The sequence below is a fragment of the Ursus americanus genome, chromosome 9 (assembly GCF_024610735.1).
Source record: "Ursus americanus isolate L20-20 chromosome 9, mUrsAme1.1.p, whole genome shotgun sequence".
NCBI lineage: Eukaryota > Metazoa > Chordata > Mammalia > Carnivora > Ursidae > Ursus > Ursus americanus.
In genome coordinates this window covers 28,024,051-29,140,161 of record NC_142135.1, presented here as the reverse complement: position 1 = coordinate 29,140,161, position 1,116,111 = coordinate 28,024,051, and the positions used below count along the sequence as shown (strand labels likewise).

Sequence of the window (1,116,111 nt, the reverse complement as noted above, 5' to 3'; positions counted from 1 at the left end):
GTTTCCTTGGCTGTATTCTTAGGAAACTAAAACAAGATCTCTTCCATCTCTGCCATGCTCTGGTTCACAATCAATTTTCTATTTCTATCAAGAAGTTTTTGCTTCTATGGGGTCTAACCAGTGTGAGGACAAACACATCGATAGATTTTCAGTGTAGAAAGATGTCATTCATAGTTAAATTACAGACCACTTTCAACCTTCTGTCTTCAAAGATTACTTTCCATAATTTCAATCATTTAGGTGGCACAGTTGGAATTTCTTTAAGCCAGAGAGCCTTTTCAGTTTAGTGAACTTCTAGATCAATTTCATTAAAAAAAAAAAGAATTTTAACAGCGCCACTTTGGTTGAAGATTGGTTGGTGCTCTTAAGACAAGAATGGGCTCTGGGAGAAAAGAAGAGTCTTAATTCCTTTGTTCTTGTGCTTGCTCCTGGTCTCTCTGCTCTTTAGTTCTTGGCGTACTTAGAGGCTCACACGTAATCTCTTAGGGGCCACTTTGTTGATAATGCAGATAATTTTTTTTTTTGCCTTTCACTGAATATTTTTCCTGATTTCAAGAACCCAGGAATGTTCTTGCTACTAAAAAATACAACCCAAGCGGATCCTAAACTATCATTAACTTTAATCCCTTATTTCTGCGTCCTTTCATTTCTAAACTCTGAATGTGGTGTTGAGCCTCAGAGCTCAGTTTCTCCATCTCGGAGACTCAGTGGACTTTTTCTTCAAACTGAGTTTAGATGGTGGTTTCATTAAACTAGCTTTATAAATAGATACGTGCCTGGAGTCTGTTTACAGAGAAACATACTGTGCGATTGACTTCATACCACTCCTTGGCGATAGAGAAGGTCAAGTGAGGGCAGGTTTGGGGAATGATGTTATAGATGGAAGGCAACTTGCGTGCTCTACTTTCCTGACTTGTAACTCATCGATACAGCTAACATTCAATCCTTAAAGAAGATACAAGGAAAAGGCGCTCCCCCAGCCAGCCAATTCTCCTCCTCAGAGACAACCAGTTATTTGGGTATAACCTTCCAGGTTTTGAATATACTTCAAGAAAATGTGTGTGTGTGTGTGTGTCTATATACACACTATATATAGTATATTCTTCCCCCTGTCTTTTATGCAACTGGTAGAAAACTGTATACGCTAATCTGCACCTTGATTTTTTTTCATGCATCTTAAAGTTCATTTGGTATCCGCTCATAAAAAACTTTCTTGTTCTTTTTATATAATTACGTATCACGTCATTGTAGGGTTGTTTTTAGCCAGCTCCCTACCAAAAGTCCTTTAGGTTGTCTTCATCTTCTTCTGTTCCAAGCAATGCCTCAGTTCACCTTTCCATGGCTCACTTGACCTTTGTGTTACAGATTCCTAAAAGTAGCCAAGTCGCATCGAACAATTGGATATGTGTACGTGGGCATTCTTAAAGCTGCCTCCCGCGGAGGTTCTATCAGACCACAGCCCATCTCCTTATACACTAGCCAACACGTTCTCATCCTTGATACTCCAAGGCAAACTGTGATACTTCATACTTTCAATTTTTATTTCTCTTAAATAAAATTATGTGTTTTTAGTATGTTCAAGCTATTTCAATTTCCTTTTCCATGAACTCTCCAAAGGTATCATTTACCTCTTTCACTATGTTCTTGGTCATTTATTTTTGCTTTGTAGACTATATACACACATGACATGAACATATGTATGTCTATGCACACACACACACACACACACACACAAAATTGTGATTTTTGTTGCAAATGTTTTAACTTTATGATTTTTCTCTTTGTTTTTAATGTGTATAATTACTTTGCTGCAAATTTTAAAATATTTTTATGTAGTTAAATTTGTCAGTGTTCTCTGGTATAACTTCTGTTTGTGTCATACTTGAAAAAGCTCTTCCCCATGCCATTCTTCTTAAATTTTCATTTGGGAGTTTTCTAATGTATTTTTTGACGTTAAAAACCATAAGGTATTAGTGATCTTATGACTGCATGATGTGGCTACATTATAATAGATTTAAAATTTTCCTAACCTTTCTTAACTATTTATATTCACACATTTGGTAGGCTGGCTCTGACTCTCATTTTCATTAGCTAATGTCCTTAGAGTTCTCTTATCTTTTATGCTATCAGATATTCACATTCTCAGATTTAAAGTTTCCCACTATTTTATTACTCGTTGAAATTTGTTGATGTAGTACTTGCCCTTCCAGTCTGCAATTTATCCATTAATTACCTCAAAACAAATTATGGCATTTTTGCCATTGTATCAATATTGATAGTATAATTTTTTTCCTGTTAAATGTAAGCTGAATATTTATTTTGCTAGTTGTATGTGATAGCCTATGTTCATTTATTATATTGTGTATGAAATAATTTAATTAATTAATATGAAAGATCTTCAGCAAGGTCACTGACCAGTCCTTATCCAAGTTAATGTGTTGTTTTTAAAAGCCACACCATAATCACTTATTTAACATTTGAAAAATGTGTAAATATTTGACTTCTCCAAATGTTACTACTGTGTTCTGCCACTTGAGAACTCTTCTGTAGACTGATGTGATAAGGCTTATTTCTCATTTTGCTCTCCATCCTCATGGAAGAGATCCAGGAGGCTCTCTTCAAAGGAAGTCCAACTCGGACCAGCTCATAAGAGAAAACTCAAGATTTGACCTGCCGCTTTACAATTATTTCCTTTATTTAATCTTGGGTGCTCTGAACTCTTTTGAACTAAAGTCGTATGTGTCATTTCCATTCTTTCCTGTGCGCATGCGGTTGCTGGAAGAAGTGTTACTACACTTGGTTAATGACAAGAGTTACAAAATGATTCCCAGCTATTTTAAGACTTAGACTCAGTTCCATAAATACGAAGAGAAGGTTTCGTTTGACACTCAATTAGCCATGCTAATTGGGATAAACAATAGAACAGGTAATCTCTGAGAGCAGGAAATACCCTTCTCAGAGCTCTTTCCAGAACAAGTATCCAAAATAGATAGGCCTCTCCTAAGCAACTGGTTTGTCTTTAACTTACAGTTATAATGAACTGCATTACTGTTCAAAAACAAATTTGTGGCTTACCATCCGCCAGTGTAAAGACAGGCAGGCACTTTATGTACTAGTCTCATTTCTTGCTCCATTTTATGTTTCTAGTCTTATTTTCCCTTTGCTGTGTTTTTCTCAATTTAATGTGCTTACTTTGCAATATTAATATGCATCTTTATACGCCACTTTATCTTTTTAAGAATTTATTTATTTGACAGAGAGAGAGAGCACAAGCTGGGGGAGCGGCAGGCAGAGGGAGAGGGCTCAGCAGGGAGCCCAATGCGGGGCTTGAACCCAGGACTCCAGGATCATGACCTAAGCCAAAGGCAGATGCTTAACCAACTGAACCAACCAGGCGCTCCTTTATAAGCCACTTTAACTTTGAAACAATATAGAAATTTAAAAAATAATAATACATACATTATATACCTGATAATACAAAAATATATACACAGGTCAGAGAACCAATGTGGGGTTCTTCTAGTTGCTGAGTATGTCTGCTCTAACTATTCATTCAGAACAGGAAATATCCATAGTGTGAATTTGGAAACTCACTAGGCCCATTGGGAGATGGACCCAAGCCAAGATGCCATTAGTTACCCAATCTTCATAAGTCCCTCTCTTGACATGTTATTTTATTTTTATTTTGCTTAAATTCAATTAATTAACATATAGTGTATCATTATCTCTTGACATTTTAGGTGTTAATAATTTAATGTTAGTCCCCCAAAATCAGGTTATTTCCACTTCCCCAAAACACAGTCATCTGAGTAAATGGCCTCACATCCTGCTGGGGAAGGCCAGGAGAAAGACTCACTGTGAGGACCCTCGCTCAGCAGACCTGACCTCCTCTATATTCAAGCAGCTCTGGAGCTGTGAACTGGCTCAAGGCTGGGATTGGTTAAGGGCTGTGACTCTGTATTGTGGTGACTCAAGTTCCATTTCTACAAGCCAGACCTAAAGGTTTTCTGTTATACAAATCAAATAAGACCTTCCTTGGCCACCTACTATTTCAGTCCTAGGGAGAAAGAAGTTATAAATGCCAGCTACAATCATATGACTAGCTGCAGAAACAGATATAAGCATTTCTTCCTTGATTGGATATGGATATCAAATATCATCTCTTATTCCTCTATCTAACATAAGATGTGTAAATTGTAATTGAACTTATATCACAGTATTAAACCAGAAAATATGAAATAGTGAGTATGACTCAGCTAAAAGAATGAATATCACCCCAAGATGAAGAAAGGAGCATGTGAGATTTGTAGATCCTCTCTTGGGAGGAAGGTCAGTATGTTTCTGTGTGGATAGGTGTGCCATGTTCTTTGGAAGTATAAATTTGCTTTTGTCTTTATCTGGGAGTTAAATGTGGTCAACAGAGGTATGTGCTGGATGCCAGATTGTCAAGAGGATGGACTGTCGTGGTTTGTACTGTCACCAGGGTTAATTTGGGAACAGTATTTCCCAAATCCCCTGCCATGTAATGATTCTAAGTTAAGGCTAAAAGAGTAATCTACGTGAGATTTGGGGGACAGAAATAAAACAGTGGCCAAGACTTTCTAAAGATCTTTCTGTAGTAAGACGTGATAATGGACAGAAGCTGAGGTACACAGTGGGTACCAGCTTGAAACTCACTTTTCTACATATAGCCCTTCTTCCTCCTGATGGTGGCCCTGCTGACCGAGAGACCCCAGGCCCACGACTAGACAACTAGCTGTAGAGACAATAGATTTCCAGAGACCTCTCCACAAATTCTTCCTTTGCCGTAGCACTATGGTGGTGGGGCATGCTTGGCTTGTCAGACACATTAGTGACTCTTCTGATCCTCCAATTCCCCTTCCAGGTCTTTATTTACTCAGTTTCTCTCACAATTGTGTGAGATCTAACTTCTATAATAACTTCACCTATAACACCCAGTAAATCTGTTCTCCCGACTGAACCATGGCTGACATAAATATTATCTATTGATTTCCATGATAAAAAAAAAATGAGAACTTATTCCCTTTTCCTCCTGCTTCTTCCCTACATACCATCCCCCCATCTTTCAGGTATGGTTAGATCAATATCGAGTGTCATGTTACTACGACTGATGTTATTTAGAGCCGTGTCATGTAGTAAACTGTAACTACGGTTACTTTCCTGTGCAACTTTTTTTTCCTCTGGAATTATCATTACCTTGTTTTCTCTTCTGTAGAGTTTTCTGTGACTTCCCAGAAATTCAATGCAAACATTCTTCTGGTGTTCTTAATCACCTCTTAATATGTTTATTCATACCAAGTAGACCATCAGTTTCATCTTCCTAAAGTTCCTCTTGAGGGCTCTGGCATGCTTCATCTGAACCGGTCACCCTTTGGGTCTGATACGTAGTTGTCGTTCTGAGATGTCCTCTCACTGTCCTCCTGGGAATTCCCCTTCCCTCTCACCTCCAGTGGATTTTCTGTTTCCTGTGTCCCACGTCTTCCTCTTTCCTTGTTAATCCTTCAATGTGGTGAAGGACATTCTCCAAGAATTTCTGGAACAATTTTGTATAGGAGTAAATTTTTCGAGACTTTGTGTATTTAAAAATGTCCTTGTTCTACCCTCACAACTGGTTAGTTGGCTGGATATAAAATTTTAGATTGAGATTATTTTTCCTTAGTAGTTTGGGGATATTACCCTGCTGTCTTCTACCCTCCAATATCCCTTCAACAAGGCCAAAGCCATTCTAATTACTGATTCTTCTTTATGTTCCTGTCTGTAGCCCCTACCAGAAGGTTGGAGGTCTAAAATTTCACTGTCAGTACTTTGTTGTGGATCTTTTTTCATTATTCTTGCTGCAGGTTTGATGGCCCTTTACACCTGCAAAGTCATGTCCTTCAGGTCTATAACTGATCTTTGGTTATTTTGCTGGATGATCTCTCTCCTCCCATACACATTTGCTCCCCTCCTTTTTTTTTTTTTTTTTTTTGAATACCTGTTGTTCAAATATTGAACGTTTGAGTGGTCTTTTAATTTTTCCTGTATTTCCTCTCCTATTTTTCATCTCTCTGTCTTTTTTCTCTACTTTCTGGAATATGGTCTCAACTTTATCCTTCATGTCATATAAAGAATTTTCCATCGCTCTTCTCATTTTTTTTTTAATTACAAGAGCTCTCTTTCTCTTTTTAAAAATTTCTTTGTGGCACCTAGTCTTGTTTATTCTAGTTGCTTTTCTATGTGTTTATTTTGGTCTTTATCTTTCATCTTTAGGGATTTTCTTGATATTTGACAATTCTTGGCTATTTGCTTATATTTTAAAATGAGAGATGAAAAAGCTGATTTAAAAAAACTCATCATTTGGGTGATGCTTGTCAACTTGAGATTTACTATATAGGAAAAAATGGACCATAAGTAAACTGACTGAGGCATTTTGTGAAAGAAATCAAATATAATTTATTTAATTATTCTCACTAGGGTTGGTCAGATTTCCCAGAGAAAAGTTCCCTAATATTCTGCCAAGTGGAAGGGTTGGGGGTTAGGCAGTTGTCTTTATTCCTCCTTTCTTTGAGAATTTTCCCCTCTTTTCGATTTAGTAAGGCTTCAGGGAGTGCAAAATTAAAGGCATAAAAGCGTTCTACTGTTATTTGTCTCCATATGTTCTTTTCTTCACTCAGTAAATAGCTATTGAGGTCCTATCTACTGACACCGTTATGGATGCTGAGGATACAGTAGTGAGAAAGGAAGACAAGATCCCTACCCTTACGGAGCTTGTGCTATATTGTTTACATTGCATCGTATTTTATGTTATATTATATAGATATAACTGGGAAGGGATAAACACTAAAAAGTAAATAAATAAACACAAGATTGTCTTTGCTTCCCAAAGTATTTACTTGATTTTTGTACTTTTTATTTTGATATAATTTCAAAAAAAAAAAACACCCAAATACCCTTCCCCAAGTATCACCAATTATTTAAATTTCACTGCATTTGTTTTATCATTCACTTTATCGCTACAGCTATAGGTATTTTTTGAAACCAATGAGGAGTACGTTTTAAGTACGGTCTGTTATCCCTAACTACTCCAGTGTGTGCTTCCTGAGAGTAAGAACATACGCTTATAGAACCTCACCATTATCACAACATTGATGTAATACCATTATCTCACTCAGCCTATAAGCAAATGTTTCAGTTGTCTAATCTGTCTAAAACGCTGTCTAACACAGCTACTTGTTCCCCAGGCCAGGAGGGAATCCAGGATCACATACTACATTTAGTTGTCATACCTCATTGTCCTCTTTACCCTGAAACTTCTTTCTTTGTCATCCATGGTCTAAATATTTTTGAAGAATAGTCAAAATTTTTTTTAATGTCCCTTAGTTTGGATATGTCTGATATTTCCTCATAATTAGACTCAGCTTATGCCCCTTTTAGGAGGAATACTAGGAAATTAATGCTGTGGCCTTATCAGGGCATCATATCAAGAGGAACATGATACTGATCTGTCCCATTACTCATGACTTGGCTAAGATATTGTCTGTCAGGATCTTCTTACATGGTAAAGTCACTATTTTTCCTTTTGACATTAACGATTAATTTATGAAAACACTTTGGGACTATATATTTATTTTCTCCCTCATCAAATGTTCACTCACTATTTTTGTCATCCCTTAATGATTCTTGTCCAAATCAATTATTACTCTGACAATTGCTAAATGGTGACTTTCTAAATACATTATTTCTTCTACATTTATTAGTTGTTTGTCTATTATAAGAGAAAGCTTTCTCTTCTCCCTGATCAAATGATTAATATCAGTATGGACCAATGGATTCTTATTTTGTTCAATGGGCTATATTGTATTACTATATTTATTTTGATTCTCAATTTGTCCCAGATTTGGCCTGTGGGAGAATCTTAAGCTGGGTTCTGTGTCCTTTTCACATGTTCCAACATTCTTTACGTATTTTTTCAATTTCAGGCACAACCATAACTTCCAGACTTATCTTGTGTTTTCCCTGCTCCAGCCCTGCAATGAACCTTTTCTCCAAAAATCCCTGGTTCTATTTAGTTGAGAATTTTATTTGGAAACCAAGGTCTGGGTGCCGGATTTATGCAATGCAAGTGGTATCATAGCCTCTAGTTTTTCTCAGCATCAGAGTGAAAACCATGAGTGAGATCTTCATGTACAATCCCATGCCGATCCAACAACACGGAGTTTATTCTAGCCCCCCCCCCCCCGTCCTTGTTTGTAACTTGCTCTGTAACAGGGATAAATGTAAATTGGAAATAAATATAAAAGCAATTACTACTGTTGTATGAGTATCAAGAAAGGCTTTAGAGAGATGACATATGATCTTGGTTCTGAAGGCTGAATAGGATTTTACCAGGGAAGCAAGAAAGGGCATTTAAGTCAAAAGTGATAGAAAACAGAGCTATAAAGGGAAATAGTTGTCTAATAAACAAGTGTGCTACTGGGGTAGGGTATGTGGAGAGAGGGACGGAAGATGAGGGTTTAAATTGGCAAAGTGAACTGCAGGCACATTCTGGGTGAATGGACTTCCATGCTAACAAAAAGGGATTTTATCAGTATGAACTGAGGATTTTTTTTTTTAAGTAGGAGGTGTAACATATTCAATTCTACCTTAGGAAGATAATTACTTCAGCAATACTGAAAATGCACTGGAGAGAAACCAGTTCAGAAAGTAGTTATTACATACATACTTAGTCATATATGGTACATGACTATATCATGTGTGATATATTTACACGCACACGATTGATTTTCATGGTATTTGTGTTCTATAAAGTTGCCATGAACATGAAACCATTGTTCCTATGAGAAATACAGTATTCGTTTCCTGTAAGCCTCTGGTCACGTTTTATCAACCAATCAATATACAACCCTGTTTTATGTGTGTTTCTGTTTACAGACACTTTATTTAATATACATTGTCAATTCATTAACATCAAACTCACAGCAGTAGCATTATAACTTGCACCTGAATGAAGTTAAATTAACACATGTATTTTCTCCATAAGGCACACCACAGCCTTCCTGCACTGGGGAACACTAGACAGTACTTCAACTGTATGCTTGGGACCCATTAGAAACTGTGAAATCACCAATAGAAAATTCCCCAAATATGAAAAATCTGGTACGAAAAAGACTGCAAAAAGATTCTTGTTCACAGTAGGAGAGCTGCAACAAGACAACAGAGTATCACCTCGTTCAACCTCAGCTGGAAACGTGCACATCAGGTGACTTACGTTTTTTGCCACCCTGCAGATTCATGAATGTGAAAATGCCATGAATACGGATTTTGAGGTTACGAATGTCAGTGAGGAGGCAAACCTGCAAATACAGAATCTACAGTGAGTATCATCCATATATCCATACATACCTACGTATGAAACTAGACCAGTGCAGTGTTGGTGGAAAGGGCAAGGAAGGGTTGGTCAGTTAAATGTGGGAACAGGGAGAGGTAGGAGGCAAGGATGATGCTGGAGTTTCTATGTAGGAAAACTGGGGAAATGTTAACAATATTGCCAGAAAATATAATCCCAAAAAAGAGTCTGGAGGAGAAAGAATACAATTTTAGAAATGTAGAATTTTAAAACATGGACAACATCTGGTAGAGCCAGCAGGTGATCAGTGATGATGTGGAACTGGAACCTTACAGAGGCCAGAGCTAGAGACAGAACTGATTATCAGGTACACATAGAATACATCTGAAACCAAAGGAATAGAAGAGATCACCAGGGTAAGGAGGCAAAAATGCAGAAAGAAAAACCTTGGGAAAAAAACGAAATTTAAGGTATGTAGAGGAAGAGAACTAATGAACAAACCAAGGAGAAAATTTGGAGGGGGGGAATCAAATCTAAGGGGATTATAAAAATAACTACAAAGTGGGGTGCCTGGTTGGCTCAGTCAGTTGAGTGTCTGCCTTCAGCTCAGGTCATGGTCCCAGGGTCCTGGGATCAAGCCCCACGTCGGGCTCCCTGCTCGGTGGGGAACCTGCTTCTCCCTCTGCTGCTCTCCCTGCTTGTGCTCTCTCTCAGTCTGTGTCAAATAAATAGATTTAAAAAGAAAAGAATAATAAGAAGGCTAGTAAATGTTCCCTAAGGAGGACAGGAAGTAAAGGAAATATGTATGCAAACATGTATGTCATACAATTCTAAATAGGCAACATTATTTGAGTATTTCGTCCCCTCACCTGTATCACACTATAATTTTTATCATGCTTTCAGATGGGAGAAATAATTTAAAATTGGAAAGACAGATGTCCCCAAAGTACACCAGAGTCCAAATGGACCAAGATGACAGTATTTTGGAGGAATCAGAAGCACCTTATACAATCAACTTCAAGACAGAGAAATAAAGATGTTCATCAAAGAGACTGAGAAGCTGATCCATGACATCACATCAAAAAATGTAGGTTTGGCAACCCCAGTCTATCTACAAGCAGAGTACACTGAAAGAATAGGACAGAAAACTGGGGGAGAACACAAGAGAAGGAATCAGGGATGATGAAACACAGACCAGGGTTTTCAGAGAGAAGACTTCCAGTTCCCAGCAATGGCAGGCTACGTTATTTGAACCAACTCTACTGCAGAAAACAACTAAAAAATGCTGAATATAAGAAATACCTTTCCAACAGCCACAAAGAGCTAACAAGATAGTGAGGAATAACAGACCAAAGAACCCAGGATGGTAAGTGAGCACAAAAACCACTTTTCATCCTGAGGCTATTTACCCAACATAAAAATGTGAGTTTCCATGTTCTCCGGAAAGGGTGACTTTCTAGTGGAAAGAGAAAGAGAAATTTAAATTGAAGGTAGATACTAGTTGAGGAATTAAATAGGAAACCCTCCTCACAATAACCTGGCAGCTATACACTTAGAGTCGGGGTGGTTCAGCAGTAAACCAGCCCTCATCACATCTAGCAACCCAGATTTACGTCACCAGGGTGGTCTACTGACACTCAAGCATTGAATTCGAATTAAGATGACCCTGGGCTGATAGTCCCCACAGGTGCTGGCAGAAGCAAATTCAAAACTTGCCTGGGAATAAAGTACCCTCATCCTGAATTCACATTATTCCTACAAATGACTTTTCAAACACAATAACCAGCACAGAATCAAAGAGAAGCAGACACATATACCCAAAAGAGTCACTGTGGACAAGAAACAACAGACAACATAAAGAGACCCACAAAGACCCCCAATATCGTTGTAATCAGACAAATGATAAAACAACTATGCTTTAATGTGTTAAAGGAAAAAAACAAGCTTGACAATATCCATAGGGAATAGGATTGACACTGAGAGAGGAAGAAAAGGCTAAGGACAGTAAAGTTTTGGGGAGAAAAGAACAGATTCTCTTTGCATCCATACAGGCCTATATAATGAATAAAATCCAGAACCACACCATCATTTTTACCAAAATGCATTATTAAGCCTCTACTATGTAGCAGATAGCTGCTGTTTTTGCAAGTCCATTTTCTGTTCTCTCTTCCTCTCAAACAGCAACTGAATTTTCTTTAGTAACACAGACACTCTGTACATTTACAAGGAAGGCCCACCTTCCTCCAGGCCCCAAGAGTGGTAGGTAACATGACCCCCCTAGCTGGCCATTTGAAACGTTCTATTTCCTTACTGTTTTCCAAAGCAGAACAATGAAAGAACTTTTGCTGGAACTCCTGAGGTTGAGAAACCGGTAGGCTGTGCCTGTGTGAAGCTATCTCGGAGCCATGAGGAGACAGCCTCCTGTGAATACAGCCGACAGCAAGAGATAGATTCTAGATGACTTTTTTTTTTTTTGAGAGAGAATGCCTGAGAGCAGAGTTGGTGGGGGAGAAGGGGAGGAGGATAGGTTTAGAGAGAGAGAGAGAGAGACTCTTAAGCCCTACACAGGGCTCGATCTCACAACCCTGAGATCACGACCTGAGCTGAAATCAAGAGTTAGCCACTTAACCAACTGAGCCACCCAGAGAGTCCCTAGATGACATCTTTTAAATACCTAGATTCTATGCCTATAGGCCTGACACTTCACCATTTCATGAGGCAGTACATTCCCTTTTCCTGCTCAAGCCAGTTTGAACTGAGTTTCTGTAACTTGCAAACAAGAGTCCTGGTATATGAGAACTAGATTCAGAGCTCTGGTCTAGCCACCAAGAATAAAATATTCAAAACAGACAAAAACAGTTCATGAAAGGGAACAGAAATTTTTTGAAGAGGAAAAGATTTAAAAATTCAGGAAATGAGACTGATCTGTTGCCAACCTATCCTAAAAATAATCTCCTTCTACTGAATTTCCATAACACAATAATTATCCTTTTCTAGCCCTTAAAACATTTTACCTTATATTGTAGCTAACTTTGTATATCTTTATCTCTCCTGCAAATCTAGATACCCTCAGGAACAAATAATCATAGGATTTCAGAGTTAAAAGTACCTTGGACAGAGTTAGAATTCTCTTATTTCATAAATTGGGGTGGGGACCATGTCTGTTGTATCTTGGTATCCTAGATGCATTTAGGAAGTAATACTGATTAACTGAAAGAATGAGTTAATGAAATCAAAAGAGAAAAGAGAATAGAAGAAAAATTAAGAAAAAGTGAGAGATATAATAAATAAAATATATGTATTTTGGGAAGGGGAGAAGAGAGGCTGGAAGACAAAGAAAAAGAGAAAAAAATAAGAGAAGGCAGGAGAAATTAGGAATATTGAGCAATATTTGTATGAGTCTCCGGTTGTGAACCATATTATAATGCTTATCTTTTAGAACTTTGACCCTTCTAAATCTTCTCTGCTTATGCAAATAATACAATTTATTTTTTTAATTTCCTGAGTGCACTCAAACAACAGGAGGAACTCCAGATGTATTCTTCAGCGCTGGAAGAGCCCTGATTTAAATCATGGAGGGAGGATGGATTCCGACTGGTAATGGATTTATAGAACTTGGTGATTATCCTCGAAGATTGTATTGTGATTTTCAATTATTTGTTTACTCTTTCCTTTAGGGTAATTATTTATCTTACCGGTTGCCAGCGAAACTGCAGTGACTTCTTGTGGAAGAAGTACACCTCCCTGCCCCATTGATACCAGTCTTAGTCATGTGATGGGCATTAGTCAACAGCATGTGTGACTCATGCCGCATCCAAGCAGAAGCTTTAAGAGCCATGGCAAGTATCTCTTGCTTTTTTTCTTTAGTTGTGAAAATGACATGTTTCAAATAAAAGCTGCTCCTTTATCCAGGATCCTGGAATAAGAGGATCACATGCATCAGAGCAACAGCGGATCCTCAGACACCTCTATTATTCGAAGTCACTGAGATTGGAGAATCATTTGTTACGAAAGCAGAGCTGACTTATACATCAGTATTGCCTTTGATGCACAAGCAGCAATATTTTTTAAAGTAAATTCCTGAGTTACTTTGTTTCCAGGACTATATGCTCTGAGATAAAACTCGTTCAGAAAAAATTTAAAAATGTCACGTTTGAAATATAATTTTGTCTATGTTTATAAACCCTTTTAATTTCTCAATACCCATGCAGTACATGAAAGACAACTATAAAAATTGATCCATAATCTGTATAATCACAGATCCACAAGGCCTGAGAGTGTAATAAAAGAAAATCACCATAAATCCTTCCAGCAAGAGACTTAGTTTTGTTCTCATGCAGGCAAAATGGACTTTACTTTTAAATGTTAAAAAAAAAAAATTACAAGGTAGTCTGTGTATATAGGGAAGACCACCCCTTTCTTCACCACTACCACCATAAAAATATTTACAGACTATAAATATCTTGGTTTCAGGACCCAACTGGTCATCTGATAGTTCAGTAATAGTCTCAGTGCAGAAAGAAAAATATGTTTCTTGGTTTTAGAGGAAGGAAAAGGAAAACAACTCCAACAGTTGCATTTTTTAATTCCAATCTGCAAAGGAAATGTTTTCTTTCATGAAAAACCAGTGAAGCAAGACTCGACTGAATTTTTACATAAATCTTAAAAAAAAAAAAAAAAGCAATGTACTATAGGGTAATACCGCTTCAGAAAAGATGGGTTTTTCACTTAAAAGGCTGATAATAATGAGCAGGCATGCTCCCAGAAGTACAGAATGTGCGTGAGCATTTATGGATTTAGCCAACCCAGAGCCCTCCTCCTCAAAAATTCAAAATTGCTTTTCCTCTAACTTTAAAAAGGAATCAATTTCATTTTCCCCTTTGCTTTCAAATCATAGAAAAAGAAAGTAAAAACTGGAGAAAAGATAAAGGGATGGCTTTTATAAGTCACTGGAATTTCAGTTTCAGAAACATTTTGCTATTTTGTTTTCCAAAAGGCTAGATACACATAAAAATAATAAGAAAAATATGCTGTTCACGGCATCCTGAATCCTCATCTTTCAAACTGGACCTGTTCGCAAGTGTCAGGTAGATCCTGCCAACTGTAGAAGCTGTATTCCTGCTGGAAAGTCCTAGCACGAGAATATCGCATTTCTTCTGGAGTGGACCCACAGCAAGTTGCTAATATTCTTAAGGTGAGAGGTCCAATTCAGCTTGCCAACTGCACCCACCAAGTTGGTTTTGGAAGATATGGACTGTTGGGTGTTCAGGAAGAGATGTTTTAGATTCCCAAATGTTTTCTATTTGTTTGTTTTTAAAAAAAAAAAACAAAAAACTCATCCATCAAATGAGTGGGTTCGATTTCCTTTCCTGTTTAGGAAAGAATCTGTTCTTTCCCCCTTTTCGGTGGCAATTCATTATTTTTACAAGATTAATCACTGGCCATAAATCTCATGTGTCTAAGATACTTGGCCTGCTCTTTGCTGCATCACTGTAAAATATTAGTAAATCTAATATAACAGATTGTGTCATCCAATGTATGCATTTTTGAAAGTGGAAGCCAAATGTAAGTAAATTGAATTGGCTGACTTCTAAGAACCAGAGAGCTGTATGAGGTAGTTTGGACTGAATACAATCTCAGCCTACTTCCTTCTTGCTCTCCCCTCTTCAGAAACAAGGTCTTTCATTGCAAGCCCCTGGTTGCTGGAAGAGTGGTCTTTGTTGACCACAAATGATCATTCTGCAGCTGAATGAACTGGAATCTGGGATCTTCCATCGCTTTTCCCTCCATCTCTCATTGCACAGACCCCTGTATTAGCTTTGCCCCCCAATGCAGCTGGCTCTGCTGGTGTGCTTTCTCTCCAACTCCAAGGACAACAGCTCCCCATCAGGTCCAATCAGATTTCTCACAATCTTTTTGGAAGAAGAGAGGCTATCCCCTTCATCCTTGTGTGCTCCTTTCTACCCAGGTCATCATCCGGTGCAGAGGTCACAAACTCAAGCCACTATTCAGGATCAAGTGGGGAACATAAGTGAATAAAGTGAGAAGAGGGGGGCTGTGGGGAATTACAGATTATATATGTCCCATCCAGAGAGAGCAGTCACTACTGAGTTCTGGCCATATTTTTTTCACATAAGCATTTGATCTTCTAAGGCCAAATCTTTTCTTTTTTCAAGAACAATGGTGTACCAGTCAAGATTCAATCAAGAAAACCATACAAATCAAATTTTTATGACATATCCCAATTTCCACAGGTAGCTAACTTAAATTTTTAAATACATATATGCATATGCACATTGTTTACCAAATTAAGACTGTGGGTCTCATAGTGAGTGACATTTCCTCCCACATGTAAATGGACAGAGTTGACCTCTTAAAATATTTTGTTAAAGTTACAGTCTCAACTTTTCGGGATTGCAGGACACATCAGCTCAGTAACATCAGGCTACTTTAGTTTGTGACCATTCATTTATTTACTCATTAATCCGTCAAACTTTGATGGAGTACCTCTGCTTAGGGGATGGGTATATGAAGAGAAATAGGACACCATATCCGCCTTCAAGGAACTTATGAACTACCCAGGGAGTCTGACATATAAACTAAATTAATACAGGTATAGGAATTTGTTGAACCCAGAGACAAGCTATTATTGGGTTGTTTTCAAAATCAGTTCTCAAGACTACAGGGCTGCCCAATCGTCCACCAGTCTCCTGTGCTGACTTCCTCCAACCCACCCACTCTTCAGAGCAGATATACTAACTACTGTGCGCAGAGGGAGCTGGGTGTGTCTGCTGGCTGCTTCACGCTCACTACAAACTCCATGACTCTACCAAATCACGCTTGTCAGGAAGTCAGTTACCCGGGCCACCTTCCCAGACACGTGGCATAAGTGAAGGAGCAAACACAACTGAAAACAGAGAGAAATAGTGCTTCCTGCTGCTCTCACTTTTCTCATCTTGATTTCTCCCTTATTACGCCCCTATCCCCCTTACCTAGTGATCACGCTCACCTGCAGGTAGAACATAGCAAAGTGCCTGTCATAACTTCTACTAGAAAATAATGGAATGAAAGTCAGTCTCTCTGTAAAAAAGCAGTGCGTGTGTCACTGCCATTGGAGATGTCCCACCTTCAACCCTAAAATGTAAATAGGTATTCAAATACACTAGGACTGAGGAATGGCATTAAAATAGAAGGGTTTTCACATGTCTTGGAATGATTCTCTCTCTGTACTTTACAGCTGAGTTTTGGGGTCTCTACATAGTTGAACATCAACAAGTCAAGAGTTTTTACTATCAAGAGCTTTTACTATCATCTGGAATAAATTATAAGCTATAGTTAAGGAATAGCTGGTGTTCACTGAGTACCTTTTATGTTTTAGGTACTACGTTAGAGGATTTATGCTGTCTAACTTAATAATTTAATTCTTACATTTATAGGTAGTGTTACCACATTTCCAGACAAGAAAACAGACTTGGAGAAATTGAGTAACCGATATAAAATCACACACTAGTCAGCGGCAAAGACCCTGGGCCCTCGCTCCTCTCCGCTAAACCACAGTTATTTTAAAGCAGACACGGAGTAGATCCTTGCTCACTTAGTTACGATTCTTCATGTATAGATCCCTTAGTTGCCACCTGATCTTTACGCCAAAGAAGTAAAGAATGCCAGAGAACGAATAACAACTTCAAAGACAGTTGTATTGGACCAATGTCTCCTAACAGGCTGCATGGTCACGGTAAAGACACCGGGTAAAATGCCTATGAATTACTTTCCCTGAAAATAAGCAGAACCCGGTAATAAATATAATCATAAGCTAATAATGGTTATTCTCTCGTAACTCATTTCAGGAGTAAACTGGCATCACCAAGACTGAAGATGGGTGAATTTGACATAGATCCATTTTACAATGCAAACAGACAACTTGTCATTGGTTGTTACCAATATCAACCATCAACGCCCCACTACGGTGCAGCCTCTTCACAAGCCTCCTGGGCCCAGGTGCCTCCTCACTCTCACCCACTAGGCAGTTACATCCATCCAAGCAGTGCAGGCACTGAAGTAGTTACATGTCTGCTGTATGCTTTACACCCTGGACGCCCCGTCACTCTAACAAATAGTGAGTGCACAGACACCAGGCACGCACCACCTTCGTAGGTCCCCAGGTCTGCACTGAGTAACAGAGATTTGATAGCCAACCAGAAGGTTGAAGGCGGTCTGGTATGGACCAGATTCCCTCCCACCCATTTCCCCTAAGTCCATAGTCTAGAACTCCAATGAGATAGGACCTGGGTATCCCTAATGCAACCACAGAAGGAAGTAGGGGAGTAAACACTAGGCCTTAATTTTCAGTGTGAAAAGGCTCAGCAGGAAAAAAGTCAAGACAAGAGTAGAACCTGGCCCTTTCACTACGACAATGAGCCAGTACCGAACTCAAGCTTTTTTACCAGATCTAAAAACCCCTTCTATGCAAGATTTCCTTCACTCTTTCCCTGTAGCATATGCCCATCGATTGCACTGTTTGGAATAACCTAGCCACATGATGAGCTCTTGTCTGGGATCCGCCCTGAAGGAGCCCGTGGTGAAGCACACTTCTTCCTGCCTAGTGTACCTACACTTGCCTTTGGACATTCTGCTTCCAAACTCTGTTTATCTGCAATGGTGAAAGAGAACTAAATGAAATATTCCCCTGACCCATTATGGGGACCCCATCCTTTGCTCCCAGCCTAGACCCTCAAAATTAGGGGATGTTGATGGCATTTTTCCAGGATATCTGTCATTTACTTTGTGAAACCATTCTACTTTCCTTAAAGGGACAGTTGTAACCCCTTAATATCTTCTCTTAATTTGGTCCCATCCATAATGGACCTAGCAAAAATTCATGAAAGTTCATAAGATAGAGTCTTCTTTCAAATTTTATGTATATCTGGGGCACCTGAGTGGCTCAGTCGGTTGAGTGTCTGCCTTCAGCTCAGGTCCTGATCTCAGGGTCCTGAGATCAAGCCCCACATCAGGCTCCGGGCCAGCTCCCTGCTCAGTGCGGAGTCTGCTTCTCCCTCTCCCTCTGCCCCTCCCCCAACTCATGCTCTCTCTCTCTCTCTCTCTCAAATAAACAAATAAAATATTTTTTAAAAATTCAAATTTTGTGAATATCTTCTTTATTCTTTTATTCCTTTGGTCATTTGAGTTGAGGATGGGAGGATTCTATGACACCTGTGTTCATGCTCCATTTTCCCCTGAAGTATTTGAGATTTCTTCTGTTGCCTTGCTTAGAAAGCCATACCCAACCCACTTCCCACCTTTGGGGAATTTTGATTAAAATATCGATTTCCATTAATTGCAGTTTTCTGATGCTCAAAGGGGGTTTTAGTACCCAGAAAATACTATTTAGAATTATAGGGGATTCAGGGTGCCGAGATGGTTCAGTCTGTTGAGCATCTGCCTTCAGCTCAGGTCACGATCCCAGGGTCCTGGAATCAACCCTGTGTAGGGCTCCCTGCTCAGCAGGGAGTCTGCTTCTCTCTCTCTCCCTCTGCCTCTCTCCCAGGCTTGTGCTCTCTCTCTTAAATAAATAAAATCTTAAAAAAAAAAAAAAGAATTACATGGGATTTAAATATTCAATATAATAAATTTCCCAAATTAAAACCAAAATTGTTCTGAAGGTTTTAAATCTACCTGAGTGATTCTTTTATATTACCTATAAATCTAGTACATTTTATGAAAAACAGGAACAATAATTTTCAGGAGAATCTTTACTTAAGGTTTGGTCAAATAATGTAGAATAGACCAAATTCTACTTAAACTATTTAATTTATGGACTTCATTCAGTTCCCTAAGCATTGTAAACTGCACTTCAAATTAGTGTATTTTCTTTTCTTTTAAGTGCTTGATCAGGCAGGTACCCAGCACTTCTAGACAAATCCTCCCTAGCATTTTCATAACTATTTTTAGTTTTTCTCAAATTCCTTTATTTATTTACAGTTTTGAGAGATAGAGATAAACAGAGAGCATGCACATGCGTAGGAGAGGGGCACAGAGGGAGGGAGAGAGAGAATCTTAAGCAGGTTCCACGCCCAGTGCGGAACACATCATGGGGCTCAATCTCATGACCCTGAGATCATGACCTGAGCCAAAATCAAGAGTTGGATGCTTAACCGACTAAGCCACCCACATGCCCCCAAGAAAATAAAACATATCTTTTCAAAAAAAAAAAAAAACTCCAAACTTCACAAGTAATAAATACACACTATTTACCCAAGATATAATAAATAAATAATAAATATTTCAATAGTCTTTTAGAATTTAGGCAAATTTTCTTAACAACTTTCAGCTTAAAATAATAGACCTAGTATCAATCTTCTAAAGTTGGAATCACAGGGTTAACTTCTCAAATTCCCTAACATTTCAAATTCTCTTTAACACAACAAACTACTTATAACAGCATGCACAGATCATTCTGAGTTAACAGAAAATGAGTTAAACTATGGGTTTGATTTCTTCATCACCTGAATAATATAATTAATAAGATGAACTCAAGAGTTACATATCAAACTCCAGACCCCAAAACCAAAAATGTACATTCTTTACAAAACAGCAATGGGAACCCTGGCAAAAACTGACCTTATATTAGGCCACAAAGAAATCATCAATACATTCTACAAAATGGAACTAAATAGGCCATGTTATAGAGCCAAAATATAATGAAATACAAAATGAAAAATAAAGACCAAATGAAAGAAAACCACTGGTTTAGAAATTTAAAATTACTTTTCTAAATAATTATTGGGTAATTAAAATTAAAATTGTAAGAAAATAATATTTTAATAGCAATAATTGATACCAATACATAATAATGTGACAATATCTCTTACCTACTCCCCTTTTTGTTGTCATTTACCTCTTGATCAAGCTTTTGCATTCATCAGTAACTTTAGTACCTGGCTGGCGGTTTTCCTACCACTCATTTTCATCATTCTTAGTGAATTTAACTTCAAATAAATAATTCATCCAACACCCAGGTGTTTCAGTTTTTGACTTCCTCAATTAACTTCTCAGCTTCTTCCACCATTAAAAAAAGAAAATTTCTTTCTAATTTGCTTTGGAAATGCATTACAAGAATATCCTTCATGGTATTGTATCATTCATCCCATAATAAGTACTACACTAAGATAGTTTAAATAGGTCCTATAAGGTTGCCTCATTCTGTCTATCACTACCTAGTTATTATATCGATTTTAACACAGGCTGCTGAAAGTGCAAGTATTTTATTAGCAAAATAAAATGAAATTAAATAGTGAAATGTAACTGAGAAGACTCTTAATGATCATTTTTAAACAAATACATTAAAAACCCAGAAGCAAATATCTGATTTCTAGTATCACAATAAAACTACTTCAAAACACAAAGTCCTCCCGCTTCTACAGTCTCTACTATGCTGGATGCATGGTTTACATTATTATATAGTGATTGGCTGATTGACGCCAGTGTTTGCACATTAGTTGCACTTATTTACTAGACGCTTCTAACAGTACCTAAGAATAGTAATGAAAGGGGTGCCTGGGTAGCTTAGTTGGTTAAGCGACTGACTCTTGATTTTGGCTCAGGTCATGATCTCAGGGTCCTGGGATCAAGCCCCCTGTCGAGCTCCCTGCTCGGTGGGGAGTCTGCTTGGGGATTCTCTCTCTTCCTCTGCCCCCCCTTCTCTCTCTCTGTCTCCCTCTCTAAAATAAATAAATAAATCTCTAAGAAAAAAAAGGAATAGTGATGAAATATTGATAAAGACACATAAGATCATACCCGTCCATAAGGAGATAATTCGAGAGAAAAGAATAGCAAAGATGAAAAATAAATAAATAACTGATTTATGGCATGATACTGACTCTAAGTGTATGAGGGTACTAGGTAGGGGTTCTATTAATCTGCATATATCAATCACTAACTGAATTACCTAGAGAGGGGACTATTTTTCTTATACAAGAAGGAAATATATATGGCTACAGATAAGCAGTGCAGGGCTGGTGCAGTAGTTCCATGATGTTATCAATACCCTCATCAACTTCTCTCTTTAAGCTCTGCCATCCTTAGCAGTTAGCTTTCATTCCTTTGATCATTTTATAAAACAAGATGATTGCTTCATCTGTAACTTCTAGACCAGGTTCTAGAAAGATGAAAGAGGTAAAACTCATAGGATTATATCAAGATGCAGAAAAAAGGATTTGACAAAATTCAACATCCTTTCACAATAAAACTCTCAACAAACTGAGTACAGAAGGAATGTAATAAAAGCCATATATGACAACCACTGCCAACATCATACTCAGTGGGGAAAGGTTGCAAACTTTTTCTTTAAGATCAGGAATGAGACAAAGGTGCCCTTTCTTATTACTGGTTTTCAACATAGTACTGGAAGCCCTAGCCAAGCAATTAGGCAAGAAAAATAAATAAAAGGCATGTAAATCAGAAAGAAAAAAGCAAAATTTTCTGTCTGCAGCTGACATGATCTTATGAATAGAAAATTCTAAAGACTCTAACATAAAAACCTGTTAAAGTAGAAAAGTGGTTGCCAGGGAACTGGGGGTAAGGAAAATAGGGAGATGTTGGTAAAAGGCTACAAGCTATAAGATGAATAACGTCTGAGGGTCTAATATATAACCTGGTGACTACAGCTGATAACACTGTACTGCATAATTGAAATCTTGTAAGAGCAGAATTTAAATGTTTTTATTAAAAGAGAAAGAAAGAAAGAAAGAAAGAAAGAAAGAAAGAAAGAAAGAAAGAAAGAAAGGGAGAAAAGGAAAAGAAAGGTTAGACTGGAGAAATCCTTTCACATTGTACATTTATCATACATCCTATGTATACATATATCAAGTCATCATGATGCACACTTTAAATACCTTACGATTTGTCAATTATACTTCAATAAAGCTGGAAAAAAACTTTTAGAACTAATAAGTGAATTCAGTTGCAGGATATAAAATTAATATACAAAATCAGTTGTATTTCTATACACTAACATTGAACTATCTGAAAAAGAATTAAGGAAAACAATCCCATTTACAACAGCATCAAAAACAATAAAATTTAGTTAGGACTAAATTTAACCAAGGAGGGGAAAGAGCAGTACACTGAAAACTGTAAAACCTTGATGAAAGAAGACACAAATAAATGGAAAGATTTCCCATGTTTATGGATCAAAAGAATTAATATTAATATTGTTAATTATCCAAAACCATCTATAGATTTCAATGTCTATTGAAATCCAATGGCATTTTTCACAGAAATACAAAAAACAATTCTAAAATTTGTTTGGAACCACAGAAGACCCTGCACAGCCAAAGCAATCGTGAGAAAGAAGAACAAAGCTGGAGGTATCACACTTCCTGACTTCAAACTGTACTACAAAGTTATAAAAAGACTGACACATAGATCAATGAAACAAAATGGAGAGCCCAGAAATAAACCCATGCATATAAACTAATAATTGACAAGGGAACCAAGAGTATTCATGCAACTCAATAGCAAAATAATAATAATTTGATAATAAATTGGGCAAAGAACTTGAATAGACATTTTTCCAAAGAAGGCATACAAATGGCCAACAGATATATGAAAAGATGCCCAACATCACGCATCATCAGGGAAATGCAAATCAAAACCACAAGGAGATATCACCTCAACCCTGTCCAAATGGTTATTATGAAAAAGAGATAAGTGCTGGTAAGGATATGGAGAATAGGGGACACTGGTGCACTATTGATAGAAATGTAAATTGGTAGAGTCATCATGGAAAACAATATGGGGTTCCTCAAATAATTAAAAATCGAACTACCATATGATCCAGCAATTCCACTCCTGGGCATATTGAAGAAAATGAAACTACTATCTCGAAGAGATATGTACATTGCCACATTAGTCACAATTAGCTGAGATATGGAAACAACCTAAGTGTCTGTCCATCAAGAGAATAAATGGAGAAAATGTGATGTGCACATATATATAAAATGGAGTATTATTCAGCCATGAGAAAGAAGTAAATCCTGTCATTTGCAACAACATGGATGAAGCTTGATGACATTATGTTAAGTGAAATAAGTCAAACAGAGAAAGAAATATACTGTATGATATCACTTATATATGGAATCTAAAAAAGCCAAAGACACAGAAATAGAGAATTGATTGGTGGTGGCCAGGGGGTAGGGTTGGGGTGGGGAAACAGGGAGATGTCCGTCAAAGAAAAAAACTTCCAGTTATAAAATGAATAAGCTCTGGGGATTTAATGTATAGCGTGGTGTTTATAGTTCGACTATACTGTATACTTGAAAGTTGCTAAGAAAGATCTTAATTAGTCTCACTACACACACACACACACACACGATGATAACTATGTGAGGTGATATATGTGTTAAGTAGCCTTATTGTGCTAATCCTTTTGCAATATATATATGTAATCATCACATTGTACACCTACTTACAAGATGTGATACATCAATTACATCTCAGCGAAACAGGGAGAAAATGAGGAAAGAAGCACCCAGGAGGAAAAGGTGGTGCCAAATCTATATCACAAAAGCAATTCCTAGAAATTCTTTCCTGTTTGATTGGCAAGAATATTATCACTTCTTGCTCCAAAAGAGCTCCTCAGAAAAATTTTTATGGAATCTTTTTCTTTTATAGACTCCCAATCAAAATTGGGATTGGGAGTCTATAAAAGTAAGATTTTGATTGGGATCTATAAAAGAAAAAGGATGAACAGATGTTAAATAGATGACCACTGGTTTCTGCAATATCGAGAGTAGAAAGAGGGAGAAAATTCTTGGAAAGGGTCTCATGGAGAAAATGAAAAAAGAGCTTGAACTTTAAACATGGCAGGGGCTGAGTATCTGCACGAAGACGCAAGGAGTTGACTCCAGTGCCGTGAAGAGCATGAACAGAAGTGGAAGGCAGATCTGAAGGATTAGCCTGACATTCCGAGAACACACTCCGGGAAAGACTATGCTGGGAGCAGGGAGGGAAGGCTGAATTGGTGGAGGGAGTTCAAGTTGTGGAGATCTTTGACAGGAAGGCTTTGGACTTCGCATGAAGCCTATTAAGGATCTACTGGAAGTTTTAAAGCAAGAGGAAGAATGTATTTAACTAATAGTTTAAGAAAACTTTCTGTGGTTGCTGAATGTGGTACAGATTAAAGTGGAAAGAGATTGGATCTATTTGCTTATGAAGTCACTGAGTAACGTCCAAGGGCTTTCACTGCAGCAATTGCGGTTGTTGCCCAGATGAAGGTCTTAGAGTTACCCTAACAAGTGTTTCCTGACGAATGGCTCGCAAACTGGCAATCACCCACAACATGCTCGCTAATCCTCCCAGAAAATGCTATTCATTCTTAAGACTTCACGAACAGTCATTATCAGAACAGTATTTGTCAATATATGAGACATTCTCTACCTTGTGGCAATTGAGCTTTTGAGAAAGAAATATAAATGGTGATTTTTAAAAAGCAGGTCACGGGTACCTGGGTGGCTCAGTCGGTTAAGCATCTGCCTTCAGCTCAAGTCATGATCCCAGGATCCTGGGATCGAGTCCCATGTCCGGCTCCCTGCTCAGTGGGGAGCCCGCTTCTCCCTTTCCTTCCTGCTCGTGCTCTCTCTCACTCTCTCTCTCTCAAATGAATAAATAAAATCTTTAAAAATAAATAAATAAACAGGGTGAGAAATTTCAGGCAATGGTTAGAATTTGAAAAAAATAAAAAGCAGGCCATTTTCATTTTGGTCAACATGCTCAAAGTTAAGTGTTGACAGTACCCATGTGTAGAGAAGTGTGTGAAAACTAATTTTTATGCCAATGTCCTTTTCAAACACTATGCATCAAAACTCTGGTTTAATAGCTTGCCTGACTCACTCTTCTCTTCCATCCCTCGGGCAACTCAGATTTCTGCAGTAGGCTGGGAAATGATCTTCCTCCTACTATTAGAGGATTCTGGAATCATAATCAAGTAGCTCAGTGACTCAGCAACCCAGCATGAATTCAGCCTTGCTTCGGGACACGGTTAACCTTGGATCCCTTTCTAGTGATTAGGTCCTTATTGTATTTTTCCTTGTTGAACACTCCACTGCGATGCTTGATCCAATGCTCATCCCTCCAGAGCTGATGTCTTACCTGGGTCCCATCAGTCCTTCTGAAGGCCAGTGTCCTAACCCTGAGTCCCAGTGCCCTCCACCTTTTGCTAAGCCTTCCTGATGCTGCTTCTCTTCTTGTTGACATGTCTAGCTATTGCTAATTGCCAAATCCCGAGCAGTGCACCTGCTAGTACTTATTGCCTCCTGTTTCCTATTGCTTAGAGTTGTCTGGTCTCCTGAGTCAAGCCTGTTGAATAGCTGACTACAACCCTGATTTTTTTTTTTAAAGATTTTATTTATTTATTAGAGAGAGTGAGTGAGTGAGCACGTGAGACAGAGAGAGCACGAGCCAGGGGAGGGTCAGAGAAGCAGACTCTCCACTGAGCGGGGAGCCTGATGTGGGACTTGATCACAAGACTCTCATGACCTGAGCTGAAGGCAGACGTTTAACTGACCGAGCCACCCAGGTGCCCAGACATGTCCTTTATTTTTATAAAGGTTCACAACTCATGGCTAGTCTTTCAGCCTTTTGCTTGTGGGAGGATTTTTCCCAAAAAATATCAATTCATTTTTATTCTTTATATTTTCCCCCTTACCTCACCATTCCCAGCAGGTAGCCAGGCTCATGGGATTTCCTTGATACAGAGAATTTTGCTGAGAAGTCAGAAGCCATCCAAAAAAATGGCTTTTTTTTTTCCCTTTGGAAAAACTTACCGAAGAGCTTATTTTAAATATCCTGAATGGGTAGAACACAGAAATACATATTCTATGGGAATAAGAGGAGTGGGGGCCCAGGGTCCATCTCAAGGGAGTACGCTTGGGTATTGACAAAGACCTCAGAGTTTTGCTGTGTGAATTACCAAGAAAACTAGGTCTGGGAACCCCCAGTGCCTAAAGTTCCCACACCCCAAATGTGGTACAGATGAGGCATAGACATGGAAAAATGGAAGGCCCATTCCAGGTGGGCTATAGGCATTCTAACAGTAATACCTTTAGTAACGGTCACTGGAGAGCAAGCAATAGGAATGACACTGCTCACTCCTCCAGCCTATGTGATAGGGGTTCAAACAGGAACTCAAGTTGGCTTTTTAAGTAATCCCAGATAACATAATTACAAATATGACACAAATCCTGCCTTCAAGGGATTTTAAGATAAATGTGGAAAATAAGAAAGGTGCCTATGTAATATGTATATATATCACAGTGTACATATATAATACATAATATGTCATAGTACATAACAGAACAACATAACATCTGTACCATCAAAGATATTAAAAAATTAACCTCTAATTGGAAGATTCAGAAACATCTTCATAAAGACCTAAAGAGATTGGTAAAATTTACGTAAGCAAAACCCCTCAAGTTAGGAAAGAATAAAGAAGTTAAAGCAACATTCACTGGGAAGTCCATTTGGCTGGAACTTATGATGCCTAAAGTGTCATGGAAGGCAAAAAAAACAGGACATGTTGACACTCTGTGCTGCCAACAGAGAGAACAGAATACGCAAGTGATCAGAAGGACCGTGTTAACAATGTGGGAGACTAATTCCAGACAGTAGAGCCATCCCGCACTATGTCAAGAATTAGCTAGAACAGGGCACTTGGGTGGCTCAGTCGGTTGGGCATCTGCCTTCTGCCTTCAGCTCAGGTCATGATCAGGGGTCTTGGGATCAAGTTCCACATCCAGCTCTCTGCTCAGCAGGGAGTCCGTTCTCCCCATCTCTCCGCTGCTTCCCCTGCTTGTGTGCTCGCACTCTCTCTGTCAAACAAATAAATAAAATATCTTTTTAAAAAAATAATTAGCTAGAGCATAAATACACACTAATGATCTCTTAACTCATTTATAACAAATGATAGAATCAATCAACATAAAATAAGATTGGCAACAGCTAAGTTGTGAGATCTTCAATCTGACCTGGAAAAGTTAGGCTCAGTGAAAATAGAGATCAGAAGGGGATCCAAAAATTACAAACAGAAAAAGCTAAATTGGCATTCTCAATATGGACAAAAAAAAAAAAAACTAATTAATGAATCATATTCTAACCATTAACTCCAAAGGTATCTGTGCTGCTTATGTTATGGGGACTCTTTGACTTCCTCCCTATCTCAATGAGAAATCACACCTATTGGACACATTATCTTGAACCCCCCCCCCCATTTTTGACCTCCTTTCCTGGAGGGACCCGGAACCTCCCTTTCCACCAATGACACCACCTACCCAGGGGGTAACTGGCTTCCCCCATCTGGTCCCTTCAGGACTGCAGAAAATTCTGCAGCACACTTGGGTATCACAGTGGATAGCACAGACTCACTCATGACTGTTCTTCCTTACTGAAGTTACCTTTCTGTGCCGTAGTGCACAATTCAGCCAGTAATGTTCGTATTCCTTTTCAACCACAATGGTAAATGAACCACCTCTTCACAGGGACGGGTCGTATAAGGACAGTAAAATATCAAATATTCATCAGAACTGCCGGGGTAGGGAGTAAAATCAAATCGGGAAAAAGGTGCCCTAAACCTTACAACCCTGTTTGTTCTCACCCTTGGGTACAAATTGGAGAAGGCCTCGACTTGAGTTGGGGCACCTGGAGATCAACAAACTTCACTAAAAATCCACTATTTGAGGGATGAGTGCTACAAAATTGGGGTCCAACAGGTCTCCTGGTTCAAAACTCGAACATCACATGGCATTGTAGCCTCGCTTGCAACTATTCTGGACAGTCTTTATCCTGGAACCTGGGACAGGCAGGGCGCCTGTTGCGTGTCCACCAGCACTCTCACTGGCCGTTGTTAAAAAAATACATCTGGCACCTGACAATTGTCTTTTTTCCTTGAAGGATGCGTCAAGGAGAATACCAAAGACCTAGGGGTGGAAAGATTCCTTGGGTTGCTAATGATACGGCTGTCAGATTATGGTTTGCACCTCTCGCCCCTACACCCTTGTGATGTCCTTCCATGAGCCCTCCATCTTTCAGATAAATTCTTCATCTTCTCATTATCCCTGGATGAAAAACCTTAACATAACACTAGCTGCCAATTTCTCGTGGCTCACTCCCTGTATCCCACATTTGAATATAACCCAACTAAACATCACTCATATTCTTGTGCTCAGAGGGCTGAGGCATGGATCCTGGTCAACCTAACTAGGACTTAGGTTAGAGATTCTTTCTTAGAACAGATTACTAATGTTCTTGCCCTCACTAGGAGTGAAAGATTTCTCGGGCTTCTCAGAGCATCCATTACAGCTGTCCCTGCCCTGGCCGCTACCCTGCTACAAGCTGTAGTCGCTCTTTCCCATTCTATTTGAACAGCCCATCATAGGAATAGTTATCTACAAAATGCAACCTTTGAATTAATCACTCAGATCACAATGGATCAGGAAATCCTCCAACACCTTGATGCGCTGGAAGCAGAGTGTCTCTTGGCTTGGGGAACAGCAACAAGCCCTCTGGAGCTGCAGCCCTCTCAGCTGTGACGCGGAATATCGCTCCATGTGTCGCACCCTTGTCCCCTTCAATAGCTCCTCTTTGGGAGGATGTCCAACAGCTTCTACATAGAGCATTTAATTCTCCTCTGGGTCAGGACATTCTCAACCTTCAAGGTCAATTACATGAACAAACGGTTCAATCACATGAAGAGGCACACAAAGCCATGCTTGTCCATTGCCAACTGGCTCATTGGCTCAACCCTCAAAACTGGTTTTTAGGACTAGACCTCGGAATATGGATTCTCATAGGTCTTGGCATGCTATTTCTTTTGTGTTTTCTTGAAGTGCTGAAGGCCCTGGACTACCTGTTTCATAGAACTCTTCATGCTGGGGCGCCTGGGCGGCTCAGGTCATGATCCTACATGGTCCCTCGGATGAAGTCCCACATCAGCTCCCCTGCTCTGCGGGGAGTCTGCTTCCCCCTCTCCCTCTGCCTGGCACTCCCCCTGCTTGTGCTCTCTGTGTCAAATACATAAAATCTTTAAAAACAAACTCTTCGTGCTGAAGTCCTCCTGCAGCAGTCTCGCCATCAGCCGAGCCGAACCACCCCCCTCCTAACCTGCCCTTCCAATCTGCACTTACCCGAACAAAAACGGGGGAAATGTGGGAGAGCAGGACCTCTGCGGGTGAAAGAGACAAAAAGAACAGGAACACGTGGAAATGGCAACAGCTCTAAGCGGGTAACAAAAGCCAGTTCTTCCTGCCATGGGGCCGTGCGGAAACAGTACCTGCCGGAAACCGCGACGAAGGTGGACAGGATCGCTGGGCCTGCCGAGGTCAACTGCCCGAGCCCCTTACATATGTCTCCCGGGCACCCGTGCTAACAGTCACGTCCGCGGTTCGCGGCGGCCCCTCACGTGATTGCTCTCTTGCGTTGCTCTTCTCTGCCTGCTTCCGCATACTTTACATTCTGCGATAGGATAATAGATACTAAAAGCGAGAGTCCCCCGGACTCGGGCTGCAGCTCGTGGGCGCTTCTTGCCCGGGCCTGGCGTTGCAGCCCCTTCGGGCCTCTCTTTGTTCCCAGCGATTGGACGCTGAGTAATCATTTCGTCTCTGGACAAGCGGGCTACGCGGCGTATCTGCATTTCGCAAACCAGGACTGTAAAGGATTTTGGTGGCGGAGCAAACAAAGGAGGTGATGACACCAGCTTCGTCTTCCCACTGTGGCATCCATTCTCTCTCTCCGCCCTTTGCTCCCATTTCCACCATCACCAACTCTCCGAAATCCCAGCTCGCCCATTTAACGCACATTCACAGAGCACTAAGGATGTTTGCCGCTCAAGACGAAACACGCCTATTCCTCTACTTTCCCTTTGCCCAGGGCATCTTGCCACTGTGTGTGAGGAGTTCGGAGATGGAGGTGTGATACAGAGCTCCAGGGAGGACCTGCGAGACAGCCTGGAAACTCCAAGGGTGCCCAGCGTTGTGACCAGGGTAGTATTTAAAGGTCCGCAAGCAAAGCAATTTAACGACGATCCCTTCTCTGTTCTCTTTAATAAATTGCCACATCACAGTGCTTGGTGGGGCCTGAAAATACCCTTTATTAATCCCATTACCAAGACTCAGTCCCTTTAGAGCAATACTTAAATCCCATCCCAGTTCTGACACAATAGAATTCTCAGAAGCAAAAACTTCTCAGGGAAAGAGCAATAAATCAGGATGCAGCTCCTCCCGGAGTCCTCTCCAGCAAATGTATTTTCCAGGCAAATAGGAGCTGGCAGCAAAAAACAAGTGAGCTCAGGTTTCCCTGTGATGCGATTACTACCTTCAGGGAGGGAGAGAAGAGTGGATGGAGAGAAAATCTGACCCTACCTTGGACTTAAAAAAAAAAAAAATCTGGCATTTTGGCAGTCCATCTACAAGCCCTTTCTGAATGCCAAGTGCATGGTAGAACCCAGCCAGAAACAGAGACCTCCGGTGCCTTGTGATAAGCCACTGTTTCACTCGCTCCGCTTTTCAATAGTGTCAGGTGAACAGAGCCTTGCCCTGCAACCTTAGACTGGGGCGAACGGCAGCTGCAAGGCAACCGAACACCCGCTGGACCACAGAGCCGCACCGCCAGGCTGGGGGAGGAGGAGGCAGGCCTTTCTTCTCTTTAAAGAAAGATCTTGCTACTTTGCCCTTTTTCTTAACCTTTCTTTTTCTGCTGTGTACTCCAGTCAGGTGTATCAGTCAGTGGGCCAAGCTGGACCAGGGAACGCCACACCTTTGCCTGGACATTGCGCCCTGGGGGGCTTCCACGGACGAGGAGCTTGACTGCCACTGCACTCATGGCCTCTTCACACGGTGTAGGAGGCCCCTTTGGAGCCCTGCGAGCCAGCCTTGGATCTTGGCTCTGTGCCCTTGCGTGTGGCACTTCACCTCTCTGAGCCTCAAGCTCCTCGTCTGTACGACGCAGAGCATTATACTTGCCCTTCAGTGCTTTGTTAGAAATCAGTAAGACAACACATAAAATACTTACAGTCGGGTCTAGCATGTACAAAGCACTGGAACAGCAGATATTTAATGTAGGAATGTGCAAAACAGATGTGGGAAAACATGGCTTTTATTTTACCTGGAATGTGCTTTAAATACCTTCTTGTTCATTTGGTCCTTCCACCGATCCATCAGGGTCAACCTCTCTGCCTCTAAAAATTCGTGCCCAACTTCATGGAGTTCCGTGCTTCTTGCTCTGTTCCCGGGGCAAATTGTTGGAGCATCTGTCTACACTGCTGTAATTCCCGCGCTGTTGAGTGCGCTCTCGCCTTGTCTGTCGCCCTATCCTGAACACTGGAAAGGCAAAGGAGGAATTGTTCAGTGACAAGAGGGTTACAAGCACCTCTGTGGCCAGACTGCTTGAGACTGAATCCCACACTCATTTTGCCAGCTAGCTGTCTGCCTCAGCGTTCTCCCCGAAACGGGTGTGATAGTAACAGTACGTGCTCGGCACCACAGAAGTGTTACCTTCTACTCTTACTCTCCTCTGCGTCCCCCAGAGCCTGGGAGATAGCAGGTGATTGAGACCTGGGTCTGGAGGAACCAGAGGACTATTGCAAATTACAAGGAGAGTGATCCATACCTTTCCTTCTGGGCAACACATCACACAGTGAATCAAGAGCAGCTCAATTGTTACCCAGAAGATTTGAAAACGGGATCTTGAACAGATATTTGCTCACACGTGTTCATTGCAGCACTATGTATAATAGCCAAATGTAGAAGCAAACTGGATGTCTAGTCACAGATGAATAGATAAAGAAAATGTGGTGTATACATACAATGGAATACTACTCGGCCTTAAAAAAGAAGGAAATTCTGTCATTTGCTACAATATGGAGGAAACTCGAGGACATTATACTAAGTGAAATGAGCCAGTCACAAAAGGACAAATACTGTATGATTCCACTTATATGAAGTATCTAACATAATCGAACTCATAGAAACAGAAAGTAGAGGGGTTTGGGGAGGAGGAAATGGGGAGCTGCTCTTCAATGAGTATAGAGTTTCAGTCATGCAAGACTTTGAAAAAGTTCTAGGGCTTTGCTGCACAACAATGGGCATTGAGTTAATAATACTGTTCTGTACACTTAAATCGTGTCAAAAGGGTAACAAAGCAAATATAAGTCATGTCTTCTTTACCACACTAAAAAAATAGACAGAGATTGAAAGCCAAAGAAAGAAGAACTAAATTGGATATACCAGGCTCAGCACCACGAGCCTCTCTGCGCACAGCCCCACTCTGAGGTAAGGGCTGATCTACACAGGGCAGTCAAACTTGACACAGTCACGGCTCCTTCTTTATGACGTGCACCAGTGTCTCCATGTCCGCACAAAGTAAACACCTTTGTGTTTCTGCTGAATGCCCACTAACATCATTAAGAATGCCTAAGGATTTCGAGTAGGAAAACTGCACAGAATAAGGGATGCCTGGAATAGGATAATGTTCTACTTTCTGTCTACTCAAGTAATTGGCTTTCCAAACCAGTCCTCTGCTAAAGAGCCTGCTTTTTTCCCCCATAGCACTTATCTCCGCTGGCGTTCTGTAATACATTCATTGGTTATTGGTCTATTGCCTGCTAGTAGGATGTGACTCCACGAGAGCATAAAGTTGGTTTTGTTCACGATATCCCCAGCATACAGTGATGCTCAATAAACATTTGTTAAATGAATGAATGAACAAATAAGTGTATGAATGAATGAATGAGTCCCTTGTTAGGGAAGAAACGGAAAAAATAGATTGTCCTTAGCTTAGCCATCAAGGTTAAGGTGCTTATATTAAATAGGAAGTTGTCTTTGGAAGGACAGAATCCCTTTATCTCTTCGCATTGCATCATTTTGCCCCTCTTGTCTGAGGATACAGACCTCAGTGCCACTCTGCAGCACAGTAAATATGAATTTAGTTATGATTTTTTAACTAGATATGTCCAGGACACGCTGAACTTTATGAGCTAAGTAATTACAAAAATTGAACTGAGTGACAAGAACTCGTTAGAAATAGGGGATGGGAGAAGGAGAACCACTCGGGGAGGGCCAAGAAGATGAACATAATTACATGGTCACCATTTCAACAAACACTCAGATAGCATCACTTGAAGCTGGGTTCAGGAGCAAAGAAAGAGAGGTGTCTAAAACACATGGACTTAGAGTATTATCCAGGTGTTCCTCCAGTCAGCCTTCAAAAACTGAGTCCTCACCCTGAGTTAAAACTCTTCCTCTTTCTTTCTTTTCAGAGTTAACCGAACTTTCTACCACAGACATCTGCTAGGTTTGGGAGGCTTAGAATCCTGAGGTTGCAGAGAGACTCTTTATCCCGATGCCTGCTTCACACGCTAATTAAGAGGATGGACCACATCTTCCCCATTCTGACCCGTGGAGACCCTGTGTGGACAGCCATCCAGAGGGTACTGTCCATATTAAAGCTCAGTCCCTCTGAGCCTGCATTTCCATCTGTGGCATCTAATGTCACCCCTCCTGCTGGCCCACTGACGATTATTTTTGCATGCTTCATTTGGGTTTTCTTATGAAATTCTGGGCCAGAGCCCTTTCCAGAATAATAATTGAAGAAGCTACCAAAGATTCTGAGGAAGAAGATACCAGTGGCATGCGTCCTCTTTATTTTTCTTTGGAACAGTCCCAGGGAGAAGGTTTGGGGGAACCTCGGTTGGGCTTAGGCTCCTCCCACATCAACAAACAGCAGCCTAAACTGTCAGTAGCTGACTTTGCACAGCAGTTTCAAAACCAGAAACCAAAATAACCGCCAATGAGAACCCACTGACGGCAAGATTTCACGGCGTTTTTCCCTGTTGAGTAACCAGCCTCCCTTCCACCTTCCCTCCCAGAGATCACTCCGTGGCGAGGGATGGTTTCCTTTTCCGGCCCCAAGCAAGTGCCCCACGAGTACATCTGTAGTGTGTAAGATTCCTCAGTCATATTGGATGTGGCAGGAAAAACCTGTGGAAGAATGAGAGCTGGAGACGAGATCTGAGACTTGAGTTCTCTCCTGACCTCACTCCTGCTCAGGGTGGCTCAAGGAGAGCTCAGGGTCCAGGAACTATCACTAACAGGAAACACGTATATACGAGTAAAACCCGGATCAAACGCAGAATCGGTTGCAGTGTTCAGGTATGGAGGCAAGAAAGGTTAGCCCGAAGCCGCCAGCAGATGTGAGGGAAGAAAGGAAAAAGATTGTGTCTCAGAGGTGGCAGTGGGGAGCCCCACGGAAGAACGGAGTATATGTGGCACGAGCGTTAATGATGACAGTGATAGGATAATAACAGCTACCATTCACTAAGCACCCGTGCTGTAGCACCAAGGCGAGTTCTTTCTGTACATGAACCCATTCAGGCACAAGGTAAGGTGTGCAACTGCGCTGAACTGCATGTCTCAAGGTTAGAGACGTTAATAACTTGAGCACCGTCATTTAGTTCAGAGAAGAGCTAGGACTTCGGCTCAGGGCTCTCTGAAGCCCACGTAGCTATCCCGGCCCCTGGGCAGGGCTGCTGTCCTGGGGACCTTTGGAATGACCTCCAGATGGAGCATTCAAGTTCTGCCTTGGGCCCTCCTTCGTCCAGCTACCTGCCTAGTGAGCATGCACGGGGCGAAGGAGCGTAAACCAAGGAGGCCCTTCCTGCTGATTTCTCACCTCGGGCTGGCTCTCTGCTGTGATTCCTAGAGATGGTGTAGACCGAGCCCTGTGAGGGGTGACAGGTAGCAGTGTGAAGTCCACAGAGGGTCCAGGTGCCTGTGCCACACTCCTGCACGATATTTCTGCCTCACGACTCCTGGGCCCATGGGTGCCCACCTGTACTCAGCCTTGATTGCTTCTTTAATTTCCCATCGGAAAGCTCAATTTGTCCGTAATTCTTCTGTTTCTAATAACCCTTTCGCCCCCCTCAGCTTTTGCTGACTGCTCCCACGCCCTCCCGTGAACACTGCTCCCTTCAGCCCCAATGTGGAGAACAGTTGAGTGGGAGGGCTAAGGCGAAGCCAGCGAGCCCCCAAGCAAGGCTTCCTTGGCAGCAGACTCTGATTTGGCAACAGGCATGCAAGGGCTCCAAAGTACACAAATACCCCCCCCTTTTTTGGCAGCATTAATGGATAAGTGCTTTAACAAAGACAGGGATAGAATGGAGACCAGAAGAAAGGAGCAAAGAGGAGAAACTTTTGACTAGGTAAGAATCCCACGTTGGAGCTCATTCTCTAGACTGTGAGGACGACTGACTTGTACTTGGCTCTTTAGACTCACCCAAGCAAGGCTCTTACCTCCTACATTCTCAGCAGCTGCTCTCCCGTGGTCAGAGCTCCACACATTTTGGTCTTCTGTAGAGAGAACAGACACGATTTCTCTCCCCATAATCATGATGATGGTGATGATGAGAGTCACAAGCCCCCGTGCTGAACACTTTACACGATGATGGTGATGAACGATAACGAGAACTCACAGTCTCATAGTTTACCAGGTACCAGGCAATGTTCCAAGTGATTTATATGTATTAACCGATAGATGAATATACCAGTTACCATATAAATCCTTACAGCAAAATTATGAAGTAGAAACTATTATTATCTCATTTTACAAATGGAGACAATGAAGAGCGAAGAGTTTAATTGACTTCCTCGAGGTCGTGACTGTGAAAGGTAGATAGTTACCCCCCAAGAAACTAAGGTTCAGAGGGGTTTAGTAACCTGTTCAAGGTCACACAGTGAGAAAGTTGTGAAGCTGAGTTTCAAACCAAATCTGCTAGACTCCAAAGCATATACTATTATTAGCTGCTATGCTTGATTAACTCTAATTCTCTCTATAAATATAAAGATATAGATATATACATATATACATGTGTGAATGCATATACACATATGTGTGTGTGTGTACACACACACAGAACCATAGCCATGCAAACTACTGAACTAGAGGTTTGATGAGGCCAAACATACAATTGTGTTTCTATCCAAGAATTTGGGTGGAAGACGGTACATGACAGTATTTCTTACTGCCTTCAAAAATTTCACATTTGAGGGACACCGGGTGACTGGGTTTGTTGGGCAGCTGCCTTTGGCTCAGGTCATGATCCCAGGGTCCTGGAATTGAGTCCCGCATCGCATTGGGCTCCTTGCTCGGCGGGGAGCCTGCTGCTCCCCCTGCTTCTTGCTCTTTCTCTCTCTCTGACAAATAAATAAAATCTTTTTAAAAAATTTCACATCTGGGTCTATATAGAAAAGGATTATATTTGGAAGTGACTTGGGCTACATGGAAAAGGCAGCTGAAGCCCCCCTTTGACCCTGTCCTGCCACCTGTGGCTGAAAGGATCACTATCTTGGCACGCCTGAAATCCCCCGTTTGGGAAGCTCCATCTTAGGAAAATTTCCAGGCACGTAAGCAGGAAGTGAATCAAGAACCTACCTTATCTTCTCTCTTCTCCCCTTCTTACCTCTTCCATTTCCCTGCTCCTTCACCTGCTCCGAATTTCAGTGTCCCCAGGAAGAAAAAGAAATATGTTGAATAAAATCAGAAAAACAAACACGCCTCAGCACCTGAAAGGCCCCAGTCATAATTTTCCTTGTTCTTTCTTCTTCCCCCAGGAAAACAGAACAATAGTAATTAAAATGGAAACCTTAGGAGGCCCAGAGCATACTGCGAGCACCATTTGCTCGAAGACTGCCAGGCTGCTGAAGTCACTACCCCCTCCCCGGCCGCCACCCCCCACAATGAACAGAACTCCCGGCTTGCAGCTCTGTCGTCCAAACCTGCCTGCTGAGCGCCGCACAGACCTGTGAGGCGCTGGGTCTCCCTCTGAGCCCAAGTGGTGTGAGCTGCCCCACTTGGGACATTATTTTTTTCCAGAACAGAATAAACACTGGCGTACATATCATCGGGAGCAGGCGTGCCCTGGCAGAAGGGCACACTGTGTGACTGGCAGCCAATCCTCTTTGGCTTTCAGTTTTATGTTTCTCAAATTCTAATTGACTTGCAGCCACACCAGGAGCAGTTCTGCTTCATTTCTGGGTTACATAAGGCTGCCGGCCCTGGGGCACGTGGCCACGGAGCTGTCTGGAGCTCAGGCTTGGAGCGAGTGAGCGCAGACCAAAAAGGGACTCCAAGGCCCAGAAAGGGAGAAAAGAGGACAGCGACCCCGAGCCTTCACTTCCCTGCATTTTCCACTCGGAGGCCGTGGAGATAGATGCAGGGAAAGCCTGCTGCTCCTCACGCCAGATGCAATGTACATGTGTTGTCAAACTAGGATTAGTTTGTTGTTTCTCCTTTAAGTAGGTTAAGCTTTTTTAAGCAGGGGTAATTAAGATTATGACTAGACGAGGAATGAAAGAAGTCACGGGGCTTAATGAGGGTATGGTAGTTACCCTCAAATGCAAAGGATAGTAAGTAAGTGTGCTTTTATTGGTATAAAAAAAGAAAAAGAAAAGAGGGCAATAAAAGACACGCAGATAGACAGCGCCATCCACCATCCACAGGTAGGACAGAGAGCACACGCGAGCACCAAGGTAACCCGGACGGTCACTTTGGAACACTTTTGCAAAGGGTTTTCTCCCCACTTCTCCCCACTGCTCACGGGCTCCTTCAATCCTTTGTCGTTACTGATTTCAGAATACTAACCACATAGAGCTTTACCCCCAAAGACAAAGTCGGCACAGACACCTTCTGCTCACAGGTGTGAGCTACCTGCTCAAAAGAACTTGGGGGGAAACAGAAAGCCTGGGGGAGAAAGGGAGCGCGGTCAGAGAGGGTGTGCGAAGGCTCTCAGGGATTCCATCTGTAAACTGCTCCAGGGGTCAGCTGGCTGAGCTTTCAGCCGCTCTCTCCAGGGTTCCAAGAGATTCCCAGTCTCCTCACTTCCGAGGGCTCTTCCGTCCGCAGGATCCTGCAACACAGCCGCCAGACTGGTGGCTCGCAAAGGCCCACTTGCTTGTCCGTGGCCTTCCCCTGCTGACATTCCTTCCCAGGGGCACAGAAATGCCGCCCCAACGGTTATCTCCTGTAAGTAATACTTGCACGTTTTCTAAGATGAGAATCTTCAAATCAGCACTGTGTACTGACTGGCAACACACTGAACGTCTATCATTAGTGGATTGGTTAAATAAACCAGGGTTCAACCACAGAATTGGAAAACATGGAGCTGAGGAAAAGAATGAGACAGATCTGAGTGTGCCAAATGTGCTGATAGGGGACGATCTCAAGACACGAGTTCGCATTGTATGCTCCTGTGTGTTCAACAAAGGAAGAAGAAAGAAGATAGTTATACATAGAATATTCCTACAAAGATGCACGAAAAGTTAGTGATCACGGCTGTTTCCCGGGAGAGGGGCTGCAGAACGGAGAAACTGTGGTGCCAAATCGCTTTTCGTTGTATGCTGTTTGCAGATCTTAGAAGTGTGTGTGGACGTTACTTGTGCAATAGGAAACACTAACTGAAAAAACAAGAACAAAACCCTCACGTAGAGCACTTCCTCAGCATCTAATGAAGATCCTTCCCCCCCCATCCCCCCCACCCCCGGCCCAGCCTACCTTTGACGCCTTCTCTGCTGGCTCAGTCACGCCACACCATTTGCCACCGCCTCGCACGTTCCTGCTACCCAAGGATACGCCACACATCGGCCCACAGCTGCGTCTCCTCACCTCTGCACTGGGAATAATAACAGCGTCCATCATATTAAATTTTTTGAGAATTAAATAAAACATAACAACTGATTATAACAGTGTCTAGCAAATAAGTTCTCCATAAATGTTAGTTGCCTTTATTTTGTTTTATCCTAAGGCAGTTCTTCTCTAAAGACAAGGCCTTTGTTCTATTCTCTGTCTGGTGAAAGGCTGCTTCTAGTCTCCGGTCTAGCTCGAATGTCATCCTCTCTGTTCTTCCCAATGTCTGAGAGCTTTGTTCATACCCTTTGTGTGGCGCTTTTCATCATCTATCATAATAATAGCATACATGTCTGCTTCAATTCATACCTTATGGGCTAAACAGAGCGAGGTCTGTAACATATATCATTTTCTATAGTCTAATATAGTTTCTCTGCAATTATTTAGAGAATTTAGTGTAGCGAAAGCAGTACGAAAATCCCCAGAAGATATAGCATGTGTGTATTGTAGCAATCAAAATCCTCTCAGAGCGTGTCTGCTAACGGTTTCCCCACAGTGTCACACTAGAGGAACCTTCTGAGAAATAAGGATCGGCATTAGTGCCAAGAGTCCCCCCAGGGGGATCTGAGTACTTCACACCATTTTGGTTGTCAGGCCTCACTGTTCACAGCTCGTTCCTTCTTGCCAGAATGCTGGGCCAGCTTTTAGTACTTAGTAATATAGATTGCGAGCTAACGCTTGGCTGATGTTTAATTTAAAAGACTGACTGTGCATTAAAAGCCATAGAAGAAAAAAAGAAGACTTGAATAAATCATTACAAGAGAAATCTCTTGGCTGATGATCATCTTGGAGTTGAGTTTCCAGTATTAACACGACAACATATTCAATGATCTTCCATGCTTGTGTGAGAAAGAATACATTATTCGGAAATGTAAAACACGATTCCAGGGGTAAAATAGCTGAGGGGGAAAGGTGTGTTGGACTGATATGTCTCCATGGATAATGTGTTATCAGAATCATGCAGAGGTACTTGTTTTAAAACTCGGGTTCCCAAGCTCCACCCAAGGTGGAATTTCTGGCAGCGAGGACCCTAGAATCTGCTTTTCCCCAAAGGATGCCTTGCTCGTTCTTAAGCATATTAAACTTTGGAGAGCCAGTGATTTATAATAGCATTAAGACAATTCGGCTTTAATAAGAAAGTTCAGCAAAGGTAGAGATCTCATGAAAAGTCAAGCTCCACCAAGTCCCCGAATATCTACTGTATGCTGCTCCCTGTCTTACCTGCTCCTTAGGCAGGGGTTCTGTGTCTTTGGTTCTGCCAGGCACCTTGTACGATGTCATGCTTGCAAAGATGTCAGGTCTATAGCCAGGTTCAGACAACTGTGGGGAACTGGAATGTGGCTAGCTAGCCATTGATTCTCTTTCCCTTAGGCTCCATATTGAGTTTCCCAATTCTAATTAGAGCTTCTCTTTTTCTGGGCTTCGGGCCTGATTAAGGATAATGGTCATGGGAAGGAAAAGGGAAAGCAACATCAAGTGTCTTGGGTCTCAAGTAATATGGAACCCAAATAATGAGAATTAAAATCACAATTGTACTTGACCTTTGCACCTGTTCGTTTTGCATTTTTAAATGCCTTTCTCTTGAGTAGATCCAGTTACCTTTTTCAGTCCTTCTTTCCATAATCCTGTAAGCACATGGCATAAAGATAATAATCAAAAACAACACACTCCACTCAGCACATTCCTCTTCCCCCATAGTAAATAAGTCAGCTCAGTATGATTTGAGAGTCATTGTACTTTATGAATGAATCTATATATTAACAGAGATTTACTATAGTCTATAGTGGAAAGAAAGAGCATTTTTTTTAAAGTCCATACCTATGTTTAAGACACACTTCTTTCCTCTTCTTAGGTGTACGACCTTAATAAAACAAGTCACCTCTACTTTCTGAACCATAGTTCTCTTGTCTGTAAAATGAGAGTAAGAATTCCCACTCCAGATTGTTGTCCAAGGATAAAAGAAATAATATTGACAAAGCACTGAGAATATTGTCTAGTACATAGTAGGTATTTAATAATATCTCATTAATTCAATCATCAAATGACAAAGCATCCATGATTTCCTGCAATGCGGTATTAATGGACTGTGTTGTTGTGAGAAATACTAAGAGTAATATAGATCGTGCTTAAGCTACCAGGGTGCTTATCCACAAGATAAAAACTGAAACCCACAAACTATAGCAATATGGTATAAAAGTTATTTAAGTAATACAAACTACATCATAAGGCAGTATGTGATCAATTGTTAGAATAAGGGTTTAACTAAAAAATCCAACAAATAAGAGCAGTGAATAAATAATTCAGAGACCAGAAAATCAATTTGCTAAGATCACCTTGAATGTTACTGAGACATTTGTAGAAGTATATCTTTATTCACTCAACAAATATTTCCTGTGTGTCTGCTACACCAGGCACTGTAGGCTCTGGAAGGCAGTGACAGACAAGACAGAAAGATCCCTGTCACCATGGAGCCTATATTTTAAAGGCAGGGAAAAGACAAAAAAGAGAATGAATTCATGTTCAAAACTAACATAAATCTAGGTAGTAACTAACATAATTCTAGGGTAAGGCATTACAGTGGGACTAGCTGGCAGTTATTTTAGAAATAGAATCAAGGAAGACCTCTCTCCTCAGGGAATGTTTGATCAGAGACCTAAGTGAAGTCAGAAAGTGAACCAAGAAAAGACCAGAGGGAAGCCAAAGCAACAGCAAGTGCATCAGGAATGAACTTGGTATACAAGGTCCTGCAGAAGATCAGTGTGGCTGGAATGAGATGAGCCTGGGGAGCAGCGACAGGAGACACAGTGAGAGAGGAGAGTGAAGGCCAAGTCACAAGACAACCTCTCAGCCATCAAAAGAGGGAATTTGAGGGGCGCCTGGTTAAGCGTCTGCCTTCGGCTCAGGGCGTGATCCCAGCGTTCTGGGATGGAGCCCCGCATCGGGTTCCTCCACTGGGAGCCTGCTTCTTCCTCTCCCACTCCCCCTGCTTGTGTTCCCTCTCTCTCTGGCTGTCTCTCTCTCTGTCAAATGAATAAATAAAATCTTAAAAAAAAAAAAAAAGAGGGAATTTGACTCTAAGCTGTGATGTGAACCCATCGCAGGATTTTGAGCAACTGAATGGTATAGTTTAATGATTCCTTTAGAGAGGAGGGAAATGATTTCCTTTACACGATCACGTGTGGAGCACAGACTTATGAGGGAAAGAGAATAAATATGAGACCACTTAGGACACTAATACATGGCTCAAGGAAAGAGGACAGTGACTTATGCTGTTGGAGATGAGAAAGGGAACTAAACACACAATAATTAAAAGAAGAACTTAAAGAGATTATCACAGGGAGAAATGATGAAAAACATGGCAAGCTGATGGACAATATATGAAAAGTAAAGAGGACACAGAGGAAATGAACTAAGGCAGGATGAGAAGTAGGAAGCTCAGAAAGAAATTATTATTTGGGTAATAGGGTATAAAGACCTTGAATCTGGAGCCTGTGCTCTTGAATTTGAATCCCAAGTCTGCCCCTTCCTATCCATGAGGCTTTGGAAAGGTTACTTCCCACCACGAAGCCAGTTTCTTCATCTGTAGAATAGGAATAATGATATCTACACCATAGAGTTGTGAGGGTCAAATGAGAAAACATTTATTTCCTAACATATGGTAGGTTCTCCAAAAATCTTTGTTCGTTCTCTTATACCTCCAAGTGAATTTGTACTTTATTCATCTCCTTCTAATAGCAAGAAACCTCTAAATACCATTATTTAGAAACATGCGTAACTTCTTCATGGACACTTCATTGTAGTGGATCAACAATTTTATTTTTGTTACTTACTCTATTCACTAATAATCCAAGGAGAATTCTAAAAACTGGCTCAGCTTTGGCAAGATGGGAGATTTCCAGGCAAACTGTGTGGTGAGGTCAGATCACCTTGAGGGGAATCTCTGTGCCAAGTCCTATTTACCAGATGGCTCAGTCTTAGGTCCACTGAAATGGTGAACTGTTAGCAAGCACACTGTGGGGGTAATTTTGATTGTCTGGGCCACTGTATAGGGGGAGGCAGGCTTTAAGAAAATCAAAGCATAAACTCTATAGGGCTTTATGGATTAAGGTCACAGCCCCTCAGTGAATACATAATGCCCTAAAGATGATTCCCAGTTGCTCATCCAAAAGGAGAAATGGACCAACAGAAGGGAGGTGGCTTTTATTTATTTCCATTGTGCTGTACTGAGTGAATCCAGGGCTCACTGCAATTTCCTGTTGGGGCCTTCCGTGTCGCACAGCTTCCTATTCACGCAGCATGTAGGAAAATGGAACAGCTTCCTAAAAACGAGAATGAACCCCATTAAGCAGTTGAAGATGAAATGCCGATTCAGAGTCTCTCAGTATGAGACACAGCTCGTGGTTTGGTCTTTCATACTGCTGGAAGCACTTTATTAAATACTGAACACACAACCAAACCAAAACAGAATACTGTTGGTGTAATATTGGTGTGAGATGCAAAAAAGAATTTGGGGTGGCACATTGTGGAGAAGGGAAGGTGAAAGCACATATGAAAGCGCTCACAAGTTAGTGATGAAGCAGGCAAGCACTTCTAAATCAATCAATTGTTTTTCATCTCCCCCAAAGGCACTAATGCTTAACTGAAAATAGTGGCCATTGAATCATTGACTGAGAAAGGATCACCACAATATGTCTAGTTACCATACTAGACATAATTATAAAAATTTTTATTCTTGTGATGAGGACTCTTCAGATTTCCTCAGCAACTTTCAAATATGCAGTATTTGAATTATTAATTATATATTATAATATATATTAATAATATTAATATTAATTATAGTATTTTATTATTGTACTGTATTATTAATTATAGTCACCATGCTGTACATTACATCCCCATGACATTTATAACTGGAGGTTTGTGACTTTTGATCCTTCAGCCATTTCACCCATCCACCCACCCCTCTCTGGTAACCAGCAATCAGATTTTGTCAGATCTTACCAATGATCATACTTTCTATAGGGTAAGTGATAAACTGAATCATGGCAAGAAGCAAAAAATTAATGGAAAATATAAAAGACTGTTCATATCTTGTTCAAATAGAACTAGACTTTGCTCATCTATCTGCATAGTCAGCAGATATACTGTACAAAAGTAAATTTTGAAAAATTCTACTCGGTCTGTAAACTTATCAAAGAACATGAGAAGGTCTTACCTGTTAAATGTTCTACACGCCTTGTACATAAGACTACTTAAAAAAAGGGGGGGTAAAGTCTGCTTATGTGTAATATCGAGACTTTCATAATGAAAACATTGATCACTTTTCAAAATGCATTAAATGTGTAAATGTATAAAAGCACTTAATGAGATTATTGACTTTATAGAAATGGAAGAAGATTGTCTCCTTAGACACGGGCCTACAAGATAGGTATCACTATTGCCAGCCATAGATCAGATGTCAAAATATTAGCTTGCCATAAAATCATGTTTTCAAAGTGCAGCACAAGGGAGAACGTCGTCTAGGGGCACCCGAGTTGTTCAGTCGGTTAAGCATCCAACTCTTGGTTTAGGCTCAGGTCATGATCTCAGGATCCTGAGATTGAGCCTGGTGTCCTCCTTTCCACTCACGGGGAAACTGCTTCCTCCCTCTCTCTTTCTCCCACCCCCCACCCCGCTCATGCACACACTCTCTCAAAAACAAATAAAAAAATCTTAAAAGAAAAAGGAAGAATGTCCTCGAACTTGCAAATGCTTTGAGGGTGGGAATGGAAAAAAGACTACAGTCAAACAGAAATGTATATTCTGTTCCTTTGAAACTGTTGGATGTTCTTTGGAGAGGCTATAAGGAACCTAGGAAAAGGTGAAGTGGGCACAGGAATTGTTCAGTGTTATAGGTAGGTTGCAACGAAATTCATACAATGAAGAAAAATGACTCATTTTTTTTTTTTTTGAAATAAGACTGCTTTAGAACTCAGAAAATGGCAACCAAGGTAAACAGGACTTTCTCATTTCCCCTGAGAAATAGAGGTTTCAGTTATGGTGACATGATTAAGAGTGTTTTAAAATGATAGATAATTTAGATATGGACAACCAAATGATTAACTTTCAAATGGTTATCTGATTAATAAGCAGCTGGTCTATCAAAACAAGTCTGTGGATTCAAACTGAATGGAGATTTTCGGAGAGATAGAAACTAATTCTTACAAGTCTAAAACCCTGGAGTTACTAGTGAGTAAAATCCTAAGTATCCAATGCTCAGATTCTTCTGTTGAGAACATTTAGATCATCACGTTGAACTGATATCAGGAATCAATGTGACGTCGGTTTAGTAAGAGCAGAGCTGCAAGTCAAAGTGAATTTTACATTTGACTATATTTACTTTAGCTGCTACATAAAAGAGAAAAAAATGATGCCCTAAAGAAAAACTTGTGGGCAGCTCAGAGAAGTATTATTGGAAAAGGAAACTGAAAGAGTAAAAATACCCTACTGGATCATGAGACAGAAAGAAACATCTCATTGTTATTTTTTATTAGATATAGGTAACATCTGTTTAATTACTACGGATCTTACAATCACACACTAATATAGCCTGAAATTGTTTAATATCTAATAAGATAATAAGAATTAAATCATAGTATCAGAGCAAAGAAATATTATCAAAATACTATTAACTTTTCCTCACCCCTATGGTTTTTCAATTTGTCCTATCATTAATTGTTAATTGCATTGTTAACTAGTTCTATTGCTTTGGTTTAAATAATAGCATTTATATAAAAGAAAAGTAAACAATACAGAATTTAATATAATTTCAAATCAACACACATGTTCATATGTTTATGTTAAAGTAATGACAAATTATTTATTATATACTAAATATGGCTATAAAAAGTTGCTTACTATCTCCCTCCCAGCCAAATGCTGCTCCTGAGCCCACCAGGTGCTCCCAGGAGCACTCTCCAGTCACCCTTCTTCACACAACTCCCCTTCAGCCAGTCTGATTTCTGAGAGCCTGATGATCAACTCGGAAATTGTCCCCTCTTCCATGAACTTACAGACTTGGAGGAAAGAAAAGCATCAAACATGTAATTACACAGAAAGGGTGTGGAAAAGAAGAATGTGGCTATCCAGAGGACTAGAGAAAGTACAACTGCCAAGGAAGGCTCCCCCGAGGAAGCCACAGCTAGTCAGTTCCCTACAGGCTGAAGGGAACACCATTTGCAAGCGCAGGTCTCCAGCGTTGGATGAGTCCAGGATTGCAAACCAGTTGCCTGCAGGACAGATTTAGGCTGCAGGGGTTCTGGGACCATTATACTGTTCTCAAAAAATTCAGAAAATATATACATATATATTTTAATCAGGGGATTTTTACTTAAAAGCCTGATTCCTAGCCTCTTTTGAAAAACAAGAAATTTTGCAACAACGAGCCTAAATCCCACATGACAGTGATCAGCTGGACACGAGTAGCCATTGCCCCCTTTGGATGACATATGACTTTTCCAGTTCACATCCTCCCCCTCACTCCCAACTGCTGCCCTGTATGGAGACTGGGTGATACAGGTCACATCCCTTCATGCATGCTCTTACTTACAGTGGAAACATATTTCTTATCATGATGAGAAAACAGAAGGACTGAGTGTCCATGTATATCTGGTTCACTTCATTTATTGAGGTCGCTTTAAGCATTTGAGTTTGCAATGTCCATCATAAGCCACTGTCAGATAAAACAAAGATCTATTTATATTTAAAAATTAGAGGACATTTTTGCAGGAGAGCTGTAGTTCAGAACCCACATGGCATCTCCTTCTCCTAACTACTGTCTACCTCCTAAAGTATATCTACTAAATTCCTTTCTTGATTTATTTAACCTGGCTGACCTTCAGCCAAAGTAGAGATCTCCAGCTGGAACTCCCTTTGTCCTCGCCTTACCCTGTGTTCCATTCAGCTTATGTCCCTGAAACTAGACTCAGAATCACGCTGCCATCTTCTGGGAAGCGTCTCCTGGTCCAGAGACGCCAGGTGTCTTGAATGTGTGCTTTAGGGTGCCAAGATAATCCAATGAGGAGTAGGAGGAAAATGTTAGTACTTTCATGTATATTTATTTTTATCTTAAGAAATGGAAGAAATGAAGATATGTAAACATTAAACATACAGCTTGACACTGGTATCTTCACTCCTTCCACGTACCAGGCTATTAGGGGTCTAGGTATCCTCTTGCATTTTTTCAGCTTCAATACCTTATGAAATGTTGCAGGTGGTGAAGTATTGCCCAAATTCCAATGACAATTGTAGAGGCAACAATTGTACCATAACTGATGTCTTAGGTGACCAAGTCTAAATATACTATGCTGAGTCTCCAATCTGGGAACCCACTATCACTTTCCTCGGTGTTTTCAATGGCTCTGTCTTTCCCTTTCCCTTAGGAAGATGCCACCACCTTATACTCACTAGTAAACAGGCTCACCTCCCAATCTTGCATTAGTTTAGAAAGATTTTCCCTAGATCTACCAGTCCGGGTGGGAACTACCCTCCTGCCTCTCTGAACACCTCTGATAACATTCCTATTAAAGTCTTTTCCTTCTTAAGAAACTAGTTATCACCTATCCCTTTTGCTTTGTGTTTAGGTACAATTGAGTTGGTATACTAGCTTCACTCTATATTCCTGGTCAAGTTATTGAACCTCACAGAGCCTCGGGTTTCTCATCTCGAAAAATATCATTCTTTCAAGGTTGTTGAGGAATTATGTGAAGTGTCTAACACTTTATATACAACAATAAAAGAATTATTATAGCAATGTACGATTTATCTGCTATGGTGTCCTACTATTCCTCTTATTTAAGCCTTGAACACCTGACTTGTTCTAGAATAATTTCAGACAGACAGAGAGATTGATTTCAACTGAAACCAAATAACACAGAAATACTTCCAAATATCCAGGTCTTAGCTGGCTTACCATTAAAAGATAATAAGGGGCTTGGAATGAACTTTTTCCTTGCTGGCTAGAGTCTAGAGGCATTCCAATACAGTGTTAAACTTATTGATTTTAGCTCCCACCTGCTCAACTTGCATCTTATTTCCTTGACAGCAGGATTAAAAGAAAAAGAGCAATGAGTAATGGAATGTCTGGGGCAGATTTCGGACACGGGAGATAAACTCCAAGTGTCTAAACGTGCACGTATATTAGCCTATATCTCTTTCTGACCTTCCTAGCCGAAGTACATTCCTTTGGTTTATCCTCACTTGATCTCTTCCATTTTCCTACTGAGGACTTACCAGACTCTACTTCAGTCATACCCTTGATAGCAGAATGAATTCCATCATCTCTTTCGGTGGGGTCATTTGTCAAGTGGAATAAGGGCCTCGATTGTGCAGAGGAAGCCCTGAATATCGACAGACAACTCCCCGCTATCAACGCCTCACTTTTGCCTTGCGCCTGATACCCCCATCCAGCTAGCTAGGTGTCAGAGGTAACATTCCTCTTGGAGGTTTCAATCCCCTCCGTTGTGACCTCTTGACTCTGCTTGATGACTTCCATGATTCATTTCGATATATTGAGGAAGGTGAGATTTTTAAGCTTACAGAGGGGAAAAAAGCAACCAATTGGATGCTGTTTAGCACTCAAAAAGAAATGGATTGAGTATCAGTTAATTTGTTTTAATTCCTGCTACTCCACAACTTAAAATATCCTCTGGTTGGGCTGGCTGACTTCCTGACCCCATTCACTCTTACTTTCACTTTTTATGGTGAAATATGTCATCCATAAAAAAGGATGTGTAAGGCATACATGTACTTAAAAAAAAAAAAACTATTGTAAAGCATATACCAAGCTCCCTCTCTGGCACTCTCTCTCTCTCTCTCTCAAACACACACACACCCATTACAAAATGATACAACATTAATATATCAGGGGACCTTCCCTTCCCTTCTCTTCTCTGTATATAACCACTATCCTAACTTTTGTAATAACCATTATTAATAGTTTCATCACTTACATATATTATACCTTAATAAGGTAATTTAGCTTTGCCTGTCTTCAAATTTTATATAAATGAAATAACAGTGGCTTTTATTTTGTGACTTGCTTATTTCATGCTATATTCTGTTTGTGAGATTCACTTACTTTGATAGAGAGGTATAATGAGTTAACTTTTTCTGATGTATAATAATCCATCGTATGACTTTACTATGTTGCAGTTTCTTGTGTCTATTCTACTGCTGGTGGAAATTTGATTTGCTATGCGTACCTTGCTCACTTCTGCCTCTATGTAATTGTCCCAGCATAGGAGACATGTTTTCTCCCCATGTATTTAATTCTCTCAAAATATGAATATTGTTCTTCCTGATTCTTCCTCACCAGTTCACTGTCCGTTGGGATAGATCATAGATGTTGAGGCCAGACATATTTAGTTACTTAATTACTAATGAATACCCTCATTAATTAAATTTTTTGAGTACTTAGTGGTAGGAACTTAGGCTCAAGACTATGCCATTTAATATTCAGTAGAGCTTACAAATATTTTCTTTTACCAACACTGTTGGACCCATAATAGTGCTCAGTTAGTACATGTTAATCGCTTAGCTGACAATAACAACAGCATAATAGTAGTAATAACAGTAGCAGCTAACATTTATTATGTACTTATATGTGTAAGGCACTGTTCTCAGTTTTAGAACTATTAAATTATTTAATCCTCACAGCAATTCTATGAAATAGGTACTACTATGCTAACCCTCATTCTATAGATGAGAAAACTAAGACCAGAGAAATTATGTAATACGCCCAAAGTCATACACTAATGGGTATTAGAATGGAAGGAATAAAAGGAACTTAAAAATAGTTTGTTTAGTTATTCCATGCTGATTTACAAAGGCATAATCATAATAATAACAAAAACAAATAGTAACCGCTATTACTTACTGAGTATCTTCACTGTGCAAAATACTAAATTGAGTCCTCTATATGATCTCATTAATTCTCATAACAATTCATTGTGATAAGTACTGCATTTCCAATTTAAAAGGAAGGAAACTGAGAATCATAAATGTTAAGTAACTTGCCTAAATATCTACTAAGTGGCACGCTGAGATTTGAACCTAAATATGTCTTACCTCAACATTCATGATCTGCCCTAACACCCTGCTGTCCTGCTGTCTCTCTGTACATTTTACCTGGCCTTTGACCTTGATTCTTTTCTGTCTTAAATCCTTTTTTTTTTTTTTTTACTGCCTCTCACCATAGGATGTGATGGAAATAAAAACTATAAAATTCAAAATTCAACTTGCCTTGGTGTCCAGGGAAGAGAGATCTTCCCTGGTTGGAGTGACAGTACTGGATACTCCATGGAAATTTTTTATCCATTCTTTTCTGCTCTCTATCTCACCATAAGTAATTGGATATAGCCCACGAAGAGAAAGTGAGTGTGACCACCAGTCCTGCTCAGTAAGATTCTAAAGAATATCAAGACATTCTCTTGTCCCATCAGCCCCTTGGATGATTCAGTTCTTGCTTATATCCTGAGAATGGAAGTTACTGGTTGGATCCCTCTCTCTTCTCTGCTACGTTGATTGCTCTGATTAGTGAAAGCTATACACCATACAGTGCTTTTAAAACCATTGTACAGAAAATACAATTATAATAATAAACCTATATTTTTTATAGTTTGTAACATAGTTTAATTAAATTACAGTTAAAACTTTGTGTTTTTATTAAGACTTATTAGATATATGCAGCTAAATCTTGGCCCCCAAAGTGGCATTTAGTTATCTTTTCGTTTATTTAACTACAAAGCAATTTGTAAACTGAAAGGGTAGATACACCTTTGAGAAACTGCCTTTCTGAATCAGCCAGGAAGAAGTTAAAAAAGTAAGTATGCACAGAAATGATCAGGAGATGGTACAAGTTAAAAAAATCAAGACGTGAATGCATTTTTTTTTCTTTTTACTTAAATTTGCAAGCACTAAAATTCACTCCTTTCAGTGCCCAGTTCTATGAGTTTTGACATATGCACAGAGTTGGCTAATCATCACCACAAACAAGCTACAAAACAGTTCCATCAAACACAAACCTCTTCCCCCGCCGAATCCTTTGGGTTACCTCTGGAGTCAAGTTTTCCCCTACCCTTAGTGCCTGGCTACCACTGATAGTTTTCCCTATAGTTTTACTTTTTCAGAATAGCATATAAATGGAATCAAATGGTACATAGCCTTTAAATCTGGCTTCTCTCACTTAGCATAATGCACTTGAGATTAATGCGGGTTGTTGCATGTGCCCATAATACGTTCTATTGTACTGACGAGTGCCATTTCATCGTACCATAGTTTGCTCATCCATTCCCCTGTTGAGGGACATTTGGATTATTTGCAGGATTTGCTATTAGGAATAAAGCTGCTATAACATTCATATACAGGTTTTTATGTGACATAATTTTTTATATTTCACTTAGTTAAATGCCTGTGACTGGGGTTGCAGGGTTGTAATGTAAGTATGTGTTAAACTTTGTAATAACTGCCAAAATAACTGTTTTCCAAAGTACCAGTTTGCCTTCTCACCAGCAAACTATAAGAGTTGCAGTCGTTCTACACAGTCCTATACACATGGAACGATCAGTCTTTGATTTTAGCCATTCTGATCAATGAGTACTGGTATCATGTTGTAATTTTAATTTGTATGTCCCTAATGATCAATGGTATTGAGCATATTTTCATACACATATTTACCATCTGTATACCTTCCTAATGAACTGTCTGTTCAAAACTGTGGTCTATTTTTTAACTGGATTGTTTTCTTATTTTTTAGTTTCCATTATGTAGTTTGAATCCAAGATCTTTTTCAGATATAAGATTTTCTCCAACTCTATGGCATCTGTTTTCCTTTTCTTAACAGTGTCATTTATGGAGTAAAAATGTTTTTATGAAGTCCAATTTATCAATATTTTTTTTTTATGGATTGTGATTTTGATGTTGTATCTAAGAATTCTTGCCCTAATTCAAGGTCACAAAGATTTCTCCTACGTTTTCTTGCAAAATTTTTTACAGTGTTACCATTTACATTTATGCCTATGATATATTTTAAGGTAAAATTGGTATAAGGTATAGGCAGGTACATTATTTTTGCATATTGATGTTTAATTGTTACAGCATGATTCTTTGAAAAAAATGTCCTTCCTCGAGTTGTCTTTACACCTTTGTCAAAAATCACTCTACCATATATGTAGGGGCCTATTTCTAGACTCTCTATTTTGTTCCATTCATCTATGTACCTGTCTTTTCATGAATACCACGTCTTTTTTTTTTTTTTAAGATTTTATTTATTTATTTGACAGAGAAAGAGAGAGACAGCCAGTGAGAGAGGGAACACAAGCAGGGGGAGTGGGAGAGGAAGAAGCAGGCTCCCAGTGGAGCAGGGAGCCCGATGCGGGGTCGATCCCAGGACCCCTGGGATCACACCCTGAGCCGAAGGCTGACGCTTAACAACTGAGCCACCCAGGCGCCCCTGAATACCACATTGTCTTGATAAAGGTAGCTTTAAAGTAAGTCTTGAAATCAGATAGTCTCAGTTCTCTAACTTTGTTTTTTCTCTTTTTTTTTTCCTTCCAAAAGTGTTTAGCTCTTCTAACTCCTTTGCTTTTCTATATATATTTTAGAATTGGCTTACCAACATCTACAAAATATTGTGTTAGGATTAAACTGGAAATTGCATTGAATCTATAAATCAATTTAGGAAAAATTAACACCCTAATAATATTGAATTTTTCAACCTATAAACATAGTATATATGTCCATTTATTTAGGTCTTCTTAGACTCCTTTCCAATAATTTGTAGAATTCTGCACACAGATCCTACATATATTTTGCTAGGTTTGTAACTAAATATTTCATTGTTTTTAATGTGATTTTTAAAGTGTACAGATTTATTTTTATTTTTTGTAAAATATGCAGTTTTTAAAACTTCAATTTACAATTGTTCATTATTATATAAAAGTAAAATTGATTTTTGTGCATTAAACTTCTGCAACTTTGATAAACTCATTTAAATAAAGACAATTTACTTCTTCCTTTCCAGTCTGTAAGCATTTTACTTATTTTTCTTATCTTATTGCACTGGAAAAGACTTCCAGAACAGTGTTAAATAGGAATGATGAGAGGAGACATACTTATATGTTGCTAACCTTAGAGGGAAAACATTTGTCTTTTACCATTATGATGTTAGCTGTAGATTTTTGTATATACTCTTTATCAAGTTAAGGAAGTTTTCTCATTCCTAGTTTCCTGTGAATTTTTATCATAAATGATTGTTGAAATTTTTTCAAGTGCTTTTTCTGCATCTGCTAAGATGATTGTATGGTTTTTCTTCTTCAATCTGTTAGTGTCATGAATTATATTGATTGATTATTGCATATTGAACTCGCCTTACATTCCTGGGATAATCTCACTTAGTCATGATATATAATCATTTTATATGTTGCTGCATTTAATCTAATAACATGCTGTTGAGGATTTTTAAGATTGTGTTCATGAGATATATCGGTCTATTGTGTTGTTTTCTTTCTTTCTTTTTTTTTTTTTTTAATGCTTTATAGGCATGAGCTCGTTTTCACCCCTATGAAACATTTTTTTTTAAAAAGATTTTATTTATTTATGTGACAGAGAGACAGCCAGCGAGAGAGGGAACACAGCAGGGGAGAGGGAGAGGAAGAAGCAGGCTCGCAGCCGAGGAGCCCGATGTGGGACTCGACCCCGCAACGCCGGGATCACGCCCTGAGCCTAAGGCAGACACTTAACGACTGCGCTACCCAGGCGCCCCTATTGTGTTGTTTTCTTATATGCCTTTGTCCGCTTTTGATATCAGAATAATGCTGCCCTCATTAAATGAGTTAGGAAGTGCTTTTCTCCTCATCTATCATCTGAAGCAGTTTCTGAAGAATTCATATAACTTCCTTCTTAAATGTTTTGTATAATTTGCTAATGGAACCAATTTTCTTTGTTGGAAGGCAATTTAACGTATAAATTCAGTTTCTTTAATAGATATAGGGCTGAAATTCAGGTTATCTATTTCTTTTTGAGTGAGTTTTGGTAATTTGTGCCTTTTGAGAAATTTGTCAGTTTAATCTGTTATAGAATGTATAAACAGAGAGATATTCATAGTATTCTTATCCTTTTAATTTCTTTAGGGTCTGTAGAGATACCCCACCTTTCATTCCTGATATTGGTAATTTGGGTTTTCTCTCTTTCTTTTCTTGGTGTATTTTGCTTAAGATTGGTTAGTTAGAATGATGTGTTCAAACTGGATGCATTTGAAGCATGCATCCCCAAAGATTCTGACATTTATGATTCTAGATGGGTCTTTAAGAAACCTCGATCTATGACATACAACATACTCACTATCAGTAAAACTTAGCAAGTTCAAAGTAAGATTTATATTTGAACAGAGCTCTTGTGATTTTCCTAGCTCTAACCTGTCTCATCATCTCACATCATTTCACTTTGTTAATTTAAAAAATCATCTAATTATTAGAACAAACATTACCTGGAAAACACAATAGCCACTTCAAATGGGTAAATTATAGGTTTTCATCTTCCTCAAACAAACCTTTCTAGATCTCTCTTTATATTTCAAATAGTTATTGACATTTTCAGAGTAATATATTAAATAGCTTAATTATTAATTTTTCTTAATCAAAAGAAGTTACTATGGTTCATGTGATCCGGAATTTAAAATAAAATTATTTCAGGAGATAACAAATATTTTCCAGATGTCCTTTAAAATTTATGATTGATTTATATACTCATGTTGACTTAAGAAAAAAAACAGGGCTTAGGAAATGATTCAAACATCTAGGCTATTAAAATTCAGATGCTAAGATAAATGAGTTGAAAATGCACAATGCTCATCTTCTTTCTGGAGGCCCCCAAATTTATGACTAAGTAATTTCTATAAGTCTAGGCCCAATTACTGCTGTTTGCATAACATTTAAAGCAATCCTGCCACTTTACTGTATTCAAATGGATTAATGTGTCTTTTAAACTATGGCTGTTATTATCAAAATCTGGCTTAATCAAATAAAGATGGTGGAATAAAAGAGATTCTAAGAAATATTTATTAATTTTCCACTTTTTATTTTAATATTTTTCACAAACAGAAATTTACCTCAAAGTCCTCTAAAATCAGATTAATTTTTCTATCCTGTTATCCCATTTCAAATATTTTCAAAGCATCTACATGCTGCCCTGTAAAACCACTTCTCTAATACACTAAATAAAATTAAGGCAATCATATATTCCAGCTCAGATAATAAATTATAATGTCACTCACCTTATCTAAAATGAGTTTGAGTCAAAGCTATCAATATAAAATTAAATATTCATCAGAGCAAGTACTAACTTACCAACACTAAATGCAAAGCAATTTAAAGATAAAAAGAATTAATGCCTTCTGCTTTTAATGAAATGACACATCAAAAGTTGGTGTATATAAGCACTATCAAATAACAAGATGGGGTTTTTTAAAGTACTATTACTTATATGTTTAAAGAATATAACTGAAAAAAAGAAAGTTGAGCATAAGCTAGACACCACAGCATAAGAACCAAAAGATGTCTGTTTTGGTCCCTACTCAATTCTTGGCACCTAGCACAGCACCCAGAATAACTCTTGTCTGCTGACTGTAAGTCTAGTGGTTAAGTACATGGGTTTGGAGGTCAGACAGATATAGGTTGAAATCCTACCTTATCTGGATAGATATATACTAAAAGTTTCATTAAAGAGAGTATTATCCAGTTTATTTTTCTTTCTAAGTCTTGAGACATGAATTTGAAAGACCCTAATTCTAAAAATCAAATCTGTTCTCAAAAGTTAGGATTACCACATGAAAACCCCTAAAAAGTTATGCTTTAGGCTTTAACAACAACTCATAAAGAGGAGTTTCAGTATTTGTGGCATGTTATATAAGCTATTATCTGTGCAGAATGTTCACTTTAAGGGGGATGATACTTCGGGATATATAAGCTCTCATATATTTGTTTAAATTCAGTCTCAGACACTGATGGGAGAATAAATTTAATAAAAAGTGGAATTATATATCAAAAGCCTTATTATAACTGTTTGTGTACTTTGGCTCATTAATTCCACTTCTGAGAATCTACCCTAAATCAAAATATAGAGAAGCTCATTGAAACATTACTTGAGGGGTGCCTGGGTGGCACAGCGGTTAAGCATCTGCCTTCGGCTCAGGGCGTGATCCCGGCGATCTGGGATCAAGCCCCACATCAGGCTCTTCTGCTGTGAGCGTGCTTCTTCCTCTCCCACTCCCCCTGCTTGTGTTCCCTCTCTCGCTGGCTGTCTCTATCTCTGTCGAATAAAAAAAAAAAAATCTTTAAAAAGAAACATTACTTGAAACAATTACAACAAAAGAAACAACCTAATACCCAACAATAGAAAAATAGAACCAACATCAATTATGAAAAGATTTTTGACAAAGAAAACTGTTTTGTTACATTGCAAAATCAGAGGTGTATAATAAAAATTATGTATGTAGTATGCATTCAACTACATAAAAATATACACAGAACTAGCACTAAAACTATCTCAATTTAAAGATAAAGACTGTCAGATCAGGCTAAAATCAAAGACAAATACTTCAGAGAAGAAGAGCAACTAAAAAATAACAGACTGACTCAAAAGTTAAAGATACCTTAGAATGTATTAGGTAAACACAGATAAAACAGGTGTCAAACATTAATTTCATAAAAAGGACAATTCAAGGAACAAAGCATTAAGTGGAATAAAACATACAAAAACATGTGTACAATAATACATTATAAAAACCTATAACAACTGTATACGAATCTGTGTATCAAATTGCACAGCACTAAAATATAAAGTCATTAGAATACATGTGAAATATTTAGAAATACACTTTACATAGAAAACTTCAACATGCTACTATAAATTCTGTCATATCAGAAAAAAATAAGAACACAGAGATTTGAATAATTAATAATTAAATTAATGATGCACTCTGCGAACACTTCATATAATTTGAAAAGCACCTAAGTAAAATTAATATACTGACCTCCACTAAGCCAAAAAGAAAATATAACTAAGTTCTACAAAAATAAATTATAAAAGGCTAATCTTTAAACTGCAAAGCAATAAATTTATAAAATAATGGAAATTTAAACAAAAACACTTCAACTCCTTCAAAATTAATAGTGTTTCTCCTATTTGGATCACAGTCTGTGGAATATAGTCAGAGTTGTCCAAAGGGACAATTTCATAAGCTTTACTATTTAAAAACAGACAAACAAACAAACAAACAATGAATAGAGGTAAATGAACATTTAATTCAAGAAGCTATAAAAATAAATACCTATTAAATTTTGGACTTTCCCAGTGCTAGACTCTGTTCTCATTCTGTTGCAAGGCAATTTCATCCATTCTTAAAGTTTCATTTGTCATTTATATGGCATCAAAATAAAATTTAAAAAGCCCAGAAGAAGAGAAATTAACCATCAAAAAGAAAGACAAATGGAAGAGTAAAAGAAAACTTTAGAAAGAAAAAAAAAATTATAAACAACTTGGTCAGGGGAAAAAGAGAAAGGTAAGAAAAGTTACTATAGTGATGAAACAATTAACATATGCTACTAAAGGAGATAAAAGAAAATAAGAAGATATCTTAAATCCAAAACAGAATGGATAGAATAAAAATATCAAACAATACTTTAAAAGACAGTCAACACATCCGGTTTCTGCTCTGACACGCAAAGAGCTGGAAATCATGTCGCCTACCTTCATAAGAAGAAAAAAATCTCAACAAATGTGGCTGCCATGCCATGAGGATACTCAAACAGCCCTGTGGAGTAACCCATGTAAAGAAGAACTAAGGTCCCTCGCCTATAGCCAGTACCAGTTTGCCACCTTGGAAATGTATCCTCCAGCACCTCTCAGGTTTTCAGATAACTACAGTCCCAGCCAACATAAAACTTTAATCTCACGAATGACCTGGAATAAGAACTAACTAAGCTCATTCTGAATGTGACCTACAGAGACTATGAGAGATAAATGATTTTTGCTGTTTCAAGCCACAAAGTTTTGTGCTGATTTATTATGCAGCATTAGGGTATTAATGGCATGTGACAGAAACATAGGAACATTTAGAGAAAAAAAATCACATGAAGTATAGAGAAAAACAGAGATATTGGCAGAGAATTTTTCCAAACTGATGAATGTCATCTTCCATTATCTTCTACTGGCTCAAATAGTTCCATGAATTTTAAGTAAGATTAAAAGAAAAAAATCATACCTAGATATCATAATAACACTACAGAACATCAAAGATAAAGAGATCTCCAGCAAAGCCTAACAGAAAAAGAAAAATGTTCTTCAAAGGATCAAAACCTAGACTGACAGTAGACTTTTTCATAGCATCTGTGGGTCCCAAAAGTCAATGAAATGATGTGTTCAACTTTGCTAAGAGAAGGGAACTATCAGAATTCTTTTTTTTTTTAAAGATTTTATTTATTTATTTATTTGACAGAGAGTGACAGCCAGTGAGAGAGGGAACACAAGCAGGGGGAGTGGGAGAGGAAGAAGCAGGCTCTTAGTGGAGGAGCCTGGTGTGGGGCTCGAACCCAGAACGCTGGGATCACGCCCTGAGCCGAAGGCAGATACTTAACCACTGTGCTACCCAGGCGCCCCTAACTATCAGAATTCTATACCCAAAAGACTATAATCAAAAAGTCAGTAAAAATGGAGATAAAATAAAAACGTCACCAGGGAAGAAAAAACAGTGAGTTTGCTACCAATAAAATATTACTAATTGGCACAAAAATAAGCACATAAAATAGAGAGCCCAGAAATAAACCCACACTTATATGATCAATTAATCTATGACAAAGGAGACAAGACTATGTAATGGGGAAAAGATAGTCTCTTCAACAAATGGTACTGGGAAAACTGGACAGCTACATGCAAAAGAATGAAACAGGGCCGCTTTCTTACACCATACACAAAAATAAACTCAACATGGAGTAAACCCTTAAATGTGAGAGCTGAAACTATAAAACTCCTAGAAGAAAACATAGGCAGTAATTCTTTGACAATGGCCATCACAATAGTTTATATATATATATATATATATATATATATATATATATATATATACACACACACACACACATTACATATATACATATGTATATGTATATATATAAACTGTGTATATAAGTATATAGGGTGGGTGGGTGTTTGTGTGATGGAATATTATTCAGCCATTAAAAAGAATGAAATCTTGCCATTTGCAACAACATGGATAGACTTGGAGGGTACGATGAAAAGTGAAATAAGTCAGTCAGAGAAAGACAAATACCATATGATTTCACTTATATTTGGAATTGAAGAAACAAAACATATGAACAAAGAAAAAAAAGAGACAAACCAAAAAAACAGACTCTTAAATACAGAGAACTGGTGGTTGCCAGAGGGAAGGTGGGCAGGAGGATGGGCAAAATAGCGAAGGGGAGTAAGTGTACAGTTATCATGATGGAGAATGAGAAATGTATAGTATTGTTAAATCATTATATTGTACCCCTGAAACTAATGTAATACTGTATGTTAATTATAATTCACTAGAAAAAATATTACTAAAGAAATTCCAAAATATGTGCATTAGTCACATGGGATAGGAACTGTGGTGGAAAGTTTAAAGTACAAGAAGTAAAGGGTTCTATGGATGAATTCAATCAAATCTTGATGGTATAAAATAACAAAACTAATGTCTTTCTGGACTGAAATAAAAGGAAGAATAAGTTAGAATTAAGATGCATGACAATAATAGGACACAAATGGGAAGCAGGTGACTGGACTCAACTGTGCTATAGTTTGTGTATTGTTCAGGAGGGGAGTAAAAATTTTTTATTAAACTTAGATCTTGATAACATAAGATTCATATTACAATTTCTATGAAAATCCTTGGAATAATACCTCTTTTATTATTTGATAGATATGGCATCTACTAATAAGATTAATGCAAAATAACAGACAAATATCACTTAGGAGAAAAGACAAGAGAGAAAGAAACAGAAAAAATAGCATAATAAGGAAACGCAAAATAAATGTTAGAAAAATATCCAAATATGTGTGTGGTAATTTAAAACATATATATTTATATGAACAGATATTTACATATAAAACATATATTTATATATCATATATACTTACACATATATGGTAATTATATCTACATATAGTAATTAAAATAAATTTAAATGGACCAAATACACCCACTAAAAGAAAAGATCATCAGAATACATTTACAAAAAGAAAAATCTAAACCTACATCTAAAACAAGACGATAAAAAGTTTAAAAGGAAAAAGTTGAAAACAATACTAGGAAATAACGGCCTAAAGAAAACCGTGGTCATTATATTACTGTATTAATATCAGACACAATAGCTTTTGTAATAAAAAACATTATTAAAATAAAGAGGTTCACTACATTCTCATTAATGGAAAGTTAACAGTTCTAGACTTCTATGCTCCTAATACTATGGCCTCAAAACATACAAAGCAACAAGTAATGGCCTCAAGGAGAGAGAGGAAAATCTTCCATAACAGCAGAAGATTTTAACACAACTATCTCAGTAACTGGAAGATTTAGTAGAAAAAAAATTAAGGATATAGGCAATTTGAATAACACAATTAATAAGATTCATCTCATGTTCATCTAGAAAATGCACCCAGCAACTTCAGAAGGCACTGTTTTATCAGGCATACATGAAGCATTTACCAAAGGTGACCACATACATAAAACAATTCTCAACCAAGTTGAGAGGACAGTACTCACAGACCTTCTTCTCTGACTACAATGTGAGTAAGTCAGAAATCAATACTAGGGTGATAAGAGAATAAAGACCTCAGAAACAAATACCTTTCTACGGTTGTTCGCTATGTGATAGGGTGTTTCTGCAGAGCATCCATACCTCACATCATACACAAAGGCCATCCCAGATGGATTTCACAGCAACATGTGAAAAGCAATACTATAAATTTTTTAGAAAACAGTATAGAAGAATATTTTTATGACCTCATGGCACAAAAAGATTTCTTGAACAAAACACAGAAAGCACAAATAAAAGGAATAGATTAATTAATATGAAGGCTAAAATGAAGAACTTGTGTTTATCAAAAGACTCCATACTGAAAGTGAAAGGTAGATATCCTCAAAATACATAACCAACAAAGGATAATATATCAATAATATATAAGGAACATTGTACTTCAATTTTAAAAAGAACCTAATAGTAAAATGGAGGGGGAAAATGAATTTCACAGGAGCAGAAATGAAAAATACACGTACAGCAAAAGATGTCAATCTAATTGATAAATCAGGGAAATGCAAACTAAAATCACAGTGAGATAGTATTGATACTCACTAGAGTGGCACGAATTTAAATGTCTGACAATACCAAGTGCTAATGAGAATGCAAAACAAAAGGAACTCTCATCCACTGCTGATAGAATTAAAAATTAATACAATCACTTAGGGAAAATTTCGGTATTATTTACTAAAAAAGAAGATACACAAAGACATAAGCTCACCAGATGCCCTATATAAGGTTCACCAGAAGACATGTGTAAAAATATTTATAGTGACATTGTAGTAATAAAAAACCTGAAAATAATTTAAATATCCATCAGTGGTGAGATCAATTAAGTTGTGGGATATTTACAAAAGGGATCACAACAGAGAGTGAAATGAGTTAGGCAAAGTTATGTGCACCAACGTGGACATAATCTCAAAAATACAGTGTCAAGAAAAAAAGCAGCCATAGAAAAATGCATACAATATGATTCATTCATATGAATTTCACCGAAGGGAACAACCTAACAGTGTTTTCTTCAGTGGTGCACATGTTGGTGCAAGAACATTAAAGAAATGCAAGGGGATGGGGTCAACATAAATGTCTGAACAAGGAGAGGTACAGATAGTAGGAACATGGGAAGCATCTGGTCTATTTCTCGGCCTGGGTGATGAGTACATAGAAATTTGTTTTATTATTCTTTTAAATCTGCACACTTGCAATTTTTTATCCTTTTTCTTGTTTAGATATGTGCTATATTTTACAAACACATACCCCAAAATCATTCTTTCTTTTCTTCCTTCCTTCCTACCCTCCCTCCTTCCTTCCTTAACTTTTCTTACTTTCATTTTCTTTCTAAAAAACAAAAACCCTGAATAAACCAATGTATCCATGAGTGCTGTTACATGCAAACAAAAAAATGTCCTCCAAAGACCTCAAGCAAAAATTAATTCATCAATTATATTATGTGGTCACTGAATTTCTTAGACGAGCAACTATCCCAACTTGGAGACTATGCAGACAGAAATGATGCCCATGTTATTCCGCTAGACGGTCCCTGCAGAGCTGCTACTTCAGCAGCCACGGCAGGGAAGAGACCGTAGCTGGTCACACTGGGCAGTGGACATTGTCACAATATTCTGTCTCTGGGAGTTGCACAGTTCTGTTCCCAGGAGCACTGGAATGGATTTCTGCAACAGCTGCTTCTTTGTGCTGGTAGTTTCAAAGTGAGGGGAAATAGTGAACCTAAGTCATATGCTGGAGACGTTGAACACAGCAAAACTCTGCAAGGAATAATTCTCATCACATTTTATGTGAATGTCATCTTCCAAATTCGTGCAGCACAACCGTAGGAGTCTGCAGAAGCCCTGGTCCCTGTTTGCAAGTGAATTTCTGGATTCTAACTTTTAAAGGTGTGAACTCTGGAAGTGCTGAATTCTCCAAATACAAGAAAGGTGTTAGAAATTGTCAGGCGGCTGCTAAGGACTGAACTGTGTTCCCCACAAAATTCGTATGTTGAAGTCATAACCCTCAGTACTTCAGAATGTGACTGTATTAAGAGATACAGCCTTTAAAGAGGTAATCATGAGCACTGGGTATTATACTGAGCTGATGGACCATTGAACATTATATCAAAAACCAATGATGTACTACACCTTGGCTAATTGAATTTAAATAAAAATAAAAAATAAAATAAATAAGGAGGTGATCAAGTTGAAATAAAGCCCTTAGGGTAGGCCCTAATCCAATGTGACCTGTGTCCTTATAAGAAGAAGAAATTTGGACACACAAGGAGACACCAGGGATGCATACCCGTGGAGGAAAGACCATGTGAAGACAGCCACTGCAAGCCCGGGAGAGAAGCCTCCAAAGAAACTAAGTCTGCCCGTATCTTGATTCCAGCCTCCAGAATGGTGAGAAAATAAATTTCTGTTGTTTACACCACCCATCTTCGGTATTTTGTTATGGCAGCCTTAGCAAACTAATACAGAGGCCAAAAAGAAGGACAAGTGTTCACTGAGACGTCTCCCAAGAGAAAAAAAGGAAATAAAAATTATTTTCAAGTCAAAATAGTGATTAGCTTTGGAGGGGTTTTCACTGGGATGTTGGAATATTTATATCTTAATTTGTGTAGTGGATACAGAGATGTGAATGGGTGTGTCTGTATATGCATAAGATTTCACTGGGCTATACGCTCTAGGTTTGTGTACTTCACCATATGTACAATTTACTGCAAATAAATGTTAATTTTTTAAAAAACTACCACAAAAATGTTTGGCACCAGTTTTACTGCTAAGGTCTTGCATAGTTTTTAAAACTAGATATTTCTCAGACTATACAAACTGAGAAATTTGTAGGTAAATTTGTCACAGATTTTGTGACAGAATTTGTAAGTAAAGCTATGGAATTAATTTTATGAAATTAGCATAACTATGAAACTGAGGCCAAATAAAAAACTGGACCAATTTTACTTAGAAATGAAGATTTTTAAAATAATAAATTACTAGCAATACATTTCCTCAGTACATTAAAAAGTAAATCTTTCACCAGGACAATGCAGAATCTATTCCAGGATTGCAGAGAGTTCCCTTTTGAGAATTTATTAATGTATTCTACCACATGTCAGTAGATGTCAAATGGCATTCCACACAGATTCCTGATTTTAGAAATGAACTGGCAAAAATAGAAGTAGATGTTCAAGATTAAAAATGTATAGGGTAAAATAAGAAACTGAAAGGACACCCACAATCATTACTATTGGTTAACATTGCATCAATTGGGGATTCCAGAACGATCAGAGAGCAAACGAGAATTGAGTTAGCAGGAGTCAATTCTATTGTTTGTAGATAATACAACTAGAAAACTAGTGAAAATCAACTTTACAAGTTCTAAAATTAGTAGGTTTTCAGCAAAGCAGCAGCAAAGAAGATAAATATGCTAAAATAGCTTTCTTTTCAATCAGCTAAAAAAAAATAATTGAAAAGAATGATTCCATTTGCTCTAGAAACAAGAAACATAAAATAATTCTAATAGGAATTAGACAAAATTAGACAAAAAATTTTGTCACATGACAAAATTATAGCACTTGGTATAGAAACATACCATGATCCCGAAAGGACAGGCTAATTTTGAAAAGGTACTATTTCTCCCCAAGTTAACTTAAACTAGAAAAAAATATTGGCACATGGTAGTTTTCTAATGTGACAACTTTCCTTTCTATTTCTCAGAGGAGTAGACAAGAGATATTCTTGTGGGAGACTTGGAGAGTAGAAGTGAAGCAGCACCCATTTCTGACTTGTATAGGTTCACTGACCCACAGTTTTGTCTCTCGGTGTGATGTAGCGGCTGGCTGGGCAGGCAGCGCTGAGCCTTCCCCTGTCCTCCTTCAGCTGCTCTGACTCCCAGGACAGATGTGCATTTGACCCCATGACTGAAGGCAGTCACCCACACCACACCACCAAGGACAGGGGCAATTTGAACAGGTACTGGTATCGCTCTGTGCCCAAGGGGCTCAACTCACGATTGTGGCTGCACCTTGTCCTTGCTCTTCCCATTGTACCCCCATCTTGTCTTCCCACATGCTTGTCCTCTGGGCTTCAAGCTCCAGGATCAGATGCAAAGACAGAAGCCTTGCAGACACTGCTTACCAGCTCCTATAATTGCAGAACATTGTATCTGTATGTGTGTACCTCCTAGTGTTTTTGTTTCACAAAAACTGAGAAGTATGATTACATATGAATTAAAACTTCTGAATGTTAAAAATACATAAATACATTTAAAGGCAAAACAAAAAACATGATAAAGTTTTAATGTGTTTAATACATAAAAAGCTCCCTACGAACAAATTCTTAAAATACTAACTATACAGCTGGAAAAGGGGAGAAAATAGATATAGGTATGTTAAAGAAATATGTAATTGGCCATTAGACATATAAAATCAATATGGAATATCAATTGTATTTAAAGAAATACATGTTAAAATAAAAATTGCCATCATAATTTACCAACTAAATTCACTAAACTATTAAAATGAAAGTCTAATCTCACTGATAATGAGAAAATAAATTGATATAAGGTTTTCAGAGATGAGTTTGGCCAGATCTATCAAGAGCCTTGGGGGAATTATTAATTCCACTTCTAAAAATCTCACTTAAGAACACAACTAGCGGGGCGCCTGGGTGGCACAGCAGTTAAGTGTCTGCCTTCGGCTCAGGGCGTGATCCTGGAGTTCTGGGATCGAGCCCCACATCAGGCTCTTCCACTATGAGCCTGCTTCTTCCTCTCCCACTCCCCCTGCTTGTGTTCCCTCTCTCACTGGCTGTCTCTATCTCTGTCGAATAAATAAATAAAATCTTAAAAAAAAAAAAGAAACTAGACTCCTTTAAAAAAGAAAACACAACTAGCATTTGAATAACTAATGATACACAGATCTTCACTGCAGTGTTATGCTAACAAACCATTGCATACAAAATGATTAGGAAATAATAGGAAATTGGTTAAATACATCATGGTACATTTATAAGATGGAATCATAAATCTCCATTAAATACTATGTACTTGAAATATTAAAAATACAATGTCCATATGTAACGCTATGTGAAAAGAATGGTCTACAAAACCTTGTAAATAGAAGTTTCATTACAAATTATAAATTAATTTAGATGTAAAAATAAAGGACCAGAAGAAAAATACATCAAATGTAAGGGGTGATTATGTAAAAAATTACGCAATTTTTTAAACTTTTGTCTTTTACTTTTCTTACATTTTTCTCTTCATACTTTGCTGTATTTAAATCTTTTATAATCATAAGAAATAGATGTTATAATACATCAAATTATTGTTCCTGGATGGTGGGATTAGGAGCAGCTGTCCGGTTTTACAGAATTCCATTTTTTTATGTATTAAGTTTATAATCTGACTTTTATAAAAATCATCCTTTTCACATCAACTCAGACATCAAGTGAGCATAATTAAAGGTCTCAGATATCAGTTTTTGCAAAAAAAGTTTCCTTTCCCTGAAGGTGTGAGATCTCTGAGCTAGAAGATGAGTACAAATAGTTAAATTGTGATTGGTAAAGGTCTTGCCATTATTTTTCAGAACGTGATTTTCCATGGCGCGACACTTCTAATTGCTAGAAAGCACTCATCTCATTGAGTCCAACAAATGGTTCTAATTCTATCCTCTTGGGCCACACAGAGTATATCTAATCCTTCCTTCATATGCAAGCCCTTCAAATATTTGAAAAGTTTTCATTCCCCCTGGGTCTTCTGAAGGCTAAATATCTCCAGATTCTTCAACTATTTTACATAGGTCATGATTTTGTCTCTTCAACTCAGATGTCATCCTTCAGACACATTTCCTTTTTTCAGACAATTAACAAATGGGAAACCTTATTGACTAGTCATGAAAAAAAACAGAGTCAATGGTAAGACATTTTCAGATTTATTTTTCATACTATTTATTTTATTACTATTTATTAGAAAATAATTTATTTTTCCTTTTAAAAATTGAATTTCCGAAACTGTTCTTCATTTTAACTCAAGTACTCACAAAACTCCAAGTTAAAAACACACTTTACTAAATTATTTAATTACTCCTAGAAGCAGGGGGGCAGTATAGACTAGCGTTTAGGAGTATAGGCTTTGGAATCAGGCCATCTAGGTTCAAATCCTTCTTTACTATTGATAGCTGTATGACCTTGAGCATAACTCTGTTTGAGTCCTTCTCTGTAAAATAGGTGGTAATAATAGTAAACATCTCATAGGTTACTGAGAATTAAAAAGGATATCGTATAAAAGCCCTTAGTCACAGTGTCTGGCACATAGTAAAGTCTTCTTTAAGTAAAACAGTTTATATATGTTCTCAAAGTAATTTTAAAATCTCCAAAACAAGTCTATATGAAGACAGTGACCATAGAAAGCATCTATAACAAAGAGAGAATACAACCAGAAAGCAAAAGCATAATAGTTATTAACGGTGGTTTTTGCAATATCACTTTCCAACCCTAAATGCATGATTTCATTTAAAAATTATACTTTCACAAATTCAAATCAAGAATACAGAACTTTGCTGTGAAGGGCATAGATAAATAGGGCGTGAGGACCAGTTAACTAAACTCCGTTTTCCAGGGGAGAAAGGATGAGGGCTTAATTCACGGATTCAACAACGACAATGAAGACTTATCATTTTGTTGAATGCTAATCCTTTACGAAGCACTCAGGGAGAAAAGGGGAGAAAATAGATATAGGTATGTTAGGGGGAAACTGTTTAGATTAGGGCAGCAAAAGGACAGGGAAGAAAATATGAAGGTCTGGCGTCTAAATGACAGAATCAGTAGTGATAAGAAGTATGGATTTGAGTTGGGATGGGAGGTGAATAAAAAGAGTAGACACTAATTCTTTGGTTTTTGCATTTCTGAGGCAATATCCAAGACACTTTAAGCAAAGAAAACTGGAATATTTCGATTACACTAAATCAATTTCACATTGTAAAGGAATTGAACGCTAAAGGTCAATAATAATAAAAGACTAGCTAACATTCCTTTTACTTAAATCTGATTTCTGGGAAAGTAAAATGAAACAAGAAAGATTAAAAAAACCACTTTTTTTTCCATCAAGGTGATTTTTTTTAAGTTTGGTAATTTTAGAAAGGTCCGTGTTTGCCTCAGTTTGATAAAATAAAGTTTAACAATAGGGAATGGCTTTAACCAATATCTTCCTAAATTCTTACACCAAAGGAAACCCTTCAGGACCCAGCAACGTGTTTCCGTCATGCCATGCTCACTTTGAGAGAGATGTGCACAGTCTGGCTGGTGATATTCCTATGCCAATGCTTTCTTCTTCTAACACACACCTGATTAAAGGCTACAGGATCAAAGAACAAACCACTTACAGCAAAGTGCTACAAACCCAAAAGCTCATCTGTGAATGGAATCACTTAAAACTATTTTAAAGGGTCATCACAAAGAGGGTGCTTATTTTTAGAAATGAGTTTTCTTTTGATACAAAGAAAAATGTTGGCCATTTCCCTTATGTTTATAACAACATTCCAATTTAATCTTCAGTTTAAAAATTCTTTAATTATTGCACAACAGTGTTTTGTTGATTGCATAACATTCACATCTCTATTTGATACTAAAATCTAGACTTTTCTACATGTGTGAGCGTGTGCGCATGCACATTCTTTTCCTTTATGGTAATGATATACGTTAAAGCTATGGTTTGTAAATTTAATTCTGCTCTCAGGGGAAAGCTATAAACATGAATGATGGGGAAAAATATCTGTTATAAAAACATTATATTTCAACTTATTTCATTGTGACTTACCCAAGTCTTTTTCTGGTAACAGCAGTGGGACTGGAAAAGAGCATGGTATTGTGCAGGTATCTATTCCAAGAGTTTATTCCTCTGAATTCCACGTCCCTATTCTCTACCACTTAAAGTCACTGACGTGTATATAGATAGCAGGTCTTCAAGTAAAAGTAACCAAAAGGTGTTGGAATTATTCTTAGGGTGATGATTAGAATCTGGTACAGAAAAAGGACTTCCAATCTAAATTTCCTTTGTTGGTTATCATGACTATCACTGAAAAAGCTGGAAGAACATACGCCAAAACACACAACCACATGTTTTTTTGTCCAGTCATACATAAGAATCCAGCATAATTATTCTTGAATTAAACTCAAAAGCAAGTTTATAAGAAGAGTTCTATGTCCTTTTAAATACTGAGACTTCATCTGGTATTCAGTTGATAACAATCATTGTATTTACTTCACTTTTGTTTATAGTGAAATTAAAAGTTGAAAAACAAAAAAAGTCCTACCAATCTATATAAATTATGTGAAAGAAAACACTGCAAACCACTGTATACCTTTATGAGATTTTGGCATTTCTCTTCTGAGCAAATATATTGTTATAATGTAGTATAACTTTTTAATTTTCCTTGTCTTACACTGTTTTATAAAATTGGAGTGACCTTTTAAAAACAAACAAGCAAACAAACAAAAAACAAAAGAAGTTTGTCTGCTCCTAGAAGACAGAACCAAAAAAACATTGGGCAAATTTAAACACACACACACACATTAGCTCTGCTTCTCTACAATTTAGTCATTATAGTAGAATATAAGTTTCAAACACACAAAACCTCGAGTCTCCTGGTGCATCTTGTGTTACCATCTCTTATTCCACTGGCATTCCTATGTTGGAGCAGAGTGTTCTTAGGATAATTTAGCTTAAAAAAAAAAAAAAAAGCTACAGTTCTTCCTTATTGTCTATTCAAATATCCAGTGATGCCAAAGAGAGTTCTTTCCCCTTTTTTTTCCCTTGAATTCTCTAGAAGAGAGCAAACTATTTCAGTAAATTTTTTTTTAACTTTGATGAGTGATGTTTCACTTAAATGTTCATTCTGTTTTCTGATGAGAGAATGTAGCATCTTATAAAAAGTGATGATTTTGTCGGTATGGGATTATACTTTTTTTGTTTTGATTTTACTTTATAGTCAATTATTCTCCCCAGAGTTCCGTAAGTCACTCATGCCAGATAAGTTTACCAGATGATCAAATGGTAAAACTGAAGGATAATGTTCAACTTACAAGGTTGTTTTGAAACTTACTTGAAATAATGTGCATGATTGTTAAGTAAAAGTGAAAATATGAAGTAAAAAGGAGGCATTTTCATTGATTGTTGGTGAAACTTCATTTGAGTCCTACAGATCTTCAAGGAACAGGCCCCAAGTCCCATGGCAAGGGAGTTCTTGCTAGATAACCAAGAATGTTTTCTAATCATGTCATCTATTAAAACATAAGGCACACTGCTTGTGTAGAGCTCTGGACGATTTCTGAATCAATGAGACCATCCGCATTCCACCCGATATTTTCTGGGACTAGTTATACTAACTTGTCAGCAGAAACTTAATTTTTTAAATAAAATTGATATCAAAAGTTCTAATACTTGTCTGTCACAGCTTCTTAAGTTTTGTTCCTATCATGCAGTGTTTACGCAGATAGCAGCACATATGTACTGACAGCAATGTACTGACCTTTGAATATACCAAGATAAAACTTCTGATCTACCATTATGGGATTAATGTTTTATGCTTTGTTTGTTGTTTTTAAAAGCTGTGATGATTTTAAGCTGCTCTATCTGCACTCTTTTCAGGTCTCCCTCACATCCAACGGCACGCACTAAGGAAACAGCTGGCAAAGGTTCAAGGTGCAATCTGTGGCTAAGAATGGAGAAACACTAACTGAATAATGGACAGATGGACCAACAGCTCTGGCCTGATTAGCTAGATGAACAAAGATATAAAGCTAATCATGTGCTTCCTCTCTATGCAGACCATTTGTCTTTAAAATCAAGTGAAAAGTTGCATACTCTCTAAGGATAGCAACCGGAGAGACCCACGGCAATGCCCCCTCTACTAGGCTGCTGCTGCTTCAGTATTTCCCAAACATTACCTGTGTACTTAGGTGAATGAATGGGTAGTAAAGGAGTAAATCTCTACAGTAGCTATTATCATGCCTACTGTTTGGGGAGTACAAAGATGAACATATATCATCGCTACCGTGCTTAAAGGGCAATTGGGAAGGCAAGAAAAAATGGCCACAAAAAAATGTAATCCAATAATATTCTATTCTCCTAGGAGAGCTGCCAGGTTTCAAGTCCTGATTAAATAGGACTGTCTTTCTGTGATCCAATTTTTTCTCCATGCCACTCTGAATAAGCTATGCCTCTGGTCCTCCAGCAGCTGGGTTCTAGCACTGATCAACATGGAATCTTAGATGTATACCTTTAAGCAATCAGACTCACACGTATACACACACTTAGATTATTCACCTGGAATTGTGCCTAAGTGCCATGTTGTTTCCCAGTTCAAAAGAGCAACTTCTCCTTACCCCTCAATTGTCCTGACAACACTTAAAAACAAATAAATCAATCTGGCATTGTGCTCCCAATCCCATCAGACTAAATGGAAGTCAGCACAAAAGTCAGAGCTTCAGAACCAAAATAGGAGATGCCTTAGATTAATGTTTTTTCTTGCAGATTCTAAAAGTCAAACAGTTTATTAAATACATGAGATGAAAAATTAACAAAGCATAACAGTGTTTGTGCTACCTCTCCAGAAATTTAACACTTTTCCAGAGGATGGCTTGATCTCTAAGAGAATTTAAAAGGCATGGGAGTAAATTATGCATGGAAAACACACAAAACAGTTCAAAAGCAGGCTATTTTCTAAGAATCTAATTAAAGCCTCATTGAAAATTGTAAACATTTCACTCTAGCAGATAGTTTGGCTCTGGCCTTGATTACTTTTCTTACTGATGGTCTTTACTACTCAGTATTTTACTTCTGACCTTTTTACCGTGGAGGTGAATCTGATTTGCGTTTTCAATTGCTCCTGTGTTAGCAGTGGCACTAGAACCAGAGGGGTTTACTTTCCAAGTGACCTCTTCGGGACGCTTCAGGGTATTTGAGGATACCTGTATCCTTTGTCCACACATCCACCAGCTAGAAAAGAAAACAGTGGTCATATGTAAGGATCAACAGTAGGCCGGCAAACCTGAGTTCACAATATTGTGAATTTGAAAGTCAACAGTTTTGTATGCTGTCCAGCTATTTTCCTGACCACAGGGAAGTAGAGAGGAAGGAAAACATCTGAGATCATTAGTATTATCTGTCTCTGTTTTTACTTCCATCATTACCAAGAAAGGGCCAAGACCAAGGGAAAGGTAAGTTTTGAAACATTTCATAAATTGTAGCTAATGATGATTTTTGCAAGTCTTCAACTGACTTTAACCATTAAAAAAGTATCTTATAGCAATACTTCATAACTCTAAGTGTTTTCACATAGAACAGCACTTACCGTATAGTATCATGTTTGTGTGTCTGTCTCAGACATCAACTGTATATTCATGAGAAAAGGGGATGTGGCAGTCTTTTTTGTTTTTTATCTCCAGTAACCAGGCATACAAAGCAGCTAATATTGCCATTAGATTAGGAAATCAGAGAATAAGAAATACGTGACTTTGTTCAAAATCACCTGATAATAACAGAATGAAATTAGGGTTTGGGGATAGGTACATTTACATATTTTTCTTCAAGCTGACTTTTTTCCCCATTATACCATTCCGAACAGGATTCATTCATTCATTTGTTCCATTTATTCAATAATTTATCAAGGGCCTAATATGAGCCAGGCATTAGGGATTCAGTAATAAATAAGATATATCAACCATAAAAAAATGAAAATGACAGTCTAAAACATTAATCAACTAATTATAAAATTAATCAGGTAATAACAGTGCAATTACACATGGAATAAATAGAACAAGTAAGACTCTATCAAGTTTAGGGGTAAGAAAAAATTTCCTACAGAAAGGAAATGTCAAGTTTTCCTTGATATTTATGTTACGTTCTGGAGGATAAATAAAATACGAACTAGAAGTACATGTGCACGTGGGAAGTGGGGGTTGGAGGGAGAGAAAGTTTATTCCTGGGCAGAGGGAACAACATTGCAAAAATCAAGGCACAGGATTGTTGCTCTTTAGAGCAGTGTTTTTCAAATATGGATACCAACTGGTGGATTATGAAATCAATTTATGGGACATACTAGCTATTACAAAGAATAAAAAAAATAGAGATCATCACGTTTACTAAAGGTAGGTATTGTTTTATAAAACTTCCATCAGTCAAATATATGTATTTCTCTTTTTAGCATTGGCTTATGATGTAAAATATTTTTCTTACTCTGTAGCAGTCAAAATAGCTTGAAGCTACTGTTTTAAGGGACTAAGAAAAGGCTAGTGCAGCTTGAGGGTGACATAAAATGAGGCTGATACAGCAAGAAGATGGCAAATAGTAAGAGCCATGTTAAGGATTCAGTCTTCAGGCTAGGAACAATAGGGAGCCACTGAAGGATTTTTTAATCAGGGGAGAAAAATGATCAGATTTAAACTTGAAAAGATTAGTCTAACTCTATACTATGGGAGAGTAATTCATAAAATATTGTATTCATTAAGGGATGGATGCTAGCCTGGGTAAGAATGGTGGCACAGAAGTAGATGGATTCAAAACACAGAACATAAAATAAATCCAAGAATATAAGCTGGCACTGAAAAATGGTAAAAGAATAAGAAACTACCAAAGATGAAATAAATCATTGAAATAAAGAAATTCCATGGAGGCTTAAGAGCAAATTAGACACAGTTGATGAGATCATTAACAAACTGGAAGAAAGAACTGAAGAAATTATGCAAAATGTAATCCAGCACAGGTGGCAGAGATACAAAGTATGAAAGAGAGGGAGGTTTTTTGGGAGGAACTCAAAAACAAACAAAAACCTGATGAACCAGGAAGAATTATCCAAAGAGATAACTTTCCAGAACTAATGCAAGACAAAAGCCATTTTCAGGATCAGAAGACCAATGAATCCCAATCAGTATAAATAAAATTCACACTTAAACACATCATAGTGAAACTTCAGAACACTAATGAAAAGGAGATACGAAGAGCAACCTGAGAAAAGTCTCATCACAAAAGGAATAAGAAGGCATTATTGTATAAAATAATGTCTAACTTACGAAGTTACAATAAAAAGAACAGAATGGACACAAATAACTGGGGAGGAAGATCACTGCAGTAACAGTTTTCCTTATATTTTTAGAGAGGGGCAGCGATATTAACTTTAGGACATTAAGTTAAAAAACACATGTTAAAATTTCTAGGATGACCACTAAATAGAAATAGAATATTTAGTTGCCCAACTAGAAGGGAGTGAAATCAAACCATAAGAAGGCAAGAAATAGGGGGTGGGGGGGCGCCTGGGTGGCACAGCGGTTAAGCGCCTGCCTTCGGCTCAGGGCGTGATCCCGGCGTTATGGGATCGAGTCCCATATCAGGCTCCTCAGCTATGAGCTTTCTTCTTCCTCTCCCACTCCCCCTGCTTTTGTTCCCTCTCTCACCGGCTGTCTCTATCTCTGTCGAATAAATAAATAAAATCTTTGAAAAAAAAATAGGGGGTGGGGTAAAAAAAAAAAGCCAAAGTAGGACAAATAGAAAGCTTGTAATGAAATGGTAGAAATAAACCCATATAGGTTAGTAATCATAATAAAAGGAAATGGATTTAACTCATCAGTTATTAGACACAATTGCCAGACTGGTTCCAAAAACTAGATAAACGAGAACATGGAAACACCATGTGTTCACCAATACTTGGTTGAATTAAATATGGTATATTCAGACAACAGAATATCACAAAGCAGTGAAAAAGAATCAACTACAGCTGACTAAACCAACGTGTATGTATCAACGTGGATGAATCTGAGTTGGAAAAAGCAAGCAATATGTTACTAAGTATGATTCCAATTAAATACATGTCAAAAACATGTTAGGTATACATGTGTCTGTAAAACCATACAGAAAAGCAAAGGAATTATTAACACAAAAGCCATGGTAGGGGTTGCTTCTCAGGGGCAAAGAGGTAAGTACAATTAATGAAGAGCCCACAAGCTTGTCAAAGTTACTAGGACCGTTCTGTTTCTTAAGCTGAGTAGCAAGTAGGATCATTATTGGGTAAATGAACATTGGTTTTTCTTTTATTGGTTTTCTTTTTTTAAAAAGCATAAACACAGATGCTTGTGAATGCATAGAAACTTTTTAAAAAACACACAAGAAACTATTTACGTAATGTAAGCCTCATGAACTCTTGTTCTTCAATGTGTTTCCAGTGCCTGTAAATGTTGCTGACACATAGGAGGGTCTATTTATTGGGTGGAAACGAAAGAGCACAAAAAAGAAAATTAAGCACTACATAACTTGTGCTCAACATCTTACTGGGACAGTTTACCTGTTATCAAAGGTTATGATTAAATCCAGAACAAGGTAATTTGTTTTTATGCAAATTTAAAAAAAATGCATTTTAACAACGAACAAGTGTAGATAATATGTAAAAATAGCTATTAGTTGTATTTTTTTTTGTCTGATTGATACTAGTCATCTATTGTGGCATCATCTTTCAAGTTCAAAGGGCAGCAATATGTGAAAAGCAAAGTTAGGTAGGAAAAGTGAACATTAATTATTCATATAATGGATAACCTTGAAGGAGCAAACCATAAATAGAAAAAAAATCAAAGAGATGTTCATCAAAGTTTTGTCTGTTCCAAATAGATTTTTTTTGGTGGGGTCACTAGTATCCAATGATTATACTGCTAGAAAAATAGAGTATCTATTTTACTCTCATTTGAAGATCATGGTGCCAAGAGACTTGAATAGTTTTGTGGATCAAGATCCTCCTTTACGACCTACTAAACATTTACCACTTAACCCTTTGTCAATTTAAGGCAATAATGATGTAAGAAGGGGCAGTGTAAAGTAACTGAAAGAGTCCATTTTCAATTCACTGGTTTAACGTTTAGTAGGTAGGACCTAGAGTAACCATCCGTTTCCTCATCAGTAACACCCAAATTTCAGTGTTTCCAGGCAAAAGTGAGGCACTCAAATATTACTTTCCTTTTTACAAATGTTACTTTCTTTTTAAAAATTCTCTAGATAGGGCACCTGGGTGGCTCAGTCGTTGAGTGTCTGCCTGCGGCTCAGGGCCTGATCCCGGCGTTCCGGGATCGAGTCCCACATCGGGATCCTCCACTGGGAGCCTGCTTCTTCCTCTCCCACTCCCCCTGCTTGTGTTACCTCTCTCACTGGCTGTCTCTCTCTGTCAAATAAATAAATAAATTCTTTAAAAAATAAATAAATAAAATAGAATTCTCTAGATTCATAAATGTGGAAATGCCTGACACAGTAAATGCGTAATGTTAGCTTCCTATCTTTCCTCCTTGGGTTTTTTTACCGGTCCACTAAAGCACATTATATAACTGTTAGACTTGCTTATCACCGCCATGTAATCGCCTAGAAATCCTTGCCATTAATGTGGTTTGGTTGAGCTATAGTCTTAAAATAAAAAGTCATTAATGATGCCTCTAAGAATTTTTTGCCTTTGGGTCACAGGTGAAGAGGGAAAGAGGCAGCTTAACATCTTTCCCATTTCTGTATAGATTAACATATGTAATTTTATCTAGTTTTGTGTAACTATTTCTTATAGATCCGTACTTCGGATTCATGTAATTAGCTCTTGCACTCAAGGTAAGATGGGCTTGTTTTGATCTAGTTACTGATATGCCCCTTTTTGGTACTTCCTCTATGAACCTTGACCATTTTGTACTACAAATGATCCTTTAAAGTTGGCATTTTCACAACACTGGCTAGAGAGGAATAAAAAGTTAACATTTGGCTTACCCCAACCAGCAACCCTCCCCCTTACTTCAGCACCTTCGGGCTAGTTTAGAACCAATACCATAAATCAGGGATCTGAAACCACAGCACATGGACCAAATCTGGCCCATATTCTCTTAAACTTAACTATAGGTTGAAGGTAACCTGATCAGATGCCAAATAAAAATCCAATATGCATGTATCTCCTATCCTTGTACCACTCGTTGAGTGCAGAAACAGAAATGTCTGTTAACTGACTAGGTTTTAGTTCAACAACCAAAGTGAAAATCAAACCACTTCTGTGTAAAGGAGACCCAACCAGAGCTTTACATATTTAAAAGATCTTGGGTATCCAGGAAACTGTGTGTGTGTGTCTGCGCATGTGCATGTGTTTGCAATATTCAAGAGATCATTTATAAAATTCAGCTTATAGTCCTGTTTAGTCTCTGTAGCTGCCCAGTGAATGACAAGGAGCCACTTTAAGAAATTAAGAAACAGCAGCTTTATTTGTAATAGCCCCAAACTGGAAACAACCATAATATCCTTAAAGGTACATGGTTAAACAATGTGGTACACATCAATACTATGGAATAAGACTTGGCAATAAACAGGAAAAAACTACTGATATATATAACAACTTGGATAGATTTCAAGGGCATTATGATGAGTAGAAAAAGTTAAACTCAAAGTCATATGTTGTAGAATTCCATTTCTAAAATATTCTACTGATGACAAATTAAAGAGATGGAGGACAGAACTAGTGGTTGCCAGGGGTTAGAGCTGGTAGAGGTAGGTATGACCACAGAGGGAGTAGGAGGAATAGCACAAGGGAGAAGTTCATAATGATGATAGTTCTTTACCCTTTTTTCCCCCCCTGAACAAAGGGTCTCACATATTTATTACTGAACAAACCTACTGGTGCAGAAGCATAGTAACAGAAAAATCATTCCCCCCCATAAAAACGCCTATTGTTCAGGTAGTAGTGATGTTCACAGAGTGACAGGATATGAGCACCTGACCTTCATGCAGCATAAACGTGTGCCACCTCATGTGTGATCCCTTATAGACCCAGCCTGGTTCTTCTCCCATGCCTCCTCTTGGAGCTGTACCTGATTTTACCAGTTTTCATCTGAATCCCATGGGGAAAGGGATGATTCTGCTTTTGTTCCTTGGCCAGGAATCACTTAATCCTCAAGTCTTGTGAGAAGACATGGACAGGAACAGCCAACCACACACACCACGATGGTGGAGAAAAAAAGATAGTTCCTTATCTTGACTGTACTGAAGGCTACACAAATCTATACAAGTGATAAAATGGCACAGAGCTATTCGTACACATTGTCCCTATGTCTCTATCCTGGTTCTGATAAGTATTATAGTAACATAGATGAAAAAACTAGGGTAAACCAGGTTTAGGCTTCATGACACCTCTCCCTACTATTTTTGCAACTTCCTGTGAATCTATAATTTCAAAATGAAAAGTTAAAAAAAACACACACTTGGATACACAAGGAAATTAAAAACAATTTGATAAAATGAAACACAGCCAATTTTATTCAAATTCCCCAAAATTTATACTCAATATGTTAATTGTTCCTAAAATGTAGGTCACCCTTTATATAATGGTCTTATTATTTCATCTTTATTTTATAGTTTTTTCATCTTGTCTTTATATAGTTCTTCAGTAGAAGCCAGAATCCTGAGTTGCCCAGTTAGGAGCCTAAAACATACAAAGAAAAATGGACAAGGTGAGAAGAAAGTACTTTCTGACAAAGCTAACTTAGAAAAAAGTGATACTAGCATTTCCTTTTAGTACTCCAGCCCAAACCACTAAGATTTTAACAACCTCCACAATTTCTAAATGTCAATTGTGCCACTTAGAACAAAAAAACATACATCAAAATAATACCATCTAAACCAGTTTTTGACCAATTATAAAGTATAACAATGACAGTATCACCAATATTATAACGAAAATCAATACAAATTGACCCTTAAGCATACAGAAAAGAACATTATATAAAAGTTGTTTTAGGTTGAGTTATTCTAGACTTGGTTGGAAAAAGATATAAGTATAATTTCCCAATTCTATCTCTCTTTTAAAACTGAATAACTATTCAAAGGACATGAATCTTTTGTTAAAACTTCAATCACATGAGGTCTCTGAACGTCCACCTATTTTAGGAAGCAGCTGGGCTTCCTAAAAATAAAAACTTCCTATCCTCCAGTTACATATAATCATAATGGCTAAAAAGCATTAAAACTGGTTTGGGATTCCAAAATTACAAGGCCATTCAAGTTCCTTTAAAATCTAATATGCACAAACTCTACCAAAAGGGGGGATACATTTTTTTGACATAGTTAAATACGAGTATCAGACAAATCAAGTTTTTAAAGATCAACACTAACAGATAGTAAGATCAACATTTTTATACAAGTATTCCTTCAGATTTAAAAAGAATACAAATTTCAACCACTTGAAAGAAGTCTACACATGTAAGTTATCATGCCAGTATCAAAATGTTGTGTTGTAAACCCTTAGGAAAAGAGTCAAAGAAGTCACAAAGGCAGAATGAAAGGAAAGAAAAACAGATATAATAAACTAGGAACACAATTTTTTCAGTTTCCTTAACTAACACATATAATACATCTAAGAAAAATTCTTTTCAGTTTAGTAATAGATCTTTAAAACAATGTTCACACCCTCAGTTAGAAATACAAAATCAGATATAACCAATATATTAGTACGTTCTCAAATGAAGTCCAGTAATAATTATGTTACATTATTGATAAATTCTAGACAAAATAGAAGATGTGTGGTTCTTACCTCTGACCTACTATTCTGATTAAGTTTCTTCTCAATATTCATGGCCAACATCTGGCTTCTAAATGAAAGGCTTTTGGTCTTTTCAATCACTTGCTGATAGGGTGAGACTGCATTGTTACCCATAACCACATGACCCTAAAATGAGACAGAGGGAAATTGATCCTATAATATTACAACTGAGTTTTTCAGGTAGGTCATGAGCATGACATCACAACACTACATGACTGTTGTACACATTTTCATGCACTGTACAGAGATGAAATATTCATCGAGCAACAAAAAACAGGTGGCTGCTGTTGCCTTAACACAAAGCAAAAACTCTTAATAGAACAGAATAAAATGTCCTACTGAAAAATTCCCAAAAAAGTATTAAAACAGTCAGCAATTTATAGATGTAGCATAACTAATTTAATACTCACTAATTTAGAATCAATCTTGGCATCTAGTCTTGCATTTCTAATCAAATTTACAATCCACCTTTCAGCTTCTTCTGGAGTCATGTTCAGTTTGTCTGCCAACATGCTAATGAAAAAAAGTAAAAATGATGTTAACAGAGTCTAAAAACTTAGTTTCATGTACATAGTCTTTGAACCACACTTGCATAGGGACTTTCAGGTATTTACGGATCACCTTCTTTTAAACAGTATGACTCAATAACCGCATTGTTCATGTTTGTGCTATTATCTTGTACTGTGCATGACCTATCCCATTTCACCAACCAGACTGTAAGATCCTTGAGGAGAGGGGATCATATTTCACATTTACAGAAATCTTCTGGCTTCTAGAACAGTACCTTACAGTTAGCAGGTGCTCAATTAATAACGATCTAAGGGAGAAAAAGGTTTTATGATGCATAATGATTACACAAATTAAATCTACTACAAGGAACATCAGTGGTAAGTATAATATAATGAAATAATCAAACCTTACGGCTAGTGTGTATGTTTGTGTTGTAAACTCTGAGGGCACTCTGGGAATTGCACATTAGATAACCTAAGTGGCCACTGAATTTCAGAGGAAAGAGAAAGACTAATATATACACAGAATGAGAGAGGGGGAGAGAAGAAAAGGAGCAAGGGAGATGATCGGGTTGAAAAAGGCCACTACAGGATTTAATTTATGAGGACTAACAAAAATCCGTTGGTAGTAGGTAAGTAAATCATTCAGCTGATGGAAGAATATGCATGTATAGTATTTAAGAGTACAGAGTATACATGTATAGGTGTTTAAACATAAGTGTTCTCTCTTCACCTCTCTTCACTGAAGACATTATATACTTGCCAGGTCCTCTAATGTTATCACTCATCTGATGAAGAGAACTAGAATACCAATAATAAAATCTTTCCTTAGAATGTTATAAACTAAAATTCCTGATCTGATAGCCTTCCCAATTTTAAAATATGGTCAAGACATTGGCAATCACATAATTATGTAATTCCAGAGCTCATGAGACTAACAGTATCTGTGCTATTCCTATTTTATACATTTATTGAAAAAAAGTTAATAGAATTTCATTCAAAATATAAAAATTAAGTTAGGTCATCAATGAAATAATTACAAACTAAATTCACAAAGATATAATCATTTGAAATTTATCCTTAAAATATGCCTGGAGTTAAAAACATCTTGATGAATATGAGCCAACTCAACCATAAAACTCCCTGGATTTATGTGCCAAAATTTTGCTCTCTTGTGTTTTTGCGATCAATTTTGTTCTAAGTACACATTCTCAGCTAAAATAAAGAACAATTAATCCATGACTATTATTTCAATTTCATGGATTTCATTTTATTCTCTTTATCACTGTTCTCTACTAACCCTCCTTTTATTTAAGCTACTAAAAAATAGGGAATTGTGTCAATGCACTTAAACAAGGAGGCATTTTTTTGACTGGTAAAAATTCCCGCAGCTGGTGTTTCCTGCTGGTGCCTGATTTATTTTAGAAATGTGTAAATTTCATTGTCTTTCCACTGCTATAGTTAGCAAATATCTGATAGTCTTACCTAAAGCTCAACTCTAAAGGTAAAGAACAGATTTTCCAAAATATATTCATTATTTTATCACGTCCTATAGCAATTTATCTTTTATGTGTCTCCTGCATCCACCAAAACACAACTCTTCAAAGTGAGGCCAAAAGCATTTTACTCTGAAAAGCACAAAAGAAACTGTACTAAATATATTCAAACCCCAATGTTTAAGATCACTGTATTTTGTTTTAAATTAGAGCAGAAAAATTGTTCCCAGTAAGCTACAAATTATGTGGAGTTGGTATTATAAACATGTTTTTTAATTATAATATAAAACCTGTTTAGGAGGGTTAAGTAACTAAAATTTTAATGAAACATTCAGTCTTGAAGCCTAGGTATTCTTTTGGATTCCTCTTCCTGCTGCCATATACAACTGCGACCTAGAATTCTCTTTTTAACCACTGCCTCTTATCTAACCATTCTACTCTTGCAGGGAAGACTCCTCTCCACCAGCCATTCTAAACCTCTCTGTTCATTAAACATGCCAGCTTTTTAATCATTTCAGGGCCTTTGCATATACTCTGCCTTCAGCTTAAAAGGCTCATCCAAATTCTTCTTCATTTGGCTAGCTGTTAAGTAAGTCTCAGCTAAACCAGTACCCTCATCAGCCTTCCAAGACACCTCTGCAAACTATAACATATCTGTTTGATACTTTCATAGCCCTATTTTCTTTGGAGCAGTCATAATAGCTGTAGTTTTTTCTATTGAATATCTGCTTTCATGATACACTATATATATAACCAAAGAGCATGCACCATAGCTTCTTTGTTCACTGCTATCTATCCAGCAATTAGCACAATGCAGTTTACAGGAGGCAATTAATAAATATTTACTGTATGATTTCTAAATTGGTCACTCCCTCTAGGCTCCATTACTATTTCCCAGTTTTTAAACTAATCTACCTCTCTAGTCTCTCCTTAATCTATTTTACATAATTGCCAACTAACTAGTTTATGCCCGAATTCCTTTCAAAACTTTAACAGAGCCCTTCTACCAAAACAATACAATCCAAAACAATACAATCCAAACTTCTAAATTTCTCATTCATGGTTCTCTACAATTTAGCTACAACCTCACTTTCCAACCTCTCATTATTCTGCCCCATGAGTACCACATGCCAGCCAAACCAAACCAATTATCTTCCTTTCTTGCCATTCATTCAACAAAATATGAACTGTTAGATGCTAATGACAAAATACAGTCTATTCCCACTTTTATAAAGTTTAAGCCAGGGGATGGGGAGTAGAGGACAATCAATCATCCCCAAAATATATAAACTAATCAAAGTATAAAGGTGAAAAAGTGGAAGGAGCTATGTGAGATGCAAAAGAGTTTACTAGTTCTACTCTGGAGGCTTGGGGATATATTATTTAAGGAAATATTCAAGGTCAGATTTTTAACATAAAAGAGAGAAAAGTCTATTTTGCATAATAACTCCACGTAGAATTCTTCATCCTTCCTTTCTTTACATCTATATTCTGTCTCATATTCCAATATCGCAGGGGCAATATGGCAACATGCATCAAGACCCATAAGTATCTGCAAGCTCTGACCCATAATCCTACTTTGGGGATTTACTGCTTTGCATTGTACTTGTTGATCCTTTATGTATTAAATCAGGTCAAAGCAAAACCTGAAATAAGATCCAAGAGGTATTAGTAAATTATTGATGGCATCTCAGGTTATCTAGGCTACCAATCATTCTGAGAGTGAATTAAAGAACGTGGCAAGAGTCCAGTTTCTTTTAAATAACAGAAAAATAAACAGAATAAAAGAAATTAAATGACAGAAATCCTCAAAATTAACAATTCTCTTACAGTCTACTGATTTTATGCAAAAATAGTGAAGATTTAAAAACACGAATATAAATCCAATTAAGCTCAAAAAGAAAAAGTTGGCTTAAGTTATCCTATACAATGCTTGTCTTATTTAAAATAATTCAGCTTATTAATAAACTAAAAGACAAAATCTCAAAATGCAGAATTTTGGAGAAAAATATCTAATTTGATCAAGACCTTAAGCACAAAAGTAATTTCCTGATTATTCAGATTGTAAAGAAAATCTCAACCTTGTCTACAGGCAGCTTAAAGCAGACATTTAAATATTTTGTGTAAATATCCCTTATATGTATCTTTAAGTTGACAAGCACTCCTTTCTCAAGTGACGCAACAACATATTGAATATGTTAAGTAAGAAATATATATGGAACCATGAAAGACCCTAAACAACCAAAGCAATCTTGAGCAAGAAGAACAAAGGTGGAGGTATCACACATCCTGATTTCAAATTATTACAAAGCTACACTAATCAAAACAATATGGTACTGATAAAAACAAAATGGAACAGAATAAAAGCCCAGAAATAAATCTATCCATGTATGTTAAATTAATTTACAGCAAAGGAGCCAAAAATATACAATGGGGAATTGTATATTCTTTGATTATATATTCTTCAGTAAATGGTGTTGGGGAAACTGGACAGCCACATGCAGAAGACTGAAACTGGACCACTATCTTGCACCATAGACAAAATTAACTCAAAATGGATTAAAGAATGATTAAAGACTTGAACGCACAGCTGGTAAGCTCCCTGACATCAGTCTTGGCAATGATTTTTTGGATCTGACACCAAAAGTAAAGATGACAAAAGCAAAAATAAACAAGTGGGATTATATCAAACTAAGAAGTCTGCATAGCAAAAGAACGCATCTACAAAATGAAAGGGCAAGTTACCACCAAATGGGAGAAGATATTGCAAATGATAGAGCTAAGAAGTTAATACCCAAAATATATAAGGAACTCCTACAACTGAATAGCAAAAAACCCCCTAAGTAATGTGATTAAAAAATGGGCAGAGGATCTGAACAGACATTTTTCCAAAAAAAGACATACAGACAGCAAACAGGTATATGAAAAGATGCTCAACATCACTAATTGTTAGGGAAATGCAAATCAAAACTACAGTGAGATATCAAAATCACACATATTAGAATGGCTATTATCAAAAAAACAAGAAATAGGGACGCCTAGGTGGCTCAGTTGGTTAAGCATCTGCCTTCGGCTCAGGTCATGATACCAGGGTCCTGGGATCGAGTCCTGCATCAGGCTCCTGGTTGGGCCGGGGAGCCTGCTTCTCCCCCTGCTTGTGCTCTCTTGCACTCTGTCAAATAACCAGAATCTTTAAAAAAAAAAAAAAAAAAAAAAAAAGACAAAAAATAACAAGTGTTGGCAAGGATGTGGAGAAAAGAGAACACTTGTACATTGTTGGTGGAAATGTAAACTGGTGCAGCCACTATGGAAAACAGCATAGAGGTTCCTCAAACAATTAAAAATAGACTTACCATATGATCCAGTAATTCCACTTCTGGATTTATCCAAAGTAAACAAAAACACTGACTCAAAAAGATGTATGTCACCCATGTTCTCGGCAGTTAATTTACAATAACCACAACATGGAAGCAACTTAAGTTTCCACTGATGGATGAGCGAATAAAGAAAATGGGAAAAAAAGAATAAAATCTTGCCATTTGCAACAGCATGTATGAACCTTGAGGGCACTATGCTAAGTGAAATAAAACAAAGACAAATAACCATATGATCTCACTTATATGTGGAATCTTAAAATAAAGCAAAGAAAAAGAAACCAAAATCAAATTTATAGATACAGGGAAGACTGGTGGTTACTAGGGGTGGTGGGAGGAGGGACAGGTGAAGGGGGTCAAATGGTACAAACTTCTAGTAATAAAATAAGTCATGGAATATAATGTACAGCATGGTGACTATAGTTAATAGTATTGTACTGCATATTTGAAAGTTGCCAAGAGAGTAAATCTTAAAACTTCTCATCACCAAGAAAAAAATCTGCAATTACGCATGGTGATGGATGATAATTATACTGTGATCATTTCACAATTATACAAATACCGAATCATTATGTTGTATACCTGAAACTAACATGTTATATATTATAGCTCAATAAAAACACTAAAACAAAAGACTATCAGCACCCTTTGAAAAATTAAAAACTATTGTAGTTGCACCTATAAAATAAGAACTGAAAGATGTGACTTCAGAGATCTGTTTTTAACCTACAGAAGACTTGGAAGAAGACGCTGAGAAGATCTCCCACAGCGTAGAACACAAAGACAAAGAGATGGAAAACTGGGGAGAAAAGATTAAAAAAATTAGAAGCCTGGTACATGAGGTCCAATACTCAAACAACAGTAGTTCCAAAAAGAATAAACAGTGAACATAAAAGAAAATAAATCACTGAAGAAATAATTTAAAAAATTTCCCAGAATTGGCACATGAATTTTCAAATTAAAAGAGTCTAGTATGAAGAGTTCAAATAAACCTATACTAAGGCATATCATTGTGAAATTTCAAAACAATGGGGTAAAGGGGAAAAAAAAAACCCAAAAAACCTTCAAATTGCTAGAGAAGAAAGTATATGACCAGGGATAAAAATGGCTTCTGACTTCTAAAGCAGAAAGCTAGAAAGTGCCAGAACAATGTCTTCAAAATTCTGGAATAAAGTAGTTTTCAACCTAGAGTACCATGCCTAGCAATACCATCATACAAGTATGAAAGTAAAGTGAACATTATTTGATGTGAAAAATTTACCTCTAAAGCAACCTTTCTTATAAAGCTATTGAAGGATATGCTTTATCAAAATATGATAGTAACCAAGAAAAAAGGAAGACAATGAAACTGGAGCTCTATCATGGGACACGGACTAAAGAAAACCCCAGAACAAATGACAAAGGGAGGCAGGTATTCACCAAGGCATAGAGAACAAGTCCAGATTTTTTCCCAGGAGATATAACTGATAGAATAATCAATCTTCAAAGAGATTTATAAACTGGCAAAGAGTATTTTAGTGTAATTAATAATAAAGACAGTAAGAAAAAGAACTAAGCAAACAGGGGGAAAATGGCAATTATTGATTCTAGGGAGTATAGTGAATACTAAAACACGTTACAAATCTACCTTATTTGGTCCTGACTCAGGAATCAAGAGACAATTATAACATATTAAAAAGGGTTCAGAAAAAGCCCCACATACAAATGAGAATTTAAAATGTGATATGGAGGAATACCTAGGTGGCTCAATGGGTTAAGCATTTGCCTTCAGCTTAGGTCATGATCCCAGGATCCTGGGATGGAGTCCTGCATCGGGTTCCTTGCTCAGCAGGGAGCCTGTTTCTCCCTCTGCCTGCCGCTCCCCCTACTTGTGTTCTCTCTTTCGGATAAATAAATAAAATCTTAAAAAAAATATTGTGATATGGGTAGCATTTCAAATTAATGGGAGACAAGATAATTTTTCAAGGGAACACATGAATGATAAGAAGCCAACAGCCTTATTGCTGGTAGGGAGAAATCTTCAGTGGTCTGAAAAAAAAAGATCAAAATAGGCACAACATTCCCTAAAGCCAAAACCTAATCCAAAGCAAGGTCCTAACTCTTGTTAATTCTAGGAAGGCTCAGTGAGGTAAGAAAACTACAGAAGAAAAGTCTGAAGCTAGTAGAGGTTAGTTCATGAAGTTTAAGTTAGCAAGTTATTTCTATAACATAAAGTACCCAAGATGAAGCTGCTAATGTAGAAGCTGCTAGGAGTTGTCCAGAAGATCTAGCTGAGATAACTGGAAGGTGATTACACCAAACAACAGATTTTCAAAGTAGAGCAAACAGCCTTATACTGGAAGAAGATGCCACCTAGGACTTTCATTGCTAGAGAGGAGAAGTCAATGCCTGGATTCAAAGCCTCAAAGGACAGACTGACTCTCTTATTAGGGGCTAATGCAGCTGATGACTTTAAGTTGAAACCAGTGTTCATTTACCCTTCCAAAAATCCTAGGGCCCTTAAGAATTATGCCAAAGCTACTCTGCTTGTGCTCTCTATAAATGGAACAACAAAGCCTGTATGATAGCACATCTGTTTACAAAATAGTCTACTGAATATTTTAAACCCACTGTTGAGAGCTGCTCAGGAAAAGATTCCTTTCAAAATATTACTGCTCATTGACAATACACCTGGTCACCTAAGAGCTCTGATGGCGATGTACAATGAGATTAATGTTCTGTGCCTGCTAACACATCATCCATTCTACAGTCCATGGATCAAGGAATCATTTCAAGTCTTATTATTTAAGAAACACATTTCCTAGGGCTACAGCTTCCGTAGATAGTGACTCTTCTGATGGATCTGGGCAAAGTAAATTGAAAACCTTAAAGGAACGATTCTCCACTAAGAGGCCATTAAGAACATTTGTGATTCATGGGAAGAGTTCAAACTGGAATATTAACAGGAGTTTGGAAGAAGTTAAATTCAAGCCTTATAGATGACTTTAAAAGGTTCAAGACTTCAGTGGAGGAAGTAACTGCAGATGTGGTGGAAAAAGGAAGAAAACTAGAATGAGAAGTGGAGCCAGAAGATGGGACTGAATTGCTGCAATCTTGTGATAAAACGTTAACAAATGAGGAGTTACTTCTTATGGATAAGCAAAGAAAGCAGTTACTTGAGATGGAATCTACTCTCTGTAAAGATTACTGGAAATGACAACAAAGGATTTAGAATATTACATAAACTTAGTTGATAAAGCAGTGGCCAGGGTGAGGGAACGGACTCTCAATTTTTAAAGAAGTTCTGTGTCAAATGCTATCAAAAAGCATCACATGTTACAGAGAAATCATTTGTGAAAGGAAGAGCCAAGAGATGTGGAAAACTTAACTGTTGTCCAAAGAAATCATCACAGCAACCTCAATCTTCAGCAACCACCACCCTGATCACAGTCAGTAGCTCTTAAAATTGAAGCAAGACCCTCCACCAGCAAAAAGATTATGACTCACTGAAAGCTCAGAGAATGGTTAGCATTATTTAGTAATGAAATATTTTTTAATTAAGGTATGTACATTGTTTCTTTTAGACTAATGCTACACTGAACACTTAAAAGACTACAATATAAACACAACATCTATATGCACTAGGAAACCAAAAAATTCATTTGACTAGTTTTATTGTGATATTCACTTTACTGCAGTTGCCTTGAACCAAACCCACAACATGTCTGAGGTGTGCCACATATTACTTTATAGTTAACACAAAAATACAAAAAGCCTTCTGAAACTATTTTATCTCCATCTGGAAATGCACCCTTCTATTTCTCTTTAATATCAGGAAGCATAATTATAAATTATGAATATAAAATGCTGTGTAGTAATAAGAACTTGAAGAAAAATATTAAGATCTAAAATGAAGATCTAAGTGAAGCAGAATGACTTCATAACTTAAAGAAATGAAGAGTAGTTGGCAAATACCTTCTTTTGTGAAAAGCCAAACTAACTCTCTAAAGAAAAATTTTATATAAATGTATGCTCCAACATGTTTATCACACACATTCAAAATATTACTTCCATACTTTGTTTTTATCTACAATTGAAAACTGGTCCAAGAATTATTCTAGAACAGCTTTTAAATTTCAGACACACACCATATCTGATAAACTATTCAGATATACTAAATTAAACCCCACCATAGTAATCTTTTTTGACAGATGTTGCATACTTTATGGTAAACAGATTGGTAACTTATCCTACAAATCTATAAGGTTGTATATAAACTGATAAAAACATTCTTAGTATGCATTTTTATAAAGATATGACTATCACATGTGCTTACAGCCATTAGTCAAGAAACCTATCAACTGAGAATGTTCCAAATCACAAATAGAAAGAGCTGTTTAATAAACTATACGGTTTTATAATACGTACTATTGTCTTCAGCATTTAAAATAGGACAGAGACAAACCCTTCACCCTCAAACCCCCCAAAAGATAGAATATCAAATAATTTTAGATTAATTAGAGGCAAAGATAGGTCAGCGCAAACTAGTGAATGAAATAATTTGTCATAATTAGTATACAGTGGGAAAGAGTCTACTTTGCAGCTTAAAAATATTCCATTTAGTGAGTTATCTGGGTTCACTGAGAAGCTTCAATCTAAATTACTTCTCTGATTTTCCAACACACAAATTATGTTCATGTCATTCTAATTACTCTATATTTTTCTTCACAACACCTAACATAATTTGTAATTTTATCTTTATTTAGTATGTTTCTTCATCTGGATTTAAAGCTCTGAGGGTGTGTTCCCTATCTTCTAACCAGTGCTTAATCAGAAGAGCCACTCATTCACGTTTGTAATATTTCCTTCTTTGAACACCTGTACTAGTTATACTGCTATTATTAATTACATCATAATCATGACACATAGTGTATTTACCCTTTCTGGAAAGGTGAACATTACCTTTTAAAAAAGTTTCTGCATATTCTTAAAATGACAAAATTATAGAAATGGTTAACAGATAAGAATGTATCAATGTCAACATGCTAGTCGTGGTATTTTGCTACAGTTTGAGAGATGTTATTCCAAGATGTTATACTGGAAATATGAACTGTGTAAGTAACAAAGGGGATCTCTTTATTTCTTACAACTGCATGTGAATGTATAACCACCTCAAAATAAAAGGTGTAATTAAGAAAAGAGGTTTTACATCAGATTTAGAAGAACTTTTAAAAAATATAGATGCCAAGATCTCCTCCCAGAGAATGTTTCAGATTTTTAGGGGTTGGGCTCAGTCATCCCTTATTTTTTATTTATTTATTTTTAAGATTTTATTTATTTAAGAAGGGTGCATTGGAGTGAGCGGGGATGGGTGGTGGTGGTGGCAGCACTTGGCAAGGGAGAGAAAATCTGAAGCAGGCTCTGCTCTAAGCGCAGAGCCCCACACAGGGCTCAATCCCACGACCACAAGATCATGACCTGAGCTGAGATCAAGAGTCTGATGCTTAACTGACTGAGCCATTCAGGTACCCACCCCTCAGTCATCCCTTATTTTTGTTTATTTCTTTTTAAAAGCCTCCCACTTGATGCTAATGTGCTGTGAGGACTACAAATCACTAATTTAGAGCAATGTTTCTACCCAAGGCTGACTGTACCTGGGAAGACTTAAACTCAGATTCTCAAGCCTTGATCCTAGAAATTCTGATTCAGAAGGTCTGCGGTGAGGCCAGAAAATCTATCGTTTTTAAGTTACTGTTGTTTTAAGTTCTGTATAGCTAGGTTCAAAACCTGGATTACAGAACAATGATTTTTTTCCACGTACTGTTTAAAGGTAAACATTAAGCTTGGTTGATCATTATCATAGATTTCAAATCCTTGGAGTCTGAATTAAGATGTTTTCTGTTATTTATAAAAGCCCAACTTAAATGCCTAACATTATTTTAAGCCATATTCCTAACCCATTAAAACAGCTTTAAACAATAAAAAACTGGGGCGCCTGGAAGACATAAGTTGGGCATCCAACTGTTGGTTTCAGCTCACGTCGTGATCTCAGGGTCATGAGATGGGCGTCCCGTGTTGGGGGACACTGCGCTCAGCACAGAGTCTGCTTAAGATTGTTTCTTTCTCCCCACCACCCCCTCTCTGCTTGCAAGCTCTCTCTCTCTCTCTTAAAAAAGCCCAGTTCCTGGACTAAGTACCACTGGATACACCCTCTCCCCCGCCAGTGAACCCTACAGAGATCTCGTTGCTCTAAGATGAGTATTTCTTTTTTCACCTAAAGCTATATATTCTACTTTGCCCCTATATTCTTAATTCTTTATATACTAAAATTATTAAATCACTGATTTTTCTTTCCATTACTTTAATAGGCTGTAAATGTGTGCCTAAAAATTGGCAACCTGATGCAGGTTCTTAATCCTGGATGTGCTTTGGAATAACTACTCTGAAAGTATAGTGTAGCTCTGTTACACATCATAATAGAGTATACTCAGAAAATCTGATCCAAAAGTCTCAGGTGGCTTCAGGGAATCTGTATTCGTAAAACAAAACAAAACCCTATAATGATTCTGAGACACAAAGCTAAACAATGACTTATGGTTTCCATCTTTATCCTCTGGCTTTTAGTGAAAAGACTAATGGCAAATTAGTCAAAATCTGGTATTTCTAAAAATATCAATTGTGCACAATGAAAAAGAAAGATTTTATAGTGAGGTACAAATACAATGAATGTCAGAGACCTATTAGTCCAGGCTCTGTCATTAAATAAGACCTAAGCAGCTTAATGTCTCTGAGCCTAAGTTTTCCAGCTATAAATAAGGAGCTACAAAACCACCAGAAAATAAAGGAGTTGTACTGGATCTTTTTTTTTTTTTTTTTTTTTTTTTTTTGGGAAAATGGTGTTTCCAGGAGTCTTAGGGTTCCACAGAAGTACTTCGGCAGTCGGAAGGAAAGCTGAGTAGAGATTTAGGCTAAACAGCATCAAGGGGCTCTGATCTGACTTACACACACACACACACACACACATATAATGCCAGATCTGAAAACAAGTTGTAACACACACACGATTTAAAAACCATCGTTCTAGAACTTGAAACCTGAGTCACATTTTAAGTGCTCAAAAGCCACAAATGACTATTGGCTACTACCACTGAACGATGTAGATGTAAAAACATTTCCATCACTGCAGAAAAAAGTCCTATTGTTGATGATTCAGTAACTATGCACTGTTGGGTCAGAAACTCTCTAAGCTTAATTTCCTCCAACTCTAAAATACTTTCTTAATATTTGAATAAAATGCATTAATGTATGTATTCAAAATCACCTTAGTTAAGTAACATTCCACAGGTAGTCAAAAACATTTAAACAACTAATATAAAAAGGATACACTCATTGGAAAAGAGAAAAGATTTCTGGACTTTAGAAAGCCACAGAACTTTAGTCTGAAAATGTTTTAGACTTTGTCCAAAACTTTCAAAAAACTACAGGAATCAAAGAACTACAGCAATCAAGGAAAAACATAAAAACTACACTGATAATCAGCTTTAAAAAATTCTTAAGTGATGATAAAGTCACCTAAAAGCTTCTGGAAGCATTATCCACTCTATTACTTCCTTTGAGCTATACTTCTCTCTCGAGTACACAGGACAACTACTTTATTTTACTGTTAAACACGGTAAACTGAATCTCGTAAACATAAAATAACGAATACAAGGTCCCAGAGTTAATAAAGGGAACAAGTCAGAACTGGAACAAACCTTCTTACTCATGGTACCTCAGACGCAAACACCCAAGTGAAAAAGCATTATCATGGCCAAAAATACAAATTCACTAATACAAAGAAAGAAATTTATTCATTTAACAAATACTTCTTGAATACCTATACTGTACAAAGTCAGTATACTAGGTGCTAAAGATATAACAATGAGAATTTGCTTTCAAAAGGGTCATAACAGGGATAATTAAATAAGTTCTAGACAAAACAAAACACCCAAGTGACCATATTGTAATGAGAAATGGGGGAAAGTCCACAAGGAAAAACCAAAATATTAGCACCCCTCTTTCACAAGGCTGAATTATAAATCTTAAAAAAAAAAAAAAGTGCAAGAATTCAGTTATCTATTGTCCACTAGCATCCCACATGATTCATCCCTTTATTTCACAAACAATGACATATTAGGAATTTACATGTACTCTTTAAGAGAATCAGATTTTTTAAATTATATGTTTGCTAGCAATAATAAAGTACTAATAAAACTGGTCAAGGCTTTAAATTCCCATAGGAAAAGCCCCATGATTACACTATACTACTAACTCTGAAAAACCACTTCAATAACAACCCAGTAAAATTAGGCAAACGAGTATGGATGCCTCAGCAAAAACAAATGGCACTAAAGAAAAACTCTGGTCTACACACAATTCCAAAGAGGCAAACATTAAAGTAATTTTTTAAACATTTACGGACCATATTTACTGTTTGACTTCATCTGTGGCCAAAAGGGCGCTAGTTATTTTTCAAATTCTAATATGTAAAATTAGTTTCTAATAGGTTATATAAGTTTCACAATTTTTCCGCCAATAATTTTCTCACACAACAAAGAAAATTTCAACTGAAATTCACCATACTTTCCATGTTTCAACATTTTAGGATGTTACAGGAGTTTACTATATGAGAATTCAAATATATAATTAAATAAAAAACTCAATTAACTGAAATGATTACCAAATGTGGTCTTTCAACAGTATTTCCGATTCACTAAGGACTAACTTCTTCCTTATTTGAACTCCTGTTGAAACCATTCTAAAACTCGCTATTTCTCTTTTCTTCCTACATAGGACATAACAGCACTCTTTAAAAAGGTTAACTGACAATCATAATACTGCCTTGAAATTACCATTTTTAAAAATCATGCTATGCCACACACACACACAGAAGCTAAATGTATTTCTGAGTCTGTAGCATCCCCAAATAAAAACAAAAGTTAGGATTTTTAATAAATCACTATCAGATTGTTTTCTTTTTCTTCTAAAGCAAAGGGAAATAAAATAAAAATCCAATTAACTGGAATCCTATTAGGTGTAATTTTACAGTCAATGGAAATTTCCAGGAATTTAAAAGTAGAAAAATACAAATCAAATCAGGGTGTTCTTACTTAATGCTGATACACTGGTGGATGCGACAGAAAGTCTCAAATATGAAGAGACGAGCATTTTCAATGAAATCCTCAAGACAAGCTACCAAGAAGAAGTCATTCACAAGTACCTATGTATGTAAAATATAACAGAAAAATTAATAGCACCAACAAGCAATTTTTAAAAATGTGACCCAAAATACTTCCTGTGTGCTTTACTTATTGTTCCAGTTACTACAATTCTCCCACCTAATATCACAAGTTCTACACACCACAGCACTTTCTAGAACACTATGTTCAAGCCTCTAACAATATAAAGAAGTAAATGAATGGTACAAGAAAAAACCTTCAGCACTGCCATGTTTTCTTGTTCTACTGACGACTTGAGCAACCTTGTGACAAAGTAGCTTTGTCCTGCCCATTATCCTACACAAATGCTTTGTAGATAACATATCTTTTCTAGCTTCTTAAAATAGTTATAATAGACTAAAAATATGCATATTTCTGTGAAGTAAGTAGACCTGGAAATAAAGGAAAAAAATTTAAGGGATGGCTCCTATTCCACAGATAGTATCATAATTAAAAGAGACTATTTTAACTTCATTAGTGTATATTTAACAAATATACACCAATACATAACACTGCATATAACCATATGAACACAAATTATCACATTGGAGTCTATTTTATATTTTGTCCAATGTGTGAAAATCACCTCTGCAGTTGTACTTACATGGTAATTTTCTTTTCCTTAGAGAAATAAAATCTTAGTCCTTCAACAAACTCTTTGTATTTTGTGTTAACATTCAGGTTCAAAAATGAAACTGACAACTAATAACTTATGGATTTGGTAAATGCATTTAAAAGGTAAGTTTTTAGTTTAATTTCCTAAAACTCTGCAAACTAACATAAAAAAAAAAAAAAAACAGAAATCTCTTTCGGTTGCTCCAAGGTACTTTAGTTTCTACCAATCAACAGCAGACATTATTGCTAAAAAATTCACACCCTTATAGTTTTACTGGTTTAAAGCAAATGTGAAGTACAATCATGTGAAAAATTCTGAAGATAGGCCCACTTATGAAACAAACTGAGAATCACAGGATGTGCAATTCTATACAATCTTATACATATATATATGAAGTACTTCACGTATTTACTTATATAGGATATAACATGGAATTATGGGTGTGTATGTGAATTTATAATGCCACCAATGTTTTAACAAACTACTAACAAAAGGGATACACATATGGCAATAACATTAAAAATGTCTTTACCCTAGCACATTTCTAAACCATCAATCATATTTTAAGATTGTTTCTGATCTAATTACTTTAATAAAACACTGCAAGCTAACTCTTACAATATCCAAACATTAAAGAAATGTTATTAATTTATAAGTAAAAAAATTCATACTTACTGATTCACATTCCCTCAGCTTTTTCTGAGCCCCATCAAAGTCAAAGTTAACATATAAGCATTCAACAAATTCTGTAATTGGGTCTTTATACGTGTAAGACTCCTGTAAAATTAAGTCAAAGGTCAAGCTGGATCAGATTCAACACTGTTTGCCAGACTGCCCCTAGAATATCCCAATCTTCCTGTTTTCTCCTCCTTCACCATTAATTTCTAGCAAATTACCTAGTGTCATCTTCTCGAAGCAATTGCTCATATCCTGATTCCAGGCCACACCTTAAGCTTATAATGCCTTCCAGACTGAGTTCTCTAAATGCTCATCCTAGAACCATTCCAAAGGCTTTCAAGTTCCTCTATTGCCAAAAGTCTCCCTTAGTCAATAAACAGTGATGAACATCCCCAAGTATAAGGGTATTCATACACTGCTGAATTTGTCTTTTTGTATTAAATTTATTCTTAGGTAAAATAAGTAAACTGTTTTTCTAACCCGCAGTTATTGCTAAGAAACTCACTAAAAATCAATCAGTAGGGCTGAAGCTTTTTTACAACTTGGGGACTATTAATATTATATCCTAAGTAAAGATCACTACTCTGGAATTATGTAGGTAAGCCATCTCCCAAGAAACAGTGAGTGCCAGGCTCCAAATCTCCTTCACTCTTTACAATAAAGGCAACACTAATATACAACGTATACTAAGTATCCACCTAGCAGAGAGCAGTATTCATTCATACCACATCTAACGTAAGTATATCTTGGAATTAGAGTAAATGCCCATCTGAGTATCCTGGGCTCCTCTTTCTCTATGTATACTGCATGTATCCTTTCTCCTATTTTTAAAACATTTTTACCTCAAGAGTCCTACTCTAGAAACAAATGTTAGATCTAGTTTAGACACGTTTTAAAACCCAATAAAGATTTTAGTTTTTACCTGTTGAATAACTTTAACAAGATCTTTTAGCACCTGTCGGCGTTTCCGAACATCTTTGTTTGTTATGACGGCTGTAGTCAAATAGCGTAGAATATGTGGGCACATTGTCTGAATTGCATTAAGATACCTAAGATAAAAATATAAGACATTAATATTTTTTAAATTTAATATTAATAACTTACCCAGTTTCTCTAAATCTGTAATTAACCATGTGTGACTTAAAGAAACACTTGAATGGCCCATTACACTCTGCTGCTTCAGTAACATAAGACTGAAAATACTTCAGAATGATTATTATAAGGACCATCTCCTCCAAGGAAATGAAAAAACAGAAGTCTGCAGAGAATGCCAGCTTGCATTCCCCAGTCTGAAGTGAACTGGAAGACTCACTTCAGAGGTAAAAAATCCTATTATTATTGTTAAGTAAAAGGATATTGGAAAGCCCCTATACACGCTGTCAGTCTGTTCTAAAAGACTGCTAAGCTATGATTTCCGTCATTCACCTTTTGGAAAAAAACGTGTGAAAACCTTCTATGTGCAAATCAGTCATCATAATCAGAAAGTGAGGCACTTAAATAAAGATTCAGAGGACGAAAGACTGAAAACTACAGGGAGAAGGAAACAGAGTATTATAAGGCTTTGGTTAAATTGGTAGCACCGGGAATCAGAAAGTAAGGATTATATGTCAGACAAATGTCAATAGGGCCCTGGCTAATATTTAACAAATCCTGGTATTCTGATGATCAGCAGCTGGCCACCCTCTGTCATTTGGTGTTTATCCTGTATTCCTCCTACTCAATTCCTTAAATAGCTCCCTAATTTTTATCCAAGAAGTACCTCTGAGTGTCAAGCACTATGCCAATTTTGGAAATATATGTCAATAAAGTCCATTCCTCTTGGCTGAATATATAATCCCCAAAGTACCATCGAGCTTCACCTTCCACCAGACCGTCACTGACTGCTTCCTGTTTTCCTCACTTCTTAAAGCTCACTCCACATGGATTGCTCCCCCAAACACATCTCTCTGAAAGCCTACACTCTAACCATCCTTCAAGATCCAGCTCAGATACCTTATCTTCCAAATTCTTCTAGACTATATTAATACATCTTTATATTTAATCACGTAGTAGATTCCTCATAAAATGTTATCTGAACTCCTTAGAGGACACTAGAATCTGATAGTAATCTAACAATTAAAAATATTTAGTCCCTCCTTAAATTCCCTCTAAACAAGGCAGGGAATAAAAAGAATCAACACTCACTCAAGAATAAACTAATTTCTGGGAAAAAATAACTAAATTAAGCCTGAGTTTCAGGCAGAAATTTTTAAATTGCAATCTTCATTCAAATAATTCTTTGTCTCACTACTCTCTTGCCAGAGATCTCATGCACAAGCACAGGAAAGGACGACTGCTTTTCTCAAAACGGATTGTGAAGTAAGTAATTTTAGTAAGCATTTCTGGAACTCATAAACTTATCCATATGATTTAAAAAACTAAGTTTATTATATAAGATGTTAAACATATTTTACTTATCCTAGCTTTATATCACTGCATCACCTATATCTTCATTGTTTTTAATGGAGGATAACTTCTTGGGAAATCATATCCCACTCTTTTCAAGAGTTTATGGCAGGGGCTAGCAAAACTTTTGTAAAAGGCCAGATAATAAATATTTTAGGTTTTGCAGGCCAGGAGGCACAATTGAGAATATTGTACAGGTACTTATATGGAAAAAAAAATTTCCAAAATATTTAACTAATAAAACCCAAAATATTAATAGTGGAGTATGATTTTTTATAATTTATCTACTGGGGATAATTTTGCTTAACTGTATTCAAAGTTAGAGATCCTAACATTAAAATTTATTGCAAATGTTTATCTGTTAATGCTGTTCTGTAATGAAAATTTACATACTCAGTCTTTGTAAATGTTTTTCATGAACCTAGTACTACCAAAAACTGATACTAATTGATAGAAATATGATTTTAATTTATCATATTTATCACCTGGAAGGCATTCTAGAATTCTTGTTAAATTCTTCTTTTGATATTGTCCTTTAGGGTATCATTACACTACAGATAAATCACTTCCAATTCAATAGCACGGTTAAGTGAATTTTGAAATATGGAAATTTCCTTTGTATTCACAATGAGGTCTAAAACTTTCTGGAATTATAATTTGAGCTTGAAAAATATATCTGCTATAAATCTGTGTGGGAATGAAGGTCTCCTTTCTTGTTTTACCATGTGAAAGAACAGAAAACATATAAAGCAGCTGGACATTACTTGCTATTCATGCTATGTTAGTTGTCATCAAAGTGACTACTGCAATACAGTTTTCCATATAAATACTATTTTGTTTTGTAATTTTAGGGTGAATTAAGAAACATTAACAAGTTACAGCAAAAGTTAATTCCAGAGCCACCCAAGGCTTGATAATAATGTTTAAGGGCAATTTTTCTCATTCAGAAAAAATTCAATCTTGCCCCAAGCTAAGCCACCCAACTATCGTTAAGTAGAGAAAGCCAAGATATTCTACTTCTGATAAAAATTCATGGACTGGTAACAGCTAAGTCCACAGCAGCAAATTAAGTTCACTGCTGACAAAAATGATTCAAAAATACACCACATGGGGTGCCTGGGTGACTCAGTCAGTTAAATATTCAACACTTGATTTCAGCTCAGGGCAAGATCTCAGGGTGGTGAGATCAACACAGGTGTTGGGCTCCACGCTGGGTGTGGGGCCTGCTTAAGATTCTCTTTCTTCCCCTCCCTCTGCTCCTACCCCCCGCCCCCGGCCCCCGCAGCTTGCTCACTTTCGAAGGAAGGAAGGAAGAAAAGAAAGAAGAGAGAGAATACACCACAGATTCAAGTATCTTCCACAAAGGATCTGGTGATGAACAATGCAATGAATAACCATAGGCTTTGAACAGCCTTTTTTTCCCTCCACATATATTTGCCACCAAGTTTAAACATATCTTAGCAGATTCCACTTCAGGTTGTATTAAATGAGTGTTTGATCAATTTTGAAAATATTTTCACTTGTCGCTGCTCCACACAGACATAATGGCATATTCCTTAGGCACTTCAAATCCAACACTGATTCCTCAAATCAACAACTAAGCCACATTGGTAACATCTATTGACTCCTCAAGAGCCAAGGAAAATCACTAAAAATCATGTGCCTTGTTTTTTAATTGACTGACGTTGCTCCAGATAACTTCAACTCTGAGTAACTGTTCTCATCAAAGAGCTAGTATTTTTAAACAAGTTTATTTTTTCTGGACATTATTTCTTTGGCTGCTGCAACTAAACATGATTTGGAATCACCATTGGTAAGTGGCTTTCCCTATCTGGCTGAACAAGAGCTACTCAGAAACTTACCTGCTTGAAGCCTCATTTTAATTTTTGTGAGGAAATTCTGCTATGATGAGATATTCTGTTTTAAATTTCCTAATTTTTCTGATAGTTGCTTTGCTGTCAGTTGGAATATTATAATGAGTGCTTACAATCTTGCAATGTGAATTAAACTGCATTCTTTCAACATACCTATAGTGTCAATTCAATGCTTTGCTTTCTAATTCAAACAAAATAATCACCACTCCGCTGTGCCTTAAAAGCACATCTGAAGTTCACTTTTCTTGTTTTGACATGATGAGTCTGCACTGGTAATCCAGTGTTGCAGTATGGTAATATACAGGGCCCTTGAAACATCGGCCAGGTGTAACTGCCGCACGGCATCACTGGGGTTCATGATGCACTGAGTAGCAGCGTGAGGCAACAAGAGTACAACACTGTAAGAGCTCTGTCACAACAACTCAACTCTGCCCTTACAGTTCAAAAGCAGCCGAAGACACTATATATATCAATGAACCTGGCTGTGTTCCCACAAAAATTTATGGACACTAAAACTGTAGTCTCATATTTCACATGTCACAAAATATTTTTCTTTTAATTTTCTCAACTATTTTTTTTAAAGATTTTACTTGTTTATTTGAGAGAGAGAGAGAGAGATTGAGAGAGTACACAAGCGGAGGGAGAGGGAGAAACAGGCCTCCCACTGAGCAGGGCCCTGGCATCATGACCCAAGCCAAAGGCAGACACTTAACCCACTGAGTCACCTAGGCGCCCCAGTTTGATTTTTATCTTAACACTTTCTGCAATCTCAACTGAACTACCTTTGTATTTCTAGTGCCCATAACAAATGGTTCTACTAATTAATTAAACATATTCTATATGCCTTTTAAATTTCATAAAGCCATAAGGTTGTCAGGAATTGATCCATATTGTCCCCCTCTTGTATTGTACCACAGAATTTTCACAGTGGGTTTGAATACTTTTATTTTTCTTGCTCACATGCTTCTTTTCATTACTTGAAAATATTCAAGGAACCTGTTAAATTTAATGCTCCTTTCTAAATACATATGTAACTACAAAAAACACAGAGAGTGGGTCTACTAGTAAGTAGTATCACGGAAAGCCAACTCCTAATGGTTCCTATGGCTTACTTCAGGAAGAGCTGTCCTTACCCTTAACCCATCCCCTAAGTGTCAGGATTACAGCCAGGTGTTACACGCCAATGCCTGGGTCAAATCTGCTCATTCAGAATAGGCTCTTCCTCCCCCAACTGATTTTGAGGCTATCAATCAACTCTTAAGACAATCTTACAGAATTTAGTAATCAGGACAGAGACAAAATACTAACGTTACTGTTAATCTCTTTTCATTTGAATACATGTTTGGTTTATCTCCATAAATACTGAGAAATATATCCTTAATTCCTGTTTAAAATTCTCCGAAAACATCTTTTCTATAAGATGCATAGATAGTTTAACATTAAAAACAGGTACATAGCTATTTTACCAACCGACATTCCCAAATTTCTCATAATGATTTATTACTCATTTTCCTGGATACTCCAGTTTCATCCAATACTGGTGTGTCTCAACTACTGCATGAGATTTTAATTGTATCACAAATAAAAAACCCTCTTCTAAAATGTAATGGTTGCATAAAAGTACTTCTCAAAAGGGTACCTCTCAAGAATCACTGCCCTGAGAAGATTAAATAAACAATGCACCACAGCAGAAAGAGATGAATCAATTTAATCTCTGAAAAGAAAAAGCTACCAGATGAGGAAGACTTGAGAACTTGATAAAAGATATTAACATATTTGAATCAGACTGGGGGATGGAGGAAGGAACACAGGCAGAAGTACTGATCTGCAATGGAATCATGAAAAGGGAAGTAAAAAAGCAAATCTCGGAAATGGCCGTCCAAATGTTTATGGTGACAAGCCAAAAAATATTCATTATCTGGTCCTAGTGCAATAGTCCTATTGTGAAGATAGATACATTAGGCCAGCTTAACCTGATGGTGCCATTAACAGTCCAGTCACAAATTACCTTCCCATTCTGATTCCAAGTACTCTTAAAGCAACCTTCTCTTTATTACATGGCTTCCTATGTGTTAAACTTAAGAGGGTCAGAACTCTTACCACTTACACTTGTCATTATGAATTACTGATGACATTCTGGTTTTATAAATCAGTCTTTCTGAGGCTGGTTCAGCTTTATTTTTCATAAATCTACCTTTTAAGATACTGCCAAATAAAGTTGCTCAGCTTACTATGCTAAAGCCCAGAACCAATATTACACCCTCATAGGATCTCATTTTAGTGTACAATTTTTTTTCATCTTTCCCACTAGCCTTTTACTTAACTCAACATACAGACTATGATTTATATAATTTTTCAGATTATAAACAATTTATCATGGCATTCAGCAAACAGCAAAACATATACTAGACAAATACAATTTAAAAACTGTATATATACAGGGGTGCCTGGGTGGCTCAGTCGTTAAGCGTCTGCCTTCAGCTCAGGGTGTGATCCCAGGGTTCTGGGATCAAGCCCCACATTGGGCTCCCTGCTCTGCTGGGAGTCTGCTTCTCCTTCTCCCACTCCCCCTGCTTGTGTTCCCTCTCTCGCTGGCTGTCTCTCTCTGTCAAATAAATAAATAAAATCTTAAAAAAAGAAAAAAAAGAATGAGGCTATTATGTACACATTAGTGAATAAAGTGAATCTAGAAGGCAAACTTAAGTACTATAAGATATCTCTTAACAAAAAAATACAATGCTAATTATAAAATTTCACCTCTTATCATTTATATTTAAAATGGGATGCAAAGATCATGTATTGTCTTTTATCTTACCTAATGCCATGTAGGTTTTTTTTTTCTTTTTTCAAGGAAAGAAAAATACAATTTCCTGTTAGAAAACCCCCTCTGCCTATGTTTGGTGGTGGGTATCATGTCATTACAATACTGACTACATACATTAATACTGAACTTACACTGCAATGTTAATATAAAAAATAAAGCAGGCCTATTTCTGTTAGAATTGCTTCTTTTTACCAGAGTCAGGGGAATATTTAGCATTTAATGCCGAGAACAGAATACACACCATTTAAAAATGGTTCCCTGATTCTCCATAAAAAAAAATTACTGGCGGGGCGCCTGGGTGGCACAGCGGTTGAGCGTCTGCCTTCGGCTCAGGGCGTGATCCCGGCGTTATGGGATCGAGCCCCACATCAGGCTCCTTCGCTAGGAGCCTGCTTCTTCCTCTCCCACCCCCCATGCTTGTGTTCCCTCTCTCGCTGGCTGTCTCTATCTCTGTCGAATAAATAAATAAAATCTTTAAAAAAAAAATTACTGGCATTCTCAGTTGGCTGGATATTTCTCATCTGTATTACCACTAATAACTTAAATTTCTCTTAAATTCAAAGTGCTATTGATTATGTTAACAACTTCACTGAAAAGGTCAAATATTTTAGAGTCTTAAAAATCTTATTAAAACGAGCAGTTAAAGGACATTAAAATACATTTATTAATTAAAGTCACATTTATTTATGTGACTCAGTTTAGACTATCTCATCAACCTATCCAAAAATATTGCCATAGATATTATTTTCAAGACTCTGAAAATTACAAAACAACTTAAAAACAGGTTATTCAATCTTCACTGATACTTTAATTCAGAAGGGTATTACACCATCTATTTCTAAGCTATACCTTTATAACTTAAAATATATAAGCATTTTAGAGAAAAATGTTAAAATCATAATTTAACAGAAAATAATAAACAGAAATCAAGTGAAATGTAACAACTATATCTTCATTTAGGTTAACGTATAACAAAAGTATGGCTCAAGAATGTTCATACGAAGTTTAGCTAATAATATAGTCAATATAAGCCATACCATGAAGCAAATGCTGATGTTATTCCAATCTTAAACTGTGTTTATAGAATATGCACACATACAGGTCAAGAAGCTAACACTGCCCCTGTAATCTAGAAAACTCAAGTAACAATCCTAGAATTTTGAAGATCCGTATTTTAAGACGACTGTGGCTAAACTGGCAGTTATCTAAGAAGGGCAACCAAATACTTAAGAGTCTGAAAAATTACGCATTTGATAAAACCATAGAAATTTAGCCTGAAAGAAGAGATAAAGAAAAATTATCTTCAAATATCTGAAGTGTTCCACCAAGCAGTTCTGTCTTCTGTTGTTCTAATCAAATAAGAAACGAGAAGATTCAAAGGCACTTAAGCTCAAATGGAAAAATAAACTTTTAAAAATGACTTGTAGCTAACAACAGAATAATCTAGTTCATTTACTAGTGGATAATTGAGCATAATGATATAAAGGATTCTGGGACTTATATATTTCTTCCATGTAATCTGGCCTGGAGCCCTAATTCTAAAGCTTTAGTTAATGTATTAATTACCTGGTATCTTGTTAAGACGCAGATTTAGTTCTAGGGTAAGGCCTGAGATTCTACATGATGCCTATTCTGCTCGCATAGGAAGCACACTAAATAGCACTTCAACAGGCTTAACGTACACTTTTTTCAAATAATTTACTTGAGTCACATGTAAGCTTTTTCTTTTTCTTTAAGATTTTGTCTATTTATTTGAAAGAGAGAGAGAGAGAGAGAGGGAAGGAGATATAAGCAGGGGGAGCGGCAGAGGGAGAGAGAGAAGCAGGCTCCCCGCTGAGCAGGAAGCCCCATGTGGGACTCGATCCCAGGACCCTGGTATAATGACCTGAGTCAAAGACAGACACTTAACCAACTGAGCCACCATGTGCTCCATGTAAACTTTTTTAATTAAAAAGCTAATCTACCACGTACAAGGGGAAAAAAAAGGTTGACAACAAATTCAAATGTTAGAAGTACATTTTTAAGTTTAAAAAAATCCATGTAATTTCATATAATGAAAGCCAGAATTATACAGTGAAATAACTTACTGTGGCTGGTAAAGGAAGAGATCAATTATGTTATCACGCCCTTTGGGGTGGTTGAAGAAAACAAACAGAGACCAGTGGATGAGCCATGTTCGTTGCTGAAGGGACTGAAGTGGAGAGCTCACAGACTACAGGGTTAAAAAATACACACAGGAAATAGGAGAAAGAGGAAAGAGAATAAACATTGCTGATCTCAGAATTTTAGTTAAAAATGAGAACCTTCTGAGGCATGCTCTATGGCCATTATGATCTAAGTCCTATTCCCTAGACCCTCTGCACGAACCTCAGCATTATACATTATCTCCTGATCTGAGAAAGAGTCAATAATGGCTGCTAAGCCATTTTTACAGAAGCCATAAATTATACTCATTTCAGAAAACATTTTAAAAGCAAGGATGGACTAAATACTCTGTAAGTTGTTTTATTAGACAATTGTAGGTGAAAACTGCCATCTTCTACATAGGACTTTATTGAGGACCTATCACTGAGGTGGCACTAATAGTATTATGCCATTTTCACTGTACAAATAAAAAAGGTGCAGTAGCTATAAGAGAAATGAAAACTTGAGTTCTCTTCTCTAGGAGCCAAAAAAATCTCAACAGTTTCTTTCAAGGAGATTCAGTGAAACTAGTCAACCCACTAACCCACCGTGATTTTTATGTCAAGTCAACAAAAGCTAATCTGAACATTTTTGTTTCCTTTCCTCCCTCCCTCCATCCCTCTCTCCTTTCCCTTCATTCCCCCCTCCCCCGCCCCCCCTTTTTTAAAAAAAGTAAACAGCTTTTTCCTTATCAGAAAGTATGAAGGATACACAAAAATTTCAGAGAATAACCCTGGAAAAATATAACTCACATTATTATCTATGGTCTCTTTTAACCGTGTAAGGTCTTCCATAGCTGCATCCCAATTCTGCATTAAGATTTCAGAGGCCAGTTTTCCCCAGAGTGAACTCAAAGCATTTCTATCTGTTGCTGGAACCTGTTTAAGCAATCATAATTAATTATATTCTGAATATTCAGGAAAAAAAGATACTGTGTATTTTATACCTTACATACCCACCTAGCCTACTAAAAGACCTGTAGCTTTCTAGATCAAACAGTAATTATCTAAGTCCTTATTGGATCACACTGGTTAAACTGATTGTTTCCATTTAACTTAATTTACTAAAAATATTCAGCTCGGAGCGCCTGGGTGGCCCAGTAGTTAAGCATCTGCCTTTAGCTCAGGTCATGATCCCAGGGTCCTGGGATTGAGCCCTGCATCAGGCTCCTTGCTCAGCAGGGAGCCTGCATCTCCTCCTTCTGCCTGCTGTTCCCCCTGCTCGTGTGCTCTCTCTCTTGTTCTGTCAAATAAATAAATACAATATTTTTTAAAAATAATAAAAAGGAAAATACTTAGCTCTTTGACATTCAGTCTAAATCAGAAAGAGTTAACTTAAAACTAGGATACAGCACCAGTGTTAAAAGCATTATTTTCAGAACAAAAAATATGCAGGGCACCTGGGTGGCTCAGACGGTTAAGCATCTGACTTCCACTCAAGTCATGATCTCAGGGTCTTGGGAGTGGGCTCCTGAGTCTGGTTCTTCCTCTACCTCTCCCCTCTGCTAGTGATCTTTCTCACACGCTAATATACAAATAAAATCTTTAAAAAAGAAATCCAAATTATGACACAAATGAAAGGAGTTAGAGGGAGAGAGAAAAGCATGTCTACTGGTTAATAGCAACTAATAATTATCAAAGGAATATGTACCAAGCAATAAACGTTCATTTTCACAAAATCCTAATAGAAACACTATAAAAGGTAAATATTTTTTATCCTCATTTTAATTAAAGAGGTGAAACTGATGTATGGAGAGTGTAATTTGCCCAAAATTACACTTCTAATTATGAAAGCTAAAAATGTTTATTTATTTGTTTATTTTTAGAGAGCACAGTGGAGGAGGGGTAGAGGGAGAGAATCTTTCAAGCAGATTCCCAGCTGAGCAGAACCCAAAAGGGGGAGGGGTGGGGCTTAATCCCATGTCCCATGAGATCACAACCTGAGCCAAAACCTAGAGTCCGATGCTTAACTACTAAGCCACCCAGGTGCCCCAAAATCTATAAATTTTATACCACAATCTAAATCACAAAATAGGAGGACTAAGGGTACCTACCTTTTTGCCACTGATGGAATAAGGGTCAAAAACCCAAAACACCTATTAAGGACTTTGATGGTAGTATATAACTCTAATGTACTGAATAACATTGAGCAAACTCTAATAAACAGACACTAACTTTATAAATTAAGTTTTGAAACATATCCATGAAACCACTGGTTCTTACATGTCCATAAAAAAAGACTTGTATTTCAATATTCGTGGCCATTTTTTTTTGTAATAGACAAAAACTAGAAGTCTCATTTGTTTGTTTTTTAATTTTATTTATTTGACAGAGAGAGCACAAGTAGGCGGAGCTGCAGGCAGAGGGAGAGGGAGAAGCAGGCTCCCCGCTGAGCAGAGAGCCCAGTGCGGGGCTTGATCCCAGCACCCTGGGATCATGACCTCAGCCGAAGGCAGACGCTTAATCAACTGAGCCACCCAAGCACCCCTGTAAGTTTTTTTTATTTATGTTTCTAAAACCACAACCAATTCAAGACACATCCCAGTTTGACATTAAAATGTGATAAATTATGTATCTGAAAATCGATATGAAACGGACATCTTTTACACCAACATTATCAAACAGGGCGTATCAAACCCAAAACTTCAACCAAGATCCCAAAGCTTCCAAAAGTCATCATTACTTAAGCTTTCTTGAGTCAAGGAAAAGTAGCTTTAAGTAAAATGGCATGTACTTACGGGAGATAAATTTTAAATTCTGAGTGAAAACAACAACAAAAATCACGCTACTAAAATATGATCGCCAAAAGTTCTAGCATCTTAAAATCACTTTTATTTCAAATAGCTGCTGGATGAGGGAAAGGGTTATATTTTCAAGTCAGACCAAAGGGACAGAGAGGGCAGATTTTAACAAAATAATTAAAATACAGTGTTAATCCCTTTTATTTACTTCTGTAGTAACTTTTAAAACAAAAATATTCAAAAATTCCTACCAATTCTGCTCCATGTCATTCAAATTAATGCATTTCTTAGAACACAACCAAATAGGATGCATGTGAACACTCCTTGATGTATTCTAAAAGCCATCAAATTTTTTAAAATAAAGGTAGATTCTGGGGTCACACAGCTTTAATTTACACAACACTGACCTACAATAGGTCACCTGGAGAGTCAAATTCTAATCTCAGATCATACTTACAATGGTTCTTTCATAGCTTATGTTTCCCTAACTATAGATTTAAAAGAATAACCAACCACCAGACAAGAATTTAGAAATGAAAAAAAGGCTATTACAAAAAAATAAAAGTAAATAACTAATAAGTAAAACATGGACATTATTTATCCCAAATCCAATTCAGGATTTTTAATCTTTGCTATTAACAAGATTGTGAACAAATACATAGATTTTATGGTAGTGCCTACGTAAACAAAAGAAAAAGAGAAGTAAAATTATCCACTGTTTTAAACTTAGCTTGGTTAGCCCCTATCAATATGCCAACTCCAATATTTTGTCACACAGATGGGACATACATTTAAAATAAATTTCACATAATTTCTAAGCACTATCCAATCACTATATTTTGACAACTCTTAATGTAAAACATTGATTTTTGTGTTCAAATCATGGTAATCAATCACCTAACCAAATGCCATTTGAATTCCAACACAAGACCTGTTAGGCAATGCAAAAGCTTAAAACTGAGAATTTTTTTAAGTTAGGGAACAAACTAGGAGCTTCATATTTTAAAAAAAGGAAACAAAAACTTCACAAACCTTTAAGTATATATACCTATCATCTGTAGGAATTTTTAGACTAATTATAAAACCACACTACATAAATGTAATATACTGTTCAAACTAGAATATGTTATATTCTATTCAAAAGCTTTTTGTGGCAGCATAGCAAGTTTTTTAATCCCCCAAAGGTTCATGCGTACTACTCTGGCTCAAGTCCATGTCATTACAGTTGGCTCTTCATACCAACCTGCTTTCAAGGGTGGATATGCTAGAAGAGTTTCAATATCTGGATTTCCAGCAGTTACCTTAAGTTTCCATGTCTTAGCAAAATGGCACATTCACTCACTGACCAGCAACAATAAATTTACTGTGCTAGAACTCTAACATGACACTAAATCTTCATTCTCAAAATTCACTCCCAGCATTAACAAATGATATGAATAACCAACTCTTTTCATGTACCTGTAATCATATCAGGCTTCTGATTTTACAATCCTGGTTTAAGCTGTTTACATTTCCAAAGTAATCAACTTTTGCTCTCCTAAATCCTTCATAATATTCAAAGTAAAACTGATGGAATTTTCTGATAAGCCACTACAAGTTTACCATCACTGATTACCTTCGATGCACTTGCAAGCTAACCACAGCTAATCTGTAAATTAAGAATATTCACAAATGGGAGCAAGAGAAAAATAAATTTTTTTCAAATCAAACTTCAAAATACACTGAAAATCTTTGTTTCCTTTTAAAGGAAGGATGGTAGATTTAAAAAATTAAGCTAAGTACTTTTTAAGTGTAGGAATTAGCTGTATTAATAAAACACCAATCTCTTCCCCTTCCCTGCTCCCCCAAAAAGGAAAATTTAATTTCCTAGAAAACAACCAAAGATAGCAGACGTAAGTCTTTTCTTTGTGGCAGGCATATGGGCCTAAAAGAATAAAGGCTCCAGAAAGTAGAGACAGAAGAAACAGACTCTTCCAAGGTTAGAAAACAATAAGTCCCTGTCTAAAGAGGTCATTTCCCAACATCTAATTAACTAGAGAAATCAGAGACTTAGGTACTTGCTTACTAACCCAAAGTGAGTAACAAATTATAATTTCTCAAAGGAGAAGCTAGTTAAAACAAGGGCATTTTGATAACTCTAGAAGGCATTAATACAATTACCTACACAGAAGGCAGAATGAGAAAAAAACCTTTCCATTTGAAAGCCTGATTCTTTTCTTTGGCTTCATGCAATTTTCCTTTTTCCCAAACAAAAGCATTGAATCTAGGAATTTGTCAAATAGGCAAATGAAAATAACAAACAGGGTTCTTTATGTTTAGAAATTTGCTCTAAAATATTACAATTTAAACTCACCTTTCTCTTACATTATTAAAAAAAATCATTGAGCTTTATTTTCTAATAGCTAAGGTTGAAAGCAAATGGAAAAAATTTACTAATAAGGCATAATTTTTTTCAAATATTATAATTTCATAGTTGTTTGAAACAAAAAGGGATGTAGATAGCATAAGATATTTAATTGAAATTAGAAATGGATTTATTCAACAAATATTTAAAAATCCACAATGTGCTGCTCACTGTGCTACACAGTAATGTAACAAACTGATTACATGAAAGAATTTTGCTAATGCTAATCATACAATTACACATAAAATAACAAATTAGCAGCTCCTACTTTTGGATTTCAAGGACAAGTTAAATCTCCCTCCAAATTTTGAGGTCCTGATATAAGCTTTCCTATTTCTCTTTGTTCTTTGCTGGGGAAAGTTTTTCTCCTTTCACCAAGGATTCTTGAAAATTTATGTACAGATTCAAATCTATATACACGTTTTCACAAACCAAGGGAATCCTACAAAATCTGAGAGAAGAAAAAAAAATTTACTTACCAACACTCTAAAGAAGTAAAGATATTCTGCAGCTCCAGAGTAATTCCCACATTCATACTGGAATTTTGCATACCTGTAGAGTGTATCTAAATATTCCTGCCTAAACTAAAAAAAAAAAAAAAAAAAAAGTAAAAAAATTTTTAAAAAGCATCAGTTCTATTTTTAACTTTGAGTTTTAAAATTCAAACCATTTACTCCTTTAATGTCCCCAGACATCAAGTCTCTCAGTGAATCCCAAGTGTCACAAAAAAAACAAAATAAAACAAAAACCATGATCAAAAACACATGACTCTTAAAACACACATTAGCAATTGATGGATTTATCATTCACAATTCTGGTCTCAAAGAGTTATGAACTGTAACGATACCTAATTCGTTGCAATGAGAATTTGAATTGCAGGAAAAGGTGTAAGGTGTGAGTCTCTCAGTTAGTGACTGAGCTTAGGCAACTACCAAGCGCATGCATCCCTATAAGGTTTTGTGATTCTGTACAAATAACATATACAGTAAATTTCAGTTCTCTATGAAAGCTGGCCCCCAAATTACAGACAATTTTTAAGTTAGCAAAGCAAGCAAGGTGAAAGTAAAGAAATATAAGAGAAGGACTACAAACTAGACCATTATCAAATACACCAAACATTCTATATGGAAACCAGAAAGAATAATTTGCACAGTGGTCAGCAAACCTCTTGTTACAGTAACTGTTAAATGAGAAATAAAACTTGAATGCAAGTGAAGAATTAATTATATGCAAATCCTCACGCTTTGCGTTAACACAAGGGAAAGGAGACTGGGAGACCACTAGGGAAGTCTACAATAAAATTCCTTTATTGGGGATTTATGAAGACCTTGATAATGTCAACAACTATCATATTCCACAAGGCAGCCAAAGTATTACTTAATTCTACCACTGCTCAAAGCATTTCTAATTCAAATTTAGTTCTATCTTTATTTGTTAATCCATCAGAAACATAAAATGGTACCTATTACTTGATTATTCTAGAAAAAGTAAAAAAGTTTTGAAAATTTCTATGATCTAAAGTATAAGCACCTCATTTTCCCATCATCAATTTTAAAAAATTGAAGTTTCAAAAACATCAATTTTTTAAAATTGAAGTTTCAAAAACATACCAAGTCTTGTATTTAATAAATTAATCTAGAAATTATACTCTTGTCAAGCCTCGAACCTATCTATGCAGCACTATTCTTTAATTAGCCTTATTAAAACAGGACAACTAAAGAAAATTTTTAAAATACCACTTACACCATGCTTGTCCGCCAGGTAGTCAAAGAGCATCCGACCATCTCTTAATTAGAAACAAAAATTATTGTATTTTACAGGTCACAGAAAACAAAATAAGCATATCCAATGTTTATCCTATTACCCACACAAAGCCATTTAAATATCTTAATACTTAAACACTAGACATAAGACTTCCAGAATAAAATAAACAAAACGCCACAAAATTAATCAATTATGCTTAACTTACATATCTATGCCACACACTCTATATAGTTATTATCCCTATCAGTGTCAACCCAACTGAACTTTTCTTAAATTGGTATTGCATAACTAAGATGTTGCCAGACTGGTAAAAGTGAAAATGATGATAAAGACACCAAGGAACAAGTGATAGATGGGCACAGTGACCCACTTACTGGGCAGTTTAAAAAAAAAAATTTTTTTTTTCCTTATGGTTATCAAGAGGGAATGCTGTGGCATATTTTTCCAGAGCATAATTTTACTTGCAGATTTAATGGGAGGGAATATATTATCACCAAAATTAACATGGGCATATTATAATACTGAATAGGTACATAATCATTGTCCTTTGGTTGACTGGGTATTTCTGGGAAATTATGAGAAGTACAATGTTATATGTTCAATGAAATTTAAAAACAGGAATTGGCAGGAAGAGGTTATTCCTTTGCAAGTTTTTAAAACACAATTCCATCCTTCATTTATCTCAATGCCATGCCTATTAAACTGCAAAGAGTCTTCTCTAATAACTGGTGAATAAACCTACATTCATCTTGATTCATACTCTAATAACATTAGTTTCTAGTATTTAAGTGACTAGACTAAATTTAGAATTTAAATTCTAAATTTCCTGCTGTACCCTAACAGCCAGATTATTTCAGCTGTTCCTCTATGGGCACTTAATGTGAACTGAAAGTCTAAGTCATTATATTCTATTCTAAGTGTAATAAGTAGTACAACACACATACATACACATACATGTGTAGTTATAGATGACTGCTTTGTTAAGATATAGCTATCTGGGTATACATATGTGTGTCAGTATAGATAGATAGATATAGCATAACATGATGTAGTTAGTAATGTAGCAGATTACATTATGATATGATATGATATAATAATCGTGTAGTATTTGCTGTTTTGCTTAAAAATATCTGATAACACTTCCCCAAATCACAAATGGAAGCTTGGAGCTAATCTCTCTAAAAATTTGTTTTGGTCACATATTGTATGAACTAAAGACAACATCATGGCAAAATCTTCAGCAATTTCTCTAGTAAATACATTGGCAGCTGAGATTTATTTACCACAATGGCAATATTCAATTTTAGTAGATTTTGTTTTAAAGAATTTCTAATAACCCAAAGGGTTATTAAGTCAGAATGAGGCAACATGCATTCTTTGGAAACCAAGCAATAAGTTTAATTCTAGTTAAGAGGAAGTTAAGAATAAAATAACCTTATCAGCTCTACACTACCCTCCCTTCTTGGGCTGGGCAATGAAGTTGGAAGGATAGAGGAGAACGCAGCCAAGTGATAAAGTGAGCTCAGGTTTCCCTCTTGGTACTGCCCAGGCACAGGTACGTCAACCTCAGTACTACTGACACTTTTGGGTTGGATAATTCTTTGTTGGGGGGTAGGGTACTGTCTGATGCATTGCAGGATGGTTAGCAGCCTCCCTGGCCTCCCCTTTCTAGGTGCTAATGGCACCCATTCAACTGGTGATAACTAAAAATGTAACCAGACATTGCCAATGTTCCCTGGGAAGAGAGGAAAAAGGCAAAACTGCTCCAGCATAATTGGATTTGGGTAACTGGTAAAGAAGTTAAAAATAAAATTAGTATTAATATTTATTAAGGAACTCCTGGTCCCTACACCATAAGGATAAGATAAACAGATAAAGTAATCAATTAAGCCATGAACTTTTATGATGGGATATTAGATAAAATTTGAATTAACATTTGTCTTAATCCAGAAAAGAGAATTTTCAGACTTCAAATTAAGGGAGGTTACCTGGTTGACTGCATCTGCCTTGTAGTTTCTGGATCTTCAAACATCTTCACAATTGGTTCTGTTTCTGCCTGAAGCTGTTTCAGTTGTGCAACAACTGTGGTTCTTTTTTCTCTCAAAGCTAATTAAAAATGCAAAGGAGTACTCTAATGTTAAACTATACTGTTCACCATGAGGATATCTCTGAAAATTTTTCAATTTATTTAAATTGAATTTATTTACCCCCAATATATCCATATGCCAGGAACTACCAACTCAGTAAGTCTCCCAAATCCATTTTTTCCTTTCCAGCAGTGCACAGGCACTAAAGAGGGAATCTTCTTCTCACTCTTAAAGAAAACTGAGGAATATACAGATACTGCCTGGGGAGGGGTGGATACTAAGAAACAATGATCTAATTCCATATTTCAGAGACTTCACTCCAAGTGTTTTTATATTTATTCTCACTGAATTTCCTCAAGTGAATATTATCGCAGAGTTTCTGAATACAGACTCAGAGGGTTTGCATATTACTACAGATTTTCAATTAGGCTGAATGGAATTTAAATCCAGTCAGTAATCTCTCTTTTCGCTATAAATCTAATTCTGAAATCTCTCAAACCCAGCTCTAGTTTCTTTCTACTGCATCATGAAGAGTCAGAGAAAACTTGTAGATAACCTACCCTGCAGGCATGTTTTAAACTTTCACTATAAAATAGTTAACTTTTTCATCACAAACTAAAATTTAAAAAGCCACTGTCATTTACTATAATTAAAAGAGGTGATTATGTTTAGTGTAATAATTTGTATAATACATTAAAAAGTATTACTAGAACAGTGCTTCTCAAACATAAAAGGGTATATGTGAGCAAATTTTGGAAAATGTCAATTTAAAGAAAGTAAACTGTATTTCTCTATTGAAAGCATTCTTAGGATTTTTTAAAATACCATGTTCAGAAGAGAAATAATACAAAATTTTTCAAACCTATGGGAAAACTTTTTTTTCTTGTTTTAAAGGAACATCTATTCCCATAGAAAACAAGAATCTGAAAAACACCATACCACAGTAGTTCTCCAATTTAAGTGCTGGGCCTCAGCCAACAGTTTCTGATTAAGTAGATCTGGGGTATAACCCCAAAATTTGCATTTCTAACAAGCTCTCCCAGGTGAACTGATGATGCTGGTACTGGGGACAATACTTTTGAGAACCCTGGCTATACCCAGACGCTTCAAGATGAAAACTCTAAGGCACACAGATGCTAACTGAAAAAGTTAGCAGACCAAAAACAACAACATTCTCAGATCATTCTAAGGAGACAATCTGATTCATGAGCACAATTTTGATGATAGTTACTATGAACTGAACATATTTGAAAATCATGTTTTCAAGTAGTTTCACACCTTTTGTGGTGAGAAAATAACATACTTTAGATGACATGCAACCTTCACATTACCCGTCATCCAGAGAACTTTTAAACCATTCAAATAGTTATTAAAGACTTTTGACTAAAGCTCTTTTATAAATCACAAAACTTTAACACACACATCCTCAGTTCATGAGAAGCTGCAGTTCCAAATGACAAAACTTACCATGTGGAATATCATCAGAATAAAGGTTTTTGTATACATCCATAGCGAAGTCTACCATGTTGGTATCACTAAGGAGATCCAATTTCCCTTGTAATAATTCTTTTTCATTATATATCTGCAAGAGAAAATTACTTTCTGATGAATATGTAGAAGTTCTCCCCCAATAAACTGACAAGCAGCCACACCAACTCTACTGATAAGTATATATAGTTGTTTCCTTGCCACACCAGGTAATTAGGAATCAACTCAAATTTTTTACCTTCTTACTGTCTCACATCCACACGATACCTACTCATCTCTCCTTGAGGTGGACTTCTATCTACCCCCACCTATTTTTTCACTAAATCATTTGAACCCTTTAAAATCCTTCCCCATTCAAACTGCTGAAACAGAACTAGCACCCATTCTCTAAGTCAACCATGTCATATCAAGTTTTTACAAGTATTTCAAGAAACAATTTAACCCACAGGACAAGGACCAATAGATACACCAGCAAACTCACATAAATGTGAAGTTTGGAGCAATGAGCGATTATGTAAGGATCCTATACAATAGTATTCAAGGAGATAGTAAAAGTTTAAAAAAAATTTTTTTTAACTAGCAGTCATCAAGCTAAAGCTTTAGCAAAAGATTTGCGTACTAAATTTAACTGTGTCAATGAAAGAAAAATGCAGGAAGATTCCACATTTCAAAGTCTGTGAAAAAATGAAGGTGATCAAATGGTAGAGCCATGAGATCAAAACTGTATCTTCCAAAATACATAAAGAACGCCTACAAAATAGTAAGAGAGAGAATTGAAAATGGCTAAAAAAATTTAATAGCCACTTACAAGAGTATAACCGAATGGCCAACAAATACCAAATATCTCAACTTCATTAATCATACAGAAAATGAAAATTAAAGCCACATTAAAAAAAAACAAAAAAAAAAAGGGCAATACCAATGTTGGTGTAGATTTAGAATAACTGAACACTTACTCTTCTGGCAGAAGTACAACTGCTTTGGAAAACTCTTTCTATCTCCTAAAATCTAAAATACTTTATGACCCAGTAATTCTGCTCCTCAATACCCAAGAGAAATGGGTGCATATATTCAAAGGACATTTCCAAGAATGTTCATAGCAGTACTACTTGTAATAGCCAAGTTTATCAACATTAGAATGGATAAACTGTAATACACTCATGTAAAAGATTAACATTCAGCATTCGAATCAAAGAACTACAGTTATTCTATCAACTTGGATGACTCTCACAATGTTGAATGAAATAAGTCACACAAAGCAGTACAATGCTTAATTTCATATATGTAAAATCAAAACCAGGCAAAACTATTCTAGATCAGACTAGTGCTTACCTTTGGGAGGTGTGAGTAGTGACTAAGAGGGGTCAGAGGAAGGTTTCTAGGATATTTGTCATGTTTTATTTATTGATCTGGATGGTGGTCAAACAAGTGGGTTCACTTTGAAAAAAGGTGCTTCTATTTGGCACTTTCCTGTATGAATGTTATATTTGATTAGAAAATTTACTTAAAAAAAAAATCGAGGCATCCTTTCAGTGTACCTTATAGAAACCTAATCTTGTGAAAACATCTTTCCTTAGCATGCCAACCTCTTTTTGTCACCCTATTAATAGCTTTTAATTTGTACTGTCTCTATCTATTATAGATTCAAAGCACTGCTCCTCAGCCGTCAGATCTTACTGGCCTCTTAAATCTCTATCTGCTTATATCACCTTCCCTAAATTCTGCCTTATACCCACACTTACTCTATAAAGGGCAGACAGAAAATATTCTAGACTTTTAAGCCAAGAAGCAGGAAACTAGGGGCGCCTGGGTGGTTGGTTGAGCATCTGACTCATGGTTTTGGCTCAGGTCATTATCTCAGGGTCCTGGGATAGAGCCCCATAGGGGGCTCTGTGCTCAGCAGGAAATCTGTTTGAGATTCTCCCTCTCCCTCTGCCGCCCCCCCCCCACGGGTGCTCTCTTGTGAGCAAGCTCTCTAAAATAAACAAATCTTTAAAAAAAAATCAAAGATAATATTTATAAATACTGTAAGAGTTTCCACAATTTCTTTTCTTTTTGAGATAAAAAATAATGGAGTAAACTTTTTTGTAAAAAAGATCTACTAATGAGAAGAATGAAATTTGGGGGGCGGAACTATTTCACTTAACTGGGGTACAAAGTTAGTGTTCTATAACTGAAAATGTTTGCAAATGTTTATCTTTTAAAAATTATTTTTAGCTTACAGACGATACAAAATGAGCAGAGAGGGCTGTTATGTGCTTCACAGGCTATAGTTTGCCAATCCCTGGTCTATCAACCTCTTGAAAACAGCTCCGACATTTTAACAGATTGAAAATATTCTTTTGGGGCTCCTGGGTAGCTCAGTCAGTTCAGTGTCTGCCTTCGGCTCAGGTCATGATCCCAGGGTCTAGGACACAGCCCTGCAAAGGATCCCCTGCCTGCTTCTCCCTCTCCCTCTCCCTCTGCTGCTCCCCCTACTTGTGCTCTCTCACTCTGTCAAATAATAAAATCTTTAAAATTTTTTTAAAAAAGAAAGAAAATATTCTTTTGACTTCTCTTCCTGCTGTCATCCTCCACAAATCCAACATCCATTCTGGTGATTCTTAAGAAACTCAAATCTTAAAATTTCTCACAACTTTCCACAATTTTCATTTGGTACCTCATCTCTAAGATTTCAACTTAAATTCATCATCTCTTTCACCATTACCATTAAAATACTTCATTATACCTTTTGTTCTTTTTAAATTTTATATCACGCTTTTTAAAGGTTGTCACTTTCCACATTAGTTTAGATACGATTTTCAGCTATTTCAAAGATTTTTCTCATTAGTAATATCATGGGTTCCACCCATTTTCTCCAACCAAACACAATTCAATGTCAATCTTTATTTCTGGAAAAAAGTCATCTGTCTTCTATGTTCTGCTAAGGACGACTATAAAATATTTCAAAAGCAGGCAATAATGGTATTGAATCACATCTGTGCTTTTCTCTGCTGATCAGCAATCCATCTCTAAATGACATAGATCTACAAGCCTACCTCCAGACATTTCTACTCCAATAACCTTCCACTGCTAGAGTGACTGTCATCAGCTCTTATGAATGTATGATTTTTTTTTTAAGATTTTATTTATTTATTTGACAGATAGAGACAGCCAGTGAGAGAGGGAACACAGGCAGGGGGAGTGGGAGAGGAAGAAGCAGGCTCATAGCGGAGGAGCCTGATGTGGGGCTCGATCCCATAACGCCGGGATCACGCCCTGAGCTGAAGGCAGGCGCTTAACCGCTGTGCCACCCAGGTGCCCCATGAATGTATGATTTTCGATCTCAGTTGGGCCATCCACACTTACCAATCCTTATACTTTGGTCAGTTTTCTCAGTCCCCATTTCCATTCCTTACCTCATTCCTCAAAACCGCACTCCTCTCTCACATAGGATGGCCTAGCCTCCTAAAAGAAAATATTCAGGAATACTCACTTTGTCCCAGAAGGCTAAGTGCTTTATATGCACTATCTCATGTAATTTTTCTAACCCCGTAAGATTGGTGGCAGTATCAACACTTTATGCATGAGAATGGCTTACTTATGATGAGAAAGAAACAGCTCTGAAGTGCGGAGATATTAAATAATCATTAAAAGTCTTTATGCCAGACTCTATTTTACAGCAGAGAACAAAACAAAGTTTCTGCTCTCATAGAGCTTATATTCTCCAACATATTACAAACACATCAAATTGTTACTCTTATGAATCATGATCACTGCCTCTATCCTAACCATCTAAAACTCAACTTAAAACCTATCCTCTCCGGGGCACCTGGGTGGCACAGCGGTTAAGCGTCTGCCTTCGGCTCAGGGCGTGATCCCGGCGTTCTGGGATCGAGCCCCACATCAGGCTCCTCCGCTATGAGCCTGCTTCTTCCTCTCCCACTCCCCCTGCTTGTGTTCCCTCTCTCACTGGCTGTCTCTATCTCTGTCAAATTAAAAAACAAACAAACAAAAAAAAAAAAACAAAAAAAACCCCTATCCTCTCCAAGTCCTTTTTGCCCACTGAATAGAATCTCTTCAATTTTGATAGCACTCTGCCAGCACTTCTCTGACATTTGTTTTTTGCCTCGTATGTAATTACAGACCTTTATCTCCTCTAAAGGATAGGTGAGTTTTTCAGTGGTGAGAAGTCTGGGTTTTATCCTGGATTTAACATGATTCCATGATTGCCCTCTACTTAGTAACTGCTAAGTAAATACTCCAGCATCTGTCTTCCCCTTGGTGTATTCCAGCCATCCTACCAACATTCTCTACAAACAGACAAGCATTGAGCAGTTATTTTCCACTGATTCTCAGTTGCCCTTCATAGTTTTGGTCTTACCCTATGAAAAACTAATTTACACTCACATATTCCTTCCTTTTATCTATCTGCCTTGTAAAACAAAACCCTTTTAAAGAGGACATTACAAGAATATGAACTTTGGCTGATTTAGAAGCATTTCTACAAGTAGCTGATAAAGGATTTCAAATATGGCATCTTTTTATTCTTTGATCTTTGGTGAATTATCCTCACACATCCAGAAAAGGAAAAAAGGCAGAATGTACTGTTTTATACAAGCTCCAAAATATAGGTGTAAGCACATCATACGTAAGGAAAAATCAAGAAAAAACCATATCCTCTCATGATAAAGCTTTATATTGCTTTATTTTTACATTCCTGAAATTCACTGAAAATAAACTTTGCTGTTCACTAACGTCACTACTTTAAGAGTCCTGTTATGTCTTTAGAAAAGGATCAGATAAATTTGAGGATTATATCTGTCTAATGAACAGTAACTACCAGGAAGATCTGAAAAGTTATCAGAACAATTTAATGTTTATTTGCAGAGCCTTTCTGTTTTATTTTTGTTGAGCCACACAAATCTACTCTCCAAATCTAGAGTTCCCTAAGTAGGCTTATGTTGTAACCTGCTTTCAGATACAGAATTCATTTACTTTTCTGGCCCATAATCGAATCCCTTCATCATACTAACATTACTTTATTGTAATTACTAAAATGTATCAATTTCCCAACAAATTCAAGGTATAACTCAGCCCAATATTTCAAAACTTTCAGGACTGAGACATTTTGAAATGAGGTACCAGAACCACAGGCTAATTCAAGGTATCTTGAGTAGCTAAATGAATGTTAACGTTCAGATTACTCGAAGTCTGTACACACCGGAAAACCACTTTTAAGTAAAAAAATTGTCCTGGCGTGTTTTTTTGGGGGGGGGTGGTCCCCATTCGACAAAAATATGCCACGCTTCTAGGAAGTGGCTACTTAAAAACCAGTTAAACTCTATGCGAAGAATTCACAACTTTATGTAAATTAAAGTACTAGGTATTTAAGTGTAAGAAAATTATTCCAAAGATCCGGCAAACAAAAACACAAAGCCAAGCACACTCCTCCCACAGTTCCCAAAAGAAAAACCAGAATCTATAACACTCCAATTTGCTTTTGGAAGCGTTACTACAGAGAAGCTGGAGAATGGTCGGTCAACTTCCGAGAGGAACTGACGCGGAAGTCCCTGTAGCACTGCCACCTCCAGTAGTGAAGCAGAGACCTCCTTCTCCCCTAAGTTGCCAGCTGTCACCAAACTTCTCCTCACAACCAAATTCTGCGCTGCTAATTAGCTGGGACGACGCTAAAATACCAGCAGATCCTTACTGCCCGACGCAGGACCAAACTCGCGGCCGCCTCACACGTGTGTCAGGCCTAGGGCTATCGCCACCACCTCTCGGCCTTGTCCCGCGCCTCACGCACTCCCACGCCTTCCTCGCGGTCAAAGACCCCCTCACCTCTTTTACGGAGAGAAACTCGAGCAAAGGAAAGACTAGATGCCGATCCAAAAAGTGCGCGATGCGAGTAGTCAAGTCGTACTCCGCCATCTTGCCAAGTAAAAAGGGAGTCTGTACTCACTAAAACTTTATTGATAGTGCCGACAAACGTACAGACAGGACCGTGTTGCGCATGCGCAGTGGTTAACCACGGCAAGGGAAAGGGGTGGGGTTCAGCCCGAAGCGCTCAGAGAACAAAGGCGCATGCGTGCGGGTCTTCCTTTCCTTTAGGCAACTCTGGGACTGGGCGGAGCCGCGGGTGCAATCTCTTATGTTGGCAAGTTTGCCGGTGTCCTGCTCTCCGTTCCGCTAATAAATTTTGAAAACTGAGAACTGACTTCTGAGGGATTGTCGATTATGTTGGGATGCGGCAGAGGACAAGATAATGAGGCCCCTGCTCTCCGGAAAGTTGCATAGGAGAAGGAATACCTGAGGTTTTATTTGGCATATAGTGATCGTTTTGTAATCGTTTGTTAAATCAAGGTGGGACGGGTTTCTAGACAGGAAACAAGTGAAATAATTTTATATTATAGTAAGAGCCATAATTTGGTGGGGGTGGTCGGGCTGGGTCTATTTAATTAGAGGGATTAGAGAAAAAAGTGGGAGTAACAATTTAACGAAGAGTTGTAGTGAGAGAAGGAAGCGACTAAAATTGGAGCCAGGGTAAAACCAGGCCTGGTGGATGGCTTAGCAAACAAAAAGGCCACTAGATGGGAAAGTACTTGGTATATTCCAAAAGCTAACTATCCTGTGTGATTAGACAATGAGGTGAAAGACGTTGAGAAGGGCCAAGTCATGATTGAGGTAAGGAATGTGGATTTTATTCTAAGTGCTCTGAAGCCTCCTTTGCTAATCCGTTTTCATCTTTCAGGCCTCTTCATTTTGGAGTGCCTCAGGGTCTTGGACCTCTCCTTTGTATAAGTCAATACCGTACTTGATATCATTCAACCTAAGGGCTTTAAATGCAGTCTATACATTGACACCTCCCAAATTATAGCACCAACACAGACTATTAGTTAACCGGTTTCAGACTCGAAAAAATCTGTCTGGCTACTCAATATCTCAATATTAACATGTCCAAAACCGAACTCCCCCATGTAACTCTCAAAACCTGCTCTTTTTGGGCTCTTCTCCATCTCAGCGAGTGCTAGTTCCATCTGTCCATTTGCTCAGACCCAACACCTTAGAGTCATCTTTGATTTTTCTCTTTCTGTTACACTGTGCACTGAATTCACCAACAAACCCTTTGGTCTTAATATGTGAAGCATATCTGGATCCAGTCAGTTCACACACCACCTCCAAAGTCACACCCCAGTCCAAACCACCATCATGTCTTGCTTTGATTTTTGGAGTAACTTCTTCATTAATTACCTTTCTCCCCCTCTTTTCCACTTGTGTTTATTCTCACACAGCAGCCAGAGTGACTTTTAAAACTTAAATATGCTTAATACTATCCAGGCCTTGTTATCTCACACTAACCTCATCTTCATCTCCTCTTCATGTTCACTCTACCCCAGCCCTTAGCAACACTATTTTCTGTCTGTATAGATTTCCTATTCAGGACTTTGATATGAATGGAATCATAATATGTGGCCTTTTGCGTCTGACTTTTTTCACTTTGCATAATATTTTCAAAATTCATCCAAGTTGTAGGATGACCAGTACTTCATTTCTTTTCATGGCTAAATAATATTCTATTATATGGCTATACCACATACGGTTTACCCAGTCATCCATTGATGGACATGTGGGTTGTTTTCTACCTTTTGGCTACTATGAATAATGCTGCTGTAAACATCTGTGTACAAATTTTTTGTGGACATATGTTTTCAGTTTTCTTGGTTATGTACCCAGAGTTGGAATTGGTGGGATATACAGTAACTATGTTTAATCACTTGAGGAATTGCCAGACTGTACTATTATTTTGGAAGATGTTAACACTGGGGGAGATTGAGTAAAGGATACACAGGATCTTACAAGTGCCTGTGAATCTATTATCTCAGAATAAAGTTTCAATTAAAAAAAAAATGATTCCTAGACTTTGGGCATGAGAAACTGGGTTCCCACTGGTGACCAATAGATGGGGGGAGAATGGTAAAGGAATAGGTCTGGGTGCTAAAATCAGGAATTCTGTTTCAGACAGAATAAATCCCTATTAGATATCCGAGTGGTGATGTGTAGTATGCAAATTAAGATACTATTCTGGATCAGTTGATATAGTTATTACCACTACCATGCATGTAACCTTGTACAGTAGACCCCCCCCCCAATCCATAGCAGATACATTCCAAGAACCCTAGTGGATGCCTGAAACCATGGACAGTACCAAACCCTGTATATACTATGCTTTTTCCCATACATATATACCTATGATAAAATTTAAATTATAAATTAGATACAAAGTTTCCTGGAAGCCCAGAGACTAAAGTTGTAATAGAATATAGACAGGAAAAGAGGAAGTTAAAGAACTAGTAGCCAAGGCTTCCAGCAGAAGTGAGCTGGGGCAGAGGAAGAAAGCAAGCAGGTAGCAGTATGGGAACTTGCCAAAAAAGGAACAGAGGGCATTTTTGAGAAGCAGAGAGAATAAGATGCAATTCAGTTTGATTAACATTTTGACCTTTATACCGTATGGAAGGTACTAAGCTAGGTGTTAATGGGACTATATAATCAGTAAAGCTGTATAGGAAGGCTATATAGGAGCTTTCAATCTAATAGGTGGCAATTATTTATTCATTCTGTATAAATCAAATACAATGTTCTAGGTCCTGGGAATATAAAAACAGACTACCTTCTCTAAAGAAGTTTATATTCAAGGGGAAGGAGATGGATAAAAAGAGATAAATATATACTTTGTCCAGTGATGTAGAATGCTATGAAGAACAATATGTAAGGTAGAAGTTAGAGAATGGTGGGGAAAGGCTTCTGGTTTACATAATGTGAGCAGGAAAGGCCTCTCTGGTAAAGTAGAATGTGAAAAGAGAGCTGAAGAAAGTAGGGAACCTGTGGCTCTCTAAGGGAGGAAAATTCCAGGTAAAGAAACATTAAATATAAAGGTACTGAAGCAAAACTGCACTTGGTATCAATGAGAAATAGCAAGGAGACAGAAATTCAAGAGCTGACTGAGCAAAAGGAAGTATGACAGAAGATGAGTTCAGAGAGAAAGTGGTGGGACAGATGATATAATGTTTTGGAAGCCATAGTCAAGATTTTGGGTTGTATTCCGAATAAGGTGGGGAGTTATTGGAGAGTTTTGAACAGAGAAGTCACATAATCATAGTTACACTTTAAAAAGACCACTTCACGGGCACCTGGGTGGCTCAGCCGGTTAAGCTTCTGCCTTCGGCTCAAGCCATGATCTCCCAAGTCCTGGGATCTAGCCCCGAATCGGGCTCCCTGCTCAGTGGGGGAGTCTTCTCCCTTTCCTTCTCCCCCAACCCCCACTCATGTGTTTCCTCTCTCTCTCAAATAAATAAATAAAATATTTTTTAAAAATTAAAAAAAAAAACACTTCAAAGGTTGAAGGGTTGAGGCAGCAAGCGTATACCTAGAGAGACCAGTTAAGAGACTATTGAAATAATTCAAGCAAGAGATAATGGTGGCTTAGACAAAAGTGATAGCATTGAAAAAGTTGTGCACAATAACAAATTCTGTATATATTTTAAATGCAGAGCTATCAAAATTTGCTAATGGATTAGATGAGAAAAAGAAGGATCAAAGATGACTCCAAGGTCTAGAAGAACTGAGAGGCCATTTACTAAAATGAGGAAGGGTGTGATAGGTGCATGTTTTAGAGGAGAGAAGTCAAGAGTTTAGTTTTGAACATACTATGTTTTGGATGCCTGTTAGACATCTAAATATAACTGATTAGGCAGTGGTGTATATGAATCTGGAACTCAGGAGATAGGTAAAAGCTGGAGAGAGAAAACTAGACCTTGTCAACGTATTGATGAAATTTGCAGACATGTGACTGAATAAGATCAGAGTACGAGTGTGTTTGAAAAAGATACAAGGAAGGCTAAATCTTAGGTACTTCAACTTGTAGAGGTTGGAACAACTTAGATCAAGTAAAAAAGCTAGAGAAGGACAGGCCAGTAGGTGGTGGAGAGAAGAGGAGAAGCAAGAGAAAGTGTCCCAGGCGCCAAAGGAAGAGAGTGGTCCAAGCAGCAAAGAGCAATGAACTATGTCAACTGGTGCGTTAGTTCAAGAAGACAACTGAGCATTGCCCTTTGGCTTTCAAAAATATGCAGGCTATTGATGACCTTGATAAAAGCGGTTTCAGTGAGTAGTGGATGAAAGTCCATTTTGTGTGAGCTCAAAAGATGGGAGAAGTGAAACAACATATATAAACATATCTTTTGAGGAATTTTACTAGAAAGGGAAGCAGTGAAATCGAGTTAGAGATGTGCAGTCCAGGGAGGGTGTTTTAAAAGATGTGTGTATACTGATTGACATGATACAATACTTCTGTATATAACTGTAATGGAAGAATAGAGTATTAGCAGAAACTGTAAGAAATATGAGAAGAGCATGGGTCCCAGTCAGGCTGATCCCAGAGATTGATTCTCAATGGGAGAATCAATGGAGAAATCTTGGTGGGTTGGATGTCTTTTGTATTGGGACCGAGAATCAATGGAGAAATCTTGGTGGGTTGGATGTCTTTTGTATTGGGACCCATTGATTCTCAATGGGAGAAAATGGAGAAATCTTGGTGGGTTGGATGTCTTTTGTATTGGGACCGATGACTTTTTACAACAACTATGGAAGAGAGCATTGCAGGTGGTTCAGGAACAATTTGAACATTGTAGAGCTACAAAAACAGGAAAATAGAAGAAATATTTGAGAAAGACAGCTTGGGAAGTTAGCTGAAGAGCGAAGACTAGGGGAGAATATGCCAGAAAAGAAAAGACGGGGGCCAAATAGAAAGCTTATGTGAGGAATTTGAAATTCATCTGAGGTCATGAGGAACCTTAAAGTATTTTTGAATATGAGAGTGAATAATTCTATCTGTGTTTCACGAAGATAATTCTGACAGTTATGTGGACAGTGGATTAGATAGGTGAAATGCAGCCAGACTATGGAAGTTCTTCAAAACCAGACTGGGAAACTTGGATTTGATCAGATAGGCAATGGGAGCCACTCATTAAGTTCTTAAATAAAAAAAGACATAAAGACAGTGGTGTTTTGTCCTTTAAAATTAAACTAGAAGTGATTTACAAGTTGGATTAAAGTGGTGACAGATTGGAAACTCTGCTGATTTGCCTGGCTTTTCCCCTGGAATTTTCCTTGCTGGTTTATGAAAATATCTTGTTTCTTTTTATAAGAGATTTAGCCCCAAATATGGAAAATCTGACTTTCTTGCTTTAGTCTCTTCCTAGTGTTTTAGTTAAAAAGAGATATTACAGAAGAAGGACAGGCAAGGCCTCACCTGGTACTCTATGGTATTTGATTCCCATTCATTTATTAGATATTGATTAAATACTTTCCATTGGCTATCACCAAGTCAGCTTTAAGGAAACAAAAAAAGGAAACCAATCTCAGCCCACAGGGAGCTTATAGTTTATCGGTAGTAGCAGGCGTGTAAAATGTAAAATAATCATAGCGCGGTGTGAGAGGGTCCGTGCACAAAGTGCTCCTGAGAGTCCAAGGGAAGGAATGCTTTGCTGCCAGAGGAAGTTGGAGCTTCACGTGGAAGGTAACATTTGACTACCTCTACCTGAATAGATGTCCAGCTAGCTAAGGAAAGGGGAAAGAAGGTCTCAGACAGAGGGAGGAGCAGGCACAAAGGCTTGGCCTTGAGAAAAAGCATAGTGTGGTCAAAGACACTGAGAAGGTCTTTATGCCTGTAGGGTGCCACATGTGATGTTGAGCAGCAGAACAGAAGTCTGCATTGAGGGATCATGGCTAAAATGTCAAGGGCACTGAGGACTTTGCTGATAAGTTTAAATTCTAACTTGCAGGCCAGTCTTCCCAATAACTCTTTTAACATCTCCCTTCAACACATTCTCTTCCTCTGTCTTTCTAGTTCAGGCTCTGATCATCTCTCATATAGACTACTGGAATAGTCTTTCAAAGGTTCTCACTGTCCCTAAGCCTGCACTCATCTAACCTGTCCTCCCCTCTGCTGTCTGGATGACTTAAATATACATCAGACTTTGCTATGAACTGAATTGTGGCCCCCAACTCCCAAAATTCGTATGTTGAAGTCCTAACCCATCATAGCTTAAAATGTAACTGTATTTGGAGATAGGGTCTTTAAAGGGGATAATTAGGGTGCCTGGGTGGCTCAGTCGGTTAAGTGTCTGCCTTTGGCTCAGGTCATGATCCCAGGGTTCTGGAATTGAGTGCTGCATCTGGCTTCCTGCTCAACGGGGAGTCGGCTTCTCCCTCTGCCCCTCCCCCCTGCTCATGCTCTCTTTTTCTCTCAAATAAATAATTTTTAAAATAATTTAAAAACAAAAAGTAAAAAAATAAAGGGGATAATTAAGTTAAAATGAGGTCATTAGCTGAGCCCTAGTCAAATATGACTGGTGTCCACATAAGACGAGGAGATTGAGACACACGCATGTACAGAAGAAAGACCATGTGAAGATACAGGGAGAAGATGGCCATCTACAAGGCGAGGAGAGAGGCTTTAGAGGAAAGAACTCTGCCAACACCTTGATGTTGGGCTTCTAGCCTGTTACTAAGCCACCCAATCTGTGGTACTTTGTTATGGCAGCCCCAGCACACTAATATACTTTGTACTTCCTATTTCATATAGTAAAAGTCAAAACTTCTTAGCACACTATATCAGGTTCTTTAGAAACTTATTTCTCCAGAACCTTATACCTTTCCATGCTAAGCTCTGCTCAAACAAGCCACCAAGTTTATTGTTTTTTCTACATTAAGAAGCAAGAAAGATCCCAAATAAACAACCTAACCCTACACCTTAAGGAACTAGAAAAAGAAGAACAAGCCCAAAGTTAGAGGAAAAGAAAATAATGAAAACTAGTGCAGAAATAAATGAAATCGAGAACAAAGAGTAAAAAAAGATTAACCAAACTAAGAGTTGTTTCTTTGGAAAGAAACAAAATTGATAAATCTTTAGCTAGCCTAATCAAGGAACAAAAACAGAGGATGCAGATCAACAAAATTATAAATGAAAAAGACATTACAACTGATACAACAGAAATACTAAGGATTATAAGAGACTCCTAGAACAACTATACACCAAAAAACTCGACAACCTACAAAAAATGGAAAACTCTTAGAAACATACAACTTATCAAGACTGAATCAGGAAAAAACAGAAAATCTGAATAGACCAATTACTAGTAAGGAGATTAATAAAAAAATCTCCCAAAGAAGAGAAGCCCAGGACCAAATGGTTTCACTGGTAGATTTTACTATTTAAAAAAGAATTAACACCAACTCTTCCAAGATATCAGAGAGGAAGGAACACTCCCAAACTCATTTTACGAGGCCAGCATTATCCTGATAACAAAACCAGAAAAGGATACTACCAGAAAAGAAAACTATAGGCCAATATCCCAGGTAAATATAGATGCAAAAACTCTCAATAAAATACTAGCAAACTGAATTCAGCAGCACATTAAAAGGGTCATTCACTATGATCAGTGGGATTTATCCCTGGGATGCAAGGATGGTCCAACATAAGCAAATCAATCATTGTGATACAGCACACTAATAGAATGAAAGAAGAATCATATGATCATCTCAACAGACAAAGTGTGTCTATTACATATCTACATCGAGGTGTTTTTTTAAGTCTTTTTTTTTTCCAAAATAATTTTTTGGCAAAATTCAACAACCATTTATGATAAAAGCTCTTAATAAGTTAGGTATAAAAGGAACACATCTCAACATAGTCAAGGTCATGTATGACAAGCTGAGAATTAACATCATACTCAGTGGTGAAAGGCTGAAAGCTTTTCCTCTAAGATCAGGAACAAGACACATGTGCCCACTGTCACCACTTCTATTCAACATAGTCCTGGAAGTCCTACCTTGAGCAATCAAGCAAGAAAAAGAGATAAAATGTATCAGAATTGGAAAGGAGGAAGTAAAATTGTCTTTATTTGCAAATGACATGATTTTTTTTTCTTTTTTCTTTTTTTTTTTTTCTTTTTTTTTGCAGATGACATAATTTTATGTAGAGAAAATCCCAAAGACTCAACCCAAAACTGTCAGGTCTAACCAATGAATTCAGTAAAGTTGCAGGATACAAAATTAACATAAAAATCAGTAGTGTTTCTATACACTAACAACAAATTTTCTGGAAAAGAAAATCAATCCCATTTACAATAGTATCAAAAATAAAACACTCAGGAATAAATTTAACCAAGAAGGTGAAAAATCACTACTCTGAAAACTACAAGACGTTGATGAAAAAAATCAAAGAAGACACAAATAAATGGAAATGTGCCTCATGTCAATAGAATAAAAGAATTAATACTGGGGCATCTAGGTGGCTCAGCCACTTAAGCTCCTGACTCTTGATTTCAATTCAAGTCATGATTTCAGGGTCATGAGATCAAGTCCCGTGTTGGGCCCGCACTGAGTGTAGAGCCTGCATAAGATTCTCTCTCTCTCCTCTGGTCTTCCCCCACCCTCAAAAAAGAATATTGTTAAAATATCAATACTCCCAAAGCCATCTATGGATTCAATGCAATCCCAATCAAGATAACAATGGAATCTTCTACTTTCTACAGAAGTAGAAAAAAAACCTTCTAAAATGTATGTGGAACCAGGCATTTTATTGTTTCTTCACTTGCTCTCCGGCAGGTCATTCAAACTAAAATGCCCTTCTGCCCCCTCCCACCCCATTGACCACCTTTTCACTTTTTAAGGCTCAAATGAAGCATCGTCTTTCCCATTCTGTGTTTCCCACTAGTGGAGCGTATCTGAAGTAATCGGTCTCTCTTTCTATGCCCTCTCTCCTGGCAACAAACTTTTATCTCAGACTGTAACAGTCTAGCTCACTTTTTCTTTTTTTATATGTTTTTTTCCCTCCTACTATACTAAGACTATGTGTGTATAAGGACTATGAATATCTGTCTTTAGAGCCCCCGTTCCTGTCTTAGTACCTGGCATGTAACAAGTACTCAATAGAGGCTACGGAAATGAATAAATGTGTATAGAGCCTAGATATCCATACCTACATGTTCTTGAAAGAAATCCAGCCATATTTCGGAATAGCTTAATGAATACCTATCACTACTACAGGGGACACATTTTTTAAAATGATGTCTCCTGATTTAATAGCTCTTTAGATATTTATAAATAACACTATATAACATTATTTGTAATCCAATTACCCCTTTTATATACTGGATGCAGATGCCTATTGCATCTTTTAAAATTTTTATTTATGTGAGAGAGAGAGAGAGAATGAGTGGTAGGGAGGGAAAGAGGGGGAGAGAGAGAGAGAAGCAGATTCCCTGCTAAGCAGGAAGCCCGATGCGGGGCTCCATCCCAGGACCTGAAGATCATGACCTGAGCCCAAGGCAGATGCTTAAGTGACTGAGCCACCCAGGCACCCCACCTATTGCATTTTACTGTCTGCCTTCTTTAGTTACATTTCCAGTTCTTTTATTCAAAACACATTTGTTCCTATTTTGTGCCAGACACAGTGCTAGAATCTGTGGGTAAAAAAAATGACGAAAATGCTGTTTCTAACCAAAGGAACTCATAGTTAGGTAGAAGGGACAGGTACACAAACCAGTAGTTATACTTTAGTGTGGTAGGTGCAATGATAGAAATGTACATGAGGTATTAACGGAGTAATTAGATGGAAAGCACAGACATATCTTACATCTAGGTGTTAAGTCTTTCCCCCCCACCCAAAATAATTATTGCTTCTTGGAGTGTGGATCTTCAGAAGACGGCTTTTTCCTGACCTTATTCTCTTGCACTGGAGGAACCTTCTTGTAACTCCTTATGTACTGATTCCACCCAATGCCTATGTGAGAATTTCCAGAAGCCTGCGTCCTACTGTCATCCTCATTAAAGCATCACAGAGAGAGAAGGTGCCTTTGGAAGACTTGAATCCCCTTCTTTCTTCACTTACCACCTCATATAAAGCTAGGATTGACAGCTAATTCTAGTCTGCTCTGAGACCTTGTAATAAGCGCAGTGAAGGATATTGGGCAAAGGGAACCATCACTGCTCTTATCTGTCTCCAACACCAGGACCTGGAATGTGGCTACCCCATTCTTAGGGGAAAGTAGCAATTACCAGTAGTTGGGAGTATCTCAGAGGAATCTGAAAGAATTGTGATGAATCTAAAAGAGTTGACAAGCTAATATAAACCACTAGCCACTTCAAAACATAATTAAAATACCTGTGTATCTGTTCAAATACTTCTAATTCTGTGTGTCTTTTATAGAATATTCTGTGTTGGTATTATCTGTCTTTAAAAATTCCTGCAGTCCAAATAAATGCTTACTGCCTGATTACTCGACCGATGTGGTTGGTTAACATACTAACCGATAAGAGCATGTACTGAAATGCAGTACAGGCTTCTGGTAATGACAATTGTCATTTGAACACATTCTCTTATGTGATAACAACCAGGTCCACTGATCTGGCTAAAAACCCTATTTAGCATTTATTTGGAAATTTTGATGTAAAAAATATGGACTCTTTAAGAATGTAATTTTTAAATAAAGTTTCCATGTTACTTTAAGTTATATATCTCAAGCCAATGTTTAGGATCTACTGGCTATGAAGGAATTAAGCTAGTTTTGCATGCAAGTCCAGTTACTGCTGACCTAGCCAAAAAAGAAAAAGTAAATATTGAGATGATATAGGGAGCCAGGCAGAATTTTCAGCCTGGAACCCAAACAAGAAAACACAGTTTTCCAAGGACTCCAATGCCCCAAGCAGAAGAGTTAAGTAGGAGAACAGTATCACTGTTCATACTTGTGGTATACCCTTTGTCATATTGTATTTACTTGATCTGTTTACATGTCTGTCCCTTCCACTGAACTGTGAGTTCTACAAGGTCAAGAAGGAGGCATATTTATGTCTGTACCCGTGTACCTTTTGGAGGAAATAAAGAAAAGGGGGGGGGGAGTCCTGTAGGTAGCCCCAAAAGAGAATAACAAGAGGGATTCATTGGAAGGCATTTAACTATTTTAATATTATCAAACTAACCAGATGATAAGAGACTATGGATATGGTTAGTGAGGTCTTCCCTGCCTTTCTCATTTAGAATAGCTTCCTCCGGCATTTCAACACCTTATTTCCCTAAGTGCTTATCACCATCTGTAATGACCTTGTTTATTTGTTTACTGGTTTAAATCTTTCTCACCTCAAGGTAATTTCATGAAGGCAGGAACCTAATCTGTGGTCTTGTTCATTACTGCCTGATAACTATTTGTTGCTTAATAACTATTTGCTGAATGAATCTTTGAATGAATTAATATGTGTTATTTAGGTGGAATATGTTTGTGTCCTGAAAATTTCTTACGTGATACAAAAGGCTTACACACTGGGATACAATGGGCACAAGGAGAGGTAGAACTATTGAAAAAAGGAAGAATGTGAAAATGCCTTGATTCCTGGTATTTGATCTCTGAAAGAGAAATCTCCCCTTTTTATTCTCCTACGTGACAATGGAAAATGAACTCAACACCATGGAGGAAGGGAGCTGGGTTCATGATACTCTTACCTTTGAAGGTTTCTCTGAGTCCTAGAAATCAGGAATGAGGGAGTTGTTACAGGCATTAAGCTCCATTTATTTAAAAAAAGAATTCCGTACCTGTTTTGTGACAAGAATTGAGTGGGGCCACAAGATACAAAGATGGCTAAGAGGAAGGCTGTAAATGATGACTGAACGGAAGGCAAGCTGAGGGTAAAGCAGAAGCTGACACCCTGCAACCCTCCCCCCTCCATAGGACGTATGTGACATTCCTCAGGCACTCCTGGCTGCCCTAAAGGACAAAGAAACAGTTAACCTATAGAGACCACAATCTTGCAAGACTTGAGTCTCCTTCAGTTTACAAATGTCTTAGCGTTTACAACAACAAAGCTCTCAGTAACCTAGCCTCCAGAAAGGAATGTATGTAGACACAGTTAAATTTCCTTACTACCTACAGCCCATTGACAAGTCCTTGAAACATGCACTGTGACATTCCTCTAGGAACTCAGCGGCCTTGACCTTGATACTTTGCTAAGGGCAAAAGGCAGTCCTAGCCTGATCCCCTCCCCTCCACCAAGATCCTGGAAGTCTACTTTAACGTATAAAAATTACTTTGGAAACTTCCTTTATCTTTAACCACCCCCCCCCCAAGATACGTGTTGGCAATCATCCCCCAAGCATATGGCCCACCGATATAACAACTGAAGGGTCTCATGACTAAGGTTTTATAAGACGGTAATAAATGACCTTTCCCCAACAATAGCTAGCCCCCTCAAGGTCCTGGAAACCTTGCTTCCAAAATTCCTTAGAGACTTTTGCTCTCCCTAATCCCCTCCTAACCCCCTCCCAACTTGAGGGTATATAATGGGCCATTCCTCACAACCCAGGGCAGCAGCTCTTTCTGCCCACGGGTCCTGTCCCCGTGCTTTAATAAACCACCATTTTGCACCAAAGACACCTCAAGAATTCTTTCTTGGTCGTCGGCTCCGGACTCCACCCCACTGAACCTCACCTATATTTCACAACCTTATCATAAAGCAGCAACAGGTAAAAACCAGATTTCCCAGTCTGTAGCTGCTGGAAAAGATCTGTGTACTAGCTTGAAGTTTTCGTTATTTTTTTTTTAATCTTTCTTCATTTCTTTTTGGTTTTTAAAATAATTTGTTTTTTAAAATTAGAAAATTTCCTTTTTCACTTTCTTTTTTAAGGCATTAACATAATTCTTTTAAATTTACAGATTAATCATCTAATTATTAGGTTAATCATCTAATTCTTTTCTAAGTTCTGTCATCTCAATGCTGAGCTTTTCTAATTGTGAGTGATGATGTTCTCTCACATCTTGAGTCACTTTCTTAACGTCTTTTAGGCTTGTTTTGAAATGGTGGGTTACAGTTTTGAGCTGTTTTGTGGGCACAGCTTCCTGGCCTGCTTTCCTTGTCTGTAGAAACGTTAGTGTGCGCCTTACTCCTTTGTCTTATAATATTTTTATATGGGATTTTCCCTAATACTCTCCTCGTGCTCATTTCTATGGGAAATTAGTTTTTTTCTGAACATTTACAGTGACGCTGGTGGAGAAAAACTTTTCTGACTTCAGCATGCTCCCTCTTCTGTTGTTTTTGTGTAGCGGTCAAAACCTTGGTGGCTTGCTGTCTGGAATCCTCTGACCCCGTTTCCTCCCCCCTGGACATTTTCTGTCCTTTGTTCCAGTTGTCCAGCTGTTGCGGAGATTTACTCTACACGCGGCAGCTTCTCCTCCGTGTGGAGCTACGCGCCAGGTCAGAGCACTGGGAGAAGTCACAGGTTTTGGACTCCCAGGGAGCTCTCCTGCTCCGGCCCCTGCAGTTCTGCGGGCTGGAGCGCCGCCCCGGCGGGAACAGACAAAACGCTGGTTCCCAGCCAAGCTGAGCGCTGCGAGCCAGGACCTGCGCGCCCTCGCGGTGGCGGTGACCGAGGGCACCGGCCGGCACCTGACTCCACCTGAGCTCACCCGCGTGCACCTATCGCAGAGCTTCGGCCTCTTGGGAGCTGCCGCCTGCTGGCTTCCTTCTTCTCCCCGCCCTGACCCTGAGAAGCTCATGGGGATTTGGCTCCATCCGCTTTTATTCGGGGTGCCCTAGCTTTATCGTAAATTTTGCCCTGACGTTTGGGCTTTGTCACCTAGTTGTTGTGTTTTTGAGTTGTTTGCTTGCTTTTGCTTTTTTTGTTTCGTAGGAATTTAAAGATTTAAAACTTGGGGTTCCACCATCTCCCCTGAATCCCGGTTAAGCTGAGAAAAACCTGGGACTAAGTAGATATGACACGGGCTCTTTGAATTAAAGAGCGGTGCTCAATGTTTATCAAATGTATCCTTTCCCTTTTCCGTATTATCACTCCCTATACATATAGCAGCTTATTTCTTCCCTAACCAATTCTGCTGTCCTCAACCTCCATGCTTGCTTTAAGTATATTCCCTAACATGCACGGAGGACCATGTCACTCCCCGATTCCTACCGATTAAATCCCCAACTCCTTGGCAAGGCATGCAAGACTCTCCACAATTGGGGCCTTTGTCTCTTGTCTGACCTGCCGCACAACCGTCAAACTGTGTGTTTATACCACTGGCCTGCTTACGATCACACACATTTGACATTGTTTCATGCCTCAGTGCTTTTGTGCATCTTATTGCTTCTGCTTGGAAGGCCTTTCTCACCTTTCTTCTCCTGGCTAATTCTTATTCAACTTTCCAGACTTCACTGCCCTCCTCTTGGTTCTTGCAGCATTACTTGTACTTCTTATCAGTTACCAGGTAAGGTGTATATGGTCTGCTAAAGTGTCTGTCCCGTCCACTTGGCAGTAAACTAGGGACCATATCTTACCTATGTGTGTCTCGCGTCACATACGATGCCTTGCACATAGATAATTTTAATAGCTTCACTTCTTCTTGCTTCTACCCGTCCTTTCTGAGTCATTTTACCTGCTACTTGGTAGTAGCTATGCCCTATTTCATTTATTGCAATGGTATGCTAAAAGAAAAAAAATCTAATTTCTCTCTGGCTCAGGTACTTCTTCTGAGCTTCAGATCATTTATTTCTTCACTGCTTGGGTAGCATCTGCACTTGTATGTCTCCCAGGAATCCAAAATTAAGATCCAGCTCTCCACTACTGTTCTCTTTCTTCATCGATGGCGCTTTTTCAATCATGCTAGGAAATAGGAGTCACACAAAATCACTCTGTTTTCTCAACTTTCTAGTCATCAAATCCTATTGATTCCACCTTCCAATTCTTTCAGCTATTTCAGCTCCAATTCTTTTCTAATCCACTGTCACGGCACCAGTTGAAGCCATATAATCTCTCACCTGAAGCCATTTAAAATAGATTCCTAACTATATTCCTGTATCTACTCTTAACTTCCTCTCATCTATTTTACATATGACAGACAAAAAAAGTCTTTAAAAAAATCTGACCAGTTTGTCCTCTGCTTAAAACCACTCAGTGGCTTTTCATTGTTTTTAGCGTGAAGTCTGAAAATCCTTAAAATGGCCTCTAAATTCCTGTTCCTTTTGCGTACTGATTTCCTTTCAATTTCTCAAATTCAGCCAACTCCTTCCTATCACCTAGCAATTTCCACTGCCTGGATCTTCCTCCCCAGCCTCCTTTCCCCCCTTACCAGGCCAAACTCATCCTTCGGCTTTGATATGGTAATACTTTTCTGCTCTTTGTAGTTACATTCACTTATAAATGTATCCCTAAAAATAGTTTGCATTTGCTTGTTTTAGAACTTTACGTAAGTGAAATCAAATTCTATAAATCTTTTTATGACTTGTATTTTATATTCAACATTATGTTTGAAGGATCCATCCATGTTGCTGAATGTATAATTTGTTCATTTTTGTTGCTCTGTAATATTCTACATTTTCTTAAAATCCATTCTAAAATCAATGAACTTTAGGGTTGTTTTCAGTCTGGGGTTGTAATGAATTATGAATAATGCTGCTATGATCCTTCTTACTCATGTATCCTGATCTACCAGTGCACCCATTTCTTCACAGTATATACTTATGACCTTTGACAATTAATGCCAGATTGTTTTCTAGAGTGGACATTCAGGATTATACCCATACCAGGAATATATGAGCGTTACTACTGCTATACATCCTTGCTGACACTTTTTAATTCATGTCAATCAGATGGAGGAGTGTTTTGCTTACACTTTTTATAATAAATTGATACTTTATAAAGTAATAGGGCAATATGTGGTCACTTGTTTCCGAAGCTGGCCACAACAATGCCTCCAATCAATCCCACATGCCCTTCTGCAATGTGATTTTGTAGTTTCTCCATTAAAAAAATGGAGTGTATTTCTCTTCCCCCTAAATCTGAGCTGGTACCATGACTTGTTTTAACTTCTAGATCTAGGTCTTATGAAGCCAGGTAATTTCCACTTTCATTCTCATGGAATCCAGTTTCCATATAAGTTCAGGCTAGACTAATGAATGATGAGAGACTATATAGAAAAAGAGAGGCCAAGCCAGCCCCCAGCTATTCTAACGACCCCAGCTAAGGTGTCAGACGCATGAGTGAAGTCATCTCAGATATTCCCACCTCAACTGAACTTTCAGCTGAATGCAACTGCATGAGTGAACCCAGCCAATATTATGTACAGAAATAATAAATAGTCATTATTTTAAACCACGCGGTTATGGATATTTTGTTATACAACAATAGATAGTTGAATGGCAGTAGATATCAAAAGAATTAAAAAATGCTTATACCCTCCATATCAATTTCTTTCTTTTAACAATCTATCTTTAAAAAATGCTTTAAAATAAAGGTTTAAAATATGTACCAAAACGTTAATCATAGTGATATTCGCATTTTTTTGAAAAGTGGAAACAACCTCTATGTTTAAAATTTTAAATTAGTGGGGTGCCTGGGTGGCTCAGTCGCTAAGCGTCTGCCTTCAGCTCAGGTCGTGATCCCAGTGTTCTGGGATCCAGCCGCCCATAGAGCCCTGCATCTGGCTCCCTGCTCAGCAGGAAGCCTGCTTCTCCCTCTCCCACTCCCCCTGCTTGTGTTCCCTCTCTCTCTCGCTGGCGCTCTCTCTATGAAATAAATAAATAAATATCTTAAAAAATAAAATAAAATAAAATATTAAATTAGTTAAACAATGATGCTTTCTTAGAGTAGAACACTTTACAGGCAAAACTACATTGAAAGGATTTTTAATGACTTGGAAAAATGCTGAAGAAAAATACCAGGTGGTGGTAAGGGCAAGATCATTATATATTTATACATATATTCTTGTTTAAAAATTGTACATTGAAACACATTGGAAAAAACAAATCAATATATTAACAATAGTTTGATGGGTTTTTCCACCAAATTCCCCTACTTTGAAAGTTGTACAGGCTCTGGCACTCTGCTTCCCCTGGTGGCAATCAGTTCAAATTTCAGGAGCAGACCTGAAGGCTTGGTAGCCCAAATTTTTGAAATTGGTAGACAGAGTTTCTAACTCTTTATTTTTCTAAATTAAAATTAAACTCTACTATTTTACTGTTAGAATTCTTTCGTAAAAGAAATGACATTTCAAAGTCCCGAATGTAAGAAGAACGTAATCGCAAAATAAAAGACAACCCTTTAAACACATTTAACTTTATAAAAAACTCACTGGGGACTTTGAAATTTTCATTTGCCCATGGACAGGTGGAGACTTCATTTGGGAGAGTGACTCAAAGAAAGAAAGAAAAAAAAAAAAACAGAACTTAAGACTGCACAGGGATATCAAAAGTCCTATATGTTCTTAACTCAGTAGAAAACCACCTAGATTTCCTAATAAATTATCTTCCAAGTTGAGAGTGATGAAACTGCTAGAGTCAGGAGTCAAGTTCGGCTTTTTTCAAAGGCAGCGTTTGTCCAAGTGGAGGTGCTTATTCAGTATTCAGCCTCAAGGGCACTCTCCCAATATCCCTAGTGACAATGAATCTCTGGGAGCGTGGCCTCGGAATCTACATTTTTAACAGCGTCCACAGGGGAGATTTATACACGTAACATTGAAAGAGACATTGTCTTTTTTTTTATTACAATAATATTTTTTTACTATATTATGTTAGTCACCATACAGTACATCCCTGGTTTCTGATGTAAAGTTCGGTGATTCATTAGTTGTGTATAACACCCAGTGCACCATGCAATACGTGCCCTCCTTACTACCCATCACCAGCCTATCCCATTCCCCCACCCCCACCCCTCTGAAGCCCTCAGTTTGTTTATTAGAGTCCATAGTGTCTCATGCTTCATTCCCCCTTCCGATTACCCCCCTTTCTTTATCCCTTTCTTCTACTGATCTTCCTAGTTCTTATGTTGCGCATAGATGAGAGAAACCATATGATAATTGTCTTTCTCTGCTTGACTTATGAGACATTGTCTTTTAAGGGTTCTCTATCTTGATCTGTTTGGTGGATCATGATGGTAACACGTAAAAATTCATCAGGGTGTACACTTAACTTTTATACTTCATGGAACTTACACTTCAGTAAAAGGTAAAAAGAAACAAAAAAATACTAGGAGTTACATAATTGCCTTAGCAAAATAAAGTTAGCAAATTTCAATTCATACTAGCAGTCCTAATTTATATATTTCTGTTGCTCTGAAGCAGATTGTTTTCCATTTTGTTAGCAAATTTAGGTGCTGGTCATTTTAGAAAACAATTTTTCACGTAGTTTTGGTTAAAATAGTCTGGAAAAATAATTCTAGTGTATAGCCAAATTTATTTGAAAAACAAGCCATTATTTTGTTTTCTTTCATATAAATAACACTCATCATTATAGATTGTTAAAAGTTTTTATTTCGGGGCGCCTGGGTGGCACAGCGGTTAAGCGTCTGCCTTCAGCTCAGGGCGTGATCCCGGCGTTATGGGAACGAGCCCCACGTCAGGCTCCTCCGCTATGAGCCTGCTTCTTCCTCTCCCACTCCCCCTGCTTGTGTTCCCTCTCTCGCTGGCTGTCTCTATCTCTGTCTAATAAATAAAAATAAAATCTTTAAAAAAAATAAAAAATAAAAGTTTTTATTTCTTTAGAAAGTTGATGTTTCAAGTAAATGGTACATTTAAACCCCTGTACTTTTTGTTTAGTGAATACAAAGAAATGAAAATTTCTGTAAGAAGTAAGGAAGAGTGTTAGATAAAAACTGTCCCTCTTTAACAGTAATGATGGCGACTGGGAAACTGATCAGGATGTCTGGGATTAGACCTAGTAATTTAGTGGATCTAAGACAGAGACAAAAGGAGGATATTATGTATAGTTTTGTTATTTTGAACAAAAGAGAAAAGAATAAACTTCTTTATTTGTGAAATTGTTCAATTTGTGTGTGAGGAAAAGCCATGACTATAACCAATCAGAGTCTTTGTCCAAGTAAAAGATTACACAGAATTATTGTCAGATGCTGGATTTTTCCTTCCAGAGAAATAACAACCCTATACCTTGAAAATTTCAAGAACAGTCTTCCAAAACCCCTATAAAATATTAAACTAATATACTTGCAATTTTAGTACAAATCAGGAAATGCAGAAATTACAGTACTTGTAGTTATATTAACTAAGTTCACAGGGCACACATGTAAGACTTTTTATTCCAAAGCAGCCCAATTTGAAGAATTAATATTTCTTGGGGGATTGAATACTTGTATTTTCCATATTCTCTGAATTAAGATTAGAAAATGAAAATAAGTGTTTGCATACTTCATTTAATGTATAATTTCTAATTTTGCCAAGATGTTTGGCTGACCTCTGATTTTGTATCAGTATTTAAGGGAAGATATTAAATGGGAAATCATCTTGAGGCAAATTCAAAGACCAGCTATGTACTAGGGCTTTTATACTTTTTATATTTATAACACAGCAATTATATTTTGTGACTAGTTTCCATAATATGTTTCCATCCATTAAAAAGAGAAAAATATTTAATTTCTAAGGGCAAATCTCCAGTTTCTCACTTCTTTACTCTAAAACATTGAAAAGAAGAGAATCATACAGACAGTATAACATTTGATTTACTTATTTTTCTCATGCAGTGTTTTTTTTCATTGTCCAAATATTTTTTCATTGGTTTAAATATTCTGGAAAATTAATTCAGGAGCTGATAAAATACTTCTGAAAGTCATGATGGCATGTCTATTTTCCAATGTAAAAATGGACATAACTAAAATATCCCTAGTCCTACACTTTTCTTTTTTTTAAAAAAAGATTTTATTTATTCATTTGACAGAGATAGAGACAGCCAGCGAGAGAGGGAACACAAGCAGGGGGAGTGGGAGAGGGAGAAGCAGGCTCATAGCTGAGGAGCCTGATGTGGGGCTCGATCCCAGAACGCCGGGATCACGCCCTGAGCTGAAGGCAGACTCTTAACGACTGTGCCACCCAGGTGCCCCAAGTCCTACACTTTTCAATTCAGAAAAAAAAATACATTCCATTTAAGATATATGCCAAATCAACCAATGTGATTTTATCTTATGGGGAAAGTCTGAGGAGCTGTGTGGAGCATACCTCAGAATGGTCCACTCAAGAAGATGGAAAAGGGGAGTATTTCTCTACTGATTCTTGTCCTGCATTATATTAATACTCTCATACTTCCAAGTTGGTGTGTGAGTCAAAATCTAGCTCAACAGTTTCCCCCAGGTACTACAGAAAGAAGTCCCTGATGTAGAAAACAAGAAATTACAGTAGAGGCAAGGTGCTGTCTTGTTATACTTGTGTACGCCTGATTGTCATAATAACACCTGGGCTAGAAGTACGTTGAGAGAACATGAGGTGGGACACAAGACACAAAACACCCTTTCATGATTAATTCTGGAAAAATAACATGATATAACCATCAATAGATGTGGTTATTTGCAAATTGATATTTAAAGTGATACAAGAATACCCAAGATTTATCAAGATGACTGTAAGAATGTCTAAGTCTAATCAATCATGTTGTATTTTAGTAAAGAAAAGATAGGCTGTAGCTATAGAATATATCCCATGTTTTCAAGAGGAAGACAAAAGGCACTATAGAAGCTTTGTGTGCCTTCAATATAGTTACAAAGCATTGTCTCCTATAAACTAGTCAAATACCCAGTCTATTTACCAACATGGTCTTTAGTGAAAAGGGGCATCAAGCAATCATAGCTTAAAGACATTACTAGGAATCTCATCTAATTAACTTTGTTCACTCTGCTTCTATGTTCACCAAATGACCTCTGATTCTTCTGAGGCTTTCTTATAAGTTGGTCTACAGTGATAAAATGGACTCATTTTCAACATGAGTAATTGTGTTCCCTTCCTAATTACACTTATCATCATAAATTTAAAATTTGAACCATGATTTATATATCAATCCTTTGTGAATTCGGGTAGTGTGAGATGAAGAATACTAAGCATGGTTGGGATATTGTTTAAAAATATATCAAGTATGGGGGCACGTAAGTGGTTTAGTCAGTTAAGCGTCTGCCTTCGGCTCAGGTCATGATCCTGGGGTCCTGGGATCCAGTTCCAAATTGGGCTTCCTGCTCAGCAGGCAGTCTGCTTCTCCCTCTTCTTCTGCATCCCCCCCCCCACACTCATGCTCTCTCTTTCTCGGGTAAATAAATACAATCTTTTAAAAATATATGTCAAGCATGGGTGTGACAAGGAAACCAAGATGATATGACAAGAAGAGAGTTATATAAAGTTCTACTGGGAAAAGCAGTTGAGTAAAAGTTGGAACAGTAAAGTGTCCTGGAAGAGTAGAAGTTGCAGAGTGTGCTGACTCTTCTTCCTGGCTCTGTGGGCAAAGTGAAGGGGGTCTGGGAGATACTCTAGTTTTCAATTAATGGGAGATAGAGTGAGAAAATGTTCAAGACTATAGCTTGGCTGTTTTATAGCTTTGGCTAGTAAAGGACCTCTACAAAACATTGTAGACCCAATTATCCTAAGTTTTCAATTGGAGTGTGGTGTAACAGAGCCTTCGGCAAATCGATTCTCCAAGTTGATGATTTGGCTTGATCCTTTATCAAAAGTCTTGGGAGATGGAAAATAAAGGTGATTGCAAAGCATTTGGTAAACATAAATTAATACAAAATTCAACGTTAGCAACTTTCCAGCAAATGTCTCTGAAATAAGTGCTGTATTTTGTGAAAAATTTCAGAGTGGTTTCTTGATACATTAAAATGTTTTTCTCGTGTTAGTGATGCTTTCATAGTTGGCATGATTCACTTCATATCGATGATCTACACTATAATAAAATTTAAGCAGAGAAACTTAATACAGTCTGAATTGGGAACCACAGCTTCATTGGGACTTAATGTATCATGTTGCAACATAACATTCTAATATACATAATTTCCTAAATCGTGCATTGACTTCAGGGAGTACTTAAATATTCAGCTCAATTCTCACTTAAGTGTTCAGAATATAGTTAACAATATAATGTCTTGCATGCAGAAGGTAGAAAAGCTTCCCTTCACAGCCAGATCCACCAGCAGAACCAGAAAATGAGGCAATAGCTGTATGAAAAAGCTCCCTGGCAGAGTTATTTTCAGCACATTTTGACAGGACACAAAAGGAAGAAGAATCAACATTTTCTGTATGCCTATGTGCCAGCCCCTTTATTAGTATTTTAACACAATTTAGTCATTAAAACAAATCTGTGAGTCTAGGTAATCATTATTTCTATTTCATTTTTAAGGAAACTAAGATCAGAGGTGCTGTTGAAATTAACACAGCTGTGGTGGAACTGAGACTGGAATATATATATAGTCCTGTCTTCATTCTGTTCATACACATGACCAAGGATCTATGTATCTGTGAATGCAAGAAAGTTCTGCCCAAGCATCCCATCATGGGTATCACAGCATCATTCCTTCTTCAGACAATCTTTCAGTGCTGCCTAACTAGGCATCCATTTATGAGAAGAGTATTCTGTTCCTTCCTTAAAGTCAAGAAGGGGGTTATCAGACCAGTTTTTGCTTTCTTAGTAACAATGGGTATGTTTTCAGGATCCAAGCTCTAACATGTTCACCAACTGTAAACTCCTGCATGACAGAGGCCATGACCTCGACTGCCAATTTCCGATTTATATCTGACTTAAAAGAAACTTGCCCAGAATCGAGTCATGGTGGCTTATGTTTTAGTTGCTGGATTCTTGCTTCCTCTAAACTCTGAAGACTCAAGCCCTGAATTATTTCAATTATTTATGAAATAAACCAGTGCTCACATTAATACAGTTCTTTATTTATTTGGTATAAGTAGATGAAGAAAATGTTTGGCAAATGCTCGCTTTTATAGTGAATTGGTTTGGCTTGTTGACTGAGTGGTGAAGGGTTTGGATATGAATGTTTTCAGTTGGCAGTAAGGAGGAGAAAGAATTCTCTATTTGCTTCTTGACATTGTGAGTTTAAGGAATGCTTTTTGCTCTTATCCTGACAGACTTACAAATCAAAATAAGCAAGAAATGGTAACCTACAACAGTTAGTGGAAGACAATATTGGAGGAAAAGACAAGTATGTTTTCATTCTCAAAAGGGTGAAATCTGTCAGTAGGAAAAGGGGAACTCTTATTTTGAAGATAACGTATAAAATTTTAACTTCATACAGCTTTGCAGACCAATACATTAAAATTCATTTTAACTCCATGAGGAAGTTAATAAATACATGAGAAAACTAAGGTAACTACTTCAAATGAAGAACTGAGAAGTCACCTTATAAAAGGGTATCACATGCAGCCTCTAGAACAACACCCAATGGTCCCTACCTCTTGGTATTTCCATCCTTGTGTAATCTCTTTCCATGAAGTATGGGCTAGACTTAGTGACCTGCTTTCAATGAGCAGAGTAAGTTGGAACTAACAATGTATGTCGTAAAAGGCAGTGTAGCCTCTCTCTCTCTAAGATTGTTCTTTCTGGGGGAAGCCAGCTGTACTACCATGAGCAGCGCTATGGTGAGGCACATGTGGCAAGGAGCTGAGGTCTCTTGCCAACAGCCACGTGAGTGAGCTCCAGCCCCATTCAAGCCTTTAGATGACGAGATTCCCAGCTGACAGTTTGAATGCAGCCTCACGAGTGATGGAACCACAACTACTCAGCTAAGCTGCTCCCAGATTCCTGATCCTGAGAAACTGTGCGGATAATAAATGTACATTGTTTTGAGCCACTAAATCTTAATGTAATTTATTGTGCAGCAACAGATAACAAGTGCAAGGAAGCAGGAATGATAATAGACACTCTATCCTGGAAAGGATAGAGCCAGGAATTCACTTCAGCAAGAAGCTCGACAGGAGTATATCAGGTTTAAGTAGGTCAGTTAAAAGAAGAAAATACAGGCTGCAGGTCTTGAGGGTCAGCACGTCAAGGCTGAAGGACTGGAGGGCCCACAAAATTAGCACACTTTGGAAAAGTTAGTACATAAGAGCTTGACCCCAAAGGTTAGTAGTGGATGTAGGTGAATGACTTTATTGAGGGCAGCTACAGAGAAGCTAGAATTACCTCATAGGTTGGGAGACTGTGTGACATTTGATGTGAAAGTCGTTCTAGTTATCAGACTTCAGGCAATTAAATAGGAATGGCTGCTACCCTCTAGGAACTTATATTTCTAAAGGGACAGATTAACATGGGCAGGTATATAAAAGGGTATAACTCCAAATTCCAAAAGAATATTCTTTCTCCTCACCATTCTCTCTGCCTCTGTCAAGCTCAGACTTTCTGCACCTCATGCCTAGCACTTAATTGCTACCAGGTTGTTTCTTGTTCTTGAGCCTTGTCTCCTCAGCTGGACTGTAGGTTGCTTAAGGAAAGGTTCATGTCTCATTCAATAATCCTCCTCTAACCACAAGTTCTTATTTGAAATGTGAGTATATGTGGACATATTTCTGTGTACCTTCTCTGAAGCCACAAGAATTTTGGATCATCACACATGAATCACTTCAAATGCCACCATCTTGTCTCTAGTGAGATTCAAAGATTTTTTTCTACCTTCTTCTGCCTCTCCATACTATTGGTTATATTCTCTCCAATTTTTGCAAAGGTGCATTATCCATTCTTTATATTATGGGCATTATGATGTTGTGCGAGAAATGGTGCTAGGTGTTGGGAGGACATGCTGCCATGGATAAGATAGACATGGATCCTGCCTTTCTGTCATTTGCTACCCATGAAGTCTGTACAATATTAGGGAAGAAGTAACTAAACAACAATACACATAAGCAGTGGCAGGTCCCAGGAATGTTTAAAGATAGTACCCATGATGTGTCATGCTATTTCCCAGTGGAAAATCCATTTTTTGATCTGACACTATGCCATAAGTGATATTTCATACCAAAGAGAGCTTCATAATATCTTCCAACACATAATACTCTTTAGAATAGAAAGATGTACTCATAAGGTGCCTGGGTGGCTCAGTCGGTTAAGCAACTGACTCTTGATTTCGGCTCAGGTCATGATCTCAGGGTCGTGAGAGGGAGCCCCAGGTCAGGCTTTGCACTGGGCACGGAGCCTGCTTAAGATTCTCTCTCTCCCTCTCCCTCTATTTCTCTCTCAAAAGAAGAAGAAGAGGAAGAAGAGAAGGAGAAGAAGAAGGAGAAGGAGAAGGAGAAGGAGAAGGAGAAGAAGAAGAAGAAGAAGAAGGAGGAGGAGGAGGAGGAGGAGGAGGAGGAGGAGGAGGAGGAGGAGGGGGAGGAGGAGGAGGAGGAGAAGAAGAAAGTTGTACCCATATGAAAGGACATAGATAAACAGCACGATGTTGGAGACACAAAAATGAAGTATCTTAAAAGCAGGCAGCTAGGGGTTGTCAGAGCATATTGGAGGGTGGTAAGACCCTATAAAATAACTTCTTAAACCTTGATATCTAAAAATTTCATGTAAGCAAGTAGCGTAAAGTGTATTTTAAAAAGACCTTCACATATATATTAAATGATTCATTGCAATTCTATAAATTGACTAACTCCTAATCCGTTAGGTGTCCATTTAAAGTTGTTTCTTCCCAGAGTCCACCCCATGTAGTTCAATAGCCCTTGTACTCTACCATGATTTAGAGTAATTTAATATTTAATTGTCCATTTCCATCCAATAAATCATGGGCTTTTAATCAGAGCAGAGACCTGTCTTTCTTGATTAATTTTGTATCACTAGTCCCTAGCACAGTGCCTCAGACATGGAAAATGTGATGAATAAAGGAAAAAATACATGGAAGTAAAAGAGGGTCTTTAAAAAGAAAAAAAGACCTGTTATCATATGCATGCTTTCTCTGAAAAGATAAAGAAAACATCAAAAAGAAATAAAATCACTATGTAAGACTGTTCAAACATGTCTGATGATAAATAATTCTGCTAGAAGCACAAGATCCATTAATTACTTCTCATTCATTTCTTCATTTATTTACCTACCTACTTACCTTCCTACTGCATGCTGAGCAATGTCTTTACCTCTCCCGTTTGGTCTTTGAAGCCTTTCTGGGGGATGCTTTCTAGATTCAGCCCTAGCAGAGAGACCTGGCATTCCTGGAACTTACTCTCCATTTTTTGCCTTGAAGGGCCTAATATTGAACTGTCCCAGCATGCTCATTCATAACAGGCTGAAATATTTGAACTGAATTCTGCTAGAAACTGCAGCCACTAAAGGAGTATGAACAAAGAAGCAACATTGCAAAGCAGGGTTCAAGAAGATTTTTCTGTTGTTAGTGTTTAGAACCGACTTTTCTTTGGAAAGTCTGATGTTGAAGAGCCGTAGCTGTTAAGGAAAGGAAGGTCATGCAATGTTAAAGGACAAGGAGCAATGCAATATGTTGTATTTGGTTCTGAATGGGTGTCACTGGTAGGAGTTCAGTGAAGGAGCAGATGATGGATGGCAGGGTCAAGGGGCCCTTGGTGATGAAGGAGGCTGTAAGTTAGCTTTGAAGGATAGAAAGGTTTTAGATAAGTAATAAATCATATGACTTGTTTATAGGAAAAAAATGGAGAACAGTTTGGTTGTGTTAGTGGCTCTTGGTCTCCACTTTGGATTCACTTGAGGAATGCAATAAAATAAGAATTCACATGATCTGTCAATACCCTCCAGCCAAAGTCCACCAAGAACACCCCTGCAGTTGAAGGAGGTTGGGTTTATTGATCATTGCAAAGAGAGCGAACCATGTGGTATCTTAGTAAGAGGGTGTTAGAAAAGACTTCTTTCTATAGGGGCGCTTGGGTGGCTCAGTCAGTTAAGTGGCTGACTCTTGATTTTGGCTCAGGTCATGATTTCAGGGTTCTGAGATCCAGCCCTGAGTCCCTGGGTCTGACTCTGTGCTCAGCGGGGAATCTGCTTGAGGATTTCTCTCCCTTTGCCTCTGCCCCTACCCCTGCTTGCTCTCTCTCTCTCTAAAATAAATAAATAAATCTTAAAAAGAAAAAGACTATAATATTTGGGCTTTTGCTAGTAATTTGGGGGCTGGGGGTCCAAGGAAACAAGGCTTTGATCTACATTAATTGCTGTCAAGAAGCAGGAGTTATTCTATGTTCGGGTATCTTAATAACTCTTACCTAGAAGATGGAAGAAACTAAGCAATACTTTAAGTGTAATTCATAAAGAAGCAGCAATCAATCATACCATTCAGGACAAGGAGTATTTGGCCACTTTTGTGGTTTGGGCACTGTCCCTGTATTTGTCTGTGCTAACACTTGAGTACAGATTGGTTATCATGGGCACCAGGTGGCCTTGCCTGAGGCTGGTGTTCTGTGAAATTTCTTGGGCTCAACAGAATACCATGGCCTACCTGTGAATCCAGGGCAGCTGCCGGATGTTGGGGGTTGCTTTTCAACTTTTTGGATGCAGCACATGAAACTGATTCACCGGTGGACAAGAAATCTATATTTCTAATAAGATGTTTATGTGATTCGGACTGAGGAAATCTGAGGATCAAGTTTTCCTATGATGGGAAATAAGGTTGAACAAGAGGAGCAGAGGATTGTAGAGATCCTTGAAAAACAGGCTAATAGGTTTGAACATAATTCCACCAGCAAATAGCAGCCATCAAAGACATATGAGCAAAGAAGCAGCATTGCAAAGCAGGGTTCAGAAAGATTCTTCTATTGGTAGTGAACAGAGCGGTAGTGAATAGAGCATAAGGGGTGGGAGCTCAGACTGGGGTAAGCAGGGAGAATAGAGCAGACAGACAGCAGCTACGAAACTCAGGCAGGGGTCTGATCCTGACAAGATGACAAACTGGATTAAAATATTGGCAGTGGGAATGGAAAGAAATTGTTGGATGTGAAAGACATTAAATAAAAATTTGAAATTCATTCATGTGAGCCTAGAGGACAGGGATTTATCTTGATATTCTTTGCTCCCAGGACTGTGCCTGGGGGAGATTTTACCTCAGAAGGCACAGCATATATCCAGGAACTATTTAAGGACGGAATCAATTAAACAATTAATAGGATTATGTAACTGAAAGGATGTGGGGGAAGAGGAAGTAGGAAAAAAAACAAGAGTGATTTTAGGACAGTTTGGTCAAATTGAGTCTCTGTAATGTCAGAAATTAGCAATTAGGGTTTGGAAATTGAATTCAAGAGATAGGTTAAAGTAGGGGTTGCAGGATGAATAAACGGGAGGACTGAAGTCTTCAGAGTACATGGAATTTCTAACAGTGGGTAGATGAAAGAATAGAAGTCAGAGTAAGCCTCCTCTTCATTTGGCATGGCAATGCTAGTTTTCTACCCTAGAGGATGGGTTCCCATTGGAGGGGGGGAATACATACATACTCAGGAATACAGTGTAAATTTTATGAGCATGTTTTTGGAATCAGCAGACAGGGTTTCCAGTACATCCTTGTTCCAATCAAGCTGTGACTTTTCATGTATTTAACTTACCTAAGTTAGAATTTCCTGACCTATAACAAGAAAATGGTAAATGTAAGGCCAAGCTCTTAAAGATGGGTCTAGAAAGAAAATGAAAATACAAATCTCACGTGGGAATGTATGAATGACAGTGTGCAGTAAATACGAAGCTTTACTTTGCTGTTTAGGATAGTTCTGTCTTCTCAAAGCATGACTGCTTAAGGAAGAGTGGCCATCATCAGTGACTCTGAATATCATAGGACAAAGATTGAAAATTTAAGTGTACCCAGTTGCTATTTTAGAGCACTCTCTAAAAACTAAGTAAATCCAAAATAAGGGGGAAAATCCTTTGACTTGCAATTTTTTAAAAATATTTAATTTAGTTATTTGAGAAAAAGAAAGAGCATGAGCAGGGGAGAGGGGTGGAGGGGCAGAGGGAGAGGGAGAAGCAGACTGCCTGCTCACAGGGACTCTGACAGGGGGCCCTGGACCCCGGGATCATGACCTGAGCCAAAGGCAGACTTTTTTTTTTTTTTTTAGGTGCTCAGCACTATTCATTTTATTTTATTTTATTTTATTTATTTTTTTTATTTAATGATTTTTTATTATATTATGTTAGTCACCATACAGTACATCCCCGGTTTCCGATGTAAGGCTCGATGATTCATTAGTTGCGTCTAACACCCAGTGCACCATGCAATACGTGCCCTCCTTACTACCCATCACTGGTCTATCCCATTCCCCTACCCCCCTCCCCTCTGAGGCCCTCAGTTTGTTTCTCATAGTCCATAGTCTCTCATGTTTCATTCCCCCTTCTGATTACCCCCCCTTTCTTTATCCCTTTCTTCCCCTACTGATCATCCTAGTTCTTATGTTCCATAGATGAGAGAAATCATATGATAGTTGTCTTTCTCTGCTTGACTTATTTCACTTAGCATTATCTCCTCCAGTGCCATCCATGTTGCAACAAATGTTGAGAACTCGTTCTTTCTGATAGCTGAGTAATATTCCATTGTATATATGGACCACAACTTCTTAATCCAGTCATCTGTTGAAGGGCATCTCGGCTCCTTCCACGATTTAGCTATTGTGGACATTGCTGCTATGAACATTGGGGTGCATATGGCCCTTCTCTTTACTACGTCTGTATCTTTGGGGTAAACACCCAGTAGTGCAATGGCTGGATCATAGGGTAGCTCAATTTTTAACTTTTTAAGGGACCTCCACACTGTTTTCCAGAGTGGCTGTACCAACTTGCATTCCCACCAACAATGTAGGAGGGATCCCCTTTCTCCACATCCTCGCCAACAATTGTAGTTTCTTGCCTTGTCTATTTTTGCCATTCTAACTGACGTAAGGTGGTATCTTAGTGTGGTTTTGATTTGAATTTCCTTGATGGCTAATGATTTTGAACATTTTTTCATGTGTCTGTTAGCCATTTGTATGTCTTCATTGGAAAAGTGTCTGTTCATATCTTCTGCCCATTTTATGATTTGTTTATTTGTTTCTCACGTATTGAGTTTGAGAAGTTCTTTGTAGATTTTGGATACCAGTCCTTTATCTGTAGTGTCATTTGCAAATATATTCTCCCATTCCGTGGGCTGCCTCTTAGTTTTTCTGACTGTTTCATTGGCTGTGCAGAAACTTTTAATCTTGATGAAGTCCCATAAATTCATTTTATCTTTTGTTTCTCTTGCCTTTGGGGATGTATCCTGAAAAAGGTTGCTTTGGCCGATGTCGTAGAGGTTGCTGCCTATGTTCTCCTCTAGAATTTTGATGGATTCCTGTCTCACATCGAGGTCTTTCATCCATTTGGAGTTTATTTTTGTGTATGGTGTGAGAGAGTGGTCAAGTTTCATTCTTTTGCATGTAGCTGTCCAATTTTCCCAGCACCATTTATTGAAGAGACTGTCTTTTTCCCACCGTATGTTTTTTCCTGCTTTATCAAAGATTAGTTGCCCAAAGAGCCGAGGGTCCATTTCTGGGTTCTCTATTCTGTTCCACTGGTCTATGTGTGTGTTTTTGTGCCAGTACCATGCTGTCTTTGTGATCACAGCTTTGTAGTACAGCTCGAAATCCGGCATTGTGATGCCCCCAGCTTTGTTTTTCCTTTTCAACAGTTCCTCGGCGATTCGGGGCCTTTTCTGTTTCCATACAAATTTAAGGACTATTTGTTCCAGTTCTTTGAAAAATGTCCTCAGTATTTTGATCGGGATAGCATTGAAAGTGTAGATTGCTCTGGGTAGCATGGACATTTTAACTATGTTAATTCTTCCGATCCATGAGCATGGAATATCTTTCCATCTTTTTATGTCTTCCTCAATGTCTTTCAAGAGTGATTTATAGTTTCTAGAATATAGGTCCTTTACGTCTCTGGTTAAGTTAATTCCAAGGTAACGTATGGTTTTTGGTGCTATTGTAAATGGGATGGATTCCCTAATTTCTCTTTCTTCGGTCTCGTTATTCGTGTACAGAAATGCAATTGATTTCTGAGCACTGATTTTGTATCCCGCCATGTTACTGAATTGCTCTATAACTTCTAATAGTTTGGGAGTGGCTTCTTTTGGGTTTTCCATATAGAGTATCATGTCATCTGCAAAGAGAGACATTTTGACTTCTTCTTTGCCGATTTGAATACCTTTGATCCCTTTTTATCGTCTGATTGCTGTTGCAAGGACTTCTAGTACTATGTTGAATAATAGAGGCGAGAGTGGGCATCCTTGTCGAGTTCCTGATCTTAAGGGAAAGGCTTCCAGCTTTTCCCCATTGAGAATAATATTTGCAGTAGGCTTTTCATAGATCGCTTTTATGAGATTGAGTAATGTACCCTCTATTCCTACACTCTGAAGGGTTTTAATCAGGAAAGGATGCTGTATTTTGTCAAATGCTTTCTCGGCATCTATTGAGAGCATCATATGGTTCCCGAGTCTTTTCTTGTTGATATGATGTATCACGCTGATTGATTTGCGAATATTGAACCACGCTTGCATCCCAGGGATGAATCTCACTTGGTCATGATGGATAATCCTTTTAATGTACTGTTGGATTCTATTAGCAAGTATCTTGTTGAGGATTTTGGCATCCATATTCATTAGGGAAATCGGTCTATAATTCTCCTTTATGAGGGGGTCTTTGCCTGGTTTGGGGATCAAGGTAATATTGGCCTCATAGAATGAGTTTGGTAGCTTTCCTTCTGTTTCTATTTTTTGAAATAGCTTTAGGAGAATAGGTATTATTTCTTCTTTGAATGTTTGGTAGAATTCCCCAGGAAAACCGTCCGGGCCTGGAGTTTTGTTATTTGGAAGGTTGTTTATCACTGACTCAATTTCTTCATAATTAATTGGCCTGTTTAAGAAATCAATTTCTTCCTGTTTCAATCTTGGTAGTTTATAGGTTTCCAGGAAGGATTCCATCTCTTCCAGATTGCTTAGTTTATTGACATATAGCTGTTGATAAAAATTTCTAATAATCCTTCCAATTTCAATGGTGTTCATCGTGACCTCTCCTTTTTCATTCATATTTTAATAATCTGGGTCCTTTCTCTTTTCTTTTGGATAAGTCTTGCCAGTGGTCTGTCAATTTTACTGATTCTCTCAAAGAACCAGCTTCTAGTCCTGTTGATCTGCTCTACTGTACTTCTGGTTTCTGATTGATTGATTTCTGCTCTAATTTTGGTCAACTGCTTCCTCGTGCGTGGATTAGGCCTGTCCCTCTGTTGCTGTTCCAACTTCTTGAGGTGAGAATATCAAAACTGCATTTTAGATTTTTCTATTCTTTTGAGTGAGGCTTGGATGGCTATGTATTTCCCCCTTAGGACTGCCTTTGCAGTATCCCATAGGTTTTGGACTGTTGTATTTTCATTCTCATTGGTCTCCATAAATTGTTTAAATTGATTTTTGATTTCCTGGTTTATCGAGTCATTCCTGAGCAGGATGGTTCTTAGTCTCCAAGTGTTTGAGTTTCTTCCAAATTTTTCCTTGTGGTTGAGGTCCAGTTTCAGAGCGTTGTGGTCTGAGAATATGCAGGGGATAATTTCAGTCTTTTGGTATCGGTTGAGACCTGTTTTGTGTCCCAGAACATGGTCTATTCTTGAGAATGTTCCATGGGCATTAGAATAGAATGAGTATTCTTTGGTTCTGGGGCATAGAGTTCTATATATATCTGTGAGGTCCAACTCGTCGAGTATGGCATTCAAAGCCTTTGATTCTTTGCTTAGTTTTTGCCAGGGTGTTCTGTCTATTTCTGAGAGTGGAGTGTTGAGGTCCCCTACTATTAATGTATTTTTATCTATATGTCTCTTTATTCTGGTTAAGAGTTGGCTTGTGTATCTTGCTGCTCCCCTTGGGGGCATATATATTTATAATTGTCATATCCACTTGTTGAATACTTCCTTTAAGAATAATATAGTGCCCTTCTGCGTCTCTAACTATAGTCTCTGGTTTAAAATCCAATTTATCTGATATGAGAATTGCTAGCCCAGCTTTCTTTTGAGGTCCATTAGCGTGAAAGATGGTATTCCATCCCTTTACTTTCAGTCTGAATGTATCTTTAGGTTCAAAATGAGTCTCTTGTAGACAGTAAATGGATGGGTCATGTCTTTTTATCCAATCTGCAACCCTGTGGCACTTATGGGAGCATTTAGGCCATTTACATTGAGACTGATTATTGAGAGATATGATTTTAATGATGCCATGTTGCCAGTAAAGTCTTTGTTTCTATAGATTGTGACTTTCGTTTCTGTATCAGTCTTGGGGCCTTTTTACTTTTCTAGAATCCCCCTTAATATCTCCTGTAGTGCTGGTTTTGTGGTTACGAAATTGGTCAATGACTGGCGATTCTGGAAGGTCTTTATTTCTCCATCAAGTCTGAATGACAGCCTTGCTGGATAAAGGTTCCTTGGCTGCATGTTTTTCTCTGAAAGAGCTTTAAAAATGCTCCCCCAACCCTTTCTCTCATTCCAGGTCTGTGTAGACAGGTCTGACGTAATTCTGATGCCTTTGCCTTGGTACGTGAGAAATTTCTTTGCCCTGGCCACTTTCAATACTCTATCCTTGGATCTAATCTTTGCGAAATGCACAATGACGTGACGTGGCGTAGGTTTGTCGTGGTTGAGCTTGGGAGGGGTCCTCTCTGCCTCTTGGACATGAATGTTTGTTTCCCTCGCTAGATTAGGGAAGTTTTCAGCTACAATTTGTTCAAATATCTCTTCTAGACCTCTGTTTTTCTCCACCCCCCTGGGATGCCGATGATTCTAACATTGGATCGTTTCATTGAGTCAGTAATCTCCCGTAACCTACGTTCGTGGGCGTGGATTTTTTTAAGAGCAGCTTCTATCTTCGTTTTTTCCTCTATTAACCCATCCTCCAATTCACTAACCCTTTCCTCTGCTTCGGTGACCCTGGCCGTCAGAGCCTCTAGTTTTGCCTGCATTTGGCTCATAGAATTTTTAATTTCTGTCAGATTCGCTCTCATTTCTGTCCTTAGGGATTCTATATTCTCAGTAACCTTTTTGTTAATACTTTTTTCAATTCTACTCATCATTTTGACCATCGTTACTCTGAATTCCATTTCCGATACTTTGGTTACATCCATATCCATTATTTCTGTGGCAGAGGCCACAGACTCACTGTCTTTTGTTTGCTGGGGGGGGCTTCTCCTTCTTGTCATTCTGATGAGGAGAGGTTGCGTGGTTTTCCAGAGCCCAAATTATTGACTGGGTCCCAGGCCATGCCCCTTGTTTTATAGGGATCTTAGGGATGTGGGCTTCTTCTTTAAAGATTTTTTTTATTTATTTATTTATTTATTTATTTATTTATTTATTTATTTATTTATTTATTTATCTGAGAGAGAGAGACAGACAGTCAGCAAGAACGGGAACAGAAGCAGGGGAGTGGGAGAGGAAGAAGCAGGCTCCCAGCGGAGGAGCCCGATGAGGGACTCCTTTCCGGAACACCGGGATCACACCCTAAGCGGGAGACAGGCGCTCAATGACTGCGCCACCCAGGCGCCCCAGGTTGTGGGCTTCTTGATTTTTCAGCCTGCCTTCTGTGTTCTGGGGGAGGGGCCTGCCGCGCCGATACTCAGGCAACCCTGTTTGGGTAGAGTCTCCGTGTCCCCTGTGAGGGGGGATGGGGATGGGCACGCTGTGAGCCGGTATTTCCAGGCTTTTGTTCTCTGGCGGCTTTCCCTGGTGGTCTGTTATGCCTCTTCTGAGAGTCAGAGCAGCAGAGGCTGAATTGTCACAGAACAGAGGGATTGCGTCCCGTTTTCCACTGATGTTCTGGCCACTTTAACTCCGTTACTGTTGGTGCTGTTCAACCCTGCAGCGTGTCCCGGGATGTGCACCCCACACCCGGCGTCCCTGCCCTCACTTCCAGGGCCGGCGCGTCTCTGTCCTTTGTGTTTCTAACGCCGCCAGCCGCCAGCCGCCCCCGCATGCTCCCGGATCTCCAGGTCTCAGTCTATGCCCGGTGAGCACACCGGCATTTCGGAGTTCCGTGAGCAGCCTGGTGGCGCGTGCACCCGGTTCAGGGTCTCAGTCTGCATTTTCGCGGGTGCCGACCACGAGTCCGCCCGCTCCCCCGTGCAGGTGGCCCGCCAGCCGCCAGCTGCCCTACGTGCGCTCCAGGAGTTTCCGGTCTCAGTCTGGATCCAGTGAGCACACCGGGATTCCAGAGTTCTGAGAGATGCCTGGTGGCACGGGCTCCCGGCTCACCGGTCTCAGTCCGTGCTCTCTCGCTCTCTGGCAGGTGCCATCCGTGAGTCCACCCGCTCCCCCGCGCCCGAACGCGGCGGCTCCCTCCCTCTTCCGTTTATCTTCCGATATCTGTGCACAGTTTCATGGCTCCCCGCTTCGTACCTCAATACTCAGCGCTGGAGATGTTCATTTGTAGAGATCCAGATGTATCTTCTTGCGTCTCAGGCTAATTCCCTGGTTGTTTAGGCTGGTCTGGTACCTATCCAGCTCGACTCAGGGGACCGGCTGAAAAAGGGGTCCCCTACTCCTCCGCCATCTTAACTCCCCCCCCAAAGGCAGACTCTTAACCGACTGAGCCACCCAGGCGCCCCGACTTGACAATATTACATCCAACCACTGATGGAGTTGTTAAATAAAAGTAAATATATTTGAAATAGCTCTTGCCTAGCCCATTCTGAGTTTTGTAAAAGCGTATTTCCAGACAGCTCACTGAAAACAGCCCTTTCTTGTTAAAATTTAACCAAAAGGTGGTGGTGTTCTATATAAATGCTCACTTGTCCTTTACTATTACTGATATACTTTGTAAAATAAATGTTTCAACATTATACATTATGAGAATCAAGTTATTAAGAATCAGGAAAATATCAGCTTCATTGAGAAAATTTGAAACTTACAAGAAAACATCTTTAAATAGTAATGCGGAACACCACACAGTGTGTTAAGAGTACTTGTGTTCCCGCCAAGATTCTTATGATACACTCAGTGTTGGAGATACAAAAACCTGAAGCATCATTTCCATATTTGATTTGCACATGGTCTTCTTGCTTATCATACTATCTAAACGTGCTAAAATTGATCAAGGTTTCTTTTTTTCTTATACAAGCCTTTATTCCCCAGCCTTCTTGGTGGGACAGGGGAGGGGCTCCAGCTTATTGCAGCAATTTGTGTCACCTATGGGAAAAGAACACTGGTCTACACTTTAAGATATCCAGCTTTTAATTCAGATTCTATCCTAATCATAAAAATGGATGAAACAAACATTAATTAAACATCTATAACACACCAAGCCAAAATATATGTAATCTTGCGTGGGTGGTAAAGGAGACCCAAGAAGGTAATTATCATTGGTCTCACTTCATCAATAGGGAAAGCGGAGGCTCAGAAAAGATAATTTATCCAAGGTCATTGACTAAGAACTAGGATGTAAATATTTAAACTGACTTTGAAGTCCCCAGTTCTTTCCGTTATATTAACTCCTATGACTACAAACCATTCATGTTTTTTGGTTGTTATTTGATTTACAGTTAGGAAAAAGCTACTATAAGTTAAGAACTTTTTTCAGGATGTTGGGAAATATTTTTGTAGAAATCATTTTATTAGTTCATAGCATGAGTTAGATATGAAGTGTAGAGATCTGGAAGTGTGCGTTCTCAGAGAGTATATTTTAATAATATTGGAATAAATCAATTAGCTACAATGTGACATTGTTCAATGTTATACTTAAAGCTTAATGTGAGGAAAGAAAGACTGAATTACAACATATGATCAGTATCCTTATTTTTATCATTAGCCTCCATTATTTTTCCTAGGGGCTGCATTTCCAAAGCTCTTTAAGAATTTTAGATCTCCCAGTATTGTGTTTTTCCAGCCCAAATCTTTGATAGTCTCAGTCAAAATTCAACTGATGTTGTGGGCTGATTTTTTTCTCCCTAACTTTTTATTGAAACAGTCTATTTCTCTGGAATAGTTTAAGGCTGTTCTTACCATTTCCTGCTGGGTGGGACATTTTTTTTTTCTTTTTTGGTTATGCTGTTTGCTTAAACTATGAAGCCATTTCGAGTAGACATGTTTTATCATCCTTTTTCCCCTTTAGAGGAACCTCCCTATAATTTAAGGTTGTTAATAACCTCACCAAAGTGACATTTTTAGTATTTACTTATTTATTTTTCTCATTAGACACACAGACTGAAGGACAGTGGTTTTTCATTAGTACTTCTAATTCCAACCTACAATGAGTGGTTAATAGTGTATTCCTTCAGTAAAGTTGTGTGTCATAAAAAGGGTATTTTATTTATTTTTTTAAATATTTTATTTATTTGACAGAGAGAGAGAGTACAGCAGGGGGAGAGGCAGAGGGAGAGGCTCCCACTGAGCTGGGAGCCTGATGCCAGGCTCCATCCCAGGACCCAGGGATCACGACCTGAGCAGAGGGCAGATGCTTAACCGACTGAGCCACCCAGGCACCCCCTAAAAAGGGTATTTTAAGCATAAATGTAAATAAGGCTAACAATTTTTAAAATATGTGAGAGAAATATTAAATAAAGCTAACAATGCCTTTAAATATAGGTCACCCCTTTAGGAGTTGAAAAACCAAACACATTTCCTAAATTTGTTTCTGGAAAGCAAAAGGCATTGGAATTAAATCAATTAATTGAGTATTTAGGACAAGTTTGTTCTTATCTTCCTTATCACTGTATTATGAAGGCACTTTAATCACCATAAGAATGTGGTATGTGTACCCATTTATACTTCATCTTTAATTAAAGCAAGTGGCATATTCCTTGGGAACTTATTAATGAAACAGAACAAAAATGACAGGGACTCTATGAAGCCAGCAAATACATTGGATCATTGAAGATAAAGGAAAGAGTGGACATCCTTTCCCTTTCACAGATGCAAACTTGAGTGCTGTTTTAGAAGATTATTCCAGTATTTCCTGCTTCACTAGTGAGGAGTTTCTTGTTTTGAAATTGCCCTGCAAGGATAGCTGGACTTATTCTTAGTAAGTTACCATTACAGTTGTCCCCCCATCCCCCACCCCATCTGTGGTTTTGCTTTCCACTGTTTGTTACCCACGGTCAGCTGGAAGCAGATGATCTTCCCTCTGACTTACTGTCAGAAGACCAATGGTAATCTAACGCTATGTCACAAACCCTGTATCATTCATCTTGGTTCATCTTATCAATGTAGACATTTTATCATCTCACATTATCACAAAAAGAAGGGCGAGTGCAGTATGAGGTATTTGGAGATAGACCATATTCACGTTGCTTTTATGACAGTATACTATTATACTTGTTCTGTTTTATTGTTGTTGTTGTTAATCTCTTACTGTACTTAATTTATAAATTAAACTTCATCATAGGTATGTATGTATAGGAAAGAGCATAGCATATCTAGGATTCCATAGTATCTGTGGTTCCGGGGAAACACGGGGGGGTCTTGGAACGTATCCCCCTCAGAAAAGAGGGGCTACGGTACCTGTATTGCTGCATAAAAGCTAATTAAACTGTCTTCCATACCTCTTGACCTAACCAGCTGTCCTTATAACGTGTTTTAATGTTCTAGACCTACTGGGTCAAAGAGTGTGAAAGCATCAGGCACCCTGGAAAAACACTCACAACACAGCTTATACTGATGTGAGAGAGTGCTGTCTTCTCACACCACTTAACATGTAATCACCCCTTATTTTTGGAAATTGTAGGGAAAGTACTGAACTGGTAGTCATTAAACTAACGCTCTAGTTCTCAGCCCACTTCCACCCTTGGAAGTCACTTAGCCTCCCTTCGTCTTAGATTCCAACCAGTAAAATGAAGGACTTTTAGAGTGTATTGTCTCTAAGATGTCCTCCATGTGTTAAGGCTTTAACAAGACCCATTAAATCTGTATTTAATGCCAGAATCCAATTGGAATACCTTTAAATTTACTAAGTAAATACTAAGCAATGGGGGGTTTACACCCACTTGCTGAGTGACGTTTTGAAACTCTCTTAAACCATTGACCTTTTCCAAAAATCAGGGCATTGTACACTTCTCCTTATACTATTAGCATTTACTCATGAGAGTGAGTAAAATTCCTAGTTACAAAACTGTTTAGAATTTGGAAACCATCTTTCATAAACATGAAATGTATAGCTACCTATTAGAAAGACTAAATATACATCCTAAACAAACATGCTAAGAGAGCTACTACTTTGAAGGAAGAAAGAAAGTCAAGGAAAAACCATTTTTGATGGATGTTAACTAGAGTTGAGGTGATCATTTCACAATATATACAAATATCAAATCATTATGTTGTGCACCGGTAACATAATGTTATATGTCAATAACACCTCAATTTAAAAAAAGGGGGGAAAAGTGAAAAACCATTGTATTTTCTTTTAGACAAGCCCCAAATGTTTTTCTTATCAATTTTTAAAATTAAGAATAGGGAATATTGCCTAATAGTCAATAAACTTAGAAGCTAGGACAGAGAGGCAGAGATTAGAAAGGAAATGAAAGATGCAAATGGAGGGAAAAAAAATGAGAAAAGAAAGAAAAAAGATTGACAGGAAAGACAAGGAAAAACATCAGAGGGAATTTCATAGAAGTTAAGTGGACAGGCAAAGACAGACAGACACTCAACAAATGGAACATTAGTCATCTATAAGAAAGGTTTTCATGGAGAAATAGCTTAATCAATAGCTTCTAATAAAACAGATTTCATATACATAGTAGTTTAAAGCAATCACAGGCATATGGGGAAAGATAACCTCTTGGCACTGATTTCTGGGCCAACTGTAGAGGAATTGAAGACTGAATCAGATATTTCCCACTGTTATTTCAATTAAAATGAACTTCTTCGATGGGTATTCCCTACACTATTGTAAAATGATAGTACCTGATCAGAAATTGGTGCCTCACCTAGAAAGAGGACCAGAAAAATTTAGGACAGAACTAAAAAAAAATTTTTTTTTTTGTATTTTGTTTTCCATGGGAACAATAAATTATTTATACTTTTTCATGGAACTCATTTATTTACAAGCCTTTTAAATAATGTATAACAACTGTTAACACCAATCTCTTTTCATATTATTATTTATTCAAAATAGAATATTTCTGAAATTAAGGAATTAATTGCTCTTCTTCAAGTGTTATAGACAAGAACATAATTGTTATTTTTAAAATATCCTCATCAGCTGGAGATATAGTAGATGTATGTGAGTGAACTGACATGATTTCCTTTAATATAATCTGTCAAAAATATGTGTGGGTTTTAGGTAAAACAAGTATCAGAATGTTGCTCATTACTGAATCTGTGAGATATGTACATAGAGGTTCATTTATTTTCTTTTTGTGTATATTTGATATTTCCTATAACAAAAAAGTAAAGCATCTTTTTTTGAAACTGAGTCAACTATTTCACTGTGTTTGGAAGAAGTAGCTAAATGAATACATGATATCTCACTTTCAGGACATCACGAAGGACACTTAAGGATTTTTTGTTACTGAAATGTGTTTGGTTTCTACTTCTTTTCCAGTGACTTCTACAACTTTATTTTTCATCATCATCTGAGTTTTATTTTCAGAGCAGCTGAACTGGATTTTTATAAATTTCCACTTCAGAAACACAGGAAGTCTCAAGAAATGGATGAGAACCAGGTACTTAGTGTACGGTTTTCCATTGTGTTTTATTTAACCTAAGTCCCAAATTCTAAAAGCAGAAATGGAAGTATCTTTCTGCCTTGGGTAAAGATGTCTCAATTGTTCCATGAGATAGCTGGAGAAAGAGCTGCGTTTGGAAGCCTTGCTTTGGCTATCACCTGAGACTGGTATCCTAGAAGTGCAGTGCACTCAGTCTCTTGGAGGAGAGGAATGCTTGCCTCTTACTCACACACTGCTTTATTTGCAAGTTAAAGTCTCAGAGGAGACTGCCTGTCTACCCAGCTGCAGAATGTGTATGTGATGATTGCATCTGTTGCCATGGAAACTGAAATATAACCGATAAACTACACACCCCAAACAGATTAAAATTGACTTAGAAAAACTATGTAGGGTTATTACAAAATGTATGATAAAAAATCTCTTTACTGTACCTCCCTCTTTAAAATGATAGCTCATGAAGTAGAATTTTCATAGGAATCATTCTCCCTAACAGAGTTTGTGGTGGTAGTGAGGTTATTGCCAAATACATCCTTAAGGTAGTATATGACAGCAGATAGATGAATGATTTAAATACATATATGCTTGGTTAAGCATATGTGTATAATGGTAATGATATCATTATGAAATACTATGAGTCTCAGAAATCCAGGCCCAAATATGTTTGAACATGATAGAAATATAATTGATTTTTGTTTTAACCTGATTTACTGTTTCAAAGATGTATATCTGTTGTCTTGTTGTTGAGCTTACATTAACCTAAACTTAATAATAGCTAGCACTTATTCAGCATTTACTCATAATGATAAAAATCATAGATATGGAGAACTAATAATCAAAACTGTTGTAGAATATTTCTTGGTTGAAATGGAGATTATTATTTTTTTCCTAGAATGCAGCTATCAGATCTAAAAGGCTAAGATTGGTCATTTGGGGAAACTGAAAAATTATGGAATGATAATTATTTAGATGTCATACAATTATCAATCCTTATTTTTGGGGTATCAAGATCATTCGATAGTAACAATAAATTAAAATTGATTTTTCCTAACAAAAATTACCAATAATAGCATATATAAGGGAAAAGAGAGAACACTAGAATTACACTTGATCATTTTTGGATTTTCATTGTGTAATGAATTTGTTCTGCATTAGGATTTTTAAAAAACAACCTTCTAAGTTACACAGAGCAAGAGGACACCTTATGGAGGATATGCCTGTCTCCCGGAAATTTGGGAGTTTATTTTGCCATCTTTTAAGTCAAAAGAAGATTGGAAGGTCTGTTTTCCCATTTGTTGCTCTGAATGTTTATAGGAAGGGAAGGTTCTTTTGGAGAGAGCTGAAACAAAGTTCCAATGTTCTAAATCCTGTCTTTGGAAATGGCTCATAGCTTCTAACGTAGGGCCTTCTAATGATCCATATGTGGACGTATGGAATGTTCAATGGCCTAGGAACCGTGATAGCTGGATCGTAGTCTATTCTCTGTCCTGCCGTTACTTGGCTGTGGATCTCAGACATTTCTGGCCCGCAGTTTTCTCGTCTGTCAGACCTTAGTAGGAGGTGCCAAATAATCGGTAACTTTCCTTTCAGTTCGAATTAGAATCAAACCTTATGCGACTGTTTTGTCTGACTCAATCCCAATCCGTAATTCCTTTCTCCCTAATTATTTTCTGGTATTGGTCCAGGGATAAACACGTGTCCAGTTCTAACCAGTGAAGTGTTAATAGCTGAGATTCCAGAAAAGTTTTTTAAAAGGATAGATTGGGCCAGAATGATCCTTTAGGCCTTTTGAACCTGTCCCCTTCTTGCCTGCAAAAAATGTTAACGCACAGGTGTAGCAGCCATCTTTTGTTTTTTTCTTCTTAAGATTTTTTGTTTATTTGAGAGAGAAAGAGCTGAGTGAGTGAGAGAGAGCACAAGTAGGGGGGAGAGGCAGAGGGAGAGGGAGCAGCAGAATCCCTGCTGAGCAGGGAGTCCTACTCTGGCCTGGATCCCAGGACCCTGAGACCATGACCTGAGCCTAAGGTAGAGACTTAACTGACTGAGCCACCCACACGCCGCTGTAGTAGCCATCTCAATGTCCATGAGGTGACAAGCTAAACAGTAAGGATGGCAGAAGCAGAGAAATGAAAAGAATGTGTATCCCTAATGGCTTCTTTGAGAAGCTGTGCCAGCCTTGGACTGCCTGTATCTGGATTTCTTGCTACAGGAGAAAAATAAACCCATCGTTTAAGCCATTGTGGCACAGTTTACCATTATTGGCAGTAGAATTTATGCCTAAATGATATACCTTAATACAACGAATAAAACTAAGATGCCCTAATTGAAGAAGGTTCCTTTGAAAATCAATACCATGATTGCTTCTTCAAGGAGCTTCTAAGAAGACAAAAGACAGACACTAAACTAGCTACAGTACCAGTCAGAATGCATTAAGAAATGTACCAACAACATTTTAAGCAAGATGGAGTCATACCTGATCTCAGGTAACACTGTGGGGAAATTGGGCATAGAGCCTTTTTTTAAAAAAATATTTTATTTATTTATTTGAGAGAGAGAGAAAGAATAAACAAGCAGGGGGAGTGGCAGAAGCAAGCTCCCCGCTGAGCAGGGAGCCTGACTTGGGGCTCGATCCCATGACCCTGAGATCATGACCCTGAAATCATGACCTGAGTCGAAGGCAGATGCTTAACTGACTGAGCCACCCAGGTGCCCCTGGGCATAGAACCTTAAAGAGACATATTTTAGTACTTCAGCAAGTTCATGCTGCCTCCTAATTACATTAATAATTGAATTATTAATATAGAAGTAATAGTTGGACATTAAGCTACGATCACTTTATCATGCTGATCTAGAGATCATGTGTTATACAATTAAGCTTGACTTTCAATTTAACGTTTTAACAAAATATTGTTTTTATGAAGTATCATTTTAAAAGAATTCCACATTTGAGAGGTTAAAAAGGTTCACGCTAACCCATTTCCTTCTGCTCGATCAGCCACTGGTTTATGCAACTACTCCCAGTGCGCTAATAATTTGATGTTTGAAAAAATATAGACTGAAGTCAATGCCTGTCCTCCCGCTTTTTATACATTTTTTTTCTACTGCTCTGATGCTACCCTGACCCTACCTTACTGTCCAAGTCTTTTCCCAGACTGTAATCTGATAAGCGATTCAACACAGATGAGTTAACCAATAAAAATGGCTTAATATGCTACCAGTGTTCCCTCATGTTTGTGCTTTTATAGCATCTAGCCCATGATAATTCCTGATCACATTTTAGAATCATCAGGGAAACTTTTAAAAATACCAAACGCATGAGCCCTCCCATCCAAGCCAATTTGCATCTAACTGGTCTGCTGTTGGAAGCAGGAATTGGTAGGTTTAAAAGCATCTCAGGTGTTTTTAATGTATGGCTAAGGTTAAGAACCGTCAGTCTGACCTGCATTCAGGACATGTATCCAGGGGCGCCTGGGTGGTGCAGTCGTTAAGCGTCTGCCTTCAGCTCAGGGCGTGATCCCGGCGTTATGGGATCAAGTCCCACATCAGGCTCCTCTGCTGGAAGTCTGCTTCTTCTCTCCCACTCCCCCTGCTTGTGTTCCCTCTCTCGCTGGCTCTCTCTCTCTCTGTCAAATAAATAAATAAATAAAATCTTTAAAAAAAAAAAAGAAAAGAAAAGACATGTATCCACCAGATGTCTGACGCGGCAAGTTTCTCTAAAAAGCTACTCTCAGCCTTGTGGGATTAGATGACTAAAGCACAACTTATTTTGCCCCTGAGCTGAAAAGGAGTTTGTTGAAAGAATCCTGCATTTTCTCAGCAACACCACAGGGAATGGGGTCTCTTCAGGGCCTGCACCCAGTATTGGGAAAGCTGACAGGAACCAGGCAGTGGTTCCCTCTGACCCTTCCTCTCTTGCTGGCTTATGCTCTAATTCTCATAAACTGCTGCTTCTTGGCAGATTTTTGGTTTATTCTTTCCCCGCACACTCACCCTGAGATATCTGGTCTTTTCTGCTCTTTCTGCAACCCAGCTCTCTCTGCCTCCGCAGCTACAAAGGAAAATACTATGGCTACTCAAGGTCACTGCATGTATTTGTACCCTGCACCTGAAATTGCATCTACCTAGACGGCTGCCCTTTTCTTATATGAATAAAATGGTCCTTCTGGTGGGAAACAGACTCAAGATACATCACTACTGGTGGCCCCAGCTTCTCCCTTTAGGTGACAGAGCCAAGCTCAGAGGCTCCTTCCTTACAAGTACATAGACTCTGAGAAGCTCTGGCCCAGCCAAGTTAAGTGCCCATTCTGATCTACTCACCTATACTCTGAGACGCAGGCTAATATGGCAGAAACACATTGTAGAGGACTCACCCTTACATGGGGAAGGGGGCACTTATTTAAAAAGGGGATCATTTATGAGGCGGGCAGTTAACTAAAAAGGTCTACTTGATCAGGCAGCACGCCAGGGGCAAGGAGAGAGATATTTGCATTAAGATGCATATTCCAGGGCTCTGGCCACATACATGTATGGGAAGCCAGTTCCAATAAGTTACTTTTTAAGGCACCCTATTGTATTTGTTTATTTCATTTGACTCATTCCATCATTCACTCACTCAAAAATATTTACTGAGCACCTGATTTGATCAGACTTTATGCGAGGAGGTTGTTCAGATAAGATGAATGAGACTGGTCTCTTCTAGTGAGGATCTGGACATGAAAACAATGAATGAGAAGACAGTGTGAAAAGTGCCCCATGACCTCATAGGGCTGCTGGGCAGATTAGATGAGATCACGTCTGTAAGATGCTTAGTTAGGCACAGTGCCTGGTACCTAGTAAGCGCTCAAGAAATAGTAACTATTATTCCATATAAAATCCCCAGAGAGCAAAAGAAAAAAAAAAAGGAGTGATGAACTGCCTCAGGATATTGAGGACAACTTCAGAGAGGAGGTGAGATCATTGACCAGGCAGAGGCAAAGATGGGCATTCTAGGTGGAAGGGCCCACATGAGCAAAAGTGTGGTGTGTTCTGAGAAGATGGAGGAGGGTGGCCACTGTAGAGTACGGATGTGTATTTAGTAGCAACAGGTAGGCTGGGCCAACTTTTAGGTAGCCTTGATGCCCAGCAAAGTCTAGATTTTATATTTTAGGTGATCAGAAGCAATGATTGGATTTCAAGCAGACACAAGGTAAGCAGATTTCTTATTAGAAAGATCACTATGGGGACAGTGAGGGGGATGGACTAGGGGTGGAAAATGAGAATAGGTCAGAGCTAAGAAATTAGTAGGCTGCTTAAATTGTTCAGGCAAGTCATTTGAGGTAAAAGCATGAATCAAGATGGTTGCAGTGGAAGTGGACAAGCAGAAAAAAAAAACGACAATTTTTGTTTTTACTTTTACAATTTTGCTTTGATAAAGCACTTTATGAAACATTTTCAACTATCCATATATTTCTAAAAGCTTGTGAGGTTATGTTTGAAAATGTGTCTAAATCAAAATGTATAACATTTTTACCAGCTCACTCTTATAATGTTAGTATCTTCTAAAAATATAGAAAAGACCATGCTTTAGGGAAAAAAACCCAAAACAAAACAGACTTTCATAATTATAACATCCATTATAACATCATAGGTTGGATTACTCGCAAAGATAGTATGAAAAAATAACCTCGTACAAATATTTTAATGTTGTGCTCCAATTTTATGTATTCTTGCTTATATATTTCAAGATTGTGAAATAGATACTCACAGGCAAAATTTGAGTATTCTGATATGCTGATGAGAAAATCCTTTTCTTATTGCATTACATAAGAACCAATCAGGTGGCCTGGACCCAGGTCATGCCTGGAGGCCAGCAGCTTTCTGGGTTGTTAAGTTGCTTATGGCTTATCTTCCTGAAACCTGGAAAAGGTTACAGAACTCTCAGAGGTCTTATTACTACAATTCTGTGTACAGTCAATGCCTATTCATAGAAAATCGAATTAACTAAAAATTTTAAATAATGAGTTGTTTTTTTCTACTCTTTATATGTGGTAATTATCTTTATAATAAAAACCACCAAGAATTATAAAATCCTGTATTTCATTTTAAAATGAAACAGAATAATTATATTCCATTCCATTTGCTATTATTTTACTTTTAAAACTAAACTTATAATTTTGAGATAATTATAGATTCACATGCACTTGTGAGAAATAATTTAGAGAAATCCCTTGTACACTTTCCCAGTTCCACCCAGTGTTAACATCTTGCAAAACTTTCATATAATATGACAACCAGGATACTGACATTGAGAGGGTGTAGGTCTCTTCTTGGATTCTCTTCTTTTCCATTGATCTATCCATCTTTTCCTCCACCAGTACCCTACTGTCTTGATTACTGTTGTTATATAAATGGCCCTAATATCAGGAAGAGTGATGCCTCATACTTTATTCTTCTTTTTTAAGATTGTTTTAGGTATTCTAGGGCCTCATTTTAGTAGATTTCATTACAATACACTTCTTTTATAAATTGGAAATCTGGGTATACTACATAGAGCAACTCCTATTAACCAGTATATTAAGTTAGTTATGAATATGTCATTCATCAAAATTCTGAATAAGCAAGAATTTCCTTTTAGTCCTGGCTTTAAGGTAAAGATACCACAAAATAAATTAGAAAAGCAAAGTTGTGGAATCTTCTCTATAGGCATTTAAAAGCCATCCGTATGGGGCGCCTGTGTAGCTTAGTTGGTTGAGCATCGGACTCTTGGTTTCAGCTCGGGTCATGATCTCAGGGTTGTGAGATCAAGCCCTGTGCTCAGTGGGGAGTCTGCTTGAGAGTGTCTCCCACTCCCTCTTGCCCTCCCCCTGCTCACAGGTGCTCTCTCTCCTTTTTCTCTCTTTCTTTCTCTCAAAATAAATAAATCTTTAAAAACAAAACATCTACTATTCCAGGGTGCCTGGCTGGCTCAGTCAGTAGAGTATGCAACTCCTTCTTCTTTTTTTTTTTTTTCCTTTGGAGAGAGAATCTTACGCAGGCTCCATGCCCAGTGCATGTCAAACCAGTGCTTCAACTTCACAACCCTGAGATCATGACCTGAGCCAAAATCAGGAGTCAAGAGTCAAATGCTTAACTGAGTGGGACATCCAGGCACCCCTGATCATGCAACTCTTGATCTCAGGGTTGTAAGTTCAAGCCCCACATTGGATGTAGAGATTACTTTAAAAAATAAATAAAAAAATCTAAAAAAAATTTTTTTAAATAAAAAATAAATAAAAACCATCTGTTCCTATCTATATGGATATGTCATGAATATTTCAGTTGTAATAATTCTAATATATTCATTCTTGAAAATAATTTTAAATGCTAGAAGTTCTAATAATATGTTAAGTGAATGGGGTGTTCTGTAAAATGTTCTGTTTCATCGACCTTTAGTTATATTTACCTACCTATAACCTTTATAAAGCAATAAATAATGGCAAGCACAGGACATGAACAAATCCCAAAACCAGCTTGTTGAAATGCAACTTTGTCTCTAAAGATTCTACTGTGCCATTTACCTTTGGTGAAGAAAGGAGAAAAAGACAAACAAAAGCTTTAGCAAACTGACGCTCAGAAATTAAATGTACTTAAGTGTGGCAGATATGTTTTTAGTTATGAGAACGGATATTCTCACCAGCAGTGTGCTCTCATAATTGCCTGTTAAATGATGGATCAGGATACATGAGATAAATCTGCAAACTATTGAATACGGTCACCAGTTTTTGAATTTCAAAAATAAAATTTTTTATACAACTTTCCCTAATCCATGATACTCCTAATTTCTTTTTGAGGTAGAAGGAGTTTTTATTTTCATCCAGACAATTAATTAAGATATTTGTGCTGTCTTTAAACAATAAAGCAGGCTTTTTAAAAATGGTAATCTTTTATTACTAGAAGATGAAGCCTAACCCTATCAGAAATCACAGCAACGTGTAATCAAAAGAAACAATTACAAAATAAAAATATCACAATCATATGTAATGTTTTTCTATTTAGCGAATGAAGTCTTTAATCAAGAAGAGAAGAGCTTTTTTAAAAATGTATATGTTCAATAGATTTATTGATATAATTGATATAAAAAACTATACATATTTAAAATGTATTAAAACATGTCCAACTTTTGACACATGCCTACCCGTTTGAAACCATACCATGATTAAGGTAATAAACATATTTATTATGCGCAAAAGTTTTTGTGTGTCTTTTTCTAATCCCTTCTACCTCCCCTACCTTGGTCTAGGTAACCACTGGTCTGCTTTTTGTCATTATATATTAGTTTGCATTTTCTACAGTTTTATATAAATAGAATCATACAACATGTATTTGGTTTTTTCTTGGCTACTTTTAATTTAGAGAAATCCCTTTGTAACACTTTTACTCAGCATAATTATTCTGATATTTATCCATGCTGCATGTTGGATGTTGCATGGATATACCATAATCTGCTTATCCAATCACCCATTGAAGGACATTTGGTCGTTTCCAGTTTGGGGCTATTGTAGATAAAACTACTATGAATATTTGTATTCAAATCTTTTTATGATGTCTATTTTCATTTTTCTTGGGTAAATACCTAGTAGTGGAATGGCTAAATCATGCAGTAGGTGTGTATTTAATTTTTTAAGATGCTGTGCAGCTTTTTTCCGAAGGGCTGAAATGCTTTATTTCTACCTGCAGTGAATGAGAATTCTGATTCTTCCACATCCTCGCTGATTGGTCAGTTACTTTAATTGATTTGGTCAGTTACTTTAATTTCAACCAATTTGTTAGGTGTGTAGTGGTATCTCATTGCAGTTTTAATTTACATTTACCTAATGACAAATGACACTGAGCATCCTTTCACATGCTCATTTGTTATCCATATATATTTTTGGTGTGGTGTCTGTTCAAACCACTTGTTCCCTTTTAAAAAAATAAATGAGTTGTTTTCTTATTATTGAGTTTTGAAAGTCCATTATATATTCTGGATACAAGTTCTATATCAGATCTATGATTTGCAAGTGTCTTCTCCAATCCATGGATTGTCTTTTCATTCTTTTATAGGATCTTTGGAAGAATTGAACGTTCAAATTTTGATGAAGTCCAATTTATTGGGTTTTTTTCTCTCTTATGGATTGTGTCGTTGGTGGTGTATTTAAGAAATATTTGTTTAGACCCAGGGTCTCAAAGATTTTGTCTCATGTTGTTTTTCAGAAGTTCTATAGTTTTAGATTTTTACATTAAATCTGTGATCCATTTTGAGTTGATTTTGGTATGTGGTAAGAGGTATGGGTTGAAGTTCTCTCTCTCTCTCTCTCTCTTTTTTTTGTATATGGATATACAAATATTCCAGCACCACTTGTTGAAAAGATTACTTTTTCTCCAGTGAATTGCCTTTGTACTTTTGTCAAAAATCAGTTGTTTAGACACATGTGGGTCTATATCTGGGCTCTCTATTGTGTTCCATTGTTGATCTTTATGCCAATACATCTGTCTTAATTACTGCAGTTTTATAATAAGTCTTGAAATCAGATAGTATTTGCCCTCTAATTTTGTTTTCTTCAGTTGGATACCTAGACAACCCAGGTGTTATGACGGAGAATAGCTGTTTTGTGGGGACTTTTTGTTTTTTAAAAAGTCTCTCAGTTATTCTAGTCTGTTCTGAGAAGCTGGAGTAAAAAATCCAGTTCAAGATGGTTCTGTGAAGGATATGCTCATAGTAAAATGGTAATGCTTTATCACTTCACTTGTATCTTGGAGTTTATTGAACTTCAATCTAGTTCTTGACAAATGCTAACTATCGTAGTACAGATAAGTGAAAAGTAAGTGCTGAGTATAACTTCCAAAAGAAATCTTTGTCTTTTCAGTCCTTGATCCATTCAGAAGGAAACTGGAGTGAGTTTTCATGCAAAATTCTATTAAAAAATTCGCCAGGACTGGGGTGCTTGGGTGGCTCAGTCAGTTGAGCGTCCAATTCTTGGTTTCGGTTTAGGTCATGATCTCAGGGCGGATCTAGTCCTGCATTGGGCTCCACGCTTAGTAGGGAGTCTACTTGAGATTCTCTCTCTCCTTCTCCCCTCCACAGCTCCCCCTGCTCACACACTCTCACACTCTCTCTCTCAAATAAATAAATCTTTTTAAAAAATTTAAGGAAATTAAATTTGGCAGGACTAAGAACTATTGTCTAACATGGAATGGTATGTTTATTGATGGGAAATATACCTAACCTTTATTATCCCATTTCCTGCAATAATCCTTAGTTATGCCATGCTTTCAGTCTGACCATTTGCTTGAGACAAAGTAGTTGTTTCTCTGATTTCTTGAGTGTTTACCCACAACTCTGGTGGGGTTTTTGTGTGTGTGTGTGTTTTGTCTTTTTTTTCTTCTTTCTTTTTTCCCCCCAAAACTGAGATTGTCAATATGCCATACTTCAATTGGGTTGGGAAAGTTATGGATAGGAAATTTGCTTGGGGCTAGATAGCATTACAACTGAGGGCTTGGCTTTGGATTCAGACAAACTGGGTTTAAATACTGATTCTGCTTTGTAATAATCACTTGGCCTTGATTATGTTATCAAATATCTCTAAACCCCAGGTTATCATCTGGAAATTGAGAATTGTATAGTGTTTGTTTCTTCAGATTATTACAAATATTAAGTTAGATAATGTTTTTAAAACACTTAGGCCATATACACCTTATGCCTGTGTTGCTATGCACTAGGTCAGTGGTTTCCAAACCTGTTTGTATATTAGGATCACCTAGAGACCTTTACAAAATTTCAAAACTCAGGTCACACCTCTGACCCATTAAATCACAGTCTTTTGGGATGGAACACAGGAACCAGTAGGTCTTTTTGTAGCTCCCCAGGAGAATCCAATGTGCACACAACTTGGGAACCACTGCACTAGGTGATTTACATAAACTATCATATTTAATTTTATAACAACTCTCTGTGCTTTCATTCCTTTTTCATAGATAAGAAAACTGAGGTTCACAATGGCTGTGTTGATGAATATTATCTAGCAAATCGAGCTTGAGGGATTCAGAACCAAATCTGTCTGACTTCAAAATCCCTACTTTTAACTCTTTCACTATATTTCTGCAAGCAAGTTTCTTAGAGAATCCTAAATTTAACTAAGGAAAAAAATGCACACACATAGCATTAGTTGATTGCAAATATCTGGCCCAAACTTAGGAATAAAACAATAGGGGAATTGGGAACATTTCATTTCCATTTGTGAAGGAGTCTACCATAAACCATTAATATAATCTTACAAAATCAATGAGGATTCCTGATCAAGGTTTCACCATCATGTATCATGGAATTAAATTGCTATATTATACACCAGAGCTTCATATGTGCTTTACTTTTTTCCAGTCTTTGCGGTAGTCAAACAAAGTCCAAGCCACTAGTTAGAGCTTCTACCCAATGTTTTCTTGAGAATAATTCCCAAATGTACTGAATTTACAATGGCCAAGATAACCTGATGACTAGTTTCTGGAACAACAATCTGCTAGCTATAAAATGCAGTCTTACAGGCATGTAATTTTTTTCTCTACACACCTAATTTAGGATATAGATGAACCAACATCACAGTTCTAGTGGGAACACTAGTATCCAAGTGGCAGATGGCTCTGGCCGTCACCATTAGCTATTTTTCTTCCAGGCTTATAAAGAAGTTACAAGAACTGAGCAAAAATGACACTTCTGCATACATGATGACATAATTATGGGTGTAGACTTCATCTTAGAGAAGAATCCCAAAAGAGTTTATGTCAGTACAAACCATAAAGACACTACCATAGGGGTATTTTTAGGATTTCTTTACTCCCACAGTAATTGCAAAGAACTCAGTGACATTTGACCATAATTTTATTGTGAGAACTTTCTGCTCAACTGTAGGGAAGTATTCTTCAGTCCTACATGGCACTTTGAGGCTAAGGATGCTCCAGAATTCATCAACTGAAACAACAGTGGTTTGTATTCGGTGTAATCCTTGGGATCCAAACTAAGAAGTTAATAGTACTTTGACATTCTAAAGTGTTTTCCCACCAGAAAGCTCCAACACTGCCAGATGTTATTTTCTGGTAGGCAATAAAGTACTTCAATTGATTTGAAGTAATTCACTTGATATTTTTAAATCTGAGATTTTCTGGTTCTTCAAAGGGAAACCATCTTTATTTTCATGTTATAATTATACAAATATTGTCAGCCATACAGGCAGGTGTAATGAAGAAAGAAATCATCTGAAACTTCATTATGCAGTGATAACCTCTAGGTATGTAGGTTTCTCTCCCTCCCTCTTTTTTGATTATCTATTCACCTCTCTGCTTGTTTAAAAACAATGCAATAAATGCACATGTATGGAAAAAATTAAATATTAGAGAATGGACATAAAATGAAAAGCAGAATCCCCTCCTCCATCCTTAAATCAGTTTTCCCCAGGTTAAATGTTTACGTTTTACTGCTAGTTTTTGACTTATCAACTTTGGATATTATCTATTATTTCTCAACTATAAATGGTGAGTATTTAGTTTACTCATGTTACTTGCTACTTGTTTTGATAATCCTATTATTATCCTAGGATTTAATAATCCTATTGTTACTTTGATTTGTACTGGTTACTGACTGACTTTAAATATTACACTGAAATTGCTATTGCCTGTTCCGTCCAACTACGAAGTCGTTCTCTTTACTTTTCATGTTAGTAAGATGCTACTCATATCATTATCCAAACTTCCATTTCTGCTGCCCATTTCTTAAACTTCAACTTCTGTACTTTTGCAGTGTCAAGATTAATGATATTTCCATTTCTCTAGAACAAAATATGAATAAAATCAAAAGACCTGTGTTAAAATCATATTTCCATTGCATGTAAGTTGTGCAGTATAGCTTCACTAAGGCTTGATAGTGAATATGTGATTTACCTTTTCCATTTTCTTAAGGGTATCTTTTGATGAACAGACATATCTAATCTTGATAAAGTCCAATGTATCTTTTTTTTCTTTCATGGTTACTACTTTTTACATACCAAGAAATCCTTGCCTACTACATTATTGTGAAGATATTCTTTATGCTTCCTTCTTTTTCTTTTTTTTATTTTAAACATTTTATTTATTTATTTGACAGAGACAGCCAGCAAGAGAGGGAACACAAGCAGAGGGAGTGGGAGAGGAAGAAGCAGGCTCCCAGGAGAGAAGCCTGATGTGGGGTTCGATCCCAGAACGCCAGGATCACACCCTGAGCCGAAGGCAGACGCTTAACAACTGAGCCACCCAGGTGCCCCTCTTTATGCTTCCTTCTAAGGATTTTATAGTTTGGTTTTTATTTTTAGGTTTACAATCCACCTCAGGTTATTTTTTTTATGTTGTGATGTATTGGTCAGGATATACAGATATCCAGTTCTAGCATCATTTGTTCAAAATATTTTTTTTTCCACCACTGAATTTCTGGCCTTTCTGTCAATTGGCTGAATATATATGGTGGGGAGGTCTATTTCTAGATTCTCTATTCTGTTCAGTCCATCTATTTGTCTTTTCTTATGCCAATAACACATTGTCTTAATTGCTATAGCTTTATAGTAAGTCTTAGAATCAGATGGTCTAGGTTCTCCAAACTGTCTTTTCTTTTTCAGGATTATTTTAACTCTTTTGGTCCTTTGCATTTTCCATATAACAGTTAATGTTAGACTACCAATTTACATTTAAAAAACAGCATTCTGAGTTGGAATTATACTGATTCTGTAGATTATTTTTAGGTAGAATGACATCTTTACAATATCATCCTGCAATGATGTACATGGTGTATTTCTTTACTTTTTAGGCTTTTCTTCCTGCAGACTTGTAGTTTTCAAAGTAGAGGTCTTTGGTACCTTTTCAAAAATTTATTCTAAGGTATTTAATGTTTTCTGACACTACTATAAAGGATATTTATTTTTGAATGTTATTTCCAATTGTTCGTTGAAATAGTAGCGAAATACTGACTTTTTATATCCTAGAAACTTGCTGAATTCACTTATTGGAATTATTAGATTTTTGGAGAATCATGTAGAATCATGTTGTCTGTGAATAAGGGCAGTTTCTTTTCTGCTTTTCTAATCTTTATTCCCCATGACCCATTTCTTTATATGTTATATCCATCTTTTCTTGTAGACATTTAAACTTATTTATCGCAGTTATTTTAAAGTCTTTCTCTGCCAACTCTAACACCTAGGTCCTTTGTTGGTCTCCTTCTATTGACTATAAGTCACATTTTCCCATTCTAGTAATTTTTTATTGTTATGCTGTGGATAATACATTGCAGAGTCTCTGGATCTTCCTCTGAAAAGTATTGAGTTTTGTTCTAGCAGGCAGTTAAATTACAGACGGATCACCTTTAACTTGGGGAAGCTCAGTTTTCACTTTTTAAGGACAGGTTTATGTTTTAGATTTGGTGATGTAGTCTTTATTCCTAACTTCATGGAGAGCCCAAGGTGTTTACCAACGTCACTTAACTTGCTTGGATTTCAGCTCCAAAGTGTGTCTTACCTGTGGTGGGCAGCAGCTAAAATCTCTGCTTAGCTCTTAGAACCTTCCCCAGTTGTTACCTTCTGCTAGGTTCCTTGGACTGTCACTGGCATATTTACAGGCAATCAGCCAACAACTTGAGGGGAGTTTACATGCAGATTTCCAGACTTCTCACTCAGTAGCTCCTTCTGTTAGGGAATTTCACCTTAGATTTTAGCTGCTCAGACAGATCCAAACTCAGTTCTCTAAATTCTTAGGCCAGTAGGATTGGCTTTCTTCCAGAGTTCCATCTTCCCGTGCTGCATAGACTGAAGAGTGAGAAAGGTTATTTTTATAGATATGCTATTTAGGGTTAAATAGATGTATAGGAAATCTGATTGGGACATATTGCCAATCTACAACTTTACCAAAATTTCCCCATTTTCCTTAATAAATCTCTTCTGTCCCAACTCTGATTGAATAATTTGTAAAAGTCCATTTCCTCCTGCTATTGTCATCAAATAATAAATTATGTTTTTAAAAAATTTTCATTTAAATTCATAATGACCAAAAATTAGATTTTTTTCTTCTTTTACAACTGATGATACAGAAGTAGAATGGACTGAGGATCAGGAGACCAAGGGTTTTTTGGTTTTTTTTTAACTGCTTTTCCACGAATCAGCTGTGTCATATTAGCATTAGGGAACCACTAAACCATTCTGTTCTTCAATTTCCTGTTTGGACAAAAATGGAGAATGGATTAAGTAAATGTCCAAGGACAATTCTAATTAGATCCTATATACATACCTTTATACATACACATATATAGGCAAATTCTGTAAGATTCTGAGTTTTAAAAAACCTCTAATTTAAAATAATTTTGTTTATAAAGATTTTTTATATTTTATTAATTGTTATATCATGTCACCAAATATAAGTGACAGCTATGACAAGAAAATTGCCAGAATATAAGAACATTTATGGTAATTTTTCTCCTGAATATTTTTTAGCTAAAGCTGGCAAAACAATCTTCCATTTTATTTTTTTTCTACTTTTTAAAAAAATATTTATTTATTATTTGAGAGAGAGAGAGACATCATGTGTGGGAATTCAGGGGGAGAGGCAGAAGGAGAGGGAGAGAGAATCTCAGGCAGACTCCAGGCTGAGCCAACATGGGGCTGGATCTTATGACATTGAGATCATGACCTTGAGATCACAACCTGAGCCAAAACCAAGAGTCGGCACTTAATGGACTGCACCACCCAGGCGTCCCAACATTCTTCCCTTTTAAATGATAAAGGTATTAGATAACTTCTTAAAATGATTATATACATGATATTTTTAATTTACAATTAAAAACTAAAAAATATTCATTTTAATGGAAACTACTTAATCATTAAAATTTTGAAAAATGTGCCATAAGAGCCAAGTGTTGTCATCAATAGGAAGCTCTGTTATTAAATATCTATAAACCTCTTTTTGCAACTTGCTGGATTTTAATGGAAAATCATTCAAACATCAGGAATTTGTAAATCTAAAGAGTTTTGCTTCTAACTACTATCTTTTCTACGTGTGGTCCAACAAAATAACAGGACTCACATGTTTTCTTTGAGATTTAACTAAATTCAGTTCAATTCAATCTAAATATTATAGAAATATGTGGGATTGTAAACTTAAAAATTAATATTGAACAGTGTCTCTAGGAACTCTGCAGATTATTAAGTATTAATATTAAATATTACCTCCCTTTGTATGTAGAATTAATCTATTTCATTAGAAATTATTGATAGTAATAACATACTTTAAGTTACACAGTCCATGTTCCCAGGGCCCCAAACACAGATGCAGACAACTTCCATGAGCCTTTATTTCTATCATTCTCTACACTTTTCACATTATTTGTTCAAACGGTCACCTCTTTGTAAAAGCCAACTGCCTTCCTCTTAACTCTTCATCAAAATTATTACTATAAGGAATCTTAAGCTAGCTTGCAGCTGTTCTTTTTCCGTTTTCCATTTCTGTGTATTTTAAATTTTTATCCAAAATATGCATGCACATATTTAATGTAAATTGTTCCAAAAAACACTTTCCCTCTCCCTTTCTGCTCCCATTTCCTAATTTCCAGAAATAAAATTAATTTTTTTGTTATTTTTAACTTATCTGCATATTTCTAAGCAACATGGTTTTATTACATCTCGATCAATTTTAGATATTATCTTATGTCATCTCCCTCCAGATAAAGATTTAGCATTCATTTTTGTTTGAAACCATTCATCCTGCTGGCTGTCTCTATCCCCCACTCCACCTATATATTTTTCCCCTGTACTCTTCTCCTCCCAATATAGTTATATCATGTTTAGTTAAATCAATATTCAATGTTTGAATTCTTTTTTTAAAATTTAATTTAATTTACATCCAATTAATTAACATATAGTGTATTGTTAGTTTTAGAGGTAGAGTTCAGTGATTCATCAGTTGTATATAACACCTAGTGCTCTTTACATCACATGCCCTCCTTTTTTATTTATTTATTTATTTATTTTAAAAGATTTTATTTATTTATTTGACAGAGATAGAGACAGCCAGCGAGAGAGGGAACACAAGCAGGGGGAGTGGGAGAGGAAGAAGCAGGCTCATAGCGGAAGAGCCTGATGTGGGGCTCGATCCCATAACGCCGGGATCACGCCCTGAGCCGAAGGCAGACGCTTAACTGCTGTGCCACCCAGGCGCCCCATCATCACATGCACTCCTTAATGCCCATCACCCAGTTACCCCATCCCCCTACCCATCTCCCCTCAGAAACCCTCAGTTTGTTTCCTATGCTTAAAAGTCTCTTTTGGTTTGTCTCCCTCTCTGATTTCATCTTGTTTTATTTTTCTCTCCCTTCCTCTATGCTCCACTGTTTTGTTCATTAAATTCTACATATGAGTGAAATGATATGATAATTGTCTTTCTCTGACTGATTTATTTCGCTTAGCATAATACCCTCTAGTTTCATCTACATTGTTGCAAATGGCAGGATTTCATTTTTGATGGCTCAGTAATATTCCACTGTGTTTGAATTCTTACAGATAGTTAAACGTATCTCCTGCTGAGCCACATACTATAATTTTAGGGATTAATTTTACTTTCCTTTTATTAGTTCATTGTCTTGTTTTTTTTTCCCCTTTGATTAGTGATTTTACATATATAATCTTTTGGTTAGTAGTTTTATATATATAACTAAACATATAATTTAATTTCAACCACTATTAGTTGTTTATATCCTTCCAAATACATCCAGACGTATTAGGTATCCTACTAATTTCACTTTCCTGGAAGAAATCTTCCCTGGAGTTGTTTGACTTTCCCCAATTTCCTGCATCTTTTGTATATCTTATATCTTTTCTTTCCTGGTTTATGCTCTTGTTTAGTGTAACACATCCTCTAACAGTTTACTGAAAGAGTCACAGCCGCTCGATTTCCATGACTTTAGATGTTTGAAATGTCTTTATTTTCCCTTACGGTTGATTAGTAGTCAGAGTATAGAATTCTAGGTTAAAAATCTCAGTATTTTCAAAGTCATTGTTTCAATGTCTTATATATTCCAGGGCTGCTGTTGAGAAGTCCAAAGCCATTCTAATACCTGACTCTTCTTTGTACCTTCTCTTTGGAAGTGGGTGAATTTTCTCTTTGTTCCCAGTATTCATAAAATGTATGATAATTGACATTAGTATGGATCATTTTTTTCCCAGTATGCCAAGGCAGATACATTCATCAGACCCCTGCATCTGCAAACGCATGTCCTTCAGTTCTGGGGACATTTTTGTGTATTACTCTTTGTTTATTTCATCTACTCCATTGTGCACTTTCTCTGTCTGGAAATCTTTGTATTTGGGTATTGGATTTCCTGGATTAGTTCTCTACTTGCTTATTTTTCCTATTTTTTGTTTGTCTTCTTACTCTATTCTCTGAAAGTTTTCTGCAGTGTTATTCTCCAGCCTTTCTATTGAGTTTTTGATTTCTACATTTTTTTAAATTCCAAAAGCTCTTTAAAAAATTATGAATAATTCCTCCTCCATTTTCAATAGCATACTGATCTTGCCTCATGGTTATAATATTTATATCTTATATATCTTAAGATGATTTCTTTAAGTAAACTTTTCTTCTCCCTTAATAGTCTCCATTCCCTTGTTTATTTGTCTGGTAATCCTTAGTTGCTCTTTTTTTTCAAAGAGAAGGCCACTGAAAACCTGACTGCAAGTTTGAGTGTATAGACGGTACTTGTCAATTGTGGGCTTCACTTTTGGTGGTCTGTCCTTTCATTGACTTTCTTCTTTCTTTCTTTCTTTCTTTCTTTCTTTCTTTCTTTCTTTCTTTCTTTCTTTCTTTCATTGAATTTCTGATGTTCAGTATCTTTCATCTTTCTTTCTGGGCTGGTAACATTGCCCAAAGAAAACTTCCAGTCTCTTGCCTGCAGGTTTGAAATCTGGCCGTTAAGAGTCTTGGGAGTTGAATGAGGGAAGGAGGCAGGACAGCTCAGCATTCAGAGTGTAAATATTGATTTAATCTCTACATTTTCAGTGGGATATTAAGGATACCAATGACTCTGATATCTCCTACTCCAGAGACCCTCCATTTTACCATTTTCAGAGAAATATTTTCAGTCCTTTCCTGGAAATGAAGACTGCAGTTGCCCTGCAGTTTACAGAGAAAAGGGCATGTGGGATCTGTTTCCTAAACAGACTTTAAAGTAATTTTCTGTATTTAGACTCATTTTCACTGCCCTTTTCACTTGCTATGGCCAGAAACTTATAATATTTAACTATGGCCCTAGCTGTGGCATTTTGACTATCAAAATAGAGTATTTGGATAAAAATATTTGTAGCATCACTTTACTGAGTGTTTGCTTTGAACCAAGTATATTATAGACATTATCTATAATTTTCAAAACGAATCTGAAACTACAAGTTATTATCATCCTCATTGCATGGAGTTGAATAATTTAAGTAGAATTACATAATCAGCAAGAAATTGTGTTTGGGATTCAAAAACCAAGTCTGGATTGTTGGCCTCAAAGTTGATGCTTTTTGCTGCATGCTGTACTGCTTTGTTAGTCTTAGAAGAGGAGTCAACTTATTAAGTCAGAAACACCAAGACCTACTGGCACAACTGAAATGTCTTACATAATGCCTTTGCTCTCTACCTCACTTCATATTCATTGGGTGTTTTAGAACTTCTAATTCTCACAGTGGCCTTTTATTTTGGGTGTATCTGGAATAGGCATTGGGAATGGAGAGTGAGAGCTCAGCATTATGGAAATGATGAATTCGAAATGATCAATGATGTAGCAACTAGCAGGAGATGGAAGTGAACTGTTGGAGGTAGAAAGCTTGTGATTATATTTCTATTCTTCATATTTGGGTAATAGTAAAAAAAAATCAAATGATGAAATCAAATGTAGCCTTTTACTGGTATTATGAGTCTTTTGGTGGAGCTTTTTTTTCTTTTTAGATTTTTATTTATATATTTTTATTTATATATTTGAGAGAGAGAGAGAGGGAGAAAGCAAGAGAGAGAGAGAGCAAGAGAGCACAAGAGGGAGAGGGAGAAGCAAGCACCTTACTGAACAGGGAGCCTTGACATGGGGCTGGATCCCAAGACCCTGGGATCATGTACTGAGCTAAAGGCAGATGCTTACCTGACTGAGCCACTCAGTCATTCCTAGTTGAGTTTGTTTCTTAAGGCTGAGTAATTATGTGAACCTTTCCTGGAAACAGGAATTAAGATTAGAAGATCTGAGAGGTCATTCTGAGCTTCACTACTCAAAAATGTTTATTAGTGAGGCCTGTTTCCCCACTCACAAACCTAGTCTTCCTCTTCTGCTATAATCAAATATTTATTCCTATTATTTGTGCCCTGCACTTCTACTCTGCCTCATGAACCAAAGCACACCTATAAATTCTGAACTAATATTTACCAACCACCTGCTATCTGCCAGCCAGTTAGATATCAGTGGCACAAAAATAAACAACAAGACAGAACAAGGCCTGCCCCATAGAACTTAGATTCTAATGGAGAGTTCTCATCTATAATAAGCAATTGAAATAAACTGATAAGTAAGCAATAAGGGAACAGATCTTACCACCCTTTCCAAATTTTTCCGTAAGTATTAAAGAATATGTTTTATTAAAGAATAAATAATATTTATATTTATATTTATACTCCCTTTCAAAATTAACCTAAAGTACCTCTTCAATCTCCCAGATTTTAATGTCCTTCAAGGAGGCTAGGGTTGCTCCTTTTCTAAGAGCATACATTTAGTTCTCTCCTTCTCTAACTACAGCCTCCTCCTTGCCATCTGCCTCCTCCCCCCAACTCTGCTGATCCTTAGGAGTTCTTCTCTTCCATTGTCACCCATTTAGCCCTCTTTTGACATCACTTGCCTTTTGTACTCATCTCAGAAAAAAAGCTATTCCTCTTCTTCCAGATTAATGCTGCTACTTTTGCTCTAGGACTATTCCTTACTCCTCAGATAGAGCATTCTGACTGCTTCAGCATCATTTCTAGACATGCTCCATTGATGTATTCTCATCCGTCTTTGCACGTGCACAGATTTTTTTCCACTGTTGATAATTTTTCAATTGACACAGACAGTCCATGGAGCTAGTCTTCTTTCCCTCAGATGTTCACTTTCAGATAGCCAGTTAATAGTTATTACCCATGGTTTTGATTTCCCTCACAATGTACTTCTTCTTTAGCTTCTGTCAGACATTTTTCTTCAAAACCTTCCACCAAAACTCTTTCAAGGGTGACTATTGCCTCTGACTAATCCAGTGACCTTCTCCAGACCTTTCTTTTTGGCTTTCGCCTTCTTAACATTTCTGCAGCACATGGCCATGTTGTCCTTCTGAAACCCACTTAATGGTTGGCTTCTGTGATCTTCTGTGACACTGAACTTCCATGATCATCTTCCATTGTCAGACAATTCCTTCTCCAGACTCTTCCTTATTCTAGTTCAGTTCTTAACCCTTTGACCCTCACTCTCAAGTTTCTTTTCCATTTTTGATTGATTCTGTGCACTGGCTTTAGCTATTAAGTCTGTTCTTGAGGAGTCTCATCCTACATTTTCCAAGTGGATCATGATATAAAGTATCAAGAGTTGACCATGGTTTGGAATGTTTTACTTAGGCAAAATGATACAGGCTTTTGTAGAGACAGTTCATTTTGAGTGTTTGATATTCTAATGTGCATTCTGAGTATCTAAGAAGTAGTAAACATTTTCCAAATTTATTTAGTCTCAGGATTTTTAATGGGGCATCTCATGTCAATAGTGTTTGAGAAACACATTTTTGAAAATACTGCTTATTATTTGAGTTCTAATGTCTCATCTTAATTCAATTTCATGCCAGAAACTAAATATGGGATATATCTACTTGGATATAACATTAACTTAGTATGTCTAGAACTTACTATCTCAATAGGTCTAGAATTCTACTCAGTAGGTCACCATTATCTTTCAACCTATTATCTCTTCTCAGTTTTCTTCTCTGCATCAGTGTTGCCACAATTTTCTTAGTCATCCCAACTCAAAATATCAGCACCATCTCTGGATTTTCCTTCATCATTCCCTTTACCATTTAGTCATCTCTTAATTATTCATTAGATAGTTTTTGAACTTGTATGCACTGTCATTTCATTAGTCCAACTTCTCATAACCTCATATCTGGAAATCATCCTAACTGGCCCTGATGTGTCAAGTTTTTCCTCATACTAATCCATACAAAACAATTACTTTTGTCAAAATACTGATTTGATCATGTCACTGTCCTAAGAATCTTCAGCCAACTTTTGGTTACCTCTTAAAGTCTGAACTATTACCCAAGACATTTTAAAGTTAATGTCTCTATCAACCTTCCCCATCCAGTTCCTTGCTACTCCTCTAATGTTACTATTTACTCCAGCTAAATAGATCTCAATGTTCTAAGACTGTAGAGGTATTTCCAGCTCTGAACCACTTATTAACAATATGCCTTGCATTACTTTAGGCATTATTTTTAAAAATCGTAGATTATAAAATCATTTTTTTGGTGTTTAGGTGAAATTCTTCTTTATTTTCATGTATTTGCTTGAAGAGTTCATCTATATTATAGTTCTTTATTTTCTCTTCATAAGAAAGTAATGATCTCTATAAGATATTCTTATACTTTGATGTCAGTTATTCACTGCTATGTAACACATTATCTCAAATTTGATTGCCTAAAACAAAAATAGTTTATTTGCTCATGGTTCTGTGGGTCAGGAATTCAGGCAGGGACTGGCTAGAGTTTCTTCTTTGTTAGGGATCATGGTGTCAGTGGAGGTGCAGGGATGGCTAGAGGTCTAAAACAGTCTCACATTTCTCAGTTACTTCTGGTTCCTAATTGAGGGCTCAGCTGGGGGTGTTGTCAGAGACCTTGGTGTTTTTCCACACAGATGTCTCCAAGTGGCTGTTTGGCTTCCTCACAGCATAGAGGCTGAGTTCCCAGAAGGTGAATAATAAAATGAAAAGATAGAGGTTGTATAACTTTTAAGGCCTAGCCTCAGAAGTCAAAGCATTATATCTCCCATTAGGCTTGATAAGTACTAAGTCTAGCCCAAATTCAATGGTGGAGGACATAGACTCCACCTTTTAATAGAAGAGTAAATAGCAAGGCCACAATGCAAAAGAGCATGTGGTACAGATGATATTGTTGTAGCTCTCTTTGGGAAAACAACCCATTTACACTAATGTTCTTTCTAGTTTTTTTTTTTTAATGATTTTATTTATTTATTCGACAGAGATAGAGACAGCCAGCGAGAGAGGGAACACAAGCAGGGGGAGTGGGAGAGGAAGAAGCAGGCTCATAGCTGAGGAGCCTGATGTGGGGCTCGATCCCAGAACGCCGGGATCGCGCCCTGAGCCGAAGGCAGACGCTTAACCGCTGTGCCACCCAACCGCTGTGCCACCCAGGCGCCCCTCTAGTTTTCTAAAAAACATTTTATTTTGAAAATTTTCAAACATATATGATAATGGAGAAAACAGTATAATGTACTCCATGTATGTATTTTCTTAGACTCTGTATTTGTCTATTGATATCCATTCATCATGGGACCAATTATATTAACTATATTTTCTTTTCTGTATTCTTGATGTTCTGGCATTTTGGGGCCTTACAGAGCTGGGAGAGATTGCCCTTCCCAGAACTAGCTAATTCCTAAATGTAGTAACCAATTTATTTGCAAGCATGTGTCTCCTACACAAACCAACCACTTCCCTATCTGACTTTCACACACCAAGCCAAAATTTCCCCTGCCCTAAATTATCTCAGAGACAGGTATCGAGCAAGTAGAGACCACCCCCATAATCCAAAGCCTGCCAGAATTATTCAAATTGACCAACCCTAAACTGTTTACCCTGTCCTGCCTTGCCTTTCCCGTGGAAATCCCAATAAAGACTCTGGCACAGACTTTCCCCTTGCTCCTGTCTTCCGTCTCCTGACCACCCTGATGCTTACCCTGTATGGCATGGACTGCCCTCTCCTCTTGAAAAATATAAGTAATAAAAATCTTCTTTCAATGGCATTAACCTCTCTGTGTTGGTAACCAGTCACCTGCATAAATTAAAAACCTGTGGGTACAAACATCACACTCAGGTTTAATAATTCAGCAATTATCAATTCAGTGACTCCCCACCTCTAAAACATTTAGTAGCAAATTGCAGATATAATTCCAACTGTGAATATATTTATACATGAATATATGTGTGTATATCTACTTTTCTTCAACTATAATCATAATATCGTTATCTTAGCAAGTTGTTCTTTTAGTATCATAAATGTTAAGGAAATATTGAAAAGTTGAAATATTTTCAATTGCTTCACAATTTTTTTTTTTATCATTTATTGTTTAAATTAGGATCCAGGGGCATTTGGGTGGGTCAGTTGGTTAAGCATCTGACTCTTGATTTCGGCTTAGGTCATGATCTCAGCGTCATTAGATCAAGCCCCAAGTTGTGCTCAGTGCAGAATCTGCTTGAGATTCTCTCTCTCTCTCTCTCCCTCTCCCTCTGCCCCTCCTTCCACTCGAATGCACTCTCTCTCTCTCAAATAAATAAATGAATCTCTAAAAATAAATAAAAATTTAAATAAGGATCCAAATAGAGTTTAAACATTGTATCTGGTTGTTAAGTCTTTTTATTTTCTTTTCATATGTAGGTTTCTTTCCTATCCTTTTTTATTTGCAATTTTTCTCACTCCCTGTCTCTCTCTCCCACTCTCTTATTCCCTCTCTCTTTCTCTCTTTTTATCTTTGGTACGGTTATCGAAGAAAGACACTAGTAGGTTTTTCCTGCAGAAACTCTACTCCCCCTATCTTGCTTACATTCCCATGGTGCTATTTAACGTATTCCTCCATCCCCTTAATTTCCTACTAATTGGTAGTTAGATATTGACAGATTTGGGCTTGATTTTTTTTTTTTAAGATTTATTTATTTATTTATTCGACAGAGACAGAGACAGCCAGTGAGAGAGGGAACACAAGCAGGGGGAGTGGGAGAGGAAGAAGCAGGCTCATAGCGGAGGAGCCTGACATGGGGCTCGATCCCATAACGCCAGGATCACGCCCTGAGCCGAGGGCAGACGCTTAACCGCTGTGCCACCCAGGCGCCCCGGGCTTGATTTTTTCGCAAGAGTTCTTCATTGGTATACTTCTCTGAGTATGTACATAATGTCTGTCTGTCTCATTCTCAGTGATGTTAGCAGCCATTGATGATTGTTGCTTATAGCTATTAATTCATTAGGGGTTGTAAAATAGTGATAATTTCATAATTTCTTCATTGTTTATTAGCTGGAAGATTTCCATAAAGTAAACTTTCTCAACATCAGTTATCTGCTTTCCCTGATGTATAGGCCATTCTCAAGAGAATGATGATCAATGAAGTTTTTTAAAGTATCATTTTGAACTTACTAATTTGAATATATTGGATTTGTGTCCATCCACTGTAGTCAATATCCTTATTGATGTTCAAAGACCCAAGTCAATAGGCCAAGTTGACACCTGAGTCTGTTTGATAAGACCATAGTAGCCTTTGATAATTTCCTGGCTTTCTGGCTCACAAAATGCTCATCAGTAAATTTCCTGTTTCAGAACTGGAATCAACCACCTGTCCAAGGAGTACTGGTTCCTTTTGGTATGAAATGATATTTTTCTCTTGTTGGTAACCATTTGTCTGGTTTGTTTTCCTTATTTAAAAAATACAATAATAATACGATTATACTTTCAGGGATCATTTCTATAATTTGTTACTAAAAAAAGTGAATAGATTTTTCAGAGCAGTTTTAGATTCACAGCAAAACTGAGCAGAAGGTACAGAGATTCCCTATATATCCTCTGTCCCCTCATACATACAGCCTCTCCTTCTTTCAAAGTTCTGCACCAGAGTAGTACATTTATTACAATCAATGAACCTACATGGACACATTATTGTCACTCAAAGTCCATAGCTTACATTAGGGTTCACTATTGGTATGTTCTATGGGTTTTAGGAAATGTATAATGACATCTATGCCCTATTATAATATTTTCACTGCCCTAAAAATCCTGTGTGCTCCACCTATTTTTCCCTCCTTCTTCTCTAATTGCTGACAACCACTGATCCTTTTACTGTCTCCATGGTTTTTCTTTTTCCAGAATATCATATAGTTGGAATCATACAGTTTGTGGTGTTTTCAGATTAACTCCTTTCACTTAATAATATGCATTTAAGTTTCTTCCATGTCTTTCTATGGCTTGATAGCTCATTTCTATTTGGGCTGCTATAACAAAATATCACAGACTGGGTGGCTTATAAATAACAGCAATTTATTTCTCAGAGTTCTGGAGGATGGAAGTCCAAAACTGGATGCCAGCATGGTTGGGTTCAGGTGAAGACCCTCTTCTGGATTGCAGATTGCTGACTACTCAATGTAACCTCACATGGTGGAAGGGGCAAGGGAGCTTTCTCTGGCCTCTTTTGTAGGGGCTGCAAAGTATCCTATTGTATTGATATAGCATGGTCTTATTTAACCCATTCCCTATTAATAAACATTTGGGTTGTTTACAATCCTTGTTATTACAAATAGTATTTCTTCTTTTTTTTAAGATTTTATTTATTTAAGATAGAGAGCATGCCCATGCATGAGATGGGGGGGTGGCATTGGGAGAGGGAGAGGCAGAAGCAGGCTCCCTGCTGAGCAGGGAGCAGGATGCGGGGCTCAGTCCCAAGACCTTGAGATCATGACCTGAGTCGAAGGCTTAACTGACTGAGCCACCCAGATGCCCCTACAAATAGTATTTCAGTGAATTCCTGTGAACCTATCTTTTTGTCCTTTTTTCAATGTATCTTTGTAGTACATTTCTAGAAGTGGGATTGCTAAATCAAAGGGTAAGTACTTAGGTAATTTTGCTATATATTGACAAATTCCCCTCTCTGTAAGAGTTACAACATTTTGTATTTCCATAACAGCGTATTAAGGTGCTATTTCTTCACAGCCTCGTCAACAGAATATGTTGCAGACTTCTGGATTTTTCCCAATCTGATAAGAAAGAAATAATAACTCAGTGAAATTTTAAATTGCACTTCTATTGTTATGAATGTAATTGAAAACTTTTATGTTTAACAGCCATTTTCATTTCTTTATCCTATGAATTGTATTCATATTTCTAGCCTATTTTTCTTTTTTAAATTTTATTTATTTGACAGAGAGAAACAGCCAGCGAGAGAGGGAACACAAGCAGGGGGAGTGGGAGAGGAAGAAGCAGGCTCCCAGCGGAGGAGCCTGATGTGGGACTCGATCCCAGAATGCCGGGATCACACCCTGAGCCGAAGGCAGGCGCTTAACCGCTGTGCCACCCAGGCGCCCCTCTAGCCTATTTTTCTATAGGATTGTCTTTTTTCTTTAGTTTTAGAAGTTTTTATGTATCTTAGAGATATGAACCATTTGTGTATAACATATACTTTTTCCAAGCCAGTCATTTGCTTTTTTATTTAGTTGTGTTTATTTTCACATTTTTAATTTTTATCTAATCAAGTTAATCATTTTCATTGCTTCTGGAATCATAGTTTCCCCACTTTCAGGGTATAGAATAATTCAATTGTATTTTCTTTTAATACTCTTATAAATCACCAAACTAACTCAGTTTAGTGGGTTTTAACCAGCAATTTTTAATATTTATATTTATTTATTTATTTAAAAAGATTTTATTTATTTATTTGAGATACAGAGAGAGAGAGCAAGAGAGAGAGAGAGAGAATGAGCATGAGGGTGGAGGGGCAGAGAGAGAAGCAGACTTCCCTGCTGAGCAGGGAGCCAGCCCAATGCGGGGCTCGATCCCAGGACTCTGAGACCACAACCTGAACTGAAAGCAGATGCTTAACAGACTGAGCCACCCAGGCACCCCACAACCAGCAATTTTTAAAATAATAATTAAATAGAACAGAAAAAATGTATTAATTGCACATAATATAAAGTATTGAAAGAGCTTGGAAGTTGTCATTCCTATCCTCACAACAAGAAAAAAGCTGAACAAACTGAAATGAATTTTGATGAGTTTTTAGAGTCATCAGAAAACCGGGGTCAAAGGACAAAGTGTTGCTCCCCAAAACAGAGAGACAGACAGGAAGATACAGAGAATTGCAGTTTACCAGGAGTAGAAGCCCAGGGAAAGCATCCAGGAGCAGGAACCAGTATCTGTAAGAATACTTCGAACTGTAATTGATTATTTACTAAGTGGCTCCATGTAGACTAGCTTAAGAGTTAAAAACTCCAAGGGGACCCAGTTTTAACGGGACTCTTCCATTTCTATGAGTTTTACCTCCAGAGCTCCTATGTTCTCACTGTGAAGATGGGAGACAAATCCCCTAGTACTTCCAGCCAGAGGAGGGAAAAAGTAACCGTTTTGAAATACATTCTTAGCAAGGTCTACCCTCAACAGAAACTGTTTTACCAGAGCCTAACTGACTGGGGTTTTACTAAAGCCTAACTGGCCTGAGGGAAGGGAAATACCCAGCTTAGACTCACTAAAAGACTGACACGTAATGATAGGCCCATAGAATACTTCCTCACTCTATACCTTGCATCAATAACAATAGGGCTCCTGTAAAATATCATGAGATTGAAGCTAAAAGAACTAAAAGCCTCAGATGTTATTTAAGGAGTCTCTATGAAAACCCAAAGACTACAGGGGAAACAAAAGCAATGACAATGAAAGAAATTTATAGCTTCTGACACCACAGTTAAACAGCAAACACAGTCTACTCTTAGCCAGATAAACATAAAGTGTGTATTGTTTTGTAACAATTTGTATGTGTAACATATATCAATATAGATATAGTTATGAATGTGTGTATAGATTGCAGTCTAAGTATTTCTTACTTTGGACTATAATCAAAAAAGTTGAAATCAATTGGCATAGGGAATCTCTTGACTATACTCTCCACAAATCAAATAATACTAGTACCTATACACTCATTACCCTTTCAAGTACCATCAAGAGTTTCTTCCATTCCATGTAGCAACAGCTCAGTGAAGGCATGAACAATGTATATTCATGAATGTGGTTTTCTTATTTTCATTAATACAGTGGGGATTTCACAGATTGGTACTTCTCAACCAGAACTTACTTAAACTTTTCAAGTCAGCATAGGTCCTTATGTCCTAGCAATGCTTCTCTCTTGGCTGTGATACCCACCGAGCTAGTAAAAGATGCCAAAGGAGCTAGAGGCCCTTGTGATCTTGACAGACCTGCTTACCTTCATCTCACTTGAGCTAGCCATAGTCTTCATTCACAATGTTATTGTTTGAAGCATGCAGAGGTTTCAAGTATAAATATGGCACATAACTTGTATTTCCTATAGTACTAAGACTCTTAGTAATTTGCTCTCCTTAACATACTTCTGTACTCTCTTGCCTGCTTCCTACATCCACATCTTTGTTCTTGCTTTTTGAACTCACCTAAATGAATCTCATGCACGGGTATGATCAAACTCCTCTTAAGTCTAATTCCTCTATGAAACTGTAAAGATCCCCCTTAGACTTTCATCCTTTCCTTTCCTTTCCTTTCCTTTCCTTTCCTTTCCTTTCCTTTCCTTTCCTTCTTCCTTCCCTCCCTCCCTCCCTCCTTCCTTCCTTCCTTCCTTCCTTCCTTCCTTCCTTCCTTCCTTCCTTCCATCTTGCTTTCTTTCTTAGAGTTCAGCTTTTTATTGAATAGTTTCAGAAGAGGTTTAGTCAGAAAGACCAAAGCCCATGTCATCTTCAGACTCCCGATTCTTCTTTCTTTGCTTCCACCTCCTATTCATCAGCAGGGTGTGGGGGGCAGCCGTGGTGGATGGAGCAAGACCTCCTGCTGGGGCAGGTTCATCAGCCCCTACCTTGCAGACAAGGCTCCCAATGTGGACACTGGCCAGGGCCTTTGCAAACAAGCCCAGCCAGAAAGGTTCAACATTGACACCTGCTGCTTTCATGAGGGCATTGATCTTTTCCTCTGTTACCATCACTTCATGGTCGTGGGCCGAGTAAATGCAGGTGAGCTCTGAGACGGAAGCCATGGTGTGGGCAAGGGCTGAGTGGGTGCTACCCAGCACGGTGCTAGTCATGGATGAAGTGAGGGCCTCGCCCAGAAGTGGCCTAAGCTTCCTCCGGATGACTGAGCACCTTACCTAACCCAGTCTCTACATGTCCAAAGAATTGATTTCATGAACCATTCTTGTTAATACAAAAATCATTATCACCATGAGTTTATTACTTATTTCACACATAGGAATCTTGACACACCTGTTAAATTATAAGCTCCTGAAGTAGATGGTCATTTCTTATAAGCTTCATCTCAGTTGATCAAAAGATTGGCATGTAGCAGGTATTCAAATACTTATTCAATGAATGGATTCATGAAGGACTCAATAGACCAGTTCCCCTTTAAGAAAGATAGTTGTTGGCTATCTATCTCTTATCCTTTCTATTATTTTTGTGGATGTGATTATTTAAAAGTTCACAAAATTAGCTATCCATGAAATAGGACCAGTTATAATAATCATGTCTTTCTAGGGGCGCCTGGGTGGCTCAGTTGGCTGAGCATGGGACTCTTGATTTTGGCTCAGGTCATGATCTCCTGGGTCGCGGATGGGGTTCCGAATGGAGCTCAGCAAGGAGTCCGCTGGAGATTTTCTCCCTCTGCTCCTTTCCCCCCTTGCATGCATGCACTCTCTCAAATGAATAAATTAAGCTTAAAAAAATAAATCTTTCTAGAATTTAAATAAAAACTTGAAAACATTTTAAGGAAATAGAAAATGAAGCAGAAGAGAAAATAAGGGAGTCGTTCTCCTCCTTTCATGTGCAAATGGGCGCAGTTTAGAAATAACATTTATAGATTTTCAAGTTTACAAAGAAGTTTCACACTTGATTTTTTTTTTTTAAGTAGGCTTCATGCCCAGCATGGAGCCCAAGGTAGAGTTTGAACTCAGGACCCTAAGATCAAGACCTGAGCTGAGTTCAAGAGTCGATTGCTTAACTGACTGAGCCACCCAGGCACCCCCCGAAGTTTCACACTTGAAATCATTTTGTAGGGAAATGTGCTTTATTTTGTGCTCATTCTTTTCTCTGTATTTATCTCCACTTCTTACCTCCCACTTCCTCATAATCACATTCTTCTTTCTTCTGGCCTTTACGTGCCCATTGTCTCAAGTCCCTCTCCAGGGGACCATGAGAATGGAATGAAAAGACCCCTGGATTTGGTGCTGGCAGATCTCAGTGTAAATCCTGATTCTGTACACAGACCAACTGACAGGCTTGGAGGAGGCGTCCACCTCTCAGAGCTCAGTCTCATTCCTTTGCAGAATGGACGTTCCAAGTCACCCTCCTTCACTAGGGCTGCTGGGACATTCAAAAGTTAACACACAAGGAAGGGCTTGGTAAGTTGTTAACTTTAAAATTACATGTTGCTAAAATGCAGAGCTGTTTGGGTTCTTGCACAAAGGTCCGAAAGAATGCTCTTTGGGTCATCCCTTCTGATGTGTTTCTCCTCTTTTCCTTAGCTCACGTCAGAACATTGTTTATTAGTTTTACCATCTAAATTTAACTGTACTGATATAATAAATCTAATATTAACCACTTCCCTTAACTCATTTGATTGGTAACTTGTATCAGGTGAATCATTCCAGTGATGCTGATTCATTGTAATGAGATTGTTTCTCAATCTCCACTACCTCACAGTTCAGATTTTAATTGCTTTAGGTTGGATATAGCAATTATATTTTGACAGGACTGAATAAAAATTCTGTAATGTATGACTGCTGAAGAAATATTTATGATATTGTACTGTTAAAATTGTACTAATTGCAAAAAAAAAAAAAAGAATTTAAAAATAACACTGATGGTGCTAACTCTCCCAGCTGCAAAAGCATTTAAAAAGATGAATAAGGGGGGAAAAAGATCATTAAGAGGATTAGTCAGCCCTGTAGTCAGATGACAGACCTTCCTAAGTAAGGCTATTTAGATAACTTCATTCTGTATGTGGAGCTTCTAATCAACTTTTTTCAAGTTTTATTTAAATTCCAGATAGTTAACATACAATGTAATACTAGTTTCAGGAGTAGAATTTAGTGATTCATCACTTACACATAACACCCAGTGCTTATCACAGTTAAGCGCCATTCTTAATACCCATTACCCATTTAAGCCATCCCTCTACTGACCTCCCCTCCAGCAGCCCCTAGTTTGTTCTCTATGGTTAAGAGTCTATTTTATGGGGGTGCCTGGGTGGCTCAGTCGTTAAGTGTCTGCCTTCAGCTCGGGTCATGATCCCAGTGTGCTGGGATAGAGCCCCTCATGGGGCTCCCTGCTCAGTCGGAAGCCTGCTTCTCCCTCTCCCACTCCCCCTGCTTGTGTTCCCTCTCTCGCTGTGTCTCTCTCTGTCAAATAAATAAAATCTTAAAAAAAAAAAAGAGCCTATTTTATGGTTTGCCTCTCCCCTCCCATGTTCATCTGTTCTGTTTCTTAAATTCCACTTAGGAGTGAAATCATATGGTATTTGTCTTTCTCTGACTGATTTATTTTGCTTACCATAATATACTTTAGCTCCATCCATGTCTTTGCAAATGGTAAGATTTCATTCTTTCTTATGGCTGAGTAATATTCCTTTGTGGATATATACCACAATTTCTTTATCCATTCATCAATCAATGGACATTTGGGTTCTTTCCATAATTGGCCATTGTTAATAATGCTGTTATAAACATCAGGGAGCATGAGTCTCTTCAAATCAGTATTTTTGTATCCTTTGGGTAAATACCTAGTAGTGCAATTGCTGGATCATAAGGTAGTTCTGTTTTTAACTTTTTGAGGAACCTCCATACTGTTCTTCTCATTAACTTTTGAACTCATAATTCCCTGAGGTTTTGTCACATTTATTGATTCAATCCTTCTCTCAGTGACAATTGGATGCCATTCAAAACATATTTTTAAGTAAAACTCTTTCATCTTTTTTTTTCCAGTTAATAAGTAATCTTTACTATAGAATGAAGGAAATTCAAAGAAAAAGTAATATATAATTGAGTTACATTCCAGGTACAAATTTTTATTACTCAAAAAGGCATGCATATACAACATTAAACAATCAATGTCCCAAACATTCAACTTTGGTATTCCCTTTTTTAAATCTGCAGGCCTCTTCTTTATCCAGATTCTTGGAAATGTTGACCCATCTTCTAATATATACTGGAATTTCTTTTAGAATTTTGGGTCTAGAGATACTTCTTGATTTTTTTTAAAAGAAATGTAAGAGATCTGAAAAGCCTATTAATATCTCCTTTATGCCATTGAATCTAGGGCCATTTCTTTCGATTTAGGTTAAAACTACTGTCCAAGTAGCCAAATAACCAAACAACTCAACTAGTATCTATAAATTCCTCCTACGAGTAATTCTGATTGAGAGTTTGTTTAGTTGTGTACGTTCAGACACTTACTTGGTTTTTGTATATAAACCAAGCATTTTTATGGACAATACAATTCTTCCTTCTTTATTTTCATCAACCATTCATTCGAAACTTGTGTAAGCTAGCTTTTGCTATAGTAACAAATAATCCCAATGTCCTCGTGGATTATAAGAACACATAGGCTCAAGATCATGAGGGCGGTGGTTCTGCCAGATTTAGCTGAGCTTGGTAGAACTAGATCTTGCCTCCATGAAACATGTTTTTTCATTCCTTGGCCAGGCTGAAGGAATAAGCCAGTACCTTGGACATACTATTCTCATTTTGGAGGGAAAAATCAAGAGACTGGACATCAAGCCATGCAAAACATGCAAGAACATTTAAAACTTCTACTGAGATATTCTCTTAGCCAAAGAAAGTAATATGACCTAGGCTGAAGGCTGTGGGCAAGAAAGTAGACCTTGTTCACAGAGAAGTACGGTGAGGGTATTGAGGGAATGAATATTTGTAAAATAATGCAATCTACCACAGCCTGCCATTGTTTACAAATGTTCACTTCCTTCCCTATAAACAAACAGTCACCATTCTAACAATACTTTAAGGTCTCATTCAATCAAAACACCTAGATTGAAATCCAGGCTCTTAAAATATATATCATGCTCAAACATAGCTCCTCTTGACTTGTTATTTGCACCCCACACAGCCATAATAAAATAGTGGAACACACAATAAACACTTTATTTAGAAGGGGGAAGAAAAGGAGAACCCAGCAATCACTGACCCACAGTAATTCTGAAATCCCAATGAGGAATTGTTATAAGGTCTACCAATCTGAGTTATTGTAGGAAACTTAATCAACCTTTGGTTTTGTTTCCTTTTTTTTTTTTTTTAAAGATTTTATTTATTTGACAGAGACAGCCAGCGAGAGAGGGAACACAAGCAGGGGGAGTGGGGGAGGAAGAAGCAGGCTTCCAGCAGAGGAGCCTGATGTGGGGCTCGATCCCATAACACCAGGATCATGCCCTGAGCTGAAGGCAGACGCTTAACGACTGCGGTACCCAGGTGCCCCTTTGGTTTTGTTTCCTGGAGGTAGATTCATAGTCTATCGTCCTTCATGTCTCTTGACTTCATCTTCCAGGAGGTCTTTCCTTTTCTCATATCATCTTTGTGAAAAATTGCCCTCTTTGGCTACCGAACAGCTTTCTCAGCCTGCCTATAGAAAGTTGAGGGCTCAAGAATAGTTTTATTGTTCAAACAATCACAACTCCTTTTAATTCAGGCTGGTGGCAGTTTGGGCATTACTACACTTTCAAAAATATTCTTGGTTTCTTTGATACCTTTGTTTCCTGTTAATGCCTCCTGCCAGTAACCAAATCCATCATTAGAAGACATTCTTCTGGGCTTAATTACAGATAATTTTAACTCTTTAGACTTTCATTGGGCCAAATCTATGGTCTTTTTACCCTGAGCCATTTTGTACCAAGTGAAATGACTTACCAGGGATCACTTTAAAGGAATCAAAGGTCTCAACAAATAGTGTGGTGACAACAGTCTTGATTTGGTCTTTGCTCTCAAGTTTGAGTCTTATTAGTAGTAGTAATAATTTTAATTAGGTGTACTTTTACTTAACAGAATGAAAATAGTTTCTCTTCATATTATGAAGGATGACAAAAGCATTTTATAGGCACTTTATAATATTAATTTTGCATAACTGCTCATGTCTTCTAATGTTTATAATGGGTTTCTAAAAGAGAATAGATAGTATAAATTGCTTTTCTTCCATTTATCCATTTTAAAGTTTCTTTGAAATTATCCTTAAAATTCCCTATATTACTATGGTATTTTTGTATTCAGAATTTGCTCAAGTTGTTAAATTTCTTTCTTTTTTTTTTGAAAGATTTTATTTATTTATTTGACAGAGAGAGACAGCCAGTGAGAGACAGAACACAGCAGGAGAGTGGTAGAGGAAGAAGCAGGCTCCCAGCGGAAGAGCCTGATGTGGGGCTCAAACCCGGAACGCTGGGATCATGCCCTGAGCCGAAGGCAGACGCTTAACACCTGCGCCACCCAGGCGCCCCTCAAGTTGTTAAATTTCTGATATACTTTACATTCACTAAAAATATTTCAAATTATTCCATGTAAGAAAATGCACACACAACTAGAAAATGACTTTCCATGCCCTTGAGTTGGTCTTTGCACTGAGGTTTTTTCTTAATTTGTAAATAGTTTACTGGCTGGAGATGAGAAACAGTTGCATCTTTTAATTCTTTCTCTGGATTTCTGGATTCTCCTTTTCTCTACCATACTTATTTGAAAAAAAAAGGCCAATTATTTTCTCAGCTCATCTCTTTCTTATAATGCCCAATAAGCAATTTGGGGCCACCAACATTCTGTTTCAAAAAGTCTTTGCCAAAGTCACAAGTTCATAGGTGTATTTTCTGCCTTTCAAATTATCTCAGGTAACAATTTTACCAAAATTTTCACCCATTGTATAGTATAGGTTGTCATTTTTCCAGCCTCCTTTAACATTAGAGTTCCCATAGTAGGCATGGTGCAAAACTACATACTTTAGTTTTTTGTTGTTACAGTAGTGCCTTGCTTCTAGGTATCAATTTCTTTATTAATCAACTTTTATTGTGATGACAAGCAATCTTCAAATCTCAACAATTTACAACAGTCATTTGTCATGCAAATTACTGGGCTCTACTGGGCTCTTTTGGGCTTGGCTTGCATCATGTGTCTTCTCTATTTGAAACAAGTCTGAGATATTAAAAAGAAAACCACAGACCCAAAATAGTATTACTTAGGTTGAGTCTCCAAACTAGGGGCTAATCCCTAATCTAATTGCAATTTCAATCTCCCCTGGAGATGTAGTTTTAACCGTAAGTCGGGAATTCTCTGATCAGCACCAATGAAGTAACAGGCTAAGTGGGCCCCCTCCATTCTTCAAAGGAAGATGAGGCAATCTTCAGGATACGGCCTTTTGCTTCTGAGCTTGCCTGAAACCATCCTTTTCTTTTGCTAATAATTTTTTTGCCCCACCTTCCTTCTTATAAAAACCTTCCATTTTGTACAATTCCTTGGCGCTCCCCTCTACTTACTACATGGAATGCTGTCCGATTCATGAATCCCTTAACAAAGATCTTCAAATTTACTAGGTTGAGTTTGTTTGTTTGTTTGTTTGTTTTTAACAGAAGAGTAGCCACTATTTGAAAAATACTTTGCTGACTGTGGAAGGCAGGAAGAAGAGGAGTGTCAAACCATGCAAGTGCTCTTAACGTTTCTACCAAGATGTGTTGTATGTCATATCTGCTCACATCCCATTGGCTAAAGCAAACCATAGTCATCAAAGTTAATTGGTGAAGAGAGCAAATGCTTACCATAGCACAGAAAAACAAAACAAAAACAAAAACAAACTATGAACAAAAAGTGAAATATACAACGGCAAATATTTACTGAAAAGATACTACGACAAATATTTCCTCCCAGCTGCTAAAGGCATTCTGTGAACAAAACAGTGTCTCTGATCTCAGAAAATTCAGTCTAGTGGAGAATTCCACTAAGTAAATAAGCAATTGAATTGTAATGTGAGGAGCGTACATGACTGCATGCCACTTAACTCAGAATTAAGACTTTAGGGAAGGCTTCCTGGAGGAAGTAACAACTGAACTGGTACCTGTATGGTGAACAGGGGTTAGACTTGTGAAAAGAGTCAAGGAGCAGTGGACTGGGTTCTCAGCAGCTCAGCATGGGCAAGGCCTGAGGACAAGAGGGAGCCTGGGGAACCAAAATAATTCAGTATGGTGTCATGGCAGAGACCAACCCTGTCAGATGCACCAAACAATATTTGAATATTTCATGTTCAAGACATAAGTATTAGGTTTAAAACTGTGGAGTCACTGGTCCCATTAACAATTGCACTGTAATATACTGCTATACACTAAAACTGAAAAAGAAAAACAAATAAACCTGTGCCTTACACAGGTGGAACAGACCAGTCAGCATGGGCATTTACATTTACACAGGGTGAAGGCAGAAGTGGTTTTATTAAACTGCCTTGTGGCCTGGCACTTTTCTCCAGCATGCTTTGTGGGAGAAATGCTCAGTGTTGAAATTGAGGGAATGCTGCTAATATGGTAATTACTTTGCCATCAAGGGCAACCACTGGCAAGAGAAAAATTGCCTTGAGGTTTATAGTTTATATATCTGATTAGAAACAACAGTTGCTTCTGTCAATTAACTACATTAGCCAGATTTGGGAGGGAAAAACAAATTGAAATGTAATTTTACTCTATCACTCTTCAAGGGTGTGGCTTTGAACTTGGTCTAACCAGTGTGAAAGAATCTGAAGAACATGGTGGAGGGAGAGGGGCGTCTGGGTAGCTCAGTCGGTTGAGCGTCCGACTCTTGATTTCAGCTCAGGTCATGATCTCTGCATCATAGGATCCAGTCCCACATCAGGCTCTGCACTGGGCATGGAGCCTGCTTAAGATTCTCTCCCTTCCACCACCTCTGTCCCTCCCCCTGCTCTCAAGCTCTCTCTCTCTCTAAAATAAAAAATTAAATCTTAAAAACAAAGTAAAACAAAAGAAATAACAAGTGTTGGCAAGGGTATGGAGAAAAAGGAACCCTTGTCCACTGTTGCTAGGAATGCAAACTGGTGTAGCCACTATGGAAAATAATATGGAGGTTCCTCAAAAAAATTAAAAATGGAATTACCATATGACCCCACAATTCCACTCCTGGGAATTTACCCAAAGAATACAAAAACACTAATTCGAAAAGATACATGCACCTCTATGTTTACTGCAGCATTATTTACAATAGCCAAGATATGGAAGCAATCAAAGTGTCCATTGATAGAGAAATGGATAAAGAAGATGTAAATACATACAATGGCATACCACTCAGCCACAGGAAAGAATGAAATCTTGCCATTTGTAATCACAAGGATGGATCTAGAGGATACAATGCTAAGTGAAATAAGTCTGTCAGAAAAAGACAAATACCATATGATTTCACTCACAGGTGGAACTTAGGAAAAAATAAGACAAAAGAACAGAGAAAAAAGGAGAATAAAAAAAACAGACTCAAATACAGAGAACAAACTGGTGGTTGCCAGGGGGGAGGTGAGTGAGTGAATGGGTGAAATAATGAAAGGGATTAAGAGTGCACTTACAGTGAGGAGCACTGAGCAGTGTATAGAATTGTTGCATCATCATATCAGATACCTGAAACTAGTAGAACACTGTATGTTAATTATACTTGAAAAAAATTAGATATGGTAAAATATGGCTTTGCAAAGTAGGCCAGGATATAGAATTTTAAAATATTCACCTTTGTTTAAGACACTCTTCTCACTTCCCTTAAGCACCCATGTTGCCTATCGTTGTAAGAACTAGTCATGAGAAGAGAAGTTATAGTTAGTAAACACAAAAATCCAGAAAGAATCATGGAAGAAATCAGATGTTGATGCAATATTAATGCACTGTATGTGATCTTTTCATCACCAAAAACATTGGACACATTATGATATATTTGCACCTCAACTCCACCACTGATGCTCCCACTGGCATCTTAGGCAAAAGTACTGAAAAGGCTAAGTATGCCTTTGCTTTCTTACATTCACCTGGGATCTCATTGTTTTTGCTACAGAATTACCACTTTTCCTCCATCCTAATATTAATAGCTACCATTTATTGGTTGCTTCACGAGGCTCTGGACACTGTTCTAGTCAGTGTGTGTACATGACATAACAATAGCAATATAAACACAGTTCCTTCATTTGTTAGTGAGGCAACTGAGACACCTCGATCATTAAATAATTCTCTCAAGCACATAAAGTAATAAAGTGGTAGAGACGAGATGCAAATCGGATCTTTCTGACTGTAAGAAAACGCAAAGTTCTGACCAGTCCACAACACTGCCATCTGCACAGGACGTGTCTCTTGCACACTGTAAGGTCTGGCTACACAGAATTAGTTTAAGCTAATGCTAAGACATAAAGGACTCTAACCCCTCTGCCTCCCCCTATATTTTATCTTTCCATTCTGAAAGATGAACTTGCTCATTCAAATGAATCTCTAATTGGATTGATTTCATATAAGGTGACAGAAGGAAATGAAACATTTTCGACAAATTGAGGAAGTATTTGGAAAGAGGAGCAGGAGTCATTCAGTTGCCATCTGAATGATTCCACAGAGTTGGTAGTGTAATCTCTGGTTGATGCTTTCTAATATCACACACCCACACAGGTCAACCTTGCTCACCTCTTCTCTCAAGAGTGTTTAGCGAAATTTAAAGCTTTAACTAAAAAGAAAACATTGAAGAAAATCAGTGAGGTGTATTAATAGCATACACGAATTTAAAGTCCCTAATACCAAGGCAAGCTTTCTACTTGTCTTCATTCATAATTTATTTACTAAGCAATTTCAACTTATTCTTTGGTTTTTACCTACATTTTATGTGAACTATTTTTCCATATACTTATCCACCTTCATTTACTTATAGAGTTAATCTCTTTCTTTTGTGTTCCCGAAGCATTTACTATCTTTATATGACAGCTCTTACACATAGCATTTTATTTTATTTGTTTTTACATATCAAGCTTTTTTCATTTTAACAATCTCCTAGGGTTACATTGACTTATAGATTTTTAATGAGAGCATTTAACAGTGTTTGGCACAGATTAACTGCTGAATAAGTTAACTTACAATTTCTATATCTGTATTTCCTATTTGAAAAATGCCAGCCACAGGGGCAATTGTAACCTAACATGTATATGCAAAACTGATTCCTCTAATTCATTTGTTTCTCTGTTTTCTTTGCTCACTCCTCTTTCTCTTGCAACTTGTGTTTTCCCTTTTGCCTTTTTGCTTTTTGGTTCTCTTTCTCTGTCTCTCTGACTCTACATGCCTTTCATCACAGTCTCTGATTAGCTTCATTCTGCAATGAGCTCCTCTTTGTGTCACAGAAGATGGCCACTAGTATCGGGTTCTTAATAATCTTAGTAGCTTAATAATCTTAGCAGAAAGAGAACTTATTTCCTGTAGCATTAAAAATGTTATCATCCAGTCTCGATATATTTTATCTTACTTTCTGCTGCTAATAGTCTAATATGGGGGTAAGTCAGGAGGATATACCTCAAATATCTGGAACCTGATCTATCACCTTTCATTCTATATTACTTAGGTTTTTATTGGGATAAACTATGTGATAAACAACCCCAAAAATCTCAGCTCCAGTCTCAGAAGAATCTTTCTGGTTGTTCCAAACTTGGTGCCAGCAGCATTCAGGCGGCATGCTTCCTCTTCAATGTACTCGATGTGCCCTATTCCCTCAACCTTTGGTTTAAAGTCTCAGGTTTCATTCTAGTTGCACTAAATTAGGCTATGCTACTGTCTCTCTGAACTAGTCATGGACCAGGCTAATGTTTATTATTTAGGCCTGAGCCACATGTGCTACTCATTGAGCTACTTCTCTGAAGCATATCAGCTGCTTAGCAGGATGATGGGTGGTTACGTGAAACACAAGCTGGGTGCTAGAACCAAAAGAAGGTGATAAAAGATTGCCAGAATCAGCAATTGCCCAACACAGAATATGATGCTTACATTTTAGATTTCTTATTCACGTTTGTGGCTTAGCCTACTCTGATCTTAGGAAGAAGCATTGGGCAACAGCCATGATGTAAACTGGCTATTAGTAGATGTCGCCTCCAAGACAGAAATGAGAAAATTTGCAGAATAAAGAAGGAAAGATGAAGAAGAAGTACTTTGTAAGGGTGATATTTTTCTTCCACCACCTGATCTAGTGATAAAGAGCAGCTACTTAAGTTTAAACTTTTTCTTTCCCTGGAAAGAATATAAGACATTCCGAATTAGAAACATCTGTTGGTACATTAGTCATTGTTCCAGTTCTAGGGGGAAAAATAGCAAAATGTTGGTCTTGACAGTGGAGGAAGAGTTACCCAGAAAAATTTTTTCTTGATCAAAAAAATAAAAATATACAAATAAGAAACAGAGAAGGACACATGTTAAGTAATACAAGAGTTCTGAAAAAAAAATACAGTACATCTGAATTTATGGTGCGCAATAAATACTTAAGGATGGTTAAGAAACAACTTTAGTGATGCTGACAAGATTATTGCTACTTCCAAGTCCTACTGTTGAGGGTCTCAGACTCTGTCTTTAGTCAAAGGACTGCTACTATGTATCATGAAGGATTTCCTATATAGAATTCACTGTGGTTGGGGCACCTGGGTGGCTCAGTTGGTTAAGTATCTGCCTTCAGCTCAGGTCCTGATCTCAGGATCCTGGGATCAGCCCTGTGTTGCACTGTGCTCAGAAGGGAATCTGCTTCTCCCTCTGCCTCTGTCCCTCCCCCAACGTGTGCCCACGCAGTCTCTCTCCCTCTCTCTCTCTCTCAAATAAATAAATAAATAAATAAATAAATAAATAAATAAATAAATATTCACTGTGTTTATAAAGCTCCTACCTTAACCTTTTAAAATATTTGTCTGTAAGGTGGTTTTGAACTGCCCTGAAGATTTCGGGTGCTCTTCATAACCCTACTTGAAGCCATTCCTCTAAGGATGGCCCACAATTGTTCGCTTGTTTATGTTCTAGCAATGAAACAAAATAATATATATGATTGAAATAGTCCTGAGTACATGGAATGTGCTCAGTAAACTGCAGGACTCAGTTATCTTTCTTATTACTGCTTTTCTTTTGTCCCATATAATTTGGATCACTTTTCTGTAAGAGCAAATTCTGTGTGCAAGTTGCTGCTCTAAGGATTTGGTGGCAGAAAAGTCCACCAACACCTTTGTCTGATCTCAAAGGATGAATAAAGGAGGCAGCTGGTTTCTAACATCTTTGCTTTGACAGCCCTCAGAGCCACCGGAGGCTCACATGCAGTTGGGGCTATTGGTAGCTTCTGGAGAAAGAACGCTTGAACATCCTCAGAATGCCAATGTTTTTTCAGGGAATAGTATCCATGTGTCTCAAAGTGAAAATTAAATCCAAACTTCCTTCATCATCAAACACTTGCTGTTCCTCTTTGAAAACTTGGTGAATCTGGTGCTCATGAAAACATGGGTTAGTGAAGATCAGTGTGAAAGGCTAAATAACACATGTCTTCTTCCTCCTCTTTGGTTCTTCCTTTTCATGGTCCTAATACTTCTCCAACAGAAGAAAAGCAAGCAGTGAAACAAAAAAAGATGTAGGAATGATGCTACAAAGTAAAGGATCACCCCTCAGTTAATGATAGAAGAAATGCTAGTTTAATGCAATACATCTTAAATACTGATAATTAAATACTGATCAGCAAATGATCATTTAGAGGTTTGTAACTACTACATTTTTATGCTATGATTTATTTCAGTAAGAATTCTGTGATATGTTTTAAATGCATTATGTATGAAGAGCAGAGGTTATGTCACAAAATAGTCATCTTCATTTTGAGGTTTTTTATACTAAAATACCTATAGAGAATTTTTTAAAGATTATGCTCAAAATACAAAATGGAAACTAGAAAGAGTAGTCACTGATATTTTAATATTTATTTATATTTACAGAAATACAAATCAAAATGAGATTTGATTTTTTAATGTTTCAGGCTAGACCAGGTGAAATAGCAAAGGATGTGGAACTAAATAGATATTTTGAAGGGAGAGCCATTAAGATTTGTAATTGAACTGGATCTGGCATGGGAGAGAAAAAAGAGGAGTCAAGGATAACTCAGACGTTTTTGCTCTGAGCTCCTGAAGGATGACTGAAATAGGAAAGCCATGAACCGAGCAGGGATGAGGTAGGAGTATAGAGAAGAGGAGTTCCTTTGGGGGCGTGATAAGTTTGAAGTTTGAGTCTATTCTCATAAGCAGTTTATTTTCCCACAGACTCATTTTAATTAAATCTCTTGATTTCCAGGGTATAGTATTCCTCAACTCAAACCCAAGGAAGAGATTTTTCTCTTCATAATTTGGCTTTTCACAAGTTCTGATAGCACAACAAATTTTTTGAGATTATTGACTTTGAAAAACAAAAGTGTAAACAGAAATACAACATGCCATAACAATCAATTATTGCTATCATTATGTGTTGAGCATTGTGCTAACTGCTTTACAAATGTAACTTTTCTCCTATTTTCAGATAAGAAAAATTGAGGATTTAAAAGGGCCTGGGGACACAGTTAACACTTAACACAGCTAGTGATACCATTTTGATTCTAAAGGCTATGCTTAAAGGCATTAAAATATATTTTATGTGTTTGGTTTTTTTTTTGAAAAATAGTAATACTGACTTTTATGCATGTATTCTAAACATTTCTAACATTTTCTTTATCTTTTACCTTTTATAAGCATATTTTTATTGTGTTTCATACTAAATAGAAGCAAATATTCAAAGTAATCATTCATAAACAATATGTAGCATGATTTATTACGCCTGGTTCCAATTTGAGAATTGATATGGCATTAGAGCAATCATACTGAACTGTTATCAGAATAAGTAGTCATAAAAATAAATGCCTATGATATTGTTGAGTGAGCTGAAAAATATCTCTATGATATACACTACATAACTTCATTTTTGAAAATCAGGAATTAGGACAGCAACGTTTTTTTAAAAGTTGAAAGTGTGTATCACTCCAAAAGATGAGCTTAACAAATTACAGAGTTTTTGCAAATATAATTTTCAAGATGGTAAACTTAGTGAACAGGTATTGGATCTAAATATTAAAATATTAATGTGGGCACATTAGTCCAGGAGGAAACTTCTCAGTGATGAGGAGCAATTGCCCAAATGAAGGAAAGGAGATTAATCAATTACTGATTAGCCTTGAAGAAAATCCAATCACTGGATTTTCCACAGAAAAAAATCAGGCTTTTCTGGGCTGAACAGAAAATAAGACCAGAAGAGGAATCTAGTGGTGCCAAAAGCAAATCTGGATTAATCATTAGTGGCTGGTCCTTTGACAAGTGTGGTTTCCTGCCTGGGATGTCATACTTCTGTATTGAGTTTTAACTGCCAGCATGGCCAGAGACCATCATCCCTTCATCATAGCATCCTACGGAAGGTCCCATGATGTCCCACTTCTCCAGCATCTTCTTCAGAGAAAATTATGTTAAAAGGAGAATCACTGGTGGCACTGAAGGTGAAATGAAGTAACAAAAGGGCAGATTGGTGCTTATGGGGAAAGAAAGTCTCACTGTCTTGCCCTGGTGATAGCGGGGGTTATAAACTGACTCTGTAGATAGAATCTTTACTATAGACAGTCTTTGGATTTTTAAAATACAAGCAATAGGGGCACCTGGGTGGCTCTGATGATTGGGTGTCTGCCTTCAGCTCAGGTCATGATCTTCAGGTCCTGGGCTCCAGCCCCATGTTGGGCTCCCAGCTCAGCGGGGAGCCTGCTTCTTCCTCTCACTCTGCATCTGCCTCTCCCCTTGCTTGTGCTCTCTGTCTGTCTCAAATGAATAAATAAAATCTTAAAAAAAGAAAACACAAGCAATAAGAGTTGCCTTTTTCCCTATTTCCCCAGAGTATCTCTACTAGCCAGTACCAACCCACAGAAATATGGAAATCTACCTCAAAGAGAGAATACAGAAGAGCTAGGATAGTTACCAATATTCAACATGGCCAGGTGAATGAGCAGAGGCTGACAGGCTGGACTTGTATTTTCACATTCAACTCACATACTGTGTCTGTGTCCATGTGTCAGAATCAGCATAACCAGCAAGGCATCTTAGCTCTTTGAGTGTTTTCGTCCTTGTTATCATGTCTTTCATGAATAAAGTCTTTAATCAAAATCAACTGTTGCATTCTGCCCTTGGTAGCCCTTCCCATTCTGACTGGATTGGCTCAGCAAGACATATTCCAAGGTGAGCCAAGAAAGGATGACTGCCCCCTACCCCTCACACTCCCAACTTGTCGAGATGGGGTGAAATTATCCTGTTATACATTTTGAAAGATTATTTGTTGAAAAGTAAAAAATGATTATATTTCAACTCATTCCTATGTATCGATAATCAGAGAATTAGAGAAGTCTCTAAATTAGACCACTCATTTTCTGGTTCCAATTAGCATTAATCAAGAAACCTTCCTTACCTCTTAGGTTCGTGTGCCTGAGTCACACAAGACCCGATATGATTATGCACATTTCATAATTTTTTCAGATGGACTGAATCAATATTGAAATCACACTCTCCCCTCCTCCCCAAATTAGTAACATTGGAAGTCAACCATATTCTTTCTTTTCTGGAATTAATGGAACGGCTTCCTTCCTCTCTCCATCTCTTATTGACAGTAACTGGTCAGCTATTACTTGGCATTCTGATGCCTTTCTTTGCTAGCTACAGCTGTTTTAAAACTTTACTTTTTCTTTCCTCCACCTACTTCTCCTCCTCCCCCTTCCCCTCCTCCTCCTCCTTCTTTTGAAAACTAAATGTCTTTGCAGAAACACTTTTTCCTTAATGGTGAATTTATTCAAGAAACTTACATAGATTGAGATTCTGGCAATTGTAGGCTTAAAAAAAAAAAACAAATAGTAGGCCTTACTTAAAACGAGACTTAAGGTGAAATAGTGAGGAAAATGAAGAATCTCTCTTAGAAAAAAAAGTTTTAGAAACTCTTAATAACCTTTGTCAGTTCTAACTAATAGGTTAATAAGGTCCTTTTTGTAAATTAACATTCTTTTCTTTTGGTGTCTCATTGAATGTTACTGTGCTATACCTTTACTTTATTCATTAAAAAAAAAAAAAAGCCTGCTCATTTAATGCATAGAATGCTGATTTCTCCTTGGATATCTTAGACTCTGGTTTATTTCCTCATTTCCAGTCTTTATAATTTTCTACCTAGATAAATGACTATATTTTCCTATTCTTAATTTAAAAACAGGTCATGAGAAAAAAGTTATGCCAATGCGACTAATCTTTAGATTGCCAGCGCCAGGAAAGCAACATTCATAATATTGTCCTCACTGGCTTTCCTTTTGGAATTGTAGTGCCAGGGAAAATGATTTACTGCCAGCCTGGACTGAGACTAGGCTTTGTAGAAAAGATTTATTGGCATCAACTTTGTATAAGGCCATAATCAGTCCTGAAAAGACATTTGTCACTATAAACCCTTATTTTCAGGTGCCTGACACTTTCCATAAAACTATACTTCAAGTGGAAAAGTCATTTGGGTTTTCAGATCCTTTATTCCAGGATTTCTTGATCATTTAAAAAGTCTATCATTTATTGAACTTTCTGGATACACTACCACAGTGTTTCTGGGACGTATCCCCAGGTTTCCATGAGGCAGGGAGGGGTGGGAACCATAAATGTACATTTTAGACAAGTGCCTGAGGAGCTTCTGCACCAAGTAGAAAACTGAGAAACATTCTCAGGACAACAGGCATGGAGTCCTGTGCATAAGCTCTGGCTCTGTTTGTGTAACTTTGACTAACTGACATGGCCTCTCTGTCTCATTTGTTTCCCTGTATTTTCCTTATATATGCTTTAATTGGGCAAGTATACTTTCTGTTTCTAAATCATGAAGTTTAAAGAAAATAAAGTAAGGGAGTACCTACCTTACAGAAAGTACATATAGGAAGCAGATGATGCATCTTAGTTCTACTCTTTTCTCTACAATCCACAATGACAAGCACAAACACACAAACAAAATTACATGTGTGTGCACCCATGCATACTCTGCACTCAGCTGGGGGTGGAGCAGCTCTAGGAAGGGTGAGTTGATCTCTTGATCAGAATGAACAACTTAAAATTCACTTATAGGAAGCAGCAATTAAGGCAAGGGTACAGCCCTGCAAATAGTTGAGGTTAGGGGACATAAAACAAGAGCCAAAGTTTACTGCAAGATGGACAATCAAAGAGGCCCTGTCTTGAAACACCAGTCTCAAGGATGACTAAGAAGCTGAAAACATTCCTGAGGTACCAATGACAGGCCTTCAGATTTAAACAAAGAGTTTAAAGCGCTTAATGCACTTAAGGTAGCCTGAAATAGCCAACTATTTACTTTACTGTTTTTGTTAACTCACCAAGAAACTGTTCACAAATTAATTAGTCCATCGTTTACTCTTATCTGTGCCACAAATCAGAGGGGTTCAAAAGTCAACCTAAAAACACTCGTGCATTTCAATTGATTCCAAATGTAAAGTCATTATAGCATTTGCTTTTTATAAAATAATTTATAGCAATCATCCTTTATAATGTGAATCTGTGAGCTCTGAGGTTACTTACATGTTTAAGTTCTGAATTTTATATGATTGTTGCATTCTGCTTCCTCTTAGAAAAACCTCCCCTTAGTCAGTTTTAGAGAAAATACAGCAAATCATGAAATCAGCCAAAAGAAAGAAACCACCAAGCAGTAATACATTTTATCATGTAGCTGTTATTTCCAGAATTATCCATTTTGGTGTTAGTTCAAAACATACTGGTTAAATTGTTTATTTTAAAATGAAAAATATATTCAGAGAAGGGTTTTGCCTTAGTCACTGTTTTATAAATAACCAAAGAATATTTTGTGAGGTGTTACAAGGAAAAATAAAAATCTGATAAATCTGTGCTCCTAATATCTGAGTCTTATTTAACCTAATGGATTTATTACTGGGACAGATACAAATACATTTATTAATTCAAAATAAAATTTTACATTGACATAGATATCAAGGTCCTTAACAAATACATTGTTTAAATGTTTTAATACCAGTCTAACATTTATTCTGATTATTTAAAATGGACTATAGATAATTAGAAAAGAAATATTCAAATACTAGAGATGAAAACCTCATGGAATATTTTAAATGCTTGTTGATTATAAAAACATAAAACATGGGCTTATCCCTTCAAATAATCAATAATCAATTAAGCAACCAATATTTATTGGATTGACTATCTTAGATATAACAAGACAATACAAAAGAACTCTTTCATGGAGTCCCAGGGAAACCACATTGCTTAGCCCCAGTGGGCGTTCATATTGTGCACTGAAGGTGTTGCCACTGGAAGTAAGCAGGGCACACCCAGTCTGCGGGGTTGGATGCAGCAGCCCTTCATGCCTCCTGTCCTCAACTAGCTTACAATCCATCTGAGCAAAGGGAGAAAGCAGGCAAAATCAGAGGTAAGATTAATACACATGTAACAATAGTAGCAAGAAAGTAAATATAGCAACTAATGAATCATTGAACTTTACATCAAAAACCAGGGATGTACTGTATGGTGACTAACATAATATAATAAAAAAACATTAAAAAAATAAAGTATATATAGCAATAAAGTGAAAAAGAAAGGAGAAAAATAAAATGAAGATGGCATATGCCAAAGACATGGGAATGTGGTTTGTTTCTTTTCACCTCATCAGGTGATAATGAGCAGATTCTAAAATAACTTGGGTAGCTGAGCATGTAGTTGAGCACGCTCTCTGTATAACAGCGCTGCCTATGGGCACTGAGAAGCCTGGAGATTAATGACTACAACTGAGGCCCTGGTAAAAATTTTAAAAAATGATCCGAGAAGAGAGTATCACCTTTAGTTATTTGATGAGATTGGGTTTTAACCATAAGGGAAATTTCAGTTTCAATGTGAAATTACTGACTTGATAGGTTACATTTTATTTTTGTATTTTAATCACATTGTGAATTCATAATTCCATGGTGAAAGCACCTGTCTTTTATTTAAAATGTCCCAAGAATGCTGGGTGGGGGTGGGAGTGGGTTTTGTTTAGGGAAGGAATTGTGTGCGCAGTGTTATGGATAAGGAATGGGTTCACAAAGACCAATTCCATGAAAAACATTTCTTGTAAACTTATGACAGAATGCTGTTACATATAAAGCTGAGCATGCAGTTGAAGAGTAGTATGGACAGTTGAATGATGTAGGTGTTTTATTCATCCTTCGGGCCTTAGCTTAGGAATCACTTCCTCCCTCATCTCTAAGGTTAGGTCATGTGTCCCTCCTATGGCTTTGTAGCCTATGCTCAACTATCAATGCACTCATTACTTGGTTGCAATTGCCTGTTTACTGTTCTGTCTCGCATAACAAAAGAACAACAACAAGAAGCATTCATTAAACATTTTGCTTAATAAATCATCTTTCTTAAAGCTTTAAGTAATTATCTCCTGTAATAGTAAGAACCTGGGTGCTTGGGTGGCTCAATTGGTTAAGGCTTTGCTTTCGGTTCAGGTCATGATCCCAGAGTCCTGGGATGGAGCCCAGATCCTGAGCTACCTGCTCAGCAGGAAGTCTGCTTGTCCGTCTTCCTCTGCCTACCAGCCCCACCTCCCCACACTCGTGGTCTCGTGCTCCCTCTCTCAAATAAATAAATAAAATGTTTAAAAATAATAATAAGAAGAAGAACCATCTAGTGAGGTAGGTGTCACTATTAGGTTATTTTACAAATGAAGAAATAGAGCTGTAAAGAGGTTAAGATACTGCCCAAGGTCAAAGACCTAGAACATTGCGTAGTAAGAATTTAAATCCAAACAGTTTGACTACAAAGCAGGAAAAGTGTATTTTACACGTGCTGCTGGCACAATGCTGGGCATTTAGCATCCAAATATTCATTGAACGAATAACTGAAGTCAGATGAGAGGGAGTCAGATGAAGATTGGAGCTATACAAGAAAGCTTGTTAGGGAGAGGGTGGGATTTGAGCTAAGCCTTGAAGAATGGGCAAGATTTGAATGAATTTACAGAAAAGTGGAGAGCATTAGGCCTTGAGAACTCAGGCCAAGCAATGAGAATGTGTACACGATGTGTTTTGGGGACAATCAGGAGGCTGTGGAGATGGAGACTGGGTAGGCAAATTGAAGTCAAATTGTAGAACATCTTAGAAATGCAGGCAAAGTAACTGGGTAGGGACCAGAAAGCCACTAAGAGATTGTGTGTATGAGAGTGACATGACAAAAGCAGTTTTTAAGTGAAAGCATTATGTGAAAAAAGCAACCATCTAGGCACATTTTAAAGAATGCCTGTTTTACTAATAAACTGACTTCAAGGACAGTTGTTTTCATTTTATTATGTCTACTAAGTCAACTGAGTTGTTATATATACACTGTAAAGGATGCTATAATTTGCAAAGGTGGTTTAATGTAATTCCTTTTAGATGTATTACTGTTCAATTTTGAAGTAGGTTTTATTTTCTTTTAAAATACTAGGAGGCTCTCATCTTACTTAAATATAACATTTTTTAATGTCTTCAATTGTATCTAACATGTCCTTTGTCAAATCTATTAATCTCCTAGCTGGCATTCAATATAGTCATCATTTAAGATGATTAGGTCAGTCCAAAAATTAGTTGCTTAGCTTATCAATTTCTTAATAAATGTTGCATATGATTGCCAAAGAACTGTACAGTTCTGCCCTTGGCTCTTATTTGGTATATGGCTCTATAGCTTGGAGAAGGCAAGCTCATCAAATTTATAGATGACACAAAGCTGAAAAGAAAACAATCTATCTGATTTCACAATCTTGAAAAGTTGGAGCAAGGGTTAAATCTAACAAGGTGGAACCACTGGGGATAGATGATGTTTCTAGGTCCTATGAAAATAACTGCACCAGCAAAAACCAAGAAGATGATGCTTAGCTGTAATACATGGGCTAAATATCCCAGGATGTCCACCCTAGTGAGTTTACAGTCAATGGTGATGACCCTGAAACTTAACAGAGAATACTATCATACCTAATTTGTGCCACCCTGGAAGGGTGCAATCCCATTCTACAGTGATAATGGCTTTTAAGTAAACATACACATCATATATATATATATTAAATCCATCAATCTTTCAACTTGGAAAGCACTATAATAGAAACAAAGAAACCCAATTGCTTTCTCAGCTTTTCAAAATATCAAATCCATCACTTTTGTTGGTTGAAACGTACCTGTGACATGGTAATTCTTTACAGTGGCCAAAGAACTTTATGAGCCTGGTGTCATATACTATTAGACTCCTTCTGCAAGTGGTTTAATGAACTCTGGTTGAGCAGCTCTATACCCACACAAAATCTTTTTAACAAGGAACAAATTCACCAGAATCATAGATAATCCTTCTCTTAATACTTTTTAGGCTTTGTATTCTCTCTCTCTCTTTGGCCAGATCCAAGAAAGATAAGAAAGTGAGAGCTACTGAATTTTATTTCCAAAAATTATCAATCAGTTACCAGAATAAAAGAAAGAATTTGTTTTCAATCCACATTCTCTGTTTACTTTCTGGAGGTTCTTAAACTGTTAGACCCAATTTTTCTTCTAAGTTGTCATACGATTGACAGACCCAATTTTAGTTCCAATTTACCAGACGAGTCCTTGAAAGATAGTCTTAATTTTGTCAAATTCAAATTATCTCAAAAACTCTAGTGTGCAAACCTTCCAAATTAAACAATCCCTTCCTCTCCCCTCTGCCACACATATACATACACACTCACACAGATATAGAGGTTTTGGTGTGTTTTTCCAGATCTCTAGACATTAATAAAACTCACATACACAAGGGCTTCTAGTTCAACAAAATACATATCAAAAAACCAAAATACATATCAAGAACTATATCTAAAAACTACTGAATTTAACCATCTTTTTATTCCTTAATCTGCCTGTTTATGTGTCCAACAAGTGTTTATTTGAATATAATGGAGTGGTTAAAAGTTTAAGCTGTAGAGCCAGATTTCCTGGGTGTGAGTCCTAAGTATTCCAGTTATAGCTTGTGGGACATTGGTTGGGACTGTCACATTGTTAACTTGGGGATAACAGTAATATCTGTCTTACAAGATTATTATAAGGACTGACTTAATTAATACATGTAAAATGCTAAGGGCAACATAGCATGTGACACATGTAAATGTTATATTTGTGTTGTTGTTATTATTATAGTCTCTATGCTTGTTCAATTTCAATCTTTTCTAAGGACAGATACTAATTCTTTTGACAAACATACTCACTCTTAAAGATCTCCTAAAATTAGTTTTAGCTCTAAAATTATGGAGAATACACCTTACTGTAGGTGATTCCTTGTTCCTAAGCAGAACCTTGGTTAAATGGGAGGTGAATGTTATTAAAATATCTATTCATTGGAAGAATCCTTTTCAGAAAAACTATGTTCTGTAGCTTAGTGTCATGACACAGGTACAATTTATATCAGAGGCTGAGCTAAAACAGTTAACCATCTGGGCAAAGTAGAAAAAAAGAGCAGAATAAAAAATTACAGGAGAAAGTAGGGACTGGTGTTCTCATGCCAGTTTAATTCTGTTGACCCTGATAGCCTTGCTGCAAAATGGGGTAGGAAAGGAAGCTGTGTGGTGACATGGCATATAGATGAATGGGTGCTTCCCACCTCGCACAAGATCCGCTTTTAGTCCGTAGAAGAAGATAAAGATGCAATTATCCTACCTTCTTGGGGTTCTTGTTCTCTTTTGCTCCTTTTTTCTAGTCGTCTTTCCATTCTTATATCTGCATTTTCCCCAGTCCCAACATTCATTTCATTAAGATGATGACCAGAGTCACAATCTATTCTTTGATCTTTTTCTTTCAGAGGCTCCTCTCTCTTCTTATTTCTTACCGATTTCATAATAGCAGCATTTTGAGAAAAAAACAGAAGTTAGAAAGGGAAGGGTTCTGCAATGCTCCAAGTGTCAACTAGCTGAATGGATTGATGCGGGACGAGAGGTAGGGAGAAAGTCTAGGGGAGAGTGTCTGGATCTGGGCAGTATAAATCCAGGAGAAGTGCAACTCATTGGTAGTTTATTTCTATGTCTCTGAAAATCTAAAAATCCCATTTAAAATACATAATTTGATTCCATACCTAGTGATCTCTATCCCTACAACTTTATAAATGAAACTTTGAAATTATCTAGATGGGTATTCTGGTGGTTCTAGGGATAATGATATGCTCATAAGGTTAAGTGTGGCTGACGTTTTATGTAGTGCCACTGTTTAGACTTCTCTGGGGACTCTGTTACTTCCTGAAGTTAGATCCCAATTCAGCTCTTTTTCACCAATCTTAGCAGGTTATGGACAGATTGAATCCTCCTATGGGGTTGGAGTCAATTGCTGCTGGATCTAATCAGGATTTCTCCAGTGGATCATTCCAGCATGACAACAAAGGAAGCAAGCATTCCTCTGAGCATTCTAAAATCATCAATTTTCATGAAAAGAGGAAAAGAGGGAAAAAAAACTCATGAAAAGACTGGAAGTAACTTGGATAATTTCTAGCTCTCAGGCACTGACAACATGACATGTTAACTGTGGTTTAAAGTTTCATGGTGACATTTTATTTCCTAGTTTTAGGGAGGATAGGCTCCTTCAGTTATTTTTATAAGCCACTTAAAGTCTGGTCAAGTTTTCTGCTTCCACTACAACAAAACCTTTGAAAGACAAATTTTTAGGTGTTGGTCATTTTCCAGTGTAAACCTAAATGTCACTGGAGGAACTAAGAAAAACCATCTTCATGAAGACCAATGACCGGTGTAGACAAAGGGATATGGCTGCTCCCTCTGATTCCCTATTCTTCTGTCTAAGCTTTGATCCCTCTGCAAACCTAGAAGTACTAATAATCCTTCCTATACATGGAGAACCTCTGAGGTAGTAGGGCAAAATGAAATTAAAATTAAATGGGGGGATCAAATTGGTTTTAAGAGAACAGATGGTGGAATAAAGAAGATGAAGCAAGAACTAAGGTTAGCACTTAGAATGCATTTTAGAAGTTGTGCACATTTCCTGATGGAGAGGTGAACCTTTCTTTTGGTATTATTTTGCTTTTCCTTTTAGACATCAGGTACTCAGAATTGGATCACTGAATCATGCATGATTCACTTCTTATATATTTAGTTATTTATGTGGTTGTTTTTAATGGAAGGAGCAGACATGAACACACAGCGCACAAGTGCGACAAAAACAAGAGGCATACGTTTGACTCTAAGTTTCTTTACAGCCAAAGAAAAGAAAGGAACAGGATCAGTAACATGATTTGCAATTTTTATGAAGTAATGATAAAAGAAGGCTGTTTTTCATTCCAGCACAATGAAGATTTTTTTGCTGTCTGATAATGAGAGCATTATAAAATGCAAAAAAAAAAATGTATTCAGCAACATCACTAACAACACATTTTATAGAGTTTTATCCATTTTGGTTCTGTTCATTGCACTGAACGAGTTTAGTTTATGTTAGCCCCTGCCTGAATATAAATATATGTGAACTACAAACTTTATGTAGCTTACCCCGCAGCACAAAAAACATTTGGTACTTCCATCTCTTAAATTTTTTGAGTGAAAGATATATGCAAATTTCAGTGGCATTTAAATGACCACAGCACCTGTCTGGCCCCACACTTTCCTAATTTATAACCAGAAAAAGGCTTGATTACCCATACGTCCCAAGCCTAACCCCTTCAGAGAAAGATTGCAATTTGGATGAACTTGCTTATATTCTTCTTGGTTTATCACTAAAATGCTGTTGCTTAATTTGTTGAAAAATATTTGGAGTGCCTATTATGTGCTAGGCACTGTATTAAGTGCTGAGGATACAGTAGTGAACAAAGTAGACATAGTTGTCCTCTTTGATGGTGTTGAGTGAGGGGGAAAGCAGTCGTAGGAGGCAAACTGTGAGCTTAGGAGGCAATATGAGAACAGCAGTACAGAGCCTTGTAGGAGGTATGAGGGATTATGAATTCGACTCTGAGCAAGATGTACAGCCATTGGAAGGTTTAGAACAGAATGACATGATCTTGTTAAAAGAGAATCAGTCTGGGGCAAGGACAAGACCAGTTTAGTTAAATAATCCAAGACAGATTAAAAATCAGAAAGAACAATTCCCAGTTTCTTTTTCCTAGATCACTATGCCATACTCAACCTCTCTATGAGAACTTCTAACACCTCTCCTTCCACACTCTTGGCTGATGCTTATTTTCTGTTTCACAGAGAAACCACCAACTCTGCCTTCTTACCACCACTTCTATCCCTCAGCTCGTATCCATGCCCATTTACTCTGTCTTCCCTTAGGCCACAACTGAAGAACTGTCCATACTCCCTTTACTAATCTACTAGTTCCATCTCCTCTCAACTACTCCAGGACATCACTCCAGAATTGTCTCTTCTCTTTATTGCATCATCATTTCTCATTTTTTTTGCATCTTTCCCATAAGCAGATAAATATGCTAATACTCTTCCAGTATTAAGAAAATCCTCTCTTGACCCCAATCCACCACCCAAGTACAGCCCTGTTTCCCTACTCCCCTTTATAGCAAAAATCATATAAAGAATAATTTTTCCTCTCCTTTGTCCTCTCTTAAAATGCTCTAGTTGGGCTTTCACCCATACCACTGCACTGCAGTTGAGAAATCAGCAATGACTTTCACATTGCTAAATCTAATGATCAAATCTCAGTTCTCAACCTACTTGGTCTGTCAGCAGCAGGGGACACATAAAATTTTTTTTTTTAATTTATTTATTAGAGAGAGAGCATGAACAGAGCAGAGGGGGAGGGAGAAGCAGACTCTCCACTGAGTAGGGAGCCTGACCTGGGATTCGATCCCAGGAACTCAGGATCATGACCTGAGCCAAAGGAAGACACTCAAGGGACTGAGCCATCCAGTCGCCTCACCAGGGGACACATTTTGACTTCTGGCACAGCCACTGTCTTTCCTCCTCTATTTGTTTTCTTTGCTGGTTTCTCCTTATCTCCCATTAAAAATGGGGCTCAGCCCATGGACCTCTTTACTTCTCCGACTATACTGCTCTTTTGGTGACCGCTTCTAGTCTTGAGGCTTTAAATACTATCTCTATGATAGAGATTCCAAAATTTATACTCTAGTTCTAAACTATCATATTAATTCTAGACTTACCTATTTTCATTTGGGTATCTAATAGCCTTTTCAATCGTATCAAGCCCAAAGCTGACTCCTGATCTTTTCTCCTGCTCCTCCTACATTCTTTCCCATCTTTGAAACAGCAACTGAATTCTTTCAGTTACTGATCTAAAACCTTGGAGTCTCTCACATATTCTGCCTGCAAGCCAATAGCAAATCCATTGTTTTTACTTTCAAAATGTCACCACCTTCTAAAGATATTTAGAGTCTGGATATGTTTTTAATTCTCACTCTTCCACTGCTACCACCCTAGTTTAACCCTCCATCACATTTTGAATAGATTATTGCAACAGCCACTTAACTGGTCTAACTGGTTCTGTCCCTTTACTTCCTTATAGTCTGGTTCTCAACCCAATGGCCACAATGATTCTTAGATCATTATGTCCTTCTATTCAAAATCCTCCAGAGGCTTCTCATCTCACTTAAAGTAAAAAAGCCAAAGAATCCTCAATGGCTTAAAAGGCCTGACACAATTCAGCAACAATTGAAAAGTCTGACAATATTGAGTATTGGTGAAATTGTGGAACACCAAGTGGTTTTATTTTATAGATTTTTAAATTTAATATAATTTGATTTTTTAATTTGCTGATGAGCATGGGTATAAACACTTTGCAGAACAATGTGGCAATATTTAATGAAGCTGAAAATGCACAATCTGACAGGAATTCCGCTTCTGTGTACATACGTGAAAAGTCCCATACATGTAGAGAGTGACATATACAATAATTTTTATAGCAGCACTGCTTATAACATCAAAAAACTGAAAACAATCTAAACATCTATGTATAAAAAATGGATAAATAAATCTTTGTATGTTTATACAATAGAACATTACTAAGCAATAAAAATCAAGAAATGAAAACTACATGTGCCAATATGGAGGGTCACACAGAAGTCTTCATTAGTATTGTTTTATTTCCTAAACAGAGTAGTGGGTTCACAGGTGTTTATTACATTAGTTCGTATAGCTTCTGTATGTCTGAAATATGTCATAAGTTTTAAAGGAGGTAAATGGGAAATTTGTAGAATGTGGGAAGAATTGAGAGAGAGAGAGCTTGCTGGGGAAGCGGCCAGGATAGAAACAGAAAGGAATGTATATAGTCATGCCTTGGGGCTGAGGAATTTAATTTCCATCCCCTTCCTTTTCATTCCCTCCTTCTGCAGGTTTCTTGGTTCATGTTACCATTTTTTCAATAGCTTCCTGTTTGTTCATCCTTACCAGGTTCTTATTCCCCAGAATTCATTTTTTATAGTTTTGAGTGGTTTATATAAACCCAAATCTGATCATGTCCATCTCTCTACCTGTAAATCTTAGAAGACTCTTTATTACTTATAGTGAATATAGTAAATATCTTAATATGATATAGAAGGCACTCTGTAATATGGACCCAAGCATCCTTACCAATATCTGTTCCCAAATATTCCTGTTCACAGCTCTGTTCTTGCTCACAGCCCTCTCTAGGGAATCATCTTTTTCTCACATCTGGAAAACACCAACATGAGACACAGTTTATGTGACTTCTTTCTAGCTTCTCTGGAGGTAGCAAGCCCTTCCTTTTCCTGTATGTGTACAGAACTTTTGTACATACCTCTATTATAGCAGTCATATTGTGTAGGATTTTTATTAGGTTGCTATATTTCTGTTTCTCTCAATACAAGCTACTAAAAGTCAGAGACAGTGGGTTTTTTGCTGTTTCATTCTGTTTGTTTTTTAATCTTTACACACTTAGTTCCAACCGAGATGCTTAATACGTAAGGGGTGCTAAATAATTATTTGTAGAGTTGATGAAAGAATGAGTAGAGGTTTTATTTAGCAATGTTGTGAGTTATAAAGATAGATCAGGTGAGATGTAAAGACAGTTTTCAAGTTCTTAGTTATATGGTTGCCTCTTTTCATTAATTAAAATGCTATTGCAGCTTACACATATTGTCAATGCTTATTGACTAGTTTCAAGAAAGATAAAAAGTTGCAGGCATTATTTTGTTCATGTTAGCTAAGAGTAGTCAGGAACTGAGCTGGTTCCATTGCTAGGATAATTCAAAATTATCACACTGATAGGATGCCAGAATATTCGAATTTATTTTTGAAAGTCTGGGTTAATGTAACATTAGCTTTTATTCTGAGAAAAGGCAAAACATAATATAGCTCCCTCTCTCCTACATTCTCAAGATTTAGCTGATAAGACATGGAGGTTTACGGTGTCATCGTAGGGCCACACTACAGTAAATGAGAACTATATCAGAACTATGACATCTGCACAGGAAAATCTACTCTCTTTAGTTTTAAAATTTCTAATATCAAATTATTTTCCAATTTGGAGGAAAAAGCTACTGCTTCTCCATTGGTTCCCAAGACAATTGAATGTCATAACTTACATTTTTGAAAACATATCGGTTTGGTATTTACTCAAAACTGGACAAATTTCACATTTTTGAAATGACTAGCTATTATTGAAGCTCCAACTTCCAAGTAGCTTGAATATTAAGAACTGGTTTTAAAACCAAACCCACAAAGTACTCCAGAAATTGTAAATCACTCTTCAATTGTCAACCACCAAGGCGCTTCAATGTAGAAAATAATCAAGAGGCTTGCCAATTATTCAAGGCTAACTGTCTTAACCCAGTTTCAGACTGAGGACAAAACACCGTAGAGACACACAAAAATGCAACAGCACTTACTTTTTTTTTTTTTTTGAGGGAAGCTCTTTTATACATTCTCTAAGAAACAAGTATAAAACTGAGTTATTAGTCATTCCTGATAGAGGTGAGAGAGAAGCTGATGATGTGAACAGAACTGAAGGAAAGTTGTCTAGGTAATCAAAATACCAGACTTCCATTTAGACCCCTGAATAGTTTCCCAAAATTTTTGAGGTGGTTAAGTCTTCTGCATTATTTCTCAAACACATTAGGATATTGTTACCATGTGTGTTTTCGTTTTTGTTACTGTTTTTATAATTTGCCCTAATTGAATGAAAAATGAGGGCATGAAGCAAAGCATGGGGGTTCTCGATTCTTTTTCTATTTTAACCCCACACGTTAAGCACAGACTTGCCCCATGCTGACTTCTGTAACACTTTGTAGGAGGCCTGATCCAGCAATCATTCCTTTCAACTTCCAGACAACCGCCAGCCATACTTTTGGATGGGAAAAATGGAGGGGTTTTGGAAACTGCAAATCAAGTATTTGGGCTGTATGATCTAGTTCTGCCTATCAGAGTCCCAGCCAAAGCAAAATTCACCAAATCAGTAATCATCAGGCCTCCAACATTACTCTCATTATTTTCTGATTTTTCCCATTTATCCTTTTTTAAATTTCCTTAAAATATCACTTGAGTGAGGTGGGAATTATATGATCTTGCTATAATTACCAGCTTTACAAATGACTATTACCTCATGGTGAATAGTGTGGTTACTAAATGCAGTTTGTGGTAAATTTCAATATTCCTATTTGAAAGACTGGCTTATAATATTAGGACCTTTTCTAAATAATTTCAAACTCATAGTATTTGCTTCTAGATAAGTGAACTTGAGAAGGATGAAAGGAAAATGAGTTCTTCACTATAAACACATTTGTACTGTTTGGATTTCTTGCCACATAGATGCTTGTTAGATTTTTTATTTTACTAATTTTTTTCCCAATTGTATTACAAACACTAATTGAAGAATACTTGCTCTTTTAAGAAAGGGAGAAAGAATTAAAGACATACCCAAATTTTCCAGACATGTTAGAGTTGGGGAAAGAATCAAAAGCCAATATTCCAATGTTTCTCTATCCATTTGTTTCTCTTCCACACCACATTTAAAACTGGTTACAAATAAATTTCTATTTCCAATATTCATCTCAAGCCTTTCTTTGTATTTTTATTCCTAGATAGCTACCCAATATTTATTTTATTTGAAGCATATTTTAAGCACTCTTGATTATGTTTTTTCCAAAAATGATTTTCCCTGGTGACAACTGAAACTCAAGTGATGATAACAACAAAAGAGATTTTAAGAATTTTTCCAGAACCAGGGTCACTGGTGACATTTCCATAAATCACACACAATCTCAACACAGACCATCTTACAGAGAAGACTTACTCTAATAAGCTTAATGTACAGAGGTTAAAATAGCCTCGTTGTATTTATCTTTCACTGTGCAGCTTACCAAAATCAAATTTCTGTCATCAACAATTATTAATCATCCATATGCCCTGCAGAGAATTTTAATAAAGCATATTATGAACCTGGGGTTGGGGTGTTGTGGGAAGGACACAAATGTGATCCAAATTTATAAAAGGAGATGGGGTCCCTATTACTCCACCACATCTGTTTGCCATATGTTCATAAATCACACCAATGTTTTGAACATTTCTCCTAGCACCTTCCTGTCACTCTGGTTTTATAGTTCATAATTTTACCCCTCCTACCCACACACACACACAAAATCTCATTATTATATTTCAGAGTTGAGAATAACATTTGACCAAGTACTGGGTCAAACAAACTGCAGCCAATGGCTGTGGCTAGTGCCCAATGACCTTCCAGTTTCTTGAGATTTGGTCATAGCTGGCGAAAGTGGGAGCAAAACTTCTTGTTTATTCTAAAGAAGGAGAGAAATAATATGAAGACACCAATTACCACTGCCACACCAAAAAGAAAGCTACATTTTGAGTATGAATCTATGAAATACAGTTGCCAAGAAGAAAGTTGCTAACTTAGGAAAAGATGTTTTTCCTTGCAAATAGGTCTCTCAGAAATACGATGCACACTATTCTAAGTTTATGTTTATTTTTGTTTTCCTGTGATGCTAATGCATATCTTCATGTGGTGCAGTGCTTGTCCTCTAAAAGTTTGACATCTCTGACAACCATGACATGTGAAGACAGAGCAAGAGCAATAGGATTCAAATTGCATTTTCAAGACAGCCTATGTGACCTGTTGGTTTATTTAATGTAAAAATGTAAGCAAACTAAAGGTATGGAGGAAGTCAAATTATCTATGTGGTAGTGTATAGATGAAACTGAGGTCTCTGGTTATTATGGCTGACTGGTCTCCCCTTCTCTTTGCTCCAGGTAGTACTACTGAATAGAATGTAACAACCACAAAACCATGCATATCCATATTTAAACTTGAAAACAAAACACAAGAAACAAAAATACCCACCTGGTGCCAGAAATAAAGAGGGGTAATCTCAAGCCAGAGCTTTTAACTTGAGGTATTAATTTGAGAATAGAGAGCTGGGAAAGAAGACAAAAGTTAAGTTTGCTGACCTAGGGGCATGGGAAGCTGAAGGTGCACTCTCAGAGTAAAACCGAGAACCTGGAAGGGACTAGAAAAGTTCTTTCCACTGGACTGGGAATTTGGCAAGAAAAATAGGCTGCCTGTCCTAGGTCATGGTTGAAAATTAATCATCTGGGAGAAATCTAAACTGATACTATGTGGGGACAGGGGTTTGAATTCACATATTACACTTGGTAAAAGAATCTTAGGTAATGAAATTATTGTAAAAACTGGTTGAGAGACCCATGGGACTGGCAGAGGTAGACATAAAACCACCCAGAATAATGACTTCACAAGCCTGAATCATGACACATCCTTTGAAAACAATTCGATCTGAAGATAGATTCTGACTAAATTTGAAGCTCAAGGAAACAGACCTCTGTGTGACCCAGGATCGCAACAAATAGGAGAATTCACATGTTAAAACCAATAGAACATGGAACAATGTAAAAACATATTTGCTTTAACTATTCAAAGATATAGATATGGAAGAAATAAAAAGTTATAAGGGCAGTATCTCCTAAAAAAGAAGCAGTTTTGAAAAAAAGTGGAAATCCTAGAAATTAAAAATATAATAATTGAAAAGAAAAGCTCGGTATATGAACTATTCAGTGTATTGCACACAGATAAAGAAGAAATTAGTAAATTTGAAAACAGATATGAAAATTCATCTAAATGAAGTGGGTTAGATTTACATATATATAGATATATAGAGAGATCTATATAGAGTTAAGTAACATGGTGCCTAACATACTGTATGAAAGCTCTTCCTCAATTAACTAATTATAACTCATTGATAAATAAATTATATTACAAATAAAAAAAGGCACAAGGGGCATGGAATGAGAATCTCTGACGTGTCTAATAAATCTAATAAATATTCTTTCCAGAATAAGAGATTGGGAGAGAAAAAGTCTGAAAATGAAAGAAACCATGAATCTTCATATTCAAGGAACAGATAGTTCTGAGTAGGGTAACCAAAAAAATCCACGCTTAGACACACTATGGTGAAACTTCAGAACATCAAAGCTCAGAATTTTTAAATTAGGAAGAAAAACATTTTAAGGTGTACAAAGGCTGAGACAGATATTTTCAGATCTTTATGAAAATATTACCAAAAATATACCTCAGCAAGAAGGAAATTGAATTTAGAAGGAAAGGGTGTAGTTGAAAGAACCGATGATAAGTGAACAAAAAAAAAATCAAAGCATGTTGATAAATTTAGGTTTAGATCTTTAAAGTGTGCATGTGGGGGCACTTGGCTGGTTCAGTCAGTAGAGCACGTGACTCTTGATCTCAGGGTTGTGAGTTCAAGCCCCACATTGACTGTAGAGATTACTTAAAAAAAAAAACAAACAAAACAATGAGTGTGTGTGTGTGTGTGTGTGTCCATGCACACACACTACAATAAACTGAAAATAACATAGATGGTGGGATGGGAGAAAACATTTTAAGATCCTTGTCTTATTTCAAGAAAAGGATAGAATTGCTGATTCACCTCAAAACTTCTTAGGTTAAGCCTATATTACTATTTAAGAGTAACTGGTAGAAGAATAGAAATAGAATGTGTAACTCACAAACTTACCCACAAAGAAACAAAGTGAAAGAGCTCAATAAATAATTGGCATTATCATTATTATGTTTAAACATTAAAAAGTTTAAACTTACAAAGTTAATCAAGAAAAGAATCCTGAATCTTCTTTGGATATGAATGCCCTATGTTCTTACAAATTAAAGTTTTTAAATTTCAGGTAATTTGGCTGTTTTTAGCAGAAGCCAGAAGGCCAAAACAACAAAATACTTCTGACATTTATTACATAGAAATGAAAATGATGAACAGTGCAGTGAGAGATAAAGCTAAACAAAAAGTCTTGCAACAGGGATTACAGATTCATTTGAAAGTTGGTAGCACTTTTCAGATAGTGGGGAGAAATTCAGCTTTGAGATTATGCTGGAAAAACATTAAACAGCTTTCACTTCCAAAAGTGCTCTCTTCATTCTTAGAAATCTTACAGAACTATTATATATAATTTCTATGAAATTTTTCATATTCTATTTTGTTTAATAATTTTTTGAGGACTTATATATTTTTCTTCTGGATCATATGAATTTGAAGGCTTCAATAATGTCACTCATCATTGGCTTTCCCAACAGAATTACCATGTACCTTATACATAGTTAAAACTCATGAAAATTGGTTTGCAGATAAAAATAATTCTTCCAGAAATAACTGACTTTTGTGAAGAGAGCCTGCTTAAATTCAGTAGCACGTTTCCCCCTTGTCACTGAAAAAGACAACCATTCTCTTTACCTTCTTTTTACCCCACCAAATAGGGCCTAGACAGGAACCAAGAATAAGATTTATCAAGGAATGTATGCTTCTAATTTTTTAAGTTAAAAGCCTTCAGGTGCTTCAGGAGTAGATCCTTCTGACAAGAACATCAAATATCCTTAGTTTTGAAGGTATCAGACACATAAAGTCACAATACCCCATTACTCAGCCATGAAGCTGACTCCTTTGTTCTTCATTCAAGAAGTATATAACTTACAGTAGATACCAGAATAAAGAATTTTAATGGACCCAGATTCTCTCCAATCACCTATTGTACATAAAAGATAAAGCAACAGATGTAGAATATTCAGTGATGCATATTCTTATGGAAGTCACTTCCATCTTCTCCCTCCCATCCACTTCTGTACATCTCTCATTATCACGCAGAGGACTACATGACAAATCATTGTCTGAATATTATTATCCATGAAGTCAAAGACAGCTTTATTTTGAAGAGGGATTAAAAACTGTACCTTACTACAGGTAGAGAACTCCTTAAGTGCCAGATGGTTTCATTTCAACATTAAGTTGCTGATCTTCCCATGACACTTGCCAGAGAAAGTTTGGGACACCTCTTCACATGTTTCTTGAAGTAGCCTCTTGATACTAAGGGAGCCTCTCCAGATGTAACCCAGTAAAGATAATACCTTGCAAACCATAAATAAAATGGCCTCAACTAAACTCACATCAGGAGACTGCCAGTCTGCAGAAAAGTTTTTTTTTCCCCCTCCAGCAAGACTCAACAAGTAAGATAGTGTGGAACTGAAAGTATAGGGTTTAGTTCTGACTCTACTTGCACATTAGAATCATCCCAGATCAACTGAATATGAATTTCTAAGGAAGGATGGTCAAGACATTGGTATTTTTAAAAAAATGCTTCTTTGTTGCTTCTTTTATTTTTTTGAGATAGAGAGAGAGAGAGAGAGAGCAAGCACTCGCAGGGGTGGGGAGGAGCGGAGGGAGAAAGAGAATCTTAAGCAGGCTCCACGCTGAGCACAAAGAAGGTGAAGGGCTCAATCTCGGGGCCTTGAGATCATGACTCTGAGATCATGATCTAAGGCAAAATCAAGAGTCAGGCACTTAACTGAGCCATCCAGGTACCCTTCCTTTGTTGTGTCTAATGATCAGCCAGACTGAGAACAAGTATTATGGGGCCTACTGGCAGGAGGATCATACTTTCTCTTTAAAATGAAAAAGCTACATATGCTTATTGTTTTTACAAAGATAGCTACAGATAAGCAAAAAAAAAAAAAAAAAAAAAAAAAAAGAAGAAAAATCCAAGTGTACTCTTGATTTCTAGAGATAACAATTATTAAAACCTTCGTGCATTTTCTTCCAGATTTTTTACTTTGCATGCCTATATGAAAACATGCATGAATACATTAACACATTTGTTTTTGAGAAAGCTAATTTATGAAAGAGATTGAATGTGGAGCAACTGGAGCCCTCATACATTTTTTTTTAAAGATTTTATTTATTTATTTATTTATTTATTTATTTATTTATTTATTTATTTATTTATTTATTTGACAGAGAAAGAGACAGCCAGCGAGAGAGGGAATACAAGCAGGGGGAGTGGGAGAGGAAGAAGCAGGCTCCCAGTGGATGAGCCTGATGTGGGGCTCGATCCCAGGACCCCGGGATCACGCCCTGAACCGAAGGCAGACGCTTAACGACTGCACCACCCAGGCGCCCCTGAAGCCCTCATACATTGATGGCAGAAAATGTAAAATGGTGCAGCTCTTTTCGAAAACAACTTGGCAGTTCTTTAAAAAGTTAAAAACAGAATTACTATATGATGTAGTGATTTCACTCTTAAGTGTTTAACCCAAGAAAAATTAAAGCATATGCCCCCACAAAAACATGCATAAAAATGTCCTAAGCAGCATTATTCATAATAGCCAAAAAGCTAAAATAACCCAAATGTCAATCAACTGGTGAAATAATTAATAAAATATTATATTCCATAACATGAAATATTATTCATCAATAAAATGCAATTAAGTATCAATACATGCTACAACATGGATGAGCCTTGAAAATGTTATGCTAGGTGAAGGAAACCAATCACTAAGGGCCACATACTATATGATTCCATTCATATGAAATGTGCAGAATAGGCAAATTTATAGAGACAAAGTAGACTGGTGGTTGCTTAGAATGGGGCTGGTGTGGGTGGGGAATGAGGATGGACTGGTAACAAGTATGGGGTTTCTTTTAGTGAGAATGAAAATATTCTACAGTTAGATTGTGGTGATGGTTGAACAATACTGTGAATATGCTAAAAAAATTAAAAACATTGAATTGTATACTTTAAGCAACTGATTGTATGGTATGTGAAATATATCTTAATAAAGCTGTTTTAAAAAGACATAGGAACTCAGAGTCCTTATTTCACAACTTAATGTTCTAATGCTGATTATTCATTACTTCTGTTTAAAGGTATTTATCCCCATTAGTTACTCTTCCTTTCCTCCTTCTTCCAATGGATCTTTTATAAGTGAGCTGATGGGGAACTCTTTACCATCTATCTCCTCCAGGAAAAAAAAAATGAATTTTAAGACCTACTTAGTTCTCGTTAAAAAGAAGTTTGATGTTACAAATCTTAATGTCACTAGAGGCTCAACTTCAAACCCATGGCAAAAGGGAGATTTGAGTGAAATCTGTGTCACTAGGAGATGCTGTCAACATCCCTTCAAAATTAAAATAATCTTTTTCAGGACTTGAATTCTTGAAACAGCATTCACTTAGCCAAGTTTCTGGTTTGTCTTTTTTACTATCTGCTAAGAACACGCCTTAAAACAACTCCATGTATTCTGAAAAAAGTTCTCATTGAAAAATTATGTTCTCATGACTTATCTTCCTAAGAAATATAATTACATAATAATTTAGATTGCAATGGGTTGAGAGGTACAAAAGAGGAAGTTTGGGGCTGCTAAGACTGCTGTGGGAAGTTAAAAAATTGAGTAGGAGTTTGTATTGATAAGGAGGGACATAATAGCAAATGCCTACTTCTCCAGCTGCATGTTGTGGTTAACTTGATTAAAGACAGGCTTAGAATCAGCTTGAGCTTCAGGGTTGCACTAAACTGGTCAAACTCAATTGTTACTTGAAATTGTACTTGGACACTTGAAAATAGCAATTTGGGGATTTTTTCTCTCCCCTTTTGCTTTCAAGTGGTACAAAATAATGTGAAATTTTCTGGCCCATCATAGACTCATTGAGTACGTATAGTAAGAAGTCAACCACTAGCTAATCTGCTAGGGCAGACATCCCAGAACTGGTGGATACATTCCCTTAGAATTAAAGTACCAGTCGAAGGCCTCATAAAGGGGGGCAAAGGGCGCATTAATCTTAACAAAACCCCAAAAGCATTTCCCATAATTTTTATTTTCATTTAATTTTTTTGATTTTATTTATTTATTTAATTTCATTTTATTTTTTTAAAGATTTTATTTATTTATTTATTTATTTATTTATTTATTTATTTATTGGACAGAGAGAGAGAGAGACAGCCAGCAAGAGAGGGAACACAAGCAGGGGGAGTGGGAGAGGAAGAAGCAGGCTCCCAGCAGAGGAGCCCGATATGGGGCTCGATCCCAGGACTCTGGGATCACGACCTGGGCTGAAGGCAGATGCTTAATGACTGAGCCACCCAGGTGCCCCTATTTATTTATTTGAGAGAGAGAGAGAGGGAGAGAGAGTGTGTACAAACGGGGGAGGGGTAGAGGGAGAAGCAAACTACCTGCTGAGTAGGGGGCCTGATGAGGGGATGCAGGACTTGATCCCAGAACTCTGGGATCATGATCTGAGTCAAGGGCAGACACTTAACCTATTGAGCCACCCAGGTGCCCTTCCCATCATTTTTAGATTTGAAGTGATTTAAAAGAAACTGGGAAGAAAAGGTAACTTAAAAGAAGTTTTACAGTCTGCATTAAGATAGAGGAGCCCATATCAAAGTCATATTCATGGTCCCTTTAAGAAGGATCTACTATATAAAAAATAAGTGATATAGAAAATAAATAGTATATTATACTATGACAGTCTCGTGTCATAAACTATTGTTTCTCACAGAGGTTTGTGTCCTTAACTCAGGCTGTGTCTTTTTTTTTTTTTTTTTTAACAAAGGGCCCATAAATATACAGGTCCTTGCCAAAATGTAATGCTACAAGTCAGTAGTCCTCAAACTTTAATCGATTTTACTTTTATTTTATTTATTTATTTATTTATTTTTTTAAAGATTTTATTTATTTATTTGACAGAGATAGAGACAGCCAGCGAGAGAGGGAACACAAGCAGGGGGAGTGGGAGAGGAAGAAGCAGGCTCACAGCAGAGGAGCCTGATGTGGGGCTCGATCCCAGGACGCCGGGATCATGCCCTGAGCCAAAGGCAGACGCTTAACCGCTGTGCCACCCAGGCGCCCCCGATTTTACTTTTAAAACAATTTTTGGTTTACAGAAAACTGGAGCAGAAAGTACAAGGAGTTCCCATATACTTCTTCTCCCCAGCCCCTACCCTGTATATAATTTCCCCTATTATAATTTGCTATAATTGATGAACTAACATTGATACATTGTTATTAATAATTTACACTAGGGCTCATTCTTTCTGTTGTACAGTTCTATGGGTTTTGAAAAATGCATAATGGCATCTATCTACCTTTGCAGTATTATACATAATAGTTTCACTGGCCTAAAAGTCCTGTTTTTCCACCTGTTTATCCTTCTCTTTCTCCCTCCAAAGCCCTGGCAACCAATGATCTTTGAAGAGTCCCTAGAGTTTTGCCTTTTCCAGAATGTCTTATAGTTGAGATCTTATAGTAAGTAACCTATTCAGATTGGCTTCTTTCACTCAGCAATGTGAATTTAAGATCATTCCACTTCTTTTCATGACTTGAGAGCTCATTTCTATTTATTGCTGAATAAATATTCCCTTCAATGTATGTACCACAGTTTGCTTATCAATTCACCTATTGAAGGACATCTTGATTGCTTCTAAGTTTTGGTAATTATAAATAAAGTTGTTATAAACATTCATGTGCAGGTTTTTGTGTGGACGTAAGTTTTCAACTCATTTGGATAAATACCAAGATGTGCAATTGCCGGATCCTATGGTAAAACTGTGTTTAGCTTTGTAAGAAACTGTCAAATTTCCAAAGTGACTGTACCATTTTGCATTTTACCATAAATGAATGAGACTTCCTATTGCTCCATATCCTTGCTAGTACTGGATTTTGTCAATGTTTTGGATTTTAATTATTCTAATAGCTGTATAGTGGTGTCTCATTGTTTTAATTTGTATTTCCATAATGACATATGAGGTTGAGTATCTTCTCATGTGCTTATTTGCCATTCATATATTTTCTTTAGTGAGCTGCTTGTTAAGATCTTTCGCCCACTTTCTAACTGGGTTGTTTGGTTTCTTATTGTTGAATTCTAAGTGTTCTTTATATATTTTGTATATTAGTTATCAGATACATATTTTGCAAAGATTTCCTTCCAGTCTGTGGCTTGTCTTTTCATCCCCATCTCAGTATATAGCATAGTAATAAGCACAAAGTAAAATCAGTAAACGTTAATTGAATGAACAAATAAGGTAATTGGGGTCCATTTTCTTTAGGCATTCCTATTGCTGGCTAAAAGTTTCTTCTAAATATATGAAAACCTAATAATAGATTAATGGTTATTTAAAAAATTTTTCTCTTAAAATGCACTGAGCTTCTTGAACAACTGAAAAAAAAGATATGTGTTTGAGTATTGTATTAGCTCCAAATTATCTCAACAGGAAACCTATGCCTCCTATTGGGATGTCCAGATAGTAACAACTCATTTGAGGAAAAAGAAGATGTGTGTTTAAGAACTTGTTCACATGGGAATGCAATTTCCAGCCACTCTGGAAAACAGTATGGAGTTTCTTCAAAAAGTTGAAAATAGAGCTACCTTATGATCCAACAATTGCACTACTGGGTATTTACCCCAAAGATAAATTTGTAGTGATCCAAAGGGCTACCTACAGCCCAATGTTTATAGCAGCAATGTCCACAATAGCCAAACTATGGAAAGAGCCCAGATGTCCATTGACAGATGAATGGATAAAGAAGATGTGGTATATATATACAACGGAATATTACCATCAAAAATTGAATCTTGCCATTTACATCAACATGGAGGGAACTGGAGGGTATTATGCTAAGTGAAATAAGTCAATCAGAGAAAGACAATTATCATATGATCTCACTGGTATGTGGAATTTAAGGAACAAAACGGAGGATCAGAGGGGAAGAAAGGAAAAAATGAAACGACAAAACCAGAGACGGAGACAAACCATAAGAGACTCTTAATCATAGGAAACAAACTCAGGGTTGCTGGAGGGGAGGAGGGTGGAGGGATGGGGTAACTGGGTGATGGACATTGGAGAGGGTATGTGTTGTAATGAGCACTGGGTATTATATAAGACTGATGAATCACAAAAAAAAAAAAAAAGAACTGGGTCACAGAGAAACCTTTAAAGAGTTGGGAGTAATTCAATTTATCATTATAAAGCAGGTCACTTGAGAAGCTTTTTTTTTTCCTGCACCCTTTGTATGAAATGGAGTTTGATTTCATAATTTTTTCTTTGCAAAATCATTCTTCATGAATTCAGTGTTTATGAGGGATCATTTATTCAAATCTACTTATGTAAGTCTGAAACCTGTTTTAAGTTTGCTTATAAAACAAATATGTATTAACAATAGGGAGAGGGGCTATTTCCCTATAAAACCTGTTACTGCATTTTTTTAAAAGATTTTTTATTTATTTATTCGACAGAGATAGAGACAGCCAGCGAGAGAGGGAACACAAGCAGGGGGAGTGGGAGAGGAAGAAGCAGGTTCATAGTGGAGGAGCCTGATGTGGGGCTCGATCCCATAACGCCGGGATCACGCCCTGAGCCGAAGGCAGACGCTTAACCGCTGTGCCACCCAGGCGCCCCTGTTACTGCATTTTTGAAAAGGCTATAATTGATGTGCTGTGAGAGTCAAAGAAGTGTTTTCCACTTGATCTTAGGTGAAAAGATGATTTCTTTTAAATAAGTTTAAAATAAGTTCTCCAGTCAAATTAGTCATGGAACTTTTTATGCAATAGCTCATTCCTGTCATAGAGATTATAATGAACATATTATAGCACCTTAAAGTCTTAAAAAATTCTGCAATGAATAAAATAACCACCAATTTTAACAAGTTTGGCTACAGAACCCTTCCCTGACTTATTAGTTTCCTCTAATATCTATTACCATCCCATAAAACACACTTTGTGGTATGATTTATTAAAATACTTTTCCCCCCAAGAAACCAATTTTGGAATAATTTTTTTTTCCCTGAAGGCCAGAGAGGGCAGAGATGAGCTAACGAGTAACTCTTTATGTTTGCTTCATTTTTGTGTGCTGCATGACAGATTCTAGGGGAAGGAGGTAAGATAAAGACAGTGTATAATGGGCAATACAGAAGTCTCAATTCTTTCGCTGATGTACTTCTAAGTATATTTAGTATCTATGAACCAAATATAAAAAGATTAAGTGAATTTTGTGAAACTGGGTGGTAAAAGATAAGAACAGACACCACTTACTAGGTTTGGATCTGTATATTGATTCACATCCACCTTGAATACCATATATTTTATATATATGCAATTTTATGTCTATACATTTGCTTCTTTTGACCTAAGAATTGTATAGATAAGGATTCCATTTCATATTTGTTCTGCATAATATGTAAGAGCTTAGTGTATATAATTTGTGATAATATCAGCCTCTAGTAAAATGTAGTCAGCATATTACTTAAGCACACTTGTAGCAAATAAAATTCAACCTTAATGCCTTCCCATTTTAAAAGGATTACATTACATCTTGCTAAAATAAAAAAAAAATTATGTGTAATGTAACAGTTCAGAGTGACTTTTTTATGTTAATGTAACAGTCACTCTGAACTAGCTGTTCTTCGGAATGATCCCTTTAGACAAGTAATCACTGATTTGAGATTAACAGCCCAAAGAAATGGAAGACACATTTAACATACCTCATAAAACACAAGCCACATTTTGCAGTTCTTTAGGAGATAGGCAACTGATTTTAAGATGTTAATCAGCATGGAGCATGTTAAAATCAGAAAGCTGTCTTAAATGAGAAGGAATTAAAGCACTGTGTTTTAAAAAAGAAGTAAACTAGAAAAAAACTGATTCAAAGGGATACATGCATGTTAAAATCAGAAAGCTGTCTTGAATGAGAAGGAATTAAAGCACTGTGTTTTAAAAAAGAAGTAAACTAGAAAAATACCGATTCAAAGGGATACCAGTGTTTACAGCAGCATTATCAACAAAAGCCAAATTATGGAAAAAGCCCAGATGTCCATTGACTGATGAATGGATAAAGAAGATGTGGTGTTAATATACAACAGAATATTACTCAGCCATAAAAAAGAACGAAATCTTGCCATTTGCAATGACGTGGATAGAGCTAGAGAGTATTATGCTAAGTGAAATAAGTCAGTCAGAGAAAGACAAATATATGATTTCACTCATATGTGGAATTTAAGAAAGAAAACAGATGAATGTGGGAGGAAAAAAAGAGAGGCAAACCAGAAAAAAACTCTTAACTACAGAGAACAAACCAAGGGACTAAGAACAAACCAAAGGATGGGTTACATAGGTGATGGGGATTAAGGAGGGCACTGGTTGTGATGAGCACTGGGTGTTGTATGTAAGTGATGAATCACTAAATTCTATATCTGAAACTAATATTACACTATACATTAACAAACTAGAATTTAAATAAAAACTTGAAAGAAAAAAAAAAGAGAAGTAAACGAGGATGAATACAGTGATGCATTAAAAATGTATTGACTGAGTTTTGAAATGTGTAAGAAATTTGAAATGAGATTATTTATTTTGGTGTACACAGCCCTTGATGGTTTGGATGTAACAGAGATTTCTCAAGTAACAAATAAAATTATTTTCTTTATAATAACTTGGAATTATTTTCATAAGAATAAAAAGTGGTATTTTGGTGCCCATACTGTGAATCAGTGTAATTCTTCAAAGAATTACATTCGAAAATAAATAAATAAATAAATAAATAAATAAATAAATAAATATCAAGGTGGATTACTGGTACAGGTCAAGTGGTTGGACTAACTGAACTCTCAGATCCCCTAAAACCTTAAATTATTAACAGTTAGAGTATAATACAAAGCACAAAATTTCTTGAATTAGATTGTGTTTGAATCTTGCTTCTGGTACTTCCTAGGTCTTCTATGACTGAGCAATTTATTTAATTTATTTGAGTCTCAGTTTCCTAATCAATAAGATGGATCTTAATAAAATACTTCTCTTGATAAGTTACTAAATAAATAAGCAATGCCTAGAAAAGATTCAAAATCTTCCACTGAGAAAAATATCAGACAAAACAGTTCTCATCTAAGGATCAGGAATTAGAATGACATCAGACTTCTCAGTAGCAACACTGGAAGCTAAAAGATATTGTAATAGTCCTCCAAAATACTAAGTAAAAATTATTTTCAATCAATAATTCTGTATCTGACCAATCTCTTAATCAGGCATAAATACATAATAAAGACACTTTCAAATATACAACATCTAAAAATTCCAAAACACCATGTCTAGGAAATTACTCTAGAATAATTTTCAGAAAACAAGAGAGTAAATCAAGAAATAAAAGGTTGGGGCACCTGGGTGGCTCAGTAGGTTAAGCTTCCAACTCTTGATTTTGGCTCAGGTCATGACCTCAGGGTTGTGAGATCAAGCCCCCTGTCAGGCTCTGCACTGGGTGTGAGCTGCTTAAGATTCTATTTCTCCCTCTCCCTCTGCCCCTCCCCCCACCAAAAGGAAGAAAGAAAGAAAGAAAGAAAGAAAGAAAGAAAGAAAGAAAGAAAGAAAGAAAGAAAAGTTTAGGCTCAGCAAATTTCCTGCTAATCAGGCTCACAAGAGAATAACGTACAACCTAGAAGTCCATTCATTCATTTTCAATGATAAACACAACGGTCAAGTGTCCTAGAATACTGTTTATCATCTGGCCATTGCATTATTTCTCTAACAGAAAACCTACATAAGAAATATGATCATAACTAAAAAGTTGTTGCTTTGTAAATATGAATCAAAGTGGAGGGAGATATTCTACGATGGCCAATTTACCCATGTCCACTATCAGGATATAATATATACAAAGGCCTTTTGGAACTCTCCCAACCCACCCGGGATAGTGGCAAAGATATGTTAGCATTCTTACTCAGAATATTATCCTGCAGTTAAATTGTCACCCTCTCTGTTATGTCATTCCTCCTATCAGCTGGATTAAATCTATGGATTACACTTTATTAGAGGGTTTCCAAAATGTCCTTCCATATTTACAAACTATCTTTTTAGAGTGGATTACTTCTACACTTCATTGATTATGTATGATTCTTACTTCTTTCATTCAAAGAAGTTAACTTTATTTCCAACTTTTGGGGACATCTCACCATAGCCCCTTATGTACTGACTACATACGTTCCCTGGCAAACTGAATAAAATTAACAAGAATTCTCAAATAGAATCATCACAAGACGAATTTTTAATCAGGAGTTTTCTCAAAACACTTACCTTCTTCAGAGCATGTTTGGTTGCACGGAACAGAAGGTACCTCAAAAAAGGGTGGTAAATTATAAAGACAGATTTTATAGTATGCAAAAAAAAAAAAAGATGCACAAACAAGTCTTTGAATGGATGAGATCATTGAGAACCTCAGTGGCAAGAGATTTTGAACCATTAATATAGAGCTACACTGTTTTTGGAACCTAGCTCTATTACATTCTAGTCTTTTACTATTAATATGACCCAGCTATACTATATATGACTATTAATTTTTGGTTTCCCCAACTCTTTGATTTTAGAACATGTATTTTTCTGAAATCAAAATATATTTATTTTGATCAGTCACAACTATCTTTATAACTACATTGCACACATGCACACACACCCAAACACACATGCACACACTCATGCATACACACTACTGAACACAAACTAAATACAAACTCAGTTCTAAAACTGGAAAGGTAGAACTAACAATATTTGGTGTAACTTCAGAAAAAGAGTAATTTCTGACAGCAAAATTTCTCAAAGTCTTAGATTAGAAAGCATTACGTTAAAATATAGGGTCAATCCAAGGTTCCTAGGCAGGATTGTTAAATTTGATCTATTCTATAACCACTGATGCCATAACCACTAATCCCAGTCACCTTGACCCTTTGTATCATTAGTCACAGTGGGGACCCTGTTGTAGTGTGAATGGATCAATGCAAATCCACCTCTATTACTGAAATACTATTTCAAATTGCATGCCCAATAGCGGGTAAGGGTTAACATCTTGATTTATAAGGAGTTAATTGTAACCACCATTGAAAGCAAGATCAAGAGCTAGAACTAAAACAAGCTAAAAGACAATCTAAACATGTGGAAAGACTAGAGAGCAGAGCAGTTAGTTGGGAAATCCAAGTGTAAAGAGAAGAGGAAAAAATTAAAGACTATGCAGATAGGGGATAAAAGGGATGGGAAAGTAGGAAGATATAAGAGAAATAAAATATTATAGATGCACTGATGCAATTTGAAAAATTGAGCTAACTTCATACTATAAACTGTTACATTAGGCCCTATTAAAAAAGATAGTGATCTGGGAACCATTTTTTGAGGATTTCATTCTCTTTACCTCACAATTGTAAATGGCTCTCTTTAGACAGGGGGAGCACATAGCTACACTGAATGACATAAAACACATCAAAAACTAATGATGTACTATGTTGGCTGACTGAACATAATAAAAAAAACACTTGCTTCAAATGAGGGACTCATATTTTCAAACTTATATATCTGGAATCCATGGTTTCTCAAGTAGTCCATGGATAGAATTCAGATCTATAAACTTGGATGGGAAAAATTATATCTTTATTTTTATTAACAGCTAACTAAAATTTGGCATTTTCTCCAATTATGAACTATAAACACCACAGTAGTATTAGTGGTATCTGTGACTATGTCATGAATAGAAGTCATCTATATTTCCGTATCACTTTGTAATTATTGTAGATATCCCAAACTATCATTTATGCTTATTACTTCTTTGAAATTCCATTAGTTATTAGACCTGTTCCTGGATTTGCTATCAAATGTGTCAATAAACAAAACACTTCTATTACTATATCACAAATTTGTTTTCTTTTTAATATTTTGATAATTGTATTCCAATATAGTTTCTTTTGTACTACTATGTATTTTACTTTAGGCACCTAGAAACATTATTGTGAGAAACATTTCACAGACTTACATAGACTGCAAGAGAGTCCATGGAAGAAATTTCAAGACTCCCGAATAAGGGGACTCAAAATATCAGTGATATAGTAAATACTTTCATGTCAATTAAAATTTTTTTAATAAGAAATACAGATGTTTTTTAAAAAGAAAGAGAAAAAATAACAAATAGTATTAAAGTATACAAGTAAAAAGTAGGAGTCTTCCAGATTAAGAATACATTTATGATGAGCACACAGTAATGTACAGAATTGTTGAATCACTGTATTGTACACCTGAAACTAATATAACACTTCTATGTTAACTTTACAGAATAAAAAAAAAAAAAGTAGGAGTCTCCTGTTACCTCCATAGACTCCCACTACCCCATTCACTCTTCTATTATGTATCCTTGCTGACACTTCTATTCACACTAAAAATATCTCTTATTTATAGAGACTTTCAAAATGTATAAACAGAATCACAACATACATAATGTTTTACAACATGGGTTTTAAATTTAACATATACTGTGGATATTTCTCCAAATCATTTTATATAAATTTACCTCATTATTGTTTTGTGTCATAATATTTCATGATGTTGCTATATCATAAATTACATAATTAATCTTTAATGTGTATTAAGATATTTTCAAACAATATTCAGTGACCATCTTATTCACAGAGGTGATATTGAAAATATTTAAGAATTCTTATGTCATAGGCACAGACTAACAAAAATGGATCCCGACTTTAGTGCTGTAGGGAGATTTTAGTGGTCCCCCTGGACTGGGCATTAGCCTTTTGTTGCTGGGTCACAAAGAAGCCCACTGCAGAGGGTAGGGGTGCTGAGATATTGGGTGAGGAAATCAAGAACCTGAGTGGAGCACCATTTACAGAAGGGTTTCTATGTTTTAACAACCAGCATAGCTATAATTTTGCCTACTGGTTGAATATAAACTCTGTACACATATCTTTCAACTTTTATGTGAGCATATCTATTGCTTAATGGCTGAAGTGCAATTGCTAGATCAATGTTATATTTATATTTAGATAAATAATGTCAAATTGTCTTTTAAAAAAGTATACTTATTCTCATTCTAACAAAACTTCATTAACAATATTTTTTCATCTTTGTCTAAATGTACATAGAAATTATAATATTTAATATCAAATTTTAATTTTTATATGTTTATAGAAACTTGCTTTGCTCTCTTTTATTTTGCATTTTTAAAAATTATGAGTGAGGTTGAGTGTCTTTTCATAGGTTTATATGATTAGGTTACTTTCTCTGAGGCCAGTCACTTTGAGTCCTTTGTCCATTCTGCTATTGACTTCATTTGTTTTTTTATAGATCTTCAAATTAAGAGTTTTAAAAATATGTAATAAAAAATAAATAAAAATTTAAATAATTAAATTTGTATTAAAGAAATTAGTCCCTTGTCTACCATATTTGTCATGTTCATTTTTTCTATTTCGTATCTTTTGGCTTTACTGATGTTTATAAATATCGAGAAAACTTTCATTTCTATGTAGTCAAAATTGTCAGTCTTTTCCTTTTGAATTCTGGATCTTGTATCACATTTTAAAAGCCTTTCCTATTCCAATTTTATTAGAAACAGTCATCTGAGTCTTTTTTAAAGTATTTTTATGGTTTTAGTTTAAACATTTTTTGATCCATCTGGAATTTATTTTAGTATAATGAGTGAGGTAGGCATCTAGCTTAATTATTTTCCAAATGGTTAGCCAGTTGTACCAACACAATTTATTGACTAATCGGTCTTTCCTCCACTCTCAAATGAACTTATATCCATTTTTAGATTTTTGGATCTGGTCTATTGATCTTTTTATTCCTATTCTAGTATCACACTATTTTAATTACTTTAGCTTTATAATATGTTTTAATACTTAGCAGGGCTGTCTCACTTTGCTACTCTTTCAGATTTTTTCAATAATCTTATGCATCCAATCATGTGTCACAAAAAATTTTGAATTATTTTTTCAAATTTCAAAAAATCAGTTATCTAATTGGGATCAGAATGGACTCATAGACTAAATTAGACATTTATATCATTACAATAGAGTCTTTCTATAAAAGAAAATGTTATATCTTCCTCTATATTGACATCTTCAGTAGAATTTTTTTTTTTTCTTAAAAAAGTTTACCTCTAGATTTTTTGATTGTTGATTACTATTGTAAATTGGGTATTTTCTTTCTGTATAATTTCAAACCAATTTTTTGTGTGTATGAAAAAGTTAATGATTTCTTTGTTTTTTTAACAAGTATGTTTAACTGAATCATAATTGTTTACCATTATTTTAACTCACTTTTATTGGGTCTTCTAGATAAACTGCTATACCATTTGCAAATACCGCCTCCTCTCTTACAATAATTGTATTTTTAAATTTAATTTTCTTGTCTAATTTCATCTTTAAGAATAGGAAAAACATAAAAGTAATAGGAAAGAGATGGGGGAATTTCTCCAGGGGCAAAACCATATAAAGATGTTTAGGTAAAATAAGATGCTAAAATAACCCATCTTGTTCAGTGAAGCTACTTTTATATATAGTTGTGACTATATGAATCATTCTTGGTCACATTTTCAAGCTCAGCATACACCTCCTGCTCTATAATTGCTCTAATAATTTTAAAATAAAAACACTGATAGCTGTGGACAGCTATAAATAACCAAAATGGAAGGCATTCACACCATGCTTTCAAAATGCACTTGTTTAGCTTTACTTTGCCAATAACTTAAACCATATGGAAAGGGCAAATCCTCCTGCACAAACACATTCTACAAATGGCATGCACAACAAATGATAGCATCTGACAAGTTTTTACCAGTTTCTTTCTTTTCAGAGACAGAAAAGCCAGTTGTTACAATCCATGTAAAGTGAAAAAAACATGCACCTTACCAATCCAAAGGATTTTTTTTTTCTTTTCTGCCTGTGTTACATCATGTTTATACAATAGCATATCTGCTGGACAGGTTGCCATATATCCATTCCTTTTCCCTTTGCTCCTGTTCCAGAAGCTGAAGCGTCAGTGACACAGAGATGCCTATTAAATACCATTTGGTTATGAGGTTGATAATTTTTAGGAGCTTGACTGAAGACAGTGATGGACTTCCAGATGTCCTGACTTACTTGAAGATCAACTTGAGAAACTGAAAGTTGAGCTTCATAGCACCTAAAAAAGCCCACTTGGGCTTCTCAGCTGAGATGCTATAGGGCAACTATAGGAACAAGACATGAATAGGAGTTCTATACAGAAATTGATTACTTAAACCACTGACACCCTTTCCCCTTCTCGAATAGTGAGAGGAGTGGAAGTAAAGGAACCTAAGGACACCCAGATTTGAACAGTGAGCAGTTTTTCTGCCTGAGATAAAAAGTAGCCCCTCTGGTGTGCTTGTGCATATCATGGCCCTTTTCCTATATATTGAACACTTGGGCCTGAAGCATGAGCAGAGAGAGATGAGAAGATGAAAGTAATGTGTGTCAGAGGTTAACTGAAGACAAGTTATGGTTGCTTGAAGATTAGGGAGTTCTCCAGCTGGTTCTTATCTACACTCATTGTGAAACTGTATTTACTCACCTTGAGGGAAGAATGAAGTTGATGATTTGGTTATATTTTATATTTTATTTTTATTTCTATTGAAGATTTAGTCCTCTTTAAGATGGCTATTCTAAAAAAGTTACACAAATTTTTAAATGACTAAATTTGGTGAAATTGTAAATGATCAAGATCAAGCTTTAGGGGATCTTGTAACCAATTTATATAAACAGAGTTTTTCTTAAGAACCAGCAGCATAAGAAGAGAAAAGAGACAGAGGTGAGAAAGGACATAGTTATAGCCTGTATCCTGAGTGTTGAGATGGTAAAGATAAGGTAAGATAAGCAGTGGTGTAGCCTGAGATTGTGCTGCATAGGTGGTTACATGTGCTGTGGCTATTGGGTTGCATTTGGGAGCCAACTTCTAAAAAATTGGAAGCAGAGCCTTCAAAACAGCAAATTTCAATTTGTTCAGTTGACCAAGCAGCCATAATCTTAGGTACTCTGTCTTTCTATCCCCAAATAGTTACACATTTATGGCATTATAAAACTAGGAATAATTTCGTTATCATAAATTAGAACTGTATGATAGGCATAATGGTTTCTGAATCTTAAAAATAATGGTGTATAGAATTTATATTAAAATTATATATTTTGGAGGACAGATATTATCTACTTAGTTACCCAATTTAATATGAACGATTAGACTTACCAATTGAGTAATCTTCTGAATTTAATAATTTCATGTCAAATTATTTGGACATTTGCTAGAAGATAAGCAAAAGTGTGCATCAAAATTTTAAGGAAGGGTTCTAGAAAAATTGTATCAAAATTGCACCAAATTTGAGTGAGATTTTTCTAGAACCCTTCCTTAAAATTTTGGTGCAATTTTGGTACAATTTCTCTAGAACCCTTCCTTAAAATTTTGGTGAGAAACCCCATTTACTAAATTAAATTCACTGGGGTTTGAATAAAGGAAGAAAAGTTAAGACAGAAAGTTTTTCTTCATATGTGTGAATAGATGTGATCACGGCTGTGCTCAGTAACTATTTTTTTCTAGGAGCAAAATATGAAGTAGAAATAAAATGCCTCTATACTTTTGTAGACAATTTAAAAATTCTATGTTTGGGGCGCCTGGGTAGCGCAGTCGTTAAAGCGTCTGCCTTCGGCTCAGGGCGTGATCCTGGCGTACCGGGATCGAGTCCCACATCAGGCTCCTCCGCTATGAGCCTGCTTCTTCCTCTCCCACTCCCCCTGCTGTGTTCCCTCTCTCGCTGGCTGTCTTTCTGTCACATAAATAAATAAAATCTTAAAAAAAATAAAATAAAATAAAAATTCTATGTTTATTATTATTGATGAAAATTACCCTCATGTTCTTAGTACTGGGAAACTCTGTTCATCCTTAGTAAATTAATCAGGACTCTTTCAACAGTAAGAAACAGAATTCTAAACAAATTATTTTAAGGAAACAAATAATAATTATTGATACATATAACTAGAAAGGATACAAACGTAAGTCATGAAATCAAGGAAGAACAGAACTGGAGTTGGAATTCACAGCCACCAGGACTCTTCATCTCTTCATTTGTCTATGATTAATTGAATTTTTTTTTTTTAAACTCCCATAACCAGAGTCTCCATTTTCTCATCTGTTTATACCAAAGAAAATGGCCCATAAGAAGTAGAGAATATGGGCCAATGATTAAGTTGCCCTTTCTTTCCTTCCATTCAATAAGTACATAAGCTTCTGCAGTATAAAAAGTTTAGGTGTTAAGGATTAATCCAAATCTGGGAAGTCACAGAAATTACTCACTATGATGACTTGTGTAGATTGCAATACCATGGGGAGACAAAATCTCTAGCAAATATCCCAATTTAAGAGTTGAGGAAAAATCTATCTTGGGTGGATCTAGGCAGATTGGCAATCTCAAAGACCCATTGAAAGATCCGCTTTACAACTTCCAGCCAAAAAAATGGATGATTAAATATACATGTACCAAACTCCACCCCCCTCCCCCAACCTCACCAAGAAAAATCAGAAAATGGATTTTTTAAAAAAGAAATGAACCCAAGTGGATAGAGGAAAATGAAAGAGCAAAAATAACACAGAATTTGGGGAACTAGAAAGCAGATGGAAAAGTAGAACTGATGTAGCATACTTGAGAAAGTTAAATCCCAAGCCTAAAGTAGGAACAGGAAGAATGAATTTAGTTTATTCTACAGGATCCTCTAAAATGTCAGGAATTGGTGACACACAGTTTATTCTCTCTATGCAGCTCCCAGACCACCACTGTCCAGTAGAAGACCAGAGGTTTATCGCTTGGACAAGATAATATGCCCGGGCTCTGGAATGGCAGACACTGGACACTTGTAGAGTGACGAGTACCTTATTGAAAGCAGAACACTGAGATGTTGAGTTCTTCTGCTCATTTGGCTCCCAGAACACTGGAAGCCAGGCCTTTATCCTTCAGGAAGGAAATGGAAGAGATTCTTCAGGGGAAAATGATTGTAACCGAAGACATCTAAATATTTGAAGACTCTAAAATTTGGTACTGATTGACAAAATGTCTTAGCCAAATTATATTACTGTGATGCTCACATTCAATAATTATCCTTCATGCTCAGATCTTCCAATCAGTGTTTCAGTCCCCTATCCTTAAATATGAACTGATAATCAGGATTACTGAACATATGAGGAAGGGTTTTAACATAGAACACAAAAAGAAGGAAAAAGAAGGAAAAAGCAACACTTTGAAGGAAAAAGGAGACTATGCAATAAGAAAACTGACAAAAAATCATTAATTTTTTAGAGGGTGAAAAGATAGTACAAACAAGAGGCAAGCAAGAGCTCTTGGAAAGTAAATATATGAAAGCAGGAATAAATAAGTGATGGAAAACACAGTTGAGAAAATCTCCCAGAAAGTGTGACAAAAAGACAAAGAATCGGTGGGTAGGGGAAAAAAGAATGAACATTAGATTAACTATCCAGGAGATTAAAAATAATTATATGGCACTTTTATGATATGCACACAGGCATTCACATACTATATCATTGACTAATCATAAGAGCCTAAGATGTAGGTACTTTTATTATTTCCATTATCCTAGTGGAAAAACTGAGACACAAAAAAATTAAGGCACACTGTTAATAAGTAGAAGGCCTAGGATTCAATCCCAGGCAGTCTGACTTCAGAGCCTGGGGATTTCACCACTTAGCCTGCCCAGAGTTCAAGAAAAGGAGAGTAAAAAAACAAAGAGGGAAAAGAAAAAATCCTTCTCAGAAAAAAAGGCTCAGGTCATGATCTTAGGGTCCTAAGATTGAGACCCGTGTTGGGCTTCCCAGTCAGTGGAGAGTCTGCTTGGGACTCTCTCTCCCTCTCCCTTTCCCCCTCCCCCTGCTCACATGTTCCTCTCTCTCTCTCAAATAAATAAATCAATCTTTTTTTAAAAAAAAAAAAGCACCGAGCACAACAAATGAAAAGAGACCCACATCAAGGCTAATCTCAGTGAAATTCAGAAAACTAGAGATAAAGGAAACAGCCAACAAGCTCCAGAGACAAAAGAACAGGTCACAAACAAAAAAGCTGGAATCAGAAAGGCTTTGGAATTCTGAATATAAACACTGCGAGATAGACAATGGGACAATGCCTACAAAATTCTGGGCGCAAAATGACTTCAAATGGAGATTTATATATCATATAAACTATTAATACAGTGTGAGAATGGAAGAAACACATTTTTAGACATGCTAAGTGTCAAAAAATGCTCTCCCATTTACCTTTGTTAAGAAGCGATTGGAGGGGAGTGCAATGAAAGATGGGAAGTAAGTGTTATATGATGGGATGGGGAGAAGAAAGACAGCCACATCCTCAGCCCCAGTAGGATACAGTAGATGATGACTAATAATGAAAAAAAAAATTACAACCATGCACTTCTAAAGATATGGAAGTAAGTAACAAATATATTCTCTAAAAGTACTGTTTTTCATAACAAAGTTTCTGTATCTTTGTAGAACAATATAGCTCATTATGTCTATAATTATAAAAAGAAAAAGTCCTTCATTTTTGATTATTAGAATTTTCTAATGACTAAGATTACTTGGTGTGCAAATTCAAGTCCTCTTACATTGAGTTTTATTAAGAGCATTTACCTGCAGAGCAAGTAGAACACATACTATTATTACATAAAATGTCTTTTAATTTTGCATATTGTAAAATTCCATTAAATAATCTACAAAATCCCTTTAAAATCATCTCTTCCTTAATGTATAAGGTATCCTTATGGAGCTAGGCATTTTTCCCAATTTAAAATGAAGTTTCAGGGAAAGAGATTAATTTTTTAATTTGCCACAGATCTCTTAGGAATTTGGGAGAGTAGTAAGATCAGAACATAACATTCCCAATTCTGTCATCAAGCCACAAATTCTTGTCGAATTTCCCCAAATATTTTAAAAATAATAAACAAACAAAAAAAGACAAATAATTTGAGAATGCCAAAAAAAAAGTGACAATGTTGGCACGATTGTAAACTAATTGTGCATATTTAACAAGGACTTATGAATTCCTGTCAGATACAAAAGTAAAGAAGTCTATTTTCTCCAAAATTGTGGCAATCCACAGCTGAATAAAAACTATCATGATTAAGTATAAATAGCAGAGTAAGTGATAAGATCTAGTATATAACCAGTGGATAAATATGGTCCAAGCCTAATTACGGTATATCTACGAAATCAATGAAGGGTAGAGAAAGCTAAACACACACACACCCACACACACACACTTTATTCCAATTATTTTCCATCAGGGAGACTGATTATTTGTTTTTGATTGGATAGGACCTCATCTCGCCCTTTTAGATCAGAATATTATTTAAATCTAGTTTATATGAAATCCTTGTTCTTTAAGAAAATATTAAAAGAACAGAAACAAGGGAGTAGATATAGATTTGGCCTCAGGTTCCTCATCTGTAGAATTAGGATAATAATTGTACTTATCTTGTGAAATTGTTATGAAAGTTAACTGAAATAATGCATGGGAGAAATTGGCATAGTGCTTCAAGCCATTTAAAAGGTAAACTCTAATTTCAATGCTTCTGCTTAGTTCTCTATACTGTTCTTGTACTTAGAAGAATACCTTAATGGACATAATATTTAAGTGATGACAGGGTCCTTAGGCATAGTCTGGAAGGAGAAAATTGAAAGATGGGGAAAAAAAAAGAAAGATTGTCTGCATAATGTATTAACAGGGAACTTTCAATTGGTTGGGTGTGGGGGTATGAACTAGAGGTTTGGGGGTCCTGGGCAGGGAGTAGAGGAGTGTACTGTAAGAAGAAAGAGAAATATCCAAAGATAGGAGACAGCACAGTTTAAAACAATCTCCCCATGAGTAATTTCACTTTTCCTTTTCTATGTTGGGCATATTCCTTCTTTTCAAATGTTTGGTTAATAAAACATTGTCTATTCACCCAACAGTATTTGTTGGTAGAGCTTTGGAAAATGCACATGGGTTCAGCATACAGATAAAGAAAAGTCCCAGAGGCAAGGCAGTGAATGGATATTGGGACTGAGTGAGAGATAACTATATCCCTTGAGCCTCTCCCATGGCTCCACCATTTTAGGAAACAACTGAGAAACTGAGGAGGGTCCTGGATTTCCTAGTGTCTACAGAATATGTAGCTGAGCAAATTTGTTCAATTACCCTAAAAGACTGGCAAATTTGGGCTTCTCAGGATTAACATCAGCTTTTCTTTCCTTTAGCTAAAATACCCCAAAACACAAACAACTATGACAGATAATAGCAAGCCACATTGATTCCCTAAATAACAAGCAAGTTATGATAACATAAGGGGAATGGATTAAAAAAATTTAGAATGCTTAATGTTATATAAAATTGTTTCACAAGCTTTAGCTCAAGCAATTATCACAGGCTGTGAGGCCATAGAACCCCTTTTTATTTTTAATGAGAAAAGTAGACTCAAATATGCTCATGAACTTGCCCAAAGGATTACAAATGAGCATAGGCTTCCACTACAGTACAAAAAAGTCCAAACCTTAGGGGCACCTGGGTGGCACAGCGGTTAAGCGTCTGCCTTCGGCTCAGGGTGTGATCCTGGCGTTGTGGGATCGAGCCCCACATCAGGCTCTTCCGCTATGAGCCTGCTTCTTCCTCTCCCACTCCCCCTGCTTGTGTTCCCTCTCTCGCTGGCTGTCTCTATCTCTGTCAAATAAATAAATAAAATCTTTAAAAAAAAAAAATCCAAACCTTAGGTGGAGAAGAGAAGACAAATTTGGCCTACTTCAAATTTTGCCTATACCCTTTCTGATAGATAAATCAATTTGAAAATTGAGTGTATACTTAGCATTATTGCAGCTGCCATTTCAAGATATTTATGAGTGTGGTTTGGTTTTGGTAATCTGGGATATTTTTTTAAAATTCTGCCCCAAATTAATGTGCATACTAAGAGAGGTTACCGTCCAACATGATTGTCTTAGCAATGTTTTTACCAGACCCATTCCCTTTAATCTTGGTCCTCCCTTGTTTTCCATGTATTTTAATGAAAGAAAGTGAATTATTTTAATAAGCCCAGTTCTACAAAGAGAAAATCTTTAAGCCAGAGTGAAATAGACACTAGTTTGAAAATGTATCATCTTATTATCAGAGTACTGATGGAAGTATGGGGTCTAAACACAAATGAAGCAAGAATGTAATGAACTTTGAAAGCAAATACTCTAGGGTAGGCCAAAAGAAACTGAACTTAGGAAATGGTTCATTAGGAAGAGATACTACCATTTTTAAGATATATGTTCATGACAGAAATATATTGACTAATGCATTCAAAAGTCTACACATGAATAAGTGCCCAGTATGTGGCTTTGTATCATGTCTTTAATTTTTTTTTTTTTAAATAATGACTTATTATAAGCACATAGGAGACCAGTTTGGGTACCAGATTTCTATTTCCCAAGTACGCATTTTTTTCCCCATTGGTGATGGTTACTATTTATATGCTTGGTGCTGAAAAAGCAAATTTCTCCTTGCTTCCTGGTTTCTATTACAAGCAAAATGAAAATCCACTGATTGAATACTGGTGATGGTAATCTTAGTGTTTTGCTTGTTTTGTCAGCCTTCCATTAAATTGTATTTGAGATAATCATTATCATTTTGTTAAATTAGTAGCATTTTTGCTTACATTTTGGAGTTGAAAAGTTCCCTGTACCTGTGCTTTACTAAGATTTAGTGCTATTGAACACAAGGCACTGTTCTGCCAAAAAAATCATGCCAAAAATTTATGAAACAATGGAACCCAAACCCTGTATAATCACATCATATTAGCAACAATGCAGAACAAACGCAGACTGCAGTGAACAACTATAGGAGAACCCATTATGCTTCTTCCATTAGATTTCATTACCTGAGAACATTCTTCTTCGATGGTTTCATCTATAATAATTTTGTTTGCCTGGGTTGGGGTATAGCAGTTAAGCACCTAATTCTACCACCTAACATTTGTACTGCTAACCTTTTTATACCTCACTGTCTTTATTGATAAAGATAATTATAGTGTATACCTCATAAGATTGTTACAAGACGTAAGTGAGAACCTGCATGGTAAAAATAGGGCTTGGCACATAGTGACTCAATCCACATTTATTATTTATTCTTTCTGGTTTTCTTTTTAGCGTAACTTTTCATGTCAGATATACTTGTTAAAATGCTTTTAGCTGAAAGTTTTAGGCTACTTTAGAGTCATCAAAACACACAGAAATTTATTTTCTCACTTAACAAGAAATCTGGATGTAAGCAGTTCCCTCATAGGCTCAACAGTGCCAGGGTGTTAGTCAACGTTTCTGGAATTCTTTTGGTTTCTGTACCCTCACCCATATCCATGATCACAAAATGGCTACAACATTACATGAGAGCATTCAAGCAGGAAAGAAGGGGACAGGCAGAAAAGAGACTTTCTTTTCTCAAGGAGATTTTCCCTGTGTCTCATTTTTCCAAACTGGGTGTCATGCTCACCTGTAGGCCAATAAAGAATGAGATTCCTATGACTGATAGAGACCAGTAAGAAATTATTCCCTGAGCCTGTTGCTGGGGGATTGCTACCCAAACAAAACTGTGGTTTCGTTTTCAAGGCAGATGAGTGGAAAGGCATCGATAAGACAAACAACAGGGTGACTGAGTGTTTTGTTTCACGGCTCCCCTGTGATAAAGCTTGACTAACCACATAGAGCTGAATCATTACTGATCTGTTCGCTGTTATTTCAGTAAGTAGCAAAAGGAGGCCAGAACTTATTACTTGTTTTTTGCTCCTAAACAACAAAATAAAGGTCTATACAATTGTATAGGGAAATTTAGAGTGTACTAATAGGCTCTTCTCCTCAGTGGTCGTTTACTCATTTCCCCTGAATTATCTAGGTAAATATTTTCATTCCTAACCATATTCTATAGATTTATCCACAGTCTGCCAACATGAATGCACACAGATTTTTTATTTATGTGTTTTTAGTTGATTTGAGGAGTTAGTTCTTCACTTAAAAAGATTCAAGGAATTTGATGACTTTTCATTGTGAATAATAGCCAAATATGAGAAATTTCTATTCACAGAGTGAAAAATCATGTTAGGTTCATCCTTAGGTCTCATATTTATTTTATTTGCATTTTGTTTTCCCCTAGGCAGGAGTTCTACATCACTATCCTTCATTGTCTTTTACCTGCTGTTGCTTTTGGTATAATGCACATGAGAAGTCTCCAATTTGCTGTAAACGTCCCTTTACACCAATTGTTTCTAAGGTATCATGGCAAGCTGGCAGTGACACAAATATTCGTGAGAACACCACATGATCATTAGTTTATCCCTTTGTGGCTGTTTCAATCCCATGTAGCTAGTACTGTATTACAATATGTTACTCTATGAATCTGGTTCAAGGACACAAGAATGCTGTGATAAAGAATTGAAAAATATTTGAGATGTGTCAATACAGAAATGGAACCACACTCCTTTAAAAGGGACAGATTTTCTGCTCTCAAATCATGTAAATTAAAATGTATCATTTATTCCTACAAAAGGTTTCACAAATGATTTCTAGTACATAAGGATCTTTTCAGCACTTTTGAGGAGGTTTTAATAACTGTAGTTTCTGTCCAAAGAATAAACTAACCCAACTCTCCAATGGACTGGGTAACGTATAAGAAGAAGCTATATAATTCCCTCACCTGAGAACATGCTGATAAAAAAATGTACGTACCAGACATGTAGGCAATAGCTTCTTTTTTGGAGATGTTCAGTTCAAAACACTCTGCTAAAAATTAACCCAAAACCCATGGATAAATAATCTCCAATCCAAAGCTTCATTTCTGATGAGGAGAGAATAGAAAAAAACATCATGGCCATCAGCCCTGAGAGGTGTGGTGACTGTGTTCAGAGACTGTGATCTGTGGTCTCCTAGCTTTTTAATTGGCCTCCTGGGGTATGTAGAATGCTGTGTGTTTGTCACACTTGTAGAGATCTTGGCACAAACGATTTACAGCTGTTTGGAGCCTTAACATACAATAGAAAGGGCCTGCTGGGTCTGGCATTTGCTGACACAGCCTTGGAGTCAATGGAAAAGTCTGGCTTCTCTTTTGAGGTCCTCACAGTGAAGGATTTGCAGACTGTAAAGTATACAAGAAGCTAAGAATCATCCTTAGCACAGCCAAAGAGCTTCTCTGCAGGGCTCCAGGGAATCTGGTGAGTACACTTTTTTTGCAGAGCCCTAGAACATTTTCGTTTTCTTCACTTGAATAACATCATCCTCCACAATAAAATCCTTTATAATATTTTGTCTACATTTCCCACACAAAGAGATTATGATAGAAGATCTCGCAGTGGAGGTGGGGGCAGACTAGGAATTTGGGGGCTGAATCCAATGCACAGGCATTATTTATTATTTTTTTGGTTTGGATCCTCATAGTGTTTCATTATGCTTTGTTTAGTTAATTTGAATTAGTTGCCAACTTTGAAAAGTCAGAACATTTCGCATTTTAACAGAAGTCCAGATTATTGATTTCCCCGTAAAATCAGATCTGGCAACACAAAGTCTGAAATCCTGCTTGGAACAGACAGCTAGGGATGGACAGCAGTTGCCCTCTTTGAGGGGACATGGGTCTCAAGTGCCAGAGCCCTTCTGGAAAGCCTCTTGTATTTACATCCCCTGACTGGCATGACTAGGCACTTGAAATAACAACAACTATATATAGAACATGCCTTTAAAATACAGATCAATACAGAACAATAAGAAATAATATTAAACACAACATAATCACCTCTTACTTGTTCAAATAACATTTTCCTATTTTGCTTTATTTTTTTAAAGGAATAAAACATCATATATAAATTTAAGCTTTTTATATTTTCAAAATCTCAATCCTCTTTCTCCAACCATTACAGAACTGCTATTCTGACTTTGGTCTTTATCATTTTCATGAATGTTCTTTTACTAGATAGCTATATAACTACATATATATATATATATATATTTTTTAATTGTGTTCTTTTGTAAATTTTTAAGTTTATATTTATGTCTGCTTTTGTACCTTGCTCATTCATTCAAATTTACATTGTTGAGATTTATCCAGGTTGAAACATGTAGGTCTAGTTAATTCATTTCAAGAGACCCATATCTGTTTAAATTTATTTTGTGATCTACTTTGCAACTATACTTCAGTTAATTTATCCATTTTTCTATTGCTGAAAATTTGTGACATTTGCAATTTTTCACTATTTAGACAATGCTACTTGGAACATTCTCGTGCACAATTCCTTGTCCACATGTACCAGAGTTTCTTTAAGATATACCTAGCAAGGAATTGCTGGGCCTTAATTATCCTCAATTTTCTCAGATATTGCCAAATTTCTCTCCAACATTACATAATTTACCCCCCTATCAACAGCATATGAGAGTTCTCTTCTTCCTCACAAATACTTGTCACTTTTACAATTTTTTTGCCAATTTAATGGCAGTGAATGGTATTTTATTATTGTTTTTAAATTTATTTTATTTAAATTCAATTAGTTAACATACAGTATATCATTAGTTTCAGATGTAGAGTTCAGTTATTCATCCTTTGCATACAACACCCACTGCTCTTTACATCACATGCCCTCCTTAAGTCCCATCATCCAGTTACCCCATCCGCCCACCCACCTCCCCTCCAGCAACCCTCAGTTTGTTTCTTATAGTTAAGAGTCTCTTATGGTTTGTCTCCCCCTCTGATTTCGTCTTGTTTTATTTTTCCCTCCCTTCCCCCATGATCCTGTTTTGTTCCTTAAATTCCACACATGAGTGAAACCATATGATAATTGTCTTTCTCTGATTTGTTTTGCTTAGCATAATACCTTCCAGTTCTACCCATGCCATTGTAAATGGTAAGATTTCATCCTTTTTGATGGCTGAATAATATTCCATCGTGTGTATATGTGTGTGTGTGTGTGTGTGTGTGTGTGTATCTCACATCTTCTTTATCCATTTATCTGTCGATGGACAGCTCAGTTCTTTCCATAGTTTGGTTATTGTGGACGCTGCTGCTATAAACATTGGGGTGCAGGTGCCCCTTCAGATCACAATGTTTGTATCTTTTGGGTAAATACCTAGTAGTGCAATTGCTGGGTCATAAGGTAGCTCTATGTTTAACTTCTTGAGGAGCCTCCATATGTTTTCCTGAGTGGGTGTACCAGCTTGCATTTCCACCAACAGTGTAAGAGGGTTCCCCTTTCTCTGCAACCTCGCCAACAGTTGCTGTTTCCTGACTTGTTAATTTTAGCCATTGTGACTGGTGTGAGGTGGTATCTCATTGTGGTTTTGATTTGTATTTCCCTGATGTTGAGTGATGTTGAGCATTTTTCTGTGTCTGTTGGGCATTGTATATCTTCTTTGGAGAAATGTCATTATTGTTTTAATTTGCATTTCCTTGTTTACTAGTGAGATCAAACCTCTTTTCATAAATTTATTGGATTTTCAAGTTACCTGAGATTTAGTTGGTGGTCTTCTTTGCTCATTTTTTTATTGTTGTTTTTTATTTTTCTCAGTGATTTGGAGGGATTCTTTACATATTCCAGATACCAAATCTCTTGTTGATTATATGCATTGAAAATATCCCAGTCTTTGGCTCATCTTTCACTTTGGTGCCTTTATTTATAGTAAATTTCCATTTTAATATCAAATTTGTCAGTATATTCTCCAGATTTGTGTTTTTTGAGTCTTGCATAAGAAATCCTTATTTAAACCTAAGTCATAAAATATTCTTATGTACTTTCTTCTAAGTTTTACTTTTCACAATTAGGTTTTTAGCCAAATTGAAATTTATCTTTGTGCATAAGAACCTAATCATATTTTATTTTTCAATATGAACATCCATTTTTCCCAGCACAATTTATTGAATAGTCCATTTCCCCCCCCAAGTTTATAATGCCACTGATGAATATATAGAGTTTGGGGGCTATCAATTTTGTTCTACTGGTCTATTTGTCTGTTTCTATGTCAGTATCACAGTCCTAATTACTGTAACTTTAAAATCAATTTTGATTCTTTGTAGGGAAAGTCTCTTCTTTCCTTCCTCCTATCACTCCTCCTTTACAATTATCTTATTCTTTACTTTTGCTCTTCTACATGAATTACCTTCTTAACTTTTTGAAACAAACAAGCAGGCAAATAAACATAGCCTGTTGGGATTTTGATCAGAATTATAATGGATGTTCAAGGTCCATCTGGGGAGAATGGAGATATTTACAAAAGAGAGTCTTCTTATTCATGAACATGGCATAGTCTCCATTTGTATAGAAAATTGTCAATAAAGTTCTGCAATAAAGTTCTGTAATTAGGACTGTGATACTGACATAGAAACAGACAAATAGACCAGTAGAACAAAATTCTACTGAATTCCTGAAAAAATTCTACTGAAAAAACTGAATTCCTAGATTCTTTATAAAAGTTAATACACACTAAAAGTATTTTTAAAAATTACTATAACTTATTTCTACTCTTTTTCAGTAGGCAATAGAATTCCCAACCAATTTTTATTAATTGATCTTGAATCCAGCCACCTTGCTGCTTTGTTTTGTTTTCTTTTCATCAGATAGTTTGTTTATAGGGTTCTTGGACTTTCTATTAAGCAATCATATTATCTTTATAAAATGAGTTTTATTCCTTCTTTTTCTATCCTCATGGTTTTGGATTTTTTGTTGTTGTTGTTGTTGAATAGAATTAGCATTAGCAGGAATTATTACCTTTTTTACCATACATGCAATTTTGAAGTTTTACTTGAGCTAAAGCCTACCTCATTAAGATGAAGGAATAACCTTTTCTGGTATTTTCTAACAGCTCTCAATTATTTCCATTTAACTAATTAACTTAAGACCCACTGGATACTCAGACTACTGCAACAGCATCCCAACAATATCTTTTTAAAGATTTTATTTATTTACTTATTTGCGAAAGAGTGAGTGCAGGGAGGGGGAGAGAGAAAATCTGGAGCAGACTCTGCACTGAGTGCAGGGCTCCATTTCACAACCTGGAGATCATGACCTGAGTCAAAATCAAGAGTCGCATGCTTAACTGAGCCAGCCAGTAAAGATATTCTTTTGCTTCTACTTTTGTCCCTATATAAATTTTTAAAAAATGTAAATAAAATCACATCACTCCCCTATCTAAAATTCTTCACTGACATTTTGCTGTGTTTTACAATAAAGTCCAAACACCTTCTAATGCATAATCTCTAGTCTCAGTGCTTACCACTCCTCCCTAGGTCTTACCATTGCTGTGTTTTACAATAAAGTCCAAACACCTTCTAATGCATAATCTCTAGTCTCAGTGCTTACCACTCCTCCCTAGGTCTTACCAAGGCTGGAGATTTTATCTCTTTTAAGAATCTTCCTTGACCACTCTATCTAAAATAGTTCCTCCACTCTGTGTTGCCCTCCCTCCCCAGTTTCTCTTTAAAACATCACCCTGTTTTTCATTTCTAGCACATATCACATTCTGAAATTATGTTATTTGCTTACTTGTTCATTGTCTGCTTCTTCCACTAGAGTATAAGCTCCATAAAGGCTGTCTTGTTCATGCTAGTATTCCCAGCACTTAAACTAATGCCAGGCACATAGCTGGTATTAATAAATGCTTTTTGAATGAATAAATTAAAAAAACAGTTCTTTCTCCTCTTATCCATAATTATCTCACATGTACACTCTGTATTTTCTGACTGCCTTGACTTTAAGGAAGAAAATTATCAGAAGTTGAAAAATTTATCAAGGATAAGAATAAAGATCAAAGTTTTCTAGATGGCTATTTAAAAATATGTATTATTCATCCCAAATGTTAGGAAGATAAGCAAATGTGAACCTATTGGATGGGCAGCCTTTCCAGGTAAGGTTCTAGTCTAACCTAGGTTTTCTGGGGGTTAACATGGCTTCTTAGCAGTAGAGCTGTGCCCCTCACAGTGGTTCTGCTGTTCTGTAGGTCCAGGCAATTTTTTTTCTTCCCCCTATAGATAATTGTGGGGGATGGGGCCCTGGTATGTAAATCCCAAGATTCCTGTTTTATGTCTTGTTGTCCACTCCTCTCCCAAGAAATTCCTCTACCCTCTATAGGCTTTCTTCCCAATATTTAAGTTTATTTCTCTGCTAGAAAAGACTTGTCCTCAAAATATCATGAGTTTAGAGTCCCAGTCCTTTGCAGCCTAAAACTTGTACACCTTATCTTCAGAAAGTCTAGTCTTTAAAAACATGGTGACATTTTATTCCCTTCTTGGAGACTTCATATCCTGCTCCAAATGTACGCTTGTTTCTACAGGGCAAAGATTGGAGCAAATAATGCTGAGACCTCTACTGTGCTACTTAGCATGGAAAGAAAAGAAGCCAGGATTGTAGTGGAGGCTGGAAGTGGAGAATGTAACTCAACAATGAGTTCTGAAAGCACCATTCAATAAGCCTACTGTGATCCAGGAAGCCATACTGTCTTGTTACAACTCTATAAATGGGGAAGTGGTGGCTCCAGGAAACAATAAGTATTTAAGGTCAGGCAAATATTTTTATTATATCTATTCATGTAGAAGACATTTAATTAAGTTTGTTGCAAGAACAGGTAAACAGCTGATGAGCCATCATCTACCATTCATATTCAACCAGTTTAGCAAGTCAGCCTCAACCTCTTCCTCTCTATATGCCCCTCATTCAGTCAGTAAACTCTCCTCCTCCTCCTCCTCCTTATTATTATTATTGCAAACTTATTACTTTAGTTTTCAAGAAGTCCAGAAGCAGTTTGGCCCAAAGTTATGAATTCAGCAGCTCAAAGAACTTGTCAAGGACCTGAAATTATTTTCCTTCTTTCCTTTCTGCCATCCCTTAACGTGTTGGATCTTGTTGTTAGGCTTATTATTATTATTATTTTTTTTATCATGGCTGCCAGATGGCTGCTACAAGCTTTAAGCATTGTATCCTTACAAATCTATATCAAGCAGCAGAAAAGATAAATCCCTGCCCCTGTCCCCTTCTAAAGTTGAGAGAAAATTTCCCAGAAGGCTACCAGCAAACATCTCATTACATCTTACTGGCCAGTGTTTCATGCTTAAAAACATCACTGACAAAAAAAATGGAATAATTATGACTGGTTTACACTGATCAACATTCACTCTCTGGAGCTGGAGAGGGGTCCATTGGTTACTATATTTTCAAATACCTGAACAAAATTAGAATTCTATTAACCAGGAATAAAAGTGAGAATAGCTGCTGAGTAGGCGGTTCTAGCAGACACTGTTGGTGCCTAAACCATACTCCATGGGCATACTCTGAAGGACTCCTGCAGTTTCCTCGCACACCCATGGCTTCCTATTTCCCTCTACTTGAGAGTGTTCTCTGACTATGGGAGCTTGCTCTATCAGGAGAAATCTTCAACTAATGAAGACAAAGGGTGATGGGCAAATACCCCTGCTTCCCCTGATTGATGGAACATTTTCAAGGCATATTCCACAGTTTCCCAGACCGTCACCAGTAAGATGGAGCCCCACTTGCCCACAGTGGCAGTCCACTCATTCCTGCACCATTCATTGACTTTACTCCCTTCACTGTCTCACTTCGTCACAGTGCTTCCTAGGATCACACCCAAATCATTGTCTTGCGCTCCGCTTTTGCGCAAATTCAGTTAGGTGTCTGCCAGTTACAGCTTCTCTTCTGTGATGTCTTCCCTGGTCCCCAATACAGTTATTATTCCTTTATGTGCCCACTACCTTATATAACCCCCTAATATAGCACACATTGTTTTATGTGTGTTTATCTCCTACTACACTCTATGTTCCTTTTCTAGTCTTTGCTACACACCTATTGTCAAGCACAGTACCTGGCATGTAGGTACTGACTGAAAGAAAATATTTCCAGAGTTCACTATGTGGTTTCTCACTGGGGACTCCTCTCAAAAAAAAAAAAAAAAAAAAAAAAAAAAAAGTCACAATCCTTTGAGTATCCCAGTCACAGACAGTCCTCCCTTCTCCCTTTTGTTTGCATTACTTCCATTACTCTCTGCTTCGACTGCTGCCTTAGAGGTTAAAACTCTGGATTTTTCCAGAGTAGGAAGGTATTCATATGGGATAAATATGCTTTCTATAAGTGAATACCCCTCAAGACACTTTTTTAACCTATGTTTCAGCAGTCCCAATCTCTGACAGATCTTTTAACCTAAATATCGCCTCACAGCTGGCCAATCATGTCCAGACCCACTGAACTCCAGCTCACTATGAAAGCCAATAATCCACTGTCCTAAAATATGGACAGCAGGGCAGAAGGCTGCCCTGCTGCTGCTGCTGCTGCAAGGAAATTTTATTTGAGAAACTCTAATTCTTAGTGACATATTTAGTATATTTCCATTTTTCCCTTAACTTTATTGCCTCATCAGTAAAACAAACTGCCTTTGAGTATAGAAACAGAGTAGCTGGAGTCACGTGAACAGTGTAGTGATTGCTGCACATCTGTCTGTCTTACCCCTGCTCTTTAAAAATCCAAAAAATTAACAGAAAAAAATAGTTTCTGTTGCCAATAAGATAGATGCCAATTCATGATGTAGAATGACAGTTAAAGAAGAAAAAATAGAAAACTTGAGACTTGGGGGAAAATTTTAGAAAGAGAGGAAGAATAAGATTTTTAGGCTAATGTGAAGCTAGAGCAATGCCAACATAGCTACTGACCTCATTAGCTTGGTATCAGTGTATTAACAGCTGTTGTGGTGAGGTTGGCTTCCTATACTGATAGCCAATTGGCATTTAGTTGAACATAGTAAACAGGAGCAATGGGAGTGTGGAGAAAGGGTGAGGCTGCATCAAGGGTCAGACAGAATAATCTGTGAGATGAATGTGGCTCAAATACTATGTCTTGCAAATGTTGGACGTAAGTGCAAAAAGAAACATGTTGCGATCAAGATTTCAGTCCCATTAATAGAGGCAGATTTATTGTGGAATTAAATGAAGCTTGGGTTTTAGACTCCCTTCACGCATACAGGTCCCTACTAAGGACCAGTGCTTAATTTGTATTTATTATTTTTCTTTCAACAAGTCCCCCAGATTGTGTGAGCTCTTAGTTCTGAAACATCTAAACCCCCCTACCAGTTACACTTAATTTTTAAGAAGTTCTCAAAAGATATCAGCCAACACTGTAATGAAATACTGTTTTAAAACAATATGAAGGACTGCAATTCTGATAAACAAACAAATAAATAAGTCATATCATTCAACAAATATTTATAACCCCTGATTAAGAGGTTTAAGATCTGTTTCTTTAAAGGTATTACACTGTAATTGAGGAATTAAGGCTTAGGCACATAAAAGTAATTATTGTAATTAAAAATGAAAAATGGGATATATTCATTTAACAAGAATTTATTAGTTGTGAACTCTGGGCCAGGCACTATACTAGGCACTGGGTACCCATTAGTTAATAAAACAGACATGATCAGCTTTCATGAAGTCTATAGTAGGAAAGAATTTTTTTTAAAAAGTAAGTGAATAAATAGAATCATTAAAAGTTGTGAAAAGTTCTATAAAAGAAATTATCAGGTTGCCAAAACAGAGATTAAAGAAAAAACCTTTTTAAGATTAGGCAGTCAGTGAAGGTTTATTTGAGAAGGGGACACACCAAAAAGGAGAGAAGAATTAACCATGAAAAGAGATGAAAGGAAATATGTTCTGATCAGGGATGTAGAGATCTGAGGAAGGAAATATCTTGGACCTTCTTGAACAACAGAAAGGAAGCCAGTGTGGTTAGGCACAGGAAGCAGCCAGAGACATGAGATGAGGCAAAAGACCCATGGTGCTTGCAGATGGAGACTTCTGAGTATTTTCCATATTACATTTCCTTCTTAACTTGGGAAGTTATGAGATTGGAAAACTGACTTGGCTTCTTAGAACATAGTAGTACAAGTAGCACAAGATCCAACCATTGTGTTTTAAGAGATCGTTTATAAAGTTACAATAGAGGAAGAAAAATTAAGTATGTGCTGTTTTGTAAAGTTCTTAAATTCCAATCTCTATTTTAAAAAAGTATATATCCTTGCTGATTTATGTTTTTATTAAGTTAGGAAATGGTGAAAGCCTACCCCCAGTGTTGCACATAAGAAACATGGTAATTGGATATCATCATTATCATTCATCTGGGTTGTAAAAGAATGGATAACGCTGTACTCCTTGCCACCTTTGGAAGAAATTACTGACATGTTCATAGACTTTAACCTTGGATGAATCTGATCATATCTATGGTGGAGGAATGACATTAGGAACAGCAGTTCCAACTGTCCTGACCTCTGAAATAAAGAAATCTTACCAGCTAAGGTCTGAGGAACTATGTGGGTAAATTTTTATTACTCAATATTGTTAGGTAAAAATAACAAAAGGAATTTTGGTAAAAATCTTTTGGCCGATTTCTTTCTCTTGGAGTTCTGAATCCCCATTTCACCTCTCAATGAAAGAACTAATCAATTAGGGTTTGACAAGGAAGAGGGGACAGGGGCCTAAACAGACCTGGTCCTGAAGCCAATGGCATGGAGATCAGATTTTGATTTAAAGTCACTGGAAAGCTGGGGCACCTGGGTGGCTCAATTAGTTAAGTGTCTGACTCTTGATTTCGGCTCAGGTTATGATTTCAGGGTCTTGAGGTCAAGCCCTACATCAGGCTCTGCACTGGGCATGGAACCTGCTTAAGATTCTCTCTCTCTCCTCTGTCCCTCCTGACCCTCTGGCCAAATAAATAAATTATCTTGGAAAATCATTTGGTCCAGTTCATGTTTTAGGAAGCTATATGTTTTAATAAGTAGCACAGATAATGAATTCTATATTGGGAGATTAGTGTGTGCTCATCATAGAGAAGGGGACTTCTGAGTGTAGATAAAATTGGGACTTTAAATGATGGGTGAACATAGACAAGCACGGGAGGGAACAAGAAAGGGCATTCATAGTCCATATGATAATTGTCTTTCTCTGCTTGACTTATTTCACTTAGCATTCTCTCCTCCAGTGCCGTCCATGTTGCAGCAAATGTTGAGAAATCGTTTTTCCTGATAGCTGAGTAATATTCCATTGTATATATGGACCACAACTTCTTAATCCAGTCATCTGTTGAAGGGCATCTTCGTTCCTTCCACGCTTTGGCTATTGTGGACAATGCTGCTATGAACATTGGGGTGCATATGGCCCTTCTCTTCACTACGTCTGTATCTTTGGGGTAAATACCCAGTAGTGCAATGGCTGGGTCATAGGGTAGCTCAATTGTATGAGAAACAAACTGAGGGCCTCAGAGGGGAGAGGGGTGGGGGAATGGGATAGACCGGTGATGGGTAGTAAGGAGGGCATGTATTGCATGGTGCACTGGGTGTTATACGCAACTAATGAATCATCGAACTTTACATCGGAAACCGGGGATGTACTCTATGGTGACTAACATAATATAATAAAAAAAAAAAAGTCAGTAAAAAAGTCCATATAATTAAAAAAAGAAAAAGAAAGGGCATTCATAGTAAATTCACTGAAATGAGAAAAGGCTTTGAGGTTGGCTGGGATGGGAGAGGGTAGGGAATATCGCCATCTAACCGAGATATATTAAGTTATAATCAAATTGTAATGGACTCTGCTGATCAGACTAGGAACATTTAGGTCATAGGAGACTCTAAAAATGTCATATGCATGATAAATGGAAGTTAACCTTCAGAAACACAAATTTGGTAGAAATGTGAAGGGGGGATCTATTCAAAAGTAAAAAAGTAAAAACAACTAAATAAGAAAAACCTAAGCAAAAAAATACAGTCTGAAATAATATATACATTTTCTTTTTCACTTCTAGTTAAAACCTAGATAAGCTTGGCAATAGTTGTTTTATTCTTTGATTAGCAGGCCAGGGAAAAAGAGAGAGCAAGACCAGGATAATGCAGATGGTGCTAGGGTTAGCTGTAGGACAGGTGCCAAGGAAGGGTAACAAGAATAAAAATTCAGACTGAGCATGGCAACTTGGACATGGTTATAAATCAGTGGTATTCAGTGAGTCTTATATGGAAGGTGGGGGATGGTGGCTGGTGACATGCATGTGTTGTTATAATGATTATTTGTGTTGTTACAGTCAGGTAAGTGGTTCCAAGGGAGTAGGAATGAAAGGGAGGCACAAGGAAGAAGGGGGATTGGCAAGCTAGGTCATTTGTTAAAATCCATGATGCAAGTTAAGAATTCACCACAACTCAGTCATAATACAAGTATCCAAGGTTGCATTTGAGGTACTCTGACTTCAAGTAGGTAAAATACTAATTAAATATCCCAACCATTGGGGGGAGGGGGACTTAACACTTGTAAGGCTTGGTTGCAGTAGTCTCAGGACCTGGACAAATCTGAGACTGCTAAATGTAGGGAGGTAGTGTGGTATAATGTAAAAGAACCCAGGGACCTGGACTCACAGCCTGGCTTCCCTCTGCCACTTGCTAGCTGTTTAAAAATGATGTCATTAGCAAAATAGTCTGGAACCTGTATCAAATGTTATCTCAAAGGATTGTTATACAACCTGAAATACCTATTCATTTCTCCCTGGGATAATGAAGTCGTAAGGATAAACATGAGTATTGTGTCTCTGCTTACTGGGCCATAAATGGGAATATACTGAGGTGAATAATAAGGAACACCATCGTTCAGAATGTAGTGATTCCTTGGTGAGCGTGATCTATATGCTCACCTCTGGAACCCTGGTATCTCATGGCATTTTAGAAAAGTCTGCTCAGAGTCCAAGGAAAAACTTTTACAAGCACCAGCTTCTTATGAAGACATTTGAAAAATGATACAGCATCAAATCACTTGGTAGATGGTGCAGAGGAAGAGGAAATGTATTCCACATTAATGAATCTGCACACAGAAAAGCCCAGTATGCTTATAGGAGAAGGGTCTTTTAAAAGACTGACATGCGACTTTTGGGTATAACGAGAGTAAAATTATGTATAAAAGCAAAGTTACTGCAGAAAACAAATGGGTACATAGCAAGTAATGGAGCTACTGAAAGTTCCTGAAAAATAAAGTGGAATTATACAGGGAGAATATAATCCCACAGGAAAGAGATGTGACTGTTTAGAGGAAAGTCTCTCCATGTGTTCTGCTAGAACCTGTGCTTCCGCCATTGGAGCACTTACATCCTAGAATATAATTAACCATCTGTCATTTTCTACCTAAATTCACAAGCTCCATAGCAAGAGGAAGTCAGTCTAACTTGTTTACAACTCTTGGTACAATCCCCAGGGCCTAGTGCATGTTTGGCACGTAGAAGCTGCTTAATAAATATTGATATTAAATAATCAAGCTAGCCTCATAGAAAATACCATAGCAACCTGCATAGAAGATAAAGTGAATATAAGGAATTTCACCGGGGGAAAAAAGAAAGAAAAGAGGCAGTGCAGCATTTGGCAGATATGTGTTTTAAAGTGCCCTAATGTTTCATGTCTAAAAAATACAAAACCAATTTTTCCATCTGTGACCCTGATGAGTAAGAGAAGAGATAAAGAAAAATTAACTCTAAGCTGTAGGTGAGTGTATGTTAAATTTTAAATGGTGGCCATTGTGGCTAGAAATCAGATTCAAGGTCAACTTATGGTGAAAATAGTTGTCATTTAATTTAGCTTATGATTTAAAAGGTAAATACCATTGGTTATTTTACATATATGATCCAGTCTTGGAAAATTTTACACAAAAAGGAGAAAGAATCTTCCAGTATAAAATTAAAATGTAATCAGGAGCAGTAAAAACAATATGGTTGTTACTTCAGCACTGAAGAAGACAAAACTTCAGGTCCAAAAGCCTCAGAGAACTTTGACAAATTGACCCATGACATGTAGGATGACCTGGAGGTGTTGGAATTGGATGCACACATCTATTGCTCTATGTTACAGCTGGATGATTTAAGAGACCCCAACGCTAATGAATATCACAAGGAACCAGAAACTCCCTTGACAGTCACGTATACATGTGTAAAATAACAAAGAATTTGAATGCAAGTGTTTGTACTTCATCACTCAGTCTGCAATTCTACCCAGTCCATTCAAGCCCAGAGAAATGTGCAACTTTAGCAAAAATCAGTTCCCTCTCTTGAAACAAAATATTAATGTTACCACTGATGTACCCACTTTTCTAGGCATTCTTCATTTCAGATGTTCTTAATAGAACTCTGACACTGCATCTAATCAATTCATATTAAAGGGCCAGCAATAGGATTTGATATTTCTTCTGGAAAATTACATTGTGTTAGTATAAAATCTGGGCATTTGCCACAGAGATATTTTGTATTAAGTGAAAACTGCTGCTTAAGAAAACAAAAAAATTTTGCCTGAAGAAAATTTGGAACTTTTTATCCAGCTTAATTTGATACTGAAATTAGAAAAATGAGACAGGATAAATATGTTGCTTTTTCTATGATGATATTTATGCATCAAATGAAACTACTCTTGCGTTCGTGTCCTTGTGTTTTCTATGGTACAGTTTACCCCACAGTAGGTCTAACTTTAAAATAATAAATGTTTTGAAAGTAATAAAATTTAGCTTGAGGGAAAAAATGTCAGTTAAAGTTCATGTGGACTGGGCTAACTGGACAACCAGACAATATACAGCATCTTTCTAGAAAGCCTATGGTTGAATAGCAGATAGTTTATATCTTTTCCTAAGATAAAAAAATATTATTATATAATACCAAGGATAATTGAACTCTTATTTTTTTTTAAAGATTTTATTTACTGGAGAGAGAGAGACAGAGATAGTGAGAGAGAGCAGGAGCAGGGAGAAGAGGGAGAAGCAGACTCCCCGCTGAGCAGGGAGCCCGATTCTGGACTTGATCCAGGACCCTGGGATTATGACCCGAGCCGAAGGCAGACGCTTAACTGAGCCACCCAGGCACCCCAACTGAACACTTATTAACTTCATCATGAGATAATGGATGCCTTTAATGTGAGAATAATCATTTTTAAGATTTGGAGATTTAAAAAGGCACTGAATATATGCTGTATCCCTGCTTCTTTAATAAGTACATTGCTTAATATATACTGATTTGTACTGGCCAAAATTTAGTTGCTAATACCATTAATTCAATCCAATCCATATTCGTTCAGCTTTTTACAAGGGAAAACCACAAACTAAAATTAAAATCTTGTACTCACAGTCACATTTCATGATAATAGACTGGATGAACATGAAAGGTCAAAAGTTATCAACACTTCATGCTTTATAACAACTCAGTCTTGGCTGGCCAGAGAGGGTCTAAATTTTACTTGGACCTCTCGAGCCTCTCCTTCTCTACTCAAGCACCTGAGTTTAGATAGCTTCAGGAATTGGTCTTGGATGTCTTCTTTTCTCTGTCTAGACTCTATCCTTAGGCAATTTTACCCACTCCTAGGGCTCTACATAACATTTCCAGCATAGACCACTCACCTAAACGCCATCTTTTGTATCTCCACTTAGCTGGCACATGTCCATTTTAGAATCTGTTTTATTTATTTATATGTTTGTTTGCTTATTAAGTAGGCTCCATGCCCAATGTAGGGCTTGAACTCATGCTCCTGAGATCAAGAGTCACATGCTCTACCCACCGAGCCAGCCAGTTGCCCCATAGTTATATTTTTAAAATGTGAAAGGTTGTGCCTCTTTCCTGGTTAAATTTCTTCAGTGGCTTCCATGTCTTTTAGAATAAAGTTCAAATTTCCTTACCAAGGTCTAAAATGCCCTGTCTGATGATTTCTTTGTAATTCCTCATATCATCTCTCCATTGCTCTTAGCTATTGTGATTTTCTTTCCCTTCCTTGGAGGGTTTGCTCTTTTCAGACCTTTACACTTGTTCCTGGACTGCTCTGCTTTTCCTGCAGCTGTTCCCTTGAGCTTGCTTATCCTCAACCTTGGGTCAAGGAGCAAAGACCACCCTCTCAGAGGCTTTCCTTGGCCACCTTCCAAAAATTTCTTTTTTCCATTTGCTCTCCTCCTCCTCACCCAGATTTTTTTTTTTCATCTTAGTACTAATGATAATCTGAAACTACCTTTATTTTTAAATATTTTGAATTCTATAAACATGCTTTTGTTTTCCCACCTTCCTCTTTGTGCCCTACTCTCTGTTCAGCTGGAGGCCTCCATTGTCTTAGGGAGGATTAGGGTTGCTATAGCATGAGTAAGAGGAAAAGATGGAATCAGCGTTCTCCCTCTTTCAGTGACAGCAGTTATAAAACATGAAGCCTTTTGATTCCTAAGAGCTTTTTAAATGGTTTTTGAAAAGGAAAATGTTTTTTCCCTAAACTACTGACAGAGTTTTGGTTTATCCATACAGGACAGTTTTAAAAGAAAATAGATTGAAAAGCATCAACTATCATAGAATATTGAAGAATTGTGGAAAGTATAAAAGAGGGGTGAAGCGAGGTAGAGATGAGGAGCTTTAATTAATTTAACCACTCTCCACAGGATGAGCTTAGAGGAGGGAGAAACTGAAGGCCATTCCCCCTACCTCTAATAGACTCAGGGTCAGACTTTCTCAGATTGACTTTTGGCTTCTCAGTCTACAAGCTGAGAGTCTTTGAGCTGGATGCCCTAGTTGTCTTATCTGTAAGATGAAGGTAATATTTCCCATCTTCTAGAATCCTGAGGATTAAAATAGTTACTACATATATAGCACTTAGAACAGGTCTAATAACACAGGGAAGAGCTCAGTATTTACTAGTTTGTATGGCTATCTGCATAGCAACCTCTCATTCATTGTTTAAAATTGTTTGGGCCTCATATCTCCTCTCTGAAGACTTTCTTTAAGGTTATCCCTTTTCTAATCCCTCCACCCCAAAAACACACAAAGTACTTGCACCTTTATTCTTGGTGTCTATTTGAATTACTCAGTATTGTGAAGAAATTTACTGCCAGTCCAAAATTGGTAAACTACATAAAGAAGGGTTAAAATTTTCCCAATTACTTCTAATTCCTTTTGAAGAAACAAAAGTATCTGTAATGGTAATTTCTTAGAAATATATTTAAATAAAATTATGGAATTGTAGAATTTTCAAGTACAAGTAAAGTTTATCTACCCAGAGAAACTTTAAGAGGCACACTGGTAACTTAATTAAAAAAAAAAAAGAGCTTGAGAGGAGAATTTATATGCTGTTCTCAAGAAATGAACTTTTATAAACTAAAAATTTCTCTAAGTGATTTATTATTGGGAGGGACAGTATACCCTTCTTATATTCTGAATCATATATTAATGTCCTCATCTTATACTTATGGCATCATTACTATAAGAACACAAAATCATATTCCAATTATTCTCAATTGCATGTTGCTATGACTTTTTCCCTCTGAGAGATTGCTTATTTAAAAGTACATCACATGCACTTGTGGGAACTTCTAGAAATCACACTAATTAAGTGCACATGGAAAAATTACTTAGCATTCCAGGGCTGCTTCATAGGCTATACTTAGATAATAGATTAGCACAAGTGGAGCAAGAACAATAAAATAAACCATAAGTCAAAGGAATGATAAATTTTAAACCTGTGCCCCAAAAGGTAATGTATACCTTCTACCTTGTAAGATTGCTACTAATCATTTCTTGTATAGAGGCTTTTAAAAATACATGTTGAATCAATAACTACAGTTTCTGGAATCCTTTATAATTCGTCTAACAAATTGCTATTGATATATGTCAGAAGACAACTCTGGAGATTAAGTTTCTAATTCTCAACGAGAGTGATTCAGCTGTAACGTAAGTCTCCAAAACATAATTCTAATTTGGTAAAGTGCTGAATTTCATCTTTGGTCTTAGGAGCTAACATATCAGTAATCTAAATAATTTCATTGATAGAATTTTTATCTTTTTGCCTTTCTTCATGAAAAACTTCTTTCCCTTAACCAACTTGGTATTATAGTTGGAAACATAGATTATCTACATAAATATTCATTTCCTTTTCAAATGACCATGTTGCAAACCCAAATGTATAAAGCATACTTTTTTCCTAAAGATTTTATTCTTAAGTAATCTCTATACCCCATGTAAGATCAAGAATCACATGCTCTACCAACGGAGCCAGTTAGGTGCTGCCTATATATATAGGCACATATATGCTGCTGAAGCGAGCCAGGTGCCTCCTATAAAGCATACTTTTTAAATCTCTATTCTTGGAATGTTCTCCCTTTTCATACCTTATTTCCTACCAAATACACTTTCCTTTCTGGATCAAAGCTCCCCCAAATCTCACCTTTTCCCCAAAACTTTGCAAACTAAATGTCAACCAATCGATTATACTTTAAGCCTAAATCTCACAAAATGGGCTAGTTTAATGTAAAAACATTACTTTGGGGGCACCTGGGTGCTCAGTCGGTTAAGCGTCTGCCTTTGGCTCAGGTCATGATCTCTGGGTCCTGGGATCAAGCCTGGCATCTGGCTCCCTGCTCAGTGGGGAGTCTGTTTCTCCCTCTACCCCTCCCCCTGTTTGTGCTCTCTCTCTCTCTCAAATAAATAAAATCTGGAAAAAAAGACACATTAATTTGTCTTTTTAAATCCAGTCCTCACTTCCCCCACTCCCAGTAACCCCACTCCTACTATAGAGCTCTGTCCTTTATGGCCCTTAGCCTCTATTTCTATAACCTATACTTGCCTTGCATTCCATTCCTTCAGGGCTTTCGAGTGATGATTAGATCATTTGACAAACTAATTTGAACTAACCTAATGTACTGAAGTAGTACTGCCTATGGTCATGTGATAGGATGGGTATAAAACACAAAATCTGAGACTGTATGAGCTCAGAGAGCAGATATTATCAGTCACCAGGCAAGGGAATTAGAACCACCAGTCAGATTTTACCACAATTAGGAAAAAATTTGTTTCTGGTCTGTTTTATAGCTTATGGTATATATTTTAAGTTTTGGTGCTTTAAGGAAAATAAATTTAATGACTAGTAAAATCCTTCATTTAGAGAACACAATCTTTAAAAATTTCATGGAATAAATAGGTGTTACTGGAACTAAAACTTAATGATTTATAATTAAGTGGCTATTGTAATACATGCCTTCTCATTAGGTATTACTTTCCTTGAGCATATTCTGACGCACCAATCTAAAGGCCAAGTGACTTCATTCTTCCCAGAATGGCAATTTCCCAGCATAACACACCCTGGAATGTATTATTGTGGCTTCAAAATGGTCTGTGTAGTGGCAAATTTGTCATAATTAAGATGTTTTGCAGAAAATAATGACAGCCTATTAAAGTAAAAATAAAGTTATTTCTAATTATAAATGTTGACATGTGTGAAGATTTATGTATATAAATATATATAATATACTTTTACATTTATATTTTATACTTATATAATTTATAAAAATTTATATAAATAGACATATATAATTCATATGGTTTTATATATATTATATAATTTAAAGTCATTTTAACTTTTTCCAGATTTAGTTCAAACTCTTTTATCATGCAATTTATTTAGCTGGCATCCTCCTTCTTAAATATAAAACTTCGGAGGAGAATGATGAACCAAAAATAAGGTAAGTGGAGTCTTCATGAATTTAAAAAGCAAATAAACTAACACCTCTGTTGGTAACAGTAGGGAATAACAGGTGAGTTCTCACACTACTAGTGAAGATTTTTTTTTTCTGGAGGTCAAGTTAGTCTTTATAGTAAATTCCTTAAAGTTGTGCATACCTTTTCCATCTAAAAAAATCACCTTCTAGTGATTCATCCTAAGGAAATAATTTGGTAAAAGTATAAAGTTGCATATATACGGATGTTCACTGTAGCATTGCATATCACATTAAAATGAGGCTAATCATCTGAAAGTAGAAAAAGAAAAGCTTGATTAAATATATTATGATATACAACTACAATGAACAATTCATGCTTTAAAATAATTATGCAGATTACATATGTTAACGTGGAGAATGTTTATCTGTGTTTAATGAAAAAACTCAATATTACAAATATTACACATAGTATGATCCACTTATACTTAAAAAATGAATTTATATATTTATGCACACCTTGGTGCACGTACGTGAAAAGTCTACATTTACAGCACTGTTGGATAAATTTTCCATGATGAAAGAAACATTCCATATCTTTGCTAACACAGTTGTCCCTCGCCACTTCTGGCTGTTGAGCAAGTATAGCTAGAGCAAGTGAGGAACTGAATTTTTATCTCTCTCTCCCTTTTTTTTAAAGATTTTATGTATTTACTTGAGCAAAAGAGATATAGAGCACGTGTGCACAAGAGAGAGCAGCAGGGGTGGGGAGGGGCAGAAAGAGAGGGAGAAGCAGGGTCCTGGCTGAGCAGGGAGCTGATGCAGGGCTCGATCCCAGGACCCTAGGACCCCAGATCACGACCTAAGATGAAGAAGGCAGATGCTTAACTGACTGAACCACCCAGGCACCCCCTGAGTTTTTATCTTATTTATTTTAATTTAAATACCACATGTGGCTGGTGGCTACCATACTGGGCAGCGTAGAGCAAGAAGGGTGCATACCACGGTGGTAACAGTGGTTATAATTTGCTGTTATTTTCTTCTTTTTGTCTTTTAATTTCTAAGGTTTACAAATGAACATGTATTACATATGTGATAAGAATAAAGGTTCTTTTTTAGAGGTCAAGGAGGGAATTCAAGTGTAGGTCTAAGAGTCTGAAGAGCTGGATTTGAGTAGCAGTTCTGCCATTTACAGGCTACATTAATTTTTACTTAAAAATTTTAAGCCTGTGTAATACCTGCAGCACCTCTTATATATCATTTCATGTTGTTTTTATTAAATTAGTTAACGTTTGTGACCAATGACTTCATTTAGAGAAAGTTAGGAGTAAAATATCCTTTCTTTATGTTGTATTTTCTATGTAGAGAATGAAAGTATAGATAAGAAAGAAGAAATATAAGAATAGTGAAATCAACTATGATCCTGATGTTTATGAAATAGGAAATAAAAACTAAAAGCTTGCATAGAGTGAGAGAAGAGTGGCCACATTTACCAAAGAAAATGAAATTACTTGAGACATTCATTAATGTGAATGAAACCTTTGGCATGTGTCTTATAACCATTAACCATTTTAAGAAGGCATAATAAAACAAAAACAAAAACATTCATCTAAGAATATCTCACTGATTAGATGAGCTATCCAAATTATTAATAGAAGCCATGTACTCTCATTTAAATTTCACTAATTAAATTTTAAAAACCACATGACTGCAATGAAAATATGGCTTTTTGTTTGTCAGCATATAATAACATGGTAGTTAAAAAATAGTTCTCTGATTTAAGAGATTGAAGAAGGATCTTCTTAAGATAATATTTTGTAAATTCAGAAGAACACCACTTAAAGAGTTCTTAATTCATTGAAAAGGGTTATTGCTTCATGAGGTCAACAGAAATGCTGATGGCAGTACTTTAAAAAACACAGCAACACTTTAAAAGCATTTACTTAGAAGGCAGATGAACACCAAATTATGGATTTTACATTCATAAATGAAATCAGGCACAATATACAATATAATGGTACTTGGAAGCTAACATTTAAAGCAACTCAAAAAACTTGTTGCTAAGATGTCCATAGAGAAGAATGTTTTTAAAGAGTATGAATGTATCTTAGGAGATTCTTGTAGAATTCAAATAAGAAGCCAAAACAAATAAACTATAATTATGAAGAAAAATAAAAGATAAAGATGTTTATTAAATATACTAGGTATGAGAAAATTGAAAGAATTTCTCAACTAATCTAATGATTAGGTTAAAGTGTTGTTCTTTACTGTTAATCTCTATGAAAAACTCATATGTGACCTGATTCATCTAGGTAGTTAAAATGGATGAAAGACCAAAGACGGCACTAAAATATATGAGAAAATAGGTAATTTTCTCAACTGAGAAGTTTCCAATTTGTAACTTCCAATTCTTTCCTCTTATGTTTTTTAAGGCATTAGCTGAAGTCATCACAAGCCACTAACAATTATTTTCAAGCTCTGGGGAGACTGGCCAGGTGCCAATGGGCTAGGTTATAAGTGCTTATAACCACGGGGAGGAAAAACAATGTTAGAAGCTATAGATTCATTACATCAACTACATAACTCAGAAAATATTGATATATATTTCCCAGAAAAATCATTTAGACCATGGATTTTTAAAAACAAAACAAAACAAAAAACCCCAATCTGGCCCTTTTTCTTTTTTTTTAAGATTTTATTTATTTGAGAGAGAGAGAGAGCGCATGAGCAGCAGGGAGGGGCACAGAGAGAGAGGGAGAAGCAGACTTCTTGCTGAGCAGGGAGCCCAAGTTGGGCGGGCCGGCTCCATCCCAGGACCCTGGGATCATGATCTGAGCAGACACTTAACCATCTGAGCCACCCAGGTGCTCCACCCTCTTTTTCTTTCTTTGGTGTTATTTAAAAATGACCATAGCAATTATTTCTAAGTTTTTGCATTTGAGCAAGAGATAGTAATATTATAGTTATCTGTAGTTTATATTTTGCATGTTACTTTTATTTTTACTACAAAACTATGAGTTAAGATTGATTAAGATGAGATGAGAATTTTACAGATGAGAAAACTCAGAGAAATTAGTAAATTTACCTAAGGTAAATAGCATTGGTGGGGCTTGAACCTTGGTTTCTTGATTTTAAGGCTAGTCTCCTGGCCTTTATGACTACTTTAAGGAAGAGTCATACCAGGTACATAGCTTTTTATCGATCCAGACATCTTTGATTTATGCATTCCTAGCGCTGCTTAAGCAACGAAGGCCTGATGCATCTTTTCTCCTCTTCACTACTTACTCCCCCACTCCCAATAGTATAGGCAGTATGGCTCCTTCCTAGTATTCAATTATTCTTGTTCTGAGTTAGGCACACATGCCCTTCTGTTTGGAATATAGCAGATTATTACCATATCCTTGAAAAATAAACTCTAGTCTAGACCCACTGATTCTTTTAACAACATGCAATATCAAACCCACATGTAAGCATTATTATAAGCTGCTGTTCTGAAATGTCAGGAAACTATTGTCCCAGGGACAGTAAATCATCAGAGCCATGTAGTTACTTAGTTTTAAAGCAAAACTTGCAACAGGAAAGAGATATTTGGTGTGTCACTTGCAATTGTCTGGTTCTTCTCCTTTCCTGAGAATTCTTATACTAAAAAGAACAAACCCTTTACACAAGCCAAATGAAAACTTAGCCTGTGGTTGACCGATAAAATTATCTGTGGTTGTATAACACTAGTGCAAATAACAAGTTTGGGACTAAGTCAAAAAATAAAATATAAGGTAAAGCTGTATTTACTTTTGTGTGTGTGTATGTCTGTGTGCGTGCACATGTGTGTTCGACAATTATATCCTTGTTTTCCAAAAGTTTTTAAAGATGTTTTTATTTCTTTTGGTAGAAGTAATGGTTAAAGCGCAGATATTGATCTCCAAGATTACCCACACAGTTGAAGCTTTTCCAAACGTATGATGAGGCAAATGAGAACATGAAAGGATCAACTATCTCCTTAACCCTCATGAACAAGGCTAGTTTATAAAACAGGCATGCATGCCTCTTTTCTTGTGGAAGTCATTTCACAAAAGCTATTTCCAACCTGTAAAATAACTTGAAATAATATTCAAGGTGGTGCTGAGGAACACCTTTTCATTTCGTCAGGCCTCTCTCTGGAGGGTGATATTAAAATGTGGTGAATCTGGGCTGTGATAACAACTCTTCTTTAGAATTTGGACAGAACACACATTTTGCTTATGGGGTAAGAAAAACCAATAGTAACTTAATCATGTTTTAAGCAAGTCATTTTAATTTTCATGTTTATGATATTTATAATAGCATTAACAGTGACATTGAAAGAGTAAGCATACAATAAATGTAGAATTCATGCTCCAAATTAATATATGAATTAGCTTTTAATGTTTGAATATGTGTTGAGCATTTATTATGTGCTTGGCATTAAGCTAAATGCTTTCTCTACATTATCTTGGTTACCCCTCATTAATAATCCTAGGCATTTAAAAAGGAATACGTCCATGTTATACATTTTGCATATTAGCATTTCCCAGTATGTTCCATAGATCATTAGTTCTAAAAAGTGTCTGATGAAAAAAAGGGGCCTGTGGTCAAAATCTGTATCATTGTTCCTCTTAGAGATTTAAGATATACATTATAAAGATATGAGAATTAACAATATCAACAGCATGAAAAAGAAAACCAATATGATCTTTTCAATAGCTGTAGAAAAATAATTTGACAAAATGCAACATCCACTCTTGATAAAAGCTCAACAAACTAAGAAGAGAAGGGGACTCCTTCAACTTGATTAAGGAAACTTACAAAAATCTAGAGTTACCTATCATATTTAATGCTAAAAGACTGAATGCTTTCTCTCTAAGATCAGGAGAAAGGCAAGGATATTCCCTTCATCACTCTAAAGCTGTCCTGGAGATTCCAGCCAGTGAAATGAAACAAGAAAAAAGAAATACAATTAATCCAGATCAGAAATTAAGTAGTAAAACTTCTTTTATTCATAGATGACATGATCTTCAATACAGGAAATCCTACTCTACAAAAAGTCACTAGAATTAATAAGTGAATATAGTAAACTTGCAGATAAAATAACAGTAAAAATTGATGTATAATATTATCTTTGGGAGAAAATTCAAGTAGTTTAGTATTGTTGGAATACAAAGAATTTGTGGAGATTTTAACTGGGGAAATATCAGATCTGTATTTTAGAAGGCAGTTCTAATTGCTCTGTGGAAGTGACTGGAGAGGTAAGACTAAAACTGAGAAATTGTTAGGGTATGAACTTGGTAGTGGCAATGGACAAGGAAAAGAGAAGACATTTGATAGAAATATTTAGAAGGCAGATTTGGTATTCTTTGAAGACTGAGTGAGTGGACACTGAGAGTAAGATTAAAGAAAGGATCCTTTCTGGCTCTTGTTAAGAACACATGGATGTGAAGTTCCAGATAAGAATCCTCAAATTATTAGCACAAGACATAAAACAATATTTATACATGTTTGTTCCCTACAATTCCCTACAATATGCAACAGGCAAGAGATTCTCAAAAATTTCCTATTGGATGAATGACTAAATGAAAGAATAATAAAGAAAAATATTCATAATTTCAGATTCTGGGAATAGGCAGATGAATTTTTTAATAGAATTTCAAGAAACTACAATTGTTTCCAAGGCCCAGAAAGTGCAATTCTTCCCAAAGCTGTAAGAATCAAAACATATGAAAGACTTCATAGATTAAAGGCTCAGTATCTTTATTTTTTTAATACCTAAAATATGTTATAAATTTGAAGATCGTTAATAAAAAATATGAAGCTCTTTTAGTACTATTTAAGTATTTAAATGTACCATTTCTTTAAATCTTAAAAAATGTTATTTATAACAAAAGTAATTCAGTAAATTTTCTACCTTACTGTTAACAGTCATCATTCTAAATCTTTTCTGTTTTTTCCAAATGCCCATTCTTATTTTTATCCCTCCATTTTCAGTTGAAGACCCCACCTCCCACTTTACTAACAAAACAGGCACCCAGCCTGAATTACCTCATTCTCCTTCTCTATACCTCTTAAATTACTGGAAGGAAATTTTCCTTCATGGAAAATGATTTCAATTGTTCTAGTGAAAGTGACTACCTTTTGGTATATTGGACAAAAAAACTAAGTATGAACCTTTCTAATATTGTGATATACAAATTGATATTGATTTAAAAGATGAGCTGGATTTACAAATTGACTTTGATTTACTCAATTACAGATAAGAAACTAAGGTCCAAAGAGGTTCAACAGATAGTCCATGATGGCCAAGCGATTTTTCACATTAAAAGGTCCATCCTAGCTCTAAAAATCTATTATCGTATGATTAGAAAGAAAATCTATAAATAGGTTATGGGTAATAGAAAAATACAAAGTAAATTGGCTATGATTTATCAAAATAAAAGTAGACTTTGGTTATTTAAAATCTAGCTGTGAATAAGTTAAAAATAAAGAACAGTGTATCAGTATATATTAATTTATTTTTGAAATGTTCATTAAAATTATATGCCAGGAATTGTTCTAGGCTGTGGAGACAAAACAGTGAACAAAACAACAATCCCTCTTTGTGGGGCTCATATTCTAGTGAAGGGTAGCAGAGAAAATAAGACTAAATAAGCACTGCACACTATATGAGATAGTGAGAAGTGCTATAGATTATCAGAGCAGAAAGGGATATACTAATTGCCAAGAGTTGGGTGGAGGGAGAGTTACAGTATTCTAAACAGAGTCATCAAGGAAGCTTTCACTAAGGTGACATTGGAGCAAAGACCAGAAAGAGAAAGAACACGTCATGCAATGACTTAGGCAGGGGAGGCGGTTGGGAGGGATGGAGAGGGACCTGATGAGAAGGCGGGAGGATGCAGGGATGTGGTCTTTCAGACAAAAAGAAAATCAAGGGGAAAAGCTTTGAGGTGTACTATTTCTAGCATGTTTCATGAACAAGAGGCTAGAATAAGAAAGTCAATGGGGCTGGAGCAGAGGAAAGGAGGAGTTAATAGGGAAAAGAAGAATAGGAAGCTACTGAAGTAGCAGGTTGCTGAAAGGCCTTATATTAAGAATAAGACAGAAGCTGTTGGAAGTTTTTTGAGTAAGGAAATGATAGGATCTATAAGAAATAACAAATGTTGGCGAGGATGTAGAGAAAAAGGAACCTTCATATAGTGTTGGTGGGAATGCAAACTGGTGCAGCCACTCTGGAAAACAGATGGGGTTCCTCAAAAACTTAAAAATAGAACTACTGCATGTTCCAGTAATTGCACTGCTGGACATTTACACCCAAAATACAAAAACACTAGTTCAACGGGATACATGCACCCCTATGTTTATTGCAGCATTATTTACAATAGCTAAATTATGGAAGCAGCCCAAGTGTCTTCCGATAGATGAATAAAGAAGATAGGGTATGTGTATGTATGTAAGTATATATGTGTGTATATATATTCAATGGAATATTACTCGGCCATAAAAAAGAATGAAATCTTGCCACTTGCAACAAAATGGATGGAGCTAGAGAGTATAATGTTAAGTGAAATAAGTCAGAGAAAGACAAACACATGATTTCACTCATATGTGGAATTTAAGAAACAAAACAGATGAACAAAGGAAAAATCCAGAGAGAGAGAGAAAGAAACAGAAGAAACCAAGCAACAGAATCTTAACTATAGAGAACAAACTGATGGTTAGCAGAGGGGAGGGAGGTGAGGAAATGGGTGAAATAGGTGAAGGGGATTAAAGAGTACACTTCTCATGATGAGCACTGAGTAATGTACAGAACTGATGAATCACTACACTGTACACCTGAAGCTAATATAACCACTGTATGTTAACCATGCCAGAATTAAAAACTTAATTTTAAAAGAAATGATAGACTCTAACTTCCCTTTTAAAAGGCCTATTCTGGCTTTTATATTGACTATAAGAGAACAAGGGGTTATGTAGGGACATTAGAAGGCAGTTCCAATAACCCAGGTGAGAGATGGAAGTGGTGAGAAGAAGTTAAATTCTGAATATATTTCAAAGGCAAAGCCAAAAGTATTTGCTGACAGATTAGACATGGGTTATGAGAGAAAGACTATAAGCTTTTTTGGTCTGAACACCAGAAAGGACAGAGTCGCCATTACTGAGGAAGGGGAGACTATCGGAGACACTGGTTTGGATGGAGATTGAAGAATGGAATACGAGGAGTTCAAATTTAACCATATTAAGTATGGAAATGCTTTTTAGACATCCAGTTAAGGATGTCAAGAAGGCAGTTAGATATATGAATCTGAAGTCAGAGGAGAGATATAGGGGGGTGATACAAACTTAGAAGCCACCAGCAGATAGATGACATTTAAAGCTATGTGTCTGAATGAGATTACAGAGATGATCAGAGGCCTAGCTTTGGGGCATTCTAATGTTGCTAGGTCAAGAGATATGGAAGATCCAAAAAGAGTTTGAGAAGGGGCCAGCAGGGTAGGAGGAAAACCAAGAAAGTGAGTGTCCTGGAAATCACTGTTTATAATGTTGTTCTAAAGGCAAGTAAGATGAGAAAATAAAATGAACCAGTGTATTTAGAACGGTGAATGTCATTTGTGTTCTTGATAAGAGATAGCTGGGGAAAGAAGTGTATAAAAGTCTGATTTGAAAAGCCACAACATGTTTTATTGCTTATGATCCATGAGAAAGAGAAATAGTGATAAAGCAGGAAAGGGAAGAATTACTGGAATGACAACCTGAATTGAAAAAGGGCATGAAATCTAGTGAGCTAGTGCAGGGGTTGGTCTTGGAAAAAAGCACAAACCCACAAAGAGGAATAAAAGAGAAAGTCAGAATATAAACTGTTAACAGAAAACAGCTTATGTTCATTTATTACTATTACTTTTCTTAGATTCATATTTTATCTTTGTTCATTATTTAAAAAATAAATTAATATCTGTTTTACTTTTGTATATAATAAAATAAAGGATTTCTGGATTCTAGAATATCTCCTTTCAGTTCAAAGAACTTGCTTGAAGACCAAGCAATTTCAGCACATTGCAAAACTATCCCAAATGGCAGAAATAACTCAGATTCATATGGGACATTCCAAGTCTTTTACAATTTTTCTTAACCAAGAAAAAAGTAACCAGAAATCTCATAAGGGCATTCCATTAACAGGGATATGCCAAGATAATATTCTTTTTACTCCACATGATTTATGTCAAATATAATCTCCCTGTATATTAAATACCCTGGGACACATAATATACAGGAAGATTATATTTCAATATTCAGGGAGATAATATTTGACATTTGTTATATTTAGTTATATACAGTTGTCCTCTTTCCTATTATTCATAAATTGGAGCAAGTAAATTTATATCAGTAAATTATTCAGATTCTTAAAATATTTTTATTGATTTATGAATAAATAATAACCTAAATATTAATAATCTAATATACCAGAACTACAAGTTTCAAAAATTCAAGTTGTTTTAAATATACATGAGAAACTACATTATTTTTCAAAGATAGTGACTTCTAAGTTTGTATCTCCCACCTAGACCTTTCTAATTTACTGATTATATATGTATATGTACATATACATAAACTTATGTACATATAGATACATGTAACTTATATACATATGTAAATTGTGTGTATATATAAATTTATATATAAATATATATAAACATCTATACATATACATTTGTCAGGAGAATGACTTGTATACTAGCTGTATTTGAGCCTTTAGCTTAGTAAATTTCATTTAGTAAAACAGAAAAACAAAGCTAATCACACATATACCCAATAATGCTACTGAAGGCACGACTGACTATACAGCAGTTTTATTCAAGAGGTATAAAACATTACCACCTTATCCATTAATAAAATTTAAACTAAAATAAACACAATCAGGAATAATGTGAACTACAACATTAAAACAGTAAAATTACCAACTTTTTCTGTTTCTAAGAAGTGATCTTTTGGATATTAGTGAAATTTCTAGGAAAGAATGCATGCTATCCTGGGACATATGCCACTGACTGACATTTTTTTTTTTTTTTTTACAATAAAGCAGTGGATTTGTTTTCTAGGGCTCACATAAAAATTGCCATAGACAAGGTGGCTTAAACAACAGAAATTTATTTTCTCACAATTCTAGAGGCTATAAGTCCAAGAACAAGGTCTTTGCAGGGTTGTTTCTACTCAGCCCTCTCTCCTTGGCTTGTATGTTGTGATCTTATTGTTTGCACATAGTCTTCTGTCTGTGTCCTAACCTCCCGTTCTTGTAAGGACAGCAGTCATATTGGCTTAGAGTCCACCTGGGCAAACCCATTTTAATTTAATTACCTCTTTAAAGGTCCTATCTCCAAATAAAGTCACATTCTGAGCTACTGGAGGTTGAGCTTCAAAATATAAATTTAGGGTCGGGGGGCACAATTCAGCCTATAATGAACACTACAGTTAGTTACAAGAAGAATATATAACTTGGTTCGAAGGCCTTATGGTATTTTTCTTTTCTGAAATCACAATATCTTAATTAGGAGTTAGGTCCATCAAATTAATCTGCTGAAATTCTTTTGATTACAAAGATTAAAATGTTTATTCCTTAAACAGAATTATCACTCAATGTTCCCTGAAAAACTAAAAATGGTGGAAGGGATTATACAGATTTCTTTATAATTTACAAGGCATTTTCATATATCTGCTACTGATTGAGCCACACAATTCTGGAAAATTCAGAAAATATAGCTAGGTCTAAAACTTCTCTTATTCTTCATTCAGTGGTCATTTAACTACATTATGTGACACCTAGAAAAGAAAGTAGATGAAAATTTATGTGCATGAGGATTTGGGAGCCCCCAAAAGTCACCATAAGTTGTAAAGGTTTGTCTAGAAGAATGACATAGGCCTAAGCCCACAGTTGCACAATGCTTTTTCAAGGACCAAAGAATGGTTACATCTATGATATGATAGCAGAAGCAGGGTAAAATTAAGAAAGGACATGCTTGGTTGGAGTTAAGATGGCGGAGGAGTAGGGGACCCCTTTTTCAGTTGGTCCCAAATTGAGCTTGATAGGTACAAGACCAGCCTGAACATCCACGGAATCAGCCTGAGACGCAGGAAGATACATCTGGATCTCTACAAATGAACATCTCCAGCGCTGAATATTGAGGTATGAAGCGGAGAGCCGTGAAACTGTGCACAGATATCGGAAGATAAACAGAAGGGGGAGGGAGCCACCCCGTTCGGGCGCTGGGAAGCGGTAGCCACCTGCACGGGGGAGCGGGTGGAATCACGAACCGGCACCCGCGAGATAGCAGACTGAGACCATGAGCCAGGAAACACACGCCACCAGACTGAAATGGAGCTCCGGCACGCTCACTGGAACCAGACTGAGACCGGGAGCTCTGGGAGTGCGCGGGGGCGGCTGGCAGCTGGTGGTATTAGAAACACAAAGGACAGAGGTGCACCAGCCCTGAAAGTGAGGGCTGGGACCCCCAGTGTGGGGCGCACATCCCAGGACGCTGCAGCGTTGAGCAGACCAACAGAAACAGAAGTAAAGTGGCCAGAACATCAGTGGAGAACGGTCCGCGATCCCTCTGTTCTGAGACAGAGGCTGAGATTCGGCCACTGCTGCTCTGACTCTCAGAAGAGGCACAGCAAACTGCCAGGGAAAGCCGCCAGAGAACAAAAGCCTGGAAATACCGACTCACAGTGTGCCCATCCCCATCCCCCCTGGCAAGGGACACGGAGACTCTACCCAAACAGGGTTGCCTGAGTATAGGTGCGGCAGGCCCCTCCCCCAGAAGGCAGGCTGAAAAATCAAGAAGCCCACATCCCTAAGATCCCTATAAAACAAGGGCTCATGGCCTGGGTCCCGGTCAATAATTTGGGCTCTGGACAACCCCGCAACCTCTCCTCATCAGAATGACGAGAAGGAGAAGTACCCCCCAGCAAAGAAAAGACAATGAGTCTGTGGCCTCTGCCACAGAACTAATGGATATGGATATAACCAAATTATCAGAAATGGAATTCAGAGTAACAATGGTCAAGATGATGTGTAGACTTGAAAAAAGTATTAACGAAAATGTTAACGAGAATATAGAATCTCTAAGGGAGGAAATGAGAGCGAATTTGGCAGAAATTAAAAATTCGATGAACCAAATGCAGTCAAAACTAGAGGCTCTGCCGGCCAGGGTGAATGAGGCAGAAGAGCAAATCCGCGAATTGGAGGATGGGTTAGTAGAAAAGAAAGCTAAAATAGAATCTGGGCTCAAAAAAATCCATGCTCAGGAATGTAGGTTACGGGAGATTACTGCCTCAATGAAATGTTCCAATGTCAGAATCATCGGCATCCCCGAGGCGGTGGAGAAAAACAGAGGTCTAGAAGAGATATTTGAACAAACTGTAGCTGAAAACTTCCCTAATCTAGCAAGGGAAACAAACATTCTTGTCCAAGAGGCAGAGAGCACCCCTCCCAAGCTCAACCACGACAAACCTACGCCACGTCACGTCATAGTGCATTTCGCAAAGATTAGATCCAAGGATACAGTATTGAAAGCAGCCGGGGCAAAGAAATTTCTCACATACCAAGGCGAAGGTATCAGAATTACGTCAGACCTGTCTACACAGACCTGGAATGAGAGAAAGAGTTGGGTGGCATTTTTAAAGCTCTTTCAGAGAAAAACATGCAGCCAAGGATCCTTTATCCAGCAAGGCTGTCATTCAGAATTGATGGAGAAATAAAGACCTTCCAGAATCGCCAGTCATTGACCAATTTCGTAACCACGAAACCAGCCCTACAGGAGATATTAAGGGGGATTCTAGAAAAGTAAAAAGGCCCCAAGACTGATACAGAAACGAAAGTCACGGTCTATAGAAACAAAGACTTTACTGGCAACATGGCATCATTAAAATCATATCTCTCAATAATCAGTCTCAATGTAAATGGCCTAAATGCTCCCATAAGTGCCACAGGGTTGCAGATTGGGTAAAAAGACATGACCCATCCATTTGCTGTCTACAAGAGACTCATTTTGAACCTAAAGATACATTCAGACTGAAAGTAAAGGGATGGAATACCATCTTTCACGCCAATGGACCTCAAAAGAAAGCTGGGCTAGCAATTCTCCTATCAGACAGATTGGATTTTAAACTAAAGACTACAGTTAGAGACAGAGAAGGGCACTATATTATTCTTAAAGCATGTATCCAATAAGTGGATATGACAATTATAAATATATATGCCCCCACCAGGGGAGCAGCAAGATACACAAGCCAATTGTTAACCACAATAAAGAGACATATAGATAAAAATACACTAATAGTAGGGGACCTCAACAATCCACTATCAGCAATAGAGAGAGCACCGGAGCAGAAAACCAACATAGAAACAAGAGCTTTGAATGCCATACTCGACAAGTTGGACCTCATAGATATATATAGAACACTACACCCCAGAACCAAAGAATACTCATTCTATTCTAATGCCCATGGAACATTCTCAAGAATAGACCATGTTCTCGGACACAAAACAGGTCTCAACCGATACCAAAAGACTGAAATTATCCCCTGCATATTCTCAGACCACAACGCTCTGAAACTGGAACTCAACCACAAGGAAAAATTTGGAAGAAACTCAAACACTTGGAGACTAAGAACCATCCTGCTCAGGAATGACTCGATAAACCAGGAAATCAAAATTCAATTTAAACAATTTATGGAGACCAACGAGAATGAAAACACAATGGTCCAAAACCTATGGGATACTGCAAAGACAGTCCTGAGGGGGAAATACATAGTCATCCAAGCCTCACTCAAAAGAATAGAAAAATCTAAAATGCAGTTTTTATATTCTCACCTCAAGAAGCTGGAACAGCAACAGAGGGACAGGCCTAATCCACGCACGAGGAAGCAGTTGACCCAGATTACAGCAGAAATCAATGAATTAGAAACCAGAAGTACAGTAGAGCAGATCAACAGGACTAGAAGCTGGTTCTTTGAGAGAATCGATAAAATTGACAAACCGCTGGCAAGACTTATCCAAAAGAATAGAGAAAGGACACAAATTAATAAACTTATGAATGAAAAAGGAAAGGTCACGCCTAACACCAATGAAATTGGAAGGATTATTAGAAACTTTTATCAACAGCTATATGCCAATAAATTAAGCAATCTGGAAGAGATGGAGGCTTTCCTAGAAACCTATAAACTACCAAGACTGAAGCAGGAAGAAATTGATTTTTTAAGACAGGCCAATTAATTATGAAGGGATTGAATCAGTGATAAACAACCTTCCAAATAACAAAACTCCAGGCCCGGATGGTTTTCCTGGGGAATTCTACCAAACATTCAAAGAAGAAATAATACCTATTCTCCTAAAGCTATTTCAAAAAATAGAAACAGAAGGAAAGCTACCAAACTCATTCTATGAGGCCAATATTACCTTGATCCCCAAACCAGGTAAAGACCCCATCAAAAAGGAGAATTACAGACCGATTTCCCTAATGAATATGGGCGCCAAAATCCTCAACAAGATCCTGGCTAATAGAATCCAACAGTACATTAAAAAGATTATCCATCATGACCAAGTGGGATTCATCCTGGGATGCAAGCGTGGTTCAACATTCGCAAATCGATCAGCGTGATACATCATATCAACAAGAAAAGACTCAGGAACCATATTATCCTCTCAATTGATGCAGAAAAAGCATTTGACAAAATACAGCATCCTTTCCTGATTAAAACCCTTCAGAGTGTAGGAATAGAGGGTATATTCCTCAATCTCATAAAAGCCATCTATGAGAAGCTGACAGCAAATATTATTCTCAATGGGGAAAAGCTGGAAGCCTTTCCCTTAAGATCAGGAACTCGACAAGGATGCCCACTCTTGCCACTATTATTCGACATGGTACTAGAAGTCCTTGCAACAGCAATCAGACAACAAAAAGGTATCCTAGGTATCCAAATCGGCAAAGAAGAAGTCGAAATGTCTCTCTTCGCAGATGACATGATACTCTACATTGAAAACCCAAAAGAATCCACTCCCAAACTGTTAGAAGTTATAGAGCAATTCAGTAATGTGGCGGGATACGAAAACAATGCTCAGAAATCAGTTGCATTTCTACACGAACAATGAGACTGAAGAAAGAGAAATTAGGGAATCCATCCCATTTACAATAGCACCAAAAACCATAAGTTACCTTGGAATTAACTTAACCAGAGACGTAAAGGACCTATATTCTAGAAACTATAAATCACTCTTGAAAGACATTAAGGAAGACACAAAAAGATGGAAAGATATTCCATGCTCATGGATTAAAAGCAGCAACATAGTTAAAATGTCCATGCTACCCAGAGCAATCTACACTTTCAATGCTATCCCGATCAAAATACCGAGGACATTTTTCAAAGAACTGGAACAAATAGTCCTTAAATTTGTATGGAACTAGAAAAGGCCCCGAATCGCCAAGGAACTGCTGAAAAGGAAAAACAAAGCTGGGGGCATACAATGCCGGATTTCGAGCTGTACTACAAAGCTGTGATCAAAAGACAGCATGGTACTGGCACAAAAACAGACACATAGATCAATGGAACAGAATAGAGAACCCAGAAATGGACCCTCGGCTCTTTGGGCAACTAATCTTTGATAAAACAGGAAAAAACATCCAGTGGAAAAAAGACAGTCTCTTCAATAAATGGTGCTGGGAAAATTGGACAGCTACATGCAAAAGAATGAAACTTGACCACTCTCTCACACCATACACAAAGATAAACTCCAAATGGATGAAAGACCTCGATGTGAGACAGGAATCCATCAAAATCCTAGAGGAGAACATAGGCAGCAACCTCTACGACATTGGCCAAAGCAACCTTTTTCATGACACGTCTCCAAAGGCAAGAGAAACAAAAGATAAAATGAACTTGTCGGACTTCATCAAGATAAAAAGCTTCTGCACAGCCAAGGAAACAGTCAAAAAAACTAAGAGGTAGCCCACGGAATGGGAGAATATATTTGCAAATGACGCTACAGATAAAAGACTGGTATTCAAGATCTACAAAGAACTTCTCATACTCAGTACATGAGAAACAAATAAACAGATCAAAAAATGGGCAGAAGATATGAACAGACACTTTTCCAATGATGACATACAAATGGCTAACAGACACATGAAAAAATGTTCAAAATCATTAGCCATCAGGGAAATTCAAATCAAAACCACACTAAGATACCACCTTACACCAGTTAGAATGGCAAAAATAGACAAGGCAAGAAACTACAATTGTTGGCGAGGATGTGGAGAAAGGGGATCCCTCTTACATTGTTGGTGGGAAAGCAAGTTGGTACAGCCACTCTGGAAAACAGTGTGGAGGTCCCTTAAAAAGTTAAAAATTGAGCTACCCTATGACCCAGCCATTGCACTACTGGGTATTTACCCCAAAGATACAGACGTAGTGAAGAGTAGGGCCATATGCACCCCAATGTTCATAGCAGCATTGTCCACAATGGCCAAAGCGTGGAAGGAACCGAGATGCCCTTTAACAGATGACTGGATTAAGAAGTTGTGGTCCATATATACAATGGAATATTACTCAGCTATCAGAAAGAACGAGTTCTCAACATTTGCTGCAACATGGACGGCACTGGAGGAGAGAATGCTAAGTGAAATAAGTCAAGCAGAGAAAGACAATTATCATATGATTTCTCTCATCTATGGAACATAAGAACTAGGAAGATAGGTAGCGGAAGAAAGGGATAAAGAAAGGGGGGTAGGGGCGCCTGGGTGGCACAGCGGTTGAGCGTCTGCCTTCGGCTCAGGGCGTGATCCCGGCGTTATGGGATCGAGCCCCACATCAGGCTCCTTCGGTATGAGCCTGCTTCTTCCTCTCCCACTCCCCCTGCTTGTGTTCCCTCTCTCGCTGGCTATCTCTATTTCTGTCAAATAAATAAATAAAATCTTAAAAAAAAAAAAAAAGAAAGGGGGGTAATTAGAAGGGGGAATGAAGCATGAGAGACTATGGACTATGAGAAATAAACTGAGGTCCTCAGGGGGGTGGTGGGGGAATGGGATAGACTGGTGATGGGCAGTAAGGAGGGCATGTGTTGCATGGTGCACTGGGTGTTATACGCAAGTAATGAATCATCGAACTTTACATCAGAAACCAGGGATGTACTGTATGGTGACTAACATAATATAATAAAAAAACATTAAAATAAAAAAAAAGAAAGGACATGCTTATTTGGTAAACTGGACTAAGCTATTTTCCTAACTAATCTGATATTACTTAGCATATAGTTTATAACTAGACTTTCCTCAGACTCTGATAAAGTAATTTGAAAGCTTTGGCCAATGTTTAAAAGTTCAGATGACTTCTGGTGATGAAGAGTAGCTATGGTGAACTAAAATTCTGTTCTGTATTTTTAAAGTTTCAGTTTAAAGAGCAGAGCACAGTGATAGGGCCAGTGGCAAACACAGGGTATTCTTCCTCTGGGGATGTCACTAGAGCTCCACCAATCAGCTTGATCATATTAACTGAATCATTGTTTCACTCATTGAGCCGGTGTGTTCACTGCCTAAAAATTCACAACTCTGCCAACTATGGCTACCACTATTATGGTGTGCTTTTTCTTGTTGGTTAATATCATGCTTTTTGCTAAGGAAAGCTATAGAACATTATTATTGAAATTTCTCTATTGTCAATTCAGGAAAATTCATCATGCTAGGGTTCTTTTTTTTTTTTTTTCATGTTGACATCCCTAAAGTATTTTACCCTGGGGATAAACTCAGGATCTGGCAAGAGCAATGAGCAGAAACATATTTTAGAAGGGAATCTAAATTTATACTATATGAAGTGAAAACTTCTGATTAAATATGCCTTTATTTCCTCATTCTCCTGAAGCTTCAATAAAGTAAGTAAAGGAATAAAAAGAAAACAAAAAAGAGTAACAAAAAATGAAGGGAGAGAAAGATGATGAGAGAATTCAACGGAATTCTCTGAGAGATGGAAAGCAGCTGGAGAGTGGTGTTCAGTAAAAGAAGCTATTAACATGGGTGCCTACATAGGAAGTATCTGTAAAAAAACATGCTTTTTGTCTTTTTCTTCCTTCTTTCTTTTTAGTCTAATTCACCCTACAGAATACTGGAAAGGTTTAGGACATTGAGGCATAACATACTGGGGAAGTTGATAATGAACTCAATGCTAAAAACAAAGAAAACTGTTGAAAGTAGCTAGATCCTCAGATTTTGTCTACTCCCCCACACTCCTAAGGTAAGTAATTCCTTCCCTATTTTCTCCCTACTTCTACCTTGGAAGATACAACTGTTTTAGCTTCTTGATAAATTACTACATCCAAGAGGCTTTGGACCAGGGACACTAATCAGTGTGAGGAATGGGATGGGAAATGGGGCTGAAGTCAAAAGGATTAAGTCCAAATTTTTGTACTGATTGGTGGGACTCTGGCCCCCTTCTCTACCCTGCTCCTGGAATATAGGTGTTGAGACATACTCACGCAGGTGGGAGAATAAAAGAATGCTTTTCTGGAGAACCAAATGACCCCAAAGAAAAGACCTAATGAAACAGACACTGAGAGATCCTAATTAAAAAAAAAAAAAAAAAAAAGCAGGCACCCTATTCATCACAAACACATAGTGCTTCCATATAGCATTCTAGTATCTTATACTTAAATATAAAACAGACAGCTAAGTATCACAAGACACTTGAGTAAAGTCTTCTATATGAAAGTTAGACACTAGAAAAGATAAGAGAAAATAAAATACTTAGAGCAAATAGAGACACTGAAAGGAGCAGAACATACGTTAAGGAATATTCTCAGAGAGATAACTGCTTATCTCTGATATCTGATATCTGCTTATCTCTGATAACTGATTATTGCTAGCTAAAACAAGAACAACATGCTATTAAAAAAAGAAGAGAACACGGAAGACTTGGAAATGAAAAATAAGATAGCCCAAAACACCAATTTAATAGATTTGGAAGATAATATTGAAGACATCTCCCAGATAGAACAGAAAGATCAAGGAGATGGGAAACAAGAGATGAAAAGCAAAGAACTTAGAGAATCCAACAAGGGATCTGACTAGCAAACAAAAAAAATGAAGGAAATGAAATCATCTGAAGAATTACACAAGAAAATTCCCCAGAACTGAAATGTGTAGAGAAGCCAGATTGGAACAGGGCATAGAAAAGAAATAAAAGCAGAGGAGGAAGAAATTGATAATTGAGCCCTCATAAAACAGTATTGAAAAAACGCAGTAAATTTAGACAAATGAATAACAAAAACTGTCAAATGAAAAGTTTAAGTAGTTACTAATTCCAGGAAGAAATGAAATGTTGTAGAGAAGGAGGGAAGAATTGCTCTACGACCTACAATGGCAAATGTATTTGGGTGTTTGATAAAGTAAACCCTATATAAAAAGGATGGGGAGAGCAGAAAAAAAGCACTGGCAGAGATACCACTGCTATACTGAGACAGCAGTAATCTATATTATTAAGAAATATAGAAATAGTGGGGAAAATGTATATTTAGAAGAATTCAGTGTTCGGTTTGGGAGAGGAAGATTGGCTTTATTATAATTTTAGTGAAATTTGCCTTAATAAAGACTGTGTACATATTTTGATGAAAATAAAAATCTAATTAACACAAAAAGGAAAATCTAAGATTATAACAAAGGGTAAATGAGACTGGAAAACAGCCAAAACTTATATATTTCATTTATATGTAAACTTTAAAAGAACTTTTAAATGTAAAGCTGGACTTCATTTATAATAGTTATTTTTAGTATGATCAAATAATATTTCTCTTATTTTCACATTATGTTAATGCCTTGATTTATGAAATTTACGACTTTGTTTGGCATCTTTACACTTACATATGTACTAACTTTTTAAAAACAAAAGAGATTCAAATGTCATACACATTCTACTAAGTGAATTACAGTAACTCTTTAAGAGTATTTCTCTGCAAAACTTTGTTTTCAAGTAAGACTAGGCTTACTTCCTACCTTAGTCATTGGTTGTAAGTAACAGAGAATCAGACAAACTAGGTAAGAAATGATGGGACATTCATTTAAAGGATAAAACACTATTTAAAAAACTTAGGGGCCAGTTTTTTGAGAGACTGGAACAAGGAATAAAACGCCATCAAGACCCAAGGCAGTGGATTTCATTCTCTCTATTCTCTCCTTCCAGGGCCAAAGGGACTCTCATTTCTTCATCTTTTTATGTGCCTGAACCAATATTTTCTTTTTCTATGGAGATTTCTGTGTTTCACTTATACAAGCCCAAACATGGTCACTCCAGGGTCAGCTTTACGTCCTCTTCCTAAATGGTCCAAAGTTGTCAAGTAGAATTTCTAAATTCTAATTCCAAATGCTTGGAAGATGAATCTGATTGGCTCAGCTTGAGTCAAGTACCCATAATTGATCCAATCAGCTGTGGGCTGTGTTTGGGGGAGCTGTCATGTGACCTGATACTCCCTGGCAGTTATTGTGGAAGGAGAGAAGAGATTGATAAGCAAATTGACTAACACACTTGCTTTACTTTTCAGCTAACTTGATAAGGACTCAGACGAGGTCTCTTTCCATCCCTAGCCCAGTTCCTCCAAACAAAATAGACACTTCAAACAAACTGGAGTGACTGACAGGTATCCCAAATGAAGTGGTGAAATGTGAAAAGTATAAAGAAGAATGTATGTCTTTTCTCCTGTTCTTGAACTTTTTTCACATGCATGCAAAATTCTAAATCAGGGAAGTTATAGGAAACTTCTTAGTCTTATTTTTCATCCCAGAGACATTCCCACAATTGACCAACATTTTAAGGCCAATATGATTGCCCGGTGATGTGAGTTGTTACTTGAAGATTTTCACTATGGCTGTTAATGGTATGAGAGTAGATCCTGTGTTACAGGAAAAGCTTTCCAGAATTTGTTTATGCTACTGTTGCTTTCCTTTTATTATAGGATTAAAAATTACATTTATATTTTCAACCATATGAAGCCAATTCTTGCATCCCCATCTATTTTATATCCTATGTAGAGAAGTATTAAGGAATGGGGTTGGGATGAATGATGGGCTGGAAGAAATACTTAGATTCTAATACACAAGGTATGTGAACTAGCATTATGTTAGCTCCCATTAAAATATCACATATGTTCCTTTCTTGATAACTGCTTTCATTTCCTTTTAAAGCTGAAAAAAAATAAAATTATGTTAAATGACACTTGTACCTTGGCTTTTTTCCTAAGGACATTAAGGAGAAATTTCAGAGAAGAGACAGAAGAAAAAAACCTTTTGTTAGCAGGGTTTATCAGTAGTGTTTTTTATGGGTAAAAGGGGTTTGGTTTTAGGTTATATGTTGGAAGAGATGTGAGAACAGGTGTGATTATAATCTCATTGCATTCCACATCTTCATAGACGGGTTAGTTTAGAGTAGGCAGTTGCTTATTTTATAAACTTATGAAACCATACAGGTTTCCTGGATATCTGGCTGAAAATTCAAGACAACTGCCTGCCGATTTCACAAATTTAAAGAGATGGATTTGTAAATGTGGATAAAAATGCAACAAATAGAAATTATCTTTGCTTCTCCCAAGATATTATTTTCAAATCTATATCAGGCTTCTATTTAACTATCACCAAGGAAATATTACACAGTTTGCTAGATCATTCTGTACTAGAGCTGAATGATGAATGGAAAAGAAAATAGAACTAGTCTATGAAATGACGACTTCATTACAGTGATTATTTTTAACCATTTAAAGTTTATTTTTATTCATGTGTCATATTGTGCTATGCTTTCAGCCATTTTCACATTTAATCTTCTTAATAACCCTCTGAGGTAGGTATTATTATCTTCTATCAAATGAGATTGCCAAGGACTTACGCCAGATCATGTTATGAACAATTGGTAAAGTCAGAAATCAAGTCAAAATTTTAGGATTCCAAGGAATATCACTGTTTTAAATATTAACTGCAATTGAAAAAAAACAACTTAATTGAGTTTCTTTTTTAGCAGTAACTGTGAGAAATGGCATGTCTGTATATTTGTGTCCTGTATTTATTCAGATCACTATTTGTGTGCCTACAATTTCATTTGAGTGTCTATTCCTTGGTGACAATTTCTTCAGAAACAATGGTCTCCTCATAGATTTATCCACTGGTAATTCAACGACATATTTCAGAAGCTCAGCTATCTGAGTCTTTCAACAGAAAGAGTTTTTATACTTTGAGTAATATATACCTTTTATCCTCTCAAATTAAAAAAAATTTATTTATCTTTTCTAACTAAAAAATATTGTCTATTTAAGTTAACTCATGTAATTGTTCTAAAGTGACCATAATCTGAAACTGGGGAGAAGAACTCTCAGAATTAGACCAGTGTACTCTGGTTGAACTTTGGTTTTTCAGTTAATTGTGCTTAGCATGCAGCTCAGGTTGATAAGCTTGTTTGTGTCGACACTAAAGTATCTACTTAGTGATATTATGCTGCCAATTATAACTGTTTTTATAAGTAATAAACCAAATTTAACTCCTGATAGTTTAAAAATATTTGACTCCCATCATTAACATTTCTCAAAAAATGATATTATCAACATCATTTTGTTTTTCATTTCCTAACATTTTTAGAATGGGAAAACTTTCGTTCAAGATTAATGGTTAAAGGTGTTATTAGCTATTCACGAATTAAATGAAAACCTGCAAGACCAGCTTACATTTTAAAAAATATATAGTGTAAGTGTGACCTCTTATGCCCTATACTCATACTGAATCAGGCTAGATTAATAATAATCATAAATACCATTTTTAGCTACTCAGTTATTCCTTAAATTAATATATTAGGTGGTATCATAATTGGGACAGCCAATACATTAAAATAGATTACTTTTCACAAGTCAGATTATACATGTTGTGCATTTCAAACCTGAGTTAAATGTATTGCTCTTTTATTTTCAAAGAATGCTGATGAGGCAAAAAACACAATGTAAAAAAAGCATAATTCATCTTGAGAGTTTACAATGTATAGAGATCTATAATTCATGAGATTTCTAATCTTTATTCCTACATATGGATATTGTTTGACGTATTTTATTGAGAGGCTGGACTTTAGCTGTGAAACTTACTTATGAAATTGTTTTATAACAAAAAATAACATGATTTTACTTTCACTATTCTATTCGGTGTACTACTGTAAGAAAAAATGTACTAAAATCAGAATATTAAGGCCTCTTTTTTTCCCTCAGGTCAGCAAGGAAATTATAATACATAGCAAAATAAAAATAAGAAGAAAGCAGATTTGTGAAGGCACAAGTCAGATTCAGAAATCTCTCTTTGCCCGAAGCATTACAAAAGACACAGCATGAAGGCAGACTCTTTAAGGGAGTCTCCTGTGTCATCAAGGGTCTAGATTACATCATCACTGATTTCATCTTTTCCATCTCCTAATTTTAATGTCTTTGCTTTCTCAAAGGCTGCTGTAATTTATCCCATGGGTTCTCAAAATAAGTGACATTTAAAATAGAAATATGGCTTCTGTGTTTTATTGTCTCTGCCATTTGTCGATACCACACCTATTTGCAGAGATAAATACCTTCTGCTTCAGAAATGAAAATGCTCTTTACATGTCCACTGTTTTGTCAAGAATTTTTGTGATTTGTAAAATGAAACACTAATAATACATTTGTGCTTCTTTAGTGTAAAACTTAATCAAAATGAACTTTGTTGAATGAAATGAAATGCTAATGAAAATGCTCTTTACGTGTCCACTGTTCTGTCAAGAATTTTTGTGATTTGCAAAATGAAACACTAATAATACATTTGTGTTGCTTTAGTGTAAAACTTTTTTTTTTTTTAAGATTTTATTTATTTATTCGACAGAGATAGAGACAGCCAGCGAGAGAGGGAACACAAGCAGGGGGAGTGGGAGAGGAAGAAGCAGGCTCATGGCAGAGGAGCCCCATGTGGGGCTCGATCCCACAACGCCAGGATCACGCCCTGAGTCGAAGGCAGACGCTTAACCGCTGTGCCACCCAGGCGCCCCGCTTTAGTGTAAAACTTAATCAAAATGAATTTGGCTGAATTTATGAGACAAGAGCTATATTCAACATAAATTTGCCAGAAATGTTTTGCATCATGTGATACTTCAACTATAATTTTATTTTTCTTCTTAGCTCAGCCTGGAGCAACCCTTCCCCAAGCATGTTTTAAAGACAAACAAAATTACAGTAGTTCTTACTTTCTAATATGTTCACTCCTTCAGGGATTTACTGGGAAAGAGTAAAAAATCTTTAAGAGGATAGTTAAGTCCCGGCTGTGAATCATGTGCCAAGATGTTCAATGACTTTTTTTTCTTTAAAGACATAGATAGTAAGAATAGGAAACCAAGTGTTAGCTACTTGGGAGTGTTTCATTAAAAAAAAAAAATCTAGAATTTCCCACTTTGAACATAGGTGAGTTACCATTTCAAATTATTTATCTGAGAATAGGAGGGATTTAAGAAGTTTTCAGCAGTTCTCAAAAGTGTCTGCCATGTGGTGCCAATTCAGGTAGAAGCTGTCACTGGTTTCTGGTAAAGAAGTTAAATTTACTCCTTTTCAGGGACTGTTCCTACTGAATCCTGTAACTCCTTTGGTGTTAAAATAGCAACTTTAAGATGAAATTATATGAAGCTAAATTATAGTTATTACTTTTAATGTCCTCACTTAGCAAAATAAAAAGTTGGCAACTTATACTGGCTCCTTTACCTTTTTCCTGGAAATTTTACTGGTTCATAAAACCCTAAATCAGTGAGCATTGATCTAATGGAGCTTCTGCCCTTCCATAAATAATTATTGAGTCTTTGGGGACAGATCATGAACATGACACACAGATGTTGAATGGAGCTTAGAGTCTAGTCATAGACACAAATGATGATATATAATGATTATAACACAGTGGGATAAGTGCTTTTAGGGAGAGGAAATACTGGAGCATATGAGCAGGGCACCTAACCCCGAAGGGGGGAAGTCAGGCAAAGATCTCTCCAGGAAAGAGATACAAAATATGAAGTATAGTATATTGGCTTTGTGAGGAAAGTACCGTTTTCAAGATGTCTAGGTACTTGGAAAATCAAACCAAAGTGTTACTTTATCATCATGGAATCAGAGCAAAGAGCCATTAACTAAAGCCTGTTAAACTTTGATGAAATAATCACGTCCCAGCTAATATAATAGTTCTTTAGCGGGCAGACATTAATTTCTCTAGAGACAGGGCAGTGGGATAACATTTTTAGGTTAAGAAGTGATATTCTCTTTCTCTGCCCATCTCTCTGAGAGTGAAACTTGCCTCACCGTCCTCCAGGCCCTGAATTACTGTCTCTGGGAGAGAGTGTCAGGGGAGAAAACTGGGAAGTCAGGAACCTCATCTCTTTGGCTTTGGTTTTCAAAACTCATCAGAGAGGATATACGTAGGTGCCTCTGGAAAAATCACAAGACAATTCTTGGGGAATAAAGCACTGAGACTGCAGGGGTACTTCTCTTGAGACTGAAATATTGCTCTCATAGGGTTGGGGAATGGAGGCAGGAGTGGTAAGGAAGATGAGCCTCAAGGGGAGCTGATAAAATTCAAGTTTAGAGGCTCCAAGGGAGAGAAGCCGTATTGTCTAGTCAGGGTGTTAAGGAGGTGAGAGCACCCAGAACAAATAAAAGATTGGAAGTAATGCAGAGGGAGGGAACCTCAAATTCCCATGTGATTCAAAAGTAGTTAGGAGAGCCACAACACCTGGAGGTGCTTGTGGAGGGAAACAAGGGCTGTAGTGCTAACTGGAAGACCAGGTGGGCTTCTCAAAGCCTCGAGACTACATAAGCATGACTGATATATAATTGGTATGGCTGTACTGGTTTATAAGTTATCAAAGTACTTTACATTCACTGATAAATAGCCATTTACCCAGAATCACCTACCCTCCCCAAACAAAGAGTAATGCCTGGGATAGCAGAGGAGGCTTCAGGATGCTGTGTAAGCAATAAGCCACTGTCTGCATCCTTTCTGATTTTTTTGGTGTATTAAGTTACCTGTTGTTGTATAAGAATTCATTCCCCAAACTGGCAGCTTAAAGCAATAATAAACATTTGTTCTCTCACACAGTTTCCATGGGTCAGGAATTTGGCAACAGCTTAGCTGAGCTGTTCAGGCTAAATGTATCTCATGAGTCTGCCGTCACAATGTCAGCTGGGTCTGAAGTCTTGACTGGGGATGGAGGACCAATCGAAGATATGTCACTTACATGGCTTGCAAGTTGCAGGAGACCTCAGTTCCTCACTACACGTATCTCTCTCTGTAAAGCTGCATGATTGTCTTCATGACATGGGAGCTTTCTTCCCCAGAATGAGTGATCTAAGAGAGAGCAAGGCAGAAGACACAATACCTTTTATGACAGCCTCAAAAGTTGCACTGCATCATTTCTGAAATATCTTATTGATAACACAGGTCACCCCTATTCAATGTGGGAAAGACTCATATAGGGTGTGCTAACCAGAAGGTGAAAATCATTGGGGACCATCTTAAAGGATACTACCACAGTCAGTGACCTTGCCCTATGGTTAGTTCAACATTCTAAACATCACTTTCACACAAGTCAGAGTAGTCTTGAAAAAGGAGAAGGCAGCAAGGCAGGGGCAAGTTTCAAGCTGAGATTAAATTTTTGTCTTCCTCCAAGAAGGTACCCCAATTAGAAATTTAGTTTTATAAAAATGCAATTTCATTCTTGCACAACTGAATTTGTGCATTGAGATTCATAGCTTCTGTATTCCATGTGGCTAGTTTTTCCCTGAAAATAACTGCCAAAGTTTTGTTCACCAATACTCTTCTGTTGCTTTAATTCTTTCTTTAAAAGGTACAATCCCTCAATAACTTTGCTATTCATTTGAGTCTGAGAAGCACTCTGCCTTCTTCCATTAGGTACTGCTTTCATTATATCATTCATTCTGGCAGCCCAGGATATGGAGCACCTATAATATCGTTTCTAGAAGGGCATCTGTGCAGCACAGCAAATGCTAACTAGGACTGCCTTGGCGTTCAGTAGGAAGAAGTACAGGTTGACAGTGAGGGTCTTTGAATTTATGCACCATTCATATTTCAGACCTGTAATCAATTTTCTGTTTTGGGGGGTAAGTATTAACAAAAATGGCCTTGCTTAAGTTTATTAACAAGCAATCATCAATGATAGTATGGCAGCTATCCAGTGAATTATCAAGGGACAATGTGAGCACAGTATCTTTGGAATTTTCAGTACTTCACGGAGATCTTGAGTTACAGAATTTTAGAAATGCTGCCATTTTTCAGAGTTATACTGTTATTCTTGGAAAGATGTTTAAAAATTCTAAATTACTTGTATATACTTGGAATCTGACTGAAAAAAAAGAAATATGAAATCCTAGGTAATTTATCAAAGGTAGTAGCATTAATTCCCTTTCCAAGAAAATAGTGAATAATTCCTGATTAGTGTCTCATAAACAAATGAGCAAATTTTCAGGTCTCTGTGGGCTATTTATAATCTACCATGTCTTTTCTTCAATGCAAAGCAACCACTGCTGAGCTATTAATCATATACTAGAAGAAGATATTCTGTGGAGTTGAAATAAAATTTCCACATGTCTAAAAGCTATGTTAAATAGCTTTGCAATCTAGCTAGTATTTCAGGAGACCTACTTCTCAACAAAAATGGAAGATTACACCCAGAATGGAATAATAATAACAATGCTACTGTGGCAGCAAGGGAAGTGTACTGTTAGAATCTCCCTTCAAGAAAGAACTTCCTATTCAACTGCAAGGAGTGCAAGACAGCTGACAGCTTCCAGCTCTTTAAGGCTTCAAAATTCATCTCAGCTTCTGAGCTGGGGCCACAATCTTCCAGGCAGCCCCCATTCAATGACTGAACATGTGAGGGTTCTAGGGCCTGACCATTTCTACCCAGTGCAGTACTCTAACGGGTAATCTTTGCTCAGGAGCTTTTCTCCTTGAAATGGCTAATACTCTGTCACATCTAAATCGTGGCGTGAGGCTCTTACTGTCCAATCCAGCTTCGTATTCTCTTTTCTTTCACAGGCATCAAATATGCTTCGTGGTCTGAAAGCTTTCCCTGCTCAAGCTTTCCCTTCCCAGAGTACCAAAATGACAAAGCTATTTTTTACTAAGATCCTACTCTGTGAAGGAGTGTATCATAGTGTGTTTGGGAAAGTTATTTAACCTCTCTGAACTGTTCCTTCATCTGGAAAGTGGAGTTGTTGTTTGAAATAATCTACAAAGAGCAATTTGTGAAGTGCCAGTATACAGTAAGTACTCAATAGTTGGTATATAATACTGAGTATTATTATACCACATGCCAAACTCTGTGTGAGAAATTCCCAGTTTATTACTTGCAATCTTTGTTATAATCAGCAAGTATTAATACGCTTATTCAACATATAAGGAAACTAGGATTCAATGAAATTAAAATAACTTGCTCAAATTGCTTAATTACATAGCTAGAATGAGCAACCTTGGGTTAAAACCCAGCAAGTTCCGCAGAAGGGAGCAATGTACATGTATATCGGCAAATAATCCACTGCTGTTACCTCGGAACGTAAGGAAACTCCGTGCCCTCCATGACATGGTATGTACAATTTGTAGTTAATACAAATTACTTTGGGGACTCTTTCATAACTGTCAAGTCTGTACATTTAATTCCATTACATATGTGACACTAGAATCTGTCAATGGGTGTCTAAGACTAAGCATTTGTCTAAAAGCTTAGAAGAGCAACGTATAATGTCATTACCAGTCTCTGATGAGTACTGGTCAGTTACTCTCATAGAATGGCTCTCAAACTGGGTTTGTCCGATGTTTTCTCAAGATTAGATTGAGGTTATTTTTAATATTCCATAATCTTGCTATTGCTAGAAAAACTGCGTCAATTGAAATCATTCCTCTCTGACTGTTGTGGTTCCCACCCCACCCAAAGAAATGCTCAAGTCCATTATTAAAAGATGCAAAAGAATCTGTAATGGAAACATAATGGCTGAAGGAAGTTAAAATACTATTTTGCTCAAAAAATTTTTAGTGAGGTGGCAGCAATTTGAACTGAGTGGCAGTTTTTGATGCACACTTAATACTGTTCTTTTTTTTTTTTTTTTTTTTTTAAAGATTTATTTATTTATTTATTTGACAGAGATAGAGACAGCCAGTGAGAGAGGGAACACAAGCAGGGGGAGTGGGAGAGGAAGAAGCAGGCTCATAGAGGAGGAGCCTGACGTGGGGCTCGAACCCGGAACGCCGGGATCACGCCCTGAGCCGAAGGCAGACGCTTTAACCGCTGTGCCACCCAGGCGCCCCACTTAATACTGTTCTTAACTCACAGTTTCAAGATAAAGAACTACAATAAGACCTTACACCTGTCAGAATGGTTAAACTCGAAAAGACAAGAAATAACAAGTGTTGGTGAGGATGTGAAGAAAAAGGAACCCTTGTGCACTGTTGGTGGGAAGGTAAATTGGTGCAGCCACTGTAGAAAATAGCATGGAGGTTTCTCAAAAATAGTATATAATTACCATATGATCCAGTAATTCCACTACGGGTATTTACCCAAAGACAGAGAAAACACTAATTCAAAAAGATATATGCACCCCTATGTTTACTGCAGCATTATTTACAATAGCCAAAGTATGGAAGCAATCCAAGTGCCCATCCATAGACAAATGGATAAAGAAGATGTGGTATATATGCACAATGGAATATTACTAAGCCATAAAAAAGAATGAGATCATGCCATTCACAACACCATAGATGGACCTAGAGGATATAATGCTAAGTGAAATAAGACAGAGAAAGACAAATACCATATGATTTCACTCATATGTGGAATCTAAGAAACAAAGGAAATAGGAAACAAACAAAAAGATTCTTAAATACAGAGAATAAACAAATGAGCGACTACCAGAGAGGAGGTAGGTAGGGGGGTGGGTGAAATAAAGGTGATTAAGAATACACTGCTTATGATGAGCACTGAGTAATATACAGAATTGTTGAATCATTGTATTGTACACCTGAAATTAATATAACACTATGCTGATTATACTTCAATTAAAAAAATAATTTTAGGGGCACCTGCGTGACTCAGTTGGTTGTGTCTGCCTTCGGCTCTGGGGAGTCTGCTTTTCCCCCTGCCCCTTATCCCGCTCATGTCCTCTCTCTCAAATAAATAACATCTTAAAAAAAAAAAGAATTTTAACTACAATTTAAAAAATTATGTTACATATGTTTAAAAAATATTTGAGATTGTGGTGCTTCTGCAGGTATGAGATAGAGATAGATGAAGCTGGTAGAATGGATTTAGGGGTTGGGCAGTTTTCTTAGTGGAATTCTGCCAGGAAACTGGTCTTTTCCCCAAACAAATCCATGGGGTTGACTAAGTACACCCTCCTATGTGCAAAAAAGCATATGACTTTGACCTGAAAGATAAGATGGACATTTTGTGTCTGGTGTTGCTATTGGCATTTAAGTGAATTCTGCCCAAGAGTGGTCAGCATGACCATAGAAAGAAAAAGATGACCAGTAAAGGAAATGAACTTGTGGCCTGATGGCAAGGGTAAGATACATCAGAACTACAGGTCTGAATAAACAACTTAAGGCACTTGAGGCTAGAGTGATGCTAACAAATCACAGAAGAGAGACTGTAGAAAAATGAAAATTATTAATTGTAACAGAATAACATGTATTTAGAAAAAATGTATGTTAATATTCAGTATATACATTTTTAAAGATTTTATTTATTTATTTATTTGAGAGAGAGAGAGAGAGAGAGAGAGCGAGCACAAGCAGGGTTGGGAGGAGGGCAGCGGGAGAGGGAGAAACAGACGTCCTGCCAGGAAATATTATGACGCAGGGAGCCCTACACAGGACTGGACGCAGGACTCCATCCCAGGACCCTGAGATCACAGTCTGAGCTGAAGGGAGATGCTTAACTGACTGAGCCACCCAGGCGCCCCAATATTCAGTATATTTTTGTGTGAGCTTACCCATAATGCAATTTATTTCTTGTGAATAAATACTTTTTTGAACATTTTTCAAGTAAAGTATTCAGTTATAGTTCTACTGTAGAAAATGGAGTCTAATTGGGCTCCATAAACCATCAGGTCACTGTGATAGTTCATAGACCCTCCTGGATGTTTGGTACACAAAAGGAATATTTACAAAAATACAGTTTTGCACAAAGACTGCTACATATACACAGATGTATGTGTGTATGAGAACAGAATATACACTTTGGAGAAATTAAATAAATATCATTTGAAAAAGTAGACTTTTAAGTATGGTTATAAATCTTAAAAAGAAACAGCTCTAATTTATTGTTCATGTGGGAGAAATTCTGGGTGTACTCTTTCTGGATGTACTTTCCTTTTCACTGTTACAACTATGGCACAGAGGGGTAATTATCAGTTTGTGAATTCTGTGAAAGGACCAAAGTGATCTCACTGGAAAGGTTTCCCAGAGACTCTCCTTTGCTTTCTAAAATAATATAACTGGATGTGAAATGAACTGCCGGCACATTTTAAAACATATATTGCAAATGATGGCAAAGTTGGAAAAACTAGAAGTGCCTAAATGCTATAGTTGTGCCAGCAAATGGGGTATAGGCTCTTGTGTTTGGCGGGTGGGACATATCAAATTATATAATCTTTTAAAAATGTAATAAAAAATATTCAGAAGGTTTCTAAAACAACTCCCTGTTAATCTGGCTTTTGGTAAATAAAACTCTAAGGAAAACTTCCTTCCAAATGTGAATGTGTCACAGTGAAAAATCTATCGACATGGAATGAAGATGAAATAAGTAATATTTTCCCTTAAATACAAAGGGATTTATGGCTATGATTCACTAATTAGAAACAATAACATGATTTAAAAGGTATAGTAAATTTTATATGAGACTTGTAGTGAGACCAATTTACTTTCATGGATAATTGTCACAGTAAATAGAGGTTATAAACTGTGCTACATAATGTGGAATATTTTAATTCAGTATGATTAAGACAGAACAAAGCAAACAGTAGATTCTAAATAATGATGACGATGTTGGATATTGCAAAATCAATTCAAATGGTATTTTGCTGTCTTGTTAAATGATGTCCATTTTGTAAATGCCATGTTTATTACATCTAAAAAGTTGCTTTAGTCTTTCATAATGTCTGAAGATATTAATTGAAGTAAGTAAACTTTGACCATAAAAGAGAAGCACTCCAAAGGGCTTTGTAGGCCAATATGGCTTGATAAATAAAGCTTAACCCACCTCAAAGATAATGTAGGCTTATTCAAAGTTATTCCTTTCTGACTCTAATTCATTCTGACGTATTAGCATTCTAACTATTCAAACATAAGCTTGTAAAAAAAAATGAAAGCATGTCATAGACCACATTCATATGCTTTTTTCATTGTTTTACTGAGACCATTAAATGAGATAGTTATTTCCCATGATGTCTAACATGGCATAATCTAATATTTGGCTGCTTGGATATTTCCTTGATACTTGTCACCAATACTGGGCAGTGTTCAATCAGAGAAATTGGATTAAATATTTTTAACATACATGAATGAAAATTTTTTCAAAGTAGTGAGAGATAAAATTTTGAAAATATTTTATAAAAGTAGATTTATAGAAAGTATGATTGATGTTCATGTTTTCAGGGTTATGATTTTATCTATAGAAGATATTTCATTTTTTATTTACACTTATAATTACATTATAAAATGTTAAAGAAAAATAAAGACGTTTTGTTACTGATATACCAGTTTTTTCCTGGCCTGAGGAGGGCAAGTTTTATTAGACACCCGCAATGTTACAATATGTAAACATACAGTCACTTTCCCCACTTCAGAAATTATTGGTAAAAAATTTTCCCTTAAATATATTTTTCCTGTAAATAGTTCATCTTTTATCTATGATTTAAACAGCATACTTCCTTCATATGTATTTCCCATCTTTGCTACCTACTAGTGGCAAGAACTTGAGCAAACCATTTTACTTCAGGGCCTCAGATTAGGAAACATATACAAAGTCCATTTGTTTTTCAAAGTATGGGCATTACCCCATTAATAGGTTGCAACTAGTGTTTTTATAAAAAAAGTGAAATTGAATCAATTTGAATAGAAAATATAGAGGGTAAATACATCATAAGGCTAGTTTTTTTTTGGTTTCAGTTTTATATATACGTATGCATGCTGTGTGATGTAAAATGTCTTCCTTCATATAGGTTGCAGGCAAAGAAGTTTGAAAAATATAGTTCTAATGATTTATAAATACTGTCTAAGTAAAAAATGAAATCATTCTAGTTTCCAGCTCAGAAATTCTGAAAATGACCTCCTTTAACATACTGTCGTATTAAGACTTTATAAATAAATGAATGAATGAAATACCGAATAAATGTACAAATGAAACCATCCCAGGCCTCGCACTTCGCTCCTCCATTCCCATGGAAGTACTAGTCCTTTGGCTATATATACTGCTTACATGCTGATGACTCCCAAATTCTCCCCTGAGATCCAGTTCTGCTTTCTTGACATATTCACTTAGATAGCTAATATGCATCTCTAACTTAACATATCCTGAAGAGAACTCTGGGTTCCTGCCACCATGCCCCCAACTTGACCTTCCCCACTGCAGTTGATGAAACTATTCACCTAGTTGCACAAACTAAAATTCTAGGAAGTATTGTTGATTCCCCACCCTATATGCAGTCTGTCAGCAATTCTGTATTCTACTTCCAAAACTTCCCGCACTTAACATACTGTCGTATGGTTTACTGCCTGAGAGACACTAGCAGCTAGTTATAAGGGCATTTAGCTGAAATGACTAGAGAATATTTACTCCCTTAATTAGTTGTAACTAACAATATCCATTGTAAGTATTTAAAAGGCACCTCGTTGGGCTTTCACCACCTCAAAAAATCCAACAAAATGTTAGGGATAAACAATTTAATACAAATATTAATTTGTAGATGTATGTCACAAATACATATGCCACATACTGTGGTAAGGGGCTGGGGATGTAAAATGAACTGGTATAGTCTCAAACTGACTATGTTTAAAATTTTTAGGAAAATGTTAGATATAAAAAGAGAACATCCTATCCATAATCAGGGAGAAGAGATCATATGTGCCCTACTATGAAATATTATCCTAATAATCACTAACAGAAGTTGTTATTTTTTGAGTATCTAATTCACTCATTCAATAAACATTTACTGTATGCCAGGTGTTTTTCTAGGTTGGATGTTCCAAGGTTAAAATGACAAAGTCCATACTCTCAAGGAAATTATATAACAATGAAAAATACAGAAAATAAGTAAACAAAAGAAATCAAACTGGTAAGTGTCATAACAATGTAATAGGCATTAACTAGGAGCTACTTGTTATTGGATAGTCAACAAAGGCCCCCCATATAAGTAGATAGTAGTTTTAAGTAAAACTGAGATATAAAAAACAAAAAGAAAAGAGCCAAAGATATGGAGAAGAACATTCCAAGAAAAGGGATAATGGGCAAATGCTACCCAAAGCAGATAGGAGCTTGAAATGTTTTAGGAATAGGAAGTAGGTCAGAATGGCTGGAATCTAGTGAAGAAAGAATGGTAGATGATTTAAGAGATGTAGGAGAGAGCCACACTGGTTAAAGCCCTGTGAACTGTGGTAAAGTGTTTAGAGTATATTTTTATTGCCTGGAGGAGTCATTTGAGGGCCACAGGCAAAGGACTTCTGTAGTCTGATTTTTTTTTAAGACAGTAGGGGGACTGTATAGAAAATAGATTTTACACAGCAGGAATGAAACTAACATGGTTAAGGGGCTATTAAGGTGAGAGATGGTTGTGGCTTAAAATGAAGTAGTAGCAGTGGAGATATAAATAGATTTTGGGAAAGTTTTGGAAGTAGAATACAGAATTTGCTGACAGACTGCATATAGGGTGGGGAATCAACAATACTTCCTAGAATTTTAGTTTGTGCAACTAGGTGAATAGTTTCATCAACTGCAGTGGGGAAGGTCAAGTTGGGGGCATGGTGGCAGGAACCCAGAGTTCTCTTCAGGATATGTTAAGTTAGAGATGCATATTAGCTATCTAAGTGAATATGTCAAGAAAGCAGAACTGGATCTCAGGGGAGAATTTGGGAGTCATCAGCATGTAAGTAGTATATATAGCCAAAGGACTAGTACTTCCATGGGAATGGAGGAGCGAAGTGCGAGGCCTGGGATGGTTTCATTTGTACATTTATTCGGTCTTTCATTCATTCATTTATTTATAAAGTCTTAATGCGTTTTCAAATCTAGAGTGGCAGACAGTGATTCAGATCGGCAAGGAGACAGTCATGTGAACAGTAAGAAGTCCTCGGTCACACACACATAATGTGCAAAGACAGAATCCCGCTTAGTCCCTCACAAAGATTTTTAAAAAAATTTGGAGTGTATCAGTCTAGTCGAACATTCAAAGGAAAATGGAAAGCAAATCCCACTAAGGAAGGAGGAAAGTTGGGAGCAAATAAAGGATTGGAGAAGAACGTCACGTAGCGCATGAAGAGAACAAGGTACTGATTAGGGAGTGGGAAGAGAATGAATACACCTATATAGAAAAAAATGAAAAACTGGAAGTTGCGCATATTAAAAAAAACCAGCATCTGCTAAAAAATCCCTGATAAAACAGTCACCTCAAACCACGCCGGCTCCACCTTCCAGCGCCTAGCCACGGCGTCCTCACAGTCCAAGAACGCTGCTCACCGCCCAACTCGCCCCGCCCCCTTCCCCAACAGCCCCTCCGCAGAGCCGCGTGCACGTGCGCAGCGATTCCCGCCCCCTTCCCTCTCTCGACCAATGAATAGTGGTGTCGTAATTCGCCACCGCCCGGTCGCAGGTCACGTGACGGTGTCTCCCTGCCCTCTCGTTCCCTGCCTCCAGGTTCTGAGAAGATGGCGAAGGTCTCAGAGCTTTACGATGTCACTTGGGAAGGTAACTGCGGCGGGGCGGGCGCGGAAAGACCAAAAGCCTTGGGAAGTGTTTCGGCAGTACCTGCTTCCCGTGGAGACGTGGATTCTCCGGTCTGTCTTGTGCACTGGAGCTCCCTCTGGACGGGCCAAGCTGAGGTGGTGGCTATGGTGGAGGCTGAGGCTGACCCCTTCCTTGGCCCGGCCTCCGAGTGGAGTCTGCGATGTTCCCCACCGCTTGTGCTCATCGACAGACTGACCCACGTACCTCTGCGCCAGTACAGTGGCCCAGGGTAGCTTCCATTTTAAGGCGGGAGGGCTGTCACACATTTCATGTGGCTGCTGGGCGGCGCGGAGGAGGCGAGATAGTTACCTGCTGAAGCTTCCCTGCAGCCAAGAAATACAGGACCTGTAAGGCCTTTTATTAAGTGCTGTGTAAAGGTTACAACTCTGTTCAGTAAAGGCCTGTGAAAGATCCATGAACAAATCTGATTTTTCTACGTGCCACTTTACCTTTCGTTCTCTGCAAAACTGGGTCTCTGAATTCTCCTCTTCAATATTCGCTGCCCCACTGCCCCTCAAAACACAGACTCGGAACACAACTTTCGTCTCACTTTCTGCCAGTAATTCTTTTTCTGAAAGGGAAGATAACTGGTTATCTTGGTCATATGCTCAAGTGTGGTGGACTTCTTTTCCCATCCTACTTCAATCTAAGGTGGAGTGTGTTCTTTAAATCTGGAAGCAGCCAAACTTTGAACCACTTCTATGAGATTTTTCTCTTCTTAAAAACTTGAGTGGGAAGCATGGTTAAGAGAAGGGCCTCGAGTTTCTTGTACAATTGAAATTTCTATTCCCATCATTTAACAGTAGACTTTAATAGATTATTTGTTTAGTGAATGCCTTCTTCAGATATTTAAACAATGACCTAATAACGCGTGGACTGAAAGTTATATTGATCATTTAATGGTGAATGCATCTATCCAATATTACAAAATTGCAAACACATATGGGAAAAGGTAAAATTCCGTTATACTTGAACTGAATTCAATAATTTATCATTGATTTTGTGGCCTCTAGCTCACTGTGAACGGTATTTCTACCTGTATTTGGGGAATTCATTGTATTAAACAAAAGTATTAAGTGCTTAATGCTAGATCTTGGGTATGTTAGACTAAGTAACACACAGTCCTTACTTTTAAGGAGTTCACAGTCTAATGAAGAGGACAGACTTGTAAAATACATAGTTTTAAAAGATTTGTGTCAGGATATATTTTTAAGCCAGATGGTAGATATGTGGATGTTACTTTTAATGCTTTTTAAAAAATGTTTCAAATATTTCATAGTCTTTAGAAAGTGCTACTTTGAAGGTATATTCAGTATAGGTTTCTTAGATGGTAGGAACAAGTAGATGTGTAATTATCAGACCTACCAGCAGACAAGGTGATTTAACTAGGCAACTTGGACCTTACCCTGTGGGTATTCTAAAGGGGAGTGGATTTAGAATAATATTTACTGGGGCGCCTGGGTGGCACAGCGGTTAAGCATCTGCCTTCGGCTCAGGGCGTGATCCCGGCGTTGTGGGATCGAGCCCCCCATCAGGCTCCTCCCTGGGAGCCTGCTTCTTCCTCTCCCACTCCCCCTGCTTGTGTTCCCTCTCTTGCTGGCTGTCTCTATCTCTGTAGAATAAATAAATAAAATCTTTAAAAAAAAAAAAGAATAATATTTACTACTTCACAAGTATGTTTGGACAAAAGAGAAAGCATGTTAAAGTGCTTTGAAACTATTAAGTGCTTTATAAAAAAAGATGTTCTAGGTCCTGCTCATGTCTCCAGCTTTATCTTAACTATTTCCTCTTTTACTCTATGAGCTGAATTGTTGAATTCCCTAAATGTGTTCTACTCCTCTTTGTCTTAGGGCTGGACAGATGCTGTTTCTTCCAGTAAGAGTGTTTTCCCTTTCTTGCCCTACTCTTGCTACCATTATATATTCTATTAGAATTTCCCTCAAAGGTCACATACTTCAGAGAGCCTTCTTTGACCACCCTACCCTATCCCACCCCTAAAATTTTTTAAAAAGAAAAAACAACGAAAGCAAAATGTACTCTTGGCCCTTTAACTCTGTGTCCTCATACTATTGAAGTACTTATCCAATTTGTTAAGTTTTAAAATTTTGTCTCCTAGAATGAAGAGAGGAACGAGTCGTATCTTGTTCTTGTGCTAGACATTTTGGATTTGCTCAGTCGTCATTTGTTGACAAAGTGAATTGTTAATGGCATTAATAATAAACATTAACAAATTGTCACAAAAGACTATAAGCCTTTTTTCGAGTATTGAAAAACTTTCTGTAGTATCTTAGGTAGACTTAGGCACCTCACTTTACTAATAAGATATAGTATGCTTATTTGTAAAATGAAGGTTTCAGTCCTTTTCAGAATCGAAGTTCTATTTTAGGGGACTTTTAAAGAGTGTTCTAGATTTTTGTTTCGGAGACTTACAGTAACAAATTTTTAGGATGTTAGAGGGTGATAGAGGAGTCTTACAGATAGTTTTTTGTTTAGATTTTTTTGGGAGGGCGTGTCATTTGGAACTGTGTCCTTAAGAATTCCATTGAATTCTCATCATGAGTTAAGGTTGTGGAAATGGCTTTTTCAAAAAGTACTGTAATTCTTGTGATAGGAAAATTTATCATGTTTATAAAAGACCCATATAGTAAGTCTAACACTCTTCTAATCTTTTGGGCTCTATAAAAAAAGTAGAATATATGGTTTACTTATTCAACCAGCTGAAAATTAGTGATGTTTGTTAGAGGAGTTACTACTTAGGAGTTTGGAGGTGGGAAAGAGAGTTGTAAGAAGGGTATAGCCAAGTTTCTCAAAAATAGGATATTTGACCAGGATATAGACAGGACGTCTAGCACAATGCCTGGCCTGTAATAGGCACTAAATGCATATTTGTTGGAAAAATACTTATAAAAATGCTTACTGTCTCTACTTTCTCTTAATTCATTTCTTCAAACAACATAATTTGGTTTCCATGCCGTCTCATTCCAGTAAGGTTTCTAGGGTGACCTAATGCCAGGTTGTTGCAGATCACTCCATGAAACATTCTTTCCTTGGTTTCATAATAACATTAAGGGCCTCCTCTTCCTTTTCAGAACTTTCCTTTGTGAGTTTTTGACATCCATTTGCTCCTTGATTTTTAGTGTGCCTAATGGTTCTTTTCTTAGCACTCTACTTAATCTATTATTGGTGGTTATTAAACCTGAGATCAATAGAATCCTGACTGATGAAAGGATAAGTTTTATGTGGTCTTTGAATTCACTGAAATTGTATGTAAAATTGAGTATATGTAAACATGTACATATTTCTGGGAAAAGAGGGTTCAAAGGTCTCATCCGCCTCAAAAAGTCTAAAATTAAAAGGTTAGATGCCTTCTGTGGGTGATCTCATTCACACCTAGCTTTAACTATTAGCGTATATATTAAATAACATGTTAATTAAATACACATCTGGAGTACTTTGCACCAGGCGCTATTCCAGTTCTTGAGGATACAGTGCTAAACAAGACAGGCAGGATCCCAGATCTCATGGAACATACCCTGAGATTTCACTTCTAAGCTAAAGATCCATACTTACGGATATGTATATGTTTTGTGAAGGTGATTTTTTTCAACGTGAGAGGTAGATTGATGCCTTGAATGCTAGCCTGATTTGGGTTCAGCATATGGGCAGAGGGTGAAATGTTATGGATAAGATCTGTAAAACCCTAAATAATTTATATTCCCAAGACACTTATTCCTCTTTTAAAATAATCTGTGAGGTTGGGGCACCTGGGTGGCCCAGCTGGTTAAGCGTCTGACTCTTGGTTTTGGCTCAGGTTGTGATCTCAGGGTGATGAGACTGCGTCTTGGGTCAGCCTCTGTGCTCAGTGCGGTGGCTGCTTGGGTTTCTCTCTCCATCTCCCTCTGCCCCTCTCCTCTAAAGTGCACTCTCTCTCTCTCTCTCTCTCTTAAATAAATCTTTAAAATAATCTGCCAGGTTGAAAGTGAATGTGGATTCAAGACTGTAAGTGAACCATGGTATAGGGGATAGAGTTTGAGTTTTGAGAACCCATGCTGTGGATTTAAAGATAACATATGTTGTGATATGATAAGGGATGTGTATTTGTTTTTTGTCCCCAGTTCCTGTCACAGAGCTCCTAAACTCTTGAAATTTCCTAAATGATAGGGTTGATAGGAACAGCTTTTGTTTTATTTAGTCTTTTTTCTGGGTTTCTGACACAGAGCCTCTAAGATCTTTGGAGTTTCTAGAATGATAAGAGTATCTTTTTGTCTGCTAATGAGATGATTGGTAGCTGGTTGCTTCCGGTTGGGGGCTGATCATCCAAAAGACAGGGCAAGGTTAAAAGGTTGGAACTTTAGTCTCATTCCTTGACTTACTGGGAGGGGAGATCATCTGGAGATAATCATGCTGGTGGAATGAAATCCCCATAAGCCCCCTTAAGCTATGGTGTTTGGAGAGCTTCCAGTTTGTAAGCACATCAAGGTACTGGGATGGTGACTCCCTTGGAGAGAGCATGGAAGTTCCTCTGCTTCCCTCTCCTCCCCGCCCCAGTTTGCCTTGTGTAGCTCTTCCGTTTGGCTGTTCCTGGGTTGTATTTTTTGTAAGAAACCCATAATAATAAGTGAAGCACTTATCTGAGTTCCTTGAGGCATTCTTGCAAACCTAAGGAGGAGGTTGTGAGAACTCCCAATTTTTTTTTCTTTTAAGATTTTGTTTATTTATTTGAAAGAGAGAGACAGAGATTACAGAGGCAGAGGGAGAGGGAGAAGCAGCCTTGCCACTGAGCAGAGAGCCTGATGCGGGGCTTGATCCCAGAACCCTGAGATCATGACCTGAGCTGAAGGCAGACGCTTAACCAACTGAGTCACCCAGGCACCCCGAACCCCAGACTTTATAGCCAGTTGGTCAGAAATACTCATGGCCCTGACTTGTGATTGCTGTCTGAAGTGGGGGCAGTTTTGTGGGACTGAGCGATTCACCTGTGGGTTATGAATGACCTACCCTTTTTTTTTTTTTTTTCTTTTTTTCAGTCTGCTCATTTCCTCTTCAGCCTTGTAAGATTCAGTTCAAGGTTATTTCCTGTGCGGAGTGAGAACTAAAGCTGATTTCTAGTTGTCAGAAGGAATTAACTGTGTTAATTTGATTTTCTAAGACCATTTATTATCTATTTTTGTCTTGGATTTTTGTTCTGTTTTTTGTTTGTTTGTTTGTTTTTTAGACTTTGAGCTATAGGGACTCAGATAATGCATATGAAAGTAGTGAAAATCCCTTGTGCTTCTTTTATACTTATTCTCTAGGGGCCTAGCATATTGTTTATTTAACTCATGTTCAACAACAATTTAGCTGTTTAAATCTGTAGAAGGAAGAAGTTGGTACTTTAGATGAGTAAATATGTCAGATTTTCAGAGGTAAGAGGAAGAAAGCATGTATGTGATTGGTGAATTGGACAGTTCATTCTACCATAACTATATGAAAAAGATCTTTTGTTTATTGGATTAGGTACTCTTTCTTTTTCCTTGTTATTATTTTTGCTGTTGTCAATATGTTGTTCATTAACACTCCTCAGCTTCCACTTGCTTTATAATATGCAAAATTGTTCTTGTGACTTTCTTGTTTGCTAGTGCTTTTTACCTTATTCTACGTTCTTCTTTTCATTTCTTATTGTGTATACAATCAAAAGATTTCCTTTGTTCTGAATCTTTCGCTGTTTATTTTCTTGCATGTTTCTGTATCTTTATACATTATATGTGTTTTTGTAATGTTAATAAAGAAGTTTTGTGCTGATTGCCTAATATGATCCCCTGATTATGAAATTTTACATTTTTGAGTGAGTAGGAGCTTCAGGAATACTTTGGATTTTTGAGATTTCTATGTATAATTTTATGTGTTTTTTTTTTTTTTCCCTGGGAAAATTATCCCTAGCTTTTATCAAGTTCTGAGAGTTGTCTGTAACTTCAAAGAAGTTAGGATCCATAGTTGCTTTAAAGGGTTAGAGGATCTTTGTAGTGGACCAATGCTGTTCACTACTTTTATAGTTGTAACATCAGTTGTAACGTCTTTTTAATCTTCTAAAGGATGTTTTGCTCTTCTTAAATTGATTTTCTGCTTTATGAATTTTGACATACCATAGTCTTATATTAGTGTGACTTTATTTTCTCTACCTGAGAAGTTGATTTCAACTTCATTATCAATTTTTCCCTGCTCAAATATATATGTAATAACAAACTTTATTTTTTCAGAAATGCGAGATAAAATGAGAAAATGGAGAGAAGAAAACTCACGAAACAGTGAGCAAATTGTGGAAGTTGGAGAGGAATTAATTAATGAATATGCTTCTAAGCTTGGAGATGATAGTAAGTTCTTTATTCATGCTCAGCTCGTGTTCTGTTTTGGTTTTTAGTTTAGTTTTTTTTTTTTTTTTAACCATCTTTCTATTATGTTTTTTCTGCTGTTTATACCAATCTATGATTTGTCCCTTTTTAAAAAAAACTTCTCAGGATGTCTAATGATGCATTATTTTGAGAAGGATTTCTAATTGCTGATTGCAGTGAAGCAATCAAATAGGCATTTTTGTTTTAAAGCTCACAGGGCTATGGTCCTGGTCTGGTCAAAATGTATTTTATAAAGAATTTTTTAGAATAAAGTATTAAATAATAGTAGATTTTTTAAAACCTTATAAGATATTAAAATATTTTACATTATTGAAAGCATATGAGAATGCTTTCTTAATTCTAGATATGCAATAAATCAATTTTCAATTGAAAGTAATGTTCTGTAAAATATCAGAAACAAGAAGAATAATTTCTATTGGGAGATTTTTACATTAAATTCAGTTTTTTTCTCTTTCTGTGTCTAGTTTGGATCATATATGAGCAAGTGATGATTGCAGCCCTAGACTATGGTCGAGATGACTTGGCATTGGTAGGTATTCAAACTAATTATATTTTATTTTATTTTAAATTTGCTATATGAATTATAAGCAGCTAAGACTTAGTACATGGCTTGTATTTGAATGCTTTTATAGGTCATTTTCAGTGCTACTCTTAAGAGTAGGGGAGACTAGGTACTTTGGGACAGGGAATGTTCTTAAATCTTTTAATAATCTTGGCAAGTATTTAGTATCCCAGTTTTACTGAAGAAGTTAAATTAGTTGGTAGGGTTATCCACTTAAGAGGTGAACTATGCTATTATAGAGTTTAAAATAAGAAACAGTTTAAAACAAGTTTATCATTTGGGTTGTTGAATGACTTTCATAACAGAGAGTCACTGATTTACAATGATTTGACTTACAATTTTTCAACTTTATGATGGTGTGAAAGTAATACACATTCAGTAGAAACTATACTTTGAATTTTGATTTTTTCCCAGGCTAATGATAGGTGGTATGATACTTTCTCATAATGCTGGGCAGTGACAGTGGGCTGTACCTTCCAGTCAGCCATGCAATCACAAGGGTAAACAACTGATAAATTTATTACCATTCTATACCCATACAACCATTCTGTTTTTCACTTTCAGTACAGTATTTAGTTAATTAAATGAGATAGTTGATACTTTATTATAAAATAGGCTTTGTGTTAGATGATTTTGCTCAACTATAGCCTAAAGTAAGTGTTCTAAGCATGTATAAGGCAAGCTAGGCTAAGCTATGCTGTTCGGTAGATTAGGTGTATTAAATGCATTTTTGACTTTCAATATTTTGAACTTACCAATGGTTTATTGGGATGTGACCTTATATGTGGAAGACCTATACATAATGTTATTAAATACTCTTTTGCAATGTTATAAATGTATCTCTTAAATTATTAGAAAATCCTAACGTGCAGAACATGACTTAAAATACTAATACTGCTTTTAAAATAAAAGAATGATGATAGCTGTATTTTTGAACACTCGTGATAGGCACTGTGCTAAATGCTTTATATCATACTTATTTAATCTTCAGTTATTTCTTAATTTGATTTGTGCCTGATACTATCATTATACTCATTTTCTAAATCAAGAAGTGGAGGTGGAGGTTTTGTTTGTTATGTTGTTCTGTAATCGTGAGTTCTTAAGTACTACTTCATGATACTTCCTCATTTAAGCCAAAAAGAAAGTACATGTGAACAGAAAGTAGAAATACCAGGAGAACATATGCATATCTGAATTAGCATTGTTTTTTTCCAAGGTAATTATGTTATTTTGGCTATACATCTAATTTCAGTGGAGCTGCTAGTAGTAAAAAAAAAAAAATTCCGTAAAACCTTTTAGATTACCTTCAGAACCTATGCGATTGTCTGTCTATTTATTTATTTATCTATTTAAGGGGGGAGGGTAAGAGGGAGAGGGAAAGAGAGAGAATCTCAAGCAGGCGGTATGCTCAGTGCAGAGCCCAATCTGGGGCTCGATCCCATGACCCTGAGATCATGACATGAGCTGAAATCACGAGTTGGGCGCTTAACCAATTGAGCCCTGAAATAGTCTTTTAAATATTCACAGAGGTGGCAGCTTACATCTTAAGGGAAATATTGAGTTGTTTTTTAAGTAGCCAGATGCCATTTGATAAAGTAGATCAAATTAGATAATACTGATAATCAAAGCAGGAGATCAAATTAAATGGTAGCTTTTTTGGTAATGCAGTATTTTTTTTGATGTTCAGAATTTCTACACAGCTTGATTGACTAAATGGTATGAGTTTTGTGTAGTGTCAGAGAAATAAGCGAACATCATCTTCAGTTTTGACTAACTTGAATATTTTTCTTAGTGTGGCAGATTTTTAGCCAAATACTTGGAAGCTATACTTCCAGATCATGTTATAACTTGATTACTAATTAATAGTTTCTTCACTACTGAAAGGTATTTTTTGATCACTTATGCTTTGGGGCACTAGAATGGACCATTTTTATAATTCCTTAACATTCTGGTGCTTCCAAGACTCTTAAAATCTTCCTGTGTTGCTGAGAACATAGTTGGTGCTCAAAATACTTGTTTGTTTATTTATTGAAGTTGTTGGGTGAATTTTGGATATCTCCCAAAAGAGATTGGTACTCTATAGATTTGGTGTCAGTGTTTTATGACCCCAAATCATGGTATGTGTACTGACAAATGATTGATTAATACATGATTTCAGCAGGGCAAACAGTGTTACAGTATTTCTGGGACTTGAGAGTACTGCCAGAGAGCTTACTTTTTATCAAGAGAATGCTTAGATAATAGAAACTAAAAGCCAGGAAGTTGTTATAAATGTTTAAGTTCGGCCTAACACATTATGAAGGAGGAGTAATGTGGCAGTATCTGAAGAGTTATTAGTGTATCCCATGACCTGCTTATTTTCCCAGTTAAGAGCATGATCAGTGTCTGAGAACTGATTATTGCTCCCACTGTAATTTCAGAGTTCTTCTTTTATGCCATGATTCGTTACCAATTAATTTCACTTCATGATGTTAGAGTACACTAATGAAATGATTTAAGAAGATACATTGAAGACTATATAGGCCATTCCTTGTAGCCCATTTAGTATATGTAATGTAATTACTACTCTTTAAGTCTTTTTTACCAATTATTTTTTCAGTTTTGTCTTCAGGAATTGAGAAGACAGTTCCCTGGCAGTCACAGAGTCAAGAGACTAACTGGCATGAGATTTGAAGCCATGGAGAGGTAAGTGAATCTTAAAAATAGTATAATCCCATTTTAAAATGGCAAACATGGGGTCTGGATAAAAGGTCCTCCTACCCCCACGGCAACATCAGTAATTGTGCAAGATCTTTTGCTGCTGAGTTTCAGAATAGTGTCAGAGTGCTTCTCAGCATAAATCTTGCCAGTTACTCCCAATAAATAGGATTTGACGTAGGAGTGCAATTCATTTACCATCTCTGGCCTAGTGAAATGGGATAGTGTTTTGGAGTAAGGATTGGTTTTATATCCTGTTTCTAAGATTTATTAGTTGTTTATCTGACACATTATTTAACTTATTTAAGCCTTTTAGCCTTATTCCTCTGCAAAATGAGAATATTATCAACTTACCAGGGTTGTTTGGGAATTAGTAATGACCTCTGTGTAGAACCCTTTCAGGCATTCAAGGTATAGAAGTTATTATTTTTTTAATGAGATATAGTTGACATTGTATTAGTGTCAGGTGTATGAAATGATCTGATATTTATGTATATTGTGAAATGATTACCACAATAAGTTTAGTAAACATCCATCACCATACATTGTTATAATTTTTTTTCTTGTGAGAACTTCTAAGATTTACTCTCTTAGCAACTTTCACATACACAACACAGTATTGTTAACTATAGTAACTATGCTGTACATTATATCCCGAGGACTTATTTTATAACTGGAAATTTGTACCTTTTGAGCATTGTTACCTATTTTGCCCACCCCCACTGCCCACCTCTGGCAGCCACTAATCTGTTTTCTTTTTCTATGAGTTTGTGTTCTTTTTGATTCCACATATAAGTGAGATCATGTAGTATTTGTCTTTCTCTATTACATTTAGCATATGCCCTCAAGGTCCATCCAAGTTGTTATAAATGACAGAATTTCTTTCTCTTTTATGGCTGAATAATATTCCATTATATCAGACTTATTTATCCACTCATCTGTCAGTGGGCACTTAGGTTATTTCCATGTATTGGTTATCACAAATAATGCTGCAATGAACATGAGGTTGGAAATATCTTTTCAAGATAGTGATTTTGTTTCCTTTGGTTAAATACCCAGATGTGGAATTGCTGGATCAAATGGTAGTTCTATTTTGAATTTTTTAAGGGACCTCCATACTGTTTTTCATCCCATGACCTGTCTGTGCCAATTTACATTCCCATAAGCCGGGCACAGGGGTTTCCTTTTCTCTGCGTACTTGCCAAAATTTGTTGTGTCTTGTCTTTTTGATAATAACCATTCTAATATGCGTGAGGTAATAGCTTATTGTGGTTTTGATTTTCATTTCCCAGGTGATTAGTGATGTCAAACACCTTTTCATGTATCTGTTTGCCATCTGTGTCTTCCTTTGAAAAGTGTCTATTCAGTTCCTGTGCCTCTTTTTACTTAGATTTTTGTTTATTTTGCCATTGATTGTATGAGGTTTTTTTTTTTTTTTAATATGTATTGGATATTAACCCCTTAGCAGATATTTGCAAGTACCAGATGATTTGCAAATATTTTTTCCAATTCGGTAGGTTGTCTTTTCATTTTGTTGAATGTCTTCTTTGTTGTACAGAAGTTTTTTAGTTTGATGTGGTCCCACTTCTTTATTTTTGCTCTTGTTGGCTTTTGCTCTTGGTGTCAAATCTAAAAAGTCATCACCGAAACTGACATCAGGGAGCTTACTGCCTGTGTTTTCTTCTAAGATTTTTACTATTTCAGGTCTTAATGTTGACGTCTTTAATACATTTTGAGTTGATTTTTGTGTGTGGTGTAAAGATAGTGGTCCAGTTTTAATTTTTTGCACGTGGCTGTTCAGTTTTTCCAACACCGTTTATTGAAGAAACTATCCTTCTTCCATTGTATATTCTTAGCTTCTGTTTTGTAAATTATTTGGCCATGTATGTTTGGGTTTGTTTCTGGATTTTCTGTTGTTAAATTAATTTATGTGTTACATCAGTTTATGCTGTTATGCCAATACCATAATGTTTTGATTACTATACCTTTGTGATATAGTTTGAAATCAGGAAGTACAATGTCTCCAGCTTTGTTCTTATTGCTCGGGTTGGCTTTGGATATTCAAGGTCCTTTGTGATTCCGTGCAAATTTTGAGATTGTTCTAGTTCTGTGGGAAATGCCATTGGAATTTTGATAGGGATTGCACAGAATCTTTACATTATTTTAGGTAGTATGAAAATTTTACCAGTATTCTTCCAGTCCATGAGCATTTATATCTTTTGATTTTTTTCAGTTTCTTTCATCAGTGTTTTAATTTGGTGTTTTAGGTAAGACAGAGTTAACTTGTACCTCAGTTATAGTAGCTTTTAGTGAACGGAATGTATTGATAGAATTTTTTTTAACCCCTTTATTCCTTAGCTTTTGGCTTATGTGTTTATGTATATGTACAGTTTAATCTCATTGGATCGTCTCTGTAAGCAAGTGAAGGGCATAGATAAAAATAAATAAAATAGTACTATTTTACATTAGCAGAAAGTAATTTTGAATCAAAGGACAGAGGGAAGAAATCTACAAAGGATTGTTCCTGAATCAGTGTTCTACTCTAATATGACTTTTTGTTTTGTTTCAAATAGTATAAATTTCTAGACCATTCTTAAAATGTGTGAATAGCCAAACACATCCCAGAGTCCAAGATGAATGATTTTTTTTATTTTTCTGTTTTTTATTTATTTAAACTCAATTAGCCAACATATAGTACATCATTAATTTTTGATGTAGTGTTCATCAATTCATTAGTTGTGTATAACACCCAGTGCTAAGATGAATGACTTTTAAAATTAACTTGTAAAGGTTTGAGAGGTACTAGTTTCTAAAGCACACGTTTTAATAGTTACTATCCCTCTACCCACCTTCCAACCATACAAAAAAATGATATAACAATAATTTATTCTTAAATCAAGTTTTCTAAGAGATCTACTGAACTCTGATTCTTTAAGCCTTAGTCTTTAATTGAAACTTATGTAATCATTTACTCAGTAAGGTCTTGCTGTTTTTTTTTCCTGAAACAATGATTACTGTGTGTCTTTATTACATAGGACCATTAATCATTGATTCCCATACACGATTATGTGAATTAGAGTGATCTGTGGTATTTAAAAAAAATAGGTAGCTGCCTACTCCCCACTTCATTGAGATCACTGAGATTATTAGGGATGTGATCCAGATCTTTCTTTTAAAGGAAGCCCTACAGGAGAATAGACAAGTAGGTTTGAGAACATTGCTGACTAAAGGTAAATTCTTGCGGACTTTTGGTGTATTAGGATTCTCTGAAGAAACAGAACCACGAGGATTTTGCTGTACATATATAGGCGTGAGGAGGGAGGGAGGATGCACAGGGAGAGGGACAGATTTATTATGAAGCAATTATGAAGGCTGAGCAGTCCTAGAATCTGCTGTCTTCAACTTGGAGACCTAGGAAAGTTGGTGCTGTAGTTGGTTCTGAGTCCAAGTCCAAAGTCCTGAGAACCACGGAAGCCAATGGTGTAAATTCCAAACTGAGGGCAGAAGATGAGATGAGATGTCCCATCTCAAGTAGTGAGGCAGTAAAAAGGGGTGAACAACTCTTTCCTCTGCAGTTTTATTCAGGGTCTCAAGGAATTGGGTAATGTCCACCCACATTGGGGATGGCTATCTGTTTTACTGAGTCCACAGATTCAAATGCTAATCTCACTGGAAACATCCTTATAATATTTAATCTGGGCACCACATGATCATTCAAGGTGATATATCACACTTAGAAAAATTAACCATCATAGTTTTTACAGAACTTACTATTTTTAAATTATAGTAAAAATATATTTAAATTAATGTGTATAGTGGTTTTTTTTTTTTTTTTAACTCTATTTATTTGAGAGAGAGTACGCATAAGCTGGGGGTAGGGGCAGAGGGAGAAGGAGAAGCAAACTCTGCTGAGCAGGGAGTCTGACACGGGGCTTAATCCCAGGACCCTGAGATCATGACCTGAGCCAAAGGCAGTGCTTAACTGACTGAACCACCCAGGTGCCCCTATGTGTATAGTTTTTGTACAACTATAAAAACAATGTATGTTCTCTAATAAAATACCCAAAACATAGAAAACTACTAAAATTAAGATTATCATTACATTAATGAAATTAATGGTTTCCTGTCATCTTCTGTTATTCCCAGTGTGTTTTCCAGAGGTTATGTAGTTGGAAAAAGATTCCCAGAGGAGTCTCACATCCTGTGTCTTGTGAGAACCCTTGCTGTATAACATTTAATTTGTTCTTATTTATATACTTCATTATTTTATTTTATTAATATTTAATGATTTTATTTTAGGTTTCCCCATTTAGTTGCAAGTTCTTTTGAGGCTAGCATACTCCTATATTACCATGTATTTGAGGTCCAAACTAATTTTATTTGAACTACTGAAGTCTGATTGATGCTGTTTAGCCTTCATAGGGTATGAACACATTTACAAGTTAAGTCTGCTTTTAATTTTTCTCAGTTGTCTGCTACAGTTAAAATATTCTTACCTACTAGCATGATCATAATCACAAAGAGGCTTGGGCACTAAAATTGTGGGGCGGTATTCAGTTAAAAGATGTATCATTATAATGATATAGAATATTCATATATTGAATATCATTGAGAGAAAAATATAAAATTAAAAAACTCTCTTAGAAAACTTATGAATAGATCTCAAGAATATAGTTGTTGTTCCTAGTTTTAGAAACATTCCTGTGAAAGTTTTAAAACATTGTTTTTTGTTTTCTTTAAAGATCTATATCTAGAAATGGAGAAATTGATAGGAGTAGAGTTGGGGTTGTGGAAGGAATTTCAGAATCAGTTAGTTCCTTACACCCTAAACAAGATTCCCAGATATAAGAGTATATGATGTCCTTTATGTGATTTCTGATGTGTCCTTCCCCTTGATTCCCTATCACATAATGTTTATTTTGGCTTATTAGTCATATGCTGAAATATTTGATTATTTTTTTTCATTGATAAATTGTTAACTATTTCCTTAATAAGATTGTAACCCAGAGAAGTGTATTGCAGGTATATATTTAACAGGTGCTTAGTGAATTGAACTGAACCAGCTCAACTAAGAAAAGCTATCATAAGTATTCATTAAAGGAGAATTAAATCATAGATCATTTCCTTGTGAATTTGTTAAAATTAAACTTGTTCTTATGCTTTATTGGCTGTAACTCTAGGTATACCTAGGACCACAAAGGTGTCTCTTCACGTTGCTTGTTTTTACCTTTGTATTCAGGCCAAATTGAATCAGTGTATTTTTGTTCATCTCTCTTTTTTTTTGTTGTTCGTGAATTACTATATTTTTGAAGTAAGTTTTTATATAAATATACATGATTTTTTTCTGTAAAAATGATACCGTAGCAAATATCTGCTGACGTGAAGATCAGAAAAGACTTGGATTGCAATTGTAAACGCATTTAAAGTCCTGCCAGTTAAATCTTTTTCTGTATTTACTATTTGTCACTAAAATTTAATGATTCTTGCTTTTTTTTCTTTTTAAATAGATACGACGATGCTATACAACTATATGATAGAATTTTACAAGAAGATCCAACTAACACTGTAAGTTAGCTGAATTGTCCTGAAGATTGTCTAAATTTTGTTTTAAAAGGTGATATTAATTCAGTTTTTGAAATAATGGAAAAATACATACGAAACCAGGTGTTATGTTGGGCCACATTTTTAAAATAGATTTAAAACTTTTCAGTGAAATTCGACTCATAGGATATCTTATTAGAAACTAGTGGAAATTTGGAAAGAACTAATTTTATGTGTTTGCAAGAAAGCTCAGCAGAGCTCAGTGATTTTGTAATATTTTAAGTTTATGATAAATTAACTTGTTTTGGGTAGTTATATTTTAGTTGTCTCAAAGAAAAATGGATGAAGTCATCATAGTAATTGGTATATGGAATTAATAAAGATGTTTTGAGTTGATTTTGCTTTTTCTGCCTTATACTTGAATAGGAACACATATATGTACATATGTATAAAGAAGAAATATATATATATTGTGTTTCCCATATGATAACATCTTTACTTTATCCTGAGTTGAACAATATATCAGTATATTGGATGGATTATTTGTTCCAAATATACTTATATAGTATTATTTGTTTTTAAAATACCCTGAAGATTTTTTTTTAATTTTGAGAACATTTTAGTTTACTATTTTTGCATAATGGCTTTCTTCAGACTTACCTTTTTATTCAATGCAAAATTAGAGAGATTTTATATAACATGTCAGGCATTTCAATTTTTTTTTGTCCACGCACACATATCCCTGCTAAAATAAAGTCATATATTTTTTTTAAAGATTTTTATTTATTTATTTGACAGAGATAGAGACAGCCAGCGAGAGAGGGAACACAAGCAGGGGAAGTGGGAGAGAAAGAAGCAGGCTCATAGCGTAGGAGCCTGATGTGGGGCTTGATCCCATAACGCTGGGATCACGCCCTGAGCCGAAGGCAGACGCGTAACCACTGTGCCACCCAGGCGACCCATATTTTTTAAGTTTTTAAACAAAAACCAGTTTGAGTTTGTTTTGTCCTTTATAGAAGGAGATATTGTTATATTAACACAATACAAATACATGAAAGTTTTCTCTTATTTGGCAAGTATTTCATTAAAAATACACATTTTTAAAAAATCATTTAATGTATAATTGTGGATTAAAAGTTGCAGATATACTTAATAATTGAAATTAGCTATTTTACTTAATTTAAGTAAATTATTTATGCTGTATTGGGCAATTATTTAATATTGAACTGTGCAGTATTCAGTTAGCATTTATCCCAGACATTCATTGGTCATAAATCCCTGATGTCTGCTTGTCCCTTCTGATACTCCGTGGTGATAGTTAGATCTATTGCTTAAATGATAGTCTTTTTTCCGCTTTATTGAGATAGAATTGACGAGTAACATTGTGTAAGTTACACAGTGTGGTTATGTATAGTGAAATGGTTTAGATTTTTGCTTTATATTATCCCATCCCAGGGATGGGATCTTTGGAAACTTCCTAGGTCTTTTTGGAGGGAGGGCTGGAGGTGGGGAGGTAGAGGTAGATATTTGAATAGCAAGGATTTATTATTTTGTGAGGATTCTCAGCATATACAAAGTTCAGGGAAAAGTTCTGACAGAGCTGCAAGCCTACCCATTATTAAAAAAAAAAATCAAAAATAGAGCTTCTGTTGGTTTATCTACATATTTCCAATAAAAGAGTTAAAATTGGGAAGTTTTGAGTAATTTTTTTAATCTTAACTATCCTAATCACTAACCACCTGTTTTAATAAAACAGCACCCTTTTTCTTTTCCTGAAGCTTTTCCCATGTACTTATTTCAGTTATAAGACTTCACTGCAATTTCAAAGGTATTCATTTTTCATATAGGAAATCAAGTTTCTGAAAAAAGTTTGTTTCATATTTTTTTTAATACCAGGTTAAAAATCAATAGCTTTTGATTTATTTTCTTGAAATTAGGAGTCAAAACATTTTACTTCTATGTCAGTTCAAGTTGGAGATATTTTTAATAAGTTATTTCACTTTTTCAGGATCTAAGATAATATGTGATTATTTTTCTGCATTTGTAGTACTTTCCATATTCTGTAGCTCTAAAATTGACTAAAAGAAAAACCCATATGGTTTCATTCATAGACCATGTGGTAGTAACTAAGTCCCTAAGTTGCTAGGTAAACCTTTTCAAACAAGGTGACTAAAAGCTTTGCTAAATGTATTATTCTTTCATTAAATACTGTCCCTACCTAATGTCCCCTTAGTCCCTTCTGTCCTTCTGTAGATGTTTATTGAGTATCTGTCATGAGCCACCAGAATGTTGGTATTACAAAGAATAAAGACACTTTCTGTTAGTGTATCCGTAGAAAGCACTGTGGTAGACTTTGAGGGAGATAAGAAAACCATGTAAGACCTAGAACTAATTAAGTCTAGTAGGGGAAGACTTCACTTACATTAAACAGTTAAGTGGCAGCATAGAAGACATCACAGTTTCTTTTTTCAAAGCAACTGTAAAGTATTACCTCAAAGGTGGGAAAGTCTAGTTTCATCCTCATCCATAGGTATAATTCAAGCTTTTACACTGTAGTTCTTCTTTGCATTGTATAAAAGTGATCATATGACTCTATTACTGGTTTTGTGCCTCTGTGTTTCTAGATATAGAGTATAGAAATGAGGTTGTTCATTCAGGCTTTAAGGAGTTCTCCTTCCCTCTCCCATGCATTCATTAATCCTTCAAAAAAACATTTGTTGAGTGTTTACAGTATGCTTGATGCTGGGTATAAAAGAACAAATTCGACACCCACTTGACTTTATGCTTAGGGATTCAGAGTGATTTAGTGAACAGGTTATGGACTTTGAAATAGACTATTCAATTCTTAGTTACCTGCTGTGTGATTTTTGAGCCTTGCAGCTCTTGAAGGATGAATGTGGTTGAAATGAAACAAAGATGATGGACTAGGGAAAGTCCTCATATCTCATGAATGAATCCTTGGCACTATTTAAGTACCAAGTCTACCTAGGGAAGAAAGAATAAAGTGATTAGAAAGGAAGTTTTCAAATTTTCTTTAGGGAGGGTGCTGAAATGGACTCCCCCCATCTTTTTAAAAGGTTGTGAAATATTTTTTTGAAAATGTAATACATACACATGTTAAAAATTACAAACAGAAGAATATTTGAAAAATAAGTCTTTCTTCTCACCCCAATCTCTTATCCTTCTTCACTTAGGCAAACATTGTTAATAATTTCTTATGTATTCTTCCAGAGATTTTTCCCTTGTGCACACACAAATATGTACGTGTGCATCGGTGTACACCCTTTTTGACAGAGAGAGTTGTTGGAAATGCAAAAGGTGGCTTATTTACCTTGCAGTCGTTGTAAAGATCATGCTATACGTCAGCACATCCTTACATTGTCCTCTGAATAGCTGCATAGCATTGCGTTGCATGATGTATGAAAAACACTTTCTTGAAAAACTTACTTCTTGAAGTAAGTCTCCCTTGCTGAACCCTTAGATTGATTCTGATATCTTCCTCCCAGGAACAGTGTTGCAGTGAATGTAATGTGTACGATGGATTCCTACTCTGGAATCTAAGTCTGGAGGTCCATGCATTTTAAATTTTGATAGATGTTACCAAACTTCCTTCCACAAAGGCATTTTGGCTATCCATATTCATTTCTGTGGTTATGAGAGTGCGTCTTCTCCTGTATCCTCCCACATGGTATACTATCAGCTTTTTTGTTTTTAACCTTTGCCGGTCTAATTGGTAAAAAAAACATTATCTTGTTATAATTTGCATTATGATTGATGTTGAATGTCTTTTAATATGCTTAAAAAGCCATTTGATTTCTTTCTGAACTGCCTCCTTTAATGTTTTTCATTTTATTTCTGTTCTTGTTGAAGAAAGGGCATGGTTCTGGTGCTCTATATAGTTAACCTCTCCCTACTTCCTACTCATTGACCTCTGAGGAAAATTGGGGTTCTGAGGAACAATATTTTATACTAAATTGTGAATTGGTTTATTGTACAAAGAGTATTTTGCAGTAAAAATATGCAAACAATTAAAATTACTTTAGCTGTGAATGGTTTTTAGAAGGGTAACTCTCAGATGTGAGAATTTTAGTCATTAACCCGTGAGAGTCAAATATTGGAGTAGGCTCACTGAGCTTTTATCCCTTAGCTTGCCTAAGCACCAGTCAGTTTTTTCTTTGCTTGCTTTTAAAATAAAAGTAGGCTTTTCTTCTTTGAAAGCTCCTTGAGAGAAAAATGTATGTCCATTGTATGAACTAATGCCTAGCATATGGTAGGCCTTCAGTGAATACTTGTTGAATGAATACTTTTCAGAAGGAGGTATGATAATTATTGTCTTTTTAGTTGAATTTTGTATTTCAGAAAGATCAGATTTTACCTTGAATTATGAACTACCTATTGTGATTTATCAAATATTTGAAGTTTTGTTTTGGAATTAGATGTAATTTTGCCTCTGTGCCAAGAGTGAAGATGCTTTTAGAATGTCACATTTCCCAGGGTTATGGACATAAGCCCTAGAAGAATCCAGAACACTGCTTTCCTTCTGTTGGCCAATGGTCTGTTTCTTTCTGAGTCCCAGCATCTGCAGTAGGAGAGATGTAAATTGTATTTTGCTGGTAGACCTTAATCCTTTAATCCTTTCCTTAATATCCCTCCCCCCACCACCCCTGCCCCATAGCTTATTTTGTAAGATATGACAAGAGTATCAGGAAGAACTGCTGGCTGGCCCCCTTATACATAATGTTACAGAAGGCATGTAGCAAGTTTGATGAAGAATTGTTCGTGGTTATTAATATTTTATATTTTATAATAGGAATTCTGTTATTAAAATCACTTATAAAATGTGGGACAGTTTTCATTTTTAAGATTTAAACTGACATTTGCAAAGATTGATCCAAACAAGACATTTAGAAAAATTCAGAACATTGGCATATTTTATAGGAAAAAAAACTATAAGAAAGAATAAATGGAAATTGATAAATATTCAAGACTCTATTTAACATTTAGTCCAATTAATACTATTTTAAAACTGTTCTGATATATAATTGATGTAGAATAAGCTGCATATATTTAAGTAGGATGTGCAATTTGATAAGTTTTGACATTTGTATACACTTGTGAAGCCATCACCACAATCAAGGTAGTGAACAAAACTATCATCTTCAAAAATTTTCTTTGCTCCTTTCCATTTTTATATTCCCAAAATATGTTCTTGAGCTTTCTTTTGGGATATAATTAAGTTACTTGAAAACTATTTGATTCTTTTGGGTCTCTGTTAGAGAGGTGCAGAAAGTGCTTATAGGGCTAGCTAGTTATTCCCCATTACATTCCTTCTGGGTACTGTAGCCAGTGCCACAGGACTGATGGCATTTTCCAGTCAGTCTGGTAGGAAGAGGCACTATTCCCAGCCCTGCGTGAGCTCCAGACACTTCCCCCTAAACCTTTCTGGTGGTTCTTTCCTTGGCTTTGGGTAGTTTTTTTCACACACATGCACTGATCAGTACAAACTGAGTACTCAAGGGAAGCCCTTGAAATTCAAGGGGAATCTAGAGTTTTTATTCTGTATTCTTTCCTCTCCAGTGCTATGTCTACAAACTCTAGCCTTTGACCTTCCTGGGCTCTCAGCTCCTTCTCCTCAACTCACTAGTCCACTGAACTCAACCTGATTTTCTCTTCTTGCACAGGACCCCTGAAACTCTCTCAAATAGTGAGGCAGGGCAATAAAAATAGGGCTTGCCTCATTTGTTTCTAGCTTCTCGGGGATCACTGTTCTTTGTTGCCTGTTGTCCTGTGCCTTAAAAATTATTTCATGTATTTAATCTAGTTCTTTGGTTGGTTTAGGCAAGAGGGTAAATCTGATCCCATCTTGGCCAGAAATGAAATGCCTGCTTAATGCTCATTTAAAACTATCATGATAAATAAAAATTGGTTCTTATGTCAGCATGTGTGGTAGAATTTTTGCCTTTGGTTAGAAAGCTGGTAAGTGCCAAGAGTTGGAATTTATTTCTTGTCTTTCTTATTTTAAAATGTGGACTCTGTTCTACCATATTGTCTGTAGAAGTAGTAGTAGTATGATGAATGAAAGGAATAAAGAGTTAGATATGTTTCAAACGATGTTGGGTTGGTGAAATTAGATATAATATATCCAAAAGAAATTAGTTTCTTAATTATATATTAATTTATCCATCACCTATTTTCAGAAGAACTTGGGAGAAGGCTGTCATTTGAAGTCTGATATTCTTCATAAAGCCTTTAGGATTGAGTTAACTTGTAGAGCTTTTCTTTTACTTTCTTTCTGAATACTTGAGGCTTTTTAAATGGTACATTTATTATGGCACTTTTATTGGTGTACATAGTGAAATTATTCCAAAAATAAATATTTGAGTACTATCATTTGGCAGGCATTGTGTTAGGCCTTCGGCATGAGCTGAATAATCAAGCATATACATTTTTTAACACATTTCATTTTTTATTGCCAATATGTTGTTATCATTGTTATTATAAAAATCACTCATGGTCTTATTTATTGGGAGTCTCTTGATTCTCTCTGATTTCTTGACTTTTCACTTTTTCAAAGCAAAACCCCCACCTTTTTTAGCCATGACAGGTAGCTCCATTTGTCTAAAGAGGCCCCATTCATTTTACTTCCCTTGTCTGCATCTTGTCGAGTGTGTATTATATGAAACAATAGCAATCATGTTTATAATTAATAAACTTAACTTGGCTATAGCTTTTGTTCGTTTTATTGTTTAGCTGTCTGCTAAACAGATAAAACAGAGATGGAAGAGATATAAATTTAATAATTTATGTAGTGCTTTTCAGTGCCTGTTAACTCCAGCCTCAAATGGATAGTCTTGATTATACACACTGTTGCTGTCTTCTTTGCCTTTGTTCTGTGTTCCTCCACCTATGCCGTATCTTCCACACAATTCCCTCTTTTGCTTTTTTTTAACATCTCCTTGCTCTTTCTATTTCAGTACAGGTGTCACATCTCAGGCCCTCTTTGCTTCCAGCCCTTACACCACCTCTGTTCTGATGCAGCCTGTGTTAGGCTCTCCTCCATGTTGCCACGACATCCTAGATATCTCTATCATTGTCTTTTTATTTGATGTGTCTTTTTCTCATGAGTCTCTCATGAGATAATGAGGAATTATCTGTTCTTTTTTTTATCTTCATATTTTCATTGTTTTGCACAGTACCTGTCAAACAGTGGATGTTCAGTACATATTTGATGAATGCATACATAAATGAGACTGATATTTTTTCATTTTAAAAACTTTAAAATGCAAGTTTAAAAGTTTTGTCTGTTTATAAAATATTTTTTTTCAGGTCCTGTGTTATTCTTGAAAGACTTACAGGTAGATTTTTCTCTTAAAACTGAAAATAGTAATCAGGAGCTATATTTTATAATGACATTCAAGTGGCCATGGTGAGATTTTTTTTTTCTAATCTCCATTATCCTTCTATCTCTTAACATACAAATCTTATGAATGAGACAGAGTAAAGGACTTTAGGCTGGGTAAAGATTAGGATTCCCTGCTGGCTTGTAATTATCAGAATCTGGATGGTTATTTATTTGAATGAAATGATGCATACATTGTGTACATCAAAAGTAAAGCATATGTGATTGTTAGAGGAATGTTTGAATTCCCCAGTGGGATGTCATGGGGTATGTTTATAAACTCCCACTAAGCAGTAGTTCTACAATGGAATTTCACTGGCATTGAGATAATAATTTGCACAGTCAAATTACCTTCTTTACAAAAACCCAGGGAATCATGAGGGCCTAATCCTTTATTAATGTCAACCCATAGGCTGCAAGAAAGCGTAAGATTGCCATTCGAAAAGCCCAGGGGAAAAATGTGGAGGCCATTCGGGAACTGAATGAGTATCTGGAACAGTGAGTGTCTTACAAGAGGATTGTGTTTTGTTATTCTGATAAATCTTTTTTAATTAAAATGGAATTTGCATTTGATTTTCCTTTTTGCCTCCATGCTGTTCATTTACAGAATATCTGCACACTTTTTTTCCCCTTTCCTCTCACCAGATTTGTTGGGGACCAAGAGGCCTGGCATGAACTTGCAGAACTTTATATCAATGAACATGAGTAAGTTGTAAATTTTACTAGGAGTGAAGTTTTTATAACTATTATATAAGTCCAGAAGACGTTTCTGAAGAATTGGTGAGAGGATGTGAATCATGTCATTTTAAATGAACAAAGTAAATAAATGAAAAGAAATCATCTGTTGGTTATAATATGCGTATTGCTTTAATTAGGTCATTTGTGTTTTGCTAAATTATTTTTGTTTGAGAAACAGGTTTTTCTTTCAAATACAGATGGATTCTTTGGAATTGTAAAGGTCTACATTTGCTGAACTAAATCTATTTTTAGTGATTCAAAATTGTGAATTTTTAGAGTCTAAATTGTTCTAATATACAAAGAGTATTATACTCCCTGCTGTTTAAAAATTCTGCCAATTGTATGCATTTATTAGCCTTAGTATTAAGAGAATCAACTCTTCCAAAGTAGAAGCATTCTGTTGCCTGGGTAAAAGACCAAGAATAATCAAGAATGTTGAATGCTGTAGGAACTTGCTTATTGGATATTTAATGTTTTTGTTAGCTTTTTTATTGATGCGGTGACAGGAGGAAATCCCAGTGTGAGAGGATTAGCTTCGTCTTAGGTCTTAGTGCGTGTTTTCTAATATTGCAGCATTAATGCTAACCTCCATCTACAGGCAGGATTTTTTTCTTTTTTCCCTTAGTTCTTCTAAATCAGAAGTATATCACATTGTTTTGTTTCTTCTTTTTGAGGCAATAGAATCATAGTCTCTTGCGCATATTCTTACGGTGTATGAATAGTTAACCTCATTGTCGTACTACAAATAGCTGACACAGGAAATAAAATAGAATGAAGATACTATGTCTTCCTTTGCCTAGGGCTATATGTGTAATGTGAAATGGAGAATTAAGGTAGTCATCTGCATATTTCTAGTAAAACCGGAAGCTAAAATAAAAGTAATAGCTGTGATTTAATGAATGTGTACTGTATTCTGGAAACCATTCTTCAGTTCTCTTCTGTGCTCTGGCTGTCAGAATCTTTTTTTTTCCAATTAGGAAATTTTGTCCTGAATCATGTTCATATAGATGTATGTGTGCTTATATAATCACATATGTAAATGTACTTAAGATTCTCTTATGTATGTCAGAGTGGTGGTACATTTGGCTTAAATGGTAATGTTTCCATTTTTCATAGCTTTTTTTTCAAAATTTATTTTTATTTTTATTCTGGTGTAGTTAACATACAGTGCTATATTAATTTCAGGTGTTCCATTTTTCATAGCTTTAAAGTCCACATTTGTAAAGTATACAGTATATAATTTAAATAACATGAAACTGAATTGTTGGAGTGCAGTGAAACAATCAACATTAGTTTTATTTTGTCCCTAAAACAGATGACAGTTACTTAAAATGTTTTTGTGCCTTTTAAAGATGTTGTGATTAAAAGCTTTAAAAAAATTTCGGATTAATCAAGGAATTTTTTAAATTAAAGAAATACCTAATGAAGAAAATTTGAAAAACACAATAAAGAGTAAAGACCAAATCGAGTGTAGTTGCATCATCTTAACTTATCTACAATTTATATTTAATATTTTTCTTCAGTACCTCTTGAAATAGATACTAAGATAGAATTATCTTTTATAGCTTATGCTTTTCACTTAGTTATGTTTTGATAGCATTCCCTATCACAATAAATATTTCACAATGTGATTTTAATGGCTTTATATTATTCCATCTTATTAATGTATTCTAGTGTTCTTAATCAGTTTCTTAGGGGAATAGAAAGCTTTTTTTTTTCTTTTTTTTTCATTTTTACTATAATTCTGTATTAATTATTTTGTTTCCTTGGACTAAATTCTTAGAATTACTTGATTATATGATACGCATATTTTTAGTAGTTTTGATAAATCGTTCCTAGTTCTTCACCAGAAAGGTAGTATCAGTTTACTGTCACATAAGCAATTATTAGCATCCCCTTAACACTGGGTGCTATCATTCTTTTTAGTCTTTGTAAATTTTGTTAGGTGAAAATTGGTTACAACTTTTAAAAAAATTTTAATAGCTCCTTATACAAATGGTATGAACCTTTGTCTTGTCAAAAATATATCCTTGTTTGCTATATATCTTTTTTATATTGATTTTTTAACTTATAGAAACTTTATATTTTTATGTAGTCAGATTATATGTTTTTATTGCTTTCATGTCCTCTAAGAACTACATAAGTATATCAGCTCTGTTTTCTTTTTTCTATTTTTTTGCATGTGTTTCTAATAGTTCTGTATTCAGTTCTAAAATAGGCTATACTTTATTTTTAACCTTTAATTAAATTTATTATTATTATTTGGTTCACCTTGTTAATGTCCACATTCAGTTTTGCTTTATTTTGAGTCTCTAAAGAGTTCATAGAGTTGAATGTATACTTAAGAGAAATGAACTGAAAAATCCCAAGAAATCAAGAAATACTAAGACAGAAAAGCACCTGAAAAGTAATTTCCTTTTAGGGGAAATGATAATTGTGTTCAGCCTCCCCTTTTAGCTTGTTTTACAGAACTCTTTTTGGTCTTGAAGCCTGTTATTTACAAAGTGACCATTTATTTTTTCTTATTGAACACAGAGGGAATATTCAGGTGTAAGGTGAGTGGAAATAAATATCTCCAGGTTTTTTTGAAACTATATGAAATCAGAATCTGTTCATTTAATGCATTTAACCTATTTGAGCAAGTCATTGTAGTAGGTGGGGTTTTTTCCTTTTACCGTTTGTTTTTGGTAGAAGAGGTAAGTTACTATGGGATGTCAGTTTTGTGGGCAGTGGCAAAATGTAGCAATTTAGGAGTTGCTAGATATATTTATCATTTTGGCGTTCTTTTTGCATAGGAATAAGTAAGAGTAAGCTCTTTTAAATATAATAGGTCACAGGCAGCATTGCTACTATAGATCTAGAATTTTTACTCCAAATAAATTTCCAAAGTAGAACGTTCATATAAGCCTATTCATTGTTGTTACAGAGGTTAAAGAAGATATAGAATTCTGCCACGTACTTTTTTTGAATATCTTTGTTTCCTTTATTTAAATTTACTTCTGATTTATAAATTCTAGTTTCTATTAGGTGATTGCAGTGATATATATTACACTAGTTGACCATATTGAGACATTTTACTTGTTCTAAATATAAAAAATTAGTTAAAATACACATTATTACTACCGATATGTATTATAAACAAATACATGTATCTTGAACAAAGACTTTTAATTTTTTTTGATTTGTAGTTAAGACTAGATGTTATATCCACAAGGAACAATTAATAATATAAGTTAATTATGATTGTGACTGGTTCCTTTTTGTAGGTCCAGCCGTACTATAAAATTCTATAACAAATGGAATTATCAAAATCCTATAAGGAAAAATCGTGGTGTTGATAAAGCAATGTAGGGATAGATCTGTAACCTATACAAATGCTTTTGTGAGGAACAGAACTTTGAAACTTTATTTAGTTATTGACTCTAATAACATACTAATACTAGTAGTTATTTTAAGTTGATTCAAATAATTTTAATTCTCTAATCATTGAGTCATTGTATGTAATGAATTAACTTTTTTATGCATTTGGCTATGTATCATTTTTGGGAGAATTGAGACTCAAGTCACTTGCCGTATGGTTTAAATACTCTTGAGTGAACCTCTGTTGAGAAAACTGTATTGGATCATCTGCTCCTTTCAGCTCTAAGTTTATTTGATTCTATACTTTATCCACAAAATTAGTTTGATTTTATACTTTGTAAAATTGAGGGAAGGGATCCTCTTCTGTATGTGATACTAAATAATTTTTGAGAAAAATATCTTAGCATTCATTTTTCAGTAGAAACTCATACCTGCCTATTTTAACTTACTTTATGTTGTATATAAACCAGAGTCACAGTTGTGCTCAACCCATTTAAATCTGTAAGAACATTTATTCTTAACATTAATATGAGTTTTGGATCATCTTAGTAAAAGGAACTATATTTAGAAGGAACTGTCCTTTTGATAAAGTTGAGTTTTCTTCTCTTATAGAATGATAAATATATATCAGATAGGTAGTTACAATACTTTTGTTCTAGACATTTATTCAGTCATTTGTTCAGTCATTTATTATATACCTATCACATATTCGGAATCAGTGCTAGGTTTTGGGTATAAAAATGAAAAAGGCTAATAAATAGCTGTATGGTTCTTGGTAACAGTATGTGTGTATAAATCTAAAATGCTATGATTTTTGGTAATCTATAGGGTGTTTTTAGTTTCTCGGGCCCTTTGGGTTTGATTGTTGTACCCGTTTTTATGTTACCATTGACCTCTTCATCATTACCGTCATTACCACGATTTTTCACTGTGTGTAGTGCATAGAGGCAGTATGCATAGTGGTTAAGAGTAGGCTGTCTGGAGTGGCATAGCCTAGGTTTCGGTTTACATCTCTGTGCCTTTTCAACTATAAAATGATGATAATTTCCTACTTCCTAGGGTTTTGGTAGGATTAAATGAATTAATACATACAACACACCTAGAGAAGTGTATGATACTTAATGAGCACATAATACAAGTTAACTGTTATTAGTCAGTACACGTATGTGAAACTGCAGCATGTGTATTTTGAAAACTAAGTATATTAGACTTAGTATAAAGATAGGTAGCTTTGTATATTGGTGACAAATGCCAAAAATAACCGTAGGTGGTCTTTTTCTCTTGGGTACTGTCATCACCTTTTATTGGAAATAGATTTTACAACACCTGTGTTCTTTAGGATTTCCTATAAATAGTAAATAGTGACGATATTCACATTGCTTAAACTTATAAAATACATTGAGGAGAATTAGTCATGTGGTATAAAACCATTTTTCCAGAGCCCTTTGTAGCAGTCCTCTCCTCAAGTTTTTAGCAGGATGTTTGTTTCTTTACCACATGATGAAATAGTAGTAGAGTGCATATCAAAACCATTAACTTGATCTATTTTTCATGGGTTTAAAAATTTATAACTTCATTATAATTTCGTATTGACAAGTAATGAAAAGTCTTTAAAATAGAATATGTTGGTAGATGGGTGTCAGTAAAGGATTTTTGTGAATAGATAGTATTTAATAAAATGTTTATTTCCTCTTTACACTTTAGCTATTTGAATATTTTATTCAAGTGATCAATGGACTTGAAGTTATTTTCTGTGTAAGCTGATCCAGGGTTTTGAAGTCTGTGTTTTGAATAATGTTTGGATGTCATAATAGTGACTCAGTTTTAAGAATGTAGTATCTACTGATTGTTCATAGGCTGCTTTAGAATTTAAACCTTTGTTATTTGTTATTATTAAGTATTCAGCATAGCAAGTATTTATTAATGAAGCTATTTAAATTTTGGGAATAAAATGTCTAACATCACTAAAATTATTTTAAAATTATTTTCAAGCATTGTTTTAAATTATTTTTATTTTAGCTAAGATGGTATATGTGAGTTTTAAAATTGATTTCTCCTCTTCATACTTTTCAGCTATGCTAAAGCAGCCTTTTGTTTAGAGGAGCTAATGATGACTAATCCACACAACCACTTATACTGTCAGCAGTATGCTGAAGTAAGTGCTTTCAAAAACAACAGTTGTATATGATTTTATTTTTGTTGGTGTTAGATATCATTTTGGAGCTAAGAATATGTCTTTAATGTGAGGCATGTATATAGATGTTTAAGACATAAAAACTGACTTAGAGGTGTAAAAGCTTTACATTTTTAATATTATAATGGGAATATGACTTTAAAAAGAAAAGCACTTAAAACAGTGAAATTCTTTGTATTTTTTATTGTATATTTTCTTTCCTAATCATGAACTAATGATGCCACAGTTGTTACCATTTAATGGCTTCTGAGACATTTACAATGATTATGATTTTTAAATCCATATTCTAGGACATTCATATTAAGATTAATATTTTTGGAAGTAAAAAATACTTATCTTACTATTAAGAATAGTAATACAATTGAATGCTGTAAGGTTAGAAGCATTTCATTAATAAGGAATGTCAAGGTGACTAGAAAAGAGCAACTCAGTATGTAAGTATAGATTTAGAATGCTACTAATAGAAAATATAAAATTGTGAGACATTAAAAAGGCAGCTAAAAAAGAAATTATATTGGCTTTTTCGACAGCACTTTGTTTTAAAAAATACTCTGTGATCTTAATGTTCATAGAATAGGTTTCTTAGGGGGGGTTATGCTTTAAAATTTGTCTTTAACAACTTTAAGATGAATTCTTTTAACATCTTGTATTTGTTTACAGAATATCTGTTTCAATTACTAATGCTTATGGTATGATGAAACATGCTATATTTCAGAGTAGTAAAATAAACAGGTTTCAGCACTCTGCAATCTTTAACAGGTTAAATATACCCAAGGTGGACTTGAAAACCTCGAACTTTCAAGAAAGTATTTTGCACAGGCACTGAAACTGAACAACAGAAATATGAGAGCTTTGTTTGGGCTTTACATGGTGAGTAGAGGTGCATGTTTAATGTTATTTTATGAAATCTGTCGTTTAAAGTCCATTAACTATCCCATCCAATCACTTCCCTCTTGTTTGTATTTTGCTGATAAGCATATTTTTTCTTCTGGTTAAATACGAGCAATGGTTATAAGGCAGTTTTATTTTTAAATGTTAATACATCCTAACTATTTGACATTTTATTATAAAATATCTTCTATTGTATCAGAATTTAAATCTGCCTTTTTATTATATAGTAATAGATACAAAACCATTTTATGTATCTTATTTGTTTTGATATCTTGGGTTTATGCCCAACATTATTGTATTTCTTACCTTAAATTATAATTGTATGACATAGTTTTAAACTATGCAATAAAAGACATTAGCAATAAAATCTCTACTGTCAAAACTTTTTTACAGTACAGATAAGAGCTTGGAAATTGTGGGAAGCATGTAATTAAATATTTCTATGGTTTATGTATGCCAAACGACGAGCTTAGAAAAGGCGATTAACAAGAGCTATGGGAAATAGAGGAAGAATTTGCTGAGCTTTAAAATATACATAAAATGAGTCCCTCATACAATCAGAAAACTTTTTTTTAATAGGCCAGTCCTTTGAAATTTTAATTTATCCTGGTCTTTTCAAGGACTTTTGGATGAATGTCTTGTTGGGGCTCAGTGAAAAAGAATTGATTGCAGAAATAGAGGCAGGAAGAAATATTAATGAAATAATTTTTAGGAAAGGAATGACAAAATATGATTAGAAAATAGTTCAAAGGAATTTCAAGAAATTTTTCCTGGATCTACCCAATGTCAATTGTAGTAGGTTGGAGATACAGTGTAGTAGCAGTGTTGTCTGTTTTTACCAAATAAATGAAAGACTAATTTAAAAAATGTTTAAGAATAGATTATTAATGATAGTTTATACATAACACTTTATGGGCATTGTTTTAAGCTCTTTTTTAATTTTAAATCATGAAATCCTCATATCAACTATTTGAGAAGATACTGTTATTACTACCACTTCACAGAAAGTGAACCTGAGACACAGATCTAGTTAATTTGTCAGAAGATGATTACAGACTTATTAAGTGTAATTGAGCTGGGATGTCAGTTCAGTCAGTTGATTCCAGAGTCATTCTCTTAATCACAGCATTTGCTAAAATTCATACCAAAAAGGTGACATTAAAGACATAGTGGTGTAAAAATAAGATTTTGGCCAATAAATTCCTCACAGAGGAGGAGAGAGTGGGAAAGAGCCTATAACATAGGCTAGGTATAAAAGAAAGGCTTAATTTTTTTTTTAATCATATCGCTGAATCCTTTTAAGAATAAGATATATTTAAGCATACGATTAAAGATCTTACTCTCCCTAGAAATACAACATATGCTTAAAAATTAGTATATAATTTTGGTGGTTTACATATTCTTTCATGGATCCTAGATTAACAATCTCTTGTTTAAGTATTTTTTAAAAGAAGAGGATGGATTGATCAAATTGCAGTGATTCTAACTGGTGCTGTGCAACATAGTTCGGAAACTCTTGGTAAAGTGAAAAGAGAACTAGATTGGAAGTGAGGATCTTTCTCTATTATTAAGGCTTTCAATAACTTCAATAACTTGCTTTGGTCAAGTCATATCACTCCTAGTAGACTTAAATTTTTTTCACCTGTTAATGTAGGAAATTGGACTAAATTATTTTTGAGATTCTTTCTTACATTAATATTCAATAATTCTATAATTCTGACATAGAAAAGCTGAAGTAATATAATAATAAAGAGTTAGAAATAATAATTTAATAACAAAAAATATTAATGACCTTCAATATCCTATGGTATTTAAATGATATTCTAGAGTATTTAAGTATTTAATTTTAAGAGTTGTGGTAGATAATTAATAAAATAAATTTAGGTATTTAAGATGCTCCTTCTCTTTTTGTCACTTTAGTCTGTATTTTATTTATTTTATTTTTTTTTATTTATTTTTTTCTTTTTTTTTTTATAATTTTTATTTTGTTATATTAGTCACCATACAGTACATCCCCAGTTTTTGATGCAATGTTCCATGATTCGTTATTTGTGTATATTTTAAACTATATTTTCATTTTTAAACACTAATTTCATTCCACTTTATTTTTATTTTTAAAATTGTTTTGGTACTCTTTCTTATCCCATTGCAAATATGACCCATACATGTTTTTGTTGATTATCTTGGCTAGAAAAAAGGAATTTTGTTTTTGATGTTTCTTTTTTGTTTTTAGTCGGCAAGTCATATTGCTTCTAATCCAAAAGCAAGTGCAAAAACAAAAAAGGACAACATGAAATATGCTAGTTGGGCAGCTAGTCAAATAAACAGAGCTTATCAGGTCAGTATTGATAATTTTATATTCTCATATAGGTCAGTTAATGTATTTCTTCATTGTTTTTTGTTTCAGCAAACTGCAAAGCCAAATGTCTGTCAATGGACTTTTATGCCTTTGGGTCTTAGAGTGTTTTAACTGTGTAGAATTAACTTATAGGATCACTTATTTTTTTTCTGTTTTCAAAAGAAATCTGTTACTACTATGATGCCATAAGTAGCCTTACTATCTGGAAATTTCAGTTGTCAGTATTTGGCAAATAAAAAGTAATTCTAAAAACCCAGAAAAGGTAAACAAATTGTGCAGTGTATTTCAGAAGCAGATTGAGTGTGTAATATATTATTTATTTAGAGTATCTCAGGTAATTAAAAGGAAGAAAAGCCAAAAAGTAAACTAGCCAGACTATATAAAAAAGTTTTTGTACTTTGCTTACACGTCGGATCTTATCCGAAATTTCTCCACTCATTTCTTAGTTTTCTGAAGCTTGTCTCTAGGAGACTCTTCAGGAAGAGCACATGGGAAAACGGTATCTTATTACATCTTGCATGTTTATAAACTTACCTCTCTGTAGTCTTTATATTTGAGGGATAGTTTGGCTTTTTATACAACCTTTGGCTTTGATTTACTTAAGTATCTCAAACATATTGTTCCATTGTGTTTTATGTCTTAAACATATTGTTCCATTGTGTTTTAGGATAAAATATTGCTGTGAAGAAGTCTTATTCCATCCTGATTTCCTTTCCCTAAGTGACTTAGACTTTTTGTCTGGATGTCCAAAGGAATTTTTTCTTTATCATGTAGTTTTACTATAATATGTTTTGTTGATTGTTATTGGGTCAGTTTTCCCAAATGCACAATAGACCCATTTAATGTGTAAATTTAATCCTCTTTTAATCTGAGAAGAGTTGCTTTTCTGTTAAATATTTGTTCTGTTTGCTAGCCCAAGTTTTTTTTTCCAGGTCTCTAATTATAAGTTTATTAGATTTCCTTTCTCACCTCTTTCCTCTATCATTCATTTTCTTTCAAATTCTTTTCTGCTATTTTCTGTGTTTTTTTTCCTCTGTATTATTTTTTATGGAGTTAATCTGTATTCTCTTTTTTGTTGCTGTTGTTCTCCTTGTTTAAATCAGATAATTTTTATTAGGAGAAGGTTTTTGTGGCGTGAGGGTATCAGAAATAGGATAACTTTCCCAACCTGTCTTTTTATGGCTTCCTTTTTGTTATAGAGAATTTAAATATGACCTTTCTGTGTACACAGTCTTTCTCAGAACTCGTCTGGTTCAGAAAGATTTTCTGTCTGGGGTGCCTGGGTGGCTCAGTCGTTAAGCGTCTGCCTTTGGCTTGGGGCCTGATCCCAGGGTCCTGGGATCGAGCCCCACATGGGGCTCGCTGCTCTGCTGGGAGCCTGCTTCTTCCTCTCTCATTCCCCCTGCTGTGTTCCCTCTCTCGCTGGTTGTCTCTCTCTGTCAAATAAATAAATAAAATCTTAAAAAAAAAAAAAGATTTTCTGTCTTCAGCCTTCTGTTCTATCCTTAGAGCTCTATAGATCTTGAATTTTGAAATGTTGCTTTCAGCTTGAAATGTTGCATTTTGTTGTTTTATTTATTTTATTTATTTTATTCTGGGATTTGCTGCCTGTGGACATCACTACCTTCTTCTCATCGACTCCTTTCCCTTATCTGAACCATCTCTCCCTTTTACCCCTAGTGTTTCTGCCTTGTTCAATTTGGTTTTAGTTTCTGGTGATTATCCTTCAGTGTGAGGGTTTTTCCTCCTCGAAGAGGGTGTTTCCTGGACGTTTTAGAGATTTTGAGGTTGTAGACTGTTAGACTTATTTACTGTCACATATGATTTGGAGCTTTTGAGACTGTCTGGTTTTGCAGTCCATTTGCAGATTCATCAGTTCATACTTTTTTCATTTCTGTGGCTTGTAGAGTAGTAGGTTGTCCATCCTAGCATATATACTCCTGTCATACAGTAGTTGATCTTCTGTAGGTCCTGCCGCTGTTGGTGATAAAAACCACATTACAGAGTTTTGGAGGATTACCTGTAATGAATTTTTTTGAAGATGTTCTCTTTGGGCTTGTTTTCTGTTATTTTGTTTTTGGTGCTGTTTTCTTTGTTTTTGTAGTCCTGGTTGGAGAAGATTGGGGAGATTAAAAAAATTCAGTGCCCCCATGGTCACATTATTTAAAGTCACTTTACTGTATTTTCATTATATGTAATAGAGGATATTGTTGGCATATTGTAAGTCAGAATATTTATAAATATTAGCTAGGCTGTGCTTCTTCAAATGCAGTTATTTTGAGATAGCACAAATTATCATAGGGTTCCACACATAGTAGGTCTAGAGGGTGTGTATGTGTGTGTGTGATTTAAAGATAAGACTTGGATAATATAAAACTAATGTGATGGTTTGCAGAGTACATCCTTGTTTTTAAGGTATTTTTGAGAAATAACTAGCTGCTCAGAGTGCTTTTTTTGACATGGCATGACTGTATTTTTAAAATCAGTTCTTATTACAACATACATAGAAAAAAGAACCCAAGTCATAAATGTACATTTCAATGAATTATACAAGGAAAATGTATCCAGGTCAAGAAATAGAAACATTACAGCACCCCAGAGCCCTCATAGTACATCCTCTTAATTTCTATTCTTGTTAACCTCAAGAGTATTGATTGATAATCCCATAGTCTTGGCTTGATTTTGAGCTTTATGGTATCATGTTTTTAATTTTTATATAGCCTGTTTCACTGTTGTGTTTATGACATTTATCCCTCTTCATGTCTGTAGTTCATTCATTTTCATTGTACTAGAGTCTATTGTATGAACATACTAGAGTTTATCTAGTCAGTTGTTGTTGATAGGCATTTGGATTATTTCCTGTTTGGGGCTATTTTGAATAATACTGCACTGATTATTGCTGCAGTCCTTTGGTATACATGTACTTCTGATGGATGTATACCTTTGAGTGGAAAAACTGGGTCATAATTTGTTTTCCACATTAGTTGTTTATAGTCTCAGCAGCCATATTTGGTAGTTCTCGTAGTTCCACATCTTTATCAATACTTGGTCCTGTCAGTTTTTGTGATTATAGCCATTCTGGTGTATGTGTAGTGGTATCTCATGGTTTCATTTTGTATCTCCCTGATGACCAGTGAGATTGAACACTTCTTCATATGTTTATTGGCTATTTGTATATCTCTTACATGAGGTCTGTTTTTTTAATTGGTTTATGACTTTTTATTTTGTTTTTTAGTTCTCTGATTATGAGCTTTTTGTTATATGTGCAGCAGATTTCTTCACTTTCTTACTTGCTCTCTCTCAATTGATTTTGATGAATAAAAGTTCTGAAGTGAAATACATTCATTTATATTCTTTAATGGTTTGTGCTTTTTGTGTTAAGAAATAGGTTGCTACTCATTGTCATACAGATAATTTTGTGTGTCTTTAGAGGTTTTTTTTTCCATCTGCCTTTTGTATTTAGATCCACAATCCATTTGGAATTGATTTCTATGTATAATGTGAAATAAGGGTCAATTTTCCCCCCATATAGCTATCTAGAGAGTTTCTGTCCATCTCTCTATTCTGTCATGAGTCCCATTTTTGGAAGCTAGTATCACCATGTAGGAGTGAAGAGAAGAACACAAATGCTAGATCCATATTGTCTATCTTCAAAGTCTGGCTCTGACATTTATTATATATGTGATTTTGGATTAATTATATACTATTTCTGGGCCTATAACCTTTCATTTGTAAGATGGACACAAAAGAAGTTTTGAGGATTAAAGAAGCTAATACATAATTTTCACTAAATCACAGTAATACTAATTATATAGTTTTTACTAATCACATGCTCCAGGTTTACTTTATGATGCTTGCTGTGTAAATTGTAAATATAACTACCACAACAAGAATAGTTATAAGAACAAATATTTGTAGAAAATTTCTTATGAGCTCTAGTAGGTACTTTTCCTGTTTTACAAATGAAGACTTAAAGCATAGAAAGATTAAATAACTTTCCCAAGGTGACATAGCTGGTTAATGACAGCTGTTTTTAAACCTAGGGAGTCTGATTCCAGAGTTGATGTTCTTAACAGCCAAAATATACTGCCTGTATGAAGAAATGTCGGGTATAAATGTATCTGAAGCTATAAATGCTATAAATTTCACTCTCTTCTCGATTATTTTCCTGTGTTTCTCTTTTCATTTCAGACTTAAAGCTCTGAATAGTAACTAAATTCAGAATTTAGTTTTGTTTCCCTGTCTCTTCAGTAATACAAGGCCAGACAAGTATGCCCTTCCCCTGCCTTATGAGATGCACCTTATCACTAAACACGAACCTATCATTTCAGTATTTTAAGCCATTGTTCATAGATCTAAACCCTGTTCTTTAGTAATATTTGCCCTCCCTGCCGTTCTTTTTTTTTTAGATTTTTACCTTACTAGATCCATTCCATTTATAGACTTATAAAAGTCTCAGTGTTCTTTGGAAGGAACTCTAAGAGTGTCAGTGGTACTCTTCAGTATTTGAGTTTTGCATCATAAACTCCTTAGTCCACAGCGATATTGTGCACATCTTTACGGAAGATACGATTTGTCTTCTCTTGACTCTATAGGAAAGGATAGAAAAAAGAACTTTTGCCAGTTTCTATCATTTTAGATACCACTGCAGGAAGATAACGTATCTCTCAGTTGGCCATGTCGGGTTTCTCTGTAGCAACTTCCAATACTCCTCAACCAAACCCATCATGCAAAATTTACTTGCCCCTAGACACCAGTAACAGGTTTTAAATAAAATTTCTTTGTGCTTTTAAAGCTTACATAGTCTGTGCTTTTTCTATAGAGGTTCTGGGTTCTTTCTGTGAATCAGATTCCATAAATATTTGTATCCATAACCTTTTGCTAACTTAGTTAAAATAACAACTTGCTTGTGATTCTGTAGGTAGGCTGTTTGGCTTGGGCTCAGTTGAGTAATTCTGCTCGTCTCGACTGGGCTTATTTATGTTTCTGCACTATGCTAGTGGTTGATGGCCTCACTTAAATATCTGACTTTGGCTGTCTGTCAGCCGGGAGTTCTGGGCCTCGTGTTTCTCATTTGGCAGGCTAACTTGGACTTATTCATGTGGTGGTCTCAGGATTCCAAGAGTAGCAAACAGGCAGACTCCACTGTTCAAGGGCTTTTTGAATCTCTGTCACATATGGCTGATTTTCCATTAAGCAAAGCAAGTCACATGGTCAACCCAGATTAAGGGGCTGTAATACTTCACCTCTTAATGGGAAGAGAAATATGTGGTCATTTGGCAATTTATTAAACTATTGTAAAACTCCATAGTCCCTGCCTTCTGTTTTCATTTATTTTGCCTTTTTCTCTTTATCTGCTTCATTGAGGTATGATTTATAGACAATAACATGCACACATTTTAAATGCATAGTTGAGTTTTGATAAATGTATATTCCCATCTCACCATCACCCCATTCAAGATATGCAGCATTTCTGTCACCCCAGAAAGTCCCTTCTGCCACTCTGCAGTCAGCCCTTCTGACACTGCAGACAAGCACTGATATGATTTTTTTCACTATAAATTAGTTTTGCCTGTACTAGAACTTTATATAAATGAGATCATAGGTTATGTACTCTTTTGTGCCTGGCTTCTTTCACTCAGTATAATGTTTCTGAGATTCATCCATCCAGTGTTCCAATTTATTTATCCTAGTACTTCATCCACTCATGTTATTTTCCACAAATTATGCAAAGGTAAATTTTAGCCCAGTTTATCCCAGTTATTACAGTGGATAAATTATTGATCTTTGAATTTGATAAACAAGTTTTATTATTTGAGTGTGCTTTCTGTTGAGTTTTCTTTAAAATCCATAGGGAATTATGAAAGAAAAGTTTAAGCAAAATCTAACTGTGAAAACAAAAATGCAGGATTTGTGGTTAATGTGGAAAGTACAACTCTCAGAGATTGACATTTTAGTAATTAGATAAATCTCTGGGATCTAATTGAGAATTTTATGACTCATGTCTAGGCATATAAACAAGTATAAAGTATATAATAAATACTTCTTATTGTAATGTTTTTCCAGGCATTTGTAAATTAGAGAAAATGAGATTTTAAGAACTGGTTTTCCTTCTTTCTTTCTACTTAATGAAACAGAATATGGCTACTACTTGTTCTTCAATTAGGTAATTGGTTTAGCATGTTCAGTATAGGCAGGCAAGTTTGATTAATGCTCATGAAAAACTTTAATGTGAACCTACTCACAATAATTTTCCAGATAAATGCTTCTTTAGTACACTGTTAAATTTGTCTGTGCTAGCAATCCATATGTTATTTATGATTGCAGAGGTGATTCTATTACTATCCTTTTGGGAAATGGAAAATTAAATCATGATTTGAGGGAAAAATAGGATTCCGGCTTAATCAGTTAAATTGCCATATAATTCTGGAATAGACAAAATAATTGCATGTCAGGCAAAATTTGAAGTGATAGATTTATATTTCCAACTTTCTTTTTATTTGTTCTGACACAAACAAGTTTGGTTTATTCTAAATTGCACTGGTTGTCAGTAGTGTTGACACACAATCTTAGGTGATTTCTTAAATTAGCTAATTAAAAAAATCACAGGTTTATATTTATTACTATTATGTTTAAGAACAAATCAAGAAAAGTACTGTATTTTAAAATTTTGGCTATGACTTCAGCTCTACAGAAATTTTTCATTATTTTGCTAATTAAAAAATTGGAGTGAATGTTACTATGTGGTATCCTATTTTGCTCAGACCCATCAAAGCTTTTTCTTAGAATTAGGCCTTTAAGTATCTGATTAGGACCATTCCTGTTTACTTTGGATAGGCAGGAGTAAAAGAAAAGGCTTTCTGTTCTTGTTAAGTCCTTGTGAAAGTGAATTTATCAACTGGGTAATAGGAGTAATAACACACTCCACATCCTTTAGTACCGTGGAAATTATGAAAAGGCAGAGTTTTAAATGTTGTGTTATTACCATATTTTGTGATTATGAATTGTATATTTAACATTTGAATTCCTTGAATTAGTAATGTTTTATGAAGGTAAAGTGATGTTGGTTCTTCTAAGAAACTTTTCTTTTCCTCTGGCATTTCTTCTAGAAATCCCCTTTGTTTACTCTGTCAAATCAAGATTCAACCATAGAAGCTAATGGTTTAGGAAGTAGGAGAATCATAATGTTAACCTCCAGCCAGAGAGGTCAGAGGCAGGTTACCAATTCCTGAAGTCTGTTGCTTCTATGATTTTACCTGTGCTTGATCACTTAATCTTTCTCAACAGGTCATGAGAAGTTTGCCAAATTAAGTTAATTACAAAAGAGAAGGAACACATCATAAATCAAGTGCTAAGTGCTTAAGACAGCATTGGTATTTGCAGGGAAGATCAGTCACTTGAAAATATATTGAGTGCTTAGATGTTAATTTGAAAATACTATATTTTGCTAATAGCAAATGTTAGTCAATACTTTAACCAGGGGCAGAGGGAATATAGATATGTATAATAAACCTTCTTTTACCCCCACAAGGAACACTTTCTTAGTAAATTTGTAGTATTCAGTCAAACTGATAAATGATGAGAATTGTCAGTCTAGTTAGAAAATCCATTTGAAATCATCATGGGAAGTTCAACAGTGTTTCCCTTACTGATTATATGCACTATAGTGAATTTAATATGTCATGAATTTGCCTTTAAATATGCAAAGGTGCCATTTCTAGTCCATTGTATTTTGTTTTCATTATAAAATCCAATCCCAATTTGGTTTTATAAAATAAATTACAACTTCATAAACTAGAAATACCTATTTTAAAACATGTTTATATCATTTTAATATGTAGCATGGAGTTTTATTTGACAGCTCCTTACTACAGAAACATGTTATCTTGTCAACTAATTGCAGAAAAATTTAAATAATGTGACTTACTTTCAATAATTTTAGAAATGTCTTGCAACTTTAAAATATTTAATAGAAATTACACTTACATTTGACTTTCGTTGAAATTGTAAATATTTGTTTAGAGGCCTGAGAAGTAGAAATGGTGCACATTTCTGTAGAAATACAAATTTTACTTATAAATTATGCTTTTTATTTCATAAAAGTTTTCTAGTCGAAAGAGGATAGTTTTAAAATCAAATTTATGTTTTTGTAGATAATCACACTACTTAAACATTTAAATTGGCCAATTTTGTGGTGAAATCTTAGTACACTTCAACTAAAAATGAAACCTTAATGAAAATGTAAAGTCCAAATATAGAGCATTGATAAAATAAAGACAACACAAGCAAAAAAGAAGGATATTCCATACTCGTGGGTTGTGAGAATAATAATTGTTAAAAGGTACGTACTACCCAAAGCAGTCTGCAGATTTAATGCAATCCCTATTTTGATACCAACAGCATTTTTCACAGAACTAGAACAAATAATCCTAAATTTGTATGGAACCACAAAAGACCCCGAATAGCCAAAGCAATCTTGAAAAAGAAAAACAAAGCTTGGAGGTATCACAATTCTGGATTTCAAGTTATACTACAGAGCTATGGTAATCAAAACAGTATGGTACTGGCACAAAGATAGACACACAGATCAGTGGAATAGGATAGAAAGCCCAGAAACAAACCCATGTTTATATGATTAATTAATCTTTACCAAAAGAGGCAAGAATATGCAATGGGAAAAAGATCTCTTTAACAAAAGGTGGGAAAACTGGATGGACAGCCACATGCAAAAGAATGAAATTGGACCATTTTCTTATACCATACAGAAAAATAAACTCAAAATGCATTAAAGACCTAAATGTGAGATCTGAAACCATAAAAATCCTAGAAGAGAGCGCGGGCAGTAATTTCTCTGACATTGGCCATAGCAACATTTTTCTAGATAGTTCTCTGGAGGTAAGGGAAATAAAAGCAAAGAATTAAACCCAAATTCTGTTTTATTGAAGAAAAGATATTCGATTTCATGCTAGTGATAAAATAGATAATGTTAACTCTCGTTAACAACATGAAGGTAAGATTGTGATATTGAGCCTGCCATGAAATTGAGCCTAATTGCTTTTTTTTTTTAAATTAGTTTGCAGGTCGAAGTAAGAAGGAAACTAAATACTCTCTTAAGGCAGTCGAAGACATGTTGGAAACACTGCAGATCACCCAGTCTTAAGGTTTCAAACTCTTTCACGTTACATTTCACAACTGCACAATTGAACTTAATGGCCTGTGACTTATTTACTAAATGCCTAGTGCTATTTATATACTAATCTTTTGTTAAGAGGGCAATTGTAAAGATTGTTTATATAAACCTAAAAATGCCTTTTATTGCTAAGCAGGAAGATGGAGAAAGTCCCCGGAAGAGAGATTTAACAAGATTCATATTGACTGTACATCATTCTCTTCATATCCCACATAAATAACTTCTTTTAAACCACAACCTGATGTAGAAATCCCATAAATAAATCATGTGATTTATTAAACTTGCATATGAAGATTCTAGATTCTTTTTGTTATACTTAAATAGTGAATATGTTGTTTTAGAATTCAGTTTCTAATTAACTCCTTTTTATTTGTGATAAATACATAGCATGCATTGCTGACAAGCAAAATGTTGGCAAATTTATATTGATTCTATTTACAGTGTCAGGTTGGATTTTGCTATGCATTCCAGTAGGCTATTGTTTTATGTGCTATAATGTTATTCTGATAAATCTTGCTTACTAATGTTCAGTAATACGTCTGTAAAATTTTTGTTTTGCCATAGGACATAATTGAGATTTTTATCTTATAAAAAGCTTTAAGGTTCACGTATGCTATAATGCTATAACCTTTATGAAAGTTAAATTTATTGAACTTCTAAGTATTTTGCATAAAAGAATATTAAGAGAACACAGTAGGGATTAAAGAGGTTTCAGTGGCTGAGTTATTTTTACTTAGGGAAAATAGGAAAATCTAAACTATCTATTGGAGCAATATTTTTACAATTCACATATTTCATTACCTCCTTAGTAATAATAAGAACTTCTTTTTTCCTTTTTCTCTTTTCATGATAAACAACCATTATACTACCTTCAACAGTATTTTGCATGTTTCAGTGGAATAGAAAGAACTTTGAGACACAAATCAGTTTTTAAAATAGGCAACTGGTCATTTAGGGCATGTATTGTTAGTAGTAGTTTGTAATTTACATATAAAAGTTATATGTTCTATGTATTACATACATGTGTAATTACTTACATAAACATAAATAGTTAGTTTACAATGGTATACAGAGACTCCTGCATACTTGCCATTGCTGGATTTAGACATATGGGGTTCATGGAGGACTTGACAACCTGGGAAGTCTTTAGAAGAAAACTATTGTCAATATCAGTTTTTTAATCTTTTGAATAATTCTGTTAGTATATTATTCTCCATATCTGGTCTCTTTCTTTTATTTTGCAGTTCTTTTCATTTTATTCTGCCATGAGAAATGAGCAGATGTGAAATAACTCTCCCCATATAAAGGTACTTCTTATCAACAAATCTTTGTTATCATAAGATGCACTCTTTTTGCCAGTGAATTTAGTAACTGCATTTTCAACATAATCAGCCATCTCAGATTTGTTTGCTATGAAATGCTCATATATTACTCCACTATGTTCTTACTTCAATCTCCTATTAGTCAATAGGGTAGTGTTTACTTTAGCAATTATATTTGTGTAAGATAGTGCCTTGTATAACTGTCAGCCTAAGTTTCACATTATTTTTCTAATTTTAATACCTGCTTGCCAAGAATTTTTTATGAAGTACATTATTAATGTGCAATTTGTAAACCTCAGTTTAAATGTATGGATCATCCTCTTGTGGCCGTTGTTTGCCAAGTGCTTTGAACGGCACTTTTTCCTTGTTAATGATATCTTATGTTGTTCAGGTAGGAGCAGAAATCCCTGCTCTTCTAGGAGATAAGGACCTTACCTTATGTCATCCCTAGGATATGTATCATGATTGATCCAAAACAAGGTGGTTTCATTTCTTATGATCTGTGAGACGCCAAGGCAGAACTTTTTTCAGTGAAGGAGATATTCTGTATTTGTGCTGTCCAATATGGTAGCCACTAACTGTAGCTATTGAGCACTTGAAATATGGTCAGTAGAACTGAGACATTGAATTTTTAATTTAATTTAATTTTAATTTTAATAGCTGCATGTGACTCATGGCCACCATAGTGGGTAGTACAAATATCTAAAGTGTGGGCATATGACCTATTTAAGGCTAATAAAAGGGTCTATGGGACTTTTTTGGGAAGGGTCTTCCTTTCAAATTAAAAAGTCAGAGCTTTGTGAAGTGAGGCTTTTTGCCTCTTTCTACTTCAGGCCATGAGTGTCAACAACATGCCTAGAGGTACAACAGCCATCTTACAACTACAAAACAATAAATAGGAAAATGAAAGCTACTTTTCAGAGATGGCTTTGTAGAAAGATTAGAGGGAGCCTCGTCCCTGATGGCTTGTTGAACACCTGAACCAACATGAGCACTTGCCAACCTCTGCACTTATTACATGAGAAAAATAAACTCATGATTAAGACATTGTTTGGATTTTCTGTTATTTTTGCCATGTATGTTTCTGACTAATATATCCATCAGCTTTTTTTTCTTTTTGTATGCAAAACTCTTATTTTGGCTGGGAATGGTGTTTCAGAATGTAATGATTTAAAGTTAAGGCGACAAGTACATATAAAAAAAAAAGTAGTATCTTGTTGCAACTCAGTACACACTATTTAAGCCAATCTTAACGATAGGATAATATTGACTTGGGAGCAGAGGAGGATGTAGAAAAGATAGAAATGGAAGACCGGTGTTTCAGTATGCTGGGAGCATATAATTTTTATTGGTAAATATTTCAAAGAATCTTTTTTTTTTTTTTCTGATGCCACAATCCATTTATTCTCAAAGTAACTTTATTTTACTTTATTTCATAGAACTGTAGGATTTTGGAAGGGACTTTAAAGATGAATTAGTTATATTCCATTTTAGGATGAGAATCAAGGTTCTGAGAAATTAAGCTCTTCTCTGACAGAGCAGGACCAGGATATCAGGGTTTCCCAAGTCAGTGTTCTTTCTAGCATACTCTGAGGCATATGTCTATTCTGTGGTATGTTCTTCCTATTTACAATGAGAAAAATATGAGAAAGATATATCCAAGGGTCATTGTTTATTAGCAGAGCAGGGATTAGAATTCAGATTTTCTGACTTGTAAAATAATTTTTTAGTGGAATAATAAAATCATAATTTCTTTTTAAAGTTGTAATTTCATTTTGAATTAAACTGAACTTAAACTAAATTGCCCATTTATGCTATTACTTCATGTAGTCATTTTGAGAACTATTTCAGACTATTTAGAACTACTTCAAACCTCTTTCACTTTGAGCCTCATAAGATACATCATTATCTCCCTTCTCACTCTTGACAAGTAACCTCTTGTTACAGACTGAGTTGTGTCCCCCCAGTATTCATATGTCGAAGTCCTAACCCCCCAGTACCTCTGAATGTGATTTTATTTGGAGATAGAGTCTTTAAAGTGATAATTAAGGTAAAATTAGGTCATACGGGTGGTCAGTAATCCAATGTGATTGGTATCTTTATAAGAAGAGATTAGGACACAAGTCAACAGAGAAAAACCATGGGAAGACAAAGAGAAGATGCCCATCTACAAGCCAAGGAGTGATTCCACAGAAGAAACCAACCCTCCTGACACCTTGATCTTGGACTTCTGGCCTTTAGAACTGTGATGAAATAAATTTCTGTTTTTTAAGACACCCAGTTCTCTGTGTACTTTGTTAAGGCAGCTGTAGCTAACTAATAGAGCTCTCTTATATTTCACAGAGAAAAACATACCCAGTATCAGACATTTTTGTACCTCATTTCACCTCTTTTTCTCTTGCAGCAGAAGAAAGTAGCCCTGCCCTCTTCTGAATGATTTCCCACCATTGTCCCCCTCGTTTTTTATACTTCAGTCTTACTTTAGTTTCATGAATTTGCCATACTGCCTTCTACCATAGAGCATCCTGCCTTCCCCAAAATGTCACATCATCTCTTTTCTTCACACTTGTCCTTAAACTATTTCTTTTCTTATCTCTTTCTTTCATTTCAACTAAATTCTTGTAGTTCATACTCAAATGTGCTCATTTTGTTACCTTTTAAAAGTGTCTCCCCTCATTTTCACAGTCTACCTTGAGCTACTGCTCCATTTCTGGTTTTTGTTTTTTTGTTTTGTTTTACAGCCTAATTCCTTCAGTTTTCTAAACTTGTATCTGTTCTTCCCCTCCCATTCTTCAGATTGCTCCAGTCTGGCAACCCCCACCCCCACCCACACCATATTCCTTTGAAATAGTTTAGTTCTGTGTCACCAATCTGATGGAAGTTTTCTGTTTATAGAAACTGCGTTCTATTTATTTTATGCTGCATTAAACATTTCAGATCTGTCCATTTTGCTCCATTTTCATTGCCATCACCACCCTAGAACAAGCTATCATCACCTGACTCCTGAATTATAACAGTAGCCAGAAAGCTAGATTTCCTGCATCTTTTTTTTTTTTTTAATATTTTATTTATTTATTTGACAGAGATAGAGACAGCCAGCGAGAGAGGGAACACAAGCAGGGGGAGTGGGAGAGGAAGAAGCAGGCTTCCAGCGGAGGAGCCTGACGTGGGGCTCGATCCCATAACACCGGGATCACGCTCTGAGCCGAAGGCAGACGCTTAACCACTGTGCCACCCAGGCGCCCCAAGATTTCCTGCATCTTTACTTCTCAGTCTGTTGTTCTCCATTGCAGTTAGAATGTGACTAAACATCACTAATAATGCCTTTATACCCTCCCCCTCATTAAAACTCTTCAGTTGTTTCCCTTTTTTGCTCTATACATGGCCTGTGAGGTTCTATGTAGTATCAGAACCAGGAAGGATGATTCAAATTCCCTGTTGTAAACTGTCTTCCTCTACTTTCCCCTCTATTTCTGAATTTAGCCACATTTAAGTTCCATGGAGTTGTTAATGCTTTCTCTTTCTATAAACTTAATACTCATTCCCTCCATATAGACCAAAGCTTTCCTTGACTCATCTTTGAGGTGAGGCCCCTTTTTTTTTTCCCTACCTGTATTTTTTAAATAATGTTTTATTTTATAATACTTTGACTCACAAGAAGTTGCAAAAACAGTATGGAAGTTCCCATGTACCAACTTCTTCCTATTATCTTTTTTTTTTTTTAAGATTTTATTTATTAGAGCCAACACAAGTGGGGGAAGGGCAGAGGGAGAAGCAGACACCTTGCTGATAAGGGAGCCTGATGTGGGGCTGGCTCCCAGGACCCTGGGATCATGACCTGAGCCAAAGGCAGATGCTTAACCCACTGAGCCACCCAGGGGCCCCTTCCTATTATCTTAGCCACAGTATATTGTCAAACCAGGAAATTGACATTACAGCAATACTGTTAACTAAGTTACTGGCCCTATTTAGATTTCACAATATTTACATGCTCTTTTTCTTTCTGTTTGTAAAATGTTATATCTTGAATTTATGTTATCACTATAAACAGAATCTAGAACCTAACATCACAAAGAAACTCATTCTTGCTACTTAATAGTTACACCTTCATCTAACCCTGATGACCAACATACACTGATCTTATCTCTATCAGTATAATGTAACTTTAAAAGTGTTACATCAATAGAATCATACAACTTATACCCCTTTGAAACTGGCTTTTCACTCAGTATATTGCCTTTTAGATCCATAAGTGTTATTGCTGTGTCAATAGTTTGTTCCTTTTTATTGCTAAATAGTATTCCATTGTATGGAGGTACCTCTGTCTGGTAATCAGTTCAGCGTGGAAAGACCTGAATTGTTTCCACAACCAAGTGGGGTTTAGTCCAGATATGCAGAGCTGTTTTAATATTTGAAATTTTGTGAATGTAATCCATTGTATTCAGAAGAAAATAAGAAAAACCACATGATCATATCAATTGATGTAAAAAAAGTATTTGACAAAAATCAACACCCGTTTATGATGAAAAAAACTAATTTAGCAATAGAAGGAAGCTTCCTTGATCTGATAAAAAAAAAATCTATAAAACTTACATCAGGGATGCCTGGGTTGCTCAGTTAGTTAAGTTTCTACCTTCGGCTCAGGTCATGATCCCAAGGTCCTGGGATCAAGTTCCACATCAGGCTCCTTGCTTAGCTGGGAACCTGCTGCTTCCTATACCTGCCACTCCCCGTGCTTGTGCTCTGTCTGTCTCTCTCAGACAAATAAATCTTAAAAAAATAAAATAAAACATCTAGCATCATCTCGATGAAAGAATACATGCTTTTTTCCTAAGATTGGGAATGAGGCAAGGTTGTGTACTCTTACCACTTCTATTCAACATAGTACTTGATATCTTTGCTGGTGCAGTAAGATTAAAAAAAAAGGGGGGAATAAAAGGCATACAGATTGGAAAGGAAGAAGTAAAGCTGTCTATATTTATAGATAACCTGATGGTCTACATAGAAAATCCCAGGAAATCTCCAAAAACATCCTGAACTAATAAGTGAGTTTTACAAGATCATAGAATACAAGGTCAACAAAAATCAATCATATTTCTATATGTTAGGAATAAACATCATTTACAATTGGTCAAAAATAAAATATTAAGAAATCAAAGAAGACTTAATGGAGAGACATACCATATTCATGGATTGGAAGACAATATAGTAAAGATGTTAATTGTCTCCCAAATGGGCTATAGGTATAGTACAATTAATGTCAAAATCACAGACAGATTCTTTGTAGATAGAACTTTATAAAATTTATATGAAAAGCAAAGGAACTAGAATAGTCTAAAATTTGCAAATGAAAATAAAGTTGGAAAAATCAGACTATCAGATACTGACATATGTAGCTATAGCAATCAAAACAGTGTGGTATTGTTACTGTGTAGTTTTGTCAGAATGATAGACACATAGAACAGTGGAACAGAATAGAGTCCAGAGCAGACCCACACCAGTATGGCCAATTAGTTTTTGAGAGAGATGCATAAGCAACTTAATGAAGGAATTGGTCTGGGACAATTGAATATTCAACAAATGATGTTGAAAAAATTAGACATTCATAGCGGAAAAGGCCCTCAACCTAGACCTCCCACCTTATAAAAAAGTTAATTCAAAATGGGTTATGGATCTAGATGTAACATGTAAAACTACAAAGTATTTAAGAAAAAAAAAACAGGAAGAAATTTCTTTCACCTAGGATTAGGCCAGAATTCTTCAAGTGATGGCAAGGGTGCAATCTTAAAAAAAAAAAAAAAAAAAGAATAAATTGAACTTTGTCAAAAATAAAAACTTGTTCTGAGAATGACCGGTTAAAAGAGATGAAAAGCCATAGACAGAAAATACTTGTAATCATCTATTCAATAAAGAACTTTTAAGATTCTATAAAGAACTTTCAAAATTCAATAAAAAAGGGCAAAAGACACTTGAAGAGGCAGAAATGGCAAATATGCACATGAAAAACGTTCAACATCATTTGCTATTAATAAGGAAGTGCAAATCAAAGCTATAATGACATACCACCCACACCTACTAGAACAGCTAAAAACATACCCATAATTTTATGTGCTGATGATTGTAGGAGCAACTTGGAAATGTCAAATGTTTAGCTACTCTGGAAAAGTTTGTTGTATACTTTTGTATTATATACCTTTCATTGGGAGCATTTATCACCTTAATTATGTTTTCAGATAATTGGGTCCGTCAGTAGATTCTCTAATTATAGGAGGTCAGAGACTATGCCTATATTTGTCCACTTTTTTCATCCCAGGTTCTAGCATACCTGCACATAGTACATATTTCTTTTAATACAAAAAAAATACTGTGCACATCTTGATTTAATTTATTTAACAAATCTTACTTCTAGAAGTAGTTTAGCTTCACTTTGTTTTGTGGTAAAATAAATATAATCAGAAAGTTACCCAAAAATCTAATCTGCATGTTATATGAACAATATAAGACTGCCAATGAGATTATATATACCATATAAATAATAGAAAATACAATGATTAACAATAAAAACTGGAGCCATTCTCAATAAGCTGTAGAAATTCCCCAACTTGTAAGGATATTGCAAATGACCGAAAGAGATTAATGGGCTATTGAAAATTTTAGTTAATGGTTCTCAAAGTATTTTTGAACTTGTTAGAAATACAAATTATTGAGCCTCACCCCAGTCTACTAAATAAGAGACTCAGGATTCAGTCTAGCAATTTGTGTTTTAACAAACCCATCAGGTATTCCTGAAGCCCACTAAAACTTGAAAACCATTTTTCTGTAGTTGACTCAGTTATTGGAGGACTGATTGGAAGAAGCAAGTGATTCTGTGGAGATTTGTATTATTTCCTTTGTTTTTTTAATTATATTTGTGTATAATGTTCTTTGTGTTATCTTCTCCTGCCCCCCCTTTTTTCCCATTTCATTTTGTTTTTTTGCAATTTTATTTTCCCTTGACGCCAAAATAAAGAACTGAGGCATACATGTATGTTTTGTATATTGAATGGAATATTTTTCCCTTTGTAATTTTAAAATTAGTATATATGTTGAAATATATATACATATTTTCTCAGAAGTCAAACTGAATTTATTTGATTTATAGTACTTACCCTCAATAGCTTTTTTAAAAAACTTTTTTATTAAGAGAAAGGAGATGGAAGTGGGTCAGTGGTCTTTAAAAAGAGAAATTCTGTGTATCTACACACAGATGTTCATATATATGCCTCTCTCTCTCTCTTTCTATGTATATATGTATATTTTAATTTATTTTCACACTCAATTGTAATAGCCACAATGGGGGTGTAGATGGTGTGAGCTTTGCATTATAATGGGCAGAGTAGAAAACAAGAATAATATTAAGTCCTCTGTTCTACATTCATTGTTTCTTAGTATAAAAATCCGATTAATAGAAAGATTTTGTTGCTTAAAAAGTTAAATTAGGGGGCACCTGGGTGGCTCAGTCTGTTAAGCATCTGCCTTTGGCTTAGGTCATGATCCCAGAGTCCTGGGATCGAGCCCTGTGTCAGGCTCCCTGCTCAGTGGGGAGCCTGTTTCTCCCTCTCCCTTTGCCCCCTCCCTGCTTGTGTGCGCGCTCGCTGACTCAAATAATTAATTAATTAGTAAATATCTTTATTAAAAAAGTTAAATTAGAACCATATCACAGCAAACCATTCCAGCCACCAATGAATGAATTCCAGTGGGGTCAGTTGCGTGTCTACTGTTTAAGAAAACAAGCATTATCAGAACATACCACATGCGACTCATTTCCAGGTCTTTAGGTCCTGGAAGATTTCCTCTACCTCAAAAAACTGCTGCTACCAAAACAACTTGGAGACAGTAATTTTGGCAACTAAGTCACTGATACAGAAATACCTACTTGCAGATTTCCAAGTAAAATTGAACTTTTCCAAGTATGGAATGGACACTAACTTTGAAGAAATCTGAGTTTATACCTAAGTAACTGGAGAGAGATACTACCAAGAGATCCTTTGTGAATTCAAATCTTTTATAGAGAACTTAAATATTACATGAAAACATGGATAAGAATTATTTGAATATGTGATTGTACCAGGTGAATGACCAAAAAAGATTTATAAAAAAGCATATTCTTTCAAAATCTAGGTAACAATATCTACCATAATATATCAACTCAAAATCAGTTTGAAGTTCTCCAGAGTGTTAACTATAGCCAGTAGTCTTAAGAATTGGACTCAAATGACAACTGATTTTGGATCCAATTTCACTGTGTGTTTTATGTGTCATACTTAGTATGACAGAGAGAACCAGAGACAACACAGTCCATTGGTTGATAATTCCTCAATGTAACCTCCACCCCCACTCTGACCAAAAAAATTACTGGGATAAATGACCATAATTCTTGTGAGGGGAATCAAAGTTGGGAGGTTCCAGATAAAAATGACTGAAGAAGAACTATAAAAATTGCCTTGCTACCAAGAACTTCAAATATATATGATGATTTAAGGGAACTAACAGCAGTTAGGAGATAGACATGATACCAAAGATGTGGTTGTATCATAAGTGGCACCCAAGAATCAGAACTCTGGTGCTTGCTTAAATGCAATCTTATAAATATTAGAATGAGAGGGAGTTTTAAAAAATAAGTTAAAGATGTAAAAATAATTGAATACAATATTGTTTCTCTTTCATTTTGTAGGGTACTGCTCAATATTTCATTTTTCTGCATGAGATTTCTCAAGATTTTTCTACAAGAAGTATTTACTAGTCTAAATAGAATCATAATGGAGTATTTTGTGTTAATAATTATATCCTAATTTAGCTTAGTAACTAAATTTGCACTGAATTTTCTATTAACAGATCTCAAATGTGTGTGAGCTAATATTGGAATTCATATTTTTAGTAGTTATTGATCGGAAATGAAAAACCTTGATTTTCAATTATTTTTTTTCCTCCAACAAGCTTATAGAAGTACGCCACCTAGAGTAAATTTTACAATTTTTAAAGTACAAAACTATTGGGCTGATTTAATGTTATTTTAAACCCCAAAGTAGGCATACCTTAATCAAAATCAAACTAAATAATATAATTGTGGATTTTTTCATATACTTTGTTTTTACATGTGGCTTTTTTCTTTTCTTTTTTTTTTTTTTAAGTAGGCTGCATTCCCAATGTGGAGCCCAGCCTGGGGCTCGAACTCATGATCCTGAGATCAAGCCTGAACTGAAATCAAGAGTCGGACACTTAACTAACAGAGCCACCCAGGTGCCTCTACATATGACTTAATATTGCTGTATATAAGAATATTTTTGTTAATAGTTTCAGAAAAGCAGTTTACTTAATAAGCCCTCTTGAGATGTATGGCAAATCAAGTTCAGGAATCACACTTTTTAAAACCTGGTTCAATGACAGTAGGGCCGATTTTAATATGTTATTACCAACTAAAATAATTATGGAAATATTTGAGAGATATTATAAATAATGGCTTATACGTACACAAACAGTAAAAATTAATATTGGTGTGTTCAATGAATTTTTTTACATATAATTTTAGAAGACACAGCCATTGAGTAAGATTTGATGTTAGAGGTCTGAACATACAAGTAGGTAAGGTTTTTCAAATGCTAATAAAATGTGAGTGGAAAGAACCTTTTATTTGGTTTCTTATGGTTTTTCAGGTGGGGCAGGAAGCATATAAAAGAACAAGTTTTAAAATTTATTCACAAAACACTGTAAGATGTTGAGGCTTATAGGTTTCTTCAACTAGGCAATGTTAAAAAGCATTATTTTTTTCTTTTTTCCCCAGCTTTATTGAAATGTAAGTGACATATAACATTGTGTAAGTTTAAGGTGCATGGTGTAATGATTTGGTGCATGCAGACATTGCAAAGTGCATACCATAATAAGATTAATTAATAATCCTTCACCTCATATAATTATCATTTTGTCATTGTTATGAAGAAAACATTTAAGATTTATTCTCCTAGCAACTTTCAGGTATACAGTACATATTATATACATGCTGCATGTTAGATCCCTAGGACTTACTCATCTTATAATTCAAAGTCTGTGCCCTTTGACCAATATCTTCCCATTTTCCCCAACCTCTAGGCCTGGTAATTGTCAGTCTACTCTCTGTTTCAGTGAGTTTGACATTTTTAGATTCCACATGTAAATGAAATCATACAATATTTGTCTTTCTCTGACTTATTTCACTTAGCATAATGTCCTCAGGGTCCATCTATGTTATCACAAAAGACAGGATCTTCTTTTTTATAGCTGAATTATATATACATACCACATTTTCTTTATCCATTCATTCATCAGTGGACACTTAGGTTCTTTCCATGTCTTGGCTATTATGACTAATGCTACAGTGAATGTGGGAGTGCAAATATCTCTTCAAGATAGTAATTTCATTTCTTTTGGATATATACTCAGAAGTAGAATTGATGGATCATATAGTTCTATTTTTAATTTTTAAAGGGATCTCCATGTTGTTTTCCATAATGGCTGTACCAATTTACATTTCTGCCGGTAGGGCACTAGGGTTCCTGTTCTGCCACATCATCTCCAGCATTTATTATTTCTGGTATTTTGATGATAGCCATTCTAACAGGTATAAGGTGGTATCTCACTGTGGTTTTGCTTTGCATTTCCCTGATGATTAGTGATATTGAGCACCTTTTCATGTACTTGGTGGCCATAGGTATGTCTTCTTTAGGAAAATTCAAATTCTTTGCCCATTTTTAATTTTTTAAAATTTTTTTGCTATTGAGTTGTATGAGGTACCTATATAATTTAGGTATAAACCCCTTATCAGATAAATGGTTTACAAATATTTTCTCTCATTTTTTAGGCTGCCTTTTTATTTTGTTGTTTTGCTGTGCAGAAGTTTTTTAGTTTGATGTAGTCTCACTTGTTGATTTTTTGCTTTTGTTGCTTGTCTCTTTGGTGTCATATCCAAAAAATTCATTGCCAATGCTGACGCCAGGGAAATTTCAGTACTTTGTTGAATAGCAGTGGTTAGAGTGGGCACCCTTGTCTTGTTCCTGATTTTAGTGGGAAAGTTTTCAGTCTTTAACTGCTGAGTATAGTGTTACATGTGTGATTGTCAGGTATAGCCTTTATTATGTGAGGTATATTCCTTCTATACCCTACTTTTTTTTTTTTAACTTTTATTTATTTATTTTTTATTATGTTAGTCACCATACAGTACTTCATTAGTTTTTGATGTAATGTTCCATGCTTCATTGTTTACATACAACACCCAGTGCTCATTGCAATACATGCCCTCCTTAATACCTATCACCATGCTAATCCATCCCCCCACTCCCCTCCCCTCTGAAACCCTCAGTTTGTTTCCCAGAGTCCATAGTATCTCATGATTCGTCTCCCCCTCTGATTTCAGCCCCTTCATTTCCCCTTCCTTCTTCTAATGTCCTCCATGCTATTCCTTATGTTCCACATATAAGTGAAACCATATGATAATTGTCTTTCTCTGCTTGACTTATTTCACTTAGCATAATCCCCTCCAGTTCCATCCATGTTGATGCAAATGGTGGGTATTCATCCTTTCTGAAGGCTGAGTGATATTCCGTTGTATATATGGATCACATCTTCTTTATCCATTCGTCTGTTGAAGGGCATCTTGGCACCTTCCACAGTTTGGCTATTGTGGACATTGCTGCTATGAACATTGGGGTGCATGTGCCCCTTCTTTTCACTACCTTTGTATCTTTGGGGTAAATACCTAGTAGTGCAATTGCTGGGTCATAGGGTAACTCTATTTTTAACTTTTTGAGGAACCTCCATACTGTTTTCCAGAGTGGCTGCACCAGTTTGCATTCCCACCAACAGTGTAGGAGGGTAACCCCTTTCTCCACATCCTCTCCAAAATTTGTAGTTTCCTGCCTTGTTAATTTTGGCCATTCTAATTGGTGTAAGGTGGTATCTCAATGTGGTTTTGATACCTTACTTGTTGAAAGTTTTTATCATGAAAGAATTTTGATTTTTGTTCAGTGCTTTTTGTCTGCGTCTATTAAGATGATCATGTGATTTTTGTCCTCTAGTACATTAATGTGGTTTATCATATTGATTGATTTGCATTTAACTATCTTTGCATTCTAGGGATAAATTCCACTTAATTATGGTATATGGTCCTTTTAACATGCTTTTGAATTCAGTTGCTAGTATTTTGCTAGTATTCATCAGGGATACTGGCCTATAGTTTTCTTTTCTTGTGGTATCCTTTTCTGGCTTTGGTATCAAAATAGTGCTGGCTTTGTAAAATGGATTTGGGTATGTTCTCTCTTCAGATTTTTGGAAGAGTTTGAGAGTATCAGGATTAATTACTTAAATGTTTGCCAGAATTCACTAGTGAAGCCGTATGGTCGTGGACTTTTCTTTGTTGGGAGGTTTTTGATTACCGAGTCAATCTTCCTGCTGGTAATTGTGATCTGTTATGATTTTCTAGTCCTGATTTAGTTCTAATAGGTTGTATGTTTCTAGGAATTTATCCATTTCTTCTAGGTTGTCCCATTTGTTAGTGTATGATTGTCCATGGTAGTCTCTTATGATTCTTTGTATTTCTCTGGTGTCAGTTGTAATGTCTCTTCTTTCATTTATGGTTTTATTTACTTGAGTCCTTTTCTTCTTGGTAAGTCTGCGTACAGGTTTGTGAATTTTGTTTGTCTTTTCACAAAACCAACTCTTCATTTTGTTGATCTTTTTGATTGTTTTTCTATTCTGTCTTTTTTTTTTTTTTTTTTCAGAGAGAGAGCACGTGTGTGCACATGAGTCGTGGGGAGGGTCAGAGGGAGAAGGAGAGACTCGGGGTTGATCTCACCATCCTGAGATCATGACCTTAGCTGAAATCAAGAGTCAGACACTTAACTGATTGAACCACCCAGGTGCCCCTGTTTTTCTATTCTCTTATTTCATTTCTCTATTTCTATATTCTCTATTCTATTTCTCTATTGATCTTCCATTTCTGTACATCTTTGTTATCTTCTTACTTCTGCTAACTTTGGGCTTAGTTTTATAACTACTTTTTCTAGTTTTATTTATTTATTTTACTTATTTCAGAGAGAGAACGTGCATGTGTGCATGAGTGAGGGGGAGGGGCAGAGGGAGACTCCCGCCTAACAGAGCCTGATGTGGGGCTGGATTCCAGGACCCTGGGATCATGACCTGAGCTGAAGGCAGATGCTTAACCGCCTGAGCCACCCAGGCGCTTGCCCCCTTTTTCTAGTTCCTTAAGGTGTAAAGTTAAGCTCCTTTTAGCACTGCTTTTTCTGCATCTCATACATTTTGGTAGGTTGTGTTTCCAATATCATTTGTTTCAAAATATTTTCTAGTTTCTCTTTGATTTTATCTTTGTCTCATTGGTTATTCAGGAGTGTGTTTAATTTTCATGTATTTGTGAATTTTCCAGCTTTTCTCCTGTTCCTTATTTCTAGTGTCATATTATTGTATTTGGAAGGAATTCTTGGTATGATTTCAATCTTCTAAATTTGCTAAGATTTGTTTTATGACCTAACATATAGGTCTAGTCTGGAGAATGTTTCATGTGCACCTGAGAACAATATGTGTTCTGCTGTTGTTGAATGGAATGTATATTTCTGTTATGTTGTTTTGGTCTGAAGTACGACTGAAGTTAAGTGTTTCCTTACTAATATTTTGCATGGTCTACCCATTGTTGAAAGTGGGATATTGAAGTTCCCTATTATTATGTGTTCTTGTTTATTATAACCTTCAGATCTGTTAGTAGTTGCTTATATTTAGGTACTCTGATGTGGGGTACATATATATATTTGTAATTGTATATTTTTGATGAATTAATCCTTTTATCATAATACAATAACCTTCTTGGTTTCCTGTTACATTTTTTGACTTGAGGTCTGTTTTGTCTGATATAAATGTAGGTACACCTGCTCTTTTTTGGATTCCATTTGCATGACATATCTTTTTCTGTCCTTTCACTTTGAGCCTCTGTGTGTTCTTGAAGTTGAATTGTGTCTCTTATAGGAATCCTATAGTTGGGTCTTGTTTTTTTTTTTTAAATAATTTAGCCACCCTATGCTTTTTGTTTGGAAAATTTAATTCATTTACATTTAAAGAAATTATAGATAGCTGAGGACTTACTATTGCCACCTTTTTAAAATTGTTTTCTGGCTCTTTTGTAGTTCCTTTGTTTCTTTCTTCTCTTGTCGTCTTCCTTCACGAATTAATGATTTTCCATAGTGGTGTCCTTTGATTCCCTTCTTTTTATGTTATATGTATCTACTATAGGTTTTTGTTTTATGCTTATCCTCAGGCTTACATAAAACATCTTGTAGATATAAGTCTATTTTAAGCTGATAGCAACTTAACTTAGGTTGTATATAAAAACTCTACCCTTTTCCTTCTTCCTCTCACATATATTTTTTAAGTCACAATTTATATCTTTTTATACTGTGTATCTATGAACAAATTTTTTGTACCTACAGCCATATTTAATACTTTTTTCTTTAACATATATCATAGACTTAAGTGGTTACCACAACAGCATATTACAGTATTAGAATGTTTCAAATCTGACTATAAACTTATCTTTACCAGTTTATTATATATTTTCATGTGTTTTCATATTACTAAGTAGTGTCCTTTTGTTTCAGCTAGAAGAACACCTTTCAGTTTTTCTTAGAAGGCAGTTCTGGTGGTGATGAGTCCCCACAGCTTTGGTTTCTTGGGAAGGTGTTTATCTAGCCTTCATCTCTAAACTTTGCCAGGTAACGTATTCTTTGTTGGCAGTTTTTACCTTTCAGCACTTTGAATATATCATTCACATTCTCCAGGCCTGCAAGTTCTCTGCTGAGAAAACCACTGATAGCCTAATAGGGATTCCCTTGTGTGAGGGAAATTATTTCCCTCCTATGCTTTAAAAATTCTCTTTGTTTTTGATTTTTGACAGTTTTATTATGATGTATCTTGAGAGGATTGTTTTGGATTGAAATTTGGGGAGACCTATTAGCTTCATGAATTTTCATTGCTAAATCTGCCCCCAGTTTTGGGAAGTTCTCAGACATTATTTCTTTACATATTCTCCTCCTTCTCCCGCTCTTTTCTCCTTTGGGACTTCATTGATGTATAAATTGTTTCCCTTAATGGTGTTTCATGATATTGTAGGCTTTCTTCATCCTTTTTCATTTTTTACTTTTCCTTATGTGACTGGATAATTTTAAATGATCTGTCTTTGAGTTTACTCTTTATTTCTTTTGCTAGGTTGGTACAATCTCCTGTTGAAGCTTTTATAGACATCCTCAGTGCAGCTATTGTATTTTACATTTCCAAAATTCGTCTTTGATTCTTTTTTATGTTTTCTATCTCTTTGTTGAAATTTCTCATTTTGTTTTTATGTAACTTTCTTGATTTTATTAATTGTCTATATATTTTTTGTAGCTTTATGAGCATCTTTATAACAATTACTTTGAATTCCTTTTCAGGCAATTCCTGGATCTCCATTTCTTTGGCATCGTAAACTGGAAATTTACTGTGTTCCTTTGATGGTGTCATGTTTCCCTGATTCTTCATGATCCCAGTAGCCTTGCGTAAGTGTCTATAAAATTGAAGGAGTCACCCCTTCCAGACTTAATGGACTGACATTGGTAAGGAAAGACCTTTACCTGTGTTGGGGGGCATGCTGGAATGTGATATGGGAACTATTGGTTTAGGTTACCAAGTGCAGGTATGTGTGGTGGCTCTGAGCCCTTTGGGGCATGATTTTCAGTGGCTCGGCCTGCTGGAGTCCATACCATCTACAACTATGTGGTCCTTGATAAGCACTGTGGGGAATCTGCATTGGCTGCAAAGGCTTCTGGTTCCTCAGCAGCACTTCTGCGTCCAGTGGCTAGGGACCAGAGCAGATAGTGGTAGTGGTTAGAGCTAGTGGTATACACACCTTTGGCTCTGGGCACCAACTGCAGGCTCCAGTGTAGTGAGAGGGGCTGGTTGCAGACACACACATAGTGTCAGGGGTCAGGGGAAGCAGCAAGGGCCAAGGCGAAGTGTGGATGCACTGGTGGCTGTGGAGGCCCTGGGTATCAGTGGGAACTCCCATGGCTGCACGGTCTTGTCTCTGCTGTACATATTGCCATGGAGGTTGGTGATGGAGGCAGGCTGGAGGTGTGCAGGAGCACAGCTGGAGGAGTTACCTGAGCACCTGCATGGTGATGGGGGTCAGCTGTAGGTGTCTAGGCTGGCATCTTGCAATCCTGCAGCATTAGAGGCCCCAGCAGGGTGCCGGTGTGGATCCCAGGCTCTAGGAGGGAGAGAATGTCAAAGTGGGCAGAGGAACTCAGGTATCTGGCTTCTGTAAACATGGAAACCTATTGGGTGAAAATCAGTGAAATCTGTGGGTCAACCTATGTGACAGTGGCAGAAACTCCCAGGGTCCTTTGCAGAGGAGGTCACAAGGAGCCATGGTCACTCCCACTGTCTGGCTGATAGTCCCTGTCCTTCTTCCTTGTTTCTTGCCATAGCTCTACATTTCAGCTTTGCCGGAGTCTCAGTGGGGTAAAGCTGAAGTGGATTTTTCATACAGTGCCCTGAAAAGTTGGCAAAGCTGATCACTCACCCTGTTCTCCCTTTCCCAGTGAGGTAAACTTATCTAGTTGATAAGTTCCCTTTTGGCAAGGAGCAGTGCAAGCCTGAGGAGATGAGGCAGGCAAAATGAAGTTGTTTTTTCTTTCCTTTTTGTGTAGCTATTCTCAAGTTTTTTATTCTATTATGGTTGCTAAATTTCTGAAGTAGATTCGTGAGCTCTCCCAAAGCTGATTTTTTTTCATGAACAGCTGCCTAATTGTTGATCTTTGTGGGGAGATGGAAGCTGGGGTCTCCTACTCTGCCATCTTGGTGATGTCACTTTCCAGCATTGACATTTCACAATGAATGTGATGGGGAAAGATTTTTATAAAAATCAATGCAAAATATTTTAGATTTAAAACCAAAGCTGTTTGGAGAGATCATGAACCTCTATCTTATCTCAGCTCTAAACGATCCTTTCCTAGTTTTTGTATCTGTTGATATATGATGCTTGAAATTTTTGCTTTGTTGAGTTCAGACTTTAGAACAATTGTGGGCAAATGATGTTTCTTATAATATCCTACAAAGGATCAGATTTTCTGGTGAAATACTGCTTTGACTTATTACTGTCCTAGATAAGTGATTTCTACAAACTATAGGAAAACATTCCTGCAGAATTGAGGTCTTGTCTTCAATTTCCTTTCCCCATAGAATCTGACATACATTGTTGCACAGTGGATGCTTATAAATATTTGTTGATTTCATATTTTGTCTCCAAGCCACTGATGTTGGTGAGGAGTGTCATTCAGCTGCTAAAGTTTAGCACTCAAATTGAGTTATAAGACTGTGATTTTTGTTAGCAATTTTCTTTTTTTTTTTAGTTTTGTTTTTGTTCTTGTTTTAACATATGGCCAATTTTACTTAAGGCACAGCTGGCCTTCCTTGATAGCAGTTATGTATTGCAGAAGTTCAGAATGAAAAATTTATAAAAATTTCTTAACCCACTAAGAATATGAACCAGACAGGAAAATCACCCATTGTGTAATAGTAAATAGTTAATGTCAGTGGTACAAACTGAACACATTTATATTTCAGTTATAAGGGATGCATGCATTTTATTTACAGTATAGCTTCAAGACTTTAATGCTGCCCAGAATATCTTCCAGTTGCTATGGGGACTTCTGTTATCCGTCAATGTGGGGTTTCCTACTTGGCAGCATTATGTATTTATGATGGCATCTGTGTTTGCTGGTTGTTGCATTTGCAGTGGAACTTGTATTTTGGCCAGTTGAAAAGGGAGAGAAAAAGAAAGCAAATTAAACTTGACTTCTTGGCAGTGAAGCAGTAGCCTCTTGTTACTTGGACCCATATATTCCAAGAACACCAAATGTAACTTCTGTTGTGTGCCATAGTTACTTCTCCTATAACTGACTGTGTTTGACCATAATAAACTTGTATAATAATATGAAAATCCAAAAGTTAAAAACTAAATATTATGTCTTATTAGTTGACATGATACTTTTCAGGTGGAATTTTAATATGGAAAATTAGCCTATGTAGAATGATACTTGTTTTGTTTATTTTGGTCAAAGAATAAACATCATTAATATTAATATCATTATATAACCTCTTATCTACTTAAAACAAGTGAAAATCTAAATGAGCTGATTAAGTAAGTTCTTCCCTCAATTTTTATAAGATAAACAAAATAGAAAATAAATTTAAACTCGTTAATTTCTGAGACTTCTTTTTAAAAACAACTTTCAGTATATATTTTAGAGTCAGTACACATTTAGCTCACAAGCCAGTGTTCTAAACCATCTACATCTACCACATAAACCTGTGATATTTAACATTTATAAAGATTTTCAGGTATCCCAAGAAGTACCTTCTTAATATTAAAAACACAGAAGCACCTTCTTATTGATTCTTCATGTAAAAAAATAAGAATTAACTCCTTAATGTTGACATATTAAATTATATTCATTGCAATTTGTAGATTTATTATAGATTATGTTCATTGTAGTTATGTATTTCATTTTATTTTTTGAATACTGGCAGTCTCTGAGGCAAAGTTTAGAAAAATATCTACTAAGTTCTCGTAAAACTTTGTGTATACCTCCACTATGTTGCACAATTATATTCCCTGGTCTGTGGGAGCATATGAAGTGGATGCACTGGTGTTGCCAGTATGTATAAAGCAGAAGGCACATGGAGACAAAAATCTGAGATCTTGCCCTTGTAGAGCTTACAATTTAGTTCAAAAGACAGAATATAAGAATGAAAGTTCTGTTAGTGTAAACATCAAATAACTGTCCAGTAGGACAATATAAGTGTAATTCTTATTGCCTAGTGATTTAATATGTTAGTGTTGTACAGCTTTAGATGAAAGTGTCCCTGCAGGTCAAAAGTTCTGTAGACCTTGAGGAGGGGGAGAGACTTAGTCTTGATACTGAAAGTTGGATGATAGTTTAGATTCAAGGTAGGGGCAGCAATATATGCATCAGTCTTTGAGAAGACAAAATAACCTTCTAACGGTACAGTGAGTAAACTGTTTTCTCTAAGATGAGAATTTAGAAGAGTGAGTATAGAGAAAGAATGCTGGGAAGTATTCATTTTTAGAACAAATATTTCTCTGGTACTTTATACTTTATAAGGTATTTCTGTGTAATTCTCATTTAATCTTAAATACCTGTGGTGTAGTATCTTCATTATTCCTATTTAAATATAGAACTAAGACAACTGGGGATTATTATTACAAAATATAAATGAACAAAGTATAAATGTAAGCTTTGATGATCTAAAGAGAAAAATATAATAAAAATCAGGGTAAGGTGGAGATTAGGTACAAGGAAAAATGTGATACTTGAATCTTTCATTGCAAGGAGCCAGTTTAAAGGTAAAACACAGTGACAGCAAAGATTTTTATAATTTTCCTCTTACCTTTAGAGAGTTCTTTTATGTAGTAATCCTCTGTGGAGGTTAAACTTTTATCTGAATTTCAGTAATGCCTTCTATTTATTTAAAAAATTAATTAAAAATAATCATAATTATTCTATTTTTTCCTGAAAGTATATATATCTGCCTATCTGAAGTACTTTTTTGCAACTTGTACATATTTGTAAAGATGTTCAATAAGAGTTGGCAGTGATTACTTTTGGGTGATGGAATATTGGTAGTCTCTTTTACCTTCTTCCTGGCACTTTCCAGTGTACTTTCTAAACTAAATGTGCATCCTTTTTTTTTTTTTAATGTATTTTTATTATATTATGTTAGTCACCATACAGAACATCCCTGGTTTCTGATGTAAAATTCGATGATTCATTAGTTGCGTATAACACCCAGTGCACCATGCAACACGTGCCCTCCTTACTACCCATCACCAGTCTATCCCATTCCCCCACCACCTCCCCTCTGAAGCCCTCAGTTTGTTTCTCAGAGTCCAGAGTCTCTCATGCTTCATTCCCCCTTCTGATTACCCCCTTTCTTTATCCCTTTCTTCCCCTACCGATCTTCCTAGTTCTTATGTTCCATAGATGAGAGAAATCATATGATAATTGTCTTTCTCTGCTTGACTTATTTCACTTAGCATTCTCTCCTCCAGTGCCGTCCATGTTGCAGCAAATGTTGGGAACTCGTTCTTTCTGATAGCTGAGTAATATTCCATTGTATATATGGACCACAGCTTCTTAATCCAGTCATCTGTTGAAGGGCATCTCGGTTCCTTCCACGACTTAGCTGTTGTGGACAATGCTGCTATGAACATTGGGGTGCATATGGCCCTACTTTTCACTACGTCTGTATCTTTGGGGTAAATACCCAGTAGTGCAATGGCTGGATCATAGGGTAGCTCAATTTTTAACTTTTTAAGGGACCTCCACACTGTTTTCCAGAGTGGCTGTACCAACTTGCATTCCCACCAACAATGTAGGAGGGATCCCCTTTCTTCACAACCTCTCCAGCAATTCTTTCTTGTCTTGTTGATTTTTGCCATTCTAACTGGCATAAGGTGGTATCTTAGTGTGGTTTTGATTTGAATTTCCTTGATGGCTAATGATTTTGAACATTTTTTCATGTGTCTGTTAGCCATTTGTATGTCTTCATTGGAAAAGTGTCTGTTCATATCTTCTGCCCATTTTATGATTTGTTTATTTGTTTCTCACGTATTGAGTTTGAGAAGTTCTTTGTAGATCTTGGATAACAATCTTTTATCTGTAGCATCATTTGCAAATATATTCTCCCATTCCGTAGGCTGCCTCTTAGTTTTTTTGACTGTTTCCTTGGCTGTGCAGAAGCTTTTTATCTTGATGAAGTCCGACAAATTCATTTTATCTTTTGTTTCTCTTGCCTTTGGAGACGTGTCATGAAAAAGGTTGCTTTGGCCAATGTCGTAGAGGTTGCTGCCTATGTTCTCCTCTAGGATTTTGATGGATTCCTGTCTCACATCGAGGTCTTTCATCCATTTGGAGTTTATCTTTGTGTATGGTGTGAGAGAGTGGTCAAGTTTCATTCTTTTGCATGTAGCTGTCCAATTTTCCCAGTACCATTTATTGAAGAGACTGTCTTTTTTCCACTGGATGTTTTTTCCTGCTTTATCAAAGATTAGTTCTCTATTCTGTTCCATTGATCTATGTGTCTGTTTTTGTGCCAGTACCATGCTGTCTTTTGATCACAGCTTTGTAGTACAGCTCGAAATCCGGCATTGTGATGCCCCCAGCTTTGTTTTTCCTTTTCAACAGTTCCTTGGCGATTCGGGGCCTTTTCTGTTTCCATACAAATTTAAGGACTATTTGTTCCAGTTCTTTGAAAAATGTCCTCGGTATTTTGATTGGGATAGCATTGAAAGTGTAGATTGCTCTGGGTAGCATGGACATTTTAACTATGTTAATTCTTCCGATCCATGAGCATGGAATATTTTTCCATCTTTTTGTGTCTTCCTCAATGTCTTTCAAGAGTGATTTATAGTTTCTAGAATATAGATCCTTTACATCTCTGGTTAAGTTAATTCCAAGGTAACATATGGTTTTTGGTGCTATTGTAAATGGGATGAATTCCCGAATTTCTCTTTCTTCAGTCTCATTATTCGTGTATAGAAATGCAACTGATTTCTGAGCATTGATTTCGTATCCCGCCACATTACTGAATTGCTCTATAACTTCTAATAGTTTGGGAGTGGATTCTTTTGGGTTTTCCATGTAGAGTATCATGTCATCTGCGAAGAGAGACATTTCGACTTCTTCTTTGCCAATTTGTATACCTTTGATCCCTTTTTGTTGTCTGATTGCTGTTACAAGGACTTCTAGTACTATGTTGAATAATAGTGGCAAGAGTGGGCATCCTTGTCGAGTTCCTGATCTTAACGGAAAGGCTTCCAGCTTTTCCCCATTGAGAATGATATTTGCTGTAGGCTTTTCATAGATGGTTTTTATGAGATTGAGGAAGGTACCCTCTATCCCTACACTCTGAAGGGTTTTAATCAGGAAAGGATGCTGTATTTTGTCTAATGCTTTTTCTGCATCTATTGAGAGAATCATATGATTTTTGAATTTTTCCTTCTGGATAAAATCTAAGACACTGATAGATTTGCGAATGTTGAACCACCCTTGCATCACAGGGATGAATCTCACTTGGTCATGATGGATAATCCTTTTAATGTACTGTTGGATTCTATTAGCCAGGATCTTTTTGAGGATTTTGGCGTTCCTATTCATTAGGGAAATCGGTCTGTAATTCTCCTTTTTGTTGGGGTCTTTGCGTGGTTTGGGGATCAAGGTGATATTGGCCTCATAGAATGAGTTTGGTAGCTTTCCTTCTGTTTCTATTTTTTGAAATGGCTTTAGGAGAATAAGTATTATTTTTTCTTTGAATGTTTGGTAGAATTCCCCAGGAAAACCGTCCGGGCCTGGAGTTTTGTTTTTTGGATGGTTGTTTATCATGGACTCAATCTCTTCATAATTAATTGGCCTGTTTAAAAAAATCAATTTCTTCCTGTTTCAGTCTTGGTAGTTTATAGGTTTCCAGGAAGGCCTCCATCTCTTCCAGATTGCTTAATTTATTGGCATAAAGCTGTCGATAAAAGTTCCTAATAATCCTTCCAATTTCCTTGGTGTTGGTTGTGACCTCTCCTTTTTCATTCATAATTTTATTAATTTGGGTCCTTTCTCTATTCTTTGGGATAAATCTTGCCAGTGGTCTGTCAATTTTATTAATTCTCTCAAAGAACCAGCTTCTAGTTCTGTTGATCTGCTCTACTGTACTCCTGGTTTCTAATTCATTGATTTCTGCTGTAATCTGGGTCAACTGCTTCCTCGTGTGTGGATTAGGCCTGTCCCTCTGTTGCTGTTCCAGCTTCTTGAGGTGAGAATATAAAAACTGCATTTTAGATTTTTCTATTCTTTTGAGTGAGGCTTGAATGGCTACATATTTCCCCCTTAGGACTGCCTTTGCAGTATCCCATAGGTTTTAGACCGATGTGTTTTCATTCTCGCTGGTCTCCATAAATTGTTTAAATTGAATTTTGATTTCCTGGTTTATCGAGTCATTCCTGAGCAGGATGGTTCTTAGTCTCCAAGTGTTTGAGTTTCTTCTAAATTTTTCCTTGTGGTTGAGTTCCAGTTTCAGAGCGTTGTGGTCTGAGAATATTCAGGGAATAATTTCAGTCTTTTGGTATCGGTTGAGACCTGTTTTGTGACCCAGAACATGGTCTATTCTTGAGAATGTTCCATGGACATTAGAATAGAATGAGTATTCTTTGGTTCTGGGGTGTAGTGTTCTATATATATCTATGAGGTCCAACTCGTCAAGTATGGCATTCAAAGCCCTTCTTTCTTTGCTGATTTCTTGCTTAGGTGATCTGTCTATTGCTGATAGTGGAGTGTTGAGGTCCCCTACTATTAGTGTATTTTTATCTCTATGCCTCTTTATTGTGGTTAAGAGTTGGCTTGGGTATCTTGCTGCTCCCCTGTTGGGGGCATATATATTTATAATTGTCATATCCACTTGTTGGATACATCCTTTAAGGATAATATAGTGCCCTTCTGTGTCTCTAACTATAGTCTTTAGTTTAAAATCCAATCTGTCTGATTTGAGAATTGCTACCCCAGCTTTCTTTTGAGGTCCATTGGCGTGAAAGATGGTATTCCATCCCTTTACTTTCAGTCTGAATGTATCTTTAGGTTCAAAATGAGTCTCTTGTAGACAGCAAATGGATGGGTCTTATCCTTTTATCCAATCTGCAACACTGTGTCATTTTATGGGAGCATTTAGGCCATTTACACTGAGACTGAATATTGAGAGATATGATTTTAATGATGCCATGTTGCCAGTAAAGTCTTTGTTTCTATCGATTGTAACTTTCTGTTCTTTATCACTCTTGGGGCCTTTTTACCTTTATAGAACCCCCCTTAATATCTCCTGTAGGGCCAGTTTTGTGGTTACAAAATTGGTCAATGACTGGCGATTCTGGAAGGTCTTTATTTCTCCATCAATTCTGAATGACAGCCTTGCTGGATAAAGGATCCTTGGCTGCATGTTTTTCTCTGAAAGAACTTTAAAAATGCCCCCCCCCAACCCTTTCTCTTATTCTAGGTCTGTGTAGACAGGTCTGACGTAATTCTGATAGCTTTGCCTTGCTATGTGAGAAATTTCTTTGCCCTGGCCGCTTTCAATACTGTATCCTTGGATCTAATCTTTGTGAATTGCACTATGACATGACGTGGTGTAGGTTTGTCGTGGTTGAGCTTGGGAGGGGTCCTCTCTGCCTCTTGGACAAAAATGTTTGTTTCCCTTGCTAGATTAGGGAAGTTTTCAGCTATAATTTGTTCAAATATCTCTTCTAGACCTCTGTTTTTCTCTACCGCCTCGGGGATGCCGATGATTCTGACATTGGAACGTTTCACTGAGTCAGTAATCTCCCATAACCTACATTCCTGAGCGTGGATTTTTTTGAGTCCAAATTCTATTTTAGCTTTTTCTTCTACTAACCCATCCTCCAATTTGCTGATACGTTTTTCTGCCTCATTCACCCTGGCCATCAGAGCCTCTAGTTTTGACTGCATTTGGTTCATAGAATTTTTAATTTCTGCCAAATTCACTCTCATTTCCGCCCTTAGAGATTCTATATTCTCATTAACATTTTCGTTAATACTTTTTTCAAGTCTACACATCATCTTGACCATTGTTACTCTGAATTCCATTTCTGATAATTTGGTTATATCCATATCCATTAGTTCTGTGGCAGAGGCCACAGACTCATTGTCTTTTCTTTGCTGGGCGGGATTTCTCCTTCTCGTCATTCTGAGGAGGAGAGGTTGCAGGGTTGTCCAGAGCCCAAATTATTGACCGGGACCCAGGCCATGCGCCCTTGTTTTATAGGGATCTTAGGGATGTGGCTTCTTGACTTTTCAGCCTGCCTTCTGGGGGAGGGGCCTGCCGCGCCGATACTCAGGCAACCCTTTTTGGGTAGGGTCTTCGTGTCCCCTGCGAGGGGGATGGGGATGGGCACACTGTGAGCCGGTAGTTCCAGGCTTTTGTTCCCTGGCAATTTGCTGTGCCTCTTCTGAGAGTCAGAGCAGCAGCGGCTGAATCTCAGCCTCTGTCTCAGAACAAGGGATCACGGACCATTCTCCACTGATGTTCTGGCCACTTTAACTCTGTTTCTGTTGGTGCTGCTCAACCCTGCAGCGTCCCGGGATGTGCGCCCCACAACCGGCATCCCAGCCCTCACTTCCAGGGCTGGCGCATCTCTGTTCTTTGTGTTTCTAACACCGCCAGCCGCCAGACGCCCCCGTGCACTCCTGGAGCTCCCAGTCTCAGTCTGGTTCCAGTGAGCGCACCGGAGCTCCATTTCAGTCTGGTGGTGCATGTTCCCGGATCACGGTCTCAGTCTGCTCTCTCGTGGGTGCCGGTCTGCGAGTCCGCCCACTCCCCCATGCAGGTGGCTACCGCTTCCCAGCGCCCAAACGTGGCAGCTCTCTCCCCCTTCCATTTATCTTCTGATATCTGTGCGCAGTTTCACGGCTCCCCTCTTTGTACCTCAATACTCAGCACTGGAGATGTTCACTTGTAGAGATCCAGATGTATCTTCCTGCATCTCAGGCTGATTCCGTGGATGTTCAGGCTGGTCTGGTGCCTATCCAACTCGACTCAGGGGACCGGATGAAAAAGGGGTCCCCTACTCCTCTGCCTTCTTAAGTCCTCCCGCCATCCTTTTTTTCCCTAAAACAATAAAGGCATTATTCTTAAAATTAAAAAATTCCATAAAGTACTGTTCTGAGGAATACATTTGGGAACTACTGATGTTGGTAATAATCCCTAAACTTTGTGGATGGATGATCACTTCACAATATATATGATTTTTCAAACTCAGAAGTTCTAAAAATTATTTTCCAATTTTTCTGTGGCATGTAATGACGTGATTTAGCAAAATGTTTTTGTAATTACTATATTTTATTATTAAGTGATGACCTAAGAGAAAAGGTTGCTACTTACTAGTATACCTCCACAAATATATCATAGATGTTAGTGGTTTACATTCCCAGTTAAAATAAAGGCAAATTTAATACAATAGTCAGTATGGTTTACTTTATTAGCATTGCTTTCTGAGGTACAAGAAATACTGATGCATTTTTAAAGAATTTTGATCAGACAGATTGACCTAATGGATCGAAGGATATCATTTTGAGACAAATTTGCACATTTATCATGTTTGTACTCATTAATGTATGTTACTATGTATTCTAGCACTTTCTTGTGTCATCTTTCTTTTAACAGTGACTAATTATGGGCATAAATTAGGTAATAAAAGACCAAAAATAGAATATTTAAAACTAAGTATTGATTACTATCTTCGTGATGACCAGCAGTAATCTGCTGAGTTATAAAAAACCAACAGTGACTTTATCTGGAGGACCTTCCTCTGATTTCTGATAATCACTGTTCTTTCTATAGCATTTGCCCTCCTGGGCTCTACAAGTATTTCATTTTAGATGGATATTTAAAAAAATTTTTTTATTAACATTTTTAAATGTAGATGCTGAAACAGATACCACTGTTAAGTTTAACATCATAATCTCTTTCAAGACCTTTGTGAACCCAAAAGATTACTATTTGGAAAATGGCTAAACAGGAACTAATGTAAGCATGGATTTCCATGTAATTCCTAAGGAAAAGAGGGAATGTAGAGAGGGGAGAGCAAAAAGTGAGGGATTGAAGTTAAGGCTTATTACAATTTTGGGAATGGATAAATACCCAGTAGTAGAATCTTTTTTTTTTTTTTAAGATTTTATTTATTTATTTGACAGAGATAGAGACAGCCAGCGAGAGAGGGAACACAAGCAGGGGGAGTGGGAGAGGAAGAAGCAGGCTCATAGCAGAGGAGCCTGATGTGGGGCTCAATCCTGGAACGCCGGGATCATGCCCTGAGCCGAAGGCAGGCGCTTAACCGCTGTGCCACCCAGGCGCCCCCCAGTAGTAGAATCTTATGCATTGTAACAAAGCCCAGAAATGAAATATCATTTGGAAAATAGCAAGCTGGTTAAAGGCCAGGAAGGAAAAAAAAATAAGAAACACAAATGTTCCATCAGACACTTGCTTTGAAAATGAATAAAAGAAGTAAGTACATTGCATTTAAATGTTATCTTATACTTATTAGACCTTCATTTCTAAAGAACAAATAACAAAACAGGATCTGGATTTTTATTAAGTGGGAGTAGGAGCTTTTGTTCCCTTTCCATTTTAAGTATGGGTATGTATTCTCTTGATACTTCAATCTAGGTCTGTTTCTTTTTACATTAAAAATTTAGATAGACCAATATAAAGCAACAAATTACACCAAAGGGAAACTGGAACAGATAAATAACATTTAGGACCTGAGGTACCAATATCTAAAAATACCAATCTTTGACTTTTACATAGACCAAAAATCTTCATACTTTCCTTTCAAAAGTAGCATGGCAGAAAGCTTTTGTAGGTTAGAACTGCAGAGTAAACAACGTACAAAACTCAAAGTCATGGACAACTTACTTCCCAATATGGCAAAAATAAAATATGTTGTTTTGCAACATATATTATATTGCTTATAGGAAGCATTATATACCAAAAGCACTATCTTTTTAATAATCTAAATTCCCAACGAACAAAAGATATTAATAAGAAAGGAATTTACAGTACTAAAATCCTCTGAACCTGAGATAAGAAATAAAATCTGACTGTACCTATGGTGAAAGATGACCTCCTTAGCTTACGAAGTGTTTTAACTGCCTGTGGTTATTTTTCTCTTCCTAAATCTCTAAATAGTCTCTGATTTGCTATGGTGGTTGCTGAATTTTTAGGATTATTCACTTTAATCAATTGAAGACATAGTACAATCCAGGGTCTTTTTTGATGAGTCAGTAACTAGTTCTTGTATCTTTCAACCTAAGAGTCCTCTTCTCCTGCCATTTGTTTGCCTGGCAACTTTGTGCTCAGTTTGATTTAGTTTGAAGGATATTCAACATTGTGGCTGATTTGGATTGCAGAAAATAAGATACTCAATTGGTGGAAGCAATTCAGGCCACACATATTTAATACTTGAATGCTGAACCTGTATGGTGCATTTGGCTGTTTTGGAAGTTGCCAAATGAGCCATACAGCCTACATGCAGCAGACTGGGTATGGTCTAAAATGGCCTGAGCCTTCCAAATTTTCTTTTTTCCTCTTTTTGGATTATACCAAAACAATTTCCTTCAGCATTGAAGCATCTGGCTAGGTCTTATAGTTTATTTTTTCTTATGTTTAACTAAGGGAGAAAAAGTGATTCAGGGGGGAAAAAGGTATGTCTCACCCCAAAGTTTGTGCTAAGGATAAAGCTCAGTGGCACTAAAATGCCCAAGTCTGTGTTTGTGTGGATCTAGGGTGAGCAAAATAACTGGATATAATTATGTTCAGGAAGTAGAAAAATTGGACTATATATCTCTCTAATCTTTGGGAAGGGCTGAGCCCTTTTTGCAGTTGTATTTCTGCTTCTTTAGCACGATGAATTTGTTTAATTCTAACTTTAAATGTGTAATATAAGTAATAAGTTTTCCTTTGTTGAGGAACAAAAATGCATTCTCTTACTTAGGTAGTTAGCTTGTGTTTCTAGTGATTGAATTTAAGTTAGTTCTTAATTCATACTACTATTTTATTCATTCCCAAATATAAGAGTGATTAGGCATATCTATTAGCCAACTGGATTAAGAACAAACCATTTTCATGACATGAAATTTTAGGCTAAACATGCAAGTTATTGATTTGCTCTTGATTTTATCTATTTGCCAATGATTCTATCTGAATATAGGGCTTTTACTTGGTGATATCTGAAATAATTCTTTGCTATAATACCCTATAGATAGGAAAATCATCTAACCTTATATTGCACACAAAAAATAAAGCATCTCCATTTAGTTTTGTTGAAGGAAATACCCATCTATATGGTACTATCGTGTAGAGTTATTTCATATATTATTAAGTAAAAGCCCTATTTTCAGACGGAAAACAGTCAAGAAAAATAAAAGACAACCTACGGAATGAGAGAAGATATTTGCAAGTGACATATCTGATAAAGGGTTAGTATCCAAAATATGTAAAGAACTTACAAAACTCAGCATCCAAAAAACCAGATAATTCAATTTAAAAATGGGCAGAAGACATGAATACATATTTTTCCAAAGAAGAAATACACATGGCCAACAGACACATGAAAAGTGCTTGGCATCACTGATCATTAGGGAAATACAAATCAAAACTACAATGAGATATCCCCTCACATGTCAGAATGGCTAAAATCAACAACACAAACAACAACTGGTGTTGGCGAGGATGTGGACAAAGGGGAGCTCTCTTGCACCATTGTGGGAATGCAAACGGGTGCAGCCACTCTGGAAAACAGTGTGGAGGTTCCTCAAAAAGTTAAAAAGAGAACTACCCTACAATCCAGCAATTATACTACTAAGTATTTACCAAAAAGTATAAAAATACTAATTCAAAGGGATACACACACCCCAATATTTATAGCAGTATAGTCTACAATAGCCAAACTATGGAAACAACCCAAGTGTCCATCAACTGATGAATTAAAGAAGGTGTGGTATGTATATACAATGGAATATTACTCAGGCATAAAAAAATGAAATCTGGCCATTTGTAACAACATCAATGGCGTTAGAGAGTATTATGCTAAGGGAAATAAGTCAGAGAAAGAGAAATACCATATGATTTCACTCATATGTGGAATTGAAGAAACAAAACAGATAAACATATGGGAAGGAGGTAAAAGAGAGGCAAACCATAAGAGATTCTTAACTATAGAGAACAAACTGAGAGTTGCTGGAGAGGAGGTGGTGGGTGGGGGATGGGCTAAATGGTGATGGATATTAAAGAGGGTACATGATGTAATGAGCACTAGGTGTTATATGTAATTGATGAATCACTAAATTCTACACTTGAAACCAATATTACACTATATGTTAATTAACTGGAATTTAAGTAAAAACTTGAAACTACAAAAAAAAAAGTGAAAAGATAAACCACTGAGAAGACTTGCAATACATATAGCCAACAAGGGATTAGTATCTCTCTAGAATATATATATAATACATAATTACATGTATGATAAGAATAAAAATCATTATGTTTTTATATGTTTACGTATAATACATAATAATACATAAATTATTATTCAGAATTAATAGGAAAAACTATTTAGAGAGCAGCTCTGCCTAGCAACTCTGGTTGTAAACCTCTGAATTATCTTAAACATCCCTTTTAATTGTTCCAAACATCCCCCTCTGCATATTTTTTATTCAGTTAATCTCCAAGTCCTTATGATTCTATTTCTAAACTATCTTCTAAATTATCCTCTTTCCTTCTGGTCCCACTGACACTAACTTGGTTCAAATCTTTATTATATTCCATTTAGCCTAGGGGAAGATATTCCCAACTGATTTCCCTCTCTCCCTTTAATCATTTCTTTTGCAATGCCAGCAGAAAATTTTCTTAAGACATTCAGAACAAGCTTGTTATTCTTTTACTCAGAAATTCACTGTGGTTTATAATTCATAGCTATTTATTTTAATTTTTATCAAATTATGTATACACATAACTTAGAGTCAAATAATTCTATAAGGTCATCTATTTCTTCATCCTTTTAACATATGTCCATTTAATTTTTGCCATTACATCGATGTCTTGTGTTGTTTTTTCTTGATTTTTCAGTTTTAAGCATTATGTATTGACTTTTCATTATAAAAGACGAGGATTTAGCTCTCTCCCTCTATTTCCTACCACATAAAACACCCTTCCTGCAGCCCCATCTTCCTGATACAGTCAATACTGCAATTTTGATCATATTTTTAGTATTTCATGTCATTTTGACTATGCAAATGCTATTATAGCTGGTCCAAATATTAAATTGTTTTTAATTTTCTGGATAATTTTTTGTGTCCTCTGTCTGTTCTTTTATTTTCCTGCAATTGTTACTAATTTAAACCCAAACTGTTGCTCATTGACCAGTCCTTAACTCAAGATATTTAGATACATCATGAATTCTATCGATTCCATCATCCTGAAGAAGTTGTTCTTGAGATGTAAATTCCTAGCATAGTACCATTCATATATATGGTTAGTAATCAATAACTGTTTATTGATGATTGGAATGTTACCCACTGAGCTGCATAAATATATTTCTACAGCTTATTTCTTCTGAGAAAAATTAAAGTTAGGGGGGTTGTTTCAAATTTTGCACAATCTGGAGAAACCTCAATTTTTTAATCTGCAAAATGAGAATGAGAATTTCTACTTCTAAAATTGTTGTAAGGATTAATCGTATAATGATTGTAAGCAGTACTTTGTACATATGAAACACTGAATGGTGATCGTACTGATTTAAAGTAATGGTTGTGTTAACTACTACCACTATTACTACTCTTAGTAATGCTGCAACCACCTGGATCCATATCATGAATTTCCTTAGGGATTTTCAATGACTTCATATCCAAAGAAAAAGTTGGAGAAAGATTTTTACTGTCTATTTCAAAATTTTTCAAGAGAATTCCCTTTACTTTTTTGGAGGGATCTATTATTTGAAGAGTTTGGGATGTCATTCCTCTTCTTCTCTAAATACTCTGTCTCAGGGATAATATAAGTTCTCTCTCATTAGTTTGGATAATACTGTGTCAAAGCATGTAACTATAGGACTTAATTTACAAAAAGGTGGTTTTAACTATTTCATATTTGTTATTCTCATCTCTTCAATGAATTTATGGGCTTTTACTTATTTATTTTTTATTTTATTATTTTAGTTCCAGTGTAGTTTAACATATAATGTTAAATTAGTTTCAGGTGTACAATATCGTGATTCAAATGTTCTTTGTTATACTCAGTGCTCATCAAGATAAGTACTCCTAATCCCCTTCATCTACTTCACCCATCCCTTCTTTCACCTCCCCTCTGGTAACCTGTTTGTTTTCTGTAATTAAGAGTCTGTTTTTTAGTTTCTTTCTCTCTCTCTCATTTCCTTTGTTCATTGTTTTGTTTCTTGAATTCCACATATGAGGTATCTTCTCCCATTCGGTAGGTTGTCTTTTAGTTTTCTTGGTTGTTTCCTTTGTTGTGCAGAAGCTCTCTATTTTAGGGGCGCCTGGCTGGCTCAGTCGTTAAGTGTCTGCCTTTGGCTTAGGTCATGATCCCAGGGTTCTGGGATCGAGCCCTGCATGGAGCCCTGCATCAGGCTCCCTGCTCAGCGGGAAGCCTGCTTCTCCCTCTCCCGCTCCCCCTGGTGGTGTTCCCTCTCTCGCTGTGTCTCTCTCTGTCCAATAAATAAATAAAATCTTAAAAAAAAAAAAGAAGCTCTTTATCTTTATGTAGTTTATTTTTGTTTTTGTTTCTCTTGCCTCAGGATACATATCTAGAAAGATGTTGTTATGACTGATGTCAGAGATGTTACTGTCTGTGCTCTACTCTAGGATTTTTATGGTTTCAGGTCTCACATTTAGATTCTTAGTCCGTTTTGAGTTTATATTTGTGTGTGGTGTAAGAAAGTGGTCCAGTTTCATCCTTTTGTGTGTAGCTGTCTAGTTTTCCCAACACCATTTGTTGAAGAGAATGTCTTTTTCCCATTGTATATCCTTGCCTCCTTTGTCGAAGATTAGTTGATCATATTATTATGGGTTTATTTTTGGGCTTTCTGTTTTGACTCATTGTTCTCTGTGTCTGTTTTTGTGCCAGTACCATACTGTTTTGATTACTACAGCTTTGTAATATAACTTAAAATCAGAAATTGTGATACTCCAGTTTTGTTTTTCTTTTTCAAGACTGCTTTAGCTATTCAGGGTCTTTTGTGGATCCATACACATTTTAGGATTGTTCTAGTTCTGTGAAAAATGCTGTTGGTATTTTAATAGGGATTGCATTAAATATGTAGATTGCTTTGGGTAGAATGGACATTTTAACAATATTTTTTCTTCTAACAATTGAGCATGGAATGTCTTTCTGTTTCTTTGGGTCATCTCTAATTTCTCTCATCAGTGTTTTATAGTTTTCAGAGTATAGGTCTTTTGCCTTTTTGGTTAAGCTTATTCCTGGATAGTTTATTATTTTTGGTATGACTTGTAAATAGGATTGGGCTTGGTGTAAGTAAGTTAGGCAGTTGGTCCTGCAGATGGCCATGTGTTTATGCTGGGAGATAGGGGAAGGGGAGTGGCATTTGCCAGCTCCTTTGTTCCTGGAGGAGTCCCTCTGTGAACCCTTCTCCTCTGGGACATGCTCTAAGATGAGTAAATAACTCTGCCTCCTGAATGTCACAGACATTTTTCAAATTTTTGCTTCTATGCTGTATCTCCTTGGGCTGTTTGTTGTGCTGTCTCTTTAAGGGTGGGACTTGGCTTCTGGATCAACCTCTAGGTCCTCCAAGAATGGAGCCTGCTGATTTTTAAAATTCCAGAATTTAAGTCCCTAGGTTGTAAGAACCCATAAAATTCAGCCCCTTTGGCTTTCAAAGCCAAATGTTATGGGAATTCATCTTCCCCATACAGACTCCCCTGTATGATACTCTGTTTCTCTCTCTTATCTGTACCCTCTACTCTCTTCCCCCAGTGGATGGCTAATGTCTATTTAGCTGCCCACTGAGTTTCTGCCCTTACTATCCTCTTTGATGTGGCCTCTTCTCTACCTTTGTGGAGTTTGTTGTCTGTCTGTCTTCTGGTCATTTCCTGGGTTATTTATCCTGATGTGAATGTTGTCTTGTATCCATGTGACGAGGTGAGCTTAGGGTCCTCTTACTTTGCCATCTTCCTAGCTTCTGATTTTATGGGCTTTTAAAATGCCACCGGAAATCATTGCTTTTCATATTTTGTACTTTTTTCTCTGAATATTTTTATAGCATTGAGCATTATGGTTTAAATCAGCACTGTGAATTTATAGATGCTTAAATGATATTATTATATTAAGTCATCTAAGTTTCAAGTGAATAAGGAAGAGAAGGAAGAAACTTAATCTTCCACTGGTATGTAAAATTTCTGGGAGCATATAGACTTGATTCTAAAATGTTCCATAGCCAATTGTGCTTTTCGACTTACCCTTCATCCCTCCTCAAGATATTTTTCCCCCTGAAGTCTTTTTTGGAAATTCTGCTTTATGTTCATTTTGGAAATAATGTATTAAAGCAGGTTGACTCACGGGTGCTACAAAAGAGCCCTTTGGCCAATGAAGAAAAATCTCTAATAGCAGAGTGGTCCCAAGTCAACAATTCCTAATGAGGCTGTTCTTACTGCTTATTGTGTCTGATATATAAAAATTTCTGCTAGTTCATTTGGCATTTTTATTTCCCTGAGAAACACGGAAGGCATTTGAAGTTGTCTATTAAAGATGTCTCTATTACATTGTTGTTTTGGAAACCTCAAGGAAAAAATGACCATCATTGCACATAGAGTCAAACTCAATCTCTCCCTTTCCTAGTTGAGCTAACTTTTTGTTTAAATGTCACATATAGCTGAGAAAATAAGAGATTATTTTTAAACATTTGCGTATATTTTTTAATTTGAAATAGCTGGTTTAAATGTGGATTTTTAAAAATTTTGCTAATCAAGAAAATAACATGTCAGTAGTGAATTTTCATTATTACAAAATTATTTGTTTTTAAACTATTAATTGTACCAACTATCAAGACAAAAAGGAATTCAGCTGAAATGTTGAATTGCAACTGATTAGTGAAAACATCAGAAGAAACTCTAGAAGATAATTCTGCCCCTAGACTGTGCTTATAACTGCACAAAGAAGATTGGGATATACTTCTGACACCTTGCATTCAAGTTGCTCCAATCACATTCATTATTTTTTCCTCTTATATCTGTGCTACCTTTCTTGGTTAATTTATTTACTGTCTTTTTAGTTAGCAATGTATAAACTTTGACCTCCTACCTCCTCTTTATTAAGTTCTGGTCATGAAGTTCCGTGGTTTTACCTCTGAAATGCCTCTTGACTCATTCTTCTCTATTCTGTTTTCATTTCCTTGATTCAGAGCTTTACTAAGCTATTGTGTTATGCTCCTAAGCGGTCTTCCAATCTCTCTAGCCTCCCAGGGTACCTTAGGAACTTTTGATTGTTTTGCATTTTTCAGGATCAAAATCTAACTTTCCTGATAGGACCATGAAGGTCCTTTGCTGCCTCAGTATTGTTGTTGCTAACAGGTAAAGCTGGGCTTTAGGGTCACACAGACCTGGATGCAGATTTCATCTTTATCACTCCCTCTGTGGTTTGCTCAAACAGGTTTCTTAACTTTACTAAGAATAGTTTCCGTGTCAGTAAATTGGTAATGATAAGAACAATAATAGTTTATAACTCCTAGAATTTTTGTGAGGATTAAATTCTCTATAATCTATTTAAAATGCTCAGTGTGTGATAAGCATTCAGCATGTTAGTTTTCATTTGTATTTCTCATTATTTTAGCTATTATGCCTATTGCTTACTATGCTGAGTTTTCATATTCCATCTATCTGCTTATGTTTTCTTCCTTATTTGATGAAACCCTACTTGTTCTCCAAAGCCCTATTTAAATGCCGCTTCTTCTGTGAAGATTTCCTTGGCTGAACTGAATTAATCACTTTTCTGAGAGTCACACTGCATATTCATACTAATAATTGGATTCATAACACTATACACTATATCGTAGGTATACTTTTAAAAGCTCTTTTCCCTTATCCATTTGCAAATCTTCAAAGGTTGAGACCATATCTAATTCATCCTTATATACACAGTGCCTCACAGTGTTGAATGCTAGAAAATGCAAACATTTCAACTTGCATCCTAGTTTTAAGTTCTATCTCCCTTGAGTTAGTCGCTTCTAAAGATAGACATCTGAATGTCTTTCTCACAGGTAATTTTAAAAATAGTAAATTGAAAACGCATTACTGTTTTAGCGCTGCTACAGAAATCTTGGAAGATGAAGTAAAAAGTCACCCACAATCATGCTGTTTAATATGATTTGTATTCTTTTGATATTTTCCCTTCTAATTGTTTTTCTGTAAACATATATTTGCATAGTTGTAATTCTAAAGCACATTCAATTTTTTGTCCTGCTTGTTTTTTTTTTAAGCATTATATTTTAGGTATTTATGTGCTATTATAGGACATTTATAACCATTAAAAAACTACTTAATTCTTCAAGTGAATATTTAATTATTTGTTATATATTTCTGTCTATCCTTCCTCTCCTGTCTTGCTATTATAAACACTGCTATAGTAGAAATTTCATGACAGTAACCTTTTGTATATGTTGGGTTAATTCCTTGATATACATTCCCCAAAGTGAACTTAATGCTTTAATGATAATTCACTTCAGTCATATACTGTGCTAGGATTATAACTATAGCACTTAAATAGGCCAGTGGTGAAATTGAAAAATGAATGCTAGGGTAGAAGATTAAGGAAGGAAGAGGACGTATTTTTTTCAATAAAACTGTATACTTCTTAAGGAGAGGTACTTAGCCTTATAGTTCTTTGCTCTTTCCTCTTATGAGGAAACAATGTTCATTAATTAAATATTTATTGAGCACTTATTTATTGAGCATTCTAAGTACAAAAACATAATGCCTGCCCTCAGAAAGCTTACAGTTGACTGAGAGAGACAGACATTCAAACAGGCCATTAGAATACACAGAAATAGGGACTGCAATGGGTATAACCTGTTTGAGCAAATCACACAGGAAGTGATAAAGATGAAATCTGCATCTGGGTCTGTATATTATTATATTAAAGAATATGCAGAAAGAGCAACTAAACTCAGAGGGCTCAGAGAATTCATTCAAAAAATTGTGTGCTAGTCACTATAAGTAGAATTCTGAAGTTCAGGGGGTTCTTAGTCTGGTGGACACGGACACATATTTTAAAAATAGCTATAGTAGTCTTAAAATTCCAAATGAATTTCTATACCGAGATAAAGATTTCAAGTGAAGTATCTGAACATCTGTTTTATGATTCAGAGAGGATATAGATGGGAGGAAGCATTGAAAGAGCATTTATGAGGTACTACAAGAATGGAAGAAGAAGAAAGCCACATTCCCTTTTCTACATCTTATTTGCAGCCAAGCCAACATGGGGGAGGTGGACAGAAATACTTACCCTTGAATGAAGGCAAGAGTTTGTAAATATATCAGACTGGCCCTTTTAATTTCGAAATCAAGACTGCATTTTTGTGACCCAAATAAGCATATGACATTCTAGTCCAAAAAGAGTTCAGAAGAAATAAAAAAGAGGGGACTGCCCAAATTTTTCTCCAGGTAAGTGCAGCCATACATCTGACTGAGCCAAAAGATAGTGAGAGATTCTTTTGATGTCATACCATGAATCTTCCATATTCAACTTACCAGTTGTCATGGCTATATACATATGCAGTCTTAATTTCCTAGATGGTCAGAGACTTGAAGTCATATACTGGTGCTCATTCTTTAAGGACACGTGGCATAGTCAGCTAATTACCTCAAATCCATATGTCCTTTCTTTTGGTTAGAGACCCCAGGACTTTAGAAGCTGACAAAGCTGCCCAGCTAGTAACTACTTTTTCTAGCCTCCCTCACAATGAGGTGTATCCATGTGACTAAATTTTGGCCACTCTGGGTCACTTCCTTAAAAAAAGGAAGCTGATGGCCTTCATATCCACTTTCCTCTTTGCCACTGGCTGTGACTTGATGAGAATTTGAACAGCTGCCTCTGGATATGGAGCTGTGGGAGCTATGTGTTATAACAGAGCTGCCTTGCCAACCCTACCTCTGGATTGTTAGGTATAAATTTATATAATTTAAAATATAACAGATATTTTGTATATATGTATAATATAATAACATTATTTTATTCATTGGTGGGAAATTTTCTTATAGTAAATTAGCCTATTCTTTGTTTAATTCAAGAAGAGGAGTGGTGTAAGGCTAGAATATTCCAGGCAAATAGATTAAAGTATAAAAGAGTAGGTGATTCAGGTAAGTACAAGTATTTTGGTATGGCTAGACTGCAGGGTATATGAGAGAAAGTGGTGAGAGTAGAAGTTGGAAAAATAGGTAGAAACCAAATCATGAGGAAACTTGTATATCATACCACCAGATATAGATTTAATCCTATCAGCAGTATTGGGAACCATTGAAAGTTGTTGAACAGGGAGCATGGTTTAAAGAAAGATCACATTGAGAATAGTATAGAGGATGAATGACTTTCGTGCTGTTGTAGTTTTGGATTGTCTGTGTCTTTAATCCCCTCTCTAAAGTTGCATAATCAAGGGTAATGTAATCTGGCTTTTCTTCAGTTTAGATGAGCTCAAATAATCCTAAACTCCAGGGTTTGTTATGAAATCAAAGGAGCAGGAACAGCCTTTCCAGAATCCTCTTCCTCATCCTGAGCTGTTATGAGTGGGTTGGAAGGCTAGCCCTGCTTGGTGGAGCTACATGCCTTCCAGCAGTACTAGCATTCAGAAAATTCTGGGCAGTTTCTCCTTTCAGATCCAAGCTAAATTCACATCAAACTAAGCCTTTTTAGAGAATTACTTTTCCAGTTGTATTGCTGACAAATCTGTTCTCTGTAGTCATTTCCTCATATTGCATAGCTTTTTTTTTTTTTTTTTAATCATGTGCTTGCTGAATCACAGCAACACTTAGTTCCATGCCTTGGGCCCTTGAATCTTCTGGTGTGTACTTCAAGAAGAGCCAATGTTTCCTGTTGTTCCATCAGCATGTTACAAGTAGGGTAGTAACAACAAAGGGCCTGGCTGCTTATAGTCTTCCCATAGGAACTACTCTTGAGTGTTTTAATGTTCATTAGCCTACAAAATAATATAATTCATACATACAACTAGAAAATACTTGTCCAGCTTGAAAGTTTTTTCTTTACATCTTAACAATTAAAGGTAAGCAGGTTTTTATGAACCTTTCTTGCCATTTGCTTTTGTTTTGTTATTCTCAGAAAAAAAAATAGGAAAAATTTTCTAGTGAGCTAAGCCCATTACCCCCAAGGGACTATACATTCTGCACTACACTAGAGGGAAGGACAGCTAAGATGAGTGATACCTTGGCCTGCTCTAATCATGTTCATTTGGTGATATTTACAGTGCTCCTCACCCCTCCTTCTAATGGTGTATCAAAAGCTTTGGGTATCTAAACCCTTGCCTGTAACAAATTTTCTCAACATGCTTCCTTTGCCTCTTACAGATTTTAAGCAGATGTATTGAATCAGTAAAATGAAGATGTGGTAAATTCCATTTTATTTTGAATAGAAACAATCACCAAAGCTCAAGCAGATTTCTCCTTGGCCCTCTTTTATTTGAGAGAGGCAGAGAAAGAGCAAGCATTACTGTTAAGAGAGATTTTTTTTAAGACAGCACCTCAGGCAAGGTCACCTGACATCCTCTCCTTAGGTCTAAAATGCTGTCCACTGGAAATTGATTTTTGTAATGATGATCCTTAAATACTTAAAAAATACTTCCCAAATAATTAAGGAAATATTGATCCATCAGCAGCTATTTACTGACTGTCTACTCTCAACCAATAACCAAGTAAGCTTAGTATTGTTAACTCTGCTTTAGAGATGAGGAAACTGAGGCACAGTTTCAAGAATCTGCTCAAGGTCACACATCTAGAAAGTGGTAAAAGAAGGAGTAGTACTAAAGCTCATAGTAGTTTAACTTTCCTCAAGGAGTTGACAGTATGGGTGGGAGAATAAGACTAATACATGAAAAAAATAGGAAATAATTAAACCCAGAACCATGTGGTCAAGACTATGGGTATAATATTACAGAGGATAAAGGGTTTAAGCAGAATGTTAGATTTGAACTAGATCTTGAGGATGAAATAGAACTTACATAGGCAGAGTAGAGGGAAAATGCAATTCAGTCATGAAGGAATAGTCAGAGCAAACTATTGCAGGGGAGAACCGGAGAATGTAAGTTCAGAGTATTTTCTGTGTTTGCATACATTTAACTTCATTCTTGTTCTTCAAGTTCAGTAATCCATCATCATACCCCATTTCCAACTATAAAGATAAATAGATTTTACCAAGAAAGTATATTTTAGACATTTAGAGCTGGAATTTCTTATTTGGAATTCAATACGCTTTCTCTACACCACACTGCATGGAGTATGGGTAATGGGGGTGGGAGGAGAAAGAGCCTATAGTACTGGGTATTCTCAAACTGTCTCCTTTTCAAGTACTAAGCAGACCCAATCCTGCTTAGCTTCCCAGATTGCAGGGCTGTCAGATAGAAAGGAAAAACAAAGTACATGAAATTTCTTTTAAGGTGCACATGTGGACTGGTGTTTCTTTTCTTGGCTGTTAGAAGGAGCCTTCATCACGGCACAAAGGAATTTTCTTGATACTGTGGGGATTTATTGGTACATGTTATAGTTATAATGTACCACAGAGACATTTTTTCCCTCTGCAGAATTATGTCTGATGGGTGACAAAGCAAATATCCAATAGGCTTCTGAGATACGATGTGTGGATCCTGAAAAGAAAGGAGTTTGAAGATTGAAAAGGACGGAGAAAAAAAAGGAACAGGGAGACAAGTTTGCTCTTTTACCTCAACCTTGGTCTTACTATAGAAATGATACTGTTTAAAAAAAAAATCTGTACTTCACAGACATTAGCTTTTGGCTAGGAGGCAAACACTGTTCTTTCAGCAGATGGGTAGGCCAGAAGGTGTAGAAGGAAAATGAAGTTTAAGGAAATGCCTGATTCTTAGAGGGTTCTTGGAAGGTCATACAGTGGATGTTCTTAAAATCTACTTGGGAGGTTTATAAAGACAGGAGTGATACAGTTGTATCTTCTTTGACACTTTTTCACCTGGTTCTGCCTACAAATGGATGCAGGGAGCTGGATTGATGATTTCTATTCCAGCCTTGCAGATCTGTGGCTATATGCAGGTTGTTTTAACCAAAGGGAATTAGCCTTTGAAGATTTAGAAGTATTCAATGGGGACATATTAGAAAGTCTGTCTTGTTAAAATGAAATGACACAATTATTAATCTAGTTAAAAGATTGGAGGCCTAGGACAACAATTTCAGAAAGAATTCCTGAAGTCTTTGTAATTGAGAAAGTCATGTCTAAGTAAATTTTATTTCTTTGTAATAGAGGGAGTGCCTTGAGATACTCTGTACTTATACAACTATATAAAGAAAAAGGTCTGTCAAGGTGGGCTATGTCCCTTACTGTGTCTCTGCCTTGCTTTTGTATTTTGGGACATGCATCCCTAGGTAAATGAGCGACAAATCTTCAGGAATTTGGGGTCTCCTGACAGTATTGGTGTTATACCTCAAAGGAACATTGCTTACTATTGCATCATTTATGGGGACTTTACATTCTCTGATTTTTTTTTTAAGAGAGGGAGAAACAGAGGATAGTGACAGAGGGAGAGGGGGAGAAAGAATCTTAAGACTTCACACCCAGCACCAAAACCAAGTGCCAGACGCTCAACCAACTGTGCCACCCACCGAGGTGCCCCTCTGATTATCTTTTAAGAGTAGAAATTTCAAGCAAATAAGAAGTTTTTATTCGAAGACTTGCTACTTCTCATATAGATTTCTTGGGTTCCATTCATTTATAAACACCTATGTGCCAGTAGTAATTCAAAACATTGGGAATACAATGAGAAGAGATCAATGTGGTCCTTGTCATTAAATATTCATTGTCTGGACTCTCAAGTTCTTAAGAGGATATCATACCTAGTAATAATTTAATATAATTAGAAGAAAGTTTCCTTTGTATAAAGCTAGATGGTTCCCAGAATTATTGTAATACTTACAAGAGAAAATTTTGAAATTGGAAAGGACTTGTGAAATGTCTCCGTTCGAGTCAAGAATCCATTTTAAAAATCACTGGTAGTTCTAGAAAAATCAGATTTTCCAATTTATTCATAATGTGGTAGAATCAAGTATACTTTCATAGATCTGCAACAGCACATTGGTAAGGGAGGCATGCAACAAGAAACCAATTTCAAATTTTGTTTCTTATTTCTGAAATGGTTTTCTGTCATAACTTTGGAAAACCAGCACCATGAATTTTTCAAATTATCCTTAGGCAGCTCTGGCATAATTTATGTTAAGAGGTTTTGGCCTGTTTATGTACCCTGGAATTTGCCAAAATTAGTAATGTGATATTCCATATTTAGCAAACCTATAGAGCAATAAATAAGGACATATGACTATTGGGGAGTGCTGTTTGTTTAAATTCTTTTTTGTGGCATTCATGAAATGTGGGGGACTTCCAACTCAAATTCTGCAATATTAGGCAGCAAGTTGTACTCTGAACCAAACCAGATGGTGATCAGCTCTATTCCTATTATCAACTCACTATAGCGATGGTTACCAGACCTTACTTGCAACTTTAACATTTGGAACAGATTAACAGCAGTTAGACTGAAATGAGAAACCTCCATTTTACTAAAAGTTTCAGAACATATCATGCTGTAAAATCAGAAAGACTAGTAAGAAAAATTATGAGGGAAAGAGTTCACTGTCTACCTTGGTTTCTCCCTGCAAGACGTGTTATTTCCCTTTTATGAGTGCCTTTTTCAAAGGAATTTTAATGTGGAGTATTGTGAGGATTAGGGTCTATTAGCCTGTCAGCCTCCTGAGGTGCCCCATTTCACAACCCATTGTGGAATTTATCTCAGTGTAGCCATGAGCAGTGCAGGCCTGAGGTACACAAGGGGAGTTGTTTGCACTTACGGGGATTTCCTTTGCAGTGAGGTTACAAACACACACACATGCACACCTAAACCCTGTACAACTTCAGAGGTTCACCCAGCCACTCAAATTCATGAAACATTTCGGCTGCCCAGATTTGGCCTGTGGATTTGAATGTATTTGGCTAAATGCTTTTGCCTTGTCAGCCAATGTCCCGGTGCCATAGACTGTCTTTTTTTCACAGTGACCTTGCCTTTGTGGCATCTATTGGTCAAATCCATTCCTAGGGCTTTATAGGATTAGGACAAATCACTGTGTGTCCTTCACATCTAACTTTGTATACAGGTGAAACCAAGTTAAAGTGAACACTGAGGCCAACAAGTCTGAAAGTTATAGCTATCAGGACAAAATGTCACTGAGTTCAATGACCATTTTGTGGTATAGAAAATTGGTGTATTTAGTAAAAGGATGTACTAAAGACACACGGTGTGAGTGGTAGGTGTGATGATTATATATATATATATATATATATATATATATATATATATATATATATATACTGTTGCTAATGTATCAACCTTCTTCTATGATTATGATTCAGAGACAGGGACAAAAAAGTAAATTCTCTACCTTCTATACTTAAATGATGGCAGCCCTGTTCTTGTGCTTCTGGTAGGCTGAACAGCTTGCGAGAGAAACCCTTCAGAGAGAGGCCGACTGCTTTTGTGCATTTTTGTTTATTCTCTAGCCAAGATCTTGCTTCAGGGTTGATTGAAGATCCTTTTGCCTGTTTCTTGATGTGATAGGAAATAAAAATTCCTCTTTAGGAATGGGTTTTTGAAGCCTCTTGTACTGTACAAACCAGGAAAGATGAAAATACTGCTTAGTTCCAGGAAGATAAGAATACCTCACTCTTGTCTGCTGGAACTGAATTTTGGGGTGCAGTTGTTAGAAATGCAGACAATGGAGTTATGATAGATCTGGAGGAGAGTGGCAAGAGGGGAGAGAGAGAGAGAGAGAGAACCAGGCAGGGAATAACCATTGCAAATTGCAAAAAGGAGAATGTTCTTTATCCTAAAAGTGGAAGGAACTCTGAGTATTTTTAACTGGAAATGACATGATAGGATTGGAAACTATATGACTGCACTCTAGAAGAAGTAGAATTATTTGAAGCCAGGAATAATGAAAACCAGTTAGGAAGTTATTGCCGTAGACCAGGTGAATGATGACTTTGACTACTATGGTCCTTCAAGTCTTTGTTCTATTCACCCATAATTATGGCTATATATATTTTAATAAAATAGATTATACCATATATACTGTTTCAACTCTGATTTTTTTTAACTTCACAACTTATGGTGAACTTTGTCACTTATCATTCTTCTGTATTAATTTTATTGGCCACATACTATTCCCTCATAGGAGAATATTATAGAAGTTTATCGAGTCATCCCCTACTGAGTGATATTTGAGTTTTCAGTTTTTCAATAGGCACTATTATGACTATCCTTTTAAGTACAACTTCACTTACATTATGACTATTTCATTAGGATACCTTCCTAGAAGTTGAATTTCTGGGACAGAGAGTATTGAGAAGTCTTAAATTTTTCAGGGTGTTGCCAAATTGTACATGGCTGCAGTTCAGCTTCTTTTGCTGTATGGCTGATTCCCAAGGAGCTGCATGCAAGTTGCATGTAAAATCCCCACACTGTGTATGCTCCTCTTCTTAAGTTTGTTAATTATGATTCTAGTAAATAATAAATGTACTTCTCTTATTATAATAAGTAATCAGTTACCTCTCTTATTCCAGACACTACAGTTAAAATTTGGAATGGGAAAGGAGTTGTGAAATTCTTCTTTAAACTAAGAATGCATTTTTTTGAAATCACTGGTAGATCTAATATATCATATTTTCTAATTTATTCATAATGTGATAGAATAAATAAAAGTTTATCCATTTTAGACATTTGAAAAACCATAATCTCTATCCTTAAGCATTCAAACTTTCTAAAATAGACTTTTTTAAGAGCAGTTTTAGGCACACAAAAAATTCAAGGATTTTGTAATTACAAAAAAGAAAGAGGAAAGAAAAAAAGAAAGATCAGGGACATAAATAGATGTGTATTTTTGAAGTGAAAGAAAATTATTTTTCCTTTGAATTTTTTGGAAGGTAATATTGTAATTTTTTAGTGCTTGGAGCTGCTTACAACAGGGATCTTATCAGAGGATAGATCCCTTTGGTTGAAATTCATGAGAAATTGCTTAGTGAAAAGATCTTGAATGGACTGACCAGAAGAGAGGTCTTAGTCTAACAGTGGCAGTTATGTTTCTAATGAGATGAACATTATAGCCAACTTGGAACCATCTCATCTGTGTTAAATAAAATTCCTTTTGGTATATGTTAACATGCCACAAACTTACCCTTCAGTTAGAATAATCCCAACTCCCATTCTTCTTTTTCTTAATTCAAATACTGTCTTGCTAAATGTTAGGCACCTAGTAGATGCTTAGTAAATGCTTGATTAGTTCATTAACCTGGAAAATAGCTGTTAATAGATTGAAGATTCTCAATTTGGATCTGTCTTGCTATGAAGATTAGAAGCAAAATATGCCATTCATGTCAGAAAAGCGGTTTGAAGTGATCAAAGTGAGGGCAGTAACTTAAAATCTTTTTTTTTAAAAAGACTTTATTTATTTATTTGCCAGAGAGAAAGAGCAAGAGAGAGAGAGCACAAGCAGGGGGAGTGGCAGGCAGAGGGAGAGGGAGAAGTAGGTTCCCCGCTGAGCAAGGAGCCGGATGTAGGACTCAATCCCAGGACCGTGGGATTATGACCTGTGCCGAAGGCAGACACTCAACCGAGTGAGCCACCCAGACATCACAGTAACTTAAAATCTTAGCTGGGGTTCTGGGTAGCAACTATTCACACCTCAATAACTTTTCTATTGTGCTTTAAGAAATTCATTTCTACTAATACTTGTATTTTCTCAACTATCCTGTGTTCTCAAATAGTCAACACAAAACCACACCCAAGACAAAACAAAACCCAAAACAAAAAACAAAGGACAGCCTAGCCAGACTCTAACCAAGTCATCATATGAGAACCTTGTTTCTTTGGGATCTCACGGGTTCCCATTTAATAGTCTCTTTCCCCTATTACTCTATTTCTAAAATACTAATACCACTGTGATGTCTCATTAGCCAAGAGCATTTTCTCTCTTAAATCTTGTCAACTAACAATTCAGAGGAAGAGTTTAAGATATTACTATTTTCAAGAGTTATTGTATTTTATTAGGGGGAACTTTAAAAAGGAAAAACTTTTATGATTCAAAGTAGCAATGTATAGTGGAGGGGATTTTAGGTTACCTATGGATGCCATTTTGAAAGTTCTTTCTAATGTCGGAAGTATTGAGGAACTTAAATTATCCTTTCAAACATCATCCTCCTACTATCATATTATAACCACTAGAAAAGATGGCTTCTATATTTTCTAGCCCAATCAGAAATTTTCCCACCATGGAAATGTGTGTTTGAATTGCTTTCCCACTTGTGATATAAAGCCAAATCCCCAAGAATACAGCAAAAACATTGTTATAGAACATCCTTGGTTCCAACATTTTATTTTAAAGTGGCTTTATCTTAATGTATATGTCCTTATACCTAAAGGAAATCATCCTGTTAAAATGTTTGCAATATTCCTTTTTAACCTTTAAGATGTTATAAACTAAAGTTTGACATTAAATAAATGAATGAATGTGTTCTTGACTGTGATTTGTGATGTGGGACATCACACTGTGGTGGTCAGGTTGTTTTACTTGATGTTGTTAACAATTATTTTTTGAGTTTTCCACCACCCAGACTTCTATTAATCAGGCCACAATCTATTTTCTTTTATTAAAATATTTTATTTACATATTTGAGAGAAAGAGAGAGTGCACGAGCACAAGTGGGGGGAGGGGCAGGGGGAAGGGAGAAGCAGACTCCCCACTGAGCAGGGAGCCTGACATGACTTGGGGCTCCATCCCGGGACCTGAGACCATGACCAAGCTGAAGGCAGCCACTTAACCACCCAGGTGCTCCTCACAATCTATTTTCTACAGTTTCTCTCACCTCAGTAGGATCCTCAACAAGGGAAGAGTGAATAGAGCGTTTATAACCTTTTCACATCCCACTGGCCGAGGTAATCACATGGCTCCACCAAACTGTAAAGCATGAGAATCATGGTGATCATTATTAATGAGAACAGAACTAAATTTATCTAAATTTTGAGAGAAAGGATTCAACCATGTGAAAGAACATCAGGTCTGAGAAGAAATGAATACATATTGGGTACCTACTGTGAAAGTTTCCTAATTTTTTTGATTTATGGCATTGATTTCTAGGCCAAAATAAGCAATTAAGTGTGCTATTGATTGAAGTCGAAACAACTTAAAATTTATTTGTATACCAACAACTTAGTAGCTGCTTCAGATAAAATAATACAAAAATTTGTTAGAGATAAGAAAAAATGTTATTTTTAGAGTTTTTTAAAAAAATTCAAGTATAATTAGCATACGGTGTTACATTAGTCTCAGGCATACAATATAGTGATTCAACAATTCTATACATTTCTCGGTTCTCATCACGATTAAGTGTACTCTTAACCCCCATTATGTATTTCATCCACCCCCCCCAATCCACGTCCCCTCTGGTAACCACTCATTTGTCCTCTGTATTTAAGAGTCTGTTTTTTATTTGTCTCTTTTTCCCCTTTGTTCATTTGTTTGTTCGTTTCTTTTTTTTTTTTCTTTATTTTATTAATTTAGAGGGAGAGAGAAAGGGAGGGAGGAGCAGAGGGAGAAGAAGAAAGAGAATCTCAAGCAGACTCTGCTCTGAGCATGGAGTTCAATGCAGGGCTCGATCTCATGAGCCTGCGATCATGACCTGAACCGACAAAATCAAGAGTTGGACCCTTAACTGATTGTGTCATCCAGGTGCCCCATTTGTTTTGTTTCTTAAATTCCACATATGAGTGAAATCATATGGTATTTGTCTTTCTTTGACTGACTTATTTCACTTATCATTATACCCTCTAAGTCAATCCATGTTTTTGCAAATGGGAAGATATCTTTCCTTTTTTATGGCTGTGTAATATTCCTCTGTGTGTGTGTGTGTGTGTGTGTGTGTGTGTGTGTGTGTGTGTGTGTGTGTGTATGATATATATGACATCTTCTTTATCCTTCATCAGTAGACGGACACTTGGGTTTCTTCCACATCTTGGCTATTCTAAATAATGTTGCAATTAATACACGGGTACATTCATCTTTTTGAATGAGTATTTTCATTTCCTTTGAGTAAATACCCAGTAGTGGAATTACTGGATGATAGATAATTCTATTGTTAATTTTTTGAGGAATGTCCATACTGTTTTCTATGGTGGCTGTACCAGCTTGCATTCCTACCAACAATGCATGAGGGTTCCTTTTTCTTTACAGCCTCACCATCACTTGTTATTTTTTGTGTTTTTGATTTTGGTTATTCTGACACGTGTAAGGTGATATCTCACTGTGGTTTTGATTTGTATTTCCCTGATGATGAATGATGTTGAGCATCTTTTCATGTGGCTGTTGGCCATCTATATGTCTTTGGAAAAAATGTCTATTCAGGTCCTCTGCCCATTTTTTAATTGGATTGTTTGTCTTTTTTGGTGTTGAGTTGTGTTAAGTTCTTTATGTATTTTGGAAATTAACCCCTTATCAGATATGTCATTTGCAGGTATCTTTTCCCATTCAGTAGGTTGTCTTGTTGTATTGCTGATAGTTTTCTTCACTGTGCAGAAGAAGCTTTTTATTTTGGTGTGGTCTAATTTTAGTCTTAACCACAGTTACTTACTAAAATATATGTGAGCATCTTGGGCACCACACACCTCTCAGACATTGGAATAAGATTGGATACCACCACTTTCATTTCCTGTTCTACATTGATTTTCACGCTTATTTGCTTTCTGTCCAGCAATCATCAAAACTCAGCTTCACAAAGATATGATATCACTGAAAAGAATGTAGTGTGATTTAATGTTGAAACTGAACTATGTTGATCTAGTAGTTCACACAGTGGCTGACAGTGTTTGAATATTGCTGTATTTCCCTTAAACATTTAAAATGCCCCACAGCACCTCTGTAAGGGTGCTGTAGTGCCCCAGGGTGCCTCCATACACAGTATGGGAACCATGGGCTTATTGCATACGTACTATGTATAGATCACTTCTCATAATAGTTTGGAAGGTAGGTGTTATCATTCCCAATTTGGATGAGAAAACTAAGGTTTGAAAAGGGCATGAATTCTATACTAAATCTTCTACTTAGTAATTAGCAAAGCAGAGGCTTGAACCCCAGCCTCTGGCTCCAAACTCCATTGCATCATGCCATGGGCCGTGAGATTTGCAGGATTAAGGTTTTCACAGCTTCCTCTCCCCATGACCTGTCCTGGATTTCAAGAAACATTGAAATGACTATTTTTTTAAACATGTGGAAATGCTTGAAACTCATGGAAATGATTTTAAGTCATGTCTACATTTTTAGCTTTAAGGCACACCTGCTAGAAAATAAATTCTCTTGAGTGGAGATTAAAGAACTTTAAAATGGTCTTAAAATGGCCCCAAGGAAGATTGTTTAAGCTTGAAATCAAGACAGTACAATTCTAATTAACTTGTAATTATTTTATCGCTAATTTTTAATGTGACATTTAGTATGGACCACATATCACTTTTTCTCCAGCTGTCAGGACAGTCCCTAAACTAAACCTTCTTCACCAGCTGTTGCCTAATTCAGTATGGTCCATGCTGGAATTTTTCCAACTCTGCCTGCACATAATTTTTAAGTCTCAACAGACCTGTGCAAACATGAACCATAACTATAATCTTTCATGTTACTCATAGTTCTATTTAATTATCTGAAATACTACCTGATAAATAGTGTAATCAGAAGAATTCCAATTTAACAATAACTACTTCCACATCACTTTTCTACTCTCATCTAATTTGAAACAGGTTTTGGATTACTACCTCTAAATTATGTAAACTCCTAATCAATGATTAATTTAAGAATCTTCAAGCTGCTGGGTTGTTTTTTTTTTCCCCCTCTCTTTTTCTATGTGGTTCCTAAGTGCCAATAAATTCAGGCCTAGTCAAATGTAAATTTTTTCTTCCTTAGACTTTTTAGGCCTTTATTTTCTACTGAACTTGTTGAGGGGACAGAGGATGAGTATTTAGAAACTAAGAAGAGTAAATCCTTACAACAGGAAAGTGTTCTTTAAAAAAATGTCTCTTAATATAAAATTAAAAGTACATTTGTATTATATACCTCTGACACAATTATACTTCAGAGAAATTTCTGAAGAGGAAAAACTATATATTTAAAAACAAATTCATCATGAATGACTATAGAGTGACATTTATTGAGCACTCTGTACATTCTAGGTATTTTATGGTTATTATTTTGTTTAAACCTAAACACAACAATGGAAAGTTATTGTTATTACCTTCATCTTGCAGATGAGGAAACTGACAGCTGAGAGTTTGAGGAAATCTTTCAAGTTAACAAGTGAATAAACTTACAGCTTGCATTCAAACTCAGCCAAACTTTTGCCTGTAGGAATGTGCTACCTTCAGATTAAGATATGAAAATATCTTTTGTAATGGTGATTGCATATGAGAACATAGTACTAATTTTTTTTAATTGATCAAATATTCAATATTTATTGAGGGCTGCAATGTGATTGGCTTTCTTCTAGGAGCTAATTAATGCTAATTATGAATACTGACATTTTTAAAGTGTGTAACATGCATTTTCTAAAAGTCCATGATTTATTTTTAGCTTTTCTTTTTTTTTTCTTTTTTCTTTAAATTCAATTAGCCAACGTATAATACATCATTAGTTTTTGGTGTGGTGTTAAATGATTCATTAGTTGCATATAACACCCAGTGCTCATCACCACATGTGCCCTCCTTAATGCCCATCACCCAGTTACCCCATCCCACCACCCACCTCCCCTTCTGTAACCCTCAGTTTGTTTCCTGGAGTCAAGAGTCTGTCATGGTTTTTCTCCTTCTCTGATTTCTTCCCATTCAGTTTTCCCTCCCTTCCCTTATGCTCCTCTGCACTATTTCTTATATTCCATGTATGAGTGAAACCATATGGTAATTGTCTTTCTCTGCTTATTTCGCTTAGCATAATCCCCTCCAGTTCCCTCCATGTTGATGTAAATGGTAAGTATTCATCCTTTCTGATGGCTGAGTAATATTCCATCGTGTATATGGGCCACATCTTTTTTATCCATTCATCTGTTGAAAGACATCTTGGCTCCTTCCACAATTTGGTTATTATGGACATTGCTGCTATAAACATTGGGGTATGTGTGCCCCTCCTTTTCACTACCTCTGTATCTGTGGGGTAAATACCCAGTAGTACAATTGCTGGGTCATAGGGTAGCTCTATTTTTAACATCTTGAGGAACCTCCGTACTGTTTCCCAGAGTGGCTGTACCAGCTTGCATTCCCACCAACAGTGTAAGAGGGTTCCCCTTTCTCCACATCCCCGCCAACATTTGTTTTTCCCTGTCTTATTAATTGTAGTCATTCTAACTGTTGTGAGGTGGTATCTCATTGCGGTTTTGATTTATATTTCCCTGATGCCCAGTGATGTGGAAAATTTTTTCATGTGTCTCTTAGCCATTTGTATGTCTTCTTTGGAGAAATATCTGTTCATGTCTTCTGCCCATTTTTTGACTTGATTATTTGTTTTTTTTGGTGTTGAGTTTGAGAAGTTCTTTATAGATCTTGGATACCAGCCCTTTATCTGATATGTCATTTGCAAATATCTTCTCCCATTTGGTAGGTTGCCTTTTAGTTTTTTGAGTGGTTCCTTTTTTGTGCAGAAGCTTTTTGTCTTGATGAATTCCCAATAGTTCATTTTTGCTTTTGTTTCCCTTGCCTTTAGAGATGTGTCTTGAAAGAATTTGCTGCGGCTGAAGTCAAAGAGTGCCTATGTTCTCCTCTAGGATTTTGATGGACTTGTCTCTCACATTTAGGTCTTTCATCCATTTTGAGTTTATCCTTGTGTATGGTGTAAGAGAATGGTCCAGTCTCATTCTTCCGCATTTGGTTATCCAATTTTCCCAGCACCATTTATTGAAGAGACTGTCTTTTTTTCCATTGGATATTCTTTCCTGCTTGGAATGATTAGTTGACCATAGAGTTGAGGGTCCATTTCTGGGCTCTCTCTTCTGTTGCATTGATCTATGTATCTGTTTTTGTGCCAGTACCATTCTGTCTTGATGATCACAGCTTTGTAATATAGCTTTAAGTCAGGCATTGTGATGCCCCCAGCTTTGGTTTTCTTTTTCAACATTCCCCTGGTTATTCAGGGTCTTTTCTGGTTCCATACAAATTTTAGAATTGTTTGTTCCAGCTCTGTGAAATGTTGATTGTATTATGATAGGGATTGCATTGAATGTGTAGATTGCTCTGGGCAGCATAGACATTTTAACAATGTTTATTCTTCTAATGCATGAGCATGGAATGTTTTTCCATCTCTCTGTGTCTTCCTCAATTTCTTTCATATTTTTAGCTTTTATTTTATTTGTCATTAGGGATCTCACAGGATCCCAGTGAGTTGCTGATGATCTATAATAATAAAAAAATGTTGGAGTGGATCCCAGGAGACCTGAATTCATGTTTGCCCTTTCTACTTGGTACCTTGGTGATCAAGGGTCAATTTCTATGTCCAGGGCTCAGTTTCTTCATTTGTATAATGAAACGATTAAAATGTATGCTTCCTGAGGTTCTTCTGAGTACCAAAATTCTATGATTTTGCTAATAAGCACACTTACATTTTATAAGTCAATCCTGATGATGCATGTGAATACGTTAAATGCTGGTGCTGTATAAAATTCAGAACTGAAAGAAAAATACCTTTGGATTTGGCTTGGGCAAGTAGCAATGAGGTACAGTGAATGAAACCTTTAAAGCACTATACCAATTGTAGTTTTCTATTGCTGTGTAACAAATTACCACAAATAGTGTGGTTTAGAATAAGACAATTTATTATCTCTTGATTTCCATGGTGTAGGAGTCTTTGCATGGTTTAGCTGGGTGTTTTGCTCAGGGTCTCACAAAAGACTGCAGTCGAGGTGTCAGTTGGGTACATTCATTTCTGGGACTTGGTCTTCTTCCAAGCTCAGGTTGTTGGCAGAATCCATTTTCCTGTGGTTGTAGAATGGAGGGCCCCATTTTCTTGTTGGCTTGCAGTTAGGAGCAAGAAGCTCTCAGCTCCTTGAGGTTGCCTGCGATTTCTTGCTCTGTGGCTCCCTCATAAGCCTTCTCAAAAGCTGGAAGCTCACTTCTTCAAGCCAACAAGGAATAGTCTCTCCCTGCTGCCTGCTAAAATGAAGTATTAGATAACTGTACTGGGTTAAATGGTGTCCCTCCCCCTCCAAATTCATATCCACCTAGAACCTCACATTGTGACCATATTAGAAATAGCGTCTTTGCAGATGTAATTAGTCGAATTGAGATGAGGTCATACTGGAGTATATTGGACCTAATCTAATGACTGTTGTCCTTATAAGAAAATAGAGGCACAGAGACACACAGAAGGAAGATGGTCTTATGACAACGAGCCAGAGATTGGATTTAGGGTGCTACAGGACAAGAAACACTAAGGATTGCTGGCAACTACCAGAAGCTGGAAGAGACAATGAAAGATTCCTCTTCTAGAGATTTTAGAGAGGGTATGGACTTACAGGCCATTTGATTGTAGACTTCTAGAGTCCCCAACTATAAGAGAATAAATTCCTGTTGTTCTAAGCCACCAAATTTTTGGGACTTTGTTATGGCAGCCCCAGAAAACTAATATAGTAATATAATGTAATCATGTTGATAACAGTATCCCATTACCTTAGCTATATAATAATCAAATCAAAGCAGTGACATCCTAATACCTTTAACATTTTGCATTAGAAGCAAGTCACAGATTCCTCCCACACTGAAGGGGAAAGGATTCTACAAGGCATTGACTAATTGGGGTCACCTAAGGATGTATCTGCTATATATCAACACAAGGTTATGCTATTTTATTTTATGTGAGATTGGGCTTTTCTATTATGTAGAAATTGAATTAAGCAGCTCTATCTAACTCTCTTTAACATTTCTAATTATTTCAAAATTATATGCAGAGATATTTTATTAAAAAGTTTCAGTATGACTGATATATTTTTTTTAAATGATGGCTTTTTTTCTTAAAGTTCATCATTCTTGACATTTTCTGTGTGCTTAATTGTCTCTTTAAATTGGATTTGGCTATAGGTTGCTCTGAAGATGAAAGCTAGTCAGTCATTTGAAAGTATAAAAAAGATAAAGAGAAGTTTATTAACTAAACTTTGGCCTCTTAAAAACATCATTAGCACTCTAAGAGATACTGGTCAATAGATCAATATTCCATTGAGCACCTACCATATACTCGCATTATACAAGATTATTAAGTAGACTTTAGTACATCTTCACTATTTCAAATGATAAAATGATGTGATCAAAGACAAGCTGAGACTCGTCAACCAGAAAAAGTCATAGCTGTCAGATTATCTAGGATATACTTACACAAAACATTAGTAGATCATTCATGTTAGATTTCATAGAACTGCAGTTCAGGGTTATCAGGAACCAACAAAGCAAAACAATGACTCTATTTGACTATAGGTGCTCTAATTTTCATTCTGGTTCTTGAATTCAAACTTCCTCCAATACTATGAAATACAGTCAGATTTGTGAACTAGTGTTTCAGACACATCTCTCATATTTTCCTATGGATTTCTTTTGGGACTGTTAGACAGACATGTGTTTTTCTTTGGGTACTGCCATAGAACTCCCTTATGGGATAGATTTCAACCCTTAGTCAGCCTTGGGGAAAAATAAATGTTTCCTTATATATGAACTTAGTGCATATCATGTTGCATAGCTATTCTGGGTGCAAAGTCCCTGTACGTTATTCTCTGGGGTTCAAATTTTCCTTTCAGAGATAGTTTGTTTGAAAACCTATCACTATTGTCAAAGATAGAGGCTTACATACTTTCATACACAATGCTGTCAAAGTCAGGTCTCTAAACTATTCTTGATTCTATAAAGATCATAATTAAATTTCTCTCTTCTTGCCAAATTCCTATCTTTAACACTGAATGAAAAATCCTTTAGGGTATTGGTATTTAATACTGCCAGAAAAAGGTATTAAATGCTATAATTCCAGAAAGATTATTTGGATAATATCAAACATGGAAAAATAAAGTGCATTTTTGGTCTCTACTCTTAGAATTGCCATGTAATGCAATGTAGTGAAATTGCTTCATGTAAAGAAGTTCATATGGTTGGGTTTCTGGCTCTGGATTTTGGCAAAATGAAGTGTTCTATAGGTCCCTAATGAAACTAGATGATCAAAGGCAGCCATTCTCCTTTAAGTTTTCTGTAGTGGGTCTTTCAATGAGAGAGGTCAGAATCCTATAGATAAAAAAATCACAATTTGACCTGAGTTCAAATTTGAGCTCTGGCACTTTTTAGTTATAAAATGGGGTAGTATGTTATATCGCAGGGCATTTGTGGTGATTAAAATGAGCGTAAATTGCATAGCTTGAAGCCAAGCATGTAGGAAGTGCTCAATATATGTTAGTTAAAATGAATAAAAAAATTAAATTTCAACTCAACACGCTGTTCCAACTGTCTGTGAGGCAAACGTAGACTATGGGGAAATTTACAAATGATCTTGGCATTTTCTTTTGACTAAAGTATTTTCACACCACTTATTCTGGTGGAAGGAGCAAACATTCAGTGGCCACCTACTGCATGTCATTTGATGTGATAGAATTTTTGCATAGATGAGCTCATGAAATTCTAAAAAAAAGACAAAAAACAAAACAAGCAAACAAACCCATAAGTCTCATTTCAAAATAAGGAATTGAGCTCTAATAATCAGTTTCAGAGCTGTGATTTAAATTCATATTTGTTTGAGAAACAAACTGAGGGCTTCAGAGGGGTGGGGGGGTGGGGTATTGGAATAGGCCGGTGATGGGTATTAAGGAGGGCACGTATTACATGGAGCACTGGGTGTTATACGCAAACAATGAATCATGGAACACTACATCAAAAACTAACGATGTACTGTATGGTGACTACCATAACATAATAAAAAATAAATAAATAAATTCATATCTGTTTGACTCTTGAATCCAAGCTTTTTCTGCTCTACCACGCTGCCTCTTAAATGGCAAAGTCCTCTGAAATTCACGTTATATGACTTCTGTATGTCATGAAAAGAGAAAAATAAAAATGGAAATTGATGAAGACTTTTACCATGCAAAAAACTTGACATTTACTGTAGGAAGGCATAAATTATTTCAAATGGTGAACAAGCCTACAAATTTTGGGGGAGGCTTTTAAATGTGATTAGAAAATCAGACATATTTTTAGACTTGCTTATGTAGATAGTTCTCTTTTACTCCCACCTAAACATACATGCAGTCACAGTTGCCTGGACCAGCTTGTGTCCACTGACAATCTTGGGCTCAGTTAGATGGGAGGTGGTTGGTTGGGAATGGTGGCTGGGAAATAACTACATTTGCATTTTGAAAAGATCACGCTGGCTGTGGTGCATAGATTAGATTAGAGAAAGTGAGATGAATGCAGGGAGACCAGTTAGGAGGCTACTGCAGTAGTTTAGGTGAAAGATGGTGATCTTAGAGTAAACTAGTGATAATCAAGAGGGTGAAAAGTCAGTGGATTTGAGTTGGAAGTGAAATCAGTAGGACTTTGTGATGGACTGGATATAAATGGTGAGGTGAGGAAGGTTTAGATAGAACTCTTAGTTCTGTCAGATTCATTGAAGTAGGGGAAACAGAAGTAGAATCACATTTTAGGGGAAAAATCAATGCCTTGGTTTTTATATATGTTGAGTTTGAATGTACTGAATTTAGATACATTGAGTTTTAGACTTCCAAATGAAGATTTAGGATGGGAAATTGAAAATAAAGATCTGAAACTCAGAGAATAGTCCTGGATTAGAGATATAAATATGGAGGGTGATCATAGTGTGTATGGTGATTAAAGCTGGGGACCTGGATGTGATTTTCTCAGAAAAGCATAATGGGTAAGACAAAAATTTTGTCTACCACCCAGGCTTTTGGAAGTCTAGTGTTTGGTAGCTGGGTAGATGGGGATGAACTTGCAAAGTAAATACAGGAGTGACTAGAGATAGGAGAGTAAAACCAAGTAGCTGTGGTAAGAAAGTATTTCAAAAGAAGAGGTGATTAACACGTGTAATAGATGAGGACTGAAACATGTCCATAGATTTGTGACATGGAATGAATTAGTGACCTTAATAAGATCTCTTTTGGTAAAGTGATGAAGGTAGAAACTGAATTGTTGAGGTTGAAGAGTGAGCAGGAGGTGAGAAATCAGAATAGTGTGGAGGAAAACTGAAACCTCTTGAAGAGTTTGGTTAGAAGGCGACTGGATGGCACAGTGGGTTAACTGTCCAACTCTTGGTTTCAGCTCAGGTCATGATCTCAGGGGTGTAAGATTGAGCCCCACATTGGGCTGTATGCTCAGCATGGAGTCTACTTGAGTTCTCTTCCCTCCCTCTGTCTCTGCCCCTCTTCCTGCTCACATTTGAGCAGACGTGCATGCTCTCTCTCTCTCAAATAAATAAAATCTTTTTTTAAAAAAAGGAGTTTGGTTAGGTTTTTACAGCCTGTTTAAAGCAGTTGGGCTTTCTTTTTTCTTCTTCCTTCGTATTTAGGAAAAGCAAAACATTACCATTTCTTAGGGCAAATTTTTTCTTGCACCTGAACCAAACAGAAAAAAAGAAGAAAAGAAAAAAGAAAGAGAACTAAATTAAACCCAAGTCTTTACATTTTGTTTAAGTCTCTGTATTCTTCTCTGTGTTAGAAAAGCCAGTTATGTCTCCTGCTCCTGAAAGTGATGGCCTTATGAAGGGGTCCTGTAGTACCCAGGGCCTGATGCTTCGGGGAGTACCTCCAATGTGAGGTGAGTGTGCTCTGTTGTTGTGTTCTGGCTATTCTGTCCTCCAGGCCAGTCATCTGCAGAGGCTCTCCTTACCTGCCATGGGCAGTGTTTGGTCCCTGGCCTGAATGTAGTGAGTTTTAACTAGGTGTGCTTTTGTCTGGTTGTGAAATGAGACCTGTCACCACCTCCACTGAAACTGAGGTCCTGCAGAACTCTCTGGTCAGGAGATGTGGTGTGCGCAGTGGTTTGTGTTGGTCTTCTGGGGTAGTGGCCCTCTGACTGGGACTGAGGCAAGTGTAGCTGAGAAAGGCAGTTCCACTGGAATGCAAGGGTGGGGCTTAGTGTAAGCCAATTAGGCTGCTTCCCACAGGTGGCTCAGTGTTTATGCAGAGGGGTGGGGGAGGGAAATGACATTGATCCCTTGCTTTGTTCTAAGAGATGTATCTCTGTGAAAGCTGCCTCTCAGAGACAAGCTCCAAGAAGAGCAAATAATTTCCCCACTGTGTTCGTTCCCCAGGTGCTGTTCGGATCACTGTTTCCATGCTGTAGGCCCCTGGGTTGTTTCCCTGCCTTCTCTCCAAGAGCAGCACAATACCCTGGAGACTCTATCCCAGCCAAGCCCGCTGACCTTTAAAACTCCTGGCTGTAAGCCCTGCTGGTTGCAAGAACTCATGAAATTCAGCCCCTCTCATTTTTCAAGCCAGTGGCTAAGGGGAAACATTCTCCCTATGTGGTCTTCTGTGTGTTTCTCTGTCTCTATCTCTGTCTCTCTGTTTCTCTCGTCTTTGTGCATGGCTCCCTCCCTTCCACAGCAGAGCAGCCAGGATCCATTTCTCCCCTAAACCACGTTTCTGTACTTCTATGTTCTTTGATGTGGTCTCCTCTCTCCCTTTAGTTGGGGAGTTTGTTCTGTCAGTCTTTAGGTCAATTGCTGGGTATTTAAGATTATTTGATAGTTATCCAGGTGTATTCATGGGAGATGTGGAGAAACTGGAACTCTAATGCATTGCTGATGGGAATGCAAAATGGTACAGCTGAGTGAAAAAAGCTGGGGGGCGGGGGGTCATGGTCTTTGATACTTCAATCACAGAAATGACATTCCATCACTGCTATATTGCTTGTTAGAATCAAGTTACTAAGTCTAGCCCACATTCAAGGAGAGGGAATTACAGAAAGGCATGAATATCATGGCGGAGGGATCACCCTTGGAGTCATGTAAAAAGGCTGCCTAAAACAATAATTTAAAGTGAGAAGAAAGAATAACATTTACAGGGAAGAATATTATATTTACACAGATATTTACCATTTCTACTGTTCTTTATTTCTAACATTCCAATTTCCTTCTGCTATCATTTTCTTTTTGTCAAAAAAAAAAAAAAATCCTGGGGCGCCTGGGTGGCATAGTCGTTAAGTGTCTGCCTTCAGCTCAGGGCGTGATCCCGGTGTTCTGGGATCCAGCCCCACATCAGGTTCCTCCGCTAGGAGCCTGCTTCTTCCTCTCGCACTCCCCCTGCTGTGTTCCCTCTCTCGCTGGCTGTCTCTCTGTCAAATAAATAAATAAAATCTTTAAAAAAAAAATCCTTTGTTATTTCAGTGCAGATCTCCTGAAAATGTTTTCTCTTAGTTTTCCTTTTTCTAATAAAGTCTTTATTTCACCTTCATTCCTAGAGGATAATTTCATTGTGTATACTGTGCTGGGCTGACAGTTCTTTTCTTTCACTTCTTTGAATATGTTGTTTAACTTGCTTCTGGCCTCCATGTTTTCTTTTACATTTTTTCTTTTTATTTATTTTTTTATTATGCTCAATTAGCCAACATATAGTACATCATTAGTTTTTGATGTAGTGTTCAACAGTTCATTAGTTGCATATAACACCCAGTGCTCATCACCACATGTGCCCTCCTTAATACCCATCACCCAGTTACCCCTTCCCCCCTTCTGTAACCCTCAGTTTGGTTCCTGGAGTCCAGAGTCTCTCATGGTTTGTCTCCCTCTCTTATTTCTTCCCATTCAGTTTTCCTTCCTTCCTCTGTGATCCTCTGCCCTATTCCTTATGTTTCACATACAAATGAAACCATATGATAATTGTCTTTCTCTGCTTGACTTATTTCACTGAGTGTATTCCCCTCCAGTTCCAGCCATGTCGATGCAAATGGTGGGTATTCATCCTTTCTGATGGCTGAGTAATATTCCATTGTATATATGAACCACATAATTTTATTTATTTATTTTAGAGAGAGAGATACAGAGAGAGTGAGCAGGGGAGGAGCAGAGGGAGAGGGACAAGCAGACTCCATGCTGAGGACAGAGCCCAATGTGGGGCTTGATTCCATGACCCTGAGATCATGATCTGAGCTAAAACCAAGAGTTGGACACTCAACTGACTGAGCCACCCAGGCACGCCCCTGGCCTCAATGTTTTCTGATGAATTTGAATTATTCCCCATGCATAATGTGTCATTTACTCTGATTACTTTCAAAATTTTTGTTTTAATTTTCAGCAGTTTATGTTGTTTCTTGGATTTCTTTGAGTTTCTCCTGTTTGGGATTCACTGGGATTCTTGAATCTGTAGGTTTCTGTATTTCACCATATTCTAGAAGTTTTCAGTTATTATATCTTCAAAGTTTTTTGAGCACTGGATTTTTCTCTTCTTCTTCTGGGACACCAATGACTAAAATATTAGATCTTTTGATAATTAATATAAATCCTTGAGGGTCTGTTACTTTTTTTCCCCAGGTTTTTTTTCTTTCGGTTAGGAAATTATAGCTCTAATCTTCCAAGTTTATTTACTCTTTTCTTTATCATCTCCAATCTGCTATTGAACCTTCACAGTAAATTTTAAATTTCAGTTACTGGTTTTTACAGTTCTAAAATTTCTGTCTAGTTCTTCTTTATAACTTCTGTTCTTGCTGAGATTTTTCATTTTTTCTTTTTTTTTTTCTAAGAACATTTTTATAATAGCTGATATAAAGCCTTTGTCCAATAATTGCAATACCTGTGTTGTTTCAGTGTTGACATCTGTTGATTCTCTTTTGCCATGGAAGTGGAAGTATTACTAGTTCTTTATATGCCAAATAATTTTAGGTTGTATTCTGGATATTTTGAATGTAACATTATGAGACTCTTGGTCTTGTTTAAATCCTGTGGAGAATGTTGATATTTTTGTTTTAACAGGCAAATGACCCAAGTAGTGTAGGTCACAAGTTCTGACCAATCTTCTGTGGGTTGTGGTTTCAACATCAGTTTTATTTTCAAAGCCTTTGTCATACTACTCTGATATGTCCCATGTACACACCATTCATTCAATGGCTAGTCCACTACTTATCACTTAGTTCAGTTCTCATAGTCTTTGTTTTGCTATTTAAGATCTGATCCATTCATGTGCAATTTGGGGGTGAGTCTAGGAGTTCACAAATAATTTTATAGTGTTACTTTCTCAAGATCCTTCTTAACCCCAGAACTTTTCAGTTTCCTGATGTTTCCATTGCTGGTTTTCTGGCTAGAAGGCTGGAAATTATTTAACCTGCTTTGCTGCCTACTTCTCATTACTGCTTCTGCATCTGAGGTCCATTGGTGGGTAGAGAGATAGAGAAAAGAGCAATGGTATTTTGCCCCACTCTCTGTTTTGACTTTCCTTATCCCCTGAGCTCTAAAATACATTCCCTATCATGACAAACTTTAAAAAAAAATTTTTTTTTGGAATGAATTTGAAAGGGGAAGTCATTTTGCTAAAAGCTTCCACTTTTCTCATTTGAATCAAAGCCTATACTTTTATCTGTTACCAAGAAAAGGAAGCTAATGGTAGGTCCACTTGTCCTGGGTAACCATAATATACTGAGAGAATTCCTTGTAGGATAAAAGATCTGAAATTAACTGTAAGATGAGGGATCACAAAATAAGAGGTGCAAAAAGAAGGGTAGAAGAGATAAATGGTTAGTGAATCCAACAGATATTGCCCTGCCACACTGACCTAATGTTGAAGTGAAAGTATACAACTAGCCCTGAACCAACATAAGTTCATGTATTCTTAAGTCTATTAGATCTTTTGAATTTATAAATTCCAAGTCCTACAGTGGCTTCCTTTTATAGGCCTTATGTCTGTTCAAAATCACATTTCTGCCCACAGTGGGTTAATAATTTAAAGATCACGTTTTGATATTCCTGGGAGGTCTGTGAAACTCAAAGTAAATTAAAGCCAGGACTTTTGGCCACACTCTTAACACCTCTGCAAGGTGAGAACACAAAGGAACTCCATGTAGGGACAGATAAATCCTTTAAAGATCTAGTTTTATGAAAGTAAAACATTTAATAAGTCTCCTCCATTTTTTACTATGAATTGGATACTTAACCATGTGTCTGGTTATCAGAATAAAAATAATATGATTTTCAATAATAAACAAAACCTTCCAAGTAATACATAAAAATGATGTCATTGAAATCTGAAAACTCTCCTTAACAGTTTATGTTTATACAAGGATGTCTTGCTGATGTCTGATGTAAGGAAAAAAAGAAAACCTCTTAGAGAAAATTAGCTACTTGAACCTGGGCTGCTGAAAATGCATTTAGTAAGTCCTACAATTTTGGCAGAATGTCACATCATCTAAATGGAGGAGATAAACTTAAGGTGTAAGGGATATGGAATACAGTTTCATTCTTGATTCTCCGGACAGTAGATTTTGGAAGGTGATAAGTTAAAGCTTTTGTGGAAAAAGATAAATTAATTTTGAAGCTGCCAATGATACATCCTGGCTGGACTAAAATCAAGGCGTTTTCATTAGTCTAAGTGACCTAAAAGCAATTGACATGAGGCTCTTTTATTTTGCTTTTAAGCTGTAATTTCCACATTGTTATTTTATCAAGAATTTTCCTTATTGAGGATTTTACAGTTGAGTACACACCCAAAATGGCTCTCTTTTCAGCAATGAGAAAAAAAATCTTGAGTATCAATAACATGAAAATAAATAATGTTTACCTAAGAATGAAGAATTATAAATAAGGCACCTCTTAAAATAATTCCTCTTCTTTCTTCATTATTCTTGCATATGATAAACAGTGTACATGAAAGTCAAAATGCTCTGAGCATCTCTGAGTATGAAAAACAATTTTTTATGTGAAAAATACCAAAACTGCTTGTAGCCTATCTCTCTAAATTATTTATAGATAGATAAGTGAGGAGGAGAGGGAATACATCATTCTATTACCATTGATTGTAAGGATTTATGATATTCATTTAGTCGGTGCCAAATCTGCCAGATTTTGCCATATAAATATCTCTAGGGGCAATACTGGGTTAGTGACCAAGAGCTTAGGCTCTACTGTCAGACTTTCTAGGTGCTATTCCCGGCTTCACTATTGACTAGCTTTGTGATGTTAAGCTAACTGTTCGTTGTCTCCTAAGCTTCATTTATCCCATTACAAAATGGGATTAACAGTGTATATTTCATAGGATTGTTGTGAGCTTTAAATCATCTCATATAAAATGCTTAGCATAAGTATTAGCAAAAGCATTTGGTAAACACCCCCATAAATGTTAGGTATTGCAATGACATAGAGATTCTATAGGACAAGTAAAATAATTCAGTGAAAGCTCTTTCCATGAAAAATGTCCTATGAAAGAATTCTACCTTGGATATATATAATTCAGTCTAGCAAGTTTAGGATTGCTGATCTTACATGTTTCAAAATCTGGTGTATAATAAATGGATTTTTACTATAATTTTAAAAATTGTTCAAATTATATTTATAAAATTAAGTTCCATTTAAACATTTACAGAAATGGCTATATGCCTGTGAATTCTCAAGTTTCTTAAGAACTCAGTTTGAGAAAGAAGAAAGAAAGAAAGAAAGAAAGAAAGAAAGAAAGAAAGAAAGAAGGAAAGAAAGAAAGAAAGAAAGAAAAAGAAAAAAGGAAAAGAAAGAACGAACTCAGTTTGTAAACCTGAGTTATGTTGAATCTTTTCCCCTTGGGTATATAGATTCATATACAAAATTTCATACCAATCCATTCTGCCTACTCCAGAATCAGAATATTTACCTCACTCTACCAAAACTATTGTACCTTCAGGTAGAGGACTTAAAATAAAATCTCTTTGAATTGAATTTGAATCTTTTGAATTAACTTTATTTGTGCCATTGAATATGGCAATCAGCGTTTCAGGTATTATTTTTGTTATGTACACTAAGATAATGGGGCAAAATGGGAAGTTTAAGTAAGAGTTCCATGACTTACTGAAAGTCATCATGAAAAGACTGAACATTGGCTTCTTCTGACAAACTTCCAGGACAAAGAAAAGGTAGGTTGATGCTTTGTAACTACTACAATGCTTGGTGATAATGATGCTCAATACATACTTTCTGAATAATTGATTTCAGTTCAGTTTTGCCTGCACCTGCTTTTTTTTTCCCCATCACCAAAAACGCACACCCCTCTATCTATCCATCAAGGCTCAGCTCAGTTCTTATCTTATTCTTAGAAAATTTGCCGTGGTGTTTCTACACAAAGTGTGGTAGGTATCCTTTGTAGTGGTTTCATGGTTCTTTTTGCTCCATGTAGGTGAGGGCATAAAGCATATCATTGATTCTTTTCCTCCCTGTCTATACAGTACTGAATATGTTGTAGAATCTCAGTTAGTACCCACTTGTTTTTTCAATGTACTTGAGTGATTCAAATGTGTGACTTGAAGCCTATGATTCTGTAGATGTTCTTGTTAATCATTTTTGTGAATCAGAGCTGGCATTTCTGTGAATTTATAGATGAGATGCTTTGAATATAAAAGATGCAGTATTTTTATCCCCTTGAGTTTTGCCATGCTTCCTGAAGTATGGCTTAAGCCTCTCCTGAAGTCTGGGTTTGTGTATCTCCAGCTGTTACTGGAGTGTTATTTTCATCTTAGAATGAGTAGCAGAAATGTTACTTTACTTCATTAACTCTGAAACATAGAGTGCTTAGTTTATGTTTACTAAAAAGGTTTTCCATGTCAACTGGAGAGCCATGAGAGGTTCTCTGGGCTCTGTTTTCCATAATTACCCAATTATCTACCTCCCCCTCTGTGTTCTCTTATGAGAATTACAAACTATTGTTTAACTCACTGGAACTCAGTGCAAGTTGGAAGAGTTTTCATTTCATAGCAAGCAACAATTTAGTGAATGTAATAATTGGATGATGAGAACTGCTTCTTCAGAAAGGGGTAAGAAAGAGGCAAAGGAGGCCAAAAAGACCACCCTGGTGAAGAAAGGAAAGTTCACCCCAAAGGAGATTTTTTTAGCAATGAAGATAGGGTGTCCTGAGGTTTTTTTTCTAATGCGTGAAGCCCAGATTTCCTGGAAAAGGATTTGGCCTGCACAAACTATAGTGCCCAAACACAAATGTATCATAGAAGCATGGACCGGAAGATTCTATTTGGACCTTATCCAATGGGTTGTTCCTGTTACCCATCCCACAAATTATCTCCTCCCTACTAATTCCGTCGTTTCCAGATGCTGCAAATAAACACTACTTCTGTGTGGATGACTGAAAAAATAGGAGGAAGACAAAGCAAAGGAGAACTAATGACAGAGCTTTACACTTAGGCAAACTCATGAAGGTTTGGATTCTAAAGAGGACCCAGAGTGGGAATATTTCCCGAGCTCCTGTTACAGACATGTGAACATCTGTTCTAGACCTTCTCTTCTATAAAAATTCTCATTGTTGCTAGGTCTCTGCAAGTAGAAGGCAAACTGCTCATCTTGCGTTAACTATGAAAGTAAAATTGTAGTTGGGTTTGCCTTGTCAAGGATCAAGGTCTGAATTGTGTAGGATATTCTTCTCAAATATTCCAAGTATACTTCCTACCTCTCTAAAATATCAATAGTTGGAGACATTTCAGAAATCATGAAGTAAATTAAACCAGGCAATTTTGGGAAGATTTCCTGGGGATCAGAGGCAGTGGGAAGCTGTTTTATTTTGCAAAATCTGTGTTGTTGAATAAGCCACCTTACCAAGGCTATTATCGAGCAGCCACAATGCATGAGAAGTCTTCATTGAGAATTGGGAAGGAAACGCCACAGAATGGGGTAGACCTAGAAAAACTTAAAACATTTGCTGGGCAACTTTCACATTTATTGGTGAATAAAATATCGGTTAAAGATTACTATCTGGTTGTTCATCAAAAAAGGAGGAGCCAGAGATGGTTGACTTGAAGTCTGTAATCACTAAGGGAGAAGTGATTTATTTAACTTTTGGGCTCTGCTCCACTGAATCTTCTGAACATTTCACAGAAGAAAGAGCAGAGCATGTGAAGTCCAAAAGAAGGTGGACAGTTACTTGCTTTCTGATTAGGAGCATGACATTTTATCTCTGAGCTTTAGTTCCTCATCTGTTACGAAAGGATAATAATGATAACACATACTATTCAGGGTTGTTGTGGTTGTGAGAATTGACTGAGGCAGTGCACAGCTTAGGAAATGGCAAAATTGGAAGGCTTTCTCAGATTTTAGGTCCTTTCTTTCTCAGTCCTTATCTGTTCCTTTTAAAGCACCTGGCATTTGAGATTCAGAGTATACCCTGGACCTGGGTGGGCTTAATATAACCTTGATTCTTTTTCCATTTAGATGTTTGTGTGAATATAGATGTGCATGTGGAGTTTAGGGGAGGAGAGTTCAGAGTCTTTAAGTCAAGGCCCTGGCTTTGCAACTGGACCTCGAAGTAAATGTCAGTGAAGGAAAGATTCACTTTGCATATTGCCACTTCAAAAGAGACTGTAGAGTTTGATCATCCTCATGGGTGTCCACTGTATGGGCATGATACAACTTAGGATAAGCAAGAATATTTTCTGGCTTTTCTTCAGCCTAGTTCATTTAGAGGTAATCGTTGCAGTTCTCACAAAGGCCAAATAATGATCACATGAATGCTCCTTATTTGGGAGATTACTACTCTTACCGGCTTGAAAACTTCTGATTTCTCAGGACTGCATGAAATTGTTAAGCCATTGTGACTCTCTGCATGTAGTTTTTTCATGACTCCTAACAAAGCCAGTTCAACTTCCTCCTATCCCTCTAGTCAAGGCTACTTTCATCTACTCCTCTTTTTAAATTCTTTTTCCTCTGCATAGTTGCGTGTTTTCCAAAGGTTTAACCACTGTTACATAAATATTTTTCCTATTATGAATCTAAAGCTGACTGTAGGGAAATAAGATAATTTAGTCAACCAGATTTTCTATTTGGGAGTAGAAAAGATTCAGGGGAGCTTCCCTAGGGTGGGACAACTTCCTCCTGGGAAAACATCAGTCACACTAGTGCAGATTGCACTAAGCAATGCTACTGATGACTGAAATTAAAAAATCCCCATGATTCACAAACTTGAACCATTGCCTAAAATATAGCACTACATCTACGTTTATCCATTTAAAAAGCCAGTTGAAAGAGTCTCAAAAGGTTTACTTAGGCAGAAAAGACCTTCATATTTTCAGAATTGGCAAAATAGCTATAGTTGGGGGTAGAGGGTATCAGGTACTTCTCATGTAAAGGTGTGTGCTTGACTTTCCTACTAGTTCTTCTTTAAATTTCTGTGATAGTTCCATTAGATTCTTTATGTTTACTTAATAGAACCCATTCCCTGGTTGAGAGCTAAAGCTAATATTTTCTTTCATGCTTTCTCTTCTCTTCTCTTCTCTTCTCTTCTCTTCTCTTCTCTTCTCTTCTCTTCTCTTCTCTTCCCTTCCCTTCCCTTCCCTTCCCTTCCCTTCCCTTCCCTTCCCTCCCCTCCCCTCCCCTCCCCTCCCTTCCCCCTTTCTTTCTTTTCTTCTTTCCCCCTTCATTCCTCCCTCCATCCCTCCCCTTTCCTTCCTTCCTTCCTTCCTTCCTTCCTTCCTTCCTTCCTTCCTTCCTCCCTCTCTCTCTCTCTTCTTTCTTTCTTTCTTTCTTTCTTTCTTTCTCTCTCTCTCTCTCTCTTTCTTTCTTTCTTTCTTTCTTTCTTCCCTTTCTTCCCTTTCTTCTTTTCTTCCTCCCTCCCTCCTTCTCTCTCTTTCTATCTTTCTCTATCTCTTCCTTTCTCCCTCCCCCTCTTTCTTTCCCTTTTTCCTTTTCTTTTCTTTTTTTCCTTTTCTTTTCCTTTCTTTCTCTCTTTCTTTCTTCCTTTCTTTTCTTTTCTTTTTTTTTCTCTTTTCTTTCTTTTCTTTCTCTCCTTCCTTCCTTCCTTCCTTCCTTCCTTCCTTCCTTCCTTCCTTTCTCTTTCTGGCGTTATTCTGAGCCTTCAATAAGCTGTTAATTTTCCTTTTTCATTTATTTTTTCCCTTTCTCCCTTCCTTGTTGCCTCGCAGGTTTTTTTTTTTTTTAATCTACATTTATAGAATTGGATTAATGATGATTCTCAGTGTATAGCCAAGTGTCATCATTGATCCATGCCCAACTTACCTTTTATATATAATTTCTTCATGTAATTTCATTGTTCCCTGTATTCCCCATTTCCAAATCTATTTTCCCTACCATAGACATCTATTCTTGTGTTTAATGTGAGTCGTTACAAGCTACCATTTTGTGTATTTATTTGCAAATATTATTTCAAGTATGTGCATTTAATTTACACAAATGGTCTTATCTGATACATTCTATTTTTTTTTCACTCAACATCATGTTTTTGATCTATGTCAACATATGTGAAGCAAGTTTATTCTTTTTGATTCTGTGTATTTTATCTCTTTGCCCTATTAATGGATATTTAGTTTGTTTCTAACTAGCACAATGCTGCAATGAACATCCTTCATATATGTCTTTATCAGTAGAAGTTTTTATTGGGTTTGGGGAACATTGTGGTTATATTATAAGATTATAATCACTAGGTCCACAGTGAACACATAGTCATTTTTGTAATTATTCCCAATTTTCTGTTCAGTATGGCTCTACCAGTACATATGCCTGCATGAAGATTTTGACTTCCCTACATCTTACTTCTGATTTTGATACTTCCCAGCTTTTTATTTTTGTCAAAATTGTGGGTAGAGGGGAGTAAAGGTGGCAGAGGAGTAGGGGACCCCTTTTTCAGCCGGTCCCCTGAGTCAAGTTGGATAGGTACCAGACCAGGCTGAACATCCATGGAATCAGCCTGAGACGCAGGAAGATACATCTGGATCTCTACAAATGAACATCGCCAGCACTGAGTATTGAGGTACAAAGCGGGGAGCAGTGAAACCGCGCACAGATATCGGAAGATAAACGGAAGAGGGAGGGAGCCGCCACATTTGGGTGCCAGGAAGCGGTAGCCACCTGCACGGGGGAGCAGACGGACCAGCACCTGCAAGGAAACAGACTGGGACCGAGAGCCAGGATCGTGTGCGACCAGACTGAAATGGAGCTCCGGTGTGCTCACTGGAACCAGACAGACCAGGAGCTCTGGGAGCGCGCAGGGGCAGCTGGCGGCTGGCGGTGTTAGAAACACAAAAGACAGAGATGCGCCGGCCCTGGAAGTGAAGGCTGGGACGCCGGGTGTGGGGCGCACATCCCAGGGCACTGCAGGGTTGAGCAGCACCAACAGTAACAGAGTTAAAGTGGCCAGAACATCAGTGGAGAACGGTCTGCGATCCCTCTGTTCTGAGACAGAGGCTGAGATTTGGCCACTGCTGTTCTGACTCTCAGAAGAGGCACAGCAAAATGCCAGGGAAAGCCGCCAGAGAACAAAAGCCTGGAAATACGGGCTCACAGTGTGCCCATCCCCATCCCCCCTCCCAGGGGACATGGAGATTCTACCCAAACAGGGTTGCCTGAGTATAGGCGCGGCAGGACCCTCCCCCAGAAGGCAGGCTGAAAAATCAAGAAGCCCACATCCCTAAGATCCCTAAAAACAAGGGCACACGGCCTGGGTCCCGGTCAATAATTTGGGCTCTGGACAACCCCGCAACCTCTCCTCATCAGAATGACGAGAAGGAGAAATCCCTCCCAGCAAAGAAAAGACAATGAGGCCACAGAACTAATGGATAGGGATATGGATATAACCAAATTATCAGAAATGGAATTCAGAGTAACAATGGTCAAGATAATGTGTAGACTTGAAAAAAGCATTAACGAAAATGTTAATGAGAATATAGAATCTCTAAGGGCGGAAATGAGAGTGAATTTGGCAGAAATTAAAAATTCTATGAGCCAAATGCAGTCAAAACTAGAGGCTCTGATGGCCAGGGTGAATGAGGCAGAAGAACGTATCAGCAAATTGGAGGATGGGTTAGTAGAAGAGAAAGCTAAAATAGAATCTGGACTTAAAAAAATCCACGCGCAAGAATGTAGGTTATGGGAGATTACTGACTCAATGAAATGTTCCAATGTCAGAATCATCGGCATCCCCGAGGGGGTAGAGAAAAACAGAGGTCTAGAAGAGATATATGAACAAATTGTAGCTGAAAAGTTCCCTAATCTAGCAAGGGAAACAAACGTTTGTGTCCAAGAGGCAGAGAGGACCCCTCCCAAGCTCAACCACGACAAACCTACGCCACGTCACGTCATAGTGCATTTCGCAAATATTAGATCCAAGGATACAGTATTGAAAGCGGCCAGGGCAAAGAAATTTCTCACATACCAAGGCGAAGGTATCAGAATTACGTCAGACCTGTCTACACAGACCTGGAATGAGAGAAAGGGTTGGGGGGGGTACTTTTAAAGCTGTTCAGAGAAAAACATGCAGCCAAGGATCCTTTATCCAGCAAGGCTGTCATTCAGGATTGACGGAGAAATAAAGACCTTCCAGAATCTCCAGTCATTGACCAATTTCGTAACCATGAAACCAGCCCTACAGGAGATATTAAGGCGGGTTCTATAAAGGTAAAAATGCCCCAAGAGTGATAAAGAACAGAAAGTCACAATCGATAGAAACAAAGACTTTACTGGCAACGTGGCATCATTAAAATCATATCTCTCAATATTCAGTCTCAATGTAAATGGCCTAAATGCTCCCATAAGATGACACAGTGTTGCAGATTGGATAAAAAGACATGACCCATCCATTTGCTGTCTACAAGAGACTCATTTTGAACCTAAAGATACATTCAGACTGAAAGTAAAGGAATGGAATACCATCTTTCATGCCAATGGACCTCAAAAGAAAGCTGGGGTAGCAATTCTCATATCAGACAGATTGGATTTTAAACTAAAGACTATAGTTAGAGACAGAGAAGGGCACTATATTATTCTTAAAGGATGTATCCAACAAGTGGATATGACAATTATAAATATATATGCCCCCAACAGGGGAGCAGCAAGATACACAAGTCCACTCTTAAGCAGAATAAAGAGACATATAGATAAAAATACGTTAATAGTAAGGGACCTCAACACTCCACTATCAGAAATAGACAGAACACCCATGCACCAGATCTAATCAAATCCATCAAACTTCTCCTTCATAGTTTGTGCTTTTATATCTTCCTTAACATCCTTCCCTGATACTGCGTCTTTGTGGTATTCTTTTACATTTTTAATGGTATTTTTAAGTTTTATCTTTAATATTCAGTATAATACTGGAGCTCATACATTGCAATAGAAAAATCAAAATGAGTAAGTATGAAGGTTAGAAAAGGAATTGATGTAATTATTTATGTAAATATAAGAATCAGAAGAAAATTATTAGAACTAGTAAAAATTTAGCAAGATGGCCAGATACAAAATCAGCCAATACTAAAAATGGATTTAAACATTAGAAAATTAATCTAATTCACATGTTAACAGAATAAAGGAAACCAATCATATGATCATCTTGATAGATATAGAAAAACTATTTGATAAATTCAACAACCAATAATAAAAATGTTTATAATAAAACCCCACAAAATTCATTTGAAATAGTGGCATGTTACACCCTAAAAAAATCAATAGCTTTCCTCTTTCCCAGTAATTATTAAACAGAAAATACAGAACCATACACAATGGTAAGAAGCCTAACAAAAATGAGTGGACTCTTACAGACAAATAGTTAAACCTGCTTCTAGGGAACACAAAAGAAGATCTGAATGAATGGAGAGATGTACCTTGTTTCTGAATGGGGAGACAGCATTATAAAGGTAATGTTTCTTCCAAGTCCAACCTATGAATTTAATGCAGCTCAAACAAAATTTCAAGTTAGAGGATTTAGATAGTGAATATTTAGAAGCATCTGGAAGAGTAAAGCAAAGATGAGAAACTACCCTTAAGATATAAAGGTTTATTACAAATATGTAATAATTAAATTATCCTGGCACTAACATAGGAACAAATAGATTATTAGAATAGACATTCTTAAACCATGCTAATGTACAAATGGGAAATTGATAGCAACAGATTAGCTACTTAAATCAGTTATGAAATGATGGATTATTTAAAAAATGTTGACATATAATAATAACAAAAACAACCACCAATATTTATTGGACACTTACTATGTTTCAGCACTGCTCCAAATGTTGAAATACATATGGATTCAGGCTCATACCAACCAAATGAAATAGGTAATATCTTAAGCATCATTTTATAAATGATAAAACTGAGGCACAGGCACAGAGAATTAGATAAATTTGCAATTCCCAAGCAGGGATTTCAACCCAGGCAGTTTAGATTCAGTGTCCATGCTCTTAGCCACTATTCTACACAGCTGTCTCAGACTACATTGGCTCATTCTAAGCAGAAAAATAAAATTAGGTCTTTACTTTAAACCATACACCCTAAAAAAATGATCTCTGGATGAATTATTTCCTTTTTTAAAATTTTATAACATAATCTATTATTTCCGGTCACTAGTATCAGAGGTGTGGTGACTAACTTTCCTAATATGAATCTAAAAACTCTGCAGTTCTTAGAATATCTTATTTACATCAGGATGTTCACTTTTGATTTCTTTTCCCATTTCCTGTGTTTAGTACCTGACAGAAGGAACAAATTTGCTTTATAAAGAATTGTAGCTATTACATTACAGGAAGAATATAAAGAAAGAAGTGATAGACCATGCATGCTCTACATCAGAATAGAACTTATCATCTAGAAACACTGTATACTGGGGACAGATAAAAAGGACTGCTGAAAAAGGGAATTTTTGACAGAGAACCTTGAGCCAGACATCCGTAGAAGCTCTTGGGGTATATTAACCTAAATATCAGGATGCTTCCTGAATATGAATTCTGGAAAAAGCAACAAAATACTCTCTTAATGATATAGAGTCTGGAAATAAGGATGTAGACCTAGAAATCCATAAATTCATCTTTACCTCTCAATCAGTTGGAATAAAATGGATACTCGTGGACTCAAATGCCAGCATAGAAATGGATAGTTTCAGTGAATAGAAATATCTAAAAATTTACTTGTGTTTGCATTATATTAACTTTCATATTAAAAATGTCTCTCTGATACAGCTAAACTACGGATCTTTGTCATTTCTTCATCTCTTTCACATCACGTCCATTGACTTTCATTCAGTATCTTATATGTAACCTTTCCCTCCACCCCAAAGGCAGAATTAGAGTTTAAATAAGCAGGGAACGGACAGGAAATTCAATATTTCCTTGTATCTCTTACAAAAATTTATGGGAGTCCAAGAACATAAACTACAATGATTATATTAAAATCTCTTCACTTCTTTAGTATCTGTTATTTCCAAACTCCTAGGAGGCTTGCCCTCATCTGTCACAAACAGCTGCTGTCTGTGTCATTCTGTATTGAGTAATATGAAGTCATTCACATTTGCTCCTAACACAGTGTGTCTTCTCTCCCACATCACGTCTTGTGATAAATGGAACATTTCTTCCATGATAACTGCTTTTCTTAACGATCTGTTTACAGAAATTTTTCCTTGGATGGTATTGAAGGAGAGAAGAAGGAATTAAGTGTACAAAGCAGGTGTGCAGGAGGTGGTAACTGTGGATCTATATATGTTAGTTTTATGGGCGTAAACACGTCGATGTTTTTTCTCCTCTGCCCACCAAAGAGTTAGCATTTCTGCTACCCTCCTTCCTAAATAAAAATTGGCGAAGAAGAGAGAGTAAAAGCAAGGGCCTGGAAACACACCTAAAATTCCTTAAAAGAAACCCAAATATTTTTGTCTTACCATTTGGAAACAAGATTCTTTTTTTTTTTTTTAAGTTGGCTTCCTATAAACACTAGTAATATTTAGCCCTATGCCACAGCCAATTTTGAGGTCTTAGATCTACCTTCTGATCTCTATGTTTACTCTACTCACCTTGTTTTGTGTGTGTGTGAAGGATTTCCATATTGCTTAGTTTTAATGGGTTTCAGTAGAACTGTAGAAAAAAATGGAAAAGCCTATGCTTTTAAAAAAACCAAAGCACAATCGATATGCCTGATTATAAGAAGTTAGTTTCAAATGCTCTTTACTTACCCAATTTCAGATCTCCTGTCAATATCTTGGAACTGTGGAGGGGAAGAATGTTTGTGAATTTCAACCTGCCCTTGCAAATATCTGCTTAAAGTTAGCATCTTTGAAGAACAGAATTTGACTTCTATCATAGTGATGTTAATAGCTTAAAAGTGGTATAAATAACAAGTTATCTAGATACTCCAAATAACAGGTGACCAAGAGACTAAGTAGCCATCAGTTTTGAAGAGTTTGAAGGAATAGTGATATGATTAATCATACTAGACCACCCAAACTGAGATTGTGATTCTGAGTATAGCCTTATTATTTCGAGGGGCCCTCTACTATGATCTTGTTACTACATATTTAGTAAGTTCTTTCTTACTTAAATGTAACTATGTAAATCTGCCAAATTCCATGTACCAACTTCCTCAACAAAAGCAAGCATTTATGCCTGCCATAGCTGCAAATGCCAGGGAACCACAGGAATATCACTAGGGATTATTTCACTAATGTTTTCTGTCAACCAAATGACAATATCAGTGTTAACAGCATTTGTCATTTAAGCTTTTTTTTCTTCTTCTTAAAGGAAAACACTGTAATGAACCATTTTTAGAATTTGGTTTCTAGAAACACTGTTCTTAGAATTCTGGGTTATCCCAAGCAGTTGATCTGATTTTTTACTGTTGTAGATGTTTACAGGGTGGATTTACTTAGTTACATTGTAATTGATGTATGTCCACTCCTTTACCTCTATTCAATTTAAGAACAAAAGATACTTCCCAGGCACTTCTTTGACTATGGAGTTAGTCCAGGACAGAGCACCTCCCAGGGTGTGTCCAGGGTACACTGAATTGTACAAGGGCAGAGGAAGCCTGGTCCTGCACAATTTTATCTTTCCTGCAATAACTGTGGAAGACAGCTTGGAATGAATGAGATTGGCCTTAGAGAGTTGTGTTCAGTGTGTTTGTGCAGCAGTCAGATAATAGAGCACACAGCCACTGGGAGTGCAATGTCACATGTCCTGAAACTGATCTTAGAAATGAGATCCAGAATCTGTAGAAGGGGTTGTATGCTCCCATCTATTACTCTCATGGGTGTAGAAAAAAAAGGTCATTTTGTTTTTTCTTTGTTCTTTCTGGTTGTTTTTCTGTGTTTCTCTTTTCCTGTCTTTTGTGGTTATTTGAGGTTTTTTTTGTTTTTTTTTTTTTTTTAGGATATCCATTTTGATGTCTCTTTAGTGTTTTTGAAAATGTCTTTGTATAAACTTTTTGATGGTTGCTCTAGGTATTACATTATATTTAACTAACTTAACACAGTCTACTGGTGTCATCATTTGACCAGTGAGAGTAAAATATAAAAACCTTCCTTCCCGTTGTGTCCCTTTACTCTCCTCTGTTTATAATATAATTGTCTTAAATATATACATACATTTGCAACCACATCAGATAGTTTTATAATTTTTAAAAGATTTTATTTATTTATTTTAGAGAGAGAGATTGAGCATGCTGGAAGAAGGGCGGAGGGAGAGGGAAAGGGAGAAAATCCCAAGCAGACTCTCCACTGAGCATGGAGTCCGGCTTGATCCCATGATCCTGACATTATTACCCTAGCTGAAACCAAAAGTCAGTCGCTTAACCAACCGAGCCCCTAGGCACCTCACACAGTTTTAGAATTTTTGCTTCAACTCTCAAACATAATTTAGAAAACTCAGGAGGAGAAGGAAAGTCTATTTTATTTATCCATGTTTTTGCTCACTGTAGTCTTTCTTCTTTGTTGAGATTCCATGTTTCCATGGTTCCTTTTTTTTTTTACTAATTTTTTTTTTTAAATCACTTCCTTTCTGTTCAGGGTACTACTTTTAGCCATTCTTTTAAGGTAGGCTGTCTGGAGACAAATTGTCTTAAATTTCTTTCATCTGAGAATGTCTAATTTCCTCTTCATCACTGAAGGATACTTTCACTAGATATAGGATTCTGGATTGACAGTTCTTTCAGCACTACAAAAGCAGTGTTCCACTTGCTTCTGGCCTCTGTGGTTTCTGATGTGAAATCTACTAATATTTGGATTGCTTTTTGTCTGTAGGTAAGATATTATTTCCCTGCATTCAGGTATTTCCTTTGTCTTTAGTTTACAGAAGTTTGGCTGTGACATGTTTTAGTGTAGATTTGTTTAGATTTATCATGCTTGGGATTTATTCAGCTTCATGAATCTGTAGGTTGGTGTCTTCTGCCAAATTTGGAAAGTTTTCAACCATTATTTCCTTGAATACTTTTTAATCCCTATTCCTCTTTTTCCTCTCCTTCTGGGACTTCAGTGACATGAATGTTAGACATTTTTGTCTTACTCCCATAGGTCTCTGAGGCTTTTTAAAATCTATTTTCCTTTTGTTCATATTGAGTAATTTTTAGTGTTCTATTATTCAGTTCACTGATTCTTACCTCTGCCACTTCCATGCTGCTATTAAATAAACTACTGAGTTTTTAAAATTTCAGTTATTATCTTTTTCAGTTCTAAAATTTACATTTGGAAAAAATAAGATAAAATTTATATTCGATTGTCCATTAAACCTCTATTTCTTTGCTGAGACTCTATTTTTATAAAAAATTGTTTCAAGTATATTTGTAATTGCTTGTTAAAGTATTTTTTTGATGATTACTTTATACTTTTTGTCAGATAATTCTGCCATCTCTTTCATATCAGTGTTGGCACTTATTGATGGTCTTTCTTCATTCAATTTGAAATTTTCCTGGTTTTTTTTGGTATGTAAGAGATTTTTTTATCAAAATCTGGACATTTGGGGTATCATTATGAGAATCTGGATCTTATTTACACCTACTCATTTGGCTATCTTCCTGTGACAGAGAAAGGAGGAGTGCTGTCATGTGGGAGCCTCTATTGCTGGGTGAGATTTAACTCACCACCAAGTCTCCAGTGACACCATGCTAGGGGTTTACCTCATTAATACTGGGCAGTGGTAAAAATCTTGACTCTCTTCCAGGCCTCCTGTGATGTCATTCCACTGGGGAGAAAGAGGCATACACTGTTATCCCAGGGTGGAGTAGAAATCCAGGTTCCCCATGTGGTCTCCACTAACATTGTGAGCCTTATTACCACCCAGGGGATGAAAATCTCAGCCCTCTACTTAGCCTTCTCTGACACCATCCTGGTCACAGGTTGAGTCACTTCATTACATTCTGTCAAGGGTAGAAGTCCAGACTCTCCCACTTAGTCATTGTTATTGTGAGTGGAGTGGGGGTCACAGTATTTTTTCTGTTGTGTTTGACTGGAACAGAACAGTTCTTCTCTCTCTCTCTCTCTCTCTCTCTCTCTCTCTCTAAGATTTATTTATTTGAGGGGGAAAAAAAGATGGCAGAGGGGTAGGGAACCCTATTTCAACTGGTCCCCTGAATTGAGCTGGAAACCTACCAGACCATTCTGAACACCTATGAAATCAGCATGAGATGTAAGAAGATATATCTGGATCTCTACAAACAGAATATCTCCAGCCATTGGTCTCGAGGTGTGAAGCAGGGAGCCATGATTCTACGGGCAGATATTGGAAGATAAACAGAAGAGGGAGGGAGCCTCCGTGAACTTGTGCTGGGAAGGCAAAAGCCTCCTGTGCTGGGGACTGGGCACAGATTTGCAGACTGGTAGCAGCAGGGAAAGGACTTTAGGGCAGCCCCCCACACTGAAACCGAGAGCTAGAGAGCTACGGTGCACGCGTGAACCGTAGGTGTCTTGTGGTTTTAGAAGCACAAAGGGCAGAGATGTGCCCGGCCTTGGGAGTGACAGCTGGGAGTGCTGCCGTGGGGCACACAACCCAGGAGACTGCAGTTTTTAGCAGCACAGACAGAAACGGAGACAGTCTGGCCTGGAGAGCTCCGTGAAGAGCAGATTGCGATCTCTCTGTTCTGAGACAGAGGTTTGGATATGGTCACTGCTGTTCTGACTCTCATAAGAGATGCAGAAAACCACCAGGGAAAGCCACCAGAGAACAAAAGCCCGAAAAAGCCAGTTCTCACTGAGCCCATCCCCCCGCCCCAGAGGGCAGGGAACTCTGCCCAAAAAGGGTTGCCTGAGTAACAGCACAGCAGACTTCTCCCCTAGAAAGCAGGCTGGAAGAACAAGAGGCCAACAACCCGAACGTCCGTATAAAACAGGTGCATCTTGCTTGGGTTGTGGTTAATACTTTGGACTCTGTACATTCTCTCAACCACCCCGCAACAGAATGACTAAGAGGAGGAACCCCCAATAAAGAAAAGAAGCAGAGACTGTGGTCTCTGCCACAGAACTAATGGAGATGGATATAAACAAGATGTCAGAAATAGACTTCAGAGTAACAATTATGAAGGCGATATCTAGGCTTAAGAAAAATATTAATGACAATACAGAATCTTGAAGGGCAGAAATGAGATCTAATCAGGCTGAACTTAAAAATACTATGAATGAAATGCAGTCTAAACTGGATACTTTGACTGCCAGGTTAAATGAGGCAGAAGAACAAATTAGTGAGCTAGAGGATGAGATGATAGAAAAGAAGGAAACTGAGGTGGCATGGGAAAAACAGAGTAAAACCCAAGGGATCAAACTGAGAGATTAATCACTCAATGAAACATTCCAATATCAGAATTATAGGGATCCCTGAGAGGGTGGAGAGTGAGTGAGGTCTAGAAGATATATTTGAGCAAATCATAGCTGAGAACTTCCCTAATCTGGGGAAGGAAACAAGCATTCTTGTCCAAGAGGCAGAGAGGACCCCTCCCAAAATCAATGAGAACAGACTGACACCATGACATATAATAGTACAATTTGCAAATCTTAGATCAAAGGAAACAATCTTGAAGGTGGCAAAGGGGAAGAGATTTCTTACATGCAGAAGGAGGAACATCAGAATAATGTCAGACCTGTCCACAAAGACCTGGCGAGCCAGAAAGGGCTGGCAAGACATATTCAGGGTACTAAATGAGAACATGCAACCAAGGATACTTTATCCAGCAAGGCTGTCATTCAGAATGGATGGAGAGAAAAGGAGCTTCCGAGACCAGCAGAAACTGAAAGAAATGTGACCACCAAGCCAGCCCTGCAAGAAATATTAAGGGGGGGTTCTATAAGAGGAGAAAGACCCCAAGAGTGATATAGAAGGGAAATTTACAGAGACAATCTATAGAAACAAGGACTTCACAGGCAACATGATGACAATAAAGTCATATCTTTCAATAATCACTCTCAACGTGAACAGCCTAAATGCTCCCATGAAATGGCACAGAGTTGCAGATTGGATAAAAAGACATGACCCATCCATATGCTGTCTATGACAGATTCATTTTGAACCTAAGTATACCTCCAGACTGAAAGTGAGGGGATGGAGAACAATTTTTCATTACAACAGACCTCAAAAGAAAGCTGGTGTAGCAATTCTAATATCAGACAAATTAGATTTTAAGCTAAAGACTGTAGTAAGAGTTACAGAAGGACACTACATCATTCTTAAAGGGTCCATCCAACAAGAGGATCTAACAATTGTAAATATCTATGCCCCCAACATGGGAGCAGTCAACTACATAAACCAACTGTTAAATAAAGAGACTTATTGATAATAATATATTAATAGTAGGAGACCTCAACACTCCACTCTCAGCAATAGACAGATCATCTAAGCAGAAAATCAACAAAGAAACAAGTGCTTTGAATGACACACTGGGCCAGATGGACCTCATAGGTATATATAGAAAACAACAGAATACTCATTCTTCTCAAACACACATAGAACTTTCTCCAGAATAGACCGCATGCTGGGTCACAAATCAGCTCTCAACCGATACCAAAAGATTGAGATTATTCCCTGAATATTCTCAGACCACAATGCTTTGAAACTGGAACTCAATCACAAGAAAAAATTTGGAAGAAATTCAAACACTTGGAAGCTAAAGACCATCTTGCTTAAGAATGTTTGGGTCAACCAGAAAATCAAAGAAGAACTTAAACAATTCATGGAAACAAATGAGAATAAAAACACATTGGTTTGAAACCTATGGGGTACTGCAAAGGCAGTCCTAAGGGGGAAATACATAGCCACCCAAGCCTCACTCAAAAAAAAAAAAAAAAGAAAAAAAAATCCTGAATACATAAACTAACTTTACACCTTAAAGAACTGGAGAAAGAACAACAAAAAAACCCTAAGCCACACAGGAGAAGAGAAATAAGATTAGAGCAGAGATCAATGAATTAGAAAATTAGAAACCAGAAATACAGTAGAGCAGATCAACAAAACTAGAAGCTGGTTCTTCGAAAGACTTAATAGATCAATAAACCACCGGCCAGACTTATCCAAAAGAAAAGAGAAAAGACCCAAATTAATAAAATTATGAATGAAAGGTGAAAGATCATGACTAACACCAAGGAAATAGAAACAATTATTAGAAATTATTATCAACAACTATATGCCAATAAGTTAAACAACCTGGAAGAAATGGATGCCTTCCTGGAAACCTATAAACTACCAAGACTGAAACAGGAAGAAATTAACAATCTGAATAGACCAATAACCAGCAATGAAATTGAAGCAGTGATCAAAAACCTCCTGAAAAACAAGAGTCCAGGGTGTGATGGATTCCTAGGGGAATTCTACCAAACATTCAAGGAAGAAATAATACCTATTCTCCTGAAGCTGTTACAAAAAGTAGAGACAGAAGGAAAACTTCCAAACTCATTCTATGAGGCCAGCATTGCCTTGATCCCAAAACCAGGCAAAACCCCATCAAAAAGCAGAATCACAGACTGATATCCTTGATGAATATGGATGCCAAAATTCTCAACAAGATCCTAGCTATTAGGATCCAACAGTACATTAAAAGGATTATCCATCACAACCAGGTGGGATTCATCCCTGGGATGCAAGGGTGGTTCAAATTTGCAAATCAATCAATGTGATAGAACACATTAATAAGAGAAGACACAAGAACCATATGATCCTCTTAAATGATGCAGAAAAAGCATTTGACAAAATACAGCATCCTTTCCTGATTAAAACTCTTCAGAATGTAGGGATAAAGGGAACAGTCCTCAATTTCATAAGAACCATCTATGAAAAGCCCACAGCAAATATCTTTCTCAATGGGGAAAAGCTGAGAGCCTTTCCCTTAAGATCAGGAACACAAGGGTGCCCACTCTCACCACTATTGTTCAACATAGTACTAGAAGTCCTGGCAACAGCAATCAGACAACAAAAAGAAATAAAACGTATTCAAATTGGCGAAGAAGTCAAACTCTCTCTTTGCAGATGACACGATACTTTATGTGGAAAAACCAAAAGACTCCACCACCAAATTACTAGAACTCGTACAGCAATTCAGTAATGTGGCAGGATACAAAATCAATGCACAGAAGTCAGTTGCTTTCCTATACATTAAAAATGTAACTGTAGAAAGAGAAATTGAAGAATCGATTCCATTTACAATAGCACCAAAAACCATAAGATAACTTGAAATAAACCTAACCAAAGAGGTAAAGGGTCTATACTCTAGAAATTACAGAACACTTATGAAAGAAATTGAAGAAGACACAAAAAGATGGAAAAACATTCCATGCTCATGGATCGGAAGAATAAACATTATTAAAATGTCTATGTTGCCCAGAGCAATCTATACTTTCAATGCTATCCCGATCAAAATACCAATGGCGTTTTTCAAAGTGCTTGAACAAATAATCCTAAAATTTGTATGCAACCAGAAAAGACCCCGAATTGCCAAGGAAATGTTGAAAAAGAAAAACAAAGCTGGGGCATCACGTTCTCTGATTTCAAGTTGTATTAGAAAGCTATGATCACCAAGACAGCATGGTACTGGCACAAAAACAGACACACAGATCAATACAACACAAGAGAGAGCCCAGAAATGGACCCTCAGCTCTATGGTCAACTAATCTTCAACAAAGCAGGAAAGAATATCCAGTGGAAAAAAACAGTCTCTTCAACAAATGTTGTTGGGAAAATTGGACAGCTATATACAGAAGAATGAAACTTGATCTTTCTCTTACACCACACACAAGGATAAACTCTAAATGGATGAGAGACCTCAGTGTGAGACAGGAGCCCATCAAAATCCTAGAGGAAAACATAGGCAGTAACCTCTTTGACTTCGGCCACAGCAAATTCTTGCAAGACACATCTCTAAAGGCAAGGGAAACAAAAGCAAAAATGAACTATTGGGAATTCATCAAGACAAAAAGCTTCTGCACAACAAAGGAAACAGTCAACAAAACTAAAAGGCAACCTACCAAATGGGAGAAGATATTTGCAAATGACATATCAGATAAAGAGCTGGTATCCAAGATTTATAAAGAACTTCTCAAACTCAACACCCAAAAAACAAATAATCGAGTCATAAAATGGGCAGAAGACATGAACAGACACTTCTCCAAAGAAGGCATATGAACGGCTAAGAGACACATGAAAAAATATCCAACATCATTAGCCATCAGGGAACTTCAAATCAAAACAACATTGAGATACCACTTTACACCAGTTAGAATGGCAAGAATTGACAAGACAAGAAACAACAAATGTTGGCATGGATGTGAAGAAAGGGGAACTCTCTTACACTGTTGGTGGGAATGAAATGGTACAGCCACTTTGGAAAACAGTATGGAGTTTCCTCAAGATGTTAAAAACAGAGCTACCCTATGACCCAGCAATTGTACTACTGGGTGTTTACCCCAAAGATACAGAGGTAGTAAAAAGAAGGGGCACATGCACCCCAATGTTCATAGCAGCTATGTCCATAATAGCCAAACTGTGGAAGGAGCTAAGATGCCCTTCCATAGACGAATGGATAAAGAAGATGTGGTCCATATATACGATGAAATATTACTCAGCCATCAGAAGGGATGAATACCCACCATTTGTATCGCCATGGATGGAACTGGAGGGGATTATGCTAAGTGAAATAAGTCAAGCAGAGAAAGACAATTATCATATGGTTTCACTTATACCTGGAAAACAAGGAATAGCATGGAGGACATTAGGAGAAGGAAGGGGAAAATGAAGGGGGGGAAATTAGAGGGGGAGATGAACCATGAGAAACTATGGACTCCAGGAAACAAACTGAGGGTTTCAGAGGTGAGAGGAGTGGGGGGATGGCCTAGCCCAGTGATGGGTATTAAGGAGACACATATTGCAATGAGCACTGGGTGGTATATGCAAACAATGAATCATGGAACACTACATCAAAAACTAATGATGTACTGTATGGTGACTAACATAATAAAATAAAATAAATAAAATAATAAAATAAAATAAAAATAAAGATTTATTTATTTGAGAGAGAGAGAGAGTGGAGGGAGGGACAAAGAGAGAGAGAATCTTTAAACAGACTCCCTGCTGAGCTCAGAGCCCAACCAGGTTGGGGCAGGGCTCAGTCTTACAACCCATGATATCATGGCCTGAGCCAAAACCAGGAGTCCATTGCTCAACCAACTGAGTACCCAGGCGCCCCAGCCTCAACAAAATAAGAGAAAGTATTTTGGAAGATTTCTTCACAAATATTGAGAGCATCAAATCAATCACTTTCTTTTTTACTCATGCCCCTATTTGAATTCTCTGTGAAATACCATACTGCTTTTTTTCTGAGGCATCTTGCTTTGAGCTTTGAGAGTTGTTGGCTTCACTGTCATGTTTACTCTCCAAACTACTAGATGTAAGGCATGTCTAGTCTTCATGTAACAAGTGTAAGCAGTGTATTGAATTGGATATAAACATAAAATTCTTTTATTATTCCAATAAATCCCTCCTGGTTTTCCAATAAGTCTCTATAACAACACAGATTTGTAGAAAAAGGCCAATTTTTTTTGGTTGATACTTTGGAGAAATCTAGCACTCTATATTGTAAGCAAAAATTGGGGTTTGTACTTTCCATCTTACCTAAAGATGATCTGTAGGCTTGTTTTTGGACCATTTATTCTGCCCTCTTAGTTGGGTTTTTTTTCCCAAGATTTAAAAAAAAAATTAAATTAACATATAACGTATTATTTGTTTCAGGGGTACAGGTCTGTGATTCATCAGTCTTATACAGTGCTTATTACAACACATACCCTCCCCAATGTCCATCACCCAGTTACCCCATCCCCACCCTCACCTCCAGCAACCCTCAGTTTGTTTCCTATGATTAAGAGTCTCTTATGGTTTGTCTCCCTCTCTGGTTTTGTCTTGTTTCATTTTTTCCTCTCTTTCCGTATATCCTCTGCCTTGTTTCTTAAATTCCACATATCAGTGAGATCATATAATTGTCATTTTCTGATTGACTTATTTCACTTAACGTAATAGCCTCTAGTTCTACCCATGTTGTTGCAAGATGAAAGATTTCATTTTTTATGGCTGCGTAATATTCCGGTGTGTGTGTGTGTGTGTGTGTGTGTGTGTGTGTGTGTGTGTGTGTACCACGTATTCTTTATCCATTCATCTGTTGTTGGATATCTCGGCTCTTTCCATAGTTTGGCTATTGTGGACATTGGTGTTATAAACATTGGGGTGCAGGTGGCCCTTCGGATCACTACATTTGTATCTTTGGAGTAAATACCCAGTAGTGCAATTACTGGGTTGCAGGGTAGCTCTATTTTTAACTTCCTGAGGAACCTCTATACTACTTGCAGAGTGGCTGCACCAGCTTGCATTCCCACCAACAGTGTAGGAGGGTTCCCCTGTCTCCATATCCTCACCAACATCTGTGATTTCCTGACTCATTCTTCATTAGATTACTCTCACTTTATAGACTTTTTCCATTTGTATAATGTGATAGTGTATTTACAAACTTGGTGAATTCTATTATTAGTTCCAATAGTTTTTTTTTCTTTTTTTTAAATGATCGTACCATCAGGAAATAATGTCTTGCACCTTCCCTTGCAATTATCATAACCCATTCTTATCATTTTTATCTTTCTTACTGCTAGTTAGGATGTTCTCTATTACTGAACTGAATAGTAATAGAGAAAATGGAAATTCCTATATTGTTCCAGTTCTTAAAGGGAATATTCTTAACTTTTTGGTTTTACTAGATAGCCTTTATCTAGTCAAGGAAATTCCTTTCACTCTAGCTTTCTGAGAGTTTAGTCATAAAAATCTATTGACCTTTATCAAATGTAGTTTTTCTTCATTTATTAAGATAATCATGTGATTTTTTTTCTTTTAGTTTATTAATGTTGTGAATTGCATTAGTAAGTTTTGTGATATTAAACTATTTTGGATTGGTTGAATCCATTACATTGGATTCTGGTGTATTAATTTTTAAATAAATTGATAGATTTGGTTGTCTAATAACTTAGGGATTTCTGTGTGTTTAAAATGTTTATAAGTTAATTATATCTATACTTTCCCCCTCGTTATTGTTCATCCAGTTTTGGATTCATGGTTATACTAGTTTCATAAAATTAGTTGGGCAGCTTTCCCCTTTCTTCTATTTTTCTGGAACAACTTGTATGAGAAAGGGATTATCTGTTCTTGAAAGTTTGGTAGCATTCAACTACAAAACCATATGGGACCAAGGTTTGGCCATTTTTGGAGGGGGAGTTCTTGATTCCCATATCCAGTTCTTTAATGGTGATTCATCTATTCAAGTATTATATTTCTTCTTGGGTTTATCTTGGCATCTTATATTTTTCCAGAAATGTATCCATTTAAACTAGGTTTGCAAATGTCTTGACATATAGTTGCTAATGGTGTTCTATTATTCTAAAAATCTTCATTACACCAATAGCTTATTGCTAGCTATTTTTTCTAAATCGCAGTAGCTAGGGAGCATGACTTCCTTTTCACCGTGTCTTATCTGACTTTCTCCTTCATTGCTCTCAGGGCCTCCTTCAGGTTGACTAAGTTGGCACTGTAGGGAATGCAGCAAAGTGTCAGATTCCCCTGTGTGTGGTCATGTAGCCTCCAGGTCTGAGCCATTTCTGACTTCTGGGTTCCTTGGAAAAAGTTTTGCTAATTAACTCTGATACTTTTATTTTATTTTTTTAAAATATTTTTTATTATATTATGTTAGTCATCATACAGTACATCCCTGGTTTTTGATGTAAAGTTCGATAATTCATTAGTTGCGTATAACACCCAGTGCACCATGCAATACGTGCCCTCCTTACTACCCATCACCAGCCTATCCCATTCCCCCACCCCCCTCCCCTCTGAGGCCCTCAGTTTGTTTCTCAGAGTCCATAGTCTCTCATGCTTCACTCCCCCCTCTGATTACCCCCCCTTACTTTATCCCTTTCTTCTCATACTTTTACCTCAATTCACTTTTATCTCAATTTTTTCCCCAGTACTAGCACTGTTTATTTCCTATCCTTCTTTCCCAAGGAACTTTCATGTAAAATATGGAACAAAACAAAAATAAAAACACCAAAAACCCACCAGTAACCAAAAAAGAACTTTCAACATTTTCCATTCCTTCTATTACAGGAAGGTGGAGTGATGAGAGAGCAGTCCAACAACTCCACACATCGACCTTTTCAGTTCAGAAATTGTGATATCAAGTGTGTGTGTGTGTGTGTGTGTGTGTGTGTGTGTGTGTGTGTGTTTATCTCCATGATTCCAACAAGCTTTGTAGCCTTAGATAATATCAGGGTTTGTGCCAGCCTCTTTCTCATCAATCAATTTTCTTCATACTGGACAGTACTATCTTCCCCTAAATATGTGCTACTAAAACTCTGACCTAAGTAAGATCTGGTAGTATTAGCATCACCTAGGAGCTTATTAGAAATAGAAATTCTTACAACTCATTCTAAAACTAGTAAATTCTCACATTAACTTTTGAGTTTGTGATCATGATTTTCTAGTCATGATGTTATTATTCTTTATAGCCGCAGCTACACTGGAGGTTGCCTGGAGTGTTCTTGATATTGATAAAGTTGTAATTACTCTAATGCTTCTTTTTAAACTTCTCTCTATAGAACTTTAGGATTCCTTGAAAATGCTTCAGCACATACCTCAAGGATGATGGGTACCTTACGGATGGCACCCTCCTCCTCCTTTAAACAGCCTTTCTACCAGGGTAGCTGTTGTCCATTGAATTGTGCCCTCCCCTGTGCCACCAAAATATGTGTGTGTGTGTGTGTGTGTGTGTGTGTGTGTGTGTGTGTATCTTGCCTTTCTAACCCCTGGTACCTGTGAATGTGACTTTACCTGGAGATGGGATCTTTGCAGATATAATCAAGTTAAATGAGGTCAAACTGGATTAGGGTGACTGGTATGCTTATAAGAAGAGGTGGATTTGGACATAGACACAAAAGAGACACACTAGGGGGAACACTGTGTGAAGATGGAGACAGAGATTGAAGTGATATGTTTACAAGCCAAGGAATGCCAAGGACTAAGGCCAACCACTAGAAGCTTCAAGAAAAAAAATCACAGAATAGATTCTAACTCAGAACCTCCAGAAGGAGCCAACTTGCTGGCACTTGGATATTGGAATTCTAGTCTCCAGAACTGTGAGATAATACATGTCTGTTTTAAGCTACTCCATTTGTGATATTTTGTTATGGCAGCCCTAGGAAATTAATACCTTTGATCTGTGTTATATCTGTATAACATGCCACTGGAGGGAAGAATTGGTCCACCTGTGAAATGTTTAGAAACTCGGACTATTGTTCACTGGTGGTGGTGGTAGTGGTGGTAGGTGAGGGGTGGCAGTGGGGCAAAAACTATTCTCTTTGCCTCTGAATAAAACTATTTAGTTGGAGAAGCAGTGTGTTCTAAGTATTATATGGCAGTTACAAGTTTTTTTTCATTTGATAAATCTTAATTACTATTCCCTCTCTTCCCTCCCATGGCCCATTCTTTGTACTGCTTGGTCGAATTATAATTTCAGTGATACCATAGTGATATAGTGTACTTAAAACCATTCACCTTTGCAAACACCATAGCTAATGGACCAAGGAAGTGCCCTGACTCTTCTTTCAAATGAAGTCCTTTCCGACGTAGTACACTGCCTAGGAAGCTAAGCAGGATCCATTATTCCTAGACTCTTCTGGGGCCACTCCTCAATCCCAAGAGGCCCTATGTTTTTTACCACAAGGTCCATAAAGTTCTCATGGAAATAAAATGAGTAGGTCCACCTTCCACTCCTGCCTTCTAAGACATGTCTGGAATTCTCTTCTCACATATTCCTAGAAATCACTGAAAAAGGATTGAAATGGTATGCAAAATTTTGTCTTACACAAAATGAATAGAGATAAGTTGCTGTTTCATTTGGAAGGGAAAAGTAGGCAGCATTATTGTATAAGCTCATTAAGCTGTGTATCATTTCCAAACCCAGGAAGTCATACTTTCCTGCTGGTATTGGCTAAAAAGCAGTAGTTAAATGGATTAGTAGAACTAATTAGGTCATTTAAAATTATTGTTTTTACTTTTTTCAGTTAAGGGTATATTCATTTTCTTAGTGATATTTCAACACAGCAATTACATTTTAGATAAATAAAAGAATGTAGACACTTATTCAAAAGAAATGCTTGTAACATTGTTTTATATTTTTAAAATTTATAGCTGTGTTTGGTGGATTCCAATGGGATTTAGTGAGTTTATTTCCTTTTTGGTTTTAATTAGGAAACCGTACTGGAATTGTGGGTAGCTATACAAGCTGGAGGAATGGATATGTTTTTATTTTATTATATTGGATGTTAGTGATTTTTTTCTTTAATAGATTTTTCAGAGATGCTATGGTGTTAGTTGAATTTTTTTTAAGAATGATAGAAATGAAACCAAATATTTACTTAAAGTCATTGTGAATGTTGCAAAAGAATGTGCTTATTGAGAAAGTTGAATTTTCTCTAAGAAAAACCCTCCAATTTCTATGTTTTGACTGCATATCAGTTTGAGATTGGGTCTTGTGAAACTCCAAGTAAACAAAAGAAGTATTCAGAAAAACATTCTTTTATTTGTGGTGGTGAGCAGAGACAAGACAGAAGGGAAAGGCCTTGGGATAGATGAACTATTTCCTGAGATTTTCTAGAAGGGACCACTTAGAATTCTTTTTGGATTTTTTAGTTAAAAATAAGAATATATATGGGTCATTCCATTAGCTCATCTTCTACCTCTGTAATTGAGAACCCAAAAAACCATCAGCAACATAGACTCAGCCATGAATCTAGGGGTTCTCCGTGATTGGCGGCCACACTGGGGTTCCAACAGAAATTGTTCCTGGATAGGTCTCTCTCTAATTTTAAACACACACACCACATTTTTTTTTATAGCTAATAGATGACAGATGACATCTCATGTCTTGCCTCCTTCATCCTGAAACTGACAATGATTGCCCTAAAAGCACAACATCTCATGAATTGTTTCCTCTTGAACTGTCCCACTTCTGTTCTCTTTGGCCCTGTTCTTGCCAGAATTTACTGCTGACTTCCTCTCTTTACCCTCCACCCAGTACTCACTATTATCCCTTACCCATCCCACCCCTTGAGCCACAATTCTATTATAAAAAGCTTTCGTAGATACTGACCTTTCTCTCTTCTTCTTTCATTTCATTAACTTAACCTAAATCTAGAAGCATTAGATTCTGAAGCCATAAGGAATCTTGAGGGTCAATTTACCGTACTCTCTTCTTATAGGTGAATATAATGAAGAATATATGTTATATTCAAGGTTATATAACTATGTAGGAGCATTACTAGAAGTACTTGTATTATATATGCCTTTCACATTTGTTAATGTCATTGTTATTTATAATACTTTATCTCTTTGATTATTTCTATTAAGGCATTATACAGTAACAGTAGAAAGAAATCTGATGGTGATGTGGCAACATTAATTCATTTATTGAACACATTTATTGAGCATAAACTACAGGTCAATAATTGTTCTAAATCCTGGGAATTAAGCTGTAAATATGGTAGAAAAAAAATCCCAACCTTCATAGACTTTGTATTCTTGGGGTAGAAGATAGATTCTAAATTTGTACATAAGGGAAATATGTAATGGTTTGTGATGATGCTGAAGATTCAAGGAGGGAAGAGGGAGAGGAAACGTCTGGGTTTTATATTCTAGTGTATATGTAAGGGGTGGTGGGGGGGGGAGTGGAACCAAGGCTTTGAATGTGAGGAAACCGAATATACTGGAACTGAATCAAAGAAGCATTTGCTCTTCTTGATTTAATTTTTGCTAATGAAGAAGGATTACCAAATATAATCCTTCCAAAGTTTTTTTTTTTCCTTCCTCCTGAGATGAATAATGTAAAATTGTGGTAGAGTATAATATAAGGAAAGTATGGTTTTGCCCTGGCTGCTACCCTCATTACCTTCATTTTTCTTTGAGAATCTCATTTCTCTAAAAAGCATGATTCTCCCATTGACATGGCAATCACTAGTTAATTTAAATCTAGACTTTGCATTTCTTCATTTTTAAGAACTGAGTTTCTTATTTGAAGGCAAAAGGTTTAACCAAGGCTGCATGTAAAAGAGAAAACAAGACGCAGAAGGAACCTAGAGCTACCAGGGCCTCAGGTCAAATGTCATGTATCGGACATTTACAGAAGAGGGCAACAGCTTGGAAGACTCTTTACTGTAGGAGAATGGAGAGGGAATTGACGTGGGTGACTTGAAAAACAGAGAAATAAGTACTGACCAGTTCTCTCCGGTTTTTCTAACCCAGTAAGTGGGATACTGTTTCAAAACTGGGGGGGGGGGGGGAATCCTTCAGTTAGGTGGAAGTGATTAAATAAGGGGAATAGTGTATCTCAATTATTTTTCTTAACTTGTGTTTGTGTATACATACCATAGTGGGGGGAGGAATGCATATATTAAATTTCCCCTGGTGTTCTTCCTGCTTCTCCTACAAGTCCTCTTTACTTTCCCACTTCCCTTCCTCTCCCTGCTGTTAATGTTGGTGTTGCTTACGGTTCCATCCTTGGTCACTGCTCTCCTCCCTCCAGCTCCTTTCCCTGGTAATCTAGCTCATTTATAGGGTTTTGGTTGTCACCTAAATGGTGATGACATCCCAATCTCTTCACACCTCACCTCTCTGATCACTAGACTAATAATATTTCACTTGTATATTTTGTGGTTAGCTCAAATGTATGGAAATAAACTACCTTTGTTCTACAAATTTGTGCATCCTTTTCGGTCTCCATTTCAATGTATAATCCTGTCTCCCAAGCCAGATACTCAAGTCATTTTTGATTGATTTCTTTTTATCATCAATCAACCCTGATATTGCCAGTTTTATTTCCCAATAATATTTTAGGTTTCTTTGTCTCCATCCCTATAGCTCTTTCCTGAGCCTTATCTCATCTCTCTGCCTCCCTCAACTCCATCCATCCTCCACAGTTCTGCTGGAGAAATCTTTGAAAATGAAAATCTGACCATGTAATATCCTGCTTTGGTCATTTCTCATAATTGACTTCCCTTAGGCTCAGACCTTTTCTTACCTAAGGTGATCTCTATATTGCTATATAAAGAAATATGGAAAGGGGCACCTGGGTGGCTCTGTCAATTAAGCGTCAACTCTTGATTTCAGCTCAGGTGATGATCTCAGAGTCATGGGATGAAGCCCTGTTTCAGGCTCTGCACTCTGCATGGGGTCTGCCTGAGTTGAGGATTCTCTCTCTGTCCCTCTCCTTCTGCACCTCCCCCTCCACTTGTGCTCTCACTCTTTCTCTCTAAAATAAATAAATAAATCGTAAAAAAAAAAAAAAAAGAAATGTGGAAAGAAATTCAACAAGTGTGTCAAAATGGTAGAACCACAGAATCACAAGTTTGAAAGACTTTTCAAGAGTCACCAGTAGAACATCTTTCTCTTCTCTGGAGGTATCCAAGCAAAAGCCATGAGTCAAATGAGAGGAACTGAATATGGAGAGAATTTAAGTCTCAGATATAATCTGGTCCAGGTGAACTGAGATCTCAGCCTCCTTCCAAGCTAACTCTGGATTGTTTGATTTGGAGAAGTCTTAATCATTTTCTAGGCCCAAGTTACTAACATTTCCCTCGTGATGTCTATCCTTATCTCTTGGTAGAAGTGTTTGTTTTTTTTTTAAGATTTTATTTATTTATTTGACAGAGAAAGAGAGCACAGCACAAGTAGGCAGAGAGAGAGGGAGAAGCAGACTCCTTGCTGAGCAGAGAGCCTGATGTGGGGCTCAATCCCAGGATTCTGGGATCATGACCTCAGCTGAAGGCAGGTGCTTAACCAACTGAGCCACCCAGATGCCCCAAGAAATGATTTTTTTAAAACTGTTTCTTCCCTGAGGACAGAACATATCTTTTTACTCCTGACACGTGGAATGCACTTAGTAAGTGCTAAATGAATATGCAGATACAAAACAGCATAGTTCTTAAGGTTCTAGTTTGTATTATTGTTGGTATAATGTCAAAAACTCAAACTTTACCTTCAAAGAGACTTTAGTTCAAATCCTGGCTATAGTACTTACTAGCTGTGTGCTACTAGAAAAGGTGATTGATTAATGACAGTGAAGCTTGGTTTCCTCATCTGTAATTGGAAATACTAATTTCTGCCCTTAGGATTTTAGTAAGGATTAAAGAAAAAAAGTAAACTTCTTGTCTGGAGGCTCTGGGGAGAAATTCAAACCTAAGCTCATTCATTTTGTTGACAGAATTCATTCCCTGTAGTTGTAGGTTGGATGTCCTTATATCCTTCTTAGCTGTCGGCAAAGGACTTTTCAGCAACTGAGAGACTACCCACATTCCTTCTCATGTGACTCCCTGTATCTTCGAGGCAGCATTTGTGTGTCAAAATTTCCTTTTGCTTCGTCTTTGAATTCTTCTACCAGGCAGAGAAAGCTCTCTGCTTTTAAGTGTTCATGGGATTAGATCAAACCCACTTAGATAATATCCCTAGAACACTATAAACCATAACATAATCATGGGGGCTATATCTTATTGTATTCACAGATTCCAAAAATTATAGTATCACATTTCAAGGGACCATTTTAGAAATTAATGCCTGCCACAAATGTGCATGTAGCATATAAAATAATATAACAAATAAAGAAAAAAAAAACAAAAATAAATTCTAAAATTTTGGCATATTTTTTGCTTTCCTACTTAGCTTATATACTATAAGTTCCTCTTCAGCTTATATTTGTGTTGAGCAAGTACATATTTTTGAATACATAAAGTAGAGAAAATCAGATATGAGAAATTTTCATCACTTTAAAATAAATTGTTTTTATTTATTGAGCATTTATTATATGCCAGTTTTCTGCTCTAATTCATTTAATCTTTACAAGCAACCCTATGGCTGGTGCTATTACCAGCACTGTTTTATAGATGAAGAAGAGAGGCAGAGAGAGATTAAGTAAAATTCTCAATGTCTTACAAATAGTAAATGGTAAATCCAGGACTTGAATCTAGCTCGTCCATGTACACATGCCAGGCTCTTGATTTTTGTGTTTTTCATACTCAGCAAATTGCTCCTATTGATCAGTCATCTGCCCTAAGAAGATGGCATCCAACCATATGGAAATCCAGCAGGTCTGGTGCAAAGAACTGTGAATCTTTGGAGGGCCAATTCACTTTTTTGTGAATTTCACTGATAAATCTGCAAATAAGCAGATGACTCCTTGGAGGAAATGGAAGTGCAGCTTCACAGTGATTTAAAGTAAGTTATTAATCATGTTCAGATCTTGAGGAGACTTAACAGAATTAGAAGGACTCATTAACATCATATTACTTATTGAAACAGAATGAAGTAACCTCTATTTATAAGACTTGACACTGTGGATAGAAGTAAAGCCCAAAGAGCAGCAAAGATAGACTCAGTTGAGTGTACATTTTTACCTGTTCCTTGCTAACATGATTAAGTAAGTGCTTCCAAACAGTTGACAGTTTGGTCATAACCAAATCCCACTAATCATAGGGGAGTAGAAAATTCATTTAGAAACCAGGGAAAAAAAGGGAAAGAGAGAGAGAATTGCATGATCTAATGAGGTCTTCCCATTTCCAGTATCTGTGAAACATATTATTTAGTAATACTTCAGAGATGCATATGTAATTTGAAGTAAGTTAATATTATAACCAGAAGTATCTATTTTGGGACACAAATCCAATTGCAGTCGGTATGCCATGTTTGTCCTTGTGTGTCTGCCTAGTTACCAGGAGAATATCTGTCCTGGGCTCTGTATTAAGCAGAATATGCTTTGTCTAAGCCTTTGGAGGCTTGCATTATTGGGTGACTGAGGGACCTCTACTGGGTCGCAGCACTTTTCAGACTCTCCAACTCACATTCTTATTGTTCATTCACTCATTCATTCGTAGTAGATGCTCAATAACTATTGTTGAATAAATGAAAAAAAAATAACCCCTCCGGAAAAGAGTCACTCAGCCTCCCTCTAAGGAAATTGGGAGAGCAAAGCAGCAATGCTGGGTTGAAGATCTGGACATTCTTTTGAGAATATATATATTTTTAATTTATTTATTTGAGAGAGAGAAGGAGAGTGCATGTGCTAGCAAGAGCAAGGGTGGGGGGAGGGGCAGAGGGAGAGGAGGAGACTTCTCAAGTACATTCCCTGCTTAGCACGGAGCACAACCTGGGGCTCCATCTCAGGACCCATGAGATCATGACCTGAGCCGAAATCAAGAGTCGGCTGCTTAACTGACTGAACCATCCAGGTGCCTCGAGAATATTTTTTGAAAGTGAAACTTGGTACACAATCTAGTGAAAGGAATAAAATGTGTCCTGTATGAGGCAAAAGCAACCTATTTTTGGGTTTTGGCCACATATCTGGGGGCATAGTTCTGGACCTACGTGGTATAGCCCCAAGAACCACCTGTTTGGCAACATGGTATAGGAGTGGGGGTTTATAGACAAAGAGACATGTCTTCAGACAAAATCTGGGACTACATTCCCAAGTCTTTATAAAAACTGTGCAGTGTTTAATAATGATAGGGAAATTACAATAGCATGGAGATTTCCCTAACCCAAGAGAACAGCATGGACTTTGTCCATGATATAGTTGCCTGTTGAAGTGTTCAACTTTGTAGGTCTTTCTTAACAGGTTGTCAAAGGGCAGGCCATGGAACTTTGCACTGGCTCATAAGAATAAAGAATAGAATCTTTTTTAGGACAAGGCAATTTTGTGCCTCTGGTACTGTAAGAATATTGCCTGAGGGGGGCGCCTGGGTGGCTCAGTGGTTGAGCTTAGCATCTGCCTTCCGCTTGGGTCATGATTCGGGAGTCCTGGGATCAAGCCCTGTATTGAGCCCCGCATGGGGCTCCCTGCTCATCAAGGAGTCAGCTTCTCCCTCTAACCCTCACCGCACTTGTGCTCTCTCTCTCACTCTGTCTCTCTCTCTAATGAAAAAAATAATATGTTTAAAAAAAAAAAGAATATGGCCTAGGGACTATGAGATTTGCAGGAGCCCATAAAAATATTTGAGGACTGAAAAAAGTGTTGGCTTCAAATATGAAAAGACAACAGTAAAATTGAAATTAATAAATGTTTACTTCAGTGTATATAAGGTATAACATGTTATTTTATTATTTGTTAAATATGACACTAGTTAATACTGATTTTACTTGAAAACAGTTTATAGATTGGATTTTTTTAACCTTGCTGAAATTCTCAAAAAACATGATGACTATAGAGAATTTATTGCTAATTTCGAAGTAAATGAATTATGTGTACTACATAATTTCTAAAACAAAATTATGAAGATTTTTCAGTATTTTTACAGCAAAATATTATGCTAGTTGTATTTAATTAATTTAGGCATTTTAGTATGTCTGATATAATGGCATATTTTCCTAAAGCTACATCAGGTCTTGAATTAGAATGGGACAATCAGCAACAGGAAGGTGTCCTTTCATCAGAGAAATTCAAGAGAAAGCCTCTAGGGAGTCTAATTAATTGGCAGAGTCTAAGAATGGAAACTAGTCGATATGAATTGCCAGGGAAGATTGTCAATGAGTAGCCAGCTTTCCTCCCAAACCATGAGAAAACTGGCAGTAGCAAGTCATGGCCTCAGCCCTACAGAACCAAAATGGGGGTTCAGGGTCAGGGCTTTTTTTCTGAGGAATAAATCAGTTGCTGGATTGCCACAAGCTAGCACACAAGAAAAACTGGCCTTGGCAACAAGTTTGACTTGTTTATGAGTCCCTTGAGTTTTAGTCTAGTTTTTCCCTTGACCAAGAACAGATCCCAAGGCTAGGGAAGGATGTGCATATGGGAATCAGGACAGTCAACAAATACTTTAAGCACCTGCTATGTGCCAGGGACTGTCTAGGTACTGGGAATGTAGGAGAGAACAATTCAGATGCTAACTTCTAGGCCACACTGCTGATTAATGGGAAAGATAAGGCATTAAAACAATGACAAGTGGGATAAGTGCTACTGAAAAGAAGTATAGGGTGCTAGGAATGTAGCACAAAGACTGTGAGAGCAAGAGACTGAGACAGGGCATTAAAGAAAATTCAAAGTAGAGCAAGAGTGGCCAGAACCAGGGGCCTTATTGGTAGGAGAATTTTCATCTAACAGAGGACATCACAGCAGCAGTTGCTGGAGAACGAGACAGGAGCTTGGCATGGGGGCACAGCTATGGATTTTGTGGGACTGCTACATCAATCAGGGCTGAAGTGCTCATGGTTAGCCCAGCATAAACAAGATCTTTCCCAGGGCAATCTGTAACACCGAGAAGTGCTCTCTTGGAATATGTTTGAGGGGGCCCTGGATTACTGTGCTTTCTGTCACGAATGAGTTATCATTTAAAATTTATCTCTTTTACTAACACTTCCTCTCAGACACTGTGGCTACCATATTTGCAAATAATCAGTTTGTGTCAGCCTATTGGACTGTCCAGCTGAAAATCTGTCCTTTTTAATCTTTAACGTGTAACTTAGGCCCTTGGGGACTCAGGCATCCCTAACACACGTATAATTCTTCAGAATTATAAATAAGTTGTGTTCAACACCAATTAACATCATCATCAAAAATATTGTGCATGGCATACGTCTCATGCAAGCAGCAAGCACTGATTGTACAAAGTACTCTCAACTGGAGCCCACCCAGCCCCAAACGACTTCATGCAGAGAAAATAAATAGCAGTGAGCAGGCTGCATGATCTGGGTAGAGTAGACTTTTTTTTTTTGTTTTCTTTTTCTACCTCCAGCAGCCCTTAGCACAGTGCCTTACTCATGAAATATTTGTTAAAATGAAAAGTGTACAGGAGTTGGTATATTTTTTCAACACCACATCTGATTTTGAAAGTCGATCAGTTCAAGTTGAGTCACCTAGCATTTTTGTTTTAGAGATAGTACCCCTGTCTCTTTGCCTTTCTCCGGGGGGGAGAGATGAAATGTAATAATGCAGTCATTTGTACTGAGCATGTTCCAGCTGAAAGGGCTTTGTGTAAGTGCTTTGAGTCTAAAAGAAAGGTATTCATTGTTAGTCTCCAGTATTTGAAGATGACCTCACTGATAGGGTTGTATCCCTAAGTGACTGAAATGGCTGTGGTCTCAGAGGCGTGTGGGAAGGCTTTTCTTTGGTTTGTGGTAAGAGCCTGTTTGCAGGCCCTGCTATTTGTAGCACCACCTTTCTTCAAGCTGCTTGTCAAGATGAGTTCGTGCATGTGTGTTAGGTGCACACCAGGTTCCTCTGCTGGCAGGTGTTCTATTCCAGAATTCCATAGTTATCGAGAAACGGACTATGTCAACACAAAATTTTATTGTATTTTTGAGGCACTTTGGGGCCTCTGACAGCTGCTCTCATTTTGCAGAGCAAACTGCTGCTGAAGGTTTGGCAAAGCTTAATTTTTAAATGGATTCTCTGCTGCTATATGTGGCATCTCCCTTGGTATTTGAATCATTCAGCACATATCCCCACTGTTAGATCATTTTTTTGATGAAATTTTTGTTGGTCACCTTTAAAGCTGCATCAATCACTTGGTAATGGGAAAAAAAGTCAATGTAATGATCTGCTTTGAAAATAAACAGTATAACTTGACTTTGGCGTTGAGAGCCTATTATCATGTGGTAACATCATTCTATTCCAATGACATTATCTGCTAAGGATATTATGATGGTGGAAAATATTTCAATTTTGTTATCGGAACAATGAAGCTGTGATATTTAATTATAGAGAAGTATGTTTAATTTGGGGAATCTGGTATGTTGACTGTCACAGTGTACTCATCAGAAGCCTGGGCAGTGGTAATCCAATTTGAACAGAATATTATGTAGGAACCCGCCCATGTTATTGATTCAACACTTTTTCTCACTTTCTTAAGTCTTTTCCTTTGAAATTTGAGTTCTCCCACTAAGTTTGCTGATTAAAAAGTTAACTAATGATTCAATTAATACACTGTGGTAGTAGACAGTAGAGAAGGGCTAGGAAAGGGAGAACAGCATCTGTGGCTAGTTTTTATTTTGGAAAGGTGGGACCAGTATGAATGACACAGTGAAGGTATTTCCCAGTTGAAATGTTAACAAATTAGGGGAACTGTATTCTCCCTCTCTCTCTGTCTGTCTCTCCCTTCCCCACATATATATTCCATGTGTTGAAGAAATTAAAAATAAAACAGTTATATGATTACATTGATCAGACTGTCATGAGAATAAATAAAGGCTGTCCTTAAAATGGTGGAGAAGGTGGCATTGGGATAAGATTTGAAAGGCAATGCAGGGTACTTCCTTTTCTATAGTTAACTTTCCTGCTAACAATTTATTGTGCCATCCTACCTTCTTAAATGCCCTTCAACTACAACCATTGGCTGGTCAAGAAATAAGTGAGCTCCTTTTGCTGAGACCAACTATATGGCCGACATCACACCTGAACTAAAGGGAATGTAGAAATGAATAAGGCACACATCGTCCTCAGGGAGCTCTCCATCTCATAGGAGGCAGACACAACAAATAACTGTTCTTGGTGTTCACATGTGATCAGGGATGGGAGAGGACACTAGCAGTGTGGAAAAGGTGTAGAAACCCACACCACATTTACTCCTATCTCAGTGGTACATTAGTAAGCAACAGTTAATCGGAAAATAAGAGAACCATAATTTCTGAGCCAGAAGAAACTCAGAAAGCAGAGTCCACGTAGTTTGTCAGTGAAGCTGCTGAACACCTGAGAGTCACGGTGGTTTTTGTGAAGTCATAGAGCAAATTGGTGGCAGAGGTAGGACTTGAACCCAGTCTTCTGACCAGTGTTCTTCCTGCTACTTCACGTTTCTTTCAAAGTTTTTCCAGCTTGAGGTCAAGGAGATTGGAATTCTGCAGGGGCAGACCTGGTCTACTTCACAATTTTCCTTGGTCACAAGTCCTGATATGAAGTCTTTATGTTTCCTTGTCATTTATCTGGGGAGCACAGGATAGATTCTAGGGGTACCTGGCTAATGGCAGGATATTTCTGCAGCTGGGTCAGAGGTGCTCAGTGACCTGGTTTTGGCTTCTGAAACATTCTGAGTCACTACTTGGAGTGTCCCCAGATTCACAAAAGTGCCACAGAGACCACAAAGCAAAACCTTTGTATATATGGAGGGTTGGGAAGAATGGAGGGGGTTATATTGAGGGCTACCACTAAATTCACATGGGAGTTGTGTTCTCAAACAGAATATAAGGAGACAAAAATGCCTTTTGTTTCTGGCAGGAGGCCACAATCAGCCTCAAGGCTGGTGACATTAAACTGAAAAAAACTCGCCCAGGCTGCATATTTGCTGGCACTGAGCGATTTGGGCAATCGATGGAAATATGACCTTTTTGGTTTGTGCTACTCTACTTCAGCTCAGTGCCCTTTGTAAGCCCTTTAATATATACAGCAAGCTGAAAGCTCTTCTTTCATAGACTTTTTAGGTAGAATGTATATCTGAAAGAAGCCATTCAAGAACTGGTTTTAAATAACCCAAATATTTGATTGTAGGGTGGTAAGTAAATATTGGTGTTATTACATTTTAAGGGGAAGCTTTACTTTGTTCATTCTTTTTAACTTTATTTTTTAAAATATACAAATTTACAGAATTGTCTCTGCCAATGAAAGAGCCCCAATCCCAAACCAAACAACTAAAACTGATCACAAAGGCATACATATTGCTGGTAATTATGTATAGGAAACAAAAGGAGGAATAAATACAGGCCTGGTTACTGCAAGCTCATTTCATGTCAACACTGGCTTTGTGACACAGAAAACAGGGTATAGGTCAAAATTGCCTGGGAAAAATACGAATTTGTAAAATATAGAATATGTTGATCTTAATCTAGCCAGTAATATTTTTATGTTAATGCATGACTGTGTTATATTTACATTTATTTAGGAGACAGTGTGTTGTAAAGAAAGTAAGGCATATGAGTCAGACCCATGAAGGTTAAGATCCTTATCCAGGACCTGGGAAGTTTACTTCATCTTTTCAAATCTGGGTTTTCTCATTGGCAAAGGAGAAATTTGTTCATGTAAATGTCTTGGCATAGTACTTGCTGCATTATAGGCATTCCATAAATGTTCGTCCAATTTTCCTTCTTGATTCCTGTGAAAATAAGCCAGTGAGTACATGATTTTTGAAACTCTCTTTAACTATCCTTTTTTTTCCATACCTAATTGCATTCTTACAGTTGGGTCTCTTGGTGGGCATATCTCAATGTTATTATAAAATCCAAACATAAAGAAAAGCTGTCAGAGGACTAGCTTGGAAGGGAGGCCCCAGGAGATATTGTACATCTCATCTGAGAAGAAAAGGGAAATCAATCAAGGGCAAAGTTGTGGAGAGAGAGAAAGAAACAGAGACACACATCTTTCCCCTTTGTGGTATCAGTCAGCATTCCAAAGGCAGGGCCATCCCATCTTTAACTGTCAAAACTGGGATGCTTTTGAAAGTGAAAAAGGATAGGGGAAAAAATGCCAATTAGATGGGATGCTGAGAGAACAAGACATACATCTGGACTGTCCAGAGCAAACCGGGCCATATGGCCATAGGAGTCCTAGGGGCCTCAGGCAGCATGGTGTCACACAGACTATGGCCAGAATCCCCCTTGGGTTCCTAATGGTTAGATACATGGCATGATCAGTTATGTACCCTCCCTGAGCCTCAACTTACTTATTCGTGGAAGAGGGTTTATGAAAGCTGTGCCTCAGGGCTGTGCTAAGGATCAGAGAAATACATCTAAAGTACTTGGTAGAAGTTAGTGTGCAGTAAATAGGGATTGTTATTTTTAATTGCATAGTGTACACAGAAAGCCCGCATAGAAAGGGTCTGAGAATAAAAGCAAATCTCCCTTATCTCTGACTTCAACATTACAAAACTTGGAACGTGGTACAATGGGATAGAGAAAGGAAATGTACTGCCATCTTATGCTATTTGCTGTTAATTTGGGACTTCATTAACCAACTTTATTAAGTGTTTTTTGCCAGATATATTATCATTATATTGTTTTTAATCAGTAATATGTGAGTCTAAAAGATCAGGGATCAAGAGGGAGGAGATGTGTTTGGGGAAAGAACTATTGCCTATAGACAAGGAATGGGTGCTGGCAGTGAATTTGCACAGGTTAAGAGAGCTGCTAAAGTTTGGGATTAATTGCTTCCCTTTCCCTAAAAGGGATAACAAATAAATGGCCTTATAGGTTCTGGAGCCTTCTGCCAGGGAGGAGGGCAGAAATTCCCTGATTTGCATGGCTCTTCACCATAAGGAAGAAAGCTTTCCATCTGTATGTAAATAAGCACACACATCAGACATATTTACTTTGATTCTTTCTTTGAAACCACCCAGGTAGCACTTTAAAAAACATATCAGCATTTGTTGAAACTGCTAATCCTCAAATAATTATCCAAGTACCTTCTCAGTATAAATGTCATGTCCTCAGACATCATCCTGAAACACATTAATTATAAAATAACGTGGGCTTCTGAATATTCTGTCATGCACGATTGCTCAGTTAACAGAATTTATGTTCACCTTTGTTGTATCTGTATCAGTGAAGCAGAAGAGGAGGTTCAAAGCTGGAATATTTTAATTGCTTTAGTAGATACAAATTATACTATGAATAGTTACTGAAATGACATTTCAATGCATTTGTAAAGAGAAAGAACCAGGTAGGCTGGATGAGGTTCTCAACACTTTGACGCACTCACTAACATTTTTCCTTAAAGTCAAACCACTTCTAAAGACCCTGATTTTGTGAGGGTGAGTGTTTTCTACCTGCCTTTTAAGAAATAATCTTGTTCTTTATTTCATTTCATTATTTTTCTTTTAATAAAGAATATACTTTTTCGAGGACTGTTGAATATTTTAATTTTAAGAACAAATTAACATATATATATTTATGTCTTCATTGAGACTTTATTATTCTAGCAAAGAAATTATATATTTTTAAAACCACACGAATTGCCAAAAAAAAGGCTTCCTGTACATTTTTTCTCCTTATTTGTCCTTTATGTGATCATTATGTATCTAAAATGAGGCCCAGTTTTGCAGTCTTTATAATGGTAACTTTAACTTTGAAATGAGAATTGAGCAAGTGAAATTGTATTTATTTCCCAACAGAAATAATGTTCAGTTTGACGAATTTAAATAAGCAGTAGTAAGTGCCTCATTCCTTTGGTAAGAAGGGAAATCATCCCAATCCCATGTAAATGGTTATCTTATAATTGATGGGGTTTGGTTTGGCAATTAAGCTTGCCAAGAATAACAGAACCTGGCTTCCCTGAGTCATCATCCTCTTCTTCTTCTTCTTCTTCTTCTTCTTTTTTTTTTTTTTTCTTTTTTGGCAGTTCTCATTCTGGCAAATTTTTTGGAAGTTCTTTTGTGATTCTTGGAGAACACCTTCAGTAATGTGCCTGTGTGATTAAGAGACACATCTTGGTTGGACAATTTAATGCATGTCTGGTAGGACAATCTAGTCTGGCTAGAAGTAGTTGGCAAAATCTATTACCAGAAAGTAAAGGGAGTGAATAAGGAATTTCCCAACCACTTCCCTCATCTCTTTATTTTATTTTAATTTTTGAATTAACAGAGTAAAATTGAGCTTTTTTGGTGTGCAATTCTGTGAATTTCAATATATGCATGAGTTTGTATAACCACCATTACAATCAGGATGTAGAACAGCTCCCTTTCCTCCCGCCCCAAAACTCTCTTGAACTATACCCCTCCACAGTCACTTGATCCCATCCATAACTCCTAGCAGTCACTAATTTGTTCTCCCTTATTATAGTTTTATCTTTTCAAGAATGTCCTGTAAATGGAATCATATAATATGCAACCCTTTCAGATTGTCTCCTTTCATTTATTATAATCCCTTTGAGAATCATCCAGTTTGTGTGTATCAATAGTTCATTTTTTATTGCTAAGTAGTATTCCATTGCATGGATGTACCACAGGGTGTGTATCCATTGAAGGACAATTTGATTTCCTTCCAGTTTTTGGAAATTATTAATAGAACTGCTGTAAACATTAATATATAGGCTTTGTGTGAATATGAATTTTATTTCTTTAGGATCAATAGTGATGAGTGGGATTGCTGGGTCATGTAGTAAGTATGTGTTTAATTTTATAAGACACTGCCAAACTATTTTTCAGACTGGCCATACATTGCTATCAGCAATATGTGAGAATTCCATTTGTTCTGTATCCTTATCAGTACTTTGTATTATTCATATTTCTAATTTTAGTCATTCTAATAGGTATGTTGTAGCATTACATTTTGGCTTTGATTTGCATTTCCTTAATGACTAATAATGTTAAGCATCTTTTTGTATGCTTATTTGCCTTCCTTATATTCTCTTTGATGAAGTTTCTGTTCGAATCTTTTGTCCACTTTTTAAATTGAGTTATTTGTTTTTTCAGTACTTGAGAGTTCTTTATATACTCTGGATATGAGTCATTTGTTGTGTATGTGATTTATAAGTATTTAAAATATGTTCTCCAGCCTATAGCTTCTTTTCTCACTTTCTTAAGAGTGACTTTTGCAGAGCAAAAGTTTTAATATTGATAAAGTCCAATTTATTAATTTTTGTTTTATGGATTATGCTTTTGGTGTCATGTCTAAAAATTCTTTGTTTAACTCAAGATCAGTAAGACTTTCTCTGTTTTCTTCTAGGACATTTACAGTTTTGTGTTTTATATTTAAATGTATGATTCATTTAGACATTAATTTTTATATAATGAGTAAAGTTTAGGGCAAAGTTCATCTTTAATTTTGCATGTGGATGTCCAGATTTTATAATATCATTCATTGAAATGACTGTCTTTGCATCTTTGCAGAAGTCAATTGGTTGTATTTCTGAAGGTCTATTTCTGGACTCTATGCTGTACATTGATCTATGTATCTATCCCTTCACCAATATACATTTTAAAGTAAATTTGTCTATATCTACAAAACAAACAAGCAAAAAACAAACAAAAAACCTTTGCTGGGATTTGATTAGGACTGCATTAAATCTGCAGACCAATTTGGGAAGAATTTACATTTTTACTATTGTTGAGTCCTCCAATCCATGACCATGAAATGTCTCTCCACTTTCTAGGTCTTTTATTTTTTTATTTCTTTCATCAGTGTTTGACATTTTTGGAAAATAGGTCTTGTATATTTTGTAGACTTATACCTAAGTAATTCCTTTTTTGGAACTATTATAAGTGGTCTTATGTTTTAATTTTTGTTTCCAGTTGTTCATTGTTTGTGTAAAGAAATACTATTGATCTCGGGTTGTTGACTTTTTGTGTCGGAATCTGCTAAACTCGCAAGTTCAAGGAGTTATTAATTTTTAGATTTCTTGAGGTTTTCTAGATAGAGAAATATGTTATCAATAAGTAGGGATGGTTTCATTTACTTTCCAATCTGTATGCCTTTTACATAGTCTCACGTTACTGCACTAGGACTTCCAGTGTGATATTGAATAGAAATGGTAAGAGTACACATCCTTGACTTATTTTTAGTCTTATGGGGGAATTTTCCCTATTCTCTCTGAGTGTTAGGGAACCCCTTTCCTTTTCCTTGAACACAACTAGAGGGCTTCTCCTCTAGCTCTCCCTTTCTACACTAATGCTACTTCCAGGTTTCATAGCCTAATCTTCAGGCCTGGTGATAGCAGAAGAAAAAGAAATTGTGAATTCACCACTAATTTGGTAATATTTTTAATTCTGGTATTTTCTCCAAACTTACCTGTTACTCTTTTCTGTGTTCTCAGATAGCTGCTCCAAGTGTGCTATCCATGTTTTTTTAGCTGCATTCAGGGGAGGAGAGGAAAAAGTGTACCTCCTCTATCTTACTTGGAACCAGAGCCTTTTCATGTTTTTAAAAATAAGAGATTTCTTGGTTTGTTTTTATACAAGCTTTTTTTCCATCACATTTCAGGAGTAATTTTGGGGGAAATTTTCAGGGGAAAATATTTTAATCCTAAAAAATGGAAATGGAAAAAATTTTCTCCCCTTTGTTTCACGATATTTAAGGCAAGAAAGATTATAAGGTACAGGTGGAAAATAAAACAGCTTTCCTTTCCCATTACTTAATGCCAGACACACTCAAAAGGACTAATTACTTTGTTGTCTTTCAATCAAATTTGAGGTGGGCCTCATTACTCAACTGCTTACTCTCAGATTTAAAAAAACAAAACAAAACAGTTCTCCAGTCATTTTATTAGGTCAAACCATTTCAGTTCAGGAATATTATGTATATCCCTATATAATAATTAAAACTCCAGCCTTATTTTAAAGTTGAAGCTTTTCTTCTGGGACTGCTTAAACTAAGGTCTTATAGGAGCAAGGAGGCAGGGTTGTCGTTTTCCCTGTTTTGCCTAACCAGCACTTCTTCCTTTCTCCTCCATCCACTAGACACCGTTGGCTTCCCCAGGACTGAAGGATAGAGTTGGAAATGTGGAGAAGAGCTAAGGTTCAGGAAAAGTATGACTTGGCTGGCACTATCAGGAGTTGACACTGGCCCTAGACTTAGAAAATATTTAAAGCTAAACTGACTGTTTCTCATTTGTAGGGTTTTTATACACTCCCCCCTCACTGCAGCCATCACATTACAGTTTCATGACACAGGTGATGCACCACCTCCACATGAACTCTAAGTGTTGTGCTTCCAACACTCATCCAGGGTCTCTTTTGAGCAAAATTCATTTAACATTATTATAGGCCAGTGTGTCTTCTCTCTCTCTCTCTCTCTCTCTTTCTCTCTCTCTCTCTCTCTCTCTCATTCTCTGTCCTTCTCTCTTCACATACACATAGTCCACAGGAAAAATCACTTTATTTCCCAGAGCATACCCCTATACTCTGTTTCTTGCCCTTAAACTCCCCTGGATATGAGTCAAACTACAGTCAACTGTATCCACTAAGCTATTCAAGTATTCTTGAGTCTTTCTGGATTAGCTCCATACCTGGTGGGTCTCATAGCATGTCAACAATTCTCTCTAAAGGAAGAGTGCACTTTTCTACTGACTTGTCTCAGACTCCCCAACCTATTTTATAAGGTGGAGGTTAATGGGAAGGTCACAAAGTGGTTCTCTACCACAATCTTTACAAGACCTACTTGTATAATATAGCCCCTTTGGAATGTGAGTAGGTGGCCTAACCAACACTGAGAGAGGAAAAGTCCCCTTTTTAACCTCCTCTTGCCTGTATAAGTAATCTCTTTGGCCTTTACATGACTGATATCTTATGTGTTAGCTGGAAGAAGATAAATCAAGTATCATATGTAGCTGGTGACTTAGCAGAGAAGCATTGTATGCTTATGACAGTACTAGTTAGATTCTTTAGCATGTACTTTCTATTCTAATGGCCCCATCAGTGAAGACTTTCTACAAGCATTGTCTTCAGGATTGGATGATACTGCAGAAATGAAGAGAGAAAGAAAGGAATCATTGCTCTACTTTGAGTTTCAGAAATCTGGTAGTTTTGGCCTTTTATATTATTTACCAAAGTATGGATGAATTCCTGTTGATGTAAAAATGATTTTCCCACCATACAGAGAGGCAGGGGGAGAAAAACTTCATAAGAAAGGGAGACATAAAAAGAAGGTTTGGAAGAAGGTGAGGGGATCCTCACATGTCTCCCATGATCCAAATCTGGATCAGGAGAGAAACAGTAGATAGGTTTTTGGGACCGAAGAGCAGAGATTCGTGTCTTATTCTATAGAATGACCATAGGAAATGCTCTCCATTTTTTAGAGATCCTATGTCAAGTATACAGAAGAGATTAGAATAGGAAAGCAAGAAGGCCGGGAATGCCAGAGAGAAGACCTAAGGCAAACCCCTGAACTCTAGTGGCCTGGAAGAACCTTCAACATTTTCCCATGGTCATGAGAGGACAGGGTAGCAGATGGCCCAGAAGAAGCCTTGTAGAATGGAGACTGTGGCCCTGAATACTGGATACCATGCAGGGCCATGAGTATCAGCAGCTTAACCGACTGAGCCACCCAGGCACCCCAAACCCAATTTTATTGGATCATTTTATCCTTAGGACCCAATAAAATGCCTGGAAAAAGGTAAAAATTGAGGTAGCAGGTCTTTTATTAAATTATTATGAAAGAAATAAAACTCTTAATTTGTTAATTGGTTAGTTGACCCCTGTCCTGGTAAATGAAATTGCCACCACTTAATGAATTTTTAGCTCTCTAGTTCCTTTTCCTCTGAGACTTGGGTCTAGCTTCACTTGTCACGATAGCAGGTGAGCTTCTGTGATTTCTCTGATACTTCTTTTTCTCCCCCTGTATCTTTGTTTATCTGTTGTTTGCAGATGACAGTCACTCCCGTGGCTTATCCCTCTTTCTTCTTATAAAAAGTTACCAGAAACATGCAGAACTGGAAAAAGGAGTCAAAAGAGAAAAAACACACATTAGAAAAAGGATTCTGACAAAGGGGAAGCACAGTAATTCATAATTGTAAAGGCTCTCTTAAAAACCTGTTCATACCATAACATGATTCCTCTATTAATGTTAGGAAAAAGTTTTCCCATATGGACCCCTCCTAGATGTCTCTGAGCAGTTAACAAAACTTTTCTGCCATGTCTGGAAACCATTTTTCAGTGCCATTTATTAGTGATTTCTTTTCCACCTCAGCTATTGTCTCTTTTCTGATAGAAAGAATGGAAACAACTGGGTGGAGGATGATTCCACATGAACCTGTGATAAGATACCTTTTCAAGTAGTAATTTCTTACTTAAAGTGGGTTTTTTTAAACCTTTACATTGTTTCATTTTTTTCTCTCTTCCCCTATGGTCCTCTGCCTTGTTTCTTAAACTCCATATATCAGTGAGATCATATGATAATTGTCTTTCTCTGATTGACTTATTTCACTTGGCATACTACCCTCTAGTTCCATCTGTGTCATTGCAAATGGCAAGATTTTATTTTTTGATCACTGTGTAATATTCATATATATATATATACACACATATGTATATGTATGTATATATATATATATTACATCTTCTTTATCCATTAATCTGTCAGTGGACATCTGGGCACTTTCCATAGTTTTGCTATTGTGGACATTGCTGCTATAAACATTGGGGTGCAGTCTTTTGCTTTTGACCAAATGTGAGAAGGATCTTCAAAAACCTAAGCCATCAAAGAATTTTCCAAAGTATTGCATAGATTTACTAAAAGCTTTCTTCAGAATTTATTTTTTTTAAATATAGCTTGCATCATTTTGAGCATTAAATTTGACTAAACATTAAACACCTGAAGTTTCTTTATTTAGAGAAAATTTAATAGAGCTATACAGGAGTGCCCTGGTACTCAGATTTTGCACTATTAGAAAGAAGACTATCTAGGTGGGATTTCAATCTGGAAGTTGCACTTCTTTATCAAGCAAAACAAAACATAAACAAAAAACAACAAAACCACTGTAGTTTGCAGAAAATGCAAAAATAGGCTACAGAGATGGCAGAAATGATGGCATTTTTAGTGATTTGTTTTTATTCTGTCTTTGAAATTGTAGGTTAATGATATGATACTGTTTAGATGAGGTGGAAGGTATTTCTGGTGATGAGAATAGAAAGATAATTTTCTATACTGAAAGGAAGTATAAGATAATAATGAAAATGTGAGCTCTCGGGCCAGACTGCTATGGTTGGAATCCTGGTTCCTCTGTTTCTAAGTATGTGATTAAGTATGTGACCTTAAGCAAGTGAAATAATCACAACACTTAAGTTTCCTTATGTGTAACATGGGGATAGTAATTTACCTCAAAGAGTTGTGAAGATTGAATGAGTTAATATTGAATGTAAGGCAATTGGAACAGAACTTGGCACATTGTAAGCACTCAACAATGCTAGTTATTTTGAATAATTATTTTGGGTAGTAGAAATAACCCCCATATTCAGTTAGTGTTGCTGTATATTATTGCCAGAAAGGATAGTTTAAGATCAGCACTCTGGTATCTAAATCATCCACCCTGAGTGATGTCAAATGATATTTACTTGGTTTATATTCAGTAGTTCATACAGCAAGACAAGTCATTTATTTACCCCAGGGGTACAGAAAACTAATCTCAAAAAGTATGTGTGTATACTGTATTTCCCAAAGTTAGACCCTTTTAATGAGTCATTATAATTGACTTTCTATTGTTCTGAGAAATGACAGGCAATTCCTGCCTAAAAATTTCCAAGCTAAAATTCTTATGGCATGCTGTATTGATCTAGAAGTTCGAGGCTTTGATTGGCCATTTATTCATCTGTGGCTTGACACCAGGTCTGTTATCAGAGAAAATGTTGGCACTGCATATAAATAATCTCTTGGCCATCCAAGTGAGGTGGCCCTTCATTCAGATATGAGTCTTGATTAACTGTTAACCTTACTTTCTGCATAGTTGGTTGTTAGATATGTAACAGAGTATTTGCACTGAATGCTTTGTCTAGGGAATGTTGTTGAACTTTTTGATGACTGGCTGTTATTCAAAAAAGAAAATTCATTTGTGATAATATTTATGGAAAATTACCTAAAGGACATGAAGTCTTCAAGATATCCCACATCTTCCTCTTAGATCAAGCAGTAACACCAAGAGTAGGGCATTAACACTGTATTGTTTGGAGTCATTATAAAACTTATTTTATTGAAGTGTGTTTCACCACATTCATCACTGTGTCTACTGTAGGTGCATTGTTGTAGACATTATCCACTACATAAAGGAGAGTACTGGAAAATTAATCTCAGGTTTTTCAGAGAAAATTATGATTCCTCCATTATTACAAATCTTTTTTTAAAAATTATTCTGGATCCTTATTTGGCCACTAGGAATCTTGTTTCTAACAACTTTTAAGGTACTGTCTTTCTAAACCATTATCAGGTCACACGCAGAAAATAAATGTTTATATTTATATGGCATGACAAGGACAAAAGAGGAGGCTGCTTATGTCCAGAGATAAAAATATAGAAATATTTGATATTTTATATATATATATATATATATATATATATATATATATATATATATATATATATCTTAGAGCTCACTATAAATAAATACATGTATATTTGTATAAGTATTTGTGTTTATTCCTCTACTCAAGTAGAAGTTTTTGTCTCAAAATATACTTTCCCGGGGCGCCTGGGTGGCACAGCGGTTAAGCGTCTGCCTTCGGCTCAGGGCGTGATCCCGGCGTTATGGGATCGAGCCCCACATCAGGCTCCTCCGCTATGAGCCTGCTTCTTCCTCTCCCACTCCCCCTGCTTGTGTTCCCTCTCTCGCTGGCTGTCTCTATCTCTGTCAAATAAATAAAATCTTTAAAAAAAAAAAAAAAATATATACTTTCCCAATCCCAGTCAGCTGTTTATTCCAGCCAAGCCAGTTTTCCTATCATTCCTCTTACTCCCCTTTTTTCTTTTCTTGATCCTTTTTTATGTGTATCTTCCTTCCTTCCTCCCTCCATCTTTCCTTCCTTTCTTCCCTCCATCTGTTGGTTTGTTCACATTCCTTCTTTCCTCCCTTCCTCCCTTCCTCCCTCCCTTCTTCTTTCTTTCTTTCTTTCTCTTTCTTTCTTTCTTTCTTTCTTTCTTTCTTTCTTTCTTTCTTTCTTTCCTCCTTTTCTTCCTCCCTCCTCCCTTTCTTTCCCTCCTCTTTCCTTTCCTTTCCTTTCCTTTCCTTTCCTTTCCTTTCCTTTCCTTTCTTTTCCTTCCCTTCCCTTCCCTTTCCTTTCCTTTCCTTTCCTTTCCTTTCCTTTCCTTTCCTTTCCTTTCCTTTCCTTTCCTTCCCTTCCCTTCCCTTCCCTTCCCTTCCCTTCCCTTCCCTTCTCTCCTTTTTTTTTCTTTCTCTTTCTTTCTTTCTTTCTTTCTTTTTCTTTCTTTCTTTCTTTCTTTCTACTTATTTTCTCCTAACCACTTTTGCTCAAACTGTTTGTCTTACAAAAGGCTTTTCCCCCTCTTTCTAACAGTCCTAACTCACCATCATTTGAAGATACAGTTTATCTATGAGAAACTTTCTCTGGCTGCTGTACCTTAGAGCACTAATTTTCTCTTTGATTCCAGAAGTTGTGATTCTATTTATTACCATTAATAATTTATTATTTGTTTTTCTTGATAGTTTCTTTGTTGGTCCTTCTCCTGTAGTATTATACTTTTTGGCTCATTGAATTGAAAACTTCTTGAGTGCAGCAACTTGCTTTCTAGATCCCTTAGATCTCCCTTTTTACAGATTAGTACAGGTTTGACTATAGAAAAGGGAGCTCCCCATAGTCTGTGTTTCAGTTGTCTATTGCTTTTTAGCAAACAACCCCAAAACTCAGTGCTTAAAACCACCATTTTATTTTACTCATGGTTTTTTTGGGGGGAAGAAGTTGAGAATGGCTTGGCTGGTAGTTTGTCTCTCATCCCTTTGATATTAGCTGGGGTGGCTGGGGTTGAAGGATTCCAATTTGACTTCTTTACTCACATGTTATGTTCTTTGGTATTCCTTGGCCATTCTTTCCCTGTATGGTGTCTTACCCTTCAAGGCCCTTTCATGTGTCTTAGGCTTCTTACAGCACTATTGTCTTGAAGAATCATATTTCTTGCATGATGGCTGCTTCCAAGAAGAAATCAGAAGCTGCCAGGCTAGTTAAGAGATATGCCCGGAACTGGCAGAGTGACACATCAGTTCTATTCTTTTATTGGCCAAAGCAGTCACGGAGCCTCTCAGATTCAAGGGGGTGGAGAAATGAACTCCAGTTGTTGATGGGGAATGTGATAAAGTCACACTGTAGGAGAGCATGCAGGATGGAAGTTATTGTTGAGGCCATTTTCGAAAATTATAGTCTGATTCAATCTGTGGGTAAATTCAGTGGCTTTATTTTGGATGTGCATTTGAGTAAAATGTACAGTATATAAACTGAGGAGTCAAGAGTTAGAAATGTGTAAAATGAATGCTATTTTAGAACCACCAATCAATTTAAAAAAATGAAATGTATAGACCAAGATTTTATTAAGAGGATCTACACAATTAGGTTCTCATCTGACTGAGGTACTGTGGTCTACCTGATGACTATGATAGGATAGGCTTCTGGTATGATGGTAAACTCTGTTCTTTATTAGGTCAAGTGCAGTAATCACTAATTCTATTGCGGCAGCTTTTGCTGTGTCAAATGTAGTAATGGCATGGCCATGATATTCTCTATGTAAATGGCCTGGAATTTAGTTTGAAGTCCAACTTTTTATTAAAAAGACATTCATGGCTTTCCAGCTTAGCTCTCCAACTCAAGTGTCATCTATTCCAATATTACAATATTCTTTTCAGTTCTGCAGACTAACCTATAAAACAAGCAAGAAAACAAATTCTATTTCTTTATTTACCTTTTTATTATCATTAAAAATATATTTAAACATAATCTATTTTTAAAATGCTTTGTGTGCCATGCACAATAAAATATACATTTTGGTTAAATTGAATGGAATAATATCTTAGTTCCTGACATCTACGATTACAGTCCTGTGTGTGTATGTGTCTGTGTGTATGTATGTGCATTAGAATTTGAGTGAGTTTGCTGATTAAGCTACATAGAGAATTAGACAGTCTGTCTTAAAATTTTAAGGTAGAATATTGGTATTATCTTATGGGGTCTTACCTTCACTTATTAAATTGGAAGTTCTTTAAGATGAACACTGTGTTATGCATCTTTTTTTTTCCCCCATAGCAACAGACCTGGGACATTTTATGTAACCAATAAATATCGAATACTCAACTCTGCAGTGGAGTTTCTATGCAAATGGAACTGGTAAACTAATTCTGATTTGACCACACTGGGAATTTGAGATCCTAAAATGGGCTACTCTAACTTCCCGGAAGCTTTAGGAAAACTTTGGCCTCTTAGGATTTCATTTTGGGGAATCTTTCTATGCCTAAGTCTGTCCCCTTCAGTTTCTCTATTATTTACACCAATTTACCTGTAATCTTAGGAATTGCTGATGATAGACTCTTTTCCAAAGTGCTTAAAATCAAATACTCCTCACTGAAACATTATTGGATGTGGAATGAATCAGAAACATGTGGATTAAATTTCCCTGAAAATTTCTTTGGTTATAAAAATTAAGGGGAAAAAGTGTTTGGCCAGATGCATTGTGGGTGATGCCAAACCCAAATTGTTTAAAAAATGTGTGTGCTGGTTAGATAAACAAACAAACAAGTTTTATTTCCCTCTTGCCTTGTAAAACCTCACACTTGCTATAAAACTCTCAGGTCAGCTTGCAGTCAGGTTTGATAAAGATTTTGAGAAGTCTATAGTTTCCTTCTTTACCTGATCACTGCAGGGAGATCACTATATAGGTAAATGCTCCTGAGAAGCAAGTAAGCAATGCTGATTTTCTCAATAGACTGCAGTGGATTGAGTGATATAAGATGTATTTGTAAGATATAATATTCAGATGGTTTCTGAATGTTAACTGAAGATTTTATCTAAAAGAGGTTTTTTTTTTTTCATGAAAAGCAGTTGACTTTTTCAACTTAAACTATACCTAAAACATTCAAGAAATTCATAGATAGATAGATAGATAGATAGATAGATAGATAGATATAAAAGAGAAAATGCCTTTAGCATTCAAACAACAAACTTGAAAGTAATTTAATCCCCAAATCCTACTTAATGAAAGAAAGTGTTCTAAGGTTCAAATAAATTTTATTATAATAGTTGTTATCATTCTTCTTATCCTCTCCATCAAAAACCATCAAATAATTGGTTAAACATCTGTGTCCCTGTACCCAGCATAATTTAAGGAGAATCATGTGGATATGTTCCCTAGCAATTAGACAGATACATGGATATGTATACCCTAGTACAACAGAAGGAAGACATTAGGAAATAAATGGGCCATAAAATATTTGCAGTGGCTCTGACACTTAAGGGTCACTAAGTATCACCTGGAGAGGTTATTAAAAATACAGATTGCAAAGTTCTTTACAGAGCTAGCAGTATCTGTGTTATGGGATGTTTGGATAGATAGTGGTCAGAGGATGGAAAAGACTGGCTAAAATGTAAAAAACCTGACCTTGTCCTCAAAATATATCATAATATAGATGGGAATTATAGAAATCATTTACTCCCTAAACAGTTATTGTCCAAACTAGTCAATATTTGCCTCAATTTTCAGGATTTTGTAAATATGGAGTTTTTTCAATTAAGCATGAAGGAAAGGAGAATTTGGTCATGTTGGAAAGATATTTAAAACTTGTGGATTAAAGTAGAGTATATGTATCTGTAGTGAAATCTTCCATTTCTATTTCCAAAGACGTAGGGTTTTAAAAAACCTTAATACCTGTAAGAAAACATTAAGAGCAATAAATCAAAATCATCAAATATCCTAAGCTAGGGAACCCAAGAAGATGCAAAGAAGTCATATAAAATATCTGGGAATAACAACATGTTCTTGACTTCTTCAACATAATGGCTATTCAGTCACTAGTAGATTATAGTTGATATTTCAGTTTATAGAGCCAACTGGTGTTTGGTAAGATGCAACTGTGCTCAAAGGATACATGCTGGTGCTTCAGATGGATACATAGTGCTGTCATTGGACTTGATATACAAATAAGAACTGGTGACAGAGTTTGGCTAGGTGAGGGCTCCTGTGTATGCTGTTGTCTGATTTCATTCTTCCTCAGCAACATCTTTGATCTCATCTCTCTTCTAATTTAAATTAATAATGCCAAGTAACCACTGTGACTACACCTTTTTGTCAGTGAACTGATCTGTCATAAATTATCATAAAGATATATCTTCAAATATTTATTCAGGACTGATATTTATTTTCTGGGTACCAACTCTTGGATTCTCCAAGTATCTATTATTTCTGTGTTAAAAAACAGGATTAAAGATGTCCATTATTTCATAGGTTTCTGGGGTTAATGATACTGGAAACCACTTAACATTATTCTAGCTCAAAAAATATTAAGATAATTAAAATAGTATTTAACAATTTTACAAAGGGTCACAAGAATAATGAATATTTGGGAATCAGATATTAGAAGTGTATGGATCAGTCTCATTTTCCAGATGAGGAAATAAGGCTGGTTGGCTTGCCCAATTTCACATAGCTAACCAATGTTAGAGCTAGGTCAAGTCCAGTTTATCTCACTTTCAGCATCAGGCTCTGGAATGTTCCACAAGATCAGAGCTTTAACAAGACTTATCTAAGAATTAGTGGATGCTATCTATGATTCATTACTGAAAACCCCTAGACTCAAAGTGATCTATGTGGCTCCACGTATACATCTGACATAACATAGAGACATGCAATGTTAGAATTGAGAAGACACAGTGGACAAGGTAGTCTAACTCTCTCATTTTTTCAGTAAGAAATGTGTTGTGTGAGGCTTTCATGCTCCAGCTGCATCCTGGCTCTAGTTCATTTCTTCTTCAAGCTGATACTACTTTCTTATTGCTCTTCTGTAAATCATTACAGCTCAGATTTTCTTGACATGGCTGTTTGAATTATGCCAATTTATTATCTTCATTGGCAGCAAAAAGTCCAGGTCTTCTATATATTGTAAGTTGGGTTTTCTGGTAGCAATCTCAAAATCTTGACTGTGAGCCACTTCTGCAGCTTTGCTAACCAGCCATTTAGAACATAAACTTCTGGATCAGAAAATTAAAGAATTCAAAGAAAAAGAAGCAATATTTGGTTGAGTTGGCTTGGCTTTCTTTGTTTCTTTAGTATTCAAGTGGACAATTTGTACAGTTTCCTTTGCTTTGATCTTAGCTGCCCATACTACCAAGTTGCAGGCACAATTACTTGCCCATCCTTTCATCCACAGACTTTGAAGGACATGTAAAAAAACTCACCCATTGTGCAACTTGCGGACCGAAAGTGTCTTACAGTTGTTGCTGCTGCTGACATGGGCCATGTGAGAGGAGGCAGCTCCCGCCAGGTCTGCCCCCAAGCCACCTACCCTGCCAAACCTCTCAGTCTTGCCAACATCATTTCCTGAACAGTGAAGCTCCTCAGTGCGTGTCCAGTGGCATGCCCTTGGAAGAGCAATTCCAGTCAGGAATTAATTAATAGGGAGAAGGCAAGACAGAGCCTTCTATTTAACTTGGAACCATGATAACCACGAAATGGCTCTGCATATTTTGTGAATCAGATTGCTGTCAAATCCATGTATGTTCTGACTCAGATACGACACACTTCAGTGATTGTACTGTTCTTTGGTAAGAACTATTTGATGTTCAAAACCCTGAAGCCATTCAGACCACTTTCTTGACCCCTTTCCAAATAGAAGTTTGCATTTTGTCCACCACAAAGAGAATGCAAATGCCAAAAGGCCTGAGTTCACTTTGAAAGTCCAAACCCACAAACTCTGATTGGCTTCTACACTTGGCCAGATATATTCTCCAGGGCTCCAGACCTTACATCAGTGGGACACTATGATGTCATAATGAAGAGTGTATACTGTGGGGCAGACTACCTGAATTCAAATCCCTCAACTGCAACTTTGAATAAATTGCTTCATATTACTTAGCCCCAGTACTTCATCTTCCAAGGAGGTAGTAAGAATACCAGCTTCCTTGTAATACTGTATTTGGAACATTTAGGAACCTGACACATAATAATTTATGAGAAGATTGGGGAGAACTAGTATTTGGTAAGGTTTATTTGTATTTGGGTATTTCCTATTCATGTTAATGAATTGAAATGATCTTTATTAATAAAGGAGACTAAGTAATTACACAGTGTTGTAGACTTTTTGTTTTCTAAAATCATTTTAAGGTATCTTGAATAGGTATTACTTATATAACAATTTTGCCCAACATATTGCTATATAGCCACTCCTTCTTTTCCTCTCTTTCTCTTTTATGCTTTAGCCTAAAGTCTTTTCCCATTTGCACTAAACCCAAATTAATATTTCTCCCTTATTTCTCTTGAGGTTCCCATACCTGAGTGCATATCAAGTATATTGGACATTTTAGTTTAATTTTAAAAATATTTTCTGGAGAAAATGCACTAACTGTGGTAAGAGATTAAAGGGAATACGAATGGAATTTGCAGGGAAGAAGGAGAAAGAGGTCCACAGATGTCAAAAAGTATGAGCTAGAAAGTCCAACTATGACAATTCCTGTAAGAAAGAGGGAGGAGGAATCAAACTTAATAACTATGCGCTAATAAACTAGGGGTAGAGTTTTAATAGCATTCAGATAGATTCTAGTGATCAATGAGTTGTGTAATGATGGAGGCTTTTCTGAGAAACTCAGAGTGAAGACTTAAAAATTTAATTGACTTCAATCAAATTGGATGCTATATTTACTTCACAGGAATATTAAAGTATGTGCTTCATGGTAGACCCTGAATAGGCATGTCATATGAATGAACACAAGAATAAGTGAATGAATTAATGAACAAATTAAATGCTATAGCTAAAAAGATGTAAGAAGCAAAATGTAATTAAATTTATATTTGTATTCCAAGTATAGAACTGTACTAGTAGAATGTTCTGAGACCTGCATTACTCTAATAAAAACTGACTTATTAGAATAGTATAAGAGACCAAAGCACACCTTACAGAGAGGTCAATATCTTGGACCTTCCTAAATGAAAAATAAACCAGATGAGTCACGTTTTTTCCACTCTCAGTTTATGAGAGGAGGAGACAATAGAATAGTGAACTGGCTCAATAAATTGTTGCTATGTATCCTTTTCAATCCAGGAGATGCTGGACAACCTATAGGGGCAGAAGCTGTAGAGAAGGCAAGAGACCAGCTTCCAGTGATGGCTCAGGAGAAAGGGTCACTGCCCCAGTAGAAATCACCAAGATGAATGTGGCTCAGGAGCCTCATATCTCATGGCAGCAAAGCTTTCATCTAGGAAATCATTAGCACCCAGATAATTATGAAATAAAATGCATTTGCATACTAAGAGGTGGCCTCCTAGGAAGTGTCCCTCACACAAATTCATTCACCTCAACTTTGTTATCCACACAAACCAAAGCCCTGGAGAAGAAGAAGGAAATGAGGTCTCCTTTAACAGGTCCTTCATTTTCAACCATTTCTCTATTGATGCAAATTCAGTTGTAATTATTGAATGCGTTTACTTCCAGATTGCTACAGGTTGGGCTCCCCCAGAAGTAGATGCAGATTAATATACGAGATACTAACTGGCAAGCACTCTGGAGATGAGTGCAGGTAGATGGAGGGGAGGGAAGCAGAGCTGGGCGGACAAAGAAGTGGAACTCTGATGCAGTTTTACTGAAGACCTCAGCAGGTCCTTTGGGAGCTCTGGAACTGGGATGACGCTTTAGAGTTGGAGCAAGGTGGCTGGACTTTTATATCCCAGCATCGATTTGGATGCTTCCAAATCGATTTGGCTTCCCCTAAAAGCAGAGGGGGCTTTAGGCAAAGAGGTTTTTTCAGCTGACACGATCCTCCAAAGAGGGCTGACAGCAGAGGGCCATCTTCAGGCAGCATTCCCAGAAGATAGGAAGATAAATCCTATGTTCTTGAAGGGGAATCCGGGCAGCACATGATAGCATGCCACACAGTTAGTCCTTAGTTATTTGTCATGGTTTCCTTACGAGGTCAAAGTAAGCAAACCACAAGAACTGTAAAAGTAACTTATTTTATAAGATAACATCAAATCAGGTAGATGACTATGCATTGGTGGAATCCCATTGTATAATCCTAGATGGACATTTAATGGTGATAGTACAATAATGAATTTTATTTCCTTAGATAATTTTTGTCCAAAATTCTTATCAATGTTTAATGGAAAGTTTAGGAGAGATTTTTTTTAAAAAGCAGATACATAAAATAGGCAATACTTCTTTGATTTTTTGTTATGGTCCTCTATACTAGAATATGACATTATGGCAAATTTATACTCTCAGAAAAATTTTATTTCTTTGTTTTCACATTATAAGATCCTTAGAATATACTGATTTTCATACCAAATTAGGAAAATATACCAACATGTACCAACTTAGAAATATGTTAAATTCCAAAAATTTATTGCTAAGCCATTGCTTGGAACTTTGAGTTGTAACTCAACTTTGTTCATAGGAAACTACAGTTTGGTCTTTCCAGGTTTCAGTTTCATCATCTGTGACCTAAGGAACTGAAGAATAGACAATTGTGACAGCTCTTCTCTTTCAGCTTGGACGTATTATGGTCCTTCGTTCTATATGATGGTAGTTCTGTCACTGGTTATCAGTGCTTGTCGGAGTACTTCAGTAAACGTTTGATTCTGTGCTGTTTGAAGTTATTCAATGAGTCTTTTCCACCATTCTGTAGCCCGTAGGGACTGATGCACTGAAAATAGTACAAATTCATTGAAACAGCCCAGAAAGTGCTGTGGTAGTTGGAATGCCACTCACCTTCTCAGCTCTGAGAGGAGTTACTTACATTTACTATTTTTTGTTGAAATAGAAAAGAATGGTTCAGTGATCTTATGTTCTGTTTTGATTTTTAGATGGATTAATGGGACAAAACAGACATAATGTAGAAGCAGGCAGCAAAATGTAAGCTATGATAACAAACCATCATTGTTGGCACCATTGTCCAGTATTTATTAAGGTGACAATGCTATGGGAGGCCCAAGGCCACACCAAAGAACCTGGTAAACCATGATATCCTTTCTGCAAGTATTCATTTCTAAGAAAGAAAATTATTATGCATTTTTCCCAGACATAGTGGTTTACAGCAGGGCTTAAACCTTTATTTAATCCCAAGAACAACTTTATCATATAAGCTTTATTATTGATCCTAATTCTATAGGTGAGGAAATTGAGGCACAGAGAGCTTATATAGCTATTAAGTGGCAAAGTATTCAAATCCAGATGTTTTCAGTTAACAAATATTGTTACCTCTATAAAACATTGCTTCCCAGGAATAGCAACTAGAAAGAAAAACTAGGGACTCTGAGTAATAATAAAAAACACCTGAGGTGCCTGGGTGTCTCAATTGGTTAAGCATCTGACTCCTGATTTTGGCTCTGGTCATGATCGCAGGGTCCTGGGATGGAGCCCCGCATCAGGCTCCATGCTCAGCAGGGAGTCTGCTTGAGGATTCTCTCTCTCCCTCTCCCTCTGCCCTTCCACCCCCCCCCCCACCACCACTCTCTCACTCTCTCTTTCAAATAAATAAATCTTTAAAAAAATTTTAAAAACATCTAAGAATAAGCAGAGTCAGAAGTTTAGTTACTGAAAATTGGAAGTATGGGAGTATTCTACTGAAGGTTCTGCACTTCTCTGAATTGTACATGGATATACATATGTTGCATTGACTGTGTCACTCAGAGTGTTGTCTGAGGCCTGTCCGCTGTCCACATTTTCAGTCACCTAAGAAGTGGTTGGGCCACCGTAATATATGTCATAAGTGGTAGTGCAAGCTGGATGCCGGGCACCCCAGGCCACATCTCCCTGTGCATTCTCTGTGTCTATGGAATGGAGTAACTGGGGGTGGGCCTACTGTCCCCAACTTTCTAGTTGGATCTTAAGTGTAACTCCTGCCCTGAGAAAGTCGAAGGCCTAAGAGTTAAAAGAGGTCTCTGAGTTCAGTCTTTTGGTTCTGGGAGAGCAGTTATTCACATACATCTGTGCTTCTCTAATTTGAAGCTAGATCATTTTGCTAAGTTATTCAAACCAAAAAGCACATTTATGAACAATTGCTTAAGCTAATCCTCTGAACGTCCACATCATTAATCACTTAATGGTCAAATCACTGTGTAGGAGAAATGTGAAAAGCAGGAGGATCTGTGCTGGAATCAGAGACAAAAGATGGTCTATGCCCTTTGCTGCTTCTTAATTTTTTAAAAAAAATAGTTTGTTGAAAAGTAGTCCATTGTCATAGGGATTGAGAGGCTTATTTGTCTTGCTATTATCAACGGCACATAATAGAAGCTCTCCTTTGTCTTAAATTGACTTCCCACATCTTTGCCTATGTTAATGTGGATATGTTGCAGTCTCAATACCTAATGTTTATTTGCATTTTTCCTGACTTCTTTAGTTTTCCTTGGTTAACCTATAGAATCTGGCATTTGATGGTCACAAAGAAATGCTCACCAAATTAATTTTTTTGACCATAAAAGTTTAGAAGAATTTCTAGGAGGTTAATGAACAGAGCAGGGGAGACCCCTACATGTGTAAGATTGAGGATCATTAAGAAAATTTCCCATGATATTTTCTCTGTGGGGTGGCAGGTTGGGATGGGGAATGGATAGACAAGGAAAGGAAACTAACATTTATTAAACATCTGCCAGCAACTGTCACACACATTATCTCATTTAAATCTTTAACAATTTTGGGGAGGTAAATATTTCCACACCGTTGTATATGTATGAAAAATGAGGCTTCAAGAAGTTAATTTGCTTGATGTCATAATCTTTGTGGTAAAGCTTGCATTCAAACTGAGGTCTGTCAGAGAAAGACACATACCATATGATTTCACTTATATGTGGAATCTAAAAAAACAAAACAGTGAACAAACAAACAGAAAATCGGAAACAGACTTGTAAATACAAAGAACAAACTGGTGGCTGCCAAAGGAGAAGAGAGTGGGGGAATGGGCAAAATAGTTGAAGGGGATTAAGAGTTACAAACTTTCAGTTATAAAATAAATAAGTCACAGAGATGAAAACTATGGCATGGGGAATATAGTCATTAATATAATAATTTTGTATGGTGACAGATGGTGACTGTACTTATAGTGATGAGAATTGAGTAATGTACAGAATTGTCAAATCAGTATGTTACACGCCTGAAACTAATATAACATTTTATGTCAGCTGTACTTCAATAATAAAAAAAAAAAGAAAGAAAGAGGAAAGCAACTCAGGTCAGTATGTCTCCAGATTTGTGCATATTCTTTCCACTGAACTACATTTCTTAAAAGGATATCACTTAGTCGAACTGTTCAGCTTCTTAATGACAAAGCACATTCATGACAATCTTTTTAGATACATTAATAATTCTTTTTTGATTTTTGGAATCCTTGTCTGGAAGTATAGTGTTTTCTTCCCTTCTTGCCCCTTCTCTACTCTTGCTCTGTCTTTTGGAAGGAAGTCCTTAGTAAAGAGAAAGAAACTTGGTTAGCATCATAGCATCTTGAAGAAATATGTGAGAATAATCAGCACCAGCAAGAGGAAGTGTTTTTGTTTCAGTCTGAAGAATCCAAAGGATCACAGTCTCTTTCTGAAGTCCTTCCTTCCTCATCCTACTTCTACTCTTCCCATGATGTCTGGTCCTTGGCAGTCTGATGTAGATGGAACTGGAGTCAAGGGGATTATGTTATTGGAGACAGCAGGAAACTTCTAGATGCCCACCTGGGATTATTTTGATTTGAATTGCCCCAAAGCAGACCATAAAACGAGGTCATGGGTGAAGGCAGCTTATTTAAAGTTGATCCCAGAAAACACAAGTGCAGGCGAATGGAAAATGAGGTAAGGAAGGGAGAAGAGCCAATAAAAGGTGTTTTCATGAACAAACAGGTTACTGCTGTGAGCCAACTAGACTCAGTTCCACTAGGGACCCTCCAAGAAAGTGAATGGGTTGGGGATGCTGGGCATTTATTTATCAATTCCTCTTTTGTATTGGTTGATGTTTGCCCCTAGGGTCTTTAATTCTCCTGCACTTCTAGGTTGTGACTGTCTTTGGCAGGTCCTGCTTCCACAGTCCCTAAAAAGCCCTCAGGAAGGGTTAAAAGAAACCCAGGTGAGTAGCTATACATTTATCATGAATTTTGCTGTAGCTGTAAGTGAACTGGGGAGCCAAGGAAGTATGGAGCAGATATCAACAGCATCTGCTACAGACCTCTCTCTCTATGAACTGACAGGAAACTTGATGGATAGAGTACAGAAGTGCCCTGCACCATTGTGTAGACTCCTTGTATATACGTGATTGGTAAATGAGTGATAGGACACTCTGGAGAAAGACAGTATAGTGCTGTGGTACTATCATAGACTCTGGTACAGCTCTGGATTCTAGTCATCTCTTACTAGCTGGGTTAACTTGGTCAAGGTATTTAACTTCTCACTGCATATTCCTTCATCTTTATATTATGAGGATGGTGATAATAAAGTGTACCTCAAGTGTGTTTGTGTCAAGTGGAAATGAGCTAATGTGTGTAAAGCATTTACAATAGTGCCAATCCCCAAATAGGCACTCAAGCTCTTTATTTCTGGTCATGCAAGAGACCTACATTGCCTCCTAAATTTTACAAATGGAACAGAACATTTGAAAAATCTTCCTAGTGAATTCTTTAACTAGAAGGCCTTCTCTTACATTCTACCTTCAAATTTTACTCCCAGACCCAGGACTTCACATATATCTTAATATGTGATCCACCCAAATTTTGAGTAATCAAAGAATTCAACTTTTAAAGGGTGTAAGTTTATAAAGGGGCATAGTGACAAGAGCGTCTGAAAACCAGAAAGAGCTGCTGTTACCATAAATAGTCTGGATATCCTCAAAACTCCATATAAACAATACCCACTATGACACAGATTCCTTTGGATAAAATACGATGGTGATTACTACTGATACGACATGTGCTAAGTGTGCTACACATATCTCATTTAATCTTTATATCAAATCCATGGGGTAGCTATTACCAGCTCAGTTCTTCAGATGAAGAAACAGAATCAAAGAGTTGAAATAGCTTGCTCGAGATTATTCCACAACTGGTAATTTGTGGGGCTGGGAGTCTTGACACCAACACATGTTTTTTAACCACTATGTGCAACTGAAACACTGCAGTAGGGTAAATGTTATTCTCCATGACATCGCTTAAGGCTGATACTTAGAGTGGCTTCGGAATTGAAGCTTGTGTTGAGTCCTGCTCTTTTGCTTTTGGCCTTGGGCATCACTTAACCTTTCTGAAGTCATGTTTTCTGTAAAAGAGGAATAATGGCTTTTACTTCATAGCTTGTTTTGGGGATCCCATGAAATTATATAAGTACTTTATAATTAAGTACTTTATAAGTGTGATCATGTAAAAGGATAAGAGTTTTAAAATGAGAGGCTGAGAATCTATGTGAATGAAAATAGTAATGAAGGAGTTCAGATTTTAAATTATTTTACAATTAACTTTGTACTTAGATATTTCAGAGTTTCAAATTGATATTCTTTCTCCTTCTCTTCCATTCTTATTAATTCACTTCACAGACAGGGTTAAATACTTACTATATAAGCCATGTTTTATGAGTTAGGAATATATAGATGACAGTAGCATAGTCTTTACATTTTGTTTTGCTCACTCTCCTTTGTCTTTCCATTCCTCCCTCCCTCCCTCCCTCCCTCCCTTCCTTCCTTCCTTCCTTCCTTCCTTCCTTCCTTCCTTCCTTCCTTCCTTCCTTCCATTTTGCTTGATATCTTAACTGAAGAAGAAAAGATAACCAATTCACCTTTTTTGTTTGCCCTCTACTCATTGTTTAGAAATTGTTAAGTCTGAATGCTTTTAAGTTAAACTGTATGTCAAGACTCTCTGAAGACATGCTCATTTATAGATACCTCTGTCTGCAAATTAGGCCTTCCTATTACTGTGAAACATTAAGGTCTTTAAAACCATTAAGATTGTTAGCTTTGGCTGCAGATAAGCAGAATAAACAAACGCCTTTCCAAGTGGGGACTAGTTCTGCTGTCTTTATTGGCTTTTGAAGCTCAAGGAAGCCACAAGTTTAAAAAAAAAAAAAAAAAAAAAAAGCTTATCCCCCATACTGAGAACTTTCTAATGGGCTTCATTGTTTTGTGTCTAGTGTTTCTCACAGGTGCAGATAACATAATGTTTCTGTGTTGGCTGTGAATGGCGTTTAATGATTTTCTGATTTGTGTTAATCTTTGCACTTGTATATAATTAGTTATCTACCTACCCATCTTTTGGCCCAATACTGGCTCTGACAGACAATACACATAATAAGTGTTTTTTCACTCCTGAGTAATCAATCAGTATATAAGTGCAAATAGAGCCTGGAAATGTATCTCTAAATTTTGAGGGGAGAATTGATGGGTTTTCATGTTAATTCACTAATTTCGAAGCCTTCCTGTAACCTGGTGGTTCTTAGGAAGTAATTTTGTTCCCGTAGGACTTTCAGCATTATCTGGGCAGGGTTTTGGTGGTTATAACTGCTACTGCTGTCTAGTAAGTAGAGGCCTCAGGGATGCTGCTTCATATCCTACAATGCATAGGACAGTCCCCTAGAATGAATTATCTGACCCCAACTATCTATAGTACCAAAACTGAGGAACTATCAGTCCAATTTCATTCTTACTTGAAAAGTTTGGGAGATGTAATTGCATTTTTTTAAGGTTAATTCTGCCAGCCATAGTCTCAGATTTCCTAGTGTCAGGATAAGCACAATCTTAAGCAAAGTAGAGGAACCAACAACATTGCACCCAATAGATTTTATTATTCCAAAATGAAAAAAGTCAGATTTTGACTTCCTTTGACTCATTTAAAAGGCTCTCTTTAAAGTCTTTTATTTTAAATGTTGTGCGTGTATGCATAGGAATGACACCATAATCATTTCAGTGGTTAAGGTCTCTAAAAGGTTAACATGGCTTTGGCCAGTCAGGTAGAAGAAGGGTAGAAGAAAAATGAATGCGACCACCACTTGTTAAAGCAGCAGATTTTGAGCGATCATTGTGAATTAATTTTACTTTTTCTAGAATCTCCTTAAGGTTTTCTCACTTCAAAACCCTTGCTCAACTCTTCCACTCTTCCCTATCTATTAAAATTCTATCTATACTTAAAGGTCCAGCTCCCTATAAAGCCTTTCTGGACTAGCCAAGAAAAAATAATTGCTTCTTTCTTAAATGACTTTTGTGAGTTCTAGCCCTCTTTCTGTGGTCTTCTGTCAAAAAATATATGCACATATATTTATAAATATGTTTATCTTATTAAAAATCTACAGTGTCTTCAACCAGTTTTAAATATTTTGTATTTTAAAGGTAAGGTACTCTATATCTTTTGTTTCTCATAACATCTATCTATTGAACATGCACTTAATTGGCATTTAATAGAATCAGGTTGACTAGTGGGTATTTGCAGGTTTGCCTTTCTCATGGAGTTGAAAACCATAGGAAAGTCAAAGGTATTACCAAAGTAACATTCCTTACTGTGGAGTGACTGTGTGTCATTAGCATGTTGAATGGAATCACTACTTATTGTTCCTCCTTACTTTGGTTATCTCTCAGATACCCTCATTTAGATTATTTCAGCATTTTAAAGTCCCAGACATAGACAACCACAGCACATGAATTATCCTGTTTCATCTGGTATATTTTCAAGCATTCAGATTTTCTACAAACCTTTCCCACAGTGTTCTTTCTCGTTAATGAGAACTCTGGAGAGAGAGAGAGAGAGGTGGAGGTTGAGAGGTGAGGACAGATAAGAATTTAGATGTGTGTTTCTCACAGGGCAGCAAGTGGTGGGAGACTTTGACCTGGATCCCTCCAGCTTATCTCACATATTTGTTAATCATGTGGAAGAGGGAGCACACAGATTTTAAACTGTTAGCTGCAACACAAACCACGCATGTGAGAGGATAGCAATGAAACAAAAAAGCAAGGGACCAAGGTTTGCAATTCTGCATTTGTTTTGTAAAAAGTTGCCCTATGTTCATACATAAAGAACGAATCAAAATGTGATGAGGTAAACATTCTGTATGGTCATGCAATGAGATCACGGTTAAATACTAACATATTTCTTTCCCGTATTCCCTTGAAAGTGTTTTCATCTATTGCTTTCCAGTTCACAAGTAGCTTTACTCTTCCCTTCTCAGTACTAAAAATTCTTTTGGACTGTTCAAATTTTCTTTTCCAAGCAAAACATAAAATTATATATTGCAGATGTGAATTCTTTAGATTAAAAATAGGCTCACAGTTAAAAGTTTAAAGATAAGGTATAGCAGTCAAAATGTTTGCAGGGTATACTTTATCAATTATATATCATTTAATATCCCCAGTGTGCTTACTCTGTTGCCCACCATACAAAATAATTCTTTTTGAATTATTTTGCTCTTGAGGAAGCTTATTCATTTTTAAGACTCTCTACTCAATTTTAACCTGGAAACAAGCTTAATTTTACTATAGGGATGTTGCAGTTATGAAGTCTGATATATCTAAAAAAGAGATTTTATATTTGTAAAATACCAATTACACCCTATTTTAAGCAAATACATCCTTCAAATACAGGAATAATATGTAAGAGATACATAGTAGGTCAGACATACTTAATATAAACTTTGTGTATGCTCTAAGCCACAGAAGAAAAATCAGTGTATAATTTAATTGCTCAATAACATAGCCAGTTGGCTTGGTGACCTTAGATTCTAAGACCTAATTTGCTAAGAGCCAGAATCAAGATGGTTTTATTGAACAACAATTAAACATCTCATTTAGCCTCCTTCATTAGCCTCAATGATGACTACAGACAATATTCTTTTAAGATTATAATATCCATTTCCTTCTTATTAATTACATTTTTTGTCTACATTTACATTATAACATTATCTCTAATACATTTATTTTTGATAAAACATTATTCTCTGTCTCTGTATTGGGGAAATCAGGAGTACTATTATGTGATTTAAAATAAAATCCTCAAATTAAATTTTACTCAGAATTTTCCTTTTACAATTCAAAATTTTATGATATTATAATCCTCTTTATTTCATTTGGTTCATTGTTATTCTGTTGACTTACACGTGTAGCAAAAACTTAGATACCTGCTCCCTGGATGGTCTGTGGGAGCTATTTTCAGTATTAATGTTTGCCATGTACTAACTGTGTTTGAGTTGGTTATTTATTTGTGCTATGTAAGAGCAAATGCTATTGTTGGTACCTCGTCAAATGTGGCATTATTTGCCTACTACTTTTCATAAGATTTTTGGTAGCTGAGGGTGAGAGTGGCTACAGAGGTGACTGGAGCCAGTGACCTGATGGCTAAAAAAATTGTTGAGAATCTGATATGGATGATGGTGATATACAATGTTATCAACCTTCCTGGTTCTTGAGTGAAGACAAGAGGCTATGGCATTGAGATTTCCATTTGTTTGAATGTATGCTGTAAAAATTGAATGGTTTTTTTTCTGAAATCATTATATATATACAACCTGTCCATTAGTCACCTCATACATTTTATTATCACTTCATACTTTATTTTCTTCCTTTGACCTCAGGAAGAATCCCAAGTAATTCTAAAACCCATTAGTATCTCTGAACACTCACAAAAAATCCATAAATGATTTCTTAATGGTCATTACTAATCGGTATTAAGCAATCTTGGACTGGTTAGAAGTCATTGTATGGAGACTTTAAAAAATCTTTAATATGAGAATTCTCTTATTCTCTTTTGTTAAAACTATCATTTCCCTTTTGAGCATCTAACAATAATACAAATGTTTACCACTCAGTAAAACCATCATAATAATTTTCATTCTCCATAATTACAGTATGTTGGATGTTAAAATAAGAAAGTTGCAAAACTGCTTTAATTTACGTAGAGGGTGAGGAACCCTGATTATCCCCCATCCCCCGCACTTCTGGTTGATCCCATGAGTAAGACAGCTATAGACAAAGGGCTTAGTAATATTGAGTTTAGATATGGTTTCCAGCTTCTGTGGACACCTGTGCCATCTGAGGAATGATTTGTAGTGCTGTGGGATATAATATAACATAGAAACATGGGATTTAGAATAATACAGATGAAGTTCAAATCCTGGCACCACTATATTGTAGTTGTATGCTTAGGCCAAGTTGCCTGTAAAGTAGTGATAATGCTAATACTGATCTTATAAGGTTGTTAAGGAATAAATGAGATAATGAATAAAAACTCCTAGCATAGTTCCTACTCTACAGTAAGTACACAAATAAAGTTGATCATTACACTTACTCTCACTTCTCTGCCCTAGAAATCTTTCTCATACTGAAAGGGGAGGACCCCTTCCTCACACCTTAAAGGGGAGGACCCACTACAGGAATACAGCAAGAGTTAAAAACAAATCCCCAAAATGAGAGACCAGAATTTTCACTGAGGCTCCAGGGTGGGCAATGGTGCTGTTTATTGGGGCTTAATAAGAGTCAAAAACATTATACAAATAAAGAGGCAGAGAAAAATCTGCAGTCTTGTTCTCTGTGTTATGCTCCGTATTGTCACTGAATTTGGTACCTTAACAGACAATCTGGTCAAAAGTAGAAATTGTTATCTCCAGTGATCTTCAAGTTGCAACATCCCTGTTTAGAAGCTGTAGAGCTAATTCAAACCAATTTTGCCATTTTTTAGAGTTATAAACACAGCAAAAGGACCTTTTGAAGACACCATCTATTACTATCCATAAAAGTTGGGAGTTTTCATCTTCCTAAGTATGTTTGAGTATAACAAGCATGATGAAGAGGTTTGTATAAATGCTTTCCAGATTCACTATGGGAAGTAGGCATAGCGGGGATAGTGGGGTGTCTTTAGGAGAGCTTGTGAAATAGAAGCCTTTCCACTTTTCTGAAATATTATAAGGACATACAGACAGAGGTGCTTCTACTAATAGATCACCACATAGTGTCCATTAGACCACTTACTCTTAGCAAGCCTAAAGAAGAGATTGGGCAAAGGGAAAGACATCACAGTGAAGGACCTTTCATGCATGAGGACACTGATGCCTTGGAACTTGGCATTCCCAGATCCCATTTTTGGCTTAAAACTTACTCCTCTAGGTTAATACCTTCCTCAGCTATAGCACTGAAGAAAAGAAATCAGTGGCAAGTTGGTTAAGCAGTCTCCATTTGAAGTCAGACTTCGTGGATTTAAAGTCTAACTCAGCCACTTTTATACTGGTGACTTTGGGAAATCCTTTAGCCTCTTATCTCTAATTTCTCCATTTCTAAAATGAGATCTACCTCATAGGATTTTTGTGGATAAAATCGGATAATGAAAGTAAAGAACTTAGCACATTTATTGGAACATTTTAAATGCTCAAAAAATTAGGGTTTTTGTTGGTAATATTTTGGGGACACTGTTGGTTCCATATTGGAAAGCTAATCTCATGAGATAAATTTTCTTTGAGTTAAATATAGTAGCAATGGAATCCTTAGGGAACTACAGAGTTAAGAACATGGAGGATCCTACCCTAACCAGCACTTTGGGCTAGAAGAGTAGAGGCAAGAGGTCTAAGTAAACCAGCAAATCACACAATTTGTGGATACCTCGGACACTCATTAGAATGATGAGATAATGTCCGTCAGCCCAGTAAAACCTCCTTATCTATGATCTTGGATACCTTTATGCTGAATTGTTTTCTCAAAAGTCATTTGTTGAAGTCCTACCCCCCCACTCAGGATCTCAAAATGTGACCTTATTTGGAGGTAGGGTCTTTGTAGATACCAAATTAAAATGACATCATTAGAGTGGGCCCTAATCCAATATGAATAATGTCTTTATAAAAAGGGGAAATTTGGACACAAAAATAAGAAGAGAGGGAGAATGCTATGTGAAGAGTCACAGGAAGAAGACAGCCATCTGCAAGCCAAGGAGAGTCCTGGAGCAGATCCTTCCCTTACAACCCTTGGAAGGAACCAATCCTACCAATGTCTTGAATTTTAGAATGTGAGACAATAAATTTCTGTTGTTTAAGTTGCCCAACTTGTGGTACTTTGTTATGGCAGCCCTAACAAGCTAGTATAGATACTTAATAAAAAGTGTCATGGTGAGGATATTGGTGGTGCAAGTAGTGGCATATGAAAGAAGTAAGGCCTCCTTGGGTTACAAAGAAAGCCATGGTCACAGACACTGGGAAAGGTATCTTAGGGGAGTTGCCAGTTTGGATGTGGTTTGGTCCTGTTAGGTCACTTGGGAAAAACAGGATCCCAGAACTTTCCCCTCCTCTAGTTTTCCAAGGGGTTTGGGGGCATGGTGGTTATAACTATCCCATTTGCTTTCTACTTGATGTCAAAAGCATGCTCAAAGGATTCAGCATATTTAGGTACGGACTCATATTTGGTTTGAGACTAATAGGAAGGGAAAGTTATAAACCTTACTTCCTAACTCTTCCATTTTTGTAAATCAAACTCAGATGATAGGAAACATCAGTTGAAATATTTCTATCTTGTTTTGAATGACACAGGCCACTGGAGTTGTACATAGTTGTATGAAATTAATTAGTAACATATTCATCCAGCCTTCTGTCAGGTATTTATTGAGCACTTACTATATATCAGGCTCCATTGACATTAGGGCTTCGATGGGAGAGAAAACTTGGTTCCTGTACACATAGGACTTACAATCTAGATAGGGATGTATGTGAGCAAACAGTAGGCTGCAGTAGACTGTAACAATTACTGAAAACTCAGGGATGCTAAGAGAGATGAGTTGCTGTCTCATCCTGGAGGGGATTTAGGGAGGCTATGAAATGCCTCAAGATATACATGACGCCTGAACCAAGTCTAGTGGGCCCTCCTAGCTACGTGAATACAGGTGGAGGGAAAAGACAGGACAACCCAGTAGTGGGTATAACACAGGCACTGTCATAGGGGAATGAGATAACATGACACATCTACAGTAAGTGCAAATATTTTTTTCAATTACAGGTTGGGTACCGAGGGAGGGAGAAAGGATGGGCAGTTACTAGAGGGTATGTGGTTACCACATGGAGTAGAAAATGAACTGATTTTCAAGTTAGAATTCATGCATTTGTTCAATAGATATTTATTGAAGTTCTAATTATATTAGGATTAGAGGATAGAATAGTCATTTTTGATCTCATAGAAAAGGTTTACATTTGGATTTCCCTTTGTCATTTTCTTGCTATGTGGGTTCTGAGCAAGTCACTAACCTAAAGTGAGAGACTGCACTTAATTCCCTCATTGGCAAAATGAGAGAGAGCTGGATCAAGGTTGCTCTTAGTTCTAAAATGACTCTGCCATGAACAGTAAGAACATGTTCTCCTAGAATATATTTGCAAATGACACTACAGATAAAGGACTGGTATCCAAGATCTACAAAGAACTTCTCAAACTCAATACACGAGAAACAAATAAACAAATCAAAAAATGGGCAGAAGATATGAACAGACACTTTTCCAATGAAGACATACAAATGGCTAACAGACACATGAAAAAAATGTTCAAAATCATTAGCCATCAAGGAAATTCAAATCAAAACCACACTGAGATACCACCTTACGCCAGTTAGAATGGCAAAAATAGACAAGGCAAGAAACAACAATTGTTGGAGAGGATGTGGAGAAAGGGGATCCCTCCTACATTGTTGGTGGGAATGCAAGTTGGTACAGCCACTCTGGAAAACCGTGTGGAGGTCCCTTAAAAAGTTAAAAATTGAGCTACCCTATGATCCAGCCATTGCACTACTGGGTGTTTACCCCAAAGATACAGACGTAGTGAAGAGAAGGGCCATATGCACCCCAATGTTCATAGCAGCAATGTCCACAATAGCTAAATCGTGGAAGGAGCCGAGATGCCCTGCAACAGATGACTGGATTAAGAAGTTGTGGTCCATATATACAATGGAATATTACTCAGCAATCAGAAAGAATGAGTTCTCAACATTTGCTACAACATGGACGGCACTGGAGGAGATAATGCTTAGTGAAATAAGTCAAGCAGAGAAAGACAACTATCATATGATTTCTCTCATCTATGGAACATAAGAACTAGAATGATCAGTAGGGCAAGAAAGGGATAAAGAAAGGGGGGGTAATCAGAAGGGGGAATGAAACATGAGAGACTATGGACTATGAGAAACAAACTGAGGGCTACAGAGGGGAGGGGGGTGGGGGAATGGGATAGACCGGTGATGGGTAGTAAGGAGGGCACATATTGCATGGTGCACTGGGTGTTATACACAACTAATGAATCATCGAGCCTTACATCGAAAACCGGGGATGTACTGTATGGTGACTAACATAATATAATAAAAAATCATTATTAATAAAAAAAAAAAAAAGAACATGTTCTCCTAGTTGACAAGGTTAGAATGTGGGGTTGGTTCATTTCCCCACCATTCTAACTCAGAGTATCCTGGGCCCAAGTATACTGAGTTAATAATTCCATATTGGGAAGAAATGTGTTCAAATAACATTAGGCAACAATCTACTTCTCCCAGAGTAATAAAAGTCACACATTTATGATTTGTATGAAATAAAACTGTGAGCTTTGTTTTTTTCTGAGAAAAATCTGTCACGTCTCTGTGGAAACTGGTTTTTATCACTTAGAGGGTTACTGTAATAATTGTAGACTTTTCTACACTCATTCTCACTCCAAGAAACAATGGGATATTTACATCTTAATTTATGAGCAATTATGACTCAATTGTGAAAATATTAAGTGTTGAGAGGAGAGAAACATAGCTGGCCCTGGGGAAATAAGCAAGTAGAATGTGTACTGGTTTCCCCTTCCCTCCCTGATCGTACTTAAATACCCCTCCTTTCTTTCTTTACTCTCATCTTAATCTGTCTTCTCATTTAGGTTGGTAGCCAATGAATGACTGGTGCTTATCAGCGGCTAATTATGAACTTAAGAAAATGATCTCTTGTGTTCCTTGTAATAATTCTGAAGAATATACCATTATCCTTTTTTCACAGGTAAGGAAACTGAGACTCTGAAATAAGAGAACTTTTCCAAGACTATATAACTAGTAAATTCCAGAGCTGGGATTGGAATGCAGGTATGATTTCCCACTAGGCTTTGTTCTTATTCATATTCTCTCTCTTTCTCTATCTCTCCCTGGAAGAGTAAGCTCGCCCCTAGTGAGCACACTTGTTGTAGGTATCAGTTTTGTAATTGTTGTATCAATATTGATGTCTAAATATTAATCAGTATTGATTTCTAAATCATGCTCTCATGGAGCATGGCTGTCCATACTCCTTACCCAGCTTCAGTAGTTACCACCCTCACATACAAGTTTGGGGGAACTAAAATTCTTCTTTCTACCATAATGTTAGGCATAAAACTTCCAAAATAACACATTTTTGAAGCAATTAAACATTATTTAAATGGGGTGTTTCTTACTTTATTTTATTTGGTTTTAATGGAAAAAGTACTTTGCTAAAATCTCAAAGACAAGTATCTTTGTCTGTGGAAGTGACTATAAGCCCAGGCAAAAAGGAATTTACCAAGTAGAAGATAGAAAACAAACAAAAAAATGACAGTGACAAATTGAAGCTCCTCATTGACATTTCATATGGCCCTTGAGAGAAAAGGAAGTATGTGGTCACAGAACACAAAGCAGTCAGCCAGGACTATTTTCATGGCCACACAACTTAACATTCTGGTGAAGGAATCAGAACAGAAATAGAGTAACTGGCAGAGAAACCACAATAATAAACTCTCGTCCCTGCCCCTATCCCCCCAAAAATGGTATTTAACAAATGACAGCTGATGAAATGAGCCTAGAAATAAGAAAATCATGTTTTAGCACTGGTAAAAGGAGTTGCTTAGCATTATTTATGTTCAACCAAATATTCCTCTTAATTTCCTCCTATAAATTGTCCCTCTTTTCTCTTGAAACTATACGTTAGCCTAAAATCCATTAACCATAATAGAAAGGAGCAGCCGTCTCGTGGGCCTGTTGTAACTTTCGAAGATGTTCCACAAGATATGGCTACCCATACCAGTTGAAAGGATATTTAGTCTTTGCCAAACCTGTTCATTTGTTTTTGTTCAGCCACTCCATTTCCCTTCATTTTGGCAATAAGGCTGACTTTCAGAGATTGCCCATTCTAAGAAAACTAAGACTGCTGCTCCTCTTTAATCATCTGGAGAAAGAAATTTCCTCAACTTCACTTTGCTGCTGACCTGCACACCTAGCTCAAGCCCTACAGCCTTGGCAGTGCCAGCGGGTCTGCACAGTATTGTATACAAAGCACCAGGGCTCCCCAAGATGAACGACATTTCAGAGTGAAGAGTTCAGCAGCATAAACTGAGCAGTAGAAGTGATCTGAGAGTTTTCTGCCTGCCCCTAAGTATTAGGTTTTTTCACTCTGGCTGGAGGGGCTATCAGAAAATTCCCATCCTTCTTGTTCATCATGGTAGCTGGTCTTTTGTATATATTCCTCTTCACCCCCAGCCCTGATTCTACAGCCTTCCAGTCTCATATTGTCAATCCATTGTGTCTCTTCACAATTTGATGATAACAAGTTCCAAGAGCTTTGGTTTTATTCATCAAACCTCTGTCAGGATGAGGAAATTTTAAGTGGTTGTGGAAAGTCTGGTGGAAGAGCCCACAGAGTTATCTGAGTGAGAAGCAATCCATTCCCTTTAGGACTTCAGACCTCCAGAACTGTAAGAGCATACATTTGTGTTGTTTTAAGCTGGTAGATTTGTGGTAATTTGCTCCTGCAACAATAGGAATCTTCTACCCCCGGCTAAGGCACAATTAGTGGCAAGTCTTCAGCAACAAAGCTGATGATGTAATCTATTTTACTACCTATCTGTTTCTGGCTGGAAAGCAAAGTTAGTAAAATAATTAATTGGAAGGAAATTATTTGGTGCTTACTTACCTGATAGGGTCGTTGAGTATTTCTAGTTCCCGGGTATCACCATCTTCTCTCTTTGCAGACACATTCTGCTACTTCAGCCCGACTCTGAATGTACTTCTGTGTGCACCTGTCTGCCCATTTCGCACTTGGGCATGAAAGTAGAACTGTGGGTAGGGCCAGTGTATATTCTAAAGGGTCAGTGAAAACTTTTGCACACTTAAAGCTTTTAAAAGCTATTTTCAAGGTGCATTCATACCATGTCACTTCACAATTATTAATTAAAAACGAGAATTTGCTTTTGTGACATTTGAAGAACTCTGCTCAGAAACTTCTACATACTTTTCAGTTTCTCAGGGTTTAAGTTCAAAATTTTCAGGTTGTCTGTTGAACTTCACTGGAGAGAAATGACCTTCACATTAATTTTTTTTTTTTAACTATGAGTCTATTTCATTGTTAGTAAGATCCTAGGAAAACTCATGTTCTTCATGCTGTTTTCCTCATTATTTGTGTTGTGGTTTTTTAAGACGTTCAACCTAAGTCAACCCAGATATAAGTAATAAATTTTCAGTTTAAATAAATTTGGTGAAGTTTCCAAAGTCTCTAGCATTTAAAATTTTTTTCTCTAGAAAGAAAGCAGTCAGACATTGCCATAATTCCATAACTTGTTATATTCAGCTATACTGAGTAACGAGTTTGAAATGTTATGGGTATAGCCTCTTGCTCCTCAGAATCACTAACAATTATTGAGCACTTACTGTATATCAGATTTGAAGTAAGTATTATACATTTATTGTCATACGTGGTTCTAAAAACAGCTCTGTGATATCATCTGGTAGGTTGGTAGGTTGGTTTTATTAGTAGCTACAATTTTTCATATATCCCTTGTCTTAGTCCATTTAGACCACTGTAACTAAATACCACAGACTGGGTGGCTTATAAACAATGGAAATTTATTTTTCACAGTTCTGGAGGCTCAAGCCCTAGATCAGGGCATGGTCATGTTCTCTGCTGAGACCCGTCTTTTTGGCTCATAGCTGGCAACTTCTTGCTGTGTCCTCACATGGGGGAAGGGGCTAGGGATCTCTCTGGACCCTCTTTTATAAAACACTAATCCTATTCATGAAGGTTGCACCCTAATGACTTAAGCACCTCCCAAAGGCTCTTGTTTCTAATGCCATTATCTTTGGGGGTGAGGATTTCAACATATGAATTTTGGGGAGACTCATTCAGACCATAGCATCCCTGAATCCATACCCTTTAATAATTTCTTTCAACACTGATTCAAGGCCTGGCCATGTGACTTGGTCTGTTCAATAGAACATTGGCAAATTTGATGCAAGCAAAGACTTGAAAACGTGCTTGCACATTTCCCTTATTTCTCTTGGACCTCTGCTACCACCAGTGAACAGGTTTAGGTTAGCTTTCTGGAGAGACAGGAGTTATATTGGAGAAGAGCTAAGATAGTCTAAGCAAGGACATTCTAACCCCCAACTACCCTTCCAGGTGATCGAAGAAGCCTGAGTGAATCTAACTGAGGTCAGCCCAGCTTGGCCCAGATTATGAGCAATAGCATGTTCTGATTAGTTTAAACACGAAGTTTTGAGGTGGTTGGTTACTTAGCAATAGCTAACTGATACATGTAGACACTAATATTTTATATATAAGTAAACTGAATTTTAGGAAGATTAGTAACTTCTTCAAGACTGACTCTAAAGCCTGTGAACTTAACCATATGCAGTTAAACCACAATTTACAAAACTGTGAAATGAAATCTTCAACCTAAAAATTGATAGACTGGTTCTTGTACACATACACATACACACACATGCACATACACACACATTGTTTCCATTCTTAAAGGACAGAAATGAGCATTATGAAATAGATGTAATGGAGCATAAGGTATTGTCACTGATCTGTTAGTTTCACATAGGTGACACTATTGACATTCTGCACAGAATAATTTTCCTATTGTATAGGAATCTTCTTGGGCTGCAGCATGTTTATGGACCTTGCCTCTGTAATGTTCCTAATGCCCCCGAACCCCAGTCATAATGACCATTAAAAACGTCCTCATAGTAATTTTGACTATTAATCTTGACATCAACCCGCTGCCTCAAATTTCCAAACCTTGCTGAATGAGGAATAGGGCTGGGGAGAGATACCACTTTTAGTTGAGATCCACTGTTGCAATTTTTAAAATATTAGATTTAATACAAAATACTTGTGGTTTTTTGTGTGTATGTACCAATTAAAAATAACTTAATTGTTTGGTCCTAAGAAATTATTATAAGGCAAACATCCTTGACATCAGCACTCAGGTAAAGAAGTACTCTGTCAATCAATCTTAGATACCCCTCCTAGGTTCCCTGTCTCTATTGCAACTCCCTCCATTCCCTCAAAAGTAACTACTATCCTAGATTTTATAATAATGACTTCTTAAGTTTTTATTTCTTTGTAGTTTGTCACTCAAATGTATATCCCTAGTCAATACAGTTTTATTTTGACTATACTTTTAAAAAAAAGGCCTTGTCGGCCTCTTTTAATCTGAAGGTAGCCCCTTTTATTTATAATTTATTCATTGAGGAATATTGGATATTTAATTATTTCAGGCCTACAGCAATAAATATGTGAGAATACATTTTTTGTTTGGAAAAATGGCAATATCGTTTATATAATCAACTTTTGGATAGTTTATTCAGAGTTTGTTACTACAATGCATTGATTCAGAAAAATATTGTCATTTTGGCATAGTCGTGTCTTAAGATAATGACCCCATTGCCTTTCTGCAATTAGCATCATAGCCAGGGAACACATCATGTTAAACAGTGAGGTTCATAATTATTTCTCAAGCAACAGGCCTTGATTGCTTCCAGGGAAGCTATTAAGTGCAGCTCTATTCCACCCATACCTGTTCAAGAATAATATCATCACTTTAGCCATTTATTTAGTGTTTTTTCAGTCAGGAATGATATAGAAAACGCTTTTGCTTCAACCCTTTCTCTCTGTCCAGTTGCTGTTTCATTACTTTCTCCCCCAAAATAGGGAAAAAAATCAAAGCCTAGTCATTACATAGGATTGTGATGCTATAGATTATCCTGCTTTTTTCTTAATTCTGTACTTCAAGTTGGAATATTTTAGAATATCGACTTACAGTATAATAGGGAAGGTAAGAAGCTACTTATCCTTTTGAAGTTGGCAGGTAAGTTGATTGCCTGGAAATCTGAGTGCTATTCAAAACCAACAAAATTTGCTTTCTGATTATAATAGCAAATCATAATCATAAAAGACTTTGGGAGAAAGCAGAAAGGTACAAAGAAAATTAGTAAATTAGAGGATGATGCCTTATTGACAGAGTCTATTTTCTTCATTTTAATTTGAAGACCATATGTTTAGCTGTCATTTTCAGGGACAGCATGCCAGTGCCAGTGCCAGTGCCCAAATACTGTTTCATTAGCCCTGCACCAACGCTGATGAGGCCTATCTGGACTGGTGTGTTTTTCTCTCTCCTGGCATGTATTTCACTGTCACTGCACTCAAGATTAACAACTATGAGGGCTCACCCATCATGTGAACTCATTCACAATTTGGTTTTGTCCATAATCGTGCATGGAACTATTTTCTATCTTTCTCTACACATCCCTTCCTAGGATCTTTGGACTACATGAGCATTCCTCCAAAGTGAGCAGACTTGTGTGACAGGTGGCTCTCTATCCAGTCTGGATGGTCAATTGGGATATAAAATAACACTAAATTCATTAATCTGCTGTCCAACCCAATAATATTCCTTACTAGCTCTCACCAAAGCCTTCTTTATCTGTAGTTGGGAAAGATCTGATCATTAAGAGATTTCATAAACTTCACTACATCTATATTTTCCATGTGATCTATATTTTCCATGTGATCTCTTCGTGTCCTAGGTTTCTGAGGGAGAATTTAACTGCTCTTAGGGAATACTGTTGGTATGATACGATAATTAGTAATGAATAACTTGTACTTTTTTTTTTAAGATTTTTATTTATTTATTTATTTGACAGAGAGAGGGACAGCCAGTGAGAGAGGGAACACAAGCAGGGGGAGTGGGAGAGGAAGAAGCAGGCTCCTAGCGGAGGAGCCTGATGTGGGGCTCGATCCCAGAACGCCGGGATCACGCCCTGAGCCAAAGGCAGATGCTTAACGACTGTGCCACCCAGGTGCCCCAAATAACTTGTACTTGACATTGTGCCTGGCACTGTGAAAACTTAAACTCAGTGAATGTTAGCAAATACAATGATTAGTAGTAGAATTTTTAAGTGGGAGGACCCATGTATCATCCAAGTGAATATGTTCAAATATATAGTTAGAAATACATAAACATATTTAGGAAAATATGAAAGTATTTAATCAGCTAAAGGATATATTACCTATCATTCTTTAATAAGCTTGAATAATCCTAGAGAGATATTGCCAAAGCTGGAAAACTTCAATGGTCTGTACACTTTCAACAAACATGGCTTTACCTGCTCATTCTTCAATAATCCATTGTGCCCAACAGATTTGTTTTAGGTTTAGAATTAATTAATAGGTTTAGAATTAATTTAATTTGGCTACAGAGTTGTACATTCTTTGAGAGCCAAGAATACACTTTACTCATCCATCTAGCTCCCAAATTTCCTAGCAGAACACCTAGTAGTAGATAGGTTTTTAATAAATATTGAGTGAGTGAATGAACCCATGGATTTAGTTTTAGTAAGATTGTAGATTTAATCTGCTTTCTGTTTCCCTAAGTTTTGGGTACAAAGGTTATTGAATTCATTTTAGGAATTATTGCAAGCTCATGACCCTACTCTGAATAATAATCTGGTAAAGCTAGAAAAATAATCCTGAAGATAAAACATCTCTATACTCATTCATTTTTTAATACACTCAGCACACATTTATGAGCACTCACTATGTTCCAGGTATTGTGTTAGGCAATAGGAATAGCAGTGTGAAAGACTGACCTAGTTTCTGCTCTCATGGAATTTAACAGTCTGATGGAGGAGACAAGTAAATGGTTAATTTCAAGACTATCCAGTCAACATTATGATAGAGCCTCTCATATAGAGAGAACCTATGCATAGCCTAAATCAGTGGTTCTCAGACTTAGCAGGCATCAGATTCATTCAAAGATATTTTAAAACACAGATTGTGGGGCCCAACCCTAGAGCTTCTGATTCAGTGTGTTTGGGATGGGGCCCAAGAATTTGCATTTCAAGTTCCCAGATGATGCTAATGCTGCTGGTCCAGGAATCACTTGGAGAACCATTGGTTTAGATTAAAGGAGCCACTGGGCAGGCTGAGATAAACTTTGTGACCTCATTATTTCTTTGATAACTCAAGGGAAGATAATTCATTGAAATATTAGTTTGTATAGATACATTTCTTCCTTCTTGCCTTTTCAAGAAGAGAGCTTAATTTTTAGCAATTTCTTGCCACATGTAAATTTTTCAGAATATAAGGGAGAAGTTCTTTGAACTCAGGGTTTTTTAAAAAAACACCTATACTCAGTTTTAAAGGTTTATGCCAGGTATCCTTGAAAGAGAGGAGAGGATAGAGGTTCCTTTGAGATCCAGATGAAAGGAAATATTTTGGTTAGGCTGGAGAGAAATCTAAGGTCTATGATCAGAGGGGAAGCTTCCCCATTTTATAATCATGTCCTAGAGACATGGCAAAATCTCCAAAATTAGACCATCAAGAGAGAATGATCCTGGTACGGGGCCTCCCAGACTTGCCCGTGATTGGCATACCCTGCACAGGGGGCACAGGAGCAGCCAAGCCATCAGACTTAGAGGAAGCTATGAAATGGACATAGGGAGATGCTGAGTGATGACCAAGGAACTCCTCTTGCCCCCACTCCCAATAATGTGATGCTATGTAGGCCTTTGGGCCTTTGGGCCTCTTACAACCCTGGAGGAGGGAAGCAACAGAATCAACAGAATGGATTTCTTGCCAGCTGAACACAAAGGAAGCTTGCACAAGAATTCAAATACATTTAATGAACAATGAATAAATGTTATTTCTTACACATCTGAATTTGTGAATTCAGATTATACTTGCCCCTCTTGGATAATATGGCAATTGCAAAATTATTTTAAAAGAAATTGTGAAATCAGTAAACCACCACTTCATATATATTTGCTATGAGTTTTCAGGGGAAAGGCTAGTAAAGAACTTCATACTTAACATGTGCTCAAGAAATATTTGTTAAATTGAAATGACTCTATTAGAGTATTTCTAAATCATCCCAGTGTGTCAATGCTAAATGTTCAGTTTAGGATGAAAGACACAGTATATTGTAAAAAAGCCAATGTAGTGCTATGGGGAGTAGGTTCAGGGATCAACTGTTCAGACTGAAGTATTTGATAATTACATGACCTTGGACAAGTTAGCCAAGTATTCTGCACCCAGTTCCACATTTGAAAAATGAAGATAATAATAAACCCCTCAGGGTTGTTGTGTGGATTAAATTAACTAAGTCTTTGGATTTTAAAATCTAAGAATTCAACATTAATAACAATTATTTGGCTATATCCAGTTTGCATGGCTGGGTATTTCATGAATGAGTTTCAAATAAACATAAATGTGCCTTTTAGGGTACATTATTTTTGGAGGCTTAGAATTAAGAAATTTTCAAAGAGCCTGGAATTTGTTGTTATTGTTATTAAACCGTTATCTGTTTTAAGGCATAATTAACTGAGATTTTGTAACATATTCAGTGCATTAACAGTGACAGTTTTAACATTAGGCTAGAAACACTCTCAAAATATTTAAACATCAACTAACTTGATTGTCTTTGAACTTCAATGTGGTTTTTATTCATTTTTTCCTTCATAACTCAGGTTATAAAAATATACATTACCTGAACTAAAAAAAAAAAATACATGGCACCCACACATATTCCAAGTATGGTCCTTGGAATAACAAAGGGATGGTTCTTCTTGGTTATTTCATCATATTAAACATCTGTACATTTCATTTTAGCTTATATTGTAGCTGGGTTTCTCAGTTACAGGCATACAGAATATCCTCTCCCCACATAAGCTCTGTTTCTTGTAACTCACCATCTCCTATTTGATTCCTTCATTCCTCTGGCAATTTAGAGCAGCCTGCTTACTCATGTTGTGTCTGCCGCTCTGGAATCTTAGCCCTTGAGTCATGTAATCTCTGAAATCTTTGCTTTCTGCCTTATGTATTCACAGCAATCAGGCAGCCCCTTAAGGCCTTCCTGGAAATATCCCAAAATACTTCATTTTTTATTTTGTGTTTAGTTTGAAGGGATTCCAGTTAAGTTAGCCTTGGATTCCTAATTTTGACTGGTCACCCAATTGAAGACAGCCTCAGAGACCTCTAGTTTAGCAAATCAGCACCCTTGGTGGAAATCTATGGATTTCCTACACGTCACACAATCGATTTGTGATGTCAAGTTTCCAAAATCATTATTTTTTTATTACAGCAAAACTTTCTGCAACCAATATTTAGTGCGAGTAATTCCTGTCTTTCTTAGCTTATCAATGAAAGATTGCATTCCAAAGTAGAAAAAAATGATTAAAGATTTATTAAATATAAATATATTTTAGTGAAACATTAATAACTCAAGGATGGAGTTTATAGAACATTTATTAATACATTTATTCAATAAATTATAAAACTACTACATGCAGGTTGTATTACCAAGTCACTGGGAAAGCAAGAGCAACTCTGACCCATTTTCTGCTCATAAGAAGCTTATAGTCTAGGTTGAAAGGCAGAAAAATAAACAGCTAATTGCAGTGTAGTTAAGTGCTATGTCAGGGGTAAGTACTGAGTATGATGATAGCGAAAGGAGGGGGCCTCCTGGAGGAGGTTATATTTAAGTTATGAAAAGAAGGAGAAAAATAATTTAGCCAGGAAGAGAGGAATGCATTTTGAGCATTCTAGGCAGAGAAAACAATTGTACAAGGAGGTGGGTTATGCCAACCAGTGATGGACTTGTCTTAGAAGGTCTCTCTCACATACTCTGCTAGTAATAATAAATTGTAAAAATGGCCACAAATTCTTCCCTTCTTTGTATCCAAGTCCTTACAGTGCGATGTTACAGACCCTCCCATAAAGAGGTGGAATCTGAGTAGGGCATGTGACTTGCTCTGGGTAAAGGGACCTAAGCAAATGTGATACTAGCAGAGACTTGACTGTGCTTATACATTGGAGCCTGATGTCTTGCTGAGCTAGAGCCCTGAGACCACTGTATTTTATGAGCCTGAGTTAACCTATTAGGAGAAAGAGAGATCACATGGAGGAGAACTGAGGCATCCTGACTGACAGGCTGCCAACTGCCAGATTTGTAAGTGAAGCCATCTGTAGGAAGCGAAATAAGCCTCCTCCCCCAAAGATATCCACATCCTGATCTCAGAACCTATGAATATGTTACCTTATGTGGCAAAAGAGACTTTGAAGACATGATGAAGTTAAGGATTTTGAAATGAAGAGATTATTCTGAATTATCTGGGTGGGCTCATTGTAATCACAAGGGTCCTTAGAAGAGGAAGATAGGAGGGTCAGACTTAGAGAATGAGATGTAAGAACGGAAACAAGGGTAGAAGTCACAGAAAGATCTGAAAATGCTTTACTGCTACCTTTGAAAATGGAAGGAGGAGCCATGGGACAAGGAATTCCTCTAGAATCTGGAAAAGGCAAGGAAACATATTCTCCTCGGGAGCCTCCAGAAGTAGTGCAGTTGTGCTGATACCTTGCTTTTACCCTACTCCAGACTTCTGATCTTCAGAAACGTAAGATAATAAACTTGTGTTGCTTAAATAAGTTTATGGTGATATATTACAGTAGTAATAGGAAACTAATACAAAATGCTAGATTATCTAGTTGCCAGCCAACCGGCTAGCAGACTACAGCTGCATGGAAGAGCCCAGCAGAGATCAGTCAAGCTGGTACACACCAGAAGAACCACCCAGACTACTCATGGGATCATGACTGATAATAGGCAGTTGTTTTAAGTCACTAAGTTTTTGAGCGATTTCTTACACAAGAAGAGCTAAATGATCTCCTGATCTATAAGTTTAAAATTTAAAAAAATGGGGCGCCTGAGTGGCTCAGTCAGTTAGGTGTCAGCCTTTGGCTCAAGCCTTGATCCCAGAGTCCTGGGATCGAGCCCAGCATCAGGTCCCTTGCTCAGCGGAGGGCCTGCTTCTCCCTCTCTCTCTGCTGCTCCCCCACTTATGCTCTCTCTCTCTCTGTCAAATAAATAAATAAAATCTTTAAAAATAAATAAGTTAAAATTAAAAAAAAATAAAAAAACTTTAAAAAAAAAGCAAAATGTGATTACATTAAGGTACTTAAAAATAGTTATTACCTTAGCTCTCATATGGACTTATGTGGGCAGCTCTATAAAGTAAAAATTCACCATTCCTGCCTCTGAGTCCCCAGTCTGTCCTAGTTCCTGACCTTCCTAAGGTTGGTTGTTCACCTCTTTGGATTTCTAATTTTCTTCAGTCTCCTTCCAATACAGTTCCCTTTTTACTTAAACTAGCCAGGGCTGGTTTTTGTTACTGCTTTACTATGAGCTCTGTAAATGCAATTTCAGAATTCTTTCTCATTAGTAACCTGTTATAAGTTTGTCAGATATCCCGATATTTGGAAAGGATGATAAGAAAGACATTTACTCATCTCTAGATTTATCTTTCAAAGTTTTAGCATTTTGCAGACACTTAAAAGAAAGCTGTATTATTATTTCATTGAATCAAGTCAACATGAACGTAGAGCTGCTTACAGAGAGCCTCCGTGCCATTACTTGTCTCACTCTCTACTCAGCTCAGACTAAGTCATCTCTTTGGAATGCCATGAGAAGACATTCTATCCTTTGTTAAGGGACTTGACTGACCACAATTATATTATTATGCCTATGTGTGTTGAAAAATTCCAGGGAAAGTTAGAAAGAATCACATGGGATTTTGGCTTGAATCAAATGAAACCAGTTTGGAATGAAAAAGCAAAGATACTTTGTCTGAGCAATGAAAGAAATTTCACAACTATTAAAAGTATCAGTTTTACTGCAAACTTTTTCCTTCCTTGAATGTCCTATAAATTATACTTACAGTGGTGTACTTCTTAGAGTATGAATAAGGACCTTGGTGTTGTAAAATGTAACTTCTGTTACATGGTATCAAGCTTCTCTGAGTCCAGGTACTGTATTATATCAATTTCCTATATTACATGTAAATATTTCTTGCCACTCCTATTATACATCCTTCTTGTTCAGTTTGGGTTCTTTGGTCATCAATTCTATAATACTGTCACCAGAATCATTAATTTTCTGCCTCCCTTTTCTTCCTCTACCCCCACCAGTTGTTCCCTAACTCTTAATGAATTCAAGACCTACCTACCCTGCTTTACCACATAGGCTACTGAACATTGCAGAAATAAAACTGCATAACCACAAACTGGAACTACTACAAGCTGAGTATTTTCAAGTCTAGCTGGGCTCTCAGTGCCACTTGGCAACCCTTTTACTTGATGCTGGTTCATAGCCTGAACTCTTTCTCTTTTAGTACATAACTGCCTCAGTCTTGACAGAGGAAATAGAGGCTGTCGGATGCTAATAATTTCCATTCCCTATATTATAAAACTTCCCAAAGTAGCATCCATTCTTCTCTTTTTATATTAAGGGAAAATGAGTTTATATTTATCAGCTATATGCTGTTTATCCAGCCAAACCTCTTCCCTGAACTCCAGACTCATACTTCTTATTGTCTACTAAACATCTCCACTGGATATCAACCAGGCTTCTCAAATGTAACATGTTCAGAGCAAAACTCCAGATCTTCCTTGTCAAATTCTGCTTTTCCATTGTATTCCCCATGCCAGTTAATGATGACGATCTTTCTAGTTGTTAAGGTCCCAAATTTTGGAGTCATACTTGCCAACCAAGTCACTATAATCTTTTGTTTAGATTACTGCAATAATCCCCTAATTTTTCCTCTTTCATCTGCCTTTGTGGCCTCACAGTCTGTTCTCAACACAGCAGCTGAAGTCATTATTTTAAAAATGTAAATCAGATCACAGTATCAGCTCCAAATTCTCCATTGTCTTCCCATTTCATCCCAAACAAAAGCCCTTCTTTACAAGGGCCCATAAAGCTCTATACCAGTAGGCTCACCATTGCATCTCTGACCTTATGACTGACTACTCATCTACCTCCTTGCTCTTCCTTGAATATGTTTTGGCCTTAGGCCTTTGTATTTGTTGTTCTCTGCCTGCAACAGACTTCCTCAGGTTATTTGCCTGCTTTTCCTTTTACTTAGTTCAGGTTGTTGTTAAAATATTTTTTTTCTCCATGAGCTTTTTCTGATCACTTTATTTAAAATTGGCCCCACCTACCTAATCCCGCTACCACTCTCTAGCTCCCTTTCCTGTCTTACTTTTCTCCACAGTGCTTACTATGATAGAACATTTTGTATGTTCACTTCTTTTGTTCATTGTCTCTTCCCACCAGTATGTAAGCATAAAAAAAGGAATTTCTGTTTGTTTACTGCTATATTTCCCAGTGCTTCTGACATTGCTTGGCACATAGTAGAAGTTCAATAAATATTTGCTGAATGAATAAATGTTTTCTTCCTTGCTAAGGAACTTCTTTGTTTATATGCTACATCCGATTTCTACTCTCTTTTAGGAATTTATTCATCAACTATTTTTCTGCATTTTTCCTCTCTCCCTCTCATCTTATTTATTTATTTATTTATTTGAGAGAGAGAGAGAGAGAGAGAGAGAGCTAGAGTGCCCATGAGAATGCAAGCAGGAGGAGGAGCAGAGGGAGAAGCAGGGGAAAGAATCTCAAGCAGACTCCACATTGAGCTCGAAGCCTGATGTGGGGCCTATCTCAGGATCCTGAGATCATGACCTGAGCCAAAACCAAAAGTGGTTGCTTAACCCACTGACCCATCCAGGTACCCCAAATATCACTAATATTAAAAAACAACAACAACAGAGGCGCCTGGGTGGCTCAGTCATTAAGCGTCTGCCTTTGGCTCAGGGCGTGATCCTGGAGTTCTGGGATCGAGCCCCACGTCAGGCTCTTCTGCTGGGAGCCTGCTTCTTCCTCTCCCACTCCCCCTGCTTGTGTTCCCTCTCTTGCTGGCTGTCTCTCTCTGTCAAATGAATAAATAAAATCTTTAAAAACAACAACAACAACAAAAACCTCCCCGGGTGGCTCATTCTGTTAAGCATCTGCCTTCGGCTCAGGTCATGATCCTAGGGTCTTGGGATCGAGTCCCTGCATCGGGCTCCCCACTTCTCCCTCTCCCTCTGCTTGCCGCTCCATCTGCTTGTGCTCTCTCTCTCTCTGACAAATAAATAAATTTAAAAAAAAGAAAAAAGAATCTTCTCCGTGGTTTCTGGCTGAGATTTAAGAAAATTATAATGAGGAAACACAAAATGAAATAAATACATTGTAAGAAAGATAGGATAGGATGAAGATCAAAAGTGAATTTTTAAAAAATGTCTAACAATTGGAAAGAGAATGGGAGCACGTTAAAAGATGAAATAGAATCTGAGGGTGGCTGTTAGCCCAGAAAATATGGAGGAAGGAGCTTCAGTGTGTGTGTGTGTGTGTGTGTGTGTGTGTGTGTGTGTGTGTGTCAGTTTGAGGTACTGTCAGCTAATCTTCCTGATGATGCCCAGAGAGCATTTGGACCCCAAAGTGACAGGGAAAAAAGGCAGAATGAGAAGTGAAGTGAGGAGGGGATTTTTTTTTTGGCATGTGTTTATGGAAAGTTGTACCATTCTGTTCACCCATTTCCTCTCCCCATTGTTATACAAAGAACTGTTTATTGCAGAGCTAGTGAGTAGGCCAAGACATAATGTACTTTTGAAATTTTTAGACCATGAGCATCTATTACTTTGACTTGGATCTTAAAAAAGGAAGCAAAAAGATTAAAGGTAGCGGAGGAAAAGGCAGGCTAGAGCAGTACTTAAGAGCACACACCCAGGCACCAGACTGCCTGGGGTTTGAATCCCAGGTGTGCTACTTACGACCTGCATCACCTGGGGTAATTTACTTAGTCTGTGCTGCAGTTTTCCTGTTTGTAAAATGGACATAAATAGAAGTGTTTTGCTTCTAGAGTTGCTGTGAGGAGGAAATGAGTTAAAATAGATAAAGCGCTTGAACAAGTGTCTGGTATATGTGATATACTATAATTATGTGCCTGGACAAGGAAAAGGGAAAAAAAAAAAAACACAAAAAAACAACCTGCCATGAACCAACTGAATCTGTTTTATTTCCTCTAACTTGACCCATGTCTAGTTTCACTAATAATTCTGGTTTTGGTGGTCTTTTGAGGGAGAAGACTGGCCAATTGCTTGAGATTTCTGAATAAGGAGATTAGTTTGATTGGCTGTTTCTGAATAATGTGATTGGATGTTTAAAATGCAACTTGCATCCTAACCATCATGCCTGGATCAATACCTTTGTTTCTGCTGTTGTCCTCTTGAAAGAACTTTTATCCAGTTTTTTCATATCCTAATTAATTTTGGAGAAATAAACAAGCCCTACTCCCTCCACAAAGACTTTGATGAAATCCCTGGCCCACTCGCCACTCTCTTCACTTTCTTGCATATATTGTTTGTTCATCACATTTAGCCTCATTTTATATTGTCTATATAGTCTACTTATTGGGAACACAGCAATTAGTACTTTCTCATATGCCATTATGTAAAATATATTTTACTAATTACTACAGGGTTTCAGTGTCTGTTTATTTATTGGTAGCAATTTTTATGAAAGAACATTGATTTTTCCCTTGACCTAAACTTTCCTGTAAGATCTTGTACTTTCTTCTTTTCACAACTAAACCTTTAGAAATGGAAATCTGCATTCAATAATAGTGTGGTTTCCATTTCCATAGCTCATTTACTCCATAAACTTCTAGAAATTGCTTTAATCCATCTATTCTGCTAACATTACTTTCATTGGGGTACACAGTGGCTTCTTAGTTGGCAGGGAAAAATATATATTTCAGTTCTTATTTTTCTTATCAATTCAACATCAGCATCTTGACCACTTCTTGAGTCCTCGTGAAATTTCTTGAATCTTCTCTGATGACTTCCAGGAAAGTGTCCTTCCCAGCTCAAACCCCACCTGTGACCATTTCTTCTTAGCCTATGAAGGTATCAGTATCTAAGAAGATCTTTTGTAGATCTTTCACTCCATAGCTGGTTAGTATTATGTATTCAAAATATAATTTATGACGAATTAGCTAGTAAGCAGGGTTACTATCATATTTAATAGGAAATGTTCTTAAGAATTGAATTATTGTAGACCAATGTAATACATCAGATAATATATTCTAAAGAAAAGAAAATTATCGAGATAAGAGCATGATTTGGGGCATCTAGAATTGTGGGAAAAAGTTTCTGTGGGGAAGTTAAAGACAGTTTTTTTTTTTGGTGTTCAGAAGTATAATTAAAAAGGACACTTACAAAGCCAAAACCATTGCTAGAAAAAATTTTTAAGTGCAGTTCTTGGAAAACTGACGTGCATGGAAATTTTCTTTTACTCTCCTATGCTCCTCCAAACACTGCTCTATAGAACAGATGCATTAATAGTGCATCAATTATATATCATCTGGGGGTGCTGGTAGGAATAGGGAGTGCCCTTATTCCCCACTCTTTTCTTTCGAAAGGAATTTTTCCCTCTCAGTCCCTTTACTCTCGGTTTCCGAGGAGGGTCAGAGTGATTTAGAGCTTGGTGACTTTTAGAGGAAGACCTGGCAAGTATAGTCCCTTCTTGAGTCTTTGGGATCTGCCTGTCTTCAGAGAATCTGGTAGATCATGTGGAAGGTGTAGTGGTAAAATGCCCAAACTTGCTTCGTATTTGGAATGCGTAGTTGAGAACATTTGCTTAATTCTAGGGACTCAGAATCAGTAAGTCCATTGTTGCCCCATGTTCTCCAAGAGCCCTATTTTGGTCTCTAACTGCTTCATTCTTCTGTTCATCTCAATGAACATTTTGTTCATCTTTTGAACATCTCATCATTCAGGAGGAGAAAACAAGGAAGTTGTTTGATAGTCCCCTCAAACTCCCGTATTATCTTCTAATAGAGTCACTCCTTATTATTTGTGATACCAGAACTACCATTTCACTGACATATTGTTCTACCTGGCAGCAGCTTCAAATCAAAATCTAACATTTTCTTAAATTGAAACATACCCACTTTTGGAATGATTTCATGTTTCCAAAGAAACAAAAGTACAGCCCCATGTGGTATATTCACCATATTCATCTCATAGTGGTGGGTTCAGCTAGAATTCTTGTGGTCATGTATTTTTGTTCCTTATTTTTGTCAAGTAAATAACAGTTAACAAAAAAATTCTATGATGTAACAAAGTAGGAGAAGGCTAGAAACAGGTGCAAGAGAAATCCTGTTTTCTTCATTGGAAAATTAAATCTTGTCTAATAACATATAATTCTCATTTCTAGGATTTCCGTAAATCTAATCTGAATGAAAACCAATTTTCTCCAAACTCTAGAACTTTATTTTCTGAAACCATTTTTATAAAAAACAAACTAACAAACAAATACCACAAACCAATAACTTTGAAATTAGGCTCAGAATCCATGACATATGAAAACCCTTTCCTTTGGGGCTCTCATTGCTACATAATAATCATAAAATGCATTTTATAGTATTCACCTGAGGGTATTAAAATGTTATAGGATTTCATAGACAGTTTCAATCAGCATCTCTAATTTATATGTAAGGGAAACCTGGAGTCACTCTAGGTTAGAGGGAGAATGCCTGGCACAGTTAAAAACTGAAATTCTAAGGTTATAATCCTGAGTCATTAGAGATTCAGTCATCTTAATTTAGCAAAAATTTACAGGTAACTACCATGTATGAAGCATGGTATTAAAAACTGGGGGCTTCAAGGATTAATCAGACCTTGTCCTTGTCCCTGAGATCCTTAATCATAAGTGGGAGAGACAGATGTGAATTCAACCAACTGATCCCCCTCTTATGAGGCATCAGAATAACTAGATTTTGGCCAAATGGATCAATGCTAGGTTTGGGTTTCTAAAGTTTGGATCTTGGGCTGGTAAAGGCTCTGAAGTATCCAGGACTAGGCAGAATTAGTTGATAATCAAAACCAAACCAAACCAAATCAACAACAACACCAACAAAAACAGTCTTTGGAGACTTCTAAGGTCTATCACTTTCAGGCTTTAATAATATAATTTAGTCCCCATAGATTAAAATCCAAAGGACCAGGAGTCTGGTAGACACTAGGACCAAGTAGAGAATGAGAATAAGGGAGAAAGAAAATGAGAGGACCCAAAATCTTTGCAGAGAGCAGGCTGGCCAGCCCATGACTCATTTCTGGTGGCCACTGGCCATGTAAATTGGGAGCTGAAGGCCCAAGTTGGAGGGACACCAGCCAAGCACTAGATCATCATAGTATAGTGGAAGGAGGACAGGGATTTCAGTAAATCATGTAAGTTGGTTGTTATTTTCATCAAGTTCAGTTTTTAGAACTGGTACATGGGGCTTTTCCTAGAAGAAGCAAGATTATATAGAGATGGGCTACCTAAAATAAGCAAGAGCATTGGCATATCCATATACCTTTTGGGCATCCTACATTTGCTCTTTTGTATGTCATGTGCTTACTTGTAGATCTGAGGGTGAGTGAGACTAGCCCCACTTCAAACCATTAGGAACAAGAAGGGTACATCGTTCCCCAAAAGGAATACTGGGGTGCTGTTTCAAAATTTAAGAGGAACAGATTTCAGACTTGCAAAAGTAGATGTCCTGCATGAAGAGGAAAGTCACAATATCAAATGCAACTGAGTACTAGGATTATAAGGAAGAAAGAAGACCTCTGAACTTATCAATAATCACAAATGTGATACAAGAAGCAAAGTGTTGTAGAAAAGCTTCACAGCAAGACAGATATCAATCTGAATCCTGGTTCTGCCTCTTAGTAGTTTTGTAATTTCAGGCAAGTCAAATCATCTCTCTGAGCCTCAGTGGTAAAGCCAAAATTATGATTCATATGTAATAACTTGAATATGGAAGATTAGAATCCCCCCCAACTCTGATACATTGGTGGTAGTTATTATACCTAACAAGCCAAAAAATGAATGGAGAGGAAATAAAAATAGTAAGTTTATAGCTCTGATGTAAAAAGGGTAATCAAATGAAAGAAAATAGAGAAATCAGACAATAGCTGGATGGTGGCATTAAGTTAAACTTATTTTTACCGACCTTCCTCTCCCCATCTCAAGATAGGGCAGCTCTGTGAGGCTTGTTAGAAATACTCAACTGAAGAACAGATTATAGAGAAAGGAGATAAATGAGAGAAATTAACAAGTCACTTAAATAATGTGAGGAAAAGACTATTTCTCTTCCAAAACTCACAGACTATCTCAAATGTTAATTCTTCTATAAAGTTCTCTTTGATCCCTCTAGCTAGGCTCAGTTGCTCCTCCCCCTGGCCCTCAAGGTCCTTGACATACCTTCCACCATAGCCCTCACCACACTGAAACGTGAAGGTCAATTTATACATGTCTGTCTATCATGTTGTAAACTTCAACACCAGTGTCTAAATGCTCAGTGCCAAGCACAGTTCTTAACTTATATTACCTAACTCACTAAATGTTATTTGAATGACTGTATGAATAAGCACAAGCAATTGCTTTTCTTTTCTCCTAAAAACAGTACTACTGCTACTAACTTTAATCTCTTGGGTGATTTGTTAGAAAAAATTAGTGTCTGGCCAATTGTTTAATACTGGGACATATGAAGGACAGTCCTGTCTTAATAAACTTGAAGGTTAAGGTTTCATCTGTAGAATGTACCCAGAAGAGCCATTGTCGTCCTTCTTGCTGAATTGCAAGTTTACAAGTCTCTCTCTTTATTTAATTATGTGCTCCTCCAGGCTAGAAGCCAAATCTTATTCATCTCGATATATAGATCCCAAATTTCACTCACACCCTCAACTCCATAGCAGAAACTTCACTCAGTCCCTGACACTTAGAGAAATTCTGTAAATGTTTGGGTAATTAATAAACGAGTAAAACCCAGGTAAGTGAGATTTAAACAATGCCTAGAGTGGTATTATTTAAATGTACAGTTAAATACTTGCGCCTCTATTGCAGAACATTTGTTTATAAAATGATTTAAGCACATCATTCACACATCATAAAGCTGACCCTTTTAATCCCTTTGTTATATTACATTGTGAAACAGTTAGCTGTGATATCCCCACTGAGAGTATTTAGTGTAGATAACTAACTCAGTTCTTTGGGAGAAGAGAACAGATTTCAACTGTTACTTATTTCTTATATTCATAGCTGAGTTGCCCATGTCAGAGAAAAGCTACCACCATTGATTTTCTTATTTACTGCATATGGAACATGGAAAACTGTCTGTGGTGAAGGGGAATAACTAAATAAAGGAGGTTGGGGTCTATCTTTGTGATGAAATGTAGTTTAGTTTTAAGAAGGAAATCATTCATTTCCAAAGATTGACTAGGGTGATACATAGAAGAGAATCCCAAATGGTTAAATTTAGGGTCTTGAAAGAATTCCACCCAACAAGCTCTTCTGGCATTTTCATTTGATTATGATTTGGATCATTTTCCTTTGCTTTAAGCTTCTCCCTTGAAATTATTTATTCCAAGATTCTTAGATCAGTGGCAAACGAATTGTTGGCCGAAGTTACTGCCTCCTTTATACAAATGGTCTTTTCAAATTATGTGATGTTCGTTTAAAAGTGGCTCTATGCGGCCATGATGTTTTCAGTTTGCAATTGTGCAAGAGCTGTTTGTGATCTTTGCCACTGAAACTGGGCTTTTTTTTTCCTCCTTTCTTGCAATTCTTGTCTTTTCTCTTTGCTGAGGTGATCTGAGAAACAGAAACATGGAGAGGCTTATACGTAATTGCACATTGGTCTTTTTATTTTCAGTTTAAGTTTGACTCTTTCAAGGACAGATTGGCATGGATCACTGCTTATTGCTTAGAATTTCATTAGTCATTGGACAGACATTTATAGAGCACTGGCTATGACCAGACACTGAAGGTACCTACGTGTTCATATACTCTAGGAGCCATGTCTTACAGAGAAGACACTGAAGCCTATTAACATTCCCTGATCAGTGTGATGAGTGCTATAATGGTAAGCACAGAGAGCTTCTGAACTACTGACATCTAATTCTACATTGAAGGGAGTGGCTTACTGTCTGGGTGGGTGACATAGTCCTTTAGAATAAGAGTAAAAAAAAAAATAATAAAAGAATAAGAGTGAGAGTTATCCAGGGAAGAGGAGGGGGTAGTAAGACAGACAAGATGGACAGGCTGAAGAAGCAGGAGTTTGGGAAATTGTAAGAAATGCTATCTAGCCTATAAGGAGAGTGCAAAGGAGGAAGTAATGAGATGAGGCTGGTGGGGGAAAAGATGATTAGATTATAAGCATTTACCATTTTTCATCTCCAATCTCCTATGAAGTGTGCATACCAAAGGTAATAGTCCTTATTTCCTGGGTGATTGAGAGATGGTTATGGAAAATGAAAGAAGCTAAGGACTGCTTCTTACACTATAAAAAATATGGATAGACCCATAGGAAGAGGAAAGGATTTGGGAGATAGAGTTAAGAGTCTCAGGTAGTCTGGATGGAGAAAGAGGCCGGTGGACAAGTTAAGGAGATGATGGTGGAGATAGAAAGGGAGAGACTAAGAAAGACATAGACATATACAAATATACACATAAGACAGGGACACTGAGAGACACACAACTGAGTAAAGTAGAGGCACTTAAAGAAAAGAACACATGTCCATCAGTGAATGAATGGAGAAAGAAGATGTGATTCACACACAATGGAATATTATTCAGCCATGAGAAAGAAGAAAATACTGCCACTTACAACAGCATGGATGGACCTTGAGGGTATTACACTAAGTGAGACAAGTCAGAGAAAGACAAATATTGTATGATATCACTCATATGTGAAATCTAAAAAAGCTGACCTCATAGAAACAGAGAATACAATGGTAGTTACCAGGGCCTGGGGGGTGGAATTGGCAAGATGTTGTTTAAGAGTACAAACTTCTTGGGGCGCCTGGGTGGCGCAGTCATTAAGTGTCTGCCTTCGGCTCAGGGTGTGATCCTGGCATTCTGGGATCGAGCACCACATCAGGCTTCTCTGCTGGGATCCTGCTTCTTCCTCTCCCACTCCCCATGCTTGTGTTCCCTCTCTTGCTGGCTGTCTTTCTCTCTGTAAAATAAATAAATAAAAATCTTTTTTAAAAAAAAAGAGTACAAACTTCCACCTAGTAGGTAAATAAGTCCTGGAGATCTAAGGTAAAATATAGTAATTATAGTTAACAATACTGTATTATAAATGTCAAAGCTGCTAAGAGACTAGGCCTTAACTGTTCTTACCACAAAAAAAGAAAGGATGACATGATAGGGGCATTACATGATGCTATGGTGGGAATCTTACTGAAATATATAAATGTATGAAATCAATTCTTCAAGCTCATACGATGTTATATGTCAGTTATCTCAATTAGAAAAAAATAAAAGAATGCACAAGACAAGAGACAGAGATAGTGAGAGAACAAACAGAGAAATAGAGATAGAGACACATTTGAAAAGACAGATATTAAATAGAGCTATAGAGAGCAAGAGATGAAGCAGCTACCACAGAGACTAGGACTTTGGGATAAGAGGATTGCTTGTAGAGATTTTTAAGGAAGGTTCTCTGTTTACTGTGTTGTGTAATGCTTTTTGTTAAGTAAAACTACCCTGCTTATGAACATTTTTAAATTTTGTTTTCACTTTTGGATATATGAACATGGTCAGACTGGCCTCATAGGTGCCCAGTTATGTACCGCAGAGATGAACAGTGATGGGAGCAGGGAAGACATGTGTGCCGCATTATGGGGTAGGAGCTCCTTCCTGTGATTCATGTGGTCAGAATGTGACTTTTCTCTGTTCTGAACCCAGTACTCTAGCAGAGAGAGCTCTGAGGAATCTGGCTCCATCTCAGGAAGAGCAGTTAGACATCACCTTGCCTGGAAAGTCTTCCTAGGTCTCACAGACCTGGGTAGATACCCCTCTTCTGTGTTCCTACAGCACCCTGCTTCACCCCATTTATCATAGGCAGAAAATAGATGAACTCTAGTCACACAGTCACATGGGGTCAGTATCCTCATTCTCCATATATATATTTTTTTATAGACACTATGAAATTTGATATCAGTAGAAACATTGGATTCTGATTTTTTATAGTGAATGGGTGCAGTATATGCAGGAAAACAGCCCATTTATTGATGGACATGTTTTTACACAAATGAGTCCTGGAGAATAGCTCAAATGGGGAGAAACTTTCAGAGTTATTCACCTCAACCAGCCAAGCTGGGACAAATTCTCTGGTTTTTTTGTTTTGTTTTGGTTTGGTTTTGTTTTTGTTTTTGTTTTGCCTTTCTAACTTACCAAAGTCAAGTCTTAAAGGTTCAATGGTTTGCAGGTACCTGCTGATGAATGTTATTATTCCCACATTTCTCCTAGGAGAAATAGCTAGAAGATGTTAAGAGAGACTGCTCAAGGTGAGGGTATTAGTCAATGGCAAATGAAGGTCTAGATCATAGATTCTTTGTTTATGTCACTGTTATTTCCACTCTACAATACTGTTTCTCACTTCAAGGGAGTTCCCTGACTTGGAAGAAGCATACAGATGTTCAACAAGCACAGTCCACATACTTAATGCTATCTCTAGATTATCAGGAGGCCAGGTGGAAATTGTAGGTTGTTGGAGCCAACTTAAAACATTTTTTCTTGATAAACTACAGATTCTCACTCTTAGTAATGGTCAAATACCTTGACATTCTTGTTTTCTTCCTTATGTTAGGCACAGCTAACTATGAATAGTGAATTTATAGTGGGACAGGCCAGGTAGAAAAGTCCAGGACTTGGAAATAGTTTCTCCCACTGTGACAGGCATGTTCTGTGATAGATCCATCTACAGGCAGAAGGATAACTCCAGTTCAGCAAGTGGAACATAGATGTCAGTGAGTGAATTACTATATAAAAGATAGTAGCTAGGGCAGCAGTCTTCTGTGGTTGGAATGGGATAGGAGAAGTCTACTGGGGAAACTGTTTCAGCTGGGGGAATAGCATAGTAATAAGGAGTGTGAAGCAAGAGTAGCTGGAAGCAGAGGCCCCACCCTGTGGTACAAGGGCAAGATATCCTGGGCCAAGAGGATAGTAGAGTAATAAAACAATGCAAGAAAGGTTTCAGTCCCAAAGATTTCTGCGTTAATTAATAGTCTAGGACCTAACATGTGAGAAGAACATAAGGGCTGGACTAGCAGGAAGAATAATATCAAGTCAAAAAGTGGTCAAGGGAGATGCTTAAAGCCCATTTACTTAAAGTGGGGATTTGTCCTAGAAAATGTGGTTATCTAAGGGTGCAGATCAGGGTCAAGATGTAAAGAAAGAGGAGGAGTGCAGAGTCTAGGAAAGAGCAGAGTCTTAATACTTGTTTATTGAATAGATAGAGGTACTATTTTGAAGCATCTGACTCAGCTGCTGATGCAGAGATGTGTGACAAGATGGAAAAGTCGCTCTAAAAGATGCTTGGTTAAAAACAATATGCTTGCAGCACAAAAACAATAATGTGAAATGTCTGTTGAGATATGAAATATCAGGGTAATGCTAAGAATATATTATTCAATTAGGAAGATTGATAAGGAATAAGTAAACACTTTCATCACTTGCATTTGCAAAAAAAAAATTGTTTTTATTGCCTTCATGTTGAATAGAAGACTGTGGAGGAGGAAAACTCACCACGATACAACATTAAAATAATAAAAAAACAACCAGAATTTTCAGGCACAAGTTTCATTTATTTGGACTGAATGACTCCAAACATTCCAGTTGGAAGCTCTTTTAAGAAAGAGCCTAGATATACATTCTTTCAAAGGCCTGATCTTCAAAAATAGATTCCATGTATAATCTAATTAATCAGATGGCAGCAAAGGTGTTTACCTAAGATGAATCCATTAGACATTATTTGCTTAATGAGTCAATCCACCACGTAGGAGCCATGGTAACTACAAGCTGAATGTCTGTACACATGTTGGCAGTGATCCCTAAAAGACTTTAAAAGCATCATAGCCACGAGTTAGGTCTGAAGGAACTGATAATTATTTTCTGGACTGTAGGCTAAATATTAGTCTTGCTGGGTCATCCCCATTACCCACTATAAGGTTAAGTCTATAGTCAAGTTTAACTACAGCTCTTGGACACAGGAGTGGATGTAGAGGAGGCCTTTCTTTTACCTCTTATATTACATAAAATCATGTGAATTGACCCCTGTCTGGCCTTATACTATAGCTCCCTCTATTCTTCATTACCTCAGTGTTGAAAGATGGGAGTTTGGACAACAGAAGAAAGTGAATAATAGAGACTTTACGAGACATATTGTGGTCACATCCTATCTCTTGGCTCGGTTTTAAGGGCATCATGGTTTTAAAGACCTAGTGGCTTAAAACCAACAACCAACTAAATAGAATACTACCTACACACTACATTACATTTACCACATTATGCAGCATTATAAATAATTCAGTGCAAGTGGCACTTCTAGTGCAAATGAACTTAGGCCATTTTGTAGCATTAACTTGATGATTTTGTTCACATTTATTTTCTAATACAATCTTGGCTCATCTGTAATGGGTTTCTTAGGTCATCCATTGAAAACAGCCAGGTTTATTCTGCACTCACACAGAAACAATTGCTACTTCTCAAATTGATAGTTGTAAAGAGATGTCTAATTTCCCAATATGGATTGATTCTCTGTGTGTGTGTGTGTGTGTGTGTGTGTGTGTAGTAAAGAGAATCTCTGTTTTTCAAAGCAACCAGTGCCACAGTGGCTAGAATCTAGTTGGTCTAGATTAAAAACAGATTTGTGCCCTGGAATGCTGAGTATAAGTCCTGTGTGACAATTCTACTTTTTTTTGACTAGGCCAACAAGGCTGACCAATCTCTCAGGGTGCAGAGATGATAAATTAACACAGTATTTTAAAGTATTTTTGGTCGATAGAGTATTATACTAAAATAATATAATTTCCTTTATGATATTTGATGATGAATGTGGATTAAATGATAGAATTTTCTCAGCTAGAGATATTAGTTGCTCCTTCTAAAGGAGGGTTTTCTTTTTCTTTTTTTCCTTTATTATTTTTCTCCTCCAGGGTTAAAGATGCAGTTACAACCACAGATTTTCTAAAGAAAACTCTCCTGCTGAGAAGGTAGTTTCAGGCAACCATGTTGTGTAAAGAGGACATGTTGTTGACCCTGTAGCATATGATCCATTGCCCCCAGGTGATGATACTCAGTAGGGCAACTGAGCAAAGGTTAAGCCTATCCATAGCATGAACAGCAGCCCATGATGTAATATTATCCAAAAGTTCTGTTCCATAAAAGATGAAAGGTTATTAGTTGAACCCATTAGGTTACTTTTCTTAGGACATTGCATTGAAGAGAATAAACTAGAGGGTATTAGGAAGAAAAATAGACAGAGAACAAGACATATGCAGAGAATTGCTGAATGAGGTGAAAAGTATGGATTTGGACTGAAAATCCATAGGCTTTTGCTGCTAGAGCTGCCTTAGATTCTGCATGACTCTTTCATTCCAACTTCCATGAGCTCTATCCTGGTTTCTGCCCTTCCTGGTATCTGGCGCTTCAGCTTCCCTTGGCTTCTAGGAAGATAATTTGTATAAACAGGGCCTTGTTTACTTATTTCCCTACAATAAAATGCCTATTCCATAACATAAATTCGAGTTAGTATCTGTCCTTATGACAATGATAATAATAAAAGCAGAAGTAAATAGAGACTGTGAGCAGAGAAGTTCTGAAAAATCTGTTTTATTTTTTTATTTTTTAAAAGATTTTATGTATTTATTTGACAGAGAGAGAGACACAGCCAGTGAGAGAAGGAACACAAGCAGGGGGAGTGGGAGAGGAAGAAGCAGGCTCCCAGCGAAGGAGCCTGATGTGGGGCTCAATCCCAGGACCCTGGGATCACACCCTGAGCCGAAGGCAGACGCTTAATGACTAAGCCACCCAGGCGCGCCTGAAAAATCTGTTTTAAACTGGTGTCACTTTCTTCTCTCCTATCTAACAAGGACAACAAATGGTGCTCCTAGATTTTAAACTATAGTGGCTTCATCTCAGTATTAATAGACTCAGGGACTCTCATTCTGTAGTTTTGAAATCTTGAATTTTAGTTTACCCCCCTGCAAGGAATACAAAGCTCAGGCTGGGTTCAATCTTTTATAAAGGGGAGTGTGTGCTGGTTCTTTCCCCATTTGCTCTCAGATTATTTTCCTGACTTTTTCTTCTTCTGTTTTATATAACAGAAAACTACATTTCCCAGACTTCTTTGTCAACTAGCTTTAGGTAGGTTGGGGGACAGAAGGAAGGAGGAAGCTAGAGTAGTTCTCCCTTTCTTGTTAGGCTTGGGTGGAGCAACATCTCTCCCGCACTTACTCTAGCTGCCACCAGACAGGTCTACCCTCTGTGATACAGACTCCTGGCAGGACACGTAAGCTTTCTGTGCTTCCAGCTTTCATTGGATGACCCTCAGATTGTGGGCTCGAGGGAGATGACCCCTCCCCTTCTCTCCCACCCTAGGGCCACAGAGGCTTCTTGCTGTTGCTCCTCTCTCTCATTTATTTATTCCCTATTTGACTTTATATCTCTCCTCTTACCAGTATAACCAGTTTCCTGACCTGGGTTAGTCATTTAACTGAGCATCCATTTCCACATCTGTAAAATGGAGAAAATAAGACACACTTCAGATTGTTCTTGAAAGAACCATAGACTGTTCTAGAGTGTTCTCAAACAAATCTCAAGAGGCTAAATGGACTGATTAAACACTGAAAGATCCAGGTTCCTGAGGTGGAATCTAATTTGTTAATACACTGCAGTTAATTCTTCAGCCCTAGGGACCAATCCCAAGGTAATGAGTACCTACAGTTTAAAAACAGTGGGTGTGATGAAATTAAGCCATTTTGCAGAAAGGAAGCATAAGTTGGTCCTCAGGGGGAGGTATATATAGGTGACTAGATACTTCCTATCACAATGACTCTGGATATATGGCTTAGCACATTACCATATTTCTAAGTTTCCAAGAATGTCAAAGGAAAAAAGTTAATTAACTTTTTCTACATGGCAGAAAACTTGGCTACTTAGACAAGGGACTGTGTTGCCCACTTGCTGATCACTAAACTGTGGCTGGGGCTAGTGGGAATGACTCATGCTGTATTAAGGAGGCAGCTCCTATGGAACCATTTGGAAAGAGTGGGAAGGCCAGCCAGTTCCTAAAGAAGGGATGCTAGAACAGGAAATCCCATAGGTGTTCATTAAAAAGTATGCATGAGGTAAACAAGAGTCCACAGATATAAAAATAAGTACCTAGCTTGTGGAGCATAACAAATTGGAAAAAAAGAGGATCCCCTCCTTAATTTCGCTCAGCCTAAGTCCCTCCAGTTCCATCCACAGTGATGTAAATGGTAAGTATTCATCCTTTTTGATGGCTGAGTAATATTATATCTATATCTATATCTATATCTATATCTATATCTATATCTATCACTTCTTCTTTATGCATTCATCTGTCAGTGGATGTCTGGACTCTTTCCATAGTTTGGCTATTGTGGACATTGCTGCTATGAACATTGGGGTGCAGGTGCCCCTTCAGATCACTACATTTGTATCTTTGGGGTAAATTGCAGTAGTAAAATTGCTGGGTCGTAGAGTAGCCCTCTTTTAACTTCTTGAGGAACCTCCATACTGTTTTCCAGAATGGTTGTACCAGCTTGCATTGCCACCAACATTGTAAGAGGGTTTGCCTTTCTGCACATCCTTGCCAACATTTGTTGTTTCTTGTCTTGTTAATTTTAGCCATTCTGACTGGTGTGAGGTGGTATCTCATTGTGATTTTGATTTTGATTTCCCTGATACCAAGTGATGTGGAGAATTTTTTCCTGTGTCTGTTAGCCATTTGTATGTCTTCTTTGGAGAAATGTCTGTTCATGTCTTCTGCCCATTTCTTGACTGGATTCTTTGTTTTTTGGGTGTTGAGTTCTTTATGGATCTTGGATACTAGCCCTTTATCTGATAAGTCATTTGCAAATATCTTCTCCCATTTCGTAGGTTGCCTTGTAGTTTTGTTGACTGTTTACTTTGCTGTGAAAAAGCTTTTTATCTTGATGGAAGTCCCAATAGTTCATTTTTGCTTTTGTTTCCCTTGTCTTTGGAGATGTGGCTAGCAAGAAGTTGCTGCGGTTGAGGTTGAAGAGGTTTGCTGCCTGTGTTCTCCTCTAGAATTTTGATGGATTTCTGTCTCACATTGAACACTACCTCTGAAACTAATGATGTACTATAAGTTGGCTAATTGAATTTAAATTTTTTTAAAGATTTTATTTATTTATTTGACAGAGAAAGACAGCCAGCAAGAGAGGGAACACAAGCAGGGGGAGTGGGAGAGGAAGAAGCAGGCTCCTAGCGGAGAAGCCTGATGTGGGGCTCAATCCCAGAATGCTGGGATCACGCCCTGAGCCAAAGGCAGACACTTAACGACTGTGCCACCCAGGCACCCCTGAATTTAAATTTTTAACAAAGGAAAAAAGGATAGTGTTGTAGAAGAGAAGATTTTCAGTGTATGGCAGATATAGAAAAAGAGGAATAGGCAAAGACAATTGAAGGTTTGAAATCTGAGTAATGAAAGGAATAATTTGTTTAAGCACTTATGTAGTGCTTATGGCATGCCTGCAACTATTTTAAGTACTTTATACACATTAACTGATTTAATTCTTTTTTTTTTCTGATTTAATTCTTATAACAACCCTCTGTGGTAAGGAAAAAGAGGCACATAGAGGTTAAGCAACTTGTCCAAGACCACACAGTTAGTAGGTGGCAGAGTAGGGTCAGACCTAGCAGGAGCGACAGAAGCAGTCAGACTGCACATACACTGAACTATCCAGGGGCTGAGACACAGTCTCTGATGATTGCTGCCATGGAAGATAGAGCAAACATCTCTTCATGACTCATTCACCTTGAATGGGTTACATGTCCATTTTCTGAATGGGTCATGTAACCAGGGCAATAGGCTATATATATATTTTTTAGCTAATATATATCAGGGTTGGCACAATCCAACCTAAGTAAAAGGACTGACAAGGGATAAGAAGGAATTCTCACAAAGTAAAAATTTGGTTGCCATTGCAAGAAGATGGGGAATTGGAGGTTGGTGACAAAAATAACAAATGAATACCACAAAAAAAGGAAACAAATAGAGGATTTGACTCTTAGAAGGGACAATGGAAGCTGCTGAATCAGGAGAAAAGGAAAAAAGAGACCACAGGATGGACAAGAAAACAAATAAAAACATGATTTGGGGTCTTGCTGAATTAGTTGGGGAGATTTTAGCAGGGGCTGGTGTTCTCCACTGTGATTAGGTACCCCGACAGAAAAACCCTGATCTGTCACTATTCTGTGGCTCCATTTTACCCTTATGTTGTTGACTTAGAGGAAATACAAGTTGACCCTGAAGCTGAACACCCTGTACGTCTCATTGAAACATCTTTTTCTCCTGTCTGTCTTTTTATCAGTGCTGTACTTAAGTGTATTTATTTTACATTCATGCTTCCTTTCATCCTCACTTTGAGCAGAAAATCAAGAAGTGGGATTTTCATAGATAAGTTAACCTTGTATCTTTATATTTCAACTTAAAAAAGGCAACTCTTCTAATAGAGTGACTTTATCAAGGTTAAACAAAGATAGTGTAGGAAAAGACCTCTGTCTATTTAACTTTCTCCTAATTTTTGCCCCTCATCTCTGTTCTCTGAGATCTCTTAGTTCAGCCTCAACAGTCATTGTCCTAGATGAAGGGTGTTAAAGCCAAGATATGAATCTTGAGAGGGGAGGAAATATATAATATGTAAACACTAAGGTGCTGTGGCTCATATGTTTCTCAAAAATATGTAGTTTTACAAAAGGAGCCTTTCATTTGTCATAACAAGTAAGCAAGGAAGAAAAATTACCTGTGGATTTTAATTAGAATGTTGAATACTGAGTAATTTTTTATGAGTCACTCTTTAGCTAATAAGAAATAAGAACTTCAAAGATCATGGAAGTTCCTCCCTGTTACATTTAAACCAGATTTGTAGATTATTGGTAAGTGGTAGCTGATTTATTGGTTCCACAGTACTTAACCTGGAAAGGAACCACTTACTGAATTTTGTCATTTCTATAATAATCCAGTTATGATAAAGAAAATACCAAGTTGTAGTCTGGGAAGATTCATATCCCATAAATACATTTTTAATAGTTTCATTCATCTCCCCTTTATATACGTAATTTCTAAAAGTAGCATTCCTATATGTCGTTCATCTTTGGAATGAACAGTACAGAATATACCCCTCCTTTGCCTCCTCCTAATCCCCCCACCAGATTTCAGCATATGTATATCCCCCTCTTTAAATGGAAAGAAATTGCATGTTGAGTACCTCCTCCCATGATACTAAGAAGCAAAGCAGCACTGTCATCTGCTTCATTTTATGGACACTAGTGATTTTCCTGTAGAGGGATAACTGTTGATTAAATATTTTCCATGCTCCTTCCACATTTCCTGGTTCTGCATCTCTTGTTTCCCTGACTTAAAGCAAAAATATTGCTTGGTTAAGACACCATGCTCTATTTCAAATCAGTTTGCCACCAACATTTGGTTATTGGGATATCATTTAAAAGACAGTCTACCCATATTTGAATATTACTCACATGACCAAAACTAAACCAGGACACCTTCTCAGTCATTTTATTAATTTAATAAATGCCTTTTAAAGGAGCTCTTTATAATTGTCCTGCTTTTAGAAATATAATATCTAAGCTGGTATGTAGTTATTGTTTGATAATTTATCAAAGCATGTACAAATACATAAAAGCATATTTACATTATCTGCAACCTTTACGTTTACCAGCTGGAGCAATTATATCTGCCAAATGCTGTTTTAGCAGTAGTCATTGGCAGATCTTATTAGAGCAACCATTCCATTTTCAAAATATATCATAGCAAAACAAACAATAGCATCAACTCCTACCATTGGTACTACTACAACTCTTGGTAATTCTGTGTCTATTAACTTTATGAGGTAAGCCTGATGGCCACATTTATTCCCATCTTAAATGAGGAACCTGAAGCTGAGCACATTTTAATCACTTATTCAAGGTCAAAGGACATACTCAAGACAGAAGCAAGAATAGAAATCATTAGCCATCAGGGAAATTCAAATCAAAACCACACTAAGATACCACCTTACGCCAGTTAGAATGGCAAAAATTGACAAGGCAAGAAACAACAATTGCTGGAGAGGATGTGGAGAAAGGGGATCCCTCCTACGTTGTTGGTGGGAATGCAAGTTGGTACAGCCACTCTGGAAAACAGTGTGGAGGTCCCTTAAAAAGTTAAAAATTGAGCTACCCTATGACCTAGCCATTGCACTACTGGGTATTTACCCCAAAGATACAGACGTAATGAAGAAAAGGGCCATATGCACCCCAATGTTCATAGCAGCATTGTCCACAATAGCTAAATCGTGGAAGGAACCAAGATGCCCTTCAACAGATGACTGGATTAAGAAGCTGTGGTCCATATATACAATGGAATATTACTCAGCTATCAGAAAGAACGATTTCTCAACATTTGCTGCAACATGGACGGCACTGGAGGAGAGAATGCTAAGTGAAATAAGTCAAGCAGAGAAAGACAATTATCATATGATTTCTCTCATCTATGGAACATAAGATCTAGGAAGATCGGTAGGGGAAGAAAGGGATAAAGAAAGGGGGGTAATCAGAAGGGGGAATGAAGCATGAGAGACTATGGACTCTGAGAAACAAACTGAGGGCTTCAGAGGGGAGGGGGGCGGGGGAATGGGATAGGCTGGTGATGGGTAGTAAGGAGGGCACGTATTGCATGGTGCACTGGGTGTTATACGCAACTAATGAATCATCGAACTTTACATCAGAAACCAGGGATGTACTGTATGTGACTAACATAATATAATTTAAAAAAATTAAAAAAAAAAGAAACCAGGTTTTCTAACTTGCAGGAATACATATTTTGGTATCTGGTATTTTATTATGTTGATACCTGATATATCAAGAAACTTTGTGTCAGTTTTAAAAAAATCTACCATGAGCCTTGTTGGATCCTGATTCTAACAAATTATTGAAGAAAAAAAAAAAAGAAAATTTGCCTCTCATCAAAGTAAAATCAATAAACGCATTTATACAAAAATACCACATTAAAAATGTTTTTATATCTATCCTGAGAATCCAGACTTCTTTCTTGGTCCTTATGGCTGGCTTTCCTTACCCTCCAAAACTTTGTAATTTTACTTGGTGTTAAAGCACTGTGAAAGCATATTTGGATATCAGTCAATAGTCTGCCATAGTTAAACTGCTATTACAACATTAATGCAGTTTACATTGCCAGGTCTGGAACTCTGTTGTTTATGTATTGTACTTAGGTACAGAGAATATTTTTTATGACCTGGGAATCTTCGTGCCTACAATCCTGGCTCCTTAGACACATTATGCAACCATTCCCTTCTAAAGTCTTGCCACCTTCTGAGGTTGCTGTCACAGAGCATATGTGGATATTGCTTAGAGGGTTCACAGGTCTTATTCCCTTTTCAGGCTGTTTCAGCTTATCAAATGCATCACCTCTCCTTCCTTCTTAGACTTCCTAAACCTCAAAGTATCATTTCCTTTCGGCTTCCCACCTTGCCAAAATCTCTAGAGGCTGAGGCTACAAAAGGTTGATATTCTGCTTGAGGAGTGGCTGTAAGGAGGATGCACACATATTATCTTGCCAAACACATTACTGTAAAAAGTAATCATCATTGGTCTTTTTAGTTATTTTAAAAATCTACTGAGCCCCAAAGCTTTCATCTTCTTTTCTGGGCTGAAAGAAATTTTGGCTGGTGACATTTGCATTGGCCATAGGAAAGGGTAGAAGGAAATCATCCATCTTCTAATTCTTGGTAGTAAGAGGAAATTCCTTGTGACTCCGGGCAGACTCTTTGAAGCAATAATATATTAGTTTTATTTTTCTAATTTTAATAAAATTCCATATAAGGTTTTTCAAAAGCAGAGGAAAATACACCCACTTGTATGCTTTTCTGTTATCAGCTGGAAGTGCCAGTTATCTCCAAAATGAAAGAATGAAGCATTCTCCAGAAGAAGTGAGCAGCCCCATCTTCCTTTCTCATATTCATCTTGCACTCAGAAAATTGCTGACACTGGAAGTATAAATAAGATGTTAACTCTGAATTTGGATAAATTACTTGATCTGTTATCAAAAGTCCTTTCTTTGCCCTGTGACAAAATATACCTTAGTTTCATTCCAGTTGAAGTTCCTCCATGAACAAATGGTGAACAACTATAGTCATTCTGGTACCGTGTTCAACATTTACTGGGGTCAGAAACACTATCTGCTTATGGAATGGTTTATGCTGAAAGGTCTTCAGGAAAAAAGGAGTATCTTAATTAATTTTAATCCAGTAACAGGCATTGTGTAGCACAATACATGAGAGCTCTAGATCATTAATAGGATTTTGATTCTGAGTCTTTCTACATGTTGCAGTGCTGTGTGGTTGTGGCTGAGTCTTAATGCACCCTATGATATCACTTCCCCATCTTAAAAACAAATAAAGATCATAGGATTTATTTTGATACTTTAAGCTTGATTCCCTTTACTTACTTTCTCAACACCTCACAAGACTTTTAATAAAACTGGTTCATTTTCCAGAAACAGATTAAGAATCCTTGAAAATAGTTAATAGCCAACAAAAAGTAAAGTACAACTGTTCTATACTTTTGTGGAAGGTCTAGATACAGAAATACATGAAACGTGGATAAATCCAATAGTTTATGAAATGTTACCAGGAAGCTCTCGTCCTGTGTTCACTCTAGCATTAAGATCCAGGAAAATAGGAGAAAATAATACTTGAGGAGTAAATGCATTTTAAAAGGTTAAAGGAAAGGGAGAGAAAAATGAAAAAATAAAAATACTCAAAATGTAATTGACTCACAAACCTTTAAGCTCTATTTTAAACTTCAAAACCAATGGTTTTCATTAATAATAAACAGGAACACTGGAGAATTTGGGAGAGTATCATACCTATGCTTAGTGATACAATGTTTTTAAAGTGAGTGTACATTTGGAATAATAAGATAAAACACTTCATTAATCTTGTCAGAGGTGTGTTTTTTGAGTCAGGAAAGAACCCCGGGACCTCAAAGGGTTCTATAGAAGCCTCAGTTGAATATAGTTGCAAAATAGATAACCTGAATTATTAACAGAAGCAGATGATGGCTGTTCTCACTTTTGGAAGTATTTTCTTTCTTTTTTTTTTTTTAAAGATTTTATTTATTCAACAGAGATAGAGACAGCCAGTGAGAGAGGGAACACAAGCAGGGGGAGTGGGAGAGGAGGAAGCAGGCTCATAGCGGAAGAGCCTGATGTGGGGCTCGATCCCGTAACGCCGGGATCACGGGATCACGCCCTGAGCCGAAGGCAGACGCTTAACCGCTGTGCCACCCAGGTGCCCCTGGAAGTATTTTCTTTTACATTTGTCTAGGAGTTATCCAATTGTTTGTAAAAGGCACCTCCAACTGGGCTTAGGGCAGGGCCAAAGGTTAAACACTTGCTCAGGGTCACACAGTATCTTGGTTTTCTGGCCATCATGAAAATAGGGTTCCCACTCTGCTCCATTGACCCCTGAGCTGTACCACCTTGTTGTCAGGCTGAGAAAGTCCTTGTGAGCCAAAAACAATCATCCTGTTTCTGTTTGTGGTTGGATGGAAGATGTTCACATGGCTAATGATCCTTGTGACCCAAAGAAAAGCAGGTGAAGGCTGAGGTTAATGCAATATTGAAGTGTTAAGAGGCTTTTCACAACTCAGGAAGCTCTCTTAGCTGAGCTGGTTCTCCTGAAATGTTGAGTCCTGTTTTCCATGGCATGGTGCAGCTGATGTTGTCACTCTGTGGTCAGGAGCAGGAAAGCTGGTGGGGTGGAGAGAGATTAGCGGTCTGAAAATATGTAATTGGTATTGCATGGCAGCAGGGAGTTGACAGCCCTCAGGGACCGCAAACAGGAGAGGACCAACAGCTCAACTGAATTAAAACAAACTGTGATTATGAAAAAAAGTGAGAGAGAAACATCATTGAGTATTTAAAAATTGGATAAATTATAGAGAAATTCTGTATTGCCCACCTTATAAGGTAAAGTGTTAAATGAAATAATATATGTAAGGAAGTTAGTATAGTGCCAGGATCATAGTTATTAATCAATTAAAAACCTGATAGTTTTTATTATTATTATGTATAGGGAGAGTAGGTCAGTATACCTTAATCTTAGAAGCAGTATTATTTTATTGGAATTTTCCCCCATTTGCACTAGAGAATTTTGATCCTCAGTTCATATCCTGTACCTGACATTGTGGGTGGAAAAACTCCACTCATGAATTTGGAGAGGGGAGGCACTCTGCTACGGCAGTTGCCATCCAACTGACTGTGGTTAGTTTGTATAATTGAAGCCAAGCAAAGCTAAGGCAATGCTGGTACATGGATCCTTCTATTAGACTAAATAAAGAACAATGAGACCATTTTTTATGGGGGGGAGGAGAAAAAAATGTTTTTAACAGTAGGGAATGGCTAGAGTCTAGAAACCTTAGGCTGTGTCTAAATGTTACCAAATATTGAGAAGAAACTGCGCAAAGCTCCACATAGTCACCAAGATGTTTCCAGAAATCCAGTGTTTGATTTCATTGTAGACAAAACCAGGGGAACATTAGATTTTTTTTTCTTCTGGCATTATGAGACAGTCTCAGCATCTTTCTTATTGGCTTATAGGTCTCTCTATTTAGATCTATGTCATGTCTTCATCTGGGACCAGCACAGCTGCTTTCTGGGATGCCAGTCCACTGTTAGGGCCATTCTTTAACCTATAAAGTACTGTTTGTTTTGTGCAAAGTTTGCACAGGGATGGAGCACAGTTTGATGTCTCGTTCATTGGAATGAGCCAGCCAAGTTTGGTATCTTGGTGGTTTCAAGTCAAAGGATTAAAATTTACAAAGCAATGACATTCAACCTTCCTTCCTGCACCTCAAATCTACCTCACGGAGATCAACCAATAAAGATCCTTCTGAAGTTCAAAAAATTAAGTCAATTCAAATCTGTAATAGTGTCATCTTTAGCATCTGAGAATTTTAGCAAGAATAGTTCTTTGCTCAGGACAAGATGATAGAGAATGAGCAGTATAGAGATAGGTTTAATATAACACTTTACGCAAAGCAGATGTTCCAAGTGTTGGCTGTTAAGTGAATGAATTGAAATATTTTAAATAGAGGTGGTTTTGACATGAAGATTAAGAGTTAATTAAACACAACTTCCAACTTCATTTATCTTATATAGAGGAAGTATAAATGTAAAAGCGTGACCTCAATAGTCTGAAGGACATGGATTCAAATCCTAAGAATATCACTAGTATTTTTCAAGTTTCCTCAACCATAAAATAAATTGTATAATGTACAAGAATTTTGTGAAGATCAAATTAGGTGTTTATAAAGAGCTATACCTAACTCATAGTAGGTGCTCAATAAATATTGGTTCTCTCTCCCCTAGTTGTTCTTTTAACCCTCTTCTTAAGCATGACTTTAATTCCAGTTTTAAATGCTTAGCATGTGAAGGAATAAAAGGAAAATTCTAAGATACATCTTTTGAAGATTCAATTCTAGTGATCTGCTCCATATTTATCTTCTATGATTATATCACTGGATGAATTATTCAGCAATGAGCAGGGCATTCAGAGGAGTATTGGCAATAATTGATCAATTTATGGTGATGAGTATACTTTATAAAGATTTTAACAAGTTCATCAAAACTCATGGAATATTTGTATAGTATTACAAGATCTACCTATGAAGTTGTTTTGGGGAAAAAAAATCGCACAATGGGATCTTTCTTACTCCATGAAAGGAAGTCCAGAGAACCAATGTTATGGCTAACCCAAGAAACTATAACATTTGGAGAATTCACCAGTCTACCTTAAAATCCTATGGAGCTGTCTCTGCTATCCTCAAACACAGATCAAAGTAAGACTCTTCTGTCATACTCAGTGCTTATCTCTTAGAGTCAGTACACACTTGGACTATTTAATATCTACCAGAAATACTAGTTCCTGGCTTTACTATCACATGACTTCAGAACATTGAGCCTAGGGAGTAGTAAGCTGCTGTGTAGTTCTACATTGGAAGAGTCTAGGCACTGTGAAAGGAAGGAAATCTTTAGGGCAGTTAGAGCTGAATGTAGCCATCCCTCACTATGGCGGGGAATGTGGTCATCAGGGAGAACATAGAGAAGTAGTCAGCTTAGTGAAACAGCCAAGCAACAGGAACAGGCATTTTGCAGAGAACATTACAGGGAACCAAAAACTCAAAAGCAACCAAAAGATGAAGACTACTTCAAACAGACTTCAGGTAAGCTCTCAACATGACACAATCCCAAGGTAGATTGTATGGGACAAAAAGCAAACATTATGGGAGATACAGAATATCAGCAAACCTAGAAGAATCGAGTTGAAATCAGAACAGACATAACTATGCTGACCACTCTTCTGGCCATTTCCTAGATGAGGAATAACCAAACACTGATATCAGAACCGTACCGAATAGTATTTGGCTTATTTTTAATACCTTAATTTAAGTTCAAGTATGGAAAATAATACAGTTCCCATGTCAATAAATAGGTTCAAACATTTTCAAAATTTCCTATTGTTTTCATACAGTCCCAAGTTAAAGATTTTGTTAAACATGGGTGCCTAGACTACATGAATTCAACTTGACTATTACAGTTAAATACTGTTACAGGGAGCTTGCAAAAGTAGATTAGCAGCCCACCTTAAAGAATGTTGTTTCAATAAGGATTTACCAACATGTTGTACTATGATCGTCTGTTTTCATGTCTGTATTTTCTATATAACAGGAGCTTAATGTGGGCTGAGAATGTGTCTTTTTTTAAATTTTATTTATTTTTTTATAATAAATTTTTATTATGTTATGTTAGTCACCATACAGTAGTACATCCCTAGATTTTGATGTATGTTCCATGATTCATTACTTGTGTATAACACCCAGTGCACCATGCAATACGTGCCCTCCTTAATACCCATCACTGGCCTTGTTTGTGTGAATATACCAAACATCAAACATGTGGTATCATTGGTGCTCCATGAATTTGTTGAACAGTGGTGTGTATATGCGTGTGTTTCTCTGCATATTAGTAGAGATGGGAGTGTGGCCCAAGATACATAGTACATTATACTGAGAACTATCCTTAGCTTTTCATCTTGCTTGTTATAACCCATCAGTCTTTGCTTGGTTCCAGGAACATCATAGTAATTATCATGGACTGTGTATGTCTGGGTGATAAGACCAGTTAGTGAAAAGTAATAATACCAAAGAGACGAAGGTCAAAAAGTCTGAAGATTCCATTTCATGTGGGTCAGTGGGCCTAATACTCCATGGAAGTTATTCAGAAATTTCTGTAATTGAACCATGGTGGCTAAGGTTAGGCCTTGTCTGTAGACTGCTATGATAACTAATTATGGGACCCCATCTATGAGAGAAGTTGATAGTTTAACATGTGATATGAACCAAAACAACTAGTTTTATCGATTGAACTGGGCTACAGATATGTAGGGCCAAGCTGCATGATTCCAGTGATGGGGCACCACTCACATTGTCATCTATGTGAATTGTGCTCCATGGAATTGTGCAGCAGGCAATCTGTGAGTTATATATGTACCCCCAAGGGAAGGTGGATTTAGATATGTAGCAGTTGTTACCAGTGCCCAACCAGTATCATTCAAATGTCTCAGTTTGCTCTGCCTGACTTCCAACTTCCAGATAAGCCCAGGGACTTGTCCTCTCCAACTCCTTTACCTCAATTGTGAAAAGTAGCATGCAGGAAGCACTGAGTTAATACTTATAGAATAGTTCTTGACTAATAAATCTGGAAGTTGACGTACACACACACACACACACACATCATTTATTGCTTGCCTTCCATTTCTTGTGTCACCTCCCCACTTTGCTTTCATTATTGCCTGTACTTGTCAAATAAATTACTTGAACCTGACTTCTTAGAATCTTCCAGGAGATCTGAAACTAAAACAAAGTGCAACCTAGATCTGCTTAGAAATTTCCAGAATGTAGTTGCAATTCTGGTCCCTTTAAAGAAGATCTCTTCTTTGTCTACTGAAGTTGGAGTACTGGCCCTGAATAGCTACCAGGATAGAATGGATATTCCTGCAAAATATAACGTGAAATCTCTCTGTTACCATCTCTGCCCATTGAATAAACAATTTAAAATCCTAATTAGAGGGCCCTAATGAGTCATAAAGCATTCAAATGAATGTTGTTTCTGTTTCTACCCAATATTACAGGCTCTTTAAAATAATTCTGGTCATAATCTTATTCTGTTTTCAGATACATGGAAGAAAAATGGAAAAAAAACAAAAATAAAAAACAAATATTTTCTGTTAGCCACTTAGAGAGCTAAATGGTAGAAAATTTTAAATTCAGAAGAGGCAACACAGAATCTCAGAGGATGTGACACAGCAGTTAAAAATACATTAGGAAATGGTGAGTATGCTTGCACTTATACCAATGGAACATAGACTTGGGCCAATGCTATCCACAGTTGTTAAAAGATACTCATTCCAGAGAATGTCACTCCATTTGGAAATGAATGGAAAAATGTCATGTTGAATATAGTTTAATATGGAGAATTGTGACAAGGAGGTAATATTATTCATATTAGTTGTATTATAGTAACAAAATAATTTGAAAGTAGAAAGAAAAACAAAAAGGATAGGCAGAGAAAATGATAAACTAGCTCTTTTGAAAAGGAGATACAAATTATGACAGACTTGTATAAAAGGTGGGGGAATACTGAATGTGAAATACTGAAAGGGTATTCAGAAGGAGAATTATCCTGGAGGAGAAAGGAAGGATATCAGGATTGGATAGCAGAAATAGAATGTTGGAAGTCAGTTAATTAGGAGTACATATACGGGATACCAAATCTTATGTAGGAATGCTTTTGGTGACTTTAAATCAGCTCCTGTCATACTTTGACTGACTCAAAACCTTCCACTGGCTGCCAGTCTCCTTCAGCATAAAAGCCAAAAATCCCTCCAGTGGGTCCCTACCTGATCTTCCCTCTTACTTCTCTATCCTCATTTCCTCTACAACCCTTCTTCTTATTCACTCATCTCTGTTTACAGTGGCCCTCTTTCTGGGCCTCACGCATGCTAAACACAATCTGTCGTATCTCAGGGTCTTTGCACAGACTATTCCCTCCAGCCCATGGGGATATGCATATGGTTCACCCCCTCTTCTCCTTCACATCTTTACTCATATGTCACCTTCCCAATGAGGCCTTCTATGATCATCCTGTTTAAAATGTCAATCTTGACATCTGATCATCTTGCTGTATTTTTCTAAAATTATATTTTCACCTTCTAATAAATGCATAATATACTTACATATATGTTTATCTTTTATTTAACTCCTCTCCCCACCCTTCGACTAGAATGTAAGCATGTTGAGGGTTGGAATTTTATCTAAGTTTTTTTTTTCATTGACATATCTCTATCTGAATGAATGAATGAATGAATGAATGAATGAATGAATGATGACTTGTTGCTTGCTCTGCTAGCACCAGTGCCTGGCACAAAATAGTTATTAAAAATTGAGTGAAAGTATCAATGAAACTTTATGGGCTTGACTGGAAAAATCTTATAGGTGTTGAAGTAAAATTTCAAATTAACCTTGACTTTGTTCACAGACACTAAAATGTAAATCAAAACATTATTTACAGGCTATTTTTTTTTTAGCTACTGGAATTTATAGTTCAATCTTTAGCTGTGAGATATCTCATCATAAATCTGTTAAATCCAACATCTCATTTCCTAGACTAAAAGATACAAATTTTATTTAGGTGACATTTGTGAAATAAACAGTTTCTAGGACACAGTTTGTAACATGGTCTAGGGTGTTCCAGCCTGGAGGAAAGAGAATATAATCTAGTTTCTCTTCTTTTTTTTTTTTTAATTATATAGTTTATCATAAGTTTTTGATGTAGTGTTCATCGATTCATTAGTTGCATATAACACCCCATGCTCATCACAACACGTGACCTCCTTAATACCCAGCACCCAATTACCCATCCCCCCAACCCTCTCCCTTCTGTAACTCTCAGTTTGTTTCTTCTTTCTACCTCAGTGATTCCAAATAATTAGTCACTTAATCTATATTTTTGCAAAATTTTAAGTAATTAAACACAATGTAAAAATACTGACCTTAACATAAACATAAAAACATGAGAATACTAAGCTTCTTAAATAAAGATTATTTTTAAATAAGAAAATTAACATAAAATGCATTATGCACATCAGTGAGCTAGAAGTATGTTATAAAATATTCTAAAAAATATTTGAAAATATAGTAGCTTCAATTTAATGTGAAAAAAAATTGATTTTTGGCTCAAGGGAGTTTCAAAACAACCTTGGTATTTTGACCTTTTCCGAAACAAATGAATCATGCGCAATCTGACCAGATGACTTTTTTCCAGAAATGGCTCAAACTCTAGCCATGTTTCCACCATTACCTCGTGGCAAGAGGGAATATTGACAAGTAATGACAGTTACTTTGACTTTTTGTTTTTGCCACAAAATCCATCTTTCTGTACTGATCAGCATTTTATTTGTACTTGGGCATGAGACCAAATGTGTCTAATTGGCTTTGGAGCCATGAGATTGGATCAACCTGGGTCTTCTCAGATCCTTTTTAATAAGACTTGCGTTTAAGGGTACATTCATATAGATGAGTTGTGAGAAACTACAGTGATCCAAGTTTTGATTTTGTTTTTACTCTTACTCTTTCTATCACCAGCTTTTAATGGCACCCTCAAATTCAGTATAGCCTTGAAAGAGATCACCGTAGATAGTATTTTGACCATGGCCATATGTAGATTTCAAGTAGGAAACCAGTTTTCACCTATTGGCCTTTCCTGTATCTTCTGTGGAAAAAAATGTCTATTAGGTACTTTTCTCATTTTTTGTTTTTATTGGATTGTGGTTTGTTTTGTTTTTGTTTTGTTTTGTTTTTGTTTGCTATTGAATCGTATGAGTTCTTTGTATATTTTGGATATTAATCCCTTATCAAATAAATGAACTGAAAGTATTTTTTCCCATTTCATAGTTTGTCTTTCATCTTGGTTTATGGTTTCTTTTGCTGTACAAAATTTTTTTAGATGTAATCCCACTTGTTTATTTTGTTGTTGCTTGTGCCTTTTAAGTGTGATTTCCAAAAAATAATTACCAAGACCCATGTCAAGGAGCTTTTTTCCTATGATTTTTTCTAGTAATTTCATGGTTTTAGGTCTTACACTTAAGTTTTTAATCCATTTTGAGTTAATTTTGTGACTACTGTAAGAAATTCTTACAGAATATTAAGTGAAAAGTGAAGGTGACAAAAACAGTAGCTTTCAATTGTACAAAAATATATAATATTAGAAAATTTGGGCTTCTGAATAACTTATTTTTATATTAGCCTGCCAATTAAAATATCTGGAACATGCCATCCTATGCTGTTGCTGCTGCTGCTATTATTATCACCATCATGCCTAGTTTTGTTAGATTCTCTTGAGTAATAACAATTATTGTTAGCTTTCCTATAGCCCATGTAAGCCAATCTATGGGCGTACTCAAAGAGAACCCAGCCTCTCACAGGAGGAATTCAGTCACACCCAAAGAAATGTTGTCTTAAGTCCAATGATAAATTTTGAAGAGGCTGGAACAAGACAAAGGGTGAGGGTGATGAAATACTCAACTGTGTCACTACTAACTGCAAAAACAATGATGGAGATCATGAATGCAAAAGATGTTTCACGGCAATAAAAACTTGTTCAAAAATTAAAAACTGATAGTCTGCCTAATATAAAACCCCAGCAGCTCACGAGGGAGCAGTACTTTCTGTACAACTGAAGAAGGTGATTTAGAAAAGGACTTTTTAACACAACAAATACTAAAGACTTTTTAAAAGTAAATATGTTTGGGGGAGTGCCTGAGTGGCTCAGTCGGTTAAGTTTCTGCCTTCAACTCAGGTTATGATCTCTGGGTCTTTGGATCAGGCCCCACATCAGCCTTCCTGCTCAGCAGAGAGTTTGCTTCCCTCCCTCCCTCCATCTCTCCCTCTCTCTCTCTCTCTCTCTCCCCCCCCACACACTCCCCACCTCCCCATTGCTCATTCTCTTTCTCTCTCTCTCTCTCAAATAAATAAATAAATAATCTTTTAAAAAAGTAAATATGTTCTAGAATTTCCACTTGCTATGTTTTAAAATTAATTCAATACAATTTAATATTTCTCCTTAAATTTATATTTTCTATAGCACCTTGAGCATGCCAATCACTGTTTTGCCAACCATAATACTTTTAGGAATACAACTCCTGAATTTTGAGAGATATTTTTGTAGAATTTATTAAAAAAAAGAAATATTGCAAAATGTTAACAGTGTATATCTATGGATGGAAAGATCATAAGTAGTTTTTATTTTCTTTTATGTTTCTATATATTTCAAATTTTCTGAAGTGTCCACTTATTATTTTTATAATCAGAAAAAAATACTGTTAAAAACAACTAGAATGTCCTGGGAGACTAAGAGAAAAGATAATTCGGTCAGTTGGTACAATTTTAATACTATATATGGCTTAGTACTTAAACTTAGTTATGTGTTCATGTGTTGACATTCTTTGCCTATGGTTTTTGTTTGTTTGTTTAAGGAATTTCTTGATAGCCCGTATCTCTGGGCTAGAAATGACCAGGAATAACTTCACTTGGTTGATGGGAAAAGGCAAATGGCTAAAACCACTGAAATGGTATGGATTACCTCACCCATGCTGATTTGTTAGAGGAAGAGAGAGGGAATGGAATGGGAGGACACAGATCTGCCAAGGCCGCGTGACTAGTCATTAAACCCTTGTACACATAATCTTGCTAAATCTCCCTTCTGATAGATTCTTCCATTAATTCCCATATCAATAAATAGCATCCATTCTCTCAAGTTCTCCAGCTAGAAATCTAGAAGTCATCTTGACACATTCTTCTCCTTCATTCCTTAAATCAAAGTGTTTTTTTTACATCAAAGTCGTCACCAACAATCAACTAATGAATAAATAAAAAGTAATGTATGTATGCAATGAAATATTAGACATTTAAAAAAGAACAAACTGATACATGCTACAACATGGATGAACTTTGAAAACATGCTAAGTTAAAGAAGCTGGACATAAAAGGGCACATATTATATCATTCCCTTTATAGGAAGTATCCAAAATAGGCAAATCCATAGAAACAGAAAGCAAATAAGTTGTTACCATGAGCTGGGGAGAGGAAGGGATGGAGAGTTAATTAGTTTGCTTAGGCTGCCATAGCAAAGAACCACAGACTGGATGGCTTATACTGGATGGCAGAAACCTATTTTTTCACAGTTCTGGAGGCTAGAAGTCTGAAATCAAGCTGTTGGCAGGGCTGATTTCTCCTGAGTTCTGTCTCCTTCACTTGTGGATGGATGTCTTCTCCCTCTTCATATGGTTTCTCCTCTGTGTATGTCTGTGTCCTAATCTACTCTTCTTAAAAGGAAACAAGTCAAATTGGTTATCGCCCACCTATATGACCTCATTTTACCTTAATTTCCTCTTTATAGGCCCTATCTCCAAATACAGTCATATTCTGAGATACTTGGAGTTAGGACTTCCAGCTTATGAATTTTGGGGGGTGGGGTGTGGTCACAGTTCAGCCAATAAAGAGAAGTGACTGCTTAATGGGTATGAGTCTTTCTTTTAGGGTGATGAAAATGTTTTGGAACTAGATAGTGGTGATGATTGCAAACGTTTTTAATTGTACTAAATGACATTGAATTACACACTTAAAATGGTTAAAATGGTAAATTTTATGTTGTGTGTATCTTACCACAATAAAAAAAATTATTACCTAGTCATATTGATTTCATCTTGTAAGATGAATCATATCAATGTACATTTGCCATCTCTACCACTGTAGCCAAAGCCACCATTATTTCTTGCATGATATATGTCAAAAATTTCAAACTACTCTTCTTGCTCCTCTCCAATTTGTTCTCTGCCCTGAAACCATCTGGGTCTTTTGGAAATGTGGATTCAATTATGTCACTCCCCAGATTAAAACATTTCAATGATTCCTCATTTTATTTAGAATCAAATCCCAAATTTCTGTTCGTGGCTACAGGCCCATTATGCTCAGGTCTTTGTCTACACCTCAGCTTTGTTTCTTCTCCACTGCCTAATTTGCTGTAATCTCAACTTGTCATCTTCTAACTTTTATCAAGCCAGGATCTTTCTTATCTCAAAGCTTTTGCATATGCTCCTCCTTTCATCCCCACTGCCCTGCCTTCACTCTTGGCCTACCTAAAATCTATCATCATTTTTATCTTAACTTAAATGTCACTTCCTCAGAGAGCTTTTTCTCTGATTTTTCCATCTAAATTATTCTTTTTCATAGCACCCTATTTCTTTCTTCAAAGTAGATAGGACAATTAAAAATTACCTATGTATGTTTATCTGTTTAATGTCTCTCTCTTCTACCAGATTGTAAGCCCTGTGAGAATAAGAACCATGTGTATTTGGTTAATTGCTTGTCCTCAGCATATAGCACAGCATGCACAACATAGTTGGCATTGAATATTTTTCATTCAAAGATAATATTTGATAAATAAATGAAAAAATTAATAGATTTAGACTAGAACATTTCAAAAGCCTATCCACCAAGTGATAATGTGGTTTATAATTAAATTTTTGTTTTCCTTAATTTCAGTGATTGCTTAGAAACGCATAGAAACTGACAGACTCTCACATAAATAATCTCACAGTGCTCTAACATGGCTCTCAAAAACTTCCAGTAAAGCACACAGCAAGGACCAACTTCTGCTGAAACAAGAGCAGGACTCAATAAAGAGATAAATGGGCATTAATAAAATAGAGTACATAATAGATTTAATCAGTAAAATGAGAAGTTAGTCTTTTGTTTTCTTTGACAAGTATATTAAAGAAAAAAAGAAGATAAAACAATGTGAAAGAAGGAAAAACACAGCTACAGATATGGAATGTGAAGAAATCTTGACAGAATGCTATGAATAACTTTTTTCTCAAAAAAGATATATAGTAAAAACAAAGAAAATGAATGAGTAGGAAAGTATAAATTACTTTAAATGACTTGAGAAGAGGTAAAAATTGAATACATCAATAACCATATTAAAAATCAATCCCTATGAAAGAGAGGAACTCAAAATGATTTATAGGCCAATTCTGTTTAACTTTTTTTATAGATTTATTTTTTTTTAAAGATTTTATTTATTTATTTGACAGAGAGAGACAGCCAGCGAGAGAGGGAACACAAGCAGGGGGAGTGGGAGAGGAAGAAGCAGGCTCCTAGCAAAGGAACCTGATGTGGGGCTCAATCCCAGAATGCCAGGATCACGCCCTGAGCTGAAGGCAGATGCTTAATGACTGCGCCACCCAGGCGCCCCTATTTTTTATTTTTTTATTAGAGAGAGAGAGCATGCGTGTGCGTGCATGCATGAGTGGGGCAGGGGCAAAAGGAGAGGGAGAGAGAGAATCACAAGCAGAGTCTGCACTGAGCCCAGAGCTGGGTGTGGGGCTCAATCTCACGGCCCTGAGATCATGACCTGTGCCAAAACCAAGAGTCAGATGCTCAACCAACTGAGCCACCCATGTGACCCAAATTCTGTTTAACTTTTAGAGAAAAGAAAATTACTCTGTTAAATAATCTTTCTAAAGCATTAAAATGTTGAAAACTTCAAAACTTATTTAATTCAGCTGCATAACCCTGAAAAAAACCCCATAAAATAAAAGAATACCAAAAATAGGATAGTTATAGAATAATCTCATTTATAAACATAAATAAAAATATCTTAATTTAAATAGTCACAGATGAAAACAAGTGATTTTTAAAGAATTATATAAATGACCAAACATGATTATTCTAGAAGTGTAATAATATTTTAGCACTTGGAAATCTACTTACATAATTCAACCGGATTAACAGATTTAGAGAACCTTATACAGTTATCTTATTACAAAGGGCATTTCTCATGAATCAATACCATTCTTTTTTTTTTTTTAAAGATTTTATTTATTTATTCAACAGAGAGAGACAGCCAGCGAGAGAGGGAACACAAGCAGCGGGAGTGGGAGAGGAAGAAGCAGGCTCATAGCGGAGGAGCCTGATGTGGGGCTCGATCCCATAATGCCGGGATCACGCCCTGAGCCGAAGGCAGACGCTTAACCGCTGTGCCACCCAGGTGCCCCGAATCAATACCATTCTTAATAAAATCAAACTGGGAATAAATATGTTCTTCCTTAGTTTAGTTTTTTTAGAAATCTGTCAGAAAAACTTAGCAAATATCACAAAGATGAAAGGTTAGAAGCATTCCCACTGCAGTCTTGACCAAAATAAGGATGCTTAAAGCTATCATGACTACTAGAACAAGGAGTCCTAACCAATGTAACAAAGCAAGAAAAGAAAATGAGTTAGAAGAATTGAAACAAGGGACTCAAACTTTTATTATTTATAAACAATAGAATTGCAAAAGAGAAGGAACAGAATGATAATGTTAGTAAAATGGGTTGATACAATGTCAACATATAAAAATCAATCTCTCTCTTTTTAAAAAAGATTTTATTTATTTGACAAAGAGAGAGAGAGAGAGCACAAGCAGGGGGAGCAGCAGGCAGAGGGAGTGGGAGAAGCAGGCTCCCTGCTGAGCAAGGAGCCTGATGCAGGGCTTAATCCCAGGACCCTGGGATCATGACCTGGGCTGAAGGCAGATGCTTAACTGGCTGAGCCACCCAGGTGCCCCAATCTCTTTTCTATATACAGGTGAAAAACTAATTAGAAAAATGAAAGATCCAACTCAATGAGAATAAAAATTATTAAAATATTCATGAGTCAACTTAGCAGAGTGCATAAGACATTTCTAGGGGAAATTATGTGATTTTTACTCAAGTACACATAATAAAGCCTGAGTAAAGAAGTCTCAGGATAAGATAACTCAATAGTGTAAATAAATATGTAAATTAAATGCAATATGAACTAAAATCCCAACAAGATTTTTTAAATGATATTTACAAGTGTCTTTTAAAATTCGTCTGAAAGAGAAAACATGCAAGGATATCCTAAAAGGAAAAGTTGAGAAAGAGAGATAAACAATGAGAGTGTAAGTTGGGAAGGATGGTCATTCCTTTGTTTTTTATTTTTTTCTTAAAGAAGAAAGAATTTCTGCTCCTCCTTGGAAGGAAATATTATTGGAGTAAATACTCCCAAGAAAATTGGGTTTAGGATGTTTGCATTCTCTTCCTTGAATTGTTTGAATAATTGCATCACAGATCTCACCTTCCCCACAGTTAGATCCTAAGAACTAGACTGGTAGGGAAGAAATAGAAAGCTTCATTTTGACTCCAAGCCAAACTATATCCTCTTACACAGTATATAGGAAGTTCTTATTTTGGGGAGATTATTGGACACAACTCAGCCAATGTAAACCTCATGCTGTACATTTTCATCCTTATTGGATTCTAAGTGCCTATTGTCACTTTTTGAGTAATCTAGAGAGAAAGATGGTGAATAATCATCAATCCTATATCTCCAAGAAGGAAGTTGCCTTACCAGAATCTCAAAATGAACCAAAAGGCAAAAGACACCTGTTAATTTAAGACACAATTAGAATTTCTAATAATGAGAAAATGACATTAAGTAATCAGCTATCCATTTGTTTTTTTAAAAATTAAATCTCTACCTCACAGCAAATATAAAAATAACTTTTGGGTAATTAAATAAGTGCAATTACAAAAACCTGCAGACTTCTTAAAGGAATGTACAAGAGGTTATTTTGACAATCATGAAGCTGAGGGGATCTATGAAAGGCATTAAACTCCAAACCCATAAAAAAAATTAACGGCTTTTATCTTATAAATAAAAATGAACAATTTCTGGACAATGAGATACAATAGCCAAATTTAAAGTAACAAACTGGAAGAAAATGTTTGCAACAAATATGACAGAGAAAGAACCATCAGGGGATTCTTATAGTTCAATAAGGAAAAGCAAATAGCCTAATAAGAAAAATAAACAATAGTTACAAACTGGCAGTTATTTAAAAAAAAAAAATGGCCAGCAGACATCTGAAAATATGCTTAAACTCACTAACAAAATTCAAATTGGCTAATTTCCCCCATTAGATTAGCAAAATTTAAAAGACTAGTATGCAAACTAGTGCTCTTCTGAACTGTTGGTCAGTATTTAACTTGGTTCAATCTTTCCAAGGTCAATTTGACAATTTTTTTTTCTAATTTAAGATTTACAAATTCTTTAACCAACAATTAATTCTGTCTTTAAAAATCCATGTTTGATGGGGCACCTGGGTGGCTCAGTCAGTTGAGCCTCTGGCTCTTGACTTTGTCTCGGGTCATGATCTCAGGGTCCTGAGATTGAGCCCCGAGTCAGGCTCCACGTTCAGCGGGGAGTGTACTGGCGATTCTCTGTCTTCCTTTCCCTCTGCCCCTCCGCCAACGCGCACTCACTCGCTCTCTCTCTCTCAAATAAATAAATAAATCTTGAAAAAAAAAATCAATGTTTAATGTCCTTGTCCTCTCCTGCTGTTCTTGCTGGATCTCCACCCCTTAATGTGTGAGATCACAGCTCACATGCTCAGTTTCAGCCAGGACTGCTCCCAAGGCTTACAATTCAGTTTCTCTTCACCTATTCAGCCATAGTTTCTCATCTATACCCCCAGGTGGTTGGGTTAAAAGGAGCTTCCATTCTCAAGCCCCATTGTGTGACAGAATCAGAACCTCTCCCACAGCCATTTAGTCAAAAGGTGAAAAACTCAACTGCCTGCTGGGTTCCAGAAAGTAAAAGAAATGAATGAAGCAAAGAGAGTAGAAATATATATCTTAGTGGCAGACTTTGAAAGCAAACTGCAGAGCATGTACTCTGGCCAAAGTAATCCATATTTATATGTGAAATGTCCTAACTTTTAAGTAGTTCACTAATTTTAGTTGGTTCACTGAAACAAGGAAAATACAATTTGTGGAGGGCAAAGGAAACATAACTTGACTCATGAGCAATTTTTTGATAAACCTCCAATCTAGCAGTGGTTACCAGTACAGTATTACCTTCATTAGTTTTCCCTGGTGGCTCTCAGTGCCCTGATCTGCCCGCACACCTTAGATAAGAATGTCACAATTCGCTGGAGGCTCTAGGAGTACTGATCTTCCAAAGCAAAGGGTCTTATTAGGTTGCCTTTCCCAGAAGCTCCTTGGCTTCTCTGCAGGTGCATATACCTCTCTGCCATGACAATTCTGCATACCAAGGAGATGGGGTGGTGGCGAACAGTATTTAATTAAACTACTAAAGGTCCTGGAGCTCTTCCCTCAAACCAGGTGACGGCTCATCCTTTTATTACAGAGCCACTCAAATGATTCAGCCAGAGCAATGCAAATCTGCTAAAACTATACTCTCTTCCTCCAGAAAGAGATGCATATGATAAATCATGCATTGAAAAAATTAATGTTCTACTAATCCCCCATCCAAATGATGACTAGTACAAAAGCCACACATTTAAAGTGTAGGCAAACAACAAGCACAAATGTGTTCTGCTAAGAGAGAAAAAGTTAAGGGATCACAACCTCCAACTTAAAGACCAAGGTTACTTTATCCAGTTGAGAGAGTAAGGCACTGTTTTCATAGAGTAATGAATCACAGTTTTTCTGCCCCACAGAATTCTAATGCTGTCAAGTCTGGTAAGATAGATGATCCTATTTAAAGTTATATTTTACAAAGCAAAACAGATATAACTCAGTAACTGTGCATCTAATTGACTTAATTGCCTCATTTATCACATGACTTAAGTGAGCTGATGTTTTCTACTCTGCTTCACCCATGTAATTCTTGTAATATAAGAGCTGAGACATGGTGCCAGGCATGAGCGAGAAATCCTCTCTCCTGAGAAAAGATATCACTGGAGTGATGTTGGCTTTGGGTTCCAGTTTATTGAAAAATCAATGTCCATTTGTGCGACCAACACATATGGCTTTCTTCCAGGCTGATGATGGCTTCAGGAGGCTGGCTATCACCTAATGAAGTCAGATCAGCTTACCCAGCACCCAAGTTACAGTTGGCAAAGTGACTTTGTCATTAAAATCCAGTTTATCATTCCTGTTGGTGTTTTTCTTTCCATCTCACCCCCTCCTATCCATTTCTCCTGAAGCCACAGTATTGTTTTTCTCTCGGTAGATAACAGACCAATGGCTCCAGTTTTAACATTTCAAAGGGACTCTGATGCTTGGTGCTCAAAGGATAAACGACTTTTTCATATGTATGTGTCTGTCATTAAAGGCAGGAAAATACATATATGCGTAGATAGTCCGGCTCAGTCTTGACTCATAATAGATATTTTTACAAGTCAGAGCCAGGTTTGTAATAGGCTCAATTGAAATTCCTCAGGTTAGCTGTCTTGGGTAAATCAACAAGGCTAAGTTTGTCTCATGTGTTGATACATTCCAATAAACAGAGTCCAGCTGACATTTTACATGAAATTTTTTTAAAAATTAATTACCAGTAAAGTAATACCATTTCCCCATTATTAAATGGAGTGGCAGTCTAAATTGCAAAGCTGTTTTTCCCCCAGTGTTTTCTTTCCCTGGAGAATACCCCCAGAGTGATAATCACTGGCATCAGAAGCTCTGGTAAGGCAGTGGGTTGTTTTTTTTGTTTTGTTTTTTTCCCCTCTGAATCTGCCAAAAGCAACAAATAATTCTGTTAGGAAGCGCCAGCTCAGTCACTAAGCATGGTTATTAGGTTCTTATTTGGGTCTGTTACATGAAGACCTCCGTCTCTAATTGTTAGGAATGTTTTTGATTACAGGTAACAAAACTAACTGGCTGATGTTAGGGGAAAAAGAAAAAGAAAAATTTATATATATAAATGTGCAAGGATAGCAGGAGGTTGCAGAATCAATGGGAAGATAAAGAACCAGGCATAAGACTGGATATGAACCAAGGCATTTTTATGCCAAGAGGGGAGAAGCCAAGGTCTTTTAGCCCAAACAGGCTGGTCTGGGACTGCTGCCACATGCGGGACACCGTGGCTGCTTGCTGCTGCTATGAAAGAATCTAAATGTGTTCATGTCCCTTGCTAAAGAGTCACAGTCCCATGTTGGATCCTCTGGTTGATTGAGCTTAGGATATAACTTGTAGTCAAAACAAGATATTGGAAACAACAGAATATATAGTCATTTGTGCTTAGCATTCCTAAAGAAACAAGCATGTAAAAGTTTGCAATGGCTATAGCATGTCTGAATGGGTAAGTGGTATAAACTCTAGGTGATCATGGACATTTTGAAGGATTCAAGCTCACTACAACCAGTGGAGAAATGCAGTCTGCTCAGAGTCACGTTAAGAATTTTACATAAAGACACATGTAAAATGTTTCCTGTAGGAGGCATAATATATAGGGAACCAAAGGATAGGCAGTAGGGTCCACAATCTACAATCTACAGTTAGGCAGTAGAGTCTCCAATAAAAATCTCAAGGTTAGAATGAAATATAAATAGGACATAAATTCACAGTGTTCTGTAGTTGTAGAAAGGCATATCACCAAATCATTTTAGTATACACACATGTGCACACACGTGCACACACACGATTTCTGTACATATATGGAAATTACTCTTCTTGCATAGTATTTTACTGGACCAATAACAAAACTCCCATATAGTCCTTGGTTAAGGCAATATGTTTGATTCTGGTCTACAGATTTATTTTAAAAGCCTCCACGTGGGAGAAATGAAAGGAATCTGCATTTATTGAGTGTTCATAGTGTTTTAAATATCTTTCCATGTCTTATCACTTAATCACTACAACATATCTTCAAGATAAGTATGAGCTGCTCAAGTTAAAGATAATAAAGATGAAGTTCAGAGAATGTAGGAGGTTTGCCCAAGATCACATATAGCAAAAACCGATTTTGTGTGTATGTGTATGTCAGAGAGTCACGTATACTCCTAAAGCTTATGTTCTCATCTCCCACTCCTCATTCTGACTTCTGACCCCATGACTTCAGTAAAACAACTCTAAAAAAGTTTATCAGCGGTTTTCATGTGACCAAATTCAGTGGATGCCTTTTAGTCCTCAATTTATATCTTTCAGCAGCATCTCACACACTGTACAATTCTCTCCTGGAAACACTCTTGTCTAGGTCAACTCAGCTGCTATATCAAAATACCATAGACTGGATGTTTTAAACAACAGAACTTTACTTTCTCACACTTCTGAAAGCTGGAATATCAAGATCAAGGTGCCAGCAGCTTTCGTTCCTGGTGAGAACCCACTTCCGGGCTTTCAGAGGGCTACCATCTTGCTGTGTGCTCACATGATCTGCTCTTTGTAGGAACAAGAAGAGAAAGAAGCCTCTTGTGTTTCTTCCTATTCTTATAGAGGCACAAATCCGATCATGGAGGCTCTACCCTCATGACCTCATCCAAACCTAATTACCCCCTCACCACCAAATACCATCATGTTGGGGATTAGGATTTCAACATAGGAATTTTTGGAGGACACAAACATTCACCCCATGAGACCTCTCTTCTGCAGGGTGCCACATTTGCATGGTTACCCTTTTCCCTCACTGGCTACTCCTGTTCTGTACCCTTTCTAGCATTATGCATTCTTATTTGCATTCTTCTCTTCTTCTTACTCTTGGTATTCCTGGATAATTTTATCCATGCCTACCTTTAATAACTACCAAGGAGCAGATGTCTCATGAATTTTTCTCTAGACCACACCTCTAATTTTTAAATCCAGTTTAATTTACAAAGTTAGTTACTTGATATTACTTTTTGGAATAATGATACTTCAAAATCAAAATACTAAAACTGAACTTACAACCTACTCTCCCCCCCAAAAACCCTAACTAATATACATATATACATACATATGTACATGCATACACACATACTTGAAATTTTCTAGAATACTGTGTTACAAGGAGTGGCACTACCATGAGTTACATTGCAATTTTACATTTATTGACATAATTGGTGTCTGTTAGTTTATAGTCAGTCAGCCAAGATATTAATTGTGCCTCTACTACTATTCCAGTACTATTCAAAACTCAGAGTAAATAGCGGTGACCTAAACAAGCAGAGTCCCTCTGTTAAGGATTATATGACCTAGTGAGGGGATGTAGAAAATAAAAAATAAGCAGGAAAAGGGGATAGAGTGTGATTGAGAGACTTGCTGGAGCTAGGGAAGCCAATTCTGAAAAGATACCAAATGATCTGAGACTTGAATGATGAAAAAGGCAGCTATATGACATTGTTGAGGAAGAATACTCAAGAAGAAGGAGCAGCAACTATAAAGGTCTTGAGATTGAGATGAGTTTTTACATGCTCTAGAACGTAAATGTAAGCCAGTATGGCTGTAGTGTAGTGAAAGAAAAGGATAGTGGAGGAAGGTGGGGTTAGAAAGTTCTACAAGACAATGACATTCAGATTAGATCTCTGGAGTAAGAAAGAAGTAAAACAAAATAAAGAAAACTGGGTTAGCAATTGAAGGAGAAGTTATACTTATAAAAAGAGTTAAATAATGGCTTTTCCTCCTGAAACATGAGGAATAGAAAACTGGACTGGCATATTCTCAATCTTGGTATCTACTTTCATACTTTCCCTTTTTAGGGGAATTTTGGAGGCAGATGTGGTGGGCCTTTATCTGACGTCTCTAAAATCACCCTATAGTAAAAGGACAAAACTGATGAGTTCAGAAAATTGTGAGAGGACTGGAAATTTTGGCTAAAATGTTTCTTGTATACAAAGGATTGAACATAGAAATTCTATTGACATCTAATTGCTGGCATGTGCGGGCTGATAAGTGTTACCAAATGCCTTCCTAAATAAGTATGGGGTGGTGTGGAAAGAAATGTTTCTCTGTTGGCTAAATGGTGAAAGCAGTAACCTATTAAGAGAATTATTCTCAGAGACTGAATGCTAATTGATTTTATGTGCATGTCAAGAAGCCAATCAATGACAGGCTTGCCGCAAAATAGCAGAGCAAAGAAAAATATACAAAGCAGATTGTAGTCAAATGTGGAAAGCATCTGATCTTATCACTGAAAATATCTAGTTTAATGAACATTTTACCAGTTTGGTATGCATAAACTCCATAAACTGGAGTGTCTTTAATTTCAGTCTGAACAATTATAGATACATGTAAATGTTTTTAACTAAAAGAAACCAACTTTATAACTTCATAATCTTAAAAAATTGTTTATTGAAATGGAATTCATATAATATAAAATTAACTATTTTAAAGTGTATAATTCAGTGGCATTTGTACATTCACAGTGTTGTGCAACCATCACGATCTAGTTTGAAACCATATAGTTCCAAAAAGTGGAAACAACCCAAATGTCCATCAATGGATGAATGAGTAAACAAAATGTGATATATCCATACAATTGAATATTATTCAGCTGTAAAAAAAGAGTGAAGTACTCATACATACTGACATACTGCACTGTGGATGAACCTAGAAAACATACTAAGTGAAAAAAAACAGACACAAAAGGTCACATTATATGATTCCATTTATATGAACTTCCCAGATTAGACAAATCTATAGAAACTTTATAATTTCTTGTATGATGAATGATGGCTGACTTCTCCTTTAAGAACTATGAACTTTTGTGAATGTAGGGACTGTACCTTATTCTTTTGTGTTTCCTTAGCCCAAAATATACTTCCTGGCACATAGACAACCCACTGTATCAGTCAAGAACTAATAGTCTACTTTTCGTAAAATTAGAACCACGAGGATATATCTATATATCTATATCTATATATAATATTTGCAGGTATTTATCACAAAAACTTGACCTTACACAATTAATGGAAATAAGAAAAATAGTCTATGTGATGTCTAGTTTCTGAATCTAGTCCTGGAGCCTGATGTCCACATGCAGGTAGTTGGAAAGAAAAGATGGTTGTGAAGTCAAGGAAACAAATACAAACTGGAACCTATGAGTTCGAATTGGAACCCTTAAGAATGAACTGGAACCTCTGTAGGTTCTTTATCACCTCCAAGTTCACAATTTTGATGAAGGTTTTCTCAGAACCTAGTACCCCCTTGCCACAGAGCTAAACACACACCTGAACCAGGAGTTAGAGAACTTAGAGGAGGAGATGCAGTAGGATCTCCAGGAGTTGCTGCTGCCACCCTCCAGCCAGGAAGCCAGGGAGTCAGTTCCAACAGACAGGAGTTGCAAAAGCACCCTGCGCTGCACCAACCTCTTCAGCACCAGATGATAGCTAGGACTTCACTTCTACCTTCCATGTCAGTGTCTGACCTAATCCCATGAAGGAAAGATGGATGCTGGGAAATGTAGTTCAAGCTTAGCTAAATTGAGGCAATGTTAATCAATCTCCCACAATTACCAGGAATGTTTATGGAATAAATGAGTGCAAGAAACAGTGCTTTAGCAAGCATTTCTGTAACTTTCTTGCCTGCAGAGTGTGCAAAAAATCTTTTTCAAGTACTTACATAAACCAGAAAATGGATTGGGCACTTTACCAACGTGGTTGTTTCATTATATCGTCACAACAACCCTATGACATAATTACAATTTTTATTACACAGTTATTTCTTTTTTTTTAATTTAATTATACAATTATTATTATTACAAAGATGAAGGGAAAGAAGCACAAATTGTTAAACAGCAATAGGTACTTAGCTTAGGTAGCAGATAACTGAGCTAGAAAAACCAGATTTAGATTTATCCTGTTATAAAGCCCATTCTCTCTCTACTATACTGCTCTGCTCCCCATAGACCCACCTTGATTTTCTCTGCTTTATGTATAGTGAATTTTTCTGCTTCTTTCTCCTCTTTCCGTCTTCTTCCTTTTCAAGAAAAAAAAAAAGTCCCTCTTCTTCTTCCCATGTAACTGTTATTAGGGATGACTGAGTTCTGTAATGTGAACTTGTTCAGGGGTGCCTGTCAGAGATATTATGAGGCTCAGCATCAGAAAATGACAGACACCTTTCCTTTTTTTCTCTTAGGAGTGAATTATTCTCTCCCTCGTGGTCTCAGTGCTCTGCCCTCTGCTGTTAAATCCACTTCCATGCTATCAATAATCTTCCATGAAACCATGAATAAGTCAAATTCTGAGACTTTCTTCTCATCTGTTTATTGATAAGTCCCACATGTCTCCAAAAAGCGTGGTGTTTGGCAATGACATAAGGCTCGATATTATGACAAAAAGACTTAATATATATTAGCAGATTAAAGAATTGTATTATTTGCCTAAGATAAAGCATGAAAGTGTTAATAGCTAACAATTTTTAGCACTAGCCATGAGTATAGTCTGAGCTAAGAGTTTTATATGAATTCACTCATTAATCTAAATGACTAGCCAATGGTTAATTACATATTGACGCTTTTTTTAATGAAAAAATCTGAGGCTTTGAGAAGTTAAAAAACTTGCTCAGTGGGGCGCCTGGGTGGCTCAGTGGCTTAAGTGTCTTGCCTTCAGCTCAGGTCATGATCCCCGGGTCCTGGGATCGAGCCCCATATCGGGCTCCCTGCTCAGTGGGGAGTCTGCTGCTCCCTCTGCTCCTGCCCCTGCTTGTGCTCGCTCTATCTCAAATAAATAAATAAAAATTAAAAAAAAAACTTGCTCAAAGGTACAGATTAGTAAATTATCAGGTCCATTTGATCTGAAAGCCCTTGTTCTTAATTATTATGAAATGTCATTTAAAACTCCTTACCACTTTCTTCCTATTTTTTTCCAGAGGCAAGCATCAGGGGAGGGAGGTGGGTGGAGGGAGCGGGAGAGAATCTTAAGCAGGATCCATGGAGTCCATGTGGGGCTCAATCTCACGACCCTGAGATCATGGCCTGAGCCAAAATCAAGAGTCAGACGAGCCACCAATCACCCCCAATTTCTTCCTATTATTTAACAAATATCCATTGAGTGCCTACTAGATGGTCAAGTGTTTAGTAGCAGATTAAAATGCCATGGCACAGGGCAAAATGAGAAATATAGTCACAATGATATTTTTTATATTCTAATAGCTGTCTTCAAAACCAGTTTATGATATATGTAGTAATATTTGGTGAATGGAAGCCTTTCTGAAGGGTCTCTCCAAAAAAGCTGGGAATGCAGTTTTCCCCCCAAAGACCTTAAGATTAGTAGGCAGCATTTAAGTAAATCTAACAACTGCAAGTTTAATTAACTGAATTTTTAAAATTCTGCACATTTTATGTACACAAAACAAATGAGGAAAGAATATGTCTTATTTTCATAAATTTACCTTTTCATTACAATGCAGTGTGAAAATAGGGACCTATAGAATAGAAGAATCCAACTTTTGAAAGCAAATGTTTATAGAGATTTCTGCTTGTAGTACAACAGATCCACTCTCAGGCTATTTTAGATTGTGCTTTTGCTATTTGTGCTGTCATTTCCACTTTCCCGTACCTAATTTTTCCCCCTTTCATCTTAGATCTTTAGTGCAACCACTGTGGAAAGGCTGTGAAACTCAACTAACTGGACTGAGAAATGACATTAGAGAATGTAGAGCACGAGAAGGCTGGAGACCTGGCCAAAGGGATCTTCTTAAAGGTCTGTTATCTGCTTGTTTTCATACTGCACATGGGATTCTTGACTGGAATAGCCAGTGGATGTGCCCTCAGTCTAGTGTTTTTAGAGTGATGCTTTAACCTGGAGCTTCATTGCAACAATTAGAGTCACAGAGATGACTCCTCCACAACGTAGGGTGAGAACTATGTCTGGTTTAACGTAAGCTACTTTTGTGGATCTTGCATTATATATGACAGACAGATGGGTTCTGACACAAACTTCATTTCCTCCTTCACTATGTGAACTAATTTGGTTTGCTATGCCTCAGAGCATAATACCTTCTCATAGTTTGGGTTTTGCATTTTTTCATTGTACAGGGTCAACTGATTATCTTTTTTTGTTTGTTTTGTTTTTATTTTTGTTTTTATGTTATTACTGATATCTTTCTTATTTTGCAAGTATACTCAAAGTTTACTTTATCAACTGAGTTGCTTAAGGGAAATCAATTCCTTCAATATTTCTGAAGGTGATCTACTACCAGTTATCCCTTATCATGGATATCTGTCCTGGGTGTCTGGGCTTTCATTGTCTGCTTGCTTTTCCTTTTTAAACTTGACAATCTGTATCTGTCAGTGCTATGGTAATATACTTCCCATGTATTAAATGGCTGTCGTGTATTGCCTCTTGCTTTCACAGTAATCTTGAAAAGTGGTGTGATTATCTCTGTGTTACAAACAAAAACCTAGGATCTGAGAAATTTAGCTACTTTTCTAAGGTCATACATCGTGATTAAATCTATGTCTATTATCTGAATTTAAAGCTCAGAGTGACTGAAAAGATATTTTATGCATTTTCCATTGTAGTGAGAAAAGACTATTTGAATGGAAGAAAATATTTAACTGTCATAAGACATGGGGCTCTGCAGTTAGACTGCTTAGGCTAGAAACCCTGGCTCCACCTGTGTTATCTAACTTTGAACAAGTTACTTGAACTTTCTGAAATACAGTTTCCTCATCTGTAGAATGGATATTATTATATTAACTAACTTTCTGTGATATTGTGAGGACTAAATGTGATATCACATATGATATCACTGTTAAAGGACAGTGGCTGGCATGGGAAGAGTTTAGTACATGCTAGCTGCTATTACTATTACTATGGTTATTATTTATGTTTCCTAACTGAAAAGTAGTTTACTAAACAGAAGCACTCATGTCGAAGTACTTACTCTGAAGCATCAATGAAAGTTCCTCATGACTTTAGAAGTTCAGAGGTTTGAGTGTTTAACTATTTCATACCCGCAGTCACGTGGGGCCATATCTATGCTGGAAGAAAGAAAGGGAATTTTTTCTTTAAATTAGTGCTTTCCAAGTTATGGTAATATTACCCCTTTACTTCTGTCCTGACTCTGTTCTTAAATATGAAGTGGAATATTTACCAATTACCACACAATGCATGAAGTAGCCTCATCCTATAAAACCCTATTCCTGGAAAACAACCTTGGCTTGGCTTTGATGATTCTAAATGTGAGGATCAGAGTCCAAAATTGACTCCCTGGAAAGGCTGTTCAGACAGCAGTTAACAAATCACCCTCCAGCAGGGAGAATTCCCGGACAAGCTGGGCAGGGTCAGGGCTCTCACTTCCCATAAATCTCCCACCAGCCATTGCCCTTCTTTCTGGGAATCACCACCATTGTTTTCCCTCTTCTCTTAATCCCTTCTTCCCTCACTCCATCTTCACCTCCCATCCACATTCCTTCCTTCCTTTTTTTCTATTAGGGAATTAAAACAGACACCAAAACCAAATATAAAACTAACATCTCGGTATGCCCCATATCTTTGATACTATGTGTGCTATATGTATTTAAAGTTGGGAAGTTAGGACTTCAAGGGGAGGGACCACGTCTGGTCCTGCTCTGGGTGATACCTAAAACACTGAGAACTCCACACTCTACCAACGCCACAGAGCCACTGAAAAGGGTCACGTTCTCAAAACAAACAAAGACATATTCATGGGTTAATCTTACTCAGTGCCCCATGGCATTGGCCATAATATCTCATATATATTGGAGAAAAATTATATTGAAATAATAATCGTAAAAGCAATGAAAAATTGGGCCTTCAATTTGGGTTGTAGGGATAATCTCTGCAAAAGGAAGAAAAGAAGGTCCAGACACCTCGACCAACAAACACCCTCTTCTTTGCTGTAACATCTATTAAATGTGTGGTGGTCTTAATTAATTACTTAAAATATTGAAGTTAGTTCAAACTGTCCTTTTTGAATTGAGTATTTCCTGGTATTTGCCTATACTGGAACATTCCTCACCTTGGTGAGGTGAGTCAGCCTTTTCCAGTCCTCTAGCTTATTAACTGACTTTGTCCCTCTGCCAATGGTTTCCAAACACAGGAGTGCAACAAAACTTCACTGGTATGAGGTAAAATGAGAAAAATAAGGAGAATCTAGGGACTTTTTCTTAGGGCTAAATTTATATAATTGAAAGGAAGACCATTTACTCTGAAATTATGTAATTTCTATATTTTATGACAAAGAGGACTTTCTTTTATGAAAAGATCTACAAAAGAGAAAAATTAAGGAACCATGGCCTTAAACTTTGAGAAACTGCTCTAGGCCACATATGGGGTGAGGGGGGCAGGGTATATGTGTGTTTATAGCCAGGCACCCACCTCAAGGAATCGAGTAACTGGACAGTTCCTATGGCAGACTTTTGGTGGGGGACTCAGTGGGGAGTGTTAGCTCTAGTCAGATGGTTGCTAAAGCAGAGGAGTTACTGGAACAGAAGGGGCAGCTACTCCATTCTTACAGACAAATCTTTATTCTTCATATTTGCCTTTTTGGGTTGTATTTTCTTCCTCTGAGCTATCATTGGTGTCCTTTTAAACCTGATTTCACTTGAATAAAATTATTCCCTAGGGATAGCCTTGATGAATAGTCAACAAATTAAAACAGGAAATGAATGAAAAGAAAAAAAATGCTGTGATGATATTTCTAATAATAATGGTACTTAAAATGAATGTCATGGCTCAAGTTTTCTAGAAAACAGAATGCAGGGCAAGGCTTGATTGATGATGCTTTGTTTGGAAGTGCAATTTCAGGACAGCAAGAAAGAAAAAAGAAGTGCTTTCACATGCATAGTGCATTTAATCATCTCAACAGAAATAAGCAAGTTAGTGGTCTAATCAAAATTTTGAGAAGCTGCTTTTAAATGCCATTTTTGGATGTCTTTAGTGTTTCCATGGTAAATAAGTGAGTGAATGTACTCAGGCAGGTGAATGACTGGCCCAGGTGTATGTAGTGGGAGAGTTGCACAGCTGGGTTCAAAATCAGGCTTGATTCCTGAGCTGATGCGCCTTCACCATTCTCGCAGAATGGCAGCACAGGGCTTTTAGAGGAATATCTGGGACAAGGATTATTATTCTAGTTTTGGAGAAAGAGAAAATAGATGCATTGGAGAGTTTAGTAATCTGTCTAAAAACAAACTAGCAAATCAAATCCATTGTTTGAAAAGAAAGAAGAAAAATAAGAAAAATCAAATGATCATAATGGATGCAGAAAAAGCATTTGATAAAATCCAACACCAATAATTATTATTATAATTATTTTTATGATTTAAAAAAGCACAAAACTCTCAGCAAACTAGGGATAGAGGAGAACTTCCTCAACCTCATAAAGAACATCTACAAAAAGCTTCAGTGAACTTCATATTCCATGGCGAGAAACTCTAAGATTTCCCACTGAGTTTAGGAAGAGGCAAGGGGACGTCCCCTTTTGCCACTTCCTTTTAGCGTTGTACTAGAACTCCTAGCTAATGCATTCAGACAAAAAAAGGAAATAAAAGATATACAGATTGAGAAGGAAAAAATAAAATGTCTTTGTTTGCAGATGACATGATTGTCCATGTAGTAAATAAAAAAGAATCAACAAAAATGCTTGGAACTAATATGCTATTGTAGCGAGGTTGCAGGATACAAAGTTAATCTACAAAAGCCAGTTGCTTTCTTATCTGCCTGCAATGTGCAAGTGGAATTTGAAGTACACAAATAGTACTTTTGTATTATCACCCCTTCCCCAATGAAATACTTAGTTATAAATCTAACAAAATATATACCAGATTTATATGAGGAAAACTACAAAAATCTGATGAGAGAAACCAAAGCATAATTAGATAAATGAACAGTTACTTCATGTTCAATTGATAGAAAGACTCAATATCATTGAGATGTCTCTTCTTCCTAATTTGATCTGTAGATTCAATGCAATCTGAATCAAAAACCCAGAAAGTTATTTTGTGGACGAACCAATTTAAAGTTTACACGGAGAGGCAAAGACCCAGGATAGCCAACACAACACTGACAGAGAAACCAAGTTGGAGGAATGATGCTACTCAATTTCAAGACTTATTGTAAAGCCACAAGGATCAAGATACTGTGGTGTTTGTGGAAGAATAAACTGACCAGTAGAACAGAATGGAGGTGGCAGGTGTCCTGGGGAATTGAACAAGTCCTCTTGCCCCAAATTATCACCTTCTCTACCTGGTGGGTCCAGTATTAGTGACTCATTTTCTGTGTTACAAAGTCCATCTCTCTGCATATATTAAAAGATTAATCCCAGCCCTAACCCTGCTTTCTAATACAGTTACCCTTAAGAAGTATACCTTCGAGCGTAAGGTTAATTAGTGTGTATTTTGTCAGGGCAGGGAAGGCAGACCAAAATCTAGTACATATCAGGTGTTCAATATATTTGTTAAGTAAATGTGTAGATGATCAATAACTTTAAAGGACAGGGGTGCAAGGGTAAATAGTTCTGTAGGTGCACAGAATTGCATTTAGGTCGTGAAAAAGGCATGAGCCCTAGAACCTACAGGATATACGGAGAGAAGCTCTGATGATAGATTTGCCTACCTCACACTTATGCTTGAGACTTGCCCTGGAAACCCATTCCATCCCCATTTTTTATCAGTTATTCATTTATTAAGTAACTACTATGTGCTAGAAACTGCACTCAGCATCGGGGATTCAATGGTGAGTTACACAAGGACTGATCTTTTCCTCACAGAGGCATTTGACTGGTTCCTCACTAAATACTCACACAGCAAAGTAGACACCACCCCCTTTCCTACTCTTGGCACTCTTACGTACTGACACAAAATTCAAGAAAGAGTTTAAATATCTCTTTCACCCAACTTCCCAATCTTTACTGCTTTGAAGACTGGCTAAAGTAAAAACTTTTTGTTGGTTTTACTACTGTGAATAAATGCTGCCCCCTTCTGGAACATTGACAGAAATGTAAAAAACTGACTTCTAGTCATGAAAGCTTTATAGTCGGTGGAGAGTTAGGGTTAGAAAGGACTTTAGTTTAATCTCATTGTTTTATCAATGGGGAGTTTGATGCTTGAGAAGGTCGAGTTGCTGGTCCCTATCTTGGATGAGGAGAGAGAGGACTGAAACTTATGCTTTCAGACTCTTAGTTCATGATACCTCTTTTCAAGTTTACTAGACCAGAGATATGGTTATTGATATTTTCATTGCTCCTACATACGTATTTCCTCCTTCATTTTTCATCACACTCAGTCATGCTTTCATCTCTTTCCTACTCCCCTTTCCATACACTCACCTTGAGGACTCAAAACAGGTTAAGAGCTGTCTCAACCAGTCTGTGTCTATGTATCTGTGTGTCTTCTGAATTTTTGTCTGTCTGACTGTCTTCTATCTTCTAACGATTTCTGAATGAGAGTTTAAAGCCCACACCCTGCTTCTGAATTTAAGTCTTTGGGACAAACCTCCATTGTCTTCTCTTTTATTCATCTAGTCATTCAGCAAATATTTATTGCTTTCCCACTAAGTGTTGGGTGTTGTGAATACATAAACAAAAAAGACAAGTTCTCTGTTCCCCAGATTTATCATTAATTGAGGGTGATAGAAAAGTAAACACATGATCAGAGGCAGCAGTGTGATGAGGCCCTCAGAGAGGAAGTCTCAAAGAATGGAAGGAGGCATCTAACTCAGACTGAAGAAGGGGGGAGGCTGCCTGGATGTAGTGGTTCCTTACCTTTCAAATTTTTGAGGATCACATGTAAGATTAAGGGGGAGTACAAATGTCAAACTGTGAGCAAAGTTTCATAGATATTCTTACTCAACTCCTCCCTCCTTGAGAGACCTCATGGATATATAAATCTCAAAGTATGAATATCTACTCAGTGAAATTCAAGGATATAAACATCTTATATAATAAATGAGGCCACATTTTACATGTCAAATAAATCATTCAGAAACACTACTTATAATAAAATTGTGATAGTATTTAATTTTCGTTCCATCTACTTATGTAATTGATATTCACATATTTATACAGCTTAAATTTATAAGGGATTTCTAAAGCCCTTTGCTTTACCGAGGATCTGTATTAACTTGTGTAGCAAACTCTATAGGCTGTCCAATTAAGAAAAAGCAGAAATAAAACTAGAAAAAGACCTAAAAGTGGGAGTGAAAATCAATGAACTTATGCTTGTAAGTGCTCCGAGAATAAAGGCTTTTTATCTGTGTTAACAATGCCTGGGGAAAAAAACAAAACAAAAACAATGCCTGAAAGTCTGTTTCAGTGTATTATAGAGAAATACAAACTTAAGAGAAGCTCGATTAGGAGAGAAAGAGAGAGAAAGAGAGGTCGCTGGTTCCTGAGTGGCCCTGGGGTAAGTTGTTTAATCCCTCCAAGATCCAGATATAGGGCTACAGCTAGCCTGTGTCTTTGGGCAAACTGGAAAAGGCACACCCTTTGGGCCTGTGTATCCCCACAGACACTAAGCTTGGTGAACAGAACGTGAGATGGATCTCAGCCCTCTCTTGCCCCTTCGTCTGGTCTCCTTGTATGGTGAGTGACCTGCCCACATATATGCAGATACCCTGGCCAGATACTTCAACAGTAAAATGGAGCTTGCAACTGTTCTGTGAACCTCACAAGGTTGCTGCAGGGATCTCATGAGAAAAAAGTATACATGTCCATACATACATACATGAATTACATAAGCTGTATTATACAGGATCTAATGTTCCATGTTTGGAAGAGAGATTGTTGTATCAATGATCACAGATGCTTTCATTAGAGATGCAAAGAAGAGGAGAATGTGTAGCTGCTAACTAGACATCTGTTATAAATGTCATCCAGAATGGCCTGAGGATGTTCATGTTCTGCAAAGCACAACGTTGATTTTTTGGAAGCTTTCTCTTGTTTGTGACCAAAATTCCAAACAGGAAAGCCGCAGTCTTCTTAGAGCATTCTAAATCTCGTAGCCTGAATTCTCTCAGGTGTCTACATGCAGAGGACTGTGCTGACAGCTGACGGTAGCAGGTGCTGAGACCATTCCTGATCCACTGAGCCTACCAGAAGCACGAGCTCTCTTGTCTCTCTTATATTCCTTCACTTCTCAAACCCTTTTTATTTCTTCTAGAAGAATTAGCTCAACATGTGTGTTTCAAAAATATTTCCAATAACTAGTTTTGAAGTTTTATGTTTCAGCTTAATTTAGGAAAACACAAATCAACACACAAGGTAAAGTTATTAATTTTTCACTCCTCAGGCCAAAGCCAAAGAATATACTGATTTTACACCTATCTACAGACACACTTACACACATACACACAGACACACACACACACACACACACACACACACACATGCAAACATACTAGTTATGCTTCCACCTTAGCATCTGTGACCTGACAGTGTTTCTGCCTGGAATGTTCTCTGCATCGCCACGTGAATAACCTCTCCCCTCCTTTAAGTCTTTGTGGTTTTGTTTAATGATGTTGATGTGCAATGACTATCTATTGAATTAAATTGAACAGTAGAGGTAGTGGGAATTACTAACCTATAATTTATTTTGAACTTAACATTTTTTTGAAAATTACTCGAAAATGTTTCTCTGTAATTATGCCCTCTATTTAAGGTTGGTGTTTATTATATTTCATTATTCATATGTAGCTTTAAATGAGCTTATCAATATTTTTTTTAAATACTTATGCTGACCAAAAATCTGGCAGATAAGCCCGCTCCTATGCTTGGTAGTAACTTCTGAGTTACCAGATGTGATTGTGTGTGCACACATACACGTGTACATATGTGTGTGTATGTGTATAAGAATACCTGAAATTTTAGGGGGCATCCAAGTCACTAGAAGATGAAATAGCTAAGTGGGGAAATAGATGGATAGAGAACAACCTTGATCTAGACGCTTCGGACAGCTATTCCTCTTAGAGCCTTGACGTACTACTTTCTCATGTACTTTTTACTCTTTAATTATCCCCTGATTCCAGCCTTCTCCAAAGAGATTTTCAAAATTACTTAGACTTTCAAATTGTGGTGGAAATCATTTTTGGAAAAGGCAAACACAAGAAAATTTTAGCACTAGTTTTAAGTTTACATTGATAATCTTTCAAGTCTTTAGTAAACCATAATCTGGTTTCGAAGCTTATAGCTACATTCTAGGATAGCTACATTTTTAAGACAAAATGCTTTTTTATTTAATTTTTTCTTAATGATACAGCTTCATGAATATGAATCTAATCACATTAGCTTGATTATATCTCAGATTTGCCACTTACCAGGTAAATGCTTTAGGTAAGTTATATAACTTCTCTGGGTCTCAGGTTTTCACCCGTAAAAATTTTTTTGAAGTGTTTAATCATGTTCCAAGAGGATGGTGGTACTTCGGGATGGTAGCAGAAGAAAGCAAGGCCCAAATACCCCCAGTACTGATGCTGAAATGCCATGCAGGACACCAGGGCAGGGCAGGGCAGGGCAGGCAGCAGGTTCCTAGTCCCCATTCAGAGGACACAAGGGGGCAGGAGTCTAGCCTTCCTCGCAATAGGGAATATCTTTCTAGGCTGTCTCAGAATACTCAGCTCTACTTCCCTTGAGAATGCAATAGAGAATGACTGATATGTTAGAGCCTGGTGATCCTGATAGGCAGGAGGAAGGGATTACAAGAGAGCTTGGTAGAGCTGATCACCACCAGAAAGTATCACAGGATTTACTTCCTAGAGTTACTGACAAGAGTTCGTGAGATTCTTGTAAAGTGCTTCATGAAGCAAACACTTAATAAATGTCAGCTGTAATTATATAATTATTATATATAATATATATTATATATTATATATAATATAATATATAATAATGTATATTATATATTATATATAATAATATAATATATAATAATATATAATAATATATAATATATAATATTATATAATAATATATATTATATAATAATTATATAATAGGATGGGATGTGTTAAATATATCCTTAAGTATGTCCTCTGCACTGTTTTTTTGCTTTACTTTTCTATCTAGAAATGTCACTTGGCAATTCTGTTGAAGCTGCTTCCTTTGTAGATCACTGGAGGACGGTTGTAGAGACCATGATGTTGATATCAGTAGACTTCCAGATTCTTATTTTAACATGTGATGAGACCAGGAGATTGTGGTGAACTATGCCAGAATCTTACTGTCTTGTTTAAAACCAGACCAAATCTTGCCACCACACACTGCCACTGTCTGCCATTTGGAACTGCATATGATTCCCGGTGTCCTCGTAATTCATTTTCTTCCTCTCACTTGCTGGTTTTCCTTTTCCAGATATCAAGTATTCAAGGTGAAGGCAGAAACAGGATTTTTTGGTTCTACTCTGTGCTGGAAATGGAGTGAGTCACTAGCTCATTACAACCCTTTCCATCTCTATTTTACAAATGAGAAGTTGAGGTGAAGAGGTGAAATTATTTATTCAACATTGCACAGTTGTTAAATGGCCAGTTAGAGATTCCATTCCTGATCTCTCTTGCTCTGAAGCCCTCCACTCTTTGTGAATTAGAAAGCTACCCTTAAGGGCCCAAAGAGGATTTTACCCTCAATAGCTAGACCACTGTTACTCTGACTCCAGACATGCTCAGTTATCTTCTACTTATCACGACCCTACTTATTTTTCAGGTGTTAGCCCAATGCCATGTCCTCCATCTCCCTTATCATGCTTCAAAGTAATTGTCTTGCCAGACTGTTGGACATCTAACATGTAATGGATGTTAGAGGCATGTGTTATTTTGTGGCTCACACTTCTGTTAGGCACTGATGAGAAAGGAGTAACACATGCAAAGCAAGCAAGATTCCACCAGACAAAGAAGTCTTCTTCAAAGTTTCCTGTGGCCACTACTCCTTTGATTTGGAATAAAAATAGATCGACAGAAGTACGAAAAAAATCAAGCCATGTACTCAGCATCATTTTTGTGACCAGCCCTGTATGCTATGCATGTATCTTTCTTTTTTTAATAATAATTTTTTATTATGTTATATTAGTCACCATACAGTACATCCTGTATCAACTCTTTCAAGTTATGTAATCAAGGTAGCAGAAACACAAGAAAAAGGCACCAAATCCATAATTGTGCACTTTTGGGGCTGGTGCATGGTCTAGGGAATTAAGTGACTAGATAGACGCAAACATACACACTCACTAGTGAAATGGATCTCACATCAAATGAAAAGGGATTGCAAGCAGGAGCTCCATACACAAATTATATGCAAAATTTTGAGAATACCCTATTTATTTGCTCAGAGAAGGTGCAGTCTCTTTAATCATATCCACAATTACCTTCCATTTTTCCCTAATAAAGTTTTCTTTTTCTTTTTCTACCAGGCAAGTGCATTTTTACTTGAATGGATCACTCTCTCACTGTCACAAAATGTTAGTTTTAAGCTGATCAGGTTTGCCAGTTAGACCTCTTGAATTCCCCTTTCGTGTGGAAGAATGCAATCTTGCTGAGTTTATAGGTGTAGAACAGTAATACTACCTTGGAAAAAGTTCTTTCCTGGGGAGAGACCATGGCAGAAGTCCTTCAGGAGGAAAAGAGAGCATGCAATCTAAGGTTACATTGTCTAAGAGCTTTTTGAAACAGAAAGTGAAAAGGGAACCAGGAGGGCAAAATTAAGAGTTGGTTACTTACGAGCATGGATTTTAGAACCAGAAAGACTTGGGTTTTAATTGTGATTCTTCCCATCACTCTATGACTTTGAACATTTAATCTTTCTAAGTTTCAGCATCCTAATAATTGAAATATGGAACAATTCCTGTTTCAAAGAATGCTCTGAAGTTTAGTATATTAAATATTTACCTATGTTTGTCTACTAGGCATTGTACAGCACCCAGAAGAAACTGCAAATAAAACAGATAAGGTCACAGAACTCCTGTAAGTTATTAGAGGAATAATCATATGTTGAGCAAACAATTAATTACAATCACGGAAAGTCCTGCAAAGGAGGAATGTAGAGCCCAGGTGAGAGACAACAGGGAAACCGTACCTAGACTAGAGAAGTGCATTTAAGCTGAGACCTTGAAGCTTAGCAAGGAGTGGAGGAAACATGTCTCAGGAAAAGGGAACAGCAAGTCCTAGACTCTGTGATACGAAGGACCATGATGTAATCCAGGAACTGAAAGAAAGACTGAAATGTGGCAAGTAACCTGATTATACAATAACTGTATCCTGAGGGCAGTGAGGGGTAGGAAGCAATTTCTGCGGGAAGGAATGACATGACCTGAATTGCATTTTCTTTTTTCAATAATCTTTTAAAATTCTAAAATGATCACAAACTTATAGAAAATTTGTAAGTATAAGAAGGAAACCTGTTTACTTTTTTGGGGGGATAACCATTTGAGTGTAATTTGGTGACCTGTTGCTCTCTAATACATTTATGTACTTTTCACAAATAAGACATTCTCCTACATAATCACAATACAACCGCCAAGATCAGAAGATTAATATTGTATATTACTACCAACTAATCCTCAAAACCCAGTCAAGTCTCACCAGTAGTCCCAATAATGTCCTTCTGCTGAAAATAGCAAAGTCAGATTCCTACTAAGTCCTATGACTTAGTTGTCATGACTCTAGATTTCTTCAGTTTGGAGCAAGTTCCTTAGTATTTCCTTGAATTTCATGACTTGGAGCCTTTTGAAGATTGCAGGCCAGTTATTTTCTAGAAGTCTTCTTAGTGAAGTTTGTCTAATGTTTCCTCATGATTAGAGTCAGGTTACGAGCCTTTGGCAGGAGTATCAGTGAAGTGATGCTATATTTTCATTGGATCCTATCAGCTGTCACGTGATATCAGTTTGTCCCATTACTAATGACATTCACTTTGATCACTTTGATTAGGGTGATGTCTACCAGGCTTCTTAACTTCAAAGTTACTGTTTCCCTCCCATAATGAATAAATATTTTACAGGTGATATTTTGAAACTCTATAAATATCTTTTCCTCATCAAAATAATTGAATTACTTGCTAATTCATATCTCTATTGACTCATAGTTTCCTGCTTTATTCAGTGTGTTACAATTTGTTAACATTTTTATGTAGATGCTCAAATTGTCCCTCTCCCTGATTTGTTCATGGAGCCCCCTTCAAATGAGTTTTTGAATCCTTTTGACATGCCCCCTTCATTTTTTGAACACTTGCTTACCTTCGGGAGCAAAGGTGCCTCTTGCACTTTCCCTCTCCCAGTGCCGAAACGAGGTGATCTCAAGGATATTGGATCCTTTTGGACAACAGTATTTGGACACCAAGATATGGGCCCTGGGAGTGCTCAGTATACCACTGGGATGTTTCTGTTCCAGCCCTCACAGCAGACAGAGCTAGCAGGGCATGCACGTGTGTGTGTGTGTGTGTGTGTGTGTGTGTGTGTGTGTGTGTGTAAAATGAACCTTGCGGTATTGGATTGGAACTGGAAGTATCAGTGTGGACTCATGGTTTTTAGAATATATATGGATTGAGAAAGAAATAAATGTGTATGTGTGCATGCATACACATATGCACATATTCTAGTTTTCTTCCTCCTTATATTTTTACTTCCCTTTTCCACTAGTAAGAAAACTGGTTCAAAATATTCTTTATGTGTTTATTTGATAAATCTGGGTATGCAGCAAATCTCCCATCTCCATTGCCATCCCCTCCTGCACAAATTCCTCCATCCCCCTATTTGGGCTCTGACACCCTGTGACAATGCAACGATGCTTACCTCATTCTGCTTTGGGTTCAACTCACAGTGCCAAGCTACCTGTCCACATGGATGCTGTCCTTACCCTGCTCAGGCTCTGACATCCAGTGGCAGGCTCCTTCTCCCAACAAGTGGAGCCTTTCCCTTGCTGCTTGGATACTGGCACAGCATGTCAGGCTGCCCTCTTTGTGGACACCTTTCTCATCCTGTTTGAGCTCTAATTCCCCACTGCAGTCTACTCCTCTATCCCCTTGTGAATGCCCTTCTCACCCTGCTCTAGCTTTGACACTCATGCTAGGGTCTTGAGTCAGAAATATGACTTTTATGCTATTGGAATAGCAAGGAGGCTAGTGTGCCTTAAATGGAATCAATGAGGGGGACCAAAAGGTGAGAACCAGATTGTATATGGCCTACAGAGCTATTTTAAAGACTTTGGTTTTTGTTCTAAGTGAGGTAGGGAATCATTGGAGGTTTCTAGTGACATAATCTGGCATGTTTTGGGAGAATCCATCTGGTGCTGTACTATGACTAGATGAAAGAAGGGACATGGTTAGAAATAATGTGCAGTGTATTACATATGGATATACTTTAAATAAATAAACATATACTGGAGTATGCTCAAATTCTATTTTCTACACTGGTACAGGATTATAAATGTCTGAAAATCATTGTTCACAGTGGCAAGAAACCCAGCCGCTGATTAGTATTACTTGGGAAGAAGGTAGACGTCTTTTGCTTTTAAGTTCAAAGAACTAATTACTGATAACACCTGCTAAAAACAAAACACCTATGATACACTAGTATTTCTACAATACTAATGGGAAGAGAGAAATTTGGGTGGGATGAAGTTGTTGAAAGTGTGGGGATGTTCTGTGTAAGGATTTGAAGTGGTAATGCTAGTATGTGTATAATTAACTTAATGTTGTTCTGTATTATTATGGACTTCTAAGACAACATTGAGGCAATCCAACATTTAATAATTTGATATCAATATGAAAATAGTACCTATTCCATTCTTATTTACACATATAATTTATATTTGTGTAGTTTATATTCTTTTTAGAAATAATCAGAAAATGAACAAAAAAGAAATAATGAGGGGTGCTTGGGTGGCTCAGTTGTTAAGTGTCTGCCTTCAGCTCAGGTCATGATCCCAGAGTTCTGGGATGGAGCCCCGCATTGGGCTCCCTGCTCAGTGGAAAGCCTGCTTCTCCCTCTCCCACTCCCCCTGCTTGCGTTCCCTCTCTCGCTGCCTCTCTCTCGTCAAATAAATAAATAAAATCTTAAAAAAAAAAAGAAATAATGAATGAAATGTACCCGTTATAGCATACTATAAAGATAGCTACTAATAATATTTCGTGTACATATTTATATTCTTGTAATCATATATGCAGTGTCCCAATAAAAATTACACAAATTATTAATGCATATTTTGATTATACAGTAGTATATAGATAAGCAGTTTTTAGTTTGAGCCTTAAGTTTGTCTTCTAACATATTAAAATAATTAATTTAAAATGTTTTTACTCTGGGGTGCCTGGGCGGCTCAGTCACTTAAGTGTCTGACTCTTGATTTCAGCTCAGGTCTTGATCTCAGGGACTTGAGTTCAAGCCCCATGTTGGGCTCCTTGCTGGGAATGGTGCCTACTTAAAAGCAAACAAACAAACAAATAAATAAAGCTAAAATGTTTTTACTGATTCTTTGGATAAGGGTTCTACTGAAATATTCTTAAGGGGTAAATATATATATTTTAAATTGGGGAGATACACAGACAAAGACACACAGGCATATATTTTAAAAATGGGATCAGCTCTCTAAATTGTTTTATTTTGGGGGTGCCTGAGTGGTTCAAGTGGTTAAGGGTCTGACTTGGCTCAGGTCATGATCTTAGGGTCCCGGGATCAGGTCCTGCGTCAGGCTCCCCACTCATTGGAGAATCTGCTTTTCCCTCTCCCCCTGCCCCTCCCCCTGCTTGTGCTTGCTCTCTCTCAAATAAATATATAAAATATTTTTGAAAAATAAATAAAAATAGTTTTATTTTTTATCTTGATACTAGTTCATGATCATCTACCTATTTTTGTTAATTAATATACAGTCTCACTAAAATTTTTAATTGGAGTGTAGTATTCCGCAGTATGAAAATTTATTGGGCCATTCTCTTTTGACAGATCTTCATTGCTTAGGATTTATCTCAATTATAAGAGCACTATCATTTCTATCCTTGTTGGCACATCCTTGTATTCTTATTCTGGTTCTAATCAAATGGAGGCTGTATTTTCCCAGGCATCCTTATTTTGCAAGAAGCAATAGAATAAACTTATTGTTTTTATGTTTAATATATATAATTTTGTAGTGGAGTAGAATGTAAAATATACATGCATTTTTAAAATTTTATTTATGTATTTATTGATTATTATGTTATGTTAGTTACCATACAGTACTTTGGTTTTTGATGTAGTGTTCCATGCTTCATTGTTTGCATATAACACCCAGTGCTCATTGCAATACGTGCCCTCCTTAATACCACCCCCCTTCCCTCTGAAACCCTCAGTTTATTTCCCAGAGTCCATAGTCTCTCATGGTTAATCTCCCCTTCTGGTCCTCCCCAACCTTAATTTTCCCTTCCTTCTCCTGATGTCCTCCATGCTATTCATCAACATGGATGGAACTGGAGGGGGTTATGCCAAGTGAAATAAGTCAAGCAGAGAAATACATTTTAAATATAAAACTGGGTTTCAAAGAAATTTCAAGCTGTCAGCAGGCCACTTCAAGAGTAGGGAGCCTAATGGGCAGGGGTAAGTGGAGGGTGTGTGGGAATGGCAGGAAATCACATTTACTTGCATCATCAGTTTCTTTGATGAATAAGTTTGAGAAGCGTTTAAGATATAACTCTAAAAGAATTTCTACGTCAAACAGCATTTACATTTTTATAACTTTTTATCCATATTGCAAATGTTTCCCTAGACAGGTTATACCACTGTGTTCTATAGCTATAGAAACTGTGCCAATTTGTTGGAGGGTGGTTATGATTATGATATTTAAAGGTATATTTTAAAAAGAAAAACATCATGGGCACAAATGTCTATTACTTAAGATTTCAACATTTCTCTTTCTTACCATCCTAGTTATGTCACCATCTCGAGATGTTATTCATATACAAAGCCTCTTTGAAGACTTGGCTAATTTTTAGTAATTTTAAAATTTTGTCCTTCTCTCTCTGACTCCATAAATAGGAAAAGATTAAGTAAATTTCAAAATCACTCCATGAGGGTGGTCACACCAGCTGCACCCAAAATTTTTTAAAAAACTATTTTTGGATATCCAATTTTATTTTTAAATGAAATCATCACATTTTGCATTGACTTTGATTAAGGAGAAGAAAAAAAACTGCCCCAGCTTTTCAGACAGCTGTCAGCCCGTCTACAGTTTGAAATGCATATTGTTTCGTGAACATAGCAATGAGAACTATTAAGTATTCAGTACTGTAGGAAATGATTAAATAAAGACCAAAATTCAATTTTGAATTAGAAAGGACACAAGTATTACACCTGTTGTGAGAACCCCCCCTTTCGTAATTCATTAAGGGCCTTTCTCATACCAATATAACTTTTTTAAACTTCATGAATAATTGGTTTAATTATATCTATGGTCACTGTACAAATGTTTTTTAAGCTTACAATTATGATGTAAAATCTAATAAATCAGGTAGACTATAAGCTCTCTGCAAGTAGGGCAGAGTCTCATCTTTGTATCTAGTGCTTAGCACAATATCTGGCATAAAAAAGAAACCCAATATAAGATTCTTGACTAGGTGAGGTGTGACATGTAGCCCCCAAATGTCCACTTCAGAGATGATTTTCAAGTCCCCTAATTTAATCAACATTAATTAAATGCCTACTGTGAGCCAGGTACTGGAGATATAGTGGAGAATAAACCAGGCAGAGTGCCTAACATCTGTATTCAAGAAACTTAACTGTATTTGTATTGTTAATGAGACTAGCATGCTCCCCAAATCCCATTTTTCTCTATCAAGAAAGCTAATCTTTCTCAACTCACAACTGAGACACACTAGAATGGAATTATAATAAAAATTAGTCATTACAATAACTACTCTTCTCTTCCCTTTATTTCTCTAGCATTTCTTTCTGTGGATTCCCCAAGCGTTTTCCATTCTTAGGGATTTTGATTTTGTCTTCCATCTGAGTGAACTGTTCTGCCTCAGAACCCATCTTCTTGCTCACTATCTGGGTGGAAGGTCCTGTCCTTAGAGAGGTCTTTCCTGTTTTCCCCTCCCCCATCCTCAATTGGTCATCCCCCCTCCAGTCACTCTAACACATTGCACTGTTTTATTTCCTTCGTAGCAACAAAAACTTTTTGAAATTATATTGTCTATTTATCTGTTTATTATTTTTCCACACAAAATACAAGTTCTGCAGCTCAATATAAATCCCAGACTTCAAGGGGACATAACATGGGTTATTATTTTTATATTAAGAAAATAATGAATTAAAATGAAAAGAAGACCAGGCAATAGAAAAGGAAGTGGAAAGGAAAGCAAAAGTCGCCTTTCTTTCCACTCTGTCTCAGTTGCTTTCCCCAGATATTTAACCTTTAACTTTCAAACATTTCTGTTTTTAATGCTTCCAGTGGTTACCCCTGGAACTCTTAGTAATGTACTTATATTTCATGATTAATCATAGTTACACAGTATCTCACCATAAAAATGAGGAATTTGGTGTACTTTTTCTGCATCGTATTCCCCTTACTTTCCTACTTTATGTCCCATTTCTTCATATTACTATTTTAGTACTCTTGGTTATCTTCTCAATTTTAAGCAATAGATTTACATCTTTTTAAAGATTTATTTATTTATTTGAGAGAGAGAGAGACCAGAGTGAGGGGCAGAGGGAGAGAGAGAATCCTTTTTTTTATTGATGTAGTGTTCAATGATTCATTACTTGCATATAACAACCTGTGCTCATCACAACACGCCCTCCTTAATACCCATCCCCTTAATACCCCGTTACCCCGTCCCCCCGCCCCGCTCCCCTCTGTAACCCTCAGTTTGTTTCCCAGAGTCCAGAGTCTCTCATGGTTTGTCTCCTTCTCTGGTTTCTTCCCATTCAGTTTTCCCTCCTTTCCCCTGTGGTCCTCCAAGCTATTCCTTATATTCCACATATGAGTGAAACCATATGATAAGAGAGAGAATGTCCCCTTTGAGCTCAGAGCCTGACATGGGGCTGGATCCCATGATCCCAAAATCAGGACCTGAGCCAAGATAAGGACCTGAGCCGAAATCAGGAATCAGACACTTAACTAACTGAGCCATCCAGGCACCCCAACAGATTTAAATCTCTTAATTAACCCATTTGACATTAATTAATTAGATATTATATAATTATGACAATTGTGAAAAAGTGGGCAATCAGCTCTCCTACAATTTGTTGATATTCAATTATCACCTATTCTTTTCATGATTTTTGTCATTGCTTCATCATTGGCAATGTTACATTATTTAGTCTATAGGTTGATTCTAGTATTTTAATTGTGAATTACTGTTGTGTAAATTTTCTCACACATGTAGTATGATTGGGTAGAGGAGGAACCCTAAACCAATACCACTTATCCATATATCACTCTAAGAGTAATATTTCAAGAGCAAAGTTCAATTGAATTCTCCTATATCTACCAATTGCTCTAAATCGTATCATACTTTAGTTAGCTTCATATTTGGATCATTACTGTCATGTACACATTTGTTTTTCCTGGAGTTTCAAGTTGTTTTTCTTGGCTAAGAAGTAACTAGCTTTATTATGTTTTAAGAACTTTCTAGATTTTAAACTGAAATTGCCTGGTGTATTTTTATTCTGAAGATGTGATTCTTAGAGCCTTCTACTACAATATCAATTAATTCATTTCTAACTGCATGGCCATCATTCTGGGATTTATTTTTACTGTATTAATATTTTGGCCCATTACTGTTTTTTCTTTTTTTTTTTTAAAGATTTTATTTATTTGACAGTGATAGAGACAGCCAGCGAGAGAGGGAACACAAGCAGGGGGAGTGGGAGAGGAAGAAGCAGGCTCATAGCGGAAGAGCCTGATGTGGGGCTTGATCCCACAACGCCGGGATCACGCCCTGAGCCGAAGGCAGACGCTTAACTGCTGTGCCACCCAGGCGCCCCTGTTTTTTCTTTTTAACTTTTAAAAAATGTTTATTTAAATTCAATTTAGTTAACACATAGTGTATTATTAGTTTCAGGGGTAGAATTTAGTGATTCATCAATTGCATATAGCACTCAGTGCTCATTACATCAAGTGCCTTCCTTAATGCCCATCACTCAATTACCCCATTCTCCCACCCATCTCCCCTCCAACCACCCTCAGTTTGTTTCCTATGGTTAAGAGTCTCTTATGGTTTGCCTCCCTCTGTTTTTATCTTATTTTATTTTTCCTTTCCTCCCCCTATGTTCATCTGTTTTGTTTCTTAATTTCCACATATGAGTGAAATCATATGGTATTTGTCTTTCTCTGACTTATTTCGCTTAGCATAATACTCTCTAGTTCTATCCACATTGTGGCAAATGGCAAAATTTTATTCTTTTTGATGGCTGAGTAATATTTTTACCCATTCATCTTCCAATGGATATCTGGGCTCTTTCCATATTTTTGCTATTATGGACATTGCTTCTATAAACATTGGGGTACATGTTGGATGAATTGCCACCAACAGTATAAGAGGGTTCCCCTTTTACTGCATCCTCGCCAACATCTGTTGTTTCCCAAGTTAATTTTAGCCCTTCTGACCCATGTGAGATGGTATCAATTGTGGTTTTGATTTGGATTTCCCTGATATCAAGTGATGTGGAGCATTTTTTCATCTGTCTGTTGACCATTTGTATGTCTTCTTCGGAGAAATGTCTGTTCATGTCTTCTGCCCATTTCTTGACTGGATTCTTTGTTCTTTGGATGTTGAATTTGATAAGCTCTTATAGAACTTGGATACTAGCCCTTTATCTGATAAGTCATTTGCCAATATCTTCTCCCATTCCTTAGGCTGCCTTTTAGTTTTGTTGATTGTTTCCTTTGCTGTGCAAAAGCTTTTTATCCCGATGAAGTCCCAATAGTTCATTTTTGCTTTTGCTTCCCTTGCCTTTGGAGACGTGGCTAGCAAGAAGTTGCTGCAGCCAAGGTTGAAGAGGTTGCTGCCTGTGTTCCCCTCTAGGATTTTGAGGGATGCCTGTCTCACATTTAGGTCTTTTATCCATTTTTAGTTTATTTTTGTGTATGTTGTAAGAAGTCCAGTTTCATTCTTCTACATGTGGCTGACCAATTTTCCTGACACCATTTGTTGAAGAGACTGCCTTTTCTCTATTGGATATTCTTTACCGTTTTGTCAAAGATTAGTTGACCCTACAGTTGAGGGTCCATTTCTGGGTTCTTTATTCTGTTCCATTGATCTATGTGTCTGTTTTTGTGCCAGTAGCATACTGTCTTGATTATTACAGTTTTGTAATGAAGCTTGAAGTCTGGAATTGTGATTCCTCCAGCTTTGGTTTTCTTTTTCAACATTCCTTTGGCTAGTCGGGGTCTTTTCTGGCTCCATACAGATTTTAGGATTGTTTGTTCCAGCTCTATGAAAAATGCTGATGGTATTTTGATAGGGATTGCGTTGAATGTGTAGATTGCTTTAGGTAGCATAGATATTTTAACAATATTTGTTCTTCTAATCCATGAGCATTGAATGTGTTCCCATTTCTTGGTGTCTTCTTCAGTTTCTTTCTTAAGTGTCCTATTGTTTTCAGAGTACAGATCTTTTACCTCTTTGGTGAGGTTTATTCCTAGGTATCTTATGATTTTTGGTGCAATTGTAAATGGGATCAATTCCTTGATTTTTCTTTCTGCTGCTTCATTGTTAGTGTATAGAAATGCAACTGACTTCTTTGCATTGATTTTATATCCTACAACTTTGCTGAATTTCTGTATCAGTTCTAGCAGTTTCTTGGTGGATTCTTTTGGGTTTTCTACATAGAATATCATATTGTCTGGGAAGAGTGGAAGTTTGACTTCTTTGGCCGATTTGGATGCCTTTTATTTTTTGTTCTCTGATTGCTGAAGCTGAGACTTCCAGTACTATGTTGTACAACAGTGGTGAGAGTAGACATCCCTGTCATGTTCTTGACCTTAGGGGAAAAGCTCTCTGTTTTTCCCCATTGAGGATGATATTCGTTGCGGGTCTTTCATACATGGGTTTTATGATGTTGAAGTATGTTTCCTCTATTCCTACATGGTGGAGGGTTTTTATCAAGAAAAGATACTGTATTTTGTCAAATGGTTTTTCTGCATCTATTGAAAGGTTCATATGGTTCTTATCCATTCTTTTATTAATGTGGTGTATCACAGTGACTGATTTATGGATGATGAACCACCCCTGCAGCCCAGGAATAAATTCCACTTGGTCGTGGTAAATAATCCTTTTTATGCACTGTTGGATCCCATTAACTAGTATCTTGGTGAGAATTTTTGCATTCATGTTCATCAGGGATATTGATCCGTAATTTTCCTTTTTAGTGGTGTCTTTGTCTAGTTTTGGGATCAAGGTAATGCTTGCTTCATAGAATGAGTTTGGAAGTTTTCTTTCCATTTCTATTTTTTGGAACAGTTTCAAAAGAATAGGTGTTAATTCTTTAAATTCTTGGTAGAATTCCCCTGAGGCCATCTGGCTCTGGACTCTTGTTTGTTGGGAGATTTTTGATTACTGCTTCAATTTCTTTGCTGGTTATGGGTCTGTTCAGGTTTTCTATTTCTTCCTGTTTCAATTTTGGTAGTTTATATATTTATAGGTATGTATCCATTTCTTCCAGATTGCCTAATTTGTTGGCATATAATTGCTCATAATATTCTCTTATAATTGTATTTCTTCAGTGTTGGTTGTGATCTCTCCTCTTTCATTTATGATTTTATTTATTCAGGTCTTTTCTTTTTTGTTTTTGATAAGTCTGTCAAGGAGTATAGAGTATATCGATCTTATTAATTCTTTCAAAGAATCAGCTCCCAGTTTCGTTGATCTGTTCTGTTCTTTTGGTTTCTATTTCATTGATTTCTGCTCTAATCTTTATTATTTCTCTTCTCCTGCTAGATTTAGGTTTTATTTGTTCTTTTTACAGCTCCTTTAAGTGTAAGTTTAGCTTATATACTTGAGACTTTTCCTGCTTCTTGAGGAAGGTCTATATTGCTATATACTTCCTTCTTAGGACCACCTTTGCTGCATCCCAAAGGTTTTGAATTGTCGTTGGTTTCATTTTCATTTGCTTCCATGTATTTTTAAATTCTTCTTTAACTTCCTGGTTTACCAATTAATTCTTTAGTAGGATGCTTTTTAACCTCCATGTATTTGTGGTCATTCCAAATTTATTCTTGTAGTTGGCTTCGAGTTTCATAGCATTGTGTTCTGAAAATATGCATGATACGATCTCAATCTTTTTGTACCAGAGACCTGATTTGTGATGCAGCATGTGATCTAATCTGGAGAATGCTCCATGTGCACGCAAAAAGAATGTTTATTCTTCTGCTTCAGGATGAAATGTCCTGAATATATCTGTTAAATCCATCTGTGTCAGGTGGTCAGGGTGTCATTCAAAGGTCCAGGATGTCATTCAAAGCCCTTGTTTCCTTGTTGATCTTCTGCTTAGATGATCTGTCCATTGCTGTCAGTGGGGTGTTAATGTCCCCTACTATTATTGTATTATTATCAAAGAGTTTCTTTAATTTTGTTATTAATTGGTTTATATATTTGGCTGATCCCAAGTTGGGTCATAAATATTTATAATTAGATCTTCTTGTTGGATAGACCCCTTTATAATGATATAGTGTCCTTCTTCAGCTCTCATTACAGTCTTTGGTTTAAAATCTAGTTTGTCTCATATAAGGATGGCTACTCCAACTTTCTTTTGATGTCCATTACCATGATAAATTATTCTCCACTCCCTCACTTTGAATCTTGAGGTGTCTTTGGGTCTAAAATATGTCTCTTGTAAGTAGCATATCATTGGGTCTTTTTTTAAAAAATCCATTCTGATACCCTATGTCTTTTGATTGCAGCATTTAGTCCATTTACATTCAGAGTAATTATTGAAAGATGAATTTAGTGCCATTGTATTACCTGTAAAGTCACTGTTCCTATAGATTGTCTCTATTTCTTTCTGATTGTTACTTTTGGTGTCTCTCTCCGTTCAAAGGATCCCCTCTAATATTTCTTGTACAACTGGTTTAGTGTTTACAAATTCCTTTAGTTTTTATTTGTCCTGGAAACTCTACCTCTCCTTCTATTCTGAATGACAGACTTGCTGGATAAAATATTCTTGACTGCACATTTTTCGCATTTAGCACATTGAATATGTCATGTCAGGTCTCTGTGGACAGGTCTACTGCCAGACTAACGTGTCTATCCTTGTAGTTTAAGGACGTCTTGTCCCTAGCTGCTTTCAGGATTTTCTCTTTATTTTTGTAATTTGAAAGCTTCACTACAATATGTTGAGGTGTTGATCTATTTTTGTTGATTTTGAGGGAGGTTCTCTGGACTTGAATATCTGTTTCCTTTCCCAGACTAGGGAAGTTCTCAGCTATTTGTTCAAATAAACCTTCTGCCCCTTTCTCTTGCTCCTCATCTTCTGGGACGCCTATAATACAGATGTTATTTTGCTTTACAGAGTCGCTGAGTTCCCTCAGTCTGTCTTTGTGATCTAATACATTTCTTTCCCTCCTCTTTTCAGCTTCCTTATTTTCCATCATTTTATCTTTTATATCACTGATTCACTCTTCTGCTTCATTTGTCCTTATTTCTATGGCCTCCACTTGGGACTACATCTTGGTTACAGCGTTTTTAATTTTGGCCTGACTAGATTTTAGTTCTTTTATCTCTGCTGTAAGGGGTTCTCTAGTGTCTCCTATGCTTTTCTCAAGCCCAGCTAGTATCCTTATAATTGTTGTTTTAAGTTCTAGTTCAGACATTTTACTTATATCTGCAATGATTGAATCTCTGGCCATCATTTTTTCCTGTTCTCTCTTTTGGGGTGAATTCCTCTGTCTTGTCATTTTGGGGGAGAAAATTAAAAAAAGAAAAAGAAATAATAAGAAAAATTAAAATTTTAAAATTTTTAAAATAATATAAAATAAAATACATATAGGAAGCTAGATCTTAGGTGTGCTTTGGTCTGCTTGTTATGAGAGGCTTCCATAGGTCGTTTTTATGGTTTATAGATGTGCAGCTTCATTTTACGAGACTTCTGATTGATTTTGTGAGTGGTCAGGATGATCCGATCTTTATCTAACTGTGTTCCAGTTAGGAGATAGGCTTAGGGTTGCCCTACTCCTCAGCCATCTTACTGTTCCCCCTCCTCTTAACTTTTTAATGACTTTCTCCTTCTTGCATTCGTGATTTTATGCTGTCTATATACATTCACAAGATTTTTGTTTTCAGGAAATGGTGAATGGGATGTAAATTCTTCAGTACATGTTCAGGTGAAAATTGCTCCATTTTGTTTATACTTAACTGATAAATTGCCTAATAAAATTTTTCTAGATTCCAAATTATTTTTTTCCACAACAGTAAATGTATTTTTCCTTTAACTTTTAGTGTCCAGTACTGCTGATCTGCTCCTAATCTTACTCATCTTCTTTCATAAGTAACTCTTGACAAGAATTTTGTCCTAAAACGTTTTTAAATTTTATCAAGATGTGAACAGGTATGGGTCTTTTCCCTTCTTTTCATTCATTGTCTTTGACCCTCAGTGGGATTTTAAATATGAAGATTAAAAAACATCTTTAACTCAGGAAAAGCATTTTTCGTATCGTTCATCGTCTCTGTCCCCACTCCCATGACCTTAGGAACTCCTACTGTAAGGATGTTGTAAGGAGCAAGCAAGATGACTTGAAACCCTCCCAATTAATCAGAAAGAAAACAAAGCAAAACAAAATTTAAAAAACCCATTTTATTCTAGACCTCTTGTGGAGATCTGAACTTATCTTAGGATCTACTCTACCACTTTTCCCAACTTGAAGATCAACATTTTGCGATCTACCTAGGAAAATTTTTTGAAATTCTAATTGGAGGCGAAAGTTACAGCTAACTGCTAGAATGGAGGAAAGAGGGGCCAACTGGTCCAAAGTGTTCTTCAGTTAAACACTTTGATAATTGATTTAAAGTCACAGGTATAATTAGTTAGGTTAAAATGAGGTCATCCTGGATTCAAATGGACCCTAAATCCAATGACTGGTGCCCTTTTAAGAAGAGGAGAGGACACACAGAGACAAATAGAGATACATAGGGAAGAAGGCATGTGGTGGCAGAGAGCGAGATTGGAGAAGCAGTTAGAAGGCAAGGATCTCAGGCAACTACCAAAAGCTGGGAGAACAACATTTAGCAGATTCTCCCTCAGAACCTCCAGAAGGACCCAATCTTGCCAATACCTTGATTTCAGACTTCTGGCCTTCTGAGCTGTGAGAGAATAAATTTCTCTTGTTTTAGGCCATTCGGTTTGTGGTAATTTGTTATGGCAACCCAATGAAACTAATACAGTGACTGTGTGTTCTTCCTCCTAGAATTGTTTCTTTTTGCTCATGCTAATCCTACTCAAACTTTGGGTCTTGGCTCAGGTGTGTATCTTCTGGGAAATTTCCTCTAATTCTCCCAAATCTTCGTTCAGCATCTCAACTGTGTGTTTGTGTAGAATCCCATGCTTGCTCTATCTTAGTTTAGGACAAACCCTAGTATAATTCTCAAGTCACTTGTCTTTTATTTCCCAACTGTGAGAAGGACAAGCTTTTCTTTCTGTCTGGTTCTGAGGACAGCAGGATTGCCTTGTATACATTTTTAATTTGTTATATGCCCCAATCTGTACAACTTTATCTTTTTGTCCTGATGATTCTTCCCCAAGTCGTTGGTGCCTAGAAAAGTCATGGTGTGTAGTAGGTGTTCAGTCATTATTTTAAAATAAATGAATGGCAAATAAAAATAATAATAAAGTCCAAATAGAGCTTGGAGCCTATGGCTTGATTTGGAGCTCTTCAAAGTAGATGGCTGCTTAGTGCACTGTAGCACTTTAGCTTCTATGGCCCTTGCTTTTCCATTAGGATGAGCCATTTAAATTCTGCATCTTAGAAATCTAACAAAATCTCTAATATGCACATGGTACACTCACTGATTTTCAGTGTTGACATAGATTTATTATGTTCATTATACTTTTTACTGAAGTTTTAGGGTAATATGAAGAACAAGGAGAAGTAAAATGTATGCCCAATCTGCCATACTGAACCAGACATCAACACATGACAATTAGATACAGGGTTTTGAAATAGTGTTTTTAATGTGTTGGGCTATTTCGATATAATCTACATCAAAATCATTAATTTTTCCATTATTTAAATTCATAAGTAATATGTTTAACATGTACCTTTTACCTGATCCCTGAGACTTTCCTCAAGCTTCACAGGAATAGAAATAGAGTAGTAATAATGTATTAAGACTTCCTGCCTTGCTGATTAATAAGAGCATACTCCTCTAGTTCTTGTAAGTGATCGAATTCTGGAAGACAATTTGGATGGAATCATAAAGAGCTAAACACAATAGTCTAGTTAGTGCTAAGATAAAGCCAGAGAATTGCTCTTTCCATATATTTTCCTTTCTTTACAGCCACAAATGCCCAAATTTACTGTGCCTTTGAGGCATGTCCAGAACACTATTATTCTTCTGCCAATTAGATTATTTTTACTTCCTAGACTTTTATCTATCAAATCCTCTGGTTTCAGCATTTCAAGACTTGTCTAAAATCCCAAATTCTTCATAATGTTTTCCTTAATTAATTAGAAAAATAGTTAACAAAGTTTTCTCATAATGACAAGAATACTTTTGTTGTACTCTTTTTAAAAACAGCTTGAATGAGATATAATTCACATAGCATACAATTCAGCCATTTAAGTGTGCAATTAAGTGGTTTTTAGTATATTCACAAAGTTGTGTATCCACTGTCACAGTTAACTTTAGAACATTTTTATCACCTGAGAAAGAAACTCCATACTCCTTAGCTGTCAGTCCCCTGTTCCCCCATCTCTCCTGCCCCCAGACCTAAGCAAGCACTAATTTACATTGTCTCTATAGAGTTCCCTGTTCTGAACTTTCATATGAATGGAATCATATAATATGTGAATTTTTTGTGACTGGCTTCTTTCACTTAGTATAATGTTTTCAAGGTTCATCCAAATTGTACCATGTATCAGTACTTCATTCCTTTTTATAGCCAAATAATAGTCTATTGTATGGATATAGTACATTTTGATTATCCACTCAACTATTGATGGACATTGGGGTTATTTCCACCTTTTGGTTATTTTGAATAATGCTGCTATTCATGTACAAGTGTTTGTATGGATGTATGTTTTCATTTCTCCAGGAGTTATAATTGTTGGGTCATATGGTATCTCTATATTTAATTGTTGGAGGAACCACCAGACTGTTTTTCAAAGCAGCTGTACCAATTTACATTCCCATCAGCAGTGTATCAGGATTCTGATTTTTCTACATCCTCACCAACACTTGTTATCTGACTTGTTTTTTTTAATAATAACTTTTTATTATGTTATGTTAGTCACCATACAGTACAACCTTAGTTTTTGATGTAATGTTCCATGATTCATTAGTTGCGTATAAGACCCAGTGCTCCATGCAATATGTGCCCTCCTTTATACCCATCACTGGCCTATCCCAATCCCCCACCCCTCTGAAGCCCTCAGTTTGTTTCCCAGAGTCCGTGGTTTCTCATGGTTCATTCCCCCTTCTGTTTACCTACCCTTCATTCTTCCCTTCCTTCTCCTACTTATCTTCCTGCTATTTCTTATGTTCCATAAATGAGTGAAACCATATGATAATTGTCTTTCTCTGCTTGACTTATTTCACTTAGCATAATCTCCTCCAGTCCCGTCCATGTTGCTGCAAATGTTGGGTAATCGTTCTTTCTAATGGCTGAGTAAGATTCCATTGTATATATGGACCACATCTTCTTAATCCAATCATCTGTTGAAGGGCATCTCGGCTCCTTCCACAATTTAGCTATTGTGGACAGTGCTGCTATGAACATTGGGGTGCATATGGCCCTTCTCTTCACTACGTCTGTATCTTTGGGGTAAATACCCAGTAGTGCAGTTGCTGAATCAAAGGGTAGCTCAATTTTTAACTTTTTAAGGGACCTCCACACTGTTTTCCAAAGTGGCTGTACCAACTTGCATTCCTGACTTGTTTTGATTCTAGCCATCCTATAGGGTATGAAGTGATATCTCACTATGGTTTTGATTTGCATTTCCATCATGACTAATAATGTGAGCATCTTTTCATGTGCTGATTAGCCATTTATATATCTTCCTTAGAGATATATATACATATTCCTTGGAATATATAAATTCCTTGGAGAAATGTCTATTCCAATCCTTACCCATTCTTTAATTGGGTTATATTCTTATGATTGAGTTGTAGGAGTTCTTTACATACATTGTCGATACAAATCCCCTATCAGATATATGATTTGAAACATTTTTCCTCATTCTGTGGGTTGTCTTTTCACTTTTGTGTTTCCTTTGAAACACAAAAGTTTGCAATTTTGATAAAGACAAATTTGTCTATTTTTTCTTTTGTTCGCCTTGCTTTTTGGTCATATATAGAATCTTTTTTCACATCCAAGGTCATGAAGATGCACCTCTTATTTTCTTCTAAGAATTTTATAGTTTTAGTTCTTATATTTAGTTATTGCTACATTTTGAGTTAATGCTTATAAGTGGTATGAGGTAAGGATTCAACTTCTTTCTTTGACATATGGTTATCCAGTTTTCCAAGCATTGTTTGTTGGAAAGACTATTCTTTCCTCATTGAATGTTCTTGATACCCTTAATTAAAATCTGTCAGTCATAGAATCTATTGTATTCTTATACCCTACAATATACATTTATCTCTTTGCCTGCACATAAAGTTAATACTTGGTTTATTTCTGGAGAATATTAAAATTGTCTATAACATTAAGCCAGGCAAATAATCTAGAAAATGCCTGTTACTTAGCTACATGCATAACAAACAACCACAATATCTCAGTGGCATAAGTATGTATTTAGCTTATGTAGTTGGAAGTTGGCTTGAGATTGTCTGATGTAGGCTGGATCTGATTGGGACAGCTTGGATGGGCAGTTCTTCTGCAATTTTCTCTCATTTTCTGTCTAGGAATAGTGCGCCAAAGTGAGCATGCTTTTCTCATGGTAATGGCAGATACTCAAGGGAAGAAATCTAGCTGCATAGACACATTTCAAGCTTCTGCTGTGTGAAATGCACATCTGCTCTGTTCAGTGTTTAGTCTTTCCACTCCCATCCCTAAGTTGTTCACCATATTGTGAAATGCCATCATTTCATTAACCCAAACAAGTCATGTGGTTAGGTCCACCATCAAAGCAGCAGGAAAGAATATTGCTCCTGTGAAATTGAAGGAGAGGTGTTGAATACAGAATAATACTTCAACCTATCTCTGACCCATTATAAAAAACTTGTTCTAGGAAAGAAATTAAAAACCCCAAAACTCTTATACTAGTTCCCCCTTACTAAATTTACTTATTACTTCTAGGAATTTTCTTTTGTCTATTTTATAGAGTTTTCACTATCCTGTCATGTCATCTGTGAATAATTACAACTTACCGTAGTCTTCTCCAATATTTATGTCTTTTCTTTTTCTTGCCTTATTACATGGGTTAAGAAATTCTAGTTCAAATTTGAATAGAAGCAGTAAGATAAGGCATCCGTCCTTTCCTCAGTATTTCACCATTAAATGTGATGTTGGCTGTAGGTTTTCTTTGATACATTTTATTATATTCAAGAACTTTCCTAGTTTTCTGAGAGCTTTTATCATGAATGGTTGTTGGATTTGTCAAATGCTCTTTCTGTAACTATTTTGAAATGATGATTTATTTTTCTCTTATGATGATGAGTCACATTGGTTGATTTTTTTACAGCTTTATTGAGGCATAATTGACATAAAATAAACTTCACATCTTTAAAATGTGCAATTTGACATTGCAGCATTTGTATATATACCTGTGAAATCTTGACAGTAATCAAAATACTGCACTTGTCTATCACTTCCAAAAATTTCTTAATGGCGCATTGTAATCCCTCCTTCCTATCCTTACCTGTATCCTCTCCTGTTCTGTAGATACCTATTGATCTACCTTCTATTACCATATGTTATTTTAAATTTCCTAGAATATTATACAGATGGAAACATATGGTATGCACTATAGTTTGTCTGACATCTTTCACTAAGCATACTTATCTTGCAATTTTTCTGTGTATAGTATGTAACAATTCGTTTTCATGGATCATGGTTTTGGTGTTGAATCTAGGAAATCTTTGCCTAACCAAAGGTCAAATATGTTATTCCCTATGTAGTGTTTCAGATTTTTATAATTTTTAATTGAAGTATAGTTGACATATAATATTACATTAGTTTCAGGTATACAACATAGTGACTTGACAGTTATATACATCACAAAATGCAGACCATGGTAAGCGTAATTACCCTTGGTCACCATACAAAATTATTACAATATTATTGACTATATTCCCTATGCTATACTTTCATCCCAATGACTTATTTATTTTATAACTGGAAGTTTGTACCTCTAGATCCCCTTCCCCTATTTCATCTATGCTCTTAGGTTTACATTTGTGTCTGTGATCAATTTTGAGTTATGGTGAACCTTTGCAATTATATTGGGCCACCTGGATAATCCAAAATCTCCCATCTCAGAATCCTTAACTTAGTTTTTTCTGAAAACTTTCTGTTGCTTTCTAAGGTAAACTATTCACTAGTTCAGGGGATTAGGACTTGGACATCTTTGGTGGGGGTGGGGGTGGGGGTTGTTATTATTCTGCCTGCCACAGATAGATTCTTATAAGCAAATATCCCTGAGTTTTCTGTATTAGTCAAGTGTCCTCCATGTTGCTCTAAAATAGCTTAACTGATGAACAACTTGGGGACAGACTGGAAAGACTGAACACCAAACAAAGCTTTACCACCAAAAACTCACCCAATTTGTAGTGGAAAGAACATGAGCTTTAGAGTAAGTGGGATTTGGATTTGAATCTCCAATTTTTTCTATTATTTGCTCTATGAACTTGAACAAGTTCATTTATTCTCTACCTTCAGGTTTCTCATTTAATAATAAGGTAATAATGATTATCTTACAGGGTTATCTTAGGAACTAAAGAGATAATGTAAGTTAAAATGCCTAGACAGAACCTGGCAAATAAAATGTATGATAATTTACATTTCTCCCAGAAACCTTTGCTTCCATTAGGCTATATTTTTCTGACCAAAGAACAACTATATTTATTCCTGATGTTTAGGCTATTGATTTATGTACACTGAAATCATTCATCTTGTTATTAACATCAGTACTAAGAGCACATTAGCAGACAGGTTAAAAGTTGTAGAGCCCTAGATCTAAACCTTGATATCAGTATGTGCAAGTTGTGTGAGAATCAGTATTCTTACATCCTGAATGAGGAGAGTAATAGGTCTTGCCTAACCTAGTGGTGTTGCTGTGAGGATAATGGATGTGCATGTGAAGTGCTTTTCACAGCTAAGCACATAGACATCCCTTTCCCGTGTTGGGTAAGCTTTGTGATGCAGTAATTGATTTGGCCCTTAGAGGGAGCTCCATGTGAGTGAGAATTCTGTGAAGCAGATGAGCTATGTCGAGCTTCTTTCCTTGGATTCTGTTTTTAGCAAAACTGATTAAGGGGTGATTTAAATTGCACAGATTCACAGCCATGTGATATTTATATGCATTTTTAAAGATTTTGAAGCAGAACATAAATTTAGGTTCATTCCGGGTTAACAATAATTTGAATTATTTCATAAAATGCTCTTAATGTCTTTGGCAAGATCAGAAAATTTGAATAATCTCAACACCAGAGTATCCTTTAGTGGCTGACCAAGATTGTAAATCTCATAATTTACAAATGTATTTTTGGCATATATATATATATATATATATATATATATATATATATATATATATGAATGATTGCACTAAAATAGGCAAGGCAGCAATCATTTTGAATCTTTCAAACCATAACCTTTCAAAGAAATTAGTTCTTCCTGTGACAAAGATTGCTGAGGCAATAAACTATAAATGGCTTTTACGGAAGCAAATCCAAATAGAAGAGAATTACAAGTAACATCAACATTCCAGATAACCCAGAGCAGCCCTAGACTTATTTCAGCTTTGCAAAAAATGAAAATACAAAACAATAAAGATGTCACACTCAACACTAAAACAAGAATTCTATATTAATAAGTTTAAAAGAAGGTACATTAAAGGGGAGATTAATGTGAAGTTTACTTCTCATGTGGCAAGAAATAATATAATGTAGTTTAAAACGTTTATCCTAAGTGTTGAACTCAATTTTTATAGCAACTGTATATGAATTATCCTAAGTGAAGGAAGGAAATAATTTCTTAGACACTATGAAATTTTATTTCACTGTGAACTTATATTTTCAAAAGTTTAATGAACTTCCTTTAGCATGATAAAGCATGGTCCTGAGCCTGAGCCCCATACTATGACCTGTTACTTCCCAAACACACTTTGCACTTTCAAAGTCTCCATGCTTTGCTTCATGATTCCTTCTGGTAAAGACTCCATTTTCTCCACGCATGTTTGCTGAGCTCAAAGATGCTGTTTTCACAATCTTTCCACCCCTCCACCAACGCATACAGAGTTATTTATTTCCTCTTCATGTTTCCCAAAACATATGTTCTATACCAGTTACTGGTTTACAGTCTTCACTCCATGACTGAATTCTGAACTTTGTGTGAGCATAGACTGTACCTTATTTACTTGAGTATCCTCAAAACTTTCCAGGGTGCTCAGAACATGTTATAAAATTAAGCTGGATTTTTGGAGGGCTAGGTACACAGAGTGCCATGTATCCATGGGCAGCTTAAAGTCTGTGAGATGAGGCCAGAGGTGGTATTGATGGTGATTTAAGTACATGGAGAACCTAATATACAAAATTAAGACACCATTATATCCTTTCTTTTAAAAATAAAAAGTTACTAATTATTATGTTCATTGTAAGAAAATCCATTTTTTTTTCAAAATGAGTTTTTAATGTTTTAGAGAAAAGCAGAACAAGTTAAAATTACTTACACTTAGACTCAAGCTTCTCATTAGGCATACTCAGGAAAATCTTCAGTGCAGAGGTACACTGAACAGACTCCACTTGCTCAAATTTCCTGTTACCCTCTTCCCTTTGCTATCCAGTCTCCACACAGAAGCCAGAACAATTTCTTTTTAAACAGAAGAAATCAGACCATATCATTTACCTGCTTATCATTTAACATCTCTGATGGGTTCCCAGTTCACTCAGAATAAAACTCAAACCCTTTCCTTTGGCCTCCAGGCCCTATAGGTCTGGCCTCTGCTGACCACTCTCATCATTTCTCATGTGTTCTGCTTCACTCACAAGCTATAGTCACACTTTCCTTTCTTCTCTTATTGGAAGATGCCAAGTTTAGTTCCACTTTTGGCCTTTGAAGAATCTTCTCTCCTAAAGAGCTTTCCCCTTACCTCTTTTAAGAGAATTGCTTTCTTGCCATTTATATCCACATTAAAGACTCTTCCTTAGTCTTCCCTGATTACCCAATCTAAACAGCTTCTCAGATCTTTCAAGTATATCATCTTGTTTTATCTTCATTATAGCATTTAGCAATACCTGGCTGCTTCTTGCTATTTGTTTATTTTTCTTTTCCTCTTCACTAGATGATATAGTCCTTAAAAATAGATACTTTGTTCGGCTCTGTGTCCCAGACCTCTAAAAAACCAAATAGAGGCTCAACAGCATTTCCATTTGGTTTTAGTTTTTTTTTTTTTAAATAGAGGTATAGTTGACATACGCAATTGCATTAGTTTCAGTTGTACAACATAATGTTTTGACAATTATATGCATTACAAAATACTCACCATAGTTATTAGTTTCATTGATATACTCCCTATACTATACTCATCATCCCCATGACTTATTTATTTTTTAACTGGAAATTTGTACCTTTTCATCCTCTTGACCTATCCCACCAAAATAGGAATTAAATAGAATTAACAAAAGCATTTCTTGAACAAATGAATGTACGCAGGAAATTAAATTTGAAGCAATAACAGTACTCATTCCCTTCATCTTTTCCCCTGGTATTCTCTTAAAATATTGGGAGTTGGGGTTAAAACCACATTCAGCTAAGTTATCTCAAATGTTTAGAAAATGAGTAGATTAACTGAAAAGATCAGCATCTTGAGAAGTAGTTGCTGGTCCTGAGATATCCAAAGACAGGTATGTAGATTCTGCTAGAACCAAGCAGGTATATAGAGAGGGCAGAAAAAGCAACTCTTCCAAGGAGTTTTGCTGAAAATGAGATCAAGGAAAAAGTGAGACGAAAGTAGGGCCAAGAGAATTTTTTTGTTTTTCTTTTTAAAATAGAAGATATAATTACATGTCTTTAAAAATTATTTAGTGGCAAGATCTTATTAATTAATCGAGATATGTATGGTTATAGAAATCTGAGAATTTTTTCATTTCTAAGCTGCTATAAATTACTCAGAGAAAAATAATATCGCCAGTAGGAGATGCTAACATGTAATTAGTGTCATAATTAGGGTGAGGATGTTAGATATATATGGAGGAAGGGATCAGAAAAGGATTTTGGTATACCATGTCATAATTGAACAAGTGAAAAATGCACCTGGGTAAGTTTGGAGTATAATACATAATGCACTGCTGTATTTATCCTGGATATATTGGGCCATGTTGATTGGACCTGTTTCATGGGGCTCCAGTAATCAGAGCCTAGGAAAAATCCCTTTGCTGACTAGGTTTCTTCACTTTTAATGACACGACTGTATGTCATCATCTCTAAGGTCTCTAACAGGTCTGAAAACTGTAACTAATTGGAATGTTGCAGGTTTCAGAAGTAAAGTAAGACTACAAATGAGATCAGTCAAGGTAAAATTCATCTACTTCAAATCTCTGACTGGATGGCCTTCCATGACACTTGGAAGCTATATTCCTCTTTCAAAGTATAGTAAACCAATTAACAAATAACACTGAGAGGTCATCCCTAGCAATTTAAAATTGCAAAGCATTTTCTGATGGAATTACACATTTTGTAGATGAAGGGACCTAAAAAATGATTTAGCTTTTCTTAAACCTGAAAAATGGGTGTTTTATGAGATATTAATAGGCGTTATGTAACAAATGAGTTCTGTGTTTAAATAAGTGTGGACAACATGCACAGTATATTTGATTGGGAGATTCTCAAATCTTATCAGTATATTAAAGGTACTGAAATATTCCTCATTAAACAAACCCAATTAACTTTAAACATACATTTCATTCATTAACCAGAATTTATTATGTGCCTAGTATGTGGCAGGCTCTGCCAGAGGTACTTGGGATGTATCAGTGTCAAAACAGACAATCTTGACTTATTTCACTACATCTGTATCTTTGGGGTAAATACCCAGTAGTGCAATTGCTGGATCATAGGGTAGCTCAATTTTTAACTTTTTAAGGGACCTCCACACTGTTTTCCAAGTGGCTGTACCAACTTGCATTCCCACCAACAGTGTAAGAGGGATCCCCTTTCACCACATCCTCTCCAACATTTGTTGTTTCCTGCCTTGTCCATTTTTGCCATTCTAACTGGTGTAAGGTGGTATCTCGAGGTGGTTTTGATTTGAATTTCCCTGATGGCTAATGATTTTGAACATTTTTTCATGTGTCTGTTAGCCATTTCTATGTCTTCAAGCAGAGAAAGACAATTATCATATGGTTTCACTCATTATGGAACATAAGAAATAGGAAGATTGGTAGGAGAAGGAAGGGAAGAATGAAGGGGGGGGGTAAACAGAAGGGGGAATGAACCATGAGAGACTGTGGGCTCTGGGAAACAAACTGAGGGCTTCAGAGGGGAGGGGGGTGGGGGATTGGGATAGGCCGGTGATGGGTAGTAAGGAGGGCACATATTGCATGGTGCACTGGGTGTTATATGCAAGTAATGAATCATGGAACATTGCATCAAGAACTGGGGATGTACTGTATGGTGACTAATATAACGAAATAAATATTATTAAATAAAAAAAATTTTTAAAAACAAAACAAAAACAGACAATCTTGTCTTCCCAGGGCTTACATGCTGGAAGGTTGAGGTAAGGAATAAACAATAAACAGAAAAATAAGTAATTTATAAAATATGGTAGAAAATGATAAATGCTGTGCAAAAAATTAAAGGAGTATAAGGGGAATTAAGAGGGCTTGTGCAGGGATGGAAACAGATCTCATTCAAAATTTCATAGAATGGTCAAAAAAAGGCCTCATTGAGAAGGTGACATTTGAACAAAGACTTGACAGAGGCAAGGGAATTATATAAGTAGATACTTGAGAGAATAGCATTTCAGCCAGGAAGAAAAACCAATGTTAAGCAAGAGCAGGTCTGATGTCCAGGCAAAAGTGAGGGGGCCATTGTAGCTAAAGTCAAATGAGCAAGAGCACAGTCGTGGGAGAAGAAAAGAGAGAAAATCTTACGAAGATACTTATGGGCTATTAAGCCTTTTGGCTCTTTCTCTAAGTGAAATGGGGAGCCACAGCAAGGCTTTGGCCAGAGAAGTAATTTTGAATTTGTTTAAGTTCTAAAAAGACAGGGCTGTGTTGAGAATGGATTGTAGAGTTGCAAGGACGGAAGCAAGGAAGCCCGCTAGGAGTCCATTGCAGTAATCCACGCGAGAGACCATTGTACTTTTGACTAGGAGAAGAGCCGTGAAGATGGTGAGAGTGGTGATATTTTTGCATGTACAGCCATTACACGTGGAGTATGAGAGGTGTTAAAGGTATTTTCCAGGCTTTCAGCCTGAAGAATTCAAAGGATGGAATTCTATCGATTGAGACAGGAAGACTATATATGTGGAGCTAGCTTTCTAGGGAAAGATTGGGAATTCAGTTTGGGGTTTGTGGTCATGCATAGACATAGCAATAGAGATGCTGGGAAGGCAGTTAGATATATATGAATCAGAAGTTCAGGAGGGAAATCTGAGCTAGAGATAACAAATTTGGAAGCAGTCAACATGTTGATTATATTTGAAGACCTGTAACATGAAGGGTCATCAAGGTGGTAATAAAAAAATCAAAATGGACAAAAGAATAATAAGCCTTGGAATCTCCAGCATAACAGGAGCCTGAGGAGAAGGGGGGAAAACCAGCAAAGGAGACTGAGGAGTAGGCAAGGGAACAGGGAGTAAAGCAGGAGAATGTGGTGTCCTGTCAGATAACGATGGCACTAGATCAAGGAGATGGGAGTGACAACTGTGTCATATGCTCCTGATAGGTCAAGTAGGGTGAAGACTGAGAATTAAACATTGATTTAATAATGTGGAGTCATTGGTAACCTTGACAAATACAATTTTAGAAGAATGGTGGAGTCAAAAACTTTAGGAAGTGGGTTTAGGAGAAAATGAGAAGAGGTATAACTGAAGATGATAAGTATAGAAACTTTTCCAAGAAGTTTTGTTGCAAATGGGCTCAAAGAAAAAGGTGGGAGGAGAGTAGGGCGAAGTAGTTTGTGCTTTTTTTTTCTTTTAGGAAGGAAGAAATAGTCATATACTTGTATGCTTATGACAGTGATCCATAAGAGAGTGAAAACTGATGATGTAGGGGAAGGGAGACTTGTTAAAGCATTTTCCTATAGGCACAAGTATGATTCTGACTTTAGATATCAGCACAGAATGCCTTTATGGTACCAGGTAGGAAGGTAGAGTTTGTGCGGGCAGATACTGGTAGGTAAGTGGGACAGGTGGTGAGAGTCTATAAAAGTTCTCTTCTGATCATAGAACGCTTTTCTCTTCTTCCCCAGCTCCAACACAGTACTTACCTACTGTAGCCAGGTGTACCAGTATGCTGTAGAACACTGGGAAACACTGATTTATTGCCATGCCTTCACTTTAGCAAGGTAAAACTATATCCAGAGATAAAATGGCTAGTTCTAGCTTACACATATAGTTAATGCTGGTAACACCTCCCTTTTTCGTAGGCAGACTAGTTGAGTACTATGTAATCTAATCCCTTCCAATTCTCCACCTAAAGTCATTGGTATAACATGTGTTGATGTCATAATTCACAGACCATTCGTCATACCTGACATACAGACTCTCAATAAATATTTATTGAATAAATGAATGTGTTGATAAATCATATATTTTTTGAATAAAGCAGGAGGCCAAAATATGGCAATTCACTTAATTCACTAGTTATGTGAAATTAAAAGCAATTAAACTTTTAAGTCCCGAATTATTTAGAAATGTGAGAATTATACAGTTACTACATTATTTCAATGTTCTATTGCTGTTATAACAAATTGCCAAAACTTAAACGCTTAAAACAAGACCTATTCATTATCTCATAGTTTTTTTTGTGTCATGTGTCTGACATATCTCACTGGGCTAAAATCAACTTGTCAACCGGGCTGTGTTTCTTACTGAAGGCTCTATGGAAGAAGTCACTTCTAAGCTCATTTGTGTTATTGGCTTAATTTGGCTCTTTATGTTTTTTTGTAGGGCTGAGATTCCTGTTGTTTTTTTGTTTTGGTTTGTTTTGTTTATTTAGGCTGCCAGGGGCTAATTTTTGCTCCTAGAGACTGCCTATATTCCTTCACTATGTTTTTCCATGTGGCCTCATTCAGCAATGGTCAGTCCAGTCCCTCTGACACTTGGAATCTTTCTGTTTCAGCCAAATAAAGTTCTTTGCCCTTAAGGGCTCATGTGATTAGAGTCAACCAAAATAGATAATCTGTAACTTTATCATATGCCTGTAACTTTAATCACATCTGCGAAGTCCTTTCGCCATGTAATTTATTCACAAATTCCAGGCATTAAGACATGAACAGATTTGGGAGGCCATTCTACCTATCAAATTTTTTTATCTAAAAGATTCTAGGTGTTTTTCTAAAGATACTCCTATAAAATTATGTTTTGTCTATGAGATAGAGATGACAGATATTTCCCCAGGAGCTCCTGGGTGGCCCAGTTGGTTAAGAATCTGACTCTTGATTTCGGCTCAGGCTATGATCTCAGGGTTGTGAGATGAGCCCCATGTCAGAGCTGCTTAAGATTCTGTCTCTCCCTCTCTCTCTGCCCTCTCCACCCACTACGTGCACACACTCTCTCTCTGTCTCTCTCTCTCTCTCAAAAAAAAGAAAATATAAATAAAAAATGAAATGTTAAAAAAGAGATGACAGATATTACCCTATTAAGAGAATTAAGAGGCAAAATATTAATTATAATTTTCTAAATTTGAATAATTTTCTAGACATCATTCCTTTCTATCTCTTCCCTTTCATTTCCATTTCATCCCATTCCATTCCATTCCAGAAACTTTAGCTGAATAACTTCTATGTGCCAGACATCAATACTAGTTGCAATGGATAGAAATAGAAATATATATATATATACACATATATGTATGTATATATATATATATATACACATATATGTGTATATATATATATATATACATACATATATGTGTATATATATATATACATATATTTTTTTTTCTTGGTCCTTAAGGAACTAACAGCTTAGTTGGGGAAACCTCACAAACATATAATTTATAGCAACAGAGTATGGCAAATGAACATTAGCAGACAACAAAATTGAGATAGAACTGCTTACAGTTAGTTACCTGATACACACACCCTAGAGCCGTTAATGCTATATTGGACCACAGGAATACTTCCAAAGTAACCAGGTAGTAACTAATAACAGTTACTAACTACAAGGTAATAACTAATACTTCCAAGGTATCTTCAACTGCCTGAATAAAATCTGTTCGTAAATTGCCTTGTGACTAAAAAGGAAAACATTTCAGGGTTGGCATGAGTCTGCTAGTCTTTCTGTAACTTAACTTTACAAGGCCAAATAAAAGCCTATAAAAATCACGGCTCTCAGTCATGATCAATAGAGTGGGGGTGGGGAGTCAAGTTGGCAGGCTGGGCTGGGGCCTGCATATATGTCTAAATCCCCCTGGGACACTCTGTCTATTTGGCAGTCACTCTTGCTGTGCATTGTAGAAGATGGCTGAAACTCTCCTTGGCAGGGCTCTGAAGATTTAAACAGTAGCAATTTGTTATATAGACCCCTGGCACTGTGCTTCACAGACAAAAAGGATTCAGTCTTTTATCAACACAGTCAAGACAACTGGCTCCACCATTGTCTTGCTTTTTTTTGTTGTACTTTTGGATACCAATATTTCAGAAATTGTGATTTCCCTGGTTCAGAAAGGTTTTTCATACTGTTCATTAAATACTTCATTAATGTGTTCATTTATTTCTTCCTTTGGTTGTGTATCTCCAGAATGTAAAACTGTAACCTTCAGCTTTAAATGTATGCAGACTTCCCTGATATATTTTTTAATTTTTTAAAAAGATTTATTTATTTGACAGAAAGAGAGTGAGCAAGAGAGAGCATCTGAGCAGGGGCAGAGGGAGAAACAGACTCCCCACTGAGCAGGGACAGTTGGTTAGGCGTCTGTCTTCGGCGCAGGTCATGATCCTGGGGTCCTGGGATCAAGACCCTGATGTTTTTTAAGGGAATGAAAAACTTAGTTTGACTTAGTGTATTCTGTTGAGTTAACCATCAGCTTGCAGGGATAAGAGGAAAGCAAGGATATCAGTCATATTTTTGAGCATCCAGACACACAGGCCAGTCCATGTAGACATCAGCCAGAGTTCTTGAGCAGTGTCCTGGAGACCCCTTGCTATACTTGGTATGGCATTAACTTTTTAGTTTTTGGAAAGTGTGTAGGTTCAGAGGGTCCTAGATGTCAGGGGGAGGATATGTTATCAATTGGTAGGAAAATATTTAAATGTTTAAACAATTGGTATATGCATACTGGTCATTAGAGCTAAATATCAACGTTTAAGGAGGGTATGCTTGTGAATTAGCAATGAGTTTGCTGTGGGCAAAATCTTTGAGTCATTTTGACTCATTCACTCCCCTAAAACTGCATCTAGAGCAGTCTTTCTCAAGTCTCCCTCTTCTTCAGTCACCTGATGAACTTTATTTTTCATTTTGCTGGGTTTTAAAAATTATTTTAAAATATATCATGCACACATGTTTATAAAAATCAAACTGTAGAGGGGGCTAGAAAAATGAAAAGTTAAGTCATTTGTCTTATACCACTTCTATCTGTAGAATCATACTCTAGAAGAATTCACTTTTGACTGTTTCAGTCTTTAGTTTTTCGAGTGGTTGCCTCTATATCTAATGGCAATAGTTTCACATCTATGATTTTTAACAACTTCAAATAACATTCATTTAATTGGTGAACCTTTTTAAAAAACATAGAATACTCGGACCCTCCTTTCTAGACTGAATTTTTAAAAAGTTCTGATGTGAGGGATACCTGGTTGGCTCAGTCATTAGGTGTCTGACTTGATTTCAGCTCGGGTCATGATCTCAGGGTTGTGAGATCAAGCCCCACCCCGGGCTCCACGCTCAGTGTGGAGTCTGCTTGAGATTCCCTCTCCTTCTCCCTCTGCCCACCCCCCACTCGCTTGCTCTCTCTCTCTCTCAAAATAAATAAGTAAAAATCTTAAAAAAAAAAAAAAAGTTCTGATGTGATCCTTTTGTTCAGCCAGAGTCAGAACTAATTCAGCAGTGAAAGGAGAGTGTGGATTATAACATAACCATGTGCTTTATAAAGATCTGTGCTCAACCACCATGGCCATGCTTGGTGGCATTTTACAATCTGCAAATTTCATTTCACTCAGAAAATATCTTACCTTGCTTTCCTCATCCTTTTGTACTTTCACATCTTTTTTTTATTCCTCCTCTAAATCTGTTTGCCTTATTATAAACATTTTTTTGTGTATGTCCTAGAGATTATCTGTTAACCCTGTATTCCCTGCTTTTTTTTTTTTTTACCCATATTGAGAGAGTAGAATACATTGCTGTCTTACATCATTGTCCAAAGGAAATGGACGTGGTGAAAGGTCATTCAAATCGTAGAGAGCAGAGTTCTCAAAACAAATGACCAGAATTTTCTGGGGAAATGTATAATCTCATGATCAATTAATAGGATACATGTTCTCCATACTTGGAAACTCAGCATATTGATTTAACATAGCAATTTATATTTAGCAAAAATTACTCATCACACTCAGGAACATAAAATCTCTATGCTTATTTCTGCCTGCCAAAGCATTTAATGCAGCTCCAGTTGTTTATGGTGCTGACTTTTCAAATAAAAGTTTCTGCCGTAGGACACACGAAATCACCGGGACTATTAGGTAATAGAGAGCACAAATACACGTTCAAAATAAGACACGGCATCTGTCATCAGAGTCTGCTTGCTAATAATTTTCCATCCTTAGGCCAAGCCTCTGAGCATTACGAATATACTTAATGCAGGTATCCAGCCTTACACTGTGGGTGAATGGAGCAAGCAAGTCAGTTCAGTCTGGCATACCAAAACCATTCTTAGGTGAATCACGTCTGAGTATCCTCTCAATTTTGAAATGTTGTTTTGTAGAATTTTAAGTTCAATCATTATTTTCTGCAGAAGGAATTGCTCCTCTCAATTATTACAAAAGGATCCAAAGCTATTACTAAGAATCTATACCACACGAAAACAGATGAAGGGAAGTAATTTTAAAAAGGAAAAAAAAAATTTCTCCTAAACCAAATTCTTTCTTTCAGAATTGAACAGCAGTTTTTTGTGATCCCCAGGATGCACAGGCTTATATTTGATCCTCTATTTCCAGTTGCCACCCACTCTCAACTCCTGGACACAACAGTTCTCAGTCCCACCAGTTCTTCCTTTCGGATATCTTAGACAATGAATAATTGGAAATTAAAAATATTTAAATACCATTTACAACAGCATTGAAACCACAAAATATTAAAGGATTGATTTTATATAAGGTGCATAATATTGCTTCACTGGAAACTATAAAACAGTGCTGAGAGAAATGTTAAAAGACCCAAGTAAATAGAAAGAAATACTGTATTTATTAATTGGAAGACTCTATATTGTTAAGATGTTTATTCTCCCCTAAATTTATGTGTGTGTGTGTATTCAACATAATCACAAATTACCTAAATTCTCTATGGGCTTTTATTTTTTTAATGTTTTTTTTATTATATTATGTTAGTCACCATACATTACATCCCCGGTTTCCGATGTAAAGTTCGATGATTCATCAGTTGCGTATAACACCCAGTGCACCATGCAATATGTGCCCTCCTTACTACCCATCACCGGTCTATCCCATTCCCCCACCCCCCTCCCCTCTGAAGCCCTCAGTTTGTTTCTCAGAGTCCATAGTCTCTATGGGCTTTTAAAGAATACAGACAAGCTGATTTTAAACTGTGTTTGGAAATACAAAATACCCAGAATAGCAAAAAAAAAAAAAAAAAAAGTTTTTAAACAAAGTTAGAGGTACCTGACTTCAAGATATGTTATAAAGCTACAGTAGCAAAGGTAGTATAGTATTAGTAAAATAATGGATGAATAGATTGCAATATAGAATCTAGAAATAGATTTATATACATATATATATATGATCAAATAATTTGCAACAAAGGCATCAAAGTGATTCAATGAAAAGTGGAAAATCTTTTCACAAACGGTGCTCAAAAAAGGGGATATCCAAATAAAAAAAGCACTTCAATTTCTACCTCATTCCATACTCAAAAGCTAATTTGAAATGGATCATAAACCTATAAATAAAACTTAAAGTTATAAAGCTTCTAGAATAAAACACAGGAAAATATTTTCATAAACTTTGAGTAGGCTAAGATTTCTTAGGGCAAAGAAACCATAAAGTGGACTTTATTATAATCAAAAGACACTGTTAAGAAAATAAATAGATAACAGGCTGGGAGAAAATATTTATTGCAAATACATTTGACAAAGGGCTTAAATATTAAGAATTCCTACAACTCAATAATAATAAGGCATATAATTGTATAAAAAATGGACAAAATACTTGAGCAAACACTTCACAAAAATGACACATGCATGAGTAATAAGCACATTTAAAAGTGTTCAACATCATTAATTCTCAGAGAAGTGCAAATTAAAACACAAATTTAAATAAAACTGACGATACCAAATGTTTTAGAGGATGCAGAGCATTTGGAACACTCATACACAGCTGGTGGGAATATAAAATGGTACAACCTCTTTGAAAAATAGTTCGGCAATTTCTCAAAAAGTTAAACATGTATATGTACCCTAGAACTCAGCAACTGCACTCCTAGGTATTTATTTAAGAGGACTGGAAACGTCTATCCACAAAAGCCTTTCCCTAGAATGTTAGAGCTACTTTATTTGTAGTAACCCCTACGTGGGAAAAACCGAGGTATCCATCAACAGGAGAACAATTATTAAATAAACTGTGATATATTCATACAATGGAACAATAAAAAGAAATGAACTGCTGGTATACACAAAACCATGGATGAATCTCAAAAATACTATGTTGAGTAAAAGATGCCAGACACAAAGTAATATATAATTTATTATTCCATTTATAAGAAGTTTAGAATAAGCCAAAGTAATCTATGATAATAGAAACCAGATGAGTGGGGTTACTTACTGGAAAGAGGTGTGAGGGAACTTTCTGAGCTGATGGGAATATTCTGACTTGATAAGGGTGTGGATTCCATAAGTGTACTCATTTGTCAAACTGAACAAACTATACACTTAAGATCTGTGCATTTCATTGAATGTAAAGTAGAACTTACAAAAAATTTTGAAAAGGTTTTCCAGATTTCTCCATTACTGCTTATTATATTAATTCAGGCTGTGAATATTCCACATTTATTTTGTTGTAATAACCAAAAGATTCTTTAAATACAGAACTATATTTTATTTATGTTCATGTCCCAGTGAATGGCTTAGTACACGGCACGTTTTGTTCCCTAACCAGAAGTCTGTCCAGGTACAAGCCAGTTGCTGAAACATAGCTCTGGTTTAGCCATTCCGCAGACATGAAGCATTATCTAGTCTGCTCATTCCAAGCTATTGCAACTTCAAGGTATTGAAAAACCGGTGAATCTCTTCATTCCTCTCATCATGTCATCCTTTGGCACCATTCAAAATACAAGTTACTACAGTTTTTTGTCTTCTCTATTAAGTTCAGTGTTTCCTCTCCTTCTCCAGTCAAAAATCATCATTCCATTATTCTCCTCTGAGCTCAATTTTTTATAGCTTTTGGAACTTTAGTTGTTGTTGTTCAAGAACAAAAGAAGGAAAGAAAAACATTAAGGAAATAAAAGGAAAAAATCCCCCCAAAAGAGCCTGAATATCTTCACAAACTGCGCTAGGTTTATCCTTGCATTAATTGAACCAGGGAACATTGGAGACCTTGCAGCTCTCTCAAGTGGAGGCTGTTTGTCATCACACTCTCAGTCCTATGTAGGCACTAGGAATTCTTATTACTTTTATTGACCTATCCAAACCATATGCTTTTTAAAAAACTTTAACAAAGATACAAACAACAAATACCACTTATAATTCAATGAAATATAGTTAACCAACACCCTTTCTGCTTATCACTCATATCTGTTAATATCCTAGTGACTCACCTGCATTCACTAAGGACTTTGGAATCTGACTCCATAGGTATCTCTACTTCTAATTCCATCATCCTCCTCTGTCAGTATCCATCTAGATGTCATTCAATATCTTAGTTTTTGAGTTCCTTAATCTCCATTTTCATCCTACTTTAGAAGCCCACTTCTGTCTTCATGATGGACCTATCCATTGCCTACTTTTTTTCATTAATAGCTTTATTGAGCTATAATTTACATAAACATAAAATTTAACCAATTAAAGTGTACAATTCACTTTTGGTATATTCACAGGCATGTGCAAACATCACCACAGTCAACTTTAGAACATTTTCATCACCTTAAGAAGTAACCCCATATTTTTTAGCTATCACACTATACATACCATACCCACAGCCCCCCAAAACCACAAATCTACCTTGTCTTTATAAATTTCCCTATTCTGGACTTTCCTACGAATGGTATCATACAGTCTATAATCTTTTGTGACTGGTTTCTTTCTCTTAGCAGAATGTTTTCAAGGGTCATTCATGTTGTACCATGTATCAATGCTTCACTCTTTTTATGGCCAAATAATATCCCATCATATATATATACCACACTTTGTTTATTCACTTATCCATTGACAGACATTTAAGTTGTTTCCCCATTGGGCTATTGTTAATACTGCTGCTCTAAATATTTATGTACAGTTTCTATAGGTGCGTATTTTCATTTCTCTTGGATATCTAAGAGTGCAATTGCTGGGTCATATGGTATACTTATACATTGCCTACTTCTTAATATTCAATATCTGTCTCTGACCACAAATCAGGCTTTCTCATTTTTCTCTTCCCTTTACACTCTCTTCGACTGTATCCAATTTCATTTTCCCCCAAACTATGTGATCTCTTCTACTTTATTCTCTCGCTTACATGCCCAAAGGCCCATTACTTAAATTACTCACTTGACACTATTCTCAAATCCCTTGTCTTATTTTTTTTTCTGTTATTACACAATATGGAGCTCTAGCTTTGGGTTAATCTAAGCATTTTCTGCTCTTAAACAATGTCCTAGTTTGGCATCATTAAAAATCACTAGTCTGTAACCTCAGCTGGACTTTTGGTGCTGATTGTCAGTGTTTTAATTTGTCCCAAGTCAGCTTGCAACTTCATTTCCTATAGCAGCTATTTCAAACTTGGACATCTCTTTTCAAAGCCTACATGAACAACCCTGCTCCCACCTCCAACCTCTCATAATTTCTAGGCCTCTCACCACACTTACTCTGCTCCACATCAGCCCAGTCCCTGTTTCTAAACTCTCAAGAACATTCCCATTTCAGGGTCTTTGTTATTGCTGTATCTTATGAGTGGGAAACTCATCTCCTTGTTATTTGTATTCTTGTTCCTGAACTTCACTCAGGTCTCTTCTCAAATGTCAACTCATGAGAGAGGCCTTTTTTTTCTTACCTAACTAAATTAGTACCATCTTCCAACAACCCTCTTATCATTACTCTCTGTTCAAATGCTGTGCTTTACTTTTCTTCTTAGCTCTTATCTCTACCCATTGATCAAGGCATTTGTCCACTTATGACCACTTATGTATTTTGGCCCTGGGAAAAAATTAGATATAGGAAGGGCTTAATAAATTTTGTGGAATAGGGGTGCCTGGGTGGCTCAGTTGGTTAAGCATGGGACTCCTGATTTCAGCTCAGGTCATGATCTCAGGGTCGTGAGATTGAGCTCCACATCTGGCTCTGTGCTTAGTGGGGAGTCTGCTTGGTATTTCCTCCCTCTCCCTCTGCCCCTCTCCCTGCTCACTCTCTCACTCTCTAAAAATAAATAAATAAATTTTGTGGAATAAACATGTTGTAGAAACCTCCCATTATGCCACTTCACTTGCTCTTTCAGAAAATTACTATGTCCCACTACTCTCATTATCCACTCAATCTTTAATGTATGCTCCTGTACTTTCTTCTTACCTGTCTCAGTAGAATAGATGTCCTGATCCTGTCAAAGAGAATCCCTCTGTCTCTGGTCTTTATCTCATCTTTTCCTTTTAATCTGGAAAATTCCATAATTTACTCCTTAGTTTTCATATCTGCTTAACCTCTCCTCAGCTGCCACTGCCTCTCTTCCTAAAGGCAATAAACACCCTTGAGTTTGTTCTAACCTAAAAACACACACAAAACCCCCAAACAAAGAAACTTTCTCTAGAACATCCCCTTTTGTGCTACTTTTGCTATATTCATATCCATATCTACTTCCATGTACAACCAAGCTTTGTGAGAAAGAATTCTGTTCATAATATTTCTACTTTCTTATTGTTCATGTCACTCCTCAACCTCAGTATCCTGAATTCTTCTCCAACTCCTCTACCAAAATTGTTTTTAATGTTAAGATTTCCCATGATCTTCATAATGTCAAAGTCAATAGGTAGTGTGTTTTCCTATCCTAAGGACCCTTCTGGGGCAGTAGGCCTGTTGAGAACATCCATCTTCTTGATACACACCTTCCTCTGCTATTGCAACATTTTTTTTTTCTGCTATCTTTTGGATTATTTTTTCTTCTCAAACACAGACTCAAGTTTCTCAGCTCATCTTTCAAATGTTGATGTTTCACAGAGTTTCAGATGCATTCCTGACTCTGTCCCACCACACTAACCTTCTTTGTTGCAAAAAGCACAAACTTATCTCTTTCTTGTAGCCTTTATACTTGCTGTTTTCTCTGCTTGGAACACTTCTCCTTTGTCCTTTTATATGGCTGAGTTCTTCATGTCCTTTAAGTCTTACCTTGAGTGTGACTATTTCCTCAGGGTCTTCATAGGAAACATGTCATACTGGAAGGGAATAAGTGAAGAATTTTAATAAAAATAGCATTTATGAAGGTAGGGCAGGATTAAAGGAAATGTACAAGGGATGGTAAAGCACTCTGGGACTGGCAACAGCAGGAAGTTGAGCATCAAAGGAAAAGCTACCAGAACTGGATGGTAGATTTAGCCATAGAAGAGGGCTGCCTAGTATTAAGTTGTGTCCTTCAGGAGTGCAGCCAGAGCCTAACCATGGTCAAGTAAAAAGTGAGAAAGCAGAGTAAATATTCTGACTACAGATTAATTGGATGAGTCTATGGGGAAAAGTGGTAGGAGTTGACATCCTTGTCTTGTTCCTGACCTTGCAGGAAAGGCTCTCCTTTCACCATCTGGATGTTGACACGTAGGGTGGCATTGGAACTATGCATTGAGTAATAGTACTTCCATCAGCTTGGGTCTCTAAAAGACTGCATTGGAAAGAACCCCATTCCACAATAATCCACCCTCCACCAGCAAGCTGGCACCACCAGTGGACTGTTAGCATAAGAAAGTAACCTCTATTGTGTTTGAGCCATTTTATATGAGATCTACTTGTTATAACAGTTTGCTTACCTTAAATTATACAGGAGTTTTTTTGCCTTCTGTTTTTCTTTTTACTTGAGGTGTGATTTGTAAATTATTTTGAAAACGGAAAATTACATGATAATTGTAATTAATGTCTTAGAGAGCCTGTTGTCTGTGATGGTGCTCCTACATAAATTTGTAGATATGGCAACTCTAATGATAATTAGATACTATTAGTCTGCATGCCACTTTTAGAATGTTATTTCTTCTTATCCATTAGTATCATAGAAGCTACAATTTCCAACTCCAGAGAAATGTATAACATATACATGATACCTTTAAGCTAAGATAAGTATCAAGTTGATGAGCAAAATATCTGAGTGGCTACCAGAAGAGATCTTGATGCATGGGAAATGTTTTCTTCGTTTGTGTTTGTGTAAAAAATATACATTTAATGAAATGTCATCAACATATATCATACAAAAATGGCAATGTATCATAATTACTTTTTTTTCTCCCTCTTACTTCTGAACCAGACTACAGGTAAGAACACACACACACACACACACACACACACACAAACAGCTACAGTGTTCCCCAATAATCAGCACAAGGTCTTTTTTCAGGCAGTTAAATACCTTGAAATTTTTGACCTTGCAAATCTTTCACCAAACCTCTGTTTAGTTTATTATTCAGGTAGGTGAGTAGAACCTTGAGTTTCTTTTCTAGAAGAAATGATAAATCTACCTTGATATCACATTCATTATAAACAAGGACATAAATTTATAGATGAGCTCATTATGGCATAGGCTAGTTTCTTTTTTATAGCATTCAGTATTTTACTTCCTTACAGAAGCCTTTTGGTCAGATTATTTCAGATCTTTCCTCTAAAAATAAATGCTTAGTTTTTAAAAAGTAGAACAGGAACTTAAGTAATTTATTAAAAGCCCCTTTGATGTTCTGCTTATTTTCTTTGAAGTGTTCACTCTAAAAGGCAGAGTGGTATAGTAGAAAATATGCTGATCGGAATGTCAGAAGCTGTGGATTCATATCCTGGTTCTGCTACTTAGTGCATTTGGACTCCTGAGTAAACTACTACCACATTAAACCTTTTTTTTTTTCCTCAATCTTAAAATGAAAACCCTTGTAGGTTACTGGTGAAGAATTAAATGCCTGGCATATAGTTCCTTCTTGTTTCTTTATTTCCTTTGTCACTAGCCTGATTCTTCTTGATTGAATTAACATGATTTCTCAATGACTTGCATAGCAAATCAACTTGGAAGAATTATCATGTGCACCAGAGACAGTACACACAGACTATTTGTCCTTTGGACCTGGTTCATGCATTATTTAAGGAGCAAGCATAATTTGTTGATGAATTTAAATGTGTGGAATCTAAATATTAAAATATATTCAAATTCACCATTTTATATCAAAGGCAGTCTGATTTTGAAATTGTCTTCTAGCCTTGATACAGAGACACTAAGCCACTTACCTCTTTGGGATCAGTAGGTATAGGCATCACCTGTCTAGGCTAAGGGTGTTCTTGGGTCTAGAGCCACAAACCAATAAAACTTCAAAACATCCAGTACAATACAAATTCAATACAGAAGAAATTATCTGAATAGTTTACTTGAACCAAAACATTTATCTTCCATTATCCTTTTCTTTACTCCAAGTACTTACAACTTTTATTCTTTACATTTGTAGAGAAGATCTGGACGTATACAGAAACCAAGCTTCAATAGAAAAGGCTGGCATACTGTAGCCTATCACACACCTCCACTTTCTTATTTTCCCTTCAGTCCTCAATTCTCTGTAAACTGATATTAGTACTCTCTTATTGAAACTGTTCTTGAAAAATAGCACATAGTCTCCAAATTAATAAATACTGGGAAGCACTTTTCAGGCCTTATGGTACCCACCAGCTTGGGTGATACTTGAAATTTTCCACCATAACTTTCATAATTTTCTCTCTCTGGTTTTTATTATCACATTAACTGATTTCTCTTGATATGTTTCAGAGTCTTTCACATCTATACTCAGCTTCTTTTTATTACTTTTCCTCCAGGGTTTTATCTTTAGCCCACTATTCTAAATATATGTGCTTTCTTGAGATGACTCTAGTGTGAACTGGGGCATGGAGAACCACCCTATTGATGTATGCAGGCCTACCTCTTTACTGAAGCTTAATAAATGTTTGTAAATGTCTTAATTTTGCATCTCAACTTAGGACGTATGTTAGGGGCCTGTATTAGACACCTGTTGGGGTTTCTGCCCAGTTTAGAACATGTTCTTTCTTTTTAAAATCATTTTACTTTATTTTATTTTTCATCATGATAAGTATACTCTTTAAGTACATAAGTGTACCCCACCCCCTATTTCCCTCATTTCCCACCCATCTCCCTTCTGGTAACCATTAGTTTGTTCTCTATAGTTAAGAGCCTGTTTCTTCATTTGTGTTTCTTTCTCTCTCTCTTGTTTCCTTATTTTTTTTTTTGGTTTTTTAATTACACATATAAGTGAGATCATATGGTATTTGTCTTTCTCTGACTGACTTATTGCACTTAACATTATATTCTTTAGCTCCATACATGTTGTTGCAAATGGCAAGACTTTATTCTTTTTTATGCCTGAATAATATTCCATGGCATATATACCACTTCTTTATCCATTCATCAATAGATGGTCACTTGAGCTACTTCCATTGTTTGGCTACTATAAGTAATGCTGCAGTAAACATCAGAGTGCATGTAGCAGAAGGTTTTTATTTTGATGAAGTCCCAGTAGTTTATTTTTGGTTTTATTTCCTTTGCCTCAGGAGACACATAAGAAAAACGTTGCTATATCTGATGGCAGAGAAATTACTGCCTGTGCTCTCTTAAGGATTTTTATGGTTTCAGGTCTCACATTTAGGTCTTTAATCCATCTTGAGTTTATTTTTTGTAGAGAAAGAAAATGGTCCAGTTTCATTCTTTTACATGTGCTTGTCCAGTTTTCCCGACATTGTTTGTCAAAGAGACTGTCTTTTTCCTGTTGTATATTCATTCCTCCTTTGTTGAGGATCAACGGACCATGTAATTGTGGGTTTATTTCTGAGTTTTCTGTTCTATTCCATTGATCTATGTGTCTTTTTTAATGCCAGTACCATACTATTTTAATTATTACCACTTTGTAATATAACTTGAAATCTGCAATAGTGATAACTCCCAGCTTTGACTTTCTCTTTTAAAATTGCTTTGTCTATTCAGAGTCTTTTGTGGTTCATACAAATTTTAAGATTGTCTGTTCTAATTCTGTGAAAAATGCTGTTTGTATTTTTGATAGGTATTGCATTAAATGTGTAGATTGCTTTGGGTAATATAGACATTTTAATAATAGTTGTTCTTCCAACTCATGAGCATAGAATGTCTTTCCATTTCTTTGTGTCATCTTGAATTTCTTTCATCAGTGTTTTATAGTTTTCAGAGTATAGGTCTTTTGTCTGTCTTGGTTAGGTTTATTTCTAGATATTTTATTGTTTTTGGTGGAATTGTAAGTGGGGTTGTTTTCTTAATTTCATTTTCTGCTGCTTCATTATTAGTGTCTAAGATGCAACAGATGTCTGCTCATTGATTTTGTATCCTGAGACCTTACTAAATTCATTTATCAGTTCTAGCTGTTTTTTGGTGGTGTCTTTAGGATTTTTGTATATGTAGTATTATGTCATCTGCAAATAGTGAGAATTTTACTTCTCCTTACTGATTTGGATGGCTTTTATTTCTTTATGTTGTCTAATTGCTTTTGCGAGAACTTCCAGTACTATGTTGAATAAAAGTGGTGAGAGTGTACATCCTTGTCTTATTCCTGATCTTAAGCGGAAAGCTGTTTTTCACCATTGAATATGATGTTGGCTGTGGATTTTTCAGATAAGGGCCTATTATATTGAGGTATGCTCCCTCTAGACCTACTTTTCAGAGGGTTTTTATTCATAAATGGATGTACTTTGTCAAATGTGTCTATTGAAATGATCATATGGTTTTTATCCTTTCTCTTATTGATGTGACGAACCATGTTGATTGTTTTGTGAACATTGAACCACCCTTGCATGCCAGCAATAAATCCCACTTGAGTATGGTGTATGACCTTTTTAATGTATTGTTGGATTCAGTTTGATAATATTTTGTTGAGGATTTCTTGCATCTATATTCATGAGACATATTGGCTGGTAGTTCTCTTTTTTGTGGTGTCTTTATCTGGCTTTGGTATCAAGGTGATATTGGCCCCATAGAAAGAATTTGGAAATTTTCCTTCTTCTTGTATTTTTTGGAATAGTTTGAGAAGAATAGGTGTTAAATTAGGGCACCTGGGTGCCTCAATCATTTAAGCATCTGCCTTCAGCTTAAGTCATGATCTCAGGGTCCTGGGATTGAGCCCTGCATCAGTCTCTCTGCTAAGTGGGGAGTCTTCTTCTCCCTCGTACTCTCCCTCTGTGTGCACACACGTGCTCTTTCTCAAATAAATAAATAAAATCTTTTTAAAAAAAGAATAGGTATTAAATCTTCTTTAAGAGTTTGGTAGAATTTGCCTGTGAAGCCGTCTGTCCTGGACTTTTATTTTGGGGGAATATTTTGATTACTGATTTAATTTCATTACCGGTAATTGGTATTTTCAAATTTTCTATTTCTTTCTGCTTTAGTTTCAGAATTTATCCATTTTTCCTAAGTTTTCCAATTTGTTGGCACATAGGTTTTCATAATATTCTGTTACAATAGTTTGTATTTCTGTGGTGTTGGTTGTTATTTCTCTTCTTTCATTAGTGATATTGTTTATTTGATCCTCTCTGTTTTTTTGGTTTCTTTGGGGGTTTTTTTTTTGGATGAGTCTGGCTAGAGGTTTATCAATTTTGTTGATCTTTTCAAAGAACCAGGTCCTGGTTTCATTAATCTGTTCTATTTTTCTTAGTGTCTATATCATTTATTTCACTCTGAGCCTACCATTCCTTCCTTTTGCTGGGTTTGAGTTTTGTTTGCAGAACACATTTTTCATGAGGACTACTCTTGACACACTATTGTGGCAGACTCTGCTCGTGGTCTCCTTAATCTCCATTTCTTCTTCTAGCTTACTAATAGAACTTTCTTTTTTTACTTTGAGTGTCAGTATGCCCAGCTACTGAATTAAATGTCAAAATTTGTCCAGTATGACATAAGTTAAGTCTTATAAGGATTTGGAAAGTTTTGCTTTCCTGATAGAGGAATCATCTCTTCTTCCCTGTTTCTTATTTCTTTTTCTTTCTTTCTACCTGCAATGTAAATGAAAGCTGAAGGGAAACCAGCCATTCTGCTACAATGAGGTGGCCCTAAGGATGAGAAGACCCACACACACATACACAAAGGGTGCTAAACCAGAAAGACAGAAGCAGCCTGGACCATTGTTGACTCTTTAGAGTTTCTGCACCAGTTCTGACTCCTACATTACTTAGAATTAATTTCAATTGTAGGCAAAATAAAATCTCAAAGTGATAGTGGCATAAAAAGATATAAATTCATTTCTCTTTCGTGTAAATGAAGTTGAGGGATGGACAGTTCTGGGCTGATACATGAGATGATACAGGTGATTCCTTAGTCATTAAGCACTCAGACTCTGCATTTTATGTTTATGGCTTTATGAATAATAAGGCTGCTAGGCCCTATAATCCAGCCTTTATATCCACACTTAATTCATGATCAAGAAAGAAGAACATAATATCTCCCTTTAAAAATACTTTCCAGAAGTCACATAAGACACTTCTATTGATATCCCTCAGCCAAAAATTAGTCATTGAGTCATACTTAACTGCAAGGTAGCTGTATTTTCAGGTACAGATCATGAATGCTATGACAAAGAGAGAAGGTGATGGAAATTGGGGGCAGTAACTAGCTGTTTCTGTTCCAACTGCTCATCTTTGACTACTTGGTATGTCCCAAAAAATAATTCCCCGTTTGATTAAACTTTTAAAATTAGGATTCCATTACATGAAGCCAAATGCATTCCTTAACTAATTCAGAGTTTGGATCCTAAATAAGAGTGCTAAGAGTAACAAGATAAAATGTGAAATTGATAAAGGAAGAAAGTGGGGCACTGGACCGCAAGGACTTACATAATGCACGCCAGAAAGTTGGTGATGATTATTCTGTAGAATTAAGTAAGTTGCAATCTGTTGTATTTTAGGAGGTTGACCATATGCCTCCCCATGCTATAGTATTGAGAAAAATAGAGGGCAGTGCAGATTTTGGGGGTGGAGAGAGGTTCTTGTTGCCACTATCATCAGACCATTCAGTAAGCAAAGATGGAAGAATTATTTTAATTATCTATTGCTGCATAATGAACTATTACAACACTAAATTGTTCAAAATAGCAATTATTATCCATATAGTTCTTGTGCATTAAATGGGCTGAGCTGAGTGATTTTTCTATAGGATCTTTCCTATAATTTCATGTTAGGTGGTGAATGGGGCTGGAGATATCTAAAATGTTGACTGGTCTGGACATCCAAGAGGGCTTCTTCCTTTACATGCTTTAGCTAGGATGGCTGGGAGAGCTGGGAGATTGGGCATCTTTCTCTCTCCATGAAGTCCCTCCTCATGGCTAAATTGGGCTTCCTCACAACATGATCATCTCAAGGTGATCATGCTTCTTTGTTGTTGGCTATCCCCAAACTGCCTCTGTGAGAAACTAGCTGGAAGCTAGTAGGCTTCTTATAATCTAGCCTTGGAAAACATGCAGCATCACTTCTGCCACATTCTATGGTCAATCCAAAGAGTGGGAACTAGAGAAGTTCATGAAAACTAGGAAGCATGATTCTTGAGGATTGGGTGCTATCTTTGGAAAGAGAATACAAACTTGCTAAGAGAGTTGTTTTATGCCTGTGTCTTTAAAATCTTAATTGGATACTGAGAGATTATTTTAAAAATGTTTTGTAATCTAAATAAATTCCATGGCTGTGGCAGCCTTAGCAAGAGCAAAGACAGGCTCAGGTTTCTTTTCGTTAAGAGTCCTCTCTCAAACAAAGGTTTGCGTTTGAAGGAAAAGATGAGATCAATACTATTGTCACCCAGAGACTGTTTTTGAATTGCTACAAGATAGCTGCAATAAACTAAGGGCTAGCAGATTGTGCAGAGGGGTAAGCTGATTAAAGAAGGACTCTTCAGGCTCAAAGAGACCTTCAGCTCTTTCACATACATAGAATTGATAAAGCCTACTAAGTTTTTGAGGAAACCATTTTGTGAAAGAAACTGAAGTCTAACAGGCATCAACCTGTGATTTTTCAATCATCAAGGTCCTTTCTTGCAAAAGCTTGATAGCTCCCAGAATAGGCATTTTCCCCAGAGCTATAGGCCACTGATTGCTGTAGTTTGCTATTGTGCTCAAATAGAAGAGTTTTTTTTTTAATTTATTTTGTTTTGTTTTGTTTTAATCTTGATCATCCTACCCATTCTCTACACCCAATTCCAGTATGTATGGGGGAGGTGTCCCCACACTAACAAGCAATTCTCTGAACACCAGCTGGGTGTCCAATTCAATTCAGTTCTGACACTATCTACTCAGAAATAGCATCAGATTCTACAGGTTAAGGGTTCAGTCCTACAAGACTGTCCACTCCCCCTTGTCCCTTGCTCTTCAAATGCCAGGTTCAAATCCAGGTTATCACTTGTGCTTCTGACCTACTGGCTATAGATTAGACTGGAGGTTCCTACAATGTGCTCCTCAGACTTATAGATTCTAGTCACAATGTCTGGGTTGTTACCTGTACTTCTGACCAACTGGTGTAAATCTGAGGTTCACATATGCCTCTCTTTCGGTTTGATTAATTTGCTAGCGTGGTTCACAGAACTCAGAGAAACATTTTACTTACTAGATCACTAGGTTTATTATAAAAGAATATAACTCTGAAACAACCAAATGGAAGAGATCCATGAGGCAAGGTGTGGGGAAAGGGCAAGAAACTTCCACACCCTCTCCAGGCACAACACTCTTCCTGAATCTCCATATGTTCACCAACCCGGGAGCTCTTTGAACCTCTTTTGGTTCTGTTTGAATTTTTATGGAGGCTTCATTACCTAAGTATGATTGGTTAAATCATTGGCCATTCTCCTGCCTCTTTCCCCTCCCTGGAAGTTGTGGGATGGGACTGAGATTTTCAACCTTCTAATCACAAGGTTGGCTCCACTGGCAACTAGCCCCCTGTTCATAAGTGATTTCCAAATGTCACCTTATTAAGAGACACCACAAAACTCTCAACATTTAGGAAATCAAAGGGTTTGCAGAGCTTTGAGCCAGGAACTGTGGACAAAGTCCAAACACATATGAGAAATAAATATTTAATCATCTGAACGATCAAATATATATTTCTTGTAACTCACAATATCACAGTCAGAAAGCTGGTCTTAATGTCATAGGTAGCTGGATCACAAGGAGCCATATCTGGAACCTTAAGAGATGACTTGACATTAACCAGAGGATCTTGAATTTGAGCAGGATGCATTAATTGGCTGAGACCTTCAGGTTGTTGCCCTCAGGAAGATGTTGAATGTGATCTTTGCACAGGGAAAACAAGTGCTTGGGGTGTGGGATGGACACTGTGGTAACCATTGTTTACTATCTACACCATATTCCTTCTCTTCTTTCTTCCTTACTGGCAGTCCTGCAATATTGTCACATGGAGCTATGAATAGTCTTACCACTGGTTGGGATGTAAGTTGGTATTAAAATCTTTGGTAACTAATATGACATCATTTTGTAGAGCTAAATATATGTATATTTTAAGACCCAACAACTTCATTCCTATGCTTTGGAGACACTCTTGCACATGTACACCTGGAAAGATGTGCAAGAAAGCTCACAGCATCATTTCGTGTAACGGCAGAAGAACTGAAAACAATCCAAACATCATTAAATGAAGAATAATAAATACATTATGGAATATGCATACAATAAAAAATTACCCATTGCTGAAAATGAATGAGCCACAGCTAAGAGAAACAATACAGATGAAGAGATGAAAATATGAAGAAAATTGAGTAAAGAATAAGAAGCAAATTGTTGGACATCATTCTTTCAGATATTATGCTAGAATACAAAAAACAAGCAAAATTATACCATATATTATTTAGGTATACATGCCTGTGTGATAACACTATTTTTAAAAGGACAACGGCATTATTAACATAAAATTCAGGTGGACCTTAACCCCTGTGGAGTAGTGGAAAGAGAAAGGAGTGGGTACACAGGTGACCTGCCTGGGTGTGAGGTATAAAGGTAAGATTCAGGTTCTTAAGTTGAGTGGTTTGGGTTTATGCTTTAAACTCACATATATGTTACAACTCTTTAATGTTTACCAAATATTGCATAATAATGAAGACACGCTTTATGTACTGGTATGGAATGATATCTAAGAACTTAAGGAAGATAACTACAATAACTTGGTTTGCATGGGATAGTTATGGTTTACACCTGTGGTCCTGGTATAACTGGCTCATTGCGTCATTTTTTAACCCTCGAATTGGCCTGATTTAAATGATAAACTGTATGTTTGCTATATTGTTAAGTAACAAAATGTAAGATGCAGAATAGTGTTATAGCATGCTTAAGTTTGTATAATATGACCTATTCAAAAACATCAATTTAAAGAACAAATGAAAGAATTGATTTACCTAACATTTTGAAAAAGAAGAGGACTTGTGGAAACAAAATATTTGGGGAATAGGATATCTTACAAATGGATAACAGTGGACGCCTGTGGAGCAGAATCAGATGGTCGGAAGACAGGAATGGGAGACTTAACAGTCTCTGTAAACCCATTTGCCCTATTAGAATTCTGTGCCTTATGCATGTATTACCTATTTGAGAAAGCAATTTAAAGCAACAAAATTTATTTTCTATATAATGTGAGTCATGCCATGATAGCTACCACTATACTAGCTAGCTTCTTTTTTTACTGGGTTTTTACTTTGTGCGAGGCTCAGTTCTAAACACTGCACATACATTAGATTAATTAATTCTCACATCAAACCTAAGAGGTAAGTAGCACTACTATCAGCTGTAGGATTTGGAAAAGCTGTCTGATTTCCTCTGTAAGCTATTTTTATTCTATCCTATTTATACTATTCTTATTTCTGCTCATTCTGTGATATCACATATGTTAAGTGTTGAATGTTTGCTAAGTTAGTAGCTATAGTAGAAAGTATTCTGGATTCGAAGTCCCGAGCTCTTTTTTTTTTTTTTTTTTTGTCCAGCAACTTACTATCTATGCAAACCTCAGCAAGCCATTTTTCCTCTCTGAGGGAGCCTTAGTTTTTCACTGTAGAATGGAAACAAGGGACTTCTCATTTTACAGGCTTTCTATGATGATCAATAAAAGGCATACAAGTGGAGGTAGGTTGGGAACCAGAATGCACCATACCAATATGAGTTACTATTATTATTAATGACGTAGTGTAACACTTCAGTTAGGAAGGCCATAAGTCAATAGACGTAACTGAAAACAATTGGAAGATCATTTCTATCCCTTTCAGCACAAGTGGCATTTCCTCCTTGCTTGTTGCTTTATATAGTCGATAGTTTTATGCATAGCAACAGCCTTGAAACAGATCAGCAAGTACATAATGAACATACTTAAAGCAGGAAATGTTAAATGATTTATATCTGTTGTTATGGGCTAAGCCTTGATTAATTCAGGAGGTGGTTTTCTCAGTTGAAAAGAAAGCAAATGACCTCATGTTGTTTACTGTACATGAATAAATTCGACATTTGGTGATAAAATGGTAAGCTAAGTTAAATTTGTGGCTTTTGTCTTAAGAAAACTCTGGAAATGTTGTACAGTATTTATTTAGCTTCACTCTCTTTACTTTTGCATAATTTGAGAGCAGCCTCCCCTCCTCCTTTTTTCCCCCCTTCTTCCCCTTCTCCTCCTTAGTCTTTTCAGGAATGAAACAAGTATGTAAAATACTGCAAAATAACAACAAAAAAATCTTACCAAATATTAAACAAAAAGGTGGAAGAAGTTGATTTTATTTAAAAAATAGCATCTATGAAAATATATGCAAAGTGTCCTAGAGGATTTATCAAACTAAAAATCCTTCAGAATCCCTATATATGTAATAAGAGAACCATTTGAGAAACAAGGGAAAGGCAAAAATATATAGCTTTGTTGTTTTTACAGCTTTATAAAGTTACCTGGCAGACTTGTCTATAGTTTGGTTTATTTTAGTTTTTCTTGGCTCTTATACTAGTTGAAACCCAGAAAAATCTTCTAGAGACCTTTATCTCATTGGTGATAAAAAAAAAAAAATCATAATGCCAATAGTCTCAGACAGCTCAGTTTCTTTTTGCACAGAAATTTTATTTTTTTTCTCAATAATGTCCCATCTTCCCCCTCTCCTTCGTGGAGCCTTTCACCTCCCCACAGTGGCACTCTGCTGAGCAGCTTTCCAAGGGGAGAAGGAATGTTTGAAAATGTGGGGGAAGATGTGAACTGCAACCCACGTAAAAATCTTTATTTAGATAGTTTTTATCCAGAGATTAAAAAAATGCCAACCAAGGTACTCAATCCTATTTTCTTAACAGAAGCAAGAGAATAAAGCAAGAAGGTAGGCAATGCTTAGTACACCTGCACCCTGGTTGGAATTCAGCATTTTCTCTTATTTAGCGGTTTATTGTTTTCCTGTTACCTCTGTCCAGAGCTTACAGCATCAATAGGTGAGAGCTCGCTGGGCAGCAAAGTCTGAGTGCGGGTTTCGGAGTCAAGCTGACCTCACTTCAGATTCTTTGAGTATTTTTAAACCAGAATTTAACTGCCTCAGAAGGAATGAGAAATTTTACCCTACTCAAACAAACAATACATTACCAGACCCAATTTCAATCATAGTAGCAACAATGAAAGCAAAATGGCCAAAATGTATGTTTACTGTAATCGAAAGAGATACATTTGAAGTCAGGAAATCTGCATGTAATTGTCTAGAACAAGCACTCACAAGCAATGTGATCTTAAGCTCTTCAGCCTTTCTTCAGCTGTTCCAATGGAATGTCCACTGGCCTAACTCCTTTGTAGTTTGTGTGAAGATCGAACAATGGAGTATCTCAGGGGGTCAGTAAATTTTTTCCAGTAGGGGCTGGAGAGTAACTATTTTCGGTTCTGTGGGTCATTATGGTTTCTACCACAACAACTCAACTTCAGTGTTGTAGGGCAAAAACAGCCATAGATGATGTATACACTAATGAGCGTGTCTGTGTAAAAACAACAACAAACCTTTAGGTATGAACAGTAAGATCTGCATTTTATATAGACGTCACATTCCAAAAAATTCTATTCTTCTTTTGATTTTTTTTTTTCTCCAAACATTTAAAAATGTTAAAATCACTCTTAGCTCCTGGACAAACAGTGTTGGGCTGGGTTTGGCCCACAGGCCGTAATTTGCTAACCCTGATATATATTAAAGCACTTTATAAGCTTACATATGTGTAAATAGTTATTAAGTTGTGTGTGTAAGATCACTGAGTGAGTAAGAATATCTGAGATACATTTTAATTCCAGATTGATTTCCCTCTGTCACCTCAAACTTGGTATGATTCCTCCTTGCTATTTTTGGCAATATTTCGGTTTTATCTCAAGGAAAATCATTTAATTGGGGAGGTCTTTTGACTGAAAAAGTTCCAGGATGCATTTCCCATCCAGAGAGAAATGGTTGTAGAGTTACTTAGCATTTGAAATTAGAGGAACTCCTGAATCATCTCTGAGTGAAGCATCCTAGATTTCCCTAGATGATATAGACACTCATTTTACACCTTGTGCATGCCCCAATATAGAACCAGGCACACACAGTGTGTTATAATTATCTGCTTAGGTGTTGGTTTCCCGATGAATTAGGAGCTTTGTCAGGGTAGGGACTGGGCCCTAGTGCCTCCTAAAATGTGTGGCAATGTTATTCATTTATTTAAGCCCCTGTGAAGCTAATAAAGAATCTGAAGAGCTTGCAAAAATACTTACGGGAAAAAAAACAGGTATAATCGATGGGGGCATCAGGATAAAGGAGAAATATGGGAGTTAGATTTATGAAAGCAAAGTAAGAGTATCACAGGGAAGTACATTCCACTTGGTCCCTTGCAGTTGCTACATGTGGCCAGCCAACTTGCCCCTAGGATTTCCAGCAGCAGAAGCAAACTTCTCATTGACCTCATCTGTGGAGACTTAGAGTTCCATTACTGGTGTCCAGGTGTTTCTAAGGGAAAAGGTGGTCACAGCATTTGGAAGCTGGTGCCAGATTCATAACTGTGTATCTATATTCTCTGGCCAGCAAGGTTATGTTATGGGTTCAGAAGTGAGAATTGAGCAAAATTTGAAGAGCAAGCAAAGTGCATCTTTAGAGCCTCCCTGCTTCTCCTTCCATTACCCCTCTTTCGTACAGGTTACCACTCTCTGCCTCACCCCACAGACCTTGGATCTTTGCTGTTAGCTCACTACTGTTGGTATCTGCTGATTCATGATCCCTTTCAGCAACACACTCAAAAGTTGTAAAATGCTCTGAGGAAAATGAAAAGGCTCCATGACAAACTAAGTTTGAAAACTTAAATAGACTTCAATGCTATTTAAGTGAGAGCAGTGATTCTTCCCTTCATGCAGTTTATAGCTGAGCAAGGAATGACCCACGTGGAACAAAGATGTCTTACAGTATTATTTCTTATAGTATGTGAACTTCAACAGGATTGTTTTTGAGGGTCAAACTTCTTTCAAAACCCAAAGGAGTGATTATTTAGTGTTGAAACGTTTTAGGACCCATGACAAGAAACAAGGAAAAGAAGATATTTTTAAGGAGGGGCGAGGTTCACTGTCTCTTAGACCATACCATGCAATATGCAGCCTATTCCATTTACTCATAAATGCAAATTGCAGCATGATAAAAGTGGCATTGAACTTGGAATCAGAAGATGTAAATTTGAATCCCAGCTCTGTCACACATTCTTTTTTGTCCTGGAGTAAAACTGCAATGAACTACTAGAAACCTGAAAGAACTCAGCATGGTCATTGGTTACAAAACTTACATGTAAAACTTACATGTAGCTCTGCTATATATTGACAATAACTGCTTAGAAAATTTAATAGAAAAAGTTCTCCTTTATAACAGCAACAAAAAAACATAAAATAGGGGGCGCCTGGGTGGCTCAGTCAGTTAAGCATCTGCCTTTGGCTCAGGTCATGATCCCAGGATGCAGGGATGGAGCTCTGCCCTCAGGCTCCCTGCTCAGCAGGAAGTCTGCTTCTTCCTCTCCCTCTGCCCCTGCTCCTGTGTGCTCTTTCTCTTTCACTGTTCGCTCTCTCTCAAATAAATAACTAAAATCCTAAAAAAAAACAACCCATAAAATAGTTATGGTTAAATGTAACAAGAAATGTTCAGAACCCAAATTCTGCTGTAGGAGAATAGATTTTAACTGAAAACTTCCAGTTCCAGAAATAGCTTGAACAAATTTGCTTTGACTTCCAGTTTTTGTGATGTTAAATTAGAGTTCATTTATATCTTTGTTCTGCTTCATATAATGTGATCCCCCCGCCCCGGGTGATTTTAAGAATATCTCCTTATCTTTGCTTTTCAAGAATTTGACTATGATATGCCAAAGAGTTTGCATTCTTCACCAAGTTTAGGAAATTTTTCTCCATCCTTGTTTGAAATATTTTTCTTCTATTTCACTGTTTCCTCTCTTTATGGATATGTATGGTAGACCACTATGAGGCTCTTGTTCCACAAATCCCTAAGTTTTTCATAATTTTTTTCCAATCTTTTCTTGTTTTTCTCCTATATTCTGTTTGGATAATTGTCGTTGATCTTTCCTGACCTTTCATCATGAACCTTTCTTCTTTAGAGTCGCATCAACTATTAAGTCCATCCAGTGATTTCTTTTTCATTTAAATGATATACTTTGTTTGCAGTTTCCATTTGGTTCTTTTTTATACTTCAATTTTTCTGCTGAGGTTTCCTATCTGTTTTCTTGCTACAGCTTTTTTTTTAGTTTAAATCTGCATTTAAATAAATAGATTTATATTCTGTTTTTAAGTTGTTGGCTGCTAATTCCAGAATCCGGGCTAATTCCATAGCTGTTTCTACTGATTGTTCTCTAAATTATAGATCATGTTTTTCTGCTTCTTCACATGTCCAATAATTTTGGAGTGTATGCCAGTCATAGTCAATGATATCTGGAAGGGGGTGTAGATCATGTTGTCTTACTTCAGAGGAGATGAAATTTTGTTCTGCTATGTACTAAATTAACTGGATCCTTTTGTTCCTGTTAGGATTGTTTTATGCTTTGTTAGGTTAGAAATATTTCAGTTTTGTCCAGTCTTACAACATCGTTCTTACTCTAGGACCTGGCCCTCATTCCTAAATTCTGGTCTTTCAACAGTTTCAACTGAATGCCTAAAGTCCTCCATGCAATCTCTCTACTTTGGGGTTAAACCCCACTTTCTCCTAGCAGTCTGAAATCTATTTATATCCTCGGTTAGATCCATCCATCTCTCAGATCCACAACAACTGTCCTGTTACTCTTCATAGAGTCTTTTTTTTAATAATAATTTTTTATTATGTTATGTTAATCACCATACAGTACATCCTTAGTTTTTGATGTAGTATTTCATGATTCATTATTTGCATATAACACCCAGTGCTCCATGCAATATGTGCCCTCCTTAATACCCATCACCAGCCTATCCCAATCCCCTATCCCCCTCCCCTCTGAAGCCCTCAGTTTGTTTCCCAGAGTCCATAGTCTCTCATGGTTCATTTCCCCTTCTGTTTACCACCCGCCTTCATCTTCCCTTCCTTCTCCTACCGATCTCCCTGCTATTTCTTATGTTCCATAAATGAGTGAAACCATATGATAATTGTCTTTGTCTGCTTGACTTAGCATAATCTCCTCCAGTCCTGTCCATGTTGCTGCAAATGTTGGGTAATCGTTCTTTCTGATGGCTGAGTAAGATTCCGTTGTATATATGGACCACATCTTCTTAATCCAGTCATCTGTTGAAGGGCATCTCGGCTCCTTGCACAATTAAGCTATTGTGGACAGTGCTGCTATGAACATTGGGGTGCATATGGCCCTTCTCTTTACTATGTCTGTATCTTTGGTCTTACTCTGCACGTACTTATATCTCAGCTTTCAGCCAAGATATCGAGGGGATCCCTGTGTAGAATTCTGGGGACCCTTTCTACATCCTTCTCTCCTCTCTGCTAACCTCAAATTTAAACCACCTCACCATCCCTGAACTCCAGTTTCTGCCATTTCAGATCAATAAGACTGACGCTTTGCTTACATTCCATCTTCTTGTATTGAAGTCAGGAAAGTGTCCCCAGGCCAACTGCCAGACAAATGTGACTCTAACCTTGTGTATTTGCCTTCTACCAGGAATCACGTTTTTGCTGTATCTATTATTCAGGGTCTGAAAAATAGTTGCCTCATATTTGTTTCTGATTATAATTATAAAGAGAGATGATAAGTCCTATGCCAGGTACTCCGTCAGAAATCAGCACTTTGAAATATTTTCAAGTCTACTTTACATTAATGTGTGCCAGCTTTGGTCGTGAAACAGTCAAATTGCCTGCAGTTATTTTAAAGGTACTGTGAAACTTTGTAAGATGAGGAGTAGGCATTATTACAAAACAATCGTTTAAATAGAGTACAAGAAAATAGGGTTGGAAGTCCCACTTAAAACTGTAATGTCTTTTGAACTTTAAGTCTAAAGAGGACATTTTACGCTGTAATAAAGTGGTTATTTGGCATCATTGATTTTATTTCTCAAAGGTACAAGCTTAACTAAGATGTCTATATTAAGCCAAACAATCCAAAAAGAAGTTAACTCTTACATTCAGAAACTTCATGGATTGCTTTTTTACTGAAGTTTAAGAAAAGAAGTCATTGTGAATTCTGCTAATGATTGGCTTAATTAGCAAATAAATGTCAATTTTCCTTTAAAATAGGAGACTCACATGAACAATAAGAACTATATATTTATAAAAGTCATATTAGAAGAAAGATTAGATTGGATTTGAATATTAATAGCAACATATATTTATTACCAAATTATTACGAAAGGTTTAGATGAGAGAGTATGGAGAAGCAAAAAGAGACAAAAGGAAAAAAAGTATATCAAGAACTGGGGAATATAGGAATGAGAAGGAGTATTTTTTCCTCTTTTTTTGGTATTTGTCATTCGTTCAATACTTAAACGGGGTCCTGGATCAAGAGATTATAGTCTAATCCTTTGTTGAAAGCAACAACAAATACTGTGTAATAAGAAAGTAGAGTATAATTGAAAATTAGAGAGTCTGGAATGAATTTGTTTCTAAACTTTTAAAGTTATTTGTTTTATTCAGTCATTAAATTTCCAAAATACTTGGTTTTCTTCTACCTCCAACTAGATGGAAGGCCGCATTCCAGAATTTGCAAGTATAAATCTACCTGATGATACAGAAGTTAGGTTTTACTTTGTTCATAAATCCAGGAACTCTTTTAATATATGACACAAAGTGTTTGATTCTATAGAATTCTTGGATCCCCCTCACCTATCTGTTTCAGTAAATAGCACATGGGAAAATCACTTCATCTCTTTGTTTCCCTTTCTAACTTAGAAGTAGATGGAAGGGACTAAAAGCCTGAATGTTGCAGTATATTCTTGATAGATTTAACATCTATGTCTTTGTTGTACTCCTGAATCTTATTTCACCTTAGGCCAAATCAAAAGTTCATTCCCTATGACCTAAGGTGCATATCTACAAATTTAGAGGAATAGACTGAGATCACTGCATGAAATATAATCAGTGTTCCCCCATGAGAATAGACCTGCCATTTACTAGTAGCTATGTTCAAAATGACTCTGTATGTACCTGTTGCAGGAACTCCAAGCATGATATATTTCAAAAGGGGGAAAGTTTCCTTTCACCTGGTGATAGCATAAGTTCTAGTCTTATGGTGCCAATACTGTTTATTATTCCCAGCAGACCTCGGCTTTGAGCATAGACCTCAGTAATTCCATTAATCATTTTGTTTCCTTCAAAGCTAGAAGGCTATACCCAGGGGAGCAGTACTAGAAAGGGATAAGATTATATACCATTCTTTCATTTCCTGATATGGGGTCTACAGCTCAACATTTAAGAGGTCAGGTGTTTCTTCCCATTGACAGTAAGACACAGTGATGCCCGGTTGGGAATATGCAGACTACATGATTAGGATCATCCTCTATGTGGATAATTTAAAGATAACAAATATGTAGCCTTAATTTGGTGAACTCATTTTTAACTATACTATATTCTACCAGAATGTATACAATCTATCAATATTTATCTCAGCACAGACTATTTGTAATAATAAAATAAAATGATGATCAATTTTCAAGTATTATGTAATATTCTGAAGATTTATTCTTTTGCTGTCTTTTATAGGATATTCACATGCTTACATATGGGCTGAGTTAATTAAAGCACCTTAATAAAGCTGATTTAAGTGCTTGCTGCTACAAATAGCTACTCCTGTTTTTTAAACCAATAAATTGCTTGTAATGCCTCCAAGAAGCAGCCATATATGTATCTTTTAAATATATGCAGTTGTTACAGAGAAAATGGGCCTGAATGATACCAGAAAATAATACCAGAATTAACAAACACATTTACATGCTAAGTTTTCCATGATTCTTGGTAAAATCTTTTATTTTTCCCTTATCAAATCAGGAGCAATTTCCACCTTAGTAAATGCTTTGCAACCTTCTCTCAAGTCTATACCATTACTTGATTAGCACTGAATCATTTATGTACCGAACTCTGCATATTTCTTTTTTTTATTGAATTGTACACTTTTTTTTCTTGAGCTGTCAAGAGAGGAGTTAAACTTTTCTGTCGGAGCATTTAAAAACGACATTTTTAAAAGCAGAACATCTTTCAAACAGTTATGCAGCTTCTTTTTTAGAGATCTTGGTAACTAGGCTATATCATTTAATGAATTCTATACAAATTTTTTAATAACCTAAAAGTAATTTTAACAGAAAATTTTCAGTTCCAGGAATAGCTTGGACAAATTACCCTAAAAATTCCTTTATAAAACGCAAACACACACACACACACACACACACACACACACACACACGGGCACCTGGGTGGCTCAGTCAGTTAAGTGTCCGACTCTTGATTTTGGCTCAGGTCATGATCTCAGGGTCATGAGACCAAGCCCTGCTTGGGCTCCACCCTGGACATGGAACCTGCTTAAGAGTCTCTTTCTCCCTTGCCCTCTGCCCCTCCTCCCCAAAACAAACAAACAACACACACACACTGAGAGTAAGAACAGAATATACTTTCAAATGTAGAGTAGAAACAAAGGAAATGCTGAAAACCAGTAAGCAAGCTTGCCAACTGAGACTCCTGCATATACACAGATCCCCAAAACTTACATCCTCCATGAAGGGAGATATTAGAAAAACCCCACCCACCATGCTTAACTCTCTTGACCTGAGTAGGGGGAAGGACTGACACATGCAAAGATAATTCACAAAACAGAAAACACAAATGCTCATTAAACATGAAAAGATGCACAATCACCCTAGTAACAGAAGAGAAACAAGTTAAAGACATTAGGAAACAGAATCGACCTCCATCAGATTTAACAAAGTTTTAAAGTTGGATAATATTAAGAACTGTGGAGGATATCCTCCTTTCTCATGCCTAAAAAATATTCCACTGTGTGTATGTACCACATCTTTTTTTATCCATTGCATTTGCAACAACATGGCTGGACCTTGGGCACATTATGCTAAACAAGGTAAGTCAAACAGAAAGACAAGTACTGCAGGATGGCACTTATATGTGGATTCTAAAAACATTAAGACTATAAAAAACAGAGTAAAATGGTGCTTGCCAGAGGATGGTAGGGGGGATAAGAGTGATGGCGTTTAAGAGTACGAAGTTGTAACAAGTAGTCAATAAACCATGGAAATTTAACACACAGCATAATGAATATAGATAATACATTGTACTATAATTATGTAGTTTGATAAATATTGCTACATCAACAGATTACAATATATAAATGTATCAAAGTAACATACCATACACCTAAAATTACACAATTTATTCAATTGAAACAAAAGAGCTGTGGAGGATGTTGAGTAATGATAGTGCTAATACACTGCTGGTAGGAGAATAAATGAACTCAAAATGGTATTTATTTAGTAAATCTGAAGATGCTCACACCCTCTAACCTAAAATTCCATACATTTTTACAGAAATTCTAAGACAAAAAAAAAAAAAAGACACGGATAAGATGTTCATTGCAGTATTGTTTGTAACAAAAATATTAGAAATAATACTAATTCCCATTAATAGGATAATAAAACAATAAACAGTGGTATATTCATCCAATGGGTGCTTAGTACTATACAACAGTAAAAAATATGAAATATATCAAAGCCTTATAGAAAACATGGATGTGTTGGGGCACCTGGGTGGCTCAGATGGTTAAGCATCTGCCTTTGGCTCAGGTCATGATCCCAGGGTCCTGGGATGGAGCCTTTCCTTGAGGTCAAGCTCCCTGCTCAGTGGGGAGCCTGCTTTTCCCTCTCCCTCTGTCTCCCCCACACACACTCATGCTCTCTCTTCCACTATCTCTATCTCTCTTTCTCAAATAAATAAATCATTTAAAAAAGGATATATCCCAAGAATAAAATGATTTCAAAAAGCCAGCTGACAAATGATGATACCATCTTACATCATTTATATAAGCTTGAAAACATGTGCATAAACAATATATACAGTATTTATAGTAAGTAGATAAAATATTTGTAACATATTTCAAAACATGCATAAAATCCATGTATGAAAAGTATTTTTAAAAATTGTAGGAATGATAGACACCAAGTTTAAGGTAATTGTCATCTCAGTGGAAGAAAATAGGTCTTGAGGAGAGGTAAAAGGGAGCTGCAATTCTTTTTTTATTTTATTTTATTTATTTCAGAGAGAGACATTGTGCATAAGCAGTGGGGAGGGGCAGAGGGAGAGGGAGAAACAGACTCTCCACTGAGCAGAGAGACTGCTTGGGAGCCTGATGTGGGGCTCAATCCCAGGATCCTGAGATCATGATCTGAGCCAAAGGTAGAGGCTTAACCGATTGAACCACCCAGGTGCCCCAGGAGCTGCAATACTAATCTGTAATATCTTGTTTATTTAAAAAAACTTTTATAAAAGTTGAGAGGGATGGACTAATTATCAATAAAAGTAAACAGTTTCATACACTGTTGGTGGAAGTTTAAGTTTCAGTGTCTTTGGAGGGCATTTTGACAATATTATCAAAGTTGAAAATGCACATACCTATCATTTAGTAATTATATTTCTGGAGATTTATCCTCTGGATGCATTTGACATGTGAAAAGTTGCATATATAAAGATGTTTATTGCAGCAATGTTTATAATAGCAAAAATTTGAAACATCCTGGACTGGTTAAATATATTTTTGTATATCCATACTGAATATATATGGATATGCTGATTATGGCATATCCATATAATGAAAAATATGCAGTCCCTGAAAGAGGTAGCTCTCTAATTGCTGAAATGAAAAGATCCCTCATATAAGTTAAGTAGGAAAATCAAGGCACAGGAGAGTAGAACCATAGGCAGATGTGTTTTAACTGATTTAAAAAACTGTATGCTTAGGAATACTATTATGGGGGGCATCTGGGTGGCGCAGTCGTTAAGCGTCTGCCTTCGGCTCAGGGCATGATCCCGGGTTCTGGGATTGAGCCCCACATCAGGCTCCTCCGCTAGGAGCCTGCTTCTTTCTCTCCCACTCCCCCGCTTGTGTTCCCTCTCTCACTGGCTGTCTCTCTCTGTCAAATAAATAAATAAAAATCTTAAAAAAAAAAAAAAAAGAAATACTATTATGTAGGATATACATAAGAACAGGCTGAAGTTTACATAAATTTTTGAAAACAGATACTCCTGTGAAGGAGAATAGGAAGACTAATGTGAAATGAGATTTAATTTTCATTGTGCATGCTTTGAATTTTTTAACATGAAATCTGTATTAAATGACTTCACAGCTGGTTATATTTTTTAAGAGGTGGGGCGCCTGGGTGGCTCAGTCAGTTAAGTGTCCAACTCTTGGTTTCGGCTCAGGTCATGATCTCAGGGTAGTTGGATTGAGCCCCACACAGGGCTCCTCGCTCAGCATGGAGTCTGCTTGAGCTTCTCTCCCTCTTCCTCTCCCTCTACCTCTGCCCCATTCCCCTCTCCAACCCCCCTCAAATAAATACATAAAATCTTAAAAAAAAAAAAAAAAGAGGGAGAAAGCTACTGGTCACAGAAAGTGCTAGATTTTTTTTGTTGTTGTTTGCTTTGTTTTTTTCCTTTTAAAAAATCATGGGGACTCTGGACCCTAATGCTATGGAAGTTATTTTGTTTTTATTTATTTAAATTCAATTAGCCCACATATAGTACCTCATTAGTTTCAGATGTAGAGTTCAGTAATTCATCAGTTGCATTATAACCAGTCCTCATCACAGCACGTGCCCTTCTTAATGCCCATCATCCAATTGCTGTGGAAGTTATTTTGATATTATCAACTATTATATAAAAAGGCAAGGCAAGGATAATTTTCCCAATATCATGAACTAAAGGATCAAATAAATAACTTTAGTGGTTCAAATCACCAGAACCGATTTGTTATTGGCTCCCTAATCAGTATCATACTTGAGAATTATTAATTTCAGGGTCTTTTTATAATCTGTCAAGAAACATAAGAAAATAATTTGAAATATGCTTCTGAATGCTAATAGAGTCTTTTGCTTCATATCTAATCTTTATTTGAATACAATTAGGTTCATATTTTCTATAAAGGTAGGGATGAATTTGCTGGTATTTATATGCATAGTTTGAACAATTATTGTCAAATAACTATTTTTACCAGTTTAATTTTGCTGATAGGGAAAAAAAAACAACACTCTACTAAGTATCAGCTGGAATATAAAGTTAGTCAGTAATGTTAAGGTTGCTATGGATGTTTGATGTTATATTAAGAAATAATTAAGTAACTTTTCCTCCCACTCCCACCACAAAACACACACATTCTCCAAATGGGAAGGGGGGAATTCAGGTCCTAGATGGTAAGAGGTGTCTTAAGGTCACACAAATTATTAGTGGCAGATCTAAAGCTGGCACTCACGTTTCCTGACTCCTGATTTAGTGTTCATTTTATCTACATCTAAATGCCTCAAACGGTAAATCCAAACCATGTATAACAGAAAAAAGAGGGAAACAGAGAAAGAGAAGGGGGAAAGAAAGGGAGAAGTGAGGGAGGTGGGAAGGGAAGCAGGGAGAGAGAGGGAGAAGAAATTAACATTTATTGAAAACCACTATATAATAGGTGCTTTTATACAGTTAACTTCTTTTTATCCTTATAAATACTCTCTAAGGTGCTAGATAGATTGCTATAGCTATTTTATAGATGTGGAAACCAAGGCTTGGTTGTCATGAGAGTGGGCAAGTGGCATTAAATAAAGAGCTAAGGGATGAGCAAATACCTGTTTCCCATCTTACACTTACTTTGAACTATGCACTCAGTGGATAGAATTGTGAACAGACTCACAGATAGTATTCCAAATATATACATATATTTATAAAGTCAAAATGAGGTAAGACACATGTTAGGTTGGACCATTATATATTTTGACCTATAACAAGAGCGATTTTATATGGCGTGATCATCCAATATGCATGATGCAAAGCACAGCTTAGAAGGGCATACATACAGACCCTATACTGGATTCCAAGTGGAATCTCCAAGCATCTTAGATGAAGTGGAACAGAGTCAAGCCAGTCTCTTGGGATTGGCAACCTAGGCTGAAAAGCCAAGTGCACCAGGGAAACAATACTGGGTCACAGATCCTATCTTAGAAGATGAGTTGCCAATAGAAGAGTTAGAGGATTATTAGCAAGCCCATTCTGAGTGCGGTTTTGACAGAATAGATCCGTTGGCAGGAGTGTGAGAGGCAGCAAATGCTTGTGGCTTGTACTTGCTCTGACTGCAACATTAACTTGCCTCAACCTTTACTTGGCTGAGTGCCTGAAGCTCTCCTCAGAAGAGATGCAATTATCCTCTTGCCCTTTCTCAAAGTTCTCTCCCTCTCACTTTGTAGTCTGGCTTCAACAATGTCATACCTGATGACTGGCGTCTGATATGAGCTCTAGCCAAGGGTGTCATTACCTGGAGAGGGTATAGTGATGTAACTCTGTACTATGATCTATAGCAAACTATCCTGTAAGTGCTACTGCCCCAAAAGCTTTTACTGGATCAACACTCATACTAAGCTGCAAGGCAGAAGGAAAAGGAGATGGTTGGTTTGCTCAGGGGTTGGGTCATAGCGGGCTGGACTATGTCAATGAAAGGAGCCCCCTCTGGTTGTATTGTTCTCTTCCTTGCACCTCTGATACAATAGTTCCTAGATTCCTGAGTTAAAGTGAAAAGCCAGGGCTCACTCTCCTCTCTCTCTTTCTCCCTCCCTCTGAATACTACGAGATAATTCTTTGAGAAGAAATCCACCTACTTAGCACCTTTCTTTAGAAGCTTTTAACCACTGTTTACTTGTATAGGGTCCTTTATGAGTGGCTTTGCTGTATGTGTGTGTTTAAAATTTACCACAAAAAAATCTTTGCCACTGAAAAAAATTTACCACTGAAATCTTTGCTGTTATTTTTTCCTTTGCAAGAGAATCTCACTGAATTCACTGAATTCATGTACCTTATTTTTTGTTTCCATTCAGCAACCCACTTCTCTAGCAGTTCAATAAACATCTTCAATATAGCTGATACAGTTAGGCTCGGGATGCAAAGCAGAATGCTGTAGTGGTTGAGAACATGGTTTCTAGAATCAGAAACCTGGCACCAGTCTAGGATCACCTAATTACTAGATATTACTTCGGGTTTTCTAATCTCTCACACCTCAGTCTTTTTATCATTTAAATAGAACCTACCTCCAAGAATTGTTGTAAAGATTAACAGAGATAATCAACATAAAGTCAGCATAGAGGTTAGAATACAAGTATTCAATAAATATGAACTCTTATTAATAATGATCTATGAAGCCACAGCAATCAGATGATAAAAAAAATAAAAAGCATCCAAATCAGTAAGGAAGAAGTAAAACTTTCACTGTTTGAAGATGACATGATACTTTATATAGAAAACACAAAAGACTCCACCAAACAACTGCTAAAACTGATAAATGAATTCAGTAAAGTCACAAGATACAAAATCCACATACAGAAATCTGTTGCATTTCTATACACTAATAATGAAGAAGCAGAAGGAGAAATTGAGAAAACAGTCCCATTTACAATTCCACCAAATAATAAGATACCCAGGAATAAACCTAACCAAAGAGATGAAAGACCTGTACTCTGAAAACTGTAGAACACTGATGAAAGAAATTGAAGATGACACAAAGAAATGGAAAGATATTCTATGCTCATGGATTGGAAGAATAAATATTATCAAAATGTCTATACTACCAAAGCAATCTACACATTTAATGCAATCTCTATCAAAATACCAACAGCATTTTTCACAGAACTAGCATAAACAATCCTAAAATTTGTATGGAACCACAAAGACCCTGAATAGCCAAAGCAATCTTGAAAGAGAAAATCAAAGCTGGAAGCATCACAATTCTGGACTTCAAGTTATATTATGAAGCTGTAGTCACCAAAATAGTATGGTACTGGCACAGAAATAGACAGATCAATAGAACAGAAGAGAAAATTCAGAAATAAACCCACAATTATATGGTCAATTAATCTTCAACAAAGCTGGAAAGAATACCCAATGGGAAAAAGACAGTCTTTTCAACAAATGGTGTTGAAAAAACTGGACAGCAACATGCAAAAGAATAAAACTGGACCACTTTCTTACACTAGACACAAAAATAAATTCCAAATGGATTAGAAACCTAAATGTGAGATCTGAAACCATAAAAATCCTAGAAGAGAGCATAGGCAGTAACTTCTTTGACATCAGCTGTAGCAACTTTTTTCTAGACAGGTCCCTTGAGACAAGGGAAACAAAAGCAAAAATAAACTATCGGAGCTACATCAAAATAAAAAACTTTTGCACAGCAAAGGAAACAATCAACAAAACTAAAATGCAACGTATGGAAAGGGAGAAGATATTTGCAAATGACTTATCCAATAAAGTGTTGGTATCCAAAATATATAAAGAACTGATATAACTCAACACCCAAACACAAAATAATCCACTTAAAAATGGGCAGAAGAGATAAATCAACATTTCTCCAAAGACATCCAAATGGCCAACAGACACATGAAAAGATGCTCTTCATCACTTACCATCAGGGAAATGCAAATCAAAACTAGAATGAGATATTACCTTATACTTGTAAAAATAGCTAAAATCAATAACACAAGAATCAACAGGTGCTAGTGAGGATGTGGAGAAAGGGGAACCCTCTTGCACTGTTGGTGGGAATGTAAACTGGTGCAGCCACTCTAGAAAACAGTATGGAGTGTCCTCAAAAAGTTAAAAATAGAACTGCTCTATGAGCAGTAATCGCACTACTGTGTATTTACCCAAAGAACACAAAACACTGATTTACAGGGTTACATGCACCCTGATGTTTATCGATGTTTATTGCAGCATTATTTATGGTAGCCAAACAATGGAAACAGCCCAAGTGTCCATTGATAGATGAATGGATAAAAGAGATGTGAGATAGATATATAATTCAGGCATAAAAAAAAATAAAATCTTGCTATTTACAATGACATGGATAGAGCTGGAGAATATAACACTAAGGGAAATAAGTCAGTCAGAGAAAGAAAAATACCATATGATTTCATTCATATGTGGAATTTAAGAAACAAAACAAATCAGGAAAAAGAAAAAAAGAGAAAGAGAGAGAGAAAGACAAACCAAGAAACAGACTCTTCGCTATAGAGCACAAACTGATGGTTACCAGAAGGGAGGTGGATGGGGGGATGGGTAAAATAGGTGATGGGGATTAAGGAGTACACTTGTCACGATTAGCACCAGGTGATATATGGAATTGTTGAATCACTATATTGTACACCTGAAACTAATATAATACCGTATGTTAACTGGAATTAAAATAAAACTTTAAAAATAAATAAAAATAAATAGGTTAAAAAATAATGAGCTATGAAAATTGTTTATCTTCTGCTTTTAAATGAGAGCCATTGGAATAGTTCTACAGCTAGGCCAGGCCTAAAATAAAGATGCTTTTTCCATCTTATTGGAGGATATTTTAACAGCTTCTAAACAGACCCTCATATTCTTCTCCAGGAAAATCACTTAGACCTGAAAACTGATAGTTTCACATCCAACAGAGGCCTTTGTTCACAGTAGCCACAGGCAAAAGAATGTTACCCTTTTCCTATTTTCCTGTCTATTCAAATTTTATGCATCCCTAAATTTCTTTCTGGTGGTATAACTGGGTTCTCTTTTCTGTAGTTAGTCCTTATATGAGGATGTTCATAACATGAACCAAACCTTCCAAAAGTTAGGCAATTCCTTTATGAAATATATTTCAGGGATTCATTCTAAAAACAATATAAACAATTGTCGCTTCCAAAAAAATTAGTCAACCACTATTTTCAACAAATCACAACACAAAATAAACCTAGCCAGAGGGCTTGGTGCCTTTCTGTACAGCTTTCTGGAAGAAAAGCCAATAAAGAGTCCTCTACTAACTCAATCCTTCCTACACTTCTGAATGGATCAAAATTCAGTCCAGTAATGTTTGAAAATAATCTGTCAGTGTTTCATTCTTTTTGCTATTAACACCACGGATGAAAGTTGATAGAATGGGCATGATCTTCAGTAGGGTTTGAGGAAGGACCAGCTGGGCTTCATGAAGAAAAGCCTCTTTGCACACAAACAAACTTGGCAGAGACTATCATCTTCATTGTCTCTCCAAGCACACCTGACTAAAATTTCAAAGACTCAAAGACTAAAAGTACATAATACACCCTGACACTATTGGTTCCAGCCTCCATCGTGCTGGATTTCCTCCAATATAAAGGAAAATATCCTGAATTTTTTAATACATTTTCCTAAGGATGAATAGTCAATTTTCACGAATAGGCTGAAAACCCTTCACAGCAAATTCAGTACTATGCAAGCTCAGAGCTTCATGTAGGCTCCTCATTTCCCTTTGTTTTACTTATCATCAATTGTAACTATTTTCATATTGATTATTTTATTCATAGGTGTCTACTCCAAGAGGTTAAAACTCCTTGAGGATAGATAGCTTCTGGTTTGGTTCTCCTACATTTATATTCTATTTCCTAGAAAAATTTCTGGAGTATAGCAGTCAATGAGTAAAAAAATTATTGAATTAATAAAAGAATCCATAAGAATAAATTTCCTCCAAATTATTTGATTTTGCCTTACCACAGTCTTTCAGATACTTCCTCATCTTTACCTAATTCTTCAGCTGTTTCTCATGGATTGAAACTGTTTCATGCATCTGGCTGAACCCTAATTAAAACCTTCTTCTCCTGCCATTGATAAATCTAAGAAACCAACCCTTTCCCCCATTGTAACACTCCCATATGTTATGCCTCAAATCAGCCCAGATAAAGTAGGTGTTATGAGTCAGCCACAACAAAAACAAATCCCAAGCAGCTAAAGGCAAAGAACCACACTTTAGATAATTCTAAAAAATGTTAACTGTGCTTCTAAAATACTAAAAATTCTCTCCTGGAAATTAGCTATGTAAACTTAAATCTAGGCCTGAGATGGTTTGTATAGTATTAGAATGTTTTAAATAAAATAAACTCCAATATTCACTGTTTTGGGAGATTTTATAAATAATATAAAAGGAACAATAACCCATTGGCATTTGAATTTGGTATCTGTGATTGAGATTACTTGGCGATGACCTGAAAGGTCACCAAAAGTATTCATTTATAACTTGGGTAAGAATGTCTATACTTAGGTGTTTTGAGAAATAAATGAATATATGCCAACACCTTTCACTCAAAGCAGATATGCAAGGCACTTCTTGGTAAAAGATCTAATTCTCTGACTCATATCTTTATTTCAGTTAATGAAATCTGTATCTGAATCCTTGAATTCTTGAATCTGCATTCTTGAATTGGGAAAGTATAATGATCTCCAGAATTATCCTACAGGCAGGTACAGGTCTGATGATTTGCATAGTCTCAGAATTAAATAATTCTTCCACCTGGTAACACAGGTTTCTAATTAATTAAATATTCTTTCATGAACACAGTTTAATATGACAGTATTTAGGAAAAGAAAGTGGAAGAGTTACTGAAAAGGTGCTTAAAGGGAAATAAATGTTAAGACATGATTTTTATCTAATTTTTCCTTTCCTTTTTGTATTACCTCTATAAAGTGGAAAATGTGAGAATAAGTGAGCCTTTTTTTTTTTAAGATTTTATTTATTTGACAGAGAGAGAGCATGCACAGGCAGGGGACAGCTACAGACAGAGGGAGAGGGAGAAGCAGACTCCCCGCCGAGCAGGGAGCCCAATGTGGGCTCCCAGGACCCTGGGACCATGACTTGAGCCAAAGGCAGACGCTTAACCAACTGAGCCAACCAGGTGTCCCTAAGTGAGCCTTTAGAAACTGCCATGTCCACACCTGAAGGGAAAACAAGATAGCATTTTATAGGATATCCCATGTCTCTCTTGCCCTCAGACACAACCAAGATAAACAAGAAGATGTCTAAATGGCAAGTCGGGTGACAATATCATGGCAAACCTACTGTAATGAGCAGCTGACTGATGAGCAAAAGAATGGAGGTTGAATAAAAAAGTGAATTCCTAGATGCTGTATACATTTTTTTCTATCCTGAGGTAGGGGCTGCTTTGAGTTTAAGATGAAGAAAATTCCTTATCCCTTCTGTATGCATGATAAAGTTAGTTTAAGACAAAAGGTCATGTGGCTGCCTCATCCTGATGACGCCATTCAAAGTGAGAACATTTCTCTATGGGGTGCTGGCTCTTTACGCTTAGCTGGTGGACATCATGTCTGAGTGATGACAGAGGGAATATGAGCTTGAACTGCCACCAGAGGAGTAGTACCTCTTCTTCCAGCTCATCTCACTCTGCTTTGATCTCTGCTTCCAATTTACTGGCTGGTAAAAATGCTTGTAGCTGGCCTTTAAGGACATTCTGCACTCTCCTAGGCACCTGTAAGATTAGTCCCAGTTTTTCCAGAGATAAACTCACTCCCTCAGATTCTCCAGCTAAAGAAAATCCTTAAGAACACAAACAAGCTGAGTTTATCACTCTTTATCCACCTGCTATATTTTTAGGGCTCCAATGTTTGGGGCCTTTTATCCTCTTCCTATTCAGTGTTCACCATATCAAGTCAATGTGATTACCATTTCCAGGTACACATGTTCTCTGATGCGTGATTTGCCTGTGGTCAGGATTAGGTGTAAGAAGATTGTGTAGTATCCGTTTACTTTTCCTACATTAATGTTGGCTTTGACTACTCAACACCAGGTTTGAACTGGAGATCAGAGCTTGGCTAATCCTGAGAAGAGAGATTCAGTTCTGACAAATCTGTCTTACCTAGGGTGCTCTTTTCTGTAGCTACCAGTGATACCACAATTTTAAATCCATCTTCTCAAGGGCCTTTATTATGCAGAGCTTTAAGAGGTGGTTATGAACTTAATGGTCCCTAGACAACAAACCTAGTTAAGGTCTTAGCAGTTTGGAATTACTTATTCATTTATTGTTTAGTAAACTAAGGCAGGAAATATAAAAATCTAGCAGAGGGAACAGAGATGATAAAAGGGAAAGAATGGACCTACCTTTAGAAAGTCAATTTCCCCATATGTGTTGTTATAGAATTCTTTCTTTAGTTTCCCAGTTTAAAAAAAAAAAAAGCATTTTATACCATGTAGGTGGGCCAGCCAGAACAATTTCACTTCACATTTGCATTCAACTTTTAACCTGATATGCTTTATGTAAGAACATATTTCTTAGAAACTTTGTCCAGTTTTGGGTTAAGACCCAACTGGAAGCATTCTATTAATGCAGGTATAGAGTGCCTGCGAGATGCTGCACTTCAACTGACAGCCTTCTGAGCATCACTAGAATCCATCTACAGTCCCTCTCAAACAGGATGTGAGTACCATGATTAGCAGTGGCTCTATGATGGTTCTACTATGAAACATCATTCATAGAAAACCTGAAATTTCCTTCTAAGCCATTTCTTCATAGAAAATACCTTATCTTGTATCAAAATGGAAAATACCTTTTCAAACTCACTATTCTTACAAATAATCTTTTATCACTAAGCAAAGCACATGATTTATTGAATACTTCATAATCCCCAGAGGTAGAGCTTTTAAATATACTACCCTCTATATTTCTGTCCTAAGTTTGGACATTTGACACACAAGAATTGGAAAGGGGTATCCTCTTCTAAAGCTCTCATAACATTCTTATCAAATTTTCTTTTGGGGGAGGATTTTTCTCCATGGAGTTTATTTTGCAAGAGTTTGTAAGAACCAACCTGTTTGTTCCATATCGTAACTGAACCCAAATTTGTATGCCCAACACTCAGCAAAGCCAATCACTGGGACATCAAGTATGCATCAAGGAAAAGGTTTAATCGAGAGACATCCAAACAAGGACACAGCAGGCAGGCTCACATCTGTCTCATCCAACTGAGATTAGAACAAGTTTTTATAATCACGGGGATTGGGATTACATACATATTGATGAAACGGATGGGGAAACATGACTATTCATGAGGAGAGATGGAGCATGTGCATTGAGCAAACATATAGGTAACATACCTTCCAAGTTTTCTTTGGGGCGGAGAATTAACATTAAAATGAGGCAAAATTCAACCCCTGATGTCAAGAGGTCATTAGTACGACAAGGAGAGGGGCTATGCACATGATCTGAGAGCCAGTATAAACTGGATGTGGTCTTAGGCTCCTTGCTTGTTCATAGTCTAGAACCATATCAGTGACTTTCATCTGTGTCAGCCCAGGCCTCTGAGGAGACAGCTGGTGGATGTGTTAGTGGGGTCTGAAAAGAAACAATAGCTAATTAGGGAGAAGCAGATCTCTGAAAAACAAACTTTAAATATCCTGTTACTCTTAACCCTGTTACTCTTAACCCTGAGTTTCCATATCAGAACATTAGGAAAAGGAACAAGCACATTGGCACAGTGTTTTCAATAGAATTAACATAATCTAATATAATCTAATTAACAATGAAAATATTTGCATTTATTGGCATTCCCTAATATTTAAGTAGGTAACACTAAATGACCTTATCCAGCAGAATTTTATTTTAAAAAAATTTTAAAGTTTTTATTTAAATTCCAGTTAGTTAATATACAGTGTAATATTAGTTTCAAGTGTACAATATAATGATTCAGAACTTCATACATCACCTGGGGCTCATCAGAGGTGCACTCCTTAATCCCCATCACCTATTTCACCCATCCCTCCACCCACCTCCCCTCTGGGAACCATCAGTGTGTTCTCTATAGTTAAGAGTTTCTTGGTTTGTCTCTCTCTCTCCCTTTTTTCCCTTTTCCTCATTTATTTTGTTTTTAAAGTCTACATATGAGTGAAATCATATGGTATTTGTCTTTCTCTGATTGACTTATTTCACTTGGCATAATACTCTCTAGCTCTATCCATGTCGTTGCACATGACAAGATTTCATACCTTTTATGGCTGAATAATATTCCATGGTATATAAATACCACATCTTCTTTATCCATTCATCAGTCAATGGACACTTGAGCTGTTTCCATAATTTGACTATTGTAGATAATGTTGCTGTAAACATCACGGTGCATGTATCCCTTTGAATGAGTATTTTTGTATTCTTATACAGCAGAATTGTAAAAGAGATAATATTGAAGGTGCCCAGTGAAAGCAGTAATTAAGGATAACTTTGTTTTTGTTGTTGTTATTAACATTATTTATTGGGTTATTTCATGTGGCTCTTGTTAGACTCATCAGGATGTTGTCTATATAGGCAATGAAGAGCTTAATTTTTAGCCACGGTAATATATTATCAACATAAATCCTCAAAGTTTTCAAACCAAAATTATATTCCCCACCCTTTATGGTATGAAAATTCTCTGATTGAACAAATTCAAAACAATTTTTCCGAGTTAGAGGGACTTTTGCAAGTTCTCTGGTGGCTTCCATTCATGGAGACAGGATAAGAATTTCCATATGGGCCAAAATAAAAAGGACCTTCTGAAATTTTCACAATAGAATCTCACTCTTCCCCTATAGGTCTGACACCTGAAGCATTTGATATTTACTTTTATACACAAACAGAATCTCAACAATGTGGGCACTCATCAGAGAATTCAAGAACAAAAGACCAGAGATTGAGCAATTTTGTTAGAAGCTTTGCTAGAAAAATCCAATATTTGAAAGCCAGTCAGAGAAGCATGTTAACTATCCAATCCTCAAGAGAATTCTGGCTCCATTCCTTAATTATCATCAGACAGCAAGCTGGGCTATATTATCTTAGTTTTCTGAAAAAGTATCTTCATTTTGGACTTAATAATATGTCCTCAGCTTTTAATATATTGGATATATCATATTATTTATAGAATTATGTATGATATATTAATTATATTTATGTAATATATATTTATATATTAGTAAGACACATTATAATAATATATAATAATATATAACAGTATGTATAATATAATATAGTAATATAATAATATATTGGAAGCAACCATTTGAAGAACATTTCTGTAGCTTCAGCAAAACCATTTTCACTGTGTTACTCACTGTCCTTTATATAAAGATCTACATGATATTTTCCTCTCAGAATTTTGTACCAGGGTATGTTTCCTTCTATAAATTAATACCTAGACTTTCTTTTTATCAAGTACTTCATAATAATGATCCAAAATTCTTCACTCTCTTTTTATTTTGTTCAACAGAAACCTCAAGGTTAACAAAATTATTGTGGGTTATTGACTAATATCACATATCTAGTTTATATTCTCTTTTCTTCCTTCTGATTGATTTTGAATTAATCTTTTTTATTGTTAAGTTTTGGTTTAGGATCATTAATTGCAGCAACCATCTTTGAAATAGATGAGCTACAATTATACTTACCTTACAGCCTAGATTTTCCAGGGACATTTTGATTTGAAGTGCCATTATTCTTTTATCTACAGATGATTAATTAAAATCTAATAATATACCTCCACATTCTTATATTTGTAAAGCTCTTCATGGAAATAAATACACTGACCATTAAAAATTGGAAAGACCCTGAGTCCCAATTTTGGGCTGACATAGCTTCATATTGTAAAATAAGCCCAACCTCATTCCAGTACTGCAGACCCATACTTCCACTGACCATTAGCCATCTGCACCTGGATGTGCCCCACATACTCCAAACTCAACATACCTTTCCCACCAAACCTAGTACTTCCTCCTATGCTTTTCATACCTTGGTTACTATCAAATTATCTAAGCAGTTTCTCTCGCTGCCTCCACCCCATTCAGATTAATCATCAATTTTATCTGTTTGATCTTTGAAATGCCTAAGTTATTCCCTCCTCTCTGCCTGTTTTTTTTGCTACTTCCAGCAACTACCTGCTGCTGTTAGGTCTGGTTCAAACTTTCATTTGCTTACCTAAGATCATGGAATTCTGGCACAACCATCCCCCACAGCTGCTGGTACATCCAGTGTATGGACTGCAGCAGAGGGGTACTGCCAGGGGGCTTGCCCTTCTCTTCTGTGCCCCATCCTTAAATTGTCCACAACTCCACAAATATGAGGTTGTTATATATGGCTGACTTGATGAAAGGTTTGAAGACCTTGAAAGAGAAGATACAGAATAATTAGGAACAGGGAACAACTTAATATTAAATATGTAACATCACTGATCTTCAAAATCCTTCAGCCATCTTTGCAATCGTGAATTCGTCAACAGGTAGACTTTTCACCCTTCTGAAGCCTCTGACTTTCTTGGGCCCTCTCCCTCTGCCCTTTTCTCCCTCAGGACTTTTCTCTCCCTAGATAATTACGCCCAACTTACAAGTTCCTCGTTATTTATTATATAGAGTAGTTTTACTTTCCATCCACTGTCCCTTGGAGGAGGAAGTTCAATCTGTGAGTAAAAAACTACAAAGTGGGCCCACTGTTATAAAGTGGAAAAAGTCCTTTCTAAAAAACCAGTATGGTTTAGCATAGTGAGAAAATAAATAACTTTTCTAGTGAACTGTTTTCTTACTTCAATCAGATAGAAGGTGACAATAATAAAACCAACTTCCCAGAATAATTATAGGCCTCCTGGCAAATCAGAATATTTTTTGATTGTTAAACATATACTATCTCTTTTTCCTCTGACGTATATTCTGACATAAAACCTAAACTCATAAAAACCTCATAAAAGGAAGGGAAACTGATGAAGTACAGTTCAGCAGAAATAATGCCATCTAGCTACCAAATAAATTATTCATGGTAGCTATTTATATGGTGTAATTCCCATACTTACCTGACAATATGCTGACAAGTTCTTTCTACTATATTTTCATCAGTCAACTTATTCAAGTCTGAAGAGAAAGATAAGAGAACAATTGCCTCTTTCTCTTCTTAGAAGGAGTGTAGATTATGTTTATTATTCTAAGCTGTAGACAAAAATATTAAATTATTATACTTACAGAAAAGAGAGTCTTGTCTCTGTGGCTCCTTTGAAGGATGAGAATATAAATGTAATTAGGAAACAAACTGGGTTACCCTGGTTAATTATTTCATGAATCACTTCATCATAGGCCTCGCAGGAACCTTAAAGACACCTTCCTACTCTCAGCAAGAAGATATTACCTATACTGGATGACCACCAATCCCATTTTTTTTTTATGGCCCTCCTAAGAAGTTCTCACATTTTGCCTTATAAGTCATTCCAATGTAACAATCCTGGATATCAGAATAATCTTCCTGATGGATAACTGACTTCTTCATGTTGTTTTCTTATCTTCTTATATTAGCCCAGGGAAGTCAAGGTAATTAATTCATAATTTGTTATTTTCTCCAATTAAAAATTTTTTTGTTTTCTTATTTCAAAACCTTTTCATAATCATAGTGCAGTTAAGTGCATGGACTCAAATCCTGTTTCCACAACTTACTAGCTGTGTGACCTTGGGGAAATTTTAAACCTCTCTGTGCCTCAACTTCATCATCAATAACTTTGAGGTAACAATGGTACCTACCTTATAGGGTCCTTTCGAGGATTAAATCAAGGGACTTAATAGTTGTAAATCTCTTGAATGAATATTGGCATATAGTAAGTATTATAAAAAATGCTTGTTAAGAATTAAAAGCACATTTAGAAATAAAAAGGAAAGAAAATTCAGAAAACACAACAAAAGAAACAAATTACTAAAAACCTTACTCTAGAGATAGCTATTTACATTTTAATGTTCCTTCTTGTCTTATGTACATATAAATCACATAGATAGCATGTAATTAGGATGATGCTGTATTTGAGAAAAGGCTCTGTATCATGAACTTCTTCACTTAATGTTACTTTATGAGAAAGTCTTCATATCCTTAAAAATCTTCCAAAATTATGTGTAGTGGTTTTATAGCAATCCATCTTATGGGCTTACCTCATCTCAGCAATCTCTCTATTGTTGAGCTATAAGATTGTTTTTAGTGTTTCACTTTTTAGCTAATGCACTATGAATATCTTTGTAAATAAACTTTTATCCATCTTCTTGAATATTTCTTCTTTTTTAAAAAGATTTTATTTATTTGAGAGAGTGAGTGAATAAGCAGGGGCAGGGTATGGTGGGGTGAAGGGGGCAGAAGGAGAGGGAGAAGCAGACTCTCTGCAGAGTGGGGAGCTGGACATGGGGCTCAGTCCCGGGACCCCGAGATCATGATATGAGCCGAAGGCAGACACTTAACCAACTGAGGCAACCAGGCGCCCCTCCTTGAATATTTCTATTCTAAGTTTTCTTAAAATGAGATACTTGGAAAAAGGATATTTTGAAGGTTCTAGGTACACACTATTAATTTGTATTCCAGAAAGAAATGTATTAGTTGATGCCCCTGTGAAGCTATGTGTGAGATAACATATTTCATGGCAACATTAAGCATTGCTTTTAAAAAAGGGAAAAATGTTCGCAATTTGATATAATAAAAATTAGGTCAGTTTAATATCTTAATTTAAATGTTTTGATTCCCAGTGAAAGTGAATGTTTCTGCATATCAACTATTCAAAACTAGTGAATTTTTACTGAGGCATGCCTTAGCCTTCGGCTCTGCAAGTAGAAGTCATTGTTCTGTTACATTTTCCCTTGTGTCGTGGTTTCTAACTTTAATCCACTTCGTGGCTCTCCTCTAAAGGGTTTTTCCTTTTTTGGGTTCTTCTCTTATCCTGGAAACCAGGATAAGAGGCTACTTTAGTATTGGGGCCAGACTGCTCGTTTTTGGCATAATGAGAGAATTCATCATGTTCCTATTTCTGCAAGTCATGAGCAATCAAGTGGTTGGTACAAGTTAGTATTGATCTGGGTACAACAGAAGTAAGAGAGGGTCCTTGCCCTCCCAGAGTTTAAAGTCTACTTGGAAAGAGAAGTTTAATGCATGAGATAATTAGTGATCAATACAAGGCAGCCTACACTGAGCAAATTTTAGAATACAGATACTAAGTGCTATGGTCAGTTAAAGAAGGGAGAGATCAATGATGATGTGAGTAATCATCAATGAGCGTGGCCTTGGCAGAGGGAAGGACAGGCAGTTCAGGTGAAAAGAACTACAGAAGTAAACGACAGCCTATTATAGATAGGAAGAGCATGGATTTTTGTGCCAGACCTGGGTGGGAAGTCTTAACTCCACCATTTACTAGCTTTAAGCTTAAGCACGGGTATTAACCAGCCAAATTCTGGGTTTGAATCCCACCCCTGTCAATGATAAACTGTGTGTCAAAGCTAGTATTTTGGGCAAGTTAATAATTTCAACGGTAAATCTAACTTTGTTCATGAATGACATTACGGTAATCAGAGTACCTACCTCATAGGATTGTTGTGGGAATTAAATGAGCAAATGTGAAAACTGGGGCCTAGCACATTATAAGCACTCAGTAGTATTAGTTTTCATCATTAACTGCTTTAGACATCAATTTAGTATATTTAGTAAATCACTTGTTAATATGATATACTAATGATTCTCCACCATAACAGGTAACTGTGGGTGTTTTGATTGAGAATTACAGATTTGTCATTTAAAGGAGAGAAAGAGACTGGAACTGGAGGTTTTCCCCCAAATTATGATGAACATCTTATATTTTAAAGTGAAGTGCTTGGCTCTTCCCTCACGGTCAGTTTATTGTTCATTATAGCCCACATGCACAGACCTTTATCTCCCTCCATTTGGGCTTAAAAGCCCTTTTCTCTGTAAGGCCCAAAGTCAACTCTGAGGAAGGAATTAAATAAAGGTATGCAACTTTCTTAACTACTTTGGCCAGGAAGTGACACATATCACTTTGCTTATATAACCTCAAGGCCCCTGTTCAAGCCTCCAGAAGTTTCTTCTTTGTCTTTTATTCTCCACGGCCATATTTAAAATGGATACTCAGAATATGTCCTTCTTGAGGCTTGTACACATTTTTCAAGTGTCCTTCCTGCTAGTATAAGTTTTGGGGCCCAAGTGTTGTTTTTTAAGGATCAAATAGTCAAAGGCTTCTTTGGCAATGAAGTTCCTTCAGAAGCTTAGGCTTCTGTGTGTCTTCCATCAATTTCATGTGCCAATAACATAGTCTAAATTTTCCTGCCTCCACCCCGAATTGTTTCTTTGCTTGTTGACCTCTGGCTTATCTTTCTCAACTCAGTGATGGCTCTTTTGAGATTATCCAAAATAGCTACGCCCTTAATGTGATCTTTGGCATAAAGCTGTGCCATTAACGAAAGTTTCTGTCTCAAGAATGTCTCTCAGCTTCATCTATTACTGTTTAGGATCTAGCATCAGTCTTTCCCAGTCCTCTTTAATTCTGCTTGCAACCCAGAGAATTCCTCCTTGAGCTTCTCACTTGTTTAAGGTATGATTTAATGCAGGTGCTGGCTTTGCCCTCTTCCTTCTCGGGTGCCCCCCGGTTTCCCTGCTATGGATCCACTTAACAGCAGGGGGCAGTGCTGACTACACCATTTAAGTATCGAGGCAAAAGGACTTCAATTTTTAGCAATTGTTGTTAATGTCATCTGTATTCCAGAGTAGTTAATTTTGCTAATTTGGCAGAACATGGACAAGGTTAAATCAAATTCAAAGATAAATTCAACATAAGCACACAAACTCTCTGGTCTGGATAAATGGCAGTGAAGAACAGCCTTTTACCAGACTGCTCACTGAATAGGAACTTTTAAGTTTTAACATTAAGATTGTTTCAAAAAAAAAAAAATCTCAGCCAAATAGAAGGATTTTGTTGTACTTTTCCATGGCAAAACTCTTCTATTCAAAATACATAATGATTGGAGCCATGGCTATTCAAGGTCTGGAGGATTATGGTACAAGATATTAGCATATAATACTTTACAATTAAGCAAGATGGTTTTCAGATTGATTTTCTGTCTCATGAAGAGAAATATAATTTCTTTCTTGGACACACCTATGCTGGTAGAAATAAGAGATCTCCAAATGTATAGTTTCTACATAGATGATTGATAATGATGAAGGAGGGGAGAAGAGGAAGAAGGGAAGGAAGAAAGAAGAAAAAGGAGGAGGAGGTAGAAGGGAAAGAGAAGATGAAGGAGAAGATTATTTTTTATCATGATGATGGCCCGATTCAGTTATTTGTCAACCAGTACTTAATCAACATGAACATAGCTCCCAAGTACTTCCAAAAACCCAGGTTCTGCTGTGACAAAGCAGCCCACTTCAGATAATGGTGGATCTAATGATGGAATACCAGACAGGATTCCCTCTCAGCCTTAGTCTTATTTATCATATTTAAGTTTCATTAGACTCCTGCAAAGTAAACAGAATTATCCCTATTCTATACATGAACAAACTATGTCTCAGATGACTTGACAAGAGTAGAGGAGGCGGCATTCAAATTTCAAGTCAGTTGTTTCCCTGATTAGGAAGCCCTTATTATACCATGTGTGGTGAAGATTAAGCAAGACACTCAGTAGAACGCCTGATACACAGTAAGGGCTCAAATATAACTCTCTTTCCATCTTTGAGCTCCCTACTGGAGAGTACATAAATCCTATGAGAACTACTATGCACGTAAGACGAATAACTACATTTTCTTTCCAGCTCCAAGGAAAGTGTCGGCATAAACTTATCTGAACCTCAGTGGGGACAATGAGTAGGATGGTGGTGAATTTTGATAGGTTTAATTTGGTTTTATATTTTGAGAAATCACTATATCATCTAAAAGCAAAATATTGGTATCAGTGCCTTATAGAGTTTCTTCTTTTTCAAATTTCATGACTTTTAGTTTATAAAATGGTGAATACAAAATGAAATAGCTAGTATAAATAGATTTTTTTTGCAAGAAGGGTAATATTCCCTCTAATCTGGAATTAAAAATGACTTTTTAGTGAAGTTTTCCTATGTTTCAATCTTTTCTCTATTGCCTATTAGTTTAACTTTGGCTACTCATCTAAAATTCTTGAGCTTCAGTTTTTTAATTTTTTTTCAGGTTTTTTTATTTTTAATATGCAGATAATAATACTTGTATTGAAGGAATGTTATGAGAATTTAGTGAGTAAGGTATAAATTCCATAAGTTATAGTAAGGACTCAAGAAAGTGCTTCCTCTTGCTCATGAGTTAAAAGCATTGGGATTGATATTTTAATCTCTTAATTTTTGTGATAAAATAATACAACAAAATCATATAGGTAATCTTAAGGTAAATTGTGATCATTTCCCTCTATAAAAAGCACCACTAAGTTGTGTGTTTCTGGGAGTTTTTAGAATAATTATTTTTGCCCTCCATATAAAAATATTAAAAATAAATGGATCAAGTGGTCATCAGAAAATGTAGGAATTTTTATATTCATTGACACGTAATGTGCTTTAACAACACAAAGACCTTAGAAATTGTGGTGGTCATTAGTGTCATCTGCCAAAGAGCGCTAACTCTCCGCATTTCCAGTCACATGATGAACAAATTTCCTGGCTTGAATGGGACTATGGAACTAGTTCTGGCTAGCCAGTTGTCAGGAGGTGCAATGCCTGTTCCAGACATTTCAGACTCCCTTTTTCCTTCCAGCTTGACAACCAGCAACAATTGAGAAGGTAGCTACATCAGACTGGGTCTCTAAGAGCCTCCTTGCTGACCTGTAAGAGTCATGTAGCAAGAGACTATGGAATTGTAGCAGCATTATGTAGCTCATTCTAAATGATCAGAGGTGGTTAACCAAAAAAAAGGTCTTTTAGCAAAAACTGTATTTTATATATATATATATATATATATATATATATATATATATATATATGGCACAATATATGGGGCATCACTTCAGATTGTCCCCTTACAGTTCTCAACCTGGACAGCACTTATACATAATAAAGATAAAATTTCACTTAATATAAATTATGCATCCCTCAAATGAAAATGGAGATCAAAAATAGATTAAGAGAAGTTTAAAAGCAGGAACATAAGTTAATTTGATATTTTTTTCTCATCTAAAAGCTTTCTATTTAGATAAGTATTTTTTAAAATACCAATAAATACCAATTCATGTATTTTTTTTCCACGTCATGCAGTTCACACTCTAAGTTCAATACTGAGTAAACCTAAATAGCCTTGACTTTTTCATATAAAGTAAAATAATAAGCTATGGTTTACATTGTTCAATGATATGGTATCAAGAAGAATGTTATATTTGAATCACGGTAAATATTACTTTTATTTTTGTGGACAAATAATTTCGAATATAATTTTAAAAGACCAAATCAGCATCACAGATTCAGATTTAAATAACAAAAATAAACACAATGAAACATCTTAATAAATAGTTTTATTTTAAAATGATATGACACACTTGCTATTATAACATATAAGGCATCACATGCCCTAAGAAAAAGCCCATAACCTTAATAACTGCCCTTTTTGCATATTAAAACACATAATCAACAACAAATTATTTTTCTTATTTGGCAAGAAAAATAAAAAGCACAATGAGAACTGCAAAATAGAAACTCTCAATATACTATGTAGTAATAATCCATCTTTGCTTTCTTGCATAACATTTGTTCAGAGCCTGGCTAGGAAGATGAAGATGGCAGTGGGAAAATAAGGCTGTTTCTTCCCAAAACACAGGAGAATTACTAAAACTTGGAGCAAAGGAAAATACTGTCTTGTGCCCATATTTCCTTGAAATAAAATAATAATTCATGGTAAAATAATTTCTAAATAGGCCACACTCTTATGAGCCTGAAATCACATGGTTAAAAAAATAAATCAAACATCTGTGAGATGCTGAACAGCCAAAAGAGACATATGTAATTATGGCATCTCATTCTGAGGTTGATTCTAAATTCTTCATTCATGACCTGTGAAAGACTTCTCTTGCCCTTAAAGTCAACATTAAGGCATGCCAAATTTCTTTAAGAAAAATTATTCTAACAATAGCTTTGGATATTACAGTTCTATAATTATAAAACATTCTCCTAATACATACACAGACTTGAGTGGACATAAACTTACACACTAACAAATGTAAACCACAGGTATGCTCTTAAGTGTAAGCCACAGATTTTTGAAATCGATTTTACATATTTAAAATAACATCTTACTTTTTACAGTGTCAGTACACAAATCAGACAAATTGTTTCCCACGGCTTCTGCCCATAAAAGTTGGAAGGAAAGAATATTCTAGAATACTATGAACCATAAAATGATACAGCTGAAAACCAGTTGAAAGATAACGACATGTTAATTTTCTTTCTTATGAACCCTTTATACTGGGAAAAGCCAGTGAGAGTTCATTATAATTCTTTTCATTGTAGTCATTCTTCATGCCCAATTCTGGGAAAGGTCAAACCCCATTACAGAGAACTATAAGGATCTGTCTTATTCCTTTGTCACAGGGGAACCTAGCTGGTGGTATTAAATCTTGCTGAATCAGTGAACCACTGGTGAAGGTTGTGAATCTCTTTTGTCAGACCACATTTTTGTGGTAGCAGTAAGAGCTGCAATGGACTCTGACCTTCAGACTGAAAAACCTGCTCCTAATAAATATATAGAACATTTTTTCTTTAACTTTAGATGATTAATCCAGGTAAGGTTTTTGTATATGCCTGTCATTGCACATATCAAAGATGAAGGCTGAAATGTTCAAATGCTCTTGCCTAGAATTTCTGCCTGGCACAAAGAAGTACCAAAAGTAGAGCCACTTGGGTTCAGACCCTAATTCCTGATATTCAACTGGCATAGTGCTGGGTCGATCACTATCCTTACACTAGGGGGCAAAGGGAAGGCACAATTAGTAGGGCAGTCTCTCTGTCTAAATTTGCACCTCAAAGGACATGTGCCAGCATTGGTCCAATTGGGTCCCCAAAACAAGTAAGTATGAGAGGGACGGACTCAGATCTATTAAGCAGACAGCAAAGCATCTGATACTGATATCAGACGAGTCTCTAGTAGGATAGAGCCAAGGGGCATAGATAGATAAAAGCACCACAGCCACCAAGAATTTCATGGTTCCAAGCAGTCCTATACTCCTCTAAATTATAAATCAGTTATGAAATGGGGAGCCTAGAGAAAAGAATCTTCCTACAAGGGGGCCAGGACGTGGTCTGCTTTAGGAGCTTTAAGTGGCTAGAAAGGACAGTCAGCATTGCAAAGAAAACATTCAGCTCTACCACAAACAGTGTAAGATGCCCTAAGAAGGAACAGTTTATTAAAGTCATTAAGAGGATGAAACTGTCCATAAGCAGCAGGTAGATCCCAGTAGTAATGGAGAAAGTCAGCTTTCTTTCTGGTACTCACCCCCCTGGACCACCACACCACTGAACAATGAGCTGCTTTCTTTTATGATTAGGAAAGTGACTCAGTTTAGGTTTTTGAAACCTGATAAAAAGTTAAAGACCTAAACATGGACCTCTGAAAAAAGTTGCTGTTCCAGGTCTAGCAATAAAAACTCTCAAAAACAACAACCAGCACCATGTTCAAGAGATAGATGTAAGGTCATAATCTCCAGGAAGGATCCATGAGACCACAGCTCTCATCGGTTCAACGTCTATAGCATTTATCACCTGATCTTGCCAAAGTACTTCTAAATAAAGACATTTAGAGCCAAGAACCTCTTTATCAGGTTGGACACAACAGAGTCTAAAGTTCAGGGTTTTTTGTTGCCTGTGTTGCCAACTTTAAATTCAAGTAATCCTCGTCTTGAATTCAGGTGCTGAGAGGATGCGCTAGAGCTACACACCTGAACACTGGAGGAAAGTGATTAAGGCAGTTAGCTGCACTGTGCCAATACAGCACTAAAGGAGACACCCAGATTCTGAATTGGTTCTTCTTGGAGTAATGGTCTGCCATCACATAAGTAGAACCTTAAAGAGATGTGTCTTATATATGAACAGATTTAAATAAGTAAGCATTAATTACAATATTTCAATTTTAAAATTTTAAGGAAGGAAAGAAAGAAATATATTCTGACTATTTAGGTCTTTCCTCATGCATACCTTTTCCTAATTGGGATACATATATATGTATAATGGGGTATCTGTATCTATAGATAAAGTGGAATATCTATATATGTATCTCTATTTGGGATCCCTATCTATATCTATAGATAAATATAGATACATATATAGGTATAATGGGATCTATATATGTATCCCTATCTATATCTATATATCTATGGGTATATATATATAATATAGAGAGAGAGAATAAGGGAGAGATCCTTTAGATCACATCAGAACTACAGGTAATTTGGTAGTGCTGTGAGATTCATTAAATGTTTCCCAATGAAAAGCTTTGGCTTTTTCTCCTTTATCCAGTTATACAGAATTGAAACACTTCCTAACACTTGATTCTCAAATTTGTCTTCCTTCATGAACTGAAAATTGGGCTACACGTTGATTCAGTTTAGTCTGCAATTTAGCTAATTAATCAGGTTTCACCAATAAATAAAACAAAGCTCAGCTGATCCCACTTAGCTTCTAAGAACAAGCATGAATTTTTTTAAATGTATTTTTCAAAAAGACACACAGCTCAGACCTACCTGCCCAGCCAAGGATATCATTAACTTCTTGCCTCAACTTTAAGTAAAGTGGGTCCCTACGCAGGCTAGAATCTGACAATTCATAAACCTTCGGAAAATGAAATTTATACTGCTTCAACAGAAACCATGACGTAAGAATCCCAGTAAAACAAAAACTTTGTTCAAAAAGCACAAAGAACCAGCAATAGATAACAAAAATCACCTTTATATTCTCCCAATTATTTCCAAATTGAGCTATATCTAGCTTCCTCTGATGTCCATATAATTTCTTATTTTTAACTAATAATCCTTTCACATGCCTGCCTTATTTTTACTATCCTCTGATCCTACCTTTTTGCATTTCTTCTTAGCCCTTAGTAACACACAGTGTACCTAACTCATCAGATGAATCTGACAGCCACAAGAACTCATTCACATAAATATCCTGACTCACACGCTCTGCCAGCCAAAGTCATCCACGTTTTCCACGATCCTCAAAAACAACAAAAACTTTAGGCATTAGAATCTTTAAAGAAATTGTGTTCTCATTTCCCCATCTCTGCCCTTCCACCCCAAATTCCGAGTTGCAGTCCTCTTTAAGAATGACCCCACTGATGGAAGTTAAAACAACTCTTACTGTGGGAGGATGGAAACACCTCAAGGATTAATTGCAAAATGCAAGCTACCTCTGAGGCTGCACTTCCTATCCCTTTCTGAACCATAACCATACAGAGACAGGGTGTTAGTGTGGACTCTGGGTGTGTGTTTTGCAAAGTTGTGACCACTTGGCTCATCTTGCCTCTCATCGAGCAAGTTTGAATGTCATGAGGCAAGATTTCACAGTTACTGAGAGCATGGATGAGGAACTCAAAATGATACTTATGGGATGCCTGGGTGGCTCAGTAGGTTAAGCATCTGCCTTCGGCTCAGGTCATGATCTCAGTCAGGTCCTGGGATGGAGCCCCACTCTGTCTCTCTCTCTCTCAAATAAATAAATTAAATCTTTAAAATTGTAAAAATAATTTTAAAAAAAGAATGATACTTAGACCACTGTTAGGGGGTGGTAAGTTTGGTGAGGACGCAGTTCCCACCGAATCACTGTGTTTACCCTTTCTCTCTGTCACTCTTCTCTTTTAATTTTTTGGCTGCCATCCTGGGGCCAAATGGCTTGTTGCTTGGCCTAGAGAAGTGATACCAACTTCTAGGCATAGTCTCTAAGAGTCTAGCTGCATTTGTATTGCAATTGTATTTCTCCAAATAACAACAACAAAACATCATCTGGGTGTGTGTCAGAGCCAGTCATGACTTAGACCTGCCTAGAGGTTTATATGTCTGGAAACATATTAAAAATGTCTTATGCTTTGCCTCTCTAGTGTGAGAACCAAGAAAGACTTCTAGAGCCTGGGTAACTAGTCTGATGGCTCAACCACAAATGGAAAATGAAATTTATATAAGCAACTAATTTTACTTCATCTAGAGAATGAGCATGCAACACTGGCTAATATCTGGCACTACCATTCTGGGTTAAATTCAGATTGGTCTTATAATGATTTATATTATTTTTCTTTACTAGAAAGTTTATTCTAATGACTTAGTTACCATTTCTGAGCACAGGAATAGTTTTAAATATAACAGATGTGTTTCTGCATTTTTTAAAAATAATCAACATCCTCAAGCTTCAAAATATTCAAATTCAAAACCCTAGATTTTAGTGTTCAGCCAAATTAGAGGAAGAAAAAATTTAGCAAGAAAATGGATAAGCACCTTTGAGAATTAAATGTAAGCCTTATTATGTGATTAGTGCTTAAATTCTTTTTCACAAAATATGTACCGAATTGATCCTACTGTGTGTAGGACCTACTAATGTCCAAAGAATAATACCCCATACCATGGAGAAGAAATTATTTGTACACTGGTTGTTAGAAATACTTTGCTATAGAAGTAGAAGCTGATGGCCATGATAGATGAATTAATCTCAGTTCTTTAGAAGGACAGGTGTAGCTGGTTGTAGTTCCTTAATGCATCTTACATAGCTTTTCTTCAAAATAAAAAATACATCTAGAACAAAAACACTCACTGGCTGTTGGTTTGGGAAATAAGCCTTTCTTGCCAAGCAAATAAACTGCACTGTTAATTTTAAGAAATGTGCGTTGTTTGTTTGTTTCCATATAAAATGCTAACGCAGACTCTCAGTAGGCTCACAACCTGAATTAACTCTGTCCATCAAGAGCATCTTCCTCTACCAAGGACAGTTCCAGGGCGTTTTCATTAGTGCAGGTCTTCATCCTGAAGTTGAAAGAACCGTAGAGTTTTGCAGACTCTTTGGAAGAGGCAAACCTGTTACGACGATATAGCTCACCTTTCCACATAGACATCATTAGCAAACAGGACAAAACGACCCCCCCAAGTGTGAGCAGGCAGAGTCCTGCAATCACACAGCGGTCCAGGTGAGCCCCCAACCTTGCGCTCTCCCTCTCCAAGCGTTCCATCTCCCGGGCCGCCACAGTGTTGGGATCCACAGTCACTTCCCGTGGGACAATGTAAGAGATGATCACCAGCAAGATGCCAGTGACCAAGAACAAGATGGCACTGATGAAACCATAGTCTACTGACTTCCCTGAAGACGTGGCTTCCAAACTTACATCATCTTCATCTTCAGATATCAAGGATATGGCAGCCTCATGAGACCACTCATTTGGATTTCCCCAGCCAAGGTCTCCCAGATGATTGTTCCCTTTTGCTGAAGGGGAGCACCGGTTCCTTTGCTCTAAGTTGACATTCTCATCCACACAGGTGAAAGAAGTTTCTAATTCCTGGCTGCAGCAGTTGCAGACTTTCCGTCCTGCCGTTATTTTGTTATTCCCTGAGTTGAGAGGCCCTGGTGGCAAGGAGTCTGTCTGAGTAACACTGTCTTGCAGAGAGGCGGAGGGGGATGCTGCAGAAGGGCTAAGTTTAGACCCTTCCACCTCAGCTGCTCTTGGTGTCGATATACAGTGTCTCTGGCAGCAGAGAGCAGCTTTGATGGCTGCTGCATCTGCCTGGTCACCAGGAAGCCCTCCTGAATGCCAGTCCACAGCATCGCACAGGACTGCCTGGCTGCTCCTCTTCTCAAGGTAGTGGAGCTCCATCAGAGCTAGTCAGACATCCCCCAGCAGCTTCCGAAAATTCAGCCAAAAACCACACAGGTAAGAACCCAACAGGACCTAAGGCTGCACTACCAGGAGTATCGCTCTTGAGGTCCCCATCTCCTTTTCAGGCACCGTTGTTGACACTTCCAGCCCCAGGGCCTCCTAAAAAGGGTAAAAGAAAGGAGAGGCTACCTAGTGGCAGGAAAGTGTGAAAAGGGCAAATCCTCTGACTTAGCAGAGGGACTGACACTGAGAAACTTAGGTCAGGGCAGAAAAGGAGCACAGAGGAAGTAGCAGTGTCTCTGAAGGAAGCATTGCCGTCACCAAGCCAAATTTATCCAAGGACTCACACATTTCTGTGACAGGATCCCTCAAATAAGAAGGCAAGTTTCCTGTAGACAGACACAAATGAGAAAGGCAGGGACCTTTTTTAGCAGAGCTGCAATTTTCTGGAAAACCTGGGGAAGCACACACCTCTCAACAATTCAGTTAAATTATGTTTACACTATCTTTAGTTCAGAACAGATTCTAATACAGATTAGCTTAGAGCATTACCATGGATGAACAAATATGTCACCATCAGCTGGGCTCTACTGGCACTGGAGCTCAGCATTTTGACTGAGTAGTTCGGAAGTGGGTAAAAGATGGCTGGCCACCTCTCCTAAACTTACACCTGGTATATCCTATGACCTTAGTCACACAGTATGTACAAGATCCCATGCTTGTTCATTGTGCTTTTATTCCCAGCCCTTGCAGCTACATGATGTCGGCTTGTTCTGGACCCAGAAGTATGTAGACAACACACCTTACTGTGTGATCCCTGCCAAATACCATGGGCCAGCCCACTCCACTCCCCCCTCTCCCAGACAGACCTGCTCTAGGTGCAGATCTGCTACTCTCGTTCATTGTATCTGAATGGGTCTGAGTCCCTCTCCCTCTGTACACTTGGCTAACAAATATGCATGGGAAATTGACCATCCAGAAGTTTTTATTTAGAAGTAAACTGACAGTAAAAGACAAATTATAAACCCACAGTCACAGTTCTGTTGAGGTGAATAGGTGAGAAGCTATTAATATAGTTCCTAAATTACCTTTGGAACTTTGCATCCAGACATGCCCTTACCCAACCACAGCATGGGACCCTTCTGTGATAGAACTTTCGGTTGAGCTGAAAACTGTCTGCCCATCTTTCTCTGTCTCTGCCATCCTACCAAGGAATAACAACTCACCTTTCAATATCACCCAGTACAGCACTTTCAAGCAAGGGCCCTTATCATTTTGCTTCCAAATTCCCAGCAATAGTTGATTTAACCCATGGTTCCAGAGCTTACTATCTCAAAATCCACAGCTCCAGCAGCTGGTAACCCACACAGACACACGACTAAGGCTTACCTAAGGTCTACCTGGCAACTCACTTAAAATATGGGAGAGGAAATCCACATGTTTTCTGCCCTCATTGAAGTTTGTTTAAAAAACAAAAAACAAAAAAACACTTCTCTCCTATTATCGAAGTTTCTCTGTAGCTAAAACAAAAAACAAAAACAAAAACCACCAAGTGCAAAAAACATACAACTGACCCAGAACTTTTCTTTAGCAAGTGCACACAGATCCGTACAGCCGGATCCCTCCACGAAGGAAGTGGTGATAACGGATTTGATCAATTCCTGAAATGAAAAATCGTTCCCTCAGACACGAGGTGCTCTGATTAACTTTTGGCACGATTAACTCAACACATTGGACTACTCTGGATAAAATCGGCAGGATTCCTTATGGGACTTTAAATTTATAACAAAGAGGGGAAGAAATCTCCCCTTATTCCCTTCTCCGGCTTTTCTCCCTCTTTAAAGACAGACTCCGCGTGTTCCATCGGAGATACACTCGCTGCACAGTCGATTCCCTTTGCAGCTCCATAATCCGGGGCTTCCATCCTCAGTAGAGAAAGGATAATCCCATGGGACCAACTATAAAGGCTCTTTCCTTCCGTCTCCTGCCTCTCGTCTCTCTGGTTAAGAGCGCGATTAATGAAATTGCACCTCAAAGCGAGGGGGCAGCACTCTACCTCCTCCGTCTGCCATTAACTAAGAGCATTAATATCTGCATTGAAACTAACTAATACGGGCGAGGCTGGTCTGGGGGAGGCGACCTCGGGATCCGTCCAGCGCGCGCTGTGCGGGGAGGGCGCGCAGCAAGCGCCAGGCAGCGGTACCCCCCGCGAGATCAATTCATCCATTCCGAGTGAACCTCAAGGTAACCGCAGTCGGGCTGCGTTCGCCAAATACCCCGAGGCAAGGCAAGCACCTGGGGCAGGGAGTGGGGACGCGCCGCTGCTCCGCCGCTCCGCCGCTCAGCCAGGCTCCCGGGGTCTCTCCCTCGCCCCAGCGCCTCCTCCCGGTCCCGCTCTCCGTCACTCACCCCTGCCTTGACCACCACGTGTGGCTCAAGCACCGCGCGCTCGTTCCTGCGCCGCTCCTAGGGAAAGTCCCCCGATTCCCAGCCGTGGCACTTGTAGCCTCAGCGCGCCGCTGGGCTCCACGGGGTGGGCAGCGCCTGCTGTGCCGGTTGGGAGGGGCCGGGTGGGGCGGGGCGCTCCTTCTTGCTGAGCATCCCGGGAGATGTAGTCCAGGGGCGGTCTCCCTGCCTCCCCCACCTTGTTCTTTCTCACTCCTCGCTTTTGCCCTTCCTGAAGACCTTCCCGCTATATGTTCATACTCCTGATTGGCACTTTAGAAGAAATTGCTGGATCCTAAACTCGGGGTTGGGTCCTCCAGCCTCAGGTATGGCCACAGGATTATGGGGGAAGGAGTGTATATTTAGTTCTAACACCGTGCCAGGCAATATGCATATTTTGTCTTATTTAATAGAATAGGTCCTCGAAGTAGATTTTATTAATCCTCATCCTACAGATAAGGAAGGAGGCTCAGAGGAATTAAGTGTTTCATCCAAGGTTACAAAGACAATAAGTAGTAGCTAATAAAGTTTATTCAGGAATATGCTCCCAAAGTCATTGCCTTGCCCACAAAATCAGGAGAAATATGACCTTTGAGGGATTGTCCTTTTTGCCTATGCATCCCCTGTGCCTAGCCAAGTGTCTAGTATCTGTTGAATTATGAATAGTAACGACCCAAAATAACAACAGTTAACATAAATAACACTTACTACTGCCAGGTTCTCTTCTAATCACTTTAGATACATTAACTCATTTAATGTTCACAATTAGTTTTTAAATTCTATAAAAAATTCTCATTTTTACAGGTGAGGAAACTGAGTTACAAAGAAGCTGAGTAATTTGTTCAAAGTTGTACACCTAGTACTCATCAGAGGTGGGGCATGAACTCCAAAATGTTCTAAGCATTTTGCAGATTGAATGAATGGAAGAAAGACCAGAAGGCAAGAAAATAAAGGGTTGGGAATAAAGGAAGTCTGTAGGTGAAGCTACTGAGTTATGACTCCCAGGATAGAACAAAGTAGCTTCTTTGGGTCACTGACCTTTCTAACTGTAGTGGATTGCAGCAGCCAACAGCCAAAGGGAATGTGTGGTTTGTGGATCATCTCCAAGTTTTCAGTAACGCCTTTGGGACTATTGTAGGGTTATTGATTGTTTTCATCTAAGGGAAGCAAAGGAAGGGCTATAATATTTATAACGTTTTGCTGCTTGTGAGTAGCTCACATAAATTTTGTGGTTGCTTGCTTTCAAGTGATAAATAAATCTCCTATAATGACAATTTTGTTGGTTTTCCTTTATATTGATAGAATCCATAGTATCATAGTTCCAGGGACATCACAATCCATCCCCTTTAAGATCTTTTTTTTCCCCATGACTAAACAGTTAGGTTCATTTGTTGATAAGCATGCCATATGTATTGTGTTTTCTTCTCCTCTGCTTATTACTCTTTTCTCCAGTGAGAATATCCTTCCTTCCATCCCCTATTCCTTCCACCCTTTTGAGGACTATCTCATCAATCCATACCGCAGGGGTGCATTCTGTTTTTAGTACTTTATGTTTAAAAGGGAGCACAAAGACACCACAGGGTATCTAGAAGAGAGCAGCTGAGAAGTTGAAGAAACTTAAACCCACATTGGACAGGAAGACGCTGAAGGAACTTGGGATATTTAGTTAGAGGAGACTTAGAGAAAACAAAAACAAGCTTTAAATAATTTGAGATTCATAAAAAAGAAGAGGAATTCTATATTATGGTTTAAAAGGGTAAAAGCAGAACCAATGACAATAATAGCATTTATCAGTCCTAATGCATTCTCGTCTTTAATTCTTACATCAATTCTATAAGGGAGCATTATTAACGTACCCATTTTGCAATGTAGAAATTGAAGATAAAAAAGGTGGAGTCTCTATCCCAAGGTATAAAAACTAATAACTGACAGAGCCAAGATTCTAACTTGGGCTGTCTGATTCCAGGACCTGGATCTTTTCACCAACACACTATACTGAGCAATGCTTCACAGCAGAGCATACATCAGAGGTGATAATATTTATTGCACTGGGATAAACATTAGAAGTTTCTCACGGCCACATTTCTGGTGCTGTGGCTACTTCCGGACCTGCAGGACAGCTAGAAGGGCCAAGGGAATAAATAAGCCAGCATGTCTGTAGTACAATGGAGCGCCTGAGGATGATAGTCACAGGGACTGGGAAGCTTTGGATAGCAGCATCACATTTAATAAGGATGTGGATTTGGGGCTGATTATAAGGAATAACATTCTCTCTAGGAACTTGAAATAGGATGTCTCATGAAAGTGAATTCAGCATTACTGGAGAGGATAAAGAAAGAGCCATTTATTAGTGATGTCGTGGAAAGGGTTCATCCAGTTGGATTAGAGAACCTCCACGGTTTCCCTGCTGAAGTGATTCTAGCTTACGTCTCTTCCACGAATCCCTTTTCCTCCAAACCAGACGCCCAAAGATTCTGCCTCCTATGAACTTTACTAAGACTTGTCAGCCCTGGTGTTTTTTGTATTCATCAGCCACTGCCTTGTGACATTTCTTGTATGGCTAGATAACTACTGCATATTGTTCAACTCCTCGCTTTGGTGCCTAAAACTCTAGCAGCAATTGTAAGCTCCTCAAGGTCACTATTCGTATATTAAATGTCTTATTACCTTCTGCAGACAATGCAATATTTCTATTGGATAGAGTGAGGGAAAATGAACTGATACTGGAGATGATTATCTGTCCACATGATTGTCTCTCATGTCCTATTTCTATATCTAGTACGTTTGTCTACATATGAATGACCACTAAAAAATATCAACTCTGTGCCACATTCTACAAAATCTCATTCAAAATTTGCAGAAAAAGAATAAATGTACGCTGACTGAGCTCCTGGAAAGAAAAGCTCTGCACAAACTACCAGTTGCTAGAATAACTTCACCTCTCTCTCCCCTAAGTCCGAGTCTAAAACTTTCCTCAAAATCTGACCCAAGACCTTTTTCAAGAGGCTTTCTTGTTCAACATCCCCAAGTTCATATTACCCTTCTAATTTGCATTCTAGTGGCATAATACCTTTCCTTTTATATAGCCATTTTACATATATAGAATTATTTCATTTATATTTTATACTGCTTTCTATGTGGTATCTCTTCCCAGATAAAATTCAAGCTCCTTGAGAACCACTATATTCTTTCTATAATTTTGGCGGTACACATGAGCATGAAATAACAAAATACATGGGCAACGGTAGTTCCTCAATATGTGCTTACAAAACAACTGACACTGTGATATTAAAGTCTAAGTGATGATGCTGATCTTGCATAATTTTTTTAATGTCACATTTTTTGTTTGTTTGCTTATACTCTGTGAGGTATGGGAGGAGCAATCACGATTACACTAAGTTGATCAGTGAAAAAGTAGATTCTAAGAAGTAATTTTAGCAAGTGAATTGAGTGAAGAGACTTGGAACAATCAGTCTCTTATAATGATGATTGAGAATGCTTTCCTGTTTTCTCTCTTCAGCAATAATAATAACTGATTATAAATAAATATCCTTAGTGGGTTCAGAGTTATTAGGAGAGGCTAGGCTGTAAGGAGGTAAGAAAGACATTTTTTAAATTGGCTATATAGAGGCTCAGTCATTTAATGACAATAATACAAGGAATATGATTTAGTTTGTGCCCCAAGCTGGGACTTCTGAATGATGGAAGAGAAGAGTTAAAATGACCAAAATTTAGAGTTATGATCTCATTTACTAACAAAATTCTAGGAACAGAAAAAAAGTAATATTAAATTTGAAAGTTTCCTTTAAACAAGAATGCTTACAGTGGGCAGGCAGGCATGTTATTTAAATTAATAAAGCACCGGATACAGACAGTTGGGATCAGGGAAGACTGCAGCCAAATTGAGAGCAAGTGCTTTTTCCTAAAGGGAGCAGTGTCCCCTAACTGCTTTACCTTATTTTTCTCTTGAGTATATTCAGATATCAATAAAAGTCAGGTATTCCAATTTGTATTCAAAAATACAAAATATTTTAAATTTTAATTTAAAACAAACTTAAACCTGCGTGGCTCAAAGAAAATATAACTGCAGGAAACATTCGTTTCCAGTAATAGGAAACTAGGTGATTTAGATCTACCCACTGCTGAGGATAATTAGAAAATCTAGACAAAATGTATAAAAATCATGTGCTTGAAGACAATGCAAATTTAACAAGATAGAGAAAAATTACTGGGCCAGAATCTAGAGAAGGAGAGAGACTCAGCGAGGCAAGTCAGGAGCTTGGAGCTTCCTTTTACTTGGAGATGTTAGATAATTAGGGAGAGGAAGAGCTGAGAGGCTAAGGAGCTAAGGAGAGTGGGGGTTGGGGTCCTGAGCGTGCCAAAGAAAGGAACTGTAGTGAATTGCTTCCATTCCTTAAACTCTGGGTTGGACTCCTGTAGGGTTGCATGCTAGCTAGCATTATAAGCCAGAAGTTAGATAGGCCCTCACAGGGGCACACATCAGTTTGTTAAGATGTCAATCCCTAGGGGCGCCTGGATGGCGCAGTCCTTAAGCGTCTGCCTTTGGCTCAGGGCGTGATCCCGGGCATTATGGGATGGAGCCCCACATCAGGCTCCTCCGTTATGAGCCTGCTTCTTCCTCTCCCACTCCCCCTGCTTGTGTTCCCTCTCTCGCTGGCTGTCTCTATCTATGTTAAAATAAATAAATAAAATCTTTAAAAAAAAAAGATGTCAATCCCTAAAATTTAACCAAAGTGATTTCAGAGTGTCAGGACACCAGTTACTTGGCAGAAGCAGCATTCTCTGAAGCAAAAACAAAAATAAAACGAAACAAACAAAAACTACAGCATCATCTCAGACCAATTCTACAATTATGCAAATACACTGACTCACAATAAAAAAACATGAAAAAAGCCAATTTCTAAAGGTCACATACTGTATAATTTTATATGTATATATATAAAACGTTTTCAAAATGACAAAATTATAGAGAAGGGAAACAGATTAGTGGTTGCGATGGGTTAAGGATGGTGGGGTAAGGGCGTGGGTGTGACTATAACTAAAAAGGGTAGCATGAGGGAGATCTTCATGGTGATGGAATAGTTCTGTATCTTGATCATGGTTCTGGTTACATGAACCTATGCATGTGGTAAAGTGACAATTTTTTGGTTTGATATTCCATATAGTTACATAAAATGTAACCATTTGGAGGAAACTGAAGGGTTCACAAGATCTTTCTGTAATGTCTTTGCAACTTTGCAAAAATCTATAATTTTAAGATAAAAAGCACAACAAACAAAAAACCAAACACATCAGAAGATTACATCATGTGCATGAAAACAACATAAAGCAATAGAAAGGACCAATGGGAGGCCTCAGATATTGGAGAATTTTTAAATAGCTATATTTACTGCACTCAGTGAAATAAGACAAAATTTAGAATTTTACCAGAGATCTGGAAATGAAAAATAAGAAATAACATAATCAAAATTAAGAACTCAAAAGATAAAATAAGAGATTAGACACAGTGAAGAGAAATTAGTGAATTGGAGACAGATCAAAATAAAACATCTCAAACAAAGCACGAAGAGACAAAAGGATGAAAAATACAAAAGTGAAGGTAAAAGACATAGAAGCTAAACAGTCAGGTTTCAAGCAGAGATTCTTGTGTCCAAGGTGTAAAGTTTTCTCTCTCTCCTTGTGGGAGGAGAGGAGAAGGCAGCTTTCTCTTGCTCCTGTAGATAAGCAGACAAAATCAATTTTTTTTATTCTTCCCTGTGATACAGACTTTGAAGTTCGTATACATAGGACATTTGACTTTGCTGTCGTTACATTGTCCCAGGAGTAAAAACTGCAGTGTTGGGAATCACATGGTCATTACTTTCTTTTTAAGTGAAAAATGATCATCTGTCTCTGATCCAAATACCATGTGCATGTTCAGGATAAAGTTTATAAATATGATTAAAAAATAGTAAGGATGGAGAAAAGAAGCTAGCCACTAAAAAATTCTAATTGTAACTGTATAATTTCATTAATATTAGGTTAGTAAATGAGGCAAAACTATACCAGAATATTTTGGGATATTGGCAAAACAATGAAGAAAAGCAAGAATGTGGTTATGATAAATCTCAAGATAGAGGCTATCTTTGCAAGGGATGGAGGAAATAGTGATTTGGAGAAGGCAAAAGAAGAGGCTATGGGGCATGGCACTGTTCTATTCTTGACCCAGATGTGCTTATATGGGTATTCTCTTTGAGAGAAATTGTTGGAGGTGACTCTTTATTTCATGCACTGTTCTGTGTGTAGCAGATCATAATAAAAAGATAAACATGCCTTTGGAGAGGATTCAGGTTTCAAGTGCCTGATTTGAATCTTTGCATTAAGAATTTATATCAATCCAATGATTTGCTCTATCTTAAGAAGAGCTCGAAGATGATTTCCTCTAGCTTGGTTTCACCTGGCATATCGTTATGCAGGAGGGTAGGCAAGTATGCGATCTTACAGTACTCCTGCTACCATTCTACAACGATCTTTGTTTTTTTAGAGAGAGAGCATGCACAAGTGGGCAAGGGGAGGGGTAGACGGAGAGGGAGAGAGAGTCTTAGGCAGACTCCATGCTCAGCAGAGAGCCGCATGCAGGGCTGCATCTCATGACCCTGAGATCATGACCTGAGCCAAAATCAAGAGTCGGCCACTTAACCAACTGAGCCACCCAGAATCCCCCTACTATGACTTTTTTGTTGCTTATTCAAGAAATGTTTCAGTTTCCTTTGACTCTCTCCTGTCCTTTATCACATTCCTTTCTAGAGACATGATCCAGTTTATTAGCCCATCACTCCACTGAAATTCTTTGCTCAGGTCATTTATAATATTCAATAATTCAGCCATTTGCTCAAATATTAATTGAATGTCAAAAGTTCTATGCTAAGTGCCAGATGTAGACTAGTGAACTGAATGGATACATCCCAGCTTTCAAGGAGTTTACAGTCTGGTGGGGGATATGCCAACTTAACAGACAAGTATAATGCCATTTCATCAGTGTTCTGATAGAGGAATAGATAAAACATTGGGGACATACAGGAAGAGTACCTAACTCAGAATTGGCAGGTCAAAGTGGACCCCTAGATGATACAATATATAGGTGAGACACATACAGAAAGAAATTAGCCCTTTGAAGAATGAGGCAGCATGTTGAACAGTGAGTGACAATTGAGAAGTGAATTACTGCAAGTGAAGAAAATAAAGTATGTATACAATATAAAAAGTGAGGGAAGAATGTCAAGTAATGATGTTGGAAATGTCAGTAGAGGGAAACTCACCTTTGGACTGGCAAGTAAGAATAAGGTGTGTGAACTTAGTTTTAAAAACAGCAAAATGCCAATGGTGGCTTTTAAGTAGGAGAATAATAAGATCATATTTGAATTTTAAAAAGTTCATTTTGGGGAATAGATTGAAGAGGAGCTAGCCTAGTGTAATCAAATAGTTTGTTATAATCACTCAAGCAAGAGATAATGACAGTGAGATACAAATATAAAGATATAGATAAATTACAAGAAAAAGATAAATCATGCAATCATTCATCAGAAGGAGGCTGAAGCAGCCATAGTAAAGTGAGCTTCAGATCAATGAATGTCACCAGGGATAAGAGAAATAATGATAAAAGGTCCAATTCCTCAAGAAAACAAAACAACCACAAGTGGGAATGTGACCCCCCTGCGCCCCTGTGGGGCTACATTTCCAGTTCTGCTGAATGGATGTGTGTGTGAACTTCTGGGAGGAGGTAGTTAAGGGTCTGATGTTTCTGTCCGTTTTACTCTTCATGCTGTCTGCTATTTGTGTGATGCTAAAATGACCTTGAAGCCACAATACGAAAGCAGCCTGGACTGCTGAATCGCAGCTTAAAGAGGAGAGCTACTGGATGCATACCAGACTCAAACGTGAGCATGACACAAACTTTCACCATGGCGGTGAGGTTTTGAGCTTATTTGGCACAAGTTAGCCTTCTCTCCTTAATTGCTTTGGCCAAAAAAGGAGCTCAGAAAGTGGACAGAAAAGGTCTGGTTATCTACCGATGTAGATAGTGGTTTAAGCAATTATTGTGCTTTGCTTTCCTTTACTATTAAGGAGAATAAAAGTTTTATTTTAGATTTTTCGTATCATACTTAATATTGCTAATCTTTTGAGTGATGTTATTTCAACCCTTAAACTAAGTTACCTTTCTATTTGAATTTTCTTCCCTCATTCTCACTTTCTTTTTTCCTGTAACATACACATGCTTGAAAAGCATAATAACACCTATAACTATTTCATACCTTTGAATATTTGTCAGAGGAATAACCACATTGGATTCCTACAAATATGTATGCATGGATCTGGAGTATTATTTGCTTCAGTGTGTTTCAGATATATATAACATGTATTAGTTTTTATATATTAATTTAAATATAATAAATATATATTATATATAATATTAATTTTTACATTAGTTTCATGCGGTATATTTAAATATCCGTGGAGGAAAGGAGAGTCTACTCTTTAAAAATTCAACAAGTTTCATTATTGTACTACTTCTGAGACCCTTCAACTGGCTAATGTATGATTTGACTCTCTAAGGGTAAGACACATTTTCAGTTTTCCTGACGTTATAGGATTATGAGTCTTATTTTTCACAAAGCACATTTTAGGACTATTGTTTTATAAAATAAACTTTGGGATATACTGCTTTTATAATTTTTTTCATAGTCCTATCAAATAAGAATATTTTCTATTTTGATTCATATTTTTCAAGGCCCTTTATGGTTCTACTCTGCTATGCTACTGTTGGAGACCCTACTTTAATAAGTATCTTAGGTGATGGTTGTGCTTCATTATTTTTTTTCTTTTTTTTTTTTTAAGATTTTATTTATTTATTTAACAGAGATAGCCAGTGAGAGAGGGAACACAAGCAGGGGGAGTGGGAGAGGAAGAAGCAGGCTTATAGCGGAGGAGCCTGATGTGGGGCTCGATCCCACAACGCCGGGATCACGCCCTGAGCCGAAGGCAGGCGCTTAACCGCTGTGCCACCCAGGCGCCCCTCATTATTTTTTTTCTTATGTTGTTAAACTTTATGGTATATGGTTTGAATTTTTAGTATTTTATTATTATTGTTGTTAGTATCAATATCAATTTTCCGACTCTGTTTGGTTCTTCTGTTATCTCCTTAGCCCAGTCTCTCATCATCTCTTGCTTGGACTACTGCAATTATCTGATACATAGTACCGGAAAATAACATAACAGTACTGTTAATTTGACTGGTATGAGGAAGAATTAAATATAATGTACGCAAAGTACTTAGAACAGTGTTTGACATGTAAATGATCCGATACATGTTAAATATTATATTTAGTTATTAATATGCTTTTCAGCTATTTCCATTACGTTGTTGAGTCCATCTCTTAGTTTTTAAATTTCAACAATTATGTTTTTCACTTCTTAGACATTTAATTGTTTTCTTTTTTGTAACTATTTGTGGTATTTCTTATTTTATTAATGTGATGTCCTACCTTAATTCTTCAGGGATGTTAACTATATATTTAATTATATACATTTTCACATTTATAACCAATATCAATTTTGATTGCTCTTTTAACTATTTCTTAGGTATAAGTTCTTCAATTTTGTCTCTCTTTCATGGGATGTCTCTCTCTCCTTGGATATTCAGTCATTTGTGTTGTGTTTACCTTCACAGTAGAGATTGTATGTTGGATTTGCTGTTCTGTCTCTTTTGGTAGGTTCCTTGTAGTGGCTTCATACTTCAGTCATGTCTTACCTGCTTTTCATATTTTAGAAATTTCTACTGATTTCTGCCCCACTGGCAGTCCTGCACATTTTTTAGGGAAGCTTATTTGCGAGAAAGTTCTTCATGACTTGGCCTTTGCCTAACTCTTCTTCCTCACCTCCCAGCATACATTCCAGCTTCATAAACTATCTGCAATTCACTGAATATTTCCAGCTATACTCATAACATTCCTTTTCCAAAGCTGCCTTTTCTACTTAGACTTGCTGGTTCTGAATTTCATTCCCTCAACTTGTCAATACAGGTCAACTCTGCTAGAACATGGTTTTCTTTATAAAATTCTTTAACAACATTTCCCCACCCTGGGTAGAATTGACCACTATTTCTTTGTATCTCATTCTAACTCAGCTCTTTTACACCCATCAGAGCACCAGTAATATATATCTTTATTTGTCTATATGTGTGACAAGGAAGAACATTAGTCATAACTTAACCCCGTGGTCTCCAACTTTAGCTTCCCTTCTAACAAGGGCAAATGTTAAGGAATGTCTTTCAGTTTGCTGAGCTGGGTGATATATGAACGTGCAATCTGGGAAGCTGAGAAAGATTAAATGGCTCTATATAAGGATAGAGATGGGGGAGGCAAATCCCAGAGTGAGAAGGAGGCTGAAATCAGACACTAAGAGGCTGGAAGAGAGGGACTTTTGAGGAGGAGGGAGAAAAAAAAAAATCACACACCGTGAAAGGAGATTAGGGAAGATTTTTTGTGAGTAGGATAGGAAGAGGAAAGAGAAAAAGGTTGGGTAAAAAGTTTTCTGTACAAATGGATTTTCGGGTCCTCAAATTCTTGAGCCCAATATATTTCAAGAGTTAGGTGTTTTGAGCACACAAAGCCTCTTGGAGGCCAAGATCAACACTGTCCTGTGGTCATTTCCAATGCATTTTTTTTTAAATCAAATCATCAGCCTAGCCCAGATAAAAGGGATAGAAAAATAGACTCTACCTCATAAAGTGAGGATATACAAAGTCACATTGCTAGGGTTGTAGAACAATTAGGACCATTTTTTTTGCAATCAAGCTGCCATAACAATAAAACACTGAGTATGAACATCAAGTGGGAATGGGTGAGAACTGATGTTATCTAGATCCAATCACATAGTCATTGGTTGCCTTACCAATATCAATTTCCCACCATTCTATTTTATAACAGGGTTTGTATTTCCTTCTGAGTAGCCATCTTTCTCTTTTGTGTAGAAGCTTTGTGGTTTGGGGAAATTGACTCTACCCTCTGCTCAAGGACACAAATCAATAAATTTAATCACATTCCCTCAGTCTACAGTGATTGCTTAGGGAATCAGTCCTAAGCAAACAGGGGACTCTTCCTTAGCCACAACTGGCTCAGAAATAGTCCAATCAAGGTAAAGTGCTGGATTTTGATCAATGATTGAGGATGGAGTAAGCATGTAGTCCCTATTTCTGCTTTGAACCACAGATAAATTAGCCTGAGGATGAAGCTGACACACAAGAAGAGGGAAGTTGCTAAAAAATCACAAAGAAATAGAATGAAAGTCAAAGTTAAACTTCTAAATTTCCTTTAGCCTTTGACCTGCTTGGTAACTTGAGTCAACAAATCACCACCTTGAGTTGGGTTTCCTAATACCTATGAAAGCATCCAAATGTGACACATTTTCATACCTTCTTCTATCTCATTAGACTTCTTGAAGTAGGTACCAGGTTTAATTTATCTATAGTTTGAGCACAGTGCCTATCCCATGAGTGTTCTAAAATGTGTATGGTTAATAGCCTTATATTATCTAAAGTCTGCTGAAACATAGTTCTCCAGTATGAATAAAGTGGAAGCAATATCTATAAATAAGAAGACAAAAGGCAGTAAGCAGACCCTAACTCATAAGGCTCAGTTCGTATTTATAAATTAATGTATAAGTCAATTGACAAATGAAGAACTTTAACCTGAAATCTAACATTATGTATAGTTCTATTTTGCTACAACAGTATATATTTAAAAAGTTACAAATAAATGCCTTTGGTTAGAAAAAAAGAAACCTAAATACACATACACACACACACACACGCACACACACGCACACACACATACAAGCCTCCTCTAACCAAAAGGAAGGAAATGTTCCAGAAAGGGTAATCCAGTCATATTTTTATGGATAATGGGTTTCAGAATAAGAGTAAGAAAAGAAAAAATAAACAACAGAAAAATTAAAGAACAAGTTCAAAGTGAAATATGAACATGGCACTTCTACAAATAGTATTCTAATTTTGTAAAATATATAAGCAAGCTAAGCCTAATTCTTTTTTTTTTTTTAATTTATTTGACAGAGAGAGAGACAGCCAGCGAGAGAGGGAACACAAGCAGGGGGAGTGGGAGAGGGAGAAGCAGGCTCCCAGCAGAGGAGCCTGATGTGGGGCTCGATCCTATAATGCCAGGATCACGCCCTGAGCCGAAGGCAGATGCCCAACGACTGAGCGACCCAGGCGCCCCAAATTCTTTAAGTCCTTATTAACATTTGATTTCGGTGTTCCTAGGAAAAGGGAATTTGGTTATTTGGCAAGGAGTGTTGCAAAAATTAACTAGCATGGATGCTTGACTAAAATGAAAACCAAATAGCAATGCAAAATGTTAGTTCTGTGAGACAGAGCCAGAGATCTTACATGGTAAGAATTCTGTCTTTCTTTGATCATAATGGGAATTAGAACGTAATGTATGTCTCAGCCTGCAAGATAAAACCCATCCTTTATAAAATCAAGACAAAGTAACTTTAAGCAGCAATGGAAATGAAGGGTAAATATTGGGGGGAAAACTCTATAATGAAGTGTGAAATGTGTAATGACAGAGTCTGTCACTGTGTCACATTCACATTTGCTAAGCTATGACATCCATCTATCAAAAATACCCTAGAAATAATTAAGTGGATCATTATAGTGTTATTCTATCTTCCTCTCACTATGAGAGCAGACTAAGTAACTCATTACCAAATTCTCTTAACCCAACAGAGTCCTCATTTCTATGTTTATGCATCAATTAAAGTCTTACACATTCTATACAGTCATATCAGATAAAAGTATTGCATAAATTTCTTTAAGATTTATGATTAGGATAATAAAAACAGATGCTATCTTCAAATAAAACCAAAGAAAATGAAATTACAAATTTCAAGTACAGGACTCATTTCTCAGCTGTAAGTGGTGACTTTTTTTTAAATTATGTTATGATCTGCACATCACGTTTATTGCTTGACACATTAGTGAAGTTTATAGAGCACACAAACTCCAGTCAAGTACCATGCTAGATTCTGGGAATTAAAAAATAGAGGTTACATATGATCAATATCTTTACTTCAAGTTTTTCCCAATGTAGTACAGGCTAGCTTGTAGACAGACCATTTTCTTATTTTTTCAGAAAAAAAAATTCCAGAGAAGCCCCAGTGTTTTAGTCTACATACGATTGTTCCTGTGTATTTGAAGTCTTATAGCCCATTTACCTACTCACAAGATGCATTAAATATCTCTGGAATTTAACCCAGTTGCTCAATTCAATCACTTCAGGTACCTGACATTCTCCTAAGTAGAATGTGCTGGTGATCTCTCGTAAACTAAATTCCTCTCCCTCTGTCTTCCCTCAACAACAGTGAAAATCTAAGTTCTCTTTGGGGAAAGATGGGAAGAAACTACCTTAAAATATTCAGTAACTTAAGCATTCATTTGATTCTCAAGCTAAACCAAAAGGGAAATTGTTGGTACATTTTGTCATAGAAATTATAATGAAGTAAAAGACTCCAAAGTAATTCTCCTTCCATCTAACTGTGAACTAATAGTGAAAGACATTGTTACAGGCATTTTATCCTCATAAATATTTTAAACTTCATGACCAGATGTGCTTGCTCTTTCTCATAATTGAGCTATGAGAATCCAATCACTGGAGTGGGTTAGCACTTCCAACAATCTCAAGGGGGTTTTCCTGCTATCTCTGCTATGCCCAAAGAAGCTGACTTTCAGTGGTTTAACCATGGGGAGTAGGGGTACGTTGATTTCAAATCAATGCATATTTTCAGGCATTTGTGTAAATGTGGATAATATTATTTTAATCTCATTTTCAGGAGATAAAATGATTTATATTTGGAAATGCATGATCCATGCAGAAATGTGTGGGTGTCATAGCCGTGTATCTCAGACCGTAAATCTGTTCTCTCTCACTCTTAAAAAATAAATTGAATATGAATTTTTACTGCTCTCTCTTGAATAACTTAGATGTTGAGGAGCTTTAGTCTTACTTCAATGCTCTCATAATCCTCTGCACCTATCCCTGAAATCACATTTACTACAGTATTTGTCAGTTCATTTCCCATCTTCCCACCAAAATGCAAGCCTCCTGTACCACAGGGAATATGGTTTATTCATCTCAGTGTCCTCAGTGCCTAGCAGAGTGTGGAACAAAAAAGTCAAAGCATTCTGACTAAGAAAAGAAGAAGCAAAATATGGAGGAGGGGAATATAAAGATCAGTATGTGGAAAAATGTTTTAATAACGTAGTAGGAGATGGTAAGAAATTCTCTATTGTAACATCTACTTGGGAAAATCATGATGTTTATTAAAAGCTTATATGGTAGATTTGTCCAGGAGAAAAAAACACTCAGGAATAGAAAATAATTGCAAACATGTAACAGGGTGGGACTAATTTTAGTAAACTTTTTAAAAGCAAAAGGGCCCAAAAAGGCCATTTATTATGATGTCTCTAAAATACTACAGAAATAACAACATGAGCTGGAGCTGTAACTATTCGACCTCAACATTTATACTTCTTGAGGCTGTTAAAGACAAAAAGTCACAAATTTTTTGACTTGACTAAAAAGTGGGATCTGTGACCTCTCTCCTTGAATCTGAATGGAGTTCTGTCTTATTACTAACCAATAGAATTCAGAAGTGACACTGAGTGCAACTTTCAAATCTAGGTAAAAAATGGCTATGCAGGTACCATCTTGTTTACTGTAACTTGGAGCTCTGAGCATCCAGGTAAGAAATCTGACTATTCTGCAACCAATAAACAGGAAGGCTATGGAAGTGCTCAGTGGACATCCCAGCTGACTTAGCAGACCATTTTCATCATCTGCCTTCCCTGTGATTGAGTCATCTGGAACATTCAGCACCACTGAGCATTTATATACCTGTAGCCCAGCCATTATTTCACTCCATCTGCATAAAAGACCCCAAGAAATGTTCAGCTGAGCCCTTGGTGAATTTCTGACCACAAAATTATGAGCAAAATAAAATAGTTGTTTTTATCTGCTAACTTTTTAAGTAATTTGTTACATAGCAGTATTAGCCAGAACACTTCTAATTATGGAAACTCTCTAATCAAGACCTACTTAAAGCAGTCAGTAGGTCAGGTAAGACTATGTTTAATAACATTTTTCAAATATGAACAACAAATTTAAAAGGATTTTGCTTTAAAATTTTTGAAGGAACTGAATCTAAATAATTTATGTTAGTGAAGGAGAATAGATAAATAAAGGAAAATATCGGTCACATACACATCATTTAATAAGTTAGAAATAGTTGAGTATTTGTTACAGTTTATTGATTTAGAAAACAAAGTTGGGTAAACTTTTGATTAGCCCATTAAAGAGCACACCTCATCTTTAAACATTTGTAAGGTTCATCATCACAGTTACAGTTGAGTTATATATGATGGACAGGTAAGAAGAAAAACAGGGAAAACTCTCAGGAAAAAAAAAACAGGTAGTATTTTAGACAGAAGTCAGGAAAAATGCTTTTTCATTCATTAAGTAGAGATTATGTAAGTAACATAAAACAGGGATTCCTGACAATGGTCATTAAGGCATAATGCTGGGACAGATATTCTAAAAGAGATCTCATTTGGTGCGAAAGAAAGAAAAAAGAGGTAACCCTCAAAAGGAGAACCCAATGAATTTTTTTAAAGTCCCACAAAGTCTTTTAAATTGTTTTAAGAATGGCTGAGGCTTTTCTTTTTATAAATGGCAGTTTAATGTAGAGTTTGTGGTAATCAACGGATATTGAGAAAACCTCCCCTTGGCAATCCTGGATCTTAAACATCTTTTGAAGTTTGAAGTAGCTCACAATATGGCAGTCTAGAAATGAATGTAGCATAGATCTTTCCTTCTGGGAGGACATTAATTCTGAGAATGAAAGTTCAGGACATTTAGCTTATGTGAATTGGCAGAAAGCTAACGTTCTCTGGAGAAATTTTAGTATGTTGGCAATAATTATAATTGTCATAGCTCAGGTTTTATTCATATCATGTGATAAGAAATGACATTGCAAAGATATTTAAAGCACTCTCAGGCTTTTCACTTGCTTCAGTATTTCTTGCCATCTATTCTCACTACCCTCTCCTACTCTTAACCCTTTTCAATTTTGTTCCCTAATTTTTTAAACAAAATTTTATTTTTATCAAAATATTTTATACAAAGAAATACTGACAAAAAATTAAATGTAAATAGTATTGAAAGACATAAATACGACTTTCACTTTATCCCCTTGTCCCACTCCCTAGAGACAATTGCTTTCATCTCAGTGAGCTTATTATTAAGGTATTTATCACCATAATTTAAAAAATAAACATACACTGGAGCACCTGGGTGGCTTAGTCAGTTAAGCATCTGACTCTTGATTTCAGCTCAGGTCATGATCTCAGGGTTGTGAGATTGAGCCCCACATCAGGCTCCACGCTCAGCTTGGGATTGTCTCTCTTCCTCTGCCCCTCCTCCCCTCTTAAAAAAATAAATTAAAAAATAAGCATATACTATATTTTCTTCTTTATCAACAAAATGTTCTATTATGGTATGCGAGCATTTAACTCACAATTCCTCTTCTCCTCCCTTACCCCTCACATCATCTCAGTATATTTCAGTCTTTAGTTAAAAGAATATGCAGTGTTTTTGCCATTATGACCACATAAATATTGTTCATGCTGAACCAGGTAGAATACTATGTTTCTGATTTCTTAGACAATTTATTTCCCCCATAGTTACTGAAGTCCTCATTTTGTTTGTTTTTCACTTAGTTTTCTTTGAACACCTAAGTTCTCTATAACTTTCCAATAGCTCTTTAAAATGCATCTCAGTACACTTTTCTTGACCATCAAACATGTGAGATGAGTTATTAGTTCCAGGTATTTTTCCTGGAAACAGCTTTCAGGCTCTGATCTGAACAGGTTGCTCTCAAGGCCAGATAAACATGTTTTATTTCCTCCTGAAATGGTTGTTTACTTTCATCTTGGGAACTGCCTTTGCTTCTACACTTTGTTTCTTCCCCTCTTCCCCCCTTCTCTGCTGTATTATTTTAGTTTAGATCCAACTGTAAGTAAAACAAATAAACAACCCCCCCGAAAAATCAACTCCCCCAAAAGTTGCTTAAATATGGAAATTCATTTGCTTTCATGTAAAAAGTATCTAGTAGTAGACAGTCTGGATTGGTGATGTGGCTTTCCAAGTATCAGGTACTCAGACTCCTTATTTTGCTCCTTGCCCATACTTCCCATGTTGCCTCCTGGTCCGAGAGAGTTTCTCAGTCTTCAGCCACCATGTTTTCATTCCAACTAGTATCAAGAAGGAGGGGTGAAAAGAAGGTACACCTTCTCCCTTAAAAGCACTTTTCTTACATTTTTCTTGGCTAAAACATAGTTCCTTGGCTATATCAATTTGCAAGGGAGTTTGGGAAATAAATTCTTTTATCTGAGTTGCAATATTTCCATCTAAAATTTGGAATTGTATTATCAAGTACAACATGTGTAATGGATGTTGAGAGGTAACTACTACAATCTGCCGTAATCAGCCTCATTGGATGGGAGGGGGAAGAATCAGTAATGGGCAGAGGGAGAAGTGAAGCAGGCTGGGTGACATCCTCAGCACAGGAAGCTCAGGAGCTACAGTACCTCTTTAGAGATGTCCCTTTGGGGTCATAATACCTGGGTCTTAATATCCCTGCCTCTATCAATTATTATATGAGAGTCCCTCTGAGAAGCCTATGATTTTGGGTGAAGCAGCTCTTTTTAGCTAAGGCAATCTTTGAAGAGGCTAATAGCTCTCTTTGAAAGCCCTACTCTACTTTTTTTTTAATCCTACCAGGGTAAAAAGTACTCCTCTGAAGGGAAATCTAGAGGGCTCAGCTCAGCCCCATTGTTACCATCAACCACAAGAGACTAGTTTCTACAAAATATTTTTCAAATGCTTGAGTGCAAATTGAAAATGGGATCACTGAGTAAATACGAATTAATACTACTGAGGTCTATCTCAGAATATCACTAAGCTCTTTGAGTACTGTAGAAAAGGTAAAACAAGATCTTAGTCACTATTTTGTGAATAAGTATATTTGAGAATCCATGCTTTCAATCCCATTACTTAGAACTTATTTCCTGTTCTGAAAACAGGAGCTTCCTCCCTGGAAATGGGGAGACAAATCTAATTCTAATTTTAGTGTCTCCCTAACAGTGTCCCATCCTAGGCAAATCCTTTCTTAATATATTGCTCACTCAGTGTCCCTTTATACACCTGCATGTACACAGCCATGTACAACAGTTCACATGAAGTGTCTTTGCCATGTGCTCTCATGAAGCCTGCCCATATACCCAAGCCCTTCACATCATCTGAAGACATTTCCAGGGGTCATCATACTAATGTCATCATCATAGTAGCCTGGACATGTGGCCCTGGTTGCTACAGAAGAGGTAAATAGGTAGGCATAAGGATCAAGGACCTTTTTCTTTCAGAGTTCAAGCACTGCTCTGATGGATGGAGATGGTCTCACTAATGTTTTATGGCTGGAAAGGAAATTAAGGCCCTGAAAGGAAACTCATGAGGGAAGAAAAAGCCTGGACTGGTAAACCAGGTTCAATATCTAGACACAGATGTTGATGGCAAAGGCTGTGTACAGTTCCACGTTCTAGTGGCTGAACTGTCATTTTGGACCCAGATCACAGGCACCACTGTGACCTGTTCAGAACTGGGCCAATTAGGGAATTACTGAAGCACAGGACTCTATGGGACCAGAGTTCAACTTCATCATTGTGGTAAACAGAGAAGCAATATAGACAGAAACCTGGGCTTCATTGCCAAACCGAACTGAGTTTTATGTTTTCTATGCCTGAGCAGAACAGACTCTTTTTTTTTCTTTTTTTTAATAATAATTTTTTATTATGTTATGTTAGTCACCATACAGTATATCCTTAGTTTTTGATGTAATAGAACAGACTCTTTTGTACAGATTAAAGCGCAAGAGTTCTTAAATAATTTAGGGATGGAAGTAGCCTCAAGAAGATTCTTAGCTTCCTGCTTGTTTGACTATATGGAGACTGAATTAATTCATTTAAAAATAAAACAAATGTGACTGTTATAGACTGAATGTTTGTGGCCACCCCCTCCCAACATTTATACGTTGTAGCTTTTACTCCTGGTGTGACTCTATTAGAAGAAGAGCATTTGAAGGTGATTAAGGTTAAATGAGGTCATAAGTGTTGGGCCCAGATCTGATAGGATTAGTGTTCTTAAAAGTCACCAAAGGGGTCTCTACTCCCACCCTGGTCTCTCTCTCTCTCTGTCTGTCTATCTCTGTGTGTATATCTCTCTCTCCACCATGTGAGAACATAGCAAGAATGTGGCTGTCTGCAAGTCAGGAAGGGAACTCTCACCAGGAAGGAGATTGACCAGAATCTGGATCTTGGACTTCTAACCTTCATGATCATGACACAATAAATTTCTGTTACTTAAGCCACCCAGTCAGTGATATTTGTTGTGGCAGCCCGGGCCAACTAATACAGTGACCACTTTTGTACTCCAAGCTAATGAAATAGGTCATAATAGTCAAAATAATGAAGAATTTTTTTTCTTGGTTAGAGGTATAGGGTCAAGTTGAAAGGGAGCAAATGTATATAATATCACAAGCATAAAACTGGAAAGTTACTTCTTATGCTCTCAAACACTCACATGGAAGCCACACAGAAGTAAGAATTCAAAGAAAAATTCTGAGTCCTGGTGACCCTGTTATTCAGAGTCACTTTCAAATTGTATACAGTTGGCCATCTGTTACCGTAGGCTAACTAATATGGCATTTTAAAAGACCAAGCAAAGAGGAGATTTTCTTTGTGGTCTGAATATTGCCAATACAAAGTGCTGGAGTGATTTTTAAGAATCTCCATCTCTCTATGAGAGATGTCATGTCATACATGACAACTTTTGTAAATGTCTTTTTTTCTTTATTCTTAAAGGAATGGAAAGTAGAATTAAAAAATCTATCAAAATCAATGATCTTTAATTCAGTGCTGGGATGATTAAGTAACTAAAGCACATTACCTATGACGGTTTAATGTGATACAATACTTCTGCTGTGGGAAGTCATAAATAAAATTCTGTTACATTTCTGTTTCTTTTTTCTTTATAAACTAAGATGGACTCTGTCTTTATTTACTAGTTAAAAAGGGCACTGATCGTGATGAGGTGGCTACATAAAGTGACAGGGGAATGACCCTTCCACAATCAATGCAGTGGTTCTGACATCTGAGCACTAATTCTCTCTTACCTTAGTGACAGACCGAAAGCATATTTACTGAGCTTAAGACCCAAGCAATTTATTATTCATTTCCAGTTAGCATTGAAAGAAGGCAACTTTGACTCAAGCCTGATTTCTTGGTCATTTGGAAATTTAAGCACTGGAATGTATCTTTTGAGGGAGATTTTGAAAATTAAGCTTTTTTAAGAAAAGGAAACACACCAAACACACCATTTCTATGGATAAGTTGTCACCTGCTCGGTTCTCTCTCCTGTGTCAGCCATAGATTTCTAAGTCATCCAGGTATGGGCCTGATCCTGGGTTCCACTATATGACTTTGAGTGTTCTGTTTCCTTCTCTGTAAAGTATGGTAGGATGACAGTGAGGATTATAGGAGAACATACACAGAATACATTTAGTACAGGACCTGGCGCACAGCAGCCATTCAATAAATCATAGCTACTGCTATTTTGAAGATCCTGCTGATGCTGCTGATGGTGATAAGTATGCTAAGGCAAGAGCAGAAAGAGCTTCCTCCATCTATTTGTCATATTCACTCAACACTGATTCTGCAGATATTCGTGAAGCACCTACCATGAGTCTGACTCGGGGTTAGACACCTGGTATGGAGAAAAAAACAAAACAGATATGACTCTTGTGTTTATTGTGCTTATATCCTGGTCATGAGGCAGATATTAAACTGAGAATCATAAATGTAAATATAGAAATGCAAATAAAGATACGCTTTCTAAAGAAAAATTCACTATGGGCTATGGGAGAACACAAAAGGGGATGGAGACTGAGGGGTGAAGAAGAGCCTCTCTGAGGAAGGATTGCTAAGACCTGAAGAAGTAGAATGTGATAGTAGGCAAATAGTTTGATGAAAGGGCACTCCAGGCAGAGGGATAGTCCGTGCAAAGGCCCTTGGGTCGGGGAACAAATACATGCACCTGAAGAACTGCAAGACTAAGGGGCCGGAAGGTGGTTGAATGGGTGTGAAGGGATGTGGTAGGACACGAAGAGGGAGAAGTAGACAGGGGCCATATTGGAGTTGTTGAAGACTAGGGTTTTTCCTAAATGCAATGAAAAGTCATTTTGAATAGAAGAATGACATAATCCAGTCTACATGTTTTTAAAAACCCTGTGACATGTCTATAGCTAATGGAGTAGAAAGATGCAAGCACAGAACAGGATGATGACTAGTTAAAAGCTGTGGTCTAATTCCAGGGAGGGTATAGTAGCAGCTTAAGGAAGCGTCATGGCAGTAGAGGAGATGGATGAATATTTTATATGTGTATTGCCTGGCATATTTTCTTATTATCATAATTATTGTAAAGATGGTATGCCTATATACATACATCTTTAGCTGCACCGCGTCTTTACAGCAATTATGATGATGGTAATAAAATAATATGCCAGGCAATTTAAGTATCTTTAAATGCATTATGCCACTTAATGCTTAGAACCTCTTTTAAAAGTAGGTACTGCTTTATTACTCCTTCTGTTTTTAAATTAATAAAACAAAAGTCAGAAAAGTTAAAATAATTTGCTCAAGGCCATGCAGGTAGAAAGTAGTGTTGCTGGGATCTGATCTTCTATCTGTCTTGATTCTAAAACTCATATCCTTAAGCATTCGCCTGTAGTGCACTTGCCACCTGACCTGGAGAATAAGTGTAGATTCTATCCCTCTGCACTGGTATCAGAGATTTTCTTCAGCTCCTGAACCCTCAGGTTTTGGAGTGACCTCAGGGACAGTGGCTGTGCCAGGAGAATCTGAGGCAGTTGCAGTCAGTTTTAAATCTGTCCCAATATCAGTATCATGGGTGGCTCTAGGCGCTCTGCTCCAGAGTGCTCTAGTGTTTCAGAAAAGTGGCCTTTATAGAAATTGAGAGGAATTATTGAAGCTTTACCCTCGTACATTAGGAAGAATGGAATGGTAATTGCTTTATATTGTGTGGTGAGGCAGATAATCAAGCAGAAAAATTGGAAAAAGTGTTGTTGTTGTTTTAAGATTTTATTTATTTATTTGACAGAGAATGAGACAGCGAGAGAGGGAACACAAGCAGGGGAAGTGGGAGAGGGAGAAGCAGGCTCCCAGCAGAGCAGGGAGCCTGATGCAGGGCTCAATCCCAGGACCCTGGGATCATGACCTGAGCCGGAGGCAGACGCTTAATGCCTGAGCCACCCAGGCGCCCCAAGGAATAAGTGTTTTGAAAGGAATGCGGAAGATTGCCAAGCCAGACGTGTTTTAATAAGAGGAGCAGGGTACAAAACCTGAGCAGTAGTAGGTGGCAAATAAAGTATTCGGAGTAGATCACTAAGACGGTATGGTTTGTTGGGGGAAGGGGAGAGGAGAGTAGAGTGATAAAATCTAAAGATCTTGACATAGTTGCAGAGAGGAAACAGTCAGATGTTAGAGGAAAATACAGCAATGATTAATACCACTATTGAAAGGTTACTGTATGCAATTAAATACATCGCCTCGTTTAATTCATTCTCACAGCTGATCTTACTTATTAGCAAGGCTCAAAGATGTCAAGAAAATTGCCTTGTATTCCACGGCTAATACGTGGCAGAGTCAGTACATTACACATGTTGAACTCAAATACTATATTCTCCTGACACGAAGGGGAGGAGAGAGGCACAGATTTTGAATGAATCCTCTCTATAATTCCTGTCTCTAATCACAAAAGGAAAGGGAGCCCATAAAGAGAGTACAAAAGAAGAGAGGAAAATACGTTACCTGTCTAGGATTTAGAATGACCTCTCTTTAGAAGACAACCACTCTGGCTGAGAGATTAAAGTGAAGGCTGCAAAGCTTGACAAACAGCGCAGGCAAATCCTAAAAGGCTGTATCTCTAGTGACAGAATGAGGTTTCTTGGGAGTTACTGCAGATACAAACAGCAGTACATTTTGAATCATGCATGGGGAATAATAAGAGTGAGGAAATTTCTGTTCTAACTGTCCCCTTCTTTAGTTTGACATATTGTGTGTGTGGTAGTGGGGGGTGCGGGGGGCGGATCTGCACTAGAATTTAGAAATGTTAAAATGTATGTGATGCCACCAGGCAGAATTTAACTGATTGCCATTTGGTCAAGGGAGCCTATTTCTAGCGACAGAATATATTATCCGAGACAGAAGGGACTTCTAGATCAAAGGCCGATGCTGGTAAGGAGGAAGACAGTATGCTCCTGAGATCTGTGACTTGTAATAGTCACATAGCTAATTGCTGGTTACAATGACGGCTGCCATTTATCAAGCAGTTCCTAAGCTACGCAGTGTTCTAAGAGCTTCTCATGCTTTAATATCATAGCATTCAATTCTCATAAAACCCCATATACTAGGTGCTATAATTATAATAATTCCCATTTTACAGATAAAACAGATACAGAGAAATGTTAACAAATTTGTCTTAAGTCATACCATTAGTATAGGTATCACAGGTGGGATTTGAGCCTAGGAGATTTGACTCTACAGCCCATATGGTTAACCACTGTATGGTGCAGTCTCTCTTTATTTTAAGTTCCATGTTTGCTTTTCTATTTTTCTGAATTCTATTTGGGTTTTGGGCATATACATCTCACTTCCTTTAACATTGTAGAATTCCAAAAGTGACTATGCAGATTAGATCTTGAGACACTCTTCATTCTGCCTATATTAAAAATAATGAAAAATCATTCTTAAGCAGCATTGGCAATTAACTGACTGAAAAAAATCAAAAAAAATTCTTTATTATGAGTCACTCTACAAAAAGTCTTGTTCTCTTATACATGTAAGAAGAGATCCCTAGCTAGAAACTTGGGGATGGAAGTACTTACTACAGAACTTAATATACAAAAGCACAGTGAATATTGTTTGAAAAGAGGAGGTCTGAATTGACATACTTAAATAGTCTAATTCGGTAGAAGTTTTTAACTTAAAAAAAATTAGGCCTAACTATCCCTCTCTGAATGGGTATAATGCGGATTGGCTTAGTTGGAAGTGTGCAAGTAGATCAATACTTAGAAGAGAGTGGCTTCCTTCTAGGCTGTTGCCAATGATGTCATGAGAAGATGAGACTGTCAAAGGTTAAGAGCTAAGCCAGTGAAGGAAGGCCGCATGGGCCACCAGACTAGAGACCAAAAACTAATATGGAAAGCTAGAATCCAGTGTCACCATGATCAGCAAGAAGCAATAGTCAAGATTAAGAAAGATATCTGGACCAGGTGGTATTGTCACCAATGCTTTTATGTGGAGGCTGCAGCGATGGGTCGGGTTGAATGTCTCTGGCTTGATTTTGAAAATATGTGCAAGTGGAAGGAGAACATGGAGTGAAATGACAATATACTCTCCCTTAGTCAACTATGACAGTTTTTCCTTCAAATATTCACTTTTCTTACTATACATTTTCCTGATTTCTTGTCTCCAATCATAGTCACTCTCAGTAAAGTGATCTGAATCTTCCTCCTCTATATTTCAAATGGCAGAAATGAAATTTCTGTCTTTCTGCTCTTAGAGGCATCTAGCACCCTGCAGAGCCAAGGGGGAGACATGAGATTTTCTAATTGCAGCCAGAAATATGTTAGATCAAATGGGAGTCAAAAGAGGGTTGCTGCTATATTGGTTAAGAGCAAAGGTTCTGGCATCAGACAACCCAGGCTCCAGCCTAGGCTCTCCTACTTACTCACTATGTACTCTACTGCTCTGCCTGCATGGCCCTGAGCAAGGTTGCAATGTTATATTCATTCCAGCTTCACAAAATTGCTTGGGTAATTGGGTTAGAGGATGTAAATGAGGCTTAAGCATAGTAGGCACCCAATGGATGACGGCTATTATTTTTATTGATATTATTATTATCGTTAAAAAAGGGTCAACAATTGCAGTGTTTGGATGGTAGGGGAGAAAGAGCTTATTTAAATTACCCCAGATCCCTCCTGCCAAGCAGTGAGCATTCACTAAATGGGTCTTAAAATGATCATTATCTATGTATTATTATTCTGAGATGCTGATATTTGCAGGAAAGCCTAAGAAGTTTAAAATTTATTCAGTAAAGTTTCTTTTGTCCTCACTGCACAGAAGTTCTCTCTCACTCTTATATTTAACTATATTTCAGCCAGAAATTGACTATTTCTACCTTGACACAGGGCCATTTTCTAACTTGTAATATTTGGTGACTTATTGGACTAAAACAGAGAAAAAAACAATGTACAATGCTTGATTTGGGTATCATGCAACTCTGTTAATACTGTTTCATCCCCCTGCTTTGGGATGCAAAGACTGGGGACTGAATTATCCAGCTTCTATTAAGATCACTTGGTTGATTTGAATTATGCACTCCAGTTTGACAGTGGAAAATACGAAGTTCATCTAGTTCAGTGAGCTTAGAAAATTGGATTGATAAACTTCAGGATTCAAATGGGGCAATAGGAATAAAAAGGATGAGTTTATGAAGAATGGTTTGGGAAATATTAAAATTATTTTATTATAAAAATAGAATGAAGGCATTTATTAATCTTAATTTGAAAAATTCCAAATAGGTGATTCAACCAAATTTCCCATTTACTTATTCATTAGTTCATTGAGCAGACATTTATTTAGTGCTTACTATGTCCCAGGTGCTTGAAATTTATATCATCTTCTTCTCCAACACTGGATCATAGAATTGGACTGAACAACAACAACAACAAAAGGCTAATAAAGTAACATAGAATTTTACAATGGTCTCAGATTATACTCCATTAGTGCTTTTTTTTATTTAACAAGCTTATTTCTCCTCACTTTGTACTCCAGTCCCTGTTTTCTTGCCCCATCTAACCTCTCTGTCCAAGGTTGGAAAGAGATTGGAGGGCAGGAGTGGAGAGGCCAAGAAATTTCTGCTCCCATCTTGCCTACCTTCTTCATGTCCCTTTCTTCTCTCAGCTGCCTCCAGTAGTACTATTTCCTCTCCTTGATCCTTCAGGCTTAGAGATGGTAATGCTTTCATTTTTTAGCAGAACCTGAGCACCTCTACACCCTTTCCTGGCTTCCTTATCTCTGTCCACCCTTTTGTGGACATTACATTTTCTTCAAAATCACATCTCTGTGAGCCTTTTCTTTCCTGCCTGGACTTCAACTAATAGATAAATAACTGCACCTGTCTCACTGAGATAAGAATTTATTTGTCACTAACAATAAACAAAAAGGAATCACCTAAAACAGTTTAATATTTCAAAATAGACATCTTTACCACCGAACATCATGAAGTGAGACAATCCATTGTTATAATTCACATTTATATACACGTATCCAGGGATGTATGTAAAGGGCATTGGCCATCAGTGACTTCTAGACAACAATTTGCCCGCTAACTGTCATTGTCCTGAGATTTTTAATTAATATACACATTGTTTTGTATGGGTGAGCCCTACATGCCCAGACATGTCTTGGCAGGTACATCAAGACTTTTCCATCAGAGATTGAGTTACTCTTTCCTAGCAATGCCCTTGATTGTAGAGAATAGTGATAAAAAACCAGAAAGGAAACACCATGTTTTACAATTTAGCAGGAAAATCAAAAGAAATAGGCAATCTGTTGCTCCTTTCCCATATGGGTGACAACAATGCAATTGGAAGAATAAGTACTAATTAGCTAAATGAAAAGCTCAAACTGTGACTGCTAAAGACTTTAATTTTAGGGCAAAGTGAGATGCTTTCCCAATCCTAGAGATGTAGAAACAGATAGAAACTCAGAATGACTCACCTGCAATATTTGGTCAATAAAATCCTTTATGTCTCAGAAGAAACATCAGTGAAGTTATTTAGTGGAAATGCTAAGACAGATTCTAGTTGAGAATTAAATAATTTGATTATTCATATCTTACTCTGAAAATCAAGGTAAAAATATTGTTATGAATAATTCTTTAGTTATAGTCATTCAGAGTAGGTTATCAAAGTATATATTAGAATTAGGTTTGCTGAGTGAAATATTTATTGGAAACTCTATAAAACCTACTGAACAAATACATTGCTATGGATTGAACAGTGAGAGCTTATTTCTGCCTGGGTGAAATAGCTATATTGAAAATCAGGTGAAGAGTTTCTACAGTATATTTATTGAAACATTTCAAATAGTTATTCCCTTTTTGCCAGATTACTAAACATATCTAGAAGAAAAACAATTATATTTGCGCTTTGGATCATCATTTGCTAATCTAATAATTTGTAGCCCATTCCTCTTCTGGAATTAGATAAGTAAATCTCACACTTGGTTCCCAGAATATTCTTTCAAGACATTCACATTACCTTCGGTCCCCTGATTTCACTTTTATTCCTTGTTGTTACTCGGAGACTACTGAGAATAAACAATCTAATTTGCAGTTTTTCTTGATACCCTAGGTTATAATTTGCCTATGTCAGGAGAAAAACTCATTTTGAGATTATATACTACTGCAAACAAGTCACTTATCTTGACATTTAATTCTCTTTTCACCAGCATTAGATCCAGCTTTTTGTGATCTGAGACTCTTTCTTAAGGGCATGGGCTTCAAAAACATAATCAAGACAAAGAAAACAAAAACAAATAAGAGTTGAATAATTGAACATTCACTTTATCCTGGTGATTTGTATTTCCTCTGACTGTCTGCCTTGGGGTTCAGTTAGATCTTATAAATACAAGAGACCTAACTCTTAGGGAATGGGATCTCAGGCTTTTTTCTTACTCTGTCTGCAAACAAAGTAATTTCGATAGAAACAAGACTGGGCCAATATTTATCTTGGTAATTCCCAAAAATTAGCTTTTGAGATAGTTCATTCTTGCAACAAAAATGTATTCCACTTGATATCAAGCTTCTTTTTCTTTTTAAAGATTTTATTTATTTATTTATTTATTTATTTATTTATTTATTTATTTATTTATTTTAGAGACTGAGCGGGGAGGAGCCAAAGGGGAAGGAGAGGCAGAGAGAGAGAGAGTTCCCAGCAGACTCTACACTGAGTGCACAGCCCAATGCAGGGCTGGATCCCTTGATCCTGAGATCATGACCTGAGCTGAAACCAAGAGTTGGTGGCTTAACTGACTGAGCCACCCAGGTGCCCATTGATATCAAGCTTCTGACAAGCTGGCCTGGTATATTTTAACACAGAGAACTACTGATGCTAATGTGTGCACAGATTTTCTGAACCAAATATAGTCTCTTAGTTCTCATCATGATATTAGAAGATCAGCAAAATAGAACTGGCTATAATTCTGGAAAGGAGCCTTATATGAAAATCTCATTTGGAAAAACTGCTTCCTACTGGCTATTACAATGGAGTAACTATACTAATGAAAGATGGAAATTCTTGGTTACACTTTATATGATTATAATCTTCAATTACTAAATACATTCCTGGTTAAGCCCAAGGGAAATTTGACTTACATTTCTGATTAGGGGAGAAGTAGACTTAATTATGTGATGATCAGCACTTTTTTCCCCTCCTTCTCTAAAGAAGACATTTTAGATTCAGGTGAGAATCATTTCCCCCCTAACTTTACTCTGACCTCCAGTATTGCACCTGATCTGATAAAACATATAACTGGAATAGTGAAAGCAAAATGAGACTCTTTAGAATTTCATGGGTGACTTTAGGAAGTTAATAAAATGCCCAGTATTCTGCTCATGATTCTTGTGAGAGAGATTTTTTCCTTCTAAGTACGTGTCAATTTATATAGCCTACAGAATGGCACAATATAGGTAACTAAGGGCTCAAAGTAACAAAAAGAACAGAAAAAAATACTGGTGAATTTGTAAAATTAGACCTAAGAAATAATCTCACATAAAATTAAAATTGATATCTTGTTTAATAAATGACTTCACTAGAAGTCGAAAGAAAATTTGGCTTTAATATAAATGTCAATATATAATTAAGATTAGGTAATGGGCCTACCCATGCATAACTTCTGTCAAAACACTGTAAAATCACAAATCCCTTTTGATGACCGCATAAGGTATTTACCCCATTTATTTGTCAATTCATAATGATAATGTTTTATATATTAGGCAGTAAGTAACAATTTATTTTTCAAGATAACATCAGTTGCCTAACAGTTTAAAGGACTCACAAGTAGATTTATTACATTAGTAATAGTTTGAAATTTATCCTTAGTGGTAAATTCAAAGCCTTACTATTTATCTTAATGCATTGAGTATAGTTCTATCCAGATAGGCATAAAGTCTACTCCATCTTCAAAACATCTACTCCCTTATATACTCAAATGACAAACCTATTAATCTACTCACCTTCACTGTAAAATTTAGTACCAACTCCCGGTATAGTCTATGCTTGATTCTAACCAAAACAAAATGAGTTATTTTTATATTGCCCCATTTAAAAAACTAAGACCTGAGACCTGATGGGGTTAAGTAATATTCTCAATGTCTTAATACATTTTAAGACTTGCTTTTCATTGTAATATTCCACAAAGACTAGTTTCTTATACTGTAAGCTTCATACAGGCAGAGCTGTGTATGTTTGGTTCAATGTTATATACACAATACCTAACTCTGTGCCTATAGCTTAGTAGGCATTTGTTCACTGCTCGTGTTAAAGTCATAACCACCATGGAATGACCTCTGTTTCATTTTCACCAAGGAAAGGTATAGGATAACAACAACAAAAAATTTTTGCACTATTCAATAACCTTTTCCATCTCTTTGATTTCATAAAATAATAGAATTTCATACCTTGGGGGAAACTTCAGGATTATATGCTCAGTTCCCTCATAACTGAATGTCTCTGTTTCCTGAGCAAAATAATTTTACTGTAAATCCCAAGTTAGTCTTGCCTTTCAAAAGTTAGTATTATTACCAGAATGAGGGTTGTTGAAAATCACTTTTTGATGGATTAGATATAAATTCAAACTGTTTAGAATAGGGTGTCCTACTTTCCATTCTTATTTCCTAAATTTTTTTGGCGTAGCTAATGGTTTTAGAGTTACATATCCTCCAGCTAGAAGGAGTAAAATCAAGGAAACTACCTGCCTCAATGTCAATGACATAAACTAGCCATCTTTGACTAGCTATTGTCCCAAACGAGTTTACATTAATTTAGTAGCCACCGAGCAAACACTTTCAATTCAGAGTTTTCTGAAAACAGTCAAACTTTCGTATACACAATTTCTCATTTTCTACTGCCTGCCTAGAACCTAAACTATTTGTTTAAGTCTTTCATTAAATAGTTTTATTTTACTGTTTATTTGGAAACTTGTATTATAGGTCATAAATACAAAGGAGTCATAAAATCAAATACTATGATAACTGAACATTGTTGTTAGATTTTAGTTATATTCTGCCCTGAGCACTCTGGTTAGGAATCCAGAGTCAAGTACTAACTAGCTGGGTGATGTAAGACAAGTTTCTTAACTGATCTTTTCACCAGTTATCTCATTGATAAAATGTAGATAATAATAATCTCTAGCTCAAAGAATTTTAATGAAATGTATTAATTGGGGCACCTTGGTGGCTCAGTCTATTGAGCAACCAACTCTTAATTTTGGCTCAGGTCATGATCTCGGAGTCGTGGGATGGACCCCCATGTGGGGCTCTATGCTCAGCGAGGAGTCTGCTTGAGATTCACTCTCCCTCCCCCCTCCCCCCTCGCTCAGACGTGCTCTCTCTTTCTCACTCTCAAATAAAATAAATAAATTTTTAAAAAGAAATGTATTTATCACAGGACATGTACTAGAATATTCATAGCAGCACTATTCCAAATAGCCCCAAATTGAAAAATAAGTGAATAAGTGGTGATATTGTTATAAAATGAATAAGTGGTGATATTGTTATAAAATGGAATACTATTCAGCAATGAAAATGAATGATCTATAATTACACACAATAATATGGATGAGTCTTGCTCCATATAATGTTGAGCAAAAAGAGCATATAGATGTCTCTTAAGTCCATTAACAGGCAAAATTATCCTGTGCTTTTAGAAATCAGGATACAATTATCCTTGAGCAGGTAGAAATTGGAAGGAGTCACAGAGGGTTGCTTATAATATTATTTCTTGCTATGGGTGCTGATTAAAAGGCTGGCTTCAATTTTTTAAAATTTTCGCTATGAAAATATGATTTATGTGCCTTTCTGTATGATACATAAAACTCTGAAAAGTTTTAAAAATGGATTACATATGTGGAGTTGTTAGAAGTGCACCTGGTATGTATTAGGCTCTAAAAATCATTATCTATTGTTAATTGTGTTGTTATTGATGTTCTTGCCTACAAAAAGCAACAAGCCTAAGTTCTGATCCTCATGTATTAAAGAAAGGAAATTAGTACATGTTAGAAAGACAAGACCATTAGCACCAAACTGAGGGTATCTCACTAACATAATCAGAATAACTGAAAGATAATTGAAAAATGCATAACTTTGTTCTTAAATGAATCAATGTGTTTTCATGCTGAGTCTTTGGACTACCTGTGGCACACATCCCTCAGTGTGAGAAACACTTCAGTTGATCAAATAATTTAGCTACTTTAAAGAGACTGTTAACATCTTATTTACCCTGATAGACTCACGACAATGAGGCTCCCCTCCCAACCAGCAATGTTCTTTTTTTTCTCTGAGACTCATTTATGTCCACTTGATCTTAAAACTGGCAGAATAATATTGTCTTACGGAATCTTCAATTCAGTGTTTACCTGAGTACTTGAACAGTTCTGAAGTTTAATTATAGCTCGCCCTACAGCTTAATTCCATGCAGAAAGAGAATGACTCTTTATCTGGAGAATATAAGGCATTTTCCCACATTTTCAGAGAAGATTGTCTGTTGTTCCATCTATATGCTTGATAATTAGTCAATAACTACTAAAAGGAGTCCCTTTAAATCAATAATAGAAAATATCAGTATCAATATCTTATCAAAGAATATGATAAAGACATAGAATAATATTCATTTCCATTGCTCAATAACATTTATGACAATATGGCCCCTCACTTACAGATCAGAGAATTAGCTAGATTGAAAAAAGAGCTAACTAAAAAATGCAATATTAAAATAAGCAGAAATTAGTACTAGGTTAGGACCCCATCTTGGGTAAATGCATGACTTTCCATTTATCAACTTTCCTCAAACACTGATAGTTGCATAGATGACCTCATTGAGTTTGGTTTCAATAGTAATACAAAACAATCTTTTTAAATAGTTTTCCAAGCTGAAAGTGGTGCATTTTTATGGACTTGGAGACAAAGGTTTTCTAACAAATCATTGTGTATCAATTCTAAGGTGGATGAAGTGGAAATGTCTGGTCAATGAGTATTGACCTAATGGCTTGTAATTATTGAGATCAATGTAATATCTTTCCTCTTCTTGGTTTCTAAACCCTGTTTGGTAAACCATTTCTCCTGTGCTCTTAGATCAGATGTTTGATTTGCTTTGACAGGTGTGTGTGGGAGTATCTGTATTGTACTGCCCTTGCTAGAACAACATCTCCATTCTACTTAATTGGCAGCTCCGATAATTCCAAAGTCTATTACAAACTATAATTCCTATTATGGGTGTCTGACAGATGTGGAGTTTGAGAAAGAATAATCTCCACCACCTTAGAAATTTCAGAAAACCACTGAGGTAATCCCAGGTCTCCTCATCTGGAGCATTCTTCTGGACTCCTTACTTGTATCCCTATTATCTGCCATTAAATCAAGTCCTTCCAAAAAAAGACTTGCACAGTAAATAAAATGATGTGACTGGTCTCTCCCCTTTAAGGAACATGTGCAGTAGTATGCTGTCCTAGTGTGGATTGTAACAGGCAGAGGGTTCAGGTCTTGATGAGAAGGAAAACTCAGGTCATGCCTCTGGGGGTGTTCTACCAGGTTGAAACTTATATAGGACATCTCTTGTACCCTGCTTTATATCCTGTTGGCTCACTTTTTTTAGGCACTGCTGCAGCAATAAATTTTCACAGGTATAACTTGACAGCACAATATATCTGTTGTTTTGGCTTGGGGATTCTTGGATGCAGCAGCATGAAATGGGTGTGAGCACTTAACTGATACTCTATGAGGCACATTTTGACTGATGGTAGAAGGAATTTAGTCCTTTCAGTGAAGTAAACAGTCTGAGGCATAGTCTCTCTGACACCTTGGAAGGTCTTGGCTGGATCAAGCTTCAGTTGCCCACTACACAAATCAATGTGGCATTTACCAAGGGATTGGCTCTCCTTCTTTTATTGTTTCACTCTTAGTTTGTCATTCACTTCCCTAATAGACTATCTGCATGAAAACGCTTGTCTCAGTTTCTGCTTTCAAGGGAATCTCAGGCTAACACAAAATCATAACTAGAAAAAATGAAAAGTTGGAGAAAAGAAAGGGTGTGAATAAGATAAACAAGGTATAGATATTTACCTTATCTTAAAATGTATCCAAAATACGTTTTGAAGCAGTTATGATCATTGAATAGGTGTAATAAACCACAATGCATTAACACAATCAAAATGACAAAAGTGCATTGTAAATGAGAAGATATTATATCAAGTCCCCAAGTTTGGATAAAATTGCAACAATTGAATGGGATATTTGTATCTAGGTTTCCTATCAATCAGGGCAAAATGGAAACATTTGGCTTTTAGTGTTTAGTGGTTGGGAGTAAACCAATTAGTCAGTAGACATAAATGCATTCCACATGCTGGACTCCAGACGTTGTTCATCTATAGGAACTCTACCCTATAAATGGAATATTGAAAATGTAGCAAAGAGTATTCCTAATAGCAGAGTTTGTAATAGAAATTATAGAGTTATTCCATGAAGTTGCTTCATGTGCTGCATGTAGTAGAACCAAAATATAATACCAAGAATGGTAAATTGTGAGCAAAACTGCCTCCTGATGAACTTTGAGCAAGATAGTTCAATACTGCACTCTCAGATAACTAAATAAATTAACACATGAAACATTTTTTTAATCATGCAAATATAACACATTTATTGCAAATATTATCACTTCCCCCTATACCTAACAGCAGACATTCTTACTGATTATGGCATTCTTTCCTCTTGATCTTGGATGCAGCCTTTCAATTTCTTTTTCTTTTTTTTTTTTTAAGTTTCTAACTGGTTGCTTTATTTTTTTAATTTAAATTCAATTAATTAACATTAATATATTATTAGTTTCAGAGGTAGAGGTCAGTGATTCATCAGTCTCATATAATACCCAGTGCTCATTAACATCATGTGCCCTCCTTAATGTCCATCACCTAGTGATAATGATCCTCTGTTTTGTTTCTTAAATTCCACATATCAGTGAGATCATATGATAATTGTCTTTCTTGGGGCACCTGGGTGGCTCAGTCGTTAAGCGTCTGCCTTTGGCTCAGGGCATGATTCCGGCGTTCTGGGATCAAGCCCCACATCAGGCTCCTCTGCTGGGAGCCTGCTTCTTCCTCTCCCACTCCCCCTGCTTGTGTTCCCTCTGTCGCTGGCTGTCTCTCTCTGTCAAATAAATAAATAAAATCTTTTAAAAAAAATTGTCTTTCTCTGACTGACTTATTTTGCTTATATATCCTCTAGTTCCATCCACATCATTGCAAATGGCGAGTTCCATTTTTCAATGGCAGAATAATATTCCTTTGTATGTATGTATGTGTGTGTGTGTGTGTGTGTGTGTATATATATATATATATATATATATATATATATATATATATATATACCACTTCTTCTTTATCCTTTCATCTGTTGATGGACATCTGGGCTCTTTCCATAGTTTGGCTATTGTGGACATTGCTGTTATAAACATTGGGGTGCAGGTGACCCTTCGGATCACTACATTTGTATCTTTGGAGTAAATACCTATTAGTGCAATTGCTGGCTAATAGGGTAGTTCTATTTTCAACTTTTTGAGGAACCTCCATACCATTTTCTGGGGTGGCTACACCAACTTGCACTCCCACCAACAGTGTAAGAGGGTTCCCCTTTCTCTGCATCCTCACCAACATCTCGTTTCCTGACTTGTTAATTTTAGCCATTCTATCCATTGTAAGGTGGTATCTCCTTGTGGTTTTGATTTGTATTTCTCTGATGCCGAGTGATGTGGAGCATTTTTTCATGTGTCTGTTGGCCATTTGTATGTCTTCTTTGGAGAAGTGTCTGTTCATGTCTTCTGCCCATTTCCTGACTGGATTCTTTGTTCTTTGGGTGTTGAATTTGATAAGTTCTTTGTAGACTTTGGATACTAGCCCTTTATATGTCATTTGTGAATATCTTCTCCCATTCTGTCAGTTGTCTTTGGTTTTGTTGACTGTTTCCTTTGTTGCACAGAAGTTTTTTATCTTAATGAAATCCCAATAGTTCATTTTTGCCTTCGGAGATGTGGCTAGCAAGAAGGTGTTGCAGCCAAGGTTGAAGAGGTTGCTGCCTGTGTTCTCCTCTATGATTTTGATGGATTCTTGTCTCACATTTCGGTCTTTCATCCATTTTGAGTCTATTTTTCTGCATGGTGTAAGGAAATGGTCCAGTTTCATTCTTCTGCATGTGGCTGACCAATTTTCCCCACACCATTTGTTGAAGAGACTGTCTTTTTTCCATTGTATATTCTTTACTGCTTTGTTGAAGATTAGTTGACCATAGAATTGAGGGTCCATTTCTGGGTTCTCTGTTCTGTTGCATTGATCTGTGTGTCTGTTTTTGTACCAGCACCAGACTGTCTTGATGATCACAGCTTTGTAATGCAGCTTAAAGTCCGTAATTGTGATGCCACCAGCTTTGGTTTTCCTTTTCAACATTACTTTGGCTAGTCAGGGTCTTGTCTGCTTTCATACAAATTTTCGGATTATTTGTTCCAGCTCTGTAAAAAAAAGTTGATGGTACTTTGATAGGGATTGCATTGAATGTATAGATTGCTCTAGGTAGCATAGACATTTTAACAATATTTGTTCTTCCAATCCATGAGCATGGAATGTTTTTCCATTTTTTTGTGTGTCATCCTCAATTTCTTTCATGAATGTTTTATAGTTTTTTGATTACAGATCCTTTGCCTCTTTGGTTAGGTTTATTTCTAGGTATCTTATGGTTTTTGGTATAATTGTAAGTGGGATCGACTCCTTAATTTCTCTTTCTTCTGTCTCGTTGTTAGTGTATAGAAATGCAACTGATTTCTGTGCATTGATTTTATATCCTGCGAATGCTGAATTTCTGTATGAGTTTTAGCAATTTTGGGGTGGAGCAGACTCTCAGTTTCTTAACACAATACTCTAACACTAAAAAGAATTAGAAACTACAGATGAGTTTAGTGTTATTAGTTCTCATTTGTGTATGTAACATGTACATCTTGGATGAGAAAAACATATCTGCCAAAAATGATTTTTGATTGAGAATAATAACTATTAAGCTCTTCTCACTCACAGTAAATGAACCACAGATTTCACAGCTTCTTGAAGGCTACTCGTGGGACACATGATAAAATTTGTTCACTCTGTTCAATACTGAGAATAAAGAATGTGTGAAAATGGAGTGAGATTTCCAACATGACTAAGACACCTAAGAATCATGAAGAGGTAATTTTTATCTCATGGTATAAAAAGTGTTGACATATGAAAATGTGAGACAAATTACAAGTGAAGGAAGATTCTTTACCCTAAGGAATAACTTTGCCAGAAAGATAAGACCCACAACAATTGATATAAACATCCACCAAGCATAATAATAGCTACCATTTCTTTAATAAAAAGAAGGGAGGCATGACACAGTGTAACTTCCATTCTGGAGAGCATTTCCAAAACTCTCCCCATCTCCCCTACTCTCAACCCTTTCCACCACCTCAACTGCAGGTTGGTGTGTTATTTTTCTTAGAAATGCAACAGTTAAAAACAAAAACAATCAAAAACTCTGTCTACAATTGTAACAAAAGTAACAACAGGATGAAACCCTTCCTAGATCAACTGCTTAAAAATGTGTTATAATTCTTTTATTTTTAAATTCTATGTACCTTCACCTATGTGTGTGATGGCATTTAATAAACTGAACAACAAGTTCTAAGAGAAAGAGATATGAAAAGCTACTATAAACTCAAAAGAAATATCCCAGGTTGAGCATTCTTGACAGAGAGAATATACCTAGAGCAAAAGTAGAAAAAAGAAAGTTGAAATAAAATTATCCAAGAATTTCAAGGACTGTTATTATGTATTTACGAATTATGACTTCCAGTTCCTGGGATGCCTGGCTGGCTGGCTCAGGCAGAAGAGCATGCAACTATTGATCTGGTGATTGTGAGTTCAACCCCTATGTTGGGCAAAGGGCCTACTAAAAAAGAAAAAAAAATCAAGAAAAAAAAAGACTCCAGTTCCTTTGAACAAGGGAGAGAGGCTAAACTTGTTTTACAAATCAAACAGCCTAATTTGTGCTTATTATAATTCCTTTTATAGTACATTGATGTCATTTCTTCACTTGTTTGTCTCTCTGAGGCTGCAAGTTCCTTAAGGACCTTACTCCTTATTCATCTATTTTTTACACCTCATAACTCTCATAGACACATGGTAGATGTGCTATTAATATTTATTTAGCAAATGAATGCATGAATGAATAAATATGAGTGATGCTATGCACTGTGCTTCTGGTTTACTTGTACTTTCTGGTTTCTGTCTGTTTTTCAGAGTATTCTCACTTCAAAGTAACTTGGTGGCAAAAGTAGAATTATAAACCCAGAGTTCTTCCTCACTGCTCTCCAAACCATTTTATTGACTTCCAAACACTCTTGAAAAACAAGTTCATGTTTAGTCTAAATCATGTCTAATGGCACAGAGAGGTAGAATTCTAGCTCAAACAAGTATACTGATGACTTTTCTTACATCTTCGATTAAAAAAATAAAACATACAGATAGAAGCACAAAGTATGCATACATATGCATGAAAATAAGGCCAGTACTTCATCTTTTTAAGTTCTCAACAGCTTATTCACTTTTAGAGAAAAATAATAGATATTATTTAATAAGCACGTTCTATGCCAAACACCATATAAAGCATTTATATGCATTGCTTGGTCTTCACAATATTCTTACGAAATAAGTTCTGAAGTTATCCCCATTACATAGTTGAGAAAATTGTTTAGAAAGGTTAAGAAGTTACATATCGCTCTTACACTGAAAGGCTTGGTTTCAAACTCAACTGTATCTGATGCCGTATACCATAATCTGGTCTTGCTCATTTTTATGTATCACCCAGCATGTGTCAACGGGTCTGGTCCAGAGTAGCAAAGAAGGAATGAATGAAACTAGAGTGGCCAAAACTGAAAATATTTCACTTAAAGCAGAGCTACAAGCCCCAAAGTCTTTGACTTTGCTTTCTCCTAACTCCTAGATTTCTGTGACTTCCTAACACCATAGAAAATGATATTCATGTGCATTTTATTTTTTATTATTTTTAGTAAATCTCAACTGTTGAGTTTTTTAAAGAATAACATACAGTGTTATATTAGTTTCAGGTGTGCACTATAATGTTTCAACGATTATATACATTACTCAGTGTTCATGATAAGTGTACTCTTAATCCCCTTTATCTATTTCACCCTCTCCCTACCCACTTCCCCTCGGGTAGCCACCAGTTTGTTCTCTGTATTTAAAAGTCTGTTTTTTTGTTTGTCTCTTTTTTTCTTTGTTTTGGTCATTTGTTTTCTTAAATGCCATACAGGAGCGAAATCATTATGGTATTTGTCTTTATCTTATTTTACTTAGCATTATACCCTCTAGGTCCATCCATGTTGTTGCAAATGACAAGATCTCATTCTTATTTACCTGCATTTTAAAAGTCTCCATCTTGGGGCGCCTGGGTGGCACAGCAGTTAAGCGTCTGCCTTCAGCTCAGGGCGTGATCCCGGCCTTATGGGATCGAGCCCCACATCAGGCTCTTCCACTATGAGCCTGCTTCTTCCTCTCCCACTCCCCCTGCTTGTGTTCCCTCTCTCGCTGGCTGTCTCTATCTCTGTCGAATAAATAAATAAAATCTTTAAAAAAATAAATAAATAAAAAAATAAAAGTCTCCATCTGGAGGATCCTAGGTGGCTCAGTCGGTTAAGCATCCGACTCTTGATTTCAGCTCAGGTCATGATCTTATAGTCATGGGATCGAGCCCCTCATTGGGCTCCGGGCAGAATATGGAGCCCGCTTAAGAGTCTCTCTCTCTCCCCATCTCCCTCTCCCCCTACCCACTCTGCTCATATATGCTCACGCTCTCTCTCTCTCAAAAAAAAAAAAAAAAAAAAAAAGTCCCAGCTGGCATTTAACTGGAGTGTGGATAAATTGGTGGTCTTCTTCCCACATATGCACCCTTTCAATAGCAGTCTTCTTTTAGTAGGTAATTCAGTTTAGGTTCATTCGAAACAGAGTCATCTTTTTTGATAATATACAAATTTAAAAGATCAGTGAAGTGTGAGAGCTAAATGGATATAAAAATACTAGAACATATGCAGGGGGTGTAGAAAAGAGTCAGACAATACAGCGTTTCTCAGCATGAGGGCTGCTCTGTCGCATTACTACTTGGGACATCTGTGCCTGCACCAAGCTGTCTCAGGGAAAGGCTTCGAGCCAAACCATCATGCAAACCTCATCCTCCACACATAGTGGTGGCAGAGCTGCTATTCAGAAGCGCCTGCCCACGAATACAATTTGCTCACTGGGGCTGCAAGGAGCATCAGAATGATGCACTGTCTCCATCTACTAACACCTTTGCAGTCACTGCACAGCAGGGGCTTTACATGGCTCTTTTAATCTTCTCGCCCTCTGGAGGAAATAAGAACTAAGATTTCCCTTCCCTTCACAAATTAAATTGTATTACCAGGTAGCAACGGGGCAGTACCAGCTGAATCAAACCGATGACAAAAGCAGACAGGAGAATTCCAATGTCCTCAGCTGTGTTTGAGGGAGAGAGATTTTTATTTCCAAGGCAATAACTCAGCAAGTCGTGAGCCCTAGCGCCGTGCAAGCACCGTGGTGTCACTCGCTAAATCTAAAGCCAGGAGTGGCACACTCCAGGTATCGCTTACTCACAGCCAACTGAACTTACGATGTCTCCGTCAGCAACCGAGCCGTGCCCTCTTTTGCCCCCTTGCAAATCTGTACAGTTGCTATCCTCCTGCATCTTTGGATTGGCACGTATGTTTTAAGAAACAACTGCTTTACAATAGGGCGTTGCAGCCACCTATTTAAAGATTAGGCCTAGCCAGGGGGGTTGGCTTTCAGATTACTAAATTCAAACTCCTTAGGCATAAATGACCTATAAATGAAGCATGTTGTGAAAAACATTTTCAAATTGTAGAAATCCTGCTGCTCGTTTCTGTCAAGAAGATGTAATAAAAGGTTGAATAATATCTTTGGGATTCATAAATCATGAATGCGGTCTTGTGTTGACGCTGTGGTATGTATGTTGCTCACAGTCTGTCCACTACCCATGACTAATGCCTGTATTGCCGGTGTCATCACTACCCTAGTCATTTACAACAGACATTAAGATGGCTCTTTCCAAAGCACATTCCTTGGAAGACTAATGCTGCATAATAGCGTTCTATGGAAACACCCTACTGGGAAATGTTTTTGTGAATCTGTAGGAACAAATTATGCTCTGTTGCATTTTTCAAAGTTATTTAATTAGAAATCTTTCCCTTTCAAAAAATATCTTGAAGGCTAAACACCCCACTAGAATTAACCATTGGAGGGAAGAATAAAAACAAATAGTAGCATAGGTTATCATCATCCAGATGTTCATGATGAGTATGGGGGAGAAACAAGCACCACCTTTCCCTGTTTGAGCACTACGTTTCCCCTCAGATTAAGACCCTGCACCTTGATCTCCACTGCAGAGTCATTATCTCACATATGAGTCATATAGCAAAAATAGCAAAGACTGTCTATGTTGTCCACTCTTCTCTTTCCAGTTTTAGGCACATACGAGGTGCTCAGTAGTTAGATGCTTGTTGAATCAATGAGTGAATGAAGGAATGGATGGATGAAAGAATGAATGAGTCTGCATATCCCTCTTTCTGAATGTGGGTACCTATGATAATGCCTTATTTTTCTAAAGTACGTAGGCTGGAGGCACCTGGGTGGCTCAGTCAGTTAAGCGTCTGACTTGGGCTCAGGTTATGATCTCGAGGTCCCGGGATCGAGCCCGGTGTTGGGCTCTCCCTGCTTGCCACGGAGTCGGCTTGTCTCTCTCCCTCTTCCCCTCCCCTCACCCTGCTTGTACTCACTCTCTCTCTCTTTTTCAAATAAAATCTTTTTTAAAAAAGTAAGTAGGCTGTTTTAGAACAGATGTTTCTAACCACCACAGTGGTTCTGCTCTCCTCTCCGAAACTTGAAAATAATGAAATCACATGCGTGTTTCAAAATGTCAGCCTCTGTTGCTGGCTGTGTTGTTGCCGTGGCAACATAGACTATGACATTATAAGCTATGGTCTCTGCCATGGCAGCTATTTGAGAATTACCCTGAAGAATTCCACAATGAGTGGAGTGAATTCCACAGTGAGATACTGTTGTTCTGGATCCCTATCCCCTCCCTGGTCAGAACCTTGATGTGCACGTACCTGTGAAAATGAGGTTTACTTTACATTGCTTTCTTTTATTGTTCAGGGCCTAATATTCCAGTTGCTAAATAATTATTTTATCTTCCTCCTTCATTTGCTTCAATTATGCTCACAGCACAGAAAGTTAGAAAATACCCTCAAGAGCACTAATGCTTAGACTTTGGGATTTTACAGACCGGAAGAACTCATTAAACATTAGAGGAATAAATATATGCTTGTCCACTTTTATTGTTGCTAAGTAAAGACAAAAATAAAAAAAGAGTCACCAATTTTCCTAGTTTTATAAAAAAGGATGGACATTTTGGAGGTGCCTGGGTGGCTCAGTCAGTTAAGCATCTGCCTTTGGCTCAGGTCTTGGGATCGAGCCCTGCGTCCGACTCCCTGCTCAGCGGGGAGTCTGCTTCTCTCTCCCTCTGCCCCTCCCCTTGCTTGTGCTCTCTCTGACTCTCACTCTGTCTCTCTCACATTAATAAAAAATAAAATTAAAAAAAGAATGGACACTTTGTCCCCTCAAAGCAGTAAGGACAAGTTTAAAATGAGGGATATTTTTTTAATTTGAAGAAGCCTATAACATATGAGTCACATTGCCTTTATTTGTTTTATTAGACTGTTGAACATTTTATCATGGATATACCCTGATTGTTCCCTAAACACGTATTTGGAAACCTCTTCTCAAAGGAACAGTAGGAAAACAAAAGTAAATGTAAAATATGTGAAGCTTTATTCTAGATGAGGCCAGTGGTCTATACAGCCTAAAATTCTATCCTGTCAGTGGCTCCAAGGAACATGGAACAAGGCTGAGCTCGCCACGCCAATCTTCAGAGTGTGTGTGTTGCACTCAGAGCATTAACCTTCTCCACCCTCCTCCAGCTGCCGCCCACCTCTGCACTCTCCCTCCCAGCACACAGCCTCACTTCCTCTCTAGCGAGAAAATTGAGGCAAGTTTCTTGATTTCGTATATGCAAATTATCTAAATCCCACCTAAGCTTTTTTAGAAGTTTAGGCCTTCAATTATTTCCACTTGTTTGAAATTTTCAAACTCTCTCACTTCACTGATATCTTTGCTCCAGCGTTCAGCTTCTCCTTACTCACTTCTCCCTAGTGAAGTACTAAATCAGATCTATCTTGATCCATATTAATTGTGCATATTATTACTGTAGCTCCCCAAAAAGCAATCAAGTCCCTTGCATTTCTCACTGTAGTTCTCATGGATTTTTAAGAAGGTTTTCGACGTTTCTCAGTCCCTCTCTCAAAGTGTAAGCAGATCAGGTACGATCTACCTCTCTAGTAGGCCCAGCCAGGTCTGTGCCCTTACTGTCGCAGCTCCTTCACTCACCATGGATGGGGTAAATCAGGTCAGATTAGTGCTTGTGGACTTGGTTGTATGTGGTCAGAGACCCACTATTTCCAGGGGATCTCCAGAGATTTCCAGTGAGCCCTGAATAAACCTGTGATCTCCGTCTTGCTGTCTGTTCTTTATGTATATAAGCATTGGCCAGAATCTTAGAGAGTCAGAGTTAAGTGGTAGAATTTGGACCCAGCTTCACTCCAAACTCCTAATATTTTATACCCCTGAACCCCACCTCCTTTTATGTCCACCCCCTGCAATCTGGTTTCCCCACCCACAGAACACTCAACCACTCTGGCAAAATCTCACCAGTGTCTTTCTAATTGTCAATTCAATAACATGTGTCAATCTTGTAATGTTTTTATATATCTTGAAAATCTTAAATTTTTGAAAAGTAAAATATAAACTTTTTTACTTCTTGAAATCTTGAATTTTTTAGCTCTTATTTTATTCTTCCCTGTTCTGATACTTCTGACCATTTTTTCTTTGAAATTCCTGAGTCTTCTTCCACAGAAAACACTTTAAGTTTACTTTTACTTCTCTAACTACTTCTTCCCAGATTCGTTCACTGAATCCCTTAAATGTTAACATTCTTTTAGGTTCTGATGTTGACCTTCTTCTAATCCTGTTACTCTTCTGCCATTACTCCTACCACTAGGTTGACTTTCAAACCTACATGGCCAGTAGAGGTCTGTTTCTGGACTACAAGTTCCATACATCCTTCTGCCTCTTCAAACTCTCCACCTCGGTAAATGATAAGCATCCCAAACTCTGCCTATTCAAAATTAACTCGGGCACTCCAGCATGACGGCACTGAGGAATTCCACTGATCTGCTCCCCAATGAAACTGGTAAAAATTATTTTTTAAAAAAACAACCATTTAAAGCTTCTCTACTCCTAGGTATATACTCAAGAGAAACAAAAACATATATCCACACAGAGACTTGTACACAAATGTTTATAGCCATTCATAGTATTATTCATAATAGCGAAAAGCTGGGGAAAAAAACCTCAATATACACTAATGAATGAATGGATGAACAGAATTTTGTATAACCATACAATGGACTCTTATTCAGCCATAAAAAGAATGGAATACTGATACATGGATGACCCTTGAAAACACTCCACTAAATGAAAGAAGCTACTCACAAAAGACCACACGTTATATGATTCCATTCCTTCCATTCATGTGAAAGTCTAGAATCTCTAGAAACAAAGTAAATTAGTTGTTGTTTAGGGCCATAGAGGGAAGACTAGGTATATAGGGGGGTGATAGCTAAAGGGCACAGGGTTTCTTTTTTCTTTTTGACACAAATATTCTAAAATTGACTGCAGTCATGGTTGCATATATCTTTGAATATACTAAATACCATTGAATTGCACACTTTAAATGGATGAATTGTGTGGTATGTGAATTATATCTCAATAAATCTGTTTTAAAAAATGAATCAATCATTTCCACTCAGGTCTGTTTATTCTTGTCTTTCCCCAAGGCATTCTCTTAACCACTCAAGGCAGTAATTATCCTGGAAGTTATTCTAGACTTCTCTCTTTTCCTTTACCCCTGTACCCAGTTCTTCACTGATTCCTACCTAGTCTACTTCCTAAAATTGTTCTGACCTGTCCTATTCTCTCCACCCCACTATCATGCTCTCAGTTCATGGTCTCATAAATATGATTTCTCTTGATATGCATCCCTGTCCTAAGAGTTGAGTATGAAGGGAATGGTATTGGAATTGGTGGTGAGGGTGGGGGGATTGATTGAGGGATGCATTTGCTTGTACTCCAGGAATTTTTTTCTTTTGCTGTTTTACTTGAAATGTTTTAGACAGCGATAATAATGGCAGGATTCTACTCACATGTCTATACCTCTTCTCTGCTTTTGATTTCTTTCTTCCTTTCTTTCTCTTTTCTTCTCTCTCTTTTTATTTATGCTGTTCTTTTTTTTATACTGATGCATTTTAAGCCAAATGGAGGAGTGAGTATTTTGTCCTTCTCATTCCTCACTCCTAAGCAACAAAAAAATTCCTGTTTATTTTACTTCTTTAGGTGCAAAAATTAGAAAAAACATATTTCTCTACACACATATATGTGCAATTGTTTTGAGTGACTACATATTAGTTTTAACAACTTGTGGGAACTGGGGAACTGTTGGGAATAAATAATTTGGGGGATTTGACTTATAACTAATTTTTGGTAAGGAAGATTATTATGAGGGTGAAGAATTTTACTACTATAGGTTAGTGTTGTCTATGGAAGAAAACTGTGTTGGATGATGTCAGAAGGTGGAAGAGGAACAGTAAAGTATCCTCCAGACTGAGAAGGCACTTTGGAACCATAACCTGAACCAAGGCACTCCATACCATTTACGCAGTTCTATTCAGGGTAACTTACTGACAGGGGATAGGGCAAACAACTACCCAGGTGTTGCACATCTATTCTCTACAAAGTCCAGACTTTAATTCATAGCTTTCATAGAGTTAGGGGATATGCAGAGGTCATTGTGGTAAGGTCAAAGGGTTTAATATTTAACAAACCTCATGGTACCATCTGTACACCAGAAGGGAGGGAGGGGAAGAAACTATGTTATCTCTACTAGTTATCTAAACAACTTTAGGTGGGGCGATCACAACAAACCTTCCTGCATGGTCAGGGCATACATTAATCTCCAAGGGGCCTGGAACATGTAACCCTGAGGGAGGTCATTGCACAGACATGAACAAGATGGAGGGCCAAAAATGGAGTCACTATTGTCAGCACTCCTACAGATGGTCAGACTTAATGACAGTGATTAATGCATTAACTTTTTAAAAATAGCTATTTTATAATAAAAATCATTGTTATTATTTGTTTGGGAGGTGAAATGTACAATGGTCAGTAGGTTGGAAAACATAATTTGGCAAACCACATGGTAGCTCCACAAAGTTCAAACTCCAGTAAATGGTTTTAAGAACAATACTAGGTCATGGTGGATAATCCTTTTAATGCACTGTTGGATCCTATTAGCTAGGATCTTGTTGAGAATTTTAGCATCCATATTCATCAGGGGTATTGGTCTATAATTCTCCTTTTTGATGTGGTCTTTGCCTGGTTTGGGGATCAAGGTAATACTGGCCTCATAGAATGAGTTTGGTAGTTTTCCTTCTGTTTCTATTTTTTAAAACAGCTTCAGGAGAATAGGTATTATTTCTTCTTTGAATGTTTGGTAGAATTCCCCGGGGAATCCGTCAGGCCCTGGACTCTTGTTTTTTGGGAGGTTTTTGATAACTGCTTCAATCTCTTCATAATTAATCAGTCTGTTTAAAAAATCAATTTCTTCCTGTTTCAGTCTTGGTAGTTTATAGGTTTCCAGGAAGGCATCCATTTCTTCCAGGTTGTTTAATTTATTGGCATAAAGCTGTTCATAAAAGTTTCTAATGATCCTTCCTATTTCATTGGTGTTGGTTGTGACCTCTCCCTTTTCATTCATAATTTTATTAATTTGGGTCCTTTCTCTATTCTTTTGAATAAGTCTTGCCAGTGGCTTATTGATCTTATTTATTCTTTCAAAGACCCAGCTTCTAGTTCTGTTGCTCTGCTCTACTGTGCTCCTGGTTTCTAATTCATTGATCTCTGCTCTAATCTTGATCAACTGCTTCCTCGTGCGTGGGTTAGGCCTGTTCTTCTGTTCCAGCTCCAGCTTCTTGAGGTGAGAATATAAATACTGCATTTTAGATTTTTCTATTCTTTTGAGCGAGGCTTGGATGGCTATGTATTTTCCCCTTAGGACTGCCTTTGCAGTGTCCCATAGGTTTTGGACCATTGTGTTTTCATTCTCGTTGGTCTCCATAAATTGTTTAAATTAACTTTTAATCTCCTGGTTTATCCAATCATTCTTGAGCAGGATGGTTCTTAGTTTCCAAGTGTTTGAGTTTCTTCCAAATTTTTCCTTGTGATTGAATTCCAGTTTCAAAGCATTGTGGTCTAAGAATATGCAGGGAATAATTTCAGTCTTTTGGTATCGGTTGAGACCTGTTTTGTGACCCAGCATATGGTCTATTCTAGAGAACGTTCCATGTGCATTCGAAAAGAATGAGTATTCCGTTCTTCTGGGGTGTAGTGTTCTATATATATCTATGAGGTCTGGAGGAATCCATCAAAATCCTAGAGGAGAACATAGGCAGCAACCTCTTTGACATCGGCCACAGCAACTTTTTTTCATGACACATCTCCAAAGGCAAGAGAAACAAAAGAAAAAATGAACTTGTGAGATTTCATCAAGATAAAAAGCTTCTGCACAGCCAAGGAAACAGTCAAAAAAATTAAGAGGCAGCCCATGGAATGGGAGAAGATATTTGCAAATGACACTACAGATAAAAGACTGGTATCCAAGATCTACAAAGAACTTCTCAAACTCAATACACAAGAAACAAATAAGCAAATCAAAAAATGGGCAGAAGATAGGAACAGACACTTTTCCAATGAACACATACAAATGGCTAACAGACACATGAAAAAATGTTCAAAATCATTAGCCATCAGGGAAATTCAAATCAAAACCACACTGAGATACCACCTTACGCCAGTTAGAATGGCAAAAATTGACAAGGCAGGAAACAACAAATGTTGGAGAGGATGTGGAGAAAGGGGATCCCTCCTACATTGTTGGTGGGAATGCAAGTTGGTACAGCCACTTTGGAAAACAGTGTGGAGGTCCCTTAAAAAGTTAAAAAGTGAGCTACCCTATGATCCAGTAATTGCACTACTGGGTATTTACCCCAAAGATACAGACGTAGTGAAGAGAAGGGCCATATGCACCCCAATGTTCATAGCAGCATTGTCCACAATAGCTAAATCGTGGAAGGAGCCGAGATGCCCTTCAACAGATGACTGGATTAAGAACGTGTGGTCCGTATATACAATGGAATATTACTCAGCCATCAAAAAGAATGATTTCTCAACATTAGCTGCAACATGGACGGGACTGGAGGAGATAATGCTAAGTGAAATAAGTCAAGCAGAGAAAGACAATTATCATATGGTTTCTCTCATCTATGGAACATAAGAACTAGGAAGATCGGTAGGAGAAGAAAGGGATAAAGAAGGGGGGGTAAACAGAAGGGGGAATGAACCATGAGAGACTATGGACTCTGGGAAACAAACTGAGGGCTTCAGAGGGGAGGGCGGTGGGGGAATGGGATAGGCTGGTGATGGGTATCAAGGAGGGCACATATTGCAATGGTGCACTGGGTGTTATACGCAAGTAATGAATCAGGGAACTTTACATCAAAAACTAGGGATGTACTGTATGGTGACTAGCACAATATAATAAAAAATATTATAAAAAAAAGAACAATACTAAATTGGATTCACAACATCTGAGGAAGAGGAGACTTTAGATTTGCAAATATAGGAACTGGATTTTTTTTTCCTTTCCCAAGGATGATTTGCCACAAGAAAGCTCTTTCTAAATGGATAGGGATGTTCGTGTCTGTAAATATGTGCACTGTCATTGTGGGTAAGCCATGTGGGTAGCCAGTATAAAAATCAAAGTTTTATCTGATCAATATAGATACAAAACAAAGAGATTTAGGTAATATTAAAAAGTATCTCTGAGCTGAGATAACATAGAGCACTCCTCCCCATTATTGGGGCCTGTCAAGGAAATACAGTACTTCAGTTCATCATTTAAGACTCTTTCCCTGCATGGAGAATGGTTTTTGTTTCTTCTTTTCAAGACTCCATCCCCACACAGCAATATATAGCATCTATTCATGTATAAAACAGTACACAATTGAATTGATGTTGCTTCAATCTGAAACTAACAACTCATTGTGATTAGTCCAGCATCATTAGTCCAGTTTCCTACATCTGATAGATTGCAGTTTCCTTTGGTTATAAATCCAGATATATCAGTCTGGTACCAAGAGACTCTGGTATTGCCCATTTCTTCAATCTTTAATGCAATCAGATCTCTTAGACTGTACATGTACCTTACTAGTTAAACTTTCAGAGGACACATTTTTCTCTTACTTTTAAAAATATTTCACTCTAAGGAAGCCAGTATTCCTTTGCTATTTTTCCTCTCTTCATGCAAGAAAATGCATTTTAGTGTATATTCTAAATGTAATGGGCATAATTTGACCTGCGTTCTCCTTCTTCTTTTTTTTTTTAATGGAGAGAAAGAGAACATGCTTACATAGGTGGAGGGAGGGGCAGAGGGAGAGGATCTCAAGCAGACTCTATGCTCAGCACAGAGCCCAACGTGGGGCTCAATCTTGATGCTAAGATCATGACCTGAATTGAAATCAAGAATTGGGTACCCAACTGAATGAGCCACTGAGGAGCCTCTGACCTGCATTCTTGACACATTATTTGCTCTTCATGAAACAAAGAAAGCCAGTTTGTTTATTTAAATAACTATCATTAGGAGCACCTGGGTGGTTCATTCAGTTCAGCCTCTGACTCTTGGTTTTGGCTCAGGTCGTGACCTCAAGGTCATGGAATAGAGCCCTACCTGGGGCTCTGTGCTCAGGGGGGGTCTGCTCGAGATTCTCTCCCCCTCCTTCTCCTCCTCCTCTCCCCTTCCTTATGCTTACATGCTCTCTTTCTTAAATAAATAAATAAATAAATAAATAAATAAATAAATAAATAAAATCTTTTAAATAAGTAAATAAATAACTACAGTTATATGTTTGCAAAGAAAGTTTATATTTAAAGCTATATTATTTAATTAATAGCCATCTCCATTTTTTTAAAAAGACATTTTGTTAAGGGCTTACCCAAGCATCTAATATCTGTGTATGATTTTTAATCATCTATTCATCTTTACCCATAATAGAACATTCTCAGTCTAAGGAAGCTTGGCACCAATTGTCAGAAAACATTAATCAGTTATTTCCTGGATGAACAGTTCATACAATGAAGAGCAATTTGCCAATCACTGCATGCTTGAGATGGGTGACTATCCCAAGAAAAAATATTTTGTAGTCCCTGCCCCTCAAAATTTTTCTAGACTAATATTACAGAAGACAAGAAAGCTAGACAAAAGAAATCAATGTTTTGCTAAGATGTGACTGAATGTAACAAAAGGCAGCAAATGAGCAAGATTGAGAGCATAAAATACATTCAATCCAGTTAGAATTGATTTATCTTCAAAATAGAATCAGCAGCAAAAAGATAGATGTACCACTCTTGTTATATTCCTCCAGCACTTAGGCAAGCCTATGTAACCCAGGATGTCCAATTCACCAATACAAATGGAAAAAATTTGCTATTTTGTAATGAAAGATCTGTGGCTATGATCAGTGTTGTTAGAAAGGAAAAAGTATAAACTTTTACGGTGTGCATGCATGTGTGTGTGTGTGTGTGTGTGCGTGTATGTGTGTGTTCACTGCAGACTATTGGCCCTGGATATCTGTGTGGGATCCCCGGCTATGGCATGTGTTTTGAGGTCTCCTGTTGCCCTTTCACTCTAACCTCTAGATCAGAGTTTCCCAAACTTGGTGTCCCATGGGACCCTATTTAGCAAGAAAAATGTGAATAATAATATTCTGTGCTCTAATAAGCTTGGGAAACTATTAAATAAAGGTAAAGAGGCTTCCTTAAGATTTTTCAAAGGCAGGAGCACCTGGGTGGCTCAGATGGTTAAGCGTCTGCCTTCGGCTCAGGTCATGATCTCAGGGTCGTGGGATCGAGTCCCACATCAGGTTCCCTGCTCCCCAGGGAGCCTCCTTCTCCCTCTACTTCTACTTCTTCCCTCTACTATTCCCCTGCTTGTGTTCTCTCACTCTCTCTCTGTTAAATAAATAAATAAATAAATAAATAAATAAATAAATAAATAAATAAATAAATAAATTTCCAAAGGTAGTAAGATACGATTGTACATTGTAAATATTTACAATTAATATATTATGCTCTCTTTCATTTTTGACTCATTCAGTTCTGGAATTCTCATTAGTATCTGTGTAAAACATTCCATGGAACACATTTGGGAACTTTTGACATAGACTCTGGGCTCTTAGGGCCTTTTACCCAAATCTTACCCCCATCTTAGCCCTTGAGATTGTGTCACTCGGGAGGCAAGAGGCATAGCATAACCAGTTGCCCACCCAAAGGCTTTTCAGATCCACCAGTAAGAGGCAGTCCCTGACCTATGTTACTATATGAAATATTGTAGGCAACCTTCATTAGTGTAGTCAAGATGCCATGATTTCTAACCAAAGAAAGGAAGGGGGGGTCCTCCTATTGAATCACTACCCCACAAGTGTTATGATCCTTGACTCTAACACATACCGCAACCACCCCCTCAATCCTCCATTCCTCTGCCAGAAGAGAGTAGAGTCTGGTGGGACAGGGAGATTTTCATGGCTCCTGTTGGTCATTAGACCATTACTACAAATGTACTCATTCATAGATACTGGATTACAGCTATCTGTACAGTATTATTCTAACCACAGAACAATGTAAACTTTGCAAGAGAGATTCTAATGATACTTTATTTAATGAATACCTTCTTTTAAAATGATACCTTTAAACTAAGGTATGGGGAGGAGTTCCTTAAAATCAGTATGGTCTAGCTAAAATACAGAAGAATGTCCCACTGACATCAGGAATCATCTAATGCCTCACTTACAAAGAGTGCCTGCTGGCATGCAATGTTCAAACTTCCTATAGATTGGCAGAAAAAATAATTATTGTGACTCCGCTGTGCAAAATGTGCGTAGAAGCAAGGATCCTGATCACACAGGACTTCATTTTCAATAAAGTCTCCTAAGAAGATACAAGAGGGCAGCAACTGAACACTTAATTTTATTCTTTATTCAGTTTGGTGGGTCACAAGAAATGCTTCTTTCTGGATAATTTTTTCTTAGAAAATAATAAGACTGAAAATGTCAAGCAGACTGGAAGAGCAGGAAGTACACTCATCATAGAATCAAACAGACCAGGGATTGGATACTAGGTCTGTCACTACCTAGCTAATTACCTTGAGTAAGTTTATTAATCTTTTTCAGCTCCAGTTTGCTCGCCTATTACATGAGGATATAAATATCTAACTAAATGATCAATATGCAAATATCATCATGTAATGTTTCTAGCTCACAATAGGTATTCCATAAATTAGTATCTCTAGGCTAAAATGAAAACGAAGCAAATAAGCAAATACCAAAAGCAAAATAGCACTAACAAGAACTATCAATCTTATATCTATGATGGTTGTTACTCCACAGTAAAATTCTTTCGTCTAATTTGATCATAGGTCATATCTGACAAAGTGTAGCATTTTTATGGTTTGAAATGTGCTATGTCTCTGACAGTCAGATCTAACACTGACAAGAGGAGAACTAATGGCTCTAGTCGGTCAACAGGAGCCTTATTCAGTCTACCTGTAGGGAGTTTTTGTAAGACAAAAAATTCACATCTGGGAACTAAAGTTTGGGTTTATTTTAGGTTTTATTTTAAAGCCAGTCTTGAAAACAAAGTCCTGTACTATTTGGCAAATAAGATAATAAACTGATGGATGATATTATAAAATATGATTAAAATCAAACATGCAGTAACTAGTTTAAATGCTAGTGTTAATTGTTCTTTGAATACTTCCACTTACAATTTTAGGACAGAATATGCCCTAGACTTGTTCTAGCCTAGACTGTACTTTAGTGTGGCCCAGAAGTCATTAACCTGGCATACACACCCTCAACTTTTATGAAACATCGTAGTGGAGACCTACCTATCAAAGATGAAATACAGCCAAGCTGCTCTAAGGCAGAAATATTTCCCTGGGGGTACTTTAAGAGAATTGGAATGTGGGTTGGGGGTAACCTATATCAAATAAGTATTTGTTAGAAAAACATATTAACCAGGAAGTATAACATCAGAGTAAGTGCCAGGGTACTCTGGTATACAAGTCAGAGTTTGAGTAGAAAAATAGAAGCACTATAAGTGTCACTGGAATCAGGAAATTAATAGAGGAATTAAAGTTTACACATATATGGAAGGAGCCAGAAAAGTGAAGGCCTGGCAGGCTGGAGGATTGGGAAACAGTCCATGATGGCTTCAGCCTGAGTTACTGGAGTGGGTGGAGAAGCTGGACTCAGAGAAACCACTGATTCTGGCCACCAGGACCCAGAAGAGGGCAGCCACAGAGGCATCTACAAAAAGCCACCATGCCTTGCTGCCATGCTTTCTGAGTATATGGCTTCCTCCTCACTTTTGCCTTCCAGATCTCATAGTTCCTCTCATGAGCAGCCTCTGAAGACAGAACCATGCAGGCGAGGGATCTGGGGAAATGTAGTTCCCAGCCTTGTAAGGGAGTGGTGATGGTCCTAAGTTGGTAAGAGACACCCTGGGTACATCTTGTGCTGAGATGTCCTAGCTCTCCCTGGGGTTGGCAACAGCTGCAGAATGTTTGAAAAGATGTCCATCCCTTAGTATCACTTTTAGCATTCTTCATATAAGAAATTCTTATGAGAACTATGATTAAAAAAATAAAAAAGAAGCAGCAAAATGACTTAGTCAAAACACTAAATCAAGAAAGAGGAGAAGTCAAGCATGTATCGAGTACCTTTTGTGTGACAGGCATTAGGTGATTTACAGCTTTTATTTCATTTACTCTCACAACATAGATTGTAGCTTTAGTTTTTCATTTTACAGATAAGGCAACTTCATTTCAAAGGTGAAATAAATGTCTCCTGAATCATTTAACTGGTAGATGGTGAAGTAAATGGAAAAACCTAGGTTGGGTCTAAACACAGTCCTATTTCTACCACACTGTAATACAGCCTATGAAGGGGAAAAAATTTTGACATTGCTTTTAGCAAAACACAAATATTTTTATATTAATTAATAAAAGCCTAACTGGCATTTCTTTAACCCTCAATGTGTATTCTGTGGCCTACCTGTATCAGAATAACGAAGAGAATTTACATTTAAACTAGTTCTCTAGGTGACTTTCTTTTACTCCATGGTTTAAGAATCACTGATTTAGACATTTCTTCAGTTATCAGGGTGAATACTGAATCAGGAGAAAGAGCCAGTTTTACTGCAACGAGGATATATTAACTAGCAGGACATATCCAAATAACAGAGTTATGCAAAGTTTCTGTAAAATACAGAATTAGAGGCCGTTCAAAGTCCTACCCTTTTTGTCAATATTATTGCCTTACATAATCGCCTTCCTGGAATTAAATAACACGTTATGTTTATTTCCAAATAAAAAGGAATCTGGAACAAAAAAAGCACAAATGTTTACTTCTTCCCAGGAAAAATCAGTACAGTTTATCTAAGGCCATAACATTTTCAAATTATATTAAAGTTGTCCACAGTTATCTTCATGGCCAGCTGATTTTCACATGTTCACCAAACAGCCACATCCTGCAAATAGCGAGACACTTGAATGAATCCGTTTTGTTTTCCCACACAAGAACCTAGTACATTCACATTCTCTGGTGACCCAGCAGACACTACAGTACTTACACTACTTACACTCACTCAGGAACTCTTAGTAACCCTGTGCTTCTGGTTCAGTTTCTCAGTAGAATATAATGACCTTAATTGCAGAGACATCTCTTTTTGATAGCGAGATCTTTTCCGGATTGGAGCTTATGTTCTAAATGCATGCAAGAACACAAGGAAAATTATATTAGGAGAATAACCATCAAATTTCAAATGCATCCCCTAGAGGATTTAATTGAAGAGGAAATTCCTAGTCATGCTGTTCTCCGCGGAGCTAAGCAATTGTGCTACTGTTTTTCTTGTTTGGTAACCAATGTATTTCAAAAGCCAGTTCTTAGGCCCAGGATGTCTACACAAAATATTCAGATAGACTAACCTAAGAAGAATATTAGTTAAGCTTAGCCAGTTAACGAAGTATAATAATTGAGAAACATAATGAAAATTATTTCAAGGCTTTATGAAGAAAATATAGACTAAAGGAAATTCTTATAATTACAGACATTTCATGTTGGAAAAAAAATTGGTTCATCAAAGTTCCATCCCTGGCTCATCTGTTCCCAGTTGCCTCATTCCTTCCTGTAGGATGGGTTTGTTTCTACCACCTGGGATCCATGAAAAACCGGAACTGTGTTCCAGAACTACACTAATAAAGTCTCCTTAGTGCTGATTTGCTTTATGCTCATTGTGACCTTGCTTCCTCAGTTCCTACAGGATCTGTCTTTTTGATCATTTAATATGGATTTCAGACTGTGTATGTCCACTACCTTTTTGTCTTTTGGTTTTCTGTACCCATCTCATCTGCCTTTTGACATTCTTGATCTTTCTTGGCACTCTTGGGGGGGGAGGGGCAGCAGAGGCAGAGGGAGAGAGGTCATCTCAAGCAGACTTTACGTTGAGCACAGCCCAACACGGGGCTTGATCTCACAACCCTGAGATCACTACCTGAGCTGAAATCAAGAACTAGGCACTTAACCGACTAAGCCACCCAGGCACCCCTTTCTTGTCACTCTTACATATGCTTCAGACTCAAGACACCTGACAATCTGTTCCACCTGGGGGCTTTTGTGGTTTCTCTAGTCCTCTGGATTCCCTTACCTATTATAGTCACATGGAAGTTTATACCTGATTCTAGTAGACATTAATTAGGCTATTGGACAATTCCTTGGCTGAAGAATCAACTATTGAGAAAGGTTAGTTAACCCGTCTTAACTGGACCTCTATTTCCCCACATTTAATGTGGGGCTTTTCATATCTACCTCCTAAGGAAGCTTTAAGAATTAAACGAGGTGACGCATGTGAAGCACCCAATGCCTATACCTGTGTAGCACTTCTCGCTTCATAAGAACTTAAGCACCGATGCGAATATATTTTTTTCATTTTATTACTTCTATATTGCTTTGACACTTAGGTAAATTTAAGAAATTTTTCTGTTTCATGAAATATTTCATCTGCTCTTCCTAAAATAAAATCAACATTAAATAAATTTTTTAAATCTCCAGGGAAAGAATTTAATGCTCTCTTCCCTTGAAAGACTCATTGCCTAGCACCAGGCTGGGCTTGAGAGTAGGTGTACAATAAATAATTACTGAAGTGAATTAAAGTGAAGGGGGAGCTGGAAAGGTTTTGAAGGCAGTTGCCAGGCTGTCTGTTACATGTTATTCCTGACAGAATGTCTTCCATGAATTAATGATTCAGAACACCAGGTGGTCAGCCACAAGCTTCCTAAAAAGGGAAAGGAGAAGGAGGAGAGGAGGATTTTCACATGAAAGCTTTAAGTTTCACCACAGTGAATTCAAAATTCTCCTTTCTCACTTCCCAAACGAGGCAGCTGGTGTCACAGCTTCACTCCCAACTGTTCGGAGCGGGGCAGCCATGTCTGGGTTGCAAGGCACGATGTTACTGGACTCCATCTTACTCCCACACTGCTTCCAGGTTCTAATGATTCCAAAGATTCATTTGCACTTAGATTAACCTTGATAAGTAAAATACTTGGATGTCTCCAGTTCTTAAAAAATCAAAGTAAATGAAAAACTATAAAAGATTTTAAAACTCCCTAAGAAGCAAACTTGGCAAGAATACAGCAACTTGGAAGAAAAAATTTTACCGGTGTCAAGACTCTTCTTTATTTTATAGTCATACCCCTTTGGAGTCCTGAGGTTCATATAAGGGCAGAGAGACAAGTTTGGCTTAAGAACTTTGGAATACTTTATTGAGCTGATGCCTGCCCAGATAATGAGAACAAAGCCATGGCTCTCTCAAGCCTAGCTCCAAAGGATACATATTTTGACCAAGTCTTATTTAAACATGCACATGTATACACACACACACACACACACACACACATTTTTCTCATTGAAATATTGAATAATATTCTTCAATATAAGCATCCCCTCTCATCATCATGGCAACCCATGGCCCAAGAAGATGAGCTTAAAGAGACTGCCAATGCAACCTTTATCCCCTATTTAAATAATTTGACTTTGCAGATCTCATCTTAGCTTGGAGAGCTCTTGGTATCTTATGATGTACAACATCTATCCATAAACAGGAATATATTTTCAAATCGATTGTACTCTGCCTGACACCCCAGCTTACATTCTCTTCTATGTCTAGTGGAAGTAGATCAGAGAAATATGATTACACATATCCTACAGATTCACCTGATATAGGGAGAAGGTAAGATGCTATCATGTTGTAAGACAAGATAATGCAGATTATAACTAGTTGGTCCTATTTAATAATTAAGAAATTATAGGATGAAGTACCATGGAGAAAAATGCAGCGACATATTTGAACCACCACCTAAGTGGACAATCCAAAGAGCTCCCTAATTCTAATCACCCATTTAGTGGGAATTACTCCTGCAGTTACATCAGAACTTCTGCAAGTTCCTCTGTGAACTCTGTTCTATACTGATACCGTGGTGGCATAGTTTGGGGAATGATCTTAATAAGAATGTAAGGGAATAAGGTGACTCGGGTCTAAAACTTTGGTGCTCGTATTTCTTAAGTAGTATTGTTACTGCAGGTCTGTTTGAAATATTGATACTTAATTTTAATTTAGAAGTGAGGACACCAGATAACAGCGAGATACAGTCAAGTTAGTCTTTCTGGGCAAAGACCACTGTTGGTGAGGATGGAGAGCCACCAGAACTCTCAGACTTCAACAGTGGGAATACAAAATGGTATAGCCACTTAGGAAAACAGTTTTGTATATTTTTATGCAGCTAAATATACCCTTGCTGCACAATGAGAAATTACAGTCCTATGTATTTACCCAAGAGAAATAAAAATGTACTGTATTTTGATACAAATACTTGTAGTCCAATGATCATAGCAACATAATTCATAACAAAGAACTGGAAATGTGAATGAATAAATGAATGAATGAATGAGTGAATGAACGAACCCAAAATGTTTATAATTGAGTGGTGAAAATATGGATGGCTTTTGCTTCTTTCTGAAATTCTTCATATTCTAAATTTTCTACAGAGAACTTGCATTACTATTCTGCTAAGGAAAGAATACATGCTTTAGATGGCTCAGCGATTACTAATGTGGAGACTATTAGTCTTCCAGACTATTCCAGGACTTTAGGCTGTGCTGAGTCTAGGAACAGGCTCAAAATTCAAGGTCTTGAGAAGGGGAGGCTGTGGTGCAGGGTGCTGTGTCAGCTATGTCAGTGCTGACAGAGATGATGAGGCTGAGATGGGAGAATACAAGGGGTGAGGGGTACAGAGCCTTTAGAGAAAGACCTAGAGTAAAGCCAGGGCAGGCCATCCACCTGAGTCATCTTCCCACAGGGACTAGGCAGATAAAGTGCATCTCATTGTCAAGCAACCAGACAGATTCCTAGAAATCTGTAGAAGGGAATGTGAGATGAAGAGGTAAGTGGGAGAAGAAACGTGGAACACATTTCTGAATCAAAGAAAAGATCACAGCAATTCCATTTTTGTGGGAATTTACACCCTCAGAATGGGTGGAGAGGAAACTTCAATACCAGAAGGTTTATTTTATGGCTAAAAGACCACTGAAGTGGGGCGCCTGGGTGGCTCAGTTGGTTAGTCAGCTGAGTTCAGCTCAGGTCATCATCTCAGGGGCCTGGGATCAAGGCCCGCCCAGTAGGGCTCTGTGCTCTGTGGGGAGTCTGCTTCTCCCTCTGCCCCTCCCCCTCTGCCTGCTCATGCTTTCTCTCTCTCTCTCAAATAAGTAAATAAAATCTTTAAAAAATAAAAATACAAAAAAATATATAAATGACCACTGGAGTGGTTGCCATGAGACCAGTATTTAGGCAACTTGCTTTTTGTGTGACCCCAAGAGAAAAACTTATCTTCTAGATCTTGATTTCCTCCCTTGTAAAACTCAAGGTTAGCTTAGCTGATCTCATTAGATTTTTCTTTTTCTTTCTTTTTTTTCTTTTCAAATAAGACATTCTGTGTTCTCCCATTCTGGGCTGAATGCCTAAGGTGTTCAACGAAATAAATTTGTTTTGAAGAGATACAGGAGGAGGACACCTGGGTGGCACAGTACATTAAGCATCGAACTCTTGGTTTTACCTAGGCCCTGGTCCCAGGGTCATGAGATCAAGCCCTGTGTTGGGCTCTGCACTCAGCAGAGTCTGCTTAAGACACTCTCTCTTCCTCTCCCTCTGCCCCGCCCCTCCCCCCATTCACAGACTCTCTCTCTCTCTAAAAAATAAATTAAATAAATCTTTAAAAAAGAGAGAGAGATGCAGGAGGAAGGGGTTCACCTGCCTTTCTTTCCTTCCTTCCTCCCTCCATCCCTCCTTTCTTCCTTCCTTCCTCCTTCCCTCCTTCCTTTCTTTCCAAGTAGCTCCACACCCAACATGGAGCTTGAATTCACAACCCTGAGATCAAGAGTCACATGCTTTCCCGACTGAGCCAGCAGGCACCCCTCCCTCACCTGTATTTATTTCTGAAGTAGAATAGATTTTTCTGACTTTCAGATAACACCTTGACACATACTTGATAGTTTCTGAGTAAACTTGCTTTACATGTGATGAAACATACTAAATTTAAATTGATTCTAGTTAATCTAAAAGCCATAGGCATCTGACACATTCCCACTCATTGAAGATAGTAGAAGGCTCTCACTTACTGCTAATTCTTGGTGCTAGAAATACTTGAAAGTCAAACACAAGTCATTTCTTTTATGACTCATTTCTAACTACTTGGGAAAAAATTCATTTAGTAACTCTGTATCTCAGTGCTATGAAAAAAGGCAAAGTATTGTATAAAATACTGAAATTCCCTCTACAGAATATTAGAGAAAACCACATCTAAAAGAATATTCTGGACATATTCTCCATTGGCTCTTTCTTCCCAGAGTCCATTTGTCCCTGAAATAATCCCGTTATGAGGCTTCCCTAACCCTGTCTTGGTTGGAGGCAGGTGGAAGAGGTTAGGTCTTTAGTTCTACCTTAAGACCATCTTGCCACAAGCTTTGCTCTGACATTGGTGACCTAGCAACACCTGCTCCAACACCTGGCATTTTAAAATCTGCTTTAACCTGGGTCTACACTATTCAGGTCCTGGTCCCTGGAATTCCCCTGACTGATATCCCTGTCCTGTATATTCTTTTTTTTTTTACTTCAATTTTCAGGATCCTTAGGGTCACAAAGAGAAATTAATGTACAGATTACCTTCACTGCTAAATGGTTTTAAGGTGGGAATTCTCCACACAGGGTAGCATGCACAGCAATGTTACCTCGTACCCAGGACAAGCAAGACTTCGATGTAGAAGTGACACGTGACTACCAGAATGGTAACTAAGCGTCATTCAGAAAAACAACTATTCTTTTTCCTCCTCCTCCTTTTACTACTAAGTCTACACTAACAAGAAGAGATGACATGATTGTACCGGTTTTTACCACCTAACTTGAGTCCCAGAGGTAACTGACCTCTCTTGTGTTCAGACATGAAGATACTTCAGATAAGATACCAAAATCCAGCCAAGTCAGCTAGAGCCTGGGTGGCAATATTGGTTTGATTTAATCTGCAGGCACAGTCATCTCCAGGGAGCCAGAAGAGAATTGGGATCTCTTACTTCAAAAAATGAGGCCATGTAAATGAGCAGGTACTTTGGGGCTTTATGAACTTACTAACTGATTAGATTGCAGATGAACAGGAAGTACAGTTTGTAAACAAAGGTACTACGAAGCCAGTAAGGATCTCTGCACGCTCTTCCATCTGCTACCGGAGCCACGCGTAGCAGATGTAGATCCTCAGGGGATGTGAAGAGTCTTGCCTGCTGCCTCCACTCGGGTATATTTAGAAAGACTTTCTGTAAGATCAGGTCAGTTATATCTGCTCTGCAAAGAGTTTTCACTAAGGATAAGCAATTGTGAAATTATGCCCGTATGTCTTAGAGTGTGATTTACTCTATAGGAAATTGATATAATCCCATTTAAATCTAAATTCTAAGCAAAAAAAAAAAAAAATGCATTTCCCTCTTTGCCCATGAAGTACGGAAGCCTTTTAACCAGAAGCATATCTAAGGCTTCCTAAATTCATTCTCTAAAAACGGAAATGCAAGCTCCACAAAGTTGAGTCTGGGTTTCCACTAAAACCACCCATTCCAATGCTAAATTTATCATGTGAGTTTAGGTGGAAGGAGAAATAGTGACAGAAGATGTTCGATGATGTGTGTATCATCTTCCAATTATATATTTTGTGATTATATATTTAAATTTATTTCTTGTGTTTCCTATATACTAAGGTTGGGTTTTTTTTGTTGTTGTTGTTTTTTTTTTTGTCGTCTTTGCTACTTTTTGTTGGATTTGTTAAAGTTTGTTTTTCCACCCTTTGCTTTAAAACCATTTGGGAAATTATCCATGTTATTTCTGCTATTTTAGTGGTGATCCTTAAATTTATAACACAAACTTCACTTAACCATGTCTTAACTTTGTCTACAGTTATATTGTCCTCCTTTATAAAAAGGACCTCCTTTAAAAAAAGGACCATATAAATATGATCACCCCTCTCGGTCTTAAAAATGTGTTGTATCTTGTTTTACAAAATGAAAAATATTACTTATGGTTTATGTTATTTAGATTTACTCGTACCTGACTCAATTTCTTTACTTGCTGTTGCTTTTAGCATCCAACTCTATTCTTTTTTTTTTTTTTTTAGCATCCAACTCTATTCTTGGCTCACTCTTTCTCCCTGTAATATATGCCGTTTAGTATTTCTTTTAGTAAGTGCATGTGAGTAGGGAAATCTCTCAATCATTGTATATCTGGAAATATCTTTAGTTTACAAACATTCGTGAATAATAGCTCAACATCTTATAGAACTCTACATTAATAACTATTTTGGTTCAGCATTTTAAAAATATTCCCTTATCTTCACACCTCTGTGTTGCTGATGAGAAATCTGTTGTGAGGTCTAATCATCATCCTTCATGGATACACTACTGTTTTCCTGTAGTTCCTTTCATTATATCCTCACTGTCTACACCATAGTGTGTATATATATATATATATATATATATATATATATATATATATATATGTAGTTTTATATCTAGAGAGACAGGAGGTCTGTCTGAATAAAATGTACTATTGGGGACTAATTTCCTTTAATTTGCACGGATTATATCAATGTCCTCCTCAATGTTTTTACTAGGTCTATGTTTAACCTCTTCCATTCATTTCTTTATAGTGCAGGGTCTACTCTATAGCAATGGTAATCATTTATAATGTCAATCTTATAATGTCACTTTCCTGGTTAAAATATTAAAGACTTTTCTGTGTTCCTAGAATAAACACCAGAATCCTGGGGCACCTGGGTGGCTCAGTCAGTTAAGTGTCTGCCTTCAGCTCAAGTCATAATCTGGAGATCCTGGGATCAAGCCCTATGTCAGAATCCCTGCTCAGCGGGGAGTCTGCTTCTCCCGCTCCCTCTGACCTTCCCCCTGCTTGTGCTCTCTCTCTCGCCCACTCTTTCTTTCAAATAAATACATAAAATCTTAATCCTAAACAAGATCTAAAAGGCCTTAATGATCTCTCCAGTCTTATCCTGGATCTTTCTTCTCTTTGCCCTCTGACATTCAGACACATTGACCTCATTTTAGGTCTTCCTCACTTTTGCCCAGTTAACTTCCAGTCATTCTGGAGATCTCATTTCATTATTACTCCTAAAATGAAGTCTTCTCTGACCCCTTGCAATGTATCAGTTCTTTCTAAGACATACTCTCATAACGGCCTGCACTTTGTTTCAAAGAGTAATAGGACTATAAATATATAATCATATGATGGTCAATCTTGTCCCTTTGAGGCCAGGAAACTCTGTTTTGCTCAATATGGTTTTCCTAACACTCAGCATAACTCCTGCCACTTAATGGTTATTTTTTTAAAAGCTAATAATAAAGCAATACTTTTTAAACTACCAATATGTTATTTATTTCTCTTACATGCATGGAAGGTATCTATTGCCTATTAACCTAAGAAAATTGCATATTAAGACTTAGCAGACCTGATATATCATTTCAATCAACCTTTAAGCTCTGGTAAATTTGCAAATTGTATTATATGGAACTGTGTTTTTAATGTAGCTAATCATCACATACCATCCTACAAACAGGTGAAGGTCATCAACATGATATTTTGCTTTCAAAATGCTTCTCGAAGGAGATCACTGATGCCTTTTTTATTTTTTTATATACAATTTATTGGCATTTGACTTTGTTTTTGTCAAGTCACATAATTAAAAAATTAATTATACACATGTACAGGAAAGGAAATGGGCTTCAGAAAGAAAAAAAAAAGCCTTAGTGCTGGGGATCATCAGTTCAGCTAAGGAGGAAGCTGCCATCTGCAGAAACGATTTTCACACTCTCCCGAGTGAAGTGGCTGCATCTCACCAAGTGTGACGTGCCTCCTTCACTTCTTTCCTAATTAGATGCAGTTTTCTTTGAAGGAGCTTTTTATTAAAGATATAATTGTACTGACAAAATCCAAGTAAAATGTAGCCTGACAGATGGAAGAAGGATGGAAGGTAGTTTTAATATCACCCTTACAAAATAAAGTGTTACCAGCCAAAGATTTGGTTCAGCATTAGTCCTTATTTAAATGCTGATTGTTCCCCTTCGTTTATACTTCTATCAAAGTTTTCATATGACATCTCTAGCTCACTTATTCAAAAAAGAGAAAAGAATCATCAATCTTCAGTTTTCCACTGAACAAATGTGAGTGATTCCCACCCCACCAATATCCACCCCCTCAAGGCCGCACACATGGAAAATAAAATTACTTTGTTTCTTCTCTGCCTCCCCCTCCTTCCTTCTTCTTCTAGGAGCATTGCTGATGGCATGTCCAGCAACTTGAGCTAGCTCATGTCACATCAGCACAGCAACTATCCCATAGCAATTATAATAGAGTAACTATGTCAAGTTTGTTCAAGGTAATAACCTCAAGGGCAGTATAAAATTGGATATATGCATGTGCGTGCACATAAGATATATGTGCTGAAATACACATACACATGCACACCTATACATACATATGTGTACACACATATGCATACATGTATATGCATGCACAATATATACATGTGTGTGCACATATGTGTATATGTGAGATACATATTGTATCTATACAAATATATATGACATTTGCCTCCAAATATCTTTTTTAAATTTGTGTCAGGATATTCAGCTGCTATTTCAGAAACTCAGAATGACAGTGGCATGCATATCATAGAAGGTCATTTTTCTCTTGTGACGTCCAGAGCTAGGTGGCCTGGGGCTGACATGGCAGTTCCACTGTCACGGGGCCCCGTATTTCACATTTCTGCTCTGGCAATCTTAGTGTGTGTTTCCATTGTCAATTTTCCTGAGCCCGACCCAGATTTCCGCTTGTGGTCCAGCCACCCCATTAAAGCTCCAGACTAGAAGCAGGAGAAGTGGGAAGGCATTGTGAGCTGCCTGCAAGCCCCACCCCATTACTTTCATTAATTCTCCCATCTGCAAGCAGGCTGGAAATGGAGTTGGTCAGCAGAACACTTGCACCAGGGCTCTGGAAGGAAGAAGAGGATGACCACTGAGCAGGCATTCGCCAGCCTGCCACAATGTGCATGTACTCAGTTCTCGAGAACCGGGGTAGGCATGCATTTAATGTGCTAGAGGAATTAGTCTTTGAACCAAATTGATTCCATTATTGGTCTAAGAGGCAGCTTTCTAGGGAATGTTGGTCCAGGCCCATTACATGATTTTTTTTCCCCTTGAACCAGAGCAATATTTATTTTATTCAGTAAGCATGATCTCTGTGTCTAAATACATTCTTTTTGGTTAAATGAATCATATTTTAAATATATGAGAAAAACTGAAAAATTAAACAAATCTCATGAGAAATTCTTTTGAAAAATCCAATTCATATGCTACATTTATTTTTAATATAAATCTTTTTTACTTCATTTTTTCTTTATTTCAGTAAAAGTAAGGACCATCAAGCTCAGCTATACCAAATCAATTGGCCATATTAACTAAATTGTTTAAAGTTCACTTTCTACAGTTGTAAAATGTGGTGAGTGATACTTAACTTATGGGATTAGTATGAGGATTTTGAGCTCACGTATACAACATGTCCAGCCCAGTACATGGCTATTGCCAGAAACTTAGCAAATATCTGTTTCAGATTTCCCACGTGTCTGACTAAATAAAATAGGAAAAATATTAATAATATTAAAATACTGACTCACTGTTAGAATTTATCAAACTGAAAAAGGGGACTTTTTCCTTATCTTTGCCGTGATAAAAAGCTTTTTTCACATTTCCCTTCTTTACACCAATGAATGTCTATCTCTATACATAAACAGAGAGTCATGATAGACCATTATTACTAATAAGATAGTCACTTAGATAACTAAATACGATACAAAGTACTATATAAAATATGAGATATAGTATCAAAATCGATTGTTCTTCCATCACCAACATAATATACTAGAAGATATATTAGAAAATGTCTCCTAAAACTATAAAAACCTAGTAATCAATTGATCAAGAAATCTGCAAGACCTTTATGGGAAAAACTATAAGACTATACAGAAGGTCAATCAAGAAGTACTAATAGATATGACATCTGTTCCCAGATAGGTAGAATCCACCAGGATTTTTAATGACCATGGCAACTTAATTCTAAAATTAATATGAAAGTGTAAATGTATACCAACAACCATACCAAATTAGAAAAGGAAGATCAAAGAAACTGAAATTGAGGGGCACCTGGGTGGCTCAGTCAGTTAAGCATCTGTTTTCAGCTCAGGTCATGATCCCAGGGTCCAGGGATCGAGCCCTGCATCAGGCTCCCTGCTCAGCGGAGAGTCTGCTCCTCCCTCTCCCTCTGGCCCTCCTCCCCTCTTGTGCTCTCTCTCTCTGTCTCAAATAAATATAATAAAATCTTTTTTTAAAAAAGGAGAGACTGAAATTGCCCCACCTGATCAAAAAACATATTCTAGAGCTGTGGTAATTATAGGCACCGTATAATGTGGGAATAGGTGAATAATTTGATAGAACGGATTAGAAAGCACAGAAACAGAACCTGGCATATATACCTCCTCTTGTGTTTTTAGCTATTCTGACCCCAAGGAAAGAGTAATCCCCTTTGTGACTTACTTGATTTTATAGGAAACTAAAAGTGGGAGTATTCTTCTCCTCCACGCTAAGGTGACTCTGCCATCTACTACTCTCAAGTCACCACCTTCCCCTGAAAGAGGAAATAAGTCTTTATCACATACTCTCCAAACTTTCTACTCTTTATCTATCCTGAAGCTACTTTAAAAAAAAAAAAAAGATTTCTTCTGTTTATTTGACAGAGAGAGAGAAACAGCGAGAGAGGGAACACAAGTAGGGGGAGTGGAGAGGGAGAAGTGGGCTTCCTGCTGAGCAGGGAGCCCAACTCGAGGCTCTATCCCAGGGTCCTGGGATCATGACCTGAGCAGAGCCAAAGGCAGATGCTTAACAACTGAGCCACCTAGGCCCCCCTATCCCAAAGCTACTTTCATGTCCTTTTGTGAGAGTAAAAAAGCAAATCCGCTCCATCATTTACTGTGTGGATTGACTTGGGTAAATTATTTAACCTCTCTATGAGTCTGACTCTTCTGCTGTTAAGTGAGCATAATAATGGGACCTCTTTTATAAGATTGTTTTTAGGATTAAATGAGTTCAAATCATTACATTTACTAGCATCACTTGTGGGATATAGTCATCCAGCTGTACTGTTTGTTTCTCCTGCTATACAATTATACCTCCTCGGTGGGTCTAGATTTCCTCTGTCCCTGGATGTAAATCATGATCTTTCTGGTAACTTTTAGGTAACACAAACAGTTCCTTAATCATAAAATACAATCTCGGGTTAACATACAACATGTTCGGTCTGTGTGATAGTCAAAACTTCAGTCTTGGGGCGCCTGGGTGGCACAGCGGTTAAGCGTCTGCCTTCGGCTCAGGGCGTGATCCCGGCGTTATGGGATCGAGCCCCATATCAGGCTCCTCTGCTATGAGCCTGCTTCTTCCTCTCCCACTCCCCCTGCTTGTGTTCCCTCTCTCGCTGGCTGTCTCTATCTCTGTCAAATAAATAAAATCTTTAAAAAAAAAAAAAAAAACTTCAGTCTTGCTTTAAAGTCAAAATATCCCCCTTCTCCCCTCTCTCAGTTCATTTCTATGACAGGAAGGAAGCCTGTGGCTGAGGAAGTAACTTGGTCAATTTTTTATTACTTTCCTCACTTAACCTTCTACTTGAATCCTTTCTTGCTCAAAGCAACAAGGAAGGGAGAAGACTTATGAGGAGCAGAGAAGTTCCTTCTTGGACAGTCCTGTTACGGCAGTCCAGTATCAGTGCAGGCTGGACTTGGGAGAGGTTCAAAGCTGAATCTTTCTCTTGTCCATACTTATGCATGTTCTCTGGAAAACAACCTAGCTAGAAATCTCCTAAAAGAATTCCCCTGATGAGGACAAAAGCATCCCTATTCTTGCTGGTCGCTTACTCTTTCTTCAGCCCAAAGAAACAGCTTGCTTCTATTTATGAGATCTGTTTCTCCTGATAGGAACTGAGATGTGACTTCAAAAGAGCTGTCTCTTACATGTGGCACATATTGCGTCCTTGAGAAACACATATTTCTTACCCTGGAAAATTCTGGAAGTCCCGTGTCATCCCAAAGCATCCACCTCTTTTCTACACATTGTCAAAGCAGCTAGTCAGCCACTGCCATTGGATTTCTCAGGTGTGACTCAGCTCTCCGTCCACACTGGTCTTCGCATTACATATGACACATACCGAGCTTCTCAAATCCCTTTTCTTGGGCTTCAGGGGACAGTGTCCTCCAGCCCTCTTCCTTAGGACTCAATATGCATCATTCTCCAAATAAACCTCCCCATTCTAATTTCTAACTCTTAATACTTTTGTTCCATTGATGTGAGTGAAGGGATAAGAGTCAGGTAGCTTGGTCTTGATATTTGTTTATAAATTTTGCATATGGTCCAGCACCTCCTTCAACATGTAGTACCTTTTGTCTCATGGTGCCCCAGCCAAATTTCCATGTCAAACTAAACAAATGTTAGCTAGTATTATTGCCCAAGAAAAGGAAACATAAATGCTGGCCCTGGGGATGGTGGTCAAAAGAAATTTTAGTGTTATCTGTTCTGTTTTTTAAAGGAATAATTTAGTCATACTTGTGTGTAAAATTTAAAATATTTTTAAAGCAACACTTTCCATGGAATGTAAGTTTTTCCAGTATTCCTTGTTAAATAGGTCCTCCTTTTCTCAGAGTCTGCAATGCTACCTCGGCATCTATCATTTCCACAGATGCTGGTCTAAGTTCCCCGTTCTACTACTTTGGTCCACTTGCTTATTTCTGTACCAATATTCCACTCTCCTAATTATTACATCTTTACACAAACTCAATATCTAATAAAGAAAATTTCCCTTTATGATAGCCCTTTACCTCAAGAGATCCTTGGCTTTTCTTGGACTTTTGTTGTCCTTCATAAAAATTTTAGGATCAGCATCTCAAAACCCTAAGCAATGATGTGAGGCCTTACTCCCAGCCACCGAAGTCTAGGCTACAAGAAAGAGGTTTGCTATAATTAAACATATGGATCCAAACTTTTCTCTCTTATTGAGGTGATTGTGTCCCCCTTTACTGCCAAATAATTGATGGTGATGTTAGCCAATCACAAACTTTCTCATGGGAAACACTGAGCAATAGGTTTCCTCCGATCTGTAATAGAGATTAGTATCAAGTAGCACGCATGTAAGAATGTCTTGTGACTTAATGCAAGGTAGATATAAAGGCTAGAGAAGGCCCCATGTTCTGTTTCATTCCCCTTGGTATATGATACATAAATTACCATGTGGAAGTAGAATGGCCTATACTATATCATATTCTTTCAGTAACAGTTTAGCAAGCCCTTATCTTCACAGATGAAGAAAACATTCTAATGTGGAAAATGCCCAGTAAAGCCCCTAATCCATTTTTTAAAGAATTTGGTAATGGTTGTGACATACTCTAGCTCTTGTTTTTCTCACTTAAAACTGTGGTCATATCTCCAGGTCAACAAGTAAAGATTCAACTCATATATATTTGCATAATATTCATTACTGGGAATACTGCAATGAACAAAATAGAGAAGGTCTGTGGATAAATGATCTAATTCTCTGTGTAATATTACCAGAGTCTGTCCTGTTTTCAAGTTGCCATTTTCTTCTTGCCATCATCTTTTCTCTGAATTTACCTCCACTCTGGCACATTTGTCTTAACACACTTATCTATTTCCATCCTTGATAACCATTTCATTCATGACCTCTCTGAAGCTTCCTCCTTTCTTCTTTTTTAATTGAGCTTTGAATATTAATTTCTTCACTGTGCCATAATTTTTTCTCAGTCTTTTCCTACCACTAGTTGGGTTTATAGGGGCTTTCCTCAGGAGAGTATAAATGTAATCATTCTCTGTATCCCCAGTTTCTGGCCTAATGCAAGGAACACTGAAATCCACAAATAAGGAATGAATTAGTTTCCACCATCCCCCCCCCCATGGAGAGAACTCCATAATATTTTAAGTAATATTTAGATATTTCGATCTGGATGTCATTCCATCTCCAAATATCCAATAGTTTGAAAACTGAAAACATCATCTTTTCTCACCCCTGCCTTTCCCTCAACCAGATCCCTTTCTTGACTTTTTACAATGCTTAGCCATCATTATTCTGAGTCAATCCTAACTCATTGACTTTCACCTTATATTTTGTCAGTCATCAAATTCTATTAAGATTGTGTCCTAATAACTCCTACAACAATCCTTTCCATTCTTTTCCCAAATTAACAGCCACATGGAAGGTATCCAAGGGTATTCTTCAAAGCTCAAGACTTCCACTTTCCCACTGAATCCCATCCTCTTACCTTAGTGCTCTTGTAAGGCAATAGCTAATCAGATTCACTCACCCATTAATTCTAAAATTTTTAATGAGCACCTCCTGTTTCCGGGATTGTTTGAGGCACTGGAAAGAAAAATTAGCCCTTGCAAAGACAGAGCTGGCTACTTTGCTAACTACTCCCCCTGACCCCATCAAGATGTCAGGTTCATAGAAAGGCAGTATATCATGGTCAAGAGCATGTTCAGAAGACATCATGGGTTCAGATCTTACCTATACCCCTCTTAGTAAGTAAGCTAGGGCAGTTACTTAAACTCTTTGTGTTCAGTCATATTATCTATAATAATAATAGTATTTGCCTCAGATTTTGTAGTAAGAATTATATGGGAAAATACCTTCACTTATAAAATAATCCTGGTACATATTAAGCATTCAAAAATATTAGCCATTAAGAGGGGGCCCTAAATGCTCTGGGCATTTCGGGTCTTGAGACTTGTTAGGATAGAAATATGGAAGCTACGTGTGTGCTGTGCCAGTTACAACTTCATTTCTGCCTGTGTATTATGTGAGGTTGATTGATATTGATTATTTGATTGATTGGTTGATGGCCTAGGATAGTAAGTAGGTTTTAGTCATTAATCGATACAGAAGTTAAGCATGCCTGATTTCTGAAGTCAGACAGAACTGGGTTCAAATCTTTCTTTGCCACTTAGGTGCCATATGATCTTATAAGAAATGGAGTTAATGATCTTATAACCATAGTTCATTTAATCAATGTTTACTGGACAGTACTGCATGTCAGACACTATTGCAGGCCCTAGGAATACATCATTGAACCAGAAAAATGTGATATTGGCACTAGTGGGGCCTGCAGTTTGGTGAGGAGAGGAGAAGAAAGCATGCAAACAAATAAATAAAAGAGAACTTTAACAACCCCCCAGGGTGATTGCAAGGATTTGTAAATTCTCCAGGAATGCCCATTGCCAGGATGAGAGGAGCTCATAGTCTAATATAGGAACTAACCACACAATAGATATGAGTCATACTATACAAGCAACGAGAACAGGCAGCAGCATTACGGGGGAGCCTGGGAGAAAGTGAGAGCCCAGCATGGTAGATTCTGAGCCATAGCAGTAGGAGTAGAGTGGTCAGTGGCTAAAGGGAGGACCAGCAGTAAGCTTTCCAAGACCAGCTTTGCCATCTAAGGCCATTCTGTCTTCCATTTAGTCCAAACGCTGCTGTCTGAAGTATTTTCCAAGTCAGTCTGTTTCATCACATTAGACCTCTCCTAAACATTTTATTTTCCTAGATCTCTCTTCACCTAATGCTCAAGGCAATATTATTCTAGCTGCTCTTTTCAGCCTTTCAGAAAATGTTATTAGATTTGAGAGCCCAACCCAAAGGAGTTGGCAAGTACCAATCTACTATAGAGTCTCCTTTTAGTTCTTATTCTTCAGGATAAATCCTTGGGAGGGGGGAGCATAAGGTACCTCCTCTTCCACATCTTTTTCTGTACTTCTTCCATGTCCTGATTTCAAATTCACCTTCAGGAAATTCGACCTGGTGGGAAATTACAGTAATTCCCGACCTAAAGATTTTTGGCCAACGTCCAGCTTCCTAGCAATCGACTGATCACTCTGGCCTCCGAGCGGGACAACGCCGAGCCACCTCAAAGAGCTCTTACAGGAAAGCTGGTGGATGTAAACAAAATGAGATCATTGAAAGGAATGCAGTGCAAACACCAAAACCTGTATCTGGACTTTTAAAAATGCACCATTAAGTTTTGCTCCAAGCCTCTAGGCCCCTATAAAAATCTGAAATGATGTACAGGAATATCTTTTTTAAAAGCCTAGGAAATCTATGTGGACAAATCTTACGACTTTAAGGATCTTCTTTCTTTTTTAGGATTGGGATATACGGGTGTATATTACATAGAGTTATAACAATTTAAAATTTGACAACCACCAAACAATAAAAACAAAGACCAAAAAAAAAAAAAAAAAAAGTAGGATTTCTTCCAGATAGAGATACCAGAAAAACTTCTCTCATTTTGGTCTCTCATGTTGACCTTTAGGCCTGCATGAATCTGTGGATGGTTTTTTGCCTTTTAACCCCATCTGCACCATCAGATATTAAATGGAAACTGCAGCCCAAGAGTGAGAGGATATTTAGACTGGAATATCTGTAGCTTGCTGAAAAAGTCAGTGAACTGTAGATTTCTTGAATTTTCCATGTGACTATAGGTATCATTATTGTGCAGACATTGGGGTTTTTTTTTTGATAGACAGCGAGGGCAAGGCATGGGGGGGGTGGGGGAGAAGGAACAGAGAGAGAATCTCAAGTAGGCTCCACACTCAGAGCCAAAATTATTACAGACATCTAGGCTGGAAAAATGATGTCAACGAACCCATTTGGTTGAGTTTCATGACTGTGTGCTCATGACACTGAGGAGAGAAACAGGTAAATTGAAAGGGATTCTCTCCTTTGTCTTTTCTCTCCGTCCTCACTTGCCCTGGGAGACCACTACAGTTCTGGTGATAACTCCCAAATCTCTATCTACGTCACCTGATAGCTCTGTCCCCCGAGATCCAGGCCACAACTGTAACTGCTGCCATAGGTCCCTGAAACACATCATGTCCAAACTTAAATTCATTATTTTCCCTACCAAATCGTATCTGCCTGCGCTCGTGTCTCCGATCAATGCTTTACTATTCAGACAGCTGCACAACTCAAATTTCTTACCACTTCTCAGGAATTCTCGAATATCTGACAATGTCCATATTCCAACACTCACATAAATGGGCCGTTGCAGAGCAGTAGGTTTACAGTAGAGAAGACCTAAATATATACTTGAGAAAGTTCTTTGGTTTGAGCCACATTGTCATAATCTCTACAGGATTTCGATAGCTTGCTAAAGACGGAATAATCCAGTATAACCTATTGCAATTAAAAAACTCACTTCAAGTATGTTGTCCTTTTCTTGTGGCTCAGGGATTTTTTATTTATTCATTTATTTTTTTACTATTAACTAAATTCCATATTTATTTGACTTTCACCGGTTTTCCCAATAACGTTCTCTTTCTGTTCCAAGATCCAATGCGGGGAACAACATGGTGTTTAGTTGTTGTGTCTCCTTAGTCTCTTCTAGTCTATAACAGCCACTCAAACTTTTCTTACCTTTCACAATCTTGACAGTTCTGAAGAATACTGATTAAGTGGGGGCGCCTGGGTGGCCTAGTCGGTTAAGCCTCCAAATATTGATTTCAGTTCAGGTCGTGATCTCAGGGTCATGAGGTTGAGCCCTGGGTCGGACTCTGCTCTGAGTGTGGAGCCTACTTGAGATTCTCTCTCTCTGTTCCTTCTCCCCCCCCACCCCGCCCCGTGCCTTGCCCTCGCTGTCTATCAAAAAAAAAAACCCAAAAAAACAAAACAAAAAAAACCACTGGTCAGCATTTGTACAATGTCCCTTAATTTGGTTTGTCTGCTATTTTTCTAATGATTACACCAGATCTTTTGGTTTTGGAAAAGAATTCCACAGAGGTGAAGTCAATGCCCTTCTCATGTAACATCAGGGGATATGTGATATCCATAAAGCATTACTGTTGCTGTTAACTTCATCATTTGGTTAAGGGGGTGTCGGCCAGGACTCTCCATTGGAAAGTTACCATTTTCCCCTTTCTATACTCTATCATGAATGCATTTTTATCTTTAAAAGACTCAGGTTTTGTAACAAACTTTTGTTTACTTTTCTTTTTTATAATTCTCTAACATGTAGCATCTTCTTCCAAGGAAAAAAAAAAGAGAAAAGCAAACTTATTTTAATTTTTTTCTGGAAACTACCATAATCCAAAGTCATCTTTTCAACAAATATTTTTAAAATATTAAAATATAACTCAACCCAGTGCTGACTATATCATATAGAGCATTTATATTAATGTCATGACTCATAGTTGTAATGCATTTAAGCTACTCTTGTCATTGATTGACTGGGTTTCCTAGAACTTATAAAAAAGCTCAATAGTTTTTATGACATTAATCAATCAAGAAGGCACTCAGAAATAGCCCTCTTTTTTTACAGAAAAGCATGCATAATATATTTATGTGAAGTTTTTGAAAAGTTCTAGCAAAAAACAAATCTGAAATATATGATGAATTCTGATTTACTTCAGAGGAAAATATTAATATAAAAGCATAATTCCACTTAAAACTATGTATAACCCTAAAACTTCCTCTTGTCAGTGGAAAAAAAATGTTTATGCCATAGCACATTATCTGTGACATATTTTTTTAGTTAAAATGTTTATTCTTTCTCTCTAATGGTTGTCTAGCTCAAGGCTCGTCAACCATGTCCACCTGAGTTGTATCTGTGCACTTCCTGAACCTCTACAGCTGAACAGAATGTTTGCAAACATGACTCACATCTGTCAGAGACAAGGTCAAATAATTTGGAACAGCAATTTATACTCATAATATTAGACTCATCATAATATTGTAAGGAGCTTTACCTTACATTTTAATAAGCTCCTCAGGAAAATATAAAGTCATGTCTTCTTCTACCATTAGAATATTTGTGTGATTGCCACAACGGCCAGTGATTAAATTTTTGAAACCTAGAGCACACATTAAGAATGTAAGAGGAGGTGCCTGGCTGGCTCAGTTGGTGGAGCATGTGACTCTTGATCTCAGAGTCATGAGTTCAAGCCCCATGTTGGGCATAGAGCTTAAATAAACAAATGAATATCGTATATACCTCATTTAAAAAATGTAAAAGAGACATAAGCTTAGGGCTAAGTGATATTTACTACTGGCATTCAGGTATGGCTGTGACAGACTTCCAACACCCCATTTCTTTCAAAGTTCTGCTAGACATTAGGGTGCAAGGCAGCACAATGGTGTTCATGAGATGGAGTGTTGCATAAAAAAGGAGAAGGACATCCTTCTAGCTTTTGTGGATAATAAAGCAAAACTTTCATTGAATCTGTAGTTCAAGAACAGGGTGTCCATTGGCACTAAGAAGGTTGTAAGGCATTGGCTGTGGGTTTTGGAGACACTGACAATGTACATCTGTGGAAGCTTCAGCCAGTGGCCGAGATGGCACCAATGATGCCCTGTACGTGCTGCTACGGGGTAAGCTAACCTGTGGCTAGAAGAGGTCTCAGCAGCGCAGTTGGTGGAAGTCAAAGAAGGTAGACAGACCCTAATTCTTCTGGTCTTACAGCCATTTTTTCTTAATCACCATGCTATGATGCTCGTTAGCTTGCTCTAAAGGGGTCATAAGAATCTGACACTCATGCCAGTACCAGCAACAAAACTGGAAATAAATGTTTAAAGTACCGCTAGGAAGAATTTGATATTCACACCCTGGTATCTCTAACCAAACTCTCCAGTTCTTAAATAGTTCAATGGCAACAAATGAAACCATGCATCTCAACATGCATTCATATTATTGTGTTTTTTTCCCCCTTGATAGGGCAATTAGTCTTCAAAAATATTTAGAGCAGTACACAAAGTGGCCACTTGGTGTCAGGAGCTGCCAACTGTTCCTATAAAGGAAACATCTTTCAGTCTGGAAAAGAAATAGGAAGAATATTTTTAAATGACTTGCCTACCTAATTTTCTCCAATTTTAAATTTTAACTACTGAAAATGTTAATGCCATTGCCAACAATTTGGCTTAAGATGTTCATAATTAGAACTGTTCTGAGTTTACTAGTGTTAAGATGATTAATAAATCTCAGATGCATATTAATTTAATATTTGTGTTGATCTGTTTGTGGAATCTAGTTATAATAAGTAACAACTCTGGGGATACTTGGGTATATATCCTCCTCTACACCCTGACAGAGATAGTCTAGAAAGAACAGGGTAAAGAAGAAAGAGAAGGAGATTTGGTGTCAAGCAACCCTAGCTTTAATAGCCAAGCCAACTTTTAGCTGTATGATCTTAGATAAGTAACTTGAGTTTCTCTATCCTCATTTGAAAACTACAGAATTTTCACTTTAACAGAATTACTTATTAACTGATATAATCAATATTTGTTAAGTGTCTGGCATAGAGTGGACGCTTACCAAATTACATATAATATTATTTTATGGTGAGTTAGTATCATGTGGACATGCCTATTTGAATGTCCTATGATTCAAGTATTTAGCATATTCTGAGATTTTCTTCAGTCTTTGTTAAATCCTATTCAATGAGGAATCAAAATGGATCAATATCTGATGTTCATTTTATTATATTATTTTGGTTTTCAAAATTATTTTGAAATATTAATAATATATTGAACCATCTTTTATGCCCTTTCATCAATACATCATTTCATCATTATAATACATTAATATTAGCAATTATTTAGAGTTTTTTACCCATTTTTCACTTGTATGTTGTATTTTCCAATTAATTTATCTCAGTCTTTTTAAAACTTTACTTTGTCCTAAAATTTATAGCATTTTTATTTTTTCATGATCCAAGAAACTAAGAAATATTTCCCAAAATGGAAAAAAGGATATATAGGTCATACTGGAAATTCTGAGGATAGGGAAATAAGAGAGTGTATGGAAGTTAGGTTTTTACCCTGACCCTCCGTTCTAATAGGCAAGAAGGTATCACAGTCAGGACAAGGATGAAACAATATATTCCCAAGTAGACAAGGTTAAGTTTTGGCACCATATCCTTATTTAGGCCTTTCTTTTACTTTTTTCCTTTGACTATCCCCACTATAGTGGGGAAACAGTGTAATCATTAGAGGTGGACTTATAGTCAGACAGACGTAGATTCAAATCCCTGCTTTGCCACTTTCTTGCTATGATACCCAGTTTAAGGTAGTAATTTTCTCTGAACCTTAATACATAATAGAAATGCACACAGTGATGTAATGAGTAAGTAAGAAAATATATGTCAATCTCTCAGCAAGATGCCTGGAGTATATTTAGAAATCAATCAATCAATTAATCATGCATACCTTTGCTCCAGTTAATGGCCAAAGTTCCATTTGGGAGACCATCTGATTTTCCCTTCCTGACAAAGCCAGAATGTCTCCTTATCCTGGACCTTCATCATGAGTTTTAGATGGTTCCAGCTCTTCAATTCCTCAGATCGTTGCTCTAGTGAGGTACAAAAGATAAAGTCAAGATTTTCCTTAACTCATAATCTGTCAATAAATGTCTCTCATCAGCCCTACAAGAGCCCACAGAGTTCTCCCTGTCTGGGTCCCTTCAATTTTTCTGAAAGTTCAGATTCATGATTCAATTAACACCTGGAAGCCAGGTTTAAGCCTTGAGTGAAGGTACAAAATTTTAACACGTGGAGTTTTCAGCCTTCCTCTACAACTATCAACAGAGCATTTAGACACTACTCCCTTGGCTTCATCTCCATCTCTGATGTCTGAGCAAGAAAGTACCAAACTCTTCCAAAGTGAAAAAGAGCTCTTCCCCCCAAGGGCTGTGTGTTGGGGGGTGTCGGGGAGGCACAGTTCATACAGTAGAAGAGCGTAGACGTGAGAAGTACTGATAATGGTGGGGATTTGAGGCCATGATGAGAGAAGACAATTCTTTGGCATGAAAATTAGTCAGGCTTTACTGTCTTGATCTGGACACATTCCGAGGCCAGCACAGGGTTTGGGTAGGAGACCTCAGTGGAAAGACGAAATGTGACATGCTCATAATAATGACTGGGTGGTTCACAGGCCCCAGGGTAAGTGATAAAAATCCCAATATAGTGGAAATTGAAGATCGTCTCAGTAATTTTTTGGTTGTGACAGTAATGACTACCTAGTGGCTCTAGGTCCCCAGAGTTTCTTTTTTCCCTTCATTCCAAAGGGTACAGATTTGGGGGGGGGGAGCTTAAACTAGGGATGTCAGATTTAGTCATTGCCCAGTTAAATTTGAATCTCAGATCAGCAATGATTTTTTTTTTTTTTAGTTTAAGTATGTCCCAATATTGCATGGGACATGCAACATAAAACATTTTTTGTTTATCTGAAAGTCATTTATCTAGGTATATAGTATTTTTATCTGGCAACCATATTTAAGTACTTACATAAATGTTTTTGTTAATAAGAAATGACTATAGTGAGTTCTGTCTGGCTCTACCTAGCATTTTCTCTAGGGTATCTAAGAGGAGGTATATTCATTCCCAACAAAAGAAGATAGGGGGGATGTTTTCTATCAACAGACAAAGTCTATGAGCAAAACACACTATTAAATATTAAAAACCTCTTTTATGACATTTTACAACATTGAAAGTAAGACAAAAATGAAAATTTAGAAGGCTTCCTCTCTACTTATGACTAATGGAATGTCAAAACTACCAAAGAAGTATAGCAATAGAATTAATAGGATTGGCTGTTGTCACTAGTTTAATGAGTGGGGAGATGGAAGAAAAATTTGGAATGATTTACAAGTTTCTGGTTCAATTGGACAAATGGCATCATGAACCAAGAAGAGAAAGGGGAATATTGAATACTTGAGGAAATATTGAATCCAGTTTTGAAAAGTTGATTTTGAAATGCCCTTTGAGATGTCCTTTGAGATGTCCACAACACAACTGAATACATGCATTTGGAACCTAAAAGAGGATCTGCATTAGAGATGATTGTAGTTGAAGCCATAGAAATGGGAATAATTATGGACGTATAACGTGTAGATAATGAATAGCAAAGGCCAATGATGGGACCTTGGGGAACACATACATTTAAGGGAGAGTTAAAGGAAAGAGAACACACAAAATAAACTAAGAAGAAAATATAGAAAGCTGGGAGAAATGGTGTCAAAGAGCGAAAGAGATGAGAGTTTCACAAAGGAAGTGCTCACGAGTGCCAAATGCTGATGAGGTCAAGTAAGATGTAATATAAAAAAAGGTCACTGAATTTGACAAGTGGAATGCCACTGGGGATATGTGCCAAAGTATATTTATATTGAAGCAGTAGGAGCCAAAGCCAGATTGCTGTGAACTGGCAAATCACAGAAGTAAGGAGGTGGAGATAGTGAATGCAATCAGTCAAGCAGGCTGACTGTGGATAAAGGAGGCAGAGCTGTATTTAAAGAGGACCTGGGACCGAAGGAGAGCTCCCTGCTCTTTTTTAAAGGGTATATGGCTTTGAGTCCTGCCTGCTTGCTTGCTTGCTTTCTTAGTGGTAGAAATTTGATCATGTTTATGAGTTAGTGAGGTTGAAAGTGAGACTGCAGAAGAAAGGACCACAGAAAGCGGTCAGGGTCCTGAAAATAAAGAAAGGGGTGGGAAAAAAAAGGGACAGTGGGGGTTTTAGTCTCTGAAGAAGAGATGGCATGTTTTGTATACCATTTCATGTACTGTGACTAAAAGGAAGCAGAGGAAAGTCAGTGAATTGTATAGGTAAAGGGGAAGTAGGAAGAGAAGAATAACACAGAAAAACAAATCATATTGCCCTTTCATACTTAACCCAAATGAACATGTCTGCTACATAGAAATTCTCAGTCATGTGTGGTTTAATACTAAAGGAACTCAAGTATGTGTGGTTTAATACTAAAGGAACTTTTCTTAATCTGGTATTTAATAATAATACTTCCATGTTCACTGTAATGCAAATACCTAATCTGTAATTTTCCTTTGTTCATCATTACTGAGAATATAGTATTTAGGACAATATTTTTGCTCCGTAGTAAATGTAGTTGCCACTCACATTTTGTAACAAAGGTCAGTTTAAGAGATGAAAGCCGAATATATTTTTTATTTCCACTTTCACATTGTAGTACTTTTCCTGGTACCACTTTGCTTAACCTGAGTGCATCATAAATCTTTCTATATTTCTTGGTGGTATAGATTAAGTTGGTTTTTAAAAACTACTAGAACATCATTATTTTTAAGTATTATTTTGATGCCTTGAACAATTAAGATTGTTGGGGTTTGTTTATCTGGATAGTATTTTCAGCATTATTTATCTATGAGAGCACTTTCTCTGGCCTTTACTGGCTAGAAAACAAAAATTATGTAAATTTGTAAAACCATCATTCTAAAAAAATCACTATTTTCATTAGAATATGACCTAAGATGTTGGCTGTATTTTTAAGCCAAATTGTATAGGCGTCAGTCATTTTTTTAAAAAACAAAAGTTTGGTTAATACCTTTCTCAATAAAGTTGTAGTGCTATATATCCAGAGTTTCCAATTGTCACACATACCATCCCATGTAAAAGGCTTAAGGGGCTGCCTCTTTGAAAATGAATTTAAGCACAGATTCAGCATGTAGGGATATTTGAATCACCAGCACAATGGTGAGCCATTAGGATAATAACAGGAACAAGAAAAAAGACCTTTATATTGAAAATGACCAACCCAACTGTTTTCATCTGTTACAGACACATCCATTTGTTGTGAATTCCTAAAGTACTTTATCTCAGGAATTAAAGCCAATTATCACCCCAAATATTCCAAAAGGAATAATGAAGCAATGGTGGGGACAGCCAAGGTGATTGTTGGCTAACAGCATGATTTCAGTGACTGCATTAAGAAGCTTCTTTTCGAACTGAAAAGCAGTTATTCTTCTCAAGTTGTTTGTTTTGGTAGAGGAGAGGTTACTACTGCATTCAGTCTGACTTCTAAAGCTAAGCTCTCCTAACAGAGTAAGCATCAATGAGCACTCTGGAGGGCTAATTATAGGGCTATTGAAAACACTTACAGGCAAGAATGCCCAGAGCAGTATTATTCATCATAGTTCAAACGGGAAATAACCCTAATGCCCATCAATGACAAAAAGGGTAAGTAAATTGCAGAATATTTCTAAAATGCATACTATACAGCAATGAAAAGAAGTTACAGCTACTTGCAAAAACATGGATGGCTCTTACAAACATAATGTTGAAGCAAAGAAGGGGGACATAAAGAAATGCTTGCTACTATAATTCCATGTATACAAAGTCCAGAAAGGGATGTTATAAGTTATAATGGTGGAGACTTTGAAGATGTTGGAAATGTTTTGTTTTTGTTTTGTTTTGTTTTTCCATTACCTTAACCAAATGCTGATTACATGGGTGTTTACACTTTGTGAAAATTCATAGAGTTGTACATGTGATTTGTATTCTTTTGTGTATACATGTTATATTTCAATATCCTTTAACAAAACTGATCATCTATGGCAAGTGGGCTTTTGGGGCAGCTGATGAGATAATCTACTTTTTGACCTGGGATGTGGTTAGAGTAGTGTGCTCACTCTGTGAATACTTTGTGTACATTCATGATTTGCACACTTGTCTGTCAATTGCACTTAAACTAAAAAACTAAAAAAACAAAACACAAATTGCTCGCCATTAGTTTGTTATGTTTTCTGGGTAAATGTTTTGTGATGAGATACGTGAATCCAAGCTTAGAATCTGACACTGCAGGGGTCCTAGGGTGGCTCATCAGTTGAGTGACCAATTCGTGATTTTGGCTGGAGTTGTGATCTCAGGTGTTGAGACTGAGCCCCAGGTCAGGCTCCATGCTGGGCAGGAACTCTGTTTGAGACTCTCCCCAACCCCCACCCCCACCCCAACCCCGCTCTGCCCCTTCCTGCACTTCCTGTATGTGCACGCTCTCTCTCTAAAATAAAGCAAATGAATAAAATCCTTAAAAAAAAGAAAAAAAAATTGACACTGCAGTGATAGTGGGGAGTAGTTATCATCCCTTCTGTTGTCCCTTCCTTAAAATCAAAGGGACATCTTTCTCCAGTTAATCTTGTTGAGGACTCAGTATTCTGGCTATAGATCAGATCGTGGCATAGCTTGCTTTGTTAGGCTGTTGGGAACCTCTTATGTGTGATGGAATGTCTTTACTTACTTCCTTAATGTTTTGTCACAATTTATCAAGTTAATTTCTAATACATCTTTCATTTATAAGTGACAAATACTGAATTTTAGCAGAAGATCTCATGGATATTTTTGGAATAAGAGTCCCATATTTCTTTGGATGTTTTTTCTCCTACTCAGGAAAATTATGGCAAAATATCTAATCATTGAATCTAGCTTGTTTTTTGCTTTTCATTTGTCAGAAATATTAAGCTGTTTAACATTTTTAAAATCTTATTTGATGTCCTACTACCCTCTGCTAATTCTCAGTGATACGGTAAGTCAAATTTTATAAAATTTATAAAGTTTCATAGACTTAGTTACAAAGGGCATGCCTACCCCTGTCATTTGGATAAGGATATTTCAAATTTGGGGAAGAACTTCTTTAAAATCTTTATAATAGTGGCTTAATTGATAGGCTTCTATCCATCAGGAAAATAAACACACAAATAAATATATTCTGTTTTCATCTGAATAAACTCAAGGCAAAGATGATACTATTTGAGGAGAGTGAAAATTCTGATTTTTTTTGTTTTTGTTTTTTTAGTGTCATGATTGATTCATGTCTCCCACAGACTTGCCTTGCTTTAAGTAACTGTAATATTTATTCTTTTTCTGGTAATCCAGTTATCACAACTTGGCAAGTAAGAATCCATTTAAGCTGATTCTACTATCTAACAGAGTCCCAGAAATTTAGACAACATCTTTGTTTTCCTGGCAACCAGATATTACAGACCATCTTGAATTTTTTATGTCCCCAAATAGTATGTCATCTACTTTCTGTAGAATCCTAGCTCTTTTTACTGGAAAAATAATATTAGGGACCAAAGTCTGATGATCAGGGATGCAAAGCAGTCTAATGAGTACTTATTATAGTAAAAAAAAGTTTTAGGACATGCTAATAAAAGAGCTAGAAAAATTATATTTGAAAATCACATATTCAAGGCACTCTCATGTACTGCCAGTTGGATTGCCAATGGAGGCTGATACCATCAAAATTGCAAATATAGTAATTTATAGTTTGGAACTAGCAATCCCACTTTGGGGAATTATCATCTAGATATATTTGCATCAGTATAAAATGACATATTGTTTGTAATAACAAAAAAAAATGACACTCAAGCGTCTTATAAAAGGGGATCAGTATATGCATAGAACAGACTACTAAAAAAAAAAAAAAAAGAGGTTATGTCACTGGCATAGCTGCAGGCAAGGCCACTACAGGAAAAATGGTGGATGGGTGGCCAGGAAAGAGGTCTGGAGCCACCAGAGTAATGGAGGGGAAAGTTCCAGCTGCCAAGCCGAGAAGCTGTGAGCTCCAGAAGAAGCTGTAGACCTCCAAACAAAGCTTACAACGGTCTGTAAGTCTGGATTTACCATAGTCAGACAACAAAGATGCCATCCAACTTGGATCAAGGAAGCCAAAGGAAATTGTTCCAGCTCTTGCTCTAAAAGCCTTCTTTGTACCAGCAGCTGTTAATGGAGCTGAAGAGAGTGAAGCACAGGAAATACCTCCAGAAGCGAAGATGGGCATAAAGAATATTGGATGGGAGACACCACCACCAGCAGCCCAAACATGTTCAATAAAGGAACACATTGGGTTTTCTGAGAACCAGGAACTATGGGAGCAAAATATAATAAAATTTCATCTTGGAAATGTCCATAACCAGTACAATTAAATGATGAGTTTGAAATTAGGGTATGAGGAGGTATAAAGTTGAAAGAAATAGTTTCCTTTTTAAAAGACCAGTAGAAAACTCTTTGGAGTCAGAGCCAGGTTTTTTGTTTGTTTTATTTTTTAAGATGGAGTCGTACACTAATAAATGAGAGGTTGAAATAAGAGGTGCTTTTTTTTATGGATAGATTTCAAGACATTTGCTAATTCTCTAATTTTATGGGATTAGTTTCCAAAAGTTACAGGTAATAAAAAAACCAGAAATGGTATCTTTTTAAGAGTTGCATACTTTTTAGATAACAAATATTAGCCATAGTAAGAGAGAAGCAAAAGTTATTATCTATTTAAACGGCAAGCAGTTTCTCTCTAACTTATCCCCTCATTATCTAAACTCTCTGGCTCCCAGAAACAGCCATATAGAGAGGGAATGTTGTATTAGAAAGAAAATATTACTGAACTATTGGGAGTCAACTTAGACAAAATTAAAATATAGTTTTTCCCTTATATGTATTTGTTTTGTTTCAAGTCATCACAAACGAGGCATTGCATTGCTGTTGGTGGATTCAGACCATTAGCTCTTTAAAAATACCATTTTTTGAAATTTCGCTTGAACTGTTGAGTATTTGAAATAGCCTTTCACCTAAATGGGTTTTGTCTACCTCCATTGGTCTTTAAAGAACAACCATTTGTCATCAAAATAAACCAGTATTTTGAATGTGCTCCCTTGGTTGTTAAGTAGTTTCTGTAAGCATTAAAAAAAAAAAAAAAAAAAAGGAAGTTCTTTGCACTGATATAGAAAAATCTCCAAAATAATATTGTTCAACGAAAGCAGACAAGGTACAGAATAGAGTGCTTTTTATACAAAATCACATGTAAGAAAAAGGTAAAAACTTAACTATATTTGCAAAGGGAATCTCTGAAAAGACTGATAAGAAACTTTAAAGAACTGTTTATGTGCTAGGGTTAGGGTTTGGAACAGGGTGATTAGCCAACAGGATATTATCAAGACTTTTTACTGTATACTATTTTCTTTTAATTTTTTTTAAAAGCATGTGTTTTGAATTATGTGTATTACCTATTCAAAAATTAAAAACATTGGGGCGCCTGGGTGGCTCAGTCGTTAAGCGTCTGCCTTCGGCTCAGGGCGTGATCCCAGCATTTTGGGATCAAGCCCCACATCAGGCTCCTCCACTAAGAGCCTGCTTCTTCCTCTCCCACTCCCCCTGCTTGTGTTCCCTCTCTCGCTGGCTCTCTCTCTCTCTGTCAAATAAATAAATAAAATCTTAAAAAAAATTAAAAACATTACAAATAAAACATGTAGACACACTGAAAATAAGTAACTGAATAAAACATAAAACTTAAAAGATATCCTTATGCATCTGTGTTGATCTCATTAACATTTCTCTGCAACATAATCACATAATTTTTTAACCACTCAAGTGAAGTATAATTGTACTGTCTTTTCTTTTATAATTTAATAAGCCATAGAGTTTTCCATCTAAGTGAAAATCTGATGGAAACTAATGTAATTACTTATTTATTTTCTATACACAAAAAACAAATCTAATATAACAATACTTAAACTATGGCATGAATAATATTAATATTATTGTTTCTTTTGGCAACCATCCTTTGAATATATCCACAACCATTGTGCAATCAAATTACTTTGCTCTTGAGTCAACAGTAGTAATTCCTCATTCTGTTGTGATTATGTCAAATTTCCTATTAGATACTGTGTTCCAAAATTTTAGGTTCATTTTAAATTTAAAACTGCTGTTGTTCCTGTAACAGTGTTTACTTGACAGTGGCTTTCAACTACTAGCTCTTACATATAAAGCAGCGGAAAGTAGTCCTACCCTTCCAAATATTTAAAGTATCTTTTAGCTACTGGGGCAAACAAAATCAGTGATCACCAATGTTGTTGTTGTTGTTGTTGTTTTTGTTGTTTCCTCTTCTTCCAAACAACCCTTTTCTTGTCAATGTTTCTTTTTTTTTTTTTTTTTTAAAGATTTTATTTATTTATTTGACAGAGAGACACAGCCAGCGAGAGAGGGAACACAGCAGGGGGAGTGGGAGAGGAAGAAGCAGGCTCATAGCGGAGGAGCCTGATGTGGGACTCCATCCCGGAACGCCGGGATCACGCCCTGAGCCGAAGGCAGACGCTTTAACGACTGCGCTACCCAGGCGCCCCAATGTTTCTTATTATTAAACAGTATGACCCTTTGACTGAATTTTGGCCAATACAGTGAGAGGTCAATGATGTTGCTACTTCTAGGCCTGGTTCATAAAAAACCTCCCATCTACAATTTTCACTGTTTTTTTCAATCCATGGACTAAGTGAAGAGGAGTTTCTGGACAGGAGAAGGGGATGAACAAAATGGAAAAAAGACTGGATCTCTGAATGATTGCATGGAGCAGAACCTGCCCACATCCCCTTCAACAACATTCATTGGGCTCAACAAGTATTCAGTATTTATGGTGTGAAGTCTTTGACAGTTTGTTATTATTATAGCAGTTAGTCTATCTGATGAATAGAGACAACCATCTGGTACATCTGAAATTATTTAAAATATATAAGGTTTATGTCCACAAATTACTGCAATTTTGCCTTCAGTTGGACACAAAAATAGAAATTAAGGTACTATTATTGTAATTTATATTTTAAATCAGCATTTAAAGTGAATTTTAAAATTTGAGATATGAATACAGTTAGCAAAATTTTATAGACCAAAGAGAGTATAACAGCATGTTTCACTAAGCACTCAGTTTTGCATGTCCCATTCAAGTTTAACTTCATTAAAAATCTTGTCCTGTGGGTGTAGGTTTTAATTTGTCTTTGGTCTTTTCTGAGTTATTAGCATTTTTCTCTACATCATATTTATTTTCTCACTAACTTTACTATAAGATATGTTGACATAACAAAGTCTTTAAATATCACTATCTCCAAATCTTAATTTTAAGATGATTTAATCTTACTCTGTTTATTAATAATCTTATTTAAGTTTTGGCTTTAGAATGAGTATACAGATAAGGATACAAAATGGCACTTATATGGAGATAAAAAACAAATTTTGCTCTTTTGCTTTTATTCTCCTTGTTAATATTATCTAGTGTTTAGCAAATTATTAGGTTCTAAAAAGAAAAAGTATCCTTTGAAAAGGGTTATAAAGGAAGAGGGACATTAGTGAAAATTAGAATGTTATATTTCTTATAAAAGTTTACATTTAATAGATTATATATATACACACATTTTAATGGTTTTATGTGAAATTCTCTTTTAACCCTTTATTTTTATGAACCAACCCTGTGTGCATGTGCACACACATGTGTATGTGCGCTCATGTATTTACTACTGATGACTTACCATTACAAATTTAAAATGTTACCAAACTGAGAAATAATTTTATCAATCAAAACCTAACCTTAAGGAACTAGAAGAGGAATCACAAACTAAATTCAAATCTAGCAGAAGGAAAATAAAGATAAAGGTGGAGATATATAAAATAGAGAATACAAAAACAAAGAACAGTAGAGATTTGAGATTAGGTGAAAATTATGATGTATGTGTAACTGGACTACCAAAAAGGAGGAGAGAGAGAGAATATGAAGAGATCATTGCTAAGAATTTTCCAGACTACAGTCCAGATTCCTTACTCTGCCATTTAAGGCCTTTCACAGTCTAGAACCCAACAGCTTCCTAGTTTCGTCTTCTGCCTGACAATGTCCTTCTTCGTTTATCTGCATGTTGAAATCCTACATCGCTCTCTTTGGGCAATTGAAATGTTTTCTGTTGTCTTCCTAACTCCCTTGATCAAAATAAATTGTTCTCATCATGGGAATTTCACAAGCTCTTCGCTTCTATTCAAAAATAGAACTTACTATAGTTTGACTCCTATAATTCTTTCAGCCAACTTTCTTTGCTATACTGTTCAAAGAAAGTTGTGTGATATTTTTACCTTTCACTGGAAAAGCAGTAGCCAAAAGGAATTTAATGCTCAGGGAAACTTGTTAAGTCAATCACAGAAGTATGGAAGAGAGACAACCTAGTAAGATTCTACCACTCTTTTAGGCATATCCCAAATAAATAAGGAGACATCGTAAGGGAGAGAGGAATCTGACAGCATCAAGATTATACATTTCCAGGGTAATTGTGTAGATTTAGACTCTATCTAATAGAATATTGGCAACCTCAGTGTTTGATTTCCTGCATTGTATAGAGAAGGAGTTAGCCATAAACTGCTTGTGTCTGCAAAGAGATTGTATATTCTGTCTATCCCCAAAGTAGACACCACATCACATATTGAATATGACATTAATAAGGGAAGAAACTAAGCTTAGAAATGAGATACAGGGGGTGCCTGGGTGGCTCAGTCAGTACAGCGTACAACTCTTGATTTTAGCTCAGGTCATGATCTTGGGGTCGTGAGATCAAACCCCATGACAGGCTCCACGCTGAGCATGGAGCCTGCTTGGGATTCTCTCTCTCCCTCTCCCTCTACCCCTCCCTAAAGAAAAAGAAAAAAAGAAAGAAATGAGATATTGTTGTAAGATTTTTCTCTAGAAGTAGTCAAGTTAGGAGGTAAAAGAGAAAAGTGTTACAGGAGTGATTAAAGCTTCCTCAAAATGTGTATCACCAATAAAATGTGTTCACCAATACAAAAATTGTATTAAGTGCCCACTTGTGAGATTCATGAACTGGTAACTCTTCTATAGGCACATATTAAACAAGACACAGATTTAATTTGGAACCATGGCATTCACTGAATTTTTCTCTCTGATTAACAATTCTTTCAGAGATCTCAGTAGAATTCTGAGGATATACAATTTATTATTTAAATAGTAAATACACTTTGTTGACATAGCTATGGCAATTCAATTCCTGAAATTCAATTGTATTAACCTTGTGAAGATAGCAAAAGGTAAATATAACAACATGAGATTCTTTCTTAGAACTTAGTTCAATTTTTTTATTGGACAGCTACATGCAAAAGAATGAAACTTGACCACTATCTCACACCATACACAAAAATAAACTCCAAATGGATGAAAGACCTCGATGTGAGACAGGAATCCATCAAAATTCTAGAGGAGAACATAGGCAGCAACCTCTACGACATCAGCCAAAGCAACCTTTTTCATGACACATCCCCAAAGGCAAGAGAAACAAAAGATAAAATGAATTTATGGGACTTCATCAAGATTAAAAGTTTCTGCACATCCAAGGAAACAGTCAGAAAAACTAAGAGGCAGCCCACGGAATGGGAGAATATATTTGCAAATGACACTACAGATAAAGGACTGGTATCCAAGATCTACAAAGAACTTCTCAAACTCAATACACGAGAAACAAATAAACAAATCAAAAAATGGGCAGAAGATATGAACAGACACTTTTCCAATGAAGACATACAAATGGCTAACAGACACATGAAAAAATGTTCAAAATCATTAGCCATCAAGGAAATTCAAATCAAAACCACACTGAGATACCACCTTACGCCAGTTAGAATGGCAAAAATAGACAAGGCAAGAAACAACAATTGTTGGAGAGGATGTGGAGAAAGGGGATCCCTCCTACATTGTTGGTGGGAATGCAAGTTGGTACAGCCACTCTGGAAAACCGTGTGGAGGTCCCTTAAAAAGTTAAAAATTGAGCTACCCTATGATCCAGCCATTGCACTACTGGGTGTTTACCCCAAAGATACAGACGTAGTGAAGAGAAGGGCCATATGCACCCCAATGTTCATAGCAGCAATGTCCACAATAGCTAAATCGTGGAAGGAGCCGAGATGCCCTGCAACAGATGACTGGATTAAGAAGTTGTGGTCCATATATACAATGGAATATTACTCAGCAATCAGAAAGAATGAGTTCTCAACATTTGCTACAACATGGACGGCACTGGAGGAGATAATGCTTAGTGAAATAAGTCAAGCAGAGAAAGACAACTATCATATGATTTCTCTCATCTATGGAACATAAGAACTAGAATGATCAGTAGGGGAAGAAAGGGATAAAGAAAGGGGGGGTAATCAGAAGGGGGAATGAAAGATGAGAGACTATGGACTATGAGAAACAAACTGAGGGCTACAGAGGGGAGGGGGGTGGGGGAATGGGATAGACCGGTGATGGGTAGTAAGGAGGGCACGTATTGCATGGTGCACTGGGTGTTATACACAACTAATGAATCATCGAGCCTTACATCGAAAACCGGGGATGTACTGTATGGTGACTAACATAATATAATAAAAAATCATTATTAATAAAAAAAAAAAAAGAACTTAGTTCAATTTTTTTGGTGAGACAAATTGCAAAATAGGAGGAATAGAATCCTAAGGAAATAAAAACTTTTGAAGGTTCAATTGCAAAGGTTTCATCCTCACAACTTACCTGTAAACAGGTGAGCAAGAAAAATACACATGCCTTTTCCTCATGCGATATTCTTCGACTTAACTCCCTGTAATTTGCTCCCTTTAACAGACAGATGGGGATCTGATACTAAGCTGTACTTTTAGGAGGATAAAAATTCACTCTAACACCACTTGTCACATTCGATGGGGATAGTGGAGAGTTGAATGTGGAGTAGGGGAAGAAGTCAAACTCAGAATGACACAATTACTACTTACTGCTCGACAGGTGATTCGTTGTCTATCTTGGGCCTTGAAAGAATAGAGTTGAATGTCTGTAGGTGCAGGTGGGATTTGCGTCTAATTTCCTTCCCTATACAATGCAAGAAATTAAACACTCAGGTTACTAATGTTCTCTCTGATAAAATCTAAACCTTCATAGTTCTCCTGGTAGTTTGTAATCTGGAGGTTATCAGAATCAAGTTTCTTCATGTCAAACTCGAATTATATTAGAAGCCATGGAATTAGAAGTAGAAAATCTCTGAAGATGTGTTTGGGGGAGAAAGCATATGGAAGGTGAAATGCCCACTAAGGTACCCATCCATTTCCAAGACAAGAGTAGAAAACATCAATGCTTTAGATTCTTTGACAAAATGTTTGGCCCAGTGTTTCCTCTCAGTGAGCTGTACCTAGGTCTTCAGATTTTTTAGCATATGTTTTTAATATTTACAAATATTTTGTAGCTGATCTCAACAGAAGTAAACTGATCTTAATATAACGCCTTTTAAAATTGTTATAGCTTCTTAATGATGAAATGCCGGGAATGGCCAGCAATCCCTGTACCAACAAATGAGAGATTACTCCAAATTTTGCTGTGAAAGACAGAAGGCAAGAGGGTCAACGCTCAGACGAAGACCCTTGGCTCTTCTTAGCTCTCACCTTTATTCGTGCTTCAGGATAATCATGAATCTTTATCACTCTGTTTCTCAAGCAAGTGATGTGTGGCAAGGGGTGCTACAGAAAATAGAAGAGTCTGATTACAGGAAAGATACAGTGTGCTGCTCAGTGTGTTCCACGAGGTCTGCTAAACATAGCTTTAGGGGACAATGCAAACATCTCTTAGATCACAGGGCCGCTGTTTGGGCTAAGAAAGCTTCAGGCAAGGCAACTCCCCGGGGCACTCCTACAGCAGAGGTCTCGCAGGCCTCAGCATTCCAAAGATTCATGCCCTTCTCCAAAACCTTCCCTCCTTCCCTCGCCCGGAGCAACCTCCGTGTTACATTTTAGCAAGTCAGGTCTTATGGCTGATTTCCTGCTCTGCATTAACCCCAACAAAGAAACAATGAATCAGAATCAAACAGATGTCCGGTGAAGTCCTGTTTTGGTGGAGAATGAAGTGCAAAGACTGCTTTTCGGGAAACAGATCGCTTAATCAACCAGCTGTCTGAGTGCACTACTATGCTTGACACTTAATGCCAAGACTGTGTACGATCCGTCAAGATGTCCTGTATGATGATACTTCAGAATCTCTCCAGGAACCGGTCGCTTCTCACCACCTTTACTGCTACCAAGCCACCTTCCCTTACTTGGATTACTGTGATAGTTTCTTCTTCTTCTATTCTCTGTTCTCACACCTTTTGTCTCCGAGTCTCTTCCAACGCAAGTGTGAGAAGAGCCATTCTAATTATAAGCCAGATAATGTCACTGCCCAAACCCTGGAGTAGCTCCCATTTCACTCAGAGATTAAAAGCCAAAGTCCTTAAAAAGACTGACTTAATTTGGGTTCTTTAAAAACAAAGCGCAAGATGAGGATTCTTGTAAAAGAGCTATGGTAAAGGTGCACTCTCAGGTGCACCTGTAATGGAAGGGGAAGCAGGATAAAGCAGGTGAAAGAACTGAGCAGGGATGTAATCTCAACTCAAGTCTCCATTGACCTGATGCACAGTATTAGGGCTCTGCTACACAAATGGATCATAGAGGAGACCAGCTTTCTACTCACTTCTGTCAACACCTTGCACACTGGCTGTATGCACAGGGGCCCCTTCCAGGTCATGTGGCTCCTGTCAGCTGAGCACTCCCAGCAGCTGGGGAGCAGTGCATATGCAGTACATATATTTTTTTAAAGACTTCTTTATGTGTTTGAGAGAGAGCACACATGAGCAACGGGAGGGACAGAGGGAAAGAATCTTAAGCAGACTCCCCGACAACTGCGGAACCCCACATGGGGCTCAACCCCACGACTTTGAGATCATGACCTGAGCCGAAATCAAGAGTCAGACGCTCAACCCACTTAATCACCCAGGTGCCCCGATGTTCAGTACATATTTTTTAAATGTAGCATTTATTTAACACAACAGATTTATAGAAGTGTTTCATGTGTTTTTGGTTCCAAACTGAGTTGCATTCTTCCTTTGATAACATATTCTAATTTATCAGTAGATTCAATGTCTGCTCCTAAAAAAAAAACACCTCCCTTTGACAACCAGAAATACTTGTCAGGAATATAGCAAAAACTCACTTCATCAGTTTAAAAGTATACTTCAGGGGCACCTGGGTGGCTCAGTTGGTTAAGCATCTGCCTTCAGCTCAGGTCATGATCCTGGGATCCTGGGATCCTGGGATCAAGTCCTGTGTCAGGCTCCCTGCTGAGCTGATTGGGGAGGAGCTGTTTCTCCCTCTCTCTCTCAAATAAATAAATAAAAGCTTTATTTTAAAAAAGTATACTTTGGGGCGCCTGGGTGGCTCAGTCGTTAAGTGTCTGCCTTCGGCTCAGGGCGTGATCCCAGGGTCCAGGGATTGAGCCCCCATCGGGCTTCCTGCTCCGCTGGGAGCCTGCTTCTTCCTGCTTGTATTCCCTCTCTCGCTGGCTGTCTCTCTCTCTGTCAAATAAATAAATAAAATCTAAAAAAAAAAAAAGGATGCTTCATATAACAAGTAAGAGACCCTTTAAAAAGCTGATTTGAAAACAGAGACCATAATACAAAAGGATAAAACAATAGTCATTACCAAGAATCAAAAAAAAAAATCTATTTTTCTTGAAAGAAGAATTCCAAACACCCACTTTAATTCTATTTGCTTTATCCTGCTCTACAATTCTAGGAGATAACCGCGGCTTATTTTCTGTACTCCACTCTAAGTATGCACACCTTGGAGAGAGATGCAAAAAGAAAGGAGGAGGACTCCTGAATAGGTGGTGGTATCCTGGAACTTCTCTTGTACACTTGCTTCACCGAAATGCACACGCATGTGCACACACACACCCCGCACTCCAACACGATTTTCCCAGCTTGGAAAAATTCAATATGCCATCCTTCCCCTTTCTGACCTTTTTTCCATCTCCTTCCACTTCCCCCACTTTCCTCTTTTCCCTCTCATTCCCTTATTTATGACTCTATTGTCATCTTCAAACACCCCCTCTCCGATAGCCCCCGAGAAGGTGCTTTGTGGGAAAGCATCACCGGCCACATAGAAAGTGAAGATGGTCCTCATGCACTCTGCGTAAGGTGGAACATTCAGTAGTGATTCTTAATAAATGTAAAACAATATCGACTACTAATTCTAACTTTAGGTTCTCAAATTTTTGTGTTATTGCTGAGATAAATGGTATAAACTTTGTAAACAGAGATAAGCAGGTTTGGTCTCTGGTGATTTTTGAGGAGATATCCTTTGTCATTATTAAACTTAGGCTTTTCCTCTGCTTATTCGGAGTAATGGGTAGAAATCTAGACCTTTATGAAAACTCCCCATCTGAGACCCTACAGAAACCTCTATAAGTATCCCCAGAGTCTACAAACTCACTCTTGAAACTTCTAGTTCTCTGCATTGTATGAGTCACACCTCCAGGCCCCTAGCATCTGCCCTCAAAATGAATTGTTTGCTGTCAATTTTGTATCACTTTAGAAACCTGTTTTCAAGAAGGTCTGGTTCGGTTTGGTTTAATCAGGAGCAACAATAGTGCTTTCTGGCAGGCGGCTGAGTGCTTTGGCTGAAGTCTATTTTTATCTCTTATTTGTTGCCTCGGTCTTAAGAGGTATGCAACTTGGCAAAGTTTTGGAAAGAGAATAAAAGGCAGCTCAGCCAAAAAAATCTCATGATCTATTCTCTATTTTTAACTTGATATTTATGATTAGAAATATATAAAGTCTTATTGTAAAAATAAATAAAAAAGAAACTGAGAATACAGACATATTTAAGAGAAAAGAAAAGACCCTTTATATCATATTACCGGGACAAATTACTTCAAAACTTGGGAAAATGTCTTTTTAAACCTCTATGTATTTCACTGAAATGGGAAAAATGAATAGAAATTATCAAAGTATTTAAAATGTGTTGTCCAGTGGCATGTATCTGCCTTAGCAAGGTAAGGTTATATTAGAAATTTTTTTAAAAAATATTTTATTTATTTATTTGAGAGAGAGCACGAGCAGGGGGAGGGACAGAAGGAGAGGGAGAAGGAGAGAAGCAGATTCTCTGCTGAATGTGGAGCCAGAAGAGGGCCTATGCAGGGCTCAATCCCAGGAGATCATGACCTGAGCCAAAGTCAGACACTTAACCAACTGAGTCACCCAGGCATCCCCTATATTAGAAATTCTTGTCCTAGCATCTATTTAGGTGGAAATTAAAAGTATGATTTAATCAAACAAATGGGCACACTAGGGGAATACCCAGTTTGCCTAGATTTGGAGATGCTAGTGGAAGGAAGACAGTTATTCCACACTTAAGAATGCTTGACTCCTATTCTTCACCTAATCCTCAAATATTTTACCTAAGGTGCTAACTTGGATCCTTTGTTTTCCAAAACCCTCAGTATGCGTGATCTTCTCTAAATCCATGTTTTCCCATATGTAAGATAACCCTCAAAGAAACTTACAAACTAGTAGAAGGGAATGAAAAATATAAAATAAACACACTACAAGGCAAAAGTCAGCCAGGAGTATAAGAGGGGTAAAACAAAGTTAATTGTGTATTCCAAGGAGGGAGAGAAGACCTTCAATTTTTTCTAAGAGAAAAGAGGAAGAGTGTAGGGACATTCCATATAAGAAGTACCTTTGGTGCTGGACCATGAACCATGGGCAGGATTGAGCCAGGTGGTAAAGGAGGAAGATAGTCTAGGTAGAGAAGTAAACAAGAGAGACATAAAGGGGGGAAACCTGCAAGAGCATTCAGAGTTCTTTTTGTATGTTTTCCTGGAATACAGGTCACATATAAGAAACTACACAGAGATAAGAATAGAGGTATAAAGATAGTATTGTAAAGCACCCCGAATTCCAAACTAAAAAATCTCTAATTTTATTTGGTAGGAAATATGGAGCCTGAAGAATGTATAACAAGAGGGGTGCCTGGGTGGTTCAGTTGATTAAGCATCTGCCTTCAGCTCAGGTCATGATCTCAGGGTCCTGGGATCGAGTCCCACATCAGGCTTCCCTGCTCAGCAGGGAGTCTGCTTCTCCCTTTACACCTCCCCCTGCTTGTGCTCTCTCTCCTGCTCTCTCAAATAAATAAATAAAGTCTTTAAAAAAGAATGTGTAACAAGATAAGGACTACACTTTAGGTCAATTAAACAGCAACATCCTCAAGGAGTCTGAAATAGGAATGCAAGGACCATTGTACTCTAGGAATGTAGCCGTAAGATTTGGAAACAATTGGTTGAGCATGAAGGGGTAGGTGATAAAAGGGAAAATCAAAACTTTTTAGCCCTCGTGACTGGACAGTTGATAGTATGCTAATACTAAGAAATGATAAAGTGAGGGGGAAGCCACTTTCTTGGATACCATGGAAGACTTTGAGTTGTATTGAGTTTAGAGTGCCCATAAACATTCTAGATTGAGATATAATATTTGGAATCATCAGTATAGCTAATTCCTTTGGAATAATGAGATCTCTGAGGTAGGGAATATATAAACAGATAAAGATAGTTGGGCAGAATATGAACAAAAGAGATGACAGAGAGAGCTCCATTAAGGCTGTAGAACAACACGATCCAATTCGGAGGCCACTAGTCAGTATGTATTTTGAACACCTGAAATGCGACTAGTCCAAATTAAGGTGTATCGTAAAATATGTACTAGGTTTCCAAAAGTTAGTATGAAAACAGCAGCTCTCAGGGGAAGAAGCTGTCTTCCCTCCAGTGTTACAAAACATATAAAAAAATTATCCATAGCTGAGCAGAATGCAAAAAAAAAATAACAAAACCAACAACAAACGCGCACACACACACACACACACAAAATGAAGATGAAGAAAAAACTTTAACCACGTTATTTTTTACCTGGATGACTCAATGTTGGTAAAGGGGAAACAATATTATCTAAATAGAATGGACCAATCAGGCTTCTGAGAGCCACTACTTTCCCCCAAAAAGCCACATATAACAGGCATATAATTGGAATTTAATATTTGTCAAGTGGATGAATGAACATTGCCGGATAATTCATAAAATGGATAAAATGCATAAAATGGATGCCATACTCAGTAGAGAATTGAAGAGAATTTGATAAAATAACTATTTATAAATAAGTGGGCAGAGTAAAAAACAAAAACAAGGAATGACAACATTTCTACCACCAGGTCTGAAGAGACATGGGGAAGAAGCAGTTACTGAAATTTGGGACATACATAGTGGATTTCCTTGTAGAAGCTTGACCCAAGTTGGAAAGATTCAGCCAAGTGAAGATGATCTCAAAGGAGGGAGCCGGTGGGATAATTACTCTGCCCTCCTTCCACCAGCTTGTTGATCTTTCACCAGTGCTGATCCCTGGCTGAAACCAACCCAAAGCCCTGTGGCAAGGGAGCCTCCTGGATGTAATCCTTCGAGCCAAACTCTAAGAGCTAAGTGGATGTGGAGAGGCAATCAAATTATCCAGCACAAATTTTTATAGCTTTCATTATTATTATTTTCAGTCTACCTAGAGCCACTTTTATTTTTCCTGAGGAATACTCATGATTTTGTCCTCATCATCAATCAAATGGTGAGAAAAAATTTAAGCACCTAGACAATGTTCTAGGCACTGGGAATATGATGATAACCAAGAAAGACTAGGCTCCTATTCTGAGTGAGGAGATAGTCTGGTGGGGGAGGAGAAACATCCCAGAGTTCCACAGATCCCCTTAGTAGGAGGGAGAAAATCATAGACTTTAGAATCAAACGAAAACATTATCTGGCAACTAACCTACTTACACTGAGTCTCTGCTTCATATGTTAAAAGGAAATTGTGACACTTCTTTCTTAGAGTTACTGTGTAATTTAAAGGCTATGTATACAGCACATTTAATATAGGTACTGGCATAGAATACCTAATTATGGCTTTAGAAATGGTGGGAGATACCTCTACGTTATTGAAGATCTTACCAGTAGGTTTATATTTTCTCCCATCTCCTCTTCTTAGGCAGGTCCTGCCCACGTCCTCCCCACTTCAGTTTTGCTCGCAAAGAATTATGTATGTCAGGATTCTTCAGAGAAATAGAACCAACAGGAGATATAGAGAAATAAATTTATTGTAGAAATTGGCCCCTGTGATTATGGAAGCTGAGAAGTCCCATGACCTGCTGTCTGCAAGCTAGAGGCCCAAGGAAGCTGATATGGTAGTTTCAGTCCAAACCTAAAGGCCGAGAGCCAGGAGAGCCAATGGTGTAAGTACCCAGCTGAGTCCAAAGGTCTGAGAACCAGGCGCACCAGTGTTGGAAGACGGAAGATGGATGTCCTTCCTAGCTTAAACAGAGAACCTATTTGCCCTTCTCCCACCTTTTTTTCTAGTTCGGCCCTCAATAGATCTCATGGTGCCCACCCACACTGAGGAGGGTGGCACACTCCGTCTACCAATTCAAATGCAAATCTCCCCTGGAAACACCTGCATGGACACACCCAGAAACAATGTTTTTTCAACTAGATGGGGATCCCCTTAGCCTAGCCAATCCGACATATAAAATGAGCCACCGATTGCAGAGCACTGACCACAAACACAGCCGGCAGTTGTAGAAGACCATAACTGCAGCACTGCCTTCCCTTCAAAGCACCCAGTTCTTCTCCGTTTTACCAAACATGGGAACGGGGGGTTGATGGTGAGTGTAGCTTCACGTTTCCAGGGGACCCAGGAAGTGGAGAATTCCTGTAGCGAAGGTTTGGGTTGTCCCAGGCCGCTGCATAATCTGCCCAGGGAGGGCCTGCAACGCGAGCGAGCGTGTGAAGCATGGCCACGGGGGCAGCAAGCTGTTTCTCTGTTCACGGGACACAGCCCTGACCCCCTCCTGAACTTTTCTACTGTTGGACTGCTTATTAAACGAACTGCGTGCAGAACCATAGCTTAAGGCCTTCTGAATAATGAGCAAATAATCTTCTTTATTTTTTATTAATGGTGTATGACCTTGTTCATGAGACTTTATGCTAGCAGCTAAAAGAAAAATTTAGGTGAATAATCAGTACAACAATGAAAAAGAAAATGAAACACTTCAAATCATGAGGGAGAAAAAGAAAAAAAGAAGAAACAATCTTAGCAACAATGCATAATGAAAGTTATTTTAATGACCCAAACACCGAATTGTTTTTTTAACACATTGGAGAACAAGCCGATGCTTTATTTTATTATAATAATTATAAAGTAGAAATTTTTCTACGCTGATATGTCCAAAAGGAACTTAAGGCTGCTTTACATATCTTCTTTAAAATATTTTCTTAGGTGTTAAGGCCACATGTAAGATGCCAGCTCTGTAATCCTCTTGGTTTTCTTTAGTCTCCCAACTACACAGAGGGTTCCTCCCCCACTAAGTTTATCCTTGATACAATTGGATTCTTGCAGATCTCTTTTGCACTGAAACATTCAGGCCTTCTAAAAAAACCACCAAAAAACCATTCAGGCCTCCTTCTGCGTCATGTGAGTTTTGTATTTTTACATCCTCTAGGCCTCTGTGTCACAGGCTGTTAAGGAGAGCGGATGTTTACATTTATTCTGAACTGGTGGCTGACAAGGCTCAGGCTCCCTTTGCTGTTTGCTGAATATGCAGAAGTAGCCAGCACACCTGAAGAAAAACTGCAGCTTCAGTCACGTGGCAGTATTCCTTATTCATCTGTTAATTCACCGTGCACTCATTCCACACTAATTTTCTTCACTTACACGTGCAAAGTATTAAGTTAGAAACAGTGAAAGGAAGACTTATATGCCATGGTATCTGCTTTTTAAAAATATATATATGTATTTTTTTTTTCTTAAATAGGATGATTTTTTTAATTGGCAAATATGAGGGAAATTTTCAACTTTTAAAATTAGGTGAGTCTATTTGGTATCAATTTTGGCATTTTGGGGGAAATTAATTTATTCATATTTTCAAATATATAAACATAAAACTGCGTAATTTAAAAATTGTGTATCATTTTTTATTTGCAAAATTGTTTTAGCATTTATTAAGTTGAGATTTCATCATTAGCCTTTTAATTTTTTCTAAATATTACAATTTTTTAATATATTTTAAAACATTTTATTTATTGAGAGAGAGAGAGAGAGAGAGAAAGCACGCATACAAGCTGGGGAGAGGCGGAGGGAGAGAGAATCCCAAGCAGGCTCTACACCCAGCGCAGAGCCCAGTGCAGGGCTTGATCCCACAACCCTGTGTTCATGACCTGAGGCAAAATCAAGAGTCAGACACTTAACCGACCCAGGCACCCCAGGCATGGTATCTGCCTTTAAGAAGCTCATGTTTCTGCTAAAGAAACTGTGCGTGACCAAATCTTCAATTAGGTGATAGTTCAAGAGCTATTACAGAGATCCCACTGTTTCTAATTCTTTTAAAAAAGGGTTTGTATATGTGGTAATGACACTTGCAATATGCAAGCAACTTGAGAGACTGAGAAAATGAGGTTCAAAATTGTCAAGTGTGTTAAGGCTCCCTGTATATCAGCACACCCATCTTTCCTTGCCACTTTTCTCTAAAATGGTTTGCATTACATATGCAGAAATTAATTTTCAGAAAACTAGATATAATCATGACTAATTTTTTTCTTATTCATATATATTGTGTAGTGTGACTCTACCATGTTATTACACTATATTGTCAATATTCTATTTTTCTCTGAGGCTATGGACACACAAATGACAATTTCTTATTTCCTCCATATCTAATACTCTGTATCTTTTGTGCAAATAACACTGTATAACCTTTCCCTGGTCAGGAATGTGTGAGAGCAGTTTGCTTTATTCTCTCATGCTACAGTGTGGACTATTCAACAGCAGTGCCCTTGTTACAGAATACAGCAAACATGGAGGTAATTTAGGAAGGGTATTTTCCTCCTATGGATATCACAGGAGATCAGCCATGCTCTCTGTCCGTACTGTTTCCAGACTGACATTTGTAAAAGGCAAAGTTCTCCTTGCTCCTTCCCTGCTGGGTGTCTGTCATCAATGTTTAGTTACTAGAAGGATAGAAAGCAAATTCTTCAACATGGCCACAAGGCCCAACAGGGTCTGGTCGCTGCCTACCCCTCCAACTTCAAGTTCCCCTCTCTGCCTTCTTACCCAAGGTCCAGCTACTCCAACCTTCTTCCACTCTTTATGCTCCCAGATTCTGGAGCTGGACTGCCTGGGTTTCAGTCCTCGCTTGGCCACTTAATAGCTCTGTGATCTTAAACAAGTTATGAGATATATCTGTGCCTCAGTTTCCTCATCTGTAAAATGGATGCAATGATGGTACTCACTTGACACTTTGGTTATTATGGAGATCAAATGTGACATATGAAAGTGTCTATTTGTCTGGCACACAGAAAGGGCTGTGAGAGGATTTCTATTATGTGCTATTCTTGCCTAAGTGACTTAATACATGCTTTTGTCTCTGTTTGTAGTGCTGCCTCCTGACCATTTTCTTTAGCTAAAGAACATTTATGCTTTATATAGCAGCCTAAATGTTCTGTCTGGAAAACATTTCCTTCCTCTCATATTAGATCAGAACTCCCTGTTATACACCCTCCTAGCACCCTGGATGTCCTTGGTAGCACTTACCGCAGTAATGAAATTAATTGTTCATTCTTTTCATTGCTTTGCTTGAATCCGTCTTTGCTGCTCCCTGAGGGCAGAAATCCTGTCCATCCTACTCACAACTCTGTAGCCCTTCTACTCTCTCACCCTCAACATATGAGCAACTCTCAATAGCTTAATTGATCAATGTCACTTGTTTTCTCTTTCTCTTCCTGTCCTTTCAGGATTGATAGTAGCAAGAAACCATCTGGCTAGCAGGGAGGCATCAGGGGCACCTGGACACATCTGTGCTCTGCAATGAGCTCTGCACTGCATCATTGTGAAAGGAAAAATGAAACCATTGGGAGACATGGAGAACAATAAACTAGGGAAGAGTTGGGTCAGAAAGGATGTCAACAGCACATTTCTCATAAAGGAATGGACAATTATCCCAGTGGTGTTCCTGAAGTTGGGGCAAGGCATGGCAATCATAAATGGCAGAAGGTACAAATGGAAACTCCTACCCAGACCTCTCCTATCTAACCGTAACTCTGTCTCTGGACCACAGCAAAAACAATAGTCTGATTGCCAAAGTATCCAAAAACCTCTTTCCCACATCTCTTGTAAGAACTCCGGAGCATTAATCTTTCATCGAGAACTTTTACGGTCGATGTATTTCCTCATGCTCGTTTCCTGAATGGTCTCTTCATTTATGTTTTATCTTGCCCACTTTCTCCAAGGCCAACATTGATTCTGGTAAACTCCACCAAATATCTGTTAGGCTATATACTCACTCTCTCTTTATAAAAAGAATGGATTTGTCTATCTGTGAGTAGCTTTCTGTTATTTCCATATATATTTCTTTTTTCTTTTTTGTTACCAGTGTTCAACAGTTAAACCCAGAAGGACCATTTATATCCTTCTGATGCTTCAACCTTTCTGCACTACCCAGAGTTAGCCAGAAGATGTCAGTCTTATAACTCAAACCGATTTTGGTCCCTCTCCTAAATAACCTAAAACCAAGTTAACTTAAAAGGGCAAAGACCTTTTAAAATCCCCTAAAACTCCAAACAAAGGGCATACAATTCAATACGCTAAGATATTCTTTATACTTACATACATCCTGTCTGTTTGGGGTTTATAGGAATGTCATCCATAGGCAGGTAGCTCTTCACACACCTTTTCTAAATAACTGAAGCCAAACCAGTATCGACTGAACCGAACTGTGGAGTTGGGAGGGCCTTACAGTTCCTTAGCTTTACCCTCTACTCTCTCCACATGAGTTTCTTTTATCCAAGAATGGAAAGTGATTTCTTGTATAAACTCATTCCTTCTTCATACATTTATTCATTCATCAGTTTTTTTATTGAGCATGTTCTATGTGCTTGGCAGTGGGATAATTGCTAAGGCATCCAAAGGTAAAAATTAAAATAGACACAATCCTGCCCACTGGTATGGGTTAAATGGTGCCCGCCCCCCAAAGAAAGAGTAGATACACTGAAATCCCAGCATCTCAGAATGTGAACTTATTTAGAAATAGAATCATTGCAGGTGTAACTAATTAAGATGTCACCGTACTGGAGTAGGGTAGGCCCTTATTGCAACATGACTGGTGTCCTTATGGGAGGAGGAAGAGATGGTCATGTGATAACAGAGGAAGAGATTGAAGTGGTGCACCTCCAAGCCAAGGAATGCAGAGGATTTTTGGCAAACACCAGAAGCTAGAGGTGACAGGGAAAGAATCTCCCTTACAGATTTCAGAGAGGGCATGGCCCTGTTAACACCATGATTTTAGACTTCCAGCCTCCAGAGCTGTGAGATAATAAATTTCTGCTGTTTTAAGCCCCCCAATTTGTGGTACTTTCTTACAGCAGCCCTTGGAAACTAATACATCCACAAAAAGATTACCAATACAAAAGATAAGTCTACTACAATGTGATAAATGCTATTATAATTGAAGTATGGGATGCAATGGGAAAATATGAGAAATGCCCATCAGAGGAGACCAGAGGATTTCTGGAAGAAGTGGCCCCCATTCTAAAAACCAAAACAAAAAAGACGTCAAAGTAAATTATTGTGACACACTAGAGCCATTTTATAAATGGAGACTACCACTCAATTCTCTCACCTAACTACAGTCCTTCTTTGCCCAGCTCACAGCTTTGGTCAAGGATCAAAATATTAGACGTAACTTTCAACTCACATGTTCTGGGACTCTGTCCCAGATTTTATTTGTAATCAGTTTTATTCTCTTATATTATGTCACTAAAACACACACACACACACACACACACACACAACTCTTTTGTACCTCTAGTGACTAGAGCAACCAATTTGTACTAGAACCCTTCTAATATCACTGAGCCTTCATCTTAACCCTCTTTCCTCTTCCTTCTGAACCCTGCTCTTCACCCTTAACCTCTGCCCCATCAGTGCCCTGGGCTCCTTCTGTTCTGTTTTTGCTCTGCATCTGATTTGACTGAATTTCTGCTGTTTGACCTTTAGTATTTCCTCATTGCACGTGCCTTTTCTAGAACCTCTCATGTAGCCACCAGAGTTTTGGTTTACCACCACCCCGTTCTTGCTCTAAGATCACCATCTTCCCTCTAAACCTCTGTATTAGCCAGGGTTCTCCAGAGAAACAGAACCAATAGGAGACATCTCTATACGTTTAACTACATCTATGTCCTACACCAACACCTGTACCTGCACCGTATCTCTATCTCCATTTCTATATCGATGGTGTAGATGTAGATTTAGACGTAGATATAGATAAAGAGAGATATTTATTATGAGGAATTGACTCACAGGATTATGGAGGAGACTGAGAAGTCTCTAGATCGCTATCTGAACTGGAAGCCTGGGAAAGGTGGTTATGAAAAGATGTGACAGCACAGGAAAAGCACAGGAAAAGACGAGATGAAATGTCCCAGCTTAAGTAGTGAAGAAGGGAAAAGAGGGGTGAAATCTCCCTTCCTCCCTCCTATTCATACCCTCAGAGCCCTGGGTGTTTCCCCCGCACTTTGGGGAGGGCAATTTACTTCAGTGAGTTCATGATTCAAATGCTAATCTCTTGAAGAAACACCTCCACCGACACACCCAGAACAATGTTCAGTCTAGACTGCGGCCAGTCAGGGGGATGTAGAAAATCAACCACCCCAGCCTCGAAGTCTTTCTGGGGTTTCCCATCATACATGTGTCTCCAGTTGCGCTAGTTGCGCTCCTTAGGAGGCTGAGCTGAGGAAGGTGCCCAGGCAGAGCTGCCCAGGGCATCTCTCAGAGCCCGTCTCTTCTGCTCTCTCTGAGGCACTGAGGGAGGAAACGCCCACCACCTCTCCCCGTGGAATGTGTCACCTGATTCTTTAGGTCATTGATTTCAAAGGTTATTGTGGTGCCTACTATTATCCCCAGCTGGAGAAATCTTGACCCTAATGTGATTTGGGTTGAGAAGATGATTTCAGGTACATATCTTCTTTCGCCGAGCTTTTCATAGCACTTGGTAGCCCTACAGGAAATCTGGAGGACGCAAACGAGCCAAGGCTTCCTGCACGTGGTGTATATGCAACCCACACCGAGCTATACACACGGCTTCTCCTTTTCCCGCCCATAGAACGGAAAGATTCTGATAATGGCGTTACTATGATTTAATTGTATTGCTAAAAAAGCAAGTAAGTGATGAGGGAATTGTGATATTATACAGCCATTTATGAAATAATTATGAAGACTTTGTAGCAACCTAGAAAAGTTTTGATATACAAACTGAGAGAAAAAAAGTAGAACACAAAATTCTTAAACAGCTAAGATTAAAAAAATCAGCAAAATATTTTGCTCCTACAAATGATGTAAACCATAGCTTTCATTTAAAAATAATCTACAGGAAAATTACTTATAATCCCATCATTCTAAAGAATCAAATATTTTCATTTTCTTTGTCATTTTTGGCTCATGCACTTACCAGATTCTCTCTTTGCCTCTTTGCTTTTGGTCATGTTTCTCTATCCCCTTGGAATACCTTTTATCATATTCTCTAGCTAGCAAATTAATGTGTTTAATCATTTGGCATATATTTATTATGGTCCCTGTAATATAAACTAGGAAGATAGTAATGAAATATCAAGAGAAGCATTTGCTCCTCTTATTAAGTCAAACTTCAAGAGGAATTCCCTTTGTGAGGCCTTCTTGATCCTATCTTTGAATCAGTTGGGTGTTTCCTCTTCTGTATATAGCACTATCTGAGCATTTATCCAATTCAATTGTAATCATCATTTGCTGTATTTCTCTTTAGCTAGACTCTGAGCATTTTGAAAACAAAGACTGTCTTGTTTCTCGTTATAAGTTCTAGGTCTAAAAATGTACCCAGTTTCTAACAGAGAATGAGCGATAGATGAAAGGAAGAGAAAAATGGAGAGACAGAAAGAGCAAGAGGAGAAGGAAGAGGTGAGAGATTAGTGCTGGGAGGAAATAAATGAGTTTGGTACATGCAGATATCGTTTGACAATAGCTCGGGGAATAGCAGCTTCAAAACATCAAAAAAGCAATTCTAATGGTCTTGCAGAGGGGTGATAGCCATACTCTTTCATTAACTTGCTTCCTGTTAAACTTGATGGTCAACCCTCTTATCCTACAATGTAAATTGTATTTATTTTGTGATCCATCTTTAGCTAGAACAATATAAGCAGTGGAGTATCATTATGGGAATTTAATTACCTCTTATGATTAATAAGAGCGATGTTTTGAAAATACTGTTTACCTTTTAGAATAATAAAACTGCAAATGTTTTTTTCTTATTAGTTTGGAGCAAATACAAAGTATAGTTTGTTCAAGATTATCCACATACTTGGGTTTCAGTAACTATTGATTTATGAAGATTATATGTGCAAGAAGAAAATACATATGCATAGTCGCTGTGTCTCTCTCCTTTTTCACCCACCTGCCCACTCACCCCTCTCTCACACACAACACCTTACCTCAGTGTCAGAGGGAAAAAGCTTTACTTTCTTTGTTAGGCTCCCCAAGAAATCCATAATAAGGATTCAAAAGTCCTTTCCATAGCATATATATATATATATATATATATATATATATATATATATATATATATATAATTTATAGATCACTAAATGCCTTCTCACAAATTTATTTTAGAGGGAGGTTTAAATTGTTTATCCTTTTATTAAAAGCAGTATTGTTTGGTCCCAGCCTATGATGATGAGATGATTTTGGTAAGTCTTTTGAGACTCTTACTAGATATTACACATTTAAAGGTCCACATGATTTTACAGTCTGAACTTGTGTGTGCTCAATTTTTCATTAATTTATTCATCTATTCATTCAATTCCTTATGAAACCAACAGTTGTTGGATGCTTGTGTACATGACTGGGACTAGGATATATCACAGAGATACAAGTTTTTTTAAGACTTATTTATTTTAGGGGGAGAGAGAGAGAGCATGAGGGGACAGGGGTAGATGGAGAGAGACTCTTCAAGCAGACTCTGCTGAGCGTGGAGCCCAATGTGGGGCTCAATCTCACGACCCTGAAAACATGACCCACGCCCAAATCAAGATTCAGACGCTTAACTGACTGAGCCACACAGGTGTCCCAAGATACAAATATTAAGAAGATAAGATCACTTGCTCTTAAATATCTCACAACTTAGAAAGGAAAGAAAAATTAGTAAAGTAAACAAAGGAAAAGTACATACAAGATGGTACAGAAGAGAGAAGAATAGAGGGTCTACTTCTGTCTCTAAGGATCAGGGAGCGTTGGTGAAGCTTTTCTATTAAATTCAGATCCTAAACGCATAATGAATTCGTTGTGAAGTTCAGCAGGTGACCATGAACCACCCTCCTTAAAGAGCTAGAAGAATAAAGTTCCCTTCCTGTGTGTGATTAGTGTAATGACAAATGTGAAAAGTAGGCTTAGGTTACCAGAAAAGACCCTAGAGATGAAAAAATAAGTAAGATTTACCCATCCAAATGGTACAGACAGAAATCAGGGCAGTAAGGAGGTGTAAAAGCAAGAACCAGTAAAAGAAAAATATGCTTGTAGACCCTAGATACAGAATAGTTGTCAACAATAATATATGATATGAGTAAGAGTTAATCAGACTCTGAACTAGTTTTCTGCAAGCCAATCCTTACATATATTTAGCTGGAGTGATCCAGGATGTAGCCTGACCTGGAAAAATGCTCAAGACCACCATTCTGGGGCCTGAAGCATTAGGTAACACCAAGAATGTAATGAATGCCAGTGTCCCATACACAGAACACTGAAGCTGGAACAAGCTCTTCATCCATCACTCTCCATCTCCCCGTGCAATACAGCTTCTGACAGGTGCATTCATGAATTCATTACTGTAGAACTAGAATCATAACAAGTACCCAGATGTCTTGGAGAGTCATGATAGATAGTCCTTAGACATTCTTGGAAACTATCCTGCATTATACTAATTAGATTTTTTGGAAAGTGGGGAAGAGCTAGCAAAAGAAACACTCCAGAACTGGCCAAAGGCACTCAGGAGGGCAGAGGAATCTAAAAAAATGCAAAGGCAGAGATGTTGCTGAGCCTTATGAAAAGACTGGAACCACTAGACACCATCATCTCTTTGCAGCTCTCCCCCAGTCTACTCACTCTTTATTCTCAGTCCAGAAACCAACTTTTTCTTCCTCCCACTCCACTTGACATGTCTTGTTTTCAAGAGATTTGCCAGATTAAAGCTATAATCTCTCATGCACCTTTAAAAATTCCTAAGGCCAGATTAATTTGTTATAGCTAAATTCAGATATTCAAACCGGGTACTATGTGGATTGAGATGTACAGTTTTGGAAAAAGGAGATTGGGAATAGAGATGTCATGATCCCTTCATTTTCCCCCAATTTTTCCATATTCTCTTAAATACATAGAATAAATATGAAAAAGAAATTCCAACAATGAGAGCTCTATTTTTCATCAAAAAGAAAATTTGTTTGTTCAATCACAAAAATGAAATGATTTGGAAAGCAACCACATTTGAACAAATTAAGTGTCAATTTTATTACAGAACTTGGGAACAAATCAAACTTGAAACTGAAAATTTTAAAGATATATATTTACAACCCAAATCCATGTGAGAATCTGTGCTTTAAACAAGGTGATACTGACTTCTGGGATATTGCATATTGCTGCACATTTTTACAAACACTGGCACCTCTAACCATGCATTCATTCTTCTGCTTTTTTTTTCACTAATGACTAGGTGGTTAAAAAAGAAAAAAAGAAAACCAAAAATTGGTGAACTAGAAGATTTATGAAAAAGTGTGACTTGACAAAGGAAGAGTTTGTCTAAAAATGACATTTTAAGGACATATGTCAAATCTTATCACCAAGGTTTATGTCATTTCCAGTAGAGACCCCAAATTCTGAGAGGCTACATGAAGACACACAACAATGTAATTTTTACTTTAAATAAAAGGGAAAATATGTTTTGCTGGGCTGTCTGAACATTTTCAGCTGCAGGAACATTTCCAGGGATGCTGTCTGAACCTCGTAGAGAAAAGCTTGTTTAGTTCCTCTTTGGGTTCCTATCTTGGACGTAGAAAATTTCTCGTTCTGGGAAGAAATTGAGCACCCCCTCTGCTGAAATTGATTGACAGGTAGTCAAGAAACTGGGTGTCTTGATAACAAAGGGGTTATCTCTCTTCTCCCTTTTTTTTCTCTCTTCTCCCTTTTCTTTTTTCTTTATTATTTTCATGAAAGGGCTTTATTTTGTGTTTCTCTTTGGCAGAAATCTCTGACTCACAGATCATCTGTTCTTTGTAACAGTTATACTTTCCACACCATGGCATGACTCAGGACATTAAAGATACTAGAGACAGACTCTCAATGTGTATAAATCATTCCGACTAAAGGTCAAGTCGTGGAGAGAATGTACATGTTAGAGGGAGACTATGAGTGGCTGGGAGAAGACAGGAAAATGCAAAAATGAAATCTAATTGCATACCTGAAATGAGTAATGAAATTTTCGTTACAATTTTAGTACTAATTTTCCTAACTAATTGCCAGGGTAACTCAGGCCTAAATTGAAGGAATGCTTTTCCAAGTCAATCAGCGTCCTGTGCAGTGAATTGAAGGCTTGCTATCTAGGCACTGGTCCCCTGCACCACAGCCTTGCTCACTGCCTCCTTCTCCAAGCCCTGCAAAGACTCTTGGCTTAGGCATCCAGGAGAAAGTATTTCAGACATGTGTATATCCCAGCATCATGCTATTTGAAATATCACTTTCCGAGGCACCTGGCTGGCTCAGTCCAAAGAACATGTGACTCTTGATCTTGGGGTCATGAGTTCAAGCCCTGCCTTAGGGGTAGAGATTACTTATATTAAAAAAAAAAAAAAAAACTAAAAAAAAAAAAAAAAGAAATATCACTTTCCACAGAAAAGCCTTAGGAAGCAATCTGATTTACCAGATAGCTACTGAATTAGCAACATTACCTCTAGTCGCTCCTCTAATGAAGGAATGGTTTAGGTGTTAATAATCTACATCCCAAAACTCCCAAGTTTATATTCTGGCTCAGCCACTTACCAGCTTTTCCAAGACTGTACTTAGCAATATATGTACATAATAACATGTACATAATACAGTGACAAATTAACACTTCTATAGGAAATGCTTGTTGGAGGCTGCTACATGCTTCCACTACACAAAGTACATGTTGCTATGTAACAGCCTCCAATAAACAGTTCTCATCTGAAAGCTCTCCAATTTTTGGCTCATAGTCATAGATCATTAGGCTAGCTGGATAATTTCCAGAGCTTTCAAAAAAAAAATGAGCAAAATATCAATGCAAGATAGGATATTTTGTAAATAAATAGGCATCTTACATCCCTCCTCTTTGCTGTTTTATTTCTCTTGACCAATGAGATTGATATTTGTCTGCCAGAACATAACCTTAAGTTGTTCCTATTTTTTCCTTTGCTGGAAGATTTCATTTAGTGGACTTCCCTGCAGAATTTCACATTTTGACCTTTTTCTTGAACTTTTCTCCACCTCAATATCCTTGACTTCCTTAATACCCTTAAGTCCTTGCTCTTCTCCCATAATTCAAGTCATTCTAAGTCTTCATCATGATTTCTCTTGTTCCCTCATCTCATCAAAAATGCCACCTCACTTGTGTTCTCTCTCATTCTTTGTCTCAAATAAATAAATCTTTAAAAAAAATCACCTTGCCTCAGGATTTACCCTCAGCTGTTTTCCATTCTGAATTTATCTCAGCCTTTCTGAGTTATAAACCTCTTTTAAAAATCTGTTGAAAACCAGGAACTCTTTCAGAGGAGTCGAGGATTGGAGAAGACAGATTACCAAATTTTGCATTTAGTTTCTCCCTCCACTTATAACCCTTTGGGAAAACTCATCTTCTCTCAAGCTTCAATATCCCATCTGTGTTGATTGACCCAAATCTGCATTTTTTATTCCCAATCTCTTTCCAGTACTCCAGACCTGTACGTACTCAACTAGTGAATGTGTCCATTTGGAAATTGCAGAAGCACCTCAAACTCAACCTGCCTAAACTGACTACACCTTCTCATTTAAATCCACTATTCTTTGCCTTGTTGTTTGACACAGTGGATGATACTACCATTCACCCAGGCATTCAAGCTTGAAATGTTGGTCACCCTAGACTTTTCCTTCTCCCTCATTTCCTACAACTAATTCACCAAGTTCTGCCATTTTTACTTCCTACAGATCTCAAGGATGCTGTTTTCTCAGTCATTGTCGTACTTCAGATCCTCATAACTTCTTGCCCATTTTAGTAACAGATTCCTTATTTTTAATTCATAATTAATAAACATTCTCTCATTGTAAAAGATCCAACGAAAATACAAAAGGTAAATTGTCTCTTTCCATACTGCCTTATTCCACCCAATCTCTCTCCTCCCACAGGTATAGCCACTATTAAGCATTTGGTACATACCCCATTAGTTCTTGTTCCTTACAATTGCATGCATATGCATGTACAGATGCAAAGATACAGGGTTTGTTTGGTTGGTTGTTTTACCAAATGGGAACATGCTTTATATAAAAGATTTGGAGAAATTTCCCTTTCAGAACATATGGATGCTATAGAGGCCGCTTTTAGGCAAACAGGCTTGAGCAATGGAACGCAGAAAGGGCCCACAGTGGCCACCTGGCTGAATAGAAACAGGCCCATCAGGCGACCCACCCCGAAATACCCATAGGCCCTCACTGACCAATGCGCTACTTACAGCTAGGCACGGTTCCCAGAAGAGGGAATATTCTGTATGTTGCCATACCTCATCTTTTCCCTTTAAAAACAGCCCCCTCCCACTGCCTGGCTGCGGATGGCCTCTCCTCTGCTGTCCTGCCCGGGCTCCCTGGCGCTGCACTCAATAAACCTCTATCGCCTTCGTTCCGCCTCGGGTGAATTCCTTCAACACCCATGCCACCAGCTTCCACCGGATTTGCGGGGCCCCGATCAGATGGAGAGACACCCCATTTAGGCACCACATTTGGTGGCCCGAACGGGAAGACTTTGGGGCCCCCTGCACGAGGAGCCTCTGCCCATCCAGACTCTCCGGATTCTCTGGGAACTTCTTGGGACTTTCCCTTAGCCGACCGACTGCAGTGCTCCTTGGGGAACCGACGACCTCTGCGGAGGTTACTGCTTGGGGAGGGTCCGAAGCCCCAAGGGAACCAGCCGCCGCCCCTGCCGGAAGAGGTGAGGGATTTCCGCTTTTGCTCTTCGGAGGGGCCCTTCCCTCCTCCTTTCTCTCTCCGGCCCTTTGGGGGTCCAACCTTAGTACTCCTCAGACAACGGAAGGCCCCTGAGCCGGCCGGCTCCCCAGTGCGGCCGGAGGGTCTGAGGGCGAACAGCTCACACCGCCTGCACCTGTGAGGGCAAAGCACGGCTTTCTCGGCGTCCCCACGCCGACCCGAGGTGTGGCGCAGTCGGCCCACGTTACAGACCCGACGGGACCCTTTCCTGAAGCCGGCCGACTCCCAGCCCCGGGGCGTCTTTCGGCCGCCGCCCCTTCCCGTCTGCTCCCGGGAAGCCCGCCGCTAACTGCGTCCGTGCCGCCCGTTCGCGGGCGCCAGAGCGGTGAGTCCTTCCCCTTCCGCCTGCCGCGTCTGGCCAAACCGCTGTCGCCTCGACCTGTTGCCAGGGGACGCCGCGACACGAAGCGCCGTGCCGTTTGCCGCCACCCTCTTGGTGGGGCACCCCAAACGGCGGGACACCCCAAGAGCCAGCTGGCTCGTATTTGCCACGACTCCTCTCCCCGGTGGGGTGCAACCAGAAGAGTCTGGCGCCTCGTGTAGGTCTGGGCTTTTTTCAGGTCAGCTGGACGCCCTGACTGAAGTCGGGACCACGAGGCGGAGCTCCGTTCCTTTTGGCGGGTCGCCCCTTTGGGAACTGAAAGCCGGTCTTTCCCACCCTCTCTCTTCCCTCGGACTCACCCTTGGTCTGTGTTCTTAAAAGCTGGAACACATTTGACCCCAGTGGCCTCAATACTCACTCCCAGAGCAAGAGGTATGGCCCTCCCACGAACTCTCACTTCTTAATAGTATTTCCCACCGTGACCTCCTTTGCTAGAACTCCTCCAAATGGTCAGAAGTCCCTCGGGTGTCCTGCTCAGTTTCATGGCTTACTGTAAATCAGGACCCTGACCTAACAGCCTCTTGGAGAACGGGTTTGGCTGACAACCAGCCGCCTCCCAACGGATTGCGCTGACTCTGTCCCTCTTCCTGCTAGATGGGGGGCTTCTCCCTCCTTCATTTCCCAGGTTAATGGCTTTGATCATTGGATCCAACTATGGTTAGTCTACCAAAGATCGGGGACTTGAAGGAATATTCCCAAGCAGCTGCCGAAACTCCTTTTGTTTCAAGAAAATTCCCTCTCTTCTCTGGCCTACGGGAACTGCCGATTTCCACTTTGGTGGAAAAATAAAAATAAAAACAAAAACCACCAAACAAACATGGCATCTGCTCCTCTGTCAGAGCTGACGAGGTTTAGAACTAGGAACTCTCTTTCTCTGCCTTCTGGCAGCGCCTTGTCTCTTCTGCTTCCCCCTCCTCCTCCTCTGCACCACCTTGGGTGCGGCCTTGCACACCCCTCCCATTTCAGATCTCCCCCCTGCTGTCTGGTAATTATGACAATTGGGAACAAACTGACTTTTAAGTGGACCCAGGTGGAACATTATTTGGTACTTAAACTAACTGAAACATTTATTCTACCAAGGATTACCGAAGGTCAAATAAGCTTGAGTTATATTTTGCAATTTGTTAGCAAAAAGATGACACAAAATGAGGGTTAATTTTGTCCCTCTCAAAGTTTTCATGGGTGATTGTTAAGATAGATTTCAAAGTCTTTGGTAACCTGAAACACCAAGGTTTTGCTTGGATGTTAGATTGAATTGAATTCATTGGACATCTAGGTCTTTCCAAGAAGGATGAAATACTAAAGCATTGATTACTAAACATAAGGTTTGTGCTTTTGACTTCGTATTGCAAAGAAACTAAAGATATTTGGGTGGGTCTGTTGGAAAACATACTTTGTGCTTAACTGATTCATAAATTTGCCATCTAAAGAATTCTGGTGTGACAGTTCACAATTGGTTACTACTTAGTTTTCATTAGAGACTAAGGTTTCCAAGAGTTAAAATTTTGCTAAATATAATTAAGATGGATGGAAATAAGGGAAGCAACTCTGTGTGAGAAAGATATAAGGAATGGAAATACATATTTGTTGAAGGAAAAGGACAGTCCTAGAAGGTTTGTGAAGAGAAATCTTGGGACGGGAATTTTATATGTTAGGAGAGAGTAAGATTAAAGTAAATGAATTTTAAAAGTCTACTACTATAAAATAGAAATTCTGTCTCTCTCTGTTAAAAAGACAAGTTTTCTTGAATTGTTGGTCTGCTCTTGATAAGAAAATGTGAACCAAGTTGTTTTCTCTTTGCCTGCCCAGGAAAACCAATTTCCATATTTTGTCTTTATCAGGTCTTTAATGCTCCATAACCCTATTTAGGCTTGTGCTTTAAAACTTTATAAAGTTTTAACAAACTCCCCCGAGATATAAAATTATAGACAAACTTTTTGACTAATTAGGCTTGTTTATTTGGTATGTTACCTTCTGGTATAAAGTCATCACTCCCTATTCTGATTGTTGAAATGCTTGTCACAGAAATACCTGAATTTCCTTGCCAATGCATCATAGTGAACTCTCCTATTAGACCTTTAACAGTGTCCATTTCTGAGTTTTTGTCATTTATAATTGTTCTTATTCTCTTGCAAAATGAGTTTTGTCTTCAAGGAGATTCATAAGAGCTTTTGACAAATAATATGTATTTGGTATCTTTAAGATCAGAAAACTGAAATGGGTGAGAATTTCCAGAACTAACTAAAAAGCTGCATTCAAACTGAAAAAGAATTAGTAACACAGGACTAAATGATTTGGGACAAATGATTATCATTTTTGTGACCCTTATTTGAAACATTGATGACTTTGTAATGTTTGCTCTTTATGATTTACAGAAATATGATAAAATATTCATTTGTGAACAAATTGAAGCATTTAACTTTTCTCTCTACCTGAACCGTCTGAAATTCGAAGTCTCAGTAAGCTTTCTTTCACGGCATCATGGTCATTTGCATAAGTTCAATAAGAATCCTTGTAACAGGACACCATTAAAAACACTGGTTATCTTACCAAGGCTTTGACTGGAATGTCATATTTAAGAGAGACATACATAGACTCAGATATGACCAAACACAGCTTTAAGGAACTAAGGTTGACTTTATGAAACATGGAGCCATAAAGCCCCTTGAAAATGTTGGCCTGATACCTTGTTTCTAGATTTTCCAACAGCCTCACCAGATGAATAAAGAATGTCACTCTGGCAGGTGTAGGAACCTCAGGATATTTGGGGACCTCAAGAACAGAATTTGCCCAAATCTACAGGTATTGCAGGCATGTCTGATGGCAAGCACTTGGCTTGGCTACTGGCCTAAAGAGGCTATTAAAAGTTTGAGATTCCTTATAAAAGTTCCAGCAAAGCAGATTTCGAAAGATCTATATGGCCAACCTCTATTCTTGCTGAACTTATGTATATAATTAGGCCAAGTTTGTTAAAAATTGGACTTGTTTTGCAAACAAATTAGTCTTAATTTGGCTATCTCTGCAAGTAAGGGTGGTTTTAGAGAAAAAAATTAAGTTTCAGTAACACATCTTTGTGGATGTTAAATTCTAGCTCTGATTGGCATGTTTCCATTTTTCACTATTATAAATCACTGTCATCCTTGTGCATACCTGTTGTGCACATAGGAGGATACTTTCGAAGGTGTGATTCCTAGCAGTGGATGCCAAAGGCTCCTATCCGCTCTCCTACTTCTGTCCCAATCCTTTACCATCCGCCTTCATTTATTCGCCGTCACGCAATAACAAGAGAAAAAATCTTAGCATCTACAATTCTTCAGCCACTGTGTTGGACATTTGGTAATAGAACGACCAGTTGATTGATCAAGCTTTTGTTAGGAGTTAGTTGGACAGTTAGAAATTCAGGGCCAGGGTCCCTAACAAGAAGATACGGAGTCAGGACAGCTAAAGTAAAATAGCACTGACATTCTGTTTTGCAGCCTTTGTAGCAATGACTTCTGCAGAATGTCCTAAAATAAGACAATTAACCACAAAATCATTTGTCAATATTACAGGCAAGGGGCAATTAAGACCTAAGCCCCCAGATACCAGAAAAAAAAAAAAAAAAGGCCATCAGAATGTGGACATTAACCTAATAGGTAGACAGATATATGACCAAAGCCCTGATTGGCATGACTCAGCACACCCTGATTGCTTAAGAAAGTTCTGCAAAAGAACTCATAAAAACCTCTACACTTAGGAACTCTGGGGGCAACCCAGTTGGTCCCCTCCCTCTGGGAGCTCTACATTCTTGCTCAGTAAACTTTGCTTTGCTGCCCACTCCTCTTTGTCTGCTCTACCTCTTCATTTGAAGCTGCGTGACCAAGAACCACAGGCACTAAGGGGACACAAAATCCTGTTACACTTTCAGAGAGTTCAAAAATAAAATAGGAGAGAGACGAGCAAACAGATGACTAAGTGCAGTATGACAGGAAGTGACAGAAATATGCACATGGTGCTCTCTCAGAGAACATAGATAAGAAAACATGCTCATTGAAAAGTAGGTGAGACTAATGCAAAGGAGATTCCTAGATACCACCTGAAGTTGGAATTGGCTTGATGTTGAAATGATGGGACTTTCCAGCAGAAGGAAAACCTTTGATTTATTTCTTGAGTGTCGATGTGTGCCACGCACTGTTCTAGGTACTGGAATTACAGAAGTGAACAGGATAAAAAGGTCCCCACTTTTTTGGCATTATCCTTGTCTTTGGCGGGAGGGGATTGGTGCAGAGATGCACAAGAAAGTGTATGATACGTTCAAATCATGACAAGCATTATGAGAAAGAAAGCAAAGTAATGGGATGTGGGAGGTGTCAGGGGTAACCTATTAAGAGATAGAGACATCCGTAAAGGGTGTGTGCAGGTTACATTTGCCTTGAGATGTGACCAGTCAGAGGGAGGCAGCCACAACAAAATCCGGAAGAGGTACGAAGTAGAAGAAACAGCACGTTGGTTCAAAGACACTGGGGGAGGAATGCGCCGTGGGAACAGAGGAAGGAAAGGAAGACCCGTTATATAGTGAAGAGAGAGAGTGTATACCCAGAGAACTGCAGGCATTTAGGTGTGACTAGAACCACAGAATGCCCCCAGAGGATCCTTTATGATCTGGTCTCTGGTTCCCACCTTCTCCCGGCATCACCTCTGTCACCCCTCGGATGATCTTTAAGCTCCAGACACACAGTTGTTTTCAAGTTCCCTGAAACAACCACAGTCTCTTACCTTTGCTAATGTTTTCACTGACTTGAATGCACCTTCTTTGGCCCCCTAACTCCAAATTTCCCTTCAGGGCTCAGCTTGGCAACCTGTAATCCTTCTCGAGCCCTCCCTGGCTGTACTAGGAAGCAGTCCTTTCTATAGCCTAGTAGCCTGCTCATGAATTGCCTTTCAGTGAATTGCATTTCCCCTGAAGGCAGTGCTACAGGATACAAAGAATTTGGCCTAAGACGGGACACAAAGAGGGTGTGTCTGCGGGTTGGAGCTGAGTCCTTGTCTATGTCCTCTGTGGCTCTCCTTCCTCCTAGGTTATGAATTCTATTTCACAACCCTTCTTATAGATAATCCAAGGAAAAAGTATGTCTCAACACAGATGATACTTAAAGAATTCTGCATACTCATTATAGATTTGATCTCTTTGGAATATGCATCTTCTAAAAGCTTGCAGTCCTTATTTTTTATGTTTCTTTTCTTTTTCTTGCATTTGCATTTTCAGGAAAGGGAAGGAAAACTTTCTTTGTGATAACATGTATTATGTGCCAGCCCATTGGCTCAGTCTTCGCCTGTTACCTTATAAAAGGCTCAAAGTACCAGTAAGAGGCAGTTATCTCTTCTACAAATGGGAACCTGAGGCTCAAACAAATAAAAAAGCTGAGTTACTGTCGAACCCAGTCTGCCTCCCTCAGTAAAATACCAAGACCCTATGTCTGAAGTCAGAAAGTGTCTTCATAATACATAAATTCATAATGAATTCATTGAATTCATAAAATAATTTATTAATTCAGTATTAATAAAATGAGAACATTAACACAGATAATAAAAACACTTGATGTAAAATGTCTAAAATAAAAATTTTTGAAAAACTATGGAGACTTGGGAAAGAATATAATCAACATCATATAAAGGCAAGCTCTTATCCCTGCCTCAGATTATTACCGTGAGTACAAACTAGAGCTAAATGCCAAACCGAGCAACATCTCGTTACAAACCAAAAGGATATTTTTCTTTTTCCACCATCCACAATGAAAGGTAAAAATGACTATAAATATCACTCATAATGATGCGTGCTTAAGGATTCTTTATTACGTACAGAAGAAGCAGTCATCGTTATAAATGTCCAGAGTCAGATTGCATTTGAGAAGGGCTTCTTATTCCACACACACACATTCTTCAAATTGTCACCAGTCTTTCATCCTAAGTAACACTAAAAAGATAGCATATTACAATTTGTTCCATCCGGACCCTCCTCTAATTGCATGTGTCAGCTGTGCAAGAATTTCACCATTACTCATATGTACCGTGAAAGCTTTCTCTGATGGCGAAATGTATTTCAATTACACAAATCTTTTTGAAGTACCTAATAAATTTGAGTAGCTTTCGTGTAAAGCTCAAACACAAACTTCAGCAAAACATGGTCTCTGCCCTCAAGAAATTTATGGCCTAATGAAAGATACCTACAAATGGAGCTTAGTGCAGTTTAAGTATTCCGTATACCGTTTGCTTATCTATGTAGTATAAGCAAGGGTTCTTTTGTTAAGACCATTCTCTGAGGTTCTGGAGGTACAAAATCAGCACTTAATGGAGTAAGACTAAATTGTTGTAAGGACGACATTTCACGGCTATTTGGATGTTTAATGTCAATTGTTAATTACGTTGTTTCTTCTCTCAGGCTAAAGGAATGTAGAACATTGTATGATCTCAATCACATAAATACAAACAATCATGCATAGAAAAATCATTGAGGAAATAACCCAAAGTACTACTAAAGTTATTTCTGGGTATTAATAAAGGTTTAAAAAATATTTTCTGTATTTTCAATTTTATAATCTGTTCGTTTAACAAACATGATTTTAGGGGCGCCTGGGTGGCTCAGTCGTTGAGCGTCTGCCTTTGGCTCAGGGCGTGATCCTGGCATTATGGGATTGAGCCCCACATCAGGCTCCTCTACTGGGAGCCTGCTTCTTCCTCTCCCACTCCCCCTGCTTGTGTTCCCTCTCTCTCTGGCTGTCTCTCTCTCTGTCAAATAAATTTAAAAAAAATCTTTAAAAACAAATAAACAAACATGATTTTAATAGTAAGATGAATATCTGACCTCTAAATTATAGCCTAAAAATTGAGAGTTTGGACTTTAGAGATAAGTAAAGGAAAGTTTTAATTCTGTCCTTACACATTAATAGTTGGGTGATTTTCAGCAGCTTACCTTTCTAAACCTCGTTTTCTTTGGATTTTAAATGGAGAAAATATCTAGAGCAGGAGTTTGTAAGGATTAGATAAGATGATGTATAAAATGATCAGAGATATTTAGTGAAAATTATTAGAATTTTCCCATTCTTTGCCATGAAGACAGTGTGAGTTCTAAAGAAGATCCTTTGGTTTTGTTGATCGGTGTTAAAAGATGTAAATAATTTTTTTTAAAAAAAGTTTTTTTTTTAAGTTTTATTTAAGTAATCTCTACACCCAACATAGGGATTGAACTCACAACCCCAAGACCAAGAGTTACACACTCCTCCAACTGAGCCAGCCAGGCACCTCACAAATAATTTATATTAGATAGTTTTGAGAATAAAAAGGGACACACACTAAAATCAATTAAAATTATATCATTTAAGACATATAGATTGACTGCAAATATGTTTATTATTTTAACTGGCCAATAAAGCCGTTCTACTCAAAACTATTTTCAAAAATTAAATTCTTTCTAAACTACAATACTATGTAAAATAAAGCAAAATTTTTAAAGACTTCTTTTTATGGTGATTATATTACCGAAAGTATGTAAGTAGGGTAAGTGTTAGTGTACCTATTCAACCACGTTAGTCATTCTTAGCTGTGTCCATTTTTAATACTGCTACTGGTATTTTTCTCAAGATTATACTTTTCTATATGGCATATATTTTTTAATTGCCTGCAATATTTTTCAAATTTGCATTTAAAGACTAATAAATTTGGTACTCTTGTCTCTTTTCTGTTAGATATGAAGTTTTAATTGAAGAAAAACTGTCCTTATTAATGCTATTACCTAATAAGATCAGAAAAATTCTGCTGCATGGGGAAAATTGATATTTTTTTAATGTGTAAGTATTTTAGCCCAAATTTTTATAGATATTAATTTTCCCCCTTCATTTAAAGTATCTTTCTTCAACAAATATTCTTATAGGATAAAACCTGTAAAGTAAATTGTCACTATTCATAACTCTTGAATGTTTCACAAAACTTATATGATGGAAAATCACAGGCCTTCTCAATTTCATTTTATTTTGATGCAAGATATATATATATGCATATGTATATATATATTCAATTAAAAATAGGATCTCCATCAAAAGATTCTTCCCACAAACTGAGTACTCAAAAGTACATTTTTTGAATTTCAAAATTAAATCTTGTGCATCGAGCTGTAAAAAGTCAACCCATTCAGTTTCTCTCTTGCTTTTACATGGATAAATTTTAATATCAGCTTGCTTACAAGCTTTGTTTTCAGTTATTGTAATATGCTAAAAGCTTCAGACAGTGGACTTTTTGGTATTCCATTTATGAACATGTTGATTAAAATTTTCAAACTAACTTGGAATAAAAAACTAAAAATTTAGAGAAGTCACTTAAAAATAAGTTTAATACCATTTTAGGACACTTAAATTAATATGAAAAGTAGTTATTTAGATGTTCAAACACAAAAATATTGATATTGTGTACAAGGAGAGAATACTATAAGCCCTGCTATTGTAGTTTTTGTATAAGACATCAGTTTCATTAAAATAAACTTTTTAACTTCTGTACTTTTACTGGTTTGTACAATATATTTTTAAATTTTAAGTATGAGTTCTATTCTGATTGACACAATTTTAGAGCTCATTTGGATGCTGATGAATTAGGGCAGAGGTTGGCAAACTGCTACCCTCTGGCCAAATCTGGAACTCTGCCTGTTTTTGTAAATATAGTTTTATTGGAACGTAGCAATGCTCTTTTGTTTATGAATTTTCTATTCCTGCTTTTGCACTAAACAGTAGGATTGAATAGTTGCATCAAAAACCATACAGCCTGCAAAGCCTACAATATTTACTACTGGCACTTTACAAGACACAAATTTGCCAACCCTTCAATTAAGAGCACACTACAACAAATTCCAAGTCTATTTGTGTCATGAGTTTCTTAATTATTAATATTGCTTTTACAATGATGCCATGCTCCACCAAAATTTGTATTCATATTTTCCCCACAAAACAAGTGGTAAATTTCTTAACTGAATTCACAGTTACTTCTTAACAGTCATCACAGTAGGACAGAATAAATGTCCAAGAGCGTAACTTTGATTCCATGAAATGGGTGAAAGAAAGTCAGCCAGTTATTGGAATTAACTAATTTTCCATTTAAAGCAGTAGATACTTATCAGAAGCAGCAGAACCAGACAATTTCAATGGTTGGGAGGCTTACTAAGGATTATTCTTGGAATCAACTCCTGAGGAAGAGTCAGGAAAGAAGCAGGATGGGGCAAATAGAGAAGTCAATTGGCCCAAAGATAGCCTCTGCCACCTCATCAGACTCATTCTGCTTTGGGCCAAAATGGCTGGTCTTTTCTACTCCTTCCTTGATCAGCCAGCCCCAAGACACATGTGACCTTGGCCAGGCAGCTCTCTGCAGCTGAAGCAATCCCTCAAGGGCATGACAGCTGTAACCCGACTGCCAGCAGCCCTCCCCAGTAGCTCATTAACGAGTCCTTCCTCAGAGGGAGCCCCAGGAGGCACATCACCATGTTATACTCAGCCATTTCTTCATATGTGTTCGAGGAGCACCTCCTCCAGGATTCTGATAGGTCTCTCTTCTGAAGGAAAACTTAGAAGAGGAGGCTTAGTGGTGCTGGCTATGACTCCTACTGAAGCGGAAAATTACCCAGAGCAGGCCCAGGCCAGGATCCTGGCCCCAGAAGATGGAAAGTTACTAACAATAAGCTAGAGCTAACCAGAACCCCTCTGGGAGCAAGAGGTAACCAGCCATTTCTGCTTCTGTAAATAGGCTTCCCGCTACAGGCTCCCTGCACTACTGTCCCCGCCTAAAGCAGCCCCCACTCCCACAGTTTAAACCCACCTACCAGCAGTCAGCATAGCCCGTGGAACCTGACTGCCTGCAGTCCCCTATAAAAACCCTATAACCCTGTTGCCCGGGGCCCAGAATTTTGAGCACGAGCTCATCTGGGTCCGCTGGAATAAAATAAACCCGAGTTCTCCTACTGCTCCGAGTGTCACTTGGTCTCTCGCCCATCTGATTTTTACTTTTTCCACAACAGTACAGTTACAGCTGATCTAAAGGTCACAACTGAGACTCATTGTTTTTTTTCCTTTACTACCCACTCTAAATTCCCTTTACCCTTGCGAAGCACCTCTGGCTGGCTTGGCTGGCTACAATGCACTTTTCAGACTGAGGTTGCCTGAGAAGTGTCATTTTCCACCAAAATTGGGCAAGGAGATCCCAAGTGGTGCCAATTGGATCACTTAGGTGTCCCTATTCCTCAGTCATGTTAACAGCAACCTTTCCTCCTGCTGATGATCGGAGTCAAGTGTCTCACCAAGATGCTGACTCCTCTTCTTGTTTGATAATGTCTGGATACGAGGAGCCTGAAATGCCCAGGCATCCGTCATAACTTTTTTCTGTCTCCTTATAGAAGTATTCTCTCTTAAGGAACCAGGATGTAGAAGCCTAAAGAACCCAGAATTGTTGGGACAGAAGGCACAAATTCCTCCAGTTGGTTGTTGGGAATGATGATAAGTAAGAGCCACTCCTGATTCTACCCTCTAATTCTTGGACCAATCATTTTCTTCCCACTCAAGACATAGTTCTATATAAAGTTCTTTGATTTAAGACATATACAGTGACCTGAAAGATGGTGCCCCATCCTCATAAAAGTATCACTTCTGAACTAACACTTAAGTTATGCCTCCAAAAGTCTTATTTCCAGCAGCTTCTGGGTGTTGTGGTATGTGATATGACCAGTGGGTTCTACTGTCATGGTTTCACTCTTTTTTTTCTGTAAAGTGAGTTTCTATTCTTTTTTTCTTTTTAAGATTTTATTTATTTATTTATTGAGAGAGAGAGAGAGTGTGTGTGTGTGTGTTGGGAGAGGGGCAGAGGGCGAGAGAGACTCTCCAGCAGACTCCACACTGAGTGCAGAGCCTGATGTGAGGCTCAATCTCACGACCCTGAGATCATGACCTGGGCCGAAATCATGATTTGGACGCTTAACTGACTGAGCCCCCCGGGCACTCCAGTGAGTTTCTATTCTGATGAGATTCTGTGCTGGTGCGTCAGACATGCCACATACCTTCAAAGAGTAGCGTTGGTTAAGGTTCTTTGGACTGAAAATGCAAAACCCTACCTGGAATCCGTGCCTATTCCTACTCGAAGGAATCACTGGCCCTTCCATGGTAGAAGGAGCTCAACCTAGCCACCTTGCAGGCAAGTGGCCTGTTGGTCTACCTGAGAGGTTAATGCCGTAGCAGGGACTTAATGTTGGTCTCTACAGCTAGCAGGTTAGAAACAAAGCAGCGGCATCTGGATCCGCCTTGGTAAAGTGGAGCCCAAGTTGTCAGGCTCATTTAGAGCCACTTTGGAGAATCCATTCAAAGACAGTGGCAAAGCCTAACTGACATCAGCTGATCTGAGTGAGATTAGTGAGGCGCCTGAGGCACGAAATTTAAGGACACCTTTGCTCTGGGGCTGTGCACATGCAGAGTCAGCACCTAAGAGCGAGCGCCTCCTTCTGTTTTTGCACCCGAGGTGCCTCACTTGCCCTGTGCTAGTTGCGGCCCTGCCCAGTCATTCTGTAACGTGGTTGTCTAGTGCACCTTCCCTGGTGCTTACCGTCTGGTCAGCATTAACTTGTCGTAGGCCTACCAGTTCACTTTATGCCCGTTCCCATATGCCCATTTTATTTTCACTATAGCCCTTATAACTGGAATAATAGTCCTTATTTACCTGGCTTTTTTTTTTTCTTACTTGTTTTTTGTTCAGTGGCTGTCTCCCATCTCTTCCTCAATTAGGGCTCCCTCATCCTCTCAAACACAGTTACAGTTATAGTCCCTTACAACCTTATTTTAACTTTTAATTTCTTCTTATGATGTATAGTTGCCCCATGTGTGTTATTTATTGTCATCGTCCCAATTGGACTCTAAGTTCCTTGATACTCCTGTAAACTCCAAAAGACCTGTCTAGCATAGTGCTGAATATACATATAGTGCAAAGATCTCGTGAAGTTTAGATTGTTGAAAGGATTCCTGTGACTCTTCAGGCCATACTCACATAAGGCTTTTATTGAAGGGCAAACACTGCATTCAGTAAGAGAACGAGAACATCAGTCAGCATTGGAAATCTGAAAGACATCAAGACACAGGTTTCAGGTCTTTTTCATACAGTAATGTGCTTCATCTATAAATGGAACTGAAAGATTTATGTGATGAATCTTAATTCAGGAAAACTCAGGGCAGAAATTCCCAGCAGGATCTTCTGTGTCCCTCTGGTCACATAGCCAAACCTGGCTGTCAACTGCTTGTATTAGTTAGGGTTCTCCAGAGAAAAAGAACCGACAAGGTACACACAGATGCAGACACACACACACACACACACAGATTATATATACACACACACACACACACACACACACACACACACACGAGCCAATTCATATGTATATGGAGGTGTATATATTATATATGTAGTAAATTTCATCATAAATGTAATATACATAATATATATATATATATATATATATATATATATATATATATATGAGATGTCTTATCTATGTGTGTGTATATATGAGGAAATTTATTGTAGGAATTGGGTCCTATGATTATGGAAGCTGAGAAGTCACACAGTGTGCCATCTGCAAGCTCTGGAGAACCGGAAAGCTAGTGGTATAATTCAGTCATAATCTGAAGGCCTGAGAATCTGAGGATGGATAGTGTAAGTCCCATTCTTAGTTCAGAGACCTGAGAACCAGAGGCACTGATGTCTCAGGACAGGAGAAGATGGGTGTTCCAGCTCCAAGCAGATAGAACAAATTTAACATTCTTCCTTTTTGTTCTACTCAGGCCCTCAAACAATGGGTTATAAAAGATGGTGCCACTGGCATTGGTGAGGAAAATATTCTTTACTCAGTCTACTGATTCAAATCCTAATCTCTTCCAGAAACATCCTCTCAGACAAACCAGAAATAATGTTTTATCTGGGTATCAGCTCTCTCTTGGTCCAGTCAAGTTGACACACAAAATTTACCATCACACAGGTAAAAAGCCATCAGTGGACAAACCAGTGTAGCTGTCCTCAGGGGCATTTTGGACTTTAAACAGCACGTGGCAAATCCCACTACCCTTATCATGGCCAAGAGCCAAAGTCAGATATCCAGATATCTTCAGAAAGAATCATAGAGCAGCCTCAGTTCTCTCTATATAGATTCTCAGCAAATGCTTGTTTGGGTTAAGGGGTTTATTTACTGAATGAAGTGATTTGTTCACATTTCCTGTCCATTTATGCCTATATAAAGCTATGAAGGATGCTTTCTTAGACTCTTTGTAAACCTTTAAAACAATTACCTGAGTGGAGAGAAGATGGTTGATTTGTATCCTGTTACATATATTCTAGTTCATAAGACATAATTGCCTTTGTGTCTATGAATGCTTCATTTTGTGTTTAATAAGTTCTTTTTAAAGTCTTAGATTAGTAAAGACATAATAAGTGAATGACCATTGTGCCAACAGCAAAGTGCCTTCATTTAGAAGCATGAAATTAATTTAAACTGCCTTTTGCCTGATGATGGCACTATGACCAGGAACATGCCACAGAGTACGTTTTTAATAATGACTATAAATCCAGACATTTCATTGTTATAAATATAGAAGCCTGGCAAATGCATGACCACTTGAGTGTTCAGGTGGCCGGGTGACCTAATATAATACATTGCTGTAAACAGTCCTTTCTGAAACTAGGAGAGTAGATGTAGCTACTTTGGTCCTGGAAGAAGAGCAGGCCCTCAAGTCATATGGAAGTTAATGAACTAAAAGTGCTGTGAGCATAGAAACTTTTCTGTCTCACTCTTGGTTGATCTCCAGTGCTTAGCATATTGATGGCACCTGATGGACATTCAGTATACATTTGTTGAATGAGTGAATGAAACAGGGGGAACAATGCATGAATAAAGCCTTGCTTGTAATTGTGGCCTAAATCTTCCATCAAGGTAAAGTCAGAAGTTCTAACTTCAATTTCCTTGGAGAAACCTCAGATGATCTTTTTGGGGGGAATCAGGACTAGCTCCAGAGTCACCCAGTCAATTCCATCTCTTAAGATGCGGATTCCCCACGAGTGAGTGAAGCACATTTTCAGCTTTACTCAGGTTCTGGTAAAGGCAGGTAAATGTGGGGACTGGGGAGATAATGGTTTTGGCAAATGAAAGAATAAAGATAATATCCTTTTAAAATGTAAATCAACACTCCTCTCTGCCTGTCCTCAACTCCTCAATGTCTTTCTTTCACAAGTAGAATGAAGTCCAAAGTTCTTACTCTTATCCAGAGGACCCACAGGATCTGTCCCCTAGCTTCTTTCTGAGCTGATATTCCAGAGCTCTGCCCCTTGCCCTTGTGCTCAGCCTCACTGGCTTTCTTGCCAATTTTCAAATATACCTAGGACATTTGTAATCTTGATATCTTCTGTCTGTACACTCTTCCTCCAGGCCTCTGTGGCCCTGGTTCCTGGCTTCCTATAAGTCCCCGTCCAATAATACATACTTAGAGTGACCAGCTCTGATAGGCATAGTATCTATGACTCCCGGGTATTGTATTATTAATTTATTTACTCACTTATTATTTGAATTCCTCACCAGAATGTACATTCCTCAAAGGTAGGAACTTTACCTTTTGGCAATGCTGTTTCCACAGTTCTTAGAACAATGGCTAATACATACTCAATAATTACTCGTTAAATAAATAAATGAATGATGGTAGAGATGGATGAATAAATGCTGTGATCACTGGGTAGGATCTAAGACAGATAAGAGGAAATTCCCTTGATGTCACATAAGCAATATCATACTGAACCGTAACAACAAGCAAGAGTATGATGGAGAGAAAAACATTGAAACATTTTTCTATAATTTCTGTTTCTTCAGATACACTTGACCTTCCGTGTGCTTGGGGGTTGTGTCCCTGGGGTGAATAGTGATGCACAATTCTTGGTATTCCCCCAACAATTCAGGTAAATAAGACTAATTAACATGCCATCCAGGAATGCCCGTAGCAGTTTTAGGCAAGACTTGCATGTCTTTCTTGAGTGATTGTATTTTAAAAATTAACAAGAAGACAAATAACTTCATTTTTCTAAAAAAAAAGAAAAAATACATACCCTCAGTTGATTTAGTACTGTTGAATATTTTCAGTAGTTCCTTGAAGGAATCATTAAAATTTCACTGGGGAACAGAAACACATTTGCATTGGGCCCTGTCAGAATTACTAAGAAGCAATGGTAAAAAAAAAAAAAAAAAAATCAGCATTTTTTTAATACCAAAAGCAAATAACCAAAACTATTTACATTTATGAATTCCTTTGGATATAAGAAATAGAAATATAAATATTATAAATATATATTTCATATAAATATAAATAACAATCTCTTCCTTTAGTTTTTCTTCCTTGATATGAGAAGATAATTGCATCTGAAGCAGATATAAATAATAAAAATTAAATTTCAGTAATTATTTACTACTACCATTAAGAACACAGATAAATCTTTATTAAATCATACTCTGTGCTAGGCATTATTCTACATTGTTTTTATGCACTAATTCATTTAATCTTCCCAACCACCCAGTGAGATAAGAAATATTATCATTCCTATTTTAAAGTTGAGGAAATGAGGTACAAAGGAATTAAATAATTTGCCCCAAATTACCAAGCCAGAAAGTGGTAGAACTGAGCTTTAAACCCAGGTGGTCTTAATACACTACATTGTCTATGATCAACACGCTCTATGCCTCTCAGTGTACAATAAGGCATACTAAAGGCAATGTTTCTATAAACTAGAGATGAGTAAAGTAAGGCACAGAAAAGGTATGTGATTTCCCTGTAGTAAATTAAGAAACAATGTGGGGAAAAAGATAAAAATTTATACATGGTACAAAAGGCAGAACAGGAAACAACACAGAAGGACCAAGCCTGATGGATACTACAGTGGTTTTCAAGTTGGTTCCTTTTATACACATTAAATAATATGAATTATATTCACAAATATTTATAATTATATTTATGTAATAAATATGTAGGAAAATGAAAAGGTATCTTTTTCGAGAACGAAGAATAAACATAAACAGTGTATCATACAAATATTATCTTCAAATTAATATTAAACTATAGCATCATTCCAGTTAGAACCCTCAGGAGATTTTTTGTTGTTTTTATTTGTGCCATATGTGGGATACTAGATAAAAAGATGTTTTATGTTTTATGTTGAAGAAAAATTGCCAAGAAGTAGGCAAAAAAGGAGTGAAGAGAGCAATGGGGTTGAGGTCCTGCCTAACAGATATAAGAAAGTTGTAGGAAGTCATTGTAATAGAACCAGTATTGCATTGGTACAGTGATAGACAAGGTTAGTAGTTAAGGAAAGGGATTCTAGAATTAGATTCCAGTCTATACGATGACTAAATTGGTAGTTTAATTCAGTGGGTGTATGTGGATTATTAATAAATGATAATATCATCATTATACATGTGAAAGAAAAATTATGCTGCAAATGCAAAAATAAATTACATATGAATTGAACACTCCTCTAAAAAATAAAGCAACAGAAATCTTCTAGAGAATGAAGTAGAATTCCTACCTGATCAAGTGCTGACGGAGACCTTCTTACCCAATTCTGGAAAATCAAAAGCTAGAAAATATAAGATGTAGATATTTGTCTGTGAAAAAATGAAAAGCTATATTGTGTAGCAGAAGATAATATAAACAGAGATAAGATATGAATAATCGATACAGAAAAAAATGTTCACAAGGAGGAGAGGGGGAAGTTGTAGCACAGAAAACACCATGTGTCTCGCATCCTACTTTCTCTTCCCAAGTACAGTTGGGGCCATGAAACTAAATTCTGGCCAGTGGGACATGGGCATATCTGATATTCCACTTGTTGGCTGTAAAAATACCGTGTTCTATCCTTGTATTAGTTATTCGATGCTATATAACAAATTACCCTAAAACTTAGAGGCATAAAACAACAAACATTTATTATCTTACTGTTATTGTGAGTAAGGAATCTGCATGAGACTTGGCTAGGCTTTCTGGTTCAAGATATCTCATAGGTTGCAACCAAAGTGTTGGGCTGTGCTTTCATCTTCTCTGAAGGTTCTACTGGGGGAGGATCCACTTCTAAACTCGTTCATGTAGTTTGTAGGATTCAGTTCCTCAGGGTCTGTTGGACTGAAGAATACACTTCCTTGCTATCTGTTGGTTGAAGGCCTCTCTTAGTTCCTTGTCAAGTGGGCGGCTGGCTTCTCTCAGAGAGAGCAGAAGGAAGGCACTATTGAGATTGCCAAGGTCTTTTTTGCAGCCTGATCTGAAACGTGACCTCCCATCATCTCTACTACACTCTGCTACATGCGAGTCACGAAATCCAGCCCCTGCTCAAGGAGAGGATTACAAAGGCACCTGAAAGCCAAGAGCCTTGGGGAGCCTGGGTAGCTCAGTCAGTTAAGAAACCAACTCTTGATTTTGGCTCAGATCATGATCTCAGGGTCACGCATCAAGCCCTGCATCGCTGAACCTGGACTCTGCTTGGGATTCTCTCTCTCCTTCTCCCTCTGTCCCTCCCCGTGCATGCACTGAGCACTCTGTCAAAAAAACAAAAACAAAAAACAACAAAAAACCCCAAAAAAACTACCAAAAGCCGCCTACCACAACCCTCTAGATCTCTCTTTTCCTGCAACAATGATTTTAGAAGCAACATTTCCTAGATGTCATATTTACAAGCTGAAGGAGGATCCACAAGAAACTTCGGCAAGTTGAGAAATAAACTTTCATTGAGCTGAGCCATCGGGATGTTAAAATGATGTAGCATAGCCTATGGTGACTGACAGAGTGTTAATATTTACAGCACACAGAGTATTTACAACTTGATGTGATAGGGGTGGATAACGCAATCGAAAAACAGGTAGTGGAAAGAAAAGTTAATTCACAGATTTGCAACAGAAGCATAAGGAAAGATGCCATAATAATAGGAGTAGTAATAATAATAAGCAATATTTATTGAGAGTTTACTTTGTTCCAGTTACTGCTCTGATTTACATTGTTTAACATATTTAATCTCCGCAAAAATAAAAGAGATGAAGTAGTTGTTCCTGTTATCTCCTTCTGACACTTGAAGTACCTGAGGCACAGAGAGGTTAACAGAATTGTCCAAGGTCACACAGCTAGTAAGTGTTGGAACCAGAATTGGAATCCAGGAAGTCTGGCCTCTAAGCCATATTTCTAACCGCTAACTCATGCTGCTTAAATGTACTAGTCAGGAAAACAGCAGTGAAAGGAACAGTCATCACATATCAGTCTAGCTGAAATTTGAAAGAGAGAAAACACCCATCGAATACAGCAATAGAGAACATTGTTGGCAAAAACATCAATAATACAGGCTTTGTGGGAAGCAATTCTAAAATGGTTATCATTTAATATACATGTTTCCTTGGTTCCACAATCCTACTCCTGGGAAACTACCCAACTGGAATAAAAGTGAAAGGATGTTAATTCTCACTTTATTTATCACAGCAAAAAAGAACTGCATACAAATATTTGCTCATAGAATGGAAATATTTTAATAAATTTTTGCATATTGAGGGGCGCCTGAGTGGCTCAGTCCCTTAAGCGTCTGCCTTCAGCTTAGGTCATGATCTCAGGGTCCTGGGATCCAGTCTCTCATCGGGCTCCTTGCTCAGCGGGGAGCCTGCTTCTCCCTCTCCCTTTGCCCCCTGCTTGTGCACGCATGCTCTCTCTCTCTTTCTCTCTCTGTCAAATAAATAAATATTTTAAAAAATTGTGCATATTCACTCCACAGTATATAACACAGACATTAAGAAGAATGAAACAGAGCTATGCCAATTGTCTTAAAGGGATTTCCATGAAGTGTTGTTGCATTAAAATGGCAATATATAGAAAACTGTGAATGATATGATCCAATTTTCTTAGAATAAAACCAAAAAATATTCTATATATTTATTCACTCTGTATACTTCTATGCACTGGGCATAGAATAGTGACCAAACAGTCAAAGGACAAACTTTAGAGATTGGGAAGCAGACAGGAAAGGTGACTGAGAAAGAATGACTGGTAAGTACAGTAGAAAGAGAAACAAGAGAGCAGGTTCCAGGAGTCCAGATAAAGAACTTGGTTCAAAAAATGGAGGGGCAAAAGTTGCTGCTAGAGAGGATGGGATGAGGACATTGGCTTTAGTAACATGGCAATCACTTATGCATTTATATTTTCAAGATTTGTGTGTGTGGGTGCTGGGAATGGATGCCTGATTGGAAAGGGTTCAAGACCGAATGGGAAATTAAGAGAAATAAGAACCAAATGGTCAAACCTCACAAGAGAGTTTTGATTTAAAGGAGAAACAGAAATACTGTAATATAGCAATAGCTGGAAGGGGATGCTTTGTTTTCTTTTGATTTTTAAGATGCAGATATTTCAGATTGGTTGAATGCTAACAAAAGCCATCAGCAGGGAAATATTCATGATGGGAGGGAGAGGTGGCAACCTCTAGAGTGATGTTTCAGGGTAACTACCTGGAAATGGATTTTGGTGCACAGATTGAGGGAATGGTCTGAGAAGGTGATGTTTCTGTATCATAGACAAGAAGGAAGGCAGAGTGTGCAATATAGATCCCTGGTGTTGGCAGATGCGAGTACATGGAAGATGTCCTCTAATTTCTTCTATTTTCATAGTGAAGTACAGAAGCAGGGTCATCAGCTGAGGGTGAGGATGGATGGAAATATTGGGAGTTTGAAGAGGAAAGGTAAGGAAAATCATCTGGAGAAGTGGCAGGGGATTTTTCCATCACTACCAATGATCTTCTTGAGTTGATACCTTTCAAGTGAGCGTGGTCAGCCAAGGATTTTCCCCAGCCATGCAGCTGCCTGGGGACACACCTGGAGTAGGCAGAGAGTTGAACATAAACAGGGCATAGTGACACTGTGACATAAAAGGGGTGAAGGATAATGAACAGTGACAGGATCAAGAGATTATAGTCCCAGATGCATCAGAGCTTTTTTGGAGTTGGGGTATTAGGGGAATTATCTGAAAAGATAGAAAGGGGTGCCTGGATGGCTCAGTTGGTTAAGTGTTTGACTTAGGCTCAGGTCATGATCTCAGGGTCCTGGGATCCCTGGAGCATCAGGGCTCCCTGCTCAGCCAGGAGTCTGCTTCTCCCTCTCCCTCTACCCCTCCCCTTCCCCCTGCTCATTCTCTCTCTCTCTCTCTCTCTCTTTCTCAAATAAAACAAAAACAAAACAAGAAAAACACACAAAAAAAGATAGGAGATAATGGTCAGGGTAAAATACTTAAAATTTGAGATTGTGGGGGCGCCTGGGTGGCACAGCGGTTGAGCGTCTGCCTTCGGCTCAGGGCGTGATCCCAGCGTTATGGGATCGAGCCCCACATCAGGCTCCTCCTCTATGAGCCTGCTTCTTCCTCTCCCACTCCCCCTGCTTGTGTTCCCTCTCTCGCTGGCTGTCTCTATCTCTGTCAAATAAATAAGTAAAATCTTTAAAAAATAAAAAAATAAAATTTGAGATGTGAAGGGGAGTCAGTTTTTTTTATTAGTATTTGTGTTATTAGTATTGGTATTGACAAGAGCTGGTATATCATCACGGAACTGAAAAGCTGAGATGAAGTAAAGTTATAAAATACTACGGGAGAGGAGGGTAAGAGACTGAGAAACCAGAGGATTAGAAAGACTGCATGCATGGGTATTGAAATTACCAAGAATTGTAACAGTAGTAGTGTTAGGAGGATTCGGAGCAAGTGGTCTAAAACTGTTCAGGAGTAGCTTGAGGGGCTGTGGATGAGAGCTATCGTGGGGGTGGATGGGACAGTATGGGGGCATGAGCTCTGAAGTTGGCATCTTTTGGAAGGAGAGAGGGATAGTGTTGTTGATGAAGATCAAGGAGGACACTTATCTCACTTCTGGGCTGTGAGAAATTAAAAAACAAAAGAAGCAAGCAAACAAACAAACAAAAACCTAGCAGCCTTTGGAGGGTCCCGAAGAAGAAGCAGATTCCTTAGGGAAGAATCAGGTTTGGGATAGAGCCAGCAGTTTGTTGTTGGCTGAATAATGGCCCCAATGGTATCAATTCATAATCCCTGCAACCTGTAAATGTTATCTTATTTGGAAAAAGAGTCTTTGCAAATAAATGTGATCAAGTTCAGGATTTTAAGATGGGGAGAGTATCCTGGATTATCCAGGAGGGGCCTGAATGCAATCACATGCATCCTTGCAAGAGAGGGGCAGAGGGAAATGGAACAGACAGAAGAAGAGGTGCTCAGAGAAGGTGGTGTGACGATGGATCAGAGAGATTTGAAAATAACTTGAAGTTTGGAGTGACGTGACAAGCCAAGCAATGCCAGGAGTCACGAGAAGCTTTAAGAGGCAAGGCGTGCCTTCTTCCCTAAAGCCTCTTGAGGGGGCACAGCCCTGCTATCACTTTAATTTCAGCCCAGTGATACTGGTATCAGACTTCTGGACTTCATAATTGAGAGAGTAAATTTCTGTTTTAGGTCACCAACTTTGTAATAATTTTTATAACAGCCACAGAAAGCTAATACACAGGTGAAGGAAATATTCACAGAGGAGAATGGGAAAACAGTGGATTTTGTGGAGTACCTACTGTAAATTCCAGAAAGTGCAGGGGAAGTGAGAAGACAGAATTATAGAGAACAGATGAATTCGTATGGAGCTGCGAGACTGGCGGTAATAAGCCAGGGACCCTTGGGCTGCATCGCATAAAGATGGGAGAGTGATGGCATTAGCCTGAAGACCTAAGAGGTCGGCTCTGAAGGGATGCAAAGGGTGTATTGTGCCAGGAGGAGTGTTGGAGGCCCCTCTTCATTTCTACAAATGAAAGTGGGGGAAAGAGAAAGAACTTCACTGAGAGCACAAGATATATGTATATATTTATAGTTGTGTATACATGTATATATCTGTGGATGTAGATATATGTACATATATTTCACTCTGTATACATAATATGTATATATATTTATGAGTTCTATGTGTATTTATCATTATGTGCATGTAAATATATTCACATACGCATATGAATGTGGGCATTTGCATATTATTTTTAAAGCATGGAGAAAAATGGAACGATAACAGTTTGGGTAGGATAAGAGAGTAATAGGAATAAAAGGGAAAAAAATTCTGGCACTCAGAAAACAAAGCAAAACATGATAGGATATGCAAGGATCGCATTTAAACATTTATGTAAAACTGCATAAGGGTGTGAATATATGAGCAACTTTTAAAAGTGAAGTTAAAATATATTTATAAAAATATAGTTGGTATAACATAAAAAAAAAAAAGCCAAAAGACCTTGTTAAAAGTTACATCCAAACATACATGGTGGTAACAATCTAATCTTAGTTTCCTCTGCATTTGCTCTTTTTTATTTGTAGTTCACTGCATTTATGCTACAAACTGATCCAGGTGTGCAGACAATTCAACTTACACCAGCTCCAGCTCCCCCTCTCTGAATTGCCTCTGGACCCCCCCTTCGTGTCTTTGAAAAAAAGAGGCTGCATCTGTGTGCTTGAAGAAATTTGTCTGAGATGACCTTAAGGTAGGTCTCCCTGGTCTATTATTAGGACACAATGATAAGGTGGCTAAGAACTCCTGGAAATGGGTGTCTACTTAAAAAAAAAACAGCCTGGCCATCAAAATTTTCTTATTAATACCATTTACCACCAAACAGGCTTATAATTTCAAGTCTTTCTCACTCTTAACGCTGTGAGGCTAAAGACTTTTTACTTTTTTAGCATCTTGCTGGCTCAGAGTCTCACTCATTTAACAGTTCAGTGCAAGTCTTGGGGCTGCGCATTGCTATCCTGGATCTTCATCATCCAGAGGCAGTCTAGGGGAGAAAACAATGCATGGAGGATTGCTGGAAAAGTTTCTGTGGATTTATCATAGGTCATTTCTACTCACATATTCCATTACTGCATACCAGTCAGTTACAGACTCTGCAGCCAGACTGCCCGGGGTCAAATTCTGACTTTCTCACTAACTGGCTGGGTGTCCTTGGGTAACTTACTTAATCTCTGTGCCCAGACTCTTCAGCTGTAAAAGATGTGATGATGATTATCAATGGTAGTGACCTCATTAGTTTGTTCTGAAGGTAAATAAACTAATCCATGCACGGCACTTAGTTCTTGGCATGTAGTAAATATCAGGAAAATGTGAACTGTTCTTTGTTGTTTTATTTTGATGATGATGATGATGATGATGATGAAAACTGGTGAGTATGTGGGGAAATAATCTCCCCAAAGAGTAGATGAGTGGACACCAAAGAAAGGATGAGATAAAAGCTAAAAAGAGTAAGGGAAAGAAAAGCCTATGACCTTGGTGAGGATTTGGGAGGCTGGAAGTATTTTGGAAGAAATGTAGTCTCCCAGAAAACACACACACACACACACACACACACACACACACACACACACAAGAATAAGAACAGGGGACCGGTGACTTGAATTGCATGGATACGCAATGTCAGTACAGTAAATCCTAAGGTCAGGAACTTAGACAAGTAATGAGTATTTGTGGGTGAAGTTGCAGGGTTCTGGGGAAAAAAAAATCAATGTGTAAAATCACTTTCAATAGGCTAAACATGTATCTCTCAAGTTAGAAAAAATGAAAAAAAACCCACATAAATACATACTTAAATTGTATACAATAAAAATGATACGAAAATAAATACATCTTTACACCTGTTTTTCAACAAATTATTGGGACAGCGGAACTTCCACGTAGATGGCCTGGTATGCACTTTCCTTGCTTATTTGCTCATCCGACAGCTTGGCAACAGAAAAATTGGCTTTTAACTTCATGTTGCCCAAGGACAATTTTCTCATCGTGAAAGGAGCTTTTAGTTCCAATTCATAATAAATACCTCTACTTGTATTTACATTTTTATTTTAGAGAACACGAGTGAGTTCTTGGCAGGCAGTGGGGCTACTGATGAGGCATGTTGGCTCGCAATCTTATCAGTCTTTTAAATTAGCCGTCAAATAAATTTGTCAAAGAACATAGCATGCCTTATACAGAGATGTATCTTGTATTCATCGATTATTCTATTTCTGGGTTCTTCTAATATAAAGTGGGATCTGATCTTTTATTTGGACTTCTAAAAGGAACTTTTCTTCTCAGCTTTACTTCTGTTCTTCTGAAACACTTTCAAAGAGCTGTTTGAGTTGCCTTAGGCAGGGTCTTTTAGAAGTTTACTTGTGTGGGGGGAAGGGGGGGGGTTGAAGGTCTCTTGAAAGAGAAGTGCCAAAATAGAGTAACCAAAATTGTCATATTAAAAGTTGGTATTTGTTTAACACTTGTAATAAAAATATAATTATGCTAGTTGTAACACAATTATAGGATTTTTTTAAAAAGATACATTGATTGGCACTTTAAGGTGATGTGGTAATATAATGGGACAAAAGAGAAACTTGTGTAACAAATATCTTCATCTTCCAAATCCGCATTTCCTACTGAGTAGCCCTGTCCTCTCCTTCCCGCGTCCTCTCCATATGTAGACATTCCTTTGGCAAGCATCGAATATTCATCTACATTCTTTTTGGTGCTGAGGGTAGGGAACTTGTAAGATATGGGTGGCTGTTATCCTGGAGAAAGGTTTTTATACGATGGCTGGATTGGCAGCTTCAGGAAGCAGTTTCCTCTCAGAAGGAAGTGGTAGAGATGATGCAGGCAAGTTGAGTCCAAGAACCCAGGGGACGGTCCCACAGAACCTTGGTTTCATGCCGGATAGAAATTGGATGTGAGCCAGAGAACATGGACACAGTTTATTGAATAGTGTCACAGGTAGAGACTAGCAGGCAGAGTATCTGGGAGACTCAGACAGGAAAGGAAGATGGGTCTTGTCATTGCTTGGGGCCCGGGGTTTATATTAAAAAAGGGTCTAGTGTACGTGTTCCTCCAGGAATCCAGGTTGGGGTTCAATCGAAGGTGAGCGTCAGGTGAACAATAGGCATCATTCCACAAATTACCAAAGGTAGGAGTATTGATGCAAGCGTCAGCCAACGTGGGTTTGAAGCAAATGTCCTGGAATATGTTTGGGATCAGGTTCTTCTTAGGCGTTATCAGGTGTTTGGGGCCTAGGACAAAACTCAGAGAATGATTCACTTTCTTGCTTCCCTCTTGAAATGGGAATATAGTTTCTTTGGCTTATTCAGAGGCCATATACAGATCATGAGTAAATGGAGCCTCGTAGAAAAACAGCAGAGACAGAGCTGTTCTAAAGTGGAGTCCCATCAGCTTCCCCATGTCAGAGCCAGCAGCAAAAGAAATACAGACCCAATGTTATGGCTTATATGGTGTTCCCCCAGATTTATATATTGAAGTCCTAATCCCTAGTACCTCAGAATGTGGCTGTATTTGGAAATAGGGCCTTAAAAGTAATTAATTAAGTTAAAATGAAGCCATCCTAATCCAATCTGACTGGTGTCCTTAGAAGAAGAAAAACTTAGACACACAGAGAAACACCAGGGCTGCATGTGCACAGAAGAAAGACCATTGAAAACATAGGGAGGAGGTGATCATCTGCAAGTCAAGGAGAGGGGCCTCGGGAGGCACCAAACCTGCTGACACCTTGATCTTGGACTTCTAGCCGCCTGTATGGGGAGATTCTGTTATTTTATTATGGTACAGTGTCATGGCAGCCCCAGCAAACTAATGTACCTACTTTGTTAAATGACTCAAGATCCTCACCACCATTTTTTGCATTAGACCCTTTCAAATTAAAATTGCACTGGACAGAGTTCAATAGACAATAAAGGCTTTATTCAAGACTATTGAAATAAGGGAAGGCAGAGAGACCAAACTTAAGTCCATTAAAACAAACAGGGAGTTTTTTAAGTCCTGGGGTGAGCGAGTGGAGGAAATTAGGAGAAAGGTTCATCTGTGTGTTCTGTCCGGCCTGATGGGTTATTTTGAGTTTGCAAATGTTTTTCTCTGTAAGTAAGCCTTCTGTGTTTACTAACTGGTCTCCATTATAGTTAGGCTCCTACCCTACCACAGGGACTGGAAAAGAGGTGTTGTCTCCTTCAATGTTTATATTTCAAAGAGATGGTTCCCAGGTCCTCAAGAAAAAGTCCTGGGTTGTAAACCTGGCAAAAGGCTGGAGGAAGATTTACATATATTTCAAAGGGGCAGAGAAAGAATTTATAATCTCAAGTTTTCTAAAGTAAATGTTCTAAGAAAAGGGAAGAGGGGGGGCGGCTATAGTTGGGAGAAACCTAGTTTAGCCATGCTGAGGGGAACATCACAGCCATCTTGTCAACCCCTTTGTTATGGAACAGGCCGACCTCTAGCCCTGGAAGGGCACTGGTTCCCCAACACTGGTTTGCCTATGTGCTCTTGCAAACTGGTGTCCCTAGAAGCCACTGTTATGGGATGGGATGCATCCGATAGTACTAGACTAAGAAATTCCGGTCATTTCACAGAGGCCAAGCAAGCACAATCAGAAGGCAGGAAAATAACCCTCTACTGTTGCCATTCTGGGCTTCCGCAAATGGTGCCTTAGGCTGGATCTCATTAAATCTGAGTCCCATTTCCCACCTCAGGCCACTCAGAGCCCAGCAATTACCCAGTAAGTGCTTTCCGAAGAGCAAATATAGGATTCATTTCCTTTTAACTTCTCCGTCTGTTTCTTTGTTTTAAAATAGCACAGTTTTAAAATTGGTGCCACCGTGGAAAATAGGTAATGTTCTGTTTACATCTATTTCCTCTGCCAGGAGGTGCTTAAGCTTTGAGAGAAAATCCCCCTCTGCCTGAAGCCCCAGGAAAGTGATTGCTACTGTGAAAGCATCCATGGGGACACAGGAAATTACCATCTAGCTTCCCTGTACAAAACACCAGTGGGGTGTACCCACCGGACACGCACATGGTCATGATCAGAGTCACAGACTTGAGTAATAGCCCGTGCTAGAATGTAGATGCACTGTCTTATGGTGCCTAGCAATTTTCCAGCCCTCTCCTAAACAAAGGTAAATCTCAGTTTGTAAGTAAAATCTCCATGTTTCTTGCTAAACCTGGAGGGAACATCAGTTGTTTACAATTCAGAGTAGCTATACAGACAATTTCTTCTTTTCTTGGGTCAAGAAAATAAATGAATTAAATAGAAGACGTATCTTTCCTGGATGTATCATTTATGGAATTATAAATGTAAAAGGTTTAATGCTGTGAACCTGGCCTCTATGATTATAGGGAAGAAGAATTTGGAGTAACAGGTAGACTCATTAGACACTCGGACATTTGGAGATTCCTTCCTGTTTTACAAATATCTTCATTATAATTGCTGGCTTCCTGTTAGGATAAATGGATTCAAATTTTGCTTTGAATGGCACAAGCTTGCTCTCTACATCTTGGGTTGATTCAGTTTTGCTATTTCCAAGTGTGCTGTAAACAGAAGAGAAAGAAAAGAGTCAAAGACATTAGGACCTTGGCAATAGGTCTCTCCCAAGTGTTGTATGCAGACTGAGAACACCAGTACCATAGGGGCATATACTACCCCCACCACCCCCAAATCCTTACCAGGTGACTTACATATTTTTCCCTTGTCCTGCCCAAGTCAGCTGCTACCTCCAAATGACCCTTAATTCCTCTTTTACCTTTTCACATGGTTTTCACGTTAAATGATTTTAAAGATACAGGACTGAATGATTTGAAGCTTGCATAACCCTTCACTAATACAACTGAATCAGAGCATTTTCTAATCATGACTAGGTACATTGCCTCAAATCCAGATGGCAATTTTATTCCTACACAGGCTTGTAGATCTAAACGTATGACTTGAATGATAATAATATTCACTCAACAAGGGGAGCCTGGGTGGCTCAGTCAGTTAAGCGTCTGCCTTCTGCTCAGTCATGATCCCAGGGTCCTGGGATTGAGTCCCGCATCGGGCTCCCTGCTCGGCATGGAGCCTGCTTCTCCCTCTCCCTCTGCCTCTCCCCTTGCTCATGCTCTCTCTCTTAAATAAATAAATAAATAAATAAATAAATAAATAAAATCTTAAGAAAAAAAATACCCAGCAAAAATTCACTGATCATCTCTGTTATGCTAGGTGTTATGGACACAGCCATGAAAGAGAGACTGGGCCCCACCCTCACAGAGCTTCCAGTCTTTCTAGGATAACAAGTAGTTAAAATAAAAGTAATAAAGCTCTACGATCTTCCGGTGGTAGCACCTAACCCAGTCTTGGTTGAGTGGAGTTAATAATAGATGAAAGGCATGGACAACTTATCAGAGTAACATTAATCTGAAAACTAGGACTCAGCCAGATGATGAACTATGGGAGAGGGATCCCACTAAAGGGAAGAGGGTATAAAGATCTAGATTGTAGAGGCAAGAGAAAGCCTGGCTTCTGGGGGAAATGAAAGTAGTTCACTATGGCTAGAGAAGAGAAAGCCAGAGTGACAGAAACAGAGATAGGAAAGAAGAGGTAAATAAGGTAAAAGAGGTAAATGCAGGGTAGTTTATAAATAATCCTGTAACTCTCCTCAAAGAGTGTGGGAAATACTGTCAGGCAATAGCCACTAGTCGAAAAAAGTGCAGTAAGGCTGCCCATAAGGGTGCACAATGTCACCAAAGAAAACGCCTCTTTCTCCACATTGATGAACTCTGACCCAAATTAGACCCACACGCGATCTTCATCACGTTTTCTGTCACTACTATACTGCCAAGAATCCATTCCAGAGGGAAAACTGAATTGGAACGTTTCAAGATAGTATGAATCAGAAACTGAAAACAGAAACTAGCTGGATAATGCAGAAATGGCACCTGCCGTATGATCTCCAGTGGAGGGCTGGCTTCTCTGGTGCCCACCCTTTGCAAAAAAATTAGCTTGCCCACACCATACACACAGGGCCACTAGTGCTTCACTAGACCTTGCCACACTTTTTTACAAATTAGAAAAAGGTGTCTCCCTTCCATCTGAAGCCACTCAACACCGGGGTATAAGGTTTGGCCAAGAGAACAGAGGTGGATTTCGCCTCTGGCCCAGACCTCCTATGTTCCCCCCAACCTTGAACCTGAATGACCTGAGGCAGGGGCCCTGCACACAACAACACACAGTTTGTCTTTTGTTTTGACTTTGTTACATGTCCTGAAATAACATTAATTATATGTTCATTTGGAAAGATAATTGTCCTCTAAAAAAGTAAAGAACTGTTAGCCAATGAAACCATAGATAATTCACTTTACTACAAATTATTGTAGTCATCTTGCTTCTCCCTGGTTAGGACTTGTGACACAGAGGGAGCAAGAGTTTGAATTACAGATGAAGGACAGGTGAATAATTCTGAAGCGTGAGGGCTTTAAGAGGGAGGGACAGAAAGAGGAGGGAAACCTAGTAGAATTGCATGAAGTGTTTTATTAAAAGGTAGTATGTGAGACCTGGGAAAAGAAAGATCAAACAGTCGTTGAGGAGTGCTGAATGGACAATGTGAAGAGGCCAAACACAAGACTTCACTGCTTTGAATACTTTCTTCGGCTGATCTTGCCTCCAATGGCCACAGTCCTCTCTCCCTCAAAAGGCAGCCCTCAGACTAGTGCCCTGAATCCTACAGCTCAGGGATCTCGTGGCTTGTATTGGTTTTTTTTTTCCTTCCAGCTGACCTGGAAACCTAATCATCATGTCTAGTATTGTTTCTATGGGCAGATGTGCTTGGAATTCCAAACAAATTTACAAGTCTTTGTGTCAACTTAGAGTTACCTTAAATAGAAATCAAGCAATATTCTTTTCTTAAAAGTGATTTCTGTCTGTATGCCTTACTGTTAACTTTACGTTTCAATAGATTAAACAAAGCAATAGTGAAAACACACAAAATGGAAAAGTTGTCTGGATTACAACTTGGGTAAGGCAGGTTTCTTGGCAACGGAATAAACTCAGTTTTATGGATTTAAGTGTGTACTGATTAATGTCAGGGGGTCACAGGCACAGACACAGAGTTGATTACTTCCTATATGATTTCGCTTTAATAATATTATTGAAAGACTTCTTTGAAATTTACATTTTGACAAAAAGAAAAAAGCCAATGGTTCTCTGGGCTTCCAGTGAAAGTACAAATTGACTCAGTTTTTTTGTTTTTGGTTTTTTTTAAAAATATTTATTTATTTCTTGGGGTTGGGGGGTGGGGGAGAGGGACAGAGGGCGGGAGAGAATTCTGAAGCAGACTCCCTACTGAGCACAGAGCCTGATGCAGGGGCCCATCCCAGGAGCCTGAAATCAGGACCTGAGCCAAAATCCAGTCAGCCATTTAACCACCTGAGCCACCCAGGTGCCCCCAAGTGGACTCAGCTTCAGTGGGTGACGTACCAGGAAGTAGACACTGTACCAGATGCTATGTAGCACCTCATTTAATCTTCGCAATAACTCTTTGGAGTAAAGATTATATTTTTCATTAGTCAAAAACTGAAGCACAAATCTAAGGTCACTCAGTTAGTAGGTGACAGATACAAATTCCTCTTTATGTAGCTCCATAAGCTTTGCTTTTACTGATAAACCACTCTGCTTGCTTGTTTTTTCGATAATTCCTAAGTGCTTACCTATGCCAGTTGCAGTTTGCCCCAACCTAAATCTCACAACACAACTCTGGTGAACATATGGTTTACTTACATTTTATAAATTAAGAAACTGAGATTCTAATGTTAAGTATGTTCTCAAGGTCATGAAACGGATATGTGATAGATCCTATCAAGAATTTAAAACTCGGGGCACCTGGGTGGCTCAGTCGTTAAGCATCTGCCTTCGGCTCAGGGCGTGATCCCAGGGTCCTGGGATCGAGCCCCGCATCAGGCTCCCTGCTCCTCTGGGAGCCTGCTTCTTCCTCTCCCTCTCCCCCTGCTTGTGTTCCCTCTCTCGCTGGCTGTCTCTCTGTCAAATAAATAAATAAAATATTTAAAAAAAAAAATTTAAAACTCAGTATTTTAGATCTGACTTCAGTTCTCCTATTCCCTCATAGTTTCCTTTCTCACGATGTTCTGTCCTAAACTTATCAAAACTCATGCTGCTTAAAATAAAATTGGCTCTCTGTCACTTTTAAAACCTACCTGTCTGTTGACCTCTTCCTCAAAACCATGCTCTCTCTACACTGATTGAAAAATAATCTTATATATTAATTCAAGCCAGGATATTGACGGCAGATTAGTGAGTTTGTGTATTATAGCTGATCCTTGCATGTTTCCTAGGAGACAGCAAAAGAGAGTTTCAACCCACTGGAATGACCCTCTCTTGTTGGAATATTAGATATTGAGGCACAGATGGCAAGGGAGATACACATTTGAACAAACAACCTTTACCACACCTCTAAAATCATATGATAATAAACCCAAGACATGCATAGAGGGTATGGTGGAAGATTCCTGTGCTGTATGCTATTATGCTTACATTAGTAACAAGTATATAATTGTGGATTAAAACAGCACAACAGAGCCAGGTCTCATGAACCTCCAACAGATCTGGAACATTCTTTGGCTCTAAATTTCTCCTCTTTATTGTAAGAGGGTGGAGACTCTCTGTGTTAGAGTCAGGAAGATCTCACACACAGGTGATAATCTGAGAGAAAAGACACAAATACGATGTTGAGCAGGGTGGTAGTCCTCAATTGTGGTATTTTTCTATTTCACATGTTTAAAGATTTTATTTATTTATTTGACAGAGAGAGACAGCCTGCGAGAGAGGGAACACAAGCAGGGGGAGTGGGAGAGGAAGAAGCAGGCTCCCAGTGGAGCAGGGAGCCCGATGCGGGGTTCAATCCCAGGGTCCTGGGTTCACGCCCTGAGCCGAAGGCAGACGCTTAACAACTGAGCCACCCACGTGCCCCTGTTTCACATACTTAAAAACATAACACTAAAGACTATTTATAAAAGGTGTAATGATTTCCCTATTAAATTAAAATGACTATAGACAATCAACATTAAACATTGAAAGCAAAAAAAAAAAGCACTATATTTCTTTGGCAGAGCAATACCTACTCAATTTCTTAGTTTGCCTTTCTAATAAAGTTAATCATACTCTCTTCTTGTCTACTAACTTAATAAAATATTGATTTACAAAACTGGGGATGGGGGGGTGATATGGCTTCAAGCTTAGCTGAAATGTGGCCTCAAATTATTTCCTCAAGTTTCCGCTCTCTCTGGGTCTTCCGTCTCTGCTCTTCTGAATGTGAGCCTCATTCCTAGGTTTACTACATGGCATGGCTAAGATAATGAACAGAAGCTTCAGGCTGTAAGCTACCAGCTTACAAACACCAATTGGAAAAGAGTGCTGCTTTCCCTACATACTCAAGCCAAATTCCTCAGATTTACACTGGTTTGCTTGGCTTTTGTCATCTATCTATCCCTGAACCAATCATTGTGGCTAATAGAAATCTCATTGATGGGGCGCCTGGGTGGCGCAGTCGTTAAGCGTCTGCCTTCGGCTCGGGGCGTGATCCCAGCGTTCTGGGATCAAGCCCCACATCAGGCTCTTCCGCTGGGAGCCTGCTTCTTCCTCTCCCACTCCCCCTGCTTGTGTTCCCTCTCTCGCTGGCTGTCTCCCTCTGTCAAATAAATAAATAAAATCTAAAAAAAAAAAGAAAAAAAAAAGAAATCTGATTGACGCCCTGATGGCCAAACCTGGGTCAAAACGGCTGAGGGTGTTGTCAACCTGAGTAGAACCAAAGGAACTGAGAAAAGGAGAAAGTAGACAGATGAAAAGAAAAAAATAAGCTACCACTACCATCAAAATAGTCGATAAATTGATTCATTGAAAAATCCTTTTAATCCAAAAAAAATATAAAACATAAAGTGATTTGAAAACATTAAAGAAACATTGTATATCAAAGGCATACCTGTTTGTCTTTCCCTGACTGCCTTATGTGACTTGGCATAATACCCTCTAGGTCCATCCATGTTTTCGCAAATGGCAACAGCTCATCTGTTTTTACGCCCAAGTAATGTTCCATTGTGTATATATACAATATGATTACACTTATATGTAGAATCTAAAAAATAAAGCACATAAATAAGCAAAGAAAAGGCAGAATCAGACCTAAAAATAAACTGACGGTTGCCAAAGGAGTAGGGCGTGGGAGGGATGGGCAAAATAGGTGAAGGGGAGTGGGAGATACAGGCTTTTTTTTTTTTTTTTTTACAAATGTGTTTGTTTTTTTTTTTTTTAAGATTTTTATTTATTTATTTATTTGACAGAGAGAGACAGCCAGCGAGAGAGGGAAACAGCAGGGGAAGTGGGAGAGGAAGAAGCAGGCTCATAGCGAAGGAGCCTGATGTGGGGCTGGATCCCATAATGCCGGGATCACGCCCTGAGCCAAAGGCAGATGCTCAATGACTGCACCACCCAGGCGCCCCGATACAGGCTTTTACTTACCGAATAAATCATGGGAATAAAAGGTACAGCATAGGGAGTGTAGTGAATGGATTTGTAATAGCATTGCATGGTGACAGATGGTACCTACACTTATGGTAAACATAACATAACGTAGATAGTTTTTGAGTCACTATGTTGTATACCTGAAACTAATAAAATATTGTATGTCAATTATACTAAAGAATTCTATTTATAAGTGATGCCAAAAAAAGAAAACAAAGACATAGCTGTTGATTGAAATATGATTTTCTTTGATAGTGTGTAAAGAATTATGGGTGGACTAATTAAGCAAGGAACACCTTTTTCTTTGAAGTACATTTAATAAGTGTCATATTCCATTGAAACCAAGGTTGGCAGAAGAGTTGTCAATTAAGCAACCTTTAATTAATAATGTAGTCACAGCATAGCCATGGGTAGGAAGGAATTAGCTGAGTTATATTCCCCGGGTCTGTGTGACCCCCGTGGTTCTTACTTCAGAGCCCATAATGCCAGAAGAGAAGCATGTATCCAGAGAGAATTTTAAAATAGGAAAAAGATGATTCAACATACGGGAACTTATCCAATAGGGTAAATCATTTCTGAAACCCAGAATATGCCCCCTATTCACTCCTAACTGACTAGTTCCTTCTTTTTCAGCTGTAATCTGTGCTAACCACCTATCTTGAAAAAGCAAGGGACTAGAGGATAGGCTAGCCTGGCTGATAACACTGGTAGTTAACATTGACTTTCAGCTGTGGAGCAGAGAGAACATGGGAACTGCAGTTATGTTGTGGACAAGAACAAGCTTACAAGGAACACCGTGAAGAGGTCAATGCAAGAGGCAAGTAGAGAGCAGCGACCAGATCTGAAGCAGTGGCTCACCTTCAAAGGGCAGACAAGAAAGGCAGGCTGGATACAGGAAGGAAGAAGATCCTGACGACGTCTCTGAGTCCATAGAACCTGGGGAGAGAAATCCTTTTACTCAGATCCTATCACCCTATGCTGACCACCTTTGAAGAACGGAGTCAGTCATCTTCTCCAGGAAGCCCCCGAAACCTGATGGCAACATGGAGACACTGGAGTCCTTGACTGAAGTGTCACCCACACCGTAGATGATCAGAAGAGAAAATCGCCAAAGCAAGATTACAGTGTTGTACCCATAAAAAGAAGAACACATACTGGGGGGAAAACCCCACAAAAACAGATGTCTCTTACACTGTTTTGCTAACGACAGGCAGAAAATGAATTGCATTTTGAAAGAATGAGGGGCATTTCTCAGCATCTTGATATTCTAAATATTTAGGAAACCCCATATAATATGCAGTGGATCGTGTGTAGTGATGGAACTTTTGTCATCTTACACGTTGATGTACTGTAAAGCCATTTCCAGAAAAACTTGCAGAAGAAACCTCAAGTGCAATCAAGAGATACTTACTTTGTTTCCCAAGTAACTTTCTCCCTCTGGGGGCACTACCGTAAATCCAGATACTAATGCCCAAATAAGAGGAATCTAAATAAGTCAATCCACCAGGAACAGAGACAGGAAATAAGCCAAGAATAGAAAACCAAAGTAATTGGTGCAAGGGCATCTCAGCCGAAGGGGAGTAGGATGTATAACAGTGAAGAGGGAAGCAGTGTCAATATCTTGGTTTTAAACTGAGAAATCATTGGGTGTTTTACTAAGTGCAACAAACCCTGCTAGTGATAGCAAAAGCTGGTTTTTAAGGTGCTCAAGGAGAGACTTGACAAGCTTTCTCTAAAATATATACGAGATGGCCAAAGAGATGATAACCAGGTATAAAAGCAACATCAATAGCGAGAAAAATGGTACACATGGAGAAAGAACAAAAAATTCAACCCCAAAGGATTTTAAGATAGTGTGAGAAAGAGCCTAGTTCTCTAGATCACTGAACAGAGTAACTATCCTGGGAGAAATAACCAGTGATTAAACTTGAACTCAAAAAAATGTGTTTATTTTTTAAGGTCTTTGTAATTAAAGGCGTATCTTTGAGTGAACCATAAATCTAAATTTTATGAGCACTTTATCCATTTTGTTTTCCTTCTGTTATTCTTAACTGGATTGTTTCCCTAGAAGTTCCAAATTAAGAACAGTGAGTTTGTATTCTCTGAGGAGGATATACCTGACTGATGCAGGACCTGACTGTCGATGAACCTTACTCTCTACCTGGTTATTATGTGGTCCTCAGGTAGGGAGAAAACATAGCTTCCATTTAGGTCATTCACTCTTATGTGCTATAGAGAGAGAGAGAGGGAAAGGGGAACCACATTATATTATTATGAGATAATTGAGTGGTCTGAAGTTGTCAGACTATGTAGATAGGAGACTACCCAGACTGTTTTCTACTTAGTTGAAAACTCATGCTAAAAAATCATTAGCAAATGGGTAACTCTCAAACTCTGTCACTATCTACAGATATCAGTCCTGATGTCTACAAATTTCCCTTCCAAATGGGTTTTGTGTCCCTTGCCAAAGGCAAATGATATGGGTGTGAAGAAAAGAGTAAGCAGATGAATGAAGAAGTATGGGGAAAGAACATGTCAGTGTTCTAGAAACTTCTTCCTGTGACCCAGTGGTGTAAATTTTCTTGGCCTTTGTCAATGGAGAAATTCCCACTGCTTAGCTGGTGTGGAAGGTGGGCAGATTGGTGAATGTGGAGATGTGCTGTTTTGCAAGGTGAATGCATCAGGAACACAAGCATCGTGCCCTGATATTCCTCTTCTGCTTCCAAGGGCGATATGAAAACTCAATCACTCTACATTTCTCCTTTTACAAAAAAGGAGTATTTACCTCCCATCTACCTCAAAGTTGTCTTCTGAGAAATAGCTAACAAATCTTGCATTTTGCCTGTCTCAAATTAAATGTGATAAAAACACTAAACCTAAAACTTTTTCTTCTTTTAAAAAGTGTTTAGCTGTGTTATTGAAAAACAGGGTAACAGCTAGTCCTAAATCAAACTTTAAATTATTAAACTTAAAACAAGTTCCATCTTCTAAATAGATGAATGAAATTTAGCAACTTTAAATATTAAAATCTGACATTTAATTTGCAATTCTACATGGTAAAGCATTTCATAATATATTTGTGCTCTTTATCCTTTTATTAATATGAATTGTAGAAACAAATTGTAAGCAGCATATTGAAACTTACTTATTGGCTTAGGATAATAGCATTGCATAATCATGAACAACATATTGTGGACTAGTGAAAAGTGAGTGATGACTACCAAGACAATTTATGTCCTGTGGTTAGCAGAAAGAAGTCATAGGGTAATAAGAAAACACCATTTGCCTTCAGATGAAATTCACCACTTCTTCCCCCATCATAACTTCGATCTTAGGTATTAAAGCTTAAAATGTATGCAAGTACCTTATGAAGAGCTTGTGATATATTTAGCTTTTAGAGAATATTTGCTATTTTCAACTCATGTATTTTCTAAACGAAAATAATCTCTCCAGTCTTCAAAAATTAGAACTTATTGGGGCAACTGGGTGGCTCAGTTGGTCAAGTGTCTGACTTTGTTTTGGCTCAGGTCATGATCTCATGGGTTGTGGGACTGAGCCTGCGACGGGCTCTGTGCTCGGGGTGGAGTTTGCTTGAGATTCTCTCCCTCTGCCCTTCCTCACGCATGCTCTCTCTCTCTCAAATAAGTAAATCTCTAAAAAAAATCAGAACTTATTTCATCTACCCTCATTACTATGAGCAAAAGGAAGATACTTGCATTTTAACAAAATCTTGATTTCAAAGTACAGTATTGAAGAGGAACATGACATGTTACGCTTAGTTTCCCTCAAAGCTTCTTTTTTGTACTTGTTTTCTATATCTGCAAAATCAGTTTATACAAGTAACACTGACAAAGTATGTTCTCAAAAACCAAATTACACCATTAGTATCTACAGTAGAATTTTAATCCTTAAATAAGATAAGTTTAATAAATCAATATATTTAAAGAAAATAATTGTTGATATAAGTGGGTTTCTCTGCTGAAGGACAGTTTGACTCAGTGAGCAATTAATTGTGTTAGATCTTAGTTGTAAGTCCTAAAAAAGAGAAAGATGATGCACACTGTTAATTTTTAATATCCTATTTTTTTGACTAAGGTTGTGTAGACAAACCTTTTAAATGAGTTGTGACAGTGATACACATAGACAAAGTATAAATCATACCTCAGTCTTGGTTTCCTGAAGGTCTTCTAAAGTAATGGAATTTGCTGCCATAATAATGAATATTTGTATATTGTACCATCTAGACTGGAACAAAAATGGCCAGATAACTATTGACACTTTCATATAGTTTATCATTTGCAATATATTTCATTGTTGTGTTGTTGAACAAAGTATAGAGTTTGAAATTTAGAATTCTGTTTTATGCTCTAGCACTTTGCACAAGGTCAAAATGAATTTATCACTGATGGGAGACATCTCAAACTCTATAGACCACTGGGACAAAGAAAAATAACTTTTAAAAACAACTCGGACAACTATGACATGCTCATAAAAATCAGACTGGGATCTGGGTAATGTCTGGCAATTCTTCTTCAGTATTGATAGAGTTTTAGTCTTTAAAAGACTAGACTTATATTCAATAATAGTTAACAGATATCTAGACACAACTATCATAATCCGCAGTTTAAATTTTAGGTGACTATCTCAAATCATGTTATCAGCTGGAAAAGATAGTTTTAAGAAGCTTTTCTATGAGTGCTGGAACATTTCTACCAAAAAAGAAATATTTATGGTGTATTTTCTCATAGTGTAAATCTGGTTTACAAAAGAGTTAATACAAGAGTAGTCTTTCCCTCTTTCTTTCTCTTTCTTCCCCTTTTAGTTCATGGATTTTCTATTGGTATTTTAATGGCAGTCCACAAATCAGTGAGCCAGCCATGTCCCAGACGGTACCCAGGGCTGGGCTAGATTCCTCCATAATCCTACAAATGTGATAGACAATCTCCACCAAAGCTGCCACATAAACTGCCCTTTTACGTAGCACTAAGCCAAACATGCAGGATCCTACAACATGCAAGGAAAACCTCATGCTGTGAGATCAATGAGGAGTTTGCTCTATTTTTAGGAATGCCTTTTCATAGAACTAAGCCTAGTGGAAGGAGACTAAAATTAGAAGGCCACTAGGGTGCAGTGCAGAAAGTGAACACCAAAATCCTGTGTCTTACAGGACACATTCTGCAGAACAAGCACCTGCCACTCTCCTCCCTACAGCTCTGAGCCTGTTATGCTATTTTTCAATTCTAAAATATTTGACAGTCAAAAGTCAAGCACTTTCCTGATAAACAGAGATTCTCAGATATTCTACTCACTCTTCCTGTTAAATTGTGTTGTTTTTAAGTTTTCTTTTTTGGGAGCCTAATTACTGCACAAGTAAGAACTTAATGAATAAGCAAACAATAAAGGTTTACCAAAAATGGTTGTTGGAAATGACTAGATTTGTAAGGGTTTTGATAGAAAGTGTGGTTCTCTTGATTTCAGCGTCTCTAGCAGAGAGCCCTCTATTCTTATTGTACTTTTTGGAAAAAGTTATACTATTAAAACAAATTTTAAGATAGAACAATTAAGTTAAAATTTTCCAGTACCACATTATTTTAAAGAACATGCATGTAACAGATCTGTATGAGTTCAAGTATTTTGAAGCTATCAAAAGCTTTGCTTCTGCAGACTGAATCGAGAAGTCCTAGAATAAGCAAAATACTATGAGATTTTAGGGGTAGAGAATTGCAACAGATTGCAACAATACAAAGAGGTTCCTGGGGCAGCTGGGTGGCTCAGTTGGTTAAACGTCTGCCTTCAGCTCAGGTCATGATCCCAGGGTCCTGGGATTGAGCCCCATGTCATGGAGAGCCGTGTCAGGCTCCTTGCTCAGCAGGGACCATGTTTCTCCCTCTCCCTCAGCCTGCTGCTCCCTCTGCGTGTGCCCTGTCTCTCTGGCAAATAAATAAAATATCCTTTAAAAAAATACAGAGAGGTTCCTGAAGGTTCAGTTCAAATTTATCTAACTGAAAGAGAAGAAAGGAAGCCTCAATTTGAATCTAAGTTGTATATGTTTCTTGATCTTTCAGTTTTTCCTCATTCAAGTTTTCTTGGTTCTTTTTTGTTTTGTTTCATTGATCCCTTTGGGTAAAGCTTGTGTTCTCCTTCTCAGAATAATATTTCTAGAAAAATAAAATACATAGGGTTTATAACAAACAATTATAAACATAAAATATATATAATACATATTTGTTATATATTATAACAAAAATATATCTAATTGTATATCTAATATATATTGTATATCATACATTATGTCTTATATATAATTGTATATCAATGTGTGTGTGTGTGTATATATACACGATCCATGGCCATAGGCCACAGACACATCGCACTTTAAGCGAGACAAAATTCCCAATTCCCAATAAAACAAAATTTCCAAAGGACTTACTAGCAACAAGGTGGCCCCTAGAAACAGGGGCAAGTAGAGCATCTATTGTATAGGTTCCCTTAGCAGCTAATGATGTCAGCCCACAGTCAGGCATTGCTGAAACTGAGAAACTCAGTTCTTGATGTGCCACAACCCTTTTATACTAGTGACTTTTACTACAATTTAGGGAGAATGTGAACAACCTATACCCTTAATAGAAAACATTTGCAGACATATGTGTCCCTCTTGATTCTAAAACCAAACTCAGGTTCAGCAAAATGACACCTTATTTTTAAAATATCAATATCAGAGACTCTCGACAATATCTCCACCTTCAGCATCCTTGAAGGGCCATTTCTCACCAGTGTACTTGATAGGCGTTGTTCTGATCTTCAAGGAAAGAGTTCACTGTCAGGGAGCCAACTGTGGTTTTTCTTTAAGCATCCCATCACACAGCTGGGGGACAAGCCTGACTTCTGTGAGGACACTGCTAGCAGTATGGTCCCCCAAAATCGAACCTTCTTTCCTTCCACAGTAATATGGCCAGGCCAGGCCAACGGCTGCCCAGCTATACAACATTTCACAGCTTCACTTGTTGTTAAGTAGAGTCTCCAGCATAAGCAAGAGTGGTGAGTGCGATTTCCTGGCTATTTCCCTCAACTTGTGGGTGTATATCCTATGTGCTCGATTTGCCTTTCACGTTGTCTGAAACCCAAATGTATTGGTGACTCTATTCTGACTATACATGCAATGAATACCCTAGAAGATGGTGAAAAAACCAAATGTAAGGAAACGGTTTCCTGAATGATTGGGTGGTCCCTGGTCACCTGGCCATACCCTATCCCACTCTAGCTACATGACAGGAAGATAAACTAGTAACTTGTGGGAACCACTGCATATGGGGGGCTCTCTGTTATAACAGTTCGGCCCACTCTAATCAATATACCCCTTGTGTATGTAGTACCTTATCTCCACACACCATTCTGGGCTCTACACCGGAATTGTGTAGTGGACAAAGTTGATTAAATTCTATTGCCAGAACAGCAAATAGCACCCAGGAAAACCACTTATCCAGCACCACTCAGGACAGGCAAGGCTTAAAATATAGGACAATCTTATGCTTATACAACCACTGTGACACTAATTCTGTGTGTAATATTTATTAGTGTTAGTTGAAAAGATAATTCCACAGTTTAGAATACAAAGTTTTAAAGTGTTTCATGTACTGACTTTGATTTAAAATTCTAGTCAACTAATCTAGAAAGACAAAACTATTCACTGAGTAGTTCTTAATATTCATTTAAAAATAACATAAACATCTTAGAGAATTAATACTTTTTTTTTAAGATTTTATTTATTTGACAGAGAGAGACACAGCGAGAGAGGGAACACAAGCAGGGGGAGTGGGAGAGGGAGAAGCAGGCTTCCTGCTGAGCAGGGAGCCCAATGCGGGGCTCGATCCCAGGACCCTGGGAACATGACCTGAGCCAAAGGCAGATGCTTAACGACTGAGCCACCCAGGTGCCCCGAGAATTAATACTTCTAAAGTATGGAAATATTCCTGATTATCATACAATCTGGCCATCTATCTTATGTTTGAACTTCCTCTAGAATATACCACATCAGGTGATTATAATAGTGATGATAAATACTATATAGTACTACTACTGCTACCATTACTGTCACCATCATTAGTTCTACCATTACTTTTAATGAACACTGTGTACCTGGATTCTGCACTATCACATTTACTATGCTAGTAATTTAATCATATCATCAAATTTCTCTAATGATAGAAACTCAGTACCGCCAAAGGCAGATAATTCTATCATTGTATAATTTTACTGTTGGAGACTTTTGATTAAGACTTCAAAATCACACTGTAAGTAAAATTTAAGGTCAATCCTTCAAAATGTACCCTGAAACAGAATATGGGAAAAATGCTACTTTATTTGAAAATAGAGGAAATTACACATCTTTCTTGATCCACAGCTCATTTATTTTGGTTTAGTGACCACTATTTGTTTCTGAAGCCATTTTAAAACTAGCCCCATGTACTGATAGAGTATTTTAATGTAAAATAATATGACAGTTATGGGCTCTGTAGACTTACTTCCAGGAAAACTGCTATCTTGAAAACACATAAACTTTCACATGGCCTGAAATCAATCATAACACTCAAAAAAATCATTATTGTAACAAATGCCATAAGATTAAAAGCTCTTATCTATTTTTATGGTCGTCAAGGAAACCTTGCTCTGATTTTCTAATAAAATACGTTGCCTGAAAGATAAACAGAACAAACATCAGAGTATGAAATAAAATCCAACAAAATGTGGCTTTTAAAAATTCATAAAAATTTAAGGAACTTAATTTTTAAATTTTAAACTCTCATTAAAGCATTGCAAAAATCAGAATAACTATTTTTTTCTACTTTTTTCTGTTTTTTAGTTAATGTCTACTTTTATCCTTTTTTCAATTTTTAATTTTAATGTTTTTTTTATTATACTATGTTAGTCACCATACAATACATCCCTGGTTTCTGATGAAAAGTTTGATGATTCATTAGTTGCGTATAACACCCAGTGCAACATGCAATACATGCATTCCTTAATACCCGTCACCAGTCTATCCCATTCCCCCACCCCCCTCCCCTCTGAAGCCCTCAGTTTGTTTCTCAGAGTCCATAGTTTCTCATGCTTCATTCCCCCTTCTGATTACCCCCCCTTTCTTTATCCCTTTCTTCTCCTACCGATCTTCCTAGTTCTTATGTTCCATAGGTAAGAGAAATCATATGATAATTGTCTTTCTCTGCTTGACTTATTTCACTTAGCATTATCTCCTCCAGTGCCGTCCATGTTGCAGCAAATGTTGGGTAATCATTCTTTCTGATGGCTGAGTAATATTCTATTGTATGTATGGACCACATCTTCTTAATCCATTCATCTTTGAAGGGCATCTCGGCTCCTTCCACAATTTAGCTATTGTGGACAATGCTGCTATGAACATTGGGGTGCATATGGCCCTTCTCTTCACTACGTCTGTATCTTTGGGGTAAATACCCAGTAGTGCAATGGCTGGGTCATAGGGTAGCTCAATTTTTAACTTTTTAAGGGACCTCCACACTGTTTTCCAGAGTGGCTGTACCAACTTGCATTCCCACCAACAATGAAGGAGGGATCCCCTTTCTCCACATCCTCTCCAACAATTGTTGTTTCTTGCCTTGTCAATTTTTGCCATTCTAACTGGCGTAAGGTGGTATCTTAGTGTGGTTTTGATTTGAATTTCCCTGATGGCTAATGATTTTGAACATTTTTTCATGTGTCTGTTAGCCATTTGTATGTCATCATTGGAAAAGTGTCTGTTCATATCTTCTGCCCATTTTATGATTTATTTGTTTCTTGTGTATTGAGTTTGAGAAGTTCTTTTTAAATCTTGGATACCAGTCTTTTATCTGTAGCATCATTTGCAAATATATTCTCCCATTCCATGGACTGTCACTTAGTTTTTTGACTGTTTCCTTGGCTGTGCAGAAGGTTTTGATCTTGATGAAGTCCCACAAGTTCATTTTATCTTTTGTTTCTCTTGCCTTTGGTGATGTGTCATTAAAAAGGTTGCTTTGGCCGATGTCGTAGAGGTTGCAGCCTATGTTCTCCTCTAGGATTTTGATGGATTCCTGTCTCACATCAAGGTCTTTCGTCCATTTGAAGTTTATTTTTGTGTATGGTGTGAGATAGTGGTCAAGTTTCATTCTTTTGCATGTAGCTGTCCAATTTTCCCAGCACCATTTATTGAAGAGGCTGTCTTTTTTCCACCGGATGTTTTTTCCTGCTTTATCAAAGATTAGTTGCCCAAAGAGCCGAGGGTCCATTTCTGGGTTCTCTATTCTGTTCCATTGGTCTATGGGTCTGTTTTTGTGCCAGTACCATGCTGTCTTTGTGATCACAGCTTTGTAGTACAGCTCGAAATCCGGCATTGTGATGCCCCCAGCTTTGTTTTTCCTTTTCAACAGTTTCTTGGCGATTTGGGGCCTTTTCTGGTTCCATACAAATTTAAGGACTATTTGTTCCAGTTCTTTGAAAAATGTCATCGGTATTTTGATTGGGATAGCATTGAAAGTGTAAATTGCTCTGGGTAGCATGGACATTTTAACTATGTCAATTCTTCCGATCCATGAGCATGGAATATTTTTCCATCTTTTTGTGTCTTCCTCAATGTCTTTCAAGAGTGATTTATAGTTTCTAGAATATAAGTCCTTTACGTCTCTGGTTAAGTTAATTCCAAGGTAACGTAAGGTTTTTGGTACTATTGTAAATGGGATGGATTCCCTAATTTCTCTTTCTTCAGTCTCATTATTCGTGTATAGAAATGCAACTGATTTCTGAGCGTTGATTTTGTATCCCGCCACATTACCGAATTGCTCTATAACTTCTAATAGTTTGGGAGTGGATTCTTTTGGATTTTGCATATAAAGTATCATGTCATCTGCGAAGAGAGACATTTTGACTTCTTCTTTTCTGATTTGGATACCTTTTATCCCTTTTTGTTGTCTGATTGCTGTTGCAAGGACTTCTAGTACTATGTTGAATAATAGTGGCGAGAGTGGGCATCCTTGTCATGTTCCTGATCTTAACGGAAAGGCTTCCAGCTTTTCCCCATTGAGAATGATATTTGCTGTAGGCTTTTCATAGATGGTTTTTATGAGATTGAGGAATATACCCTCTATCCCTACGCTCTGAAGGGTTTTAAGCAGGAAAAGATGCTGTATTTTGTCAAATGCTTTTTCTGCATCTATTGAGGGAATCATATGGTTCCTGAGTCTTTTCTTGTTCATATGATGTATCACGCTGATCGATTTGCGAATGTCGAACCACCTTGCATCCCAGGGATGAATCCCACTTGGTCATGATGGATAATCCTTTTAATGTACTGTTGGATTCTATTAGCCAGGATCTTGTTGAGGATTTTGGCGTCCATATTCATTAGGGAAATCGGTCTGTAATTCTCCTTTTTGAGGGGGTCTTTGCCCGGTTTGGGAATCAAGGTAATATTGGCCTCATAGAATGAGTTTGGTAGCTTTCCTTCTGTTTCTATTTTTTTGAAATAGCTTTAGGAGAATAGGTATTATTTCTTCTTTGAATGTTTGGTAGAATTCCCCAGGAAAACCGTCCAGGCCTGGAGTTTTGTTATTTGGAAGGTTGTTTATCATTGACTCAATCTCTTCATAATTAATTGGCCTGTTTAAAAAATCAATTTCTTCCTGTTTCAGTCTTGGTAGTTTATAGGTTTCCAGGAAGGCCTCCATCTCTTTCAGATTGCTTAATTTATTGGCATATAGCTGTTGATAAAAGTTTCTAATAATCCTTCCAATTTCATTAGTGTTGGTTGTGACCTGTCCTTTTTCATTCATACTTTTATTAATTTGGGTCCTTTCTCTATTCTTTTGGATAAGTCTTGCCAGTGGCCTGTCAATTTTATTGATTCTCTCAAAGAACCAGCTTCTAGTTCGGTTGATCTGCTCTACTGTACTCCTGGTTTCTAATTAATTGATTTCTGCTCTCATCTTGGTCAACTGCTTCCCCGTAAGTGGATTAGGCCTGTCCCTCTGTTGCTGTTCCAGCTTCTTGAGGTTAGAATATAAAAACTGCATTTTAGATTTTTCTATTCTTTTGACTGAGGCTTGGATGGCTATGTATTTCGCGTTAGGACTGCCTTTGCAGTATCCCATAGGTTTTGGACCGTTGTGTTTTCATTCTCGTTGGTCTCCATAAATTGTTTAAATTGACTTTTGATTTCCTGGTTTATCGATTTTCCTTGTGGTTGAGTTCCAATTTCAGAGCGTTGTGGTCTGAGAATATGCAGGGAATAATTTCAGTCTTTTAGTATCAGTTGAGACCTGTTTTGTGACCCAGAACATGGTCTATTCTTGAAAATGTCCCATAGGCATTAGAATAGAATGAGTATTCTTTGGTTTTGGGGCGTAGTGTTCTATATATATCTATGAGGTCCAACTCGTCGAGTATGGCATTCAAAGCTCTTGTTTCTTTGCTGATTTCTTGCTTAGGTGATCTGTCTATTGCTGATAGTGGAGTGTTGAGGTCTCCTACTATTAGTGTATTTTTATCTATATGTCTCTTTATTGTGGTTAAGAATTGGCTTGGGTATCTTGCTGCTCCCCTGTTGGGGGCATATATATTTATCATTGTCATCTCCACTTGTTGGATACATCCTTTAAGAATAATATAGTGCCCTTCTGTGTCTCTAACTATAGTCTTTAGTTTAAAATCCAATCTGTCTGATAGGAGAATTGCTACCCCAGCTTTCTTTTGAGGTCCATTGGCGTGAAAGATGGTATTCCATCCCTTTACTTTCAGTCTGAATGTATCTTTAGGTTCAAAATGAGTCTCTTGTAGACAAAAATGGATGGGTCATGTCTTTTTATCCAATCTGCAACTACGTGACACTTTATGGGAGCATTTAGGCCATTTACATTGAGACTGATTATTGAGAGATATGATTTTAATGATGCCATGTTGCCAGTAAAGTCTTTCTTTCTATAGATTGTGACTTTCTGTTCTGTATCACTCTTGGGGCCTTTTTACTTTTATAGAACCCCCCTTAATATCTCCTGTAGTGCTGGTTTCGTGGTTACGAAATTGGTCAATGACTGGCGATTCTGGAAGGTCTTTATTTCTCCATCAATTCTGAATGACAGCCTTGCTGGATAAAGGATCCTTGGCTGCATGTTTTTCTCTGAAAGAGCTTTAAAAATGCCCCCCAGCCCTTTCTCTCATTCCAGGTCTGTGTAGACAGGTCTGACATAATTCTGATACCTTTGCCTTGGTACGTGAGAAATTTCTTTGCCCTGGCCGCTTTCAATACTGTATCCTTGGATCTAATATTTGCGAATTGCCCTATGACGTGACATGGTGTAGGTTTGTCGTGGTTGAGCTTGGGAGGGGTCCTCTTTGCCTCTTGGACATGAATGTTTGTTTCCCTTGCTAGATTAGGGAAGTTTTCAGCTACAATTTGTTCAAATATCTCTTCTAGGCCTCTGTTTTTCTCCACCCCCTCGGGGATGCCGATGATTCTGACATTGGAACGTTTCATTGAGTCAGTAATCTCCCATAACCTACATTCCTGAGCATGGATTTTTTTGAGTCCAGATTCTATTTTAGCTTTTTCTTCTACTAACCCGTCCTCCAATTTGCTGATACGTTCTTCTGCCTCATTAACCCTGGCCGTCAGAGCCTCTACTTTTGCCTGCATTTGGCTCATAGAATTTTTAATTTCTGCCAGATTCACTCTCATTTCCGCCTTTAGAGATTCTATATTCTCATTAACATTTCCGTTAATACTTTTTTCAAGTCTACACATCATCTTGACCATTGTTACTCTGAGCTCCATTTCTGATAATTTGGTTATATCCATATCCATTAGTTCTGTGGCAGAGGCCACAGACTCCTTGTCTTTTCTTTGCTGGGGGGGATTTCTCCTTCTTGTCATTCTGATGAGGAGAGGTTGCAGGGTTGTCCAGAGCCCAAATTATTGACCGGGACCCAGGCCATGCGCCCTTGTTTTATAGGGATCTTAGGGATGTGGGCTTCTTGATTTTTCAACCTGCCTTCTGGGGGAGGGGCCTGCCGCGCCGATACTCAGGCAACATGTTTGGGTAGCGTCTCCGTGTCCCCTGCGAGGGGGGATGGGGATGGGCACACTGTGAGCCAGTATTTCCAGGCTTTTGTTCTCTGGCGGCTTTCCCTGGAGGTTTGCTGTGCCTCTTATGAGAGTCAGAGCATCAGTAGCTGAATCTCACTCTCTGTCTCAGAACAGAGGGATTGAGGACCGTTCTCCACTGATGTTCTGGCCACTTTAACTCTGTTACTGTTAGTGCTGCTCAACCCTGCAGCGTCCTGGGATGTGCGCCCCACACCCAGCCTCCCAGCCCTCACTTCCAGGGCCAGCGCGACCCCATCCTTTGCATTTCTAACACCGCCAGCAGCCAGCCGCCAGCCGCCCCGTGCTCCCGGAGCTCCCGGTGTCAGTCTGGTTCCACTGAGCGCACCGGAGCTCCGTTTCAGTCTGGTGGCGCGCACTCCCCGGCTCACGGTCTCAGTCTGCTCTCTCGCGGGTGCTGGTCCACGAGTCCGCCCACTCCCCCATGCAGGTGGCTACCGCTTCCTGGTGCCCCAACGCGGCAGCTCCCTCCCCCTTCCATTTATCTTCCGATATCTGTGCGCGGTTTTACGGCTCCCCGCTTTGTACCTCAATACTCAGTGCTGGAGATGTTCATTTGGTGAGATCCAGATGTATCTTCCTGCATCTCATGCTGATTCCATGGGTGTTCAGGCTGGTCTGGTACCTATCCAACTCGACTCAGGGGACCGGCTGAAAAAGTGGTCCCCTACTCCTCCGCCATCTTAACTCTCCAAAAATCAGAATAACTTTAAAGGTGGAATTCTGACATTCTCCTCTTAGTAAAGTTAATGGAATTTTACAACCTAAGAAATTAAATTCCCAACCACAATTATTTACACTGTCTTAAGCACTAAAATAGAATGCAAAGGAAATTGGACATAATTGTGCTTTTAATTATTTTAAACGATAATAGAGCAGATAAAGCTCTTCAACTGGAAGATCAAAATATTAGAGAAAGGTTGTATATCTTTTAAAAAGATGATTTGTGTAATTAGTGGTTAGAGAAATGTTGGTAAGATTTAAGTGCATTTATGCATAGTTATGCAGATTCAAATTGGTAAAATAATTTTTCTCAATATATTAATTTAAAGGTGGACAAAATACTATAAAGTATTACTCGATATAAATGCTCAGAAATGAAGAAATAAATGCTTGTAGTTGCAAGGAAGATACCTTGGGCTGAAGTTAGTCATCCTGGGCTTGAACTCTCAGAGGTTGAACCAGAACCAAATCTTCATTGTTTCTGCCTGCACCTCCAGGTGCGTAGCATCTGAAAAATCAAAGGTACTCAGTAAATTTTGGTGAATTTATCTGAGCTCAACTATTAAAAAGCTATTGCAGAAGTTTCTTTACATCCTGGCTTTGAGTTCCCATCTGTGAATTATTGATTTTGGACTAAATGATGCCTACCAAGCTTACCAACCTGTTACTGTTACCAGTCTATGATTGTCACCCAGTTACTCTTATTCTTAGCCTTCACATCCAATCCATAACCCAGATAGGTAGCCTCTTCCACCTAAATATCACTGGTATCTGTTCACATTTTCCAGTGCCATACTAATCAAAGCTTCCATTCTCTTATTTCTGAAAAATAAAATGCCCTATTATGTCCCTCTCTTCCAATCTTTACAAGAAGTCAGAGTGATGTTAAAATAAAAATTTAATCATGCATCACTCATGCAATAACTCTTTATTGGCTTCTCACTGACTTTAGTTTAAGGATCCAAGACCTAAACATCTCCTAAGAAGCCTATCATAATTTGGCTACTTTCTCTGCCTCTTGTCTCTTGTGACTCTTCCTTTTAAATTCTCCATGCTCTGGCATTCTTTATTTTCTCCATGCATTCCATGTACCATATTTCTTTCCTCTTCTATAAATCTTTCATAGATACTGTTTCTTCTGCCTGAAACTCTCTTACCTTCCCTTAGGTCTTAGACTTACAAACTCTCATTCATCTTTTAGGTCTCATCTCTAGACACTCAAACTAGATTAGGTCTCCATAATATTTATTCATATTCAATGTTATACTTCCGTTTTTGGAAAGATCATTATATTTCTGTGCATTCTGAACATTTTCCTCACATAGTATTAAAATGTATAGAGTCAGGGGCACCTGGGTGGCTCAGTCATTAAGCCTCTGCCTTTGGCTCAGGGCGTGATCCCGGCATTCTGAGATCGAGCCCCACATCAGGCTCTTCCGCTGGGAGCCTGCTTCTTCCTCTCCCACTCCCCCTGCTTGTGTTCCCTCTCTCTCTGGCTGTCTCTCTCTCTGCCAGATAAATAAATAAAATCTTTAAAAAAAAAATAAAATGTATAGAGTCAGGTATCATATCTATCTTGTTTACCATTGAATCCTAAGATTACAGAACAGATCCTATTATTTAGTCATTACTCAGTTTTTATTGATCAATTGGACTCTATGTCTTCTAAATTAGTGTTTTCTTTAAGTCATTGAATAAGGTCACCAATAGTCCACCAATAAGGCCAAAGAGAAAAGAATCACTTAGCATGATCCTCTGGTTTCTTATCCAGTTACATTCTTCTTCTTTACTAACCAAACCCAGAATTAGTCCAGGGCAGCAATGTGTACCTAATTCACAGTTCATCATCTCCCTGCCTTGCTTCTAAGAGTGGCCATTAAGTACTGGCTACTAAGACATTCTGCAGAGGGTTCCCCTTCCCAAATTAAGTCTTTACTTCGGCTTTTGCTTTACTTTGCCTTTTGTACTTCCCATTTTCCTAGGCTGAGTAAAAATGTAATGCTTGGAAGTAAAGCTGCCATCTTACCAGGATGAAAACTACATAGTAACTATGATAGAACAGTAAGATAGGATGAGCCTCATTCATTGCTAAATATCCTCCAGGCATGGCAGCATTCCTGAGGCACTGTCTTCTGGATTTGCTGTTACAAAAGAATAAGCTCTTCCAGGCGTCTGAGTGGCTCAGTTGGTTAAGCATCCAACTTTTGATTTCTGCTCAGGTCATGATCTCAGGGTCTTGAGCTCAAGCCCTGCATTGGCTTCCACAGTGGTAAGGGAGGCTGCTTATGATTCTCTCTCTCCCTCTGCCCCTCCCTCCTAAAAAAAATGTATAAGCTCCTTACTTATTTTCTCTCTAGAAGCTTAAACTTGCATCTGAACCCATTTCTAACTCATCCAGGCAATCACTTTGAAGAGATTATTGAGTGTGTAAAAAACAACAAACATGTTACAACTTTTCGGTATTTGAACCCAGCTCTGCCTCTTCTCAGTTGTGAGAACCTCTCATTAGTTTATCTATTAAATGAGAATAATGATATCATCTTGAAGAGTAAATATGAGTATTAAAAACCAACAACTGTAAAGATTTTAGCTCATGGTCTGATATAGTTGTTGCTCAATGAAACAAGAATTTCACTGCCTTTGAGAAAAAAAAAATGTATGCAGGATTTGTAGCCAAATAGAGCTTCTACCAATTACCTACTGTATAAGTCCATTAGAACGTTTGGAGACTCAATGTCGTGGTTGTAAAGTGAGGAGAATATTATCTACCCTAGAGAGATTTATGAGGATTACAGATAAAACAGTTAAAGTAGTAGATATTTAATGAGTGGCAGTTACCATTTAAGAGAAATAGAAATGCACAATACTATATCACCCTAGACTGTAGCAACTAGATTAAGATATTTGAATCTATACAGCACCTTTTCCGTAACAAATTTTTAAAAATTGATAATGTATTTAGTTTTCCTCTGTAGCATTAATTCTCCATTGGAGATTAGAGAGGAGGCCAAAAGCCTCTTTGAAAGTTTCAAGAACTCTACAGACCTTATCTACAGAAAAAAAAAACACATATACAGAAACTCTTTTGTTCAGTTTTAGGGAATTGTGGAGTCTCTTAAGTTCTGTGGGTCTCAAGATGGCATTACACACCCTAATTAAGAGTTCATGGAATTCCAAAGGGCCATCCTCATATGGTAATTACATATATGAAGCTGTCCTGTGGAATAAACTCTAAGACATATATCTTTATCTCATTGCTTTATCGGCATATCTACTCCAATGCATAGTAATCACATTATTCGAGAAGGATCCCCTTCAGCAAATTTGCATTTAGAAGTTTGCTTTGTACAGATTTATGCTTAGAAGTGTTAAGTTTCATTTAAACTTTATTAAAGGGGAAAAGAACAGAAGACATCTAGACAACAAGGGAAACTAAAATCAATAAGCTATAATCACATCTACAATGTGATCCAGTGTTCCACTCAGAAAAAGGACAAATAAAACTCTGAGTGATAACTCCTCAAGAAAGAATTATTGGAAGTAATTTCTGCCAAAATTTTGCTGAGATTACACATGGGACTGCCGGTAGTTACAGTTTATAAAGAATCTACTGCTACTTTGTGCTTAGGGCACAAGGTAGTCCTGGAGAAAAATGTTATTTCAGATTCCACAGGTCACATGATTTCACTATGACCTTGACCACATTATACAACCTTTGCTTTTTTCCTTCCTCCCCCCGCCAAAAAAAAAGAAATGTTTTTAATCTGCTCTATCCTGACCTAACACTTGATAGACAATAGATATGTGATGCGTCAGATATATGTTAAGCATTCCTTGGGTTTCAAAAAACAGTTGCATTGCATCAACTCACTATAGTAGCGAAGTCCTGGGAAGGAGGTAAGATTGAGATGAGTCATCTGGTTTAATTCAATAGGCTTGTCCTATCCACATGGTGTCAAGTCCCAGCCCTGCACAACTGTGTCCATCTCCCTGAGCGGTCTTTCCATCTTCTCTTTATCTTTGCCTTGTGGATGATGTTTATGATGACTTACACGGTCACCAGAACTAAGAAAAGACAAATAGCTTCTTTGTCATAGTCCTGTGTGTCTCAGTCTTTCCTACCTGTTTCGATGTATGTTTGCATTCACTTAATGTGTGGCAGTCACTCAGCTAGTTTCTCTCAATAGGAACAGCAGGATTTAGTAAAGGACATAAATACTCTAAGGAAAAGCAAACCTATCCTTTTGGGATTCAGGCTTTCTAGGAAAGCTTTGTTCAATAATGAGTTAAAAGTTAGTTGAAAGACATAAAAGACAGAATGGAAATTCCTCTTATTTATACTGGTGAAAATATTAGAACAAACTTAATAGGAACACATCAGAAAAAAATAATAGAAGAAAACTCTCCTAAGCTGAAGAAAGACCTGAATTTGAAAAATAAATTATTTTTGTAAAATCCACTCTCAGTTATACACTAGAGATCACAATGAAAGTTTAAAAATGCAAAATGTATGTGCCTGGGTGGCTCGGTCAGTTAAGCATCTGACTTTGGCTGGGGTCATGATCCCAGGGTCCTGGGATCAAGCACCGTGTCGGGCCCCCTGTTCAGTAGGGATCCTGCTTCTCCCTCTCCCTCTGCCCCCCTGCTCATGCTGTCTCTATCTCAAATAAATAAATATAAACTTAAAAAAAATAATAAAATAAAAATGCAAAATGTGATGTTATGTGAAAAAAGCAAAGTGAATAAAAGTGTATATGGAGTACCATTATCTAAGCAAGGTTGGGGGGAGATACTACACACACCACACTTGCATATACACACATATATGTTATACGCACACACTTGATTTTGTTTTTTAAAATGGAAGAATAGAATCTTTTTCTTAATGTTTATCTATTGTAGGAGGAAGCAACTAATTTCAACAAGGAGAGAAACTAACCTGTTTGTTGATTTTAGCTGAACACCATTTAACATCATTTTTTAAAAATTAAGTATTTTTAAATATCTAAAAATAAAATAAAAATCAAACAAATGAACCTAATTGTCTCACCATTTGGTGGCATAACTACACAGAGATGAACAATTCCAAATGACTTTGTGGTTCACACACTGGATTGTGTATCCCTCGTAGGATATAAACAAAGGACAAAAATAATTGAGAAAAATATTTGAGCTTTTTTTCAGTGGTCATATTCTTGCGGGTGATGTTGTTATTGTTATTCTGAGATTTTTGTGTGTGTATTTGGGGTAAATCAAGTGAATAATTATATTGTCACAAATTTTTGGCATTAAATAAAAAAGACGAGATTGTTACTAAAATTGATGAGATTAAAGAAAAATCTTCTGGTCCTGAATTTGAATAGAAAGTGTCACTATAAACCGAAAATGATATTTTTAATTTCTTAATTTATTTTAAAAATTTGTTAACAGCTTTATTTAGCTAGAATTCATATACAAAGAACTGCATGTGTTTAACGTGTACAATTTGGTGAGTATGAACATACACAAACACCCGTGATGCCATCACACAATCAAGGGACTAGACATATCCAATATCTCACAAAGTTTCTTTATGTCATTTTGGTTTCTGTTGTTCTTTGTTTATTTGTTTTGTGGTAAGACCACTTAATGCAATCTACCCTATTGGTACAAAGTTTCCGCTATGCTAGATGAATAAATTCTACAGCTCTGTTGTAAAGCATAGTGCCTCTAGTTAATATGGTATTGTATGCTTCAAAAGATTATTTTCTTTAAATGATATGAGCCTATTTCCTAGATCTGTTTACCAAAAAGGCTTCGAAGACCTAACTGGTGTAGTAGCAGTGACATCCTAGCATCAAATTGCAATCTTTAAATGACAATTTCTCTTTAAAAGAAACCAGGGCTCCTTAGAGAAATGACTTGATATCAATCTCATGCAAAAAGCGCATATGAGAAGGCTGCAATTTCTTGCCATACTACATATCCAAGATGCCGTCACCCACTACCAGGGTCATGTCAAAAAGACACAGGCGCCAACTTGAAGAGATTCCTGCTAGTCATATAAGAGATAACTGAGCATCAATAAAAAAAATAAATGCAATCCATTAAAAACATCAAACATGTTTAAATCTGTGGGTTCTTGATATCTCACACACACACACATGCACACAAGCTCACACTTATCACTTTTGAAGGATGTTAAGAGACCAAGTGTGCAACTACCTTGATGCCCCACCTCACACTCCCACAGAGACACCTCTGAGTGAAGCTTCAGGTGCACTGAAAGGAAAATCTCACGTGGGCTTATGTCTCACATTATGTTGACAGCAGCTTGCCTCAAGCTTGCAATGTGTCATTGCTTTCTGCCTCTTGTTCATACACAACTCAGAAACCTGAGGGAGTTAGCATTCCTTAGGACAGCCCTCACCGAGGAGGGATGAGAACTAATTGATGAATGCTAAGGACTCCTGCCTTCTGATTTCTGATACAAGTCTGAGAAGTGGTCTGCATTTTCCAGTGGTCCTCAGCAATGACCTTGATAGTGCCTTGCCTGTCTGTTGTCTTTCCTCCTTTCTTCATTTCCACAGACCACTCACATCTGCTCCAAGGGATTAATTCCAAAATAAACCACCTATACAAAAGTCTTGGCCCCAGGCTCTGCTTTCCCATGAAGGAAATCCAATATAGCTGTCTCATTCACTATTTTGAAAACTGGTAAGTAAAAGGAAAGACTCAAGTATATTTACTCCATCGTGTGTAATCTAGACCTAAAGAATAATCAAATAGTTGATAAAGGAAAGTTTCTCTTCATAGAATTATCCCAACTAATAAAGGAAGAGGTAATAGAATTTGAATACCACAGTTTTACAAGTACTAATGATTAATGGATTTTGGAATGAGCACCGATGGCTGATACCACAAAGGAGAAACAAGAAAATGTTAAAATGGTATCTGATGGAATTATACACCACCACGGTAAAGAAATCTTGTCACTCAAACAAACAACTCAGTCTGACCAGGGCCTCTTGAATCTAATTACCAATTTGCAGAAAATATAAAAGACAGAAGAATATATTTAAGTGACACTGTGACACCACAGAAGTGCAATCAACAAAACTTAAAATGTGGGAAACTCCACAGAACTAATGACTGTTTTGCTTAATAAAAATTTGTAAGAAAAAAGATAGAAATTAATAGCTCAAGAGATTTAGTAGACACATTAAATCAATAAATGCACCATACTTAGATACTAATACAAACTATTTTTTTAAAAGATGGTATGAGACAGGTGGATATGATTATATATTTAATGATATTGAACAGTTATTATTTATCTTTGAGATGTAATAATGATAACTGCATTATATTTAATAAAGAGTTATCCTTTAGAAATACATATTAAAATATTTACAGATGCAGTGATGGATTTGCTTCCAAATAATCAGGTATGGGAGTGGATGAGTGGATGGGGGTATGAGTAAAATAAGACTAGTCATGTATTGGTAATTGTTGAAGCTCAGTGGAAGATAATTCAAGTTTGTTACACCTATCTCTATACTTTTATATACATTCTAAATTTCCATACTAAATATTAAAACTGCATGAATACGTGTGTGAATGTGTATGTATACATATACATATCAACACCTGTTTAAAACATAAGGAGAAATTTTTATGGCATAAATGTATTAAATTTCATATATTTCCTTAGGCTTTAAACGATTAAGTAGACAACTAACTATTGATAGATGAATAATATAATTATAAATACTATGAATAATATTAACTTATCTAATATCTAACTTTGACCACATAAAGACTGTATTTCCTTTCTTAACAAAAGTATGATAGCTACAGTAATTAACTGTAATTTCAGATGCAAAATCTGTACAAAGCACATCCTATAATCACAAAGCAATAAAATTTAAATGTATTATAAATAGTTGCATAAAAAATTTAAGACACTATTCCAAATCATTCTTGGATCAGTCTATTATAGATCATTTAGAATATGTCGCTAATGGACACTTCATAAAAAAATAGTATGGAATGTGGCCAAAGCAACAATGTTTGGGATAGAACCTGTGGCCTTAAATTCATAGATTGTTAAAGAAGAAAAAACTAATTATGTGAACTTAGACTTTCTTTTCCTCTTTTTGTGAATAACAGAATATATCCTTAACTTAAAAAATTTCACTAGGAAATCTTACATATGAATAAAGGTTAAATCAGAATCTTAAAATTAGATCTAGCAGAACAATATAATGAAAATGATAAATCAAGAAATTAATGCTAATTTAAATTTGAGAGATTTATTGATGTAATTTATTATAGAAATAGGTAAGTGAGAATCATGAGACCATTGATATAATTTCAACAGACTAAAATGTCACTTTGTAACATTGAATATCTCAAAAACAATTCAGTAATTTTATAATCCAATGATAATCCCATAATAAATTTTTTTAGAATTCTCTTTCAAGCAAATAGAAAAAACCAGGTTTTAATGGTGAAGCATTTTAAATACCTTATTAAAATTACAAACCATAGCAAAGATGCTGTCAGTAATATCTTATGAATATTTGCCAATCTAATATGCAATTTAAAAAGAAAATGATATATCAATTCAAGATAGGTTGTAGATCTTAGTGTGAAAGATTATATAATAAACTTTTTTTAAAAAGGCAGAGGAAAACATCTTCATGACTTTTAGTATGTGTAGTAGTCATGGTTCTCCAGAGAACCAGAACCAACAGGAGATATAGATATAAATATATTTATGTATATGTTTATAGATGTACACGTATATGTAAAACAAAATCATGATAGATGAGAAAAACAAAAGGAAATTATATGTCTGATATCTGTGGGGAAAAACTTTTGTGAAGCATAAAAATAAATAAGTTCTAAAAGAACTTTGATATATGTACACAAAAAAAGTACTCTGTAAAAATTCTATAAAACTTCAATATAAAAAGCAACATAAAGGAAAACAGCAGAAACATAACTCGAGAGAAAATATTTGCAATATATATGGAGCAAATAGTTAATCTTCTACTCTGTATAGAGCTCCAACATTAAATGAGAAAATGGGCTTATGAACATAATTCAGAGAAGGAGAAATGTAAACAGATATTAAGCTTGAAACCGTGTTCAACTTTACTAATAATCAAAAAGTGCTAAGTTTAAAACTCTGTCTAGGAAAATGCTGCTAAGGCCAATGTCAGGAAATTACTGCCTGTACTCTCTTCTAGGATTTTTATAGTTCGAAGGTCTCATATTTAGATCTTTAATCCATTTTGAGTTTATTTTTGTGTATGGTGTTAGAAAGTGTCTAGTTTCATTCTGTTACATGTAGCTGTCCTATTTTTCCAGTGCCAGTTACTAAAGATACTGTCTTTTCCCTTTGTATATTCTTGCCTCCTTTATGATAGATTAATTGACCGTGTAATCATAGACTCATTTCTGGAGTTGCTGTTCTGTTCCATTGTTCTATGTGCCTCCTTTGTGGCAGTACCATACTGTTTTGTAGCATACTACAGCTTTGTAGTATATCTTAAAATCTGGCTTTGTTCTTCTTTCTCAAGATTGCTTTGGCTGTTTGAGGTCTTCTGTGGTTCCATAAAAATTTTAGGATTATTTGTTCTAGTCCTGTAAGAAATGCTATTGGTATTTTTCTAGATGTCTCCTCAGGCAAGAAAAAAACAAAATTAAACTATTGGGACTACATCAAAATAAAAAAGCCTTTGGGCAATGAAGGAAACCATCAACAAAACAAAAAGACAACTTACTGAATGGGAGAAGATATTTACAAATGACATATCCAATCAGGGGTTAATATCCAAAATATATAAAGAACGTATACAACTCAACACCAAAAATATATATGTATAAACAATTCAATTAAGAAATGCACAGAGGACTTGAATGAACATTTTTCCAAAGAAGATATTGAGAGGGCCAACAAACACATGAACAGATGTTCAGCATCACTAATCATCTGGGAAATGTAAATCAAAACCACAACAAGCTATCACCAGAATGGCTAAAATCAAAATGACAAGAAATAACAAGTGTTGGTGAGGATTTACAGAAAAAGGAACCCTCATGCACTGTTGGTGGGAATGCGAATTGGGACAGCCACTATAGAAAACAGTATGGAGGCTCCTCAAAAAATCAAAAATAGATCCAGTAATTCTACTACTGGGTAGTTACCCAAAGAAAATTAAAATATTAATTTGAAAAGATATATGCACTCCTGTGTTTATTGCAGCATTATTTACAATAGCTGAGATATGGAAGTACCTAAGTGTCCATCAATAGATAAGAAAGATTTCAATGGATGGATAAGGAAGATGTGGTATATACATATATAGGAATATTATGCAACCATAAAAAAGGATGAGGTCCTGCCTTTTGAAACAACATGGACAGACCTGGAGGGTATTATGCTAAGTGAAATAAGTCATACTGAGAAAGACAAATATCATATGATTCCCCTCATAAGTGGAATCTAAAAAAAAAAGAAAACAAAACAAATGAATAAATAAACAAAAAGCAGAATGAGACCTTAAATACAGAGAACAAACTCATGATTGCTGGTGGGGTTGGGGGGAGTGGAGGGTGGGGCACAATGGGTAAAGGGGAGTGGGAGATACAGGCCTCCAGTTATGGAATGAATAAGTCATAGGAATAAAAGTCACAGTGTAAAGAATACAGTCAATGATATTGTAATAGAGATATAATGGGACAGATGGTAAGTACACTTATAGTGAATACAGCATAATGTATAAACTTATTAAATCACAAAGTTGTACACCTGAAACTAATGTAATTTTTTGTGTCAACTATACTCAGATAAAAAAATTATAACTAAATAGTTTTAAAAGATAGGGGTGCCTGGCTGACTCAGATGGTAGACTCTTGATCTAGGGGTTGTGAGTTTGAGCCCCATGTTGGGTGTAGAGATTACTTTAAAAATATTTTTAGAAAATTTTTTTCTAAAGATTTTTTATTTATTTGACAGAGAGAGACACAGCAAGAGAGGGAACATAAGCAGGGGGAGTGGGAGAGGGAGAAGCAGGCTTCCCGCTGAGCAGGGAGCCCAACTCAGGGCTCGATCCCAGGACCCTGGGATCATGACCTGAGCTGAAGGCAGACGCAACGACTGAGCCACCCAGGTGCCCCTAAAAATAAAAGAAAATCTTAAAAAAAAAAAAAAAAGATGAGTTCTTCAGGAGGGTGGGTAGAATGGGCAGTTTTATGTATTTTCTGTAGAGTGTAATTTGTTAGTATCAAGTATATACCAACTATGAAAATGACAGTGACCTTTACTGAAATTTTATTTGTAATACCTGCATTTTGGAAATACTGTCACTTTTTAAGAATAAAGGATAAGAAATTGAAATGTTAAGTGTTTAAGTATGCACCCATTAAAAATAAGTTTTGGAATAATATTCAACAGTATGAAGACCCGTTCTCATTCTACTATGAGTAAAAAAAAAGCAAATTATAAATCTTTGCCTATAAGGCCTTTTCTGAATTTTTTAAAAAATTAAAACAAAACAAAAACCAAAAAATATTGACACATACAGATAGAAAAAATATTGAAAGGATATATACTAAAATGTTAAGTTTCATTGTTGGAAGTACATAATGTTAACCTCTTTTGCCTTTAATTTTATATGACAGCTATTTTTAATTTTGGAAATAGAAACAGGTTAAAAACTTTACAAAAGTAAGTGAAAATTGTGGTCATTTGAAAATTAAGAAATAGAATAAAAATTTATAAAGCAAGAATATGGAAATCATAAAGATATGAGTAAATGAATATAAAAACAAATGAAGCAAAACTTCCTCAAACAGATTAATAAATTCAAAAACAAATTCCTGGAAATATTGAAAAAAAAGATATATATAATCAAATACAACTGAAAGAAACCCAATGAGAAGAGGAAAAGTCCAGATAAAGATATTTTAATTAGAATAGTACCTGGAACATAAAATCCTCTAAGTGTTTGAGGAATGTGTTGCATGAGAACTATGTACAGCACATGCTTACATACTTGAATATCTCAAATTAAATGGACATTTTAGAAAGAAAAACATATATGTCAAATTTGACTCACAGTGAAATTGAAAAACAAAAAAAAATAACAATAACCTAAATTGTAAAACATTTCTAAAATTACTTTCAAAAAATACTCAGTCCAGTTATTTGAATCTGTTACTTCTTTCAAGGTTCCAGAAAGCAAATACTCTTCATGATAAAATTTGTATGATACTCAAGTTCCTAGAAAAGCATGAAACCTTTCTAATGCATTTTTATTAAATTAGTCATAACCTTGACACCAAAATCTGGCAGATAAAGCACCCTACACAGCTGTGTGCGAGAACAGCTGTCTCTTCTATTTTTGTTAAGAATGTTCTCTGTCTACCCTACCCCATGACACTAACTCCGTGCCCAATTCCACTGCATCACTTGGGGTCCCATCAGGTAACAGATGGCAGAGCTGAGAACTTGGAACTTGGAGGAGGCTTTCTAATGAGGGAACTGTTTACTGAGGTGTGGCAGGATTAAGGGAAGAACACGTGATTTTGAGGCACATAGGAACTAGCAATATTTGGAAGCATTTATGGCTCACAGGCCTGGGAAGGGAAAAATGAGGAAAAGGTGTTAGAGCTCTGTTAAGAGCTGAGGTCATGGAAGAGGGGCTGATTGACAGAAACTGTATTTTGGAGAGATGTAGTCACAAGCAAAACGCCAGCAACACCAAGGAGGAAATGGAGGAGGGAAACCACTACACTAAATTCTTCGCCTTCTCCTGTCTTCCAGACTTGTGAGTGCTTTTCGTTGGCTGACCCCACAAGAAGGCTGACGGCCAAGGAGCCCAGGTGATAGTGATGGGCACAGAGCAGGAAGGATGAGGGCCAAGAATCAATGAGGGAGCGCTGTCAAAGAGAACAATGGGACATTCCCCCTGACCACTTCCACCACTTTCTTTCAGAGCTGTGGCAAGGAGAAATTGTCTAGGGACCTGGCAGGGTAAGTGTTTATGATCAAAGCCTGAACACCTTCCTTGCTCTGAGACATTCTCAGAAATATTCCCCAAACTTTTTTTCACCCAACCTTAGCCACGTATCCCGACATTCTTGCCTCCAGCAACTGTACCACCTCTGAAATACTGATTTCAGGCATTCCACGCTCTGACTTGCATTTATAATCTATTATCTCTACCCAAAGATGACACATCCAAAAAATTCTTCCAACTACTGAAGTATGTGTTCTGCAACACATACGCCCCCACACACATACATGCTCCCTTGCAAACAGATTTACTGTTCACCACTGTTTTTCTGTCCTTGCTTCCCTGTTAGAGTCTTTGATCCCAGGATTTTAACCCCTCTCTTAAGAAACACCTTCAACTATCTGGCTTCTGGCTTCCTTTGGATCTCATTGGCAAGAACTATAAAGTGTTTAACTATGTTCACTACTTGCAAGTTAGCAAGTTAACCTGCCATGATTCATGGATGCTGGCAGAAGACACAGCCTCCTGGATCAGAGATAAAGAGTTTATTCCTCAGCAATAGTGGTAGCCAGATTCTCAGCATTTTTCCTCTGATTCCCTGAGCCTCAGTTCCCACAGGGTGACACCAAGAGGGCTGGATGACACCTGCACATTCAGTGGGCTGCATTACAGGACAGGAGCCCTAATCTTAGGGAACCTGAATCATGTGTAATGGGCAGGAAATATGTCCATTATATTCAAGACATTATGTTTATTTTGCTGGAGAGTAAGCATTCCAGCCTTTTTTACTCTGGAGGGAGTCTATTATTGCTATTTTCTGAGCCCTTTCACTACACAAACATCTCTGGAAAGGTAGTCCAGGACAAATTATAGTCAGTGCTTCCACTCACGGTCTGTGTAGAAATGCAATAATGCTATGGAGAATTTCCCCCCCAAATTCATCTGTGCCTGTATCCAAGCAGTCAGAGAAACTGCTAGAGAAGTCAACCAGTTAAACTGAGAGGTCTCTTTCTCTTGCATCACCACCCTGTCCTTTTTTAGTGGATTATGACCATCGGCCTCAAACTCTTCCATTTTTCACTATAAAAATATAAACCCAGCTTCCCCTCTGTCTATTAATGTCTCTGCTTTCCTTTGGAGCAAAACTTCCTCAAACAGATTGATTATACTCATTCTTTCTGATTCTTTACCTTTGCTTTATTCTATTGGTCTCTCTGTCCAATATTTTTTTTCCTTAAAGAGTTATTTATTTATTTATTTATTTATTTATTTATTTATTTAAGAGAGCCAGGGTGGAGGCAGAGGAAGAGGGAGAGAGAACATCTCAAGCAGACTCTGAGCTGAGCTCAGAGCCCAACTCAAGGCTCAGTCCCACAACCCTGAGATCATGACCTGAGCCAAAATCAAGATTAGGATGCGTAACCAACTGAGCCACCCAGGTGCCCCTCTGTGTCCAATATTTTTAAATGATTTTTGTCAAGTAAAGCATGTTGCCAAATTATAGAGTTTCTCCTACTTCATCTGAACCTACCTAAACATTTTCAAAATAACCAACATCCTTGGGGTGCCTGGGTGGTAGCTCAGTTAATGAAGTGTCTGACTTCGGCATCATGATGTCAGGGTCCTGGGATGGAGCCCCAGGTCAGGCTCCCTGCTCAGGGGGAAGCCTGCTTCTCCCTCTCCCCCAGCCTGTCCCCACTGCTCATGCTCTCTCTCACAAATAAATAAATAAAATCCTTTTTTTTAAGAATAACCAACATCCTTTCTTAAAAAAACATCCTCTCTTAACCTTGCTTCTGCGAGATGAGACTTACCTCTCTGAATATTCCTTTTTAGTTTTATTTTCTTTCTTTCTTTCTTTTTTTCTTTCTTTATTTCTCTGAATGTTCCCTTTCAATGTTCTTTACTGGAACTTTCTTCTTTGTGTACAGGGCTGGGGAGTCACACAGGGCTGTCCACCCCTCTTTGATGGGCCTCAAACTTGGTTTAATGATCTGTTGTCACCATCTTGAAATTTTTAATAATTTTTGAACAAAGGGCTCTGCATTTCTATTTTGCACCGAACCCCACAAATGACAAGGCAGGCCCTATGGTAGGGCTTCAAGGCTGTCTTCTCTCTCCAGATTCACTTCTGAGGTAATTTTATCTAGTTTGAGGGTTTTAAATACTATCTTTATTCTGGTCACCCCCATAAGTTTTATTACAGCACAAAAGTTTCCCCAGAGTTGCTCATGTAGGTCACATATCTCCTCTTGGGTGACTAATGCCCATCTCAAATTTTTATGTCCAAATAAAAGTTCTTAATTTCCCCTTCTCTGCAAAATTTCCCTCCTCAGGTTCCCCTACCTGTGAATGACACTACTCTTCGTTAAATTACTGAAGTCCCAAGCCCAGGCATCCTCCTTCATGGGTCCCATTTCTCAGCCCCCATAGAACCCATAGCCAAGTCCTGGCAGTTCTACCTCTAATTTGTACCTTGAGTCTGTTTACACCCGATATATCCGTTGCTCCCATTGCCTGGTCCATGTCATGGCTGTTTGTCCTTAGACAACTATAGTAGCTTCCTTCCTTGTATTCTTTTCTCCGTTTTTCTCTCCCATTTATTCGCCCTAGAAAGGCAAAATCTTTTTTGTTTGTTTGTTTGCTTATTTTCTTAAATTTTGTATTTTAACACAATGCAGAATTACAGACAAATAGCAAAAGCAGTATAAAAAATTACATATATCCAAGATTTCCCAAACATTTGACCACATTTGTTTTATCAATCTCTCTCACATATATAGAATAATTAATATATGTTACATATGTACATAAATATGCATATATATAATTCTCTACTGTTAGTTTTCCCAAAATATCATTTGAGAGCTCACAGATATGATACCCATTTACCCCTAAACACGGCAGTGTGGATTTCCCTAAAACAAGAATATGCTCTCAGTTAACAATCAAGAAATTCTCTCTGATACAATGCTATTATGTAATCTACAGGCCTAACCAAATTTAGCCCATTGTTCTAGTAATAACTTATAGAAAAACTTTCTTTTCTGGTCCAGGAACTAGGCCAGAATTCATTTTGCATTCAGTTGTCATTTTTCTCTATTTACTTTAATCCAGAACACTTTGTCCTGCCAAAAAATAAGAAAGTGCTCAAGGAATGATGGAGACATGTCAAAGGACACAGGTGCCAGCTTAAAGAGGCTACTGTCGGTCAAATCTGGGACAACTAGAGCATCAAAACAACTCATTATAATAACAGATTGTGTCCCATTGAATAAAATAAGAATCCGTGAGCCCATACTGCTCAAAAAAATAAGCCAATAAATAAATAAATGGAAGAAAGGAGAAAGCCCTTCTCTAAGTAGAATGTCAACATATGGATATGGAAGAAGTAATGGCATTTGCAAATCATCAGTGAACAGAGCACTATATGCTCAGTGCTGTGCTGGGTGCTAGGGATAAACATTGTCCAAAAGAAGACACTGTCGTGGAGATAATAAGACAATGTCCAAACCTCTGAGGCTTTGCACATAAAGGCCCTTCTGGCCTGGTCCCCATTGGGTATCTCCAGTCCAATCTTGTATAACTCTCTCATCACTCTTTACTACGGCCATGTTCAACTCATTTCAGTTTCCCTCCTGTCCTGCAGTTTCACACACCTTCTCTTTGCACACACCAATCTCTTTAATTTCCTTCTCTGTGCTCCCTCCCATTTGCAGCTTGCTACCAAATGTTACTTCTTCCAGAAACCCTTCCTCACTTTTCCATTACTTGTACTACAAATCTCCTTACAATATGACTTAAATCCTCTTCTCTGTCCTATAACACTATCTCCCCTGTATTTTAATCGTTGCTTTATTATTTTTCCAACCACTAGATTGTAAGCTTCTTTTTCCTTGATAGACTTTATTTTTAGAGAAATTTTAGGTTTAAAGAAAAAATGAGCAGAAAGTATAGGGAGTTCCCATAAACTCCTTCTCTTCTCCCTCACCCTTAGTTTCCCCTGTTCTAAACATCTTGCATTAACGCAATACATTTATTACAATTGATGAACCAATATTGATACATTATTTTTACCTAAAGTCAATAGTTCACATTAGGATTCACTTTTTCGTGTTGTACAGTTCTATGGCTTCCCCAACTGTAAGCGTCTTGAGGATAATGATTTCCAGGGACAGAATAGTACTTGGTATATTGTAGTTCATGAAAACACTTGCTGGCTGGCTGAATGAATGAGTGAATGAATGAATAGAAGCAGAGCCAAAATCTAGAATAAAGGAGAATCCAGATTTAATGGACATGTGTCATTCTGGGCTTGCCCAAATCTCTTTTCATTACCTCCTCCACTTTTTGAAAGTTACCCCACATTGTGAATCTCAATATAATAAAAACCTAATTTCCCACCCTTACTAGCCTCTAAGGTACAAATGTATGATATATGCTTAGCTAATAAGATATGCTTGTGTAAAATTTTGGCTCAGAAATAAGCTATGGAAGAAATAGGTGAGGTTCTAAATATTTGTTCTGTTGGCTTAAGTGGCAGGAGAGGCAGTAAGGATACGGGTGGGTTGTAGCAATAGTCCCTGTACCAAGTAAGTACTGTGGTATCCTGAGAAGTGACCATTAGCCTAAATACTGCTCCTCCTACTGTTCCAGTGACTCTGAGATTTTCTGCATCCCTTAATAAATCTCTTTCTCTTTCAAGCAGCTGGAGTAGATTCTGTTGTCTGCAACAGGGGGAGAACGTATATCATGAAAGAGGACTATTCTGTATAAAACATTTGTTTTGATGAAGTGGAGAGTACACCTGATTTTGTTCTAAATGGTGGGTAGCATTTGAGTTTGATAAAATGCAGAAAAAGCAGTCTAGGGGAAGCAGGGACACATAAGTGGGAAAGTGCAAAACACATGTGGGGACTGAGTAGTTTCATTTGGCCAGAGTAGCACAGAGGAGAAAAAGCTGGAGAAGAAAATAAAAAGATGGGTTTGGACCAGATTTGTAAGGTATCAAGTGGCAGAATAAGAACTTTATTTTAAAATAAAATAATCAGTTAGTTCACTGTGTGTTAATGGAAGCCAGCTATTTCTCAGTTGCTTAGGATTACTCTATTTCTGTATCACATAGAGGAGGATGTAAATTTAGCCATTCCTGGTTTCTGCTATAAATATCTCTCTAACTGACCATATAACAAAAGACCATATATTCAGGACCACCAGGCCAAATTCAGCCTGCCACCATCTTTTATTTGGGAAGTTCAGTTTATTTCTAATGAATTTGAATTTGGCTGTCTTTAGGAGAGATTTGAGCTATTTAATTTGGAATTGCAACCATAGCTCTAATTCTGGAACTACTTGCCTTAATTAATGTAATTTAAACATTTATGACGGAGTAAATCCTGCATGTCCGTTTACCTTTGCTCAGGCAAAAATTATATGCACAGAATCTAACACAGAGCAGTCATCCAACACATACTTTTTGAAAGAATGAGTTTATTTGACTATTGAATAGCTTTTGGGTCTGGATGAACTTCTTTTGAGGCAGCCAAATTTGCATCGGAGATACCAGAGCCTGGTCTGCTGAGGTTAAGGTGCTTCTAATATGTTTGATGGATATACCATGTAGACGTCCTGATCTTTGAGACTTATACTGTGTCTTTTATATCGAAGAAACCTGTGAAGTGAGGAAAATAACATGTAATGTGTCCAAATGTTCACTCTTTGTCTGAAAAGTTGTATTACATGTTATCTTACTGAATTTTAGCAAAAATCCTATTTAGTATGTATTAATGCATCCATTTTATATTGGATGAAATGGAAGTTCGGAGATACTAAGGGATTTTCTCAGCTCACACAATCACTAAGCAGACAAATTGGACTTCAAACGCAAATCTTTTGTTTTATCCCTAAGGACAGTTTTGCTCCTCTTGTTTTCTGATTAATTAGGACAGATGTATGCAGCCATTTACAAGGGGATGCATCCAAAGCGTTACCTGCCCTGCTGAGATGGACTTGAGCATATGAGGAAAAGTAGATCTATCCAACCGTTCACCCACCAACTCACCCTTCTGTGCATCCATCACAGACAAGGTAGCTGAGAATCCCTCTCTCAACTTCTGCGTCTCTCAGCCTGCATATCTTCTGACTTCTTTCCTATTTCAAATTCCAAAGATATTTCTAAGCACTTGCTCCTGTCCTAGACAAGTTTATATACCAAATATTATGTGGAGGGTTGAGAGAAGGGGCACAGAAGTAGTTTCTTCCAGGCTTTGTCCCTTCTAGGACTATCTCTGGGCCTCTAATAGAAGAGAGCTAATGTGAAAAGAAAATACCAAAAAAACAGAAATGTCTTCACTACTTGATTTTGAATAACCCATGGGGATTAGTATTCAACCATATTCTAGAATAAGCCAGTGATGCAATAGTTTCTTGAAAGCCTGAATCACATACACAAGTAAAATGTGAATTCAGTCCCACAGTTGTCCTGTTTATTAGGGTTTCCCTTTTAGAACACTAATGTTGCCAGTTAAGAAAATCCCTTTCATCAACAAGAAAGCAGAGACTCAAAATATGTCTGTTTAAAAAATATTTTGGACCAATATTACTATGTTAATGTTTTGTCTTGATTATAGTAGTATATGGTAAATTGAACTCAACCAGCATTTCTACTCTCAAAGAGTTGACTTGAATCCATCAGCCTGTTCTAATTTTTTAGCCATATAATTTCTTTTAAATTGGGTCCCAGGTGGGTGCCTAAATACTTCTTCAGGCCTAATGAATGTTCTTTTAGACCATTCTTAAATGCAACTGGTTCCCATATATTTAAACTACTACCTCAAAAAACAGAGAGTAAAAACATTAAATGCTAGAAACTGAATTCTTAAAAGAACTTGAAAGCCCATTCTGGGTTACTTTAGATATACCTGCTGGGAATAGAGCAGAGGACACAGAGGCCTATTGGGCAGGTGGCTCTCCTAAATGGAGCTTATTAAACCACATTCGTGACTATTAAAGTTAAGGCGACAGGGTTTATAGATGGAGCCTTTTCAGAAATATTGTCTGTGAAACTTGGCAGAGTATTTACCAAAATCTCATAGAATATACTTGAAGATGAGATAAAGACTGAATCTGAGGGAAAAAATGCATAGTTGATAGAACAACTATGCTCAAAATGTGAACACTGGAGTTTTTTTTCTATCTCTTAACTCAGATGCATCTCACACAGGCCATGTTTTACCAGGACAATTTCCTACTAAATCCCAAAGGGCAGATTTACACTTAGTTGTCATTGTTTCACTTCATCATATATGAAGAGACAAGATTTGATCCTTCCGAAACTAAATATATATAAAGCAGATTGATCTGGCAAAATACCTCTGGTTTATTTTGCTTTTTCACCAAAACATTCTGTCTGGGCCATGCATATATCAGTGGGACCTCGCTTCTGCCCTGCTACAGAAGGGTGCTCTTGAACCAAAACTTCACGGACACAGAATGAACCTTGCTTTACTTCTCCCAGGGCTTCACAAAAAGAGTCGTCCTCCAAGCAGGCTGTCTGATCCATCCACAAAGACAACTTTATCTTTTTTTTTTTTTAAAGTAAACTCTGTGCCCAAAGTGAGACTTGAACTCATCACCCTGAGATTGAGTCACATGCGCTTCTGATGGAGACAGCCAGGTGCCCCAAAGACAACTTTTTTTAAACCACCTTTTACCAAGTACCTTCCATGGACCAGGCACTGCGGTCAGTACTGTACAAATGGGCTTTCATTTAATCTTCACACAATTCAGTGAGTTAAGTATTATGTCTTCAAAAATTTTGAAAGCGTGGCACTGAGAGGTTTCAATCGTTTATACTGATAACTCGGGAACTAAGGGGCAGAGTTTATTAGCTGAACACAGTGAATGATAAACCATGTACGTTTAACCATGAAGCTGCAATGACTTCCCAGAAGAAATTGAGCCTGTGCATGAGAAGCCGTCAGATGCCTTGAAGATTCCCCCGGGGAAATGCAACTCTAGCAGCTAAGACGGCAGCACGACAGGCGGGTGCTTTAGAGAGGTTTCTTGTTGGGTCACCCGATGTTAGATAGACTTTTTGTGATCTTGCAATGTTGGTCAAGCTCCGAAGGCCATTAGCAGTCGGCTCCAGACCATCTATGCATAACCTGCCAAGACACTCCGACTCCAGTTCTGTGATGCTCAGTCCCTCGCTTGTCCCCAGCCTATATAAAGAAGATGAGTGTAAGGAAGTTGGTGTGAAGCCCTACAGGGACGATTCTTTAGAGGACAGCTGCGAGACTGTTGCCAGACTTCGCCGCCACTGCCCTTTCCAAGCCCTGGGAAGGTGATTTCAAAGGAACCAGTTTAAAATTTTTTCACAGTTCTTAGAGAAATCTAAGCCTGAAGGTAAGAAGCTGGCCAGTCTGCAGTGAAATGGGCTTTCTGGAGCTGTCTACACTCTCCCAACAATGGGGCTGCTGTGGACTTGAACTCCTGGGAACTCCCTGAGGAGTGTGCTGATCCCAGCTAAGGCACAGAGCCCTCAACCCGTGGAGCAATTGCCTACATCAAGGAAACTGCTGGGGGGACCTCTAGAGCGGAGAGGAGACCACTTCCAAATACCCACAAAAGCACCAATCAATAAAGAATGATTAGGGGTCGAGGAGCCTGGGTGGCTCAGTCAGTTAAGCATCCTTGGTTTCAGCGCAAGTGTGAGCTCAGGGTCATGAGAGCCAGCCCCTCCTCTGCACTCAGTGGGGAGTCTGCTTCCCTTCTCCCTCTTTCTCTGCCCCTCCCCCTGCTTATGGGCACACTCTCTCTCTTTAAAGTAAATAAATAAATCGTAAAAAAAAAAAAAAAAGAATGATTAGGTGTCTGACATCCCAGAGAGCAAAGTGATGAGTGAAACTGTACCCATCAAACACTCCCTCCCTCCTTTTCTCTGCCATGCCATAGCCCTTCCCCTTCCCCTCCAGCCTTTGATGCAGAATTGTAAGTGGGGAGAAAAAGCAGCCAGGCAGTTTGGGGGAAAGGTGGAGAAGTGGCTAACCCTGCCCTCTCCTCCACTGCAGGTTGCTAGCCTGGGCTGAGGCCAAGGAGTGGGATGGGGTGGAATATAGAAGTTTTAAATTGAAGGAGGGTTTGGAGTTCTAACATTAGGTTCGATTGGATAGTTTATTATCTTAAAAATTAAGACTTTTCATGTTACTATTTAGAATGTGCACAGAAGCTGTGGAATCTAGGTAAAACTTCACTCAGGAACAGGGTAGACACAAGCCAATAGAGTGGGTTTGCAGATGCAGTGGTGTGGAAACAGGAAATAATGATAAAATGCACCCCTAAAGATTATAACTTATTTTAGAAACTGGCTAGAATTTGAAAAAATCCTTGATCAGTTCTTCACATACCAAGACCCCAGCTCTGCTCTTAGTTACCTGACCACTCCCCGTATTCACTAGATTCGGTTTTTGACTCTGCCTTACTCCTTCCCTTATATTTTATATTCTCTTATATTTTCTTGATTTCCACCTTTGGTTTTCTGGCTCTTTCTCTCTCCCTGCTGCTTCAATTACCTGATTCTATTCATCTCAGAGTTTACAGTCTGATTTTACAAAATCAAATCCATTATTCTCATTATTGACCCATACCTGGAGGTGAGTCTAGTTCCTGGTCTTAACTCCTTCCATTTTCTTCTGTCCCCCAAAATTCATTAATTGGATTATTCTCAGACATGACCAGAGAAATGGCATTCAAGTGATAAAAAATAAACTGGCCAAACCAGCACAATGACCTGTTCAACCTTCCATCAAGGAGGGGTATGAATAATTCCTGAAGAATCACTTTCTAATATATTTTCCCACTTGTTTTTTTTTTCCTAATGTGTTATTCCATTTTTACCATGAAAAGAGTTACCTTTGCACCTTCAAATAAACAAATGTTTACCATTCACTTAGCTTCTGTAATAGACTGATACTTTCATATAATCATTTCTAACCTCAGGATACCATCTTGTTCGAGCAGGCATTATTTTGCTTGTCAAACAGATAAGGAAATTGACTCAGAGAGTTTTCATCACTGGCCTAGTTCCTGACAGAGCTAGAATTCAATTCCATATTTTACTGATCCAGAAGGAACTAGAATTTGGCAAAATGTTGATTTAGAAGTAATACATAACAGATGTTGGGAGGATCGTGGTGAAATTCCAAAAGACGTATTTTGGGATTCATGAAGAATACTTCAAAATATTAACTGAGAAATGAGTTGGATAAAGACAGACAGAGGGAGAGAACTTGTCTTTGGCTAAGATCCCAGCTGTAGAAACTGCCAGACACCATAAATTAAAGCCAGTGCTTGGACACGTCTCTGGTTATAGACAGATATCCATTGTGGAGTACCACCAGAGGGATGGACCCCACTTAACTTACTGCCTGTGTTGCTCTGGCTGGCACCAGTTGGAATTTCAAGATTCATTCTCTAACTGAACATGGCAGGGTACACAGTCAAAGGCTCCCACTCCAAACTCAAACTGAGTGCTTGTAGCTGATAAATGAAGGGAGCTTTAAAGGCAGATAAGAAGCAGGGTTTTTGCTTTCTTGTCACAGAGTGCTTGCTGTTTCAGCCGTGTGAAAGCACTCCACTTCAGAGCCTAGCTGAGGAAAACCATAATGGCTATTTTGTGTTAACAGAGAATTTCATGGAATACACGAGCCTTCTCAGTGTTACATGTGATATTTCTCTGTGATACCCATAGTGGGAGTTCACTGAAGAGTGGCATTTTCTGCTCCGGCTGTGATTATGGTATTGTGTGGTGTGGGTGGAAAAGGACATTCAGGAGTCCAGTGATAAATTTGCAAGTTGTTTCCATGGCTACCAAACATTTGTGATCTTGGATATAAATCCTGCAGTCACAAATCTGTTTACCCATGATCTTTATAATCAATGACATTTAGAAACCAATACTATATTTCAGATATTAATTCAGGAAGTATTTACAAGGCACATAACATGAGCCAAGAACCAGGCTCTGAGAGCACAGAGGTGAGCAGAATAGACATAAGTCCTGAACCGCACAATCACCTTCCTGACTGTAGAATAGAATTTAGCAGAATACTTGTCCACTGTGGATTCTGCCTGGTAACACGAATAATAAAAAATAGTAAAAACACATATAATTACATTTGAGCAACAAAATAAAATAGTAGTGGATCATAGCCCAAAGTATAAAATAAATATCCATAGTCCATACGGATATGAATAAATGACTGAATAACTAAACAAGTGGGGAGAATTGGCAAATATCTCATGAATAAGAATTCCAACTAAATTATGTAGCTACTCCACCCTCAAGGAGGTAGAACGTAACACCCCTCTGCTTGAGTATGGGCTGCTCATAGCTACTTCCTTCCAAAGAATACAGTATGGAAAGGGGATAAAAAAAAAAGTAACTTTACAGGGATGAAACCTGACGAACACTACATCAGCCAGGTGATCAAGGTTAACACCAACAAGGATAAGTCATATTGATCATGTGTACCTTTGATATGATGTGATGAAAATGGCACTTTACCTCTGTGGTCTTCCTCCTCCAAACACATCACCCCAATCTAATCACAACAAATTCCCAAATTCCAATGAAGAGACAGTCTACAAAATATTCAGTACTTCCTAAAACTGCCAGGTCATCAAAAACAAGCAAAGTCTGAGAAATTGTCTCCGTCAAAAGGAATCTAAAGACTCATAATGGCTAAATGTTACGTGGAATTACAGATGAGATCTTGAACAAGGAACAAGAAAAAGGGCATTCTCTAAAAACTAAGAAAATATGAATGAAGTATGGACTTCATAAATTAATAATAATGTATTGATACTGGTTCATTAATTGTAACAAATGTACCATGCTGACATAAAATGTTAATAATAGGAGAAACTGGGAACTCTGTGTATTACCTTCACAATTTTTAAATCTGAAAGTGTTCTAAAATGTTTCTTTTTTTAAGAAAAATAATTAGATCAGTATAGTTTCCAAGTTACTTTCCTATCCATCGGCATATTTTAACCTCATGGATTCAATAAAGAATGGACCCCTCTATTGTGCTGAGTGCTCTTTAAGACACACACAAGTTGTCCCTAATCCAAAGATTGTATAATCTAGCACTAAACATGGATAGGAGTATTGGCCTGGCTAGTATTACAATGCCCATTTTATAGGAACTGGGCAGTAGCTTAGAGAGATTGAGATTTGCCAAACCTACGTAACTTTTAAGTCAGAGCAAGAACTCAATAGTAGGTTTATAACTACAGATTGACTTCTTTTTTCCATTAAATTAAATTTACAACTGGAAATAATACTATTTTACTTGAGAGTAAATCCGTCATAACATGGATTTTCAAGACCATGTTAGCATGGATGCCAGTTTATAAAGATAAGAAAATGTCCTTTATTTCATGTCATTGTCCCTTGAGCAACTGAGCACGCTCTGTCAAGTTCAGACCTCCTGGAGTTCTTACCCCTGAAAGTCCTTAATTGATATAAAACAAAAAGACTTGATTTGGGTACTATACTGTATGGTCTGTATATCCCAACCCTTTAATCGAATGACATTCTACCAAGTTGAATTCAGATAGCATAATATACACTCTGGAATTCCTTTGTTTCAAAAGTGCATATGCTTAAATTCCAAGTGCTTACTTACAATGATAGCAAAGCAGAGTAACACAATGGAAACATCACTGGTTTGGAGTTGGAAGACATAGATTCAAATTCTAGCTTGGACATTGTAGAGTTTCATTTTTTGATCAAGTTATATACATTTCCTTTCTGAGTAATAATTTCTTCATATGTAAAATGGAAATAATATCACTTACTTAGAGGTGTTTGAGGTATTAAATAAACGTATGTGTGTGACCACCAGGTACAAAACCTGATGCAAAGTAGGGGTTCGATACACATTATAGTTGGAAACTTGCTAGGGGATGAGGTACATGAGGGAGTGAGGGAGAGCAGAGAAAGAAGAGCAATGAGATAAAGATGAGGAAGTTTTTGTTTGTTTCTTTTTGTTTTAATATTTTATCTGTTTATTTGTCAGAGACAGAGCACAAGCAGGGGGAGCGGCAGGCAGAGGGAGAAGCAGGCTCCCTGCTGAGCAAGAAGCCCGATGCGGGACTCGATCCCAGGACTCTGGGATCATGGCCTGCGCTGAAGGCAGACGCTTCACCGACTGAGCTCCCAGGCGTCCTGAGAAATTTTTATTATAGAATTGCCTAGAGAAATGGTCATCAGACATATAGAATATAAACAAATCTTCACAAAAAGGCAATAATAGAATAATTTGAATTGACATGGATCTTTTGACCCAGTTGGGTCAAGAGGTGTTGAGATTCTCTGAACATTTGAGGCCTGGAAGATAATCCTAAATGCCTGAGCATATTTCTGTCAAAACAAGAGCAAATAATTTCTTCTTCATGTCTGACGACTTGGCAAATCACATAATCCAATGTGCTAATCTGGAGGATGGGCCTTTTTATTAATAGCTCTTGTTCACATGCCAGCTCAATATTCACAACTCTGCCCAAAAGTAGTGCCAGAAGGTTGTACAAGCTCTTTCATTAAGTTAAATGTAATTAAATCCCAGACTTTTTACATTATAAATTGTGCCTCCTTATGTTCCTTAAAACTAAAATGTATAAAGAGGGTAAAATCCCACGTGTCTGGTCCGTAGTGGAAGTCCTCTAACACTGGCTCAGCAGCCTCCAGCTCCCCCTCCTGTGACCCTGTGTGTGAAGGGGCTGGTCAGCAGTGGTATCCGTCTCCTTGCAGAGGATGGAAGAGAACGTTTGCAAAGGCTGTTTCCTCGCCTCTGATTCCCCAGTACTCTTCCCTCTAAAACATTCTCTGACCTTCAGCATTTGCAGCGTAATGTTTGGAATCTGAAATTCTACCCCCTGTTTTTCTGTTTGGAAGTGGCTGCTTTTAATTTAAATGTTGAATTTATTTTCTGTATGCAAGTTTTAGAACCCTAGGCCATGAACATTTTCAAAATAAATCAGCTCAATAATAAACATGCATAATTCCCATTATAGGTAATGATCTGTGTGGCTTAGGGCTGCCAAGTTGAGCCCCAGATCAACCTCCAGAACTGTTTTGGAGGTCTAATATGTATGGAGGCAATACTGGTGCTGATCCCAGCTGCGTGAGGTCAGTGTTTCAGTTTCCCTGACAGCAGCTTCATTGGCAGGACAAAGTGTGCCAGGGTTGCCAAAGCTAACACATCAGGTAGCTGGGTCTCTAAACAGATGTGTTCCCGTTTCCTGTTATTCTCCCTTTGTCTTTCATTGGCAATTTCTCTATGTGCACCCAGCCAAATAGTGGGGCTGACTTGGATGTGCTCAAAGCCCATTACAGTACTTGGCTATCCATGGCTGAACTTGAGAGTGGAGTCTGACACAGAGTTTGAAGTAGTTGGAAACATTTAAGGCTCCTTATTCTGCAGCTGAATTATCAGTTTAATCTTGTCTAGTGTTACCAGGGGAGCAGGGGGCGGGTAGTGGAAATGAACATTACCTGTCATTTGCCTCTCCTTAACTTGATTTTTGCCAAGTCCTAGACTGAGGTTTTAGTCAGTTCATGCACCAAGTAAATGGCTACATCAAAATTACCCGAGATATATGCTAACAATACTGATTTCCTGACCCTACAGCAAACCTATAAAGTCAGACTTTCCGGTAGTGAGATCCTGGAATCTACATATTTTTAACCTTCAGATCAGCAATCAGGTTTGGGGATTCACCAAGAAGGTTTTCTTTCACCCAATGCATTCTAAGGTGTCTCAACTCGGCTCGGGTTATCACTGATCTGAATCCTTCCCATGGCTCAGTCTTGATCTACAGCACAGTTACAGTACCACAGTACTTGAAATATTTGCAGTTTGCTCCAGAACTAATATCGACTCTTGGAGAACGGACAGGACTAAATGGGAAATGGAGGAACCCATCATCAAGCCCCTGTTACGCAGTAGTTACATAGTATGTGAAGTGTTTTCCATGTGTAACATGAGAAAAAATTATTTGCGATTTAAAATTCTCTTCTACCTTCTAAAGAAGGTACACCCCAGTGACTGAAGGGTCTCTTGCAGACTGAAAAGAATGATATGTGGAATGATGTTTGGGGGAAATGGATAAAAGTTAAATTGTACTGCACAAGAAAGGGAGCAAGAGGGAGTGAGTGGAGGCATTAGGTGCAGGAAGGGGGAGACTAGCCTGGAAAAGCAGGCCCTGGGGAATAAGGAGGAAAGAGATCTGAAACGGAGAACTGTGAATGATGAGAGTGCAGACCATGCTGCTCTAACAAAAACATCTCACCATGTAGTGGCATAAATGAGATTGCTTATTCTGCTAGCATTTAATAGTTCAAGGATGAATAGGGTTGGGACTCTAAACTTCTAGTGTTGTTTGTCAATATTCTTTAGACCACAGGAAATGGAAAGGATTGCAAGATGAGCAGCTTTAACTCTGATGGGGCAATTGCACACATCATTGTTCACACCCCATGGGCCTGACTTTGTTCCTTGGTCACACCTGGATGCAAGGGAAGCTAGAATATGCCATCTCTAGCTGGGCAGCCATGTTCTTGGCTAGAACTCAGAGGCTTCTGTTGCTAAAAGGAAGAAAGGCTATATGGATATAGTGACACGCTTAGCAGTCTCTGCCCACTCGGCAAGAGATAGCTAATTGCAAGTTTGGGCGGGAAATGCTATATCCTGTGCTGTGTGAATAGCGGCCTCTAACTTTGCCTCAATATGTTTAGTTAAACAACAACTGGTAGCCACACATCTAGGAAGTGAAAAAGTTGGGATTCCAGCCAAAGGGTGCCTGATTCCAAAGCCCTTGCCCTATAGCCTGGTGCCCACTTCATGTGCTCCACACTCTACCTCCTCTCCTGGAGAAAGGAGCCTCGTTGGGCCCAAGGATGTGGGTTATTTCACTCTATCCTGTTGTACATCTATTCTCCCCTTTTTCTCCCAGGTGACCAAACCATCTACAAAGCATCCCAAAACCACCTTAAGCAAATGGTTTTAGATAGGATAAAGATCCACTATTTAGTTTGGGAACTCAACCTTTTGAAAGCTCCTCCCACCCAGAGATTTGACAGTTAACCTTTAAAACATTTTAATTTAACAAAGTTATAGGGAAAATTGGTAGAAATTTTTCCAGTATCTTTTGACATTCAAATGTGATGAATCATGATGCAGTTATGTGTTGAATTTGTTTCCATAGATAATTAAGAGACACACACATCATGTCACAGAGGTAAGAAAAATCTAAGGTTTTCATGACTTGCAGTTTCCATTAGTTAAAGAACTACTTATAAAATAATGAGCATGCTTCCTAGCATGAATAACTTTGTTTCCGGGTTAACATCCTACCCAAAAGGACATAACATTTCTCTTGACAATCCAGGATGCTCCTGCCCATTAAAAGCTAGTCATTCCATAAGAAGGCAGACTTGTCTTTCCACTGATGTACAAGAATCTTCTATGTACTATTTCCTGTGGTGAATGGAGAAATGTGGGTATTTAATCAAAAGCTGGACACCAAAAGGCATAGACGAAGACTGTAAGGATTTAGAATTATACTCAGTGCCCTGATTCTCAACACAGAATTCTGAAAAAATCCACTCTCAAATGCCTTTCTAAAAAACAGGAAACAATCTCACTAGGGTCAGGAATTAAGGTCGCAGAAGTTATGAGCCACTCTGATAGAAAACTTCCCTCTCCGCTCTGTTTGAAAGTGTTTATGTTTCTCAAAGGACAGATGATTTATTTAGGTGATGTTGGCATCAGCAACACTCTATGTGAGGTCTATGAACACTGATCTCTGAAGAGGGTCCCTAAAAATAATATTTTCATGGTGCAAGTTGGAAATTCCATATTCCATCACATTGTTTGAGATACACAAGATACATCAACATATTAAGGCTCTACAAAAATAATCCCTTAATACTCACCTTTGCTTAATACAGTGTCTCCAAAACTTGTTTGACTGTAGAATCCTAAGGAAAAAAAATACTATAGAATCCTACCTCCCCTCCCAACCTGCCATATATTTTTCCACTTAGCAATCAAAATTATCTTTTTTAAAGCACAAATCAAATATGTCACCCTCCCTTTGCTCAACAATGTCCAATGGCTTCACATCAATTCAGCATGGAAATCACAGCTCTGACCAAGGTCCAGAAAGTCCTATGTGATCTGGTCTCTCACTTCTTTCAATATCTGTCTCACATATGCCTCCATGGGCCACACTGACTGCCTTGCTATGTCTAGAATATGTCAAGCACTCTTTTGCCTTTTAGGGCTCTTCCCCCTGCTATTTTTTTTTTTTTTTTTTTTTGCCTGGACCATTCTTCCTCCAGATACCTCTATGCCTTTCTCACTGACCCTATTCTGATCTCTGTTCAGATACACCACTATCAGAATATTTTTACCATTTTATGTAATAATCTCCTTCTCTATTCTTTAGCCCTTTACCTTATCTTATTTTTCTTCAGAGTACTATTTACTACATGATATTACAGAATTAACAGTTTATTAGCTTATTTCTCCTCTCCTTTACTAGAGTGTAAACTGTGAGCAGAGATCTTTTCTGTTTATTTACCTATTTATCCCCAACAACTATCTCTAACATACAGCAGGTACTCAATAAATAAGTGCTGAATGAATGAATGAATGAATGAATGAATGAATGAATGAATGAATATCTCACAGGACCAGCATCATCCCATGAAATACATTCAGGAATTATTCATTCTCATAATACCAAAACAAAAGGTAGATTTGAATAATTCAAACAATCAACTAAATTCAAACAAGCAGGGAAAGAAAAAGAAAAAAACATAAAACCAGTTATTTGGCTGATAAAACCAATCCAGAAAAAAATGTTTGGGCTAAACTTTTTTATTACATGAAGTTCCAGAACCCTTCCACAAAAATAGCTTTTAATCGCTTTTTGCTGAAATATATGAGGTTCTAATTCCCTAGAGGAACTTTCCTACTTTTTTATAGATGGCAATTTTTCTGCTTACAAAACTGACCTAAAGTTGTGTGAATTATAACCTGGCTTGATCTCCACTGGAGAATATTAAAAAATTCCATGACCTTCAGTGAGAAAAACTGCAGAGTATTTTTCTGGCACTGGAATTCTACTTAGTAGGTGAAATATTGAATTTGGTTACTTTGCAATCCTAGAGGTCTTGCATCAAGAAATCAAGAAATTTTGCATCAGGTGGTCCAGTTTCACATTGTTTGAGTTATGACTCTAATGATCTTATTGTGAACTTAGAGTTCAACTATTATAACCTTTGAAAAATCAGAGAAAAGCAATTAAATAGAGGTGTGTTCCCTCAAATATGTCACAAATTGAGAATGGGGTAGTACTTCCAACCATCATTAACATCATAAAAAATTATTGCCTTAACTTCTTTAAAAGAGTCACTCAGTCTTACTGAAGAATTACCTGCTTGAAAGACAAAATAAAGAAACCAGCATTGAAAGTTACTACTAAATTCCTCCCACAGAAAGCTCTAATTTCTAGCTGCTACTAAAAAAAATGATTACTATACTCTCTTCCTTACTTGGTAATAGCTTAGAAGTTGCTTTTTCAAAAACAAGCTTAGGAAAATTTGATGAAGCAGCTCATTTTTCATAATTATGTAAACTGTACATAGTGAACAGAAAAGAGGAAAAAACTCATGTGGGAGCATGTCATCACCAGCAGAAACCTAGGTATGAATGAGTGCCTTGGATGGACTTGAATCCCAGTCAGCCTAAGGACAGAAAAATAAAAGAGGTTAAAAGGAAACAGAATAAAGCAACAGGATGCTGATTTAGAAGTTTCAACTGAGGCACAGAGAAAGGCTACAAAAGAGCAATGGCTTACAATGGTCCAAGCCTTATTCCAAAAGTTTTTCACACTTTAACTCTCATGATAAAGACATGAGGCAGGAACTTCTGTAAACTCCATTCTATAAATGAGGACACTGAGGCACAGACAGATTAAGTAACTTGTCCAATGTCTCACAGCTATTGTCATGGGTCTCAGATTCCGGTTTAAACCCTGGCATTCTGATTGAGAGCGCCGGCTGAAAATACTGCATTCAAGAGAGAGGTGGCTCAAAGGACTGACCACATGTAGAAATGGAAAAATTGCAGCTGAAAGGTGATTTTGTAACACTAAGAACAAGATCTTATCCACAAAGGAGCAATGAAAGAGAGTGCCAGTGATGAGGAGAACAAAGGCAAGAGAAATGTAGATAAAATTACATTTCCTTACAACTTGCAGCCCATTGACAAATACCTGAGACATGCAGAATGGGACATTCCGCAAGGAATTCACAGCTGCATTAATGTTCAGGCTTTACTAGAGACTAAAAGCAACCTTACTGTGACAGTGGGCAGACCTGACCTCCTGGCTCCTGTAAGTCACCTATAACATACAGAAATCGCCTTAGGGATTTCCATCATCTCTACCCTTCCACTCCCTCCACCATCAACTGATTCATAAAAATATATAATCAGTCGCACCTCACAATAACAAGTGCAGCTCTTTCTGCCGTACTATAGGTAAAGCAACTTTTTGCACTGTAAAACATCTCAAGAATTCTTTCTTGACCACTGCCCTCAATGACCGTGCATCATCAAGAGAGTGCAGGTGAAGAAGACGATTTTGTGAGGAAATTTCTTTGGCAAAATCTACCCTTTGCACCCCAAGCCCCTTTCCTTCAAGAAAGGGTGACAGGTGACTCCAGTGCCCTCAAAACAAGTCTAAGGATTGAGAGGGTTAGAGAGGGGTGTTCAACAAGACCACTCAGAGAACCTCCATTATTAGGGACACAGCAGACTGAGATCTGACCTCTTAGTCTCTGGAAATCTGGAAGGCAGCAGATGGGAGCGTAGGAGCTGCTTTGATGGTGGGGCTAAGGCAAGTTTCCACAGCTTGCCCAAAGTGACTACACCCCCCTCTTAAGGCAAGTCAAAGAATGTGTGATTTTTCTTTTTTTTATGTGAAACAGGATGGGAAGAGAATTGATTTGGAAAATACAGATATCTGTGTCTCTTTTGCTCATGCTGTTTTCCTGGTACTTTACAGCCGTGCTTGCTCTAGTGGCTAGAACAGATGTGCAATGAATATTTAGCCATATTTTATAAATTATTATTATGTTATTATAAAATATTTATTAGAAAATATTCTTTTAGAAGCCATTAATATTTAATATAAATATATTAAATAAACAAAACATTTAATATTTAGTTAATATTTAATAAACAAGTATTTATTACTTATTAATACATATTAATTAGTTAACTAATGAGAAAATGCCAAAGGAGAGCCACTGCAACATCACAGGAGATCCAGCTAGAGATCCAGCAAGAGCCTTCCAAAGTACCCACTCAAATTCTTGTGCAGAGAAAATCCCAGCATTTTAATATAATTTACGTTGAAGTTTCCTTGTAGATGAAGACATTTATGGGTTTCATGTGATCCACTAATTCCACTCCCTGTCCTCCCATTTCATCCTGGATGAGTTAGTCCGCTCCCACCGTCACCCTTGCAGGTAAGAGGTCTGAGGAGGGAGGCAAAGACGCACTGGTCATTTTCCCCAGTGCACCTGGCAGGCTGGGAGAGGAGTGTGAGGAGAGGTTTGACGTCAAATCATCATCCAGGGTTTGATCACCTTTAGAGCACCTGACTCCAATTTCTGAGGCTGCCTTTGCACTTAGAGTGACTGCAGGGCAAAAGCAGAAATTACGGTCATGCTGGAGTCTTGGGAGAGCCATTTCCAGCCTTGTTCGGTGATGTCACACTGACGTCAGTAGCTTGAAATCAGTCATGGTGGGAGAATTTACACCAAGGACACTGTCAGGCAGTACAGATTAGCCACTCTGCTTCTCACCCCAACCAACAACCCAAAGCTAAATATTTAATTTAGCAGAATTCTACCTGTACCACTAGGCACATATAGTTTCACAGGCAGGTACGGCTAATTTTTTCTAAGGTACTGATCAACCCAATCTCCTTCAAACATTTTAGAGAATGGAAAGATGAAGTATTCCTAAGTTGATTCCGTGAAGACAGCAACCGAGAGAACAAAGCCAGACAAAGGAGGGTAAGCAAGCCTATTTCTCTCCTGATCATCAGTGCGAACTATCCTACACCAAATACTAATAGTTTTAATTCTATAATACATAAAAGTGATAATATTCAGTGGGTACCTCCCAAGGATGTACAGCTGGTTCAGTGTTATCAAATCTGTCAATGTAATTTACCACGTAAACAGATTGAAGGAGAAAAGCCATAGGACCTTTTTCACAGACCCAGAAAAAAAGTTAATGAAACCCTCAGTAAATTACGATAATAAAGGGTATGTAAAGAACAGCAACATACGCTGCAGTGAACACCACACTAAATTGGGAAAAATAGAAAACAGATGAAGATGCCCATTATCACCACTTCTATCAAATTAAGACAAGAAATAGAAACTAAGACTATAAGAATTGAGAGTAAAAAATAAATACTATTTGAAGGCAATATTATCACTAACATAGAAAGCCCAAAAGAATCTAGAGACAAGTTATTAGAAATAATGAAAGAAGTTACCAAGGAGGATATTCACTCTTATGCACAAGAAACAGTTAGAAAATTTAATGAAAGAGAAGCTTCACTTTAAAATAGCAACAACAAAAAAATCAAAGATACAGAATTAAACCTGACAAAAGATGTGAGAGATATCTTGGGAAATCTATAGACATCATTGAAAGGCATTAAAGAACTAAATAGATAGAGAGATACACATGTTTATGAGAGGAAGAGCAGATTCTAAAATTAATATGGAAGGCCAAAGGGTGCAGGATATCTCAGACACTACCACATTTCCAGGCTGGCTTTAAAGCTGTAACAATTTTATCTTGGTGGAGGGACAGAAAAATCGATCAGTGAACTATAGATCGCAAGAAACACCCGCTCATATGTGGAACTTTGATATATAAAAGAGGCAGCACACCAAATCATCTGGGGAAAAAGGCTTTTAAACAAATGGAATTAGATGAAGGCTATACATAAGGAAACAGAAGAATAAGGTGTAAGAAAACCTCCCTATAGAATACCAAAAATCAACTGCAAATGCCTCCGTACGTTGGAAATCAGTTCGGTTTTATCTTGTAAAGTAGAGCAGACGCATAGACTACAATCCAGCAGTTCTTCTAGGTACATGTCTAAGAGAATGGCCTGTGTACCTGCGCCTGGAAACCTGGACAAAGACGTTTATAGCAGCCCTGTTGCATAGTAGCGAAAACTTGGAAATAACAAAACTGAAAGAAGAAACGGAAAATAAATTGTGTTACTTTGGTTTGCTGATAGAATAAAGTACTCTACACCAGTCAAAACAAACGAACTACACCTAGATGCAAATATACAGATGAATCCCAGCGATATAATTTTAGGAGGAAAAAACAAGTCACAGAAGTTTATATATAGTCTGACATTTTCGTTTTATAAATTTAAAAATGACTAAAACTTTTTGGTGAAGAGATATGATAGAAATGTGCTGCCAGGAAAGAGGGACAATGGTAAGCACCACATCCGGGATAGTAGTTGCCATGGATGAGAGAGAAAGAAATGGATAAGAGATAGAATCAGCCATTGTCAGTGTCCTAGTTTTATATTTCTGGGGATGGTTTCATAAGGGTCACCCCAGAGAGATGGTTAAAAAAGTCACCTTGAATGGAGCAATAATGAGAGTTGGTCATACATCAACAATCATATTCATCCAGTTCTATAATTCTGAGACCCAGTTAAAATAAGAACCCTATTAAAATAATAACCCCATTAAGTTTGTTACAGGAGGGGGCCACAGAGGCACAGAGGGGTCCCGTAGCTTGATAGCAAGTGGTGGAGCCAAGAGTTTTAATCCAGATGGTCTGGCCCAAGAGCCCATTATCTTAGTCCTATGCTCCGAAACAGGTGGAACTGCTTCCTGTTCACAATACTATCAGCGCCATGTGGAACGTGCAGATATAAAAGAGAAAGTTAAAGAAATACAATAGAGAGTATGAATAGAAGCAGCAATAGTGGAAGCATATATTAACTTTCCATTAACTTAACCCTTGTACGGTAATTACTAGACTCCAGCTAAACACAAAGGGCAACAAAGAACATTTGTAACTTACAAGAAAGAGGGAGACTTGAGATTTGAGCAACACAAGATTTGAGATGAAAAGAATGACACAAGAGAAGACACTGGGACCCAGGAACAGGACTGAGACAGAGTCGGCCACTCCCGACAACTGAGACATTGACAATCCTTAGAAAGAAAGAATTCATGGTTAATATAAAAGCCACAACTGCATCATATAAATTATCCATGTAGGTCATATGTACGACTCAAATGTCAGCTGGAGTCACCCTGTACTCTGATATTTAGTTAAACTTTTATAAAATGCTAGCTTCCCAGGGCGCCTGGGTGGCACAGCGGTTAAGCGTCTGCCTTTGGCTCAGGGCGTGCTCCTGGCGTTATGGGATCAAGCCCCACATCAGGCTCCTCTGCTATAAGCCTGTTTCTTCCTCTCCCACTCCCCCTGCTTGTGTTCCCTCTCTTGCTGGCTGTCTCTATCTCTGTCAAATAAATAAATAAAATCTTTAAAAAAAAAAAAAAAAGCTAGCTTCCCCCTCCCACCAAACACACCAAATTCAGAGGGATTCTTAACAGCTCACACTTCCCATGGTGCCCACATTCTGTATTTCTGCATCCACGAGTTCTCAAACTCACTCACACCCCACTTCCCATGACTGTTCTCTTCTCTCCTGTCTGCACTGACCCACATGGAGAACATACCTCCTTTTATATTATTTCTTCCCAAACTACTCTCATAAGGCATTTCTTTGCCACTTTAGCACAACAACCAATTTAAATTTTGATATTAAACATCATCCTTTGAAAGTCGCTTAGCTGCCGTGCCGCCAGGCGTTCCTCAATGACCGTCCTTCTCCAGAGCCCAGCCAGTGGCTGTGTGCACCCTCACATTGCTGCTTCCTATCTACTCTCCAGTTTCTTCCTTGGCACGGATTCCACTTCGTGTTAACTTCTCACCGAATATTTTAGCTTTCTCTTCCTCCATTATTTCATAGAGGCACCCAAACTCTGTCAAAACCTCCCATCGGGTTATTTCCTAAACAAAGACAATCACTTTCTTAAGGTTTATCCTTGTGCCATCTAATACTTGTACATTGAGCAATAAAGAGCTGCTAACAAGAGCTCCTAGTGCCGTTCCAGCCCTTCCTCAGATCCGCCACTGGGACCACGGACTTCCTGCCCACAGTCCAGCCACTGAACGGATAACATGCAGCACAGAAGAGAACCTTGATCCAGACTTATCAACATTTAAAAAATATTTTTAGTATCACCCTATTAAGTGTGTATGTAAAAGACAATAATGAATAATGATATTGATGATTGAGAAATAGAGAGAAAGAGAGAATGGTCCATTTTGACATCCTAACATTCCTTCCCTTTTCCTGTGGTTGAAGACCCCAATTTTCTTTTAGAAGTGTCTCTCTCTTCCATTACTTGCGGTGTTCCTAGATGGTTCATTCAGGAGACTAAGGATAGACGTGTGACCAAATTAAGAAACTCAGACTCTGACTCCTAGTAATAGAATTGCGAAAATAAAAGTTTGCGTGGGACATGCTTATACTAAAAAATTATTGGTTGTTTATCTGAAGTTGAAGGTCAAATTTAACTGTGTGTCCAGTATTGTTATTTGCTACTTCTGGCAACCATACCGGTATCGAAGTCATAGCTGCGTGACACAGACAGAAGCCTGCTGGAGTCCAGCTGCTCCTCTGTCTGTGACTTTTGGTCTCCAAGATTCGCTAACACTACCCAGGCTCTGTCCTGCTTCAAACCTGGTTATTCAGCTATTCCTCCCATTTTTTTGATTATCCTTAGTCCTGTATCCTTCCACTATATTTCTTTTTCTTTTCTTCTGTTTACTGTTTTGTTGTTTTGTCTCAGGTAGCTAGAGTTGTTTTTTGTAGTTTGTAGCAAAAAAATCCCTAGTTGAAATATGACAGCAGAGACACAACTGGCATACCCCTGCCGGTAACAGCCAGGTTTTCTTGGCCCAAAGAGAATCTCTAAAACGGAAAGTATTGCCACAAAGATCTAAGATAGAAATATTTACTTAAAACATTGACCCTTCTGACTTCTCCAAAACCTCAGATCAGCCAATAGGGGGCTGCGATCCCCACTTGGTAACAACCATCTGGATTAGAGTAGCTGTTCTCCTTACACAGAACACGCCCTTGTTTATTAATATTATCTGTCAGGCCTGGTGGGTGCTGGAGAATGTGATCTGTGGTACACAGAGTGCCTTCATGCTCCCTGGTTCTTCACTGCTGGCCTGACTCGGTTCAGTTTAACTCAATGCATCTTTCCTTAGCACCCAAAGTAGTTGGCCTCCATCTACACCGTCCACACCGTCAAAGAACCTCTTAGTCTAATGAGAGTGACAGACACTTCAAAGGAAAATTTCATATGTAATAATATGAAAAAAATAATGGAGGTAGGTCCAGGGTAGTATGAGAACCAATAAAGATCATTTCATTCAACCTGGGTTATGGGGGAAGGTTCTGGAGAAGACGAAGCCTCACTGAGTTCAGAAGGATAAGGGAGAGAAAATTTCTGACAGGCGAGCAGGTTGAATAAAGGGAAGAAGGCCTGAAACAGTAGTGGAGTTTAAGTACAAAGTTGGTTTTTTGTTTTTCACAATCAGGCAGTTTCTGATGCCACAGCTCCACGGTACCTCTGACAGTCTCTACCTCCTAACTAGATTGTAGCCCCAAGTTCTGTTTTCACTCTCTTTATAAGTGTTCCCTCAATCTTGGTCCACTCCTGCTTGACTAGTGTTTATTTCCATTCTCTGTCTCTCTTGTCACCCTCCACAGAAGTGGGAACCCCCCCACTTGAAGAAAAACTTAGTACCACCTCCAGGCCAATGGCGTCTCAGGGACCCAAGACCACAGTGAGTCAGATTTGTCTTCTTTTTGATCTACCTGCCTCTCTATCTTCAAATTCAGATGAGGATTTTATGATTTCTAGGTAGGTAACAAATCTCTTAAAAAATATCATACACTTTCAGCATTAAGCCTCACAGATCAGAATCAATAAGATAATGTTGCTATAAATTTGTTCCATTTGTTTCTCAACTCTTAGAACCCCCTACTATGATAAAGCTATTCTTAAAAAGTATCACGAGGAGAGAGTTTTGTCTTATTCAGTGCTGTATCCACAGTTCTGCAAATTTTTTGACACACAGATGTTGTTCAACAAATACCTACTTAATTTAATTAATGATATACAATTTGTCATGTATTAAAAATATATATACTTTTTATAGTTCCACTTGCATAACTTTTTAAAATGCAACCAATTCCAATAATCTTTATCAAGCAAATAAAATTCCTGCGATTAGATAGTTTGAATACAGACCATAAACATTCCTTCTTTTTGATAGTTCAGTAAGAATTTGGCATTTAAATCACAGGCTTACCTTAGAAAAGAGTGGGTTGGTAGCAGCCAAAATTATTTCCATCTTTTTGTATGGTATAGGGGGCCAAATGACTCCTGTAACTAAATATTTCTCTTTATTTATTTGTTTTTTTGCCTCACACTACTTTTTATTTGCGACATGATTCATGCAATTCTTCTAAACAATGACATAAAGGAGATTTCCATGTGTATAAATAACTTACATACCTTCCGTAAAGGAAATGCTCAAAGATGCTAGAACAGATTTCTTGCTGCTTCAGTGTCCTCATATCCTACAGAGTTGATGCACAGTATATAAATACTCAAGTCTTACATTAAAAACTCAGGTACTTGACTAACTTTAATAAAGTTTCTCAAACTATATCAATATATTTAAAGTGCATATATATTTTTTAAGAAAGATTATTGTCAATAACTTCTCTATAAAAATAAGTTTGCTGGTGTGGCCCATCTAACTTTACTACTATGAGTATGAACATTTAGCTTTTAATATGTGGTCAGGCTTATTCTACCTTCTCCCAACACTGACACCACCAGAGAATCAAAAGGAGCTGGCAGAGTGCTAACATGTGAGATCAATCCGGTGAACTCATCACCATGCATTCCAGGAGGAGGTACCCCTGTAACCGGATTTGGGAGATAGGGTTTATTCTTCCTTCCCTGATTTGGATAACCAGATGGAATAGGAGGAGGGTCGTGATTCTGATGGGCATTCCCTTGGCATATTCCTGGCTTCTTTCTGGGAAAGGGTGCCACCTTGGAGGAGGCAGGAATATCAATTCTGAAATCTGGTCCACAGGGATTGGGGTTGCCCTCACCCAAATGGGTTCTTCTACTTCCTTGCTAGTTTCTTTGTCTGAAGAAGAGGATCCTGACTGAACATCAGAGGTAACGCTATCAAGGGCCCTGGTAACCTTCGTGGAGATTTCCTCCTTGTTCTTATGGTCATTTTCTTTCTTTCTGTCGTCTTCTTCTTCTTCTTCTTTTTAAGATTTTATTTATTTATCTGAGAGACAGAGAGAGAGAGGACAAGCAGGGGGAACAGCAGAGGGAGAGGGAGAAGCAGGCTTCCCGCTGAGCAAGAATCCAGACGTGGGGCTCGATCCCAAGGTCCCAGGATCATGACCCAAGCGGAAGGGAGATGCTTAACCGATGAGCCACCCAGACGCCCCTCTCATCGTCATTTTCAAAGCTGGCACCAGTGGACGCATTGTTTTTCTCTCCGTCCCTAGCCGACGGTACGCCTCCGGAGGCTCCTCGCACAGAGTGAGCTGCTTTGGCAAACCTAGGTCCATGTACGAGGTGCCCCTGTTCTCACAGGCTTCCAGGACATCAGGATCCACTCTGAAACACTGACACGAATGCATCTGTAGGCCTGTCCTTTTGATGGTTTTTCTGGATACCACTGAGTTTTGTATTTTTCTGGAAGTATAAGAGTCAATTTCTCAGCAGATCTCTCAATTGCCTCTTTTTTCAAGTTACCATGTTTTCCAACTCGCCTTTTAACAAAGAAAACAATAGCAACAATTCCCTTTCCCACCACCGCTGGGGCTCTGGGGGGCGCTGGGGCTGCAGATGTGGCAGCCGCCACCGCACAGTCCCAGGCAGAACCAGGGCGCCGTCTCTGCACAGTGAGCCTGGTCCCAGCCGATGGCTCCGCGCCGTCTAAATATTTCTCTTTAAATCATAAGATTTATCAAGTGGTAAGCTGGGAGTCATTTCGTTGTTATTTATAAGGTATTTCAAGGAGAGAACCAAAAGACATATTAGCACTTTACTGGAAGTTACTTATCCACTTACCTATTGCCTATCTATTTATACCCAATCTTGTTCCAGAAAAGATTGAATGTGGCTTGCAAAATTACATAAAATACTTAGCATAAATAAAAGCAGAGCAAAAGGAAGAAACAAAGGACTTAAGACATAACTAGGAATGATGGTAGAATGTGCGTCATGAAGATCCATATGGCGGCTACAACTCAGTCATAAATCTGGCCCTGAGCATTCTACCAAGTTCACTGGCAAAGGAAACCCGGTCAGTTCCTCAACACACAGGGTTTATAACACAGAAACAGCAGTTTCTCAGGATGAACATGTGGGTTATTGTCCTAGGATCAGACAGGATGTGCTTACTAATGTTCTTCTATTTTACCTCAATATAGGCTGATGATCACAGCAGAGAGCAATTTAGTAAAAGCAGTTCTACAAGGAGGAAATAGCTCCTGGTGACTTGCCTCTCCTTATTTACCTACTTGCTGTAATCAGCATGACTAGCTAAGAATTACAGTATACACAGCGCGCAGTTGCCACAACAGTCCCTTATGCAGAATCCCCCTGTTGCTTTCCAAATTATCATTTTATTTTCCATGCAATATATTTCTAATAAAACACTGAAGCAAAAAATGATCCTGTATCTTTAACAGTGTCATTCAAGAAAAAACAACCAATAATCTTGACTTCCATTACAGGCTTTTTTGTTTGCTGCTGTATAAAGAAAATTATGATCCTTACCATTTAAAAACTCAGAAATATTCTCTCTCATTTCTATTTGCATAAAGTCTGTGGAGTTCAGCACTGTATCAGCCACATTATTTCAAATCTCCTCTGGTCCTTTTAATTATTTACCGCAAAGATGGATAAAGATTATATCATTTGACAAAGTCATGATGACAAGCAAATAGCAGTGTTTTTAAAAAGGAAAAGGTGAGGGGTGCCTGGGTGGCACAGCGGTTAAGCGTCTGCCTTCGGCTCAGGGCGTGATCCCAGCGTTATGGGATCAAGCCCCACATCAGGCTCCTCCACTAAGAGCCTGCTTCTCCCTCTCCCACTCCCCCTGCTTGTGTTCCCTCTCTCGCTGGCTGTCTCTATCTCTGTCAAACAAATAAATAAAATCTTTAAAAAAAAAAAAAGGAAAAGGTGAAATTTTACTTTTTGACATACAATTATTTCACCTTATAAACATAAGGTTAAAAAGAAAATAATTTTAAATCAAATATTGGGTGGTGGGTGGGAATTTTAGATTCCAGGTGAACAAGCATTAATTGCACAATGACTGTAGCTAAGTACCGTACCAAAGGTTTTCACACAAATATCCCAAAGTAAGTGTCCTGGCAACAGCCCTGTGAAGTGGGGGCTATCATTCCTATTTTACAGATAAAGAAGCTGGGGCAGTAATGCTACAGTCAGTAAACTTTTTCTGTAAAGGGACAGAGAGTGATTATTTTAGACATTCTGGAGCATTAGGTCTTTGTCACGACCACTGAGCTCTGCGCTATCATGTGAAAGGCATAGACCATACTTAAAGGAACAGGTGTGGCTGTTTCTAATGAAACTGTAGCCACAAAACAGATCCTGGGGCTATAATTTGCACACCTATGAAAGGTATAGCTTGCTCAAGATCACTCAGGAAATTTGGTTTAAAATTCAGATTTTCTGCTTTGAAGCTCAATGTTTTTTCAAGTCCCTCATTGTTTCTTCAGTACCTAGACACCCACTTTAAAATAACAAGTTATTTGTGGACAACTTTTGACTAGTTGTTTTTAATCTAGCCAAAATAATATCCCAGCAAACTTGTTAGAAAAATGTTTTTAAATATTCAATCAATTATCTACTAATGGTTTTATGTGTATGTTGACAAATACGCTACAAAAATGTTTTTGTTGAGGTCAAAGTTACCCTCTTCTTTTTATTATTGAGAAGAAGAATGGTCTAAAGTCAATGATCTATTTCTACATTTAAAAAAATAGAAAAAGAAGAACAAATTAGGGGCACCTGGGTGGCGCAGTTGTTAAGCATCTGCCTTCGGCTCAGGGCGTGATCCCAGCGTTCTGGGATCGAGTCCCACATCAGGCTCCTCCGCTAGGAGCCTGCTTCTTCCTCTCCCACTCCCCCTGCTTGTGTTCCCTCTCTCGCTGGCTGTCTCTCTCTGTCAAATAAATAAATAAAATCTTAAAAAAAAAAAAGAACAAATTAAACCTCAATCACACATAAGGAAGGAGATTATAAAGATAAGAGTAGGGGTGCCTGGGTGGCTCCATCGGTTAAGAGTCTTGACTTCAGCTCAGGTCATGATCTCAGGGTCCTGGGATTGAGCCTAGTAGGAGGCTGCTTCTCCCTCTGGCCCTCTCTCTCTGAAATAAATAAATAAATAAAATCCTTAAAAGGGGGGGAAAAAGATAAGAATAGAACTCGATGAAATAGAAAACAGAAAAATCAGTGCAGAATATCAATAAAACCAAAATCTGATTGTAGAGAACAATAATGTAGATAGACCTCTAGAGGGGAAATAGGAGAGCTAGATATTTTTACCCTAGTATCACGAATGAAGACACTGAGACTCAGAGCAGAGAATAAATGTTCTCATGGTTATCTACCCATTAAGTGACAGGATCTTAACTCAAACCCAAGTCTGCTGTGTCTAAATTCCATTTTATTTTCAAAATGCCAGCGGTGAATAGACTACCTTGTGCACTGTGGGGTGTTATGGACACACAAGTTTTCCCATCTCTTTTCCCTCGGCCTTAAATATAGGACCAAGCACTAAAAATGGAAGTGGAATACGTTTAGCACCTGAAGTTAGACACACTACCATATTACCATTTATCAGAAAGTAACGTTATTGTTTCTTTCCGGTGTCACAGCATATGGCTGTACAACAGCGAACTCTTGTCAACACTAGTCACACGATGGGCTGGGTGGATGGTTCCCCTGCAGGGCACTTCCATTACCATAGCGGGTGGCTGCTCTGCTTTATTCCTTCATTAAACAAATGTTTACTGAGTGTCTGCTATGTGCTAAGCTCTGGGATAGACTCTGAGGACACAAAGATTAGGAGGAATCGTAGAGTTTTGTGGGAAAAATGAGCAAAGGGACAGGTAATTATAATCGATTATAGTGAGAGCAGAATGACCCGGCAACTCTTACGAGAGAGAATTCTAACTTCGAGAACAAACGAATATCGGGATTTGTCTCTATTGCCTTACCCTACGGGCTTTTTACTCCTTTGCCCCTAACCTGGGGTTCCTGCTCCGCAGAGGTAGTTCTGCACTGAAGGTCAAAGAGGAAGGGCCTTGTTCCTGGCTCCTTTATGGGAAGCTTATGGTGACTCTTAGAGGTGTTGGTTCATTATAGAACTCTTAGGGAAGTTAATCTATAAAGTAAACAAACCTGTGTCTGTGACAATTGATTGTCTTTCTTTTGAATGTCAAAGTTATTAGACTAACAGACTCTCCCCATCAGTGACAAAGCTGAGAAGAAACACGGGAAGGGAAGGGGATGGAAAAACCTCCTTCTGCCAGAGCTGCAGATCCCTCAAGCAGAGAAGCCATGAGTGTCTTGGTCATGACGAGATCCCTCTCCCACCCGACCCTGCACGTGAACTAGTGCTGGATTGTGCTCGACCATCAAAAGTATACACGGATGACTGAATGATGGACACATGAAAATACTAGCCAGGGAAAGTGGATGTTTCAGTGGATAGGAAAGAATGTTCTAAGCAGAGTGAACAACAAGCAAGGGAGAGTATCAGAAGTTCCAGCAACTGAAAATAGATCAGACTAGCAAGAGTTGAGTATAAAGGGGTTGATAAGATATGAAAGCTAGAAACGTGATTCTGAGTCCAATCACTGCTCGGTTCAATCATTTGGCATCATGACCGTGTTCAAGAAACTGTTTCCCTGTCTATGGACTGGGTAAACATTCACTATCATATCATAATATCTAGTTAATAAAACATTAAATTACCTTCTCTATGTTGATCTGAATTTATGAGGGTATCAATAAACAATCTATATTGTGAGTATAAGCACATGTAAGATTTAAAACACATAATGTATTTATAATTTTCCCCAACTTCAGTGACTTTATCTGAGTTTTCATGGTTGGGAAGTTTGGAAAATCATTCTATAATTTAAAAATACTGTTAATCATTCTAAAAATTAACATTTTCTTTCTTGTGCTTGCAGCAATAGCTTCTGAGAACTTTATTTCAATTAGAAATGTCCAGTTATAATAAATGCCTCTAATGAAGATATAAAAGGACAAGAATAAAAGTGAAGAAATGGGAACACTGAAGAGATAGGTTCTAAAGGGCAACCATTATTCAGTTTCTTGTTATTGCCTTCAGAATTCACCATCTCCTTTAAAAGAAGGAGATCTGAATTATATATAATGTATTAGTAACAACCGTACTTTGGGAGTTTTTCCAGGCAGTTCACATAAATGGGAAAACAAGTGCATGTGAGGTCCTATGTATCCATCTGAGTGATTCAAGGATAATAATATTAATTTTAAAGTACACTAGGGAATAAAGTATTAGTCCTTACCTATTGTTCTTAGGTCCCTATTGTCTTGTTCAGATACACTTGTGAAAAGGGTAGAAGAAAATAAATTGTCAAGTGCCAACATCTATTCATTTTAACCCATGAGCTCATATTTTAACTGTACGAAATTTTTAGATGTCTCAGCCTTAGTTCTTAATTACTAGGACATTAGTTCTGCCAGCTCTGGGTTCATGTGGCACGCATGTGGGAATATTTCCTGACCAGCTCGTAAGAAGCGATTAAAATTCAAGAGTTCTGGCTAGACTTGCAGTCACACAAGTAGCATTAGAATCAAAGCCTCTTTGAATGAAATCTATAAGCACAACATTTTCTTTCAGCAAATCAGCATCTGTCTAAGGATAGAAAAGCACATTCAAATTGATGTCTGTCTAAGCAGATAGATTTAAGTCCAGAGGCAGAGGCAACTTTGACAAACTTGTCCCAACTACTAATAATCAATTCTTGCTCTATTTTTGCCCATAAGGAAGCTTTTAGGAACTCCACAGGAGGTCTATGTAATAAATACATGTCTACTAATTGTCTATTGTCTGTTAAGGTTGTAGTTCCATGATTTAGTTTAATTCTCACATTTCTATGAGTTAGAGAGGTTGGTTTTACCACCTCTATTTTCCTCATAGGGAAAGTGAGGATGACAAACTTGACCAATGACACAGCTAAGAAGAGGAATATCCAGGATTTGAATCAAAGTCTAACCCCAAAGCCTCTGCTTTTTCTTCACTGCCCACAAAGTGCTAATCCTACATAAGCCTTTTGGAACATGCAAATAGGGACTTGGGATATGTAGCAACTTTATGCGTAGTGCTCATACATCAGTACTTGTCTTTCCTTCAGAATAAATGCTTCATTGTCATGGGGAAAAGTCTGAAACAACCTATCCCTATTTACATGAGAAAAGCTCATGTAAAGTACTCTGAACAGAAGAGACCCAAAATGAATATATTCTGTTTACTATGGTTCACATTTAAATATTATTCTATAGACAAAAACTTGACACCTGTGGCTGTTAATATAATCGCAGAGACAGAGAACATTCTCTCACCTCCATCTTGAATGTGAAACATTTCTACAAGAAACTTTCTCCAAGAATATTGCTATTGCTATAACAAATTAACCATAATTCCCTCCCAGATACCAATTATGGAAAATCTGCCTCAACAAAATTCCATTTAAAAAAGAAATATGGTACAGAATGAATCACAGATTTCCTCAGGGAAACTGGGTTAAGAGCAGGACAGGTGATGAAATTGCTTCATGGAGTTCCTTTTCTGCTAGTCTTGTTTAGGTATTCAAACAACACGAGAGCTAAGAACGCTCAGAGACTGCCAGTGAAGGGATGACTGCTTGATGAGAACACAAGGAGAAAGGGAGAACGGGGCCTCCAAGACTCCCACTCATGATGCGTCTGTTGGTAATTTTTCCCAGCTACACCCCTAACCCTCAATAGCTCTTCCACCTTATGGCCCTTCCCAGATACTTTACCTCTCATACATTTGGAAATGATTTCAAAGTGACAGCCCTAAGTAAACAGAAGTGCTCCACGTCCTGTCATGCCCTTAACTAGATGTAGCATTCACATTAGAAACATGGACTCTGGAGCCATTTGGCTTGGATTTGTATCATAGCTTTGCCAGAGACTTGGGCATGTTGAATACGCTTCACTTCTCCATATATGTAATGGGGCAATAACAGTGTCTCCTTCACAGAGTTGTGGTGAGGATTAAATGAGGAACACCAGTGCCTGGAACAGAGCAAGTTCTCAGTAAATGTTAGCTATTATTCATATTTTGAAGAAATAGTAAGTTGAATTCTCCACTTCCATACCCATATACAGTTGATCCTTAAACAACATGGATTTGAACTGTATGGGTCTACTTACACACAGATTTTTTTACAGTACAGTTCTATAAATGGATTTTCCTTATGGCTTTCTTATTAACTTTTTCTTTTCTCCGGCTTGCTTTATGGTAAGAATACAGTGTATAATATATATGACATACAAAATAGGTATTAACGGCCCGTTTATGTTATTAGCAAGGCTTCTGGTCAACAGTGCACTATAGTAGTTAAGTTTGGGGGGGAGCCAAAAGTTATACATGGATCTTTCTAGTGCAAGTGCACAGGGGTTGGTGTCCCTAACTCCCATGTTGTTCAAGAGTCAACTATAATTATAAAAATTCCATTGACAATTTCAAGTTAATTGTGAAAAACAGGGTTTTTGTTCCAACCTTCATCAGATCCTCATAAAATACTCAGAGAAAAATACCATTTGTCCATAAACAATATTTCAAGCATCACTGGTCACTAACTTCCCTCCACTCAAAGCTTTTCCAAGCTCCCACACTTTATGATTACATGTTTTTAATGAATTGAAAGAGGAGCATTCACACTTTGCCATGTTTATTTCCTTCAGCTTTTAATGTGAGTAATACATATTTTCATTTATTTTTTAATTCACTCTTGGTGACAACCCACCCAATGCCAAGCTGATCTTTTCATGTGTTTCCCCCCTGTATAAACACATGGCCATTAAAACCAACAACTGTTGTTTTGCTTTCTTTTAAATCATATAAACAATTAGATTTACAGATGGTGAACCACTGGTCCCAGTTTTCTGGGGACTTTCTAGATTTGAGCACTGAAAGTCCCATGTCCAAAGAACTCCTTTGATCCTAGACAAACCAGGACACTTGGTCCTTCTACATCATTCATATTGGACAAATACATTTCAGTTGTCTTTAAAATATCCCAAACCATGGGGCGCCTGGGTGGCTCAGTTCGTTGAGCGTCCGACTCTTGATTTCAGCTCAGGTCTTGATCTCAGGGTCCTGGGATCGAGCCCTGTGTTGGGCTTCACGCTCAGCAGGGAGTCTTCTCGAGGATTTTCTCCCTCTCCCTTTGCCCCTCCTCCCTGCTCATACTCTCTCTCTCTCTAAAATAAAAATAAATAAATCTTAAAAAAATATCCCAAATCATTACATAACAAAGCATAGTGGAAATAGCATTGGACTTGGGACTCAGAATTGCTGGTTCCAAGTAAGTCCTGGTTTTGCCTTCTACTCTGTCTCTGACTTCAGCAAGTCAGTCCAACATTCAAGGTTCTCATTAATTAAAACGAAATTGGAATATTGGTTTTTGTTACACTAAGACTGTTGTCAAGGCTATCATAAAAATGGCCATGCACACAGAATCTTGTTGAAGAAAGAGTTTCACATATGTTTTCTCATCTGATCTTAAAATTTAGTACAAAAGTTGCTAAATGGTATGCCTGTCTATTCATGGTGGTTACTAAAATTTAGAAGTTAAAGCAAAGTATTATACATGAAGTTTTAGTTCTTTTCCTAAGATATTTCATGTCCAAACATATCCATAAGCAACTTCATTTTATCTTTAATCAATAATAAAAATTCACATCTCTTCTGGTATTCCAATATTTTCTGTCATTAAGAGAGTTTCCAAACCCTCTCTTTAATTTTTGTAGTTCAAATGTCTTCTTAGTTCAAAAAGAATTAATAAGAAAAGATCATTTTAAGTACTGCTTTCATCAGTGAGCATTTTCACATATAGTTCTACAGATACTGTTTTTCTAGGAGAACCCATTTCGTCATAACTACACAGTATGCTTGAGTATACCCAGCTTCGGAAAATAGACTTCTGCTCCTCCCTTTACAAGCTCTGTGACCTTGAGCCAGTTTGTGCGGCCTCACTGTGCCTGTATCTGTGCATTTGTAGAATGCAAATAATAATAGCACCTACCACATTGGATTCTTGTTGTTGTTGTTTTAAAGATTTTATTTATTTATTTGAGAGATAGCGGGGGGAGGGGCAGAGGGAGAGAGAGAATCTTAAGCAGACTCTGTACTGAAGGCAGAGCCTGACATGGGGCTAGATCTCATGACCCTGAGATCATGACCCTGAGCTGAAACCAAGAGTTGGACACTTAACCGATTGAATCACCCAGGCGCCCCACCACATTGGCTTGTTATGAGGACTACATGGAGGGATACAAGAGAAAAGTCTAGAGCAATACCTGGCACAATCCAAGTATTCTAAAAAGTATTTTATCATGCTATTACTTTGAACCAATCACTGCCCTCAGTGAGAGGACAAGATATTGACTAAATTTGGCTACGGCCCTCAAGGAACATTAGAAATGCTTTAGGGGAGGAGATCTTGGATCATGGGTCAAGCAAGACCATCCTAAGGAACACTGTGTTTATTCTCTGCCTTTAATTTAGGAAAGGGGCCTAACCTTTCTATGCGTTCATTTCCTTGTAAGCGTTGTAGAATCGACTGTTGAAAACCTTAATCCCAAATCATTTCCAGATTTCAGATATGTTTAGTCGTCAATAACTTCTCTTCCCAAATAGGACATCAGGACTTTTAACATTTTAGGCACATACCAGTGTCAACAAAAACAGCTTCTGTCTTGTCTCAGTGCCTTCTACTTTGAATATTTGTGTAAATAATGTGCTTCCTTGGTGCTCTAAACCAAAAGATCTCATTTTTATCTTAACCTTTTCATAGGTTGTCTTCAAAGAAATGTTGCCAAAACATCAATATTTTCAGCATTAGAAAACTGAAGAATTGTTTTCCACGTAATTCAGTAAAAATGTGGGTATAATTGAGGATGTCTTACTCAGCCAGCTAAGCTGTCATCAGGTGAGGTCACGGTGACCACTTGCAACAGGCCCCCTGTCCCCACCCCCACGTCCTGTCCTGCTATCCCTGCTTTCCCACCCTCTCTTCGGTCCCTTCCTAATTCTGCAGCGTGAGATACCTTTCACCCACAGGGGAGATGATTAGTGATGTGCTGCTGGGTACAATTATGAAAAGTGCAATTATTATTTTCACAACTCCTGCTGAAACCAAGCCCATCATATCTCACTTGGTTTTGTTAATTGCCAAACTTTTCCTTTAACTCTCTCAACAGCATGGTACCTACTACTCAGTGTTCTTCATTGGAGAAACAAAAGTGTCTTAAAGAAGGTAACGAGATCTTTCCACTTTCTTCTACCTTCTACCATGTATTTAATCATTAAGGGCAAATAGGGATGGCATCTAAGGAGCCAGCAGTGGCTGCAGGGAAGCTGGCATGGCATTTGCCAAGCTGGGAGCCCATCTCCAGAGCCACACAGATGTACCATTAGCCACAGTGGTGCATGATTCGGCTGAGTCCCACCACAACCCCGGCTACTGCCTGATCTTCGTAGCCCAGTCCAGGTACCGCGGAAGCATCAGTCCCAGAATCAGAAGATCATGGAGTTATACAGGCTTGGAGTTGGGTCCCTCCAAACAAAAGTGACTCAATCAGTCGATTTTTTACCTGTTTAAATTTCCTGTTGGGGCTCTTCAGAGACTCAAGTTCAGCAGTGTACCCAGGGCTTTGTCTTATGGATGGCTCGTGTTCATTTCCACATTTCTCTGTCACATTCCAGACTGTTTGATCTTGTTTGATTCCCCTACTTAATGAAGTTTTTCTTTTACTATGTTACCAGTATGGAGAACCATTTCTTTATTTTCTTTAAGTTCCTCATATTCTGGAGGCTAGAATTCACATCCCATTAATGCACCCTCCCTTAAGTAACAAGAGTAATCAATTACTGAGTTCTAATGTTTCCTCTCCTGTGGGTTTTTATCACATCTGTCTCCCTTTTTAATCCCTCTGACACAACTCTAATAAAAACAACAAGAACCACAGTTTACAGAAAGTCTGTTTGGCTTACATTTTCTCTAAATCCTTGCCACTACCATGCAATGAAGGGGTTATTATCTCTCTTTGGCTCTATTTCACTTATTATGATCTGATATATACCTATTTGCTTTATTTATACGTCTATTGGTTGCCTCAACCAACTGGAATGTAAGCTCCATGAGGACAGGGTATTTGCTTTAGTCATTGCTATACCACCAGTGCCTAGAACTGGCACCAGGTTGGCAAGGACCCATCATTTTAATTTAGAATGTAGCAAAGTATCTGGCATTTATGTATCATCCAGTAAATATTTGTTGAATTAATTAACAAATCAAGAATGACATATAAGACTCCTTTTCTACTTCTGTCTGCTTATATTTTATTTTTGACTTTTCGTTACAGATTGGCCCATTCTGCTTTTATTTACTTACTTACTTACTTACTCACTTATTGAGAGAGAGAGAGAGAGAGAGAGAGAGAGAGAGAGAGAGAAGAGAGGAGCAGAGGGAAGGGAGAGAGAGAATCTTAAGTAGGCTCCACGCCCAGTGTAGAGCCTGATGTGGGGCTCAATCTTACGACCCTGAGATCACAACTTGAGCCAAAATCAAGGGTCAGACACTTACCAGACTAAGCCACCCAGGCGCCTCAAATTCTATGTATTGGAGCTTCTGCAGTTGTGGCAGCTGGTTAAGTGGTTTCTGCAGGTTTTTGTCTTTGCATCTTCTGTTAGAGCTTAAAGTCCTCTCATTAGGCAGCCATTCCCAGGGAGGGAAGATGGAGATAAAGTAGGGGAGAGCAAGAAGAAGTTGGAATCCATGAATATGATCTGGAATCCACAAGGAAAGACTGAAACCTGTGTCATTTCCTATTGCCCCTGACCTTGGTGGGGTAGGTATTTGCAGCAGCAGGGCCTTTCTTCATGGAGTTAAAGACACACGCCTGGCCCAGTGACGCTGAAGAAGGATCCTGAGGAAGGTGGAGTGCTCACGGGCCTGATGGCTGCCTCACGTGAATGAGTCAGACATGTGTAAGTTACAGAGTGGTCCTTCCTATAGCTTACAAGGATCTCCCTTGTGGCCCACCCCATCTGGAAACATACAGAAAGAGGAACTCTGAGAAATGTTGTTCAGCCTAGCAACATTGACACTTTACAAAGTTGCCTCTTGTATCTTCCAGTTAATTGCTCATGACAGTTTTGAGTTGCATTTCCTATTTTGCCAGTGATTAACAACCAACCCTAATAAAGACTAGAAACTTATTTTGTTCTTTTTAAAGGTCTTAAGGTATTCCTGAATTCCTATGTCTTGCCCCTACTATGTCACTTAAATTTAATTGGATACTCTCACTTAAATTGACTTCTCTATTGGTTAGAATTGCATTTGTCTACAAATAACATTAAACCAAAATAAATAAATAAAAATAATGTCTTAAACAAAATAAAGATGTATTTTTTTTTCACATAAAAAACACAGGAAGTCTAGAGCTGGTTTGTCTATGAACATCAGACACTCAGGCTTTTTGATCAAAAAGATAAGTTGTAGAATCTTAAAGTTACTTCATGGTCCATTAAGGCTGCTAAATCTCCAACCATTGCACCTACTTTCCAGGAAGAGAGAAAAATTCAAAGAGCTTACCTCCCAGCTCCTTTGTGATTTCTTGAAGATTTCTTGGAAATCCTGAAGAGCAACTTCCACTTACAACTCAGAGCTTCAAGAGGACCTGAGGATTGTAGCCCAGAGCTATGTACATTGCTCAGGGGGAGGTGAATATTGGGAAGGAAATAGCAACATCTGCCACAATTTCGAAGAAGAAATACTCCCTACACAAGTCATACTTACCTAGTTGAGATATTGCTTCTTTCCCTAGGAATGCAACGAGTATTGAATATGAAGTGGGCTTTAAAACAGTTAATTTTGTGGCAGGTGACTTCATTCAGCATTGTCCACAAACACTTTTGCAGCTCTGCACTTACAATATGGGTCTTACAGAGAAAGTCTTCAAACTCTTAAGCTGAAGCGGAGATAATACAGAAACCCAAAGGTTGCCGTCAAAGCCATGAAATGTGAATTACTGTAAAAGGCATGCGGAGTGTTAGGAATGCTCGGTGGGATGCCGGGTGCACATCAGCAGGCAGTGATCGCCAGAAGAGCGGGAGGCTGATGCAGACAGGACTGTGGATGGGGCCCAGGCTGCACGTTAAGATCTCTGTGAAACCGTCACGGTTTAAATCAGCTTGTGGAGGCTGCAAGGGTCAACCACACAGGGGCTCATTAGTTTACCGGAGGGCCTTTTCCTAGCTGAGGGAAGGAAGGGACCCTGAGAAGAAACACTTGATAAGGATTCAGAGGACCTGCAGATGTGGAGGAAGCAATGCAGAATTTACTCTGGACACAGATTAGTGTCTGTTTAATATCATAGCACGTGAGCCTGAGCTACCCACAATTCCTTGCAGGTATTACTTTAAAGGTAGCTATTCATTCACCTGATTGTACTGTCATCAAAACGCTTTCCTGTCTGTATCATTAAGAGTGTTATGCCAGGCAAACAAACTGTCTTTGTTTGTACTGCCTTCCCCCTTAGCATTAAAAAAAAAAAAAAAAAAAAAAAAAGTTGGTTTGTCAAAATTTGCTTGTCACTTAGCCCTGTTGATTTTATTTATGAAATCCGACGCACTCTAACGAGGCTAATATCTTACAAATGCAGTGGCATTTATGCATCCTAGCGAATGCCAATTACTTCAACGAATCATGGGGAAAGAAAGCACAGTTACAGTGGCTGCTAGAGTGGCAAATATTTTGGGAGCTCCCGTTTTAGAATTCAATGGACAGTGTGGCATTTTGGGAATGGGTGGCACTCTCATGTATGCTTCCTGTTTTCCATCCTGCTTGGGTAAAAGAGGACCCGAAGAATGGGTCTGTTCAAATGGCCGGCACTGCAGAGGCCCAGAGCATATGGTTAAGAGCACAAGCTCCAGGGACAGAGCGCCCAAGTTCAGATCCTAGCTCTGCTCCCCATGGGCTGGGCAACTCGAGGTGAGTTTCTTACCACCTTTTTGTCTCAGTTTTCTCACCCGCAAAGTGGGGATACTAAAGATAGTTCTACATCAAAGGGTCTGGGGAAGACCTGAGGCTTCAGGTCAGGTTCAAGTTATTTTAGCTGCGAGGATAAGGTCCCTGGGGACAACCAGAAAAGGAATATGGTATTGCTGAACAAAGAAGTATGAACACTAAACTTCTATTTTTTCTTCAACAAAATATCCTTAAGCAATTAAGTTAAATATGAACAACCAAGTACCTGCTGTTTTAAAAAAAATAATATAAATGGAGCAGTTTTTATAATTAATGTCTTAAATCTTTAAAAAATAACAGATTCTCAATAATGTAAAGAAAGAGCAGAACAAGGTGTTTCTAAATTAGCAGTCCTGTTTTGAAGGCAAATTAAAAGTTACTGAGAAATGAAAGGGCAGTCTCTAGTTCCTCATTTAGCTTGCCTTTAAGAGTGTGCAGTCTGAGCTCTAAGCTCTGGAATGATTTTACTGCCTCCCCTCAGTAATCTATGTACCTGGAGTTGTGTCAGCCTGACAGGTCCAATTTAGTTTGAGGGAACAAATTGGAAAAGTAGAATCAGTTATTGGTTAGGTCTAAAGATCTTCAGATTGCTTAATTACAGTCTTTACTGAATTTATCAAATCTATTTTTATTTGTCACTAGGAGCTGAGTGGTTATAACCACACACAAAAACGGGACTTCCATCTGTGTAGTTAGAAGGCCCTAGTGCAGACAGACCCAGTGGGCGCCATGACTGGCTTGGAGCGCAGGACAGCAGACCAGTCAAGCACGCCAGCCGGCGCTGAGCGGGTCTTGCTGTGAGACTATTCACATGCTCTAGAAATCTTAATGTGCATTTGGGGTTTTGCATGAGTATGTAAATTCAGATGTGTGGATGACTATGGAAACAATAGTTTTGACCAACGGTGTGTTTCTTTTTTCCCAGACAGACCCAGATTTGAAGAAGTCACATGGGTCCTTGATTGTGTGTTTAGGTATACTTTGCAACTCATGGCCATAAGTAGAATATTCTAGTTCTTGGCCATGGCTGTCTCCTTCATTCATCTTCAAAAGGATACATTTGTTTTCAGGCCGTGTATCCCTATTTATGTAACCTGTATAGGCTTTCTTTCTGGTTGTGAGCATCGTACAAGCAGTACCTGAAAGTAATTTATACACTGAGCTTGAATCAGATGGAGGGGAAACCTTTATTAATGCACAAAACAGAATTCTTTCAAATCGAGATGAAAGACTGTTTTCAGAGTACACATTTGCAATGGATTTCAACTATCACTCTTCCTCTTTTCCTACTATTTGCTCCCCCCATTTCAAAGTGTTAATCTGATGCTTTGAGAAAGTTTCCTTTAAAAACATCTTAAGATGCTCATTATGAACTCACTGTAAGCAGTTCAAAGGAGAATCTCTAGGACTCCTGTAAGTTTCAGGAGATGTGAAGAACACTGTTGTGTCTGGCATATTATACTTTGACCTTCAGAACACCGACAGGAATGTCAGTAGGAGGCAGCAGACATATATGAGTGTTACATGGGTGTATAAAAAGATAAACATCGTTTTCCAAAATGAGTTTTACTGGACTTGGGCATGAAATACACACACACACACACACACACACACACACACACACGGGGCAGGGGAGGGGGGAGAAGAGGGAATTCCATGGTCAAATACATTGGGGAAATGCTACATACTCTGTCCCTTCATATGGATACACTTTCTTATCTTTAAAGGTATGAAATGCTCTGTAGAGAAGAAATATGTTGGTTTTTTTTAAAGATTTTTATTTATTTATTTATTTGACAGAGAGACAGCCAGAGAGAGAGGGAACACAGGAAGGGGGAGCCTGATGTGGGGCTCGATCCCAGGACTCTGGGATCATGCCCTGAGCCGAAGGCAAGCAGACCCTTAACGACTGAGCCACCCAGGTGCCCCGGTAGAGAAGAAATATGTTTAATCTAGCATTTCTCTATGTGTTTGAACCACAGAATCCTTATCACTTGGGATTAGCAGGACATGAGTTTTCAGGGAAACACTTTGGGAACCATTCTCTCAATAATCACCAGTTAAGGCCTCTATTAACGATTAGCCAATGCATTCATTTTTAAATAATTCTCCTGAAAAATTTTAATCATATTTTTCCTGTGAGCTAAATTATTTTATCTCTACAACAGTCATTTGTGTTATTTGAACCTCTATATGTTTAGAACACTGGAATGTTGAAGTTTTGTCTGTAGAAGCCAGGAGATGAAGCCTTATTTAAATCAAGAGATAATTACTTTTCTAACCTGAATATTAGTTTGGCAATGGTCTTGCCCTCTGCCACTCCCAGCTAATAATTACAGTAGTTTCCACATGCCTCCCATGTGCCCATTGTGGAGTGAAATAATATTTCCCAGGAAGCAGACAGTTAGGTAAGATCAGCCCCATTTCATGAAGAAGAAAATGGAGCTCCTCAGATGCTGAGGAACTCCACTAGGAAGAGCAGGGAGGAAGCCCAAACCCAGGTCTATTGGGCTCCATTGGTCTCCTCCAGAGCACGCTGCCTCCCCTTACTGTGAACTTACCCTCCTCCCTGAGGGCTGTTACCTTACACTAGACACCACCGCCTGTGCACACCTGTGTCGTCACCATCGTCACACCGTGTTGCAATCAGTGGCTTACTCGTTCCCTTCTTCACCAGTCTGTGGAGTCTGTCTCAAAACACCCAGAATTTACCATAGGACCTTGGCAAATTACAAATATAATAATAGCTAGCACTGATTAGGTAGTTACTTTGTGTCCGGACTTGATTTAGATGCTTTAAATGTATTAACTCATTTTCTCAAGCACTGTTAGGATCTTTGTGTTACAGATGAGAAACCTGAGGCTCAGAGATGGGAAGCCACATGCCCCAGGAAACACCTAGTAAATGAAAGGGGTCCAGGTCTGGGCACAGTAGGGACTAATGAACTCCCTGCTGAATAACAAATGAATAAAGAAAAAGCTATAGCATCGTTTGAATTCTTATTCTGTGTGAGGCACCATACTAAAAGCTTTGTATGACTTATGACTTCTATTCCTTACAATTCTGCAATTATTTTATAAGGTAGGTGATTATTAGGCCCCCTATTTTTTTTACAGAGAAAGAAATTGAGCAGAGAGAGCTTAAATAACTTATTTGAAATGACAAAGCCTAGTAAGTGATGGGACTGGGATTAGAACTGACTCCAGAACCAAGGTTTTATGAATGAATAATTAAGTTCTTAAACACTGCGCTAATTACAATGAAACTCAGTAGAGAGAATCACATGCCTAAAACTTTTTCGTTTTTAAGAAGCAATAAAAAGTGTTGTCAGTGGCCTCCATTATGAAATTCTTCAAAATGACACCTGGCTTTCCCCACATGAGAGAGAATATTTGGGTACAGCATTCCTTCTTGTGGCTTGCATGTTTAAAACAAAATTAATTGAGATTCTGATTTGGCCTCTCTTAGGAAAAAGATTTGAAAGATTTGAAACCAGTTATTGAAAAAGAAAGCAAATCGTCAGGAGGATAGCCTCTAGATAGTTCCAAAATTCATCCACATAAACATACCTATTCTATATCCTTTATGCTCCCCCTCAAAACAAATATTCCTCAGCTCTAAGCCTCCCTAAAGGACAAGGAACCAGAAATAAATGGAAACGGTTAAATGAGGAGAGAAAACAACAAGTATCATTAAAAAACCTTTGTATTTTCCTCTACAAGTCTGGGAGGGCAGTTGTTGGTTACCCAACAGCTGCCTAATGTTCAGCAAAAATTTGCCTCTCTGGATTTATGAAGTATAAAAAACAGCCATCGTAAGATCTGAAAATGATGAGACCAGTGCCGAAATCACCGTGTCAACATTTAGAAAGTGCAGTGGAAGGGAAATAAAAATGATGAAATTATGGGTGACAGAAGGTGCCGGCTCGCTGCATGCAAGCAAGCCTTTTCCACAGAGAAACAGTCATCGTAAGTGGGCTGGAGGTGGCCAGGAGGTGGTGGCCAGAGGCAGGCAGCCAGGGCAGGTGGACCGAAGGAGGCCTCCAATACTTTGGTAAGTGCTGAAGAAAGGTGGAATGGTCACACTGTCTTTCTAAGTCACCTGGTTCTTTAGTGACATCAAATCTGGCTGCTTCAGTCTGGTCCCAATGATGACGGAACCGCTCCCACAGCGCCCTGAGCCCCTCCGCGAGATGATAATGACTCCTACCAGCCAACACTTCTTATGTTAGAAACACTCTTTTATCTGTCCTCTTTTTTATTTTTGTTGTTGTTTATTTATTTATTTATTTGGCTTAAGGGACATTTACTGTCTTGTGGTTCTGGCGGCTGGAAGCGTGAAATCAACGTGTTGGCGGATTGGTTTCTTCTGGTTTGTTTCTTTCCTTTATTCAAACCTTAAAAAACTCCATGAGTAGGTACCATGACCAACTTAGCTCTACACATGGATAGACCAAATCCTGGAGAAACCGAGTGTCCAAGGAAAAGCAGGTAAAAAGGAAGAGCGCAGAGTTCAAAGAGAGACGATCTCAGCCAAGAGTCCTTCTTCACATTCCATGCCGGAGCTCAGCAAACAGCAGCCTGCTGGCCAAGCAGACCCACTGCCTGCTGTTTCAGGGACCCATGAGCTAAGAAGCATTTTTACATGTTTAAAGGGTTGGGTAAAAAAAAAATCAAAAGAAGAAGAGTATTGTTGAAAATCACAAGGGATTCAAATGTCAGTGTTCACCAGCAAAGTCTGACTGGAGCCTTTATGCCTCACCTAGGACTGCTTTTGTGCTGCCGCGGCAGAAGAGAGCGGTTACGGCAGAGGAGGTGTGGTCTGAAAGCCAAAAATACTTATTCTCTGGCTCAGTACAGAGAAAGTTTCCCACTCAAAAACAGAAGAACAAACAAACACAAATGTTTAAAAAAGCTTCCCAGTGCTGGTCTATGCGATGCTGAGCCAGGGCTGAGAAGGATTCTCCAGGTTTGCCGCTCCCCGGTGATGATCTGTCCCACTGCGGTCCCGGCAAACCTCCCGGTGCACCTACCCCCATCTGTTCATTCTCCTGTCTTTGCCCCTGTGTGTGAATGTGACAACACGGGGCCAAATTTCTGACCGACCACCAACAGGCTAGCTTATTGGGTCTCAAAATGGATGGATGGAACTATAAGCCTAGTCCACCAGCAACACCGGACGACGGCATTCTACAAAATGGAAGTAGACCACAGCCAAGTTTCCGAAGTACAGTTACTGCGATTTTAATAAACACTGGGGCCAGTGTTCAGGTGAGTGGGGAAAGAAACATTTAAAATCTCTTTTTAAGCAGAATCAGACCTAGAAATAGAACAAACTGATGGTTGCCAGAGAACAGGGGCGTGGGGGGATGGGCAAAATGGGTGAAGGGGAGTGGGAGCTACAGGCCTCCAGTCATGGAGCGAGTCAGCCATGCGGATGACAGGTCCAGCACAGGGAACATGGGCGATGGTATCGTAACCGCGCTGCATGGGACAGGTGGCAGCCGCGCTGGTGGCGAGCGCAGCATAACCGAGTTGCTGAATCACTGTGCGGTACGCCGGAAAATAATGTAACATTGTGTGTCGACTATACTTAAAAAAATAAAATAATAAAGTAAAATAAAGCCTTTTTTTTTTTTTAAACTAGATTGCTTCCATCAAAGAACAGGTTAAGCTGTTGCCCCTTCAGCTGAGCTGGTCACTCTGCAGTTCTCACCTGAGAACAGGAAACCGCCAGCCAGGCGCTGGCTCTGGCCAAGGACACCTACGTGCGGAGAACAGCCGTCCAAGAGGAAGTGGCAAAGGTAATTGGGAAAGTAGTGCTTCAGCTTCCCTGATTACTGGATTTCAAATATTTTAATAAATGAAATCCACGTTTAATTTAAACATTAGTTGGATAAAAATTTCACCTGAATACTTCATGCCTGGCTTTGCTCGCTCAGGAATCACTATAGCAACAGCGCAGGAGCAGGATTTGGCGTTTCCTTCGCCACGGTTAAGGGAGTGACCCATGAGAGAGATGAACTTACAACGTAACAACCATAAAATATGCATCATTAGACCAGTAGAACTCTGGGTTTCTCTTGCATTAATATGCATTCCATAAGAACAAAAAGCAGGACGGTAAATAACATTATTATCTCCAAAGAGGAGATCTAACCCTGTATTCCGCAGAGGACTTATCTGCATATGTACAGTGGGTTTAAAGGTCCCCAGAGCTGAGTCTTTGACATCATGTGGGTTTTTCTGCTCTGTTCCCTTATGCAGCTCTCGGCCTCCGCAGACTCTGTAAGCCAATGGCATTAAGTCTATGATGCAGAAGAGCTTTGGGCCTTTTCCACCCTGGAGGTAAACCAACGCACAAGAGCCAAATAGAGCAGCCCGTCTGCTGCCAGTAGAAGCAGGCAGTGCAGTTTTCGAGACGGGATGAAATTCCAGAGGCACAACCAGAGAGGTTCAACTTCCCCGGCTCGGTTCAGAAGTCAGCTTGATTCAGCTTCAGAGAGGAAACTGACTTCTTCTATTTTGGTTCCCGTGAGATGATGGGGCAAAGGAAATTCGATAGTAGCACTCAGCTACCTGAACCTTAAGCATCTCTTGGTTCTCAAGAAAAGCCTAAAATACGCTCAAAATCAGACATCTAAAACCAGAACACATCAATTATTCCAACACCCTTAATTTTTTGAAGACTTTATTATTTATTTATTTATTTATTTGAGAGAGAAAGAGAGAGCAGGAGGGAGAGGGAGAGAGAATCTGAAGCAGACTCCCCACTGAGCAGGAAGCCTGACGCTGGGCTTGATCCCACCTCCGTGAGATCACGATCTGAGCCGAAACCAACAGTAGGGGGCTTAACTGACTGAGCCACCAGGCGCCCCTCCTACACCCTTATTTTATAGACCAGGAAACCGAGGCTCAGAGAACTGAAGCAAATTGCCAAGGGTCATCCGGCTGATTTATGGGATACTCAAATCCTTTAAGGGATACTCAAGGCTTTCATTGCCTCCTTGTTCTTCCAAGCATGGACTGATTCTTTTTAAACATGGCACTGGATCACTACACAGTATACTGAACTCAGGGTTGCCAAAGCTCATGTTGCTTGTTGAAACATGTTGTTAAAAGCATGTGTCTAGAACGAGGAGAAAATATTCTCAGGGCGTGTTGTGACCTGGAGAGGTGGTGAACGCTTGCTATCGTCTAATTGACACAAGCGAGAGACTCTAAAGTTGCTGCCCGCAGCATCTCCCTTGAAAGGCAGACAATCGATCGACAGAAAGTGTTTTGATCTTTGAAGTACGCTCACCCCACAGGTAAGCCAGTTCAACCAGAACTTATCAGGGACAGGCGTATATTGTGGAAACTAGCTGCACTGGTGTTCAGTTACACATACTCAACAGAGCCAGGAGAATGCCGCCATCTTGGCAAGTCTGGCATTTCTTCAGTTATTAGGATGTTGTAGAAAAATATAAACTGTTTGTCTCCAAAGACAGCCTCATGGTAGTGAGTCAGGTGAAACTACCCCTCGTTCTGTAGACATGCTTCACCCTCGCTCCTCTGCTTTATTACACACCTCCAGCCCGAGACACCCCCCCGCCCCGTTCTACTCTCAAGAATCAAGGCAGGGATTAGTTCCTCCTGGAGCTTTTTGGATCCTCTAGGCCAAGCTGGTGGCCACTCTTAGTACAACTCAAGAGCTCACTGCTTTCTTCACATTCTCTCCTTGAACTTACCAGGTAATATTGTAACTCATATTTTGTGTTTGTCTCTCCCATTGGACCCTAAGCTACCTTATTTTATTCTCTTTGCTCCCCACAGTACTTGGAATAGGTTGGTGCACAGTAAACGTTTATTTTCTGAAATAATGTTTCGTGAATGATACCAACTGAACTTTTGATGACGTGCACGTTCTACCAGCTCATCCTTTCCTGTCTCTGAAAGCACGCCCTTGAAGACTTGCACATCTCACTCGTTTGCATACACTTTCCTTCCTCTTTCATTCTTAAGTTGATTAATCATCCGGCTAAAACTCAGAAGTCACATGAACAGTAATATGATTTTCAAGCTGGTGAAGTTCTGCAAAGGCAGGGCAGGCACCTAGGGCTGTTGGGAGGCGGCTGCTGAGCGTCTCTTCATCATAGTGGCTTCCAAACTCTTTGGGGCCAGACCCACAGTAAGATGTGCATTTTATATTATACTCATATACCTCCTAGCTTCTAGAGCCAGACTTCCAGGTCTGCCCCCTGGCTCTGGAATATATCAGCTCTGTCCTTATAAAGTTGTTTAACCCCTTGTTTTCCTTCTCTGCAAATGGAGTTGATAATAAGATCTATCTATTAGGATTGTTATGAAAATTAACTGAGTAGATGTCAGGTTCTTACTATCAAATATATAATGTTCTTAAGTCAGCATCAGCCATCATGTTATTACTTATATGAATAAGAAGTTTATGAGATAATACCCATATTCTCTGCAATCTGAAAAAAATTTTTTCATGAAACTTTAAGTTGATTTCACAACCAAATACTGGGTCTCAAATGCAATTTGAAAATAGCAGTACTTAGCAATTTCATTTCCTTTTAGATGTTCATTTGCTAGAGTTTGGTAAGCGCCAATTGCTTTTAAAAATCCCTTGAAAACAGGTAGAGGAACCGTAAAGCTTCTGTCAGAAGGAGTCATAAGAATGGACACTTGGGACTCCCTGACTTGTTTCAAAAATTTGCTTCGCACAAAAGGACCTACACTATCCATTCCTTTCATCATTAGTGGATTCGAATCCTGTCTTTTCGCTGTCATCACTCTGCAGTATAGAGAAGCATTCAGCTTCGCAGCTGGCCCTGCCCCTTCCACAAACCAATAAGCAGTTAGAGGGGTGCAACTTCAGAAGCTCAGGCCTCAAAAGTCAGCAGAACTAGAAGACAATGTTTTACTTCTACTTTAAGTATGGGATCTGTTAACGTTTACTCGGTACACTCTTGTGTGGGCACAGTTCTAATAATTTTAACTCATATTATTTCATGTAATCCATCAAAAGAACACAGGACCCTATGAGAGAGCTACTACTGTTATCCCTACTTGACAAAGGAAAATAGTGAGATGCAGGAAAGTTCAAGGATTTGCCAAAGTCACACAGACAGCGAGCGGCGACTGAAGACCAGTCGGTCTGAGTCAAGCACCCTGGGCTTAGCACGTGCCTTTGCAACAGGGCTCCACGGTCAAGGGTGGGGGAGCCAGGCACTGCGTGTGCCGGAGTAGCATTCACTGTGGGACAGACCACGCACCTGCTGCTCTCCCACTGAGAATGTTCTATGCCTCCATCTCTATTCCCCAGGTGGTTGGCCAGGGGCTATGTTCCAACTGTTTATTGCTTGTTGTTGTGTTTTGTTTTGTTTCTTTCTCCTGGCCCTGAGTCCTGTTGATCTTCTCCCTGGTCTTTGAAATTGCTCCATACCTTTTCACATGGAATTAGTCTCTCCTAACACTGTACATCTTTAAAAATGTGTACACACCTCAATTATTGCAGCCAACACGCTGCAATATAATTAGCGGTTTATGGAAGTCACCCCTGCCAGCCTGGGAGCTGTTCTGTGCCTTTCGTATTTACATTCTATCTATAGCATCTGGCACAGAGCCTGTCAAACAGTTGGCGCGTACTAAGTACGCATTTAACAAGCGTGAATGGAGGAGCTGGTGGACGGACAAAGAACCGTTTCGTCCTGAAGGTGAGAAATGGCTCTGTGGCGTCATTTCCCGCCTCATCCAGCACACTGCTCTCCTGCTGTCCTTCCTTGCAGAGGATTTCCCGCAGGCTAGAAAGTTTAAGATAGAATAAAATATTTCACAAACATCTTGCCTTAGGAGAGATTATGATGACATTTTACCAACTGAAAATTTGTTCCGTGTTAATGCCTCTTTTTAATTTTTTTGTTTTTTAATAATTTCTGATATTAGAGTGGCCTTTGATTCTCAAAGATGCTATACTTCTGATTTTGGCAGATCTTTCTTAACTCCTTCAAACAATCTCCATTCCTGTCATCTTCAGCCCCAGACTCCCACTCCACCCACCTTCCTGTGGCTCGGAGTCACCATGGGACTGTCACAAAACTTTTCCTCGTGGAGACGTGGTCCCTCTGCCCTTCAGTGCTAGGATGATCTTGTTGGTGACACCAAATATCCAACTGGAACTAAAAACCTGATAATTAAGTTACCTGATCTTTGAATAATAATTATATACAACTTCAATAATCTCTACGCTTCTTAGAATACTCTTTAAGCCGACAATTCCTAACAATGAAAACAAATCACTTTTTCAAAGTTTTCTATATCACAATCCTAATTTCAAAGGCATCAGTAAAAAACAAAGCAATGAAAAGAACATATCATATGAATGAAAGACAGCAAAATCCATGATTAAAGAGTAATTTTTTGTTCATAAAAAAAAAACAAAGGCATCAGTAAGAATTTCAATTCCACAAATTCCCTAACTTGCTATGAACGTAATTATGATGAATGAACAAATGCTTGCATTTCTGTTGATTAGTTAATAAAATTACTGAGGCATAAAAACATTCAATGTTATGTTTTACATTAACTCAGTTTTAAAGAATAAAAATGATATGGCACTAGGAGCTCCACAGAGACACAACTTAGTCAAACCACTAAAAAACTCCAGTGGATGCAGCAAGACACACTTTATAGCTTAGATATTATAAAGGTGCTATGTGGTGCTTAATCAAGTTTAATAATGCTAGTTGTATATTCTACAAGCACATTGTGTTTACAAGGTAGTAGATACACTAAACTTTTACTCTGTGCCAAAGGCTGGACGCAGTATTTGATGTATAATGTCATTTACTCAATCACATCTATTCTATGAATTGTATTTTAAGTCAATAATTTTAGAAAATTAACTCACTCATTTATACGCCAATCTGTGTTGTACACAAACCGCCTTCTCTGTGGCTCTGTATGTTCTGTGTGCTTCACGCTGGCGGGCACACAAGTGCATAAAACAGAGTTCACCCTCAATGCGCGTGGTTCCTTTTTGCTTTGAATTTTTTACATCTAGCCATTATGTAGGTTTGCATGAAAACAAAATATTATGTAGCTTTGTAAGAAAATGGTGCCATCGTTTGGAAAACATTTTGGCAGTTTCTTAAAAAACATAAACATATGCTAAATTTATGTCCCAAAAATTTCACTCTTGGGGAATTTGGTTACTCTTATCCAAGAAAAATGATAAAATATGTCCACAAACATTGTCTTTGCAGGGATATTAATAGAAGTTTCATTCATAATAACTCAAACCTAAAAACAATCAAATTGTCCACAAATAGGGGACTATATAAGCAAAATATGATATCTCCATATATCCATACAATGAAATAAGATGCATCAATAAAAGGGAAAAACTACTCATTCATGCAACAAATGTATATTTATTTTTAAAAAATTACACTGATTCAAAGAAGCCAGACACAAAAGAGTACATGTTGTATAATTTCACTTACATGAAATTCTTTAAGAGATAAATATAACTTCGACAGAAAGCTGAGCAACATTTGCCTGAATACAGAATTATTCAGGGGATACAGAACTGGCTGGGAAAAAACACAGGGAACATTTTAGGATGATGGAAGTTTTCTGCATCTTAACTGTGGTGGTATTTGTTAAAATTCATCAAACTGTACACTTAAAGTGATTTCTGTTTATTTCATCTAAACTGTACCTCAATAAAACTGACTTTTGATATGTACTCATCTGGGAAGCAGTGTTTTGTGTCTGCATTTGTGTGTATGACGTCATAAAGAGATAAGAACAGAGGAGGAACCGAAGGTCAAATAGTAAGTTGATAGATTTAGTAGGCAGAAGAAAATTTTATTGGGAGGGTCCTATACAACTATTCACGTAAGGATCTACACTTGGAATCGAGATCCCTAGCAGCCAGAATAAAGAATAACACATGATCAGCTACCAGATGGAATTTTATAATAACGTAATTGCAGTACATTTTTGAATTATACAAATGTTTAAAAATAAGTTTGGTGTTTCATGAAACATGCAATAAATCAAGATTAAACACAAGCTCAGAAGGTAGATGTCTTGATTAAAATTCTTACTCTTAAACCTTTTGTTGAGGTCATGCTTCCAAGTGACACTTTGGGGAAACTTAAAAAGGGTATTAAAGCTCTTCCTAACCATGCTTCGCCTGACCGGATTACAAATGGTACAGATTACAGAGAAGAAGGAGCTACGTACTTGTGTTTAGACATTTCCTTTTTAGATATTTTAAGGTTGAGTTCTACTGTGCTTTGTTTTTAAATCTCAGGTCTTATTTTCTCCCCAAATGTAATTTTAAATCTCAGGTCTTATTTTCTCCCCAAATGTGATTTTAAATCTAAGGTCTTATTTTCTCCCCAAATGTGAACATTAGGTAATATAAAAGTATATATGATGGAGAAACAAAAAGGAAGAGCAGTTTGTGCCCAAAAGACCCATTATCAATTCAACCTACTTTACCATTTAGGGCACAAAGATTCCATGCCTTTTCCAATTAGCACAAACACGACTTCATAAACCCATTACATAAAGTATTCTCTTTTGTTGATCAAAAGCCAACAATTTTCTCTAGCTAATATTTAAATTTCAGCGAAAATGGATTTTGACATTTTTCTGTAGTTTGCCAAATGCCTTCTCCTACTCCAGGCTCTAGGCTGAAGCTTATACCTGCACAGAGGAAACCAGAGGATTCTTAGTTCAGTATTTAGGTTGACGCAGCATGAAATCCTGTATTGACTCTGTTTTCTACTTCCAGAACCCAGACCTTATTCTCAGTTCCAGTGAGTAAGTCTTTGCCTGGGTTTTGTGTCTGAATCTTAACTTGATAGACAGTACCAGGTTCGGCACTTCTAAACCTAGAGACCCGCATAGTTCTACAGTTTCCCTCAGGAACCCAAGTCCTATGTTCTGTTGCCAAAATGTTCTGATGCTGTCACCTTTCTGAATCATTGCACATTCTTTGCATCCAATTTTTTCATCCTCCAACAGCCTGGACCACCAAGGACCGCCAAGCTTTCATTCACAGAGACCAACGTCTGTCCGTCTAGCTCAGTGTTTCTTGACCACTGTTTAACCAACCAAGCTTAGGCTTTGCTTCTTGACTGTTTAAATAAGAATATCTGGGAGAGAGACCTAAGTATCTATATCTTTAAAAGCCCTCCGGATGGTTCTGAAATTCAGACAGGGAAGAGAAGCCTGAGAATGGGGTGAAGCAAGAGAGAGTGCAGAATTTAACGGGGCTCCAAGAAAACAGGAATCGGGAAAAAACTTTAATGTATTATTTTTAAAAATCAAAATAGGGGCTCTTGGGTGACTCAGTCACTTAAGCATCCTACTCTTGATTTCGGCTCAGGTCAGGATCATGGAGTCATGAGATTGAGCCCCCTGTAGGCTCCGGGGCCCCAGGCTCCATGCAGAGTCTGCTTGTCCCTCTCCCTCTGCTCCTCCTCCTGCTGCCACTCTCTCTCTCTCTCATTCAAATAGATAAATAAATAAACAAACAAACAAAATCATTTTAAAAAGGAATGCAAAGTAATCCAAAATAAGCAAAATATCAAAAATTTAAAATTTAAAAAAAGGCTCAGTACTTGGAGCCTGAGGTGGAAGGGAAAAACTAGTAATATTGATAATGTCTTTATTTAAAATTCTTGGTATGTTATTCATCATAGACTTGTCTGCATGTATACTAATTTAAAAAACAGTCCGTGAAAATATTGATTGTATTAATTACTGAGGTTTTGGATACTCCTTGAAATGTTGCCTTCTCCTCACTCTGGTCTGGGTCCTACAAACCACTGACCTCGGCAGATGCTCTGCATTACCTCTGACCCTCGTTTCAACTGACTGTAGTGAGCACAGATATTCTCTTTCCCAACAATTTCCCACCTGCCAAGCCAAGCTCCAGTTATGACAATATAAGATAGAGAAATACATACATAATATATATAGTATGTAATATATATTTTAATATATACGCTATATATATATAATATATGAAGAACAAGTCAATTGCTTTTGTCCAAATTTCCAATCTCTTTCTCAAGCCTGAGTCCGATTTTAGGAATATACCTATACCCAAAATATGTAGGAGGACTAAGCTAGTATGCACATTTTTAAAATTCTGTCTAGGCGACTCTGATCCACCATCGCTCCCCACCTCCCGCATTAGAACCACTGAGCTAGGTCAGTGTGGCTCCAGGTGTGGTCCTCAGAACAGCGGCATCAGCATTACCTGGAAGTTTATAAGAAATATTTATCAGAAATGCTCAGGTCCCATCCTTGAGCTCCTTAAACAGCAATTTGGGGATGGAACCAGGAATCTAGATTTTAATAAGCTCTCCAGGAGATTCAGATGCATGCTGAACTTTGAGAAAGGCTGACTGTATAAATAATCGTCTGTCTACTCATGGATTCACGACAGCCCGTGGACAGCCGCCTCCTCCCTAGGTAGCTAAGGTCACCTCCAGACATAAGGGTGGGGCTTGCCCTAATTCTTCCTGCACAGAGGCAGGCAGGCCCGGCAGGCGCAATACCACATCGGCCAATGTGTCCCAGGAACCCAGACTTGCCAAGCAAGTGGTTTCCTGAGGTACCCAAGAGAGGGAAAGCCAGATTCTGCGAGTAAGCTGTGTGACTGGAGATGCCAGGGTCAGAAGAACAAGTGCTACATCTCTCCCCACGTTCAAGGGGCGAGTTGGAGTCCAGGCCAAAAAGAAAGTGCTGGAAGCTAAAATCCTGGGGAGGGGTGGGAGGATGTACTATACGAACTATGACTTTTCAAGAGATATTCTGGGTTGGAGGTGGTGGGTTGGGGTGGAGAAGGGAGGCAGTGCCTTCTCTTGGGAAGAATTTTTTAATTTCAAAACGTGAAGGACTAAGCAAGAAAGGGGGTATTCAGAGTAATCTCTGTCCTCTAGTCCAGAGAGAATGGCAGGAAGGGCATCTGCCATCCAGTGTCCTAAACCATTTGGGGGAGGAAACTAGAATGCCAGCAGAAATCCTACTCGGGGTGAAAGACTATGCATTTGGCTGGTACCCTCCACTGTCTCTGAGGAACTTGCTGGTGGTAAGGAACCAAGATTCAGATGGTTACAGAGGCCAGGCATGACTGAGTGAAGCTGGCATGCGTGACAGACAAAAGGGAGGAAGTGGAGAGGGGAGAAAAATCCCAGAGGGTACATCCCGTACGAAGGACCCCCACAAACTTCTGCCCACAACCACAACTCAACTTTAGGTGATTATTTCTATTCAGAAATAGAGGCCCAGAATTGCCTGATCTTTCTAATTTTTATGAGAGGCAGAAACTGAGAGTTGGTATACAATCTCTCAATTTTGAAAAGTAGACAACGATCAAATTATTTTAAATCACACTTGAGCCTGCATTGTACACACAAAACAATAAATGTCTCAAAGCTGAATCTGGGTCATTCATTTGTAATACGATGCTTTGAAAAGAGAAGTAGATAGTCAAGAAGCCCCTGGTGGTTCAGAGGGTGGTATTCCTCACTATGACCCAGTTTTACCTTCGTCATGTTGGTACCTGGCCTTGCACGTGGCTTTGATAGCCCCATGGTCTGTATACTCAAAATCTACATTTCCATCAACATCTAGAAGGAAGAACATCTAAACTTCTTAAAACAGAGAATCAAACTATTCACCCTATAGGGAATTTGGTTCAGGGCTATTTTTCTTGAGTCAGTTCATTAAATAAAAGTGGGCAGACATTACCATTCGGTATATTTGGTTGGTGCCTGTGGAAGGGAGGCATGTTTTCTGAGCCTCTGTAAAAAATGGTAAAGATTTGCCTACGGGTGACTTTAGAAAAATAAAAGTCAAGCTGCAGTACGCTTTTCTTAAAAAGAGGCATCCATGAAGTTTCCTTTCCGAGCTGTGGTCCCAGAGTGGCCCTGGCTAGATTTCCACCGGATGTTTTCACCTAGAGATAAAGACACACAAAACGTTGCTGGGTGGACCCGTGGTGGGTACACCAGAGGGGGGTGAAGAGGGGAGAGGCATGCAGAGCAGGTAGAGATTCTAATAAGTGATGCAGACTCAGAGTTGAAAACAAACTTAACAGGTAATTTGTGGGTTTAAGTCCGTATTCTTGGCTCAAAGAGCTTTTAGCAAAATAATTTTTATAAGCCTCAGAAGATGGCAGCGGAAATGGTTTAAAACCAATTTGAACTCATTTTCCATTCACATAGCATGAGAGGAGGGGGCCAGTGTCTCTGGCTCACTGGAGCACTAGTTTCAGGGTTTCCACAGCAGAGGGAGAAGCTGGTTCCAGTTCAGACAGATATTTCAAGCTTCAAGGGCTGTGTCTGGACTGAGAAGGATTTGCTCTCCCCCAAGTCCTATCACACAGGGTGTGTAAATATATTGCACGGCTGCTCAGGTCCTGGGGTTCCTGCAGGACTTAGACTAGAAGCAACTGCAGTCCCCGCTGCTTCCGGACCCCTTGCTTAGGATTTCAACCTTCCAGATTGAGGACCGTGTCACCAGCACATGGAAAAGGGAATCCTTCAAGGGGAGAAGCTAATGAATCAGTGAGCGCGGACAGGCGGGTGTGTGTGAGTGTGAGTGTGTGGGAGGGGGGAGAGGGGCAGGCAGCGGGGGAGGGAGAGAGGGCGAGAGCGCGTGTGCTCGTTAGCGGACGCTCTCTGATTTGACAGCCTGGCCCGCCGCTCGGCTGCCGCTCCCGCCGCTGCGGCTGTGCGGCCCCCCAGCACTTGGAAGGGCCGCGAGGGTTCAGAGGAGCTGCGGTCCTGAAGACCGAGCGCGGCTAAGTGGTCTCCGGTCCACAAAGTAGACGAGACCTCCTGCGGGATTGGAAACTTGCGCTTACTACTGCTTCATCCACCGCAGAAAGGCAGCCGGCGCCACAGAGGAAAAGGGAAGGGAAGAAACTGGTCTCCGTGGGGAAGGTAGGGCACGGGGCAGGGGGCGGGGGGCGGTGCAGGCTCAAAGACTTGGGAATTGTGTAGCCCGGCGACCCCACCCTCAGCAAAGGAGGCGAACGCTAAATTCCTACCAAGCTCCATCATTGAGACTCTCCACTTCCCTCCCTGGTCCCTTTCTCTTCTTTACACTTTCCCCAAGCATCCGAGAGCTTTCTTTGTATTTGTTTTTCAGCTAGCAGGTATCATTTCGTTTTTCCTTTCAAAGGAGGGAGCTTCCTCTGTTTCTCTTCCGCGTTGCTCTCCGGTTAGGGGAAACAGGTGCCCCTCAGTAAGCCGGTCGGGAACGTTCCTCCAGCCTACACCAGAGCTGCAATCAAGGGACTCCCCCGGCACACGTGAGCCTGTTACTGGACCAGCCCGGGCGGGGCAAGCAGACGGGGGGAGAGCTGCCTGCCAGGGACTGGCTCCATCTGAGAGGGGGACCCCGTGAATGAATTTGGACTGTAACTCTTCACAGGGGGAGAGAACCACTGAGGTGAAGGCAGGCCACCGGGAAGAGGATGTTTTGAGAAGTGTTTCGGAGAAACTTCAAACCAGTGAAGATGGAAAACCAGACAGTAAGTGAACTGAACCAGACACAGCTGCAGCCGAGAGCGGCGGTGGCCCTGGAGTACCAAGTGGTCACCATCTTACTTGTGCTCATTATTTGTGGTTTGGGCATCGTGGGCAACATCATGGTAGTCCTGGTGGTCATGAGAACCAAGCACATGAGGACCCCCACAAACTGCTACCTGGTGAGTCTGGCAGTCGCCGACCTCATGGTCCTGGTGGCTGCGGGCCTCCCCAACATAACGGACAGCATCTACGGCGCCTGGGTCTACGGCTACGCCGGCTGCCTCTGCATCACTTACCTGCAGTACTTGGGCATTAACGCGTCCTCCTGTTCCATCACAGCCTTTACCATCGAGAGGTACATAGCGATCTGTCACCCCATCAAGGCCCAGTTTCTCTGCACATTTTCCAGAGCCAAAAAGATCATCATCTTTGTCTGGGCCTTCACGTCCATTTACTGTATGCTCTGGTTCTTCTTGCTGGATCTCAACATTAGCACCTACAAAGATGCGATTGTGGTGTCCTGTGGCTACAAGATCTCCAGGAATTACTACTCACCTATTTACCTGATGGACTTTGGTGTCTTTTATGTTGTGCCAATGATACTGGCCACCGTCCTCTATGGATTCATAGCTAGGATCCTCTTCTTAAATCCCATTCCTTCAGATCCTAAAGAAAACTCTAAGACGTGGAAAAATGACTCAACCCATCAGAACAAGAATTTGAATTCGAAGACCTCTAATAGATGTTTCAACAGCACAGTATCTTCAAGGAAGCAGGTAAGCACACCTGAGCCACCAAGTCCAGGGAAAAAAACGTGGGATAGAGTTCCTGCAGGATGGGATCACCTTTGCCCCACTGAGCCGATGGCAAAATCAAAATACGGTCATGCAAATGTTTCACAGTGTGAGCTTCTGCTTTACATAGTAAATACATCTCTAAAGCAATTGAAGATCTAAAAATAGGTGGGGAAAATGTGATAGCACACCAGCAGGTATCTGTGTACATGCTGGGAACATAGAAGGAAATGTAAACACAGACCCTAGAAATCCACTAAAAGTGGATTTTAAAAAAATGCATGTGACTCTCTGGGAAATGTTATCAAAATACTTGCACCATTTGTGGCTTCTCTGGGGAGCAGCTGGATATATTTAAGATTTCTATGGCATGACAAAGATTTGATAAGATAGTTGGAGAAAAGATGAGTCAGAGCAAAAATGAAACTTTCCTGCCATTCTACAGCTGCTTACCTAGTTATATGACTGAGAGGGGTTCCCAGTCCTGGACTTACTAGTTTTAGTGGGAAGAGTCTATCACCCTCTCCCCTAGCTCCCTACAAAGTGTCCCAGCATTCAGAAACTGAAAAGGCACTCTGCTCGGGAAGTGTTCTGGTAAAAAGGCTAATATCATCCTCGATTCATTCGTTACAAAGAATGATTACATTTTTTTTCACGTGTTTCTCCTGGTAAGCAAACAGAATCCCTTGATGCTTTCAGCTCACCAAATGTGGATGTGGCTACAGCTAAATAGTGGTTTTACTAGAGGATGAAGTGCAACTTTGTTACAGTCGATACGGTTTGTAAGACAATATAGGAATAAAATACGTGTATATCATATACATTTCCAGCTATATTTACACAGTCGTTCTAAGTTACTTAATGAACTTAGCTTTCAGGTCCTTTTCCTTCTTTGCTGAACAGAATAAACACAGAGTAAACATTTATTCTCATGGCTGGAAAAGAAAACTTGAAATCAGCAATACTGGCTCTTTCGCTCTCTTTTTTCCCCCTGCAGGGAATACAGTTCTTCCTGTGTGCCTAGATAGAAACTGAGCATACTTGCTGAAGTACGCATATGGACTATATACATGCTATTACTTCCTAAATTCTAGATTAGCTGAGATATGAAGAATTTTAAACGGACATATGGGCACACACTGAAATGAGCAACTAACAAATGTGGGTGTTGTAGATATGCATGAAATGAATAAGAATCTATAACTTAAAAGGAGTATATATATCATTTTAAATGGTACTGTGAGATCTGATTTAATAGAACATTTTCTATTAAAGATATCTCGGTACTAGACAGGGAAGACTTGAGAACTATTGCCAGCTCTTAGATTCTGATTGCTTTGGATCTAGCAATGCTGCCTAATAGAAGGCATGTTTGGTCATCCATTACCCAAAACTTGATTAAGGGAAATTTAGAGAGAGCTGTTGACCATCTGCCAAGACAAACATTAACAAATACAGTAAGAAAGTAAAGAATATGTACATCTCAATTAGAGATCAAGCCCGGGTTAATGTCTGCAGCAAAGAAGGTCAGTGAGTAAATTTGTTCATTAGACTCCAATTTATATTCTTCTTATAAATTCTAAAAAAATTGTTTGGTCTAATGTCCTTCTTCTCAATTATAGTCATTAGTACCTATCAGCATTAATAATGTGCTTTAAATCGCTAATTAGGTGACATGTTCACATTCCTATTTCAAAGCTGTTACAGATAGGCTGCTTTTACAGAGGCTGGTGGTAGAAGAAAAAGTCAAAGATTTGGCTTCAAACAATACTGGGCTTGCATGCCAGGGTTCTAATCAAATAGTATGACCTCGAGTAAGCAGAACTCTCTGAGCCTCAGTTTCCTAAGCTAGAAAAGGAAGATAAATAGCAGCATCCGGGTTGCTATGAGGGTTCAGTGAACACCTTATGAAATGGAGTCGTGATTGACACCTGACAGCCTCCTTCCTAGTTTTATAGTGTGTTGGCAACTGTAAGAGAAATACAGGTTCATTCTTTAAAATACTGTGTACGTTCACCATTTAAACAGATTACTTGTTGAACAGATGTGTGTATGTTATAGTAACTTCTCTAAGGAACTTTTTATTGATTAAGGCATTTGGAAATGTATTCAGAGCATTTGGGTTTGTCACAATAACATCACTGTCAGAAGCATTCAAGAGGGAGGGGCACCAAATGTCCTGAAATGTGCCAGTCAGTCCTGCCCTTTGAAGCAGTGCCCTGTTACAAATGCCAGTAATGCCCCCACTGGCAGACACGGGATGGCGTATAAATCAATAGAAGTGCATTGAAGTAATATGTCATGAAGTTCAGTCTTGATTACAGATGGGATGGGTGTTCAGAGAAAAGAAAGGAAATTGTGGGGGGCGCCTGGGTGGCGCAGTCGTTAAGCGTCTGCCTTCGGCTCAGGGCTTGATCCCAGCGTTATGGGATCGAGCCCCACATCAGGCTCCTCTGCTGGGAGCCTGCTTCTTCCTCTCCCACTCCTCCTGCTTGTGTTCCCTCTCTCGCTGGCTGTCTCTCTGTCAAATAAATAAATAAAATCTTTAAAAAAAAAAAAGAAAGAAAGGAAATTGTGGGGCTACAGGGATCAGAGAAGGCTCCATGGAAGACGTGGCATTTGAGAAGGCTCTGAAAGGATGGAGCTGATTTGGACAGTTAGCGTCAAGAGGAGCCAACACTCCACACAGAAAGGACCTGGCTGGGATGAGAATGTTACAGGTTTGGAGAGGAGACAGGAAGGGCCCGTGAGTGGGATTTTTATGGTGTTGAGTGATTTGGTTGACTAAAATGAGTGATATATTTGGGGGAGCAGTGAAAAAGAAAGATTGGATTAATTAGGAATCTGTGTGTGTGTGTGTGTGTGTGTGTGTGTGTGTTTGAGACAGAAAGGGGGCTGTGAAGGATCCCAGCCATCAGGCGGAAAAAGGAGTTTTAACTTAGTGTGGGGGCAACAATGACGGTGGTGAGCAGGAAGCAGCAGCAAGCAAAACGGTTTGGGGGATAATCGATATGGGGGTGAGCCAGATTTGGAGGGCAGGAGACGGGGGCAGAAAGGCCACTTTGCCCATTGTTGGTAGTGATTCAGGCATGAGGTAGTAAGATTCTCTATCAGGAGGACTTAAAGTAAGGTGTGAACCGGAGACATGTTTCCAAGAGGGGAAGGACGAGGTGTGAGCGGAACAGACACACCAGCTGCCGACGGCGCGGCTCCAGGCTCGAGCCCGGCAGCCACAGCGCCCTGCCTGACCAGGGGGCGAGCGCCGTGCGAGGGAACCAGTTTTGTCCGAAATCAGTATGCCTTTCATTTGGCCCTTTTCTAAAATTGTTCTTTTCTCAAATCTTCAAAAGATTCAAACCTCCACCTCCTATAACCAAGGGTCTTTTGTTTCAATATTTTCTCTGCATTTTTTTTCTCTCAGGCAAGTTTAATCTACATTTTAATAAATATTCTGTCTGGGACAGGTCTTTCTAGCCAAGTTATTAAAGTCAAATGTGGATAGCCTAAGAGAACTCCATTTAGAAAGGAAACAAAAGAACATTTATATGTAAGGGACAAACGTGCATTTTTGTTTGTTTTTAACTTTTATTCCCCGTGCACAAAATCCAGATCAGAGCTTTTTCTTTTTTTTCCTTTTTTCCTATTATTTAGAGATTCAATTCCATTTTAGGAAACTGACTAAATATTTGGTAAATTGAATCAAAGAAATTACTCAAAATAAGGGCTTGAAACTGTGTAGACAAAGGATTTATCTGATTGACTAAATCTTTGGCGTTACAACCGGTTGTTCGGATATCGAGGAGACACAGTTGACATGATCCCATTTGTCACATTCCGGCGCTATGCACACCCTGCCGGAAGAGCCTGTCACTAGGATCAGTTCTAGTGTGGAGCATTGGGTGGATAAAATATCTGAGTTATTGGCTGTATATTTCAAAGCAACTGATTGGATCCTTTGGTATTTTGGAGGCACTGAAACATCCTGGCAATGGACTGTACTACGGATACACACAGTGCAAATATTTGCTTTCCACAGAAGGCAGGGGTGTGCAGAATATCGTATGGAACAGAAGACCAGTTTTCTTTTGCAATGAGTCTCCCTAATCAGTTCTGTTTTCTCTCTGGTGCGGGACTGTGAAACAGGGTCCAAATACAAACTCCATGAGTTTATGGCAAATTTTTCATTATAGGTTTTATTTGACTAAATAAGCCTCTAAAATACCAGCCTTTGTTTCCATAAGTTTCTTACAAGCCTTCTACCTTACCGGAGCAACACTGCTTGCCCAAGAAACTAAACATGCTTTCCTTTTTAAAGCAATCTGTGCCTTTTGTTGCTGTCGCTATCATTATTGCTGGTGGTGATATAAAAGCAATCATGTGTATTATGGAAAACCACAGATAACTAGGGATAAGAAAAAAGGCAACCTTTACGCTACCTCCCCAAACCACAGCTTATTAGCATTTGCTTATGTTCTTTTTCTTATGTTTTCACTTATGTTTTTTATATAATTACAGTATATATTTTTATGTAAAAATATATATAATTTATACCCTGTCTTTACATAAAATGTTGAAATTAATATTCTCAAGGGAAATAGCAGGGTAAAAGAAAATGGGTAAGATTGAGTCAGTTTTTCTTAGCCTTGATTTTCTCATCACTAAAAGGAAATAACAATTACTCATAGACTCTTTGTTCAAATCCAGTGAGATGCATGTGACAAAATTCATGTTTTCTCTCCACCCGCCTGTCCCCTCCCTCTGCTCCCTCCCCCCCTCCTTCCCACTGATCTGTGGTCCCCTCAGCAGCCCCCTAGGCACATTCCTCTAGTGCAACGGGCTCCTGGAAAGTGATGGAAAATGGAAAATGAAGACCGGAGATCAAGAAAGGGCTTAAATGTGTCTTTTCTCTTCTCCCCGGTCTCTCTCTAACTCCTGCCTCCAGGGCTACTTGCTTGTTAAAGAAATCTTGAACAAGGAAAACCCTGAAGACAGGAGGGAAAGGAGGCATAACTGTAGTATCAGGCAGTAGGGCTGGTGTTGGGAGGATAAAGTCCCTTGGGTCGCATGGGAAGCTTCATCAACAGTGCCTCTAATGAGGCAGATTCACGGTACTTCAGCATCAGGCCTGAATCACAGGTTTCTCAAGTTTACTGGGACTGTTTTCACAAATCCATTTGTCATTTCAAATTATTTCATTTATTTCATTTGTCTGGGTTCAGCTGTATCCTTCATAGTATAAAGGTCACTAGGATGGAAAAAAAAATGTGATTTTTCTCACTTAGTGCACAGGTACCCTAGTGAGCTACCTTATTTTTATTATCGGATAGCTTTCCATTTTCCCATTCACATCCTGTGTAAGGGAAGACTTTGTGCGTACCCCGTAAACGGACTCACTGAAAACCCCCTGCAGGCATGTGCTTTGTGTCCCCTGGTTAGATGAACACTGTTTATTCCCAGTTTCGTATTTGTAGCTTTGAGCCATAAGTTCACCAGTAGAGAAAAACATGTTTTCCTATATCTCTACAAAAAAAGGAGAAAACTGTTCTCCTGCAACACCCTTAATTTGGACATACACACACACCTGAAAATCGGCTGACCTTGGGGCATGCCTGGGAAGCTCCGTCAGCTGAGGGTCGGGCTCTTGGTCACGGTCTCAGGGCTGTGAGATCCAGCGTTTTGTTGGGCTCCACACTCAGCAGGGAGTCTGCCTGAGATCCCCTCCCTCTCCCTCCGCCATCCCCATCCCCCACTCAAGCTCTCTCTCAAATAAATAAATAAAGCTTTAAAAAAAATCAGCTAACCTTGAAATGACAAACTATATTTCTTTACATAGCCTTCCATTCTTCAAATGGCGAGCAGATATCTCAAGTTCCAGACAAGAAGGCTCGGCTGCCACCCTGTCTTCTGGCTCCTTTACGAGCTGGGGGAAGGGTGAGAACTATAAAGCTAGAGTGAGGTCAAGATTAAGCAAAATTGTGCAGTAGGCATTTTACATGCAGTATCCTCCCCAATTGAATGAAACATCCACTCACAATCCAAAAAGCACATAGCACCATCCTAAGTGCGGAGGCCACGGGGACACGTAGAGACGAACTCTTCATCTTCCAGGGAGCTCACTGTTGGCAATGTGTGCAAATAATCCTGAGCAGCCGATTGTGTTCTGGATAGAGGGCACAGCACTGGGAGGGGAGAAGCAAAATGGGGGAGAATGGAGAGAGGCTTTATGGAGTCCATGGCATTGAATTGAGCCTGGAAAGATCAATAGAGCATCTAAAAGTAGCACTCGGAAGACAGGGAGAGAAGCAGCACTCAGAAGAGAGGCCGGGAGATGACTGGGCAGGTTCAGGGCAGGTTCACTATTGTCACAGTGGGGCCACGAAAGGCAGCCGTCCGATGAAGGAAGTCTGCTGCATCTGACTCCCTTCTTGCTTCTGCAGCCTCGCCCTTTGTCATTCTACCTGCTTTGGTCCATACCTGCTTATGAATCTCTAGCATGGAGCTCTAGCAAACACTTCATTGCTTTTTGGACATCATGTAAGTGCATCGAATCCAATGTGTCTAAAACTAAACCCATTTTTTTTTCATAAATTCTGACGTTCCCCTTTCTTATCTGCTAGTCCTAAGCCAGAAATCTGGGAGTCCTTCTCAGGTGCCTTCCACCCTCTATAGCCAAGTCTGAGTGACTCCAGCACATAACTCTCCTGTTTTCTTACCCCACTCACACCCCCGTTGTCCTCGCTCCCCACTTCCCCCTGCTCTCATTCAGCCCACACCTCAGCAGCCTCTTGGGCTCCAATTCCAATCTCCCCCAAATCACTCCGTACATTGCTCACTGGGGGAATCTCTCTAACAGAGATATGTTATCCAAGTGATTTGTATAGTTCCCCGAGGCCTACAATTTCAACATCTTAGCACTAACAAGGCTCCTCCCTGTGTGTTCAGCTCACTCTCTTGTGGTTCTCCTAACTTACACTTTATGCTGCAGTGATACTGAGTTATTTGTAGTTCTCTGAACTTGTTATGTTCTCTCAGCCTGAATGCCCTTCATCTGGCCAACTCCCAATGCTCTTCCAAGTCTCAGATCAAATGATGCCCCATGTACCCCACCAAGCCTTCTGTGAATTTCTCAAGCGAACTTATGTAACTAAATGCCTAGCTGTAACTATGTATGTTAATTGCCATAATACCTTGTTTTCATAATACCTTGCATAACGTGCTAGTTTAATAATTCTTAAGTATCACAGTTGTAAGTCCGTCCACCTTCCTACTGCCATTAATAATATCCTTAAGAGTAGAGCCTTGTGTCCTCAGTGACCTCAGCACAGTGTCGAGCACATACCAGGCTTCTAAAAGTATACACAGTTGTGGGGCGCCTGGGTGGCACAGCGGTTAAAGCGTCTGCCTTCGGCTCAGGGCGTGATCCCGGCGTTCCGGGTTCGAGCCCCACGTCAGGCTCCTCCTCTATGAGCCTGCTTCTTCCTCTCCCACTCCCCCTGCTTGTGTTCCCTCTCTCACTGGCTGTCTCTATCTCTGTCAAATAAATAAATAAATAATCTTTAAAAAAAAAAAAAAAAAAAAGAGAGAACATTATAAAAAAAAAAAAAAATATATAAAAGTATACACAGTTGTGTGTTGCAGCCAAAAAGCATAGGCTTTGGAAGAGCCGTTTTTAGCCTCTCTTCCCAGCTCTGTGTTCAGTGATGTCACATTAGTTGCTTAACCTTGGCCATAGGTGGGGTTTTGTAATCTACAGAAATCAGCAAATATGGTGCCTCTCCCTTTTATTGTGGAGAGCCAGTGGTTAAATATTTATCAGCACACTTGTGTGTGTGTGTGATAGGATTTTATATATATAATGAATGAAAGTATAACAGAGTACATGCATGCTTACTTGGGGGCTCAGTCAATTCCAACACTCTTTTGCTCTGTGGAAAATTATTGTTTTATGACATAACCCTCTCTGACTTTAACTAAAATTCTCTTGTCTTTTATTGAAGCCCTTTTTTAAATCCCTTTAAAAAAGATTTTATTTTATTTTATTTTATTTTATTTTATTTTATTTTATTTTATTTTATTTTAAGTAATCCCCACACCTAACGTGGGGCTTGAACTCACAACCCTGAGATAAAGAGTCACATGCTCCACTGACTGAGCCAGCCAGGTGTCCCTATTGAATCCCTTTTTTATTCCAAAGTAGCCAAACTAGCAATTACCCAGTATGATGGTGACTATATGAGTAGAAAAGACTTTTTATGGCGATTTCTCCCTCCCAGACAGGACAGGCTAACTTAGAAAATGGCAGACTCAAATAATAATTTACTTTTTATACAAAATTTTATACAAAATCCTGTTGGTTTTCCAATGAGCCTTTAAAATACCCTCTTTAATGAGAGAGCTACACTCGACGGGATGGGGAGAGAGGCAGAGAGATAGCAACTCAGAGAAGGAAAACAGTGTGAGCAGAGGTATAAAATGAGAATAAATCTGAGTGCCCTTATGTGACTCATTTTCTAAAACAATTTGCACACATCATCTTCTTTCAAAAAGAATATCCCCAATCTCCTCTGACTAGCTTTTAAAACTCTCTCACATCTGACCCTTTCATCATTGTTTTGGCTTTGTTTATCCATTATTTCTTTAATTCAATAAACATTTATTGAGTACCAATTTCAAGCCAGGCATTGCTCTGGAAAACCAGTGATAGTCACTATCTTAAGCAACTTTCAGCAAAATAGGAAAGATTGCCATTAAAAATAATCGGAGGGGCTCCTGGGTGGCTCAGTTAGCTAAGCATCTGCCTTTACTCAGGTTGTGATTTCAGGGTCCTGGGATCCAGCCCCACGTTGGGCTCCCTGCTTAGTGGGGAGTCTGCTTCTCCCTCTGCCCCTCCCCCACTTGTGTGTGTGTGCACGCGCGCTCTCTCTCTCTCAAAATCTTTAAAAAATTTTTTGAGGGGCACCTGGGTGGCACAGCGGTTAAGCACCTGCCTTCGGCTCAGGGCGTGATCCTGGCGTTCTGGGATCGAGCCCCACATCAGGCTCCTCTGCTATGAGCCTGCTTCTTCCTCTCCCACTCCCCCTGCTTGTGTTCCCTCTCTTGCTGCCTGTCTCTATCTCTGTCAAATAAATAAATAAAAAATCTTTAAAAAAAATTTTTTTTGGAAAAAGTTGGGCTGTACAATGTGCAGAAGAGGCAACAGGGAGGGGCGAACACTGGACTTAAAGCCCCCATTGGAATAAGAGTCTAGAGTGGATCTAGAATGATGAGGGGGCATTCGCTGGGCCAACATGAAGAGCAAGACCTTCAGACCAGCAGAAGCAGTCATTTATGTAACCAAACAGGGCCCAAGGCGAGACCACAGAAGGCCCTGTGTGTCATCCGAAGGTGTCTGAACTGGATTCTGTGGCACTGGGGAACCACTAAAGGCCTTGACTTTTGGAAACTTGCATAAAATGGTACAACCAAGCCAGCCGAGAACCAGGGAGACAGAGATGAAGCTTTTGCAATCCAGACAAGAAGCAAAGAAGGCTTCAGTTAGGGGGTAAGAGTAGGGATGGGTGGGAAGGGATGTATATGAGAAATATTTAGGAGGTAAAATCAGTAGGGCTTAACAACTCATTTGGCAGATGAAGAAGAGAGAAGTTCCTAAGTGGAGTCCCAGATTCTCAGCTGGGGTGACCGGACAGGTGGTGGCATTATTAAGCACAGCACAGGGCAAAGAGGAAGAGAGGACTTATCTGTATTTATTCCTCCCCATACACTCGGGCATGTCACACCAGATTCTCCCACACCTACCAGGCTCATTTATATTTTGCAACCTTGATCATGTCACTTTTTCCCACCTATAAAGCCCTCCCCACTCCTGCCACTTCCGTACCTATCTGTGAATCTCCAGTTCGCAGCTCAGCCTGCTGTTGGATCAAGAGGTCCCATATACTGGACATGTATTGGGACGCAGCTGAGTGTGAGCTCTAGAGTCAGAAAGACTAGGTCCCAGCTCTTTTACTTTGGACAAGTTATTTTACTTCTTGATACTTCAGTTTGCTCATATGTAACATAGGATACTGATGGTACCTACTCATAAGATTGCTGTGAGGAAATGCGTTACTATTAGAAGTATTTAGTAATTCTTACTTACTGTATTTAAATTATATGCTGTATTTAAAATGGCATTTACTCCCTCCTTACTCACGAAATAGCAAAAATATAGACTGGTAATTCTTTCCCGAGTCTTAGTCTTTCCTGAAGAAGACTAAGTTTAGAAGTTATAATAGAGATAGATCTTCCGAGTTCAACTAACAGCATCTTAATAAAATCAAATTAGGGGCACTTGGGTGGCTCAGTCAGCTAAGCGACTGACTTGATATCAGCTCAGGTCATGATCTCAGGGTTGTGAGATCAAGTCCCGCATCGCGCTCTGTGCTGGGCCTAGAGCCTGCTTAAAATTCTCTCTCTCCCTCTGACTCTCCTCCCACCCCTCTAAAAAAAAAAAAAATCAAATTAGCAAATATTTCCTGAGTCCCTACTGCATGCTCAGAGAGAAATACAAGTGCAATACAAAACTCACACACGTAACAGAAACTAAGTGTCACTGACTTTCTATCATGTATCCTATACTGTTTTATGGGAACGAACTCATTAAATTCTCACAACAATCCTGGGAAGTAGTGACTAGTTATAGAGGAGTATTTGAAGGCATTGGGGGTTGCTAAGTGTCCTGCTCCGGGTCACACAGCCAGTTGTGACAAAGCCAGGATTTGAACCCACATTCCTGCTCCAGAGTGTATGTAATATCAACCATAAGGGCCAAGAGAAAATCAAATACAGTTGAGATTGGTGAAGGTTTAAGTAATTTTCCTGGAGCTGGTAGTATGAAAGGGGTCTAGAGGGTTTTAAGGAGCTAAAGAGAAGGAGAGAAGAGAGGTCGTCCCAGATCAAGGAGGGAGGAGGGAAGAATATGACGGTATTGTCAATAGGAGAAAAAAAACCCAGAATTGAAAAACGCATGTTCTGTTTGAATAGTGATGAGATTAGCTGGATGTGAGCCAAAGATTCATGTTAGGGTGACATGGGAAATAAATTTGGAGGACACACAGGTTGGGAATGGATCGCTGAGGCCAGAAACCCAGCGCCCCCCCCCCCCACAACTCCCGCACAGCTCCCTGGTCTTGCCAGGCTTCTCGGGGCCCTTAATCACCCTCCTCTGGTTCGCCCCCCAAACGGCTGCTAGGATCCTCTAAAATGCACACTTGGCAACCTGGTGAAGACGCCTGGAGTCACCAGTATCCGTGTATCTTCCAGGCATAAACACAGCAACGTGATATGGCACGCTGGGACAGCTGTGGTCGGCTCGCTGCTTCCTCCCCCAAGCCCATCTTCGCCCTGTCCCCACACCTGTTCCACAAGCACTTGCCTAAACTGGCCCCACTTCATAATGCATCCAAGCCAGGCGCACACACCCCCAGCTTCCAGCGTTCTGCAGCCCCTCCTTGGACCTGTTACTTTTCAGCCAGCCCCTCATGGCTCACCTTCCAGCACAGGCTTTCCTGAGCCCACTGGCAGCAGGCCTGGGGCTTCTCCCTCCCCCCAGCAGCACTTTGTTCCCACGTCCGTGCAGCACACCCCGTTGCTGTAATACTTTGTTCAAATGTCTCTCCCATCAGATCGTGCATCCCACAGCGGCGGCAACATCAGCCCGTTCGTGTCTGTGTCCACAGCGCCTGCCGTGGGCACGTATTGATAAACAACTAGCAAAGACTGGGTGTAAGGAATGAGAAAGATGGAAGGGTCAAATATGACTCTAGCAGTTCTTTTCAGGAGACAGCAAGGGGTGAAATTGAGAGAAACGTGGAGGGAGAGATGTTAAAAGCACTGTCAGAAACCTTCAGTTTAAGAAGAGGATTTGGACATTTTAGATTGTAAGTTTTTAGGATTTGGAAGAATTTACACTGTAAGCTGAGTGGTCAAGATCAGTTACGGGCCTTTGGGGATCATTAAAATAATGGAAAGAAGGTATAATTAGGGTTGAATCTAAGGAGGGAAGGCGAGACTGACAAAAATTGAGTTCTGGAGGAATCTTTATAATTAGGAGGCTGAAGAGGACTGGAGTCTTTGCTGGAGACAGAAAGACCTATTTTCCCTTCTTGGAATGTGGCCAGAGGGCCAAAGACAGCGTTTTAGTGGATGCTTTCCCTCCAGTTGGGAGGGAAAATAAAGAAGGAAGAATGAGCCGAGGAGAGAGAGAAGCTTCGGGGAGAGAAGTTTCAGGTGAAGGAGTGAGTGGATTTCTCTAAAACTGGGAAGTCACGGCCTCTTGAACTAGAGTCAAACACGGCTCTTCATAGCTGCGTGCAAGGTGCACGAGAAGAGCTTAAACCACAAATTAAATTCGCTCTGAAAATTAAACAAGGCTAAATGTGCACACGAAATAGAATGAATTATGCGAAACACCTGACAGCCCTGTTTCGTTGCACTAAAAATAGATAAAATCATTTTGGAAAAGAAAGCACCGCAACTGTTCATCTGTTCGTAAGCGGCACTGGTGACTTTCGGCCGTGCCCGCGGGTGACCTGTCTGAGCCGGACTATCTCGTAATTGCAAGTAGGGAAAGCGCCCTGTGCCCCTCCATCCTGGGCCTTCATCAGTTTGCATTTTAACGGGATTTATGGCTGTGGGAGAACTCAGCAGATTTTCTGCAGGCAGCAGCTCGTAGCTTAGAGAAGTAGGCCGTGACTCAGTGAGAGAGGCAGCCCCGTCGTGAGAGTGAGAGAGAACAGAGGCAGGGTAAACGCAGAGCACCCCATGAATTTTAAAAATCATTTGTAAAGTAACGGGAGCCTCCAGCCATGTGCCCGGGCGGATACCCTGCCCAGTTTCCTCTGGTAGGAGTTCGGCTTGGTGACTGATTGTACTTGGCAAACATTAGAAAGATTATGCATATAGAAAATGAGGGTGGTGATGGGTAGTAAGGAGGGTACATATTGCATGGTGCACTGGGTGTTATACGCAAGTAATGAATCATGGAACTTTACATCAAAAACTAGGGATGTACTGTATGGTGACTAACATAATAGAATAAAAAATTATAAAAAATTGTAGGTTAACACCAAAAGAAAGAAAGAAAGAAAGAAAGAAAGAAAGAAAGAAAGAAAGAAAGAAAGAAAGAAAAGAAAAGAAAAGAAAATGAGGGTGGGGGAGAGAAGGAGAAAAAAAAAGTGTCACTGATATATTTTCTGCTCTACAAGGAAAGATAGGAACAGGCTCCGATTCAGGGTGAATTGACAGGAGAAATATTTAACCAGAGATTAGAAAGTTCTAGGATGATGGATTTCCAGCTATTTCTCTATTAATCAATTAGGAACAATCTAGTCAATACTTTCGTATGAACCAACTGTGCTGTACAGTAGAGGTATTAGCCTTGTTAAATTATTGCAATCCCTCCCAGTGTGTTATTATGTGGAATGGGAAAATAGTGCAGTTAAGGAGAGATTTGCACCTACGCATGGATAATTTAATTGAAAGCCTACTAGGTATCAAGCACTGTGTTAGGTACGAGGATACAAACATGAGCAAGTTAGAATTCCTGCTCACAGTCTAATAGGAAACACAGGAAAGTAAACTGATAATTACAGCCATAAAAGAATATGTTCTCATCAGAAAAAGCACAGAGTGGTGTACTTATAGTTCTGAGCTAGATAGCTTGGGGGCAGATGGGCATCAGAAAAGCTTTCTGGAAGAGGACTCCTGAGCTGCACCTTGCAAATTAATAGAAATTTTGTAGGTGAAGAAGGGAAGGAAGATAGTTTATGCAGTGGGAACTATACGGGAAAGGCCAGGAGTCCAGAAAGAGCACCATCGGTCCGGAGAAGTGCACGTAGCTCATTAAGACTGGACAATAGAAGCTGAGACGGATGAGACAGGCAGGGAGCAGGAAACAAAGTCTTTAGGACACTGAGGAATTTGGACAATATTCTAAGGGCTATGTAAAGTCGCTCAGAGACTGCAAGGTCTGGCTTATTATAATCAGATCTGTGCTTGAGGAAGATCACTGTCTTCATGTAGGCAAAGGATTGGACCACAGTCAGGGCATTAGCTATGAGGGAGGGGGCTGCAACCATAGGGACAGAATAACTGGATGATTCTGCAAAGGCCTCACGTCATAAGGTAAATAGCAGTAAGAATAGAAAGAAATACATACATTTGGAATCTAATGAATAGACTTGGTATGAGTAGACGTGCAGAAAAGGGGGAGCGAGGGGAATCAAAAGTAAGTCACTTGAGCCATTGAGAAAGTGGTGTGACAATTGAGAGTCTGTATCCTGGAATCTCACTTCCCACAGCAGAGCCAGGGTTGGCCACAGACGATGTGATGTGAGCCAGTTAATTTGACTCACTTTGCACGTCTGTAAAAGGGTTGCTAACAATGGACCTCTCTCTCAAGGTAATTATTAAGATTTAGAGCAAAAATCCATATAAAGCATTGTGCATGGTGCCTGGAACATGGAAATGATAAGTGCTAGATACTATTGTTATTAATTGGATAGTGTAGTTTGCCTGAATGAGGACAATTAGTGGAGGAACACATTTCAGGGCAGTGAGCATATTACGTTCAGCTTTGCCCACGTTGCATTTGAAGTGTCTAGAGAATACAAGGGTAGAGTTTGAAATCTAGAGTTGGAGCTCAGAACAGACACCTGGCCTGGAGATACAGATTTGGAGCAGTCCGGGTCCGGCTGATTGGCTGGGGACTCTGGGTAGACATGATTATTGGGGGAAATTTTGTGGAATAGAAAAGAAACCCTCGAGTAGCCAGAATTCTGGGGAGAATGGGATGAAGAGCCCATAAAATAAACAAATAAAAGGAATAAATAAAATAATAAAATAAATAAATGGAATGACCAGAGAGGGAGGAAGAAAGCCAGGAGGAAGTAGAGTCACAAAAGCCAAAGGAGGAGACTTTCCATGGAGGTCAATAGAAAGAGGTAAAGATAACTGAAAAATCACCCCAAAAAGGCATTGGCAGCCTTTGTGAGTACAATTCCCATAAAGTATTAGGGGGACTACATTAGCTTTCACGAAGTTGTGAATGAATGGATTGGGGGGAGGCAGCAGGAAACTGGACAGGGAGTTGAGAGTAGACAACTTTTAACAAATTTGTGAGAGAGAAGGGTGGGTGGAGAGTGCACAGTAACGACAGGGAGAAAAAAGGTAGAGTATTTTTGGTTATTTTGTTTCCTGCTTAAAACAGGAGAAACCTGAAGCCTATTTATTTATTTTTAAAGATTTTATTTATTTACTTCAGAGAGAGAGAAGGAGAGCACAAGCAGGGGGAGAGGAGGCAGAGGGAGAAACAGACTCCCCACTGAGCAGGGAGCCTGATGAGGGACTCTGGGATCATGACCTGAGCAGAAGGCAGACACTTAACTGACTGAGCCACCCAGGTGCCCCAACCTGAAGCCTTTAAATCCTTGTGGCAAAGAGCTAAGCAGAGCGGGAGGAATTACTTGCAGGGACATGAGCCAGACGCCCTGTTGATAGGGCTTGGTCCCTGAGAAGGCACGAAGGGGCCCCAGCAAGAGCACAGGCAAAGCCATTACCTTGGAGAGGGGAAGGTAATGGCTCTTTCGTTTCCTGTCAGCAGGGACTGCATCTAACTCACCGATCCATCTGCAGCACCTAGCACAGTGTCTGACACGTAGAAGTTATCAATGAATGTCAGATAAATGGATAAATGCGTGACTTACAGAGAATGAATGATACAGGAAAAGAGATCAGGACGATCAAGGTTGCAGATTATTCTTAGGTTATGGGCTAGGAGGTGACTCATTCTCACAAGCTGGTCTCTCTTTTCTTGGTGACCAGGATGGAAAATCATGGACTAAGCATGACGAGACAGTGGCGGAGGGAGGGACCATGAGCAGAGGCACGACAGTTCATTGTGGGAAGTGGGAGGGGTAGATGCCAGGTGGGATGATGACAGGAAGAAGTCCCATTCATGCTTAGAAACTAGGAGCTGGTGTGATAGTCAGTGACAGGCAATCTGAATTTCTTAGTGACATCTAAACACTTTGCAGTGGGCCTGTTCTGGGACTCATTCCCAATAAACGTCTTAAGCAAATTAGGAAAATCCATCCCTTTGTTTTGGCAACCAAAGGCACTAATCCTGGAGGTCTTTAGGCGTGTGATGCCGTATTTAGATGAGCCATTTCATTACCCTCAAGGTTGTTTCCTTTTCTGTTACAAAGAATGACACCCCCACAACCAGTACAATTTATACTTAGCACTTCATTCCCTTTCACTGAGGCAAGGATCTTACGATAAAGATAAATACAAATTGACGCATTACCAAGGGCAGAGATTTCTACATTTGCCACAAAGCTCCATCTAGAGCCCTGCTTCCAAATGTCTAGCAGCCAGGTGCCTCAATAAATCCCTTACCCAAAAATATTGTGACTGGGACCAGTTCATGGGCTCTGACCCCTTCCTCAGGATCTTGAGCCAGGTCTCTGCTTTATCAGCAGCCTCAGCTGACATGTCTGGGGTTCACAGTCTTTTGCCTTCCCCTCAAACATCCTGGCTCTTTCCAATTTATCAGTGAAGGACGCTGGGAACATACTTAAAAGCAATTAGCCTTTTGATAAAAGGAACACTACTCCATTTTGCAGACAGTTCTTGACTTTACTTTGCTGCTGACTTTATCTCATAGGGAGAGGGCGTTATGAAGTGCAAATACTCTTAATAAACAGGGATGGGCGGAATCGAGGACGCTTGACCCTTCTCGTGTGGGTGCGAGCACACTGAGGCTCCATGCCTCACCAAGGCCCTTGCGATACTAAAGGCAAAAGCCAGAGAGGTTCCACATAATAATCCTTTCTCTCTCAGCGCACCACATCATTCACGATGTTTGCTTATTCCTGAGGGGAGCTCTCCCAACTCCAGGAGTCTGTGCCAGCCACTCCAAATCCAGTGTAGACCCAAACTTCAGACAGGTAGAAAGCTGCCGTTATGGACTGTGGCTTTTAAGCTAATGAACGGTTTCTGTTACTGGCTCCTTCCCCACTCTGCTCACTTCCTCAGAATAGTTAATTAGGAATGGTTATTAAATCACATCAGGTTTATGGTACCCACCCTAAACATGTTCTGATATAGACAATTATCCATGCATATATCACAGGTAGAAAATGCAGTCTTGGATTTATTTTTTTTAATCATGAACATTGAGGTACTGAAAGAAAACTCATGTTCCCATAATGCCCAGTTAGTCAAAAGACAGAGAATTCTGGGCTGTGACAATGTGAATTATCTTCTCAAATAATTCTTAGTGGTCAGGAAGACGTTCTTGATAATGTTGAAGGAAGGTACTCTGATTTTTGCAAATGGATGCGGAAATTTAAGTGCTCTTTCAGACAATCCTGCTATCTTTCATAAAGAGTGAAAGTAAAGCTATTGTAATTAGAATTCTGTTTATTCAAGGTTACCTTTCTGCCTCAGCTAAACTGACCCAATACAATCTCAGTATTAAGGATAGAGTCAAGTTCTTTAGTAATACTGAGGAATGTAAAGAATTCTTTCAAAAACAATAATTTATCACAAAGATGACTTGAATTATGAAAATTAGCAATGATAAAATTCACGAAACCGTTTTTCCTTAAAGAGCAGTAGAAACATCTTCATTCATGTTGGTAAGCTGTTACACGGTCATGCTAGGGAAATGCCGTGCACGAAAGCCTCGGTGGTGAGCAGCGATTCATTCCCTTGGGTACTAACGAGCCAGTATTTTATACATACGCCATGTTTGCAGTCATCAGAAAGATCTGAACATACTCGACCCTAGTAATGTACTGTAAATTTGTCATCAACTTTTATTTTACTCCAAAACCCCTGAGCAATAGGAGATGTTCCCTTCTGTCCAGAAGCACATCCCCACACAAATTGGAAACGGAGACAATGTTGCCAACTCCCTGAGAGCATGGAGAAGTTTGAAAATTTCCCCCAAGTGATCCTCAAAACTTCTGCATCCCAGTTGGAGTCACGGTCTAAATATTCTAGCTTAGATTCTTTAGTTAATGTCATGCACCAGGTTACTTGTCTGCTCTCCCTCCCACCGATGTAACCCGGGAAAGTGTGTCCCCGCTACATGGCTGTCAGTCCTGTGTCCAGGATTACTGAGCTTGGACTGTGCGCTCAGTATGGTGCTGGGGGGGTGTTTGCACAGCGTTACATTTGCACCTAGGATGTGGGTATAATTTATCCTCTGAGTTTTAAAGATGAGGAGTCTGAGATTAGCAACATTAGCCTCAAGGTCATCCAATCAAGAGATGGTGGAATATGGGATCGAATTCTAGCATCTAATCCATAGCCTCTGAGAGTAACACTATACTCTCTTTCCTCACACACTTGCCCACAGGACTAGTAGCTCAGAGATCAGGTGCAGATCTTAGGCCATATCTGCCTAAGAAAAAGGGCGCTTCTTATATAGGTGACAGTCACATTGATTCATGTGTTCCATAAAATGTGCTGAACACCTGCTTGACTGTGAGACCTCAGGAGCACAGTTGTAAACAAATAAGTTCCCTTGTCCCGTGGAACTTACTTTCTGACGATGGGGGAAACAGTATATAAACATTTACACAGTATATAAATATATACCCATAGTGTATCAGATATGGGAGACAAATGGAGCAGATGAGGAGGATATGAAATGATGAAATAGGAGGGAGACCATTTTAAATAGGGTAGTCAGAGATATAAAAATAAATAGCCCATTTTCAGAGTGCGGTGTTGTTTTGATTCTATATGCAGACACGAGCAAATGTCATCTATAAATCAATGCTTGAAACAACAGGATTTTTCCCTATTAATGGAATGTTAAAACACCAGGCCAGCCTCCATAAGTCATTTAGCTTTTATGCACAGTAACTATAGCACTGATACTCTTCAGTTATCTTTCATAAGCTTGTATAACACTTATTCTAGACGAAAAGGCATTCTCCATTCTAATTCAGAACCAGAAACCTTTTCCACTGGCAGGGATGGAGACCTCTAGGTAGGTCAGAGATTGAGAGAGGTTTGTGATCAGTGTTCCTTTACCCACACACAGTGCTAGTTCTCTTCATTTTTGTAAGAGGAAACACGACATCTACCTACTTCCACCCAAGCAACAAGAAACAGTTGCCTTTATAGGGACAGATAGGACAAGAGGTGGCAGCCAGAGCGGTTCAAGCACAGACGGGGGCAAACTGTCTGGATCCAATCCCAGCTTTGCCACTTGTAAGTGTAGACGGGCTCCCTCGCTGGTGACATGGATGTCATGGTCGCGCCTTCCTCACGATGCTCTTCGATGAGCTGATACGTAAATGAAACACTCAGAACAGGGTCTAAGGCACAGCGAGTAATGAGTGATTTTTATTGTTAGTTTTAAAATTAGCTTTGCTTTTCTAGCATTTACTATGTTCCAAACACTACATAAGCCCTCGATCACCGTCGTCTCGTTTATCCACACAACTGCCCTGGGAGATAGGTAAAATTTCTTTCACGACTTCTACTAAAGAGAAAATAGAGACTCAGAAATAGAAGTGGGCCCCCAGTCCAACAGCTGTGGAGTGCGGGAGCCAGGATTCAGGCACAGAGTGGCTGCTGCCGAAGAGGAGTAGCTGACATTGGACGATCAGGGGAGTCTGGTAGCTGAACCAGCGCCTGGCTAGCTCTGGGCCAGCGGGACCCGCCGCCGTCAGTCTGGAACTGCACCCTCTCCAGCGGGCTCCGGGACTGGGGTCTGCGGCACTCCCGAATCCAGCAGCCGGGGGAGCGCACATCTCCTGGGAAAGTGGCTCCCAGGATTATTTCAGGTACTGTATCAGTATGATATTTTTTCTAGGTGACATTTATTTAGAACGGTAATGCTCATGATAATTCTGTCATAAGAGAAATCAAATTTTCGATCAACACTTTGGTCCCCAGGCTGAGAGCCAGCATTATTTGGTCTGTATTTCTCATAGGACCTGTTGATAATTGGGTGGATAATTTGAGAAAATTAGCTGTAAATCACAATAGTGGTTCGATACAGGTTATATGCCATTTATCTGCTTTCCCAGAAGTATTGGACTATTCCAGGGGCAAACTAGGGTAATGGGCCAAATCCAGCTCCGTAGCTTGTTTTTCTAAATAACGTGCACAGCCACACCTACGAAATCTTGTGTCGTTCGCGGCTGCTCTCACGTTACAGCGGCAGAGTTGAATAGTTATGACAGAGACCGTAGGGCCCATAAAGGCTAAAATACTTACTGTCTGGCTCCTTATAATTAAGGTTTGCTGACCCTTGAACTATTCCTATTTAAAACCTCATTTGTGAAAATATTACATACTTAGTACAGGTCCATGATAGGTGCTCAAGAAATAAATTATAGATAGATATTAAACAAATATTACCAAAACAAGAATTACCAAAAAATTACCCAAAACAAGACAGTTCAAGCTTATCCCGAGCAGCCTAAATTAGCAGCTAGTGTATCCCCTCCCATCATCATGACTCTATATCCCCTGCAGAAAATGCTTTGCCCGTTATATGGGAGAATCCTTGATTTCAATGGGCTCTAAAAGTACACATTTAAGGTGCAGAGTGGCATCCAGAGAAACAGGTTTCTACAGCTTCATGAGGGACAGAGAAACCACAGATGACTAGATGTGACAGCAGACAGAGAAGCCAGTACAAGACTCATTGTCAAGGCAGGTTTGTATCTTTTGAAGGCAAAGCCCACTCTGGTATATATGAATACAGTATCCGTCAACATCAGTAATGGGAAATGACCTCAGCATAAATCACATTGACTTGGCTTCTCTTTAGTTGTTCGTATTTCCTAAGTTCTTCGTAACATTATATCCAACAATTGTTTATTTCCACAGAATAACAGGCTGTTCCCTGAAAATTTTCTTCACCATAATTCCAGTCTGATCTATCATGCCTCCTCTTTGAGACTGAATCTTTACACATTGATTTTAATTGTTAACTTCAAGCATTTTTTAATGCCAAACCTTGATTCAAGGGCTAGAGATAAAAATATGCAGTACACCCTATTCTTGCCATCAAGATCTTATATATCAGAAAAGAATTCAGACCCCAAATAATAATGACATTTGTGATTAGGACTGGAAGTACCAAACAACCATATGGAACTCCATGGAAGAAGCAATACTTTAGAGTAGCATTGGTGACTTGTTCATTCATTCATTCATTCATTCATTCATTCATTCATTTCTCGAATATTTTTGGCACCTACTAGGAAGCAGAGCCTCGTATTGCTCCTTGCATGTAGCATAGGTAGAAGCCATCATTCTAGAGACGAGAGAGAGACAAGAAACAAATAAACAAATGAAGCAACAGGATCCTCTCAGAATGGGGCTCTTAGTATACAGAAATAAGCAGCGAGATAAGAGAGAAAGCAACCTAGGAAAAGGTTCGTACCTGCCACTCTCTCTAGAAAGTTAATATTCTCTTCTCTGGATCTCTTTCTCTTCATCTATAAAATGAAAAGAATATGTACTTCATAAATATTGCAATGATTAACTAATTCAGTAAAGTCCCTGGTGTTACGTTTAAGATACACTGAGTTCAGTGAGGAATTATTATTGTGGTGGTGTTGGCGGTTGTCATAGTCTCCCTACCAGTTAGTTAAATCCTCCACAGTTTCCCAGAGGTGGTTAAAATGATGTGCTGTTTATGGAAGCCCATACTCTGTGCGGACGCTTTACATAAATTACATCATGTATTCTTTACACTTACTCCTATTCCACAGATGAGTGTACTGAGGCTTACAGGCATGAGATATCTTGCCCAATTTTATACAGTTAGAGGCAGAACTAGAATTAGAATCCAACCTGGTCCCTCAACCACTATACCAATACCATCTGGACAATACCATTGAAAAGAAACTCTAATGACTTAATAATCTGTGGTAAGAGCTTGGACTTCATAGCACAGGCCCAACATGCTGTGGTTTGTATCATACACCTTGTAGACTCACGTAGGTTTTTAGTCAAACCGGTAAAAGCAGATACATGCAAGTAGCTCCCGGGTGGACGAAAGGTGGATAAAGCTAGCACCCCTTACCAAGGAGGCTGATTTCAAGACAGAGTAAGGAATATAACAGCACCTCATATCCGACAGCTATTGTATATGTTTCACTGTGTTTTCATGTCCTCCTTGGAATTAATCCTCAAACATACTATATTCACATATTAACTGAGACATCAAGACTCAGAAAGCTTTGAGGGGTAAATGATTGGCAAAGCTGACATTTCAAACCAAGTCTTCTGATTCTGAATCCCATGGTTAGCCATCAGAGAGCTAAAAATCAGTGAAAAGTGCTGAGTTTATGACTTGCTGAAGGAAAGAAACATATTTCCCCCACTTGGCTGTTGCGGTGAGTTCTTTAGGGACAGCTAGAAAATTTGCTCTGTACTGCAGCTAGGCCCAAGCATGGTGCGGGTGGTCTCTCCTGGGGTAGACACAGATAGAGAAGGAGCTGGCTGCCTTCCAGGTACTTTCCCCCTCATGATAAGGCCCTTTGTCCAAGATCTTTAGGAGCAAGACCGCTAAATGCCCACTAAAACTTTGGCAGACCTGAGAGCTTTACTTCTATTTAGAGATTGCCTCTCTTCCCCTCCATCGTTCACATTTTACAATTGAAAATACTCTCATTGATTTCGCATCCCTGCTGGGTGAGCTGAGGGATTGTGTGTCTGGATCATTGTCTACAGGGTTACCCTCACCAGGCTGTAGGGCCAGAGAGGCACAGGGGAGAGATGAGGTCGGGAAATGTCTCCCTCAGAAAGGATCGATACCTTCGTAGCAGTGTGAGAGCCCGCACCCGGATGCCCAGCTCACAGCCAGCCAAGATGCCTCATTCAGAATTCCTAAGGTCTGGTTCCAAAGAGGAAAATGATCAGAAGTAAACACATTCTAGAGAGCAAAGGTAAGAAAACCCATGCAAGGCGGTAGGACAGGCTTTTCCGCATGCTTAGTCATTCACCCGTAATTTACCTGGAAGAGAACATTTAGAAAAGGCTTGAGGAGCACACTCAACCCACAGCAGAGGCACCGGGGCATTGTTCCAGGACGGCTCATGAAAGAATTTAGAATGACATTTTATTTTCTACAATTGAGATGTTATTATAATTTGAATCCCAATTCTGCCAGCTGAGTTTTCTCCTTCCCAGCATGTTTCCAAACATCGGCCTCCTGTGAACAAGAAAACATCAAAGCAACAGGAGGGGAGCCAGCCTTTCATCTCCCACAACTATCAGACTGTAACCAATCCCGAAACCTCCACACTGCAATAGTTGCTAGTGTTGTGGGAAATTTTGTAGCGAATCCTCAAGTCTAGCTGCAAACTTTACCTGGCCCGGGGCTGTTTTCCGCTGCTAACAGGAGAGCCCACAAAATGGAAACATTAAAAAAAAACATGTTCCCTCAGAACTTAGTGGAGGAAGTAGGATAGCTCTGGTGGGTGCTGAGGCATAACCTTTGGGTGGAGCTAGGAGTTCATTTTTCATTCTCCCTATTCCACTCTGACAGTCTTCACCACTTCCAAACTCTCAACCCACGTTTGTTTTTGGTTTTGCAATCTTAAAAAAAATTTTTTTTTGACCCCCAATTCAAGGTATTGTAGTGAAGAGAAGACGGAGACTTTTCAGTGAAATACACATGCCGGGAGAGTGTGGCTTTCATTCATCAGCATGGGACTTTCTCGGCATCAGTCTTGTCCTCTGTATGCAGATAAAGTAGGGCTGATAGGGAGAAAACGCCAAGCGCACTGCCCGGCACACAGGAGGCATCGCGTGTATCTGAGCGCGCTCACTCCCTCTCATCTGCTTGTTCCTGTCGCTAGATTAGAATGCCTTCCATTTTCATCCCGTTTTCCTCGTTCTTTTTTTGCTTATTCATTTGTTTTGTTTTTTATTTTTTATAATATTTTTTATTGTATTGTGTTAGTCACCATACAGTACATCCCTGGTTTCTGATGTAAAGTTCGATGATTCGTTAGTTGCGTATAACACCCAGTGCACCATGCAATATGTGCCCTCCTCACTACCCATCACCAGTCTATCCCATTCCCACACCCACTCCCCTCTGAAGCCCGCAGTTTGTTTCTCATTCTAGACTGAAACATGTTAGGAAATACTGCACAGTTGTCCTCTCACACAGACTCAGAGAATCTCAGAAAGTGAGGCTCACAGCCACTCAGGCTCTCTCTCACCCTGCGAGGTTCCGGTATAATTAAGCCCTGAACTCTAGTTCCACGAGCCAGCGTAGCTCAGTGTCCCATCACGTTTTCCACTCTTTGTGTGTTTGTACCTCCCTCTAACTTTGCTCTTGAAAGAAAGTGTGGGTTTTGACGGTTCATCCACATCAGACTTGGGTGCAGAGCTCTCTCTGTTTCCCATAAGTGTCCTCACACTTGGTGTTTGGTGATGCTTAGGAAAGCATCTGGGGGTGTCACGGAGGACGGGTCACATGGTGTTCTATATGGAAACACGTCCTTCTGCAACTCCACCTCTCAGCTGTGCTCAGGAGTCTTACCAAGGGCAGTGCCAGCTCATGACCGCCCAGGCACATACAGCCCACCCTGGGAAATAGAGCCCAATTTCCTGTCCCCACAAATGTCTCGCTAAGAAAACTGCTCTGCTCGACAAATTCGCTTTCCCAGCACCTCTACAATTGTGGAGACTTTTTTTTTTTTTTTTTTTTACAATTTCACTGGATGCACCACACTTACAAATTTATACTTAAAAATCTTGTATCACCATTTATTTCCTTAATCCCTCCTTTTCCCTTAACCCCTACTTCTTCCTCAAATGTCACCAAATATAACCAAAATTTCCCTATTGTGAATCTCTGCTACTATTTTCATGGACACTTTTAATCAGAATGGAGTCCAGAAAATACTCTGTAATTCTAGCCGGAATGGCTCTAAGTTCTTAACGGCATATTTAGATATAGTACTTGACAGGTGGAGTCAAGAACCCATGTATTAGCATCCCTGGGTGGCTTCTTGCCAAGAAATCTATACGTAATCCACAAGGCAGGATTTGACAGTCCATGATCTCCCCACCATGAATCACCACTCGGAACTTATTCACTTTTATTTGACTTTAACTGACTTTGAGTTGATTCCAAGCCCTTTGGTGGCCCCATTATTCAATTTTTAAACCCCACCAATGATCTCACTCCATAGTATGAAGCACCCCCCATTGATTATAACTGTCTTTTAAAAACTGCATTGCCAGACTCTAAGTCAAAACAAAGAAGAACCCATCTGGAAGAGGAAAATCCCAGAGCTCCCAATCAGTGTAGAAGCTTACCTAAATTCAGATTCATATAATTGTCTCCTCAAGTTTATTCTTCACCCAGCTCAATTAATGTAACAAAATGCAAAGGGTCATTGATCACTTTGCTGAAGGCCATCCGAGAGCAAAATATTCCCAGTAACAGAACACTTTGTTAAAATACAGCAGTGCAGGAGAACATGGACAGGATCCAAACACAGAACGTATTGTTACTCTTCAAAGAACGGCATTGGAATATAAAGCTAACTGTTTTGTATTCATTAACCAAGAGAATGTTTCCAGAAGGAAGTACACTTTAGAAATTGGGAATATTCCGGGCAGAAATACAAGAACTAGAACACTTTGCTAATTTAAAGAGTCCTAAACCTACACACAGCTCCACAATTATATTTTAACATTTGTAAAAAATAAATATTTACTCAGCAGTAATTCAGATGTTCACTGAGCACTTACTATGTGGCAGGCACGGTTACTAAGGACTTCTCCCAACCATTTGTGTACTAGAGAGCCAATAAGAGTCTGTTGTTGATTTACTCGGTCATGAAGCCAAAAACAGAACTGTGGTGTTATACAATGAAGGATCCGAAACAAGTAAAGAGCCTATGATCCACAAATTAAAGTTACCTGCTACTGACGCTCTTAAAGATCATTCATTATAAAGTTGGTAAATAGTCTTCCAACACCGGTTATCGATACGGCTGTCATCTCCTGTTACATGGCTTTGCCTTTTTAGTTTTAAGAAAGCTTTTCCACAGTAGTTAAGATTGCCCTGCAATCTTTATATTCTGCCACTGAATTTCCACCAAATGTTTGACTGGACCCTGCCTGGTACCTGTTATTAAATAATTTTTATTTCAGCATTCCTTTGGAAACTTCTATAGATGCAGTCTTTAAATTGACAGTACTCCTAAAAGAGGATTCAGTTATTCGTTTTCTTCTCAAGGTGATGCAGCAATACATCTCAATGACTCAAGTTCTTCAACAATATTTCAGTTATAATAAACTTGAAAAGGGAAAACAATAAAAGGTTAGGGAAGCCGGGGTTCTGGGTCTAGAGAGGCACCATGTCCTTAATTAGCTACAGGAAGTTAAAATGAATTCTAGTAATTTCTTCAGCACTTCAGGAACCTGCATCCTCCCTGTGAACACAGCAGTTAAGATGATTACCGACAATCACTGCTATCAGGAAGTGAACATATTCCTGTAGTTCATCAGCACCTTGAGGGAGACGTATGCTCCAGGTACTATTTCCCTTTGCCTGGCCTTACAATCCCCGCATAACAAAATCCAGTTATGTGAAAACGATCACAAGCGTGTCTGAATATTGTGTTACCATGAGTAACATAGAAGTTAGATTTTCTTAGAATGTTGGAACTGGAGAGACTTTTGGGAGAAATATAGATTATACATTTACTGATGCTGGAAAACGAGGTTCAGATGAAAGTCATGTGATCTGCCCAATGTGTTCAGGGTCAGAGAGGGATTGCGAAACCAAGATTCTACACAGCAATTCCACCTCTTTCTTCCATGCTCACCGGACTTTGCCCTTCACTGACATACAGCAGTATGCCGTGGCCTTTCTCTCCCAAGGAAGAATGTCTAGATGATAGCAAGACCCACAACCACGCACAGAATCTTTTCTCAATCATACATAAAATCAAAAGTCAGAATTGTTTTCTGAATCAACACAGGAATTCCAACTAAGTCTTCCAGAGAACTGAGGTATCAATCAACTCCTATGACTTCCTGGAGAGACTAATAAACCAATCTCTGATAATTAATCAAAATATCCCCAAATCCCATGTAACCAGATCCTCACAAATGACATGCTACTAATTGGACTGTGACCCCAGAAATAGACGTTCCCATTTTATTTTTGATTCCATTTTATTACTTTTGCATTTTAAATTTTATTGTTTTTTTTTTTTTTTTCCCTAGGAAATAAATTGGTGTGAAGGATCCCTATCTGCCTTGTTATGACAACTTTCTTCTCCCTAATCAGTACTTTCTAAATGTAGCACTCTGATTTGGGGCAAAAAAACACACGTAATCCCAGGACTACCGACGATTCCTGCCAACAATATTAGCCTTTCCAAGTTTTTCATAAACATTATTTACAACAATTAGAAGTCTTCGACTCAGTATATATGTTGATTTCTGTAATTATCTAGAAAGAAAACTAGTTGTAGTATCAAAAGACTTTAATCCCATAACTAGCTTTGCTGCTTATTTGTATATATGACATGTATGACCTTGTTTCTCTGCTTCTCTGAGCTCAGTTTCCATCCCTCATCAATGAAATGGGAACAATCACACCTGTCCTACAGATTTCATAGGGATATAAATGCAAAATGGCTTGATGACAATGAAAGTACTTTGTTAACACCAAGGAATTAAACAATAGCTGCTATTAGGACTCCATTCAAGATTCAGGGTATTGACAAGAAAGGTGAAATTTTCTCCTGCATTATCTTGGTATCTTAGATCAAGTGTGGATAAGAAAAAGGGGAACATATTGAAAAAGTGGTTTTTGTGTATACGACTGAGAAGAGGCCAACCTTACCACTTGTGTACTCCATGCTATTCCCTATTCAAGAACACAGTTTTTCCAATTCTCTTTCTTTCTCTCTCTCCTGGATCACAAATTTCTCCTCTCTGTGGAATTGCTCCCCAAGCAAACAAAGATATAATATCTTCCATTTTTGAAAAAAATAAATGGACTCTGCAGCTCCCTCTTACAACTCTTCTGTTTTACCAGTCTCTTTTCTAGCAAAACTCTTTAAAAAACGTTTATAGTCACTACTACTTCTCCCACCTCCTCTTGAACCCACTCCAAACAGGCTAGCCTGACAAATGAAAGTTTTTATTAATATAAATAAATAATGAATTTCTCCAAAAATACCCATTTCCTCTCGTGCTTTTCTGTCTTGCAGTTGTTCTCCAATTTTCAAAAGCAGCCTAAGACTACATCCCAACTGTTTTAGATTCGTCTTTATTCTATATCTTTTTTGAGTCCTAATGTATCTGTCATATCAATTAGTATTTTTCGCTAGGTATTATATTAATGATTATCTCTTGGAATTGTTTCAATTATTAAATGTTTAACATTCCTGAATGAGTTACAACTTAAAAAACAATATAGAACCCAGCGGCTCCATTCCCAAGTATACACCCCAGGAAAATAAAAACATAAATGCGCATAAAAACTTGTACACGAATGTTCATAGCAGTATTATTCATTACAGACAAAAAGTGCAGGGGCGCCTGGGTAGCGCAGTCGTTAAAGCGTCTGCCTTCGGCTCAGGGCATGATCCCGGCGTAGCGGGATCGAGTCCCACATCGGGCTCCTCCGCTGTGAGCCTGCTTCTTCCTCTCCCACTCCCCCTGCTTGTGTTCCCTCTCTTGCTGGCTGTCTCTCTGTCACATAAATGAATAAATAAAATCTTTAAAAAAAAAAAAGTGCAAACCATCCTCATGAATGGGTAAATAAAATGTGGCATATACATAGGGTGGAATATTATTCAGCAATAAAAAGAAGTGAAGAACTGATACATACCCCGATAGGGATGAAACTTAAAACGTTTGCTAAGTGACAGAAGCCAGTCATACTACAAAAAATTAAGTCCGCCCATATGAGATGTTCAGAATAGGCAAATCCATGGGCCCATAAATATATTAGCGGCTGCCGACAGCAACCTAGGCCTGGGGAAGGTGGGCGTGACTTCTAATGGGAATGGGGTTTCTTTTCAGGATGATGAAGATGTTCGAAAATTAGAGTGTGGTAATGGTTGCACAGCTCTGGGAATATACTAAAAACTCTTGAATTATACACTCAAAGTGGGTGAATGTAATTATATGTATATTATATCTCAATAAAGCAATGTATGAGGTTAACATTAGTCATAAGTCAAGTTGATAACATGTACTCTTGATATATTGTGTTGAGAATGGCAGTTCACCTCTGCGGCCTTCCTCCCCCAAATCTATCACTTCATTCTAAGCATGAGAAAAATAGCAGCCAAGCTCAGCTTGAGGGATAGTCTATAAAACACCTAACTGGTACTCCTCAAAACCATCAAGGCCATTAAAATTATGGAAAGTTAGAGAAACTGCCACTTCCCAGAGGAACCTAAGGAAATGTGATGACTAAATATAACACAGTATCCCGGATAAGATCCTGGAGCAGAAAAAGTGCACCAGAAAAAAAACTAATGAAATTTGAATAAAGTATGAAGTTAACTAACTCCATAGAAAAAGCATCATTATCGGTTTGTTAATTGTGACAAATGCACCACACCAATATGAGGTATTAGTAATAGGGGGACTTCAGTGTGAAGTATCTGGAGACTCTGTATTATGTTTGCAACTTTTCCATAAATCTAACCCTTTTTAAAAAAGCAATGTACAAACGTTAGTTAATAGTTTTAGAACTTGTAGTAAAAGTTGTAGTACTAGTAATAGGGATAGTAGTTAGCAATACAAGGATCCTCAGCAGGCTGAAATAGAGAACTTAACTAGCCTGGTTTTTCACATGCAGCACATACATGCCACGCTGAACTAGTGCCCCCGAAGGAACCATAATCTCAACTTTCACAATCAGAAGATAGAAATCTGTCCAGTGCACATTAAAAAAAAAAAAAAAAAGGAAGAAAAAAAATCCCTAGTAGGGTCTTTATCTAGAGGTTTTATAATGATTACAAAATGGTGTGTTTAGAAGGACTGAATCCAAACTCTTATAAGAGCTATACACCACTATTCCACATAATTAAATATAATGAAGAGTAAAATATGTAATGTAAGGCTGATTTCAGATAACCCTCGTGAGAAAGATAACCCTTCCCCACAGTGGTCAAGGACAGAGGCCCTTGCTTAGCTCCTCCTGTTCCCGTCCTGCTCTTCTCCTCAACCATCTCTGTATGCAATCTCTCTCTCTCAACACTATTTTTTAATCAATTGATTAAATTTAATCAATTTAATCAGCCTCATTTCTTGTCCTCACTATGCTGTGCCAAAGTGGCTGCCTACCTCCTTATTACTAAAATGGCTTCATGGAGCTGACATTTTCAGAACTCAACACTGTATCTCCTTTGACAGCCACATCTCTCCCTCTGTCCTAGCAATGGAAGGCCAAGCATCACCTCATCAGATAAAAATGATGACTTTGGTAATGGCCTCCACAAGCTTCCTAGAGAAAGAGATAGAGCTCCACCTATTCACATGATCTACAATTGGAACTTGCATACTAAATTTTTTAAAAGATTTATTTATTTACTTGAGAGAGAGAGAGAGCACAAGCAAGAGGGGCAGAGGGAGAGAGAATCTGAAGCCGACTCAGTACGGAGCACAGAGCCCAACATGGAGCTCCATCTCATGACCCTGAGATCAGACCTGGGCTGAAACCAAGAGTTGGCCGCTCAACGGACTGCACCACCCAGGCACCCCAGAACTTGCATACTAAATTACTTCTGGTCCCCATGACAGGCCTCACTATCTCATGCCTCCAGACTGCCACACACAGCCAGTCTCTGCAGGAACACTTTTCCTGCCTCTCTTTACCTCCAGATTTTGGCTTAAACGTCACTGAGACCAGAAAGCCCTCACGAACCACGCCTTGACCTCATGTCCAGATCAGGTGCTCTCATAGAATAAAAAGTTTCTCTGTCTTTGAATTCATCACAATGTATTATAACTACCCATCAGGTTATAAGATACATGAAGCCATTGGCAATGTCTCTCTGGATCGTTGTCGAATCCTCAAGAGCCAGGACGCTGACTGTACATAGGAGGGATGCAAATGAATCTCCTAAATGAATGGATAAATTTCTTCCCAATCAAAATATATTATAAGATCATTTTCCCCTGAAGATTGTGTCATACTGTTTCTCAGGGAACTTTACATCCTGGTACAGAGGCTTGTAAAGAAGCCATCTTTCATCTCATCACATATCTGAGGCATTGCCCTAGCAAAATTGTCAATGCTTAAAAACAATGGCCCAGAGATATTTTCAGATTTGCATCTTTGTCACTTTATTTGGGATAAGGAATAGCAACAGAACTAAAACTTCAACAACAGTGTATGAAAGATGATCTCTAGAACATTATTTTTCTAGGTACTTGCTTCTATATTGAATAAAAGCTATTAAAATCCAAGCTATGGGGGGCACCTGGGTGGCTCAGTTGTTAAGCATCTGCCTTTAGCTCAGGTCATGATCCCAGGGTCCTGGGATCGAGCCCCGCATTGGGCTTCCTGCGCAGTGGGAAGCCTGCTTCTCCCTCTCCCTCTGCCCCTGCTTGTGTTCCCTCTCTCGCTGTCTCTCTCTCTCTGTCATATAAATAAATAAAATCTTAAAAAAAAAAATCCAAGCTATGGATACACTAAAAACTTGTGAATATTTCAGAAAGTCATTAAACTCAATCAAAGATATTGGGAATTAACTAAAAATAATTATGAGTGGGATTAAATGTATTCTGTATTATCCCACTGGAGATGTATTTTCCACTTGGTCAATTTTAGAAACATCATTATATTTGTTTTACTCCATGCTTCCTTAAATTTTAAAAGTATATTTATTTCAACAAAAAGTTGCAATGTATTAAGGACTCACTTTATTAATTAACGAATCTTCACTTAAAAGAGATTTTGTAATGTTAAAAGATAAAATGTTTGCAAAAATCCTCTAACAAAATTTTGGAGTATTAAAATCTAGAAAAGATCATGGCTACATATATTGAAATAAGTTTTTCTCCATGCCTAAATTTATTCAATATTTCCTGGGGCTATCTTATGTCACACACTATACTAAATCCCTGAGGACAAAGAAGTTAATAAATTTACCCATCCCCTGAAGAAGCTTACCATGTATTAGAGAGATGGACAAATATAGATCATTGCAATAAAAAGTTTTGGTAGTGATGTCAAAGTTTGCCTGGAGGAGCTGTGGAAGTACATGGCAGAGATATTAACCTTGAAACATGTGGCTTTTCTTAAAGACAATGCTTCCTCACTGACATTAAGTGAAAAGAGGTAGGTAGGTATTAAGTGTGGGTTCGATGCTTCACCTGATAATTGTAGAGAAAAACACAAAGACAGATGAAATTCAAACTTTAAGTTTGGAAATTTAGCAGCAATACATATGTTGGATTTATGCTTACAAGAAGTTAAATGTTTAAGTGACCACGACGGGGATAACACAGTAGAAATTGGAATTGCAGGGGCGCCTGGGTGGCACAGCGGTTAAGCGTCTGCCTTCGGCTCAGGGCGTGATCCCGGCGTTATGGGATCGAGCCCCACGTCAGGCTCCTCCACTATGAGCCTGCTTCTTCCTCTCCCACTCCCCCTGCTTGTGTTCCCTCTCTCGCTGGCTGTCTCTGTCTCTGTCGAATAAATAAATAAAATCTTTAAAAAAAAAAAAAAAGAAAAGAAATTGGAACTGCAAAAGACTTTCATAGAGAGAAAGAGCAAAGGATAAAGGAAAGAGCGTGGGCTTTGGCTTACGTAGCTTAGGTTGAATCACAGCTTTGTCACTAACTACTCATGCGTCTTTCGACAAATCACATACATTCTGTAAACCCCAATTTCCCCATATGCAAATGAGCGAATACTAGCTTACACATGGAGTTGTTATAAGCATTAAAGACAATGTTTACATATCTTTATGACAAACCATCATAAAGAACTCAAATGTGATGGTAGCAATCTCATTGTGTAGCAAGCAGAGCTTCAAATATAGGGTGCTTTGTCCTTGGCAAGGGGTGGGAGGATGTTGGCAGGGGCGAAGCAGTGACCTGATGTCAGAGAACCCGGAGCACTAGACAGGAGACAAAGGCAGGGATGTGAGTGAGGATGATGATAACATGGTAATTACTATAGCTCCTTCCAAACTCAGAATATTTATCACAGAATTAAGTCTTTGATTTCCTAGGACCAATTAAAGTATTTACTCATAATCTTAAAAGTCTGCTCAGAAAAAAAATAGGCTTTAGCTAACCTCTTGACTGAGTATCCTTCTTATCTCTGAAAGAAGTCAGAATCTCTGGAATAATATTTTACCTGGTCTTATATGAACTGATGTGAAAACTATACCTTCTCACAGAGAACAACTTCTCTATCCCCAGTGAGCAGAATATGAAGTGTAACTACCCTCCATGCACTGAGTCCGAAGAGAAGCTCAGGCAACAGTGAGTGAGGCAGAACAGGGGACTTGGGGCACATTCTTGGAGGACAGGGAGAGCTTCAGGAAAGGGCTAAAATGGCCCTAGAAGGGAGGGAAACGGTAACTTGAGAGTAGGTGGATAGCTCATACGTGGCACTGCAAGGAAGTAGTAGGAGTTGTTCAAAAAGAGATAGTAATGGTTAAAAAAAAATAAAAATAAAAAAGGACAAAGGCTACTTTGCCCACAGATGAAATGTCTTACAGCAAGTATTTGGAGAGCCAAGGGAAGAGGCAATTACTATAGCTCCAGGAAGAATCACGACAAGAAAGTGGCATTACTCCCACCATGTAGGATGCAGGGGACTTCCTATGGAGGTGGAGAAGACACAGCTAAGAGCAAGACAGAGCCCCAGGATCAGGAGACTAAAAGTGCTCGGGAGAAAGGGGAGGTTTTCCAACATGGGAGATCAAGACAGATTCTATTACCAGGATTAGGTACAAGGTTGGGCGGTAATTTATAGTAGGTCCTGATGACAGAGCACGTGTCTAGATGTAGAATCTTTTTTCTACACTAATGACCTTTAAACAGCCCTCTCTCAAATGCCAGCAAGCTAGAGGCTGCTAGTACTATCTTCAGGAAAACAGCTGGAAGGTCAAAAGGACGAGAGGGGGCGGGGTTGGGGGGGAGAATCTGTTCCTTCCATTTTTGGGTAGATTTCAAGTTTAGAACATCTAGAAAGTCTGGGCCAAGGAAGCTGAAATTTCTCAAAGTCTGTGAGACGAAAGATAACTGAAAATTTATTTTATTTTATTTATTTATTTTTAAAGATTTATTTTCAAGTAATCTCTACACCCAACATGGGGCTTGCACTTATGACCCCAAGACCAAGAGTCACATCCTCCCCTGACCGAGCCAGCCAGGCTCTCCTGAAAACTTATTTTAAAATGTATAAAGTGTTGCTTTTGAAGAAAAGCAATCAATGATTATCTTCTCTACCTTAAGATAACCACTGCTACAATTTTAGTATGTCCTTCATAGAACTGAAACATTACGGTCTCTTTATATTGTCATTAATCAAAGGGTAATATTTCCATAGTGCTTTAGAGTTTCAAAGCCCTTATCATGTTCATTATTTTTAAATTTTATTTTCTCAATATCTCTATGAAGTAAATGAACAGTACGATCAGGCATATTTTCAGATGTAGAAAAGGAGGTACAGGTGAATGACTTCATTAAGGTCCTAAAACCACTTAACATGGACAAAACCAAATGCTTGAACTCTGAGCCCAGGTCAATCTCCAGAATCTGCTAAACCACGCTCTTGGCTAATCTTGTCCCTGGGCAATCTGGGATATTAACCTCCTCCTACGCATTGTCCTAGCTCCTGTGCATTGCTTGTTCCTAGGAGGAAGGTCAGCTCTATGTAAAATTTCAAACTTTGTTTTCTCTGTCCTGCATCTCCCTTAACCCTGAAGGAAAGCTGCCCAGTGGGAAGGGCAAGGCTTTGGGTCCAGGCTGACTTGGATTCCAACCCCGACACTAAGGCTCCACCACTTCCGCCGAAGTACTTACCAGCACCTACACTTCATTTTCTAATTTGAAAACTGGAAGATGCAATACCTATTTTGGAGGATTTTCGGCCTCTTAAATGTGATAACATATGTAAAGCAGCTAGTCTAGTGTCTGGAGCATAGCAGACATTCAATAACCATTGGCTTTTTTAAAAGACATTTTATCCTTTTCAAACTATTATGTTACCTCATTTGATTTAGGGGAGCAATATCGGCTCCATTTCACAGACAAGCTATAAATAGGTTAAGATCATTTCTCAGGGCCACATATAAGGTAAGGAAAGATGGGATTAGGCCCTAGGTCTCCTAACACTTGTCACAGCCATTTTTGGTGGCCTGCGTCACATTCTCTTAGCTGGTCTCTGATTTCAGCCATCGCTACAGTGGATGGTTCCTGCTTGCAGAAAACATCCTGCTTCTGGTATCCACTGTCCCCTAACTGTCTGTCTTCTCTGCCTCAAGGTTCTTTCTAAAGTCCCCATGAGTTCCCAGTGGGGGAGAATCCTGGAGGTGTGGGCCAGTTAAAGCCCCTAGGGCACTCCTCAACGAAGGGGAGATTGGCGGCCAGCGGATAGATGCCCCGGCCTCTCTTTCCCTGGACAGATAACCCTGAAATGCATTACTTGATCCACAGTTGCCCACAGGGGGAGCCAATGCAAGTATACACCCTATCTTAGCTTTTCTTCTATCACACCCTCTCTTTTACCCTAATCCTGCTTCCCGGGTTGATATCACAAATGAACTGCCTGAATTAAGTCCTTGTCTCAGACGGCATCTCAGGAACTAATGGTTGGCAGGACTTGGGGGGGGGGGTATTTTATTTTCATTTGTTTGTTTGTTTTTTCATTTGTGTTTGCACTGCATTTCTCTTTATTTCTCCATAGGTCACCAAGATGCTGGCAGTGGTTGTAATTCTGTTTGCCCTTTTATGGATGCCCTACAGGACTCTTGTGGTTGTCAACTCGTTTCTCTCCAGCCCTTTCCAAGAAAATTGGTTCTTGCTCTTTTGCAGAATTTGCATTTATCTCAACAGTGCCATCAACCCGGTGATTTACAACCTCATGTCCCAGAAATTCCGTGCAGCCTTCAGAAAGCTCTGCAACTGTAAGCAGAAGCCAGTGGAGAAACCCGCTAACTACAGTGTGGCCCTAAACTACAGTGTCATCAAGGAGTCCGATCATTTCAGCACCGAGCTTGATGATATCACTGTCACTGACACTTACTTATCTGCCACGAAAGTATCTTTTGAGGATACCTGCTTGGCTTCTGAAATAACCTTTAGCCAAAGCTGATTCATGAACGAGAAGAAAACGGACCACAGAGTAAATGAGAGTCTGTGCCGTTATCACCCGGAGAGGAAACAGCCAATACTCGTCCATGGAGACAGGGCAGATAAAGCCTTTGCCAATGCTGTAATAAATCCTGGCCCAAGATCCTTTAACGCATAAGAATGATTCATATTTTCCTTCTAGTATCACAAAAATGTTTCCCCCAAAATGGAGCAGATTGTGAAAGAGCCAAATGATAGAAACTGAACGTGTAGCTCTTTCCATTTAATCTGAGAAAGTCACTATATTTTCTGGGGCTGTGAAGTTTAGATAAAATCTAGACATTGATATAACATTTTTCATAGTAAATGTAATATCTCAAACTCCCCCAAATTGTTGGTACATTTGGTAATTTGGCAACGTGTAAATGTTTAAATGTTTGCATTTAGCATTTCATGTTAACACAGTATAGTGCTATTTCACACAGGGAAAAATAGAAAAAAAATATTTTTTGAGTAAAAATAAGATTTCAAATAGAGTCACTATATGAAAAACAGAAACAAATATCATAACCCTTATAAAATTCTGAGATGATTTTTTTAATTCAAGTGTGGTTGGCACACAGTTGAGACATTAGTTCCAGGCGTACAACGTAGTGATTTGACAGCTGTATACAGCATGCTGGGCTCCCCACAAGCGTAGCTGCCATCTGTCACCGTGCAACGCTGTTACAACGTCAGCGACTATATTCACTTGGCTGCACCTTTCATCCCCTGAGATAATTTTTATGTCTTACAAAATAGATGTCATCTTTCAACTCTAATGTAAAACGAACCTCCAAATAGCGAGAATTACAAGTTGAGAAGACATGTAGATTTGATTTTTAGATGAATCCAGCTCTTAACCAACTCTTCGAGTCTCCTAAATGATGGGTGAGACAGGAGAAATACCAGATTAAATAACTATGAAGATACAAACTAACATGTAAGTAATTATTGAAAAGTGGAGCCAAGACAAGACCCAGTATTTAAATAAGGCTTCACTTTTTCTCTAAAATTTTTAAGGAAGAAAATCCTTCTTGAGCATTCTTGTGTAAAAACTACTGAGCCGTGTCAAGTGAATCCTTCTAGTGAATCTAGCTTTAAAAGTCTGAAACATTCTCAAAAGCTTAGTTGCTCTTCTAAGTCAGCCAAAGTCTGACTATTACACTTCCGGATGAAGACTCCCCACGGAGCACTGTAGTCTGTGCATTTCTAACTTGTCTGCAACTGCCTTTCCTTCCTGCCTGCTTGTCATTTGCAGGTTTGGGTTTTTTTGTTTTGTTTTGTTTTTAATACTAGCGATAGTTTGTTTACAAATTCTAAGTCAAAGAAATGCAGAATTCTGTTGGCTTTACTTTCAATAGAGCTAAAACTGACTTCATCTCATCACTAATATCTTTATTATGTATAACTTATACCTGTTATTCTATTGCAGTGATTATGAGAAGGGTATGAATGTGAATTTGCCCAAGACATAGGGTCAAGGTCCAATTTAATCCCTTCCAGATGGCTCACCTACTGGGATTCGGCCAATCAGTATCTCCAAGTGTATCTCCTTGGTGATGGTTCAATAATAGCTCATTTTTAAGGATGGGGTCTGAAAGCACTGGGTACTGGCATTTGTCCTCTCCAGCCTATTTTCCTATTTCATGGATTTTTTGGAAACCTAATCACATATGACAGCTACCCCTCCCCACCTTCTTTATGAAGATTACTTCATTTCTATTTTGGAAACTTCAGTTTTAAGATGCTGCTGTGTGGAGACTCTGCCATCCAGAACATCAGACCTGAACATGCTTTTGAGAAAACTGGCCTCATCTACTCCAGGAAGATATTCTTATCCTGTCACTGTATCAGTCAACAAATGCAAGCAAATGTTTATGGGAAATACACTAAATGTCCATCTGCATGACACCAAGAAATCTATTGTACCTGACTTTTCATCCTGGATTAAATATTAATCTTGGAATCATATGGATAGAAGCCCCAGAGGGACCTCACCCCAAATCACACAGGCTCGTGTGCAGCTGCATACAAACATACACACACACGTGCACACATTGCTTGACAGAGGGGACTGGGGGCTATTAGCTTTTTCATTAAGGGAAGGAGCTGGTATCATTGAGCATCTACTCTGTCTCAGGCTTGCCAGTAGGTACTTAAACCGCATCATCTTCATCACGGTCTCACTACAGCTGGGATTTCTCTGATGATAAAACCAGGGATCAGGGATCAATGCAGCTTCTCTAAATTGTGTAGATAGTGAAGAAGAGAAAATACATCTTTCTTTTTTGTTTCTCTTTTTTTAAGCCAGCATGCTGATGACAACTTGTGACCGGATGGGCTAAATAACTAAAAATCATAAATATTTTGCTGTAGTAATACTAGATGTTGAAAAAAATTACAATTAATTTTACATGTTATACATGAAACACAATATACTCTTCTTACCATTGGAAATTTAATTCAGGGGTTCAGTTTTTCCATTTCCACTTTTAAAGAGCTATTTGCTAATAACCTGTTAGTTTTAGAACACATGAGAAATCCAAGAGTTCATAGTGTTTCAACTCTAAAACAAATGCCACTATGAAATTAAATGTTCCCATGCCATGTCCGATAGATAGCTGGGTTTACACAGAAGAGATATGACTTTCTAAAGTATTCTTTATCACAGTGTACTAAATCACAAAGTATTATTTCCTTAAATCATCAAAACTTAATACACCATCAAATGAAAAATAAAGAACTTGAAAAAATTGCTGATGGAGAAGAGCAATATTATTAAGGGCCTCCCTTAATAAAATCCCTTGGGTTACTTTATTACTTCCAATTTCATTAATTGCTGAGTGTCTTTGGTTAGATCTTGCACCTGAGGTAATTAGGTAAAGGTCACAGATCACAAATAAAACAAGCAAATGTAAATTACCTCTTAAGACTTCTTTCGTCAATATTGTGAGTGTATTTCTAGAACTTCACTTCAACACAAAGATGCTGAAGAGAAATGAGAAAAGTCCAAGCCATATTCATTCTTAAACAAGCTGAGTGCACAGAACAATACACTTTGAAAGATATTTCAAAACAAATGGCTGGTTTGAGCTAAATAACTAGTAAAGTAAAAGGAAAATTCTATCCATAAGGTTTAGTGTGACTGAATCTTAAACTTTAATTGTATCATTTTCAGGAAAATGTGTTGGATACTAAGGACAGTGTGTCTTCGGAAAGCTGGGCCCATATAATTTTGGTCTGCTCTTAAAGATTAAAAGAGTTACATCATTCTAAACTATGTTAAATCTGTAAACTTGATAAAAGAGAGACAATATTAACTTTTGGGAGGAAAAGGAGATTTTATTTTTTATTTTTTTAAAGATTTTATTTATTTATGTGACAGAGTGACAGAAAGACAGCCAGCGAGAGAGGGAACACAGCAGGGGGAGTGGGAGAGGAAGAAGCAGGCTCATAGTGGAGGAGCCTGATGTGGGACTCGATCCCGGTACGCCGGGATCACGCCCTGAGCCGAAGGCAGACGCTTTAACGACTGCGCTACTCAGGCGCCCCGGAAAAGGAGATTTTAAATAGTCTACCCATGATTCTGTGACTTCTATAAATTCTATATTAGACATTGTTTTTGCCTCTCAACTACAACTCATGAAGGGGTTGGAATATTTGTACATGGAGTAAGGAAACTAGGTGTGAAAGAGTATCCAGAAACAACTGCTCAGTCCCAGGTTCAAAGAAAATTTTTTTCAACTCATTTCTCTTGGAAGAAGCAGAGGATGAGAATCTCTAGCAATTTGTTTTCTGTTTATCTTTAGTTGTCTACCAAGATTTGGCTGGAGGAATGTAAGTATTTACAATAACACTCATGAAGAAGTCTTACAGAGCTCCGTAATAACAAATACATTTTTCTCTCTTCCCCTCCTCCCCTCCACTGCTCCTTCTCCCTACCAAACTCTTATCTCTCCTAAAACATGGCTTTCCTTAGAGCAGGCAATTTCACCTGACTTCATTCAAGACTAAACCTGGACACGAACAATCTTAAGGAAAAATGTAAATATTCTTTCAAATATATTTATATGTAAGAAAATATTTTGTTGTTCTGAACACTTTCATGTTTTCATAAAATCGTGTTTCAAGTATGGAAAAATGGATGCTTCTGACATTTCTGTTTAAGTCCCATTTTCATGGTGGGGCTCAGGTGTAGAGTTGAGCCACTCAATGTGACTCTTTCCTCACAGAACCAAGCAGAGGTTTTGTATCTCAGAGCTTCAGTGAGAAGCCAATAGAACACCTCCTATGTGAAAAACTGCAGATATGTGTTTATGGGAACAAAAGACTCTTCCCATTCTTAAGGATCTCACAGTCCGATGAGGAAAAACAAAAACCAATGTGATATCATTTCAAGATATAACTGTTGGCAATATTTAGAATACAAATTAGAGGTGTCAGAAATGTTTTAAAGAAGCAATTGTTAAGATAATTTGTGTATTGTGATTCTATTTTATGAACTATAATTAGAAATATCAATTAACTTAATTATTAATTTCATTGATTACACAGGAGAAAAAAGGTCAGATAAGGCCCTGTAATATTTTTGTGTATATGTTCGGTCTGTAAGTATAATCTCAAATCACTCAGCAGAAAATCTCATTTACAAAGTTGCACACTAGGGAATAATTTTGTTGCTGAGATGGTTAGCACCAAATGGGCGATGCTGACATAAACTAAATCTTGGTGGTAATAATTTTGATATTCAAAGATCTCTTTTGAAAAGAGTTGCCGTGAATGTTTGTATACAATGTTGTTAGACCTGTTTACATTCTTCTACAACAAACGCACTCGTGGAAAATCCAACCTGGGGTGATTGATTTATGCTGTAGAAATCCAGTCTAGAAAAATAAAGGGGCTCAGTGGAATGGTACAGCTGGGACAGCGCATTGTTGGAACTGTCAAATTTGGATTCAGGAAGAAAACAAAAGACAGTTTTGTGGCCAATAAAAAGCAAATTCACATAATGACCACCTGTATGTCCTCATAGAGGAACATCTGGGTCAAGTCCATGCTGCAGGCTCTCCACTAGAATAATAGAAATGAAAGTACTTTGGAAATTATAAAAGAAGGATGGGATAAGCAGTGGAGTCAGCTAGAGCTCCCGCAACTTACTTGAGCTCCGAAGCAACACTCTTACGTGATTATTTTGTTCCTCTCAGAATAATGGACTTACCTTTTGTGCACGTGGCTGTTCTTTGACATGCAACAAAGAGAAAGTATGAACTTTCTCAGGAATGGTATGGACTAATACTGATAAAGATGGAGACTTTCCAAAAAATAAAAACAGATACAACATGGTATCAGAATAAGAATCCACCTAACCAGATGTCTGAATTCAATAAGAACATTCTCTAGATTCCTGGAATGGCATTAAATGCTCCAGTAATAATAAACCACCCCCACTTTGGTACACAGAAGAATGACCTGGAAGCTTATCTTAAAATACACTTTATTCGGCCCTGCCCCAAGAGATTCTCCCTTATTAGGTGATTTTGATGCCTGTAGTCCCCTGGCCACACCTTGAAAACTGCTGAGTCCTGGCCCCTCATGCAAAGCCTTTAAGGCTCTTATTTACTGCACAATTCTAGATAAGCAACTACGTGGAAAACCTCTTGTGGGTAAGCTTATTTCATCTTTGTTTTCCACAAATTATTTAAACTTGTGTGATGTCCCGAAGTATGTGTTAAATTAATGAGCAAATCAATCCCAAACTAAGGAACATATTTTAAAATTTGCTGGTGATGCCCAATTTGCCTGCAGATCTATCCTCACAATAAGATAACTAGTTCTGTTTAGGCGTCTTCTGTTTGTTTGTAAACAGTTTTCAGCTCAGTGAAAGGTACTGCATTAAGAGTACTGGATCATTGTCAGAACTATCCCTTATAAATACACAATGCTTGAAATTTCAGTAACACTTTCATGTCCTAATTTAATAATTCTCCTAATTTAATAATGAAAAATAAAGACTAACACATTGTTCCTGCCCTCAGGAGATTATAATTTAGTGACAACATAATAACAGAGAAACATAAGAAATACAGAATACATCATTGGAAACCAAGTTGTTTGATTTCAGACTACAAATAACTGAGTGCTTCAGAGGAAAAGGAGCATTAGTGGAACCTGGACTTTGGAGAAAAGGTAGAACTTCTTTCAAGGATACATTTGATTTAGATATTTAAAGGAAAAAAAATACATGTGGTAGAAATACGATAAGAGGGGACAGGGAGACACGATAAATCTTAAGGAAGGCCTCTGGACATTAAGGATAGATATCCAAAGCATGTCCACTTCATGAGGGATTAATTAAGGAGGGCAGCAAGTCCTTTAATATTTGCCACCACCAATAAAGACCCAAGTAAGGGAAAAGTGAATGAAGTCAACTTATATTTAGTGAGAAAATATTCCACCGGTACACTCTGAGTATAAATATGAAGGGTAAAAAAGCTTCCAGGTCAGCTTGTTTGTTTTCTAAACTTTGTGAATTTCATTTATTACCTATAGAAAATATACTACATGATTTGTCTTATAGGTGTTATAATTCTGAAAGTGTTCTTATAGTCTTGATTTTCCAAGCGAAAAAATATATTCGTATACATATATATATGTATATCTTTGTTTCTGTATTGTCACAATATACTTAAAAGTATTTATACCTGTGTGTATTATTCAGGGGTCCTTAACAACTCTGGATTTATCAAGTTATGCTAAACATAGAAATCAGAGCTAGCTCAGGGACCTAGGCCCTTCATGAACTTCAGCTTCAAGATTAAATACAAAATTGAAAAGCATGTTAGTGCTTAGCTTCAGATTACTTCTGACAACATCATAGACGTGCGTGTTGCTTACGATGTGCTTGTGCGTGTACTGGCTTCCTTCTCTCAGTTTTAGAAAGTTGTATGCTGACTTGCTTCATCACTTGGGAATTAACTGTTGTGTCCTTGTGGGACAAAGACTCTTCTGTAAGAAAGTGCAGTATTACATGCGCTGCTGTGGGAAACTGTGTGTCTGTTCCAATATGTGTACTGTGAGCAATAAAGAATCAAACTGAAAGGCCTGTCTCTTCGGCTTTCTTTTTCTTCCCAATTATTAAATTTTTGGTGTAACTTAACCCTAAACCACTTGCCTAGAAGGTTTCGTGTTACTCTAGAGGCACTCAACATGGTCCACTGTGGGTTGGTTTGTTTGTTCGTTGAGACGAGTATAAGTAATACACAGATGGACATTTCCCTTTTTAATAATAAATTTCATGCGAACCGGGTGGAACAAATATAACTACCTCATCACGTTCGTGATGTCATTGATATATAATGAATTCACTTAATGTTGACATTAGTTAAGACAAAAACCAAGACGCTTAAATAAGCTGAAGTGTGGGTAAGACAGATGTAATTCTTTCAAATGTCTCTAACTGTCCCTTTTTGAACAGTAGCAAAGTAAACTCAAACACTTGGGTGTTATTGTAAAGCAGATTGCTCCATTACCTTGTATTCCAAGTAATCTCCAATGTACCTGGAATAGACAGGCAAAAATATATAGACTAGAAGGTCTGGCTCTGTGTGCAAGTGGGTTTAGTTAGTCCCTGGGGCCACTGCTCTAGTAAACAGACTCCATTTGACAAAGTTCGTTTGGGCATGTAAAAGAAAATGTTTGCCTAAGTAAATCTCAAGCTTTGCTTGAATGATCTCATTCTTTCACACTTGGAAAACATGGGGAAAATAAAATTAAAAATATACTTGAAGCACTGTAACATTCAGTGAACAAGAGAGGATTCATCCTCTTTATTCAAGAATAAAGCAATCTTGCCACCACTAACACTATCTATCTTTCAAAGTATTTGTTCTTATATTATGATGTATAGCACTTTCAGCCTATGTAAAGTTTTCTCAATTCCCCAGGTAATTAGTTTATTGGGATCATACAATGTAGCATATTCCTCTTTCTCAGAACTCCTGAATATGCTGTAAAAATCAATGAGCACAAGTTTTTTGCTCACTGTAGTTAGCAAAGCACAGTGACTAGCACAGTGCCTGGCCTATAATGGATCCTCCACAAATATCTATTCATGGATGTAAATGAACGTGTTTATTAAAGAATTTAATAAAAAGAAAGAATTTTATACCACAGATAGTAACTATGAAGAGTGTAGATTGCAAATAGACACTGAAAAGTCCTAGACCTCCTAAATCTCAAACACTACCTACCTTTTCACATTAACCTTAAAATATATTCAGCTTCATGATTAAATTCTGTTTCCTCTGACATGAAAATCCACTCAATGCTCAATGTGCCCACCCCATCCACTCCACAAAACTGCCAACTCTGCGGCTAGATTTGTCGTAAAAGCTGAGATGATGTAGATGAATCTGTGCAAATAGATTTGCATGGTGGTAACAAGCCACTGGTAGGGCTTTGGGCTCCATTTCCTCTTTAGAGGCCAAGATTTCAGCACAGCTGTGGTGGACAGTTCCTCACACATGGCCAACTCTCCCATCTCCAGCAAACCAAAGTGACTGTTTTTCTTCCTCACAGCTTTCCCCAAAGTTGTGGAAACTACTCAGTTTGCGCATAGGTAGCCAAGAATTAGAAGTTAATGCCCCTTTGGTGAGAGACAATAACTGAGGGGAAAGTGAGGGAAACAGTGAGGGAAAAGAACTGATGGACAAATGCTCCACCCTCTCTTTTGGTGGAATATTTCTGAAGCATCTTCAAAACGGTCCTTTATGTTCAGCATGATTGAGCCCCCATTCTCCACATTGGTAACCAACTCAAAAACATACCCTTCATTCACTTTTCTTCCTTCCTTGTCTCACACTCCCAACTTTCTCACTTCTACTTCTTGAATTTACCTCCAAAATGTAATATGTCCACCCAAGTCCTTGTCTGAGGCTTTGCTCTAGGTACCATTCAGTGCTGCAGTTTTTTTAAGTAGATGTCTAATGAGTGGTGGATCAGATGCTATCATCAGAAAGTGACACCAAGAATAGATCTCATTGTATTTCTAATCAGAGATTGTCTTCTAAAACCCCAAAGAGCTGACATTGCATATGTATATCAGTTAGTATGGTACAGTTTTATGATTCACAAAAAAGTTGCTTCTCTATACTAGTGAACTATAATGGATCTCATCAATTCATTTTTGTCTCCTCATTCTCTCTTATGTAATTCATAAGCACTTAACATATAATCATTGCAACTGTAAAACAGAGATAGAAACACTTAATTTATGCATGCACTGTGAGGATTAAATTAAATTATACATAAAAGTAGTTATATGATACGTGGCCAAGGATATGCTCTCAACATTAACAATTACTAATCAGACTCAAGACTAATCAGAATTCCAACCATATCAAGTTACAAATATTCATTGAGAAATGCTGTGTGCAAAGTGCTTTCCTACATGCTAGGATAAGACAAAAAGGCAATAAGAACTGTCCTCAATAATTTATGATCTTGCTAAAAAGACCAAATGCAAACACTTAAAATTTAAGTAACGGCACAATATTTAGCAGTTCAAGATGCCAAGAGAAGCAAAAAAGAAGTGCGTGGTGAATTCCCCAATTATTAACATATAGAATAGTTGCCAAGAAAATTGAGAAGAGAAAGAAAGCCTTTCAGGCTAAGCCAGCAAGAGAAGGCAGTAGGATATGACCTGAATGTTCATAGTAAGATGCGAAAGAGCAGAGAAGGTATCAGGTGGAACAGGCAGAAAAGGAGTCATTCGAAGCACACCTCAACAATTGAGAAGGCATGAGATGAGATGAGTTTATAGAAGTATAAAATATAGGAAGCTCAGAAGGACAATAGACATCTTTTTTCTTCACTTTATCCACACATTTATTCATCATCTAAAATATATCTAGTACACGACTTTGGCCATTCTCAGGTATTATAACAGACTAGTCGACTCCAGCTTGTTTCTAATGACAGCCTTTACCAACTTACTCTCAGAGAAACTCCAGCATTGATGATTAAAATGATATTTCAACTTTTACCCCACACTAAACCTTGAATGTCACATGTCTTATTATGGTACGTGACATGGTTGTAGCAACTTCCACGTTCTGAGAAAGACTAAGTCTTGAAACGGAAAATTAAAGGGGGAAATCGGTGACAATAATAACAATTAGAATATTCATTTGTTTGTTCAGCTTCTTGGTCCTATCAGCTGTGATTGGATAGGGGTGTACGGAAATATCTTGAGACACTGCCCCAGCAGTCAGGTGAAGGGAAGAAAAGCAAGAACAACAACAACAAAAATCCAGGATCAACGAAAATTACTCTTCCAAATAACATATTCTGTGTTAGAGCCATTGGAGAAAGCGTTCTTTCAGTGTTTAATATTCAATATTTAATGTAAGCACCCCTATTTCATTCACAATCAGTCATTCTCTCTGGGAAGAATGTAATTAGTTACCAGCAGGACTTGAGACAGCTGAAAGAATCAGTGCCCTTGCTTGGAACGTTGAACACATTCTTTTTAATGCCAAGATGTGAAGGATGTGGAAACACTGATTTTCACAGCCAAATGGTGAACTACAGCTGCTTTCAAATTGGACATTTGCTCAGTTTATCCACATCACACATTCTTCATCTAGGCTATAATTCATACTGTCCTGCTTGCTGATAAGAGAATGATGAACATTATTAGTATGGATTAGTATGAATTGCTACCCTTTAATTTCTTTTTTTAAGACTTTATTTTTTAAAAGATTTTATTTATTTGAGATAGAGCACAGGGGGTAGGCAGAGAGAGAGGGAGAACCAGACTCCCCACTGAGCAGGGAGCCCACTGTGGGCTCGATCCCAGGACTCTGGGATCATGACCTGAACAGAAGGCAGATGCTTAACCCATTAAGCCACCTAGACAGCCCTCTTTTTTTCTTTTCTTTTCTTTTTCTTTTTTTTAGATTTATTTATCTCAGAGAGAGAGTGCATGCATGCTCTAGCGTGGGGGCGGGGGCAGAGGGAGAGGAAGAAGAGCAGACTGCCTGCTGAGCGTGGAGCCTAAGGCAGGGCTCCATCCCAAGACCCTGAGACACTGACCTGAGGTGAAACCAAGAGCCAGTGGTCCAACCAAAAGAGCCACCCAGGTGCCTCTCTACCCTTTAATTTCTTATGTCAGTTACATATGTTTGGATTTTCATAAAAATCAATATTGTTATATCTTATGACTAGAATGTAACACAAATAGAGACACTTAGAAAATCCAGAGGGATTGAGACCCAGCATCAAAACTGCTACTTCCATGAAGCACGCACTGAGAAGGAAGTTGAGGTGAAGGCCATCGAACTATAGAATCGGAGAGGGAATCTGGTCCATTAGGAAAAATGGCATCCACATAATTCAATTTAAGACAACAAGTAGGCAGCGAGCATCTACAACGCGCCAGCACTGAGCCTGGAGGCATACAAGGTGCACTCTGCATACTAGACACGCAGCTAGTTGCATATTTAAGCTGCTGAAAGGTGACAGATTCTTTCTTTTTTTTTTTTTTTAAGATTTTATTTGTTTATTTGACAGAGAAAGAGAGACAGCCAGCAAGAGAGGGAACACAAGCAGGGGGAGTGGGAGAGGGAGAAGCAGGCTCATAGCAGAGGATCCTGATGTGGGGCTCGATCCCAGAACGCCGGGATCACGCCCTGAGCCGAAGGCGGCCGCTTAATGACTGAGCCACCCAGGCGCCCCCAGATTCTTTCTTTAAATGTTGGAGGGGTTACTCTTAGTACCTCTTCTTCTTACTGTTCTCATTGTAAGTTCACATGCTAGAAGTCTCATTGAAACTCCCTTCCTGCACCCTCATCCTCCATCCTCAGCTCTTTGTCAAAGGGCAGCGAACTCAGCCCACAAACCATCCAGACTTGGCTAGTTTGTGGCCAAAAAGGCAGCTTTTACATCTGTTGGTGTCAGTCCTAGGAAGAGACCGCGGGTTACCGCATTCGACAGTCTCCTATTGTTGAAACGACACAAAGCAAATAAAAAAGTCTTTCTTATCAGATTTTAGAAAATGACATCAAATGCAAATATGCCAAAATAATGGAAATGCAGCAAAAAGGGTGATCTTCTCTGCTAATAATTTGACATTAACTCAAAGTGCCCCAAGGCAAGAGTGCAATGTCTCTGTATCCAACTGAATTGAAATCTGGGGTCCCAAATAGGGGTTTGTGCGGTCTGAAATAGAAGCAAATATATTCTGAATTTTCCTGGGTGTCACCAGTCCATCAACACAAATGAAATCCCATTAATACTCAATTTCACTGGCTGGTCAACCCATCTGCCTAACCAGGGGGCCTCAGGACCCCGTTCAGCTATTACGTGCAGACCTGGGGGTGTATTACATTGCTCAGATCCTGTATTATCTTGTTCTTCCACCTCAGTCCCCTCATTCATCCAAACCACCAACGGTTACCATCCCCCCAGCTGCCATGCTGTCGCTTCCCACCATGATAACGTAGCTTTGCCCACGGAACCATCTCTTTCGACTTCAAAAGGTACAAAGCTTTTCGGTTGCCAGAAAGAACTGCACTACTTTTTCTGCTCCACATAAAATTCTTCTCTCCCCTACTTCATATCGTCTTTTGTAATAAACCTGGTCCTGTATACCACTGCTTATGTTCTGTGTATAACAATGACTCCTGTGAAAACAGGCTCCAGCTTCCATCTGCAAGCGTTCTCTTGCTAGAAGATCAAATCCAACCTCGGTGCGAGGCTGAGAAAATACATCATACTGTCCTTTGCCTCCCTCCAGTCTCTGCTTGACTCACTTTTCACAAAACTCCTACCTCCGGTCTTTTTCTTCTTTAATATAAATCAACTCATGAATGTAAATGAGGAAGGTCACTGGCCCAGCAGAGCAGCAGACTGAGTCCCAGTTTAGACTCAGGGAAAATTACAGGTGTATTGAAAACAGAGTGTGAGGAACAAAGCAGGTGTTGCTGATTTACTTCTTTTGGGGACTTGAAAGAGTAAATATTAAAGGAAAGAAAAATGCAAGGGATCCTTAGCTTGCTGCAAATCTGAGCTCAGCCCTACCCAAACAAGAGGTTGTTTTGTTGTTGTTGTTGTTGTTTTTCTTTTCAAACAAGAACTTTTGATACCAACTTTAGACATGATCGATCATGGCCTCAAGACTGTCTCTCAATCAGCGGGCCCCTCAAGCATTCAGGTGGCTTGAATGAGGAAGGGCCAACATGAGACATATTTAGCCCTCATGAGCCTATAAATGAACAGAAAGAAAAAAGCTGCTTAGTTTAACCAAAACTGACATCTGATAAAAATGTCATTTTGAAATCGGACAGGGAAATATAGCTGTTAAGATGCTAAAAGCGAATGTGTTCGGTGGTATGTATCCGGCTTTCCAGCCGTTCCTCGGAATGCCTCCAGACCAGACTGAGATTACAGCATTCGAGCCAACAACCCAGACCCGCTGACTTTATTCAGTGCGTTTGGAGGGAGGCCACAGAATCTACGACACTCTACTTTCTTCACAATCTGTAACCGTTTAGTGATGGCTTCACAAAATTCAATTTTATGGTGAAAGGCTGCAGCATTTCTCTCTCCATGCGCTAGAGACTATCAAATTATTCATCCCCTCCATTCGAGGTGGTCTCAGGAGAGAGTGGGGTCTAAATCTTCAGTTGCTGGTAAATACAAAAGAGAGCTTCCGTTAGCAAATGAAGGATGCAAAGCAGAAGCTTAATTTTGGTTTGTGCATGCGAATCACCAAGCAGCAGCTCAGCCGGGCCCCCTGAACCCAGTAAGACCAGAGTCAAATAGCATTCTTTAAATGGAATCCTGGAAGTCCTTTTCTCTTCTGGCATATTCCCTCTCCTGGAGCACGTCGTCCAGCAATTAAAGGTCTTGAATTCATGCAGAGTGCCTGTTACACAGGTGAAACCGCACATAGAAAATTGGGAGGCACACGGCAGCATCAAGTACTGTAATTAAGAAAATTGTCTTCATGCTTTTCTATGAATATGAATGACTGCATAAATGGCAGAGCAACGCACAGCCTCTTCATTAGGAAGAGAGTCTGATGCAGGAGAGGCTCGTCTCCAGGAGACCAAGAAGGCTTGGGAGAAAGTCAGAAGCCAGTGAGTCTCAGTAAAATGTAGGAGCCCAGATACTTGCCAATAGAAACATAAAAATGGATGAAACTTGCAGCTTGGGTGCAGCTGCTGACACATTAGCCTGGGTCAGAAAGAGGACAGAAAGCGCCATGGCAGAATGTCATGGCTGAAAGGCCCCTGGGGAAAGTGCCAGATTGTGCTCTAGACGGGGGATTTCCCGCCTTTTCGACTACCTGGCCTCAGCACTGCTCTTCATCCCTCCTGTAACTCCTGCCCGACCAGAACAGTTTTGAACCCTCCTGTGTTCACCCCGTTGTGCTTCGCCTGACAGCGGGGCTGGTACACGCTGTCAGTTCTAAAAAGAGCTGAGGATGAGCGCAGAGAGGCATTGCCCTGGGCTCGCAGAAGCACCCCATGCCTGGCTGGCGAAATGGAACAAAGTCTTGGTCAAGGGTGAAGGGAGAACAACTCTCTAAAGGCTTGATACGTAAGGGAAGCCATCTTAGATTTCGAAGTCAGCATGACTGTGCATAAACTTTGCTTAAACCAAAAGCCTCATTTATGGCCCACCAAGCATGCATTGAACACCTGCTGTATGAATGAATAGCCTCAGGGAAAACCATCTTGTCCATCAAAGCTCCTCCTCCCTGCATTCCTTGATCTTAAACCTGGTGACTCCTGCCTATATGTTATTCAATAATCTTTTGAGCTTTTACAAGGTGTAAAAAATTCTATAACTATAAAAAACTCTTCATTCTCCAGAGTACTCTGTTGGTCATGAACATTGTGTTTCCTGGGCAGCTGTCCTAACTTGGGCTCGAAGAAAATCCCTTTCTTTCTTTTAGAGATTTAAAAGATTTGTTCATTTGCATCAAGAAGAATCACCTTGAGAAAAGCCATGAGGAGACACTGAAGACCAAGGAAGTAGATTTGCGGGGGAAACGGAGTCCAACATGACAGGGACAAAGGAACAGTCAAGAAAGAGGAAATAGGGCTCATTGCTTGGGCAGTGTTTGTACTGAAAAGGAACAGCTGTGTGGTTCTAGCTCAGTCTCGCTAGCAGACTTAGCGACGTGGTCTAAAGCAGTCCCCAAATGCATGTTACAGTGATCTTGGATTTCCCGGAGTTCAGTCGTTCAGTTTGAAAAGGCTTTCTAAAGTCTTACAAAAATGGGACTCCTGGGTGGCTCACTCAGTTGAGGGTCTGCCTCTTGATCTCAGGGTCATGAGTCTGAGCCCCATGAGTTCGAGACCCCACCCCGTGCTGGGCATGGAGCCTACTTAAAAAAAAAAAAGTTGCAAGAACATTTAATAAACTCATGCATCTGGTGTTCATTGCAAAGAAATACTTATAATAGGGAAAAATTAGAAACCATCTAAAAATCCAGCATTAGGAGATTAATTATGGTAGTCTCATACTTGGAATTTCATGGGACAAGTAAAACGATACAGCATTTGTGTCATGATCTGATTTTCCATGCTTATTTATGTTTATAATTTGAATATGTTACTTTTATGTAAGTGTTTAAATTCCTTTACCAGGGAAGAATTACTTGGACATCCCCCTTGTTGTTGTTTGTTTTGTTTTGTCTTGTTTTTTTATTGTTGTTGTTTCTTGTTTTTCCAGTGTGGGAAAACGAGCTCTCTTAGATTCGTGTAGCTGAATCAGGTCATGACCTCAGAAGAGTTACCTAGGAATCCAGAGGGCTTCTGGGAGACAAGGGGTCACAGCCCCAGTACTCCTGCCCCGAGACAAGAATCCAGAGGCCTGATGGAACTTTCTGGATTGTGCTGACCAGGTTTCATTGGCTGGCACTAGCAAGGAGGCACCTGAAATAAATTTACCTGATTGAAAGAGCTGCTATGCAGGCTTTGGGCTGAGCCTTAACACCAGAGCCTAACAGCTTGTGTGGCAGGGCTGATTCTGCCCCTTTCTCTGCAGCCTGGCCCTGGGAAACAGTGACCTCGCTGAGAGCACAGTCACCTTGGGAATCCAAGCATGGAATGTGGAGGAAGCAGAGGGAAGATACGCAGCCCCTCTTTTTTTTTTTTTTTTATTCAAAACTGGCCGTCTCGGGCTCGCGCCCCCATGGACCGAGTTCTGCGGGACTCCACGACAGCTTGAATCCGACCGTGTAAAAAGCACCCAGGACAGTGCCCGGCTTCCAGTAAGTACTCAATACACAGCAGGCCCTTTCCAGTTGGGAGCTGATTGCAAATTTATGAACAGCTCCGTTTCTTAGGAATAAGCAGAGTAGAAGATTTCTAGCCACAGTTCTGAATACGGTATGCTTTCTATTGCTCACCCCCTTCCCTGGAAAATTAGCCCTTCGTGTGCATTATTTTTAATTTATATCTAATTGTTATGTGGTGTGATAATTATGCAGATCACTAAATGAGTCAGAGTAAGTTTTGTTTGACTATAACATAAAATTTGGGGTTCTCAGTCTTCATAATTGGATGTTTCTATAATGTATCAGTTGGTATGGTTTCCACTGCAGTAACAGAAGCCATGACTCATCAGGCTTTGACAATAAAGAACTTTAGGATTCACATAGCAGGAAGTACAGTAGTCAACTGCAGAGTGATTTGATTCAGGGGCCGAAGCTATCACATCAGGCACCCAGATTTTTCTAACTTTTTGCTCTGCTGTCTGCAGTGTTGGCTCTATCCTAAGGGTCCTTCTTGTGTTGGCCATCAGATGCTTGCCAGCAGCAACGATAGCAACACGGTTTCGTGTTGACATCTAGGAGAGAACGAATCACTGCCCAGGGACGGACTATGTCTTTCACTTTAGTCTGAGTCAGACACATCAGAAGCCCACTCTGCATCAGAAACAGGAGGGAGGGAACACCACGTGCCGGCTTCTTTAGGTTAATTATTACCCACTGTGGCTCAGGGGGTTGCCAGTTTCCTGTGAATCAGCTGCGAGGGGCAGGAGTGAATACCTGAGCAAAATCAGGATTTGGGTAGGGAAGAGGAAAGAGCGATGAACGTTAGGTAGCTAGGCCCAGCCCCTAGCTTAGTAGCTGTGGGGGAAGATCATTTTTCTGAGGAAATGGGTGTAAGAAAAAGAGGAGCTCTGGACCAAAAACCTCCTGGGAATAGCTTACACAGAAAATTGCAGGCACATCTCTATATTTTGAGCAACTTGAGAGAGCAGCTTTCTAAAAGTCTAAAAGTATTTCTGTCATCAGTTTGTGAGTAGTGTGAAAACGAAAAATGGTTATGGTCATTTTCCTTCGTTGATGCCAGTAGTGCTGTGCTAAATTCAAAATACCCCATTGTACTCACACAAGATGTCGTTCCTTACCTCGTCCTTCATTGGGGATGAGCGTCTTACAGTGAGGTTTTTAGATCATCTCCAGGAAATCGATTGCTGGTGACCTCACCCTGGCAGCCATTCAGACACAGCTGGACACCCTGTGAGCACTCAGCCTGGGTTTCCATCCTGTACCCCTGTCGTTCTCCAGCATTAAAAACAGAAATAAACCAGAGTGATCTAAAAGCCCGCATATATTCAAATCTAAGCTGCACCCTGAAGAAATTGAATAAATGATTGTTCAAGCTAAAATCCACTTCACCTGTTGGAAGAATTGATGTGATCTGATTAAAGCTTAGTCTGCTGGACTCCAAAAACCAGTTGTTGTTTTTTTTAAATCAGACTTTGTGAACTAAGGCAGTTGTTTGAATTTGTAAATCCTTCAGATATCAGCTGCCTGTAAGAAGTAGCTTCTGAGTTTGCTTAGATTATACCTTCTCCAGTTCGTAAACCCATACCAACTGGAGTCAGTGACTGTACAAATTATGAAAGCTCTTATTAAGTAATTTATTAAGTATCTACTGTGTATCAGGCACTGTGCTAGGTTACCCCATCCTCAATTGTGAATTGACATCTGTATAGCTATCATGAAGTACGCTTTTTAACCTATAGATGTGCAAAGTGCTTTGGAATCATACAGACTTAAGTGGTCAATTCAGGACAGCCCTTACAGAGAAGACAACATTTAAGAAAGGTCTTTAAATAAAATCTCAGAGCACCTGGTTGGATAAGTCAGTTAAGCATCCAATTCCTGATTTCAGCTCAGGTCATGATCTCAGGGTTGTAAGATTAAGCCCCTGATAGGGCTTGGTGCTGGGTAGGGCTCTGCAATGGGGGTGGAGCCTGCTTAAGATTCTCTCTCTCTCTCCCCTTGTCCTCCCTTCCTCCATTTCTTAAAAAAAAATATGTAAAATCTTGAGATAGGGAAAAGAGCTGAAAAATGCATTTTGAGAAAAAGGGAATTTTATTGGCAAAAGCACAAAATGTGAATAAGCATGACAATGTCAAACAATGTTAATGTGCAGGAAAATGGTTAAGATGATTTCAGGAAAGAAATTGGTTGTAAAGGAATCAATGGATAACAAGATTGAGATTCTAGAGACACAGGTTTTAATCTTTATTCTGCCACTTTATATTCTAGGTCTCTTTCTTCATCTGTAGATTACTGATGTTAATCTCCCTTAAATGCTTCATGAGACGAACCCTGACCACATTGTGGCAGGTAGCGCCCTGCCCTAGACCCGCTCCTTTTCTACGAGCCCCAGCCTCCCCTCCATCTGCTCTGAGGGGGATTTGGACACTGGCCTCTGTTCCCGGGTTACCTAGCACCAATACGCAGCAGAGAGAGGGCAGAACAATGTTTTGAACAGTTAATTGACTACTGGGAATAAAATAGATAAAGGTAATGCTTGATTGAATCCTAGACAGTCGTAGAAAATAGCTGTGAAGGAGACTTTGAGGTCAACTGAAAAATCTGAGATTCTGGATTCCATCATGTAACTGTATCAATGATAACTTTTCTGATTTTGATCAGTGCACTGTCATTATTTAAGATAACATCTCTGTTATAAATAGTTCGATGAATGATTTAGAGGCAAAGTGGTATGATGTCTCCAGTTTATTCTCAAATGAGTTGGAAAGAATTATAAGTAAATGTAAATATAAATGTAAATGGGTATAGAGGAGTTCCTTATTGCAATTTTTTTATTAAAGTAGAGTTGACATACAATGTTAGGTTAGTTTCAGGTGTACAACATAGCGATTCAACAATTCTATACACCATGCTATGCTCACCCCCGTAAGTGTATTACCATCTGTCATCCTACAACACTATTACAATATTATTGACTATCTCCTCTATGCTGTACTTTTCATCCCTATAGCTTGACTTCATAACTGCAGGGTTATGCCTCTTAATCCCCTTCACCCATCTTGCCCATCTACCTAACCTCCTCTCTTCTAGCAACCACCAGTTTGTTCTCTGTATTTATGATTCTGATTTGTTTTTTATTTGCTTTGTTTTTTAGATAAATTTTACATAAAATTTTTTTTCTTTTTCTTTTTTTTCTTCCTTTCTTTTTTATTTTTTAGAGAGAGAGAGAGAGGCGGGGAAGGACCGAGGGAAAGGGAGAGAATTTTAAGCAGGCTCTATGCCCAGCACAGAGCATGACATGGGGCTCGATCTCGCAACAATGAAATTATGATCTGAGTTGAAATCAAGAATTGGACACTTAATGGATTGAGCCACCCAGGCACCCCTAAAATATATTTTTTAGATGTCTAATTATAGATAAATAATATAATATGTATACAGGAGTTCTTGCTTGCAATTTTTATGTAAGTTTTGAATCAGAGAAAAATAAAATATCATTTTATTTTATTTATTTTTTAAAAGATTTTATTTATTCATTTGACAGAGAGAGAGAGAGCAAGCATAAGTAGGCAGAGCCAGAGGGAGAGGGAGTTAGTAGCAGGCTCCCTGCTGAGGAGAGAGCCCAATGCAGGGCTCGATCCCAGGACCCTAGGATCATGATCTAAGCCGAAGGCAGATGTTTAACCAACTGAGCCACCCAGGCGCCCTTAAAATATCATTTTATAAAGGACATTAAAGGTACCATACTATCCAATGAGCTATTAATTCATTTCCCCCTCCCATCATAGCATGCCCATAGCTGCCCACCCCGTCACTCCCAGCGCTAATCCTGCCTGCCCTGAAAAATTGACGAAATTCTTGTTATTACCTAATTCCTACTATGTGAATTGTTACTCACTTAATTTGACCTTAACTTTTTTCAAACCAGCATTCTTCTTCAGTACATTTCACTCTTTCCCCTGATTCCTAGTATTTTGGTAAAAGTCTTATAACCGGTAAGAAACCATAAATGAATGTGCTACTTGGCAGGAGAAGCTACTCAGACTTTTCATTCACTGAAGTCCTCTCAATTTCAGTTTCATACGCAAAGTGGAGATATTAATTCCCTCCAAGTTAGGAATTTACATATTTTAATTTTTACAGCAGAACAAAAGATAGGCTTGCATGGTAGCAGCCTTCTTGTCTTCTCTGACTTGTTCCTTAGCCCCAAACTGTAGTGAGGTTTGAGGCCCCTTGGCTCATGTAATTATGCTCTCTCCTGGAGCACTTTCCATACGTGAAAAATGAACGCTGAACTTCATCTGTCTGCAGCACACCATGGAATGAGGCAGATAACGGACTATTCCAGAGCAAGCCGGAGTGACAAATGATACTTCAAAAAGCTAACAAAGAATGTTTGACTTTCTTATGCATCTCATGATTTGAGTACTCGGTTTCAGAGATCGCTAATGAAAAATTCATTTTACAATGTTGTATTTGAAGGCAGTGTGGCTCGGTTTGCTTCTGAACTCCCATCCCAGAGTAAATTTTTTAAGGTTAAAAGAAATCCTAGAAAAATGGGGTTTTTACTTTTTCTAAAATTATTTTTATTTCTTAGACTTTTTAAAAATTATTTTTATTTTTAAAAAATAAGGAACACAATTTTATTGAAACATAAGTTTAAAAAAGCAGAATCATAGAAAGCAAAAAAAAAAAAAAAAGAAAGTACATTTCCTCAATTCAAGCCCTAAAGGTAACCACTATTAACACTTTAATATGATTTTTAGTCTTTTCTGTGCAGAGAGAGAGGATAGCTTGAGTTTGTTGTCCTAAAAAGTATGAAGCATGTAATTTTAGTAACCTGATTTCTTTCCTTGCAGATAACTTTATATCTGTAGCGTCTGTTCTTGTAGCTACTCCTCCGTACCGCCTTGGGAATTAGCTTGAAAATCCCTTTAGGGAAGATCCACGCATTACTCAAGTTGGAGGACACTGATCTACCACGTTCTGTTCCACCGGATGGCTGTGCTGTGATCTAATTTCATTTCTCTCAATGACTTCTGGCTTATTCCTAGCACTTTACTGTCACAAACAATGCTTCAGTGAGCATAATTATGAAGATGTTTTTACATACATTTCCCAGCAATCTTATAAGATATCTGCTTAAAAAAAGAATTACTGAGTCAAAGGGGAAACACATCATAAATGTTGGTATCTACTGCAAAATTGACCTGCAAAAGGACTGAACCTACTCCCACTCCAACCAACAATACATGAGAGCAATCATGACACCGTCTCCCCAACACCGAACACATCAGTCTTTTAGAGTTTTCCTAAACTGATGGACCAAAAAAAAAAAAAAAAAAAAAAAAAACCACATTATTTTAAATTGTAATTTCCTTGTTACTAATACAGGTGAGCCTTCTGCCTGTCTCTATATCTTTCTCTTCCCCACCTCATTTTTTTTTCTGTAAGTTGCTTTTTCATGGTCTTTGTCCATTTTTTTGGACTGAGCTTTCTCACTACTCTATAGAAGTTCTTTATATTCTTTGAATATTCTTTGTTATATTTCTAGCAAAAATTTTCTCCCATTTGGTCAATTTTTTTCTCCCTTCTGGTCATTTGTGCTTTATGGTATCTTTTATTGTACGAATTTAATTCTTTAGTTGCAAAACTTGTTAATCTTTTCCTTTATAATTTCTGTAGTTTCTACCTTGCTTGGGAAAGTCTTGCCCAAAGCCCTAAAAATTTCACTAGTGTTTTTTACTAGTGCTATTTTTTAAAATTTTATATTTTCAAATATCTAAAGTATGATGAGAGAAATAAAATTTAATAATCTTTCTAAAAGAAAGTCAACTGTTGTAACACATTAATTAAAGAATTTCTTATTTCCTCAAGGATTGGAAGTGCCCATTTGTCATATGCACTATTGACACTCTTGGTCACATCTCCTAGGTGAGGTCCTCTGGTATCAGCCTTCAGAAAATCAGACAACTCCTCTTCTTCAGGTGTTTGGGAGAGAATTCATTTGGGCTGACACCCTAATATCTAATATATATATTTCTGATTCTGGATTCCTCATCTAAATTAACCTATTTCTTTATTTCTTTCCAGTACCACTTTATCTTAATCAACTTAGCTTTATGCCTTAACTTGAAATCTGAGAGTGCTATTTCCCTATTTTTCTTTTATCAAATTCTTGTGTATGTTTCTCCTACAGATATCAAATTCCATGAAAATTCCTGCTGTGATTTTAATTCAAAACAAATCAAATTATGAATTTGTGAATTTTTGTCATACTGAACCTTCCCATGCAGAAATATGGTGTTTATCTATGTATTCAAGTTTCACTAAAGTAGTATTTTTCTTTTCCTTTTTTTTTTTTTTTTAAGATAGAAAGAACAGGGGAGAGGAGCAAAGGGAGAGAGAGAATCTTAAGCAGGCTCCACACGCAACAGAGCACAAGACAGGGCTCAATCTCACAATTCTGAGATCATGACCTGAGCAAAAATCAAGTCGGACGCTTAACCAGCTGAGCCATCCAGGTGCCCCTGAAGTAGTAGTTTTCTGCGGATAGGATTTGAACACTTGCTATTTGGTTTTTTTCCTGAGAACTTTATAGATTTTTAGTGCTACTATAAATGGGATTCTTTTCCGCTGACTTCTTAAGTTGGTTATTCTGGATGTATAGAAAATTATACCAATTTTGTATGTTGACTTTGAATCTAGACAACTAACATCTTTCGTTATTATTATTTTTTTATTTTTTTGCTTTTCCGATCTTATCTTCAAGTAAATACACAGTAGTGTCTTCTGTGTTGTGGTCTAACAGCCTTTAGTTGTGTATGTGTATAAGCCCATGTGTTGTTCTTACCTGATTTTGGTATTAGTGTTATGTTCAAATCATGTTCTCACTTTTGTTTGTTTATAGGATAAATTTTAATTTTTCTCAATTTTTTCTTTTCAACACGCAATTTATTCAGAAAGGATTAAATGTCTAAGTGATTAGATTTTTTGCTATAAATTTCTTTATTTTTAAAATTATTTTTAATTTGATTGCATTATGATCAAAAAAATACTCCTTATCACATATGCTTTTTAAATAATTTTTACATTTTGTGGACTAATATGTAGTCTTTTTTTAGTGAGACTTTCCTTATCCATATACATATAAAAAGTAGCTGCATTTTCTCAGTTCACAGATATAAAATTTTCTTATGTTTGTTATAGTTTGACAATTATATTATTTAAATCTGCCATATCCTTTTGATGTTTTATCAATTAATTTCTGAGAAAGGTGTATTAAATTTTTCTACAACAATTTTAGTTATGTACATTTCTTCTTGTATTTCTAATATTTTTGCCTTACAGATTTTATAGCTGTGCATTTAGATTTATATAGGCCATATCTACTAGTTTGAAATAAAATCTTTGTCCTCTAACATTTGCAATATCTCTTTGCCTCATTTAATACTCTCATCCCAGAAAAATGCATTATAGTAATTCATAGAAATGCACATTTTTTTTAATGATTTTTTATTATATTATGTTAGTCACCATACAGTACATTCCCGGTTTCAGATGTAAGGCTCGATGATTCATTAGTTGCGTATAACACCCAGTGCACCATGCAATATGTGCCCTCCTTACTACCCATCACCAGCCTATCCCATTCTCCCACCCCCCTCCCCTCTGAGGCCCTCAGTTTGTTTCTCATAGTCCATAGTCTCTCATGTTTCATTCCCCCTTCTGATTACCCCCCTTTCTTTATCCCTTTCTTCCCCTACTGATCATCCTAGTTCTTATGTTCCACAGATGAGAGAAATCATATGATAGTTGTCTTTCTCTGCTTGACTTATTTCACTTAGCATTATCTCCTCCAGTGCCGTCCATGTTGCAGCAAATGTTGAGAATTCGTTCTTTCTGATAGCTGAGTAATATTCCATTGTATGTATGGACCACAACTTCTTAATCCAGTCATCTGTTGAAGGGCATCTCGGCTCCTTCCACGATTTAGCTATTGTGGACATTGCTGCTATGAACATTGGGGTGCATATGGCCCTTCTCTTCACTACATCTGTATCTTTGGGGTAAACACCCAGTAGTGCAACGGCTGGGTCATAGGGTAGCTCAATTTTTAACTTTTTAAGGGACCTCCACACTGTTTTCCAGAGTGACTATACCAACTAGAAATGCACATTTTCTCTACCAAGCTTACCACACTCCCTTTTATTTTGTTAATATTATCCTAGTATATATTTTTTGTCATCTTACTATTTCTAGTCTGTGTTCTGATTTTCTTTCCCTTTGATGGGTCTCTTGGAAACAGGAAATTGTTGGATATTGCTGTGGTTTTCCTGGTTTACTTGTTGTTGTATTCATGTGTATTTTGATAGTATTTCCCAACCCAAAACTTGAGGCATGTGCCATAATGTACGTGGCATCTGATATGGTAGCAGGAGATATCAAATAAGGACTGTTTTTGAAATATGAGACATATAACTATTGCATATATGTCCTGGTGCTTGAGGATTTTACTCTGGTAACATATGCGACCTCCATCATTTTTAGGTTAAGTTGCTTCTACCAACTAAAGCATCATCCTTCCCATATATCTATCCTTCATTATACATATTCTTTAATATATTCTTTCAGGTGTATACTTTTATAGCATCCATATTCTTTAGCATGCATTTTTAGGATTTCAGCATAAAGGAGCTCAAATGTGATTGATTATTCTCTATAACCTCATTAAATTATTACCCAAGTGATATTTTTGTGAATGAGGGATGTCTAACCAAATGCAAAAAAAAAAAAAAAAAAAAAAAGAGGCTTTGGAAACAGTAACCAAACTAAATCACTTTAGGCAGACATTTTCACAGAAAAAAGCAAGAGAAAATTCCTTTTAACTAATATCTTAATTTTATAAGGTTTTTATATAAAAGTTCACTTAATTATCATTTAAGGGGTCATTTTCCTTTTTTCTAAAAACTTAGTTGAAATCTAGATCACGTATATTCATGGGAATGTGTTTTTATCGAAATTCATTTCATTTCACCTTATTGCAGTTCCTATGTATATATGTTGACCCTTCATTCTTTCCCGTTCTGCAATTCTCTCTACCTTTGTGCCTTTTCTAGTGATTTAAGGCAGAGTATTTCCAACTCCTCGTGTGGTATGTCATGAATAAACTCTAAAAACTCTAGTTAAAAGGTTAATGAAATGTTTCCAAATAGAAGAAAATTAAGTAAAATCTGCTTCTACAGAAGGAGAAGGAGTAAAAAGTCAACTTATTAACTGTTGTCTTGTTCGTTTAGAGATTGTTCCTCTAAAATTAGGAGGGCTTTGGACTCTTGGCCTGGACCAGACATGTCCCAACCACGGAGAAAACGGAGGGGAAGTGTTAGTCGAGGCTGCTGTAGTTCTGAGATGCACGACTGTATTTTACAAGGTGAATGATGCCATAGCAGGAGCTAGTAACAGGCAAAACTGGGAAGGAGCCATGCTTGTCTAGGCATTCTTTCTTGACTGGACATCTGGAGTTCTTTGATACTTTTTTAAAAAAGATTTTATTTATTTATTTAGGAGAGAGAAAAGAAAGAGAGCACACGAGCGGGGAGCAGGGAAGGGCAGAGGGAGAGGGAGAAGCAGGCTCCCCACTGAGCAGGGAGCCCAATGTGGGACTCGATCCCAGGACCCTGAGATCAGGACCTGAGCTGAAGGCAGACGCTTAACCTACTGAGCCGCGCAGGCGCCCCGTTTGATACGTTTCTCTATGGGCATATGTATACATTCATGTATAATATTTAATGGTCTGGCATGACCAAACGAAGGAGAGGAGAACGGAGGAGGCAAGGAGGGTGGTGGGAATGGAAGGAGGAATACAACTTTAAGTAGGAGTGTGGGTTATTTGGACATCAAGTTGGAATCAAAATTTTAAAGTGATAAAAGGCAACATGGAGGTTAGAACGACCACAGAAGGGAGCAAAGGAACGCAACTTCTTAAAATTGTAATAAGAATATAGTGATTAGGGCTGTTACATAATCCCGTGGCCTCCAAACACGCCTTCCAGAAGGCACGATTTGGAAAGGCAGAGTGGTGAAGCAGAAGTGCCCGGCTTTAGAATCACGCCTGGGTTTAAACACTGGATCTGCCACTGACTTTCAGTAAGCAAACTGCGTCTCAGGGCTTCCCTCTGTACGCGAGCAGTGAGAAAAATGCAAACTAAGTCTGGTTGTTTTGAGGTTTAAATGAAATATATAAAAAGTACCGGAATCATAGAAGTCAGTAATAAATAACTGGCATATTTGTGCTTAATTATTTAATTATTTGTATGCAAAATCAAATCTCAAACAAAAGATTAATAAGCTGTTTTCTTCTAAGCTGATCGAGTACACTAGATCCCTTCTGAACACCATTTATCGGAAAACGAAATTTGACAGTGGCTGCCTACAGGGTCCAAGGACCACTGCAAGATGCGTTTCCATCAGTAACACTTCTTGTCCCTGTCCCACCTTCCCGGGGAGAGGGTGTTAGAATGGGCCTGGAGTTTGTGAAGCTACAAGAGAAAACATTTAGAACTACTCTGTCATAAGCACCTCAAATACTCACATATTCTTTACAACAAATCTATGAGGTAGATACTATGTTTCCCATGTTACATATGAGGCAACTCCATTCGATGAAAGGGAAGTAATCGCAAATTCCCACATCTTATCAGTGGCAGAGACAAAATTCACATTAGACCTGACTGCAAAGCCTTCTATCTTTTCATCACCTTATAATGCCACTGAGGGTCTGTTTTGGACATGTGGTCTTCTAATTTTCAATGTCACCACTGTTCAGAAAAACAAATGCACGTGCATGCTGAGTTGAGAGAACAGAGTTTTGGGTGACCATGACATTCTGAATGCCATTCCGATTGTTTCTCTCGGGAATTTTAAAGATCAGAGCTCATAATAGAACAAAAACAGTAAAATTGGCATGGTGCAGCAGAACACCGGTAACCGTGAGAGCTAAATCCAATTCTCTTTATTTTCGTCTCAGAAACTATTTGTGAAACTGCCTGTGCCATCGGTTCAAATTCTCTGTTTTCCAGTGAATGTTTTTGCTCCCAATAGTCCATTTCTAGATGCAACAGATGTTCCTTCTAAATGACTCATTACTCAAAACTTAGAGAGAAAGCCTTTTGGGAAGGCAAAAAGAAGAGAGCTTCTTTGCTCTCTTTCTTGCTGAGCTTCAGAAAATTCAATACACATTTTCTGTAGAGAGTTGTAGAGTTGTTTCCAGTTTTCTCAATAGGCCAAAAGGTGAGAATGGTGTGTTGCATTCTGCCATCATTCATGCACAGCACATTCACGGGCCGTTCCTAAACGCTCGTCTTCTGGAGCAGCGCCCCAAAATTGCCACCTGATCCCTCCACCCCAACACAAGTTTTAATCTGTGACATCCATTAAAATAGCTAAAACTCACACCATAAATTACCCAATATTGAAAATTTAAAGACTATCTCCATTAGAAACATCTCCATACAGGTTCTCTAGTTCTCTTTCCAGAATGACTAATCTTTGATATGTTTTGATATCTTTGTATTTTGTTGGCTAGCAATATTGTAGCTATGCAAAGCCTGGACTAGAATAAGGCCATAGGATTAGAGAGAAACGTATGTATTTCATAGATACAAGTAGGATACAGTCTACAAGGACTGATTTGACGTACAAGACGAAGAATAGGGAGAAGTCAAGATTGACTCCCAGGTTTATGGTTGGGCTGGAGGGTGAGAGAGGGTTCAGTTTTGCACATTCATTCAACAAATACATATGGAATACAGGCTATACCCCTTCACTAACTTGGGTGCTGAAGAAAGATTGGTGAAAAAGACAATAGAGTCCCTGCCCTGCTGTGACTTATAATCTATTAACATGCTAAGACAATCAAGTGGGAATGTCAGACAGCTCTCCTTAGTGTTCCAGAGCGAAATCTCGGCTAAGAGGTGCCTAGTATACTTGTGCCTGCATGGTTGAAGGTGTATTTGTGTGCACTTCTTAAACCAAGCATCAACATTATTGTTTGCTTATACAGTTCAACCAGAATCAAAGAGGGCTTTTAAAACAAAACAAAACAAAACAAAAAAAAACCCACCAAAAACAAACAAACAAACAAAAACACTTTTGCATTTTCTCAAATGCTTAAAGCACGTAGCCCTTGAGCGTTCTACAAGAATCCCTCTCATTTTTATCAGGGGCTCTCAACCCTGCTACATGGTAGAATCATCTGGGGAAATTTATTATTATTATTATTATTATTATTATTATTATTATTATTATTTGATGCCCCATCACAAGAAAGAGAAGATAAGCCACAGACTGAGAGAAAATATTTGCAAAAGACATATCTGATAGAAGATTGTTACCTAAACTATGCAAAGAACCCTTAACAATAACAAAATGAACAACCTGGGTGAATAGGCAGAAGATTTGAATGGACACCTCACCAGAAAAAGATATGCAAATGGAAAATAAGCATATGAACAGATGTTCCACATCACATGTCACCAGGGAAATGCAAATGAAAACAATAATGAGCTACCATTACATACCTGTTAGAATGGCCAAAATCTAGAACAGTGACAATGCCAAATGTTGGTGTGGAGAACCAAGAGCCCTCATTCATTGCTGGTAGGAATGCAAAATGGTACAGCTACTTTGGGAGACAGTCTGATAGGTTCTTTCAAAACTAAACATACTACTATTGAACACTACATCTGAAACTAATGACATACTATATGGTGGCCAATTGAATTTAAATTAAAAAAAAACTAAGCATACTCTTAACATATATGATCTAGCAGTTGTGCTCCTTGGTATTTACCCACATGAGTTGAAAACTCACATCCACACAAAAACCTGTACATGGGCATTTATAGCAGTTTTATTTGAAATTGCCAAAACTTGGAAGCAATCAAAATGTTCTTCGATAGATGAATGGGTAAATAAACTGGTATTTCCAGACAATGGCGTATTATTTAGTGCTAGAAGGAGAAGAGCTATCAAGCCATGAAAAGACATGAATGAATCTTAAATACAAATTACTAAACAAGAGAAACCAATCTGAGAAGACCACACACTGCAGGAGTCTTAACAATATGACATTTGGAAAGGGCAAATCTATGGCGATAGTAAAAAGATCGGTGATTGCCGGGGGTTCATAGGGAGAAAGGTATGAACAGGCAGAGCCCAGAGGACCTTTAGGGCAGTGAAAACGTATGATCCTACATTGTTGGAGACACTGCGTTGTACAACTGGGCAGATCATGGAATGCGCACCACGCATGATCCGTCACGTACACCGTGGACTTTGATAATTACATGCCGATACCGGTTCCCCAAGTGTAACAATTATAGTACTCTGGTGCAGGATGTTGGTAGTAGCAGAGGCTGTAAGCGTGTCGAGGAAGGGGGTATGGGAACTCTGTACGGTTGACCCTTAACAACTCATGGGTTAAGGGCACCAAGGCATTGTGTGGTCAAAAATCTGCATATAACTTTTGAGTCCCCCCAAACTTATCTACTACTAGCCTACTGTTCACCAGAAGCCTTGCAGGTAACATAAATAGTTGATTAACACATATTTTGTGTGTTATATGTACTATAGACTGTATTCTTGCAATAAAGTCAGCTAGAGAAAAGATGTTATTCAGAAAATCATAAAGAAAAGAAAGTACATTTATAAAACTGTATCAAAAAAATCCATGTATAATTGAACATGTGCTGTTCAAATCTATGGTTATTCAAGGGTCAACTATACTTTCTGTTCAATTTTTCTGTGAAACTCCTCTAAAAAAGTGTCTATCTAAAAGGGAAAAAATACGTTGTCCCCGACCCCATCCCCAAAGATTCCAATTCAACCAGCCAACGGTAGGGCCAAGGCTTACGGTGCAATTTGATTTAAGCTCACCGCGAGATCCTGAAGTGCTTGCAGGTTAAGAACCACCATTCCAAGGAAACATGACAACCAGGTGTCAGGCAGATAAATGGTTTCTGGCTTTTGGCTTTCTTGCTGAATTCTAATTAAATTAGTATTTACACAGTTGTTTGTAATTCTCTACCAAAGGGCATTCATAACTTTTTCCCCGCTGTTGTACTAGCGAAATGCCAAATGATCTCTTTACTGGAGGAAAATAGGAAATTAAAAATTTTAGATAAAGGCTGTAGTTTTAGGGTTTGTGTATGCCTTTAAACAGCAGCTATAGTTGTCTTTGTCCTCATCCCCGTCTAAGGCTTAAAACCTATCTTTCTGCACCATAGTAGCCTGTGAGGCTCTAAATAAAGTGAGTTGTGGTTTCCGTTCTGTCATTTTACTATTAAAAATGAAGGACATCAGAATAAACAAATATGATCGAGGAACAAATGTAAGTACATCCATTGACGATGGCGAGATTTTGTTGGCTGGGGCAGTGACTAAGAGGAGAGGAGTGACAGATGGCACATTTTAATGTGCACAGAACATGAGGACTGAGGACAGATTTCCCTTCCAATTAACCATGTCTTCCTTAAAAGAGGAGGGTCTGAAAACCCAGTCAGATGCTGCTTTGGGAAACTCCAATAATTCGAAGGCTCGGTAGTATGAGTAAATTACCCACAACTTCCCTCTCAGCTGTGATGTGGCTTGCCTCGAGCCACTGTACTTCTTCCTCTGACTAAAGGCCTTCTATACTTCTATCTCTAAAGAAGAGCTTTTGAAACACAGACCTTGCTGTTCCTGTGATAGGAGTCTTTCAGGTCATCAAAGGGTCCCATCGCTAATCAAACCAAAAACTACCTGTAGGAATTATAACATTAATAATAGTTTGTATTCATTGAACACTTCTTATGCGTCAGGCTTTCCGTTAAGCATCTAATATAAATGATCTCATTGAAGTCTAGCAACAACCATATGATGTAGGGGTTATTTGAAGCCCCATTTTACAGATTAAAGAGAGTAAGTTCCTATGGTCTGACTTCAGGGCCGGTCATCATGCAGTCGTATTGGCAGACATCCTGGGGTGTGCAGCCTAGTTCTAGACATGAACCAAAGTTGGAGAATCTATGTTAATTATCCTGCAATAGAAATTCATACCTAAAAGCAAGGTTCCTTCCCCAAAGTCATATAGACCACTGATGCAAAAAACTCCTTGGACTGAGGGCAATCAGCCAGAAAACCAAGGCCCTGGATCTTAAGTTTGTTACATATAAGACTAATCTATGGAACTTATAAAAAGAAAAAGAATCTCTTGCCCCAGCCTCAGAGATTCCGATGTAGTTGATATAGGTTGGAATTCAGGCATTGGGGTTTGTAAATATTCCCCTGGCAGGATCGGCTACATAATTTGCAGGGCTCATTTCAAAATAAAAATACAGGACTGTTGTTTAAAAATTAAGAAGGTTGGGACGCCTGGGTGGCTCAGTCAGTTAAGTGTCTGCCTTCAGCTCATGTCATGATCCCAGGGTCCTGGGATCGAGTCCTGCATCGGACTCCTTGCTCAGCAAGGAGCCTGCTTCTCCCTCTGCCTGCCGCTCCCCCTGCTTGTACTCTCTCTCTCTCTCTCTGACAAATAAATAAGTAAAATCATTATTTAAAAAACTAAGAAGGTTAAGATGGCCACAGCAAATCATGAAACCAAGTGTGGAGCCTTTCTTCGAATGAGGTCCTATTTGACTACATGGGCCATGAGCCCATGAAACTGGCCCTGTGCCACGTGATGCTAATACGCTAACACTTTGAAAGCCATTGGACCCACGGGTTCCCCAGCTAGGCCTCGCTCCTGTGGCTTGGGTGGCTCTTCATCATCATCACTGTCCTCACAAACATTAAGCCGTTTGCGAGCATCATGTAATCCTTGCATTAAATAACATTATGGAGGGGAAATTGCAATTACGACCCCATTTTTCAGATAAACAAACTAAGGCTTTGTTAAATTAAGTGTTGTTCCCTGGTATCTTTGAGGAGTAGGCAGTGGCCCTGCCTAGATTGAGACCTGGCCACCCAGATTCTGGATCTTATATTCTTAATCATTGCCCTAACTACAGCTCCATGAGTAAGTTGTCATTTTTTTTTTAGAATTCTCTGTGTAACCCCAGCGCTAAACAAAAAGGAAGCTACTACGCATGGAAACAGATACATGTCCATAACTTCATGTGATTTAATTTATTCTTTTGAGATATCTTATTATACCTTAATTTATAGTTTTGCTTTGCTTATCTTTTTATTTGGCTGTTACATTGCATATACACTGGCTGGAATATACACAGAAACGAATATACATAGATAGGAATATAATTTATATAAATTGCACTTACAAAGCTCAGAAAGGTATTCAGAAGCCCCCAAACCTTAGTCTTCTGCAGCCACTCCCCTTCACGATGTCTGGATGGAGTGTACAGAGGATGCAGGACCGCTCCCAGGAAGACGATGGTTTCTTAACCTGGATTCAGGAATGTGCAATAGCTTTGTTCACCGACTCGGCGCAGTTGCCCCGTGCACCCCACTCCTAAGATGAAGGTGGTGGAAATAAGCAGATGTCTACCCCAGGTGTCGTTTCATTCAGTGCTCAGGGACACTCTTGAGTGGGGCTCTGTTCATCACTTCACAGTGCACCCTGAAACATGTTCGTTGAGAGGAAGCTTGGTTCGTGCAGCTCTCTCAAGTAAAAAGGTAATATACTTTCCTCCCCGCTCTCGTCCCCAGGCTGCGTGTGCCACGGCTACTTCTTATCAGAGCCTTGAGCTACAGTCTTACAGTCCCGTGTAACATGAAGCCCTTACCTCAGACCATGGACTCCAGAAGCGCAGGGAATGACTTCTATTCAGTTTTGTATCTTCGGCTTTGGACACAGCCACATACTTGGCTTTCAATGTTTATTAAGTGAATCGTGCAAGTGTGGACGAATGAACAGCTTTCAGAAAGAGTGAACTGTGAAAATCACACATTCAACTGCAACAGGAAAATCCTTCAAAGACTTTTTTCTTCTCCCCACCCTTTTAGTGACTTATTTCTGCAGCTACTTTCTATAATTTTTGACAGCATTTCACTTACTTTCATTTATGTTCCTCTGTGGGTTTTAAATAGCTCCTTACTTGTCCAGTCATCATTTGTATGTTATGGACATTCTTCAAAGGGTTTGCTTGTACAGCCTCAGAGAGTTGTCTTGGGAGCTACTATGTATCTTAGCTTTTGGAAGGATTTTGATTCCTAGCAAAAGGCTGCAGCACGGAAAGTACAAATTCATTATTATCCAAGCTCTTGACAGTGACCAGGGACTAGAATTATTAGGTTAGTTTTAGCTCACCTTTCCAATTTTCATTTCCTCCTGTTTATATTCTCTCATATCTTCTAGTTCCTATACTTGCCAGTATAATTTCAAAAGCACTGCCTATCATATAAGACAGAAATTTAAATATATATTCATAATCAATCCCATAGCATTTTTATTTTATGTGGCTTGTCTGCGTACTTAGGCAGTCCTACTTTTTTTGCAAAGAGATTTACATATAAGAATAATCTCTAGTATAAGTCTTCTGCTTTTCACAGCATTTTTCAGTTTGTGAGTATTGTCTAAGAGTCACATGCCCCAAACTCAGTCTTTCTGCCTGGTGGTTGTGGACACCTACAATTCTGGGTTAAAAAGAAGACTTCTTAGCCCCAGGGAAGTATCATCAGCTTCCATTTTCATGTTCATCTCTTTCTGCGATCTCAGCAGTCTCCTATTTTCTGGCCCTTCAGGATTTCCCATACTTTCTTGTGAGCCAAACACGTCATTCTGAAAGTGTTTTGCTGTGGCAGAGAGCTAATAGTCCCTGAGTCCACAACACTGCCGGAAGTAGCAGCGCTCATTCTGTGGTTTTAATTTATGAACAGGAGCCTGATCTTAACTCCTTCCTCCTGCCCCACATCTTTTGTTTTGTTTTGTTTTTTTGTTTTATTTTTTATTTTTATTTTTTTATAATAATTTTTTATTATGTTATGTTAGTCACCATACATCCCTAGTTTTTGATGTAAAGCTGCATGATTCATTACTTGCATATAACACCCAATGCTCCATGCAATATGTGCCCTCCTTAATACCCATCACCAGCCTATCCCAATCCCCCACCCCCCTCCCCCCTGAAGCCCTCAGTTTGTTTCCCAGAGTCCATAGTCTCTCATGGTTCATTCCCCTTCTGTTTACCCCCCCTTCATTCTTCCCTTCCTTCTCCTACCGATCTTCTTGCTATTTCTTATGTACCATAAATGAGTGAAACCATATGATAATTGTCTTTCTCTGCTTGACTTATTTCCTTAGCATAATCTCCTCCAGTCCCGTCCATGTTGCTGCAAATGTTGGGTAATCGTTCTTTCTGATAGCTGAGTAATATTCCATTGTATATATGGACCACATCTTCTTAATCCAGTCATCTGTTGAAGGGCATCTCGGCTCCTTCCACGATTTAGCTATTGTGGACAGAGCTGCTATGAACATTGGGGTGCATATGGCCCTTCTCTTCACTACGTCTGTATCTTTGGGGCAAATACCCAGTAGTTCAATTGCTGGATCATAGGGTAGCTCAATTTTTAACTTTTTAAGGGACCTCCACACTGTTTTCCAGAGTGGCTGTACCAACTTGCATTCCCACCAACAGTGTAAGAGGGTTCCCCTTTCTCCACATCCTCTCCAACATTTGTTGTTTTCTGCCTCGTCAATTTTTGCCATTCTGACTGGTGTAAGGTGGTATCTCAATGTGGTTTTGATTTGAATTTCCCTGATGGCTAATGATTTTGAACATTTTTTCATGTGTCTGTTAGCCATTTGTATGTCTTCATTGGGAAAGTGTCTGTTCATATCTTCTGCCCATTTTTTGATTTGATTATTTGTTTCTCGTGTATTGAGTTTGAGAAGTTCTTTGTAGATCTTGGATACCAGTCTTTTACATCTTCCCTTTGTTTAGACAACTCTTCATTCTTCAAAACCCAGTTTGGAAATAACTTCATTTTGAAGCCTTTCTATATAGAGAATTATTAACTTCCTCCTGTCCGCTGTTTCTATAATTAAGCAACATTCCCTCTTTGTACCTATACTGCAATCTGTTTATAAGCCTGTATTTCTCACTAAAGTATAAGTTTGTTGAGGGCAGAAGCCAAATCATACCCATCTTTCCCCACCAGGTTCCTAGTACAGGATCTAGCAGACAAGAAAGAAAAATATTACAAAGAGGATTTCAGTTCTGTTGCTTTCTTAATGTACATTGCAACTCAGCTGACTTGTCCTTCTGCTGCTGACTGGTCAGCTTACACTAGGAAGACCGCAGAAGGGTCTTCACTGTAGCTGTTGTCCAAGACAGGACAGAGCAGCTCTTTTTTTTTTCTTGATCAACCCCATTCTAGTGCCTGAAATATCAAATATGGGACAAGAACAGCTAGCAGAGTTAAGAAGAGTGCTTAGTCCTCTATTTTCACACACACACACACACACACACACACACACACACACACCCCTAACACAATATAACATCTATGAAGCTGCTTTTCCAAGTGACCAGAGGAAAATTATTTGCTGCTGACACAAAGGCAACACTTCTTTTCTTTGAGACATAAACTCCTTCTCCTAAATAAGAGTCATTAACATACAAAATCATAGAATTACCCCGATTGCTGACATCATCCAGTTAAGAGCAAAATCCTGCTTCTTTAAACCCTCTCCAAATCTCTTAACACAAGCCCAAATCCTGTAAGCTTTCCTAACATCCTTGTGCTGAGACATCTCCATAGAGCGTGCTCTCTGTCATGTCCTAAGTCATGAATCCGCCGTGACGAACTACAGGTGTTCCTGGTGGCACCCAGCTCTCTGACCCCCACTCTTCCCTAGCTCAGTTTGTTCTTCATACCTCATGTCCCCCATCTTCCGTCTTAGAATAGCCTTGCTTTAGTTTTACTACTGCCCTCATGGTGCTTAAAACTTGAGAGAACCTTACCCCACTCTGTAGCTGCGATTGCATACTCTTGTTTAAATGATTCATACCATATTTATCAAGCCACATGCGTAGTTTAGAACACACCCAGCAATATTACCCTAATTTCATTTTCTAGCCTTGGCAAGTGGCGTCTCTTCAGAGTCTAAGACAATGCTTCTCAAACTTTCTTGTATCTGAGAATCACCTGACTGGTCTAAAACGCAGATTTCTAGGCTCTACTTCCAAAACTGCTGATTCAGTAGGTTCAGGATGAGGCCCATGAATTGCATTTCTGACAAGTTCTTGGGTGAGGCAGAAGCTGTTGTTCTGGGGACAAACTTTGAGAGTCACTGGTCTAAGAATTAGAGGGGGAGCCTATGATTTCTCAAGCCACTATATGCAACCTCTGGGGATCAAAAGACAATCTCAAGGGTCTAGGAGCTCTCCATAACATTTTTAAATTTTGTTTATCTATTTAATAAGTATCTGAAGAAACTTAAACATCTGGATGACTGCCTCATTGCTGACTATTGCCATATAATTTCAGTGCCCATATTTGCATTTGTGATTATAATTATGCTGACACCAGGGGTAGAAGTTTAGTTGCCACTAATAAGACTGTCTAATGGGATGAGAACAGAGGTGGACTAAACACATAAATGATGTGTTCTTAGTGAAGACCAAATGAGATTATAAGTGCTATTTGGATAGACTTAGCAGTAATTTGAATAGAGAAACGTGCTGGAGAAAAAGAACTGGCACAATGGACAATTGCATGGCACTAGAAAGCATGAGCGTGTCAAATTCAAAAGAACTCATATAACAGCAATCAGAACCATATTCTCTTCGTGAATGGTGCTTCAGTTTCAGAAAAATGTCATCTGTCACATAAATTCAATATTATTATTACGAATTGTATTAGAGTGAGGTATGGTTTGAATCCAGATAAATAAGTGAATAGATCTCTTTTCATTGAGATGCTTTGGCATAATTTAGAAAGAGCAAAGCCCATAATCATTTCAGTCTTATCACTCTTATCATAATTTAATCCGTCAACTTCATGGATAAACTGGAGGTCAGCCATGTGGAACAAAGGGAGATCTAAACCAGCAATTATAGAAACAAGAACCTGGTTGCTTCGATCTGAAGTCCAAATGCCAGGAGGACGGGCTAGACGGGTGATGGATGCTGAGGAGGGCACTTGTTATGATGAGCACTGCGTGTTGTATATAAGTGATGAATCACTGAATTCTACTCCCGAAACCAGTATTGCACATATGTTCATTACCTAAAATTTAAAAAAGAGAACAAATGTCAGGGAAATCTAATTTTTAAAATCTTCTCTATGAAGTGACAAAAACTAAGGAAAGGGAATGGATTTTAAAGAAAGACATAAAGGAAATGCAAAATGCAAATAGATATGGGTGGAAAATAGGACAAAAATGGAGAACACTGAGAAAATAACCACCCCCCAAAAGACAATGAAATAAAGAAAGTCAATGGAAATATGTCTGGGAATAAAAGATCTCTGGAAAGGTCAAAGACATATTATGCCTTATATTCGATGAGAATATGAAATCTAATTATTATGACAAGGTTTATACAAGAAACTCATGAATCTTTTTCTTCCTGCTGTGCTAGAATCATTCATCAAAATTAACTATATATAAACTTTATTCAAACAAGCTGAAAAACCAGCAATGTCATACCAAGTAAACAAGTGACCTTATTTTAAAGGAGTAGATATATTTGAGCAATTCACAATTCACAAATGTTGTTGAGTCCTTACTATGCCCCAGGACTAGTATCAGGCATCAGACATACAATGGTAAGTAAAATATATGATCCCCAACTTAATGGAGTTTACAGGATTGAAGGGGCTACAGAAATAACCAAGAAGTCCTAGAACATTGGAAATCACTTAGAGGGAGAAACATGAAACTGTGAAAATATTAACAGAGACACCTGACCAGGTTTAGAGGGTCAGAAAAGCTTACATTAGGAAGTTGGAAATGAGAGGAAGAGCAACAGGTCTGAACTCTATTTTCTTCCTCTGGGGGATGCCTAGAAAGAGATACTGTTAAATCCCTTCATAAACATGAGACCTAATGGTATATTTTCAGGGGCAGAAAGACAGTCCTCTTTACGAAATTGTCTAACTGTGGTCTACCTGGTTTGCTTATGATAACTAAACCTGGAGTTTACAGCTCCCTAGAGAACGTCATGTAAGCTATGTGATTATTGCGGTGTGTAAAGGAGAGGCTCTGTAACTGAAATACCTCCTTTGTACATATCATTCAAGCTCATTTTTAACCTCACATTTTCTAATATACATCGTAATAGGGGGAAAACAGACTTTTGGTAAGTTTGTTGATGGCTCAGGCATTTTCATGTTTTACTTGAGTGTTGCAATTGACACATACTCTGAATTTGACAGTTCAACCTTCAATATCAACTCCGAAATAACAAACTGTGACCTAAGAGGTAAGCCGGAGTTAGCCAGACAGAAGCATAGTGAGGGGCGGAAAGGGAGATGCACAAGGAGTGACGGAAAACTGGGTTAATAGCAGAAGAAACGGTTTGTGAAAGAGCACACTTCGGAGAGGTGAAGGAATGAAAACCTCAGCAAGCCAAAGCCCAATCACGGAAGCCCTGGGGCCCCTGTCAGAAGCTTGCAGTTCATTCCCAGAGGAATAGAACACAATTAAAACAGTTGAAGAATATAAATGATCTGGTTTGAATTTTAGAAAGAGTGTTCTGGAGTGTAGAAAAAGGCATTAGAGAAAGGCAAGAAGTCAAGATAGGAAGTTATTAAAATACTAATAGTGTATCTACACGAAACCCAATTAAAAGATGGAGATTGCCACCTGAAAGAATTTCCCCGATGGAAATGCACACCGTATGTGCCAAACGAAATCTACAAGTGTAATTTTAGAAGTATTGTGTACAATAGCCCCAAACTGGAAACACCCTAAGTGTCTATCAACAATGAAATGGGTAAATAAATATATGGTGAATATTCATGAAATGGACTATATGGTAATGGAAATGAACAAACTTCTGCCGTTCACAACAACAGGAATGAATCTCACAACTGTAATATTGAGCTAAACAAGTCAGACGCAGATAAGAGCTAGGCATTTGAAAGGGAAAATGGTTTGTATGTGGCTTGGTTTTTCTGAGGGAAGTTTCTGACAGACTTAGGGGAATTCTAAAAGCTTGGCTTTATTGATTAAAAGCAAAGCCTAGGGATGCCTGGGTGGCTCAGTCGGTTAAGCATCTGCCTTTGGCTCAGGTCACGATCCCAGGGTCCTGGGACTGAGCCCCGACTCCTGCCCAGCTCCTCAGGGAGCCTGCTTCTCCCTCCTCCTCTGCCCCTCCCCTGTCCCTCCCCCCTGCTTGTACACACTCTCTCTCTTTCTCTCTCTCAAATAAATAAATAAAATCTTTAAAAAATAATAAAAATTTTTAAAAAATAAAAGCAAAGCCTAGAAGACCCAAACTTAGAGCAGGGAAGAGCACATCTTGGTACAAGAGTAGCGTCATTAACACCCAGACAGGAGATCAAAACCTCTTACGGGCCGTGGGGAAGAGGGAACTTGGCAAGAACTCAGAAAGGAAAGCAAGAGTCAGATGTACGTGTGCAGTACTTGAACCTCTGCCTCGCCCCGCTCCCCATTACAAAGCCCAGGTGGCAGATCAGTGTGGAGGAATCCTGAGGCATGGAGGCGAGGGCCTTTCTTCCCAGGCATTAACCCAAAGAACCTGCAAGCCCCCGGGGGAGAAGTCCTGCACCCAGACAGCACCAGAGAGTGGAGGAGCAAGGGGTGTGGAGCAGGCCGAGAGAGCAAGTGGCCCTGAGGCATCCCCAGGGCTTCTCCAGATCTACAGCCAGTGGGCAGAGCATCCCACGGCTCTTAGGTCCCCAGAGAGGCAGAGAAATGACAGTGGAGCGAAAGAAAGCTGATGGCTGACAAAAGGCAGATACAGACCTGGTGCCCAGAAAACTGGAGGCTATGGGGGAAGTATCAGCAGGCAGATCCAGCAGTAGCAGGCCAGGCACCCCTCGGGACACGACCAGGGACTCCCCGCATCCCACCCTTAACCCTGGATGCCACCCAAGGAGAGAAGGGGAAGAATGGGGAGGGCAGGCACAGCGACGGAGCTCTAAGCGGAAATGACCGACTTTCCGTAGCTTGGCCAAAGTCTGCTTTTCACCATCAAGCAGAAGTGAGGAGTAAAGTTTTATTTCTGACAACCCCCAGTCTGTGACTATAAACCGTTTGACGGCTGTACATAAAAAGATTCACAAGCAGCCTGGAGGCCCTTGTTGGTATTCCCTTCCCATCCAAAAAGATGCTTCTTCCAAGGATTGGGGAAAGGAAGGAAGGAGAAGATGTGTCTGTTATGGATAAAGCAGGAATAATTATCCAAGCTCCTAGGGTTACTGTAAGGATTGCGGAACATGATGAAAGTGTGACTGAGAAAGAGCTGGAAAAGGAAAGAAGCCTCTGTTCCTTTGGCCGCCACAGTAAAGAATTACAGGACAGCAAAGCGGGAGTAAGGCCGAGCAAAGTTTTATTAAAGTACACTCCGAGGGGCGCCTGGGTGGCACAGCAGTTAAGCGTCTGCCTTCGGCTCAGCGCGTGATCCCGGCGTTATGGGATCGAGCCCCACATCAGGCTCCTCCGCTGTGAGCCTGCTTCTTCCTCTCCCACTCCCCCTGCTGTGTTCCCTTTCTCGCTGGCTGTCTCTATCTCTGTCAAATAAATAAATAAAATCTTAAAAATAAATAAATAAATAAATAAATAAATAAATAAATAAATAAATAAATAAAGTACACTCCGAGGGAGGGGTGGCTGGTCAGGAGAGAGAGGACCCGGAAACTCTGGGGTGTGGGCTTATAGCACTTTTTCTTTTGGGTGTCCTAGGGTCCCCACATTTGAGTGACCGGCCTGGAGTATATAATCAGTAGCCAATGACACAGGTCCTTTCCCAAGATGTATTCCGAAGACCTCCAGGGATAGGAAACCACAACCTGATTTCTATTCTGGAGACAGAGGTCAAATGAGGGCAAGAGGCTGCTTTCTGCACAAGTGCAACGAGCTCAATGAATTGAACTCCTCCTCTGCGAGGACGCCGTAACCACAGACCCAGTGCTAGATGGGGAACAGGGTGGACCCTGGGCGGTTGGGACTCTCTGTCAGGCTGTCTGAGGTCCATCCTTCCTGCCTCACAAAAGCAGCTGCCACCAAGTCAGAATCGGGAGATCCCTACCCCTTCTGCCTGGAAATGGGAAGGTTCAAAGAGATCTCCAGGAGCCTTCTGGTCAAACCACCAGTCTTTATGCAGGGAAATTTAGAACACTTCAAGCAAATCCTTGTGTGATCTAGCTTTCTGGATTTCAGGCATGGAAGTTTTACCATCCACGCTGGCGCTCATCACGATACCGTCAAAGTACTTCCTAACTCCTTCGTAGCGTCTATGCCATGTCTTCTCATGATAGCCCTTGTGAAAGAAGATGATAATTAGCTATGTCCTTTTCTGTAGCTTTTCTTTCACTGGAAAACAGTCATCAAAGCATCACTTCCTCTTCTTTTTATGTAAGCCAAATTATTTCAACTCATTTAACCTTTCTTCATTGGTCCTGTTGAAGATCATATTGTTTTTGATTCTCAGCACTAATTTTTTTTTTTAATGTGAAGATCAAAATAGAACATGGGGCTTTGGTGAGCAGGAAAATTACTTCTCATTTTTTATGACATAAAATGATGCTACTTGTTGAAACAATAGTCAAACGTTGAGAATTTGTAGACATTTATTTTTTAGAATTTGTAGGAAATTGTAAAATTTTCTACAAATGTAGAAAATCTACAAACTTTATTTGTAGAAAAATAGTTTTAAAGAGATAACCATGCATTGAATTTTGCCCTGATCGTCACATCTTTAGCAAGAGAGGAAATTAAGAAGCAAGAAGGTCAAAGAATTACTCATGTTTGATTTGCTAGTCAGGGCTAATTACCATTCGAACTAGAATTCTAACTCCTTCTGCTCTCTCACCTGCTCCCCATCAGCTGTCCTAGCCCACATGCATTCTTGCCCCCTTTTAATCAACACTGTATACTTTAGCTGGAGGTCTCTTCAAAAAGATGATGTCAATGCCTTGGTTAAAATACTTCAATGGTTTTCTAATGTATGTTGGTGGGGTGGAGGGGACTGTTTCTGTTTTTGTTGATTTTTGGCACTTTCTTATTTGGTGCACTACAAGGTGCTTGATGCTTATCATGTATATTTCCTGCCCAGTCCTAGAATCGGCCATTGCTCCAAGGAGCCCTACTTCCTTTTTATTAGAAAATGGTATTAGAAAACAAGATCTGGGTGCTAGCTGTGCTTATTGCCATTTTGGTATTGTCACTTCTGGGTCCTCTTAACTGACAGAGTAAGAAAATACGTGTGTACGCTAACCTGCGTGCACACACACACGGACAGAAACACATACATAGCCATCTGTGTGTCTATTAACTACACAGGAGTTCACAGTGATGTCTCTAGCTCTAATCCATTACCACGTAACCTTGCTTATCCACAGCTTCCCAGTCCAACAGTGAGAAACCTTGATCCACCATCTGCCATCCATTTAGCTCATTGCTTAGTTCCAGTATATACATAGAGTGGTATCAGGATTATTCATTCATACCCCGGTGAGATACAACTTTATCAACTACAGTACTGTACTTTTGTACTGCTCTTTTTTGCCTTTACTCTTGCGGATTCCATTCGCTTCCAGCGCTCCTTAGGTCAGCATTCCCCCCCAATCCCTTCAGTGAGGTTGTTTTATACACGTGTCATACAGTTACAGTTCGTGTTTATCCTATGGTCCACGGACCTCCTAAGTGTTGAAGATTTATAAGTAGTAAGGTTATCGAAGTCACCATTTAAATGTTGCTGCCAGTCTCACTTCTGCGTCTGGTAAGCAGGTTTCAGCAGCAACGCTCCAGACTCACCCACCTCTCCAGGTTTCAGTGTGACAGCTCGCCCCATGACCTCCACTCTCTGATGAGTCCAAGAAAAGTCACTGATGTTCAGGTCATTTCGCATTTTCTTGTTGTAAGGGTGGGAGTGAAGTCTTCCAAGCTTAGTACATGTTGGAGTTAAAAACATTTTTACTTTTTAATGTCCATTTTCTCCCTGATTCTAAACCCCATGAGGACAAGATCATGTCAGTTTTGCTCACGGTTATAGTCAAGCACCTAGTTGAAGTTCTAGCATATAGTAAATCCTGAATAAATATTTGTTAAATGGATGGAAAAATGAATAACTCAAGTCCAAATGCAAATCTAGTGATTGATTTTTTTTCCCTATGACATGTTTCTCTGGTATTATTCTATGTTTAGACCGTCTTTTTACCGATCCATATTTTGTGTTTCATAATCCTCCTTTCAGTCATACTTATAGCTGTGGAAGAAAATAACTCTGCATTAATGACAATTCTTCATTCAATGCCTTTTTAAAGGAAAGAAATGTCACAACCTCTCTCCATATGCCGTTTGTATCATCATCAATGCTAGATGTTTTTTTAAAGATTTTATTTATTTATCAGAGAGAGAGAGAACACGCGAGCACAAGCAGGGGGAGCAGCAGGCAGAGGGAGAAGCAGACCCCCGCTGAGCAAGGGGCCCTATGAGGGGAAGCGGGCCCAGGACCCCGGGATCATGACCTCGGCTGAAGGCAGATGCTTAACCAACTGAGCCACCCAAGCATCCTAATGCTAGACATTTTTTAAAGCAATAACTATTTATTGGACTCACTGGGAACACTTGTGCTTTCATGCCGTAATGATTTTAAAAAAAGAATAGAAAACTGGCTTTTCCTCACATTGTGTAAGTAGTGAGCCCTCTAGATCTGACTCTGCTACTTCCTGAAATTCAAGTTGACAAACTTTCTTCAAACAAGGGTAGGCCAAACTTCAGGACCCTGCAGGTTAAGTAGATAATCAAAGCTTCAAACGATCTAGACGCTGAGAGCAAGACATGCTTTTCTGTGTGGCAGAATAATTATCGTGACCGGTTTGCCTCAAATCCATAGATATTTAAAGATCCATTTATAAAGCCAATAAATACAGGCACCATGAAGAGATTAGTAAGCAAGGCAGGAAATCCAAAGGTTTCTATAGTTTTTCATCTAGAAAAAGATTATTTGCATGTACATGAATCAGTATGCAATTTACACACTCTCTTACCTCTAACACACACTCCTTACGGAAGCTGTGTTGGTTAACTTCCTTCAAGTGAAGGACATAATCTCCTTAGGAGATTCTCATACATTGCTTGTGGGAGTGTACATTAATATGATTTTCCCAGAGATTATATATACAAAACTTAAATATTGACACAGAATTCTCTCTTCCCAGAATAATTTCCAAGGCAATAATTAAGGAAGTATGAGAAGATTTAGCTACGAAGTTGTTAATCACATAGTGTTTGGAGTTGTAAAAAAATTAAAAACAACTTCAACATCCAACTATACTGGATTGATTGAGTAAATTGTAATTCAATCATACAGTGGAACATTCTGCAGCCATTTAAGATTATATTATAAAGATGCATTTATTAAAAAATATACACTGAAACTGGAGAGTTAAAGTTTTAACTTCAGAACAGTTTGTATTGTATATTTTCTGAAATAGATGGATTGATGTAGATAGATGATAGACGGATAGAGCTGGATCGGGACAGAGCTGAAGCTATGCTTCAAAATATTCATAGCAGTTGTTTCTGGGTGGCAATATTTCTCTTCTTTCTTACTATATTTCTAATATGTGCGTGTATTTTAGGGCTTCTTTAAAAAGAAGATGTACTCAGCCCATAGTTATTATCTTAGCACTCTGATTTGGTCATATTGCAATTTCCAGCTGCTACTAGAGTGCCCTTGAAGAGCCAAGGTTGACACAACGAGAAAGAATAGCCATGTTGCTAGAGACCCTGGGTGTGAGATCATGGGCTTTATCTGTTGAGGAAAGATATGACGGGAACTGGCTCTTTTGTTGTTCCCTGTTTTTCAAAGATAGAGCTAAAATATACAAAGCAGGAACTAGAACAGGGTTAGAATATCATACTTAACCATGTCAAGAAAACAAAATTTCCGTGGCAGAAACAAGGCTGGGATTAGAACAGGATAGATATACGATGTGGTCTTCAGATGGGGGCATAATTTTCTTCTTGTGCCCTACATGAATTTCTGATAACAATGAAGTACATGGCATTACAAATATGGTGGTATGTTGGCCCTTGTCAGAATGTTCCAAAATTCCATATATTACAGAGTGAGCAGTCACCACCTCTTGTCTTTCCCAGACTCTTCTCAAAAAATAAATTGTTTCCTGTGGAAGAAACTAAGGAGAACAAAATGAAGAGAGCGTTGTTAAGGAACGCTAAAAGCTAAAAAAAAAAATTGCTCTTATAAAGAGAGCAACTTTTTTGGATATTCATAATATTCATAAAAGGAAAGCACCTTTTTGCCAAGTAGTAAAGCTTGGTGATACTGAGGCTTTTAAGAATATTTTCTAAGACTATTCAATTTTTTTAGTTATAATGGAAAATACATTCACAAATAAAAATTTTATGATTTCTTTTAGATTCATGTGCATTATTCAGTGAGGTCATTAAAGTATAGCTTATCAAATTAGACTATAAAATACTTATTCTAATGATTTATTAGTTCATCTTATAAAGTAGTTAATATTTTCTATCCCCTATTAAATAATATACGATTATATGCTAGTTGCCAGGTAAGTATACCAATAAGAATATTTTTCTTTTAAAAGTACATAGAAAAATGTTATCATTATATGAAAAAAATTAAGAGTTCTGAATATTTATATGTGATTATTTAATACTTCCCAGAACTGATATTAGAGATCAATACATATTTAAAAACCCATTTAAGAAAGGCACACTATGTTTGATTTATTATGCTTTTCACAACTGCTTGTTTTACCTATCCATCACATTGCATTAACACAAATTAAATAATGAAACCTAACACATAGCTTTCAGTTTCTACTTTTACATGTAAGGAGCTTGCAGGTCACCACTCCTTCCTAACAGGCAAAAATCACGGGGCAAACTATTGCCTGCAAAACCAGAGAGAATGACAGAAGAACACAGAGAATCACAACTTACCAGAGCAGAAACACATGAGCTAAAATCTCCGTGGAACCAGTGCCAGAGTAGGAAAACCTGAGCTATAATTGACAAACTGATAGAATTTCAGAGTAGACATGTCTGAGAGTTAAAGCCTCCAGGGGAACCCAGTCATAGAGGGGTATCCCAAACTTTTGTGAGTTTTACCTGAAGGAGCTTGAACAGGATCTCACAGTAAATATTGGAGAAAAATCTCTTAATACTGCTGGCGTGGTGAGAGGAAAATGAACCAGTTTTGAAATATACCAGAGTACTCTGTTCATAACAAGGTCTGCCCTCAGGACAAGCTATTTAACCAGACCCTAACTGAGGGTTGTTTCAGAGCTAATTGGGGGAAGGGAAATATCCAATGCCAGTTGGCTCTAGCCATCCCGTCTGTTCCATCCGTGGTGGGGTGAGGATGAGCACTTGTGAAGTTCACAGTATTTGTGAAGTTCACAGAGGCATAAGCTCACTAAAAGACTGAGGTCTAATCATAGGACAATAGAACATTTCCCTTCCCCCACACCACCACATCACTAAAGGCCTATTCACACAATTCCTTTTTCCCAGTTCATCATGTACAGCTATCATGAAAAATTGACAAGACATACTAAAAGGCAAAAAACGCAATTTGAAAATACAGAGCAAGCATCAGAACCAGACATGGCAGGGATGTTGGACTTATCAGACTAGGGATTTCAAGTAACTATGATTAATATGTTAAGTTCTCTAATGGATGAAGTCGACAGCATGCAAGAACAGACGAACGATCTAAGAAGAGAGAGGGAAACCCCAAGAAGAGAAACAAAAAGAGATGCTGGAAATCAAAAACTGTAACAGAAATGAAGAATGCCTTTGATGGACTTATTAGTAGAAAGGAAACAACTGAGGAAAGAATCTCTGAGCTTGAGGATATCACAATAGAAATCTTCAAAATTAAAAGCAATGAGAACAAAACCTGAAAAAAGAAGGAAAAAAACCAGAATAGTATATCCAAGGACTGTGGGACAGCTACAAAAAGTGTTAACTAGTGCGGAAGAATAACAGGAGAGGAAAGAGAGGAAAAGAAGAAATATTTAGAAGAATAGTGACGGAGAATTTCCTGCAAATTAATGTCAGACACCAAACCACTGATTTAGGAAACTTAGGGAACACCGACCCGGAGAATGCCAAAGAAAAAAAATATATACGTAGGCAGATTATATTCAAACTACAGAACATCAAAGATAAAGAAAAAAAATCCTTAGAGAAATAAAGAACACCTCATCTATAGAAGAGAAAAAAATTACATCCAACTTCTCTTCAGAAACCAAGGAAGAAGAGAATGGAATGAAATATGGTGTTGAGAAAAGAAAACTACCAGCCTAGAATTCTGTGCCCTGTGATTATCCTTCAAAAATGAAGGAGAAATAGAGACTTTCTCAAACAAACAAAAATTGAGGGAATTTGTTGCCAGTAGACATGATTTACAAAAAATGTTAAAAAGAAGTTCTTTAGAGAGAAGGAAAATAATGATAATATGTCAGAAATTCAGACTAATATATCATATATTTATGTATATATGGGAGGGAAGAACTAGGATTATTGTATTATAAGGTACTTGCACCCCTGTAAAGTAGTATAGTGTTATTTGAAACAGACTTGGATTAGTTGAAGTGTTTATTACAAACTCTAGGAGAACCACTAAATAATAATAATAATAATAATAATAATAACAATAATAATAATAAGAAGAAGAATATAACTGATGTACTAAGAAAGGAAAGAAAAGGGAATCATGTCAAATGTTCATTTAAAACTAAAAAAAAGGCAGAAAGAGTGGAAGGCAAAAATAGAAGCAGAGAACTATGGCTACAAATAGAAAACAGTAAAAAATATGGCAGATATTAATCCAACCATATCAACAATGAATTTGAACATCACTGGTCTAAATGTACCAATCAAATGATACAGGTTGTCAGAGTGGATCAAAAAACAAAACAAAACAAAAAAACCATATATGTTGTCTACAAGAAACCCACTTTAAATGTAATGACCATATAGATTAAAAGTAAGTTAATGGAAAAAGATATACCATACTAATACTAATCAAAAGAAAGCAGAAGTAACTATATTAACTTCAGACACAGCAGACTTCAACTTTCCTTCAAAACAAGGAAAGTTATCAAGGATAAAGAGAGGTGGCATTACATAATAATAGAGTCTCTTCTCCAAGAAGACCTAACAATCCTTAACATGTATGTTTCCAACAATGGTGTAAAAATACATAAGGCAAAAACTGAGAGAACTGCTGAGAGAAATGGAAGAATCCACTATTATATTTGGAAGCCTCAACACCCTTTTATCAGAAACGGACAGATCAGGTAGGCAGAAAATCAGTAAGAACATAATTGAATTCAATAACATTAATCAATTGGATATAAAGGACATATATAGACTACTTCATCCAATAGCAGAATACACATTCTTCTCAAGCTTGCATGGAACATGCACCAAGATAGACCATTCTAGGCCATAAAGCACATCTTAACAAATGTAAAAGAATAGAAATCACACAATGCTTGCTTTTAGACCACAATGGAATTAAAGTAAAAATCCATAATAGAAAAACAACTGGAAAATCCTAAAGTACATGGAAAGTAAATAACACACCTTTAAATAACCCATGTGTCAGAGAAGAAATTTTGAGACAAATTGAAAATATTTTGAACTAGATTAAAATGAAAATATGACTTATGAAAATTTGTGAAATACAGCGAAAGCCATGCTTAGAGGAAATTTATAGCAGTGATTGCATATATTAAGGCAGAACAAAGATCTAAAATGAATCATCTAAACTTCCATCTTAGGAAATTAGAAAAAGAAGAGCAAATTAAATCAAAAGTAAGCAGAAAAGAAGTAATATTAAAGCAGAAATTAATGCAATTGGAGGCGCCTGGGTGGTTCAGTCAGTTAAAGTCAGACTCCTGATTTTGGTTCGGGTCATGATCTCAGGGTCGTGAGATTGTGCTCCATGTTGGGCTCTGTGCTGAGCATGCAGCCTGTTTGGGATTCTCTCTCTCCCTCTGCCCCTCTCCCCTGTCCCCCGCAACTTGCACGCTCTCTCTCTCTAAAAAAAAAAAGAAAAGAAAAAAAAGAAAAGAAATTAATGCATTTGAAAACAGGAAATCAATAAAGAAAATCAACACAACCAAAAGCTAGACCATTGAAAAGATCAACAAAATCGATAAGCCGCTAGCCAGACTAACTCAGCAAAAGAGAGAGAAAACACAAATTACTAATATGAGAAATGACAGAGGGGACATCACTGCAGATCCCATGAATGTTAAAAGGATAATAAAGGAATACTGTGAAGAACTCTATGCCCACGAGTTTGAAAACCATGATGAAAAGGACCAATTCCTTGAAAGACACAATCTGCTAAAACTCACACAAAATGAAATTGACCATTTGAATAGGCCTATAACTATTAAAGAAATTGATCAACAATTAATAAACTTCCAAAACAGAAAGCATCAAGCCCAGATGGCCTCACTGGTGAATTCTATCAAATATTTAAGGACAATATCATACCAATTCTCTATAATCTCTTTTAGAAAATAGAAACATAGAGAATAATTATTAATGTATTCTATGAGGCCAATATTACCCAAATACCAAAACCAGATAAAGACATTACAAGAAAAAAGAACTAGAGACCAATATCTCTCATGAAAATAGATGCAAAAATGTTCAGTAAAATATTAGCAAATAAAACCCTAAAAATGTATTAAAAGAATGATACACCATGACCAAGTGGAATTTATTCCAGGTATGCAAGGCTAGTTCAACATTCAAAAATCAGTTACTGTAAGACATCACATCAACAAGCTAAAGAAGAAAAGAATCACATGATTGCATTAACAGATGCAGAAAAAGCATTTGACAAAATCCAGCGTCCATTCATGATAAAAATTCTCAGTTAACTAAGAACAGAGGGCTATTTCCTCAACTTGAGAAAAGATATCTACAAAAAACCCACGGTTACCATCCTACTTAATGGTGAAAAATTAGGAACTTTGGGTGCCTGGGTGGCTCAGTCGGTTAAGCATCTATCTTCAGCTCAGGTCATGATCTCAGGTTCCTGGGATTAAGCCCTGAATCACACTCCCTGCTCAGTGGGGAGTCAGCTTCTCCCTCTCCTCCTGCTCATTCTCCCCCTTACCCCTGCTCATGTTCTCTCTCTTAAATAAATAAAATCTTTAAAAAAAATTAAAAGAAAAGAAAAAAGAGAAGAAAAGAAAAGAAAAAAGAAAGAAAAGAAAGGAAAAGAAAAGAAAAACTAGGAGCTTTCTCACTAAGATCTGGAAAAAATCAGGGATGTCCCTTCTCACCACATTTTTCTAAAATCACATTATAAGTTCTACCTAATGTAATAAGACAAGAAAAGGAAATAAAAGGTATAAGTATTGGGTGGGAAGAAATGAAACTGTCTTTGTTCACAGATGACCTGATTATCTATGTAGAAAATCCAAAAGAATTGACAAAAAGATTTCTTGGAATTAATAAGAAGTTAAGCAAGGTTTCAGGATGCAGGGTTAATATACAATACAAAAGTCAATCACTTTCCTATATCCTAGCAACAAACAAGCAGAATTTGAAATTACAAACACAATATTATTTACATTATCACCCTAAAAATATTTAATATTTGGGAATAATCTAACAAAGTACCTACAAGACATGTATGAGGAAAACTATAAAACTGATAAAAGGATTCAAAGAGGAACTAAATAAAAGGAAAGATATTCCATACTTGTGGGTAGGAAGACATAATATTGTCAAGATGTTAGTTCTACTCAAATTATCTAGCGACTCAATGCAATCCCAAACAGAATCCCAGCAAGGTATTTTGTGGATATTGACAAACTGATGACAAAGTTCATATAAAAAAGCAAAAGATTCAAAATAGAGAACACAACCTTGAAGAAGACACAAAGTTGGAAGACTGATACTACCTGACTTCAAGACTTACTATAAATCTATCAGTTTTATAAATATTATAAATAATTACTAGTGAAAGAACAGATAAATATATCAATAGAATAAAACAGAGAGCCTAGGAATAGCCCCCCGTAAATAAAATCCCCTAATTCTCGACAAAGGAACAAAGACAGTGAAGCAAAGATAGTCTTTTAACAAATGGTGCTGGAACAGTTGGATGCCCATGTGCAAAGAAATGAATCAAGACATAGACCTTACACCCTTCACAAAAATTAACTCAAAAACCTAAATGTAAAGTGTATCAAAGACCTAAATGTAAAGTGCAAAACTATAAAACTCCTAGAAGATAATATAGGAGAAAATCTAGATGACCTTGTGTTTGGCAATAAATTTCTAAATACAACACCCAAGACGTGATCCATGAAAGAAAGATCAGACTTCATTAAAATTAAAAATGCTGTGCTACAAAAGATACTGCTGAGAGAATAAAAGGATTAAAGAAATATTTGATAAAGGACTATTATCCAAAGCATACAAACTCAACACTAAGAAAACAAACAACTCTATTAAAAAATGGGCCAAAGACCTTAACAAATATCTCCCTACAGAGGCTATACAGTTAGCGAATTAGCCTACGAAAAGGTGTTCCACATCATATCTCATCAGAGAAATACAAATTGAAAGAACAAGGAGGTATCACTACACGTCTATTAGAATAGCTAAAATCCAGAACATTGATAGCACAAATGTTGGTGAGGTTGTGGAGCAAAAGGAACTCTCATTCACTGCTGGTGGGAATGCAAAATAGTCCAGCCAGTTTGGAAGACAGTTGCAAACATATTCTTACTGTACCCTTGGCTATTGTAATTCTTTGTATTTACCCAAAGGGATTGAAACATTTCCACACAAAAACCCACACGTGTATGTCTCTAGCAGCTTTATTCATAATTGCCAAAACTTGGAAGCAAACAAGATAACCTTCAACAGGTAAATGATAAACTGTGGTATATCAAGATAATGGAATGTTATTCAACATTAAAAAGAAAGAGAGCCATCCAGCCATGAAAAGACATGGAGGAAACTGAAATTTCTGTTATTAAGTGAAAGAAGCCAATATGAAAAGGCTATATAGTGTATGAGTCCGACTATATGACATTTTGAAAAGGCAAAACTGTGGAGACAGTAAACTGACCAGTGGTTGACAGGGGTTAATAGGGAGGGAGGGAAGGATGAATAGGCACAGAGGATTTTTTTAGGGCAATGATGTATGATACTCCAATAATGGATACGTGTCATTATACATTTGTACAATGTACATACCAAGAGTGAACCCAAATGTAAACTATGGACTTTGGGTGATGAGCGTTCATGTAGGTTCATTGATTATAACTAATGCACCGCTCTGGTGGAGAATATTGATAATGGAGGAGGCTGTGCGTACAAGGGGGAAGGGATTATATGGGAAATCTCTGCACCTTCTTCCCAATTTTGCAAAACTGCTCTAAAGATAAAATCTATTTTAAAACAATAGCATAAAAAATAACACATGGATGTATTTTATTTTACGATTTAAAAAAATTTATTATATTAGATCTTGCACAATTTTAAATAAGACTTGACTATTTTTGGTGATCTGTCTTATAAGATGCATTCCATAATTTGTTTTTCAGGGCTTTTTTATAGTAGTTGTTGAAGCACATATATTAACCCAATTAGTTGAATTAAAAAATAAAGCCAGACTTTTTCTAACAATGAGTAAGCTTGATTTGATTGATTGGTTTGTCAATGAAGACAGGATTTGCTAATTCGTTTATGGAGTAGGAATTTTCAATTCATTGAATAAACTGAACTTGAAGCCTCAGGGTTTTGACAAAATTATATTTAAAGCATATGGAATATGAAAGATACAAGCATTTTATAAAACTATTATATTGACAACATATATTGAAAATATTATTTCATGGCTCCGTTCTTTCTGAGTATATTGGGTTAAACTATATGCCTCTACGGGCAAAAGTAACAGATGTAATAAATAGCCATTTGAAAAGTATTGGTAAAGCATTTTTGGTACAGTTCCCAGAAACTGAGAAAATGAATGACCCCAACAATTGGGTAACAAATCTTTGCAAGTGAATTGATTTTCAATTATTTGCTCTCAACAAAATTGAAGGCAGATCTAATAGAATATTCAGCTAATAGATCATTAACGATTATTTCTGATGCTAGACCACTTCAAAATGTTTGGCATGTTATTCAGAAAGTGTTTAAAAAATTAAACATCACTATAACAAAATCCTTTCCCTTCTCATCTACTTATCTATGTGAATTGATGCTGAATTCTCCCTATGCCACTCAAACAAAACAATTCATCTAGGGGTACATTAATTGGTGAGAAAAAGTACAATTTATCACATAAATGCTTAATTAAATTGTTAAATAATTATCAAAATTATAATCATATATTATTTAGATCAAATTGCATACTCATAATTCAGTGATAACATGATCCAGACATGTTTTAATATAATAAAACATTTTAATTTAACTATATAAACATAGTTTTGTTAAAGTAATCATGATAATAGGTGAATAAAAGAGTGTTAAGCATAAAAATATGGTTTCTTAACATAAAACTCAGGGGGAAGTAGAATAAAATTTAGAGTTAAGGGAGAAAATGATATTCAGTTTCCTACAATTAAAAAAGAGCTTCTTGTATTTTTTTAAAGATTTTATTTATTTATTTATTTGACAGACAGAGAGGGACAGCCTGTGAGAAAGGGAACACAAGCAGGGGGAGTGGGAGAGGAAGAAGCAGGCTCCCAGCGGAGCAGGGAGCCCGATGCGGGGCTCAATCCCAGGACTCTGGGATCGTGCCCTGAGCCGAAGGCAGACGCTTAACAACTGAGCCACCCAGGTGCCCCAAGCTTCTTGTATTTTTAAACTGAATGGTGGTGGCTATGAAATTGCCAGGGTAGTTAGATTATATTGGTTACATTTAAAAGAACATTTTCAGTTTTGTTTAAAATATAAACATTGAAATATCTCAGAAATTACATCCTTTACATTTCTTTGATTAAAAATTAAATTAAAATGATAAAAAGTTAAATTAAAATAATGATTAAAAATTAATTACTCCCAGTCTAATTCTGACAATAGACATATCCCAAGGACCATCTTGCAAGATACCTGACCAGTCTACTCAAAACTGTCAAGATCATCAAAAACAGGGAAATTCTAAGAAACTGTCACAGCCGAGGGGAGATGATGACTAAATGTGATGTGGTGTCCAGAATGGGATCCCCAAAACAGAAAAAGGACATTAGGTAAAAATTAAGGAAATCTGAATAAACTATGGACTATAGTTTATAATCAACAATATTGGTTCATTATTTCATACAAAAAAAGTACCTTAATAATGGTACTAAGCTTTTAATACGAGAAACTAGCTGCAGGAATAGGGGAACCCTCTGTATGGTCTTTGTAAGTTTCCTGTATATAAAATAATCTTTGTTTAAAAATTAATTGCTAGATTAAAAAGAGATGTAAACCTAACAACATACAAGAAGGTACATAGTTTTTCAACAACTATTTAGTGAGTATCTGTGAGAAAACATTTTAAGCACACAAGTTCTTGTTTCTGCTACTTTCTAACTGTATGACCTGGGACACATGACCTAACTTCTCTCTGCCTTGGTTTTCCCACCTAAAAACTTACTTCTTAATAGGATTTTTGGGAGGATTAAAATAATGTTCGTAAAATACCGGGCTTGTACTACGCACCTAGAAGTGGTTATTTCTGTCATAAACAGACATTTCAAATCCAAGGCGAGATCGTAGCTGAGAGAAAATCGCAAGTTGGTAAGATCAACAACCCAAAGTGAAATGTTAATAACACAGAAACATCATGCATATAAATGTCCTCAAGGTCTGAGCACCACCTTCAGGATATGCTTCTGCTGGTCTTGGCTCCCAGCCCTTGACAGCGAGCACCCTCCCAGCATGCAGCTGGAGGGAACGTGGGTCTCCTCTCGGTGAAAAGCCTTGGGGGGTCCCCAGTTGGGAGAGAGAAGTCCAGCCTCGAGGACTGTGATGTCAACCTCTAACAACCTTTCTTTCTTAAAACCATCCACCAAGAACTGAAAATTAAATTGATAAAGCCAAAGAAACAGGTAATCAAAATATTGAGAAGAAGGCATAGCGAGGGCAGGGCAAGTTTGCCAAAACATCCACAGCGCTCAAAGAGCCTTGCAGAAACACGTGAAACACGGCAATCTCATCTGCAGGACTCCATGGCCGCCCACCTTTCCAGAATGTAAACTCTTTTTTTTTTTTTTTAAGATTTTATTTATTTATTTGACAGAGATAGAGACAGCCAGCGAGAGAGGGAACACAAGCAGGGGGAGTGGGAGAGGAAGAAGCAGGCTCATAGCAGAGGAGCCTGATGTGGGACTCGATCCCAGTACGCCAGGATCACGCCCTGAGCCGAAGGCAGACGCTTTAACGACTGCGCTACCCAGGCGCCCCCCCAGAATGTAAACTCTTGAAAGGGAGAAACCGTGGCTTCTTAACCTCCTTTCCCGCAGCAAGCACAGTGCCTGGTTGGCACTTAGTAAATATTTGTTTAGTGAACAACTCTTCCCCAAAATAATGTTTGTTCCAATACAGTTTATGAAGATATTGAAATAATATTTGTATTCTCTTTATGATATAAACGGATGGCGATAACTGACAGCTCTGACGTTAGACACTAACGTTTTCAACTCATAGTTGCATCTCATATCTCATTTTTCTTTGCAAACCCTCTGTAGAGCACGTATCATTTATTTTCATTTGCTTAAATCATCTTTTCCATTTTCTGCAGAAGAATGCAAACCTTTAAACATCCCCCCCGTCTACAAGATATCATATAATCATTTCCTGTGTGAGAAAAGTAATTGAAATTCCATCCTGTTTTTACTTCACTATCTTTTTAGTACTTTGGACAATAACTTTGAACCATTGGTTTGTTCGATCCTTAATTCATTCATCAATTCAATAAATGTTTATCAAACATCTGGTTTGAAACGGAGTCCGTCAGTAAACAAGACAGAGTTCTGTCTATTGGTAAGCACCGAAGGATTTTGTACGAATAGATGAGATGTGCAAAAGGCTTCGAGTTTCTAAGGAATAAAAATGATGTGATTGGAATCAGGGCCGCTACTATTTTATTAAGTGCCTGGCACAGCAAGTGCTCTAGGCCCTTATGTGTGCCGTCACATCGGCCGCTATAAACATCCAAGGTAGATATTCTCCTTTGGCTGTTGTGGTTTGCACTTTAAGGTGATAGTATACCCATTTTATAGAAGAGGAAACTGATCCACGAGACGTCAAATTATCTCAGGTGCCATGAAGTGAAGGAGCTGAAATTTAAACCCACATCTGTTAAATACTCAAGCCCATTCATCTTATCTCTGACTTCTAATGCAATGATGACACTTTGAAAATTCAGAATAGAAGAGAGCTTCAGATGTATAGCTCACGCTTTGCCTGCCATGGCCAAGAGAACCTATAAAAGTTTCTTGTGCCTCAGAGAGGCAACAACCATGCTTCCTCTCTGTAGCCATCTACCACTCCCCGTTTGTCGAGGTCCTTGAGCCTATTCTTTTCTCAGGATAGGACACTTGCCTTGAATCCCAGACTGACTCTTCACTACTGGGTCCCCTCTATCTTCTCACTGGGCCCAAATGGTGCTTTTAAAAAGGTCAGAAGATACATAAGCCAAAATACTGGAGAAGTCGGCATCAGGGTGTACCACTTATGTGAGGAATGGTGATGGAAGTCTTGGGGGGCAGCTGTAGCAAGGAGAACAGAGGGAAGGAGGAAAGTGTCAATGGCAAAGTTCTCAGAGCATAACAATGCACAATTTGGTTTTGGTGGGAGTGGAAGACTGTACAAATTTACAGAGAGGGTTTTCCTTGAGCAACTTCCCTTGACAATCATCCTCCAAAATAATAATAATAATAATAATAGTAATCTATTGAATTAGTTTTTGCTATATAACAACCCCAAAACTCAGCATTTTAAAATAATAACCATGTATTTAGTTCACCAGTCTGTGGAATGGCTAATTGAGGTGAGAGTCAGCTGAGTGGCTCTTCTGGTCACAGAGAGGCCCATTCATGTGTCAGCAGCAGAGTGGACTGGGGGCCAGTGTGAGGGGCCTCAACTACAGCTACCCCTCTCTGCTCCAGAGGCTAGCATTCCCATGCAGTGGGGCAGGCTTCCAAGGGAAGAGGTGGAAGTACTCAAGGCTTCTGGAGAACGGGCAGGACATTCTTTCAGCCACGTCCTATTAGTATACACAAGGCACGAAGCCAGCGCAGATTTAAGGTGGGAACAGAGAGAGTCTGCCTCTTGAGGAGCTACGACATCGTGTTGCAGAAGAGTGTGGCCATGGTACTGATAAAGTTTGCATGGTTACCCCAAGCGGAGAAGCTGATTCCAAAGACAGTGTGTCTTATACAAAGAATTTTCCATTTCCAGGGATTCCATAAGAACTTAGAAATAATATCGAGGTTTAAATTTAATTTTTTAACCTTAAACATTCCTCTTTGTTCATTAAAACAACAGCAGTTAATTGTTCATTGAACACTCCTAATACACCAGAAGCTTTACATTTAATCTTCTCTATAGTATTGCAAGATAAGGTTTGTGATCTCTATTTTACAGATGGGAACCGTCAGAGAGATTCAGTGGCTTGCCCTGGGTCACAGAGATAATGAGTATCAGGTCTGTCTTAACCCAAGGCTCACACTTTTCCCTCTTTATTACACTCTAAATTGCCATCTGAAAACCCCTTTGGAAATTTATTTTGCATTCTGTGTGTAATAACATCTGCACCAAATGGGAAGACCAGAAATTGAAATACTGTAGTGGATACAGTGAGTTGGTTTTACCTATCATTCCAGCCTCCAACTCACGTGCCTTCCTGTATTTGCTACAGAGGCTGGGAAGCTAAAGTCTACATTTCCCACAATCCCTTGAGTGTAGGACTCTGAAGGTGATTTAGTTGTTTGTTTAGGTGGCTCGGTTTGTTTTAATAGCAACTGTAAGATTTTATTTGGTTCCCTTTTAAATTTTTATTTTTAAGTGATGTGTATATTAAAGGTATACAACATGATTTGAGATATATATATACAGAGTGAAATGATTACTACCGTCAAGCTAATTAGAATACATCTCCTCACATACTTACGGTGTGTGTGTGTCTGTGTGTGTGTGTGTGTCTATGTGGTGAGAGCACCTGAAATGTACTCTCTTGGCAAATTTCCGGTATCTGATACAATATTATTAACGATAGTCATCATGCTGTACATTAGATCTCTAGAATTTTTCATCCTCTGTAACTTTTTTTTTTTAATCTTTTTTACTAGACACTAAGAGTCCTGCAAGGGCTGGTAGCATATTTTTGTTTTTGTTTGTCTTCCCTTTGGTTATCTATCACCTAGCACACTGTACCTAGCACATAGAATACGCTTAATAAATGTATTTTTTATTGTGATAAAAAATGCATAAGATCTGATCAATTCTCTTGATGAATTTTTAAGTGTACAGTACCATATTATTAAGACAGTACAATCACAGTGTATGAGCAACGTTGTAAAGCAGATCTCTAGAACTTTTTTACCCTGCACGACTGAAACTTTATAACCATTGAACAGCAAGTCCTCATTTCCCCTCCCTTTAGTCTCTGGTAACCACCAGTCTACTTTCTGCTTTAACTGAACTAAGTAATTAGTTCAATTACTTTAGATCCCTCATGCAAGTGGGATCATGGGTTATTTGTCCTTGTGTGACAGGCTTACTTCACGTAGCATGATCTCCTCAAGGTTCATCAGTGTCATAGCAGATGACAAGGTTTCCTTCTTTTTTATGGATGAGTAATATTCCATTATGTATAGAATCACGTTTTCTTTGTCCACTCATCCTTGAAGGACATTTAGGTGGTTTCCACCTTGTGACTATTGTGAATAATGCTGCAGTGAACACAGGAATGCAACTAGCTCTTTGAGCATCTGATTTCAATTCTCTGAGATAAATAACCAGAAATGGGATGATGAGGTCATATTTTTAATTTTTAATTAGCTTTAATTTCTTGAGGAACTTCTATACTATTTTCTATAGTAGTTGCACCGTTTTACATTCTTACCAACAATGTTACAAGGGTTCCAATGTCTACATATCCTTGCCAACTCTTACTATTTCCTGGGTTGTTTTTCTTTATAATCGCCATCTTAACAGATGTGTGAGGTGATAATTTGCATTTCTCTGATGATCCATGATGTTGGTTACTTTTTGACATACCTGTTGGCCATTTGTATGTCTTCTTTGGAGAAATATCTATCAAATCCTTTGTGCATTTTTAAGTGGATTATTTGAAAGGTTTTGTTTGGGTTTTTTGTTTTGTTTTGTTGCTTTTTGCTATTGAGTTGTAGGAGTTTTTTTATATATTTTGAATATTCACCCCTTATCATATACATGGTTTGAAATCTTTTCTCCTATTCTGTAGATTGACTTTTTACTCTGTTGATTATTTTCTTAGCTATGCAACAGCTTTCTGGTTTGATGTAATTCTACTTGTCTGTTTTTGCTTTTGTTATCTGTGCTTTTGGTGTCCTATCAGAGAAATTACTGCCAAGACCTAAAAGTGATTGAGTTCTGGAAGTGAGATTAACTTGCCTAAAATTAAGAGCCAAAAATAAGGAATATGCCACTCTTCTTGTCTTCTCTGTTTCTGCTATTGCTTTTGTTTTTGCTGTCAACCAAGTTGGTGAAGACATTGGTTTTTGCATTGGCTGTGTTAGAAAAGGTCCCAATTTCCAGTCATTACCCTCATGAGTGAGGCATTCTGGACATCCATTTTACAGATACAGGTACAGATTGTAAGAAGTGGTGTGGTTCTAGCTCTGGCAGCAGTAGCAAGAGCTTCCAAACTGTAGACTCTCCCAACTGCGGCAATGTTGGTTTGAGCTGAAAGCAACAGCTTCCTGATCGCAGATAAGGTGGCAACACCTTTAAAGGTCCACTTTTGCATGTGGCTTTGGGATTCATTCCTGAAAGCACAACATAGAATTTGTTGCTTCATGCAACCCAACAATTCTGCGAGCCATTTGATACGCTGGAATAAACTCTTTTCTACATAAATGCACTAGTGTGGATTCCAAGTATACAGCTAAAGTCATTTTTTTCACAGCTGAATGCTGAGCAATGCAGCCATTAACATTGTTACCTGGATTGTAAATATCCTTTTGCTTTAATTTTCTACAGTGGAAAAAAAGAATGGGAAGGGGAAAAAATATCCCTCCCTGGTCCATAGGAGTTCAAGGTGTATATGACCTTTACACCTGCATGACTCTCTACTCCCACATTTACCAAATATTCTTCTCCACAGGGTGCCCAGGGGAGACAGCTGGTAGCATGGTCTCATGGGGACAAATCTACACTTAATAACTTAGAAGCTATGGAACAGATATGCTGACCATATTTAGACCTCACACAGCACAGCAGGAGCATTTAAATTGAAGCTATGAAACCAAAATTGAAAGGCTATTAGTTCTAACTTAGTCATTTCATCTAGATATACCACCTGTGTGTACCCAAGAATTTCTCGTTCCATTAAGGATTTCATGTTTAAATTGTGTTTGTGGGGTGGGTTTGAATGCAAACCAACAGCAGCAGGAATGGAGTCCTGGGAAGAGTGAAAGACCGGAGGACAGAAGGTCCGCAGTACCTGGCCTTGCTGTACCCTCTTAGCTCTTCTTAGATTGCTTTTACTCTCTTTCCTCATCTCTTGGTCCCCATTCTCCTTCTCCTTTCTTCATCTTCTCTTTTATATTCCCTTCACTTCAGATTATACCTCAACCCTACTGCTTTTTCCCCTCCTTCTTCCCATCTTTATCCTTTTATCTTCCCAATCAAAAGAAGAAAGCAAAACAGCAGGATAAAAATGTCCTGCAAAACGTGAAACAAGCTCCTACTTCAACATCTAATATCTGGTTCTCTTTCTTCTGTTTCATTCAATCATGTTTACATCTACAAGAGGACCCAAGTGAAAGTAGATAAAAAGACACAAATACGAAAAAGAGAAAGTAGTATTTAAATGGTCTCTACTACTTGCCATAATAACTAAATAAGAATATTATTATTATTATTATTATTATTATTATTATTCAACTCAGGACCATTTAACAAGCATTTATTCCATTCCGTCTTTAATACTTCTCTGGAAGGAGCTGGACCACCCTGTTTTACCACATGGGCTAACACACTTCCTAATAAATTGTTTTTAAATGTTTCATGCCACCAACCCTAGCATGCCAATCTAATAACCCCCCCCCCAAGAGCCCATCTGCCATGGGATGTCTAGGGAGAATCTTTCAGGTCTCAGCATACTCAGAATCTTCCCTAGCTACACTTACTCGTGTTTCATAGTAAAACAGTGTTGATTAAACATAGTTGCCTCCCCCCTGAAGATTCCATTGTTCTCTCAGCTCAAGGGTAGGAGACCCAAGTTAGCTGTGATGGAGCAGCTGAGGTCCCCGGGGATGGTGTCCAACAGTAGTGGGAGGCAACTATGTATGACATAGCATATAAAACACTGGTTTTGGACTTTGTTGTAGCCCCAGCTGAGATATAATCCAGACAAGTCAGCTTCTTAAGACATGGAGCAGAGGGAGGCAGTGTGGGTTCAGAGGAACAAGTCGATGCTACCCACCAAAGTCCCCACTTCTGCTCTTCAGTCTCTACTCTTGACCGTCGCGCTGAAAAGTTCATACCCCCAACCTAGGGGACTAGACTTCTATCATAAGCTGAGAGTGGCTACACTACCACATTTCAGACATTAGATATCACCAGTATTTTCCACACCAGGTAGTAAGACAAAAACGAGGGATCACAAAGTTATCAATTAATGTAAAACATAGCTGCTTCAGTCCCCACTCCTGCAGCGGGTCAAGAGACTTAAACTTCCTTCTTCCACTATACAGTTCATGTTTCTTTTACTCTCTGCAAGAGCCTTGGCTGAAGAGGGATTTTTATGTGGAAGGGTGACCTGTGGGATCGAAGCATGTTGTGGTCTTATCATTTTGGGGTTGTTGCTATTTTCCATTGAGCAGAACTATTAGACAAGGAAGTGTAAAAAGATACCCAAGAGAACCCCCTGAGTTTTAAACACAGTCCTTCTGAAAGATAAGAAGTCATGTGAAAATCATGGGGAAGAATATTTCTGAAAGAGGAAGAAGCCCTTCTAAGAGGTCCATAAATATATCTTTTCTTATCTTCAGTTTCCCATTTATGTCTCCAGTGCCTGATCACCTGGCAAGCCCAGTAGCCCCTGCCCACAAATCAGTTTTGACCTATAACTAAGGCTCTCTGTTTCCATACAAATTGGGGAACAAGTCTCACCTAAAGTTCTGCCTATTGAAATTATATAGGGGTGCCTGGGTGGCTCAGTCGGTTAAACATCTGCCTTTGACTCAGGTCATGATCCTAGGGTCCTGGGATTGAGCCCCATATTGGGCTCCCTGCTTAAGGAGCCTGCTTCTCCCTCTCCTTCTGCCCCCTTTTTGTGCACGCTCGCTCTCTCTCTCTCTTTCGTGCTCTCCCTCAAATAAATAAATAAAATCTTTAAAAAGAGAAGAAATTATATATATGCATTTTCACCGCTGTCTTTTGGAGCCTCCATTAAGTAAGGCTTTAGTGCAAGAGCATCTGCTCCTGCCTGGTGCGAGTACACCATCCAGACACACCAGTAAGCCAGGCCCACATTTGTTTCCCTCCTCCAGAAATTAGTCAACAGAAATTCTCTGTGAGGCTAAAGGTATGAGTTAAAGAGAGGCAGTAAAGCAATAGAAGCCAATAACGTCAATCTGAACCACCTGCCTCTGGACCTCCTCAGACCCAACATCTATTAACCATTCCCATTTTAAAGATTTATTTTATTTTATTTGAGAGAGAGAGAGAATGAGTGGGGGGAGGGGCAGAGGGAGAGAACCCCCCCCCCCAGCAGACTCCCCGTGAGGGTGGAGCCAGACATGGGGCTTGATCCCAGGACCCATGAGCTCATGACCTGAGCCGAAACCAAGAGTCAGACACTCAACTGAGGCAACCCTAGCCATTCCCTTTTTATAGTACAGTGTTGCTGATCCTGTCCAATTTATGATTCAGCAGCTCAGATAACACTCATCAGTATCACGCAGTCTGAGCGACAGTCGCACCGTCACATCGTGTTCCATGGGCAGGCATTGGCCCCTACGAGAGCCCAGTAACACGCTCGTGAAGTGTGAAGGCTGTTATCACCACTGGCAGAGGTGAGGAAATCTGCACGAAGCTACCTCTCTAGTTTAAGCGGAAGGCTGGGGTGCAAATCCAGAACCCACACCTTATCAGCCCAGGGTATTATCTCATCATATTTGATTTGGACTTTGAAAGACGAGTAAGTTCGGGGCAATACCCTGAACTTAACATTATTACCTACATTATCACTAGGTCCCAGGAAATGTACTAAATGCTTTTCATTTATTATCTCATTTAATCCACACAAAAACCCTACAAAGTAGGTGCCATTATCATTACTTTCTTATACAGGAGGAAATTAAGACAGACAGGTTAAGAAATTTTCCTCACATCACAAAGCTAGTTAATGGTAAAGGGAAGATTTCACCCCATGCCGTCTGACTCCAGATCACCATGATAAAGCTTGACTGACAGAGGAGAGTAGAAAAGCATTTAGACAGAAACCGCGGATGATAGCAGGATAGAGAATTAGGTCGGATTCAGTTTCTGAAGAGCCTTGAATACCAAGAAAAAGAGTTTGAACTTCATCTGGCTGATAATTGGGAGCTACTGAAAGGTGTTAATTAGGAATTACCATTTATAGGGGGGACTCTAGGTGAAAGTAGGGGAGTTAATCTGTTTAAGGGTAAAGCTCATGCCCAATCCTATTACTGCTTCTGGTTATGGTTATCAACGAACAGGCACAGGGTAATCCAGCAGCAGCATGGACAAGTAAATAGAGCTGAGACCAAAACCTTCTACTATGGGATGACAGCCCCATGGATTAAGAGAGGACAGTGCCAAGATCTTTAGCAAATGGTTCCAGCTTGGAGGGAGCTAACCACCTATGTGGGAGCAATAGCTAATCTTCCTGGTCACTTGCACTATTTCTGACGTAGAGACTCCAGATCCTCCTTTTCTAGAACTGTAACTGTGCCGATCCTTCCTGACTCAACAGAATCTTTGGAGCTTCTACTTCTTCCCTGCTTAGCCTATAATAACCACTGATCTGTCCACCCCATCTGTGCATCTTTGAATTTGACCTCTCGTCTGGCTGCCTATAGCATTAATCAGCTGGACGCTTTCAGGTCCTGTTTTTGCATGGTTGGTCTCAAACTGTCTGTAGTCCCTCTGATTATTTTAAAATATTAATTATGGGGGCACCTGGGTGGCTCAGTCGGTTAACCGTCTGCCTTCAGCTTAGGTCATAATCCAGGGGTCCTGGGATCGAGCTCCATGTTGGGCTCCCTGCTCAGCTCAGAGTCTGCTTCTCCCTTTCCCTATGCCTCTCCCCTCCACTCGTGCTCTCTTCCTCTCTCTCTCTCTCTCAACTAAATAAATAAAAATCTGTAAAAAAATAAAAAATAAAAATTACGGTGGAAGTAATAGAACAGACTGGAAGAGGAAAACACATGCCCCAAGGAGGCCAGATAGGAAAATAACTGTTCACATATATGAGGTAGAGCTGCAAGTGGAGTGAAGACGGCGTGAACAGGAAGACGCTAAAGGCTTTTCAAAGAAACAATAGGATCAGCTGACTGATGGATAATTCTGAAGTGAATTTGCAGTTTCAAGTCAAGGCAAGGTGGAGAATGGTACCGTTGAAATGCTCGGTTGGACGGACGGGAATTCAGCTGTGGACATGCTGCAAACATGCTGAGTTTTAACGTGGTCCAAGTGCAAGTGTCCATGGGACAGTGGGGGTTGAAGGACCTGAGCCCCGGAGAGAGATCAGAGCAGGCTCTTGATTAGGAATTGTTTACATAGTGCAGGTCAGAGAAGAAGGGAAATGAAAGAGCTTTTCCAGGGTAAAAAACATTCTACTGAGTAGATTCCTTCTGCATATGCAGTAGATAAAATGTCAGAACACTGGAGGCCTAGTTTTCCTCTTTATCTCAATTGGTTTCTTTCACTTTTGAGGCTCGGATGAATGTGTGAAGGGGCAAAAGACTAAGTTGACAGAGCATGAATATCACAAAAAGAATAAGCTTCCCCAAAAATTTTTCTTCAAAAAAAAATCGCAGTTATGAATTTTATCAAAGCATATTTCTAGATCCTATTATAGTAATATTGATCGTATTTAAAAATCTCTCTTATTTTTACAATAAATGTTATTATGTATTATGGTAACAGAATAGAGTGACCTAGTTGCTCAATCACTCATTCCAGAAAGATATAATATGTACTATACACATGGATTAATAATTTTAAAGAACTATAAAATCTAAAATTCTTAAGAAAGCATGAGATATACCATTCACTTTCCCTTTTATAATTCAAAAGACACATTGTGATTTTGCATTCCTCAGGGTCATTAAGGAAGCCATAAATTTTCATTGGACTAGGAATGTGTCAAAGCATGGGATTCATTGGATTTTTCTGATAAAAATTCTAGGCTATCATTTATTCTCTACCTGAGCAAAGACAAATGAGTCTGGCCATAAGAACTTCTTAAGTAGGCATAATAATAAATAAATTAGAAATGAAATGCATTTATAATGAAGTTAGCTTTTGCTATATCAAAGATCTTTTCAATATGATCATTAGATGTTATCACTTTAAGATTTCATCTTCTGGTACCCCATTAAACACAAAGCTCTAAGTCAAAGTCTATTGTTAACTTGATTGATTGATTGATTGCATAATCCTTTAAAGCGTGTTCTAAGTTTGATTAATTACAATCTATGACACTTAAAAATTTATCTCAGATAAAAAGATAGAGACTTTTCAATTAGTTCTAACATCTTAAATTTCCTCTGATAATAAGAAATGATCAAATGGACAAGCCTAAGTTTCCCCTACCTGGGCAACTTTCTGCCACCCTTCCCTAGTGGAAAAAATGGCATTTCTTTGAAACTGGGAAACAGCACTATTTTCCTCCTGCAATGGAATTCTTTTTCTAGTGCTTCCGCAGCTGTATAAAGCACACTAAATCAATATATGGGAACAAGAAATTTTACATCTGTGCATAAAAACCTCAGATTATAAATAATAGATTATAACCAAAAGAACAAAATCATTGTCCACACCCACTCACCACAGAGAGACTAGAAGATTGGTGTTCGCCTACGAAATCAAAACCTTTAAAGTACTACAAGCAGTCCTAGCTCAGTTACCAAAACAACGTAGAAAACGAATATGCAGTTCTGATATGTGCATGTTTGAGTTCACGCAATGCTGTGCCAATTAAGAGCTGCCTGTATTTCAAGGAGAGGCTAGGATTTGAGCTCCGGGCTGGGAGGCTGACTTGGTTTACATAATCAATCTGGGTAAATTTGTTTCCTTCTGATTTCTTTCTCTCTCTCTCTCTTTTTTTTTTTTTTTTAGATTTTATTTATTTATTTATTTGTGAGAGAGAGCAAGAGAGTGCGTGCGAGAGAGCACAAGCAGGGGAGAGAGGCAGAGGGAGAGGGAGAAGCAGACTCCCCACTGAGCAGGGAGCCTGACGCAAGACTCTATCCCAGGACGCTGGGATCATGACCTGAGCCAAAGGGAGATGCTTAACTGACTGAGCCACCCAGGCGCCCCCCACTTTTTTTAAATAAAGATTTTATTTATTGATTGATTTCTTTCTCTTTTGCTCCTAGGAATACAGGGAGGGAAGAGGAGAGAAACCAGCCAGACATCAAGAGGCAGGATGTCCCACAGAACGCCAGTGCCTTTAAAAATTCCTCAGGGAAAAGAGGTATGAAAACAAAAAATATCTAACAATTAAATTTAAGTTGTCTATCTCTCTAGACTTACATTGTCCAATATGGCAGTTCAGTACTTGAAATGTGGAAAGAATTGAGCTGTGCTCCAAGAGTAAAATACACACTAGATTTTGAAGACTATATAAATAAGAAGAAAAATTTAAAATCTCATTAGTAACTATATTTTATTGATCATAAGTGATTATATTGGTATTTTGGATATACTGAATTAAATAAAACATACTATTAAAGTTCATTTTATTTTTTTAAATGTGACCACTACAGAATTTTTAATTATGTAGATGGTTCACATTATATTTTTACTGGAGAGTACGGCTCCAGTAAATTTTGCCACCTACTCAAAGATTTCATGTGAGTGGATTTTGGTGAGAAACAAAAAAAAGGCATTAAATCAAGGACAGCACAAGCAAGATGGCATCATAAACCGAGTTATAACACACATAAGGCACAGCTTTAAGAGCTCTGCATATATTGATTTTTTTTAATCTTCGTTACAATCCTGTATGTACAATGAAGGACTCCATTTTTCAAACAAGCAAATTAAGGCACAGAGAGGTTAAGTAATGTACCCAAGGATACACAGCCAATTAGTGGTAAAAGAAGATTTGAACCAAGGTAGTCTGACTCCAGAGTGCGTGCTCTTTTCTGACTGACTGCTTCATTGAGTTACTCTTCTAGCAGCAGCAAACACTTAGAATCAGAGGATCATGAGAATGTAAGTATCCAGAGAACCTGCAGAAATGTATAGCAAGCAGGGAAACTTTCCACATGGCCTGTGATGGGCATTGGAATGAATCTTCCTAGACCTGAATGGGAAGAACAGTATTCTTTGAAATATGGATGACATGGAGGTTAGGTTTGCTATAGGCCTTCCAGGACTCAATTAACTTGAACACGAACTCGTTCACAGAGTTTCTGTTTCACTCCCTTTCATTCAAAAGGCCCTACTTTTGGGCCCCACTCCCAGTGTAATTCTACTTTCTTATTGGTTCTATCTACTTCCAAGCCCAAATTAAACTCTTTCTCAGCAAGCTAACTCTTTCGGGAAGTAGGGCTCTTCCTTTTCTGAGCTACAGATCTAGTACTTTAATTTAGATCAACTGTTCCCTCACAGTCAATTGACCCACTACTTAGCCCTATTTTCCCAACTCCAGGGCCTGAAATTCCATGACTAGCCTTTCTTCAGGTCTACGGTCACTGTGCCTTAGTCTCGTTGGTTCTGCTTTGATGTCTCTGAGGTAAAGCTCTCACTTCTAAATCCACAGATCTTTTAAAAGTTCCTCACTTTTCAGAACACTGCTCCACAGCATTACTGTCGTGGTGCATAACTCTCTTTCCCTAAGCAGAACATAAACACCTCCAGGCGGGGGCAGGACACCAGAGGACGATGTCCGCGGGAAACAGGAATCCAAAGACCAGGAGAGGACAAATGTTTATCAAAGCAATGGGATATTCATGCCTTAAAATCTTTCAGCTATGCCCAGAGTTCGTATTAACTGGGCACAACAGGGAAGTCATGGCGAATGGAGAAGACACTCAGAGGTTAATAAACAGGATCTGTTATGATAGGCTCTGGTCCTTCAAAAGCCAGAAGAGACTACTTGCATGGAACTAACTAGGTAGACTCTACTGCTTTCTGATGAATAAGGTTACATTTTTGTGATGGGGTGACTAATTTTCCTTAGAGTTACTTGAAGTACTAATAGAGGGTGGCCTCATACTTTATATGCTAAACAAATATTTCTTCCTCTTTGTGTTCCAATGTTAGGCACAGCTCTGTAGTATCCTATAACCATACCATATACCCTCTAAAGCCTATAAATACACCATCACCCAGGAGAAGTCCATCTTCCCACAAAACTCACTCCTCCCTGAGTTGTCCCCCACTTCAATGGCCAACACCACAACATTCACTATCACTGAGGTCAAAGCCTGCAAAACAGCCTTGATGCCTCTTTTTATTCAACACCTCACTCCTAATGCAAGTCACATTAGTTCTCCCTTCAAATATTTCCAGGGTCTGACCATTTTTCACCACTTCTATTGTTCCCCCACTTAGTACAACCTACCATCTCAACTAACTTCAAATATTTTAATCATCTCCTAATTGGTCACTTTGCTTCCCCTTGTGCCTCTCCAATCTCCACATATGGCCAAACTGATCTTTTAAAATGTAGATCAGATTACATAATTTCCCTGATTAAATCCCTCTGATATCTTCTCATCTCACCTGTGATAAAGTCCAAATCCTTTATATGGCACACCAAAGCCATGTCCTGTCCCCTACCCACTCCCTTACCTCATCACCCACCATTTCTCATCACCCACCTTTTGGCCACCGCTCTCTTGCCACAAAAATACTGGATCATTTCTATATCAGGACCCTTGTGCTCATTCATCCATTTAGGTCTCTATTCAAATGTCACTGCCCAAGATCAATTCTCTGATTATCCTATCAAAAATAGCTGTCCACGTGCTCCCCTCCATCTCTCTTTAGCTCCTTAATTTTCATTTTATCTTTCATAGTACTTACTGTCACCTGAAAATATTTTATTTGTGTATGTGTTTATCTGTCTTCTCATTTCCTATGCCCATCTCTGGGAAATTATAAACTACTTTGTTCATCATTATATTTCTAGTAACTATAAAATACCTTGCACATAATAAATTCACAATAAATACTGTTGAATGAGAGAAGGAATGAGTTTCCTTATCCAAAAGAGCCAGTGGATGACAAATTATAGCTGATTTTATCTTAGAGCTTTTTGCCTTTACTTTTATCCTAATTGATACATAGGATAACTTTTATTGTTAAAAATAACTTTTATTTTATTTTATTTTATTTTATTTTATTTTATTTTATTGTTTTATAAAAAACAATAACTTTTATTGTTAAAAAATTCTTCAAATTAATTAATGGTGGATATAGGAAAGTTCCGATGAGATTGTTAGTGCCAAAAATCAAGTAAAATGAGAATCTATCTGAAAACTCTTCATTTTTCATGGACTGGTGCTATAATGTGTCATAAGATTTCAAATCTGGGCTCCCTGCTGAGCAGGGAGCTTGCTCCTCCCTCTCCCTCTCCCCCTGCTTGTGTTTTCTCTCTCTCTCTCTCTTTCAAATAAATAAATAAAATGTTTTAAAAAAAGATTTCAAACCATCACACACATAAACATAGAAGTTAAGGTGATATCTCTGAAGTTATATTTAAGATGAAATTTATTCTTCCTATCTCTTTTGACAATGAATCTATTTTTGTATATAGTTGTTATGGTAATTGAAGTAGTGGGGAGTTGAACATTATAATGGGGGGAAAGCCTTGGGCATGTCAATGCTCTCTGGCCAGAGACCACCAGGAACATACCCGTACTTGAACAAAGTTGAGTTTGTTGATTTGTTCCAAGAGGGAGACTACATACCATGAGGGATTGTGGGACCTCTCACTAGGGAGGTTTTACAAATATCCTATAGAATTTGATATTGTATTAGGGTTGTTCAAGCAAGTAGTGGGAGCATGTGTTGAGAATGTCCAAGTAATCAGGGTTTTGCTGGATTGGATGTTGTCTGACTGCAAAATAATTCTATGACTGGGTTTCTTAATAAATCTTATCTATAAGTTGGAAGGGATGAAGCAAGACTAAATATGTATTAATAAACTAGTATTTACTCATCTTAGGTTAGGGGAATATTTGATCATTTAACTTAGATAATTGGTTTGTCTATTTTCAGATGTGACTCCAGAGTGGTTGTGTTTTTTTCTTGTTCCAACCTGGTCACAAAAAGGCCTTTTACACCTGCTACTCCTTCTCAGTGATGCATATATCAGAGTCCTGGTTACTCCTTCTCATCCTGTGAAGGCTTCAGCTCACTAGTGGCAAACTGGAAGTCTGTGGGCCAAATCAGGTCTGAAAATATGCTTTGCCTGGGCTGCCCAGAATTTTTATTTTTTTATTTTTATTTTTATTTATTTTTTATAGAGAAAGTGTGTGCACACACATAGGGGTGGGAGGAGAGACAGAGGGAGAGGGAGAGAGAAAGAATTCCAAGCAGGCTCCACACCCAGCATGGAGCCTACCCAGGACTTGATATCAAGACTCTGAGATCCCGACCTGAGTTGAAGCCAAGACTTGGATGCTTAACCAACTGAGCCACCCAGACACCCCTGAGCTGTCTGGAATTTTTAATTAAATGAATTTCCAACAATTAAAATTGGGAACATTTACATGAATTAAATCTAAACGTCTGGCTTGTCTGGAAAAAATCATAAACTCTGGCAATATCAAGTCTGTATTCCTGTCTGGCAATGTTCAGCTGGAGCTGAGGACCAGGCTTTCATGTGCCCTGCTTCCTCATTTATGTGGGTGTGAGAGATACTGAAGTCTGAGGTTCTGGTTCCCTTCCTCATCTTCTACTTCTGCCCCTATCATCCTTGCCAGTGGGTTCAGTAGCCTTTGGGTGACCCATCTAACACTTTGGGGCCAAGTTCCCTGACTTTCTCACAAATGATCTCTGCTCCCCTTTATCTCAGTTTCACGCTTCTATATTGCCCCCTCGCACCTTATCACCAGTAAGCGCATCACCTTCGAAATCTTCAAGTAGTCCTTTATGACGACGGTCTCCAACCTCCAACTGCCTCACTCTATAACTCCCACTGAAATTCTTCATTTACCTCATCTAGACTGAACTTTTGAATCCTGTCTATTTTCCCTGTCCACTACCCTCTCTTATTTTCACCGCTGCCTACTGAGTTTAGATTCCATGACTCATCATATCATTCATTTGCACATCATCTGTTCAGAATCCAACCAAACACTGAACTCAGCCATCACCTTCTCTGTGCCTGCACCAGGCAGCTGAATGTTGCCAGGGAAGTCATACAACTGCACTAAATTAGTTACACTTTAAATTCGTTTAACATTCATATACTCAACGTATTGTCAGAAATTTATTGTATTTCCCTAGAGTATTCTGGGTATTTTTTCCTCCATTTTTTACTCTCTTGTAAAGCCTTTCCCATCGCCTCCCTCAGCCATCTACCTCATTAATAGCTTCACTTCAAACTCTCTAGCAGAGACTCCAAGAAAATAGAGATTTTATATGGTTCAGCGCTGTTTAGGCCAGGAGTGGTAATTTAATGCCTGGCACACAGTAAGAACTTCATAAGTATTTGCTGAAAGATTATCTCAAGGTGAATATTTTCCCACCATCAAATCTACCTGCCTATTTGTATATGTACCCATTCTTCTCTGCATACCCTCTGATTCAATGGAAGTACCCCACTCATATTTGTGTGTTCTGTAATTTAGTCCTTCCTCATTATTTTGAAACGCTTAACAAGTTTGATTTCATTTAAAAATTCATCCATGTTATCACTAGATATTTCAACATTGCAGTTGTCAAAGAGTGGTTATAGACAAGCTTTATCTAGAACATTTTACTACGCTAATTATAATCATCCTTAACAATTATGGAGCACCCAAATTTGCTAAGTACTGTTCCAACAGCCCTTTATATACCAATACATTTAACCTTCACAATAACATGAAATAGAGATAGACACTATTTTTTTCATCCTCATTTAACTGAAGTACAGAGAAGCCAAATAACCCATCCACATTCTTGCCACCTAAAAACAGCAAAACATCACTCTAATGCGTGTGCTCTACTGCCCACTTTTAAAAAATATAATTAAAAAGGTGAAAAATTGGTACAAACTGACATAGTGATATAAAGAAAATTGCTAAGAAAGAGAATGGAAAGTAGGGGGAGAAGGAAGGAGAGGGAGCTTGCTGCTTCTACCTCTAAAGTCATCCCAAATCTATCCTCTTCTTTTCCTCTGCATAGCCACTACCCTACCCCAAGCCACCACCGTTTTTCACCTGGGCAATTGGCAGTAGCGACCCAACTGTTCTTTAAGATGCTTTCCTCTCCTCAGAGCAGCCACAATCACCTGTTTAAAACATGAACCAGATCATCAAAGAACTTTCACTGCATTTAGCATAAAACCCAGACTTGTCACCATCATCCATCAAATGCTACATATTCCAGCCACTGCCCAACTTTCCAACTACATCTTATCTAAATATCTCAACTGCCACATTGAGAAAGAGGAGTCTGCTTTCAGTTCCTGGAACACATCACATTCTTTCCTGAGTCAGAACCTTGGCCTGGAATGCTCTTCGTCTTGGCTGGCCCTTTTTTGTTTTTTGTTTTTTTAGATTTTATTTATTTATTTGACAGAAAGAGAGCCAGCGAGAGAGGGAACACAAGCAAGAGGAGTGGGAGAGGAAGAAGCAGGCTCCCAACAGAGCAGGGAGCCCGCTGTGGGGCTCGATCCCAGGACTCTGGGATCATGCCCTGGGCTGAAGGCAGATGCCTAACAACTGAGCCACCCATGCGCCCCTTGGCTGGCTCTTTTGGCTCTCAGCCCAAAATGTCACCTACGCCAAGAGACATCCCCGAGCATCCTACACATAGTAACCTCCTCCCTTAAGTTACTGCTTGTCATGTGACTCTTTATTACCTCCTTAATATTTAGTGTTATCTGTTTTTCTGTGTCTGTATCCTAGACATCCAGAAAGTATCTAGAGTATGACTGGTACTGAGTAAATATATATTGAATAATAAATGAAATGAGATAATTTATGTATAACTCTTAGCACAATTCCAAGTTTCTTCCATGTATGACACTGACCAGCAATTGACCAATGTCAATTGTCCTGATATCCTAAAATAAGCCAAACTGTTTTCTCAGTATATCATTTATTTATATATAGCTCTCATTAAGCCAAATTCTTCAAGTGTTATTGCTCTTAATTTTTTCATGGTTTATGAAAAGAAGTTGCCCAGTTCCCTTAATCGTGCGTCTTGTCTTCTCCAGCTACCCATTGCTTTTGTTATTGTTCTTGCTGTTTATAATTTACTGAAATCTATTCTCAGGGGATGGAGTTTTCCTGTGACCATGTCTGCAAATACCTACAAATGATGGTGAGGAATAGATCTCTTAATTGGCCATTTCCAAAACATTTTCTTCAATTTAGAAATAGTTCACATGGCAATACCCTTTCTTTCAAAATGCTTTTATTTTTGAGAAATAAAACCAGAAATAATCATTTCCATTCTGAATAATTTTGGTTATCTATCGATGAGCACTTGGGCACTAAGAGAGTATCTGTAGAGAGTGAGTAATGTTTTACTTGAAGTCCCTTTGTCAACTAGTACATTTTAAAAAATCAAATGATAAGCTCCTTCAGTTTAGGGTAAAAGTAAACAACAGAGCTTCTCTAAATTGTCCAAGATTGTATACCCTGAGTCTTTATTCATTCTCCCAATTCTTATTTACCCAAGTGTTTTATGATTTGAGGGAAACACCATCAGTTTTTCAAGTGCTATGTCTACGGACTCAAAGTTCCCAGAACACTGTAAAGTAAGTAGGATGCTTCAGTGGACTAGTTCATCCAAGACATCTTTTTAATGTGCAGGATAATGAAGTGTGTAGGAATTTGTCCCACTTGTTAAATTCATGAAAGTTCACACAGACTTTCTTTGGGGGCATCACCACTCAGCTTGTAGCTAATAAGAAATTTGGGAAGAGCTCATCACCTCCCACAAAGCCACTTTTTTATATTTCTGTTATACTGATTAAATAACCTAAATCCTTTTCTCATTCACTCAGTTTTTTAATTATTCAATTATTACCCTGGTTCCCTTTTAGGCTGTTGAGTAACACAGAGCTACACAATAGCATTATCCTGCCCGTACTTTCTGTTCAAGGATGATGTCTCTGACGGTATTAGCAGGCAAAAGAGAATCCAGATTCAGTTCTTTCCCTTCTTGGTTCCTTTATAGACACTTGTTGGCTTTGGGGCAATAATCAGTATTGGAAATACTCTGTCACCCACTATCATGCTAAGTCAAGAAGCAAATAAATTTTATTGTTAAAACAAAAGAATGAGACAAAGAGAAAATAGAAAAAAATTGGTTTGGGCTTTCTTAGGTTGGATGTATTGCTCTGGAAAAAAAATAGCTGTCCAATGATGCTTGTCGCATCTCTAAAACTAGAAAAAGTATGGCATGAAAGAATTCTCCGCATTGGAAAACAGTTTCTTGCAGAACTGGAGCTGTGTTGCTGCATTTCTATGTTTGATAATCAGAGTATCCTTAGCAAATCGGCTTCCTCCTAGAAGGGTCGAGGAAACTAACCGAACCCACACTATAAACAACAGCGAGACCAGCAGAAGAAAGAAACAAGAACATGCACGATGTGCAGTTGTTATTATTAACAGGTGATGGGAGAAAAAGTCTCTGCCTGGTAGTGGGTCTGTTTACTGTTCTCAATGGTGTGCTGACCACCAGGGACATGGCAGGGGCTGAGAGCAGCCTGCCACTTTTGATTAACAAGCTCAGACAGGGAAACGGTTTGTACCCATGTCCTGCAGTGTGGATGGGAGGAGATTCATGAGGTTACCTCTAATTTTCAAAGCCTTAGCTACCTCTGGCTCTATTTGCATGGTAACAGCAGATCAAAATTAATGGAGAGTTTCTGTTTTCGAGCAGCAGCTCTAGGCATTTGGGCTTCTCAGAGATCTATTTGTGGCTTTATATGACTAGGATGTTAGTTGCCTAGATATTTGCAGTCCATTCTCATTTTCCAAGATGAAACTCTAGTCATATGAGAGGAAACAAATACAAATGGTTATTTGGAAACACATTTTGACAAAGTCTAGAAATCACATGCTTTTCTACTCATATGCTTCCTCACCAGACGCTTCATTCATTTCTTCCCTTCTAATAAGCCAAGATTCAAGAAACTGTAGGCCTCACTTGTTAACCTCACTGCCTTGCTTTTTTGCTTCCTTCATTCTATAATCCATTAATTTTTTTTTTTCCTGCTCTCACCAAGACACTGAAACTGGCAAATGTCACCAGTGACCAATACCCTTTCAGTCCCTATCTCGCTGGGTTGCTATTTTGCCGCGTTTGCTCACATGCATTTCTCCCTTTCCTGAAACTCTCTACTCCCTAGACTTCTGTCACCCATTCTGGATTTGCTCCTCCCTCTTTAACTACTCCTTCCTAATCTCTGTTAGTTTCCCATTTCTGTCTACCCTCGGAGATACGTCTGTTCTTCCCAACTTCTTTAGTCCATCATTCTAAACCATTTTTATTGCTTTAAACACCACTTCTGCAAAAACAATTCACAGGTTGTATTTCGCGGTCTGTCCCTTTCTCTGAGCTCAGACCCGAATACCCAATTGCTTTATGGTTTGCGGATACCGCTACAAGGCTGTGGTTGTCCCATAAGCATCTCGTCCTCTGCATATGAAAAAACAAATCCATCACTTTCTGTCCTCTTTTACATCCAGTTTCAATAAATGGCACCAAAAGTGATGCAGTTATCCAAGCCAGAGGACTTCGAAATGTGTTGAGGCTACATGTTACCCCTTTCCTCACCCTCTCCATCCTTGCTTCATACATACCTCTGTTGAAGTACAGACAATACCATCAAGACTTGCTGATTTTACCTGCAAAATAGTTCTACTCTCCCCTACCTCCCACAGGGAAAAGAAAATCAATAGATGCCGAATTATTTGAAAACGATTTCAAAGCAACTGTTATAAAACTCCTTCAACGAGCAATCATTACTAATTTTTTTGTGATATATCAATTACTGAAAGATACATGTCAAAGTCTGCTATGAATGGAGATTTGTCAACACTGAATAAATGCCAGTATAAAGAACTGTAAACCTATATATTCTATGACAGTTCCTCAGTCTTTTCTTGTTTATTATGACCTTGACACTTCTGAAGAGCACTGGTCAGTTATTCTACAATTTATTCCTTAAATTTTTCTGGTGTTTTTCTCATGATTAGTTTGAAGTTGTGCATTTTTGGTAGGGATATCACCAAAATGGTGTACCTTTATTTTTCCCTTTATAATTAATATCTTGGTGGGGGAGTAAATACTGCGGAATACCCTGCTTCTCCTCAAACATTAGAACACAAAATTTAGCATTGATTGATGGTTCTTGGCTGCAATTAATTCTTACAGTGGTGGTCTCATGATTATTTTTTTTTATTCTTCCCATTTCTTCAACATTGATTCATCGGAATTCTGTAAGGAAGAGCTGTCCCTTCTCCCTTCTTTATTTATTTATTTACTGAATAATATATTTATAACAGTATGAACTTATGCCTTTTAATTTTATTCTGGAGTTATAACCTAATACTGTTATTATTTAGTTGTTGTTCAAAGTACTCCAGCTTTCGTCAATTGGAGCACTTTCAGATTGGCTGCATTGTTTTTCAACATGACTTTCCCGCCATCCTTTTTTGAGTGTTTCCTTACTGTCTGTCACCGTAAGCTACTCCAGGATCATCTTGTATTTTCCATGCCTCAGTCCTGGAATCAAGCACTTTTTCCAGGAGCCCTGCTTCCTTCTATTGGAGAATGACATATAGAAACCAAGATCTGGGTTCTTGGTGCAATTATTAGTATTGGGGTGTCATTGGTCATAGACCCTCTCAGCAGACAGGGCTTAGTTACATGTACACACACACACACACACACACACACACATGCTCCTTGGATTCACACAGAGCAAATTTATTTCTGTATCTATGTATTTGAATACATATATTAAAAAACACTGAGTTCATACTAATGCCTCAGATTTCAAAGTATTTATTCCAGCCTGCCTCCTTTCTTTATTTGTAACTTTATTCCCCAGCAGTGAGAAATCTGGCTCGCATTAGTTAAAATATATTTACCTATCTAATAAACCTCACCATATAAAGTAGAATTGCTAAGCCACACTCTGCAAGAAATATTTATTAATTACAATATTGGACTTTTTGTACAATTCTTGTCTTTACCCCATGAAAAAATACTGTCTTGTAAAGTAAGTTAATTCTTTACTCTTCCACCTCTCTCTGTATGGCTCTGCTCATTTGCAATTCAGTTAGGTTTATTTGTTACACTTTGTGTTTCCCTTTGAGTTCTTTTCACCTTCTGGTGGTGTTTTTTGTGTTTTTTTTCACTTTTGGGGGTTTTATTTTGTTTTAGTTTGCATACAGTAGAATTTACTCTTTATACAGTTTCCGGGTTTGTTTGTTTGTTTGTTTGTTTGTTTGTTTGTTTTAGAGAAAAAAAGAGGGTGCACCCGAGTCAAGGGGGGGGGAAGTGGACAGAGAGAGAGGGAGGGAGAGAATCTTAAGCAGGTTCCACACTCAGCAGTGTTGAGCCACAAGCCTGAGATTATGACCTGAGCCAACTCAAGAGTTGGATGCTTAACTGACTGAGCCACCCAGGCACCCCGGTTTCTGGGTTTTGACAATTCACAGACTTTTGAGTTCATCACTGCCAGTCATGATACAAAACAGTTTATGATCCCAAAAATTCCCTCATAAGAAAGCATTTTTATTATTTTTTTTAAATATTTTATTTATTTATTTGACAGAGATAGACAGCCAGCGAGAGAGGGAACACAAGCAGGGGGAGTGGGAGAGGAAGAAGCAGGCTCATAGCGGAGGAGCCTGATGTGGGGCTCGATCCCAGAACGCCAGGATCACGCCCTGAGCCGAAGGCAGACGCTTAACGACTGAGCCACCCAGGCGCCCCAAGAAAGCATTTTTAAAAGCATCAGATTTTAAAAAGTAAAAAGACTAACCATAAATAAGACAACTGAAAATTTGACTTCATAAAGATTTTTTCAAGTGCTTGAATTTTATTGGTTTATTTTGTGTCATACTGTGTTCCTCAAATATCATATTTAGTCTTACAGTTTCATTAGGTTTTACTGAGACAAATTTTAAATTAGCTTTTTTGAAGTATTGTTTATTTAAAAAATAAGTTGCGGCTATTTATTTACTTTTTAATTTTTTGTGTGAGTATAATTGACACACAATGTTACATTAGTTTTCGGTGCACGATATGGTGATTTGACAAGTTTATACATTATGCTGTGCTCGTCCCAGGTGTAGCTACCACCTGTCACCATATAACACTATTATGATATCATCAACTATCTTCCTTATATTATGCCCTTTTATTCCTATGTCTTATTTATTCCCATAACTGAAAGCCTGTATCTCCCACCCCCCTTCACTCATTTTGCCCATGCCTGTATCACCCTCCCCTCTGGCACCCATCAGTTTGTTCTCTGTAGGTCTGATTCAGTTTCTTGTTTGTTTATTCATTCAGGTTTTTTTAGAGTCCACGTATAAGTGAGATCATACAGTATTTGTCTTTCTCTGTTTGACTTATTTCACTTAGGTAATACCCTCTAGATGCATCATGTTGTCACATATGGCACAATCTTATCTTGTTTATGACTGTGTAATAGTCTATCTCTCTCTCTCTCTCTCTCTCTCTCACACACACACACACACACACACACACACACACACACACACACATATCTTCCTTATCAATCTTCTTTATCTATTGATAGCTTCTTTAGTTGCTTCCATATCTTGGCTATTGTAAATAACGCTGCAGGAAACATAGGGGTGCATGTATCCTTTTGAATTAGTGTTTTCATTTTTGAAATTATTGGATTATGTGGATCATATGATTTTTCTATTTTTGATTCTTTGGAGAACTTCCATATTGTTTCCCATAGCGGCTGCACCAATTGTCATTCCCACCAAAAGTGTACAAAGTTCCTTTCTTTCCACAGCCTTACCAATACTTGTTATTCATTGTCTTTTTTATTTTAGCCATTCTGACAGGTGTAAGGTAATAACTCATTGTGGTTTTGTTTTGCATTTCCCTGATGATTAGTGATGTTGAACATCTTTTCACATGTGTTTTGGCCATCTGTACATTTTCTTTGGAAAGATGTCTGTTCAAGTCCTCTGCCCATATTTTAGTCAGATTGATTTTTTTTGGTGTTGAGTTATATGTTTTTTATATATCTTGGATATTAACCCCTTATCAGATGTATCATTTGCATATATCTTTTCCAATTCAGTGGGATGCATTTTTATTTTGTCAGTGGTTTCCTTCACTATGCAAAAGGTTTTTAGTTTGATGTGGTCCCAATAGTTTATATTTACTTTTGTTTCCCTGGCCTCAGGAGACGTATCTAGAAAAATGTTCCTATAGCCAATGTCAAAGAAATTACTGCTTGTGTTCTCTTCTAGGATTTTTATGGTTTCAGGTCTCACATTTAGGTCTTTAATCCATTTTGAGTTTATTTTTGAATATGGTGTAAGAAAGTGGTCCAGTTATTTCTCTTGCATGTAGCTGTCCTCCTGTTTTCCCAGCACCATTTATTGAAGAGACTATCTTTCCCTCATTCTATATTCTTGCTTCCTTTGTCATAGATTAATTGGCCATATAATAGTGGGTTTATTTCTGGAGTATCTATTCTGTTCTATTGATCTATGTGTCTATTTTTGTGCCAGTACCTTACTGTTTTGATTCCTATAGCTTTGGTGTAAATCTTGAAATCTGGCATTGTGATACCTCCAGCTTTGTTTTTCTTTCTCAAATGGCCTTGGGTATTCAGGGTCTCTTGTGGTTCCATGCAAATTTTAGTATACTTTGTTCTAGTTTTGTGAAAAATGCTGTTGGTATTTTGATAGGGATTGCATTGGATCTGTAGATTACTTTGGGTAGTATGGACATTTTACCAATATTCATTCTTCCAGTCCCTAAGTATGGAATATCGTCCCATTTGTTTGCGTTATTTTCAGTTTCTTTCATTAGTTTTTTGTAGTTTTCCGAGTACAGGTCTCTCACCTCTTTAAGTTTATTCCTGGGTATTTTATTCTTTTTGGAACTTCTCCTATTTAAATTATAAAATTCTGTAAGGAATAGGCAGAAGAGATGAGGCAGGAAGGGAGATCAGAGAGATCTGAAGTGTGAGAAGGATTCAACCAGCCATGGCTGGTCTTGAAGATGGAGAAACAGGCTACAGCCCAGGAACGCAAGTGTCCTTGAAGAGCTGAAAATGACCCCTGAGCAACAGCCCCCAAGGGAAATCCTTCCTTGAATATAAAGACTTAAGTAATACAACACATAAAGACAATGTATGTTTTCTTTGCCTTTTCTGTCCTTTTAAAATGTCTATATGCTCTTACTGGTTTACAACAAAAAGTAAACAAGTAATTGCAAAAGAAATGGACTTAAATTCTCTACGTTTGGCTGTTTCACATTCTCAGTAAGAAAGTTTCATTGAATTTGTTCTGTGTTTTAATTTTTTTCTATATTTACATTTTTTAATGAAAACTTTAAAAAACTCTTAGGATAAGCAACTCTAGTCAAGTAATTTTTTTTTAGTTATAACCGAGACACAGAAATAAAATAAATCATAATTTCCAAAGCCAGATCACATGCATACATTTTCCTCCAGTGAGCTAGATCAATTATACAAATAATCGTCAGAATGGGAGTGTGTCTCTGGAAGATCTGTTTTAATGTTGTGAGTCCCACCTTGACCCTTAAGGGATTACTACATGGGTTGCAGGGGTGGGGGGTGTATCATAGGGGTGTCCCCTCCCTCACCTTAAGTCTAGTGAGAAGTTAGTTTTTAGTGTCAACAGGCACAAACTTATCCAATTACCCTTTGTCCTAGCTTTCTTCCTCTGGGAATTTTATCTGGAGTTTAGGGAAGAGAAATTGCTTTTTTTCACTTCATCAAGATGACAGTTGAAACAGAAAAAGGATACTGAACAGAAATGATAGTGAAAGGGGATCAGAATGAAACCAGCCACCTCAGGAGTGGCAGCCTGTGAGCCAAAGGCTTACAAAATCCCTTCCAGGAATTAAAGAGCAGAAGAGTACTGACGTCCAATTATAGAGGTGTTACCAGCTGCTGTCCTGGGGGCGCCTACCTATTGCCTAGAGTCCAAGAGGAGAAAGATGTCATTGGTGACCCAGAGAACCTCACTGAAGAGAACATATGAGCCTGGGCGGAGGGCTTCCTGAACTAGCAGAACAATGTGACGAGGACAGGGCAATGTTACTCTGGTCTGAGGGAATACATACTCACCATTACTGCAAAGCTTGATAATTAGATGTCAGTCATTCCATTCCAACTGAAAATGCTTCTCCACGTGTCCCTCTCAAGTGAAAGCTTTCATCAATTAACATGCATTTAGTGAACACCAAGTGATGGGCTAGATTCCCTGAGAGATTATAAGAAAAAGATAATGCACGGTTCAGTTGCAAACGTTGGAAATAAAAGGTCAGGAGAGGGATTCTCTGATTTACCCAAAGTGTCAAAGGGCCAGGGCTAAAGTCCCACAACCTGCTTTTCAGTCCAGGTCTTTTCATGTCTGCTGATGATCCGCTAGAGATGACCTCAGGACCTCCACACTACCGGGTCCCAACTCGTTGGTGGAGGTGTTTCATTATTGAGGTTGAGGAAGCCCTTTTCTCCTACAAAGTCTGAAATACATTCAGAGAGAGCCCACCAACCTGAGCTTACATGAAGACCCCAAACAGTGCCCATCAGCCCATGCTTCAGGATGACCAAGGGTCTCTCCTTGGAATGGACTTAGCCCTATGTTTTTAACAGATCCTTGCCTATACCTCAAATAGTCCTAAAAAGACCAAGACCAAAAAAAAAAAAAAAAAAAAAGAAAGCATATTTCTATAAATTTAAATCATTCAAAAGGATTATGTTAAATTTCTTCAGATAGTCATTTGTTTTCCTGATAGTAATTACAAAAATTAGCATTTGAAATGAATATAAAAGATTCTTCAAATCTTTTTCCTATAAATTCTCTAACAAAGAAGCTTTCCTCCCTCATTCACTTTACTTCCCTGGGCCTTGGTTTTCTTGGTTTTCTTATTATTATAAAATGATAGAGATTACATTAACAAGTTTCCAATGATTTTTTAGCAATAAAAATGTAATGATTATAAACTGAAATATTTCTTTATCCCACTTTATCCCCATTGTTGTTTTTTTCATACATTTTGTATCTTGGCTTCCTTAGAAACCTCTGTTTGTTAATTTTTCTTATTTAAGTCGCATGCACAATAGATAACTCCTTTATCATGATCTTTTCCCCAGTTGAGTTCATTAAGATCAAAGAATCTCACATTTTTAAAAAGCTTTAAGTGTCATCCATTTGCCAGATTAAAAAAACCTGCAGCCGAAAAATGAAAAATCTTTTCAACATTATATAAGTAGAATTGGAGGGACAGATCTAGAATTTGAACATAACACTTGGGATTCAGGATACTTTCCACTTATACCAGATTATCCCTCTTTCTTGAAGAAAACCCCATTCTTCCTCTCTCGAAATACTTACTTTGAGTGTGCTTTTCTCTCAGGATGGCAATAACAATATCCACCACTGCATATGTTTTTTGTAATGTGATCTTGACACCCCTCCCAGCCCATCTTGAGGTGGAATCACTCTCTGCTTGAGGCAGGGCAAGCTTGTGACTGTTTCAACCAATAGAATACAGAGAAGTGCTGCTGTGTGCTACAGGGCTGTCATATCGGTGACACAGCTTCTTCTGGGCTTACAGGAACACTTGAGCCTCAAGCCTTACACCACCATTTAAAAAGGTTGACCACCTTGAGAACACCATACTCAGAGGAAGCCAGGCCGCATGGAGAGGCCATATGTCATGGTCTGGTCAGCTGCCCTAGTCTTCCATCAACCCAGCCCATGGATGTAAGTAAGGGAGCCTCCTCATGATGCCAGCCTCTAGCCATCAAGTCTTCCCAGATATCCTGTCATCCCACTGTGTCTGAACTAAAGTTCTGACCCTCAGAATGTCTAAGAATTATAAGATGTCATTGTTTTAAGCCAGTATGTTTTGGAGATGTTCATTAAACAGCAATAGGAACCAGAAAACCGAGAATAACAGAGTCACAGAACTCTTTGGCTATGGGATCTAACAACTTTAGAGTGCTAACCAAGATGTTAACCTGATAATCTCCCCGAATCAGCAAAAACAGTGGCCTCTCCTTGTACATCAGCAGTAGCTTTAGAGAGGATGCTGCCTTTTGCTCTGAGGAGCCCCTACAAGGATTCAAAAGGAATTGCAAGTCAGATCATATCAAACATATCCTTAATGTTTTAACCATTATGCCATGCAACCAGCTGGAAAAATCTCAAACCATTTGTATTTGCTTTTGAAAATTAGTCACATTTCTTCTCTTTTCCCACACATTTTATTTGACTCATGGACATTCACACCTCTCTGTATTCAGGAATGAGGTTTTCGCAGGCAGATGATTATGCCAATCGTTTATTTATTGTCTCTGAGATCCAAATCTACTCTTCAGTGCTCCACTCTGATATGGCGGGTCTGGGACTCTGCAAAGTTCACGTCCAAACTGCCTTCTCATCTGCCTTCATTCGGGTTACGCTAAAACAAGTTTTCTCAACCTCAGCACTACTGACATTTTAGGTTGAATGATTCTTTTTTTCCAGTTTTATTGAGATGTAATTGATACACAGTCCTGTAAAAGTTTAAGGTGTACAGCATAATGAGTTGACTTACATATATTGTGAAATGATTACCAAAATTGAATTTAGTTAATAACCATCATCTCATATAGACACAAAAAAGAAAAAAATGTTTTTTTCCTGTGATGAGAGCTCTTAGGACCTACTATCTTAATGCTTTTTAAATATACCATACAATGGTGTTAACTGTAGTCATCACGTTGTAAATTACATTTCTAGTACTTATTTATTTTATTTGTCTTATTTATATCCCTAGTACTTATTTACCTTATCTATTTGGAAGTTTGTAGCATTCTCCCATCCTGCCCCCTACCTCTGGTCTCTTTTTCTATGAGTTTGGGCTTTTTGGTTTTTGCTTAATTGTTTAGATTCCACATGTTAAGTGAAATAGTACAGTATTTTTCTTTAAGTATTTAGCATAGTGCCCTCAAAGTCCATCTATGTTGTCACAAAAGATAGGATTCCCTTCTTTTTTATGGTGAATAATATTCCATTGTACCTGTGTATACCACAACTTCTTTATCCATTGATCCCTCAGTGGATATTTAGGTTGTTTTCAGGTCTTGGCTATTAAAAATAATGTTGCTATAAACATAGGGATGCAGATATCTCTTCGACATAGTATTTTCATTTTCTTCAGTTATATTCCTAGAAGTAGAATTGCTAGGTTATATGATATTTCTATATTTTTAATTTTTTTGAGGAATGTTCATATTGTTTTCCATAATGGCTGTAACAATTTACATTTCCTCTGACACTGGACAAGGGTTCCCTTTTCTCCACATCCTCACCAGCATTTGTTATCTCTTATCTTTTTGATGATGGCCATTCTGAGAGGTGTGAGGTGATATCGCATTGTGGTTTGCATTTCTCTGGAATTTAGTGATGTTGAACACCTTTTCATGTACCTGTTGGTAATTCATAAATCTTCTTTTGACAAATGTCTATTCAGGTCATTAATCCATTTTAATTGGATGATGATTATTATTATTATTTGTTACTGAGTAGTATAAGTTCCTTATATATTTTGGATATTAGGCCCTTATCAGATATACAATTTGTAAATATTTTTCTCATTCCAATAATTATCATTTCATTTTGTTGTTTTGCTGTACAGATTTTAGTTTAACATAGTCCCACTTATTGATTTTCAATATTTTTGCTTGTGTTTTAGGTGTCATGCCTAAAAAATCATTGCCATCACCCATATCAAGGAGCTTTTTCCTATGTTTTATGATTTTCAGTCTTACACTGAAGTCTTAATCCATTTTGAGTTACTTTTTGTGAGTGGTATAGAGGTTTAGTTTCATTATTTTACATATCAATATCCAATTTCCCCAGTACCATTTATTGAAGACACTGCCTTTCTCCATTGAGTGTTCTTGGCTCTGTTGTCAAACATTAGCTATCCATATCTTCGTGGACTTATTTCTGGGCTCTCAATTCTGTTCCATTGGTCTATGTGTCAGTTTTTATGCCAGTACCACAGTATTAGATTACCATAGCTTTATGATATTACTTGAAATCAGAAAATAATGCCTCCTACTTTGTTCTTTCCCAGGATTGCTTTAGCTATTTGTGTCTTTTGGGATTCCACATAAATTTTAGGGTTTTTTTACTTCTGTAAAAAATACCATTGGACCTTCTATAGGAATTGCATTGAATCTATAAATGGTTTTTGGTAGTATGGATATTTGAACAATATTCTTCCAATCCATGAAAACAGGGTACCTTTCCATTTATTTGTGTCTTCTTTGATTTCTTCTACCAGTGTCCTATAGTTTTCAATATAGAGATCTTTCACCTCTTTGGTTAAATTTATTCCTAAAGATTTTACTATTTTTGATGGTGTTGTAAATGAGATTATTTTATTTCTTTTTCAGATGATTCATTGTTAGTGTATAGAAATACTACTGCTTTTGTCTGTTAATTTTGTATCCTGCAATTTAACTGAATTTATTGACTAGATCTAAGAGGTTTTTGGTGGAGTCCAGGATTTCCTACATATAGTGTCATGTCATCTGCAAGTAGTGATAGTTTTACTTCTTCCTTTCCAATTCTAATGCATTCTATGTCTTTTTCTTGCCTGATTGCTCTATTGAGAACTTCAGGTACTATGTTAAATAGGAGTGGTGAGAGTGGACACACTTGTCTTGTTCCTGATCTTAGAGGAAAAGCTTTCAAACTTTCACTACTGAGTATAGTGTTAGCTGTGGGCTCATCCTGTATTGCCTTTATTATGTTGATGTACATTCCTTCTATACCTAATTTATTAAGAGTTTTTATCATGAACAGATGTTGAATTTTGTCAAATGTTTTTTCTGTGTTAGTGAGCTGATCATGATTTTTTTTCTTTCATTCTAATGTGATATATCATATTTATTGGTTTACATATGTTGAACCATCCTTGTATCCAAGGGATAAATCCACTTGATTATGGTGAATGATTCTTTTAATGCACTGCTGAATTCAGTTTGCTACTATTTTATTCAGAATTTTTGCATCTATACTCATCAGGGATATTGGCCTGTAGTATACTTTTCTGGCTTTGGTATCAAAGGAATGCTGGCCTGGGCTGCCTAGATGGCTCAGTTGTTAAGCATCTGCCTTTGGCTCGGGTCATGATCCTGGGGTAGTGGGAGTCCCACATCAGGCTCCCTGCTCAGTGGGGAGTCTGCTTCTCCCTCTCCCACTGTCTCTCCTCTGGCTTGTCCCCACCCCCGCCTCTCAAATAAATAAATAAAATCTTAAAAAAAAAAAAAAAAAAAGGAATGCTGGCCTGGTAATGTGAGCTTGGGAGTGTTCCTTCCTCTTTGATTTTTTGATTTTTTGGAGACATTTGAGAAGAATTGATGTTAATTCTTTAAATGTTTGGTAAAATTCACCACTGAAATCTGGTCCTGAGTTTTTCTTCTTTGAGAGATTTTTGATTACTGATTCAGTCAGTAATTGGTCTGGTCATATTTTCTGTTTCTTCCCAATTCAGTCTTGGTAGGTTGTATGTTTTTAAGAATTTTTCCATGTCCTCTAGCTTGTCCAATTTGATGGCATATAGTGGTTCATAGTAGCCTCTTACGATCCTTTCTTTTTATGTGATATCAGCTGTAATGTCTTCTTTTTTATATATAATTTTGCTGATTTAGACCCTCTCTTTTTTTTCCTTGGTTAGTCTAGCTAAAAGTTGTCAATTTTTAAAAATCTTTTCAAAGAACCAACTCTTTAGTTTTGTTAATATTTTCTATTATTTTCCTATTCTTTCAGTTATTTCTGCTCTAATCTTTATTCTTCCTTCCTTCTGCTAATTTTGGGCCCAGATTATTCTTTTGCTAGTTCCTTTAGTCATAGAGTTAGGTTGCTTATTTGAGACTTTTTTGATTCTTAATGTAGATGTTTATTGCTATGAACTTCTCTCGTAGCACTGCTTTTGCTGCATTCTATAAGTTTTGGTATGTTGTGTTTTCATTTTGGTTTGTTTCAAAATATTTTTTTATTTCCCCAACCAGGCAAGACTTTCTGGTCAGGAGCTATAACGGGGGGTGGGGGTGGCTATTAATGAGCTCTCCTGCCTGAGCAGAATGGAAGGGCCAACCTCAGCAGCTTCTCAGGGGCTCTCAATCAGGTTTTCTGGTCAAAGGAGCCCAGGAGCTGCATTCTGCAGGAAGTGGGACTATGAATTAGCTCTCTTGACCAGGTGAAACAAGAGTCAGCTTCAAACAGCCTCCCAGGTTCTCCCAATGAGGCTTTCTGGTTTGGAGGGGCCAGGAGCTGCCCTCAGCAGTGGGTGGGGCTCAGAATTAGCTTTTCTGCCTGGGCAGAACATGAGGGCCAACTCTAAGCAGCTTCCCAAATGCTTCTTATCAGGCTTTCTGGCTGGGAATGGCCAGGAGCTGCGCTCAGTAGTGGGCAGGGCTATAAATTAGCCCTTCAGCCTGGGCGGAGCAGGGATACTGATTCAAAGTTCTGAAAGGTTCCCCCCAGCAAAGAAAAGACAATGAGTCTGTGGCCTCTGCAACAGAACTAATAGATATGGATATAACCAAATTATCAGAAATTGAGTTCAGAGTAACAATGGTCAAGATGATGTGTAGACTTGAAAAAAGTATTAACGAAAATGTTAATGAGAATATAGAATCTCTAAGAGTGGAAATGAGAGCAAATCTGGAAGAAATTAAAAATACTATGAATCATATGCAGTCAAAACTAGAGGCTCTGACGGCCAGGGTGAATGAGGCAGAAGAACGTATCGGCAAATTGGAGGATGGGTTAGTAGAAGAGAAAGCTAAAATAGAATCTTGGCTCAAAAAAATCCAATCTCAAGAATGTAAGTTACCGGAGATTACTGACTCAATGAAACATTCCAGTGTCAGAATCATCGGCATCCCCGAGGGGGTGGAGAAAAACAGAGGTCTAGAAGAGATATTTGAACAAATTGTGGCTGAAAACTTCCCTAATCTAGCAAAGGAAACAAGCATTCATGTCCAAGAGGCAGAGAGGACCCCTCCCAAGCTCAACCACGACAAACCTATGCCACGTCACGTCATAGTGCAATTCACAAATATTAGATCCAAGGATACAGTATTAAAAGCAGCCAGGGCAAAGAAATTTCTCATGTACCAAGGCAAAGGTATCAGAATTACATCAGACCTGTCTACACAGACCTGGAATGAGAGAAAGGGCTGGGGGGCATTTTTAAAGCTCTTTCAGAGAAAAACATGCAGCCAAGGATCCTTTATCAAGTCTGTCATTCAGAATTGATGGAGAAATAAAGACCTTCCAGAATTGCCAGTCACTGACGAATTTCATAACCACAAAACCATCCCTACAGGAGATATTAAGGGGGGTTCTATAAAAGTAAAAAGGCCCCAAGAGTGATACAGAACAGAAAGTCACAATCTATAGAAACAAAGACTTTACAGGCAACATGGCATCATTAAAATCATATCTCTCAAAAATCAGTCTTAATGTAAATGGCCTAAATGCTCGCATAAATGACACAGGGTTGCAGATTGGATAAAAAGACACGACCCATCCATTTGCTGTCTACAAGAGACTCATTTTGAACCTACAGATACATCCAGACTGAAAGTAAAGGGATGGAATACCATCTTTCATGCCAATGGACCTCAAAAGAAAGCTGGGGTAGCAATTCTCATATCAGACAGATTGGATTTTAAACTAAAGACTATAGTTAGAGATACAGAAGGGCGCTATATTATTCTTAAAGGATGTATCCAACAAGTGGATATGACAATTATAAATATATACCCCTCCAACAGGGGAGCAGCAAGATACACAAACCAACTCTTAACCAGAATAAAGAGACATATAGATAAATATACGTTAATAGTAGGGGACCTCAACACTCCACTATCAGCAATAGATAGATCACCTAAGCAGAAAATCAACAAAGAAACAAGAGCTTTGAATGCCATACTCGACAAGTTGGACCTCATAGATATATATAGAACACTACACCCCAGAACCAAAGAATACTCATTCTATTCTAATGCCCATGGGACATTCTCAAGAATAAACCATGTTCTGGGTCACAAAACAGGTCTCAACCAATACCAAAAGACTGAAATTATTCCCTGCATATTCTCAGACCACAACGCTTTGAAATTGGAACTCAACCACAAGGAAAAATTTGGAAGAAACTCAAACACTTGGAGACTAAGAACCATCCTGCTCAAGAATGATTCGATAAACCAGGAAATCAAAAATCAATTTAAACAATTTATGGAGACCAATGAGAAGGAAAACACAATGGTCCAAAACCTATGAGATACTGCAAAGGCAGTCCTAAGGGGAAAATACATAGCCATCCAAGCCTCACTCAAAAGAACAGAAAAATCTAAAATGCAGTTTTTATATTCTCACCTCAAGAAGCTGAACAGCAACAGAAGAACAGGCCTAATCCACACACGAGAAAGCAGTTGATCAAGAATAGAGCAGAAATCAATGAATTAGAAACCAGGAGCACAGTAGAGCAGATCAACAGAACTAGAAGCTGGTTCTTTGAAAGAATAAATAAAACAGACAAGCCACTGGCAAGACTTATCCAAAAGAATAGCGAAAGGGCCCAAATTAATAAAATTATGAATGAAAAGGGAGAGGTCACAACTGACACCAATGAAACTGGAAGGATTATTAGAAACTTTTATCGACAGCTTTATGGCAATAAATTAAGCAATCTGGAAGAGATGGAGGCCTTCTTGGAAACCTATAAATTACCAAGACTGAAACAGGAAGAAACTGATTTTTTAAACAGACCAATTAATTATGAAGAGATTGAGTCAGTGATAAACAACCTTCCAAAAAACAAAACTCCAGGGCCTGATGGATTCCCTGGGGAATTCTACCAAACATTCAAGGAAGAAATAATACCTATTCTCTTAAAGCTATTTCAGAAAATAAAAACAGAAGGAAAGCTACCAAACTCATTCCATGAGGCCAATATTACCTTGATCCCCAAAACAGGCAAAGACCCCATCAAAAAGGAGAATTACAGACCGATTTCCCTGATGAATATGGACACCAAAATCCTCAACAAGATCCTGGCTAATATGATCCAACAGTACATTAAAAGGATTATCCATCATGACCAAGTGGGATTCATCCCTGGAATGCAAGGGTGGTTCAACATTTGCAAATCTATCAGTGTGATAAATTATATCAACAAGAAAAAAGCCAAAAATCATATGAGTCTCTCAATAGATGCAGAAAAAGCATTTGACAAAATACAGCATCCTTTCCTGATTAAAACCCTTCAGAGTGTAGGGATAGAGGGTACATTCCTCAATCTCATAAAAACCATCTATGAAAAGCCTACAGCAAATATCATTCTCAATGGGGAAAAGCTGGAAGCCTTTCCCTTAAGATCAGGAACATGACAAGGATGCCCACTCTCACCATTATTATTCAACATAGTACTAGAAGTCCTTGCAACAGCAATCAGACAACAAAAAGGGATAAAAGGTATCCAAATTGGCAAAGAAGAAGTCAAACTGTCTCTCTTCGCAGATGACATGATACTCTATATGGAAAACCCAAAAGAAGCCACTCCCAAACTTCTAGAAGTTATAGAGCAATTCAGTAATGTGGCGGGATACAAAATCAATGCTCAGAAATCAGTTGCATTTCTATACATGAACAATGAGACTGAAGAAAGAGAAGTTAGGGAATGCAACCCATTTACGTTAGCACCAAAAATCATACATTATCTTGGAATTAACTTAATCAGAGACGTACAGGATCTATATTCTAGAAACTACAAATCACTCTTGAAAGACATTGAGGAAGACATAAAAAGATGGAAAAATATTCCATGCTCATGGATCAGAAGAATTAACATAGTTAAAATGTCCATGCTACCCAGAGCAATCTACACTTTCAATGCTATCCCGATCAAAATACCGAGGACATTTTTCAAAGAACTGGAACAAATAGCCCTTAAATTTGTGTGGAACCAGAAAAGGCCATGAATCGCCAAGGAATTGTTGAAAAGGAAAAACAAAGCTGGGGGCACCACAATGCCGGATTTCAAGTTGTACTACAAAGCTGTGATCACAAAGACAGCATGGTACTGGCACAAAACCATACACATAGACCAATGGAACAGAATAGAGAACCCAGAAATGGACCCTCGGCTCTTTGGGCAACTAATCTTTGATAAAGCAGGAAAAAACATCCGGTGGAAAAAAGTCTCTTCAATAAATGGTGCTGGGAAAATTGGACAGCTACATGCAAAAGAATGAAACTTGACCACTCTCTCACACCATACACAAAGATAAACTCCAAATGGATGAAAGACCTCGATGTGAGAGCATAGGCAGCAACCTCTACGACATCAGCCACAGCAACCTTTTTCATGACACATCTCCAAAGGCAAGAGAAACAAAAGAAAAAATGAACTTGTGGGATTTCATCAAGATCAAAAGCTTCTGCACAGCCAAGGACCAGTCAAAAAAACTAAGAGGCAGCCCATGGAACAGGAAAATATATTTGCAAATGACACTACAGATAAAAGACTGGTATCCAAGATCTACAAAGAACTTCTCAAACTCAATACACAAGAAACAAATAAACAAATCATAAAATGGGCAGAAGATATGAACAGACACTTTTCCAATGAAGACATACAAATGGCTAACAGACACATGAAAAAATGTTCAAAATCATTAGCCATCAGGGAAATTCAAATCAAAACCACACTGAGATACCACCTTATACCAGTTAGAATGGCAAAAATTGACAAGGCAAGAAACAACAATTGTTGGAGAGGATGTGGAGAAAGGGGATCCCTCCTACATTGTTGGTGGGAATGCAAGTTGGTACAGCCACTCTGGAAAACAGTGTGGAGGTCCCTTAAAAAGTTAAAAATTGAGCTACCCTATGATCTAGCAATTGCACTACTGGGTATTTACCCCAAAGATACAGACGTAGTGAAGAGAAGGGCCATATGCACCCCAATGTTCATAGCAGCATTGTCCACAATAGCTAAATTGTGGAAGGAGCCGAGATGCCCTTCAAAGACAAATGGATTAAGAAGATGTGGTCCATATATACAATAGAATATTACTCAGCCATCAGAAAGAACGATTACCCAACATTTGCTGCAACATGGACGGCACTGGAGGAGATAATGCTAAGTGAAATAAGTCAAGCAGAGAAAGACAATTATCATATGGTTTCTCTCATCTATGGAACATAAGAACTAGGAAGATCAGTAGGAGAAGAAAGGGATAAAGAAAGGGGGGTAATCAGAAGAGGGAATGAAGCATAAGAGACTATGGACTATGAGAAACAAACTGCGGGCCTCAGAGGGGAGGTGGTGGGGGAATGGGATAGGCTGGTGATGGGTAGTAAGGAGGGCACGTATTGCAATGGTGCACTGGGTGTTTTATGCAACTAATGTATCATCGAACTTTACATCAAAAACCAGGGATGTTCTGTATGGTGACTAACATAATATAATTTTTAAAATATGATTAAATAAATAAATAAATTTAAAAAAAACAAAAACAAAAAACCAAAGTTCTGAAAGGTTGTTTGTGGTCTTAACTTAAGCCAGCCTGCTCCTTAAGTTCCTTCAGTGTGACTGGCTCTGCTCTGGGGACCATCAGCTCTGCTTGTCGAACTCTCTACCCAAGTGTTGCTGGTCCATGCAGCTTCTAGGTGTTCCTACCAAGCTTTCTGGTCAATAGGCCTAGGAGTTATACTCAGCAGCAGGCCAGACTATGACTATGCAGTTGGCTATGTAGCTATCCTCAGCTGTGGGCCTGGGACTATGACTCAGCTCCCCTGCTTGGGCAGCAACCATCCACGCTCCAGGGTTATCAAGACTCTTCATCTGAGGACCCAAATCAGGCAGACCTGCACCCGCCAAGTTTCCTGGCTGGACTACACCACCACCTTGTCTCTGCTGATAAACGAAACTACTGATTGGGACAACTACTTGAATACCGCAGGTAGGAGCTCGGTCTGCCATAATCCAAGTGCTGGTTATTGCAAATCCCTCTCCCGGTCTCCATCACAATGAGATTCCCACAAGCCCTAAAGATTCCTCCACAATTCCTGTCTGGCAAGACCAGAGTTGGGGCTCCCAAGAAGTAACCCATAATCCTGGGGAAGCTGGATGTCCACACTGGACTCTTTTTTCCCACTGGAGGAACATGGGCTCAGGAGAGTCTTATTCTACTGTGGTAAGGGCAATGTCTCTTCTCCTTACAATTCAGTTTGTCTTTGCCTCTGTGGTGCCGGGAGAGTGGGTAGGGGCAGGAGGTGCCTCAGCTTCACCCCTGTGTTCTAGGATTTTCTGTGGTGTCTTATTCATTTTTTTTTTTTAATGAGGTGGAACAAAGGAATGACCTACATCACCATCTTGGTGACATTACACTCCCGGGCTGGGTAATTCTTTGCTGTGCAGGATTTCCATTGTCTGGCCAGAACAGGGGAATTGTAGGATGCTTACCAGGATCGCTGCCTCTACTACTAGATGCCCATAATATTTTCCATCCCAGTGTGACAACCAAAAATGTCTCTAGACATTGTAAACGTCTCCTAGGAAACAAAATTACTCCTAATTGAGGAACACTGTGCTCTACAGAAACGTGAAAGTGGGCAAATGGGGAACTCCTGATAGCATTGCTTTTAGTGGTAGCAGTTGCCCTCACTTCCAGCTTCCTTTAGCACTACCTGAGTCAGAGACATTAGTGGCTGCTGCATGGGGCCGTACCCCTCTTCAATGTCTTCTCGTCATCAGCTCCTCAGGGACTCTGCTCTGAGCTACAGGGTAACCCCAGCTGTGCCCACTATTTCCTCAGCTCTAGGAGACAGTGGTGAAGTGGTTTCTTCCTGGAGCTATCAACTCCAGCTAACCTTGGCATCCCCTTGCTGTGCTTTCACCTTCCATCACTCATGTAACTATTTCTCTGTATTAAATCCCATCTGTTTGAAATGTTTAATATAGTTTCTGTTTTCTGAACTGGCCTCTGACTAATAGAATGATAATGAGTGTAACTTTGACAAAGACCAAAAGTAGAGGTGGCAGGAGCCTAAAATGTTTTTCTTCATTCAACAGACATTTATTAAAAATCTATGAATAGACAGGCACTGTACTAGGCTTTGAGAAGAAAAGGTAAGCAAGGGGTGCCTGAGTGGCTCAGTCATTAAGCATCTGCTTTCGGCTCAGGTCATGATCCCAGCGATCTGGGATCGGACTCCCTGCTCAGTGGGAAGCTTGCTTCTCCCTCTCCCACTCCCTCTGCTTGTGTTCCCTCTCTTGCTGCCTCTCTCTCTGTCAAATAAATAAATAAAATTAAAAAAAGAAGAAAGAAAGAAAGAAAGAAAGAAAGAAAGAAAGAAAGAAAGAGAAAGAAAGAAAGAAAGAAAGAAAGAAAGAAAGAAAGAAAGAAAGAAAGAAAGAAAGAAAGAAAGAAAGAAAAAGGTAAGCAATATGCAGTCTCTGCTAGCCGGGCAATAAAGAAAAGCCCTATCAAGAGCCAACTATAGATGAACTGAGTACCTGCAAAATTGTTTTTTAATCCAGTTAATTATTTGGCAACCCACAGATCAGTGTTAAGAGGTGCTGTATTTTTTTTCTTTACTATTTTTAATTATTTTGAGTACATGTCCTATTTCTTTAGTGTGGCTTTTCAGTTGAAAATATATTCCTCCTGAAACATGCATGTTTGCCTTTACCAAAGATGAAAGTAATTTAAATATTTTATAGTTGCCAAATCCACAAAAGTGTAAAGAGTTAAAAAAAATGTATTCTTTGTTCAAATATCTTTGTTGCAACTTGAAGAAATCAGACAGATTTATTTACAAAACTGAAGAGTAAAAGCTACAAGCTAGAAACCAGTAATGTTAAATGTTTAAAATTTTACAAAATCCTCCAAGATTGATTTGAAACTTCGTATGTTGAGTAGTGAAGAATTTGAAAAAAAAAACAAAATTTTTAAGACTCCTAATTTTATAAGGATGAGTATCTGAAGGAAAATTTCAAATTCTCTTCTTTGCCTGAATATGCCCATTGAGATAAGAAAAGGACCCCAGTCACTGTCTTAAATTCTGATCTTGATGTTTATTTTGAGACCAGTAACAAATGATCTTTTTTTCCTTCTGTGATGGGAGTAGCCCTGACAGTATCTTAAATAGGTCACTCGCTAGCAAGTGATAGAAGCTGAACCGAAACTAACAAAAGTCTAAAGGAGAACGTAAGGATGTTGGGAGATCTCACCACCATGTTGGTTTTCAGGAATATTGGAACCAGGGTCCTGAACTTCATTAGAACTTGATATTTTTCTCTCCTTCCTGTTCTTCCTCACCATTTTTTTCCCTCTCCTTGTAGATCAGTTTTCTAACAAAAATTTCCAAGTGTGTAGGGTCTGGCTTCAGCCAGCAGAAAGAAACATGATATGATGTGTTCCATTCCCAAGTCCAAAACTATGAGGGAAGAATCTCAGGTTTTAACCTGGCCTGTGACCCATCCAATGTCACCTGAACTGAGGGTTATTTAAGAATAATTATTTTTAAAAAGAACAATTAGAGTTCAGTTAATAGAGACAGTAATTGTATCTAAGGACATCAGAAAATGGTAACAGAGCATTTCACCCAAGCATTTACAGATGATCAGGCGTTTTCCAAAAGAAAGACACACCATGAATACCTCACTGGAGGATTCGCCCCTGCAAAAGCGTTGAGGCCAAAAGAATCCGGAGAATTGATAGAGCAGTCCAGTTTGATTGGAACATTAAGATGCCTGGTACAAAGAAGCAGGAGATTACGCTGCCGAGAGGTAGGAGCTATTCGCAACAGGTTTTATATGCTGTCAAATTCCTCATATGCTATTGCAGAAAATAAACTAGATCATACAAAGGGGAGAGGAGAGAGGTGTCAGATAAAGGGCTACCATAATAGTCTCTAGGCTCTAGTCTAAGACAGTGACTCTTAACTGGGGGCAATATTGCCCTCCCCCTACAGGACATTTTTTAACTAACTAACATGAGTTTGCAACTTGGTGAGTTACAGGTAGAGACCACACCAGGTGGAGTTGTCACATAAAAGAAACTTTATTTGCGGCACGTAAGATCATAGGGAATAACTTCCAAAGCTGCAAGTCCCCCAGTGGGGGTGAGTCGGTTCCTTTTATTTAGGGTTACAATGAATATTCAGAAAAGGAGGTTTTGTCATCATATGTGGAGGTGGGTATAAGATCATGCATGTGTACTTAGGAAACATGCCTATACATGCATCATATATTATGGTAATGAGGTCTGTGCCCCTTCTGGGGCAGAGATTTTAATATTATAATGAGGTAGAGGTAACTGTTGGACACTCCATCGTCCCTTTGTGCAGGGGCGAGTTGGTGGTTGAGCTCAGACTGGCCAGATGGAGCTTTTCTTGTTATTTCCCTCTAAGAGATACCTGTCAAGAAGAAGAGGGGTCATCAGGGGTGGGGGGTGTGCTGGTGACAAAATGGCAATATCCAGAAACATTGATTTACACTATGTGGGGAGTGATACTGACATCTGGTGGGTAGAGCAGGGATACTATAATGCACAGGACAGCCCCCACCACAAGGAACCATCCAGTCCAGAATGTCAGTGGTGTTGAGGTTGAGGTCAAGGCTGGTCTGAGATCATGGCTGTGGAGACTAAATGGCTTTTGTAGATATGCTTCAAAAATAGGTTGAAGGTGGGAGTAAGATGATGAGAAAAGTCCGCAGTGACTCTGAGCTAGCTGTCTGAGGAGCTCAGTGGTCATTGATGCCAGTAACCGAGAACAAGTGAAGTAGGCTTTTGCGGGGATGATAATGAAGCGTTCTGACAGGTTTCTGTCCCTTTGCTATGACGCTGTTACCAGGAAGGTGGAGATGGATAATTAGCCGAGGGGAAGTTGGGTGTTATTTGATTATATATTCTCTCTGCTACAGTAATGCAGGGAATAGTTCGTCAGCCTCGACATCTGCTCACTAGCAGTGAATGAAGCCCGTAGTATATTGGTCATTTTATGGCCAAATGAAATACTCTTAATGTCGCATTCAGGGAGATGATCTTTAATGCCACTAATGCATCTTAAGAGAAATAGTGTTTATGCTGTCTTTGCTCATCTGGTTATTATCACTCAGTTTCCAGACATTTTGAATAAAGGTATAAGCAGGAATTTGAAATTGTTTTATTAACATGCTACCATGTCCTTTATAATATCATATGTATTATTTCTTTCTATTGATTAGCAAAATGTATTTAGATATTGACACTCTCTTCTTGACTAATATACGCTCCTCTAAGCCCCATAGACCTTGACCTTGATGTCCATCCTTGTCAGACCTGCATCACCCAGTTGTAGCAAGCATCTTGCTAAGGCAGTTAAGAGAGCCCTTCCCCCATTCTTGATATCTGACCAAATTCCTCACTTCTGACCCTTAATGTCTGATTACCCTAGCTTGCCTCTTAATAACTTTCCATCCACTCACCCCACCCTGCTCCTTGGCTGTAAATCCTCACCTGTCCAGGCTGTATTTGGAACTGACCCCAGTTTTTTTGCTGAGGTCTCTTTTCCCGTACTGCAGCAGTTCCTGAATGGAATCTGTTTTTACTGTTTCACCTACTATCCAGCTCTGGGTTTCTTTAACAATCTCATCCTAACGTATGAGTTTAAGAAATTTCAACAAAGCCAAACCAGTACCTGCTAGGTACCATTACTATGCTAGGGGGTCATATCGGTTAGGGACTAAGCAGGAAACAGAGTCACTTGAACTTGTGAAACATTTAATTTAACACAGGGAATCGGTTAATGGGTGATGAAAGTGCTGAGAAGCTCAACAGGGCACACTAAAGCAAGGCAGAGATTCCCAAAGCAGGAACCTAGGATTAATACTCCTAGACCAGGGGGCGAGAGAGAGGAGGTGGAATTACCAAACCCAGGGGCCAGGGTTATATGGCGGGAGTTAACACCTGACCTACAGGCTGGGACCAATAAGAAGACAGACTGTGCCAGAAACATCACCCAAGGCCGAGAAGACAGGGGTGGGGAAATACTTTAGCTTCTCTCTCTCCTACATGTCTGATGAGCAGTCAGCGTTCCCCATTGGCCAACTCCCACTGGAAGCTGGGAACCGCAGAAATGCAGTCTGCAGAGGTCCCCTCACTTGCAATGCAGAGCAAAGCAGAGGAAAGGCAAGAAATGGATCTGAGGCTGGAGACACTACAGCCTGGCAGAGTGATTCATTTAGTATCTGTTTAATTTGTGCAACACACAGTAAGGTACTGTTACCCACTTTACAGTTCATTAAGTGACCTAAAGTCACAGGCCCATAAAGATAGATCCAGAAGTTTTACAGGGTCTCTCCTGATCCAAAGCCCCTGAAGCTTACTTAGCAGAGGCTTGAACATCGCTGCTGAGCTTTCCATGCTGTGAATCCTGGAGAACAGTTCTAAGGAGGACTGATGACGCTTCTGGGAAGCAAAATGGGGAGATCTTCTAAGTCACAGAGAGACACTCCTATAATGCAAGGCTACAGGACCTAAGAACCCAGCTGCAGACCTTGAGCCTTTTTATTGAACAAAACAAAGATCCTGGCTTAACTGCTCACATAAATCATTATTGTTCTGCTTAATGGGGCTGCCATAAACCTAATAACCTGAAGGATTTGAAAGCATTTTAATGAAAAATACACTGGCATTTTAGAGGAAAGTAATTTGGCCCAGGGGGACAGTTTGGATACAAGGGAGATTTATCCTTTGTAGTCAACAATAAGCTCCGTTACCTGGGCAATGTAACACATTAGCACAGATGAGTTTATCTGATAAGGTGCTGCCAGCAAAGAGCAAAACCTGAAGACAAGTAGAAGGGCGGAGAAGAAATGGTTTTTATGGAGTCTGACAAGAGGTAAGGGGGGAGGAAGAAAGATGAGCTATCTTACAGAGCCATAAAGGCTCCTTCAAGAATAATGGAATTGCTAGGGAAGTTTATTGGGTTTGATATTTTTTATTTATTTAGATTTCCTATGCACTTATTAAGTGTGTTACATGATCCTGTGGTTGTCAGGCCATATTAGAAAGGGATCTTGTATAGATTTAAAGGTTAACTAATGTGGAAAACTCTTCTTGGATGCTTGTACAACAGGTGTCCACACATTCTGATCTCTGTAGCCTGATGGGTTCGTAGGCTTCAGATATTCCATGGTGATATAGCTATTTCCCCTGGAGCCATGTGGCAGTGTTCAAAATTCCTGATTTACAATTTTTTGTACTCTTTGTACTTGGATGTTTTATTGCTTGCTTGTTGTGTTGTGGAGACAAGCTAGGCTCAGAATCCTCCCATGGGCTCTGTGTGGCCTCCTGAAATCTAGTATCAGGCCTAGTCCCCACTCTGCAATTGAGCCATTGGAGAAACTTGCTCATTTGGCCCCAGTGATGAAAAAGAGATGAGCATACAAACCAAGTCAAACCCATCTGAGGCCATTGCTGGTTTTTTCCAACTGAAGCTAATCATAAAGCTGTTAGGATATAATACTGTAAGGTGTTGCCAGTCACATTATAGCAGATGGAGAAATCCAGTGAGCATCAGGAGAGAATGAAGCTGATAAACTAACGAGAGAGGGGGGGGGGGAGGGAGAGAGTGAGAGAGAGAGAGAGAGAGAGAGAACCAAGAGGATGTGTATCAGTGACGTTTAAGTTCTAGTTCCAACCCCCAGGTCCCAGATGGCACCTGGTTCATGCAGCTCAAACCCTTCCAAGTGCTTCTGTCACGTACAAAGTCCTTGCTTAAAATAGTTTTTAATGTAGGTATAGTGCTGGTGATTCAAATATAAGTGAAACCTCCTGAACCCCTACTTCTGAACCCATAACTTGTGGAAATCTAGACTATATTCAACCCCTCCAAAGACATTAGCTAATTCCTGGGGAGTTTACATTATTCCCACCACTCCTGTGATGCAGACCCAGCATCCTTGCACATTACCTGCACCATACCATGAGCACAGCACACAACAGGACAGCCTCTTCTATGAACAACCTCCATAAAAATCACACTTGGGAGTTTCGAGGGCTGCACTAAGGGTTTAATGGAGGCTAGGTCCTGAGGCACAGCCATGTTGCATACCTCATGGCCTTTTACCGTTCCATTCTCTCCCATCTCCTACGCATTTTGTTCTCTTTGCTTCTTCTCAATAGCAATACCAAAAAAAATTAGATGCATTTTCCCCATACATGGAGATTTATTCATCATAATCTGTTGCCTTTACATCTTAATTATTCAACTTCACTCCAAATGTCTTACTACAATAATTTCCTGATTAAATTATTTCACAGTCTGATGCCAGCTAGAATTTTACTGTATTACATAACATTTTCTGTGACTTTCTTCTGTCTTTTTTAAAAAGTAGATTAAGTTTTAAATATTTGAAGTAGTAAATCCTATCTAATTTTATATTCTGCCTTCATCTCACTTGAGACCATAAGCATTTTCCTGTGTGAATAAAAGCTCTTCAAAATCATGATATTTAACGTCTTTGTAGTATTTTTATTATATAAATGTATGTTAATGTCCTTATAATTCCCCTAATCTCGAGTATTGGTTTTCAGTTTTCACTATTGTAAATAACAATGCAAGGAACATGTTTATGGGTAAATGTTTGCATTTTTTATTCCTCTTCTGGAATTGTTTCCCAAAAAATGAAATTATAGGAAGGTATGAGAAGGCCGTTAAGCAAATCTCTAAGTTGGTTTTTCAGGATGCTTATCTAAGTTTAAAATCTCTCTGGCACTGTATGAAAAGGTGCTTATTTCCCTTCATCCTTGTTATCTTGTACTTATTTCACTTCATTCTTGTTACCTATATAAACCTGGTATCAAGTTTTTAGACTTCTGAATTGATAAGTGAAAAAGAATTCATCATTATATCTCTTTAATTACTAAGGAGGCTGAGAAAAATTTTATACAAGTTTAGTCTTTTCTTTTACAAAGAGTCTGTTCACGTCCTTTGCCACTTACCTAATAAAAGCAAAGTCTTCCGTCCCATCTAATCCTCCATCAGAAACAAACTCTTTTAATATTTCTGTTTGAGTTTTCACTGTAATTCGAGAGCATGTTCAAACTGCCATTTCTCATTTTACCAAATTTAGACAATATGTATTACCTCCTGGGTGTGGGGGCGGGGGGAAAGATTTGTCTCAGATTTTATAGCTTAATTTGGTTCCCACCAAAAGCAGACCCTGAGACAAGGATTTATGTAAAAGTAGTTTATTTGGGAAGGCAATTCTGGGAAGCACAGGGAGGGAGTGAAGGAATGAGGAAGTGTAACACAGAAGAGAGAAAAGCCAAATGCGTGGCAGGTTAATGAGTGAGTTATCTCTGTGGGCAACTGGGCTAACTGTTTTGGGGGACCCCGTGAAAAGGCAACTAAAATTGTCTCCCTAATTGCAAAAACTCATCCTCATTGTTTGAAGGTTATTTCTGGGCCATCTTCTTAGCACTTCTGGCCTGTCCATCTTACAGGCCAAGTCCATTCTAGCAGAGAGAGAGACTCAGGAGGCCATCAGGCCAATCTGTGCAAGAATTGGCTCTGGTGGTCTCTGGGGTAGGCTGTAGGGATAGGGGAAGTGCACCAACAGCCCCTGTTACACTCTTCCTCCCGAAGTGTGATATTCGTGTTTTTATTATTTTTTAATTGTTGGTTGCTTTGATAATTTAAATAGCATACTCTAGATACTTATTCTCTTTTTTTGAATCCCACTTTGTGAGACAAGAAGATTGACACCCATGCTCTTTCTCAGCTCTTCCTCTTCCCTTCTGTATGTTACCCTCTGCAGCTACAAGGTTAATATTTACATTATTTCTGGCAATCGCGGCAGGACTTCTTTGTTATGACTTTAGGTTGACTCTAAAAACTGAGACCCAATACAAAACAATTCCATATTTATGATTATATAAGCGGTGCTTGTTAAAGACCCGAGTAATCTGTTTAGATTGTATTTCCTCCTCTGTGTGGACAATAGCTTGACCCAGTGCCACCTGAAGAGAAAACTACATTAAAGACTAAATTAAGGTTAACACACTACACTTCATGCCATGTATCACGTAGCATCATATTCGAACCATGACTTCTCCAACTTTTTGTTTTGCTCAGGGATTCTATTAGCAATTTTGCTCTCGGTTTATTTGTATTTAGCATACTGAGTTTTTTCTAAGCTCAAACATTGTTTTTATTCTATAGAGCTCTTCCTCTCAGAGCCCTGTGTTCTTTTCTTCCTGACTGGATGGGGGACTAACTGCTCAAGAGCTAATGGTTTTTTAAGTCCTCATGAGTCCCTTCTCGTCACTTTGTTTGATTCCACTGTTTTTAGTATTTCATATTCTTGGTTTATTCTCTCATTTTATTGGACTATATCCTAAATAAGAACATAGTCAACTTCCCTAGAACTTACATGCAGGAAAAATATATATATTCTGTCTTCACACTAAATTGATAATTTGTTGGATACAAATTTCTGGATTGAAAATAACTTTGTGACAGAATTTTCAATTTATTGTGCCATTATTTTCTACTCTCCAGGACAGTTGGGAAAAAAAAAAAAAAGAATTTGATGTCAGCATGATTCCTTGTGATTTGGCTTTTTGTCTTTGAAGATTTTAGGATCTTCTTGGAATTTAATTTAATCTTGGAATTGTGCAAGTTCAAGATACTGTCTAGATGTGTCTTTCTACAGTTATTTTTCTAGACAGTAAGTTATTTTAGCCTGAAAGCTCCTTTTTTCTTCAGTTCTGGGAAATCCTATAAATGGTGAAACCCCACCGTAACTTATCAGTTGTTGTTTTAAAAAATGGGCAGATTGCCACTGTGGATATTCTGTGATACTGAGTATCTTGGCCTCTTTTCTGACTAGGTCCCTTTCCAGTATAAAAAAATCTGAGAACTCTAGTGAGGAAATTCAGGGTATGTCAGTAAATATAATCCACTTCACTGTGGGCCAACAGAACTATTTGTGAGGCTACAAATCTTCCCAAATTCTAAAATGAGAAAAACTTTTCTTTGGAAGCTCCAAAATCTTCACCAGAAATCTTAGTTATTTCCAAATAATCAGATCTGTGTTTTGTTTTTCTTTTACCAAAAAAAAAAAAAAAAAAAAAAAAAGTTGGGGGGCAGTTGTGGGGAAGACAGCAAATGTTTTTGTACATACATGTACATATACATACATATACATACATACATATACATATATGCATGTGTATCTTGATAACAATCAATAATAAAATAAAAATTATGGCTTCAACCAATATTGATATAAAAATCCATATGTTCTAGATAACAGGCTGTTAGGTGTAGTAGATAGAAAAATGCCCCCCCCACACCCAAGATGTCCTACATCCTAATCCCCAGAATCTGAATAAGTTACATTACAAGGAAAAGAAATGTTATGGTTGCAGACAGAAATAAGGTTATTAATCAACTGACTTTAAGATAGGGAGATTATCCTGTATTATCTGGGTGGACCCAATATACTCAAAAGGGTCCCAAAAGTAGAAGGGGGCACAAGTATAGTAGTGTCAGAGTGATGCAGCTTGAGAAATTAGACCACCATTGCTAGCTTTGAAGATGGAAAAGGCCATATGCCAAGGGAAGCAGGTAGCTTCTGGAAGCTGGAAGTCAAGGAAACAAATCTTCCCGTACACTGGTTTTAGCCCAGTGTTGAACTTGTGACTTCCAGAACTGCTAAGATAAGTTTGTGTTGTTTTAAGCCACCAAATTTGTATTTTTGTAATACAGGTTGGCAGCACTATCTAGGAAATGCTATCATTTAGCACATTATTTCCATCTGGGTGAAAGTGAAAGCAGAATAATTATAATATACAATAGTTTTTTAAATGTGGCTTTAAATATAATTCTTGAAGAAAATGAAGGTGTACAATTGCCAAAATCTTCTCTTTGAACTACTTAAAATGCATATGGCAATGTTGAATTTCCTTATTTATTAAAAGCAACATTTCCAACTCACACCATTATATTTAGTTTAGATGACCATGAACTGACTGCAGTTTTTAATTTCACATCAGTTTGAAAAGTTGGTACTACTTGCCTTCAGATCTAGGATCAATACTGGTTAAGACCAAAGTGAGAACATTTGCTAAGGGACAGACGGCTTTTATCACTCCTTTCTTTAACTCTCTACAACATTTCAATTCCTATAAGTCATCATTCCAGAGCCCTACTAGGAATGCAGTAGAAACCACTAGTTAATTCCCTACAAAGAAGTTCATTCCTTTCAAAAATCTGTCATTGCATCTGGCTCCACAGTGGGCAGACTTGGCAAATAGGTCAACAGGCTTTCCTGCTTTGTTATAATGATTCATGGACTCTGAGTAAATCAGGGAGCTTAGCCGCTGCTATCTTTGTAAAACATGGTGTTTGGGTAAGTAAACAAGTATGTTTAGCCCAGGATTCAGCACAAGTTGAAATGATCCCTTGAGAACTAAAACACTCAAGGAAGGTTTAAAAAGGGGGGGGGGAGCCAAAACTTCAGAAAAAAAGAGTCAAAAAACTGTGCAAGATGTTTAAGGAAGGTTATTCAGAAACAGTTGAACAGTAGATTTTCTTCTCATCATACCAAACTGTAATAAACCCTTTCAGGCCTAATTAGGAATTATCATACAGCTGGGGTCAGCCATTTGCTAGATCACCAGGGAAACCATTAAAAAGCATGCACTTTGGAAGAAATTCAAAAGCAGTGCTATGGAAACCACAATTGAAATTATCTAGACCTACTCCAACAAGCATGGGGTGAAATCATGAGTTTCTAAAATCATAAACCAAATTTTTCCATTGATTTTAATATTTTTAATTACTTTCCTAAAGCCTGTCTCTGAAGATATTAAATACTGACAACCACAGGAAAAGTCAGCCAAGCAGTAAAGGAAAAGCAGTAATTGAGAAATAGGATTGTGCCCCAAATTCCATCTGCTTAAAATCTTAGAGACTTGGGACCTATATGACAAGAAATCACCACCACAATCATCAAGGAGTCTGTGGACAAGTCACTACCTGGGCACATAAAGCAGATTTTAAAAGTGGTTAAAAACTCCCTAGAGTCCATACTGTCTTGGTTCAAATCCAGGCTCTGCCACTTACTGTTGTATAACTAAGACAGTTTACTTAAATTCTGTGTCCTAGTTTCCTCTTCAGTAGAATAGTAATAGAATTGTTATGAGAAAGAGTTAATATGTAAAGTACTAAAACAGTGGCTGGGACATAGTAGGTGCTATTTACATATTAGCTGTAATATTGTTGTTACTTTTAAGAAATAGAACTTTGAAATGCCTGCAGCTCCTATGTACTTTAAGGCAAAGATTCCAACCTGTCATTTAGATAAATGTATAAATTTAAGACGGTGTTGTTAGTCTGTCTTCTATTTCAAGATCTCAGAACTTATTGTTTGTTTGTTGTTTTTGAAAGAATTTCCTGTCTGTAACTTGTAGAAAGCTTTCAAAGAAATGTAAAGGGTCAGATCTTTAACACAGGATTTCCCAAATTAAAGACCATATATTCTTTCTACAACTTGCCCCAAGCCTGAGTCTATGAATCTAAGCAGTCTGGGTGTGACACCAGGTGCTGAACCACCGTATCCCAGTCTACTGCTATTACTAACCTGCAAATGTCTAGCCAACTTCATTCTGCCTCCCTTCATGCCTGAGACTTTCACAATTCCTCTTTCTGGTTGAAACAGTTAACCCTGTGAGACCCCGTTCCATAGTCTACTTTCCTCCCACATAGTTGCACCCACTTCGCAGCTGCCCTAAGATAGAGTGCTTCATTGTCACGTACTGTGTCTGTCCTTGGAGAATCTCTGGCTTCCAATCTCATTAATTCTCTTTACTCCTAACACTGGTACCTGCAGCCATGAAAGGAACCCATCTCTGACACAGATGCCTCTGTGTCTCAGGCATCAGGAACTCCATTCAGGGTCCTTGTACCTTTCCCTCACTGGTATCCCACTACCAAACCATCTGTCCACACTGTTCTTTACCCTACTCCAGTAGCAAAGGGCAGGTGAGAAAGCCTGATAACTAAGCAGAAATCTGAGTAGGAAACAAATGCAGTTGTCCTTCTTTGACACCTACATACTTTACAAGAAATGTTCAGCATCTCTTTGGGGGAGAAAACCTAGTCAGGCACTCCCTCTCTCTCTCCCTTCTTCAAATGGGGAACTACTCTCTTCATCTCAGTCCTCAAAAATTACCTGCAGGTAGTAGGACTGTGAATGCTCGCAGTATGGTTCTGTGAACACTAGCCTCTCAGCAAGCACTGGTGCCCTCAACAACAGTTGGTTCCCTAAGCCTAGAAGTAGCCTGCTTAGCAAAATTCGTTCTCTTTCTGTGAGTTTTAGAAGCCAGTTATAGGTGGGGATGGGGGAAGGACTGACTCATATAACACCCAATATCATGCTGTTGCAATTATTTCTTATTTATCAGTTATGTATTCTTTAAGACACTATAAAGCCTTTTGAGGAAATTAGCACGTATGGATAATTAGGTACTCTATACAACCTATAACCCTCACAACTCTGTGGGGAATGTATTATTGTTCCCATTTTACAGAGTAGGTATTGAGGAAAATCTGACTCCCTAAATCATGTTCGTTTTATTAAACAAAACTTGAAGATCTGTGTTTACATTTTGATTAATCTTGGCATTTAGCAAAGTTATGCAGAAACCTAGCATATTTTTGAAGTTCATACATGCTGTAATATGTATTAATACTTCATTCCTTTTTATTGCCAAATAATATCCCATTGTATGGATATAGCACGTATTTGTCCACCCATCTATTTCTTTATACTTTTGGCTATTATGAGTAATGCTACTATGAAAATTCAGGTACTAGTGTTTATTTCTCTTGGGTGTATACCCAAGCTTGGGGTTAGTGGGTCCTATGGTAATTCTATGCTTAACCTTTTAAGGAACTGCCAGGCTGTTTTCCAAAGCAGCTTTCCATTTTGTTTGACGTTCTTGATTTCTCAGTTGTTTTTCCTCCTATCTGATTCCAGCTGGGTTCCTGAAGCACCAGTAACAAACCCCCAACAGAATCAATTATACTAACATTAGAGAATGCACTTCATACTTTTATTACCTTGTACTTCCATTAAGGTATCCTCATCCTTCTCTTTTTTCCTCTATTAAGGTATGTATTTACAGACAAAGAAAAATACTGAATACACATGTGCTATCGAGTAAAGGACCATAGAAGAACAGTATTTTTTTTTTAAAGATATCATTTATTTATTTGACAGAGAGAGAGCCAGCAAGAGAGGGAACGCAAGCAGGGGGAGTGGGAGAGGAAGAAGCAGGCTCTCAGCAGAGGAGCCTGATGTGGGGCTTGATCCCAGAACACCAGGATCATGCCCTGAGCCGAAGGCAGAGGCTTAATGACTGAGCCACCCAGGTGCCCCCCCCCCTTTTTAAGAACAGTATTTCTTTGAGAGTTTTTCATTTCATAATTTCAGTGACTGGATTAATGTTGCATGCCAAACCATCTTTTTCCTGGGGTAAATACACATGGCAGGCAAGGGAGCAATATATGTTTTAATGTTAAGAATATACTCCATCTTCTTCAACATTCTCCGGGTACCATTTTTCCAGAAATAAGAGAAGTAAATATCTGTGTTGGATATTTTAGCAAGCATTAAAATGAATATCAAACTTAAAAAAATTATAGAAGTAGAAAAAATTCAAATGGCTTAGAAATACAATATGCTACAGATTTCCCCCCCCCCCATTTATAGTAGAATATCGATACTGTGGGCACATGGAAAAATGGCAAAATCAAAAAATACAGTTTCAGAATTGAAACATCTCTTAAATCTTTTATCTTCCCTCCATGGCACCAAAGAAGTTGTTTACTAAATTTATTTTCATAAATATACTTTTTATAGGAGGGTAGCAAAACTATTTTGAAGGGGAAAAATTTCCCCTTCTAAAAGGCACATAATTTATTTATAAACCCCTGTTTACTGCTACTCTTGATAAAACCATAATTTAACTATTATCCATAAACTCAGATGTAAATGCCTAGCATAAAGTCTCAATGTGAAGAGCGTGGTTATGCATTAAAAGAATTTTTCATCATGGAATCAGTCGTCTTTTGACCAAAAGGCTCAGGCAAAAAGATAATAACTCATGTTACCCAAATGTCCAAGCACAGATCTAGCTTTAAGCACTGCTAGGTAGATTAGATGATATAATCAAGGTCTGTTTTCTCTCTTACAGCCTCTTAGCTCCATCCCTCTATTGGGTTCATATTTTGAGAGGTTTTCACCTTACTATGTGACAAATTTGGTTCTGTTTATATTCCTTCATTCTCACATCCAGTAGCATGTCTTTGTCCCAGAAATCACAGCAAATACTCATTGTGAATCATTGGTTCTAAATGCATCATGTTCCCATTTATGAACCAATCATCATAACCAGAGCAGCGCAAAGTACTGACTGGCTTAGCTTTAAGTGACGGTGCCAAGGATGGAGTCAGTAACACACAAATATATGGTTTCAGAAAGAATTTATGGTATAGCTACCAAAATAAAGGAGAATGGATGCTGATGCCCAAAATATATAGGAAATGTGTACTAAAATGCTATTTTAATACAAGTTATTAATACAAGCAGAAATATAGTAAGATGATTGCACAATAGGAGAAAAAATTGATAAAATACCTAATCCTTACATTAAAAATTTTAATAGCATAATGGAGTAATCATTGATACAAACTGCACATTTAAAGCACACTGTTGAATAAAGTTTGACTTATGTATACACTCATAAAACTATCACAGTTAAGGCAACGAACACAGCCATTACCTCAATATGTTTCCTTATGACCCTTTATAATCTCCCTTCAACCCCTCCCACTCAGCAACCACTGATCTGTTTCCTATCAACATAAATTTGTTGGCACTTTCTAGAATTTTATCTGAATTAAATAATTCAGTTCATACTTTGGCTTGTTTCACTCAGCATAATTATTTTGTGATTCATCCATGTTGATTCTATCAATTTTTTTTCTTTTTTCTTGTCATGTCCATTGCATAGACATCTCCCAGTGGATTTTTTCATCTGTGATGGAACTTTGGCTTGTTCTCAGGTTAACTATTACAAATAATGTGGCTATGTACAAGTCTTAGCATGGGCATACACTTTCATTTCTCTTGGGTAAGAGAACGGGTAAGTGAAATGTTTTGGTTATAAAGTAGATATATATTTAACATTCTAGAAAATTGCTTATTTTCCAAAGTGATTCTACCATTTCACAGTTCTAATCAGCAGTGCATGAAAGTTCCAGTTCCACATCCTTGCCAACACTAGGTATGGTCAGTCTTAAATTTGAAGCATTTCAATACCATGTAGTAATATCTTATGCTTTCATTTTTTGGTATCCTAATGACTAATAATGTTGAACATCTTTTCCATGTGCTTACTTACCACTCATATTATCTCCTTTGATGTGATGTCTGTTTAATACTTTGGGCCATTTAAAGACATTTTATTCATTTGATTATTTTCTTGCTGAGTTTTGATGAGTTTGAGTTCTTTATATATATTTTGGATACTAATCCTTTATCAGATAAATGATTTGCAAAAGTTTCTTCCAGTCTGTGGCTTGTCTTTCATTCTAAGACTGTCTTACCACGAACATAATTTCTTGAAGTTCAGCTCATCAATTTTCTCTTCAATGGATCTTGCTGTTTGGTGTCCTAAGCAAGAAATCTTTGCCTAGCCCCAGGTTACAAAGATTTTCTTTTATGTTATCTTCCGGAAGTTTCAGTGTTTTACATTTTAGATCTAGGATCCATTTTAATGTTGGTATAAGGCTGTTTCTTATGGCTACTATAATAAATTATCACAAAATTGGTGACTTAAAATGATAGAAACATATTCTGTCATAGTTCTGAGGTCAGAAATTAAAAATCAACATGTCAGGAAGACCATACTCTCTCTGCGTATTCTGGAGGAGAATCTGTTGTTTGCCTCTTCCAGCTTCTGGTGGCTGCCAGAATACTTAGCTTGTGGATATCATTCTAATCTCTGTGTCTATCTTTCCATAACCCCTTCTCCGTGTTTATAACCCCCTTTGCCTCTTTCTTATAAAGACACCATAATTGAATTTAGGGTCCACCTAGATAATCCAGGATAATCTCTCCATGTAATCACTTTTTCTTTATATGGTAACATTTATAGGTTTCAGGGATTGGTACCTGATATCTTTGGGTGACCACTAGTCAGTCTAATAAAAATGTAAAAATGGATATCCAAATGTTCCAACATCATTTTTTGGGAGGAAGTTATCCTTTCTCCACTGAATTGCCTTCATATTCATTTCGTCCGTTTACATACAAAGTAATTATTAGTAGGTATGTACTTACTGCCATTTTGTTATTTGTTTTACTATTGTTTTTGTAGTTCTTCTGTTTCATCTCTTGCTCCCCTCTCTCATAGTTTGCTGGCTTTCTTTAGTGATATACTCGGATTCCTTTCTGTTTATTTTTTGCGTATCTATTACTGTTTTTTTGTGTTTACTATTATGTTTATATATAACATCTTATGCACATAACGGTCTCTATTATTAAGTTGATGGTCGATTAAGTTTGAGCCATTCTAAAAGCACTAAATTTTTACTCCTCTTCCCATCCCCTCACCCCAGTATACAGTGTCATACTCTACATCCTTTTGTGAATCCCTTGACAGATTTTTATAGATCTAATTAATTTTACTGCTTTTTGTGCTTCCTAATTTTCTTATTCCTGCTTATGGTCTTTCCTTTCCACTCAGAGTCCCATTTAACATTTCTTGTAAGGCTGCTTTGGTGGTGATGAATTACTTCAACTTTTGTCTGAGAAACCTCTCCTATTTTGACTGATAGCCTTGCTCGATAAGAGTATTCTTGGTTGCAGTTTTTTTTCTTTCAGCACTTGGAATGTATCATGCCACCATCTTCTGGCCTGCAAAGTTTCTGCTGAAAATGCAGCTGATAGCCTTAGGAGGTTTCCCTTGTATAAAATCATTTTTTCTTGCTGCTTTTAAAATTCTCTTTATCACTACTTTTTGCCATTTTTAATTACTATCCGTTTTGGTATAGACCTCCTTCGGTTGATTTTGTTGGGTGGCTTTCTGTGCCTCCAGGATCTGGATTTCTGTTTCCTTCCCCCGATTCAGGAAATATTCAGCTATGATTTCTTCAAATAAATTTTCTACCCCTCTTTTCTCTGTCTTTTCCTTCTGTAATCTAAGGTGAAAATTATTACACTTAATGGTGTCACTGAATTCCCTTGATATATTTTCACTTTTTTATTCTTGTTTTTGTTTTTTTATTCTTGTTTTCTCTCTCTCTCAGCTGGATAGCTTTCTATTATTCTGTCCTCCAGGTTGCTGATCTGTTCTTCTGCTTCCTCTAGTATACTATTTATTGAGTTCTTCATCTCTGATTGGTTTTTTATTTTCTATCTCCTTGTTGAGGGTCTCACTGAAGTCCTCCACTCTTTTCCCCAGTCCAGAGAATATCTTTGTGACCATTACTTTAAATTCTCTATCAGTTGTATTACTTATATCCATTTCATTTAGCTCTCTTGCTGTGATTTTCCCCCCTTATTCCTTCATTTGGGACATATTCCTCTGGCTCAACTTGTCTTACTTTCTGTGTCTGTTTCTATGTGTTAGAAAAGACACCTATATCTCCTGCTCTTGAAAGTAGTGGCCTTATAAAGTAGAGGTCCTGGAGTGCTCTACAGTGCAATTGCTCCTGTTCACCAGAACCTGGCAGCTCAGGGGTGTCTCCTATGTGTTGAATGCACCCTATTGTCGCTGAGCTTCATTTGCCTTCAGTTCAGTCATCTGCAATATTTTTCTTTGCCTTTTGTGGCAGGGTTTGGTCCCTGTGTTAGTGGTCCAGTCTGGGACTGCCTTGGGCTTGAGTTGGGTCAGACCAGGTGCTTGCCAGAGCTGCAGTAGCGCAACTGTAGGGCATCTCCCCATATTGTCCTGAGAAGTTTTCATTTTTGGGTGAGGCCTGCAGTCAGGCCAGATGTCTGCCCCTGCCCCACTGCTGGGACTACAGTCAGGATGGGTGTGTGTGTGTGTGTGTGTGTGTGTGTGTGTTATCTCCCCCTCTCCCTGGGCAGGAGTCACTTAGGAGTGGTACTGACCCATCAGGACTGCTTGCACACTGCCATGTTTGTGGCACCTCTTTGGATGGACTCCTAACCGAGGGTGTGCTGGAGGTAAGTCCACAGAATACAGGGATTGGGGCATGCAGTGTTAGCAAGATTGGTGCTGGTTTGCTGTGAGAGGAATTTGAGATGGCGGCAGATCTGTACAAGTTTGCAGGGCCGGGGTACACTGTTAGCAAGGTAGGTGGACAGCATTCAAGCTGTGCTGCTTCCTGCAGGTGTCTATGTATCTAGGCTGGGTGAGAAATGGCGCCCACCAGTTCCTTTGTTCTTGGAGAAATCTCCCTCCCGCATAGGCCCCAAGATTAGCAAACAAATCTCCCTCGTACACCCCAAGTGTCTTTCAACCTGCTGCTTCTGTATCTCAATGGGGTTGTTTGTGATGCTGTCTCTTCAAGGGTGGGGACTGTTTCCTGTCATCCCCTGGCCTGCCCAGAGCTGAGCCCATGATTTTTAAAGTACCAGATATTAAGCCCCACTGATTATAGGAACTGAGAAGTTAAGCCCTTCTGGTTTTCAAAGTCAAATGTTATGGGTAATCATGTTCTCTGTGCAGGTCCCCCGTGCCTGAGGTGCCTCATGTAGGGCATACTCCTTTCACCTTTTGTGACTGTGGCATCCCTCCTTCCTGTGGAGAGTTCTGTGGGTCGGTTTGGCTCTGGACCATGTCTCTACCCTTCCTACCCCCTTCGATGTGGCTTCTTCTTTACATTTAGCTGTGGAGTCTGTTCTGCCAATCTTTGGGTCATTATCTGGGTTATTTACACTGATGTGGATTTATCTAGGTGTATCCATGGACAAAATAAGCCTAGGATCCTTCTAGCCACCATCTCCCTGGAAGTCAATAAAGTTTACTTTAAAAGTTAGTGCAATGACATGTATGTATATCTGAAATGGTAATAATTATACACTTTCGATCTAAATGGCACAGTATATTTTTCTAAAAGAATTTTTCAATAATTTTTTAAAAGAAAATTGAGTATAGTACTTAACTATGACAGTCTTTCAGTCCATACACATACCTCTTAGACTTTACATCAGTGTGTTGCAAATAGGTTACAGGTTTCCTAGATACTTAATCTCTTGGTCCTTGGATAGCCAAGGTCACTTCTGGCCAAGAGCAGCCCTTGTGTGCCATAAGTATAATTTTCTGTGTGTCATGAAGTGGGGGGGCAGGGGAGGAAAGGGTTAGAAATCTATATTGCTTGGACATAGTATGGGTACATATGATAGATTTCAAAAATGGTTCCAATTCTTCCCCCTCCCTAAAGCCATGTCCTCTGCCATGTAACTTTGTAGGGCACTCCATTCTAACTCTGGGAGAAGCTATGTGCTTTGCTTTGGCCAATATGAGAAAATGTGACACAAACGGAGTTTTGAAAAATGGTTGTGCAATTGATCTTGCCCTGTCACATTCGGACACATAGCCATAATACACACCTAGGTTAGTCTGCTACTGGAGAAGACAGGTGGAACAGAATCTCAAGATGGATGTGGCTGGCAATAGATGAACACAAGTTACCTCTCTTGGAACATGGCTTACCTGCTTTTTAAACCCAAAATACTTGTTCAAAGCAAAGACACGGGGTTGGCTCTTTTTATTTCCTTCCCACGGCAGAAACTTAGGAACCAGGGAAACACATGATCTTAATTTCCTTTGAGGCACTAAGGGGTATTTCCCTCTCTACTATATACATTAAACATTAGAAAAATACATTTTTATTAACAGAGTTCTCATAGGTATGTCTATTCTTTTGGAAAACACACAAATCCTGTTGTAAACTGACCATGTGTTACAATTTAACTGCACCTTTCTCCTATAAGAGGGAAAATATTACTTATATAATGAGTGTCAGGGAGTTTTCAGGCCCATAAAGAGGGATTTAACTTAAAGGTTTTTATAAACACTAATAATATATATACTTTCTAATATAAAAGTACAATTTAGTTACTCCCCTAATGAAGGACATTCAGATTCCTCCAAATTTTTATTATAAACATCGCTTCAATGTATATTCTTATATATATTGCTCTGTGCACATGCTGAGTGTTTTCTAGTATTTCTGGAAATCTAGATAATGTATTGTTTATATGTATTCAAATAATATTTTTGAATAAATATATTTGATTGAATTGAATACAATTCAAATAATATCAAATCCCTTGGTACCTATTGACACTCCCACCAACAGTATAGGAGAGTTTCCATTTTCCCTATCTTGGCCAATATGCAATGTTATAAAACTTTACATTTTTTACCAATTTCCCTGATTACCTGGGAGACAGCATCATTTTAAAAGTATTGGCTATCTTTATTCTTCTATGACTTGGGTGTTAATATCTTTTGTTTGCTTCTCTACTGTATAATTTCTTTGCTTTTTATTATGAAAAATAGTTCTTTTGATTCTAGATTTTAACCCTCTATTATGCATTGACAAATAGCTTTTCTTAGTTTGTTGTTTTTACAACTGTTAACAAACTATAAAGAAATTTTATATTTTGTAATATATCTATTAATCTTTTATATTTTTGGTTTCTGGGTCTTCAGAAGCCTTCTCAATCTTGAGATTATACATATTTTCATCTTATAAGTAAATAAAAAACGTGTGCATCTATTTGCTGATCCAATGATACCATCTCATTTAATTACCATTTCATAAATATCTTGATTATCTGACTGGTAACCTTTTATCTTGGCTGTTTTTGCTCATTAAAATGGTATATGAAGTAAACAATTTTCCAGGTAAATGCAAGCCCAAAAAATCCAAGGAAATAATGAGAAACTAAAATTCATGACACAAAGTATTTAATGTATAAACAGGTTTGTTTTTTTTTTAATGTAGAAGTTCAAGGAGAACTACAAGGGTAAATCATAATTTGTCTGTGATAGATTTACATTAATGGCTCCAAAGAATTGTATCTCTGTTATCTGTGTTCCTGTGCAGTCTCCTCTCACACTGACTTTTAAGACTTGGCCATGTGACTTGCTTTGTTCAACTGGAAGAGGAGCAAAATGATGCAAACACAGGCTTGATAAATTCTTATATACCAAGGCTTGCCCTCTTGCAATGTTTTCTCTATCACAGGAATAAGACAAGTATAGCCTGCTGGAGAATGAGATGCCAGGTACAAAGAACAGAGAAGGCCCAATCTGTGAATCACAGACTTTCAAATGTCCCTGTTTTAAATCACTGAGTTTTAAGGTGGTTTGTTTGTGTAACAATGCATAACAGCTACAATTTGTGGAATCTTATCATCTCTCTTTGTCTATGTCTGTGGAAGAACAAATGGATAAAAATTAAATAAATGGAAAAAACGAATTTGAAAAAAAAACCTTAGTCTTTCAGCAAACTGTAACAATAACTGGACCTGCTGTACTTCTGTTGTATTCCCCCTTCTACTTCAGCTATTTAGTCCACTTAAATAAGTATTTACAAGAATCAACAGTTCAGTCTGTTATCCAAAAATTCTATAGTACAGAATGAGAAACCTGTATCAATGAACAAAGAGTACATGATAAATATTTTTATTTTTAAACACTGAACTGTACATCTTTCATATAAAAGATGAAATTCCACAGACGGTTTTTTTAAAAAAATTATACTTACTAATACTTTCTTTACATTTTTTTTTACAAAAGCCAATTTCCTCTAAATTTGCAGCTTCGTTCCATAACTTTTACAGAATCATAATCTCTTGAATATATTTCTAATATCCTTTAAAAAATAAAAAAATTTGTACAAGATAATTTTATTTAACATAGTAAAACTTAACAGGTTATAGTATAACTACCAACCTTCTGGCTATCACTGAATACTTTTCCACTACAGAGAAGCCAACATGTTGGAGTAATCAATTGTCTGTATTTACCTTTATTAAAAAGAGGTTTTTGGTAGTGAGAACAAATAATCTCTCATTTGTTGCTTGAAAGCCTAAAATAGGATCATTGGTTTCTAGGCTTGCTACTTGCTGCTTAGCAACCTGTCCTACTTGCCTGCCTTCCTTTCTGTTGTAAAGCACAGTGGACATGGGAGCAGGCTGACGGTAGATGAATACTCGACGAAGGCACTCGCACAGGGCTGCATAGGAGTAATTGGGAGCACAGGCAAAAAATTTTTTGTCTCTCTTTGATGCTTGGACGTAGCCTGACAAGAAATAAGAGATAAATAAAAACCCATTAAAAAGAAGAAAAATGTGGTTAAACATTTAATATTTCATAGTTTTTATTATAAATTAAAATGCCTGAATAAAATATACACCATAAATATTCAATAGTGGTTGAATTCTGAACCAATAATGATTAGCCATAATCTGTTTCTCCCACTGGTGCAAAAATAGCTTTAATTCCTAAGGAACAAAATAGGTAGGGTTTCACTCTTTAAGAAAAACAAAACATAGTTCCTTATTATTTCCATGAATAATTAAAACGCTAAAAATCTAAAATCAATAGAACAGAAAACATGTCAAACTATCTTTAAATGCCAATTTAATAATCAGTTAAACATCAGATTCTTGATTTCAGCTCAGCTCATGATCTCAGGGTTGTGGGATTGAGCTGAGCAACTGGCTTCACGCTGGGTGTGGAGCCTGCTTGAGATTCTCTCCCTCTCCCTCTCCCCCTCCCCCTGCTCGCGCTCGCTCGCATGTGCATGCACTCTCTCTCTCAAATCTTTAAAAAAAAATAATTAGGCTCATCAATCACAGATGTAGCATTACAGAATCTTCTTTATCAAAGAAATGGGAAAAAATTATGGAATACCACTGTAAAGTTATTTCAGGAGTGTGTCCATAATATAGGCCCCAAGCCTGAACATACTAATACGACAATGCATTCTCTTATTCCTGTAATGTTAGTGGTATTTTTATACACCAATACCAACAATGTAACAGGATTTTGTTGTACTTCAGCTTCCAGAAGTAGAACCTTGAGATCACAAGCTGGAATGAAAATTCAAGTATCTAATTTTAAAAACTCAATTAGAACATCCCTTGAAAACTAAACTTTGAAAAAATCTTGTCTTTGAAAAAAATCTTTACAGGTTAAAAGGGCATTAATGTTCTGAAATATAAATTAGGATTTTCAGATTGGGACATGGTTATTAAATGTCATAACATGTGAGATAAAAAATTGGACACTAATGTAAATTGAGATCTCACCAAATAATGAGCAAAGGAACGACTGAGCACAGGAAGATCACTACTTTTTTTTTAAGACTTCATTTGAGAGCGCACATGTGCAGGCAAGTTGGGGGAGGGGTGGAGGGAAAGGGAGAGAATCTCAAGCAGACTCTGTGCTGAGCCCCACATGGGGCTTGATCCCACGACCCTGAGATCATAACTTGAGCTGAAATCAAGAATTGGACCCTTAACCAACTGAGCCACCCAGGTGCCTTTCAATATTGGATTTTAATATTAAGCAGGGTTTGAGGAGGAAAAAGTGAAGGGGATATAGATACCTATTTGAGTATTTTAGAATTAGCGCTCCAGGCTAACCTTGAGAAAATTAGTAATGTATATAACATCTCAAGACTACATATCTAATGTAATGTTGATTTAACTTAAATTCAAGCACAGAATTCATCTATAACAGATTCAGGGATACAAATGAAGAATCTGAGCATATAAAAATTATATGATAGCACTTTCTTTACTGAAAAAAGATTCAGAATTGCAAACTGTAGTACAGAGGCTAAAAACTGTGTTTAAATTTTTCAACAAAACCTTGTATTCCACATCATAAAAATCCCATTTGGAGTCTGAATTAACCAGTTTAAGCAGCCTATGTTATTAATTATAAAGGATAACTGACAAATCTCCTCTATAATTAAGGTTGTATTCAGAATGTATAATTTTACTTCCTGTTGCCAGTTCAAAATCCTCAATATTGAAGCAATAACTGTGTCTAATTTATATAAAAAACTTCTCCCACACAATATTATTTAGACATAAAATCAATTACTGGATAAGTCTACAATTATGTAGATTAAAATTTTTTGAGACATAGTTTTAAAACCATTTTACCTTTTATCCTACAGAATAAATTTGATTTCCGCTTACCACCATTTCCCTAAGTGTTTTCATTATAATGGCTCTCTTTTGCATAGAAGTTCCATGAAAGATGTCTCCTCATATGCATTATCTTAAAGCAATTTTATCACGTTTTTGAAGATTACTCTGAAGAAACCTGAATACAAGTTCCATGTAGGGCATTACGAAGCCCACTGTTCAGGTTCTAGTTCAGTATAGTTTACTTGGAATAAACAAATGACTGATTAGAATGATTCAAGTGGTTAGATAACCACTTTGATTTCCAGTCTGTCCTGGCGTTCTGTACAAGCATTAAAAACATTAATTCTACTGTTCTGTTCCAAAAGTACTAACATTCATCAGCTATAGTAAAAGCAACCAAATTATAGCACAGATCAGTCCAAATAATTAGGACAGCTCAAATTAAAAAAAAAAAAAGAAAAGAAATGAACTTAAAAAAAATGACCATAATTTTTGACATAATGGAAAACACTTGCAAAGAGTTTGCTTTATACCTAAAGCATTGAAAGTTGCAATGTGTTCCCACATATCATCTTGTTTGCTGGAGTGTGGTTGCCAGAGTAGGGCATCAACATCATGGCGCAAACAGAAGCAGGGCATTTCTTTAGGATCCACTATGACAGAGAAAAGGTACTGGTTGCTCCCAAGATTCACCTAAAATAAAAAGTGACGAAAAATAATGAACAAATTAATAATGATGATGCCAGTAACTGACACACAGTACTCTGTCAGCAGCTTTTCTAAACTTTGTATATGTATAATCTGAATGCTCCTGGGAGAAATGTGCTAGTGTCATGTCCATTTTAAAGCTGAGGAAAGTGGTACACAGGTACTTTAAGTTAACTTGCCCAAGGTCAGCTGGTATGAGTGGAGCTGAGATTTGGACCCCGAATCCATGTTCTTTTTTTTATTTTAAGATTTTATCCATTTATTTGACAGAGAGAGAGACAGCACAAGCAGGCGGAGCGGAAGAGGCAGGTAGAAGCAGGCTCCCTGCCGAGCAGGAAGCCCAGTGCGGGCTGGATCCCAGGACTCTTGGATCATGACCTGAGGTGAAGGCAGATGCTTAACCGACTGAGCCACCCAGGTGCTCCAGGAATCTATGTTCTTAAGCACTATACTATACTGCCTCTTAACTGTTAGTAACCTAGTTTAAAATATGACATAAAGCACTAATTTACAGGCAGAATATTTTTTAAACCATAGAATACAAATATGAAGTTTATAAATGGTTAACTTGTAATAATTACCAAGAACAATGATAGCTACTAGGATTTATAACCATGTGCTTATATGCCAGGCATGTTATAAATATTAATCTCAACCTATAAGGCTATTACATATCTTCATTTAATAGATAAAAGAACATACTTGGAAAGTTTTAGAACTTGTTTTAGGCTACAAAGAAAAACCACAGGGCTGGGATTCAAGCTCAAATTTGTTTACAAATTATTTACTTTGATGTATTATTTAATTACAGTATCGATGTCAAGAATGTTCATTATGTTAACTTTTATTGCAATACTGATGACTAAAGGAATTCATTTTAATACAAAACCATCAGGTTGACACTCATATTTGGATTCTACTTAAAAGAATACTTCTTTTAATGAAATAGGTTGAAATAATATTCTTTATAGAAATGTTATTATCAGGGGCACCTGGGTGGCACAGCGGTTAAGCGTCTGCCTTTGGCTCAGGGCATGATCCTGGCGTTCTGGGATCGAGCCCCACATCAGGCTCCTCCGCTATGAGACTGCTTCTTCCTCTCCCACTCCCCCTGCTTGTGTTCCCTCTCTCGCTGGCTGTCTCTATCTCTGTCGAATAAATAAATAAAATCTTAAAAAAAAAATATTATCAGAGTTAAAAATGCCTAAATACCATACCAACAAAATCACATCACAAATGGAGAAAACATAAAATATGCATAGTACTTGATAAATACTGAATTGTTCTCTTGAGTTTCAGAGCAGACTGAAGAATAAAACGTTGGGTTAAAATGAGAGGTAGAGACCTGACCTGTATTCAATAGGGAAAACTATGAAGTGGCTCTCCAGTAAGAGGGTTTGTGCGTACAGCTGTGCCAGCATAGGCTCCTGGTCAGAGCAACCCCATTTCTGTTGCCCCAGCAATGCCTGGGGATAGGGCTTTTGTTTTTTCTCTACAGAAGGGAGAGAGACTGGCAGGCAGTGTTCATAGATTATACCTGTGTATATATACTTACGAGGATGTTTACTGCAGCTTTGTTTATATAACAGTGAAACACTTAAAACTGGTACATTTATTCTTAGGAGGAAAAAAAGGGCCCTGTATTCTAATTTAGACATTCCTTCTCTTCCACTCTCATTTTATACGTATCTCCATTACAGTGGAGTCAAAGTATTAATAATTACAAAACAGCAATTTCACATGGCTTGCTTTGGCTCCTGCTAATCAGTGGCTAAGTGAGGTTTATTTTCAAAACCACCAACTGCCTTTTATAGTAAGTTTGATGGCTCCAACACTGCTTCAAGCTCTCTTCCCTGCATGTCACTCTAACATTCTCATTTATTGATTTACCAAGGGCTTTCACAGAAGAAAAAAATAGTTGAAATACAAATATGGGTTGAAAAACATTTTCATAAAAATGCATTTACTTTTATGAGCCAAGTGCCTTAAGAATGTATTGGGTATTAACAATGAAAATGATGTACCTCTGATCCTCACATATATGAACGGACAACACTGAGAGAACAGAGGGCCCTGAATCACCACCTAAAAGGCTAACCACTGAGGGAGATCAGTCATGAAATAAGAGGATGGGGGTGTAGGTTCTCTTGCTATGTGCCCCTTATTCTGACTTAGATGTTCCTTTTCTTCCACTCCCGTTTACTTTATACATAGCTCCACTACAGTGAAGTCAAAGTATTCCTCATTACAGAAACAGCAATCTCACAATGTTTTCTTTTGCCATACCTTTCACACAGCATTCTGCCTGGACTCTTCTTGCCCTTCCTTGCCTGATGGATTCCTTCTCACCCTCCAAGACTCCATTCAACCATCAGTTGCCCTAGGAACTTCCCCTATTTCCATGGCTATATGAGCTGCTTGAACTCTTAAGAACCCCGAATATCAAGTATATCATTCCAAACGAATTATCATATTTATGTGTGATTCTTAATATGCATGTATACCATCCATGGTACACTAATATACCCCCCCCCCCAATGTCCACATCTTAATCTCATGGAACCTATGAATATGTTACCTTTCAGGGCAAAAGGGGCTTTTAGATATGATTAAGTTAAGGATCTTGAAATGGAAAGCAATCCTGGACTGTCTGAATGGGCCCAATGAATTAAAAAGGGTTCTTTTTTTTAAAGTTTCATTTATTTGTCAGAGAGCACGCACATGCAGGGAAGCAACAGGCAGAGGGGGAGGGAGAAGGAGACTCCCCGCTGAGCAGGGAACCCAATGTAGGGTTTGATTCCAGACCCTGGGATCATGACCTGAGCAGAAGGCAGACACTTAACCAACTGAGGCACCCAGGCACCCCTGAGTTGTAGTATTTTTGATGGTGGAGGGTCCTGCCTCGATGTTGATGACTGCTGATGCATCAGGGTGGCTACTGCTGAGGATAGGGGTGGCTGTGGCAATTTCTTAAAATAGATAACATGGTGCTTTCTGCATTCATTGATTCTTGATTTCATGACGGTTTTTCTGTAGTATGTGATACTGTCTGAAAACATTTTACCCATAGCAGAGCTTCTTTGAAAATTGAGAGTCAATCCTTTCAAACCCTGCCTCTGCTTTATTAACTAGGTTCATGTAATATTCTAAATCCTCTGTTGTCAATTTCAATAATCTTCTTGGCATCTTCACCAGGAGTAGGTTCCAACTCAAGAAACCACTTTATTCATGTCATAAGAAGAAACTGTTCATCAGTTCAAGTTTTATCATGAGATTGCAGCAATTCACTCACATCTTCAAACTCCCCTTCTAATTCTAGTTCTCTTGCTATTTCCATATCTGCAGTTACTTCCTCCACTGAAGTTTTGAACCTCTCGAAATCATCAACAACTTCCAAAGTCCTATTAATATTGGTATTTTGACCTCTTCCCAAGAATCAAGAATGTTCTTACTGGTACCCTAAATGGCAAATTTTTCCAAAAGGTTTTCAACAGATCCATCAGAGGAATCACAATCTATGGCAGCCATAGCCTTATACAATGTGTTTCTTAAATAAAACTTGAAAGTTGAAATTACTCCTTGATCCATGGAGTACAGAATGGATGTTGTGTTAGCAGGCATGAAAACAACATTAATCTCATTGTACATCTCCATCAGAGCTCTTGGATGACCAGATGCATTGTCAAGGAACAGTAATACTTTGAAAGGAATCTTTTTGCTAAGCAGCAGGTCTTAATAGTAGGCTTAAAATATTTAGTAAACCATGTTGTAAAAAACAAAACCAAAAAATGCTGTCAACCAGCTTTGTTGTTCCATTTATATAGCAAAGGCAGGTAGATTTAGCATAATTTTTAAGGGCTCTAGGATTTTCAGAATAGTAAAGGAGCACTGGCTTCAACTTAAAAACAGCTGAATTCCCCAAGAAAACAGTCAAGCCTGTCCTGTGCGGCTTTGAAGCCAGGCACTGACTTCTCCTTTCCAGCTATGAAAAGTCCAAGGTGGCATCTTCTTATAATATATAGCTGTTTGTCTACATTGAAAATCTGTTGTTTAGTGTAGCCAGCATCACTAATGATCTTAGCTAGAATTTCTGGATAACTTGCTGTGCTTCACCTTGCACTTTCAGGTTATGGAAATGGCTTTTTTCCTTAAACCTCATGAACCAAGCTCTGCTACCTTCAAACTTTACTTCTACAGCTATTTACCTCTCCCAGCCTTCATAGAATTGAAGAGAGTTGGGTTCTTGATTTGGATTCACCTTTGGCTTCAGGGAATGTTGTGGATGGTTTCATCTTCTATACAGACCATGAAAACTTTCTCCGTATCAGCTAAGGCTGTTTAGCTTTCTTATCACTGGTGTGTTCCCTGGAGTAGCACTTCTAATTTCCTTTAAGAACTCTTCCTTTGCATTCATAACATTGCTAGCCATTTGGGGCAAGAAGCCTAGCTTTGATTTTCAAGTGAGAGACATGTGATCTTTCCTTTCACTTTAGTGCTTAGAAGCCGTTGTAGGGTTATTAATTGGCCTAATTTCAATACTGTGTCTTAGGGAATAGGGAGGGTTGGAGAGGAAGAGAAAGGAATGGCAAGGTTGGTCAAGCAGTCAGAATACATACAACATTTATAGATTAAGTTTGCCATCTTATATGAGCAAGGTTTGTGGCACCCCAAAACAATTACAATAGTTAACATTAAAGATGACTGATCATAGATGACCATAACAAAATGTTTCAAACTTTTTTATTATAATAATTACCAAAATATGACAAGGAAACACAGTGAGCAAATGCTGTTGGAAAAATAGCATCACTAGACTTGCTCAGCACAGGGCTGCCAGAAACCTTCAATTGTGAAAAAATCAAACCAAACCAAACCAAACCAAGAAAAACAACAAAAACACTGCATCTATGAAGCACAATAAAACAAGGTACGCCTGTACTTTATGCCATACTCAAAATAGTACCTTCTCTTCTGAGCAGGCTTCTCCAGTGTTAATAAAAAGAAATAAGGCAACAATAATTTATACCTCTCCTATAGAACTTATCTCATTTTCTTTATATGCTCTTTGAGGGTGAGGACTATGACTCTAGGTAAGATACTTATACCCTATTTTATTCTCCTGTAAATACATAATAATAATAGTACTTATTTCACAATTGTTATAATGAGTAAAATATATTTCAAGTGCCTGCATAGTGCGTGGCACTTAGACCTTAGTAAACGCAAATATTCTTTATTACCATTCTAGGCATCTTCTATAGATTCTTTTTTTTTTTTTTTTAAGATTTTATTTATTTTTTCGACAGAGACAGAGACAGCCAGCGAGAGAGGAACACAAGCAGGGGGAGTGGGAGAGGAAGAAGCAGGCTCCCAGCGGAAGAGCCTGATGTGGAGCTCGATCCCAGAACGAGCCCCATAATGCCGGGATCACGCCCTGAGCAGAAGGCAGACGCTTAACGACTGCGCCACCCAGGTGCCCCTATAGATTCTTCCTTAAATATTACTGCATTCCAAATTAAACAAATGAGATGAACAACATTAATGAGGAAAGCATAGAAACTTAGCAGTGATCTTCATGGAATCATACAGCACTTAATTTTATGCCTAAGAAATGTGTGAATAGCTATTAAAAAGAAAACCCTTACTCTGTGTTAATCAGCATAATTCATTTAGACACATTTTTAAACTCTTGCACCATTTGAAAACTAAGAAACACAAAATTCATTATTCTGTTTGTCATATTATTGTCAAATAAATTCTATTTTCTCTATAGTTCCGCCTGTATGTCCATCACTTTTAATTTTATACCTTCCTATAATGCCTGTGTTTCAGTAGTTTGCAGATCTGCCCAGAAAAAAGTGAACAAATTATTCTTGAAATAAGATTTGGATGCTCTAAATATAGTCTCAAAACCAAGTTTCTGGAAGTTTTAAAAACAAATTAAAATTAACTAGTCTGATGATACTAACTGCAAATAATAATATACTGTGAGATAAAACATACGCTTTAATGAGGTAAACAATTTAGAATTTTTCTATGTGCAGTAAGAGATTGTGTAATATTCATTCTACCTAATAAATTCCAGCCTTCCTTGTCTTCATTTTAAATCAAGTATTCCACACAGCTAAATAAACAAGATTATGTCACTAAAAAAAAAACAAAAACAAACCATTGAAAGATATTTAATCTACTTCTTGGGTTGGTCAGTGGCCATGATAGGAAAATAGGCTTATAATTCCATTCAAAGTTGCAAACTAAGAGTGGACAAAGGAACTTAAAAACAGAGTTGCTCGTAATATTCCATTATTACACCTTAGTGTCTTTGGACGTTTATGCACATTTTTATTGCTGATATTGGTAATTTATGTCTTCTTTTTCCTTGGTTATTCTGGCTAGATACTTGGCAAGTCTGATCTTTTCAAAGGATGAGCTTTTGGTTTCACTGCTTTTATTATTTTCCACTGATTTCTGCTCTTACCTTTATTGAGTTTCCTTTCTCCTGTTTGCTTTAGATTTGGTTTGCTCTTCTTTCCCTAGTTTAAGGTGCAAGCTTAAACTATTAAGTTGATACATTTTTTCTTTTCTAATATAACGAGTAATGTTATAAAAATTCCCTCTAAGCACTGCTTTAGCTGCATCCTACATGTACTATGCTTCATTTTCATTCAATACAAAATTTCTTAACTTCCTTTGTGAGATCCACTCCACTATAGCTCATGGGTTATTTAGAAATGTGTTATTTAATTTCCAAATTATTTGTGGGTTTTCTAGATTTTTCTGTTTTACTAATACCTAATTTAATTGTTACGGTCAGAAAACATTCCATTTATGATTCTTGTTTTTTAAAAATTGTTGAGGATTATATGGCCAGAATATGGTCTATTTTGGTGAATGTTCCATGTCTCTTCTGGGATTCCGATCAGATGTAAATGCTCCTAAATGCTCAGTTTTTTTGTTTTAATCCCTACCCCACCCCTCACTTTGGTTTAGGTTCTACTAATTTTTAATAACCTATTTTCAAGGTCACTAATTCTTTCTCTACGGATGTACTGAATATACTGATGAGTCTGTTGAAGACATTTTTGTTGCTTGGTATCTTTTTCTAGAATGTTTATTTTATTCTCTTACAGTTTCTCTCTGTTACAATTCTACATTTATGTATGTATGTATGTAACTCATCTTTTCCACTAAACTCTTTTACATCACACAGTTATTAAGTTCCTTGTCTGGTAGTTCCAAAATACAGATCATTTGAGTTTGGTTACCTCGTCTGCCTTGTCTCTCGACAGTGGAATGTTTTTACTTTCTTCTTTTTGTGTGCCTTGTATTTTTTTTTTTTCTTTCTTTTTGGCCTTGTAATTTTTGATTGACTACTGGATGTGAAAAAGAGCAGAAACTGAGGTAAGTAGTATTTATGCCTGGGAATGGACACAATTCTGCTAGGTCATTAGTGTGGGTGGTTATGACAGAGTAAGGTTGTGAAAAGGCTGATCTAAGCTTGAGTTCTGTTGTGGTTATGGTTACTTTCAGTGTATCCCCGGCTTCAAATTCCCCTAGTTTAGTTATACTCTGGTGGGAAGATCTATCTATCTATCTATCTATCTATCTATCTATCTATCTATCTATCTATCTATCTATCTATCTATCTATCTATCTATCTATCTATCTTCCGCAGCTCTGCTATTTTACGACCAGCTTTAGGCTTTCACTATATATCTGCCTCTCAGAGTCTCTCTATGCTCTTACTCCTTCAGTAGTAGGCTGCTATTGTCAGTTATTTGGTGCTTCCCAGCTTCTTGGGGAGGGTTCAGGGGCTTCAGACTGTTGGTTCAGCCTCAGTCCTGGGCCTTGTATCCTTGGGTTTCAGGGTTTGGGCCTTTTTCAGTGATACTGTTCTTCCTCTAGTGGTAGAAAACTTCTAATAGTCTGGGGCTCGGAGGATCTGATTTCTCTCCCAGGCCCAGAGATGGTGTTTTTAACAGCAAGAGGTCTTCTTCTGAGCCCTTGGAATGCTTAGATTTGATGCTCTTCTCCCAGCAGCTTAAGACTTTTGTTACTTAAGGAAAATAATCCAAGAAGGATGTCACGTACTGCACTGAAGTACAGGGCAAGGGACATTTGGTTCTCAAGAGATAAGTAGATTACTTGTTCATCAAAACTATGTGCTATTTTCTAAACAATATTCCATTTCTCCATTAGACTCGACTTGTCAATGCCTTTGTTTATAGGATGACCTTCTACTTCTTCATGAGATCAGAAAGAGACCATTTCTACTACTCCCTATAATCTCCACATATGTTCTCACTAAACATCCATCTCAAGATAACTCCAAAGGTTTTCTCTAATCCCTGCAAACTAAAATCCACACAACATAATTTTACCCAAAAGAAAAAATCAGAATTAAGATTACAAATGAAGTAACTAGTTTAGCTAAGTGAATTAAGTAAATGAAAATGAAGTGTGATAATTAAAAAACAATTAAAATTAATTAAATTAATTAAAATTAAAAGATGCTCCTCCTGCTCTTACCACTTAGAAAATCATAAGGGTTTCAGAAACTCTGTGCCAGGAACTGGAGGCAGAGAATATACACATATTTTCTATTATTTTACAACTACCTTATTTAATCTTCATTACTTGAGAATTAGGAATATGATGCCATTTTGTAAAAGATGAAACTCAAAAACAAGACGTTAAGAGACTTAAGAAGCTAATAAATGGCAACTGGGATTCCAGTCTGGATATGCTTCCAAACTCATGTTCTTAATTACCACCACTGCATGCTCTCCAAAGCCCATTTTATAATAAGTATTATTTGTTGTTTTTAACTGAAGCATAGTTGACAGGTAGTACAACATTAGTTTTAGGTGTATGACACAGTGATCCAACAATCACATACATTACAAAATGCTCACCATAAGTATAGTTACCGTAAGTCGCCATACAAAGTCACATTACTATATTTTCTATGCTATACTTTTGATCCCTGTGATCTTTTTATAACTCCAAGTACGTACTTTTTAATCCCCTTCACCTATTTTGTCTGTCTTCTTACCCTCCTCCCCTCTGGCAACCACGAATTCTATTTATGGGTCTGTCTTTGTTGATGCTGGTTCATTTGTTTTGTTTTTAGAGATTCCACATGTAAGTGAGATCATATATTTGTCTCTGACTTATTTCACTTGGCATAATGCCATCAAAGTGCATGCATGTTGTCACAAATGGCAAAATTTCATTCTTTTTTATGGCTAAGAAATATTATATTGTGTGTATACACACACATTTTCTAGACCCATTAATTCATCAATGGACACATTGTTTCCCTATGTTGGTTCTTGGCTATCATAAATAATGCTACCGTGAACAATGGGGGTTAGTGCTTTTTTGAGTTAGTGTTTTTATTTCCTTTCAATAAATATCCAGAAATGGAATTACTGATCATGTGGTTCTAGTTTTTGAGGAAACTCCATGTTTTCCATAATGGTTGCACCAATGTACATTCCCACCAAGAGTGCATACGGGTTCCCTTTTCTCTACATCCTCACCAACTTTTTACTTCTTGTCTTTTTTGATACTAGCTATTCTCACTGGTGTGACATGGTGAGTCACTGTGGTTTTGATTTGCATTTCCCTGATGATTAGTAATGTTGAACATATTTTCACAGGTACCTTGGTCATCTGTGTGTCTTCTTTGGAAAAATGTCTACTCAGGTCCTCTGCCCATTTCTAAAACATTTCTTTTTTTTTTTTTTTTTTGGTGTTGAGTTGTAGTTCTTTATATATTTTTGATATTAATCCTTCATTGGATATATCATTTGCAAATCTCTTCTCCAACTCGGTAAGAGACCTTTCATTTTGTTGATGGTTTCCTTTGCCCCTCAAAAAGATTTTTAGTTTGACGTAATCCCAATTGTTTGTTTATTTTTGCTATTGTTTCCCTTGCCTGAGGAAAGAGATTCAGAAAAATACTGCTAAGGCTGAGGTATAAGCCTTTACTGCCTATGCATTCTTTTGGAAGTTATATGGTTTCAGGTCTTAACATTCATGTTTTTAATCCATTTTGAGTTTATTTTTGTGCATGGTGTAAACAAACGGTCCAGTTTCATTCTTTTCCCAGCATTATTAATTGAAGAAACTATCTTTTCCCCACTGTATATTCTTTTTTTTAAAAAAAGATTTAAGAGAGAGAAGGGTGGGAGGGGTGGAGAGGGGCAGAGAGAGAGGAAGAGAATCCCAAGCAAGACTCCCTGCTGAGTGCAGAACCCTACATGAGGCTCAATCCCACAACCCTGAGATCATGACATGAGCCAAAACCAGGAGTCGGGCCCTTAACCGATTGATCTACCCAGGTACCCCATCCCCATCATATATTCTTGTCTCCTTTGTCGTATATTAATTGACCATATCAACATGGGTTTATTTCTGGGCTCTCTATTCTGTTTCACTAATGTATGGGTCTGTTTTCATGCCAGTATCATTCTGTTTCGATTACTATGGCTTGTAGTGTAGCTTCAAAGCTGGGATTGTGACACTTCTAAGCTTTGTTCATTCTCAAGGATACCTTGGATATTAGTAGTCTTTTGTGGTTCATACAAATTTCAGGATGTTTTGTTCTAATTCTGTGAAAAATGCTGCTGGCATTTTGATAGGTATTTCACTGAATATCTAGATTGCTTTGAGTGTTATGGACATTTTAACAATATAAATTCTTCCAATCCATAAGCATGGTATGTATTTCCATTTCCTTGTATTTTGATTTCTTTCATCAAATTTTATAGTTTTCAGAGTACAGGTCTTTCACACCTCCTTGGTTAAATTTATTCCTAGGTATTTTAATTGCTTTTGATGCAAATGTCAATGAGATATCCTTAATTCCTCTTTATGATTAGTAATTAGTGTACAGAAACATAACAGATTTCCATATATTGATTTTGTAGCCTGCAACATCAGTAAATCCATTTATTAGTTCCAACAAATTTTTGATGGGGTCTTTAGGGTTTTCTATATACAGCATTACATCATCTGCAAACAGCTTTACCTTTTTTTTTTTAATTAACTGAAGTACAGTTTAATACCTAATGTTCTATTAGTTTCAGATAAACAACATGGTGATTTGATAAGTCTCTATGTCATGCTATGCTAACCAGAAGTGTGGCTACCAACTGTCACTATACAGTGTAATTATACCACTGACTATATTCCTTATATCTGTATCCTCCATCCCCATGATTTATTCTTCCCCTAACTACAGGCCTGTTTCTTCCACTCCCCTTCACCTGTTTTGGCCATTCCCTCCCCTTTGGCAACAGTTTGTTCTTTGTACTTATGGGTCTGTTTCTGATTTTTGTCTGTCTTGTTTATTAGATTCTATGTATAAATGAAATCATATGGTATTTGTCTTTCTCTGACTTATTTCACTTAGCATAATACTCTCTTGCTATGTCCATCCATATTGTCACAATCGGCAAGATCTCGTCCTTTTTTATAGCCGAGTAATTGTGTGTGTGTGTGTGTGTGTGTAGAAACATACCACATCATCTTTATCCATTCTTCAATCGATGGATACTTGGATTGCTTCCATATCCTGCCTATTGTAAATAATACTTCAATGAACATAGGGATGCATATACCTTTTGGGGTTTTTTCCCCTATTTTTAGAGAGGAAGACAGGGGAAGGGAGGGGCAGAGGGAAAGAATGAATCGTGAGCAGGCTCTACTACAAGCTGCAGCCCTACAAGGGGCTCAATCACACGACCCTGAGATCATGAACTGAGCCTAAATCAAGAGTGGGACGCTTAACTGACTGAACAATTTGGCACCCCTACATATATCTTTTTGAATTGTTTTTTGTTTTCTTTGGGTAAATACCCAGTAGTGGAACTATGCAGTTTTATCTCTTCTCTACTAATTTGGATGCCTTTTTCTTTTCCTTGTCTGACTGCTGCAGCTAGGACTCCCAGTACTATGTTGAATAAAAGTGGCAAGAGTAGGCATCCTTATCTTGTTTCTGATCTTAGACGAATATTTTCAGTTTGAGTATGTTAGCTGTGGCCCTGTCATATATGGCATTTACTGTGTTGAGATATGTTTTCTCTATACCTGACTTTATTCAAACTTTTTATCACAAATGGATGTTAAATTTTGTCAAATGCTTTTTCTGCATCTAGTAAGATAATATGATTTTTATTCTTCATTTTGTTGATGTGGTTTATCATGTTGGTAGATTTGTGGATAATGAACCATTCTTACATTTCTGGAATAAATCCCACTTGGTCATGGTGAATGATCCTTTCAATGTACTGTTGAATTTGGTTTGCTAATATTTTGTTGAGGATTTTTACATCAATATTCATCAGAAATATTGATCTGTAATTTTTTTTTAAAGTGCCTTTGCCTGGTTTTGGTATCAGGGTAATGCTAGCCTTGGAGAATAAATCTGTAAGCATTCCCTCTTCTTCTATTATTTGAAACAGTTTGAGAAGAATAGGTATTATTTTCTTGTTACATTTTTAGTAGAATTCAACTTTGAAGCCATCTGTTCCTGGACTTTGTTTTTTGGGGAGTTTTTTGATTAATGATTCAATTTCACTACTAGTTATCAGTCTGTTCGGATTTTTAATTTATTTTCTGATTCAATCTTGGAAGTTGTGTATTTCTAGGAATTTACCCATTTTCTAGGTTATTCAATTTGTTGGCATATAATTTTTTGCCATAGTCTCTTATAATCCTTTGTATTTCTGTGGTATCAGTTTTAACTTCTCTTTCATATCTATTTATTTGAGTCTTTTTTCTTGATGACTTTGGCTAAAGGTTTATCAATTTTGTTTATCTTTGCAAAGAACCAACTTTCAGTTTCACTGGTCTTACTACTGTCCTATTCTTTATTACCTTCCCTCTACTAACTTTGGGCTTTGTTCCTTTTCTCATTCCTTTAGTTGAAAGGTAAGATTGATATTTTTCTTGTTTCTTGAGATAGGCCTGTATGGCTATAAACGTCCTTCTTTGAACTGCTTTTGCTGCATCCCAAAGATTTTGAACCATCGTGTTTCTATTTCCATTTGTTTCCAGGTAATTTCTGATTTCCTCTTTGATTTCTTCATTGACCCAGTGGTTGTTTAGCAGAATATTGTTTAGCCTCTATGTGTTTGGCTTTTATCCAGTTTTCTTCTTGTAACTGATTTCTAGTTTCATACACTGTGACTGGAAAAGGTGCTTGATATGACTCCAAACTTTGAATTTGTTGAGACTTGTTTTGTGGCCTAACATGTGATCTATCCTGGAGAATGTTCCATGTGCACTTGAATGTGTATTCTGCCATTTGGGGATGGAATGTGCTATATATATGTTAGGTCCATCTAGTCTAATGTGTTATTCAAAGATACTGTTTCCTTACTAATCTGATTTTCTGTCTTGATGGTCTATCCATTGTTATTAAGTGGGGTGATAAAATCTATTATTGTATTACTGTCAATTTCTTCTTTTGTCTTTTAATATTTGCCTTGATAGACGGAGGTGTTCCTCTGTTGGTTGCATAGATATTTACAATTAGTATATACTCTTGTATTGGTCCCTTTATTTTTTTTTTTTTAAAGATTTTATTTATTTATTCGACAGAGATAGAGACAGCCAGCGAGAGAAGGAACACAAGCAGGGGGAGTGGGAGAGGAAGAAGCAGGCTCATAGCAGAGGAGCCTGATGTGGGGCTCGATACCATCACGCTGGGATCATGCCCTGAGCCGAAGGCACACGCTTAACCGCTGTGCCACCCAGGCGCCCCTGTATTGGTCCCTTTATTATTTTAATAATGTATCATTATCCATTCTTTGTCTCTAGTTATAGTCTTTGTTTTAACGTCTATTTTATCTGATATAAGTTTTGCTACCCCCAGTTCCATTTGCATGGGATCATTTTCCATTTCTGCACTTTCAGTCTCTATGTGTCTTCCAGTCTGAAATGAGTCTCACATAGGCTGAATACATATGGGTATTTTTTTTTTTAAATCCATTCAGTCACCCTATATCTTCTGATTGGAGCATTTAGTACATCTACATTTGAAGTAATCAATAGGTATGTACTTATTGCCATTTGTTGTTTTCTGGTTATTTTGGTAGTTCTCTGTTCTTTTCGTCTTGCTCTCTTCCTTTGTGACTTAACTTTCTTTAGTGTTATATTCTTTGCTCTTTATTATTTTGTGTATTGATTAAAGGCTCTTTGTTTGTGGTTACCATGAGGTTCATATATAACACCCCATGTGCAAAGCAGTCTACATTGTTGATGGTCACTTAAGTTAGAACACAATCTAAAAGGACTATGCATATACATGTGTACTTCCTCTTTCACGTTTATGTATGTCTTTGTATCTTTTATTTTGTGTATCTCTTGATTAATTTTTTAAGATATATTTGATTTTACTGCTTTTGTCTTTCAACATACATACTAGCTTTATAAGAGACTGATCTTCTACCTTTACCTGTATATTTCCTTTTACCAATGATAGTTCTTCCTTCATAATTTTCTCAATTTTAGTCATGGCCTTTTCTTTTCCACTAAAGGAAGTCTCTTTAACATTTACTGTGTAAGGCCAGTTTAGTGGTAAGGAACTCCTTTAACTTTTGTCTGGTAAACTTTTTATCTCTCCTTCAATTGTGAAACATAATCTTGCCAGGTAGAGTATTCTTGGTTACAGGTTTCTTCCTTTTAGCACTTTGGCAATCATGCCACTCTCTTCTGGCCTGCAAAATTTCTGCTGAAAAATCAGTCATCAGCCTTATGGAGTTCCCTTGTATGCAACTGCTTTCCTCTTATTGCTTTTAAGAGTCCCTCTTTATCTTTAATTTTTGCCAATTTAATTATTGTGTCTTGGTGTGAACCTCTTTGAGTTCATCTTGTTTGGGGGCTCTTAAACATGTATGTGTGTTTCCTTCCTCAGGACAGGAAAATTTTCAGCTGTAACTTCTTCAAATAGGTGTTCTCTTGCTTTCTCTTTCTTCTCCTAAAAACACTATAACGCAAATGTTATTACGCTTGATGTTTCACAGAGGTCCCTTAACCTATCCTCATTTTAAAAATTCTTCTTTTTCCTGTTCAGCTTGGTTGCTTTCCACTACCGTCTTCTAGATTCCTAATCCATTCTTCTACATTCTCTAATCTGCTGTCAATTCCCTGTAGCATATTTTTCAATTATTGTATTCCTCAGCACTGACAGGTTCTTTCTATATTTTCTCTCCTTTTGTTGAAGTTCTCACTGTTTATCCATTCTTCTCTCAAGCCCAAACATTACTTTGAACTCTCATGTAGTTTGCTTATCTCCATTTGGTTTAGCTCTTATGAAGTTTTGTCTTGTTCTTTTGTTTGGAACACATTCCTCTGTCTCCTCATTTTGTCTGACGCTGTTTGTTTCTATGCATTAGGTCGGTCAGCTGTGTCTTCTGGTCTTGAAAGTAGTGGCCTGATGTAGAGGGCATCCTCTGATGCCTAGAAGTGCAATTCCCTCCAGGTCACTAGAACCAGGTGCTCCAGGGATGTCCTTTGTGTGGGCTGCATGTACCTGCCTGTTGTGTCTGGGGTTGCTTGTAGGCAGGGCTGGCCCTCGAGCCAGCTGTCAACAATGAATTTCCCTTACTACTGTGGGCCCACTGGTAGGCAGAGATTACCAACATGCCTGGCTAGAGGCCCAGCTGGAGCAGCTTTGGGTATGCTGGTTGGGCAGGTCTGGCCCTTACCCTGGCTGTCTGTAATGACCGGCTATGATTGCTGCAGGTACACTATAAATATGTAAAAATGTCAAGAAATGGGTAAGTGCCATGTGAAAAAAAAGAAAGGTGACCAGAAATGCAGTTTTATTTGATACAGGTTATTAAGAGATGGAAGATAACATGTGAAGAGATCTGAATAAAGGGACAAATGAGACAAGGCGGAACACTTCAGGTATAGAGAGTATTAACAGAAGCATGTTTTAAGTATGAGGAACAGTATGAAGGCCATTGTGGCTAAAGAAGAGTGAGCTAGGAAAAAAATGGTGGAGTATGAGAGACAATCAGCACTGGAGGGCAGTGTTTTTTAAACTATGGGTCTCAACATTTTTGGCAAAATTAACTAAGTAGTTCAAAAAAGAGAACTTACTGTTTTATCTCATTAAAAATACTATGGAGGGGTGCCCGGGTGGCTCAGTCGTTAAGCGTCTGCCTTCAGCTCAGGGCGTGATCCTAGCATTATGGGATCGAGCCCCACATCAGGCTCCTCTGCTGGGAGCCTGCTTCTTCCTCTCCTACTCCCCCTGCTTGTGTTCCCTCTCTCTCTGGCTCTCTCTCTCTGTCGAATAAATAAATAAAATCTTTAAATAAATAAATAAATAAAAATACTATGGAATGAAGATGTGTTATACAATAAGGATAGTACTGTTTTGTGAAATTTTTGCTTCGTGTGTGTGTGCTGAGTCTCAATTTAAAATACATACAGTGAGTCACAGAACAGAGCTTACAGATCATGGTAAAAATCCTAGACATTATTCTAAATGTGACAGATAAGAAGTCCCTATAGGGAGGAAAGCAGAGGGAAATGACAAAACCTACTAAACCCTTTTTAAGTTAAACTGGGTGGGTCCTAATCCAATATGACCGGTGTCTTATAAAAGATTAGGAAACAAACACAAGTAGAAGGAGGACCATGTGATTACTAAAAAGAGAAGACAGCCATCTATCTATAAGCCAAGGAGAGAGGTTTCAGAAGAATTTAACCATGTTAACACCTAGAGATCTGATTTCTAGCCTCCAGAACTATGAGAAAACAAATTTCCATTGTTTAAGTCACCTAGCCTGTGGTACTTTGTTATGGAGGCCATATTAGGGAAATTATCATATAGCTTAGTTTCTTTTTTAAAAAAGGTTTATTTATTTTAGAGTGCACCTGCATGGGGGTGCGTGGAGAGGAAGAATCTCAAGCAGACTCCCTGTTGTGTGCAGAGCCCAATGTGGGGCTAGATGCCATGACCCTGAGATCATGATCTGAGCCAAAATCGAGTTGGATGCTTAACCAACTAAGCCACCCAGGCACCCCAATATAAGCTTAATTTCTAATACTTCATCAAATTTGACATAATGCAAATTAAAAAATTTGATACTCCAAGGAATATAAGAATGTAAAGGGGTCCTGAGACCAAAAAGCTTGAGGACCATTGGTTTAGATCCTTTCTAAATATATTTCCTTCCTTTATAATTTCTGATCTTATCCTTAATATCTTCTTAAAAGAATTAGTATACGGGATACATGCCTTTTCTACTAGCTTTCATAATGACATTAACCTAAAAGAATTATTTCTTCTTTGTAACTCCTCTGCTTCTTGTCTTGATGGCTTCATTTATTTATAAGTTGCAAATACTTTTTTTCAGCTATTTCAGTCTCATGTTTTAAGTAGTATATGATGAATACCACCTGATCTTGGGACACCTGGGTGGCTCAGTCGGCTAAGCATCTGCCTTCTGCTCAGATCCTGATCCCAGGGTCCTGGGATCATGCCCCACATTGGGCTCCCTGCTCAACAGGACGTTGCTTCTCCCTCTCCCTGTGCACTCTCTCTCTGTCAAATGAATAAATAAAATCTTAAAAAAAAAATACCATCTGATCGATCTCAGAAACTCACTGTAATTTAATTTTTAAAAATATCCTATCACCTTTTCATTGCTAACGTCTATATTTAATGTGATCACTGTAGATTAGTGTTACTCAACAGGAACTACAGGGGTGCCTGGGTGGCTCAGTCGTTAAGCGTCTGTCTTTGGCTCAGGCCGTGATCCCAGCGTTCTCGGATTGAGCCTCACATCAGGCTCCTCCAATGGGAGCCTGCTTCTTCCTCTCCCACTCCCCCTGCTTGTGTTCCCTCTCTCGCTGGCTGTCTTTCTCTCTCTGCCAAATAAATAAATAAAATCTTCAAAAAAACAAAAAACAAAAAACCAGAAACTGCAAACCACATACATAAAAACAGGAAAAAAGTCTTAGTAATATATTTAACTAAACATATCTATTATTATCTCAACATAAAAATCCAAAAAAAAGTTATTCATGTATTTCATATTCTTTTTTTATTCTAAGACTTTAAAAACTGGTTATATATTTCACAGTTATAGTACAACTCAATTCAGAAAAACTACAATTCAAATGGTCATTAACTACTATGTAGCCAGTGGCTACTATTTTGTATAGTATAGCTCTAGACAGAAGCAAAAATAATTCCTCTTCATTTGTATTTGAATTCTGATTTGAGCTTTATATCCCAGTAACCACATCTTATTACTTTTTTCTCAGATCTACTATTTTATATTTTTTATTGTGCTGCTGCATATATTCAGCTAACATTTTACTTTCCAAATGTCAAATTCTAACCCTGATTTCCATTTCTTTCAGGGAATTTTATATTTTGAAAAATCTATCATTTATAATATAAAGTTCTGCCCTTTTTGTCATAGTATTGTTTCCAAAAACTATAAGGACATATACTGACCTTTCCATGTACAGCTAATTTCAAATTGTCCAAAGTCATGACAAATGAAATCAAGAAGAGAGAACTTGAAATGAACACTGCAGAAAGAAGTACAAATTGTCGATAAAGTACTATTTGATTCCTAAAGTGGATGTAGCAGTGAACATCTGAAATACTATAGCCTCCTTTGTTCCCTTCCTCCAATGACAAGCCAACTGGTACCCTCTTGGGTATACCAAGAAACTACACATTTGACCAGGTAGACCTTGACTTTCATACAGTACATTGAGAAGCCAATTCTGCCTTTAGAAAGATGTTCTTACTACTTATTTGGTGGAGCTGTTCCATTTATACCCATTCCACTTATACCCAAACAGCAGTATTTATGCATTTTTAATTCACAGAATCTTTGCTTATTTATATAAAACATCTAACAACAGAAAAATCAAAGTGCTTATAATTATAAAACAGAAACTGTGATCTCGAATTTAACCCAACAAAAACAAAGACAAGATATTTGGGAGATTCAGTTCAAGATGGCAGCATAGAAAGATCCTGAACTCACCTCTCACATGGACCACTGAACCTACAGCTACATATGGAACAATCTCCTCTGGAGAAAAAAAACCTATATCCAAGCAGGCAGAGGGGCTGAGATATAATCTCACCAAAAACTGCACATAAACCCTGGCACAGTCACCTACAATCAAGAGGGAACTTGAAACACCAAGCTACTTCCTGAGGAATGAAGGATTTAACTCCGTATCCGGGACCCCACCTTTTATAACCTATACTTGAGAGATGAGTCTCCAAAACATTTATGTTTAAAAACCAAGGGAGCTTGAACTGAGAAACTGTTATTAAAGAGCCATGGGGCGCAGACTTAACAGTCGTAGAGGCAGCTGACTGCAAAGTACCCAGACTTTCCATGAAAGATGTTCATCTGCTTATCTTATTAATGCATCTAATTTACCACTCATCTAGAGGCATACTGGAATACTCCTAAGAGATAAAGATGGCAGGTGTCAACTTTGCTTTCTCCCTTTGCCTCACTCCAGAGCACTGGTACCTCTCAGAAAGAAGTCTGTACCCTCAAATGGTGCCCCAATTTTTGTGGCTACCACCCATGAGAGGCCTCTAGATCACCTGGCTCTATCAGCCAGTGGGGTTTACACTTGCAGGTCTCACAAGCCTGTATAGGACAGAGAAAGCATTCTTAACCAGTTACCACTCCTAGGGCAAAGCACGGAGGCAAAAAACTGAAGAAGCCAATCTTTCTTTCTGTAAAAGAGGCCTATTAGCTTATCTTCATAGCTGCAGCCTGAGGAGCAGGTTTCTATTAAACATACATCTGAGAGCTAGCTATAACCCTCTCCAGAGACCTCAGATCGTTGGCACTATCTTTGCACTCTCCCTCTGCTGTGCTCCAGGGCACAGCATCTCCAGAGAGAAGCTTGCTGTACACACATCAAGAACCCCAGTTTTTAATCTTGTGGTCTCAATTTTTATGGCTGCTACTCAGCAGTTGCCTCCTAACTGCCTATCTCTGGGGGCCAGTGGGGTTTTTTTATTCCTAGGTCCAATGGGATGGTAACAACTGGAGATGCAGTTCTTGGCCAGCTACTACAATCAGGGTACAGCACTGGCAAGATGAAACATATCCCAAGATTTCTGTGAAAAAGGCCTACTTACTTGGCCTGTAACTTCAGCCCAAGGGACGGACTACTTCTGGTTTGACATACATACAGAAACTTCTGAGATACTTTCCAGGGATGGAGACCATCAGGTACTACTGTGCTATCCCTCTGCCTTGTTCCAGAGTAACAGTAACTCCTGGAAAGGAGCCTGTATACTTCTCTGGCATCCTGACTTATTTGGCTGCCATTCGAGGACATCTCTAGTTTACCTGGTTCTGGCAGACAGTGGGACTTCTGTTTATGGTCCCACATGACTATATATTTTGCATACTTTAAAAGCCATTGTCTGAGGGACAGGCTTCCCATCAGCCTGAATGTAGCTGCTGACTGGCATCATCCACTTAGGGACACTGTCAGGTCTTGGTACACTCTCAAATACTGGGAGTTACTAAGAGTAAAACAGGCTGCTTGGGCAATCAAAAAGGTTTGAGACACAACCAAGAGCTAGGACAGAGCTGAACAATAAGGTTCATCTCCTACAAGAAACCATTCCTGCAAGACTGGGAGAGTTGGCTGTTTAATGCATAGAAACCAACACAGAAAGTCAGGAAAAGTAAGAAACAGGAATATGTTCCAAAGAAAGGACAAGACAAGACCTCAGAAAGATATCTTAATGAAATGGAGGTAAGTGGTTTGTTTACCCAATAAAGAATTCAAAATAACAGTCATAAAGATACTCACCAAGCACGGAAGAACGGATAAACAAAGTGAAAACTTCAACAGAGGTAGAAAATATAAGAAAGTATCAAATAGAAGTCACAGAGCTGAATACAATCACTGAAAAAATATACTAGAAGGGTTCAACAGCAGACTAGAAGAAGCAGAAAAAAGGATCAGTGAACTCAAATACAAGGCAGAACTTATCAAATCAGAGCAGCAAAAAGAAAAAAAGGAAAAAAAAACAGCGGACAGCTTACGGATCTTATGGAACAACAAGAAGCAGAACATTTGCATTACAAGGGTCCCAGAATGAAGAAAAAGGGGCAGAAAATTTCCCTAACCTAGGGAAGGGAAGACACTGAGATTCAGGAAGCCCAGAAAATTTCAAGTAAGATGAACTCAAAGAGACCCACCCCCAGACATACCATATTTAAAGTTTCAAAAGTTAAAGACAAGGAGATAATCTTTCTTTTCTTTTTGAGAAAAGAGAGAGAGAGAGAGCGCACACAGAGTAGGGAGAGAATCCTAAGCAGATTCCGCACTCAGCATGAAGCCTAACATATGGGTTTGTTCTCACTACCATGAGATCATGACCTGAGCTGAAATCAAGAGTCCAATGCTTAACCAACTGAGCCACCCAGATGCCCTGACTAGGAGAGAATCTCAAAAGCAAGAAAAGAAAAACAACTTGTTTTATACAAGGGACTGCCACCATCCCACGAAGACTAGTAGCAATTTTTTCAGTGGAAATTTTGCAGGCCAGAAGACTGTAGTCTGATACACTCAGAGTGTTGAAAGAAAAAATCTTCCGACCAAGAATATTCTACCTAGCAAGGAAATAATTCAGAATGGCAGGAGAAACAGTTTTCCAGACAAGCAAAAGCTGAAGGCGTTCACCACCTGCACTGGCCTTGTAAGAAATGTTAAAAGGACTTCTTCAAGCTGAACAAAAAGGATGCCAAATAGTAACAGGAAAACGTGAAAATATAAATCTCACTGGCAAAGGTAAATACATACTAACTTTCAAAATAATCTAATGTTGTAAAGATGGTGGGTTAATCACTTAAAATAGTAACAGGAAGGTTAAAAGACAAAAGTAGTAAAAATATAACTACAATAATATGTTAAGGGATATACAAGATTAAAAAATGTTAATTGTGACATCAAATACATAAAATGTTGCAGGGAGTAAAAATGTAGAGCTTTAAAATGCATTCAGACTTAAGCTGTTATCAACATAAAACAAATTGTTATAAATATAATCTGTTAATGTAAACCTCATGGTACCCATTAAGCAAAAACCTACAGTAGATACACAAGAGATAAAGGAAGCTAAGCATACCACTATGGAAAATCATCAAATCACAAAGGAAGACAGAAAGAGAAGAACAGAACAGAGAAGCTACAAAACAGCCAGAAAATAAGCAGCAAAATGGCAACAAGCAGATACCTATCAATAACTAATTTAAATGTAAATAGATTAACTCTCCAATAAAAATACAGAGTGGCTGAAAGAAGAAAAAAACCAAGACCCATCTAGATGCTGCCTAGAAGAGCCCCACTTCAAATGTAAGGACACACATACATCGAAAGTGAAGGGATGGAAAAAACACTTCATTCAGTGGAAACCAAAAGAAAGCTGGGGTAGCTATACTTACATCAGACAAAAACAGACTTAAAGACTGTAATAAGAGACAAAGTCATTATATAATGATAAAAAGGTCACTCTAACAATATAACATTTGTAAATATTTATGAAGCCAACACAGGAACACCTAAATATATAAAGCAAATATTAACAGACCTGAAGGAATATAATATGATAATAATACGGTACTTGAATATCCCACTTCACCAATGGTTAGATCATCCACTCAGAAAAATCATTAATAGGGACTTAACAGACTTATATATAACATTCCACCCAAAAGCAACAGAATGTATACATTCTTCTAAAGTAAACATGGAACACTCTCCAGAATAGATCTTATATTAAGGCATAGAACAAGTCTTAATAAGTTAAAGAACACTGAAGTCATATCAAGCATTTTTCTGAGCACAATGGTATGAAGCTACAATCATCTGCAAGAATAAAACTAGAAAATTCACAAATATGTAGAGATTAAACAACATGCTATAAAACAACCAACGGGTCAAAGAAGAAACCAAGAGAGAAATCAGAAAGTGCCCTGGGACAAAAGAAAATGGAAATACAATATACCAAAACATTGGGAATGAAGCAAAAGCATTTCTAAGACTGAACAGCAATAAATGACTACCTCAAGAAAGAAGAAAAATCACAAACAACTTAATGTTATACCTCAAGGAGCTAGAAAAAGAACAAAGCCCTAAGTTAGTAAAAGGAAGGAAATGAAGATCACTGTGGCAATAAATGACACTTTCATTGATCTTTTCTACTGTCCTTCTACTCTCTAAGAGCTGGTTCTTTAGAAAAGATAAACAAAATGGACAAACCTTTTGCTAGACTTAGACTTGCCAAGGGAAAAAAAAGAATGAACTCAAAATCAGAAATGAAAAAATTACAACTGATACCACAGAAATGAGACTACTATGAAAAATTATACACCAACAAATAGGACTACTTAAAGAAATGGATAAAGTGATCAGTTATCAAAAACCACCCTACAGAGGGAGGAGTTAAGATGGCGGAGGAGTAGGGGACCCCTTTTTCAGCTGGTCACCTGAGGTGAGCTGGATAGGTACCAGACCATGCTGAACATCCACGGAATCAGCTTGAGACGCAGGAAGATACATCTGGATCTCTACAAATGAACATCTCCAGCGCTGAGTATTGAGATACCAAGCGGGGAGCCGTGAAACCGCACACAGATATGGGAAGATAAATGGAAGGAGGAGGGAGCCACGGCGTTTGGGCGCCAGGAAGCGGTAGCCAACTGCACGGGGGAGCGGGCGGACTCGCAGACCGGCACCGTGAGAGAGCAGACTGAGACCGGTGAGCCGGGGAACACGCGCGACCAGACTGAAACGGAACTCCAGTGCGCTCACTGGAACCAGACTGAGACCGGGAGCTCTGGAAACGCGAGGGGGCGGCTGGCGGTGTTAGAAACACAAAGGGTAGAGACACGCCGGCCCTGGAAGTGAGGGCTGGGACGCTGGGCGTGGGGCGCACATCCCGGGACGCTGCAGGGTTCAGCCACACCAACAGAAACAGAGTTAAAGTGGCCAGAACACCAGTGGAGAGTGGTCTGCGATCCCTCTGTTCTGAGACAGAGGCTGAGATTCGGCCACTGCTGCTCTGACTCTCAGAAGAGGCACAGCAAACCGCCAGGGAAAGCCACCAGAGAACAAAAGCCTGGAAATACCGGCTCACAGTGTGCCCATTCCCATCCCTCCTCCCAGGGGACACGGAGACTCTACCCAAACAGGGTTGCCTGAGTATCTGCACGGCAGGCCCCTCCCCCAGAACGCAGGCTGAAATATCAAGAAGCCCACATCCCTAAGATCCCTATAAAACAAGTGCACACTGCCTGGTTCCCGGTCAATAATTTGGGCTCTAGACAACCCCGCAACCTCTCCTCATCAGAATGACGAGAAGGAGAAATCCCCCGAGCAAAGAAAAGACAATGAGTCTGCGGCCTCTGCCACAGAACTAATGGATATGGATATAACCAAATTATCAGAAATGGAGTTCAGAGTAACAATGGTCAAGATTATGTGTAGACCTGAAAAAAGTATTAACGAAAATGTTAATGAGAATATAGAATCTCTAAGGGTGGAAATGAGAGCGAATCTGGAAGAAATTAAAAATGCTATGAATCAAATGCAGTCTAAACTAGAGGCTCTGACGGCCAGGGTGAATGAGGCAGAAGAACGTATGAGCGAATTGGAGGATGGGTTAGTAGAAGAGAAAGCTAAAATAGAATCTTGGTTCAAAAAAATCCAATCTCAAGAATGTAGGTTACGGGAGATTACTGACTCAATGAAACGTTCCAATGTCAGAATCATCAGCATCCCCAAGGGGGTGGAGAAAAACAGAGGTCTAGAAGAGATATTTGAACAAATTGTAGCTGAAAACTTCCCTAATCTAGCAAAGGAAACAAGCATTCGTGTCCAAGAGGCAGAGAGGACCCCTCCCAAGCTCAACCATGACAAACCTATGCCACGTCACGTCATAGTGCATTTTGCAAATATGAGATCCAAGGATACAGTATTGAAAGCGGCCAGGACAAAGAAATTTCTCACGTACCAAGGCAAAGGTATCAGAATTACGTCAGAACTGTCTACACAGACATGGAATGAGAGAAAGGGTTGGGAGGGCATTTTTAAGCTCTTTCAGAGAAAAACATGCAGCCAAGGATCCTTTACCCAGCAAGGCTGTCATTCAGAATTGATGGAGAGATAAAGACCTTCCAGAATCGCCAGTCATTGACCAATTTTGTAACCACGAAACCAGCCCTACAGGATATTAAGGGGGGGTTCTATGAAAGTAAAAAGGCCCCAAGAGTGATGCAGAACAGAAACTCACAATCGATAGAAAGAAAGACTTTACTGGCAACATGGCATCATTAAAATCATACCTCTCAAAAATCAGTCTCGATGTAAATGGCCTAAATGCTCCCATAAGAAGCCACAGGGTTGCAGACTGGATAAAAAGACATGACCCATCCATTTGCTGTCTACAAGAGACTCGTTTTGAACCTAAAGATACATTCAGACTGAAAGTAAAGGGATGGAATACCATCGTCACGCCAATGGTCCTCAAAAGAAAGCTGGGGTAGCAATTCTCGTATCAGACAGATTGGATTTTAAACTATAGACTATAGTTAGAGACACAGAAGGGCACTATATTATTCTTAAAGGATGTATCCAACAAGTGGATATGACAATTATAAATATATATGCCCCCAAAAGGGGAGCAGCAAGATACACAAGCCAACTCTTAATCAGAATAAAGAGACATATACATAAAAATACGTTAATAGTAGGGGACCTCAACACTCCACTATCAGAAATAGACAGATCACCGGAGCAGAAAATCAACAAAGAAACAAGAGCTTTGAATGCCATACTCGACAAGTTGACCCTCATAGATATATATGGAACACTACACCCCAGAACCAAAGAATACTCATTCTATTCTAATGCCCATGGGACATTCTCAAGAATAAACCATGCTGTGGGTCACAAAGCAGGTCTCAACCGATACCAAAAGACTGAAATTATTCCCTGCATATTCTCAGACCACAACCCTTTGAAATTGGAACTCAACCACAAGGAAAAATTTGGAAGAAACTCAAACACTTGGAGACTAAGAACCATCCTGCTCAAGAATGATTCGATAAACCAGGAAATCAAAAATCAATTTAAACAATTTATGGAGACCAACGAGAAGGAAAACACAACGGTCCAAAACCTATGGGACACTGCAAAGGCAGTCCTAAGGGGAAAATACATAGCCATCCAAGCCTCACTCAAAAGAACAGAAAAATCTAAAATGCAGTTTTTATATTCTCACCTCAGGAAGCTGGAACAGCAACAGAGGAACAGGCCTAATCCATGCACGAGAAAGCAGCTGATCAAGATTAGAGCAGAAATCAATGAATTAGAAACCAGGAGCACAGTAGAGCAGATCAACAGAACTAGAAGCTGGTTCTTTGAAAGAATAAATAAAACAGACAAGCCACTGGCAAGACTTATCCAAAAGAATAGCGAAAGGGCCCAAATTAATAAAATTATGAATGAAAAGGGAGAGGTCACAACCAACACCAATGAAACTGGAAGGATTATTAGAAACTTTTATCGACAGCTTTATGGCAATAAATTAAGCAATCTGGAAGAGATGGAGGCCTTCCTGGAAACCTATAAACTACCAAGACTGAAACAGGAAGAATTTGATTTTTTAAACAGGCCAATTAATTATGAAGAGATTGAAACAGTGATAAAAAACCTTCCAAAAAACAAAACACCAGGACCGGACGGTTTTCCTGGGGAATTCTACCAAACATTCAAAGAAGAAATAATACCTATTCTCCTAAAGCTATTTCAAAAAATAGAAACAGAAGGAAAGCTACCAAACTCATTCTATGAGGCCAATATTACCTTGATCCCCAAACCTGGCAAAGACCCCATCAAAAAGAAGAATTACAGACCGATTTCCCTAATGAATATGGACGCCAAATTCTCAACAAGATCCTGGTTAACAGAATCCAACAGTACATTAAAAGGATTATCCATCATGACCAAGTGGGATTCATCCCTGGGATGCAAGCGTGGTTCAACATTCGCAAATCTATCAGTGTCATAGATTTTATCCAGAAGGAAAAAGCCAAAAATCATATGAGTCTCTCAATAGATGCAGAAAAAGCATTTGACAAAATACAGCATCCTTTCCTGATTAAAACCCTTCAGAGTGTAGGGATAGAGGGTACATTCCTCAATCTCATAAAAACCATCTATGAAAAGCCTAGAGCAAATATCATTCTCAATGGGGAAAAGCTGGAAGCCTTTCCCTTAAGATCAGGAACACGACAAGGATGCCCACTCTCGCCACTATTATTCAACATAGTACTAGAAGTCCTTGCGATAGCAATCAGACAACAAAAAGGGATAAAAGGTATCCAAATTGGCAAAGAAGAAGTCAAAATGTCTCTCTTCAGAGATGACATGATACTCTATTTGGAAAACCCAAAAGAATCCACCCCCAAACTTCTAGAAGTTATAGAGCAATTCAGTAATGTGGTGGGATACAAAATCAATGCTCAGAAATCAGCTGCATTTCTATACACGAACAATGAGACTGAAGAAAGAGAAATTAGGGAATCCATCCCATTTACAATAGCATCAAAAACCATATGTTACCTTGGAATTAACTTAACCAGAGACGTACAGGATCTATATTCTAGAAACTACAAATCACTCTGAAAGACACTGAGGAAGACACAAAAAGATGGAAAAATATTCCATGCTCATGGATCGGAAGAATTGACATAGTTAAAATGTCCATGCTACCCAGAGCAATCTACACTTTCAATGCTATCCCGATCAAAATACCGATGACATTTTTCAAAGAACTGAAACAAATAGTCCTTAAATTTGTATGGAACAAGAAAAGGCCCTGAATCGCCAAGGAATTGTTGAAAAGGAAAAACAAAGCTGGGGACATCACAATGCCGGATTTCAAGCTGTACTACAAAGCTGTGATCACAAAGACAGCATGGTACTGGCACAAAAACAGACCCATAGATCGATGGAACAGAATAAAGAACCCAGAAATGGACCCTCGGCTCTTTGGGCAACTAATCTTTGATAAAGCAGGAAAAAACATCCGGTGTAAAAAAGACAGTCTCTTCAATAAATGGTGCTGGGAAAATTGGACAACTACATGCAAAAGAATGAAACTTGACCACTCTCTCACACCATACACAAAGATAAACTCCAAATGGATGAAAGACCTCGATGTGAGACAGGAATCCATCAAAATCCAGGCAGCAACCTCTACGACATCAGCCACAGCAACCTTTTTCATGACACATCTCGAAAGGCAAGAGAAACAAAAGAAAAAATGAACTTGTGGGACTTCATCAACATATAAAGCTTCTGCACAGCCAAAGAAACAGTCAAAAAAACTAAGAGGCAGCCCACGGAATGGGAGAATATATTTGCAAATGATGCTACAGATAAAAGACTGGTATCCAAGATCTACAAAGAACTTCTCAAACTCAATACACAAGAAACAAATAAACAAATCATAAAATGGGCAGAAGATATGAACAGACACTTTTCCAATGAAGACATACAAATGGCTAACAGACACATGAAAAAATGTTCAAATTCATTAGCCATCAGGGAAATTCAAATCAAACCCACGGGTGGTAAGATACCACCTTATGCCAGTTAGAATGGCAAAAATTGACAAGGCAAGAAACAACAATTGTTGGAGAGGATGTGGAGAAAGGGGATCCCTCCTACATTGTTGGTGGGAATGCAAGTTGGTACAGCCACTCTGGAAAACAGTGTGGAGGTCCCTTAAAAAGTTAAAAATTGAGCTACCCTATGACCCAGTCATTGCACTACTGGGTATTTACCCCAAAGATACAGATGTAGTGAAGAGAAGGGCCATATGCACCCCAATGTTCATTGCAGCTTTGTCCACAATAGCTAAATCGTGGAAGGAGCCGAGATGACCTTCAACAGATGATTGGATTAAGAAGTTGTGGTCCATATATACAATGGAATATTACTCAGCTATCGAAAAGAACGAGTTCTCAACATCTGCTGCAACATGGACGGCACTGGTGGAGATAATGCTGAGTGAAATAAGTCAAGCAGAGAAAGACAATTATCATATGGTTTCTCTCATCTATGGAACATAAGAACTAGGAAGATCGGTAGGAGAAGAAAGGGATAAAGAAAGGGGGGGTAATCAGAAGAGGGAATGAAGCATGAGAGACTATGGACTCTGAGAAACAAACTGAGGGCTTCAGAGGGGAGGGGGGTGGGGGAATGGGATAGACTGGTGATGGGTAGTAAGGTGGGCACGTATTGCATGGTGCACTGGGTGTTACACGCAACTAATGAATCATCGAACTTTACCTCAAAAACCAGGGATGTACTGTATGGTGACTAACATAATACAATAAAAAAATTAAAAAAAAAAACAAACACCCTACAAAGTCCAGGACAAGACAGCTTCACTGATGAGTTCTACCATACATTTAAATAAAAATTAATATCAATCTTTTTCAAAGTCTTCCAAAAATACAAGAGGAGGAAATACTTCCAAACTCATTTTACAAGGCCAGCATTACCCTGTTACCCAAACCAGACAAAAATGCCACAAGAAAAGAAAATTATAGGCCAATATTGATGATAAACACAGATGCTAAAATCCTAAATAAGATATTAGGCAAAATGAATTAAGCAATTCATAAAAAGGGTCATACAGTATGACCAAGTGAGGTTTATCTCAGAAATGTGAGGAGGGTTTAATATCTGTAAATTAATATGATACTCCACATTAATAAAATGAAGAATGAAAATCATATGATCATTTCAAATACATGCAGAAAAAGCATCTGACAAAATTCAACATTTATAAAAACTCTCAAAAAGTGGGTACAGAGGGAACATACCTCAACAAAATAAACCCACAGCTAATATCAAACTCAACAGTGAAAAGCTACAAGATTTTCTTCAACAATCAGGAACAAGAAAAGGATACCCACTTTTACTCAACATAGTATTGGAAGTCCTAGGAAGGGCAATTAGGCAAGAAAAAGAAAAAGGCATCCAAGTCAGAAAGGAGGGAGTAAAACCACCAGTATTTGCAGATGACATGATATTACATAGAAATCCCTAAAGACTAGAAAAAAAACTGTTAAAACTAATAAATTTAGTAAAGTTACAGAATACAAAGTCAAAGTACAAAAAGCTGTTGTTTCTATATACTAGTCACATACTGTTGGAAAGAGAAATTAAGAAAATAATCTCACTAACAATTGCACTGAAAAGAATGAATTAGGAATAAATTTAACCAAGGAGGTCAACAACCTGTACACTGAAAACTATAAGAACCAATGAAAGAAACTGAAGAAAACAAAAATAAATGGGAAGATATTCCATGTTAATGGATTGGAAAAATTGTTAAAATGTCCATCTTAAGCAAAACAATCTACAGATTCAATAAAATTTCTGTCAAAATTCCCAATGGCATTTTCCCAGAAATAGGACAAAATCCTAAAATTTGTATGGAACCACAAAAGATCCCAATATCCAACATAATCCTAAAGAATGCTTCCTGATTTCAAACTATATTACAAAGTTATAGTAATCAAAACAGTATTAGTATTGGCATAAAAAAAGAGAGTCCAATGGAACAGAGTCCAGAAGTAAAACCACCCATATACGGTCAATTTATGATAAAGAAAGCCAAGAATACACAATGGAGAGAGGAGAGTCTCTTCAACAGTGTTGGGAAAACTGGACAGCCACATGCAAAAGAACAAAGATGTAAAGACAGTGTTAAAGAACACTATCTTTACATCATACACAAAAACTAACTCAAATGGATTAAAAAGTTTAACATAAGACCTGAAATCATAAAATTCCTAAAAGAAAACAGAAGCAGTAAGCTTCTGGACATTGGTTTTGGCAATGATTTTTTGGAGCTAAGGCAACAAAAGCAAAAATAACAAGTGGGACTATTTTGAACCAAAAAGCTTCTGAACAGCAAAGGAAATGATCAACAAAATGAAAAGGCAACCTACAGAACAGGAAAAAAAATTTGTAAATCATATCTGATAAGGGGTTAACATCCAAAATCTATAAAGAACTTCTATAATTACATAGCAAAAACAAATACAATTAAAAATGATTCAAAGAACTAATTAGACATTTTTTCTAAAGAAGAGCTACAGGTGGCCAACCTGTACATGAAAAGGTGCTCAACAACATTAAGCATCAAGAAATGTAAATCACAACCACCATGAGATATGACCTCACACCTCCCTGATGGTGGCTGGGGGATGGATTAACGTGTCAACAGGATAAACTTCCAGTTATAAATAAGTATAGGACATCGTGAGGTACAGCACAGTGACTATAGTTAATAATACTGTACTTCATATTTGAAATTATTAACAGAGTAGACCTTGAAGTTCTCATTATAAGAGAAAAATTTCTATGTATGGTGACAAATGTTAACTAGACTTACTGTGGTGATCGTTTTGCAATATATACAAATAGCAAATCACTGGAATTAAACCAGCAATTAACACTGAACTGTGATTAAACAGTTTTAGAGTATGTGCAAAATGCTAAAAATGTTTTTATCAAATATCTCTAAAAACTACAGTAGAATGAGGAATTGTATGTGTATTTCTTAACTTTCTGAAGACAGAACCTATTTATAATGGAAGTCTATCATACATGCTCTTTAAGAACACATTTTATAAAGAAGATCACACAAGTCAGTCAGAAACACCAAAACAAATAAATGAAAAAATTATTCACAAGAGTCAAAAGTAATATTATGAAACAGTCAACAGTAAAAAAAAAAACCAGACTAAAAATCCTGTATCTTGCACATGAATTAGTAAAAATCAAACAAAAAAACTGAAGGGGCAGGTAAAGATGCAATGAAATAGGTTAATAACTGCTAACATTATTAATGAGAATATAGAGTGGAAATCGATTTGTCAGAGTCTTAGTCTATGACTTATTAATTTGACTTCTGTAACTGTATTAGATAAAACACCATAGCATCATCATGAATAATGCAACTGAAAAAAATGTATTAAAGATGTGTACTATAATCTGTACGACAACACTACATACACATATACACATGAACAATAACATTATATAGTGTCACCCAGCCATTAAACCAGATTGAAATGAGAACATGAAGAAATACTTATGTCATAATTTCAAGTAAAAAAATATATGAGGTTATTATAAATTAGTTGTAATTATACATAAAAACCTGAACAGAAAAAAACCAATCAAAAGATATCAAATATGCAATAGTACCAAAACAACAAAACATTGTTTTATTGGGGATGGTGATATAAAACTGCCACTTCATGGAATGATGAGTTTTAGATCATAGCCAGTAACTGCCAATCAAGCCAGCTTACAAAATATACATTTGGTCAATCAATTACCATCTCATGTAACTTGTATTTATTCATAAGTTTTCAGAAATATAATGATCAAGAACTTACCACATGAGTAGTTTTTAATGTACTGCCATCAAATCTGCATAAACTGGAGCTCTCTTCAAAGAAAATGTCACATTCTTCTAACTCTTGAGCATTACAAGGAGGTTTTTCTTTATCTGGATTTGGATTCTTAGACCAGAAAATAAAATAAAATAAAATAAATAAATAAATATTCAACAATAAAAGAATGGATTTCTTCATTCTTAAAAAGATCAAAATTATAGCACTAATGAAAACCTAAATTTCAGACCCATGACCAATGAATAATAATCAACAAAAACAGAAATAACAGAATGATGAAATCACCAGAAAAAGATATTAAAACAGGTATTATAAACATGTTCTATTTACTCAAAGATGCAAAGAAAAATATGTGTATGTTGACAGAGGTATGCAAGACATAAAAAAAGAACCAAATTGGACTTCTAAATATGAAACTATAGTATCTGAAATGGAAAGCAAAAAAGATAGGATTGGCAACTAATCAGACATGGAGAAAGACCTATGAGCTTGAAACAAAGCAACAGTCTATGTTTTTTTCCAAAATGTAACAAACACATTGGTGTTCAGCCATAAATAACCTACTCACAAAGACCAATATTCATTTGAAATAATCACGTTTAAATGGCAGTTAAGAGCAATAATATACAATATCAAAACAAACATCTACTACTCTAACTACTATCATATCCCAGAGCACAACATAACAAATAGTTACTGAATAAAGGAACATAATAGGTCAATACAGTCTGCACGGCTTAGTCTAACACCAGGACTATGAAATCAAAATTTCATGGTCTAACATATGAATTATAGTAATTCCTGAAATTTTTAATTATTGCTGGCAGACATGAAACTTGGTTTCTCCATTTTGACCATGATTTCTTTTGATAGAGACATTTACTTTCAATATCCTAATTTCCTTTCTACTTTAGGATACAATTAACCCTATGGTATAACTACATCTTCATACAACTTTTTTCCTCATCGTTCTAACTCCAGGTGACAATAAGTCAGACATTTTACATGTACTGATATAATTTTTGATGAATAAAACATAACTGAAATTCTGGTATGCTTTATTCAAATTTTTAACATTATCTTAAAAGTTATCAGATTTCAACAAAATCTCAGTTGAATGAGTAGTGTATTATTATAATCATTACAATGAATTACTGTCAATCAAAATTAATTATAGCATATATTTATACCTCTAGTGATATTCTAAGATAACCTAGAAAATTTCAATGATGAGAAGTAGATTATTAGCATAGGTAGACAGTAAAATCATAATTTTTGTCCCTACCAGTATTAGTCTATTGATTCTTCTAAAGGAGAATATATATTTATATGTGTATATGTGTGAATATATATGTATGTGTATATATATGTATGTGTGTATATATATATGTACATACGTAGAAATACATGCATGCATGAACACCCACCTTATACAACAATCTCACACACATACATGTATTCATGTAGTGTAAGGAATGAATATTAGAATTTTAAGCTATATTCAAACACCAGTCTGCAGTGTCTAATCTGTGTCTCTAACACTAGCAAATGTAAAATAATGTTTGAAAAACATGGCATAATCCTCACATAACATACTTCCAGACCTCTGGAAAGTGACACTACTACTGCAATTGCTTACCAGTTCTTCAGAGGTCAAATGCATTAAACGTTCAGCTATTGCAGCACACTGTGCTGAGTCTCTTATAAACTCTCCTTGTTTATCACCAACTACTAGCTCTGGCCATGTTAGTCCTTCATTCTTTTTAATCAAGAAAATCTCCAAGCTAGAAATTAAACAAGAAAAGTAATGTTACATTAAGCAACTATACAAATTATATAATCAACACCAAACAGAACCATCTTCCACTGAATTTAATCCCCCTTGGTTTCCAGCCAGAGATGTTTTACCAAAACTTGTGTCAATGGAATACAGATGGAAAATCTGTAATCCAAGAGTAAATAATTTATGGATTTTTAAAAAAGATTTTATTTATTTATTTGGCAGAGGGAGCGAGCGCACAAGCAGGAGGAGTGGCAGTGGGAGAGGGAGAAGCAGGCTCCCCGCTGAGCAGGGAGCCCGACACTGGCTCGATCCCAGGACCCTGGGGATCATGACCTGAGCTGAAGGCAGACACTTAACAGACTGAGCCACCCAGGTGCCCCAAGGGTAAATAATTTACATTTAATAAACAAACAAAAAAATACCACTGGAAATGGTATGTCAAATGGCCTGATAAGAAAAGTGGCAAGAGTAAGACCACCTAGAAAGTACTGTTGTAGTCCAGGTATGCAGTGTGTTACTAAACTTAAGTGACAAATGCAAGCAGCGTGGATCTATGAGATCTTTTACTAGGGAATAGTGGTGGTGCTGAGGGTGGAGACTGGGGTGGGCACATAAAGTTAACTGGGCAGGGACTATATAACTAAAGGTCCCTCTTTGTGCATGGAACCAACGACTAGCTTCACTTCCCCAAACTAGTAGCCATAATATATAATTATTAATGTAAACATCAGGCAAGTTAGATTAATACAAATGTTAATTTTTAAAACACATATTTTAAAGGAAAAAAAGTAGAAATTAGAAAATAATTCTTTGATAACTCCTTAGGGGGAAAAAAAGTTGCTAATGTGGTCTCTATCAACTGAAAATCTAATTCTGTACATCTAAGCCATTAAACACAAATTCCAAATACACTAAAAAGGGCCTGTCAATGAATATTGAGATTAAGGTTTGATGCAGCAGGAAGGGGAAAGAGAGCTGAGTCGGGGCAGACTGTGGACACAGGAGTTGCCATGTGCCTCTTGAATAAGAAGGGAAATTCAGTAAGCTGCTTTAGGAGTAGCTGATGCTATTAACACAGAGAAAAGTGGGGGTGGTGGTAGCTGGAGAAGCAACCTTTTCCATGTGCCATCTCTGGGACACGTGTGCCACTAACCCGTGCCCTGGAACACAACTGCAAGGAAAAATTGCAAGGACACTATAATAACTATTATCATAATTATCAAATAGAACATGCAAACCTACCAGTTATTCTTTTTCAAGGCTGTTATTATCACTACCTCATGAATTAATTACAGCAGTTTAAATTTTTCTGAAACCACTATTTTAAGAGATTATACAAAATATCTTTCCATGTAATGAGTTCCTACCATTAGCATTAAAAATTACTACCATAATACATTCTCTAAGGGAAAGGTAATCTTGAAAATGATGATGATGATGATGAAGAATCATGACAGCAACTCATACTTAACTCTTCCCATATGCCAGGTGCTGTCAAGAATTTTACGTGTTTTTAATTCATTGATTGCTTACGACAACCAAATAAAGTAAGTAGTATTCTCATCTTCATTTTACAAGTAAGAAAAAAAAAAGCACTGAGAGGTTAAGTAACTTGTCAAAGTCACAAGCTAGGAAAGCAGTCTGGCTCCAAGTTCATGTTCCTCACTACTGTACTATTCTGCCTCTTTGAACAAATATATGTAAATAACTAGTAAAGAAAGCTTACTGTGACCAGAATGTGTAAGTACTGTTTCTCGTCAGCTGCTACCTACAGCTCATACAATCTCATTTATAATTTCTGAACCATCATTAAATTTGCACACCTACTCAATACAACCCTTTTAGCACAACTGCATTTCTACATTTTAAAACTAGTATCATAGCCTACCATCCAAGCAAAAAAGAACATATAACATGATAACCTAGATTAGTTAACAAATCCTTCCAAAGTGAGAGGGAACATTAAGCATTCAAAAATGAGAGAGATGAATAATTTAACAGAAAATCATGTTTTTAAACCAATGATACCACCAACACGTCATTGTAATTATCCTTCATAACATAAAATTGTAATCAAGAACCTCAAATTTAATGGGAAAACAATACTGGTTTATGCTCACGTATTAAATGCTGAAGCTATCTTCGGATCCAGCCATTCTAGAGCTTTGCTGGGTTACTGCTTCATGACTTGTATTAACAATATGTCATAGTTGGTTTGAAAGTTTATAAATGCTACCCTCAAATCTCTCTCATAAAATATGTTTAAACAGAATGTGGAGATATACTTCTTAAAGAACCTTTCAGATAATTAAGTGTTTAAAATATGTTAAAAACTGTAAAGGGATTAGGGGTATACCTGTCATGATGACCACGAAGTACAGAATTGTTGAATCATTATATTATAAAACTGAAACTAATACAACATTTTATATTGATTACACTTCAATGAAAAATAAAATTAGGAAAGAGTAACTTTATGAGATTCTGTTAGGAATTCCGTGTGTTAGCATGTCAAAGTTCACAAAGAATGAGGCAAAAGCCAATGTGCTTGATTGTGGTGACCTCACCATAGTCAGGCAGGGATTACCAGAAACATCCACAGTTCTTTTCATCTGTGTTCTTTCCACATCTTTATTTTCCAGGTAAATGGATAAACTACTGGCAAAATCAGGTATCTACTCAATTGGTATAACTGGATGTGTTAATAAGTATGATATGCCTAAAGCAAGAAGTAGTAAGACTGTTGGTCAGGACTCTATAATAAACGACTTTTATCACCTTGCAGGTGGGATTTTTGAAAACTATCATGTCCATAAGATTGACTTTAATCTAGTAGCTCAGGTCAACTTTTCACTCTCCCTCTAAAAGAGTATTACTTTTCTGAGAATTACAATAAAAATACTTTCATAAACATTTGCAGGAGTGATTATGAAAAATGCTGGAAGAACTACGGTGATTACTTAAAATATACCATGATTAAAACTGGTTAGAAAGAATTACTAGAACAGTTAAAAAAAAATTCATGTGCCAAAACAGAAAGACAAAGAATCAGATTCACAGAAATCATTACTCTTTTTTGTTGAAGTCACTGAATATTGAAAACTGAATAGTTCAATAATTCTCAATAAATTATAAATGACATCATTTACTCATGAATCTATTTTTCTTACTTCATTAAAAAAGAAAGTGTAACCAAGTCACCAAATTTCCCCATTAAGAAAATGAATTCAGGATCTAAAAGCATAAAGCTTAAAATTTTTTTGAAGTAGATATCTATTTCTTAGATTCTCAGGATTTAGACTCATATCAAAGACTCATATGGGTCTTATATTACAAATAGAAAATTATATTTAAGGTAAAAATATCTAATTTTGACCAACTTCTGAACAAATCTGACCCTTTTTATCACAGAATGCAGTAATTACTAACACTTAACCTATAATGAAAGAGTAATTTTATTAATCCAAGTAACTGAGGAGTGAGTAAAGTTTCTGGGACAACAGATTTGCAAAGTGGAATAAAAGCAGAAGCAAAGGTTATAGTTTTATAAGACACTTAACCTTCACCTATTTGTTTTACATATTCCTTTTACTGAGGTTTTTATAGATAAAATTCAGATTTTAAATGTAGACTCCATTGAGTCTGACACCTGTGTCACTCAATGAAACTACTGAATCATCCAGAAAGTCATTCACTGTAGCAAAAGATTGCAAACAGTCAAAATATTCAACAATAAAGGACCATTTTTTAAAAATGATTGTGCAGTTAGTTGATAGAGTAAAATACCATAAACAGCCATAAAGGAGAATAAAAAAAATTATTACGTATATGTTATGGAAAGTTATACAAGATTTATTGTTGAATGTCAACAAAAGCAAGCTATAAAAAACTATGTATAGCTATGTTGAAATCTTTTTTGTTAAAAAAAAATATGTATCTGCTTGAATGCGCATAAAATACCTGTAGAAGGAAACTATAATAGTGGTTATGGGGAGGAGAAGGGTGACAGGAAGGCCTGGGCTAGAAGGAGCCCTTGTACTATTTACCCTTTATATATCTTAAAATTTAAACAACAGGAATTCTTATCTAGTTGGCAAATTGAAATAAATAAAATTAGTTTAAAAGATTTTAAAGTATTAATTAAAGTAAATAACTATTTTTGGGGCACCTGGGTGGCTCAGTTGGTTAAATATCTGCTGTTGGCTCAGGTCATGGTCCTGGGGTCCTGGGATTTGAGCCCTGCATAGGGCTCCTGGATCAGTTGGTGGTCTGCTTCTCCCTCTCCTTCTGCCCCACCCCAACTTGTGTGCAGGCTCTCTCGTTAAAAAATAACACATTTTTATCTATTAATTATTACTGTTAATATTGTTATGATTTTATCCAGAGCTGGTAATGAAAAGCTCTACCACTGAATGCCAACAATGATTACAGTAGCATCTTTGATCTTAATGATAATTATGCTTTTTGATGTAGTAACTCCATTTTTAATCTAAGAAAAAGAATCAGCAATACAGACAGCCTATTGTAGTATACAACTTTGTGGTTACTGTGGAAAGGATTAAAAAAAAAAAGAAAAAAGAAAAAACAAAAACAAAATTTTAAATATAAATACAACTCTATATATACCTATTATTCTCTTTAATTATCCATGTATTGCTTTCTTGATCAACAGATGAATAGAGTTTTCCTTCCAGAAACCTCTGACCTTTCAGCACAATGTTGATGTGATCAGGCAAAAACTGTACTTGAATGTCCTCCTTAGAAATGCCTTCTGGAAGCCGTATTGTTACTGTCAAATCATCTTCAGTCTGTTGCCAGTAATACAGAGGTTCTGTTGGGAAAAGAAAAACACATTATGTAATAAAAAAGTGGAGAATAGAATACACAGAATTAGAGACTAGAGCATATAAAAGAACACCTATCTAAAAGAATCTTAGCATAATTCCTAGTGATCTTATAAAAAAAAAGTAATTATAAACAAAAACAGATCTCTTTGGGGAATTTTCAAGAAATTACAACAATTGCACTTGACATTTCCTCTTCCAGGCTTACCTAATGCTCTAGGACATAAACACTCATAAAATACTAATGATAGCAATCCTTTACCCCATTCATTCTCTCCCTGCCTCCCAGTTCCCCTCTTTTCCTCCTTGCTCTTCTCTTTACACACACACACAGCAGATTCCCAATTCAAAAGAATGACAAATATGTCATAAACCATTGTCTGAATCTTTCAACATTGCCTTGATTTGCCCTAATGATGGAACTCTGTGATACAGGAGACCACTATTATTTGGTGAGATACAAATCCACACAAAAATAAAAGGTGTATTCACTTACAAAGGAACTAGCTATTCTACCCTACAATTTTGTTGCATGAAAGCAATTTCATAGGAAATTCAAGGGCTGTCTGTGTATTTTGTCTAAGTTCCCAATGAAACAATCCACCCTTCACCTCCTTCTCTATCTCCTCGGCTTGTCTTCTAAAAAGCCAGCTACTAAAGAAATACCTTAAAACCCATCATACATTATAACCATGAAATAAGAAAATAGGGCTTAAGTACAAAAAGAATAAACATTTGCTTAATGATATCCATAAACATTAACACGTCCACGTGCTTATTAGAAAGGAATATGATACAGTGGTTAGGAACTAGTACTCCAGAGTTGACCAGTCTTAGGTCTGAATCTTGGCTCAACCATTTATTAATTTTGGTATGCAACTGCATCTCTGATCCTCTTTTTTCTAATCAGTAAAATAAGATAACAAAATATTACATATCTCACAGAACTATTAAAATTTAAATGAGTTAATACCTATAAAATATTTAATATCAATTCTATTATTAAGTATACCATAAACTCTCACTAAATGTGGGTTATCATTCTTGTTTGGGGGTTATTATTCTTTTATTATTCTTTTTCTTTTTGCACCATTTTGTGTAAAAACTTTGTGAATACTAGATATGCTCGAAGATCATGTTTAACATTAAGTATGATATATCTTCTTAAAGGGTCACTTCTATTTGATGTTAAATAAAATTTAACAAGCATGATATTATAGAAATACATTTAAAAATGAATAAATTTTCAGTATAAAATGTTACTTTGGATTAATTTCTAGCTTGTATCACATTCCTTTAAGCAGGCTCTCAGAGCCCCTCTCTTATCTCTTTAGAAGTACTTTTAATATAAACTCACTGAAAAAGTTTCAACTGTAGCTTAAAAGATTGGTAACTATAAGCTCCTTAAGGCAAGTAATTTGTTTCACTTAATTTTCTGTCTATCACAAAAGTTAACAAGGCAGTTTACATGTAACAATGACTCAATGGATAATTTCTGGAAGATATGGGAAGGCGAAGAGTACAAAATCACAGGAGCTTTTAGTAAAAATTAAAGGCCATAAAAGTAGACTAAAAGGGAAAGCCAGAATTTTTTAAACCTCTCTCTACTAAGTTATACAAACACCTAAATAATTTCCTCAATTGTTGGTTGCTGAATGCCTTTCTATGTTTTTGGAAATCATGTTTTCAGTTTGTCTTTTTTTTTTTTTTTTAAGATTTTATTTATTTATTTGACAGAGAGATAGAGAGAGCCCGAGAGCACAAGCCAGGGGGAATGGCAGAGGGAGAAGCAGGCTCCCCGCTGAGCAGGGAGCCCAAAGCAGGCCTGGATCTCGGTACCCTGGGGATCATGACCTGAGCCCAAGGCAGATGCTTAACTGACTGAGCCACCCAGGTGCCCGTTTTAAGTCTTTCAAAGAAAATGCTATTACTTATATCATTATGACAACATCAAATAGGCAACAGACAGTATCCGTTTTCTTGAGGTTTACAGAAAATGAAGCCAGTATATATTCTCAGAAGATTATTTACAAGAAAGCATGCTATATATAATTAACAGATTATCCATAATTTTTTTAAAAATTACATTTTTCCTTTATAAGTAAAGGCTGTTTATTAAAAGGAAAACAGAAAAATACAGGGGGAATTTGAGATTCACACTACAAGAGAAGAAATGACATAATGATGTATTCAGGAGGAATTCAATATTAGTGAGATGTCAACAAGAAAAACAACACCTGAACTGGTAGTTAGTGATTTAAAAAGATGTTGTGTCCCTCCCAGGCTACGATCTGTCTTGGAACCACATGGGTCTCAGCTACTAGGCAGAATGGCTCCAAAGAGTAGGGCATTCTTTCACTCCTTTGCAACTGCTCACCAAGAGTCCTAAAGGGCATGTGGTCTAGAGATATGAATAGCTGTTTTGGCTAAGCTCTACAAGACTTCAACGTTATAATGAAGACAGAAAAGAATTTATTTGGAAAGGGATCTTAGAGATAATCTAACAAAAAATGCATTACATATAAGAAAACCAAGTTGTTGTGAGGCTAAATAAAAAGTCACCAAGCACAACTCTCATATTCAAAGGTGCAAATATCTATAAACCCGGGAAAAATATTTTTAAAATATTTATTACATTATTATTTTCAAATACTTTTCAAAGGATTTTTGTTTAGAAGGTCTAACTGGATGAAAATAGTGAAACTAATTTTTATTTTATATAATTAAGTAACAGTAAGGTACATTCAGAGATTCGTATGTATAATTGTTAAATACTGTGAAAATCTGTTAAGTAAAAAAAACTATTCTCTGGCTATAAACATCAGAAATATGAACAGTATTGATTACAGAGTGATGTTCTCTTGAATAGAAGAGTATATATTCTTTGTATGGGAATACAAATTTCTTTTTTTTAAAGATTTATTTATTTGAGAGAGAGCGAGAGAGTGCACACACCAGCATGGGAAGGGGAGAGGGAGAGAATCCTTAACTAGACTCCCTGATGAGTGAGAGCTGAACCCTGGGATCATGACCTGAGCCAAAACTAAGAGTTGACGATCAACTGACTGAGCCACGTGGGCACCCCAGTAAATATAAATTTCTTTTGGAAGACCTTATTACTGTCTTTGTTCTAAAACATCCATTTATTCATTTAGCATTGGGAAAACTTGATGATTTTGCCCTCTAGAACTTTTTTTCTGCTTAGTACTAAAAGTTAAGAACATGTACATTAGTATACACCTGTAATCAACAGAGTTTAGCATATTTTAAAAGATTAATATCTTCAATTAGCTAGCTTCTCGAACACCAATAAGAGACATCATTTATTCATTTATTAGGTATTTATTAGATCTAAACAGGTAAGCTAATGTACAGATTTTTTTTTTTTTAAAGATTTTATTTATTTATTTGACAGAGAGACAGCCAGCGAGAGAGGGAACACTAGCAGGGGGAATGGGAGAGGAGGAAGCAGGCTCCCAGCGGAAGAGCCTGATGTGGGGCTTGATCCCAGATCGCCGGGATCATGCCCTGAGCCAAAGGCAGACGCTTAACGACTGCGCTACCCAGGCGCCCCTGTACAGATTTTTTAAAAACATTTTTGGTGATTACAAAATTACTAATTAAAACAATTCATACTATTTAGGTAGTACATTTTACAAAAGACTATTCTAACACATATAAAGAAAAATAAAGATAAAGCAGCCATAAATGTGTGTGTGCATAAACACATATGAGCTCTATGAAGGTGAAGAGTAAAATTACCTTTGATTTTCTTTGACATGTTCTCATTCTGATTTTCTTTAAGATCTTGACCAACATGAACAAATGTGAAGGACTTGTAGGAGACAATCATCAGACCCTTCCCATCAGGCTCAATAGCAGCATAATGTGGCACTGACTTTCCACGGAGAATATCACGCTTAATAATTTCATATTTGTTATCATCTGTAAGAAAGCAAAGCATTTTAGGACAAAAAATTACAAAAACACTGTATTGTAAAAATATCCTGAAAATATTTGTTTATTAGTTTTAATTAAAATTAAGTATTTTAAGTGTACTGTTAAAAGGCATGCTATTAAGAGTCTTTTCATAGGGATAAAAAGATTTATAACCTAATTTTCTGTAAATACACCCCTACTTTAAAATACCAGGTCTGATGAAATTTGCTCTAGACTGTGCTTTCCAATGTGGTAGCTACTGGCCATAGTAGATATTTAATCTAAATTAAGTAAAATTTAAAATTCAGTTCTTTAAGCACACTAGCCATATTTCAAATGCTCAACAGCCACACATGGCTAGCTGCTATTGTATTAAATGGCACACATATAAAACGTGTCCACTTCGCAGAAATTTTCATTGGACAGCAGCGCTCTAGACTTTGAAAGTGACTAACTTACCTGCAATATCAGCTTCTGATGGATCTACCTTTTCCTTTACTATAGCCTGTCTATGTTCCCAGCAGGTACATGATAGGCATCTTCTGAAAAGAGCCACACACTAAGGATAAAGGAAAGGTATGGTGTGGACTATTTTTCTGCCTATTCTAGCTATTGATAAGAGGGTTTCCTTAAAATGAAATGTTTATGGTAGAAATTATTTTTATACACACTAAGAGACAGATCTACATGCCAACTGTAATCAAGCATAAGTAATGATACTTAATTTTAAGATATAAAATTTAAAATAGGAAATATAAAAAAGATACAAAATTAACTGTATCATGAAAATTTCTGGTAAAATAACTGAATTTATTCTTGAAAATAGGGGTTTTTTTGGGTTTTTTTTGCTTTAAAAAGTACTAAACATTACAGCTGAGTCCATACCTTTACTTATAGTTACTCTATTAAAGTGGGTTGTACTTTAACAAGTAAGCTTCACAATGAGTAGTCAAAAATCGCAACTCAATGTCACATTATACATAATGATACAATCTGTTCTAAAGTATGTCATTTTTTCCTTTAAATCTTCATCTACATTCACATTTATCTCATACATATTTAAGAACAGAACTGTAAATTTATGAATGAGCTAATACACTTCCTGCACAGTACATGCAAGGCAAAGAGTCCTACCTGACTCCAAAGACCCAGACTTAGTTACTACATAGTTTATAGGGTGGCTTTTCCCAATATGTGTGCAAGAGAGAATAACAGGTGAATTTCAAGTGAACTCCATGATTAAATAAGTTGTGAAATGCTTGATTAAAATTAAATTCTCTTTATTACTCAAAATTTTTAGAACCTTTAACATGTTGAATGTGTATTAGGGATATTTGACCACAAAACATAATTTATCAGATGTTCCCCTCAACACAGTTTCGAAAAGCACTGTTATGTTCATTAAAAAAGAAAAAGGAAAAGAGTAACAATTATATTAATAATACTTGGGGGGTGAAAGGAATGAGACATTAAGAAGAGTAATGAGAAAGAAAGTGAACCATGAGAATTAATATTCCTCTAATTACAACCTTGGGAGATAAGAAGAAAAGTGAGTCTGATTATATCCGTCCAGTTGAGGCAAGTACACAAAGCAAAGGGAATGCAAGGGTGAAGCTTGAGCAGAGTGTCACAGTTACTGTGAACTAAGCTACAGTTGTCACAGAACCAGAGAACAGGAGGAAAAATATGCACCATGATTTCTCTGTAAGTTGTTGAGTTAATTACCTTAATAAAAAATAATAATTTTTTTTATTATCTAAAGTAGAGATTGGCAAAGTATGGCCAGTGGAGACAAAGCTGAATTTATGCATATTTTCATATGGTCTGTGGGCTAAGAATGAATTTTATACTTTTTTAAATGACTAAAAATAATGAAAATAATAATATTTAAATATATGTTAAAGTTATATAAAATTCAAATGTCCATAAATAAAGTATTATTGGAATACAGCTAAACTCATTTATTTATGTATTATCAATGGCTGCTTTTGTGCCACAGTGGCATAATTGAGTAGTTGTGATATAAATTGTATGGTTACCATCTAGCCTCATACAGAAAGTTTTCCAATACCTAAAGTTTTGAGTTACTGTGTTACTCCAGAGATGAAACTACAACACTGGGAAAAACAACAGACAAATTATATTAAACAGTTCGCAGAACAAATCTAGGAAATTTACTCAGCTTACTTATAAACTATTGTTACATATATATGTATATATACACACACATATACACATACATATATGTACATATACACATGTTCATTTTAAAATAAAAAAGCCCTCTTAGAAATCAAACACTAATAGCCTTTATCAGATTATAAATTAACAGTTAACTCTTGAACAATATGAAGGTTAGGGACACTGATCCCCTGTGCAGTCAAAAATCTGTGTATAACTTTTGACTCCCCAAGAAATTTAACTACTGATAGCTTACTGTTGATTGGAAGCTTTACCAAAAACAAAAACAGTCGATTAACACTATTTTGTGTATGTATTATATAATATATTCTTACAATAAAATAAGCTAGAGAAAAGAAAGTGTTATTTAGGAAATCATAAATACATTTATAGTACTATCCTCTATTTATCAAAAAATACCCATGTATATGTGGACCTGCACAGTTCAAACCTGTTGTTCAAGGGTCAGCTATAATTTAAGACTCATAAGTTAAATGAGTAAGTTAATAAAAACTGAGAAAAAGGGCAAAGAGTCATCATGGAAACAAGCTCCCTTTGTTCTCAACTACAGAAAAATCCACTTAATTCTCTTAATTCTCTCTCTCTCTATATATATAGTGTTGTATATATTGAAAATATACACTTAAAATTCTTCTAAAGTTATGTAAAATTCTTTTTTTTTTTAAGATTTTATTTATTTATTCGACAGAGATAGAGACAGCCAGCGAGAGAGGGAACACAAGCAGGGGGAGTGGGAGAGGAAGAAGCAGGCTCATAGCGGAGGAGCCTGATGTGGGGCTCAATCCCATAATGTCAGGATCACGCCCCGAGCCGAAGGCAGACGCCTAACCACTGTGCCACCCAGGCGCCCCTATGTAAAATTCTTCTAAAGTTATGTAAGAATGTCTGCTTTTATACAAAAAGGCATAATTGACTCTGGAAGCACATTACTATTTTTTTAATAATCCATACCTGAAGAGAAACTATCTATAGGAATTCATTCCACTAGGTGTCAGGTATTAGAATCACACCAACACCACCCAAGAAGAAGCCAACAGCATTTACAGGAACAGCTCTGCATTTCAAAATCTACTAAATGGTGCCAACCACTATGGATTCACAGTGTTGTTATATTTTACCTTTATTTTTTTTACTGATAGTGACCCACTCCAAAGAAACATAGAATCCACTTCCTTTCATATCCAATTCCTCCTTCTCTATTCGAAGAAGTAAGGTTGTTACAGAATGTTCTTCAGCATTCAGCAGTGAGATACTGTGAATTATGATAAAAGGATTCCCAAGCTCTTCATTAAACATAATCTACAAAAAAAAAAAGTTACATACACAAAAATGTACATATTACAAAAATGAAGGTAGCACAGAGAGAATGTACAGATAAAACAACTAATTTGGATACTATTTATTATAAGGAATAGAAAAATGAAAAAGCCTTTAAATAAAGGTTGCAAGTTCAAATAACATTCTTTGAAGAAAGAACTTTTTAAAAATGCCTATTTAATAGAAAAAGTGGTAAGTACTCTTGGCTTAAAAACAAGGAAAACAACAGGGCATCCAAGCAGCATCAAAAGGAGAAAGAGAACTAGAAGCAACCTCTAGAAAAGAATTAACAAGTGAAACAGTGCTCTACACAAAAGAGGACATGAGCAGGTTAATGTTGACTCCTTTATCTCTTCTCCTATCTTGTATATGATTTATTTCCTCTTTGTTCCTCTTAGTTTCTGAATATTGTTGTTAATGCACATGTGTGTGCATGTGTGTATGTATGGTTTTTTCCTATTTTTGTTCTGTTCTGTTTTGTTCTTCTGTTTATTTCTTGGAAGTTTAAAAAGGTCAGAGTCAAAGGAATTGGAGAGACACCACTGAAACTTTCTTCTTTTTCACAAATAAAACAGCCCCTTTACATTTAAAAGTTATAATTCAACAAACTCTATTTAAATATAATACTGAAGTGTCTTCTTAAAAAGCAAATCTAAGTACCATACAGAGACACAAAATCTTAATAAATTCTTTTTTCTATCACAAACACATTATCTAAAGGACTATTATATTTATTTCAGAGTAAAAAATAAAGAAGAGATATTTTAAGACTGTTCACTAAGCAAGATTTTTGAATAAATGAAAAAATAAATGGTTGAAGAAAATATCCAAATGACAAAAGTTAGCTTTAAAAAAAAACAAAAACGGAAAAACCCCATCTATCTGGAATCCTACCCTATCTGCTCCTACTTGAAAGTCTTATAAAGAAAAGTATGATTTAATGTCAATTTCCCTTAGTGTTTGAGCACCTCTGACAAAATTATTCAAATAGTAGACCTTTGGAATCCATTCTATGGTCTTCCACAAAAAGAGCAAGAACAGCAAAAAAATATCTCAAATACTCAAAACTGAGACGATACACAGGTTTTAGTTGTTTGACAGAGTTTTGCTTGCGTTTGGGGTACAACAGGAGACCAAAGGGAGGAAAGAAAGATAGTAAGTGTTGTCAGGTACAAGTAGCTAGTTTATTGCTTCCTTCTCTTCTTTCTCTCATGTGAGTGAAAGGGACGGGAATGAAACCAGGAAGTAGAAGTCTAAACCTTTATAAATTGTTAGGCTGAAGTTTCCTGTCTCCGGAATAAGCCTAGCAACTCAAGTGTGATACTGCTGATAACAGCACCCCCATCATATTAGAGGCAACACACTTGCAAAAAGCAGGCAGTCTTCCTGTCTCCCTTTCTCTTTCTACACTGCAGTCATCACCGTCCTTGCTTGGCCTCCTTATGCCCCACTGTACCCCCCAACAACTCCCACCTTTAGCTTCCTCTCTGTTCCACCAACTTCCCCAAAGTCCTAAAACTCTCCTAAGTTGTTTCTCTTACAGTGACCAGTATACCACAGTATCCCTCCCACCTCAGTTAGTGCCCAAGTCCCATCCCTGTCCCGCCCCCCTTCTCCCCAAAACTATTATTAACTGCGAACATCTCTGGGTGCTAATCTCATTACAGCAGTGTACACTGAAGAGGGCATGAAGTAAATTTACATTTTTGATTTTAAAAATATTTACTAAAGGCCTAATTTGCACCAAGGGGATGTACATAGCATAAACCAAATGATTTATAAATCCATATGAACTTCCTTCTGGCATAGTATGCGGTGTCATTTTTAAGCTGAAGGTGAGCTGGGCCAGTGTGTCTCTTCCTGCTCAAAACCAAAAGAATCCATAGCCTGATTCTCATTCTCCTATCCATCACTCTCCAAACTCCTTCCAAATGTTTCAGGTAGTTATGCTATCCATGTGTCACATTGCCTCAGTTAATAAAATTAAAAAAATTAAAAAAAAAGAAAAAAGTTATTATTGGAGGCCACAGCAGAAAAATGTCACAATGTCCAATGAATATTTAAACCTGTGACTACAAAGGCCTGCAAAGGCCTCCTACAAAAAGACTACTGTTGTTCTGGTTATTTACTGTGTTTTTTGTTTAGTTTTTTGCATTACTACGATTTGGTAGTATACCATTTAATATAACTTTGTAAGAAAGGCAAGCCATTTGGTTCTAAGGCCTTCTTAGTTTTTCTCAAATAATTAAAGCCTGATCTCTGTAGGCATTTGTTGATCTGATTAAAATATTTTATAAGATGTAAATATATTAAGTTCATATTTCTTTATCTACCCAGAACTAAAAGGCTACCTGCTGAGATTTAGACAACAGCAGTATCACAATATACTTATTAGTATAACTCAGTGTCATTCTTTCCCACCTTCAAAAACTGTGGCTCTAGAAAAATTAATTCCTTATTTATTATGATTAAAATCCTAATCTGTCCCTCAGATTTAAAAATGTTACATTGTTTTAAGAAAACTGAAATAAAAATAGCACCTCAGAGCTTGGCACACTATAACATAACTGTTATAGTGTATTCTTCCAAGTAGGGAATACTCTGGTAAACTCAGTATTTGACCAATGGCAACTTACCAGACAGCTAGCAGAGTGGTGTCTCAGAGTGTGCTGGGCCCATAAAGATACCAGCAAATATAACATGAGTATAGGAGAAAATATATCCCAATGTAATTCCTGGCTAACTCTTCATCAAGAAGGAGACAATATCAGTACACTAGTGTACTGCTTTACACACATATAAAGCGTTCAATATACATTCGCTGAACAAATGAATGCAATTCTTGACAATTGCAATAACCCCAGATCAAACCAGAAATGGTTAAGATACCAGTTTTGTAAAAGGTATGTATTTTATAATTTAATTAAAAATTTCTAAAACATTATATATTATAAAAATAAAGAGGTCACACATAAACCATGCCTAGAAAGAGTTATTTCAAAATCACTAAGGTCTAATTTATATATACTTTGCAGACATTGCTCAAGTCTAAAAAACAAAGAACAAAACCGCACCTCCCATTTTTCAGAAGCACTATTTCCACGTTCACCTGTACCAATGAGATATAATCGTCCAGTTCCATCTGACAAGGTAACCCAGGTAGAAGATGTGAAATGGATAGATGCACAGAGGCGATTGTCGTATGCTGTCAAATCTGTGGGAAGTCGAAACACTTCTCGTGGTTTTCCTAAAGCAGTGTCCTAAAAAGAAGCCAAACAAATGAATCTACCCTCTCCTTGATCCATATGCACACAGAATAAATATCTGCAGTGTAGTGGTTACTCTCTCATTCATGAGAAGGTGCCTAATTCCCCTCCCTTTGGGTATGAGCTGTACAACTCACTTCTAACAAAATATGGCAGAAGTGACAGTTTGTGACTTCTCAAACTCGGCCATAGTTTCTATTACATCTTCTATTTTGCTCTTTCTTGGACTACACCTGGAAGACCCACATGGGGAGGACATAAGGGCTCCTGAAAATAACCAACACCTTGTGAGCTAACTATCTGAAGGCCCTACTTGAGCCTTCAGATCACTGGGCTACAACCTCATGAGACACCTTGACACAGGAACCACCTTGCTAAGCCACTCTGATTTCTGACCCACAAAAACTGTGAGATGACAAATATTTATTGTTTCAAGTCACTAAGTGTTGAAGTAAGATATTACACAGCAAGAGATAATGAATATACTGTGGTTATCTGGTCTTGATTGTTTAGAGTTAATGATCAGTATTTTTAACTAACTGGAAATACTACATCATGTTCTAAATGTCTCTATAGACATCAGCCTGTGGTATGAAAACATTGCACTTAGATATTAACAACTTAGGTTTCTGTTAGCACATTTTTATTGTATCTATATCCTTAAAATTTAAAGCTATAAGATGGATTGCATCATTCAAATGTTTTACAAGAAAATATATAAAAAGGTCTACATTTCTGGACATAAACATCTTATGTATCAGATGTACTCAATTCAATAATTTGTTAATGTTAAAATTTTAATTTTTAGTTAACAGATTTTCCTACAGGCCAAAAGTAATTCTTGATTCATGTATTTCATTCTCTGTTCCTAGAATTACTTAGATAAATGTATATATTAACAAAATTTAAGTAAACAAAATGTCCTTACCAGCCACAAGTTTTTCAGTGACCCACTGTCTCTTTCTAAAGCATCCAGTTTAGTTTTCTTTGAAATGGCATCTTTCCTTCTTTTTGTATTCATATTTTACTGATTTACATAATACTGGTTAAATAATGAAAATACAAGGACAAGCACACCTGGCATAAAGTTTTTAGAATGACCATATCTGAGTGTTAGTGATGTAAAACTCAACTAGTGGAAACAGAATTGCTATCAGCATAGTACTGAGTAGCCTACTAGTAGTAAACATTAAGCTTACTGTGGTCTGCAGTCAGTGTATTATACGAAGGAAAGAGAGAATATCAGTTACTCCAGTCACTCAATTAAATGGAGGTCAATTAAGAGATATTTTACTGCAGGCTTATGTCTATGCAGGCGTTTAGAACATGATGTGGCATTTCCAATTAGTGAGAAATAAATGGGAGTGGTCAAAACAAATGCTATTGGGATACTAGAGATCTGGAAAAAAATTGCTCTTTCCCTCACAGCATACACAAAATTCCACATTCCAGATGGATTAATAATCTAAATATTTTAAAGAAAAAGTAAGATAACTTTGTTAGAAGATGAATCATGTTTTAATCTCAGGATGGAGAAAGTCTTCCTGTGAAAAATAAAGGACGTGTATGAGACAGGGAGAAAAATATTTGCCACAAAAATAACACAGGACCAGTATCTATGGCATATAAAGAGCCTTAGCAACTGAACAAGAAATACAGGAATGTCCAAAATGTTTAAATGGGTAAAGATATGTATAGGAAAACTGTGGTTAAAAAAAATTAACCAGAAAAAAATCACCTAATGCAAGCCCAATCCTGTAATAAATCCTTTCTAAAATCCTCTTACTGAACCACTATGTGGTCCCCCACAGTGTGGATTCTCCTGTGCTGTAAAATGTAATAAATCCAACTTGTTCAACTATGGATGGGTACCTGGTATCTTTGTCTGGAGAACACTGGTGGAGAAGTGGTTAATTGTGAAATATCCATCCTTTGGAATACCAAATAACTGTTAAATATACAAAAGTGGATTTATAATACTGACATAAGAAGATCTCCAAAATAACTGAAAAAAAAAGATGCAGAATATACACAGTATGAATCCATATATGTTGGAACAACATGTTGTGATATGACAGCACAGAGTAAGGTATACAGACACATGCCGGTGGTCTCTTAATAGTGTTTACCACCAGAAAGGGAAAAAAGACCATAGTCCAATTGGACGTCAGGGAGACTGAAGGTAAGGGGAAACTTTCTATTTTTGCTTCAAATACATTGCCTGACTTTTTTTTTTTTTTACAGTGAGCAATTTATGTGTAATGCCCATAGTTTAAAAGATATTAATAGAATAAAATAAAATGGGACTTCTTCCTCAAAACAGTTGTTTCAAAGTAAAGGTTTCTAGTGGTCTCCCCCACCCACTACATGCCCTTCACTGCATCTAATCTAATGAACCACTTGTTAGGACAAATGCAGGGCTTAAACCTGTTAAATCACTATGCTTCATTTCATATACAGTTATGAAGGTTGTTTTAAGCTATTTTCTTTTAAATACAAGTTTACACACAACTGAGATTGCTGGAAGTCTAATTATCAGATAAATGATTTCGATATCCAACAGAATAATTAAGATATTCAAGTATATAAACGTAAAGCTAAAAATTAACTTAAAATACAAAAGAAAACACAGTGTATCTCTTACATAAGTTAAACGATAGTTTAAGTGAAAGCGACCTGAATGTTCCTAATTTTTGAAATCTAATTCTCAAAGGGTACATTTAATTTTAAATGGACTGTATGCAATAAAATATTTTCTTCTGTGAATCTTAGAGTATTAAATTATTTCTGAACAACCTCCACTGACAGTTTTACAAAGTGTCCTTATAATAATGTCTTATGATATTGGCATCTATAACGTCTTTGTCTCACCCAATCATTTTCTTCTTCCAGACAAAAATAAAAGTTAATGTAACTATGTTCAAAGTTGTTGAAAATAATTCTGCAGTAACATTTCACAGCTGAATTGCAAAAGAATTAAAATTTCACTGATGAATGGAACATTTGCTGAATACCTACAATGTACAAGTAACGTATTAAGTAAGTGTTCTGAGTTTTTGCCATCTCATTTAACAATTACAAAATCCTACGAAGTTGAAATCATTATGCACACTTTGAGAGATAAAGACCTCTATTCAGAAGAGTAAATCATTTGCCTAGAACTCTGATGCTAAGAAAATGGCAGGGCTAAGATTCAAATTCTGATTGACTCCACTCTAAAAGTTGAAGGTCTCTCCTGTATTCCACACTTTCTTGAGAAGAAACCACTACCCAAGTTTTTCTAAACAAATGATACCTCAGATCTCATTGCAATTTCTAGAATACTCCCTGCAAAAACAGTAAGAACAACACTGTGAATGCACCTACTATATTCAGTTTTTCTTCAGACTAACACATTATATAAAATTTTTAATTACATTCCTGGGTCAACAAAATGCAATACAAAAATATAAAAACATCAATATATTGTACTATAAGTGACATGGTAAATAATATATGAACCGTATTTATGAAAAATATCTCTAAACGGGAGTTTGTGGGCCTCTTGCCACAGGTACAAGAAGACAAGGTTTGAACTGACAAGGCATTTTTCTAATACATATATGTTTATAGAAAGCACTATCCAAGTTTAAAGAAAAATGGTCAAGAAAAATTAAGTAAGGATGCCATTTACTAGTATTATTACACAGTGACATTTAAAATTTTGCCCTTTTAAAAGGAAGTGATCTTTTTCTGGAAAAACATTTTCATCACAAATAACTGTTAAGTTTATTTGGAAGAAAAGAAAACTTCCTTTTTCCTTTCTCTTTTTTTTTGCTAAAGCTTTAAGAAATGATGTTTTATTAAGTGGAATTTGAGCAATGTCTCTATAAAACATAAAACTTAATAATTCATTAAGAACACACAGTTCAAATAACTTACTCCTCCCCTTTATTTTTCTCTTTAACAAGGTAAATAACTGGCTCCCTATTAACAAATGCAACTACAGAAAATAAGGTGAGATTCAGGTCTTGAGATACTAGTTTGGAGACACTGGCAAGCAACTGAGCTAGACTAATAAGCAGTTACAGTGTGTTACTCACTCCAAGACACAGCCTCACAAATGTGGGCTTCACATGGAATCTAGTAACTCTCCTCTGATCTTTAAGTGTAATTCAAAGAGGCACCACAAGATGACACACTTCTTTAGGAGAAACAAACTAGTTTTTCAGGTAAATGGAAAAAAAAGTTATAACAGAATTAATTTCCTAAATATTAAGAAACAAAACATGTAACTTTAAAAGAAGCCCTAACAGGGGCGCCTGGGTGGCACAGTCGTTAAGCCTCTGCCTTCAGCTCAGGGTGTGATCCCAGCCTTCTGGGATCGAGCCCCACATCAGGCTCCTCTGCTGGGAACCTGCTTCTTCCTCTCCCACTCCCCCTGATTGTGTTCCCTCTCTCGCTGGCTGTCTCTCTGTCAAATAAATAAATAAAATCTTTAAAAAAATAAATAAAAAATAAAAAATAAAAATAAAAGAAGCCCTAATACCCTAATAAAATGACAACATAAGAATTAAGTTTTAAAAACACATTTTTTTTTTGCTTTCCTAAGGCATTTTCTACTTTCTAAAAGCACTTCCTCCTAATTGACATTTCTCTAAAATTAAGCATTGTAAACAGACAAAATAAACTGACTTGGAAATATAATGCCTCTATAAACCTGTGTGTTGAACTGCTGCCATCTGCTGGCTCCTGACAAAATCTCAAGGTCAGACACAATGTGTGGATTTCCTTACCTGGGCCCTACAGCCTTCTCTTGACCACAATAGTGTTTAGCACAGATTTAACAGGGTGGGGGGTATCTGTAAACCAGCAACAGCAAAAGAACCTCTCTGAGATTTGTGCATGTGTGCCTTTGACTCAAAAAAAAAAAAAAATCAGACAATAAAATGGGTATTAGAATAACTTTTCTGCTTTAAAAAAGCCAGTGTGTAACCAGTGGCCAACACTCTCCACCTGCCCCCAACACAGAAGTTCAAAAGAAACAGGTCAGTTTCTTTTGCTGCTGATCACAAAAATAGTAAGAAAGAAATGTGGTATTCCTCTCTGCATCAGAGGTGCACAGTTTCTCAAAACTTGGTTACTGGACCACGAGCAAAATCATATGAGGTCCTTGATAAAATGCAGATTCCCAGACCATGATCGACCCTGACATACTGAATCCAAATCTTTAAGAACCATAACCTGAAATTAGCTTTAATCAATTACTCCAAGTGATTCTGATGTGCAAGACATTTTGAAAACCAAAGGCAAAACTGAATTAAAGCAGAAAACAAACTAAAATAACACCATAGTTCTTTAAAAATAATAGTAAAAATACCCTTCTAAAGTTTGATTACGGAAAAAGAGAAAAAAGAGAAAGAAGATAATCTTAAGAGCATAAAACATGCAAATTTACAGCAACAAATCTGAAAAGAATAAAAAGAAATGAACAATTTTCTCTAGCAAAAAAGTATATTATAAAATTACCAGAGAAACAGAGTTTGACTAAACCAATTACCATAGAATCAAGTGGATAATTAGAAGACTATTACTGAAAAGGACAGAAGAATATATAATAAGTTAGGTCCAAAGAGAATCTTTAGTTAACAAATAAGGAAAGGGTCATTCTAGTCTGAAACTGTTCCAGTTCCAGAAAGCTCTCCAATTCCTTTAAGGACGTGAGCAAAACTGTCAGAGAAAATCTGACAGATATCACCAAAAACAAAATTAAAGAAACTAATTTGTGAAAATAAATACAAATACACAATACATATACAAAATATGTGTTAATCAACTTTATGTTATCAGTAAGGCTTCTGGTCAACAGTAAGCTATTAGTCAAGTTTTGGGGAATCTAAAGTTGTACTTTTCTACTGCAAATTTTTGATTGTGCAATGGAGGAGAGGTTTAGCGCTCTGATTCCCAGTACTGTTCAAGGGTCAACTGTTGTTCATACTCTGCTTTGACTTAATAAACTAAAAGAAACTTTATTTTGTATGCTGCAGCATTCCCAGGCCTATAACAATGTGTAACATATAGTAGGTATTCAATAAATATTTTGAAGGTAAAGTGAATAATAATAATGAGCCCACAGAAAGATAACTAGTTCATAGAAGCACAGAGAATAGGTCAGAAAAAGGGATCAAAAACATTAGTCTTTGCTCTGATTCCATGTCAAATAAGTTATCTTAATAAAATTACAGTATTTGACTTCTTGTGAAAACTTTCCAATGGGAGAAGAAAACTATATTGACCAGTCCACACTGCTTACACTGCTTATAGTATTTCAAATGCTATCATTAAACTTTCATTCCACATTTTCAATCAATCTTGTGATTTAAATTGGTATTAGTATTCCAAATCATGATTACCAAAAGTGAACTGATAAAGCCAAGCTTCTGGCCCAAAACTGTGACCCTATCCACACCTGTCTCACGACCAAGCATAATTACTACTAAAATGAATCAAAGAATCAATCTTTCTTTTTAACATTTCTCTTTGCTTAACACAGAATAACATGATTGATCCTCCCTACCTTCAAAACCTGGCCTCTGCCCACCCTGCCATCCTCCTCTCCAACCATAGCCTGTATACTATTCAGGTCCTTCCATACATGCTCTGTGTTTCAGCAAATCAGTCTAGAGTACCTGTAGTACACACACGCCTACGGAAGTTTGCTGAATGTGCCTCTTAAGTCATGTGCAGACATAGCTGCCTCAATTTGCATGGCAAACTAACTGATCCTTCAAAACTCTTAAGGTTACATCTCTTCTGAAACTTCTCTGAACACTTCGTCTTTCAACATTTATTATTTCCTTCCTCATACTATGTCTGCATCTTATCCCTACTTCGACTGTTACATGTTATCAATTTATTTGTATATGTGGCTACAAAGCACATAATAGCATTCAATAAACATTTGCTGAAGAGAAAGAAATATTTATTATTCACTAAAAGCATTTATCTCAATAAACCAAAGACTCATACCTGAGCCTGAAGAAGAAATAATAAGAGAAAGATCCTATCAAGAAAGCAAAGCTGTGGTGCTTGGGTAGCTCAGTCGGTTAAGTGGCCGGCTCTTGGTTTCCACTCAAGTCATGATCTCAGGGTCCTGTAATCAGGCCCTATATAGGTCTCTGTGCTCAGCAAGGAGTCGGCTTGAGGATTCTCTCTCTCCCTCTACACTCCCCCCACCACGGGCTTGCTCTCTTTCAAATAAATCTAAAAAAAGAGAGAGAGAGAGAGAGAATGCGAAAAAGGATGCATACCCAACTCCAAAGGATAAGAACAAGCTTTAAACAGCTGTTATTATTTCAGCAAACATACTGACCAAGCCTTCTGCTGGGTGGCAGGATTATAGAAATATAAGAAAAACCCAGGGCCTAGACCAAGGTTTGGCAAACTACAGTCAATGACCTAAATCTGGGCAAGGTCATTTTTAAAAATAAAGTTTTATTGGAATGCAGTCACACTCATTCATTTACATATTGTCTAATGCTGCTCTCATACTACTACCACAAAACCAAGTAGTTGTGACATAAGACTGTCTAGCCTACAAACCCTAAAATCTTAATTATCTGGCCCTGTGCAGAAAACGTCTGCCAACCCCTGGCCTAGAAGGAATTCAAAGTTCACACAGATCTGAGAGCCAATGGTTTGAATACTCCCAGAGGAGCAAAAGGAGGATGTCAGGGAAAGCTTAACAGATGAGATGCTTTGCTGGGACTTAAGTAAAGATTGGGAAGCAACCTGACACAGAACTAAGAAAGAATGTTCCAGGTAGAGTTAATCACACAGGAAATGGGCTGAGGGCAACAGGATACAGAGCATTTCTCGGGAACTGCAAGAGTCTGGTATTGCTAGGGTATAGTGGACAAAATGGTAAAACACAAGGTTGGACAGAAGGGCACCATAAGCTGCATATACGAAGATGAAGAGTTTGTATTTTAAAAATATATATCACTGGGCACCTGGGTGGCTCAGTTGGTTAGGTGTCCGACTCTTGGTTTCAGCTCAGGTCATGGTCTCAAGGTTGTGAGATCAAGCCCCAGCGCACCCTCTCTCTAAAATAAATAAATAAATAAATAAATAAATAAATAAATAAATAAAATCTTTAAAATATATATATGTGTATATATCACTTGGTGCTTACACTTGCCAAAAAATCAAAATCAGACACACAGAAATAACAAACCACTTCTAGAAGGATCCACAGGAAACTAAAAGAATTTATAAGAAAATATAAATAAGTGGGAAAATACTCCATTCTCGTGGACTGGAAGAATCAATATTGTTAAAATATCCATACCACCCAAAGCAATCTACAGATTCAATGCAATCCCTATTAAAACTCCAATGGAATTTTTCACAGAAATACTACAATCCTCAAATTTTTATGGAACGACGAAAGACTGCAAAAAGCTAAAACAATCTTGAGAAAGAACAACAAAGCTGGAGGCATAATGATCTCTGATTTCAAACTACTTTACAAAACTGTGGTTATCGAAACAGTATGGAATTGAAGACAATGGAACAAAATAGAATCCAGAAATAAAATCACACACATATGATCAACTGATTTACAACAAAGGAGCCAAGAATATACAATAGGGGAAAGGACAGTCTCTTCAATAAATGGTGTTGGGAAAACCAGAGAGTCACATGCAAAAGAGTGAAACTGGACTATCTTATACCATACACAAAAATAAACTCAAAATGGATTATAGACTTAAATGTAAGACCTGAAGCCATAAAACTCCCAAAAGAAAATATAGGTAGTAAACTCCTTAACATTGGTCTTAGCAATGATTTTTTGAATCTGACATCAAAAGCAAGGGCAATAAAAACAAAAATAAACAAGGAGAACTACGTCAAACTAAAAAAGCTGCTGCAGAGCAAGTGATCAACAAAATGAAAAGTCAACCTAGGGAATGAGAAAAAATATTTGCAAATCAAATACCTAATAAGGTATCCAAAATATATAAAGAACTTATATAATAGCAACCTCCCCAAAACCCCAACAAACAATCTGATTAAAAAATGGACAGAGGGGACGTCTGGGTGGCTCAGTCGTTAAGCATCTGCCTTCGGCCCAGGGCGTGATCCCAGAGTCCTGGGATCGAGTCCCACATCAGGCTCCTCCGCTGGGAGCCTGCTTCTTCCTCTCCCACTCTCCCTGCTTGTGTTCCTTCTCTCACTGGCTGCCTCTCTCTCTGTCAAATAAATAAATAAAATCTTAAAAAAAAAAAAAATGGACAGAGGATCTGAACAGACATTTTTCCCAAAAAGATATACAGTTGGCCAAAAGATATATGAAAAGATGCTCAATCATTAATCTTCAGGGAATGCAAATCAAAATCACAATGAGATTACCACCTCACACCTGTTAGAATGGCTATTATCAAAAAAACAAGAAATGACAAGTGTTGGAGAGGATGTGGAGAAAAGGAAATCCCTGTGCACTGTTGGTGGGAATGTAAATTGGTGCAGCCACTATGGAAGACAATATGGAGGTTCCTCAAAAAATTAAAAATAGAACTACCATATGACCCAGTGATTCCTCTTCTGGGTATTTATCCAAAGAAAATAAAAACACTAACTCAAAAAAATATATGTATCCCTATGTTCACTGCAGTATTATTTACAATAGCCAAAATAGTAAAACAAAAAAACACCTAAGTGTCCATCAATATACGAATGGATAAAGAAAATGTTTTTCATATATATAGAATATTTCATTTAGCCATAAAAAGGAATGAAATCCTGCCATTTGCAACAACATGGATGCACTTTGAGGGCATTATGCTAAGTGAAATAAGTCAGAGAAAGACAAATACCATATGATCTCACTTATATGTGAAATCTTAAAAAAAATCAGATTGATGATTCTGTTGATGCAATGTAGAACGGTGCTAGAAGGAGCAGGGAGTAGTCAAGAAGCTATTATTCTACTGACTGTTTAAAGCAAATACACTAATAATCTATTGTGGAGTTTATAACATATGAAGTAAAATATAGAACAAAAATAGCTTGAAGAGTATAAGAGAAATAAAAGGGATAATATATTATTGTAAAGTTTTTATAGTAAAATAATATTAATTAGAGGAAGACTATAAGTTAAGGATGAATACTATAAACTCTACATTAATCATTTAAAAAATAATAACACAAACAGGTTTAGATAAAAGCCAAAAGAGAAAATTAAATGGAATTTTAAGAAAATTTGCTTAATCCCAAAACAGGTAGGAACTGAGATAAAGAAACAAAGAACAGATGGGACAAACTGAAAAGATAGCAAAATGGTAACATAAACCCAACCATATCAGTAATTACATTAAATATAAATGTACTAAGCCCTTTAATTAAAGGACAGATTGTCATGCTAGATACAAAACAAGACCCAACTACATGCTCTTTACAAGAGACATACTTTAAAAATAACAACACTGTCATGTCAGGATGGCTGAGTGGTCTAAGGCATCAGACTGTAAACAACAACACTGATAAACTGAAAGAAAAAGGATAGAAAAAGATGAATATCACTAATAAAAAAAAGCCAGCACAACTGTATTATTATCAGAAGATTTCAAGACAAAAATCATCCCCAGAGTCTAGAGATAAAGAGGGGCATTTCACAATGCTAAAAGGACAAATCCATAGCAGACAAAATGTTTGTACTCCAATTAACACAGTTAAAAATACAAAAAGCAAGAATTAAAAGGAAAAACAGACAAATCCACCATCATAGTCAGGGTTAACACTTCACACTAGAAAAAGCAAACATGAACAGTTACATCAATACTGATCTATAAAACACATTAGAGTAGTTGCTCATTGGTGGGAGTGGAGGGGAAATATAACTTAAGTGTAACAGGAACAAAGGAAAAAATTAAAACTATATTAAACAGAATAGAGCCTTGTATAGATTAATGATAGGAACGATTCCATATATTAAAGATATGTGTACCTCAATTCCCTGGACATTAAATTAAAAGTGAAAATTAAGAATCAAATTTATTGGAAAATCCTAATATTACAGATATTTTTCTTACCAGCATCACTGTTAAATTCATAACTCTTCCAAGGTTATCAATGTAGTAGACACTGTCTTGATACCATGAATCACAGTGTAGGTAATTATACATTCCAAAAGCATGCATGTGTTCCAATGTATATTGGTCATCTCGAAGTTTTACTTCTGCCACAGCTGAAATGTAAGAAAAATAAACATAAATATCACAGATTTTTGTCTCAGGTTATTTCTATCCTCAGAATGCTTACAAGGTGAAGAAATCACAGAATGCTAATTACAAAGGACTTTGGGACAAATTCACTCTATTATTCATTCTAAAATAATTTCTAGGCACTGTGTATAGAGGATAAACAGTAAGTAAAACTGAATGATTCCCTGACAGTAGCCATGAGAGAGACAGGGCTTTTCATGCCACTACCTTCTTTTCTTTTGGGTACCTCTTCCTTGTAATTATGAATAAGAACAGGGAAATCCTAAAATTGAAGATCTCCTGTCGTTTGTGCAAATTGTAAGTCTATTTTATAGAGAATTTTTATAGTTTTTAAAATGCTTTTACCTCTATTATATCTCACTCCTTTTTTAACACATTAAGAAATAAAGAGAATGTTTTTATTATTTCATTATACAATTAAGGAAATAAATTAAGCATAAATGGTGATTTCTCCAATGTTTTACCACATCTTTCCCAAGGGTATAGAACAAAATAGTCTACCTGGAAGAGAAACAAGATTTCCTAATTAAAGAGCAGTGTTTTCCACTAGGGCACTAGCGATTTCCATATTTTATTTTTACTTTTTTCCACGTTTATTATGATGTAATTGGCATATAACATTGTATAAGTTTAAGGTGTACAACATAATGACTTGATATATGAACACACTGTGAAATGATTACCACAGTAAGTTGCTGAACACATCCACCACCTCACATGGTATTTTTTTTTGTGTGTGTGATGAGAACTTTTAAGATCTACTCTCTTAGCTACTTCCATAATTTTTTAAAAAGATTTTATTTATTTATTTGACAGAGAAAGAGAGCACGAGCACACACACAAGTAGGCAGAGCAGCAGGCAAAAGGAGAGGGAGAAGCAGGCTCCCTTCACAGCAAAGAGCCCAATTTGGGGCTCAATCCCAAGACCCTGGGATCATGACCTGAGCCAAACGCAGACACTTAACTGAATGAGCCACTTAGGTGCACCTAATTCCATAATTTTAATCTATTAAATGTGATCTCTGCTTCCCCTCTCTCTTCCCTCATACACAGATAGGAACCCTTATAGCTCAGGGCTGCCCATGACTTAGAATTCATTTCTGCTCTGACAGGAAATATGTAAGTAAACAATGCTGGGCCAATACCTTACCTTAATATAAAACTCAACTACTGTAAATAAAAAATTAAAAAATAAAAACAACAGAAAACTCAACTTACTGTATTCTAATTGCCATTAATTTTTTTCCCCATAATGGTTCATTGGTTCCTACTTCTATTACCTGCCTTGAGTCCTGGCTGACTTATATTCATTCACTGATTTATTCAGCAATATTTTAATAGGCACCATTGACACAATGATGAGCAAAAAGCACAGAATTTACCTTCTTAGCACTTACGATTCAGTGAGGAAATGGACATTAGTCAAATAATCACATAACTAAATATATAATGAAATTGTAATAAATGTTGGGGGAAAAAATTAACAGGTACCATGAGAACAAGTAACACTGGGCACTGATCTATATGGAGTAGAGAACTGATGAAAGCTTTCAGAAATCTGAGCCAAGCTAGAAAGGATAAAGGTAACGATTGAAGAAATTTACCCCCCCCCACACACACACACGCACACATACAGAGGCAGAAGGAAAAGCAGGCAAAGTAGGAGGAAAAACTTGTGCTCAAAGAACCAAAAGAAGGCCAAACCAGCTGAAATACAAAGCACTGTGGAGATCTGTACAAGAAAAGGCTACAGATGAACAAAGCTAGAGAAGTGGGCAGGAGTTGGATCATGAGAGGCCTTGTCTTTATCAATAAAGTTAATGTAATTCATTTACGTTTTTAAGCAGGACAGTAAATTCAGATTTGAATTTATAAAAGATTACTTATAACTACAATATGTAAAACAGACCGAAGCAAAGCAAGGTAAAATCCAGTGTAAATATTAAAAGGAAACTTCACTAAAAACACAGTGGAGAGGCTAGCAGGGGGGACCCCCCCATTCAACATCAATTACAGGAAGTATTGTTAATTATAGACCCCAACAGAAGAGTATTCAACAGGAAAGAATCATCAATTACAGGCCCCAACAGGGAAAAAATGTATACTGCATCTCCTACAAGAAATGGCACCACCCCTGCAACTCAGTTAATGAGAAATCAACATTACCTGTACCCTTGTTTTTCAGTGGACTTTCATTCAAACCAACCCCTCCCAACTTCCTCCTCCTTCTCCATAAAATGGTTTGCTATGGTTTTGCTGTAGCTTGCATGTCCCGAATTGCAATTCTTTAATATTCCCAAATAAACCCACTGTTGATAAAATAACTTGGCTGTTTTATTTTTATGGTTAACACCAGGAAGATCCATTAGAAATCTATTGCAGTCATCTTGGTAAAGCATGACTGACTGAAGTTTGGAGGCATCTCAGGGGTAAAATCATAACATTATTATGGATCTGATGAAGGCTGAGGAAACTGCTATTTATAATTCAAGGAAGTATTTATAAAGAACACTTAGAAATACATATTCCACTGATTAGGAGGGAAACAATCAATTCTTGGTTTTCTAGCACCACAGTGTGGATAAAACTCAATACTGCAAGAAATATGCATGGTAACATAATGGCCCAAAGTAATAATACTAGAGAATGATATGACAAATACATTTTCCTCATATTTCTGCCAAAGACCCTGAGCAATCCCAAACAAGCCGGAGACTTCTTAGCCCTCTGCCTTATTACAGTATCTCATCTGTGAACATAAGGTTCTGGAAAACCATTATTAGGTGACTATAATATAGTCTAAGTCTTCTGTTATTGCATTTGGACAAGATAATTTACTAAGTTATTAGGACACAGAAATGAGCATAGTGTATATTACATACTTAATAATTTGTAAAAGCTTGTTAGTGTATAGAAAAAGCTGTATCTCTGGCCTCAAATGAGAAAGAAAAAGTTATCATTGCATTTTTCATGTCAACCATCTTGAGTTTATAAAAGGAGAGGCAGAACAACTCAAAGGAAAAAGCAGTGTTCACAATGTAACAAACTTAATCACTGGCAGCGCTCTTTCCTACAGCCTCCTAAGAAAGGCGGACAGCAAGGAGTCTCAAATCTCTGCTGGGATCTTGGAAATGGCGGAGAAGGGAAACCTCTTTAACAGAAGGCTAAGAGGCCAGAGAAGTAAATATTTTATTATTTAATATTATCTTGCACTGGAAATAAAAGAGCTTTGCTAAAAAATCCTTCTCTTTTAGTCTTTTAAAAAGAACTTAGCGATCAAACAAGAAGGAAATCTCCCTTAATCTTACCTAGATTTCTCATAAGACATGTATGAAACCTCAAAAATCTATAGTTTCTCATTCACAAATTATTTATTGAATGTCTACTACATCTATTATGCTTGGCACTGGACATACACTCGTAAATATAAAACAGACATTATCCTTGTAATGGTGTTAATAACAGTCACAATGACTGCTTCTTGTCCTTTCAAAATATACTGTTATGTTGAACCACATGAAATTGCCAATATTCAACTCTTTTGATACCAGTTAAATACCACTCATTCTAATACCTATATAAGCAGAGCACAGTAGTTTAAAAAAGCAGGGGTAGAAACGTTAACATGTTAACTTACAAAGGCCACTTCTTAGACCATTTATCTTCTAATCATACCCAATGAATTAACTCTTTTTGCCTAGTCACTGAGTTTGCTATTTGTGTATAAAGATGTAAAAAAAGTAATAGTACAGTAGCCCCCACCCCCTTATCTGCAAGGGATATGTCCTAAGATCCTTAGATCTTCAAGCATCAAGATGCTTGAAACCACAGATAATACTAAGCCCTATATATACTTATTTTCTTATACGTGCATACATACATACATAACAATAATAAAGTTAAATTTAGAAATTAGGCCTAGTATGGGGCGCCTGGGTGGCACAGCGCTTAAGCGTCTGCCTTCGGCTCAGGGCGTGATCCTGGCGTTATGGGATCGAGTCCCACATCAGGCTCTTCCGCTATGGGCCTGCTTCTTCCTCTCCCACTCCCCCTGCTTGTGTTCCCTCTCTTGCTGGCTGTCTCTCTCTCTGTCAAATAAATAAAAAAAATAAAATCTTAAAAAAAAAAAAAAAAAGAAATTAGGCCTAGTAAAAGATTAACAATAACTAATAATAAAATAGAACAATTATAGCAATGCCCTGTCATACAAGTTACACAAATGTGGTCTCTCTCTCTCAAATATTGTACTCACCCTTCTTCTGGTGATGATGTGAGAGAATAAAATGGCTACGTGATGAGATGAAGTGAGGGGAATGATGTAGGCATTTTGATGTAGTGTTAGACTACTACTGATCTGTCAATAATACATCAGGAGGAGGATCACCTGCCTCTGCACCGCGGTTGACATGGGTAACCGAAACTGCAGACAGTGAAACTAAAACTGTGGATAAGGTGTAACTACTGTACAAGTCCATGTTATGAGTTCTGAAGTAAGATTTATGGGACATAACAGAACTAGAATTTGGAGCACTGCTCCCACTAACCCATTTTATATAATGCTTCTGCACAAATTAATATAGGCATCTACCTCTCTTCCCCATATTTTCTACCCTAAGAGCAGATATGAATTTTACAGTAAGCTCTACAGAAATCCACTGGTTACACAGATCTTTACTCTGACTATAGCCTAAATCTTCACCAGCTTTTACTTTCCCTCCCCTGAAGGAAAGAGCCCAGAGACCACATTGATTAGAAAAAACATGAGCTTTAGAGTCAGCTTTGCCACTGTCAAGAAGTTTTTTAAGTTACTAGCCTTTCAACCCTATCTCCTCATCTGTAATGAAAATTAATAATACTTATCCTATAAAATTATTGACAAGCTTAACCTTAAACCATTAAAGTATTTGCTATATGACACATAAGAAGAAAAACAAGTGTCGATTTCCCTGTTTCTCTTCCCCTGTCCAAGGTTAATTCTCACACAGTTGTTTATTATTCCATTCTCTTCTACCTCTTCTAGAATAAGAGGGAAGTGTTGGGCACTCACATAAGCCTGGGAACTATGACTGTTCCCAACAGGTAGAATGGAGAAAACACATAATTCATGGGTTAATGGGTAGAGTACACAGAAAACTTTTGTCTCAGTCGTGAGGAATATTAGCATTAAACTGAGCAGTGCTCCAGACCAGCCTAAGAAATCATAAAACACTAAATGAAATTAATCTGTTTCCATAACCTCAACTGCATCCCAGAATAAAGCTGACGAAGTTTATAAGAATACAAATCTATCCTTCAGCCAACAACGTAAATTTCACAATTTCTAGCATCCAGTCAAATATTACTAGGCATGCAAAGAGGAGGAAAAAACATACCCATAATGGAGAGAATAATCAATCAATAGCTCAACATAACTGACATAGAAGTTATAATTAGCAGAACAGAACACAAAGTGATTAAAGTACATTCCATATGTTCAAAACAATAGACATGAAAAATGTAAAAAAGATGAAAACCAGAATATCTATGATGAAAAATACAAGTAATGGGATTAACGACAGGTTAGATATTGCAAAAGAAAAAGACTAGTGAAGGTAAAGGCATAAAAATAGAAATTATCCAAAATAAAACAAAGGAAAAAAAGAACAGAAAAACACATACAAATCAAGAGCACTGATGAGCTGGGATCAATTGCCAGCAATCTAAAAATGGGCAACTGGATTCCTAAAAAAAAAAAAAAGGGGGGGGGGGGAGAAATAATGGCTGAACGCTTTCCAAAGTTGAAAACTATAAACCCAAGGATCTAGACAGACCAACAAATTCAAAGCATTAAGACTCATGAAGAAAACCGCACCAAGGCACAACATAATCAAACTGCTCAAAACCAATGTAAAAAAGAAAAAAAGACATGTCATGTATAAAAGAATGAAGATTGGAAAACACCAGATTTCCATCAGAAACAATAAAAGCAAGGAGAGAGTGGGGCAACATTTTTAAGTACAGTTGACCTTAGAATGACAGAGGGGTTAGGAGCACTGCCTGGTGCACGTTCAAAAATCCACTTGTATCTTTTGACTCTCCACAAACTAAACTACTAATAGTCTACTGTTGACCAGAAATCTCACAATAACACAGTCAATTAACACATATTCTGTATATTATATATTGTGTTCTTAAAATAAAATAAGCTAGAAAAAAAGAAAGTGCTATTAAGATAACCACAAGGAAGAGAAAATACATTTATGGTCTGTACTATATTTATTGAAAAAAATCCAAGTATAAGTGGACCTGCATATTTCAAATCCACATTATTCAAGGATCAAATGTATTGAAACAAGAAAAGGTATCAACCTAAAATCCTACACAAGGCAAAAATATCTTTTGAAAACACAAATAAAACAGCATAAAGGCCAGGAGGAAAGAAACAGAAGTATACCATTGTAGGGTCTTATGTTACAAGTTAAGTAGTATAACATTATTTGAATGTATCATGTAATAAGTTAAAGATGTATACCCTTAACCCTAAAGCAACTAGTAAAATAACAAAGAGCTACAGTTAGTAAACCAACAAATGTGATAAAAATGATTTCATAAGAAAATACTCAATCCAAAAGAATATTTAAAAAATGGAAATGGAAAAATGAAAAAAAAAAAAAAAAGGAAAATTTCAGCTTCCCAAAGACTAGATAGAACAAACAATACCAACAGCGAGATGAAAGACCCAAACTAACAAAATCAATAATCACATCAAATGTAAACAGTCGAGTTAAATAAAAGGCAGCGATTGTCAGGTTGAATAAAAAAGCAAGACTCAACTATTTCTGCCAATAAGAAATACATGTTAAATACTAAAATACAAACAGGTTAAAAGTTAAAAGATGGAAATAAATAAATACACACACTATGGTAACATTTAGCAAAAGAAAGCTTGAGTGACTATTTTAGTATCAGGTTTCAGAGCAAAGAATATCACCAAAAATAAAGGTTATTTTTTAATGATAAAGGCATCAATTTATTAAGAGGATATAACAATAGTGTTTATACAACATAACAGAGCTTTATTTTTTTTTTTAAAGATTTTACTTATTTGAGAGCGAGAGAGCGAGAAAATGATCAGGGTGAGGGGCAGAGGGGTGAAGCAGGCTCTCTGCTGAGCAGGGAGCCTGATGTGTGGGGCTAGATCCCAGGACTCCGGGATCATGACCTGAGCAGAAGGCAGATACCTGATCAACTGAGTCACCCAGGCACCCCCATAACAGAGCTTTAAAATATATGAAGCAAAAACTGACAGACTTGAAAGGAAAAAGAGAAAAATCCACAATGAAAGAGATTTCAATATCCTTGTCCCACGCAAGCATGAACTAAAAGTAATTATGCTGCGTAAAAGCGAGACAAAAAAAAAGTACATACTGTATAATTCCATGTATATAAAACTCCAGAAAATGCGAACTAATTTATCATGACAGAAAGCACAGCAGTAGTTGCTTAGGGATTGAAGGGGATATGTGGAGGAACAAAGGGCTAGTTACAAAGGGCACGGGAAGTTTTAAGGATGATAGCTAAGTTTAACATCTTGATTATGGTGAGGACTTCATGAGGGTGTATATATGTCAAAACGTGCCAACCTGTACACTTAAATATGTGCAGTTTATTGTCAGTTATCCCAGTAAACCTATTTAATGTGCATGTGTGATATAATAGCATCTATTATTCACCAGGCATGCTCCAGTCCTAGAAGGAAAGATGGACACTGGAACCACTGATAACAAAACCAATCGTCTTAAAAGAGAAAACAGACACCAAATGCTACAAATTATGATAAAGTCTATGACCAGGTACAGTAGGAAAGCAGACTATAGATTCTAATTTGTACAGATTCTGTAGTATAGATTCTAACTAGATAGTCAGGAAAGGAATCTCTGAGTAAGTAACATATAAACCAAGATGAATGAATGGAGTATGAGTTAGCTAGGTGAAATATAGGGGGAAAACATATACAAAAACATTTACAGAATGAAGAGTCTAGGAAAAAAATATGTACAGTCAGTCCGCAACTTAAACTGGTTCAACTTAGGAGTTTTCGACTGTGCAATGATGCAAAAGCAATACATATTCAGTAGAAACCGCACTATGAATTTTGATTTTTTCCCAGGCTAGGGATATGCAGGAGGATACTACTGGTGATGCTGGGCCATGGCAGCAAGGTACAGCTCCCAGTCTGGCACATGACTGATCATGAAGGTAAACAACCCATTCACTTACAACCACTCTGTACCCACACAACCAGTCTGTTTTACTTTGTATTCAATAAATTACATAAGATTCAACACTTTATTATAAACTAGACTTTGTGTCAGATGATTTTGCCCAACTCTAGGCTACTGCAAGTATTCTGAGCACATTTAAGATAGGCTAGGCTAAGCTGTGATGTTAGGTAGATTAGGCGTATTAAATGCATTTTTCAATTTAAGATGTGTTTGTCTGGACATAACCCCATCATAATTCAAGGAAGACCTGTATAAGGTAAATGCCCAGAAATGGAATTGCACGGTCAAAGAGCAATCGTAGTTTTATAAAAAAGGGAGTTTTTTGCTTAAATCTTTGGAATACACAAACTGACAGTTATTGCTTATGTAGCAAAGGGAACTTTAGAACAATTTACTAACATTATTTAAAACAAGAGAATAAAAATAAATTAGTATTCCAAGTTCTTTGAAACCAGAACACATCTTCATTCTCACATCCTAAATGCACAGCTTCACACACCATCCACTAACATTTTGCTGAATTAATTGTAAACTCCTTGGGTAGCATAAAAGAAATCACGTTGCCAAGAGGAACTCCTCAATCATACCTCACTATCTCTAGAAATGACAGTTTTTAAAGGAATTCACCTCTCTACCCTCCTGAGGAGGTAGCAATTCTTAAAGCAAGCCCCTCACACGAACTATTGCAAAAGCCTCCAAACTAGTCTCCCTGTCTCTATTCCTCCAATCTTCCAAATTCAACCTCCACAGAACGTAAGATTAAGCCATTCAATCTCTAAATCTATTTCTTCTCTATACCTAAAACCCTAAATGGCACCTCACCCCCTCCAATTGCGCGTCCCAAACACAGGCTCCCAAACCAACAATGGTGAAAAGAGAGGACAAGGACAATTTAGTGAGTTGTTGATAAAGTTAATGTATTCAATTTTGAGGACTATTGGGAAAGTTTGCTTCCTGCTTTTTTGATGTTAAAATATCCTTTTGCTTATGAAAGAACGGGTGAGGACATCAGTTTTTAAGAAACAGCTCTACTTAGGCGCTAGAATGTTATCAAGTCAAGCAAAACAAGTCAGTCATAGCAAGACAAATACCATATGATTTCACTCATATGTGGAATTTAAAACCAAAACAGATGAATATACGGGAAGGGGGAAAAAAGAGGGAGGCAAACCATAAGGAACTCTTAACTATAAAGAACAAACTAAGCGTTGCTGGAGGGGAGGTGGGCGGGGCATTGGCTAAATGGTTGATGGACATTAAGGAGGGCACTTGTGATGTGCACTGGGTGTTATATTTAAGTGAAGAATCACTAAATTCTACTCCTGAAACCAATATTACACTGTATGCTAGCTACCTAGAATTTAAATATAAACTTGAAACCAAAAAAAAAAAAAGAAACATCTCCACTTAGCAAATTAAAAAGTTGGCAAATCTTTGACAACTGAGCTTTATTTTTCATTGTAAGGGCCTGAGAAAATGTCTGGGGAAACACTGACTCACATACACCAGAGGTGTGGATAAAGTCCACCAGGCAAACAGTGCCCTCACCTATTTTTCTAAGTCGTTTCTACTTCCCCAGATTTTTTGCTTTAGCTATACAGGACCGCATCCATGTCCTACACACAATCTACTTACTCTCTCCCATTGCTCATGCTTTCTCGGGAAGGGAATGGCTTCAATAACAACTCTTCCTTTTCTTCATCCACTCTACTTATTTATCACCTACAATGCTAAGCACTAGGGATTGAGTAGTAAGCAAAAAGAAAACATTACTGTCTTCATGGAGCTCACAGTCTAGTGGAGGAAAACAGGATATCAAATAAATACAAAATTAAAAGCTTTGATGATACTGTTTTACAGAGAATGGAAGGAAGGAGAATGGAATGGCGGGAAAGCTAGTCAATAAACTACTATAGTTCAGGTAAGGGATAACTGTGATTTGGAGAAGGGTAGAGGCAAAGAGAAGTCAAATCTTGAGCTACTGTATTGCTGACAAACTGAATAGACGCACTATAAGAAGAAATATTCCATGACACCAACATAAGCAACTATATATAGACTTGCATAATAGTCCCAATTTTTTATGCCTCCCTGGATCTATGCCCTTTGCTATGAGCTTGCTACATTGACCTTAAGGCTTGTTATATGACTTGTTTGGATCACCAGGACAACAGCAAACTAATTCCAGGCAGTAGCTTGAAAAAGCTCTTGTGCACTGCTACTTTTCTCTTGGATTAAGCCTAGGTTAGCCTGCTAAAAATGAGAGACCACACGGAGAAAAGCTAAGCAAAGACCATCTGAAATAATCTTATACCAGTCTACAGCCAGAGAACCCCAAAACATATGAGGAAGTCCAGCCAAGATGAGCAGAGCCACCAAGCAGATCCATAACTGAACAAAGATGCAGGAATGAGTCCAAGCCACTACTAGAAGAACCACCTACCTGACTTGTAGACTTGTGAGCAACAATTGCGTACTCTTTTGAGCCACTGGGTATTGAGTGGTTTTTTTAACGCACAAACTAAATCTAGTGGTACCAATTACTGACAAGGGGTGGAAGAAGCAAAGGAAGGGAATGAAAAGAAAAGCTAAGCTCATTTTATCTCACCCCAGTCAACTCTTACCTCTCCTTCAAAACTCAACTTAGATATCAACTCCTCCAGGAAGCCTTCCCAGATCCCCAGGCTGGTTTGGAAAGATAACTTAAGTACTACCATTATGTTCTGTACATAACCCAATCACTGCCTTATCACACTGTTCTGTAATTATGTTTATATTTTTCTTCCCAAGTAGCCAACTGCACTTTTCTGTTAGAGACTGTATCATATTCATCTTGATAATCAACTTGTAACATAAAACAGGCTCTCAACAGATGTTTCCAAATTTTATAAATCAATTAATAAACACTTATTTGATAAAATTCCTTAACTCTAGATTAGTATTTCTCAATGTGTGATCCACTCGCAACATGCACCAGAACCAGTAGAGGTGTGTATTAAAAATGCAAATCTCTGGGCTCTTTAACGAAAATGCCATTCATTACCTCGTAAGAACAAGAATGAATTTTTTGGCCAGCCTCAGATACACAAAACAAACAGAAGAGTAGATACTAAATCAACTTTTCCTCAAAATTTTCTAGAGATGTTCTCTATGATAATGTCTTAGTCTGACAGCACCTATGTAACTGAAAATGCTCTGAACTGCAATGGAGTTTCTCTTCTACGAAACGGGTCTCCGCCAGAGGAAACAGGAGCTGGGGGTCATCCCAGGAGGTGTGGCTTTTCAGCGCACACGGTTAGAGAGGATGCTTGAAAGCGAAACAAGTCCTGAGTTTTCTCCGCAGCAGGGCCCAGGCCAGAGACCGACAGCGACCCGAGCCCAGGCAGCAGCCGCGTGCCGCTTGACGAACCTTGGAGCCCGGCGCCCGAGCCAGCGCCCGCCCAGGGTCTCGCTACCTAAGCGCCGCACGAAAGAGACTCCCACTGGGTTCCGGGACGGGCGTCCGTCTCCAGGGCGGCCACCCTCGGTCCACCAAAGCCCGACGGGCCGTGCGAAGGCCCCGGTCGCTTGGCCTGCCAAGTCAGAAAGGAAGAAAATGAGGGAAGGGTCCGGCCACTGGCAGCCGACAGGAGAAAGGACTAGAGTGCCAGGGGACGCCGCCGCTTCCCACCTGCGTCAAGCTCCAGCTGGTAACAGGGCAGCGGCTCGAGGGAGAGCTTGTAACCTTCGAAACGGGGATCCAACAGAGGTCTCTTCACGCGCAGAGAGCAATTAGCAGCCACCTCCATAGTCTTCCTGAGTCGTAGCGTGAGAATTAATAAAGCTCTTGTTGAAAGGTCCGCGCTTCGCTCGTAGCACCGAGGCTCGCAGGCGGCGTGGTTCCCATCCCAGAAAACACTGCGGTGAGGGATGCCTTCTGGGGAATGTAGTGCCCATGAGAAAGTTGACTCTGTTGCATACCGGGCTATGTAGTTTTTCGGAGACTTAACGCCCGCGCCAACAGCATGGTCTGGACTCTGTTACCCAGAAGGCTGAGCAACCAGGAGGCGGCCCGCGCCGGTTAAATTCTAACATTTATAGGCAGGGTGGCGAGATCCCGCCCCGGAAATGCGTGTTTTAGCTTTCTGTGTGCTTAGGTGCCCGAGCTACTGAGGGTCTAGGTCCGGGCAGCCGAAGAGTGTGGTAGGTAACGGTCGTCAGCGCAAGGGTCATTTCGTCGCTGGGAAGGGACGGCCCTCGCCCGCGGTGATGGTGGTGAGCTATGCCCGTGGTCCTCAGGGCCGGGACCCGGGCCCAGCCCAGGCTCCTTTCGATGTGCTGTCTTTCGTTAGCTTCCCCGACCCGCGCTCGCGGGCCTGTAGGGCTCTCCGACAGGGCGTGCAACCGGAGTTGGCCTGAAGCCAGTCCACGCTTTGTTTTCTGGCTCCTCCCCTCCCGCCTCTCCCGCTGTCTCCGCCCTATTCTATCTTCCCAAAGAATGTCTGTACTGGGAGGGATCCCCTAGCGCCCTCGTTTTACCAGTGAGAAAACTGAGGCCTTAAGAATTGACTTGTCCAAGGTCACTATCCGTATTTTAGGGGCCAATGCGAGATCAAGCTCAATATTCTAGGAATAGTACCGACCAGACCTTAGAATTATTTTGAAAATGTTAGCCTCCAACTACACAGGAAAACATTTCTCAGCCCTTTCTCAGCCCTTCCTTTTTCCTGTTCCACTCAAAAGAATTTTTTTTCCCAACTCAAAACTCAGTTGCCAGCTTGAGTTTCCGTATAGGCGAGATGGGACACAGCAAAAGTGGTCCCAAGTTAGTGACAGATTATATGCAGTAATGTTAGTCTTCCAAGTGTTACATTCTAACCTCCCTCTCCTTTCTGCATTACTTTGGTTTTGTTTGTCTTTTTTTTCACTGAAAATTGAGAATATTCTAAGTTAGGAATTAGTTTGAGATTTGTTTTTCCCTTATCCTACCAGCGAGCTTTGATGAAGAGCATACACAGACACACACTTGGATTGGAGCTAGTTTGGCTGTTGTAATTCTGGGTACATCCTACTGAAAAGTAAAGCACTTAGAGCCTAATCTGTAACTTTCATTTTTCACCAACAGTGCTTATTCTTTTATTAGTATTTAGGTTATATGGCTTCCCAGAAATTTTGAATGCAGTTAAGGTGCAGATATGATTAGCAGTCAGTTATGATGTGCTGTTAAAGTGTTTTGGGGCTGCTGGGCTCAAAGTACATGAGTTCAAATCCTGCGTTCACCACTTTCTATCTTGGTGCCTCAGTTTTCTCAACTGTAAAATACAAATTATGTTAATTCTTACATTAAAGAATAAGTTTTGGGAATTAAATGAGGTTAAAAAAAATCAATGTGTTAACCCAGTACTTGGCACATAGTGTTGCATAAAAGTTACAGTAGTTATTATTATCCAAAGACTCGTTAATAAAGAGTATGTGGGGGAAGAAAAATTGTAAAGTGAGTTAATCAGTATGACTTCTTGGGATGCAGTAAATAATATTAAAAGTAATGACATTGTTAACACATTGTTGAAATTTATCATCCCTTCAGTTGATAGAATGTTAAATGTGTTGGGATGCTTACCTGGAGGACTTAGAAGAAAATGCTTTGTATGTGTTCTGTGTCTGAAAATACATGTTGATGTTCAGGTTAGCAAGATGAACAAAGATGCGCAGATGAGAGCAGCGATTAACCAAAAGTTGATAGAAACTGGAGAAAGAGAACGGTAAGCAATAGATTGTGTTAATAAACTACGTTTAACATCTTTAAATTATAGTTACGCTATATGTAAGAATCTAAATATCAAGGAACAAAACTGATGTCAATGGAAGGAATTACAGAAAATTGAGATTATCAAGAGTTTCAATTCCTAACATCTATAAAAAATAGGTGTGTTCAATATTGCATGCTGAAAGGAAAGTGAGTCATCTAGAAAGATGAACAAGGAATGACTGTCTCTCAAAGAATGTATAATCTAATGGAAAATAAAAAAATACCCAAATAACTACAATTAAAAACATAATGCTACCCAGTTTTTAACAGGGAGATAATGTGGTAGAACCAGTTTCAGTTACTACACTCTCAACTTCAGAGCAGCATGTGCTGTTCCTACTCTCTGAAACATTTCTTCTTCCCCTGATCTTTAATTCTAGCTCATCTTTCAGGTCTTAATTTAAACATCACCTCTTGCAGGAATCTGTTAAGTCCCAGATACCTTCTTCTAGCCTAGCATTTAATCACATTATATTATAACCACCGGCTTTGCTTGTTTGTGTCCTCCACTATAATCTAAATTCCTTGACAGTAGAAGTACCATTGTATCCCCAGCATCATCCCTAGCACATAATTGGTCAAGGTAAATATTTGAAGAATGAACAGGTTTGGAAGTACTAAACAGAGACTCAGGAATCAAGAAAGGCTTCCAGAAACAGGGTGAAAAATTGCATAAGAGAAATATATAAGGAATAGGAGGGATCTTTCAACTCTACCTGGGGGGTTAAGGTAATCAGTTACAAAATAGTAAAAGAGTTACTTCAACTTGGGAAAAGGATTAGCCATTCTTCCAGCCAATAAAGGACAGAAGACGTTCTAGGCAGATGGAACAGAATGCAAAGTCACAGGGATTTGTTACAACATGATAATGTTCTGAGGAGCTACAAAATTAAAGCTAGCAGGTAAAGTGTGAAAGTGATGTTGCTTTAACAGTGGACAAGAGGATTGGATTTTGTATAAGTCAGAATTCTTTCATTTGTAAATGATAGAACTCAGAAACCGGTTTAACCAGTGAAATATATAAGCTCATCTAAGTACAAAGTTTAGAGCTTGAAGTTGCTTCAGTCTCCACTGGGTCCAAGCACTCAAAAATAGTTACCAAGAATATGTCTTTCTTTTTCTTTCTCAGCTCTGTTTTCCTCTGTGTTGGCTTTATTCTCAAGCAGACTCTACCCACAAGGTGGCAGAGATTAGCAGTTCAGAATTCATATCCCTCTGGCTCAGACTACCTTTCTCCTAGTAGTTCCAGCAAAGTACCTGGCGTGATTACCATCTTACTTAGGTACATAGGCCAGTTATGATCAACCTTGCCTAGGTCTCATTTCCATTTTTGGAACCCTATGCAGATTTCTTACACTAAGAGTGGTGTCAAAAAAAGGTCAGGAAAATGGGTGATGGGTTTGCAGAAACATACGTTGTTGACTTTATCCTTGGGCGGTGGGAGTCATTAAAAGATCCTAAGAAGGGGAGTGACTGCATCACATTTGCTCTTTAGGAACATTAGTCTGGCAATGTGGAAGATAGACTTGAAGGTCTGGAGATAGATTACAGAGGAACGTGTTAGCAGATTATATCAGATTAAAAATGAAAAACAGCAAAAAAATGGAAAGGAGAGCTTATCATTTTTTGAAGTAAAAGCAGCCCTCAATATGAGAAATGAGGAAGAAGACATCCAGAACAATGCCTTGGGGAAATGAGAGGGTAGTATTAGCAGTAATGAGGAAAGGGTGTTATTTATTATTGTTTATTTGTTTGTTCATTCATGCAGCTTAAAATTACTGAGTTTCTACCATATGCTATATCCTGTTAAGGTGCTGGAGATACAGTAGTGAACACAATAAAGTCTGTTCTTTCATGGAGCTTACATGAGAGAAGACAGACAATAAGTCTGTATTATGTAGATGGAGATAAGTTCTAGAGGAAAAATAAAACAGAATAATGAGATGTGTATTTGAGACAAAAAAAAAAAAAAAGAAGGCTTCACTGATAAGAGCTCAAAAGGATGTGAAGGAATGAGGGGACTCCCAAGAGCCAAGGACCCAAGACAGAAGCTTGCCTGGTATTTTGATGACCACATGAAAGCTCATGAGCCTGAATAAATTGGGTGAGGAGAAGAAGAGATAGTCAGAGGCATAGCTGGGGATGGGGAAGATCATGGAGGGTTATTTAGGCTGTAGCATAGATTTGGAATTTTAAGTAAATTGGGAGGCCACCAGACCATTTTGGGCAGAGGAAGGAGAGCAAAGTATATAAGGGAGGGAGCAGGGGAACAAGTTAGGGGCTTTGGTAACAGTCCAGTCAAGAGAAGAAGGTGGCTTGGACTAGGGGAGTAATGGCAAAGATGGTGAAAAACATTTGAATTGTAGTATGTATTTAAAACTGGAACCAATAGGAATCACTCCTATGGATTATATGTATAGTGTTAACAGAGTTGCTGAGTGAAGGATGCCAAGTTTTCTAGCCTGAGGAACTAGGATGGACAATGGCTTTCTGACAGGGAGAATAGGTTGAAGTGGGAGAGAAGCAGGAGTTGGGTTTTTTGGCCCTATTAAGATGGAAAGACCTAATTAAATACCAAGATGGAAATGTCACATAGCGAATGTTTAGAAATACTGAAAGAGAAGTGGTTTGGTTTGGGACATGACATGTTCAAGCTCTGAGAAATGATTTAGGTTGAAGATTGAGGATTTGTAAGAGTGGGTATGGCAAAAGGATAAGAAAATATTGGTAAGAAAATATTTTATTGCACCCCTGATGCCATTAGTTGCTATACACATCATTATTATTATTATTATTATTATTATTATTTTTTACCAGTAGGGAAAAAGAAGATACTGCCAATTAAATTATGATAGGCATACCAGTTACTGAACTGTTGAAATGTAGGGAAAAAACAGTCTTAGAATCAATGAAATACCATACTTAGTATATAATTTAGAAGGTTATTGGAAAAAAATTGAGGGGAAAGGTTTTGAGGTTAGAGAGGGATATGACTGGGGAAGTAAGAGAGCTAAAGGATAAGAATCTGTAGTCAAAGAATAGATTTTGGAGTTTGAAGATTTTGAGGTGCAGCTGCTTCAAGCTCAACTAACTCCATTTGGAAGTTGTACAAGACCCACAATATTCCTGTTGGTGGAGGTAAGTAGGAAGTGTATGAGAAGCTAGAGAGTAGAGTTTCTTGAGAATTACTGTACCCTATTCACTTCCTTTAGTTTTACTGATGATGAAAATGAAGTCCAGAGTTGAAATGAGTTGCATAAGATCAAAGAATTATTTAGTAATAAAACCAGGATTAGGTCACAGTTAAAGTAAAGTTTTTGAGATTAGAAGGCAGGGAATTTTTAATTGAACATTTGAGCTTTTGCTTCAAACATTCCTATCTAAAATATTGCACCTTGTTAGAGTTTAATATGAAAACATTTTCTTTTTCAACAGCCTCAAAGAGTTGCTGAGAGCTAAATTAATTGAATGTGGCTGGAAGGACCAGTTGAAGGCACACTGTAAAGGTAATCAGTTTCATTTACAAGATAAGCTAATTTCATTGTTCTTGTTGGCTTGGGGTTCACTAGGAAAATAATAGATGGTGTTTTAAGATCTATTGAGTGCCGAACATAATTTTAAACCGATAGAAAATTGAATCTTCTAGTAGTAATTTCCCCCTGTCTCCTTTTGGTAAGCAGAATTCCTGAATCTTTAGAAATTTTCTTTGTATTTTTCTTAAAACAAGTGAGGCAAGATTTTTTCTGGCATCAAAGTATGCATTCCAACCTTTTTCAGTGTGCCTACCCAGAGTGAAACATCAGTTATTCCTGGGTTTTAACTTTATAACAAATTGAACACTTTATGACTGGCAGCCTCCGTAGGAATTACATCTTCTGGCTTTAACAGTGTTATTTTTGAAAACTTTACCTATAAAAGCTCTTAGGTAATTATACTTATTTTTTTAAAATGTAGAATGGAAGCTTGTAAAATTGCTGGGTATCGATGATGATGCCTCTAGATAGATTATACATGTCATGAGGATGAGTCTCTTCTGGCTTGGCTGTGGTATACTGGAATTCTGGATATTTTCAGTGAACTCCCGTTATATTGTAATGGTTTCTACAATTAATGATAATAGTGTTTATATCACTAATCCTAAGTAGGCAGTGTGGCAAATTAGAAAAAGCATAGTTTTGGGGGTCATACAGACCTTAAGCCTCGGTTGGGTCACTTGTATGTGGAAAAATGCCCAGCCCATTAGATTGTTATGAATATCAAATGCCATAAATCACCCAGCACATAATAGCGTTCCAGTAAATGTTAACTCCTTCCCCTCTTCTGTTTCCTTTGGCCCAGCCTAGAGAAGAGAAAGGAGCAAAGGAGTTGTTCTATTCTTTAATTTTGGGCTATGAAATTACAAGTTAGACTCAAATAATAGCTTTTTACCTGTTCCATACATTCAAGAGCTGGTATGATTATGGTGAAATAAGATCTGTACAGTTATAAGTTTCCAGCTTTTTACACATAATTAGATTTGACCTTATAGTTCAAATTCATTCTAAGTGTTATAATAATTGTTAAGTTACAGGTTAATTAGCTGAGAGATGAATAGGCTTTTAAGATTTTGATCTGGTGAATACTTAATGTGTTTAAAGTTGAACTAAATCTTCATTAGAAAAGAAAAAAAGAAGTGTCCTCTTTTTTTTTTTTAAAGACCAGTCTGCACTCTAAAAACATGATCTTAACCCTTCCTCTATGAAAATCTTTCTTACAGATAATGATTTTAAATGATATGATTTGTTTTTTGCTTTTGCATAAGAGGTAATTAAAGAAAAAGGACTAGAACACGTTACTGTTGATGACTTGGTGGCTGAAATCACACCAAAAGGCAGAGGTAAGGAATACAAATTGTGTGAAAGGAAAGGTGTGCTGAAGACGTGGTTCCTTTCTCTGTCTTGCTGGTTCAGCTTTTCTTTCTTTTTATAGAGAAAAACCACCTTTCCAAAATTATTTGGGTACTTGCATTTCCTCATTGGGAAAGATTATAATTGCCTACCTGCCTCTCTAGCCTAGTCTTGAGTAATAAATGAGAGGTATAAAATATTTTTGCACTCTTATATATACAAATGTAAGTTGATAATGGTTGTTAAAACAGATAATTTTTAAAATGTGGGATTTTGTAGAGGCAAGTGTCACCTGAATCTAGGATTTATAAATTTTATTAGATATGGCCCGATTTCACTTACTTAAGAATTCAAAGTTGTACTCCAGCCCCAGAGTCATTGCTCTTCTGCTGCTTTTCTTTTTAAAAATAAGTAAAGCTGTGTCTTCTTAAGTGTCTAAATTAAGAATTTGGTAGCTCTAAAACTTCGTGTTCTGGGTAATCTGTATTTAAAATTCACACTACCATCATTTCATTTCCTTACAGAAGGCAAAGGAAAGAGAGGAAATACTATATTAACATTGATGATATGTAATAAATATTAAGTTAGGAACTACATTACATTGTTAGCTCAGATGTGGTTACATTATTTGCACTTATTTTGGGAAAGGGTTTCTTTTGGTAATTTTAAGTGGAAGCAGATAAATTAGATAATCCATCTAATATCTATTTTCTCACACAGAAGTAGTAAAAAAAATTTAAGTGTAAAAGTAAAAAAGTTTGAAAATTATTACTAGAGAATACTAATTCTCTGAACTACCTGCTGGGAAAGAGCTACAGAATCCTGGAGTCCTTTCCAGCCATCCGTAGGCCTGTTTACAGCTAAAAAACAAAATATGACTTTTTCATTAAGTATGTCTCAGGGAAAGAAAAACAAAACAAAACACAGTATTTATTGTTCCCCGCATGAATTTACATTTTAAAATAATTTTCTCCAATTTCTATTTTCCTTCTGTAATTTATGCTTAAGCTGTTAACATTTTGGAGCTGGTTATACAGGGTAGAAATTTCCTTTGCTTCTCCTTCAACACTGTATCCTAGACATTTCAGTCCCTTAGAGCGGCACTGGTAGAAAATGAGCAAATACAGAACAGAGAAATAAAAATAAATCTTTTCTTTTATGTTCTTAGTCTTTTATAGTCAAGATAAGTATTTATTTTCCTTTTTTAACTAAAATACAATAGAATTGACCACGTCTTAGTGTGCAGTTCTGTGAATTTTATACACATGTACAGATTCATATCACTACCCTCCTCCCCACAAAAAGCTCCCTCAAGCTATCCGTTTATAGTCTTACCTTATCCCAACTCCAAGGCAGCTGATCTATACTCCCATCACTGTAATTTTTATTAAAAGTGTGTTTAATATATGTACTGGTCACATTTCCAGTGGTCTTGAATTCATTATCTGGCTTTTATTTCTAGCAGGCTTAAACTAAAAAATCTGTAAAGAGGAGTATGTGTCTTATTTAATTTGTGTACTTATTTGTGGAATTCACTATACAAATACTGAACTGTATCTGAAATATTTCATTTCCTTTGGATATAAGCAAGTAGCATTAGAAGTTTTAGTTAATTTCCTATTGTCCTTATTTATTAGTAGCCAAGAAAGGGGAAAAAATAGTGTAGATTCATTTATTGACATTTTTAAAATTCGTTTATTGACATTTAATAGTATTTCAAAATTACTAAGAGTGGTGCTCTAATTAAAATTTCAAAGAGCATGGCCTTTTTTTTTTTTAATGTGATACTCTGAATAGATAATAGTCACATGGTTCAAAATTGAAGAAGTAAAAATACCACAAATGTAACTCCTGTTGCAATTTTTGCATCCTTGCTGAGTCAGAGTCTGTGCACTTATTTCAATACAGTATTGGCAAATTACCTTCCCGAGAGTGTGGTACCAATTTATGTTCTCCACCAGGTAATATGAGAGAGCCAGTTTTCCCATCTTGCCAACACAGGATATTACTGACCTTTGGTTTTTAGCCAATATGATTGGCAAAACATGCTGTTTGAATGTGGTTTTAATTTACATTTCAGTTATGAAGTTACACCCTTTTTATGTTCAAGAACTGTGTTTCGCCTTTTCTTCATCTCTTTTGCTCATTTTTCTATTAGTCTGATATTTTTCTTATCAATTTGGAGAAATGTAGTGAGAGATCAGCCCATTCCTGTGAGTGTTTTCCCACTTTTTGTCTTTTGCCTTTGTTTATGGTGATTTTGACCAACTTATTAAATTGTCATTGTTGCATTAAGTCAGATTTATCAATTTGTTATAACCCTCTGTGCTTCAGAAAGGCCTTTTGCGCTCCTAGTTTGAAGGAGTATGTGTCTTATTTTTTTCTTGTCCGGGTGCAGTGTATTTAGTGCATTTAGGTATTGGATAGTTCACTCAATGAATGGGCAGATATATTTTATTTTTTCAGATACCTTTATCTCTTTCTTTTTTGAGGCGTATGGCTTATTCATGAAATTATTTTATTGTTAATTCTGAATAAAATATCAAATACCAAATTGACATATATGAATTGGAATCTTCTTACTCTTATATTTTTATTTTTGTATTTCAGCCCTGGTCCCTGACAGTGTAAAGAAGGAGCTCCTACAAAGAATAAGAACATTCCTTGCTCAGCATGCCAGCCTTTAAGATTGAATTAGATTGTGTTGTTTTGTGGTTTTATTTCTGAAAATAAAACTTGCCATAAATTAGGAATCGACTTCCCAAAATAAAATCCTTTTTTGTATGATGGTATACAGTTTTCAGTAATGATGTATACATTGTATTGATTTTTTTCCCTAAATGTGTTATTTTAATAAATATCTCATGAATGAGTTTGAAGTTTCCTTGGATTTTGGAATAAAAGGGACTTTATTGATAATATACCGGATTTGTTCAGAGGAAAATTCAGCAATTAATACAGTTTAAGTGTTAAGTATGTACATATCTCTGTGCTAACAACTGAGGCGGAGTAAGCAGGCTCTTCTTACTGTCTGGATGTGGTGTATTCCTCTTTTGAATCTCTGCTATTTTATAATACATGTCCCATCTTGTACTACAGATGTCTTATTTCTGATTTGTTATAAATGCTGAGGGTTGGGACTGGGTCTTACTCATCTTTATGTGCCTTCCTATTCCTCAAAGAATTTACCATCCTATTGGAAGAGAGAACATTTGCAAACTGGCTCCATACCAAGCTCCTCTCACATACTCTACTCATCTGAACTTTGAGAGCAGAAACTTTAAATTGCATCCCCACATACTAAGGTCAAGAAAGAACTTAATGGGAAATAATCTCCACCTGTAGCTTTATTCTGACATCAAGATTGCCAAATCCAATGGACTCTTGTCTGTTCTTATGTGACCTCTGCTGGAATGAGAATGTTGACCATCCTGCCACTTGGAACTTTCTTCCCACTACTCACATTGTGTATTCCTACTACTGGAAGTTCCTTCTGTGTCTTGTGGATACCTTTTGCTGTATGGGACTTCAGATAATGGTGTTCCTTAGTGTTCCCTCCTGGGCCCTCTGCTTGACTAATGATATACTTTTCCTGGGCAAATCCCAGAAAACTTGGGTTGGACCATGGCTTCAAATACAAACTTGTTGATAAATGGTAAATTGTTTCTCCAAACCAGACTTCAACCCAGCTTCCAGACCCGTATACCCAACTGCTATGGATCAGCTTTCTTGGATGTTCCATAAACAGCTAAACTGACCACAGCTAGGATAGTGCTTCTTTTCCTCCAGTAACTGCCCCTACTGTGTTTCTTATCTCTTGTGAGTGGTACCTCCCAGACCTACAGATTACCAGAGCTTGTTAAAATACTGATTCAGAAGGTAAGAGGTATGGTACAACATTCTCTTGTTTCTGACAAGCTCCCAGTCAATGCTTGTGCAGCTGATGGAGGACCACTTTGTAGCAAGGTTGTCCGTTGTCCCCTCTGCCCTCCACTGCCTTAGTTCAGACAGATTATTGCAGCGGGCTCCTAATGTTTCCTGCTATAGTTGTATCATGCTTCCTCCAATGACTCTTCCACACTATTACCTAAGTGACCTTAACAAAAAGTCAAGCCTCCTCATTTTATTCTATCTGAAATTTCTCAGTGGCTCTTAGTTTGCAGTGCAAAATTCAAGCCTGACCACAGCAACCAGGTCTGACATTTACT

At 37.5% G+C, this 1,116,111-nt stretch overlaps 6 protein-coding genes, 2 long non-coding RNA genes and 1 pseudogene across 33 annotated transcripts; 3 read left to right on the top strand and 6 right to left on the bottom strand.

The window, feature by feature from the left end:
• Positions 1–78,215: 78,215 nt before the first annotated feature.
• On the bottom strand, positions 78,216–121,222 carry EIF3E (eukaryotic translation initiation factor 3 subunit E). Its single transcript, XM_045805792.2, has 13 exons — positions 121,068–121,222; positions 115,224–115,338; positions 113,658–113,775; positions 111,649–111,691; positions 110,385–110,489; positions 105,514–105,639; positions 104,665–104,789; positions 96,357–96,483; positions 95,432–95,533; positions 94,033–94,142; positions 79,936–80,038; positions 79,517–79,651; positions 78,216–78,409 (listed from the first exon to the last, which is right to left on the bottom strand). The coding sequence occupies exons 1-13, from the start codon at positions 121,155–121,157 to the stop codon at positions 78,371–78,373; spliced, it is 1,338 nt and encodes a 445-aa protein (XP_045661748.1). The 5' UTR covers positions 121,158–121,222; the 3' UTR covers positions 78,216–78,370.
• Positions 121,223–161,145: 39,923 nt separating this feature from the next.
• On the bottom strand, positions 161,146–305,232 carry LOC123797797 (uncharacterized). Of its 6 annotated transcripts, none has more exons than XR_006781075.2 (8): positions 305,155–305,232; positions 295,718–295,827; positions 219,356–219,436; positions 214,482–214,645; positions 185,659–185,771; positions 176,186–176,472; positions 167,406–167,557; positions 161,146–165,285 (listed from the first exon to the last, which is right to left on the bottom strand). It is a non-coding gene; the product is annotated as an uncharacterized LOC123797797 (long non-coding RNA). The 6 variants fall into 6 exon arrangements; XR_006781077.2 differs by lacking the exons at positions 214,482–214,645; positions 219,356–219,436 and adding exons at positions 200,284–200,341; positions 200,442–200,502; XR_015725765.1 differs by lacking the exon at positions 185,659–185,771.
• On the bottom strand, positions 191,311–194,040 carry LOC123797796 (large ribosomal subunit protein P1 pseudogene; annotated as a pseudogene).
• A 133-nt stretch (positions 305,233–305,365) lies between the features above and the next one.
• EMC2 (ER membrane protein complex subunit 2) lies at positions 305,366–845,387 on the top strand. 15 transcript variants are annotated; one of them, XR_015725754.1, is made up of 25 exons: positions 305,366–305,452; positions 311,728–311,841; positions 312,345–312,409; positions 315,042–315,127; positions 320,647–320,704; positions 328,492–328,577; positions 328,725–328,784; positions 334,251–334,332; positions 335,131–335,241; positions 337,496–337,600; positions 346,695–346,782; positions 348,056–348,118; positions 357,304–357,412; positions 362,806–362,919; positions 363,634–363,738; positions 482,118–482,200; positions 522,640–522,795; positions 541,827–541,945; positions 776,167–776,330; positions 808,584–808,710; positions 814,832–815,041; positions 819,733–819,849; positions 820,968–821,111; positions 836,109–836,184; positions 841,020–845,387. XR_015725754.1 is itself a non-coding variant. In XM_045805790.2 (12 exons), the coding sequence occupies exons 1-11, from the start codon at positions 305,413–305,415 to the stop codon at positions 346,779–346,781; spliced, it is 894 nt and encodes a 297-aa protein (XP_045661746.1). In that variant the 5' UTR covers positions 305,366–305,412; the 3' UTR covers position 346,782; positions 348,056–350,413. The 15 variants fall into 15 exon arrangements, 2 of the variants coding, with proteins under 2 accessions (XP_045661746.1, XP_045661745.1); XR_015725758.1 differs by lacking the exon at positions 808,584–808,710 and adding an exon at positions 526,998–527,093; XR_015725755.1 differs by lacking the exon at positions 808,584–808,710 and adding an exon at positions 441,633–441,827.
• TMEM74 (transmembrane protein 74) lies at positions 635,940–639,457 on the bottom strand. Its single transcript, XM_045805787.2, has one exon. The coding sequence runs from the start codon at positions 639,379–639,381 to the stop codon at positions 638,464–638,466; it is 918 nt and encodes a 305-aa protein (XP_045661743.1). The 5' UTR covers positions 639,382–639,457; the 3' UTR covers positions 635,940–638,463.
• A 28,082-nt stretch (positions 845,388–873,469) lies between the features above and the next one.
• On the top strand, positions 873,470–918,561 carry TRHR (thyrotropin releasing hormone receptor). Its single transcript, XM_045805786.2, has 3 exons — positions 873,470–873,703; positions 874,197–875,070; positions 911,042–918,561. Exons 2-3 carry the CDS (start codon positions 874,282–874,284, stop codon positions 911,447–911,449), a joined length of 1,197 nt encoding a protein of 398 aa, XP_045661742.1. The 5' UTR covers positions 873,470–873,703; positions 874,197–874,281; the 3' UTR covers positions 911,450–918,561.
• On the bottom strand, positions 877,557–881,800 carry LOC123797790 (uncharacterized). Its single transcript, XR_006781068.2, has 3 exons — positions 881,121–881,800; positions 880,890–881,008; positions 877,557–880,333 (listed from the first exon to the last, which is right to left on the bottom strand). It is a non-coding gene; the product is annotated as an uncharacterized LOC123797790 (long non-coding RNA).
• Positions 918,562–1,027,867: 109,306 nt separating the features above from the next.
• NUDCD1 (NudC domain containing 1) lies at positions 1,027,868–1,105,239 on the bottom strand. 3 transcript variants are annotated; one of them, XM_087864671.1, is made up of 11 exons: positions 1,104,900–1,105,239; positions 1,104,639–1,104,801; positions 1,092,774–1,092,928; positions 1,081,510–1,081,695; positions 1,078,237–1,078,417; positions 1,074,740–1,074,922; positions 1,070,760–1,070,964; positions 1,065,990–1,066,134; positions 1,064,333–1,064,458; positions 1,031,621–1,031,780; positions 1,027,868–1,029,223 (listed from the first exon to the last, which is right to left on the bottom strand). In XM_087864671.1, exons 3-11 carry the CDS (start codon positions 1,092,879–1,092,881, stop codon positions 1,028,931–1,028,933), a joined length of 1,587 nt encoding a protein of 528 aa, XP_087720797.1. In that variant the 5' UTR covers positions 1,092,882–1,092,928; positions 1,104,639–1,104,801; positions 1,104,900–1,105,239; the 3' UTR covers positions 1,027,868–1,028,930. The 3 variants fall into 3 exon arrangements, with proteins under 3 accessions (XP_087720797.1, XP_045661736.1, XP_045661738.1); XM_045805780.2 differs by lacking the exon at positions 1,104,639–1,104,801; XM_045805782.2 differs by lacking the exons at positions 1,092,774–1,092,928; positions 1,104,639–1,104,801; positions 1,104,900–1,105,239 and adding an exon at positions 1,083,574–1,083,887.
• Positions 1,105,240–1,105,326: 87 nt separating this feature from the next.
• Positions 1,105,327–1,114,775, top strand: ENY2 (ENY2 transcription and export complex 2 subunit). Of its 5 annotated transcripts, none has more exons than XM_087864673.1 (6): positions 1,105,330–1,105,483; positions 1,106,894–1,106,970; positions 1,108,147–1,108,299; positions 1,110,453–1,110,523; positions 1,111,819–1,111,893; positions 1,114,514–1,114,775. In XM_087864673.1, the coding sequence occupies exons 1-6, from the start codon at positions 1,105,478–1,105,480 to the stop codon at positions 1,114,588–1,114,590; spliced, it is 459 nt and encodes a 152-aa protein (XP_087720799.1). In that variant the 5' UTR covers positions 1,105,330–1,105,477; the 3' UTR covers positions 1,114,591–1,114,775. The 5 variants fall into 5 exon arrangements, with proteins under 5 accessions (XP_087720801.1, XP_087720799.1, XP_087720800.1 ...); XM_087864674.1 differs by having other exon boundaries at positions 1,105,331–1,105,411; XM_087864675.1 differs by lacking the exon at positions 1,114,514–1,114,775 and having other exon boundaries at positions 1,105,327–1,105,483; positions 1,111,774–1,111,893.
• Positions 1,114,776–1,116,111: the final 1,336 nt, after the last annotated feature.

Bases quoted from the DNA above. Each gene is read 5' to 3' on its own strand.
- EIF3E (XM_045805792.2), bottom strand. From the start codon at position 121,157: ATGGCGGAGTACGACTTGACTACTCGCATCGCGCACTTTTTGGATCGG. The intron at 111,692-113,657 runs GTAACCTCCCTT...TTTCTAATTAAG, and splicing joins AGGCAGATGCAGTCAACCAG to AGATGGTCGGATGCTCTTTG. The intron at 94,143-95,431 runs GTAAGTATGAAT...TTACATACATAG, and splicing joins AGCTGAGGGAATGTGAATCA to GTACTTGTGAATGACTTCTT.
- EMC2 (XM_045805790.2), top strand. From the start codon at position 305,413: ATGGCGAAGGTCTCAGAGCTTTACGATGTCACTTGGGAAG. The intron at 311,842-312,344 runs GTAAGTTCTTTA...TTCTGTGTCTAG, and splicing joins TTCTAAGCTTGGAGATGATA to TTTGGATCATATATGAGCAA. The intron at 328,785-334,250 runs GTAAGTTGTAAA...CATACTTTTCAG, and splicing joins CTTTATATCAATGAACATGA to CTATGCTAAAGCAGCCTTTT.
- TMEM74 (XM_045805787.2), bottom strand. From the start codon at position 639,381: ATGGAGCTCCACTACCTTGAGAAGAGGAGCAGCCAGGCAGTCCTGTGC.
- TRHR (XM_045805786.2), top strand. From the start codon at position 874,282: ATGGAAAACCAGACAGTAAGTGAACTGAACCAGACACAGCTGCAGCCG. The intron at 875,071-911,041 runs GTAAGCACACCT...ATTTCTCCATAG, and splicing joins CAGTATCTTCAAGGAAGCAG to GTCACCAAGATGCTGGCAGT.
- NUDCD1 (XM_045805780.2), bottom strand. From the start codon at position 1,105,017: ATGGAGGTGGCTGCTAATTGCTCTCTGCGCGTGAAGAGACCTCTGTTG. The intron at 1,064,459-1,065,989 runs GTAAGCAATTGC...TTCTGGTCTAAG, and splicing joins ATTTGACCTCTGAAGAACTG to AATCCAAATCCAGATAAAGA. The intron at 1,029,224-1,031,620 runs GTATAAAGCAAA...ATTTCTTGTCAG, and splicing joins TGCAACTTTCAATGCTTTAG to GCTACGTCCAAGCATCAAAG.
- ENY2 (XM_087864673.1), top strand. The intron at 1,106,971-1,108,146 runs GTAAGCAATAGA...TTTCTTTCTCAG, and splicing joins GAAACTGGAGAAAGAGAACG to CTCTGTTTTCCTCTGTGTTG. The intron at 1,111,894-1,114,513 runs GTAAGGAATACA...TTTGTATTTCAG, and splicing joins AATCACACCAAAAGGCAGAG to CCCTGGTCCCTGACAGTGTA.